The 1,043,738-nt window shown below is 38.2% G+C and overlaps 7 protein-coding genes and 3 long non-coding RNA genes across 19 annotated transcripts; 6 read left to right on the top strand and 4 right to left on the bottom strand.

The window, feature by feature from the left end:
* Window positions 1-12,539: 12,539 nt before the first annotated feature.
* Window positions 12,540-89,970, bottom strand: LOC129659104 (uncharacterized). The gene is made up of 3 exons (XR_008717794.1): window positions 89,940-89,970; window positions 33,396-33,451; window positions 12,540-13,370 (listed from the first exon to the last, which is right to left on the bottom strand). It is a non-coding gene; the product is annotated as an uncharacterized LOC129659104 (long non-coding RNA).
* A 31,865-nt stretch (window positions 89,971-121,835) lies between these two features.
* Window positions 121,836-126,291, bottom strand: LOC129659103 (uncharacterized). The gene is made up of 4 exons (XR_008717793.1): window positions 126,055-126,291; window positions 125,477-125,553; window positions 124,620-124,802; window positions 121,836-123,366 (listed from the first exon to the last, which is right to left on the bottom strand). It is a non-coding gene; the product is annotated as an uncharacterized LOC129659103 (long non-coding RNA).
* A 105-nt stretch (window positions 126,292-126,396) lies between these two features.
* Window positions 126,397-207,905, top strand: ORC5 (origin recognition complex subunit 5). Of its 3 annotated transcripts, XM_055590186.1 has the most exons (14): window positions 126,400-126,615; window positions 130,273-130,365; window positions 132,881-133,081; window positions 137,870-137,944; window positions 143,265-143,376; window positions 152,818-152,948; window positions 155,697-155,745; window positions 155,834-155,924; window positions 159,239-159,291; window positions 161,326-161,438; window positions 163,122-163,169; window positions 170,433-170,543; window positions 196,528-196,640; window positions 204,918-207,905. In XM_055590186.1, the coding sequence occupies exons 1-14, from the start codon at window positions 126,544-126,546 to the stop codon at window positions 204,961-204,963; spliced, it is 1,308 nt and encodes a 435-aa protein (XP_055446161.1). In that variant the 5' UTR covers window positions 126,400-126,543; the 3' UTR covers window positions 204,964-207,905. The 3 variants fall into 3 exon arrangements, with proteins under 3 accessions (XP_055446163.1, XP_055446162.1, XP_055446161.1); XM_055590188.1 differs by lacking the exons at window positions 196,528-196,640; window positions 204,918-207,905 and adding an exon at window positions 171,064-171,894 and having other exon boundaries at window positions 126,397-126,615; XM_055590187.1 differs by lacking the exon at window positions 163,122-163,169 and having other exon boundaries at window positions 126,398-126,615.
* Window positions 207,906-258,686: 50,781 nt separating this feature from the next.
* On the top strand, window positions 258,687-329,151 carry LOC129659101 (uncharacterized). Its single transcript, XR_008717792.1, has 3 exons — window positions 258,687-259,572; window positions 271,508-271,645; window positions 329,014-329,151. It is a non-coding gene; the product is annotated as an uncharacterized LOC129659101 (long non-coding RNA).
* Window positions 329,152-332,868: 3,717 nt separating this feature from the next.
* Window positions 332,869-886,555, top strand: RELN (reelin). Its single transcript, XM_055590184.1, has 64 exons — window positions 332,869-333,368; window positions 404,903-405,013; window positions 489,600-489,735; window positions 559,278-559,348; window positions 592,374-592,406; window positions 595,647-595,725; window positions 608,553-608,649; window positions 614,546-614,597; window positions 638,218-638,314; window positions 640,788-641,028; window positions 658,391-658,536; window positions 673,455-673,606; window positions 682,913-683,025; window positions 684,381-684,589; window positions 685,357-685,485; window positions 686,438-686,547; window positions 689,541-689,607; window positions 700,570-700,803; window positions 701,491-701,652; window positions 705,933-706,169; window positions 745,041-745,233; window positions 746,231-746,343; window positions 753,068-753,205; window positions 754,626-754,812; window positions 764,106-764,311; window positions 766,694-766,865; window positions 767,326-767,526; window positions 772,741-772,973; window positions 780,851-781,008; window positions 782,489-782,696; window positions 783,873-783,949; window positions 793,933-794,091; window positions 794,277-794,465; window positions 794,987-795,260; window positions 799,348-799,488; window positions 799,595-799,772; window positions 803,226-803,310; window positions 804,151-804,333; window positions 807,757-807,928; window positions 808,030-808,132; window positions 809,864-810,093; window positions 817,843-818,063; window positions 820,402-820,549; window positions 822,777-823,035; window positions 823,896-824,145; window positions 828,065-828,233; window positions 845,328-845,468; window positions 847,017-847,194; window positions 848,603-848,796; window positions 852,295-852,551; window positions 855,164-855,318; window positions 857,052-857,266; window positions 859,424-859,601; window positions 862,430-862,605; window positions 862,755-862,861; window positions 863,946-864,188; window positions 864,769-864,944; window positions 867,971-868,044; window positions 868,859-869,020; window positions 869,752-869,909; window positions 871,950-872,169; window positions 874,186-874,383; window positions 875,007-875,105; window positions 885,440-886,555. Exons 1-64 carry the CDS (start codon window positions 333,143-333,145, stop codon window positions 885,534-885,536), a joined length of 10,377 nt encoding a protein of 3,458 aa, XP_055446159.1. The 5' UTR covers window positions 332,869-333,142; the 3' UTR covers window positions 885,537-886,555.
* A 5,317-nt stretch (window positions 886,556-891,872) lies between these two features.
* Window positions 891,873-956,013, top strand: SLC26A5 (solute carrier family 26 member 5). The gene is made up of 20 exons (XM_055590170.1): window positions 891,873-891,987; window positions 914,854-915,058; window positions 917,274-917,413; window positions 921,162-921,272; window positions 922,359-922,525; window positions 923,072-923,236; window positions 928,177-928,329; window positions 931,669-931,751; window positions 936,110-936,257; window positions 937,177-937,290; window positions 938,269-938,346; window positions 939,029-939,124; window positions 939,348-939,454; window positions 945,931-946,000; window positions 947,072-947,164; window positions 948,085-948,192; window positions 948,856-949,056; window positions 949,674-949,728; window positions 950,944-951,152; window positions 954,516-956,013. Exons 2-19 carry the CDS (start codon window positions 914,907-914,909, stop codon window positions 951,126-951,128), a joined length of 2,226 nt encoding a protein of 741 aa, XP_055446145.1. The 5' UTR covers window positions 891,873-891,987; window positions 914,854-914,906; the 3' UTR covers window positions 951,129-951,152; window positions 954,516-956,013.
* LOC129659099 (transcription factor BTF3 homolog 4) lies at window positions 928,484-929,483 on the top strand. Its single transcript, XM_055590182.1, has one exon. The coding sequence runs from the start codon at window positions 928,544-928,546 to the stop codon at window positions 929,018-929,020; it is 477 nt and encodes a 158-aa protein (XP_055446157.1). The 5' UTR covers window positions 928,484-928,543; the 3' UTR covers window positions 929,021-929,483.
* A 1,473-nt stretch (window positions 956,014-957,486) lies between the features above and the next one.
* Window positions 957,487-970,847, bottom strand: PSMC2 (proteasome 26S subunit, ATPase 2). Its single transcript, XM_055590181.1, has 12 exons — window positions 970,675-970,847; window positions 968,935-968,972; window positions 968,331-968,412; window positions 967,136-967,235; window positions 962,768-962,899; window positions 962,292-962,364; window positions 961,822-961,917; window positions 960,986-961,150; window positions 960,007-960,094; window positions 958,030-958,232; window positions 957,837-957,933; window positions 957,487-957,750 (listed from the first exon to the last, which is right to left on the bottom strand). Exons 1-12 carry the CDS (start codon window positions 970,742-970,744, stop codon window positions 957,593-957,595), a joined length of 1,302 nt encoding a protein of 433 aa, XP_055446156.1. The 5' UTR covers window positions 970,745-970,847; the 3' UTR covers window positions 957,487-957,592.
* A 39-nt stretch (window positions 970,848-970,886) lies between these two features.
* DNAJC2 (DnaJ heat shock protein family (Hsp40) member C2) lies at window positions 970,887-1,010,742 on the top strand. Of its 8 annotated transcripts, none has more exons than XM_055590175.1 (20): window positions 970,887-971,029; window positions 973,445-973,493; window positions 974,213-974,573; window positions 976,997-977,098; window positions 979,538-979,613; window positions 988,223-988,321; window positions 989,264-989,405; window positions 991,041-991,121; window positions 992,022-992,087; window positions 992,401-992,492; window positions 992,570-992,691; window positions 993,088-993,237; window positions 999,918-1,000,006; window positions 1,000,081-1,000,150; window positions 1,001,715-1,001,899; window positions 1,002,550-1,002,650; window positions 1,002,776-1,002,883; window positions 1,007,514-1,007,668; window positions 1,007,915-1,007,978; window positions 1,008,731-1,010,742. In XM_055590175.1, exons 4-20 carry the CDS (start codon window positions 977,066-977,068, stop codon window positions 1,008,781-1,008,783), a joined length of 1,686 nt encoding a protein of 561 aa, XP_055446150.1. In that variant the 5' UTR covers window positions 970,887-971,029; window positions 973,445-973,493; window positions 974,213-974,573; window positions 976,997-977,065; the 3' UTR covers window positions 1,008,784-1,010,742. The 8 variants fall into 8 exon arrangements, with proteins under 8 accessions (XP_055446150.1, XP_055446146.1, XP_055446148.1 ...); XM_055590171.1 differs by having other exon boundaries at window positions 976,908-977,098; XM_055590173.1 differs by lacking the exon at window positions 974,213-974,573.
* On the bottom strand, window positions 1,008,002-1,022,070 carry PMPCB (peptidase, mitochondrial processing subunit beta). Its single transcript, XM_055590180.1, has 13 exons — window positions 1,021,920-1,022,070; window positions 1,020,683-1,020,823; window positions 1,019,876-1,019,962; window positions 1,019,302-1,019,431; window positions 1,017,109-1,017,307; window positions 1,016,573-1,016,652; window positions 1,013,811-1,013,923; window positions 1,012,853-1,012,996; window positions 1,010,017-1,010,177; window positions 1,008,827-1,008,912; window positions 1,008,655-1,008,743; window positions 1,008,411-1,008,486; window positions 1,008,002-1,008,320 (listed from the first exon to the last, which is right to left on the bottom strand). Exons 1-13 carry the CDS (start codon window positions 1,022,019-1,022,021, stop codon window positions 1,008,256-1,008,258), a joined length of 1,473 nt encoding a protein of 490 aa, XP_055446155.1. The 5' UTR covers window positions 1,022,022-1,022,070; the 3' UTR covers window positions 1,008,002-1,008,255.
* Between the last annotated feature and the right edge of the window lie 21,668 nt (window positions 1,022,071-1,043,738).

The raw sequence follows: 1,043,738 nt of genomic DNA, 5'->3' as shown, positions 1-1,043,738 counted from the left end.
ACCCACAGGGATCCTCCAGGCGATCCCAGGATCCCAGTTGAGGTTGGGGGCCGGGCGCCGAAGACTGATTTTGGAAGCCTTTCAAGCACCATACAGCAACGTGCTTCGACCTCTGCATCTTTGCAGGCGTACGAGGGGCAACGTGGCAGGTGAAGGCGAGAGAGGCCGAAGGAAAAGAGACGTGCTGCCCCAAGAGAATACCTGGTGACAACCACAGAAAGACTGCCCCTGGCTAACTCCTCGACGGGGTGGAGACAAGTTGGGCAGGAGCCTGGCAGACAATAACGTAACAGACACACCTCATGAGTAGTCTCATACCAGCTAAGCTGGACTTATTTCTTCTTGGCATTCCCATTCCCTCCGCCCGCATTGGGTCAGACGAACCGACGCTTATACTTTAAGTAAGGTCGCTTCCCCCATAAATTCTGCCATAAATGGGGCCTGTGGGGCATAGAAGTGACTGTGTCACCGAAACGTATAGTTTTTCTCAAAACTGGTTATTTTGGCCAGTGTTCTATTTCTTATACAAATATTCATTGGCAGATATTTTGTGCCCAGGCACTAGGCTGCGTGCTAAGGATACAAAGCCACAGCAGATGGTTGTCTTCTTTCCCTGTCCAGGTATTTCTTCCTCCCCCACAACTAACCAGAAAGTTGTTTTCAGAGTAATTTCCTCTGAATTATCCATGTATAATCCCTTACATTTTCATGTGGCATTACTGTTATACACCCCTACTTGGTGCTGTTTCCTTAGCTTAATGTTTTTCCTTCCCAGACTTTCTATTGCTCTTTTAACAGTCCTTGCCTTTTAAACTCCTTTATTTCCATTTGTTACTTTTTTGGTTCCTTCTGACTATGAGATGAAACCTGTAACCCCTACACAAAACAATGAAACCAGAAGCAGCCTCAGATACGGGTAACAAATCATTTTGAACCCTATGATCACTGAATACTCTGAGCAGAAAGGAGGGATTTCTGTTAGAATTTGACCCTTAAATCTACACTTAATTGCACACCTTACTATAACCCCAAAACATATGTAAGCTCCTTGACACTGTCTTGCCATTATGTCCAATCTGCCCAGCTTCTTCTTAGAACAGTGAAAGACGTGAGATACCAGTTAGAAAGTGAAGTTAGCAGGAAGAGGTAAGAACACTTACTAATACAATGGTTCAGTTTGGAGGGGTGGCTGCTCAGCAAGCAGGAAGGAAAGCTCCAAAAGGTATTCAGCTACATAGATAGCAGTTATGTGGAAGAGGGGTCATACCCTAAGTGGTGAAGAGCAACCACGCCCCTCATCTATTAACCTGAAGATTTGAGATTTTATGGGGAGAGAAAGGGGAGTTTGTGGAAATGAGGCTATGGGACACAAAAGCTAATGAAGGGATTGAAACTAGATTTAAAAGTGTGAGTATTGAGTACTGGGATTTTGGACTTTCCTGGTGACTCAGATAGTAAAGAACCTGCCTGCCAATGCAGGAAACATGAGAGATGTGAGTTTAACCCCTGGGTTGGGAAGATCCCCTTCAGGAGGACATGGCAACCCACTCCAGTATTCTTTCCTGGAGAACCCCATGGACAGAGGAGCCTGGTAAGCTACAGTCCATAGATTCACAGAGTTAGACACGACTGAAGTGACTTAGCAGGCACACAGGCAAGAACTTCTTACAAGTGTGCTTGCAGCCTCTCAGAAGATCTTTTAAAAATCAGAAGGATTGGGGTGTGGGGTGGGGGTGTGGAGAGGAAGGAGGATGACCTAAATATGAGCCAGCCCAATTTAACACTTGCAAGTCTCTAAAAATATAATTTGTGATGATATATCATCAGTGCATTGGTGGCAATGGAGGGTCAGAACATCTGTTAGGTTTCATTTGTTTTAACTTCCCTGAAATTGCTGTTAAATCAGAAAAGCAGAAGAATTTTAATATGGAAGGATGAAGAGGAAAGGTGAAGGTAATCGGATTTATGGGGCCATCTGGCAGGCCATGTGTCTTAGGGGCAGTGATAGCTTTATAGCAAGAACTACGGTAATTTCTAGTGACTCTTTCAAGCCTTCAAACCCCCCCCCCCAAACCTGCTTGTATAAAGTGATCTTTCTTTAAAATCAATGCCTAAAAGAGATCTTACTGTTCCCCTGGGGTAGTTGAGATGGAAGGTTGCTGAGAGGGGAAAGGCTGAGAATCAAAAAGCCTGGTTTAGATCTCAGTGTTTAAATTGCCTTTACAGGACCAAGAAAGACTGGCGAGTGACTCAGATTCAAATGTTGTGATTCAAAGAGCTTTTCTATTTGAGTCATGCTGAAGGAGAGCCTTATTCTTATTCCCATTTTGGAAATGCCTCTGTGTTCAAGCTCAGAATCACTATGCCAAGGGGCATACTCAAGGTGTCCCCTCTTATCAATAGCATCTAGGGACAGACCAGTGTTTGTGTATTGTGACCCAAAGTGATCCCTTCCCCCTGAGAATCTGAGCTGTTGCTCCTTGAGGTGAGGGGTCAATCACAGATGTATTGAACACTTCCAATGGTCTTTCTCCTCACTTTTATCCTTCCCTGAAGATTTCCAGGATGAATAAGGATCTCCCAAGACTATTGGAAATAGGGATGCCCTGTAGACTTTTCAGTTACCATCAATGAATGCAGATTGTCCTTCTACATCTTCCCAAATCCACCCCCTCCCCTGTTGCACATCTCCAAACCTGCCCTTGGCAACCAGAAATCCCAGAGGTAAGGCTGTCCCTATCTTTAATCTAAAGCTTTAGTCTCAAACCATGCAGACTTTAGGAGTTCAGACAGTCAAGCATCTGGACAACTAATTACATTCATCAAATGTTATATGACCAAGGAAGTTGTTTTGGGGAGGAGGAAATAATACTAGCCTGGTTCATGCTAAGAAGTTACTATTGATAGAAAAGTATTTTGAAACTAAAGCGTGATTCATATGTGCTAAATAACTAGTAGAAGTCAGTGTCATTGACAGCATCAAATTAGAAACACTGAATACTCAAATCTCAAACTTCACTGTTTAAAATGTTTTTCTCTTACTGCCACAAAGGGTCAGTAGTGAGATCCAGTTATTCCCCAAACTGTTTTAATGTTAGGGCTATAAAAGAAAAACAACCGAAGAATAGTTGGACTATATAACACTACTAAAAAATTCCTGGTGAGTTAAAGGACTGACTGTTTTGATTCCAGGCTAGTCTGTGATGGCTTGGGAGAGTGTAAAAGCTTTGCAAGGCAAGGAACTTGGGATCCAGACCCAGTACTATCTTCACCTGATAAAAGATCAAGGCTCTTGGGGTTCTTTTCCTCATTTCAATAATTATAGTGAGGAAGAGAGGACATAAGAGGAATTCTAAGGCCCCTTCTGCAGTAAAATTCTATTTTGTTCTACAAAGACTATTTCTGGATGACTTTGCAAAAATAGATAAAATGCAGAACTTGGGAAAAAATGGGGTGAGAGCTAACAAGAGATATCAGACTGACAATGCAGACATTTTATTTAAAATTGAAAATCCTTTCTGAAATCCAATTGTTATATTAATAATTTTTCAGGCAATGCGTACTTAGTATTTTCAAGTGAGTCATTGCTATGACCTTGGGAAATGCAGAAAAAGATGATTTCCAAAAACTGTTACTTAATCAGTAACTAGGACTATTACCAAGGCCAATATCAGAACCCACTCCAGAACATGAAGATTCTAGGAATAAAGCTCTTTTCACTCACCAAGGGTTTCCCTCTGCTCCTCCCCCATCTTTTTCTCCTTTCTTTTTTCTTTCTTACTTTTTTTTAGGACTTTTCAGAAATTGTGAAACATCTCTTAGTTAAGCAGTCACTAGGTTAGCAGTGGCAATCAGATGGATGGAGTGTTTCAACACCCCATACAAATCAAGATCAAATGATCACAAAGCTCCAGTTTCATTGCACCTATACCCTTTGCAATGACATGTGGAATTCCACATACACAGAGAAATGGGAAATAGAAATATCAGTCATTCTCTTTCTTAGCCTTTTCCTCTAGTTTGATTTGCATTCTGTGTAAAAGTTATCCCTTTTATAAGTACTCTTCACTTTTCCAGAACATAGCTAAAACCATAAGTTATTTTCTTGTAAGACTGAACATATCCTATGTTAGAAGAACTATCTCTCTGGTAACCCTTTTAAGCCCTTGATAATTTCAGAACAATTCTGTCTGAAGGTAAGTAGTAACCTGTATTGAGTAAAATACTATGGAAACATGACCATCACTTTAAGGATGATTTTTTTAAAGTCTGTCATGCAGTGATACTAAAGTTTTAAGTTCATTATGTAGGTTCATTTCTCTTTCAATTTAGTGCTGATTCATTTTCCTGATCTTTTTAAAAAAAGAATTCTATCTGCTATTCATTCTGACCCTACTTCATAGAGTTTCCCATTCAATATGCACCTTGATTGAAAATCATTTTCATTTTGAAAATCTACACTTATATTTTTAGTATTGGGCTCATATTTGAAACCACTACTTGAATTCTCTGCTAAAGGCATATTTATCCACAAAACTTGTCTCTCCTACTTGGCAATCACTTGAGTCTCTCAAATCTCAGGTTTGGCCTTGGTGAGGATCTTCCCCAAGACATATGGTCTTATAGTCCCAAACACCCTCTAAATGTGAAAAAAAAAAAAAAAAAAAACCACAGATGCTTTCTTTTACTGCTGTAGAGACACAAAAATAATGATTTTGATAATTTAGTGCTTTTATTGAAGGGTCACATTTTCATGTTGATATAGTCAGCTTTTGCTAGAGAAGCAACCCAAACTCTCAGTTGCTTATAACAGCAAGCATTTTCTTTAACCCACATCACATGATGGTTGTTGGCCGGCTAACCAAAGACCAAGCAGTAGACCTGAGTGCAGGTCTGCTTATATTCTTATTCTGAGATCCATGTTGAAGAAGCAGGTCCTCTCTGGGACTTGTTGGCAGAAGTATAAGAGGCAGAGGCAAATTATAAAACTGTATCTAAAACTTCTGCTCAAATATAGCATGCAGCATGTCAACTCATATCCCATTGGCCAAAGCATATCATATGAAAAATCTGAGAGTCAATGTGCTAGGGATATATAATCCTCTTATAAGAAATAAATGAATGAAAAATTAAGAACTTTAATCAAATCCATCATATCCATCCTCTGATAAAATATTAATACCAACTTACTTTTCAAACAGATTTGGTTCCTAGAAAGATGTTATATGCATATATGATTTTTGTTTTAAGACCATCAGTCAGTCAGTTCAGTTGCACAGTTATGTCCAACTCTTTGCAACCCCACAGACTGCAGCACACCAGGCTTCCCTGTCCATCACCAACTCTCGGACCTTGCTCAAATTCCTGCCCATTGAGTTGGTGATGCCATCCAACCATCTTATCCTCTGTCATCCCCTTTTCCTCCTATCTTTGATCTTTCCTAGCATCAGAGTCTTTTCTAAGGGAACAGTTCTTCACATCAGGTGGCCAAAGTATTGGAGCTTCAGTTTCAGCATGAGTCCTTCCAATGACTACTCAGGACTAATTTCCTTTAGGATTGACTAGTTTGATCTCCTTGCAGTTCAAGGGATTCTCAAGAGTCTTCTCCAACACCACAATTCAAAAGCATCAGTTCTTCAGCCACAGACTGTTTCATTTTGAATAAACACTTCATTGTAATGAAAATACTCTTTTTAAATTTATTTTTTATTTTTTGCTGTGCTGTGCAGCTTATGGGGTCTTAGTTCCACAACCTGGGATTGAACTCAGGCCATGGTGGTGCAAATGCTAAGTCCTAACCACTGGATCACCAGGGAATTCCTCCACTCATTATTGAATTATTTGCCCTTACTTGCTTTTTTTATGGAATGAATTAATAAACTGAAAAAGTTCCCATGAGAAGCTAAATTCATCATTGGTTTCATCATTTTACAAAATTCATAAATGCTATATGATTCTCCCTTTTAAAATATGTATCTTCAGAAATGGCATTTAGTTTCAAAGTGGATTTTACTTCATGAATTCTCATGCACCTACAGTGTTTTCCAAACTTGATTATGAATTCTTTCAAACAAGCAAAAAAACCCTACTGTAACCACAGTAATGACTTACAAGATTATTATTGTAATGTTACTTAAATGTACAGAGTAAATATTAAAAGCATAAAATTTAATCTATTTTCAACAAAGAAAGTATAAAACTGAACAAAATGATCAAAACAGCCATTTGAAGGTTTGAAAATTATTAAAAAAAAAAAAAAAAAAGCCAATTCATGAAGAACTGCTGGGATCTGGGTAAGAAAAGTAGAGTCTGTGGTCTTTTTGCCTGGGGTGGCTCCCTTCCTACTCACCCTTAGCTCAATGAGCATATTGTTTTAGCAGAGCAGGGCTGACAGTGAACTCCAACAGCTTCTGCCAGGAGAAGACTTCATTTGGAGTAAAGGACAAGAGTCCATGCCAAGCAACATTGTCACTGAAGTTAGCTAGTTCAATAAGAAAAGAGTATGGAAAACCCATGTCTCTGCTAGCCTGAGGTCCCACTTAGGGCAAGTTGTGGACTGGTCAGAAATTTAATGGGGATACCCTGGAAATGAGAAAGCCATAGAAAAGCTAGATACGCTCTACACACATCTCTGGACAACTGAGAAATGACATGTACATTTAGAAGAGAGACAAAAAAATGATTTGATAGTTAAAGCTAAGGAAGACGTGAGACATGCTGGAGAAATTCTCTGTCAGAGGATTGAAGCCTTACTGGTTTAATGTATTTGAGCACCATCTCTACCTGTGGCTCAGCTGGTAAAGAATCCTCCTGCAATGAAGGAGACCAGGGTTCGATCCCTGGGTTTGGAAGATCCCCTGGAGAAGGGAAAGGCTACCCCACTCCAGTATTCTGGCCTAGAGAATTCCATGTTCGCAAAGAGTTGGACATGACTGAATGACTTTCATTTCACTTCACTTCTACCCAAATCACTGCCTGACCACAAAGTTATGCACATCTAAAGGAAAACTCTAGGAAGCCAGGCTAAAAAATGTAATAATAATAATAATACCTGAGCAGAGATATCAGGAGCTATGAATCATGAGGGAAACGGGTTCTGCAAGCTAAGTCCAGGGAAATTACTAAAAAAAAATATTCTTCAGGAGGGAGAAATGAGAATCTTTGTAGCAATGAGAGTTGCTATAATTTATTATTTAAAATGTTCAGTTTTCAACAACAACAAAAAAAGAGATATGCAAAGAAATAGTAAAGTCTAACCCTTACTAAGGAGAAAAATCAGTCAATAGAAGGTGACTTTTAAGTAGGCCCAAAGGTTAGCTTTAGCACACAAAAACTTCAAGGCAGCTATTTAAAAAGATTTAACCGTACAACTAACAAGGGGTTAAAATCCAAAATATACAGACAGATCATACAACTTAATTTTAAAAAATGTTAATCAAAACCACAATGAGGTACCACACTGGTCAGAATGACTTTTATCAAAAAGTCTACAAATAGTGACTGCTAGAGAGGTTGTGTTGAAAAGATAGCCGTCCTCCACTGTAGGGAGGAATGTAAATTCCTGTAGCCACTATGGACAACAGTATGGACATTCCTTAAAAAAAATAAATATAGAGTTACTATATGATCCTGCAATCTCTCTCTAGGGTATATATCTGGAAAAGATGAAAATTAATCCAAAAAGATATATGCACCCCAATGTTCATACCAGCATTATTTATAATGGCCAATATGTGGAAGCAAACTAAACATCCATCAGCAGATGACTGGCTTAAGAAGATGTGGTGTGTGTGCATGTGTGTGTGTATGTGTAAATATATATATACACATTGTATATATACAGTGTAATATTAGTCATACAAAAGAATGAACTACTATATATAAAATTCATAAGCGACAAGGATTTACCGTATAGCACAGGGAACCATGAAAGTGAAAGTGTTAGTTGCTCCACTGTGTCCAACTCTTTGTGACCCCATGGACTGTAGCCATCCAGGCTCCTCTGTCCATGGAATTCTCCAGCCAAGAATACTGGAGTGGGGAGCCATTCTCTCCTTCAGGGGATCTTCACAGGGATCAAAACTGGATCTCCCACATTGCAGGAAGATTCTTTACCATCTGAGCCACCAGGGTATAATAATCTATAGCAGAAAATAATCTGCTATATATATATATATATATGTATATATATATAGCAATACAATATTTTAAATTAATATAGTTCACTAATAACTATATTATTAATTATAGTTAATAATACAATAATGTTTAAAAACTAATATAATATTATAAATCAACTATAGTTCACTAAAAAAATTTTAAATATGTTTTAAAAAAGAAAGGAAACCATGTTTAGAGACCTAAAAGTATAATAACAATTACACAACAAATAGAGAATATCAATAGAGAAATAGAAACCACAAAAGAGAACCAAATGGTGATTCTCGAGTTGAAAAGTTCAATAACTGAAATGACAAATTCATTGAATAGGTTCAACAGCAGATATGATATGATACCAGAAAGCATCAGTAAATTTGAATATAAGTCGAGAGAAAATATACAATCTGAAGAACATGAAGAAAAAAGAAAAAAGATTTTTAAAAAAGCATAGCTTCAGAGATCTGTGGTACAATATCGACTGTACCAAAGATGTGTAATGAGAATCCCCTACAGGGACAAAAAGCTTATCTGAAGAAATAGTGGGAGAAAACTGTCTGCATTGGATGAAAAACATTACAGATCTAGAAAGGTCAATAAATTCTAAGTTGGATAAACACAAAGAGATTCATATCAAGGCATATCATAGGTAAACTGCTAAAGCTAAAAAGGAGGAAATACTGAAAACAACAAGAGAAAAAAAAACTTCACAGGAACACTGGAGCTATACAATTTATAGCTGATTTCTCATCTGAAAAAAATGGAGGCCAATGGCATTGGGATGACATTCAATAAGCTGAAAAGAAAAAAACAAAACAAAACTAAACCAAGAATTCTGTATCCAGGAAAACTGTCCTTTAAAACTGAATATCACCCAGCAATTTCAAAAAAGAAACAAATGATTGATACATGGAATAGCCTGGGTAAATCTGCAGTGAATTAAGCTGAGTGAAGAAAGCCAATCCCAGAAGATTATATACTTTGTCATTGTATATAACATTGTTAAAATAAAAATTTTAGAAGTGGAAAACAAATTAACAGCTGTTAGGGGTTAAGGAGGGAGTGGATATCTGAGGGAAGTAGGTCCGCTATAAAAAGATAACCGGGGTTGGAGGGGATTCTTGTATTGATGGTAATGTTTTGTATCTTGATCTGTATCAATGTTACTATCTTAGTTGTGCTATAGTACTATAGTTTTGCAAAATGCTACCAATTGGGGGAAAATGAGCACAGGATACACAGGATATTTCTGCATTATTTCTTATAATTCCATGGGAATCTACAATTATCTCAAAATAAAAAGCTTAGTTTTAAAAATTACATGTAAAGTTAAACATCGTATTTTTTAAACTTCAGAAAACAAAGTGAATGAACCAAACACTCCAATTAAAAGACAGAGATTGTCACACTGGCAAGAAAACAATCTAAATGTCTGTGAACTGATCATGGATAAACAAAATGTGTTTTATCCATACAACACAATCTAGAGACAGTAGATTATTGATAGTCTGCAACTGGAGGTGGGAGAGGGACTGATTCAAAGGGGTACAAGAGAGCTTTGGGGGGAAACTTAAATGTTCTAAAATTGGATTATGATGATTATTGCACAACTGTAGACACTTACTTAAACAGAAATCCTTGAACTGCACACTTAACATACTTGAATTTTAAAGCATGTAAATTACACTTCTATAAAACTATTTACCAAGTTATGCTTAATTAAGTCTTCATTCTCATACTTCTTTTGAAACCTACTCATACAATTATCAATCCAAAAGTCTTTTACAAATTAAATATAATCAAACCACCAAACTAGTAAAATTCAAATTAACATTTCTAGGACACAACTGATAAACTTAAATACCACCTTTTCCTTAAATAAGAAGTTTTCTCACTCTTGCTGTGAATATCGCCATGGTTGATGGTTGATCTAGTGCAGGCTTTTAGAGGCTGAAGTGTGCCTTATGGTAAATCAATTATCTTACCAATTTTCCCTCCAAACTACTGCAAAATTCTCCCTTGCATAGTTGGACCAGAATGTGCTTTGACTTTACTTGGTGCTTAGACATCATTCACTAGAGTGTAAGCCCCACAGGACTGGAAAAATTTTTTAATTCACTGCTGTGTCCCCAAAGCATAGAACAGTAGTACATGGCATACTGCAGATATCAAAAGAATAAATGAGTGACTTCACATGTAAAGACCACTTCTATTATGTGTTATAACTTCACAATATTATTCCAGTTTACTGTATCATTTTCACATGATACTATCATAATCACTAAACAAGAACATCTTACTCTAAGAAAATGATTTTCAATTGCCAATTATCACTGTAAAAAAAGAAGAGCAAACTTTTTTCCCTGTATTTGAAACTAGTAAGAGTTGTCTATTCACTGGTGGCTCAGTGGTAAAGAATCCCCTGCCAGTGCAGAAAACAGGGGTTTGATCCCTGGGTTGGAAAGATCCCCTGGAGAAGGAAATGGCAATCCATTCCTGTATTCTTGCCTGGGAAATCCATGGACAGAGAAGTCTGGCGGGCTACAGTTCATGGGGTTGCAAAAGAGTCGGACATGACCTAGCAACTAAACAACAATAGTAGTTGTGGGATGAGTGTTATCATTCTGACATCAGGACGTGTAGCAGGACTGGACATTATTACCAACACATTCAAAATTAAACTCTGGGGGATCACTCAGTATCAGCACAGTCATAAATATGTAGCCCTCCTCTGATCTAAAACTGTTTGTCATTTCAGTTTTTCAGCCTGTTTCCTCAGTAAACAGTAAGTGTTTTTGATAATTTGAAATATGTTTACATTAATTTTTAAATAGCATCTAACTAAAAACTAAAATGAAAAATTCTCCTAGAAAACTCATAAATGCTGAAGCATGTGTTGTGTGGATCTCAGTTTAGGAAGCACTGGCTTAAATCATTACATGTTTGACCTGATGTTGTTTCTCAGTTTGATAAGCATTTATATTTCATTACTGTCCTCACTAAAAGCATGAAATGCTCCAACTACTTGTTCTGTTGGGAGGTATATTCTACTTAATACTTTTTTAAATTGAAAACATCTGCTTTTAACTGTTTTTCAGGCTCAATTCATTCCTACACTGTTTTATTATGGAGAATTCTGAAATCTCAACTATTTCTTTAAAAGCTGAAGCAGATTCTTGGCCAAGGGTAGAGGAGTGGCTGTACACTGGAGAGGGAGAAAGGAGAACAAAGACAGTTTATGGGGGAATTCCCTGGTTGTCCAATGGTTGGGACTCTGTGCTTTCACTGCTAAGGGCACAGGTTCAGTCCCTAGTCAAGGAACTAAGACCTTGGCAAGCCAGTCAAAAAAGAATTCTTTTTTTTTTTTTTAAGTGAAGATCAAAAAAAAAAAAAAAAATGCAGTCGTAACAACAACAGAAGATAACTCATTGGCAACCTTCCAGTTTGTTCCCTGGCAGAGGCAATGGCAACCTTTTGGGAAAGAAAACTAGTTTCACTACTAATCTTCCCCCACAGAGTATCAGCTCAGACACCTTTACATTTGGGGGTCTTATACACAGAAAATTAATTCCCTTCCTTCATTGACATGAACAAATATTAGTGCCTACTGTGGTTGTACAATATGCTAACTGTTGGGGTTATGGATGTAAATGAGAGACAGTTCCTGCCTGAGAAGGCACATGCTATCAAGTAAAAGAGAGACAAACTGAGTATTACATACAATGCATTGTGTAAAGTTCCGGCATCAATAGAAGTGCCTTCTGAAGGCATAGAAGGGAAGCACCTGATTAGCCTTAAATCCAAGAAAGCTCCCTTGATGAGGAATAGACTGATGAAGGGATAGAGAGAAGTAAGAACAGGCAGCAGGATGTTACAAGAAGAGGTAGCAAAAGCAGTAAAGGCACTTAGGCAGGAAAGAAAAAAGGAACTTGGAATTGAAGAGAGATGTGTCCGTTTTCTTATTTATCCCTTTACCCATCCATCCACCATCCATTCAACCAACAAATACTCAAAGTTAAATTATCTCTTAAATTCCAAATGCTGGGCTAAGTGATATGAAATCAAAAATTATTAAGATTTGACCCCCATTACTCTAGAAGAACTGGAAATCTCCAAATGGTTCAGGAGAGACCTAAATAATTGCAGGATCTCCTCATCTATTTCTTGAAGCTGTTCAGTTCTCTCCTTCTTTACTGACAAACTAATCTATTAGGTTGGTGCAAATGTAATTGCAGTTTTGGACCATGAATTTAAATAATTATAACTAGTCTCAAACACATTTTAATTTATTTTTTAATAAATTTGTTTTATTATTTTATTAATCAAAATAGGAACCATTACAATTAACACATTCTTTTCCAACAAGAAGTAAGTTTGCTTATGCCTATAATGTGAAAATCCACGCTTCAGGAAAGGATTTTCTGCCTCTTGCTAGTTGTGGAAGCATTTCCCCTGAAAAAAGTTGTCAAGATGCTTGAAGAACTGGCGGTTGGTTGGCGAGAGGTCAGGTGAATATGGGGGACGAGGCAAACTTTCATAGCCCAATTTGTTCAACTTTTGAAGGTTAGTTGTGAAACCTACAGTCAGGTGTTGTCCTGGAGAATTGGGCCCTTTCTGTTAACCGATATGGGCTGCAGGTGTTGCAGTTTTTGGTGCATCTCATTCATTTGCTGAGCATACTTGTCAGATGTGATGGTTTTGCTGGGATATAGAAAGCTGTAGTGGATCAGATGGACAGGAGACCACCAAACAGTGGCCATGACCTTTTTCTGGTGCAAGATTGACTTTGGAAAGTGCTTTGGAGCTTCTTCTCGGTCTAACCACTGAGCTGGTTGTCATATAAGATCCACTTTTCGTCATACATCACAACCCAACTGAGAAATGGTTCATTGTTGTTGCATAGAATAAGTGAAGACAATCGTGCAAAGTAACGATTTTTTTTTTTTTTTTTTTTGGTCAGCTCGCAAGGCACCCACTTAGCCAGTTTTTTCACCTGTCCAATTTGTTTCAAATGCAGAATGACCGTAAAACAATCAATGTTGAGTTCTTTGGCAACTTCTCATGTAGTTGTAAGAGGATCGGCTTCAGTGATGACTCTCAATTGGTCTCTGTCGACTCTGCTGGAAGGCCACTAGGCTCCTCATCTTCAAGGCTCTTGTCTCCTTTGCATAAGTTCTTGAACCACCACAGCACTGTATGTTCATTAGCAATTCCTGGGCCAAATGCACTGTAGATATTGTGAGTTGTCTCTACTGCTTTATGACCCATTTTGAACTTGAATAAGAAAATCACTGGAATTTGCTTTTTGTCTAACTCTTATTTATCCTTCACACTGAGGACAGCATACTTTTTCAAATGCAAATCTGATTAGGCCAGTGCCTCTGAATTCTCACTGCTATGAGATGAAATGAAAAATGTCTCAGCATGCTCCTGCCTGGTCTGGATGCTTCTACCAACCTCTCCAGTCTCAATCTTGTCCTTCTCACTCACTTCTCTAGCCATACAGGCCTTCGTGTCTTTGTTCTTACCATGGTCCTGTCCCTCTGTGACAGGACCTTTCTTCATGCTGTCCTGTGTGTATGGAATACTCTTGGAGAAATGTATCCTTCCTCATCCTTAAGACTTCAGCCTAACTCTTATTTGTTCTTCAGGGAAGAAGACTTTACCAACCTCTTAGACCTCCGGATAGTCCCTTATGATCTCTCATTTGCACTATTCACCACCCTTATAATCCTGTATCTATTTATGTCATGTTCAAATAAGGCCTATTTCTCTCACTAGATATAATAGTAAATGTATATTTTTCCTCACCTAATCCAGTGCTCAATAAAATATTCATTGATTGAATGAATGAATATATATAGTGTGTCATTCCCAGGTGGTGTTAGTGGTAAAGAACTCGGCTGCCAATGCAGGAGACTCTAGAGGCACAGGTTCAATCCCTGGGTCTGGAAGAATCTCTGGAGGAGGGAATGGCAACCCACTCCAGTATTCTTGGCTGGAGAATTCAATGGACAGAGAAGCCTAGTGGGCTACAGTCCATGGGGTCGCAGAGAGTCAGACACTACTGAAGCAATTTAGCATGCTTGCATGCACATATAGTATGCTAGTTGCACTTTCCAAAACTGGCCACAACAACATCTCCCATTGCACATGTATTTCTTAATGTGTGGCTTTAATGCACCTCCTATTGAGAGGTGGTAACTGTGTTCTCTTCCCTTGAGTCTAGGCAGGTGTGTGATTACAGAAGTGATGCTATGTGACTTCTGAGGCTAGACTATAAAAGGCAACAGCTTCTGCCTGCTTCTTCTGAGACTTTCGGACTAGGAACTCGGCCACGGGGAAGTCTGAGATGAAGAACTGAGACCCTTCCCTCTGTTCCACAGCCATGTCTGTACTCCCAGCTGATAATCCAGCACCATCTGTTTTTTCTCTTTAAGATTTAATTAATTTCTTTATTTTTGGCTGTGGTGGGTCTTTGTTAATGCATATGGGCTTTCTCTAGTTGCAGTGAGCTCAGGCTTCTCTTGTTGCAGAGCACAGGCTCTAGGGCTCTCATCTTTAGCTGTTGTAGCACGTGGGCTCAGCCGCTCCCCCACATGTGGAATCCTCCTGGGGTGGGGACTGAACCTGTGTCCCCTACATTGGCAGGCAGACTCCCAGCCACTGGATGACCATGGCAGCCCAGCTAGCACCATCTTACATCACATATGAGAGCTATCTTGAAAACAGGTCCCAACCTCCAGTAGAGCCACACCAGCTAGTACTATGTGCAGCAGTGATGAGCCATGTCTGCAAAGCCCTGCACTGTTTCAAGGCAGGAAATGTTGGGGTAGTTTGTTACACAACAAGAGATAACTGGAATATATATAGTAAAAGAGATTCATACTTAACTGACAAAATATCCAGATTAGGTTGTCAAGATCAGTAAACTGGATTGATTTTTGGTCACTCACAAAGTGCTTTTTCCCAGTCAACTATTTAAATAATGGAACAGAGCAAAGCAACCATCAAAATAGTGCATCAAAAATTCAAAGAGGACTTCCCTGGTCATTCAGTGCTTAAAATTTGCTTGCCAGTGCAAGGGACACAGGTTCAATCCCTGATCCGGAAATATTCTACATGCCACAGGGTAACTAAGCCCATGAGTAGCAACCTCTAAGCCCAGGCACCGAAACTACTGAAGCCTGAGCACCCTACAGCCCATGCTCTGCAACAAGAGAAGCCACCACAATGAAAAGACCGCACACCGCAACAAAGAGTAGCCCCTGCTGGCTGCAACTAGAGAAAACCTGCATGTAGCAAGGAAGACCCAGCACAGCCAAAAATAAATAAAACTTTAAAGAAGATTCCGAGAGTACAACATTGTAATTCAACTATACTTCAACAAAAAATAGTCATAAATTAATCATAGTAATATAAAAGATTTGTGCCCTTTCATCCACTCTAGACCCAAGCTCTATACTTTATTTCTGCCCATTCTTTAGTCTTTCCTATCTTCATTTTCCATTATTATGCTATTTAAATCTACTAAATTGCCTTGTTCTAATCTTTGTGATACAGGGTTTAAGCCAATGAGAATTTTGTGATTGGTAGAGAACAAACTTAAGAGTATGACAAGAATAATAAAAATACCTGATCAAAGGAATTTGCAGTGACATTTCTTCTGAACAAAAATGTCTAAAATTGTTTAGGTTCTTGATTTTCCTTATGCATGTTTGTAGCATTTGTCTTACTGGATAAACAAAAGTTGAGGAACTTTGTGGATTCTCTATAGCATGGCTACTGATGAAGCTGATAAGGTTATCATGTTTGTGATACAGGGTGTGTAACTAATTTCTCTCTGGAGTGCACCTTAAGAAACCCTACTCCCAGTATCCCCTCAAATGTTACATGTCTACTGACAGGATGCAAAGACAGCATAGTACACTGTGAATAAAGAGCGCTAGATCTTTAGTCTGGTGACCTGGGTTTGAATCCTGGCTTATCATTTATTAGTTATGTAGCTGCAGCCAAATCACTTATTCTTTCCAAGGCTCAGTTTCTTTGGCTAAACAATGGGTACAAATTGGTATCCATTCCGGAGGGTTGTTGGGAAGGTTGAAAGAGATAATACTTGAAGCATTAAAGAGGTGCTTGGCCATAAAAAGCGCTCAGTAAATCCAACTCTTGCATTGTCTCCATCATGACTCATTGTTTCTGATTTTATTCTACATGGCCAATCTTTGCTTGACCTTTAGAGAAAAATGGTGTGTGTGAAATAATCTTCAAAGAAATGAGTCAGTTTATAATTTTTAAGATTACTTATCATATCAAATCATTCCCCTACCAGAGGCAGAGATCAAGATGGTGAAGGAAAAGAACACAGAGCTCACCTTCTCAACAAACATACATGTGGGACAAGTTTCACAAAAAAATGACAGAAAACTAGAGGAAGATCTCTTATACAACCAAAGCTGCAAGAAAGATCTCCACGTAACCAGGTAGGATGAAAAAAAAAAAAAAATTCCTCTTCCCTCTTCTGTTGTTTTCCTGTTTATTGCAGTTTATTACAAGTTCACTCAGTGAAGAACAACCCTGCTTAGTGTGCTAATGAATCTGTATACAAAATGGAAACAGACTCACAGACATAGAAAACAAACTCATGGTTACCAAAAGGGAAAGGGAGGAGAAGAGGGATAAATTAGGAGTTTGGGATTAACAGATACAAACTACTATATGTAACACAGATAAGCAATAGAATTTACTATATAGCACAGGGAAACATATTCAATATCTTGTAATAACCAACCTATAATGGAAAAGAATCTGAAAAATATATATATATATAACTGAATCACTTTGCTGTACAGCTGAAACTAACACAATATTGTAAATTAAGGATACTTCAATAAAAATAAATAAAACAGGTAATGTTAGAAAAAGATAATGAAAACCAAAACCATAGTGAAATACCACTGCATTGAAATACCACTGCATATCCACCAGAAAAGCTAAAATTAAAAAGACAGACACACTAAGTGTTAGTGAGGATGAAAAGCATATGGACACCTCCTGTTATGTTGGCAAGAGTGCAATTTGGCAAAGCCACTTTGTTGAAGTGAAGATATTGATTTGCCAGTATCTGCTAAAGCTAAACACTTGCATACTCTTGTGATCCGGCATTTCCACTCTTAGGTATGTCCCCTAACAAAAATGCAAGGGGTTCTGTGTAAGTTCTTGTATACCAAAAGACATATACAAGAATGTTTAGTGTACTACCTTTTGTAAAACTCCCCAAGTGGAAATAACCCAAATACCCACCAACAGTAACTAGATTTTTTAAAATTTATTTTGTATTAATATAATGGAATACTGTATAGCAATGAGAATAAACAAACCACAACTGCACACAAGTGTGAATCTTTAAAGGTTCTAGTCACCAATTCCAATGTGAGTTGTGAAAAGGGCATTTCCATACAAAAAGAAGAAACTCTCTGAAACTACAATTTAACTCAATTCTGACACTATGCTGAAATAGCATCAGAACCCACAGGTTAAGGAGTCACTCCTACAAGACTGCCTCCTCCCAACTTCAGATGCCATTTGCAAGTCCAGATTGTCACCTGTGCTTCTGATCTACTTGCTACAGATTGGAAGTTCCAATGAATCCTTCTTTGGGTTTGATTTGCTAAAGCAGCTCACAGAATTCAAAGAAACATTTCACTTAGAAGATCACGGGTTTATTATAAAAGGTTGTAACTCAGGAATAGCCAGAGGGAAGAGAGACACAGGGCGAGGTACAGGAAAAGAATGCAGAGTTTCCCAGCCTTTTCCAGGGGCATTACTCTCCCAGAACCTTGGTGTGTTCACCAACCAAAAACTGTATGAACTCTGTCTTTTGAGGGTTTTATGGAAGCTTCATGACATAGTCCTGACTTATTAAATAATTGGCCACTGGCAGTTGAGTCAACCTCCAGCCCCTCTCTTCTCCCTTGAGATTAGGGGTGTGGGACTGAAAGTTCTAACCCTTTAATCATGTGGTTGGTTCCCCTGACAACCAGCCCGCATTTTTAGATTACCTATGGGCTTTCTGAAAGCCACCTCATTAACATAACAAAAGACACCTTTGGGGCAATTCCAAGAATATTAAGAGCTCTGTGCCAGGAATGGGTTGAAGACCAAATACTTACATTTTTTATTGTAAATCCCAATATCACAGTCTCGTAAGAATATTGTTGATGAAAAGAAATCAAGCTCAAAAATACAAATTGTCGGGTTCTGTCTACAGAGTTAAAAGATAGGCAGATCAAATTGACAAAGATAAGAAAATGGTTACTGTTGAAAGCAGTAATGACTGGGAAGGGCCTAAGATAGATAATGTTTTATTTCTTCCTTTGGTTACAGGAGTGTGTTCATTTTGTGAAAATTCATGAAGTTGTACAAAAAATACTTTGCTTCGGTGTGTACATTCAGTTCAGTTCAGTCGATCAGTTGTGTCCGACTCTTTAAGACCCCATGAACTGCAGCACACCAGGCCTCCCTGTCCATCACCAACTCCCAGAGTTCACTCAAACTCACGTCCTTCAAGTCGGTGATGCCATCCAGCCATCTCATCCTCTGTCATCCCCTTCGCCTCCTGCCCTCAACCTTTCCCAGCATCAGGGTCTTTTCAAATGAGTCAGTTATTCGAATCAGGTGGCCAAAGTATTGGAGTTTCAGCTTCAACATCAGTCCTTCCAATGGAAATCCAGGACTAATCTCCTTTAGGATTGACTAGTTGGATCTCCTTGCAGTCCAATGGACTGTCAAGAGTCTTTTCCAACACCACAGTTCAAACGCATCAATTCTTCTGCACTCAGCTTTCTTTATAGTCCAACTCTCACATCTATACATGACTACTGGAAAAACCATAGCCTTGACTAGATGGACCTTTGTTGGCAAAGCAATGTCTCTGCTTTTTAATATGCTATCTAGGTTGGTCATAACTTTCCTTCCAAAGAGTAAGCGTCTTTTAATTTCATGGCTGCAGTCACCATCTGCAGTGATTTTGGAGCCCCAAAAAATAAAGTCTGACACTGTTTCCCCATCTATCTGCCATGAAGTGATGGAACTGGATGCCATGATCTTCGTTTTCTGAATGTTGAGCTTTAAGCCAACTTTTTCATTCTCCTCTTTGACTTTCATCAAGAGGCTCTTTAGTTCTTCTTCACTTTCTGCCATATAAGGGTGGTGTCATCTGCATATCTGAGGTTATTGATATTTCTCCCAGCAATCTTGATTCCAGCTTGTGCTTCATCCAGCCCAGCGTTTCTCATGATGTACTCTGCATATAAGTTAAATAAGCAGGGTGACAATATATATCCTTGACGTACTCCTTTTCCTATTTGGAACCAGTCTGTTGTTCCATGTCCAGATCTAACTGTTGCTTCCTGACCTGCATACAGGTTTCTTAAGAGGCAGGTCAGGTGGTCTGGTATTCCCATCTCTTTCAGAATTTTCCACAGTTTATTGTGATCCACACAGTCAAAGGCTTTGGCATAGTCAATAAAGTAGAAATAGATGTTTTTCTGGAACTCTCTTGCTTTTTCCATGATCCAGCGGATGTTGGCAATTTGATCTCTGGTTCCTCTGCCTTTTCTAAAACCAGCTTGAACATCTGGAAGTTCACAGTTCACGTATTGCTGAAGCCTGGCTTGGGGAATTTTGAGCATTACTTTACTAGCATGTGAGATGAGTACAATTGTGCAGTAGTTTGACCATTCTTTGGCATTGCCTTTCTTTGGGATTGGAATGAGAACTGACCTTTTCCAGTCTTGTGGCCACTGCTGACTTTTCCAAATTTGCTGACATATTGAGTGTAGCACTTTCACAGCATCATCTTTCAGGATTTGAAATAGCTCAACTGAGATTCCATCGCTTCCACTAGCTTTGTTTGTACTGATGCTTCCTAAGGCCCAGTTGACTTCACATTCCAGGATGTCTGGCTCTAGGTGAGTGATCACACCATCATAATTTAACTGGGTTGTGAAAATCTTTTTTGTACATTTCTTCTGTGTATTCTTGCCACCTTTTCTTAATATCTTCTGCTTCTGTCAGGTCCATACCATTTCTGTCCTTTATTGAGCCCATCTTTGCATGAAATGTTCCCTTGGTATCTCTAATTTTCTTGAAGAAAATTACATTATACTTCAGTTTTTTTAAGTGTGTACATTATACTGTGAACATTATACTTCAGTTTTTTTAAGGCAAGCTCCCTGGCTCAAGTTTATAGTCCAAATTCACAGCTATTAGCTAAAGGTTTTATTTTGTGGCCAAGACAGTCACCGTTTGTTCTTCAAATCCTGTTTTACTTTCAAAATCTCTGGAACCAAATGACTAGGATCTTAGTTGGCTGGTTATGACCTTTCTTAGGCCTTCTAGAATGACATCTAATGACATAATCATTAGACTTTACCAAGCCCTTCTGCACATTTTTGATTAGTTTTTGCAGGATTATCATCACATATTATTGCTATCGTTTTGAGATTTTTTTGCCAGCTGTTGTCTGTTCTTTTTAATACTCATAGACATGTTATGCCTATACCCTCTGCTTACCTCACTTGCAAAACTACAGCCAAAACAGGAGTTAAACTAAACCTTGTCTCTCAGAACTTGCCACTCTTAATTGTGATTGAAATCAGGCTCAAGCAGAAGCATCATAAAGCAGTAAGAGCTACAGAGAAAGGCTGGCTGGTCCAAATAGTAACTGAGAAATAAATCATACTAAATCAGGAATAGAAACAGAAGTAGAAAAAGTGGCTGAAATTTTTTTCTGTGACTTTCAAAAACTTCTTGAAATATCCATGATTATAGGCCACAGACAGTAGTATTTTATATATAATAATAAAAAAATTAGTATTTACAGTGCTTAATGTGTGTCAGATTTTGTGCTGTGTTTTTACACATATTGTCTCTGTTAAGTCTCACAACTACCTATAAGAGTGATTATAATTATAGTTATCTCCATTTTACAGATGGGGAATTGGAAATTTAGAAATATTATTAACTCACCCCAGACCATCCAGTAAATGAGTGGCAGTGTTGGAATTTGATCTTAGGTCTCTCTGGTCCCAAACTCCACTATTTTAACCAGTATCCTCTACTATTTATTGTACACTAGATAGTGTATGCTGATTGGAGATAAGGGCTGAAAGTTTATATAGGAGAGCTGAAATGACGTATGTTACAGTAAAGTGTCATAAACATAGATCAAAATACAAATATTGAAAGTACACATCATGCTAATCATGCCCGGAATAGACAGGCCACCAGTAAACCCAACCATATGCCATATTATTTTATTTTATGGGACCTGGATGCATTGTATATTCACCAAAGATGTCTCTTACTCTCTCAACATTCATCAGCATATTTGTTTAGATACTCAAGGTTGTTGGATCTGTTAACTGAGATTAATTTATAAACACTATGGGTTTTACACATCATCCGGGACCATTCTTTATTATTTTGTGCCTGTACAAGAAAAAAGAAAAAGAAGACTTGGGGACTAGAGGTTCACTTTCCTGTATTACTGTTGCCATGACAACTCCCAGGATCTTCTCTGATGATCTGTTGCTATCACTCAAAAAAAAAATTAGTAAGTTTTGTGTTTTTATTTTCTACCATTGACTTTTTCTGAAGTATTTTATTTCTTATGTCTTATGACCCATGACCAGACAAACTACAAGGCATGAATAATCATCTTAGTTGCTTTGGGATCAGGTTCATTGGTTTGTGTAATTCAAAAAAAAATTTTTTTTAATCATGAAACTAATTACTGTGCTTTCAATTTAAATTTATGATGTATTATGGTTGAGCTAACCATAAAATATAACATCATAAAACAGAAGATTTGGCTGGTGCTGAAAGATTATGGCAAAATCAATGGACCAGGCTTTCTAGGCTAGTGTGGTAGATTGTGGAGGACAAGATTGTCTATCTGAGCAGCAGAATAGATAAACTGGGTGTCTAATGTGGTTGAAGGGACCATTAGTTTGCTACTTTACCCCAAAATATATCTTCTGATACTCATCAGACATGGTGCCTGAAATGCCACTATTAGAGCTTTATTTCTATGAATCTTCAAAAGTTTTATTAAGAAAAAAATATCGTGTGAAATAAAAGATACATATTTAGAAGTGCATAAACCATAAATGGAGAAGGCAATGGCACCCCACTCCAGTACTCTTGCCTGGAAAATCCCATGGATGGAGGAGCCTGGAAGGCTGCAGTCCATGGGGTTGCTAAGAGTCAGACACAACTGAGCGACTTCACTTTCACTTTTCACTTTCATGCATTGGAGAAGGAAATGGCAACCCACTCCAGTGTTCTTGCCTGGAGAATCCCAGGGACAGGGGAGCCTGGTGGGGTCACACAGAGTCGGACATGACTGAAGCGACTTAGCAGCAGCAGCAGCAGCAAACCATAAATCAATTTAACAACTACAGTAATTACTAAGTAAACACCTGAGAAACCATCACTGAAATCAAGAAATAAAACACTGAAAGCACTCCCCAAATTCTCCATGTATCTTATCCAATTAACAGCTCCTTCTCTCTTTCCCAGAGATAACAGCATTCTTGATATTTACAGCAACAATTCTTTTCTTTATAGTTTTACCAGCTGGGTATGCATTCCTAAACAATATAATAACATGTTTTCTGTTTTTAAAGACTTTCCATAAATGGAATTATGTTATAGGTATTTAATGTTTTCCTTCTCTTGCTAAAATTATATGTAAGATTCATTTAGGCTGTGATAATTAACTACAGTTAATTCATTACCATTAGTGTATAGTATTCCATTGTACTGTACTGTTGATGAGCATTTGGGCTATATTTTCTTCATCTTTTGGGTTGTTCAAATAATTTTTCTACTTCAGTCTTTTACTGTGATGAATTACACTGATTGATTTAATGTTAACCCTATCACACATTCCTGGGGTTTTAGTTCCTGAGCAACTCTTTTCATATGTTGAGACTGTGGTTGTGCTGTGCTTAGCCATGTCTGACTCTTTGTAATCCCATGAACTGTAGCCTGTTGAGCCCTATCCATGGAATTTTTCAGGCAAGAACACTTGAGTGGGTTGCCATTTCTTACTCCAGGTGATCTTCCTGACCCAGGGATCGAACCTTCGTCTCTTGTGTCTCCTGCACTGGCAGGTACCTGGGAAGCCCTAATGTTGAAATTAACCTCTATTTTTCCTTTTGCTTAAAACCCTTGCTGAGTTTTGGAATCAAGGATATACTAACCTCACAACAGGAATTGGAAAATGTTCCCTTTCTATTTTCTGGAAGAATTTGTATCTGTTCAATTTCATCATTGACATATTTCATTACTGAACATTTGGTAGAATTTTCTGGTGAAGAACTTGATTTCTGTCCCACTACCCCTGAGAGTGCTGAATCAAAGCTCAAGGTTCCTATAAATGTTTTTTAACATTGGCAAATGCTCTCAAGCAGTATTGGTGCTCAGTGACTTTACTAACCTCTTTGGGATCAGGTTATCTCTCAGAATTTGTCTGACATTTCCCTCAGAATATGTCTGACATTTCCCCACAATTTTATTTATTTTAAACTAGGTTTTTATTTATTTTTTGCTGTGCTGGATCTTTGTTGCTTTGCACAGTTTTCTCCAGTTGCAGCAAGCACAAGCTACTGTCTAGTTATGATGCACAGGCTTCTCATTGTGCTGGCTTCTCTTGTCGCAGAGCACAGGCTCCAGGTACATGTGAGCTTCAATAGTTGCAGCACACTGGCTCACTAGTTGCAGCATATGGGCTCTAGAGCTTGGGCTCAGGAGTTGTGGTTCACATATTTAATTGCTCTACAGCATGTGGAATCTTCCTGGACCAGGGATCAGACCCAGGTCCCCTGCATTGGCAGGCAGATTTTTAACCACTGAGTCACCAGGGAAGTCCTCCCTACAATTTTAAATTCTTTAAGGTTTAAAAGTAAATTTAAAAGTTTTTATTTGCTTTTGCTTCAAGTCTGCATTTTTATTTGTTTTGGAGTCCAGAGAAAGTAGATCTGAATAAATGTTTAAAAAGGAATCCTCTATAAAATGCAAATGTGCTTGGGAGAGTAAACTCTTTGACTACTTCATTGATTTAGTTAAGTTCATTGTTTTCCTAGTATATTTCAGAACTGAACAAGGAAAAATGATGGGACAAAAGTGAAGGAAAAAGTATTTTGTCCTAGTAAAGACAGATCATAGAAGTGGTTTACTGCCTATGCCACACAAGCTCCAACTTCTACTGGAAGAAGTAGTAAGAACTGCTATTGTGCCCTGACCTGCTCGCTTCACCATTTATGTTTTATTGACTTCACTCCTGGCTCCACATCTGCTCTGGTCCCAGCACCACCAACCAGCTCTGCTCCCATCTTTTCCACACCTTTGGTCTCTAGTGTTTCATGGTTCATTAGTCTCTGGAAACCAGAGGCACCAAACCTTCAAGTGTTCACTTCAAAAGTAGGTCCTTGAAAAGTTTCAGGGGACACAGTTTGACAAGTAATCACATGGTGCCCTGGGTATAGTAAACCACCCTTAGAAATTACTTTGTTTTTGGAAAGAGGTCACAGGCTGTCTGGATGAGATTAATTTCCTGCATTATTGAGGGAATAATAATCTGTCCTCCTTAGGGAAGTGTTAGATGTTCAGTCGTGTGTGACTCTTTGTACCCTCATGGACTGTAGCCCACTAGGCTTTTCTGTCCATGAGATTTTCCAGGCAAGAATACTGGAGTGGGTTGCCATTCTCCTCTCCAGGGGATCTTCCTGACCTTCTTGAATCTGGGTCTCCTGCACTGCAGGCAGATTCTTTACCATCTGAGCCACCAGGAAGAGGATGCTTTATTCACTTATCTACCTGAGATCTGAGCAGTCTACCTGAGATCTGAGAGGTCTACCTAAAATCAGAAAACTAATTAAACTGATCACATGGACCACAGCCTTGTCTAACTCAATGAAACTATGAGCCATGCTGTGTAGGGCCACCCAAGACAGGTGAGTCATGGTGGAGAGTTCTGACAAAACGTGGTACATTGGGGAAGGGAATGGAAAACCACTTATTATTCTTGCCTTGAGAACCCCATGAACAGTTTGAAAAGGCAAAAAGGACACTGAAAGATGAACTCCCCAGATCGGTAGATGCCCAATATGCTGCTGAAGAAGAGTGGAGAATAGTTCCAGAAAAAATGAAGAGGCTGAACCAAAGCGAAAATAGTGCCCAGTTGTGGATGTGACGGATGATTGAAGTAAAGTCTGATGCTATAAAGAACAATATTGCATAGGAACCTGGAATGTTAGGTCCATGAATCAAGGTAAATTGGAAGTGGTCAAACAGGAGATGGCAAGAGTGAATATCAGCATTTTAGGAATCAGTGAACTAAAATGGACTGGAATGGGTGAATTTAATTCAGATAACCATTATATCTACTACTGTGGGCAAGAATCCCTTAGAATAAATGGAGTAGCCATCATAGTCAACAAAATAGTCTGAAATATAGTACGAGGTGCAATCTAAAAATGACAAAACGATCTCTGTTCATTTCCAAGGCAAACCATTCAATATCACAGTAATCCAACTCTATGCCCCAACCACCAATGCTGAAGAAGCTGAAGAGGAATGGTTCTATGAAGACCTACAAGACCTTCTAGAACTAACAACAAAAAAGAGGTCCTTTTCATCACAGGGGACTGGAATGCGAAAGTAGGAACCCAAGAGATACCTGAAGTAAGAAGCAACTTTGGCCTTGGAGTACAAAATGAAACATGGCAAAGACTAACAGAGTTTTGCCAAGAGAACACTCTGGTCATAGCAAATACACTCTTCCAACAACACAAGAGAAGATTCTACACATGGACATCATCAGATGGTCAATATCGAAATCAGATTGATTATATTCTTTGCAGCCGAGATGGAGAAGCTCTATACAGTCAACAAAAACAAGACCAGGAGCTGACTGTGGCTCAGATCATGAACTCCTTATTGCCAAATTCAGACTTAAATTGAAAAAAGTAGGAAAAGCCACTAGACCATTTAGGTATGACCTAAATCAAATCCCTTATGATTATACAGTGGAAGTGAGAAATAGATTCAAGGGATTAGATCTGATAGACAGAGTGCCAGAAGAACTATGGACAGAAGTTCATGACATTGTATAGGAGGCAGTGATCAAGACCATCCCCAAGAAAAAGAAATGCAAAAAGGCAAAATGGTCATCTGAGGAGGCCTTACAAATAGCTGAAGAAAGAAGAGAAGATAAAGGCAAAGGAGAAAAGGAAAGATATACCCATCTGACCACAGAGTTCCAAAGAATAGCAAGGAGAGATAAGAAAGCCTTCCTCAGTGATCAATGCAAAGAAACAGAAGAAAATAGAATGGGAAAGACTAGAGATCTCTTTAAAAAAATTAGAGATACCAAGGGAACATTTCATGCAAGGATGGGCACAATAAAGGACAGAAATGGTATGAGGACCTAACAGAAGCAGAAGATATTAAGAAAAGGTGGCAAGAATACACAGAAGAACTATACAAAAAGATCTTAATAAACCAGATAACCATGGTGGTGTGATCACTCACCTAGAGCCAGACATCCTGGAATGGGAAGTCAAATGGGCCTTAGGCAACATCACAACAAACAAAGCTAGTGGAGGTGATGCACTTCCAGCTGAGCTATTTCAAATCCTAAAAGACGATGCTATAACAGTGCTACACTCAATACACCAGCAAATTTGGAAAAATCAGCAATGGCCACAGAACTGGAAAAGGCCAGTTTTCATTCTACTCCCAAAGAAAGGCAACGCCAAAGAACGCTCAAACTACTGTACGATTGCTCTCATCTCACATGCTAGCAAAGTAATGCTCAAAATTCTCCAAGCCAGGCTTCAACAGTACGTGAACCGAGGACTTCCAGATGTTCAAGCTGGATTTAGAAAAGGCAGGGGATCCAGAGATCAAATTGCCAGCATCCATTGGCATCATCAGTAAAGCAAGAGAGTCCCAGAAAAACATCTACTTCTGTTTTATTGACTACGCCAAAGCCTTTGACTGTGTGGATCACAATAAACTGTGGAAAATCCTTCAAGAGATGGGAATACCAGACCACCTGACCTGCCTCCTGAGAAATCTGTATGCAGGTCAAGAAGCAACAGTTAGAAGCAGACCTGGAACAATGGCTGGTTCCAAATTTGCAAAGGAGTATGTCAAGGCTGTATATTGTCACCCCGCTTATTTAACTTATATGCAGAGTACATTATGTGAAATGCTGGACTGGATGAAGCACAAGCTGGAATCAAGATTGCTGGGAGAAATATCAATAATCTCAGATATGCAGATGACACCACCCTTATGGCAGAAAGTGAAGAGGAACTAAAAAGCCTCTTGATGAAAGTAAAAGAGGAGAGTGGAAAAATTGGCTTAAAACTCAACATTCAGAAAACTAAGATCATGGCATCCAGTCCCATCACTTCATGGCAAATAGATGGGGAAGCAATGGAAACAGTAACAGACTATTTTCTTGGGCTCCAAAATCACTGTAGATGGTGACTGCAGCCATGAAATTAAAAGATACTTTCTCCTTGGAAGAAAAGCTTTGACCAACCTAGACATCATATTAAAAAGCAGAGACATTACTTTGCCGACAAAGGTCCATATATTCAAAGCTATGGTTTTTCCAGTAGTCACGTGTGGATATAAGAGTTGGACCATTAAGAATGCTGAGCACTGAAGCATTGATGCTATTGAACTATGGTGCAGGAGAAGACTCTTGGATGGCAAGGAGATCAGACCAGTCACTCCTAAAGGAAATCAGACCTGAATATGCATTGGAGGACTGATGCTGAAGCTGAAGCTACAATACTTTGGCCACCTGATATGAAGAACTGACTCATTGGAAAAGACCCTGATGCTAGGAAAGATTGAGGCAGGAGGGAGGAGAAGGGGGCATGAGAGGATGAAATGGTTGGATGGCATCACTAACTCAATGGACATGAATTTGAGCCAGTTCCAGGAGTTGGTGATAGACAGGGAAGCCTGGCATGCTGCAGTCCATGGGTCACAAAGACTTGGACATGACTGAGCAATTGAACTGACTGACTGACCTAAAATCACTGATTTTCCAGGTAACAAGAGGGTTTGGAAGGCCCCTAAGACATGCTAGGTTTCTCTAGCTGCTGAAGATGCCCCCAACGTCTTTGTTTTCCAGCAGTTATTTTACAATGTCATTAATATATCTTCTGAATAAGTTCATACATCTCCTATGGATTTTTAAGCTAGTCATTGCAACAACTCTGCTTCCATCTTAGCCACTTGCTTTGGCTTTCCAGTCTACTGCAGAATTTTCATGGAGATGCATACATAATAGAGCTTTGTGTGATTTATTTTTGATAACTAACAGGACAGTATGATATGAACTTGTGTAAGACATGAAATCAGGTCACAAACTCAGGTACACGAGAAATATTATTCTTCCCTTTTTCTTTTAATATTTCATTTTTAATTCTATCCCTCAGACCACCAAGTTGGGAGGAAATTTTGCTATATTAGTAGTTAGTTTGGTGTTCTATTTCCAGTCCCCCTTCCTCCATCCCTCCCTCTAAGTTGTGTCAAGACTTCAGAAGCTATCACAATGAACAGCACTAGGTTTAAGAAGGAGCAGGAGGATACTTGTTCATCAGTCATTGGTTTGCAATGCTCATGTCTTCACTTACCTCCTCTGAGTTGGCCGCCATCTTCTCCAGATCCACAAGCTCTCTGCACTTGCATATCACTCATGAGCAAAGCCAGGAAACTCAAAGCTTATGGTTTTCCTAAACCAGTGGTTCTCAGCTAGGGCAACTTTGTCCCCAAGGAACATTTGGCAATATCTGTAAACCTTTTTTATTGTCACAACCTAGAATAGGCGGGTGTTACTTAACACTAGTTAATAGAGGCCAGGGCTGCTGCTGCTGTTGCACATCCTGCAATCAAGGACAGCCCTCCTATCCCACGCACCACCTAAGAATTATCGGTCCAAAATGTTAATAGTGCTGAGGTTGAGAAACTGTGCTCTAGACCAGCAAATTTGACCACTCATTAAAATTGGAGAGATTTTGAAAAATATCTATTCCTGGGGCCAAAGTAGACTATTTAAATTGGAGTCTTTAGAGGTAGACTTTGGTACTGGCATAAAAAATATAAAACTAAAAAAATCTCCAGATAATCTGATATGCAGTCATGGTTGAGTACCACTGTCTTGGATGATTCATCCACTTATTTCTCTCTGGAGTCCAGCACTCCCTGTGTGCTATCAAGAAATGAAGTATTAAGAAACCTATAGACCTCTCGGTTCTCCATCCCAAGAGAGTCTTCTTTGAATCTAAGGGAGATCCTCTCCCCCTTCTGTTTCTTTCAGCCCACTTTTCTTGCTTATGTCACTTATAGATTTATGCTTTTAGATTACTAGGTCCCATAAATCACTTATGTACTTTCTGCCTGCCCCTTACTTTCCCTTAAGCAATGAGTTAGTGAGTGAGTGAGTTAAGTTGCTCAGTCGTGTCCGACTCTTTGCGACCCCATGGACCGTAGCCCACCAGGCTCCTCCATCCATGGAATTTTCTAGGCAGGAGTACTGGAGTGGGTTGCCATTTCCTTCTCCAGGGGATCTTCCCGACCCGGGGATCGAACCAGGGTCTCCTGCATTGCAGGCAGACGCTTTACCTTTGCAGTCTGAGCCACCAGGGAATCCCCTTAAGCAATGAAGCACTGCTGAATTAATGGGAAATGAACAGGAAAATGCTGTGTGTGTGTGTGTGTGTGTGTGTGTGTGTTTAGAGTAGGTACCAGTGTTTGGGGGGACATGAATTCATGTCTCCCAATATTATTCAGGTGTAAACTTCACAAACATTCTATAACTTCTTAAAATCTACCACTATCATTCCTCACTGAAGCACCTGAATATGTCCCAGTTGACTTCAGTAAAAGAGTTCGTTTATAGTTTAAACGTTTCTAGTTTTGTTGAATAATTATCTGAATCTATAACTTCACATTTACAATTATTAAGGGACAATTCTAATAGGATATTTTACCATCAACTCACACTCAACCTTTCCAAAGCAAACACATCCTCATCTGTTTTAAATGTCCCCTTTTTCTACTCCATCCTCTCCTTCATTTCTGAATTACTTTAAAGAGAACAGCAGTCCTTCATCACTCAAGGGTGAAAAGGTAGAATCACTTTTGATAACTATCTTTCCTCCATCCCTTGATCCTATTACATTATCAAGATCTTTTAAATATTTTTTGAATGTATCTTACTGCAATTTCATTCTTAAAATTTCCATAGCTACCACCTTAGTTCATGACCTTATCATTTCATGCCTGCTTTACTGTAATATTTTCCATCATACTTGGCTCCATTGATTGCCACGCTCCATTCATTCTGAAGCCAGGATATTGATATCATTGAGTCCTGCCTGCACAAACTCATTGTTCTGCATAAGAAATTGCAAGGGTTTCCTCATTGTGAGTTGAATCAATTGCAAGTTTCTTTATGTTGCCTTCAAGTCCTCCACAAGCTGACTCTTTCATCTGCCTACCCTCTCTAAATCCATAAATCTTCTAACCTATCCAGGCTATGACCTAAAAATCACATATCCACCATGGCCAGTTCTAAAATTGATGTCACAGACAATCTGGTGTACAGCTGGGACCACAATTCCTGCCACTGCACTGGGCTGCCTGCCTCTCTGGAGACAAAATTTTCAATCAATCCTCCACACAGAGATTAGAGGTGAGTTTTCTGAAGGTGAAAGCATTCAATAGTAACAGTAGAAATGAGCCTTCAGGAGTCCTTCTCCTCCAGCCAAGAGATAAATAAAAAATACTATCCCTCCTGGATGGAATGGCCAAGATTACTCCTATCCTTAAAAACATAAAGGATGCAGGGGCAGAGGTTCCCATTGTATTCTCCTGCCATTCAGCAGTTTGGTCCCTACAGAATCAAATATTGATATATTGTGGTGGATGAAGGAAGACTACTGCAAACTCAGACACATAGGACTTGTAGCATTAGATGTTGCATCCTTGCTGGAGCAGATTAATGCAGCCTATGTATATGGTATGTAGCCATTGATCTGGTGAGTGCATTCTTTTTCATCCCTTGTCAGAAAGAAGAATCAGGAGTGGTTTGTATAAATGTGGCCTAGACCACAGTACAATTTATGTCTTCATCTAGGGCTATATTAACTCTCTTTTTCTCTGTCATAGTCTGAAGGACCTAGAGCATCTGAACATTCTGTAGAATATCACATAGGTCCACTGTTTCCATCTATCAATGAGATCATGTTCATCACACTGCTTGAACTGCTTGAAATGCTAAGTATATCGTGGGCCTTGGTAAGACACAGATACTCCAGAGTAAGAGTGATGATGAAGTACAAAGTCCTGCCCCCCTCCATTAACTGGGGAAAACTCTCAAAGAATGTCTCAACTACAGTGCTTCTCCTGGAATGAGCTGAAGCCTCTCTTGAAGCTATATCATAAACCAATTTCTCCTCAGTGAATTCCACTTTCTTCACTGCTTTATAAGGATTGTTTCATACTGCAGTTCCCAGTAGGTCTCCTGTGTACAAATATCCCACTAAGATTCTGTTTCATGGGCAACCTGAGCCTTAGATAAAGCCCGAGGTAAAGTTTTAAATAATGTGGGGGAGTTGGTAGGTGATATCAGCCACCAAGGTAGTGAGTAGTAGATTCTGATGGCAAAGTTCTAACCTGGTTTTTGGTGGGAGGGAGAAAAGAGGAAGAATGGCCTACCATCTACAAGAGACTGTGAGAAGCTAGGACCACCTCCAATTCCAGCTGCATAGGAGTGTGGGAGAGAAAACAGCCTTCATTTCAGAGGACCAAAGCAGAAGCAGAGACCTGAGAGGATTACTGCCTTCTGATAAGCTCTAGAAGGTGAAGAAAATGTTCAGAGCAGAGTGAGGGGATTTTCTGGTAACAGAACATGAGTTTCAGATTGCTGGTGTAAAGGGAAGGAGTAAGATAGAAAAGGGGGATGCAAAGAATTGCTTGCTGATTAGAGTGGGTGGGAGGAGAGGCATCTTGGGTTATTACCAGTAATTAAAGTAAACAGAGATGAACATAATGAAATCAGCCTTGGAATTGTTAAAACAGAGCGGGGCAGGAAAGGCTGTGCCTGAGGATGAAGAGGACAGGTGAGGGCATTGTTGGGAATGCAAAGTGTCAGGATCCCCTTTCCACTGGAGTTTATGTGAAGGCTGGGAGGAGTGGCTAATATTGAGCATTAGACTCTCTGAGGCTTTCCCTTCAATCCTTGCATAGGGGAGACTCAATCTTTGCCTAAAGTAAAACTCCCAGCACATTTGTGAAATCAGGTGAATTATTTTTTTCTCTTTCTCACAATAGCAACTATGAGAGATATACTCCTCAATCATAAAATCTTTCCCTTCCTAATTACTGATATAGCATTAAATTAAAGACATTTGGTTGTAATAAAAAGGTTCAGAAATTGAAGCTGTCAAGCAAAAATATCCGTGTTAATCTCAGCACCATTAAACATACACACATAAAGAAAAAAATGATTATCTGACAAGGCGGAAGAATAAAATCATCAAGAAATGAAAACATGTTCTGTTTATAAAAAGCTGAGGTGAAGAATAGACAGGAAAAAATAAAGAGTGAATTTCAATAACTGCTGAACAAAGCTTTCTCATTTTGTCCAAAAAACTGATTAAATGCCTATGGAAGAAAGATTCTAATTCTAAGCCCATCTTTAACCTGAGTAACTTTGGGGGAAAGTCATTGATTTATTCATAAAACAAATATGTATGTATTTGGCACCTACTATGTGTCAGGCACAAATTTAATCTTGAAGATAAAGCCATGCAGAAGACGAAGAGAATCCTTTCCTTTATAGAATTGGGGTTCATAGCCAGATACAGACAGAGCAACAGTAGGATAGTGTGGTAAGGGCTGATGGAGAAAGTACAGGCATTTTCTGGGAGCACTTAGGAGGGGTTTTACCTTAATTTCAGTAGGAGTCAGAATAGTGAGATGACTAGAAGGGAAACACCTCAGAGGCGAAAGCAACAGCTCCTTAGAGGCCTAAGGTAGAGATCTTGGCAAAACCGGCTGGAATTGTTGATAAGTGATAGGTGGGGAGCAAAGGAGCAGCTAGAGTGTTAAACAAGGTAAAACAATTAAGTCTTTACCTTGGGGAGGATGAGTCATTGGTCACATCTGCATTTTAGAAAGATCACTCTTAGTACTGTGGAAAAAAAAAAAAGGATTGATGAGAGGTTTGAAGCGATTAGACCAGGTGATTTTTAAGATTTTTTCCCACCTCAAACATTCTATGATTTAAGGAAATTGTAATCACCAGATAGTTCAAAATAGCCACAGATTATAATAAGGACTAACATTTACTATATCCCTTCTGAAAGTCAGGACCTATTTAAGCATTTTATATCAATCAGTAAATTAAAATCCCACAACAATGCTATGATATATGTTCTATTATTATTTTCATTGTCTTACTTTATAGAAAAAGAAACTGAGATGCAGTGAGGATCCTTGGTTAAGTGGCAAATCTAGATTTGCATTAGATTTCAGTGCCCAGACTTTACCTTGGGATGAACATATACTAACTACTCCACTTCCCATTATTCAGAAATCTCATGTCCTGGGAATTTCCTGGTGGTCTAGTGGTTAGGACACTGCACTTTTATTGAGAAGGGCCCAGGGTTGATCACACCTGTTCAGGGAACTAAAATCCCACCTGTCTTGTGGTGCGGCTAAAAAAAAGAAAAGAAAGAAAGAATTCTCATATCCTACAGGAAGCATTTCTCAGGTGAAATGAGAATCTCTCTTTGTGACCAAGAGTGACAAATCTATAATCTGTACCTAAAGTTGGGACGCACTCAAAAGAGAAAGCAGGACGGTAACCAAGCTGATTTTCTCAACGTCTGGACTCAGAGATCAACTTTGTTTTGTCATAAATAAAAAGGTTTCTAGCTTTCATAAAATCTTTTCCCCAATCCTACCATCATCACACTTAAACTGGTTAATCAAATGCCTTCTCTTTTTTAAGCAATAAATTGGAGGGAAAAAGTGTAAGAAGCAGCATAAGCCTATGATCATATCCTTTAAAAATAATTAAAGACATTCTTTAGCTAGAGTAATTATTCCTGTTTTTCAACTGAATTAAAAGTGGCTTGAGTTTAAAAAATGAATTAAATGCACAACAGATGGGAAATCACTTTGATATTCCAGGTTTGGTAGTTGAAAGTGTTGCAGATCTTGTCTAAAATTACTATTAATAACAGTTTAAGGAAACTGGTAGTTTTTAAGCAGCTTAATGGTTGAAGAAAATAAACTTTTCATTTTGTGATTTCCAGAGAAGATGGTCCCTTCAAAATGGGAGTGACTAATATACTAATATTGTTATTATTGTTCAGTTGCTAATATTCTAACATTGTTGTTGTTCAGTTGCTCAGTCCTGTCCCACTCTTTGCAACTCCATGGACTGCAGCATGTCAGGCTTCCCTGTCCATCATTATCTATGGGGTTTGCTCAAGCTCATGTCCACTGAGTCAGTAATGCAATCCAACTATCTCATCCTCTGCCATCCCTTCTCCTTCTGTCTTCAATCTTTCCTAGCATCAGGGTCTTTTCCATTGAGTCAGCTGTTTGCATTACGTGGCCAAAAGACTGGAGCTTCAGCTTCAGTATCAGTCCTTCCAATGAATATTCAGGGTTGATTTCCTATGGGGTTGACTGGTTTGACTACTTTCAGTCCAAGGGACTCTCAAGAGTCTTGTCCAGCACTACAATTAGGAAGCACCAGTTTTTTGGTGCTCAGTCTTCTTTATGGTTCAGCTCTCACATCCATACATGACTACTGGAAAAACTATAGTTTCGACTATATAGACCTTTGTCAGCAAAGTAATGTCTCTGCTTTTTAATACTCAGTCTAGGTTTATCATAGTTTTCCTTCCAAGGTGAAGCGTCTTTTGATTTCATGGCTGTAGTTACTGTCTGCAGTGATTCTGATGCTCAAGAAAATGAAGTCTGTCACTATTTCTATTTTTCCCCATTTATTTGCCATGAAGTGATGGGACTGAAAACCATGATCTTGGATTTTTGAATGTTGAGTTATAAGCCAGCTTTTTCACTCTCCTCTTTCACTTTCATTAAGAGGCTCTTCAGTCCCTCTTCACTTTCTGCCATTAGGGTGATATCATCTGCATATCTGTTGACATTAATCCCAGCAATCTTGATTCCAGGTTATGATTCATCCACCCTGACATTTTGCATGATTATTCTGCATAGAAGTTATATAAGCAGGGTGACAATAAACAGCCTTGATGTACTCCTTTCCCAATTTTGAACCAGTCTATTGTTCCATATTGGGTCTAACTGTTGCTTCTTGACCTGCATATAGGTTTCTCAAAAGGCAGGTAAGGTGGTCTGGTATTCACATCTGTTTAAGAATTTTCCACAGTTTATTGTGATCCACAAAGTCAAAGACTTTAGCAAAGTCAATGAAGCAGAAGTAGATGTTTTTCTAGAATTCTCTTGCTTTTCCTATGATCCAAAGGGTGTTGGCAATTTGATCTCTGGTTCCTCTGCCTTTTCTAACTCCAGCTTGTACACCTGGAAGTATTTGCATGTACCATTGAAACCTAGCTTGAAGGATTTTGAGCATTACCTTACCAGCATGAGAAATGAGAGCAATTGTGTGGTAGTTTAACATTACGGGGAGAAGGTGATGGCAACCCACTCCAGTACTCTTGCCTGGAAAATCCCATGGCTGGAGGAGCCTGGTAGGCTGCAGTCCATGGGGTCGTGAAGAGTTGGACACGACTGAGTGACTTCACTTTCACTTTTCACTTTCATGCATTGGAGAAAGCGATGGAACCCCACTCCAGTACTCTGGCCTGGAGAATCCCCGGGATGGGGGAGCCTGGTGGGCTGCCGTCTATGGGGTCGCACAGAGTCAGACACGACTGAAGCAACTTAGCAGCAGCAGCAGTTAACATTACGGAGCTCTATACAGTCAGCAAAAACAAGACTGGAGCTGACTGTGTCTCAGATCATGAACTCCTTATTAAAAAATTCAGACTTAAACTGAAGAAAGTAGGGAAAACCACTAGACCATTCAGGTATGACCTAAATCAAATCCCTTATGACTATACAGTGAAAGTGAGAAATAGATTCAAGAGATTAGATCTAATAGACAGAGTGCCTGAAGAACTATGGACAGAGGTTCGTGACATTGTACAGAAGGCAGGGATCAAGACCATCCCCAAGAAAAAGAAATGCAAAAAGGCTGAATGGTTGTCTGAAGAGGGCTTCCAAACAGCTATGAAAAGAAGAGATGCAAAAGGCAAAGGAGGAAAGGAAAGCTATACCCCTTTGAATGCAGAGTTCCAAAGAATAGCACAACAGAAAACACAGAAATACAAAGGATCATAAGAGACTACTATCAGCAATTATATGCCAATAAAATGGACAACGTGGAAGGAATGGACAAATTCTTAGAAAAGTACAACTTTCCAAAACTGGACCAGGAAGAAATAGAAAATCTTAACAGACCCATCACAAGCACGGAAATTGAAACTGTAATCAGAAATCTTCCAGCAAACAAAAGCCCAGGTCCAGACGGCTTCACAGCTGAATTCTACCAAAAATTTAGAGAAGAGCTAACACCTATCCTACTCAAACTCTTCCAGAAAATTGCAGAGGATGGTAAACTTCCAAACTCATTCTATGAGGCCACCATCACCCTAATACCAAAACCTGACAAAGAAACCACAAAAAAAAAGAAAACTACAGGCCAATATCATTGATGAACATAGATGCAAAAATCCTTAACAAAATTCTAGCAATCAGAATCCAACAACACATTAAAAAGATCATACACCATGATCAAGTGGGCTTTATCCCAGGGATGCAAGGATTCTTCAATATCCGCAAATCAATCAATGTAATACACCACATTAACAAATTGAAAAATAAAAACCATATGACTATCTCAATAGATGCAGAGAAAGCCTTTGACAAAATTCAACATCCATTTATGATAAAAAAAACTCTCCAGAAAGCAGGAATAGAAGGAACATACCTCAACATAATAAAAGCTATATATGACAAACCCACAGCAAACATTATCCTCAATGATGAAAAATTGAAAGCATTTCCCCTAAAGTCAGGAACAAGACAAGGGTGCCCACTTCCACCATTACTATTCAACATAGTTTTGGACGTTTTGGCCACAGCAATCAGAGCAGAAAAAGAAACAAAAGGAATCCAAATTGGAAAAGAAGAAGTAAAGCTCTCACTGTTTGCAGATGATATGATCCTCTACATAGAAAACCCTAAAGACTCCACCAGAAAATTACTAGAACTAATCAATGACTATAGTAAAGTTGCAGGATATAAAATCAACACAGGGAAATCCCTTGCATTCCTATACACTAGTAATGAGAAAATAGAAAGAGAAATTAAGGAAACAATTCCATTCACCATTGCAATGGAAAGAATAAAATACTTAGGAATATATCTACCTAAAGAAACTAAAGACCTATATATAGAAAACTATAAAACACTGGTGAAAGAAATCAAAGAGGACACTCATAGATGGAGAAATATACCATGTTCATGGATTGGAAGAATCAATATAGTGAAAATGAGTATACTTCCCAAAGCTATTTATAGATTCAGTGCAATCCCTATCAAGCTACCAATGGTATTCTTCACAGAGCTAGAACAAATAATTTCACAATTTGTATGGAAATATAAAAAACCTCGAATAGCCAAAGCAATCTTGAGAAAGAAGAATGGAACTGGAGGAATCAACCTGCCTGACTTCAGGCTCTACTACAAAGCCACAGTCATCAAGACAGTATGGTACTGGCACAAAGACAGAAATATAGATCAATGGAACAAAATAGAAAGCCCAGAGATAAATCCATGCACAAATGGACACCTTATCTTTGACAAAGGAGGCAAGAATATACAATGGATTAAAGACAATCTCTTTAACAAGTGGTGCTTGGAAAACTGGTCAACCACTTGTAAAAGAATGAAACTAGAACACTTTCTAACACCATAGACAAAAATAAACTCAAAATGGATTAAAGATCTCAACGTAAGACCAGAAACTATAAAACTCCTAGAGGAGAACATAGGCAAAACACTCTCCGACATACATCACAGCAGGATCCTCTATGACCCACCTCCCAGAATATTGGAAATAAAAGCAAAAATAAATGGGACCTAATTAAACTTAAAAGCTTCTGCACAACAAAGGAAACTATAAGCAAGGTGAAAAGACAGCCTTCAGAATGGGAGAAGATAATAGCAAATGAAGCAACTGACAAACAACTAATCTCGAAAATATACAAGCAACTCCTACAGCTCAACTCCAGAAAAATAAATGACCCAATCAAAAAATGGGCCAAAGAACTAAACAGACATTTCTCCAAAGAAGACATACAGATGGGTAACAAACACATGAAAAGATGCTCAACATCACTCATTATCAGAGAAATGCAAATCAAAACCACTATGAGGTACCATTTCACGCCAGTCAGAATGGCTGCGATCCAAAAGTCTACAAGCAATAAATGCTGGAGAGGGTGTGGAGAAAAGGGAACCCTCTTACACTGTTGGTGGGAATGCAAACTAGTACAGCCACTATGGAGAACAGTGTGGAGATTCCTTAAAAAACTGGAAATAGAACTGCCTTATGATCCAGCAATCCCACTGCTGGGCATACACACTGAGGAAACCAGAATTGAAAGAGACACGTGTACCCCAATGTTCATCACAGCACTGTTTATAATAGCCAGGACATGGAAGCAACCTAGATGTCCATCAGCAGATGAATGGATAAGAAAGCTGTGGTACATATACATAATGGAGTATTACTCAGCCATTAAAAAGAATACATTTGAATCAGTTCTAATGAGGTGGATGAAACTGGAGGCTGTTATACAGAGTGAAGTGAGCCAGAAAAAAAACACCAATACAGTATACTAATGCATATATATGGAATTTAGAAAGATGGTAACAATAACCCTGTATACGAGATAGCAAAAGAGACACTGATGTATAGAACAGTCTTTTGGACTCTGTTGGAGAGGGAGAGGGTGGGATGATTTGGGAGAATGGCATTGAAACATGTATAATATCATATATGAAACGAGTTGCCAGTCCAGGTTTGATGCACGATACTGGATGCTTGGGGCTGGTGCACTGGGACGACCCAGAGGGATGGTATGGGGAGGGAGAACGGAGGAGGGTTCAGGATGGGGAACACATGTATACCTGTGGTGGATTCATTTTGATATATGGCAAAACAATATTGTAAAGTTAAAAAACAAAATAAAATTAAATTTAAAAAAATATACTCCAATTTTATATTGGAGTATATATACACCAATTAAAAATTAATTAATTAAAAAAACAACAAAGAATAGCAGGAGAGATAAGAAAGCCTTCCTCAGTGATCAGTGCAAAGAAATAGAGGAAAATAATACAATGGGAAAGACTAGAGATCACCTCAAGAAAATTAGAGATACCAAAGGAATATTTCATGCAAAGATGGGCACAATAAAGGACAGAAATGGTATGGACCTAACAGAAGTGGAAGACATTAAGAAGAGGTGCCAAGAATACACAGAAGAACTATACAAAAAAGGTCTTCACGACCCAGATAATCATGATGGTGTGATCACTTACCTAGAGCCAGACATCTTGGAATGGGAAGTCAATGGGCCTTAGGAAGCATCACTACGAACAAAGCTACTGGAAGTGATGCACTTCCAATTGAGCTATTTCAAATTCTAAAAGATGAGTGCTGTGAAAGTGCTGCACTCAATATGTCAGCAAATTTGGAAAAGTCAGCAGTGGCCACAGGACTGGAAAAGGTCACTTTTCATTCCAATCCCAAAGAAAGGCAATGCCAAAGAATGCTCAAACTACGGCACAATTGCTCTCATCTCACATGCTAGCAAAGTAATGCTCAAAATTCTCCAAGCCAGGCCTCAACAGTACGAGAACCATGAACTTCCAGATGTTCAAGCTGGATTTAGAAAAGGCAGAGGAAATGTTGGCAGATCAAATTGCCAATATACACTGGATCATCAAAAAAGCAAGAGAGTTCCAGAAAAACATCTATTTCTGCTTTATTGTCCATGCCAAAGCCTTTGACTATGTGGATCACAATAAACTGTGGAAAATTCTGAAAGAGATGGGTATACCAGACCACCTGACCTGCCTCCTGAGAAATCTGTATGCAGGTCAAGAAGCAACAGTTAAAACTGGACATGGAAAAACAGACTGGTTCCAAATCGGGAGAGGAGTACATCAAGGCTATATATTGTCTCCCTGCTTATTTAACTTACATGCAGAATGCATCATGAGAAATGCTGGGCTGGAAGAAGCACAAGCTGGAATCAAGATTGCGAGGAGAAATATCAATAACCTCAGATATGCAGATGACACCACCCTTATGGCAGAAAGTGAAGAAGAACTAAAGAGCCTCTTGAACTAAAGACAGTGAAAATTTTGTCTTAAAAATTAACACTCAGAAAACTAAGATCATGGCATCTGGTCCCATTACTTCATGGCAAACAGATGAAGAAATAGTAACAGACTTTACTTTTTGGGGCTCCAAAATCACTGCAGATGGTGAATGCAGCCATGAAGTTAAAAGATGCTAGCTCCTTGGAAAAAAAATTATGACCAACCTACACAGCTTTTTAAAAAGCAGAGACAGTACTTTGCCAACGAAGATCCAACTAATCAAAGCTATGGTTTTTCCAGTAGCTGTGTATGGATGTGAGAGTTGGAGTATAAAGAATGCTGAGCGCCAAAAAATTGACGCTTTTGAACTGTGGTGTTGGAGAAGACTCTCAAGAGTCCCTTGGACTACAAGGAGATCCAACCAGTCCATCCTAAAGGAAATCAGTCCTGAATATTCATTGGAAGAACCGACGCTGAAGCTGAAACTCTAATAATTTGGCCACCTGATGCGAAGAGCTGACTCATTTGAAAAGACCCTGATGCTGGGAAAGATTGAAGGGAGGAGAAGGGGACAACAGAGGATGAGATGGTTGGATGGCATCACCAACTCAATGGACATGAGTTTGAGTAAACTCTGGGAGTTTGTGATGGCAGGGAGGCCTGGCATGCTGCAGTCCCTGGGACCGCAAAGAGTCGGATACGACTGAGGGACTGAACTGAACTCGAATATTCTTTGACATTGCCCTTCTTTGCAATTGGAATAAAAACCTACCTTTTCCAATCCTGTGGTCATTCCTGAGTTTTTCTAATTTGCTAGCATATTAAATGCATTTTACAGATGAGAAGAGTGAGATACAGATCAATCAGGTAACATGAACAAAGTCAAATGACTTGTAAATCGCTAAGGTAGGATTTGAATCTAGTGAGTCTGGCTCCAGAATTGTGACACTTTATTGCCTCCAAGGAAAAATCTCTTGAGGAGAGCATCCTTCCAAAATACAACTACAAAGCCCCAAGAGGAGAACATCTAATGCTTCATCCCTTTCTTCTTGCTTTAAAACTAGACATGATACCTGGAGGTGCAGTGGTCATTATGCCATCATGAGGAGTCAAGAAAGCATGAATTAATGATGGAGAGAATTCAGTGATCTAGACCTTTCCACTGAGCACCACTGAACCAATGGCCATAATAACCTGCCTCTGGATTTTATATTATGTAAGAAAACAAAAATCCTGTATGTTTATAATTGGACTTGCTATATATTGCAGCCAAGCACCTTTCTAATCAGTGCACTTGTGTACTATTCTATGACAGCACTTTTCAAATGCCTGCAATCATTTGGGCCCTCATCTCCCTCCCTTTATAAGACTGGGTGTTCCTTAATGGCAGGAGAAGTCCAGTCTAATAATTAGTTCTTCTCAGGGATGGCTGCCAGTGACCCCCCCCCCCACCACCACTCTTGGATTAAATGCCCTGAGTCCTACAGCTCTCCACGAACTCAATCCTGCTAACAAAAGTGAGCCTGAAAGCTAATCCTTCACCAGTTCAATCTTAAAATGACTGCAACACTGATGACATCTTAACTAAAGCCTTGTGAGAGATGCTGACTGAGCCAGAGAACCCAGCTAAGCTGTGCCCAAACTCCTGACCTGCAGGAACTATTGTTTAATAAATATTGTTTATACTACTAACTTTGGGAGTAATTTTCTATAAAGTGATAGGTAACTAATGCAGTGTCCAATAAATATTCAATTAATAAAGCAATAAGCATTCGTTGAGCTGAAAAAAAAATGGGTAACAAGTGGAAATACAGGAAATATTAGCGAAGAATTCCTCCACAGAGAAGGTGATAACTGAGCTGAAGTTTGAAGGGTGAACAAAGGGGAATGGAATGTATCTAACAGAGGGATTGATGTGTAAAGGGCAGAGAGAATGTAAGGAGATTTGAGTTAGGAAACTTTCTAGTAGAGCCTTTAGAATGGAGGGCAGGATGTCTGTGGGAAAGAGCTGAAGATAGAGGTGAAAGCTTTAGTAAGAGGAACACTCGGAGGCTTTGTATGCTGTGCAAAGATGAGAGCTTTGTTTTCTAGACAATGGGGAGCAGTGAAGGCTTTCCAATAGGGAAGATGCTTTAGATGGTAGTTATGGAGGGTGATGGAGTGGGAGTAGTTGTGGGGATGACTGGAAGGAGGCTGGCTCCTTTCAGAGCAATGCAACTCCATTTGAGAGAGGGATATAGAGGATAGGATCTAAGGTGACTTGTAGGTCCTGTAGGTATACTTCACTGAGAGAGGTCTCTGCTAAGCTGTAGACTTAAATGAAGGCATTATCAACACAGAGGTGGTAGGTGAGGGATGATGGACATTTAACATACACATACCCTGTGGCAGATCTGAGATTCTCTTATGGTTTCATATTTATTTCTTACAAGGACTTGGTGAGTTGTGCATGATTCACTCCATTTTACAGAGGACAAGGAAACTGAAGTTCAGAGAAGTCAAATAACTTGCTCAAGAAAGTGAAAAAAAAAGTGAAAGTGTTAAGTCACTCAGTTGTATCTGATTCTTTGCAACCCCATGGACTATAGCCCACCAGGCCTTCTGTCCATGGGATTTTCCAGGCAAGAATACTGGAGTGGGTAGTCGCTCCCTTCTCCAGGAGATCTTTCTGACCCAGGGATTGAACTCAAGTCTTCTGCATTTCAGGCAGAATTTTATCATTTGAGCCACCAAGGAAGCCCAGCTAATAAGCCCAGCTAATAAAGAATCAATGTTCCCACCCACATGACTGTCTCAGAGGCCCAGATTATTTCCACTTCCCGTAGCGCTCTAGGAGACTGACAAAGTGACAGGAACAAGAGGGGAATTTGGGGAAAGAATGGTATTGAAGAGGTGGATGAAGAAGAGGAACCTGCTAAGTGGACCACAAATAGGTAGTCCAAAGCAGGGGAGATTTGAAAGGGTGGTGTCACGAAGGCAGTGGTAAGAGAGAGATTCAAGACGAGGACACTGTCAACAGGATTAATGCAGTACTGAGATGAACGACAGGAAAGCAATTATTATCGGTCTTAAAAGGACAATCTCAATAGCTTGGTGCCAGATTGCTCGTGCCTTAGGGAAGACTTAGATAAACAATCGGGGCAATGAATGCAGACAAAAATCTGGCTATAAAGAAAAGGAGAAATATTAAAAAATGTGGACAGGGAACTCAGGGTTCAGGTAATATTTTGCTTGTTTACAGGAAGAGTTTAGACATCGGGAGTTGATCATATTCTGTGCTCAGAAAGACCTAGTGGTTAGGAAGAGGACTGGTGGTTACAGGAGAGGGAGATTATTGATAGAATCAAGTTTGTCAGCTGACACAAGAAATTTCAGTCTGGAGAGAGATGACAGCCTCCACCTTGGTCTCCAAATTTAGTCTCCCCTTCATGTGACCTGGAATGATTCTTCCTCTGCTGTCTTGAAGTGATCTACTTGGTTCCATTATTTTTTATGTCTGCTCTTGAAAACAGTTTGACATCTTTAACAACTAATTCAAAATTCTGCCCCTGAGGGGCAGCACCAGACTACAAAAATAAGTTCTAACAAGATTTCTGGGTCTACCATAAATGTTCTGTGTGACCCTTGTTTCTTAGTTTTTGCTCTGTCTTATCTCCTTAGATCCCTAAAATATTGTAAGGATTCAAGAGATCACTGTGTTCTTCTATCTGGTTAGTACTGAACACAGTTTTGTGCACACAATGGATGTGTAATAAACACGCTGATTTGCATCTGCTTGATTCTGAGAAAATCAGGTCCATATAAGCCTTTTAAGGAAGACCCCTGCAGTCCATAGGCTAGAGGTGAGGTCATAAATCTATATCTAAGCAGCCTTTGTTATTTTTCTTATTAGGTAAAATTGTAATAGCAACAGTTAAATAGACTGTGATTTAGAGGTTAAACTAGAAACTGCTGGCTCCCTTCTCCTTCAGACCATCAAGATGCCCTTTCCTTAGCATGTAGGGGCAGAGTAATTGTGAATTCTATATGTATCAGTAAGTTGCTTGCAAGCAGCCATTACCAAAACGAACGAATTGAATAATAGCATTACAATGGCTAGTTCATGTAGAAATTTGACCCAGAGACAAACCCACTAACATGTTTCTGCTTGTTTCTAATTTTAGAATTCTATCAGATTAGGGCAAAACTGAGTCAAATTATCATTCCGTTCCACATAAACTGACATTAAGAAGCTGTTCTTTTTCATTTCTACCTGGAAACCTATTTCATCCAGCATTTAAACTAAATGCAATATAATAGGCATATGGTTGGTACATGCAGGATGATTAAGCTAGTTTGTAGATGCAGAACAAGTTCACATCTAGAAGAAAGGAAGACATATTCAGTTCTTCATCCGGGCATGTTTCAGTGTCATGGTTGATATGTTCTACTCTACGTAAGGTTGCTTTGATATTGTACAGCCACTCCAAATTACATCTCTACATATGGATGAAATCTCAGCCCACCGCAGTATCTCTGTGGTCTTCAGTCGCAGTGAACGTGAAAATCACAGCATGAAGAAGTCAGAACGTTTCCCATTCCACTCAGACTCAGAATTGAGTTAAACAGCAGTGACATCCCTATTGCACTGGCTACGAATATACACTATGGCTGCATCACTAACATTGTATTTTGCTTGTGTCATTCAGTAGACAGTCTGGTGGTCAAGTCTGATTTGGAGCCCAAGAATAGGAGAATCAGGAGTGAAGGATTGTGTTTTTGAAGTCCTGAAGCACTCCCTAGCTTTGTTGTGAATTTTCATCACTAGAGTGTTAGGAGGCCATGTGCCTGAGGGGGCTGTCTGTCAGCAGAGGCATAAAGCAGTGTTCTTGGCTGCATGTGATCAATAAATATCCATTGGCCCTTCTGTGAATAGCAGAGTTGGTGACCTCAGTGTCACAGAAAATTTCTAATTTGGATAATTACATTCTGCTTCTCTCTATTGCTCCTGTAGCCTAAATAGAAAATGGAATTCTTCATTTTCGTTTGTCAACTGCTGCTTAACTCACACTGCTGTGAGGTGTCGCTGTGAGCTGTTAAACATCTGCTGTGCCCTACTTCGGAGGTGGTTGCATTTTAATTGAATTTCACTTTAATTGACTTGAACACACTATATAGGTAGTAAATCTGTTTGCAAAATGCTTTCAAGTCTACTCAGATAGAAAGATTCCCATGAATATTAAAACACAATAATTAGCTTCATGAAAGATATTTGGAGATTCATTTTTCTTAAAAGATATTTTGTGAAGGAAAGTCTATTATTGAGTATTTTTCATGAATGTACAATAAAATAAAAATTATTTTTCTTTATAAAGCTAAGAGTGTGCAATTAAAAAATTAATCAGTGGGTAGCTCCTCAATACCTGCTTAGCACAGGACTAGGTTCTTGTAAAGAAGTGCTAAACAGATCCAAGAATAGTTTCCACTAGAGGTCAGGCCTATCTCACCAAAGCAAGCACTGGGAATCCCAAAATATAGAGGGAGGGGAGGAGAGCAGAGACTATATGCTCTGCCCCCATCACCAACCACCTCTCCTTCCAATCTCCCATCAATAACAAAACCCTTAGTTTTAAAGCTCTATGGAAGATCCCTTGAAATGCGAATTTATGTCTTGAAAGGACTACTAAACAATCAAATATTCTTACAAGTTTTTTTTTTCTTCTCAACATTTAATGAGAGCCCACTATGTACCAGAAACCTTACCTACAGTATTGTGATCACCACTGGGTGGGTGAAAATATTCTGAGAGGTGTGTTAAATGGCCAAAGTTGCATGGTTAATAAATAACAGAAATAGCATTCAACTCCTTTGGCAAGTTGTTGCCGTTTCTACCTCCCCAGCTGGCCTCCCTGCTGATGAATTAGATATGGCCCTTGTCCCACAGGCTGAGGGAAAAGCAGACCTGTGCATAACTACCATACAATGTCATGGGAACTACCACAGAGAAGTATACATTCTGGTACCTGAACTCAGAGGAGGGAATTACTAACCCTGACGTGGAGGGGGAAGGGTGGAGCAGGGCCAGAAAATGTTTTCATAGAAGAGGTAAAATTTTAGACTGGGTCTTGAAGGACAAAAAGGGGGTGAGTTCCAGAGCACAGGTTGATTAAGTGAAAAGTTCTTGGGCTTTAGAATCAAGAAGACTAGAGTCTGAATCCTGGTTTTAGCTCAAACATTCCATGAACTCGAGCAAGCTTTTTAAATTTTTTCTAAACCTGATCTTTCTCATTTTCAAAATTGGAAAAACAGCTAAATTCTAGGAGTACAGGAGGAAGACATAGATAGTACAATGCCTAGAACATAGTGGACATGCAGTGATAACCATTTATCTTCTTCTTTCTCATGCAGAGAGAGTGACATGCACCAAAACAGGCTGATGTGAGAACCAGAAATTTGGTGTGGCTCCAGCAGAAAAAGGGTGAGGTATCTTGGTGGGAAACAAGGTTTATACAGATTCTGAAAGACCTTAGGTATCCTTAAGGAGTTTGGATTTTATCCTATAGGAAGTTGGGAGGCTTCAGTCATTTTGAAGCCAAAAAATGTCATGATCAGATTTCTGTCTCAAAAAAACTCTGATTTTCAGTGTGAAAATTGAACACTAGAGTGATAAGGAGGCCAGTTAGGAGTCTGTTACAATGCAACAACTTACAAGATTTGAGACCCAAAATCCATATACTGAAAGTAAAGATAGAGAGTGACAGTAAATGCAATTGATGGAAATTTTTGACTGAAAAACATTAAAGCTAACTTGGAAATTTTAATTAATGGGTTTCTGTACACAGTTGCTACTAACCAGTTCAGGGGAATGAACATGTTTTTGGAGAAAGGATTATTAATATTATTTATACAATAGAATTTGAGACATGTAGCACATACCAGTATACATTTCCAATGTAGTTAGAAGTTTGGCCCGATGCTCAGGATAGCGGTATGAACATGATTGTTAATGTTATGTAGGTGGAAGCTGAAGTCACGAGATCAGGCAAAATCATCCTGGGGGAGCAGACAAAGCACTAAGAGAGGAGATCCATGGGAGGAACCAGGGGAGAACATATGTCTTATGGAAGCAGGTTATTACTGCCATTGGTTCAGTGACCTCTTATTGAGGTAAGAAAAAAGCTTGCCTGATGAATTTTAGGAAGCCTTGAGGGTTGGGTAAGGGTTAGGGGAAGAGGGTGAAGGTTAGCTAAGGGGAATCATCAAGGCAGGAAACCTAAAATGAGTTTAGCATAGATTAACTGATCCCATTAGCTGTCAGGGCCTTGGAAAGCAGAGATCATTCATGCACAGAGGGAAAGTTATTTAGAACAATTTTCTCAAAGAGCAGTAGATAAGACATTGGCCAACAGAAAGAAACTTCAGCTGAACCCTATAAGGACACTTTGCCCTTGGGAAGGTGGAGAGGGTGATAGGAAGGAGATTTCAAAGAGGAGATGATACAAATGTTCTTAGAATGAGTGAATCTTGAGTTCAATAGGAACTTGGAGGCCATCAAGTCATTCAGAGAAGCATGGAAACACTTATTATGAGCTTAGTATGTATAACCTAACAATAATTCTCAAGTGAATGTGTTTTTTTCTTCTGCTTTCCTAGATATTTAACCTTCATTTCTTTGAGCCTGGGTATCCCAATGTGGGTAAAAGAATATGTCTGAGAAATTAGGAACTTTGAAGAAAGAATGCAGAGTGAGGATATGGTAACATTGTGAGATTCAGCTTCTGACATGCAAAATAGGATCAGACAACAAGACTATAGCTTTGCTAATCCAATTTTTGTCTTGAAAGAGAATTTCCTAAATCCCCTCATTCCGTATATTGACAAATTTACTACTGAGCTTGGGCGACAAAGTTCAAGATGGTGTTATACCATCTTGTAAGTGACATACTGTATCTTCCAACAGACCACAAGGTAAGGTGAAGGATGTGGCAGAGATACTGGTCTTCTCAAAAAGTGAAAGAAGAGACAAGATAGTGTCTATCAGGCATCCCTGTTGAGTCCTGACCTACTATGAATTATGCATTGTGGAAATAAAACTTTTGTTTAAAAAAGCGTTATTATGAGTGAAGTACAGTGATATTTTCTGTTCAGTTCAGTCGCTCAGTTGTGTCTGACTCTTTGAGAGCCCATGGACTGCAGCACACCAGATTTCCCTATCCATCACCAACTCCCAGAGCTTGCTGTTCAGTTCTACTTTATATGATTTTATTTTAAAAAAATCTTAGACACAATCTACTAAATTGATTTTATAACCTAAAATGGATTTTGATCAATAGTTTCAAAAATATTTAAGATTTTTAATGAAAAATTATATATTCTTTATTTTCAATATGATGGAGAAGTTTTACTGTGTTCTAACATCTTTGGAAAACATTGAAATGTCAAAGAAGTTGATGAGGAAGACAAAGAAGAAGTGAACTTAGAAATTAATGGAAAACAATGTCTTTAGATAAAGAGCCTCCAAGAGCCCTCTGTATCCTAAACTAGAAGTCTTTTTTCTTAATATTTATTTTATTTATTTATTTAGCTGTGCTAGGTCTTAGTTGTGGCATTCAGGATCTTCAGTCTTCCTTGAGGCCTATGTGATCTTTATTTGAGGCAAGCAAACTTTTAGTTTTGATGTGTGCGATCTAGTTCTTAAGCCAGGGATAGAAACTGGGTCCCTGTATCGGGAATGTGGAGTCTTACCCACTGGATACCAGGGAAGTCCCTAAACCAAAAGTCTTAATGTTAATAATATAGGGTTGGGGCTGAAGACTTTGAAAGACAAGGAAGTACAGGACAAAAGAGGGGAAAAGAGAAGGTTTGAGGGGCCACAATTGGCTCTCATCAAGGTGGTTTCCAGGAAATCCCTGGAGGAAGTCTCCCACCTAAGCCTGCCTGTGCACAATTTTCTAGAGAGAAACAAACAGGAGCCATTCCTGAGAACAGTACGATATGCAGAGTTCTCTGGAGGGGTGCCAGGTGCTTATTTGAATTGCTGATGGTGGATGATCAACATCTTTATTTGAATTGCTGATGAAGTAGGATCCAATTTTGGTGTATCAGGGGTTCAGATGTGTAAGGAAGTACCTCCAATCTTAGAAAAAAGGGATGTGACATCTAAAACACTAAATATTTGTAACTAAAATTATTTTTCATCTCATTTCCTGCCCTTACTATATTTTCTTGAAGAATCTCCACTTAACAGTCCCCAGGTCACTCACCATGTGTCTATTAGAGACTGTGAGGAGAACCGAGTAAACGGAGATTGGCCTTGGGGACAGATATTCTGAAGAGAAAATTTTTACAAGGTGAGAGGCATAGCTAAGTGAGTAGGGGTCTTTGTTTGCAAACACAAGAACAAAACCCCAAAACGAATTTAAGCAAGCAAGAAAAAAGAAACAGTGTTGTTGGGGTGACTTACGAATTCAAGTCAGCAAGTATGCAGTGAGGACAGGGCCAGAGCAGTCTGGGGACCTCAATAACAATAACCAATATGTAGTCTCTTGAAAGTGCCATCACTGGAATGGGCCAGCTCTTTGTATCAGTCTCAATTCCAGAGTCAAATTCCCAAAAGACAGTCTCTAATGACCTAATCTGGGTCACAGTCTTATCCCTTGACTAGAGAATGACAGCACATCTTGATTGTTATACTCATCAAGTCTGAATCCAGTGAAGGTGAGAAGAATAATTACACAGGGCAAAAGAGGACAAATAACAGAAGAGGGATTGAATGTTGGACTGTGGAAAATCACAGAGTCTACACCATGCAGGTATCATGCTGATAAAGAAAGCAGCCTCAGGAGACCTACTGGGCCCAGAGGGGACAGAGCAGCTGACATCCGTTCTGAGAGGCCTGGGATCTGTGCATGGCTCATGTCCAAAGCAAATGCATTTGACTGCCTGCATTCCTTTCCAGGACTGAATTTGGAATTCAAATCAAACGCTATTTGGATGGAAGAGATATGACTTTACTGGACTGTTTCAAAGAGCACATCAAAGGAGCTCTTTGTAAATAAATCATACTGCTGTGTTATATAAATCTTGAAGGGCTGTAACTGCTCTTAAATATGCAACTGGGTTAAGTTACAATTAATGGCAAATGCCAGGACATTGTTGAATACATTTTTCTCCTTTTCTTTTTATCCTTTCAAGAGGTGAAAATGTTGATTCCATGCCTATGGGAATTATGGATCAATCTTGTCTATTCTTTTGCTCATCATTTGCCATGATATTCCATATTTGAACACTTACCAAATGCAAACTGGGCTTTTTCCCATGCAATTACAGGTTTTTACTGAGAGCATTAAGTTGCTTTTAAATCAGGGGAGAGCACAGATTATTGAAAGATAAAATACTGTCCTATGATGCCACTTTCTTAAATGAATAAACTTCACATACAACTTGAGATGTATCTCTTTAGTAAATTTAAGTAACATACTACACATACCCCAGCATTCAAATCCACACATGCACGTTACTGCTGCTGCTACTGCTTCTGCTACTGCTACTTCCTAAGTACATAAGCCCATCTGATTTGTGTGATCACAAATGGACACAAAACGTCCATTTGTGATCAGCTCTTCTTTCTCCAGAGACTGGAATACCCGAGGGAAGACTGCCATTTGTAGAGCTTGAAATATACAAAATGTGTGCTCCTTGCTTCATGGTCTTCCTTTACTAAAAACTTTCAATAGTCTTCTGCTTACCACTCGATTTGTGGTCCCTGCTGCTGTTACCCAATAAGCCACAGCTTTGGCTGGAAGACAGTGCAAATTCTTAAGTAAGATCAGCAGTATCTGGTCTTAATGCTAGGTTGGAGATGCTAAACTACTTATCCAGAAGTTCCAAAGACGTTTCAAACTAAAGAAACTTTAGAGTCCAATTCCTGGACCACTTTTGAGAAAGTACAAATGCTAATACCATAGCAATAGAAACCATTTAAGTAGATCATCACCTTTTTAAATCTATGGATGCCAAACCTAGCTGGGAAAGAGAAAAACCCTGAGGGATAGTGAGGGATCTGAGAAGGTCATCTGCTTTAAGTGGAATTAGACATGTCAACAAATCATTTGTTCATTCCAATTTGATCACTAGGCAATTCCTACCTTCTGACAGAATTTCAATTTCACCAAAACTGGACTTGTGTATTTATATAATGGATTTCATGTTTTTAGTTGCAATATCCTTGAAAATATGCCAATATAAAGAATGAAGATAAATACATCTATGGATGTAGCTCATCACTACCATTCTAGGGAAGGATATTCTTAGAGATATTTGCTCAAAATGTCTAAGCAGAAGGATTTTGTGAGATCTATAAAAATTCTAGCAAAGTTTTATTTCATTTTCCAAAAATGGATTAACCAAAAACAATAAGAAGTTCCTAGTTATCCCTATAGCGAAATAGTGTAGTGTACTTCAAGTTACTAGCCTTCCCCAAACATTATATGTAATAATCATGAATCCTCACTGTGCCTACAAAATCTTTCTTAATACTTTATATGGATTTATTTCCTTAGTTTTATATCTGAACAACCAACTAATTCTGCTTCCACTAATGTCAGCCTGACTGATATACCACCTCTTTAAAATGCTGTAAGTTCAGATTTGATTTTCCTAGATGAGATACTGCATTTTTCATGATGAATCAATTTGAGGGCTTGACTAATTTTTTATAAAGGAAAGACTGTTTTCATAGTTTCTGGTCTTTCTCTTTCCTGAATAAGATTGAACTTGTATGGAGAATCACCAGTGGTTTCTCATTATGTAGACAGCTACAGTAGAACCCTAGGTTATGGTTGGAAGGATCATCTTTTGATCTTCAACTTGGCTACCTGTTGAAGTAGCCATGGTCATCATTTAGTCCGGTCCAACTCTTTGCGACCCCATGGACTGCAGCACGCCAGGCTTCTCTGTCCTTCACTGTCTCCCAGAGGTTGCTCAAACTCTGGGAGTCAGCGATGCCATCCAACCATCTCATCCTCTGTTATCCCCTTCTCTTCCTGCCTTCAATCTTTCCCAGCATTGGAGTCTTTTCTAAGGAGTTGGCTCTTCACAACAGATGGCCAAAGTATTAGAGCTTCAGCTTCAGCATCAATCAATGAATATTCAGGATTGCTTTTCTTTAGGATGGACTGGTTTGATCTCCTTGCTGTCCAAGGGACTCTCAAGAGTCTTCTCTAACACCACAGTTCAAAAGCATCAATTCTTTGGTGCTTAGCCTCTTTATGGTCCAACTCTCACATCCATACATGACTACTGGAAAAACCATAGCTTTGACTATACAGATCTTTGTCAGCAAAGTAATGTCTCCGCTTTTTAATATGCTGTCTAGGTTGGTCATAGCTTTTCTTCCAAGGAGCAATGGTCTTTTTAATTTCATGGCTGCAGTCACCATCTGCAGTGATTTTGGAGCCCCCAAAAATAAAGTCTGTCACTGTTTCCATTGTCTATCCATTTATTTGCCATGAAATGATGGGACCAGATGCCATGATCTTAGTTTTCTGAATGTTGAGTTTTAACTCTCCTCTTTCATTTTCATCAAGAGGTTTTTTAGTCCCTCTTTGCTTTCTGCCATAAGGGTGGTATGATCTGCATATCTGATGTTATTGATATTTCTCCTGATAATCTTGGTTCTAGCTTGTGCTTCATCCAGCTTGGCATTTATCATGATGTACCCTGCATATAAGTTAAACAAGCAGGGTGACAATATACAGCCTTGATATACTCCTTTCCCAATTTTTAACCAGTCTGTTGTTCCCTGTCCAGTTCTAACTTCTGTGTCTTGACCTGCATACAGGTTTCTCAGGAGGCAGGTAAGGTGGTCTACTATTCCCTTCTCTTGAAGAATTTTCCGCACTTTGTTGTGATCCACCCAGTCAAAGTCTTCAGTGTAGTCAGTGAAGCAGAAATAGATGTTTTTCTGGAATTCTCTTGCTTTTTATTTAATCCAACGGATATTGGCAATTTGATTTCTGGTTCCTCTGCCTTTTCTAAATCCAGCTTGAACATCTGGGAGTCCTCGGTTCATGTACTGTGGAAGCCTAGCTTGGAGAATTTTGAGCATTACTTTGCTAGCATGTACCTGTCAGAGGGGCCAATATTTTTCTTTCTCAGCCTATCTTGTGGAGAGTCATGACTTAATTATTTCATCAGAAATTACCACTGACCTTCTGTGGGACTTGTTCTTCCATAAGACATACAGAATCAACTGTAGTCAAGTGTTGCCCACTATGCTATTGAATAATTTGTAACTTCTGAGGTTTGTGAAACAAATGTATGATTCAATACAGTTAATTGTGTTCTTAAGGGACTTACAGTCTCCCAAATTATAAAAGAAGTATGTGTTGTATGATTCCCTTTGGGATTTTCTAAAGCTTGAATGGTGACTTCAGTTTTCTCTTGGCCCTAGAGACCTTTTGTGTTGGACCTCTCTGTAGATTACAGTAACTATCAATCTAAGAATTACATAATTGGTCAAATTAATTGCTACATATGACCAAATTTGGGGATGAGGGATACTGTGTTTATTTTTCTTCCCTAAACTTTGCCTTATAGCTTTCTTGAAATTGTTGTCTTAAAAGGGATTGACCTAGACTTACTGCCCATTCTGACAAAGCTCTCCTTTATCTCAGGTACCCTAAATAAATGACTCTGGGGCCAACCTTGGATAATCTGATTCAGAAGCAGAAGAAAATAACTCCTTCATCCAAAGTAAAATCTACTTCTTCCTGCTGAGTGTGACCTGAAACTCTTTTCACAGGAATGAAAGTGTCTCATTTCACAGCTAGAAATCAAGGACAAACACCTGGAAGATTTAAACTCTGGTGTAGATGAGGTTCAATCTAACTGCAAATGCTGCTTATGAGGGTTGATTATGTAGGCCTGGGAAGGTAAAAGATGGACCAGCAACAGTGAGAATGGGAGGTTGTTATGAGGAGAAAGGGACAGTAAAAGAGAAACTCCAGCAGAAATGCCGCCTGGCAGTAGGGGTTCAGAAGCCTGAGGGAGTGACTAGCATAGTTTTGCCCTAGCGGGTAAGGTCTTAATGACAAACAGATCAGGGGAAGTCAAGAAGAGGTAAAACAGAAAGGTGATAACTTATACATGTGCATTTGCTTGGGTAAGATGTTTCTGGAAAGCTGTGACAATTGAGAGGAATGACTCCTCAACCATCAATTTTGAGGCAATATTTTAGAATGTGGAAAAATCTTGAGGCTAAGCATTTATACTCCAATCAAAGTGTTTGGAATGTTTGTAACAGAGTGTGAAATAAACCCATGATATAGTTAATCAGAGTTTCCTAAAATATGCTATATTCATGTCTCTGGGATTAAAATACTGAATGAAAATCACACTTTGAATCTCACTAACATACTTGGGAGACTCTGATATGCAAGGGATGATATAAAAGCATAGTTTTTATATTTTCAGAGACTCTCCAGTGACACAATGGGAAATCTCTATATATTTTTTAGACTATAGTGTCTCATCACTATAATGAACCACGCTGAGAAAAGTGTCAGGAAAATACTCAGAACAATGAAGCAATTTCTACCAGAAGAATTCTCTCTGGCCAGTGCCCTGTTCTGACTAAGAAAGGCAAGTATACAAAGGGAAAAGGAAAAGGAAAGGTAAATTAAAGTTTATCTGAATTTGAAATAAAAATCAAGATAAAGTTTTGGACTTTCTCTATGATAAAGCAGAGTTCAATGAGACAATAATATTAAATTAATCTTTTCCTTTTTACTTAAGACCTATGGCTTGGTGGAACACAGAAACATCGTAGACATCTAACGTATCTTGATTTTCAATGCATATTTGATGAAGATTTCCACAACAGCCTCATGGATGTGTTGTTGACATGACAGCATCATTGGTGAATTATGGAGGTTTGCACAAACACAACTGTTGCTTGTGAATGACAGGGTGTGGGTCAGTCTTCTTCCAGAGCAAATTCTGAGCAAAGCACACAATGCTACCAGTGAGACAGCATCTTCAGAAAATGTGCTAGAAGCTCTCCTTGACTTCATCTGTTCATCAATCTCAGTGACTTGAATAAACTCCCAGAAAGCAAGATTATTCCAAATTTCAGAGTGTAAAATTAGGAATGATGATTTGTTGAATAGAGTAAATACAGCAGATTCCATATTACCATTTATTATTTACAGCAGCCAGAATACTGAATTAAAACCTATAGAAAATTTAATAGAAATAAATGATATTCATGTATTTTTCATCAAAAAAAGTGTGGTTTGGAGACAGGTTGTTTTTCATGAAAACATCTCATAGAACATCATTCTATCTTAAAAATGAAGTATCAAGACCATTAGACTAGTGATTTCTTAACTTACAGAGTATTTTTTTAGTGGCACATTTTAAGAAAGACATTGATAAATAGTGAAGGATCCAGTCGTGACTGAAGCATCCTGGAGACCATACCTACTGAGGAACAATTGGAAGGTAATATGCTTCTTAGTGTTGATAAGTGAAAAGTAAGAGGTTCACTATAAAACTTTTAAAATATATTTTAAGGGTTTTCCTGGACAAGGAAAAGGATACATTTGTTTTATACTGCTACAACAACAGCAATAACAAAACCCCCAGACTGATAATGAGGCAGATTTTAAGTCCTGAGAAAATATATATTTAGTTAACTAGGAAAGTGATGTAGGTTGCCTAGCAAGGCAAGGAACTCCTTTTGCATCATGGCAAAGAGGTCCTCAGGAGACTGCCCACAGCACAGAGGCAGTAATTAAGACATGGGAGTAGGTAGAAGGAGAGATATAGACTGTGAAGGGAAGAACACCAAGGATGGAACCCTACATGGAGAGTCCCTGAAGAAGGCAATCCAGAGGAGACTGAGTAAGAGAAACTCAAGACTTAGGATACAGAGAACAGCATCATTTTTTAGAAACCAGAGGAGGAAACCAAGAAGAAATAAAATGATCACCAGCATCGAACAACTCAAGAAAGATCAAGTAAGATAAGAACTGAAGAGTAAAGTTTGGATTTAACAGACAGGGCTCTGTTGATCTTAGTGATTTCAGCCACTGTAAGAGGACAGAAGCCAAACTGTGGAGAGTTGTGGGAAGATGAATGGTGATGAAGGGGAGCAGACAGTAATAGCCGCTCTTTCCAAAATGTTCCTTGAAAAATTCCAAAGGAAGACCAAATGTTTGTTTCCCCCACACCCAAATCATATGCTAAAGCCGCAGACCTCAATGTGATGGTCTTTGGAGTTGAGGTGTTGGGAAGTAATAGGGTTAGATGAGGCCATGAGAGTAGAGACTCATCATGGGATTAATGGCCTTATAAGAAGAGGAAGATAGAGAAAGATCCCCTTCTCTCTGTCATGTGAAGACACAGAGAGAAGGCAACCATTTCAAGTCACCAGAAAGAGAGCTCTCATCAGAATCTGACCATGCTAGGACCTTGCTCTTGGACTTCTAGCTTCCAGAATTCTGAGAAAATACACTTTTGTTGCTTCAGCCACACAGTTTATGGTATTTTGTTACAGCAGCCTGAGCTGACTAATACAAGCAATATCCAAAATGAGGTTCTGGATCAAGGGACTGCTAGTTTATTTTTTTAGGATGGGCAAGGTTGATTGTATTTCCAGGCTTAGGTGAGGAAGGCAGTGAAAAAGAAAAGGTTGAGGATACAGAAAACAAAATGGATAATTAATGGAACAAAACTCCTAAGAAAGCAGTAGGAAGTGGAGCCAAGAGCATGACACAGGGATTGATCTAAAATAGGAAAAATACATAGTAGGTATATATGAAGCAGAGTTTCCAGAATCATGCCCTATAATTGACTGTTGAAGTGTTTAATACTCTGCATTCAGGAAGTGTTGGAAGACAATAGAGTACAAGGTTGAAGAAGAGGATTCCACCAAATGCTTTGTTTATCAGGAGCCTTGTTGATTTACTACTCGCCTTTCAGAAACTATTTCCTCCAAGTATTTTGGGGAATAATGGGGAAATTTTTATTTCCATTGTAGCTATATGGTAAATAGAGTGATTTTAAAAAAATAAAAAAACAAAGTTTAAATAACTGCTTCTAGGTGAAGTTTTAAGTCAGGAACATACAAGTCCATATCAGTCAATGAAAATAAATAACAAAAATATTACTAATGCTGCACAATACTCAGCCAAAAGCATTTTCTAAAGATTTCCAATGCAAATCTGAGTGTCAGAAATATTTTTCTATGAAGAGAATAATTTCACCTCTCCTGGAATTATTAAATGCCCAATTTTTAAGATATAAACTCTTATTTTACTATTGAGTTCTTTGAAAAACACATTTATCTGGGCTCAAGGAGTCTCTGCTGATGACCTTTATTAACACAATTTAACCCTGATTTTTTCTGTTCCTGCAGCTCAGGGAATTCCATGTACTCCCCAAGTAACACCTGGAACCTCTCAAGTACAAAATGTTTGTTAATTCAAGTTTCATTGCTTTTTAGCATTTTCCCAGGAAGTAATAAATGTGACAATCAAAGCATGACTGTCTTGCAGAGCCTCATCTATATATAATATAAATAGCCTGATTAAAGATTTAATCGTCCTGATTTGCAAGTGGAGGGTTTTAAAACACTGCCATCTACTGCACAAGCCACAAATTGCATAGGCATTATTTTTAAGTTTTTTTTTTTTCCCTTTTAAATATTTATTTATCTGACTGTGACAGGTTACAGTCTTAGTTGTAGCATGCAGGATCTTGGATCTTTGTTGCAGCATGTGGAATTTTTAGTTGTGGCATGAGGTATCTTTAGTTTGTTATTTAGTTACTCAGTCGTGTCTGACTCTCAGACTCCCTGTCCTTCACTATCTCCTGGAGTTTGCTCAAACTCATGTTCATTGAATCGGTGATGCCATCCAACCATCTCATCCTCTGTCGTCCCCTTTTCCTCCTACCCTCAATCTTTCCCAGCATCAGGGTCTTTTCTAATGAGCCAGCTCTTCACATCAGGTATCCAGAGTACTGGAGTTTCAGGATCAGCGTCAGTCCTTCCAATGAATATTCAGGGTTGATTTCCTGTAGGACTGACTGGTTTAGTTGTGGCATTTGGGATCTAATTCCCTGACCAGGTATCTAACCCGGGCCTCCTGCATTGGGAGGGCTGAGTCTTAGCCACTGGACCACTAGGCAAGTCCCCGCATAGACATTTTATAAACTGAAAATAGATATAGGAGAACATGTTTGGCTCTGCTGTATCCAGCTCTATCACTAAACTGTTGAAGATGATTTGAAATAGTAAAATTAAATTTATATTTAAAGATAAATTTATATATGCACTACCATGACACTTTCTACAATAGTCAGGCTTGTGGAAAAGCAAGATTGGGGAGCATTTGTGTGTTCTGACATGGGAAGCGTAGTGTGAAACTAGTTTTTAAGTATACTACTTCTGCTAGTGGCTAAGAACCTATTGTTGTGAGTCACCAAGTAATAACCATCTTGAACATTTAACACATGCTTGATTTAAAGGGGAGACTTATAAAACCTTCAGTGAAACAAAATAGCTTTTTGTCTGGTTCTCAGAGTCTGTGAAATTCTCAGTTCAAGGGAGGTCAAATATTTATATAATAATGTATAGAGTTAATTCATCCTTTTCTGCAGATTTTTATTATAAAAAAGTTGCTTTCAACAGAATAATTCATTGATTCTTTTTATATCTCATTTGAATGTATATATTTAGTAGAGAAATTTTTATGAGAATATAATCTATAGAGCCTCTATCACCCTAATATCATGAAAAAGTACCCTTGACTGAATTAAGTAAAAAGAATATGCTTTCATTATTAAGTCTCCATTCATCAAGGGAAAAAATGTTCTCTAAATCTCAATCATTTTATGTTTGCGTTCACTGAAGTGGATGATCTATTCTGTGATTTCAGTTATTGTCTAGTATTACACATTAAAGTGACATATCTTAGGATTTCGATTGGCAAGGCAAATATAAATAAGCAAGATCAATAGCCTGATGACCCCATGGATCAGAACCTTGGAGTCTTAATGTTTACCCATTATCTTTCACAGGCTTCTATTTAGGTGTGTGGCATGATACCAATTTACCTGCTTACAATCTGTGAATAAAGAATATTGACAAAGAAAAAATAATTGAGAGTAAGCATGATAGACTGGTGCCCTGCTAATGTGACCATTAATCATTAGAACAAGCAATTTAGAAAAGTGTATAGTAGGGAATTCTGGTGCATTTAAATTCAACATTTTAAGCTGGACTCAAGTTAGTTTAACTTAGTTCACTTTTTGGGTTACATCTATAGAAATAATTCTTGATATATAATGCAGATTCTCAGTAATCTTATGAACAGCTTTATTTTTCTGGTGTGATGGTTGATTTTATGTGTCAGTTTGGCTAGACCACAGTGCCCAGGTATGTGATTAAACATTATTCTGGATATTTCTGTGAGAATGTTTTAGATGAGATGAACATTTCAATCAGGAAACATTTAAAGCATAGTGGCCTGCATTGGATGGGATTCATCCAATCAATTGAAAGCCTGACTAGCATGAAGGAATTCTGTGGAAGATGGCTTTCAAACTTGAACTGTCAATTAATATTCCCACCAATAGTGCAAGAGGATTACCTTTTCTCAACACCCTCTCCAGCATTTATTGTTTGTAGATTTTTTGATGATGGCCATTCTGACCAGTGTGAGGTGATACCTCACTGTAGTTTTGATTTGCATTTCTCTAATAATAAGCCCAGGTGTTTCTTGACTTCCTACTTTGGGTGTTAGTCCTTAAATGTCTTGTAAGTCTTCATAGAACCATTCAACTTCAGCTTCTTCAGCTTTACTGGTTGGGGTATAGGCTTGGATTACTGTGATATTGAATGGTTTGCCTTGGAAACAAACAGAGATCATTCTATCATTTTTGAGATTGCATCCAAGTACTACATTTCAGACTCTTTTGTTGACCATGATGGCTACTCCATTTCTTCTAAGGGATTCCTGCCCACAGTAGTAGATATAATGGTCATCTGAGTTAAATCCACCCATTCCAGTCCATTTTAGTTCTCTGATTCCTAGAATGTCAAGGTTCACTCTTGCCATCTCCTGTTTGACCACTTCCAATTTGCCTTGATTCATGGACCTAACATTCCAGGTTCCTAGGCAATGTTGTCCTTTAAAGCATCGGACCTTGCTTCTATCACCAGTCACATACACAACTGGGTATTGTTTTTGCTTTGGCTCCATCCCTTCATTCATTCTGGAGTTATTTCTCCACTGATCTCCTGTAGCATATTGGTCACCTACCGACTTGAGGTCAAAATTCTCTAAGCCAGGCTTCAGCAATATGTGAACCGTGAACTTCCAGATGTTCAAGCTGGTTTTAGAAAAGGCAGAGGAACCAGAGATCAAATTGCCAACATCTGCTGGATCATGGAAAAAGCAAGAGAGTTCCAGAAAAACATCTATCTCTGCTTTATTGACTATGCCAAAACCTTTGACTGCGTGGATCACAATAAACTGTGGAAAATTCTGCAAGAGATGAGCATACCAGACCACCTGACCTGCCTCTTGAGAAACCTATATGCAGGTCAGGAAGCCAACAGTTAGAACTGGACATGGAACAACAGACTGGTTCCAAATAGGAAAAGGAGTACGTCAAGGCTGCATATGGTCACCCTGCTTATTTAACGTATATGCAGACTACATCATGAGAAACGCTGGGCTGGAAGAAGCACAAGCTGGAATCAAGATTGCCAGCAGAAATATCAATAACATCAGATATGCAGATGACACCACCCTTATGGCAGAAAGCGAAGAGGAACTAAAAAGCCTCTTGATGAAAGTGAAAGAGGAGAGTGAAAAAGTTGGCTTAAAGCTCAACTTTCAGAAAACTAAGATCATGGCATCTGGTCCCATCACTTCATGGGAAATAGATGGGGAAACAGTGGAAACAGTGTCAGACTTTATTTTTTTGGGCTTCAAAATCACTGCAGATGGTAATTGCAGCCATGAAATTAAAAGGCGCTTACTCCTTAGAAGGAAAGTTATGACCAACCTAGATAGCATATTCAAAAGCAGAGACATTGCTTTGCTAACAAAGGTCTGTCGAGTTAAGGCTATGGTTTTTCCAGTGGCCGTGTATAGATGCGAGAGTTGGACTGTGAAGAAAGCTGAGTGCCAAAGAATTGATGCTTTTGAACTGTGGTGTTGGAGAAGACTCTTGAGAGTCCCTTGGACTTCAAGGAGATCCAACCAGTCCATTCTAAAGGAGATCAGTCCTGGGTGTTCTTTGGAAGGACTGATGCTAAAGCTGAAACTCCAATACTTTGGCCACCTCATGCGAAGAGTTGACTCATTGGAGAAGACTCTGATGCTGGGAGGGATTGGGGGCAGGAAGAGAAGGGGACGACAGAGGATGAGATGGCTGGATGGCATCACTGACTCGATGGCTGTGAGTCTCAGTGAACTCCGGGAGTTGGTGATGGACAGGGAGGCCTGGCGTGCTGCAATTTATGGGGTTGCAAAGAGTCGGACACAGTTGAGCAACTGAACTGAACTGAATAATAAGCCATGTTAAGCAGCTTTTCCTATGCTTTTTGGCCATCTTTATGTCTTTGGAGAAATGTCTGTTTAGGTCTTCCACCCATTTTTGATTGTGCTGTTTATTTTTCTGATATTGAGCTGCATGAGCTACTTGCATTTTTTGGAGGTTAGTCCTTTGTCAGTTGCTTCATTTGCAATTATTTTCTCCCATTCTGAAGGTTGTCTTTTCATCTTATTTACAGTTTCCTTTGCTGTACAAAAGGTCTTAAGTTTAATTAGGTCCCATTTGCCTATTTTTGTTTTTATTTCCATTACTCTAGGAGGTGACTCAAAGAGGATCTTGCTGTGATTTATGTCAGTGTTCTGCCTATGTTTTCCTCTAAGAGCTTTACAGTGTCTGACCTTTAATCCATTTTGAGTTTATTTTTGTGTATGGTGTTAGGGAGTGTTCTAATTTCATTCTTTCAACAAGTAGCTATCCAGTTTTCCCAGCACCACTTATTGAAGAGATTGTCTTTCTTCACTGTATATTCTTGCCACCTTTGTCAAAGATAAGGTGATCATAGGTGGATGGGTTTATCTCTGGGTTTCCTTCCTAGCTTGTTCCATTGATCTATATTTCTGTTTTTGTGCTAGTACCATACTGTCTTGATTACTGTAGCTTTGTAGTATAGTCTAAAGTCAGGAAGATTGATTCTTTCATCTCTGTTTTTCTTTCAAAAGCTTGCTTTGGCTATTCAGGGTCTTTTGCGTTTCCATACAAATTTTAAACTTTTTTTTGTTCTAGTTCTGTGAAAAGTGTCATTGGTAATTTGATAGGGATTGCACTGAATCCCAGCCTACTGAACAATCCTAGATTGTTTTGGGTAGTATAGTCATTTTCACAATATTGATTCTTCCAATCAAAGAACATGGTACATCTTTTCATCTGTTTGTTTGATTTCTTTCATCACTGTCTTATAATTTTCTGCATATAGGTCTTTTGTCTCCTTAGACAGCTTTATCCCTAGGTATTCCACTCTTTTTGTTGCAAAGATAAATGGGATTGTTTCCTTAATTTCTCTTTCTGAGTGTTCATTGTTAGTGTATAGGACTGTAGGGGTTTCTATGTATTAATTTTGTTACTTTACTAAGCAAAGACTAATAAAACTAAAAGCTGGTTCTTCAAGAAGACAAACAAAATTAATAAATCATTAGTCAGACCCATCAAGAAAAAAAGAGAGATGACTGAAGCCAATAAAATTAGAAGTGAAAAAGGAGAAGTTACAAAAGACACTGCAGAAATAAAAAGGATCATAAAAGACTACTACAAGCAACTATATCCCAATAAAATGGGTGACTTGGAAGAAATGGACAGATTCTTAGAAAAGTATAACTTTCCAAGACTGAGCCAGGAAGAAATAGAAAATATGAACAGACAAATCACTAGTACTGAAATCGAAACTGTGATCAAAAATCTTCCAACAAACAAAAGCACAGGGCCAGATGCCTTCACAGGTGAATTCTATCAAGTGTTTATGTACCCTTTTCAAACTCTTTCAAAAAACTGCAGAGGGAGGAACAATCCCAAACTGATTCTATGAGGCCGCTATCACCCGGATACCAAAATCAGACAAAAATTTCATATAAAAAAGGCAAATATCACTGATGAACAAAGATGTAAAAATCCTCAACAAAATTCTAGCAAACAGAATCCAACAACACATTAAAAGGATCATACATGATGATCAAGTAGGGTTTATTCTCCACTTGATGCAAGGATTCTGTAATATAAGCAAACTGATCAACGTGACATACCATATTAACAAATTGAAAGGTAAAAAACCACGATAATCTCAATAGATACAGATAGAGCTTCCATCAAAAATCAACACTGATTTATGATAGAAATTCTACAGAAAGTGGGCATAGAAGGAACCTACCTCAACACAATAAAGGCCATATATGACAAACCCCAGCAAACATTGTTCTCAATGGTGAAAAATTGAAAACATTTCCTCTAAGATTAGGAACAAAACAAGGATGCCCACTGTCACCACTATTATTTAATATCTCTCTGGAAGTCCTAGCCATGGCACTCAGAGAAGAAAAAGAAATAAAAGGAATCCAGACTGGAAAGGAAGAAGTAAAACTCTCACCGTTTGTGGATTACATGATACTGTACAGAGAAATGGGAGAAGGTGATGGCACCCCACTCCAGTACTCTTGCCTGGAAAATCGCATGGATGGAGGAGCCTGGTGGGCTGCAGTTCATGGGGTTTCTAAGAGTCAGACACGACTGAGCGACTTCACTTTCACTTTTCACTTTCATGCATTGGAGAAGGAAATGGCAACCCACTCCAGTGTTCTTGTCTGGAGAATCCCAGGGACGGGGGAGCCTGGTGGGCTGCCGTCTATGGGGTTGCACAGAGTGGGACACAACTGAAGCGACTTAGAAGCAGCTGCAGCAGTACAGAGTAAAATCCTAGAAATGCCACCAGAAATACTTCTAGAACTAATCGATGAATTCAGTAAAGTCAAAGGATACAAAATTAATACACAGAAATCCCCTGTAATTAATTTTGATAAAAGACCTATGTCTTATAACTATGGACATGTGAGCTTGGAATTTAATAGGCTGAGGCTTTTATTCTCTTTTGTTAAGGTATTCAGTGCAATTAGAAGCAAACAGCTTATCCTATAGCCCTTAAATCCCTCACAACCTTATTTTCTCTATGGGAGCAGCCACTTGGCTACTCAGTGTTGCTTTCAATGGACACTTAGTTCCATGTGGCTGTAGGTGTTCACTGTTATTCAGTCAGTTCAGTTCAGTTCAGTCGCTCAGTCATGTCTGCCTCTTTGCATCCCCATGAATCGCAGCATGCCAGGCCTCCCTGTCCATCACTAACTCCCAGAGTTTACTCAAACTCGTCCCTAGAGTCGGTGATGTCATCCAGCCATCTCATCCTCTGTCGTCCCCTTCTCCTCCTGCCCCCAATCCCTCCCAGCATCAGGGTCTTTTCCAATGAGTTAACTCTTCACATGAGGTGGCCAAAGTATTGGAGTTTCAGCTTCAGCATCAGTCCTTCCAATGAACACCCAGGACTGATCTCCTTTAGGATGGACTGGTTGGATCTCCTTGCAGTCCAAGGGACTCTCAAGAGTCTTCTCCAACACCACAGTTCAAAAGCATCAATTCTTCGGTGCTCAGCCTTCATAACAGTCCAACTCTCACATCCATACATGACCACAGGAAAAACCATAGCCTTGACTAGACGGACCTTTGTTGGCAAAGTAATGTCTCTGGTGTTTAATATGCTATCTAGGTTAGTCATAACTTTCCCTCCAAGGAGTAAGCATCTTTTAATTTCATGACTGCAGTCACCATCTGCAGTGATTTTGGAGCCCAAAAAAATAAAGTCTGACACTGTTTCCCTATCTATTTCCCATGAAGAGATGGGACCAGATGCCATGATCTTCGTTTTCTGAAAGTTGAGCTTTAAGCCAACTTTTTCACTCTCCACTTTCACTTTCATCGAGGCTTTTTAGTTCCTCTTCACTTTCTGCCATAAGGGTGGTGTCATCTGCGTATCTGAGGTTATTGTTATTCTCCCGGCAATCTTGATTCCAGCTTGTGCTTCTTCCAGCCCAGCGTTTCTCATGATGTTTTCTGCATATAAGTTAAATAAACAGGGTGACAATATACAGCCTTGACGTACTCCTTTTCCTATTTTGAACCAGTCTGCTGTTTCATGTCCAGTTCTAACTGTTGCTTCCTGACCTGCATATAGGTTTCTCAAGAGGCAGGTCAGGTGGTCTGGTATGCTCACCTCCTTCAGAATTTTCCACTGTTTATTGTGATCCACACAGTCAAAGGCTTTGGAATAGTCAATAAAGCAGAAATAGATGTTTTTCTGGAACTCTCTTGCTTTTTCCATGATCCAGCGGATGTTGGCAATTGGATCTCTCATCCCTCTGCCTTTTCTAAAACCAGCTTGAACATCTGGAAGTTCATGGTTCATATATTGCTGAAGCCTGGCTTGGAGAATTTTGAGCATTACTTTACTAGCATGTAAGATGAGTGCAATTGTGTGGTAGTTTGAGCATTCTTTGGCATTGCCTTTCTTTGGGATTGGAATGAAAGCTGACCTTTTCCAGTCCTGTGGCCACTGCTGAGTTTTCCAAATTTGCTGGCATATTGAGTGCAGCACTTTCACAGCATCACCTTTCAGGATTTGAAATAGCTCAACTGGAATTCCATCTCCTCCACTAGCTTTGTACATAGTGATGTTTTCTAAGGCCCACTTGACTTCACATTCCAGGATGTCTGGCTCTAGGTCAGTGATCACACCATCGTGATTATCTTGGTTGTGAATCTCTTTTTTGTACAGTTCTTCTGTGTATTCTTGCCACCTCTTCTTAATATCTTCTGCTTCTGTTAGGTCCATACCATTTCTGTCCTTTATTGAGCCCATCTTTGCATAAAATGTTCCCTTGGTATTTCTAATTTTCTTGAAGAGATCTCTAGTCTTTCCCATTCTGTTGTTTTCCTCTATTTCTTTGCATTGATCGCTGAAGAAGGCTTTCTTATCTCTTCTTGCTATTCTTTGGAACTCTGCATTCAGATGCTTATATCTTTCCTTTTCTCCTTTGCTTTTCGCTTCTCTTCTTTTCACAGCTATTTGTAAGGCCTCCTCAGACAGCCGTTTTGCTTTTTTGCATTTCTTTTCCACGGGGATGATCTTGATCCCTGTCTCCTGTACAATATCACGAACCTCAGTCCATAGTTCATCAGGCACTCTATCTATCAGATCTAGTCCCTTAAATCTATTTCTCACTTCTACTGTATAACCATAAGGAATTTGATTTAGGTCATACCTGAATGGTCTAGTGGTTTTCCCTACTTTCTTCAATTTAAGTCTGAATTTGGCAATAAGGAGTTCATGATCTGAGCCACAGTCAGCTCCCGGTCTTGTTTTTGCTGACTATATAGAGCTTCTCCATCTTTGGCTGCAAAGAATATAATCAGTCTGATTTCGGTGTTGACCATCTGGTGATGTCCATGTATAGAGTCTTCTCTTGTGTTTTTGGAAGAGGGTGTTTGTTATGATCAGTGCATTTTCTTGGCAAAAGTCTATTAGTCTTTGCCCTGCTTCATTCTGTACTCCAAGGCCAAATTTGCCTGTTACTCCAGGTGTTTCTTGACTTCGTACTTTTGCACTCCAGTCCCCTATAATGAAAAGGACATCTTTTTGGGGTGTTAGTTCTAAAAGGTCTTGTAGGTCTTCATAGAACTGTTCAACTTCAGCTTCTTCAGTGTTACTGGTTGGGGCATAGACTTGGATTACTGTGATATTGAATGGTTTGCATTGGAAACGAACAGAGATCATTCTGTCTTTTTTGAGATTGCATCCAAGTACTGCATTTCTGACTCTTCTGTTGACACTTCTATAAATGATTTTTGTATCTTAATATTTTACTGGTGTTGGTGGTTTAGTCACTAAGTCATATCTGACTCTTTGTGACCCCATGGACTGTAGCCTGCCAGGCTCCTCTCTCCATGGGATTCTCCAGGCAGAAATCCTGGAGTGGATTGCCATTTCCTTCTCCAGGGGATCTTCCTGACCCAGGGATCGAACCTGGTTCTCCTGCATTGCAGGCAGTTTCTTTACCAGCTGAGCTATGAGGGAAGCTTTTAGTGGTAAGAAGGAAAACCAAAAGCATTAATGAAAGACTTGAAACTGTGTATACTCAACTATTTTATTAACATACGCACAGCTGAAAAGAGCAAATTTTGTGAATATATTTCAGAAAAGAAATGAGAAAAAGGAGAACAGTGACTAAGAGGAAACAAAGGAGAAACTAGGAGGGTAGAGATGAAGGAGAGAGAAACAAGGGGGAGAAGGAAGAAATTAAAGGGCATCTTGATAGGAAAGAAGCTAGAAAGAGGGAAGGAGATATTGAGGGAGTGGAGAAGAACTGGGGGAGAAAGAAATGTAGAATATTCAAATGCAAAAGATGGCCTCCAGAGCTCACACTTTTAAACATGATAATCCAAGTTGACACAATTAGTAAGTGGCATTTGGATTTGGATCCAAATCTCTTAATTCTTTGTTTTGAGATCCTTTATTTCACCAAAGTGCCCTCTGGACCTTTCAAACATAATTTTTTTCATTTGATTTGGTGTCTAGAACACTATAAAATCATGTACAAATGAGGATGGTAATGCATTACTTGAACCATGTGGTTTACTCCATCCAGTCAACTCAAAAGTAGAGGTTAACTAGCTTCTTTGATTCTATATTTTGTTTTGCCTTGTGAGACCTTGCTCCTGCATGTCCTTCATTCCAGAAAGTAACCAGATAGTTCCACAGTAGACAATCTTAGTTTTTTCTATGATAGACTGTATATGGCACCTTAGTTCATGTATCCATTTCTTACTAAGTTTACACTGACAGGCCTGTGTGATGTACAATCTAGATAGGAGGCATTTGAGTTAAGTCAAATACAAAATGTAATTAAATGGATGAATTTTTTTCTGAGGCAAAATCTCATTTTATTTAGGCCAGTATGATTACAGCTTTATAACATGATTTCAGACTATAATGCCATTAATATGTTAATCCTGAGGAAGTCAACTGGATTTTATATACTAGCTATAACAATAAGTAATATTTTATAGCTATATGATGGTTGTTATGAATATTAATTGCCCCTATCAACTGTTCCTGGACTATTACCATTTATTCTCTATTGCTTTGACTTTACAGTGAAGGTGCTATAGTGAAATTACTATCTGTGCAAATCAATTTTTAAATCCTTTGGATTACTCTAATTCTATCTTCTTATTTTTAATGAATGAAAATTGTAGAAGTAGATTATTCTGGAGTTGGAGGTCTGATTTTACCCTTCTTTTACTCATATAATTTCAGCCAGTCTTTATCCTTACACATAGATGATATTATTTGCTATTTTAAAGGGAGAAAAAAATTGTTTTAAATTAGTGAATAGAAGACTTAATACACAAAAGAAATGAATCAGAAAAACCTGAATAATCAGGCAATTTCAGAATAAAATAATTATGTTTAAAGTCAATAGCTATGGGGACTTCCCTAGTGGTCCAGTGGTTAAGAATCCACTTGCTAGTACAGGGAACATGGAGTCAATCACTGGTCTGGGAACGAAGATCCCACATGCCTCAGGACAACTAGGCCCATGTGCCACAACTACTGAATTCTATACAGCCTAGAGCCTGTGCTCCACAACAAAAGGATCCACCACAATGAGAACCCCATGTGCCGGGGTCCAGCCCCGGCTGATCCAGGGTATTTGAAGGAGAGATGGCATAGGCGACCTATTTATTTAAATACTCATCAAAGATATAAAGAGTAATAGAATGAGGATAGCTCAGTGAGGAAATTCAGTGGAGAAAAGAGGCTGAGTAGCTTGGTTTACACGGGAGACCAATAAAACTTCAAGACAAGAAGTTTGCACCACTTACATAGGCCGCAGGCATCCTTCTGTTCTCCCGAAGGAGAGGAGACACTGAGGCCGCCCCGGTCGGATCTTAGAAGCCCAGGCATAATTATTAAGCATGGCGGCTTCCACACTCCAGATGGAGACTCAGCCAGAATTTGAGAGAGAGAGCGACATGGGGAGACCAAGTTTCCATGAACAAGGCCCGCATTTTATTTTCCAAAGTAGTTTTTATACCTTAAATTATGCATAGGGGATAATGGGGGAAGGGGTAGAGTCATGCAGTAAGCCAGGCTTTCTTCCTGCAAACTTATCATATGCAAAAGTTTAGGTGATTTACATCATCTTCTGGCCAGGAGGCCTGTTAACATTTTAAGAAACTTATTTTTCTCTAAAGGTGATTATTCTAAAGTCAGGCGCCAGCCTCCAAAAAAGCATTGGATAAAGTTGCATTCCTATAGGGCAAAGGTGAGGTGGGCTCAATCAAGAAAAGAATTAACTCAAGGGCCCAAGGTTACAAACATTGAGGCTACTACTTACATTTCTATACACCCATTATATCAATCAATACACTGCCAAGGACACAGTAGGTAAGGGGTATGGAGACTTAGCAGCAAACATTGGCCCAACAAGTGAAAAACCCTTCACCAATACAATTTCTAATCAATCTTTTAACTACTCAAAGGAATCTGTGGTTAGACAGTTTAAAACATCTCCTGCCTCTCACAGTTGGGAGGCTCTGAACAATCACATTTGGCCGGAGAAACCTATTCAGGCAGGCTAGAGGATTTCCAAAGGAGTTTGTAGGTTGAAACGCTGTCACACCCAGGAATTATTAACTGGAGCTGTAAGCTAACTCTTTTTTCAAAGAGAGGTAGTGTGGGACAGCTCCCCCGTAAAGTCAGAGGTGTAGGTGAGAGCACAAAGCAGAAAGTAGGCAGACTCTGGTTTTGGGGGTAGATGCTCGAGAATTTCCAGGGGGACTCCTGAGGCTCGATCCCGCCTTTGCGTATGCCAAGCCTCCTTCCTCATGACCTTTGCCACGGGCAGAGTTCCTCACTCTGGCTCCTGGCAGTGATAGACTTCCAGTTGAGCTATTCCAGATCCTGAAAGATTATGCTGTGAAAGTACTGCACTCAATATGCAATATGCAATATGCACTAAATATGCAATATGCCGGCTCCCGGCACCCATACACCACAATTATGGCAGCCCCTGCTCACTGTAACTAAAGAAAGCCAGCACACAGCAAATAGGATGCTATGGGCCCCACTGAAGACCCAGTGCAACAAAAAAGTAATCAATAGCTATGAATAATCTGCTTGAACAAGGCTCATCAAAATATTTAGTGAAAATTCTTTACAGTATTACTGTACATGAAAATAATACATCCCAACTATGACTGTACTCTTTTAAAAAAAAAAAATTTTTGTCAAAAGTGTACTAAGAACTCTTAAAGAGTAGAGACACGTTTATGTATAACTGACCACTTTGCTGTATACCTGAAATCCACATAACATTGGTAATCATCTCTACTCCAATATAAAATTTTTAAAAATGTTAAGTATACTAAGAACTCTTAAAAGTCAACAATAAGAAAACCAATTACCCAATTTAAAAAATTGGATGAACGATGTAAACAGACTCTTCTCCTAGAATGTATACAGATGGTACATAGGCATATGAAAAGGTGCTCAACATCATCTGTCATTAGAAAATTGCAAATTATAACAGCAATGAAATACCACTACAGAATGGGTAGAATTTTTTTAAAATTCTATTAGAATGGTTAGAATTTTTAAAAACTAAAACAAACAACACTAAACTAACAAGGAGGTGAAGCAACAGGAACATTCACTCATGGGTGGGAATGAAAAATGATGTAACAACTCTGGAAAACAGTTCAACAATTTCTTACAAAGCTATGATCCAATAATTGTGCTCCTAGGTACTTACCCAATAGAGCTGAAAACATAAATCCACACAAAACCCACACAGGAATATTTACAGCAGCTTTATTCATAACTGCCAAAACCCAGAAGCAACTGAGAAGCCCTTCAATAGATGATGAGTAAACAAACTCTGGTACATCCATGCAATGGAATATTATTCAGCAGTAAAAATAAATGAGCTATCAAGCCACAGAAAGATGTGGAGGAATCTTAAATGCATACTGATAAGTGAAAGAAGTGGGTATATACAGATGTTATGATTCCAATTATATGACTTTCTGTAATTCAAATTATATCACATTCTGCAAAAGGTAAAATTCTAGAGACAACAAAAAAGATAAGTGGTAAAAAAAAACAAACACACAATGGTAGCTAGAGATTCAGAGCAGAAAAGAAGGGAAGGAATGAATAAGTGAAGCACAGAAGAATTTTAGGGTGGTGAAAATATTCTGCATAATACTGTAATAGTGGATACACAACATTATGCGTGTCACAACCCATAGAATCCTATAATAAAAAGTGACTTTTGATGTAGACAAATTCAAAAATAATAATTTAGGAAGTTGGAAGATCCCAGGAAAATGTAGACTGTGACAAGAGAATCTAATTCTATTACAAATGCAAGAAACAATTTCACTGAAGGGAGTCCAGGGAAAGGTACTGACCTAAATAACTTGGGAAATGAATGTAAGATGAAAGGCAAAAAAAACTGCACATAAATAATGTACTGTAGTCTATAAAGTTGTTTACCACAGGGATATGGGTTAACAATTCCAAGATTACTATACATGTTTATTGGAATTAAACAAGTAAGTAAATGAATACCAGATGGTGGAAGCCAAATTCCTTACTGCTGAAGTAGATGTGAGAGTTGGACCATAAAGAAGGCTACGTGCCAAAGAATTTATGCTTTCGAATTGTGGTGTTGGAGAAGACTCTTGAGAGTTCCTTGGATTACAAGAAAATAGGTCAATCCTAAAGGAAATCAACCCTGAAGATTCATTGGAAGGACTGAAGCTGAAGCTCCAATACTTTGGCCACCTGATGTGAAGAGCTGACTCATTGGAAAAGACCTGGAAGGTAGGGAAGATTGAGGGCAGGAGGGTGACAGAGGATGAGATGGCTGGATGGCATCACCAACTCAATGGACATGAATTTGAGAAAACTCCAGGAGATAGTGAAGGACAAGGAAGCTTGGCACACTACAGTCCATGGGGTCACAGAGTCAGATATGACATAGCCACTGAACAACATCAAGGGAAGAAAGCTAGAATGATCCTTGTGGTAATCGAGTAGAATTGGAAACATTAAGAACTCATGTTTAACTTCATATATATAAAATGGGTACTTGCAGAAATATTTACACATATGTGTATAGACATGGGTTAGTATACACATATATATTTTCTTGGTCTGTCAGCTGACAGAAACTTAAAGAAATGACATCCCTATAGCAACAGGCACACCTAACATTCAGTGTGGATTTTTATTTTCTTCTGCTAAGATAGCAAAAGAGATGATTTATTGTACACATGTTACATTCAGCCACAATTTAGAAGAGAACTAGTCCATAATATCACAGATTCAGGGCAAAGGACCAACAGGAACCACTTTGTTATAAGCAAGGTGAGTCTCTCAAAGGTGGTCGAGGGGATCAGAATGGCCACAGATGTTCCAGATCCATTGTGAAAAGTTCTAGATAGTAGACATGTAGCCCAATAATTTGTACCCATGTCCCTGGCTTCCAGCTTCCCTTGTTTCTGCATCTGTGGCTTCCATGGGTGTACGAATTTACTTGGACCTCTGAGTCATCGTTTTTCTTTTGTGCTTCAGCCTGTGCATTGCTTCTTCCTCCACTTTGCTCTCATGGCATGGAGGTTTCTCAAAAGATGGTGCTGTGGCTGAGAGCTCAATGTGGATTTTTAATACCATTTTCCATTAAAAGGAACCAAGATCCTTGAAGAGATAGCTGATTCTAGGACTGGGGCAGGAAATATACAAGATAAGCCTAAAGCATCTTGTAATGCCAGAAAGTGAGGAACTTCTTAAACAACCCATATCAATGGGGTTATGTCAAAGGGGCAGAGGATCCAACTAAAAGCTCCTAATGGCCAAAGCTGGACCAATTTGAGCAACAAAACTGTGTTGGATTATACCCCAAAGTTTAAAGGAGTATTTGTGAGTCCATGCTGATAAAAATAAATAATTGCATAAATTAACAAACTGGTAAGAAGGGACAAATGCCCCATGCAGGAGAAGTCCAAATTTGAGTTATATAGCTTCTTCACCCCAAAGGAAGGAGGTATAATTCCATTCCTTAAGTGTGGGCATGCTCAGAGACTTTCCTTCTAAAGAGTACAATATGGAAAGTGGGGGGGGGGGGAAGGATAACTTTAAAATTACCAACATCAATGTCAACAGTCATAAATCATGTTGATTGCATGTCTCCTTCATATAATATGATGAAAATGGCACTTTACCTCTTGTCATATTTCTTCCTCAAACCCACAACTCCAGTCTAATCATGAGAAAAACATGAGAACAATTCCAGTAGCAGGGCATCCTATAATGTACTTTACCATGACTCCTTAAAACTCCTTGTCTTTACAACTTTTTGTATAGCTCAGTCATGTCTGATTCTTTGCAACCCCATGGACTATACAGGTCACAATACTTGAATGGGTAGCTGTTCCCTTCTTCAGGGGATCTTCCCAACCCAGGGATTGAACCCAGGTGGACACATTGCAGGCAGATTCTTTATCAGCTGAGCTACTAGGGAAACCCTGTCTTTACAAAAAGCATCTTAGAAATTCCCACAACTAAGGGGAGCCTACAGAGGGAGGCATGACAGCCAAATGTAATGCGGTACTTTAGAATGGATCCTGTAATATAAAAGGGATTTTAAGTAAAAACTAAGGAAACCTGAATAAATAATAGATTTTAGTTAACACTAGTGTATCGATATGGGTTCATTAGTTATAAAAAAAAATACCATACTAATGTAGTTAGTAACAGGATAAATTTGATAGAAAAGATATATAGGAACTTTCTGCAGAAGCTGCTCTATTTTTATGTAAATTTAAAACTGTTCTGAAAATTAAATTCTATTCATGAAAAAAGAGGCATGCTATTTGCCATCACTAAGCTTGGATTAATTATAATATTTCTTTATTTTACATTCAAAAGCAACCTGCAAGAGATATATAACTAGTAAGCAAAAGAGCAGGAATGTACCAGATCTGCGTTTGGATGCAAAGCTCTAGTCTTTCCACTAGATCAGCATTTGTCAAAATATGTCCTAGGGGACATTAAGCCCATTAAAGAGTCTTGGGGAAAAGTGTTTTTTGTAAGAAATTATTTACTTGTTAAATATAATTGGGAAATTTGTTATAGAGCTCCCCTGGGGCCCTTTGCTGCTAAGTCGCTTCAGTCGTGTCCGACTCTGTGTGACCCCATAGACGGCAGCCCACCAGGCTCCCCCGTCCCTGGGATTCTCCAGGCAAGAACACTGGAGTGGGTTGCCATTGCCTTCTCCAATGCAGGAAAGTGAAAAGTGAAAGTGAAGTCGCAGAGTCTTGTCCGACTCTTAGCGACCCCATGGACTGTGGCCCACCAGGCTCCTCCATCCATGGGATTTTCCAGGCAAGAATACTGGAATGGGGTGCCATTGTCCTTTAGAGATGCCCAGTAGACATTAGCAAATAAATGATTCTGAGAAATCTTACAATAAAGAAACCTATTTAACTCTAACACAGTGTCTCCCAAACTTCTTTTCTACATAATCTACTTTTCACGTAACTTTTACTTCACTGGCCTTGCTCCACCAGGCTGGGAGACTGTGATGTTGTCTTCGTGCAGTATGTATTGACAATCTGTGGCAGATACTGTTGACTGCTTCCCAATATCAACTCACCCCTTCTTCTTTAGTAACAAGCTCAATTTTTAATTTGACACATTGTTCGCTAAAGACTACATTTCCCAGCCTCCTTTGCTATGTGTCCTAACCTTGTGATTAAGTTTTGGCCAATGAGATGTAAACTGAATTGTCTGTGGAACTTAAGTAAATATCCTTAAAAAGGAGACAGGGTTCTCTTTCCAACTCCCTTCCTTCTTCTTGCTAGCTGAAGTGTATACATGAGAGCTGGAATTCTGACAGCTATCTTGAACCATGAAACAGCACACTAAGGATGATACAGGAGCAAAACAGAAGAAACCAAGACCCCTGACTCCCATGTAGCTGCCATATCAACTCTAATCTTCCTACCAACTGCCTTTACAAGAGAAAGAAGTGCAAAGATATACACACCTATCTTGTTTAAGCCATTTTAATTTTTTTTTAAATTGAAGGATAGTTGATTTACAATGTTGTGTTTATTTCTGCTGTACAGCAAAGTGATTCAGTAAGTCTCCTACATGTGAAATTTCAAATATGCGAACATATGTTTGCATGTCCAATCACATAAGCTAGTTCACGTGTCTGGTGTACATTGTCAAGTGTGTGCATCTTCTACAAGTGGTTGTGCTTCTGTGTACTTTACAGTACTGTACTGAGTATAGTACTACAGTATCTTTATTTCAAGCCAGGATGTCTGGAAGAAAGCATAAATGCAGTGGTGATGTAGCTGCTACTGCTGAAAAACCTAACACTCACAACACAGGAAATGGCAAGGGGATTTTCTTTCTTTGATGAGGCACTTGTTAGCTTTTGAGGCATAGGACCTGACTATAAAACTACACAAAGGTTGCAGCAGCTATTCAGAATGCAATTCAGTGCTACCGTGTCATCTATGATGAGAAAAAAAAGAGCTACTACCCAGACATTTTTTTCAAAAGGGCAGACAGAATTGAATCCAGCAAGGAACCAGAACCTGTGCCATCAGCATAAGGCATAAGTGAAATTGCAGCTTGCCCTCCATCTACTATTGCTGATGATCCTTCAGCTCTACCATCTCCCACCTTCTCTCCCTCCTCCAGTCAGCAATTCTTCCAGGCTGTTCACTCAGTGCCAGCCCCTGTATGTCAAGTGTTGTACTGTACTGCTATATTTTTCAAGGTACTGTACTGTAAGAGTAAAAATGTTTGTTTATTCTTTATTTTTTGTGTTTGCTTTTTATATATTATTTGTGTTTTTAATGTACTATTTATGTGGAGTAGCATATATATATTTATGTGCGTAGGCACGTGCACTAGGTTGCTTCAATCATGTCTGACTCTGTGAGACCCTATGGACTGTAGCCTTCTAGGCTCCTTTGTCCATGGGATTCTCTAGGCAAGAATACTGAAGTGGGTGCCATTACCTTCTCCAGTGGATCTTCCCAACCCAGGGATAGAACCCATGTCTCTTATGTTTCCAGGATTGGCAGGCAGGTTATTTACCATTAATGCCATCTGGGAAGCCATATATATATATATATATATATATATATATATAAACTATATATATATATATATATCAACTATATATATATATATCAACTATATATATATATATATATCAACTATATATATATATATATTCTCAGTACTTTATAGTTGATTATGGTATTTGGGTACCTAGGCTCACTCTGTTGGACTTAGGAACAAATTGAACTTACAAACGTTCTCTTAGAATAGAACTCATTCCAGTGTAGGGGACTTACTATATATATATTCTTGTTGCTGCTGCTAAGTTGCTGCTAAGTTGCTTCAGTCGTGTCCGACTCTGTGCGACCCCACAGATGACAGCCCAACAGGCTCCTCTGTCCCTGGGATTCTCCAGGCAAGAACACTGGAGTGGGTTGCCATTTCCTTCTCCAATATATATATTCTTGTTGCATATATATATATATATATATATTATTTTTAATATTCTTTTCCATTATGGTTTATTACAGGATAATGAATATAGTTTTCTTGGCTATACAGTAGGACCTTGTTACTCATCCAATCTATATATAATAAGTTATGTCTACTAATCTCAAACTCCCAATCCAGCCCTCCCCCATATGATTTTTAAAATTTGATATGTGGCTAATTTGGTTTAGTTGCTATATGCAGCTGAAATGACCCCTAAGTGATATACATTCTTATTTAAAATAAAACAGTCTGAATAAAATAATACATAAGCAAAAAAAAAACTCACTATAGTATTGATTATTGAGGGGTTTGGGAGAGGAAATAGTCCTTTTGTGCTAATAATTGGCACTTAGTTTCAAACAGATAAAGTCTTTGAAAGTCAGTCATGGCAATCTGTTGTCTATTCAAGTATTAGAACAGAAGTATCATCTTCTGAAAAATCTTCCATTATTTCCCAGTCAGACTTAGATGTTCCTCTTCTAACTGGCATCAAACCTTGAGATACTCCCTATAAAACAATCAATGCACTGTGAATTGTCAGTCTTTTTATCACCTAAAGAGAAAAATTTAGATTCTCTCGCCTCTTATCTCCCATACCACAGGCAAGGACAGCTGTTACAGTGCAAGAAATAATTGTTTAATGAATGAATGAATAAAGGAATTTGCTTAAACTTTCCAAACAGTTAAATATGTTCTTTACCCTAATTTTCCAATATCATCAAGACAACTGGGCTATTTTTTCATGGGATCTTCCTTCTAGTTTTTGGTCTTTCTGTTTGAAGTTGTTTTTCCTATGGAAGCCTCCCCTTGCACACTCCACATTTTATGCAGTGTAGAATGACTCGTTCCTTGTAAAGACACGCAAGCCCTTCTCCTTTATCTTGGGTCTGATACACAGAACAATTTGATCAGGATGGAGATTCATCACAGCCCATTGTGACTGAGTACAGCTTGCAGGTGATACAGGCCCAGGAGAAATGTAGCTCAGGGATGGCCATGTGGAAAATGGATAACATCATGCTCAGTCTTGCTGGCTTCCTGACTAGAAAGTATGCTGGATTCGGGGCAGGGGGTGTCAAGTAGGGATGGCAAGTCCCAGAGTTATGAAGACTCTTCAGTCAGCTCAGGTTCTCAGGTAGGACATTTTTATGACCTTGTAGAGGATAGAATCCTGAATACCTTTTGACTGAAAGTCCAAGAAAATCCCGAATTTCAGTATTTCATCTCTAAATGTATAGCTTTCAGTATAAAATATGCTTAGGCATTGAAAGTGAGATAAGCTTCTCTCTTCTCATTTTTCACTTGAAAAGAAAAGTGACAAATACAGCATTTTGAATTTGAATGTCTTTAGAAAGGACAGGTAATCTGTGCTTCACTCCAGACCCACAGTCACAACTACTTTATGTTTTATGTTACCTGCGTACCCCTGCAGGTATGTGCATTTGGAATCTCTAAAAATAAAAGTTTATATTCAGACACCTCTGTATTTTAAACACTACCACTGGTCCCTGTTTCTTAGGGATTCATTTTATAAATGATCCATCTAATTGGGAAAAGGGAGGATTATTTAATAAATGCTGCTGAGATGATGAATTAATAATTTAAAACCACAATATAGATTCTTATTTCTCAGCCATATATCAAAATAAGTTTAAGGTAGATTTAGAGCTACATATACAAGTTTCAAACCATTAAAAATAAACTAGAACTGGGAATGGGATACTTCTGGAAGGAGGAGGAATACTAAATTTAAAACATGGATGAAAATGGGGATTATTTAACCTCATAAAAGTTATTTTGACTTTTACAATAAGGGTGTTTCCAGACCTATATGCCTGGTATGAAGGAATGGTTAAGTGAAAGATGGTGCCTTTATATCAGTGGGGTATTATGCTGGTATTAAAGTTATAGTTAGGAAGGATTATAATAATGATACGAATCACCAATATAATAATAGTTATGTGTCATATGTTCTACAGGTATAACTTCAGTACCCATAGTAGCTAAAATGCAGTTATTGTTATCTTGATTTTATAGGCAATGAAACTCAGGCATGAGAATAAAAAAATAGCTAATATTTATTGAATGCCAGGGCTTCCCCAGTGGCTCAGCAGTAAAGAATCCGATTGCAGTGCAGGAGCCACAGGAGACATGGGTTCTACCTCTGGGTCTGGAAGATCCTCTGAAGGAGGGCTTGACAACCCACTCCAGTATTCTTGCCTGAAGAATCCCACTGATAGAGGAGCCTGGTGGGCTACAGTCCATAGGGTAGCAAAGAGTTGGACATGACTGCAGCAACTCAACACGCATGCACACTGAATGCCAACAATGTGCCAGAAATTGTATTTTATCCCTAAATAATACCATGCAATGTAGATATTATGTGATGTGTTCGATGTGTTAATTAGCTTGTGGTAATCATCTCACAATGTGTGTGTGTGTGTGTGTGTGTGTATATATATATATATATATATAACCTAATAGAAGCAGAAGATATTAAGAAGAGATGGCAAGAATACACAGAAGAACTGTACAAAAAAGATCTTCATGACCCAGATAATCATGATGGTGTGATCACTGACCTAGAGCCAGACATCCTGGAATGTGAAGTCAAATGGGCCTTAGAAAGCATCACTACGAACAAAGCTAGTGGAGGTGATGGAATTCCAGTTGAGCTATTCCAAATCCTGAAAAAGGATGCTGTGAAAGTGCTGCACTCAATATGCCAGCAAATTTGGAAAACTCAGCAGTGGCTACAGGACTGGAAAAGGTCCGTTTTCATTCCAATCCCAAAGAAAGGCTATACCAAAGAATGCTCAAACTACCGCACAATTGCACTCATCTCACACGCTAGTAAAGTAATGCTCAAAATTCTCCAAGCCAGGCTTCAGCACTATGTGAACCATGAACTTCCTGATGTTCAAGCTGGTTTCAGAAAAGGCAGAGGAACCAGAGATCAAATTGTCAACATCCGCTGGATCATGGAAAAAGCAAGAGAGTTCCAGAAAAACATCTATTTCTACTTTATTGACTATGCCAAAGCCTTTGACTGTGTGGATCACAATCAACTGTGGAAAACTCTGAAAGAGATGGGAATACCAGACCACCTGATCTGCCTCTTGAGAAATTTGTATGCAGATCAGGAAGCAACAGTTAGAACTGGACATGGAACAACAGACTGATTCCAAATAGAAAAAGGAGTATGTCAAGGCCACATATTGTCACCCTGTTTATTTAACTTGTATGCAGAGTACATCATGAAAAACGCTGGACTGGAAGAAACACAAGCTGGAATCAAGATTGCTGGGAGAAATATCAAATAACCTCAGATATGCAGATGACACCACCCTTATGGCAGAAAGTGAAGAGGAACTAAGAAACCTCTTGATGAAAGTGAAAGAGGAGAGTGAAAAAGTTGGCTTAAAGCTCAACATTCAGAAAACGAAGATCATGGCATCTGGTCCCATGACTTCATGGGAAATAGATGGGGAAACAGTGGAAACAGTGTCAGACTTTATTTTTCTGGGCTCCAAAATCACTGCAGATGGTGACTACGGCCATGAAATTAAAAGACGCTTACTCCTTGGAAGGATAGTTATGACCAACCTAGATAGCATATTCAAAAGCAGAGACACTACTTTGCCAACAAAGGTCCGTCTAGTCAATGCTATGGTTTTTCCAGTGGTCATGTATGGATGTGAGGGTTGGACTGTGAAGAAGGCTGAGCGCCGAAGAATTGATGCTTTTGAACTATGGTGTTGGAGAAGACTCTTGAGAGTCCCTTGGACTGCAAGGACGTCCAACCAGTCCATTCTGAAGATTAGCCCTGGGATTTCTTTGGAAGGAATGATGCTAAAGCTGAAACTCCAGTACTTTGGCCACCTCATGCTAAGAGTTGACTCATTGGAAAAGACTCTGATGCTGGGAGGGGTTGGGGGCAAGAGGAGAAGGGGACGACAGAGGATGAGATGGCTGGATGGCATCACTGACTCGATGGACGTGAGTCTGGGTGAACTCCGGGAGTTGGTGATGGACAGGGAGGCCTGGTGTGCTGCAATTCATGGGGTTGCAAAGAGTCGGACACGACTGAGCGACTGACCTGATCTGATCTGAAACCTTAAATATATACAAGTTTTATTTGTCAATTATGCGTCAGTAAAACCAGAAACAATTTTTAATTGTGAGTAGGATGTGAAAGCTCTACCACATCATGTTTTTACTACTATGCTGTTTTTCTGAGTTCAATAGATAAATGCTTTGAGTTCTTAAAAATTGAATAAAAATTTCAAAATCACTTAAAAAGTGCAGAAACTAAGGAACAAAGACCACACAACTAATAATTTGCACGTATGCGTAGGAAAAGTGCTTTTGTCTTGTTTTTTCTATTTTTCCTTAATTTCTAAGTTGTCTTTAGTGAGAATTCACTTTATAAGGAAAAATTGCATTTCTAAAGAATTCCAATAGAAAAAATAGCCAGTGCCATTCATACCCTGTCTGCGGTCTCCTTGCTCAATCATCAAGAGTACTCAGGAGCCTGTAGGGAAGGCAATCAGAACTTGAGTGTTTAGAGTATGTAAGTAAGTTTAGAGTAAGTAAGAGTATGTAAGTATGTAAGAGTATGTCAGAAGTACAGGCAGGGAAGAAACTGTGAAATCAGGTACAGCTTAGAGAAGAGATTTTTAACCACTCTGGAGTCACTAGGTATCACTATTAGTATCTGATAAAAACTGAAGACCTTCCCGCCAGAAAAATGCACCTCCATTTACTCATGTACAATTTCAGGGTATTTCCAGACCTCTTTATCCACAGAAATCCAGATTTAGAAGAACTGACCACAGCAGCAGTCTCCTGGAAAGCAAGGACCACCTTACCACTAGGGTAAAAAGTGGGGAGATAATTTTAAGAAGTGAAATGGAATGGGGCTTCCCAGGTGGCACTAGTGGTAAAGAATCCGCCTACCAATGCAGGAGCTATAAGAGACATAGATTGGATCCCTGAGTTGGGAAGATCCTCTGGAGCAGGGTATGGCAACCCACTCTAGCAGTTTTGCCTAGAGAATCCCATGGACTCAGGAGCCTGGCGGGCTACAGTCCATAGGGTCACTAAGAGTCAGACACACCTGAAGCAACTTAGTACACCAAAATGGAATGGCCTTTTTCTCTGCCTGCATTTTAATTTGACTGTTAGAGATTCCTATGGATGACCTAACAGTCCCTTTCAAAAATATTAACAATCTCGGGAGAGTGAAAAAAAAAATGGTGAGCCATTAACCATTAACACTGTAGTATAAGTAAATTTGGGGCTTCCTCAGTGGCTCAGCGATGAAGAATCTGCCTGCAATGCAGGAGATGCATGAGACGCTGATTCAATCCCTGGATTAGAAAGATCCCCTGGAGGAGGGCATGGCAGGCCACCCCAGTATTCTTGCCTGGAGAATCCCATGGACAGAGGTGCCTGGCAGGCTACGGTCCACAAGGTTGCAAAGAGTCAGACATGACTGAAGCCACTGAGCACGCACACATAAGTAAATTCACTCAGAGTGCTTTCTTTCTAACACCTGTGCACAATCAGATGAATTACACAAATGAGAATTTTAGTTATTCTGGAGCCTGGAATACTTTGGGAAATGAGATAGGCCTGGAAAAGGATACACATTACTGATCTCTAGATGGAAGTGACGGTACTGGAGGTGAAAGAGGGGTGCATATGGCAAAAGACCACTACAATATTGTAAAGTAATTAGCCTCCAATTAAATAAATTAAAAAAAAAGAGGGTGCAGAAAGGAAAGAAAGGTTTCAGATATATTTTTTAAATACTTAATAAGTGCCAGGTATTGTGAAAGTCAACTCATGTATATTATTATGACACATAATTCTCCCCAAAATTTGTGTGGTATTTTCCCCACTTTACAGACTTAAAAACAAACCCCAGAGGCTCCACAGTGGAGAATAACTTGCCCAAGTCAGCTGATGAGTGACATGACCAAGACTGATTGGACTCAGGATTGTTTTCCTCCAAACAAAGCCTCTTTGCCACAATGATTTCTTTGGATGAGAATCTAGCCATTCCTTATAAGATTGTTTCTATGAGAAAATATAGGTCAAATTCTTGACTTACAAATGTAATTCTGAAACACAATCTGCTTTTTAAATGGAAGCTGCCAATGTTCATCTTGATCACCATACTGTTATTTGGAGGAGTTTCTTCCTAACACACAGAATTGGCCTGATGGGCTTCATATACCAGTGCTTGCTTTTTAGATGATCTCCCTGCAAAATATGCTGGCATTCTTCAAACAAACATATGCCTGGGTGTTATTTAATTAACTGCTGAGCTATGAACATTGTGAAATTCAGGTTTACATATGTTTTCAAACAACATATTTTAAATAAAGTTATTTGCAACCAGAAGAGGAAGCTCATTTATCCATCATTCATTTGACTAATATCTGTCGAGCATCTCCTCTGTGCTAAACACTGTAGTAGGAGGGAGGCTGCTGCAGTGAACGGAGTCCCTTTCCTCAAACAGGCTGTGTCTCCTGAAAATCTGTCAACAGAGTTCAGATGCTTTTACTATGGTGCCCCTGTGGAGTAGAACTTAAAATAATGAATGTATTGAGAAGAAAAAGGAATGGAAATAGCCTTTCTACTACATAAAATATAAATCATCTCTGGATCTTCCTGCTCACCTCGTGCACTATAAATTGTTACTTGGATGAATGCCTGTCATTCAGTCAGAAATTCAACCCTTTGCTTGCATGGAGTGTATTACAAGTTGCTGTGGTGGAAACACAGACATGGGCTTAAGCAGGCTGCAGTCTAATGGAGGAGACCAGACAAGCTAAAATTACCAAGAAAACTCAAGGTCAGGTGTCAGCAAACATTCTGTAAAGGACGAGATACTGAATTTTAATTTTGGCCTTGCAGCCATTATGGTCCCTATTACAAGTACTCAACTCAGCCATCATAGCATGAAAGCAGCCACTCATGATATATGAAAGAAAGGGTGTAGCTATGTTCCAATAAAGACTCATTTGCAAGAACAGGCAGCAGGCTGGATTTGACCAACAGGTTCTGGTTTGTTGTTCTTGCTCCTGGTGAGGCAATTTTGCTGCAAGTACCCTCTTATAGAAAGCCAGCATAGGAACCCCTTCCCTTCCTCACCATAGGATGCATGTCCTTTTCAAAATGACAAGGCCATCTTCCCAGATAAAGACACCATGTGTGGGACAATGACTTTTTCAGGTAATGCATTCCTATGCCAGAACTTCCACGAAACCACATGTAGACCCACACTGCAAAAGTAAAGTATTTCAATTAAAACTGAAAATGATTGGTAAAGAAAAGCAGGGAAGCCATTGCAAGTAGGAAACAGAATAAGCCTCAACTCACTAAGAATATGAGGGCATGAGAAACAGCCTGATGGAAGAGAGGGCATGCATAGGCATGAATGAACGCAGCAGGAAGTTTCCATGGGAAGATAAGCATGAATCTTTGGAGTTGACATTTTAATTCAATTTGAAAAACAAGCAGGGGATCTAAGGGAGAGACAAGCCCCATGTAATGAGTTGAAGCAGGAAGAAGTTGCAGTCTGGAAGCCAAAATCTATCTAGACCAGTGGTCCAGGATATGTCGTGTGGATGGTCTACTCTAGTCGAGGTTGTGCCTTATTACACTACTGAGGGAGATCAAAGGCCTTGGTGAATTGTTGCTGTGAAGCTGAAAGAAGGAGAAAGATTGCAGGTGATAAACCATGACCTGGCCATCTGTGTGGACAGAAGTAGGTGACAAAACTTTCACTTGGGAGCTTTGCATACAGATCAAAGACATATATCTTATGTAGGCAGCAGAGGCAGCTCATATCATAATCCTAAATTGGGTACCCACACATAAGCAGCAAACCACCTGTGGCCAGGCTAGTATGTACCTATCCAACAAACCCAGATATTGCCCATCAAGCTGAAGCATTCATAAGATGTGCTTTCCTACTATGTGACAGACCCAGTTCTGTTTTTTGTCTTTGAAAGACATATTCCATTTCCCCATCTCTGAGTCGCATCCACTGGAATCTTAAGCTATCCTGGTTGTGTCCCAGTGTCCACTTGGTGCTCAAAATTTACTGTTCTAATATTTTTTTCTCTTAAGGGGGGAAGCCCAATTCTTACAAGACCACTTATTTCCACACTTTATATACTTCTAGATTTTTTTTTTTACATTTTAATATTCTGCTCCTCTTGAACATCTACACCCTTCCTATGACCCACTTTCCCTACCATCTGGGTCAATTAAGTCCAACAAATATTAAACGAGCATTTACAATGCCCAGATACTGTCTTAGGTTTTGGAGATAAAATAATGAATAAAATACTGCATTTCTCCTTAATGAGTTCACAGTAAGATGGGATGAATTTACAGTTGCTATAGAAAGAGATTTATTTATAATTTATTAGACATTGATGAATGCACCATTGTGAGAGTAGAAGTTTCTCTTAAAGCACTGTTGATAATAATAACTTACATTTGCATAAGCACAATTACAAACTCAAAAGCCTTTAGGGTTAAGCAGTTTATGTCAATTAATGTTACATCCCAGGTGTGAAACCTGTCAGGGACTATCATTCATCTGAAAGCACCCAAATTAGAGAACATGAAACAAATTATTCTACAAAACCAAACGTGTCTCTGGGCTACCTGGTTGAGAACATGGGTTTACTGCTTTAGTTTTTATGAAGTAAACATATGTTTTCATTTGACTAGCACAAGAAACTGTAAGGCAGCCTGGACAGGCACTACTGTGTTTTACAGACAAGAAAACTGAGATTACAATTTCCTATATGCATGGGTGAAGTTGTACTTATTATTCTGGTAAGCTCATCTATATGTTTATCAGTACAGCAACTGGTCTCTGAGAAAGGCTCTCTGTGAAATCTGGCCTTTTAGAAAAGCACATGTGTAATAGTGAATAAAAGTAGTGGCCACAGGACTGGAAAAGGTTAGTTTTCATTCCAACCCTAAAGAAAGACAATGCCAAATACTGTTCAACCTATCCCACAATTGCACTCATCTCACATGCTAGCAAAGTAATGCTCAAAATTCTCCAAGCAAGATTTCAACAGCACATGAACCATGAACTTCCAGATGCTCAAGCTGGATTTAGAAAAGGCAGAGGAACCAGAGTTCAAATTGCCAACATCCACTGGATCATCAAAAAAGCAAGAGAGTTCCAGAAAAACATCTACTTCTGCTTTATAGACTGTGCCAAAGTCTTTAACTGTGTGGATCACAACACACTGTGGAAAATTCTTAAAGAGATGGGAATACCAGACTAGCTTACCTGCCTCCTGAGAAATCTGTATGCAGGTTAAAAAGCAGCAGTTAGAACTGGACGTGGACCAACAGACTGGTTCCAAATTGGTAAAGGAGTACGTCAAGGCTGTATATTGTCACTTACATGCAGAGTACATCATGAGAAATGCCGGGCTGGATGAAGCAAAAGATAGAATCAAGATTGCTGGGAAAAATATAAATAACCTCAGATATGCAGATGACAACAACCTTATGGCAGAAAGTGAAGAGGAACTGAAAAGCCTCTTGATGAAAGAGAAGAGTGAAAAATCTGGCTTAAAACTCAACATTCAAAAAACTAAGATCATGGCATCCAGTCTCATCACTTCATGGCAAATAGATGGGGGAACAATGGAAATAGGGACAGACTTTTTTTTTTTTTTTTGGCCTCCAAAATCACTGCAGATGGTGACTGCAGCCATGAAATTAAAAGAAGCTTGCTCCTTGGAAGAAAATCTATGACCAACCTACACAGCATAGTAAAAAGCAGAGACATTACTTTGTTGACAAAGGTCCATCTGGTCAAACCTATGGTTTTTCCAGTAGTCATGTATGGATGTGAAAGTTGGGCCATAAAGAAAGCTGAGTGCTGAAGAATTGATGCTTGAAGAATTGAACTGTGGTATTGGAGAAGACTCTAGAGAGTCCCTTGGACTTCAAGGAGATCCAACCAGTGAATCCTAAAGGAAATCAACCCTGAATATTCACTGAAATAACTGATACTGAAGCTGAAACTCCAATACTTTGGCCACCTGATGCGAAGAACTGACTCACTGGAAAAGCCCCTAATGCTGGGAAAGATTGAAGGCGGGAGGAGAAGGGGACAACAGAGGATGAGATGGTTGGATGGCATCACTGACTCAATGGACATGTGTTTGAGCAAGCTCCAGGAGTTGGTAAGACAGGGAAGCCTGGCATGCTGCAGTCCATGGGGTCACTAGGAGTCGGACACGACTGAGCAATGGAACTGAACTGAATAGTGAATAATGTTGAATATGACCTCTCTTGTCAACAGCCAGGATTCCAAACCCTGGCCTCATTAATTACTATGCTTAAATATAGGCCAGTGAATATAACGTCTTAAGACCATCCCTCCTTAAAGAATTGCCTGGCAAGCAGAGTAGGGTTCAATGACTAATACTTGTCCATGAGTATCCTAGTTGATAATAAGTCATTTGGTGTGATAGGTGAGAGGAGCCAGACTGGAAACCATAAGTACATATGTGCCATCTGTATCCTGAAATGTTGCTCTCAAGTGTGTTTTCATCTCAAGTGTGGGAGTGGGAGCCAGATTTTAAAGAAATTTAGCTGAGTGAGATGCTAATGGATCTCTGGGCCTCTAGTCTGTCCTTCTTCAAACCTAGTACATGAGAAGTGATCAAGTAACATTCTCCACACTTGAGCACTGAGTGTTGGTATCATTGGCTCACGTATGGGATGAAAACTACTCCGTTACACCAAACATTAAAAGAAGAGGGAAAGTTACAATGTGGGCAGATACTTTCACTCCAGTGTAGTTAGTTGACATTTTAATACTTTGGTTTTTCTTTTAGACATGACTTAAAATTATTCTTACATTCAAACTAATATATGGTGCTAGTATTTAAAGATCACATCTATTTGTGGCCAATGAAGAAAGCTTTATTAAGAAAAATAAATAAACTTTCCATTTTAGCCTAATTTTCACAGAGTTCTCACACTTCACTTAGAGAGATTTAATATCCTAAATATAAAATGTGAAGAGAAGGAGAGAGGGGGAGAAAAAAGAAGTGAGAAGGAGGAAGGAAGACTATGTACCTGGTTTTAGAGGAAACAAATTTCCTTGGAGTTTTTGTAAATTCTAAAAATCATTTAAACATATGATTTCATAGAAATATAAAGATATGCTTTTTTTCTTTAATTCCCTTGGTATGGTAAGAATAAGAAGGATATCTCTAATTTAAAAAAACACACAATAACAAGATTGTGAAATCAGTTACTCTGACCAGTGTCTTCATTAGAATTCAGGGTGCTCTTTGGGCACCCATAAATCTGGACCAGATGCAGGAGACAGCTGCATCCAACTCCTTCTCTATTTATGAAATAAGTGATGAAGATTTTGTCCCTCCACTAGCACCTGAATTCATACATATCTGCTTCCTACATGCTTTCATGGATGAACTTTTCTCATTTTTCCAAATTATGTGGAAGTTTTCAGCTTGGTGCCTATTAATACACTGACTGCGTAGACAGCCAGTTGCCCTACTTCAACCATTTCATTAGGTTTCCACATGAGCAAAAATGGATTCCAACTGTATTATGAATCTAAAGAAAGAATCTTTCTCCTCTCACCCTCCCAAACTACTTATTATTCCATTAATTTAAGAAAACAAATAGGATCTTAAAATGAATAGTTAATGCACAGAAATTTAGTAGGCTTTTCCTCTGTGCCCTTCTTCAATTTTACTGTGAATTCCAAGACCCATTTCTCTTTCCAGATTGCTCTGTTCAGATTTGCTTTCAAGAAGGGTCCGTGCTTTAGGATGACAGAATGTCCTCCTGTCATGGACACTGCCAGCATTTTAGCTTAAGCACCATTGTCTGACTGTTTCGACTTTATTAACCTTTTCCAACTGTTGGCTACCCCTGTGGCTCTATTTGAGGTGTCTCTAAATGAGACATATTTTGAATTTCTCTAATTACAGAACTATCTTGACAATGACAGTCACTGACTGTAATTACTCGCCCAGTTTCCTCCAAATCTTTAAAAAAAAAAAATTTTGTCAAGGCTGACAGGCTACTCTGACATTTCAAAAATAGTTATTTTCTTGCGTTTAAAATTATCTGCTGTTTTGCCTCCCCTATTCTGCCTACTCGGCTGTCCCTGTGCATCCTCCTCCCTCTCCAGAGGTCTTCATCAATCATTCACATTTGAGAATAAATGCTACACATATTTCTCCTCTCTGTGGCCACTACCCTGGAGCCCCCAGAACACTGAACTGAATATGTGCATGTGAAAGCCTTGTTTACAACATCTCTGCAGCTCTCCCATAACTCACTGCATTTTCCACCAAAGGGTGGGAGTGAGAGAAGTGTAATGAAAACTTACCAAGACATCAGTCTCCTGGACAAAAGACTTCAAGTCTGTTAGTCTTGTTAGTGTTCCTGTGAAAAACAATGAACAGCCTAATGAATTATCTTGAAGCATATTAAAGAGGAAGATAGATATAAATCTGTAGGGATAATGAGACTTATCTCTGTGGGTTTTTATTAATGAGAAAAATATGTCTTTTCTATACAGAATGAAATCTTTAGGCAAGAAACAATTACTTAAGAAAGATCATTTAGTCCATTGTATAATCACTTGTCTAACATCTCTAATTTACATTTGTGCTCTGACACAGGGAAGAAATGAAATGTGACACTTCTGGATACCAGGACTCTTTGTAATGACACAAAACAAATTTAATCATCTTTCTTGCACTTACTTATTTTTTTAAACTTCCACACTTCTCTTAAGCCTCAACTTTTTATGATGTCAACCATGCTCTGTGTGTCTGCACCAAGAAAATTTGATTGATGTGTTGGTGAGTGTTATTTCTCTATAAGGCTAATAAGGAATGGTGATAGCACACCTTTAGTAGTCATTATTACTATTTACATGGCACCATTCATCTCAGGACAGTCAACAAAAATAATGTGAACCCAGATTCTGCATTTGTCACTTTGTCAACTGTTAGAAATTTAATCAGACTCTGTGATCTTGGAAGAATCACAGAGCACTGAGTATTAAGGTGGAAAACACCTTAGAGATGATCTAGTCCAGCACCTTCCCATGTTGACTGTGCATCAGAATCACCTAAGGTCATTTTAAAATTACACGTGGGACATACTCTTACAGACTTTGATTCAGAAAATCCAATATAGAGCTCAGGCTCTATACCTGTACTGTTTAAAGCTCCAGAGGGAACTCTGATGACCAATAAAAATTGGATTGTGAGTTACCATCAAATTCACTTCTCTTATTTCAGAGGAAGAGAAGACTGAGAACTACATAGTTTTTGAGACTTTTCAAGAGTTACATATGTAGCACATGATACTATTAGAGTTACATCCAACTTTCCCCACTCTTCATTCTGTGCTCTTTTATGTTGGTCAGGATTCATTTGGTTGCAAACAGCAGAAATTCATCTAAGCTACTTTAAGCTAGAAAGGAAATTCATTGGTTTCTGTAATGGGAAAGTCCTCAGGGCTAACACTGGGACCAGGGGCAGTGTTTCCCACTCCAAGCCTCTCCAATATATCCACTGGTAGCCGTAAAAGCATACTCTACCAATCTGGTAACTACAATGGAAAGAGTTTTTTTCTAATAGCAATAGGGGAAATAAAATAACCCAGGGAGCACCCTGATTAGACTGTTCACTTGCTTCCTCCTCAGCCAACGGAGTTCTCTAATGACAAGGATGGGTGAGTGAGTAAACTATCCTGTAAGTGTGGAACAGAAGTGGATCTGTTGCCAGAAAATGACTGGAAAATACTTTAGACATATGAAAACAACCAGTGTCTAGTTCATCTGTCTGAACCACCCTGTAATCTAATTCATGAATTTCAAACTTTTTTAACCATGACCTACTGTGATGAAAAATAACTTGATCCTAAGATTCCCAAATTTTATGAAACACAAGTTTCACAAAATAATACTGTTTTGCATTGCACTCTGATATTTTCCATTCTATCACTTTCTACTTCATTAAAAAAAAAAAATCCAAGTCCTGATTTACCATAGTATTTTCGTGACCACAGTTGGTTGAGCGAACTTTGAAAACTAGTTTGATTAATACTCAACAAATATTTAATGAACAATTAATAATGTTCAGCTATAGAGATAAGAATTATTCAGCATTTAAATGACACAGATGGCAATCTCTGGTCTCTAAATGTGTAAGTAATCAAGAAGAGACTAATTAGGTGTGTGGCACAGAAGAAGGAAGCTAATCAGAGGGAAAAGCAATACAGCATCTCTCAGGAAGAAAGCTGAGGGATGGGGTATACTGAATCTAGCCAGAGATGATGCTAGATAAGAACCAGGCAAGGAAGCAAGCAAGATGGATGGCCAGCCAAAGCCAGGAAGTAACACGCAAACCAAGGGTGAACAGAAGGTAATCCCAGGAGACTGCCAAGAATACAAGAGAAAACAGAAGCTGAGAGGAAAGACAATTATCATGACACTGGAGGTAATGTCAAATGAGAACCAGCAGCACATAAAAGTAGGTTGAAAGCCCTTTTAACAGCTTGTGCTGAAAATCTGCCCAAGAATAGCCAGTGAGACAGAGGAGAAGGAGACTACCCTGGCACGTTCACAACCTAGGGAATGTGATAGGGAATAATAGGGAAATGGAAATCTTGCTTAAATATTACCAGGATCTGTGGAGTAAATCAACTGTGAGTATTATAACCACCCTCAGCCTCTTCCTGAGAATGTGCATTATGGAGCAAACACTACTCTAATACATATGGTTAACAAGGATTTCTACAGGAGAGATTGATAGCTAGGTCTCAAATGGTAATGGAAGATTCTAAAGTAGTCAAATCCTGTGGTGAGCTCCTTAAAGCTCACAGTAATGGTATTATCTAAGAAATGCAAGGAATATCTTCAAGATGAGTATGTTTCATATATGTTGTGAGGGATAACTTTAAATTATACTTGTTTATTTACTTATTTACACCTCTTTTGTTGACCAAAGCATTTGAACCAGCTCATATTTGTGTTTTTATTGTATAAAAAAAGTCTTTACATTATGGATGCTTCCTCAAACTGTGAAAATAACTTCCAGATATCTTTTCATGCTGTGAAAAAACTGCAAGGAGGCCCATGAATGTTGGTACCTTTCTTCTTGATTTCCTTGAATTCTTGCCTGCATCTTTACCTCTTAAGAGAATTTTCTCTTTGTTTATTAGCTCTGGTCTCCTCATGCAAAGAAATAACCATTTCCTATTGAAGTGCCTTCCTATTTCATTTTTCTTACTGCTTTCTTTCCCCCAACTACATGTTCTTTCCCATATAAAACTGAGATCTAATAAGCATGTCGTCTCTACCTGGTGAAACCCCTTGGTAAGCTGCAAGACCTGGATTTATGTTCCCCCCAAAATCTCTTTCCAGGAATAAGCTTCAGACTGGGTTAAAAGCAATTGCCAACTCCTGTCTCCTCCTACCATTCATTTCCATCTCAAGGACGAAGAACACAGCCTCGGCTTCCAATTTAGCTCCCAATGTGCAAATAAAGCCCAGCCACAGAGAGGGAGTTATTGCTATCCTGGACTTATTGCTTCTACGGCAAGCACACTTACACACCACACAAAGAGTCAGGGAGCCCTGGCCACATGCTACCTCTCCTCACGATTCATTGCTCCCTGTCTGCTCTCATGAGAGACCAGGCTTTCATTAATCAACCTTGAGTGTGACTACCCTGCATATCTGCTCAATGTTATATGTCCCTGTGGTTGGAAATGAGTAACTTTAGGAGTCAGTTGTGGAACAGTTCTGTGCATAAGCCAGTAAGATCAACGCATACAAGTTCTGCAACCATTTTTCTAAAACCATTCTGGCTTGCTGCTGTTGCTGCTAAGTCACTTCAGTCGTGTCCGACTCTGTGCGACCCCAGAGACGACAGCCCACCAAACTCCCCCGTCCCTGGGATTCTCCAGGCAAGAACACCGGAGTGGGTTGCCATTTCCTTCTCCAATGCATGAAAGTGAAAACTGAAAGTGAAGTCGCTCAGTCATGTCCGACTCTTAACGACCCCATGGACTGCAGCCCACCAGGCTCCTCCATCCATGGGATTTTCCAGGCAAGAGTACTGGAGTGGGGTGCCATTGCCTTCTCTGTTCAAAGGTCTAGGAAAGATAATAGGAATATTAATGGCAACCAGGATGGATTGAAGATGGGAAGGGCCACTCATAATATTTTGGAAGTTCCCTGGAGTACCTCATAAGACTAGGTTCCAATATGATTCAATTTTTACTTTCTGTCAACCTTGTCAAAGTACTTGATACCAAAGTCATACTAATTATGTTAAAAAAATGAAATAATTATGTTGTACACCTGAGGGTGTAGATTCATATTTGCCATCATTAATTTGCTAACATCTTTCTTTTTTTTTTTTTTGGCTGTTTAGTTCTTTTTTTTTTTTTTTTAATTTATTTTATTTTTAAACTTTACATAACTGTATTAGATTTGCCAAATATCAAAATGAATCCGCCACTGGTATACATGTGTTCCCCATCCTGAACCCTCCTCCCTCCTCCCTCCCCATTCCATCCCCCTGGGTCGTCCCAGTGGACCAGCCCCAAGCATGCAGCATCGTGCATCGAACCTGGACTGGCAACTCATTTCATACATATTTTACATGTTTCAATGCCATTCTCCCAAATCTTCCCACCCTCTCCCTCTCCCACAGAGTCCATAAGACTGTTCTATACATCAGTGTCTCTTTTGCTGTCTCGTACACAGGGTTATTGTTACCATCTTTCTAAATTCCATATATATGCATTAGTATACTGTATTGGTGTTTTTCTTTCTGGCTTACTTCACTCTGTATAATAGGCTCCAGTTTCATCCACCTCATTAGAACTGATTCAAATGTATTCTTTTTAATGGCTGAATAATACTCCATTGTGTATATGTACCACAGCTTTCTTATCCATTCATCTGCTGATGGACATCTAGGTTGCTTCCATGTCCTGGCTATTATAAACAGTGCTGCGATGAACATTGGGGTACTCATGTCTCTTTCCCTTCTGGTTTTCTCAGTGTGTATGCCCAGCAGTGGGATTGCTGGATCATAAGGCAGGTCTATTTCCAGTTTTTTAAGGAATCTCCACACTGTTCTCCATAGTGGCTGTACTAGTTTGCATTCCCACCAACAGTGTAAGAGGGTTCCCTTTTCTCCACACCCTCTCCAGCATTTATTACTTGTAGACTTTTGGATCGCAGCCATTCTGACTGGTGTGAAATGGTACCTCATAGTGGTTTTGATTTGCATTTCTCTGATAATGAGTGATGTTGAGCATCTTTTCATGTGTTTGTTAGCCATCTGTATGTCTTCTTTGGAGAAATGTCTATTTAGTTCTTTGGCCCATTTTTTGATTGGGTCATTTATTTTTCTGGAGTTGAGCTGTAGGAATTGCTTGTATATTCTCGAGATTAGTTGTTTGTCAGTTGCTTCATTTGCTATTATCTTCTCCCATTCTGAAGGCTGTCTTTTCACCTTGCTAATAGTTTCCTTTGATGTGAAGAAGCTTTTAAGGTTAATTAGGTCCCATTTGTTTATTTTTGCTTTTATTTCCAATATTCTGGGAGGTGGGTCATAGAGGATCCTGCTGTGATGTATGTCAGAGAGTGTTTTGCCTATGTTCTCCTCTAGGAGTTTTATAGTTTCTGGTCTTACGTTTAGATCTTTAATCCATTTTGAGTTTATTTTTGTGTATGGTGTTAGAAAGTGTTCTAGTTTCATTCTTTTACAAGTGGTTGACCAGAGTTCCCAGCACCACTTGTTAAAGAGATTGTCTTTAATCCATTGTATATTCTTGCCTCCTTTGTCGAAGATAAGGTGTCCATATGTGCGTGGATTTATCTCTGGGCTTTCTATTTTGTTCCATTGATCTATATTTCTGTCTTTGTGCCAGTACCATACTGTCTTGATAACTGTGGCTTTGTAGTAGAGCCTGAAGTCAGGTAGGTTGATTCCTCCAGTTCCATTCTTCTTTCTCAAGATTGTTTTGGCTATTCGAGGTTTTTTGTTTTTCCATACAAATTGTGAAATTATTTGTTCTAGCTCTGTGAAGAATGCTGTTGGTAGCTTGATAGGGATTGCATTGAATCTATAGATTGCTTTGGGTAGTATACTCATTTTCACTACATTGATTCTTCCAATCCATGAACATGGTATATTTCTCCATCTGTTAGTGTCCTCTTTGATTTCTTTCACCAGTGTTTTATAGTTTTCTATATATAGGTCTTTAGATTCTTTAGGTAGATATATTCCTAAGTATTTTATTCTTTCCGTTGCAATGGTGAATGGAATTGTTTCCTTAATTTCTCTTTCTGTTTTCTCATTATTAGTGTATAGGAATGCAAGGGATTTCTGTGTGTTGATTTTATATCCTGCAACTTTACTATAGTCATTGATTAGTTCTAGTAATTTTCTGGTGGAGTCTTTAGGGTTTTCTATGTAGAGGATCATGTCATCTGCAAACAGTGAGAGCTTTACTTCTTCTTTTCCAATTTGGATTCCTTTTATTTCTTTTTCTGTTCTGATTGCTGTGGCCAAAACTTCCAAAACTATGTTGAATAGTAATGGTGAAAGTGGGCACCCTTGTCTTGTTCCTGACTTTAGAGGAAATGCTTTCAATTTTTCACCATTGAGGATAATGTTTGCTGTGGGTTTGTCATATATAGCTTTGATTATGTTGAGGTATGTTCCTTCTATTCCTGCTTTCTGGAGAGTTTTTATCATAAATGGATGTTGAATTTTGTCAAAGGCTTTCTCTGCATCTATTGAGATAATCATATGGTTTTTATTTTTCAATTTGTTGATGTGGTGTATTACGTTGATTGATTTGCGGATATTGAAGAATCCTTGCATCCCTGGGATAAAGCCCACTTGGTCATGGTGTATGATCTTGTTAATGTGTCGTTGGATTCTGATTGCTAGAATTTTGTTAAGGATTTTTGCATCTATGTTCATCAGTGATATTGGTCTGTAGTTTTCTTTTCTTGTGGGATCTTTGTCAGGTTTTGGTATTAGGGCGATGGTGGCCTCATAGAATGAGTTTGGAAGTTTACCATCCTCTGCAATTTTCTGGAAGAGTTTGAGCAGGATAGGTGTTAGCTCTTCTCTAAATTTTTGGTAGAATTCAGCTGTGAAACCGTCTGGACCTGGGCTTTTGTTTGCTGGAAGATTTTTGATTACAGTTTCAATTTCCGTGCTTGTGATGGGTCTGTTAAGATTTTCTATTTCTTCCTGATCGAGTTTTGGAAAGTTGTACTTTTCTAAGAATTTGTCCATTTCTTCCTCGTTGTCCATTTTATTGGCATATAATTGTTGATAGTAGTCTCTTATGATCCTTTGTATTTCTGTGTTGTCTGTTGTGATCTCTCCATTTTCATTTCTAATTTTATTGATTTGATTTTTCTCCCTTTGTTTCTTGATGAGTCTGGCTAATGGTTTGTCAATTTTATTTATCCTTTCAAAGAACCAGCTTTTGGTTTTGTTGATTTTTGCTATGGTCTCTTTTGTTTCTTTTGCATTTATTTCTGCTCTAATTTTTAAGATTTCTTTCCTTCTACTAACCCTGGGGTTCTTCATTTCTTCCTTTTCTAGTTGCTTTAGGTGTAGAGTTAGGTTATTTATTTGACTTTTTTCTTGTTTCTTGAGGTGTGCCTGTATTGCTATGAACTTTCCCCTTAGGACTGCTTTTACTGTGTCCCACAGGTTTTGGGTTGTTGTGTTTTCATTTTCATTCGTTTCTATGCAAATTTTGATTTCTTTTTTGATTTCTTCTGTGATTTGTTGGTTATTCAGCAGCATGTTGTTCAGCCTCCATATGTTGGATTTTTTAATAGTTTTTCTCCTGTAATTGAGATCTAATCTTACTGCATTGTGGTCAGAAAAGATGCTTGGAATGATTTCTATTTTTTTGAATTTACCAAGGCTAGCTTTATGGCCCAGGATGTGATCTATCCTGGAGAAGGTTCCATGTGCGCTTGAGAAGAAGGTGAAATTCATTGTTTTGGGATGAAATGTCCTATAGATATCAATTAGGTCTAACTGGTCTATTGTATCGTTTAAAGTTTGTGTTTCCTTATTAATTTTCTGTTTAGTTGATCTATCCATAGGTGTGAGTGGGGTATTAAAGTCTCCCACTATTATTGTGTTATTGTTAATTTCTTCTTTCATACTTGTTAGCATTTGTCTTACATACTGCGGTGCTCCCGTGTTGGCTGCATATATATTTATAATTGTTATATCTTCTTCTTGGATTGATCCTTTGATCATTATGTAGTGACCATCTTTGTCTCTTTTCACAGTCTTTGTTTTAAAGTCTATTTTATCTGATATGAGTATTGCTACTCCTGCTTTCTTTTGGTCCCTATTCGCATGGAAAATCTTTTTCCAGCCCTTCACTTTCAGTCTGTATGTGTCCCCTGTTTTGAGGTGGGTCTCTTGTAGACAACATATGCAGGGGTCTTGTTTTTGTATCCATTCAGCCAGTCTTTGTCTTTTGGTTGGAGCATTCAACCCATTTACGTTTAAGGTAATTACTGATAAGTATGACCCCGTTGCCATTTACTTTATTGTTTTGGGTTCGAATTTATACACAATTTTTGTGTTTCCTGTCTAGAGAATATCCTTTAGTATTTGTTGGAGAGCTGGTTTGGTGGTGCAGAATTCTCTCAGCTTTTGCTTGTCTGAAAAGCTTTTGATTTCTCCTTCATACTTGAATGAGATCCTTGCTGGGTACAATAATCTGGGCTGTAGGTTATTTTCTTTCATCATTTTAAGTATGTCTTGCCATTCCCTCCTGGCTTGAAGAGTTTCTATTGAAAGATCAGCTGTTATCCTTATGGGAATTCCCTTGTGTGTTATTTGTTGTTTTTCCCTTGCTGCTTTTAATATTTGTTCTTTGTGTTTGATCTTTGTTAATTTGATTACTATGTGTCTTGGGGTGTTTCGCCTTGGGTTTATCCTGTTTGGGACTCTCTGGGTTTCTTGGACTTGGGTGATTATTTCCTTCCCCATTTTAGGGAAGTTTTCAACTATTATCTCCTCAAGTATTTTCTCATGGTCTTTCTTTCTGTCTTCTTCTTCTGGGACCCCTATGATTCGAATGTTGTAGCGTTTAATATTGTCCTGGAGGTCTCTGAGATTGTCCTCATTTCTTTTAATTCGTTTTTCTTTTATCCTCTCTGATTCATTTATTTCTACCATTCTATCTTCTAATTCACTAATCCTATCTTCTGCCTCTGTTATTCTACTATTTGTTGCCTCCAGAGTGTTTTTAATTTCACTTATTGCATTATTCATTATATATTGACTCTTTTTTATTTCTTCTAAGTCCTTGTTAAACCTTTCTTGCATCTTCTCAATCCTTGCCTCCAGGCTATTTATCTGTGATTCCATTTTAATTTCAAGATTTTGGATCAATTTCACTATCATTATTCGGAATTCTTTATCAGGTAGATTCCCTATCTCTTCCTCTTTTGTTTGGTTTGGTGGGCATTTATCCTGTTCCTTTATCTGCTGGCTATTCCTCTGTCTCTTCATCTTGTTTAAATTGCTGAGTTTGGGGTGTCCTTTCTGTATTCTGGCAGTTTGTGGAGTTCTCTTTATTGTGGCGTTTCCTCGCTGTGTGTGGGTTTGTACAGGTGGCTTTTCAAGGTTTCCTGGTTAGGGAAGCTTGTGTCGATGTTCTGGTGGATGGAGCTGTATTTCTTCTCTCTGGAGTGTAATGAAATGTCCAGTAATGAGTTATGAGATGTCTATGGTTTTGGGGTGACTTTGGGCAGCCTGTATCTTGAAGCTCAGGGCTGTGTTCCTTTGTTGCTGGAGAATTTGCTTGTTATGTCTTTCCCTGGAACTTGTTGGCCCTTGTGTGGTGCTTGGTTTCAGTGTCGGTATGGAGGCGTTTGATGAGCTCCTGTCAATTAATGTTCCTTGGAGTCAGGAGTTCCCTGGAGTCAGGGTTTGGACTTAAGCCTCCTACTTCCAGTTATCAGTCTTAATTTTACAGTAGTTTCAAAACTTCTCCTTCTATACAGCACCACTGATAAAACATCTACGTTAAAGATGAAAAGTTTCTCTACTGTGAGGGTCACTCAGAGAGGTTCACAGCGTTACATGGAGAAGAGAAGAGGGAGGAGGGAGTTAGAGGTGACCCAAATGAGATGAGGTGGAATCCATAGTGGAGAGAGTGGGCTAGCCAGTAGTCACTTCCTTATGTGCACTCCACAACTGGACCGCTCAGAGATGTTCACGGAGTTATACAGGGAAGAGAAGAAGGAGGCAGGAGACAGAGGTGGCCAGAAGGATAAAAGGGGGAAATGAAAAGGAGGGAGACAGATCCAGCCAGTAATCAGTTCCTTAAGTGTTCTCCACCGTCTGGAACACACAGAAATTCACAGAGTTGGGTAGAGTAGAGAGGGGTTAGGGAGGAGATACAGGTGACCTGGTGGAGAAAATGGAGAGTCCAAAGGGAGAGAGAGCAGTCAAGCCAGTAATCTCGTACACTAGTGAAAAATGGGTCCTGAAGATTGGGTTCTTAAAGGTACAAAATTGGTAACAAATACATAAAAACAAAAATTAGAAATCTAGAGTAGAGTTTGGAATTTCAAAAATGCGATGTTAATGAAAAGAAGAAGGAAAAGAAAGAGAGAAAAAAAGAACAAAGAAAAACAAACAAGGTCGTGAAAGTAATAAAGAAACTACAGGTACAAAATTGATAACTAATACCAAAAAGCAAAAATTAAAAATCTAGAGTAGAGTTTGGAATTTCAAAAAGACAACGTTAAAAAAAAAAAAAGAAGAATAAGAAGAAAAATAAAGAGAGAAAACAAACAAACCAACAAAAACAATGTCGCAAAAATTATAAAGAAAATACAGGTACAAAATTGATATCAAATACCAAAAAGCATAAATTAAAAATCTTGAGTAGAGTTTGGAATTGCAGATATACGATGTTATATAAAAGAAGAAGAGAAAGAAACAGAGGAAAAAAAAAGTCACAGAAATTATGAAAAAAACTATAGGTACAAAATTGATAACATATATCAAAAGGCTAAAATTAAAAATCTAGAGTAGAGTTTGGAATTTCAAAAATACAATGTTAAAGAAAAGAAGAAAAAGAAAAAAAAAAACAAAAAAAAAAACCACAGTCAAAAAATTATAAAATATATATATGAAGTTTGCTGAAGAAGAAAAAAAAAAAATAGGGTCTTTTTTTTTTTTTTTTGCAAAGTAATAGTTATAAAAGTGAAAATTAAAGGACAATAGAGGACTTAAAAAAATTTTTTTTTAATTAAAAAAAAAAAGAAAGAAAGATTGATCGTAAAAATAGTAAAAATATATCTAGGTCTTTCTCTGGTTTTGTTGTGAGTATTGTGGGTTCAGTTCATTTTTGGCAGTTCCTTAGTCCGACTTATATTTCTCAAGATCTATAGGCCCCTTCCTATGTAATCCGTAGTAACCACAGGGTTTTAATCTATGGCCTGTAGCTTCCAAGGCGTTTCCCTCTGTTATAGCTTCTTCTGTTTGCTGGTCTCTTCAGTGTCTGGTTCCCGCCCTGACACAAAGGGGACGGTTGAGGACACTATTTTTTTTTTTTTTTTTTAATTTAGGCTCACTTGTTCAGCCGCGCTGTGGGGAGGGAGGGAGGGATGCTGCAAACAGATAACACTGGCGTGCGCTCGCCGTGCCTCAGCCACACTGGGTCTGCCCCTGCTCACGGTGCATGTACCCTCCCTGCCTACACTGCTTGGGCTCTAGGTTGTTCCGCCGGGAACAATCAGAGGCCGGCCCTGGGCTGAGCTCCCAGGTCCAAGCCGCTCAGGTTCAGGCACTCGGGTAGTCCTCAGAGGCACAGACTCTGTTGGGCCTGCGTTTTGTGTTCTTCCCAGATCCGAGCAGCTCAGGTGATGAGGTGTTTGGCGGGCGCCAATGCTGCGACTTATCGCCTCCCCGCCACTCGGTTATCTGGGTGTAAAACCGGCGCACCTTCTCAGGCAGATGTTGACCGTCCAGACCCCCAAGAAGTTTTAGTTAGCAAAGAAGCCTGCTTACAGTTTTATAGATAGTGTCTCTCTGGGGCTGCGATTGCCCCCTTCCGGCTCTGGCTGCCTGTCACCGGAGGGGGAAGGTCTGCAGCCAGCTATCTCTGTTCAGTCCTTTGTTCTGTGCGCGGGCCTGGCGGTGTCTTAGGTTAGGGCTGGCTTTTCGCGTGGTAGATATCCCACAGTCTGGTTTGCTAGCTTAAATTATTTCGCTCAGATAGCGCTTAGGACATTCGGGCGGATTCTTACTCTAAGGGACACAGCCCGCGCCGCACTTCCCTGCCCAGCCCCCGCTTGCTAATGCCGTGTGCAGGCGTCTGCGCTGCTTCTCCGCTGGGGGAGTTACCGTAGGGCTCACAATCCGCGATTTTTAATTGTTTATTTTTTTTCCCCCTCCCTTTTATGTTGCCCTCTGTGCTTCCAAAGCTCAGCACAGATTCGGCAGTGAGAGGGTTTCCTGGTGTTTGGAAACTTCTCTCTTTTTAAGACTCCCTTCCCGGGACGGAACTCCGTCCCTCCCTCTTTTGTCTCTTTTTTTGTCTTTTATATTTTTTCCTACCTCCTTTCGAAGAGTTGGGCTGCTTTTCTGGGTGCCTGATGTCCTCTGCCGGCATTCAGAAGTTGTTTTGTGGAATTTACTCGACGTTTAAATGCTCTTTTGATGAATTTGTTGGGGAGAAAGTGTTCTCCCCGTCCTACTCCTCCGCCATCTTTGGAAGCATTTTTTTGCTAACATCTTTCTATCTTTCTTATTTCTTGCTATTTTATATATACTGCCATCTTACTCCTGATACCTATGGTTTGATTTATATTTTTTATGCTTTATTGTTTACATTTTTCACTTCTCCATATTTCTTCCTTATCTATCCATTTTATTCTCTTTTTTTGATGAAGAAAAATCTTCATTTCAGAAAATTTGGGGATGACCCCGTAGGACAAAAATAGAGGGATAGAAGTGAGAGCCTGAGTGTGACCCCATATAGCTCAAAACAAACCATGCAATTACATTTGTTTCTATCTGAGAATCTTGACCCACTGGTGTCCTCTTGTAGGTAAGGCTCTGGCTTGCGATGGGATATTGGAGCAGGGACTAGGCGTGGGGGTGGGAAGGCTTTGAACACTTAGTAGATCTGTGTTCTTTGCTGCTGGGCTGATAGCAAATAGCAGTACAAATATGTACAAAGTGCCCTGAACAAAGTCCTCCGTAACTGCAATGATACTGCACGACTGGCACCACTCAGTAGAGTTATGTCTTTGAGAAAAAATAGGTGAAGGATGAACTTCAGTAATTGTATATCAAGAGTGTTTAAGGTTTAGGAAATGCTTCAAGGATGTCATAGTATGTCCCATAGGAATAGGCCACCAGTAGACTCTTCAGATATGATTCCATTGTTGTCTGACTGGAAAGTGTTGTGAAAGAGGAGCAACACTTGGTTGAGGGCTTCCCTTATTGGATGAGCATCTATCTTCTCATCAGGCCTTTTCAGCAGCCTGCTCCCTAGCACCTAAGGTCTTCCTGTGGGTGGCCCTGAGGAGTATCCCCATGTTGCTCTCAAGCGACGGCAGGTGGGACCAAATAGTTTAAAGTTTTCATACACCTAAAAAGAGTGACAAATTCACAGTTCCTTAAAAGTCTTGGCTATTTATTGCTAGGAACTTATTGTTACTTTAGCAAGTAATTTTTAAATTACATTTTATACTGTTTGTTACTAGTGTGTAAAAAATGTTAAAGACTTTCATTCTTGTGCTTTCAATGTTATAAAATATTCCCAAGCATTCCTTTAACGTGAAGATTTTTGTCAGTATCACTTTCTCAGAGACATCTTAATTTTTTTCATTCTAACCACTGTCCTAATTTACATTGATATGTTCACCTTCACAAAATTCCTCTAGAATTTTCCAAATGGTGTTCACCTAGAGTTTTTCAAATGATGGCACTGTCAACATACTCATAGTCAGGAATTTATTCTATAACTTCATCCATAAGAAACTCAATTTTCTCTTCCAATGCTATCATTTTTTATTTCTTTGCTGCACTTTTATCTTTTGTGACCAATTCCTTTTATTGAGTATTCATTTTTGTAAAATGTCATGTGGGTTGGGTTATCACTGAGAGACAAGAAGGCAGCACAACTGCATGCTTTGCTGTGTTTGAACTTCATAACAAAGGCACAGCGACAGATCACAAACTTTAAAAGTAGTGATGCGATTGGTCACTGATCACATGCCCATCTGTTCTTTATGCACTGATTTGATACATCTATATCAAAGTATATATTCTTCAGGTATATACTCACTCCTGAGAAATGAAAACACTAACTGAAAGAGTTACATGCACCCCAATGTTCTTAGCAGCACTATTTACAATAGCCAAGATATGGAAGTAATACAAAAGTCCATCAACAGATGCACAGATTAAGAAGATGTGGTATTCACATACAATGGAGCATTATTCCACCATAAAAATGAATGAAATTTTGCCATTTGCAACAACATGGGTAGAAAGTGAAAGTCACTCAGTTGTGTCCCACTAATTGCAACCCCATGGACTGTAGCCTGCCAGGTTCATCTGTCCATGGGATTCTTCAAGCCAGAATACTGGAGTGGGTACAGGGAATCTTCCCAACCCAGGAATCTAACTGAGGTCTCCCACACTGCAGGCAAATTCTTTACCAATTGAGCCACCAGGGAACCTGAAGGAAATTATGCTATGAAAAATAAGTCAGATAAAGACAAATATTATATGTTATCACTTATACACGAAATCTAAAAAATGAAACAAACTCATGAATATAACAAGAAAAACAGACTCACAGATACAGAGAACAAACCAGTGGAGAAGGAGGGAGGGGCAAGATAGGGGTAGGGGACTAAGAGGTATAAACCACTATGTATACAATATATAAGCTACAAATATGTTGTAAAGCAGAGGATATATAGCCAACATTTTATATGAATGGAGTATAACTTATAAATTTTTGAATCACTATGTTGTACACCTGAAACTAATATTATAAATCACCTGCTGCTGCTGCTGCTAAGTCGCTTCAGTCGTGTCCAACTCTGTGCGACCCCATAGATGGCAGCCCACCAGGCTCCCCCATCCCTGGGATTCACCAGGCAAGAACACTGGAGTGGGTTGCCATTTCCTTCTCCAATATAAATCACCTAAACCTCAATAAAAACTAAAATTAAAATATGGTTATGCTTATGTGCAAGTGTGTGTGTGCACATGTGAACAAAAAGTTTCACATGTGAAGGATAAATAACAGAATTAAAGAGAGATTTCAACGTTATACACTTCTGAAGTTTTCATATGTACATTTTACTTTTCCCTTTTAAAAGAAGTAAAGACATATACAAAGCAATATATGTAATGAACAATGTATGTTGAAGTCTAAAGTTAATATGTTAACTTTACTCTCCTTTGAAAAAGATCTTTAGAACACTTAGACTCCTACCAACACCCTGCCACCTTGCATGCCATTCTTTTTTCCTTTTGCAGATGGCAAATCGTGGGAACTCAGCCTCCATAATCACACGAGTCAATTTCTTATAACAGACTTCTTTCTATCTCTAGCCTATGGATTTTGTTGCCCTGGAGAACTTGGTTAATATATGGCCTTGGATCAGCGAAGTGGCGAGGGCAGAAGCCAGGCTAAATTGAGTTTGCGTGACACTCTTGCCTCATGTTTTAGTTCTGACTTTTTCCAACACCATAAAATTAGACATTATTACTATTATCATAATTTTTTTTTTGCAGGCAATGTTTTAGATTCAGCTATGTTTACCATTTTCTTTCCTCACCATTATTCCTTGTATTTTTAGTCCTTCCTTCCAGTGGAATTATCCCTCTTTTGAAGTATAACTTATACATATAATTTAAGTATAGATCCATTGGTGACAAACTCTCTAAGTGTCCATTTATCAAAAGAAACTTATTTTTCTCTCATTCTTAAAAAGAAGGTCTTGACATAAATTTGAGATAGATATTTTATCTCAGCTCTTGGAAATAGTCTTCCTTTCCTGGTATTCATTGTTGACTCAGAAGTCTACTCTCAGTCTATTTGTGGTTTCTTGTTAGACTTTTCTCTTGGGCTGTTTTTATGATCTTTTGCTTGTGTTTGCTTTTCTGCAGTGTGGTAAAGTGGCTAATGGTAAATCCTGTGGTGTCACATGGTAAGGAACAGGCTTTACTGGGGGAACACTAACATGCCAAGGATAGTAAGCAAGGACCCAAATATCTCAATTCTTCCTCCACCCCATAGAAATCTAAGTCACTGTGGGCCATACAACCAAGCTTCAGTGAAGAGACACCCACTTCATCCTCTCTCCTTTTTAATTGGGCAAGCATGAGAATAATCTCAGTGGGGCAATCACAGATTACTTAGTTTCCAGGAAATGATGATTCAGGTATCAACTATTTACAGAGAGTTTTCTGAGAAACTGAGCTGCCCAAAACCTTGGAGGTCTTCAGACCAATAAGAAGTTGTAGAGCATCCTTTGGGGACTGGAGGCAGCTCCTGGCCCTAACTAGTTCATTGTCCAGGCAACAGGCTTCTGGAGCCTCAGCAGTTTCAGTCTCTGCTGATTGATTTGCTGTAGCAAACTTGCAGCCACTAACCTCTGGTCTCCGATATATCTGACACAGGAAGAGAGAGCAGTTATTTGCCCCTCATTCCCACTCTGCAGCCCTTCAGTTTCAGGATGGGATATGTCTCTCTAAATTCAGCCAGTCAGGGTTTATCATTTCCCCTGAGCAGTTAAGGAACCTGCCTGACAATGCAGGAAGGCAAGAAATGTGGGTTCCATCCCTGGGTTGGGAAGATCCCTTGGAGTAGGAAATGGCACCCCACTCCAGTACTCTTGCCTGGAAAATTCCATGGGCAGAAGAGCCTGACAGGCTACAGTCCATGGGGCTGCAGAGTCGGACACAACTGAGCACATCCACATCCACTGAGGAGTGAAGTATTAATAGATTTCTCTTAAGAGTCCTACATTCTCAAGGAATCCAGTTGTTATTCTGACTTCAAGGGGGACATCTAGAGGCAGAGGAGAGTAGCTGCAGAGCTAGCTGAAGGCACTGATATGTGAATCGTACTTCCAGCCATCCCTGTGGCCCTCTTTACCTGGTGACCAGGGTTCCTGCCAGGGCAGAGACTGCTTCCTTGATGCCTAACTCACACTCACCCATTTTGGACTTCATTCTGGTTAGAATGAAGAATGACGTTTCCCTATGATGACTTTTACAGTGGAGTGCTTCAAGGCTTTTTTCCCTCTTTGCTGATTTTCTAGGAAGTCTCTTTCCCTAAACACTGTTTCATCGTTTCTCTCTTCCATTTATTAAACCCCAGGAAAACTTGTTTGTCTATCAGTCTTCTGGCTTTCTTTTGTACCCTATAGCTGCAGCTGCCTGCAAACACCCAAGAATTGGGCCCAGAGCCAGAAACACATCACTTGTTGACAACCCTGCCACTCAAATAAGGGATTTTCCTAACTTGGCATGCTTTCTCCAGATGGTGCGGTCTCAGGCTCAGAGAATGAGCCTCTGCTTTCCCCATACTACTCAAGAATGAGGAGAGGATGCTGGTCCTCTCTTTGGTCAGTCCAGCAATTTATCCTGCATTAGCAGCCCCAAGGATTGGTAGATCCTGGAAGCATGTCTATCTCCTTCTGCAGACCACCCACCCCTTCTAGTCTCCCTGGTTTAATTCAGAAACTCTAAGTGTAGCTAATTGGAGCAAATTACTGAAAAGCAATTTGGTAAATATATCTATAGTCTCCAGAATCTATCGACATTTTGACCTTGTTACTGATTCCCAAGGGGTCAGTGACCCTTCGATGGATCCTTTGCCTGGAGTCACAAATGTTAATCAAATGAAACCAGGTTCAGTATAGCACAGCAATTTAGGAATGAAGAAGGGAGAGATGTGCTCTAAAAACACTTTCTCCTGGAAGGGAGGAGAGTAAGGGAATTTTAAGTGAGGCAGATTTCTTAAGAGCTCTAGGAAGGGGCGGACATTTCCAGAGGCAGCTGGGTCTTTCAGTCCTACATGCTTCTTTGCACAAACTTGCTAAGGCCACCTGCTGCTGCTAAGATGCTTCAGTCGTATTTGACTCTTTGCAACCCTATGAACTGTAGCCCCCCAGGCTCCTCTGTCCACAAGATTCTCCAGGAAAGGATACTGGAGTGGGTGGCCATGCCCTCCTCCACGGGATCTTCCCAATCCAGGGATCGAACCTGTACCTCTTATGTCTCCTGCTTTGGCAGGGCGGTTCTTTACACTAGTGCCACCTGGTAAGCCCTCCTAAGGCCTGAAAGTGAAAGTGAAAGTCGCTCAGTCCTGTCTGAGTCTTTGTGACCCCATGGACTACACAGTCCATGGAATTCTCCAGGCCAGAATACTGGAGTGGGTAGCCTTACCCTTCTCCAGGGGATCTTTCCAACCCAGGGATTGAACCCACATTGCAGGTGGATTCTTTACCAGCTGAGCCACAGGGGAAGCCCTAAGGCCTAGAAGAGTACAAATCCCCTCCCTGGGCAGGTATCTTAGCATAATAATGAAGCAAAGGTAACTTTTAGACACACTTAGTCTCCATCTCCTTTGTGCAAGCACTTTACTGTGGTCAAGTCAGACTGGATTCAAGGCCATTGATTGACCACTGCCTAAAGCACAGCTGAAAAACATCTCTGTCAAATACCAGATGCTTTTGTAATAAACACAGATAAATCAAGGAAAGGATCAGCTTGCAGAGGCTGGTATGGGTGACAACCTGATCATTTCAGTTCTAGGACTTTAACTTAGGGAAATATTGGAATACATGACAAGATTATTCATAAACATTTTTATAAAAGCAAAAGTTGGGAATAATTTTAAGGCTCAGTTGGTGATTGGCTGAATATATTATGATGCACCCATACAACTGAATTCTATGTAGTAGCTGCTGCTGCTGCTAAGTCACTTCAGTCGTGTCCGACTCTGTGCGACCCCATAGACGGCAGCCCACCAGGCTCCCCCAGTCCCTGGGATTCTCCAGGCAAGAACACTGGAGTGGGTTGCCATTTCCTTCTCCAATGCAGGAAAGTGAAAAGTGAAAGTGAAGTCGCTCAGTCGTGTCCGACTTGTAGCGACCCCATGGACTACAGCCCCCAGGCTCCTCCGTCCATGGGATTTTCCAAGTAAGAGTACTGGAGTGGGTTGCCACTGCCTTCTACATTGTAGCTATTTAAATTTACATTGCAGATCTACAGTTATTGAAATGAAAAAAAAAAAAACATCTTTGCAAGATCCTGTAAGGAAAAAGCAGTCTACAGAACAGCATATGTGATACGAACCCAATATATATTTCATTTGACCCCTAAAGCATTTGGTACTGATGATTGCTCCCTCTTTCATGAACCTTTCTTAGTTTCATGATACCTTTTTGTTCACTCCTAATTTTCCTGTGCTTTCTCTGGCTGCCTTCTCAATTTATTAATCTATTCTTTTTGTCCACTTCTGAATGTAGATGTTTTTCAGATTTCTGTGTTCCCCTTCTTTTATCTTTTCCTTCTATCCATGCTCTTTGATTGACTGCACTTGGTTCACGAATTTAATAGCCATTTAAATGTTAATGACTCTCAAATCTGAGTGTTTAGCTTAAGTGGTTTTCTAAACTCCAGAACCATTTAGCCAACTGGGCATGACCAGTGGGACATCTTTCAGTCTCCTCAAACTGCCTGCCCCAAACAGAATTCATCTCCTCCATCCTTCCCAAACCACTTCCCCCAGTGACAGCCGCTATCTCCACTCAGTATCCTAACAGTCATTCTCGTCTTTTCCCTCTCTTTAACCAAACATATCTGTCAGTCCTACCATCTGAATAGCTCTCTAATCTGTATTTCTCTTCATATCCTCTTCCTAATGTTGGATTATTTAATAGCTTCATCATATGATCAAGGCACTGGCAGAGTACGGGCAGAGTATGGGAGCTCTCAGAGCCACCCACACTGCCAGCCAAGACTCTTGGCTATTTGTTATTTAAGAATTGTACTCTCATCTGAGAAAAAGATGAACTTGATGAATGGAGGGCAGAAGACAAAGATATTCCCTGTTCTGTTCCCAAGAAACAATTGATATGATACTGCAAGGGAAGGATATTAAAATACTAGATGCTCTTCAAAATCTTCTCACCTTTCTCAGCCATGGGAATTTTTACATACTAGTTACTTTGCAATATTTTTAATAAGCAGTAGAGGAAGCCCATTCTCACTGTCAATCATCTCATATATAAAAGAGAGAGGCACTTAATTTGCATACACCCATCCCAAACCAGGAAAGCAGTGACCAGATCAGGTCCAGAGTTTAATTGTAAATGGACATCATTTTATCAGCTAATCCTGTGACAGGAGAGGCATTCACTAACAGAACTATGAGATAGAGCCAAGAGAGAAATGACCAGTAGACAACTGAGAAACCAATGTATAGATAATATATGGTTAATATTTAACAAAAATATCAAAGAGAAATGAAAAAAAAAACTTTTTCAAAGAACTCTTTGATTTCTCTCACTTAATGTCCTGCGTCTTTCAAACCAGGTAATTGATTTACATCCTGACAAGTAGGAGGAAGTCTCCCTTGATATTTGACCAATTTCTCTAAAACAGCTGGAATTATTTTTAATGGCAAAAATTGGAAAAAGAATATTTGACTTATCAAAAAAAGATTATACTCAACATAAGACAATATCAGAACATAAATGAATTTCCTTACAAATATTTTTACAGTTTAATGTAACTTTTATTTGAAATACACAGGGGGGAACTTGAAAACACCACAATCTTTGCAAGATTTGAGTCTTTATCAGACCCTGCTTTTGCCATTCCCTATTTGTATTTCTTAAAAACTCTAAAACAGTTTACAAAATCAGAGATTTAGACAGTCTCTGGTTTTCCAGTCTTGCCTGTTTAATATAATCAATACTGCTGCCACTGTGATCTTTCCAAGAGGCAAAGATTCATGTTAAAAATCCTATGATTCCCTATAATCTTCAAGATTATGTCTAAACTTCATGTTATGGCATATACAACTTTTTATACCCAGGACACTCTTACCTCTTAAAGCTTTTTTTTTTTGTATTCTCCCCTAGACTTATTACTCCATTTCCTTCCTTGTATCCAACCAGCTGGCTCTGCTGAAACATCTGCAGGTTTTGTAATGTTTTAATGCTGTTTCTAGCGCTGGGTCTTTACATGTTCTTCTTAGCCATCTGGCTAACTCCTACTTATATTTCAGTATTTATATCATGTCATTTTCTCTAGGAAGTCTTCTATGATGTGCACTTTTTATGTCCTACTCCCATCATTTTTGTGTGAATTGCCAACACCCCAATTCCCACAGACCAGTTAAAACCTGCACATTCAGTGGGTTTTATTACATTAAAGGCAATTCTGAGCTTGGGGAACCTGGATCTTTTATAAATATTCCTGCATTTTACTCTTGAAATAAGTATTATCCTTAATTATGCTGGATAGAAAGCTTGGTTGCCCCTTTGCTACAGTGAGAGACATTATCTCTATCTTTTAAAGCTGTTTGCTAGCCCAACATCCTAGAAGAGATAGTCCTAAAAAAAGGGCAGCCAATGCCTTGCTCACAAGTGAAAATTTGAGAGACCCATGGAGGAGTGATTCACAACAATATTTTGAAGCTAGAGCCAGGATTTACGGTGGATTTGTGAGGTACTTTTTTAAAAGGGCAAATAAATATGACTTCGAAATCACTGACCTAAAGAGCTAGAAAAAATATAATGGTGATTTATTGAGATGGAATCACTATATGAGTAGCAGGGCAAGAAGATAAGTGTGGTTTTGGTCAGGCTAATTAATCAGTAAAATAATTACAATCATAATGATATTTATTGAGTATCTGCCATGTGTTGGGCCCTGTGTTAAACACATCACATACATTTAATTGATAAATATCGGTTAAGCACCTTATACATGCCAACTTAAAAATATAGTCACAGCCTGAAGGTTGAGTTGTTTTATTTGGTGGGAATTCTTAGGACTTTAAGCCCTGGAGACAGCACCTCAAGTAGCCCTGAGAAACTGCTCGGAGGAGGCCAGGGAAGGAGTCAGGTTATATAGAAGTTTACTACAAAGCAGGACGTCAGTCTGAACATCAAAGATTATTGTTAATTAAGGAAAACCAGCTATCTTAAGTTAAGGAATCTAGCATTATTCTATGTAGGGAAAGATGGAGGCATCTAGACTCACTGAAATGATTCCTTTCACATCTCAACTTTCTGGGGCCAGCATCCTGTGTTTTCACATCCGCAGTCTGTAGGGACTGGCTACAGGTATTCTCCTTTCTGAATTACCTTTAGGGCTTATTGGCTCACACCAGAGAGATGCAGGCACTGATGATTGTGACATCCTTGCTTATTGATATGGCAGGAAACACTCCATTTCATGTACATGTTAGTCATTAGTCTAGGAGCTGGAGATACTGTATTGAACAAAGCCAGCAATATCACTACTTTCCATTGTGGTGCTTGCATTGCAATGAAGGACAGTCAGGCTGCTGAAAAAGTTCACTATGAGTGGGGATTATCTTTTCCTGAGATGTCAACTGTGAAAGGTAGGTTTTACTTCTATTTTCCCCTGCGTTACAGATGAGGGAGAAAAAAGCCTTGGAAAAGTAATATGACTAAGGTCACAGTTAACAGGTGTTGGAGCCAAGATGCTAACTCATGTTTCATTATTTGCCTTTTGAATAAGAATGTAATTATGAATATTCACTAGTAAAAGTGAATATAATGAATGTCTTTTAAGAAGTGTTAAATTAGCCTGTGCAATAAATTTTCCTCAAAAATGCAATATTGAGAAAGTTAAAAAAAAAAATAAGGTCAAAATAATGGATCTGGCTGTTACAGTGGAAAAGTTAACTGAATTGCTTTTTCGACTTAATATTGCTTTAATTTCACTCTGATATTGGATTTTCTTATATTTCATCACATAAATTACTTTTGAATATATTTTCATTACATAACTATTACTTTCTTTTTTCTTTTGTGATATAATTTTTAAAATTATGTCATTGAAATGAATTTGAGTAGAGGTAAATTTCAAAATATTTTCCCTATTCAATGGAACATTTAAAAAGACTTCTAAGACATATTCGTAGCTCTCAGATAGTGTAAAGCACTGAAAATCGTGTTCCTGTGATGAAAACCCAACACTTAGAAGGAGCTACCTTTGACCATTTAGCAAAGAAAAGGTTTTGTGAAAAATATTTCCTGGGGCTATCTACAGTGAAATTCTCAAATAATGGACAATAAGAAACATTATATTTTTTGCTAAATGTAATAAAAAAGATGAAAGGAAAAAACTGTGGAAAGGAATTATTACTAACATATTTATTCAACTACTCATTTATTAATTTTGTATTTATATTAATTATTATTTAATGAGACTTGGCATTTGTAACACTCAATAAGCTTCTAATTACTGCCTGTCTTCCCTGCTAGACTCCAATTTTTACAAGGATTGATACACTGTCTCTTTTGGTCACACTTCATTCCCCAGAACTGCAGCATGATAGGTCCTCAGTAAATGCTAGATTCATGAATGAAGGAATTAATAAATACATCTGGGTATTTTCATCCAATTGGTGCCTGAAAAATCACAGACACAAATATTCATAATACAAGGCTTAAAGTTTCAGGTGCTCAGTTCAATTCAGTTCAGTTCAGTCGCTCAGTCGTGTCTGACTCTTTGCGACCCCATGAATCGCAGCACGCCAGGCCTCCCTGTCCATCACCAACTCCTGGAGTTCACTCAAACTCATGTCCAACGAGTCGGTGATGCCATCTAGCCATCTCATTCTCTGTCGTCCCCTTTTCCTCCTGCCCCCAATCCCTCCTAGCATCAGAGTCTTCTCCAATGAGTCAACTCTTAGCATGAGGTGGCCAAAGTATTGGAGTTTCAGCTTTAGCATCAGTCCTTCCAAAGAACACCCAGGACTGATCTCCTTTAGAATGGACTGGTTGGATCTCCTTGCAGTCCGAGGGACTCTCAAGAGTCTTCTCCAACCCCACAGTTCAAAAGCATCAATTCTTCGGCATTCGGCTTTCTTCACAGTCCAGCTCTCACATCCATATATGACCACTGGAAAAACCATAGCCTTGATGAGACGGACCTTTTTTGGCAAAGTAATGTCTCTGCTTTTGAATATGCTATCTAGGTTGGTCATAACTTTCCTTCTAAGGAGTAAGCGTCTTTTAATTTCATGGCTGCAGTCACCATCTGCAGTGATTTTGGAGCCCCCAAAAATAAAGTCAGCCACTGTTTCCACTGTTTCCCCATCTATTTCCCATGAAGTGATGGGACCAGATGCCATGATCTTCGTTTTCTGAATGTTGAGCTTTAAGCCAACTTTTTCACTCTCCTTTTTCACTTTCATCAAGAGGCTTTTTAGTTTCTCTTCACTTTCTGCCATTTAGGTGCTACAACAAGTGTAAATGATTAATCCTGTGAGACTCGAAGGGTTAGAAAATTTTGTTCAAAAAATTGGGGGAGTTTCATGCTTCAGGGCTTGGATTTAAGATAGGCGGATACCTTCAATTTGGTTTCCTAGAAAATGCAGTCCGAGTCAATGATGACAGTGCTTTCAGACAAATGGAAGCCTCATACAAAGGGCAGAAAGGGCAAGTACAGAGGGAAATGGGATGAGAGAACATATGGGAGCTTGGATTTTAAAAATAACTAATTGAGTTTCACTTCTATCTAGATTATAAAAATCTGAAAAGAGCATTACACCTATCCTAAACAAAAAAAGTAGGATAAACTAAAAAAAATAATAATTTTCTCTAATAACCCATCAGATAGCTAAGATCACAGGGAAGCCAAGTAATCTCACACCAGGAAAGACAGGCTCCTCCAAGGACAGATGGAATGGGAGCTCTAACTCATGTGTGGCAAAATAGGGGCTGGGGAAAAGATAGATGTCATACAAGGAAGCAAAAACATTCAGCTAAAATTTTAAATAATTTTAAAGGCTGATTGTGATTAAAGTAGAGCCACAGATACAACAGGAGTTCACACTCACCCACAAACTCATCTCTGCAGACCCTGACTGAATGCTTACCAGAAAGATGAGGGGCAGAGCAGACAAAGTTTTGCTTGGAGGTGCAAGTCTAGAGGAAGGGGAGTGGCTACCTCTCCTTTGGGAAATGGACTTGGAGAAATGTTGGGAATTGGGAACTGAACAAAGCCCTGCCTGGACCCTTGTTTTGTATAAAACAAAAACCTTAAGTCTTTGGAAGAAAGGCAGTAAACCCTATCACCTCCATGGTACATGTGAAAAGCTGAAACTACAAGTGGGAGAAATGTGAAAGGAAAATCCCTCTAAGCCTAGAGGTGGAGCAGGAAATACTCTTCCACAGAGTATTTGTGGTGTAAAGACACACAGCAGAGTTTAGCTGGTATGGGAAGGAGGACAGGTTTACTGAGCAAAAAAAACACCACTCCTTAAGGTTCAAGGCCTGCCTTAAGCCTGAAGCAAGACAGGAAAACAGAGTACACTCCACCATCCTCCAATCAGACAAGCAAGTACTAAATTACAGAAAGCATTCTGTCTCTGGAGGAGAGGCAAGAAGGTGAAGAAAGACCATCTCTAAATTGTGGATGCACAGGGAAGGCTAAAAGTTGAGGATGAAGCAAGAATATTGAAACAAAATGAAACACCCAAAACTGTCAAAGTCCATTCAGATTGCAAAAATGAAACACTGCTGACTGTAGTTTATAAACAGAAAATTATTTCTGACAGTTCTGCAGTCTGGGAAGTCCAAGAACAGGGTGCTAGCATTGTAAGGTTCTGGTAAGAGCTCTCTTCCTGGTTCATAGCCAGTGCCTTTTTGCCAAAGCCTCCTGTGATACTGCCAGCCTCTGTGGAGCCTCTTTTATTAGAAAGTGAAAGTGAAGTCACTCAGTCATGTCCAACTCTTTGTGACCCCATGGACTGTAGCCTACCAGGCTCCTCCATCCATGGGATTTTCCAGGCAAGAGTACTGGAGTGGGGTGCCATTTCCTTCTCCAGGGGATCTTCCTGACCCAGAGATCAAACCTGGGTCTTCTGCACTGCAGGCAGACGCTTTACCGTCTGAGCCACCAGGGAAGCTTAAAGTGAAAGTGAAAGTTGCTCAGTCGTGTCTCTTTGCAATCCCATGGACTATAGAGTCCATGGAATTCTCCAGGCCAGAATACTGGAGTGGGTAGCCTTTCCCTCCTCCAGAGGATCTTCCCACCCTGGGATCAAACCCAGGTCTCCCACATTGCAGGTGGCTTCTTTACCAGCTGAGCCACAAGGGAAGCCCAAGAAAACTTCCCTTCTCCAGCAGATCTTCCTGACCAGGAATCAAACCAGGGTCTCCTGCATTGCAGGCAGATTCCTTCCAACTGAGCTATCAGGGAAGCCCATTAGAGCACTGTCTAAAAAGGAGGGAGCCACCCTCATGACCAATCACTCCTCAGAGGCCCTATCTTCTAAATCCATCAGATTGGGTATCAGGATTTCAACATATGAAATTGGTGATATGGAGCAGGGGGACAAAACATTTGGATCAAAGGACTAAATTTATTAGCATCAAGTTTTTCAATAGTATTTTTTGTCATTTTATTTATTTATAAGACTTTTACACTTATCATTAATTTCTTTTTTCAAAACCAAACTTTGGCTTTATTAATTCTCCCTATTTGTTATTTGGTGCCCATTTTATATTTCATTTTTATTTCTACTTCTTTCTACACTTTTTGATTTATTCTTAAGTCTTACTACTTAAGGTGAACTCAGCATTAATTTCTAGCTTTTAAGGCTCCATTTCCCTCTTAGTACAGACTTCACTGCATTCTACAAGTTTTGACATGTACCATTTTTGTTATATCAGTATTAAATATTTTTTAAAATCTAATTATTTCATCTTTGAATTCAGTAGCTCAGTCGTGTCTGACTCTTTGCGACCCATTGAACCACAGCATGCCAGGCCTCCCTGTCCATCACCAACTCCCAGAGTCTACCCAAACCCATGTCCATTGAGTCGGTGATGCCATTCAACCATCTCATCCTCTGTCATCCCCTTCTCCTCCTGCTCTCAATCTTTCCCAGCATCAGGTTCTTTCCTTTTTTTTTTTTTTATTTTTCAGTCACCGTAATTTTTTTTTTTCTTTTTGTTTTTAATCGAGTTTTTTTTTTTTAATTTTATTTTATTTTTAAACCTGAAACACTGTATTAGTTTTGCCAAACATCAAAATGAATCCGCCACAGGTACACATACGCTCCCCATCCTGAACCCTCTTCCCTCCTCCCTCCCCACACCATCCCTCTGGGTCGTCCCAGTGCACCAGCCCCAAGCATCCAGTATCATGCATTGAACCTGGACTGGCAACTCGTTTCATACATGATATTACACATGTTTCAATGCCATTCTCCCAAATCTTCTCACCCTCTCCCTCTCCCACAGAGTCCATAAGACTATTCTATACATCAGTGTCTCTTTTGCTGTCTCGTACACAGGGTTATTGTTACCATCTTTCTAAATTCCATATATATGCGTTAGTATACTGTATTGGTGTTTTTCTTTCTGGCTTACTTCACTCTGTATAATAGGCTCCAGTTTCATCCACCTCATTAGAACCGATTCAAATGTGTTCTTTTTAATGGCTGAGTAATACTCCATTGTGTATATGTACCACAGCTTTCTTATCCATTCATCTGCTGATGGACATCTAGGTTGCTTCCATGTCCTGGCTATTATAAACAGTGCTGCGATGAACATTGGGGTACACGTGTCTCTTTCCCTTCTGGTTTCCTCAGTGTGTATGCCCAGCAGTGGGATTGCTGGATCATAAGGCAGTTCTATTTCCAGTTTTTTAAGGAATCTCCACACTGTTCTCCATAGTGGCTGTACTAGTTTGCATTCCCACCAACAGTGTAAGAGGGTTCCCTTTTCTCCACACCCTCTCCAGCATTTATTGCTTGTAGACTTTTGGATTGCAGCCATTCTGACTGGCGTGAAATGGTCCTCTGAGTCAGCTCTTCGCATCAGGTGGCCCAAGTATTGGAGTTTAAGCTTCAACAGCAGTCCTTCCAATGAACACCCAGGACTGATCTCCTTTAGAATGGACTGGTTGGATCTCCTTGCGGTCCAAGGAACCCTCAAGAGTTTTTTCCAACACCACAGTTCAAAAGCATCAATTCTTTGGTGCTCAGCTTTCTTTATAGTCCAACTCTCACATCCATACATGACCACTGGAAAAACCGTAGCCTTGACTAGACGGACCTTTTTTGGCAAAGTAATGTCTCTGCTTTTGAATATGCTGTCTAGGTTGGTCACAACTTTCCTTCTAAGGAGTAAGCATCTTTTAATTTCATGGCTGCAGCCACTATCTGCAGTGATTGTGGAACCCCCCAAAATAAAGTCTGACACTGTTTCCACTGTTTCCCCATCTATTTCCCATGAAGTGACGGGACCAGATGCCATGATCTTCGTTTTCTGAATGTTGAGCTTTAAGCCAACTTTTTCACTGTCCTCTTTCACTTTCGTCAAAAGGCTTTTGAGTTCTTCTTCAGTTTCTGCCATAAGGGTGGTGTCATCTGCATATCTGAGGTTATTGATATTTCTCCTGGCAATCTTGATTCCAGCTTGTGCTTCTTCCAGCGCAGCGTTTCTCATGATGTACTCTGCATAGAAGTTAAATAAGCAGGGTGACAATATACAGCCTTGATGTACTCCTTTTCCTATTTGGAACCAGTCTGTTGTTCCATGTCCAGTTCTAACTGTTGCTTCCTGACCTGCATATAGGTTTCTCAAGAGGCAGGTCAGGTGGTCTAGTATTCCCATCTCCTTCAGAATTTTCCACAGTTTATTGTGACCCACACATTTCACCTTTGAATTATTTAAAAGTATGTTTTTGAATTCTCAAACCTATGAATTTTTTATCTTTAAAGTACTGACATCTACTTTTTGGTTTTTGATTGCATTGCAATGAGAATTACGATCTTTATGATGCCAGTCCTTTGAAACTTGTTTAGATTTGCTTTATACCCTCGTACATGGTAGTCAACTTAAGTAAATGTACTGCATGTGCTTAGAAAAGTGTCTTATCTTGTAAAACAAGCTTATTAATTATGTTTTTCAAATCCCCTATATCCTTACAATTTTTGTTTGCTCAACCTAACAGTAATTTTGAGAGACTCTTGAAATCTTTTGCTATAGTGGTGGATTTGTCAACTTTTCCTTGAATTTTCATCTTTTTTTTTTTGCATTTTCACATTTTGTTGTAATTTTAATAGAATTGTTCCATAATTTTGATGCAATAAAAAAGCTATTAAGCTTCAGATTATATTGTACCATGACTCTCACTCTTGATGAAAGAAATACGTTTTCATTTTGGTCACTTAACATCCCTGGGTTGTTTCCAAACATGATTACTATGAAAATTAACCAATATAAGTAGAGTAGTTTCTCAGTATTCATGGGGAATTGTTCCATGGATGCTCAAGTCTTATATAAAATGGTGTGGTATTTGTGTATAACCCAATGCACATCCTCCCTTGTATTCTGAGTGACCTGTAGATTACATATAATATTTAAGTTCAATTCAGTTCAGTCACTCAGTCGTGTCCTACTCTTTGCAACCCCATGAATTGCAGTATGCCAGGCCTCCCTGTCCATCACCAACTCCCCGAATTCACCCAAAGTCTTGTCCATTGATTCGGTGATGCCATCCAGCCATCTCATCCTCTGTCGTCCCCTTCTCCTCCTGCCTCCAATTCCTTCCAGCATAATGTTTAATACAATGTAAATGCTAGTAAATAGCTGGTGAAAGTGAAAGTGTTAGTCACTCAGCCATGTGCAACTCTTTGTGACCCCATGGACTATAGCCTGCCAGGCTCCTCTGTCCATGGAATTCTCCAGGCAAGAGTGGGGTGGGTAACCAACCATTCCTTTCTCCAGGGTATCTTTCCAACCCAGGGTTCCAACCCAGGTCTCTGGTACTGCAGGAAGATTCTTTACTGTCTGAGCCACTTGGAGACCAGTAAATTCAAGTTTTACTTTTTGGAATGTTCTGAATTTTTTTTTAATTTTTTATTTTTTTTTAGTATTTCAATCCGATGTTGGTTGAATCCATGGATGCAGAACCTGAAGATGCAGAGGGCCAACTGAACTAATCAGTGGAGTGCATATATGTTTTTATCCTAGCAAAAAGGTCAGAATGAACTCTAATGTAATAGATGGGTTAGTTTTTTATTGGTGCTATAACAAATCACAACATACTTAGTGGCTTAAAACAACACAAAATTATTTTCTTAGCGTTCCAGAGGTCAGAAGTCTGAAATAACTAACTCATTTCGAGGTCTGAGCAGGGCTGCATTCCTCTCTGGAGGTTCTGGGAAGAATCCATTGTCTTCCCTTTCCCAACTTCTAGAGTCTGCCTGCATTCCTTGGCTCCTCTCCCTCTTCTAAGCAAGCAACATCAGGGCAACTTTCACACTGCCGTCTCTCGGGCTTATGCTGCCTCCCACTTTCACTAATAATGATCCTTGTAATTATGTTGGGCTCATCTGGATAGTACTGTCTAATCTCCCCATCTCAAAGTCAGCTGATAACCTTCTTCATTCTGCATTCTAATTCCCCTTTGCCATGTAATCTAACATATTAACATGTTCTGGAATTAGGCTGTGGCTATCTTTGAGAAGCCATTATTCTGCCTACAACAGGTGGGAAATGGAGCTGGGAGGGACATGAAAGGTGGACATCATGCTTAGATTGAATTAGAGTTAGTTAAGGTTAGAGAAAGTACATAAAATAATACAGCAATCTGCCCAAGTATGATATGGCTTTCAGATCTATTTCATGTTTTCTCCTAATAAATGCAAGTAAACATAGGTAATTACATTTATATGTTATTAAAATATATTTACTTCAGAAAAAAAGTCAACATTTGGTTTCTTTTCAGATAATACCCTAAATAATGTCCTCATCTATCTGAGTGGACTTCCATGAATGTCTAACATGGTAATGACGATACACTACCCAATTTCTAAAGATCGTGCTACTCCTTCACATTCAAACTTCCTTAACAGTAAATGTTCAAAGGACCTAAAGTTAACTCCATTTCTGAATAAACTGCCTGGATTTTAACTCAATTTTATTTATTTATATACTTATTTATTGTCTGCACAATGAACATTTCATTCCTTTGTGGTTCAGGGTAGTCTTCAAAGTGGCTAAAACTACAATAATAAGACTGCTGAGCGAGGATGGGTGTCATAATTAAAGGCACAGAAAACAATCATCCTTGCAGCTAAAACTAGAACTTTGGGAGTTTTGCTGTTTTAATTTTTCAGTAGTTTTCTTAGTAATTCATTTCATTAACCAAATGTGGTTAAATATGTACTTTGTAGCAGAGCTCATGCTAGTCATTTGGGATAAGTAAAGTCATTAATCAATTCGGTAAATATTTATTGAGTGCCTCCTAGGCATTAGGAAATTTTTTGATTGAGCTCCACAGAGGCCTTACATTTTAGTGTGAGAGACTGACAATAACAAGTAAAATATGTAGATGATAAGTACCGTGAATAAGTACCGTGAATCAAAATAAAGGAAAAAAGGGGGGATAGGGGACAGTGAAAACAAGTAGTCAAAGAAGACTTCTTTAGTAAGGTGACATTAAGCAGAGATCAAAGGAGGTTAGGAGTGAGCAGTGTGAATAAGATTGAGAAAAAGATTCCAGGAGGAACAGCAAGAGCAGAGTCACAAGAAGCTGGAACCTGCCCAGCATGGTCCAGTCCAAGGAGGCCAGTGTGGCTGAAAGAGAGTGAGCTTAAGGAAGAGAAGCAGAAGATGAGGTGAGCAAAGTAAAGGGCAAGGTGGGAAGTACGTTTTAGGGGGTCTTGTACATTGTGAAGATTTGGCTGGGAGGGAAAATGAGAAGGCTTTGAGCAAGGGAATGACTCAAAATTATTTTCATAAAGTTAGATTAAGTTACTAAAATAAAATCTTCTTGAAATTTTCCATCTGTATTTTGGCTTGTCTCTAGTTTATCTGATGTCATGACCAAGTTCCTCAACCAGTATCAAAGATTATCTTTCTGTTTGATTACATTTTAAACAATTAATTTATATTTTATTAGTCCTGGGATGCCAGTACATAGGTAAGTCAGACTTTCAAAATGGCACTGAAAAACAATTAGCTTGAAAACACATTTATCACCAAGTATTTTAGGATTAAAACTTCTATGTTTATTTAATATACAAATCATTAAGTTAAAAACTAGAGAATAAGTAACCAAAGATTAAAAGAGCACAGAGATATTGTTTAAAAAATTAAAAATAAGGATAGTAAGCTTAGTTTCATTTGTTTCCTTTTTGGAGGCTCATAAACAGTATTATAAATAAGTTATTTGAGCTTGTTTTGAAGAATGATATTTCCCATTGTTTCATGTTATTTGCTTAATGTTTTAACTTTGAAAAATCAAAATTACAGTTAAAGACCATTTTAACACATAAATACTACACTTTTTGCTCCTATGCTTACATATTGATAGACAGCAATTTTTAGGACTCTTTAAAATATCCCTCATGCATAACTGTTGGAGATTCACAGCTTGTGATGTGTTCACCTTTTTTTTTAATAGGAAACTGTTTCCACATCATTTTCTCACACTCCTTAAACTAATGATATATGTATTACCAAAAATTTCTGTTTAAAAAACTAATTCTGACAAATAGACTTTTTTCTTTCAATTAAAACTTGAGTTTTAATACAGCAGGCCTAAAACTAAAGCTATTAAATATGCCATAGAGGATTTTAGTGAGCTTTTCACTATTGGGATATTTTCTGAAGACACATTCTTCCTGTGGAAAAATAATTTATACTGTTTGAGCACCAACTTCCATCTACTACTATTACATTTTTAAAGGATTATTTGCAGGTTAATGTGTAATAAACATATATTCTCTGTGTGCAATATTACCCAGAGAACTGGCTCAACTATCTTTGTGGTGATAACTTCTGTAACTCCTTTGCTAGGCCACTTCCTTTGTAGCTTCAGATCCCATTTCTTCTGGACCTCTTTAACTATTTACCCTGTAGACACTTCAAATTAAATCTGAGAAACTCACTTTGGTCTTAAAAGATAAAAAACTAAATCCCATAAAGATAACACGAAATCAATAAACCTTCTCCTTCTTTATATTTTATTTCATTATCTGCAAAGCCTAAAATCACCTAAGAAACCTAAATGCTACTGTTAAAGACTCCAGCCTCCAACTCATTTTATCAGCCACTGAATTCTATAAAATTACTTCTAAATTTCTCTCAGATTCAGCTTCTTCACAGTATGATGTAATAGAAAGATTAAGGTCTTTGGAGTCAACCAGAGCTAGGTTCCAGAGAAGGCGATGGCACCCCATTCCAGTACTCTTGCCTGGAGAATCCCATGGATGGAGGAGCCTGGTGGGCTGCAGTCCATGGGGTCGCTAAGAGTTGGACACGACTGAGCGACTTCACTTTCACTTTTCACTTTCCTGCATCGGAGAAGGAAATGGCAACCCACTCCAGTATTCTTGCCTGGAGAATCCCAGGGACGGGGGAGCCTGGTGGGCTGCCGTCTATGGGGTTGCACAGAGTCGGACACGATTGAAGCGACTTAGCAGCAGCAGCAGACCTAGGTTCAAGCATATTCTACTTTAAAGATCAATTACTTAACTTCAGCTAGTTTTTTCCCATTCACAATCTATTATATTGTAAAGCTTAAAACGGATAATATATCTATCACAGTGTCTGCCACATTATGTTTAATAAGCCTTCATTGCCATTCCGTTACCTTGTTTCCCATTCCTTTAGTTTAGGCCATCATCATTTATTGTTTCGAAGTTTGCAGTAGTCAAATTGATTCTATTTTCCATGCTATAGTCAAAAGGAACTTCCTTAAAGTCAAGTGTTCATTTGCTTCTTTGCCTAAAATTCTTTTTTGGCTCCCCGTGGCCTATACAAGGTTTAGTCCTCTTAGTGTAACATGCACTTGAATCCAGCCTGACCACCTGCCACTCTGTAGATTTATTCTTAAAAATTACTTGCTGGTCCCCGGCATGGGATTGCCTATTTGCTCCTTTTATGTCTTTATTTGTCTTTTTTGTCCTTTTGCTTAGAATCCCTTTGTTGGTCTCACAGGTGAACCCTTATTCTTAAGTCTCAGTTCCCTCCTCTGGGAAACTTTCCTAAATCTGTCTAGGCAGTAAGGCACTCCCTGCCAGGTGAACAAATTATTTATCGATTGCTTAACTGGTATGTCCCAGACAGTACAGTATATACTGAAAATGGAGCTGTGAAGAAGACAGGGTTTACTGCCCTCATAAAGCATCTAGAGATAGACACTGACATTTAGACAATTATTTAGTTACAATTTTGTTGAATGTTAAAATGATAGTGTTATGGAAATGTATAACCCCATCTAGAGAGGGTGGATGAAGAAGAGATACTGAAAGATTTGATGGATGGTTCCATTGTACCTTTTATATTTCTTTCTTAAAGTACCTAAACAATTGCATTTGAATTGCTTTAAATATATGATTTTTAACTAGCTGGTAAGTTATAGGAGACCATGATTATCAAAAGATCTTTCTGGCTATCACAAATATAAGATTCTGATTCTGACATCCATGACTTAAATCTATGTACATCAGGCACTAAGTATATAATCTTTTATCCCTAGCAATAACCCAGCCATTATTATCTCCTTTTTACAGATAAAGAAGTTTACGATTCAAAATTGATGCTGAAAGTTCAGATTCTCTGTACACGGGTGGTGAATCAATCTTCCTAATGGAAAAAATCCCCAAACAAGATTCCCAAAATGGACCCGAGTTTCCCTAAATGGACCAGGTTGAGTGACCTCAGCGTGCACACTGGGGGACTTACCAAAATGCTGGTGATGTGATGTCCTGAAGGCTACCTTCTGCTTCCCCAAAATAATTCCTCAGAGCGGGAAGTCCAGTGCAGTCCAGGCAAGAGGAAGAGAAGAGCATCCTCAAAGTACAAAGGGCTTCAGCAGCTGATAGAGCAGTCCCTCTTCCACTGTCTATTCCCACCTCAGAACTCCAGCTGCACGGACAGGGTACAACGAAGGCTTTGCCTTTCAAGGCAAGGGTTCTAGGCAATCTGGCCTCTCAAGGAATTCTCCAATCCTCCACTCTCTCAAAGGAGACTGGTGTGGAGAAAACCTCACAGTGTCTATCAAGCCAATGGACCCCCTCCACCCTACTCCACTAACTTGGGACTGTCCCAAAGTTGAGCCCCATGTTGGGCACCAAAATTGATACTGAAAGCTCATCTTCTCTGTTCACCAGTGTAATCAAATCTCAGAGACAGAGTTTTGGGTGAAGTAGGAAAGGATAGCTTTATTAGTTTGTCAGGCAAAGTTGTGGGGGTGAGCAGTGGACTAATGCCTTTAAAACTGTTGTGTCCCAACTTGGGGAAGATAGTGACAAGTTTTATTGTAATTGTTCAAAGAGAGTGTGAGCAGCTTGCTGACGCTCTTCTGATGGGTTGGTAGTGAGGTTAAGTAGGTGCCAACATTATTAACCTTCAGGTCCAACTGGTCTGGGGTCAAAAAGCTTACGGGCAGCCTACTATCATTAACTGTTTACTTCTCCCAGCTGGAGTGGGGTTCAGTATCTGCAAAACGCCTAAAATGTCGTGCAAGTCCTTTGATGGGGAAACAGGACCCGGTCCCAAGGCTGCTCTTGACTGTTTCTCCCTGGGGTCACATCACCTACCTTGGCTAAGTAACAACCGCTTGAACGTGCCCACTGGAACTCAGGCATGGTCATGGAGGCTGAATGAAGGCTATTTCCTGTTATCAAGGAAATGGGGGACACAGAAATGCTTTGTGCATAGGAGGCCCATAGGACCTGACTGGGCAGCAGTATGAATGGTTCAACAACTCTTCCAAGGTCTCTCTGAGCCAATGGCCCCAATCCAGCAGCTTTCGGACCCCAAACCCTCTTTTTACCACACATTTCTGTCTGCTTCTATACTTGTTTATTTTCACAATCTTTTAGTGTCTGGTTTCTACTAAGTGTTCCACAAACAGCCTAGAACTAAAAGGAACGTTATTTTTCACTCTTGTTGCCTTCAGCAACTCACACCAGAACTTCCTCACGTTGAGGGGGAGAGGCATTACCAGATGGTCTCGCTTTTAGGCTTGCAATAAGGCTACTAATTCCAAATTGTTTGTTCAATGCCATCAGTCTTTTTTTTTTTTTTTTTTTTTTTGCACTGGAGGCCAATTTCTCATACCCTCCTGAAGAAAAAAAAAACCCACTTTTTGAGAATATTGATCAACTGAGCCCACCTTCCCCAGCTGCCTGTATGGAGTGGGGGGCCTCCGCTCCACAGCCTCCTTCCCCTCATGGGTGGGGCTACACGACAAACTTATCCATCACTTAAGGTTTCTTGGCGCCTCTAGGCAGGAAAACTGAAGCCACGGGATCTCTGCTTACTGGGAGCCTGCGGGGGCCCCCTCAGCTCCTTTCAAGCACTGCCTCTGTTCGTTCTTTCGACTTCTAGGTGGCAAAGACCACAGGCCTAGATGCCCACCACAAGAAAATACGAGCGGAACAGCCCCTCGGTGGCGCCAAAGCCCTACAGCCTCGAGCCTTGAAAGACTAGGGAGGGGTCGACGCTCCTCTTGCGCGCTGACGTCACGCCGACGCTCGGCCACGCCGGCTCCTCCCAGAAGCCCGCGAGTCCGGTTTCCGGCGGGAGCGTGGAGACCGTGGTGTAGGTGAAGCTAGGCTGTTGGATCCGGCGCTGGCCACGGGCTTCTCTGTCCTCTGCCAGAATGCCTCACCTGGAAAATATGGTGCTTTGTCGCGAGTCCCAAGTGTCCACCTTGCAGTCCCTGTTTGGAGAGGTATTGTGGTCCAGCTATCTTTTCTCTTCTAAATCCCAGAGGCAAAGAATTTCACGGTCTTTAGACAGTTTCCAATATTTAAATTTTCGTTTGAATTGAGGGGCCATAGACAATGTTTGCGTTTAGATAGGGGATGTTATAGGTCTGTCCCACTCCTCACCTAAAGTAACTTCTGAGGAGTTTATTGAACTGTACTGGCCCGCTAACTAGGGCTCGTTGGCCCAGGCATGTTTTCTTACACAGGCCAGTTTTGAGAGAGCGCTAATACAGAGCAGCAACTCAAAGTTGCTTCTTACCCCAGCTGTATAGGAGTTTATCCAACAGGTGTGTTTGCGCAGTGTTACTTATTCAAATCTGAATCCCCCGCCCCCCGCCCTGTTTCAGGGAGGTAGTTGCTCTAAGTCCTGTGTGGATGGGTGATTGCTGGGAAGGCCAGTAAGGTCCATCGTTGTGCATCTGGTTTAAAACGTCAACGGCTTTTCCAACGTTATTAAAGCACAGAAGAGGTGTAGTCTTGCCTTCTTGACTAGCAGTTCGGGTGATGCCTAAGAGAAGAGGTTAAGTTTCCTCTGGATGAACACCACTAGGGAGTCCTTTCCGTAGGAGCTTGCATTCATCAATTGAATACTTTAATCTACTTTTTAATTATATTCTGGTGGCCTTTAGTGAGCCTTTGCTTCAGATTCATGAATGAGACTTGGAATTAATCAGATTCGGATCTCATCTGAAGGAGAGTAAATGAGAATTTAGAGTCATACTCATGTTCTCCCCCTACGCCTCAGGTTTTTCTTGAGTACTGCTTTTATCCAACTAGCCGGTTGGCAGCCTAGGGTGGCCTGTGAAGTGTTAGTGGAAAAGTACCAGCCTCCTGAAGGGGCGCATTAGTTAGGGAAGATGTCAATGACTGCATCCTCAGTCAATATTCTAGTTAATCCTAGTTACCCATATTATCACTGAAACATTTTCTTGGTTATACCTCATGCATTCATTCCCTGGAGTTAACAGACCCAGATCTCTCCAAACAGAAGTGGTGCTCCTGAAAATGAATGTTGGCAAATAGAGATGAGTAGTATCAATTTGGTATAGATCAGAGAAACAAATCATGTTTAACAGTTTTAATAGCACTTTTCTGTAAGGTGCGGTGCATGTGGGAGATGCAAAGATTTGGAAAAAAAAAAAAACTGGTTCATATTTCTAAGCAGACTCATTTATGTATTCAGGAGATTGTTATTGAGCACCTTTTCTGTTCCAGGCACAGTGCCACATCCAGAATTATTAGTTTATGTTAGATTTATGAAGGTGAAAGGTAAACTAACAGTGCAAGAGTTCAATTCTGGGTAATACTAGAAAAAATGATGTAAGGTGGATATTATTAAACACCTTTTGGATGCAGACAAGTATGGCAGGATTCCAAAAAAACGAGAATTTCAGTGTAGCTTGAAAAGGTGTCCTAATGAATATCTTGAGCTTCTCTTCAAGGTGAAATATAGTATTTGGATAGCAGAGATGCTCAGAAAGCTTGCATTTAGTTCTTGAGACAGAATTTTTGAGCTAGTTAATTTGCAAGATGCTTATGTATAAACTTAAGAAAAGAATCCATGAATTAGAACATCCATTTTTAGTTTATTGGGCTGCTATTGCCATAGGCATTTACCATTAATATTTTCCTGTATAAACTGAGTTCCTCATTTGTCTTGGAAAAAGGAAATTTGTAACTTGGTGGCTAGAATGTAATAAATGTCTGTGACTACAGTTGACCCTTGAACGATGTGGAAATTAGGGGTGCTGACCCCCTATGTGGAGAAGGCAATGGCACCCCACTCCAGTACTCTTGCCTGGAAAATCTAATGGACTGAGGAGCCTGGTAGGCTGCAGTCCATGATGTCGCTAAGAGTCGGACACGACTGAGCGACTTCATTTTCACTTTTCACTTTCCTGCATTGGAGAAGGAAATGGCAACCCACTCCAGTATTCTTGCCTGGAGAATCCCAGGGACGGGGGAGCCTGGTGGGCTGCTGTCTATGGGATCGCACAGAGTCGGACACGACTGAAGTGACTTAGCAATAGCAGCAGACCCCCTGTGTAGTGTAAAATCAGTATGTAACTTTTGACTCCCCCAAAACTTAGCTACTAATAGTCTTACAGATAAACAGTCAACTAACACATATTTTGTGTATTGTATGTATAATATTTTGTACTCATTTACAATAAAGTAAGCTTCAGAAAAGGAAATATTAAGAAAACCATAATAAAGAGAAATACATTCACAGTACTAAACTGAGTTTATCAATGCCTTAAGTTTATGTTGTCTACAAGATGAATTGTGTGTCAGTATGTACATCAGTATTGTGTTAATAATGCAAAGCATTGGGCATTTTATACATAGTAGAAGGAAGAAGGATGGAGAAAAGGGGGAGAGGGAGAGAAGGAAGGGAGAGGCTGGGAAACACAGACATACTGTATGGTACTGTAATCCTTTGAAAGCCAAATTATAAGACAAAACTAATACATTATTAATTTTATATTAAATATCCCTCACCTTATGACTTTGTAAGGGTATACTATTATCTATATATATTTTATGCTTCATGGCATGTCTAATTTTTCTTAATTTTTTCTATATTTTTAGGCTATGTGGTTCTTCTGTGAGTTTTTTCAAATTGTTGCAAATCTCCAGAATTTTTTCCACATATTTATTGAAAAAAATCTGTGTATAGGTGAACCCGGAAGTTCAAAACCTGTGTTGTTCAGGGGTCACTGTACTGTTGTAGTGGTAGATGGTGATCATAGAAACTCTACTTTTTCATGGAAATTGAATTGTCACCCAATTTTCTTGTAATTATTTTTTAAGTGCATGTGAATTCTCTCAAAGCATATTTTGTCTCTGATTTTTGTACTCTTTAGTGCATCATGGTTTTCAGCATTTAATTGTTGTCTAATAAATGTTCATTGAATGAATGAAGCATATTTGTAATATTGACCAGACCATAGAGAGATGTTTGACACTTTTTACTTTTCTCTAGCCTGCTAACTCATAATGTACTCCAGGAGAATCTTGGGAATAGATGTTGAAATGTATGCTGTGTAGATTTGATCGTTGAAAACAATGATGATGACATGTATACATTTAGGCCAGGGTAAATGTAGTATACTTAATTCAGAAGTATTCTGTAAGTTTTCCTTAGAGGATTCTTGAAATTCTAGCCCTGTGATTCTGTATGCTTAGTTTCAGAGCTTTAAAATGTACAGTGAAGTTGCAGCCTGTGAACTTAGATTCTATAAAAAAGAGCTAAGAAAAAGAAGTATGATCAGAATTGTTCTTAAAAAATCTGTTAAATCTCCCATAAATTTGAAAATACAAGTGCACATATATATATACCTATATAATAATAAAAGATTTAAGTATATATATATATATAGAGAGAGAGAGTAATATGTCATGTATAATACATAGGCCAAGTATGATTTTTCCAGGAATTTTGAGAAAAAGCAGAGTTGAATTTAAGTAAGTTTAAAGTATAATGATGAATTCACAAAATGCTCACTGTTGAAAAAATTTGGATTAAATAATTTATCATGTAAAACTTTTTCAGAAGTTGATAAATGTTTATTTTTTGTTTTGTGTGCGCAGATTGATATTTGCCTTTTTTCCCCTAGAGACATCATTTCAGCTTTCCGTCTATTTTTATTTATGGACATACTGCCAGTGGAAAGACCTATGTAACACAAACTTTGTTGAGAAGTTTAGAGGTAAGACTACCCCAAGCTCAGTGTTAATTGATTTTTATTTGTAGACTCCTAGAAATGGAAGGGATCTGGGAGATGTTTAGTTTAAACTCATGTTTGTCTAAATCTATTTTTTAATCTTTTCTTTGTCCTCACTTTCTCAGTAAATTGAATAGTAAATGTGTTCTGTGGATTCTGTGTCATTAATATCTTGACTCCGTGTAGCTTTAATCATAGCCATTGCTGCTGAGTTTCATTTATTGTGTTTGTTTCGTTTATTTCCACAACAGTTTTCTAAGTGCAGTCTGTTCTTCACCCTGCAGCTAGTCCATGAAAATCTTAAATAAGATCTTCAGCAAAATGTTCAGGTCTTTTGCTTGGCATATAAGACCCTTCGTGAGCAGAATTCAGTTTATCTTTCGTAATGTAATGCCTAAGAATTTGAGACAGAATCTAGCAGGCTCATGTTCCTCTTCTAGGTCCACCCCTTAGTGCTCTCCCCATCTGAAAAGTGGGGCTAATAGCGATGACATTTAGAATTTTTGTGAGAATTTAGTGAGTTAATATATGACAAGTACTTACCACAATACTTAGTGTATAGTAAGCACTCAGTAGAGGTTAGATGCTATTACTCATGATTATTGCCACACCTCATTTCGTATCCTAAACCAGGGATGGGCAAACTTTTTCTTTAATGGCCAGATAGTAAATATTTTAGACTTGTGGGCCAGGTACTTTCTATTACAACCTCTCAACTCCTCCTCAGTAAGAAAGCAGCCGTGGACAGTATCTGTCTGAATGGACTTAGCTGTGTTCTCATACAGCTTTATATATCAAAAGACTGTTATTTGCTACTCCTGGTCCCAACTTTAGCTCACAGTATGTGTGTTTTGTGTGGCATACTGGAGTATTGACAGTTCTTGCTGTTTCTTACTTTGAACCCTGGGCATACACTGCTCCCTCGGCTTGGAATCACTTTCTTACACTCATTCTCTCCACCTGTCCTACCCTTGAGTGTGCACGGTCCTGGCTCAGGCATTTGTTTGTAAGTCCCTGTAGGAAGTATCAAAAAATAATGTATTTTGAATAAAAGCATGAAAATTGAATACAAAAGTTCCATATTTAAGGACTGTATTTCATTTTTTAATGTATCATGATTTTTGCTGCTAGTTGATCATTGTAATAAATGATGATTATCACGACTTTTCATACAAATTTACAAAGAGACGTTTAGCATATGTTGCCATTAAAGGCCATAGATAGCACACAGATAGCAGTAAGCAAGACAGTTACTCATAACGGAGATAGTGTGGACTCTAGTTCATAAAGAAGTGGGGGTAAAGGATGTCAGAAAAATGCTGGTGAAATTGTGCCTAGGTAAATATATTGTAGCCTTACTTATACTGTTCCTCTGGAAAACAAAATCTTTATTGGGTGAGATTTATAGAGCATCACTAAAACCGGTTATGTTGTTTAGTCGCTAAGTCATGTCTGACTCTTTTGGGACCCCATGGACTGTAGCCTGCCAGGCTCCTCACTCCATGGAATTTTCCAGGCAAAAATACTGGAGTGGGTTGCCATTTCTTTAGTCAGGGGATCTTTTCAACCCAGGGATTGAACCTGCCTCTCCTGCATTGTCAGGTGGATTCTTTACCACTGAGCCACCAGGGAAGACCAAAAATAGTTACAGGTGCCATGCCTCAGAGCGATCAGTACTGCTTTTTGATTTCATTTTGAGAACAGACTATATTTGTAAGTCTTTTGTTTCTTCATTGCTTCTGGAGTTAACTTCCATTTTGGTAGTTCTTTAAATGAAAAGTTCATTCTCAATCCTCACAGGTGGATTACTGTGGTTTCTAACTCTTAATTTTAATTAGCATTTTTTTTAATCTAGGTGTGTCCATCATTAAAAATATTATCTTAAAATTATAAATAAATTCTTACTAAGAATTTTAACATTCACATGTCCTTGGGGTTCTTTTTATGAATTCTTTAGAAGAAATTACAAGTTTTCTTTGAATCCCTGTTGGAAACAAATGAAAACTCAAATAATTGAAGTGAGTTTAATGGAGGGACTGTTTTACAAAGGTTGAAGAAGTGTTAAGGGAACCAGTAAGGGATGGTGATATGCTGAGAGCCTGTAGCTCCCTCAGACTTAAATGGACCATCAGAAGGAAGTGTAAAGGCCCCAGCAGGAGGTGTAATCTGTGACAAGGGGCTGCCCAGCTCGGCCTTTAGGAGAAGATGGAGCCACTGTCAAGCTCTGGGCCACTGAGGGATGGGAGAGGGAGTCAAGGGAATACTTAGTTTTTTTCTCTCACCACTCTTCGTCTGTCTCCTGGTTCTTCCCATTGACTGAATCCACTAGATCCAGAAAAACTAGAGTCTGAGCGATGCAGTCTGTAGTGGTCAACCTCGGGGGGCACAGAGCAGTTTGGAGAATGGTGGAGTATAGATTTAGAAGGGCAAACGGGATATCCAGCAAAGCCATTATTGTGTTTGTATGTTTTCTATTTATACTTTTTGTTTTTGTTTTCAGCTTCCACATGTCTTTGTGAATTGTGTTGAGTGCTTTACCTTGAGACTGCTTTTGGAACAAATTTTAAACAAATTGAATCATCTTAGTTCTTCAGAGGGTGAATGTTCTACTCATATAACCTGTGAAATATTTAATGACTTTGTTCGCTTATTTAAACGAATAACTGAAGCTGAAAATCTCAAGGATCAGACTGTATATATTGTAAGTAATTTAATTTCATTATATCATCTCTTACTTGAAAACTGATCTATGAAATCAGTTTCCATATTTTTTTTTTGAGATCTGTTATGTACAGTGCATTGTACAAGGTGCTTATGTGATTAAAAAAATGATATATTTCTTTTTTTAAACTGAGGTATACTTTTTCAATTGAGGTATGTATAGTTGATTTGCAATATAATATATGTTTCAGATGTACAGTGTAGTACATCTGAAACATTGATTCGGACAGGGAGGCCTGGTATGCTGCAATTCATGGGGTCACAAGGAGTCGGACACAACTGAGCGACTGAACTGAACTGACTCCATTTATAGTTATTATAAAACATTCACTATATTTTCTGTGCTCTACAGTGTATCCTTGTAGCTTATTTATTTTATATGTAGTAGTTTGTACCTCTTAATCCTCTGCCTTTATGTTGCCCCTTCTTCATTCCCTGTGCCCACTGGTAACCACTGGTTTGTTTTCTATGTCTATGAGTCTATAGATGTAGTTCTTATCTAAAGGGAGCTTCAGTTTTAGTAAAAGAGTTATGATATACTCATATATGACTACATGTAGAATGTGATTAGTGATAACATTGATAGGCAAAGCACTGATCCAGGTACATCTGGTACAGCCTTATAAGGTGATAACATCTGAGATGGAGCTAAAAATATGATTAGGGTGTTAGTAGAAAGAAAATAAAGAAGAGAAATTTCAGATGGAGGAAATTAGGCAAAGGCATGTAGATGGGAATGGAGCCTAGGGAATACCAAATACTCTGGTCTTTGTGGGTTATAAAATATGAGGGAAGACAAAGAAGACTAGAAAAGTGGGAGGGGTAGATCATGGAGTGTCTTGAAAACCATACTAATGTGCCTTATTTCGTTTCCTATTCAGTAAGAGGAAGATGTAGAGCAACAAACATGCTTTAGGAAAATTGCTCTGAAGGCATGTTGAATAGATAGATTGGAGGGAATTGAAAGACATAGGCTAGATGGTTTTGAGGCTCTTGTAACTGTTTTCATTAGAGGCAATCTGGGCCTGGATTAGAGTTGGGGTAGAAAATGCAGAAAAGAATAAATGTAAGAGATAGCAAAGGTCAAATTTGTCAATTGTGTATGGGGTACGTCTGGGAAAGATGAATCATTTGATTTTAGATTGACTTAGTTTGAGTTTAACTTGTTACATCAATTTGAAAATAATTAGCAGACAACTGAAAGTATATAATGTGCTTTATGTTAGTAAATTTTTTATAATACTTTAATCTTACTTTAAAAATGATTATCTTTGGAATTGAAATTCAATTTTAATATAATACCATCTCATAACAGCTAAGTTATAAACTCACTGAAAGGACTGAGTTTTATGCATTCTTGCATCTTCTTAAATGTATAAAATAGTTCCTTCCACTTTTTAATTTTGTTCATTTATTTATGCAAATATCCCAGGCACTGTTTTAGATACTGGAGATAGAACAGGGACAAAAGAGTCTTCGCCCACTTGGGGCTTATAATCTAATTGAAAAAGGTAGATAATAAGCAAGTTAATATGTAGTGGATGTGGTACATTAGAGTAAGGCAGAATCAGCTGTGGGGGGGGGATAGTTATTTTCTAAGTGAGAAGGGCAGAGAAGATCTCACTGAGATAATGATAACAGAGCTGAAACTGGATGGAAGTAAGGGGCAAGCCATGAAAATATCTTAAAAAAAAAAAAAGAGTATTCCAAGCAGAGAGATTTGTGTGAGCATACAGAGATTGGAGTATCAAGAAGGCCATTTTGGCTGGAATAGTTTAAGTAAGAGGGGAGAGGGGTAATGCTGAGAAAGAAAAAGTACAAGATAGAAGCATGCAGGCTAGTGTTATGGGTTGATTTGTTTCCTCCGAGAAGTTGTTGAAGTTTCCTCCAAAAAGTATGTTGAAGTTCTAGCCCCTAGAACCTCAAAATATGACCTTATTTGTAAATGAGATCATTGTGGTTCTAATTAAGTTGAGGTCATACTAGAAGATTGGGCCCCTCATCCAATATGACTGATGTCCTAGTGAAAAAGAAGAAATGTAGAGACAGACATGCACACAGGGAGAATGCCACATAAAGTATGTTGCCACAAGGCAAGGAATTATCAGGAGCTAGAAGAGAGACCTGATACACCTCCTTCTCTAGCACCTTCACAGAAAACATGGCCCTGCTTGATCTGACAGTTACAGCCTCCACAACTGTGAGATAATAAGTTTCTCTTAAACCACCCTGTTTGCCTTATTTTGTTATGGCAGCTAGGAAACTGATACAGCTAGTTACAAAGTTTTTGTGCAGCTGAAGGAATGACTTTGTCATGATCTGAGTGAAGAAAACTACAGCAGGTGGGGTCTTGCTGGGGGTAAAAATCCTGAGGAATTTGGTTTTGGGCATGTAAAGTCCAAGTAGAAATGTTGAGTTGGCACTTGGACACTTGGCGTCTGAGGTCAAGAGAGGTCCAACATGGAAATACCATTTTGGATTTCTGAGCATATACTTTAAGCTGCAAGATAGGATTAGGTCACCAGCAGAGTGAGAGAGTTAGAAAAGAGTTGAGTCCAGTGACTGAGTACTGTGGTGCTCCAGTATTGAGGTAGTGAAGAAATTAGGAGACAGAAGATATCATTGATGTACAAATAAAACTTAGATAGTGAATAGTCTTGGAAGTCTCTCTAGGCTTCCCCTTTCCTGTACCTTTGACTAGAAAAAGTAGGCTTTTGTTGGAGTGCTTTTGGTTTCTTCTCCTTGGCCTTTCTGTGTTGTAGGCTTCTTCAGCTCTACACATGAGGCAAGAAAATAACTTAGACAATTCACCCTCCGAAGTGAGTTGTCATTCTTCTGGTCCTGAGGTCCCTAGCTAGTTTGCCTTCTTTCCACCTTTCAGAGCCTTATTTGTTTTGTATGTAATACTCAAGATTCTTAATTTTACTTAGGAGGAATAGGAAAAAGTGCATCCGCTCCATCTTAGAGTAAGTACATAGTAAAGAATTAACAACTGCTAGAATAGTTTGGCACCATTACCTTGATTTATGCTAAGGCTACTTAAATTTAACCCACAGTTGCTTCTTTTAACATTAGTACAAATATCACCATGGTAGAAGAAGGCATATAAAATTTTAGTATTATCATAAACAGCACACCCCGCTGCCCTCACCTTAAAGGGGCCTACAGATCACACTTCGTAAGCCAGTGATACAGAATATAAGTTGATCTTTCACTGGGTAGGATAGGTGACAAGATCATTGGAGGAGAGAGGGATTTAAGGAAATAAATAGTCTACCATATCAGAAGGAAGTCATTTATGTAGATTTTTAAATATGCAAAAAATATAGGAGTTATGTTAGAAACATGATAGTCAGAAACTGTAACATTTAAAGAACAAGGAGGAAAGACCCCAGAGTGTTGGATAACTCCAACAAGTAGAGTTTCAAAGCTGTGTCTTCAGGGAGGAGGAGAGATCAATATTCTGTGAGGAGCCATGAGGAATCAGTAGGACCCAACTCCTTTTTCAGGCCTCATGGATCAGTGTTGGCATTCAATGTTGTTTGTTAGATGACTAAACATTAAAGGTGAAAAAGTTTGTAGGTGTTTAGCGTAGAACATTTAGAGTAATTTTGTAGAATATGCAGTTATTTAATTATATGAATTGGTAAGCTTCAGCACTTAGGAAATAATGCAGAAAGATGTTTGAGAATGTTTTCTAGTTAGTAAACATCCTTACAAATCAAGTCTATTAGATTACTTTCATGTAGATTATTTTTTAAAATGTTTGAATTAAAATTTTAACTTGAGTATTAGTTATTTGATAATTGCTTTAAAGAAGTATCATTTATTAAAATACTATCAAACCATTAATTACAGTGGGTTAATTATATTAAGTCAGAAGAATGAACTATTACTGCTTCAGCTTTGTGTTTTGAATTAAAATGGGCATACAAATGGACCAATTTATTTGAATTAATCTGTGTGCTGTATCAGAGAGTTTTAAATGGAAATTGATGGGAAAATTGCATATTGAGAATACATAGTTGAGAAACTAATTTGTTTCTTTTTAGCAGTAAATAACTAGCTTTATTTTGTCTAAATGAATTAGGAATAAAATATCTTAAGTTGATTACTCTCATACATTGTTTCAAGCTGCCTGTTAATCAGCAAAACAGATATAAAACATTTTGGATTATTCAGGGAAATAATATTATACTTTCTGAACTTTAATTGTATTCCTAATGTAAATGATTATAATTATAATCCCAGTAGTATTATCATAACACTGAACAAAAATTTAATCTTTCTTAACATGTTTGGTTTTCTAGCTAAAGGGTTTAGCATGCATTTACAAAGTTCAAGCAAGTAAAGTTTTACATATTGAAATTTAGAATTTTCTTCTATCTCTCAGGTCAGAAAGCTTTGTTATTATTGGCATGTGGTAGACATTTATCTTTTATTAAGTGACATAAAAATGCATGTAGTTTCATTTCGTGTATACCTATAAGAAAAGGTCCTTAACATCTTAATTCACTATCTTTTTGATAGTTTATCTTTAAAACCTTTTTAAGTGTAATTATGACTTATTCTCTAAAATTTGGGTTAAAACATGTTAGTAGACTTATTGACCTATTTGAAATGTCTTCCATAAATTTTAATACTCTTTAAAATATTAATTCATGTCACATTTTTTAACATGGAAGGTTCAAATCTTGAATTATATTGTGTAAATGTTTTGTGAAAGGACTTTTAAAATTGATTTTGACACTGTGGTTTTTTAAACAAGGTTCTAGATAAAGCCGAGTATCTAAGAGATATGGAAGCAAACCTTTTACCTGGATTTCTTAGATTACAAGAATTGGTAAGTGATGTGTGAATCTTTTTCCCCTATGGCCTAATCAGTAGATATGTGTTGTCAGTTTTTTCTTTTTGCCTATTGGATAGCTGAGAAATAATCTCTCACTATTATGAGTGAAGTTGAAGATTTTTTCAAAGTTTTAATCGATTTGTACTTTGATCACACTTATTCTTCAGTTATTTAGCTTTTATTTTTGATTGTGAAGTGGCTAACACTACTTTCTGCTAAAAGAATTCAGGTGTTTACTAGAATAAATGGTGGGAAAGGGCTAGACTTTGAACTGTCTGCAAGAATTTTAAAATTTTCTTTTAAGAAATATAAAATAGAATGACAGGTCTGCTCTGGATCATCTGACATTCTGTCTCATGGCCACTCAGTTATTGGAACCAACTTTGTGTTGCAACTTAAAATTGTGTTGGCACTGAATAATATTAATTCTAATTGTCAGGGCTTCATAAGAAAAGAAAGGGATAAATTTACTGTGTATCAACATACGTGTCAGGCGAAAAACAAATAATACAATGGCAACAACAGATAGTAGTTTATAGTAGTTTGAGTAAAGGAAATCGGTGAGAGAGTTCAGTTTTCACCAATACCAGTTGGTATAGGAATACTAAACTCAAAAGGCTATTTCCTGTTAGTACCATATTGATGAAGGAATAAACATTTAGTTTAAGCAAAACAGTAATGTTCATCATATTCAAATAATGTTAATTTAAGTTTTATTGGCTTTATAATCTTCTATTTAACTTATAAATTAAAAGATTGGTTTTATAACTTTATAAGTACCTTGAACATAAGTAGTTTATACCTACTTAATTTTATGTCTCTGTTATTTAAGTATAATATTAAGGGACATTATAATAAAAATTATTGGTTGGGGCATAAACTTGGATTACTGTAATATTGAATGGTTTGCCTTGGAAATGAACAGATTATTCTGTTGTTTTTGAGATTGCATCCAAGTACTACAATTTGGACTCTTTTGTTGACTATGATGGCTAGTCCATTTCTCCTCAGGGATTCTTGCCTACAGTAGTAGATATAATGCTCATCTGAGTTAAGTTCACCTATTCCAGTCCATTTTAGTTCACTGATTTCTAAAATGTAGATGTTCACTCTTGCCATCTCCTGTTTGACCATTTCCAACTTACCTTGATTCATGGACCTAACATTCCAGGTTTCTATGCAGTATTGTTCTTTACAGCATCAGACTTTACTTCCATCACCAGTCACATCCACAACTGGATGTTGTTTTTGCTTTGGCTCCATCTCTTCATTCTTTCTGAACTTATTTCTCTACTGATCTCCAGTAGCATATTGGACACCTACTGACCTGGGGAGTTCATCTTTTCAATGTCCTATCTTTTTGCCTTTTTATACTGTCCATGGGGTTCTCAAGGCAAGAATAAGAAGTGGTTTGCCATTCCCTTCTCCAGTGGACCACATTTTGTCAGAACTCTCCACCACGACCTGTCTGTCTTGGGTGGCCCTACAAGGCATGGCTCATAGTTTCATTGAGTTAGACAGGGCTGTGGTCCATGAGATCAGTTTGATTAGGTTTCTGTGATTGTGGTTTTAATTCTCTTGGCTCTCTGATGGGTAAGGATAAGAAGCTTATGGAAGCTTCCTAATGGGAGAGACTGACTGAGGGGAAACTAGGTCTTGTTCTGATGGGCGGGGCCGTGCTCAGTAAATCTTTAACCCAAATTTCTGTTGATAAGCAGGGCTGTGTTCCCTCCCTGTTGTTTGACCTGAGGCCAAACTATGGTGGAGGTAATGAAGATAATGGCGACCTCCTTCAAAAGGTCCCATGCATGCACTGCTGCACTGCATACCCCCAACCCTGCAGCAGGCCACCGCCGACCCATGCCTCTGCTGGCGACTCCTGGACACTCACGGGCAAGTCTGTGTCAGTCTCTTTTAGGGTCACTGGTCCTTTCTCCTGGGTCCTGGTGCACACAAGGTTTTGTTTGTGCTCTCCAAGAGTCTGTTTCCCCAGCCCTGTTAAGTTCTGATGGCTGAGGGCTTATGCCATACCCAGGTCTGCTGTACCCAGAGCCCCTGCCTCTGAGGCAGGCCACTGCTGACTGTACCTCTGCAGGAGACACTCAAACACAGTTCTGGCTCAATCTCTGTGGGGTCTCTGGGTCCTGGTGCACACAAGGTTTGTTTGAACCCTCTGAGTGTCTCTGGCGGGTATGGGGTTTGATTCTAAATGCAGTTTCGCCCCTCTGACTGTCTTCCTGGGGCTTCTCCTTTGTCCTTGGACGTGGGGTATCTTTTTGTGGTGGGATCCAACATTTTCCAGTCGATGGTTGTTTAGCAGCGAGTTGTAATTTTGGCGTTCTCACAGGAGAAGATGAGTACACCTCCTTCTACTCCACCATCTTCCTCCTCCACATTGTTCTGCTCCTTGTTGCTGGTGAGCTGGAGTTTGCTGCTCCTGAGAAATCGGTATGCGGGTCAAGAAGCAACAGTTAGAATTGGACATAGAACAGCAGACTGGTTCCAAATCAGGAAAGGAGTACATCAAGGCTGTATATTATCACCCTGCTTATTTAACTTATATGCAGAGTACATCATGAGAAATGCCAGGCTGAATGAAGCACAAGCTGGAATCAAGATTGCCAGGAGAAATATCAATAACATCAGATACGCAGATGACACCACCCTTACGGCAGAAAGTGAAGAAGAACTAAAGAGCCTCTTGATGAAAGAGGAGAGTGAAAAAGTTGGCTTAAAACTCAACATTCACAAAACTAAGATCCTGGCATCCAGTCCCATCACTTCATGGCAAATAGATGGGGAAATAATGGAAACAGTGAGACACTTTATTTTTTGGGGCTCCAGAATCACTGCGGGTGGTGACTGCAGTCATGAAATTAAAAGATGCTTGCTCCTTGAAAGAAAAGCTATGACTAACCTAGACAGCATATTAAAAAACAGACGTTACTTTACCAACAAAAGTCTGTCTAGTCAAAGTTGTGTTTTTTCCAGTAGTCATGTATGGATGTGAGAGTTAGACTATAAAGAAAGCTGAGTCCTGAAGAACTGATGCTTTTGAACTGTGGTGTTGGAGAAGACTCTTGAGAGTCCTTGGACAGCAAGGAGATCCAACCAGTCAATCCGAAAGGGAGTCAGTCCTGAATATTCATTGGAAGGACTGATACTGAAGCTGAAACTCCAATACTCTGACCACCTGATGTGAAGAGCTGACTCATTGGAAAAGACCCTGATCCTTGGACAGATTGAAAATGGGAGGTGAAGGGGATGACAGAGGATGAGATGGTTGGATGGCATTCCCCACTCAATGGATTTGAATTTTGAGTAAACTCTGGGAGTTGGTGATGGACAGGGAGGCCTGGCATACTGCAGTCCATGGGGTCACAAAGAGTTGGACACGCCTGAACTGATAATAAAAATTAAGTAAATATTTGGGGAGACAGTGCCTAGAGTCTTTCCACCTTTAAAAGTTAAATGCATTACTCAAATTTGAGTAACTAAAAGTTCTAAACTGATTGCCACTTAAATCATTGTATGCTTAAGATTAACTCCTAAAATCCACTTTTACTAATAGTCTTGGGGGGGAGATGTGGAGAAGACAGGAGAAAAGTAAGTATAACTCTTGGTGGTGTAATCTGGAAGTCTTCTCATGTAGTCTAGCCTCTCCCAGTTTAATTATTTCTTGGCAGTTTACTACTGACCCCAGGGATCTGTCCTCATTGACTAGAGGTCTCTTCCTCTCTTTTTGTTGTGTTGAGTTTGTGGGATTTATTTTTGTTTTTGCGTGTATTCATCCACTGTTTCCCATTGCTTTGTTCAAGGACTCCTTCTCTGGTAGCCAGAGTGCATTCTTGCTGTCCTCTCACCTTTCAGTAAAACTTACTCCCTTATTTTCCGCTGTGCCTAGTAATGGTGATCATGCATCCCGCCACAGTAGTTAGGCCATTCACTTTTTTTACTTTTAGTTATAGAAGCTATTTGAAGAAAATGAAACAATTCATATAAGCTCAGCTCCACCAGAAAAGAAAATTGTTGTTTTGATGTTTCTGAAAACATGCTTGATTTTTAAATGTGTATGTCATTGAAAAGAAATATAGCCAAAGCATTTCCCACTTTTTATATTAAATACTTATCAGAGTAAAATGAAGTTTAAATTATGATAAATATCACTGCAGTTGAAAGTGCTTTCAGATGAACAGATGAGAACCAACCTTTTATCAGTCCTTTTAGACTGATAAATAGCCTCGATTTTTTAACCTCTCAGTATTTTTTTAGCTGATTTTATAAAATGCTTTTGGATAATCATATTTTAAAGCAAAAGCAGCTCAATGCTTTGTGATGAAGATTGTGTTTAGAGCATGCCCATTTATCTCTATAGTAATCAGGAATTATTAAAAATTAATAAGACAAAAAGCATTTGAAAGTAAAAATCTTCTCTTTCATGAAGATGCTACATTTTCTATGGAGTCATTAATTTATTGAACTTAACTATCTTTGTTAGCCAGAAGTATATTTCTATAAAGAATGAAAATTTGAATAAAAGATTACACATAAGTTAGAAACTATAAAAGTAAATCACCATCAAAGAATAGTGTAAGAGATTTGGTCCTAAGAATAGTTATAGAACAAAACAGATATCATATCTGTTACTCAACTTAGGAGACATCCAAAAGAACATGAGAAGAATTAAAATTTGTTTTGGGAATGCAGAGGTGTCTACAGATAAATTCTAGCATTAGAATTAGCTTTCATGGCCACTCTGTAGAAGGATAACATACACACTGAGCTTGTTCTCTTAATGTTATTTCTAGAATATTATAATTTCAAAAGATGTCTGTTTACTTAACATTGGTATTTTGGATGCTCATTCTTGTTTGTGTTTTTAATGTATGCTCATCATCTTCTTCAACAAATATATTATTTTTTGTGGGTGCTATAGCCATTTCAGTTTTGCCTTTTTTGGTTTAAGTGTATGGTTTGAAAACACCCATAAAAAGATTTTATTTTAATCATTCAAGCAGATGTGTTTCTTAATTTCTATAAAATAAGTCCTTGTGTGACTCTGCTAGTGTTACGTGTAACTGAATTGTCAATTAACCTGAAAGTTTTATGGAAATTTTAAGTAATTATGTAGGAAAATTTGCATATAAAGATGAGCTCCTTGATTAGGTTTTCTAAATATGGCTTATTAATATGCACATAATTTGCTATATATTAGAACTTGGCTGGATTTATTTTGAAAGAAAAATTCAAATGGAATTATTGTTCTGTTTAAGATTTTTTAATGCAAGTTTACTTTTATTTATCTCTTTTACAGAGTGACAGAAATGTGACTGTTATCTTTCTCAGTGAAATTGTTTGGGAAAAGTTTCGTCCAAATACCGGATGCTTTGAGCCATTTGTCTTGTATTTCCCTGATTATAGCATAGGTAAAATTGAATACATTATTTTGACTAATGATACTCAATAAAATATTTTTTTGTTGTTTTAAAGATTAAGCTAGCATGTTCAAATGAGAATACTTTGATGTCTTAATCTATTAGGGTTTGCTGCCAATCTCAAATAAATGTTTGTATTTCTGCAGTTAATAGAGATTTTATTTTGGAACTATGAGAGATGGTTCTCTTATAATAACTTTTTTTTGAATGAGCATTTCTCACATATTTATGCTAATGGTGTATTTTCACATTTTTGTAGTCAGAACAGTAAGATATATATGTTGTGATTATAATATCCTTATAAGTGAAAATCAGACTAAGTTAGCAAAGTACATTAAAATTGTACTGAAATGTTTGTATACCATGTGCCTGAGTTAAGTACTACCCAGAATGTATCTTTTAATTTTGTAAATCTCATTTTTCATTACTGTAACTCTTACAGTAGCAACCACTAGTCCTTATTGTTGTGTGTGTGTGCTTAATCTTAAATTCATAGATCTTAATGATCTTTATCTTTTGAAAAGCACAATAGCTTTTTGTGTTTCTGAGTAGTTTTGTAGATTAATACTGTGCTGTTACTGTACAAATATGATACTTCTGATTCAAAGATTATAACTTAAGCATAAGGTGGTTAGAAGCTGTGAAAAAGATACCTTTCCTTGACCTTGGCTTCAAAATACTGTCCCTTTGAACTAACAGCTATAAACATTGATTTTTAAGATCAACACAGTTTTGCCTGTTTTCACAAGAACACAGCAGTCAAATAACACCTCCTGCCTTTGCTAATTAACTGAGACAGAAAAAAGAAGACCAAAATAGATAAAGGGAGCCCTTATTTTTAATAGGGCTATGAAAATCACAAGGAGAAAAGGGTAGGAAGAAAATAAAGGATTTGATTAAAAAATTTCTTTGTATTTAATGTCATGACTGTTAGATGTTAAAATTTTTCATGACCTATTTTAGGTTTAAGTAGTGAAAAATTATTTTGAAATGCTAGTTTTCTAGTGATGTTGATATTAAAGTATGTTATCATGAATTGTGATTTTTTTAAAAATTTGGATGTAAAGCAGCAGAGATGGAGACAATTTAAGGACATAAAAGTGATCTTGTTAATTTTAAAGAGTATAGGAAAGTGTAGATTTTTGAAAAGTATGATATGGAAACAAGTTCATCTAGTTATGAAATTTTAGAGCCTTTAACATACCATTTTTTAAAAAAATTCAAAAACACCATCACACAAGAAAATGTTAAAAAAAAAAAAAGTATTAATTGATAAGCCAAATTATAGTGAGAATAAGTAAGAATAAACCTGGGCAAAAGGATAATCTTAGTGCCTGAGTCATCCAGTCATAACTTGGTACATATGTCATCTGTAGGACTGTGTTATCTAACGTTCAGGACACCCTTTCCTCCTAGCAGTATCAGAGCCTAATTTGGATTTCTTGTTTTCTGGTCTCTCCCACATGCAGACTGCTCATCTTTTGGTAATTTTTTTTTTTTCCCTTCGGTTGGATTATAGTACAGTTAGTCAGGTTTTTGGTTTAGTTATTGGAATAACTAAATTCCAAACAATTGGAATAAATCATACTGAGCTCTAGTAAACAATCTGAAAATCTCAGTGACTTATAATTTCCCACCTGACAACCTTTGTGCAATTTTTATCCTACACTTTACATATGTTACTGTTTGTGCTTTCAGTTCAGTTCAGTCGCTCAGTCGTGTCCGACTCTATGCGACTCGTGAATCGCAGCACGCCAGGCCTCCCTGTCCATCACCAACTCCCGGAGTTCACACAGACTCACGTCCATTGAGTCAGTGATGCCATCCAGCCATCTCATCCTCTTTCATCCCCTTCTCCTCCTGCTCCCAATCCCTCCCAGCATCAGAATCCTTTCCAATGAGTCAGCTTTTCACATGAGGTGGCCAAAGTATTGGAGTTTCAGCTTTAGCATCAGTCCTTCCAAAGAACACCCAGGGCTGATCTCCTTTAGAATGGACTGGGTGGATCTCCTTGCAGTCCAGGGGAATCTCAAGAGCCTTCTCCAACACCACAGTTCAAAAGCATCAATTCTTCGGCGCTCAGCTTTCTTCACAGTCCAACTCTTCCATCCATACATGACCACTAGAAAAACCATAGCCTTGACTAGACGGACTTTTGTTGGCAAAGTAATGTCGCTGCTTTTTCATATGCTATCTAGGTTGGTCATAACTTTTCTTCCAAGGAGTAAGCGTCTTTTAATTTCAAGGCTGCAGTCACCATCTGCAGTGATTTTGGAGCCAAAAAAAAATAGTCTGACACTGTTTCCACTGTTTCCCCATCTATTTCCCATGAAGTGATGGGACCAGATGCCATGATCTTCGTTTTCTGAATGTTGAGATTTAAGCCAACTTTTTCACTCTCATCAAGAGGCTTTTTAGTTCCTCTTCACTTTCTGCCATACGGGTGGTATCATCTGCATATCTGAGGTTATTGATATTTCTCCCAGCAATCTTGATTCCAGCTTGTGCTTCTTCCAGCCCAGCGTTTCTCATGATGTACTCTGCATATAAGTTAAATAAGCAGGGTGACAATATACAGCCTTGACATACTCCTTTTCCTATTTGGAACCAGTCTGTGGTTCCATGTCCAGTTCTAACTGTTGCTTCCTGACCTGCATATAGGTTTCTCAAGAGGCAGATCAGGTGTTCTTGTATTCCCATCTCTTTCAGAATTTCCCACAGTTTAATGTGATCCACACAGTCAAAGGCTTTGGCATAGTCAACAAAGCAGAAATAGATGTTTTTCTGGAACTCTCTTGCTTTTTCCATGATCCAGCGGATGTTGGCAATTTGATCTCTGGTTCCTCTGCCTTTTCTAAAACCAGCTTGAACATTTGGAATTTCATGGTTCACGTATTGCTGAAGCCTGGCTTGGAGAATTTTGAGCATTACTTTACTAGCGTGTAAGATGAGTGCAATTGTGTGGTAGTTTGAGCATTCTTTGGCATTGCCTTTCTTTGGAACTGGAATGAAAACTGACCTTTTCCAGTCCTGTAGCCACTGCTGAGTTTTCCAAATTTGCTGGCATATTGAGTGCAGCACTTTCACAGCATCACCTTTCAGGATTTGAAATAGATCCACTGGAATTCTATCACCTCCACTAGCTTTGTTTGTAGTGATGCTTTCTAAGGCCCACTCGACTTCACATGTGGGCCAGGATGTCTGGCTCTAGGTGAATGATCATACCATTGTGATTAATTGGTCGTGAAGCTCTTTTTTGTACAGTTCTTGTGTGTATTCTTGCCACATCTTCTTAATATCTTCTGTTTTGTTAGGTCCATACCATTTCTGTCCTTTATCGAGCCCATCTTTGCATGAAATGTTCCCTTGGTATCTCTAATTTTCTTGAAGAGATCTCTTGTCTTTTCCATTCTGTTGTTTTCCTCTCTTTCTTTGCATTGATCGCTGAGGAAGGCTTTCTAATCTCTTCTTGCTATTCTTTGGAACTCTGCATTCAGATGCTTATATCTTTCCTTTTCTCCTTTGCTTTTCGCTTCTCTTCTTTTCACAGCTATTTGCAAGGCCTCCCCAGACAGCCATTTTGCTTTTTTGCATTTCTTTTCCATGGGGATGGTCTTGATCCCTGTCTCCTGTACAATGTCACGAACCTCAGTCATCAGGCACTCTATCAGATCTAGGCCCTTAAATCTATTTCTTACTTCCACTGTATAATCATAAGGGATTTGATTTAGGTCATACCTGAATGGTCTAGTGGTTTTCCCTACTTTCTTCAATTTCAACCTGAATTTGGCAATAAGGAGTTCATGATATGAGCCATAGTCAGCTCCCGGTCTTGTTTTTGCTGACTGTATAGAGCTTCTCCATCTTTGGCTGCAAAGAATATAATCAGTCTGATTTCGGTGTTGACCATCTGGTGATGTCCATGTATAGAGTCTTCTCTTGTGTTGTTGGAAGAGGGTGTTTGCTATGACCAGTGCATTCTCTTGGCAAAATTCTATTAGCCTTGCCTGCTTCATTCTGTACTCCAAGGCCAAATTTGCCTGTTACTCCAGGTGTTTCTAGACTTCCTACTTTTGCATTCCAGTCCCCTATAATGAAAAGAACATCTTTTTTGGGTGTTAGTTCTAAAAGGTCTTGTAGGTCTTCATAGAACCGTTCAACTTCAGCTTCTTCAGCATTACTGGTTGGGGCATAGCCTTGGATTACTGTGATATTGAATGGTTTGCCTTGGAAATGAACAGAGATCATTCTGTCGTTTTTGAGATTGCGTCCAAGTACTGCGTTTTGGACTCTTGTTGAGCATGACGGCTACTCCATTTCTTCTGAGGGATTCCTGCCCGCAGTAGTAGATATAATGGTCATCTGAGTTAAATTCACCCATTCCAGTGCATTTTAGTTCACTGATTCCTAGAATGTCGACGTTCACTCTTGCCATCTCCTGTTTGACCCCTTCCAGTTTGCCTTGATTCATGGACCTAACATTCCAGGTTCCTATGCAATATTGCTCTTTACAGCATCAGACCTTACTTCTGTCACCAGTCACCTCCACAACTGGGTATTGTTTTTGCTTTGGTTCCATCCCTTCATTCTTTCTGGAGTTATTTCTCCTTTGATCTCCACTGATCAGTTGGGCTTTACATAACTGAAAAGGCAAGGTGGAAAATATCTGTCATCATGTACCCTCCTGGAGATTTGTTCAGCCCTTTGGATAATGAATGTATAGTTTCAACTTTGGGAATTTTTCAGCCATTATTTCTAAAAATATTTCATCTGTCCCCTCTGCTCCCCCCACCTTTTTCCAGGGCTGCATTACATGACCGTTAGATCTCTTGATATTGTCCTGCTGAATCTCTTATTTATTCATTTAAACTTTGTATCTTTTTTCCTCAGTGTTTTATTTGGTTTAGCTTTTGCTTCTGTGTCTTCAAGTTCACTGACCTTTTTCTCTACAAGTGTCTTCATCTGCAATTATCCAATCCAGTGGATAAAAAGAAAGAGAAAAGGCACAGGAACCAGAGATGAAATTAGAAAATTAAAAAAGGCAGAGGAACCAGAGGTCAAATTGCCAATATCCACTGGATCATAAAGAAAGCAATAGAGTTCCAAAAACATCTACTTCTGCTTTATTGACTACACCAAAGCCTTTGACCTTGTGGATCACAACAAACTGTGGAAAATTCTTCAAGAGATGGGAATTCCAGACCACTTGACCTGCCTCTTGAGAAATCTGTATGCAATTCAAGAAGCAACAGTTAGAACTGGGCATAGAATAACAGACTGGTTCAAAATTAGGAAAGGAGTACATTAAGGCTGTATATTGTCACCCTGCTTATTTAACTTATATGCAGAGTACATCATGAGAAATGCTGGGCTGGATAAAGCACAAGCTGGAATCAAGCTTGCCAGGAGAAATATCAATAACCTCAGATACGCAGATGACACCACCCTTATGGCAGAAAGTGAAGAAGAACTAAAGAGCCTCTTGATAAAGTTAAAGAGGAGACTGAAAAAGTTGGCTTAAAACTCGATATTCAAAAAACTAAGATCCTGGCATCTGGTCCCATTACTTCATGGCAAATAGATGGGGAAACAATGGAAACAGTGAGAGACCTTATTTTGGGGGGCTCCAGAATCACTGCAGATGGTGACTGCAGCCATGAAATTAAAAGATGCTTGTTCCTTGGAAGAAAAGCTATGATCAACCTAGACAGTATATTAAAAAGCAGAGACATTACTTTGCCAACAAAAGTCCGTCTAGTCAAAGCTATGGTTTTTTCAGTAGTCATGTATGGGTGTGAGAGTTGGACAATAAAGAAAGCTGAGCATGGAAGAATTGATGCTTTTGAACTGTGGTGTTGGAGATGACTTGAGAATCCTTTGGACTGCAAGGAGATCCAACCAGTCCATCTTAAAGGAAATCAGTCCTGAATGTTCATTGAAAGGACTGATACTGAAGCTGAAATTCCAATACTTTGGCCACCTGATGTGAAGTACTGACTCACTGGAAAAGACCCTGATGCTGGGGAAGATTGAAAATGGGAGAAGGGGACGACAGATGATGAGATGATTGCATGGCATCACCGACTCTACTGATATGGACATGAGTTTGTGTAACCTCCGGGAGTTGGTGACGGACAGGGAGGCCTGGAGTGCTGCAGTCCATGGGATCGCAGAGAGTCGGACACGACTGAGTGACTGCTGAATCCAGTGGAATTTTTCTTTATAGATCTCATTATGCTTTTGTTTTCCTTTATCTCCTTGAGCATATAATTATGTTTTTAATAGTTGTTTTAATGTCCTTGTGTACTAATTCAATTACCTCTTTCATGATGGGGTTGTTTCTATTGACTGATTTTTCTCTGTTATGGATATCCATTATACTTTGTCATGTGCTTAGTGATTTTTGATTGGATGATAGATATTAAATTTTTTGTTGTTACATGTTGGATTTTTTTCTGTTAAGCATTTAAATCACTTGAAGATACGTTTGACCCGCTTGAAGTTATTTTTAAGCTCTTTTGGAAAGAGGGTTCAGGGCTAATTTTAGTTCCACTTCTAAGATACTTCTAAGTCCTTTTGGATTCTCTGCTGAATGCTCAATGTATTTAGTATAGTTTCTCTATTCTTACTGGTGGAAAAAATGAACAGATTATACCCCTGTCTGAACTCTGGAGATTGTTTGACCTACAGTTCTCCAATAATTGTTTTTTTTCCCCCAGAAGTTTTGCTTGTTTTTTTCTGGGCTTTTACTCTATCTATGCATGCAAATAGGAGAAGCAATGGCAACCCACTCCAGTACTCTTGCCTGGAAAATCCTATGGACAGAGGAGCCTGGTAGGCTGCAGTCCATGGGGTCTCTTAAGAGTCAGACATGACTGAACGACTTCACTTTCACTTTTCACTTTCACGCATTGGAGAAGGAAATGGCAACCCACTCCAGTGTTCTTGCCTGGAGAATCCCAGGGACGGGGGCGCCTGGTGGGCTGCCATCTATGGGGTTGCACAGAGTCGGACACGACTGAAGCAACTTAGCAGCAGCAGCAGCATGCATTTAAATGTTAGCATTCAGCTAAGAATCAAGGACAACCCTTAAGGCAGATTTCTGGGGCTTTTTCTCTGCATAGTGTCCTTCTCTCATGATGTTTACCCTGTATATTCTAGTACCCTTAGCTTTCTCTACTCTCACCTCTGTCTCAACTCAACTAAGATTAATGGGCTCCTTTTGCAACTCTACTATACTACTATTGTAAAGTTTCCTCTAATTAGAAAGCCTGGCTGATGGTAAGACTCACCTCATTTCCCTTTTCTCGTATTAGAGTTCTTGGCTGCCTGATGTCTGAAAATAGCTGTTTTCTATATTTTGTCCAGTTTTTAGTTGTTTATTTATAGAACAGTATTTCTGAACTGGAAATACTCCCTCATGACTGGAATCAGAAGTCCCTCTTTCTTCCATCCATCCAGTTATCTGTCAGCTTTTATATATAAGTACCTTTATCTCCAAGTTTTAAGGTACTTTTTACAAGTTTTTACTGTATCAAATATTTATGTTTTAAAACTTGGTAACATTAAATTTAAAATTGCTATTAGGTGTAAAAATACATAGGCTTCAAAGTCAAATTTTGAACTTGGTATATTTTTTTCCAGTGGTTGTGATATAAAATTGCAGATCTAGCAACAATCTCTATTTAGAATTCCTTCAGGATAACATTCTAGGCATGAGAATAGGCTTTAAAATGTTTTGAGAATGGGGACTTTGTTTATTTGGTTTTTGGCATTTTGTTTGGCCAACTGCCCTGTTTAGCAGATCCTATTATATACAACTATTTCTGAATTTCTGTATATTAGTATCTATTGATAGACCATATGTATTGTTATGTACCTGATTGACTGTGAGGAAAAAGAGAACAGTTAAAATCAAGGTCTGATGGTAAATGGCAACGTATTCATAGTAAAAATACTCAGAAGGATTCTTAAGAAAAAGGAAATTGACTTGATCAGAGCATTCCATAAGAATTTTCACTTGAAAGTATTGTGATAATCTTGAACCCTGTGGAACTAGGTTTACAGTACTGCTGCTGCTAAGTCGCTTCAGTCGTGTCTGACTCTGTGCGACCCCATAGATGGCAGCCCACCAGGCTCCCCCGTCCCTGGGATTCTCCAGGCAAGAACACTGGAGTGGGTTGCCATTTCCTTCTCCAGTTCATGAAAGTGAAGTCACTCAATCATGTCCGACTCTTAGAGACCCCATGGACTGCAGCCTACCAGGCTCCTCCATCCATGGGATTTTCCAGGCAAGAGTACTGGAGTGGGGTGCCATTGCCCTCTCCGAGGTTTACAGTACTACTCTTGGTCAAAGAGCTCTTAACTGAGAAGTCGAAAGAGACCATCGCATCAAGAAGTCAGAGGGAATTGCAATAAGGAATAAATGACTGACTGATTCAGGTGCTATAAACTGGGAAATTTTGAATAATAGATGGTTTCTTTTTAGTTTTAACTGTGCTTCTACAATATTACATTTCTAACAGAATAAAATATAAGTTTAGGATTCTAAAGGCTTCCCTGATACCTCAGTTGGTAAAGAATCCACCTGCAATGCTGGAGACCCCAGCTCGGTTCCTGGGTCAGGAAGAGTCTCTGGAGAAGGGATGGGCTACCCACCCCAGTATTCTTGGGCTTCCCTTGTGGCTCAGCTGGTAAAGAATCCGCCCACAATGATGGCCACCTGGGCTCGATCCCTGTTTGGGAAGATCCCCTGGAAAAGGGAAAGGCTATCCACTCCAGTATTCTGGCCTGAAGAATTCCATGGACTGTATAGTCCATGGAGTCCCATAGAGTTGGATGTGACTGAGCAGCGTTCACTTTCACTTAGGGTTCTAAACATGTGATACTGTATAAGAGTAAGATAAAAGAAATAAAGATAACCAAAGTTGTAGGAAGAAAACACATTTTATTAAAAAAGGGAATGACAAAGTAAAGATGAAGATTTTCATGAAAAAATTCTTGAATTGTTTTCATTTTACAAAAAAATGAAGCACATTTTCCAATTTGGTGGTGATTTATATAGTACCTCTTTGTTTTTACCTAGCTGACTTATGTAATTGGAAAAATAACTGAAGTCCATATTATTTTTTTGCTCTTGATATTGATGTTGCTTTGCCTATTATAAGGTTCTTGTGATTTTCTTTAGATGTCATTTCTTAGTATATATGTCAGGTAAAATTTAGTTATTTTTCTAGAACGTTAGATTCATGATTCTTTTACCTCAGTTTCAAAACTTGTATTACTTTTACATCCTAATCTTGTAACTGTTTTATTATTTCTGATAATTGCTGAACCTGTGTGTTTATTGTTTAAACCTGTATTATAAAATGCTAGAAGATACGACTAGGGTGCTAGATCAGTCATTTCTGTTCATTTATGTCCCGTGAACAGGGAACCTGCAGAAGATCCTATCTCATGATCATCCTCCAGAGTATTCAGCTGATTTCTATGCTGCCTACATTAACATTCTTCTTGGAGTTTTCTATACTGTCTGTCGAGATTTGAAAGAGCTCCGGCATCTGGTGAGTTCTCATTTTGCTTAAATAAAATGTACATCTTTTATGTAGGAAAGGTGTGAGATAGGCTAGAAGCTAAAAATTTATTCTGGAAGTAGAAATCTGTGGGTTAGTACAAATTTTGACCTGATCTGAAACCTTTCAGTCATCTTTAGTTGTTTACTTTCATATATCCTTAGGAGTGTGTTTTTTATTTCCTCCTTTCTCTTTTCTCTAATCACAAATAATTTTTATTAAAATTAAAATGAAGGCTAACAGAGAGGAGGTGTGAAAACTTAATAAGCAATTGTATATCTAATTTTTTTAACAATTGTTTTTCAGGATTTTGTATTAATATATATTGATATTACCAGGGCTTCTCTGGTAGCTCAGACAGTAAAGAATCCTCCTGCAGTGCAGGAGACCTGGGTGTGATCCCTGGGTTGGGAAGATCTCCTGGAAGAGGGCATGGCAACCCACTCCAGTATTCTTGCCTGGAGAATCCCCATGGACACAGGAGCCTGGCAGGCTACAGCCCTTGGGGTTGCAAAGAGTAGGACACGACTGAGCAGCTAAGCACAGCACATGTATTGATAGTGATCTGAAATCTAGATGCTCTTGAATATGGTCAGAAGCTTTACATAGGTCTTTCCTTAGCCACTAACCTTGAGTTAGTAATCTTTGTATAAAGGATTACTTTGAATTTATATAAAAGGTTACTTAAAAAAATTTGTTTTAAACATTAGCTGTTTATACTTCATAGGCAGTTTGGAAAATGTATTTACTTTAATTTTCATATTTAACTTAATTTTGATCTTTGTTCTTTAGTTGTGTGGATCCATGAGGGAGAAGGCAAGAATATCTGGTTTCTTAAAATCTTTTATTAATACTTAAGATCTTATCTCCATGTAACAAGATGGTAAAATGTCTAAGGTTAGAAAATGGAACTTTCAAAGGAACAGATTCTCTTGATATATTTTCTTTGCTTTGTTCTTTTCTTTGCTCTGAAAAATATTACTTAGAAGGATTCAGTGTGTATTTGAGGTAGAATATAGGAGAAATTGTGTTCACATTTAGTATGTTTTTGGAACTTTTATTTTTTTTTTTTTAAATTTTATTTTATTTTTAAACTTTACATAACTGTATTAGATTTGCCAAATATCAAAATGAATCCGCCACAGGTTTACATGTGTTCCCCATCCTGAACCCTCCTCCCTCCTCCCTCCCCATTCCATCCCTCTGGGTCGTCCCAGTGCACCAGCCCCAAGCATCCAGTATCGTGCATCGGACCTGGACTGGCAACTCATTTCATACATGATATTTTACATGTTTCAATGCCATTCTCCCAAATCTTCCCACCCTCTCCCTCTCCCACAGAGTCCATAAGACTGTTCTATACATCAGTGTCTCTTTTGCTGTCTCGTACACAGGGTTATTGTTACCATCTTTCTAAATTCCATATATATGCGTTAGTATACTGTATTGGTGTTTTTCTTTCTGGCTTACTTCACTCTGTATAATAGGCTCCAGTTTCATCCACCTCATTAGAACTGATTCAAATGTATTCTTTTTAATGGCTGAATAATACTCCATTGTGTATATGTACCACAGCTTGCTTATCCATTCATCTGCTGATGGACATCTAGGTTGCTTCCATGTCCTGGCTATTATAAACAGTGCTGCGATGAACATTGGGGTACTCGTGTCTCTTTCCCTTCTGGTTTTCTAAACTTTTAAATTGTAGGCCTCTTCTGATTTAGATGTAGATTTCAAGTGTCTTCTAAGTAGGGAACAAACCAGAGACAAACTGTTCTAGCTCAAGCTTATCACTAACACCTCTCCAGAAGTTGAATGTCTGAGATTCCTGGTGACAGAGGGAAATGACAGCAAGGGGGCTTACAGAGGGGATAGAGGGTCAGTGCGCAGTTCCTGCGTGAGGTGGAGTCAGGAGCGAGTACTCATCCTCTGTCATTCCTGGGAAATAACTTGTAGTTACCATTCCTTAACTCTGATGTCCTTGAATCCTGCAGGTATCTGTGCTGGCAGTCATTTCAAAGTAGATTATTATAAAGTACAAGAAGGAAGAATTATTTAGAGAAACTATTTGTAGGAAAAGAAAGTGTTAAATCTAAATATGGTTTTTATAAAGTCCTTTGGGTTTCACTGAGGAATGATTTTATTGAGGGATGAGATTACAACTTTTTTTTCTTGTTATTGTTACATTATATTCAAAAACTTGAAACTTGAAGTGTGGTTTAAGTCTTTATTACTACTAGTGATTCTAGTAAATATAAGATGATCTTTAAGTAGTGGAGAAAAAACAGTATAGGGTCCTTATTTTTCTGCATATGTAGAATGTAGGATAATAAACATATATTTTCCTTTTTCCTTTGAATGGATACTTTTATTTGTTTCAAAGTTTGTAAGTGACACATTTCTTGACAGTTTAATAAATCATCTGCAAAATATTCTTTTTAGGCATCTTTTATATGTATGTACTTTTAAATCTGCTTTGGGAATTGTTATGTTACTTTTTATCTAGAGGCCAATATATTAGGTGGGGATTTATCCATTTAAGGAATATTTTACATGTTGTATTACTGCTGTTATTGATAATTATCATTTTTATTGTTGTAGTAATAAACTGATAACATTTCATTTGGGCAATTATATTGAAATAAGTTTTCCTGAATCCTAACAAAAATTTTACTTGAAAAATAATTTCTAATTGTGGTAGATAAATTTTTTTTCTCTTTTCTCCCCCTTTGTTTATAGGCAGCACTTAATTTTCCTAAATATTGTGAACCTGTGGTTAAAGGAGAAGGTAACTATAATTTTACTGTAATAATTTTTCTTTTGAAAAAAATTTCTATAAGGTCTAAATTATTGAAATTTTCTCCTTTTTGGAGTAGCAAATGAACGTGATACTCGCAAGCTCTGGAGAAACATTGAACCTCATTTGAAGAAAGCCATGCAGACTGTTTATCTCAGAGAAATATCAAGGTAATTTTTATTTTATTATATATATTGTTTCTATATTTTTGTTTAGAATATTCACTAATGTGTCCACATGTTTTCTTACCTTCTTCACATTGGGAAAAAGTTCTTGTGAATTTTGAATCATTCCTTACTATTTGGGGAAAGACAGACAATTTTTAGCCAGTATGTTACACAAGGCATATTTCTAATAACTGTTAATTTTTTTAAATCTGGAAAGCTATAGGAAAATCCGTTTCAGCTTTGTGTTTTATAGTTATGTTAGATATTTGAAAATAATGAAAAATTGAGCATTGAAGTGTATAAATCAAGTCATAAATCTATGTTTGTCTGTTCATAGTAATGAAACTACTCAGGAGACATGATTGCGCAGACAGTATAGTGAGAAGAACAATGGTTTTGATTTCCAGCTTAGCTATTTTCTGCCTTTTGAGGTATTAGCAATTCACCTTAAACCTCTAGACCTCAGATCCCTCTTCTAACAATCCTTAAAAGATTTCAGTAATATATGTGAAAGTGATTTGTGATATAAATAAGAAAGCGCCTTATGGATGTTAGGTTTATAAGTCTACATTGCAAAGCAACATAGATTTAAAAACATCAACTCTTCTGTCTTTTTTCACTTGCTAATTTTATCACTTTTCTTTTATGAATACCTTAATCTATAACTATTTCATATTTGATTTAATTAGCTGATTAGAAGATTTTAATATTAATAGTTTCTGAATAAGTAGAAACATTGCAAAGATATTTAATCCTTTTTTAATAATATAAAGTCATTTGATGAAAGTTTTTGGAAGTCACAGAATAGAAAAGCTTATGATCTGATTTTTTAAAGGTAGAAAAATTTGGGTGGTTGTTACAGTGACTCTTATGTAGTGATACAAGGACTTCTAGTTTTCCATAGGATAATGTTGGCCACCTGAATCCAGTTCTCTCCACAAAGATCACTAAGGAGAGCAAATAAAATCACTCTAACCCTAGCCTGCAGTATGACTAGAAATCTACTCTGCTGGCTCTGTGGTAAAGAATCCGTCTGCCAGTGCAGGAGCCCCAGAGATGCAGATTCGATCCCTGGATGGGGAAGATCCCCTGGGGGAGGAAATGTCAATCCACTCCAGAATTCTTGCCAGGATAATCCCGTGGACAGTGGAGCCTGGTGGGCTATAATCCATCGGGTTGCAGAGTCAGACCTGACTGACTAAGCATGCATGTCCACGCTACAGAGTTAACTACAAGTTTTAAGTTATATGTAAATAGTGAAATAAACAATTGAAGCCAGCAGAGCCAACTCTGGAGCTGAAGTGAAAAGTTAAGCAATGACTATAGGAAAGAGAGGAGAGGATGGTGGGGACAGGGCATGGGGTTGACATGTAGTCCTGAAATACAAATGAATCACCTCTGGAAAGACAGTCCAACTCTAAGTGAGAAAATACTGAGAACAAATGAGGCCTGAGCACTGGAGAATCAAAAGGAAATGTTTGAAGAGTATGTAGACAAAAATTAACAAAGTAGGTTTGGGAAAGTACTGTTTTTGAGGGTGATTTGAAAGGACATGGTATCTCCTGTCTGCTTGATGGTAAAGAATGAAGTAGAGTGGGGGGATTAAGGCATAAAAAGGTAAGCTACTTACCAAGGAAGGTGAATCTGTAATAAAGCAAAATGATAGGTGAGCAATATTTTCAAGAAACTTGAGGAGAGGAAGTGTAAGCCAAGGAAGTTTATATCCAGCCAACCTGTCATTCAGGTATCATGGGTGTAGAAAAACAGTGTTAAGCTTGTAAGAACTCAGGGAACGCTATATTCATAAGCACTTTCTGAAAAATCAGTGCAATGGAGATGCCTAGGGAAGCTTTAGCAAAAGGATTGACGGGCACTACATTTGATCATAGGTCAAAACTAAAATATGGGAACAAGGGTAGAATACTGTTTGTATAATTACATTCTCTGACAGGATGGGAATAACACAATTACAAAGTTAAAATATGGAAAAAGAAGAGAAAGAGAAAAGGCAAAGTAGAATAAACTCATGGTTTGCTGTACACGTAAAAGGTGACATCAGAATAGTTCAGAACTTAAAATTATTAAAAAAAAAAATTACAGAAGTCTCACACCCCATTATCCCTTTCACTTTTTTCCTTAACCACATAGGTAATTTCTAATTTGTTATCATCATCTTTCACAAGTATGTCTGTATACACATATATCGCTATATATGCAATTAATATGTAATCTATTTGGAGAAGGCAATGGCACCCCACTCCAGTACTCTTGCCTGGAAAATCCCATGGATGGAGGAGCCTGGTAGGCTGCAGTCCATGGGGTCGCTAGGAGTGGACACGACTGAGTGACTTCACTTTCACTTTTCACTTTCATGCATTGGAGAAGGAAATGGCAACCCACGCCAGTGTTCTTGCCTGGAGAATCCCAGGGACAGGGAAGCCTGGTGGGCTGCCATCTCTGGGGTCGCACAGAGTCGGACACGACTGAAGCGACTTAGCAGCAGCAGCAGCATAGTATGTTTAGATATAGATCGCAGAAATCAGTGTTGCTAATTTGATCTCCTACTTTACTAAGGTACTCTGAAACTATTGTTCTTTATTGGGGTGTACCCATTTATGTTTATTGATAGGAAACATATATGTTTTATTATCCTTGATTAGTTTGCAGAATCTCTTATGTGATTATTTTCTGTCTCTTTTTGAAAACAAAATTGGTATTTAGGGCAGTTTGCATTTTTGTTCCAGCTGTTTACCTTTATAATAATAGCACATATAATGCTTGTAGTTCCTTTTTATCATATTGTGGCATAAAGGGCCAGTGAGACTCTCCAGCAGTGTAATAGAGAAATGACATTCTAAGCCAGGTGATATCTCCTGGTCCATTTGAAACTGTCCCTGTATATGACAACCATTTTCCTTGCTACCTTTGACTGTCATTCACACATGTATAATAACAATTTTTGCTAAATTAAATCAACAGTATCAGTTGGTGCTTTTTGATAACTTTATAATTGTGATCATAAGAAAAGAGATTTTTGAAAAAAATTAACATCTGGGCATATATATATATTTTTTTTTTATATTATATTATAATATATATATATTAAATTATATAACAATATATAATTTTATATTGTTCTAATATACACTAAGTGATTTTGTAGCGGTACCAATGTGTATATTATTTGTCTTGTTTATAAGGTAATTAGTGTATTTTGTCAAGTCAAAAAAAATTTTGTTTTTCTAGGGCTTTAAGTATAGTATATTGATTTTATATATTTTCAATCCATTATTACCCTTCCATTTTTTTTTTTCCAGTTCGCAGTGGGAAAAGCTACAGAAAGATGACACAGATCCAGGACAACTGAAAGGTATCAAAGGAAGTGTTGAGACAGTTACCAGAGACACTTCTTCAATGATTACTCATAATCAAGATACCAAAGTTCACACTAAATAGCATTAGTCAGAAGTGTTATAAAAGATAATTTACAAGCTACTGTTATTTATTTATTTTTTGCTGTATCACAGTATCTTAGTTCCCCAACCAGGGACCAAACATGAAAGCAGTTAGTCTTAACTACTGGACCACCAGGGAATTCCCACAGGCTACCATGATATTTTAAATAATGATTTAAGGTACCATGATATTCTAATTACTGGTTTTCTTTTAAGCAGTACTGCAGTGTAATGGGAGGAAATGAAGTTTGAATACCAGTTTTCTATTTTTTACATGTTGGATTATATCATGTGAAAACCAAGCAGTTTATATTTCTTTAAATGCTTGTATTAAACCAATCAATTGTATACCTAATTTTATCCAAATGTATATGTATTCCATGAGTTTTATGGAATAAAGTTCAATTTTATGTTTAGTTTGAGGATTACATTTCATTTGGTTATATTTTGAAAGCTTTGTCCTTTTGTTTCCTTTAAAGAAACTATCACCTTGGGTTTATCCCATAGAACTACAGCTGACCCTTGAACAACATATATTTGAACTGCAGAGGTCTACTTATAACACAGATTTTTTTCAGTAAATATATTGTAAATTTTTTTGGAGATATTCAACAATTTGGAAAAACTCATGAATGAACTGCATAGCCTACAGATATCAAAAAGAAATTAAGGAAAAGTTAAGTATGTCATGAATGCATAAAATACATATAGGTATACATACACAAAGTATATGTTAACTGACTGTTGATGTTATCATTAAGGCTTCCAGTCAGCAATAGGCTATTAGTAGTGAAGTTTTGGGGGAGTCAAAGTTATATGCAGATTTTCTACTGTATAAGAGTGGGGTGTCATAAATAGCCTCCATTATTTAAGGGTGAACTTTACTTTTATTTAAAAACAACAACAACAACAACAAAAAACTACCTAAAATATTTTGGGTCAGTAGCCAGTGGTGGGGAAAGTGGTATGAAATGAAGTGATATTGAGATTCTGTTTTGGTTTTTAAATGCTTGAGATACTCTACAAATGATTTTCGATTGTGTACTGTAATGAAAGAAATAGATACAGGAGTTAAAAATCTGCAATAATTTGTCTGCTCTACTGCCTGTGTGACCTTGAGACCGACTCAGTGTCTTCATCTAAAATGGAAAGAATACCTACCATTAAATTACTGCAAAGATTCAAAGTGGCTTAAGTAAAGCACCTAGCACAGTGTCTTCCACATGCTAGATATTCAGTAAATACCAGATTCCATTTTCCCTTCCCCTAAAAATCATTGCTGCTGACTGACTACTGTTTAATGTATCCGTTCATTCTTTTGCATAAGGTACTGTAAGGATACAAAAAACATTAAACTTATCTCCCTCAGTAAACACTGAAGCTTAGTAGGAAATATAACTTACATTTAATTAATTCTTTATATAAAGTTACATGGACCATAAATATATATGAAGTGAGAATTCACAGTAGAGATAAATTTTCTGTTTTGGTGTGGTAGGGGAGCATCATGGAATGTTTAGTGGAGTGTAGCTTTGAAGGATTGGAGAAGGCAATGGCAACCCACTCCAGTGTTCTTGCCTGGAGAATCCCAGGGACGCGGAACCTGGTGGGCTGCCGTCTATGGGGTCGCACAGAGTCGGACACGACTGAAGCGACTTAGCAGCAGCAGCAGCAGCTTTGAAGGGCAGGATGGCTAGGATTTAGACTTCATGTAACAGAGTAAGCAGAGCATATCATTATAACAAATAACAGAATGAATAAAACTTATCATTAATAATAATATTTGCCCCTATCACCATTATTATCATGGCATTTTGAGGTCAGGGCACTTAAAAATCTTTTGACTACAGGATACCATATGGAAGTCAATACATAAGTGAGAAAGGATATGATACTTAAAATCTGATGGTAGCCTGTTAAATACTTCATGAAAGTATTTTGTTCTATAGGTCTCTCAGCATATACTCATGTGGAACTTCCGTACTACTCTAAATTTATTCTAATTGCTGCATACCTCGCTTCTTATAATCCAGCAAGAACCGACAAGAGGTTTTTCCTTAAGGTAATCATTTCTTTTCACTTTATTTTTGAAGAAATAGGGAATACTTTGAAATTCTTCAACTCCTATAAATTTATAAGGGATAGAGATTAGAATAAGAGATTGGTATACTTAGGGTTCATTCTTTAAAGATTTTGTTTTCTTTTAATCATTTATCCTTTGTTTCTCACTTCACCTTTGCCAATCAACAATGTTAATTGAGAACTTTCTTTAGGATTTTAAGAATGAATGAGTGCCACTTTTGGGGTGGAGACGTGATGGAGCAAACAAGCTAAAAAAGATGTATTAGTGTCTAGTAAGATTGATATGATAAACAACTTGCAGGAAGTGTTGAGGAAAGAAGGCTTCATGGAGAAGGTGGCATTGGTTGCTGAATTTTGAAAGACAAATTAGTCTGAAAATGACAGCAAAAAACACATGTCTTTCCTGAAATGAATATTGATAATAAAATCTACAGGCCTTCAGAACTTTATCCATCAACAGAGCATTCCTCACACTTAACAAACTTCTAAACAGAGTTTCTTTGGAATGCATGAGCCATTTCTTCAATCACCTTCCACCTAAGGAAATACCAACTCTTTTTCCATAATGAACTCAGCTGCTCTTCCCCATATAATCACTTGTTCTCTTTTACCAATTCATTATGTCAAATGGGTGAAAAATATCCTTGCAACCAGATACATTTTGCTACACATCCTAGACATGTACAGTTACAAGCTAATTAATAAAAAATTCAGTCAAACTGAACTTTTCTCTTTTCGAGGTCTTGGCTGCTTTTCCGTCTAACTCTCCAACCTTTTTTTACATTGGTTTCTCCATCTAGAATTCCTTCCTCTCCAATCTCTGAATGCTTGAATTTCACCTATTCATTTTTTTTTCCGCCTTGAATCATTTATTCTTTATTTCTCACTTCAAGATAACAGCCTACGTTGGGTGAGCTAGGTAATTTCACAGAGAAGTTCAGTAATAATTGTACATTTAAAAAAGAATAAATAGGTTTTGTTAAAAATAAGAGGGATGGGAATAATTTAAAGGGTGGTAACTCCTTTATTATTCTATAGTTCCTATTATAGCATCATATGCTCCATACACTGTTATCCGGAACATTCAGGAGCCTTTGCATGTATATTAATTGGAAAGAAATCTCATTTTAGAATTGTTTTCTTTTTGAAAACTATGCAATTTGACTTATTAAATGTAATATATTCTTATCTATTTCCTTTTTGCCTGTCTCTACCACTAGTCTTTCATTTAAAGAGGGCAAGGACTGCCATCTATTTTTTTTCCTCCACTCTTAAATCCAAGTACTTAACTAAATGCTCTCAATTTTATTTGAATTGACAACTTGCCTTACAGAATGAATGAAAACTCATTAATATTTGTAAAAGTCTTATTTTTATAGAAATAAATGTGCTGTAATAAATCAATACAAGTTCTTTAGGAATATCACTTTTATTTTAAAACCTCTTTACATGCAAAAGTAATCTTGCATATGATCAAAATCTGATTTTAAAAATCTAAAATATGTTGATATTTTAAGGTGATATTTTAGGCAGTAAATAGAATAAAATAATAAAGCCCAAGATACATAAATTAGTATTGTGTGTACCATGTTTTAAACAAATTGTGCTTTCTGTTTTATGGAGTCCTATCTTTTATCTTAAAAATTATTTATCTTAATTGCAGCATCATGGGAAAATCAAGAAAACCAATTTTTTAAAGAAACATGAAAAGGTATTTATGTTGTAATTTCTCTAATGAAAAAACTTATGAATTTAGAATATTATTAAAAGTAAATTAATGCATAATTGTATTAGCCATTTGGCTATAAGAAGTTACTTGTATTGATATGGCACCGTCATAATAGTATTTTATTATGTAGAATATAGTGATTGGGGAGGCACAATTCAGTTGAGCTGGTTCTAGAGGTAAAAGTGAGTTGACAAAATTTTTTCTAAGTGAATTAATAGATGAAAAAGGTCACATTGGAATTTTCAGTTAAATATAGAATGTATTCCTCTTGTCCCCTATGAAATACCCACAGATATGGTGTTGAAGAAGTTAAAAAGGTAAAACTAAGAAGGTCTAAGCAGATCAGAGATCTGTAAAGTTTGAAATTGACTGGTAGATAGATTTACAGGTGACTAAGCAGATCAGGGGCTTCCCTGGTTGCTCAGATGGTAAAGAATCTGCCTGCAATGCAGGAGACCAGGTTTCAACATGTGGGTCGGGAAAATCCTCTCGAGGAGAAAATGGCAATCCACTGCAATATTCTTGCCTGGAAAATTCCATGGACAGAGGAGCTTAGCGTAGTCCATGGGGTCACAAAGAGTTGGACACTACTGAGCAACTAACAGACACACATAAGCAGATCAGGGAAGACTGAAACGTAATGCCCCAAACAAGCTGTTTTGACCTGAGGATCTAGAAATGCTTAGGAATTAGAAGCAATATGCATCTTTGGAGGTACGGTTGTGGGGCAAGATTGAAATTGGTGAAAGGAACATTTAGTCTATTTGGATCTCTCTGTGACTTTTCTTGACAGAAACTAGAGGAGTTTGAACTATAGACTTAGCACTATGGATGCTGAGAGTTTTGTTTCTCTTTTATTGTTAAAAACCGTTTTACTTAGCTTACACTTCTGAATTGAGGACATTGTTACTGTCTTTGCTGCTAAAAAAAAAAAGCACTTGCTGTGAATCTGTTATTCTTGTGTTATTCTTGTTTTCTCTGGGTGCTTTCAAGTTCTCTTTTCCTTTTACTTTAGTGTTCTTTGAGTTTCACTGTGATAATCTGGGATTGAATTTCTTTTTACATGGCATTAATTTGCTTCCTATTTGGAATAATGATGCCTTTTTAATTTTGGTAAAGTCTTAGTCATTAACTTTTCAAATATTGCCCCTCATCCATTCTCTCCTGGAATAGGAAATGGCAGCCCACTCCAGTATTCTTGCCTGGAAAATCCCATGGACAAAGGCGTCTGGTGTGCTACAGTCATGAGGTCGCAGAGAGTCAGACATGACAGAGCATGCACAAACACACACAAGTTTCCGTTCTCTCTAGCATGTCTTCCTGAGACACTAAAGTATCAGAGTCAGTCTAATTCTACATTTTCTATTTTTGCTGACCTGTGCACATAATGTCCTGCTTCCTGAATATTTTATTATTTTTAATTGTTGGCTTAACTTAAATGTTGGCATTTTTGAGGCCTGAGGTGTGTTCCTTTAGAGAATTTTTACGCCTGCTTCTATGCAAGCACTTAAAAATACCAGTAACTTGGGATCATTTGAAATTCAGTTCTCTGCCTGGGTGCTTTCAGACCACAAAGATACTGTGAATTCTGCCTCCACATCAGAATTAGCTCTGGCTACTAGTTAAAAGTCTCAAGGAAAACTTTTCTCCTCCATTCACACAGAGCTAGGGTTTGGCAGGCAAATTTCCTTATCAAATCCATTTGCTTGGCTTGGAAAGACTTTTCTAATTTGCCCTTTCACTGAGACATCTCTGATTATGCTCTCTGCTATAGGGAGATCATTGATTTTGTACCCCCTTTCTTACGCGTGTAGCTGCTTTGGGTCATAAAGGATTGGTAGGAGAAGGGAATACTTCTGGCTGAGGTAGTGAGGGAAGGATTTGTAGTAGGGCTTGCATTTTGAGTGGGCACTCAAGAATGGTGAGGATTAGATATTCAGAGATGGACAGAGAAGATATTCCGATTGAAGAAATACCAAGAAGTACAGGTGAGAAAGTATAGGATTTATAAATTACATAATGAAATACAGTTGGCTGTAGTATATGGTGAGTTTGAGAGAAAAGTCAATTGAGGCCAGATCGTTTAAGAATTTCCTCACTCGGCAGTTAGGGGAAGAAAGCCCATCTATTCTCTGTATCTCAGTACTTGGTGGTAATTGGGGCATGTTTATTGAACAAATGAATAAATTGGATGAATGCATGAAGAAAATCAAAGAATGAACATAGAGCTAAGAGATTTTAGGCCTTACTTTTTAGACAGAAAATTATTTAAGAATGTTGAGGAGGGACATATACGAATGCTGATCAGAGAGAACTGTGAAAGAGCTTGCACTTTAGACCATCCTTGTGAAATGAATGGATTTCTACAAGTCTAGGAGAAGGCAACGGCACCCCACTCCAGTACTCTTGCCTAGAAAATCCCATGGACGGAGGAGCCTGGTGGGCTGCAGTCCATGGGGTCACTATGAGTCGGACACGACTGAGCGACTTCACTTTCACTTTTCACTTTCATGCATTGGAGAAGGAAATGGCAACCCACTCCAGTGTTCTTGCCTGGAGAATCCCAGGGACAGGGGAGCCTGGTGGGCTGCCGTCTCTGGGGTCGCACAGAGTCGGACAGGACTGAAGCGACTTAGCAGCAGCAGCAGCAGGAAGATAGTCTTGATGGAGGGAACTGTATGAGCGAAGACATTGTGAGGGTGTTTTTAGTTGTGAGGGTGATTTTAGTTCTAGGTGAATGATAGTTCTTCTGATATCCTTATAGATTTGATTTTTGCAGTAGCCTCTTGTCTTTGGTTCATGTCATTTTAAAATCTGAACTAACTTACTAAAATCTGTATACACTTAGTAGTTCCTTTGTATTTTTATTGCCTCTCCTCTTGAACTCTTATTGAATGCTTACTTTATGCCAAGCATTCTGCTAGAGGCTCCAAAGTGGAGAACAAAAGAACATTGTCTGCTCTCATGAAGCTTTCAATTTAATCAAGGAATCAAACATTAAATGCAAACCATAGGAGCTCAATTCTGTTTCCTTATTTAAATTAAAGGAGATTTGATTTAATCTTAAAAAAGCAAACCATACAAATAATTATCATTAACAGTTGTTTTAAATCTGTTGTGTTTTTTCTTCACTTGTATTTTTCTCTATGTACCTTCATTTTTTTGAGATGTACTCATTTTTTTAAGATTTTACTTTTCAATTCAACTAATGCGTGTATGTGATACCAGGTTATTTGCCAGTTAGTTTATATGGAAAAGGCTTCCCTGGTAGCTCAGACGGTAAAGCGTCTGCCTACAATGTGGGAGACCTGGGTTCGATCCCTACGTCGGGAAGATCCCCTGGAGAAGGAAATGGCAACCCACTCCAGTATGCTTGCCTGGAAAAGCCCATTGACTGAGGAGCCTGGTAGGCTGCAGTCCATGGGGTTGCAAAGAGTCGGACACGACTGAGCGACTTCACTTCACTTTATATGGAAAAGCAACATTTTTCCTTTCCTCACTCATAGTTCTGTTCCCCTCAATTAAACTTCTTTTAATTGCTCCTAGTTTTAGTTTTTTTCTGGTATAAATATCTATAACTCCAAGTTTATGCTTCAGGCTCTATATTTTTTAATTTGACTTGATACCAGTTTTGATTCCTTTTTATCTCCTCAGACATTTATTTTACTTGGTTTCCTTTTTCACCTGTTTTCTTCTATTCGTACAGACCTTCATTCTTTAATGAGCTGTGGTGAATCTAGTGAGGTATTTCTCACACTTTGACTCTCTCTGTAGGTGGGAAGCCAGTTTGTGTTTATAGAACCCAAAATCAGGACTATGAAGAAGATAAATGTCATATGCCCTGCAGGGTACTGGAACACTTTAATTTTGAATTGGAAATGTGTTTTCTAATCATAAAATAAGTGAAAATTAGAAAAGTATTGGTGGCATTTTGCAGTGTGATTCTCAGCTTGAATTGCCTCCCACTTTACTCCCAACACGTCAGGAATTTGGTAATTTTTACTATTCTCAAGTCACTTCTAAGTGTTAATGAGGACAGGGACACCAGTTCCAATTTAGATAGTTCAACTTTTACCTTTATGTTTTTCTTTATTCCCTCTAACATAATTTCATTCATTATCCTTTCATCCATTCATTTTTTAAACTAACAAAGTGCTAGGGATGAAAAAGATAAAAGTAAAACATCTGTTTTCGAGGCATTTGTGTGGAAAAGAAAAAAATGTAAATAAGTATGTAATGATAATAATAATAAAAGTTGTTGAGCACTGTAAGCCAAACACTGTAGACTCTGTGTATGATCTTACTTAATTCTCAAAATGAGTTAATAAATGTAGTTAACTATCATTATCCTCATTTTCTAGATGATTAAATTGAATATTAAAGAGAAATTTAGTAACTTGCCTGAGATTATATAGTTTTATGGTAGCACCAGCATCCAGTTCCTGGACTTCCTGAATCCAAAGCCTACTGTGATGTTTGACATACTGTTCTAGCACTCATACAACTGACAAATGATTATTATCTAGGATTTTTAAAGACTCATGCAGACAAATGAGAAAAAGGCAAAGGTCCAGTAAATAAATGGGTAAGTGATACAAAAAGGAACTTGAAATGTCTTATAAACATGACACAGTTATCACCCTCATTGACTAATGAGGGTGCAACTTTGACTAATGAGAAATGCAACTTTTAAATATACAGTTTATTACTTATTTATTTATTTTTGGCTGCACTAGGTCTTCGTTGCTGCGTGTGTGATTTCTCTAGTTGCAGTGAGCGGGAGCTACTTTATAGTGGCAGTTCATGGGTTTATCATTGCAGTGGCTTCTCTTGTGGAGCATAGACTCTAGGGTACCCGGGCTTAAGTAGTTGAGGCACAAGGGCTTAGTTTCCCTGTGGCATGAGGAATCTTCCCAGACCAGGGATCGAACCTGTAACCCCTGCATTGTCAGGCAGGTTCTTAACCAGTGGACCACCAAGGAAGTCCCAAGAAATGCAACTTTAAGCAACACTGGGATATTATCTTACACCCTTAATATTAGCAAAACTAAAAAAGAGTCTTTACAACTGCAAGTGTGGGTGATAGTGTGGAAAAATAAGAGCCTGAAATTCTGCAGTTTGATCATATCAAAGTCAATATTTGAATGTACTTTGCATTGATGAGGATAGGCTGGGTAGTACTGTAGTGACAAACTCTGTGACCTTCATTGGCTCCCAAAGCTGGTGCTCTGTGACAGGGACAGGGTGGGTAGGGAGGTAGGAAAGGGGTTCAGGATGGAGGGGACACGTGTATATTTTGGCCGATTCATATTGATGTATGGCAAAAACCATCATTATATTGTAAAGTAATTATCCTCCAATTGAATAAACTGGAAAAAAAAAAAAAAGGAATACTGGAGTGGGTTGCCATTTTCTTCTCTGGGGAATCTTTCTGACCCAAGGTTCGAACCCGCATCTCCTGCATTGGCAGGCAAATTCTTTGCCGCTGAGCCACCAGGGAAGCCCGCATATATAGTAATAGTTTAAAAATTGTCATGAAAATTATAAAAATACCAAATTCTGGAGAACAGTTCTTCTCGAGAGGGAAGGGGAGAATGAGATATGGAAGGGGTGCAGGGGTCTTCAGTTTGTAACATGATTGAATGCTTTTTTTGTACAAATTGCATAATATTTGGATGTGGTTGAAATTGGGTGGTGGGTACACTGGTATATTTTCTAAATGTTTGAAGTATTTAACAAGAAAAGAATATAAACTTTAAGACCTGGAAAATGATTTCTAAACTATCTTTTAGATATAAGTAGCTGGTATAAATTACTTTTTTTGTAATTATGAATAGGTTTTTTTTTAACTTATTCTTTAAAGAAATAGTTAATCCCATGCATGTAAATAAAGCTTCCCATTTATTTGTCCTTGCTCATATAGAGCACTTAAATTCTTACACTGCTACTAAAATTATCTGATGCTGCTGCTGCTAAGTCGCTTCAGTCGTGTCTGACTCTGTGCGACCCCATAGACAGCAGCCTACCAGGCTCCCCGGTCCCTGGGTTTCTCCAGGCAAGAATACTGGAGTGGGTTGCCATCTCCTTCTCCAATGCATGAAAGTGAAAAGTGAAAGTGAAGTCGCTCAGTCGTGTCCGACTCTTAGTGACCCCATGGACTGCAGCCTACCAGGCTCCTCCGTCCATGGTATTTTCTAGGCAAGAGTACTGGAGTGGGGTGCCATTGCCTTCTCCGAAAATTATCTGATATAATTATTTAATTTAATTATCTATAGACCCTTGAGCACTGCAGTTTTCCAGTAAGAAATAATTGTATTATTGACTCTGTAGACAAGTATGAACATTTTACAGTCTTAAAATTTTTTAATAAATTTTACATTGTTTCAAACTGCAGCTTATTCACATCCTGTGAAACACTGCATTCATTTTCTAAGCTTGTATTTACTATAACTCGTCTTTTTAGAACAGTTAATGTTGAACAAGTACATTTTTTAGGAAGTGGCACAAAGAGGAGTGGTGAGGAGTTAGTAGTAGATTATAGTCTAGGGGTTAGGGCCTGGACCCTACTTTTGATTGTGCACTATCTTGACAAATGACTTGGCTAAATCACTTAACATCTGGTTCAGTTCAGTTCAGTTTAGTCGCTCAGTCGTGTCCAACTCTTTGCGACCCCATGAATCACAGCACGCCAGGCCTCCCTGTCCATCACCAACTCCCGGAGTTCACTGAGACCCACGTCCATCGAGTCAGTGATGCCATCCAGCCATCTCATCCTCTGTCGTCCCCTTCTCCTCCTGCCCCCAATCCCTCCCAGCATCAGAGTCTTTTCCAATGAGTCAACTCTTCACATAAGGTGGCCAAAGTACTGGAGTTTGACCTTTAGCATCATTCCTTCCAAAGAAATCCCAGGGCTGATCTCCTTCAGAATGGACTGGTTGGATCTCCTTGCAGTCCAAGGGACTCTCAAGAGTCACAACAGCAAAATAGGGGTGATGTTTGGAACTAGACTGGATGACTTGTGAATTCTTTAATGTTTGTTGATGCTAAGTCAGAACATCTTGAAGACACCATTGAAAAATAAATCATTATCATGTCAGGTAAAATTTTAACTTAGAGACTGCCAGTTAGATTTCTTAGCCTGTGTGGGGAACTGTTTACAGTATAAATATGTTGTTATTGGGAATTTATAATACAGAAAGCAAGTGTTCTGCTGTAAGAAGAAATCCATGTTCTTTTTTCTTATAGACAAGCAATCATCTCCTCGGACCAAAACCATTTCCATTAGACAGATTACTGGCAATATTATATAGTATTGTGGACAGCAGAGTTGCTCCAACAGCAAATATCTTCTCCCAGGTAAGCTTAATGATAGGGCTGTTACATATTTTCTTTATCTTTATGGAATTCTTCAGGTAGTATGTCAGTAGAGTTCCAGACATTTAGATATTTGGTCTGCATATGTTGCTACTATAAAATGAACAATGTCCTTGGTAAGTAATTGAAATTTGCATATACTTAAGATATAACTGATAACAGAAACAACTTGATGTTTCTAGGCTTTTTCTTTTTTTAATAAAGAAATTTAATAATGATTATCTTGCTGATTAAAATGACTTCATGATTAAATTGTTGAATTATAATATAGAAATGTAATAATGAACAAGTTTAAGAAATGTATTTGTAAGAAAATGATCTATAATATTCTTATTCTCATATGTATACTTTGCAAGTTGGCAATATTCATTTTTTAAAAAAGTGATATAGTTTCCAAAATGATTAAGTTCTCAAAATTTTCACTAGATGGCAGCAGTAGCATAAAAATAGGAAACATGACCTTTATAAAGTAGTTAAGCTTCTTTTTTTTTTTTGATAACAGTTAAGAAAAACCTATTCATTGAAAATATAGTCGCAGACTTCTCCTGTGGCTCAGTGGTAAAGAATCCACCTGCCAGTGCAGGAGACATGGGTTCAGTCTCCGGTCCGGGTAGATCCTTGATGCTCCGGAACAACTAAGCATGTGCGCCACAACTATTGAGCCTGTGCTCTAGAGCCTGGGAGCCGCAGCTGCTGAGCCCATGAACTGCAACTGCTGAAGCCTGCACCACAGGGCCCATGCTCTGCAATAAGAGAAGCCACTGGAATGAGAAGCCTGCACGCTGCAACTGTAGAGTAGCCCCCCAGTTGGTGCAGCTAGAGGAAAGCCAGCATGGCAGCAAAGACCCAGCACAGCCAAAAATAAATAAAATAATTTAAAAAAATATATAGAGTCACAGTAGATCTCTTAAGTGGTTCAGAAAAACAATACTTAGCACATAGTGTGAATGGATAGAAGAAAAGACAAATGATGGCACTAGTATTTACGGAAAAGAAGTGTCACCTCAGATGTTTCAGTTAGCATTTTGTTTTATGTATATGTTTTTAGGTTGAAAACATGTAAATAATAACATTTACATTTCAGTTTACTGCAAATAAATATGGTTCGTGAATACATTTTATAATCTAATGCATGATGGTAGCCTTTAATGCTTCATTTAAAGAAGTCTCTGGTGACCAAAAATAGGTATATTCTCAGTGTGCTCAGCACACTGATAATTTTTATGTGTCAGCTTTATAGAAAATTGTATATACATTTATTACATTTTTGGAGAAAGGGAGTCTGGTGAGTTATTGAGTTATATAAATAGCTAGATGGGTAGGTGTATGGTTGCCCTAATGTTGATAATTTAAACAATTTTAATATGTATTACAGGAATTTTTTATGATCTATATGTATATGTTTATAATACATATAAATGCTTTTTCTGAAATTAGTTTTTAGTCAAATTGTACATTTTATTAATATGTAATACTTGATGATCTTTATTGTAAGGAATTGAGCCTCAAGAGGTGAAATGACTTTCTCACTATGACTGAGTAAATCTTCAAGAATTAAAGCCTAGAGAAGTGAAGTAGACAGTACTTCTAAACAGAGCAGAAAGATGGTTGCATCATGTATGATTATTAATACTTCTTAGGTGCCCCAAAATTACTTTTATGGGAGACACATATAAGGATGATAAATGGGAGTTTCTTTCTTTCAGAGACCTTATATTTTGGGGGGATAAAAAAAATGTACATAAAAAGTAGTATTGTAAGGCTGTGAGTGAATGCTAGATGGTGCAGCTGCAACGTTTACAGTAAAAAGAGGTCACTTCTGGATTGGACAAGAGAGAACTTGAAGGCATCACAGTAAAGGTGAAAAATGGAGCTAGATTAATGAGTAGGATTTTTTTTCTTTAAATACTGCTAATTTATATAAATGATATGTGTTTGTTGTACAAAAATGTGTAAATAAAAAAGGAAAAATAATAGTAGAATTAGCTGACATCTTATATCCAATGGGTAGTATTTATAGAACTTTAAGAGGGAGGACAATATGACCAAAGTGTGGGACTAGGAGAAAAAAACAAGACACAGTTGTGTGAGGCGAACGTGATAACCATTACACTAGAGAAACACGACCTGTAAGACACACATTTGTGAAGTGTCACACCCTATGAGTCGAGAATAAGTGGGGTTATATGGTAGCCCGACTACTAAAATTACAGCTATTTTAGTTATGATTTTAGTTGTGATGTAGTAGTAATTTTAGTTGTGATGTAGTAGTAAGTAATACTGCCACTACCACACATCACACCTTACATATTTACCTAACACTGGTAGAGCATTTCTAGCAGCAGATGTAGGTTTATAAGGATGGACAATCAAAACAATGATAGGCTGCTGATTTAGGGATCTACTTGCTATTCTGAGACTTTTATGGATGAACAATGTCACTGGTCTTTGTTTTCAGTAATGTCTATAATGTTGTACTTAAGCAATTTAGCACAAAATCGATCTTTGTGTTTTAATCAAGCTAAATTCTTTTCAGCTTTAACGACCTCAGCCTTTTCATTCTTTATCTCATCTAGTTAGCAGTCTTCAAAATGATAAATTTTGTATATTTAAAATATTGTTTTAAATTAATTTATTTGATGAAAAATCATTTAGTACTTCATCTCAGTGATTCCATTTAGGATACAAAGGTTGGAGGAGATGGTACAAAGGCATAGATATCCATAGGTTCTGCATCCATAGTGTCAACCAACCACAGATTGAAAATACTCAGAAAAAAAATCCAGAAAATTCCAAAAAAACAAAACTTGAATTTGCTTCACTGGCAACTATTTACCTAGCATTTACAACTATTTAATAGCATTTACATTGTAACAGGTACTAAAGATAATCTAGAAAAGTTATAAAACGTGTGGGAGGTTGTAACTAGGTTATACACAAACACTATGCTCTTTTATGTAAGGTACTTGAGCATCCTCAGATTTTGATATGGAGAGCTGGCGGGTGGTGTCCTGGAACCAATCCCCAGGATATTGAGGGTGACTGTATAACTAATTCTAGGAAGTTTACGTTTACTTTTGTTCGGTCAATAGAATATCAAAGAAAATTAAAAAAAAAAAAATACTGTCTTTAAGAAATGTGACAGAAATTACATCCAAAAGAAAGGTACGTCTCCCATGTACCTTGTATTTTTTTCTCCCCATTATCTCTCACTGACTTCTTTTTTTCTCCTTTTACTTTTCCATCAAAACTATGCTTTTGCCCATGAAGTGAAGTGAAGTTGCTCAGTCGTGTCCAACTCTTTGCGACCCCATGGACTGTAGCCTACTACGCTCCTCCGTCCATGGGATTTTCTAGGCTGGAGAAAATCCAGTACTGGAGTGGGTTGCCATATAGGAATGACAATTTGTCTTTAACTTTTAAGTGCAAAACAAAACTAGGACATTTGCATTGGAAGTACTTATTTGATATGAACACTAGATGGCAATATTGCTGCGTTGTAGCTGTAAGATGAGCAGGAAAATCTAGCTTTTTACTTGTTAATATTGTCTTTGATATTTAGAGAGAGCTGTTTGTTAATTTAATACGTTGGATTGTTTGAAGAAAAAAAAATCCTGAAGATATTTATGAGCACACTCACACTTCTACTTTTTCATTAAAATGTAAATAAAATTGGTAAGGAATTGTGTTGCATGAATACTTTCTACTTGAAACCAAATTGCTTTATATTGGTTATCATATTTCTGTGTGAGATAGGAAAAATTATTTTTCTATCTGTTTTGTCTACCTGTAACTGTTTTAAGGATTTGTTTTATAGTAATTTGTTATTTTAGGTTATGCTTTTAATTTATCTTTTTAATTCTTTTTTTGTCTTTTTTTTAATCTTGAAGAAAAATGAAAATTTGTTTGGAAGCTTTATTTCACTGTTTTGATATTTCTGTGTCTTCTCTTACTCAACCTTGCCCACTCCCTCCATAATCTTACAGTTAGGTGAAAGCAGTAAAAGTATGGTTCTTTAAGATTGTCAGATATATCACTTATTTAAAAATATTAAGCCATATCACTTTATCTTTTCCAAGAGGATAGAACTGCTGAAGAATTTATTCCTGAAATTATTGATACAGGTTTCTAAAGTGGCTATTAAAAGGAAGATTATCTTTAAAAAATTAAGGACATTCAATTACATATATACTTATATCACATTGTTATTGATCTTATTTGATCAGTTAGCATTTTGAAAAATTACTTTTGAAGGTAGTTCACTGTAATTCTGCAGTTTGGGAATTTTAAAATAATAACTTGTTTCTTTAATTACAAGGAACAGTGCACTGTGAATTAATTTCTAGAAATAACTGGAAGATAAAAGGAACGTAATTCTTGTTTAGTTATACATAGTTTACTAAGAAAAATTTTAAGTGAAAATATCCTTATAAATTTATTTTCACTTTAAAGAGTATAAATAAGGAGCATTTTGGAGCCAAGTGTAGTAATGTACAGTTATTTTTTCAAAAATATGCATTTCCATTACTATATTCTTTTGAACTCACATGATACTGTATATTGGAATAGATTTGGACTTTTCAATTCAGTCGCTCAGTCCTGCCTGACTCTTTGCGACCCATGGACTGTAGCACACCTGGCCTCCCTGTCCATCACCAACTCACAGAGCTTACTCAAACTCATGTCCATAGACTTGGTGATGCAATACAACCGTCTCATCCTCTGTTGTCCCCTTCTCCTCCTGTCTTCATTCTTTGCCAACATCAGGGTCTTTTCCATTGACTCAGTTCTTCTCATCAGGTGACCAAAGTATTGGAGCTTCAGCATCAGTCCTTCCAATGAATATTCAAACTGATTTCTGTTAGGATGGACTGGTTGTATCTCCTTGCTGTCCAAGGGACTCTCAAGATTCTCCAACACCACAGTTCAAAAGCATGAATTGTTTGGCACTCAGCTTGCTTTATAGTCCAACTCTCACATCCATACATGACTACTGGAAAAACCATAGCTTTGACTGGATGGATCTTTGTTTGCAAAGTAATGTCTTTGCTTTTTAATATGCCGTCTAGGTTGGTTATAGCTTTTCTTCCAAGGAGAAAGCATCTTTTAATTTCATGGGTGCAGTCACCATCTGCAGTGATTTTTGGAGCCCCCAAAAATAAAGGCTCTCACTGTTTCCATTGTTTCCGCATCTATTTGCCATGAAATGATGGGACTAGATGCCAAGATCTTAGTTTTTTGAATGTTGAGTTTTTTTAAATATAAATTTATATATTTTAATTGGAGGTTAATTACTTTACAATATTGTATTGGTTTTGCCATACATCAGCATGAATCTGCCACAGATATACACATGCTCCCCATCCTGAACCCCCCTCCGTCTTCCCTCCCTGTGCCATCCCTCTGGGTCGTCTTCAGTGCACCAGCCCCAAGCATCCAGTATCATGCATCAAACCTGGACTGGCGATTCATTTCATATATGATATTATATATGTTTCTTTTTTTTTTTAATTTTTTTTTAAATTTTATTTTATTTTTAAACTTTACATAATTGTATTAGTTTTGCCAAATATCAAAATGAATCTGCCACAGGTATACATGTGTTCCCCATCCTGAACCCTCCTCCCTCCTCCCTCCCCATTCCATCCCTCTGGGTCGTCCCAGTGCACCAGCCCTAAGCATCCAGTATCATGCATCGAACCTGGACTGGCAACTCGTTTCATACATGATATTTTACATGTTTCAATGCCATTCTCCCAAGTCATCCCACCCTCTCCCTCTCTCTCTCCCTCTCCCACAGAGTCCAAAAGACTGTTCTATACATCTGTGTCTCTTTTGCTGTCTCACATACAGGGTTATCATTACCATCTTTCTAAATTCCATATATATGCGTTAATATACTGTATTGGTGTTTTTCTTTCTGGCTTCACTCTGTATAATAGGCTCCAGTTTCATCCACCTCATTAGAACTGATTCAAATGTATTCTTTTTCATGACTGTGTAATACTCCATTGGGTATATGTACCACAGCTTTCTTATGCATTCATCTGCTGATGGACATCTAGGTTGCTTCCATGTCCTGGCTATTATAAACAGTGCTGCGATGAACATTGGGGTACACGTGTCTCTTTCCCTTCTGGTTTCCTCGGTGTGTATGCCCAGCAGTGGGATTGCTGGTTCATAAGGCAGTTCTATTTCCAGTTTTTTAAGGAATCTCCACACTGTTCTCCATAGTGGCTGTACTAGTTTGCATTCCCACCAACAGTGTAAGAGGGTTCCCTTTTCTCCACACCCTCTCCAGCATTTATTGCTTGTAGACTTTTGGATCGCAGCCATTCTGACTGGCGTGAAATGATACCTCATTGTGGTTTTGATTTGCATTTCTCTGATAATGAGTGATGTTGAGCATCTTTTCATGTGTTTGTTAGCCATCTGTATGTCTTCTTTGGAGAAATGTCTGTTTAGTTCTTTGGCGCATTTTTTGATTGGGTCATTTATTTTTCTGGAATTGAGCTGCAGGAGTTGCTTGTATATTTTTGAGATTAGTTGTTTGTCAGTTGCTTCATTTGCTATTATTTTCTCCCATTCTGAAGGCTGTCTTTTCACCTTGCTTATAGTTTCCTGTGTTGTGCAGAAGCTTTTAAGTTTAATTAGGTCCCATTTGTTTATTTTTGCTTTTATTTCCAATATTCTGGGAGGTGGGTCATGGAGGATCCTGCTGTGGAATGTTGAGTTTTAAGCCAACTTTTTTACTCTCCTCTTTAACTTTCATCAAGAGGCTCTTTAGTTTCTTGTTGCTTTCTGCCGTAAGAGTGGTGTCATCTGCATATCTGAGGTTATTGATATTTCTCCCAGCAATCTTGATTCCAGCTTGTGCTTTATCCAGTCTAGCATTTCTTATGATGTACTCTGCATATAAGTTAAATAAGCAGGGTGACAATATACAGCCTTGATGTACTCCTTTTCACATTTGGAACCAGTCTGTTGTTCCATGCCCAGTTCTAATTGTTGCTTCTTGACCTGCATACAGATTTCTTAAGAGGCAGATCAGGTGGTCTGGAATTCCCACCTCTTGAAGAATTTTCCGGTTTCTTGTGATCCACACAGTCAAAGGCTTTGGTGTAGTCAATAAAGCAGAAATAGATGTTTTTCTGGAACTCTCTTGCTTTTTCTATGATCCAACGGATGTTGGCAATTTAATCTCTGGTTCTTGTGCCTTTTCTAAATCCAGCTTGAAAATATGGAAGTTCACGGTACATATACTGTTGAAGCCTGCCTTGGAGAATTTTGAGCATTACTTTGCTAGTGTGAAATGAGTACATTTGTGCGGGAGGGAGCATTCTTTGGCATAGCCTTTCTTTGGAGTTGGAATGAAAACTGACCTTTTCCAGTCCTATGGCCACTGCTGACTTTTCCAAATTTGCTGGCATATTGAGTGCAGCATTTTCACAGCAGCATCTTTTAGGATTTGAAATAGCTCAACTGGAATTCCATCACCTCCACTAGCTTTCTTCAAAGTGATGCTTCCTAAGGCCCTTTGACTTCACATTCCAGATGTGAGTGATCACACCATTGTGATTATCTGGGTCATGAAGATGTTTTTTGTATAGTTCTTCTGTGTATTCTTGCCATGTTTTCTTAATATCTTCTGCTTCTGTTAGGTCCATACCACTTCTGTCCTTTACTGTGCCTATCTTTGCATGAAAAGTTCGTTTGGTATCTCTAATTTTCTTGAAGAGATCTCTAGTCTTTCCCATTCTATTGTTTTCCTCTATTTCTTTGCATTGATCACTGAGGAAGGCTTTCTTATCTCTCCTTGCTATTCTTTGGAACTCTGCATTCAAATAAGTATATCTTTCCTTTTCTCCTTTGCCCTTTGTGTTTTTCTTTTCTCAGCTATTTGTCAGACCTCCTCAGACAACCATTTTGCCTTTTTACATTTCTTTTTCTTGGGGATGGTCTTGATCACTGCCTCCTGTACAATGTTATGTTTGGACTTACGTTTATTTGTAAATTAGCTCAATTTTTTCCCCACAAGTATTGCATTAGTTGTAGTAGCATTTAGTTATTAACCATCTGTATTTTGCTCGTTTAAGTTTTGGTTTATTGATATAGGACATATTTAAGCTATTTTGGTAATTTTTAAATGAATTTCTCATTAATCAGAAAGCAGAATGATTTAGTTATTTTATGTATGGAGAGTTTTTGAAGCAGGTGCTTCATCTCTAATTTACCATAGCTGTAGGACATGTTTTTGCTAAAATTTTAGGTAAGGTTGCATTTACTTATTCAACCAAAAACCAATTTTTGGCATTTTTCTTCAATTATAGGTAGATGTATAGAACATTTATATAATTTTCAGTTTCAGTGATGGGATTTTGTCCATATTTATGTGATTAAAAATGTTTAGATATAATTTAGTTCAAATTTCAAAGTCAATATTCGATCTTTTTTTGCTAGTTGAAATTAAAATTTTCTTTCTCTGCTTAAAATTTTATTTAACAGATATTTTTTAAGGGCTTATTATGTTTCACACTCTATGTTATATAAAGAGAATACAGAAGTCAAGCAAGTGCAGTGCTTGTCCTCAAGGGCCTTTTAATCAGTCTATAGCTTCCTCTGCCATTCATTAGTATTGTGTGCAGCTGCCGAATTATATCACAGTTAATGGTGTATATGTATTTTTACTGGGAGGGCATTCATACTGAAGGAACTAATATTAAATACTTAAAGTGAGTATGTTGCAGGAAGGGGGATACCTCCAGGCCTTGAAAGGAGGCTCTTGTCCAGCACTCGGAAATGAATTGTCCTGGGAGACACACATGCTGACAAATGACAAAGCAAGAGACTTTATTGGGAAGGGGCACCCAGGCAGCAAGCAGTAGAGTAAGGGAACCCAGGAGAACTGCTCTGCCACATGCTTACAGTTTCTTGGTTTATGATAAATGAAATTAGTTTCCTGGTTGTCTTTGGCCAATCCTTCTGACTCGGGGTCTTTCCCGTTGGTGCACACATTGCTCAGCCAGGATGGATGCCAGCAAGAAGAATTCTGGGAGGTGGTAGGATGCGTGGTATCTCCTTCTGACCTTTCCCGAAATCTTCGGTTGATAGTGACTTATTAGTTGTGTATTCCTTACCAGGATTTCCTGTCCTAAAATAACTCAGGCAAATGGTTATATGGTACCTGGCGAGGGTAGGTGATTTCAGTCAGTGTGTTTCCCCTGACAAATATATTAAAACAGGATTTTTTTCACTTCAGTAGTCCCTGCTGTTTTATAATATAGATATTTGAATATCTTCCAAGTTAAATGGCAAACCTATTTGTTGAATGTTTCCTTCTGACAGTCCTTGAACTTAGTGTTATGCAGCATGATTGTTTGATACCTATGTCATACCTAAATTTTGCTAATAATTAAATTATGAGAATCTCTTAAAACTTGAAACTCTTTCATTTCAGTTCAGTCACTCAGTCGTGTTCGACTCTTTGCAACCCCATGAATCACAACACACCAGGCCTCCCTGTCCATCACCAACTCCCAGAGTTTACTCAAACTCATGTCCATTGAGTCGGTGATGCCATCCAGCCATCTCATCCTCTGTCATTCGCTTCTCCTCCTGCCCCCAATCCCTCCCAGCATCAGAGTCTTTTCCAATGAGTCAACTCTTCTCATGAGGTGGCCAAAGTATTTAGGGACAATAAATACTCTGTTGTGCATAGCACATTATAAACTAAGTGGCGTTTCTTCAAGTTACATGGCTGTTTTTCAAATATTTTGTGGTTAAAAGTTACGCTCATTATGTTACTTTTTTATATGCAATATTTCAAGCTATATTTGTAGGTTTTTAACCAAAAGTACTTCAGTCAAACTCATTTTATAGACTTATAAAACCTTTTTACCTTAAAAGTTAGTATATTATATAATACAATAGTTGTTTGGCTTATATTTTTGAAAAAGTAGTTATATTTATCAAATGCTAGTCACGGAACATCAGAAATCATAGATAATAAAATACTATCCATTGCATATATTGGTTAGATAAGAATTTGAACTTGATAAACATATAATGTCCTACAATTTAGATATATAAGATATTCATATAAAGTGATGTAAGTATGATAATTACTTTTATAGAAAATGAAATTGGTGAACAAAAGGGACAGTTTTACTAAAAACAAATTCCCTGGTTACTGGAGTATTAGAAAATGTGAAAAGCTGTTCTTTTATGATTTCTCTGTGTTTCATTTGACTTGTACCAACATTCTAGTGCCTCTATAATATACAACTGAAATGCTTGATGCCATTAAGGTTAATTATATAAATTATAGGAAATATCCTGAATGCTAGCACTTTCTAATAATCTTACTATTTTTTTTTCCTTAGCCACAACTGAAATTGTGAGGCATTCCGTTCCAAAGATAGCGCAAGAACCTTACTTAATGCCTACTTTGCCGATGAATAGGTCAGCAAGGGTGCTGTTTGACAGAGGCGGGCTCTTCTCTAGCAGTGAAGAGCCTTACTGTCTTGAAGCTCTGTCTCCACCGGGGCAGTAAATTAGATTCTGAAGTCTCCTGATACTCTTGGTGTAGATATGTTACCATTCTGCCTGTTAGACTGCTCTGCTGTAAGTGCTGATTTCAGGAGACTTTTTTAAAATGGTTTGGGATGCTTCATATTTGGAAAGAGTAAAGTTGAACTGTGGTTGGTTTTCACTAGCTGCTCTATTGTTGTAAGGAATACTGATATTAACCAAGTATTAGTAGTATTACCAAGGTTAATAAAAAGCACAGGAATATTTTACTATGTTGCCCAGGGATAAAATCTTTCTTATTTTCATTTCTAAAAGGATGGTGTTTACACCTGCTTTTCTCCTGCCTTCCCTAAATCTGGTGTTGAATTTCTTCAGTGTAGCCACTTTGCCTTTTGTGAATATATCAGCCCAGCAGTAGGCATTTTTACTGAACTCCAGAAAAATAGAACCATTGCTTAAGGGTGACATGTAAAATACTGCCTAAGGGATAGAAAAATTGTATAAATTATGCTTTCAACTGTTAAAGAGAGTACTCTTTTGGAACCTTATTCTTTGTAGGCAGTATTTTATAACTACCTTTCTAATAAATATACCAAATGTATACCCTTTATTTGCATTTTTTAGGGGGAAATGTGTTTAACACCAATAAATTTTATATGACTTTGCAAATATTTTGCTGAAAACAGACAGAATTTTATATGGATATGGGCTTATACATGTCTATTCAAGTAAACCTCTTAATATAGAGTCTGTATAGGCAAGTGCATACTTTAGATAGAGCTTTATGACTAGATTATTTTCATGAGGACAGGAGTTTTAGCAAGAACAACTTAGGAGTTAAATGATTTGGAAAAATCCACATTATGGAAATGTGTGCTACATTTTAAAATGCTCTGTAAAAAGTTGATTAAAAGAAATGTTGATGCTTAAGGGGGTTTCCAACGAAAAATTGTCTTGATTCCTTGTCAGCTCATAACCGATCAGAGTCCTTTGGAGGATATTGGCCTCATCTGCCTATAAGTAGATATTTTTCAAGAGCTTGTGCTGCACCAAGTCCTTATGAGAAACTAGGGTCTTTAGTCCCAAGTCACATTTAGAACCTAAAGTGCTCCCTCACTTTGGCCACTCTAGTGATGGAGAGTTGAATTTCCAACAATTAGGAATAAGAAAGGGAACTAGTTTTACCTAGGGCTGTCTAATTTATTCCCTTTGCTTCAAATGCTACGTGTATGCTAACTTTTGAGTTCTGAATTTCTAATCCTTTTCCTCTAGCTCTGGACCCAGATTGCCAACAGCACAGTCATACCTGAATGTGCCTTATTTATCAACACTGATACATCCAAAACCAAATTATTCCCTAAATAATATCCTAACTGGTCTTCCTGACACTGACATCTTTTTTTTTTTTTTTTTTTGACACTGACATCTTCAAATTTGTTTTGCATACAAGCATCAGAAAAAAATCTTTGAAAAGTAAATATGCTTTTATGTTTATGGTTTTTTTACTGAGTTGCATTGTCTGTGGAACCAAGACTACATTCCATAACATTTCTTGTGAGGCCCTTCACAGACTGACAGTATTTTCAGCCACTGTCATTATTCATCTTGTACACCATTCACCGTAAGCTCTTTCTTTCTGAAAGCACACCCATTTTTCTCGTTGTGTTGTTACATGTGCTGTCCTCCAGCACTGTTGAGCTCTATTTGATGCTTATGGTCCACACCCCCACAATGCCATTTCTTAATGAATTCACATTTTGCCTCCTTTCCTATTTATTAGGCATTACCTTTTCTAAAGTCAGGTAATTGGATTTATACATATCACTAGCATAGCACTCATAGTGTCTTATTGCCATTGTATTATTGTCTCCCCTAATACCTTAAATTCTTTGTGGGCATAAACTTTGTCTTTATTTTTCTGTCTTTTGCACAGTGCCTTGAATGTGGGATTCATTCACTGAAAGAGTGACTTCCCATTCTTGTAAGCATGAAGTTAAGGCCTTCCTAGATACTAAAGATTAGAGACACTGTCTTTAGTTCCTCTAAGTATAAACATTCATGGCACTTTTTATTTGAGTGTTTTCGAAGAGTAACAATCCACTCCCTGCCTAAAAAAAAAAAAATACAAATTCAAAGTGATTTTAAGTTGAATTAGCTTTGAAAATATTTCCCTCCTTTCCACTGTAGCACTCATCACCTCTACTTTTTATTTGTAAAAACTATCAGTTGAACTCTTGATATATGCCATATGTTCATGAATTATCACATTACTTGAAATCAAATCAAATGTGTTTCTTTTTGGGTTGTATGGACCTCATACACTGATATATATCACATTTTTTATTTAAATAATTTAATGTTTCAGATTGTAAAGCTCCTCCAAAACAAGCAGGATAGGATGTTTCACAAATCAATTAACATATATACCAAGCTATGAAAGTATAAAAATAATGAGCATGTTAAAATTTAATTACAGTTGTAAATTGATTTCCTTTTGTTGGCAGAAAGAACATAGTTTATTAGCCTAGGAACAGGTTCACACTGTTTTAACATCAAGCACTTCCAGCTGAAGCTTGTTAGTGACTGCCTCTCAGATTAAGGGGAAAAAACCCTCCCTGTGGTACATGAACTCCTATTGTTAAGACATAAATAATCAGCTCATCTCCTACATGGATGAGAACAAAGAACATAATAGTACACAGAGCAAAGATTAACTTAGCAAATATTGTATAACCCCATTAAAGATGTAAATTTTAAAATATCTTATGTTTAAGGAGATTTTTATTTTTCTCTATGAATGCCTCAGTCATGACATAGGTGCTAGTCGGAGGGAGGAAAAATAACTTTGGCTTTTGAATTAGGTAGATGCATTATTTTAAGCTAAAGTAAAATAAAATACTTTAATTAGTGTCAGTATGCTACATAATATGTATATGTGTGTATATGGGCATGTGTGTATAAAGGCTAAGGAAATACTGTTTTTTTGATAGCAAGAATATTTATTTTCAGATATTTAGTTTCATTTATTTTTAAGCCAATGACTAAAAACCAGAATTTACATTTTAAGGAAAAACACCAGTGAAAATATGCCTTAAACTAGAGGTAAAGAGACTGACTTTTTGTACAGCTTTCTTTTTAAACTTTATTCTGTATTTTCTAGTCCAGAATCTAAATCCTCACTTTGGAGAAAAAAAAATGCATTTTCTAGGCTAATTTTTATTCAGTTTCACTCATTTGAATTTGAGCTTGATACAGTAGACAACAAAAACAGCTCTGGAGGACAGTGTATACCCCTCTAAAATCTGAAAATTATTGGCAAAGGAATATGTCTTCGTAGGGAATAGAAGCCAAGAAGGGGAGTAATAATTTCCCCACAGAAATTTAAATTTACTCAAATAATTATTACAATATTTCTTGAAAATGATTCCCAAGTGTTTCAGGAAAGACCAATTAAAAATTCTTGATGTTTATGCTAACTTTTATTCAACTATTACATATTTTGTATGATTTATAGTCATTATTTTTTTATAAGTTATCTTTAATCCACAAATGTACAGGAAATTTTTTATAGGAAATTTTGCTTTGGGATACCATTTTCAGTGTTGTCTAATAATTTCAGATTTTCAGAAATTGTGCTTTTTCCTCCACTCTAATTTATCTTTTAAAAATTAGGCCTTAAAATAAATAATTTCATATGTAATATGTTTATTTTTCATTTATGAAAGGTTTGCACATCATTTGTTGTTGTTATTTAGTCACTAAGTTGTGTCCAGCTCTTTTGTGAACCCATGAACTGCAGCCTTCCAGGCTCCTCTGTCCATGGGATTCTCCTGGCAAGAATACTGGAGTGGGTTGCCATTCCCTTCTCCAGCGGATCTTCCTGACCCAGGGATCGAACCCTCATCTTCTGCTTGGCAGGCAGGCAGATTCTTTACTACAGAGCCACCTAGGAAGCCCATTACACATCATTAGGTTAATAAATTGCATATAAATATTACTTTGACATCAGACCTCTCATATTTGATAATTTTGTTCACAGGATTGTTGACTGTTGATTCTTAAGGCTATTACCTATATCCCTGGGGCAGGATTTTTGCCTGTATTGAGATGCTTCTTTATCTTTTTTGTTACAATTTTATTTGCATTTTCCCTGTGTTTTATCTGCAGTGGCTTTGCTGCCGAGTTTCTAACCTTCAGCAGACTCCCCTTTCATGGTGGAATGCTTTCAGAGTTGTCATTCTACTCACTTTTCCTTATTGTTGCCTTCTGTTAAGCTTTCCTTAGTCTCATTACAATGATGTCTTCCCTATATTCTGCATCTCCCTTTGGGATAGTGTAAGGAATATAAGCTTTGAAAATTCAGATTGTATTCAAATCCAGTGTAGTTGTTACTGCTATTAGCTCAGTGACCTTGAATATTTATTAACCTCTCTGAAGTTGTTTCCTGTTCTGGAAATAAGCTTTATTTATAGTACCTAACTCATGGCTGGGCTTTTGTGAGGACTAAAGGAATTAAAGTGCCTAGCACTCTTGCCTGGAAAATCCCATGGACGGAGGAACCTGATAGGCTGCAGTCCATGGGGTCACTAGGAGTCGGACACAACTGAGCGACTTCCCTTTCACTTTTCACTCTCATGCATTGGAGAAGGAAATGGCAACCCACTCCAGTGTTCTTGCCTGGAGAATCCCAGGGAGGGGGAGCCTGGTGGGCTGCCGTCTATGGGGTCACACAGAGTCGGACACGACTGAAGTGACTCAGCAGCAGCAGCAGCAGCAGCAGTACACTGCCTGTTATCTGTAGTCTGTAGATGCAGATCTGTCAATGTCTATATCTAGTCTATAGAGCCTGGACTTAATAGCAAGTTTCAATCCCTCTTCCATTAATTACCCATGATCACTAATACTAAGTAGTTTCCCATACCTCTTATTTCTCTTCTCTCAAGTTTTGTCCATATCCTCTGCCAGATCCTGAGAAGAGTGAATACCAGTTACATAGTGTGTAATTTGAAGAGCAGTAGAAGAAAAGATAAAAGTACTGAACTGGGGTCTTTACTACAGTCATAGTCTTGACAGACTACCTTCTAATATTCATCAATACCCCAAGTGAGGCACTATTTTGGCTAAACACTTTTAATATGTTAATTATTCTTAGGATTACATACTTAATTTAAAATTTGTTGTTACAACTCTTAAAATATTTTGTAGTAGACCTCTTGCATGATATATATGTTACATTCTTTTTCATTAGGACTTTTGCATTTGTAATTTGAAACATGTCCAACATATTAATTTGTTTGAGGTGACTGAGTAGGGGCTGATAATGCCAGTCATCCTTTTATGATGTCTGTTTTCACATGTGTGAAACAAGGCACTGACCTCCCAGAATTTCCAGTCCTGATGGGCTGGCTCAATTTTATTTCATAATAATTTTTACATTGGAACACTTTAGTACTTATTGTTTAAACTACATTTGTTTTCTGTAGACCCCAAACAAACAAAAGCAAAATTTTCACCATTTAAAACAATAGAAATAAAAAGTAGAATTTGGGAAAATTTAGAATACTGAAGGTGGTATTTACATAATAGTTTTGCTATAATCCTCCTGTGCTTTAAAGCAAGTGATAAGTTGTATTAGCCACAGGTTTGGAGCAACTTCGTGATGTCTTAATGGCCTCACAGCATGAAACCAACAGCTACAAATTCTTGTGGCTGAACCACAAGTCACAACTAATTATCAAACTTTCAATAGGAAAATCTGTAATCTATAAACTTAAAAACCCATATAACCTCAATCCAGTGGCATATTGATATGGAAATAATTAATATTGTTAAACTTGCCCACTTTGAGAAGTATTTTATCAAGTAGTTTTTTTTAAATCCCTGTAAATAAAGGTCAAAAATGTTTTTATTTCTATGAGTAGATTTAAATATCTGCTTCATAGGTTCTTGTTATTTTGAGACAAAATGCCTTCTAGCAGTTTATAAGTTCTCAAAGCCCTCTATATTTTGTGTATTTTTTCAGTGTAGTTAATTTTTAAATAAAAATATTTTTGAGTTGCTATAGATTTATGTTCAGTTGTAAGAAAAAATAAGGGCTCTTTCTTGCTGTATGCCCTTTACTCAGTTTCACAACCAGTAAATTGATATTGATGTGATCTACTGATCTTAATTAAATTTTCTACTTTTGCATTTATTCATTTTTGTCTATATCTGTGCATATTGGTTATTTGAAATTTTATTGTATGTGTAGGTTTGTGTATCTTGCTCCGTAGACAATATACCAGTTCTGTAATCACAAGGACCCCTCCTTTTATAACCACACTCACCTTTCTCTTGCCTATTCCCCCAGTCCCTGGCAACCACTAATCCTCCACCTTCTAAAATTGTGTTGTTTCAAAAATTTGTATAAACAAATTTATACAGTGTTTAACATTTGAGATTGGCTTTTTGTCATTCGGCATAAATTCCTTTGAGAGTCATCCAAATTGTTGCATGTACCAATAGTTCATTCTTTTTTTGCTGCTGAGTTGTATTCCATGATATGATATACATAGTTTGTTTAACTCTTCACCCATTGAAGGCTCTCTGGGTTCTTCCCAGTTCTTGGCTGTCACAAGTAAAACTACTATGAATGCTCATATACAGGTTTTTGTGTGAACATGTACAAAAGATGCAACTACTGTGAATATGGTAATTGCACGTTTAATTTCATAAGTGGTATCAATGTTTTACTACCTCCAATGAAATATGATAACCTTACTTCTTTCTAAGTTCTTTTAAATTCCTGCTTTTTAAATATCATTGTTTTGAGGATCAGATGATAAGCAGTTTGTAATCAAATATGAGTTAGAAAACTCATGAGATAGTCTGCTTTATTCATATTTCTGCCTTTCTGTTGTTCTTTATTCCTTTTTCATGCTCAAGGTTCCTTCTATTATTATTTCCTTTTTGTTTAAAGAACTCCATTTAGCAGTGTTTCAAAGATGAGTCTGCTACTGACTGATTCTTTAGTTTTACCTCATTTGAGAATGTCTTTATTTCTACTTTATTCATGAGGGATAGTTTTGCAAGATATAGAACTTAGAGTTACCATTTCTTTGGCCTGGACTCCTGTTTAGTCCAGGAGAGAAATAAGCCTACCTGCGTAGCTTTCTGTTCTGTTCTGGATTAGGGATCAGGAGATGCTGAGCCTACATCACCTTGTGCAGTTGCTGCAGCCATAAGACATCCTGTCTTTACATTATTCCTCCAGTCCTGGAAGTAGTCTGCCTTCCTCTTTCTGCCTTTCAGAGTCCTTTGATAAGGTTATTTCCAGGGTTTATAGTTGTGCTTAGCTGGAAAGAACTGTAAATATGAATCTAACCCATGTTATCTGGACCAGAAGTCCTGCTGTATTTTTTTTTAAATGTGTTTTCTTCTGGCTTGGCTTGCTGTTAGTATTTGTTTATGAAACATGTTCTAGGTTTATTTAAAGCTCAGTTGGATGAGAAGTTTTCTGTAAATTACACAGTGCTAAAAAGGATTTCAAAATATTAAAATATATTTTGCCATTATTTAGAGAGCTTTGCCCCAACAAAGATTAAATCCTTCTAAGATCAATTTTATTGGCTACAAAATACTCCTATTTATTCTTATTTGTTGCAACTAAAACATTTCCTTCAGTGGGGGCCTTAACAACAGTAATGACTCTTGTGTGTCTATTTTCTGTGTTCCTAAATCCTTGGCTGCTGCAGCAGATGGGAAAGACCGATTCCACTTCTGTCTTATGATTGCACATGCTCACATACAGAACTGAGTCTGGTCCTGAGTACCCTTACTAGTCTACAGGCTTTTGCCATATTCCTGTTGATCATAGCAAATTATTTAGACATTAATGCCAGCCTGCAGATAGGAGGACCTTATCATTTTGTCATGAGCACTTAATGTTGGGCAAGGAAGTAAATCAGTATTTTCCATGATCCTGTCCATCTTTGAATGCACAGTACCTAGACCAAGTCCTCAAGAGTTTCATGGATATGCAGTGGGAAATAAAATTAGGGATTCAATAATGGAGAGAAAGGTGGGTATTCTTGTACTTATACACGTATAGTAATAATTTTCCACAAGTTCTGTATATTTTCCCAGAATTTTTCATCTAGGCATAAATTAATATGTTTGAGATTCAAAATGTTGACCCTGTGTTGTTGTTCAGTTGCTCAGTCGTGTCCAACTCTTTGCGACCCCGTGGACTGCAGCACACCAGGCTTCCCTGTCCTTCACCATCTCCCAGAGCTTGCTCAAACTCATGTCCATTGAGTCAGTGAGCTATCCAACCATCTCATCCTCTGTTGTCCCCTTCTCCTTCTGCCTTCACACTTTCCCAGCATCAGGGTATTTTCTAATGAGTTGGCTCTTTGCATCAGGTGGCCAAAGTATTGGAGCTTCAGTTTTAGCATCAGTTTTTAAGTTAATCTTTCTACTTAATTTTTTCAGTTTACTCTAGCATCATTTTCATAAACTATCAAAGTACTTTTAAGTTGTTGGTATTTGTACATTTCTTTATGTAATGTTCTCCTAAATTATGTATTTGTTTTTTCTGTTCATATGGTAACTCAAAGAATTAAAAGACTCTGAAATTAGTTTTCTTTAATGTGAGAAATCACATTATAATTTGTTTCATTTTAGTTTAGATTTTTGTGTGTATTAGCATCTGCTAAATCAGACCCCATCCATCTTCCCCTGCCAAATTGAGCAATCATCTTACTAATATTTTGGAAATACCTTTTGACTGCTACATCTTAAAATAGTACTGTATCCTTTGTACAATTTATGTGATTAATGTATCCATGGAATCTTGGTAGAACTGATTCAAGGGACTATCTGTTTCAGTGTAATTGCCTTTGATAATTAACTGTAACTAATACAGTGAAGATGAGCTCGATAAAGGACAGAAATGGTATGGACCTAATAGAAGCAGAAGATATTAAGAAGAGATGGCAAGAATACACAGAAGAACTGTACAAAAAAGATCTTCATGACCCAGATAATCACGATGGTGTGATCACTGGCCTACAGCCAGACATCCTGGAATGTGAAGTCAAGTGGGCCTTAGAAAGCATCACTACGAACAAAGCTAGTGGAGGTGACGGAATTCCAGTTGAGCTATTCCAAATCCTGAAAGATGATGCTGTGAAAGTGCTGCACTCAATATGCCAGCAAATTTGGAAAAGTCAGCAGTGGCCACAGGACTGGAAAAGGTCAGTTTTCATTCCAATCCCAAAGAAAGGCAATGCCAAAGAAGGCTCAAACTACCGCACAATTGCACTCATCTCACACGCTAGTAAAGTAATGCTCAAAATTCTCCAAGCCAGGCTTCAGCAATATGTGAACCGTGAACTTCCTGATGTTCAAGGTGGTTTTAGAAAAGGCAGAGGAACCAGAGATCAAATTGTCAACATCCGCTGGATCATGGAAAAAGCAAGAGAGTTCCAGAAAAACATCTATTTCTGCTTTCTTGACTATGCCAAAGCCTTTGACTGTGTGGATCACGATCAACTGTGGAAAATTCTGAAAGTGATGGGAATACCAGACCACCTGATCTGCCTCTTGAGAAACTTGTATGCAGGTCAGGAAGCAACAGTTAGATCTGGGCATGGAACAACAGACTGGTTCCAAATAGGAAAAGGAGTATGTCAAGGCTGTATATTGTCACCCTGCTTATTTAACTTATATGCAAAGTACATAATGTTGCAAAAAAAAATAAAGGATCAAAAGATAAAGAGATAAGTTGAGGACATCTTTCTGAAAGCGGAGCAAAAAGACAGTGAGAGGGTAAGAAGGAAGGAAAGGTTTTGGAATCAGAGGACTGTGGACCATCTAGGAGGTCCACCATCAGAATAACAGAAATTTAAGAAGGACGACAGAGGATGAGATGGCTGGATGGCATCACTGACTCGATGGACGTGAGTCTGAGTGAACTCCGGGAGTTGGTGATGGACAGGGAGGCCTGGCGTGCTGCGATTCATGGGGTCGCAAAGAGTCGGACACGACTGAGCGACTGATCTGATCTGATCTGAATACAGTAAAAATAATGAAATAATGAGATAACCTGAAAATATTCTTGAAATTCTAACTTAACTAGATTAGAGACAGATTTTTGTTTATGAAAAAATGGAAGAGTAAATTTAGCCTATAATTTGGATTAGAGTTGAATTAAATATGTGAGAGTATTTGAATCACAAGAAAGTAGAAGTTATAAGAAATAATATAAGGAAATGCCAGTGGGAGAGTAAAATATGAGTATGTTTCCTGTATTAAAGGAAAAAGAAGTACTAAAGAAGCCTATTTTAATAATAAAGGGAGATTAATATTTCAAATGTTAAAGGGTTTAAAAGACATTTTAAAAGAGATTCAAATATCTATTACTAACCTACTTTAGCAAATGAATCCCTTGTAAAAAAAAATAGAAAAGAACGAAGTTAATGAATATATTTTGCCATAGGAGATAATATTAACTCTTCTGTATAGCCTCCCATTTATTACAATTTCAGACCTACTTTCTCATTATTATTCCTACCTGTTTCTAAACTGGAAACGATAATGAGTTTGTCTTAACTTTCAGCAGTACTCACTTTCCCCAAAAGATACCATTATTCCTTGACTGCTCGTCCTGTTTTGCATCTCATCCCTTCCTAATAAGGGTCTTGTGACACTCATCTTGTGAGAGAGGTGGGAGCTTCGTGAGTGCATTTTGTCATTACTAAGTGAGCCCTTCTTTAAATCTGTTTTTAATTCTCTTTTGTCTGTGTTAATATACCTTCGTTGTTTTAGTTTGCTTCGTGTATCTCATCCTGTCCTCTGACTGTTAACCTTCCCATATTCTTCTATTTTGTTATATCTCTCCTAAAGAGCATATAGTTGGATTTATTTTTAGTCACTTAATCTTTGACTTTTATTTGCAACATTTAGTTAACTTTTAATATAATTTCTAATGTAATTTTGTTTATATCTTATCTTGTTTTATTCTATTTGTCTTACCTACCTTTTGTTTCTTTTTCTTTGTTTTAGATTTTTATAATTCAGGTTTCCTTACCTCTGTTCTCTTAGTTGTTGCTATAAATATTATAACATTTATACTTACCAAAGTCAAAATTTAGTGATTTACCATCATATTTACCAGTTTCTTCATTCCTTCTTAAATTTCAGACCTTCCAACTTGTATTCCTTTTGTTTTCACCTGGAAGTATATTTTAGGAATTTCTTTAAGTGAGTAGGAATATTTTGATAGCACACTGTTGTTTTTAGTTTAGAAATGTGCCTTTTATTTCATCCCCAGTTTTAAGAGATTGGTTTTTGGGGGCATACATTTCTGAGTTAACAATTACTTTCTTCAGTATGTTAAAAATATAGGTCCACTATTTTATGTCTTTCATTGTTGTTTTTAAGACAGTTGTCTGTTCAATTGCTAGTCCTGTAAAGATAATCTGTTTTTCCTTTTCTAGCTACTTTTAAGAGCTTTTTATCTTTGATATTCTATACTTACTGTGGCATATCTAGGTATTGATTTCTTTTTATTTCCCCTGTTGGATTTATTTAGCTCTTCAGTTCTATGATATGGTGTTCTTCATCTTTTTGAATGAATTTTCATCCATCATCCATTATCTTTTCATCCATTATCATTATCTTCTGCCCCTTTTTTCTGTCTCTTTTCCTTCCAGAAATTTGATTAGAAATATGTTAGATTTTCTCATTTTGTTTTTTCTATTTTTTTTAGTCTCTTTAGTTTGCATTCTGTATCATTTTTTCATAACTACCAATGTATTCCTTAATTTTCCCTACATCTGGGTCTGATATGCCATATAATTTTTAATTATATTTTTCATGCGGTTTTTTTGTCAATTCATTTTTTTATCCACTTCATTTCCCGGTGAAACTGACACATTGAGCATTTTTTCCAAAGGGATTAATATATGTGGCCCATTATGTTTCTTGATCTGTTCAGAAGTATTTTTTTTAATTGAAATATAGTTGATTCATAATGTTATGTTAGTTTCAGGTATACAACATGGCAATTTTATATTTTTTTAGATTGTTCTCCATTTAAAGTTATTACAAAAAATAGGCTATATTTCTTATGCTGTGCAATAATCCTTGTAGTTTATTTTATTCCTAGTAGGTTTTACCTTTTCATTCCCTCCTCTTGTCTCACCCCACCTTCCCTCTCTCCACTCATAATTGATAGTTTGTTGTGAATGTTTATAAAATCTCATACAGATATATTTTTTAGTATTTATTTATTTTTGGCCGCACTGGGTCTTTGTTGCTGCCAGGGAGCTTTCCGTAGTTGTGGCAAGTGGGGCTGCTCTCTAGTTGCGGTGTGTGGCCTTCTCATTGTGGCGGCTTCTCTTGTTGAGGAGCCTGGGCTCTAGGGCACACAGGCTTTAGTAGTTGCTGTGCATGGGCTCAGTAGTTGCAGCTCACAGGCTTAACTGCACTGTGGCATGTGGGATCTTCCTGGACCAGAGATTGAACCAGTGTCCTGTTCATTGCAAAGTGGATTCTTAACCAGTAGACTACCAGGGAAGCCCTCATATAGATGTTTTTAACCTTAGGTGGTTTTATCTTTTATTTTCTAAATAAGTTAAGCATGGCATATAATTCAGAAAGCTATAGGAAATATATGAAACAGTTTTCAAATAAAATACAGTGAGTTTTAAGTAAACTAATGGGTTATTAGAAAAGAAACCTATTTGTTAAATTTGAGATTGAAAAGTGCTAATAGTAATAATATAAATAGTAGCTCATATTGAATACTGTGTTTCAGGCACTGTGTTAAGTTGCCTTATAGATGACCTCATTTAATGGGCACAATACTATTTCATACATTTTTAACAACCAACTTAATTTTTTTGTTTCATTTAACTCTTAAACTAGGTAAATGTGAGCTCTTTTATAAAAATGTTGATTAACTTAACATTTTTTATCTGTTCATAAACTTTGCTCATATGTACCTGTTAAATACTACTAAGAAAATCATTAATAGAATGACAGCTGGATAACTATACCTCCACAATGAGCAAACACTTACAGCGCATACCAGGTTTCCGATTTAATGGTCAGGGAGCCCTTAGTCCTGTTGCTGGAGACATACTGATGTGTCTGTTCTCTTGAACACTCCCTTTTTCACAGATCATCCTCATTCTTTTAACAAATTCTTTATTTGGGTAAGATTATAATACAGCTTATTAGAACTTAGCTCTCTCAGCTATGATCACATTTTAGCCACTCTTTTCATAAGTTTTAGAATTGTAGTTAGGAGATCTAAATCCTAGTCAAGTAAGTTTCTGCCATTATGTAGTCATTATCACTTTGGATAAGTCACTGAACATTTTGATTTCTACATTGCTAAGTTATCTGAATCTAGCAATTTTTCAGTGCAAGAGTTTGACAAACTTTTTCCAGTAAGAGGGCTACATAGTAAATATTTTAGGCTTTGCAGTCCAAGAGACAAAAATGGAAGATACTATTATGATATAAGTGCTTGTATATAAGTAAGAGAGAAAAACTGTTGTCTCACTCCACCTTGCTGGCCTGTCATAGGTGATCCCATTTGTGGGCATGGTTTGTACTCAGTTGCCATCAGCTCAAGACATTCTTGGAACAAAGAGGGAAGGGAACCGGCCGGCAGAATAGGAAGAGTGACCACTTGTGGTTAGTTTCACTCTTTGTCACAGTGGCTTTCATGTCCCTGTGTACTCTTGTTTCCCTCTGGAGAATCCAGCTTTCTTAACCAAATTTCAAAGAATTGCTAGTATACAGACTGCTTCTGTGATATTCCCCTCTTAAAAGTCAGAAATGCTAGAGAAACTTCATGAGTTGGAAATTAAAGAATTCTAAAATAGCTTGGGGCCAAAAGAAAAAAATCAAAGTGGAAACTGAAGTGTAAAACTATTTCCAGGATAGTAGAGTAAACCAGTAGAATGAAAAAATAGTATAATTCAGTTCAGTGAAAGGCAAGAAAAGAATGAGAAAGACACATAGAAAAAATAGAAAAGTTAACACAGTGGTAGAAATAAAATTTTAGAATATCATTGCAGTGAAGGGAAAAAGAGTATATATTTCACCCAAAAGGTAAAGGTTGTTAGACTGGCCTATAAAAAAAATCCCTCTGCATATTGTTTATGTGAGAGCTGTTTAAAGTTAAGAAAATATAAAACTTTTAAGTTTTTATTGAAAAAATGCTTTGTATTTGCTAAATATAGTCTTTTCTATATATAAAATACTGTGGTATCTACCCATCTGTTGGTTTTTAAAAATTGTTAATATTGACAGCTGACTGAACACTGCATAACAGTTCCCCCTTTTAAATTGCAATAGTAGAGTCTGTGTAGTATAATAGAGTGAGCATGAACTCTAGGTTTGAATTCTTACTAAGCCACCTAGTTCTGGGGTCTGAGGAAAGTTACTTAACATCTCTAAGAATCATTTATAAAATGAGTATAATAGCATCCACTTTGTAGGGTCATGAGGCATAAATGAGATGCTGTGTATAGAGTACATGGTACCAAGCAAATCACTACTACGTTATTGTTTTTATCATTCAGAATGTTTACTGCATCTCAAGGTATTGATCACAGATTAAGTGAACATTTTTTTTATTATTCCTAAGGCATATGATTAAGTATTAAAGATACTGCCATCAACAGTTACAGATCATCAAGTCTCCTGATCTTCTTTCTTGCCATTGTTGGCTTCTTTTTCTGTTGGCCTTCAGGAGATGAGGGGAAAAAAAAAAAATTGGGAAAAGAAAATAGGCTACTCAAAGAATTCCAGCTCTTGGGTCAGCTTTGTTTCTTGGATTTCGGAGCACTTAATACTTCTATCAGCGTTATGCACATGAAATTATTTTGGATTTTGATTTTTGACTTGTCAAAATGCACTTTTGCCATTGTTAATCTCCCTGCTCTTTTCCTGACTGTCTAATTGAGGATCAGTTTAAAAGCAAGACTAAGTCTAGATCTGAAGGATGGATTTCTTATCTAACAAGCTACTCAACTCTGAAAAAGGCCCACTTTCACATTTTAACTGCTTGATTCTCAAGGGAGTGCAGATTTGATATTCTGAGGTATTTGGATAGAAAGTTCATAAAATTTTTATGGAGAGAAGGAATGTCCTTTGTTTATAGTTTTTAAAGGTTAGCAGTCATATGTGTGTCATTAGTTGAAATAAATTTATCTCTAGTGGAGTCCTTAAAGGTTGATCATTAGTTTGATTAACTAGGACGTTAAGCATATGTACAAATTTGTGTATACAAATTTCAAAGTAGTCATATTTGCAGATCCTCTTGTGAATTCTGTTATATATTGTTATCAAAGTAACTATAAAATGTTTCAGAAACAAGGACATCATGCAATCTGGTTAAACCATTTTCTCATAAAAATACTTTTCTTATTTTTAGATTACCTCTTTAGTGACCCTTCAGCTGCTAACCCTGGTTGGCCATGACGATCAGCTTGATGAACCAAAATACAAATGCACAGTGTCTCTAGACTTCATCAGAGCTATTGCTAGGTAAGCATAGACTAATCACTAATGTAAAATGTCTTGAATTATGTAAATGATATACTAAATATAAAAATTAATCTTCTTCCTAATGTAATGTCATTAGTCATTTAAGTAAGAGAAGATCATTTAAGTGCCAAGAATGACTGTTTCACTGTAGAATGAACACTCTCATCAGATTTACAAATGAAAAAATTCAGAGAATTAGTTAACATGTTATATGGCAAAAATCAAGATTCTGAGAGTCTGAGACAGACTGGAATAGTGGTCCTATAGTAGCAAGGTAGGATTTAATGGGCAGCTGACTACAGACAACTTGTATATACTGTAGTGTATGTGTGTTTGCGTTAGTTGCCAAGTCCTGTCCAACTCTTTGCAACACCATGGACTATATAACCTACCAGGCTCTTCTCTCCATGGAATTTTCCAGGCAAGAATACTGGGTTGCCATTTCCTTCTCCAGGGGATCTTCCCGACCCAGGGATTGAATCTGTGTCTCCTTCATTAGCAGATGAATTCTTTACCACTGAGCTACCTGGGAAGCCTGCCAGTTTTCTCTAGTAGTAGCTTCTTACTTTTTCAAACTCCTATCCCTCAGGATTGGATGCTTTTTAAGTGCTATCCTTTCTTTTTGTTGCCACTTCTAGATAGTTATTTTCTCCCCAATTTCTTGGAAAAATTTGAATTTCTTTGAGACTCTTAAAATCTGGCTCTAGTTCCCTCTTTTTCCAATTGATTATCTTCTACCAGCCTCCCAGCCATTCCACTACATGTATTGAAAAGTAGAATATGTGGTTTACAGGTTTCTTTTCAATCTAGATTCTGATTCTTGACTGTATTCAAACCACAAGTCCTAACATCTGTGTTCACTTTGTTCAGCAGTTACTGCTTCAGAGAACAAAATTGAAACTGAGTTGAGAACTCCTTTCACTACCTACATATGTGCCCATCTTCTGTCTTTCCTTTATCAGTAGATTGGGATTCCTTCTCCTATGTCAGATGGGCTCTTCCACTTCTGTTCTGAATTCCATCTCCTCCCTTTTTCCAGCATCTGTCCCAGCCCTCAGACTATGTATTCTCAGTGGCACCCAACAGGATTGACCACTCTCTCTCTTTTAAAACTCTTCTCCTAGAGTGCATGATTCTAATCTTGTGATTTTCATCTTTATTCCTTGGCTGTTTCTTCTCAAGCTCATTTGTCAGCTTATCCTATTCACTGGCCTTTATTACATTTAGTTGTTCCTTGAGGCTTGGCTCTTTTCATATTTTTTTTTCCTAGACTATTTTTACTTTACTCCTGACTTCAATAACTATGTACTAATCATACTCCCCAATTTTTTAGAGGCCAGACCTTTTTTCTAGTATTCTTGACTTTTGGATATTTCCTGCCTGTATCAATATATTTCCAAAACTGAACTCAGGAATTCCCCCCTCTTCTGCTTGCCAACAAAAAAGGAATGATGCCGCTTTCTTTCAGTGTTCCCTGGTTCATTGATTCTCACTTGCAGTCTGTCATGTTGCACAGGCCTAAAACCTGGTAGTCACTAGTGACATTTGTCATCCCCCTACTCCCAGTATCCAAGCATTAGTCTTTTTGAGCCTGTCAGGTTCCTCCTATGTTCTCAATTCATTCACTTTTATCCTTTATACCATTAATGTTCTAGACCAAGCCACTGTTATCTCTTCTCTGGTAACCTTCTAGTTGGTTTTCTGTCTACTCTTATTCTCTTATAATTTGTCCACACTATTACCAGAGTGATCTAGTAAAAACTTAATGTCACCCTTCTACTTAAAAGTCTTCAATAATTTCCTGTAACTCTTAGGATAAAAAACCAAAATGTTTAAAATAACTTTCAAGGCCCCAGTGACTTGGCCTGGCCTCAGCCTTTGTGCCCAGCCATACCTATCACACACATCTTCTCCGTTAGATATTTATACTTTGACCACTTTTTTTTTTTTTTTTTTCAGTTCTTCACATTCACCATTCGTTGCATATGCAACACTTTCCAAATCCTCCTCTATCCAGCTAACTGCTACATAACCTTTAGATTTCAGTTTAAATGCATATTTCTTGAAGAAGCTATCCTCAAGCATACTATGACCTCCCATCGTCCACGCCCTCCACCCTACTCCCACGCACTATTCACAGTTAGTTTATCCAGGTCCCCTTATCTTCTGAGACTTACCATTATTTTATTTAAATAATTCATTCAATAATTAGAACTCATTTTTCTTCCTACAGTATAAGCCCATGAAGAGCAAAGCAGAGACTGTGTCAATCACTAACTTACTCAAACCTTCTCAGAGGGTGGGAAGAATTGAGAGTAGCACTGAAACATATGCATTATCATGTGTAAAATTAGATAGCTGGTGGAAATTTCCTGTATGACACAGGGAGTTCAAGTCCAATGCTCTGTGACAACTAGGAAGGGTGGGATGTAGTGGGAGGTGGAAGAGAAGTTCAAGAGGAAGGGGACATGTGTATACTTATAGCTGATTCATAATGATATATGGCAGAAACCAACATAATATTGTAAAGCAATTATTCTCCAATTAAAAATAAATAATTTTAAAAATTGTGAGGTTACTTAAAATTGTTATTTTAAAGGATAAAAACACAGGAAAATACTCATGATACAAACGTAAGTGGTTAAAACATTAATACAAAAAGTTGTATATCCAAGAAAGGTAGAAAAACCTAAGGCAAGGCAATAATGGTCAAATTGTTGGTTACTGCCAAGAAATCAGGCAGAGTCTATCTAATGGTAAAGCTGTCATTTGTGACTTTAACAAGAACACTTTCAGGGATACAGTAGGGTTACAAGTTAGGATATAGTGCATTAAGTGGTATTTGTGAGTAAGTTGATGCCGCACATGCAAAGAATGCTTTTTATTCACTTAAGATTTATTGTGATGTTCATTATAATCACTATACTAGGCTTTGGGGATGTAGCAAGATGTATAACAGATCTGTATCCTCATGTACCTATTTTCTAGACTATTTTTGCTATAAAGAGGAATAGAGGATTGTTACCTACTAAACAGCTTGTGGGGGCATGAGTAGCTTATTATTTAAGATATGAGCATATTTAAATGCTGATAGGAAACAACTTGTAGGGAAGAAGAGTTAATGATACAAAAGAGAGGTGACTAATTTAAAGTCCTTGAAAAGATATATATAACATGGGATTTAGAAACTTGAGTTAAAGAAATAGCCCTAAATGAGAGAGGGGACTCCTTTTTCATTATACATGAGGAAAAGGTGGTTTCAGATGGAACTGCATTTAGAGATCTGTTGGCAAGAAGTTGAAGGAGCTCTGACCTGAGGCCTTCTATTTTATGTGTAAGGGTAGAGGCAAGAGACTTAAGGACAGAAGTACAACAGTTTGAGACAAATATGGATAATTGAAATAGCTGCCACGGAGAATGGAGGAAAGTGCTAGCAAGGAGAGCAACTTGCTGAGAGTGTTGAGGGCCCAGTTGAGGTTCCCGACCTTGAATTTACAGTGGCACCAATCTGTGAAACTTGTGATCTTCTCCAACAGCATTCCATGTGCTGGGTACTGGGACAGCAAAAGGGTGTAATTGAAATCACATAGGATTGGGGTTTTGCCAGGTGAATTGAGTGGATGCTAGCAAAGGAATGCTTGAGGTGACAAACCATGGAGTCTAAGCTAAGAAGGGAAGAAAGGAAGTAAAGCATGTGGAGGGCTAACAGTTCAGTGCCTGGCACTTAATAGTAATTATTTGTAGATGAGGAAACGGCAAAGAGAGGTTTGTACACTGATTGTTTCCAGGTGTTCCAGGTCACTTAAAGGAGATTGGGATCAGGGTGGAATGTCTGAATTTATGTTTTTTAGAAGTAGAACATTTCTGAGTGTGATCATGAGAGTAGAAAAGGTCATTTGAGGTAAAAGGGACAAGTGCAATGAAGACACTAAAGCTGAGGCAAATCTTGGAATAGAGAGGAAACTCAACTGGATGCTGCATTATTCACTAAGAGGTGGTGACAGGGGGTTAAAGGGTGTTAGTGGAATGGTTTGAGTCTCACAGGAGCAGAGCCTTTTGCACAAGGACAGCAGCCTCACATGACAGAACTGCCTGGACTATAGTAGAGTCAGTCTAACCTCATTGGAAAGAGCTAAAGATGAGACTCGATCCCTCAGTGGGAGCTAACTTTCAGTTAAGCTTGGTTGAGAAAAGAAAACCATTCAAGGAAGAGGTAGAGGACATAAAGGATCTTCTTGACCAAGGAACTGTGAAAGATTTGGACACAGAAGCAGTAGGAGACTGGTTCTAGAAAGGAGCACAGAATGTGGAGGTAGAGTATGGAAGAACACAGATGAAAACATGCTTAATAAGCATTGTACTTGAATTGTGCTTAATGTTAACAGTAGTTGAAGTTTCTGATTTCTTTCCCTCCACACTAGGAAGACACTGCAAAATAACTTAATATTGTAACTTAAAGTTGTGTGATTGCAAATTCTCTGAAAAACCAAACTAAGAAAGAAAAATTCAAACTGCCTACATAAGTAAAAGGAAATAAAATAATACCCCAAGAGAAAAATTTTTGTATGTCAGTGCGGTGAAAGCATCAACAACGTGAAATAAAAGGATAAAGGCAAAATTATCCTTCAGTTCAGTTCAGTCGCTCAGTCTTGTCCGACTCTTTGCGACCCCATGAATTGCAGCACGCCAGGCCTCGCTGTCCATCACCAACTCCCGGAGTTCATTCAAATTCACATCCATCGAGTCAGTGATGCCAGCCAGCCATCTCATCCTCTGTCGTCCCCTTCTCCTCCTGCCCCCAACCCCACCCAGCATCAAAGTCTTTTCCAGTGAGTCAGCTCTTCGCATGAAGTGGCCAAAGTACTGGAGTTTCAGCTTTAGCATCAGTCCTTCCAAAGAACACCCGGGACTGATCTCCTTTAGGATGGTCTGGTTGGATCTCCTTGCAGTCCAAGGGACTCTCAAGAGTCTTCTCCAGCACCACAGTTAAAAGCATCAATTCTTCGGCATTCAGCTTTCTTCACAGTCCAACTCTCACATCCATACATGACCACTGGAAAAACCATAGCCTTGACTAGACGAACCTTTGTTGGCAAAGTAATGTCTCTGTTTTTCAATTTGCTTTCTAGGTTGGTCATAACTTTCCTTCCAAGGAGTAAGCGTCTTTTAATTTCATGGCTGCAGTCACCATCTGCAGTGATTTTGGAGCCCAGAAAAATAAAGTCGGACACTGTTTCCACTGTTTCCCCATCTATTTCCCATGAAGTGATGGGACCAGATTCCATGATCTTAGTTTTCTGAATGTTGAGCTTTAAGCCAACTTTTTCACTCTACTCTTTCACTTTCATCAAGAGGCTTTTGAGTTCCTCTTCACTTTCTGCCATAAAGGTGGTGTCATCTGCATATCTGATGTTATTGATATTTCTGCTGGCAATCTTGATTCCAGCTTGTGCTTCTTCCAGCCCAGCGTTTCTCATGATGTACTCTGCATAGAAGTTAAATAAGCAGGGTGACAATATACAGCCTTGATGTACTCCTTTTCATATTTGGAACCAGTCTGTTGTTCCATGTCCAGTTCTAATTGTTGCTTTCTGGCCTGCATATAGGTTTCTCAAGAGGCAGGTCAGGTGGTCTGGTATTCCCATCTCTTTCCTTAGATAATCAAAATCCTTAGATATATATGCCACATAATTAACTTATAAGTAGTCTAAATTCTGATTTAAGAATTACTCCTAGGCAGAATGCCACAAACACTATTTTTGTTTATCCTTTTTCTTTCTAGATATTACTTTAGAAAATAATTCATTTGTGTTCAGTGAGAGAATCTTCTATAGTATTTAAAAACTATCTTTGGAATGTGTGCCCAGTTTTAATGTTGCCCTTGCAGTTACTTTATAAAATTCTGCTGTCTTAAAATGATACATGTGGGAATCAGTTGGTAAGTTACCTGTTTATATTGGAGGATGGAGGGATGATAGGAAAAAGTAATTATCATCTTGGGAGTAAATGTTTCTTAGAGGGATGATCTTACATATTCAATTCCCAATTAATTTAGTTTTTTTTTTTTTTTTTAAGTCCAAAAGCTTTAACTGTATGATTCAGTTTGCTTGAGTACTTCCCAGTGGCAAAGCAGAGAAATAGGATGTCATGAACCTTTTACAAATGTTTAGTGTTTTTAAGTCAGTCCAGTCGTTCTATAAAGAAAAATTTATTGCACAAACTGTGCTGCAGTGTTAAACAAATGGATTATTAGGTAAGATGGAGTTCTGCCACAAACAAATCACAGTATTTTCATTTGTTTTAATTCTAGTACTAGTCTGTTACACAAACATTTCTCTTTACCTATCACAGCATAGTTGCAGTTCTCTGTTCTCCTTACCTCTCGTACTATTGTAGTTATGGCTTCATATGGATCATTTTGTATGGCTTTGTAATAGTCTTATCAAGTAATGCCTTCTAGTCCTATAGTATTGCAACTTTGTTTTAATCATAGCTTCTTTAAACTTTTCTTTTCTATTCAGTGGGGAAAAAATAATAAATCCAAAAGACAATAAAACTTAAAATTAAGTTCAATTTACTTTGTCACTTTAGGTTTATAACCTTAGGACCCAAAGTCATTGTAGGGAAGTGTGCCTGGAGAGATGTACGAATCCATCTGTCCTTTTTGCCTGTGATTAAAAATAGCCTACTGTGTCTTTTGTCTTCTAAGACCCCCTAAAAAAGATGTTTCCAACCAATCATGAAAAATCTTCTCATGATTTTTCAAAAGGTAATTTTTAGTGGTACATTGTTACTAGTAAATTTGGAGAGTTCTGTAATGGGCTTCCCTGGTGGCTCAGACAGTAAAGAATCTGCCTGCACTGACCCAGGTTCAGTCCCTTGGTCAGGCAGATGCCCTGGAGAAGAAAATGACAACACACTCCAGTATTCTTGCCTGGAGAATTCCATGAACAGGGGAGCCTGGCAGGCTACAGTCTCTAGGGTCGCAAAGAGTTGGATACGACTGAGCGAATAACACCACTAACACATAGTCGAATGAAAGGAAAGCACATAAAAATAAGTAGCTTTATGATATAGTAACCATACCTTTTGTGACATTATGCCTAAGATAAGTTGGTTTCTTTTTTCCTTTTTTTTTTAGTAAGTATTTTTAGTTGTTTTAGTACCCCCAGTGATAACAGGATTGTTTTGGCAGTGTTTTTATGCAATTTGGAAAGTTTTGGTGTTCTTCAGAGAGGCACTCTTGTAGTGAAACAATTAAAGTACTCTTCATTCCATCATTAGGTGCCACAAAGCCATAGCATCTCATTTGAGCTATTTTTAAATGTTTTTGCATAAGTAGTGTCTATAGTTCCCTATTCCTGATTTTTAAAAAAATTTGATGTGTCAGTCATTTGCTTAGAAACTTTTTTAGAAAGTGTATTACAAAATGATAGACAAAAACATCAATTAATGATGGTATAATAAATAAGAGCATGCAAATTAGTGAATCTTTAAAAGGCTGTTCTCATATGGATGATTATTTTTGCAGAATTGAATACTTTAAGGCTTTAATTTTATACTTATTGCTAGATCATTATATCTAATTATTTTGACCATTCATTCAAATAATAAACCTCCAAGTCTGAATATCTATAGTGAAGAATGAATTTAGAGAAAGGAAAATAATTATATGTCTCTGTCTTCTGCTATTTTATTCTGCCTGCCGTCAGAGTACAAAAATATACATTCACATCGTCTGTTTGTTGTATCGTATTCTTGGATCATACAGATTTAGTTACAATACACACACAGGTCAGCCAGTGTAAAAGACTGAAAAGAATGAAAACTACAAACGAGGACAGATGAGCTGTGCATTATGTAATGATAAAACAGGTGTTTGGGAAGATAAACAATGTTCAAAAGCAAAGGAGATTTAAATACTGCTGCATCTGTAATTGCTTTATTCTGGTTATTAGACAAAAAACAAATAGCTTTCAAATGAAATCCAAACTTTCTGTGCTATAATTGAAATATATGAATATTGGATAGTTCTGACTTCATTTACTTTTGTTAGAAAAGCAAACTTTATGCATGGGAGGGAAACTTTTTAAAGAAACTCTGTTCCTAGTGACATTAAAAAACAATGTTAATTTTGTCATGATGCTTTTGACAGTATCATAGGGTTGTTTAGCATTAGTTGTGAATTATTTGGCATGTGCTTCTCAGAATCATACATACAAAGCTGAGCAGTCTAGGGGGTGAGGATGCTAACATACTATCTGTTTTTGTTTATAGGACGGTGAACTTTGACATAATAAAATACTTGTATGATTTCTTGTGAAAACAAGCTTCAAAGCCATATGGACACTGTGACAATGACTAAGCCAAACTGTGTTCATCCAACTACTCAGCTGGCCTGGGAGAGGAGTTCTTTGGCTCCATTGGATTTGTCCAGACAGGTGCTGGCCCAGCATGGAATCTGATGAAAATACTCTGATTGGTCTGGGTGAATGTGAGCAGAAGACTATTTACCAGGGACCCTGGAGTATTTGGAAAGAACGTGTTAATTATAAACAGCAGGGTCTGAGCACAATCTGTTCTATTCTTAATGATGTTATCTTAACACTGAAATTGCCTGAAACCCATTTACTTAGGACTGCATTTTGCTCTGTGAACTATCCCCTGCGCTTTGAACGTGCCAGCAGCCCTTGTATATAAGCCCAGTCTTTTCACTTCCTCTCCACAGGAGCCTCTGCAGTTGCTTGCCAAAGCAGATTTTCCTAAGGCCACCACTTTAAAAGATCATAGTTGCAAAATATAATAAGTAGAAGTTTTTTGTTATTTTAAGATCCAAGTTTATATGTGTCTGTCTTTCACTCTGATTTTCTCAAAAAGCAAGGTAGTTTGATCAGATAGGGCAGCTTTCCACCTCTAAGCCTCCTTGATAACTGCAGTATACTTAGGTGAGATTTATCTAGTCACTCTGGCAATAAACTACTCAACATAGCTTTTTAATCTGCATAATGATTTTCTTTCCTTTTTTTAATCACTGACCTTTAATAGTTCCACAATAGAAGTTTTCCTGTTACATTAATTATGAACCTGGGGTCTGATTTTCATACCTACTTTTGAAGTTTTCTGTTAGCACTTAAATGCTTGAAAATTATTTTGAACAGATTTAAAGTGCTTAATTACAGAGCCTAGTTTAAATTTCAGTTGCATTTTATACTTTCCTTCTTTTTTTGGAAAAAAAATTTTCACGATAGTCACCTCCAAATAGCAATAGGAAGCCTATTAATGTAGTGACTGACACTTTCTGGATCAAAGAAAACAAGGAATTGTTTACTTGTGTTTATTTATAGGTACTGAGTGGGGGGAAGGAATGAAATTATTCTTCGTCTCCCTACATAAGATAAAAGATAGCAAGGAGCACCCTTGCCCTCTGTCTCTTGTCCCACAGAAGATGGTGAAATTTTGTGTTCTACAAGATATTTGGAGAAGCCAGGGCCAGGAAAAAACCATGTGCATTGCAAATTCATTGCAAATGCACTTAGAAATCTGTGCATCATTCAAGTAGAAGGCAGTTTGAGTAGCTGATTCAAGGAAGAGCAATGCCACTTGAGGGAATTTTCACCCCCTTTATAATTTGCCATCAAGTGGCAAGTCTACTGTGCAGCCTTCTTGGATAGCCTGGGATCAGTGAGCATTTTGAGGGAAAAACTCTGGAATTTGAGGGGGGAAAGAGTTTGTCAAATAGGGGGCTGGGGAAGACAAAAAGGAGGCAAGGGTTCCTATATGTGACTCTCTGTGCCTCCTTACTGCAGGCCACCTGTCCCCTGCCCAGCACCTTGCTCATCTTGCACTGCCCGACACTGCTACCAGCCCTGTGTGTGGCTTCCCTGCAGAACACCTTGTAACCAGATTTTCCCTGCCTCTGACTGGGCCATCAGAACTTTTATGTTTTGTAATTTACTTCCTAATGGCTTGCTAAATGACTCACTAATTTGATTAATTTATTTAAACAAAGACTAACAGAGCTTAATATGGATATTAGCATTTTAACAAGGGTCATCTGCATATGAATTTTCTAATTGGAAGGTATAAATCTCCAATTAAAGGGGAGAATCTAATGATGAGAATTATGCTGGCTAGTGGGCCAGATACTTAAGAGGGAACGTGCTTAAATTATTCTCAGCATTTATTCTACCTAAATCTAAAAATGATTTAGGAAGTAGAAAAATGAAGTTACCAAGCTGTGGGATTTCAGATTGTTTATACAGTGGTTATCCCCCATTTAAAAAATGTCTTCTTTCCATTATTGTGACTCAGATATATATGGTTAGGGGGAAACCTTACTCCCCTTATTACTTTCCAGTTTAAATCCCTAAATTTGTCTTCATTGCCGAAGCAGTTCTTTTTCAGTAATTCTGGAAGAGATCCTGATCCAGCAGGCCTCTTTTCATTAAGGCCTAAAAAGTCAAAAAGGTGTCAAGTCTCTAGGGCAGCAATTAAGACTTGGGGCTCTGGAATCAGATACCAGCTATATCTCTAGGAGCTATGTGACATTAGGCTGATTATTGAATCTCTCTGTGCCTCACCTACAGTGAGGTACACCTACAACTTCTCTCTTGGAGTTGTTTAGAGAATTAATAATTAAGTTGATATATCTAAGGTGGTAGATCTCAACTGGAGGGAGTTTTGTCTACCAGAGAATATTTAGCAATTTCTGGAGACATTTTTGATGTGACATTTGGGTGTGTGGTGGGGCTGGGTAGAGACCTGGGATGCTCCTGGAAATAGAGAACAAGCACTGACATTTTGTCTTTTTTGATAATAGCCATGCTAACAGACGGAGAAGGCAATGGCACCCCACTCCAGTACTCTTGCCTGGAGAATCCCATGGATGGAGGAGCCTGGTGGGCTGCAGTCCATGGGGTCGCAAAGAGTCAGACACGACTGAGCGACCTCACTTTCACTTCTCACTTTCATGCATTGGAGAAGGAAATGGCAACCCACTCCAGTGTTCTTGCCTGGAGAATCCCAGGGATGGGGGAGCCTGGTGGGCTACCGTCTATGGGGTCGCACAGAGTCGGACACGACTGAAGCGACTTAGCAGCAGCAGCGTGCTAACAGATGTGAGGTGATATCTGATTGTGGATTTGATTTGCATTTCCCTGATGATTAGTGATTTGAGCACCCTTTCATGTACCGTTTGGCTGTTTGTATGTCCTCTTTGAAAAAAATGTTCAGGCCCTTTATTCATTTAAATTTGATTTAATTGTTTTGTTTTGTTTTTGCTTTTGAGTTTTTAGAGTTCTTTCTATCTTCTAGATACAAGTCTTTTATCAGATATGTGATTTGCAGTTATTTGCTTCTGGTCTGTAACTTGGATTTTTATTCTTTTCACAGTGTCTTTTGTAGAACAGAAGGTTTTAGTTTTGATGAAGTCTGATTTATCAATTTTTTTTGTATGAAATATGGTTTTGGTATTGTAGTTAAAAAAATCTTTGCCTAACAAAGGTCACAAAGACCATCCTAAAGGCCCACACCAGAATTATCTGATCCAAATTTCAGTAATGCCAAGATTGAGAAACCCTGGTCTAGGTAAGGTAACTGGTACACCATAATTGCTCAATAAATGTTACCTATTGTCACTGTCCTGAAATATTTGTGGCCTAGAAAGGAGGTCAGTGATGGAATGCAATAGCATCCCAACTAAGTAGAGAAGCGGCGCTCTCACCTAATCATATCTAGGAAACTTCGTGTTAAAAATTTTTAATTATTCAAATGGACACAATACCTTGGATTTTTACTTTTGGAATTGAAGGATTCTAATTCACATGCAGGTTTCATTACTTATTTTTCAGGATCTTGTTGAATAGTCAAAAGCTGAACTGAGAATGATCAAATCAGAGAGCAGGTGACTGAGGAGTTACATTGTTTGCCCTCAAGGTGTGATGGCTGAACAATTAGTGGTGTACTTCCAAGGGATTTAGTTAACCAGCAACTGTTTAATGTAATTAAGGTGGTCTGGAGCAAGGAAAGCTCAGCATAAGAAGTCTCCTTTGTTCCTCCAAGGTATGCTGTACTCTTCTCGTACTATGCAAAGAAAAGTAATGGACCAAATCCAGGGATAATGCATCTTACTACATTAAGTACTCAAAAGAGAGTCTCTAAAATAATAGATGAAATGCAACCACTGCTCCATGTACATGATCAGGACTGTAATAGCATCCTCCACTTTTACCTGAAGTCTCACACTACTGTGTACCATAGTTGCATCTTATGCCTGTTTCCATGAGCAGAGACTTGGATTGGAGGTAATTAACTGGAGGTTGATATTGTTCAACTTCATCCCCTACATTTTGAAAGCTTCATCTCCTACAAAGTGTGACAGTCTATCATATGTAAAATACTTTAGATAATTTTGCATGTAATTTCAGTCTGATGACACAGTTTGCTTTCAGAAATGCTTAGATTTCTTAGAGCTCAAATCCTTCCTATCAGGATATCAACATTTCACTCAAATTGGCTTTTAAATACCCTGAATGCACAGTTAATGTTCATTTTCTAGCAGTGACACATTCATGAAGCACAGTTTGAGAAGTAGAAATTTGGTAGAGCAGAGAAAATTATAATCAGTTCATTCATTTAACTGCATGTTGATGCACAATAATGATGGGAATTTTAGGAGGCATTCAACTGTTTGAGTAAATAGTGGTAGCTTTGGCATGAGGAAAGAGCCTGGATTTTAGAGGCAGTAAAGATTTGCATGGAGTTTTGGATAAACCATAATCCACTTCATTGGCCTTTGAAGAAGTTGAAAGTCTTATTTAATGGCAGTTTCCATAAAATTTTTCAATATTCCTTAAAAAAAAATACTAAGTATCAACTATGTGTAAGGCATTGTGTTGGGTGTAGAGGAAACAGCAGTGGACAAAGACAAATTTCTGTCCTCAACAACAAGTGCTATCAGCATTTGCAGAGCCGGTGTTTGAAATGGGAAATCCTAAGGGAAGAACTAGGTCTATGGGATGAAGAGGCTCATGAGTTCAGTTTTGAACATATGCCATTGAGGTGCTTGTCCAAGTGGAAATGTGAAATAGGTAGCTGAATCTAGTTAGAGGTGCGAGTTGGCACCAATCATTAATTTTTAGGATCATCAAAATAGAGGTGAAAGGTGTTCTTGACATTGTGAGGGAGAAACCATCTTGAAATGAATTAAGAAGGTGTTCACAGCTATTGGTCTTCAGCTCACCACAAAACTACAAAATAATTTTATTTTTTCAAATAACAGTTCTCCACTATTCATATAAACCCCATTCCCTTCAGTATAAGAAATGGCAATAGGAGACCTGGGCTAAGTCCTGCAGCCTAAAAGGAAAAACCAAACCCACTTAGTATCTTAGTTCTATGGAGAACATTAGATCCAAACAAATACTTTCATCACTTTGGGCCAATTTTCATAATAATAGAGGCATTACACCGGCTCAGGTGTGCCTGAGAATTTCTGAACCCACTTTAGGTTGACTTCCTCTGGGAAAGAACATTCAGCCATCCTAGTTCATGGGACTCATCCAGCTGGGAATAAAGAGAGCAATAGAGGAGCAGAGATGCACTAACCCCAGAAGCATCCATGAGAAAGGACACTAAAATAGAAACCCCTGCTGTTTTCTACATCGGTCTTTATTTAATTGAAAAAAATAGACTAAAGTCATCAAGAAGGTGGAAAGACATGGGAAAAAGCCACCTGGCTTGTGGAGGGATAAAACAGACAGCTGTTACAAATGCCTCTCAGTGTAAAAACAGTAATTAAGCTGAAGTGACCTACAGAGAAAGGAAATAGAGCTAAATAATCAAAAATTTTAATTATGATATTGTAACTGAACATTATGTGGGAGAAATAAAACATGTACCAATAAAAAGACTTCTAAGATTACTAGACTAGGAGAGCTAACTCCCAAGTTTAGGTAAGATTAAATCTTTGGAACTGTTGAACAAAAGAGGACACTGCCCACAGCTCCTGCTGCCTGGGCTGGTTGCCTGATTTTTTAAAGGGTAAAAGTTCCGGGTTAAACTGAAACAAGAAAGAAGAGAATGGGAAAAGAGCCCTACACCCATTTAAAGCAAAAACAATTTAGAATATGTTTTTTATAGTGCTGTTAAACATAGTTTTAAAATTGTTTTAGTTATTATAAAAGGAGCAAGTTTACTCTGGAAATTTGGGGCAACTAGAAGAACTAAAAATCATCAGTTAACAATATCAGAGAGATCCTCTGTAAGTAAAAATTTTGATATACTTTAGTTATTGTTCTTGTAGTTTAAAAAAAAGTGTAATTGTGTCTTTTATATTTTTCAATATAAGGACAGATCAGGTGGAAACTAATGGTTCTCACAGCTTGTGAATATGACTGGTAGAGCTTAAGATTGGTATTTAATCAAAAATGTTTAGATTTAAAAAAAATTTTTTAAATCAACAATTTTTTTTAAAAAATCACTTTTATAGCAGGTGGTTAAAATGTGAAACTACATCAAACATAATGAAAAGCAATATATTTCAGAGATACGATATCAAAAACAAATTTTCAAATATTTGTGGCCAGTGTTTCCTTTAATAGAATTGCTTATTTAAAATGCTTGTCCTGATAATGAAATGGGAAAAAGAACAACAACAACAACAAAAAACACCAAAGTGAGGGAAGAGAAAGAAAAGTTGAAGGACAGAAGGAGGAAGGAGGGCAGTAAAGTAGATGCTGACTTCTGGAGGTAAGAATCAAAAATGATTTGGAAAAAGGATGTTCTGTTATCTATTCCTAGATGACAAACCACCTCAGACTTAATAGCCTGAAAACAGCAATCTTTATTTTGATCATGAATCTGCAGTTCGAGCAGAGCGTGGCTCCATGCAGTGTCCTGTGGTGCAGTTTGAAACTGGAGTTGAATCACATGAAAACCAGCTTCCTCACTCTTGTCTGGAGGGTGACACTGGCCGATGGCTTCTACCTGGAACACCTACATGTGGTCTCTCCATGTGTTCTCTGCTCTTCCTCATGGCATGGTGATTAGGTTCCGAAAGTCACCATCCCAAGAGAAACTAGCAGATGCTGCATGTCCTTTCCTAATCAAGCCTCTGAAGTCTCATAGCATCACTTTTGCAGCATTGTGATTAAGGCAGCCATTAAGTCCTGCTTGTATTTAAAGGGAAGGGAATTATACCCATCTCTTGATAGAAGGAGTGTCAAAGAATTTGTAAGCATGCTTTTAAATTGCCACAAAGAACATAATAGGCTAAAAATTAAAATATTATAGATTGCAGATGGAGAGTATATTTTATGTCCTTTCAAAATCTGAATTAGTGTAACACACTATTGGTTGTACCCATATCCCCATCAAATATCTCTTCCCCATTCTTCCAAAGCATGGGAGCTCTGGCTGCAAAAGGGCCTATATTACTGGAGTATAGAAAGCAGAGGCAGTTGTGCTAGGAGATGGGATTAGAGAGGCAATGGTTGCCAGGTCATACGTAGCTTGAAGGGCACTGAAGGACCTTGGTTCTTATTCTGTATGAGATGGGGGAGAGTTTTGAGCAGAGGAGTCATGATTTGGCTTAGTTTTTTGTTTGTTGTTGTTTTTTTGTTTTTTTTTTTTTTTTTTTTCAAAAAGGTGGAACCTATATTGAGATTAGAGTTGAAGCAAGAAAAGCAAAAGGATATTAAAATAATGTAAGTGAGAGATAATGGTGGCTCAGATAAGGGTGTTAGCAGTGGAAGTGGTGAGAAGTTGTGTCAAATTTAGAATATAATTTAAAAGAAATATCTAGAGGACTTACTGATTAATTGGTGGGTGCCAGTGTTGAAAGAAAGAGGGATGATTCCGGGGGTTTTGACCTGACCATCTGGAAGCGTGGAGGAGAGAGAAGATCAGGAGTTCAGGTGTGGACATAGTAAGTTAAAGATTTCTGTTAGGTGTCACATTAGCGATGTCAAGGAAGCAGTTAGACAAGTCTGGGGCTTGGGGTAGAAGCCCAGGCTGGAGACATAAATTCTGGGGTTTTCAATATCTAAAGGGGAATGTATAAGGGAAATGTGTATGTGAAAGAATTATGGCCATATATCCTGGGTCAAAAAACTACTTACTCAGAGTTCCAGCCCAGGAGCATTCAGAACCCCCCGCCCCATCCCTGCCCCCTAGAAGATAAACCCCATCCCTGGGGAGTTGCTTCTGAACTGTAAGGAATCTTTGATCACATCTTTCCATGGGAAGACTGGATTCATGATATGACTGGAATTTTATTCTTTAAATACTGAAATAGCAAATACCAAGTTATTAACATTAATACTAAAATTTCAAATGATCTTTGCAGCATTAAAAAGAAAAATTACAAGAAAGGAGTAAGTGGGTCATAGATTTAGGTAAAGCAATTTACATGATGCCCAGTCCAGACAAAATGACCTCTAAATATTGAGTTCACTGGTTGAATATGCTAATTAATTCCCAAAGCCCATTCTTTTAGAGCTGTTCTTACTATTAGGAATTTGTGTTCTTTCCATTTCAGAAGTAAAAAGTAATGAAAAGGCAATATGCTGCATTTCTTCAGTAAAATAAAAATTCCTTATGTCATTATGCTGAGTCATGTCCGACTCTGCAACCCCCTGGACTATAGCCCGTCAGGCTTCTCTGTCCATGGAATCTTCTAGGCAAGAATATTGGGGTGGGTTGCCATTTCTCTCTCCAGGGGAATCTTCCTGACCCAGGGATCAAACCCACAGCTTCTACATTGGCAGGCGGATTCCTTACCAGCTGCACCACCTGGGAAGCCCTAAGTGTACAATATTGGTCACTTTTTTTCTTTGAAAATATCCATCTACCTTTTGTTGTTTTTTACCCTAATCATGATAAATGCACCACTGAATCAGGCTCAGTGGAGAACATGTTTGGAGTTGTGGCTACAGATGCTGGGTTGGTTTGCAGTGATTCTCCTTTAATTTCCATCATGAATGGTTCGTTAGTGAAAGTTGAAGGAGACAGAACAGAGTAAAACTGACAGACCTATCTAATGATTAAAACTCTTAACTGTGGCTCTATCATTACATTACAATAAATAAGCGCTACCTGATTAAGGAAGAAGAGGGCAAAAGCTCATGGGATTACTTGGACACATATTGCCATTTGATATAGAAATTTATTTTTATTTTTCTCTTTCTCTTTCACTCTCTTTTCACTTACTTTTCACTGGTAAAACTAAATGATTGTAATGGTGATAATTACCAGGTGAACATTTATGTGCTTGGCATCATGATAGACAATTCATATACATTATCCTTAATACATATATAGTGTGTAGGAAAAAAATGTATTCAGTCCACAACTGACACTAGAATGCCCTCTATATCCAGTCCTATTACTACCAAGGTGATAGTTGACTGCACATGCTGGGGGAAGGTGTGACTGTGTTCACACCAGATCCAGCTTCTCCCCCCAAAGTAACTGGGCACGTGCAGACTATATGGCTTTGTTCCCACACAAGGACACTCCTTCAAGACTACAATAGGTAACTCTTTCACCTAATGCCATAGAGACAGAGAAAGTTAAGCAAAATGAGAATACAGAGGACTTTGTTTCTGGTGACAGAGCAAGAGAAAGCCCCTGAAAAAAAGAAACAGAAGTATACACAACTTAACCATATGTCAAAGCATTAGTAATAAGAATGCCAAAGAGATTAAGAAAAGAAGAATGCAGTGAAAATTTTAACAAGGTGCTATAAAATACATTTTAAAAAGTAACAGAGCTGAAGAATACAATAACTAAGATGAAAAACACATTAGAAGGAATTAACTACACATTAGGTGATACAGAGAATGCATAAGTGATCCTGGAAAATAGAATAATGGAAATCACTCAGAACAGCCAAAATGAAAACAGTATGGAAAATGAGAATGGCTGAAGGGATCTCTGGGACAACATCAAACACAGTAATGTTTACATTATTGGGGTCCCAGAAGGGAAAGAAAGTGGTTGAATATATAGTTATTGAAATTATGACTGAAAGCTTCCAATGCTTAAACAAGGAAACATATCTAGGTACAGGAAACACAGGAGTCCCAAACGAAATGAACCCACCCTCAAAAGACGACATCACAATTAAAATGACAAAAATTTTAAATAGAGAATTCTAAAGGCCGCAAGAGAAAAAGTGTCGTATACAAGAATCCCCAAAAGGCTATCAGCTGATTTCTTTGATAGCTGGCAGGTCAGAAGGGAGTGACATGATATATTCAAAGTCCTGAAAGGGAAAAAAACTGCAACCTAAAATATTCTACCCAACAAGATTAGCATCTAGAATCAAAGGAGAGGTAAGAAACTTCTCAGACAAGCAAAAACTGAAACAGTTCATCAATAGGAAACCTACCCTAAAAGAAATGTTAAAGGGTCTCCTCTAAGTGGAAAAGAAGAATCTACAGGAAATGGAAAATCCCATCCCTGCCCCCTAGAAGATAAACCCCATCCCTGGGGAGTTGCTTCTGAACTGTAAGGAATCTTTGATCACATCTTTCCATGGGAAGACTGGATTCATGATATGACTGGAATTTTATTCTTTAAATACTGAAATAGCAAATACCAAGTTATTAACATTAATACTAAAATTTCAAATGATCTTTGCAGCATTAAAAAGAAAAATTACAAGAAAGGAGTAAGTGGGTCATAGATTTAGGTAAAGCAATTTACATGATGCCCAGTCCAGACAAAATGACCTCTAAATATTGAGTTCACTGGTTGAATATGCTAATTAATTCCCAAAGCCCATTCTTTTAGAGCTGTTCTTACTAAATCCCACTTAGAAAGGCAAGTATATGGTAAGGACTGAGGGTCATCCACGTATATAGGCCAGTACAAAGATTAAAAGACAATTATTAAGCCAACATAATTACAATAAACAAGGATAAAAATAAAGATGTAAACTATGACATCAAACCACAAAATGTTGGGGAGGGGAATAAAAAATGTAGATATTCTTTTAGAATGTGTTTGAATTTAAATAATTAGTAGTCTGAAACAGTAAGTACAGATCAATATATATGAATCCCCTGGTAATCACAAATCAAAAACTAAAAAGAAGGAAACACAAGCATACAGAAAATCATCACACCACAAGGGAAAGAACTAAAAAAGAACAGAGAAGAACTACAAAAATAACCAGAAAACAAGTAGTGAAATGGCAATAAGTACATACATATCAATAATTACTTTAACTGTCAATGAACTAAACGTTCCAATCAAAAGACATAGGATGACTGAATGGATAAAGAAGTAATAAGACCCATCTATATGTCACCCCAAGAGACTTGTGTCAGAGCTAAAGATACACATGACTGAATGGGAGTGGAATGGGGATATTTCATTCAAAATGAAATGACAAGAAGGGGTAGCAATACCCATATCAGACAAAGTATACCTTAAAAACAGGTTATAAAGAGAAAGAATGGCATTATATAATGATAAAGGGATTGATGCAAAAGAGGGATATTATACTTAACATATATGCACCTAATACAGGATAACCTAAATATATTAAGCAAATACTAACAGTTTGAATGACTCACAAGCTGGGATCAAGATTGCCAGGAGAAATATCAACAACTTCAGGTATTCAGATGATAACCACTTCAATGGCAGAAGGTGAAGATGAATTAAGAGTCTCTTGAAGGTGAAAGAGGAGAGTTAAAAAGCTGGCTTAAAACCCAACATTTAAAAAATAAAGATCATGGTATCCAGACCTATCACTTCATGGCAAATAGATGGGGAAAACGTGGAAACAGTGTCAGATTTCATATTCTTGGGCTCCAAAATTAATGTAGATGGTGACTGCAGCCACAAAATTAAAAGATGCTTGCTCTTTGAAAGAAAAACTGACAAACCTAGATAGTGTATTAAAAAGTGGAAACATCACTTTGCCAACAAAGGTCCATATAGTCAAAGCTATGGTTTTTCCAGTAATCACATACGGATGTGAGAGTTAGACCATAAAGAAGGCTGAGTCCCAAAGAATTGATGCTTTTGAACTGTGGTTTGAGAAGACTCTTGAGAGTCCCTTGGACAGCAAGGAGATCAAACCAGTCAATCCTGAAGGAAATCAACCCTAAGTATTTGGAAAGACTAGTGCTGAAGCTGAAGCTCTAATACTTTGGCTACTGGATGCAAAGAACTGACTCACTGGAAAAGACCCTGATGCTGGGAAAGATTGAGGGCAAAAGGAGAAGCAGGTGACAGAGAATGGGATGGTTGGATGGCATCATTGACTCAATAGACATGAATTTGAACCAACTCAGGGAGATAGTGAAGGACAGGGAAGGCTGGCATGCTGCACTCCATGGGGTTGTAAAGAGTCAGACGCAACTTAGCGACTGAACAACAGACAAAGTGAAATATTGACAATAACACAGTAATAGTAGGGGACTTTAACACCCACTAGCATCAGTGGACAGATCATACATACACAGAATAAGGCAACAGTCTTAAATGACACAATAGACCAGTTAAACTTAACATATCTACAGGACATTCTAATCAAAAACAGCAAAATACACTTTTTCTTCCCCGAATGCGCATGGAATGTTCTCCAGGATAAATCACAGAATAAGCCACAAAACAAGTCTCAACAAATTCAGGAGGATAAAAATTATACCAAGCATTTTTTCTGGCCACAGCAGTATGAAGCTAGAAATTGATTACAGAAAGAAAAAAGGGAAAGAACAAACATGTAGAAAGTAAACAACATACTATGAAAAAACAAATGGGTCAATAAAGATAGCAAAGAGGAAGTCAGAATATACCTTGAGACAAATGAAATGGAAGCAAAATTCTCCAAAACCCACTGCATGTAGCAAAAGCAGTTCTAAGAGAAGTTTATAGGATGGAGAACTTCCTCAAGAAACAAACAAACAAATCTGAAATAATCTAACCTACCATCTAAAGAAGTGGAATTAGAAAAAGGATGGATAAAGCCCAAAGTCACCAGAAGGAAGGAAGTAATGAAGATCAGAAAGGAAATAAATGCAATAGAGACAAAAGAAAACAATAGAAAAAATCAATGGAACCAAAGTTTAGCTTTTTGAAAAGATGAGTAAGATTGATAAACCTTTAGCCAGGCTCACCAATAAGAAAAGAGAGAGGACCCAAGTAAAGTGAGGCAATAACAACTGATCCCACAGGTATTTTAAAAAGTCATGAAAGAATACTACAAATAGTTGTATGCCAACAAACTGGACAACCTGAAAGAGATGGACAAATTTCTAGAAACATACACCTACCAGGACTGAGTCAAAAGCAGACTATTTGAACAGACCAAATTTGTAATTTAAACCAGTAAGCAAGCCCCCAGCAAACAAAAGCCCCAAATCAGCCACCTTCACAGGACCATTGTACCAAGCAGAACAAAGAGCTAATACTTATCTTCCTCAAACTATGCTAAACAAACTGAAATGATTGAACACTCCTAAAATCATTCTCTGAAGTCACCATTACCCTGAAACCAAAACCAGACTAAGACACTACAATTCCAGTCCTAAGTTATATGCTCAAAACTTCTGAATGTGTTTGACTACCAAAAGATGCATTTAAGAATGTTCTTTGTGGCTTCATTCATCATTGTCAAAACTGAAAGCAATAAAATATTCATCAATAGGAGAAAGAATTTTAAAATTGTTTATGTGTTCTTATAATGAATCCACAACAGCATGGTTAAATATCATAGACATTATGTTGAGTGAGATATGCCAGAAATAGGAAAAACTAATTCATGGTCATCTGAATAATGATTACCCCCAAATGTGGTGGTTATAATGTTATAAACTAAAAGAGAATATGATAGAACTTTCTGGAGTGCTAGAAATAGTCTTTATCTTCATCTAGGTGGCGGTTACACTGGTGTATAGAAAAATTCAATTGATCTGTAGTCTACAGAGTTATGCAGTTTATTCATTTCACTATTATGTTCTTATTTTTACTTCAAAAACAAAACAAAACCCTCAAACCTAGCAATGATTCTCTGTTCTAGACCATAGGGGATCTACTCCATGAGTCAATGAGTATTACTGACTCATTGGTAAACAAGATAACAGAATCGAATTGAAAAAAATAATATGAAACGTAAAAATTAAAAAAGGGAAAATGAAACCCTAGGTTTAAATTTCCCACTTTTAAGATATAAAGTGTTAGTTGCTCATGTCTGACTCTTTGTGACCCCGTGGACTGGATGGAGCCCACCAGGCTCCTCTGTCCATGGAATTCTCCAGGCAAGAATACTGGAATGGATAGACATTTCCTTCTCCAGGTGATCTTCCCAACAAGTATTGAACCTGGGTCCCTGCATTGCAGACAAATTCTTTACCATTTGAGCCACCAGGGAAGCTCCTACTTTTAAAAGCCCTGTTATATTTTCAGTAAATCTGTAGGGAAGTGCATGAGGAAACCAACGTTTTGGAGAAATTAAGAGGTATTTCCAACGCCCAGGTAAGCAAGGTACAGAGCCAGGTTTCAAACCCAAGCCATACTGTACCATTATACCATGGATGCATTTTTAGTGAGGCTACATTGGTTGGTGTATCTTCAATACTGTGTTCTCTAGCAACTGTAAACATCACAGGTTGAATTCTTGAGATAAACCTTGAAATCCTAATTAACGGAATGGTAGACAACATAACAATCAACTTCAGGGTCTCTTATCATTTGCCAAATGTAGAGTCAGCATATTTGCATTACATTGTATTCTAAGGGGCCCCAAAATATTTGCAGTGAAGAGCTGGTCTGTTTCTCATTTGAAGCTTTGCTCTTGATTATCTCAGAAGGGGAGTACAATCCAGAAAGTTCATGTATGGGGAAGGGGCGGGTGTGCTGACAGGTTTAATCCAGGCATGTCTTCTCCCCCATTGAAAATACTCTTATGTCATGATGAGAGGCCGCTGCTGAAGCTTGTGAGCCCACAGTCAATCTCAGTTGAGTTTTCAGTCTTCTAGTAAGTCACGAGCAGCTAGTAGGGACCCTGTGGGGTTCAGTCATCATGGGGATCTATTTTAAATGCTGTCAGTGAAAGAAAGAAAATGCATTGATCATAATATACTACTTTAAAAATCTATGACTTGTAATGCTAAGACAACGTAATGAATTTATTAGGAACACAGCAAGGGTTTGAACATTATTTCCTGAACATCCTGGCCTTCTGCCTGTACATTCACAAACAATGAATAAGAATTGTTAGCTGTCTATATTTTTTTAAGAAATCATCTGAAATAAAGCCTTTCCCAGACTAGTTGTTATAAACTAATACATCTAAAAGTATATTAATTAAAACAATAATCCCGTAAAAGGGTGATTCAGTAGCATATTGAAGGTGAGGAGTGCTTAGTGGAGGCTGGGGCTTAGGTTAGGAGGCTTAGGTTAGCTCATGTGTGAACTAAGTTTGTAAACATTCTCTATGGGATTAATTTTGTATTCATGACATTTAATAATTATTCTGGTTACAAATCAGTGTCAGCAGCAGTAAAATTATAAATGGACAGGAGAGAGGTTACAGGTGGAAAATAACTGCTAAATAACAGCCAACATGCACATTAAAAAAAAAAATAAAAACAAAGATGGGAACATCCATCACAAGAGTGTTTGTTCACCTGACAGAGTGACTTACTTAAAGGATCATCCAGCCATATCCTTATGAATTCAGAGATGTCACTTATAGACAGAATCTTTATAACCAAGTCTACTGAGTATGTATTTCTTGTATGCACAAAGCAAACTGCAATGCCGAAATATATGCTGCGAAGTGGGGAACTCATAATTTGACTTTACCATCACATAGTGGAACAGCAGCTGTCCAGGTAGGTTTTGCTTGGGGCAGGGGCATGTGAGATCATGCAATTATTCCTGCTGATTCTGTTCCTTCAGGATTTTCCTCTACCTGTTTCCACATTAGGAGAAGAGGTGACTATATCTCTGGTTCATTGTTTGATGAAGGCATTTTTAAATGAGGATGCTTACTTACAGTTGTTGTTTATGTCCACAGACAGATGGTTTTCTGGCCTTGTCACCTAACAAGACTGGGCATATCACCCTGATTTTTCAAACAAGTCCTCAGTTGAAATTGGTTGTTTTAATTATATATCTCATTTAGGCTTCTGTGGACATTCTATTCTACATTCCTCCTTTGGTACCTTCCTTAGTCTTAAAAGCAACTGCATACCTTCTTCAAATTCCTCTCTGAATCTGACACCTCTTCTGTCATCGTGTTTCCTTCTCTGCCTCTCCTGCCTCCCCTCTTCCCTGTAAACCCTTCTGATTACAGTAGGCCCACCCAGATAATTGAGGGTAATCTCCCCATCTCCAGATCCTAAAATCAGTCACATCTGCAAAGTCCTTTTTGCCATGTAAGATAGCATATTACCAAGTGTTAATGGCACCCCACTCCAGTACTCTTGCCTGGAAAATCCCATGGACGGAGGAGCCTGGTAGGCTGCTGTCTATGGGGTCGCACAGAGTCAGATACGACTGACTTCACTTTCACTTTTCACTTTCATGCATTGGAGAAGAAAATGGCAACCCACTCCAGTGTTCTTGCCTGGAGAATCCCAGGGACGGGGGAGCCTGGTGGGCTGCCTTCTATGGGGTTGCACAGAGTCGGACACGACTGAAGTGACTTAGCAGCAGCAGCAGTGAATAGGATGTGAACACCTTTGGGGGGCTATTTGCCATGTAAGGCAGCCTCTTTACAGGTGTGAGTGAATAGGATGTGGACACCTTTGGGGGGCACCTAAGGACTCATTTGCTAGGGAGAAAAGTAGCTAAGTTTCCATTCACAGCTTTTCATCAAGCTTTGGCCAGGCACTCTGCAGAGCAGGGTGGGGTAGGATAAACACACGCCACTGTTATTTCAGGACCAAGGGAGGGGAGGCATTCAGGAGAGGGGAGGGGCCCATCCATTTGGGGAGTTGGGGGAGACTTTTTTCACCTGGTTGTAGTACATGCTGTGACAGAGTTACACAGAATGAAGGAGTTGGAAGATGATCCATCCAACTGGATGAAATAAAGACAGTCCATTGTGTGGTGACAGCATACAGGGGGAGGTGGTGGCATGTAGCCTGGACCTTGCAGACTTGGTAAGATTCTAAGGGCAGGAACCAGGTGAGCAAAGCTTGGAAACAAGGAATACTTTCCAGGAAGAGTGAGGAAGGGTTCCAGTCGGCAAGGAAGCTCACCTAACTGGGGTCGTACCACCCAGCTGCCAGCAACTGAAGGGAGATAACTTTGCTCTCTGGTTTGAGCATACTGGATAATTTCTCAAAGGCTGCCAATCCCCCTCCTCAGGTTAAGCTGTCCTCTTGCATCATTCTGCTCCTCTCTTGGCCCCTTTAACTCTGCCTTCATTTCTCCTGTTCTCCCATTCTCAGTCCTCACTTTGCTATATAGCTTTGTCTTCTAAGCCTCAGGTAGTCCCCCAGGTAATTTTGCTTACAGGTGAGATCCACCCCTGTATCCAGACATCCTTCATTCTGGGGAAGGGCTCAGCTCACTGCTGGTCCATGTTTCATAAGAGGCATTAGGCCCCATTGTTTATTACTTAATTAGCCCTTACAAAAGTGACAGTGCAGTACTCCAAGTCCAGCTTTTCCAAGGAATTAGTTTTTCAAATGTGGTTATATTTGTAGAATAAAAAAGAGATGATCATGAAAGTAAGGTGAGGTAGAATGACTACAAAAGAAAAAAATACTGCTTGTTAGAATCTATATCGTTATAACTGTCCAGTCCAATATGGCAACCACTAACCACACGTGCCTATTTAAGTAAATTAAAATGAAAAGTTCAGTTCCTCAGTTGTACCAGCCATGTTTCAAACTCTCAAGAGCTACCTGTGGCTAGCGACCTGGTTATTGGACAGGGCAGATGGAGAGCATTGTCATTATATAACCTTCTGTGGGACACCACTGGTTTGTATCCAAGCTCAAAACCCCCAACATCTTCACATAAAATCCAAAACCTCTGTCATGGCCTATCGCAATGGTTTCCAAGGAGATGATACTGTCTACTGGGGGGCATTTGGGAAGTATGTAAAAGTGCTACTGGTATTTAATGAGTAGGGTCCAGGAATGCCAGACATCTGTGCGATGCTCAGAGTAGATTCCCACAATGCAAAAATGTCCTGCATCCAGCAAAACCTTTGAAAAGTCCTGGAATCTATCATTGATAATTATGAATCAAACCTAGCTCCTAACTCCATTTTATATATAAACACAAACTAATGTTTATAGTCTTTTGCCACACACCTAATTATATAGAATGCAACTGTTGCATACTTCAGGAAATGTTTGTACTTTGTTTTGCTCAGAACTCTTCCAAGAGTACTTGCCATTTCAGAAAATCTCTGAAAACATGGTGCTTTTGAGTTGTCAGCACATAGGTATCAACCCATTGTCACATTCACAGTGATTTGATGTACAGGTGCAAGGATCCTACTAATTCATATAGCCTGGGAAATAATTATTTTATTGAAGACCTTCTGCTTCCTGGAATTGGGGTATTACATTAATTTTTTAAAATCATGAGTGAATGTTGTATTATCTACAGATTTTTATTTCAAGAGAGTAAAAGGGCCATTTGAAAACATTTGTTATAGCAAAGATGCCTTTGTTTTATAGATTCAAGTACCTCCATGGGGGAACTTCCCTGGTGGTCCAGAGATTAAGACTTCACCTTCCAATGCAGGAGGTGTGGGTTCGATCCTTGGTAGGAAACTTGGATCCCACATGGTTCATGGCCAAAATAACAAAACATAAAACAGGCAATATTGTAATAAACTCAATAAAGATTTTAAAAATGGTCCACATAAAAAATAATCTTAAAAAAAAAAGAACTCTCCTGGGGCTCTTTAAGCCGCTTTGGACTTGCTCCCTCTGCTCCCCCCACACCAGCCTCTTGCTCTTTCCCAAGCTCTGCAAACAGACTCCTGCTTCAGCCCTTTGCACTCTATGCTCCCATGACCTGAAACACTTTTCCCAGTGCTCTCCATCCCTCCCTTACTTAAGTTTCAGCTCAGGCATCAGAGAGAACTTCCCTGACCCTTATCTGCAATGACACCCCCACTTCGTTCATCATCCACCTGTCCTGTATCTGATGGTTTACTCTATTTGCTTCCAGCTCACTCATGGCAGCAGGGACTTGGTAGTGTTCACCACTATACCCAGCATTGTGATGGGGCTCAATATCCCCCTTGAAGAGAGGAAAGAAATTTGAATTCCTCAAGCAAAGTATTCAGGGTATTGAGAACTTATATAGCTTAAATGGATATTGGGATTTTTTTTTTTTTTTGTAATTGAAGTATAGTTGATTTGCAATATTGTATTAGTTTCAGGATTTTTTTTAAGGTGGGAAACCATTTTCTAGAAATCTTAAATGTGTAAAAAATTACAAATTGTATTATTATTAACTTTATTCTTTGTTAAGACTAAACAATCCAATTTTTCAATTTGCTTGTTCTCCTTGGAATTCATCTCCAGTGATGCCACAAAAAAAGCTTGAAGTTATGATACACTGTATCCCAGGAACAGTTTGACAGTTTCCTTACTGCTTATAACCTGCAGTTGCCTACAGAGGCCTCCTCTCCACTGTAGTCTCTGCCAAGTGGTTGTCACAGCATTAATTAAACTGGAAGAATAAAGGCATTGCATGTCATTTTCTATATTGAATGCCTTCATGTTATGGACGAATCTCCATGGAGAAATCTGGTACATAAACTGAAAACAAATGCCTGGTAAGTTTACAAAAGCTCAATCAGGGTATTGTTAAGGGGAGAAATTGCTGCACACTGAAATGTGAACTCTTCCCTGTATCATGTTTTTTAAATGTCTTGAGAAATATGAGTTTACTATCTTTTTTATTTTCCAAATTGTATTTCAACTTCATCCCCCAAAACATTTTCAGCAATTTTTAATAGATACAATTCTTAGTGTTACTGTATCCAGACAATAGGCTATCAACTACTATTAAAATAAGAGCTATATTGCTTCACTGCATTCATACATATGGATCAAATTTTTTATTTATTTTTAGATGTTCTCAGGTACCATATATACAAACTGTATTAAGCATATTGCATTTTAAGATATGTGGTTTTAATAACAGTGAGCATAATGAGCTATAAAATCAACTGAAAAACAGTAGCCTTGCTGTTTTTCAGAAAAATAAATGACTTTGGAAAGATAAGGCTTTATCCTCATGTTCCAAAGTTCGGCTCACTGGGCTTCTGTTAAACTAGGATGTGCTAGGGTTCTACAGGAGGCCTTCCCTGGAAAGAGAGATTGTGGACAGAGTTAGCAAAACACCTCGGCCAGCCTTGTCGACCTGAGAGCACAAGGGGAGGGGCATGCCACGAGCCTTGGGAGAGCAGAGTGAACTCTGAAGCAAAGTCTAGACCCGTGCTTCTCAACTCCTGTTTTCTCTGGCTGTCCTTACTTGCCCACCATGGTGTGAGAATAGAGATTAAGAGTAAGTGCTCAGGATTTGGGGCTTCCCAGGTGGCGCTAGTGGTAAAGAACCTGCCTGCCAATGTAGGAGACATAAGAGACTCAGGTTCCATCCCTGGGTTGGAAAAATCTCCTGGAGGAGGGCAAGGCAACCCACTCCAGTATTCTTGCCTGGAGAATCCCTTGGACAGAGGAGCCTGGCAGGCTACAGTCCATAGGGTAACAAAGAGTCAGACACAACTGAAGCGACTTGGCACTCATGTTCAGGATTTTGATAGACTAATTATATTGCTTTGAACTTAATAATAGTACATTATATTTTATTAATGTAATTATCATTCTTATATTTCTATTTTTTATTTTTCTAGTAATACTTTTTACTGTAATATTTAGAAGTGTTGGTCCACTGAAGATTGTATTTTTTTTCTCTTAAAAAAAGATCCCCAGAAATAGACCCACAGACATAGAAAACAAACTTATGGTTACCCAAAGGGAAAGGCAGGGGAGGGGTAAATTAGGAGTTTGGGGTTAAAATATACATAGTACTATATATAAAACAGATAACTATCAACAAGGATTAACTGTATAGCACAGGGAACTATACTCAATATCTTGTAATAACCTATAATGGAAAAGAATCTAAAAAAGAACATAAAACTAAATCACTTTGCTATACACCTGAAACTAACACAAACATTGTAAATCAACTATATTTCAATATTTTTAATTAAAAAAAATTTATAAGTTCCCTTACCACAGATAATTTTAGAAGCAGTGATTGAAATAAAATTGAACTGTGTAAATAAATCCATTGCCAAGGAGTGCACTCTAAGTAGAACTTTACTTAGAGCATAGAAGTACAGATTGTTCTGTTTTTGTATTAGGTGCACAATTCCTGAAAAGTTTGAGGTACAAGATGAGAGAGATCATATTATTTCTAAGGTAACTTCTTATCCTGGTTGAGTGATTATTCATTTAACAAACATGTATTGTTAAATGTTCCAGATGCTTAGAATACACTATTGGATAAAATAATAAAAAAGGAGTTTACATTCTGGTGGAAGGACAAATATAAAAAAGCACGTAAATTATGCAAATGTAGAACAGTATTTGATAGAAATGCAAGTTAGGAAGTTACAAGTGCAAGAGTTGTGTCTATGTGTGTGTGTATCTGACCATTTATGATACTGTGGTAAGTGTAAGCCTCATTGAGAAGATGACATTTGATTAAAAGTTTGAAGATGATGAGGGCTTAGCCATGACGCTTTAATGAGGGAAGAATGGTCCAGGCTGAGGGGAGAGCTAGTGCAAAGACCCTGAGATAGAAGAGCTGGGAAGATGGGTGAGGGAGCAGTAAGTGTACTGGAGCAGGCTGTTCTGGGGAAGTGATTGGAAACGAGACTGGAGACAGAATGGGAACCTAGATCTCTTGGGGCAACTTTGGCTTTTTCTCGGAGTGAAATAGGAAACCACAGAGACGGGGCTTGGGGTTACAGGCAGCACATTTTAAAAGGGCCACTCAGTCCACTGTGTTTAGAATAGAGTGTGATGGGAGATCAGTTAGGGGGCTGTTCTCGGTAAGAGATGATAATGGCTTGGTCCAGAGTAGTTGCAGGAGAAGCAGTGAGAAGTAGGTGGGGTCTAGTTATACTTTTATGGTAGAGCTAACAAGATTTTCTGACCTATGGGGATGTAGCATATAAGAGAAGAAAGGATTCAGTTGTCTTGGTCTCAAATCTTATTTTCTACCATTATAACTTCAGAAACATGCTTTTTCAGAGAAACTTTCCTATTATGTGTAAAAACTACAGTGAAGAGTCATGATTTCAAACCCTGGATTGTAGCCTCCATTGGAATGAGCCTGTGTCTTTTCCCATCTCTGACACTATCATGAGACGTGATTCCAGGTATACTACAGGCTATTAATGTGTTTTATGGCATAAAAAATTTTATACTTTGATTTACACAGAAGATACATACCTGTAATTCTCTCATACATTTGTGACAATAACAAATAATCCCCACGAGCTATCATACTTTAGCATCTATCATATATCTATATCATTGTCTATATGATAATGATTCTTGTTTAATGAGTTTTACATTCCAATGGGAGTTAAAGCTACTATAGGGGTTAAATTATTATTTCCAAGTTTTACTGGAATTCCCAGCTTGAAGAAGGATAAGAAGATAATTCTTTAGGAATAGTACCTCTTGTCATTCAGGGTCTGGACCCTGGTGGCAGCTCACTGAGACCAGAAGATCCTCCCGTATGTACTGTCTGTTGGAGAAGTGACGGGACACTTCTACATTTTTTAAGGTTTGCTCATTGGAAATGCAAATGGAAGAGCTACAGTTTTAGAGTTTCAACCATGCCCCTTTTGAAATCTAACCTCAATCAGACCTGAAATCCAGCCCCTTCAAAAATCTGCCTTTTAGTCTAGGGCCCTGACATCAGCATTCTCTGGTTTTAGAAACAGATTCCCATCCAGAAGAGAGAAAGACACAACTCACTGGAGGAGCTGTGCTAGACTGTATATCAAATCCTCCACACGCATAACCCAACTGTCTGCAACCTGTCGCCTTTGAGCATTACTGTCCCAAGCAGCAGACTGCAGAAAAGGCTTTGAGTTTAATAAGCATCTTGCCTGAAGTCACTCAGCTGGTTAATTTAGCCAGAATTTAACTCAAATGGTTTCATCCAAACCCCTTGATGTCCACCGTCCCACCACTCTGCCTCTTAACACAACAGAGTACTTGCCAAGTGATAGTCACATTCCTTCCTCTGAAACTCCAGCATCCCCTGTGGAAAATCCTTTGTAAAGAGAGACCAGGGCATGTCCTCCAATTTCTATAGTTTACCAATCCTGGGCATTCATCTTGTCTAGATTGAACTTCAGCCAGTTCATTTTTAGCCAAGTTTCCAATTTAGGCAGCCAGTGGGCAAAATACAAAAACCACCCTGTCGGAATCAGATGAAAAAGAAATACAGGCTGGGGATTCTTGGCATAACGATGAAGCAGGAGGTCCAGGGCCCTTGCTGCTCTTTTAAATGGTCTCCTACTAACACAGAACAGGGAGCATCCCTCTGGCAGGAGACACAAGAGCAGCATCCCCTCAGTAGATGAGCAATCACTGCAAACCACCTTTTGAGTTTTTGGAGAGAAGGATGGATTTGTTGGAGCCAAAAAGAAACAAAACTGACTGCACCACCTCAACACCCGAAATTGAAAAGTCCTTGGCCGTGGTACAAGAAGCACAATGAACACTAAGTCAGCCAAACTCAATTCAATTGACCACGGGAATCAAGGTGGGAAAACAAAAACAATTGATTGAAATGGTCCTGCTTGTCTCTTCTGTTGATCCTCACGCCCACACCCGTCCTTCCCTTTATCCTTTCCACCTGCTCGGTCCTCAGCCACCATCAGTGCTGTGAGCACATTAACCCTCAGGAAGCTAACATGGGAAAGTGAAGAGGCGGAACATGTGGGCTTCCAGAGCACTGAGGCTTCAATCTTTTGTCTCCTCTCATCTCAGAAACAAAGGTCAGGTCAGGAGAGAAGAATCCAGAATAGAAGTGGGAGGTAACACCTCCAGATTCTGATGGGAGGGAGCCCAAGAAAGAGGGGAGAAGGAGAGTTGAGAGGATGGCAGAGTAAAGGAGAACAGGGAGTGGAAAAACTAGGAAAAGCAAGAGTGATGGGATGAAAAGAAAGGACTCCACCCAGATACCACCAGGAAGGCCCTCCAGAATAACGTGTCCAAACAACACGACAGTACTGTGGCTTCTGCTGTTTTCAGGTCCTTTGAGAAAATAAAAATTTAAGATAGTATCAAGATAGATGTCTGGGAAGTCTTTTTAACCTACCTACTTAGCCCTGGTGGGACTGAACTCCATCTGCTTGGAGCCCCTCTGTCTTCCTTCACAGAACCACTGATGGTTACCTGCCTCCATTAGTGTGAGGCCTGTCACTCTCCCACCCCCCAAAACTGAAACGCTATCAAGAGTGATGACTGTCTCTAATAGGCCTTTATAGTCCCTGCCCTTCATATGATTCTTGCCTCATGTCAGGGACTTAATAAATAAAAAACCTAAATACCATAAAACCAAATCATTCAGTTCAGTTCAGTTCAGTCACTCAGTCGTGTCCAACTCTTTGTGACCCCGTGGCCTGCAGCACACCAGGCTTCCATGTGCATCACCGACTCCCAGAGCTTAATCAAACTCATATCCATAGAGTTGGTGATGCCATCCAACCATCTCATCCTCTGCCGTCTCCTTCTCCTCCTGCCTTCAATCTTTCCCAGCATCAGGGTCTTTTCCAATGAGTCAGTTCTTCACATCAGGTGACCAAAGTATTGGAGTTTCAACTTCAGCATCATCCTTCCAATGAATATTCAGGACTTATTTCCTTTTGGATAGACTGGTTGGATCTCCTTGCAGTCCAAGGGACTCTCTAGTGTCTTCTCCAACACCACAGCTCAAAAGCATCAATTCTTCGGCACTCAGACACTGCAGCCATGAAAATATATCCTGTGTGAGTGCATGTATAGAAAGATCCAAAACAGGCAATACTAATCTTTGGACAGGAGTCAAAATTATTTTTGAGTAAGAGTAATAGTGGGAGGTGCTGTGAGGGAGCCTCTTAGAAGTAATGATGTTCTATCCTTGAGCTAGGTAGTATTTTTTTAAATATTATAAATCTGCTTTATTTAGTGCTTGCAAGTGGGCAAAGAGCAGAGGAAGCATCACAGGGAATTAGGCCCTGTACACCACAGAACTGTCATTCCTGTTTTCATAATCACTGCAAGGGAGGACCCAACACCTGTCTGGTGGGAAATTTCTTGGGTCAGTGGAAAGTCAGGGGAGTTTACTCTGTTGTAGCATAGGACCCAGGCAGTGACCTTCTGATGGTTGACAGTAGAAGCTCAGGTGGAGCAGGTGTTGGCAGAGAGGAGATGAGGGCTCTCATCAGCCTCAATTCTAACTCCAGGAGTAAGAGAAGTAGAAAGCAGGAGAGAGAAAAGAGCTGGAGGAGAGAGCAGTGCAGCTGAGAGGGGGCCTGAGACTATGGAGCCTACCTGAAGGCAGGGCTTCCATGCTTGCAGCTCTTCTCCTGGAGGAGGAGGTGGTACTGTATTTGAGGAGATGGGACTGCTGTCTCTGGTGGAGCTGAGGGCATTTCCCACAAAAAACTTTTTTAAAGTTTCCATTGTGAAATTTATTAAGCTTATATCATTATATCATTTATATCATAAATTTATTTATGATTTGTGCACTTTTTCTGTATGTATATGTGTGCTTCAATGAAAAGTTTACTAAAATGAAAAAAGAAAAATCAGAGAATTAGCTGCTTCAGACAGAGGCACTATCAAAAGAAATTGAGGTGGCTCAGAGACTCTAATTATACAAGGAGCTGTTTCTCCCTTCTTTCTTCTGCTGAGTATGAATTAAAATAGCTTGCAAATTATATGACAAGCCCCACAGCAGTTCCTAAACGTAATTACTCAGTAGCACATCTTATTTCACTGCTGATCAATCATTGATCCTTAACAGGTCAACAAAAAGGAATGCATCCATATGTATTGCAAAGTACAATCTAATTAAGGACCTCTGTAGTCAGTCCCATGTTCTATATTATTGATTCCCCAAAATGTTGTTACACCAGAGGTGAACAAAAAGACTTTCCTGCATCAGTAAGCTTTCAGGATGTCAGACACTGAAAAGTGAATTGTGCCTTTGATTAATTGACTTTAATAATAATAATTTTATTTATATAGAGACCTTGCCAAGGTATTCAGGGAGCTGTAAAGCAACCCATAATCCATGATTAAAGCATTATACAAGCAATATATAACAAGACTCCCTCCTAAAGTAAAACAAAGGGAAGAGATGGATGGGGCTGAGATATGAAGGTGCAGGAGAGGGGACGGGCTGTAGATTCAGTGTGGAAACGGTGGGTGATAAATGCTTCGTTAGAGGAAGAGGGGAGTTTCCTGGGATTGGCAAAGGAGTGTAATTGAACAGAGTTGCATTGAAATAATGGCCTATGGGGAGTCAGTCTGAACTCTGCAAAGACGTGTGCACGTCCTCCTCTCTGACTCTGATGAAGGGAGCACAGATAATCATCACATCTTTCCTGTCAGCTACATCCTATCTATGGGCAAAGTTTTTCATAATGATCCAAACAGCAGAAGTTAAGGAAAAACATATAAATTATTCCTCACTTCTTGACATTGGCAAAAGACCTGGGTAATTTTCTTTTTATCAGCTCCTAGTGAAGTCCTGGGAAATATAAACATGTGTGCAAGTGACTGTGAAGGTGCCCAAGTATGAGAATTCTGAGAGAACAACAGCAGGAACTGAGAATTAGGTGTGATCAGCTGGGGCTTCCTTCCTCTGCAGACCCTTCCCCAGTTCCGCCTGCATGCCTTTCCCATGCCTGCCCCAGCCTCCATCTGCCCACATGACCTCTCTCTTCACCCATGGCTCCTCTCTGGGTCTTCAGTTTTTCACTTTCTTCTCTTGTGGTTTGCAACCAACGCATGGACATTAGTTTAAAATATGCAAAGCAGAGAGAAATGTAAAGAAGTGGAAAAAAATTATCCCTAGTCCAACCACCCCAAAGGCAACTGCTTTTTTGATATTTCCTAAAATATTGTATTAATGTGTGTGAAGTATTTACAAGAATAACATCTCCATGGATATGACCACAGTGTTGTCAGTGGTTATTCTAGGTGGTGGGGTGATGGTTCTCACTTTTATCTTTATACCTTTATATAATGTTGGAAAAAACATACATATCTATTGGTTAAAAATCAGGGGAAAACAATAAAGTAAAAAAGAGTCAAGCAGGTTATTTTTCTATTGAGATTTGTCACCTGATATTAAATGCTATCTAGCCCATCTCTTTTAGATGGGATGATATGATACAATTTGATTTCCAAAAAGATGATTGGTAGATGGTGAAACCACATTTTTGGACAGAATGTTGATGGTCTGGTTCTATTTCACTCTAGGTTACAAGTTTAATTTTTATTTAGTTCGGTCATGTAAGTAACAAGAAAAAAGAGTCATAGTAGGAAAAGTAAAACTAATTAACAATAACCACAGATGATGAGCTGAATGATTAAAAATGACACAGCCCCGCTAGCAAGGTGATGTGTGCAGCTAAACAGAAAAGCTGAGGTCACTGAAGGGAATTTTTCTCTACTCAGGGCTGGGGCAGGGGATTCCCTGTGGCTCAATTAATTCCACCTAATTCCTGGGTAAATTGAATAAAATGTTTATCTTATGTTGGGTAAATACAGTGGTTAATATCTACCCAATGCAATGCTGTCTGCAATGAAAAAAAAAATTAAACCCCTCTTTTGTTTTTTGTTGTTCTTACCTAGGTTGGCTACATAGTCATGTGCCTTTGTTTGATGAAAGCTGAAAAGATGTTCTGGCACAGAGGAAGTGGAGCCAGAGGTTACTGGGAATCCTTGGGCAATGAGTGATTGATTAGTGGGTGAGGAGTCAAGTGAGAGCTAGTGCCCTGGATTGAATAAAAGAGCTTCCATTATTCAGGGAGTGCTAGAGAAGGATAGAGAGAAACTGCATGGAAGGCTGCCATGAGTCTGAGAAAAAAGCAGCTTTCTGGGAAAGAAAACAGACGTTAGAGCAAAGAAGGCAACCATATTCTACCCACTGAGCAAAAAAAATTAGGAAGGACAAAGGATAAAAAATGAGTATGGAAGGAGGCTAGAATGTTATATGTGTTTTGCTTTTGTGCACTATTTCCCCTTTAATATTTGTCCTTCTCTTGATTGCTGATTACATAGTCACCAATTTTATAGATTTTTATGTTTAAGATGAGAGTTTGTTTCAAAGCCTACAACTGATGCTACATGATTGCTCAGTCTTATCTCTTGGCATGTTTGTATTTCCCTGCAGTATGTGGTATCTGAGACTATTACAGAAGAAAGAGAACAGGAAAGAATATAAGCCATCTCTGTTGCTTAAAGTGGGGTAGCAGCTGAGTCAAACCTGGGATTATCAGGTAACAAACTGAGGTTCGATTCTTGGATTACTCTGATGTGATAAGACTGTCTTTCTCTAAACAGTGTTTGTCAAACTGCCAGTTGGGGTCCATTCCTGAATTGTGAAATCAGTTGGATGGATTACTCAGCCTTTTATAAAATTCAGGAAATAGAATAGAAAATATCAGAATGCATTGCATGTGGTAAGAACAAGTATTGTTTTATAAAACTTCTATTGTTTCTCACACATACACGTATTCCTGTGTGTGTACTGATTTGTAATGTAAAATGTATTTTTATATGGGTCAGAGTAAAAAGAAAAGTAATTTCAAAGCTACTTTCATAGAGTACATTCTTCAATACTAATAAATTATGAGTTAAAAATATGGAAGCAGTATAATGAAAATTATACTTTATTATAATGGTTTTCTATAAGGATTTTGAAGCAAGGAAAGCCCAGGCTTGAGTTGTTTCAAACCATACTAAACAAAGACATTCTCAGAAATTGCGCCTAACTGGCAGATTAATAAACCTTTTAGTAAAACTGATAGAGTTGAATATATCTGTGTGTGAGTGAGTATTAGCCTTAATATGTTACCTTTTGAAGCCCAAACAAATTAAATCTACAAATGTTCAACTTCTGGTAATTTAATATAAGATATGGAGGCTAGTGGATCAGAGACTTAAACATACATAGTAGATAAGAAAAACACCACTTATATTTGTTTTGGAATATGCTACTTGAGTATTTTTTACTACATTTACCTCACTATCAACATTTCCTATTTAACTATATTGAGGTGAATTTCCTTCTCTGAACATAGAGTTTCTGACAGTGGAGAAGGTAGGTGACTCAGAAGCAAACCAAGTGATTAAAAATTATCATTTTGACATTAAAATTTGCATCCACAAACTAGCTATTTTATAAGAGGTTTCTGTAGCTGGCAGAATTCACAATTATGATATAAATATTTGTGTATTATTTTTTCTATTTTTTACTTGTCGAATCCAGCTTAATCCCTATTGAGAATGTTTTATCTTAGGAGTACCAAAACATTTTTATTATTAGGAAGTTTTACACAAAAGTCTGCCTGTTGTAGACTCAAGGGAGGGTGGATAGCATCCTACTGTGATACTTTCATGTGCACCCACCTGAACTGATCCATATACTCCCGGGCTATGTCCTGATACTTTTTCAGGCTGTAACCCAAGAACTTGGTATAGGGTGGGTCAGCAGTTACCTAGATGTAAGAAAATAAATTAAGTAGTAATGTATTTTAACTTTAACATGCTTTTAAGAAATCTGTACCTGAAATTCCCCTCAAAAAGAAGCACTCAGTGAAGAGAAAGTGGGGTGAGTGATGAAGGTACATTGAGGAAGATATAGAGCAGTGAAAAAAAATCAATTTTAAGACTTTGGCACCAAATGTATAAGGAAAAACATTTAAATTTTTTTTTATTTGACAGTATTTCTAACTGAACTCATGGGCAATCAGTCTTCTATAAAGTAGCATTTTAAGAGAATACACCAACAGATTGAAATGTGGTTGTTGCTTTTTGAATTTTCATTCGCTGAAAATTTATCTTTCAATCTGTTCCTCACTTAATTGTTGGAGATATGTAGTACTCTCTTTAATAATTAGCAATCAGATTTCTTCAAAAGAAGAAAATCCCTTGCAAAATTATCTTTTAGAAAAGTTGTTGATTAAAGAGCACTATTTCTTGTTAAGAGTGCTGTAGATTACTTGGCAGCACACATCTTTATTCATGAACACCCTTTGAAATTCAGTTTTGCATGTACTTAATGTAATTTTTTTCTTCAAAATGAATGAAGTTATTTAAAAATGAGAATAAATACCCACATTTAGTCCTTTGAAACAATTAAAATAGTTAAAAGTGATTGTCCTTTAAAAACCTCTTTGCTTAGAAAAGCATATTGGCTATCACTTATAGTCATTCTTTGTAAGTTTTAAAAATATGAAACACAATCTTTATCAAAACCATAGCTGTCTTTTTGTAGAAATTGACAAGCTGATATTAAAATTCATGTGGAAATACAGGGAAGCCAGAATCCCCAAAACAATCTTGAAAAAGAAGAGCAAAGTTGGAGGATACACAGTTAACAATTTCAAAACTTACTTAGAAAGCTACAATAATCAAGACTGGCATAAAATTAGCATATGTTTAGACGTATGGAACAATGAGACAGAATTGAGAGTCTTAAAAAAATATATATTTATCATCACCTAATTCTTGACAGGGGTGAAAGAATTCAATAGGAAGAATGGTCTTTTCAAGTAGTAATGCTAGGACAGCTGGATAACCATGTAAAAATAATGAAGTCATACCTCTCCTTCACACCACATACAAATTTTAATTCAAAATTAATCATAGACCTAAATGTAGGAACAAAAACTATGAAACTCTTAGAAGAAAACTTAGAAGTAAATCTCTGTGACCTTGGATTAGGCAACTGTTTCTTAGAAACAACACCAAAAAAACAATTAACAAAAGGAGACATAGCTTGATTGAACATCATCAAGGATGAAAACTTTTGTGCTTGAAAGGACAGCATCAAGAAAGTGAAAATACAACTCACAAAATGGGAGAAAATATTTGCAGATCACATATCTGAAAAAAGTTTGATATCCAGAGTATGAAGAACTCTTACAACTCAACAACAAAAGACAACCTAATTTTAAAATGAACAAAGAATTTAAATAGACAGTATTCCAAGCATCTATTTAAATGGTCAATAAGTACATGAAAAGATTTTCAGCATCATTGTTACTAGGTAAGATTTTCAGCATCGTTGTTACTAGGTAAATGTACATCAAAACACAAAGAGTTGGCCGTGACTTATGAACTGAACAACAGCTATATCAAAACCAGTACTTCTGTGGTGTGTTAGTGGTAAAGAATCTGCTTGCCAATGCAGGAGATGCAGGTAAAATCCCCTAAAGAAGGAAATGGCAACCCATTCCAGCATGCTTGCTTGGGAAATCTCATGGACATAGGAGCCTGGCAGGCTCTAGTCCATGGGGTCACAAAAGAGTCAGACATGACTTAGTGACTAAACGACATACATAACAACATCAAAACCACAATGGTACCACTTCACACACGTTATGTTGGCTGTGATCAAAAAGATGGACAATCGTAAGTGTTGATGAAGATATGAAGAAACTGGAACCCCCATGTATTGCCAGTGGGTATGTGAAATAGTTTAGCTGCCTTGGAAACAGCTTGGAAGTGCCTCAAAATATTAGAGTTACCATATGACCCAGCAATTACATTCCTAGATATTGACTCAAGGGAATTGCAAAGATATATCCACACAAAAATTTGTACATTAATATTCAAAGCAACATTATTCATAGAAGTCAAAAAGTAAAACCAACCCAAATGTCCAGTCAACTGATAATGGGTAAATAAGATGTGTATCCACACAATAGAGTTTTATCTTGCAGCAATGAATTATTCAGTTATGAAAAGAAATGGAATACTAATACAGTCTCCAACATGGATGAACCCTAAAATCATTGTGTTAAGTGAAAAAAAGCAGACATAAAGGCCATATATTATATGATTCCACCCATATGAAATGTCCAGAATAGGCAAATCCATAGAGACAGAAAACAGATTAATAGTTGGCAGGGCTGGAGGGAGGAGGGAATGAAGAGTGACTGCTAGAGGGTAAGGGATTTCCTTGAAGGGATGAGAATATTCTAGAATTAGTCATACTGGTATATACTAATACCACTAAAACATACACTTGGAAAATATTAATTTTATGATATGTGAAAAAGTATTAGCTCAGTTGTGTCCGACCCTTTGTGACTCCATGGACTGTATCCCGCCAGGCTCCTCTGTCCGTGGAATTCTCCAGGCAAGAATCCTGGAGTGGGTTATCATTCCCTTCTTCAGGGGATCTTCCCAACCCAGGTCTCCTGCATTGCAGGCAGATTCTTTACCATCTGAGCTATCAGGTATGTGAATCATATCTTAGTAAAAAACAAAAAGTTACTTTTTAGGGGACAATTGAGGCAATATAGACTTGGTCTTATATTAGACAATATTAGGGAATAATTTCCAACTTTCTTAGGATAAAAATGAATATCTATAAAAAATGAATATCTATAAAAAAATCATTATTTTAATTGAAAAATCCTGAAATATTTAAGGATCCAATTTATGATGTTTGCAACTTATTTTCAAATAGTTCAACAAGAGAGACATATCTTTATACATGCATAAATAAGCAAAGTTAGGAAAACAATTGTTCAGTCTGGGGGGGGGCATGTAAGTATATACTCTACTCTTTTTTTCAGCTTTACGTGTAACTTTTCATAAAGTTGGGAAAAGAAGAAAAAAAGGTTCCCTAAAGTTTCATCCTTGTTGTTGTACAGTCGCTAAGTTGTGTCTGATTCTTTGCAACCCATGGACTACAGACAACCAGACTCCTCTGTCCATGGGATTTCCCAGGTAAGAATACTGGAGTGGGTTGCCATTTTCATCTCCAGGGAAAGTTTCATCATTAGTCACATAGTAAATACCATTCCAATCTCCTTTGTGGGTTTGATTTTAGAAGCAGGAGATAATTTATAAAAAGCTATATAGAATTTAGTGATTTTTGTTTTAAAACTGCATTTTTAGAGATTGGAGTGTTTGTCACCACTGAATTGTGACAAATACAAAATCCATTATTTTATAAGTCACTTGTCTACCTTCATTATTTTATCTTCTAAATTTAAGATACATTTTACTTTCCTTGGGGTTTCCCTCACAGCTCAGCTGGTAAAGAATCTGCCTGCAATGCAGAAGACCCTGGTTTGATTCCTGGGTCATGAAGATCAACTGGCCTGGGTCATGAAGATCAACTGGAAAAGGGATAAGCTATCCACTCCAGTATTCTTGGGCTTCCCTGGTGGCTCAGCTGGTAAAGAATCTGCCTGCAAGGTGGGAGGCCTGGGTTTGATTCCTGGGTTGGGAAGATCCCCTGGAGAAGGGAATGGCTACCCACACCAGTCTTCTTGCCTGGAGAATTCCATGGACTATACAGTCCATGGGGTCACAAAGAGTTGGACAGGACTGAATGACTTTCACTTACTTTCCTATTCAAACTTTTTAGAAAAATTTCAGGGCCGCTCAGGGTTAGATGATGAATAGCTAGTAATGATTATTTTGATGGCAAACTTTATTTTCCAAGCTGTTGGGGAAAATTTTTTATCAGGACGGTCTTCAGAGAGTAAAAGCAGAATCATTAGACTTAGCTAGAAATTCACATCATGGGCTTCTTGAGAGGAACAGCACATAAATGAGTACTAGACATCTTGTAAATAGATTGATGAGCTGACAGAATCTGGAACTGGAAAAGTAGAGCTTAGGCAAAATATTGTATAGACAAACCCCACTTAGGACTGACAAAGCAGCCCTCTTAGTGCTCAGGCTCTGGGGGCCTGGTTATCCTGGACCCTGTCACCTTGCCAGGCCATCTCCCCCTGACAGCCTCCTTCTAACCATCCTTCCAACCACGAACCTTTCTGTTCCAGGGGGTGGTCTTGGACCTCTGTGGGAACACTTATCAGTGAGACAAAGACAAGTTTTCAACCAAAGAGTTTTACCTTTTTCAAGAAGTAGAAAAGGCCTTACAGGTCAGCATCTACAGCCCCTGAATATGGAAACAACTGCTCAGTCATCCACTTACCCTCTCACTGGCAAGTTTTGCATATATGGACTGTCAGAGCAAGAATCCCATTGACCTTGTTCATCTCTCTATGCCACTGACATAAGGGAAGTGCTCAGTTGATATTGATTGAATGAGTATTAGTGCCAACTAATACTATGTTGTGCCATAATATTAGTGCCAACTATGTACAATACCCTGTGTCAGGTATTGGGGGTGCTAGGATGTAAAACACCATCCCAGCACTTGGAATTCTCAAACAGCCATAAACAAATTATAATGTTGCAAGTACAGTAGAGAGATACATGTGAGGTTTTATGAGATTACAGAGGTGGGTAGACTTAGGAAAACTTTCCCGAGCTGCAATCCATAGTTACACTGATAGTTATAATGCAGGGGTTAGCTTCTTTCACTGAAAACTGATTCTATTCTGATAATGTAATTGAAACCCAGAGGCCCATGTAATCAATGTCTATACTCATTTGTACATACTGGGCAGTTGTTAAAGACCAAAGACACTTGAAAATGATCTCTTCCCTGATGCCTTTTGACTGACATGACCTTCCAGTAAAGATCAGATCTTTTCTGCAGGAAGTGTTCTCTGAGCAATCTTGCTCAGATCCAACTTTCACTTACATACTCTGCCTTTGTTTTTACCAATTTGAAGTATCAGACATATTGCTTTGAATTGCTGTTCCTTGTTTTGTATATCTATATCATTTTTCTTGCTGGATTTTCAAAGGATGAGGGCAACCAGTTCTTTTCATTCCATTCTTCTCCCTTTACCTCCTTCAAGTAGAACTTTGCCCAGAGCAGTTGCTTCATCATGGTTGCTCAAATGTACTGGCTTTGTTGTTACCAAATATAACAATATCACTGGGGGCTCCCTTTTCCTTTTCACTTAATTAAGGCCTATGTGATTCCCTTTTTATGAAAAGAACTCCTCCCACTTCCTCCTGTGGGATGGTCAGGGCACTCTGATTCCCCTTTGGTTCAGTGAATGAGTGGCTCAGTGAGACACTGACTAGTCAGACATGACACTGCAAGGCAGGACTTGGGACAACATTGGATTTGTTCTAAGCTCCTTTCCCTCATCGCTCCTTCCAGAGGTGCATTTTTATTCTTTATTTCCATTTCTAAAACATACCACATAGGATCTGCAACTCATTCCCAATAAGATTATAAAGAATTGAAAAGATTTTAAATGTCTCCTTTCCTTAGATTAATTGTAATTCAATAACCTAGCAAAATCTTAAACAAGGAGTGAAACTACAACCATGCAATGTCAGATATTATACTGCAAGAGAAACAAGTACTTTCTGGCCAGCTCAGTTTCCTCACCCATCTCGGCACCCTTCATAGAAAGAAAGCCAGCATGCTCCCAAGGGGTCACCAGTTCATATCTAATGTTGGCACTGATTGTTGCCTTCTTGGTGACAACTTCATATTTACATGAAATGAAGTGGTAATTTCATTTCCTGTTTCTGGTACAAGGATGCCCAGTGCACAAACTCCATATAACAGGTTTCTATCAATAATTAGCACTCTGTAGGAAATCAGACACCAGGGAGTGAATAACCTGGAGGAAAAAGCCTCTCTCCCTTGGGTGCTGCCTTTAACAAAAAGTTGACGCATCCTTTGGCAGGGAAGGCTAAGAGGAAGGAATAGAAAACTTAATGTGCAACTTTCCAGCCTCTTCTGGGAATAAACTCGATAAGCTTTGGTATTCACCAGAATCTGATTTGCTAATCTTGAGAAAGTACTTTATAAGTTTAACATAAATTTAGAAAAAAAAAAAATTTAGAAGTACTCTAGCCCGGAGAACCATGCAGCACAATGGTTGTCCTTTTGACTTATAGCTGCAGTAGTAAGACCCTGCATGCGTTTTAGATGATTCAATCATATTCTATCAAACTCTGCAGCTCTGGTGTGAACTCTATGTAGATCATTTACTAGCTTTCCTGATAATAAAACATCATAATATGAACATTTCTTTCCTTGGGATCATAACCAAGAGATAGACACTATATGTGGCTCTGTAGCTGTCGAAGCTGAAATACTGATATCAATCATTCATAAAAACTGGGGACACTATAAAAATTAATTTGGATTTGGGTATTTAAAATCAGAGAACTGAAATAATAGGTTAGAAGTACCAAATGTCGTGAATACTTTTTGAAAGTTCCTATATGAGATACTGACCAAAAAAAAAAAAAAAATAGACACTGTATTTCAGAGTAATTATTTAATAACAATAACATGAACACTAATTCTTATGTTAGTTTCTTCCAAATGATAATAATGCACTGCATACATATAGTGTTTTACTCTTTATAAGGCACCACATCACAATGATTCAGAATATTGACATTACGAATTACTAGCTGTGTGACCTTGGATAAGTTTCTTTGCCTTTCTGTGTCTCAGTATTTTTCATCTGTAAAATGGAAATAAGAGTACCGCCTGCCATCTAAGATTGTGAGGGCTGAAGACACTGAAAGCACTTAAGGTGATGTCTGATACAGAGTAAGGGCTTCATAAATATCATCTCAGTACTATTTTCTTTTTCATAACCTACATTCATCTGTTCATCACAATAAGCATTAAATAAGTGTTTAAATAACACAATAAGTGTTAAAGTATATTGGTGTGGTAGCCAGTGATAGAACTAGCTTATGCAGAGAGGCAACTTACTTTGACTCATGGGATCCAAGGAAGGGTTGGATACCCAAAACTATGGGAAGATCCTCCAGCTCACTAATTTGTTCTTTGACTATAATGATTCTGCTATTAAACCCACTTATTGTATTATTCTCCATCACAATATGTTCAGTTGCCTATTTTTCATAATTATTTTTCTCTGCTTCATGTTTCTAATATTCCTTATATCTCTGAATTTTTATTTCATTTAAAATGTTTCTTACATTAATCCTGCCTTTTGCGTGCAAGTTGTTCAGTATTTGCTTTCATTTTATCATGTTTGTCCTTGTAAGAGATCTCATTGTTTTTTCCTTGGGATCATCGCTGGCTTTGTGTTCTGGAGGTCTTCTGTTTACCCTTCCAGATCCACTCACCATCTTTTCCCACCCTGCTCAGTATCCTTTAAGACTGACCTATACAAACAACTTCGACAGGTTCCCTTGCCCTCTGGCTTCTGGAAAGAATCATCAGGAGAATGGTGGGAGGGAGAGCGTGAGGTCAAGGGTATTTATCTCTCACTTCCCTCCCTTGTGTGCTTGACTGAAGATTGGAATCTGGACTGTCTTCTTTTGATTCTAATATCTCTTACCTCCTTCCAGGTCTGTTACTAGTACTTAAGTACTACCATATGCTGCCCATACAACTGTAAATAGTCTTTTAAGTTTTCTCAAATTATCAGGTTGAATATGCCACTATCTCCTGCCAGATCCCTGGCTAATATATTCAGCTAGTGATGTCTACCTGGAGAGAAAAGCAAAAGCTTATTAGACACTAGCATTTCTTCAAGTGAGTTAGAAAATAGGGAGTTCTAGACCAGGTGATTTCGGGGAAATGACCCATGGTGGAGAGACCCTCAAGCTGAAACAGAAGGATAAGCCACCCACCCCACCTCATCCTTTCCACCCAGGAGTTCAGCCCCTCTTCTTGGGAACTGCTTTTTATCCTAGGATGCCATTGCTAAAGTTGTGGGGGTTCTTTGAGAAAGAACAGGTTGCTCAGGTGCTTGACAGCTCATCTGTACTTAAACTGTCTATTCTTTATCTCTGCAGCTTCCAGAGCTTCTTAAAAGCTCTGTGGTTGTGGTAGAGAAGGCAGTAATCTCTGCTTAGGGAATGTTGGGAAGAGAAAAGTTCATAACTAGAAAATTTCCTGCCAGCCTATCACCATTTGGTTCTTTAAAGTGTGCCTCATCATCTATCCTACCCTAGACCCAACCATCTTCTGTTTCTCAAAGAGTTTCTTAAAGTTTGTTTTTGTTGTTGTTGTTGTTTTAAAGATTTCGAGCCAGCTCTGAGCTCTTCAACCTCTCTTCGGTATAGTTTGGGGAATGAAATCATTGGTGGAATTCCTTGGATCTGTAATTGAACACCAGTGCTCAAAAGATACTTATGTTTTGTTAGCATTGATGTTCTGATTCACTAGAGCAATGATTATTTGCCCAAGGAAGACTCTCAAAGGTTATTGATTGGGCTGATAATAAACAGAGTCAATCCTCAGAGGTAACCCAATCCATCTCCCTAGGAATATCTGTACCCGAAGCTATCACAAAGGGACAGATAGAAAATTTCTGCCCAAGTGAAGGAAGGTCTGGCCCTACCTTCTATGGTTATTATACTAACACTGTCCTGAATACTATAGTGGATATCTTGATGTACCACCTAGGCTCCCATCAGGAATGAAGGATTATTACCCCAGGTGTTGGGTGTGCTATCAGCCCTTTGGGGGGATTGCCTTGATTGAAGAGAGAAAAGGAGATATGATGAGAAGATGCTGATGCTAAGTGTAAGGCAGAAATCAGAGAACTATTAAAGTTTCTACCTTTGAGTACCTCATAGTCTTGCTAGGAAGATAACTCACAAAAAGAAGTATAATTGAAAAAAACAAAAGAGTATGTGATAAACCACAAGAGTGAGCCAGGCAACAACTACAGTAATTTTCAAATTTGAAAGAATATGCATGAGGTCTGTTTGGGCAAGGCTAGTCAAGGAAGATTCTGTATGTAGGAGATAATTGTAAAGAGACTTAAGCCTGGATGGAATTAGCTAGGATATGCTGCAAGTAGGGTTGATCAAGGAAATTCTTAACCCTATCAGTTCAGTTACTTCATTCTCTCAGTTGTGTCTGACTCTTTGTGACTTCATGGACTACAGTATGCCAGGCCTCCCTGTCCATCACCAACTCCCAGAGTTTACTCAAACTCATGTCCATTGAGTTGGTGATGCCATCCAACCATCTCATCCTCTGTCGTCCCCTTCTCCTCCTGTCTTCAATCTTTCCCAGCATGAGGGTCTTTTCAACTGAGTCATTTCTTCGCATCAGGTGATCAAAGTATTGGAGTTTCAGCATTAACATCAGTCCTTCCAATGAATATTCAGACTGATTTACTTTAGGATTGACTGGTTGGATCTTCTTGCTGTCCAGGGACTCTCAAGAGTCTTCTCCAACACCACAGTTCAAAAGCATCAATTCTTCAATGCTCAGCTTTCTTCCTAGTCCAACTCTCACATCTCACATACATGACTATTGGAAAAACCATAGCCTTGACTAGACGGACCTTGGTTGGCAGAGTAATGTCTCTGCTTTTTAATATGCTGTCTAGGTTGGTCATAACTTTCCTTCCAAGGAGTAAGCATCTTTTAATTTCATGGCTGCAATCACCATCTGCAGTGATTTTGGAGCCCCCCAAAATAAAGTCTGTCACTGTTTCCATTGTTTCCCCATCTATTTGCCATGAAATGATGGGACCAAATGCCATGAACTTAGTTTTCTGAATGTTGAGCTTTCAGCCAACCTTTTTTTCACTCTCCTCTTTCACTTTCATCAAGAGGCTCATTAGTTCTTCTTCACTTTCTGCCATAAGGGTGGTGTCATCTGCATATCTGAGGTTATTGATATTTCTTCCGGCAATCTTGATTCCAGCTTTTGCTTCTTCCAGCCCAGTGTTTCTCATGATGTACTCTGCATAGAAGTTAAATAAGCAGGGTGATAATATACAGCCTTGACATACTCCTTTTCCTATTTGGAACCAGTCTGCTGTTCCATGTCCAGTTCTAACTGTTGCTTCCTGACCTGCATACGGATTTCATAAGAGACAGGTCAGGTGGTCTGGAATTCCAATCTCTTTCAGAATTTTCCAGTTTGTTGTGATCCACACAGTCAAAGGCTTTGGCAGTCAATAAAGAAGAAATAGATGTTCTTCTGAAACTCTCTTGGTTTTTCGATAATCCAACGATGTTGGCAATTTGATCTCTGGTTCCTTTGCCTTTTTTGAAATCCAGCTTGAACATCTGGAAGTTCACGATTCATGTACTGTTGAAGCCTGGCTTGGAGAATTTTGAGCATTACTTTACTAGCGTGTGAGATGAGTGCAATTGTGCGGTAGTTTGAACATTCTTTGGCATTGCCTTTCTTTGGGATTGGAGTGAAAACTGACCTTTTCCAGTCCTGTGGCCACATACATGACTACTGGAAAAACCATAGATTTGAGCAGACAGACCTTTGTTGGCAAAGTAATGTCTCTGCTTTCTAATATGCTATCTAGATTGGTAATAGCTTTTCTTCCAAGGAGTAGGCGTTTTTTAATTTCATGGCTGCAGTCACCATCTGCAGTGGTTTTGGAACCCCAAAAAATAAAATCTGTCACTGTTTCCATTGTTTCCCCATCTATTTGCCATGAAATGGTGGGACCAGATGCCATGATCTTTGTTTTCTGAATGTTGAGTTTTAAGCCGGCTTTTCACTCTCCTCTTTCACTCTCATCAAGAGGCTCTTCAGTTCTTCACTGTGCCATAAGTGTGGTGTCATCTGCATATCTGAGGTTATTGATATTTCTCCCAGCAATCTTGATTCCAGCTTGTGCTTCGTGAGCCCAGCATTTCGCATAATGTACTCTGCATAAAAGTTAAATAAGCAGGGTGACAATATACAGCCTTAATGTACTCCTTTCCCAATTTTGAACTAGTCTGTTGTTCCATATCTGGTTCTAACTGTTGCTTCTTGATCTGCAGTACAGATTTCTCAGGAGGCAGGTCAGGTGGTCTGGTATTCCTATCTCTTGAATAACTTTCCACAGTTTGTTATGCACACAGTCAAAGGCTTTAGGGTAGTCAATGAAGCAGAAGTAGATATTTTCTGGAATTCTCTTACCTTTTCTATGATTCAATGGATGTTGGCAATTTGATCTCTGGTTCCCCTGCCTTTTCTAAATCCAGCTTGAACATCTGGAAGTTTATCAGATAGTGTCTTTCCTATTTCAAATTAATTGACATGTGTTTCAGAGAATTCATCACCACAATGGCCATGAGAACAGTCAAATGACTGAATTTTTGTCCCCCTAAAATGTCTGCTCAGTTTCACAACAACCCTATGAGACAGGTACTATCATTATTCCCAACTTACCAATCAGGAAGTAAGGTCAGGATGGATAAGTGACTTTCTCAAGATTACACAGCTAGTAGGTGGTTGTGTTAGGATCCAAGTCCAAGGAGTCTGAGCCAAAGCATGTGTTCTCCTACCGTATTTCCAAGGCTTTCCTCTGAAACAATAAATGTTAAGACTTGGATTGAAATTGTTTATGAACTGATAGATATAGTCATGAAGTGATAGAAGAAGACTTGTTTATCTTGTTTTTTATTTTTTTTTTTTTGAGAAAGCAGTTTTTGCAGCAGCCCAAATTATATCATGAGTAAGTGAAACAGTTGTTCATTAGATCTCCAGGATAGTGTAACTCTCACTTGGCAATTGCTGTAAGAGGTGAAGAAGATGAACAATCCTAAATGTTCACTATGGAAACATGGATATCATTTCTAGTCATATGGTATTCACTAACCCAAGTTTAATTTACCCCAGGCAAATACATGTTTCTGGGTGTGGAAGGACAAAGGAAAGGGAGATGGTGTATTAAAAAAAAAAAACACAAAACACAAAGAACAGAAACAGAAATAATGGAAAATTATCCCTTGCCCTTTCCTTTAATGGCAGTCTCTGTTGCACATAAGCAGACTGCCTTAGTGTTTTTAGTGAAAGTTAATAAAAGAGAATTTGTTTTGGAGATGAGACAGTACCTTACCTGATGGTTGAACTATTTTGAGTTCAGCCTTTGTGGCTTTATTGAACAGAACCCAGGTGTTCAGAGGCAGCTGCACAGAACCCAGTCAGTTTGCACAGAGAGACAAATGGGCTTTTTATAAACATGGGGAGAGTTATGTATTGATTCAAGGAATTCCTGAAATCACTGATTTCTTTTAATGACTCTTCTCTGATGAAGTGTCATCTGCAGGTAAACATGGGATCAAAGTTCTGATTTCTCCCAGGATTAATCATTTTCTTCTTTATCTGTGTCAAAGTTCTTTGATATGGCAAAACTTCCTTTTTCAGTTGAACTTACTGTATGTTTAGATTTCAATCAATATTAGTAAATATTGGCTTGAAAAGTCACTGCTTGCTTGAGGGAAAAGGGTTATCATTAGAAAAATTCCCATTTGCCAATTTTTTACTCTACTTCTTTCCATAAAGAGGTAAGCTTTAAAATCTTATTAATCTGAGAAAAAAAAGTTTGGTCAACATTCTTTCACTGTTTCACTTTATTCCAGAATATTTGGGGGAATTTTTCTGATTCTACATGTACTTTGTAGCATAGTTTTTTTAAGTACAGTTTGAAATCACAAACATTTGAACTGAATTGTGTGGTTCTACACCTTTTCATTGCCTAACATAGAGCAAGTTACCAGCTTCATAAAAGAAGATAATGACAAGACCTACATTTTATGGTGGTTTTGAGAGTCAAAGGTTATGATCTATATGAAGACTTTGGTTCAGTGTCTGGCACATAAGTGCTCAATAAATATTAGCTATTAATGCTATTGTAATATTTAAAAACATATATGTATGCAAGTTATGGCACACCATAACTTTTTGTTATTGTTTTGTTATTGTTTGCATAATCTAAAAACTGCTACACATTACAGAATCCAGTTGTAATGAACTCAGTAATTTTTAAAAAAGATCCATGCAGTTAAAAATCCTTGAACAGAGATATCATTTGTAAAGGTATATCCAATGTGATTTTTTTTTCATAGTTTTTTTTGTTTTTTGTTTTTTGTTTTTAATTTTATTTTATTTTTAAACCTCAAACACTGTATTAGTTTTGCCAAACATCAAAACGAATCCACCACAGGTATACAAAAATGAAGCATCCATGCCAAGCAAACGTTACTCTATGCTTTAAAATGGTGGATATATTTTCACTTTAGAATTCAAATTCATAAGGTCACAATGCCCAGTATAGTTAAAATATGTTGTTCATTTGCTAAGTCCTGTCTGACACTTTGCAACCTCAAGGCCTGTAGCCTGCCAGGCTCCATTTGTCCATGGGGTTCTCCAGGCAAGAATACTAGAGTGGATTGCTATTTCCTTCTCCAAGGGATTTTCCCAAATCAGAGATCAAACGCATGTCTCCTGTGTTGGCAGGCAGATTCTTTAACCCTGGTTAAAATAACGTAAGGCAATGGCAACCCACTCCAGTACTCTTGCCTGGAAAATCCCATGGACAGAGGGGCCTGGTAGGCTGCAGTCCATGGGGTCGCTAGGAGTAGGACACGACTGAGCAACTTCACTTTGACTTTTCACTTTCATGCATTGGAGGAGGAAATGGCAACCCACTCCAGTGTTCTTGCCTGGAGAATCCCATGGACAGAGGAGCCTGGTGGGCTGCAGTCCATAGGGTCGCACAGAGTTGGACATGACTGAAGCAACTTAGCAGCAGCAGCAGCAGAAAATACATACTAATTGAAATGATAATATATGAAAATTGAAAATACACACTAGTGTGTGTGTAAATGTGATGATCAGTATTTCAAATAGGGAACCATAGGCTGGTCAGTTAGTGACAGTGACCTTTTTATTGTCATAGACAACTGGGGAACTGCATTGCAGAATCATTTTTATGTATTTTTTTCAAAATGCAGGTATCAGGGTCTCACCTTGAATCAGAGCTTCCAAGAATGGAACCCAAACACTTGCAGTTTTTTATTACTGTGGCCCTGCTATAAGTAACTGGAAAACTGGGGAACATATATGAAACTGTGGTTTTTTGACATTGGATAACAGGCCATTGCACGACTGTGATCCATGGAAGGAGACAAACAAATGAGAAAGTGAAAGTGAAAGTCACCCGGTGGTGTCCGATTCTTTGCGACCCCATGGACTGTATAGAATTCTCTAGGTCAGAATACTGGAGTGGGTAGCCTTTCCCTTCTCCAGGGCATCTTCCCAACCCAGGGACTGAACCCAGGTCTCCCTCATTGCAGGTAGTTTCTTTACCAACTGAGCCACAAGGGAAGCCCAACAAATAAGATCAATTCGTTGAACTCCCTCTTAGAGGCTGTTTGCAAGAAGGACCCTAACAAAGTCTGATGATTTCATGGTGGGGTTCTTGCAGGCTGAAACGGCACAGGATTTGTGGAGCAGAGTATCATAGAGGAGGAAGTGGTAAAGAGAAATCTCCAGAGGTTAGCATAGGGTTCTCCGAGTCTATGGCTAGGTACCAATTTATGCATGTGATATACATACACACACACACACACACACACACATGCACACACACACACGCACTATATGTGTATCTATATTAAGGGAGTGGATGACATTTTTCTTGATATTATGTTTGACAAGTTCATCCATGATGTGTGGCAGTAGCAGCTTCATGTCATTGCTCCTTATTATCATATGAACTTTATTGCTTATTCTTGTATGATTAAAGCACATGGTATTTATCATTTGGTGGTTCAGAGAACTTTGATTTGTATGTTTTTTATTCATTTTTAGTTATTACACATAATGGTGCTATCAATATTTTCATATGTGTCTTTTGGTTCATATATACAAGCATTTTTCTTCAGTGTAAGCCTAGGGGAGGACTAGTTGGGTCATAAGATACATATACATGTAATGTACATTTTCCCAGAATGGTTGCACCAATTTTACTTCCACTAGAGGACATGTGAGGTCAAGTTGTTCCATAGTCTCAGCAACACTTGATATTGTCAGTCTTTATAATTTTAGCCATTCTGGTGGATGTGTATTGATATCTCATTGGAGTTTTTGTTTGTGTATTTCCCTGTTTAGTAATAATATTGAACACATTCATATGCCTTTTGCCATCTAAATATCTTTCTATAGGAGTATCTATGTTTTTCTTATAAATTTATAGAAATTATTTTTACACATTCTGGATACAAACCCTTGTCTATTATATGATTTTCAAACATCCTCTCCAACAAAATGGAAGATCTTTCACTGTCTTATTGGTGTCTTTTACTTTAGGAACTGGAGTTCCTAAATTTAATTTGTTCTGATTTATTTATCTTTTCTTCTACAGCTAGTGCTTTTTGTGTTCCATTTTGGAAATTTTTGCCCATCTTACTTCATGAAGATATACTCCTGAGTTTTTTTTTTTTCTAGAGTTTTTTCCTGTCGTGATCATGCGAGCAGTCAAATTTCATTTTCAGTTTTCTCTTTCATATGAATGTCCATTTGCTGCAAGACCATCTTCTCCCTTCTGCACTGTGCCCCCTTTTACATAATCAAGTGTCATATATGGATAGGTCTTCTGCTGGATTCTGTTCTCTTCCAATTCTCTATTGTCTATCCTTACGCCAGTACCACCGTCTCAATTGTAACAGCTTTAGAATAAGTCTTGATATTCAGCAGTGTGGCTCCTCCCAGCTCTGTTCTTTTTCTTCAAAGGTGTCTCGACTACTATTAGCTCTCTCTGTTTGCATATAGATTTTAGAACCAGTTGGTCAATTTCTACTTTTTTTCCCCCTTTCACTTGTGAGATATAATTGACATACAGAGCTGTATGAGTTTAAGGTGTACAGCTAATGATTTGACTAGTATACATCATGATGACCACAGTCAGTTCAGTGAACATTCATCATCTCATATAGATACAATATAAAAGAAAAAGAAGTTTTTTCCTTACGATGAGAACTTTTAGGACTTACTTCCTTAACAGCTTTTGTATTTAACATACAGCAGTGTTAATTATATTTATCATGTTGTACATTATATCCCTAGTTCTTATTGATCTTGTAGCTGAAAGTTTGTACATTTTGACTGCCTTCATCCAATTCACCCTCCCCTCTCTCTATTTCCATGTAGATTTTAGAACCATTGGCCAGTTTCTACTGTTTTGTGTCAGTTGTAATATGTTTCTGCAATTTTTTAATTTTACCTAAACTTGCAAATCTCTCATTATAAATCCTAATATCTTCATATTATCCTTTTTATTGTCAGAAGGACTGGTGGTAATATCCCTTTTTCATTTCTAGCATTAATCATTTTTGCCTTCTCTCTTTTTCCATTGATTAGTCTTGCAAAGTTATTATCAATTTTCATAATCTTTCTAAAGAATATTTTTTTTGCTTGGTTAATTCTTCTTTTATATTTATTTTCTTTTAAAATTCTGCTTTTATAATTTCCCTACTTTTACTTATTTTGCATTTCTTTTTATTTTTGCAACTTCTTGAGATGGATACTTAAACCACTGATTTTAAGATGCTTTGCTTTTCTAATATACATGTTGACATTTATACATTTCCCTGGAAGCACTGCTTTCATTTCTCACAAACCTTACTATACTAGATTTTCATTAACAGTCAGTTCAAGTGATCTCTAATTTTCATTTTGATTACTTCTGTGTACCAGGTTATTTAGAAGTATATTGTTGAAATTTCAAACATGGGAGTTTTCTAGTTTTTTTTCTTGGAGGGGGGTGTTATTGATATCTAATTTATGCCTAGTGTAGTGAGAGGATGTACTCTCTAAATTTAAACTTAAGAAATTTGTTAGCGTAGCTAATGAACTAGCATATGTCCAATTTGGATAAATGGTGTTGCAGTTAGGTGTATTCTTCTATATATGATAGTTGGGTCAAGTGTATTAATTGTCAAGTTACTAATACCAGTTGCTAGTAATATGAGGATTTACCAGCTAAAGTGACTGTTTCATTCTTTTTATTTCTCTGCTGAAATTCTCTTTTTTGTTCTTTTAGTTCCTTTTAGTAATTTTAGTTCTTTTAGTAATTTAGTTGAACATATCATTTTGAAGTTCATGCCTGATAACTCTGTCAGATAAAATAATAAGTATCTATCATATGCCTCCAGATACCCTGGAGAAGGGATAGGCTACCCACTCCAGTATTCTTGGACTTCCCTGGAATTCAGCTGGTAAAGAATCCACCTGCAATGAGAGAGACCTTCTTTCAGTCCCTGGGTTGGGAAGATCCCCTGGAGAAGGGAAAGGCAACCCACTCCAGTATTCTGGCCTGGAGAATTCCATGAACTGTATAGTCAGTCCATGGGGGTCCCAAAGAGTGGACACGACTAAGCGACTTTCACATCATACGTTTTATTATCTTGGCCTTTAGTTAAGTAGTGTCTTCTCAAATGCCTAAATATTTTTCACTGGGTATCATACACTGTATATTTAAAAAAAAAATGGAGAGGAATTGAAGTTCTAGATAATGTTAGCTTCCTTCAATGAGAATATTCTTTTACTTTTGTAGTTTGGTCTTGAGCTAGGGCCTCCAGATCATTTTACAACCAGAAATTGAAATGGTTAAACCTTGGATGTCAGCATCTGGCAGCGCTTTACTCCCAGTGTATATCCCTGTGGGGTCCAACTCACCTCTATAAATAAATTCCTGCTCTACAGAAAGCCTGAGCTTCCATTTTTGCCCAATAGACCTGTGTCTGCTTTAAGTTCTGCTCAACTTCTCATTTACTGCTTGTAAGAATGCTGTCCCTCTTGAAAGGATAGTGCTACCAAATGCCAGTCACCTCTTTGGGCTTCCTGCCTCTCCCTAAGATGTTTCCTGACACGTCTTTACTGCCTTGGTGGTGTATGTGTATTTCAGCTTTCCTAGTTCTCAGTGGGGAGTTTGGTCCAAACAACTAATTTTTGATGGCTAAAAAGTAGAACTCCTAGCCCAGAGAATTTTAAGCTAATAGCAATCTCATCTCATATTATGTGTTAATTGGTTTAGTAAACACAGACCTATGTCTATAATTCTCTTAGCAGATTTGTGAGCTTAAAAAAAGAATTGTTGTTGCTTTAAGCTAAGGTTTAGCATGACTTAACTATTATACAACTGTAGTAAGTGATGCATATTTTGGTATTTGTATCTGATTTTGGTACTGCTGGCATAAGAAACCTCTGAAACATGTTATCACCCTTGGCATCTCATGGTTCATGGTAGCTGGAGGAGACACAAGAAGAGTGTTAGTGAAAACCTAAAGGGGCTTGAGAAGAAAGAGCATTAGCAGAAGTCTAACCTCCCCCCAACCACCCCCACCAAAGGACGCTTTCAATAAGGGCCTAAAGGAAAGGGGAGAGGAGAGATGAACCAAAAATGAACTGTGGCAGGAAGAATTCTAAGACCACCCCCATGCTCTCCACCTCCTGACGTGGCACCCATGACTAGGTTATATGGCAGAAGGAATTTCACGGATACAATTAAAGTTCCTAATCAGCTAACTTTGAGTTAATCAAAGAAAGATTACCCTAGGGAGATTAACCTAACCAAGTGTGTGTGTTCTCAGTTGCTCAGTTGTATCTGACTCTGCAACCCCATGGACTGTAGCCCGCCAAGCTCCTCTGTCCATGGGATTTTCCAGGCAAGAGTACTGGAGTGCGTTGCCATTTCCTCCTTCAGGGGATCTTCCTGACCCACAGGAATTGAACCACATCTGCATTAGGAAGCAGATTCTTTACCACTGAGCCTCCTGGGAAGCCTTTACAATTTTGACAGTGGTCCTTTTCTGTGAAGAGATTTGAAGTGTGAGAAGGCTTGGAAGGGCCACCTGGTAAGGACATGACAGTGTCCTCCAGGATCTGAAAACAGAAACAGAGACGTCAGTTATACAGTCCAAGGAAATGAATTCTGCCATCAACTCAAGGAGCAGCAGATCTTTCTCCAGATAACCAGTTGCCTGGTTATAGCCATGCGAGACCCTGAGTGGAGGACCCAGCTGAAATATGCTCTGAGATAATAAATCTGTGTTGCTTTAAGCTCCTAATTTGTGACAATTTGTTGCACAGAAATAAAAAAAAAAAAAAAAAAAAAAAACTAATACAGCAGTTGTTCAATTTTGAAGGGAACTGGATGAAATATAAAGAAGCCAGGTTTTTTTAGATTTGAACATAAAAGGTACCCTTTCTCAATCTGATAAGATGGCAAACCATTCTCAAATTAAGAAATGGCTTCCAGGCAAAGATCAAATCTAGGCTGGGCCTGTAGAATTCTTTTATAAAGCTTCAGAATGATGTAAGATGGCACCTCAGAGACAGACTCAAATACAAAAAAGTTTTTCTAAAGATCTTAAAGCATGCCTTACAGATTCTTGTTATGTAATGGAGCGTTTTAGAATCTTATGGGATTATCACATAGCAGCTTCATTAGGACCCCAACTTAGAAGAGAGCTTATCTTAAAGAGACTGAGATTGTGGCTTTCTTAAGAGGACTGAATTCATGGAGAACTCACAGGATATTTTAGAGAACTCTTCTGATGAAAGCACTATCAGCTTAAACTAAGAACCAAAAACAACAGAAAATGATTTCTAAGGAGCTGAACTAGGCTTCCACCTGTGCTTACCTGCTTTCCAGAACTACTATGGACCAGCAGCTATTGCATGCCTCTATATCTTCCCTTTTCCAACTTCCCTGGTGGCTTAGATGGTAAAGTGTCTGCCTGCAATGCAGGAGACCTGGGTTTGATCCCTGGGTAGGAAGATCCTCTGCAGAAGGAAATGGCAACCCACTCCAGTACTCTTGCCTGGAAAATCCCATGGCCGAGGAGCCTGGTAGGCTACAGTCCATGGGGTCACAAAGAGTTGGACACGACTGAGTGACTTCATTTTCATATCTCCCCTTTTCCAGCTTTAGTCTTTGAATCCATTGCCTGCCTTCCAATTCAGTGTCTCCTCCATGATGGCCCATGGCAAAACAAAGCCAAAGCAGCTTATGGCTTGCATTGAAGCCCATGGTCTCTGAAGGATCCATGCAGCTGGCTCAGATGTGCCTGAGCTGCCACGGACTTCTCCAAATAGAAGAGCAAGGTTGTGGAGACAGTGACTGACCAGCTGGCTCCTCAGTTTTTTGCCTTAAGAATTCTCCATCTTTCTCATCATTAAGTACATGTGCACAAGCATGAATACATGTGTAAACATGTATGTATGTGTCCAAGTGTGTTTGGGTGTCTTTCCAAGAGGACTTTCAAGCAATTTTCTCCTAACTTCTCCTCCTCAAACTGATGTGTGCCCTTCCATCCAACAGAAAAACTTCCTCTGCCTCTTTGTAACCGAGTCCATTTCCCTAGTTTAAGAGAGAAAAACCTCAACTAGCTCTTTTGTCAAACACGGGGCATATAAGAAAGGGGCATGCTCATATCAAATATCGCTCAGCACCTATTTTAGTAGTTATTCCCTCAGCATATCGTCTCCATGGGTCAGTCGTGGTTAGAGACAGCCCCTGGGCATCCCAAATGTAGCTGCTGAACTCCCAGGATGTCCTCATTAGCATAGATCCAGACTCTGCACAGATGTAGAGAAAAAACAAGGAAAAAGAAATCTGTCATTCAATTCTTTCAGAGATTCTGTAAAGGAAAAGGTGGACTGACCAAATTGCATAATTCTCCAACCAACAGGCTCACCAGAAAGTGTGGACTTTCTTTAAATGAAAGAGCTGAAGAAGAGAGTTTTCTAAAATGGGGCACATGTGTTTTTTCCTTTCCTGAGGGAAAACCTGTTCAACTTTGGGTTTCACCGCTCATAAATTATCAAGTTATTTCTCACTTACGACATAAATATCAGTCTGGTTGGTATATCCACCAGCACATCAGCTGAGACTGAAGAGAACTAAATTTACAAAACATTAAATCAATAAGCACGTGTGAATGGGTAAACAGCGTGATATCCTCCACTTAATAAGGCCAAGGCATTGCTGTTAATCATCTGTTTTGCAGCTTCTGAAGTTTTTTCCCTTTTAATTTTATAGTGTTGCTAGAAGCCTAGGTGAGTGAGGTCCTTCTATCAGAAGAAGAAAACAATGTATCTCAAAATAGGAAATGAGAAATATTCCCAAGAAGATGAAACCATAATATCTGAAGTGCTGCAATCATTGCAAGATGCTGTAATCATAAGGAAGAAATAATAGCTACATTGCTTAAACTGAGGAGAAACTCCAGAACAGGCAGGACTACCAGTTGTCTCTCAGGAAAACACCAATCTTCCAGATGGCAAATGGAGGTACAAAAGAATAAAAATAGCATGTTTGCTCCCTTCTCTGTTCTAGGACTCCCCCAAAACATGTCTCTAAACCCACAAGAACAGGTTGGCAGTCTCCTCACATTAAAAAAGATCCTTCTGTATAAAAGTACCCACCCCCACCATGGGCTTCCCTTTTATGTTACTAAACAGAAGTCATTACAGGCTGGATTGGAGTATTTCAACTGCTTTATTTGCAATACCCAGACCAAGAACAACATACTAGAGGGAACCACCAGCAGATGAGAGATTTCATCTGGTAGAAGATGTTAATGACCACTGCAAATTGGTGGGAGCTATAGCTTCCTGGTGGCTCAGAGAGAAAAGCGTCTGCCTGCAATGCAGGAGACCTGGGTTCGATCCCTGGGTCAGAAAGATCCCCTAGAGAAGGAAATGACAACTCACTCCAGTACTCTTGCCTGGAAAATCCCATGAACAGAGAAGCCTAGTAGACTACAGTCCATGGGATCGCAGAGTCAGACATGACTGAGAGACTTCACTTTCCATAGTCCTAAATAGTTCCGTGTAAATGCAAAGAAGGACAATAATGTGGAAAGAACTGAGCTGCCAAGCAAAACCCAGAGGGGACTCAGAACTTGGAGTTTGCAGGGGTGGATGTGGGAGTGAGAAAGATGGAAAAGATGGCATTAACTGGAATTCTATATAAATACATAGAGCAGACTTGCCTGAGAGAAGGCTGCTGGTGGATTCTGGCCTCTCGATAAACATATGGACCAATTCTCAACCACTTATTCTAGAGCAAACCCTTTGTATTGAAGGCTTGTACTCCCTCTCTACCACCATTAACACACAGAAACATAGCTCCTAGGCAGCTTTTCTACTCAGGGGTAAAAATGAGCAAGAAAATATGCTAACAGTTACAACAGGAGAAAATCCATATCTGCTACCTAAAAAGTAACAATCTAGTCCATGTTTCCTTGTGAATGGACAATACATCATATGAAAAAATCCAGAATCATGAAATCAAAAGTTCAAGATAAAGAGACTATCTCATTCCCAATAAATATGAGATAATTTAGGGAAGAGAATAGAAAAAGAAAAACTGAAGTTATATTTCCAAAGAGATTCGGTATGTTTATTTTTTTTTAATTCAGGAAATCCCTTTGAAGGATTCATTAAGAAATAGTAACAAGATTGTCTATAGGGCTGGGAACTAGATGAGAGAGAGTGTTGTCACTGTGCATTTCTTTTAGCCTATTGAGTTTTGTCCCAGGACCATGTTTTCCTATTTAAATTAATAGAATATAATAGATACATAAATTAAGAACAAAGTATCATAGAAAAGGAACAATCAGAGAACATGAAGGACCTCTTGGAAAAGAAAGACATTATTGATGAAATAATAGAAGAGTTTGGATAAAAGAGTAAATATACAAAGAGATAGCAAATCTCAAATGTATGAAGTTCATGAAATGAAAAAAACAGATATTATCAAAGAAATAATAGAAGAAAATTTCTCAGAGCTAAAAAGATATGAATCTTTGGGTTGAAATTACTTTTTGCTAATTCTTCTGTTTTAAAAGATAACTGCATAAATCTGTAATTACAAAACTGTTTATGGGCTCACACATGTAAAGATATAATTTTTATGACAGTAATTCCTTCTGAGGGAAGAAAAAAGGGATGTATGCATATATTGGGGAAAAGATTTTAGATAATGTTGAAATTAAGTTCATATTAACTGAACTAAATTATTTTTAAATTAGGATTGAATTTACTCACCAGATTCTGAGGATGAATGAAAAAAGACCCACAAATAGACATCATTTTAAAATTTCAGAACTTCAAAGAGAGAGAAGAGATCTTAAGTACTTCCTTGGAAGAAAAAGAAGTCATTATATAAAAGAATAAGAATCAAACTGCCATGAAGCAATGCATTCAAAATTCTAAGGAAAATAATTTTCAAGCTAGAATTCTGCAACCCAGTCAAATTTATCAATCAGCAGTTATGGTAACATAATTTTAGATCTACAAAGCCTCAGAAAATTTACATGTAAAATATCCCTCCTAAAGAATTTTCTTCTGACAAAATAAGATAAAAAGTAATTCAAAAGGAGTTGTAAGATTCAAGAAACAGTGGCACTAATTTGGGTGCAGAATAAAAAGAAATCCCAGAGATCTACAGAGAAGAAATCTGTAGCTGGCCTGGAAAGCAGTTAGCCCAAATTAGAAGGGCAAGTCAGGGGGCTCCTACAAGAATGTATTTAAGTGGTAGCCAACGAGATCAGTGGTGTGTCTGTGTGTGTGTGTGTGCGCACGCACGCACGCGTCAGTCTTACATATATCAGACAAAATACCTTCCACATCTTCTTTTCCTCTGGCTCACCTGACAAAAAAAGACAGTGCAGGTTGAACTCAACTCTGCCTAGGCTATGTCTGCACATCAGCAGCTGTTCATAACTGGGGAAACAATTGCAGCTGGAATGACTGGTCTCTAGGTGCATGACCACAGATCTCAGAGATGCCCTCAGTGTAGACTACCAGTGCTGTTATGTTTAATTTCCAGTCTTTCTGTAGCATCTATTTTATACCATCTTCTTAGTCTCTAAACCTCGTACAACTGTTGCCCATTCCTAACTCTTAACTGATACTTACATTATTGATTTATTGATACAGTAGACATATTGCTCAGAGAAGGCAATGGCACCCCACTCCAGTACTCTTGCCTGGAAAATCCCATGGATGGAGGAGCCTGGTAGGCTGCAGTCCATGGGGTCCCTGAGAGTTGCACAGGACTGAGCGACTTCACTTTCACTTTTCACTTTCATGCATTGGAGAAGGAAACGGCAACCCACTCCAGTGTTCTTGCCTGGAGAATCCCAGGGACGGGGGAGCCTGGTGGGCTGCCGTCTATGGGGTCGCTCAGAGTCGGACACGACTGAAGTGACTTAGCAGCAGCAGGCATATTGCTCTGTCTAATTCTTTTCCTCATGATTATAATTAATTACATCAGTATGGACTCCTTCCTGACATGCACACAGACATAAAATCCCATGTGGTCTGGAGAAGAAGAGAAAGTCCATCTACAGAGAAAGAGAAGAGAGAGCAAGGTAGAGTGAATCCATCTGGGCTCAGTTTTCTTGGTTCCAGTTCCCTTTTAAGGTCCAACAGCTTTTTTGCCCTGAATTCAATGAAATATCACTGTATCTTCATGTAAAATTCCGTGCCCTCCCCACCTCCACTTCTAGCTTGAGTTGGTTTTAGTTGACTAATATAGAACATCTGAATACTTTCTGGCCTATTTGGGACTTTGAAACTGTCTTCTGGACAAATTCCCCTAGTTTGGTTGGTGAATTTTTGTCCTGGGTTGGTGCACCACACCCCCCATGCCAAGTCTGGAATTGCAAGATAAAGGAGTCAAGCAAATGAACATAAAAGTATTTGGTTTATACTAGATTAATGCTGAATTGGAGGATGTAACTTTTGGAGATGTGTAACTAGAGAGAATTTCATAATGTTGAACCCTAGAATTTGGCCAACTTACCCATCCATCGCAGGTTGGCAGGAAAACTGTGACTTCTCCTTGCAAGGGCAGAGCCTTTGCCACTAAACTTACCTCATGGCACAATTTCTCTGCACCCAGAGAAATCCAAGGAAGAAAGAGGGAAAGGAGGGACTAAGCTGCAGACCCACAGTCCCTGCTTCTGAAGTCACTCAGCAGACAAGAAATTCCTCCCTTCCGAGAGTCCAGGTATGTTTTGCAATGGATGTTTCTCCACAAGGTTCCACAGAAACCAATGGAGGGGGAAATACTTAGTCACACATGTTCCCTCCCCCTCCAGCCTAGTTGTGTCCTCTACACACACAGGGTCAGGAATCTCCTTTTGTCTACTCTAGCGCAGCAATAAGGTTGTCATTATGGAAAAAAGAAGACATAAAAATTCAGCAAATAATTGGAAAATATTTTGTGACATCTTTTAAAATAGTGATTTCTCCATCTAGAGTAGGTTTAGGAAGTTGACATATATTTCTGACCAAGACGTCTTGGTCACATTTCACGGAATATTTCCTTTGAGGAGTTACAGGCAGTATTCATACTTAAACGGCGATCTTTTACAACCCTTACAATACTGTAATCAATTCTAGGTCACCAAATGTAGCTTGTGGCCAAGGTCTTGCAAAAAATTGCTTCATTGTGCTTCACTCATTGTGGCTAAGATAATGGGACAGATGCCTTCTGGAATAACAGTGAGATTTCTTGATAAAAGTCATTCTTTATGAGCAGATAGCTCGGGAAGGCCGAAGAAGGCAGTGGCACCCCACTCCAGCACTCTTGCCTGGAAAATCCCATGGACGGAGGAGCCTGGTGAGCTGCAGTCCATGAGGTCGCTCAGAGTCAGACACGACTGAAGCAACTTAGCAGCAGCAGCAGCTCGGGATGACAGCTTGTTAAAAGCTTGGGTGTCTCTGCCCTTCTCTCTTGGTCACCCCATCCATAGTACATTTGAATCCAGGCAGTTAATGTCATGGTCCCAGCCCAAAAAGATGGATCAAGCAGGTATTTGCCATTCAAGTTCTTGCAGGGAAGATGGCATGCCACAGTTTTGAGGTTACTGGGACATGCAGCCCAATGTACTGTAATTAAATGTTGTTTTTCAAGCCTACTAATAAGACTGGAATAAAAATAATTGGGCAGATGTCTTAATTTTACATACCTCTCAATGTAATTAAGTTTAGGGTGATCTTTAGAAAAAAAGTACCCAAAGAATCTTTTGATCAGCATAATTTTTGAAGGCAACACCATAGAACTAGAATAGTTACAAGAACTCTTTAACTCCTTTGATAAGAGAAAAAACTTTCTTCTTATGCCCAATTTGATAGTGAAAATAAGATTTAAGTGGTGAGAATTATCAATGCCATCTATTTGTGGCTGTATTTTCAGAGTAATTAAATGCAACACACAACATTGAAATCTCAGGGGCTTAGCGCATAAAAGTGTATTTCTCACTCTTATCACAGCCCAGTGTTGACAAGGGAGATCTCCATCTTCTACAACACCTGTGCATGTTCTTCAAGGTTGCCTCCATTGGGAAAGAAGACATACCAGCCCCTACATGCCTCTACCTGGAAGGGACACATAGAGAAGCCATTGGTCAATTTAATCATATGCTGCTACTGCTAAGTCGCTTCAGTCATGTCCGACTCTGCGCAACCCCATAGATGGCAGCCCACCAGGCTCCCCCATCCCTGGGATTCTCTAGGCAAGAATACTGGAGTGGGTTGCCATTTCCTTCTCCAATGCATGAAAGTGAAAAGTCAAAGTGAAGTCGCTCAGTCATGTCTGACTTTTAGCGACCCCATGGACTGCAGCCGTAAGCTAATTGCAAGGCGGGGAGCGTGTTGGGAAATATTAATACATAATAAAAGTGTAGGTTGATCTTTAGAAAAGAATATCCTGAAAATGCTATACTCAACATCATTTTTAAATGCACTACCATAGTGAAAGCACATGGGTATTTGGTAAGCATGGTCTCTGTCACTGTAGCTAAGTACAGCTGTCAGGCCATCTTTCAAATCAATGGTGGTTGCTTTTAGCAAGGCAGTCCTACTCTGTTCAGAATTTAAGAATTATATAAATTTCAGAATTTAAGAATTATATATCCTTAAGTCTATAAGGAGAGTAGGTATTGGCATGTCTAATTCAGTCCTCAGATATTGTAGAATACACACACACACACACACACACATATGTATATGCATGCTAAGTCACCTCAGTTGTGTCCAGTTCTTTGTGACCCTATGGAATGTAGCCCATCAGGCTCATCTGTCTATGGGATTCTCCAGGCAAGTATACTGGAGTGGATTGCCATGTCCTCCTCCAGGGGATCTTCCTGACTCAGGGATCGAACCTGGGTCTCTTATGTCTTTTACATTTGCAGGTGGGTTCTTTACCACTAGCGCCACCTGCGAAGCCCATTCATGTGTGTGTGTGTGTGTGTGTGTGTGTGTGTGTGTGTGTGTGTTTGTGAGACTTTGCTAAACCTGTTAGTAAAAGCTTATTTTCATGTATAGGATATTTATTTGTAACAAGTTCTTTAACTTCCGAGACTCACTGGATAGCTCTCTCATTTCAGTTTTGCTTTAGTCCAAAGAGGTTGGAAGACCATTGACAATGCCTCTTAAAAGATGATCCTGCAACATTATCTAAGAAATCTTTAAGGTTCCTGGGTGGAGACAGATGGTGCTGTGCAGCAGTTAAATAATCAGTGCTCACCAGACTGTTGATCTTACATGCGAATCATAAATCTCCAGACAATGACTGATGGTACTTGTGAACATTTTCCCACAAACTCATCAGATGTGCTTGCCATAATGCAGCCAGAAAACCGAGTGCCCCTATTATGCTAATTGTGAATTACACAGGCAATGGAAGCACAAAACTTGACCAAGATACAGGGTTTGATCTGCTTTAAGGTAGAAGTGAGCCTCTCGACATAAGAACTCCAAGAAGTGGCCTGACATCAGATTGTTCACTTTGTTTTAGGCCTAATGTTTGAGGTTGTATTCATTTGCTTACCAGTAGTATCTGATGTGTGGATGTGTACTGAGGATTGGTTTTCAATATGTTTTTTTAGAAAAAAATCTAAGTCTATCGCCTCTCTATTGTTATAAAAGACTTTGAATTTGTTAAAAGTAAAGAGAAACAATAAATGAGCAGGCTGTCATTCAGAAAGACTGTTCTTAATTGATTTAGAAATACTCTAGGCACCCCATCTTTGTTTTCAAAGAAACTCAAAGGGACCAAAACACTAGCAGTGAATCACTCTAATATACATATATATATATATATGTATATATACATATATATATTTAATTTAAGTGACTTTTGTTTCTTATATATATGTTGTAGATAATTAATTACAGTATTTTGAATCTTTTTGTTTAAAGTTTTAATGGAAAAAGCTGACGATTTCATACTGGGGTAGTTAAGATGGTTAGAATACTATTAAATTCACATAGATTACCTGCAGGCCTAGGAGTTGCTAATATTTGAACTTTGCCCATTACTTTCAGGGTTATCCTAGCTCATCACAAGTTACAGTGGAATATGTCTTCTCAGGAAGTCTATGCAAATGCAGCCTGTGAGGGTGGTAACAAGGATAAGGACGTGAAGATGTTTAAGAAGCGGTTTAGATAGAAGATAGCTGTTTTTGCTTGTTGTCTCCATTATTCTTCCTTAATGAGCCTAACTTGAAGGAGGTGAGGTTAGCCATAATAAACTGATAAGGCAAGACTTTTCACATGTGTAATCTATTACTTAGAAGGGAGGATAATACAGTGATAAAACATATTGGCTTAGAATCCAATTTCCTGGGTTCAAATTGCATCTCAGCCACTTACTAGTTATAAGACTATATCTTAGAGCCTCAGTTTCTTCATCTGTAAAAAGAGAAAAATTATGTTATCTATCTTACAGTGTCATGATGGATAATGAGGTTGTGTTCATAAAGAATTTAGCAATTAATGTTTTCACGTGTGTTAACATGAGAGAGCTTAACAGGTGCTGTCCAAGGTCCTGAGGTGAGCTCTGAATCATGATTGTTACAACACAAGAGAAGTGTACATCATGGAAATCTATGAAGTAGATGACCTCCCATTCGGCAAGGCTTTCTATGTAGGGCACCATTTTGACTAATTTGAAGTGAGACCACTGATGAAGTGCTTCACTCTTAAGCTGTATCAGGGGATTAAGTGCCACCAAGTTAACTAGCCATTTAAGAAAAGAGCTGTTTTCAGTTGATTTGTCCCTCCCTTAAGTGAACTACCTTATTGATCAATTAATATCTCTGTGGATACACTTTAACTTTAAAAACAAAATATATCCACAAATTTATTCTTTATATGGGTTTGATGTATGAAAAGGAATTTTTTGTGAGAATCTGTTTAACCTGGTAGGCATCCAACCAACATGTTGTGTTTAGTAACTCATGATCGGAATATAATGTCCAATGCACAGGTAAGCTGTCATCTATTGAATTGTATGGAATAATCAAATGTCCTCCTGACATTATATTATGTATTATATAATTTATTTTTTACTTCATGTCCCCCTCTCTTATGAGAGAATAGTTGATCCATAAGAACAGGGTAGTGTCTTCTTTGCTCACTTTTATTCCTAGAACCTGAAACTATACATAGCATATAAAAGACATACCAACAATTTAGATAACCTAAATGAAATGTACAAATTCCAGAAAGGCAAAAATTATTGAGATTGACTCAAGAAGAAATAGAAAATCTGAGAGATATATAACAGGTGAGGAGATTGAATTAGTAATTTTAAAACATCCCACCAAGAAAATTCCAGGCCCAGATGACTTCATTTGTCAGTTCTACCAAATGTTTGGGCTTCCCTTGTAGCTCAGTCAGTAAAGAATCTGCAGGAGACCTGGGTTTGATCCCTGGGTTGGGAAGATCCCCTAGGGAAGGAAATAGCAGCCCACGCCAGTATACTTGCCTGGAAAATCTCATGGACAGAGGAGCCTGATGGGCTTCAATCCATGGGGTTGCAAAGAGTTGGGCACGACTGAGTGACTAACACTTACTTACTTTCTTACTTACCAAATGTTTCAAAAATTAACACCAATCTTTCGTATACTTCCAACACATAGAAGAGAGGGCACACTTCTTAACCTATTCTATGAGGTCAGTATGGTCCTGATAGATAAATCAAATGAATATCACAAGAAAACTACAAACCAGTATCTCTTCTGAATATATATATATATATATATATATATATATATTCAGAGAAGGCAATGGCACCCCACTCCAGTACTTTTGCCTGGAAAATCCCATGGATGGAGGAGCCTGGTAGGCTGCAATCCATGGGGTTGCTATGAGTCGGACATGACTGAACGACTTTGCTTTCACTTTTCACTTTCATGCATTGGAGAAGGAAATGGCAATCCACTCCAGTATTCTTGCCTGGAGAATCCCAGGGATGGGGGAGCCTGGTGGCTGCTGTCTATGGGGTCACACAGAGTTGGACATGACTGAAGTGACTTAGCATAGCATAGCATAGCATATATATATTCCTCATCAAAACAATAGCAAACTGAATGCATATAAAAAGGTTATACAACATGACCAAGTGGTATTTTCCCAGGAATGCAAGCCAGTTCAACATACAAAAATCAATTAATATTATATACCATACTATAAAATAAAGGACAAAAAACCTGCATGATCAAAGACATAATCCAATTAAAAAATGGTCAAAGGATATAAGTAGATATTTCTCCTAAGAAAATATACAAATGGCCAACAAATATATAAAATGGCATTTAACATCATTAGACAAGATATTAGACATCATTAGAGATTGTGCACCTCAAAATCACAGTAACGTACTACTATGAACCAATTCAGATGTCTATAGACTAAATGATTGACAGTAACAAGGTAAAATTGGAACCCTCACATATTGCTGTTAAGAATATAAAATAATGTCACAGTTTGACAGTTTCTAAAAATATTTAATGTAAAGTTAATATGTGACCCAACATTTCTGCTCCTCACTATGTACCCAATAAAGTTGAAAACATATGTCTTGTACATGAATGTTTATAGCAGCAGTATTCTTAATAGCCAAAAAGTGGAAACAAACACCCATCAATGGATGAGTGGATAAACAAACTATGTTATATCTATACAACGAAATATTATTCAGTCATTAAAAGGAATGAAGTTCTGATCCATGCTACCACATGGATGAACCTGGAAATTATTATGCTAAGGAAAGAAGCCAGTAATAAAAGACATATGTTATATGATTCATTTATATAAAATGTCCAGAATATCCATAGAAATAGAAAATATAGTTGCAAGGGCTGGGGGTGGGATAATAGGGTGTTACTGTTAGTGGACACAGGGTTTCTTTTTGTATAATGAAAATATTCTGGAATTAAATAATAATGATGTTGCAGAACTCTGTGAACATACCAAACACCACTGAATTGTGCATTTTAAAAAGGTAAAGTACATGATATTTGAATTACATTTTAATAAAGCTGATTTTAAACATTTGAGTGAAGAATCACAGCTAATAATTGAAAATACAAAGAATTTCATTCCTTAATTGCTTCTTAAAAAGAAAACTGAAAGGAATCCAAATATATAGTTCTTACCCACTGCCCTCTTGCTTTACATCCATTCTGCCACCTTTTCCTTTGAACTTTGCAAAAAAATTGTGTTATTACTTTCTCTTACTACATCACTTCTACATCCTTCATTGTGTAAATAAACTTAGCATCTTTGATAGTGAGAAAGAACTCATCTTCTTCACAAGACTGAAGGGAATGAAGAATTGCCTGGAAGTTATAGGATATTTTTGGTAGACTAGGAAAAGAAGGATTTCTGCCCATACTCCCACACGGAAACTTCTATTTGTGTTCGTGTATGTAGAAATAGGATATAACGTACATTTAATGTTGCAATAAAGCAAATTGTTTTGTAGTTAATGATGCACATTAAGGTAGGAATTCCTTAAGTGATATAATATGTTGGGAAGGATTATCTTTTTTCTTTATCCATTCCCTATTCATCCCCTCATGGAACCTGGTTCTTTCCAGTGCTTGGAGAGGGAATAGAAAGGAGCTATCTTTAATGTAACTGAAGGGAAGAAGACAGACACTAACACATCACTAATGCAAGAGCTATCTTGAAGGGAATTAACTTTTGCGATGTGAGTGTTTTTATGAATGGTTGCTAGATGTTTTCACTCTTAGGCCAGTTCACTTTGATATCTCTTCCTTCTTGCTATTCACTCAAAGGATTTGGAGCTCACTTTCTCCCCTAGGGTGTTAGAGGAACTTGATAGAACACAGAGTAACTACAACCGTCAGCAGAAACAGGACACAAGATGAGGTCTGCCCCTTGGGAGCGGGCAGAGAAACGGTTCTGCAGCCTCGGGTATTTTTGAGGGAGAAAAAAGAAGGTTCAGGGAAAGGGCCCATGGGAATTTTTTTTTTTTTTTTTTTTTTTTACAATCAGGTTCACCAGCATTAGCTGCGAGTCTAGAAGTAAGGCCCTGTTGTCTAAAAGTGAGACTCAGAGACCACACAAATAGTTGAAGAAAGTCGGTTGCAAACTTGTCACTCCGAGGGCCTTAGCTGAGTTGGAATGCTATATTACTTAAATAGCAACCCACTCCAGTATTCTTGCCTGGAAAATCACATGGATAGAGGAACCTGGTAGGCTACATATAGTCCATGGGATCGCAAATAGTCAGACACGACTGAGCAACTTCACTTTGACTGTAGTGTAAAAATAGATAACATTCAGTGTGGTTTTGTGCCTATATTTGATTGTTTGAAGGGGTGGGCAGGTCACTCTTACCACACTCCCAGATTACCAGATAACTCTTTGACTCCTCCGTTCTGAGGGGCAGGAGGTGAAGAGAGCAACAAGTGGGACTGCCCAACAATCTCTTCTTGATTTTAGTTATGTAAACTTATGTCAGGGAGGAATTTAAATTGTCCTCTTTTGATTGATTTTATGTTGTCCGTATTATGGTTATCAGTTCAGTTCAGTTCTGTTCAGTTGCTCAGTCATGTCTGATTCTTTGCAATCCCATGAATTGCAGTATGCCAGGCCTCCCTGTCCATCACCAACTCCCGGAGTTCACCCAGACTCACATCCATCGATTCAGTGATGCCATCCAGCCCTCTCATCCTCTGTCATCCCCTTCTCCTCCTGCCCCCAATCCCTCCCAGCATCAGAGTCTTTTCCAATGAGTCAACTCTTCACATGAGGTGGCCAAAGTACTGGAGTTTCAGCTTTAGCATCATTCCTTCCAAAGAAATCCCAGGGCTGATCGCCTTCAGAATGGACTGGTTGGATCTCCTTGCAGTCCAAGGGACTCTCAAGAGTCTTCTCCAATACGACAGTTCAAAAGCATCAATTCTTCGGTGCTCAGCCTTCTTCACAGTCCAACTCTCACATCCACACATGACCACAGGAAAAACCATAGCCTTGACTAGACGGACATTTGTTGGCAAAGTAATGTCTCTGCTTTTAAATATGCTATCTAGGTTGGCATAACTTTCCTTCCAAGGAGTAAGCGTCTTTTAATTTCATGGCTGCAGTCACCATCTGTAGTGATTTTGGAGCCCAGAAAAATAAAGTCGGACACTGTTTCCACTGTTTCCCCGTCTATTTCCCATGAAGTGATGGGACCAGATGCCATGATCTTCGTTTTCTGAATGTTGAGCTTTAAGCCAACTTTTTCACTCTCCTCTTTCACTTTCATCAAGAGGCTTTTTAGTTCCTCTTCACTTTCTGCCATAAGGGTGGTGTCATCTGCATATCTGAGGTTATTGATATTTCTTCCGGCAATCTTGATTTAAGCTTGTGCTTCTTCCAGTCCAGCATTTCTCATGATGTACTCTGCATAGAAGTTAAATAAGCAGGGTGACAATATACAGCCTTGACGAACTCCTTTTCCTATTTGGAACCAGTCTGTTGTTCCATGTCCAGTTCTAACTGTTGCTTCCTGACCTGCATACAAATTTCTCAAGAGGCAGATCAGGTGGTCTGGTATTCCCATGTCTTTCAGAATTTCCCACAGTTGATTGTGATCCACACAGTCAAAGGCTTTGGCATAGTCAATAAAGCAGAAATAGATGTTTTTCTGGAACTCTCTTGCTTTTTCCATGATCCAGCGGATGTTGGCAACTTGATCTCTGATTCCTCTGCCTTTTCTAAAACCAGCTTGAACATCAGGAAGTTCATGGTTCACATATTGCTGAAGCCTGGCTTGGAGAATTTTGAGCATTACTTTACTAGCATGTGAGATGAGTGCAATTGTGCGGTAGTTTGAGTATTCTTTGGCATTACCTTTCTTTGGGATTGGAATGAAAACTGACCTTTTCCAGTCCTGTGGCCACTGCTGAGTTTTCCAAATTTGCTGGCATATTGAGTGCAGCACTTTCACAGCATCATCTTTCAGGATTTGAAATAGTTCAACTGGAATTCCATCTCCTCCACTAGCTTTGTTCGTAGTGATGCTTTCTATGGCCCACTTGACTTCACATTCCAGGATGTCTGGCTGTAGGTCAGTGATCACACCATCGTGATTATCTGGGTCGTGAAGATCTTTTTTGTACAGCTCTTCTGTGTATTCTTGCCACCTCTTCTTGATATCTTCTGCTTCTGTTAGGTCCATACCATTTCTGTCCTTTATTGAGCCCATCTTTGCATGAAATGTTCCCTTGGTATCTCTAATTTTCTTGAAGAGATCTCTAGTCTTTCCCATTCTGTTGTTTTCCTCTATTTGTTTGCATTGATCGCTGAGGAAGGCTTTCTTATCTCTCCTTGCTATTCTTTGGAACTCTGCATTCAGATGCTTGTATCTTTCCTTTTCTCCTTTGCTTTTCACTTCTCTTCTTTTCACAGCTATTTCTAAGGCCTCCCCAGACAGCCATTTTGCTTTTTTGCATTTCTTTTCCATGGGGATGGTCTTGATCCCTGTCTCCTGTACAATATCACGAACCTCATTCCATAGTTCATCAGGCACTCTATCTATCAGATCTAGGCCCTTAAATCTATTTCTCACTTCCACTGTATAATCATAAGGGATTTGATTTAGGTCATACCTGTATGGTCTAGTGGTTTTCCCTACTTTCTTCAATTTAAGTCTGAATTTGGTAATAAGGAGTTCATGATCTGAGCCACAGTCAGCTCCTGGTCTTGTTTTTGTTGACTGTATAGAGCTTCTCCATCTTTGGCTGCAAAGAATATAATCAATTTGATTTCGGTGTTGACTATCTGGTGATGTCCATGTGTAGAGTCTTCTCTTGTGTTGTTAGAAGAGGGTGTTTGCTATGACCAGTGCGTTCTCCTGGCAAAACTCTATCAGCTTTTTCCCTGCTTCATTCCATATTCCAAGGCCAAATTTGCCTCTTACTCCAGGTGTTTCTTGAGTTCCTGCTTTTGCATTCCAGTCCCCTGTAATGTAAAGGACATCTTTTTTGGGTGTTAGTTCTAAAAGGTCTTGTAGGTCTTCATAGAACCGTTCAACTTCAGCTTCTTCAGCATTACTGGTTGGGGCATAGACTTGGATTACTGTGATATTGAATGGTTTGCCTTGGAAACGAACAGAGATCATTTTGTCGTTTTTGAGATTGCATCCAAGTACTGCATTTCGTACTCTTTTGTTGACCATGATGGCTACTCCATTTCTGCTGAGGGATTCCTGCCCGCAGTAGAAGATATAATGGTCATCTGAATTAAATTCACCCATTCCAGTCCATTTTAGTTCACTGATTCCTAGAATGTCTACATTCACTCTTGCCATCTCTTGTTTGACCACTTCCAATTTGCCTTGATTCATGGACCTGACATTCCAGGTTCCTATGCAATATTGCTCTTTACAGCATCGGACCTTGCTTCTGTCACCAGTCACATCCGCAGCTGGGTATTCTTTTTGCTTTGGCTCCATCCCTTCATTCTTTCTGGAGTTATTTCTCCACTGATCTTCAGTAGCATATTGGGCACCTACTGACCTGGGGAGTTTCTCTTTCAGTATCCTATCATTTTGCCTTTTCATACTGTTCATGGGGTTCTCAAGGCAAGAATACTGAAGTGGTTTGCCATTCCCTTCTCCAGTGGACCACATTCTGTCAGATCTCTCCACCATGACCCGTCCGTCTTGGGTTGCCCCACAGGCATGGCTTAGTTTCATTGAGTTAGACAAGGCTGTGGTCCTAGTGTGATTAGATTGACTAGTTTTCTGTGATTATGGTTTCAGTGTGTCTGCCCTCTGATGCCCTCTTGCAACACTTACCCTCTTACTTGGGTTTCTCTTACCTTGGGCGTCGGATATTTGTTCATGGCTGCTCCAGCAAAGCGCAGCCGCTGCGCCTTACCTTGGACGAGGGGTATCTCCTCACCACCGCCCTTCCTGACCTTCAACGTGGGATGGCCTAGAGGAGCTATTATGCTTATTGTATCTGCAAATTGGGGGATCACTTGTAAAGGTTGTTTTGTGAAATAATTTTTAACCGCTTTAGCAAACAAATACATTTGGGATGACGATAGTGATTTCAAATTAGGGGAAGAGAAAGGAATCAAATTCAGAATTAATACCTTAACCGATAGGAAAAGAAAAAATATTCAGTAGTTTTATAAAATTGACTAAATGCCAACTCTATTGATAAACATCCCAGGGAAACCTACAAAAGCTAGGAATCCTTGAATCTGGCATGGTCCACTCCTCCTAACAGAATAAATCTCCAGAGGTTTGTTGCAGCTATCTAATGGGAATTGTGTGCTAATAAGAACCACAGTGGAAGAGATCTAAATTCCTGTCCAAATCAATAAATTAAATCACTGCCCTCACACCTCAGAGTTTGTAAAACTTTTCATTCTTGAACTACTTAAGTGTGTCTAATCATCAGACTCACACCTATTTTTATGAGGTGGGCAAAATGACTTGTGCCAAATAAATTAGCATTGGCAGGGACTGGGTTTCTTCCATTGTTATTGCTTTAATGCTCAGAGAAATGCTTTGTTTGAAGCATGTTGCAAGACAAATACATTTTTTGAGTGTCAGATTTCATATGCCTGCATCTTTTCCTAGTCCCTTACCTGTCATTATATGAAACTTTTATGACTACTTGCAGACAATGGCCGGAAACACAAAGGGAAGAAAAAGAGCATAGTTCAGTAAATAACAAATCAGCAATTTATGCTCGGCTGAGGAATTCAGCTCCCAGGCCCCAGACTGCTGAAGAGGCTGGATTCAGGCATAGTTGGCACTGGTGAGTCATAGAGAGGCGCTTTAAGCACCCTTGTGTCCTGCTGTTAGTGGAGCTAACCTCGCTTCCACTACTAATCAAATCGAAGAATCTCACATCAATTGCTTTATTTGCTTGCCTCTGTTTCTTGACCTGCAAAATCAATCAACCAACATTGTACTCTTCCTTTGATACACATTATGGTTGTAAAATATTGCTAATAAAAATTAGAAAAGTAGTTGACAGTTAAATATAAGTTGAATAAAGATGGCACACTGCAGGCATAAAGGGATGGGCTTTGATTTCTCCAGAACAATGATAGCCTACATTTATAGAGGGTTTTACTATGTGCCAGGAGTTATTCTAAGTACTTTACTTATATAACCACTTATTTAATCCCTTTAGAAACCCCATGAGTTCGGTATTTCATGTATAACATGCAGAGAATAATAATTCTATATCACAAAATTGTTGGAACAATTCCAGGCATAAAGGAAACAATAAATGTTACCTGTTATGATTTGGCTCACAATCTACTCTACTCTTTTTCACTCCTTGAAAATTCAGGCATTTGCTTTTCTCCAGTTTTGGGGGCACTTTTTCCCTTATCCATGATATACATAAGTCACACACACAGATTCTTTCTATGTTTTAAGATAAAAGTTTTTGAGCTTAAAATATTGGATGCACTTAACACAGTGGTATCACCTTTTCTCTTCCATTTTTTCACTCCCTTTTTGCTGAGTTTTATGCCATGCTTACTTTGATAATTGCCGGGGTCCAGCCCCGGCTGATCCAGGGACTTCGAAGCGGGGACGGCATCGACGAGGATCAGGATACAATAGCTTCAATTAGATATTAATTAGAGATGTAAAGAGTAGTAGAATGAGGATAGCTCAGTAAGGAAATTCAGTGGAGAAAAGAGGCTGAGTAGCTTGGTTTACGCGGGAGACCAATAAAACTTCAAGACAAGAAGTTTGCACCACTTACGTAGGCCGCAGGCATCCTTCCGTTCTCCCGAAGGAGAGGAGACACTGAGGCCTCTCCAGTCGGATCTTAGAAACCCAGGCATAATTAGTAAGCATGGCGGGTTCCGCACTCCAGATGGAGACTCAGCCAGAGTGAGAGAGAGAGCGACATGGGGAGACCAGTATTTCGAGAAACTGATCCCAATTCTTTATTTTCCAGGGTCTGTTTTTATACACTGAGGTGTTATACAAAAGTCACGTGGGGTCAGCAGTCCTGACTTTTATCAAAGTCAGGTGCTTCATACAAATGTATACAGAGGTCTTAGGGGTGTTACATCATCTTCTGGCCAGAGGGGCCTGCTGACAATTTATGACCCTCTCCTTGTGACAGCGGTCAGTCATCCAGGGCACTTATTTCTCCAGGGGCGATTATTCTTAAAACAGACACCACCCAAATAAAGTTACATTCCTATAGGGTGAGGGTGTAGTGGGTTTTAGTTAAGGAAAGAATTTACTTGGCCTAAGGTCTAACGTGATTAATATCAAAGGTTAATACTTATTTCTTCTATATATTCATTAATGTGTGTAAGGACAGGGGATGTGGAGACTTAGCAACAAACATTGGCTCAACAAATGAAAAACCCTTCACCAATACAATTTCTAATCAGCCCATTATACTTATACTAATAGTTTTCTAACTTTTCTAAGGAACCTGTTTTTAGAAGGTTTAAAGCATCTCATGCCTCTCATGGTTGGGAGGCTGTGAGCAATCACATGTGGCCGGACAAGCCTGTCAGGCAGGCTAGAGAACCTTCAGAGGAGTTTGTAGGTTAAAACACTCTTGTCACACCCAGGAGTTTTTATTAACTGGAGCTCTAGGTTAACTCCTTCTCCGAAAGAGGTGGTGGGGGACAGCCCCCCGTAAAGTCAGAGGTGTAGGTGAGAGCACAAAGTAGTAAAGTAGGCAGGCTCTGTTTATGGGGGTAGATGCTCGAGGATTTCCAGGGGGACTCCTGAGGCTCGATCCCGCCTTTGCATATGTCGAGCCTCCTTCCTCATGACCTTTGCCGCGGGCGGAGTGCCTCACTCTGGCCCCCAACAGATAATGGCCTTTTTTTTTTTTTTCACTTTTCGCCTGTTAATTATGTTGTAATCTTTTTTAAAATGAAGTATCGTTGTGTCCAATATCATATAATTTACAAGTATACAATTTAGTGATTGACAGTTTTTAAAGGTCATACTCCATTTATAGTTATTATAAAATATTGACTATATTCCCTGTGTTGTGTGATATACCCTTTTAGCTTATTTTATATATAATAGTTTGTACCTCTTAATCCCCTCCTCCTACCTGGTCTCTCTCACTTTCGCTCTTGCCACTGGTAACCACTAGTTTTTCTCTCTATACCTGTGAGGCTGTTTATTTTTTTTTTATATTCACTAGTTTGTTGTATTTTTTAGGTTCCACATGTAAGTGATATCATACAGTATTTGTCTTTCTCTGACTTATTTCACTTAGCAGAATACCTGCCAAGTCCATCAATGTTGTTGCAAATGGCAAAATTTTATTCTTTTTATGGCTGAGTAATATTCCATTGTGTGTGTGTATCATATCTTTTTTGTCTATTCTTCTGTTGATAGACACATAGGTTGCTTCCATATCTTGGCAACTGTAAATAATGCTGCTATGAACATTTTTGAATTAGTGTTTTTCTTTCTTCATTATCTTTTCAAATTAGTGTTTTTTTGTTTTTTCCTGAATACATACCCAGGAGTTAATTGCTGGGTCATATGGTCGTTATAATTTTAGTTTTTTGAGAAACCTCTGCACTGTTTTCCACAGTGGCTGCACCACAATTCACCTTCTCACCAACAATGTATGAAGGTTGATGTTTAAATTATACTTTTAAATTTACAATGTAATTTTAAATGTGTTCTCTCCATATAGCAGAGTGGTTTTGGGAGTTGAGCTGTGGAATAGTCTTTAAGCTTGTGTTCTGACTCATCATCTACTGGGTGATTTGAAGTGATTCACCAACCTCAGCCCAAATTTCCTCAAGTGTAACATGAAATTAATAAAAGTACATACCTTCTGGATTTATTTGTAAATAATATAATACATGCAAAGAGTTTAGCATAGCCCCTAGCACAATAGAAAATATACATAGTAAATGTTAAGTGGAGATTGTTATTTGTAGTGATACTACTGGTTGACTTTCCATCATCTGTACCACCCTGCAGGATTAGTCTGAGGTAGTCATTTTTATGCACTTACCCTTACTGTAACTGATTGTATCAGAATGTATCTAACAGGAAAGGAACAATATTCAATAATTTTATAAAAATGCCAAAATGCCAACTCTACTTGGTAAACATCCCAGGGAAACCTAAAATACTAAGGGTCCATGAATCTGGCAAAGACTATTCTTAACAGAATCTCCAGAGATCTGCTGAAGCCATCTAGTGGGAACTGCATCAGTAAGACCCACAATTTTCATGTCACCCAATTCTAGACAGAAGACAAGAGGGGAAGTCTGCTGGGAAATTTCTGGGAAACTGAGCTAAAAAGAGCTAGTCCCTCTTCTTCCTTTCAATATTGTCATACCTTGATGTGAGAATGGAGGCAGCTGCAGCCATTTGCTGCCAGCCTGAGGATGAAGCCAGTGCACAGAGAAGGGCAGGGGGAGCTGGGTCCCTAAAACCCTGAGCTTGGAGCTGCTCTACCTTGGAGCTCCTAGGTAGGTTTTCTTCCTGCTTAAACTGTTCTGCATTGGGGTTTTCTCTTCCTCGTGGGGAAAAGCACTCTCTGATATCAAATGTTGATAATAATAGTAATCAGCAGCAACATACGAGAAAGACTGATGAGGTTTTCTATTTCTCTATGACAGACTTTCAAAGAGGTTCTACAAGTGAATTATTTAATCAAAGTATTCACAAAAGAGATAATGAAGTCCTTATAACCCATTTAAAGCTGCCATATTCTAAGTTTATGTGGGCCATATCGGTTTTCAGATTTTCTTGGGCTTTATATTTCAGCCGGATGTGCTGGAGGATGGAGTAGATAAATACCATGTTCCATGCGATGAGGCTTATATCTACTTTTGCCATCTTGATAAGGCTGCAGTCATATAGTCAAAGAACTCTATAAAGTAATGTAAACTAATGGTTTTCGATCACCCCATTGGTCTTTTTTAAAAATTATTATTGCTTTATAATGTTTACTTAAACATTGGTTTTTAATGGTAGATTATCAAATAACCAACAAAACACATTTTTTATCAAGTAATCTGTCTCTGTGCTGAGAACATTTCATCAACATGATCTTGTTTGATCTTATACTTAAACTGGCTTTTTTCTGATTACCTGATAGCCAGCATTCCTTAGGGAAGACAACCTTTTTACTCTTTGTAGCCAGTACTGAGAGTTTCTCTGCCTAACTATTATGATCATCCCTTTTCTAACATAGTGTTGCTCCTCAAAGTTTAGAGTGGTTCAAAAATCTCCTTAAGGACTTGTTAAAACAGATTGCTGACAAACTTTAGGTCTGGAGTAGGGCTCAAGTATTTGGATATCTAAGATTTTTCAAGTGACACTCATGCTCTTTTTTTACCTTTTTTTTGTTTGTTTGTTTCCTTTCCTGCTTTGAGGTTTCTAGATCTGGAAACTGAATTGCATAGGCTGTGAGTGCAGCCACTTCCTCCCTGAGTTTCAGAGGGTGCTGTAGCACAGTGAGTGGGAACATGGCCTTTGGTGCTAATAGCTCAAGTTCAAGTGCTGGTTTTATCTTTTCAGCTGTCCAGCACTCAGAATATTTATGCCCATGGGTGAAGCTCTTCTCCTTATTCTTATGTTATACAGTGCATGCATACTTAAGGAATATATTTGCCTTGGTGATGAAGTAGCCTCAAGAGTCACTGTGACCTAAACTTCCCCCAAACTCTTCTTAACCCCTCATTTTGTATTGAGCCCAGAGTAAAACAATAGCAGGTAGACCCTCTGTACGTTGTAAGCATCATTTGACACTTGGGTTATCATCTACTTCATGAATGGGGTTGAATTTTCAACTCATTGCATGTTCGCCAGCTTGGCAGCTTTAGGACACATGATTTTTTAAAGATGGCTTCATGGGAATGATGAGTTAGTTAATTGTACTCACAATTAATATGGACAAAACTTGAGAGAAGAGAAATAAGAGGTATGGGAAACTACTTAATGTTAGTGACCATGGGTAATTAACGGTAGAGGGATTGGAACTTGTTATTAAGTCCAGGCTCTATAGATTAGATATAGACATTGACCAATCTGCATCTACAGGCTATAGATACAAGCAGTGCACTAGGCACTTTAATTCCTTTAGTCCTCACAAGAGCCCAGCCATGAGTTAGGTACTATAAATAAAGCTTATTTCCAGAACAGGAAACAACTTCAGAGAGGTTAATAAATATTCAAGGTCACCGAGCTAAAAACCACACTGGATTTGAATACAATCTGAATTTTCGAAGCTTATATTCCTTACACTATCCCAAAGGGAGATGCAGAATATAGAGAAGACATCATTGTACTAAGACTAACTGTATTACCTCTTTGGGCAAAGATGAGCCAATAAAAATAAGAACAGCCTGCACAATTTGTGTTTTTATTTTCCAGGCTGACTTATATGTAAAATAGTAGCAAACATTTTTTAGAGCAGCGGCTCTCAAAGTGCGGCCCACAGTCCCTAGAGTCCTAGAGACCATTTCAGAGGTGTGCAAGGGTCAAAACTAGTTTCAAAAAAATACTAAGATGTTCTTTGCCTTCTTCGCAATGTTGCTATTTGCCTTGATAGTGCAAAAGCAAGCTGCTAGCACCTGAGTCTAAATCATGAAAATGGTGCCAAAGTGCACCAGTAGTCATCCTTCACCATTACGCACTGCAGTTAAACAAACGGACAAACAAGTCTTAGTCAAGAATGTCTCTGATGAAAAGTGGAAAAAATCATTAATAGTATGATATCTCAATCTTTGAGAATATGTCTTTTTAACGTGTGTGAGAAAATGGAAAGTTCTCATAAAGCACCAAGTCCAGTGATTGTCTCGAGGTCAAGCAATAGTACAATTGTTTGATTTGTGAGCTGAACTAGCCTCTTTTGTCATGGAACACTATTTTAACTTGAAACAAGTGGCATATAAAATATGACTTTCTAGACCAGTTAAACCTTGGTTCAGGTTCTAACTTTAGATATTTATTACCAATGATAAAATTCTAGTTTTCAAGTGAAAATTAGGATTCTGGAACTTTCATATCTGCCACTATAAATGTGACAGCTTCTCAAAACGTAATGACTTCTCTGACAATATTGGTGGTAATATTAATGAGTTTGATTTTTTTGTATGTGTAGTAAAATATATCAAAATTTGGAAGACCTGCATAACTCAGTGAAACAATTTTTCCAAATGTTATATATTCCAAATAATATATAATATTATAAACTCCAGGAGAGATAAAAAGGATATTCAAAATACAAGGGAGACCAGTGGATTTTATTGTGAGAGAATATGAAAAGTTCACCTATAGGATTTCAAATTCCACATTGCAACCAGCCCTTAAGAAACTTCCATCTGTTGAGTTTGGCTATAGTATCAAAGGAAAATATCTGCAATTATAAAACAAGGTTACTACTCTCTCCTTTTTAATTTAAGTATCTGTATGAGGCCAGATTCTCTTCATATCCTTCAACCCAAAGCAATATATTACAGGATATTGAATGTACAACCTAATATGTATATGAGAATCTGTCTGCTTTCTATCCAAGCCAGTCATTAGAGATTTGCAAAAATGTAAAACTGTGCCACTCTTTCCACTAATTTTTATTTTGTTTTGGAAAATATATTGTTCATAACCAATATGTTAACATATAATAGGTTTATTATTTTTAAATGAATATATAAATATTTTTAAATACCTTTATTCAAATTTTTAGTACAATACGTATTGATAGATCTGACCTTCAAAAACAAAAACTTTGGGGGATTCTCAATATTTTTTAAAAGTTTAAGTGGTTCCTGAAATCCAAGTCTGAGGCTCACTGTTCTAGAGCTTTGAACTAGATTTAAAGATATGGGTTTTGATATATGTTCTGTGAATAACCACCCTTAGGATTATTAAAAATAATATGTATTAAAGTAGATATTCCTGAGCCCTTTCCCACATTCCTGAAATGGATTCTCACAGCATAGAAATGAGAAAATTTCCATGTCAGAGAGATTTTCAGTCATTTTCATGCACATACAGGACCCTGCACTGGTCCAAGGTTTTAGACTCCAGATTGGCTGTAACTTATTAAATGACCTTGTGTAATTCCGTTAGCTTCTTGGAACTTCTGCTTTTGACATAGTAAGTGGGACCCATGGGCTCACCATAATAAAAGCTTATTCAGAGAGCCTTAGATAAAAGAATTTTAAAACTTCCCATGTATTGGCATTTCTTAAATTACACATGTCAAAATAAATGACTAAAGCACATGTTGCAAAGCAGGATCCTTGACTTTTAAAAATAATTTTTAAAGCAGTCTTTTAAAAGACTTTTAAATGAAGTTTTCTAATCTATTATCTGTCAATTTCAAAAACTCAAAGCAGACATTCTTGTTATTAGTGCATATTAGTTAGGTTCTATCTCAAAGTGCATTTCTAAAAAACAATACCCGAAAAAGAGAGAGCAAAGCAAAAACATAAAAAAGATAAATGTAGACTACCAAAAAATAAATAAGTAACAGCTATAAAACTCAGATGTAAAATGAATCTAAGGTGCCAAGGGGCCCTGAAGAATGAAAGCTTTTTTAAAATGAGAGATGATCCTCCCTGCCTGGGGGCTGCATAAGGAAAGAGATGTACAATCCCTTTAATGTTCTGCTAAGCCCCAAAGTCCAAAGCTCCATTCCTTCAAACCCCCTGAAGGCAAGGGCTGGCCCAGAGTTTGTAAAGTGCACTTGGAAGCAGTCCTTCAAGAGCTTTAAAAGTTAAAAGCAAAAGCTTTAATCTGTTGCTCAGACAAATATACATTCAGGGAGGTGCAGCTATGGGCAGACTGTGTCCTCTCTGCCCTTCTCCGGGAAATGGAGGGACTGTCACTTCTGTTTCCTTCTCAAAACAGATCTAAGCCACCTAGTGACTCCTGATAGAGGCTCACTGTACATCTTTCATTTTTGCCCCACGTGCTGGTGCGTGATTTCAACGCAGGGTATGTTTTCCTAAACCTGTAGCTGCTTGATTTCCTACTGTCTTGACACAGAATGTGTTTAGTATTAATGGATCACTTTTATTAAATCTTTACATGTCAGATACTGAACTCAGCAACCCTCCCAAAATTTCTGTGAGGCAAGGACTATTAGTATGTCTGTCTATACTGAGAAAACTGAGGCATGGAAAGGAGGAATAACGTCTGAACACCGCTAGCTATAAAATAGTAAGTAAATGCTTCCGATTCAGTCCTAGGACTACAGGACTCCAAGACTTGAACTCTGAACAGCTGGCCTATTCTATTTGCTTATCAAAATAACTGAAAGCAGAGTAACTCTCAGGGTAGGAGGGGCAGAGAGCCAGAGTTGCTCAGTCGTGTCCAACTCTTTGGGATCCCATGGACTGTAGCCTACCAGGCTCCTCTGTCCATGGGATTTTCCAGGCAATAGTACTGGAGTGGATTGCCATTTCCTTCTCAAGGGGATCTTCCCAACCCAGGGATTGAACCTGGGTCTCCCACATTGTAGACAGACGCTTTACTGTCTGAGCCACCAGGGAAGTCCTAGAGAGCTGGAGGATGTCCCTAAATAACACCTTTAAAGCCCAACAGCAAAAATAAATAAATAAAGCCCAATAGCAAATCTTCAGAGAGCCATTTTAATATTTAATAAAGTTTCCAGATTTTATTAAAATTTTCACCTGAATTAAATGATTATTTTAATGTCTAGTTTAATTTGTTGCCTACTTCATTTGTGAATGGTAGAAAAGCTGCCAATTTCAGGACCAGGGCTGCCAAAGTTTTCTAATTCACAATCCCCCCTTTATTTATTTATTTATTTTCTTCGTCCTTTGGTCAGAATTCAGGGCAAGGTCATAGGTATGGATTTTGTAGTATGGTCTGGACCTGTATGCAAACAATGTGGACCTTTGAGCTAACTCTATGTTTATTTTTGATTCCCCAGCACCATAGTAAGTAACTCTTGCAGACAATGTGGGAAAAAATACTTTCTTGCATTGGATCTGAGAGGAATGGAGGACTGAAAGAGGATTTGTAACTGAGGAGATCACATTTTTAGAATTCATTATAGGAGCTGTTGCTGCATGCTCTAGAATTATGGCCTTTCTGATTTTTTCTGTTCCCTCCTACCTTCCAAACTGAGACTGAAACCACAGTTTTTAGCTACCTACATCATTCTTTTTCTTTGTGTTCTCCAATTCTTCCCCCACAGGAATCTTTTTTTTTATATCTTATACTTTTAACATTGACATTCATTTTTAGCCCAAAACTTACCCAAGTCATTTGGGGGTTACATGATCATTGACTTGACTTGTACAGAATGGATGTACTGTAAAAATCTAAAGAAATAGTTTCTTTGCTCAAGGGAATGTCAACAGAAAAGGGAAATGGGGAAAAACAGCTTTGATATTCTAGAAAGCATGTATTAGTTTCTTGGATCTTTTTTTTTTTTTTTCATTTTATTATTATTATTAAACTTGATTTAACTGGAAGGAAGAAATCTTCTGAGGGTTGCCAGTCTGAATTTATAGCACAATTGGACTGTAGAATATGTTTTTTACTTACAATAAGATCTTCAGAATATATTGTCAAGGTATACCTCATTGACATGGCTAGGGTGTAAAACAGCATGCTGTCTAAAATATTGCACTGTTGTAACTTCATTTATGTAATGAAATAAGTAATATTTTTAAGGTCTTTTTTTTCCATTCATGTTATGTTTGTCTTCACAGCAGTGCTGTTCAGTAGGCATCACTGATGACACTCGGAATGTTAAAGTACTTGTTCAAATTCATGTGGCAAAAAAGCAGAGAAACCAGGAACTCTTTCCTTTCCAACAGTAATGATATAAAATGTTAAATTTGCATTTAACAAACATGTTGTCATTCAGCAAGCATTTACCATGCACATCTTAGATTAAATCACTATAAGAAGTTTTCTTAAAAGACAAGTAATAGAATCTCTGCTCTGAAATTCCCTGCTGAGAAAAGCAAACCTGTAAACCAACCTCAGTTATAACATATGCAATCAAAAGAGGATATGACTTTAAAATGTGGGTTGAATATGCCTTTAAAGTTGACAAGGAGACCTTGCTAATTCATGGAGTACTACATTGTAATGTAAATATTCACCCTCTAGTTTGTTTTCTTTGTCAATCGACCCTAAACAATTTGTGGTTCATTTAGACTAAGATAGGCTAAGATAATTTAGATTTTTAAATATGTTTTTTATACTATTAAGCTATAAAGGAAAGAGGGAATTCATCTCAATTCTTTTCTGAATTAGAACAAATTCCACATAAGTTGGGTATTAAATACATATTATGGAACTTTGAATAAGCTCTATCCCTAAGGGAGAGAGGTCTGTGGAATATAACCAATGTAGCTATGTAAAAACATTCTTCAAATGTTACTTGGCCCAAGCACTATCCTTGATGAAAGTGTTGTGTGAAAGTGTTGGTCGCTCAGTTGTGTCTAACTCTTTGTGACCCCATGGACTGTAGCCCACCAGGCTCCTCTGTCCATAGGATTCTCCAGGCAAGAATACTGGAGTGGATTGTCATCTCCTTCTCCAGGGGATCTTCCCAACCCAGGGATTGAACCTGGGTCTCCTGCACTGCAGGCAGATTCTTTACCTTCTGAGCCACCAGGGAACCTCATCCTTGATAGCAATGGCAATCAACTCCTGACATTCCATCTTCTAGATTTTGGTTGGAAACAGTATCATTTGACCAATTAAACAAACATAGAAGCTGGAGTTACTTTAGAATTCTATGCATTACAGATTTGTGTGAATAACCTATACAGTATTTCATCTGAATCTCTATAATCAAGAATTTCATTCAAGCCCTGCCTGCTTGCCACCAACCTCCTCTTTTAGATTATTGGGGTACTTTACTTTAGATAGGGCTTTCCTTGTGGCTCAGCTGGTAAAGAATCTGCCTGCAATGCAGGGGACCTGGGTTTGATCCCTGGGTTGGGAAGATCCCCTGGAGAAGCGAAAGGCTACCCACTCCAGTATCCTGGTCTGGAGAACTCCATGGACTGTATAGTCCATGGGGTGGCAAAGTTGGACATAACTGAGCAACTTTCACTTAACTTCACTTCTCCTTTAGCTATTGGGGTACCCTCTTCCGGGTCTTCCTATAATAGCCTGCGGTCAATTCTGAATGCTAAGATTCAGAGACAACATTACACAATGGGAAAGCACAGGATTTGAAATAAACAAATTTGGATTAAAATTCTTCTGCAAATTACTAGCTGTGTGATCTTAACTTCTTTCACACTTTTGATCCTGTTTTCTAACCCATAGAAAGAAGATAATGACAATGAAATTTTGCCAAGTCCTTGTGAGGACTAAATAAATAACTATTATATATTAAGCATCCAACACTGTGTCTGGCACACTTTCAGTTCAGTTCAGTTCAGTCACTCAGTCATGTCTGACTCTTTGCGACCCCATGAATCGCAGCACGCCAGGCCTCCCTGTCCATCACCAACTCCCGGAGTTCACTCAGACTCACGTCCATCGAGTCAGTGATGCCATCCAGCCATCTCATCCTCTGTCGTCCCCTTCTCCTCCTGCCCCCAATCCCTCCCAGCATCAGAGTCTTTTCCAATGAGTCAACTCTTCGCATGAGGTGGCCAGAGTACTGGAGTTTCAGCTTTAGCATCATTCCTTCCAAAGAAATCCCAGGGCTGATCTCCTTCAGAATGGACTGGTTGGATCTCCTTGCAGTCCAAGGGACTCTCAAGAGTCTTCTCCAACACCACAGTTCAAAAGCATCAATTCTTCGGCGCTCAGCTTTCCTCACAGTCCAACTCTCACATCCATACAAGACCACTGGAAAAACCATAGCCTTGACTAGACGGACTTCTGTTGGCAAAGTAATGTCTGTGCTTTTGAATATGCTATGTAGGTTGGTCATAACTTTCCTTCCAAGGAGTAAGCATCTTTTAATTTCATGGCTAAAGTCACCATCTGCAGTGATTTTGGAGCCCCAGAAAATAAAGTTTGACACTGTTTCCATTGTTTCCCCATCTATTTCCCATGAAGTGATGGGACCAGATGCCATGATCTTCGTTTTCTGAATGTTGAGTTTTAAGCCAACTTTTTCACTCTCCTCTTTCACCTTCATCAAGAGGCTTTTTAGTTCCTCTTCATTTTCTGCCATAAGCATGGTGTCATCTGCATATCTTTAGACAGCAATAAATATTAGTTTTATTTCTGTCAAGGAAAAGTCGCTCAGTCGTGTCCAACACTTTGCAACCCCGTGGACTATAGAGTCCAGTCCACTATAGAGGCCTGGAATTCTCCAGGCCAGAATACTGGAGTGGGTAGCCTTTCCCTTCTCCAGGGCATCTTCCCAACCCAGGGATTGAACCTAGGTCTCCTGCATTGCAGCCGAATTCTTTACCAGCTGAGTCACAAGGAAAGCCCAAGAATACTGGAGTGGGTTCAGTTCAGTTCACTTCAATCGCTCAGTTGTGTCCCACTCTTTGTGACCCCATGGAGTGTAGTACACCAGGCTTCCCTGTCCATCACCAACTCCCAGAGTTTATTCAAACTCATGTCCACTGAGTCAGTGATGCCATCTAACCACCTCATCTTCTGTCGTCCCCTTCTCCTCCTGCCTTCAATCTTTCCCAGCATCAGGGTCTTTTCCAGTGAGTCAGTTATTTGTATCAAGTGGCCAAAGCATTGGAGTTTCAGCTTCAACATCAGTCCTTCCAATAAACACTCAGGACTGATCTCCTTTACGATTGACTGATTGGATCTCCTAGCTGTCAAGGGGACTCTAAAGAGTCTTCTCCAACACCACAGTTCAAAAGCATGAATTCTTCAGTACTCAGCTTTCTTTATAGTCCAACTCTCACATCCATACATGACACTGGAAAAACCATAGCTTTGACTAGACAGACCTTTGTTGGCAAAGTAATGTCTCTGTTTTTGAATATGCTGTCTAGGTTGGTCATAACTTTTCTTCCAAGGAGCAAGCATCTTTTCATTCCATGGCTGCAGTCACCATCTGCGTGACTTTCAGATCAGATCAGTCGTTCAGTCGTGTCCGACTCTTTGCGACCCCATGAATCGCAGCACGCCAGGCCTCCCTGTCCATCACCAACTCCCAGAGTTCACTGAGACTCACGTCCATCGAGTCAGTGATGTCATCCAGCCATCTCATCCTCTGTCGTCCCCTTCTCCTCCTGCCTCCAATCCCTCCCAGCATCAGAGTCTTTTCCAATGAGTCAACTCTTCGCATGAGGTGGCCAGAGTACTGGAGTTTCAGCTTTAGCATCATTCCTTCCAAAGAAATCCCAGGGCTGATCTCCTTCAGAATGGACTGGTTGGATCTCCTTGCAGTCCAAGGGACTCTCAAGAGTCTTCTCCAACACCACAGTTCAAAAGCATCTATTCTTCAGTGCTCAGCCTTCTTCACAGTCCAACTCTCACATCCATACATGACCACAGGAAAAACCATAGCCTTGACTAGACGAACCTTTGTTGACAAAGTAATGTCTCTGCTTTTGAATATGCTATCTAGGTTGGTCATAACTTTCCTTCCAAGGAGTAAGTGTCTTTTAATTTCATGGCTGCAGTCACCATCTGCAGTGATTTTGGAGCCTAGAAAAGTAAAGTCTGACACCGTTTCCACTGTTTCCCCATCTATTTCCCATGAAGTGATGGGACCGGATGCCATGATCTTCGTTTTCTGAATGTTGAGCGTTAAGCCAACTTTTTCACTCTCCACTTTCACTTTCATCAAGAGGCTTTTGAGTTCCTTTTCACTTTCTGCCATAAGGGTGGTGTCATCTGCATATCTGAGGTTATTGATATTTCTCCCGGCAATCTTGATTCCAGCTTGTGTTTCTTCCAGTCCAGTGTTTCTCATGATGTACTCTGCATATAAGTTAAATAAACAGGGTGACAATATACAACCTCGACGAACTCCTTTTCCTATTTGGAACCAGTCTGTTGTTCCATGTCCAGTTCTAATGTTGCTTCCTGACCTGCATACAAATTTCTCAAGAGGCAGATCAGGTGGTCTGGTATTCCCATCTCTTTCAGAATTTTCCACAGTTGATTGATATCCACACAGTCAAAGGCTTTGGCATAGTCAAGAAAGCAGAAATATATGTTTTTCTGGAACTCTCTTGCTTTTTCTATGATCCAGCAGATGTTGGCAATTTGATCTCTGGTTCCTCTGCCTTTGGAGACCCCCAAAATAAAGTCTGTCACTGTTTCCATTGTTTCCCCATCTATTTGCCATGAAATGATGGGACCATGATCTTAGGTTTCTGAATGTTGAGTTTTAAGCCAGCTTTTTCACTTCTCCTCTTCCACTTTTATTAAGAGGCTCTTTATTTCTTCTTCATTTTCTGCCATAAGTGTGGTATCATCTGCATATCTGAGATTATTGATATTTCACCCAGAAATCTTGATTCCAGCTTGTGCTTCATCTAGCCCAGTGTTTCTCATGATGTTCTCTGCATATAAGTTAAATAAGCAGGGTGACAAGATACAGCCTTGATGTACTCCTTTCCGAATTTGGAATCAGTCTGTTGTTCCATGTCCAATTCTAACTGTTGCTTCTTGACCTGCATGCAAATTTCTCAGGGGGCAGGTCAGGTGGTCTGGTATTCTCATCTTCTTGGAGAATTTTCCACAGTTTGTTGTTTTCTACACAGTCAAAGGCATTGGCATAGTCAATAAAGCAGAAATAGATGTTTTTCTGGAACTCTCTTGCTTTTTCAATGATTCAAAAGATGCTGGCAATTTGATCTCTGGTTCCTCTGCCTTTTCTAAATCCAGCTTGAGCATCTGGAAATGCACGGTTCACATACTGTTCAAGCCTGGCTTGGAGAATTTTGAGCATTACTTTACTAGCATGTGAGATGAGTGCAATTGTGAGGTAGTTTGAGCTTTCTTTGGCATTACCTTTCTTTGGGATTGGAATTAAAACTGACCTTTTCTGGTCCTGTGGCCACTGCTGAGGTTTCCAAATTTGCTGGCATATTGAGTGCAGCACTTTCACAGCATCATCTTTCAGGATTTGGAATAGCTCAACTGGAATTCCATCACCTCCACTATCTGTTTGTAGTGATGCTTCCTAAGGCCCACTTGACTTCTCATTCCAGGATATCTGGCTCTACGTGAGTGATCTTGCCATCATGATTATCTGGGTCCTGAAGATATTTTTTCTACAGTTCTTTATATTCTTGCCATCACTTCTTATATTCTGCTTCTGTAAGGTCCATACCATTTCTGTTCTTTATTGAGCCCATTTTTGCATGAAACCTTCCCTTGGTGTCTCTAATTTTCTTAAAGGGATCTCTTGTCTTTCCCATTCTATTGTTTTCCTCTATTTCTTTGCATTGATCGCTGAGGAAGGCTTTCTTATCTCTCCTCGCTATTCTTTGGAACTCTGCCTTCAAATGAGTATATCTTTTCTTTTCTCCTTTGCCTTTTGCTGCTCTTCTTTTCACAGCTACTTGTAAAGCCTTCTAGGTTCAGTACAGTTCAGTTCAGTCACTTAGTCTTGTTGGGCTCTTTGCGACCCCATGGTCTGCAGCAAGCCAGGCCTCTCTGTCCATCACCAACTCCCAGAGTTTACCCAAACTATGTCCAGTGAGTCAGTGATGCCATCCAACCATCTTATCCTCTGTCTTCCCCTTCTCCTCCTGCCTTCAATCTTTTCCAGCATCAGGGTCTTTTCCAGTGAGTCAGTTCTTCGCATAGGTGGCCAAAACATTGGAGTTTCAGCTTCAACATCAATCCTTCCAGTGAACACTCAGGACTGATCTCCTTTAGGATGGACTGGTTGGATCTCCTTTCAGTCCAACAGAGTCTCAAGAGTCTTCTCCAACACCACAGTTCAAAAGCATCAATTCTTCAGCACTCAGCTTTCTTTATAGTCCAACTCTCACATCCATACATGACTACTGGAAAAACCATAGCCTTGACTAGACGGACCTTTCTTGGCAAAGTAACGTCTCTGCTTTTTAATATGGTATCTAGGTTGATCATAAGTCTTCCTCAGACAACCCTTTTGCCTTTTTGCATTTCTTTTTCTTGGGGATGGTCTTGATCCGTGCCTCCTATACAATGTCATGAACCTCCATCCATAGTTCTTTATGCGCTCTATTAGATCTAATCCCTTGAATCTGTTTGTCACTTCCACTGTATAATCATAAGGGGTTTGATTTATGTCATACCTGAATGATCTAGTGGTTTTCCCTACTTTCTTCAGTTTAAGTCTGAATTTGGCAATAAGGAATTCATGATCTGTGCCACAGTCTGCTCCCAGTCTTGTTTTTGCTGACTGTATAGAGCTTCTCAAACTTTGGCCACAGAGAATATAATCAATCTGATCTCAGTACTGACCACCTGGTCATGTCCATTTGTAGAGTCTTTTCTTGTGTTGTTGAAAGAAGGTGTTTGCTATGACCAGTGCATTCTCTTGGCAAAACTCTATTAACTTTGCCCTCCTTCATTGTGTATTCCAAGGCCAAATTTGCCTGTTACTCCAGGTATTTCTTGACTTTCTTGCTCAGTCATGTCGAACTCTTTGCGATCCCTTGGACTGTAGCCTGCTAGGTTTCTCCATTCATGGAATTTTCCAGGCAAGAGTACTGGAGTGTGTTACCATTTCCTTCTCCACGGGGTCTTTCTGATACAGGGATTGAACCCAGGTCTCCTGCATTGTAGCAGAGGCTTTACCCCCTAAGCCATGATGGAAGCCCCTGTAATGAAAAGGACATCTTTTTTGGGTGTTAGCTCTAGAAGATCTTGTAAATCTTCATAGAACCATTCAACTTCAGCTTCTTTAGCATTACTGGTTGGGGCACAGACTTAGATTACTGTGATACTGAATGGTTTGCCTTCAAACAACAGAGATCATTCTGTTGTTTTTGAGATTGCATGCAAGTACTGCATTTCGGACTCTTTTGTTGACTAGAATGGATACTCCATTTCCTCTAAGAGATTCTTGTCCACAGTAGTAGATATAATGGTCATCTGAGTTAAATTCACCCATACTGGTCCATTTTAGTTCGCTGATTTCTAAAATGTCAATGTTTACTCTTGCCATCTCTTTGACCACTTCCAATTTGCTATGATTCATGGACCTAACATTCCAGGTTCCTATGCAATATTGCTCTTTATAGCATCGGACTTAACTTCCATAACCAGTCACATCTACAACTGGGTGTTGTTTTTGCTTTGCTCCGTCTCTTATTTCTTTCTTGAGTTATTTCTCCACTGACCTCCAATAGCATATTGGGTCAGAGAAGGCAATGGCACCCTACTCCAGTACTCTTGCCTGGGAAATCCCATGGACGGAGGAGCCTGGTAGGCTGCAGTCCATGGGGTCGCTGAGGGTCGGACATGACTAAGCGACTTCACTTTCACTTTTCAGTTTCATACATTGGAGAAGGAAATGGCAACCCACTCCAGTGTTCTTGCCTGGAGAATCCCAGGGACGGGGGAGCCTAGTAGATTGCTGTCTATGGGGTCGCACAGAGTCGGACACGACTGAAGCGACTTAGCAGCAGCAGCAGCATGTTGGGCACCCACCAACCTGGGGAGTTCCTCATTCATTGTCCTATCTTTTTGCCTTTTCATACGGTTCATGGGGTTCTCAAGGCAAGAATACTGAAGTGGTTTGCCATTCCCTTCTCCAGTGGACCATGTTTTGTCAGAACTCTCCACCATGAACCATCCATCTTGGGTGGCCCTACATGGCATGGCTCAAGTTTCATTGAGTTAGACAAGACTGTGGTCCATGTGATCAGATTGGTTAGTTTTCTTTGATTGTGGTTTTCAGTCTGTCTTCCCCCTGGTGGAGAGGAACAAGAGGCTTATGGAAGCTTCCTGATCTCTCCCAGTCAGGGAGAGACTGAGGGGGAAACTGGATCTTGTTCTGATGGGCTGGGCCATGTGCAGTAAACCTTTTTCCAATTTTCTGTTGATGGGCAAGGCTGTGTTATCTGACATGAGGCCAAATTATGGTGGAGGTAATGAAGATAATGGTCAGAAAATTACTAGAAAATTACTAGAACTAATCAATGACTATAGTAAAGTTGCAGGATATAAAATCAACACACAGAAATCCCTTGCATTCCTATACACTAATAATGAGAAAACAGAAAGAGAAATTAAGGAAACAATTCCATTCACCATTGCAATGGAAAGAATAAAATACTTAGGAATATATCTACCTAAAGAAACTAAAGACCTATATATAGAAAACTATAAAACACTGGTGAAAGAAATCAAAGAGGACACTCATAGATGGAGAAATATACCATGTTCATGGATTGGAAGGATCAATATAGTGAAAATGAGTATACTACCCAAAGCAATTTATAGATTCAATGCAATCCCTATCAAGCTACCAATGGTATTCTTCACAGAGCTAGAACAAATAATTTCACAATTTGTATGGAAATACAAAAAACCTCGAATAGCCAAAGCGATCTTGAGAAAGAAGAATGGAAGTGGAGGAATCAACCTGCCTGACTTCAGGCTCTATTACAAAGCCACAGTCATCAAGACAGTATGGTACTGGCACAAAGACAGAAATATTGATCAATGGAACAAAATAGAAAGCCCAGAGATAAATCCACGCACATATGGACACCTTATCTTCGACAAAGGAGGCAAAAATATACAATGGATTAAAGACAATCTCTTTAACAAGTGGTGCTAGGAAAACTGGTTAACCACTTGTAAAAGAATTAAACTAGACCACTTTCTAACACTATACACAAAAATAAATTCAAAATGGATTAAAGATCTCAACGTAAGACCAGAAACTATAAAACTCCTAGAAGAGAACATAGGCAAAACACTCTCTGACATACATCACAGCAGGATCCTCTATGACCCACCTCCCAGAATATTGGAAATAAAAGCAAAAATAAACAAATGGGACCTAATTAACCTTAAAAGCTTCTGCACATCAAATGAAACTATTAGCAAGGTGAAAAGGCAGCCTTCAGAATGGGAGAAAATAATAGCAAATGAAGCAACTGACAAACAACTAATCTCAAAAATATACAAGCAACTCCTACAGCTCAACTCCAGAAAAATAAATGACCCAATCAAAAAAATGGGCCAAAGAACTAAATAGACATTTCTCCAAAGAAGACATAGAGATGGCTAACAAACACATGAAAAGATGCTCAACATCACTCATTATCAAAGAAATGCAAATCAAAACCACTATGAGGTACCATTTCACGTCAGTCAGAATGGCTGCAATCCAAAAGTCTACAAGCAATAAATGCTGGAGAGGGTGTGGAGAAAAGGGAACCCTCTTACACTGTTGGTGGGAATGCAAACTAGTACAGCCACTATGGAGAACAGTGTGGAGATTCCTTAAAAAACTGGAAATAAAACTGCCTTATGACCCAGCAATCCCACTGCTGGGCATACACACTGAGGAAACCAGAAGAGAAAGAGACACGTGAACCCCAATGTTCATTGCAGCACTGTTTATAATAGCCAGGACATGAAAGCAACCTAGATGCCCATCAGCAGATGAATGGATAAGACAGCATACACAATGGAGTATTACTCAGCCATTAAAAAGAATACATTTGAATCAGTTCTAATGAGGTGGATGAAACTGGAGCCTATTATACAGAGTGAAGTAAGCCAGAAAGAAAAACACCAATACAGTATACTAACGCATATATATGGAATTTAGAAAGATGGTAACAATAACCCTGTGTACGAGACAGCAAAAGAGACACTGATGTATAGAACAGTCTTATGGACTCTGTGGGAGAGGGAGAGGGTGGGGAGATTTGGGAGAATGGCATTGAAACATGTATAATATCATGTATGAAACGAGTCCGTCCAGGTGCGATTCACGATACTGGATGCTTGGGGCTGGTGCACTGGGACGACCCAGAGGGAGGATATGGGGAGGGAGGAGGGAGGAGGGTTCAGGATGAGGAACACATGTATACCTGTTGCGGATTCATTTTGATATTTGGCAAAACAAATACAATATTGTAAAGTTTAAAAATAAAATAAAATTAAAAAAAGAAAAAGAAAAAGAAAAATTAACCTAAAAAAAAAAAATGGTCAGACAATATCAGTCGCTCAGTCATGCCTGACTCTTTGTGACCCCATGAATCGCAGCACGCCAGGCCTCTCTGTCCATCACCAACTCCCAGAGTTCACCCAAACTCACGTCCATCGAGTCAGTGATGCCATCCAGCCATCTCATCCTCTGTCGTCCCCTTCTCCTCCTGCCCCCAATCCCTCCCAGCATCAGAGTCTTTTCCAATGAGTCAACTCTTCACATGAGGTGGCCAAAGTACTGGAGTTTCAGCTTTAGCATCATTCCTTCCAAAGAAATCCCAGGGCTGATCTCCTTCAGAATGGACTGATTGGATCTCCTTGCAGTCCAAGGGACTCTCAAGAGTCTTCTCCAACACCACAGTTCAAAAGCATCAATTCTTCGGCGCTCAGCCTTCTTCACAGTCCAACTCTCACATCCATACATGACCACAGGAAAAACCATTGCCTTGACTAGATGAACCTTTGTTGGCAAAGTAATGTCTCCGCTTTTGAATATGTTATCTAGGTTGGTCATAACTTTCCTTCCAAGGAGTAAGCGTCTTTTAATTTCATGGCTGCAGTCACCATCTGTAGTGATTTTGGAGCCCAGAAGAATAAAATCTGACACTGCTTCCACCATTTCCGCATCTATTTCCCATGAAGTGATGGGACCGGATGCCATGATCTTCGTTTTCTGAATGTTGAGCTTTAAGCCAACTTTTTCACTCTCCACTTTCACTTTCATCAAGAGGCTTCTTAGTTCCTCTTCACTTTCTGCCATAAGGGTGGTGTCATCTGCATATCTGAGGTTATTGATATTTCTCCCAGCAATCTTGATTCCAGCTTGTGTTTCTTCCAGTCCAGTGTTTCTCATGATGTACTCTGCATATAAGTTAAATAAACAGGGTGACAATATACAGCCTCGACGAACTCCTTTTCCTATTTGGAACCAATCTGTTGTTCCATGTCCAGTTCTAACTGCTGCTTCCTGACCTGCATACAAATTTCTCAAGAGGCAGATCAGGTGGTCTGGTATTCCCATATCTTTCAGAATTTTCCACAGTTGATTGATATCCACACAGTCAAAGGCTTTGGCATAGTCAAGAAAGCAGAAATAGATGTTTTTCTGGAACTCTCTTGCTTTTTCCATGATCCAGCGGATGTTGACAATTTGATCTCTGGTTCCTCTGCCTTTTCTAAAACTAGCTTGAACATCAGGAAATTCATGGTTCACATATTGCTGAAGCCTGGCTTGGAGAATTTTGAGCATTACTTTACTAGCGTGTGAGATGAGTGCAATTGTGCGGTAGTTTGAGCATTCTTTGGCATTGCCTTTCTTTGGGATTGGAGTGAAAACTGACCTTTTCTGGTCCTGTGGCCACTGCTGAGTTTTCCAAATTTGCTGGCATATTGAATGCAGCACTTTCACAGCATCATCTTTCAGGATTTGAAATAGTTCAACTGGAATTCCATCACCTCCACTAGCTTTGTTCGTAGCGATGCTTTCTAAGGCCCACTTGACTTCACATTCCAGTATGTCTGGCTGTAGGTCAGTGATCACACCATCGTGATTATCTGGGTCGTGAAGATCTTTTTTGTATAGTTCTTCTGTGTATTCTTGCCATCTCTTCTTGATATCTTCTGCTTCTGTTAGGTCCATACCATCTGTCCTTTATTGAGCCCATCTTTGCATGAAATGTTCCTTTGGTATCTCTGATTTTCTTGAAGAGATCTCTAGTCTTTCCCATTCTGTTGTTTTCCTCTGTTTCTTTGCATTGATCGCTGAAGAAGGCTTTCTTATCTCTTCTTGCTGTTCTTTGGAACTCTGCATTCAGATGTTTATATCTTTCCTTTTCTCCTTTTGTTTTTGCTTCTCTTCTTTTCACAGCTATTTCTAAGGCCTCCCCAGACAGCCATTTTGCTTTTTTGCATTTCTTTTCCATGGGGATGGTCTTGATCCCTGTCTCCTGTACAATGTCACGAACTTCATTCCATAGTTCATCAGGCACTCTATCTATCAGATCTAGGCCCTTAAATCTATTTCTCACTTCCACTGTATAATCATAAGGGGTTTGATTTAGGTCATACCTGAATGGTCTAGTGGTTTTCCATACTCTTCAATTTAAGTCTGAATTTGGCAATAAGGAGTTCATGGTCTGAGCCACAGTCAGCTCCTGGTCTTGTTTGCTGCACTCAGTGCCACCAACCCTGCAGCAAGCCACCACTGACCCACGCCTCTGCTGGAGACTGCTAGACACTCACGGGCAAGTCTGAGTCAGTCACTTGTGGAGTCATTGCTCCTTTTTCCTGGGTCCTGGTGCACACAAGGTTCTGTTTGTGCCCTCCAAGAGCCTGTTTCCCCAGTCCTGTGTAAGTTCTGGCAGCTCTATGGTGGGGTTAATGGCGACCTCATCCAAGAGGGCTTATGCCATACCCAGTCTACTGCACCCAGAGCCCCTGACCCTTCAGCAGTTCACTGCTGACTTGTACCTCTGTAAGAGACACTCACAGTTCTGTCTCAGCCTCTGTGGGGTCTCTGGGTCCTGGTGCACACAAGGTATGTTTGAGCCCTCTGAACATCTCTGGCTGGTATGGGGTTTGATTCTAAATGTGATAGGGTAGCCTATCCCTTCTCCAAGGGATCTTCCTGACCCAAGAATCAAACCCAGGTCTCCTGCATTGCAGGCATGTTCTTTACCAACTGAGCCATCAGGGATGCCCCATTATGCTTCTCATTACTCAGTAAGTCAGGATCTGACCTGAGTTATCAGTGAACTACTCCCACTGCCCTTTGTTTTATCCTCCCATCCACTACTATCTTTCCAAACAGTCACCATCCTGCTCAGTCTTCTTTCTTTGTCCACTGAAGCCTGCTTATCTGGAAAACCTTCCCTCTATATCTTACTCTTTAATTCACCTCCAACTCAGAGTCCAGCTCATCCAAGAGGGCTTCCTGATTCAATCAGAATTTGGTGTTTTCATTAGCTTATCTTTCTAACATTTTTAACGTTTAACATTAATCTTGCTGCTTTCTGTAGAATAAATACACAGAAATTTCTTTTGCCTGTTCACTCATTCTATAGCATATATTAGGAAAATGGTAGGAAAAAAATATGTTAACCAAATGTATACACTATTCTTACTAGCAGTTTTCTGTGAGTAAAGTCAGAGGTGCAGAGAGGTCTGTGAGGTGATATTGATAAAAGGAAAAAGTCATTATTACTATCCATTCAACTCCAAGCAGCTGTGATTTTAATTGATGAAAATACCAGTTATAATTTACTGATGGCAAGTGTTTGACTCTTAAAGAAAAATGCCTCTCCTGAGAAGTGTCCTTCCCTACAGCATACAAGAAATTCACTCAGAGCTGAGCTACTACTGCCCCCTGTAGCCCATCCAATACATATCAGGACATAGTACAAAATGTTTTGCCTTGACATTCTCAGGAAAAGTTTTTATTGCTAGTATATCAATGATTGTCTACCCAGCACTCATTTCACACGCTAGCAAAGTAATGCTCAAAATTCTCCAAGCTAGGCTCCAACAGTATATGAGCCGACAACTTCCAGATGTTAAAGCTGGATTTAGAAAAGGCAGAGGAACCAGAAATCAAATTGCCAACATCCGTTGCATCATAGAAAAAGCAAGAAATTCCAGAAAAATGTCTACTTCTGCTTTATTGACTATACCAGAGCCATTTACTATGTGGATCAGAACAAACTGTGGAAAATTCTTCAGGAGATGGGAATGCCAGACCACCTTTCCTTCCTCCTGAGAAATCTGTATGCAAGTCAAGAAGTAACAATTAGAACCAGACATGAAACAATGGACTGGTTCCAATTTGGGAAAGGAGTACATCAAGGCTGTATATTTTCACCCTGCTTATTTAACTTATATGCAGAGTACATCATGTGAAATGTCTGGCTGGATGAAACACAAGCTGGAATCAAGATTGCCGGTAGAAATATCAATAACTTCAGCTACGCAAATGACACCACCCTTATGGCAGAAAGAGAAGAGGAACTAAAAAGACTCTTGACGAAAGTGAAAGAGAAGAGTGAAAAAGCTGGCTTAAAACTCAACATTCAGAAAACGAAGATCATGGCATCTGGTCTCATCACTTCATGGCAAATAGATAGGGAAACAATGGAAACAGTGATAGCCTTTATTTTCTTGGGCTCCAAAATCACTGCAGATGATGACTGCGGTCATGAAATTACAAGATGCTTGCTTCTTGGAAGAAAAGATATGATCAACCTAGAAAACATATTAAAAAGCTGAGACATTACTTTGCTGACAAAGTTCTGTCTAGTCAAAGCTATGGTTTTTCCAGTAGTCATGTATGGATATGAGAGTTGGAACATAAAGAAAGCTGAGAGCCAAAGAATTGATACTTTCAAACTGTGGTTTTGGAGACCGCTATTGAGAGCCACTTGGATAGCAAGGATATCAAACCAGTCAATCATAAAGTAAATCAGTTCTGAATATTCTTTGGAAGGACTGATGCTGAAGCTGAAGCTTCAGTACTCTGGCCAGCTGATGCAAGGAACTGGCTCACTGGGAAAGACCCTGATGCTGGGAAAGATTGAAGACAGGAGAAAAAGGGGATGACAGAGGATGAGATAAGGTTGGGTAGCATCACTGACGTCGATGGACATGAATTTAGCAAGTTCTGGGAGATGGTGAAGGAAAGGGAAGCCTGGCGTGCTGCAGTCCATGGGGTTGCAAAGAGTTGGACACAACTGAGCGACTGAACTGAACTGAATTGAACTGAATGTGGCTAAGGGACTGTGACCCTAACCCAGCCCCTAGATGGGCTTTAACTAGTCTACAGCAATCATGATTATATAATGTCTCTTACCTAAGTTGGTTAAGCAACCTGGCTTAAGTAATTACCTTGTGGCATTCTTTTGGTAATGGAAACTATGCTGAGCCAAATCAGACTGAAAGCATAATTGAAGGAGAAACTCTCATTTGCTCTCAGCTGGATATAAATGAGGAATCATGTACTCTTATTACTACTGGCATCCATGCTCCAATCACTGAGGTAACCTGTTACAACACTATGGAAGGCAAAGCAGTAAGATGGGAAGAATAAGGGACCTGGACTTTGAGCTGCTAAATCAGTTAACCCTCAAGCCCAACCAAAACTGGACTTTAAGTATCATGTGAGATAATACATTTTAAAATTGTTTAAGTTGGTTTGCAAGCATCCTGTTAACAGTACTGAAAATGGAAACAAAGGAAATAATAATAAATCTTTAAGGTTTTGTCAATCTCTAAGCTTAAGAACATTTATATAAAGATGCATTCTTGGATGGCACTCTTCCAAAACATACTCTCTCAGGCCATCTGTGAATAGAAATAAGATAGTGCCTTTTCAGGTTCAATTTTTTATTGGCCTTTTTAGCTTTCCATATAAGAACTTCTTGATGTTGAGCCCTGTGGGTCTGTATTCCACTAGCAACAAATGATTATTTTTGGTTATTTTTATTGAGTTCCCCATTATTGTGATGGCATCTCTATAACTTCAAGATCTTTGTCTTCTTTTTTAAAGAGAAGTGTCAAAAGCATTATTATTTTAATTCCATACTGCCCTCTTTATGTTGCCTCCTCCCATGAGAAATAACTGTCTTCTAGTATGAAAATTACTAATATCTGAGCAGTTTGTTTTTAACAAAGTTAAAAATGTGGTCAAATATGTTTCTACAAAAATAGTGTTTCCCAAAAGAGGGGACTTGAGAGTTATTCACAAGAATATTTAAGTTTTGTGTTTTTATTTGAATGGCATTGTAGAAAATGAATTAACATAAGCATATTTGGATCATTTGTATATTATAATTGAAAACTGCCCCACAGTGTCACTGCCTGAGTTCCTGTTCCTGCTTCCAACAGAGTTGATGGCAAGTTGTAGTTCTTGAATTGTTGCCAGGAATGAGAAAAGGATGCTGGTGAGCTTGATACATTGAGGATGTCTTTTTACCAAAGGAAGGCCAAACAGTATCACAACAGACCACATGAAATAGGTTTCTCAGTAGTCTAATTCAAGAAAAATGGAGGGAGAATTGAGTCATCAATTTGTACCATGCCAAATGTAAAAGAGCTTCCATCTTAGCACTCAATTCTGTATTAATGTTGCAAGCAGGATTCAGTTTGAAAAAAAAAATGTCATTTGCTGTATAAAATTAAAGTTGTAGCTAGGTTGTTTTTGTAGCTTTGTTTATATCTAATCAAAATATCTTTCATATAGCTGAATAAGCATTTTTACCTTGTTTATCTAAGTACACATTTAGTAACATCTCACTTTATCCCTGACTAGTACATGATTTTGGACCAGATTTAAAACTTCTTTGTTCTTGTTTCCTTATCTATAAATAAGGGGTAATAGTATTATTCACTTTATTAGATTTTATGAGAATTAAAAGATTTAATGTATGTAATGAATTCAGACTTGTACCTGAAATTATAGTAAGCACACTGAATTAGGTCTACTGTAACTACTACTGTATTTTACTACTGTTACAGATAAAATAATTTAAGCCACTGCTGAAGCTTCATTAGGACTTTTCCCTTTTATAAGCATGTGCTAAGTTTGATGTCTTCCTTTTCTCAGTCACTACTAGAGAACTTAGCACTAGATCTGTGGCACATGAATAGCAAGACTGAGGTTTTATAATGTTTTCTTTGGCCTTATTTCTGGTTCCATTCATGCTCCCACCCATGTTTTCCTTTCTGCTTTGCTCTTTTAATTTATGAGGTTTTGTTGCACTTTATGTGTCTTTTAAAACATTCTTAAATCTGCTTGGAACTGAAGGTGTGGTACATAAAAATTAGTAAAAATGCTTCTCCACTTTTAGACTATGTGAAAGTAGGGCATTTAATAGACAATAAGCCTCACTGGGACGTATTACCACATACAGGAAGGATCTCAGAAATCATTTCCTGGACTGTGCAATATTTTCTCAGGAGTAGGAATATAATATAATGAATCAGAGTTATCTTCTGTCCATTGTATCAATGTTGCAGATGTTTATTCCATTTCTGTAAAAAATCCTTATGTAGTATTCTAATTTTTAAACACTTCCACAGTGATTACATTTAGGAGGTGCAATGTTTGTTTATATTCTAATTAGATTTCTAATTTTTTGATGATTTCTTAACTTTTCTTGAAAGGGAAATATATGCGTTCATGGTAAAAATGCTATGTTTCGAGTCCAAAAAAACAGAGTATTATTTGTGATGACAGTTATATAATTTCCCTTTCCTGATCTCTCTGCTCCATTTTCTGGGCCAGATTCAACCTTAAACATTTTGAACTGAGATAAATGAATATCCTGTAAGAGATTTTTAGCTGCCTATAAGAGTTTGTTAAGTTAGATGTGAAATAGCAATTCAGCAGGTGTTGAAATTTGCTACTTATAGTCCTTGGTTGGTGGCGGGTGGGGGTGGGGTACCTATCAGTGTATCAAGAAGTATTTTGCTTTTAAAGCAATTATCACTTTGTATTGGGGTCTGAGATGAGAGAGAGAAAGGAAGAGATAACTTTACTTAAAAGCACCATCCATATCCACAAGGACCATTATTCTCCAATTAAAATTCTCTACTCAATTTGACATTCAACTCTGATTTTACTTATTTTTTTTCTTCAATAGTATTTATTTGATGTGTAATTTATTAAGACAATGTAAAGAGGAAAATTGAACTTGAAGACTTCTAAGTAATAGATAACTTTTAAGTGCTTCTTCGTGTTTCCCCACATCTAACCAGTTTGGATATTATAGCATGACTTATAAAAATAGTTGATTTCTTCACTTATTAGTTATTATAATTTCTGCCTGTTGGACTTGTGCAGGAATAACAACAGAACATTTATTCTCTTAGTATTGCCATCTATTCTCTATGTGATCAATATCTACCGTCTGCTGGTCACATAAAGTTAGATAGCTGCAAATGGCTTTTCACAGTGTCCTTGTAAAATGCAATCACCAATTTTAGGTTTCCTTGAGATGTGTAAACAAAAAATAATTTTGATACATAGGGATTTCTGGTTCTTTCCAATCTGTGAATCGGCCTGATAGAAAAATGAAGTGGTGGGTGATATGAATCATATTAATGGATGTATTTAATGTGTTTGCCAACCTCTTTGCTTCACATTTCATGGATTATTATTCTAATACTAAGCATGCCCCTCCCAGTTTCCTTGGAATCCTGACAGCAAAGCTTTTAAGTTCAAGAATATTTAAAAAGAGTTGTGAGTAGGTGGACCATGTTAATGTTAATGAGTCTGTATGGTATGTTTTGATGAGTTCTTCTCATATTGGCCCTGATGATCTATTTGAAATACTTATCCTTCCTAGATAAAATGCTATGAGCCATCCATTAAAAAAATTTTTTTGGCTGCATTGTGTGTCTCATGGAATCTTAGTTCCTCGATTAGGGATCAAACCTGGGCCCTTGGGCAGTGAAAGCATGGAGTCCTCACCACTGGATCAACGGTGTTAAATTTAAATATTCCTGGGTTACATTAAATTACTTTCACTACTGGAATTAGTTTATCAGATTTTTAAAAATGAATACACATTCCTTGTTCAAAGAACAAATTCAAACAGTACAAAAGGGTTCAAAGAGAAAAGTTTCTTTCCCTTACCCATACTCAAATTTCACTTTTGGGTATCTTCCAGAAATTTTCTCTGCATATATATTTAGTTTCCAATTAAATTTTTTCAAGCGGAACAATTCATATATTTCAGATAATAAAAGATAATTTTCTTTTATATTCACCTCTTTTATTTCATTCCCAGGGGAAACTGATATAAACAATCTTTCTCAATGCCCAGATACAAGCAAATATCTTGTAATGTCTGATTCTTAAAAATAAGATGCTCTACATGTTATTTGGCAATTGTCTTCTCATATAACATTACATGGACATCCCTAAAAAGTAACAGATATAAATCTTATTTTTTAACAGCTAAGTAACAATATTATTTAGAATGGATATTCCATAACAAATTGCAACTATGATGTTGTATAAGCATCCTTATACATTAGTCATATTTTCATGCGATTTTTTTTTCTTTTTAAAAATTTTTTATTGATATAGAGTTGTTTTACAATGTTGTATTCATTTCAGATGTACAACAAAGTGATTTAGTTACACATATATGTATATATTTTTCAAATTCTTTTCCTTTGTAGGTTATTACAAAATATTGAGTGTATTTTCTGTGTTATACAGTAGGTCCTTGTTGGCTATCTGTTTTATATATAATAGTGTGTATATGTTAATCCCAAACTCCTAATATCTCTCACCCACCTTCCTCTTTGGTAACTGTAAGTTTGTTTTCTATGTTCATGGATCTATTTCTGTTTTGTATGTAAAATCATTTCTGTATTTGTCTTTGTCTGGCTTACTTCATTTAGTATGATGATCTCTAAGTCTATCCATGTTGCTGCAAATGGTATTATTTCATACTTTCTATGGCTGAGTAGTATTTCATTGTGTATGTATGTGTATATATATAGTGGCTTCCTAGGTGGCACAGTGGTAAAGAAGCCACCTGCCAGTGCTGGAGATGCAGGAGTCTTGAGTTCAATCCATGGGTCAGGAAGATCCCCCGGAGTAGGAAATGGCAACTCACGCTTGTATTCTTGCCTCAAAACATCCCACGGACAATGGAGCCTGGCATGCTTCAGACCATGGGGTCGCAAAGAGTCAGACACAACTGAGCAACTGAGCATACAGTGTGCATATATATAGACCACATCTTCTTTATCCATTCATCTGTTGTTGGACATTTGTGTTGCTTCTGTGTTCTGGCTATTGTAAATAGTGCTGCAATGAACATTGGGGTGCATGTATCTTTTCAAATTATGGTTTTCTCTCTCTGGTAAAATGTTTCATCTCTTGTTCAACTCTTAGAAAAAACCCAACTCTATATGCTCAAGAGTGGGATTGCTGTATCATATGGCAGTTCTATGATTATTTTTTTAAGGAGCTTCCATGCTGTTCTCCATAATGGTTGCACCACTTTACATGCCCACCAACAATGTAGGGTTCCATTTTCTGCACACCTTCTCCAGCATTTATTATTTATAGATTTTTTTGATGATGGCCATTATGACTGGTATGAAGTGATACCTCTTTGTAGTTTTACTTGCATTTCTCTAATTGGTGATAAATAAATAAAAATTTATTTCTATATATAGAGAATGGTAGAGAACTGTTTGAATTTTTTTCCTAGATGACTAGTCCACTATATTTACACTATAAATTAAGTAAGCTCCACTTTCTTTGATGAATGGAATGCTACTCTTGTCATTTATCTATACTTGGGAGTTTTTCTTTTACTTTCTATTTTATTACAGTAGCATTATAGTCCCGCTCCAGTACTCTTGCCTGGAAAATCCTATGGACGGAGGAGCCTGGTGGGCTGCAGTCCATGGGGTCGCTAAGAGTCAGACACGACTGAGCGACTTCACTTTCACTTTTCACTTTCATGCATTGGAGAAGGAAATGGCAACCCACTCCACTTTTCTTGCCTGGAGAAGCCCAGGGACGGGGCAGCCTGGTGGGCTGCCGTCTATGGGGTCGCACAGAGTCGGACACGACTGAGGTGACTTAGCAGCAGCATAGTCCATTTAATATTTGACAAGGCAAGTCCCATATCACAATTCTCTTTTTCAGAGTCTTCTTGGTTATTCTTGGATGCTTTCAGTTTATCTTTAAAATGTTACTCAGCTCTGAAATACCTATATGTGAATATTTAATTCAATTATATTTATATATTAATTTTGGAAATATTATGTTTTATGATGCTAAATCTCCTCATTCATGATCAGGGTATATCATTCAGTTTGTTCAAGTTTAGATTTATGTTCTTTAGTACAATTTTATATTTTTCTTCATGTATATTTTGTCATAATTATGTCTCTCATGAATGATATTTCTATACCTGTTATTTTATGCTATATTATTCTAGGTTATTGCCACTATAAAGAGAAACTAAGTACTTTTTATATTACCTCAAAACTATTCTTTTTTATACTACTAAGTAAACTGATTTCTTAGAGTTTCTATGTCTATAATCACATCCTTCAAGAAAGAATAATTTTTTAATTTTCTAAAATTTATATGATTTTTGTATATTAATACACTGGCTGTAAAATGATGCCAAATAATAACATTGATGTGGACATTATGTATTGTTCTTTATTTTAGTAGAAATGGCTATAGCGTTTTACTGTTTAGTTTGATGTTGGCTCTTGGTTTGTGACAGTCTCTGTCATATTTCTTTCTATTATGTTCTTTTTGGAGGTTTATAAAATTAGGAATGGATGGTGAATTTTGATAAATCTTGTTTTAGTAGACTATTGTTATAGCTGTAACAATATTCTTTTTTATACTGAATTATCTTGAAAGATTGTTTAGTACTGAACCATACTTGTATACCTAGAATAAACTCAAATTATTGCCCTGTTCATTTAATGCTAGATTAGATTAATAATATTTTACTTGGAATTTTGCATCCATGTTCATAAGTAAAACTGATTTAAAAGTTTCTTTTACTATTTATTGGGTTTTGTTAATAAGGCATTGCTATCTGCATAAATGGAGATTAATGCATTTTTCTATGAGCTAGAGTACATTAATGGAGAAGGCAATGGCACCCCACTCCAATACTCTTGCCTGGAAAATCTCATGGACAGAGGAGCCTGGAAGGCTGCAGTCCATGGGGTCGCTAAGAGTCGGACATGACTGAGCAACTTCACTTTCACTTTTCACTTTCATGCATTGGAGAAGGAAATGGCAACTCACTCCAATGTTCTTGCCTGGAGAATCCCAGGGACGGTGGAGCCTGGTGGGCTGCCGTCTATGGGGTCACACAGAGTCTGACACGACTGGAGCGACTTAGCAGCAGCAGCAGCAGCAGAGTACATTAAGTGACATGAATCAATATTTTAAGATTATATCTGCATAGCTACCAGGGTCTGTAACTTCTTAAAGATATATCTTTAGTTATTTTTTTTTTTTATGATTATTGGTCTGTTTAGTTTTTCATTCTTTTTCTGGGCTAACTTTGGTCATTTTTATTTTGATGGAAAATTACCACCTCCCCCATAGTTTTCAATTCTATTTCTATCAGGTTACACAGATTTCTCCCACAATTCCCATAACCCTTCCATATCAGTGGTTAAATCTGTTTTAAAACCATATATATTTTGCTTTCTGAATTTAAAAAAAAAATGGGTTTATCTTTTATCCTTTTTTTTTTTCCCTTGAAGAAACTCCTTTTTTTCAGATTGCTTTTCAAAGAAGAGTTAACTAAAGTAGAAAAGGTGGAACACAGGCGCACAGGCAGAGCAGAGAGTAAGGCCAGAGAGAGCATGCAGTGGGAAGGGGTAATTAGTCCACATCTCAATCTCACAGTTTTTGTCTATAATTAGTACGTCAGGCATTGGATAAAGAAGCCACTGCTCTCTAGCTATCAGACTGTCAGTAGTGGATTGGCACAGCGCTGAGATGGCAACTTGAATAGACTAGAAACCTCTACCTTCTTTTCTATGTTGGGGAAGATACTGAAACCATGTTTCTGACAGTAAATTTAGTTATTAGATTTGGGCCCAAGTTTATTTACTGGCTATGCTTGGCACACTGTAGGCAATCAACCGATAATTGTTGAAATGAATGAATCTCTATCGAGTGCTCTTAAATTCACCAAGTTCATCATCTGCATCTAGAGAGTGGAATAGTAATACCAACCTCATGGGTTTAGTTTGAGGATTAAATAAAATGAGTGCTTGTGTCTGCAGGTATTTTCTCAGTAATAGAATTTTATGAAAATGTAAAATTTATGGCCTGATAATATAGTACCAATGTTAGTTAAATTAGACTGTTGGATTGCTAAGTCATCTACTGAAAACTTATTGTGTTTTTATTTCCCTGACCTTTGTTTAATAGCTTAACATTCAATAATAAGCAACTTAAAAAATAAAATTTAGCAGCTCATTGGAATTTGGGTGAACATATACAGTTTTCCTGGTACATGGTGAAACGTGACCTAAAGGCTTTCTCCATTTCTGAACTTCATCATATATATATATATTTAAAATATATTAAATACATATGTTTAATTTAGTAATTAAATCAAACAACATAGCAACATTTGACTACAAAAATAGCATGCCTATTTAACATCATCTGCTCTCATGTTGTTGTTCAGTTGCTAAGTTGCGTCCAATTCTTTGTGACCCCATGGACTGCAGCACACCAGGTTTCCCTGTCCTTCACTATCTCCTGGGGTTTTTGCAAACTCATGTCATTGAGTCAGTGATGCCATCCAACCATCTCATCCTCTGTTGCCCCTTTTCTTCCTTCCCTTGAACTTTACCAGCATCAGGGTCCTTTCCAATGAGTCAGCTCTTCGCATTAGGTGGCCAAAGTATCGGAGTTTCAGCTTCAGCATCAGCCCTTCCAATGAGTAATCAGGGTTGATTTCCTTTAGGATTGACTGGTGTGAATTCCTTGCAGTCCAAGGGACTCTCAAGAGTCTTCTCCAACACCACAGTTCAAAAGCATCAATTCATCAGTGCTCAGCTTTCTTTATGGTCCAACTCTCACATCCATACATGACTGCTGGAAAAACCATAGCTTTGACTAGATGGAACTTTGTTGTCAAAGTGATGTCTCTGCCTTTTAATATGCTGTCTAGGATTGTCATATCTTTTCTTCCGAGGAGTAAAAATATTTTATACTGATAGCTGCAGCTGCCATCTGCAGTGATTTTGGAGTCCAAGAAAATGAAATCTGTCACTGTTTCCATTCTTTTCCCCATCTATTTGCCATGGAGTGGTGGGACCAGATGCCATGATCTTAGTTTTTTGAATGTTGAGTTTTGAGCCAACTTTTTCACTCTCCTCTTTCATATTCATCAAGAGGCTCCTTAGTTTCTCTTTACTTTTTGCCATTTGGGTGGTATCGTCTGTGTATCTGTATTTCTTGCAGCAGTCTTGACTCCTGTTTGTACTTCAACCAGCCAGACATTTTGCATGATGTACTCCATATATAAGTTAAAGGAGCAGGGTGACAATATACAGCCCTGATGTACCTCCTTACCCAATTTGGAACCAGTCCTTTGTTCCATGTATGGTTCTAACTGTTGCTTATTGATCTGTATATAGGTTTCTCAGGAGGCAGGTGAGGTGTTCTGGTATTCCTATCTTTAAGAATTTTCCATAGTTTGTTGTGATTGACACAGTCAAAGGCTTTAGTATAGTCAAAGAAGCAGAAGTAGATATTTTTCTGGAATTCTCTTGCTTTTTCTATGCTACATGGATGTCTGCAATTTAATCTCTGGTTCCTCTTCCTCTTCTAAATCCAGCTCGTACATCTGGAAGTTCTTAGTTCATGTACTGTTGCAACCTAGGTTGAAGGATTTTTTGTTGTTGTTGTTGTTCAGGATGGAGAACACATGTATACCTGTGGCGGATGCATGTTGATATATGGCAAAACCAATATAATATTGTAAAGTTAAAAAATAAAATAAAATAGATATTTAAAAAAATGAAGGATTTTGAGTATTACCTTGCTAGTTTGTTAAATGAGTGCAATTGTTTGGTATTTTGACCATTCTTTGGCATTGTCTTTCTTTGGGACTGGAATGAAAACTGACCTTTTCCAGTCCTGTGGCCATTCAAATTTGCTGGCATATTGAGTGCAGCACTTTAACAGCATCACCTTTTAGGATTTGAAATAGCTCAGCTGGAATTCGATCACCTCCACTAGCTTTGTGTGTCATAATACGTCCTAATTCCCACTTTACTTCACACTCTAGGATGTCTGGCTCTAGGTGAGTGACCCACAGCCCCATGGTTATCTGGGTCATTAAGACCTGCTTTGTATAGCTCTTCTGTGTATTCTTGCCACCTCTTCTTAATCTCTTCTGCTTCTGTTAGTTCCTTACCATTTTTGTCCTTTATTGTACGCATCTTTGCATGAAATGTTCCCATGGTATTTCTCAAAGAGACCTCTAGTCTTTCCCATTCTGTTACTTTTCTCTATTTCTTTTCAGTGTTCACACAAGAAGGCTTTCTTATCTCTCCTTGTTTTTTGTTGGAGCTCTGCATTCAGTTCGGAGTATCTTTCCCTTTCTCTTTCTGGTCTCATATGAGGTCTTAAAATTTCATCTGCCATGATAATTAGGAAAATTATTCTGATTACTGACTCTCTGAAATGTGATTTTCTTCTTCCCTAACTTAAGGTTTCCTTGAAGTGAGGCAAAAGTCACTTAGTCGTGTCTGACTGTTTGCAACTCCATGGACTATATGGTTCATGGAATTCTCAGGCCAGAATACTGGAATGGGTAGCTTTTCCCTTCTCCAGGGATTGAACCCAGGTCTCTCACATTGCCGGGGGCTTCTTTACCAGCTGAGCCACAAGGGAAGCCTTCAAATTTCCTTATTTGTATCTAATTTGCCTAAGGGAAAACACACACACACACACACACACACACACACATCATTTTGGCTTCAAGCTCTCCAAAGAACACTAACCATCAGATGCCTAAAATGACTATAACAAAATAAATACCTCCAAGACAACATGATCAGGCCCAGTTTTATCAATAGTAAGTAGTGGTAGGTGTAATTACTAAGCCAGGGCTTTCAGAATCTTTGAGGATTTACATATAATTTCCTTTCTTAAAGAATCTTTCACACATACTCATTTTAAACCTCAGTGAACCAGTTGCTTTATATAGAGATCAGGGGAATAATTGTTGCAATCAAGATTAGCCATATATGCCAAATATTAGCAAAACTCAAAATGTGATGGTAAAAGAACTTCCATCCTATCTTTAGATGTTACATCTTAGTGTAGGCTCCATTTATCTATTAGCAGGAAACACAGATGTCTTGGAGGTCACTTTGAGGTCAACATTATTTTTCAACTTGTCATCGGCCTCTCTTAAGTTGGCAGTCATTGTCATTTTCCCGTTTTTTCTTTTCTTTTGACCTGGAAATCCCAGGGCAGGCCATTGTTAACCTTTATCAGGATACCCCAGAGTTAAAGCCGTGGTCATTCTGAAATTCAGAAAAAGAGGGTTCAATGATTAACAGAGGCAAGGAGAAGAGCTGTGGGGAAACCCATCACTGAGTTCCTAGAAAGTGCTGCTTGTTGACACACGAGTTTAGGGCTTTAATATCAGCAAGCAGAGCTGTTTGATCCCAGTAACACACCAGCCTTTGCCACCCTGTGTTTTGATCAGCTTGTCCACCCAGGTCAGTGTGGATCTCTTAAATAGAGGGGCACATGGTGTCTTCACTGTGGGGTGTCTGGTCCCTGGGCTTTCTGACCAGGAAGCTTTTATTACCTCATGTCATGTGAAGCCTCTGAACCGCCCATTCTTGGAGAAAATCTTCTCTCAGGCACTTTAAATGGCTCTTGAAAGAACCATGGCTCATCCACTGGAGGAGCTTCTGCAAAATAAAATTGGGTTGCTAGACTGTATTTTCATGAAAATAAAGGAAAATTAGGAAATCAACCATTATGTATAACACATTGTAGTCAGTCAAAAACGTGGGTATTTTAACTCTGAGAGTATTTCAGTATATGGGCTTTCCCATTGGTAAAGAATCCACTTGCCAAGCAGGAGACACAAGTTTGATCCCTGGGTCAGGAAGATCCCCTGGAAAAGAAATGGCAACTCACTCCAGTATTCTCACCTGGGAAATCCCACAGACAGGGGAGCCTGGCAGGCTACAGTCCATGGGGTCGCAAAGAGTCTGACACGACTTAGCGACTAAAACAACAACAATGTTAGCATAGTGTCTGAGAGCTACACAAAAGAACATAAAATGTAGTCTTTTGCCAGCTTTCAGCCTGTGACACGCCAAAGATTTAAAATTAATCATACTGCACAGAAAAAAAAACAAGTATAAGTTTTTTAATACCTTTGACTTGAATTCTACCATTACTGAAAAGACAATCAGCTAGTGGTTTACATTATTGTGTGTACCTTAAGTTTATAGACTCTTATAAAGTAGAAGGAGATTTTTGTCATCATTAGTATTTCAAGAACATTTCAGATAAAGACCATTTAGAATAAATATCTCACACAGAGTTGGACACGACTGAAGCGACTTAGCATGCATGCATGCATTAGGGAGGGAAATGGCAGGCCACTCCAATATTCCTGCCTGGAGAATCCCAGGGACAGAGGAGCCTGGTGGGCTGCTGTGTATGGGGTCGCACAGAGTTGGACACGACTGAAGTGACTTAGCAGCAGCAGCAGCAGAATAAATATCTATGGGTGAATTTTAAAACTTGTAAACCCAACTTCAGGCAGTAGTTTGGTGAAACCACTAGGAGCTTTTTCCAGAAAGGACAAACAATGTCTCATTAAAAATTTTTTGAGTCTTATTAAAAAAAAAAAACTTAATATGAGCAAAGCCATTAACAAAATCTGTCTTATAATTGAGAAATCTAAGAGTTACAAAATCCATCGCTATAAGATATGGTTGCACACATTTTCTGCTTATGCTTCCCATTTCCGTGTGAAATGATAATGTAATAATTTTAAAAGCTTCAATTTGCCCAAACTGTCATATATATACATATATTCATAAATTATTAAAATAATGTTTTTAAGAAATCACAGCTACCATTTCTTTTAAATGAGCATATAACTTACAGTTAGTAGGCTTATTAAATTGGGTCAGCAGTATGTTATTGGATTTTTATGTTTGTGGGTTCACATCAAAACAAACTAAAAACCTCACAAGTACTCTAGAATAATCAGAACCACAAGGCTAGAATTTCATGCAAAAGGCCTGGGTATTTGTTATAGATAGCTGGTTATGATCCCCAAATGTAATGGTATGGTCATACCATCTGTGCCACTCAAATATTTACAAAATTAGCTGGATTTGAGCACCTTTAGTTAGGTGTTCAGGTTCATTTACATATCTTAATACTGAAGCTACATCATTGGTCTTGTTATAAATACTTTATCTCACATTTTAATGTAAAATGTGTGATATTTAACACTTCCTGTATGATTATATAAATGACAGAATTTGATTGAGGTAAGGCTTTTAAAATTATAATTATTATTACTTTTCACATCAGTATCTGCAGCTTCAACAGCAACTTTGTCAACCCTTGTTTTAATAGTGACCAGTTTTATAACTCATAGAATGTTTAGATTTTTAATTATAAGGCAAGTTTGTCAATGAGCTTTCTCTTATTAAATCCTCTAATATCAATGAACAATGAAATGTCCATTGAGCTATTAGGAAATAAGATATATTAGACTGAATTGTATAATGCTGAGAAGTTTGTCTTCAACAAAATTGTTAGAGCTTTTGCTGGCTTTGAGCAATATCTGTGTTATAGTCATTAACTGAAAAATAAAGACAAAAAATATGCCATTGTGTGCACTATGTGAAAAATAAAATCTCGTAATATCATAGGCATGGAAGTTGCTTATTATTTCACATTTAGTGCTTTGTTTGAGACTGACTCATGACCCATTTGAGATCAAAGTTCATGCAATTGGCAAGTAATGGTGGCATTATTGTGTGTGTCCCTGACATGTGAAGTGCACAAAAAAGGAATTCATAGAGATAAATTGTTTGGTATGAACAAGTCCCCTCGAATCCTTTTAAGATTTTCTCAAATTCAAATGAGGATAAAGCATTAGAGAAGTAATATATTAAAGATAGCCAATTTTATTCTTTTTCCCCCTCTCAAAAGGCTTGGGATTCCTAGTTCTTCAGTATTTTTATTCTTTTCAGAGTGTTTCATGGTCCAAGACCCACACATTTACTGAACATAACTTAACTTTAGCAGTGAAATAGTGCTGTATTTCAGCTATGTAATATATTAAATAGACTTTTATGTTTAGGCTTAAACCCTAACTATGATTTACTGTATTTGGGAAGGGATATTTGGAGGGGTGGAGATAAATTCAGAATTAGAATGGAATATTCCCTGTAATCTGCACACAGCCAAAATTACTTCTGTGCACATTTGTTTGCCATGCATAGGCCAAGCCAGCGAGGAGGGGAGGAGGTCTAATACTTGACAATATAAACTTGAGAGAGGGGCATACCCATGGAGCAAGAGAAGCCACCTAGTTGAATAGGATTCCTACCTCCTGCCTCTCCAAAGTTGGGGGTGAATCAAGGAGGGATGGGAGAGGTTCCTCTCCTCTCTTCAGTATCATTTTCCAAAGTTAGTAGAACTTCTTATATGGCTTCTGAGGGGTGACCATTTGAGAGAAAACTAGGAGAAGGGAAAGGGTTGTCTGTTCAGGCAGATATTCAAAGTTAAAAGTTTGTTATTGGGGTCACCATGGCTAGGCAGAGCACTATTTTTGGACTCCTAAGCCCTTGGTTTAACTCACAGCTCTGTTACTGAGTAGAGATTTTAGAAAAGTCCCTGGTGTTGGTTAATCTGTTTGTTCCCAGTTCTGTTAGAACAAAACCACGGGGGCTCTGTAACAGCCTAGAGAGATGGGGTGGGGAGGGAGACTCCAACGGGATACTCAAAAGCAGAGACATTACTTTGCCAACAAAGTTTCGTCTGGTCAAGGCTATGGTTTTTCCTGTGGTCATGTATGGATGTGAGAGTTGGACTGTGAAGAAGGCTGAGCGCCGAAGAATTGATGCTTTTGAACTGTGGTGTTGGAGAAGACTCTTGAGAGTCCCTTGGACTGCAAGGAGATCCAACCAGTCCATTCTGAAGGAGATCAGCCCTGGGATTTCTTTGGAAGGAATGATGCTAAAGCTGAAACTCCAGTACTTTGGCCACCTCATGTGAAGAGTTGACTCATTGGAAAAGACTCTGAAGCTGGGAGGGATTGGGGGCAGGAGGAGAAGGGGACAACAGAGGATGAGATGGCTGGATGGCATCACTGACTCGATGGACGTGAGTCTGGGTGAACTCCGGGAGTTGGTGATGGACAGGGAGGCCTGGCGTGCTGCGATTCATGGGGTTGCAAAGAGTCAGACACGACTGAGCGACTGATCTGATCTGATGGCTGATTCATGTTGATGTTTGGCAGAAATCAACAAAATTCTGTAAAGCAATTATCCTTCAATTAAAAAAAATATGTCCACATTGGTCATATATTGCCTATGACTACTCTCATAATATATATTGTTGAGTAATAATATATTGTTGAGTAATAATATTGGAGAAGGCAATGGCACCCCACTCCAGTACTGTTGCCCAGAAAATCCCATGGATGGAGGAGCCTGGTAGGCTGCAGTCCATGGGGTCGCTAAGAGTCAGACACGACTGAGTGACTTCACTTTCACTTTCCACTTTCATGCATTGGAGAAGGAAATGGCAACCCACTCCAGTGTTCTTGCCTGGAGAATCTCATGGACGGAGAAGCCTGGTAGGCTGCAGTCCATGGGGTCACACAGAGTTGGACACGACTGAAGGGACTTAGCAGCAGCAGCAGCAGAGTAATAATATACTGTTGAGTAATAATATATTGTTGAGTAGTGACAAAAGCAACTGTATGGGTTGAAAAGCCAAAAATATTTGCCATCTGGCTCTTTTCAAGAAAGTTTGCTGACCCTGATCAAGACCAAGTGTTATAGGGGGGGAAATAGACCAAGTGTTAGGGCAGCAAACTAATTAAACTAACAAATTGACACTAAGATATGAATGACTAATATCTCTCCCATAACCACCGCCAGGAACATTCAGTTCAGTACAGTCTCGCTTAATCATGTCTGACTCTTTGTGACCCCATGGACTGCAGCATGCCAGGCTTCCCTGTCCATCACCAACTTCAGGAATATTAACCTATTAAAAATGTTTTAAAGACAAAATTAATTGCAATTACATGAATAGAATCTCGATTGGTACTTGACAGATACATTTTAGTAGGTACCCTTCTCAAGGCCTACCAGAAAGAACCTGCATCTTCACCTATTTGCTTATTTCTCTGTTTACTCTGCTTGTGTTGCCCTTTACATTCCCACTGCTCGGACTTGGATAGTTCTTACTTGTCTTTGAGACTTAGCCCAAGTCTCCACTAAAGCTTTTATTGCCCACTGAAGCATTCCTAACACTCCTGTTATCCTATTCTATTATTTTTCTTGCCGAACCTCAATTCTAAAAACCACAATGAAAATTATTTTATCAAGGTATTTAATCACACTATATTACAATTACCTGCCTGTATGCTTCCTCCATTATTATTATTATTGATTGATTGATTGCACTGCACAGCATGTGGGACCTCAGTGTTCTGACCAGGGATCAAACCCGCACCCTCCTGCACTGGAAGGTAAAGTCTTAACCACTAGACTGCCACGGAAGTCCCTGTTTCCGTCAATAAGCAACAGACTCCTTGTGAGCTTAGACTGTTTCTCTTCACCCTTATACCCCCAGGACCTAGCATGTTACTGGGCATACAGTAACAAACAATATTTAATGAATATCCATATTTATTAATCTCCCTCAGTTTAACTTCTGATAAGCAAAATTCTGGCTACAAATTTTCTTGGGAGGAATGTTTATAAGTAGCGAATGTTCTTAAAAATTTTCCTTGAATATTGTGAAAAGAAATTGAGTAGCTAGCATCTACAATCGTGTCCTGTTAGTGAAATCTTACTTTATGAACACTACTAATAGCTGTTACATTCTAAGATAAATTTTCTTGTAACGAAAGTTGCCAACAAGGTCATGTGCTCAGAAAATATGGATTATGGTTTTTTATAAGCCCAAGTGTGTCAAGGTATTGATAATGTGGGCAGTATTTTCTCAAGAATGAAGTGTTCCTGAATAATTTTCCCATTACGTCAGTACACAGCATGAATCCCATAGTATTAAACAGATCCTTCTTCTTTATTTGACTTTAGTAGAAAGATTTATAGAATTATATATTATTCAGGTAGGATTTCATCATTGAAGTCACTAACTGAGAACCCAAATAGACAACACTGATATTATTATTCAGTTTTATGGCATATGGGAGCCTTGGCCTCTGTTTTACAATAGTCCAGTTTTATCTTGATCAAGTTAAAATTTACCTTACCATGAATACTACTTCTGAAAACCAGGCCTAATCAGTACTTATCATTAAGCAGAAGAATCTATTCAGACATATTGTAGACATATTGCAGTTACTAGAAAAATATATGACACCAGAATGAACCTCCACTGTCAGACAATGGAAGGCATTTCTGTCCTTAGTTGATCAGGTGGACATTTGTTGTTTGTTCTGCTCAGAGTTCACTTTCCCTTATTTTGGTGCATTTTCATTTGGGGACCCACCCCTTTCTCTTTCATAGTACGTGTAGTTTTGGTGGGCCTGACTCTACCCACTCTATTGATTGGGACCGTTAGCATTACGATTACAGTGACTGTTCAGGGATTGGCATGCAACTGTAAGCCAATCCAATGAGACTCCGTCCTGTGATAATAAAGTACACCTGTTCTTGCCAAGGACTACTGTGTTGAGAGGGTCTGCCTGAGAGTGATACCTCTGCAGGAAAGAATAGAGCTGAGAGAGAGTGAATGGAGTCCTAGTAGCATTATTTAAACTGTGCTCGAAGTCAGGACTTTTTTGGGATGTTTCCATTGTCTCAACTAATAAAGAGTTTGTTTTGGATTTAACTGATTTGAGTTGGGACCTCCATTGCTTACAGTCACAAAGCTCTATCAATTCCAATCTACAAATAGTAGTGTAATGAAATTTAAAAGTTACCTGAAACAGTTATCTGAGGAAAGTTCAAATAGTTCAAATAATAGAAAATATAGAAAATGAATAGTAAACACCCCTAAAAGCACTTTGAAGCTAGTTTCAAAAATTAGACAAATTCTTAACTGGGAATGATAATGAGAAAAGAAGTTACTATATTTTCACTTTCCATTTTTAAATTTCAAAATTTTAAATATAGCAAACTATTTTAGTCATGTTTTGGGCATTAATATTTTGAATAGTATAACTGATATTTAAGTAAAGGCTTTAATTTTTCTTTATATGTTTTGAAAAGAGTTAATTCATTCTTTAAAACATTTCTTATGAAATATTTCATACATATGAAAACACATTGGAAAGACAAAACATAAACATATTAAATGATATAACCAACACCTATCTTCCATTCCTGCCCCAATCATGGTAACCCACGTAATCCATGCTCACCCATACATGTTGAGCAAATGTTTAAATTCCTATCAATAAAGATTGAAGTTGGTCAATATGCCCCTCCTGAACACTCTAATTCTGGTAATGTCAGCCTCAGATTAAATTACATGCATATATGTATGTATAGTCCATAACTTAACTTTTATATTTTTATGTACATGTCTTCATTACTATTATTATTTTTACCATTTTTTTTTGCTCAATTTTTTAAAAAAAGTATTAGCTGCACAGTCGTGTCTGACTCTTTGCGAGCCTATGGACTCTGTAATTTTCCAGGTTCCTTTATCCATGGAATTCTCCAGGCAAGAATACTGAAATGGGTAGCCATTCCCTTCTCCAGGGGATCTTCCTGCCACAAGGATCAAACCAGGTCTCTGGCATTGCAGGCAGATTCTTCACCATCTGAGCCACCAGGGAAGCCCAAATGGAATTAATCCCCTCTACCAAACCCAGTGCTATCACTGTGCTGTGTGTGTGCTAAGTCATTTCAGTCATGTCCAATTCTTTGTGACCCCATGGACTGTAATCTGCCAGGCTCCTTTGTCCATGGGGAATCTCCAGGCAAGAATAGTGGAGTGGGTTGCCATGCACTCCTCCAGGGGATCTTCCCAACCCACGGATAGAATGCGTGTCTCTTATGTCTCTTGTTTTGGCAGGTGGGTTCTTTAACACTAGCCACTTGGGAAGCCCTCTTTTAAAAAAAGACCACTTTATTAAGGTATGATCAACATATACAAATCTATACACACTTAATATATACAATTTGATAAGTGTACAACCATAACATCATCAGCACATCTATGCCATAAATATATCCACCACCTTTAAGAATTTCTTCCTGCTTCATTATTTATTATTATTTTTTATGTGATAAGTATAAAATATAAGATATACCCTGTTAGCAAAATCGTTAGGACTACAGTGCAGCATTGGATCTTGTCTCAAACCTTCCTTCAATGTTTACCAAGTATTACACAATAAAAAATAAACATGAAAACACAATGGGCAGGTATGGAAGCTTAGACACACAAGTGGAAAGAGAAAATTAATGAACTGGAAGACAAATCTGAAGAAGTTTTCTCAAATGCAACATAGAGAGATAAATGACAGAAAATACTACAAGTTAAAAGATATGGAAAAGAGTCAGAAAATTTAACTTAAATCTGAACAGAGTTCCAGAAGGCAAGGGTAGACAGTGTATTGAGCACCAGATTCAAAGGGTAATGCCTCACTCATTTCAAGTTCAGCCACTCAGTTGTGTCTGACTCTTTGTGACCCCATGGACTGTAGCACGTCAGGCTTCTCTGTCCATCACCAATGCCTGAGCTTCCTCAAACTCATATCCATTGAGTTGGTGATGCCATCCAACTGTCTTATCCTCTGTCATCCCCTTCTCCTCCCACCGTCAATCTTTCCCAGCATCAGGGTCTTTTCAAATGAGTCAGCTCTTCACATCAGGTGGCCAAAGTATTGGAGTTTCAACTTCAGTATCAGTTCTTCCAACGAACATTCAGGACTGATTTCCTTTCAGATGGACTGGCTGGATCTCCTGTCTGTCCAAGGGACTCTCGTGAGTCTTCTCCAGCCCCACAGTTCAAAAGCACCAATTCTTCAGCACTCAGCTTTCTTTATGGTCCAACTCTCACATCCATACATGACTACTGGAAAAACCATAGCTTTAACTAGATGGTCCTTTGTTGGTAAAGTAATGTCTCTGCTTTTGATCATGCTGTCTAGGTTGGTCATAACCTTTCTTCCAGGGAGCAAGTGTCTTTTAATTTCATGGCTGCAATCACCATCTGCAGGAATTTTGGAGCCCAAAAACATAAAGTCTCTCACTGTTTCCATTGTTTCCCTGTCTATTTGCCATGAAGTGATGGGACCAGATGCCATGATCTTAGTTTTCTGAATGTTGAGTTTTAAGACAACTTTCTCACTCTCCTCTTCCACTTTGATCAAGAGTGTCTTATTTCTTCTTCGCTTTCTGCCATAAGTGTGGTGTCATCTGCATATAGAGGTTATTGATAGTTCTCCCAGCAATCTTGATTCCAGCTTGTGCTTCATCCAGTTCAGCACTTCTCATGATGTTCTCTGCATATAAGTTAAATAAGCAGGATGACAATGTACAGCCTTGACATACTCCTTTCCCATCTTTGGAACCAGTCTGTTGTTCCATGTCCAGTTCTAACTGTTGCTTCTTGATCTGCATACAGATTTCTCAGGTGGCAGGTCAGGTGGTCTGGTATTCCCATCTCTTGAAGAATTTTCCACAATTTGTGGTGATCCACACAGTCAAAGGCTTTGGCATAGTCAATAAAGCAGATGTTTTTCTGGAACTCTCTTGCATTTTCAATGATCCAACAGAGGTTGGCAGTTTGACCTCTGGTTCTTCCGCGTTTTTTAAATTCAGCTTGAACATCTGGAAGTTCATAGTTCATGTACTGTTGAAGCCTGCCTTTGAGAATCTTGAGTATTATTTTGCTATTGTGTGAAATGAGTGTGACTATGTGGTAGTTTGAGCATTCTTTGGCATTGCCTTTCTTTGGGATTGGAATGAAAACTGACCTTTTCCAGTCCTGTGACTACTGCTGACTTTTCCAAATTTGCTGGCATATTGAGTGCAGCACTTTCACAGCATCATCTTTCAGGATTTGAAATAGCTTAACTGGAATTTCATCACCTCCACTAGCTTTGTTCGTAGGGATGCTTCCTAAGGCCCACTTGACTTTGCATTCCAGGATGTCTGACTCTAGGTGAATGATCACACCATCGTGATTATCTGGGTCATGAAGATCTTTTTTGTATAGTTCTGTGTATTTTTGCCACCTCTTCTTAATATCTTCTGCTTCTGTTAGGTCCATGCCATTTCTGTTCTTTATTGAGCCCATCTTTGCGTGAAACTTTACCTTGGTATCTCTCATTTTCTTGAATAGATCTCTAGTCTTTCCCATTCTGTTGTTTTCCTCTATTTCCTTGCAATGATCCTTGAGGAAGGCTTTCTTATCTCTCCTTGCTATTCTTTGGAACTCTGCATTCAAATGGGTATATCTTTCCTTTTCTCCTTTGCTTTTCACTTCTCTTCTCTTCTCAGCTATTTGTAAGGCTTCCTCAGACAACCATTTTGCCTGTTTGCATTTCTTTTTATTGGGGATGGTCTTGATCCCTGCCTCCTGTAGAATGTCATGAACCTCAATCCATAGTTCTTCAGGCACTCTATTAGATCTAATCCCTTGAATCTTGTCACTTCTACTTTATAATCGTAAGGGATTTGATTGAGGTCACACCTGAATGGTCTAGTGGTTTTCCCTGCTTTCTTCAAGTCTGAATTTGGTAATAAGGAGTTCATGATCTGAGAAACAGTCTTGTTTTTGCTGACTGTATAGACTTCTCCATGTTTGGCTGCTAAGAATATAATCAATCTGATTTTGGTATTGTCCATTTGTATGTCTATTTCAGTGATGTCCATTTGTAGAGTCTTCTCTTGTGTTGTTGGAAGAGGGTGTTTGCTATGACCAGTGTGTTCTCTTGGTAAGACTCTATTAGCCTTTGCCCTGCTTCATTCTGTATTCCAAGGCCAAATTTGCCTGTTACTCCAGGTATTTCTTGACTTCCTGCTTTTGCATTCCAGTCCCCTATAATGAAAAGGACATCCTTTTGGGGTGTTAATTTTAGAAGGTCTTGTAGATCTTCATGGAACCATTCAACTTCAGCTTCTTCAGCATTACTGGTCGGGGCATAGACTTGGATTACTGTGATAATGAATGGTTTGCCTTGGAAATGAACAGAGATGATTCTGTCGTTTTTGAGATTGCATCCAAGTACTGCTTTTTGGACTCTTTTGTTGACTAGGATAGCTACTCCATTTCTTCTAAGGGATTCTTGCCCACAGTAGTAGATATAATGGTCATCTGAGTTAAATTCACCCATTCCAGTCCATTTTAGTTCACTGATTCCTAAAATGTCAATGTTCACTCTTGCCATCTCCTGTTTGACCACTTTTTGTCCTTGATTCTTGGACTTAACACTCCCCTTTACCCTAATCCTAGCCTTGTAAACACCTTTACCTCATTTCCCTCCTCCTTCGATGTATTACCCAATCTCTCTACTGGCCAAACTCAACCAGAAAACAGAAACTTCAGGCACCCTGTTCACACTATTTGTGTTGGTCAGCATCTCAAGCATAGTTCATAGTGGTGAAGAGTGGAGAATAGATCTAGGTGAGAGCCAATTAAAGAAATTCGGCACAAAACCTTCCTACAAGAGTTTAAAAGTTTTGCTTTCACATATAAAGCTTTATTTTAGTAATTTTTTTTTGTCACATAACTAGAGTTTAAGATTCAAAATATGAAAAATTTCAACAAAATGAAAAGGCAACCTACTAAATGGGAGAAAATATTTGCAAATCATATATCTGGAAGGAGGTTAATATCCAAAATATATAAAGCACTCATACAACTCAATAGAAAAAAAAAAAACCCAAACTATCCAGTTTAAAAATGAATAGAGGATTTCGATAGACATTTTTTACAAAGACAAACAAGGTCAACTGCTGGGAGCCACCACGGGAGATCCCACCCATGACAAGGTCATGTAGAGGAGATCTGATGAGCAAGGCGGATCAGAACTCAAGGGACCCCCTGAATCTGCTCGAGCATCTACCCCAAAACCAGAATCTGTCTGTCTTACTATTCTGTGCCTTTCACCAACTCTTTTGACATTAACAGGGGGCTATCCCCGACCACCTTTCTCTGGAAAAAGTCAACTTAGGGCTTTAGTTAATCACTGTCCTGAGCATGAAAGGAATATTTCTATTTTAACCCCTCTGTTGGCATTTTAGCTTGCCTGACAGGTTCATCCATACTCTTGCAATTAACATACATGATTGTTCACAACTCCCCAACCTTGAAAGGCACGGGAAGCCAAAACATTCTAAAAGTCTTAAGGAGCATAGAGTCTTTTAAGGGATAAAAAATTATTAAAATAGATAGTACTGGTAAAGGGCTTCATTATTGGGCCAATGCTTGCTGCCAAGTGTCCATATCCCTTATCCATTGTGCATCTGGGAGTACATTAGTTAACATAGTTAGAATGTAAGAAAAACAAGTAGCAGCCTTGGAATTAACCACATCAGAACTTTGAGCTAATTGGTTCTTTCTTTGTTGTGACCCACTACACCTTTGCTCTGTGAGAATGTAACTCTGTTTAGTACTTTTTGAGGCTGGGAAAAATAAAGAAAAAACACTTTAAGGGAAAACAAGTTTTCTGGCTGATCAGCCTTTATCAAAAAAGGGTCATAAAATGTCCACAGGCCTCCAAGGCCAGAAGATAATGTACACAACATTGTTTATGGAAAAGGTATGTAGAAAAAAATCTTGGTTTCGATAAAGACAAAACAGATGTAATGTTTGGGCTGACTCTGTATGACTTTACATCTTTCATTTCTCTCTATGTACAAGTCAAGGTATAAAAGTTCCTTTTGAAAACAAAATTATGGGCCTCGCTCACTGAAGCTTGGTCTCCCCGTGTTGTTCTTTTTTTTTTCTTTTTTCCTCCTTTTTTCCTCTCTGTTCTTTTTTCAGGATGACTCCTTGGAACACAAGAGATTTATTGGCTTTCTGTGTTAATCAAAAAAGATCAAGCCTCTGATCTCTCCACTTTGCTATCCTTATCGCCTAAGCCATCATCCTGAGGGTACCCCTAGATCCTGCTGGGTCTAGCCTAGGGGTACCCTCAGGATGATGGCTTAGGCGATAAGGATAGCTAAGCGGAGAGATCAGAGGCTTGATCTTTTTTGATTAACACAGAAAGCCAATAAATCTCTTGTGTTCCAAGGAGTCATCCTGAAAAAAGAACAGAGGTAAAAAGGAGGAAAAAAGAAAAAAAAAAGAACAACACGGGGAGACCAAGCTTCAGTGAGCGAGGCCCATAATTTTGTTTTCAAAAGGAACTTTTATACCTTGACTTGTACATAGAGAGAAATGAAAGACGTAAAGTCATACAGAGTCAGCCCAAACATTACATCTGTTTTGTCTTTATCGAAACCAAGATTTTTTTCTACATACCTTTTCCATAAACAATGTTGTGTACATTATCTTCTGGCCTTGGAGGCCTGTGGACATTTTATGACCCTTTTTTGATAAAGGCTGATCAGCCAGAAAACTTGTTTTCCCTTAAAGTGTTTTTTCTTTATTTTTCCCAGCCTCAAAAAGTACTAAACAGAGTTACATTCTCACAGAGCAAAGGTGTAGTGGGTCACAACAAAGAAAGAACCAATTAGCTCAAAGTTCTGATGTGGTTAATTCCAAGGCTGCTACTTGTTTTTCTTACATTCTAACTATGTTAACTAATGTACTCCCAGATGCACAATGGATAAGGGATATGGACACTTGGCAGCAAGCATTGGCCCAATAATGAAGCCCTTTACCAGTACTATCTATTTTAATAATTTTTTATCCCTTAAAAGACTCTATGCTCCTTAAGACTTTTAGAATGTTTTGGCTTCCCGTGCCTTTCAAGGTTGGGGAGTTGTGAACAATCATGTATGTTAATTGCAAGAGTATGGATGAACCTGTCAGGCAAGCTAAAATGCCAACAGAGGGGTTAAAATAGAAATATTCCTTTCATGCTCAGGACAGTGATTAACTAAAGCCCTAAGTTGACTTTTTCCAGAGAAAGGTGGTCGGGGATAGCCCCCTGTTAATGTCAAAAGAGTTGGTGAAAGGCACAGAATAGTAAGACAGACAGATTCTGGTTTTGGGGTAGATGCTCGAGCAGATTCAGGGGGTCCCTTGAGTTCTGATCCGCCTTGCTCATCAGATCTCCTCTACATGACCTTGTCATGGGTGGGATCTCCCGTGGTGGCTCCTGGCAGTCAACATACAGTAAAAGATGCTCAATATCACTAATCATCAAGGAAATGAAAATCTCAACCATAATGAAATATCACCTCACACCTGTCAGAATGCTTATTATAAAACACAAGAAAAAAATAAGTGTGGGCAAGGATGTAGAGGAAAGGGAACCTTTATCCGTTGTTGATGGGAATATAAATTGGTATATTCACTATGGAAAAGAGTATGTAAGTTCCTTAAAAAAAAAATTAGAATTACCATGTGACCCAGATATTCTAATTCTGGGTATTTATCTGAAGAAAATGAAAACACTGATCCATAAAGATATATGCACCCATATTTTATTGCAGTATTATTTACAATAGCCAAGATTTGGAAACAACCTCCAAATCATTTGTTGTTTCCAAATGGATGGAAAAAACATCCATCATGTCTATCGATGGATGAGTAGATAAAAAATCATACACGTGTGTACATATATATGTATAATATTCAGCCATAGAAAAGAATAAAATCTTGCCATTTGCAGCTTCATGGATGGACTTCAAAGGCATTATGCTGGATGAAATAAGTCAGAGAAAGACAAATACAGAATGATGTCTTATATGTGGAATCTTAAAAACAAGAAGCTCATAGATATAGAAAGCAGATTGGTGACTGCCATAGGTGAGGGCTGGGTGGGTAAAATGGGTAAGGGGAGTTGAAACTTTCAAACTTTTAGTTATAAAACAAATAAGTCATGGAGATGTAAGGTATAGCATATTAACTATAGTTAATAATACTATATTACCTAATTGAAAGTTGCTAAAAGAGTAAGTCTTAAAAGTTTTCATCACAAGAAAAAAAATTGTAACTACCTATGGTATCAGATGTTAACTAGAATTATTGTGGTGATCATTTTGCAATATATAAAAATATCAAATCATTATGTTATACCCTGAAACTAATATAATGCTGTATGTCAATTAAACCTCAATTAAAAATAAAATTAAAAAACATACAAAATATGTAAAAACTTATACTGCATGAGCACAATCAATTGGAAATAATGCCCCCTTAGTCAGAATTGATGCTACTTTTCATATTGGGTAAGGATATACCTATATACAGTGGCTAAATACTGTATCTCATCAGAGCTGGATCCAGATATATAACTTGGGGGTCCTCTTTAAGAAAAAGAATAAATTATGTGTAAAAGAGAATGACTATTAAGAAGAAACATTAAAACAAAGTACAAATTTTTTAGAAAGCTAGCAAATATCACAAACCCCACAAAATCCAAGAAAATAGCATAACATTTTTATCAGTGAACTGCCCAACCCACTTTTATATTAATAATACTTCTTTTCCTACATTTTTGATGGCATATACTTTAGTAAACTGCATAGATTTCTTATATTTTGAGGAGTCTTCATAAATTTTGAGGGGCCTTAATAAATTCATCCATTCAGAACATCCATCTTATATGAACAAACTCATATGTTTTGTTAAAAGAGTTTACAAACAAAATAATAAAAGCAATCCTATAGTTTTGAAATGGTCCAGACAGAATCTCGCAGTGGCTTGACCATTTAAAAACTTGTTTTTTCAAAATATCTACTTGAGAAGCTTTTGTATTCATTGTGTGATTTTAGTCTCTATAAATATTAATCAGGTCACTATTTTGAAAAAAAACTTTTATAAAACTCTCATTAAAATGGTGAAATTATCCATCTGAACAGAACAAAATGAAAGATCGTGATGTTTATCCAGGTCAACAATTTGTCAAATTGAAGCTGCTTTATACTTTCAAGTATTGATCATGTAAATTTTTTTATTATTTTCATCTTTCTTCTCATCTTTATTTCATGTTTGGGAAGGTATGCACACACACATATATATATAATTTCTTTATCAACTTTTATTTTTATCATTTATGTTTTCTTGGCTATCTTAATTCTTTTCCTTGTCTTCATGACATTAACCATCAGAGTTTTTGGTTCATATTGTTTTGTAATAAGATAGTTTTTGACATTTTAAAACCTTATCTCATTTTATGAGTATACTACCCAAAACAATCTATAGATTCAATGCAATCCCTATCAAGCTACCAACAGCATTCTTCACAGAGCTAGAACAAATAATTTCACAATTTGTATGGAAATACAAAAAACCTCGAATAGCCAAAGCGATCTTGAGAAAGAAGAATGGAACTGGTGGAATCAACCTACCTGACTTCAGGCTCTACTACAAAGCCACAGTTATCAAGACAGTATGGTACTGGCACAAAGACAGAAATATAGATCAATGGAACAAAATAGAAAGCCCAGAGATAAATCCACGCACATATGGACACTTTATCTTTGACAAAGGAGGCAAGAATATACAATGGATTAAAGACAATCTCTTTAACAAGTGGTGCTGTGAAATCTGGTCAACCACTTGTAAAAGAATGAAACTAGAACACTTTCTAACACCATACACAAAAATAAACTCAAAATGGATTAAAGATCTAAACGTAAGACCAGAAACTATAAAACTCCTAGAGGAGAACATAGGCAAAACACTCTCTGACATACATCACAGCAGGATCCTCTATGACCCGCCTCCCAGAATATTGGAAATAAAAGCAAAAATAAACAAATGGGACCTAATTAAACTTAAAAGCTTCTGCACATCAAAGGAAACTATTAGCAAGGTGAAAAGACAGCCTTCAGAATGGGAGAAGATAATAGCAAATGAAGCAACTGACAAACAACTAATCTCGAGAATATACAAGCAACTCCTATAGCTCAACTCCAGAAAAATAAATGACCCAATCAAAAAATGGGCCAAAGAACTAAATAGACATTTCTCCAAAGAAGACATACAGATGGCTAACAAACACATGAAAAGATGCTCAACATCACTCATTATCAGAGAAATGCAAATCAAAACCACTATGAGGTACCATTTCACACCAGTCAGAATGGCTGCGATCCAAAAGTCTACAAGTAATAAATTCTGGAGAGGGTGCGGAGAAAAGGGAACCCTGTTACACTGTTGGTGGGAATGCAAACTAGTACAGCCACTATGGAGAACAGTGTGGAGATTCCTTAAAAAACTGGAAATAGAACTGCCTTATGATCCAGCAATCCCACTGCTGGGCATACACACTGAGGAAACCAGAAGGGAAAGAGACACGTGTACCCCAATGTTCATTGCAGCACTGTTTATAATAGCCAGGACATGAAAGCAACCTAGATGTCCATCAGCAGATGAATGGATAAGAGAGCTGTGGTACATATACACAATGGAGTACTACTCAGCCATTAAAAAGAATACATTTGAAGCAGTTCTAATGAGGTGGATGAAACTGGAGCCTATTATACAGAGTGAAGTAAGCCAGAAAGAAAAACACCAATACAGTACACTAACGCATATATATGGAATTTAGAAAGATGGTAACAATAACCCTGTGTACAAGACAGCAAAAGAGACACTGATGTATAGAACAGTCTTATGGACTCTGTGAGAGAGGGAGAGGGTGGGAAGATTTGGGAGAATGGCATTGAAACATGTAAAATATTATGTATGAAATGAGTTGCCAGTCCAGGTTCGATGCACGATACTGGATGCTTGGGGCTGGGGCACTGGGACGACCCAGAGGGATGGAATGGGGAGGGAGGAGGGAGGAGGGTTCAGGATGGGGAACACATGTATACCTGTGGCGGATTCATTTTGATATTTGGCAAAACTAATACAATTATGTAAAGTTTAAAAATAAAATAAAATTTAAAAAAAATAAAACCTTATCTCATTTTAAATTTAGTTTTATTTTTGACATTCCTTAGAATAACTCTTTCTCATCATATTTAATTTTTGGTATAGTTAACAATTATGAAAAACATAAAATTGATTTAAGGCATAGCAAAAGCAGTCAAATGCATTTATCACCAAATGATTCACACTAATACTGCATATTAGTATACAGATGATTATGTTTATATATGTCACTGGAGCGCTTGTCTCTCAGGCCATTCCACTGCATCAGTGCCAATTTTGTGTACTGCTTTTTCTGGAAACATCAGACTGTCAAAGCAAGGTGCACCAGACACACTAAATATGTGATTCAATAGATTGGGAATGGTGAAACACAGGACCACTTACAGATGTATTTGCTGTTTGTAGTAGTACTATAGCTTTATGCTCTTTGAATATAGGAATTATGGTTGAGTTAAATTACATTTCAGGTGATCCTATCAAAAATGTAATATAGCTATAATTGCAAGCATGGCATTATTTCATGTATTTCTGACAGAAGAGAACTTACATTTTGAAACATCTTATGATTGAAAGAATTTTTCAGACTAGCTTCTGGCTTCTTGCATTTCACACCTCGTTACCTCTTCACTCTCCATACATTTCTGGTGCCAGAGGCCACAGGACATGGTCTATGATATAACCTCTAATCTGTACCTACATATCATGATGCCAGTTAGGTCTGTAGAATGGATGGTAACAGTATTTCTGGAAGTCATCCTTTACTGGGGCAGCAGCTGGCAATAACTTATATGAACACACAATGTCTTCAAACCACACCAAATTACCCAACTAAATTCAAGTACCATGAATCTCCAAATTGAGTTCCCTTTAGCCATATCCAAAAAAATGCTCACAGACACTCCAATGACAGTCTACACAAGCAAAAATATGGTGGGAAAACAGAGTAGAAAAAGACAATTATCTTAACTAGTATGGTCAGATTAACTTACTTTACAAATTTTGCACAAATATCTTACCACTTGAACCCATTTCTCATCCCCCTCTCAGGCCTTGGAGGAGGCTCATGCGTGTGAAAGGCCCTATACTTAAGCCTGTGGCCCTAGGTGGGAGGTACAGGTCCAGTTTTATTATTTCCCATATGAATAATCAATTGTCTCAGCACATTTAATGAAAAGTCCATTTTTCTCCTTTTCTGATCTGCAGTCCCGGCTACTATATACTGAATTTCCATATAATTGGGAAGACACTCTCAAATGTGCTCACTGCATGTGGTTTTTGTTTCCCCTTATGGTTGGTTTATTTTTAAGTTTCCTGGTCTCTTAGTAGATTTCCTTTACTTTCTATAAGCCCAATAACATAAGAAAATTATGTTTATGCTGGATCTAATTGTTTTACAGGAAAGAAGTCTCCAAGAATGTCCAATATTCTATACTGTCAGAGCAGATGCCTCTGTCCTTGGAATTCTAAATTTTGGTTATCAGATTTTTCTCTTTGAGAATATCTGATCATTCTCAATAGTCTCTTATCTTAGTTACATTTTTGAAATATTATTTTATTTTTCTACATTTATTAAATATATACATCTTGTATTCTGCAGATGATAATTTCAATACCTGAAGTCTTTGAGGGTCTGATTCTAGGTATTTACTATTTCTATTGACTCACTGGGTTCTGATTTCTCACAGTATTAGTGATTTTTTTTTAAATTTTAAAAACTGGTTAGAAGAGTTTTTCATTTTATTTTCATGTCCCAATAAGAATATTTCAAATTTTACACATGCTTAAATTTGTTCCTGCTGATATATGGAAAGGCCAAGTCAGTACATTAGTGATTTTTGATTGCGAATGTATGTTCAATGGGGCATCTCAGGTGGCACAACGGTAAAGAATCTGCCTGCCAATGCAGGAGACATGAGTTTGATCCCTGGGTTGGGAAGATCCCCTGGGAGAGGAAATGGCAACCCACTCCTGTATTCTTGCTGGAAGATTCCATGGGCAGAGGAGGCTGGCGGGCTATAGTCCATGCAGTTACAGAGTCAGACACAACTGATCAACTGAACACAGCAGCACAGCACATTACTGTTGTAATTCTTTGAAGCCTGACTTAAAGGAATGGGGTTTTTCTTCCTAGAGACAATTTGAATTTGTTTCTTCTAGGTGCCTGGGAGCAGTTTCAACCCAAACACTTAAAAATTAGTTTTTGACTTGAAGTTTTTGAAATCAAACAGAAGTGTGTATTTGGGCCACAGATTCTTGATAGTCAGATTATGGTTTCACATTTTGGTGAGAGAACACCCCCTCATCACTGCTTGCCACTAAGATTGAGACTAATGAGGAAATTTTTTTTTCTAGTTCACCTTACTATTGGGCTTCCCTTGTGGCTCAGCTGGTAAAGAATCCACCTGCAATGCAGGAGACCTGGGTTTGATCCCTGGGCTGGGAAGATCCCCTGGAGAAGGGAAAGAATACCCACTCCAGTATTCTGGCCTAGAGAATTCCATGGACTGTATAGTCCATTGGGTCACAAAGAGTTGGAGATGACTAGCGACTTTCACTTATTATTGAGGGTCTAGCTATTTGGGGATGGGGTATAGCTTTATGCATGGATTTCCTATCACAGTGCCTCACAAATTATCTATGAGCCATCATAGACAACTGTTTTTGTACATATATAATCAAAATTAGTTACCAGAAAAAATGGAATTCTGCTTGGATTGTTACTGCACTATAAAATCTCTAGAAGAGTTTCCAAACACTCTCAGTTTCTGTACACATCTCAACATGTATTGGCAACAGATTTTGTAAACCAATCTGCAAACTCCACTTTGAGTAGCACTTACCTTATTCATCCTACCTTTGGCAGGCCCTAAGCTTTATCTCCCATTTCCACACCCAGCCTGAACTTGTGATATAATGATTTTTTTAATTGACTCATGATTTAATTATCTCAGTATTTTTAATTTGGGGTACATTAATTAACTTGTTCTGGCAAGATATGCATATCAGAGCCAACCCTCAAATATCCCACCTTTCTCAGTGGTTTCATTCCCTAAAGGCTTAGTGTAGGAAGGATTTTCTTTTATTTGGCCTTTCATTACCATTTTGGAACCTATAGAATTGACCAGTGTCACCATCTCCACATTTATATTTGTATACTTTTAAAATTTTTATATACTTCCTATCTTATTCATTTTTACATTGTAAATAAGAGTAGAGATTCACATTCTTACACACACCAAAATGTTTGATACTTTGTCTCAAAAGATCAATGAAAGGCGGACAGGCGGACAGTGAGTGAATGCTTGCAACTTTAAAATTTAACTTAACGTCTTTTTTTGTGTTTCATTTAGGGTCATCATCTACCAATGATTTGAAAGTTGTGTATCTCATATGTATATTATTTAATTTCCATTGTATTAAGATTATTCAAATACTGGTCAATAATTTCTACTCATCAGCAAGAAATGAATTTATCGTCTAAGGATACTTAAAGGTATTTTTTTGTAGGTTAATTGCTTTTCCAAAGCTCTTTTAATTATAGAGGAATAGTACCCTATTTTAAACTCCTTTTCCCACAGATTTACTCATTTTCACCCCTGACATCACATTTTATCTTTTTACAGATTTTTTTGGATGTGAACCAAATTTTCTTGAAGAGTACATCTCTATTTTTCCATTAGTTCAAAGGTTTGTAGTTTTGTGGACCAAACAAATATTTCTGAAGATGTTTATTATGGCTCATTAAATAGAAGTAAGATCTAAAGGTTAGCACATAAGCTGGGAAGCTAAAAGTTTTGTATTATAATGCAGTTTGCCATGTGAATGTGTGACAAAGTGCTCACTAGGAAGATAGTGATTGTATATCCATCTTGTGTTAGTTTCTTCATTTAACCAAAAAATTATTTAAAAGTATTAATAATAATTAGTTGAACTGGGATTCTATGAAGAAGATCTCAGAGATGTGTGAACTTGGGCCTCAATTACTGTGAGGGCACATGTACACATGCTAGTCCAAAGGACTGCTAAGTAGAGTGTACAAGCATCTACCCTCTTCTTAAGCAGCTCAACATCACTCAGGGCATTATTTAAACAGTCTCTGTGCCTGTTAATGAATAACCATGAGGCTGTAGCCACATATTTGAGCCTGCATTCTGTTCAGTTCAGTCACTCAGTCGTGTCCGACTCTTTGCAACCCCATGGACTGCAGCATGCCAGGCCTCTCTGTCCATCACCAACTCCCAGAGCTTACTCAAACTCATGTCCATCAATTTGGTGATGCCATCCAACCATCTCATCCTCTGCCGTCCCCTTCTCTGCATAATTAAGAGTATAATGCACATAGAAAAGTCAAGTTGTAGAAGTTAAGAAAGCACAAAAGAGGGGAAGATTGGAAAATAAACTTGGTCACATAAATTCAATGTTAAGAAAGCCATGGTGAGAGATTCACAAGAGGTTACTACTTACAGAGTGAAGAGGGGGACCTCCTGGGAACTGAAGACCTTCTGGGATTAAGTGCAGCTGGACCTGAACCAAGTATCAGTGCTTTACTGTGTGTGTGTGTTGCTCAGTCATGTCTAACTCTGCAACCCCACGAACCATAGCCCATCAGGCTTCTCTGTCCAAGGAATTCTCCAGCAAGAATCCTGCAGTGGATTGCCATTCCATTCTCTACAGGGTCTTCCCAACCTAGGGATCGAACCCTGGTCTCCTGCATCGCAGGAAGATTCTATACCATTTTGAGCTACAGGGAAGTCTTGCTACTTTATAGCTTATTTCAAGCAGCAACCTTGGGATCAAGCATGGCCAGATTTGATCCCAGGCTCCTTTTCTTGCTGAGTGCCCTGGACAAATTACTTCTGTGAATCTCAACTGTATTTCTTAAAAAATGAGGATATCTACTTCACAGGCCATGGGGCTTCCCAGGTGGCTCTAGTGGTAAAGAACCTGCCTGCCAGTGCAGGAGACTTAAGAGCCTCAGGCTCAATCCCTGGGTCTGGAAGTTTCCTTGGAGAAGGAAATGGCAAGCCACTCCAGTATCTTTGCCTGGAAAATCCCATGGACAGAGGAACATGGCAGGCTACAGTCCACAGCGTAGCAAAGAGTCAGACACAACTAAAATGACTTAGCATGCACTTCACAGGCCAATGTAAGAACTAAATGAGATAACCTGACATTGGGTAAAGACATCCCATGCCTTGATGCCCAAACCAGCATCAAAGTTTGCAGTGGTTAAGTGCTGTACTCTAAAATGTGACTGTTCAAGTCACTGCTCTCTCACAATTACAGCTGTGTGATCTTGGGCAAGTCACTTGACCTCTCTGTGCTTCAGTTTCTTCATATGTACTATTAATAATATTTTCCCCATTGGGTTTTGAGGATTACAGGAGTTAATTTATGCTTGGCACATAATAAACATTTTTAAAGTGTTTACCTAAAAATGTTCAGTAGTCTTGGATACCTTCTAGAAGTGATTCATTTTATTTTAGGTTATATTCACATAACTGGACAGAAAGGTGTTAACAGTCTTGCCAGCTGCCAGTGAGTGTCTTCTAACTGAGGCAACACTGCCTGCCTGCGGGGAACAGTTGGTGGTAACTTACCTCTATCTAGGGTTGCTGTGGATAGTTGCAAGGTAGGTCCCGGTGAGAACCTTTGGAGCCAGCAGCCAGGCTGCTTCGTTACTTCTTTGTTACTGACATTGAACAAATTAACATTTCTGACCATTTCCTCTCTTGTGACATGGGGATAATTTTTGCCTCTCTGAGTGGTGTGAGGATTAAATAGAGGTAACTTACTTACAACCCAAAGCCTGCACCAGCACAGAGCGGCAGCAGTAACGATGATTACATCAAATATATACAGCAGTTGAGTCCTTGGAGATTCTTAAGGGAGGGAAACCAGAAGGTAGCCAGAAGTGGCCCTTTTACCTGTCTGATTTCGGCCTGGAGAAGAGGAAAACAGCCAATCTCTTCCTTTTGCAACAAGGTAACTACAGAGGTCTCCCCTTTGAAAGATTACCTTTTCACACTCCTTGTCGCTCCTCAAAGACACTGTTCCTTCTAATTTTATAATCTCATTTCTGTACGTGCGGGTTTATCTGGGCTTGGTGGCGAGCCAAGGTTGGGTGGAGAGAGGCATTAAAACCTGGCAACCTGGCTCTGGATGCCGCAGGGCTCCTGCCAGCCGTCCTCGGTTAAAAACGTGCGTTTTATTTCTCTTTCCCGCAGCCTCCTGTGCAGCAGCTCATTACCACCCGCTTCAATCACCGCTGCCAGCATCTCCCCAGAATATTTCCCCCTCTCCCCGCCCCGTCTCAGGGACATTGGTCGTAGCTGACATTTAAAGGAAATAAACACCGATTTAAAAAATTACAACCATCTCCGCCTGAAGAACCCAGCAGCAATGAATAACAGAACAGTCCAGAGAAGAGCGCCTGTCGGGGCTCAGCTCCGCAAGCCCTTCCCGCCACACAATTCCCCACACCCGAGCATCACAAATCACCATTTCCAGGCACCACTTGAGGCTGCCAATTCTACTTTCGCTTAATCTCATTTTAAATTCCAGCTACAGACGCGGCTCGGTCGCTGCGGCGAGGAGCGGGGCGGAGGTCAGCGGGAGGGACGCAAGGCCTAGGTCTGAAAGAAGCGCAGGGGCCCCTCGCGGTTTGGGGTCTCAGGCGGATCCCCAGAACCAATGCGGGCCGCCCAGGCTCCGAGGTGGGCGAGCCCCGAGGGGCGCTAGGCGTAGCCCGCGCAGACAAAGAAGCCGGCGCCAGCACAGGTCCCCACCGCCCTTCTCCTCCGCTCCTCCTCTCAGAAAAAAAAAAAAAAGAGGGAAATCTGAGGGCCAAAAGGAGACCGTCCAGTCCTTTTGCTCCTCCAGACACCTAGGCGGGAGCGTCTCTCTTTCTGAGGCGTTTAAGTCCCTCAGGGCAGATTCGTGGACTCCGTGGCCCCGACCCCGCCCGGCGGCCCTTTAGAATGCGAACTGGGCTTCGGCGCCGGGACTCCCGAGAGGCGTGCGCCCAGCGCAGCGCGAGGTGCGGCGAGCGAGCCCGAGTGGGCGGGGGCCAGGCGGGCGCGCGCCGTGCGACGCGCGGGGGCGGGGGAGCGGCCGGGACACGTGTGGCAGCGGCGGGGGGGATTCGGCGCCCGGGGCTTTAAGAAGGTGTGGAGGGGGGCGGGAGCTTTCCCAGGCCTGGCCGAGGGGCGTCGCGCGGAGGCGGCGGCGGCGCACCCAGGCAGCGACCGTTCCGCTCCCGGCGTCCGCAGCCCGGCCCCGCGCTCCCGCGGGCCAAAGAAACTTTGGGAGCAGCGGTCTCCCGCGGAACTTCCCGGCGGGGCTCGGCGTCCGCGCCCGCGCCCGCTCTACTCCGTCCGCCGCCTTCTCGCATTCTCTCCAAGCGGCTACTCGGTCCCGGCGCCTCCAAAACTGAATGAGAGAGCGGCGCTCGGGGCGCGCGGTTGCGGCGGCGGCGGCATGGAGCGCAGTTCCTGGGCCCCGTGGACTTTCCTCCTGGCGCTGGTGCTGGGGGCGACGCTGAGGGCGCGTGCGGCGGTGGGCTATTACCCCCGCTTTTCGCCATTCTTTTTCCTGTGCACTCACCACGGGGAGCTGGAAGGAGATGGGGAGCAGGGCGAGGTGCTCATTTCCCTGCACATTGCGGGCCACCCCACCTACTACGTTCCGGGACAAGAATACCATGGTAGGTACCTCAGCATCTCCGCTCTCACCGGCCAGCGCAGCTTTGTACCGCTTTCCTTCTTCCCAGGGGCCATTTAAACCTGAACCGTGACAACCCTTACCTCAGCTTTGCGCTCGGAGGAGGGAGAGAAAACAAACTTAGTGGGGGAGAGAGTTGCGAGTTAGAATTTATTCACCGGTCGCCCCCCACCCCGACTCCACACGCTCCCCTCACGCGTCTCTCCGAGAGGAGCGGGTTCTGGGCAGGGAAAGGCCGGAAAATTCGGTCCTCCTCACTCGTGGTTCTGACAGCTGACACTTGAATGAATTCGCGCCTCTTGTTTCCTTAACCCGAGTCCTCGGATTCCAGACCTTTGTCCCTGCTCTCGTTCCCCCTGCAGGGCAGCCGAGTGGCGCTAGGCTTTGCGGACCCGCTGGTGACAGATTGACGCGCCCGGGTCCGCAGCCGCCCCGCCGGTCGCCCGCCCGCTGCAAACTTCCCGCAGCTCCTCGGCCAGGGGCCCTTCTCGGTTCCTTCAGAGTCAACGGCCCTCCTGACAGGGAGCGGCTGCTTCCAGCACTCTGTTCTAAAGTGGCGTTGAAAATGTCAGGAAATGGTGTGTTTTTTCTGAGTCTCCTCTTATTTTAACGTGCCTTTTCTTTCTAGAACGATCTCTGTGATGTTTATTAATGATTATGTCTTTTAATCTGCACAGCTTTAATTTCCAGGGAGGGACTGGAAGGTCCTTATAATTTAAAGATACCTTTTGAAAAAGGATCATTATGGAGCCCTTCATCAAAATTAAACATGATTGAAGAGGTACAATTTAGCTGCAAGCAATAGAATGTTGTGTAGTGCATGCATTTTTGATGTTTTAAGCTAGTAAATGGAGTATGTGGGAAAATAAGATATTGTCTATTTTCTATTATTTCTGTTATTTCCTGGAACTTCTGAATATTTCTCTTCACTTCCATGGCGCTTTTAAGCGGCAACAGGCACTATTTAATTAGAATCTGAAGGCAAAAATACTGATACCCAACCAAATAGAAACTGTTGTCTCGTGATTTCATGTTACAGTTTCCATCTTTTGTGGGCTAACAGTTATTGGCATAGCAGGAGATAATCCACGGAGCAGCTGGCATTTGAGATAAACATGAATATAAAAATGATAAGAAACCTTAAGTTTTCTATTTTAAAAAATCCTTCATATCCGCTTTAAAATATTTAGTCTAAATGCTTACTAGAGATTTAAAATAGTACTTTTACAGCTTTCTTGTGGCATGGCGGCAGCCTTGTCTGTAAAGCAGAAGTCTAATTTGGTGGAATTTCAGACTTTGGAATATTAATTTTCTGTAACTAGTCCCCTCTTTTAAAGCACTTATTGTGCTTACTCTCTTCTCAAGAGCAGTCTGATGTTTTCCTGAGTTCATGAGAATCTTTTAAGGAATAGGACCAGCCAATATGATGCCAACTCAGACCTCACCCGAAGACCAATGGATTGAACCCTGTCACTTGGTGTGAGTCTTAGTGAAGGTGTAGAGAGTCAAGGCTGGGCTAAAAGATGTGGTTGTCAGGTTGTGATAGAAGACCTGTGGTAATACCAAGCCTCATTTCTGCCCCCTCTGTTTCCATATCCTTTGTAAGGTGCCAGCATAGAAAACTTAAAAATACCAAAATATGACATAGCCTTTGCTTTTGCTATGAAGCTAGCAAATGTAAGTCAGCCTAAGACTGACCATAATCACATTCTAAGTCTGAAAACAAATAGATGATAGAGAGTAAGATTGCAGCGTAACACTTCAAGTTGCACATTGTGTGGGAAAGTCTCAATTTCTACCTCTTCCATCACTAGAAAAGGTAGAGAAATTTTATCGTGTAAATTTAAGATGATCAAATCATTCTAAACTTTGTGAATGGTTTTTGTAGGATTTTAAATTCCTGTTACCTGTTTTGTCAAATATTTAGATTTTGAAACTGGCTGTAGCTATAGGCCTTCAGTAAGTTTTTCCTTGTGAAATTTTCTACAGGTAGAAGAACTGTTTAAAAATGAAATGATGCTTACACATGTCTCCGTTTTTAATAGACTTTTGGAAATTAATGTTTAAAATTAATTATGTAACATCTATTTAAGAATTGAACTGATAGTAAGACATTTTAACCTAATATACTGTTGTAGTTAGGTTAGGAGGTTATTTGGCCTTTTTTTTTTTTAAACTAAGAAATACAAAATATTAGCTTCAGACTTTATTTCTAATTTTTTAAATCTTTAAAATGTAACAGTTATGTCAGGAAAACTCTGTCTTATCTATGATTTACACTGAACTCAGCATTTGAGGGAATGATTTTGGGGTACAGCTGATGACTATTACTTTTTTACCTAAAAGAATGCATTGAGACAGAGGTAGTGTGTATAGTGCTACCTAACACAGAACATGACTGGAGATCAGGCTGTGTCAGCTACCCTCTGAGACTTGTGTCTGTGACAGAATAAGAGATGGAGATGCAAATATCAGAGTTCAATATTATGGGTCTCTGTATGTGTAGTATTTGTTTAAAGATTTTTCTTGAAAATCTTCTGGGAAAAAAAAAACACAACAAAAATACAATACAAAGAATTTGAAATTTGTCTATCTAACAGAATTGTCAGATATTCCCATCGTTAAGTAGTGTATTCATCTGTTCACAGTTTTGGAAGCTCTACTAATTCTCATCACTTGATCACTTGGTACCTCTGTTGTCAGCTTCTTGTATCTTTTAAATCTGTTGTCTGTGACTTTCTTGAAAGGGCATCGTTAGTCACAATGAGCCGTGGTGTCTGCATGATGAGTTTAGAAACTCAGCAGTAAGAGGTTATGGTTGTATACTTAGCAATATATGTCTATATATATATGTATATCATGTTGAATTAGGGAAGTCTCAGGGAGCAATTTTTCCTAGAATTTCCTTTTTTTGCACAAATCTCCAAATATGGTCAGTTTCCACAGCATGGTTTCCAGGCCCATACCTTAATTTCTTTTTTTTTTGGTAGAAAATTGCAAATGATGGGAAAATAGGAAATGGAAACCTAGATGGTCCAGTCAGGTAGCCATTCTCTTCCTAAGCCACACCTGGCAATTCACTGCTCCTTCTCCTAAGGACCAGGTCATGATTGTGAAACAAGCAAAGATTGAGTTGATGTCTGCACCTTTTCTTTCCCCCGATAATCCCTCTTCTTCACCCCGACTCCTTAGGCTTTTGTTTAAACCTCCTCTTCCAACCAATTTGTAGTGAATGTGACTTGTCAATGTTTTATTCTCCCACAGTCTTAATTACAACTGTGGAAAGAGTTTTTTCCCTTTGTTTAAAAGAATTTGGACATCATTGAACAGACAGATAGTATATTTTGAACTAGAAAGATTTGGATAAACCTGACATCCTGTAATAAGAAAATGCCAACTCACAGGATGGGCTTTATTCAGTCATCAGAAGGGAGAGGTCAGATACAAGAGGAAAAAAACCCCACATTATCTGTGAAAGCCTAAGTAAATGAGTCTATGAAAAGTGCCTGAGCTTCCATGAGACAATTTATCTGAATTTCTAAAAAGACTAGAATACCCATTATTACAGTGGCATAAGGTGGGGGAAATGTTCCAATACAGTGAAAAATATGCTCTAAAATATTGATAGAGGAAAAATATCTGTTTTAAGCAGAACTGAATAGGTAATAAAGCATAATGCTTTATAAAGGGGATTTGATTGTATTTTGTAAATTTGGTATCACTACTGGTAGTTCTTCTGTCCTACATTTTCATTCTATTATTTATTTAATCATATTGTGGAGTGTGTGGGAAAACCAACTTCAACTGCTAACACAGAATGTTTATGTAAAAAAGGTAAAATCAGAATAAAGTATTTAGGGTATTTTGTTGTAACCATTATTGGTATTATATTAAATGTGTTCTGGAATCAACTGGTTGCCATTTAAAAATCACCATTCAAAGACAGTGCAATATAATGACTTCAAGTACTAGAATGATATGTATGTCAGATACAATTTTTGGTAATATACTCCAGATTAAATTTCTTTCAAGGGAATGATTTTTTAAAAATTTGAATTAAATAACCATTATTTGAATTAATATTGCAGTTATTTGAATTAGCAATTATTTGAATTAATAGCAATCTGCTATTGCTAAGGTAACTGGGTTATTGATTGGGTGAGTAGATATTTGTTCTTTATATGTCTCTGACTCTGGAATCAGCATATTTAAACTCAGAATCATTTGTCAAATGCAATTTATAAGTGAACTACATCTGTGTCCTGCTTGTATATAACTATGAATATTTTAAAGCATTTTCCTCTACTTGTCTGATATTTCATCTCGTGCTCTACAACTTATTTCAAATATATTTTACTGATGTGGTTCAGATTGTTTCTTAAATCATATAAACATTGATTTAATATATATTCCCTGTGTGAGTTTCAAAAAATTAGGTCTTTAGAATCATAATTGAAAACATCTAATTTAGGCAGAGGTTCTTACTTCAGTCATAGCACTACATTACTAGAAATTATTTAATTAGAATATTTTCCTCTAATTTTTATGAATCTTTATTTTAAACTATTATTTTTGTTTTCATCAAAAATGGTAAAGAGTAAAAGTTGTATCATTGTAATCATATATTTTAATAGAACCATCTTATTCCAATAAATTTGTCTTTTCACCTTTAAAAAATCATAGGTGTTTTCACATTTTTTTCCATAAATTAGTTTCATTCAAAAGATAATATCTAGAACTTATCTTTGATTTATTTTTCCCCTGCCTGGAATTGGTCAACTCTATAGATGATCTGGAAATCTTATATTATTAGTTATATAGGATATATTGCATATTAAGTCATACTTGTTCTTCCAATGACTTCAGATGACACCTTGACAGTTATTTATTGTGTCTTTAATGTTCACAGATAGTCACTAATGCATGTATATTTGAAATATATTTCAGGTAGCCTTTACACTGGAAAAGCATAAATGAGTTACTGGTACTTTTTAAACACTGGCATTAAAAAAATCTTGTGTATATTCTCACACAAAAATATAAAGCTCTTTCTTCTTTTAAAAAATTATTTATGTCATATAAAAATAGAAAAAAATGGATAACCCTATACCCAGTGCTTTTAGTTAGAATGGGTAGATTCAGTGTGCAAAGTGCTTTGAACTATGATTGGGTGATGACATAACACACATATGATAAATAGAAAATTCATGTGTCTAAATGTTTTGGCTTCAATGATAACTTGGGTGATTAATCCACCCCTCTCCTACCCCACTGATTTTAAAGTTATTTATAAAATAATAAAGCTGTATTAATCTTATTAAACTTAAAGAAATATTAAAAACACATTTTCAGAAATTGGAACTGAATTTTCAGATATGAAGATTTCTTAATGACTGTTCAAACACAAGAATGGTATATTTAAAAAAAAAAATACTCTTGGCTCTCAGGAAATTCCACGTGAGGTGATCTCACTTTGGTGTCTGTTGTTTAGCTTAGAGAGTAATTTTTGCCATGGTCACCTGCCATGCCCATCTCATTGAAGGCAGAGCTTCTGAAGGGTTGAATGCTGTGCCTGTGGGTTAACCAATTATTTCTAACGTGTGCTTCTCTAAAACTACTCATATTTTTCCTTTTTATTTGATGTCCTGTAGGAGCGAAGGGTAGCAGCTGGATTTGGGGTGTGTAAATGGCATCCCACTCCAGTGTTCTGGCCTGGAGAATCCCAGGGACGGGGGAGCCTCGTGGGCTGCCATCTATGGGGTCGCACAGAGTCAGACATGACTGAAGCGACTTAGCAGCAGCAGCAGAAGGATCACTACAAATGTACAGATGTTGATTTATGGCTTAAGGCAGCTCTAATTATTAAAAAAATGTAATTAGATAGCTTTTGAATGCCACAAAGAGATAGTTATAGGAATTATGAGGTTCCCAAGTAAACATTGAAAACCTAGGTTATCTTTTAATGCTAATTTAGCTTTCCTTAGAAACATAAAACTTTGTTTGGGAAACAAATTAAATTTTATTGATTAAAGGACTCTTTGAAACTATATGAGAACTCATGAGTGTTTCAAATAGCCCTGGTTACTGATGGATGCTGATGCCCGCATACCAAGGGACATGAAGAAGGAGTGAAAGTGGTTTACCAATAAGTGCTACGCTCACCTCAGAATCGTCATTCTCTGCCTTTCCTGCTCTGACCCTGTCTCCTTCCACCTGTATCTCATGTGTTTTCTCCCATGTGCCCTGTCTTCCTCCTCCTATTTTTTTTTTTCATTTTCTTTTTTCTTTTGCTCTTTCCCCTCACATCACAGGGCCTTGTCTTCCCTCTCCTCTTCCTACTTCTTTCCTGCTTCAAAACTTGATTCCTTTGCTCCTTTAATTCTTTCTCTTTCTTCCTTTCAGATTTACTGTCACTATCTCAACCTCTTTTCTCTCCTCTTTAACATGAAAAATATTAGATATTTGGCAAAACTAATACAATTTTGTAAAGTTTAAAAATAAAATAAAATTAAAAAAAAATTAGTATATATACAGACAGTGTGTAATTACCATGTATTTTATTCATTGGATATTTATAATAATAAAAGTGGATGAGTTGGCTCTTGTATTTCTCTCAAAAAAATAGCTTCATCTTTCTGTGACATGCACTTGCCCTTTTTAAAAATCATAGGATAGTTATTCCTAATAGGAAAGTAGGTTCTTCCTGCTACACTGTAAAATCTCTCAGAAAAACTTTCAAGCCAGTAGCTGTTTAATTCTGAGTCAGCTACTTTCCCCACTGTCAGCTATGGAGTCAAACTGCAGAATCAGAAGTCTGTGTATGGAAGCATATGTATATAAATATATATATATACACACACCATGAGGAAGAGGTACAGTTTAGGAAAACGCACACTGAATTAGCTTAACTCTAAAAGGCAGGTTGATTTGATGTCTTGAATGCTTGAGTTCATAAAGACTTTTCTAATAAAGGGATGGACTGTTTCTATCATCACCTCAGTCACCTCAAGTTATATCCTTTACTTTCTAAGTCTTTGCTAAGACTCCTAACAATTGCATAGCTATGAAATAGTGATGCCACCTTTCAGGGTACCTGGCACTTAACAGGTTATAAAGAGGGTAGAGACCTTGGCATGAACACTAGATTGGGTGTCAAAAAGGGAGGTGTGTTGCTCTGGGGTAAGTTCCACAGTCTTTCTTCATTAAAACGTATTTTAGGGACTTTCGTACTGGTCAAGTGACTCAAGACTCCACACTCCCAATGCAGGGAAACCCTTGGTTGGATCTGTAGTCAGAAACGAGATCCTACATGCTACAACAGTATTCTTGCCTGAAAAATTCCATGGACAGAGGAGCCTGGTGGGGTACAATCCATGGGGTCATAAAGAGCCAGGCACTACTGAGCAAGATAATGGTGGTGGACGAGGAGTTCAGCAGGAACTGAAGGAAATAACTTGAGGTGACTGAGGTGATGATAGAGACCATCCCTTTACTGTAAAATGCTTTATGCAGTCAAAGTTTATACCTGAACAGCTGTATCAGCCCTGGAATACCTCTTATGGACTTCTTGTATCATAAGAGAAATCAGTCAAGTTCTTGTTATTTGCACCTGTGTAATTCTAATTATTTCTTCTAAACACATAAATGATCCATTTTGCATTCTCTTTTAGATTTGTCCCAATTCTTGTATTGAGCTCTGAAGTGCTCCGGTTCTCTCATAGAATTGCTTTTGGTCACATTGATGGAACTACAATATTTAGTAAGACACTTTTGATGATACATTTTCAGAGTTTCCTTCAAGATGTACTATTAATACTTCTGCAGGTGGCAAAAGAGTGCATTGTATGCTAACTTTTTACTGATGTTTTGAGAAGGTAACCTGTACCCTACCTTCAATTACTGGAGTTTCTTGTAACTGATAATTTATGCTAGTGAGTTTGTTTATAAACTTTATTTCCTGTCAGTCCTATTTGTCTAAAATGCAGTATCACCATATGTAAATCCTGTTGACACTTAAAATACTTAGATGTGTGACATGATTGTGAACATGAGCTCTGCCCCAACCTTAACCTTGTTTGTTATGTCTGGCTCAGCCTCTAGGACCAAATCCAGTATTGTCATTTCTCTCTTGCTTGCTGCATATTGACAGAGGAAACAGGCATCTCAGCCTTACCTTTAGGAACATGGAATCTTTTTGTTTAGGCCACCTTTGTTATGAATGTTGAAATATCCTATGATCATAGTTGCAGATCTTTTCTTACTTCCTTTTTTTCATGTAAACACTTCCTGTAACCTCGTCCTGCAAAAAATGTTACATGTCCAGTGTTTGTGATGGAGGAATATAAGGAAATTAGTTGGTTGTAGGCCTTTTTTTTTTTTTTGAAAGATGAGTTCATATTCCCATTCCAGGCACTGATACTATCAAAAAATTCTTACAAAGGTAACTCAGGAACTTAGGAATAAATTAATAACAACAACATTAACAATAGCAAGCCCTAAAGAAGCCCTTAGTATGTGTCAAGTACTGATCTATATGCTTTATGTATGTTAATTCATGTAATTTTCACAAGAACCTCATGAGGTGGGTATTGCTATCCTCCTTTTCTGGGTGTAAAAACTAAGTCACAGAAAAATAAGTGTTTTTTGCCCAAGATCATAAAACTGTCATGCAAGAGTGCTCAGTCATTCTAGCTTCAGAACCCATATTTTTATCTAATATGCATTTATTTTTAGAAATGAGAATTATTTCAAGAAAGAGATAATAATAAAACATTACAAAAGATTTTAACAGAGGGAAAATAAGGAAAAGTGAAAGCTAATTTTGTTATTTAAAATAAAGGCTACAAAATGAGAACCACAAAGATTATATCCATGCCAAACAAGACCAGGACTTTATAGTCCTAAATATTCCTTGACTAGAATCACCTACCAGACAAAGCACAAAGCAAAGATATCATTTAGTTTACTGTTGACTTAAAAGAGTTAACATGCCTTTAAACTATCATCATGAATAGAAATATGAGAAAGTGATTTGCAGATTTTTCTGAAATTTATTAACATTTTGATGAATGTAATTTTAGTGAAGATTTTCAAGTAAATAGGGAATTTCTTCTCTGACTTACTGTTAGAACTTGAGTAGGACATGAATATAAGAGGAAAACTGTAAATTTAGATATAGAGACATTTTAAAAGATTTTCATTGCAGTTCATCTATTTGTAACATAGTTCTTTCTTTCGGAAATTCCTTCAAGTGTTACCAGTCTGTGGGTAGAGCCTGTGAAGTTGAGTGATGGGCTTCACAGCGAAAGTCCTGGTGACAGTCCAGAGTGTTGTGCAGTGTCTGACCTTGCTTGTCAGAGGTGTGCTCTCACAGTGATAGAGACGCCAGTGGAATAACGAGCTGCTTTGTACTTGCCTTTGTAGGGTTATTTTTCAGATGTGAATCAGATTTTTAAATATCACTTTCTATTGAGCTTATTTGAATGAGGAGGAAAAGGGCTAAGCATCATCTCCTGCCCTTGTCCCCAAATTAATTCACCTTCTACCAAGGAGGGCAGAAGTCAGTTGGAGGTTTGGTGGCAACCAGGTGAGGTGACACATGAATTATGGTAGTCATACCAGTGTTTCCGAAGAATTGATGCTTTTGAACTGTGGTGTTGGAGAAGGCTCTTGAGAGTCCCTTGGACTGCAAGGAGATCCAACCAATCCATTCTGAAGGAGATGGGTCCTGGGTGTTCTTTGGCAGGGATGATGCTAAAGCTGAAACTCTAGTATTTTGGCCACCTCATGCGAAAAGTTGACTCATTGGAAAAGACTCTGATGCTGGGAGGGATTGGGGGCAGGAGGAGAAGGGGACGACAGAGGATGAGATGGCTGGATGGCATCACCGACTTGATGGACGTGAGTTGGGAGTGAACTCCGGGAGTTGGTGATGGACAGGGAGACCTGGCGTGCTGCAGTTCATGGGGTTGCAAAGAGTCGGACATGACTGAGCCTCTGAACTGAACTCAGCTGAACTGAACCAGTGTTTCCTGAATTGTCACCATTATAATTTATCCTAAAGTTTGTCATCAGATCTGAACGGAGAGCCACTGACCCCTGGTGGAAGCTAAATCAGATGGTGGAGGACAGATTCAGGCTGGGAGCTTCCTGTGTCAAACCCACAGAGGGCCTAAAGGGAGGAAGCGTTATGCTTTCACTAGGGGAGAAAAATGTGCTTCATTGGACATTAACAAAAGGACAGTAGCCTTATAAAGCTATTATCAAAAAGTGTAGAGAAGGTCCACATAGAGATCATTTCTTTCCTCAGGCAGGACAGAGCAGATCATCTCTCTGTTTAGCATTCACCGGTGAGCTGTGCCGAGTTGTAGCTCTAATGGCAGATCCGTGAGCCTCCAGGGTGGTGTAGGAAGCCCAGAGGCTAGTTACTGGGTGACCTGACCTGATACAGGTATTAAACTGTGAATATTTGTCTCAAAGAGGCAGACACTTCAATTCCAAATGAATCGTGAAGCATTTTAAACATACAGAAAACTACAATAAATTAAAATTCAAGATTGGTATCACTAATGAGTACCCAAGGGATACCTATCTGTATCCGTTGAAGTAAAATGCAAATGCTCTGGAGATCAAGCTCTTCACAATTGTTAAAATAATACTTAATTGATTTGACCCACATTGCTGAGTGATTTTTGCATGTCTAGACAAGTTTGTCCTGTCTCAGCTATGCCAGGGGTTCCCATGTATTTCTACAGTAAAATGAAAAACATGGAAGCTCCGCAAACATGAAATAGGAGGAAATCTTGAGCGAGGTACAGGCTTGGTTGTCATCTTATAGAAACAACTGGTAAAAAATAAAGTTCATTACTTTGGTTAATTAAAGACAGATATTTCCAGTGAATAAGAAGAATGTTTCTTAAAAGTACTTGTCAGTAAAAGATTTATATTGAAATTTAGGTTGGCTATTGAAATATTACCAAATAAAACAATTTCTTAAGCTTTTGTTTTGGTTACAGTAGCCTCTAAACCTTTATTTTTACTTATTTTGTGACATGGACCCACGTGAAGATTTATAAGTTTTATTATGAGCTACCACAGAGCTGTACAGGTTGGAGAAGGGCAGGTGTGCCAGAGTACCGCGGCTGCCAGCCACAGAAACTGGTTGTGGCTAACGTGGGCTAAAGGAATTCATTAATAGGAAGTGGTTTAGAATGGAAGGAAAATCCAGATATTAGACCTAGAAATGATGATAGAGTATCATGGAACAGGGAGTCAACTGCTGAAAGAATCATGGTGTAAGAATCATGATTTTCTGACTTTTAAGAGACTTTATCCACCCCTCACCCGCATTTTCAGGCTTTTCTGGCCCCACAGCTTGGATGAAACTTCTCCAACTCCTTTGCTTTCTTGTTGTCAATGAATTCTAATTCCTGGGACCACAAGTTTCATTGACTTACCTGGGCTATGGCCATCCCACTGAGATGGACATTAAGATCAGAGGGATATCTCTTTCTGAAGGAAAATTCAGGTTCTTTTACCCCAAAGAAGGAGAAATGAGTGTAAGGCAGGCAGAAACAACAGACGAGTGCCACAATATTCACGATACATGGTTAAGGGGAGAAAAAAAGTGTAAAATGACCTCTGGGAAAGGAAGTATTGACACACAGGCATATAGAGAAGCAGTGTTCTCTGGGGTCCTATTGCATTCTTCATTATATGTGAAGATTTTAAGCGATGTTTTGAGGGCAAGTGTCGAAGGGCGAATTATCTTTTTATTATGGATATAGATCCAACCTAAAAGTGACTTACCATGCTTTTGTGTTCTTATAAAAGTGTCTGATTCTCTTTTCAAAGCTGCACACTGCAATACAGACTGCCTATCCTTGTACAAGAAACCCAGATTCTCTGAGATGTATACACTTTTCTCTCTACCTCAGTCCATGAGGGATCTTAGATTCAATGATCTGTAAGGGAATATTGAAGGTAAATTAATGAGTACATGCCTCTGCCTTCATGCATTGCCGTAGACAAACCATCCCGATATTCACTAGGAAGATATCAAAATGTCTTGGTCTTCTTTTGCCCTTTATTCTTCTCCTCCTTTGCTCTGTGGTGTTGGGGCACCCAGGGCTCTGTCCTTTCTCCTTTTCTCTTTTTCATCTGCTCTATCTCCCTAAGGATGCCATCCATTATCATGCTTTAAGTGCCACCTGTATGTTGGTGACTCTTTCCTGACTTCCTGAATTCCTCACTCTTATACCCCAGTCAGTATCTCCACTTGGATGTCTACTGGCATCTCAAACTTAATATACCCCTAAATGAGCTTCTTATTTTCCCTAACCCTGCCACTCCCAGAGTAGCTCCTCCTCGAGTCTCCTCATCTCGTTTTTTGCCAACTGAGTCATTATAGTTTTTCAGTCCCCAAACTGTTCTTTCCCTAATATTCCACGTCTAGTCCCAAGTCCAGGTAGCTTTACGTTAATACACACCCAGAATCTGCCATGGCTACCACCCCCTCACACCTGGATTACAGCAGGCTGCTGATCACTTCTCCTGCTTCAATGCTTGCCACCTTCATTCTAGTCTTAACATAGCAGCCAGAGTGATTTGGTTCAAACCAACCCTCTACTCCACACCTAGGACAACCATCCAATCTACCAAGTTGCCTTGAACAGCTCTTGTCTGCCTCTGTTTTCCCAAAAATACTGCCTGAATTTGAAAGATAAAATCTTCTGTAATTCTATCCATCCTTTTTGTTGTTCCCCTTCTTAAAGAAAATCCTTGGCATGGCCTTGAAGGCCCATAGCCCCTGGCCCCATTATAACTTTTCTGACCTCATATCTTACTAACTTTCCTCTTACTCTTCCTCTGAAATTATGCGAGCTTCTTTTTTGTTCTTCAGACACATGAAGGGCTCAGTTCTGTCTCAGAACCTTGGCACTGTCTGTTCCCCTTTCTAGCATGCTGTTCCCCACATGGCCCCGTGCTCCCTCCCTTCCTGATTCAGGTGTGTCTTCAAACGTCCCTTTTCACTGAGTTTCTCCCTGTCTATAGTCTTTAAAGCTTAGTCTCCCCCCGTCCCCAGTATTCCATATCCCTGTGGACTGCTTTATTTTCCTTCATAGGTGTTATCATCACCTATGTAGTTTACTCTTTACCTTGTTTGCTTTCTGGAACCCTAAGATAGTTTGCATTTAAATTCCTTTAAGTTCCACCAAGGCAGGGATTTTTTTTTGTCTGTTTTGTTTGCTGCTCTGTTTCCTGTGCCTAGGATAGTGCCTAGCTTATAGCAAGCATGTAAAACATTTTGATATAATGAATTAATGAGCAAAAATAGCACTTGAGAACCCTGTTTTTTAAAATTGTTATGTGAAAGTGATATTCAAAATAAGAGGAAAATTTATAAAAAATTGATTTGTGAGTACAATTTGGCCTTTTGAATCCATAATAACAATGTTTTAAAAAATGTAAAAACCATGTTTCTACTTTCCCACCCTCCAAACTTGCAACATTCTCATGACTTTTCTGAGACTATGCAACTCTATTTATAGTAGTCTGTTGGATTGGCTTTGCTTTAACTATATGTTAGCATATCCAAAAAAGTTCTCATAGCAATTAGTGACTACAATTATTAATAGAAACTATAATAGACTTGAAGCTCTTATTCCCAGAAGCTCCTCTGTGCTGCACCATAAATAAATTTGAAGCAATTTTGATGAATGGGTAGATAGTTTGCATTTAAATTTTCATCTGAATGGGAATAAATAATGGGAAGAACAGAGACCGAAATAGCTTGGCTTCATACTCAAACAGATATGTAGGAACCTTAAAGAAAACACACAAAAAAGGAAACAAAAGATTTCTCAAAAGATTTAATCTTTGAAGAGAACTGTATTTGGGCAGTGATGAATATATGAAGGGAACAACAGCTGAGAATTCTGGCTCTTCATTACATTTGATTTATTGATACCTTGTAAGTTGAGAGCATCAGAGGTTCCAAACATGAATTACGGATTTCAACATGAATGTTGCCAGGAGTTGTTAGTGAGAATTGCTTCCTCTTATAGATAAGATTGAAGATTGTTTCCCCTACTCTATTTCTGATATATGTGGGTACTTTATAAAGTATCCTTTGAAGTCAGAAGAAACTTAGCTCTTAGGAATTTATGGTTGTGGACGGCACATGAACTGGTTCATTCTGGACTTGGCGCTTTCAAGCTTTGTGGCCTTGAGCAAGTGATCTCACCTCTCCATGTCTCAGTTTTCCCTTCTGAAAAATAGCAGTGATGATAATACCCGGCTCATGGGTTTGTTGTGAAACTTCAATGAGAGAGTACATACAAAGAGCAACACAGTGCCTGGCACAGAAAATAATGTTAGGCATTAGTGTTGTCATGCACTTGCTAACACTCTTTTTCCTGTGAGTAAACAGATCTATATTGACGGAAACAGGATTTATAATCTCTTTTCTCTTAGCGTTATGTGCTCACTTTATTGATATTTTTCAAAATATATAAAATTCTAAGACAGGCATAATACTTTATTGAATGGCTATACATAATTAATAAATTTATAAATGTTTGACATTTTTGTCATTTTCATTTTGTTTTCAGTGTTCTAAACACTACGGTGAATATTTTTATACATCTTTCTAAATTTGGCACAGTTCTTCCCTCCCTCCCCCCTGGTTGTGGTTTTATTTTCATTTTTGTCATGAATTTTTATTTGTAGATTATGTTAGTAAATTTATGAAAGCAGATATATTTTTGTTTCTTTTGTTCTCTCACATTGCTTTTGTACTTGGAGAGTCTTTTCCTACTCAGAGACAAGATAAATATTTACATAAATATTTTCCCTATCCTATTTTAAATTATGGATTATCATAACTCTATGCATTGTTAGTGCATTGATTTCATTTGTTTATGTTTCTTTTGTTGTGGGGCAAGTGGATCCCTCAGAACCACAAAGGACTCTGTGTTGATACAGTAACATTCTGCCATTACCTAGTTTGTCTTAGCCACTATTCAAAATGCTTTTGAAAAAGCTGTCCCATATACTATGTGTATTGAATTATTGCTACTGACCATGGTTGTGGCATGCAAATGTCAGGTGCCTTTACTTAAGCCTTTCAGGGAACCTTTGCTTTTTTTCAGCAGGATTTAGCTTACTTTGCTGCACAGAATTCTTTTTGGGATTCTAATATTGTCAACTGTGAGATCATGGGATCAGAAATTGCTGACATCAGGAGTTACTCTTTTGCTGATGGTACCTTTTTTGAGTGCCAATCAAAAGCATTTCTATCCAGTCTTGTATCACATATATATTATCTTATGCCTATGTACATTAGCAGTGTATGAAGTATCTACCTTGTTTTTTATCAAGGAAATGTTAATAAAGCAGAAGTGCCCACATATGAAATGCAAAGTGTGTAGGTTTCTTGTTCTTTCTAATTTAGCTCTCAAGCTACTTCTGTTACTCTCAGACTTCATTTTATCTTTTTTTGTGGGGGTATGCTTCTGTCTGACAGTGGTGCTGTAGCTTATCATGGGCCTCTTTCTCCCTAAATCTAGTGGTGTTAAACTTCAGGAATCCATAGTGGATGACTGCCCCCTCTATTCCACACAGAAATCAGGTGACTGCTGCCAGCAGTTGTGACATGGAATCTTCCTATACCTCACCTGCATTCAGTCCTGTCAGTGCATTTCGGGGAGATAATATCACACCTCTTTGCCCTGTAATTCTAGGCAATACTCAGTGGGAAAATTTAGCAAATTAAGTTATGTGAACCAGTGAAATCCTGGTTTTTTTTTTTTGAGATGGTCCTCAGGACTGAATCCTTGCAGCGTGAGAGAGGAAAGTATCTCTAAATCTAATCTCTTGCTGATAAGCAGTCATATGTTTTGCCTGGATGTGTATATTCAGACAGAAATGGTATCAAACTATACCTACCATTTGGCTTTTTTCACTCAGCTTATATTTTCAGTATCATGCAATAATTGCAGAGCTTCATCTTTGTTTAGTGACTACATAGTATTATATTGTATGGATGTGTACAAACATACAGTTGACATGTTGACATATAGCATGGCTTTGAACTGCATGGGTTACTTATATGAAGATTTTTTTCAATAAGTATAGTATGTACTGCTGTACCATGTATTCTGAGGCTGGTTGAATCTACAGATAAAAAACCATGGATATAGCAGACCAAGTATAAAGTTATGTGTGGATTTTCAACTGAGTAGGGAGTAGGTGCCCCAACCCCTTGTTGTTCAAGGGTCAACTGTAGAAGGGTCAGCTGGAAAAGACTCTTGAGAGTCCCTTGGACAGCAGGGAGATCAAACCAGTCAATCCTAAAGGAAATCAACTGTGAATGTTCATTGGAAGGACTGATGCTGAAATGGAAACTCTAATACTTGGCCACCTGATGTGAAGAGCTAACTCATTGGAAAAGAACCCTGATGCTGGGAAAAATAGAGGGTAGAAGGAGAATGGGGTGACAGAGGATGAGATGGTTGGATGGCATCACCAACTCAATGGACATGAGTTTGAGCAAACTCAGGGAGATAGTGAAGGACAGGGAAGCCTGGCATGCTGTAGTCAGTGGGATTGCACAGATTTGTACATGACAGAGACTAAACAACAACAGCAGCTGTTTTTAATTTCCTCTAATATTATACTCAAGTTTGGGATAATAAATACAAAATTGCAAGAGTCTTTTTTTAATTCATGTTTATGACTCACTGATGTGCAAATATTCTCACAGTGTAAATAACTAAAACATATTTTTGTTTCAAAATCTATTAAGAACACTAAAATACTAATATCTACTGTCAAATTGTTCTCCAAAAAGATTATATTAGTTTACACATTGTCCAGCAACCTATCTGCACACACACACACACACTCACACACACACCTCAGTACTCAGTGATAGTTATTTTTAGTATTCATTAAACTATCGGTTTGAAAAAGAGTATTTTAAAATTATTTTATTTTTGCTTTGATTATTAGAGGGGTAGAAGACTTCTGTATGTCTCATAACTGATTGTATATGTGATCCTTTGTGTGTATCTGTTAGATCCTTTACTCATTTTTCTATTTTAAAGAAAAATTGGTTTCTTCTTCTATTGGTTTGAAGAAGTCTTTATTAATGTTAGTCATCCTTTGTAATAAATGTTACAAGTATTTTTCCCCAGTTTGTTCTTTATCTTTTGCTTTTTATGTAGTCAAACCAATCTGTTGTCTTTTCTTTTCAGAGAGGAATGACATTTGTTAGTGGTGTGATCTCTGGAATCAGACATACCTGAATTGTAGTCCTGACTCTGCTACTTTGTTTTAATAGTTGATTCTCATTATATGTGATGGTTTTATTCTATAACATCTCTGGGAACACTGAGTTAAATACTGAACTGTGGTTCCTAGAAGAAATAATAGAGTTAGATTCCTGTGAGCCTCTGGTCACATTTTCATAACAGATCAATACATGTTTTATGTGTGTCTGTTTAAAGATACCTTATTGAATATACATTGCTGATTCATTAACATTGAACTCATGGCCAGCAGTACTATAATTCACACATAAATGTATTTTCTCTGTTAGACGCATCACAGCCTTCTTGCTCTTAGGAGCACTAGACAGCACTCCAGCACTGTGTGTGGGGAGGTGGGGCGGCTGCATTTTCAGCAGCAAAATTCCCAACAAAAAGCACAAAAATGTGAAAATGAGGCTAAATAGAACTTGAAAAGGATACTTGTTTACAGTATGGAAGTTGAAATAAAAAGTTCGACACTTGCCTTGTTCAACTGGGACTGTGCATGTTAGGTGACTTAAATTTTTGCCACTCTGTGCATGTGAATGACTGTGAAAGTGCCATAAGTATTGCTTTTGGAGTTACAAGTAAATTTTAGAGAGCAGGTGAATTAACAAACATGGAATCTGTGAATAATGAAGGTGGACTGTATACACTGCTGTGACAGTTACTTAACATCTCTAAGTCCCATTTCATTATATGTAAAAGGAAGACTTACATTGTGACATGATATAGTGAGATGTATTTGGTATATAATAAGCTGGTAAATGTTAGCTGCAATCAGTATTGTATGATTTTGTCCTTTAGTGTCATGCATACAAAAAGCTTCCTGAACTCTCAGATTATGAAAACATTCTTATATTCTCTCTTAGTCATTTTGTTTTTGCATTTAATCCTCAAATCAGTTGGACTTCTTTCATGTCTGGGAAGTATAGTACTGATATAGTGTTTTTCTATGTGTTCTGTCAGTTTCCTCACTACCATTCCTTGAATAGAACATTTTCCTTCTACTAATTCTCGTTTTTTAACCACTAATTTTTACGTATTTTATTCTATAGTGCAAGTGATCTTTTACAGTACATCTTCTAATTGACCATTTCTAGTATATAGGAACGCTATTGATTTTTATATATTTTGTATGTAGGTGTTTTATTGAGTTCTCTGAATGTTTTTACCAATATTTGGAAAGGTCAATTTTCTTCCATTTTTAGGAGGCACTTTTATGGCACTCAGAAAATGAATTAAGAAAGGATGGAGGAAGAAGACAAATTGCATATGAACCAGGAAGGGGTAACAAGAACTTAATTTTACATCTTGCTGGAAAAAAAGGGAAAACAATAGAATGGGAAAGAGTAGAGATCTCTTCAAGAAAATTAGAGATACCAAGGGAACATTTCATGGAAAGATGGGCTCGATAAAGGACAGAAATGGTATAGACCTAACAGAAGCAGAAGATATTAAGAAGAGGTGGAAGAATACACAGAAGAACTGTACAAAAGAGATCTTCATGACCCAGATAATCACGATGGTGTGATCACTCACCTAGAGCCAGACATGCTGGAATGTGAAGTCAAATGCACCTTAGGAAGCATCCCTATGAACAAAGTAGTGGAGGTGATGGAATTCCAGTTGAGCTATTTCAAATCCTGAAAGATGATGCTGTGAAAGTGTGGCACTGAGTATGCTAGCAAATCTGGAAAACTCAGCAGTGGCCACGGGACTGGAAAAGGTCAGTTTTCATTCCAATCCCAAAGAAAGGCAATGCCAAAGAATGTTCAAACTACCGCACAATTGCACTCATCTCACATGCTAGTGAATTAATGCTCAAAATTCTCCAAGGCCGGCTTCAACAGTACGTGAACCATGAACTTCCAGATGTTCAAGCTGCATTTAGAAAAGGCAGAGAAACCAGAGATCAAATTGCCAACATCCACTGGATCATTGAAAAAGCAAGAGAGTTCCAGAAAACATCTACTTCTGCTTTATTGACAATGCCAAAGCCTTTGACTGTGTGGATCACAACAAACTGGAAAATTCTTAAAGAGATGGGAATCCCAGACCACCTGACCTGCACCTGAGAAATCTGTATGCAGGTCAGGAAGCAACAGTTAGAACTGGAGATGGAACAACAGCCTAGGGATAGCCAGTATACTCAAGTGGGGTTGCATAAGGTTATTTTGATAACCAAAAAAAAAAAAAAAAGAGATATTGTCTATGAAAACTCCTAACTTAGATAACCAGTAATGTGAACTTCTTTTAATCCTTTATCTGTTTATTCACTGGGGATTAAATACTGGCTTTACTTACTTGAGAGGGTGACAAATCATTATGTGGAAATGTTTTGTAATTTGTGAAGTGATACAAAATGTAGGGCAATGTTGCTGTTACCATCATTAATATCATCAGTATCATCATCATCATCTAGTTTTAAGATCATGAGAAAGGCTGGGCTGGAGGAAGCACAAGCTGGAATCAAGATTGCCGGGAGAAATATCAGTAACCTCAGATATACAGATGACACCACCCTTATGGCAGAAAGTGAAGAGGAACTAAAGACCCTCTTGATGAAAGTGAAAGAGCAGAGTGAAAAAGTTGGCTTAAAGCTCAACATTCAGAAAACGAAGATCATGGCATCAGGTCCCATCACTTCATGGCAAATAGATGGGGAAACAGTGGCTTACTTTATTTTTGGGGGCTCCAAAATCACTGCAGATGGTGATTGTAGCCATGAAATTAAAAGACGCTTACTCCTTGGAAGGAGAGTTATGACCAACCTAGACAGCGTATTAAAAAGCAGAGACATTACTTTGCCAACAAAGGTCCGTCTAGTCAAGGCTATGGTTTTTCCAGTGGTCATGTATGGATGTGAGAGTTGGACTATAAAGAAAGCTGAGCACCGAAGGATTGATGCTTTTGAACTGTGGTGTTGGAGAAGACCCTTAAGAGTCTCTTGGACTGCAAGGCGATCCAACCAGTCCATCCTAAAGGATATTAGTCCTGGGTGTTCATTGGAAGGACTGATGTTGAAGCTGAAACTCCAGTACTTTGGCCACCTCATGTGAAGAGCTGACTCATTGGAAAAGACCCTGATGCTGGGAAAGATTGGAGGCAGGAGGAGAAGGGGACAACAGAGGATGAGATGGCTGGATGGCATCACTGACTCGATGGACATGAGTCTGAGTGAACTCCGGGAGATGGTGATGGACAGGGAGGCCTGGCGTGCTGCAGTTCATGGGGTCGCAAAGAGTCAGACACGACTGAGCTACTGAACTGAACTGAACTGATGGAGGAAAAGCAGGGTGGGAAGAGTGAATGAAGCAAAGACAGAGGAAAGAGAAGGAGCAGGGAGAGAGACAGACATAACAGAAAAGAGAATGGGGAGGGAAGAAAAAAGACTCAAGCAGAAGGAGAGGGAGAGAGGGAAAGAATATCCTGCATAAGGCAGCGGCAGCATCGCTCAGTCTTCAGATTGTCTTATTGTTGCCATCACTGGCTGACTTCTGCCACTGGCTCTCTGTGTTTCTGTCTCTAACCTACCTGATAATACCACACTTTTTCTTAGCCTTACCCCATTCTCTTCACTGATTTAGGGTATATGACCTTAGAAATTTTATATTATTGCTGATTTTGCCTCATTTTCACAGCCACATTCAGAAGTTTTTCTATCATCTAATTGTAATAGTTTTCTTTGTTATAAAAATGAAGTTATAAATTTTTATTCTAATTTACTTTCTATTCTTTCTGGTTAGATTACCATTTTAAAATGCGTTCTGCGACGTTCAGACTAATTTTTAGTTGTCCTGTTATGTTTTGGTAGTGGAAGGCTCATGAATTCATTAGTCCATCTACCATACACACACACATATACACGCATACTTATAATGACTTCTGAAAGGAGTATTTTGAAGACATCTGCCTTGAAATATCTTTTAGGAGATGTCCTCTTTTCTCCTTTGTGTTTCTGTCAACATTTTGTGTTCTCCAGAGCTAAAATCTCCTAGTGGTGAGGTGCCTCAGGGCAGTGACTTTGTGGCAGACCACCTGTTTGTGGCACAGAACTGGCTGTCAGTAGAGGCACATCACACTTGGTGGTGGTTGGAAAGGCAAATAAGGAGCGTAAGGAACAAAGAGAGGGAAGCAGCTGGGAAAAATGGGAATGGGAATGGGACAATAGAAAGGAAAGGGTCTGGTAAGTTGTAGAAGGGTGTGTTTGTGTGTGTGTTGAGGTCAATATATGGGATGGAGTTCAGGGAGTAAGGGCCATTACAAGGCGTGGAGGGAGCCAGTATGTATTTTGGAAGTTGGGATGAAAGTCTTTTCATTTTGTCAACGATTTTCTTTGTTATGCATAAGCTTTTAAGTTTAATTAGAGCCCATTTGTTTATTTTTACTTTTGTTTCTTTTGCTTTAGGAGATGGATCCAAAATTGTTGCTATGATTTGTGTCAAAGAGTGTAAAATAAGAACTTTAATTTTGTTGTGATGGAAAGAGAGTTAAGGGAGACCCTTTCTAGATAGATAGATGTGTTTCAGGAACTCAGAACTTAAATGCTACTGTTATTAAAAAGTAGCTAATATTTACTCCATGCTTCTTACTCTTAGATACTTTGTTAAGTACTTTATCTACATTGTCCCATTTAATTTTCACAACTCTGGGAAAGGATACTCTTATGTACATTTTACAGGAGAGACTGAGGCATGAAGGTCATAGAGCTATTAAGTGGGAGAGCAGACCTCAAATCCCTGAGGATGATTTCTGGAGTTTGGACTCACAATCATGAATTGCTTTTGATATATATGTCTTAAAGCAAAGTTTAAAAAACAGCCCCCAGGAAGTAGTTCAGCTGCATCTTATGTTTTTGCTTACAAAACTGCACCATTTTCCACCATGCATGAGTGAATTACCTGGCACCTAGTAAATGCATTACCCAGTCAGCTATTAGATTTTCTTTTCTTTTTTTGATCTCATCTTGACCATTTTCTGTTTATTATGTGCTGCTGCTGCTGCTACTGCTAAGTCGCTTCCGTCATGTCCAACTCTGTGCGACCCCATAGACGGAAGCCCACCAGGCTCCCCCGTCCCTGGGATTCTCCAGGCAAGAACACTGGAGTGGATTGCCATTTCCTTCTCCAATGCATGAAAGTGAAAACTGAAAGTGAAGTCGCTCAGTCGTGTCTGACTCTTCGTGACCCCATGGACTGCAGCCGACCAGGCTCCTCTGTCCATGGGATTTTCTAGGCAAGAGTACTGGAGTGGGGTGCCATTGCCTTATATAAATGATAGAAAACAGGGTGGGTGGAGACATAAATTTATCAGTTTGTGGTTTCTGAGCTGCAGTTTAGTTGCTCAGTAGGTAACACAATAATATTTAAATCAAAATATTTCTTGGATAGCTATTGCCAATTATATATTTTGAAGATAAATTTTGAGTTCCTTAACACTTAAAATATATTGAATAGATACAGTTTTGAGGAAAAAAATGAGTTGGTTCTTTTTGAGGACCTGGAACAGTTATAGAATATCTTTCTTCTGTATTCTCTCAAAAATTATCATGTGTTTATCTTAGAACACAGTTCTCAATTAGCTGAGAACACAGCAGTCTATAAACAGACATATTTTCTATCTTGTATTTCCTGTACAAACAACATTTTAAATTCCCCTGTTCATTAGCACTTTGCTGACCAAACATGTGGTCCACATTCATGCTTAAAAAAATTCATCTGCCCTAACAATTTACATATCCCTGTTGTGTTCACTTTCCTTCAAAATACCAGCTATCTATAAAAGCTTACCCAAGCTTGTTAGTGATTTCTAAAGAGTAAAATCAACTTGTATTTGAGGAAGGCACATTATAGCAGTACTGTTTATGAATTACATTGGTGCCACTGTTTCTAATCTTTGGGAAATAATTTACAATACTTTATATACACACACACAAAGATTTTTGGGGGCCAGATCAGAGTATTAACTTCACTTATTCATAAGAATCTTCACAGTATACACGCACATATACATATATTGAGACATTCTCATGCACAAATTTAAGTGAAGATAGGTAGGCACATTTAATATATGCTTTAGTTTTTTGTTAGCACTTGGTCACTCTCGTGCTGCTTTCGGAACTAGTTTTATTTAGAGAAGATTCTACTGTTTTATTCACTGATTTAATCATTTGCTCATCTAATACACCAGAAACTTTGCAGCCTTATGGAGATTATAGCCAAGATGAGGGAGTCAGAAAATATGAAAATATGTAAATAAAAATATATTAGATGAGAAAAATAAAACTAAGGAAAAGAAAAAGCAGGGAAGGGGGATAAGGAACATCTGAAGGTGGGGTGTGAGGAGGAAGGCTTTCCCTGAGAAGCTGACTTTTGAGTAAAAGCTTGAAGGAGATGAGGGTGCAAGCTCTGCATCTATAAAGAGGAAGAGCTTTCCAGGCAGAAGCAACAGTAAACATATAGGAGCCTGCCTCTGTATTAGAGTCACAGGAAGGGTAGATAGTGTGTCTGGGCCCCAGATAGTGGAGGGAGGTTAGGAAAATGACGGAAAGACAGAACTGATACTGTACAGTTTCATGGGCTTTTGTAAGGACTTCAATGTAAGGAAATCTTTTGGAAGGTTTTGAATGAATGAGCAACACCATCTAATTTCTTCCTTTCGAAAGGATCATTCTGGGCTGCTGAATTGAGAATGAACAGCTGAGGGGCAGGAATGGAAGCAGGGACCAGTTGGGAGGCTACAGCAGTACAGTTGGTAAATGATGAGTGGGACCAGAGTAGTACCAGAGTTTAATTTACTGAGAATAGCTTGTGGGAGATATAGAGAGACAGGAGAAGGAGAGAGAGACAGAGATGGGGGGAGAGGGTGGGCAGATCAGGATGGCTTCAGGAGTTCTGCCTTGAGTGACCTTGGGGGAATGGAGTTGCCATTTATGAGACAGGGAATATTTCAGACAAAGGAGGTTTGGGCATTTTATTAGGAACTCAGTTTAGGATATGTTAAGTTTGAGGGATCTGTTGGACACACATGTAAGGATTCTAGTAGGCAGTAGATGCAGAAGTGGAATTCAGGGAAGAGGGAAATGTAAATATGGGTGCCATCTGCACATAAATGGAATCATAAGTTATTAGTGTGCTTTGAACATATCCATGGGAATTCCTTCTCGGTATCCTGTGACATGTAAATTTTCTTTAAACTTCCAGAAAATCAGTCAGTCAGCCCGTGGATCTTAGTATATCTCATCAAAATAGTGGAAGCCATGTACCACATCTTCACAAGGTTTTGAAAGTTTCAGAAACAGTGATTGGCGCTGTGTCCTGTTTATGACAGAAGGACTGATGTCCTCGATAAATTGCCAGTGAAAAGTGACTTATTCTTAGGAGAGGGCAATATTCATTGACTACTTAAACCATGGACACTGCTGGGTGCATCATGTGCATTATCTTGATTTAGTTAATCCTTGTGTGAACATGGTGCAGTGGATACTATTCTATCCATTGTGTGAATGAGCACCTGGGGCACAAATAACTTAAATTGCACTCCTGGGCCGCATCAGTAGAGCCAGTAAATGTAGCAGGCCTCACGGAAACACATTGTATTCTTAGAGTGTGTAGGTCAGGAGAGCAGCATTTAGCAGTGATGGGCTCTTCCTAAGGGAGTCTGAAAGGGTCCAAGTCTGTTCTGGTGCTTGACCAATGTGTGTATCTAGTGTTGCCAAAGGGACAGCTGGGCTGGGCTATATGTTATTATCCTTTAGAATATTACTAATGCTTTTTCAAATCCACATTAAGGTACATATTTTGCCTTAAGGAGGATTTTCTGCAGATTTAGTGTATTTCCTCCCTATCATGCAAACATCCACGAATGACTGAAATCTAAAAAGCCCCATCTGAAAATATCCAAAGACATATAAAACTAATGCACAGATGCATTCAGGAGAGGAGGAGACTCTGTAGGGGAATGCAAAGGTCCTGGGATAAAAGTGGGATGAGCGGGCATCACACCGACCTTGCTGTTTGTGTTGTGTATGCATATCTGTGCATTTGTGTGTGCTAACATGCAACCAGGACAAGTGATTTAACTTCCTTGGATCTTGCTATACAAAAAAGCGAAAGAGTCAAGGTAGTCACCACTTTCCCTATATTGCAAGATTCCTAGGAAAGTTAAATTAGACATGTGACCATGTTTTATGATGTGTTATACACATGCAAAGGGCTGCTATTATGGTTCAATCAGCCTTCTTAGACTTAGATAACTTTTTATTATAGTTAAAAAACCAGGGACTCATTCTTTTAGCTTCAGTCCCTGGGATAATTTTTGTAATGCCATTCACTTTTATTCAGCAAACTATATTTAAAAAAGAATAATTTGTGTTCCTTTATGTATTAATTTTCTTCTGGAGTGCTGAGAAAAGTTTGAAAAAATATTTTTTTCACTTGAGAAGATTCACTGTAGTACTTACTCTTTTTTCTTAACTCAAGGGAACTGAATTCCAGAGATATTTCCAGTGAGAATGGCTTGACAAAGCCAAGGCAAACAGCCCAATGCCCCTCCAGTTATACCTCAGCAACATGAGTCATTTGTCCTTTCCTGCACACTGCCAGTTTTCTTTCTTGCTTTATGGCAAACTTCATAGTCTCCTGATACCTGTGTTTATGCTTCTAGCTCCAAATATGAAGTGTTAATTTTCTCTCTGGTTTAGAGAATCCCAAGACACCAAGAACATCCATTTATCCCCTCCCCCATGTTTTTTGTTTCAGGTTCTTTGTCATTTCTAAGCAAAAGCTGTAAAGTTGCCAGGATAGTTCTCTTTTAACACTCCAGTGATCCCATTCTTCTTTCTTTTGGTTCAGGACAACAGTTCTTGCCCTCTACAGCTTCATCCTTAGCATCTAGCTCCTTTTCAAGTCTACATTGAAATTTTAGTACTGCTAAGCCTTCTTAAATCCTTGCTAATGACCCCTTTGGGGAGAAGGTGGAAACACGATGTTTTAGTCTAACACGCTTTCCTGTTTTCTCCTTTTTAATCAAGCTTCTATCCAAAGATTGTAATGTATCAGTATGATTCCTAATTAAAAAGTTTTGAAAACTAGCTCAAAGGAGAGATTTTCTCATAAGAATAGTTATTATTATACCCAGAAATCATTCTGTATGGATATACTCTTATATCTTAGTGACTAAAACTCAACTTTTTGTCATATTTCTTAAATTGCATTTGGCTTTATCCTGACCTTTTGTTTCCTTTGCAAGAGATTGTTTCATCAACATTGTGAACTTGTTTCTCTAACTGAACTCTTCTAACATTAAAATCAGTTTTACCATGGCCTCCTGTCTTTCAGGAAAGAAAGCTATTCATTTCAGGTAGTAACTCTTCTAGATACATGGGTTACTGATGACTAACAGCAGTAGTAAGTAAAACTGACATTGCAATTGAATGTCTTAATGTGCCTGAGGGACCACCAGGGATGCAGCACCTTATTGTCTGTGCAGAATGCAGGTATAGCAGTAGGTAGAGGGTAAATTAAGCTGGCAAAACCTGATGTCATTCCAAACATAATAAATGCAGGATAAAATATGACAGAAACAACTTTAAAGTACATACTTGGGCTCTAAAGCAAACGGGAATATCTTCAGGTGACAGAAACAAGAAAGGACCCAGAGATATAGCAGTTAGAAAGAATAGAAGCTACAGTGGCTTTCAGGGTTATCTAGACCTAATATATCCCTTAGGTGCTGAGATTTTTTTAACTCCAAAGTTTATAAACACAAAAGAAAGATTGACCTAAGCTTTCAGTATAAAGTCCAAAGCTGGGATGGGGTTTTCCTGTTCCATACGGGTACCAGAAAATCTCTGCCCATTCATTAGATTTGAAAGGTGACCTGGAAGTGAATATCTTATCCTGGTTGTTGAGTGAGAAAAGAGGTTGGTTGAGTGGAAACAGAAGCTGAAGCCTGCCTTGCATGTAGACAGTGGCCTGAATCTGCACCAGTCACAGGAACTTGAGCCAAGAGTGCAGCAACAGCACTATCCTACATCTAACAGGAGTTCCAGGAGTTTAGGGTGCAGCAAATGAGGCAGATGCAATATTCACAGGGGTGATGGCAGAGAGTTTTCTAGACCTGGAGGAAGTTTTGAGTCCTCCGGTTTAAAGTACACACTGAATATCACTGAGTAGGATTACTTTGGATGGTATAGAATCACAAGGAATTACCAAGATTTATCTATTCTTCTGCTGGAGGAGAAAAATAGCCTTAAGTTAGCAGGAAGACATTTGATTATTTTTACTCCTTTTTAATTTCTAGAGAAAGGAATTCAATAACTGTTCATGGTAATTTATTAATATATCTCATAAGAATGCCATAGAGTCATACAAGATTTTGAGCAGGAAAACATTTTGTGTGTCATTGAATCTACTTCTCTTTTATGTTTATTAAATGATTCAAGATCCAGAAAAATTGATTGGATTACTGATTGGATTACTCAAGGTCCCATAGTTATACAGATAGGACTGGAACCAAATTAAGACTGAATCAAAAATATGCTATTCAAAAAATAGTAAGCGCTGATACCTTTGAAAGTCTAAACACCAGACTACCGCTGCTGGCTGGCGTCCTTTCCTGTATTTGATGAGCCAAATGATCTGCCATTAGCTAGAAATTCTTTTATAAAAGATAGCTTTTAGCTTTTTCTTCAGCTAAAAAAGCTTTTTTTTCCCCCTCAGTCTTGCTGATTGTATTTTCTGAAGGTGTTGAAATTACTGTCCTTAAAAAAATCAGTTTAACATATACATGAAAACACTTTGTTCTTATGCTTCTGAAATAGGATTTAGCCTACATCCAGATTGATAACTCCTTGTCATTTCTGTTTTCCAGAAAACAAAAATTGGTTCTTGGCTATCCAGATTTAACTGCTTTGATAGTCTAATTATAAAATATTTTTATGCAATATTGATTTTATGTCATTTTATGTATTCCATGCCTGAACTTGGTATCAAGAGTATGTTAAGAATTCTTAGGACCTGGGTTCAATCCATGGTCAGGGAACTAGATCCCATGTTCTGCAACTCAGAATTTGCATGCCTCCAACTAAAAGATCCTGCATGCCGCTATGAAGATCAGAGACCCCATGTGCGGCAACTAAGACTCGGCACAGCCAGATAACTAAATAATAAAAAACAAAAAAGAGTATGTAGGAATTCTAATATCTCGTGTGTATCTTGTTCTGTATCAGTTCACACTTTAGTTCAGATAGCTTCAGTTGGAAAATGATTGTTGGTAGACTGTCGGAAAGGATATATGAAGAACATCTCTTTTTCCCAATAAAGGAAAATAGGAGTAAATAAATCACACACACTGATGTACGCACCTTCACACATACTTGTTCACAAACACAGACACACGCACATATATTGACAGGAAACACAGGTTTGATTCCTGGGTTGGGAAAATACCCTGGAGAAGGAAATGGCAACGCACTCCAGTATTCTTGCCCAGAGAATCCCATGGACAGGGGAGTATGGCAGGCTACAGTCCATGGAGTTGCATAGAGTTTTACACGACTTAGCGACTAAACTACTTATCTCTTCTAGCTGTTAAATGAGTGGTTAAGTATACTACAGTGACAACCAAACATATTGGAAAAGAATGATGTGAGTGTGTATGTGTATGTATCTGTGTTTATGAACAAGTGTGTGTGAAGAGATAATAGTAGGAAATAAATAAAGGCTGGTGGCCTTTGATAATTTATTTTTTAATTCACTAATTTTAAATTCACAAAACAAATTCACTACAGTTTCTAGTTGAGATTACATTCCCATTAGATATTTAGATTGATATATTTAATATTCTTTATATAAAATTCTTTCTGTGTGTGTGTGTATGTTTTCCCCAAGCAGTGCCTCAAAAATATCTGCATTGCTAAAACATGATTTGTCAAGAGCACATTCAACTTCTTTCAGTGAAGTGGTGGAGAAAACTGTACATTGTTAGCGACTGAATCTCATCTAAGTTGCCCTGAGCCCGGCTGATGCTTTATGGAAAAGTGCAATAAACTATGCCTGTGGATTCAAAAATAAAAAATGATAACCCTTCAAACCAGTATTGTGAACTTTAGGTAAAGCAACATTTTAACTTTTTCGATTAACTGTTTGCAAGAAATGTAAGTTTAGGATACTTTGAAGAGTTTGTCTTCCTTTGGGAACTTTTTTTAGCACTGATTTTTCCCCTGTGGTGCTCATCTTGGAGCACATCTCCCTTTTAAGTCAACAGGAATCTTGGAACTTGGCTTGTCACACAGCATGAGAAAGAGAAAGGAATCAACCAGGCTTTGGTGATTGGTCTCCACCAAAAGTCCCGTTGGGAGGTAGATGTAGTGATGGCTGTGACACCATAGAGGAGTGCGCCTTATCTACCGAAGGGTTCACAGGGCAAAACACTTTAAGGGCAGAGCCGATTTCCATGTCAAATACTATTTCCCCAGTTACTGAGGGTGGGTTTTTTTTAAGGCAAGAAGGTGTTTTGTCAGACTCTTTCTTTCATCCTTCTGTGAAAGTGTCAGAGATACTATGGTATCACTCACCATCATTATTGCTTCAACAATATAATGACTTTAAAATTTTTTCCTGAATTTTTTAATGCAAAAAGCTACTGTGTATACTTCTTTAGTATACATCTCCCTAACACTTTATATAAAACGATACTAGTCCTTCATGTTTCTATTTATGCATTTGGGGTCATTTCCAGTGGCCCCAGAGACTTTCTTGTAGTGCTGAGTTTACAGCAGAAGAGAGAAATAGAGGTACACAGAGAGAATGTGTTTAAAGAAAGGCTTATAGAAATATATTAGGAAAAATACTTTAGTTGGAAATGAAAAGAAGGCTGAGAACAACGTGTTAACTCATGATGGTTGCATACGCACCAAAGCAACAAAATTTTAGATAAACTTAAGTAAATTTATTTTAAAATGAGTATTATGCAGTGTGTTTTCAAAGTCACTAATCAGAGGGAAGCTAGTGCCTCCCAATGGGGAGAGGAAACAGGGGAAGGGCAAGATGGGGACAGGGGATTAAGATAATACATAGTAGTTTGTACTATCTATTAAATAAATATGCTACAAGGATTAATGTATAGCACAGGAAATATAGCCAATGTTTTATAATAATAATTGTATAACCTTTAAAAATTGTGAATCACCATGTTGTACATGTGAAACTTATATAATATTGTTCATCAACTACAATAAAAAATGAAAAACCAAACAAATTAAAATTCATGCAATAAAGAATCATAGGATGGTTGTATATAACTGACGTACTTAAAAAGGCAATTTCTTATGTTTCCTGATTCTGCAGATAGACTGTAGGATGATGTGAAGAATCAGACTTGAGGGTCCCACTAATTCTTGAACTCGGCCCTTTACTGCCTTAAAATTCATGAATTTAGCAAAAACAAACAGATCAACAAATCCACTGGTTTTAAACAAGCCTAGAAAAGCAGTAAATAGCAATAATACCAAATCTAAATCATTTTCGTTCTGATTAATTTGACAGATGTTACGATGAAAAGATGTTTGACTAGCTGGATTGAGCTGGTGTCTGTGTGTGTACGTGCAAATGCATTAGATGTTTAAATTTAGGGGCTCAAAAGTCAAAGAAGGCCTAGAATATGGATGTGTATGAAAGCTAAATCACAAAAACACTTACCACAGGAGATAACAAGCATGTTTCTCATGGTTAAGGAGTGTTGGAGGTTTTGATGATGAAAGTTTCAGTTAAGTACTAGAGTGAAAGAAATACCTCCTTATAACAGGCTGCTGAAAAAAAATGAAATGAACCTAGCTCCCACCCCACCAAATCTGTCTCATTAGGACTATGGTTTGGTGATACATGGAGTTTTCAAAGTGGTAATTATATAATGATGGGCAATTACAAGATTTAAATTAAAGAACATGTACTTTATTTCCCCACAAAAATATCTTATTTACTCTCTAGGATATTATTCCTCTATTTCATTTAGAAATAATCTAAAGACAATATGGAATGTGAAGTCAAGTGGGCCTTAGAAAGCATCACTACGAACAAAGCTAGTGGAGGTGATGGAATTCCAGTTGAGCTATTTCAAATCCTGAAAGATAATTCTGTGAAAGTGCTGCACTCAATATGCCAGCAAATTTGGAAAACTCAGCAGTGGCCACAGGACTGGAAAAGGCTAGTTTTCATTCCAATCCCAAAGAAAGGCAATACCAAAGAATGCTCAAACTATGGCATAATTGCACTCAACTCACACACTAGTAAAGTAATGCTCAAAATTCTCAAAGCCAGGCTTCAGCAATACGTGAACCACTAACTTCCAGATGTTCAAGTTGGTTTTAGAAAAAGCAGAGGAACCAGAGATCAAATTGCTCCTCTAGATCATCGAAAAAGCAAGAGAGTTCCAGAAAAACATCTATTCTGCTTTATTGACTATGCCAAAGCATTTGACTGTGTGGATCACAATAAACTGGAAAATTCTGAAAGAGATGGGGATACCAGACCACCTGACCTACCTCTTGAGAAACCTATATGCAGGTCGGGAAACAACAGTTAGAACTGGACATAGAACAACAGACTGGTTCCAAATAGGAAAAGGAGTATGTCAAGGCTGTATATTGTCACCCTGCTTATTTAACTTATATACAGAGTATGTCATGAGAAACGCTGGGCTGGAAGAAGCACAAGCTGGAATCAAGATTGCTGGGAAAAATATCAATAACCTCAGATATGCAGATGACACCACCCTTATGGCAGAAAGTGAAGAGGAACTCAAAAGCCTCTTGATGAAAGTGAAAGAGGAGAGTGAAAAAGTTGGCTTAAAGCTCAACATTCAGAAAACGAAGATCATGGCATCTGGTCCCATCACTTCATGGCAAATAGATGGGGAAACAGTGGAAACAGTGTCAGACTATTTTGGGGGGGCTCCAAAATCACTGCAGATGGTGATTGTAGCCATGAAATTCAAAGACGCTTACTCCTTGGAAGGAAAGTTTTGACCGACCTAGATAGCATATTGAAAAGCAGAGACATTACTTGGCCAACAAAGGTCCATCTAGTCAAGGCTATGGTTTTTCCAGTGGTCATGTATGGATGTGAGAGTCGGACTGTGAAGAAAGCTGAGTGCAGCAGAATTGATGCTTTTGAACTGTGGTGTTGGAGAAGACTCTTGAGGGTCTCTTGGACTGCAAGGAGATCCAACCAGTCCATTCTGAAGGAGATCAGCCCTGGGATTTCTTTGGAAGGAATGATGCTAAAGCTGAAACTCCAGTACTTTGGCCACCTCATGCGAAGAGTTGACTCATTGGAAAAGATTCTGATGCTGGGAGGGATTGGGGGCAGGAAGAGAAGGGGATGACAGAAGATGAGATGGCTGAATGGCATCATTGACTCGATGGACTTGAGTTCGAGTGAACTCCGGGAGTTGGTGATGGACAGGGAGGCCTGGCGTGCTGCGATTCATGGGGTCACAAAGAGTTGGACACAACTGAGCGACTGAACTGAACTGAAAGACAATATGTTGAAATAAATGTATTTGCTTACAGTTAAAGGTATTTGACTTAATCTTTGGTAAGCTGACAAATGTACAGGTGGTGTCAGATTTTTAACAGATTGATTGCTGGTAGACTTGCGAAGCGGAGAAGGCAATGGCACCCCACTCCAGTACTCTTGCCTGGAAAATCCCATGGATGGAGGAGCCTGGTAGGCTGCAGTCCATGGGGTCGCTAAGAGTCGGATACGACTGAGCGACTTCACTTTCACTTTTCACTTTCATGTATTGGACAAGGAAATGGCAACCCACTCCAGTGCTCTTGCCTGGAGAATCCCAGGGATGAGGGAGCCTTGTGGGCTGCTCTCTATGGGGTCACACAGAGTTGGACATGACTGAAGTGACTTAGCATAGCATAGCATAGCATAGCATAGACTTGCGAAGAGTTGACTCATTGGAAAAGACTCTGATGCTGGGAGGGATTGGGGGCAGGAGGAGAAGGGGATGACAGAGGATGAGATGGCTGGATGGCATCACTGACTCGATGGACCTGAGTCTGAGTGAACTCTGGGAGTTGGTGATGGACAGGGAGGCCTGGCATGCTGCGATTCACGGGGTCGCAAAGAGTCGGACACGACTGAGCGACTGATCTGATCTGATCTGAGACTTAGGAGAGGACTCAGGAACCTATTGGTTAAAAAAAATAAAATCAGCGCAGTTACGGTAACAGAGTGTTGGGGATTCTTTGTAGAACATCAGCATTTCAGTATTATTTGCACCAGTTGTAATTTCATAATGTTTAGCAGTCTCTTTACTACAGAAACAGGAATAGATCAATGTGACAGTGTACAGTGTTAGAAAGGAGATGTTTTTGTGTTAAATGTCCTTTAAGAGCCAAAAGCATTTATCAAGAGTTTTTAAGTTAAAAAAAAAAATTAACTGATATTGTTGGTAGTAGAGGGCACTAAGCAGTATCTTAATGACTAGATAGAGCAGAAGTTAAAATCATTTAATAATATTTGGCTGAAATGTTTGGTATTTTTTTAAAAGCTTATATGTTTGCATATATATGATACTAATACTCAAGAGCCACTTTTAAAAAAACATGTTTTAGATTTATTATTCTGCATGCCCTTTTAAAATAAACTTAATTCACATTGCTATTTTTTTCATATTTTAGATTATCTTGAATAATTTATCATGAATTTATTATTAATTTTACTTTTCCAATCATTTCTTGAAATTTTATTTTAGAGTGTAGTATGTATTATAGAATCTTAGTAAGTGTTAGTAGCTCAGTAGTGTCTGACTCTTTATAACCCCGTGGACTGTAGCCTGCCAGGCTCCTCTATCCAGGGAATTCTCTAGGCAAGAATACTGGAGTGGATTGCCACTCCCTTCTCCAGAGGATCTTCCAACTCAGGGATCAAACCTGGGTCTCCTGCATTGCAGGCAGATTCTTTAAACTATAATGTTAATTGTTGTAAACTTGACTATGTCTTGAGAACTTTATTTCCTTTAAAACATGAGCTGAAAGCCTGATATGTTTCTTTGCTTAGCATTTTGATACAGAAGTATATATGTAGCACACAAAATGTATCTGTAAGTAAATTTTAAACACAGAGTATGTGAGAGGTGCAGAATAGGAAATAAAATATTCTTTTTAAATTTATATTCTTTTTTAAAATTTTCTTTATTTTAAATTGGAGGTTAATTGCTTTATAGTGTTCTGTTGGTTTCTGCCATACGTCACCATGAATCAGCCATAGGGATGCATATATCCTTTATATACCCTCTCTCTTGAACCTCCTTCCTACCCCTCTAGGTTGTCACAGAATACTGAGTTGAGCTCCTTGAAAGTGAAAGTGAAAGTCACTCAGTCATGTCTGACTCTTTGCGACCCCATGGACATACAGTCCATGAAATTTTCCAGGCGAGAATACTGGAGTGGGTAACCTCAATCACACAGCAAATTTCCTATAGCTGTTTTACACATGGTAATGCATGTTTCAGTGCTACTCTCTCAACTTGCCCACCCTCTCCTTCCCCCCGCTGTGTTCACAAGTCTGTTTTCTATGTCTCCATCTCTACTGCTGCCCTACACATAGATCCATCAGTACCATTTTTCTAGATTCTATATATATGTGTGTTAATATATGGTATCAAGTTTATATTCTTAAAAAACACACTAGTTAATTTGTCCACTAATAATGAAAGGAAGGGTTGTAATCTAGAAAATCATTGCCCTTCTTCCTCACATATAAACAGGCTAGTCCCAGACTTGATCTTTGAAATGATGTAATCTTGGGGAAATTACTTTTCACTCAGTGGGGATTTCTTATTGTAAATAATGCTGACACAAAAACAGAAATATAGACCAATGGAACAAGATAGAGAGCCCAGAGATAACCCATGCACCTATGGGTAACTTATTTTTGACAAAGGAGGCAAGAATATACAATGGGGCAAAGATAGCCTCTTCAGTAAGTGTTGCTGGGAAAACTGGACAGCTACATGTAAAAGAATGAAATTAGAACACTTCTAATGCCATACATATGGATAAACTCAAAATGGATTAAGGACCTAAATGTAAGACCAGAAACTATAAAACTCTTAGAGGAAAACATAGGCAGAACACTCGATGATATAAATCAAAGCAAGATCCTCTATGACCTACCTCCTAGAGTAATGGAAATAAAAACAAACATAAACAAGTGGGACCTAATTAAGCTTAAAAGCTTTTGCACAGCAAAGGAAACTATAAACAGGTGAAAAGACAACTCTCGGAATGGGAGAAAATAATAACAAAGGAAACAACTGACAATTAATCTCCAAAATATACAAGCAGCTCATATAACTCAATACCAGAAAAACAAACAACCCAATCAAAAAATGGGAAAAAGACCTCAACAGACATTTCTCCAAAGAAGAAATACAGATGGCTGACAAACACATGAAAAGTTGCTCAACACTGCTCATTAGAGAAATGAAAATCTAAACTATAATGAGATACCACCTCACACCAGTCAGTGGCCATCATCAAAAAGTCTGCAAATAATAAATGCTGGAGAGGGTGTGGAGAAAAGGGAACCCTCTTGCATTGCTGATGGGAATGTAAATTGATACAACCACTATGGAAGATGGTATGGAGATTCCTTAAAAAAATAGAAATAAAACCACCATATGACTCAGCAATCCCACTACGAGGCATATACCCTCAGGAAACCAAAATTGAAAAAGACACATGTACCCTAACGTTCATTGCCGCACTATTTACAATAGCTAGAACATGGAAACAACTTAGATGTCCATCGACAGATGAATGGATGAAGCAGCTGTGGTACATATATGCAATGGAGTATTGCTTAGTCATAAAAAGGAATCATTGAATCAGTTGAATCAGTTCTAATGAGGTGGACAAACCTAGAGCCTATTATACAGCGTGAAGTAAGTCAGAAAGAGAAATATAAATATCATATACTAACGCATATATATGGAATCTAGAAATATGGTGATGTCCTCCATATTTGGATATTTGCCCTGCAAATATGATGAATTTATTTGCAGGGCAGCAATGAAGAAACAGACTTAGAGAACAGACTTATGGACATGGGGGGAGGGAAAGAGGGAGAGGTGAGATGTATGGAGAGCATATGGTAATATGTGAAATAGATAGCCAGTGGGAATTTATATAATTCAGGGAACACAAACAGGGGCTCTGTAACAAATCTAGAAGGGTGGGATGGGAAGGAGGTCAGGGAGGGAGAGGACATGGGTGTACCTATGGCTGATTCTTGATGTTTGACAGAAAACAACAAAATTTTGTAAAGCAATTATCCTTCAATTAAATAAAAAATAAATGCTGCCATTTTGGATTTTTGACACACAGGCAATTTGAGGATTAAAACTTATTAAGCTAACTAAAAATATATATTCCAACTTATGCAAACTTGATATGAAATGCCCAAATTGTTAAAAACAAAAACAATTGATACAGAATGAAGTTAACACACACACACACATTATATAAAGAAGGAAACATATATGCGTATGTGGGTATGTATATTCATCAAATATTTATAGAAGACTTCTTAGAACACCTAGAATGTGACTCCAATCACAAAAATATAGTTTTAGTATAAGGAATCCAAACAAAATAATACAGATATTAAATGTTTTAAAATGTGTCAAATGTTTTATTGATGATACTCTTAATGCATTAATGATTATAATGGTCATGGGCATCAACAGTTCTAGGCATTAGTGTACTTAGATATACTTAAACAATTACTTATATATTTTAATCAGTAGATAATTTCTTTACAATATTGTGACGGCCTCTGCTATACATCAACATGAATCAGCCATAGGCATCACGTGTCCCCTCCCTCCTGAACCCCTCTCCCACCTCCCTTTCCAGGCTGTCACAGAGCATCGGCTTTGGGTTCCTGAGTTATATATCAAACTCCCACTAGCTATCTATTTTACATGTCCTAATGTATGTGTTTCAATGCTATTCTCTCAAATCATCCCACCCTCTCCTTCTCCCACTATATCCAAAAGTCCGTTCTTTATGTCTGTGTCTCCTTTGCTGCCCTACATGTAGAATCATTGGTACTGTCTTTCTAGATTCCATATATATGTGTTAATATATGATATTTGTCTTTCTCTTTCTGACTTACTTCGCTGTGTATAACAGGCTCTAGATTCATCCACCTCATTAGAATTGACTCAGATACATTCCTTTTTATAGCTTAGTAATATTGCATTGTGTATATGTGCTACAGCTTCCTTATCCATTCATCTGCTGATGGACATCTAACTTGCTTCCATGTCCTAGCTGTTGTAAATGGTCCTGTGATGAACATTGGGGTACATGTGTCTTTTTCAGTTATGATTTCCTCAGGGTGTATGCCCAGTAGTGGGATTGCTAGGTTGTATGATAGTTTTATTCCTAATTTTTAAAGGGATCTCCATACTGTTCTCCATAGTGATTGTATCAGTTTGCATTCCCACCAGAAGTGTAAGAGGGTTCTTTTTTTTCCACACCCCTCTCCATCATTTATTATTTGTAGACTTTTTGATGATGGCCATTCTGACTGGTATGAGATGGTACCTCATTGTAGTTTTGATTTTCATTTCTCTAATAGTGATATTGAACATCTTTTCATGTGTTTATTAGACATCTGTATGTCTTCTTTGGAGAAATGACTGTTTGGGTCTTCTGCCCATTTTTTGATTGGGTTGTTTGTAAACAACCAAGCTCTGGTATTGAGCTGCATGAACTGCTTGTGTATTTTGGAGGTTAATTCTGTCAGTTGTTTCATTTACTCTTGTTTTCTGCCATTCTGAGAGTTGTCTTTTCTCCTTGCTTATAGTTTCCTTTGTTGTGCAAAAGCTTTTATGTTTAATCAGGTGTTATTTGTTTTTGTTATTTCCATTACCCTAGGAGGTGGGTCATAGAGGATCTTGCTGTGATTTATGTCAAAGAACGTTCTGCCTATGTTTTCCTCAGAGTTTTATAGTTTCTGGTCTTACATTTAGGTCTTCAATCCATTTTGAGTTTAATTTTGTATATGGTGTTAGGAAGTGTTCTAATTTCATTCTTTTACATGTAATTGACCAGTTTTCCCAGCACCACTTGTTGAAGAAACTGTCTTTTTGCCCATTGTATATTTTTGCCTTCTTTGTCAAAGATAAGGTGTCCATAGGTGCATGGATTTATCTCCAGGCTATCTTGTTCCATTGGTCTAAATTTCTGTTTTTGTGCCAGTACCATACTGTCTTGATGAATGTAGCTTTGTAGTATAGTCTGAAGTCAGGAAGATTGATTCCTTCAGTTCCATTATTCTTTCTCAAGATTGCTTTGGCTATTTGGGGACTTTTGTGTTTCCATAGAAATTGTGAAATTATTTGTTCTAGTTTTGTGAAAAATACTATTGGTAGTGTGATAGGGATTGCATTGAATCTATAGATTGCTTTGGGTAATATAGACATTTTCATTATGTTAATTCTTCCAATCCAAGAGCATGGTATATTAGATATACTTTTAATGCATTTGAGTATCTATTCTAAATTTGCATTACTCAGTGAAAAGTAGTATTATTCATCTGATGAGAATGGCCATATTTTATACTTTATTCTTTGCTGTAGTTAGCTTTCTATAGATAGATGTAGATGTGTGTGCTCAGTTGCTTCAGTCATGTCTGACTCATTGCAACCCTATGGATTGTAGCCTGTCAGGCTCCTCTGTCCATGGGATTCTCCAGGCAAGAATACTGAAGTGGGCTGCCATGCCCTCCTTGAGGGAATCTTCTAGACCCAGGGATCAAATGTGGGTCTCCTGCATTGCAGGCAGATTCTTTACTGCTGAGCCATTGGGGAAGCCCAGACATAGATATGTAGACAGAAATTAAATCATTTATTTTGGAAAAGAATGGAAATAATGTCGTACTAAAAATCTAAATTAGCATGGAAAAAAGAATTTCAGAGGAGCAAGTGCCATAGTAATTATAACTCTCCCATAACATGACACTGTAAGAAGTAATATTTGATAATGTATAATATATGTTGAGCTCTCATGTTAAAATATGCACTAGAGTCAAATTGCAGCTTCACTGGGAAATTCAATTTTTCTATTTTATGAATGGAATATTTCTGTTGTAATACACAATATTTTACTTATGTCAGTGTGTTTGTTTTCTAGGTCTGCTGTGACAAAGTCCCATAAACTAGATGACTTAAAACAACAGAAATACATTGTCTTACGGTTCTGGAGATGAGATTCTGAAATTCCCAGGGCAAGATTGGTTCCTTCTGAGGGCTGTGAGGGAAGGGTCTGGCCGGGGCCTCTCTCCTTGGCTTGTTCATGGCCATCTTCTACATGTGTTTCCTCATGCTGTGTTCCCGCTCCGCATGTCTGGCTCTGTTTCCAATTTCCTCTTTTTATAAGGATACCAGTCATATTGGATTAAGGCCCACACTGATGACCTCACTTTAACTTGATTACATCTATAAAGATCCTGTCTCTATTTAAATAAGGACATATTCTGAAATTCTGGGAGTTAAGACTTCAATATATGAACTTGGTGAGGGGTCGGGGCCGGTACGCAATTTAATCCATAACAATCACCATTGTTTTGCTTTTGATGCACAAAGATGCTTCCCTGATAGGGTTAAAGGAACTGAATATGTTGTAAGATATAGTGAGTCACAGTTAATGTCCTTGAGTTTTCTGAATGATAGAGTATATATAAGAATAAAACGTTATGGCTATTACATTGAATTTTTAAATGCCGACATTACTTGTAAGATGCCTGAGAGGACTTGGAATGAATGAATTCATTTGGGGGGGATATTATTCTATTGCCACAGCTAGTGTTCAGGATATTTGCTAGACAGACATGCAAGCACAAATACTTTGTATTATCTAAAATGCCTTTATCATACCACTTACATTTGTCTAGGGGAGTTCATAAATGCCAGATTTTTAGTAAGCTTCTACAAATAATTCATCATAGATGAAAGGCAATCACATCCTACAAGCACGTACTTTTGCTTATTACGAGTATATTTGTTGTCATCGTTATTATCTCTTTACTTCTGAGGTAAATGTGTTGAGAATTTCATCAAAAGCTTAATGCACTGCAATCATGCTTTTCTTTAATATGCAGATCACTATGGATTCCACAACCAGAATTCTCAGATATTGTATATCAACTCTGTTGTTATTTGGTTATAAGACATAGTAAAGTATAACAATTTCAAGAGATGGTAGAAGCACTAGCATTAAATATTAAACATTTAAATGAGGAAACACTGATTAATTCATAATATTCTGAGCAGCTCATGAATGTTTAATACCCATATGTTGATTGGATAGTATTTAACTGGAACCTCGGTCACCGCAGGACCGTTTAGTTACCATTTTTATTGGAAGGCCAAGTTTACAAAATAATTCATTTTATTTTAGGTAAATATTAGTTTGAACTTCTCATCATTTTTTGTTTGTTGTTTCACAAGCTAGAGAGGAATGAAAAATTAAAGATTAGCAATATCTTTTAAATATTTTAAGCCTAATTATCTTTTTTTTTTAATTTTATTTTATTTTTAAACTTTACATAATTGTATTAGTTTTGCCAAATATCAGAATGAATCCGCCACAGGTATACATGTGTTCCCCATCCTGAACCCTCCTCCCTCCTCCCTCCCCATTCCATCCCTCTGGGTCGTCCCAGTGCACCAGCCCCAAGCATCCAGTATCGTGCATCGAACCTGGACTGGCAACTCGTTTCATACATGATATTTTACATGTTTCAATGCCATTCTCCCAAATCTTCCCACCCTCTCCCTCTCCCACAGAGTCCACAAGACTGTTCTATACATCAGTGTCTCTTTATCTTTAAAAGTAGTAGTTGAGGTTAAGTTTGCATGGTCTTAGTAAAGTGAAAGTCTGTAGTGATAACTTTGCCTCAATTTTAATTTTTAGGTGCTCTTGTATTCATTCAGTAGACGTTATTAAGCAGCTGTTATGTGCAAGGCCTTGGCACAACAGTCAGCAATAATATACTGTCATGGCTTCATGTTATAAGACAGAGATTAAATAAATAACTACTCAGGCAATTTAATTACAATACAGTAAGTGCTAAGCTGGAGCAGTGTGAGGTTTTGTGGAAATATTTAATGGAGTTTGCAACATGGTCAGTGGGGACTAGGGAAACTTCTTAAAGGAAGAGCAGCTATAGTATGAGTTGCAGGCTGAACAACCATTGGCCCAGGGAAGGGCTGGAAGAGAGAGCATTTTGGTGAGAGGGTATTATAATGAAAGCCTTGAGGCCCGTGAGTCTTTGGGATGGGGAAACAGAATCAGGTTTGAGGTCCGAAGTAATATTACAGATGAGAACTTGTTTTCTCTATAGATTAGAACTAGTTGCTAGGAAGTGTCTGGGAGGCCTGAAGTCATGTAATCTCAGTTTGTGATGATGGATTATGAGTATTGATCAAGATTGATCAATTGGTGATCAAGAATGATCCTAGTAAAGTAATACAATTACAGGATTTCTTTGGCAGAGTGGAAGCGGGGAAGAACTATCTTGCATCAGGCAATTTTGTCCTGCTGTACTTTCCTTTGGTCACCATTTGAGAGCTCTCCACATCCCTGCGAGCACCTAATATTTGACAGTGTAGTTCAGAGCTCCTTGCTATTTGCACCTCTGTGTGAGTGTGATTAACTCTTACCAGAATTCTTGCACTTCTATTTTGGGAGTGAACTGGGGGCACTGCTGCTGCTGTTGCTGCTACTGCAGCTAAGTCACTTCAGTCGTGTCCGACTCTGTGTGACCCCATAGACAGCAGCCCACCAGGCTCACCTGTCCCTGGGATTTTCCAGGCAAGAAAAGTGGAGTGGGTTGCCATTTCCTTCTCCAGTGCATGAAAGTAAAAAGTGAAAGTGAAGTCACTCAGTTGTGTCCGACTCTTTGCAACCCCATGGACTGCAGCCCACCAGGCTCCTCCGTCCATGGGATTTTCCAGGCAAGAGTACTGGAGTGGGGTGCCATTGCCTTCTCCACTGCCAGGTACCATAGGTACTACTAGGGTATCTTTAGTTGTTGTTGTTGTTGTTTTTAAATCTTGGAGTTGGAGATTTTAACTTCAACATGGAGTCAAAATTGTTGTTGTTGTCAAAGTTAGAGACTTTGACAACAACAACCATGGAGGATTCTCCTCCTAGTACCTTTGGTAAAAAGCTTATAGGTCCCTATTATCCCAAACTGAGACAAGCATGGGTCTCTTTCCAATGCTCAGTGCTTGGCCAGTGTCAGAGCCTTTACTGTGTTTATTTGCTCACACCAGTCTGCAAACCTCAGGGGTGAGTGACTATAGGTTCTCACTTATGGTCACCTTGTCACATTGAAAGCCAGCTCAGCCCATCACCCGATAACCTGCAAATCTGCTCCAGACAGGGATGCATCTTCAAGAGACTGAGCCATAGCCGTATCACATCTGGTTTCCTTCATCCCTCCATTGATAGATGGTCACTAAAGTGCCCTCCCTTTCCTTCTCAGCCCTGATTAGCAGCATCACAAGTGAGAATTCAGGGGACTCCTTGATGATCATGATGCAATCCAAGTAGTATATTAATTCCTGACTCAAATTGCCCTTACTTGAATTGGACTTCGTTATTTCAGTCTCCAAGTCTTGGTGTCCTGCTCCTTGGCAGATGACCCACTGCAGTATTTATCCTTGGGCAAACCTAGTGTCAGAGCACACTTCCCGGTCTATGCTCAGTTGAGTTATAGATGTGACCTAAAAATCCTATTCCCTGTCTACCACCCTCTTGGAATTCTTGACAGACAAATCAGAGTTTTTATTAAGGACTATTATTTAATTTACTAATAAGAATTACTACCATTATTAGTACTAAACCCACAAGGTCATTGGCTTAACTTATCAAACATTATCTGTAATCTCTTGCAATAGGAGTTTTTCTTACCTCCAGTAAGTCTGGAGGTAGTTGGTTCATCCCAAGAGTTCCAGTGCCTGCTTGATCACAGTAGCAATGCAATTTCCAGGGTCTGATCTTGGCTAGTGTGGGACACTGAAGACTTAAACTATTCTGACTAGGTCCAACAGTGTCTTGCCATTTAGAAAGGACCATAAGTTTCAGGGGGCTTCCCTGGTAGCTCAGTTGTTAAAGAATCCACCTGCAATGTGGGTGACCTGGGTTTGATTCCTGGGTTGGGAAGATCCCCTGGAGAAGGGAAAGGCTACCCACTCCAGTATTCTGGCCTAGAGAATTCCATGGACTGTATGGTCCATGGTGTTGAAAGAATTGGAGACAACCGAGTGACTTTTACTCACTCTAAATTTTAAGGAAACTGTTGTTTATGGAAATCAGGAGGTAGTAATTTTCAATTTATCATTTTTGAAAGGAACTTTTTAAGACTTCCTCAAGTTTTTTTTTTTTTTTTAACACTCAACATGCACTTAGTTCTACAGCAGGTATAGTTAGTATTAAGGAGTATATTCTCCCAAAGTGTGCACCTTTATCTTGAGTACTGTGTAACCCCCAGAAGATCTCATTGAATTTCCATTGTCATGCCACTAGACATGATGGTTTCCTATTCATCAGATCTCATGCACAAAGCTTTGCAAGGTTATTCTAACAATAACATGGTTATTCTAACTGGTGAGGAAATATATGTGTTTCTGGCTCAGGGTGCCTTTTACAATTTTAATCCAAGTTGTACTCAGTGTCCCGTCTATCTCCCATTTGGTGTCCACCCCTCTTAACGTCCATCATGACCAAAGTTGACCTGTCTTCTTGCTAGCAGAGAAAGGCTTTTCTCTTTTTAAAGGGGAAAATTAGGATTTTAATAATAGGGTTCTTTTGATCTTATCAAGTATTATTTATTGTATTATATTTAGGAGAAACTCATTGTCATAAATTAATCATATTAAGTATATTTAGTGTGCAGTTGTTACTGGCCAAGTCTGTAAAGTGTGTTAACCTAACTATTTCTCCAGCAAAAATGAGTTTATTTAGAATGAGCAGAGAATTTCGATTTGGAGTCTGCAAACATGAGAAGCCCCATACAAGTCCCCAGCAAAAAATGGAGGGCAAAAGGAAGTTGGGAGGGCTGTTCTCAACAGAGTCCATTGTTTTTCTTTGGCTGAATTATTGCCAGAGAACAGGCCATCTTTCTTCTTCCTGGGTTCTGTTATGATTGCAGGATGTAAGAGCTCCCCCTTCTGGTCTTCTGACTCTACTTAATTGGTGTTTCTGTTTATTAATATTTTGTGATACCAAAAATGTAAATCTGTTTGAGTTTTTATTCTCAAAACAAATGCAGTTGTCTATTAATTCTATTGTTGTCTATTCTTTCTATTAATTAAGAGACAAAGCAGCAGTTTTTCAACTTTAGCACTTTTAAGAATTATTTGGAAAACCTGTTAGACATGCAGATCCCTTAGGTCTTCCCGCCTGCCACCTACTTAATGCTTAGAAACTCGATTTTCTTGGCTCTTTTTTATAAGTGTTGAAAATATTCACTGCTCCCAGATCTCCTAGGTAATTGTTAGATTGGTTGTATTCCATAGATAAGACTTTGAGAATCACCGGGTTAACAAATGTGTCCCTTAATAAGGATACTAATCTAGTTTTTGCTTTCTATAATAGATTCATGCTTAGAATATTTGTGTAAATTAAATGTAGTAAATCAAACTGTATTTTAAGCCTTAACTATCCTGTTTAAGCCAAATACTCTCCCTCTGTATAGATACATTTTTAAATTATGGTGTGCACATTTCACTTAGCTTAAAGAAATACTCCCGCCTGGCAAGCTCTCTCTCTTTATCCCATTGACCTAGTGTTCTATGAATGCTTAAAACAGTATGATAGCATCACCAGTAAATTCTCAGCTTTGTAATTTTTTTCCCTTTAAGATGGTTATGAGTTCTTTGATTATCAGAGAAGTAGTGGAAAAATGCCCTTTGGTTAAATGTTATAATTGTATATACAGTCACCCCTCAGTGTCTGATTGATTTCCTTTGTGGACACCAAAATCTGCAAATACTAAAGTCCCTTATATAAAGTGGCATAGTAGAATAGGCCCTCTGTACATGCCTGTAACAAAATGTTGATGTGATGATTTCTAGATAATGGTATTTTAGATGACTTAATATTTTGAAAAACTTTTAATTTCAAAATTTTGAATGAATAAGCATTACATTATTAAGTAGAATAATTGTAAGTTAGTTTTAAAAGGTGAAAAATAATTTTTATTGGCTAGGTATGGTTGGAGATAGAGACTAAAAATAATAAGTGGAATAAAAAATAAATTAAGAAAGGCATTTCAGATAAGAGAAGAAATCATTCAGCTCACAATGGGGCTTTTACTTGTGAGTTTGCCTGAAGGAGAAAAAAGCCAGTCTCCTTTAAAAGGAAGGAAACAGCTTGAATTCTTCCAGCTTTTTGGACAGTCTTGACAATCTGTATTTGTCTTAATAAGTTACAGAGTATCTAAAAGTGTTTTAAAGCTACCATTTAGAGGAAACACAGGAGGGTCTAGGATTTATGGTCAGAGTAAATACAGTAGAAATTTCAGTGTGTCTTTTGTTTTCAGCTGTATGAGAACTCTTCCAAGGTGACAGCTTTGAAAGGCTGATTTCTTCTGAGGGGCTAGTTTTGATCTGATGTTTTAGAGGCAGGAAGGGAAGGGGAGGTGACCAAGGGAGTAGTGTTTTCCAGAGAGGGAAATTTCTTGAATATCTATTGAGTAGAAGCTAACTTTCATTCATCCTTGAACTTTGGAAAAAGAGGTTACTATTAATTTAGCAATGAAGTTTCCTGTCTAGAATTGACTCCAAAGTGCCCATCAGAGTGCAGATAATAGATAAAAACTTTACAGAGGAAGGAGATATTACCTACAGCTGATACCCTGTAAGGTTCCTTTATTAACAAAGTCAACTGTGGAAAGTTTTAGTTGCAGATAATTCTCCTCTTCCCTGATAGCTCAGTTGATAAAGAATCTGCCTGCAATGCAGGAGACCCCAGTTTGATTCTTGGGTCGGGGAGATACACTGGATTAGGGATGGGCTACCCACTCCAATAATCTCGGGCTTCCCTTGTGGCTCAGCTGGTAAAGAATCCACCTGCAGCGCAGGAGACCTGGGTTCGATTCCTGGATTGGGAAGATCCCCTGGAGAAGGGAAAGGCTACCCACTCCAGTATTCTGGCCTGGAGAATTCCATGGACTGTATAATCCATGGGGTCACAAAGAGTCAGACATAACTGACCGACTTTCACTTCCAATTCTGCTCTAAACTCATTATTTTATCTATCACCAGGCACCCATCACCAAATAAAATGATTTCACTCAATCTGGAGACACATTAAAGCAATTTGGTTATCCTTAAGGATTAAGATTTGGTTAAGATTAAAACCCTGAGAATTTATGCCTCAGGGTACTCTGAGGCTTAGCCCTAGAACTTTATGGGTGCACCCACTCCAGTGTTCTTGCCTGGAGAATCCCAAGGATGGGGGAGCCTGGTGGGCTGCCGTCTATGGGGTCTCACAGAGCCGGACACGACTGAAGCGACTTAGCAGTAGCAGCAGCAGCAACAAATGAGAGGTTGGGGATCCACATCAGGAGTTGGGTGTGGGACAAATAGCAGCTGCTGGTAAGCAGTAGTGATTGTGGAGCAGGGGCTGGTAACAGTAGCATAATATTGTCTCCAAATCTGAGTTTTTAGTGACTGTTTTCAATAACTTCATCCTCAGTAAGATTTCAAGTCCTGTTCAAATGGTAGTTTTAAAGGTTAAGTAATAAATCTAACAGTTTTGAACATACAATATGTACCATATAGTTTTCAAAAAAATTCATATAATTTCATTTGTTACAGTCTTTTTTTTTTTTTTTTTTGGCTTTATAGATAGACCTTCCTCCAGCCCAGGTAAATTACCAAGGCAAATACTGAATTATTTGAATTTTTTTAAAATTTCCTTCTGCTTTTTTGCCTGGCATTTGTATCAGATATAATAAATCAACATTTGATAAATACTTTATTGATGTATATCAGGGCTTCCCAGGTGGTGCTAGTGGTAAAGAACCCACCTGTCAGTGTAGGAGACATAAGAGATGCAGGTTTGATCCCTGGGTCAGGAAGATCCCCTGGAGGAGGGCATGGCAACCCACTCCAGTATTCCTGCCTGAAGAATTGCATGGACAGAGGAGCCTGATGGGTTATAGTCCATAGGGTCGAAGAGTCGGATATGACTGAACCAACTTCACACACACACACACACACACACGCACAATGTATATTGTGCCACAAAAAGTAAGGAATAGCATAAATGTATAGATTATTGAGTTTTTCACAAACTGAACACACCTGTATAACTTTCACCCGAATCAGCAAGCAGAGCCTTTTTAAATATACTTTAAACAGAGTTGGATCCCACTGTTATCTGGAGATTGGCATCCTACTTTTTCTACTTAACATTTTATTACCAAATATGTCCCATGACACTACATATTCCTCAAAAGCTTTTTAACGGCTGCATGACCAAACTTCAGATGGGCGTACAATAATTTATTTAACTATTCTTTGAATATTGGATATTTAACCTGTTTCAGTTTTTCGTTATTATGAATAGTACTGAACATAAATCTCTGACTGCATCTTTGATTATTTCCTTAGGATACATTTCTAGGTGTGTAATTACTAGATCAAAGACCATGAATACTTTAAAGCTCTTGATACACATTGACAAGTTACTCCACAGAGTGATTATAGCAGTTCACCAGAGTTTATGAATGCCCGCATTCCAGTACTGGGTGTGTGTGTGTGTGTGTGTGTGTGTATCTTTGCCTTCTTGATAGACAAAAATTGATATCTGGCCACTGTTCAGGCTTTCTTTGTTTATTAATGAAGGTTAATGTTTTCATATGTCTGTTGGACATGTTAATTTATTTTTCTATTTCTTATATATAGAAATTAAAACTATAAAATTGTTTCTTACTGATTTTTTAAAAGTTTCTTAGGGACAGTAAGGCTTATAAAACATAAGGATTATGTCTTTTTTAAGCTCATAAAAATTTGGAAAAGTAACGATATGTTTTCTTTTTATTATCACTTTTTCAAAGCATCCATATAACTCTTTCAGAGAAAAATCGGTGTCCATTCCTGAGATTTAAGGAGGATTGTAAATAAATAGGAATCAAAATTATACATTTCAAAGCATTTATAGTTGGCTGTTTCAGGCTTTAAAGATACCTTTGATTTTTGGTTACCATATCTGGGAGACATAGTTTTTATAATTTAAGCAACTAGAGATTTGCTAAAGTAGCTTTTGCATGAAGGCAGTGAAATTTTAATAAAATAAGAAATAATCCATTCACAAAAGTGAGGATCAATCAGGATGAGGAGGGAGGTCTGTTTCTCATTGCCAAATGTATCTCTATTTACCTCTGGTTCTATTCTGGGCCTTGTTACTGAGCAGAGACTATTGAGACTGGCAGATTGTGCTGTGTTTTATATAATATGGACAAATAACCTGCTGTTTTGAGCCTCTTAGGATGAGGCCATTTTAACATATGTGTCTTAATCCCTGTGCTAGAATTCTGATTTCCAGATATTATAAGCCTTAAGCCTTAAGCTATTCTTTCCTCTTTTGGAAATAATTTGGCAGAATATTTTTGTATCTCTTAAAGGTACCTGGATATTAACTTTGAGCTTTACCTGTTGTTTATTATTTGCTATATATTTTGATGTCAACCAAATCCAGTTTTTCCCATTATTTCCCAAATATTTCCTGTATTTTAAGGACATAAATGATTTTTTGTAGTCGAAAAGGACTTTAGAGACTATAAGGTTTTTGGATTCTTGAACTTACATATTTTCCAGGGCCAGCGGTACCCATGTTATCTAGGGTAGGGTAAAAGGAAGTGACAGCTACTATGCAATCCAGAGGGTATAGGCCCCAAATAAAGACACCAAGTTCAAAAGTTTATTCACTGTGCTGTGCTAACAAAACATATCCATGGCCACATTTGGCCTGCAGGTGTCCACTGTGTAGAGTCTCTGTATCTTATTTTAAAAATAAATTATTCTTCCTCGTGAAGTTAGTGTGAGCAGGAATTAGAGACCAGGTTTTTCTGACTTCCAATTAATTGATTAATTAAAAATCTCTTCAGTGCCTACTTCCACCAGACATTTTCATATGGTTATCTAATTTATTATGTATATGTCATTTACTTACAAAACTAGGTTTGAGGCTAAGGACAATAAAGCACACATAAACATATCTGTAATGGGTTGAAACCCACAGGGGAAAAAAGAACAACTAGAAAAATAATCTTAAAGGTATTAGAAACAGCCTGAGATGGAACATGGTAGCTACCTTTTTAAATAGAAAATGGAATAGAATGTGTGTAAACCTTTGATGACTTTCATTGGTTGACAGATAACAATGGAAATAGTTCAAAGCAAGCATATAATTGTAAACTGAATAAACATAGGGAAATTTAAGGAAGGTTTATCTGCTAAGTTTGAAGAAGAAATAGAATTTTACTATTTAGAGGATGTGTGTGTGTGTGTGTGCTGTAAGAATGTTCACAGTAAAGCGAATAGCAGCAGCAGGCACACAGATCCTGTGATGGGAGGAAGGAAAGTTAAGTGTAGTTAGAACAGTTACGGTAGGGATATATTGTTCAAGATGAGGCTTAGCATTTAAAGGGTTTATACTGGTTCCAAATAGGAAAAGGAGTACGTCAAGGCTGTATATTGTCACCCTGCTTATTTAACTTATATGCAGAGTACATCGTGAGAAACGCTGGGCTGGAATAAACACAAGCTGGAATCAAGATTACCGGGAGAAATATCAATCACCTCAGATATGCAGATGGCACCACCCTTATGGCAGAAAGTGAAGAGGAACTAAAAAGCCTCTTGATGAAAGTGAAAGAGGAGAGTGAAAAAGTTGGCTCAACAATCAGAAAACTAAGATCATGGCATCTGGTCCCATCAGTTCATGGCAAATAGATGGGGAAACAGTGGAAACAGTGTCAGACTTTATTTTTCTGGGCTCCAAAATCACTGCAGATGGTGATTGCAGCCATGAAATTAAAAGACGCTTACTCCTTGGAAGGAAAGTTATGACCAACCTAGATAGCATATTCAAAAGCAGAGACATTACTTTGCCAACAAAGGTCCGTCTAGTCAAGGCTATAGTTTTTCCAGTGGTCATGTATGGATGTGAGAGTTGGACTGTGAAGAAAGCTGAGTGCCGAAGAATTGATGCTTTTGAACTGTGGTGTTGGAGAAGACTCTTGAGAGTCCCTTGGACAGCAAGGAGATCCATCCAGTCCATTCTAAAGGAGATCAGCCCTGGGTGTTCTTTAGAAGGAATGATGCTAAAGCTGAAACTCCAGTACTTTGGCCACCTCATGCGAAGAGTTGACTCATTGGAAAAGACTCTGATGCTGGGAGGGATTGGGGGGCAGAAGGAGACGGGGACGACAGAGGATGAGATGGCTGGATGGCATCACCGACTCGATGGACATGAGTTTGGGTGAACTCCAGGAGTTGGTGATGGACAGGGAGGCCTGGCATGCTGCGATTCATGGTGTCGCAAAGAGTTGGACACGACTGAGTGACTGAACTGACTGACTGAGACCATTGCTTGTTGTGTTTTTCTGTATCCAAAGAGAAAAAGGAGCTAAAGAGAAGTTTTAAATTGGAGATATGAATGAGTCCCATGATCAGATCTACCTCTTAAAGAGACCCCTCTGGCTGTTGTGTGGAGGGGTGGATAGAGTGAAGCTGAAAGACCAATTAAGAGGTGATTGAAGCAATAAATGTGAGGATGATAGAAGTATGGAATAGGGTGAATGAACAGACTTGAGATATGGACAGACTTTAGATATATCGAAGAGAGAAAATTGGCAGTATTGGGATTGGGTGCATGAAGAGCAGAAAGAGAGATTTAAAAATGATTCCAGTCCTTGTATTTGCATCAGGTTGTATGGCTGTACCATTTAGGAACATGGGGAACACTGAGAAAGGATCAAATTGGAGATGAGGAAATGGAGAGTGTTTTGTGCTTACTAACATCAGGGGCAGTCTTATTCACTGATGTTGTTCAGCTACAGAACAGTGCCTGACATAGTAGGTACTCACCAAATATTTATTACAGAAATCAGTTATGCACTCATTTTTGGACAGATTGAGTTTGAATGTCTTTGAAACATTCAAGTGGTGATGCCAAGTAGCTGTCTGGACTTAGGGGAATCTGCTGGAGCTTAGAGGAAGAAAGCTTGGGATCCACTGACATGTAGATGTTAGAAGATGCTGATGTAATCTGGGCATAGAAGATAGAACAAGAATTGGACAAAGCCCAGGACAGAAGCTTTAAGTGTATTACTTTAGAGATTGAGAATAGTTGACTGAAAATGGATGAAAAGAAGTTTCTAGCTAGGTAGGAGAAAACTGGAAAATGAGGCTCAGAGAGACAGAAAAGAAGAAAGAATAGAATAGTACAGAGGGGTCAAGTAAGATGGGAACAGAAAAATGCCTTTGGATTTAGCAACATGGAGGCCAATAGTAACTAGTGAGAGCCATTCTAGTTGAGTATTTGGGGTGGAAGCTAGATTGCAATTAATTGAACAGTCAGTATGAAGTGAAGGAAGAGAGGCCATAGTTTGGAGGCAAAAGATGAGGACATTTGATCACTTATAAAATACGATTATAGAACAACTAAAAGCCTAGAACTAGGGAAACTGGAATGTACTTTAACATAAATACTGAGGAGGCAGGGAAATTTCATTCATGTATAATCAAACATTTTCTGAGCACTCTTTTGTGTTATGCTGGAGAAATAAACAAATCATGTTGATGGTTTTTCTCTTCTTATCTAGTCACTGTGGTTAGAGATGTCTGCATTTCAGCCACTGGTGGTTATGTGTTAACAACAAATGGGTAAAAATGCTGTTCTTTGTGGGATACCTCCCAGGATGGTTGCTTCTTCAGAGGTTGTGATGCTGCCTAGGTGCAGGTATGGTGAAAATTCTTCTCATTGCCATCTTGAAATCCCTTTATGTCTGAGTTTAATGGGAATCCCAAATTAGCAAAGTGTCCTCTCTTGCTGTTGCCAGCCCTTCTGACCTCATATCCAGTGAATAAGTGCTGCCACTGCCACCAGGTGGAATAGTAGGAGCACATATGTGCTGCCAGTCATCATGGTTGCCTAGCAACAGGAGGAGATGCTGATGTCTATCAATATGTGGGCACAGTGTATTCCAGCTCCAGGTGCTTGATGGACACACTGATTACACGTACACTCCACATCACCTTTGGAAGTGGTGATTCTGAACTGGGACGCTGGGCTATCTTTGGAAGCTGAATTTGGAAGAAAGAGGGGAATATAGGATATGATCATCTGGTTACATAGATAAGTATTGAAAAACAGGATTTGGGTTCCTGCCTATGGCTTAAGCTACCAGAATAATGGGCTCCTGACAAAGGATAAAGTATATCTCATGGAGATAAGAAACAATGTGTCTAGCAGGCACATGTGATTTTCATTGAATATGAAGAAGTGAGAGACAGATGTCTACATAAATCTGAGAAACAAATAAACCAAAAGATAGATTTTACAGTTTTAACCAGGTGTGAAGTAGAAAGAAACACAGCGGAAAAGTTACACAGAGTGAATATGAAATTTTAATACTAGACAATAATTTATTTCCTAGCTATTATTGAGATTTGGAAGTGTGTCTTGTAAGGTGAATCCCTTTGTGCTCACCACTGTCCTGAAGGCTGTGGGACAAATTCCACAATGTGATGTTTTGGATGAATAAATAACCATTACTGAGAAAAGTTAAAGGACAAAGAGCCACAGACAGAAAATTTATGCAGTCTCTCATCATTCCCAGAAGAGGTAGACAGGGACCGGGGTCTGTGTTTCAGTGGAGGGACCCCTCCTCCCTGTGGTTTTCCCTTTGTATAGAGCAAGAGAGAGGGGAAAAAGCAATCTTGCCAATGGCAGGCTAATCAGTCTGCTTGGGGCTGGGCAACCAGAAACCAGAGTTCTCTGGAAAGTCACTTGCCCAGCCTCTGGAATCGTTGGGCTCATGGAGTGTTGCAGCCCCCACTGGAGGAGGAAGCTCCTCATCCTAATGATGAGCATCCTGATACAGGAAACATCACATCCTATAGGGATGTGATGAATCATTGCCACTAGATCCAAGAAGCTTATAACCTTTCAAAGGATATCAGATATATGCACATAGAGAAACTGAGCTTGATTGCAGTCTCTCCTACTGAGGAGAGGAGGATCCATCTCCAACTAGTTTGCAGGGCATCTGGACTTTTAAACAATTCTGCTCATTGCCATACTGGTGGAATAAAATTTTTGCTTGAAATACAACATAGAAAAGGTGTAATTTATTCAAAAAGAACAGATGTTGCAAGTGATACTTTAGTGCCGTCCCATACACATCAGCTCACAAATGCCCTGTGTTATATTTTCAGGAATTTTGTGAGTCAGTGTTAAGCGTAGTGATTATTAAAAATTAAATTATGTAGAATTATCAGTGAAGTATGAAGTGAAAGTCACTCGGTCGTGTCCGATTCTTTGCGACCCCATGGACTATACAGTTTGTGGAATTCTCCAGGCCAGAATACTGGAGTGGGTAGCCTTTCCCTTCTCCAGGAGATCTTCCCAATCCAGGGATCAAACCCAGGTCTCCCGCATTGCAGGTGGATTCTTTACCAGTTGAGTCACAAGGGAATTATCAGTACATAAATAATATTAAAAATGAAAGTAATACACATTCAAATCTCATCACTTCCTAATTGCTTTACTACATTTTACTATTGTTTACATCTCTTTGGGGAAAATACCCAATGGTGAAATAATGGTGTGCTGCTGTTTCCCTTTCCAATTCAGTTCTCTCAGTGAGGAAGCAGCTGGTACCTTGACATGATCCATGGTGGGAGTTTGTAATATTTATAAAACACCAGAATCTTTTGCCCAGAGAGGCAGTTGGTGCACATTTAGCAATATACCACTGCCCATATCCTTAAACCTTGGCATGTGATTGTGCTCCAGTATGCTTCTAACTGCCAAATCTGCATCTCTGATCCAGAGGACTTTTTCTGGAAGGTCACTTCGCTCATGCCCAAGTTCACTGAAGGCAGGAGCTAATTCCCCCCGGAGCAGCCTTCACAGTGAATGACGGGAATCAGTGTATAAATATCCCAGCTCCCTTCACCCTCAAGGGGGATAATTTTGAGGCAAGTGTTCTATACTGTTTCCCTAAGTTTTCCCACAAGATTAAGTGTCAGTTGCCCACAATGGTATCTTATTTCATATTGTGCTTTCTATTGCCCTCCCTTCCCTTATCACTTCTTTTCACTTCTGTCTCTCTACCTTGCCTCAGGGGCCACTCTGAGGGAGTTGTGTAGAAGGAAAGGGAGTAGTGCAGTGTGGAAGGTGGAAGCATATTGGAGAACTTTGGGGTAGGATCAAGGGAAGAAGCAGAGGTATGATTTCCTGTGAGAATTTATGATAAACCTGCCAGATGGCAGACATAGATGATGATGTTCTCATAGCTGGCAGAAAAGCAAGATAGAGGAGTCACGGGGGACTTTGATTGTATTCACTTAATTCTAATTCAAAATCATACTTAGAGCTGAGTATATTTTCTTAAAATATACTTAGTCTATTAGGTACTATGAACAGTGGTATAGGGATGTGATGAATCATTGCCACTAGTTCCAAGAAGCTTATAACCTACCAAGGAATATCAGATGTATGCACATAAACATTTCGAGGTAGAAGATGGTGAGCTTTACATAGCTGAGAATGATTGCAGCTCTCAGGAAGGAGAATGAAGGCTTCGATGGATATGGAATGTGCTATTACAGTTTTTAAAAATTTTGGTTTTATTGAGGGAACATAGGTTCATACATTACATGTTTCATGTGTATGTCATTATATTTCTACTTTTATATACACTGTAGCATGCTTACCACCAAAAGTTTAGGTTTCATCTGTCAACATGTTGATCATGTTGATCAACAAGTTGATCCCATTTATCCATTTGCAGCCCCCTCACAGCCACCTCTGTTAACTACTATTCTATTCTCCATATCTGTCTGTTTTTGTTTGGTTTATTTTTATTCACTTGTTTTATTTTTTATTTTGGTCACTCTGTTTTTGTTTTGTCTTTGTTTTGTTCATTTTTACACATGGGTGAAGTCATGCAGTATTTGTCTTTCTCTATCTGATTTATTGTACTTAGCATAATACTCTTAGGTCCATCCATGTTGCAGATGGCTAGACCTCATCTTTTATGATTGAATAGTATTCCATTTGTATGTATGCATATACATCACATGTTCTTTATCCATTCATTTGTTGATAGGCACCTAGATAGTTTCCATATCTTGGCTATTGTAAATAAAACTGTGATGGACATAGGGTGCATATATCTTTTTAAGTTACTGTTTTTGTTTTCCTTGGATGAATACCCAGAAGTGGAATAACTGGATCATGTGGTAATTCTGTTCTTAATTTTTTGAGGAATCTCATTACTACTTTCCATAATGGCTGCACCAGCTTAAATTTCCAGCAATAGCACATAAGAATGGTCTTTTCTCTACATCCTGACCAAGACTTGTTATTTTTTGCCTTTTTGATAATGATCATTTTATCAAGCATGAAGTAATAGTGTGATTTATAATAAAAAATGTGTATTTGTTCTTCATCCCTGTTTCTGGCACCGAACTCCTAAAACCCTTGGGATTTCCTAAGTGATAAGAGCTATTAAACATGTTGTTTGTTATTATAATGAGGTGACTTTTAGAAGGCACCTAAGGATGGGGACATGTTGCCAGCAACATGATTAGAGGGTTGGAACTTTCAGCCTCCACCCCTCCCTCCAGGGAGGGGAAAGGGACTAAAGATTGAGCTATGGCCAGTGATTTTATCAGTCATAAGTATATACTGAGCCTGCATAAAAACCCAAAAGGATGGGGTTTGGGGAGCTTTCATGTTGGTGAACTCACAGAGATTTGGGGAGAGTGGGACACTTGTAGAGCATGGAAGCTCTGCGTTTCTTCCCACATACTTCACTCTAAGCATTTCTTCCATCTGGCTGTTGGTTCATCCTTTAATAGCCTTTGTAATGAACCACTAATGTGAGCCTCACTAACAAATTAATCAAACCCAAAGAGGGAGTTGTGGCAACCTTGGATATATGATGCTTGAATATATGTGCTTTGGTTATAACCACAGATGACAGCCTGGACCTGTGATTGGCTTCTGAAATGGGAAACCATCTTGTGGGACTGAGCCCTTAGTCTGTGGAATGTGCTGCTGTCTCTGGGTAGACAGTGTCAGAATTGAGTTGAATTGTAGGACTCCCCATTGGTATGGTGTCGGAGAACTGCTTGATGGCATGAGAAAATCCCCCCACATGTTGGAATTGGTGATAAGAAGGTAAAAAGTCTGCCTGCAGTGTGGGAGACCCAGATTCAATCCCTGGATCATGAAGATCCCCTGGAGAAGGAAATGGCAACCCACTCCACTTATTCTTGTCTGGAAAATCCCATGGACGGAGGAGCCTGGTCAGCTACAGCCCATGAGGTCACAAAGAGTTGGACATGACTGAGCAACTTCTCTTTCTTTCTTTCTCTTTTCCTGATCGCTGGACATTTAGATAAGACCTTGAGGAACTGGAGCGATTTCAACAGGGAGAGATGGAGAAGAGAGGAGTTCTGGGTAAATAAAGTAGTGAGAATAAAGGCCTGAAACTGGGAAAGCAATCCTTGAGTTCATCTTCTAGGAAATATAGAGGTACACAGGAGCGTGGAATTGTAGGAAAGCCTGAAAAGGTGATTTCTAGGCAGTTTATGGAGGATTGGATGAAATTCTGGTGAATGCTTCCTATGCCTTCTAATATAATAAGTCTTTAAGAGGTATGAAACTATGTAAGTGTTCTAATATTTTGAGCACAGGCACCAAAAGGGAATTTTATAAGACTCGAAAGGGACAGGGGTCTCTAAGGAGTCGATTCTAATGATAAATTATAACTTGTTATAATAAGGAATAAAGGGAAGACAGTCCTTATCAACTTGGATTTCAAAGAGCATTGAAAAAAGGCAAAAGAGAGAGGCACACAAGGAAGCATATACCCTGAAGAATGCTTGAGAGAGGTCCAAGACTGAAGTGAACTGAAGCTTGGAGAAAACTGATATGTGCTAGAGAGGCATTGATGGTTTCCCCCTCCAAATTAATATGTTGAAGTCCTAATTCTGAGCATCTCAGAATAAGACTGTATTTGTAGAAAGGCCTTTAAAAAGGTTATTAACTTAAAATGAGATCCTTTGGGTGGGACCTACTCTGATATGACTGATGTAATTATCAGAAGGGGAAGTTTGGACATGAACATAAATGTATACAAAGAAGGACACAGTTTGAAGGTGGCCATCTGCAAGCCAAAGAGAGGGCCCAGAAGAAATAGAAACAAAACCTGTTGACACCTTGATTTTGGACTTCCAGCCTCCAGCACTGTGAGAAATTGCATGTCTGTTATTTAACCCGCCCAGTCTGTGGTACTTTGCATGGCAGAAGTAAGCAATGGATGGGCCTTGGCTTGGGGCAGATTATAGAGTCAATCTTCATTTTTCATAGGTTCCGTGTTTACAGCTTTGTCTACTTGATAAAAATTATTGGTAACCCCCCAAATCAATACTTGCTCCTCTTTTGCAGTCAGTCTCAGAACTGCCAGGCTTGCATTTTCCCAGCTGAGGTTGAATGCTCTGTCATCTTGTTTCAGCCCTCATAATATAAACAAGTGTCCTTCTCATAGTCTATTTAAGTGTGATCTCTTGCATTTTTGTGTTTTTTTTTTTTCTAGGCAATTTTGCTGTTTTAAATGGTTTCCAAGTGGTGCTGAAAACATAAGCTTGACTCAGACATGAGTCCTAGTGTGCTGGCCCTAAGTTAAATGTTAATGAATCAATAATACCTATTAAATAAGGTCATCTTTAAACAGGAGCATGCATAAAACAAAGCTATGTAATGATGGATTGATGAAAATGTTGTGACGAGAGGCTCAGAAACCTAAACCTGTCTGTTCTCTGGGAACAGTGGTTCAGTATTCATTAATTCAGTGTTTGTGGTGTCTTTCTAGAACATAACTACCAGAAATAACCACACTCAACCGTATGATATTGGAAAATGGTGGGAAGTCTAGCTATCCAAATTCTATTTTCACCTTTCCACCAAGAAGCTTATTCCAAATGAAAAATGTAGAATCCAAGTACCTTTAGAAAAGAGTTGAAGCTCAAGATAGAAAAAGAGGTAGTGAGAGCATCTGTCCCTGGACGTGAGCTCAGTTCTCCAGCCATGGTATCGGAAAATGTGCATATGTGGTTCTTGAGCCACTATATCTCTGTCTCATGGGTAATAGTAGTACCATGAGCACTTCTGAGAGTAAAATTCCAACAACTGCAGACCTTTAACCTCATGTTGCTCCATTAGTAAATTCTGGAAATTCTAATGACCTACTAGCAATCAGAAAAGAGAGGGTGCACCACAGCATCCAGAAAGGGTTTCCTACAAGATATAGTAACTTAACCTCTGCTGTCTTCTCCTCCCTTATTTTTGTTGGTATTGAATCCATAACATGTAATATTTTGAAAATGTTTGCCAAGTTCAGGAAATAGCTAGCTGTTTTTCTTTATTACTGATTCAGAGTCAGGACATACAGTGGGGTCTCCATTTGCCTAAAAGTCTCCACAGGCTCTGACATTGCTCTTTAGTCCTTGCTCCAAATCTACTGCCTTGGCTGCTAATCCTCATTTTAAATTCATTTCTGTCCTCATCAGTAAGAGAAAAGTCACTGCACATATGAGATCTCCTAAGAACAGGTGTCCCATTACATCCTCATTTTGTTAAACATCATTTGCACTAGGAGGAAGTTGCAGTGTAATAAAAGGCAAAGTGGATTTTTTACTGTAGTGGAATTCTTAATATAGTTTCAATTCAATTATAATTTTTAGTTCTGTGGATAGCCTTCATTGCAAATTCTATTTCCCATGAGGTATCAATCTGAAGCTTTTCATATCGCTGTAATTGGTCTATTTCATAACCACCTACACAGAATTTATTGGGTTGGAAATTTGTTAGACCTGCTAATTCCTGGGCTTTATACCAATCCTATAGAATCAGAATCCCTGATGGAGTCAAGTAGGGGGAAAGGGAGACTAGTAATCTGAATTTTAAGAAGTTTCTCAGGTAACTGGAAGTTTTGGTTAATAAAGTAAAATAATCTTTGAGAGAATTTAATTTGGCTCATGATTCTACCAGATACTCATTATTTGACTAAAAAGGAATACTTTCATGAGTGAGTACTTGTAGAATATGAGTCTATGTTGAATAGATATTATAACTGATATTTTAAAATTCTGTTTAGAATTCTTAGATAAGCATTTCTGTTTATAAATACTTGCAAATAAAATGAGTTTATAAAAATGTATCTTTATGCAAGCTTGCCTTTTGTCCAGCTCTTTTTTTAATAGAAATCTTCAACTTAAGAATTTATATCAATATTCTCAAGAAAAACACTCCAACAAATCAAAAACAAATATGCACTAAGGCTAGATTAAGATTTTCTTAGAAATCCTGCAGCAGAAAATAAGGAATACTACAGGTGCAAAACACATTTAGTCCTTTACAAACTTCTCTCATTTAAACAGTTTTTGCATAACTGTTCACTTAACTTTTCCCTATATTCCTAAACCTAACATGTTTCTTGATAATTATTCACACCTGGAGTTTTTCTTTATCTTCATCTTTGGAAAAACTGTCTTATGGCTGTATTGAAAATGCAAATTTATAATAAAGTACAAGAGATTTTAGTATTTTAAAAAGGAGTTTAAGACTCATGATACTAAATGCCATGTTGTAAAATATAAGGGGTGACATTTTTTATTTTTTACACATCAGAGAAATAGTATATATAATTATAACTTGATGTTATATAAATTAGTTATACATTTATTCTTTCTTTTATAACTTATCAAAGAACTATCAGATAGCATCTGTCAATGTAAATGTCATTTAAATTATTTTATTATTTAGTTATTCTTATCTAAAATTCTTAGAAAAGTATTTAGTTGTAGCTTATTTAGAAGAGCCACTAGCTGTGCCTGTACATGAACATTTCTCTGTCACATCATTTACTCAACATTATTTTGTGAATTTCAATGCTAGCAATTTTGGAGTTTATTATTTAGATTTTAAAATATGAAATAAGAATGATTTTGCAAGTGGACAAGAACAGGTACTCAAATACTGTTTTTATAAACATCCAGATGGTTCACATTATATTACCAGTATCAGGTAGTAGCACTTTGTAAATGTTTGTTTAGTGAATGAATGAGCTGGGCAGAACACATGCACGCACGCGCACACACACACACACACACACACACGGTCTGATTAGTCTGACTATAAAGTAAATGAGAATATTCTATTTGTCCTGTTTAAGTTAATTGTAGAGTTTCATAGTTTATTTTTTCCATATGTATGCCATATGTGTAATGACCTCAGTATGTATTTAAATAGATGCTTTGATGTTAGCACAGTTGCTTGTAATTAGTTAAGTGAATTGAAATGAACATACCAAAGTGCCAAATGAGAATACTATGAAAATGCCCTTTTTGTAAAAAATAAAATATTTATACAGCTACATTTAGTTTTACTATGTCTATTAGCAGTTCTGTTAATTGATTATTAATGTTGATTTAGTCAATCTACAAGTATAAGAGATATATGATACATCTCTGTACAGAACATATGTATTACACACAATTACCATGTTGAAAATTTGTAATAGTATATTATCAATATGTTAAGTTGCAAACAAAAGCATACCTTTATGTTCTGTACAACTTGGGACACTATTGACAGTCACCCTATGATTTGTTACATGAGCTCAGATTTTCTTTAGTTAACGCTAGTCAAAACCACATTTTGGAGGAATTGTGGGGGCACTTCATGTTAAAAATATCCAAGATACAGTAATAAAAACAAAATAACTGCAGGCCCTTTTAATTGTGTAAATTCTTTAAACATCTGATTATTCTGGAAAAAAATTACATGTGTACTTATTCCCTAGGCATCTGTGCATTTTACTATAACATATTTACTTGTATATGTGCTTATAAGATTACTAGGCTTATTTTTCCCCCTAGAAAACCTTAATTAACATCCATATGTTAAAGGAAACATTCTTAGAATTTCTTTGAAAAGGTTAGAGTTAATAAGTCCCCCAAAATGCTTTCTTTTAAAGCTAATTTTTGCTTAAATTTTTAAAAGTTATAATGAGTTATAGACAAGGTAGTCTTTCATTTAAAAAAATAAAGAACAAAAGGGTAAAAATGGCTGAAAATCTGAACACCACATTCTTATTCATATCACTTTAATAATTTATCAAGTGCAGGGCCAACAATATGAAATTTTCATGTATGAGTATCATCTGACCTCATATAAAAGTAATACATGAAAAATAAGGGCAGAGATAAATCACAAATACCAGTAATTCTTGACAAGAGTTCTCTCAATTATAATAAAGTGCTATTTATAAAGAAAATAAGTATTTTTGGTTTTAGAAACTAAACAGTTTTATCATTATTTGTAGGAATTTTTGAAACTTCAAAATCACGTTACGAAAGCCAAAAGTGGATGACAGGAAAAAATCATTACTGCTTTAACTTCACTTGGGACTAAAAAGTAGGGTAAATCATTGTACAACCCTATTTTTCTCCTTTATATTCAAGATGACTAGTAAAAAATTTGTGTTTAGCATAAATTGAATCTTAAGGCAGTTTCAGCAGTAGCTGAAAGTAGCAAGGCAGTTTCAAAAATATTGTTCAGGACCTCACCTCAGGTGCTTATTCTGAGCCTAGGTCTCCAAGTCTCAGGAAGGGATTTCACCTAAATAAGATATGTGAGATTTTATCCCGGTTGTTAGTGTTTTCAGAAATTCTGGTGAAAAAGAGAGAGAAAAGGAAAGAAAGAGACAACCCTGGGGCATAAAGGAAAGGGAATGTTGAGGGATAGAGAAACAAAAGATTTACATTAACACTGATGTTTAAACTTACTTCCAAAGGGCTTAATTTTAAAAATAATAAGTTCACAAACACATTTGACTGCATGTATTTTATCTCCTAGGAAGAATTTAAAGGAGGGAAAAATCTCAGTGGCTCTCCTTTTATTATCGGTGGTGCCGGAAAGATAAGACTTAGAGACTCCTTGTGGCTCATCTGATTCTGTGAATCTGTAATATAAATATATCATAATAGACTTCCACAGAGATGCTGGATTCCTCTTCCAGCCAGCAAAGAACATTTTTACAAACCCTCAAAAATGTTTTAGTACATCATTAAACTTTGCATGTAATAGGTTCCCTGCACCTGTCATAATCCCCAGCTCATACTCAGTTTTCACCCTCCTTTCAGATGGAAACAAAGGTGGGAGGGCATTTGCCAGGGTATGCTCCCTCTGTTTTAGGAGGTGGGCTGATCCAGGGCTTTCTGACCTTATTATTGTGATCTTCAACTTAGTTTTCCATCACCCTGCATTTAGTCCTCCCTGGAGGCCATTTTTTCTGCCCTCTTCGTCCCCAAGGAACAAAAGTACATATCCAAAAGTACAAAGCCATATAAAATGAGAAAGAAGAGTAATAATAATGATCTTTTCTTTAAAAAAAAGGCTGTGATAATTGGTGCAGCAGACATCAGGTTAAATGCTCGGAAGATGCCCGAAAGAGTACCACTGTACCACTGCCTTCCGCGAGAAGGTCAAGCCCCTGCCACCCTGTCAGGTCTTCCAGGAGATGAATGAAGTGCATTTGGGATGAGGAGCATGGCTTCCATTTCTTACAACCATCTTTTCCACGCCATGTAAAGTGTGTTTCTCAGCCCACCCTCACCTCTTTGTTTCAGCATTCTCATGGATTGAAAGCGTGTATTTATAGTACTTATTTCATAGGGATATTGAAATGATTAAATATTCTTAAAACACTTACCACAACACCTGACATATAGTGGTCAAATATTGTTTAGCTGTGGTGATCATGATGATGAAGAGGAGGAGGGATGGAGGTTACAATTACATTTGAGGGTAAAATGCTGTTAGAGATGTTCTAGGTCTGCCATTTAATAGAGACTTACAGAAGCAGAAAAGAGTGAGTGAGGTTCATTTAGCAGTGCCTCTCTAGAGACTGACACTGGTGGACAGCCATAGCCTTCCTCTTGTGCCTGTTTTGAGTAGCTGTTAGAGTAAATAGGTAAGGCATGAGTGATCTCTCTCTACCTCTCACAAGGTTAACTGGAGTCTATTTGTTCCTGGTCTCATTATAAGATTTCTGTGTCCAGTTCATTGCTATGGATTCATTCCTTCTATCTCAGTGAATCTTGACCTCCAGTCATTTCTTTTACATGTCAGTGGGATTTTTTTTTCAGCTATTGTTGGTTTGGGGATGTTATTATTGAAATGGCTGGCTTAGTATTTGAAAACCACATAAAACCATGCCATAATGGAATTAATATATATAATGAAAAGTAGTTTGAGGATCATGTTATTATAGAATTTGAATGTAGATTATAATGTATTTTTAGATAGTCTCTATTTGTACTCAGGGCTAGTGGCACTTTAAGGAAGAATCAGGAGTTGAACACATCATGTTGATGAAATTTTGTGGCAAATAAACGGAGTTGGTTTCATTTTCAGAGTATATGTTTGTTCCTCAGGCTATTAAATCTGTATTCAAAGGCAAATGAGTTTCCGTTCATAAGGCAAAATGAAGCAGCATTTTTTTTAATATTGACAGTATTAGTTCTGGTGCTTTTCATTTTCAAAATATATAAAAATAAGAAATGGAAGCTTTTTGCAATAGGTGCATCGTCACTAATACTTAATTTCAAGATTTTTGCAATTTTCTGTCCTCTGATGTTTGTCATCTTGGAAGAAAAGGAAACATCATTTCAAATATTACAAAATATGTTTATTTTCTGCACATATTAAAGGTCTTTTGTATAAAGTAGTAATGGAATATGCTTGAAGTGATCAAAATTTAATGGCCCATAGAGCATTTGTAAGCCAGAAGCTTTAGGATGAAATGCAAACAGCATTAAATGTCTAAATTTATTTTCTTCCAGACTTTCATCTTGCAGTGATTTTCTGCAAGAATGGTATTAGGGTCTTATTGGAAACAGTTAATAGACGCTATAATAGATAATAACTGACTCTGTAATTAGTCATTTTAAGACAGAGGTTCTCTTTGAGCCACTGATAAGAATTGAATTGTGTCACTACATCATGTTTTCATTCAGCTGTCACAACCCGGCAATCCATATTCATAGACTCCCAGTGCTAAGCTCATTGCCAATTTAACACAGATGTGAGAGAGATACGTACAACCTCCTCAGCCTTTTGATCCTTTCTTATTTTTCATTTGAGGAAATGGCAGAGTAGCTTCAGAGTGAGGATAAGAGTGTCTTAGTGACAAAATTATGAGAAGATTAATTTGGTATGTACATAAAATATGTACATATACAGACATATGCACACACAAAGTATATATATATATATGTATACATATGCAAAATAACCACTTTTATGGTTAAATGTAAAATTCAACCAGAAATTTCTTAGATACTTCTGATTTTTTGAGTACTACAATAAAAATACTGCATTAATTTTTATTTTTGTTTCCTTTCAGGAGAAACTTCTACTTTCATATTCCTGAATGAATAGCACTGGTCCTTTTTTTCTGTAGAAGAGATAGAGATTTCACAATTTTAGTTACATTGGCTATACTATATTCTCAGTTACATTTTATTTTTATGTTACTTTATGTTGTAACAAGGGCTTCCCAGGTGGCTCAGTGCATAAAGAATCTACCTGCAGTGCAAGAGATGCAGGTTCAATCCCTGGGTCAGGAAGATCTCCTGGAGTAAGGCATAGCAACATACTGCAGTGATTTTGCTTGGAGAATTCCATAGACAGAGGAGCCTGATGGGCAATAGTCCATAGGGTCAGAAAGAATCAGACAGGACTGAAGCAACTGAGTGTACACCCACGATGATGTAACAAATGTTTCTGTATGGTTGATTTTTTAAAAACTTTAATTTTTAAAAGTATATATAATTTTTAAAGGTTACTTTCCATTTATAGTTATTACAAAATATAGGCCATATTTCCTGTATTGTTCAATACATTCTTGAGCCTGTCTTACACATAGTAGTTTTTACTTTCCATGCCCTCCATCCCTGTAATGCCACTTCCCCACTGGTAACCACCAGTTTATTCTCTGTGTCTATACGTTTGTTTTTTTTTATGTTATATTCACTAGTTTGTTAAAGATTACACATATAAGTGATATCATACAGTATTTATCTTTCTCTGACTTACTTTGCTTAGCATAATGCCCCCTAGGTCCATCCATGTTGCTGCAAATGGCAACATTTTGTTCTTTTTTATGGTTGAGTAGTATTCCATTGTGTACAGCAGTTTCTTTATCCATTCATCTGTCAGTGAGCACTTGGGTTGTCTCCGTGTCTTGGCAATTGTAAATAATGCCCTTATGAACATTGAGGTGCATGTATCTTTTCATATAGGTGTTTATTTCTCTTTCAAATGTTGCATGGTTGAATTTTTTTTTTATTTTGCTAATCCAATAACAGAAAAATTTATTCACAAGCACGGGACAGAGACTTAAAAAATAAAAATCTAGGCAGAATGTCCAAATAATTTTGATAGCGTATATTATTATCTCCCTTTTTTAAGGAATAGGGTCAATTACCTAACTTTCCATAGTTAGATTGCATTATGATGCCATAAGATTAAAGAAATGTATGGTTGGATTTAACAAACATCTGTTGAATTTAACAAACATCTTCCTCTGGGCCAGGCTCTGTGGAAGTTAAAATGTTTCAAGTATTCCATGTTAATAGACCCCTCTCACTGGGGTCAGTGAGAGGAGAGAGGAGCTTTCCCTAGAGGTCAGAAGAGCCTTCATGAGAGAGAGATCATTTGAACCTGTCCCTGAAGAATGGATAGAATTTCAGCAAAAGGAAACCAGGAAAGTAACTCTTGGTGAAGTTACCCTTTAGAGAAAGGCAAGGAAACAGGTTAGTTAAGAACATGTCCTAGTTGAAGTGGATCAAAGGATATTTGCAGCTAAAATGGGGAAAATTTACTGTAGAGACCGGATATGGCCACAACATGAAGGACTTTGAAATCACACTAAATATAAGATTTTAATCTGTGGATGATAGGGAGCTAGAGATGTTTGTTAAACAAGGGAATTATGTGATCTTATAAGACACATATGGTTTCTGATTATAGGTAATAATCTACTTGCTTTATTTCTTCCCTAAAATGTACTGGTAACTTCAAAATTCTACTTGCAGTCCATATTATTTATATTGCTTTTTTTCCTCTATAGTTAAAGTGGCTAGTTCTCCATACAACAGTTTTTAATGAAAATATTAAAAGATAAAAAAAGTTGACTCCAAGGAAAAAAGTCTTCTGGAAAAGAATTCTATAAATTTACCATGAGCATTTGTAAAACCATGAAAATAAGTAGATCATAGTGTTAATGTTAGTCATTCAGTCGTGTCCAGCCCTTTGCGACCTCATGGACTGCAGCCCACCAGGCTCCTCTGTCCATGAGATTTTCCAGGCAAGGATACTGGAGTGGGTTTCCATTTCCTTCTCCAAAGTAGATCATAAGGCAGACTGAATTGTTTAAATGTGTTTACCTATGTAAGCCATTAAGTTATTATCAGATGATTTTTATATAAACCATTGACCCTTCAGTATCTGGAGAAAGAGAGTCCAAGGCAGAGAGGAAAGTGCTAGTACAAAGGCTTGATATATGTGATTACAGCAAGGAGGCTAGCATACCTGGAGTGGGGTGAGCCAGGAGGAGAGCAGAAGGTGATGAGAACAGAGAGGGAACAGTGACAGATCACATAGGACCTTGTAGGCCACTATAAAGACATTGACTGAGAGCATTGGAGAATTCTAAGCAGTGGAGTGATATGACTGGATGTCTTAAAAGAACTCCTCTGACTCTTATACTGGGAAGATACTACAGAGAAGGATAGAACCAGGAAGACCAGATTAATGTCTAATGGAACAATGGGAGAGATGATGATAGCTCAGAACAGTGTGGTAAGTGGTCAGATTCTGGATATGATCTGAAGGCAGAACCAACATGATTTACTGATGGACTGCATTCAGAGTATGGGAGAAGGTGGTTCCAAAATTAGAGAGTTTTGGCCTAAGAAGCAGGAACAATGGTGCTGCCATCAGCAGAGTTGAGAAAGGCTGCAGGAGAAGCAGTTTTGGGGGGTGGGGTGGGCTTTCGGTTTTGGTCATGTTGAAGTTGAGATGTCTCATAGACCTCTGAGTGGAAGTATTGAGTAGAAGTGTTAAGCAGTATGTGTGTGTGTGTGTGTGTGTATACAGAGAGAGAATGTATAAAGAGGTTTGGACTGGAGATAGAAATTTGAGAGTAGTTGGCTTATGGATAGTATATAAAGCCAAGAGTCTCTAAGGGTAGTGTTTTTCTTATGATTTTTTTTTCTAATGATTTTTTTTCTAAGTCATTTAATGTTTAGAAATGATGTCTTGCATATTTAGCAAGGAAGGGGGCAGCAGAGGATGAGATAGTTAGGAACCATCACTGACTCAATGGACATAAATTTAAGCAAACTCCAGGAGATAGTGGAGGAGAGGGGAGCCTGGCATGCTGCAATCTGTGAAGTCACATTTAAGCCCACCTATGCATGACGTTACCAAATAATAGATGTTTACATCACTACTAGAAATAGAATCAAGTAGAGATAAGAGCTTAGTCAGTCTGAGCATAGCAAATTAATGATGCTTAAGTACAGTTCTCTTAGTCATGGACTGTTTTTACTAGACCTGGCTGCTTCAGCACCCAAGAATCTAAGTAAAGAAAAGGACTGATCTGACGTAGGCTTCTTGTGTGGTGTGTGGAAGAATTAAGATCAGAATTTGCTTCATCCTCAGGTCTAAAGAGGCACTGGGTGGTGGTTAAGAGGGGAGGTCTGGCAAGGATTAACGATCGGGATGGATATCTAAGGGGCAGAATAGACTGTGGCCATGCTCAGTAACCACATGAGTCACAGACCACCTAGACAGCTTCGTCGATGCATGTCTCTAAGGGACTGAAACTTCCCTAGATATATACAAGCCATCAATAAACTGAATTTATCAATTGTCACAGCAGGCATGGCAGGGCTTATGTTTTTCTGGGAGGAACATAGCTGTTTGAGGCCAGAAATGAATAATTGAGAGCAGTAGAAGAAAGATTGAGAGCTGCCATGCATGGTTCTTTTCTGTCTTAGCCACTTCTCTGAGAGTGTTTAGCTTCTGTTCTAAGTTAACATGAACAGATACTTGAAGAATATCTTTTGGAAAGGAAGATAAATTAATAACAAGCTGGGGATGTTATTTATCTTGGGCCCACTTGCAGTCACAGTTCAGACTTGAGTGAACTGTGGTTGCAAATGAAGTAGTGGGTGGGAAGGGTACATGGAGAACCCTAGCAGTCAGCAGGACTCAGATGCGGACAGTCCAGTGATTGGGCACACCCAGGCATCTAGCGAGGGAGATGCCAGGACGTCTGTACAGGAGCCCAGCTCTCAGGAAGGGAAGAGCAAAGCAGGGCTTTCAGGTCTACAAAAGAGCGGGGAAAAGTAACTCACTTTTATTGATTCGTTACTATATGCATGATAGTGTGTTAAGGATCTGGATACATTGATAGGTAATAAACATTTGCCTTTATTTTTTACAGTAAACCTGATAGTATTATCATTCCTTTTTGTATATGGATATCTATTACTTTGAGCAAACTCCGGGAGATAGTGAAGGACAGGGAAGCCTGGTGTGCTGCAGTCCCCGGAGTTGCAGAGTCAAACATGACTTAGTGACTGAACAGCAACAGTCAATGACTCACCCCAGGATCACACATGGGACAAAGGTAGAGACAGGGTAAGACTCAAATTTAGTTTTGCCTCAATCCCCAAACCATAAGCCCTTACATTTTTCAGAATCTTGGGAATAGGAACCAGAATAGAAGCATAAGGAAATGGAGAGAAATCCACAGTGGCTGTGCTTGTGCATTAACACCAGATAGGTGCCATCTTGCTGGACTGGAGTGGAGTGGATTTAGAGGCAGTAGGTAAAAGCAGGGTGCTGTGAATCCACATTGAGGCTCTGCAGGCTGTGAAGGATGACCTGAGACAAGAGCATTTGAGTCCTGTGGTTAGTATAGGCAACTTAACAGGAAGTGACTTAATTCTAAAACTCCTAGATGGGAGGGGGACGTTTAAGAACCTTTTATCTCACCTAACTGAAGGATGAAGGGATCAGTAGAACCAGTTGTGGGAATCTGGGGTAAGCAAAACAGATGGCTGACAACTAAGCTGTGATTCTATAAATGAGGAAGTTTAGACTCTGAGAGGCAAAGTGGTTTTGCTGAAGAACAGGTAGCAGCATATGAGGGCCCAGGACCCAGATCTCATCCGTTATCTGGCCTAGGTTTTAACCAACATGCCATGCGGGATACCTCCTGGCTGCCTTTGGCCTTCTTCCTTTCTAGTCAACAGTGATATTGACTCCTATAGCTTTCATCTTGCTTTTGAAATACTCCTAATGCATGTGAATAATGTGGGAAAGAGGTTACTGAACAAAAGTTTGACCACGGCCAGTTTGCGACTGTGGGATCCAGTTGGGCAGGGGGGTGGGGGCAGAGAGGCAGAGAAAAAAATGGGAGAGAAGCCAGATAAACAGCATCAAAAAGTTTAGATGTTATCAGATGGTCCTGGGCAAGGTTCCTCATTGCTCCATGCAACAGATTCCTCACTTGTATCCTGGGAATAGTAACAGTACCCCCTCTACAGAGATGTTTTGATAATGAAATGAGATAATGCATATAAACTACTTATCTCAGTGCCCCACTGAATGGTTTTCATGTGGTTTACATGCCAGCACTCAAATCTGACGATGTGGCGATGATTTACTTCAACATCCAGTGCCATTTTGGGGGTAATGTGTTGTCAGGCTCTTCTGTTGATACGTGTTTTATGGTATGGACGTTTCAAACCATTCTGCTCTACTCACTGGATTTCCTGAGTTTAATTAAAAAAAAAATAAATAAACATTCTCATCACAGTTATTGTGACTCTGGTCATTCTCCTTACTGCCAGCAAGCGATTTCAGTCTTACACTGTGTACTGCCACAATAATAATACCTTCCCTTGGCTGCTTCCTACAAATGACTTCATCTTGGTATAGTAAAGGCAACGCAGGAGAAAAAATTATTTTCAAGGAGGAAATTATGACCAACTTTTAGGGTAGTGAGCAAGATACAATTTTAAGAAGCCAAACCTAAGTAGTGTATAGATACAGTTAATTTATCCCTTTTTTCCTCAGGAACATCCTGATGTTCTGGTTATGAAACCATTTGGACTCCTCTTGTATACTTTGTTCTAAAACTTAAAGCATGCAGTGGTCTTCTTTTCTTGTTCTCAAAAGGAAAAGGGCTGACTGTCTTCATGCAAATTAGCCTGCTTTTGTTAAAGACTTCATCTATGAAACACAGACTAACAATAAGAAGTGCAGCACAACTTACTGTTCTGCTTTCAGCTGATGTCAGATTGTTTCCCACAGTATGGAATAGTTAAAAAAATAAGAGTGTTTCATTACAATGCCAAAACTCCAGCAATGCCTTTGACTGCCTTCAGGGGTGGTGGTGAAGGTGGGAAAGCAACTATTCAGCACCACATTATTTTCTGTTGAGTTTGCACAAAGCTAGGGAAAGTGTAAATGAAAGCAGAAAGGTGGGGCTGATGTGCTAAATTTAGGGCCAGCGATTATAGACGTTGGAGTTCTGAGTTTCTTTTTGTTCCTATGTAACTTCTGATATTAAGGAAATACTAAGTAGGGATAGTATAAAAATAATTTGTTAATAATGAGGAAAGACTGTTTTGACAATGTCTAACACTTCAGAAATGTATCTCATTATTCTGACTGTATTAATTGAGGTTTCTTTTTTCCCCTGTGTTTCAGTGACAATTTCGACAAGCACCTTCTTTGACGGCTTGCTGGTGACTGGACTGTACACGTCTACCAGTGTTCAGGCTTCACAGAGCATTGGAGGGTCTAATGCATTTGGGTTTGGTAAGCTATATTTTACACAGTTATAGGTCTTATTTTTGAAATATCTAAAAGTATTTGACATTTATTATTTCAGAGAAAAAATCTGAAGTGATTTTTATATGTTTGCTTGAAGTTAAGTAAGTTGAAGTAAGTCATAAGTATGCAACCAACCATGAGTTTGGTGTGATGGCCAATCTATTCCTCTCTCTGTTTACTGCTGCTATTACACTTGGTCCTGTGGGATTTGAGTGGATTCCTGTGTTCTGTCATTTAGGTTGATGGAATTGGAATTCATTCTGATGCCCATTCTGATGCCCATGCATTTATTCAGTAACCTGTTTTTATAAACAGTTCTTAAAATCTTGGAGTAGGTGAAAAGTGTCATATTGTTTGGCAAGTAAGCATCACACACAGTGAAAGATAGCAATAATTGTTGAAATCATTGCATTCTCTGAGTATTCATAAAATAATTTAAAATACTTATATGGAGTCTTTGTCCTTAACCCAGAGAGCTGGAAGTTTACTTAAGTGGAGGCAGAAGGCTATGTGATGGTCACTGATCACAGAGGGTTCTAGATTTGAAAATCTGTAGTTTACCCATAACTTGATAAACATGCCAATCTGAAATTCAGTAGACCCTTTACAGCATCAAAAATGCAAATTTACTGTGTCAATTTATGTAAGACATGAAATCTCTGATCGTACTCTGAGATTAGAAAACTATGAGATTTCCTCCATTAATGTGAGAAAGAATTTCTTTATTGAAGGCAGCCATGTGTTCAATGTTTTATTTTTCCTAGAGTATTTATTAAATAAATAAGTTTTACCTACTTTTGATATATAAAGGAGCATCCCCTCTGTGTTGAGTCGCAGCAGAGCTCTGCCCAGATGCTTTACTGCTTGATGTCAGAGCAATGATGTTGAGGCTGCAGTGGTACCCTGCTGACCTAAGATGAGGTTCACAGCCTTAGGGTAAAGAAACCAAGAAGTCATTTAATCACCTTGTTAAAATTATCTGACATTGAGAATTTGCCCTGTTTTTAAAAGATCCCAGATTAGTTTTTATAATCTGTTGGTTACTACTTTTAAGGTCTAATCCTTCAGAAACAATAAAATTCTCTTAAGTCTAAAAATTCCACTTTTTTATTCCCACCTTTACTGTGCTCTGTAGAAGTGAGAGGTCAGTTATAATTTTATATATATACATATATATATATATATAAAATATGTGTACCTAAATATATGCTATACTATGTGTTGTGTTATGTAGGATTTTCAAGTAGGGTCACCAGATTTAACAAATAAAAATGTACAGGATACTGGCTAAATTTAAATTTTAGATAAAAACAGTTCTAGGATAAGTATGCAGTATTTGGGATAAGATGTCCTGGGTTCTGCCTTACCCCAGTAGAATCAGAACCTCTGAGAACAGGGCTTGGCGTTGGCTCCCAGGTGATTTGACTGTTTATCCAGGGTTGAGAACCACTGTACTGGATCAGTCCAGGGTCCACACCTTGAGCATCCCTGGGAACTTGTAACTAGAGAGTTCCTGGCCTTACTCCAGACTCAGTGAATTAGATACTGTGGGCGGTGAGACAGTGTTCAGTTTTTTAATAAGCACTTGAGGTGATTTTGATACCTACTAAATTTTGAGAACCACTCGTCTACATTAATTAAGTGGGAGAGACATTATTTAAATGACCATATAAATATGTAATAGTAAATCTTGCTAGGGGCTAGCTAGGAAATGTACTGAGTGCTGGGAAAGGGTGTGACAGAGAAATGAAATCTAAACTGGAGTAAAATGGCATATAGTTAGGAAAAGCTTTCCTGGGGAAGTTGTACTGAGCTGAGATGTGAAGAATGGGAGGGAATTAGCTCCCCGTGGAAGGTGGGGCACAGCACACCTGAAGGAGAGAACAATAGATGCAAAGGCCTCAGGGTGGGAAGAGGCTGCCTGTGTTCTAGGAATGAAAAGAAAACCTTGGAGTGACTGACCTGGAACCAAGAGGGAAAGAGAGAAGGCTGCATAGGAGACCAGGGCCAGAGCATCCAGGAGCAGAGGGTCCTTTGAAGGTCTCAGCTGAGGAGTGACTTGAACAGACTTTCATTTTAAAGGGATCACTCTGTTGTCAGCATGGAGAACAAACTGTCAGGTCCAGGAGTGCATGCAAAGAGACTGTTCAATGGTTAAAGGTCTGATGTGACAGGGCAAGGAAAGAGTCCAGGTGCACACTAACGTCAGCCAAGCCTGGACCAGAAGGAGCATATGTGGAGGGTGTGGGTGGGGTAAGAGTGTGCACCATGCAGTCGGGGAGACCTGCTCACAGATCCAGACCCCAGCCTTCATTAGTCATGTGGCTCAGCCACGTTGCTTACTAAGCTTAATTTCCTCATCTATGAAATGCTGATGACAATGGCACCTGCTTCATAAGGTATTGAGCAGTTGCAAAGATGAAAGGAGGTGATAAAGCCCTCACCACATAGAAAATATTTAGTAAAACTTGTTGTTCAGTCACTCAGTTGTGTCCAACTTTTTGCGACCCCGTGGACTGCAGCATGCCAGGCTTCCCTGTCAATTATAAATCTTGATACCTGAAGCAGCTGCTGTTCTCAGTCCAGGATTTCTATGTACTTCCTTTGGCTATACCAGGCTGGGGTGGGGAAGAAGCATACACACAGAGAAACAGTTCTCAGGTGGAATTAATCTGAGGATTATAGCTCCAGATGATTTGAGAGAACTTGGCTGAATGAAGTAACCATTATTTGCCAAGATGGAGGCTTGAAATGAGAAGAGTCATTAAGTATCATTTATAAGTATATTGTAAACATATACTGAAAGAATATATAGGATGCATGTATCATATGCCTCAGATTTTAGCTAGTAAGCCAAACGAAAAACTAAGAATTGAAAATTGTTAGAAATGATTTAAAGACACCTTGGCCTTAAGATATTTTCCATGGTGACTTTGAAAGGTTGTAAAAAGGCAGTTTCACTTGAATTAGAATGTATTTTGGTTCGGCTAAGTGACATGTAGTCTTCCCATGACCTCCAACCCTAAGATATAGAGGCTGAAGAGACTTCTGAACTTGAAGTCTATTGATGGTAGTTTGACCTCCATAATCAAATGCTCAGGTCTCCCACCAGTCACTTGGCGTTTTTATAGGACATGATTTTTATGTGGATGGATAGGTAATTGAGATCTTTTTTTAAGTTCCAGTAATATCCAAATAATTTTTTGTGTGTTTATGTGATAGTGGTAAGTTGTCTTAAAAACAAAATTTAATAAAATAACTTGAAAATTATTAAACAGTTAATCTTTATAAATAATATAATAGAAAACAGAAGATTAAATGTCTTTTTAGATAAATGATCATTTTGGAAACAAAAGCACATTAAATTTTTGGTACTTAAGAGTCATATAGTCTTTATAATTTAAATAGAATGGAGAAGATTTGAGTAGGGTACAGATAAGAAAATAAAAGAACAGTCTTATAGAAGGTAAAATGTAACAGAATTGCTGCTTTTTGATAGTTTTATAGCTATAGGAATCAGACTGAAATAATGTGGCAGTCTTTGAGCTAGAACAAAAGAATTATTGAATACATAATCTATCATTAAGCTCTGACTTAAGGCGGCTCAGTCAGTAAAGAAACCACCTGCAGTGCAAGAGACCCAGGTTTGATCCCTAGGTTGGGAAGATCTCCTGGAGAAGGGAATGGCAACCCACTCCAGTATTCTTGCCCGGAGAATTCCATGGACAGTGACTAACACTTTTAACTGATGAAATTTTAAGCAAATATGACTTATTTGCATTTTTCCAATATATTGTGGAATTAGTGTGTGATAAGCTTAGCTGGTAAAGAACTGCCTGCCAATACACGACTGAGTGACTGAGCACATATGTGTATAAGTGGAAAAAAATTCCAGAAGTACTTTTCTAGGCCCAGCTGTATGTTTTACTTTGCCTTGCTTATCACAACTAGTTAAATGTGTGTGTATGCATGTGTGTGCTCAGTCGTGTCCAGCTCTTTGTGACCTCCATGGATTACAGCCCATCAGGCTCCTCTGTCCATGGGATTTTTCAGTCAGGGATGCTGGAGTGGGTTGCCATTTCCTTCTCCAGGGGGTCTTCCTGATCCAGGGATCGAACCTGTGTCTCCTGTATTAGCAGGTGGACTCTTAACCACTGAGCCACCTGAGAAGCCCTTTTTTTTGCTTATAGTTAATTTTAGTTGTACTGATTACACTAAAGTTATAGTCACTCTCTTTTGAATATAATATTTGTGTATGACCAGCCTAAATAAGGCCATGATTACTCTTAAGATATTGTTGTATAAATGTAATCCCTCTAGCATAATTACATATGCTTCTGTGTAAAACCAGAATTCTTTAAAATGTATGTCTCACTGACCAAAAATAGACAAATGCCTAATGGCCAGAAATACATGAAAACAATAGCTACACAAAAGCTGACTGTATGCCAGTAACGCATGATTTGAAATACCTCATTTTGCTTGTCAATATAAGAAAACATGCTGCCCTAGGGAGGACTGATGTTTAATTATGGATATCTCTTTGTGTATCCCGGAAAAAAATGCTTCCCTCTTGTCTTTGGCACTGAATTCCAGCTCAATCATGTAAATCTTCAAGGCTCATTGTGGTTGCTCAATGAAAGGCTATTTGAATATCCTTTCATACAAAATTGTTCCTTGTCCAGACACTGAAATTCATTTTACTCAATACTTAGTATTCTGGCTCTAAAAGCATATTGCTTAGTTTTTGGTGTTCTGGCTTTCTAAAACCTGAGAATCAGGTTTGCAGTTCTGATGAGTAGCAGCCACACTTCAAATTGTTAGACCCTGCATAAATTAAACTTTTGTTAGACGCTGCATGAATTGCTTTGTAATTCCTAGATAATTTTGCTCAGCTAATACATCAGTCATCTTAGCAGTTTTTCACTTAAGCTTTTTTAATTTCCTATGCTTTTAATTTATTTTTTGGTAAGACCATTCTAGAATGACAAGATTTGATGAAATATAAGTTTGGGGAGAAAATGTAGTGCTCAGATCCAAGACGTGTTCTTGGATTCAGTCAATCATATCATGTTCTAATAGAGATTAAGCAAGTACCATAAAAATTTAATATTTTCAGTATTATCTTTAAAGCATGGTATTAGAACTTTAGAACTTAATGATTTTATTCCCAGAGTGATATGGCACTCTAGATGAATAGAGATAGATTTACAAAACAAAGTAACTATTTTAAGACTTCAAGTTTTAGTAAATCTTATGTTCAGTTCAGTCGCTCAGTTGTGTCCAACTCTCTGCGACCCCATGAATCGCAGCACGCCAGGCCTCCCTGTCCATCACCAACTCGTGGAGTTCCCTCAGACTCACGTCCATCGAGTCAGTGATGCCTTCCAGCCATCTCATCTTCTGTCGTCCCCTTCTCCTTCTGCCCCCAATCCCTCCCAGCATCAATCTTTTCCAATGAGTCAACTCTTTGCATGAGGTGGCCAAAGTACTGGAGTTTCAGCTTTAGCATCATTCCTTCCAAAGAAATCCCAGGGCTGATCTCCTTCAGAATGGACTGGTTGGATCTCCTTGCAGTCCAAGGGACTCTCAAGAGTCTTCTCCAACACCACAGTCACCACTTAATAAAAATGTGTACTTTACCAGTAGATGTAGATTGTAGCTTTCATTTCCAGAACACAAATTTTTGTTACTGCTTTGTTTCATTGTCACTAAGAATAAAAATATAGGGTCTATTTGAGCTAATTTTTGGTTATCCTTCTCATTAAAACTAAGTAGAACTTTTTGCAAATTTGTAATTATCACCAAGACCCCTACATCCCTGAACATTAGCTACAGTTCAGTTTTGGATATCATATCTGTGTGAGTTTGAGACACACACGTGTTATGAATACATGCAAATATTTAGGCTGTAATATCTGTAAAGAAGGGGCAGCCACTAACAACTTCATTAAGTAGTGTCCTATATATTGTGATATTTGTTTACTAGCTACAATCAAGTTTAACTACTCAGATGATCTTGTTAAATTTATTTTTTCTGTCCCTTTACAGAGAAATATTTTGTAACATACTTAAGAAATTTTAAACACACTGAGGGACTGGAAGCATGACCTTTTTTGGGGTATGGTAAATGAGCTATAAGATAATTGAGAAGAAGACTTTAGTTTAATTAAACAAATTACTGTAGTCTTGGTGGCTCAGTCTGTAAAGAATCCACCTGCAATGCAGAAGACATAGATTTGGTCCCTGGGTTGGGAAGATGTCCTGGAGAAGGAAATGGAGACCCACTCCAGTATTCTTGCCTCTGGGGAATCCCAGGGACAAAGGAGCCTGGTGGGTTATAATCCATGGGGTCACAAGAGCCATATGTGACTTAACAACTAAACCACCACCACTGTAGTAAATGGTACAAGGAATATAGTTGAAAGAGATGAAGTTGCCCTTCATCTTTCCTCTTTATGGGATATTAGCCTAAGTTTGTTCTTTATTTTTCACATTAGAGTATGCCAGCATTACCTTCATTAAGAAATACTATTATATGATTCACATTTGACATATGACAAAGAATTTAGGGTTATTTCCCAATTCATAAATCACTACAGAAAATCACTTGCAAGAGTAATGGGCATGATGAATATAACTGTTGAATTAATCAGTTGACAAATTGCTAGAGAAAATGTTGAGGAGCATGAGATTTGGGTCAAGTGGAAGAGTTAGTGGAAAAAGGCAGCTCAGTGCAGGGGTCATGATGTGACCTCTGGAGTTAGGCAGCTCTGGCTCCATGCCTGGCTCTGCTTCTTGCTGCCCTGGACCATGTCCTTTCCTCCCCTGAGCTTCAGTGTCTGCATTTGTAAAACGAGGTTGATAGGAAAGGCCAGTTCACAAAGTTGTTGGGTGTGTTAAGTGAGATTTTCCATTCAACTGCATGTATTGTATATATGCTCAAAATAGGTATTTAAAAAAATAATCAGAAATTCTTTCTTTGAAATAGGAAATAGAATGAGAAGACAGTTCAAGTGGCAGAAGATTGAAAGAGGGAGGCTGACTTTAATTTGAAGTGGGAATGAACCCAATTTCTTACCCATAGAACTTAGATCTGAGATGTACCTTGGGTGGAGCCTGCCTCAGGCCCTGCCCTCAGGTAGGAAGGGCAAGTGGTGGCTCTGAATGAGAGAGTGTGGGTAAGAAGACTAAAACCAGATATTCTGACATCATACCCAGTCTCAGATACTTTTTTTTAAAATGTAATTCACATACTATAAGTTTACCATTTGAAGTTTACTTTTCAATGACTTCTAGTATATTCACAAGGTTGTGCAACTAACACCTATATCTAATGGCAGAATATTTCATCACCTGCAAAGGAAATCCCACCCCCATTAGCACTCACTCACCATTCTTTCCTCCCCTCTGTCCCTGACAACCACTAATCTACTTTCTGTCTCTCTGTTGTTGTTTGTTGTTATTCAGTCGCTAAATTGTGTTTGATTCTTTGTGAACCCGTGGATTGCAGCACGCCAGCATTCCCTCTCCATCACGACCTCCCCAAGTTTGCTCAAACTTGTGTCCATTGAGTCGGTGATGCCATCCAACCATTGCATTCTTTGTCACCCCGTTCTCTTCTTGCCCTCAGGCGTTCCCAGCATTAGAGTCTTTTCCAGTGAGTCAGCTCTTCGCATCAGGTGTCCAAAGGATTGGAGCTTCAGCTACAGCATTAGTCCTTCTAGTGAATATTCAGAGTTGATTTCCTTTAGGATTGACTGGTTTGATCTCCTTGCTGTCCAAAGGACTCTTAAGAATCTTCTCCAGCACCACAATTCAAAAGCATCAGTTCTTCAGTGCTCAGCATTCTGTCCCTGTAGACATGCCTATTTTAAATATTTCAAGTACAATATATGGCTCTGTATCTGGCTTCTTTAACTTAGCTTGGTATTTTCAAGGTTCATTCATGTTGTGGCATGTATCTTCATTCCTTTTTCTAAGTCGTAATTCTATTGTATGGATATACTACATTTTTATAGTGATATAACACAATTGGTTATTTGCAGATTCTTGAAAGGAGTTCAGTTCAGTCGTTCAGTTGTGTCTGACTCTTTGCGACCCCATGAATCGCAGCACGCCAGGAGTTAGGGCTGTGCAAATTGGAAATGTTTAAGGACAGTGTAAGGCAAAAGACCACCAAATTCCTTAAGTAATTCATCAGCAGCTGTAAAAGCTCTGAAGATGCACATGTACTTAGCTTTCTCTATGGTTCAGACTTGAAAATGGTTGGAAATCAAGATGAGTGACTCCTTTGCCCTTCTTCTTGCCATTCTAGGGAGATAGGTTACGATGGCATTGTTTTTACCCTATCACTTTGGCCTCAGATTAAACCATGGGGTACACAAGCCAAACTGTTGCTGCTGCTGCTGTTGTTTAGTTGCTAAGTTGTGTCTGACTCTTTGTGACTTCATAGACTACAGCATGCTAGGCTTTCCTTTCCTTCACTATCTCCTGGAATTTGCTGAAATTCATATCCATTGAATCAGTGATGCTATCTAACCATCTCATCCTCTGCCACGCCCTTCTCCTTTTGTTCTCAATCTTTCCCAGCATTAGGGTCTTTTCCAATGAATCGGCTTTTTGCATCAAGTGGCCAAAGTATTGGAGCTTCAGCTTCAGTATCAGTCCTTCCAGTGAATATTCAGGACTGATTTTCTTTAGGATTGACTGGTTTGATCTCCTTGCAATCTGAGGGACTCTCAATAGTCTTCTCCAACACCACAGTTTGAAAGCATCAGTTCTTTGGTGCTCAATTTTCTTTATGGTCCAGCTCTCACATCTGTACATGACTACTGGAAAAAAAACATATCTTTGGCTATATGGACCTTTGTCAGCAAAGTGATGTCTCTACTTTTTAATGTGCTCTCTAGGTTTGTTGTAGTTTTCCTTCCAAGGAGCAAGTGTCTTTTTAATTTCATGGTTGCAGTCACCGTCTGCAGTGATTTTGGAGTCCAAGAAAATAAAATCAGTCATTGCTTCTATTTTCCCCACTTCTTTTTGCCATGAGGTGATGGGACCAGATGCCATGATCTTAGTTTTTTTAATGTTGAGTTTCAGGCCAGCTTATTCGCTCTCCTCTTTTACTGTCATCAAGAAGCTATTTAGCTCCTTTTTACTTTCTGCCATTTGCATGGTATCATCTGTGTATCTGAGGTTGATATTTCTCCTGGCAATCTTGATTCCATCTTGTACTTCATCCAGCCTGGCATTTCGCATGATGTACTCTGCATATAAGTTAAATAAGCAAGGTGACAATATACAGCCTTGTGGTGCTCCTTTCCCAATTTTAAAGCCAAGCTGAGTCAATCAAATTTACTAGTATAGGAATTTAGAATTAACACTCATCAATCACAGTCCAACTCTTCATGAGCTCAGTCAAGGCAGATATAAACTTTCGGGAGCTCTGAGCAGCTGTTTTCCACAGTGGCTCAGAGGAAGATCATGCAGAAATAGGAGAAGGAGAGAGACGGAATGCTGCCTGAGGTGTCAGAGCTTTCCAAGCTCTTATCTTAGGCTTTCTTCCCATCAGGCTCAGATATTCTTGGGCTCTAACAAACAATTAAGAATAGCTAACATCTATCAAACACTTGGTGTGTGCCAGATGTGTTACAGGTATTAACTCTTTTGATCTGAACAAAAATCCTACTATAGTTATTCTCATTTTGTTGATAGAGAAGCAAAGGTACAGAGATGGCAGGTAACCTGCCCAGGGTGACACATAAGGAGTTGTAAAGCCATAATCCAAACCTGGCTCTATAGCCACTTGTTAAACTCCACTTAACAGCCTGAGCCAGCTTGAATTGGTTTCTACTACAACCAAAATAAACTTCACTTTTAAAAAGCCCTTCTCTGCTTAGCCCCATCTGTCCCTAATTCTTGTTTCTTCCCAGCCTCCTTCTATTCCTTTCCAGTCACCTACTCCCTCTACATACACACATGCATATCCATGCACCAATCATGGTAGCCCACACACTGTTCCAAAATCCTAGCTACTTTCGACCTTGTTTATAGTGCTTGGAATTCCTTTTGGCTCTGTCTGCTGGGCAGACATCCTGCCATTTTTTAAGGCCACTGTCCTGACTCACCTCCTCTACTGAGTCCATGTGACCCTTCCTCTCTGTTCCTCTCTGGTCCCTGCCTTCATAGACCTCTTTGCTCCTTCCTCAATGCTCCACCCTCCGACCTTCACCAGATATCTCTAACAATCTGCTGAATTTACTTCTTTAAAAACTTTTGTATCTCTTTGAGGATGAGAGATGGTCTAGTCAGCTTCACTCTCATGGCACATAACCAGTGCTCAATAAGTATTTATTGAATTAATAACAAAAATCTTTGAATCTTTATAAGGTATTTTGCTAGCATTGATGTTAGTAAAATGCATGTATTAATATGTGCACAAGTGGACAGGTATGGACAAGAGAGAGAAACTATTACTGTCTTTAAGTTTGAGGATATTTCCAAGTCTACATATGTATTTATATCTCTACACATCTGTACAAACACTTGAGACTGTAGGAACAGATGTATATTTTATTATCAGAGATCCTAAAAAAATGTATTATCTTGCCCATCACTTTGTTCCTTTCTCTCCTGGAGGTAGCAGACATGAGTGCCTTCAGATAGGAGAGTGATTGATTAAGGGCCTTCTGTAGAATCAAGAGAGTAGAAACATTGTCAAGAGATTGTTCAGTTCATCTTCATATCATAGGAGCAAGTCAATGTAATGATACATGTAATCATCATTGTAATGATACATGTATGTATCAATGTAATGGTACATATAATGATACATGTAATGATCATACAGTGTAATGATACAATGTAATGTACAGTAAATTTCTTATTTTATTTCTTAGATCTTTCAAAAAATAATGACTAAAAAATGGTCACCCTATAATTTTTTGGGAACATAGTTGAAGAGAATAGACTTGATTAAAGTCTAGTCAAGTGTGGTGATTAAAGGTTTTCTGCTATATACATGTAACACTTTGCATAACTTCAAATGTTTTTTATATAATTGAAAATGGTGTATGTTTGTTTAAAAGTAATTCTTTCCTTTAGGCAAAGAGCAAATAAATGACAAAAAAACCAAGCAAATAAAAAAACTAAAAAATCCCCACACTTGACCTATGATTCATCCATTTCATAGCTCTTTATTTAACTTGTCTGCCTTCTCTGGACAGTTTACATATTCTAGGTAGATAAATTCAGCCCTGGTAAGATATGTGCCCAGAAATCACTGTTCAGTTCAGTTCAGTCGCTCAGTCATGTCCTACTCTCTGCGACCCCATGAATCGCAGCATGCCAAGCCTCCCTGTCCATCACCAACTTCCAGAGTTTACTCAAACTAACGTATATCGAGTCGGTGATGCCATCCAGCCATCTCATCCTCCGTCATCCCCTTCTCCTCCTGCCCCCAATCCCTCCCAGCATCAGAGTCTTTTCCAATGAGTCAACTCTTCACATGAGGTGGCCAAAGTACTGGAGTTTCAGCTTTAGCATCATTCCTTCCAAAGATCACCCAGGACTGATCTCCTTTAGGATGGACTGGTTGGATCTCCTTGCAGTCCAAGGGACTCTCAAGAGTCTTCTCCAACACCACAGTTCAAAAGCATCAATTCTTCGGCACTCAGCTTTCTTCACAGTCCAGCTCTCACATCCATACATGATCACTGGAAAAACCATAGCCTTGACGAGACGAACCTTTGTTGGCAAAGTAATGTCTCTGCTTTTGAATATGCTATCTAGGTTGGTCATAATTTTCCTTCCAAGGAGTAAGTGTCTTTTTATTTCATGGCTGCAGTCACCATCTGCAGTGATTTTGGAGCCCCAAAAAATAAAGTCTGACACTGTTTCCACTGTTTCCCCATCTATTTCCCATGAAGTAGATCACTGTAGGTACTTTAAAAATGTATCCCTAAGGAAGAGGAGTTCTTTTAAGCTCTGTTCTCTTCCTTATTCTTACTCAAATCCGTGTGCTCAGGAACACAGTAAATTGGCTGCTCACAAATAAAAACATTGGTAAAGTCATATTTTTAGAGCAGATTCTAGTAAAAGTTGCTACTGTGCTGTATAAGTTATGAATTTTGAAATTGTTATAATTTTGTCTGTTAGTGTTTAAAAATTATTGGCAAAGAGACTCCTCTGTCTTGGCAAATATAACCTTATTTCTCTCATTAAAGAAAATATTTGCCCCAAAGACTGAATGCTAAACAACAAGGACAGAGCAGTAGGTCATTATGTGGAGGTACTTTCTCATACCTAAGTTTTTAACAATAATTCTGGAAGATAAATGAGGTCTTATTGCTCTGTAAAATTGTTTCTGTAAATGAGGTCTTACTGCTCACTGGATAAAAGCAGAATCAGAAATACTTTTATCTCTTTTTCTTAAATAATAATTTTTAAAATATAAATTCATTTAATTGGAGGCTAATTAGTTTACAATATTGTATTGGTTTTGCCATACATCAACATGAATCCGCCACGGGTGTACACATGTTCCCCATCCTGAACCCCCCTCCCACCACCCTCCCCGTACCATCCCTCTGGGTCATCCCAGTGCACCAGCCCCAAGCATCCTGTATCCTGCATCAAACCTGGACTGGCGATTCGCTTCACATGTAATATTATACATGTTTCAATGCCATTAAATAATAATTTTTCAAGCCACTTTGTAATAGTGTGTGCTAATAAGAGAAAACTATTTTTCTGTGAGAGTGAGGCTTTTCACAGCCTGTCAGTCTGTCCACTTTAAGCAGAGACAAGATCAAGTACATGCTTAGGGGAAAAAACTTCACAACAGCTGGTCTAGTGGTTGTTTAGCTTCTAGTGTAGTTTCCTTTTCAGGTTTTCCAGTCCTTTTTTAAGGTATCCAAGTAATGATACATGAGTTTATGTTTCACGTTCACAGTAATTGATTTTTAAATACTCTTGGATAAGGTTGACCTTTTCCTAGCAGCTAAATTTAGGAATAATTTAAAATAACTTTAGAATATTATGACTTCCTGAAAATCATTCTGATGACAATCTTGGAAGTATTTTTAAAAAGTGAAAGTAAATTCTTGGCATTGCTTAGGAAATAGTTCTGAATACAACATGTGAATTTGAAAATAGATGTAGGAGTCCAATAAAGGCATTTCACAGAATGCCAGTTCTGTTTTCACTCTTGTCTTCTGTTCTGTGGTTTATATTCAACCCTCTGATGCTAAGTTTTGCATGTGGCTTAATAGATGTGTAGGCTGCTCTCTGAAACAAGCATACAACTAAATTACTGTTTTCAGGACTCTGAATGTCTGAATGGAAAGATACTTGATAGTGTGGGAGTTGCCAGTTTTGAAAAACAGAGTAGCAAAAATTGTTAATATTTTGGTAAAAGTCCAGAGTGAGCTCCCCTCCTGCTCTTCTTTCTATGTGTTTTCATACATCAGAACCATGTTGTTGTTATTATCTAGTTAATTATGTTATTTCTGGTTGTCTTTCAGGAAGTTCCTCTCCCAGTGAACTCTAGTAAATAGCAAGTTAAAAGTAAAATAAATGGTGCTATCAGACATCAGGCTCTGGAAAGATGTTTTGTTTATCCTTAATTATTCTTTGTTTAAAATAATTATTTGCATTAGGAGAAGATTCTTTTTAACCTGACATTTAACCTCAATGATCCAACAGCATTTCTAACAATAATAATGAAAATGGAGAGAAATCTGTTATTAATAAAAGAATTCAATTGGGATTTGGCTTTCTGCTTCTACAGAATGGGACAAATGACCAGCTCTAGACCAATGATAAGGTTGGTGAAGTCTGTCCTTAAGCCCCTAGCCCTCCCCTCCCTTTTTTCTCCTTCTTGCTGCAGTTTTCAACAAGAAGATGGTATCAGCCACATCTTAGAATGAATTTTAAAATGTTGTGTTGATAGCAGCTTCTCCCACACTGTTTCTTGTGAACATCTAGTTTCTCCTTGTATACTAATAGGTCTCACATGGAAAAAGAGTAAAAAAAAAATCTTGGTTAAAGAAAGGTAAACAGTGCTTCTTGGAATCTTTAATATGCTTTTTGTTTGTTTTTCTTTTTGAGCTATAATTCACATAACATAAAACTTTCCATTTAAGAGTGTACAATTCAGTGATTCTTAGTATATTCATTATGTTCTGCAACCATTACCACTAATTTGAAAATATTTCTATCACCCCAGAAAGAACCTTATATCTTAAATTAACAGTCAGTCCCAAATCACCCCTCCTCCAATCCCATGAGAACCACTAAATTTCTGTCTGTGTAGCTATTCTGGACATTTTATATAAATAATGATATATGACCTTTTGTGACTAGGTCCTTTTACTTATGGTTTCAAGTTCATCCATATTGAAGTATATTAAAAAAATTAAGTGCTTCATGCTTATATATGGCTAAATAAATAGTCCATTGTATGGATATTCAGTATCTTATTTATCCACTTATTTGTTGACATTTATTTACAAAACAGAAATAGACTCACAGATATAGAAAACAAACATATGGTTACTAAAGGGAACCCAGCAGATAGGCACATTGGTAGAAGCACAAAAATGAAACACAGAAGCAGTGGTATCTACGCCCCCATGTGCAAAGTTGATGTGACCAAATCAATTGGTGACAGAAATGCTATCGGTCATGTTTACATGGTTTTATAAAATGTGTAGGTACTCATCTAATGAGTTGATGTTATTTTAGAAAGTATAGAAATTGGAAGTAATCTCAATCTACTTTTAACATTTTATTTTATGAAAATTTTCACATATACATCAAAGTTGAAAGAATTTTACATTGAGTACCCACCACCTTGATAAAGTTTATATACAGTAGCAGCAGTGTTAGTTGCTCAGTCATGTCCAACTTCTTGGGACCCCATGAACTGTAGCCTGCCAGGCTCCTCTGTCCATGGGATTCTCCAGGCAAGAATACTGGAGTGGATTGCCATTCCCTTCTCCAGAGGATCTTCCTGACCCAGGGATCAAACACAGGTCTCCTGCATTGTAGGCAGAATCTTTACTATCTGAGCTACAGGGAAGATCTAAGTCCATGAGATTTTCCAGGCAAGAGTACTGGAGTGGGTTGCCATTTCCTTCTCCAGGGGATCTTCCCGACCCAGGCATTGAACCCGCGTTGTAGGTAGACACTTTACTATCTGAGCCACTAGGGAAGTCCAAGTTTGTATACAGTGTAATGCATAAATCTCAAGGATACATGAAAAGAGAGTTGATAAATCTACACATCTGTGTAACACAAACCCTTATCAAAATACAGACCTTAATCCCAAAAAGTTCCCTTTCCTCCACTAACTTTTGCTCCCACTACCCAGAGGCAATTATGTTTATTTTATTCCACCAGAGATACATTTTGCATGTTCTTGAACTGTTGTAAATGCTCTTATTCAGTATGTACTTTTCTGTATAAGGCTTCTCTAGACACAACATTTGTGAGAACTATTCATATATCCATCAGTAGCTTGCTCTTTTTTATTGCTGACTAGCATTCTTTTGCTTTTCTATTTTTTTATTGTTATGGTTATTGTGCATCCAACTATATGTTGTTGTGCACATAGCTGCATATGAACATACCTGTATAAGTCTTTTTGTGAATGTATGCTTTTATTTTTATTGAATAAATACTTAGTAGTGTAAGGTTTTCATTTAATAAGAAGCTGCCAGATCTTTTCCAGAACGGTTATACCTTTTTACACTCTTACCAAATTAGTAATAGAGTTGCAATTGCTTTGCATCTTCACCTATATAAAACATCATTATTGTTTTTAATTTTAGCCATTTTTGTGCCTGTATTGTGGTATCATGTTGTAGTTTTAATTTGCATTTCCTAGCTGACTACTGATGTTGACCACTGTCTCATGTGCTCATTGGCCACTTTTGTCAAGTTAAAATCTTTTGCTCATTCTGTTAAAAATTGAGGTTTTTTTTTAAAATCTTGGAGTTATATGAGTTTTAATACATCCTGGGTACCAGTCCTTTATCAGAGGTATGTTTTGTAAAAGTATTTTCCCATTTGTGGCTTGCCTATTATCTTCTCAGTGGTATCGGTGCCTCATCTAGGGATCTGTTGCCTGCCTTAATGCAAATCTGAGTTTTTAAAATGTGTGTTCCAGGTGATGGAGCCTAAAAATTTAGGTACATATTTTTCAATTATCATAACATTTGGGTGACTAGAGAGCAGATACCAGAATGCATATGGAATCTCTTTGAGTATTGCCTGCTTGTATTTAAAAAAAAAATCAGGAAACTCCATATGTGACATCATTTTTATATTTAAAAGTTTTCCATTCACATGTGTAAGGTTCTGAATTTAATGTGCCACTTTAAACAACTGAAATTGCTTCAGACTACTGGATTACACTGTGATAAGCCAAATGGGCTTCAGGACACTCCCTTCACACTAGAGACACATGCCAGAAACCAAACAGATGGTAAATTAGGCAGAAATGACCCTCGGCATTCTCATTAGAGCAGTTGGGAAAATTTTAATGGGCCCCCGTTTGCCTGGTCCGGTATCTAATACCCTTTGAACTGCCACTTTTTTTTCTTGTTACAAGTCAACAACCACCATGTATATTTTAATAGGGATTATCAAGCACAATTTGCCCAGAAGATGTACAGCCCTCTAATGCTAATTAGCCAAGTTTAAATAATCACTGAGTTCTGGGATAATTGGAAAGAAACACTGTTTTTCTTGCCAGTGCATAATTACCAGTTAACAGGAAGATGAAATATCTGTGTGGCAGTCATATCTAGAAGAATCTGTTAAGAGTTAATTAATTGATGAGTTGGTGCCAAGTTAAGGTTGGTCAAGAAAGTTTAAAGGTGAACTTCTCTTGTTAAATAAATAAATAAATATACACAATATGTAAAGATTACATTGTTGAACCAGAGCAGAGCATGGGTGGAGTTAAGACTGTGACTTTGGCTTAGTGTAACAGTGCTTAAAGGCAGACGGTCATTACATTAAAGAATTAGTGTCGTTGACTCTAAATATTAAAAATACCAACTGCTGGTTGCTATTCTACTGCTAACATATAAGATTTGAAGCTTTATTAATATGCTTTTCTCTTGACCCTTATAATTGCATGGGCTTTCTCACCCTTTTAATATCCTCATGAAGTTGGGCCACAGACTCCCCTGTGTTTTTCAGCATTTTAGTGTTAGGACTTGAGTGAATGAAATGGATAGTTGGGAGATTCACCTAGAAGAAAATAAAAGCTTGACTCTCAATTTTGTTTTTGTTAACATAGAAGTTACCACTGTGTTGCTCTTCAAAACAAACAAAAAAACAACACAAAAGATTAAACCCTTTTTTAAAAGTAAATATTTTTATTAAATAATAGCATGCTTTTAAATATATTTTAAATTTGTTCATTTAAACAAGTCAGTGAGTAGTGTCAGGTATTTAATACTCACTGCTTTAGTACTCTTGCCTGGCAAATCCCATGGACAGAGGAGCCTGGTGGGCTGCAGTCCATGGGGTCGTGAAGAGTCGGACATGACTGAGCGACTTCACTTTCACTTTTCACTTTCATGCATTGGAGAAGGAAATGGCAACCCACTCCAGTGTTCTTGCCTGGAGAATCCCAGGGACAGGGGAGCCTGGTGGGCTGCCGTCTATGGGGTCACACAGAGTCGGACACGACTGAAGCGACTTAGCAGCAGCAGCAGCTTTAGATTTAAATGTTTTAAAATTCCATTTGTTTACGGAGTCTTTTAATCACTGGGAAAAAATAAAAATTCAATGATTTATGAATGCATACATTTTATTATTTTTTTTTCAAAATCTACTGCAGTGAAGAGTGTACTGTATGTAGAAATATTTTAGAACTAGAAGTTCTGTAAATAATAAAGTGTTGAATTGTTCAAAAGATGATAGAACTCTTCATAAAACTATAGTTTCGTAAATTATGGTGGAAATGAATATTTTTGCTGGTTTCTTTTGAAATAAAGTAGAAATGAATAAAGAAAACTTTGTAATAGGAACATTTTAAACCTTAACCCACTTAACATTTAACATTGAAAATTCCGAAAATGTTATTGAAATAGGAATTCTAATGTTTTGGTTTATTCTCATATATTTAGGACTCAGTCATTCCTTAAAGTAGTCTGTCTTCAAAGAATAAAAGGAGAATAAGTGACTGTTTTACTTCTCTTGATTTGTCTTCTCTTCTGATGATGGGGAATCAGTTAACCAATTTGCTTATCATTTATACATGTTCCTATAATTTAATTATCTTCAGCCTTGGGATATGTAATATTCTTCAGTTAATGTTTCAACGCATCATAACAAAGATACTTATTTTTCATGATTTTTGCTTGTTTGTTGAGTGTATATTTGTGTGCCCTTGGTTGCAAAGTAAAAGGTAGATTCTGTGCTGGGTTGTGGTATTAGAGAAGTTTGAAAAGCACTCACTGCTTTACAGGGTCCCTCTAACACTGTTTGCTTAAGTCTGTATGCATTTGTGTTCAGATATTTTATATACATTATGGAATTTCCAGATGGCACTACTGGTAAAGAACTCATCTGCCAATGCAGGAGACATTAGAGACCTGGGTTCGGTGGCTGGGTGTGGAAGATCTCTGGAGGAGGAAATGGCTACCCAATCCAGTATTCTTGCCTGGAGAATCCCATGGACAGAGAAGCCTGGTAGGCTACAGTCCACCGGTTAGCAAAGAGTTAGACATGACTGAAGTGACTCAGAATGCATGCACGCATTTATGAAATCTTTGGCATAAGATTTAGCATTTGTAGTTTTGATGGCTAGTAAGCCTCCTCGGAGAACAAGACCATGTAATAATATGTTATTCATCTAAGGCACAAATTTGAATGATACATGTTTCAAGAGTTGTTGAGGAGCCCCTCGGTATCCATATTTCAATGAATTTTTGTGTTTCTCTGATTGTTCTCATTCAGTATGGCAGTGATAACTTTTATTCCTTTGTGAAAATTGCCCTCCAAAGGAGGTCAACCATTCGAGCTAGAGATGAACATGAGGAGAAAGAGAAGAGTCTCAGCTTGAGTGCTCACATTCCAGGGTCCAATTTTATGGCCCCTACTTGAGGCGTCTGCATCCTGTAAGGAATATCTGGGGAGTCTGGCTCATCTCTAGCTGTGTGCTGGCATCCTTATATTCCATCCTCCACGGAGTCCCCTGTGAATGCAGCTTTGGGGAGCAGGAAGGGAAACCTTCATTTCTTTCTTTTCTCCCTATGCATTGTCTCTCTCTCCTCTGCCTGTGCAACTGGGCTGTACAGAGAGATCCTTCTGGTCTCCCTTTAAGGCTCTTTCTGCATTGTCAGACTCAGAAACCTGCTCCAGAGTTACTCTCCTCTTTTTGGAAACTCCCATATTGGACTCAGAACTAAAGATCCTTTGGCTAAGACATCATATTTCCTGTTATACATCTACCATATAGATTAATGATTGATTACAGGTGTATTCTGAGCTATATTATTTCCTGTAGGCATAGAGGAATTTTCTAAATTGATCTTAGTTTCTAAATGATAGTATGAGTCCGTATTAAAAAAGGCAGTATTATGCTGGCAAAACCTAGTGATTTTCAATTTAAACTAGACACTAATTTTTATGCTAGGGAATAAAAAAAATAAGCAAAATATATTAGTCTTGAAGGGATGCACTGGCTTTTGAACTAAAGTCATTATTTAGAAAAACAGGGTATGCAATTGGGCCTAAATTAAAAAAAAATGGTTTAGTCCAAGAAATTTTAAATTAAAAAAAGTTTAAATCTTAAATTATCTTCTGAATAATTGAAACACTTACTACTACAGCTATTTCTTTACTCTTCTCCAGTAGCATATTGGGCACCTACCCACCTGGGGAGTTCATCTTTCAGTGTCCAACCTTTTTGCCTTTTCATACTGTTAATGGGGTTCTCAAGGAAAGAATACTGAAGTGGTTTGCCATTCCCTTCTCCAGTGGACCATGTTTTGTCAGAACTCTATGCCATGACCCATCCATCTTGGGTGGCCCTACATGGCATGGCTCATAGTTTCACTGAGCTAGACAAGGCTGTGGTCCATGTGATCAGTTTGGTTAGTTTTCTGTGACTGTGGAGAAATAACTCCAGAAAGAATGAAGAGATGGAGTCAAAGCAAAAACAGCACCCAGTTTTGGATGTGACGGTAATGGAAGTAAAGTCTGATGCTGTAGACAACAATACTGCCTAGGAACCTGGAATGTTAGGTCCATGAATCAAGGCTAATTGGAAGTGGTCAAACAGGACATGGCAAGAATGAACATTGACATTTTAGGTATCAGCAAACTAAAATGGACTGAAATGGGTGAATTTAACTCAGATGACCATTATATCTACTACTGTGGGCAAGAATCCCCTAGAAGAAATGGAGTAGCCATTCATAGTCAACAAAAGAGTCCAAAATGTAGTACCTGGATGCAATCTCAAAAATTACAGAATGATCTCTGTTCATTTCCAAGGCACATTCAATATCAGAATAATCCAAGTCTATGCCCTGACCAGTAATACTGAAGAAGCTGAAGTTGAATGGTTCTATGAAGACCTATAAGACCTTCTAGAATTAACACCCCAAAAAGATGTCCTCTTCATTATACGGGACTGGAATGCAAAAGTAGAAAGTCAAGAGCTACCTGGAGTAACAGGCAAATTTGGCCTTGGAGTACAGAACGAAGCAGGGCAAAGGCTAATGGAGTTTTGCCAAGAAAACGCACTGGTCATAGCAAACGCCCTCTTCCAACAACATAAGAGAAGACTCTACACATGGACACACCAGCTGGTCAATACAAAAATAAGATTGATTATATTCTCTGCAACCAAAGAAGGAGAAGCTCTATACAGTCAGCAAAAACAAGACTGGGAGCTGACTGTGGCTCAGATCATGAATTCCTTATTGCCAAGTTCAGACTTAAAGAAAGTAGGGAGAACCACTAGACCATTCAGGTATGACCTAAATCAAATACCTTACTATTATACAGTGGAAATGAGAAATAGATTCAAGGGTAGACAGATAAACAGAGTGCCTGTAGAACTATAGGCAGAGATTCGTGACATTGTACAGGAGGCAGTGGTCAAGACCATCCCCAAGAAAAAGAAATGCAAAAAGGCAAAATTGTTGTCTGAGGAGGCCTTACAAATGGCTGAGAAAAGAAGAGAAGCAAACGGCAAAGGAGAAAAAGAAAGATATACCCATTTGAATGCAGAGTTCCAAAGAGTAGCAAGGAGAGATAAGAAAGGCTTCCTCAACAATCAATACAAAGGAATAGAGGAAAACAATAGAATGGGAAAGACTCGAGATGTCTTCAAGAAAATTAGAGATACCAAGGGAACATTTCATGCAAAGATGGGCTCAATAAAGGACAGAAATGATATGGACCTAACAAAAGCAGGATTTAGAAAAGGCAGAGGAACTGGAGATCAAATTGCCAACATCTGCTGGATCATCAAAAAAGTAAGAGAGTTCCAGAAAAACATCCATTTCTGCTTTATTGACTATGCCAACAGCCTTTGACTGTGTGGATCACAACAAACTGTGGAAAATTCTAAACGAGATGAGAATGCCAGACCACTTGACCTGCCTCTTGAGAAACCTGTATGCAAGTCAGGAAGCAACAGTTAGAACTGGACATGGAACAACAGACTGGTTCCAAAGATGGGAAAGGAGTACATCAAGACTGTATATTGTCACCCTGCTTATTTAACTTATATGCAGAGTATATCATGAGAAATGTTGAACTGGATGAAGCCCAAGCTGGAATCAAGATTGCCAGGAGAAATATGAATAACCTCAGATATGCAGATGACATGACCCTTATGGCAGAAAGTGAAGAAGAACTAAAGAGCCTCTTGATGAAAGTGAAAGAGGAGAGTGAAAAAGTTGGCTTAAAACTCAACATTCAGAATACATTTAAATCAGTTCTAATGAGGTGGATGAAACTAGAGCCTATTATACAGAGTGAAGTAAGTCAGAAAGAAAAACACCAATACAGTATACTAACGCATATATATGGAATTTAGAAAGATGCTCATGATAACCCTATATGTGAGACAGCAAAGGAGACACAGATATATAGAATAGTCTTTTGGACTCTGTGGGAGAGAGCGAGGGTGGGATGATTTGAGAGAATAGCATTGAAATGTGTATTATCATATGTGAAACAGATCGCCAGTCCAGGTTCAATGCAGGATACAGGATGCTTGGGGCTGGTGCACTGGGGTGACCCAGAGGGATGGGATGAGGAGGGAGGTGGCTGGGGGGTTCAGGATGGGGAATGCATGTACACCCATGGCTGATTCATGTCAATGTATGGCAAAAACCACTACAATATTGTAAAGTAAAACTCAACATTCAGAAAACTAAGATCATGGCATCTGGTCCCATCACTTCATGGCAAATAGATGGAGAAACAGTGGGAGACTTTATTTTCGGGCTCCAAAGTCACTGCAGATGTTGACTGCAGCCATGAAATTAGAAGACGCTTGCTCCTTGGAAGAAAAGTTATGACCAACCTAGACAGCATATTAAAAAGAAGAGACATTATTTTACAGCAAAGGTCCATCTAGTCAAAGCTATGGTTTTCCTGGTAGTCATGTATGGATGTGAGAGTTGGACTATAAAGAAAGCTGAGTGCCAAAGAATTGATGCTTTCATTTTTTTTTTTTTGAACAAATTTATTTATTTTAATTGGAGGCTAATTACTTTACAATATTGTATTGGTTTTGCCATACATCAACATGAATCTGCCATGGGTGTACACATGTTCCCCATCCTAAATTAGAACTGATTCAAATGTATTCTTTTTAATGGCTGAGTAATAACTCCATTGTATATATGTACCACAGCTTTCTTATCCATTCATCTGCTGATGGACATCTAGGTTGCTTCCATGTCCTGGCTATTATAAACAGTGCTGTGATGAACATTGGGGTACATGTGTCGCTTTCACTTCTGGTTTCCTCTGTATATGCCCAGCAGTGGGATTGCTGGTTCATAAGGCAGTTCTATTTCCAGTTTTTTAAGGAATCTCCACACTGTTCTCCATAGTGGCTGTACTAGTTTGCATTCTCACCAACAGTAGAAGAAGGTTCCCTTTTCTCCACACCCTCTCCAGCATTTATTGCTTGTGGACTTTTGGATTGCAGCCATTCTGACTGGCATGAAATGGTACCTCATTGTGGTTTTGATTTGCATTTCTATGATAATGAGTGATGTTGAACATCTTTTCATGTGTTTTTTAGCCATCTGTATGTCTTCTTTGGAGAAATGTCTATTTAGTTCTTTGGCCCATTTTTTGATTGGGTCATTTATTTTTCTGGAATTGAGCTGTAGGAGTTGCTTGTATATTTTTGAGATTAGTTGTTTGTCAGTTGCGTCATTTGCTATTATTTTCTCCCATTCTGAAGGCTGTGTTTTCACCTTGCTTATAGTTTCCTGTGTTGTGCAGAAGCTTTTAAGTTTAATTAGGTCCCATTTGTTTATTTTTGCTTTTATTTCCAATATTCTGGAAGGTGGGTTATAGAGGATCCTGCTGTGATTTATGTCAGAGAGTGTTTTTCCTATGTTCTCCTCTAGGAGTTTTATAGTTTCTGGTCTTACGTTTAGATCTTTAATCCATTTTGAGTTTATTTTTGTAGAATTGATGCTTTTGAACTGTGGTGTTGAGAGGATTCTTGAGAGTCCCTTGGACTGCAAGGAGATCCAATCTGTCAATCCTAAATGAAATCAGTCCTGAATACTCATTGGAAGGACTGATGCTGAAGCTGAAGCTCCAATACTTTGGCCCCCTGATGCGAAGAACCGACTCATTGGAAAAGACCCTGATGCTGGGAAAGATTGAAGGCAGGAGGAGAAGGGAACGACAGAGGATGAGATGGTTGGATGGCATCACCAACTCAACAGACGTGAGTCTGAGTAAACTCCAGGAGTTGGTGATGGACAGGGAAGCCTGACGTGCTGCAGTCCATGGGGTCACAAAGAGTTGGACATGACTGTGCGACTGAACTGAACTACTACAGTTTTATGTAGGAAAAAGGGCTATGTCAGAGATGGATATGTTGACACCCCCCACCCCCCCAACCCTGAGTTTCTGCATGAACTAGATTCCTCGGAAATAAGACAAGATGCCTAGACAGAGAGGAGAACAGTGGAGGGAGAGCAAGAGATTTAACAGCTGATGGAAGGAGCACACCAGGCTTACGACAGGGATGATGACTTTTATTGGTACTCCTTACTTTTCCTTTTATTTTCTTTTTCCCTGTCCCACTTCTTTTTCCTTTTCTTTCTTCTTCTTTTTTTTAAACTCCTCTTTTTAGTCCCTCTTCAGTGCTTTTACTTATTTTCTCTCCCTCTGAATCCAGGTGGCTTCTCACTAATTTACTTTTTAGAATTGGCATAACATATTATTTGCAGATGTACACCATAATGATTTGATACTATATAAATGGTCACCCCCGATAAGCTTAGTTAACATTTCTCCCCATACATTGTTATACAGTTTTTTTTCTTGTGAAAAGGACTTCTAAGATTACTTTCTTAGCAACTTCCAAATATGCAATATAGTATTATTACCTCTAGCTACCATGCTCTAACTTACACCCCACAACTTACTTAGTTTATAACTGAAACTTTTTACTTTTTGAACCCCTTCACCCATTTTGCCCCATTTAACAAAAATAAAATAGCCAATAATCTTTATGTTGCACTTCCCCACCCCTCATCCCTCTCCAAAAAGCACTAATGGATAGATTTGTGCATGTGAAAATATAGTTAAGTATTTAGGATGATCTCAAATTAATAGGAAAAAAACACTTATCTCAACATAGCTGCTTTGTTTCTCTGTATGGAAAGAAAAAAATTTGGCTTGTAAAACAAGGAGGGCTATGAAATACTCTACTCTTGAAAAGTTGACTGCATTTCCATTGATCTGCAATTTAACATTCATGGCAAAAAACATTTCTGTAACTCCACTGCCCTACCTCTGGCAAGCACCAATCCATTTTCTGTATCTGTGAGCTTGGTTTATTTGTTTATTAAATTTCATATGTAAAAGAGATCATACAGTATTTATTTTCCTCTGTCTGACTTATTTCACTTAGTATATAATGCCCTCAGGGTCCTTCCATATTGCTATAAATGGCAAGATTTCATTCTGTTTTTATGGATGAATAATATATAAATATTTTTATGGCTGAATAATATATATGTGTGTGTGTGTGTGTGTGTCTGTTATACATCACATCTTCTGTCTTCATTCATTGATGGACACGTAGGTTATTGCCATATTTTGGCTACTATGAATAATGCTGTAATGAACATAGGATTGCATCTTATCATTTCAAGTTAATGTTTTAATTTTCTTTAAATAAATATCCAGAAGTGAAATTTCTAGATCATATTTTGGCTTTATTCTTAATTTTTTGAGCAACCTCTACACTCTTTTCCATAGTGGCTGTCCCAATTTACATTTCCACCAACAGTGTACCAAGGTTCCCTTTCCTGCACATCCTCATCAATACTTGTTATTTCTTGTCTTTTTGGCCATAGCCATTAGAGAAAAGTGTGAGGTAATATATCACTGTGATTTTGATTTGCATTTCCCTGATAATTAGTGATGTTGAGCATCTTTTCGCCTATCTGTTGACCATCCTTGTGTCATCCTTGGAAACTCTCCTCTGCTCATTTTTAAATCAGATTGAGTGTTTTTGCTATTGAATTGTATAAATTCTTTATATATTTTTTGGTACTAACTCCTTATCACATTTGCAAATATTTTCTCCTTTTCATTTTGTTGAAGGTTTCCTTTTAGACCCTTTTCAGTGCCCTTATTTTTTCTGATATTGCTTCTAAGTGGTTGCTTGTTTATTTCAATTCTCTACTCCGTTTTATCCTTCCTTTAATCTTGTATTTCTCTTCTCTTCTCCTCTCCCTGCCTCCACTTTTCTTCCTTTCTTCAGTGTATCTTTTCTGTTGACATGAACTCAGTTTCTACTCTTGTCCCCTCATCCTTTCCCTCATTCAGTAAGCATCATCTACTCCTTTGGTTTATCCAGAGGAATAGTATTTAGGTTTCTGGCATTCTCTTCATAATCAAGCAGAGCATGTCAGGTTCAGAGCAGACTTATGAAGATATACCAAGAGGAAGGCAGAGAAATGGCAGCCCTAAGTGAAAGGCTTAAATTGTGAGACCTTGTCAGGTGATTGGTCATAATGTTTGGGAAAACAGTGTATTTTAAATTACATTTTAAAGTAACAAATATAGGGCTTCCCTCATGGCTTAGTGGTAAAGAATCTGCCTGCCAGTGTAGAAGCCATGGATTCAATCTTTGATCCGGGAAGCTCCCACATAATGCAGTGCAGCTAAGCCAGTGCACCGCAACTAATGTACCTGTGCTGTAGAGCCTGGGAGCAGCAACTTCTGAGTTCACACGCCGAAACTATCAAAGCCCACCTGTTCTAAAGCCCATGTTCCACAACAAGAGAAGTAACTGCAATAAGCCCATGCACTGCAACTAGAGAAAAGCCTGTGCAGCAATGAAGACCCAGCACAGCTAAAAATAAATAAAAGTATTAAAAAATTATATAACAAATATAATATGAAAGCATATTTTAAATTATATTTAAAATTATTGAATAAGGTTTTATGCTCCTTGTTGATAATTTTTATTTCAAATATTTGAGATACCTTATGAATTCCAAAGTACAAAATATCACCAGTATATTCAGTTCAGTTCAGTTCAGTTGCTCAGTCATTTCTGATGCTTTGCGACCACTTGAATCACAGCACGCCAGGCCTCCCTGTCCATCACCAACTCCCAGAGTTCACTCAGACTCATGTCCATCAAGTCGGTGATGCCATCCAGCCATCTCGTCCTCTGTCGTCCCCTTCTCCTCCTGTCCCCAATCCCTCTCAGCATCAGGGTCTTTTCCAATGAGTCAACTCTTCGCATGAGGTGGCCAAAGTATTGGAGTTTCAGCTTTAGCATCAGTCCTTCCAATGAACACCCAGGACTGATCTCCTTTAGGATGGACTGGTTGGATCTCCTTGCAGTCCAAGGGACTCTCAAGAGTCTTCTCCAACACCACAGTTCAAAAGCATCAATTCTTTGGCACTCAGCTTTATTCACAGTCCAACTCTCACATCCATACGTGACCACGGGAAAAACCATAGCCTTGACTAGACGGACCTTTGTTGGCAAAGTAATATCTCTGCTTTTGAATATGCTATCTAGGTTGGTCATACTTTGCTTCCAAGGAGTAAGCATCTTTTAATTTCATGGCTGCAATCACCATCTGTGTGATTTTGGAGCCCAAAAAAACTCTGCCACTGGTTTCCACTGTTTCCCCATCTATTTGCCATTAAGCGATGGGACCAGATGCCATGATCTTAGTTTTCTGATTGTTGAGCTTTAAGCCAACTTTTTCACTCTCCTCTTTCATGTTCATCAAGAGGCTTTTTAGTTCCTCTTCACTTTCTGCCATAAGGGTGATGTCATCTGCATATCTGAGATTATTGATATTTTTCCCAGCAATCTTGATTCCAGCTTGTGCTTCTTCCAGCCCAGCGTTTCTTGTGATGTACTCTGCTGTGTGGATCACAATAAACTGTGAAAAATTCTGAAAGAGATGGGAATAGAAGCCCACCTGACCTGCCTCTTGAGAAATTTGTATGCAGGTCAGGAAGCAACAGTTAGAACTGGACATGGAAAAACAGACTGGTTCCAAATAGGAAAAGGAGTACATCAAAGCTATATATTGTCACCCTGCTTATTTAACTTATATGCAGAGTACCTCATGAGAAACTCTGGGCTGGAAGAAGCACAAGCTGGAATCAAGATTGCTGGGAGAAATATCAATAACCTCAGATATGCAGATGACACCACCCTTATGGCAGAAAGTGAAGAGGAATTAAAAAGCCTCTTGATGAAGGAGAAAGAGGAGAGTGAAAAAGTTGGCTTAAAACTCAACATTCAGAAAACTAAGATCATGGCATCTGGTCCCATCACTTTATGGCAAACAGATGGGGAAACAGTGGAAACAATGTCAGACTTATTTTTCTGGGCTCCAAAATCACTGCAGATGGTGACTGCAGCCATGAAATTAAAAGACGCTTACTCCTTGGAAGGAAAGTTACGACCAACCTAGATAGCATATTGAAAAGCAGAGACATTACTTTGCCAACAAAGGTCCATCTAGTCAAGGCTATGGTTTTTCCAGTGGTCATGTATGGATGTGAGAGCTGGACTGTGAAGAAAGCTGAGCACCGAAGGATTGATGCTTTTGAACTGTGGTGTTGGAGAAGACTCTTGAGAGTCCCTTGGACTGCAAGGAGATCCAACCAGTCCATTCTAAAAGAGATCAGCCCTGGGATTTCTTTGGAAGGAATGATGCTAAAGCTAAAACTCCAGTACTTTGGCCACCTCATGCAAAGAGTTGACTCATTGGAAAGACTGATGCTGGGAGGGATTGGGGGCAGGAGGGGAAGGGGACGACAGAGGATGAGATGGCTGGATGGCATCACTAACTTGATGGACATGAGTCTGAGTGAACTCCGGGAGTTGGTGATGGACAGGGAGGCCTGGCATGCTGCGATTCATGGGGTTGCAAAGAGTCGGACATGACTGAGAGACTGAACTGAACTGAATTCTGCATAGAAGTTAAATAAGCAGGGTGACAATATACAGCCTTGACGTACCCCTTTTCCTGTTTGGAACCAATGTGTTGTTCCATGTCCAGTTCTAACTGTTGCTTCCTGACCTGCATATAGGTTTCTCAAGAGACAGGTCAGGTGGTCTGGTATTCCCATCTCTTTCAGAATTTTCCAGTTTATTGTGATCCACACAGTCATAGGCTTTGGCATAGTCAATAAAGCAGAAATAGATGTTTTTCTGGACCTCTCTTGCTTTTTTGATGATCCAGCAGATGTTGGCAATTTGATCTCTGGTTCCTCTGCCTTTTCTAAAACCAGCTTGAACATCTGAAAGTTCACAGTTCACGTATTACTGAAGCCTGACTTAGATATTTTTGAGCATTACTTTACTAGCATGTGAGATGAGTGCAATTATGCGGTAGTTTGAGCATTCTTTGGCATTGCCTTTCTTTCGGTTGGAATGAAAACTGACCTTTTCCAGTCCTGTGGCCACTGCTGTGTTTTCCAGATTTGCTGGCATATTGAGTGCAGCACTTTCACAGCATTATCTCTGAGGATTTGAAATAGCTGAACTGAAATTCCATCACCTCCACTAGCTTGGTTTGTAGTGATGCTTTCTAAGGCCCACTTGACTTCACATTCCAGGATGTCTGGCTCTAGGTGAGTGATCACACCATCATGATTATCATGGTTGTGAAGCTCTTTTTTTGTACAGTTCTTCTGTGTATTCTTGCCACCTCTTCTTAATATCTTCTGCTTCTGTTAGGTACATACCATTTTCTGTCCTTTATCGAGCCCATCTTTGCATGAAATGTTCCCTTGGTATCTCTAATTTTCTTGAAGAGATCTCGAGTCTTTCCCATTCTGTTGTTTTCCTCTGTTTCTTTGCATTGATCTCTGAGGAAGGCTTTCTTATCTCTCCTTGCTATTCTTTGGAACTCTGCATTCAGTTGCTTATATCTTTCCTTTTCTCCTTTGCTTTTCACTTCTCTTCTTTTCACAGCTATTTGTAAGGCCTCCTCAGACAGCCATTTTGCTTTTTTGCATTTCTTTTCCATGGGGATGGTCTTGATCCCTGTCTGCTGTACAATGTCACGAAACTCAGTCCATAGTTCATCAGGCACTCTGTCTATCAGATCTTGGACCAGTGTATTAGTCCTCTATAATTTTTAAAGACTTCAAAGCAAACCTGAGCAGAGTTGGTTGTGATCTTATAAAAGGGAGTTACCCGAATTCCCTAATACACATCTGGAAAATGAATCTTCACATGGCTGTGGTGAGGACTGGTTGTAATTATAGGGTAAAACTACTGAGTGTATAACATGAGCTCTCAGTGATTGTTTTCCCATCTCTGCTTTCACCCTTTAAATTTGCTAATGAGCCTCTAGATATTGTCATATATTTCTGCAAAATTTTAGTGGCTTAGATCTAGAGACTTTTCACCCTCACTTGTGTATCTATCCATGATCGTTATTTCTGGTCAGTATGGAGGGTTTGCTTCACATAGTCATTCAAATCTGAATAACTGACGGAGGCTCTGTGATCTTCATAAGACTTCTAAGGTCACCTTGGGCATCAATTTCCAGCTGATAGAAGAGAGAAAGGAGAAGAAAGAAAGTGCAGTTACATAACTGCCTTAGCCCAGCAATGGTACATCATTTCTATTCACATTCCCTGAGTGATTACTAGTCATATGGCTTTACCTGGATGTAAGGGGTTTGGGAGGAGGTGTGCTGGAAAATGTAGTTTTACATGGAGCAGCTGCTTCTCAGCAACAATTCTCTTCTTGTCAGGGAAGCATGACTCTTGATGGACAGTGAGCTGCCTCTCACCCTTTGCCCCAGCACACTCTATTCTTCTTTCCTCTCTTTCACTCTGCTCCCTGGGTTGAAGCAAGGGAAGCTAGGGTGCTAACGAGAGAGTGTCCATGGTGCAAATAGCATGATGCACAGTGGGTCTAAATTGGTTGGAAAAGGAACTGAGACCAGGAGGATCCTAAACATGGTGATTAGCAAGAAAAGGAAAGGAATCGGAGGGCTCACTGAGGTTGTAAATGCAGTAGGTATTTGTTGAATAAATGACCAATGAATGAGCAGTGAGGTAGGGGTAAAGTGGTAATAACTAGAAGAAGAGGAGCATTTGGTCAGAGTTGACATGTGAAGAGCTAGCATTTCACAAGTAGAATAATTCCAGGTGAGAAAAATGTCCATTGTGTCCATTAAAATATTGCTGACATGGAGAGAAGAAGATAAATGGCACTGAGTTTGTTGTAGAGCTGGGAGGAAAGGCTATAAGAGGGAGCCATGGATGTATCACCGCAGGAGTTGTTCTAGAGGGAAGACTGCTGAGCCTGATGCAGAGTCACTGGGAGCACATTGGACATAAGCCTCCCGCCTCACCAGTAACATTAATTTACCACATGTAGTATAATGCAATGAGTGTCACCACCCCAGCAGCAAAAGGAAGAATGCTCCATTAGGTCAATGGTTAATTTCTTCTCAAGCAACTAAAGACTGATGGAATTTCACTTTCAGTTGCTATTATCCATTTCTTGATTTAGAGAGAGAATGAGACTCAAGAATCATACCATTCTCCATAGTGTTTAGTTCTCACTTTAGGGAGCTTGATTGCTCAAATAGCAAAAGGACCTTGGTCTCCTCATAATAGAATCTCACAATGTGAAATCCCAAGGACAGTCCTCTACAGCTTGATAGACATATTGTGCTAGAGCTGCAGTTAGGTGAAATGTTAGAGTCTCATTTAACTAGAAATAAAAACCTTTGAAAAAGTTCTGAGTGCCACTTTCTGTGCCCAGGCAGATCCAGAATGTGGTTTAAGCTGCTGTGCACAAAAGACACAGGGAGAGGGAAATCAAAGGCACAGATGCCAGCAGAGTACAAAAACTATTTCTAGAAGTTCCATGGGAGGGTCTGGAGTAAAGTTAAGGAAACATAAGAGAATCAAAGGGTGTATCGATATAAAAAAAAAGTCATAAAATTGAAAAAAGAATTGAGCTGGTGGTAACTAGTTGGTCAGAATTTAGAGAAGTCCACTCAAAAAGTGCCAGCTAAGTCAGTGTTGAAAAGATCACGTTTTTAGCTGGTATCAACTCTGTGCTGTGCTACCTACTTAGAGAAAGCTGGAAAAAAGTTTCTTACAACAACAGGCCATTAGACAAGAATGTCAAGCTTAGTACATCTAAAGTGCCTCATTCCTTTTCATCAAGGAAGCAGTTGGAGAAGGCAATGGCACCCCACTCCAGTACTTTTGCCTGGAAAACCCCATGGACGGAGGAGCCTGGTTGGCTGTAGTCCATGGGGTCTCGAAGAGTCAGACACGACTGAGCGACTTCACTTTCACTTTTCACTTTCATGCATTGGAGAAGGAAATGGCAACCCACTCCAGTGTTCTTACCTGGAGAATCCCAGGGATGGGGGAGCCTGGTGGGCTGCCGTCTGTGGGGTCGCACAGGGTCGGACACGACTGAAGCGACTTAGCAGCAGCAGCAGAAAACGTATCCCTTTGGAAGAACCTCACCAATTTTTACAATGTTATCCCTTGTTTGTTGTCTGTGTCTGCCTGCCTCCCTCTGTCTTCTTCCTCTCTCTTTCTTCCTCACTTAGTCTGTCTCATGAGGTGGAAAGATTAAGAAAACTCCTGGAAAATATGTAATATCTTTGAGGGGAGCCTCTGATACATTTAAGCCTGATCCTGCCAATAATGATTGAAGAAAAGCAAACCAAAAAGGGCCTCCTTTACCAGGGCTTTCTTCACTAAACCTTGATGTTCAGAAGTATAAAATTTGATTTGGCTTTTCATACTTTCTGTGAGTTTTGCACTTTAGCTCATAAGTTTCAGATTCCATTCTTGGTAGCATTCTCAGAAGAAAAATAAGGGCAACGGCCCTCAGTGCTCTGCTGTTAGTACTCTTCTCAGATGGAATTGGCTGCTTTGTCGCTATCAGCATTCCGGTGTAGCTCAAGGTGGCTAGCAATGCTAATCACCTCCTAAAGGTGTGAGGTCAGAAAGTAAGAGTGTTTTACTTACATGGCACGAAATATAGACTGTTTTTACCTTCTAAAGCAGACTGCGACCCTCAACCTTCTAATATTTACAAGATGGTATAAACTGTCTCTCCACTCCTGACATTATCACCCTTGATAAATATAAGCTTGTATAATTGGCTGTTTTGGCCTCTGCCTTTTCTCTTTTGTTGTAATCAGGGCTGGGTGACGGGATCAGAAGAAGGAGCTGTAATTCATGAGTCCTCAATGCAATGAGGTCGTGGCTTGTGGGTCGGTGGCCAGCAGGCCAAGTGAAACATCAGGGGGCTTTTGGGACTGAGAACCAGAAAGCCAGAATGATAAGGGTGAGTCAGTGGGAGTCACCAGAGACATAAGACAGAAGGCTGGAAACTGGAGACCAGAGCTGTTGTGAACGGCAGCTGAGCAGTCTGTGCTTTATACAAGGCCTCTTGCTGGTTGGGGCTGAAATATGGCTCCTGTTGTGCTTGCCAAGTTTGTGCTTTGGTGCAGGACCTAGTCTTCCAGAAAAAAGCACCCATGGATTACCAAACTGGGACTATGGGGCTTCTTTCATCCAGAGGGAATATTTTTCTACTTTCTGCAGAAGCCAAGAATAGAGCGATGACTTTGCCAGAGAATCTTATTAATATACATTCAGGCCCTCTTTTTTTTTTCCTACAATAAAGCTTTGGAACTTATTTATTTTGTATAACTGTCTGACACCTTCCATTTACACCTTCCAAGCCCCTGACAAGTACCGTTCTACTCCCCGCTTCTATGTATTTGACTTTTAGATTCCATATGTAAATAAGATCGTACAATATTTGTCTTCCTCTGACTTATTTCATGTGGCACAATGTCCTCCCAGTCCATCCATGTTGTCACAAATAACAGGATTTCATTCTCTTTTAAAGCTGAATAATACTGCTGCTGCTTTTAAGTTACTTCAGTCGTGTCTGACTCTGTGCGACCCCATAGACGGCAGCCCACCAGGCTCCCCCATCCCTGGGATTCTCCAGGCAAGAACACTGGAGTGGGTTGCCATTCCTTTCTCCAATGCATGAAAGTGAAAAATGAAAGTGAAGTCACTCAGTCGTGTCCAACTCTTAGCGACCCCGTGGACTGCAGCCCACCAGTCTCCTCTGTCCATGGGATTTTCCAGGCAAGAGTACTGGAGTGGGGTGCCATTGCCTTCTCCTACGAAATAGTGTGTGGCATTTCTAATCATCAGGGAAATGCAGCTCTAAACCACAGTGATTTATCACCTCACGCTTGTTAGGATGGCTGTCATAAAAAATAGGAGAACAGATATTGGTGAGGATATAGAGAAAAGAGAACCCTTGTGCACTGTTAGTGGGAGTATATTTTGGTGCAGCCAGTGTGGAAAAGAGTATGAAGGATTCTCAAAATATTTAAACAGAAGTACCATTTCATATAGCAATCTCACTTCTGGGTAGATATCAAAAGAAATTGAGATCTGGATCTCAAAAGACTTACCTGTACCCCCATGTTCCATGTAGCATTATTCATAGTAGTCAAGATATGCAAACAACTTAAATTTCCATCAATGGATGGATAAAGAAAATGAGACCATCTCTTTAGCATGAGGTTAAATAAGTGGTCACTATGAGCCACTAGGGAAGTCCAAGTTGAGATTAGGCAATGCCAAATATTACTAATGAACTAATATCAACGAAATGTAAACTCTAAAGCAGTTTCTGCTTCAATGTTTGGAATTCTCTATGGCTTTCAACAGTCAGTCTCAGAGATCTTGGTCTAAGCCTCATCTGTGGTAAGAGACTATTGAAAATCCCCAGTGAGGTAAGAAGAGCAACAGCAGTCCCTTGTGATTCCTCTCTAGGAATCTCCAGAGGATTATAAAATCTATAGAGTAAGGTATCTCTATACCTTCACTCCGTAAACACTTATTTGATTCCAGGTTATATATATTTTTTTCTTAGAAGGGCTAATATAGGAGAACTCAGATCCAGAAATCAGTTTTGGAAACCAGGGTGGGGTTAGGGAAAGATTTGTGTGAGATTTGGGGACAGACTAGAAAGTAAACTTAGAGCTCTCAAAATGCCCTGCAATATCTGGAAGCAGTAGGGAAGCCCTTCAGGGAGGGATAAGGCAGTGAAAATGCTGGAGGTCTGAGGCTAGTTACTATTTTACCACTAGCTTCTGGAACAAAGGAGCACAGTTGATCAGTGCCACTGAGAGTTTTCTCCAGAATTCTGTGGGCTAATTCAGTCCTAGTTATTTTCCATATTATGTTTATGTATAAGGTGAGAAATGACCATATTCTTCTTAGAATTCTTCTGAAACTGTCAAAGGCCAGGGTAAGGAAATAGATCTTTCCCAGTCTGTTGTTTCTTCATTATATCCAGCCACCCATCTTCCTTTCCACCGATGACACCCATATACACACCAAAACACTAATTAGGGCAAAGACACAGCACTTCTTCTGCATATGACATTCTTGTGAATGTCCTTCTTGTTTAGACTCCGTTGATCTCATGTCTGACCACAGAAACCTCTAAATCATACAACATTCAACTCTTAGTTCTCCATCCCTTCCTCCCAACCAACTGCCACAACCAGAGTAGACCGCAAAGCATGTTTATGCCACACCCTCCATTTATTTTTCTTTTGACTTTTTGTTGTATAGGAGACCTCACTCTCTATTAGCACTTTGGCTCTCACTTAAGTGATTTCCTTCTAGTTGCCAATATTTGAGTTAGTATTTTCCCATTCATGCAAGTGTCCATCTCTCTTGCAACTCATCTTTTGGTTTGTTCTTGTACACCGTATCAGTATCAGACTCCTCCATTCTTCCTTTCAGGTGCAATGGCTAGGAAATTGTCTTCTGTTCACTTAGCTGCGCCTAAGATCATCATAAGGGATTCAGGTAACCCTCACTTGAATGTAACTATTAATTGTATGTGAGTACTTAGCCACTCAGTCATGTCCAGTTCTTTGCGACCCCATGAATTGTGGCCTGCCAGACTCCTCTATCTATGGGATTCTCCAGGCAAGAATACTGTAGTGGGTATCCATTCCCTTCTCTGGGGATCTTCCTGACTCAAGGATTGAACCCAGGTCTCCTGCATTGCAGATGGATTCTTTACCATCTGAGCCACCAAGGAAGCCCCTAACTGTTAATCATCCAACACCGAATTCATATAAACTATGAGATTGTCTGGGGTGCCAAATTTTGAAGTTAGAAGAGGAAGTAGATTCTGAATTCAGTAGTTACCTTGTATTATGACTGACATGCTTTTGTTTTGACAGTTAAATCACTGCAAGGACCAGGGATGGGATCAATCAGAGGTTGTACAGTAACTATTCTGTTCATTAATAAAGACTCCTTAATAGAAATCTACATATGAAGAGCACTTGCATGAAGCAGAAAATCACCTTGCACTGGTCCTCATATCGTCCTTTTTACTGTTTTGTCTTTACTTGTATGCTGTTTTGCTAGTTATTTTTCCTATTCTTAATTTCTCCTTGTTCACTTTATGTCTCCACTAGATTGTTGGTAATTTGTTCAAGGGTGGCAGCTGCCTAGTATAAACTCCATAATACCTAATATGAAGACAGATATTTTTTGTGTATAGAGTTGTCACTGGTGATGACATACATCCTTACAATGTCAGAAAATGTGACATTTCATTAGGGAGTGATAAGTTTAGCTGACCTGAATTGTTATCACAATTGTTAGTCCATAAACAGCTATCCTTATCTCATAGCTGTTTCCCAGATAACATTATAACATTATAGGATTTGCTTAATTAGAATTATCTTTTTTTTTTTTTTTGCTGTTCTGAATATCAAAATGACTTTTATGTTCCTACAAAACAAATAATTCACCATAGCTTAAAATCAAGATGTGCATTAATTTGTACATGAAAGATAATCCCTTGACTGAGAAAGGCTAATTGGGGTTAGCTTCTGTTAGTACAGACTCAGGAAATAGCTTTGATAGATTTTAGCATATGGATAAATCCCTTCTCCAAAATTCCCATGATGAAGAATATCTTTCAGTTGAATATTTTTTAAAGAATTTGAAGCATAAAGAAAAAATCTTATCAGGCACAAAATGTTTGTCCATTTTCTCTTGATATGGATAATGAATTCCTTATCCTGTTAACAGAGATGGGACTCATGTATACCAAAGAGCTGGGGTTCCAACTTGTTTTATTTTTTTTCTTTCTTTTTTCCTGTTGATTTCACCTTGGTTTTTAAGACTAACCAAAACAAGTTTAAATTGCTTCCTTACTGCAAACATCATCTATTGCCTCACCTATTCTTACAGCTTTGCTCATGAATAAAACTCATTAACTAATAAGCTCTAATATTGAGTCCCTTCACAGAAATTATTTTTAAAATCTATTTACTTTCACCCTTGCAAATAATATGATTTGTTTTTGGAAGAGCCTTATGGCTATTAAATAATCACCATTTCTTCTGGAAAACAAATGACCTAATTAGCTTGATGTTGAATATTTAGCTTGTGAAAGACCTTTAGGTTGGACACACCTGTGACTTGGAAATGCAACTGTAAAGCTCTTCATACATTTTATTATTTTACTTTATTTTTTTTGTATGTGTTCAGCAATGTTCAATGCTTTAGAGGCAATATTAGAGAAAAATAAAATATTATATATATAATGTGATTGGGGGGAGCATACACATTATATTAGGTCACAGTAATCAAGTACCACCATGTGAGGCAACCCTTTTCTTTCTGGTTTTATTGAGAAATAATTGACATACATCACTTTGTAAATTAAGACATTCAGCATGATGTTTTGACTTAATGCATATTGTGAAATGATTACCACAGTAGGTTTAGCATCCATCTTCTTACATAGGTTCAATATGAAGAAATGAAAGAAAAGAATAAGGGGATTTTTTTTTTTTATTTTTTGCCTTATGATGAGAAGAACTCTAAGGAGTTACTCTCTTAAAAACCTTCCTGTATGTCATACAACAGCGTCTGCTATAGTCATCATGCTGTACATTGTATACTTAATACTTCCTTATTTTATAACTGGAAGTTTGTTCCTTTTCACCACCTTCCTCCAGTTTCTCCTCCCTCAGCCCCTACCTCTGATAACCACAGTCTGTTCTTTTTTTCTATGGAAGTTTTATATTTATTTATTTATTTTTTTGGTTGTTGCTGTTGCAATAAAATTCCATATACAAGTGAGAGAAATCAGGTGGTAAGAGTCAGAACTAGAATGAAGGATTTTAAAGGAAGGGATGAATTTTATTTATTTATCTATTTATTTTTAAAGTAGTCAAACCAAATTGTTGGGAACTAGAGACAAGACATATTGATGAGAAGATGAAGGAAGAAGTCAAAAGTAACTTTTAGATTTAAGGAATGAACAATTACTATAATACAGCCAGAATGATCAAATAAATTTGGAGGGTTTGTAAAAGTTCAATTTGAGGTGACAGAGGGCGATGTAGCTGAATGAAAATATGTAGTAGAAACTAGAAAATGTGAGACTAACTGTAGAAACAAATCAGAACTGGGGCTTTAGTTTGGAGGGTCCTCCATAGGCATTGGACAAGGCAATGGCAACCCACTCTAGTACTCTTGCCTGGAAAATCCCATGGACAGAGGAGCCTGGTAGGCTACAGTCCATGGGGTCGCTAAGAGTCAGACACGACTGAGCGACTTCACTTTCACTTTTCACTTTCATGCATTGGAGAAGGAAATGGCAACCCACTCCAGTGTTCTTTGGAGAATCTCAGGGACGGGGGAGCCTGGTGGGCTGCCATCTGTGGGGTCGCACAGGATCGGATATGACTGAAGCGACTTAGCAGCAGCATCAGTAGCCATAGGCATTAGGTTTTTTTCCCCCATTTATTTCTCCCTTTCCTTCATTTTGTTGTGTTTTGATTCAAAGAAATATTTAATTAAAGGAAAAATACTAAATTTAGGAGTCCTTGTTTGATGGGCTGGTTGATTGATTAGTTAGTTGGTTGACTGACTTCTTGGTTCATTCATTCATTCACGGGAGCTTCATGAATAAGGAAACGTATTGGTTTAAGGACAGTCAATGAGACATGATTCTGATTGTGCCTTTGAGGAACTTTTAATTTAGTGGATTGGGAGTATTTTGTATATCAATTGCTGTCTAACAAACTACCCAAAGTTTAGTTGCTTAGCTAATAGTCATCATTTATTTTTTATGATTCTGTAATTTGTGTAGGGCTTAATGGGGAATTTTGTCTCTATTCCATGACCATTTACTTAGGCTGGAATATCCAAGTTGACTTTTTCATTCACAAACACGTTGCCTTAACTGCAAGGGCTGGAACATAAGGTGATACTTGAACTGAGTTTTGAAGGACAAATATAAAGGACAGGGGAGAGAGGAGAAAGAAACATTTTTTTAAAGAAGAAATTATATATGGAAGACTGAGGAATAGTATACAATATAATGCATTCAGGAAACTTCATTTAGGTCAATGGCATGAAGGAACCAGAAGAAAGGTGCCAAAAATAAGAGTATGTGGTTAATTGTGGGAACTGAAGCTGCAGAATTAAGCAGGGATAGATCAGAGAGGGTCATATTTGTTGTACCAGAAAGAATCCAAAGCAGAGGGTGTTGATGATGTCAGTTATTTAGGGTCTACTAAGGAGGAGAGGTTTATAGGAAATCAGAAGGAGCAGACAGAGATAGGAAGTAAAACTAAGAGAGAGGGTTGTCACAGAAATTAAAGAAGGAGAGAGTTTTCAGAAGAACAACATGATCAACAAGATCAAATGCTCTCAAGCAGTTCAAGGAGGTGAGGAATGAGAAGTGTCCATTAGATTTAGCAATGAGAACTTGTGGCCGATGACCTCAGTAAGACCACTTGTAGTAGAAGCAGAGGCCAAATTATGACAGATTGAGCATTTAACAGGAAGTAAGGAAATGAGAAAGAGAACAGTAGCTAGAGGGAGATGGAGATGGAAAGAATTGTTTGTTTAAGATAGGAGAGGCCTTGGTGTACCATGAGAAGTAACTGGCAGACAACAAAGTATATTTATTGAGGGCTTATTAAGTCCTGGATGGAGACATAAAAGCTCAGAGAAATTAAGCAACTTGTTCTGGGCCACACAGCTAGGAAGGGAAGGAACAGGGATTTGAACCTAGGTCCCACTTCCCAGAGCTCATACTCTTAACCATTGTGCTCTTAACCACTTTGTAAGATGCTGCTGCTGACGACAGTGGTAGTGATAATGGTGATGGTAATGCAAGGATTCTTCCTTTGAAGGAGAAAAAAATTAATGAAATGGATATTGTGTATATAAAGCTTATAATTATTGGTGCCTTAATTTTTTTGCAATTGAAATTGTAGCTTTGTAATGGTAATGATTTGAAAAGACCCTGATGCTGGGAAAGATTGAGGGCAGGAGGAGAAGGGGATGACAGAGGATGAGATGGTTGGATGGCAACACCGACTCAATGGACATGGGTTTGGGTGGATTCCGGGAGTTGGTGATGGACAGGGAGGCCAGGCGTTCTACGGTTCATGGGGTCGCAAAGAGTCGGACATGACTGAGCTACTGTACTGAACTGAACTGAATGGTAATGATTCATGATCTACATCACAAGTCAGCTAAAAATAAAACAGATAAAATAGCTTTAAAAAGATATGAAGTATTTGCAGGTATAAAATTCTAAATCTGTGTTTTAAATCATTTTATAGGTTCTAAATAAAGTTACTTATAAATTGCACTTAGGATGTGTAAGCCTTTCTACCTAGATGTGCTATGCCACCTTTATGCTTGTGACGATGGATGTTAAAATTGACTGCTTAAATCAGCCATCTGTTTGTAGTCTGGAAGTACCACAGATGAAAAACAAGTGTGATACTGTTGGGAAGAAACATTTTTGTAGTTTTTTACTTTAGAAAAGAATGAATGTCTTATTTAAATACACTATCATATTAAACTTCAGCTTGTGGAAAATGCTTACAAGCAGTTTTTATGATATTTTGATAAACATTGCAGTAATATGTAAGTGGGAAAAAAATGGCTCAAGGGAAAGGAGATTAATGATGTCTGGGAAGGAGACAGCTGTATGATTACCTGTGTGGAGGATCAGTTTTTAGGAAAGCGTTCTTATTTCTCCTACCAGTCTTCAGTTGTCAAATATTAAAATTTAGAAATATGTCCAAGACAAAACTGACCCATGGGAAAGACAGCAGCCAAGGTTATGAAAACATTAGAAAACACTGAGTTATCCCACCTCCTCATCACACCTGTGAGAAACTACAAAATGATGAAAATGCATATGCTGCCAGCTGGGCCATCTGTTCTAGCTAGTGCTGGCCTGGTCAGCGTTGAGAATGGAGACACCTGGCAGAGAGATTCATGTGTTGCAGGAAGTATAGTCGTGATGTCTTGGCAGGTCATTCTCTTTGAATCAAAATGAAACAAATGTTTTGGCATTAGAGAGCTGCATACGGTGCACCATCCTTCCAGTGGAATAGGGAAGTATGGTTTGGTTCTCTGTGGTGGCCAGTCCTATATCATATATCAGAACATGAAAAACACGAAAAACCAAGAGATGTTCTCCCTTCCCCCTCCTTACTAACCCAGTTATCTCTGCCTGACCTATAAAACAGAATAGGAAGAAATGATAGCAATCATACTAAAGAAAGCTAAGTGCTCTGCATGTATTAGCTCAAATGTCCTATTTAAAATTCTTTGAAAAGATAATACGTGTGAAAATTAAAGCTAGGAGTGTTTGAGTGACTTGCCCCAAATCAACAGTCTATGAGCTGAGCATAGACTCAGGGTGTGTCTAACTGCTGAGCTCAGTCTCTTAATCATAAAGTTATAGTCCTTTGTATGTCTGAAGAGGATGTGGTTGATGCTATTTTGCAGATGACTTAAAATTCAAGGTAGCTTAAACATGTCTATTTTCCTTTGCCTTCCTTCCTTCCTGAGCATTGGGGTCTCAGCCTAAACCTCACTTTATTAGTAAAAGCCTGAGTTATGGCTTGACTTGAGTCTAAAGTTTGAAAATTTACCAATAAGAGTGTCAAACCCTGACCATCTACCCACTTATTGGGAAAGAGGTAATTAATGAAAAATCATCTGTAATCAGAAGCATATATTCTGATGGAGACATACATTTGGACAGATTTTTTAAAAATTAAGGTATACTTGATGTACAATACTATATAAGTTGTGGGTGTACAATATAGTGATTCACAATTTTAAAGGTTATACTTCATTCATAGTTATTATAAAGTTTTATAATATTGGCTATATTTTTTAAAGGCCACTGTGAATCTACCTTACTTGAAGATGGGAAAATAAGTTCAGTATTATTTCTTTATTGAATCCTAGTAGTGAATCCCACTCCCATCCCTGGCACAAATAGCTGTAGTTTTGATGATCTGTTGGAGCTAAAATTTTTGAAGCAGGAAATTTTTGTGTTCCCATCAGTGTGCCAGATCCTGCAGTTAGAGGTGCTTCATTCATCCACCTCTAGGCTTCCCTTCACACTAGTGGAAGTCTCTAGTGATTGCTACCTACTCTGGTCTTCAGAGTCAGCAGAGGCACCTCTGTCACATTACTGCATGAGTCATTTCTCGTGAATGGAGCAGCTTCAAGGTGTATGTAGTTGGAAGTTGGGAGAAGAGGGGGGCGGACACCAACAATTGATAAATTTTCAACAATTTGATAAATATTTACCAAAGTTGACACCAGAGATACAATATTGAATCAGTCACAATTTTAACCTGGGAGTAAACTGACTGTGCAGAGCATCAAAGGTCAGAGTAAGTACAGATGTTAAAGGAACACATATAAAAAGGGTCAGAATTTCTCCTTAGCAAAGACATGAAAGCTGCTTAATTGTGTAAATGGAATTGAGGGATCTGGACGGAGGGGAATAGTTCAGAAAGTGGAACTAGGCTGTGGCACAAGCTGATTCTGGAGACAGGTGAGAACATTATGGGTCATATTGCGGAGTCTGGACTCATTGATGTTTCATCAGGGAAGTCACATGACAAATTTACATGTTAGAAGTATCACTCTGGGCGCAGGACATGGAGATTATTTTGAGAAGGGCAGGAGTGGAGGAGAGAAACTCTTGGCAGTAACCCAGGGGAGAAGTGATGGGGGCTAAGCCACAGTGATAATGGAGGACATGGAGAGAATGCGTCTATAGGATATTTTAGAGAAATAGAATCCAGAGATTAGGAAGCTGGATCTGAGGGTAAGTGATGAGTCAAAGCTAACATTAAGGTTTCTGACCTGGGTAGGAGGTGATGGTCTTCATTCTGAAAATCAAGGATGATGAGTTGAATCAAATGTGTTGGGATATTCAAATGAAAGTGTCCAAGATACAATAATAACAAGCTCAGGGAATGCTTTTGGCTTGAGATAGAAACTAGAAATGAGCTATTTTCCATAGGAGTAGATGAGATTACCCTGGAGAGGGGGAAGGGAAAAGAGAGGAGTAGATTAACTTCTGAGAAATACTGACATTTATAGAAACGGTAAAAGCTTAATAATAGGAATTTACAAAAGACCCTGGGAAGAGACAGGTGAGAGGTAGGAGAGATGAAATGGTTGAGTGTCCCAGAGGCCAAAGGAAGAGAGCATTTCTAGAAGGAATGAGAAAGTCAGCTGGCCAAACCTGTGGAGAAGTTAAGTGAAATAAAGCCTGAGAAAGGGTCCATACAATTTAGAAGCATAGACATATCAGTGATCTTGAATTAGACTTTATATGTCTAGAAATTTCTCAAGTGCTAAGGCAGTAAGTAAAGGTAAATACTTTTCTCATTTTTATTTTAAAGCCTGAATCATCATTTTTAATAACCAAGGAGTCTTTTAATAGACAAAATTTTAGTGTATGATTTGATTTTTTTTCATATTTTAAATCAGACTTTTTTCAGATAACATTAAGTATTACATGGTATGTTTCTGAAAAGAGTGCACTTTGTTAAACTTTTTATTTTTTTTATTGCTTCTTTTTTTTTAAATTTTATTTTATTTTTAAACTTTACATAATTGTATTAGTTTTGCCAAATGTCAAAATGAATCCGCCACAGGTATACATGTGTTCCCCATCCTGCACCCTCCTCCCTCCTCCCTCCCCATACCATCCCTCTGGGTCGTCCCAGTGCACCAGCCCCAAGCATCCAGTATCGTGCATCGAACCTGGACTGGCAACTCATTTCATACATAATATTTTACATGTTTCAATGCCATTCTCCCAAATCTTCCCACCCTCTCCCTCTCCCACAGAGTCCATAAGACTGTTCTATACATCAGTGTCTCTTTTGCTGTCTCGTATTAAGGGTTATTGTTACCATCTTTCTAAATTCTATATATATGCGTTAGTATACTGTATTGGTGTTTTTCTTTCTGGCTTACTTCACTCTGTATAATAGGCTCCAGTTTCATCCACCTCATTAGAACTGATTCAAATGTATTCTTTTTAATGGCTGAGTAATAACTCCATTGTGTATATGTACCACAGCTTTCTTATCCATTCATCTGCTGATGGACATCTAGGTTGCTTCCATGTCCTGGCTATTATAAACAGTGCTGCGATGAACATTGGGGTACACGTGTCTCTTTCCCTTCTGGTTTCCTCAGTGTGTATGCCCAGCAGTGGGATTGCTGGATCATAAGGCATGTCTATTTCCAGTTTTTTAAGGAATCTCCACACTGTTCTCCATAGTGGCTGTACTAGTTTGCATTCCCACCAACAGTGTAAGAGGGTTCCCTTTTCTCCACACCCTCTCCAGCATTTATTACTTGTAGACTTTTGGATCGCAGCCATTCTGACTGGTACCTCATAGTGGTTTGGATTTGCATTTCTCTGATAATGAGTGATGTTGAGCATCTTTTCATGTGTTTGTTAGCCATCTGTATGTCTTCTTTGGAGAAATGTCTATTTAGTTCTTTGGCCCATTTTTTGATTGGGTCATTTATTTTTCTGGAGTTGAGCTGTAGGAGTTGCTTGTATATTCTCGAGATTAGTTGTTTGTCAGTTGCTTCATTTGCTATTATTTTCTCCCATTCTGAAGGCTGTCTTTTCACCTTGCTAATAGTTTCCTTTGATGTGCAGAAGCTTTTAAGGTTAATTAGGTCCCATTTGTTTATTTTTGCTTTTATTTCCAATATTCTGGGAGGTGGGTCATAGAGGATCCTGCTGTGATGTATGTTGGAGAGTGTTTTGCCTATGTTCTCCTCTAGGAGTTTTATAGTTTCTGGTCTTACGTTTAGATCTTTAATCCATTTTGAGTTTATTTTTGTGTATGGTGTTAGAAAGTGCTCTAGTTTCATTCTTTTACAAGTGGTTGACCAGATTTCCCAGCACCACTTGTTAAAGAGATTGTCTTTAATCCATTGTATATTCTTGCCTCCTTTGTCAAAGGTAAGCTGTCCATATGTGCGTGGATTTATCTCTGGGCTTTCTATTTTGTTCCATTGATCTATATTTCTGTCTTTGTGCCAGTACCATACTGTCTTGGTAACTGTGGCTTTGTAGTAGAGCCTGAAGTCAGGTAGGTTGATTCCTCCAGTTCCATTCTTCTTTCTCAAGATCGCTTTGGCTATTCTAGGTTTTTTGTATTTCCATACAAATTGTGAAATTATTTGTTCTAGCTCTGTGAAGAATACCATTGGTAGCTTGATAGGGATTGCATTGAATCTATAGATTGCTTTGGGTAGTATACTCATTTTCACTATATTGATTCTTCCAATCCATGAACATGGTATATTTCTCCATCTGTTAGTGTCCTCTTTGATTTCTTTCACCAGTGTTTTATAGTTTTCTATATATAGGTCTTTAGTTTCTTTAGGTAGATATATTCCTAAGTATTTTATTCTTGAGAAAACAGAAAGAGAAATTAAGGAAACAATTCCATTCACCATTGTTAAACTTTTTAGATTGAGAGTAGTTTACCCAGTGAAAGTAAAATCAACCAGACATCATGCTTTATCCTTTTAATGCTTAGTGTAATTGTAATATAAAGTATTGCTAATGTCAAGGGAAAATACAAAAGCATTAAAAGCTTAATAATAGTAATCAGATCAGATCAGATCAGTCACTCAGTCGTGTCCGACTCTTTGCGACCCCATGAATCGCAGCACGCCAGGCCTCCCTGTCCATCACCAACTCCCGGAGTTCACTCAGACTCACGTCCATCGAGTCAGTGATGCCATCCAGCCATCTCATCCTCTGTTGTCCCCTTCTCCTCCTGCCCCCAATCCCTCCCAGCATCAGAGTCTTTTCCAATGAGTCAACTCTTCGCATGAGGTGGCCAAAGTATTGGAGTTTCAGCTTTAGCATCATTCCTTCCAAAGAAATCCCAGGGCTGATCTCCTTCAGAATGGACTGGTTGGATCTCCTTGCAGTCCAAGGGACTCTCAAGAGTCTTCTCCAACACCACAGTTCAAAAGCATCAATTCTTCAGCGCTCAGCCTTCTTCACAGTCCAACTCTCACATCCATACATGACCACAGGAAAAACCATAGCCTATACTAAATAGTATTTTGTATTTGTGTATATGTTTAAGCATGAATAAAAGCCTCTCTCTCTCTCTCTCTTTCTCTCTCTCTCTCTCTCTCTCTCTCGTTAGTGGCTAAGTTGTGTACGATTCTTGCGACCCCATGGACTATAGCCTGTCAAGCTCCCGTCCATGGGATTCTCCAGGCAAGAACACTGGAGTGGGGTGCCATTTCCTTCTCCAGAATAAAACCTTATGATCTAATAAATATTTTTAGAAGAACAGGAGGTAACTGGGATTAGGGGAAATAGTCATTTATAGTCTTTATGTTCAGAGCTTCCAGCAATATGGTAAATCCTCAAATTAATTCTCCATATCTTTATCCTGTGTGGGCTTGCCCATGTATACAGTCTTTCACAGACAAATGAATTTAGAAGATGAAGCAAACATATTTAAAGGGATAAAAAATATATATTCTGACATTTCATCTTAAGTTGAATCCCTAATGAAATGCATTTCTTTCAACCTTTCTGTACAAATTAATCCTAAAAAAAAGTATCAGTAATGGCCGATTGTAAAAAAAAGTGAGAAATAGAAACTAAAATCAATACTCCCTTAGGAGTACATAATCAAACAACAAATAGTTATACTGCAACAAGAACATCATGGTTACTGTGGGAATTCATGTTGTTATGTTGTCTTTAGAATACTTCTTCAAGAATACTTGCTAGAAAATGACTTTTGTGTGATGGTGCATAGACTCTTGGGATTGCCTCTCACATGTATTTAAAATATGAATTATGACCTAAGTCTCTTGGATCTCTTCAGAATCACCTTACTCCAAGGAAATTTCATTTAGAAGGTCCCGAAGTACTTTGCAATGAAAGACAGATTCAGGGTTTTGAGTTTTAATGGGTTGCAATTTTTGACATTTCCAGATTATGCCTGGAAAAAAACTTCTAAGTTCTTGTGTATATTTTTTTTTTTTGCTGTAGTCCTTTAAGAAATAAGTTGTAGATTTATATCCACTTTGTAATTTTAACAAGGCATTGTAAATATTCCTAGATTGCAATTAATATCTAGCATTTTTCATGATAACACATTGAAACTATTAATTTTAGAACAAATCTGTATTTAATATTTGTACAGTGTTTCTAAATGTGCTCTTCTAAGACATTTGAAATTTCTATTCAAAAATATGTTCTTATATTGTTGTCAGCATGTCAATAATAAATGGTTGAATTAGCATTATATCTCATTGGTTTAATTTCTAGTACTGGTTAAAATCAATGCATTATTTTAGTATCAGATCAGATCAGTCGCTCAGTCATGTCCGACTCTTTGCGACCCCATGAATTGCAGCACGCCAGGCCTCCCTGTCCATCACCAACTCCCAGAGTTCACTCAGACTCACGTTCATCGAGTCAGTGATGATCAGTGATTCGTTGAACTTCCTGCCTGAACAATAATCAAAAGTCTTCAAGGGAAAATAAACTCTGTCATTTCAACAGAATTCAGTCTCTACATGGTATCGTCATCAATGTAGATATGGTAATAGATAGGAATATAGGACTTGAAGTTCAGGGAAAAAAAAAGTAGTCAATAGAAATAAATCCTGAGATTGCCCAGCTGTTGAATTTAACACAGAGTTTAAAGCAGCTATTGTAAAAATGTGCAAAGAAGTAATGGAAAATAGGTTCAAAGCATTAAATGAAAGCATAGTGAGTTTAACATAGAATCTTAACAGAGAAGTATAAATTGTAATAAAATAACCAAATGGAAATTCTGGAGCTAAAAAATAAAACTGAAATGAAAAATTTATTGGTTCAGCTTAACAGCATACTAGATAAGCAGAAGAAAGAGTCAGTGAATTTGAAGACAAAAATAGAAATTAGCAATTGGCACATCAAACAGGACAAAGTTTAAAGGAAAACTTCAGAGACCTGTGGGCCAATGTTCTAAAATACAAATAATAGAATTTCCAGAAGGAGAAGAGGGTGAGAGTTGGGCATAAAAATCTTTAAAGATGCCATGGCCAGATATTCCCCAAATTTGATGAAAAACATTTAAAATTAAATTTAAATTTGGAAAGCTTAGCTAAATACAAAGAAATTCATATGTAACCACACTGGTGAAACAACTAAAAACTAAGGATGAAAAGAAAACCTTTAAAGTAGCCAGAGAAAAATGATACCTTAAACATAAGTAAGAGTGACTAGATTCTTTTTGTCAGGAATAGTGGAAGCTGGGAGACTTGAATGGCATTATTAAAGTGAAGACAGAAAAAAAAAAAACACAAACAAACAAAACCCTGTCAGCCCAGGCTTCTACATCTAATGTGCTGCTGCTGCTGCTAAGTCACTTCAGTCATGTCCAACTCTGTGTGACCCCATAGACGGGAGCCCACCAGGCTCCCCTGTCCCTGGGATTCTCCAGGCAAGAACTCTGGAGTGGGTTGCCATTGCCTTCTCCAATGCATGAAAGTGAAAAGTGAAAGTGAAGTCGCTCAGTTGTATCCGACTTAGCGACCCTATGGACTGCAGCCTACCAGGCTCCTCCATCCATGGGATTTTCCAGGCAAGAGTACTGGAGTGGGGTGCCATTGCCTTCTCCATATCTAATGTATATATCCTTAAAATAAAATTTGAAACAATATTCTCATATAAGTGTCAGCTGAACTAATTCATTGTCATCAGATATGCACTGTGGGAAATTCTAAAAGACATTGTTCCAGTTAATAGGAAATAATAGTAGTGGAAACCTGGATCCATATGAAATAAAGAAGGTATAAAGAACACTGAATATGATGTAAGTGAGTGAATATAAAATATGGTAGTTTTCTTTTCTTTATAATATCCTAAAATAAAAGAAGAAAAACTAATTACATTAAAATGTGAGATTTTAAATGTTTATTTACTATACCACTTCACACTTGACCCTTTACACATCCTTTTTCACATTTTTTATTTCTTCATATCTTTAAACTTCACATTCCACACCTTACAAAATTTGCAAGGTTATTAGTGAAGTCGCTTAGTCATGTCCGACTATGGCCCCATGGACTGTAGCCTACCAGGCTCCTCCGTCCATGGGATTTTCCAGGCAAGAGTACTGGAGTGGGGTGCCATTATTACTTGCCCCCAAACAAAAGGGACAAATGAAAAAGTGATAGATGTAAACCTAACCATATCAATAATTACATTAAATATAAATTGATTAAACACTAATCAAAAGGCAGAGATTGTTAAACTGGATATAAAAATTGAGAGCCACATATATCCTGTTGTAAGAGATGCAGTTTAAATAGAAAGATATAATCAGATTGAAAGAAAGAAAAGAATGGAAAAAATAAATACTATGCAAATAGCATGTATAAAAAGCTAGTATGGTTATATTAATACTAATATGAGACAAAATATCAAGACAAAGAGTACCACAAAAGGTAAAGAGGAATATTTAATGAGAATAAAAGGTACAATTCAGTAAGAAATTGTACTGATCTTAAATATGTGTGTGTGTATGTAAAATTAAATAGAGTCTCAAAATTCATAAAGCAAAATTGAAAAAACTAAGGGAGAAATAATCAAATCCAAAATCGTAATGGAGTTTTAAGTATAAGTTTGAGTTCCATAACATACCAGGCAAAAAAAGGAAACAGTCATTCTCTAGTTCTGTCTGGTTCGTGGAGGGTGACCTGGATGAACAGACTTTCTCTAGCACTGCATTCTGAGAGGGATTCATGATTCATATACTTAAAGACACTTTCTTATGGATTAAGTTTTTGAAATGATAGAGAATCTTCAAATGGACTTCCTTGTTTTACATTTTTTTATAAAAGAAAATTTAATAAAATACATTTAATTAATTTCTGTGTGAAAATAGATTTAGATAACATTATTTTACTTTTTAAGTTTATTTATTTTAATAAAAAAATAGGATTTAGAACAGCTGAAAATATTAGCGTGGCCCTCAGAAACTTTCTTTAAATTCAGGTGGTTTAGTAAAGCATTTAAGTTGGTCAGTATGAGGCTGAATTTGTAAACTGGTTTCTGATGTCCTATTTTCTAATTAGAAAGAAATCTGTGTGTTTTAGGTTATAGAGATGCAGGTGGCATTTCATTGTGAAAATTCAGGCACTCTGTTTGTATGTGTGTCCATATGGAGCACCATCCCACTTGTGCATGGAGGTGGCCTTAGGGGTGCCTTTGGGTAGGGCCAAATTTTTTTTCTTAAAATAGTGCTTTGAAATTTGTCAAGTACTTGGACAGAGCAGGAGGGCACTTGGCGCCAGAAGAGAAAAAAGCATTGAAAAGGGAGGTAGAAGAACACAGTGGATGAATTTGGCTGACTTCACAGCGTTGCCTGGGGTCTGCTCTGGTTTGGAATATGAATTAGGCGGTTTGTGATTGGTACACATTATTTTATCACACAAAGAAAATTGGTAGATTTTTTTCCCTCTTGCTATTCTGTAAAATAAAATCAGTAGTATATTTGCTTGCATAGTTACTAAACATTATAGCCTCCCATAGACAAGAGGAGATTAAATTTCAAGATGACCTAGAGGAAAATATGCCAAATCAGAAGCAACATCAAAGCTTTTGTTTTTTAAGTAGCATATTTCAAAGATAAGAGTTCTGAGCCAATAATTAACTTAGATATTTCAGTTGAAATACTGATTTTCTCCTAGGAAATACTTTTAGATATTCTCTTTTAAATTGTATTATTTTTTATTTAAGTATGACAGTTGCATAGAAAGCTCAGCAACTTTAATCCAGCACATTTTGAATGGTTTGTAATATATATTCCAGAACAAAAAAAGTAGCATAGAATCTTCTATGACTTTATATTTTCATCCCCAAAGGACATATAAAAAACTGTATGTGAGGGGTTTTTTTTTTCCAGTAAGACAATATAATGAACTAATCTTTCTCTCAAGGGTTGACATTTTGGGTTACTATTATCAAACTGGGAAATATAAATGGTCTGGTTTATTGAGTTTCTCTTCTAAATGAAGGTACTTCCTCATGCACACAGTATAATAAGAGTACATAAATTATGTTTATTTTGTGACAAGATCCACACAGAAATGTTTAAATTGCTTCAAGTAAATATTAACTGTCACTTATTTAGCCATTGCAGAACTTATGTAATATTTAACATCTATTCAGGTATAGTTGTGTGGTTGAAGCAGTCTAATTTCAGTGTTATCAGTTCTCATTTTTGGTTGAGGTTACTTACAACTCTATTTTGTGTATCATCTTGTTTTGTTTAATAGGTGAAATTTGTTGATGTATTAAGCTAGTAATCAGGAATAGCTAATTCCTTCTCTAATTAATGAACAAGAAGCACCTAGTTTTATGTCCCTAAAGTGTGCATCACTTCATGGCAAATAGATGGGGAAACAGTGACAGACTTTGTTTTTTGGGGCTCCAAAATCACTGCAGATGGTGACTGAAGCCATGAAATTAAAAGATGCTTACTCCTTGGAAGAAAAGTTATGACCAACCTAGACAGCATATTAAAAAGAAGAGACATTACTTTACAGCAAAGGTCCATCTAGTCAAAGCTATGGTTTTTCTAGTAGTCATGTATGGATGTGACAGTTGGACTGTGAAGAAAGCTGAGCACTGAAGAATTGATGCTTTTGAACTGTGGTGTTGGAGAAGACTCTTGAGAGTCCCCTGGACTGCAAGGAGATCCAACCAGTCCATCCTAAAAGAGATCAGTCCTGGGTGTTCATTGGAAGGACTGATGCTGAAGCTGAAACTCCAATACTTTGGCCACCTAATGAGAAGAACTGACTCATTTGAAAAGACCCTGATGCTGGGAAAGATTGAAGGCGGGAGGAGAAGGGGACGACAGAGGAAGAGATGGCTGGATGGCGTCACCAACTCAATGGACATGAGTCTGAGTGAACTCCGGGTGTTGGTGATGGACAGGGAGGCCTGGCATGCTGTGGTCCATGGGGCTGCAGAGTCAAACACGGCTGAACGACTGAACTGAACTGAAAGTGTGCATATGTCCAAGGGATGGGGAAGGCTATGTATATGTCATAGAGGGCAGAGAAGATGATCCAGTGCATGATGTGAAAAAAAATATTAGAACTTCTCTCTTTTTTTTTTTGAGACTATGTAATTTTATTTTATTTATTTTTTAAATTTATTTATTTTAATTAGAGGCTAATTACTTCATCAACATGAAGGCATTGAAACATGTATAATATCATACAAGAAATGAATTGCCAGTCCAGGTTCGATGCAGGATACAGGATGCTTGGGGCTGGTGTACTGAGAACTTCTCTTTTTATACTATTCGTTTTAGCATTATCCTATCCTACAATTTCTAATTTTGAGTGTATTTTGTAATGTGTATAATATAATAGTGCAGTAATATTTCATTGGTGGTGCTTCATATCCCTACTTATTCTTTTTAGTCTCTTTTGCTGAGCTTTATTATTTGAATAGTAGATGGCTGAGTTCTTAAAGCACTTCTTTTACCTCTCTATATTTGACCTGTTTTAACTCCCCAACTCCTTAAACCTGTTGGACATTTTCGTTATTCAGTAAATATTTATATGGACTGTGGTTCTCCCTAAGTAAATCCTTTTGTGTGTGTGTGTGTGTGTGTGTGCGTGTGTGCGCTCAGTTATGTCTGACTCTTCGGGACCCCATGGACTGTAGCCCACCAACTCCTCTGTTCATGGGATTTCCCAATGGAGTGGGTTACCATTTCCTCCTCCAGGGGAGCTACCCGACCCAGGAATAGGAAACCAGTGTGTCCTGTATCTCCTGAATTGGCAGGCAGATTCTTTAACACTGAGTCACCTGGGAAGCCAAGGAAATCCTTCCATTCCACAACTGGAGGGTGAAAGGAGCCCATGATTTGTTTCCTGCCTGGCTGAATCCTTTAGACCATCTGCTCCTTGCCTCCAGTCTGCTGGAAGACAGCATCCTGGATGCTTAAAGCTGCCCTAGACTTAGATTCGTGTTCCTTCTTAACTTTATATTTTACTACTGCTGACCTTCTTGCCTCTCAGTCATACCCTGTTTATCCTTGGTCCCTTAACTGGGAATCATCACACGTTTAATTTTTAGATGAAGAGTTTGTAGGGGAAAATTTTAATTCTCTGTTATCAGTGGAAATGTAGTGAAGACTTATCATGTTTCATGGTCCATAAATTAGAGAGCCTAAAAGGTGTAAAAATTAAAAGAGGAATGGGAAAAAATAAGAGAAAGTGCATGGGAGTGACAGCGAGAGAGACAGGACAACTTGGGGGAGGAGACAGGTAGAGATGAGGTATGTAGATAGAAAGACAGGTGGATGGAAAAATAGATAAAGGCATCAGTTCAGTTCAGTTCAGTCTCTCAGTCGTGTCCGACTCTTTGCGACCCCATGAATTGCAGCACACCAGGCCTCCCTGTCCATCACGAACTCCCAGTGATGAGTTCACCAAAACTCATGTCCATCGAATCGGTGATGCCATCCATCCATCTCATCCTCTGTCGTCCCCTTCTCCTCCTGCCCCCAATCCCTCCCAGCATCAGAGTCTTTTCCAGTGAGTCAACTCTTCACATGAGGTGGCCAAAGTGCTGGAGTTTCAGCTTTAGCATCATTCCTTCCAAAGAACAGCCAGGACTGATCTCAGAGAAGACCAATTCCATGATATGATGATCTAAACTATAAAATTAATTTTCAGTTATCACTGCCTTTATCTTCCTGAAGACTATGTATCAGCTGTAATCACACAGATATAGTTAGTGCTGCAGTATTTCAGGTTCACTGACAGCCAAGCAACTTTCAGATCCATACACCAAATATCACCATTCTGTACTACCCGGAAAATCTTCGCTTTTCCTTCTTTAGTGAGGAAATTTGTGCTTGTTATATTTTATTCTGTTCTTGGGTTTCCTCTATCTTGGTCTTATCCATGAGAGGTTACCATTATAACCAGAGGGAGCTGAACCTGAGGGGCAGCCAATGAATTAATTTATAAGTCCCTTACTGGCAAACTCTGATTTTATTTTTACATTTGTGATATTGTGATTTATAATATGAAATATATATTTGGTCTTGACTTATTTCCTGAAACAGAGCTCCTAAAACCCTTGGAATTTCCTTCAATAAAAACCATAAAAGTGTCTTTTCTTATGTTAAAGAGGTGATTTTTAGAAAGGTCTTAGCTGACAGGTGGCACTAGTGGTAAAGAACCCACCTGCCATTGCAGGACACATGAGACTCGGGTTTGATATCTGGGTCAGGAAGATCCCCTGGAGAAGGCAATGCCAACCCATTCCAGTATTCTTGCCTGTAGAGTCCTATGGACAGAGGAGCCTGGTGGGCTACAGTCATAGAGTTGCAAAGAGTCAGACACTACCGAAGTGACATAGCACGCAGGTAACCTAAGGATGGGGCTGTTTGCCTGTGGTGGTGATCATGTGATTAGAGGGTTGGCACTTTGAATAAACCTTTCCACCCCTTCTGCCTTCCAAGAGGGGAGAGGAGCTGGAGATTGAATTATCAGAAATGGTAGAAATGACCAATCAGTTGTGACTGTAATTAAGTCTTCATAAAACCCCAAAAGAATAGGGCTCAGAGAGCTTCAGTGGAATGTGGCACATCTGGAGAGGGCATGGAAGCTCTGTACCCCTTCCCCACACCTCACCCAATGCATCTCTTCCTTCTGGTTGTTCCCGAGTTATATACTTTTTACAATAAACCAGTGACTTAGTAACATGTTTCTCTGAGTTTTGTGAACTGCTCTGGCAAATAAATCAAACCTGAGGAGGGGGCCTTGGTAACCTCTGATTTGTAGCCAGTCACTGAGAAGTCTAGATGAGAACCTGGACTTGTGACTGGTGTCTGAAATCCGGGGAGGGTTCATGGAACCTCCAGTCTGTAGCTGATTGGTCCAGAAGCAGAGGTGGGTTTGTGTTGGCAATCTGAAGTCAGGGCAGAGTGAGGGCATTCTTTGTCGAACTGACCATTAACCTGTAGGATCTGATGCCATCTCCAGGTAGGTAGTGTCAAAATTGAGTTGAATTGTAGGACACCAAGAGAATTGCTTGGATGTGTGATAAATTGACAATTACATCAGATCAGATCAGATCAGTCTCTCAGTCCTGTCCGACTCTTTGTAACCCCATGAATCACAGCACTCCACACCTCCCTGTCCATCACCAACTCCCAGAGTTCACTGAGACTCACGTCCATCGAGTCGGTGATGCCATCCAGCCATCTCATCCTCTGTTGTCCCCTTCTCCTCCTGCCCCCAATCCCTCCCAGCATCAGAGTCTTTTCCATTGAGTCAACTCTTCGCATGAGGTGGCCAAAGTACTGGAGTTTCAGCTTCAGCATCATTCCTTCCAAAGAAATCCCAGGGCTGATCTCCTTCAAAATGGACTGGTTGGATCTCCTTGCAGTTCAAGGGACTCTCAAGAGTCTTCTCCAACACCACAGTTCAAAAGCATCAATTCTTCAGCGCTGAGCCTTCTTCACAGTCCAACTCTCACATCGATACATGACCACAGGAAAAACCATAGCCTTGACTAGACGAACCTTTGTTGGCAAAGTAATGTCTCTGCTTTTGAATATGCTATCTAGGTTGGTCATAACTTTCCTTCCAAGGAGTAAGCGTCTTCTAATTTCATGGCTGCAGTCACCATCTGTAGTGATTTTGGAGCCCAGAAAAATAAAGTCTGACACTGTTTCCACTGTTTCCCCATCTATTTGCCATGAACTGATGGGACCAGATGCCATGATCGTCGTTTTCTGAATGTTGAGCTTTAAGCCAACTTTTTCACTCTCCACTTTCACTTTCATCAAGAGGCTTTTTAGTTCCTCTTCACTTTCTGCCATAAGGGTGGCGTCATCTGCATATCTGAGGTTATTGATATTTCTCCCGGCAATCTTGATTCCAGCTTGTGTTTCTTCCAGTCCAGCATTTCTCACGATGGACTCTGCATAGAAGTTAAATAAACAGGGTGACAATATACAGCCTTGAGGTACTCCTTTTCCTATTTGGAACCAGTCTGTTGTTCCATGTCCAGTTCTAACTGTTGCTTCCTGACCTGAATACAGATTTCTCAAGAGGCAGGTCAGGTGGTCTGGTATTCCCATCTCTTTCAGAATTTTACACAGGTTATTGTGATCCACACTTTGGCATAGTCAATAAAGCAGAAATAGATGCTTTTCTGGAACTGTCTTGCTTTTTCCATGATCCGGCGGATGTTGGCAATTTGATCTCTGGTTCCTCTGCCTTTTCTAAAATCAGCTTGCACATCAGGAAGTTCACGGTTCACATATTGCTGAAGCCTGGCTTGGAGAATTTTGAGCATTACTTTACTAGCGTGTGAGATGAGTGCAGTAGTGTGGTAGTTTGAGCATTCTTTGGCATTGCCTTTCTTTGGGATTGGAATGAAAACTGACCTTTTCCAGTCCTATGGCCACTGCTGAGTTTTCCAAATTTGCTGGCATATTGAGTGCAGCACTTTCACAGCATCATCTTCCAGGATTTGAAATAGCTCAACTAGAATTCTATCACCTCCACTAGCTTTGTTTGTAGTGATGCTTTCTAAGGCCCACTTGACTTCACATTCCAGGATGTCTGGCTCTAGGTCAGTGATCACACCATCGTGATTATCTAGGTCATGAAGCTCTTTTTTGTACAGTTCTTCTGTGTATTCTTGCCATCTCTTCTTAATATCTTCTGCTTCTGTCAGGTCCATACCATTTCTGTCCTTTATCGAGCCCATCTTTGCATGAAATGTTCCCTTGGTATCTCTGATTTTCTTGAAGAGATCTCTAGTCCTTCCCATTCTATTGTTTTCCCCTATTTCTTTGCATTGATCACTGAAGAAGGCTTTCTTATCTCTTCTTGCTATTCTTTGGAACTCTGCATTCAGATGTTTATATCTTTCCTTTTCTCCTCTGCTTTTCACTTCTCTTCTTTCACAGCTATTTGTAAGGCCTCCCCAGACAGCCTGTAATTATGCAACCAGGTCAATATACAATGAAGTTAATTTACTTAATTTTGCTTTCAATTATTAGAGATATATTTTTATTTTATTTCAGAATTACATAAATAATATACATGGTTATAAGTATCTATAAAATCCACAAAATAAGATTTATTCCAAGAAGTCTTATTTTTATTCTCTTCTCTATTTCATTCCCTGTTGTAACCATTTAAAAAATTTTACAGTTTCTTGTTAATAATATAAGCAAATGTCTCAATATTTGTATATATCTATATCCATGCCTGTATCTGTGTATCGTCTTCCCTCTTATAGATAAATAATAAATGTACATATACATTGTTGTTGTTGCTGTTTACTTGCTAAGTCCTGTCTGACTCTTTTGCAACCCCATGGACTGTAACCTGCCAGGCTCCTCTGTCCATGGGATTTCCCAGGCAAGAATACTGGAGTGGGTTGCCATTTCCTCCTCCAGGGGATCTACACGACCCAGGGATCGAATCCACATCTCCTGCACTGGCAGGTGGATTTATTTTCACTGATTCTTTTCCCCACCAGGGAGGCCCTTATACATATACATATATAGGACATGCATAGTTTCTGTAAGTATGTTGTTTTAAAGAAATTTAAACAATTAAAATTTTAAAAATTGAATACTAATGTATAGATACATTCCTCATCCCTTTTTTATAGCTGTATAGTACTGGCACAGTGTTAAAGAATATGCCTGCCAATGCAGGAGACACAAGAGATCCCTGGATCCAGGTTCAATCCCTGGATCAGGAAGATCCTCTGAAGTATGAAATGGCAACCCACTCCAGTTTTCTTGCCTGGAAAATACCATGGACAGAGGAAGCTAGTGGGCTACAGTCTGTGGGATTGCAAAGAGTCAGACACAACTGAGCACACACACACACAGAGTACTTAATTCCATATTTATTCATCATCACCTATTAATAGTCATTTGGGTTGTTCTATTTTTTTTTCTGTATAAGGAGTAGTATAAAGCAGTGATTATCAATTTCTGACATTACTGACATTGGATTCATTTTGATATTTGGCAAAACTAATACAATTATGTAAAGTTTAAAAATAAAATTAAATAAAAAAAAAAAGATGATTGAACCTTGCCTCTTCAGCTTTTGATTCAGTGAGTAATTTATTATGTTAAATTGGTTTGTTTCTCCAAGTGTCACTATTGTGTGTGTATGTGTGTGTATTTATGTATTATAGAAAATTTTACTCACATATAAAGCTAGGTATGATAGCTCAAGGGACCCCCATGCATCTGTTACCCAGTTTCAACAATGATCAATTCAGAACCAACTTTGTTTTATCCATACCTTACTCATTTTCCCTTTTCCCACTGGGTTGTTTTGAGGAAAATCTCAGGCCTGAATTTTGTGACTTTGGTCAAATTACTTAATAATATTAAATGTCAGAAGCCTCCTCTATAATATGGGCATGATCATACCTATTTTCAATGGTATGCTGCTAAACCTATAAGAACCAGCTCTCTAGGGGAAAACAGGTCCTGATTTGTATCATGTGCCAATTTCTCTGATGTAAATCCTCACATCATGGCCAATTTCAAGCTACCAATGTGATGCCACCGAGTTGAGAAGAATTGGGAAGAGATGTGTACAATCATTAGCATTCCCTTGCCAGTATAAGCCAGCTCCACCACACCACTGATGCCACTTCACAGAGCTGTAATGAGGACTTATTGGGGAGTAGTACAGGTCATACAGTATCAATAAATTCTAGCCCTGACTGTTCTTGTTATTTCTAGGCTGATGAGACTCTGTTGTCACTTGAGAGACTCCTTCAACAAGTTTTTCCTCATTACATGTTTTCCTGCATCTAAACATTCAGTTCTCACTACTATCAAAAGACCCATAAAGCAGTGTGATCCCATTCACTGACTTACTCTGTGTAATAATTGGCTTGCTACACATTATAATTAAAATAAAAACTTAAATACCTTAATCCCTTAGGGAATATAGCAAAAAAGTGTTAATATATCTGCCTCATAGATTTCATAATCTGATGAATATTAAGTGTTTTGAGGGGGGTATAAAGTTATTTCAGACTTTTGTGTTTTGGGTTTTTATTTTAGTCTTGTCATCATTAATTACCATCTGCTATTGATAGAAACATCTGGGGAAATATAAATATTTCCATTTATAGTTATGATATAATGAGCAACATATGCCCAATTCAGTTTATCATGGCTTGGCTTGCATGTTAAAAACCAATAGAATAAGTAATTGTGCTAATGTCTTTAGAGGATGTAGCTTAATGGTTTACTTACATTGCTTTGACATTTTGTTCATGGGGATTTGAGGAATGTTAATTGTTGTCATTGTGCACATTTAAAAAAATCAAAGTGATCTTAGTATCTTACATTGTGTATCTTCTCTTCACTTTGTAATCTTTTCTCAGTGAGGTGAAAGCAAATCAGGCAAATCCTGAAACCACTGTCACTGTGTTCTGGGTTCCATTTATTCAAATTTTGGGAAACTTGCGAAAGATTTGACACAAAAACAAAATCAAGTTTAGGACTGTAGGTATTGTGAAAAAGTTCAGTTGCTATGAAGTTATTTCATGAGGGGAAATCAATGAAATGTATCCAATGTATCCATGAAATTGGATACATTGTGTGCCATGTTAAAAATTCAATTAACATTATAGTTGCTGCTGCTACTGCTGCTAAGTCCCATCAGTCGTGTCCGACTCTGTGCGACCCCATAGATGGCAGCCCACCAGGCTCCCCCGTCCCTGGGATTCTCCAGGCAAAAACACTGGAGTGGGTTGCCATTTCCTTCTCCAACGCATGAAAGTGAAAAGTGAAAGTGAAGTCGCTCAGTCGTGTCGGACTCTTAGCGACCTCATGGACTGCAGCCCACCAGGCTCCTCCATCCACGGGATTTTCCAGGCAAGAGTACTGGAGTTGGGTGCCATTATTTAATCCAGTGTTTCTAAGACTAAATATGAAACATTTAAAGATACCAAATGAGCAAAGCATCAGTTCAGTCAATTGAGTCACTCAGTCATGTCCGACTCTTTGCGACCCCATGAATCACAGCACGCCAGGCCTCCCTGTCCATCACCAACTCCCAGAGTTCACTCAGACTCATGTCCATCAAATCAGTGATGCCATACAGCCATCTCATCCTCCGTCGTCCCCTTCTCCTCCTGCCCTCAATCCCTCCCAGCATCAGAGTCTTTTCCAGTGAGTCAGCTCTTCACATGAGGTGGCCAAAGTATTGGAGTTTCAGCTTTAGCATCATTCCTTCCAAAGAACACCCAGGACTGATCTCCTTCAGAATGGACTGGTTGGATCTCCTTGCAGTCCAAGGGACTCTCAAGAGTCTTCTCCAACACCACAGTTCAAAAGCATCAATTCTTTGGGGTTCAGCTTTCTTTATACTCCAACTCTCACATCCATACATAACTACTGGAAAAACCATAGCTTTGACTAGATGGACCTTTGTCAGCAAAGTAATGTCTCTTCTTTTTAATATGCTGTCTAGGTTGGTCATAGCTTTTCTTCCAAGGAGCAAGCGCCTTTAAAATTCATGGCTGCAAACACCATCTACAGTGATTTTGGAGCCCCAAAAAATAAAGTCTGACACTATTTCCACTGTTTCCCCATCTATTCCCCATAAAATGATGGGACCAGATGCCATGAATTCTTAGTTTTCTGAATGTTGAGCTTTAAGCCAACTTTTTCACTCTCATCTTTCACTTTCATCAAGATGCTTTTTAGTTCTTCTTTACTTTCTGCCATAAGGGTGGTGTCATCTGCATATCTGAGGTTATTGATATTTCTCCTGGCAATCTTGATTCCAGCTTGTGCTTCTTCCAGCCCAGCGTTTCTTATGATGTACTCTGCATATAAGTTAAATAAGCAGGATGACAATATACAGCCTTGACATACTCCTTTTCCTATTTGGAACCAGTCTGTTGTTCCATGAGCAAAGCATAGTCATGGTGAAACTGGAGTGGGCATTTTTTTTTTTTTTGGTAGCATTAATGTCAGGGTTGGGCTTCCCTCATGGTTCAGTGGTAAAGAATATTTTTATTCTTTGTAAGAGAATAAAATACATGTCACCAGTGTAGGAGACATGAGTTTGATCCCTGGGCTGGGAAGACCCCTGGGAGAAGGAAATGACAACCCACTCCAGTATTCTTGCCTGGGAAATCCCACAGACATAGGAGCCTGGCTACAGTCCATGGGGTCACAAAAATGTCAGCTAGGGCTTACTGACTAAACCACAGCAACAAAAAAATGTCAGGGTATGCACACACTCAAAAAGTGCACAAACTATGCATTATTTTCTCAGTAAAACTAATCTGATAATTTCTAAAGTCTTCCCTAATTTGTTTTGTCCGTTCAACTGACCAGTTTTTTTTTTTTTTAACCCTTCAGTTTTATTTTAAATTATAGTTGCTGTGCTTCCCAGGTGGTGCAGTGGTAGAGAATCCACCTGCTAAAGCAGGAGACCCAGGAGACTCAGGTTCAGTCCCTGGATTGGGAAGGTCCCCTGGAGAAGGAAATGGCAACCCACTCCAGTATTCTTGCTTGGAGAATTCCATGGACAGAGGAGCCTGGGGGCCCACAGTCCATGGGGTCCCAAAGAGTCACACAACTGAGCATGAAGGCACATAGTTACTGTACAATATTATATAACTTGTAGGTATATAGGATGGAGAAGGCAGTGGCAACCCACTCCAGTACTCTTGCTTGGAAAATCCCATGGACGTAGGAGCCTGGTAGGCTGCAGTCCATGGAGTCGCTAAGAGTCGGACACGACTGAGTGACTTCACTTTTACTTTCACACATTGGAGAAGGAAATGGAAATCCACTCCAGTGTTCTTGCCTGGAGAATCCCAGGGACAGGGGAGCCTGGTGGGCTGCTGTCTATGGGGTCGCACAGAGTCGGACACGACTGAAGCGACTTAGCAGCAGCAGCAGCCAGGTATATAGGATAGTGATTCACAATTTTTGAAGGTTATACTCCATTTGTAGCTATTATAAAATATTGGCTATATTCCCCATGTTGTGAAATATATCTATATCTAATAGTTTGTACCCCTTAATTTCCTACCCCAATATTACCTGTCCTCCCTTCCCACTCTCCTCTTTTTACCCTGCAGTTTTAAAGCTAAAGTGATCAAATATTTGCTACAATCTCCAATGATTGACCAGCAGTTGTGAAGACTTGAAAATATAGAACTGAAGTCTTTTATCACCAGTCTTCTACTTTCTTTGTCTTTTAGGCAAGCCAGGACTCAGATCTTCATTATGTGTAATAAAACATACAGGATATTTTTTTCCTGTAGGGCTAATAATATTTCTAAGGCTAGTTGGATATGATGAGATCAATCTGATTTTAATTAATAAAGAAAATTTGAGTCACATCATCAACATTTGCTATGCTGTGCTGTGCTTAGTTGCTCAATCATGTCCGATTCTGTGCAATCCTGTGGACTGTAGCCCCCCAGGCTCCGCTGTCCATGGGATTCTCCAGGAAAGAATACTGGATTGGGTTGCCATGCTCTCCTCCAGGGGATCTTCCCAACCCAGGGGATCAAACCTGGGTCTCCCTCATTGCAGGCGGATTCTTTACTGTCTGAGCCACCAGGAAAGCCCAAGAATACTGGAGTGGGTAGCCTATCTCTTCTCCAGGGGATCTTCCCAACCCAGGGGATCAAACCTGGGTCTCCCTCATTGCAGGCAGATTCTTTACTGTCTGAGCCACCAGGAAAGCCCAAGAATACTGGAGTGGGTAGCCTATCTCTTCTCCAGGGGATCTTCCCAACCGAGGGATCGAACCAGGGTCTCCTGCATTGCAGGCAAATTCTTTACCAGCTAAGCTACCCGGGAAGCCCCAACATTGGCTGTAATAAGGATTAAAAGCTATTGGAGCACCATTGCTACATTATTTGTCTTTGTGTAATGAAGCAATGGGTGGGTAACCAAAGTAATGAAATAAAGATGTACAGTAAGGGATGCACTAATGGCAGTGCTGGTACAGGTCAGAAAGGAAATCGTTTTGTGAAAATGTAAGTATAATCAAATACTACATTTTCATAATGTTTAGACTTTGTACTTATATAGTCACAGCTACAAAACCCCACAACCCTCCCAATATGTCTTATTTCTGCTTATTTCTAACTCCTAGTCCCCATTATAAGCCATCAAAGAACTTGGCTTGAACACTCACATATTATAGTGTTATACTTAGGAATGCAATTATCATATCAAAGGTGAACAGACTGTATGTTAAATTATAGAAGTTAATTATCGAGTACTATGTGCCAGGTACCATCCTAAGAGCTGTACCTATGATAACTCATTTAATTCTCTCAATAATTCTAAAAATCAGTTGTTATTATGATCTCATTTTATAGGTGAGGAAATGGATGCCTAAAGATTTCAAGTTGGCCAGGGTCACACAACTATTAAGTAACAGAGGCAGGATTTGAGACAAGTCTGTCTAGCGCTGACCCTTATACTTGTAGTTACCCTTATACTATACTGCAGCCTTGGAGAAGGCAATGGCACCCCACTCCAGTACTCTTGCCTGGAAAATCCCATGGACGGAGGAGCCTGGTAGGCTGCAGTCCATGGGGTCGCTAAGAGTCAGACATGACTGAGCAACTTCATTTCACTTTTTACTTTCATGCGTTGGAGAAGGAAATGGCAACCCACTCCAGTGTTCTTGCCTGGAGAATACCAGGGACGGGGGAGCCTGGTGGGCTGCCATCTATGGGGTCACACAGAGTTGGACACGACTGAAGCGACTTAGCAGCAGTAGCAGCAGCATACTGCAGCCTACAGAGAGTATTCTAAAATGAAGTAGATGTGATATATGTATTTTAAATGTCACAGTTAGCTGCTGGTAGCATAGAAGATTTGAAGGTTTCCAAAGAGACTACTAAAGAGAGTGGTTGTATAAAACATGGTGCTTTAGTTGCTAAGTTGTGTCCGACTCTTGCGACCTCATGTACTGTAGCCCACCAGGCTCCTTTATCTGTGGGATTCTCCAGGTAAGAATACTGGAGTGGGTTGCAATTTCCTTCTCCAGGGGATCTTCCCAACCCAGGAATCAAACCCAGGTCTCCTGCACTGCAGGCAGATCCTTTACCCACTGAGCTATGACTAGGTTGTAAATGAGCTAGAAACATCAGTGAAGTCATAACTAGAGATAAATGTAGAAATTTAACTGAAATCCTCCCTAAAGCCTTAAAGATGTGGCTTCCCCCAATCCCTTCCCTGGTGACTTGTTTTCCTGGAGTAGAACAACTGATTAGCATATTTATTTCTGTTGTTAATGCCAAGCTTGTTTACCACCACTGGCTTTGCCTGATTGGTGGCATTTAGTGTGGTGCTTGGCGGTTCTCTCCGGAGCTCTTAGACGTCAGCTGTAAATCATCTGCTCAGCATCCCTGACTGCACACACCATACCTCCCACCTGGTGCCCTGGGCACAGGCATCCACACACTTTCCATATGTGGACAGAATTTTGCTCAGCATGGAGGGTGGGGTGAAAACACTGCAAATTAGAAGGTGGATTCGTAGTTCTCTGGGCAGGCCCTTATGTGTGTAAATCCTGTTCCTTGTAATTGGAAATGTGTTTGTAAGTCCCTATACACCCAGGTGAGACTGTTACGCCCCTGTACATTGTTTGGAAAGGAAAAAACAATCTGCTAAAAGAGGCCAAATATATTTATGAAAACTGGAAAGTATGTGTGGGCTTTTTGCAACCACACTCTTTCATGAAATTCAATTTCGATCTTTCATAGAGTACTTTATATTTCTTAAAAAAAATCCTGAAATCTATATTCAGTGATAGCTTGCTGCTGCTGCTGCTAAGTCACTTCAGTCATGCTTAGTTAGTGGTATTTCAATCTTTAGAAAGAGATCTTGATGTCACCTCTTGTAACATCTTTATAGGGAATCGTATTATTGTAATCTAAGCTGAAAGTCTGCCAGGCTTTCAGGTTGGGTGGGGTGGTGATGTTTTAGGGGGTGGTAGTGAAGTTGCATTGTATTGGCAAATAAACTTAAGATAGCTTTTACTAATAACTTTTGCTAAGTACAAATGATTTTTCCTATTTGATGTTCTTTAATGAAAAGTTTAATTGTCAAACTTTATCACTGAATTTATCACTGTAACTGTTTATATGTTCTTTTAGAGTTTCTTAGTCAGAGATTTTCAATATTAAAAAAAAACACATGTATGAAAATGGGGGTTACCTGTCTGTAAAGGTGCATGTTGATTTCAAAAGTCATGTGGACTCTTGCAGTTTCCAGTTGAGAACCCAGAACTTTTTTCTACACATTTTTGTCAACATATTTATTTTATGACATAAATTCTTTCTCACCTTCCTGCTGTCCACACATCTGACTAATGTCCTGCATTGTTTTATGTGGTGTTCACATTCTCTTATACTTTGTATTCTAGGCAAATTTGAATCGTAAAATCACTTTTTAGAAAATGAGTTATTCCTTTATGAAATGAAAGTGAAAGTCACTCAGTTGTGTCCGACTCTTTGCGACCCCCTGGACTATACAGTCCATGGAATTTTCCGGGCTAGAATACTGGAGTGGGTAGCCTTTCCCTTCTTCAGGGGATCTTTCCAACCCAGGGATCAAACCCAGGTCTCTCACATTGCAGGTGGATTCTTTACCAGCTGAGCCATCATTGCCTCTCAACCTAACTCTGAGTCACAGAAACATTTTTCTCTGAGTAAGAGCAGTGCAGCTCCTCATGATCTTCTTCATTTATTTGAGTTGTGTTATGAAGTCCTAATCCCTGGTATCCCAGAAGGTGACCTTATTTGGAAGTAAGATCACTGCACATATAATTAATTAAGATGAGATCATACTGGAGTAGGATGGGCTCTTAACTCAAAATGACTCATATTTTGAGTCATTAACTCAAAAATGACTCTGTGACTCACAGAGACACAGGGAGAATGCCATGTGAAGGTAGATGATTGGAATGATGTAGCTGCAAGCCAAGGAGTGCCTTGGCCCATCAGAGGCTAGGAAAGAGCGTGAACAGACTTTCCCTGACAGTCCTTAGAAAGAACCAACATGCTGACACCTTGATTTTTGGGGCTTCTTGCCTCCAGAACTGTAAGACAATAAATTTCTGTTGTTTTAAGCCAGCCAAGTTGTGATACTTTGTTATAGCAGCCCTATGACACTAATACCAGATGTAAAGCAATGAATTCACATTAAAAACTGTTCTCCTGATACCAGAATTCCAACCCTTCTCATGCCTTGCTGGGTCTCTCTTGCAGTAACTTTCTAGGCACTGTCCTTGATGGTCTTTGGTTTGTGCCTATCCATTCTATACACCACTACCATTTTAATGTTTCCTTCTGTGTGCACAAAATTCCAGTGACCACTCTTCATTGTGCGTGCAGCAATGCAAATTCTTGAGTGAGGCCTTTAAAGGCCTTCTTTTCTGGCCTCAGTTGCCTTTCTAGCTCTTCTTACTCTCCACCCCCAAGGCCTCAATTTGCAACAACCCCCGACCAGAGAATTTTACTCCCCCTTTAAAACCAAGCTCAAAGCCTGCTGTCATTGTTTATTGATTCTGTCCCCAAAGCATTTGTTGTCCCTTTGGGCTCACAAAATAATGTAGATTTCTTTTATGATACTTAAAATAGTTTGCTTTGCATTACCAATATCTGTGCCTGAGTCTTCCATTGTATTAAGCCCTCAAGGAATCTTTAACTTCTGTTGGCAGAAATCTGGCATCCTCGGGGTAGATCATAATTCCATAGCAGACCAACTAGAAACACATTCTGCTGATTTCAGGTTTCTGGTGAGCTCCTCCTGACATGTTCCTCTTTTATTCTCTTGCTTGAAGAATACAGTAATGGACTCAAATCAAAGCCTTTTCTGCCCTTATTCCCATCACTGTTTGTATCTCCTTACCTACCACAGGAGGGTAAGTTAGAATCTGATGATTCCGTCATGACAGAAAGTCACAAAGGAGACAGTTTTTCACACTAAATCTCTTAATTTCCTCCCTGACCTAGTGAAGGCTCTAAACCAAATGTAGCAAAATTTTTCTTTTAATTGGATTCCTCTGTTAGTAAAAAAATTCCTCTATTAGTAAAAATAATTAGTAAAAGATTATACATAGCATCCGGAGAAGGCAATGGCACCCCACTCCAGTACTCTTGCCTGGAAAATCCCATGGATGGAGCAGGCTGGTAGGCTGCAGTCCATGGGGTCGCTAGGAGTCGAACACAACTGAGCGACTTCACTTTCCCTTTTCACTTTCATGCATTGGAGAAGGAAATGGCAACCCAGTGTTCTTGCCTGGAGAATCCCAGGGAGGGGGGAGCCTGGTGGGCTGCCATCTATGGGGTCACACAGAGTCGGACACGACTGAAGTGACTTAGCATAGCATAACATATACATAGCATGATGTATAATTATGTATTTGCCTGTTTATTTACTTTATAAATTCTATACTATACTTCTATACTTACCTACTTTGCATGCTATTGAACATATACATTGTATGTTAAAATATAAAAATTCTGATATTTCCTTACCACCTATAAATAGAGGTATATAAATGAATACTTTTAAAAAATGTTTAGATAGGTGCCTTTTCAAATAGAAACTATAGATGTGTTCTTGCCTGGAGAATCCCAGGGACGGGGGAGCCTGGTGGGCTGCCGTCTATGGGGTCGCACAGAGTCGGACACAACTGAAGCGACTTAGTAGCAGCAGCAATCTAAAATTAAATTTTTTTTCTCTCAAAGACTACAAACGGGAAATGATATAAACTTTAATAGCAATTTAAGATACAATATATGGTTACAAATTCACATTAAAGATTATATATTTTACATAAAGCCTAAAAGAAGCCATAAAATGGAAACATAATCATTCAAATTGATGCTTGGAGTGATAGAATTTGTATATAAAGAAAAAACTTCAAAGGCTTCAAATAGGCATGATTCATTGTAAATAAATGAAAGCTACAGGGGAGGAAAAAAATTATTTTACCTTTAACCAATAACTTGCTTTGTTAAAGACCTCTTTTGTGATCCTACAAATGAGTGTATATTCAAGTAACCCCAGTATCATGTTTTTAGTCAAACCAATATACTCTACTTAAATTTAAGTTAATATAATTTTTTAAATAACTGTATTTTATCTATTCTTTTCCTAATATATTTTGAATATGAAAAGAATTTTTAAATTTCTAAGACTACTTTGTAATCATTTAACCTCAAGGAATATGAAACACTCATTTTTCTGATAGAATATTCAAATTATTGCCTCAGTGGAGTATGAATTTAACAAAATATAAATGGAATCAGTGTACCTCATATTTGAAAACAAATCTTATAATCTGTCCTTAAAAATGTAATGTATTGACATTTCTTTTATCTGATTTGAAATTGGATAATCTGAAAATATGATGAAATACATTTCATCATCAAAATTCTTTCATTCATTGTCAATGCTTTCTTATAGCATTGACAATTGACATTGGCAATTGACATTGCTTTCTTATATAAACTGTCACTATACTGTATGCAAAATGCTTGCCATATCATAATGTTTTATGTATTTAGCTATAATTTTTTATATTATGTTATTTAAACTATTTATTAATTAATAATTCATTAATTCTATAAGAAAACAAAGACTAAAGGTTTGTTTATGAACTACATTTTCCAGAAAAATATATCTTTGTTTTGCAAGTCATTAGGGACATGGATAGATTTAGGGCTTCTAAAAAGGAGTTTTAATGATGTAGAAGCAGCCCATATTTATGGGCTAGGTTTTGTTCTATACATTTACATATGTTAACTATATAACCCAAGAAGCTGGGTAATATTGTTTGTTTTCAGTATTTCACATATAAGGAAACTGAAGCTCAGAGGGTATGCATAATTTACCAAGGACATAGATATTATATGGCAGAACTGTGATGTGAACCTAGGCAGTTTGGTTCTGGAGTCCTTGCTCTTGACTACTACTATACAGCTTACATTCATCACAATTTCCCTTCAGCTGCTATAAAGTAAACAGATTATTCTTCTTGATGACAGTAGGAAATGCTGTGGAAAAGAGGAAAACGGACTCTGAAGTTTGCTCATTTAGCAAACAACTATTGAGTGATGCTGTGCAAAATCAATGTAAGGCCCAATCACTTCTTTCAAGAAACTTAAAATCTAATAAAGGAAATAGAATTAAGTGAAGTGTGATAAGAATATATTAAAAGGATGTATTAATCAGAGAAATCCAGTATTGCTGAGGTAACAAATTAACCCCCAAGCTGCAGTTTAACTCAATAGTCTGATAGCAGCCGAAGACTCTTCAGAGTAGTTGTCCTCCATGCAGGGACTCGGCAATCTTAGGTATTTCCAAATTGTGGCTATACTATCAAAATGTGTGACTTCCACTGCCATCAAGGAAAGGAAATAAAGGAACCTAAGGAACTCTGGGTGGCTGTTCTGTGCTTCAAGTAGGAAATAGTGCCCTGGAACTTCAAAGAAACTAAACGTGTTGGGGAGTATGTGACTATCTTTGTTGTTGTTTAGTTCCTCAGTTGTCAAACTCTTTGTAACACCATGGACTGCAGCACACCAGGCTTCTCCGTCCTTCACCATCTCCTGGAGTTTGCTCAAACTCATGTCCATTGAGTCAGTCATGCCATCGAACCATCTCATCCTCTGTAGTCCCCTTCTCTTCCTGCCCTCAATCCTTCCCCACATAGTGTCCTTTCCAATGAGTCAACTCTTTGCATCAGGTGACCAAAGCATTGGAGCTTCAGCTTCAGCATCAGTCCTTCCAATGAATATTCAGGGTTGATTTCCTTTAGGATTGACTGGTTTGATCCCTTTGATCCCAAGGGACTCCCAAGAGTCGTCTCCAGCATCACAACTCAAAAACATCAATTCTTCATCACCCAGGCTTTTTTATGGTCCAGCTCTCACATCTGTACATGACTGCTGGAAAAACCATAGCTTTAACTATATGGACCTTTATCAGAAAAGTGATGTCTCTGCTTTTTATTATGCTGTCTGAGTTTGTCATAACTTTTCTTCCAAGGAGCAAGTGTCCTTTAATTTCATGGTTTTAATCACTGTCCACAGTGATTTTGGAGCCCAAGAAAATAAAGTCTGTCACTGTTTCTGTTGTTTAGCCATCTATTTGCCATGAAGTGATGGGACCAGATGCCATGATCTTAGTTTTTTGAATGTTGAGTTTTAAGCCAGCTTTTTCACTCTCTTCTTTCACCTTTCACTAAATCAAGAGGTTCTTTAGTTTCTCTTCACTTGCTGCCATTAGGGTGGTATCCTCTGCATATTTGAGGTTATTGATATTTCTCCCAGAAATCTTGATTCCAGCTTGAGCTTCATCCAGCCTGGCATTTTGCATGATGTACTCTGCATATAAGTTAAATAAGCAGGGTGGCAATATACAGCCTTGATGTACTCCTTTCCCAATTTTGAACCAGTCCATTGTTTTATGTCTGGTTTTAACTGTTGCTTCTTGACATTCATACAGGTTTTTCAGGAAGCAATTAAGGCAGTCTGGCACTCCTCTCTGTTTAATAATTTTCCACAGTTTGTTCTGATCCACATAGTCAAGGTCCTCTGTGTCGTTAATGAAGCAGAAGTAGATGTTTTCCAGGAATTCCCTTGCTTTTTCTATGATCCAACCATTTGCCTTGTTGCATTTCTTTTTCTTGTGGATGACTTTGGTCACCACCATCTGTACAGTGTTACAAACCTCCATCCATAGTTCTTCATACACTCTATCAGATGTAATCCCTTGAATCTATTTATCACTTCCACTGTATAATCATAAGGGATTTGATTTAGGTCATACCTGAATGGCCCAGTGGTTTTCCCTACATTCTTTAAGTGTGAATTTTGCAATGAGGAGCTTTTGATCTGAGCCACAGTCAGTTGCTGATCTTATTTTTGCTGACTGTTTAGAGCTTCTCCATCTTCACTTGCAGAGAATATAATCCATCTGATTTCAGTATTGACTATCTGGTGATGTCCATGTGTAGAATTGTCTCTTGTGTTGTTGGAAAAGGGTGTTTGCTATGATCAGTGTGTTCTCTTGACAAAACTCTGTTAGCTTTTGCCCTGCTTCATTTTATACTCCAAGGCCAAACTTGCCTGTTACTCCAAGTATCTTTTGACTTCCTACTTTTTCATTCCAGTCCCTTGTGATGAAAAGGATGACTTTTTTTTTGGCGTTAGTTTTAGAAGGTCTTGTAGGTCTTCATAGAACCATTCAGCTTCATCATCTTCAGTATTAGTGATTGGAGCATAGACTTTGTTTACTGTGATGTTGAATGGTTTGCTTTGGAAACGAACAGAGATCATTCTGTCATTTTTGAGACTGCAGCCAAGTACTGCATTTCAGACTCTCTTGTACTATGAGGGCTACTCCATTTCTTGTAGGGATTCTTGCCTACGGTAGTAGATATAATGATCACCTGAATTAAATTTTCCCATTCCTGTACATTTTAGTTCACTGATTCCTAAAATGTTGATATTCACTCTTGTCATCTCTTGTTTCACCACTTCCAGTTTACCTTGGTTCCAGGTTCCTATGCAATATATTGTTCTTTACAGCATCAGACTTTACTTTCACCACCAGACACATCCACAACTGGGCATTGTTTCTTCTTTGACTCAGACTCTTCATTCCTCCTGGAGCTATTTCTCTGCTCTTCTCCAGTAGCATTTTGGACACTTTCTGACCTGAGGGGTTAATCTTTCAGTGTCATATCTTTTTGCCTTTTCATGCTGTTCATGGGGTTCACAAGGCAAGAACGCTGAAGTAGCTTGCCAATCCCTTCTCCAATGGACCACATTTTGTGAGAACTCTGCACCATGACCTGTCCGTCTTGGGTGGCCCAACACAGCATGGCTCATAGTTTCATTGAATTAGACAAAGCTGTGATCAATGTGATCACATGGCTAGTTTTGGTTAGTTTTCTGTGATTGTGGTTTTTATTCTGTCTGCCTTCTGATGGATGCGAGGCTTGTGCAAGCTTTCTGATGGGAGGGACAGGCTGTGGGGAAAACTGGGTCTTGCTCTGGTGGGCAGGGCCATGCTCAGTAAATCTTTAATCCAATTTTCTGCTGATGGTTAGGGCTGTACTCCCTCCCTGTAGTTTGACCTGAGGCCCTCAGTCCTAGAGTTTGCAGTCTCTGTGGTAGGATGTAGGCTCCAGTGAGCAACAAATGCCCTGACCAAAAGGTATGTACAGTTAATTGGAACAGAAAAGAGTTGGACAAGAGTTAGTTAGGATTCTTTGGGAATTTGACTAGAAAGTAGCAGAAAACATCATGAAGTCATAATAGAAGCTGGTGAAGGTAATTGAGAGACATCAAACAAAAGGTTCTGGCCATCTCATAGGAAGAAGCTGTAGGTAGAGTCCCTCCAGTACCACGGAGAGCTCCTGCCATTTAAATTACTGTATGATGTCAATTGTAGTGCCTTCCCTGGTAGCTCAGCTGGTAAAGAATCTTTCTGCAATGCAGGAGACTCCAGTTTGATTCCTGGGTTGGGAAGATCCCCTGGAGGAAGGGATGGGCTACCCACTCCAGTATTGTTGGGCTTCCCTGGTGGCTCAGCTGGTAAAGAATTCACGTGCAATGCGGGAGACCTGGGTTGGGAAGATCGCCTGGAGAAGGGAACAGCTGCCACTCCAGTATTCTGACCTGGAAAATTCCCTGGACATGTGTAGTCCATGAGGTTTTGAAGAGTCGGACACGACTAAGTGACTTTCAATTTATTCAACAACAGTTCATTCCATAAACATTTATTACATGTCTATCATAATTTTTTGTGTGTAAAAAATTTATAATGTAACAGTCTGATGGGGAAGACAGATAACTCCCTGTAATGCAATGAATAGTTCAATAAAGAACTATTCTCTGGGTAGTATGAGAACATGGAAATGTTCCTAACATTAAACTGGGTTACAGGAAGGAATTATACAGGAAAGTTTCATGGGGGAGATAATTTATGATCACATATGTATATTAAGTGAGAAGTAATCATTTAGCCAAGCCAGAGGAAGAAAGGGCACTTTAGGTCAAAGGTCAACAAACCTTTTTCTGTAAATGGCACAATGGTATTTTAGGCTTTTCAGGTTATCATAGGTCTCTTTTGCATATTTTTTCACTTTTTTTTTTTTTTTTACAAATTTTCATAATGCAAAACTATTCTGAGTTCAGTGGTTGTACAAAAACAGGCCATGGTTCAGATTTGACCAATGGATCATAGTTTGCTGACCCTTTGTCTAGGCAGAAAGAACAGGAGTAAAGCCAGAGATAAGTACATACAACGTATATATATTGTTTGGTTTTGATAGAATATGAAATTTGAATAGGGATCATGATAAATAATCCCAGATAGATAGGTGACAGAATATCATGTTAGACTTAAGCCTATTTTTTTCTTAAGTTTTGATTAAACTTAAAGATTTAAATCAGTAGAATGATAAAATTAGATTGTGCTTTAGAAAGATACTTCTATTGAGAATTAACCTTAGGAGGTAAAACTGAACACAGAGACCAATTTGGGAGCTATTGGCACTGGTCAAAAAAGAAATAAGAAAAGCCTGAAATAAAGGCATAGTGGAAAAGGGTAGGTAAGAGGGGACACAGTTGAAAAAATTTTGAGGTAACATCAGAAAAACTTGATGATAGATTGACGTGACTCCAAGATGAGGTAAGTAGTATTTTTTTAGCTGAGATAATAAATATTATGCTGACTCATTGATGTTACTCCTTTAACGGGAACTCTGATAATCATTTGTCCCAGATTTACACCATCTGGAGTTAGAAACCAGAGGCACATCTTCTGTCTTGATGTAACTTTTGGGGAAATCTATTGGGCTTTGCAGGAAGGGTATGGGGAGCTTTTGTTCCTGTCCATCAAATAGACTGAGCAGTACTTTTCCTGTGGAAGAATGCCTGTTCAAGATAAAGGATAAAGAACTCAATATACAGATTCATGGAAATAGTTCTAAAAGCTGTAGTCTTTCAGGACTGTCAGTTATTTCAGCTATTTTTGGATCAAGAAATCCAAAACTTCATAGACTTTGAAATTGCCCTCTGAATGAAGTAGACATAAGTCATCTATGATTGCCCAACATTTTTATATAGTTTCCCATATTGTTAGTATCACCATCCCCGAATAGAATTTCCATAATCCCTAGGGTTAAGGCATGTAGCTTAGTTTCTACCTACTAGACCAACACTCAGAAGTATGCAGGATGAAGTGGGGACCAAGTGTAGAGAAATCCAGATTCAGCCAAGTACAGCAATGAAAATGAGGGGAATATAGTTATATACAGTGGCCACTGTAGTGCAATTAGTTTGGAAAGGCTTGGGCAGGCAACATGTAGAGATTATCATCTTGTTGTTCAGTCGTTAAGTCAGGTCTGATTCTTTGTGGCCCCGTGATCTGCCGCACACCAGACTTCCTTGTCCTTCACTATTTCCTGGAGTTTGCTCAGATTCATGTCCATTGAGTCAGTGATGTTATCTAACCATCTCATCTTCTGCCATCCTCTTCTTTTGCCTTCAATCTTTCCCAGCATCAGGATCTTTTCCAGTGAATTTGCTCTCCACATTAGGTGGCCAAAGTATTGGGGCTTCAGCTTCAGTATCAGTCCTTCTAATGAATATTCAGGGTTGATTTTTTTTTTTTATAGAATTGACTGGTTTGATCTCCTTGCAGTGCAAGGGACTCTCAAGAATTTCCTCCAACACCACAGTTAGAAAGCATCAATTCTTCAGCGCTCAACTTTCTTTCTGTCCAACTCTCACTGTATATGACTACTGGGAAAACCATAGCTTTGACTAGGCAGACCTTTGTTGGCAAAATGATGTCTTTGTTTTATAATATTCTGTCGAGGTTTGTCATAGCTTTTCTTCCAAGGACTAAGTGTCTTTTAATTTCATGGCTTCAGTCACTGTCTTCTGTGTTTTGGGAGCTCAAGAAAACAAAATCTGTCACTGCTTCTACTTTTTCCCCTTTTATTTGCCATGACGTGATGGGACCAGATACCATGATCTTAGTTTTTTAAGTGTTGAGTTCCAAGCCAGCTTTTCACTTTCCTTTTTAACCCTCATCAAGAGGCTCTTTAGTTCCTCTTCACTTTCTGCCATTAGAGTGGTATCATCTGCATATCTGAGATTGTTGATATTTCTGCTGGCAGTCTTGATTCCAGCTTGTGATTCATCCATCCTGGCATTTTGCATGATGTACTCTGTATATAAGTTAAATAAGCAGGGTGACAATATGCAGCCTTGTTATACTCCTTTCCCAATTTTGAACCAATCAGTTTTCATATGTCTGGTTCTATTTGATCTGCATACAGGTTTCTTAGGAGACAGGTAAGGTAGCCTGGTATTCCCATCTCTTTAAAAATTTTCCAGAGTTTGTTGTGACTCATGAGTCAAAGGCTTTAGTCTAGTCAATGAAGCAGAAGTAGATGTTTTTCTGGAACTCTCTTGCTTTCTCCATGATCCAATAGATGTTGGCAACTTGGTCTCTGATTCCTCTACCTTTTCTAAACCCAGCTTGTTCATCTGGAATTTCTTAATTCAGGTACTTCTGAAGCATAGCTTACAGGATTTTGAGCATAACCTTGCTAGCATGTGAAATGAATGCAAGTGTATGATCATTTGAACATTCCTTGGCATTGCCCTTCTTTGGAATAGGAATGAAAAATGACCTTTTACAGTCCTGTGGCTACTGCTGAGTTTTCCAAATTTGCTGACATATTGAGTGTGGCACTTTAACAGCATTATCTTTTAAGATTTTAAATAGCTCAGCTGGAATTCCATCACCTTCACTGGCTTTGTTCATAGTAATGCTTCCTAAGGAGCACTTAACTTCACGACTGAGCAACTTTTAAGAGGAGAGGCAGAGTATGCAATATTAGGAGGAAAGACATCAGAAATATACTCTGAAACAGTGGACCAGAGAGCTTCAATTAAAGACAGTGCAGACTTTACATAGCTCTTTGGAAAGGATGCTGCTGTGTTAAACTCAGTGTTTAGGCCACATAGACCTAAGTGTAACTAGATGACTTTGCCCCTTACAGAGCAATTTTGACCTGAAAATGTCTCACTCACAACAGTACCTAATTCAAGCACATGTCTCAGGTCAGTTCAGTTCAGTCGCTCAGTCGTGTCCGACTCTTTGCGACCCCATGAATCACAGCACGCCAGGCCTCCCTGTCCATCACCAACTCCCGGAGTTCACTCAAACTCATGTCCATCGAATTGGTGATGCCATCCAGCCATCTCATCCTCTGTTGTCCCCTTCTCCTCCTGCCCCCAATCCCTCCCAGCATCAGAGTCTTTTCCAATGAGTCAACTCTTCGCCTGAGGTGGCCAAAGTACTGGAGTTTCAGCTTTAGCATCATTCCTTCCAAAGAACACCCAGGGCTGATCTCCTTTAGAATGGACTGGTTGGGTCTGCTTGCAGTCCAAGGGACTCTCAAGAGTCTTCTCCAACACCACAGTTCAAAAGCATCAATTCTTTGGCGCTCAGCTTTTTTCACAGTCCAACTTTCACATCCATATGTGACCACTGGAAAAACCATAGCCTTGACTAGATGGACCTTTGTTGGCAAAGTAATGTCTCTGCTTTTTAATATGCTTTCTAGGTTGGTCATAACTTTCTTTCCAAGGAGTAAGTGTCTTTTAATTTCATGGCTGCAGTCACCATCTGCAGTGATTTTGGAGCCCAGAAAAATAAAGTCTGACATTGTTTCCAGTGTTTCCCCATCTATTTCCCATGAAGTGATGGGACCAGATGCCATGATCTTCGTTTTCTGAATGTTGAGCTTTAAGCCAACTTTTTCACTCTCATCTTTCACTTTCATCAAGAGGCTTTTTAGTTCCTCTTCACTTTCTGCCATAAGGGTGGTATCATCTGCATATCCGAGGTTATTGATATTTCTCCCAGCAATCTTGATTCCAGCTTGTGCTTTTTCCAGCCCGGCATTTTTCATGATGTACTCTGCATAGAAGTTAAATAAACAGGGTGACAATATACAGCCTTGAGGTACTCCTTTTCCTATTTGGAACCAGTCTGTTGTTCCATGTCCAGTTCTAACTGTTGCTTCCTGACCTGAATACAGATTTCTCAAGAGGCAGGTCAGGTGGTCTGGTATTCCCATCTCTTTCAGAATTTTCCACAGTTTATTGTGATCCACACAGTCAAAGGCTTTGGCATAGTCAATAAAGCAGAAATAGATGTTTTTCTGGAACTTCCTTGCTTTTTCGATGATCCAGCAGATGTTGGCAATTTGATCTCTGGTTTCTCTGCCTTTTATAACAAGAGGAAAAAAGTTATCCAATAACTATCTGGTGAGAATTTAATGTCTTTGAAGACAGAGAGGTAGAGGAGGAGGGGAGAGCACTTGAGTTTGTGCCTGGAGGAAGGCCCTCTATTCAGGTTCACTCTCAGATGATATATGTTTGACCTCTGGATTTAGAGTTCTCTTGGATCAGCACAGGGGTCTGTCCTAGAATTGAAGTACTGCCACTGAAGGACAGAAGGAGGGAAGAAGCCAGTGGACAGTGTGAGATAGCAGATGGATTTGTGTTCCAGTTCTGTTTGCTAGCTCTTTTATTGACATGTGTTTAAATGTTGGCAAGTTACTGAAATCCACTGGTTCTTGGTAATTCTCCTGTATCTTTTTAAGTGGGAATGATAATAATAGCTAACACATATAGTACTGACTGTGTGTGTGTGCTCATTTAGTCTTTGAGCCACCCTGGTATTATCATCTGCATTTTCCTGGAGAGGAAAGTGAGGAACAGAGTGTTTGAGTAAGTGGCCTAAGATTCTGCAGTTCCTTGATAGTGGAACAAAGGTCTGAACCCTGGCTGATTGTCTCCAGGGTCTGTGCTCTCAAACTTTCCCTTCTACTGCCTCTGTAGTAGTAGTAAGATAATAATATGGGTAAAACCCCTCACAGAGAGGGCATTTGATAAATGGTAGTGCTTGGAGAGGGATGGGGAGGGAGGGCAACAGCAGGAATTATCAACTTTGTAGTGAGTGAGGAAAGAATCAGGTTGACTTAGAATAAATTCTTTGAGCTTGGATTCTCATGCATTTTCTAACGTATGCCCATAGAATATACACTTCCAGAATGATTTTTTTTTAAGATTTTAGTACTTTTTTCTTCTAGATTTAAATCTGAAACTGAATTGCCTTCAAATCAGTGCTTCAAAAGTTAAATACACCCACTGCATAAGTGTGAGTGTGGGCGCACATACTCTTCATTATCTTGTACCACTACTTGAAAGCTATTCTTTTCACATCCATTTTCATCAGGCTGGTACTTCACAGATAAGGTGCAATGAGGATGTTTGCAGGAAGTTCAGTGATTAATTTTCAGCATATAAAATAATGTTTAGCTTTGCTGAGATATTTGTGTACATTAATCTAGCAAAGAAGGCAAATAATAGACAAGACAGATTCTGTAAGTAAACATTTATTTGTATTTGAATCAGATGAAAAGATTAAAGGGTGACATAAAGGAACTCTATAATTCATTTTCTCTCTTCATTTAAAATTTAAGACTAACTTTCCAGACTGCATTTTTAGAACAGTCTACTTTTTTATTAACTGATGTAAGTTTTTAGATATCCTTTTCTTCTTTTTAAATTGTATTTATTATGGAGGATAATTGCTTTATAGTGTTGTGTTGATTAGATATCCCTTTTAAACAAAGAGCCAATGATGAAAATAAAAGGGAACAAAGCATCTTAAATATATGTTTTTTCTTACACTTTTTATATAGATACAAGTTAATATATTGACTAAGCTTCCTGACAAAATATTCTATCATACTTTCTGAAAGTGTTTGAAACAGTAAAATACTTATTTTAAAATTTTGTCATTTTTATGTATGAAGGTTACATTTATCACAAATCAAAAACCTCTAATCTTAATGTACTTTCCCTTTATTTCATGATATCCCCTCCCCAGATGCCTTATTTCTTGAATTCCACAAAAAGCCAGGACATGCTTCTACCCACTTTAACAATAACTGTGGCAAATAACAGGCTCAACACATTGGAGTAATCCACATCTTTAATCTATAACATACACCCAACATGAATGTGTAATTTTCCTACTACCTTGGTTATTTTTTGGTAATAAAGTCTTCAGAGTATTTCTTGGAAGTGAATAGCCTACATTTTTATGAGTATATGTACATTTTATTTTCAAGATGGAGGAATCATAGAGATTCTAGTTAAAGCTCTGAAGACCCAAGGTATGCACATTAAAAGCATAGAAGAGTATTCCTGAGGGAAAGTGGAGTTCATACAAGGTTTAGTCATAAACTTAAAATAACTGAAGACATGTCAAGGAAAAATGACATCCTGGAAGGCATAGAAATGTGTATCACTGTCTTAAAAGGTATCATGGAAGCATCTTGAGAACAATTAAAGACATTGTGAGCCTAATCTTGCAGAAGTATAATGTGGATAAAGGAAATTCTTACATGGATTCCTATCCTTTAACCACAACTTTGAGAAAACAGATGCTAGATATTCTTAAACTAGATATCCAGTGGTTTGAAGAACTTAATGAATTAAAAACATTCATACTTTGTCAAATGAATAGTTGTTTTATAAAGTTATATTGATTATTTCTTGATACAGAAATCATAACTATGTGAATATTCCTATGTGTGTACATGATAAGGAAAATATATCCATAATATCAGTGCTTTAAAATCTGTCAAGACAGTTATCAATCTCATAGAGACTCACAGTTTGAAAGATATACTTTACTTTTTTGTCCAAAGTTAGACCAAGAGAGCCATACTTCCTGAATTGCTTTCTTTCTCTCATGGTCCAATTCTCTTGCAAAAGAATTCCACAGAAAACAATTTTGTATGAAAGTTTGCACATAACCACAACAATGAAAATAAAACATTGATTGTAACTACATTATACACATATATATTTTATGTGTATACACCTCCCTGAGATTCACAGTGTAATTAAATTCTTTTATCATATATCTGATTTTCTTTTTTTCAAGTAATTTTAAAATTCAATGTATATATCCTATTATCCAGCATGCAGCAGAGGAAAACACCATCATACCTTTAAATTCATTATCAAATTCAAATTAAAGTTACCCAAGAGTAGGCTTCCAAATCACATTTATTACTTAGATGGTATATGTCTTTCATGACATGAAAGCCATTAAAAAGATCACTATGGCGGATGCAGTAAATTGTGTTTCACAGAACGCTGCAAGCTGACATTGACTCCTCTCCTTCTCCTGGATCTCATTATGTGCCTACCTCTGCCCGTTATATCTGCTTTTGTGAGCTGTCCTCCTATTTTTCTTCTGTTCATTTAAATTGTACTCAGAGAGCTAAGGAACTGAAAGGAGTCTTAGTGATCATGGACCAGCAGTTTATAGTCATTGGAACTGAAGCTTGAGAGGGAGCACCCTGACCAAGGTAATGCAGCAGCGGGTGACAGAGCTAATGGTACAGTCTTGTGCTTATCCTCTGCTGCCTCATGTGCATAAACAAATATGGGAAATCTTGGCTTTTCCCTCAAAACTCAACTCTTCAACAGAGCCATTTCTTTTTACTTTTTCTATCATGGTTTACTACAAGATATTGAGTACAGTTCCCCATGCTCTGCAATAGGACCTTGTTGTTAACAGAGTCATTTCTGACTGTGCAGCAAGGGTGCTGGTTTGCATCCAGGCTGTACTGCCATTGCTATATAAACTATAGGCGAGTTTTTACCTCCATTATCTTATTTTCCTAATGGGTAAAATGGAGAAAATAACAGCTCTTACTGCATAGGATTGTTTAAAAGCCTTAAACAAGTTCATGAACTGCTTAGAATAGTGTCAGTCCATAGTAAGTGCTCAAGAAGCATTAGTTGTTCTTATAGTTGTCCACATTAATCACTCTTTCTCTTCTGTTTTATATTTTTCACAAATAGCACCCAGTTAGTGCTTGCTTATTTTCTAGTTGTTTTATTTAGAATATTAGTTTATTCTAGTTCTCTCTTCTCACCTGAAGTCATTTCAAGGTCGGGACAATGTCCTCCTGTATTTCTTCTATGTAGCTAAATATGGTCTAACCCAACATTTGATGCAACACAGGGATTCTGTAAATATTGTTTTCTTTGCTGATTCACTCAGAATGTCTGGGAACTGGTATTTATTCTATCTCTTCAGGTGATTCTGCTGTGTAGCCAAGTTGGAGAACTGCTGTGCTGGATGGTTGGATTGCAAGAATGTTATCCTATGGAGTATTTACCCACGGCAGGGCATGAGGCAATTGCAATTCTATATCTACCTTATAAAATTCTTTCAAATAATATGCAGTCTAGACATTGACTCACTTTCTCAGAGGAGCTTTGAGGAGTGAGGAGGTATTTGAATATGAATCCTGTTACCAAGGTTCTGAGACCCTGAAACCTTATTTTGTTTGATTCATTTCCCTTCCCACATAATTGCAGCTGTAACTTTTGCTTTTCCTTTCTGGCCAGGCTGACTCTTGCAGATGTGTCATTTCCCATACACTGGATCCCTGCTTTATGCCTGACCAGAGAGGCATGGCAATTCCTTAGTCACAGCTACTGAGTCTCCTTCGGCAGTCTATGATTTCCCTGGAAGTCTGACATCTTCTCTAACCTTGTGGTTTCTCTGACTTGGTGACTTTCATCCTTTTGTTGCAAGATACAGCTTAAATTTATATATAAGTTTACATTTATATATGTATGTATTTGAATGAGAAAGAAGAGCATTATTAGGATATGTCAAAATATATACTTGTTCTTCTATTTCTTTGGCCAGTATGACCTATTCTGAACAACTTACTATTCTAGAAGATTCTGTTTCATTAGTTGATATAACATATGTGTATAATTTATAGTCTTATTTTTATAGTTATTTGTTTTATATTTATTTAGAAAATATTTCTTGAGTATCTGAAGTGTGTCATACATTGTGATAGTTGCTTGAGGTACAAAGATTAAAGACATAGTCCCTCATAGACTCTCTGTAGAGGTAGTCAAGAGTATGATGGAGTGAGGTATGGACGTTGTGATGGCATGTAGGTAAGGCACCTGTTCAAACATGGAAGTACTGTACCAGATACTTCCATATGCATTGGGTAATTTAATTCTCCAAATAACTTTAGGATGGAATGGACATGGTGTTTTCATTTTATAGACTAGAAAACTATCTCAGAGAGAAGCCATTTACCCAAGTTCACAAAGCCAATTTTATTAAATTTTCGACTGTCCACTCATGGAAATGTTTTTTATTAATACAGTTTATTTTTAGAGCAGTTTTAGGTCACAGGAAAATTGAGTAAAAGGTACATAGATTTTCCGTACACCACCCTCCTCCAACCTTCTGGGTGTCTTGCACCACAGTGGTATCTTTGTTTTAACAGATCAACCCTCACTGACCCATCATTGTCACTCAAAGTCCATACTTTACACTAGGTTTCATTTTTGGTGTCGTGTATTCACCATTGTATTATTATATGGAATAGTTTCACTGGCCTAAATTTCTCTGTGCTCTGCTTATTCATATCTCCCATCTTCCCTCCCAACCCCTAGCAACCACAGTCTCTGTAATTTTGCCTTTTCCAAAATTTCAAGTGGTTGGAATCATACAGCATGTAGTTCTTTCATATTGGTTTCTTTCATTTAATAATATGTACTTTTTTATTTGAGAAGGGCCTGGCAACGCACTCCAGTATTCTTGCCTGGAGAATCCCATGGATAGAGGAGCCTGGCAGGCTATAGTCCATAGGATTGCAAAGAGTTGGACACAACTGAAGTGACTTAGCACAGAACAGGACAGCACAACACTTATTCATGTTTTTTCATGGCTTGATAGCTCATTTCCTTTCAGCTCTGAATAATATTCTGTTGTTTGTATGTACCACACTTTATTTACCCATTCACTTACTAAAGGATGTCTTGGTTGCTTCCCAGTTTTGACAGTTATGAATAAAACTGCTATATACATCCATGTGCAGGTTTCTGAGTGGACATAAATTTCCAGTGTATTTGAGTGAATACCAAAGAGTGTGATTTCTGGATTATATGGTTAGAGTATGTCTATATTTGTAAGAAAATGCCAAACTATCTTCCAAAGTGGCTATACCATTTTGTATTCTCACTGGCAATGAATAAGAATTCCTGTAGCTCCATATCCTCACTAGCATTTAGGACTGTCATTATTTTGGACTTTGGTCAAATATTAGGTATGTAGTGGCATTTCATTGTTTTAATTTGTAATTCTCTAATGACATATGATATTGAATATCTTTTCATATGCCTACCTGCCATCTGTATAACTTCTTTGCCTGTTTTTAAAAATCAAGTTCATTTTCTTAGTGTTGGGTTACCTATTAATATTTTATATCTGAGGTAAACATGAGAAGATCATCTTATTACAAAGGAGAAAAAGCGTCTCCTGATAATTCAGCTGGGAGCTGACCTGGTACTCAGCTATGCCATGATGATCTCATGTTGAAAATGAGCAGTTTCATAGGTTATCTACTCTGAGACAGAGTAGATGTGGTTTGAGACAAAAACAAGACCACTTTTTAATCATGCCTGAACATAGATGAAAGCAAGAACACAGTACAAACCAAAAGCATGACCAACATTCCCTCTCCATGCTAATGTGATCGCTGCTGCTGTTATCAACCTCAACTTTAGCTCTTCTCTATTCCTCATGTCTCATAGATAAAAATTAAGATACTCAGTGATAAAATTGCTCCTACTTTCTAATAGTACCAAGATTGGAATCAAAACCACCTTTCCCTGGAACCTCCCCAACAAGACTGAGGGGGTTCCCAGGATTCAGGACTTTCAGTACTATAATCATGAAATAATCTAACACAAACCCAAATATTTTAACAAGCTCCTGCTAACATCCTCCCACTGAGATACCTCCAGATTCTCAGTAGTATTTGGTGACCCTTACTGCAAACACTTCCAGTAAGTCCAACCTTGTTTCACTGCAGGTGTGGTCCTGGTGGTATTTGGTGATGGGTAAAGACCAATCAACAAAATCAAAATTAAGCAAATATTATAACAATTAATTTAGTAGATTGCTCCTTAACAATAATGTTTTAAATGATTAATTTCCTTCTGACAATAGAAAATAGAAAACCGCACAACTTATGGGGAAGCCAGATAGCATGTTGAATGTTAACATAAAAGAACCAGAAAATATTGTTATGCCATCATATGAAGGACTTTGTTTTGTTGTTTTTATAACAACACCCTTTCCTTTCTGTTTGTCAGGTATCATGTCTGACCACCAATTTGGTAACCAGTTTATGTGCAGTGTGGTGGCCTCTCATGTGAGTCATCTGCCCACAACCAACCTCAGCTTCGTCTGGATTGCTCCACCTGCTGGTACAGGCTGTGTGAATTTCATGTAAGTACCCAAAGTGTCTGTGACTGGTACAGAAGGCAAATGTATTATCAAACCAAACTTGGATCTACCCGCCTGTGTACAGTAAAATCAATCAGTGGACAGCATCTTGTGGTGAAAGGAAGTACAATGTTTATCACAAGGCACCAAGGAAGGAATCCATGTAGCTAGTGCTCAAGAGACTTGAACTCCCCAGTAATTTTTAGGAAAAGGTTTTTAAAGACAGGATGAGGGAGAAGGTTGCAGGGTGTGTGATCAGTTCGTAGACATTCTTCCGATTGGTTGATGGTAAGGCAATCAGAAGTCTGTATCATCAACCTTCTGGTTCCAATCAGTCTGGAGTCAAGATGCTTGTGGCAGCATACAGTTAACTTGTACCTGGTGGGGATTTCAATATCTGCAAAGTAGCTCAAAGGCTATGGCTCACGATATTACCTGAAGCTCTTGAGGAGGAACTCAAGGTCCTTGAATTTGTTTAATAGCTAAACTATTATTATTTTGTCTTGCTTGACTGTTTTCCTTTGTTTCTGCATTTTCTTCTCTGATTAAATTTATGCTTGGCACTTGGGGAAGGCCTGGGAGGCTAAAGTTTTTCTACAAGTAACAGGCAGGCATGTATAGGCTTCTCTAGTAGCTCAAATGGTAAAGTGTCTGCCTGCAATGCAGGAGACCCAGGTTCAATCCCTGGGTTGGGAAGATCCTTTGGAGAAAGAAATGGCAACCCACTCCAGTATTCTTGTCTGGAGAATTCCATGGACAGAGGAGCCTGGTGGGCTACAGTCCATGGAGTCACAAAGAGTCGGACACGACTGAGCAACTAACACACACACACACACAAGAGGCAGGAGTAGGACATGCAGTGGTCTGTCTGCAAAGGCCCTATAGAGTCCTGCTTGCAACCTCAGAGAGGTTATGTATATAGTAACTATTTAAAGGTATTATTTTAGCAGGTTTAACCTTAATTAAGACCACTCATTTTGGTGTCAAAAAAGGCCAAAATTGCAAAAATAAAACTTCAATAAGATAAAAGTATGTGAAGAAATGAAGACAATAGGGAAATGATTTTCAGGAAATAAGATGAAAACAGATACAAAAAAATGCTATGAGGATCCACACACAGTTTAGAAGAAGACCAGAGATTTAGAGATTCCACTTTTAGCTAAACCTAGCCACAAGTGCCAAGAGGAAAACATAGTTAGCTAATTCATGGTGGTAAGAAGTCAGAACTGTATAGAAACTCACTGAATCTCTCCTGTGCTCATCAGGAGGAAACAGGGAAGGGTAGTGAGCAGTGTCCCAATAGCATCCTTAGATAAACACTGCACTGTGGTTCAGAGTCTGTGACTTGTGACATCTCTCAATGCAGATCATTCCCCTACTCCTGCCACACAGTTGTCACTCCTCATCTTTCTTATCTCTTTTTTTCTCCCACTGTATTTTTTTTCAGTTCTAACACATGATATGCTTCATTTATTTATGTATGTTATTTATTGTCTGATTGTTCCTGCTGAAATGCAGGTTCCTTGAAGATAAGAATGGTTTTCTGTTTTGTTTACTGATTCACCCCAGTTATCTAATACAGTTCCTGCACACACTGGAAGCACTACCTAAATATTTGTTGAATAGATGAGTAGGCCAATGGAATAAGTTCTGAAACAGCTGTTCTATGGGCAGTCAGGTGAAACAGAGCTGGAATTCATCTTGAATACTGTTCTATGCCAGCCTTCTCCTCAGACAGCAAGATCCTGTAAAACCTGAATACTCCAAAATTTACCACTGCCTTTTCTTCTCCCTTAATAAAATACAGTTCATTGTCAAGGGTGTATGTCACATCACTGATTATATATTTTCTCTGCCTATCCTCTGGGTTACTCAGGCTGGAAACATCAGATTCATCCACCCGGCTGGTTGACATTTAATCCCATCATTTTCTCCCTCAGAAAGTTTTTCACCCTTGAACCTTTCTTTCCAGTACCTCTTGCTAAGGTGCTTGCAATAGCTTCCTAACTGGTTTACCTCCAGCCTATTTCTCATCCGGTCCATCTCACAGTTAATCTTCCTAAGGCACAACAAAGTGTTGATTGCTCAAAACTTGGATAGCCTAAGACTTTCTTCTAAAGTCCAGCTTTTTGGAGTGGGTTTGAAGGCGCTTTCAAATCTTGCAGTCTATCAACTTCTTTCTTGTCTCCCATTACCTCTGCCTTCTGATGGTCACAAATTGGCAGCACATCCCACAATTCCCTAAACATTCCCTGACTTTTTCTCTTTCTCCATGCTTTTCCCTTAGCTTGGAATGCGTATTCTCTCAAATTCAGTTGTTAAATTCTTACTCATTCTGCAAGCTGCCATTCATTCTTAAGTAAAAATCTTCTATAAAGCTTTCTGAGATATCAGCAACATAATTGATGTGTATCGTCACATTTTTGCTTATAACTCTGTTATGCGTGTATACAAAGTCACTTCAGTCATGTCTGACTCTTTGCAACTCTATGGACCATAACCAGCCAGGCTCCTCTGTCCATGTGATTCTCTTGGCAAGAATACTGGAGTGGGTTGCCATGCCCTTTCCCAGGGGTTCTTTCTGACCAGGGATTGAACTTACGTCTCTTAAGTCTCCTGCATTAGCAGATGGGTTCTTTACTATTAATGCCACCTGGGAAGCCCAACTCTGTTATAATGCTGACTATATTTTACTATTTACTTATATTTGATTTAAATTCTTGCTTTTTCTATTAGATTAGATAGGAAAAGGACAAATTCTTATTTCTTCATGATTCCTCCTCAGTTGGTTCAAGGACTTATATACACAGGAATCACAGAAAATATCCTTTGAATTCTGCATCCTAGGAGACTGGGGAAGGGGTTATTCTAGGGCCTTCCACATGTTCTCAAGTCCCTTTTATTAAACAGCATGGTAGAGTGGACCCTCTATATCTATGGTTTGTGTATCCAGGGAAAAATCCAGGGATATGGAGTGCCAACATTGTATCTGTTGTACAATGTTGTCTATTTCTTTAGTTTAATAGTAACCTCTGACTCTTTTTTGGCACACTTTGTCTTACTCATGTTGGCACTTATTAGGATAATTTAAATTCTTGCTATTCATAAGCTCTTCATTTAAAACAAGAATTACTTTTTTTTGAAAAAACACAAAGTAAATCTGTGCCAGGTGTACAGAACTGCATATTTCCAAATAGATACAGTTTTTAATTTAATCTGTTTTAAAATGATATTTAATGGCTTGTGGCATTACTGTTCCTGGGATATCAAATTGTATTCTCTTAGAAATAATGTATTGCATGTCAGCTCCAAACAATATTTTATTAGCATTTGGTAAAAAAAAAAATACAATTTAGTAATAGGTAATTTTTACTGATTACAAAGAAGTTTACATCCCTCACTTATATTTCCTAATAAAATTTTGATGATGCACTTTGCACCTTTCAACTTTCTTAGTAAATGTTTAAGTCTATGCTTATTGTAAGCAATGACTATGTTGAATGTTACATAACATAGCTGCCTCCTGTGTGGGCAAGATGTTTTTATTGATCTCTTTTCCTAATTAGTTTGTGAGAGAGTGTAGGGAAACTGAAGATTAAACATGAACTACTGAACAATTCATTTGAAATTTTCTGAGCTAAAGTCTTACAATTTCTTACCTTTTTTTCTTACTGTAGTATTTATTACATGTTGAGTAGAGCTATATGTAAGGATCAGTATCTGTAATTAGTATGTGGCTGGGGTCGCACAGAGTCAGACACGACTGAAGTGACTTAGCAGTAGCAGCAATACTTGAAGAAGATTTCTAGTGTTCAATATTAATTTAAACATTACACACACACAGAAAAACCCACAAAATCCTATGGCATTTGAAACATAAATATACTTTGATTCTGTATTTTCTGACTAACCCCCCAAATTAAAGCTTTTACTTTTTAAGATAGGGAAAATTACTTTTAGTAAATTAAACTTCAACCATAGTTACATGCTTTTGTAATGTACTTTGTATGAGGTTTTCATATCATTAGTTAATTCACTGTTGTTATTGTTGTTCAGTTGCTCAGTCATGTCTGACTCTTTGCAACCCCATGGACTGCAGCACACCAGGCTTCCCTGTGCTTCACTATTTCCTGGAGTTTGCTCAAACTCATGTCCATTGAGTCAATGATGCTATCCAACCATCTCATCCTCTTTCTCCTCCTCCTCCTCCTGCCCTCAATCTTTCCCAGCATCAGGGTCTTTTCCAGTGAGTCATCTCTTCACATCAGGTGACCCAAGTATTGGAGCTTCAGCTTCAGTATCAGTCCTTCCAGTGAATATTCAGGACTGACTTCCTTTAGGATTGACTGATTTGATCTCCTTGCTGTCCAAGTGACTCTCAATAGTGTTCTCCAGCACCACAGTTTGAAAACATTAATTCTTTGGCTCTCAGCTTTCTTTATGGTCCAGCTCTCACATCTATATATGACTAGTGGAAAAAACATAGCTTTGACTAGATGGACCTTGTTGGCAAAGTGATATTTCTGCCTTTTAATATGCTATCTAGGTTTGTCATAGCTTTTCTTCCAAGGAGCAAGTGTCTTTTAATTTCATGGCTTTTCTGTCCACAGTGATTTTGGAGCCAAAGAAAATAGTCTGTCACCTTTTTCATTTTTTCCCCGTCTATTTGCCATGAAGTGATGGACGGTATCCCATGATCTCAGTTTTTTGAACGTTGAGTATTAAGCCAGCTTTTTTCACTCTCTTCTTTCACTTTCATCAAGAGACTCTTTAGTTTCTCTTAGTTTGTTCATTCATGTCATTATTTAATTTTTCACATGTGTGTTTTCTTTTATAACTGGGCTTGAAATCCTCCAAGATCAGGGACTGCATTAGGTATTTTTATGTAACTAATAGTTCTTAATACCAAACTATAGACAATGGAAGGCCCTCAATAAGTTTTTTATTGCTTTATTTTTTATTTTATTTCATTTCTTGAGGTATAGTTGACTTATAGTGTCATGTTAGTTTCAAGTGTATGGCACAGTAATTCATATATATATGCACATACATGCATATATATATTCCTTTTTAGATCCTCTTCCCTTATAGGTTATTACAAAATATTTAGTCAGTAAATATTTCTTAATAGCTAATAATGACATATTTCACTGATTCTAAAATACAGACTTTTTTTTTTCTTTACATTTTGAAATCTCTTAAGTTGCTTCTTACACCTTCCCTGGTGGCTCAGTAAAGAGCCACATGGTATAGTAAAGAATCCACATGGATTTGATCCCTGTGTTGGGAGCATCCTCTGGAGAAGAAAATGGAAACTCCCTCCAGTATTCTTGCCTGGAAAATCCATGGACAGAGGAACCTGGCAGGCTCCATTCCATGGCATTGCAAAGAGTCAAACACAATTGAGCAACTGAGCACACACACACATTATAATTGATGGTCTTGGATTTGAAGAAATCCAGCAACTAATATTTATCATATACTATGTTTGTGGTCTCTCTAAAGCTGGCAGTTGAATTGACACTGCACCCAGTTCTGCAACCTCATATTAGTATTGCTGGTGTATGGTCCAAACTCTGTGATTTTAAAACCCAATTATCTATTTTAATCCTTTTTCAAAGAATCTCCTAGTAAGAACTATGGACTATTTGAACTGAAATACCAAACCATTATATAACATGCTGTGTGTGCCATTCCCAGAAAAGAGTAAGTGGCACTCTGTCTGAATAAGCCATGTTTTATTGATAAACCACCTAGCAACATAATCATTTATACTGTGTTTTTACTGTCTTTATCATTAAAAATAATCAAGTGAGAGACAGAGAGAAGAGAATGGCCTGAGGATAAAGTTGCTAGCTGTACTGGTACAAATATATCAAAGGGATCAGTAACTAAAATTATTCTGTCCTTAGTTTTATGATACCAGTCGATAACATTTACATCTTAAATGATAATTTCATCCAGAGATCTGCTTAGTCTGCAGATCTTACAATAATACAGTTTGTCTTCACGTTTGTATTAGATTAATCTTTAGTGACTAGTAAGTTCAAACTTATCCAAAGTTTTTGGATGTAAATTTAAAATTTTTTTCCAAGGGTGAGGAGGTGGTATAGAAAGAGGGAGGAGGAGAAGGAAGAAGGAGGTTAAGGCGGGGAAGTTGGAGGTGAAAAGGTAGAAAAAAGGACAAGGGAAGGAGGAAAGAAAGGATGGAAGGAAAGAAAGAAATCTCCAGGGCATGCAACTCTAACAGTTAGAAACTAACAAGGAAATAGAGCTGTAAAATAACAACTGCAAAATTAACTAATATTTTTGAAAATTTACAACATACCAGTCACTATTCTAAGTAGTTTATGTCCTTTAATCCATTATATCCTCACAGTAATTCTGTAAAGTAGATGCTATTATTATCTCAGTTTACAGATGAGTAGATGGAAGTACAGGCCTTCCCTGGTGGCTCAGTGGTAAAGAATCCACCTGCAATGTAGGAGATGCAGGCAACATTGGTTGGATCCCTGAGTTGGGAAGATCCCCTAGAGGAAAACATGGCAACCAACTCCAGTATTCTTGCCTGGAGAATCCCATGGCAGAGAAACCTGACAGGCTAGAGAAAATAGAGTCGCACAGAGTTGGACATGACTGAAATGACTTAGCATGCACGTAGATTGAAGTAGAGAGATGTTAGATAACTTACATAACATAACTCAGTGACTGACACAACCTGGATTCAGAAGACAGTCCAGTTTCAAGCAAGTGATTTTTGCCACTTTACTACATTTTCCTCTAAAATCATCACCTAACCTGTTTTATATGATAAAATGCCTATGGTATTGATATGATGAAAACTAGAGTTTTTAATGAAGTATTAGACAAGCACTGATGTAAACTTCTGAAATGTGGCTGATTAATATGTCAAACATGGGCCTGATCTTGATATGCATGATATAGGTTCATTCATTGGATGCCTATTATATCCCATCCATTGTCACAAGGGGAATCACATATAGGGAGAGAATGTGTGAATTAAAGGCAAAATTGAACACCATTAGATTTAACTGCTTAGACAGATGCTAGCATAATACTAGAGTAAAAATGGAACATAAAAGAAGATCAGATTTGTGTCTAAATTAATGCTGATTTAACCTTAAATGAACTCGCTGCAAACAGCAAACTTTATACTGAGAACAGTATAAAGCAAGCAGTGTTCTATTTAAGATACTGAAGCAACAACAAAGAATTGAACTCAAGGGCCCAAAGAAGTACAGAGGTGGACCATATTAGAGCATTTGATATTTTAAAGGAAGATTCTCCTAGAGGGACCTTAAGAGTACACTAAACAAGAAGACAAAAAATCATTTTAAAAAATTGAAGACAGAACTTTCTGAACACTGAACATACTCAAAGTGATACATGCAGAGATTTGAAATTCTGCCTAGACTATATCTCTGGTGCCTTTAATTTTTGATGAGAGCCATTCTAGTCTGTCTGGAGGATTCCTCATGAAAGATAGTATGGTTGCCCATTTATTTCCATTGATCAGAAGAAAACATTGGAGATGTTTGCCTTGTTACTTAAATGTTTGAAATAAGATCAGGAACTCTCCCACAGGTACATTTATGGGGAGTGCATTCATACCTCATGCAAAGAGATGACTCATTGGAAAAGACTCTGATGCTGGGAGGGATTGGGGGCAGGAGGAAAAGGGGATGACAGAGGATGAGATGGCTGGATGGCGTCACCAACTCAATGGACGTGAGTTTGAGTAAACTCCAGGAGATTGGTGATGGACAAGGAGGCTTGGAGTGCTGTGATTCATGGGGTCACAAAGAGTCGGACACTACTGAGTGACTGAACTGACTGACTGACTGATTGATTCATACCTATAGATAAGGACAGTAACAGTTGATATACACAGATTTTATTTTACTTTGTATTAAGCATTTTTTTAAACTGGAAGATAATTGCTTTACAAAGATGCATTGGTTTCTGCTGACAACAGCACACGCCAGCCATAAGTGTGTGTGTGTATGTGTGTATCTCCCTTTCCTCAGGAGCCTCCCTCCCACCCCCACATACCACCCCTCTAGGTCCTCCCTCTCACTCCCCAATCCCACCCCTCTAGGTCATCACAGAGCACCAGGCTGGGCTCCCTGGGTTATATAGCAGCTTCCCACTATCTATCTAACTTGCACACTGTAGTGTATATATGTCAGTGCTTCTCTCTCAATTCATCCCACGCTCTCTTTCCCCTGCTGTGTCAACAAGTCCATCCCCTACATCTGTGTGTCTATTCCTGCCATGCACAAAGGTTCACCAGTATCATTTTTCTAGATTCCATATATATGTGTTAATATATAATATTTGTTTTTCTCTCTCTGAATTACTTCACTCTGTATACAGGCTCTAGGTTCATCTACCTCAGTTTGACTGACTCACATTCATTCCTTTATATGAATGAGTAATATTCCATTGTATATATGTATCACAGCTTTTTTATCCATTCATCTATTGATGGACATCTAAGTTGCTCCCATGTCCTGGCTATTGTAAATAGTACTGCAGTAAACGATAGGGGACGTGTATCTTTTTGAATTATGGTTTTCTCACAGTTTATGGCCAGTAGTGAGATTGCTGGGTCACATGGTAGTTTTATTCCTAGTTTGTTTAAGAAATCTGCATGCTGTTGTCCAATGTGGCTGTATCAATTTACATTCCCATCAGTAATGCATGAGGGTTCCCTTTTTTCCACATCCTCTCCAGAATTTATTGTTTGCAGATTTTTGGTAATGGCCATTCTAACAAGTGTGAAGTGATATCTCATAGTTCTTGCATTTCTCTAATAGTGAGCAATGTTGAGCATCTTTTCATGTGTTTGTTGGCTGTCTATATGTCTTCTTTGGAGAAATGTTTGTTTAGGTCTTGGTTATACATAGCTTGGGCTTCCCAGGTGGCTCAGTGGGTGAAGAATCTGCCTGCAGTGCAGAAGATGCAAGAGACATGGGCTAGATGACTGGTTCAGGAAGATCCACTGGAGAAGGATATGGCAACCCACTCCAGTATTCTTGCCTGGAGAATCCCATGGATGGAGGAGCCTGGTGGGCTCCAGTCCATAGAGTTGCAAAGAGTCAGACATGACTGAGCACACACACACACATGCATACATAGCTTACTGCAAAAATAAATTACTTCTAATGTAAGGCCAAAATGATTGTATCCACACTGTTTGATAAAACCAGATATGCTATTTCACTAGAGAGGAATTTCATCTGTTTCCTAAGTTACAAGTCTGTTAATTTTTTCCTGTTGATCCAGTTTTCTTTTTGTTTTAAACAGACATTCCCCAACTTGAGACCGTTATTTCAAAAACATACCTTCGAATGATAGGATTGAAAAAAAAAAAAAAATCTGCACTTAAAAGTAAGTGGTTAGAAGCCTAACTGATACTTCTCATTTCCTCACAGGCCTGTTTTTCATCAAAGTTAAATAGCCAATTAGCCTTGGACAAGGAGATAGTCAAAGTTCAGGGACTAATGTGTGTTCTTATTTATCAACATTTTGTCAAATGAGGTCAAGATGCTTCCTGGGGATTTAATCCTTAGTTTTAAGGAGTATGGTAAAATCTTGAGATAAAATATTTTCATTAATCACCAGGAAGATGTAAGAAGTTATTTTTATTACAGTAATTACACAGCACTTTTTTTTAATTACAGATATTCAAAAGGCAAAACTATCCCCTTCAATTTTTCCTGTCTCCTTTATCCCTTCCTGTGTCTCCTTCTTGTAAAAAGCCACCATGTAAATGGCACTGGTTATATTAGGGAAAGTTACCGGAATCTTAGTGTGACACTTTTCTTTGCATCAAAACGTTAAGACCATCAGAGAAGTAGAACTGCTTTATGGTGAGAAAAATTGTCTACTTCAGAAATGAAGTATTTTTAACTCAGGTCCAAAGATGGACCTGCATCTATGAAATTCTATCCCACAGTAAATAGTTATTGGTGATTTTTTTGTTTTTTTTTTCTTTTTTTGTAGAAATATTAGTTTTTCCTTATGTTAAGTCTTAAAACTCTATAGCAAACCCATCCTTTTCTTCTTCCTTTCCATTCCTGTAATGTAATTGTAACTTGTGGAGGGCACTTAAGTAAATGGACTAAGGTTTGGAATCCTTGAAAGTGAAAGAGAAAGTTAGTCACTCAGTCATGTCCGACTCTTTGTGGACCTCATGGACTATACAGTCCATGGAATTCTCTAGGCCAGAATACTGGAGTGGGTAGCCTTTCTCTTCTCCAGGGGATCTTCCCCACCCAGGGATCAAACTGAAATGCTCCTTATTACAAGGCCTTGTGGTTTAGACGGGATTACTACTCTACTCTGCGCTTCTTACTTGAAAACACACGTAACTCTTGTGAAAGCAGAAGGACCCAAATTAGTAAATCTAAAAGCTTTACATATTACAGTTATCAGCCGTCCTCCATATCTGATAGAAATTTTCTAATGAGATGTGGGCAGAGATTTGAGTTATTTCTCTGTTAGTAGAATTCAGTGGAACCAGTTTTAGAAGCCAAAAATGTGAAATTAACTTCTTTATCTTTAAACTCACTACACAGTCAATAATAGTGATGACAAAAATGTCTGGGAAACAGGTAAATAAGCTTTGCTCATGGCAGCAGCAACTCCACAGTTTGCCAGCATAATCACTGGGTTAATATATACTAGCAAGAGGATTTTGCTTAATTCTGCTTTAAGATCTTTAAATATTAAGACATAACTACAAATATGAAATAAAATTTTGATTTCTTCTTCCAGATAAAAATGTTTTTGAAGAACTTGTCCTCTCTGACTTATTTGGACATACTGTGTGTGTATTTTTATATACAGATATCTGTATTGTGTATATGTGTGTGTGTATATATATGCACACATGGGTATAGCATATATACATATATATACATATGCATATATACACACACATATTCAAAAATTTGTTTAAAATTGTACTTTCTAACATGGTAGCTATATGTGATTATTTAATTTTCAATGATTAAAGTCAAATAAAACTAAATCAGTTCTTCATTTGCACTAGCCACATTTCAAGTTCTCATTAGTCATAGATGTCTAGCGACTATTATATTGGACAGAACACCTAGCATATTTACATTATTATAGAAAGTTCTGTGTGCAGTACTGATTTAGAGGATTGAATGAATTATTTTTTCCTCTAATGTTACCTTAACATTTACAGAATGTAAATAACCATATACTTCAAAGGACATTGATTTTGGAGTTGTTTTGTGAACTTGAATTATTAGAACTGCTAACCTGGACAAGTAGGGAAGTTTTAGGTAAAAAACTGATTACCAAACTCTTCATTTTAATTTTTTTTGTCAGTGTACCAATTACTATGGGCCTTAACTTTATGGGCAGTGGTAGGCCAAGTGTGACAGATGAGGATTCCCTCTGGCTCCCTTCCCACACAGTGTGCAGGACTCAGAGCTGCTCTTTGGCTACCCTGGGCTCCCCCTGTCCCCACTTCTGAGCCTCAGCCCCTGCTTTGACCCTGCCAATCCCTCATTTCTCCCCCATTCCCTGCCACATGTTTCAAGTTCTGGGTCTTTTCAAGTACACCCTTGTGCCGTGAAAATTTACTACCATGTGCCTAATATTTAAAGTTAACTGATATGAAAGGCTAATCATCATTAATAGGAAAGTGAGTGATAATGAAATTTGAAATACCATGTGATGATGATGATGATAATGATAAGAAAGAAAGAAAGAAAGAAAGTGAAGTCACTCAGTCATGTCTGACTCTGTGACTCCATAGACTATAACCTACCAGGCTTCTCTGTCCATGGGATTTTCCAGGCAAGAGTACTGGAGTGGGTTGCCATTTCCTTTTCCAGGTGATAATGATAGTAGTAGTCAAAATAGCAACTTCCATTTGTTGAGCACCTGTGTACCAGGCAAACTACTAAATTCCTCTCTTTGAACCACCTACTGAAGGAAGAGCTCAAGGAGCTCAGAGACAGGTTGGTTTTGATCTAAAACATGTCTTTTTAACTACCATCCTGTATACCACTCTATATCACTTTTAAAATATTAATAGTAATTATGAAAGACAGTATAACAACTTGGAAAATGCCTAGAATATTAAGTGACAAAAGCATAAAAAATTATTTCAAACACATTAAAATTATGTTTTCAGAGGACTTCTGGCATCATGGAAGCCTGAGTTGGCATAGTAAAAAACTTCTTCCACTAAAATCGCATAGAAACTTTGACTGAAATGATTAAAATATATAAAAAACTTGTTTGAAAGAGAAAAAAAACCAACAACATAGTTCAGGGGAAAATGGGAGCTATCAAAACTGGATAAGAAAGTAAGAACTGACATTTTGGTAGCCTATGGGTATTTTAAATCTGGGTTTAGGTCCTAGGCCTAGAATTCTGAGTGGCACCTGTAGGAACAGTCATGATATAGGGGAGGACAGAGATCAGGACCTGGGCTTGCTGCATGAAGCTTAGATCTTCAAAGTATTATTCAGCTCTGCCTGGGAAGACAGCAAAGAAGCTTGTTATTTGACTGAAGCCTTTGGTAAAAATAAGTCACTTATGAGAAACAAAAACTCTCAGCATGTGAGAAGTCTAGTTTTACATTATTCTCTTGGTATGGAACACCAAGTTAAGAAATTGACATCTTGTAGAAGCTTTAGAAGGGGAAATAGAAAGAATGAAAACAGGCATATTTCAAGAGATCATGGAGTAGAATTTTATGGAATTAAGGAGGACAGGAGTCTTTTTTATTTCATCAAAATAAGTAAAATAAATTAGCACTGATATAGATCATAGTGAACCTTCAGAAGGTAAAAGACATAGAAAATCTCAAAGACAACCAAAAAGAAAAGGCAGATAACCTGTAATTTTAGTCTAGGAATGCTTTTCTCATAAGCAACAATAGGTGACAATGAAATAGCATCTTCAAAGTGGGGAAGGAGAATAATTGTCTTCCCAGAATTCTATACCTTGATGAAGTATCAGTCATTGTGAAAACAAAGACATTTAAAAAAAATACAAGTTTTAATTGTTTTTCCCACACAGAGATAATTTTAAAGCAAGTTTTTAAGGAATGTACTTTAGAAAAAAAGAAAACAAACTCAGAAAATGTAGGATGCATGAAATTATGGTGTAATGCAATAATTATTAGTAAGAATGTTAGAAATTCTAAATGAATGTTGAAGATACAAGTAAATGTATATGTATGCTATAAACCAATAATTATTTTAGGATAGAATTTAAAGACAAAGAATAGCCAAAATACTAAGCAACATCAATGTATAAGAAAAATCAGTATTAAAATTTTCTAAGGTCCTCCAGTTGTTCTGGAAGAAGATCATAGGCTTAGTTAAGAATGATTTTTGAAAACATAAATTTATAGATCAGAAATAAGTGTATAACTTCCAAAATAGGGGGTGGGATGAGGAAAGAATGAAATAAAATTTGATCCACTAAAGCTAGTGGAGGTGATGGAATTCCAGTTGAACTATTTCAAATCCTAAAAGATGATGCTGTTAAAGTGCTACACTCAGTATGCCAGAAAATTTGGAATACTCAGCAATGGCCACAAGACTGGAAAAGGTCAGTTTTAATTCCAATCCCAAAGACAGGCAATGCCAAAGAATGTTCAAACTATTGCACAATTGCACTCATCTCACATGCTAGCAAAGTAATGCTCAAAATTTTCCAAGTGAAACTTCAGTGATATAAGAACTGAAAACCACCAGATGTTCAAGGCTAGATTTAGAAAAGGGACAGGAACCAGAGATCAAATTGCCAAGAATCCAATGGATCTTAGAAAAATCAAGAGAGTTCCAGAAAAACATCTGCTTTATTGACTACACTAAAGCCTTTGACTATGTGGATCACAACAAATTGTGGAAAATTCATCAAGAGATGGAAATATCAGGCCACCTTACCTGCCACCTGAGAAACCTGTATGCAGATCAAGAAACACGTTAGAACCAGACGTGGAACAGTGGACTGATTCCAAATTGGGAAAGGAGTACATCAAGACTGTATATTGTCACTGCTTATTTAACTTACCTGCAGAGTACATCATGCAAAATGCCAGGCTGGATGAAGCTCAGGCTGGAATCAAGATTTCTGGGAAGAATATCGATAACATCATATATGCAGATGACACCACCCTATGGCAGAAAGCGAAGGACCAAAGAGCCTCTTGATGAAAGTGAAAGAGAAGAGTGAAAAAAGTTGGCTTAAAACTCAGCCTTCAAAAAACTTAGATCATGGCATCCGGTCCCATCACTTCATGGCAAATAGATGGGAAAACAATGGAAACAGTGACAGATTTTATTTTTTGGGGCTCCAGAATCACTGCAGATGGTGACTGCAGCCATCAAATTATAAGATGCTTGCTCCTTGGAAGAAAAACCATGACCAACCTAGACAGCATATTAAAAAGCAGAGACATTGCTTTGCTGACCAAGGTCCAGCTAGTCAAAGCTATGGTTTTTCTAGTAGTCATATATGGATGTGAGAGTTGGACCATAAAGAAAGCTGAGCACCAAAGAATTGATTCTTTTGAACTGTGGTGTTGGAGAAGACTCTTAAGAGTCCCTCGGTTATGTAAAGTCTAAAAATAAAATAAAATTTAAAATTAAAAAAAAAAAAAAAAAAAAAAGAGTCCCTCGGACAGCAGATCCAACCAGTCAGTCCTAAATCAGTCCTGAATATACTTTGGAAAGACTGACGCTGAAACCGAAGCTCCAATACTTTGGCCACCTGATGCAAAGAGCTGACTCATTGGAAAAGACCCTGATGCTGGGAAAGATTGAAGGTGGGAGGAGAAGGGAACAACAGAGGATAAGATGGTTGGATGGCATCACTGACTCGATGGACATGAGTTTGACAGCTCTGGGAGTTGGTAATGGACAGGGAAGCTGGGCATGCTGCAGGGGTTGCAAAGAGTCATACACAACTGAGTGACTGAACTGTACTGACCAAAAGAAAGGGGGAAGGCAAGTATAAAAAGCATAGGAATATAAAACGTGATATACTATAAATATGCAAGTATATGTGTGTGTGTGTATACAAAAACACATACACATATATTCACAATAAATGTAAACATTCAATTCACCAATTAAGACACTGTAACTTTCAGAATGCAATTTCAAAAATCCAGCAATATACTGCTTCCAAGAAAGAAACCTAAATTCATAATGGCACAGACACATTAAAAGCTAATAGTGGGAAAAATGCCATACCAGGAAATTTTAAAAAATATTTTTATTTATTTATTCATTTGGTTTTGCTGGATCTTAGTTGTGGCATGTGGAATCTTTGATTAATGCAGCTTTTGAGATCTTTTAGTTACAGTGTGCAAACTCTTGTTTGCAACATGTGGACTCTAATTCCCTGACCAGGGATTGAACCCAAACCTCCTGCATTGGGAGCATGAAGTAGCTACTGGACCACCAGGGAAGTCCCCAGGAAAATGTTAGCCAAAAGAGAGTTGGTATCACTATATTTTTTGAAGTATAGTTAATTTACTGGTGTCACTGTGTTAATATCAGACCAAACAATAAAATTAATAATACTAGGGATAAAAGAGGAGATTGAAAAATCTAGCTTAAAATGCAACATTCAAAAAACTAAGATCATGGCATCTGGTCCCTTCACTTCATGGCAAATAGATGGGAAAAAGTGGAAACGGTAGCAGATTTTATTTTCTTGTGCTTTAGAATCACTGTGGATGGTGACTGCAGCCAGGAAATTAAAAGACACTTGCTCCTTGATAGAAAAGCTATGACAAATCTAGACAGTGTAATAAAAAAGCAGACATCACTTTGCTGACAAAAGTCTATCTAGTCAAAGCTATGGTTTTTCCAGTAGTTGTGTATGAATGTGAGAGTTGGATCATAAAGAAGGCTGAGCGCCAAAGAACTAATGCTTTCAAATTGTAGTGTTGGAGAGAAGACTCTTGAGAGTCCCTTGGACTGCAAGGAGATCAAACCAGTCAATCCTAAAGGAAATCAACCCTGAATATTCATTGGAAGGACTGATGCTGAAACTGAAGTTCCAGTACTTTGGCTACCTAATGGAAAGAGCCAACTCATTGGAAAAGACGCTCATGCTGGGAAAGATTGAAGGCAGGAGGAAAAGAGGGTGACAGGATGAGATGGTTGAATGGTATCACTGACTTAGAGGACTTGAGTTTGAGCAAACTCCAGGAGATAGTGAAGGACAGGGAAGCCTGGTGTGCTAGTCTATGGGGTTGCAAACAGTTGGACACAACTTAGTGACTGAACAACAACAGCAGGGATAAAATAATTGCTTAAAAACAAAATAACATGCATAAACACAGAGTGAAAGAAATATACAAAATTGAAAATTGCCTTTGAGCTGGCAAATACTGATAACATATTTTCTAATGTTAATGTTTGAATTGAAGTACTGTTATAAAATTATCTGAACAAAAATTTCTCTAAAAAATATTTGTTGGATGGATGAGCAAATGCATGAATATACGAATGAAAAACATACCTTAATGCATAAAGGTACCAGAAGAATGTGTTAGAAAATTAAGAGTTTCTCCTATGTTATTTAAACTTCCATGCATGCACTTGTGACATCTGGGTTTATGGTACAACATTTTAAATTTAAAGTCACAAGTCTATATAAAGCTTTGCTGTTAAATTAAAAAAAAAACAGCTTGAGGAAATAAAAATATTTAAACTACATATTTTCTGGAATTCTTAGGTCATCTTTTAAAAATTGAAGCAGTTCATTTTGAGAAATTGTTATATTTACCACTGAGAAATATTGAACAAAATTATTTCCATCTCCATTTAGCACCTCACAATACTGAGATCAGGTTTTGTTTATCCACATTGGCAAGTCCTAAGCTGGAAACAAAAATGTGTTAGTCAAATCTCTTCCATTTGTCTCCACTACTGGTATTTATAGAAGGGATTATGAATAATATGAACATACCAGTTATCTGGGCTGACATATATTTCAAATAGCAATGCCCTAAAATATTGTGCGGAAGATAAACAGTAGAAATGCTTCTAATTTAAAAAGTACACTGTAGTTGCAAGGAGTTGGTCCCTTAATCAACCCCTGGTTTTAACTTAAGCAAATATATTGAAAATATGGCTGTAAAGCTAAGCTACATAAGCCTTTCTTCTAAATCTGCCTGCAGGCATTAATGCTCAGATTTGAGATGGCATCCTTATTTGCTAAGTGCAAAGATGGTTACAAAAGAGCTTTTCTCACTTTGAGGATAAAAGCTAAAGTATTCTTTAATTTTGGTTACTGCCTGGCTCCTCTCAGCACCATAATAGTTATTTGGCTCAAAACCAAAAAGTAGCAATGCAGTGCTTACATGTCTATGGATCAAAATTAGATGAAAAATTGCTGTTTTTCATCTCCAAAGCTATTTGCTGCACATTTTATAACCCTCAAGATGCCTTTTGTAATATATGATAACAGAGCCAACTGCAGCATCTGCCTGGAAAGAGATTACTTTAATTATGGACTCAATGTCCTATTTTCTGCAAGTGATCCCCAGAGACAGGCTTCCTGCCGGAGGAGAGGTGCAAGGATGCACATTAAAGCTTACATGTCAACCATGAAGAGGTGGATAAAGTGAGACAAGGACACCCATAAACTGCCTTCATTTTCCTAGTCTGTAATGTGATGGAAGAGTCTATAGTGATAGGTTTTTAATTATTCCAGCATCTGTTCTTATGGACCTCTGATGGTAAGGGCAAGACAAGCTTATAAAAGAGCAAAACCTTTGACAACTCTGTACAGGAAACACTATATTTAAAAGGTTAGATAAAACATCATCTTCTTTAAACTTTCTTCTTCCAGATTGAAAAATATATAGGTGCTTTATTAGTAACATGTTATAATATTATTAGAAAGTGAAGCTGAGTGGTTTTCTTGTCAATCTCATTCTTGAAAACACATCAAGTGCCTCATTATTAAGAATTCTTTGCCATTAAGTATAGTAGAACTGCTAATAATGAATTTCATTTAGGATCAATGCATATATCTTGTGTATTTCTATGGAAGTTCTTTATAATTTAACACTGATTTAACATTATGAATGGACACTTAAAGCAAATTGTTACCTTGTTTGTATTAATATTAATTACATAATTAGACTCCTTGATGGATAGCTTTTCAGAGAATGAGTGTGTGCTTTTTCTTTTTAAAAGCATAGCACACACTCAATAGGATATTTGGGATTTCATCTGATTTCTCAAAAACTATAAGCATATTTTGAATTTTCTTAAAGATGAGAGATTATGGAAGAGTAACCATGGGAATTAATTTTAAACTTCAAAAGGAATTTAAGGGATTTGGCATGGAATAATTTTGTGTAGGAGAGGAAAAATGGAACAGAAAAATGTACCTACAGTCATATTAGGGGAACACATCAAGTCTTTTAATATTACACCAACCATGACATTCATTATTTTTTGGTGTTAAAGTTAAATGCTATTAATATTTTATACTTTGATAAAGAAATCTAAGTAAGTTTATCTTAGGGCATTTTAAATGGTAACATTTAACTCTAAGAAAATTAAAATATTTGATATTTTCAGACTTTCTAGTTGCTAATAAATGCCACAGTGGATAAATTTTTTAAAATATGTTGAAATTGATAGTTTTACAAGTTTTTTATATTATATATCTTGTAAATGAACAATTAAATATATATTATCTATATATCATCAGAATTTATAAATAGGATAGATTTAGTGTCCATTTCTGTTTAAAGATCTTGGATATAAGGAATTAAAGTAATATGTATGGATTTATTGGAAAATAGAAACCTATTAGAAGAAACTGAGAGTATAAATAATTGTACTAAATCATCAATGCAAAGAAAATAATTCCTGATAATAAAATTTTATATTTTACCATTGAAACATAGGTATTAAAATTTTATACAGTGGTTCTAGGTGTGTTGTACAATCAGATACCCCATACAAATAAATAGCAAGGGTAGATTTCTAAACGGCTCACCTGGAGCATGAGATGACCTCTTCTAAGATCAAAGGGAATCAGAATTTTCTCTTGCAAAGTATTTATTTTGTAACTTCAGTGCCATATTTCACTTTGGTGACTGCAAATAGGACTTAGAATAATAGATTTATCATTTAATCCAAGTGTAATATTTGGAATATATGTTTTTTTCCCCTGCCAATTGTTTATTTTCAGACATTGCTCTTTGTAAAAATGCCATGTTAATTGTTTTTGGCTTTCAGTATTTTATGTCTGAGTCAGAATGTAAATTCCTTAATTTTGATTTATAATTTAAAAGAATGATGGTAAAGAAATACATGCTGCAGACAGGCTTTGTTTTTCACATTTAAACTTGACAGTAAAAACTACCTCTTTTTAAATGTTTTAAGATAATTTTATTTTATGACTGTGAAAGCAATATTTATGTAGTGAAGAAAACATTTAAAACTACAGCTGGGTGAATACCTATGCATGTACACACATTTACATGCCCCTTGGCACTTGTTCCCCTGTGTACGTGTGCATGCATGTACACACACACAGACACACACACAGACACATGTGTGCGTGTGTGCATATTCCCGTTACCACATGAATAAGAATACTAGGTATCTTAAGCCTTATTTTTCTAGATATATATATGTGTTCGGTTTTATTTATTTATTTTTCAATAAAACTGGGTTTCTACCATACATTCTGTTTTCTAATCTAGCTTTGTTTTAAACCTAATGTAACATTATAAATGTTTTCCTAATAAACCTCCATCTACAACATCATCAGCATTATATGGCTGTGCTATATTTAATTAATCCCTTATTTATGGACATTTTGCCTGTTTCCAATGTTTACTATTGTAACAGCTTTATGATGAACAATCTTATAGCTGATGCTCTTTGCACACTCCTAATTATGAAAGCATGTTATTTTCATGTTGAATTATCAAGTCAACCTGATTAAAATGAAAAGCTAAGCTATAAAGTCAACCCAGTTAAAATAAAATCATATTATGATCTTTGTACAAAGGCCAGCATCACAAAGACAGTAGTTAACTTTTCATTTTTTAACAGTAATAGTTCTATTTGATAGGTACTGATAGATTAAGGTGTCAGTTTCCTTATCATTGTTCTAACTACCTAGTCATCACTTTAATTAATAAAACATTGTTTCTCACCTTGCAGTATTTTCTGTTCCATTGTTAAGATTCAATAAATGCCTTTTAAACATCTGTTTTATAAGGCAAACTAATTCAGTTGAAAAACAACATATTCTGTCCCTTTTCTAAAGCTTACTGGAATGCATAGCCTTGCAACTAACTTATCACTAGTAAGTGGGCCTCTTAGTCTAATGCTTATATATTTTTAAATATCTTTGCTATTTTAGCTGTATAATTTTGTGTGTGTGTGTATGAGGAAAACATAAGGAATGTAGATTTTATTAGTAAATGAGAGTGGCTTTATTATATAAATATTCACCTACTAAATTCTTAATTATTTAATGTTTATAGGCCTGTAGTAGAACCTTTAAAATCATCATGAGTGATGGATGACACATACATCTTTGTATTTCTTAATGCTACTTTTTGTAGCATTGTGATTGTCCTTTCTTCCATATTCTAATTAGTCTTTACTGGGAAACTACATTCTTAAAATAAATATCTTTGAGCTTTTCCCAAAGGAGGTCCTAAAGACTGATTCTTAGACGTCATGGTTTATTGTACAAATATGATTAATATTGACCATTTTAACTATGTAGAAGAATCTATAAAATAATGTCTTTTTCATCTTGGTAATGCCTTTTCCACCCTTATTTCTGCCATTTCTATATCAAAATCAAGGAATCACATCAATAAAAAGAGCCTGGTCACATATTTAGTACCATGGCCTGAAGCTTTGGATATCTGTCTGCCCATGGTCTCAATGCACTGATGTATAAATCATCTAGAAGTGAGAGTTCACAGTGATATATTCAAGTTTATGTGTACACTAGATTCTTCCAGGAAATGAAATTCTGACTTCATGTGTATAAATTATAGAATGATAACTGTAAACATGAGTAAGCAGAAGAGCAATGAAATTGGTATTGATATGTAGACAAATGAAGATCTGTAAGAGGAAATAAAATTTCAATTGTTCTTACAAAATTAGGATCTATGAGTTATCAGTTTTATACCAAGAGGTAGACCATGGAAGCAATTGTGGACTCAGTCTCCCAACTGGCTGTATAGCTTCCATGACCCTCCAAATTCTGTGAAGCCTCGCAAGGGGCAGTGCAAAGAGAAGAATCACAGATAGCAGTTGCTGGAAGAGTGGTTACATGTCAGATAAAATTGCATTTTTATGGGGTCTAAATTATATCAGTTCTGATGGAAAGGCCTTGGAAAGTGTGTTTGTGTTTCCAGAAAAAGAAGTCTCTGGGAAACTACTATAAGTCACCTTTTTTATGAGGTAATTTTCTATATCTGATCTTTTTGTATTTATGCAAAATGAAAGATGGTTTAAATTTTGGTTTTTTTTTTTTAACATAATGACACCTGTCTTGAGAGCTATAGCCTCCTTTGCTAATTCTACACTGAGAAAATAAAGGTAAAATTCTAGAGCACACTGAAGAATCTTTTTTCATAGTTCCCTAAAATAGTTCATTAAGTGTTTTTAATGAAAGATTTTGTCAGAGGATTTAAATATCAAATGCTTTTGAAATACATTTTTGTTGTTTCAGATCCATTTACCCAAAACTTTTCAGTACACCAGTGTTGGGAATGAGCATGGCCTTATGATAATTAGTATCTAAAATATTTTGCTGTTTTCTCATGGAAGTTTTCAAAATAACGTACTTAAATGTGCCAGTTTTTAAGTCTTTGAGTTTAAAATGTTAACTTACAGAGTGACTACTAAAGCTGTTATTATTGTGGCATTTTTGTTGCACCTCTGCCCGTTAATAAGAATGACTTCCCAGCACCAATAGTGCTAATCCACCAGTGAAAGTTTTGTTTTTAAGTATGAAATTGTCACAATATCCAATAACAGTAGTTGACCAAGAAGTATGAATTTCGGGAAAATTAAATGGTTAAATTAATGAAATTGTAGTAAATATAGTAATGATACTCACTTCTGTTCAGTTGCTCAGTCGTGTCTGACTCTTTGCAACCCCATGGATTGCAGCAAGCCAGGCTTCCCAACTCCCGGAGCTTGCTCAGACTCATGTCATTGAGTTGGTGATGCCATCCAACCATCTCATCCTCTGTCATACCCTTCTCTTCCCTTCAATCTTTCCCAGCATCAGGGTCTTTTTCAGTGAGTCAGTTCTTTGCATCAGGTGGCCAAAGTGTTGGAACTTCAGCTTCAGCATCAGTCCTTCCCATGAATATTCAGGATTGATATCCTTTAGGATTGACTGGTTTGATCTCTTTGCAGTCCAAGGGACTCTCTAGAGTCTTCTCCAGCACCACAGTTCAAAAGCAGCAATTCTTCAGAGCTCAGCTTTCTTTATGGTCCAACTCTCACATCCATACATGACCACTGGAAAAACCATAGCTTTGACTAGACTGGCTTTTGTTGGCAAAGCATTGTCTCTATTTTTTAATATGCTGTCTAGGTTGATCATAGCTTTCTTCCAAGGAGCAAGCGTCTTTTAATTCCATGGCTGCAGTCACCATCTGCAGTGATTTTGGAGCCCAAGGAAATAAAGTCTGTCACTATTTCCATTGTTTCCCCATCTATTTGCCATGAAGTGATGGGACCAGATGCCATGATCTTCGTTTTCTGAATGTTGAGTTTTAAGCCAGCTTTTTCTTTCATAGATATTTACTTTTTGCTTGCTTCATCAAGTTAAATTCATGACTTGACTTTAAATCTGAGTAAAACTGCATTTTAAAGACATCCACCCAGTTGCCTGTCTTAGTAACTTAAAAACATATGCAAAGATTTATCTTGTTTTACTCTGGAAAGAGTAAAACTTTTATATGTCATCATGAAGTGTGTAAAACTTTGCGATGTCAGATATTAACCAAAATATGATTTTATGGCTGAGAGTTTAATTTTTTGAGTATTTGAACATGGAAAAAGTGGATTTCATAGCAAAATCAACTCAGAAATAGCTATATAATAGTATTTGTCTGCATTACTGCAAATTCAGTCACTTCCATGAACAAATCTTTTCAGTATATAAAGTTGCTTGAGTCACAGTTGGGCAACTAACAGTTGACAATGAAAAATCATACAGCAAAGATTCCAACATACGTTTGTATTATCTCAAAGATTGATTATGTTTCTTTCTGCACTTTCCTCCATCTCTAATTGCCTTTGCGACTGGCCATTCCTCTGGACAACTAAAGATGTATAAGTTAACTTGGATAATGCTATCTTTTTAGAAACATTGCCAAGAAGGTATATTATTGATAAGAAGAGAGTTTTCTTAGCTTTAAGTTCTAAAAATAGCTAGAACAAACTAAACTCTTATTTTAAAGATAAGGAAACTGAGGCCCAGGGAGGTTGATTCAACATCACAAAGCTGGGTGATGACATAGTAGAACCCAAGGCTTCTGTTTCCTTCCTTCTTCATCATACTGTGCCGATCCTTCTGGGTCCTCTGGGCCCTCAGAGGGCACTGCAGGCATACTCTACCCTTCTGCTGTCCATCTTTCTTTTAGTTATTAATGCAGCAAAGACAGGGAGAAACATTACACCTAAACCCAGTACTGATCCCTAACTGATGATGAAAATGGGAACAGTTTATTTGGATTTATTAATCTATTAGACTGTGACTTTATATTCTAGATTTTCTGAGACAGGCTTGATTTCAGGTAACTGTATTATTTCTAATAAGATCATTTGTTTAATATACAACACTAACTCGTATATATATATAATTATGAGTTTCCTATATAAACTCATAAAAATATAGGATTTAATCTTCATTTGTTAACAGTCCATCAGAATAAACTTCCAAATTAGGGAAAAAAATCTTTTGTCAGATTATCCATCCTTATTTTTATTTAAGAACATATGATTCCCTAGGTATCTCTCTGTGTACCATCTACTATGGTAGGTTCTTTGCCTCATTCTTAATTAATTTCATAGCACTTTTATGAAATAAGCTGTATTATTATCCCTATTTTACAGATGAGGAATTAGAGGCTTGGGGTACTTAATAGCATTCTCATTACACAGCTAGTTTATATAGCTAGTAAGAGGCAGGATTGCAACTCAGGTTTAGCCGGGGCTAATATGAGCCCTTAATTGATGCTTTTCCAATGACTACACAAAGTTGATTATTACTATATGTAAATGTAGAACAAGTGAACAAGAAAAGAAGAAAAAGACTTACTATAAAATATTATAGTATGGAGTCTACTTATATGGTAATGGTTAATAAATTGATTAAGAAGTATTGAGTGTTTAGGAAAACCACTATTTGGAGAAAAGGGGGAAAAGAAAATTTTAAATAAAAGAAAAAGACATGGTCTTCTGATTCATTGAAGGAGTCAAAACTGGCATGTTATAATAGAAAAATACAGGAAAAAAGATGAGAAAAATACAGGGAAAGGAGATCTTCAAGTCTTCCTTCTTTCCTCAGAGACCTTCTTACTGATATATTACTTGTATTCCATGTGTAAGATTTTATTACTATGCTCATGGCATCACCTTCAGTTTTCTGGACTCATATGGAGATTTTACTTAACATGGAAAATCCAATTTTCCAACCATATTTAAATAATGAAGCATTTTGTATACATGTATATGCATACATACATGTGTCCTAAGTTGCTTCAGTCACGTCTGACCCTGTGTGACCCTCTGGACTGTAGCTTGCCAGGCTCCTCTGTCCATGGGATTCTTCAGGCAAGAATACTGAAGTGGGTTTCTATGCCAAGGGTTTTCCAAGCCCAGGGATCAAACCTATGTCTCTTGCTTTCCTGCATTGACAGGTGGGTTCTTTACCACTGGCGCCACCTGGGAAGCACATACAAGTATGGCTTTTAAAAATACTATGTATCCTCACTTTAAAAAAGTAAAGACAATCAGATTGACATGTTAAGTTCTCATGTCATTGACTTCTTTGCCTCAGTTTCCTTATCTGGAGACAAAGTTACTTCTATTTAGCATTTTCCTAATTCATTTAGGGAAAATCATGAAGAATTGCTTCAGTATATGCCTCCTTGATACTCCTAGGTGTCCGTAATCATAAAGACATAAGGCATTGTCTGTTGGCTATTATCTTTTCTCAGTTAAACATGCAGTTTTACTTCAAATTGACAAGGATGTGGATGTTATCACATAACAATAAACAGAACAACTGGTCAGAGAATCGTAGAGGATAATTAGCCATGTGTATAGCAAGAGAACAGGTTTCCAGTGACCTTCCAGGGGGACTAATGTCACATCTATATTAACATCCTCATTATTGACCTGAAACAAGAGAAAACAGCAAGTTAATTAAATTCTTAGATGATGCTAAATGATTAAATGCTTGTTACTAAATACCAGTGAGAAGAAAAAATTCAAAAGGTCCCTAGAGAATGTTAGAAGATAGTCTGGAAATAACAGCGATAAAATTGAACCTTAAAAATGCAAGCAGATATATCTAGAGAGGAAGTCATTTTAAACACTCACATTAGATAAGTTTGAATTAGAATGCAGTGGTGATAAAAGAAGCCTTAAGGTGATGTTAAACTGAACATTAGACATAAGCTTGAAATGTAATATAGTTAAAATGCTACTATATCTAGGACCCTTGTATTCAGATACTATATAATAGCATCAGATTAACACTCTTTGCTGGTGAGACCTCATTTAGAGTTCCTTGATTACAGATTACAAAGCAGTAAGAAAAAGGAAAGATTAGTCTTTATTATATGTATGCACATATACTACAGCCCAGGAAAATCCAGTGCTAGCTAGCTACAAAATGAAAAAAAAAAAGACTTCTTTTCCTTCAAAATACATCCCTTACCTGTCTGAAATAGTGCATGAGATTTTCATCTTTAAGATCCACCACTTTTGGTTAGGTTGCTGTTCCAACTGTTCCCATTAAATTGTATACTAGTTGCCTGGGAAGAATAAATCTGGAAATGAATTTGTTTGAAACACTCTTTAGCAACCAAGTCGCAGAGGCAGGAGTCTGAGTAGAGGAGGCAGGACAGACAAATGTGTGGCACTGGGGAATCTGTGCAAAGGTTGGAAGGGCTAGGTGGGGCCAGATGGTGTCCCCTTGGGCAGCTAGAGGACTTGTTTCTGAGGACCTGGGGAGAGAGAGCAGCTGGGGGCGAGGGTTCCTCATGAGGTGGAAACTGGTGGGGGGTGAAGAGGTTAGTGAAACTCACTTGAACTCAGTGTTTTCTGATGCACCTAAGAAGGCAAAATGGCTAATTTTTATCTATTTTCTACTGGTCCTGTAGAGGCAACAAGGCAAACCATTTGAATAACTAGCCTCATTGTCACCAGCTTATTCCTCACAGAAATGCTGTTAGCTCATTCAAGTGCTTTATGGCAGAATCATTCACTGGATAGACTCATAATTTGGGGCACTAAAAAAAGTTCTATTGGATTTTAATACGTGAAATGTGTTTCCCTCTGATGAAAGAAGTTTTAGGGTTGATTTTTTTTTTAATTGTGTTATGTCTGCCAAGGGAAGTTCACAATGAATTAATTCTGCTCAATGAATTTTTGCTCTTATAAAAAATTGTTTTAATGCCAAACATTGCCTGTTCTGAATATTGTACCAGAGGCATTTATTTACAACCTGGTACATATGTAGTTTGAGCTTCTTAGCATAACTTACAGTGAATTAATGACTTGTTATTTATTGCTCAGGCACTCTTTGGGAGTGATTTATAGGGCTGTGCTGTGCACTGGCGGTTACTTTTCAGTGTCTGTGCTGGCTGTCTCATCAATATCATTAAATGAATTCACAGTGACACAGCTCTGCTACTGTAGTTTTTGATATGAGGGATAACTGAACATAAATCAGGACTTATGTTTAATTCATAAGATGTACCAATCTCTCATGTAGGCGTGAGTTAGGTTAGAGGATGTCACAGATGTATTTCACAGTACCTCTTATGATTAAACCCAAGCTTTTCTGTATGGCTGTATGCACCAGGTAAAAATAATAGGTTGCTATACACTATGCCATTTTTCAGGTAAATGCAACTTATTTTTATTTAGCTATGATTGGTTTCTATTGTTGTCCCACCAGTGGGATATATTTTTGAAAGTAATACTGAGAGAGCTATAATGAAAGAACAGTTACTTCAAGTTTGTAATTCTTATATATTCTTTAAGTAGTTCAATATTAATTAATAACTACAATTTATTTTTTAATCTTATGTTGCAAAATGTTTTTAAAAAATGGAATAACTGAACATTCATGCCATGTCAAAATATTTTTTATTTTAAGCCTTAAGATTTCTTTTCAGTAATAACTTTAAAAATAACTATGAGAAAATAAGACTTTAGTCTAATAAGCTATTAGTCTAGCCCAAGAAAAGGAAAATATCACATGTTAATATGCTGTAAGGAAAGTCAGTCCCCTTCTTGTTTGAAAGAAAACAACTATACAGAATATAGAAGTCAAGATATGTCAGTTTCCTAAAAAGAAAAAAAAAGTGACAAAAATGAACTCTCCTAGTGTCAGGAGAATTTTCCTGGCATTGTTGTTATCCTTGCTGCAGTGCCCGATATTTATTCTTTGAACCAAACACTCTGAATGCACTATAATCCATGCAGAAGACATGATTTTTTTTCTCCTGGAGAGAAGGGTAATCTGACTCCAGCCGTGCTGCTACCAGGATGCTGGGGTAATGGTGAGATTGCCAGGCTGTCGAGCCTCGTCACTGGCCCGCTGTGGAGCCCTGTGATCAGCTCTGCAGACTGTCACAAAGAAAGAATGTGATATGTTCCTGCCAAAGAAAATAATTCCAACATATGCAAGAAACTGACACAAATGTCTTCTCCTCCTTCCTCTGGTTACAGTTGATTAGACCTAGCTTGAGGTCGTGATGATTTTAAGACCTACTTATTTGGGCCTTGCTCTGAAAAGAAGATGGATGAGCTATTGCTTTCAAGGCCCAACTGACAAAAGGATGAGAGGAAATGACATTACTTAGTAGAGTAATAAGTAATTGATTTCATAATGCTTAGGGCAAAGGGCAGAGTAAATGCACGCAGGAGAGCAGAGGGGGCCCAGGGCATGTCAGCAGAGGGCAAAGAAAGCAACACTGGAGAACTGAGGAATAGGTGTTTTGGAGGGGAAAATTACTAAAATTACTAAAGAAAAGGAATTGGTAACAGCAAGATAATCAAAGTAGTTCCTTCTGGTATGAACTGTGAGATAAAGAATTTATTTTAAAAGTAGTATATTTCTATAAACAGTTTCAATCAGAAAATATATGATTCCTGGAATTTGTATCATTTAAGAGTAGGTTCTACTACTCATAAGAGAAAATCTGACTTGTAGTGGCTTAAAAAAGTGCAAGTAGGACATATATTAAGTTAACCTCAAGAATGCATTCCAATATACATTAGGTGCGAATATTATTTGATTCTGCTTTTACAAGATGGACTTCCCAGATGGCACAAGTGGTAAAGAACCAGCCTGCTAGTGCAGAAGATGTAGATGATGTGGGTTCGATCCTTGAGTTGGGAAGATTCCTCTGGAGAAGGGCATGGCAACCCACTCCAGTATTCTTGCCTGGAGAATCCCATGAACAGAGGAGCCTGGCAGGCTACAGTCCACAGGGTCGCACAGAGTCGGACATGACTGAAGCAAATTAGCACATACAAGGTACCTAGAATAGTCAAATTCATAGAGTCAGAAAGTGCATTGGTAGATGTCAGGAGCCAGGGGTGGGGGTAGTGGTGTGGGGGGCATAGTTTAATGGGGATAGAGTTTCAGTTTAGGAAGGTGAAAGATTTGGGAGCTGGATGATGGTGAGAGTTACACAACAGTATGAATGTGCTTAGTGCCACTGAACGGTATAGTTAAATATGGTTAAAATAGTCTATTTTATATTATGTGACTTTTACCTCAATAGAAAAAAACGTTAAAAAAAATGAATCTGGTTTTGCTTACCGATTAAGGCGTTCATGTCACATATTCTACTATGTGTCTGTGCGTGTGCACGTGTGTGCATGTTTCTGCTGTCCATGGTGACAACAGGGATCGTTTTTTAGCTGATTCTTTCAGAATATTCTTCTATATCTCTACATAACATGCTTATTTTGCCAGTGCTTCATTTTCCAGTTTTAGGTATTATCTCTTGATTTTTTTACAATGGGAGACTGGATGTTATTTTGTGATTTTGGTTGGATCAATATAAATAGTCTATAATATTGGTTATGTAAATACCATTCAGAACTGAGTCATATACTGCACTGTAATTTCCTTCCCTGCTCAAGTTTTTTATTTCCCCAGAATTAATAATTTCCTTGTATTTTATTTGCTTTCTTTTCTAAGTATTTCTATCTCCGCTAGTTCGCTCAACACATTTGAACCTATTAGATTTTCCATCCACTTAAACTTCCCAAGACTCTTTCCTGCGTCCTCCTGCTGCTGCTGCTGCTAAGTCGCTTCAGTCGTGTCCGACTCTGTGCGACCCCATAGACAGCAGCCCACCAGGCTCCCCCGTCCCTGGGATAACCTGTTCTAATCTGGACTGACCACTCTCTGGGAGGGCTGCACAGCCGGTACCCTGGGATCTCCTCATTATCTCTCTCACTTTGCTTCTCTAGTTTTCTTTATTTTACTATTCCTCTTTCATGATATATTCCCTGCAGCCTCTTCAACTTCTGTCATTGTTATTGATTTGTTATTTGAAAGATAGCATCCTCCAGTAAATTCTTGAGTAGGAAAAAGGGTTTTGAGACTTTGTAGGTCTGAGAATGTCTTAATTCTACCTCTTGATTGATAGGCTGATTGTGTATAGAATTCTCCAATGGAAATGTTTCCCTCAGGATTGGAAGAGGATTTTCAGTACCTTCTAGCCTTGAGTATAGCTTGAGAAGACCAAGGCCATTCTGATTCTTCATCCGTTCTAAGAAAAGTTTTGTTCTTTACAAAGTTATATTACTTGTAGGATTTGTGGGATTTCATGATGCTGTAGACTATTATGGCTTTGTTTTTATTCATTCTGCTAGAACCTCAGTGGGCTCTTCCATATGCAAATGCTTGCTCTTCAGGACTAGGAAATTCTATTGAATTATGTTACTGAGGATCTGTCCTATTCCTATCCCCATTTTCTCTACTCTCTTTCTGGTATGCCTCTATCATGACGTTTGACATTTTGTACAATCCTCTCGTTTTCTTTACTTTTTGCTTTTCTTTCTGCCTAGTTGTCTTTTTGCTCTACCTTCTGAGTGACTATGCCAACGCCTTTGACTGTGTGGATCACAATCAACAATGGAAAATTCTGAAAGAAATGGGGATACCAGACCACCTGACCTGCCTTTTGAGAAACCTATATGCAGGTCAGGAAGCAACAGTTAGAACTGGACATGGAACAACATACTGATTCCAAATAAGAAAAGGAGTACGTCAAGGCTGTATATTGTCACCCTGCTTATTTAACTTATATTCAGAGTACATCATGAGAGACGCTGGGCTGGAAAAAGCACAAGCTGGAATCAAGATTGCCGGGAGAAATATCAATAACCTCAGATATGCAGATGACACCACCCTTATGGCAGAAAGTGAAGAGAAACTAAAGAGCCTCTTGATGAAAGTGAAAGAGGAGAGTGAAAAAGTTGTCTTAAAACTCAACATTCAGAAAACTAAGATCATAGCATCTGGCCCCATCACTTAATGGGAAATAGATGGGGAAACAGTGGAAACAGTGTCAGACTTTATTTTTGGGGGTTCCAAAATCACTGCAGATGGTGATTGCAGCCATGAAATTAAAAGATGCTTACTCCTTGGAAGGAAAGTTATGACCAACCTAGACAGCATATTCAAAAGCAGAGACATTACTTTGCCAACAAAGGTCCATCTAGTCAAGACTATGGTTTTTCCAGTAGTCATGTATGGATGTGAGAGTTGGACTGTGAAGAAAGCTGAGCGCCAAAGAATTGATGCTTTTGAACTGTGGTGTTAGAGAAGACTCTTGAGAGTCCCTTGGACTGCAAGGAGATCCAGCCAGTCCATTCTAAAGGAGATTAGTCCTGGGTGTTCATTGGAAGGACTGACGCTAAAGCTGAAACTCCAATACTTTGGCCACCTCATGCGAAGAGTTGACTCACTGGAAAAGACTCTGATGCTGGGAGGGATTGGGGGCAGGAGGAGAAGGGGATGACAGAAGATGAGATGGCTGGATGGCATCACTGACTCGATGGACATGTGTCTGAGTGAACTCTGGGAGTTGGTGATGGACAGGGAGGCCTGGCGTGCTGCGATTCATGGTGTCGCAAAGAGTCAGATACGACTAAGTGACTGAACTGAACTGAGTGATTTCCTCAGCTTTATCTTCTAAATCCTTTATTGGTCTTTCAACTCTGCTATAATATTTCAAATTTCTAGTATGTTTTCCTTTTGAGTATTTATTTTTTATAGAAATATTTTAGCTGCACCATTTTTTTAAATTTGTATCCTGTGTAATCTCTACTTTTTAATTTTTGCCTGCTGGTTTGTTTCAGTCCCTCTTTCATAATAAAGAATTTCCTCAAAAGTCCAGTGATTTTTAGTTATAAGACCCTACAAAATCATTAGGAAATTCTGTTGGAGAAGTGAGGAGGGATAGAGGTAGTGATGAGAAAGGTTGGCCTTTCTTTCAAAAGTAGTTGTCCTCACTGTGGGTTGGTCTGGCTTGGCTGATTGCTTGAGGATCTCAGATGTTAGTATCTTTAGATTTTTCTTTTGAGCAAGACAGAGTTTCCAAAAGAGATGTTCCAATCACCTGAGAAAGGGTATATGTCTAGTTTCCAGTCTTCTGTGAACCAATAAAGGAGTCTGGGGATCTCACTTAGTGTGTAAACTTTTATTTATTTCTGTTTGCTTTGTGGTGGTCTGCCTTCAAATGTGCCTGGAGTTTCTGGAGAATAAACGTCTAGTCTTGCAGGTGTGATGAGGGCCTGTCACTGAGCTACCTCAAACTGAGGAGAGGAACTCTTAAAGGAAGCTTCTTAAACAGACTTCAACAAAGGGTCTCTAACATCAGAGGGAATCTGGTGATACTAATTTCTGAGTCTCTTTCAGCCTACCCATTGCTGGCTTCACATTCAGTGTTTCGGTGTGTTCTAGGTTAGTTGCAGCTCATTCATCTGCTTTCCAGTATCTCAAATTTTGATGTTTTTGTCACCTCTCCTGTCTTCTTGGGCCTTTGGGATTTTGCCTTTTTCAAAAATCTTTTACTGTACTTTAGGGAGGTTTAAGGAAGGAGTGGATGTTAATGTAAGCATTCAATTCACCATCCTTAAAATCTGACAACTTCTCAGTTACCAATTATAACTAAATCTGGATGTCACCTCTTATTCTCCTCATTCAGGCTAGAAGTCCTTCTTTTGAGCTGCCATTGCACTTACTTCGTTGTCATTTCATGTGTCTCTCTCCATTAATCTGTGACATCATTCACTTGAAAGCTGTGTATTATTTGTCTTTCTCTCTCTAGCATTTGCATGGAGCCTGTAACACAGTGAGTGTCAGAAAATACTTGTTAATGAATGAGCATGGATGTTAGGATACTAAGGAAGAGACACCTTTCCCGACTTAACCTATCCTGAAGAGGTTATACTGACTCTTGAAAATTTAGTTGCAGTGGTTATTATTTTTATTTAAATAAGAGGCAATTTATTTTTCAGATTCTCTTGATGGTTATTCAGTTCACTGTTTATTTTTGTTCTTTGTTTTAAAATGTGAAAGAGGTAAATTGTATTTTATGACTGTCTTTTAAAAAAGTACTTACAACCCAAAAAAATAAATAAATAAAAAAATAAAAAGTACTTACAGGGAGCTCCATTCCTTCTTGATACCAGGATAAGTACTTTAACCAGTGAGCTTAACTGAGGTCCCCTTTCTCCTTTCTCCAATAACTATACATAGATACACTGGTTATCCAGCACTTATCTCAGACATTAGTGAAATATTTGGTTCTTTCTCTATTTTTCAAATACATTTTGTAGTATTATGACCTTCTCATATGAAAAACTAAGCATTATTTTATTTAAATTTCTGTAAGAATACGTACTGTATTTTATTTAACAATAATTTAGGGCATTTTTTCAGGATGGGTAAAAACTTCCTGAAGATATATAACCTTGATTACTCCTTATTCAGCAACTCAAAATCCATGTGTTTTCTTCCACACATTTTCTCTTTTGAGTTAAATGAGTTAAATGAGTTAAAAAATATATATATAAATATGTATATATTTATATAAATATAAATAAATATAAAAAATATATATATAAACATATAAATATAAAAAATATATATAAATGATAGTGAGTCAGTATTTATCCCCTTGGAATATCTGATAAGGAAAGCCCTTGGTTAAACATTCCATTCTCCCTTCCAGCTCCTCCTTGCTTGTCCAGCATTTTTCTAAACACCTCTATGACCATATCCTCATATCCCTTAAGTAAAAAAAAAAAAAAAAAAGATATGTGAGCAATTAAAGCACATTTTGACAAGTTTAAAGCGTCTATGACCTAGGAAAATGTGAACAATCTGCTGCACACCCCCAAGATTAAGCCACCATCAGACCAGTGGCTACTGTTAATAGAAGAACCCTTAGATTAGACCTAGAGTTTATCATATTAAGTGAAGTAAGTCAGACAGAGAAAGAAAGATATCATGTGATATCACTTACATGTGGAATCTTAAAAAAATAGTATAAATAAATTTACAAAGCATAAATAGACTCATAGACATAGAAAACAAATTCATGATTACCAAAGGGTATGGTGGGGGAGATAAATTAGGAGTTTGGGGTCGCATATACACACCACTGTATGTCAAATAAACAGCATGGACCTACTGTTTAGCACAGGGAAGTATATTAAGTATTTTGCAGTAACCTATAATGGAAAAGAATCTGAAAAAGTGTGTGTGTGTTTGTGTGTGTGTGTATGTATATATCTGGATCATTTTGCTGTACACCTGAAACTAGCACAACATTGTAAATTAACTGTACTTCAATTTTAAAAATATTTAATAAAAATCAAAATTGCTGGAAGCTGGCTGGTGTATTCAGGAGAATACGGGGGGTGGACCCACTCCTTTCTCCAGCACACACCCTGGTACATTGTTTTAAATACTCAGACGAGAGGAATGGAACACTGAAAATGGAGGCCAAGTTCAACTGTTGACCATTTTACAAATTTGAAAGCACATATGCCTTTCATACGCTTTTATGCATGTATATGTCCACACTTATGTATTCATATGCCATGCACACTCATGTATCTAGAGTTGGTTAAAAAAAACATTGATTCTTGGGAAATTACATTTTACTTTTCTACATGTATTGAGTCTTCTACTACTTACAAAACACTTTCATATTGTTTGCCTTATTTAATATCCATCTCAACCTGTGAGATTCGGCAGGCCACCTATTGCTTCCATTTCACAGATGAAGACTCTGGGGCTTGGACAGGTTATACTATTATCACTTGCCCAGATTCATTAACCCAGACTGTTAGTTATAAAACCAAGGATAGAATCTAGATTTTTTTTTCCCTTAGACTTTGAATTGATCCTTGACCTTGATGTGTTATTTTACTCAACCTGAAATTCCTTCATGAAAGACAAGTCTCCTCTAGACCTCTGGGTCAGGAATAATTGGTCTTTCATCCACAATCATTTGTTCATTCTTCCAAATTAAAAATGTTTTGGCTGGATGTGATTTTCATAAAAGAATAGAGATAAATGACTTATGAAGAGCCACCCTGCACTGAGTAACTTGGGATGCTGTTTTCTAACTTGTCATTGCACCAACATTTAAGATTTAGGAGTTTCATTTGTTAGCAAGAAATAAACTGTTACTAGCTGCTGTATTATTTCTTAGTGACATCATGTATTAGTTCATTAGATCTGTCTAAAAAATTTGCTTCTTATTCCTTATAAATAATTTGTGGATGCCCCGACATTGCAGAATCAGGGTTGGTATAACTTCACATTATTTATGACCATATTCTTTAAACATATTCTAACCTGGAAATTGTGTGTAGATTTCACATTTACATAACTAATATATGCACTGTTGCTGCCACACAGTAAGAAATGTTTACCTGACAGGCTGTGACCTGCATAGTGTAAGAGGCATTACTCCTAATTTGTCAGAGATTCAGAGCATAAATTATGGGTTTCTTTTCAGACCACTATTTAGTGACATTCTATTTGAAATAGATAATGTGTCCAGCAACTTCTGATGAAATTTGAGATTTTGCTTCATTAATATTTTGGCTTCATTATCAGTCATGATGGTTGATTTAGACATAATTTAGAGTTATTCTTATATGTCCTTGAAATAACCTTTTTATTAACCCCAAAATGGAATCAACTTTTGCTATACTGGCAATAAAGAAACAAGTCTCAAAGATAAAAATATGAATACTTTAAAAATATTCCAACAGTAGGAAATTTTTTCCCTTACAAGAAGGGGAAATAAATGGGTATGATAGACTGTCTCCCTTGGAAGGAGTGAAGGTGAAGTTAATTATGTGATGTAGGGCTCCTTTCCAATTACACATCATTTGAAGATCTTAGACACAGAACTCAAAGATTCTCAATGGTTTTCATATTCCTGAGATATTTTTGGGTGCAATTTCACCCTTTATAAAAATGTCCACCTTTTAAAAGTGAACCCCAATTTCTAAAGCATTTCTTGTAACTGCATCTGTTGCTAGGAGAGGATCAGAGGAAAAAAATGACAGCATCCTGAGGTATGTAATCTTGCTCATTCCTGTTGTCTTGGAAATATAAGAGTCAAGGTTGTCATCAAGTCTCATAACAATCTTCACTCATTATAATCTGCAGAACTTTCTGGAAAATTCTGCATGTCTCTAAGTTCCTTCTAGCCTTAGAAGCTAGATATCAAGCTGCAGTCTTTAAGCAATTTAACAAGGTTTGAGTATTTATCCCTCATTTGTTCTTTTTCATTCACCCAGTCGTGTCCAACTCTTTGTGACCCCATGTACTGCAGCATGCCAGACCTCTCTGTCCCTCCCATCTCCTGAGGTTTACCTAAGTTCATGTCCATTTCATTGGTGATGCCATCCAGCCATCTCATCCTCTGATGCCCTCTTTTTCTGCCCTCAGTCTTTCCCAGCATCAGGGACTTTTCCAATGAATGAGTCAGCTGTTCACATCGGATGACCAAAATATCTGTCTGTCCCCCATAGAACATAGCATAAATCCTTACATCTAGATGGTGCCAAAGGATATTTGTGGAATCAACTGATGGAGCACTAGGCAAAGTCATGGAGTTATTCTCATAATTTTTCAATTATCATCACTTCTATCAGGTGTCTTTTGTTATTTCATAGTTTGTTAATCACCTGATCTCCAACCTCTAAGTGTTTATTATATGAAGACTAACACTAAGTATAAGAAAGACACCTAGCATATGAAGAAGCATTAAGTGAAAGCAATGAATGGGATAAGTAAAGAGTTAAGATGAGTTAAAAGTGCTAGATATATTAATAGGTGTTTTAATCATTATCATTGTGAATCACTGTTATGAACAAAAAGATAAATGACTTTAGTGAAATGGCAAGGGAAAAGCAGCAACTGGAAATGTGTTTTTAAAGTGTGAGTTTGATAGGAATAAAGATGGAGTATTTCAATGCTATAATCATAAATCTGGAAACAGTTTTAGAAAAAAAAAAGAAGTTAGCTAACTTTTTTTTTTTAACCCACAAGAGAGACTCAAAACTTTGTTGTTCATACATCTGTGATCATTCCATTTTGATCCAAATTTAAATTCACTTGGAAATGGGGCCTGGGAATGTTCATACTACATATTGATTAGAAATATGAAAATAACATGATAGGATATATTACCATGTGAAGCAAATAGTATTGGTTTACTTCATCTTAAAAAGTGGCAGCATTTTTAAAATAGCTTTATTGTGACCATGGTTACTTTGGAGGCTTTGTTTTTGTTCAGTAAAATAAGCATTGAAGGAATTCTTGTATCTACACTTTATATGAAAGGTGCACTTTTTAAATCCCTGATTGGATATTTCAGATGTAGTTATATACCTACTCCTGAAGCCAATCCAAGCATTTAAATGGAACTGGCAGTCTGATTTCATAAGGAGACTTGCAATTGTGTTGTTACTTAGAAGCTTAGTTTATTTTCCTAGAGATTTAATGCACAGTGCTAGTATTATCCTTTGCTACTAAACAAAATGCTTCTCAAAATTTTACATTTGGGCTTACTCCTTGGAAGGAAAGTTATGACCAACCTAGATAGCATATTCAAAAGCAGAGACATTACTTTGCCAACAAAAGTTCATCTAGTCAAGGCTATGGTTTTTCCTGTGGTCATGTATGGATGTGAGAGTTGGACTGTGAAGAAGGCTGAGCACCAAAGAATTGATGCTTTTGAACTGTGGTGTTGGAGAAGACTCTTGAGAGTCCCTTGGACTGCAAGGAGATCCAACCAGTCCATTCTGAAGGAGATCAGTCCTGGGTGTTCTTTGGAAGGAATGATGCTAAAGTTGAAACTCCAGTACTTTGGCCACCTCATGCGAAGAGTTGCCTCATTGGAAAAGACTCTGATGCTGGGAGGGATTGGGGGCAAGAGGAAAAGGGGATGACAGAGGATGAGATGGCTGGATGGCATCACTGACTCGATGGACATGAGTCTGAGTGAACTCTGGAAGTTGGTGATGGACAGGGAGGCCTGGCATGCTGCGATTCATGGGGTCGCAAAGAGTCGGACACGACTGAGCGACTGATCTGATCTCATCTGATCTGATCTTGAATTTATGTGACTTTTATGGTGCTTGTATATTTAATTTAAATTCTGTTTAGCCTTAGTCTAAGACTAAATCCAATATGTGAAAATCCAAGTTTATAGAAAAAGGTCAATTAGAGGGTTGTGGTTTGTTTTACAGTAGTATTCCTTTAGTATTTTCCTTTATGCTCTTAATATTTGAATATCCTCATATACCTGTTAAAGAATATATGCATATATCATATAAGGTAAATACCAATTTTACTTCTGTTTGTTTGATCACACCTTGTTATATTTTGTTACTGAAAATGATAATTTTTAACACATGGTCATTTTTATTTTTTCCTTCTAAAAGGTATTTTTCAAGAACCTGTGGCTAGATTTTGAGTATAATAAATCGTGTCCCCTACTTTTTTCCTTCCTGAACTTGTGAAAGTTTTTGATCTTTTATGTTGACTTTGCCTTTGTTTTCTTACTTAATTTCACACACAAGGAACTTTTGTTGTTTAGTCACAAGTCATGTCCGACTTTATGCGACCCCACGGGCTGTAACCCACCAGGTTCCTCTGTCCATGAGATTTCCTAGGCAAGAGTACTGGAATGAGTTGCCATTTCTTTCTCCAGAGGATCTTCCTGACCCAGAGATCAAACCTGCATCTCCTGCATTGACTGGTGGGTTCTTTACCACTACACCAGGGAACCCCACAAGCAACTTTTCCCTCTATCCAAATGATAAACTTTGACCAAGAGGAAACTTGATTTGTATTTATTTTGTTTGTGGTATCAGTAATTCAGCAGATGTTTACTGATCATGAACTATGTGCCATAGATTATACCAAGCCCTAGAAATAAATATGCATGAGTGAACAAACAGAAGTGGTCCTTGCCATAGAACTTGTATTACTATTGTTGTTATTATTGTATTAAATCATATTATTATAGCTAACAATGCACCACAACTCTGTGAGGTAGGTACTATTATTGGTGAGGTACAGAGAAATTGTTATTTATTCATGTGATTTATCCCAATAAGTACTGAAATCAGATTTAAATCAGGCATTTTGTTCTCTTAACCACTCCACTATACTTCTCACAAATAAAATAATTATAGTTGTGACAAAGGCCACAAAGGAGGAGTGAAAGCTAAAATGAGCAGCTATAACAAGAAATTTGATTTAGTCAGAGAGGTAATGAAGGCCTCTCTGAGGAAGACATTAAATATGAGACATCTGGATGACTAGGAGTTAGCCTGTAGAAGAGAATGTCCCAAATGTAATTGCAAAGCACATGCCAAGATCCTGAGGTAGGAAATGGTTAGGTGGTTAGAGAAACTAAAAGCAGGCTTTAGGCTGTAGATGAGATAGATAAGAAAGGAATACTGATGGAGCAGCATGTACTGCAGAAGAACGGGTTTATCCCCACAGAGGCACAATTTGTTGAACAATATAACTTTGCCATATTTCTAATTATAGTTGCTTCATATGTAATCAGATATCTTCATTTAAAAATGCATATTATTGATAGACAATGAATGATTTGAAAGTAGGAATATCATTAGCTATGAGATTCCCCAAATGTTTCCTATTCAAGATCAAAGAGACCTGGAGGTACAAAGTATTTTAATCTATAAATCAGTTACTTAAGGTGGATACTTCTGACACTTTATTATTACTAGTAAGGTTATAACACCATGGATGTTTTTATTGCTGTTATAAATTGCAGCTCTATACTCAGTGTGGTGGTCATGTGTGGCACCCCATGACATGTGGAAAACAAATAGAAAGGAGGGGATAGGTCTGGCACCAAAGCTCAGGACACTGACCCTATGGCAGAGAATGGCCAGAGGCTCCAAGTCAGGCAGGGAACAGAACAGACCAAGAGGACAGCACTGACATTGGAGTTTCCCATAACTAGAGCCCAGTGACAAATCTGGGTAGCCAACCTGGGAAGGCAGAGAAAGGATGGTTAGCATCTGGAACTCTGGCTATGAAGACTATGGTGTAAACTTCTTGAGAACAACAAGCATCTTGTGTTCACTGCTTTAGCCCTGGTGCCCAGAGCAGTGCCTGACGTTATAACCAGGAGGTCTTAGTGCGTGTACCTAGGTGGAAGTCTTAAGTCCAGTGAGACAGTGTGAGAAGGAGAGAAGGAGGGATGTTCCTGCGAGGAAAGGGCCCCAGATCTGCCTGACAGTGAAGGAAATACAGAGAAAAGCATGGCTTCACAAGAATCAGAGCTGTTCCCTAAGGCCCTATTTCTGTAACAGTGGCCTTTGTCCTGCCTAACTCCAGGATTGGTTTTAAGAACAGGGGTGAAATTGATCTTCTGGGTGTCAGGAACAACTGCATACTCATGCGGATCTTCTCACTTAGTCCCTCCAACAAAGATAGGCTCAATTATTGCTCTGTTTTATAAATGAGTAAACCGAGGCATGGGAAGATTATTTAATTTGCTCACAATTAAGACTATTAAGTAGTAGCTAAGATTTAAACCCAAATTTGTCTTCAAAGCTTGGCTGCTTCTTAAAATACAACTCTGCTTTCAAGTAGCTATCAGAACAAGAATGTACATGCTAAGGGCCTCACAGGGAGGAATGGTATTTAGGCTCATGGTAAAGAATCAGCCTACCAATGCAGGAGATGCAGAAGACGCAGCTTTGATCCTTGAGTCAGGAAGACCCCAGGGAGGAGGAAATGGCAACCCACTCTAGGATTCTTGCCTGCAAAATCCCATGGACAGAGGAGCCTGAAGACTATAGTCCTTGGAGTCACAAAGAGTCAAGACACAACTGAGCATGCATGCATGCATGCATGCATGCATAACAGAGTTGGTTCTGAATTGGTTCTACAGAGGCAGAGAGTGGTACTGTCCAGGGCTGAACAATCAGAGATGTCTTAACACAGGACCCCCAGGAGTGAAGAGCTGGAAAGGCTGAGGGAGCAAAATGGTGGCTGACCAAGGGCACAGATCGTGGAGCATGTAGAATCCACAAACAGAGATTTAACCCGTGACTTATTACCATAATTAATGATTTGTTGTTTTCTTTCAAATGAAAATTAGTTTGTCAGATGTAGTAATTGAGGACACTAATTACACATAGCTGCACAGGGCCTGCCCCAGGCAAAATTGAATGTCTTTGGTTTTGATTTGTTACCTCCTTTCTTGGCAGCATTTCCTTCCTCTCACAATTCCTTTATGTACCCTCACATGCCCAAGATTTTATGCTGCCTTTATCTTTTCCTTCCAGAAGAAAATTGATGTAATAAATGAGCTCATAATAGAGTTGGTTGGTAATTTAATAAATTCTACTGCCTGGAAATTTTTATATTTACAAAATAAATCTTACCACATGTGATATGGTATCCTGGATTGGATTATTATGGGGTGGAAGGAGGTTGCTATAAGAAAAATCTGAATGCTAATTTCTAAGTATTGACAAATGTACCAGGATTATGTGAAAAGTTAGCATTAGGGGAATTGAATAAAGAGTGTATGGGAGCTCTCTTGTACTGTCTTGGCCACTTTTCCATAAATCTAAAATAACCCCCAAATAAAACGTTTAAAGTAACAAAGGGACCTTGTAGAAAGATCGATTACTATTCAAAGGAATAAATCTCTATTTAAGAATTTCAGGCATGCAGGTCCTATCATATGGGTATGTAAAGATGCCTCTATAGTTGTGGACACATTTGCTTTCCACAGACCCTTAGCTTCTTTAACCATTGAATATTTCTGTTTTGTGTATTTTGGGTGCTTTGACTTGTATCCAGTATAAGAGGTTTGTTTCTGTTCTTTTCACTGCCATCATGATGCTAAAAGGCAAAAACCAAGCTGAGAATTAAAACTGCAAAACAAGAAGCAGATAGCCATTTCTTTCCTCTTCAGGGAGGGGTGATTTATTCCAGCAATCTGAATTAGACAAACACTAATTGATGTGCTGGGAGATAATTTAGAAAAACCAAGGTCACTGAATTGCCACTGTTATAAAATATCAGAAGGAAAATAAATTCACTTGGGCTTTCAAATACTCACATAGGGTTTGTTCTTTATCTAATGGCAACATGGAAATCAGTAGTCTTTATATGACCTAATTTAAAGGGATAAGTGCTTGACTACATACACTCAGTTCAGTGTTCCAAAAGAATTTACTGTGTATAACTCCAGGGACATTAAAACTAGATAAAGAGTTTAAAAACATGATTTCCCTCTTGGAAAAGGTAGACCAACTAGTTGGCACTGTGTCAGATGAGAGACAGTAGAAGCTTGTTCTATTATTTGTACAAATTGACTGGTTTGGCAGTTGCTACAGCAATGAGCCATAATGAACTATAGAAAAATGAAAATGTGATTTCTTCAGCATTATACAAAAATGGAATATTCACAAGAAGGCAGAGAATGACATTATAAGAACCCAAGCTGTGTCAAAATAGTCTTCCTTGTTGCTACTTTATCCAGAATATAATTCAAATAGTAGGCAAAATTGTAATGGTATGCCATCATTTTTGTGCTATTAATCAGGGGGCAGTGCCTTGTAATTCCAAAGGAATTTTAATATACTCACTTTCCATGACTGACTTTTCACTTTTAACTGTATTGACTCTGCCTTTGTTTGCAATGAAGGCTTTCTTTTTGCTTGAGTTCCTGAGATTGGATGATCTTCCTAGCAAAGGGAGAAAAAATATCCTGACTAATATAATTCAACTTGAAAATACCTGGTTTCTGATTAATTTACTTACTTTCCTTTGCATGGTTAGGGAATCCCTGGACTTTTTGATATGTTCTTGACTTTGAACTTTTGTGTTTTACCTTATATTTTTATGAACTTCCTTTTATCCACACTGGGTTTTCTCCAACAATATTGTGTTCAATTCCAGGAAAAGCCTTTAAAACAAAAACACCACACTCTTCAACTTCCCCAACCCCAAGGCTATGTTAGTCAAAGAGTAAACTCACAGAAAATGTGAGTCAGACAAAACAATTTTCCTAGAGCTGAGACTTGGTGTGAGCCAGCAAGGACCATTTATACAGACATCTATTGCAGAATGTGTGTCAGACCTTACTTTTCTCTTTTGCCCAAAGCAATACAGGAAACTAGTTATGACTGTTCCACAGAAACTGACTTCAATAGAAAATTCTACTTGGCATTAAGGTATATTATATATAATTAAACTCCTAGATATAAGCCAAATCTGAAACATTTGTCATTGTATAAATGTCAAAATGAATGATACTCAGTGTGGTAAATGGAAGGTTCAGTGTGAATATTGTAATTCTGCTATGGGCTGAATTCTTACAAACCTATGCACCAGTGAATCTTAACTGGGGCAATTTTGCCTATGCTCCCAGGGGACATTTGACAATGTCTGGAAACATTTTTCTGTCATACCTTGCATCTATTAGTTAGAGACCAGAGATGCTACTAAATATACTGCAATACATAGACCAGCCTGCTACCACGAAGAATTGTCCAGCTCAGATGTCAGCAGTGCCAACACTGAGAAATCCTGCCCATACACCAGGTTGCGAATGACTGTGCCAGAGACAACTCTAAAAACATAGCATTTCATACAGTTTGGGGTTAATTGGGAAATTCTACTTCACTACAAAATTATTCTTTCTGGCTAATGTTGCGAGTTAAATATACATCTGATTCCCATCTATAGAAGATGGTGGAAAATGGAGGGGAAAGGAGGGGTAGTCCTCTGCCATGACCAACAGGGTAAATTTTAATCTTTACTAAAGGGTCTTTTGGAGAAGGCAATGGCACCCCACTCCAGTACTCTTGCCTGGAAAATCCCATGGACGGAGGAACCTGGTAGGCTGCAGACCATGGGGTCGCGAAGAGTTGGACAGGACTGAGTGACTTCACTTTCACTTTTCCCTTTCATGCATTGGAGAGGGAAATGGCAACCCACTCCAGTGTTCTTGCCTGGAGAATCCCAGGGACGGGGGAGCCTGGTGGGCCGCCGTCTATGGGGTCGCACAGAGTCGGACACGACTGAAGCAACTTAGCAGCAGCAGCAGCAAAGGGTCTTTGGTTGGAGAAAGAAGGAATAAAATAATTTGCTGACAGTATTGGGTTGTTACAATAGTGGTACATTGCTGGCACTTAAGAAAAAACATGTAACTGTTCAGACCAGTAGTTTAAAAGCCTGACTGTACATAGAGTCACCTGTGGCTGAGCCTCCTGCCTAGAGATTCTGAATTTTTTTTAAAGATTTTTATTCTATATTGGGGTATAGTTGACTTGCAGTATTGCATTTCAGGTGTACAGGAAAGAGATTCAGTTATATATATATATATATATGTATCTATTCTTTTTGAAATTCTTTTCCCATTTAATTATTTCAGAATATTGAGCAGAGTTTCCTGTGCTATACAGTAGGTCCTTGTTGGTTATCTATTTTATTTCATTATTTTAAATTCTTGGATAGGATCTAACAATCTGTATATTTTTAAAGCTTCCAATTTATGGATGCACTAATCTAAATGGTTTAGAATCTGCCTTTTTTTTTTTTTAATAGTATGGAGTATTTATTTTAGATAAACAGAACAGAAGGCAGGAACCTATTGTTTTACCATCTGGAATTAACTTACAGTCTAGAACAGGGATTGGTACACTACAGTCCCTGGTCCAAATCCAGCTACCTACATGTTTGTTTGTTTTTTAGAATCAGCCTTTATAAACACCCTTAAAAAAATAAAAAGATCTGTCCAGCAAGATTTCTTTTTTCCTACTCGTGATGACCACTACCATTCTTACTGTCTGTTCCCATCTCTCTTCCCTTCTGCCTGCCCTAAAAATGCACCTGCCTGAGTCTCACACTTGGCAGTGATTTTATGTTTCTCACTGGGCCTACTGTCTGTTTTTGATTAGGTTAGTAAGTGGTTCTTGTTAGATTTGTGCTGAAATTTGTGCTATTTCGAAATCACACTCACAGTAACAGAACTGTTGGTATCACCAGGAATCCCACTTGTACACTCCACACAGCTACCCACAGTACTGGAATTTACTTGAAACATTAAGGAGATTCAGTCTAAAATGATTCTTTGTTGACCTAAAGGAGTATATTTCTAGATAAGGAGGGCACAGAAAAAAAAAAAAAAATCAGCCTTCATCCAGCCAACATCCTAAGCATTCACAGTGCTTACTTCAATAGTGTGATTTTTTTTTAAAAAATGGTACACATGACTGCTTTTTTATGTACTTGTGAGAGTTGTAGTTTGGCCCTGAAGAGGGCCAAAGGGCTTTGCTATAAGTATGTGAGTCAATTTAAGGGGACTTTCGATTAATCATTACATCAATAATTTAATGTGTTTTCTTTCATCTAAATGTGTCCTGAGGCACATAAGAGAAGCACTACTTATACATTGCAAAGGAAAATTTATTCTCTCCCTGGGCTCAAAGTTTCATGTAATATGCAGAAATTAAACTTTGGTTTAATTGAAATTTGGTTGCAGTTTGAGGCTTTATAGTTTCCTTGGGCCACCTATTGCATTTTTTAAATGAAGCATTGAAGGACGGCATCTTTAAAAAATTACTAATTTAGCTCTGTTCTCTGGATATTTCAAGCAACAAGACATTTCTTTTTGTCCATTAAAACATCATTCTTAAGAAAATAGAAATAACCCAAAAACACTCATGATTATCCTTAATAATGATTATAGTTTCCCAGGTGGCTCAGTGGTAGATAATCTGCCTGCCCATGCAAGAGCCATGAGAGATGTGGGTTCAATCCCTGGGTCAGAAAGATCCCCTGAAGAAGGAAATGACAACCTACTTCAGTCTTCTTGCCTGGAAAATCCCATGGACAGAGAAGCCTAGTGAGCTACAGTCCATAGGGTTGCAAAGAGTGGGACATGACTGAGCATGCACACGTACTTCTATTTACAGTTCTGTTGTGCTGGGTACTCTGCTTGCTCCCTCCCTCCACATGCCTATCTGTTACTAGCTTGGACTTCCCAAGTGGCTCAGTGGTAAAGAATCTTCCCACCTCTCCTGTTGCCCATTTTTAAATTGGTTTAATTTTCTTTTACTATTTTAAGAGTTTTATGTGTATGTGTGTGTGTATAGGATACACATACACATATCTATGTAATCAGTTACAAGAATTGTGAATATTTTCTCTCATTCTGTAGATTGTCTTTTTACTTTCTTGATGGTATTCTTTGTTGCACAAATTTTTAATTTTGATGAAGTCTAATTTATTTATTTATTTATTTTCTTTTTTGCTTGCATTTTCATGTTGTATTTTAAAAAGCATTGCCAAATATATGATCATGAAAGAAGTACCTGTGTGCTTTCTTAAAGAGTTTTTAGTTTTAGCTGTTATATTTAAATCTGAATTACATTTTGAGTTAAGTTTTTAAATATGGTGTGAGGTAGGGGTCCAACTTCATTCTTTAACAGGTGAGTGTTCAGTTGACTGAACACCGCTTGTTGAAAAGACCTCTTCCCTCAATGAATTGTCCTGGATCCTTTGTCTAAAAGTAATTAACCATAATGTGGAAGTTTATTTCTAGACTCTCAGTTCTATTCCAGTGATTTGTATGTCTCTTCTTACGGCAATATCACACTGTCTTGAATATTGTAAGTTTATAGTAAGTTTTGAAAGGAGGAAGTATAAATCCTCTAATTTAATTATTTTTATCAAGATTATTTTGACTCTCTCAATTCCTTGAATTTCTGCTTGAACATAAGTATCAGCTTGCAAAATTGTTAGAAATACATAGTTTGAATTTTGGTAGGAATTGGGTTGAATATGTAGGTCACCTTGGTTATTATTGCCATCTTAACAACATTAAGTCTTCTGATCAATGATCATGGGATTTCTTTGCATTTATTTGGATCTCTGTTGCTCCGGTGATGTTTTGTGTTTTGTCATGTGCAAGACTTACACTTATTTTGTTAATTTTTTTCTAAGTATTCTATTCTTTTTGCTGCCATTTTAAGTGGAATCTTTCTTAAATTTTACTTTCAGGTTACTCATTAACAATGCATAGAAAAACAACTTATTTTTATATATTGGTCTTTTAGCTGCAACCTTGATGGACTTTACATGAAAAGTTCCCTTGATATCTCTAATTTTCTTGAAGAGATCTCTAGTCTTTCCCATTCTGTGTTTTTCTTGATTTCTTGGCACTGATTACTGAGGAATGCTTTCTTTTTTTTTTTTTTTAATTTTATTTTATTTTTAAACTTAACATAACTGTATTAGATTTGCCAAATATCAAAATGAATCCGCCACAGGTATACATGTCTCTCCTTGCTAAGCTTTGGAATTCTGCATTCAAATGGGTATATCTTTCCTTTTCTCCTTTGCTTTTCACTTCTCTTCTTTTCACAGCTATTTGTAAGCCCTCCTCAGACAGGCAATTTGCTTTTTTGCATTTCTTTTTCTTGGATATGGTTTTGATCGCTGTATCCTCTACAATATCACGAACCTCTGTCCATAGTTTATAAGGCACTCTGTCTATCAGATCTAATCCCTTGAATCTGTTTGCCACTTCCACTGTATAATCATAAGGGATTTGATTTAGGTCATACCTGAATGGTCTAGTGGAATTCCCTACTTTCTTCAGTTTAAGTCTGAATTTGGCAATGAGGAGTTCATGATCTGAGCCACAGTCAGCTACCGGTCTTGTTTTTGCTGACTGTGAAGAGCTTCTCCATCTTGGATGCAAGGAATACAATCAATCTGATTTCGGTATTGACCATCTGGTGATGTCCACGTGTAGAGTCTTCTCTTGAGTTTTTGGAAGAGGGTGTTTGCTATGACCAGTGTGTTCTCTTGGCAAAACTCTATTAGCCTTTGCCCTGCTTCATTCTGTACTCCAAGGCCAAATTTGCCTGTTACTCCAGGTATTTCTTGACTTCCTAGTTTTGCATTCAGTCCCCTATAATGAAAAGGACATCTTTTTTGGGTGTTAGTTCTAGAAGGTCTTGTAGGTCTTCATGGAACCGTTCAACTTCAGCTTCTTCAACATTACTGCTTGGGGCATAGACTTGGATTACTGTAATATTGAATGGTTTCCCTTGGAAACGAACAGAGATCATTCTGTCATTTTTGAGATTGCATCCAAGTACTGCATTTTGGACTTTTGTTGACTGTGATGGCTACTCCATTTCTTCTAAGGGATTCTTGCCCACAGTAGTAGATATAATGGTCATCTGAGTTAAATTCACCCATTCTAGTCCATTTTAGTTCTCTGCTTCCTAAAATGTCAATGTTCACTCTTGCCATCTCCTGTTTGACCACTTCCAATTTGCCTTGATTCATGGACCTAACATTCCAGGTATGCAGTATTGCTCTTTACAGCATTGAACTTAACTTCCATCACCAGTCACATCCACAACTGAATGGAGTTTTTGTTCTGGCTCCGTTTCTTTATTCTTATTCAATAAAGGACAGAAACGGTATGGATCTAATAGAAGCAGAAGATATTAAGAAGTGGCAAGAATACACAGAAGAACTGTACAAAAAAAGATTCACAACCCATATAATCACAATGGTGTGATCACTCACCTAGAGCCAGACATCCTGGAATGTGAAGTCAAATGGGCCTTAGGAAGCATCACTATGAACAAAGCTAGTGGAGGTGATAGAATTCCAGTTGAGCTATTTCAAATCCTAAAAGATGATGCTGTGAAAGTGCTACACTCAATATTCTAGCAAATTTAGAGAACTCAGCAGTGGCCACAGGACTGGAAAAGGTCAGTTTCATTCTAATCCCAAAGAAAGGCAATGCCAAAGAATGCTCAAACTACCACACAATTGCACTTATTTCACACACTAGTAAAGTAATGCTCAAAATTCTCCAAGCCAGGCTTCAACAGTACATAAACCATGAACTTCCAAATGTTCCAGCTGGATTTAAAAAAAGGTAGAGGAACCAGAGATCAAATTGCCAACATCTTCTCGATCATCAAAAAAGCAAGAGAGTTCCAGAAAAACATCTACTTCTGCTTTATTTTTATGCCAAAGCCTTTGACTGTGTGGATCACAATAAACTGTGGAAAATTCTGAAAGAAATGGGAATACCAGACCACCTGACCTGCCTCTTGAGAAACCTGTATGCAGGTCAGGAAGCAAGTTAGAACTGGACATGGAACAACAGACTGGTTGCAAATAGGGAAAGGAGTATGTCAAGGCTGTATACTGTCTCCCTGCTTATTTAACTTATATGCAGAGTACATCATGAGAAACCCTCGGCTGTAGGAAACACAAGCTGGGATCAAGATTGCCATGAAAAATATCAATAACTTCAGATATGCAGATGACACCATCCTTTTGGCAGAAAGTGAAGAAGAACTAAAGAGCCTCTTGATGAAAGTGAAAGAGGAGAGTGAAAAAGTTGACTTAAAGCTCAACATTCAGAAAACTAAGATCATGGCATCTGGTCCCGTATTTCCATGGTATCTAGTCCCATACTTAATGGCAAATAGATGTGGAAACAATGCAAACAGTGACAGACATTATTTTCGCGGGCTCCAAAATCACTGCAGATAGCGACTACAACCATGAAATTAAAAGACTCCTAGGAAGAAAATTTACGACCAACCTAGATAGCTTATTTAAAAGCACAGGCATTAATTTGCCAACAAAGGTCCATCTACTCAAGGCTATGATTTTTCTTGTAGTCATGTATGGATGTGAAAGTTGGACTGTGAAGAAAGCTGAGCACCAAAGAATTGATGCTTTTGAACTGTGGTGTTGGAGAAGACTCTTGAGAGTCCCTTGGACTGCAAGGAGATCCAACCAGTCCATCCTAAAGGAAGTCAGTCCTGAATATTCAATGGAAGAACCTATGCTGATGCTGAAACTTCAGTACTTTGGCCACCTGATGTGAAGAACTGACTCACTGGGAAAGACCCTGATGCTGTGGAAGATTGAAGGCAGGAGAAGAAGAGAATGACAGAGAATGAGACATTTGGATGGCATCACGGACTCAATGGACATGAGTTTGAGTAAACTCTGGGAGTTGGTGGTAGATAGGGAGGCCTGGCGTGCTGTAGTCCATGGCATTGCAAAGAATCAGGCACAACTGAGCGACTGAACTGAACTGATGGACTTATTTATTATTATTAATTCTAATAATTTTCTTGTGGATACCTTAGATTTTTTTGTAAACAAGATCAGGCCATCCACAAATAGAGATGTTTTTACTTCTTATTTTTCAATCCAGATCTCCTGTATTTTGTTTTCTTGCCTGATTATCCAGGCTAGAACCTCCATTACAGTGTTGAATAGAGGTGGCAAGAACAGAGTTCTTGTCTAGATTAAAAATAATATTCTCAGAAACTTTTGAAAGCATTTACTGCTGTAATGAGAACATGAAAATGATGCATTTCTTTTCTTGATTTGAAAATTCTTTAACTTCCTTTTCCCGGAAGCTTTCATGATCTTTTTGTCCTGTTGTTTTCAGTTTCTTGATAATGTGTAGGACGAAAAGGAAGTATATGAATCTAGTTCTTCATGCCGGAGGTTTCTCTCCATCTTCCTATTTTCAGTCCTGTATATTATACCTCATATCTAAATTCCAGACACTCACTGATTCAATATTTCTAGAGAATAAGACTCAGATTTATTAAATTTTCCTAAAATTCTTTCCATGTCACCCACATAAATGTTTAACTGACAAATCTGTATTCTTAAACTGCCATAGGAATTGTTACCTGTAATCATCTGAATCAACTGATATTTAACAGCTAGAGATAAGTATGATTTGTGGATTTGAAATGTTCACTGTGCATTTCCACTTCATGATTATAAGTTAATTGCAGCTAATAAAAGCATTGTCTATTTTCAATCAAGTTAGAAATCATGAGAAGATATTATTTCCAAGTCCCTTTTTAGTCTACCCATATAATTGAGTTTAGGGCTTCCCAGGTGACTCACTAGTAAAGAATTTTCCTGCTAAACAGGAGATGCAAGTTTGATCCCTGAGTCGGGATGATCCCCTGGAGAAGGAAATGGCAACCAACTCCAGTATTCTTGCCTGGGAAATCTCATGGACATAGGAGCCTGGTGGGCTACAGTCCATGGGGTCACAAAAGAATTGGGCGTGACTTAGTGACTAAACAACAACAACATAATTGAGTTTGTTGTTGTTCATTCACTAAGTTGTGTCTGACTGTTGCCGACCCCATGGACTGCATCACATCTGGCTTCCCTGTCCTTCATTATCTCCCAGAGTTTGCTTAAAGTCATGTCTGTTGGGTCAGTGATATCATCCAATCATTTCATCCTCTGTTGTCCCCTTCTCCCCTGCCATCAATCTTTCCAGCATCAGGATCTTTTCCAAAGAGTTGGCTTTTCGCATCAAGTGCCCACAGTATTGGAGATTTGGCTTCAGCATCAGTCCTTCCAATGAATATCCAGGGTTAATTTCCTTTAGGATTGACTGATTTGCTCTCCTTGCTGTCTAAGGGACACTCAAGAGTCTTCAGCACCACAGTTTGAAAGCATCAGTTCTTTGGCGCTCAGCCTTCTTTATGGTCCAACTCTCACATACATTCATGACTGCTGGGAAAACCTTAGCTTGGAAATTATTTCATGTGGAAAATTGTCAAAGGCTTTCACATCAGTGGGACCATATAGATATTTCAGAAAATAACTCTGCTATATACTGAAAACACAATATAGAAAAGGTTCCATAATAAATAGGTTGATAAAAAATATTCAATAAAATATGCAAGGACCTTTTTAAATCAATGAAAAAAATTTAAATTCCCACTTGAATGTCCATATGCCAAAATAAATTCCAGATGAGTAGAAAAAATTCCCAAAAGAATATGAAAGCAAGCATCTTTTTAACTGAGTTTAGAATGGGAAAGAGCTTCTAAGCATGAAAACCCTGGAAAAAAATTAAAAGATAATAGATCAAAATATTTGATTATATAAAAATTTTAAACTTTTGAAAATAAAAATCATAAAGACAGTAAAAGACTAATTATAAACTGCATAAAAAGTGTTGACAACAAGTATATGTGTAGTTAATAGTCTTAACATTTAAAGAGCTCTTTAGTAACTCAGAAAAACACTACAACCTGTAGCAAAGTTGACAATGACATGAGTAGATCATTCCCAAAGCTGAAAAATATAATCACCAAATATGCAAAATATCCTCACTAATAATCAATGGGATAAAAATTAAAAGTAACATGACATCCATCTTTGAAATGAGAATTAATAAACTGATAATGTTTATTGCTGGGCTTCCCTGATGGCTCTAGTGGTAAAGATACCACTTGCCATTGCAGGACACATAAGAGATATGGGTTCAACCCTGGGTGGAGAAGATCCCCTGAAGGAAGGCATGGCAACCCACTCCAGTATTCTTGCCTGGAGAATCGCTATGGACAGAGGAGCCTGGTGGGCTACAGTCCATAGGGTCGCAAAGAGTTGGACTTGACTGAAGCGATTTAGCGTGCACATGTTTATTATCACCAGAGCTGTTGTGGCATGGGTTCTCTCTGGGACACTAATGGGGTCAGGTACCTTTTCTTAAATGCTATTTGGAGTTATGGCTTTTGCATTTATGCCCTTAATTCCATTATCCAAATCCTTGAAATCCATCTTAAAATACAAGATATGCTGAAAATTTTGAACTCAGAGAAACAATAGAATGGTGGTTGCCACATGTCGGGGTGTAGGGGAAATGGGGAAATATCTGTCAAGGTGTATTATCTTCCAGTTAACCAAATGAATGAGTTCTGGGGGTCTAACGTACACATGGCAATAATAACAACACTGTGTGTATATTTGAATGCTGCCAAGAGAGTAGATCTTAAGTGTTTTAACCATAAAAAAATATAAAAATTATAGACAGGATTGAGATGTTAGTTAATGCTATGATGGTGATCACTTTGCAATATATAAATGTATCAAATTAATACCTTTCACACCTTAAACTTATGCAGTGTTTTGTATCAATTATATCTCAGTAAAACTGGAGGTAAAAACTAAAGATATGATCAAAGGTTATTTAATTATTTAAGATATTAAAAAAGAAACAAAATTCCAACAACAGTATAATAAATTATGATACAGCTATACAGTGGATTATTATTTGGCTTTTGAAAATCTTGTTCCAAAAATATTTAATGAAATAAAAACTACTTACAACACATATTTAGTATAAAGGAAGATAAGTATAAAGGAATATAGCATCACTGACTCAACAGACATGGGTTTGAGCAAACTCCAGGAGATGGGAAACCTGGCATGCTGCAGTTCATGGAGTCACAGAGTCAGACATGACTTCGTGATTGAACAGTAACAATAACATAAAAGAATATAACTACTTTTAAGCAAGTAATTTTCTAAAAATCTTTATACTCATAAGCTAATTTTAAAAACTAGATGGGTATATAGTTCTCTAAAATGTTAATACTGATTGTCTCTCCTGAATGATATGAGTAATTTGTTTTACATTGGTACTTTCCTGTATTTAAATTTTTTCATAATATGCACAAATTGTTTTTAGAACAGAAAAATTATCAAACACTGTTACCTATGAGAGAGGCTTCCCTTATAATTTGTTTCCTCCAAAATAACCGTTATATATACTTTGTCAGGATTTATTTACAAAAATATTAGTATTATATCAATACACTAGTATTTTCCTAATTATTGTGATTAATTAACTAAGTTAGAAATCCTGTCATTCCTAATCCAGATTGGAAAAGAAGAAGTAAAACTCACTTTTTGCAGGTGATAAGATACATAGACAACCCTAAAGACACCACCAGAAAATTGCTAGAGGTTATCCATAAATAAAGCAAAGTTTCAGGATATAAAATTAATGCACAGAAATCTTTTGCATTTTTATACACTAACAATGAAAAATCAGAAAGAAAAATTAAGGAAACAATCCTATTCACCATTGCAATAAAAAAAATAAAATACCTAGGAATAAACCTATCTTTGGGCTTCCCTGGTGGCTCAGAGGGTAAAGCGTCTGCCTGCAATTCAGGAGACCTGGGTTCGATCCCTGGGTTAGGAAGATCCCCTGGAGAAGGAAATGGCAACCCACTCCAGTACACTTGCCTGGAAAATCCTATGGACGGAGAAGCCTGATAGACTACAGACCATGGGATCACAGAGTCGGACACGACTGAGCGACATCACTCATCACAAAGAGACAAAAGACCTGTATGTAGAAAACTATAAGATACTGGTGAAAGGAACTAAAGATGACGCAGGCAAATGGAGAGATATACCATGTTCCTGGATTGGAAGAATGAATATTATGAAAATAATAGCAAATACTACCCAAAGCAATCTACAGATTCAGTGCAATCCCTATCAAACTACCAATGATATTTTTTACAGAATTAGGACAAAAATTTTCACAATTTGTACGGCAACACAAAAGAGCTTGAATAGCCAAAGCAATCTTGAGAAAGAAGAATGGAGCTGGAGGAATCAACTTACCTGACTTTAGACTATACTACAAAGCTACAGTCATCAAGACACTATAATACTGGCACAAAAACAGAAATATGGACCAATAGAACAAGATAGAAAGCCCAGAGATTAAACCCACACACCTATGGGCACCTTATCTGTGACAAAAGAGGCGAGAATATACAATGGAGAAAAGATAGTCTCTTCAGTAAGTGCTACTGGGAAAACTGGACAGCCATGTGTAAAAGAATGAAATTAGAATACTTCCTAACACCATACACAAAAGTAAACTCAAAATGGATTAAAGACCTACATGTAAGACCAGAAACTATAAAACTCTTAGAGGAAAACATAGGCAGAAAACATAGTCAACACTCTTTGACATAAATCACAGCAAGATCCTCTATGACCCACCTCCTAGAGTAATGGAAATAAAAACATAAATAAACAAATGGGACCTAATTAAACTTAAAAGCTTTTGCACAGTGAAGGAAATTATAAATGAGGTGAAAAGACAACCTTTAGAAATAATAGCAAATGAAACAGCTGATGAAGGATTAATCTCCAAAATATACAAGCATTTCATTCAGCTCAATACCAGAAAAACAAACAGCCCAATCAAAATGTGGGCAGAAGACCTAAACAGACATTTCTCCAAGGAAGACATACAGATGGCTAATGAACACAGTAAAAAATATTTAACATTGCTCATTATTAGAAAAATGGAAATTAAAACTACAATGAGGTTATCACTTCACACCAGTCAGAATAACCATCAGGAAAATCTACAAACAGTAAATTCTAGAACCGGTGTGGAGAAAAGGCAACCCTCTTACACTGTTGGTGGAAATGCGAATTGATACAGCCACTATGGAGAACAGTATGGTGACACCTTCAAAAACTAGGAAAAAACTACCATATGACCCAACAGTCCCACTACTGGACATATGTACACTGAGGAAACAGTAACTGAAAAAGCCACATGTGCCCCAGTGTTCATTGCAGCACTATTTACAGTAGTGAGGGCGAGGCTGCAACCTATAAGTCCATTGACAGATGAATGGATAAAGAACTTTTGGTACATACACACAATGGGATATTACTCAGCCACAAAAAGGAGCACATTTGACTCAGTTTTAATAAGGTGGATGAATCTAGAGCCTATTATACAGAGAGAAAGTCAGAAAGAGAAAAAAACAAAAAACAAATACTGCATATCAAGGCATATGTATGAATATATGTTGCTCCAGGGCAGCAATGGAAATGCATACATAGAAAACAGACTTGTGGACACAGAATGGGAAGGAGAGGATGGGATGAACTGAGAGAGTAGCATTGAAACATATATATTACCATATGTAAAATTAAATAGCCAGTGGAAATTTGCTATATAAAGCAGGGATCTCAAACCTGGTGCTCTGTGATAGCCTAGAGGGCTGGGATGAGGGTGGGAGGTGGGAGGGGATTCATGGCTGATCCATGTTGATAGATGGCAGAAACCAATATAATATTGCAAAGCAATTATCCTCCAGTTAAAAATAAATTAATTTAAAAAAAAATCCTGTCCTTCCTTAGAGCTGTCATCAGCTTTGTTTAAGCCATGAAACATTTTAATTTATAGCTTTTTTAAGAAAATCCTAAATCATATAGGATATATGTCTTCTAATTCTTTTTCAAATTCGTGCTGTATTTTCCAAAATGACCTGTCAGAACATCATCATAATTCCTTGAATTTTTTTGCAGTCTTTCACGGAATTGATCTCTTCTAATTTTAACTACAACCCTGAACAAGAAGTAGTATAAGTTTTTAATGGCAATCCACTCCAGTATTCTTGCTTGGAAAACCTCATGGACAGAGGATCCTGGTAGACTATAGTCAAAAAGTCATGTACAATTGAGTACTCAAAGATAAACATTTGTCTGGGGTTGACATAAACTGTTGAGCTGTGGTGCCAACACACATTTTCTGATTCTAGATCTACCATTTGAACCTTAGAAGTTATCCATTTCAGTCAGTTGGTTTTATAGATTAAGAAAATGAGACACAGAGAAGCTAAATGATACAGCCTAAATTCCGGAGATAATAAGTGCCAGACCTATGACAAGCTCCCCTTCTGTGTCTGAAACTAGTACTCTTTTGATCAGTCTCCCTCGGAGAAAAGACCTAAATACTTAGCATTAATGTTTCAACAAATATACGTACTCCTTAATCACTATCGAATGGCTAACATAATTTTTAGTAAGATTTTCTTAGCATTGGTTCATTATTTTACCATTTCTGTCCTTGTGTTGCCTAAGGGTGCCTCTGAGGCAAGTTGACACAGGCTTACTTAGTTAAAAGGTTGTTTAAAACAGCAGAGCCACTCAAATACTTTTCTTTGATGATTTAAAAAGGTGGTATGAAAAACATTTTTGATTTGAAGTTTAGAAGGCATTTCTGGAACACAAGTGATTTAAGAATACTCTGGAAGATCTTACATCATAAAAACATATAGCAGTAGTAAAGCAAATATGTGAGCTTATTTACTTTTATTGTTCTGACTTAACTGATTTCTGGAATAAATCTTGCTTATAATAATGTTTATCTTGACCATCTATTATTATCACCTAGCCACTTCACTTTCACTTTTCACTTTCATGCATTGGAGAAGGAAATGGCAACCCACTCCAGTGTTTTTGCCTGGAGAATCCAGGGGACAGTGGAGCCTGGTGGGCTGCCGTCTCTGGGGTCGCACGGAGTTGGACACGACTGAAGCGACTTAGCAGCAGCAGCAGCAACCATCTTCCTCAGTGTTTCTTATGCAATAGCATATGGATTACTTTTTAAAGCATCTAACATTGTATGGTAAGCGGTAATGAAGACTAACCATTCGTGTTCCACAAACATTTACTGCGTGGATACAATATGTCAAGCACAAATAAGACAGACAAAAATTCCTGTGCCTAGGGTACATGTAGCCTATTACAGAAGACACAATTCAAATTAATTCAAAAGATACTTGCTGAGAACTGATCATATGTCACCTGAGCAGACCAAGAAATATGAGCACCTATAAAGTAGGCTGATGTCTTAGCACTTCAACAGGTTCATAATCCTTAAGGTTTTCTGAATAATTATTTAGTAGAGGCAGACAGAACATGATCTTTTTAATAAGAAAAGTTGTACATCATTTTTGTTGTTTATAATCAAGATTGTATTACTTGTGGTTTTCTGAACCAGGACAATTCTTGATAAAACTCAAGCTCTTTTAGAATCTAAACAATAAAAAGTTCTTCATTTTTGATACAGAGTGCCCCTCCATTCAGTTTTAGAAACGTAGCACGTGAGTTGGGAGCTTCTGAAGATGTTTGGGACCTTGGCATAATCCTTTTTGCTAATCAGTCCAGTCAGCCTTCCCTTACTTTAAAATTCTCTGATCAATCCTGATAAATTTGGCAGCTGTGCTTCTTTAAATAGTTGGTGAGAGCAATCATTTTTGCACACTGACAAAACAAAACATAGTTTTATCTGCTTGGAGGTTATCTTCCCTCCCTAAATCCATTTTACTGTTGATTTACAAAGTAAACAAAGGATAAAACTCCACCAGTGATAAATGTTTGCTTGTCTTTAGTATTATACATCCCTGACTGTCAGTGCTTTTTAACCAAAATTATGGTTCTTTATTTCAATGCAGTGTCACATAGCAGTATTATTGAAAATACTTTAAGTGAGAATCAGGGTTTCAGTTACATTTGGTTTAATGCATACAACACCATAGATGAACATAACTGCCAGATGAACATTGGGCCATCTGTGTTTTGCCAGATTCCCATATATGCAGGCAGCGATGGTCATATCACCACCCACTTCTCTTCTGGGAAACTGGTGAATTTCTTTTGATGTGTATAGTAAGATGTTCCCAGATATCAGAAACGTAAAATTGTTGTGGCAAAGTTATCAAAAAGAGAAAAGAAGTTATGATTTTAGGCCTGATCTCATGTCAGACTATCTCAATTCAAACTCCTAACTTGTCAATTGGACTTTCATCTCTTTTCATACACTAAAAATATCAAAATTCTTTACAGAAATAAAATACAAATACATACTTTAAAAAATTATGTATAAAAGCAAAGAGTGTAGCATCTATATGGTAAATGTCCTTTGAAAGACTTGTTTGGCATGGGTTGAATCTAATGTTGGTTGTACAGAAAATGGCTTTTTTTCTTGTAGTAAGCCCAAACTTTTTCCTTTTTCCTTTTTTGTCTTTCCTTTCTCTTTCTTTTCTTTTCCCCTTCCTTCTTTCCTTTTCTCTTCCTATCTCCTTTTCTTTCTTACTCTTCTTGTTTGTTTGTTTTTTTTTTCACCCAAAGACCTTCAAACTACATTTACAGTTGGCATTTACTCTTTGGAAAATTCCCATAACTGGTTCAATATGCAGAATGCTTCTGAAATTCTTTCAGTGATAAATGTTAGATGAGGAATGTCATTCATGGAATTTTTTTTTAGTTATGCCTTGCTCACTTTTTAATGGAAGTTAAACTCCATTATAAACAATGATCTTTCTTTTCAATGATTTCCTGGGATGACCCAGAGGGATGGTATAGGGAGGGAGGTGGGAGGGGGGTTCAGGATTTGGGGAACACGTGTACACCCGTGGCGGATTCATGTTGATGTATGGCAAAACCAATACAATATTGTAAAGTAGTTAGCCTCCAATTAAAATAAATAAATTTATATTAAAAAAAATTTTTTTGGAAAAAACTATTTCATTCTTATGTATCAGTGCTAGTACTCCATTCCTGGAGAAGGAAATGGCAACCCACTCCAGTATGCTTGCCTGGAGAATCCCAGGGACGGGAGAGCCTGGTGGGCTGCCGTCTATGGGGTCACACAGAGTTGGACACGACTGACGTGACTTAGCAGCAGCAGCAGCAGTACTCCATTCCAGAAATCTGAGTATAGGCCAACTATCTCTCTTCTTGAATAGACAAGGATATTTTGTTGCATCAGGATGGGGAACACATGTATACCTGTGGCGGATTCATTTTGATATTTGGCAAAACTAATACAATTATGTAAAGTTTAAAAATAAAATAAAATTAAAAAAAAACAAAAACAAAAAGAAAGGTCTTTGAACTATGTTTCAATTAAGCATGTTGTTAAAATTTCAAAGACAGACAATGCCTTTGATAAAATTTTTTCCAGGTTCAGAGATACGTGTATTCACAGCATCTTATTGTATGCTGAGGCAATCGATTCCTTTTCAGTCTGATTAAACTTTCCATAATATTAACCTTTCAATACAGATTACAGTGACTTAGCCTTGGTGGATTTAGAAGGGATCAACATTAGTATATTGTTGGTTAAGGTTGTTAGGCAGTCATGAATGAGTTTGCTTCTTTCCATGTTGTTTCAATTTATAAGAATAACTGTGAAAAGAAAGGCCTGGGCTGTAAGTCAAGTCACCTTAAATTAGGAAGTTCCTAAATCAGGGGCTTCCCTTGTGGCTCAGCTGGTAAAGAATACACCTGCAGAGACCTGGGTTCAATCCCTGGGTTTGGAAGATCCCCTGGAGAAGGGAAAGGCTGCCCACTCCAGTATTCTGGCCTGGAGAATTCATGGACTGTATAGTCCATCGAGTCACAAAGAGTCGGATATGACTGAGTGACTTTCATTTCATTTCATTTCAAGTCAAGGCTAAGAAAATAGGCTGTGTTATCCTTGGAGAAGATGTCTGACACTACCTGGGAGGTCTAAGAAGGTTTTGTAAGGTAAAAAGATTTCTGGATAAATTTTAGAGGATGAATAAAAGATTTTTGGCAAGAGTCTTCAATGACAGGTGATAGGATGTGAAAAACTGGGAAAGGAGTGGCATGAAAGAAACCAGGCATTCTAGAACCTGTGAAGACTACTCTGTGGCTCAGTTACAAGGTGCCATGGAAGGTGAAGCTGGACATACTAGGCAGGGACCAGATCCTAAAGAACCTTTTAGGTCATTCTAAGGAATCTGACAGACTGCTTTAAGTGATGGAGAGCCACAGAAGGATGTCAAGCAGTTTTAGAAAGAAAACTCACACAATGTGAAAGCTGTGACTGCGTGGGGATGAATCTGGAAAGAGATTCCAATCAAGAGAGTGCACATTGTCCTAGGTTTAAAAATGATTCTTTAGGTTAATCTGTGAGCAAATTGATTCGTGAAATAATGAAACAGTACACTTGGGTAGGCATTATAGCAACTATATTAAAACTCCTTTTCAGTCCTGTTTTGGAAACGTGATGGCAATATTCAGAATAGAAGCAAATTGTGAACTGAAAATTGTTTTGATTCACTCATATGTTCAAGCCATTATGACAGATGCCTTGTGGGGAATTAATTTCTTTTTAATTAACTATTTCTATATTCCAAAACCTTGAAATCTATTTAGGTAGAGAGACTATAAGTATCTGAAGAGTAAATGTTATTATCTTTAAATAATAACTGTTGAGATTAACCCTATCTTCATATAGAGAATCTGAAGCCTCAGGTAATTAAAGAAATATGTATTCAGCTTGTCAATGGCAGCTCCCTGTGGTCACCCACTCGTCTTTCTGATTCCAGGGACTGTGAGCTTCAGGTTCGTACATCACCGCAACACACACTTACTGTTAAATGGCTTGGGCAGCCTACTAGACAGTTGCTCTATAAATGCAGTTAAAATTAGAATATGGTAGTTTTTTAAAATTCATAACAGAGGCTGTTTCAAGCTCTGATAGAATCTATGGAGCTTTTCAAATGATAGATCGTAACAGTCCCTCTAATTTTAAAATTACTTATTTAACAGAGATTCTTGTTGGCAAACTTGCTCTAGAAACCCACGCATCTCCCAAGAAGATAAGTACTAATTAGAAGCTTATTCAAGAAATTTGGTCTACTCCCCAGAACACTGAACAATGAGGATATTTTCTGAACTCTTCTGAAAAATTACTGCTAATTATTGAAAATTAAGTTGCAAGTAGTACCAACATAGTTATTAACATTACAACTTTGATAGACTTCTTCCCAAAAGAGAGCTATAAATTGCATAATATAATTCTGAAAATAAATGCCTGTCACCATATACCATAGCTATATATTATCATCAGTTCAGTTTAGTCGCTCATTTGTGTCCAACTGTTTGTGACCCCATGGACTGAAGCACGCCAGGACTCCCTGTCCATCACCAACTCCCAGAGTTTACTGAAACTCATGTCCATTGAGTCAGTTATGCCATCCAACCATCTCATCCTCTGTCGTTACCTTCTCCTCCCTCTTTCCCTTTTTTCCCAAGGAGCAAGCGTCTTTTAATCTCATGGCTTCAGTCAGCATCTGCAGTGATTTTGAAGCCCCCAAAAATAAAGCCTCTCACTGTTTCCGTTGTTTCCCCATCTATTTGCCATGAAGTTCTGGGAACAGATGCCATGATCTTAGTCTTCTGAATGTTGAGTTTTAAGCCAACTTTTTCACTCTCCTCTTTCACTTTCATCAAGAGGTTCTCCAGTTCTTCTTTGCTTTCTGCCATAAGGGTGGTGTCATCTGCATATCTGAGGTTATTGATATTTCTCCCAGCAATCTTGATTTCAGTTTGGGCTTCATCCAGCCAAGCATTTCTCATGAGGTACTCTGCATGTAAGGTAAATAAGCAGGGTGACAATATACAGCCTTGACGTACTCATTTTCCTATTTGGAACCAGTCTGTTGTTCCATGCCCAGTTCTAACTGTTGCTTCCTGATCTACATATAGGTTTCTCAAAAGGCAGGTCAGGTGGTCTAGTATTCCCATCTCTTTCAGAATTTTCCACAGTTTGTTGTGATCCAAATAGTCAAAGTCTTTGGCATAGTCAATAAAGCAGAAGTAGATACTTTTCTGGAACTCTCTTGATTTTTCGAGGATCCAGCAGATGTTGGCCATTTGATCTCTGGTTCCTCTGCCTTTTCTAAATCCAGCTTGAACATCTGGAAGTTCATAGTTCATGTACTATTGAAGCCTGGCTTGGAGAATTTTGAGCATTACTTTACTAGCATGTGAGATTGAGTGCAATTGTGCAGTAGTTGAGCATTCTTTGCCATTGCCTTTCTTTGGGATTGGAATGAAAACTGACCTTTTCCAGTCCTGTGGCCACTGCTGAGCTTTCCAAATTTGCTGGCATATTGAGTGCAGCACATTCACAGCATTGTCTTTTAGAATTTGAAATAACTCAACTGGAATTCCATCACCTCCACTAACTTTGTTCACAGTGATGCTTCCTAAGGCCCACTTGATTTTGCATTCCAGCATGTCTGGCCTTAGGTGAGTGATCACACTATTGTGATTATCTGGGTCGTGAAGATCTTTTTTGTATAGTTCTGTGTATTCTTGCCACCTCTTTGTAATATCTTCTGCTTCTGTTAGGTTCATACCATTTCTGTCCTTTATTGAGCCCATCTTTGCAAGAAATGTTCCCTTGGTATCTCTGATTTTCTTGAGATCTCTAGTCTTTCCCATTCTATTGTTTTCCTCTATTTCTTTGCATTCATCACTGAGGAAGGCTTTCTTAGATCTCCTAACTATTCTTTGGAACTCGGCATTCAAATGGGTATGTCTTTCCTTTTCTCCTTTGCCCTTCACTTCTCTTCTTTTCATAGCTATTTGTAAAGCCTCCGAAGACAACCATTCTGCCTTTTTGCATTTCTTTTTCTTGGGGATTGTCTTGATCCCTATCTCCTGTACAATGTCACAAACCTCTGTCCGTAGTTCTTCAGGCAACTCTATTAGATCTAATCCCTTGAAGCTACTTGTCACTTCCACTTTATAATCGTAAGAGATTTGATTTAGGTCATATCTGAATGGTCTAGTGGTTTTCCCTACTTTCTTCAAATTAAATCTGAATTTGGTAATAAGGAAGTTCATGATCTGAGCCACAGTCTTGTTTTTGCTGACTATTTAGAGCTTCTCCATGTTTGGCTGCAAAGAATATAATCAATCTGATTTTGGTATTGTCCATTTGTATGTCTGTTACGGTGATGTCCATTTGTAGAGTCTTCTCTTGTGTTGTTTGTATTTGCTATGACCAGTGCATTCTCTTGGCAAAACTCTATTAGCCTTTGCCCTGCTTCATTCTGTACTCCAAGGCCAAATTTGCCTGTTACTCCAGGTATTTCCTGACTTCCTACTTTTGCATTCCAGTCCCCTGTAATAAAAAGGACATCTTTTTTGGGTGTTAGCGCTAGAAGGTCTTGTAGAAAAACAAATATATCATGGGTTAAAAATTGAAGGACATAACCTCTAGGGTCTTTTAACTCTGAGTTACTGTGATTTTAGCAATTTTGGAATATATAAATATACTTTTATATTTATATTTAGATGTGTTTATTTATGTTTATACATTTATATTTTGACTATATATGTATATATTTAAATGTATTTTATATAAATATATATTTCCATAAAATATTTGAAATAAGTATTGTGCTTCTGTAGTAAACCACCATGAATTCCTACATTAACTCTGAATGTGTTCAAAGTAAGCTTGCCCTTATTGAGGAAAGTCACAGCCTGGGGCTATTCATGTGTAAAAGCAATGGAACTTGGGTTCTTGGTGGTTATCTGGGCTTCTGCTTTTTCTTCCCCACCAAAATAAGGTGCTAAGTAGCAGACCCTTAAAATCACCTAACCAGGCACCTATTGCACCTAACCAGGCACCTATTGTAGCATGCGTATTTTTAAAATGTGATCTGAGGGATTTAAAGATTTGTATAGGAAGTGATGTACATGATGATTATCTGTCAATGCATATATTTGTGTCCTTGTATCCTAGGACTTGGACCGTGGTGTAAATAAGCTTGGCATCTGGCATATTTGTATTTGGTAGGAAATAAGAGAGATGCAAGGGATCTGGGGGCTGATGGAGGAAATGGGGCAGAGCTCAAAGGGAACTGTAGTGAGCTGAATAGAAACCAAAGGACTCAACACTGTGAGAGAAGTGATCAAGAGAAATGGACTGAAAAGTTGGAATAGAGAGCACAGTCTCTAGGAGGCATGGATTTAAAGATTAGGCCCAGAAAGCAGGGTCTCCTCCAAAAAAAAAAAAAAAGATGGAAAACTACCTTCAAATCTTTGAATCAATCAATGACAATTTAATGTAATGGTTATAAAGTGAGATACATTATTTTCTTGGGCTCAAAAATCACTGCAATAGTGACTGCAGCCATGAAATTAAAAAATCCTTGCTCCTTGGAAGAAAAGCTAATGACAAACCTAGTCAGTCAGTTCAGTCACTCAGTCACGTCCGACTCTTTGAGACCCTATCAACCACAGCACATCAGGCTTCCCTGTCCATCACCAACTCCTGGAGCTTGCTCAAACTCATGTCCATCAAGTCAGTGATGCCATCCAACAACCTTATCCTCTGTCATCCCCTTCTCCTCCTGCCTTCAATCTTTCCCAGCATCAGGGTCTTTTCCAGTGAGTCAGTTCTTCCTTTAGAATGGACCGGTTTGATCTCCTTGCAGTCCAAGGGACTCTCAAGAGTCTTCTCCAATACCACAGTTCAAAAGCATCGATTCTTCGGCACTCAGCTTTCTTTATGGTCCAACTCTCACATCCGTCCATGACTACTGGAAAAACCATAGCTTTTACTAGATGGACTTTTGTTGAAAATAGTAATGTCTCTGCATTTTAATATGCTGTCTAGGTTTGTCATAGCTTTTCTTCCAAGGAGTAAGCATCTTTTAACTTCATGGCTGCAGTCACCATCTACAGTGTTTTAAAAAGCAGAGATATTACTTTGCCAACCAGGTCTGTATAGTCACAGCTATGGTTTTTCCAGTAGTCATGTATGGATGTGAGAGTTGGACCATAAAGAAAGCTGAGTGCCGAAGAATTGATGCTTTTGAACTGTGGTGTTGGAGAAGACTCTTGAGAGTCCCTTGCACAGCAAGGAGATCAAACTGGTTCATCCTAAAGGAAATTGGTCCTGAATATTCATTAAAAGGACTGATACTAAAGCTGAAGTTCCAATATTTTGGTCACATGATGCAAAGAACTTACTAGAAAAGACCCTGATGCTGGGAAAGATTGAAGGCAGGAGGAGAAGGGGACAACAGAGGATGAGATTTTTGGATGGCATCACTGACTTGATGGACATGAGTTGAGCAAGCTCTGGGAGTCGGTGAAAGACAGGGAAGCCTGGTGTGCTTCATCCATAGGGTCGCAAAGAATTGGACAAAACTGAATGACTGAACAACATAAAATGAGATCTTGACATTCAGACTGCCCAAGTTTGACTACTGACCTAGTACCAGTTACAGGACATTAAGCAGCTGAAACAATAGTTCTGTGTCCCAGGAAAATGAGGGTAATAGTACCTACCTATTAGCATTGTTGTTGATATTAATTGACTTAATTTACACAGAGCCCTTACAACAGATATAGAGCCCTTACATATATATATGCATGATATATGTATATGTATGCCTTAAGTTCAGTTCAGTTGCTCAGTCGTGTCCGACTCGCGACCCCATGAATCGCAGCATGCCAGGCCTCCCTGTCCGTCACTAACTCCCGGAATTTACTCAAACCCATGTCCATCGAGTTGGTGATACCATCCAGGCATCTCATCCTCTGTCGTCCCCTTCTTCTCCTTCCCCCAATCCCTCCCAGCATCAGAGTCTTTTCCAATGAGTCAACTCTTCGCATGAGGTGGCCAAAGTACTGGGGTTTTAGCTTTAGCATCATTCCTTCCAAAGAACACCCAGGGCAGATCTCCTTTAGAATGGATTGGTTGGATCTCCTTGCAGTCCAAGGGACTCTCAAGAGTCTTCTCCAACACCACAGTTCAAAAGCATCAATTCTTCGGCGCTCAGCTTTCTTCTTAGTCCAACTCTCACATCCATACATGACCACTGGAAAAACCATAGCCTTGACTAGACAGACCTTTGTTGGCAAAGTAATGTTTCCGCTTTTGAATCTTCTATCTAGGTTGGTCATAACTTTTCTTCCAAGGAGTAAGTGTCTTTTAATTTCATGGCTGCAGTCACCATCTGCAGTGATTTTGGAGCCCAAAAAAATAAAGTCTGACACTGTTTCCAGTGTTTCCCCATCTATTTCCCATGAAGTGATGGGACCAGATGCCATGATCTTAGTTTTCTGAATGTTGAGCTTTAAGCCTTATACGTACCTATATGAGTCACATTATTATTATTACTACTTTTATTTCTCCCAAGCAGAGGACTTCTGATAATGACGTTGAGCACATAGTTTGCTCGTCAATCCAGTTTAAAACTGTTGAACCCTTTCTTCAAACAGCATTAAATACTTAGAACATATATTTGAACCAAATGCTCTAGATGAATTAATGGTGCCTGAAGCATTTCCTGCAGCCCATCCCTTGGACTCCCTTGGAGACCCCTGGGCACACTATAGAGCACATTTTGAAAACTACTGATGCAGTGAGAAGAATCCAAGGCTTGGAATCAAGACCTGAAATTAGGTTCTATCTGCCATTATCAGGCTATATGACCTTCAGCAGGTGCACCCTGAGCGTCTGTTTCTTGTAAAGAATCAGACTAGATCAATGGTTTTCAAACTTTTCTACTTCAAATCCCCAAGTATTCCAGGGAAGAATACCAGGAACTTTTGGAGACTAGGCCCCAGGGGGCATGCTAGCTGAAGAGAAGGAACCCAACAACTTCAAAAGCTGGGGCTCCCCTGTTCATATATAGGAATTCTGTAATATTTGTTTGAAAAATGAGTAACACTGCTAAAGAAATTTTGACTAGATGATAAAAATTTATTCAGTTTTAATTGTTCTATGCTGAATTGCTTCAGTTGTGTCCGACTCTGTGCGACCCCAGAGACGGAAGCCCACCAGGCTCCCCCGTCCTTGGGATTCTCCAGGCAAGAACACTGGAGTGGGTTGCCATCTCCCTCTCCAATGCCTGAAAGTGAAAAGTAAAAGCGAAGTTGCTCAGTCGTGTCTGACTCTTAGCGACCACATGCAGTACAGCCCACCAGGCTCCTCCATCCATGGGATTTTCCAGGCAAGAGTGCTGGAGTGGGGTGCCATTGCCTTCTCCTTAATTGTCCTATAGTTCTTAGAAATTCATACATTGAACCGCAGTAGCAAAAGTAAGAGCATGAATGAAATTCTAAATCTGAAGAAACTGAGAAGTAGAGGAAGTTGTGTGGGCTATTTACAGGACTCTGTGCAGTGACCAATGTATATATCAGTATCTCTGATTTCCAGCGAAAACACAGAACCTCTGTGACATGAATTTTATTTGAATACTTTGGCTCCTTCGTGTTCAGAGGCACATACACTGGCACAATGATAACTAAGTTTGTGGACCAATAAGAAGTATTACCATAAGAATATTATATACTTATAATCCGAAGACAACTAAAATGAATGATTATTTAAATACTGTATATTGCAGGACTTTTCTTGGTTGTTAATGATTTCAGAAAATATATCCCTTCCAAAGTAAATGTCAAATTAAAAATCTACATCTATAATTGCTGTTTTGCTATCGGAAGTATCTGTGAACTTGGAAGCTCTTGACTTAATTGAGATTTGTTTAGTAAATTAAGTTTCCATGTTCTCTTTGGAAATAAAGCTTGTAATTAATTTATGGGTCTGTGGGTCTTGTTCATGGCTTGGATTGGTCCTTAATTTAGTCCGTCTCATTTTCAGCTTGCTAAAATCAATGAAAACCATATAAATACATGTGACTATATAGGGAGAATGGTAGTATCTATTTATTTGTGGTTTCAATAATGATTAATATGCAGTAGTAAGGGCTGATTACCCTTATAAACATCACATAGAATGGGAGTTGAAGACTGCCCAGTGATTTTTCTCTCCAGTTATATCTCTCTCCCACTATTCAAAACTCCCACTACTGTGTCATTGTTTGTGTGTGTTAAAGTATAATATTTTCAGTGTCACAGATGAAATATGTTAGCTTGGAGCACTATCACCCATTAACACTTCAGCATGGCTTAGTTTATCAGATTACTTCCAGAGACTCGGGTCCTGGGGGACTGACACTAGCGATAGTAACAGTCCAATGCGGGACAGAAATCAGTAAGGTCTGCAGCATGGAGGAGGAACATGCATCCACCTGGAGACCAGAATGGGGATGTTGGGAACCATGAGTCTTAACAGGCTGGACAAAGGGCAAGATGTTGATTGAGGGATGCACATATGGAGGGGAAACGCAGAGGCCAAATACTGTGTTTTGTGACCTAGTCCAGTGCCTTGTACATAATCCATCTTCAGTAAATGATGGCTGAATCAAATTGTTTTTGTCCTAGGCTGGTTTTGGTTAGAACTAACGTTGAGATCTAATGTTAATGCATTTTAGTTATTAAAAAGATTTTGTATAGATTATTTTCGATTATTTTCTGAAATCAAATTTCTTATGAAGAGGCATAATTTCCTGTTTTAAATTTGTTTAGATAATACATTGTGTACCAAGAGAAAAAAAATCTTGTTTAAGAAAAAACACTTCAAATATAAAACATAAATAATTCTTCCTCTAATAAAACAGTTCCTTTTATAGCTATTGAATAACAAATCTGCTACAAGGATTTTTTTTTTCATGAATCCATATGTACAGCTCTGATTAGAGTAGGTAAAAGATTCACATCTTCTTCAAATGGTAAATTAGACCCAGTAGGGGAAAAGGTATATTTTATTATGACAGACTTTGTATTATGAAAGTGCAGAATAGGCCTCTTAAAAAAAAAACCTTAAAAATGTATTTCTTGGTCTCAAATCTCTGTGTTATGATAACTGTTGATATCGGAAAAGAGTACATTATGGGCATCTTCCTCCAATGCTAATATCATTATTGTACTACAAAACATTTTATATCAAGGTCTCCTGAAGAAAAATTTTAATAAACATCCTTTTTATGCTTTTTTTTCCTACCCAAGATTTGCTCACATCTGCAGTTTTCAGAATAAACCCACAAATGTTAGAACATCTTTACAAAGTAAAACCAACCAGAAGATAATTCTCAACCCAGGTGCCTTGGTTTAAGCCTTGACTCTCTTATTCATTTTCACCTCTGTTTAGATGCACTCATTTTTTAAAAGATCATGTCCATGTAACATTTCAAAATAAGGTTTTAAAAAGTTAAAAAAATACATTGTTATCACCAAACTTATTACAAGATTTGTGTTAACCTTTTCCTATTCATTTCCAGGGCTACTGCAACACACAGGGGCCAGATTATCTTCAAAGATGCTTTAGCCCAGCAATTGTGTGAACAAGGAGGTAAGAATCATCTTTGACTACTTCATATTGGTTGTGTCAGAATTATTCATGGTAGGTCCTATGTACTGAGTAAGCATTTCATGACTATTACTTGATCATATGCTTTGAAAATGGAGTTATTGACCCCTTGCTGCTAAGTCGCTTCAGTCGTGTCCCACTCTGTGAGACCCCATAGACAGCAGCCCACCAGGCTCCCCCGTCCCTGGGATTCTCAAGGCAAGAACACTGGAGTGGGTTGCCATTTCCTTCTCCATTGACCCCTTAATATATCTAATAATTATTTTGTTGCTACTTACTAATAAAGATCTGTAGACTTCTGAAGATACTAAGTGTGAGCACAATAAACCAACAGGAAATTTATCTTCTTCTCATACTTTTTTTTCTTAATGAATTATGTTTAGTTGTCTTGGAAATATGAATCTTAGTTATTTTAGAATTTTACAGAAACACACCTGCTTAATTTACTACTTAAATTTTTTATTAACTTTGTCAAAAATGTTTATTGCTTTTAATATTTGATTATGTTATATATGAGCATTGTATAGCATCCATATACTTGTTTCAACCATGTGCACTATTAATTTCAGATGCAGCATCATTTTAGGTACATTAGGTGTACGTTAAGTAGTCACATTAAGCTTTGTGACTGCCTCATACACATCCAGACTCTCACAAAAGTCTTATACCAAAGTCTTATAGATGCACATATGTAAATGCATGCATGTGCATGCAATGGAAAGGTAAATACCAAGGTCTATGCCCCCACACAAGTTTATTCCCACTACCTCTTGAGCTTCTATCCAACTTTGCTTGTGTCTTCATTGTTGTATTTACTACTTAACATAGAATTTTCTTATGAAAAGTGATGGATATCATCCTTAAGAGACTGAGCTTCTCGAGTATAGGAGCCATGCCTTAGTGCTCTTTGCTGTCCCAGAAACTGGCACAGTGCTTAGCATATGAGCCTTTCCAAAAATGTTCATAAGCTGAATACAAGTTTCTCCTCAGCCATACATATATTCCTTGATTTAAGCATCCTGACAATTAATATATTTGAAGCCAGTCTTTGTATATATCATCCCAATTTCACCATCGTCATGGACATATTGTAAATTTTTGTTTACAGAGTGATATTTGGGGAAAACTTGTTAGCTTAATTACAGTAGTGAATTTAAAGGAAATTTCTACTAATTATCTCTCTGCTGAAGAGATTCTAATGAGTTTAAGAGAGAAATGAGGAAAATTATGTGGGTTTTGAAAGACTTAAGACAGTGCTATTTATTATTTGTAGTAATATATATATCACTAATATAGCTTCATCTAAATAATGTGATACTTGATAACTATTACTGGAAAACTTCTGATTGTTTATATAATAACTCAAAGTAGAAAACCCCACTCTAATTCTAGCTGCAGATATATTATCAGTGTTCTTAGTTTGTTTGAACAGATTTGTGTTCTGTGACCTTTGAGAATAGAAAAGTGTGATAGCCTTTGTAGTAGGCTGAAGAAATCTATCACACTGTAAATCTTTTTTCAGACTATAAAAGTGTTCAGATTACTGAAAAAATAGAACACCATGTATATTATATGTATCTTCTCCTGACTCTATGCAGTTTTCTGTCCAGAAAATTGCATAGAGTCAGGAGAAGATATGTCTAATTTTATTAACATTTATCATTGCCCAAAAACTGATTTATTTTAAGCCTTGGACTTTTGAGCCTCTTCTGTTGTACATAAATTGTTGAGATTTGATTGATTTGAAATGAAAAAAAAAAAAAAAAACAAGAAAAATCAGTGGGAAAAAATTCTCAACCAGTGAGGAAGAAAGTGCCTTACATAGTAGTGTTATGCCTGACCATAATTTACACAATGGTAGATGGATATATTATTAAAAAATGCCTTTCAGCCCAGGACCAGAGGAAAACATTGAGCTTTGCAACAGCACCTAATCAACTGAACTCATATCAATCCATCCAAGATAAGGTGGAAAGAATACTAACAAGAATGATGGCTTCCTGCTGTCAGGAATAATAAAGGAAATAATTGGTGCTATAAAACATATATTTATTTTGGCCCTATCTACTTCTGATTAAAACATTAATTATATCCTCAAATAAAATAACATAAATTTAACATGTAATAATTTCCTATGGATTGGTGGGGAATAGCCAAGTATTGAAGAGGGTAAAATGACAGTCTCTGTATACCACAGGACAGTATCTTTCAATCCCAACATACTTGGTAGTTTTTTTTATTTCACTTAAATTAAGGAATTTAAACAAAGCAAATTTTGCTTTGTGGAGCTTGAGTATAGCTATTATTACAAGATGATTACTGCCTAAGCATATTAACTATTTTTTATTGAAGTACAGTTGATTTACCATGTTGTGTTAATTTCTGCTATATGGCAAAGTGATTCAGTTACACATATATATATGGTTTTTCTTATATTCTTTTCCACTATGGTTTATCCCAGAATATTGAATATATTTTCCTGTGCTGTACAGAAGGACCATATTGTTTAGCCATCCTATATATAATAGTTTGCACCTGGTGACTCAGGCAGTAAAGAATCTGCCTGCAATGTGGAAGACTCAGGTTCAGTCCCTGGGCTGGGAAGATCCTCTGGAGAAGGGCATGGCAGGCCACTCTTGTCTGGAATTCTTGCCTGGAGAATTCCATGGACAGATGAGCCTGGTGGACTATAGTCCATGGAGTCACAAAGATTTGCACACAACTGAGTGACTAACACTTTCACTTTTACAAGCATTTTTTTTTAAAAAAGTGAAAGACTCAGAAAACATACTGACAGTATGTTAGAAGATTCCCCCTCTCTCCTGCTTCCCATTAGATCAGGGGCTATCCCCTCCTTGGGGAATGGTGTACTAGCCTCCTCCCTACTTTCCCTTCTCCCACTTTCTTTGTACTCTGTACAGAGCTGCTAATATGGAAATAGGATTCTATCATTACTCTGCTTCAAGCCCTTCAATATCTCAATTGGAGGCAATAGTTTATCATCAGAGGAAAATCACTGCTCCTGTATAAGAAGAATTCTTGACAACCTGGCCTTAGTTTTCCTCCTCTGCTTCATTTGTTGTTATCCTTTCATTTCTCTTTAAAATTCCTGGAATGCCTGTCTCTCAATCACCCATGTTATTGGCACTCTATACTCTTTGTTTTCTTTGTCTGAACGACCCTTTTTCATCTTCTTGTCTTCTTTTTCTAGCTCAGGGTTTCAGATCCTGCTTAGGTATTACCTTCTCCTGAAAAAAAAAAAAAAATCTTAGATCCCTTATATGCTCCTCCTTGAGCTGGTCTTGGCAACTCTTATGCATGGTGACATAACTCTCAAAGCCCAGTAATAATACAAATGGAAAACCTGCCAGCATTACTGTGTGCCATAATGCACGCTAAGCACACCACAAATATGAACTTGTTTATACTGCAACCCTCTAAAGAAGGAACTGTTATTATCTGCACTTGACAGAGGAGGAAACAAAGGTACAGTGAGAATAACTTGGTTAAGATCTCACAGTTAGAAACTGATCAAGCTGACATTAGAGTCCAGGCAGTTTGGCCAATAGTCCATGATATTAGCCCTCACATTACATTGCCTCTCAAAGAAGTCTCTTACTTAAGCATGCATTCATTCATTTGATAAGTGATATTTAATACTGTAATAAGAACATTAGCATACATGCCTTGTCTGTTGTTAGCTATAAGTTCCTTGAGGGTAGTAACTGGGCTCTTTATTACTGAATCTCTAAAAAGTAAAAGTGAAAGTTGTTCAGTCATGTCTGATTCTTTGCAACCCCATGGACTGTACAGTCCATGGAATTCTCCAGGCCAGAATACTGGAGTGGATAGCCTTTCACTTCTCCAGGGGATCTTCCCAACCCAGGGATCAAACCCATGTCTCCTGCATTGCAGGTGGATTCTTTCCCAGATGAGCCACAAGGGAAGCCTACTGAATCTCTAAAGCCTTCCACAATGTCCATTGGATAGTGTGCACCCAATAAATGTTATTGAATGAACGAACAGTTGAAGTAATATGAAACTGGACTTCAACGTATTAGCTCTGAGAAGCTGCTTTCCCTCCAGCAGGGCTCTCCAGCAGCCTGCTGAGTAGAGAGGCAGGCTGGAGAGCCACCAGCATATGGATGCTGAGGAGGCAATGTACTCATCCTGAGAGTTTCCCAGAGAAGGGAGGAAGAGGCTAGTGTGGAATGTTAGGGATTGCAGGGGCAGGAGAAAGAAAGAATTCTGGAGAAGGATCAAGCTTCAGAAGTGGGAGTACTAGGGAAAACATTTCAACATGGGAGAGGCATTCAAAAGGGACAGAGGCTTCCAAAAGAATGGAGAGGAGAACAAGAAAGAAGCTTTAGAAATTTTCAATCAGCAGGTCATTGGCAATTTAATGTGAGGATGGTTTTGAGAGTGGCCAGACCACACGAGGCAGCCTGGTTGCTTGGAAAGCTCTTGCCTAAGCTTTGGAGTCCAACAGTCAAGGGAAGCGGAGAAGGCAATGGCACCCCACTCTAGTACTCTTGCCTGGAAAATCCCATGGATGGAGGAGCCTGGTGGGCTGCAGTCCATGGGGTCAGGAAGAGTCGGACATGATGAGCGACTTCACTTTCACTTTTCACTTTCATGCATTGGAGAAGGAAATGGCAGCCCACCCCAGTGTTCTTGCCTGGAGAATCCCAGGGACGGGGGAGCCTGGTGGGCTGCCGTCTATGGGGTCACACAGAGTCAGACACGACTGAAGTCACTTAGTAGTAGTAGTAGTAGTAGTAGTAGTAGTCAAGGGAAGACGAACTGTTGTGAGTTGAGAAGTAAATGTGAAACATTTTTAAATTTGAGGCTTTGACAAGGAAAACTATTGATTGTTCTTGCTCCCTAATGCTGCAGCAGGAGCCCCAATAAAGACTTGCCTGAAATAAAGAAATAAAAATAAAGTTGAGGCTTTGAAAAAATCTAGTATTAAAGGAAAGGAGAGAAAGGCCATGGAAGTGGAAAGCAGGTTCAAGGGAAAGATGGATTCTCTCTTTGTCTCTATTTCTCTCTCTGTCTCTCTTTCTTTCAGACAGTATTTATAGACTTTCACTGCCTTGTAAGACTTTCATTGCCTTGTAGAGAGAGACCATCAGGAGCACACCTAGAATTAAACAAATTGGATTTAGTACTCATTCCAGAATAGGAGAAGGAGGATATGCAGATGACACCACCCAAATGGCAGATAGCAAAGAGGAATTAAAGAGCCTCTTCATGAAGGTGAAAGAGGAGAGTGAAAAAGCTGTCTTAAAACTCAACATTCAGAAAACTAAAATCATGGAATCCAGTCCCATCACTTCATGGCAAATAGATGGGAGGAAAATGGAAGCACTGACAGACATTATTTTATTGGTCTCCAAAATCACTGCGGACAGTGACTGCAGCCATGAAATTAAAAGATGCTTGCTCCTTAGGAAAAAAACTATGAAAACCTAGAGAGCATATTAAAAAGCAGAGATATCACTTCACTGACAAAAGTCTGTATAGTCAAAGCTATGTTTTTTTCCAGTAGTCATATATGGATGTGAGAGTTGGACCATAAAGAAAGGTGAGCACTGAAGAGTTGATACTTTCAATCTGTGGTGTTGGAGAAGACTCTTGAGAGTCCCTTGGACTACAAGGAGATCCAACCAGTCCATCCTAAAGGAAATCAGTCCTGGGTGATCATTGGAAGGACTGATTTTGAAGCTGAAGGAAGCTCCAATACTTTGGCCACCTGATGTGAAAAGCTGACTCATTGGAAAAGATCCTGATGCTGGGAAATACTGAAGGCAGGAGGAGAAGGGGCAACAGAGGATGAGCTGGTTGGATGGCATCACTGACTCAATAGGCATGAGTTTGAGCAAACTCCGAGAGATAGTGAAGGTGAGGGAAACCTAGCGTGCTGCAGTCCATGGGGTTACAAAGAGTCAGACACTCAGACACGAATGAGCGATGAAACAACAACAGCATGATTGGAAAATTATGAAAGCAATCATTATGATTATTTGGGCCTATATTTTATGATTTTGGTTCAAGTTTAAAGAGAAGGAGCTTTGCTCTGAATTGGATATTATCAGCAAGTAGGTATATTCTGTGGTTGAGGACCCCAATAAATCTTTTCCAAAGGGAAAGCAGAGCAGAGTCAAGCTAAGACTGTAACTGATAAAGAAGCAGCAGTCACTTCTATCAGCCGGGAGAGAGGGACACACGGTGTATTGTGAGTTGGACAGTGTTCTGGTTGTGCTCACATTCAGGTGTGATTAGAGTGGTCCTGTGTGTCTTGACCCACCATGATTACAGATTGGCTTTGTCTGAAGCTGATGTTCTGTGAGATTGTTTCTGTTTGCCAGAAGAGCACCACGGCCCAACTGTGAGTGCCAGGCCAGCTTCTGGATGTCAAGGGCTTCTTTTCCTTTCTTGAGGCCTGGGGGAGAATGATGTTAATAGACGGTCATTGTCTTCTGGGTTTAGGCTTTATGAGGATTTTTGAATCAGAAAAGTAGGTCTAGATCCAGGTTTTGTGTTACCAAACTCTCTAGAATCTCTGGTACAAAACACAAGCTCAGTAAATGAGAAGGGAAGGCATCTTGCTGGAACAAAATTGTATCCAGGGTCAGCCAATAGGTAATAATAAGACTAACTAGATAAGTGTGGTGAGATTACAGATGTTTATTTTTTTTCTTTGAAGTTATCTGCACTTTCTATTTTTTATAGTGAGTTTTAGTATTATTCAGGTTGTAGTATTTATCACTAAAATAACGAATATAAAGTTATACCTATGAAGGAGGGGGACAACTGCTGAGGCAAGTGGGAAAAATCACTTTTAGGGACTGAAGGAAAATTCTGAATTACAACTCCCACGTCTCTTCCTCTGTGAGGTCTTTCCTGGCTCCCATAATGTGATTGGTCCATGTTGTCATGATTATTTGTTTAAATACTCAAGTCTGTCCCCTCACCCTTACTTGAAGCTTCCTAAATCCAGCAACTATGACTTAATTTTTTGTTTTTCTTAATATCTAACAATGCTTGGCATAAACAATATACTCTCTAAATGTTTGCTGACCTTATACTTTATACATTTGAAAAATCTGTCTCTCCTGAAAAAAATCTTTAACTCTGAACTTTTGCTATAAAACACCATGAGGCAGTGTGGCTATTACCGAATCAATGTTCCTTATACTGACCTTGGGTTGAAATTATGAATTGTTGCACTAAGAAATCTGAAAACTGTTCACATATTTTCATCTAAAAACTAATGAGTCCTCTGAATGCTCTTGGACATAAACCATACTGGGGATTTTATGTCTTTACCTTGAATCCCAGGGTCCCAAGCAATTATAAGCACCTATCCAGTTGAATTCTGCTGACAGTTGTAGTGCAGATGAGGAAGCAGAGTTTTCTCATTTCCAGTCTGGAGTGGGGGTAGGCAGGTGCCAGGTTGTGTACTCCCAGTTGTTTTGGAAAGTGGAAGATGCTTAGGTTCATTCACCAGCAGTAGAAAATAAAGCAGGGAATTCATTTAACATACAGTACTCAACAAGGATTATAGAATGCATACTATGTACCAGACTAAGCTAGATCTTGGGATATAAGAGTGAACAGAGTAAAGATCCCTGCTTTACTGAAGCCTACATTGTAGTGGAGACGATAGACAGTTAACATGAGATATAATAAATGCCCCCTTCGTGGATCACGGACTTGCTGTCTAATCATCTATCCTCTGCCGCCTCATCCTCCTGCTGTCTTCAGTCTTTCCCAGCATCAGTGTCTTTTCCAATGAGTCTGCTTTTAGCATCAGGTGGCCAAAATATTGGAGCTTCAGCTTCAGCATCAATCCTTCTATAAATATTCAGTGTTGATGTCCTTTAGGATTGACTGGTTTGGTCTCCTTGCAGTACAAGGGACTCTCAAGAGTCTTCTGCAACACCACAGTTAGAAAGTATCAGTCCATGAGTGTTCAGTGCAAACTCCAGGATATAGTGAAGAACAGAGGAACCTGGCATGCTGCAGTCTGCAAAAAGCTGGACGTGACTTAGTGACTGAACAACAATATTTTAAACGAGTAAATGTGACACTGTGTTAGAAAGTAGCGAGTGCTATATGGAAAAATAAGAAGACCTAAAAATAGGGCAGGGTAAGATAACAGAGTTGGGTGGAGGGGAGAAAGGCAGGCTTCAATTTTAAATAGGGTAGCAGGTAAGTCAGGCAGGCCTCACTAAGGAGATAACATCATAGCAAAGACCAAGAAGGTATCTGCGGGATTGTCCAAAAATGTCATTGGTGATTTCAAAGACAGATATGGTAGTGTTTTATTAACTACAATTCTCAGTCTCATCTCAGTTCAGTTGCTCAGGCATGTCCAACTCTTTGTGACCCCATGGAGTGCAGCACACTGGCTTCCCTGTCCATCACCACTCCAAGAGCTTGCACAAATTCATATCCATCAAGTCAGTGATGCCATCCAAACATTCATCCTCTGTCGTCCCCTTCTCCTCCTGCCTTCAATCTTTCCTAGCATCAGGGTCTTTTCAAATGAGTCATTTCTTGGCATCAGGTGGCCAAAGTATTGGAACTTCAGTTTCAGCATCAGTCCTTCCAATGAATATTCAGGACTGATTTCCTTTTGGATTGACTGGTTTGAACTCCTTGCAGTCCAAGGAACTCTCAAGAGTCTTCTCCAACACCACAGTTCAAAAGCATCAATTCTTCGGCGCTCAGCGTTCTTTAAGGTCCAACTCTCGCATCCATACATGACTGCTGGAAAAACCATAGCTTTGACTAGACAGACCTTTGTTGGCAAAGTAATGTCTCTGGTTTTAATATGCTATCTTGGTTGGTCATAGCTTTTCTTCCATGGAGCAAGGGTCTTTTAATTCCATGGCTGCAGTCACCATCTGCAATGATTTTGGAGCCCAAGGAAATAAAGTCTGTCACTATTTCCGCTCTTTCTTCATCTATTTGCCATGAAGTGTTGGGACCAGGTGCCATGATCTTAGTTTTCTGAATGTTGAGTTTTAAGCCAGCTTTTTCTTTCATAGATATTTACTTTTCACTTGCTTCATCAAGTTAAATTCATGACTTGACTTTAAATCTGAGTAAAATTGCATTTTAAAGACATCCACCCAGTTGTCTGTCTTCAGTTCAGTTCAGTTCAGTTCAGTCGCTCAGTCGTGTCTGACTCTTTGCAACCCCATGAATCGCAGCACGCCAGGCCTCCCTATCCGTATCACCAGCTCCCAGAGTTCACTCACTCACATCCATCGAGTCAGTGATGCCATCCAGCCATCTCATCCTCTGTCATCCCTCCTGCCCCCAATCCTTCCCAGCAGCACAGTCTTTTCCAATGAGTCAACTCTTCGCATGAGGTGGCCAAAGTACTGGAGTTTCAGCTTTAGCAACATTCCCTCCAAAGAACACCCAGGGCTGATCTCCTTCAGAATGGACTGGTTGGATCTCCTTGCAGTTCAAGGGACTCTCAAGAGTCTTCTCCAACACCGCAGTTCAAAAGCATCAATTCTTCGTCGCTCAGTTTTCTTCACAATCCAACTCTCACATCCATACATGACCACTGGAAAAACCATAGCCTTGACTAGACAAACCTTTGTTGACAAAGTAATGTCTCTGCCTTTCCATATGCTATCTAGATTGGTCATAACTTTCCTTCAAAGGAGTAAGCATCTTTTAATTTCATGGCTGCAGTCACCATCTGCAGTGATTTTGGAGCCCAGAAAAATAAAGTCTGACGCTGTTTCCACTGTTTCCCCATCTCAGCAGTGGCCACAGGACTGGAAAAGGTTAGTTTTTATTCCAATCCCAAAGAAAGGCAATGCCAAAGAATGCTCAAACTACCGCACAATTGCACTCATCTCACACACTAGTAAATGAATGCTCAAAATTCTCCAAGCCAGGCTTCAGCAATACGTGAACTATGAAATTCCAGATGTTCAAGCTGGTTTTAGGAAAGGCAGAGGAACCAGAGATCAAATTGCCAACATCCGCTGGATCATCGAAAAAGCAAGAGAGTTCCAGAAAAACATCTGTTTCTGCTTTATTGACTATGCCAAAGCCTTTGACTGTGTGGATCACAATAAGCTGTCTTTCTTAGTAACTTAAAAACATATGCAAAGATTTATCTTGTTTTACTCTGGAAAGAGTAAAACTTTTATTTGTCATCTTGAAGTGTGTAAAACTTTGCGAGGTCAGATATTGACCAAAATATAATTATATGGCTGAGAGTTGAATTTTTTGAGTATTTCAAAATGGAAAAAAAAATGGATTCCATAGCAAAATCAACTCAGAAATAGCTATATAATAGTATTTGTCTGCATTACTGCAAATTCAGTCACTTTCATGAACAAATCTTTTCAGTATATAAAGTTGCTTGAGTCACAGTTGGGCAACTAACAGTTGACAATGAAAAATCATACAGCAAAGATTCCAGCATACGTTTGTATTATCTCAGTGCTCAGCTTTCTTTATTATCCAGCTCACATCCATACATGACTACTGGCAAAACCATAGCTTTGACCTCACGGACCTTTGTTGGCAAAGTAATGTCTCTGCTTTTTAATATGCTTTCTAGTTTGGTCATAGCTTTTCTTCCAAGGAGCAAGCATCTTTTAATTTCATGGCTGCTGTCACCATCTGCAGTGATTCTGGAGCCCAGAAAATAAAATCTGTCACTGTTTATTTTCTTGTCTAAAGTCTGTCACTATTTATTTTCACTGTGAACTACTGTTAGAGGTGATCAAAGCAAAACATTTAGGCAATTTCAGAATTGACTGAAAACCTGAAAGGAAATAGAAGAAACCAATATTTTGCAGAAATTACTATCAAACAGTCTAGAAAGAGCTGCTACAGACCTAATCCATATCCCTCAGAATCATGCAAAAAGAATCTGCTGAAAATGTTAATGATGTCTTATATACAGACTGGGATTGAGGAATAATATTTGAATTTACACTCTTGTTCCAGATCTCTAGTTTGCTTATGTGTAGATTAGCAATGACGCCAGGGAAGTTAACTTGACAAACGGTACCCCACTTATAAGTGGCACGTGTTGTGTTGTGTGCCGTGTTATGTGGCTTCAGTTGTGTCCGACTCTGTGACCCTATGTATTGTAGCCTACCAGATTCCTCTGTCCATGGTATTCTCCAGGCAAGAATACTGGAGTGGGTTGCCATGCCCTCCTCCAGGGGATCTTTCTGACCCAGGGGTTGAACCTGAGTCTCTTGTGGCTCCTGCATTGGCGGGCTGGTTCTTTACCACTGGAGCCACATGAGAAGCCCGTAAGTGGCAGGATTAGAATCCAGATCTCTGGCTGGCTTCAAGGTTGGTTCTGTTTTACCAAAGAGATTCTTAAATTTTAAAAATCCAGCATTAAAAACCCATGGGAGCCACTACTTCAAAAAACAAGATCACTACTGTTCCCTGAACACCTAGAAGAGAACACACACTTTTGAGCCCTTGTGACACAAAAGTAGCAAGTGTGAAGCTGATATATCAGCATGGTCACTGCTGATCCAGCCGTGAACACAGATCATGGTGGAGGTGGGGGCAGGGAGATTACAGCATGTATATATATTCATTGGCCTGTGTGCTTCTTGGCAAAGACTCTTCAAACATACACATCGATTATTTAGCAAGGCCAGATGGCAGACTTAACGGCCTCCAGTAATTGTGCCTTGTAGTGCCCCCAAAGGGTGCATGCCATTTATAAACCATGCTGGAATTCTCTGTTGTTGGGTTGATGGAAGTGTATATAACCAAAGGCAAATGTTTTATGTCAGGAGGAACGGGGTCAGGCTTACAGTTGGAGCAGTAAACCTTGGCTACCTTCTGCCAGGCACAGCAGTTTTTCTGCTGTTCATCACCCTCAGAACAGTCAGGGGTAGAAAGTGTGCTTACATTCTCTGAGGGCCATTGAATCATGGTGGTGGGAAGTGTATTTATTTCATTCAGACCTGAACTCAGGAATTCTTTAATCCTTTTTAGTAAGAATTGGCTAAAGTTTATTTAAACTGTTAAGTGGAGAAGATTAAAAAGTTCAATAAGTAAGTCTATAAAGTGAATGAGGTGATTCTTTTAACCTCTCAATGTGAGGTGATGGATATGTTCCTTAGTTTGATTGTGGTAATTATTTTAAGATGAATATGTATATACATCAAAGCATCAAGTTGTGTTTCTTAATATATACAATTTTTATTTATCAATTACATCTCAGTAAAGCCGAAGAAAAAAGAATACCTTTTATACCCAAATATTAGATGAATTGTAGGTCAGATCTACTGAAATTTTCCATTGGCTATTTTTGAGTGCTCAGTAACTTGTATTACTAAATGCCTGTCCAGTATCTTGAAATGCAATTTTTTTATTAATTCAGACAAAACAAGTAAAAATTGACTAATAATCAGAATTGAGTTTCACCATATCCATTTAGATTGATAAGTGAAAAGTAATGAATGATGTATTTTACTTGAATGTGCCCAGTGATAAAACTTCTGCTAGCTAAAGACATTTGTTTTCCCCATGGCTATTTTGTAGTTTACATTTCAGTTTAGCAGTTCCAACTGCTATTCCTGAGATTCTGCATTTTGTAATTACAAACAAAGAGAACTGAATTAGGATGCTTTGGTAAAATCATACAGGATCCCCCAGTCTTTCTTCAAGTCTTACAAACTACCCAATAGGGGAAAGAACTGATGTCCTCCTGGGGCAGTGGCTGGCAAAATGTGTCCCTAAGTGATCCTGACAACAGACAAGATTAAGGGAATGATGAAGAGAGAACTCATTGGGGCCACAGTAAAATTCCTTGCCACTGGCTCTAGGTGGGTCTGACTCCTTTTTTAATTTCCTGAAGAATGGTGTTTTGGACTGATGCTGTTTATGCTAAGATGATTGAACATAGATTTAAACAACCTTCTTTTCAGTTCTCAGGGCTATATACATTCCCTCTTTGACAGCTTTATCTAGTCCAAAGTCAAAATATCAAGATTTATACCTGAGAAGAATTTGACATTGAGTTCTTTTGGATGCCTACAGAAATACACTTTCTACTCAAGCTGCTATATAATCTGCTAGAGTCCCCCATATTTTGAAGGAAAAAACCTAGGATTGGATCTATATAATCACTTGGGAGAGAGCAAAGCTGTTGTAAACACAGATAAATTACAATTTTATTTTAGTGCTTGTGAAATATTATTTCATGTAACCTATTAATCCAACCTTATTTTTACATTTGAAGATTTAGTTGTTTAATGTAACCATCAATACAGATTTTCATAATCTTATTTGTAAGCATTGGAATTCATTAATATTAATTCATGCATATTATACTGGGTCCCCTATGGGCATATGTGGAATATCATACCAGATGCATGGGAATTGAGTGGCAATATAAGGGAGTTTCACATCCTGTTCATAAATAGCTTATAATATAGATATTATTAGTCCAAATATAGAAGAAAAAGACCAAAACACATTTACAGAAAAAACATAAGCTCAGTGGAATGGCATTACCCCTTTCTCCTCATGAGACCTGAGTCAACAGTTTTGCCTTCTCTTTCCCATATTGTCAGCCTTTTCCTCTTCACCATCCCCTCCTCCTCAGTGTTTAAACAGGCCAAAGCCACTGCTGCTTTGAGCAGGAATTCTCTGTCTAAATGCGAGTACTTCTCTGACCATCTTACTTTCTCACACTCTATCTTCTTGAAAGAGTAGTGTGTGTTCTCAGGCTTTCCTACTAACTGTGCCACCTGACTTCTCCTGCCAACTCTCTATGGTAACAGTCATCCTCTAGGTCAATAACCCAGTAGGTGCTAACCAATCCAGAGGACTCTGATCTTCACCCTACCTGACTTCCTTGCTCCTTCTCAGTTTCCTTAATGAGTTCTCAAACTTCCCATGGATATATTCTGGAATTGGGAGTGGTCTGTCTAGTGACTTCTTTTAGACATTTTTTATATTGTCCCTGGTAATCTCACTCACACCTGTGATTTTCATCTCCTGAGCTTTGTGCATTTGCTTGGTGCTTACTCAGAGACTCTGTAACACAAAGTGGTTGAGAGAACAGAGTTTGGTGCTATGTACCCCTTGGTTCCAATTTCTAATTTGGTACTTTCTATCTGTGTAATCTTTCAAAGCCTTGAGTCCCTAACTGTAAAATAGAGAAAATAATAGTACCTACATTTTCGGTCATCCCATACTGTTCCCAAGATCCTGGCACAATATTCTATGTCCAGAAGAAACATAGTGAAGTTGTGAGAATTAAATGCAGTAAAGATGTGCATAGCACACTGGCTAGCAAGTAAATACTCTATAAATGTTAGCTATTGTTATTGTTCACCATTCAGAAAACTAAGATCATGGCATCCGGTCCCGTCACTTCATGGCAAATAGGGAAACCGTGGAAACAGTGACTGACTTTATTTTTCCGGGCTCCAAAATCACTGCAGATGGTGATTGTAGCCATGAAATTCAAAGACTCTTACTCCTTGGAAGGAAAGTTATGACCAGCCTAGATAGCATATTAAAAAGCAGAGACATTACTTTGTCAGCAAAGGTTCGTCTAGTCAAGGCTATGGTTTTTCCAGTGGTCATGTATGGATGTGAGAGTTGGACTATAAAGAAAGCTGAGCGTCAGAGAATTGATTTTTTTGAACTGTGGTGTTGGAAAAGACTCTTGAGAGTCCCTTGGACTGCAAGGAGATCCAACCAGTCCATCCTAAAGGAGATCAGTCCTGGGTGTTCATTGGAAGGACTGATGCTAAGGCTGAAACTCCAATACTTGGGCCACCTGATGGGAAGAGCTGACTCATTTGAAAAGACCCTGAGGCTGGGAAAGATTGAGGGCAGGAGGAGAAGGGGATAACAGAGGATGAAATGGTTGGATGACATCACCAACTCAATGGACATGGGTTTGGGTGACTTCCGGGAGTTGGTGATGGACAGGGAGGCCTGGAGTGTTGCAGTTCATGGGATCGCAAAGAGTCGGACACGACTGAGTGACTGAACTGACTGATTATTATTGTTGAGCTTCCCAGGTGGTGTTAGCAGTAAAGAACCCGCCTGCCAGTGCTGCTGCTGCTACTGCTGCTAAGTTGCTTCAGTCGTGTCTGACTCTGTGCGACCCCATAGACAGCAGCCCACCAGGCTCCCCCATCCCTGGGATTCTGAAAGCAAGAACACTGGAGCGGGCTGCCAGTTCCTTCTCCAGTGCATGAAAGTGAAAAGTGAAAGTGAAGTCGCTCAGTCACGTCCGACTCCTAGTGACCCCATGGACTGCAGCCCACCAGGCTCCTCCATCCATGGGACTTTCCAGGCAAGAGTACTAGAGTGGGGTGCCATTGCCTTCTCCGGCCTGCCAGTGCAGGAGGCTTAAGAGACATGGGTTTGATCCCTTGGTGGGAAGATCCCTTGGAGGAGGGCATGGCGACTCACTCCAGATTCTTGCCTGGAGAATCCCATGGACAGAGGAGCCTGGTAGACTCCAATTGATAGTGTCCCAAACAGTTGGACACGACTGAAGTGACTTAGCATACATGCACACATTGTTATTCTTACTAGACACTGACATTTGGATTCCATAGATACCTTGAATTCAGTATATACTAAAATGAATTTGACATTTCCTCCAGATTGGTCGGCTTTATTGCAGTTCTTGTCAGTGACATATTCAACCCAGGCACTAAACAGAGACCTAAGTAATAATTCTTTGCTCATTCTTTCATCCATGTGTACACTTAATGTGTCTAAGACCAATTTATTTTATCTTTTTAATATCTCTTAAACCAGCTCTTTTCTTTGTGTACCTATAGCTATATCTTTGGTTCAAGCCTTCCATACATCTATGAAAGTATTCTTCAATAAAAACCTAATTTTTTCCTCCCAACATCAATTCCTGTAACTGCCTCCATTTGCTGTGTTGAACCTGCTTTCAAGGCCCTCCATGATCTGACCCTGTCTCTCTTTCCAACTTATCTCTGCATGTAGGCTCTCTTCATCCTCCCCACCCTCACCTAATAGCAAACTCTCTACTTCAGCCTTAACCAAACATGCCATCCTGTCTAAGCCAGTTTCTTTCCCCAGAATCCACTTCTCATATTACTGATAAAGTTGCACTCATCCTTAAAGATCCAGTTTAAATCTCTCCTCCTCCATCATTTGTATTTTTATCCCTAATCCATCTTATACTTATGAATTAAGGTTAGTTTACCTTATTGCATTGTCATGTGTTAATTTCTACATGTATTTCCTCCTGCACTTTGAAACCCTTGGTTAAGCATAAATTGGGTCATTTTTACATTCCCAGAATCTGACACAGTGTCTGGCACTTAGTAGGTACTCAGAGATGAGTTGAAGGAATGAATGAGCCATGTAGAAGAGGTGTACCTTTCCCAGATTGTCTAATTACTTTTATTTCTTTAATTGCCAGCCAACATTCATCTCCTATATCCCATGAATGGTTTTTACAATCATACTTAAACATTGTGCATTTCTTTTGCATTGCATTTTGGACTTTGTTAGGAATAGCCCTACTTAATTCACAGTTGGATGAATATTATTTTAAATGATGTTCATTGCATTGCTCAGTGTACCCTTTCTAAGAAACCACAAGAGAAACTTCTTTTAAGTCTCTATATGTGAAATAGGTACCCCTCTTCTGAGCAATGTGTGTGCTTTTTTTGTATAAACTCTTCAACTTATGTAACATTTTAGTTTCAGAACCAAACTTAAGACATCAGAGTATGCATCTTGCATATTTATCTCCCCTGGATATATTTTTCCTATCCTGATTTGATATTACCTTTCTACATGTTAGGTCTTGTTTGATTGCTAACAAAGGTTAGCTGCCTTATTTTATAAAAGGTGAATTGTACAATTTATCCTTAGCTACATAAAGGAAAGTGAAAAGGTAAAATGAAGACGCTGACATATGTACAAGTAACTAAGAGGAGAGGGAACAGAGGAGAACATTAGAAGTTTCTAACAGCAGTGGTTTGAGCAATAATATCTTACTGATGTTATCCATAACCAATCATCTAACATTTTTGGAGCAACTGTGTGCCAGATGTTGGTAGGCATGGGGGTGCAGAGATATACAAATTGCTCACAGGAGCTCACAGTCTTGTCAACTCTAATTTCTATTCTGGCCTTTAGAATTATGTCTGAGATACAGAGAGGATCAGTTCAGTTCAGTCTCTCAGTCGTGTCTGACTCTTTGTGACCCATGGACTGCAGCACACCAGGCTTTTTGGTCTATCAACAACCCCCTGAACTTGCTCAAACTCATGTCCATCGAGTTGGTAATGCCATCCAACCATCTTATCCTCTGTCGTGCTCTTCTCCTCCTGCCTTCAATCTTTCCCAGCATCGGGTCTTTTCCAAGGAGTCAGTTCTTGACATCAGGTGGCCAAAGTACTGGATTTTCAGCTTCAGCATCAGTCCTTCCAATGAAAATTCAGGATTGATTTCCTTTAGGATGGACTGCTTTGAACTCCTTGCAGTGCAAGGGACTCTTGTACTTTTCTTTTGCATTGCAAAAGAGTGCAAGGGACTCTTCTCACTTTCCTTTATGTAGCTAAGGATAAATTGTACAAGAGTCTTCTCCAACACCACAGTTTAAAAGCACCAATTCTTCAGCGCTCAGCTTTCTTTATGGTCCAACTCTCACATTCATACATGACTATTGGGAAAACCACAGCTTTGACTAGACAGACCTTTGAGGATACCCTTTCCAAAAGGGACACATTCCCCAGCCCACAAGAAATAACTCTTTTAATTAGAACCATTTCACGCCAGTCAGAATGGCTGCAATCCAAAAGTCTACAAGCAATAAATGCTAGAGAGGGTGTGGAGAAAAGGGAACCCTCTTACACTGTTGGGAATGCAAACTAGTACAGCTACTATGGAGAACAGTGTGGAGATTCCTTAAAAAACTGGAAATAGAACTGCCTTATGACCCAGCAATCCCACTGCTGGGCATACACACCGAGGAAACCAGAATGGAAAGAGACACGTGTACCCCAGTGTTCATCGCAGCACTGTTTATAATAGCCAGGACATGGAAGCAACCTAGATGTCCATCAGCAGATGAATGGATAAGAAAGCTGTGGTACGCAGCCATTCTGACTGGCGTGAAATGGTACCTCACAGTGATTTTGATTTGCATTTCTCTGATAATGAGTGATGTTGAGCATCTTTTCATGTGTTTGTTAGCCATCTGCCATCTGTATGTCTTCTTTGGAGAAATGTCTATTTAGTTCTTTGGCCCATTTTTTGATTGGGTCATTTATTTTTCTGGAGTTGAGCTGTAGGAGTTGCTTGTATATTTTTGAGATGTTTGTCAGTTGCTTCATTTGCTATTATTTTCTCCCATTCTGAAGGCTGCCTTTTCACCTTGCTAATAGTTTCCTTTGTTGTGCAGAGGCTTTTGAGTTTAATTAGGTCCCATTTGTTTATTTTTTTAAATTTTATTTTATTTTTAAACTGTACATAATTGTATTAGTTTTGCCATTTCCAATATTCTGGGAGGTGGGTCATAGAGGATCCTGCTGTGATGTATGTCGGAGAGTGTTTTGCCTGTGTTCTCCTCTAGGAGTTTTATAGTTTCTGGTCTTACGTTGAGATCTTTAATCCATTTTGAGTTTATTTTTGTGTATGGTGTTAGAAAGTGTTCTAGTTTCATTCTTTTACAAGTGGTCGACCAGTTTTCCCAGCACCACTTGTTAAAGAGATTGTCTTTAATCTATTGTATATTCTTGCCTCCTTTGTCAAAGACAAGGTGTCCATATGTGCGTGGATTTATCTCTGGGCTTTCTATTTTGTTCCATTGATCTATATTTCTGTCTTTGTGCCAGTACCATACTGGCTTTGTAGTAGAGCCTGAAGTCAGGTAGGTTGATTCCTCCAGTTGCATTCTTTCTCAAGATCGCCTTGGCTATTCAAGGTTTTTTGTATTTCCATACAAATTGTGAAATTATTTGTTCTAGCTCTGTGAAGAATACTGTTGGTAGCTTGATAGGGATTGCATTGAATCTATAAATTGCTTTGGGTAGTATACTCATTTTCACTATATTGATTCTTCCAATCCATGAACATGGTATATTTCTCCATCTATTAGTGTCCTCTTTGATTTCTTTCACCAGTGTTTTATAGTTTTCTATATATAGGTCTTTAGTTTCTTAAAAAACTGGAAACAGAACTGCCTTATGATCCAGCAATCCCACTGCTGGGCATACACACTGAGGAAACCAGAAGGGAAAGAGACACGTGTACCCCAATGTTCATCGCAGCACTGTTTATAATAGCCAGGACATGGAAGTAACCTAGATGCCCATCAGCAGATGAATGGATAAGAAAGCTATGGTACATATACACAATGGAGTATTACTCAGCCATTAAAAAGAATACATTTGAATCAGTTCTAATGAGGTGGATGAAACTGGAGCCTATTATACTGAGTGAAGTAAGCCAGAAAGAAAAACACCAATACAGTATACTAATGCATATATATGGAATTTAGGAAGATGGTAACAATAACCCTGTGTACGAGACAGCAAAAGAGACACTGATGTATAGAACAGTCTTATGAACTCTATGGAAGAGGCAGAGGGTGGGAAGATTTGGGAGAATGGCATTGAAACATGTATAATATCATGTATGAAATGAGTCGCCAGTCCAGGTTCAATGCACAATACTGGATGCTTGGGGCTGGTGCACTGGTACGACCCAGAGGGATGGTATGGGGAGGGAGGAGGGAGGAGGGTTCAGGATGGGGAACACATGTATACTTGTGGCGGATTCATTTCGATATTTGGCGAAACTAATACAATATTTTAAAGTTTAAAAATAAAATAAAATTTTAAAAAAAGATCTATAGATAAAAATTACATACGTGTAAATATAGCAAATAATTTTATAATACCCACAATTATTCAGGTCCTCTATTATATCCATGCCCTCTTAAAAGTTAAAAGTTTTCACATTGCATGTAATTGACACAGTGCCTATGGAAAACAATATGGAGATTCCTCAAAAAAACTAAAAATAGAACTACCATATGATCCAACAAAAAAAAAGAAAGCTGTGGTACATATACACAATGGAGTATTTATTACTCAGCCATTAAAAAGAATACATTTGAATCAGTTCTAATGAGGTGGATGAAACTGGAGCCTATTATACAGAGTGAAGTAAGCCAGAAAGAAAAACACCAATACAGTATACTAACGCATGTATATGGAATTTAGAAAGATGGTAACGATAACCCTGTAGGCGAGACAGCAAAAGAGACACTGATGTATAGAACAGTCTTATGGACTCTGTGGGAGAGGGAGAGGGTGGGAAGATTTGGGAGAATGGCATTGAAACATGTAAAATATCATGTATGAAATGAGTTGCCAGTCCAGGTTCAATGCACGATACTGGATGCTTGGGGCTAGTGCACTGGGATGACGCAGAGGGATGGTATGGGGAGGGAGGAGGGAGGAGGGTTCAGGATGGGGAACACATGTATACTTGTGGCAGATTCATTTTGATATTTGGCAAAACTAATACAATTTTGTAAAGTTTAAAAATAAAATTAAATTTAAAAAAATAAATAAAAATAAAAAGGAATGTATAATATCATATAAGAAATGAACCACCAGTCCAGCTTCAATGCAGGATACTGGATGCTTGGGGCTGGTGCACTGGGATGACCCAGAGGGATGGTACGGGGAGGGAGGTGTGAGGGGGGTTCAGGATGGAGAAACACATGTATACCCGTGGCAGATTCATGTTGATGTATGGCTAAACCAATATAATATTGTAAAGTAATTAACCTCCAATTAAAATAAATAAATTAAAAAAAAAGAATATAGACTAAGCTTCTTTGGCATATGCTTAAACTGCAGGTGGCATAAATGGCTAGAAGTGTATTTATTTCTCAGTAATGAAGCAATCTGGAGGTAGGTGGTCCAGGGCTGGTGGAGTGGCTCTCTGTGTACAGCACATAGCTTCCATATCTGGGGACCACGTCCTCACAGCATAATGGGTAGAGGGTCAAGAAGCATGCCCACTCCTTTGAAGGGCATGACGCGGCTCTGAAAGTGGCCCACATCACTTCTGTTCACCTTCTGGCAAGCAGAATTTAATTTCTTTGTCACAGAAGCTGCAGGGGACACTATCAAATATACCTTTAACTGGGGACTGCAGTCCAGTGGAAATACAGAAGGGAAGAATAGATATCAAGAGACCTCTAACAAATTTCTACTAACAGTAGCAAGAAGGTTTCTTCTTGTTCCTGTTCTTCTTATTAGTGATATTAGTATTGCTGTTTTTATTATTATTATTATTGGATGATGGTGATTTTAATGATTTTTCTGCCCACTCTGAACATTATTTAAAGGTCATATATGACCAGGCTAAAGGTCACTTTATAGTTGCACTTCCTGTCCTCTGCCCCGTCTATGAACTTCATCTCTTAAAGTTCTCAAAAATCTAAGATTTTTAAAAATTTATTTATTTATTTTAATTGGAGGCTAATTACTTTACAATATTGTAGTGGTTTTTGCCATACATCAACATGAATCAGCCATGGGTGTACAAGATATAAGATTTTTTAAAAATTAGTACATAGTAGTAGTATTTTTAAAAAATAGCAGTTGACCAGCGATTCAGATGTTACATTGTTCTACATTCTGATTTTTCACTTAAAACTTTTTTTCATATCATAAGCCAAGTATATGAGAAAGGACATGAGTGTCTACCCCCAGAGAAGGTAAAGCAAGACAATGAGTCACAGGTTTTAGTGTATAAGATCCCATTACTGACAGCTCCTAGAAGAAGTCTTACTGAAAGAGTTCTCTGTTCCCCAGTTGTAGGTTACAAAAATATTTTTTAGTTTTGCTCCTCTTTCATGTATTTTAGAATATGAGTGATGATAAATTGTTATAAGACACAAATCAAATTGAGATGGGAAATAGGAGAGGAAGGGAAGAGAAAAATGCTTTCTAATATTGCTGATTCTGTGTATAATTTAACTATCTTTAAATATTAAGTAATCTTTTATACTGATCATAAGTATATTCCTGAATACACAGAGAACTATTTTCACTCTAAATTTATAACATTTTTGGAAGCTTAATTATCATACTTGAAGGTCAAATGGTGCTTTATTGCAATAAAATACAAAAAAGTAATAAAGAAATTATTCCTGGGGAGATGAAAGTCTAGGTTCATAGCTCATTAAATGGTAACTTCACAGACTGTGTCTAATTTGTCATATTTAGCTTTGGAAGTTTCATACATTTGAATTTCAAATTAGGTGAAGAGATACCTGAGGCAAAACTACCTAGGGCCTTTGAATTCTAAAATGATTCAGGAGCTATAGTTCCCATAATCAAATACCCGTATTTGTAAAAAATTCCTAGCATCTATATAGTGCTTGCCCTAATTCAAAGATTTTAAAAAAATAATCAATGATATTAACACAAAGTTCATTAACCACTCCCTCAATTCGTTTTTAGACAACCCTTTCTTTTTCTTCCCAGCATATTGAAATTGCCATCCTTTGCAGTAAATAATGTATTGAACATGTTGACTGAAAAACTTTGGAGTCACATGGTTACTCAAAAGTTTCCTTCTCAAAATAATTCATTTGAAAGAAAAACACTTGTGAAAAGAACAGCTTTTGGAGGAATTAAATGCAACCCCATTCTTTCTAATGTGTTTATTCTAGGCCACTGTGATCTCATGAGATGCTAGTGGCCTCAACTTTTGAAAGAGCATAAACACAGAAATCTTTTTAAGAAATGAAGCTTTTCTTTCAGCATATAATTTGTCTCTTGGACAAATTGAATTGATGATAGATTTTCCTTTAATATGGAGAAACTATATAATTATCCATATTTATAATCCATGTCTATGATATTTACTAAAAACAACAAAAGATTTAAGCTGTTAGAATGCAATTAAGAGAAGCATGGCTGTGAGCTCCAAGATCCAAATGACATCAGTGGCTTCCTCTTTCAGTTCAGTTCAGTTCAGTTGCTCAGTCGTGTCCGACTCTTTGCGACCCCATGGGCTGCAGCACGTCAGGCCTCCCTGTCCATCACCAACTCCCGGAGTATACTCAAACTCATGTCCGTTGAGTCGGTGATGCCATCCAACCGTCTCATCCTCTGTCATCCACTTCCCCTCCCACCTTCAATTTTTCCCAACATCAGGGTCTTTTCCAATGAGTCAGTTCTTCGCATCAGGTGGCCAAAGTATTGGAGTTTCAGCCTCAACATCAGTCTTTCCAATGAATATTCAGGACTGATCTCCTTTAGGATGGACTGGTTGGATCTCGGGACTCTCAAGAGTCTTCTCCAGCACCACAGTTCAAAAGCATCAATTCTTCAGTGCTCAGCTTTCTTTATAATCCAACTCTCACGTCCATACATGACTGCTGGAACAATCATAACCTTGACTAGACAGACCTTGGTTGAAAAAGTAATGTCTCTGCTTTCTATTATGCTGTCTAGGTTGGTCATAACTTTTTTCCAAGGAGTAAATATCTTAATTTCATGGCTGCAGCCACCATCCGCAGTGATTTTGGAGCCCAGAAAAATAAAGTCAGCCACTGTTTCCACTGTTTTTCCATCTATTTGTCATGAAGTGATGGGAACAGATGCCATGTTCTTAGTTTTCTGAATGTTGAGCTTGAAGCCAACTTTTTCACTCTCCACTTTCCCTTTCATAAAGAGGCTCTCCAGTTCTTCGCTTTCTGCCGTAAGGATGGTGTCATCTGCATCTGAGGTTATTGATATTTCTCCTGGCAATCTTGATTTCAGCTTGGGCTTCATCCAGCCCAGCATTCTCATGATGTACTCTGCATAGAAGTTAAATAAGCAGGGTGACAATATACAGCCTTGACATACTCCTTTCTCTATTTGGAACCAGTCTGTTGTTCCATGTCCACTTCTGACTGTTGCTTCCTGACCCGCATACAGGTTTCTCAAGAGGCAGGTCAGGTGGTCTGGTATTCCCATCTTTTTCAGAATTTTCCACAGTTTATTGTGATCCGCACAGTCAAAGGCTTTGGCATAGTCAAATAAAGCAGAAATAGATGTTTTTCTGGAACTTTCTTGCTTTTTCGATGATCCAGCAGATGTTGGCAGTTTGATCTCTGGTTCCTCTGCCTTTTCTAAAACCAGCTTGAACATCTGGAAGTTCACGGTTCACATATTGCTGAAGCCTGGCTTGGAGAATTTTGAGCATTACTTTACTAGCGTGTGAGATAAGTGCAATTGTGCGGTAGTTTGAGCATTCTTTGGTATTGCCTTTCTTTGGGATTGGAATGAAAACGGACCTTTTCCAGTCCTGTGGCCACTGCTGAGTTTTCCAAATTTGCTGGCATATTGAGTGCAGCACTTTCACAGCATCATCTTTTAGGATTTGAAATAGCTCAACTGGAATTCCATCACCTCCACTAGCTTTGTTCGTAGTAATGCTTCCTAAGGCCCACTTGACTTCACATTCCAGCATGTCTGGCTCTAGGTGAGTGATCACACCATCGTGATTATCTGGGTCGTGAATATCTTTTTTTGCTTCCTGTTTAAGTTTACAGAAATATCCCAATCTTCCATTTGAACCTACAGAGTTCAGCAAGTCCTCTGTTGCTAGTGTCATAGGGACAAATTATTAATTATAATCTGTGACATTCTCTAAGTAATTGGAGATAATAGAGAAAATACATTTATAATTTGAGAGAGAATTTTCACAGAGTAACTATCTAGTACCAATAATAGATATTTAACATTCAGATGAGATCAGTCGCTCAGTCTTGTCTGACTCTTTGCGACTCCATGAATCGCAGCACACCAGGCCTCCCTGTCCATCACCAAATCCCAGAGTTCACTTAGACTCACGTCCATCGAGTCAGTGATGGCATCCAGCCATCTCATCCTCTGTCGTCCCCTTCTCCTCCTGCCCCCAATCCCTCCCAGCATCAGAGTCTTTGCCAATGAGTCAACTCTTTGCATGAGGTGGCCAAAGTACTGGAGTTTCAGCTTTAGCATCATTCCTTCCAAAGAAATCCCAGGGCTGATCTCCTTCAGAATGGACTGTTTGGATCTCCTTGCAGTTCAAGGGACTCTCAAGAGTCTTCTCCAACACCACAGTTCAAAAGCATCAATTCTTCGGTGCTCAGCCTTCTTCACAGTCCAACTCTCACATCCATACATGACCACAGGAAAAACCATAGCCTTGACTAGACGAACCTTTGTTGGCAAAGTAATGTCTCTGCTTTTGAATATGCTATCTAGGTTGGTCATAACTTTCCTTCCAAGGAGTAAGCATCTTTTAATTTCGTGGCTGCAGTCACCATCTGCAGTGATTTTGGAGCCCCCAAAATAAAGTCTGACACTGTTTCCACTGTTTCCCCATCTGTTTCTCATGAAGTGGTAGAACCGGATGCCATGATCTTCGTTTTCTGAATGTTGAGCTTTAAGCCAACTATTTCACTCTCCACTTTCACTTTCATCAAGAGGCTTTTGAGTTCCTCTTCACTTTCTGCCATAAGGGTGGTGTCATCTGCATATCTGAGGTTATTGATATTTCTACCGGCAGTCTTGATTCCAGTTTGTGTTTCTTCCAGTCCAGCATTTCTCATGATGTACTCTGCATATAAGTTAAATAAACAGGGTGACGATATACAGCCTTGACGAACTCCTTTTCCTACTTGGAACCAGTCTGTTGTTCCATTTCCAGTTCTAACTGTTGCTTCCTGACCTGCATACAAATTTCTCAAGAGGCAGATCAGGTGGTCTGGCATTCCCATCTCTTTCAGAATTTTCCACAGTTTATTGTGATCCGCACAGTCAAAGGCTTTGGCATAGTCAATAAAGCAGAAATAGATGTTTTTCTGGAACTTTCTTGCTTTTTCTATGATCCAGCGGATGTTGGCAATTTGATCTCTGGTTCCTCTGCCTTTTCTAAAACCAGCTTGAACATCAGGAAGGTCACGGTTCACATAGTGCTGAAGCCTGGCTTGGAGAATTTTGAGCATTACTTTACTAGCGTGTGAGATGAGTGCAATTGTGTGGTAGTTTGAGCATTCTTTGGCATTGCCTTTCTTTGGATTGGAATGAAAACGGACCTTTTCCAGTCCTGTGGCCACTGCTGAGTTTTCCAAATTTGCTGGCATATTGAGTGCAGCACTTTCACAGCATCATCTTTCAGGATTTGGAATAGCTCAACTGGAATTCCATCACCTCCACTAGCTTTGCTCGTAGTGATTCTTTCTAAGGCCCACTTGACTTTACATTCCAGCATGTCTGGCTCTAGGTCAGTGATCACACCATCATGATTATCTGGGTCATGAAGATCTTTTTTGTACAGTTCTTCTGTGTATTCTTGCCCTCTCTTCTTAATATCTTCTGCTTCTGTTAGGTCCATACCATTTCTGTCCTTTATCGAGCTCATCTTTGCATGAAATGTTCCTTTGGTATCTCTGATTTTCTTGAAGAGATCCCTAGTCTTTCCCATTCTGTTGTTTTCCTCTATTTCTTTGCATTGATCGCTGAAGAAGGCTTTCTTATCTTTTCTTGCTCTTCTTTGGAACTCTGCATTCAGATGTTTGTATCTTTCCTTTTCTCCTTTGCTTTTCGCTTCTCTTTTTTTCACAGCTTATTTGTAAGGCCTCCCCAGACAGCCATTTGCTTTTTTGCATTTCTTTTCTATGGGAATGGTCTTGATCCCTGTCTCCTGTACAATGTCACGAATCTCATTCCATAGTTCATCAGGCACTCTATCTATCAGATCTAGGCTCTTAAATCTATTTCTCACTTCCACTGTATAATCATAAGGGATTTGACTTAGGTCATACCTGAATGGTCTAGTGGTTTTCCCTACTTTCTTCAATTTAAGTCTGAATTTGGCAATAAGGAGTTCATGGTCTGAGCCACAGTCAGCTCCTAGTCTTGTTTTTGCTGACTGTATAGAGCTTCTCCATCTTTGGCTGCAAAGAATATAATCAATCTGATTTCGGTGTTGACCATCTGGTGATGTCCATGTATAGAGTCTTCTCTTGTGTTGTTGGAAGAGGGTGTTTGTTATGACCAGTGCATTTTCTTGGCAAAAGTCTATTAGTCTTTGCCCTGTTTCATTCCGTATTCCAAGGCCAAATTTGCCTGTTACTCCAGGTGTTTCTTGACTTCCTACTTTTGCATTCCAATCCCCTATAATGAAAAGGACATCTTTTTTGGGTGTTAGTTCTAAAAGGTCTTGTAGGTCTTCATAGAACCGTTCAGCTTCAGCTCGTTAGCGTTACTGGTTGGGGCATAGACTTGGATTACTGTGATATTGAATGGTTTGCCTTGGAAATGAACAGAGATCATTCTGTCGTTTTTGAGATTGCATCCAAGTACTGCATTTCAGACTCTTTTGTTGACCATGATGGCCACTCCATTTCTTCTGAGTGATTCCTGCCCACAGTAGTAGATATAATGGTCATCTGAGTTAAATTCACCCATTCCAGTCCATTTCATTTCGCTGATTCCTAGAATGTCGACATTCATTCTTGCCATCTCTTGTTTGACCACTTCCAATTTGCCTTGATTCATGGACCTGACATTCCAGGTTCCTATGCAATATTGCTCTTTACAGCATCGGACCTTGCTTCTATCACCAGTCACATCCACACAGCTAATGTTAAATATCCACAAAAAACAATACCCAGCTGTGGATATTTAACATTAGCTGTATTTAAAATTTTGGGAAGAGACTGATAACTGGTTATTTTCATATTATAGTGGAGGTCAGATTACCTCACACTGAGTGAAAAATAACGAACTATTAAAAAAAAAATCTCACCCTCCAAAAATGTGAACATATTCCTTAGTAACTTCAACTCTTGCAACTCTGGACCCAGCACCAGCACACTGGTAGGTTAACATATGTGGGCTGAGTGCTGTTGTTCATTTACTCAACAAAGTGTCAGTACATGCTCTTTGTACTTGTGTTTTAAAATGGGTGAATAATAACCTTGTTTAAAGAAATAAGAAAGCATATTTTTCTTTGAAAATTTTGCTACTGAATTTACCTTTTTCATGTTAGATCTCCTCAGTCTTCATGATGTGAATTGATTTGTTGTAAGTTGGATCTCTTTACAGTTGTTTCACATAATAATCCTTCACTATCCCTTGCATAATAATCTTTATCAAATTTGCACCAATATGAGTTCCTGTATTCATTCAAATCAATTCTAGTCTTTTTCTTGTAATTCATGGAGATTAGTAAACCATTTCAAGAATAGCACTGCTGAGTTAAAAGGGAAACTCTACAAGGAATATATTTTTTTTAATAAATTTTTAAGTACGTTCTAAAAACAATGATTCAGGTTTATTTTATTTTCAGCTATATTAGCTTATCAATTAAAAAATCCATTCTCATCTTCTTTATATAGCCCATGAAATTTCAGTGAAATTGCATACCTAATATTCAGGTCATTTAAAAGTAGCATTTTGGAAAACATTTGGCTAAGGAAAGACCTAGAATAACACTAAAGCATTTCATTTTTTATATAAAGCTTTATATTTTACCAAAACAATCTGTATGGGCCCAGCTACAGAATTTGGAGGATGAGTAACTTTTCAGTAGCACTATCACTAACACTGAAAGGAATCTGGAAAAATAAATCATTAGTGCACATTTATGAGTGACTTGGATTCTTACAAACATTTATTACCTATCTAGTATGAAAAGACTATATTATGCTTTTAAGTTTTAAAAGTTTTTGGATTTCTCAACTAAAAACAAGTCAGAGTTTGGCATGCTTTCAATCCTAATCCTTTGCTGAAAACATGCTTTTAAAAAACATGAAGGCTTTGGTAAGTCTCTATCATGATTCTTACATTATGTTGACTTGTTTCACTTTATTTTTTAAAGCCAAGTAGAATCTTCATTTTAACTTACCTGTTTAACATTTCACTTTTAATCTGTGGTTTTGACAGAGTTGACTCATTTTGGTGACGTTTGGCATACTCCTTAAGTTACCAAGATACAACTTTAGCTCAATTTCCAATTTAGTTAAGTTATTTTAAATTGTCAAGCTTTACAAAGAACATAGTTTTTCAATTTTTGTGCCTCAGTGACATTAACTTTGTGGGTAAAGATTACAGAGATGTCCTAATATCTTGAACAAGATCTAGAGTTCATTGAAACATGAATCTATTTATTCTTTATGTTACATGTTCTATTAACCAAGATAGTGATGTTGTCATCTTGCCTAGGATTAGTAAAAATTAATAGATATCCAGAATTATGAGTTGGTTTGTTTATGCATTGCCAGTACTCATGGAACTCCTTGGAGTGATCTGTGAAATCCAACTGCAGGATATGATATCCCATGATAACTGTACTTTAATTCTAAAACATTATTGAAAGTTTGGCCTCTGACTATTGCATGGTTTTTAAGAGTTTACAAGATCTTGGTGGAAACTTCCTATTAATCTGAATTGCCCCAACATTTATGGGAAGACAAATGATTTCATAAGTAATCAAGGCTTTCTAAACCAAAATGAACTCCTCGTATTCTCAGAAGTGAATTTGTTCTGTAGTGTAGGGTGTACAACTAATTGTTTTTGTGAATCTAGAAATATCCAGATTTGTCAACAGCTCTGTTTGGTGAGTCCCTCACAGTGTAAACCTCTGTCCAGCCATTATATATGTAGTCTCACCAGTGAAGCTATGTGCATGTGTGCTAAGTCGCTTCAACCATGCCCAGATCTTTGTGACCCTTTGGACTGTAGACCACCAAGCTCCTCTGTCCATGGGATTCTACAGGCAAGAATACTGGAGTGGGTTGCAACGCCCAGGGGATCTTCCCAACCTGTAAATCGAACCTGCATATCTTAGGTCTCCTACACTGGCAAGCAGGTTCTTTACCACTAGTGCCATCTGGGAAACCCACTAATGAAGCTAAATCAAGGACCATATTATGAAATTCTCCCCCTCAGTCACCTTTCTGAGTACAGAACAACTCCAAGTTGTTGTTGTCTTCCTCTCCCTTCAATCTCCTCTGACAACTAGCAGCGCCCTCACTTTCAGTGCATCCTCCCCTCTGTCTGCCTGTGGTCATCATCTAACCTAGTCTTCTTAGCACGATTCAGAGGCACTTGGAAGAATTAAGATGTCTTATACTTCTGTTAAACATGTGTCCTATCCTATTTTCTCCAAATCCAGAGCCTATTTCTTTAGGAACATTTTTGTTATTTCTCATTCTTAGAAACAAAGCTTCCCAGTTTAAGCCATTTGGCAACTTTATGTGGTAGCTACTATCAGTCATGCAATTTCAGATTCAAAGGAATTGTGAAATTAGACCAAAGTTGATGATGGGTGGGGGCAGTCTAGAGTCCTTGGAGAGGCAGAGAATTAGAAACAGACCAACAGAACATTGAGATAAAACATTCAGTCGATCTAGAAGGATGAGTCAGTTCAGTGGAAAGGAGCAGGAACTGTATACTTGGAGATATGCCACTACATGCATTGGAAGGTTGACAAGCTAGGATCTTTTTGAAGCATACATTTTATACTTAATAAAGGAAAGAGTTAAGACCTTTTTGGAAAATTAATATAATTCAGGATCTTAGTAATTCATCCAAATCAGTAGTATGAGGCAAAGCAAGTACTAGTATCCAAGTGGGAGTGTAGTATATGTTGTTGAACTATATTATACTTCTTCAGGGTACTTACTCTAATTCTTCTGTGGTCTATTTATTCTGATAAATTTAGAAAAGCTGGTGAACTTTCTACAAGCTTACATAATTCAGAAAGGATGGTGAACTTTCTACAAGCTTACAAAATTCTTTTACACTGCATAAAACTAGATTGATATAGTTGCTTACTGCGAGATGATTAAAATAAGCTTCCCAGGTCCATTACTGTACTAGATTTTGGACCAAATATATATGTGTATTATACTATACACATGTGACTATTTTTCAAGGAAATGTCTACTTTTCATTTCACCAAGTTTAATGTGTACTATGTTCCTCTTTTTGAGGAAGTAATGTTTAGTTATCTCAGACAGTGGGTATATTTTGTAAAAAGCACACTGAGTCTTCCTAACTAGTGATTGAAAACATAAGTTTGTTGAGTTAAATCCAACTGGACATTAATTGGGTGTTTAAACTATCCAAACTGCTTATCCTAAAGAACTTTAACAACATTATGAGTTTATTTTGGCATTTTTCAAAGGTTTGGATCTTTAGTTATTATTTTCCAAAATATCATAAAATACATTACAACTAAGAAGGAAAATAGCATTTGATTCAATTAAGTATTTATTGAGAATCTATTACCAGCTTTAGGCTGGTGTCTTCAGTGGGCATATTTTACGTCTTTGAGGAACTTATTTCTTATTGGGATAAAAGATATATACTTACTATAGATAACAGTTTTGCATGCTATAAAAGTAAGAATTGTATCATGTGATCAAGACAGTTATTTTTGATGCTGGCTTTCTGTTAGAATCAGCTGAGGAGGTTTTAAAAATACAAATTCCAAGTTTCCATTCCCAGAGATTCTGATTCAGAGGATGGTTTCTAAATGGCCCTTCCATGATGATTATTTTGGAGGTGGTTCAGTGAAAAATGCCATGTGCCAAAATAATTTTGGAAAGAAAGATATCAATTTGGATAGACTCCTTAGATTAAAATAGACTAATACATAATATTCTCTTTATTGCATCTCGGTCTTAGTAATCAGAGTCATTTAAAATTGATAGGTAATTTAATTGATGTCTCTGCAGATGTTTTGTCACTTTTATCTAACTATTGTACTGACTAGAAAATATTTCTAACTGATAATTGCAGTAAGACTAACACCTCTAGTTTGAATTACAAACTACAAACTTAACTGTGGATTTTTCATCTAACATAACTGAAGCACTGATAATTGTGATAGAAACTAATTTTTTTAATACCTAGATAAATTTCTTCTTTAATGAATGTAAAAGATGTTAAAATATCTGTTATGGTTCTAATTTTTAGATAAGTGAATTGGCAACATTTCTTCCTAGATTTAGGAGTCCACTGAGAAAAAAAAAAAAATAAAAATCACCAAAGTGTCAGTTGGCCAGTATCCCTTGTTTCCTAACTCTTAACCAGAGTGCCTGTTCTTAAAATGCATATTTGAACAGGTACTCCTTTGCTGATAAATGTTCAAGAGATCATCATGCTTTCATAGTAAAATCCAAACTCCTTAGCATTCAGTTTCATAATCTTGGCCTTCCAATCTTCCCAACTTCACTTTACTACCCCCTCCTCCAAAACTTTGTTCATGTCATGCTGAAATAGTTGTACTTATTCCAAAAGGCCATTCTCTCCTACTTCTCAGTGGCATTTCACTTTTACTCCAGAAAGAAACACCCCTTCCCTCTCCTACCCCAACCTGTCTCCTCCTGCTAGTCTTTCACAACTCAGCTGCCTCTCCTGACCACTGTCTTCTCCTGGGCAGCCTAGAATTAGTATCCTTCGTTTGTGCCCTTCTCACCCTATGACCTCTGAACACTATCCCATAGCACTTATTACACTATACTGTACTTATCTCCACCAGATGGTAAGCTCTTTGAGAGCAAGGAGGGTGCTTTTTGTCCATATACTACCGCACACCCAGAATGGCCCATGGTATGTAGTGGGTGCTCACATTACATTCGTATTGTAAGTTTCAAGGAGTACCTGACTAAACTTGTATGATAAATAACTATCCTGTGTGTAAGGGGTTCTGCTTTTCACTTTATGAGTAATGCATGACTTTTAAATATAACAACTAACTAGTGAGTTGGTCATCTTATTTTAGGATGTTAATTGACATTTTCTTCTTAGTCCTCTAAAAAAGTTCTATCTAGCTCTTTATTTGTTTCATATGGCTTAAGTTTTATAACCATATTTATGATTGTTTATTAATGGATTTTGCTTTTGCTGCTAATAAATCATCTTTCCCTTTTTGTCTCTTGGTTCAGCTCCAACAGAGGCCACTGTGCACCCACATCTAGGTGAGTATTTGAGACTCCAGTGTCACTGACCTCAGTGCTAGATCTACTTGTTTCACTCCTTTGCCATGTGGGCAGGGCATACAGAGATGAGGAAACTCTCTGCCCTCTCTGATTCTCTGATCATTCATTGAAATCAGACTCAGGTCCAGATTATACTTTAACCTGAGATCTCACTGAGGAGGTGATCCAAAAGTCCAGTTTGGGCTAATGAAAGGACTTTTGAACCAGTTGCTGCATTTATCCTTAGAATCCAGTTGGATCTGATCTTTTGGCATAGGATTCTAATGCTGAATTTTCCCCTAAGCCTCTACCCATCATAAATAGTAGAGCATGGAGGCAATAGGCAAGGAGCTATGAGTGTGAAAGCCGATCTGAGATATCTGCTTAAATTAGTGTTGTTGTTGTTCAATTGCCAAGTTGTGTTTGACTCTTCACAACCACAAGGACTGCAGCACACCAGGCTTCCCTGTCCCTCACCATCTCCCAGAGTTTGCCCAAGTTCATGTCTATTGAATCAGTGATGCCATCCAACCATCTTATCTTCTGTCAACATCTTCTCCTCCTGCCTTCAATCTTCCTTCTGCCTTCTCCAACATCTTCTGTCTCATCTTCTTCTGCTGCTTTTAATCTTTTCTCGCATCAGGGTCTTTTCCAATGAGTTGGCCATTCGCATCATGCCAAAGTATTGGCTTAAACTAGCACTGGCTTGTAAAAAGAGAAATAATTTGGCCATTTCTTCAAAAACTAAAATGACATTGTCTAAATAACTGGATGCTTTGTTTAATAGCACCATGTAAAGTTGCTTCCTCTCATTTTTCTCATGATTTTTTCATTCTGACATGTATTTAGTGGGCTGCAGTTCTTGAGGCAAGATTGTACAGTATGGATTCTGGAGCCAAATAAACTGGATTTATGTCACCTCTGCCACTTGGCTTGCATGGTGATGTTGGGCAAGTTACTTAATCTCTCTATGCCTGTTTCCTCACCTATAAAACGGAAGTAATGATAGTACCTACCTCCTGTGGTTGTTATGAGGATTAGATGAATTTGTATTTCTAAAGCATAGTCAGGGATATATATATATATGTAATAATAATATTTGGAAAGAAGGCAATACATGAACAAATAACCATAGAGGCTTACCCACGACTCTGTAAAAAATCTCTGGAAAGCAAATGATCTTTAAGAGTTAAATTTCTCATATATGACATTGAAGACTGATTTTAAAAGCAGTTTCCTACACACACTATTTAATAAGAATGAAAAGAAATCATCCTAGCTGACTCCAGCCTTTTCAGCTGTCTGTCACTGTGGGACTTGCAGATGGGTCAGTATTTGTCTCTTGGGCTTTCTCTTTCAACCTATAAACCCAATTAATTTATTTTTCTCTTTGGAAAATCTGCCTTGAGAAGCTCTACTTTTATGTAATGCTACAGCTTGGGGCTCCTCTTCTTTGGCAGATGAACGCAAGCACTTAGAAGCATGCCTTCTGGCAGCTGAGGCAGCCGGGTGACCCACAGTGGCCCAGCCGCATCTCAGCCATATTGGGTATTTGAGAGAGCAGTACCCTGTAGGCATTTCAGACACCGCATCTAATCACTCAGAGGAATCATTAAATCACTCCCAAGCACAGGAGACATCACAGTGTTCTCTCCAGTATAAATCCATATTCTCCCTGTTGTCGAGCCTAAGGCTTTGAGTCTGAACAGCCATTTCTCTCAATACATGCTGATTCACTGGTTTTCCCGACTTCGTTATGTGCTTACCTACTGGCATACCTGGTATAAAGAGGGTGAGGGTGCCTGCAGGTGGCATTGTTACCAAAGAGAATTTGCAAGTAAACTTTCTGGTATTTGGAGGTGATATTTAATCCCTCAGTCAGTTCAATAAATTATATACAAGTGAACCCCCCAAAAGGGTAAAATATCACTTTTGGAAAAAATAAAAATTTGGGGTTATGTTTTATTAATCAGATTATATGATTTTCATTTTTTATTTTTTTTTTAATTTTATTTTATTTTTAAACTTTACATAACTGTATTAGTTTTGCCAAATATCAAAATGAATCCGCCACAGGTATACATGTGTTCCCCATCCTGAACCCTCCTCCCTCCTCCCTCCCCATTCCATCCCTCTGGGTCGTCCCAGTACACCAGCCCCAAGCATCCAGTATTGTGCTTCGAACCTGGACTGGCAACTTGTTTCATACATGATATTTTACAAGTTTCAATGCCATTCTCCCAAATCTTCCCACCCTCTCTCTCTCTCACAGAGTCCATTAGACTGTTCTAGACCCAGAGAATTTATACTAGCTCAAACAAATTTTCCAAGCAAACCATGGGAATCAGATGAGAAAATTTTCGAGCACCAAATTCATTTTTTACAATTTGTGGAGAAATAATTATCATTCCTCATACAACCTTAAAAATGAGTCTACTTACATTGTAGCTGGCCATGAAATTGTTTTTACTTGTCCATCCTCTATCCAGTGGAAATATCACATACTCTACAGTTCATGAAAACATTCTGTGCTCTTGGTATGACCTGAGTTCTTCTATAGCTTAAAAAGAAGTATTTAATACAATCTCAGGTGTAACAATAATATATTTAAGACTATGGATGGTTTTCTGCCATTCCTCCTGACTTCTAACATGACTTTATTTAGAAGTTTTACTTACTTGTGTAGATAATTTCTCCTATGCAGCTCTGAAGGGGAAAATGTTAACAATTTGGAACACATTAAATTTAAAAAATGAGTGAATATAGGTAATGAGAAAAAGCAAGTCAGGGCAAGAGGGGTAGTAAGAAAGAGAAGAGGAGATGGGTTAGTAAATAACAGCAATGTTAGCTGACAACAAATAGCCACAATGTTCTGTTCCCTTCAGTGCTCTAAAGTGAGTTAGGCACTGACTTTATTCTTGATGTATTGAGCTGTGAGGGGCAAGTCTTGTGTGACCTCTCCTTGTAGGCTAGTGCTAACCTTGGTCTTCCCACCTCTGTGACCTGGGTGACATTTTGGTAGGGTTCTCTTTGGGGACTCTGGTTTCCAGACTTCTAAACAGCAGAGTTAATCTTTTACTTAGTAGTTTAGGGGCACGGCAAATGCAATTAGCTGCTTGTTTAAACTTCTATTTTAGTTTAAAATACTGTTATTCATCATAAATGTAGCATGTTGACTCTTTTGCATAGCTAAATCTATTGTTTAGTATAACCCTTTTCTAAATCTTTGTCTTCCTTTAGCTGAAATTCATAGTGACAGTATTATCCTACGAGATGATTTTGACTCCTACCACCAAAAGGAATTGAATCCAAACATATGGTAAGTTAAAGGATCATGCCTCACTTTGGTCTGTATAAAAGGAAAAAAAAAAAAAAAAAAAAAAAGCTTTCTTGGAGTAGTTACATAAAATTAAATTGCTCTTTAGCTCTACGTTATCAATGAGAATTGTTCAACTAAGGAACTGGGATTAATGTCACCTAGAGTATGTCTATTGTCTATTTCCTGACTTCTTTAAGAACTGAATCTAGGTACCCCTCAAAGCCATGGGTTTGGTCAGTTTTTTTCAGTAGTACAAGTTATTTACATAGAAAACATTGTGCTTTATTATGCCTAATAATTGCATTTATGTTAAAGGAAAGAAGGGAAATGACTTATCTGAAACTGACAGATTTTTTGAGTCATACTTCCAAATAACTTATATGTTACTGGATTACCTCATTTATACTCCAGTCTTTCCTTCCAAAGCTGTTTAGAGACAACCCTATGAGATTTTGGAGGGTAAAGAAAGAATTAACCAAAACACATACATTAGAAACTTATAAATGGATGCATGAATTTTTTGGCAGTTTGTTGTATTTTTCTGACTTTGGAGAAATGAGTCTATCCATTGAGAGCTATAGTCAGTCTACATAATTTGAGAGAATATCTGAATATGTTATTTTCTGTGGTACTAAATGATTTGTGTACATGAATAAGAGTTCAAGATAAATTAGAAGCTCTAATGTAATCAGGTTGTAACCAAAACCCAAGCAATATTCAAGACTAGAAAGAGAATAACCACTTCATCCTCAAATGTCTGCATATGATATTAATTTGTTTTTCCTTATTTTCACTGTTCAACAAATATCAAACCATGATTATTTTATTTATATAGTATATTAAAAAGGAATGTGATTCCTTCTTTTGAGTAGCTTATAGTTCAGTAGAGGAGACACTTAAAACACATTTTTAAAAAGCTTATGATTCAGAATAGAAATCCTTGAGTGTTATAAATAACATACTACAGTTCTAGAAAAGAAAGGCTGACTCTAGTGAGAGTTTCTTGGAGAAAGTAGATCTTAACCTGAGAATTGAAGATGACATATAGGTTTAGAGAGTGTTGATGCTTAAATACAAACAGGAACTTGTCTTTTTCTAGAAAGAAATATAGATTTAGAGAGTATAAGTACACAAAAAAATCAGACTAGACAGAGACATAAAGTCTTATGATTTCTACACCATTAAAGAGATAATTTATCAAAAAGATTTTACTTACCTCTGAACATGTTCTAAATATAAATTTCTTAAAATAAGTTGAAAATCTTGATTAAGGAAAAGCCAAAAACTTTCTAAGCACTACTTCTATCGAAGAAAAATTCTCTCATTCTCCTCACATTTGGCTTTTTTATATCCCATTTATATAGATGTTATCAGATGATTTGTTTCTTTCAAGGCGAGTTCATTTGTGTCAAGCTAATTCATTTTCTTCAGTGAGTTTTCTTGACAAATACAAAATGTGACTTTTATGTGGTCCAAATTCTGTTATTTTTGAAATCAATAAAACGTGATTGATTTTGCTTCACCCATTTTCATGACTGATCTGGTAGATGCTTTCTTGACCGAAGTTATGGATTTTGTGTCCCACTTACTTAACCTATGGTTTTTCCTCCTGTTTTAGAAAACCTTTTATTAACTTTAAAAAGCCATGCACTCCTGCCTTCTATCAAATATGCTTCAGAGTAATTTTGCTTTATCCCTTATTGACCACAATCTCCTTCATCTAGTCTCTTTAGGATTAAAAAGTAATAATAATAGTAATAATAACATAGGAAGCTGTCATCATTTGAGAGATGGCTTTGTTGAACATAAGTGGCAGAGGTTCTGAAATCAGGTCTGTCTGGGTGGACTTTCAAGCTAGCTACTTGCCAGCTGGGTATCTGAGAATAGTACAAAGCTTGCTTTACCTCTCTGAGCCACATTTCTTGTCAGTAAAAGTGAGCCGAGTATTTTCCTAACGCCATTATTTTAAAGTTTGATGAACCTGAAAAGGTCTAGCACATCTCCTAATGTATTGTTGCTGCTCAGTACGAATCAGTTCCTTCTTTCCCTCTCCTATTCTCTGTCTCCTACTCTACCTTTTTGTCTCCCTCCTTCTTCCCTTTCTTTCTTCCTCCTATACTATACTTGCGTTTTGGTCTACTTGCCTCCCAGGAGCTCAGATATGATCCCAAGTCATTATTATTAAAATATTCTTCAGTTAATTTATGTAAATGAGTCCCCAAGTCTTCTCTTACTGTATTCAGATCAAAAACAGACTTCAAATTAAATATATCTATATTATATAATATATATTAATGAAAATACAGTAGAATTATAGAGAAGGGAGAAACAAAGAGTATTAAATATCTTAACCCCCCCTTAAAGTAGACGTAAGCTCCCTATAGTTAAAAACCAATACAATCAGCTATTCCAGTGAAGTATTTCCAATAACATAACAAAGCTCTCTCTTGCTTTCGACCAACATAGGCAGTTTTCGGGCTTCCCTAGTGGCTCAGTTGGTAAAAAATCCAACTGCATTGCAGGAGATCCAGGAAGATCCCCTGGAGAAGGAAATGGCAGCCCACTCCAGTATTCTTGCCTGGAGAATCCCACGGACAGAGCCCCTGGAGGGCTACAGTCCATGGCATCGCAAAGAGTCGGACACGACTTGGCAACTAAACCACCACCACTACCAGGCATTTTCACTCTCCCGAACTCTGTTTTCTTGGTATACATATTGACATATGAGTTTTGTCCCTTATGATATTGTCTTTGATTTTCTTTACCCCAATTAGAAGCCACTGAGCAGCTTTGTGAAAACCAGGAAGGGGAATCCTTACTGACAACCCATAACTTTATGCCCTTGGCACACACCACCAGATAGAAAGAAGCTCAGGGTGTACTGCTTTGGGGCAAATTCCCAAGGCTCAATATATCACTCAATATAAGAATATATATAGAATATAGAATATAGAAAAGCACTCTGCTTTTATGAGCATGTTTCTTCCATAGAGTTTGAAAATCATCATGTGCATTATTTGACTTGAAATTTTTAAGGACAAGCAAAAGGAAAAATTAAGAAACTACAGTCCCATCTGTGCAATGATGGGGAGAGAGATCAGTTTAAATTTAGTCACTCACACTTTATTTGCTTCCATTGACTTCATCTAGTGAAATCAACTTTTTTTCTCACTTCATTTCATATTATTCTTGATATCTAAATTTCTTATCTCTTGTACAAATGACTGTACACAAAAAACAAGGGGCATAAAATGATATTACTATTATAATGAATGAACGTACCAGCTAAGTTATTATCCCAAGTGTATGACAGTGATTGGACTAGAACCAGGAAACTTTTTTACATCAACTCAGTATTGAATCTGTCTCTCTGCTTAGCTTAAATATTAGATTTGATTTTAAAATTAATAAATGTACTTAGTGAAAACTTCAATAATATTAAAAATAACAAAAATAAACCTTCTTCCCACACTAGATCTATATTCCTTCTCTCTAGAGGAATCAACTGTTACCAGTTTCTGTCAGTCCTTCCAGAAATTATTACACAAGTGTTACAGTTATGAATTCTGTCCACAAAATTGGGTATCAGAGAAATAAAACTTTCGTTATTCTTTTTAACTCAATTTCTTTTCATTGTATCCCTTCTGCTAATAGTGAAAACTAAATTTTGGTCAACTTTAGCTTCCCTTCTCCCATTTTTCTGATGTTGTAGCTAAGTATCAGAGAGCTTATTAGTTCAAAGGCAAGGGGTAGGTGGGGACACACCTCTTATTCCCCAGTCCTCTGTTCCTACAGATATCCACTGAATCCTCCCTGTCTCATCTAGTTTTTGGTGACTGGTCCACACAGGTAGCCTTCTTGCCTGTCCTAATCACTCACTCCTTCATGACGATTGCTCCATTTGATCCCTGCTTGAAGGCATGACAACTTCTGCTGCTCCTGGGCCTGGGCTGTGCTGTCATGTCACTGTGGTCTTTCTGCCTCCCTGAGGTGCAGAGTATAGAGTCCTCCTGTGCTTTGACCCCCAAAGGGGGTCTCCCTATGGCGCTGCCAGAGAAGTGGCCTTTTATCTCCCATTCTCTCAGCCATTTCTGTTTGCTTTGTTCAAATAAAGAATGAGAAGTAAAGTTACAAGTGAAGAGAACAGCAAAACCCCTTCATGGCAATATAGTGACGCCTCAGGCTTGATGAGAGGGAGGCTTCTCCACCTTAACTTGGCCCTGATGCTGGGCCACATGCAGGTAGACCTCTGGATCACAACAATAACCACATCAGATCAAATGTACCATTGAACCCAAGAGACTGAGAGAAAGAATGTGGATAGAGCAACACTGACTTACCAGCACTGTTGACAGTTCTTCATTATCAAGTGTGTTCAGTGTGATTACACTCCTGATGATGGAGATGGATCAGTAGAGTCTTGTTCCAATAGAGACAACCCTATAGCCAAAAAGAAAAAGAAAAAACATAGGAAGGAAAACCTCTTATAACTAAATTTAGAAGGAAAGTAAAGACCTACAAATACTCTCTATCTCAACATTTCACTTAAGCATGTTCTACTTGTGTCTCAACTACCTTTTTTATAGTTTATTTTTATGAATTAATTATTTTAGTATCATATAAACATGGTCAGTATTCCATATGAATGGTGAGAAATCTTGATTTTTTTTTTAACTAAAAAGAACTACACCTAATAGCAAAAAACTAGTAACATCCCAGGTACCCATAAACAGGAGAATGGATAAATAGTGATACATTCATACAGTGGCATGCTATTCGGAAATAAAAAGGAATAACTTATTGATAGCTGAAACAGCATGGTTGAATTTCAAAAATATTATGTTGAACGAAAGAAGCCAGATCCAAAATAATTCTTATTGTATGATCCTACTTACATGAAATCTAGAATAGATGATATTATCAAAAGTGCTAGAAATTAGATTAGTGATTGTTTCAGGGATGGGGAATTGACTGGGTAGGAGCATGAGGAAATTTCTAGGGTGATTAATATATTATATATAGTATTATGAGAGCATGGGTTACATAGATGTGTACCTTTGTCAAGCTTGAGATCCGTGTATTTCCCTGTGTGGAAATTTACCTCAGTAAAAAAATTTCAACAGTAATTTTAAAAAATGAGAAAAGTTAAGAAATAGGAGACATTTATGATTCATAACTTGAGTTAAAAAGAGTTCAGAGAGATGGAGAGAGAAAGTTAAAAGAACTTAAAAGTGAGTAAATTTTAAAAAATAATAAGTTTTCTTAAGAGATGTCTTTACCCTCTAAGCAATTAGAAAGTCAGGAAGAATCTTTGTTTTGGCTTACAGATTATCCCTTTAATGCTTGTTTTCTGAAGATCACAGAAGGAATCCAGAGCTATAATATCACTAGGCTCTGATGTTCTAGTGGGAAATGGGAGACTGTTAGAAAACAGGATGATAAATAGCAACTTGAAGACAACAGATGTTTCCCCTCCAGCACAGTAACAATAGCAGAGATGTTCTATTCAGCAGAGATCAGGGAAGAACAAGAGTCACTCATCAGAAGAAGCATCTTAGATGAGTAAGTTGTGATACCAACAGGGATATGAGACATCAAGAAGAGAGACACAAATGAAGTTGTCTCAGATCCTGTGGCACATGGAGACTGCTGTCAGTTGGCTTATCATACAGAAAGCCCCACAGTTTACAGCTAAGGAAGCTAAAACTGTGGCTGGCACTGCATAGAGTTGCTTGAATCAAGAAAAGACTAGAACATTTCCATTTTTATAGGTAAAAAGATCACACTACAGAACTAGAGAAATTGAGATCACAGACTCTGCTGCATCTGATAGTCTCTTCAAAATCCTAATTTATTGGAGCAGTTACCCAGAAATGGAGCAAAAAGATTGGTGATTTGGCGTATTAAAGTTTATTTTCTTTGAGAAAAATAATTATCTAAACAAAGACCCTAAAACGACTGAAATTTTAGTATGGTGGTGAGTTATTCTAGCTGATTCTTTATTTATTCAGTGATCAGTAGTTTAATCCATGTAAGATAAAAGAAGTCAAGCGAGCAGTAAAACTACTTCAGAGTTCCTTAGTATCTTGGAGCCCCCATAGAAAACAAGAGCAGAGGGGACTCCATTTAGTAGACAGGTGTGAAAACTACAATATAAATGTAGTTTCCAGGTAATCAGAACAAAGTAAATCTGATGACCAGTGTCACTGGCGGGGGGGGCAATGACGTTGTTGGGGTACATTGTTCAATGTACAACTGGCCTGTGGGTGGTAAGCCTGTAAGACCTGATGGGTGAAGGAAGCACTCACCATGGGCATCAAGGTCTGCGCATCACTGCTGAAGGATTTCCAAGGGGCCTTTGGTTGTTGTTGTAATGATCACCACTTGGAATCATATCACCTAATATGCCATCTTACCTATTTGACATGAAACAAATACCTTATAAGTTTTCAGGAGCTGGTGACAAAGGGAGACTGTGAATGGGTAATAAATGTCTGCAAAATAATATTTTATCTGATGACTTACCTTTGCCAAAACCTCTAATATATCACTGTAGTTTGGATTGTGGAATTATAATTTAGTTTTAAGGTTTAATGGTCCAATATTCTGATCTTTTTAAAAAGTGTACTTATTATTTATTTGACTGCATTGGATCTTAGTTGTGGCAGGCAGGATCTTTAATTTTCTTTTGCAGCATGTAGGATTTTTGTTGCAGCATGTGGGATCTAGTTCCCAGACCAGGGATCAAACCCAGGCCCCCTGCGTTGCATTCAAGGAGTCCTGGCCACTGGACTACCAGGGAAGTCCCCTGATACTCTGATGTTCTGTGCATCCTTTTCTACTTTTTCTCTTCATCTTCTTGACCTCCCCTTTTTCTACTTTCTCTCCCTCTCTCTTCTCCTTTGTTAGTAACTTTTTTCCCTTATTATAAAACTCTCCTCTAACCTTCTTTCTCTTGCTTCCTCCCCCTCCTTCCACTTACACTGATGTAATTGCTCTGGGGAAAACTTCATCAACAATAGAAAGGTTAACCAGGAGGTGTCCTACTATTAAAATTAGGTGCGAATCTGGAAGTTTATTATTTCCTTCTTTAATCTCTGTTTTTTATGACAGAAATAAGAACTCACTCAATGGAATTAAATGTCAAGTACATTTGAAACAAATGAGAAAATATTTCCTCAAGCAGCATGTACTAGAATTCACCATAGTAGGAGGTCAGAATATTGCATTCAGTAGTAGGGTATTAGAAGGGATATTTTTAATTCAAATAATATTTGTCATTATAACTGTTAACAAAGGAGAAATTAAATTTTTAAACCCTCTGATGAATAGGAAGAGTTCTCTTACCTTCCTCAGTGAGAAGTAATGAGAAAGAATGAACTATAAATGGAATTTGTCATTTTCATATTTAGAGCATGTGTTAGTTCCTTAGAAAAAAAAGTCATGACATTGTTGAAGGTGATATTATTCTCAGTCTTATAGAGTGGACTTTCCTTCCTGTTTTTCTAAAAATATTCCATATTTACAAAGAGAAGAGAATTCTTTGAGGGTTTTTCTTTTTTTTAACTGTGGTCTTTCACAAGTAAATAGTCATGCCTTTTTACTATAAAACATCATCTCTTTGCTATAAAATATGGTCAAAAGTTGAGTGTTCTGCTTATTGAGGTTTTTTGGTTGTGTTTGGTTTTTTGTTTTTGCTTTTTTTTTTTTTGGAGTATAGTTGGTTGCTTGTTGAGGTTTCAGTGGAAAGTACAAGGAGCTCCAGTGTCTCCAAATGAAGTCAGCTGACTGTCCAGCTCCCAGATGGCTGACAGGGTCCTGTTTACTTTGATAGATTCACCAGTCCCTGATCTAGCCTTGCCTTTCAAACTCACACATTAGATTATCAACACATGCAGTGTGAGCTGTACCTGGGGAAAGAGACTTGTTATCTTTGGGTCAGGAAATTATAAGAGATTTCTCTTTTCTCTTTCCACTTTTAAAGTACATTTTATAATCAGATCAAATATTAAAAGTATTTTAATATCTCTGTTCAGAAATGCTGGTGAATAGACAATTGACTCATAGAATACCAGACATCACCTCCTTTAAAGGCAATAAATTGCAGAGAGATAATACAGTGTCCCCAGTCTTGGGGACAAACAGCATGTATCCCAAATGAGAATTTGATAACTGATTGTCACTGAGTTTCCAGATGATTAACTTGTTTCAGCAGAGTGACTGACTAAAGGCTGAGTGATTTCACTCGGATCTAAAAAGAAGAATGAGCCATGTAATTAGACTGCTCTTGAGAAAATAGTATTTCGGTTATTTATTTATTGTTATCAGGATGATGTCACCACCAACCATTCATAAATCTCTGACTGTTCGATGGAGCCCAAGTTTCTCATTAATCCTCCTCCTCTTTCCGGTGTCCTCAAAGACCTGTGTGAGTCTCTGTAGGACATGGGGACCACAGGGATTCCAGGGACATTTCACTTCAGCTTCCTCTGTGCCTCCTGAACAGGGACTTTGGCACATTTTCTAGCCTAATAATTTTAAAATCAGGATTAAAAACATAATTATACCTTCAGAAGTGTGCTCTCTACAGCACAAATGCACACTGAATATAATTTCTAAACAAAAACAGCCACCTAAATAATTAAAAAAAAAATGGAGTATTGGCACCAAAATAACAAGTTTCAAACTGCCAAGGAGCTTGTTAGAGTGAAAACCAAATCTTGGCTCAAAGCATTCTTTTTCTTTTATGTTTACAGTTTAACCCACATGTGTTGGTCAACAAGTACCTGCCTTCATCCTTACTGATTCCTTTATGGTTTTGTTGGTGGAAAAAATGATAGTATGATAATGTGTATATAAAATAGGGATGAATTATCTAAGGATGTACATGACCAAAGGAATATTGAATTTGCTTATGTACTTTAGTCCAGTAAATTCATTCTGAACATTTTCTATGAAGTCCATGACATTTCTTTTATTTTTGTACATTTGTATTAGCAAAGCAAAACCCCTATCCTATAAATGAAAAAAACAACTTTTAAGAAAAGATGCTAGGTTTTCCAGATGAACTCTGATAGCAAAAATGATGAAAAACATTTTTGAAATGCGCATGATTTTTGTAGAATTGGAGTTCTTTTCTTTTCCTGGCTGCATTAGAATGGAGTGGGAAGGATATTGGACAAGGAGTCAGGAAAACTGGCCTCTAGTCTCATTTTATAATTTGTAAAATGAGGGGGTAATGAAACTCGGTGATACTTCAGATGCCCTCCAACTTGAACGCCTAATGATCTGTGAACTCTAGTAATAGATAAGATTCATGTGGTACCTAAGCATGTGATAAATAGATTCAGAGAGAGCTCAATAAATTCAGGCTTTGCATGGTCTTTGGGGATAGCAAGCATTTCCCTTAAAATGTCTTTTAATCATACTGTTCATGAGAGTATATTTTGAGGTGGGCAATTCATATGATGTACTTGGTATTTGTCAGATTCTTATGTTCTGTTTTTCATATGGAGAAAAAGAAGGCAGGGGAGTAGGTTCTTAGATTAGAGAAATATTCACTATTACTTTTAAGCAGAGAAGCAATTCATTTCTAATCCTTAGCTTGGGAGGTCACATTCCTTTTTAAATTGAAAAACAAAAATCTGTTTAACTGAAATTATTTAAAACTTCCTCTTTCCATCAATCTCTGAAGAATATGTTACCTTACTTTACAGAACCCATCATTTTCTTGAACAAATTCAGTTGGGAAACTACAGGTTAAGATGTTAGAAATAAATAGCACTTTTCTTGGTGTTTGTACCACTAAAGCTCATCACAGTGCCTATAGGTTCCTAGCACAAGTTTGTTAATTATAATAATGAATTAATGAATGATAAATGAGTAAATACACCATTGGCAGCTAAGAGTGGATTGGATTTGACTACCCAGAAGGATGTGTTTTCAAAATAAATTACAAAAAGTTATGTTGACAAACCCAGTCATACTGTGAGAAATTCAAGCAAAGGGCATTTAAAAGACCTTGATGGGAAACTAACAGATTTGTTTCATTAGTCCTTGGTGAAGCCATTGTGGCTCCAGGTAGCAACAATTCAGTGAGTAATAGCTGGTATTTCAAGATCTTTAAGATTCAACTGGGTACCAATGCCTTTGTTAATTTTAAGTTTCTGGATCTATAAAGCACATCAAGGAAGAAAAAGGTCCAGAGGGGTTGTTGAGCCAAGTGGGGAGAATGCTGTAACTGATTGCCTTTTTTGTGTGTTTATTGGTTTTTTAACTCCTGTTATTCCACAAAATAGAAGTGGTTCTCCAAACACATCAAACATCTACTATTCACTGGTTCCCTAGTGCCAGGCTATAGGCACCTATGCTAGAATCATCTTTAAACAATATACAGATATCTAGGCTACACCTGAATCCTATTTAACATAAACTGTGGGTGATGGGGATTTGAAATACATGTGCTTATACAGATATTATTTTCCCAATATACAGTTGATTTGGGAACTGCTGATCAATATTTATAGATAGAATGATTGCTTTGAGAATTCAAATATCAGGCCTCGGACTTCACACCAACAGTGATGATTTTAGTTTAGAATTACTGGAGGAAAATGTCAGATAGTCCATGTGAGGGTTGAACAATCTTTTAATTTCTCTCTGACAAAGCTTATTTTTCTTCTGAGTCATTTCACAATGCCTTGGAGGACAAATAATCCTCATCTATCACTAAGAAGCCCACTATGATTTTGATGCTACTTCTCTGTACTTCAAAATCACACTCCTTGGGAAAAATTAATGTATAGTTTTAAGAGTAGAAAAACAGTAGTAAAAAGTTCATGTAACAGATTCTCTGTGGGGGAAAAAAAACCTAACATACTTGTTTTGGATGAAAATGTTGGAAATCCATATCAAAAATAGTTAAAGCTTATGCTAACATTTGTATCATGCTTGCTCTGTTTGAAGTGTGCCAGGCTCTATTTGAAGTGCTTTAGACCTCAAGCCTTAGGGCTTCCCTGATAGCTAAGTTGCTAAAGAATCCGCCTGCGATGTAGGAGACCTGGGTTCAATTCCTGGGTTAGGAACATCTGCTGGAGATGGAATGGGCTACCCACTCCAGGATTCATGTGTTTTCCTTGTGACTCAACTGCTAAAGAATCTGCCTGCAATGTGGAGGACATGGGTTCGATCCTTGGGTTGGGAAGATCCCCTGGAGAAGGGAAAGACTACCCACTTCAGTATTCTGGCCTGGAGAATTCCATGGACTATACAGTCCATGGGGTCCCAAAGAAAGTGGACACGACTGAGCGACTTTCACTTTTCACATCATGCCAAGCATAAAATGGTGAGCAAGAGACATATTCGTTGCACCATGAAGCTACTACTGTCTCTTGTAACATAAAGGACATTTTATTAGAATCTTTCTTTACAGTAATCAAGCAAAGATTTCAATCTACTAAGATATGAGATACTACTGTTTCTCCACAATTCCATGTCAGAAGTTGTTCTCTGTTTATTCTTAAAAAAATCAAAGCTTCTTGACATTGTTGATCTTATTTGTGTGGGAATATAGCTCAAAAGATGAGAATATTTTTTCCATGCAATACACATATAGGAAATACGTCTATTTATTTGCCAAGTTTTTACTTATTGTGCTTCTGCCTCTTGGCTTTATGAGCTTTGTGATATCTTTTCATACCTTTGTCTTCTTCCTATTTGAATAGGACTTCCTGCTCCTTCTTTTCTCTGAGATTAGCAAACAACTGAAAGGGTCTGATACAACAATCTTCAAAAACGAAGGGCATACTTAGTGTCCTGTCCACAATGTTTGGCACCTAGAATGTGAAAGTCTTTGAAAATGTCCTTTCTGCATGAAATACAGCTCTCATGCACTTTGAGGTTCAGACTAAGAAAACACAGTTCAGTCTTTCTACATGTAATGAATGTATGTTGAAATATCATAATCCCAGAGCATTATAAATGTTACTGTAAATATGCAAAGTCAAATCCACAATATTTGTATTGTCAATTTATACTGAAGACATGAATATATTTAATTTTGATATTCTGTTCTAAGATTTTATTAGCCACTTCATAATAATAAGGAAAGCAACTAAGTAAATTATTTGCAAGTTTAACATTAACTCAGTATCCAAAATTTGCTTGGATTAGAATTTGTATTTATTTAATATTATTATGTGGATTAAATACAATCTGATTCCATTATTTTTTGCATGGTATATTTTGTAGACTTGCACATCTATTTTAGGACAGTTATTTTAAACATTGATGTTAATCATAATTCAAAAGAAAAAGGTTTAAATTTGTAAAACACCTTTGGATTTCAGAGATATATGGTTTTAGTTCATTATATAAGTGTATATAACTTTGCTTATCTTTAATATTAGCAAAATACTTGTATTGAACATAGTTTGTTATGTAATAATTGATAATACTACTAACTGCCACTATTAAGTGCCTACTATAAGATTAGTTCTGTACTCTGTGTTTTATATACATTCTCTCATTTAATCCTCATGATAACTATGTGATATTTAGTTCAGTATTATTATCTTCATTTTACAGATGAGAAAACTGAAACTTTGGGAAGTTAAAGTAACCTCCAGTGCCAGTAACTGAAAGAACTAGGATTGAACTTCAAGTCTTTCTGTTTTCATGCTTCCTTAACTTGTCACAATACAAAATACCATTACCTACCTGGAAATGTTGATTTCAACTGAATAACAATATCTATTACATCTTTTGAGTGATAAACCACTCTGTGCTACTTAGTTCGCAGATTGAGGTTGTGTTCTGTGTTCCCATAGGGTGGAATGTAACAACTGTGAGACTGGAGAACAGTGTGGTGCAATTATGCATGGCAATGCTGTCACCTTCTGTGAGCCATATGGTCCAAGAGAATTGGTAAGTATGTGCTATTTATGTACATTATTCCAAATACATTGTCTTTACTGAGTTTTTTTGCAACAAAGGTTTTCCTACTCAATTCCAATTCAGATGAAAATGTGCAGTATTACTTATGAGTCCTATTGCAAATATCTCAAAATTAGGGGGAGTGATTTTAGTTTATTTTCAAATGTAAAAAAATAAAGAATTTAGTAAAAAAAAAAAAAATTGGCAGCATCAATGGATCTCATTAAACATGGCACGTCATATATATGGCTTTTTAAAAATATGGGTATGACATGCATGACATATGATATATACAAGAGACAGGTATTGTATATATAATATCTACATAATTTGTTACTTTATAAGTCCTTGTATAAAGCTTTACTTTTATACTTCTTATCTCCTTGTAATTGAAAAATGTTAGATGAACAATTTTATCACATTATTTTTACACTTTGTTTCCTAATCACCTAGAAACTTTAATGAAATATTTAAAATGAAAGAACAGACTAAATAAACCAGTTCTTAAAAAAGTTTGGTTTATGCCAAATTGTTTGACAGTAGGTTATTTTAATTTAGATGATTAGACTTTGTTTGCCAAAAATAAGTCCTTGGCTTATGTGTAAAATGCAACATGAGCATTCTAAAATTGAAAGCAATTAAATCATTAGCCATCAAATATGACTAATGAGCCTTTTGTTGTCACATGGTACTTCTTTCTGGCACCAAGACCACATTCATTTCACATTCTTGAAAAAGGATGTATTCTTTTTCTTGAAAAAGCTAATTGTTGTCTTACATTTCAAGCTCAGTTTCTTTGTACCTAATGTTCTTTCTGCCACATCTCTTATGCTTTGCCTTTCAACTTGAGTTTCAATGCCTCTCCTTTTTTCTCCCACATCTTCCTTATCATGCAGCTTTTAGTAACAAGTTGTATTTTTCACCCCTCCATCATACATTATGTTTCAAATTAATTAATTGTAAAAGTGGCCAAAGACTGCCTTCCACCTTAAAAAGGAGGAAAAAAATCTAGCTAGGTAATTAAAGGAAGATTTAGTTGTCAAATTGTGAAAGTCAATTAATTTTTATAACATGGTTCTTATTTTATGCTGCTTGAATACCCCTTTCATGGCAATAGACAAATTTAATTTATTAAACATACGAGCTTCAGAACGTTGATAAATTGAAGAGTTTTTAGTTGAAATTAGAACACAAACAGAATTAATTGGATGCAAATTAAAATAATAGGTACTCATAATTCAAATCTTACAAGGTGTTATAATATTCCTGCAAAATAAATGTGACTCTGTAGTGAAAGTCTTCTTGAAAAAAATAGATTTGCTAGTACATCTTAAATAATATACTATGACTGAATTAATTACCTATAAACCTTAAAACAAAATTAAATTTTTGTCATAGTTAATTGAGCTTAGAATAAATGACCATTGTAGAATGTCCTCCCCACTCAGTAATATTTCAGGAAATGCTTGGCCAATTCTTTTTTGTGTCTAATTAATGAGAATAAACATATCTAAGAATATAATGCCAAAATTCATATTTATGTAGCATAGAAACTGAAGTATCTAGTTTATTTGATTCTATGTATATTTAAGTCTGATAATTTCATTATATTCCAGTATATTGACTATTAGAGTTTATATGCTCAGTGGGCTAGTTTTGAATTGTGTTATATAATTAATATAAGATTAGCTTTTCAACCAAGAAGGAAAATATTCAAAATAATTATCTTCACCCAAGAAATGAAAAAACATACACAGATTTATGTTTACATCATAAGTATTTCCCTAATATGAGTTGTGTTGTAGACTTAAAGGGAACAAAATGAAGATTCATTAACAAAGATAAGAATGACATCTACATTTTATACACTAGGAACTTCCAGTTTCCAGTTATTTTTATACTGGATTAGTATCCCAGGAGCAAAAATATATATTGTATCTAAATTGTGTTTACAGAAAAAAGATCAATCAAAAGAAAAGTGATGAATTCAGTTGTCAGTTAACAGGCTATTATCCACTAAAATTCAAATATTTTCACTTCAAAACTGAATCCAGTAAAAACTGTTGTGCATGAGAACTGATGAAAGTTATCAGCCCCCAAATATCACTTTTAAAAGTAGATATGTATACTTTAAAATTTTTCATAAATCCAGTTCTTACTGAAACTGTGAAACAAGGAACCATAGATCAAGGCAAAGAACTTTGGAAGGCCTAATTTTTTTAAATGCCTAAAAGAGCATTTCCATTTTGTGAATTTAGTCAAATGGCCATTTCATTTCAATAAAAGACAAAGCCTGAGAGAGGAGGTATCTGCTACCACATGGGCATACTGTGCATTTGTGTTCCCACTGCTGCTCTGCTGCGCAAGCCTCACGTGTTTCATTACCTCAGTGAAGTCTCCATGTTTCAGGGAGGGCACTAACTTGATTCATTTTGCTAGTCTGAATTGAAGGTAATGAGGAATTCATTTACCCATTCCTCTAAGAGAAAATGTGCTCTCTCAGAGCTTAAAATAAAATTAGTTATGTTACTCTCCATTTTTTAAAAAATAAATTATTTACTCAATTTTTCTCTCATATTTGGAAATGTGTTTTAGTTACAATGAGGAGTTTGGGCTAAAACAGGATTAAATTCAGTACAAATTTATAGGGAAAAAGTGTAGAATGAACAGATTCAGCCTACAGTGAATTCTTCAGATTCATTTGGTGAACACACTAATTTTCTATAATTTGGAGTTTATTTGATAATTTAAGAACAGTGAGATTTGGTAGTGAAAAAGTCCTCTCTCTGATATTCATCAGTTCAGTTCAGTTCAGTCGCTCAGTCGTGTCCGACTCTTTGCGACCCCATGAATCGCAGCACACCAGGCCTCCCTGTCTGTCACCCACTCCCAGAGTTCATTCAGACTCACGTCCATCGAGACGGTGATGCCATCCAGCCATGTAATCCTCTGTTGTCCCCTTCTCCTCCTGCCCCCAGTCCCTCCCAGCATCAGAGTCTTTTCCAATGAGTCAACTCTTCGCATGAGGTGGTCAAAGTACTAGAGTTTCAGCTTTAGCATCATTCCTTCCAAAGAACACCCAGGACTGATCTCCTTTAGAATGGACTGGTTGGATCTCCTTGCAGTCCAAGGGACTCTCAAGAGTCTTCTCCTACACCCTAGTTCAAAAGCATTAATTCTTTGGCGCTCAGCTTTCTTCACAGTCCAACTCTCACATCCATACGTGACCACTGGAAAAACTATAGCCTTGACTAGACGGACCTTTGTTGGCAAAGTAATGTCTCTGCTTTTCAGTATGCTATCCAGGTTGGTCTTAATTTTCCTTCCAAGGAGTAAGTGTCTTTTAATTTCATGGCTGCAAAATCATCAAAATCTCTTTAAGAGGTTCTTTAGTTTTCAGAATGGCTGATGTAATAACTTTGCAGACTGAAATTATGTATTTGAACTCAAGAATAATAAATAATTTATAATACCCAAATGTAAATATAGGTGAACAGATTTTATAGGCAGTGCTTTGTTGGTTTTTTTTTTTCCCCCTCTTCATCTTTCCTATCCTTTCTTGTAGCTGACAATTTTACTAATAAACTAATTAGGTCAAGGTAAAGGAATGAGAGTCAATCATTCCAATAGTCCTTAGCTTCCCTGGTGAAGAAAACAAATAATGGAATCAATGACTAATCAAAGTCTAAGGTCACCCTCAGTTAGCACATGTAATTTGAAATTTGGCACTATTCCAAGTGATTTACTGTTTGCTAGCAGAGGTCACAACTGTGAAACTTGATCATCCAGGTGACGCAAGCATCCTTTATTACACCCTCAGGATAAGTATCAAAGACTCTCTCATATATTTAATGCACTAGCAATAGCAATAACCATGGTGCTTTTAGCTTATATAATGCCATACCATTGTTTCAAAGAACTTACATTCAAGAGTATTTCATAACTCATCTGGGAATTACTCAGTTACATAAAATCAGAGGAGGAAAAGAGCATTCATTCAATTTTTGTGAAAAATTTTAAAAATTTCCATGTGCCTCTCTGGACTTTGAGATCAGATTTTCCAAGTGGAAATCCCTGAGGGTAAATAGATACTCTAAAAGTTATGGGGGAGGGAAAAAACAGATTTCTTTTAACCTTGTAGGGCATTTGGTTCTGTCCAAGGCATCCATGAGACATTTGTTCTCTGAAACATTTGGTAGATACCAAAAGGTCTTTGAGATTTGGTCTATCCAAACGTCCATGAGCTTGTTTGGTTTATGTTAAATGGTTTAGGACACGACCAAATATTATGGACTTTTTGTAGAGGACCAAATGTCTTTTGGACATTTTGGACAGGACCAAATGTCTGCTAACCTCTTTTAAAGAAATCTTGAAAAGGAGCTAGTATTTTGTTATCTAAAGAAATTTCTATTAGTGCATTTTTCTCTAATGACTCTGGTGAGAGGAAGGGAATAGGAAACAGAGTTCTGGACATGGTGGGCCAGTTTTTTCTTAAATAATCTGTGATAATGAAAGATTTAAATAGATAATTTCATCTGATACCCTGACACCAGTGATTCTTGCAATGGTAAAAACAAATTAGGAGCTGATAGCAATACTGATATCTAGACAACTTATAAAAAGGTCTCTCTTGCCCTCCCCTTTGTTACTTTTTCTGTTTCTTCATGAATGTTAAAGCCACATAATTAAAACATACACTCCAACACCGCTTTCCAAATTGTGTTGTAGAAATGGAAAGCACAGTTTGATCTTTTGATATTCACATTTCAGCTGAATTTTGGCACTTCAAGAAGCTTATTCACTGTTTGTCCACCAGTTCCCACAGTGATTCATGAACTGGCTATCTCTTAACCCTTCTGCCATGGTGGACTCCATCGTATGAGGGCTGCAAAGTCCAAGAGTATTATTATGACATTAAGAAGACTACTCCTTCTGCCATGTTTAAAACATAGTTATCCACTTCCTATTTTATTGGGTTCAGTCATAGGATGCATCCCATACCTTAGCTCATGGGATCAGAAACCCAACAAGAGTCACTGAAAATAAGAACCAAAAGAAAAAAGAAAGAAAATGAGAACCTTATTTCTCACCTTACTTGAGCTGGTATGGGTCAAAGTAACTGCTCCATAGAATGAATGAATGGAAAAAAATTAATTTTTTTTAAAATTTTAATTTATTTAAAATTAAATAAGGTACCATTCCTTTTCCAGAAAGGGGAAAGTTATTTAGGCATGCTTTTTCATGAAACTAAAGGAAAATAATAGCAATGTGTTGGAAGAGTATTTCTACCCCTATAATTTGATTATTTGGGAGAGGGATAACAGTTTTATTGAAAAATAATCCTCATACTCTACAATTCATTCATTTAAAGTATACAATTCAAGGTTTTCACCTTAATCACAAAATTATACAGCCATCACCACATCAGTTTTAGAACATTCTTATCATCCTCCAAAAAAATTCTGTATCTTTTACCTGTTGTAATTTTATTTACCTTTCAGAATATTCCTACTCTTCTCATATGTTTTAATTTTGGCCCCAGTTTTTGTTTGGTCAATTTTTAATGACATTTTTATGGGCCCCAGGCCTACTGATGAGGATTGAGAGAAGGGTGCAGTGAGTAGAGGGGGCTGTGTTAAATGCCTGGTAAATTACACTAAAAAGAGTTTTAAACAAGACCCTGAAAAATGTACTGGGAGTGCCTAAGTGAGAATCTCCCAGAGAAACACAAAACATATTGACAGAAACAAGCTAATCACTGGATAAATATAACCTTTGTTTATGGCTCCTTTCCATCCTCTTAATTTTCACTCTCCCTCCTCCTGAATCTTTTGCCTCTTTCTCCTGCTTTCTATCTTGTCTGATTTTGGTATATTCCTTTTTCTAGATTACCACAGGCCTTAATACAACAACAGCTTCTGTCCTCCAGTTTTCCATTGGTAAGTGTTGTTAGCAATTAAGCAATTTAACTTGGAAATGTTTGTTTTAATCATTGTGTTCCAGCAGGATTATGGTGCCAAATGCTTTTAGATTTAGAGAAAAGTAAGTCTTAACACTGCAGTAAATAATTTAAAACATTTTTAAAGTGAAATTAAAAAAATTTTAAATGCTGTTCTCATTTCTCTCTGGCAGCAAGTGGCATGTAAAAACAATCCAGGTAATCCAAAACATTTTAAAGGTAGTTACATGTGGATTTTGAGTGTATTGGAATATTTTATTATACAGAATGACCTTACTAATAATGTTTTTCTCAGATTAAGATTGAAATTCATTAAATTGCCTGCATTCTTACTGAATGGTAGTAAAAAATATGATTTATTTATGGCTGAGAGAAACCAATTTAGGCTTCATGTTTGACATAAGTAATCTATGTTTAATTAATTCACACACCAATAATTTAAAAATGACTGTATCTAGCAATATTTCTTTTAGGTGCTTTGTATTTGAGCTAAAAATTTCTACACAAAGCATTTAGTAAAATAAGGTTATCTTTTGGACAAGTGTGTATAGTTTTTCTATTATATTATTTTCCATTTGAATTTTCAAAGTTGTATATTAATAAATAACATGTGTGTTTCCAAAGGGAATATTCTAAGTAAAGAAAGATATTGCCTTCTAGATGGGGGCTCATTTTTGGTCTTGGTTTTAAAGACCAAACATGGACACCTCCTGGCCTCTCCCGTAACATGAGGACTGCTGACAGCCATGCCTCTGAGATGGCACCCTCCACTTTGGACCATCTTCACTGTCATGTCTTTGGGAATCCACCACTAGCGGAAGAACCGTTTCTCTCACTGTGCTTCTAGTCCTAATTGCAGCACAGTGCTCTGGCAGCCCATGGTAGTTGATTTCCTAAGAGCAATGTTCTTTAAGTCATGTAGTTGTCATTTTTCCCTCAGGTGGCACCCTTTCAGTTTCTGTTAGGTATACTGTGAACCTGCTTGTGTACAATTTGGACTCTTCTCTTCTCACATTGATAGCATTACCTCCAACAATTTACTAACTACTCGGAAGTCCTTTATGTGGTCATAAGGAAAGCATTAACAAAAAAATAAAATAATAAGGTTTTTGGTAGGAAGGTTTTTTGATCTATTAGCAAGTGTATAATAAATTTTCTATAATGAGCATATAATACTTCTATAATCAGAAAAAAGAGCTAATTTTTTTGAAGTTGTAGTGTTACAGAAACAGGATTTTTTTCAATTGTAGCATGATAGGCTAGTGTAACTTAGAGATTCTTAACCAGAACAAATGTGTTTAAATTCATTATACTACTATTACAAAATATAAGCTAGATTTTTTTATTTATCAATAGTCTGAGCATTTATTAATAATAATTAATATATTAATTTCAGATATTATCTTTAAACATTTAAAGAACACAAGAGAATCCTCTTTTAAAATATATGCTCACAATTCTACTATATTTAAACTTTATTCAAGGTAGCAGAGATCCAGCACTGATTAAATTATCCCTCCTTCAAGGGAAAAAAGATCTTTTTTTGTAAATAGTAAGGAGTATACTTTTGAGCCAGCATAGATTCATTTCCTCACTTTTCAGTAGCTGAGAAAGGAATGTTTATCAGAGAATAAAGAGTTTGGTGCCGGAGACCCAAAGCCCAGAAGAAGCACCATACCCAAAGGCTTGAGACTAGACCCAAAAAATGTAACTTGGCAAGAATCATTGATTTCTCCACAAGTCACAGGGTTATAGCCCAGCAGGCCAGAGTGTTGCTTGTATTATAAAAAGCATGGATTTGAATCCTAGACTAGAAGACTGGAAGAGTAACAGAATCAGGGAGTTACAAAAAGATGGATAGATAGATAAGTATGTCAAGTTTGTAACTAAAAAAATACTTCAGTATTTTTTAGTATGTTTAGAATCAAAAGTGAAATTTTAACATGTCATTGTATGGGAATGAGACAAAATATTTAGTTTAGTAAATTATAATTTACTGCTTAGTGACTTCATCAGGAAATTTGCTTACTACATTTTGATGATAAAAATTCTTGAGAACTAAGAAGTATTAAGGTGGCTGACAAGCAGTGTAGTGGCAAACCATTAGCTATATGATGTATGGTGTTGTGTGGTAAATAGGTATAACAAGCAGAACTTTTCTGAAATGATTTTGTGTATCTCATGATGAGTGCTTGGAGTACTATTGTTCTGTTTGTATTTATGGTGTGAGGACTAGACCGGGGCACACACAGAAATTACAGACACATCATAATTGTATATATTCATCCTGAGTTTTACAAGCCCCACAGTGACCAAATACCAAAGTAGCAACCTCAGCCTAGTAGCATTGCATTTATATTCTGTTCAAAATTTTTATTAAGTGTGTTATAAAAAACACAGTATGTACACAGTTCAACATTTATATTTATTTGTGTCTTGTGAAACTTTCCAAATATGTTCTAATAGTATGGTTAAATATGGTCAGTCAGATTTAGAGTCACTTCTTAAGAAGTCCTCTGGGATGTTAAATTCTCATTGTATATCGTGATGATTCAGATATAATATAGACCACTTTCTAGGGGATTCTGTCTTTATTTATGGCCTCAATAATAAATTATGCCTATACAACCACAACTAAATAAATTATTGCCTTGATATTTTTATATTGCTCTTGTAAACATTTTTAATTACATCATAAGCATTATCCAAGAGAGTTCCAAGTATCTTGTCTTTAATTACTAAGGAGTGTCTTAATCAACTCTTGCCATGTCAATTATTAGCACCAATGCTATGCCAGTATATCTTTCTAAATACATACACACACACACACACACACACACACACACACACACATACATAGATTACAGACTATCTTCACCAAATGAATTTTTAAGTTAAAGCATCCTGAAAACACAGTCCTGAAGTTGAAATTTACCAGATTATCAATAGCTAAATTGTCTTGAAAGATGTCCTAAAATACTCTTAGAACAACTTTTCATTTTTCCATTTCAGTGAAAGATCTCATATCCATTTCTGTGCTAGGCATCGATCTGCTACAATCCTCACTTGATTCATTAGATTCAACTGGTGGAATTTATGGTTGTAGCCTTAGGGGCACTTACCTATTTCCTTTAGATTTCCTCTGAGACAGGAAGAAAAATTTGAGATGGTGCCCTTTCAAACCATTATTTTACAGGTTCCTCCAAACTCTGTTTTCCTAAGCAGGATCCTGGGTCCAGGGGAAGTGCTAGTAGTGCTTTGGACTCGTTGTTCATTTAACAGAATTTCACTGCGTATTTTGCTGTCTCCTTAGGCTTTTCTGGGTTAAAGTTGACTATGGAAAGACAAAAAAGTGAGAAAACAACATTTTACACTGCTTAGTGATGTGGTGGAAGGCTTTAGATGCATATGGAGCATGCAACCTCTAGAGAACTGCTAGATTGTTGTAAACATAAATGGACGTGTCAGGTCCCTGTGGTGTTAGGTCCTGCAGAGTAAAGCGATTCAGGAAGGCTTCTTAGGAGAGTTCCTGAAGGTCAACAACATGAGTCATTGGAAAGGATGAAGTTTTTCCAGTTGAGGAGATAGAGTGACATAAGCAAGCCATAAAATGGGAATCTGAGTTCTTTCCTGGAGCAGAAAGACTGGCTAAGGAAGGCTATGAGCAATGTAGCATTATAGTTGTGTCCATCTGAAGAGTTCATGTTCATCAGCTGGGAGTTTTACATAGGCAGTAGAGGTCAGAAAAGTTACCTCTTTCTCTCTTAAGCAATAAAGAAATATAATGAAATTAATTTTTAATATGTGTCATCTTTCTTAAGAAAGATCAGTTGTGTTAAGAATGGATTTGTCCCTTCCTTAATATAAATCTACATTGATTTACTCAACACGAGCTTGCCAAAGAATATACTTGTTCAATTTAGCCCAGATCTTTTTTCCAGATTAATAGAATCTGTTGGCTAAGTGGGGATTGAAGGTAAAGCATTTTAAAAACATACATCATGAACAACTTTTTGGCTTAGGAGGTGTATCTGTCTTGTCCATCATGTTATTCTCAGCCCTAGCCCTCAGCCCTAGGGACTCAAAATTAGAAGATGCTCATAAATATTTCTTGCCTGAGTGACAAGTAACTATTACAGAGACATCTGTAATATTATGTAACCAAGTGCTAAATTGATGTGATACAGACATTTCATGTCAAGAGATTTGGGGGAAATGATCTGAGGACCTCAACTAATGGAAAAAATAATCCAGAAGAAAACAGAGAATCACCAATAAACTGTGCTTTTAGTGAAGCCAGTAGACAAAAAATACATATCCATGTGTTTAATCAGTTTGTTATTAATGAACTAGCTAGAATCTTTTATTTGTTCATAATTCATAGAGTTGATACCTTTTTTCTTTGGTTTTACTTATGAATATCCTAAAGATTTGGGTGTTTGTAAGTATGTGTTTGGGCTTCACTAGTGGCTCAGTGCTAAAGAATCCACCTACAATGCCAGAGTTGCAAGTTTGATCCCAGAATCAGGAAGATCCCCTGGAGGAGGGCATGGCAACCAATTCCAGTATTCTTGCCTAAAGAATCCCATGGGTAGAGGAGCCTGGCAGGCTACAGTCCATAGGGTCGCAAAGAGTAGGACATGACTGAAGTGACTTAGCATGCACACACACACACAGATGTTTGTGTGTGTGTGTGTGTGTTTACTGCTTTTTCATTTGTTTATAATCACCTTAAACAAAGTAAAGGCACTATGTCATGAATGTTTTGTATTTACAGATTAAGGTATGAAAATGTCTTTCAGTACAGTCACTCAGTCGTGTCCAACTCTTTGCGACCCCATGAATCGCAGCATGCCAGGCCTACCTGTCCATTACCAACTCCCGGAGTTCACTCAAACTCATATCCATCGAGTTGGTGATACCATCCAGCCATCTCATCCTCTGTCATCCCCTTCTCCTCATGTCCCCAATCCCTCCCAGGATCAGAGTCTTTTCCAATGAGTCAACTCTTTGCATGAGGTGGCCAAAGTATCGGAGTGTCAGCTTTAGCCTCAGTCCTTCCAGTGAACACCCAGGACTGATCTCCTTTAGGACGAACTGGTTGGATCTCCTTGCAGTCCAAGGGACTCTCAAGAGTCTTCTCCAACACCACAGTTCAAAAGCATCAATTCTTCAGCACTCAGCTTTCTTCACAGTCCAACTCTCATATCCATACATGACCACTGGAAAAACCATAGCCTTGACTAGATGGACCTTTGTTGGCAAAGTAATGTCTCTGCTTTTTAATATGCTGTCTAGGTTGGTCATAACTTTCCTTCCGAGGAGTAAGCATCTCTTAATTTCATGGCTGCAGTCACCATCTGCAGTGATTTTGGAGCCCCCAAAAATAAAGTCAGCCACTGTTTCCCCATCTATTTGCCATGAAGTGATGGGACGAGATGCCATGATCTTAGTTTTCTGAATGTTGAACTTTAAGCCCACTTTTTCACTCTCCTACTTCACTTTCATCAAGAGGCTCTTTAGTTCTTCTTCACTTTCTGCCATAAGGGTGGTGTCATCTGCATATCTGAGGTTATTGATATTTCTCCCGGCAATCTTGATTCCAGCTTGGGCTTCTTCCAGCCCAGCATTTCTCATGATGTACTCTGCATATAAGTTATATAAGCAGGGTGACAATATATAGCCTTGACATACTCCTTTCTTTATTTGGAACCAGTCTGTTGTTCCATGTCCAGTTCTAACTGTTGCTTCCTAACCTGCATATAGGTTTCTCAAGAGGCATGTCAGGTATAAGCAAGGTGAAAAAAAACAGCCCTCAGAATGGGAGAAAATAATAGCAAATGAAACAACTGACAAAGAATTAATTTCCAAAATATACAAGCAGCTCATACAACTCAATACCAGAAAAACAAACAACCCAATCAAAAAGTGGGGAAAAGACCTTAACAGGCATTTCTCTAAAGAAGACATACAGACGGCTAACAAGCACTTGAAAAGATGCTCAGTGTCACTCATTATTAGAGAAATGCAGATCAAAACTACAGTGAGATATCACCTCACACCAGTCAGAATGGCCATGATCAAGAAGTCTACAAACAGTAAATGCTGGAGAGAATGTGGAGAAAAGGGAACACTCTTGCCCTGTTGGAGAGAATGTGAATTGATACAGCCACCATGAAAGATGGCATGGAGATTCCTTAAAAGACTAGGAATAAAACCACCATATCACCCAGCAATCCCACTCCCAGCATATACCCTGAGGAAACCAAAACTGAAAGACATGTGTATTCCATTGTTCATTGCAACACTATTTACAATAGCTAGAACATGGAAGCAACCTAGATGTCCATTGACAGATGAATGAATAAAGAAGTTATGTATATATACACAATGGAATATTACTCAGCCATAAAAAGGAATAAATTTGAGTCAGTTCTAATGAGGTGGATGAACCTAGAACCTATTATACAGAGTGAAGTAAGTCAGAAAGAGAAAGATAAATATCATATTCTAACACATATATATGGAACCTAGAAAAATGGTACTGAAGAATTTATTTACAGAGCAGCAGTGGAGAAACAGACATAAAGAATAGACTTATGGACATGGGGAGAGGGGAGGAGAGGGTGAGATGTATGGAAAGAGTAACATGAAAACTTCCGTTACCATATATAAAATAGATAGCCAACAGGAATTTGCTATATGGCTCAGGAAACTGAAACAGGGCTCTGTATCAACCTAGAGACGTGGCATGGGGAGGGAGATGAGAGGGAGGTTCAAAAGGGAGGAGATATATGTATGCTGCTGCTGCTGCTAAGTCGCTTCAGTCGTGTCCGACTCTGTGTGACCCCATAGATGGCAGCCCACCAGGCTCCCCCGTCCCTGGGATTCTCCAGGCAAGAACACTGGAGTGGGTTGCCATTTCCTTCTCCAATGCACGAAAGTGAAAAATGAAAGTGATGTCGCTCAGTCGTGTCCGACTCTTAGCAACCCCACAGACTGCAGCCTACCAGAGTCCTCCATCCATGGGATTTTCCAGGCAAGAGTACTGGAGTGGGGTGCCACTGCCTTCTCCGGTTGATTGCTTCTTCTGTGGATGATTCATGTTGAGGTTTGACAGAAAACAACAAAATTCTGTAAAGCAATTATCCTTCAATTAAAAAATAAATTAATTAAAAAGAAAACAAAAAAGACCAGTTTATATGAACTTTATATATTTTTCAAATCTACCTCACCCCAAGTTCCTAATCCCTATCTTAAGTAATAAAAGGGAATATTCTGAAATATTGTAAGATGCTACTAAATATAATGTTCTGGCAAAGGTTATTGAAATTAATTATGTCTGCATTATTAAAACTAATAACAAGAGTTTTCTCTTCCTGAATTAAAGTAGTTTGAAAGATACTATGCCGTTTCCCTTTTGAAATATTTAATTTATTGTCACTCATCTTGATGAGGCTTAAAAGATAAATATTAATATTTCATTCATAAATATTTTTTACTAATATTTATTGAAGCCTGTTCTTTAGAAGGGATAAAACATTGAACAATAGGATGAGAAGAAATTGATCATTAATATAGACTAAATAGTCCTTCCTCCTTGAAAAAAATCTCATTACCACACCCTGATATCTCTGAATCCCCACTTCCTCTATTTTATTTTGTGATGCTTATTTCACTCAGCATTGATTTATACTGTGGCCATTTGTGCACATCCACTTTCATCCTTTTTAGCTTAAATGATCCTTGAAGAGTAAGGAGTGTACAAGTGTCCTCTTGTTTTTAGGATATAATTTTACTCACGACTAGTACCACCCCGGAGTATCAGCATCACAGGGAAGGTTAAAGTGATGGTCCCTTTCTGGGAGATGAGGTAGAGGGCATTGTAAGACCTTGTGGCCAAGGTCAAAGCCCAAACAACAAAAGGGTAGTAATGCTGAGTCCCCAGATTGTTGGGGGTGGAGAGGGACGTTATGTAACACCTGCTCTCAAAGGTGGATATAGTCCTACTAGAAAATGAGCCAGACTTGAGCACTAGGGCTTGGTTTAAGGCCTCCACCCCAAGGAAGAGAGGGCTGCTTGGCAGGGAACCTGGCAAAGTCTGACACATTTTGCATTTCCCTTCCTTATGTTTTTCCCAACATAGCATCTGATGAAACCTCTATGTTGGTCTTGGGAGGGAATTTGTAAAAGGGTGAGCACCCAAAAGTGGTTGGAAATTACATCGTGTTTCATAAATTAGAAGAGAATTGGTCCCTTATAGGAGTGGCAGGAAAAAGGAAAAAATACAAATATTTTGGAAGTGAGGGAATGGGGATAGGGCTGAAAGAGAGAAAGGTACAAAGGGGAGGAGGACAGCTGTTCATTTTATATCCTGTGGTCATTGTCCATCTGCCATAAACTGAAAGAAGTCACCTAATGAGATTTGGGAATTTCAGCCAAGGAAGTGACTAAGGAGCAAAATATTAAGTACAATAAATTACATACTGTCACATTTATTCAAAAAGAAAGGCTTGTAGGTCAAATAGTCTGTTTCCTAATAAAGTCAGTCAAAACAAAACCTGTTGCTAGTAGCCTCATTTTAAAAATTAATATAAAACAGAAGGGGAAGAAAAGTTGCTTTTAAAACCTGATTCTTTTTCTGCATTTAATAATAAAGTTTTTTTTTTATTTTAAACAAAACATTTTTAGCATATGTATAGCATGAATGTAGAATATTTGAGTTTTTACTGTACTTTGACCTCTCTCTCTTAATCCTTTCAGTTTTTAGTAGTTGCTTAAAATGGAAAATTTACTTTCACATAATGGTTCTTTTTACAACACTGTCCTTGAAATATGTTTTTTTTTACTGGAAAAAATGGTGAATTCCACCAAAAGTTATTTCTTGGTGGGCAAAACCAAGGTATAGACATAAATTCTAGATTTTCATATTCAGATAATGCTTAATTGATCTTTTGGGGCAGCTGAAGATTTTGGACATGTTGATTTCTCTGACTTGACAATTTCTGCTAATAAAATAATGATTTTGGTCAACTTTGGTCATCATATCCAAAATTGAATTCACTTGCTCTTGACAGATCCAAGAGTAATTCGAGGATTTCCTCTCGTACAGAATGGAACTATTTTTAATTAAAGTAATATCCTTTCAGTCACAATTCCCATCCCTGTCATTTGGAACTGAGAAGCCCCAGGATGCTTCCCGCCTGGGCTGCCACAAAGCATTATCCGATACAGTAACCATTTTTCCCTTCCCTGCCTAGTACTCACCCCTTTAGCTATAGTCTGTGAGCTTCAACAAAGCATGAGCTGCTGTCTCTGTGCAGGCACAAGCCAGGCGAGCTGAGCCTGTATTTTGTGAGAGCCTGAAGCAGCACTGCCTGGCAGGCAATGTAGGCAGGGTTCGACATAGGGGCAACCGTGCGAGAATGCCTCAGAGGAGCCGGGGAGACTGGTGATCAGCCAAGAACAGCATCCAAGTACTCTGTGGATACCTGCGGTCCATGAAGGTAATAAGTAACAAAAACAACTTGTTTCAAAGGCTATCAGGTGAGAAGCTAACTCACTGCTAGAGGACCAACTTGATTACAGTTTTTACAACATTTATAAACGAATGAAGTAGATTTATATAGATGTGCCACATTATTATATAAATCTGCTTCATTCGTTTATAAATGTTGTAAAAACTGTAATCAAGTTTGTCCTCTTATAAGACAGTATGAACAGGTATGTATAATCTTATAAAGTTTAGGTTTTCTACACGGAGAGGAATAAAACAAACATGAAAACTAAGAAATATATGAAACTGGCTATCCTGGAAATTACAGCATTATCTTCTTAAAACCAAGAGTCACAATTTAGGTCCTGTTCATCAGGTAGTACTTCCAAGACTGGCCATATTACAAAGATTTTGGTCTACTTAAAGCAGATTGTTTTGATGCCATGGGCTGGGAGAGCTAATGCCCTTAGGATTTTTCTGGGAGACTCAGTAATGAAGGAAATAAAAACCTAAGTATAATGTAATTATTGTTCTACATCATTGTTGTTCCTGGAAAATAAACATTCACAGCTGCCTCTAATGAAATATTTGAGCAGAAGTTTGGGAAAATATCGAAATATTGATCATCTGTATAATAATGGCCCATTGGCTTGCTTGCAGCAGAATTACTCTGAAGAATTGCCAGGTAGCAAATAAACTTTTACTGTATTTCTCGGTTCTTTTGGATACAATGAGTGTTTACTCCCTAGTGAATAGTACTATCCTTAAAAATCGCTCTTATGGGAAGACTTCCCTGATTGTCCCAGTGGTTAAGACCCCATGCTTCCAATGCACAGGGCACAGGTTCAATCTCTGCCTCAGAGAGATCCTTGGTTGGGGAACTAAGATCCCACATGCTATGCAGCCAAAAAAAAAAAAGAAACAAGTTTCTCTTGGCAAAGAAAAAAAAGTGATAATTGCCAGAACTGCTTATTATACCAATGTCTTCATCTTGCTCATCACATTTTTCACATTATAGAATGAGGCAAGTCCCTTTCTTGAATGCCTTAGCCTACAGGAACGTAATATGCCCTGGAAGTGACAGTGTCTGGCTTTTAAAAGCTTCTCTAAAAGTTCCCCATTCATTTCTTTTTCTCTTTCCATTCACTACAAGCTCTAGTTAATACCCCTCTCCTCCATTTATCTACCTTGAAAAGATGAAAGGATGTGCTGATTCTACTAAGATTGGCTCCAGTCCTAGCAGGGAGTTTAAGTAGTCCGATTACATCCATTTCATCACTTTATGATCTTTCTGTATCAAATGCTGTTGTTTACACGCGGCTCTAGGACTCTGCTTGTTTCTGAGGTCTGAATTTTGAGTAATAGCAGCAGCAACACTTGGGCTGCAAGAATTCTCAGCAGGGTTCTGTCCAGACACTCCTCAAGCCTCAGTATTTATGGGCCCCTCTCCACTATCTAGAGGCATGATTTCTGGCAGTGCTTCTCCCCAATCCATAAATTCTGCAAGATCACTTCTCTCCTTCTGTGGCCCTGTGCCACATTTAAAAAGGCAGCTTGTTTTTCAGGCAGCGCTTTGAGGAAAAGAGTCTGCTCCCGGCAACCACTACCAAACCCCCAAGAGGGAGTAGCTCCTTCTATTGTTTCTGTTCTGATTTACTTTGAAAAGTCCCGGGCTTTGTGGAGAAGGGCATAACCAAATAAAAATAAAGCTACCCAGGTCTTGGGAGACTAAAACCAATTGATTTATTCTTCTGCTATAAAAGTAAAAAGATATAGAGAGGACTACAGGAGATACTGGCTCACAATCCCTAATCTGTAATTCCATAGTATAAAAACACTCAGAAAAAACACAGAACTTTTTCTTTTTTAATTTATCTGATGGCAAAGCCTCACATGATCTGAATTCATTTGGTAGCAAGACTTGAAGTAATTTAAGGCTATTTATAATCTTATACTACTTTATATGAATCTTCGTATATTTAAGTGCAGAAATATTAATATGTTTCATTATAGGATAGTGCCTCAAACTTGCTGGTGATCTTACATACTCTGTGGTGTATTTACCTTGTTACCTTTCTGAAATCTGTAAGTTAAATCAGTCAGTAATTTGGATCCTAAAGTTTATCTTACCTTAAGTGATTGTGAATATGTATAAATGTTATTTTGAGAAAGTGAGTAATAACTCTTGAATTCTTAATAGAATAAATGACTAATATTTCTATTTTTTAAGTGGCTTTGATTTTATACTAAATCAAGCTATTCTTTAAGGTTTTTACTTTTATGGCAACCACCCAAAAGAAATGGGAAGAAAGGAAAAGGTTTATGTGTGAATTTTGGGAAACTTCCTGGCTCTGCAAGGTATTTGCAGTCTCCTTTGTGCATATATATTATGGTTAATGGGCTACTGAACAATGAACAGGTTTTCAGTGTGCTTAATATGGGCTTTACTGATTAGCACATAATTGCTACTTGCTCATGTGTTTGTATTCTTGGCATTGTAAACTCTAACAGCCATTTAAGATCCTCTCAGCCAGCACTGCACACAAGCACTCCCTAAATCCTGGAAGTTGCAGGTTCTCACCAGGTTTTGTTGAGCTCCTGAGGCTCATTCAGGTTCATCTGCAACACTGTCCAAAACTGAATGGCTTATTTGTTATGTAAGCAAACAATTGAAATGAAGTGAAGTCCTCAGTTGCTCTCTTTGCGACCCCTTGGAATGTAGCCTACCAGGCTCCTCCGTCCATGGGATTTTCCAAGCAAGAATACTGGAGTGGGTTGCCATTTTCTTCTCCAGGAGATCTTCCTGACCCAGGGGTTGAACCCAGGTCTCTTGCATTGTAGGCAGACACTTTACCATCAGAGCTACCAGGGAAGTATATAAGCAAACAATTACATCAAGTCATTTCATCCATCCTCATCCAGTTGTAATATGATCATTTCCTTTTAAGAATATTTTAATTGAGCCAGATCTGCTTGAAAAAAAGAGAAGAGAAATAGTTTCAAGAATCATATATTCTTACTTTATTATTGTCTTGCATTACAATACATTTGTCATGTAAATGTGCCATGTTAAACGAAATGAAAAGTGAACCATGTAATCTGGAGTTTGGTACCCCGTGTAAGTTAAGACATTTGTGAAATTCAGGAACACACTGCAGGGCATGCTCTGTACAGGGGTGGGATCAGGTTTTGTGGGTCCACATTGGAAGCTTACACAGTTGCGTGAAGGCTAGAGTGTCATTAAGGAAAAGAATACAAAATTGAACATTCAAAATTAGGTAAAAATGTGAATGTTTATTTAAAATGAGAAAAGAAATCACAACACATTACAAATGTTTAGAAACTGGCAATACCACAAACATAAGAAAATCCAACATTTTTGTTAACTACCTGAAATACTTTTTTCCTTTTTCCTTTTGGGTGCATATTTTAAAATTACCTCTGCATATGACAACTTTTGCTGTTGATGTAAATGGGGAAGGGAAAAGAGCACTGGATTGGGAGTTAGAACATGTAGTCACTTCTCTGCCAACTGAATTTGCCACAGAAACTTAGGTAATTGGTGGAGCCTTGGTGAGCCCCTGACAACTCGTTTGTAAAGCAGCAAGAATGTTCATCTTCATGATCTCTTAAATGTCTTCCCACTGTGACCCTTAATCCTAGAACTGGGTGAAAAGAATGAACTATGAGTTAACCAGGAATACATTTTATCTAAAAACATGGTTATGATGTTGCCTATTTTAGTTCAGGGGGCCCTTATAAGAAATATCAAAGTAGTTGCTATACCTTTATTCAACCAATCATAACTAGTTTATACTTGTAGCTTGTTTTGCTAGCAGGGAAATATATTAGGTAGAGGAACAGAAAAGCAACATCAGCCAAACCATGTAATGTTGTTACCCAAGCAATTCTCAGCATGAGTGATCAAATGTGCTGCCCCCTCTGGCTCTTCCCAGAAGAGTGACAGACGCTATGCTGGTGGACAGAGGCTATAAATCACCTCCATATCCTTATCCTGCTGAAAAGAAGTGCTGCAAAAGAGCCAGTAGTAACAACAGTAATAATAATGATATCGTTGCATTTCCAAAAAATTCTCTTCTTAGAGTTTAACCGACACTGCTTCCTAAATTTCATTCATTCAACAACTGTTCTCTGAGCTCCTCTTCTATGTGAAGCAGCTCTTAAGGCACTGGGGAGACAGGGTTCATGAAAGAAAATCTTTGCCCTGGTCGGGCTGACATGCTGATGAATATCAAACAAATAAATGTCAGGGAGTACTGAATGCATGAAGAAAATTAATCAGGGTCAGCACATGAGGGGTCGCATTTTGTTGGAGGTGGCCAGGGGATGGCCGCTGAGGATGTAACCATTGATCAGAGGCTTAAATTTTGTAGAAGAGATAACCTGGAAGAAAGAATAGCCAACAGAAGAGCCATGTGGACTGCCAACGGGTAGCCACACGCCTTATGTAAATGTCAGTTCTGAATGTTATTTTACTGCTTAAGTGGGGAAGGCTACTCAAAGGGTATACATATCCTGGCTTTTCCTGAATGATAACCAAAGTCAATAGAAGTGGGACTGAATCATGAGAAAATAACTAGGCTTTTAAGTTTGCATGTACCTCAGACAGAAGTATTTTTAATAATTGGTTGACTCATTGGTTGATTGATTGCAAGACTGATCATCTTGACCTGACTCCCTATAACAAAAGTGAAAAGTTGCTTATCTATTGTTTTGTAAATTATAGTAGGGATGGTACTATTTAAATAGAGCCCTGGAGTAAAAATTGATACCAATTTTAGCTGCAATTTTATAATGAGTAAAGTGGTTCAAAGGTCAAACTGAGATTACTAAAAATGTTTCTTACAACCATAGTGATGAATCTCTCTAACAGTAACAGTAAAGGAAACAACCTTATAGAAATAAGTTTTGCCATTCTTCTTATTTTTTTATTTATAAATAAGTACTAGGCACTGTTTTACGTTTGTAAATATTTATTGTTTCCTTATAGTAAAATAATTATTTCAGAAACGGATTTATAAGCTATTATGGAATTTGTTATTTAGAATACAAATGTGAATTACACTATTATTTTAAATTTAATCCTGATTGTAATATTGTATCAGGTTAATGTTTTCCACATAATTAAAGTTTTCTGAGTTGGGAAATGTTAGAATATTACTTCTTTGGAATACAAGTATTTTTTTTTAATCTCTTTTAAATGACTTTCTATAGATTTTTAAAGCAAATGACCAAAGAAATTACTTATCAGTGCAATACCTTTTGTGTTTGTTCTCAGCGCTCAGATAGTACGTTATCACACTGATCTATGTGAGAGATGGTTTAAGGAGGTGATTGTGAAGGTAAAATAAAGGCATAGATTCAGTAAATCTGCAGAAGGGTATGCAGCTTTGGATGACTATGGAGGCAGGGGAAGGAGAAGAATGGGCATGGAACCTGCAGAGAAAGTGATTTCCAAGTGAACCTGATATGGGAACTAGAGGTGGTTTAGTCCTTTAGGTTTTACCAAAAACAGAGCCATATGGCTCAAGGCAGGAGCCAGAGTAGAAGTAGAAGCACAGAAGCGTGTCCCCACGTGTTCTGACCATGTGAAAATCAAGCAGTATTTGTTTGTTTTCTTAAGTGTGCTTTGTGCATCAGAAGGAGTATAGTGAAGTGGTTGAAGGCATGGATTCTGGTCTGCCCAATTCTGAATCCCATTTGGGCTTTGAGAAATTGCTTAGCTTCTCTTTGCCTCAGTTTCCTTACCTATAAAATGAGCATGCAGAGTAGTACCTAACTGCTCAAAGCAACTATAATTGTTCTCTTGAATTATTGGAATTTTTTCTTTCTTCTGTGGCTGCTGCTAAAACTTTAACTGGTCAGATTTTCTGTTTTCTCTGGATGTTAGGCACTGCAAACTCAAATTTCCACTCTATCAATTCTAAAGACCTCATGAAGTATGTCTCCTTATACTGTTATGTCTTGCTATCTTATTCCCAGAGCGCCTTCTTTTTCTTATCAAGTAGTTGCCTTTCTTCCCCTCTAATACATTTACCAATGATGCTAACAAACAGGAAGACAACTCTTTTGGTTCTCAGTTTCCATTTCCACATTGCACTTACAGCATTTCCATTAAAGAGCTGGGAAATAGCCCAAAACGAAAGAATATATTGAAGAGGGAATATATGCCTTAACATGCCTTAAATTATTTGATAAGTAGTGATTCAGCTTAATATTTGGCCCATAAACAAATATTTTCTCCTTTTTCTGGGATAAATGAATTTATGAAATGAAACAAAAATACTGAATCATACCTGAAATTTCTTAGTGTGGACCGGAGTTGTTTTCTAAGCACTTTTCATGTGTTAATGCCTTAATCTTCACAACAGTTCTATGAAGAGATTGCTATTATTATTCACATTTTACAAATGTAGAGACTGGACACAGTAAAGATTAGTGACTTGCTCAAGATTCACACAGCTAAAAAGTGTCAAATCCCAGATTACAAACCTAATAGCGTGCCCTCACCAGCCACTCTCCTAACCTCTATACATACTTTCTTTCTGGAAGATAATGTATCAGAGGGAATTTCACTCCAAAAAATGAAGTTAAAAAATTATATAGAATTATCAGTAGATTGCATCCAAAAAAAAAAGAATTATCAGTAATACTAACAAGCATTTAATTTATTAATATATAGAATTCCCTCATCTATTTAAGACTGTGTGACCCCTGGAGGACAAAATGGCAACCCATTACAGTATTCTTGCCTGGAAAATCACATAGACAGAAGAACCTGGCAGGCTACAGTCTGCCAGGGTCACAGAGTCAGACACAACTGAGGGACTGAGCATGCACATAAGGCTATATGATGTTAAGATTATATGATGATAAGATATACCTATCATCAACAATTTTATAGCATTACAATTTAGAGTAATATTTTTCTATAAAGTTACAGTTTTATTAGGTTTCTTCCTAGACATAAAAGTGGGTTTTCTCCCTTAGAATAATGTGTTAATCTAGTTAAACATTCAAACAGAAACAAATCAACTTGAAAGGACAAGATAATGTCTTACAATTAAAAAGATATTACATTTGAGAAACTTTTTTCTTAATGTACTAGAAAATGATTCCTCATGGAGAGGTCAGAACATGTGCCTTGGGGGTGATATTTGGTGTGGCTTATGAGTACTTCCTATGACTTTGCAAACTGTTTATTTTTAATTATACTGGGCCATTACAATAAGACTTTACTAATAAGTAAAATAATTCATCTGGCTATCATTATTCTTCATATTACTTTATCTAGCTGATAAAAATGTATCATAATTACTCATGTAATCTGTCTCTGATATTTTTATTCTAAAGACAAACTGGATTGTGTAACCATCTAAGTCATTTTAGGGCAATTTCTAGTTAATGTGGGAGAATTATTGCCCTGTTGACTATATGACAGTACCAAAATTAATCTTGGGTGAGGATACATGTAGTACAAATGTTCTAAAGCACAGCTCTCAGATTTTTTTTCACTTTTGACCCAATTCAGAAAAGTTGAAAATCCTTAAGTCCCATCCATCCATGGTTATAGTTCCCCCTTTCTAGTATAAATATATCTCAGTAAAAACAAAAAAAATAGATAATTTCAAATAAGCAAATTATAGCAAACTCATTCACGGTCAAGCCAGAGCTGATTTCTGTTGTGTACCACGACTGTTCTGGGTACTTGGGACACAAGTAGTAAACAAGACAGACACTGCTTTGATGGAGCTTACATTCTAACAGGAGATGGATAATGAGCAAATAATAAAGTAAATAGATGAGATAAATTTATACACTCATAAAATGGAGTGATAAGATGCAGGATGATTGGACATTGGGGGTGAACTTCTTTAGACTGAATGATCAAGGAAGATTTCTTTGAGGAGGTGGTATTTGCACAGATCCAGGAGAAAGAAGAGGAACAAACCAAGGGAGAGTCTGTGGGATAGGACATGAATGGAATGAGGAAAGAATAGAGTGTGAAGATATTGATATCATCAGTGTAATTGCAGGCAGAGAGTAGGCGCATAGAAGCCCTGAGATGGAGTGTTCAGGGAGGAGAAAGTCCAAAGTGGCTGAAACAAAGTATGTGAAAAGAAGAGTAGTACAAGGAATGTTCTAAGATCATGAAGGATTTAATGTATCATAGCAATGAGCTTATCCTTTGGTTCCTAGTGGACTGAGAAACCTTGAGAGAGTTTTAAGCTGGGTTGGCCTAATCACTAAAACATTTTACAAGACTCTTTGTTTTTGAAAGGCCTATAACTGCTATGTGGAGGATGAATTAATTACAGGAGGATAAAAAGGGGAGCAAGAAGACCAGCAAGACATGACCCTGACTTGACTAAGGTGGTAGCACTAGTGGAAGATAGAAGCTGAGCAGTATTTTGGAGTCAGAACTCCCAGGCTGATGGGTTGGAAGTGGGAAGTGAAGGAGAAAGGGAAGAATCAAAGATGACATCTAGTGTTTTGTTAGTTTCTTTGAGCATCTGGAGTGGTGTCATTTGAAATGCAAAGTGTACTGAATATTTGTAAGGTGAAAAACCAGTTCTTCTGATTTTGACTTAATAAACTTGAGATGTTCTTTTGGGATGGTAAGTAGCAGTTGGATCTATAAATGTGGATCTCATGGGAAATATCAGTTCAGTTCAGTCACTCAGTCATGTCCGACTCTTTGCAACCCCATGGACTGCAGCACGCCAGGCTTCCCTGTCCATCACCAACCCAGAGCCTGCTCAAACTCATTTCCATCAAGTTGGTGATGCCATCCAACCATCTTATCCTCTGTCGTCCCCTTCTCCTCCTGCCTTCAATCTTTCCCAGCATCAGGGTCTTTTCCAATGAGTCAGTTCTTGGCATCAGGTGGCCAAAGTATTGGAGTTTCAGTTTCAGCATCATTCCTTCCAATGAATATTTAGGACTGATTTCCTTTAGGATTAACTGGTTTGATCTCCTAGCAGTCCAAGGGACTCTCAAGAGTCTTCTCTAACACTGCAGTTCAAAAGCACCAATTCTTCAGTGCTCAGCTTTCTTTATGGTCCAAATTTCACATCCATACATGACTACTGGAAAAACCATGGCTTTGACTAGATGGACCTTTGTTGGCAAAGTAATGTCTCTGCTTTTTAATATGCTATCCAGGTTGGTCATAACTTTTCTTGCAAGGAGCAAGTGTCTTTTAATTCCATGGCTGCAGTCACTGTGTGCAGTGATTTTGGAGCCCAAGAAAATAGTCTGTCACTGTTTCCATTGTTTCCCCATCTATTTGCCATGAAGTGATGGGACTGGATGCCATGATCTTAGTTTTCTGAATGTTGAGTTTTAAGCCAACTTTTTCACTCTCCTCTTTCACTTTCATCAAGAGGCTCTTTAGTTCTTTGTCGTTTTCTGCCATAAGGATGGTGTGATCTGCATACCTGAGGTTACTGATATTTCTCTCAGCAGTGTTGATTCCAGCTTGTGCTTCATCCAGCTCAGCATCACATGATGTAATCTGCGTATAAGTTAAATAAGCAGAGTGATGATACACATCCTTGACATACTCCTTTCCCAATTTGGAATCAGTCCATTGTTCCATGTCCTGTTTTAACTGTTGCTTCTTCACCTGCATACAGATATTTGTTGTAGATATTATTTAAAGCCTCAAAGTAAAAAGAGGCAATGTAGAGAGAAGAGAAAGCCACCAAAACAATTTGAGATCAAGAACAAAAAGGGCAACAATGGAGAATGAGAAGTAACAGCCAGTGAAGCAAGAGAAAGATCAAGAAGGTAGTGGAAGATAGAAGAAGTTATCCAATTAAGGGGAGAGGATGGACTGTGACAAATCCTGATGAGAAGTCTAGTACCCTGAAATGGGGAAATGATTTGTTGATTTGGCAACAGAGAGTCCCCAGCCACATAAGCAAGAGTAGTTTCAGGGAGGTGCTTGAGTGTAGAAGTCTGAATGGAGGAAGGGACAGAGGATAGGCTGTGATGAAGTGGAGACAATCACTGGACAGCCCTTTTGAGAAGTTTTCCTATAAGTGGAACAAAAATAGGATTGGAAAGAACAGAAGGTACAAGTGTGACATCAATTTAAAAAATTAAGATGGGAGATGCTTTGTATGTTTCTATGATGTTTGTATGACAATAGGAATGATCCAGGAAACTTATTGGAAGAAAGTGATGATACAAGAGAAAGAGAGGGGAAATCTTAAAGAGCCATTGGAGATGGAATCTAGACCACATGAGAAGGTTCACCATTCTTTAGAACAGAGCACTTCATCCATTATAACAGGAGGAAGCCAGAGTACACTGGTAGAGTGATTGAAAAGATGAAGGTATTACTCTGTGGTCTCTATTTTTCTTAACTATATATGGTGCATTGTTAATCTAATAAGAATGAACGCAGATATATGACTTTATGTTAAAATTCCAAAAATTTTTTAAAACAGTATTTTTATACATACTTTGATAATACAGAGCAAATTATTAAAATAGCACAAATTCTAGCAACAAATTCAATAGCACAAATTCAGGACATCATCAATGAAAGATGGTTTTGTTGCAAGATAGTTTCAAGGCATTATGTAGGTATTTGCTTTAGCAAAGGAGTAGAGATGGCTTGTTATATTGCAGTACATGTATGTCTTAAGTATAGGACAAACTTTAAGCCAATATTAGTTCAGAAATGTTGCTGAAAAAATTATCTATCATTATGTACTATGGATTGACTAAATAACCAATAGTAATGCAAATGACAGTTATAGTAAGTAATAGATTTACTTTATCATCTATCAATTTATCAAGAATTGCCAACCAAGACCAACTGGAAACAACACTCATGAGGTACATTTAACATAAATATCCTGTCCTCCCCCAAGCTGGGGGTATTAAAGTAATCCTGGTGTGTGTACCTCTACATGGAAACCAGAATTCCTTGACTGTTGGATTAGGGTTCCCAGTGAGTTCTAGAAGTTCATCAATTTTATTTATGAATACCATACTTCAGGAACCCTTCATCACTTTATAGGCTGCTTATATCCTTGATATAAGTAAAACTGATAATATATGAAATTTCATTTGCCAGTAAAAACCAAAGAAAGAGTTTGCATTTTCAGACACATTTAAGTCCATTAATGGTTCTCAGACCATACTTTTATAACCATAATTCTAAGTTATCTTCCTATCTTCAGCAATTCTTAAAATCTTTTCAAAATTGCTACTTTAGAGTGAAGGATAGCAATTACATCGGAAGTGATCCAAAGGAGAGAAAATGAACCTGTACATGAGAGGATATTTTGCATTTTTCATTTGAGTTGTTTTTCCTTTCTGGTTTTAAATATCAACTTTGGCAATTAAAGATCTTTGATTTAAGAGGGGAAAGAAGTACCTGTTGCAGGTGGCACCTGCTCATTATTGTCTCCTCACTGCATTAGAGGTGTTTTGAGGTATGTGATAGCTCTGCACCACTGCATTTGGGAGCAGGGATTTGGGGATGGCTTCAGGCACCTGGGCACATGGATGTTAATTAACTCTTTCCTCCCCTCATTGCAGACAGAGTCAAGCAACCATTTTCAGTCTGGGCAAGGACAAATCTTACTCTACTGACCCAAGTCTATGTGACAGTGGGGCTGCAGTTCAGAAGGGCTTATCTGAAGAAGAAATTCACCCAGTCTGTGTGGAACAGCTATATTCATAGTGGGAGTGGAGAATCATTTATTCATTGGCTTGGCACCATTTGGGATGGTAGTTTGATAGGAGTGGCCCCTAAGGGAAGCATGTATACAAAGCCAACTGATTCTCTTGGGTGGTACTTCTTCCAGGAGGGGAAGTTCCCATGGCATGGGCAGTGCTTCTCTTCTGGCTGTCCATTCGCACCTAACACCCCAGTCCTGATCTTCTGGCTATCCATTCCTCTGTGGGAATCCCTGTGGCTTTTGAGCCGTCTTTTCATGTAGGAACCCTTTAAAGATAACCCTGGGCTAGTTCTGTTTTCCAGGGTACACTTTTAGTCTGTAGGATCCATGCACCTTTATGTCACCAGGGCTGGAAGTACTGCTTTATCCTGAAGGGACTGAGAAATTGTTGATGGATTATAAGAAGGGAGTAACAAGATTCAGTTCACTTGTGGGAAGAGCACTGGCAGTAGTGTGGCTGGGTGAGGACATGTGAGGCTGGAGACCAGCTAATCACTATTGCAAAGTTCTGGCAAGAGCTACTGAGAATCCATTGACAATAATGAGGAGGAGATGGGTTCAGAAGATACTAACATTTTAAATACAAAATAATATAATGACTAAGCAAGTAAGTGAGTCACCTGCCCGGTACCTTTTATTTCAATGAGCGCATCATAAACTTATTGTACTATTCTTGCAGCAAGAATGCTGGAGTAGTTTGCATAGTGAAAGACAGGGAAGCTTGGTGTGCTGTAGTCCATGGGGTTGCAGAGTTGGACATGACTTGGCAACTGGACAATGACAATAAGCTTATTCTCACAACAGTAAACACTTTTTCTCCCAACAGTGAGATGATAACAAAAGAAAATAGGGGAGGGGTCATATTGGTTATCAGGATCATAGTTGAACACATTTTTTATTTTAATGTTTATCAGCTTTCCTGTTCCTTTTCAATTTGTAAATAATTTGCACTGAATTGCTTCTGTGAGGAACATTTTTGGTTTTCATTTGTTCTTGCCTTTCCATTTTGGGGATGCACCTCAGGCACTTGCTTTTAAGTACTTAACCATGTATAAAACAGAAAGGAAGCACATAAATACCATTTACATTCTTTAGGCTAGTGTGAACTGCCTTTTGAAAAACAAATTGTCTGCCAGACCTCATACGTGTTTGTGTTGAAGTCTGTCTCACATAATCCTGGCCATTTCCATTTCCAGCCCCACAGTTTGATATTTATTTTAAGCAGCTGCTTAAGAAAGGTAGAACTTAAATGATCAAACAGCATAAAGTAGGTTTCTGTTTGAGCTCAAGGTTACTGTGTAGCTTTCTTTTCAGTAGCCTTTTTTCATCAACACTCTAGCTGTGAGAATAAATCTAGGAAAACTGCTGTTTGGCCTTTTTAGCTCACTGCCAGCCCTGGCGATGGCAAACTAACTGGTGTTGTACTAAACACCACTGAAATAAAATAAATGAGTCTGATTAAAGCTTGGAACTCTTGAGTACTACAAATATAAAAACCATCAACAGATGCCATTTGCTAAAACTACGATTCCTCTAGCAGATGGGGGAAAGTTAAACATAAAATATCCTATTTCTTTTTCGTTTGGTTCATTTGTTTTTAATATAGTATAAAAACCCTGCTACTGAGTTCCAGTAAACTTCTGGCTTATGTTTCATGGCTGTTTTGGAGAGTGTGTTTTATTATAGGAATTCATTAAACATGTTAAAACAAATTCTTATCAGAGTTTAAAACTGTCTTTGGTTTTCATATATCCAATACTGAAAATAATCATGAAAAACAATGACCAGATATCCTCAATGGAAAATAATGTTTCTCTTTCAAATCTTTGATGTTGGGCTGTAGTAGAATAATATCAATCATATCTCTAATAGTTCTCATTCATTTAGTATTTGAATTTACAGTGTTTTAATTTCTCATATGGAGTCGGATGCAACTGAGCAACTAAGCAGCAGCAGCGTGCTACATCATAAGTTAAATAACAGACACATGGAAGAATGCTATTTTTACTCCTCATGCAATTGAGTGACTGACATGCCACTTAATACAAGCATTATTAATATTAACTTGCAAGAACTGTAATGGCATTATTAATCATTCTATAATATTCAGATATTTCTTGGCCTAGAACAGAGTGTTTATATTTAATTTAGAAGTTCGTGTATCTCTAAAGAGACCTGCAGTCTACTTTTTTCTTAACTCAAAATTATTTATTTAATATTTATCAGAATAGATCACAAGAAATTTTAGCATAGTTAGAAGAATTGGGAAATGATCAAATAACTAAGTGGTTAGAAAATTATCTAGAGTATTTATCGGGAAGGATAATATGTAATCACACTTCTTTTTTAACTTTGAAATTTATTGTTATTGCTGCTTACAGGTTCAGGTTCATGTCGCTATAGTTATTCAGACCCTTGTATCATCGTGTCATATGCCAAGAATAATACTGCGGACTGGATTCAGCTTGAGAAAATTAGGTTTGTTATCATTTAAAGTATCATCATAAGTTTTGATGTAGGTGGGTTTCTGCTTCCCTGTTTACCTTCATTCTACCACTGGCTTTATTCTTCATGCTTAAAAGTACTCTGGTTGTTAATTATTTTGAATTACATGAATGCACATATTTACCTGCATATTACCCGCTCTATTTGAAGAGCATGTTAAAAGTGTCATTTTCCATTCTTCCCACTGTCAGTAGTTGCTATAACAAACTATTTATTTTTGGTAAAAGTACATTTGAGATAGTAACCTTTCTGATGGGATTCTCCACAAAATAACATCACCATCTGTCTCTCTAGGTAGCCTGGCTGTGACCTGGTTTATAGGCCTAGAAATGTATCAGATTACTACCTAAATTCCTTCCAGTCTGTGATGACAATTAGTTAACAGCCTTTTGGATCTAATCTCTGGTTCTGTAATTTTCCTTCTAACTTCCCTAAGGCCAGTTCTAAAATTCTGTTATAATTGTGATGTGAGTTATCATTTATTACATTTTCTTTATTAAAAAAAAAATCCCTTCATAACAAAATGAGGTTGGATGCTTAAAGAGGGAGAAGCTCATTCAGGTTGAAAATATTTTATTAAATTTAGCAAAACTCAGATCTGTTAACCATTTTTGTGCAGTTTAAATCATAAAATAAACTTCAGAATGGGTGCTAATGTCAGGTATGGTGAGGTATTTAAAGGAAAAAAATACCTTGAAATTTTATTAAGTAGTTTTTCTGCTCAGTTCAGTTCTTTAATTAGTATGACTCAAGTAGAACATTTTCCATAAGTTCTGTGACAGTTTTTTTTTCATGCTATTTTCCTTACCATATTTCCATATTGAAAAAAATGTGATTTATTTGGACAAGAAGAATAAATATTAGGTTCTTAATCTTTAATATTAAAAATTTCTAGTATTTGAAATAAAAATAAAAGTCTCATAAGTTCAAGTTCTGTTTCAACCAAAACTTGAGAAAAGTAATTCTAACTCATGGATTTTAATAGATTGTCTCCCTCTGTGACAGGATAAAATATTATTTATAGATACCTGGTACAAGCCAAGCTCTGACATGCTGTGTCAATTGCCAATTTTATAACAGAGCATTTGCTATTCCTTCTAATTTTTAGTAGTTATAATGAAAATGCATTCATATTAAGTACTGATTTATATAAATGGCTTTAAGCAAAGCAGCATAAGTATTGCAAGTTTTACTCATATGTCTCCATTTTTCTCTAATATATCTCATAGTTTGGATAAACTGTAGTGTATATTTCTTGCTGAATAACATCTGTATGCTTCTGATATGACAAATAGTGTATACATTTAATTATAAGATATAGAGATCACATTCAGCTGATTCTATTTATTTTTCACTACATAAGACTTTGAATTTTAGGCCATGCACCAAACTATCATTCTCATTAATGCAAATTTACCATTAGTGATCAGAGTTTCATTGATTTAAATTATTTTTGAAGTTAAAAACATAGTCATCATTAAATATTTTAAAGGAAAGGGAATTGATTACCCCCAAAGGTAAGGCACACCATTCATAATCTACACTGACAATCCTACGGATTTATATGTGCTTCATTGGTGAGTGAAAAATATGGCTTTTCTCTAGTCCTTTCAAAACTGATTTATAGTAAGCCCCAGGTACTACTAGTTTGCATTTTAGTACCACTTTTAATCTTGGCCAAGGCCATCATTTTTACTACAGCAGGTTTCTACTTTGGTAAAATAAAATGTTTAACATAAATATTAAATAGCAAAGGACTGAGATTTCAGCAGATATGATATGAAAATCCTATGAAATTTTATCATGTTTTTAAAGACTGGTATGCATGGAAATCTTAAGAATTCTAAATGAGAGCATTTAATTCTCATGGCAAATCTCACATTTTCAAAACGAAAAAGTATTTGTTTTCTAGAAATAAAGTAACTCATGTAAATGTTGATTTTAAAACATACAATATACCATGATCTCTAATAGATATAAAATTTCAAAGTAAGAATTAAAATTAAGATAATTTTACAGTTTCTCTCCTTTTTTTCTTCTTAGTATCATATAAAGTATATAGTTTTAGATTGAGTGTCTACCATTTACAAAATACTGTGCTGGATACTCTTTGATTTTTTACAAGAGCCAAGGCAGTTGTATACCATTTTCTCTTCAATTATCCATTTACTGGCTTACCTGAGTATACTTACTGCCTGCCTTATGTTAAAAGTAGAGCTCTTTAAGACATTTAATATTTAAACTCCCATCACTCAATATAGACATCTTAATAACCACATATAGTAAAAGGTTTAAGGGGTATAAGATTATGAATATTTCATCCATAATGTGTAATGTTTTTAAGATAAGAAAACCATAATCTTAATTAAGAAACAAAATGGATCTATAAGAAAGATAAAGTGGACACTGTTGAACTTTATTGTGGCACCAATTCTCATCTCTCCAGAGCCCCTTCCAATGTCAGTACTATCATCCACATCCTCTACCTTCCTGAAGACGCCAAAGGGGAGAACGTCCAGTTTCAGTGGAAGCAGGAAAATCTACAAGTAGGTGAAGTGTATGAAGCCTGCTGGGCCTTAGATAACATCCTCGTCATCAACTCAGCTCACAGACAAGTTGTTTTAGAAGACAATCTGGATCCAGTAGACACGGGCAACTGGCTTTTCTTCCCAGGAGCTACAGTGAAGGTTTGATCTCTCTTTCACTCCTTCTCTTCTCCTCTAAAACCTAAAGCTCAATAAACCAAATTGTACTAAACTGCTATTTTACTAAAGTATTTTATTAAGTGAAAGTTTCTCAGTTGGGCTTCCTTTGTGGCTCAGCTGGTAAAGAATCCACATGCAATGCAGGAGACCTGGGTTCGATCCCTGTGTTGGGAAGATCCCCTGGAGAAGGGAAAGGCTACCCACTCCAGTATTCTGGTCTGGAGAATTCCATGGACTGTATAGTCCATGGGGTCATGAAGTATTTTACTAAAACCACTATTAAAAGAATAGGTAATATCACTTTACCCTCCCCTGTAAGAATGGGAAATCATTCATTTGCTCATCCTTTGAACAAGTATTTTTGAGAACCCATGGTGCCATGTACTGGGCTGAACCTGGAGAATATAACCACAAAAGGCAGATATGTCTTTTCCTTTTATTGTCTGTCAGTTTAGTGGGAGGTTACATATAGCAACATGCATGTGCAAAACAGCATAATTGTTGATTTGCTGGGAAAGTTTAAGGTGCTGTAGAAATACAATATACAGTGCCAGATCCAGAGTTGAGGGATTAGGAAGGCTATCCAAGAGAATAGGAATAGACTGAAGGGTCATTTCAAATTGGCCAGATGGGAAGACTAATGTTTCTAGAATCATAAATCACACATAAAGGCTAGAAGATGATAGCACAAAGCAGAGGCCTTCGACAGTGTTTGAAATGGTTGTCTAATAGATACTGAATTGAGACTTGTGATAAAGTCTTAAGATATGACCAGTGATAAAACCTTAAAGTCTTAAAAGCTCACTTTTTGAATGAGAATTAAAATCACTGGCTTGTCTGCCCAGAGAATGTGTGGAATAAGATACTATGTCAAGGCGATATTTTAAGAAACCGTTTGATCTTCAACTGGACTCTCTCAAGTTTCAAGTATGAAAAAAATGAAGTACAGATGCAGATTGGAGAGTTTTTAAAAATGTGACTCACTGTTACAAAAAAAAAAAAAAGACCTCTGTGCTGCATGGGGGTGAGGTCACAGAAGTCACAAGCAGAATATGAAGATCTAAGACACTCATCTCCTTTTAATAATTTATGGGTTGCAAATTGTTTAGAGTACTTCCCTGGTGGTTCAGTGGTTAAGACTCTGCCTTCCAATGCAGGTGGGGGCAGGTTCAATATCTGGTTGGGAAGTTAAGACCCCACATGCTATGTGGTATGACCAAAAAATAAAAAATAAATAAATTATTTAGGAAACCTTCACCTTTTTAGAAAACCCTCCTGACACAGTTAAATTGGTGCTTAGCAAATCAAACTCTAGATACTGACTAGCATTAGGAACGGACATCATCTTTGCTCAACATGAAAAAACACTCAGGAAACCTTATGGAGATTTGTTCTGATAAAGACTCTAAAACTTTGGTTCCTTTGGATCCTTTAAAGAGTCATGGATGCCTTTCATATGGGTGTGGAAAAGAACCTTTGTAAGGATAGCCCATATCATATCCCACTGCTGCTGCTGCTAAGTTGCTTCAGTCGTGTCCAACTCTGTGCGACCCCATAGACGGCAGCCCACCGGGCTCCCCTGTCCCTGGGATTCTCCAGGCACGAACACTGGAGTGGGTTGCCATTTCCTTCTCCAATGCATGAAGGTGAAAAATGAAAGTGAAGTCACTCAGTTGTGTCTGACTCTTCGCGACCCCATGGACTGCAGCCTACCAGGCTCTTCCATCCATGGGATTTTCCAGGCAAGAGTACTGGAGTGGGGTGCCATTGCCTTCTCCGCATATCCCACTACTACTTGATTAAGAGAAGGATTTCTGTTGTCACTGTTCACCATTGGCAAGATATGTAAACCCAGGAAACACATGGAGACCTCAGGGCCTGGGATTCACATTCTTTTCCCGTGATGATCATTTGGTAATTATTTGATCTCAGTTCCCTTTACTATATATTATATGTACTTTTTGTGCCTGTTTTATAAGCCATCATTATACTAATTTAATTAACTTTTTGGTTTCTTAATGCATTGTACTTTGGTACCACCCATGTTAAAAATGTATGAAGTATGGGTTTGCTTTGTAGTAATGGTTACTTAGATTATAACTCTGTGTGGAGTATACTTGTGCTATCACACATTTGAGACTTGCCTAGTTGCCTATTAAGAAAAAATCATTGTAGTAATGGTTTGTACCAGGGTCTTTGGCTACCACATAGAAGCTTTTCTCTAATGTTTCTTTTTAAAATTTTAAACAAGTGCAATGATAAAATCTAAGATTGTCATTTTAACTCATTTATATGACCAACCGCTTGCATTTTGACTCAAACCTCTAGCATGAAAAAATTGCTTTTGCCAAGTGATTTGGAGTTCTAGAAATAAAAATTGTTTATTTAAACTGTATGCAATTTCTCCATCAAATATTTTTCCTTTAGTGGGTGGCCTCTGAGATGAAAACAGAGTACAACCAATTAGAAAACATATCTCGATGTTCCTATTGGTCATAAGACATGTTTTGAACATTGCTTTGTTTTGGACTTTTTAGTTTTGAGAGTATTGTTTGTTCAGAGTATATGTTGTCTTTTCTAAATAATACTTATTAAAAGTCTCCAAGATGCTTGCTGCTGCTGCTGCTAAGTCGCTTCAGTCATGTCTGACTCTGTGCGACCCCATAGACGGCCGCCCACCAGGCTCCCCTGTCCCTGGGATTCTCAAGGCAAGAACACTGGAGTGGGTTGCCATTTCCTTCTCCAATGTGTGAAAGTGAAAAGTCAAAGTGAAGTCGCACAGTCGTGTCCGACTCTTCACGACCCCACGGACTGCAGCCCACCAGGCTCCTCCGTCCATGGGATTTTCCAGGCAAGAGTACTGGAGAGGGGTGCCATTGCCTTCTCCAAGATGCTTACACCTTAACTAAATCAGAGATTGAGTGTAACATCAATTGAGTGCTTCACTGTGCTTCATTACAGAGTAGAATTTATTCAAGGAAAAATGTCCAAGCACAGATAGGATACTCTTTGGTTAAGTAGTAACAGCTACTTTTTATTGTCCATGTATTATTCTAGGGACTTGTTATTCCGGGTATGTATGTGAGATTATATATATAATCTCATAGATTTGATCTTTATGAACCTATAAAAAGATGAAAGTGGACGTGGAAGTGTTGAGTAACTTGTCCAGAATGCTCCTCTAGCCAGTGGAGGAGCCAGGATTCAAATACAGGAACCTGACTTCAGAACTCTTGCTCTCAGCTGCCTGATAACTGTGCTCTTACAAGTAATAAATATAGACTTAAATGCTCCCTATTGGTCTTATGTTTCTTCCCAACATTTATTTGTTAATTTATCTGCCTGTTTTCTTCCCCATCACTCTCTGACAGTAGACTGAAAGATTCTTGTATTTCTCATATTTTTTTATCTTGATCTAGCTTTATTCCATTTGTACTATATATTCTTTTCTCTGGATGACTGATTTTGGTTGTTTTCTTTTTTTGGATGCACTAGGTCTTCTTTGCTGCACATGGGCTTTCTTTAGTTGTGGTGAGCAGGGGCTACTCTTTGTTGAGCCATGTGGGCTTCTCATTGCAGCGGCTTCTCTTGTTGCAGAGCATAGGCTCCAGGTGAGCAGGCTTCAGTAGTTGCAGCACATGGGCTCAGTAGTTGTGGCATGTGGGCTCTAGGGCACTCGGGCTTCAGTAGTTGTGGCACATTGTCCCTGTTGCTCTGTGGCATGTAGAATCTTCCTGGACCAGGGATTGAACCTGTGTCTCCTGCATTGGCAAGTGAATTCTTACCCACTGCACCACCAGGGAGGTCCTAGATGAATGATTTTCATACATTAAAATCTAGTAAGTTCAGACCAAGCACAGGTTGCTTCCTTGTCTTCCACTCTACAGCAGCTGGTTTTATTTTCACAATCATGTTTACTGGTCCATCACTGCTGACCTAAAGTGAAGTTAAGGAGATAGGAGTATTAAGATATTTTCCTCACAGAGGTAGGAAGCATTTTCAGTAACCTATAGAGAAGGTGAAATAGAGTGAGAATAGGGGAATGCTAAATAAATTGAAATCAACAGTCTCATGGTAGCAGACTTCTTGTGCTGAGGATGTTGGAGTCAAGAATTATACAAAAGGATGCCGCTGACAAAAGATAACACCATCATTCCTTAATAGAAATTATATCATGCCTCCTCCATACTCAAGACCTTTGATGGCTTCCAGTGTAGGCCTTGAGGGGACAAGCCAAACTCCCTAGCATGTAATTCAAGGCTGTTTCCAGTCCATGTCCAGCCTGAGTTTTCATCCTTATCTCCTGTCCTCCAGCATCACAAATAAAATGGAATTTCACACTCCCACCCATTTAGACATGCTCTTCCACTTTTCTTTTTACTATGCCTAGTCATTCCCCAGCATCCTTAAGGGCCCAGTTCAAATGTCATTGTCTGGATGAAGTTTTGTGTGTAGCTAATGTCTGACTCCTCCCAGTGCTGCTATAACCATAAGGTTGAATAATAAACAGGACTTGAGGTTGAAGACTGTCTACAAAGTACAGGTTCATTCTTCTTCACTAGTGACCATTCATATTCACTCAGACAGCTTTTTAAAATCTGTATCCTTTTTGCACAAAAACTAAGTCAGGTCCCAAGACTACTGATAGACCAAAAAAGCAATCAATCACTGTAGTAGCTAGTCTCAGTTCAATAACAAACACCACATGGTTCACCATAATAATGCAAACTCCAAACTTCACCCGTAGCATCTCCTTTCCTCCAGCTGAAGTCTTCTGAGTAGGAAAGAGATAGTGGTCAACTCCTTCCCCCTCCTCCACTAAGTCATTAATTTTAACCTTTGAATCATCCAGGGCTGGGTCAGGAGGAAGGAGAAGAAGCGAGCGCAGTTATTGTTGTGAGTGGGAATTATTGATCTCATGATCTGGCAAGTAATCGAAGCTGGAGTTCTCTTGGCTCCATCACGAAGCTTTTTGGATATGTCACCACTTTTCACCAAAACTGGGGATTTCTCACCTGTAGCTCCCCAATGTATATCTCTCAGGTTATGTCTACTTCTACTACTTCCCACTGGGACTCTGACTTATGACTTCAGCCTCTTTCTGCTGAGGGCTCTTTGCCCCTCCAGGAAGCCCCTGTGGGCAGGATCTTAGACCAGATTTCCTCTCGTGTGCATGGGTCCAATCCTAGTCTATGGTGAACATTCACTTTGAATCCATCATTGGGAGAAAAGAAGTTAGTTACTTCAAAATGCAGCCCTCTTGTTACCCAGCTGCCTGCCAGGCAGCCCCAGTTGTTAGTCTAAGCCCTTACAGAATCCCTTCCAAGGGATGGCCTTGAAATCCTGAGTCCCAGGCTTGAGGCAAGTAGATGATACCTTCCTCCCCTGCAAGGTCATGGATGTGACTCACAGTTCACCAACAACCCTCTGGAAAGGAATCATCTCTCTGCTTTCCAGCTGCCAACCTACTGCAGCTTCAGGCTCACTCATTCTCAATTTAGGGACGTGGCTAAGTCATTTTACCACCTCTTTTGTTAGTAGGTCCTTATATCTGGTCCATCATTTCACTTTGTTTAGGTCCTTACATTTGGTCCATCATTTCACTTTGTTAGGTCCTTATATTTGGTCCATCATTTCACTTTGGAATGAGGAGTAGCACCTGTTTTATTGGCACCTTATTTGAACATTCTGTTACAGCATATATACACATCTATGAGAGCATTTACAATGTTTCTTTGTAGTTATGTTTGTCTCCCTAGTTAGCATGTTAGCTTCTTAAGCTTAGGAACTGTTTCTGCTATTTTTGAATCTCCAGTGTTTGGCACATGATACATTGTGCTAGTTGAACAAATAAAAAGCTGAAAAAATACCAAGATCTAGTTTGTGAAGAAAGAAAATAAATTTTATATTCAAAGATGACATGAGGGCAAAAATATTGTGAATGGGACTGGATAGAGCAAAACTGTTAAGAATTAACAGGGTTCAAATCTTGGTTTCACCCTTTACTAGCCATATGATCTTGGGCAAGTTATTTAACCTCTTGGTTTCTCAGTATCCTCACCTTTAACAGGGATGATAGTAGTATCCATTCCTGTTGTGATAATTAAATAAGAAGACGCATGTAAACCTTAGAACAGTGCCTGGCATATAGAAAGGTTTTAATAAGTACATGTCTTCTTCATTGAAAATTTTGAGTACAAATAAGCTCCACAGGGAAGTGAATATGGAGAAAAATAAGTAGAAGGCAAAGGATTGAGCTGACAACCCCAATTAGGAGGGCAGAAGGAAGAATAGGATAGAAAAATACAGAATTCATAAATTATGTCATCCATGTATGTCATTAAGATGATATCAAAATCAAATGAAGTAAATGGATTAGGTTGGACACAAGTATTTCCCATAGGTGTAACTTTTGGCAGTCAAACTGCCAAAAGGACCAGTTTCCATTGGAATTAAGTTGAAATGACATTCACATAATTAAAAAATTAATAGTAGTTTTCATTATTAACAACAAATGATTTTTAAGTGCTCTTCATAAAATGAAGTAATAGTAGTGAGGTTGTTGATGTTGAAAATAGAGTTTAAGAGTGGCAGGTCAAATAGGAAAGATAAAAATGAGTCACTAGCATTCATAGTACATATTTTTCCTTATCTTCTTTAGATTTGTTTTCCATTTCTTTGGTAATAATATTTAATCCATTTTATCTGAGCCTGTCCTTGTTTATCTCAAGTAGGGCAGAATGATAGAAGACTAAATAGAGTAATTAACTTAAGGAGTTATGTGATCTGGAGAACTGCAATTATAGGTCACCAGTTTAAATCTGTCCTGGGTTGGTAGAAAGCCGTTACCATCTGTTGGCTCTTTAGTAATTAATATGAAGTAGGTGTCTAATAGTATCAGCTTTTAATGTAGAACCTGACCTTATGTTTGTTGCTCTTTTTTATTTGGATTGGTAAGCTAAAGAGGACTGTAAGAGGTTACAGAATTAATATGTTCTTCCTAGGCAGCCATCTGTGATTCTCCTCCATTCTCTTTGCAAGTTCATGGCCTTGTCTGACTTAGCGGCCAGTGTTTTTCCAGAGAGCTTGCCCATGTGGAAGAAAAGGGGCAACACATTCTTAGAGTGTTTCTAATTACCATCATGATTTTATTATTTCCCATGAATCCCTAAGTAGCCCTCTGTTCACAACCAAATAGGTGGGGCTCTAAATGCCTATAAATCTAGTCCTGGAAGTCAGAAAGCTCCCCAGAGCACCACCCTCATTAGCAATCTCCACAGTAAGCCAGCCATGGACTCAAAGGCAAGGAGTCTGAACTCACTTGATATTGAATCACCTGTCTTAATTACTGGTTCTAATAATATTTTTGAGAAGGAAATGGCAACCCACTCCAGTATTCTTGCCTGGAAAATCCCACGGATGGCAGATCCTGGCAGGCTACAGTCCATGGGGTCATAAAGAGTCGGACACGACTGAGCGACTTCACTTTCACTTTCAATAATATTTCCTTCTTTTATAAACAATTGCATCCTTTCTTTTTTTATAATTTTGTAAATGATTTCTAGACTAATCAAGGATTTCTTGTGTCAGTTGTTTCTATTCTGAAGATACGGGATATACTGTGTCAGTCTGCAGTTGCTGGAATCGGCTACTGCTGCCAACAGCTGCCATTCCCTGGTGGCTTTGGGGGTTTTGCCACATTTAATGGTGGAAGGCACATTCTTCCTGCCTGAAATGGGAGAATGATTAATCCAAGGGCAACTTCTGGTGCTCTGACTCTTTGAGAATGGTATTGGTTTTGCCATCAAAGTTTAAGGGAAATGGTTGATTTTTTTCAGCCCCTTCCATTTCAAACATATAGAATCAAGAATCAGTGTTTCACCTTGCGTAGGATTCTGATACACATCTCCATTGAGTAGCATGGATACTGGATAATAAATAATAATAACAACCATAATTAGGATAAGTAGTAAAAGAAGCCGTAGTAATGGTGGCATTTCATGAATCATCTGTAGTTGCCAGCACTATGAGGAAGGCCTTTTGATCTAAATTTTATATCTACAGTAGGTAAACACTGCATGTCTATAAAGAGCCTGAGAACTTAATGCCCAGGTTTTCTTAGTCATTCTTGAAACATCCAGAAGAATCCATCAAAGTTATCTCTTCCCAACTCCTCAAACACACATACTGCAGTCTGAAAATGTCCTTAATTTCAAGTTCAAAGAAAAGTGCTAAATGTAAAATTTTAAAGGGTCAGCCTGGAGCTGTTGCAGCTACCTGCTTTCTATATCTCCCTGTTAAAGAAAAGACCTGCAAAGGTCAGGAAAGTACTCAGAAGAACCCAGAAACAAATGATTTGGAAAGAAGTATGAGGAGATATTTTGGGTTTTGTTTTTTCTGTTTTTTCTATCCTTTAATAGTACCCAGTGAAGCAAAATTTGCAAATGGATCAATATGCCATGGAGGTAAATACTGGTCAAGCAGCTGCTTCATTTTGTTTATTTACCCCCATCTTTGGTGGCAGCCAAAATTTGTATTTTGAAAGCATGAAGCATCCACAACTCCTTGATATCTGTGTGGGAGAGAGAGTGCATGCTTTGCTCAGTCACTGTTAATAAATGTTTTTATCTGCTCAGCTAGCCTGGTTACCCTCAGCTTGCAAAGGCATAAATCACTGGCTTCTGTCAACTCTGGAATTGACCCACAGATTAAATGCAGATCACTAGGAGATAGCTGCTGTTCCGTGTATTTTTTATTTTTAAGAAATCTTCCCACTCTGATTGCTGTGCCTGCACCTGCTAATCTTTTTCTATTTATTATCCTAGTTCATTGTATGGATAGCAAAGAATGCCAGATTACTCCTTCTGCACATTTATGTCAACTTGTGTTGAGAAGTAAATCAACATTAAATGTCACAGATTCTGTTGTGAAGGTTTGTCCTTTAGAATAGGCTATGATCAAATGTATTTAAAATAATTTTTCTTAAAAAGTAATTTATTAAATTTTGCAGATGTATGTCAAGGATTGGGAGTAACTAAGTATACAGAATTTAGAAGGGCCATATCTTAATCTTTTATTTCTACTTCCAGTTAGACTGCTTCCTCTCTCTTCCATTTACTGTTGATAAATATCCAATAATAATGTCAATTTTCCTAGTTTAACAAACACCAAAGGCCCTAATGAGGAGCCATTAGGTGAATTAGGTAAATCAACAACCCATTAAGGAGAAGCATTAAGTCAGAAAAGAGAGTCTATTAATTTTCTTATAGCTCTTGTACATTATGCATTTGCCAAATTCATTATCCCAGTGGACACTAGGCAGATCTCCAGTCCTGAATAAGAATTGGAGCTTTCATTCTGGGGTTCTGCTGTCACTTGTCTAATACTTTTATCACAAATTGTTGAATCATTAATGGAGAATAAAGGTTGTAACATCCAAATTATGGGAAAAATGTAAACTAATTTGTCTGAAAATGTAAAGTCTTAACACAAGTTGATGCTAGTGAAAAAAGTCAAAGACAAATGGTTAAAAGGATGATTACATTCAAAGCAGAATTTATTTCTAAATGTGTGTTTTGAGAGTATAGTCCCCTGGCAGAGCAATATCTGCCTGCTATAATGCCTAACTTTTCTTCCATAAGTTGGGCACCCCAGAAAAAGGTTTCAAAAATCCATTTAATGATTTTCTTTTTTTAGACTGTAAGGACAAACAGGAGGAAATCAGATATGCTTTCCAGAAATATGCTTTGCAAATCGCTGTACTGGAAACTATCTGGTCTGTGACTTGAGGGATTTGAGTACTGGCTTTCTAATGAGGATAAACCTGAGCTCAGTAAGACTTGTGGCTAGACCATGTTCTCATGTCTTTTTCTATTAAGAATCGGAATGTTAACTACAATTTTCTGGCCAGATTCCAGCTTGGTTAATTGCATGCTGTCTCTCTAAATTCGCTTTGCTTGGGATGTTCTTCATTTTGGATTGCATTACTCTTATTGTCATGTTTCCCCCAAGAGGTGGGTACATGATATTGTAAAATGAGCCAGAATATAATTTGTTAAACTAATAAGAGTACTTTGGGGATGAAGGGTTAAATGTAAGTAGTGTGTTTTTCACAATTTCCCCCCAATGAGGCCTATTTGTACAGTAATTAATGTGGAATAGCATTAGTGAAACATGGAATTGAGCCAAATCACCATGACAAGAGTGGCAATAACACAGAAACAAATAATTTCAATAAATTCTACTAAAAATAACCATTCAAACAAATCCCCAGAGCCTCCCTTTTCTTGTTTGTTTATGATCTGAAGCTGACACATTAATCACTAATTATTACAAGTTAGTACAATATTCAATGTGAAATTTATTTTATTCTATATGAACATACAAAACCTAGTAACCTTTCCCATCATCTTTGTACTTAGCACACCACAGAGCTCAATTATTTGCATAGTGGTTCTCATTAAGGTAAGATTTGTTAAATGAATGAAGATAGGGGATTAAAGAAGGAAGGGAATTAGCATTTACTGATTTCCTAAGATTTAGCAATCTTTAGAATAAGCATGTTACTTGCACTATCTCATTTAATCCTCACAATTGCCCCCATTTCACAGATGAAAATAAAGAGTCTCCTAGAGCTAAATGACTTCTCTAAGATCAAACAGCTTTGATTTTCAAAGCCAGCTACATTGTATAATAAAGTCCCAGCCCTTTTGTTCCTCAGTATCTTGCAGCCCACCACGTTGTGTCTGGTGTTATGGGCCTTAATTTGAGGAGGCAAGACTGAAAACCTCAGACACTGTGAAAGTCATATTGATCTCTACAGACAAGGTTAACAACTGCTGTGTGGAATTTTTCATTGTTATTCTTTCTCTCATTACTCCAATTCAAATCTGTCACTATGGCTGTTTTAGAATTGTCGTAACTATTGCCAAATAATTACACACTTGTCATAAAATATACCATAAATTGAATCTTTATGAATCATAGTACAAAGTGGTTCAAATGCTTAATGAATCCAGAAAATAATGAGAAAAAAAAAAAAAGAAGACTCTTTGAACTCCCTAAAATTTGCTCACTGTGGTTGAATCTATTGTGTTGACTAGAGAAAATGCACTTCAGCCCTCCTGCACCTGGACTGTGTTTATAGCCAAGTTATCAGTTTTTTAACTGGTATTAAATTACCTAGAAATTGAATGTGTGCAAAATGCCTCATGAAAGAAATCACTCTCTTCCTATTTTGTTTTTTTCTTTATAAGCATGAAAGTCTATACCTTTAAAGACCATTGAACCAGGTGTAGAAAATATATATTTCTATATGATAATAGCTATAGCATGGTGACAGGCTTAGAAAACACAATGATATGTAATGCTATAGGTCAGTCCATTTCTGGTCACTCAGTCACACATCTCACTTGAATCCAGAAACTTTTATACCAGTATATTTTGTTTCCAGCCAGACAGTGGCTAATTTATGTCTCTGCCAACAATGCCATTTTAATTAATTTTATTCATCTTATTTCTCTTTCCTCTGCTCCTCATATCTCATCTGTTTGCATTGCCTAGATTTTAATTAAAAAACCTCTCCTCTCTAAGGAGCAATCTGAAGTGGCAAAAATAATCACTTAAAATATTACAGTCATTAAAAAATTGGCTGTGGTGGAAGCCATGCATTTTCAATTTTCCTACAGATGATGTTTTAGCTTCCTTTTAAAGTGCACTTTGTATCTGAATTGTCTGCCACCAGCCAGCTTGGCTATCAAAAATGGTCTTCCAGCTGGGTGGGCTGAGTGACAACTCCTTAATGGAGGAAATGGATGGCTCTCTGCTCATGTGGAGGGGAAGGCACACCAGGCAGATTTCATTCCATCTGCCACCAGCTCTCTGCAAGCTGGCATTGCCCAAATGCCCAGTATACTCACTCCAACTAAAAGAATATCGTCAAAAATAAATTGTAAGGCTACAGATACCTGAAAGAATCATCAGGGCCATTAGACCCCAGGGAGATAATATTAAGAGGTGCCTCAGTGTTCATCTTTGATGAAACCCTAATTAAACTATGGTGGAGGTGATTGCAAGTACTTTTTTTACAAGTACAGAGGTGAAATCATTAACATTTTCAGCAGAGTATAGAGAGCAACCTTAGGAAAATGCTATCCTGAATTGTGGCCAAAGACTTGTTATATTGAGGAATTTGCACTGATGTTTCCTGTTGATGTTTTTCTGAATGGCAAATCCATGTCACTTAGTTACAGTGTGTTCTGCTTTTCAAGTAAAGGAAATCCATGTAACAGCAAAGTAGAGAAATATTTTTGATTGATAGATGGAAACAAATAAGGATGATATATTAGGGATTTTTAAAAATTGGAGCTTTCCTAGTACTTAGAAGTATAAAGTATGTGTCATTGGTCAATGCTAAAATAATGAAGTAAAAGTAATATTTAATGTCATTATATAATTAGGAGGGCTAAGGATAGAAAGCAATGGCAGCCCACTCCAGTACTCTTGCCTGGAAAATCCCATGGATGGAGGAGCCTGGTGGGCTGCAGTCCATGGCGTCATGAAGAGTCAGACACGACTGAGCAACTTCACTTTCACTTTTCGCTTTCATGCATTGGAGAAGGTAATGGCAACCCACTCCAGTGTTCTTGCCTGGAGAATCCCAGGGACGGGCGAGCCTGGTGGGCTGCCGTCTATGGGGTCGCACAGAGTTGGACACGACTGAAGTGACTTAGCAGCAGCAGCAGCAAGGATAGAAGGAAATATATAGAACCATCTGCATAATTTATATCTTTATTTTACTCAAAATAAATTCTTAATTATTTGATATTCACCATAAATTATTCAAAAGTTGAGACTCAGAAAGTCACATGTTATTTGTAATCATTTGTTCAAGAAAACCTGCTATATTTTTACCATACACAATATAAAATTGTCCTAAATTCCAAAGTATTCTTGTTTTTATTGTATCAAGAGCTCATATATCTCACAGAGTTAGAAATATAACTTTTATGAAGTTGTTTAGATTTTAATTGTCATTGCATGTAAATGACATGAATTTGAATAGATGTAAAGCAAAAACAACTGGGTATTAAAATCACTGAGTAATTTGCTAAAATTCTTTTCATTCTTTAAATTCACATTTTGTTTGGATTTTTAACATAAACACATGTATGTTATACAATGAAAGTTCATCTGTAAGAAAAGTGGCAGCAGATTCCTTGCATCATTAAGTTTTCCTAAGGGAAACGTTTCGTAATCTGCCAACATTTGGAGAGCTTTAAAGTTCTAATTCATGATTCAGTATATTCTGAAAATTAATGAATGATTGTAATATTTTACCATGTTGTATTGTGCAGTGTATTCTTTTACATTTTATTACAGGTTTTAAGTTGTTCTGAAGAATTTTAATGCCTTACAGTGAGAAACACAGTTCAAAATAGATTTAAATGTTCTATTTCTCTATAACCTAGTGCTATGGGTATATACTGCTAAGGGAATATAATAGCTTATTTTTGGAAAATAGCATATTCAGAAATAAAATAATAATTATTTTGTAGCACTTAGAGATTTCCAAAAAACCACTTCCACATATAATATAATTTGTGCTTCTTACAGTGTCTCTAGGATATAGACATTAGTGGCCCCAGTCTACAGCCTAAGAAACTGAGGCCTAGATGGGTTAAATGAGTTGTGCAGAACCATGTAGCCATTCAGTAGAGATAATGCATCAGAACATGCCTTCTTTTTTTTAATTTATTGATTTTTTAATTGAAGGATAACTGCTTTACAGAATTTTGTTCTTTAAACATCAACACAGAACATGCCTTCTGATTCTGATCCCCAAACTCCTTGAGGGTGGACAGTAACTGAGTTTTCATTCTGTGTCAAGAATGCTTTAATTTCTAGTATTTGGTTTTTTTTTTTTTTAAATAACCTTAATCTCCTCAGCGCAATTAATTGAATTGGGTTCAAGGGGGATGTTCAAGCACCTCTACCCATACAGGGTATAAAGGTATATGGACAGCTAATTTTTTCTTCCAGCTTTATTGAGGTATTGATATATAACATTATAGAAGTTTAAGGTGTACAGCATAATTATTTGACTACATACCTCATGAAATGATCATCACAGTGAGTTTAGTGAATACCCATAATCTCACAGAGATACAAAATTAAGAAATATAAAAAATATATTTTTGATAGCTAATTTATGACAGTTATATTAGCACAAATGGTCTACTAAACCACCAAATGTGTTTGGTAACAGCCAAATAACTAACAAAAAGATCCTTTAAAATATACCTCTATTTTTTAAAAATAGCTACTTATTTTAAGTTTGTGAAATGAGTTTAACAATATGGTATTCAGTTTCATAATGATGTTTCTTTACATAAAATTTCCATCTCAACTAAATTAGGAGAAGGCAGTGGCACCCCACTCCAGTACTCTTGCCTGGAAAATCCCATGGATGGAGGAGCCTGATAGGCTGTGGTCCATGGGGTCGCTGAGAATCGGACACGACTGAGCGACTTTCCTTTCACTTTTCACTTTCATGCATTGGAGAAGGAAATGGCAACCCTCTCCAGTGTTCTTGCCTGGAGAATCCCAGGAACGGGGGAGCCTGGTGGGCTGCCATCTGTGGGGTTGCACAGAGTCGGACAGGACTGAAGCAACTTAGTAGCAGCAGCAGCAGCAACTAAATTAAAATGATGCATCAAAAGTGTTAATAAATAAATCTTGAAAGTGTAGCAAAGCATAATTATGTGTAACACAGAGTCTTCAAATATTAGCAAACAGTTCTGAGGTAAACAGAATCAAAATGGAAATAATTAAATTGGCGTTTAGTCAGAAGTGACCAAGATTTTATATTAAGCAAATCACTCTTTTCATTACACAAATATATTCTTCTAAATTGTAACATGAGATTATTCCATTTTCTTGTGTATAGATGTTTCATGGTTGCCTCTTACTTGGACAGTGACCTAATATCATTTGCACCAGAGTAAAAATCATATTAATTCCAAATGAATATAGACCACAATGAGTCGGACACAAATAAGTGACTGAGCTGAACTGAACTGCAGTTGCTCAGGATTCCAGAATGAGAAGATAATTGTAAAAACCACTCTTTAGAGCTTGGTGGCTTTATTATTAGGAAGGTAATCTTTGTTATTCTAGTTGGCATTCCATTATCTTTATAGAGTACATACTAGTCGAGGATCTTTGGGTTTGTCATTACTTGACAGTTTCATTTTACTGTTAAATAAACTAAATCCTAGTTTTGATCAATGTGTGTGGATTAAGGATTGCATATAAGGAGCACAGTGTAGCATCCATGAATAATGTGTACTCATTGTGGTGTGAAGATCTTCAAGCAGATGAAGCCTGCCACACAGTATAGCATTATCTAACCTGGGGGCGTCCCTGGTGGCTCAGATGGTAAAAAATATACCTGCAATATGGGAGACCTGGGTTTGATCCCTGAATTAGGAAGATCCCCTGGAGAAGGGAATGGCTACCCACTTCTTGCCTGGAGAATTCCATGGACAGAGGAACCTGTGGGCTATAGTCCAGGGGATTGCAAAGAATCAGATAGAACTGATCAACTAACACTTTCACTTTCAAGCTGATGATAAGCACAGTGTGTATGCCTTATGTCTTAGTGCTATGAAATGACTCCCCCAAAATCATATGCTCCAACTCTCCTGAAACTCTGGAAACTTCTGGAAGCTTTTTTACTCTTTCATTGTAGTAGTCTGATTTCCCTCCCCATTGATTTTATCTGCCACAATCAGTTTAATTGTCGTAAAATAATTCTTTGCACATACTACTGCTCTGTTTTAGAACATCACCACTGATGGAATATAGCAGTGATCTCAGAATATCATTTAAGATCCTCTACAGTCAGGCTCCAATCTAATTCTCAAAATTATGCCTACTTATCACCTGTCATTCATTCATATTTGTCATCCAACTTGGATTTTTATCCATCCTTTAAAGCCAATTGAAGACCTGCTCTTCCATGAAGCCTGCTTATTTAGACCTGCCCTGGACACAGTGACTGACTGCTACCTTTCACTCATTAGCACTTTCCATATACTGCCTTTGATACATCTCAACTTGGCTACAATCTTTTTAGAGCAAAGATTAGATTATTATTATAATCAATTATAAACCTCTTCCCTCCACTGACTTCCTGATGCTTCCTAACTTGTGAGTTTTCCATAAAAATTAGTTAATTACCTGAAAGACATAACCATATCATAATTTATTCATTTATTAAATTATTCAACAAATATTTTTTAATTACTGCCATATGCCAAGCATTATGGAATATAGGAATATGATCCTTGCCCTACAGAACCAACAGTCACAGGATCTAACTGAAATCCTCTCACCAATTATTTTTCTTCATTTCTATTTTATTTTAAGAGTATATAAAACTTGAAAGAATGTTTGATCTTTTATTTATTAGCATGTCTCTATGTGTGACATTACCAGAAAATGATGAATGCAAAAACTTATCATATTTTTAAAAGCTAAGTACTCAGTTTACCCAGCTCTATAGTTGGATCTTGCCTTTGATTCTTCACTTGAAGCTGGAAAAAAAGTATATTAAAAAAAAGCATCACAAGAAATTATTTTTCTTTTTTTGTGATGATGTGTATTTTATTTTTTTTTAATTTAAATTTATTTATTTTTCTGTAAGCCTGAGGTTCTTCTAGAGAATGACAAAGTTTGTTGTTTACAGGCTCATCGGGGACATCATGTACTTCCTAGATCTGGTCAGAAACTTTTGCTCAAAAGCTGGCTGAGAGTATACCATCATATCACGGATTACTTTGACCTTTTCTGTATTCCATGTTTTGATTAGCAAGCTATTCTGCTCATATCCCATTTAGAGACAAATTGTGAAAGGTTTGAATGGCAAGCCAGAAATATATGGAATATTGAAAAGGTCAGTGTGATTTAAGTCCATAACCACAGTATTGAAAATATATGACAAGTCATTATCACACTTAATTCCTACAACAAGGACTGTGGTAAAGATGGGAAATTATTTCAATTAAAATATTCTTGTTTCACACTGAAGGCTGAGGTGGCAAAGCTCAAATGGTCTCTTGACTCTCTTTTTGTGATAACTTAATAAGTTAGAAAAAAATTGTAACTGAATTAAATAAGACCAAAAAAAAGAAAAAGAGGTAACAAGCTCTTTTGATTTCAGAATCCATCATAGAGGGAATAATATAGTGACTTTTCTAAAAACTCTAATTATACATGAATAAGACAGATACAGCCACAAAACCAATTCAATGGACACCCCACGCTCTCTTTTTATCTACAGCATAGCTGTCAGTCAGATGGGAACTCCATTTATTTCCATGGAAATGAAGGCAGTGAGTTCAATTTTGCCACCACCCGGGATGTAGATCTTTCTACAGAGGATATTCAAGAGCAGTGGTCAGAAGAATTTGAGAGCCAGCCTACAGGGTAAGTAATTGTTATCTCCCATGCTGTGTATAGCACTTACATTTATTCCACTGGACATATTTTAAATGCATATTGTTAACTAGCAAAAGCATACTTAAGTCAATACTGGAGAGTCATATCATGGACAAGCCAAAGGGGTACACTTATCTTAAACATTCTTTATTAAGCAGTCAATTATTTTATGCATACTAAAAATTTGTGATTGCAAATATCTTTAAACTTCAGTTGAATACTTACATCTCATCTTTGTTTATGCAGCTTTTACCAGGAAAAGTTTTGTTTTTGTTTTTTGCAATGTGTATAGCATATAAAATCTTTCCACTACTTTTATATTGAGACTTTCAGTTGTCTCCCCGGGATCTGAGATTTATATAGATGCTGTTACTGATTTTTAGTGGAATATGGTTTTGATCTATAACAAATTAGTTGTTTGGGGGGTAAAATTTACCATTTAGAGATTTTTAAAGGAAGGAGACGAGCCTGACATTGAAACAATGAAGATGGTTTGGTGGTAGTATTTTCTTGCTTTTCTGAACTGTGTGCCTTCTTCTGGGTCCAGTGTCCCTAAGATATTTCTGTTAATTGAATGGTACTTTCAGAAGTGCAAATTGAGAAAAATTAACAGCTTCAGAGAATCAAAATTCATAAGATAAGTGTGTGTTGGAATTCTAGAAATTTTCTGGTTCTCACCTGGCCTTTTTCTTTCTTTTTTTCAGTAATATGCACTTGTAACCAGGTTCTTACTGTTTAGTGCATGTTTTCTGAAACCATGATGAAGGTGAATGAAATTAACATAAAATATAGTTTCATAATGATTATGAAATAGCAATGACTTAACTGTTAACTATCAGAAACTTTTCAAGAATACGACATTTGAGGTATTTACATATCTCTGATCTCAACAAATTCAATCAAAACTGGATGGGACCTAAGTGCCTGAGGGACCAGAGGGCCACCATGGACTTCTTGGGTTCCCCACTTCCTATGCATTGCCCAGAAACTGCATTTGGACCCGATAAGAGGGAAATCTGACTGGCAGCCTGAGCTGTGCTGCTTGACTTTCTGCTGCCACATCAGGATCTCTCACTGTTGCAAGCGAGATTTCTACTAGTACACGCAGCCCTGCTCTTCCTGCCTCAGGGAAATCTAGCCTGTGAGAAGCCTCTGAAGAAAACTGAGGGACTAGCCTTGAGGGACAACCCCCCCCCCAGGGGGTACCATTGACCTCTCCAAGCCTAGCAGTAATGCTCAGACCCTTAAGTCCACAAAGTCCTTCTCTTCCGAGGTTTTTGTCACGCTTGAAGTTCCAGTCCAGTATGGCTCTGGTGTCTACTTGAGGGACCAGCAACCATTGTTTATCTTTCTTGTGTCCAGGATCTCCCCAGGAGGCTGGCTGCTTTCCTTACACAAACAGGGCTCATTCTACTCCCCTCATAGACCATGATGGGATCTAGAACTTTGACCATGCACCCAAGTCTTCTTTACCCACTTTCTGGAGATAAAAGACCCATCACCAGCATATCAGCTCTTTCTATAAAAGACCAATTCAGATCCCTTTCCTGACAATGGAACTTACTGCCTATGAGAGGGTACCAAATTTTCAAGCACCAAAGACTCATTGACCTCCACTCCTTCAACTCTCCAAGTTTGTACTATCCATGCAGCAGTGACAGGTTATTCTTTTTCAATGAGACCTATACCCCTGGGAACTCAGGTGATGTCCCAGTGATATCCAGATACCCAGCCTCCTTCCTACTAAAGCAGAGAGAAAAACACAAGTCTCCAGTGGTAACATGCTGACATGCAAACCCTTTCCTGTTTAGTTAACTGGCTAGCTAGTTAACTATGTATCTCTTTCCTCAAAGTTCTAATGTCCTCTTATTCTTTGGGGAAGAGATAAAATTTATTTTTACCTATGGCCTTTATATCCACATATTTCCTCTCCCAGAATGTCCTCTTTTATTATTAAAAGTCGTCTATAGAAGAACAAAAGAATGCTTTACTATATCGACTAATGGTCCACACAGCTCTCCAGTACTAACATTAGTGGAGACTTAGTTCAAACACACGGAAAAACCCTTTAGGAATTAAGCTTAGAAAGGAACAGATTTTATATTAAAAGAAACGAAACATACTTTAGAAAATTAATGTACTAATCCAGAAAAATAACTGGCAAAAACATATTCCAGTGAACAGATCAGACATTTTGTTATCTCAGAGCACTAATGATATGAGAATTTGTGGTTAAACGAAAACTTTCATCTCCCAAAGCAAACCAAAAGAAATAAAAGTATTTATGCTTGAAAAAAGAGCTAAAGTCAACACAGACACAGGAATATCAGACCAAATTCCATTCACTTAGTGACTCACATGGTTTCTTTGGCCAATTCTCAGTGCTAAGATATATCAGGTTTTGGTCACAGTTAAGAGGCTGGTACTTTCAAGCCATGACATTGTCAGCATATTTCTGTTCCAATAACATAGAATAATGTGCTTGACAAAAGCACCTGTGTCACTATAATTGGAACACAATTACTCACCTAAATTCTGAAAGCAGCTTAATTATTCTAGCAACCACACCTTAGCTTTGTTGCAGCTTTTCCCCTAGGATATCAGACCACACTGCCCTCTCTCAGAACTACTTCATTTATACCCTTATCTGGTGAACCAGTTATCCATGTTGCCCTTATATTATAAAAAAAAAAGATATAAAAGGATAATGAGAGAATCTAGTACTTTCTTTGTTTTGGGATGGTGATAAATTGCTGATTTAATCTGTAATGTTGTATGTGAATGTGTATATGTGTGTATACCTTCTCCATACCTACTCACTCCCAAATGCTGCTTTATTGATCTAGGAGAGAATGCTGTTGTAGTTAATTCTTAATCAAAACTCCAGTGAAGATATCCTGTCACAATCAAATTAATGTGAAGCATTTTTACCTAGGGTAAGAACTGACAAAGAAAAACAGATTAGGATCTTGGTAGTGAAATTCTTGATGTGTTTTTTGAGCCAGATTTACTGAATATTTGTCTCATTCTTCCCCTCAACCATCACCACCCACACAGACAATTTATCATCATAAGCTCACTGCTGAAACAGACATAAAACATAGGTGTTAAATTCCCACAGTATTCAAGAGTGACCAATTGAATTGATTGAATTCTGACACTTTGAGGTCACTTTTTTTTAACACACAAAAAAATAAATTATTAATATGGATATAATAGTTTCATCTCTTTTAATTATGTTTTTTCTCCCATAAGAATTATGAAAGAGAAAAAAGAATATGCAATCCTCTCTAATAATATCTTCAAAACATTTCACATGAATTCAGGCAAGAAAAAGTGTCCACAGTCATTATGACTTTTTTTGGAACCCAGTTTCCAAATATTTCTGTTTCCTTACCATTTGAATGAAACTATTTGATCTCAGATCACAAAGATGCAAAAATTGTTTGCCTTTCACATCACAAAGCTGTATGTAGATAGGTTTATTTTAAGTGGGATTTTAAAGTTTATTTTCTTTTTCCTAGAGAAGATACATCTGTTACTTCAGCAAGATAGAAACTTTAATAGATAAACTGATAATTTATGTGAGCCTTTGTGAACTTTGGCTTAGCCTTATAAACACATCATTTAATTAGCAACTACAGTATCTCACCTAGCCGAAGCTGTCTTCAGGTGGGAGGGGACTTTGTAGAGAAACACATTGCTAGAATATGGAATTTGTATACTTGTCATACATGTTTTTAACTACTCAGAGAACTTTTCAAAATACCTGTTTTATTGCTTTCACTGAAGTATTCATATTAGAGAACCTCCACAATGTAATGAATGTTAAGCTGTGTTTTGAAGTGTAATTAATTTACAGTGTTGTGTTAGGTTCACGTATATAGCAACATGATTCAGATATATACATACATAGATAGATATATCATATATATGTTCTATATATATGATATATATGTATATATATTCTTTTTTCAGATTATTTTCCATTATAGGATTATTATAAGATATTGAATATAGTTCCCTGTACTATACAGTGGGACCTTACTGTTTATTCTATATATAATAGTTTGTATCTGCTAATCTCAAACTCCTGATTTATCCCTTCCTGCCTTTCTTCTTTGGTAATCATAGGCTTGTTATCTATGTCTGTGAGTCTATTTCTGTTTTGTAAATAAGTTCATTTGTATCACTTTTTTATATTATACATGTGTCAGTCGTGTCCGACTCTTTGTGACCCCGTGAACTGTAGCCTACCAGGCTCCTCCGTCCATGGGATTCTTCAGGCAAAAATACTGGAGCGGGTTGCCATTTCCTTCTCCAGGGGATCTTCCTGATGCAGGGGTTGAACCCAGGTCTCCCACATTGCAGGCAGATGCTTTAACCTCTGAGCCACCAGGGAAGCCCATATTATACATGTAAAGAATATCATATGATACTTGTCTTTCTCTGTCTGACTTACTTCACTTAGTATAATAATCTCTAGATCCAGGTCCATCCATATTACTGCAAATGGCATTTCTTTTTTTTTTATGGCTGAGTAATTGAATATCAGACTATTGAATCAAGAGAGCATACTCTAGTCTTCCACAACTGCCCCAAATCCTTGGAAATTATAGAAAATGAGCAAATGAATCTGTAATGACACTCTGAAAGAAAAAAGTGTGCCCTAATTGAGCCAGGAATTAGGAAGTGTTACAAAAAATGAGAAAGAAAAACTGATCTGATTAAAGGAGAAAACTATAACTTAAAATGCATATTTAATGAGGCACTAAAAAAGGTATAGGTACTGAATGAACACAGGAATCAGATGGGGCTCTGACGTCCTGCTGTGGAGATTGCCAAGTAGGTGAGTCTCTCACTGCATTCAACTTCTGTGCGGGCACTTCTCCCCTTAGGAACAAGCAGTGAATGTGAACACTTGGAATGGAGAAGCAGGGCAATGCCAGGTGACTGGAAACCTCAAGGATCCCCATGGTACTCCCCACCCAAGAGCACATCGGCTCTCATTGATGGACATTTTTTACACCAAAACTAAGGGTGAATAGTGGATACAAATCTTAGCAAATGATCTGGAATCATCAAATCTGAGGAAAATCCACTGCATAAGAATAATTAATCAAACTAGACAGCTAAGAACTGAGAAAATAGAAGTATCAGAGTAAACAAATGGAGATTTTATTATTGTAGTTAATGTCCTCAAAGAGATAAGAAAGCATACTGTATTTGTTAAAACAGATTTTATGAAGAAAAAATAGAGATGTGAAAAATGAAGATATATGATTGTTGAAACAAATTTAGTGGATTTTTCCCCTGAATATGAGCATAGGCATAGGTAAAGAACAAATTAGTGAGCTGGAAATTTGAGTTTTGAAGTGTTTCCAAAACTTAGGATTATTGTATAGTGTATATACTATACTGTAAAGTATAGGGGGAAGAATAGCATTTCTAACATTAGAAATAATAGGAATTCCTAAAGGAGGAAGGGCCAGAGGGAATATGTGGAATGAAATATTAAAAAAAAAAATAGAGGAAAGGTTCCCAAAACTTAGAAGAAAAAAGAGACATAGTTCCTATGAATGAAAATGTTTAGCAAGATGGATGGAAAAATACCCGGTCCTAGACCATAAGGGAGAAACTTTAGAACACAGTTGAAAGTGAAAATCTTAAATCTTTAGATGAGTTTCATTGTGCTTTCCTTGGTAACACAAAGCATAAGTTTTAAAAAATGAAGCCATTATCTTCATGTTCTGAGAGAGGATTATTTGGAACTTAACATTCTCCTCCAGACAAATATGATTCAAGTATTGGAGAAAAATAAAAAGCTTTGCAGACACAAAGGTTCAGAAAGTTTACTACTCCTGAACACTCTCTGAAAGAATTAATGGAAGATGTACCCATAGAAGTTAATCCAAGAGAAATATGATAGATTCAAGAAAGAGTAGTGAGCAAGGAAAAAAGGAAAGCTTGTAGTTCAGACTGAAAAAAAATTGATTATTAAAATATTTAAATCAAAGTTTGTAGTTAAAGCCCAGATGACCTCAATATGAAAGGTACAAAGGGAAACTGACAAGAAGAGAAAAAGGAATTAAAATACTGCCAACGTTCTTTACTTGCCTGGAGTGAGAATATAGGTCTTGGGTAACTCTTAATGTTAGTAGAAAGCTTTAAGGGTAAATAGATGTGTTAAAGAAATTATGTTAGCTATATATAGGCTACATAACTTCTAAAGCATTAGCTTAACAGAATAAAAAGAACTTAGTCCACAAATGCCAGGAAAGTGACAGAAAAATAAACAAAAAACAGAGTAAATAGAAAACAGAAAACAGTTTGGCATGAACCAATCTAAGATCCCCTGGAGAGGAGAATGGCTACCCACTCTAGTAGTCTTACTTTGAGTGAGAATTCTATGGACAGGGGAGCCTGGTGGGCTATAGTCCATGAGATCACCAAGAGTCAGACACGACTGAGCAATTAACACTTTTGCTTTTTCAATCTAAATATATCAGTGCACAATAAACTTGAATGAGTTATGTTCATTTATTAAGTGAGATTTTCATAGTAAGTTTTAAAAAAATCAGCTATATATTTGCTATTTATGAAAGACTTAAACTAGAATAATATAAGAAGTTGAAAATCAATAAAGAAAAACTAATATACCAGATAAGTGCAACAAAAAAAGCAAGGAGGCATATTAATATCAGATATTCAAACCATATAAAATAGAATTCAGACTTAAGCAATAAAAGGACTAAAAAGGAATATTTTATTCAATAATATATGAAGAGCACTTTGCACAGTGCATGACACATAACAAGCAATCAAAAAAAATTAAAAATTGGTTGCTGTTCCAACTGTGATTGCTGTTGGTAATAGGATATGACCAAAGTGGTACTCAAAGAAAAATTATACTCACAGAAACTAATAAGATATAAAGAAACACAAACAAAATTAAATAGTCCAATAAAACCTAAATGAGATTATCTAAACTAATGGGAGGTCATTTTAAGAAAGACAATATTAGTTAAAATGATAATTGGATATATTTTGAAACCATGGAATTGCTAAAATGGATCAGAGTAAACTTGTTTCAAGCTGTTAAGACTTATTTGTTCATGTTTGCTTTTGATGTGGGTTCTAACATTGCTTTCTATTTAAGCAAATTGTTTTTCTATTTTAAAACATAAACAGTAAATTTTCAAATAATAAAAAATAAGTTCATATGATTAGGTGTGCCAAAATTGTTCTGGAATTCCTTGTTTAATTTGCAGCACATTTTTATCTTCACTTTTGGCAATGCCATGCTTCAATAACCTCTTCCCGCTCCAAACTAGCTGTCCATGTGAGCATCCAGAATACAGCAACTGTCTTCCTCTTCAAAAAGGACTTTCTTTACTGAAGTCACAGAAAAAAGAGAATGAAATCAGAATCTTAATTCCTCACAGCTTGGAACAACATTAGACCACGATAGGATTTTTCTGTAGCGTTGTTAGAAGAGGCTGCTGGTACTGAAGTGTTCAGATGCTCACTTCTTCAGCATGTCTTTGTTCTCCATAGTCTTTCTTCAGTAGTTCACCTGCTTCACACTGACCACAAGGCACTCCTGAATATCTAGGAGTTTATATGAAGGAAAAGCAGAACTCTGATACGCCAAGAAACGTAGCTCAGGGTTATCTATTAATAGAACACATCTAAGGAGCATTAGAAAATTGAGAATTTAATTCCTCAGCCCCATAAATTATGATAAATAGTATAATTATTTAGTGATGTATTTTGAAGTAGGACAACAAAATAATGACTAGTTTGGCATATATAATAAAATATTATGTAACCCATTTTTAAAGAGTTAATAATAATCTGGGGAAAGTATATATTATTAATGTAAATGAAAAAAGGCAAAATTGAAAACCATCTATATAATATTTTTATGACCATGTTGAAATACACATATAAAATATTAGAAATAGTCAAATATTAATTGTTCTTGTCTTCCAGTTTTCCAATAATGAGAATATAGCTATCAGAAAATAGATGAAATACCCAGAATTCCAAAGCACTAGCAAGACATAGAAGGGATGCCGGAGGGCAAACAGAGAGAGTAGTGTCTCAGCTGCTGAACTGACTATTCCCTGTTCCTTCCAACCTCCAGTCCTAAGACTCCCATTCTGCTACCACCCACGCCCTATTTAGAGATTTGCTTTATAAATTTGTTCTGAAGAAATTCTTTCAAGAAATACATTTTAAAACATCTCATCAAAGATTACAGAAAAAAATTGAGCACAGAAAATGTTTTCCTCAGGTCAGCCGTAACTTAGTCTCTGATCAGGAATTTACTATAAAAAGACCAAAATACAAAGTATTAGTTATATTTTTTAATGTCATTGCTTAGAAAAGTGGGTCATACCTGCAACTGTCTTTTAAATTTCAAAATGTCTTTCAAAATGTCTTTCTTAAATTTCAGTGCTATTCACTGGAATAAAACCAAGAAAAAGGCAATATAAACTTAATAAAACAAATTTATATTGGCTTCCCCTTCTGGGGAGATAATCCCAAAGAATGTTACATATATCCTTGAAAACCTAAACTGCATATAGGCCAACAAGAACAATCTCCATTATAGCCCCTTCCATGTCAGTTGATGCTTTTATTAAAAATTGGTCTTAAAACTATTTAAAACTCTTCAGAACAGTTTGAGCGTCTTCTTGCTATTTTCTACAAATTCTTGCCTCTATCCTACCCAGAAGAATTATGTTACCTCTAGCTTAGGATCCTTTTCACAAGATGCTTATAATGCTCCAGAGGGATTTTATTTAAGCTTATAATTCAGGATAAGTGAATCAAGGACAGATTGACAGTCTGAGTTAACATTGTATTAAGTGGGTCCCCTTTTTTTTTTTTTTTTAACAGGCACATTCATTATTATTAAAGCAAAACCACTTGACCATTTAGATCACATAAGTAATAAATTTAAATGCCCAGATAGGTTTGTAGCCCAAATCTTGGACTGTACAAAAGACCCACTGATAGAAAGTACAGTTTTCTTTCAGCTAAGTATCTCCTTGCTTAAATTGATTGATTAAGCAATTACATTTTGCATGTTGTACTGCAACTTTGTGCAAGATTGCTGCTCTGCTAATTCTAATATGAAAAAATACTCATTGTAATTTAAAAGTTCACTTGAATTGCCACTTTGACTTATTTTAAAACAAAAATAGCACTATATTTTACAAGGCGGTGGGGGTGGGGAGAAAAGGAAACTAACATTATTTGAAACTGTAATATGCCAGGCGATACATCTTTTTCTCTAAACATCCTCAGTCTAGGTCATATTTCTGTTTTATTGGTGAGGAAGCTGAGTGTTTTCTACCATTCTGAAGCCAATACTCTTTATTAATGTTATTCCAACAAGAGTGTAAATAAAAATAATGCATGTAATAAAAACCTAAGACAAAATTGAATTTGAGTGAAATATAGCAGAACCAATTGAAGAAAAGAATTTTTAAATGTAGTTCATACAGGAAAGCCTTCAAAGAGAACTCATCCTTTACCTTCACCTAAGCTGTCATGCTGAAGGAAAAACCTATAAATGCAATGAAGGTGGAGAAGCCTTTAGTCAAAGTATACACCTTGCTAGACCTCACAGGACTTATGCTAGAGATAAGCCTCATGAATATAAATGAATGTGGAAGAATCTTTACATATGGCACATTCCTTATTAAATATCAAAGAATTCATCCCAAATAGAGACCTTATGGATGTAATGAACTTATTCAGTCTCAGAGAATTTCTAGTAGATAAAAAAATGTTATGAATCTGGTAAATGTAGGCTCTTATAGCCAGGCTCTATTCTATATCTTAGTTCAAGCCTAAAGTCATCAACTTTAGGTGGTTTAATATATTCTGGAAAATATAATAAAACAGATCTTCATAGATCATGTGAAAAGTTCCACTACCTTTTTTAGAGGCTTTTGTACCAATATTTGTAGTGGGGGGGGAAAGGTATTTAAAATATAAGACCTCTGTTTCCTATGTTCATATTCTTAGTATTTTCATCAATCTATGATGAAATAATTTAACTTTTCATTCTGAATTCTAACACATATAAATTGAATGTTTTTCTTCAATTTCATGTGTAAAGTAAAAATTAAAAGTCTTCCAATGTGAATCCCACTCTTCACTGTTAAAATGTAGACATGTTTTCTGGTATATATTCATTCAGAAATTTTTCTATGACCATACAGAAATACTCTCTAGGGTCACATTTTCCTTACTAAACTTGATTTTTAAAAATTTAACAATATATTATGAATGTCTCTTTTAGTCAGTGACTATATATCATTATTTCAGAATGTCACTGTACCAATTTATCTATCTGGACCTCTGTTGATAGTCAAAGAATATTGTGATAGATTTTTTGTATACTTAAAGTATTTCTGAAGGAGAAATTCCTAAAAGAAGAAAAAAGACAATTAGAGAATCAGATATATACCTATACATATATATGTATATATGTAATTTTCATTTTGATAATTACTGCCAGATTGCCCTTTGAAGAATATTCATCATTCTTTTTTTAGCTTATGAAAATGGTATTTTTAATTTCAGCTTTATTGAGATACAGTTGACATATAAAGTTGTAAGATATCTGAAGTGTTCATCATGTTGATTTGATATACATAAACATAAAATCTAGTTAATTAGCATATCTATCATTTCACTTTTGTTTTTTTTTGGTGAGAATTTTTAAGTTTTACTCCATATCATTTTTTATTTTCATTTTTATTGGGGTATTGCTGATTTACAATATTGTGTTAGTTACAGGTGTATAACAAAATGAATCAGTTATAATTTTGTATTGTTCTTAAAACTATTAAACTGTGAGCTGATTAAAATATAATTATATTCTCAAAGCATTCCAAAGCAGCTAATAGGGAGGATCACAAGCTTTCCAGTTAAAAAAAAAACTTCTTTACATTAGTTTTGCTTACAAAAAGAATTCTCTTTTTGATACAAAAAGTAGAAGGACATACACTAAAATATAAATTAAATATTATTTTGCCTTTCTACCTCTAAGGAACAAAGTTGCCTCAAGGCATTTTATTGATTATTAAATTTTTTTGCGTATTGCAACTTTGCCCCATTCTATTATAAATAATAGATACCCATGTATTTATAATAAATAATGTAAGGGATTTTTTTTAGAATTAGCCATCAAAGAATAAATATAAATTGCTGTGTTGTAGAGAGTTCCTCCCTCTAGGCGGACATTCCTTCAAATGCAGTTCACAAAGAACCACATTTCCTTGGGGAAAACAATTTAAACTGTAGAGAAGTAACACTCCTTTTCAGGGAAATTGCAGTACCATCCAAGATATTGCTAAAACTATAGAGCTCTGTAAATACCACTGCTGGACTCAAAGATTTGGTTATGTTCATGAACAAGATATGTAAATGAAAAATGCAGTATGTTAAATGAGACTATTTAGCAAACAGGATATGTCTTATAACTTATACTGTTTTTATATTATAGTATAGTTTGGATTTTTTGATATTTCTTAATGAGAAAATTGAAGCAGATTGGGAGGAGTGTCACATATAAGTGTATTGGAGGTTGCAATTTTAGATGTCTAAGGAGGACTTCACTGAGTCAGTGACATCATCATAAATATCTAAAGGAGATTAGGGAGTCAGCCATGCTGGCTGGGCAAGAATATTCTTTGCAGAAAGAACATCAGTACAAAATCTCTGAAATACTAACATCTCTTGATTCAAGTGGCATTTTCATGCCCATAAACATATACTGACAATCAAATTTGTAATAGTTCATAAAAAGTTATATTGTAACAGAAAACAAAAAAGATTTGGTTATGTCATAATTTTACTTCATATAATTATTATATTGAGAGAGTCAGAGACCATGACATTTTTGTAACTGGAATAGACTACAACTTTGCAACCTGACAGAGAGGGATTCTGAAGTCCGGGCAAGTGTCTATCAGGTCCCTCAGTAGTTGATTCAGCTCTGGGACCCCCTCAAGGATACTTTGCCTCCAACTAAGCTCGAGCCAGTGTTTGTACAAATTCATGAAAGAATGAGCTTGTGCCATAAGAAGCTCCTACTGAATTTTTAATTAATGAAAGATAATTTATTTAAAGCAGTGAGACTTTTACAAAGTGATTTTTCAGATTTCTCTCCACTTTTCAAAGCTGACTAAATTTTCTATTTCCTTTTATTGTAATATATATTTGTATATATCTTTGTATTTATTTATTTTATTGTATATATATGTAATATATTTACTTTAATTATTTATTTTAAAGAAAATAACCTCACTTTTGTTATCTTAAATATATTGGGAGAAATGAAAATTAAAATAAAATTGAATATGTTTTAAAAAAGATTAAAAAGAGATAATACAGCCTAAATCATGTCTCATATAACCCTCTCTGTGGTAGAAGTCATGAAAACAATTCATTTAGATTAAAAGAGTTACTTAGTTACAACTAATAATTAAGAGAAAAAGACTGCTAATCTCATTTCTCACTTGAATAAAATGTTCTTTTAGTCTGTGACAATTCCATCTTTTCCAATTTAATCTTTCATTTTGAAAATACTCTAAAGCAGATGGATGCCTAAAAGGAGTCATCATATGCATCATTTATAACCTTAACTTGCTTTGTGGATCAGTAGACTGAGTGGCTTAATTGGGATAAATGGAGCAGGTAAAAGACCAATGAACCAGTGTGAAATATTCTTGTGTGAGTGGAGAGAGGTCCCTGGTATTTACAGTAGTCTAGTACTATTAGGAGCTGCTTTTCCTTAAATGACTGATATAATCTGTTAAAATACAAAAAAAAAAAAAAAATTTAACATTTTCTAAACATTTTGGTCTCAAGCAGTTCAACATAATTGTCCTGGCACAGTACCCTTCTTAGAACTGCTACTACTAAAATAACAGTGAACTAAGAAACAGAATATCTATCTCAATTTCAGAGCCAAACACGCAGTTGGCCTTAGGTAAGCCACTTATATCTGTGTGTCCCAGTTTCCTCTGTAGGCAAGTTAGTTGTGTGAAAAGCAATGGCCAAATTAGACACAAGCAGAGATAAATACTAAGGAGATACAAGAGTTTTTAAATAGTAAATATTTTTATTCTTTTCTGCATATTTAAATCTCATCCCCTTTCTGGAAACTTGCTAGACTTTTGCCAGGTTGTTTGACTTTTCATGCTATTTTTAATTTGCAAAATACCATATAAGTATTTATAATATTATGGTACTATCTTTTATGATTTCCTGTTTCCTTAGTTCAAATTTGAGCCCCAATCTCAACTGTTTAAGTGCTTTGAGGATAAAGGCTATTATGTAGCAGATACACTATACATGTCATGCGTGCTAAAGTCTCTTCAGTTGTGTCTGACTCTTTGCGACCTTTGGACTGTATCCGCCAGGCTTCTCTGTCCCTGGGATTCTCCAGGCAAGAATACTGGAGTGGGTTGCTATGGCCTCCTTCAGGGGATCTTCCAAGCCAGGGATCGAACCCGTGACTCCTAGAGCTCCTGCATTGCAGGCAGATTCCCTACCACGGAGCCACCAGGGAAGTCACACTATACATAGTATTGATCAAATTTTTCTCCACAGAAAAACTGTAATAGTGAAAAGAATGTGTTTAAAACTTTGTTTAGGAGCTTCCCTGGTGGCTCAGTAGTAAAGAATCAGCCTGTAAAGCCAGAGACCTGGGCTTGATCCCTGAGTCAGGAAGATCCCCTGGAGAAGGAAATGGCAACCTACTCCAGTATTCTTACCTGGAAAATCCCATGGACAGAGAAGCCTGGCAGGCTACAGTCCATGGGGTTGCAAAGAGTCTGACATGACTGACCGACTAACACTTTCCCTTTCATTTTCATTACCTAAAACCTGTAGTGCTGCATCTTTGTTGTTGTTGTTCAGTTGCTAAGTCATGTCCAACTCTTTGTGACCCCATGGACTGCAGCACACCAGGCTCCTCTGTCCTCCACGATGTCCCAAAATGTGCTCAAATTCACGGCCGCTGAGTTGGTGATGCTGTCTAACCATATCATCCTCCACTGCCCCCTTCTCCTTTGCCTTCAGTCTTTCCCAGCATCAGGGTCTTGTGAGTCTGCTCTTCACATCAGGTGGCCAAAGTATTGGAGCTTCAGCTTCAGCACCAGACCTTCCAATGAATATTCAGGGTTGATTTTCCTTAGGATTGACTGGTTTGATCTCCTTGCTGTCCAAGGAACTCTCAAGAGTGATTTCCAGTACCATAGTTCAGAATCATCAATTCTTCAGTGCTAAGAGATCCAACCAGTCCATTCTAAAGGAGATCAGTTCTGGGTGTTCTTTGGATGGAATGATGCTAAAGCTGAAACTCCAGTACTTTGGCCACCTCATGTGAAGAGTTGACTCATTGGAAAAGACTCTGATGCTGGGAGGGATGGGGGGCAGGAGGAGAAGGGGACAACAGAGGATAAGATAGCTGGATGGCATCACCGACTCGATGGACGTGAGTTTGAGTGAACTCCGGGAGTTGGTGATGGACAGGGAGGCCTGGCGTGCTGCAATTCATGGGGTCCCAAAGAGTCGGACATGACTGAGCGACTGAACTGAACTGAACTGAAGCCTTCTTTCTGGTCCAACTGAATGCAGAGTTCCAGAGAGTAACAAGGAGAGATAAGACCTTCTTAAATGAACAATGCAAAGAGATAGAGGACAGTAATATAAAGGGAAAGACTAGAGATCTCTTCAAGAAAATTGGAGATACCACATCTTTATTTCAGAATTATTTATTACTAAGTAAATATTCCTCATTAAAAATAAAATGTTATACTCTATAAAGCTTTGACTTCATATTCTAACTGTTAGTGTTTGTCATTTTTTTAAAGGTGGGACATCGTGGGAGCTGTCATTGGTACAGAATGTGGAACAATAGAATCAGGTTTATCAATGGTCTTCCTCAAAGATGGAGAGAGGAAAATATGTACCCCTTACTTGGACACTACTGGTTACGGGAACCTGAGGTTTTACTTTGTTATGGGTAGGTACATTTTGAACAAATTTTATTGTTCAAAATAGGGCAAATTCTAGACCATCACCTATTCCTAAGGAAGTAAGGTTGTTTGTTGTCTACACTATAAAATAAAAATTCATGAACTATGAGTACCACTGGTTGGGCAAAATTGGTGGTCACATCTGCCTCACACCAGCCCTGCTAGAACCATCCTGAACAGAAGCTAGTCTTGTACGTACATGATTATACCTAAAGACAAAGTACCTTAAAACCTTCTTTCCACATCTACTGCAGTGGTCATAGGTGAAAAGACAATGAGACAGAAGCTAAGAACAAAGTAACTCCTTTGTCCAAAGCCTCTAGCCTCTCCAAAATGCAGTCAACCAAGTGAATCATTTGTTTTAAATGGATTTAAATCATTGCATAACTGTTTTGTTGTGCGAAGCTAAGAAAGAAACAATTAATAATACTTTTTAATACTTTAATAATATTCTCTATAATATGGTGGTAAGCACAGAAAAAAAGTACTTTTAAAGTGTTATTTTTCTTCAGATGATTGCAGAGCAAATAAACAGTTAAAAATTTAGAAAAATACCCAAGGAGGAATTAGGGTTTGAAATGTGTGTCCTCTCAAATTTATCATTTTTGTCAGCAAGAGCCACAGCTACATACTCTTTCACTGGATGTCATTCCAAAAATGTGAGTAGGTGTCACATGCCTTCTTTGTTAAATGACTGGAAAAGCACAGACCACACCTGGAAGTGAAACAGGAAATAAACATTGTCTACCTTTGACCTTACTAGCAAAGATGTCAATTCATCAGGACAAACAAGCCTCCCAAGTCTAGGCTTCTGCACTGGCCATTATTTCTCTCACATTCCTCACTTCCTACAGCTCAGAGTGGCAAAGCAAACTTCCAGTTGTATCATGTTGTCAAATACATTGCCTGTGTGATGCTACCTCACTTTCAATAATGATCCATTTGATTACAAGGATGTTGTGGATATAAACCATAATAATGTAATCTTCCTGCCATAAAGATATCCTCACCTTGACTCTGAAATGAGTTATATAAAGACCCAGACCTCAGTTTCTTAATTTTTTTTCAATTTTAAAGAGAATAAATTTTCATTTTTTCTTTTTTAGAAAGAAATTTTAAGAATTTAATAAATTAATTTCCTTTAAATAGAATTCAAACAGGCTCTCAGTTTATTAAGACTGATTCCTGGGAAACCTTAAGAACCATTCCCCATCCAGCAAATTATAATAAGCATTTAATATGCCAGTCTAATTTAAATATTTTCCCTTTTTCATATTTTCATTTTTTACATAATATTTTTGAATTCTTCATTTTTCATAGTAAATTATGGTAAATCAACCCATTACACTGCCTTTGTATCAGAGATTGTCATCTATATATAACAGATCAAGTTATCTTTAATTATTTCTAGGACAAAGCAGATTATTAATGAATCGATTAAAATTACATTGACTCTGAGGAAAACATTCACTTGAATGGGCCCAAAGTACATTATCCCAAATAAAAGCTCTCCATTCAATTAAAAAATTTAATGAATTCCTATTGAATGTAGAACACTGAGCTGGCATACATGGAGACTACAGCTAGAGAAAATAATGCCACCTAAATCACAGAGTTGCTGATCAGTGAGTTTCAAAGTCCTAAAATGGTGTCTAATAAATAATTAAGACTCAATGTATTTTTTGTGTGTGTGTATAAAAATTACTTTGAGTTCTTGCCCACAAGTAACATCTAACTATGAAAGAGATTGCATTTGGGCTGTAAAGGAATGAAAATGTTACAGAAGTGCAAAGGAAGATCTGGATATTGCCATGGAGATGGGATTAGGGTAAAGCTTTGTGAAATAGATGGTATTTGAACTGGGCCTTGAAGGTTTAAGCTAAGCCAGCATTTTGACCAAAAGCACAAATATAAAGGTACATGACGTGTTTAGAGCTGGGTGATTTTCCCAGTATTGTTGAAAGGAAAAACATAAACTGGAACTAGAATCCTGAACTGAAGCCAGAGAAGCAACTGACTTTAATATCATACTGAAGAATTTAGACTCTCTTACTCTAGGTAACATGGAGCTGTCAGATAATTTCGGTCAGTTATATAAAATATTCTCATCTTTGTTTTAGAAATGTAATTCTGGCATAGTGTGAAGGAAAGACTGAAACAATCAGAAATTAGAAGATAGAATACCAAGTAGGATAGGGTTGCCAGATTTATTGGGGGGTCACTACGAACAAAGCTAGTGGAGGTGATGTAATTCCAGTTGAGCTATTTCAAATCCTGAAAGATGATGCTGTGAAGTGCTGTACTCAGTATGCCAGCAAATCTGGAAAACTCAGCAGTGGCCATAGGACTGGAAAAGGTCAGTTTTCATTCCAATCCCAAAGAAAGGCAATGCCAAAGAATGCTCAAACTACCACACAGTTGCACTCATCTCACACGCTAGTAAAGTGATGCTTAAAATTCTCCAAGCCAGGCTTCAGCAATACGTGAACCATGAACTTCCAAATGTTCAAGTGGGTTTTAGAAAAGGCAGGGGAACCAGAGATCAAACCGCCAACATCCGCTGGATCATGGAAAAAGCAAGAGAGTTCCAGAAAAACATCTATTTCTGCTTTATTGACTATGCCAAAGCCTTTGACTGTGTGGATCACAATAAACTGTGAAAAATTCTGAAAGAGATGGGAATACCAGACCACCTGACCTGCCTCTTGAGAAACCTGTATGCAGGTCAGGAAGCAACAGTTAGAACTGGACATGGAACAACAGACTGGTTCCAAATAGAGAAAGGAGTACGTCAAGGCTGTATATTGTCACCCTGCTTATTTAACTTCTCTGCAGAGTACATCATGAGAAACGCTGGGCTGGAAGAAGCACAAGCTGGAATCAAGATTTCTGGGAGAAATATCAATAACCTCAGATATGCAGATGGTACCACCCTTATGGCAGAAAGTGAAAAAGACTAAAGAGCCTCTTGATGAAAGTGAAAGAGGAGAGTGAAAAAGTTGGCTTAAAGCTCAACATTCAGAAAACTAAGATCATGGCCATCTGTTCCCATCACTTCATGGGAAATAGATGGGGAAACAATGTCAGACTTTATTTTTGGGGGCTCCAAAATCACTGCAGATGGTGATTGCAGCCATGAAATTAAAAGACGCTTACTCCTTGGAAGGAAAGTTACGACCAACCTAGATAGCATATTCAAAAGCAGAGACATTACTTTGTCAAAAAAAGTCCGTCTAGTCAAAGCTATGGTTTTTCCACTGGTCATGTACGAGTGTGAGAGTTGGACTATAAAGAAAGCTGAGCACCGAAGAATGGATGCTTTTTAAGTGTGGTGTTGGGGAAGACTCTTGAGAGTCCCTTGGACTGCAAGGAGATCCAACCAGTCCATCCTAAAGATCAGTCCTGGGTGTTCATTGGAAGGACTGATGCTAAAGCTGAAACTCCAGTACTTTGGCCACCTGATGTGAAGAGCTGACTCATTGGAAAAGACCCTGATGCTGGGAAAGATTGAGGGCAGGAGAAGGGGATGACAGAGAATAACATGGTTGGATGGTATCACCAACACAATGGACATGGGTTTGGGTGGACTCTGGGTGTTGGTGATGGATAGGGAGGCCTGGCGTGCTGCGGTTCATGGGGTCGCAAAGAGTCAGACATGACTGAGTGACTGAACTGAAACTGAGACTGAGAGACTTATTTAAATTTGAATTTCAGATAAACAACAAGTAACTTTTTGTATAGGAATTGGTCATGCAAAGTATTTTAGCTGGCAGCCCTAAATTATGGAGGCTATTGCACTGATCCAAGGAACAAAGAAATTACAGTGATGGTGGCAATAATGTGAAGGAGGGACAGAGATAGAATAACTGAAGAAGAGCCAACTGAAGTTCATGCTCAGCTGACTGGGGATGGTGAGAGCAGTCTTGGAGCGGACACAGACTTCTCTATAGGATGATTGGAAGAATGATGCCATTTCCCAAAATTGCTATTTTCAAAAATAATAATAATTATGATAAAGAGAAAATGTGTAGTAGAGGGTTTTATATTATTAGATATGTTGGGGTTGGGGGTTCTGGAAGGCGATGTAAGCACTGAAATTCTATTCAGGGTCTAAATCAGATTTGAAAGTTGTCAGCATGCAGGTGATAACTGGAGCCACTAAAGTCACTGTGCTCTCCCAAGCAGGAGACAGAGTAGGACATGAAAACTCTGTAGGGAGAACCCTCATCTAGGTGTAGGTAGAAGGACAAGAAGAGACAAAGTACACTGAGAAAAAGCATAAGGACATGCAGGAGGAAGTCATGATTCTGTGCCACAGGAGGAAGGGGAGAGAGTGGTTCAGGGGTGGGATGACTGGGAGGTGATCAGCCATGGAGGAATGCCACAGAGACAAAAGGCAACCAGGACAGGCGGAGAGCCCACCTGTGATTCCTCATGGTATGGTACCTGGGAAGCCAAAGTATATAAAGTTAAGAGAAATACAGATGGCTCACTGACAGAGAACTGCTCTTTCAAGAAGTTAATCAGTAAACACATGGAATGGGGTCTGATCTTGAGGAGAAGGTAGAATCCAGCAAAGGTGTGTTTAGGTTAGGATAGGCTGGGATAGGCTAGGATAGGATGACAGCAGGATAGATAGGATAAGACTGGATACTGCAGGAAAAGACTTAAAGACTTGGGTGAAAGTGAAAGTGTTAGTCACTCAGTCGTGTTTGGCTCTTTGCAACCCCATGGACCGTAGCTCACCAGGCTCCTCTGCCCATGGGATTTTCCCAACAAGAATGCTGCAATGTGTTGCCATTCCCTTTCCCAGGGGATCTTCCCCCAGGTCATCCACATTGCAGGTGGATCGTTTACCATCTGAACCACTAGAAAAGAATATGGGAAGCGATTTAAGATATGATAGACAGTTTATAAGTAACCCCTCACTAAGTACTGTGCCTTAGGAACATCAGTAGCCAATTGTTAATCTAAAACAGATCACATTCCCTTCTCAGACACTGCCTACGTGTCCTTCCTGGTTTCATCCTTTGGCTCATATCAATCTGCTATGACTATCATTTCTGGAAAATTTGCTCAACTTTTTAAGTTTGGTTCATGGTCTGTTTCCTTTATTCACATATTCACGGTCTGTTTCCTTTATTCACACATTCTCAAATTCATTGAGGACTAGTATCCAGCACTGCTCTTAGAGCCAGAATGCAGTGATCATGACAAAAGTAATCTAATATACATCATTCGTTTGGGGATTTTAAATTTTCTTTATTATTTCTTCAATAAATATATACTAAGCATCTCCTATATATCCCACTCTCTTATTCTACACTTGTATTTCTTTTCTCTGAATTTTGGCTGCAGTTATGGCAACACAACACATTTGATTGCTAATTATCATTCTTTCACGTATGTTATTAGTTACTTGCCAAATTACAGACGTTTTGAGGTCAGGGCTCAATTGAACCTTTAGGTCCAATATCCTGCACACAGTAAATAACAAAACCACTTTCTTAATGTAAAAAAAATGTCTTAAAAAGCTGTTAATACCTAAAACAGGATTTAAAATATTTTAAAACTTAACTGTCCATCTAGTTTCTATTGAAATCTTCTGTACTTTAATTGCTGTACAAAACACCTCTTGAGTCATACCTTTCCACAATACATCAAAGTGAATGAAGCTGAAGAAGAATCTGTATCTTTCTGAAGGAGCTGCTGTCACTGAAACTTCACAGAACTGATAAATTGCCCCCAGAGGGATCTTTCAGATAAAGTCTGTCATCGTTTTAAAGTCTTGGCTCCTTTTGGACTTTCTTCTTCTGTCATTCTGGGCTGGATGAAACTCCCACCTGGGTTTCTATTCTCTCTGAAAGGCAGATGCAGTTCACGAACTGTTCTTGAGAGAGCAGAGAGGGTTTACAGGGAACAAATTAATGAAATTAGAGAGAACTGATGGTTCAGTTCCTGTGTCTCTAGATGTGGTGCTTTAAACCCATAATGCCTGTGACCTTTCACCTTTTTTGTTCTTTTTGGTAAGTCTTTTATACTGGCTCAATAACCAGTTTTTAAAAAGATAATTTAGTTTTCATGTAGCTCTTTCCCCCTACCTCCCAAGACTACCCTGTAGAATGGCTTGGTTAACTGTATTTACTATAACCTTGAACTGTGCAGTGATATGCAAAAATGTAATATCAGATGTCAAAATCATGATCTTCTCTTTACAGGTTGTTGCCCTTGAACAATAAACATCTTTTAGAATGAGGTCTACATTATCACTATATCTGGCTTCTCTATTCTCAGTTCAGATTACTTAGCTCAGTAAATATTTGTTGTATGGGAAGTTACATATGTCTAACAGATGTAACATGCCAAATTTAACAAATACCAATACCCAAGTTTTTTGTGTTATCATGTACTTTCTTATACTGGTCCTTGGGATTTTCCAAGCAAGAATACTGGAATGGGTTGTCATTTCCTTCTCCAGGGGATCTTCCCAGGGCTTGAACCCAGGGCTCCCACATTGCAGGCAGATTTTTTGCCATCTGAGCCACCAGGGAAGCCCCACACTTGCTTACACTTAAATTACATATGTCTGACAGATGTAATGTGCCAGTTTTAACAAATACCAACACCCAAGGTACTTCTGTTATCATGTTCTTTCTTATACTGGTCAGGTTCTAACTTTCTTATTTAACATCACATTTCAGTAATTTCTACCCAAAATCAGATCCCAGTTATCCAGGTTGAGTTTAAATCAGACATTTGCCATAAATGACACTTTATTTATTTATACAGATGGTGAGTCTCATCCATTATTTATTGACTTTACTAGATTAACTCTTAAAGGGTAATCTTATTCTGGAGTTTTTGAGTTTGCTTTTTGTGTCACTATAGACTATTTGGGCGGAGAAGGCAATGGCAACCCACTCCAGTACTCTTGCCTGGAAACTCCCATGGACAGAGGAGCCTGGTGGACTGCAGTCAATGGGGTCATGAAGAGTCAGACACGACTGAGTGACTTCACTTTCACTTTTCACTTTCATACATTGGAGAAGGAAATGACAACCTACTCCAGTGTTCTTGCCTGGAGAATCCCAGGGATAGGGGAGCCTGGTAGGGTGCCATCTATGGGGTCGCACAGAGTCGGACACGACTGAAGCGACTTAGCAGCAGCAGCAGCAGAGTATTAGGGACAAAAATTTCCTGTAGATAAAAATTAAGATTAATAGTGTTTGATTTAAGAACTGGAAGAGATTTTTCTCGAAAGATAATAATAATATAATTAGAAATTAATATTATAAATTTTGGACCTTAGGGCTAGAATATTTGCCAGGAAATCTGTGTCGCCACTCCTGCTATTATGTTTGGTGTTGTTATGAAGGATAATGGTAGGTGGGGAGAAGTTTCTAGTTAGACAAGTAATCCTTTAAAATCCAGGTTAGGTGGTGATGGTTTAGTCGCTAAGTCTGACTCTTGCGGCCCCATAAACTGTAGCCTGCCAGGCTCCCCTGTCCATGGGATTCTCCAGGCAAGAATCCAGGGAAAGGTAGGTGGTTTTGAAGAACTCTTAGAGTTCTTGATCCTCCATGGACTAAAAACTGCACGCCTTATAGTAAAAGGCAAGTTTCTTGCTTAATGGTTTTGCGAGAGCCATCAGTCACTGTGTAAAACAGCCAGAAAAAGGTACATTTCTAGAAACTAACTAGCATGAGCATCTCTTTGGACAAAATGGAACAAAAAAGAAAGGCTAAGATGGGAGCAGAAAAAAGAATTCTGTATCTGTAAGAAGAAAAATATTACAAATTCAAATTAAGTATGAAAAGATCTCTACTGCTCATAGACAAAGGACAAAAGAAGTTTGACCACAATTGTATAAGATTGAAATAGGCCAGAGGGTAGGTATTACAACTGTCAAGAGATTAACACAAGAGGGTAAAGGAAAATATTTTACCCAAACCCCATCTCCCTCTCTGCAAGGTCTTCTCCACTGTGTTTGTGTCTTTTCCTCTTCTGTATCTTACAAGGACATTAGTCATTGAATTTCCGAGCCATCTAGATAATCCAGAATGATCTCATCTCAGTGGCACCCCACTCCAGTACTCTTGCCTGGAAAATCCCATGGGTGGAGGAGCCTGGTAGGCTGCAGTCCATGGGGTCGCTAAGAGTCGGACAGGACTTAGCGACTTCACTTTCACTTTTCACTTTCATGCATTGGAGAAGGAAATGGCAACCCTCTCCAGTGTTCTTGCCTGGAGAATCCCAGGGACGGGGGAGCCTGGTGGGCTGCCGTCTATGGGGTTGCACAGAGTCGAACACAACTGACGCGACTTAGCAGTAGCAGCAGCAAGATCTTTATGTGAATTACCTCTGCAATGACACAGTTTCCAAATAAAGGCATTTTCACAGGTTCTAGGATGCTAGGACATAGACATATCTTTTTTAAAACCACCATTCAACCCACCACAGAAAATATCATGAAAAAAATAAATAAATAAATAAAATCCAGGTTAAACAGACAGTTGATAGAAGCCGCAAGAATAAAGGTTACTGGCCCAATGCAATAGTGAAAGAAATAGAGGGTCAAAGTTTAAAACTTAATATCAACTCCTGGTTCTTCCACCGACTAGTTAAATGATCTTCAGTTTCTGGTACTTGCATGATTAATCCAGTTGCATCATCAGAATAATCTTAATCACCTCTCAAAGTCTAACTTTATATCATTTCATATAACTGTAAAGTAGTGTGATAGGGAATAAACTACTCTATATATCTTCAATCAAATGAGGTACCAAAAGTAAAAATGTAAAATGAGTTGCATCTAAAATACAAATACCTAATATGTACTAAAATATTAAAGGTACTACATGTAACCATTTAAGTAACACTACTTCAGTAATCCTTGATTCAGTGACTCACCACACTTTTTTAAAATCATAATCAATAGTTTCTGAACTTTAACCACAAAGACCTCAAATATAAAAAAGTAATGGTTTATTAAAAAGCAGAGCACATTTATTTAGTAACAGTTAAAATATGGACCTGTAGTCACAGTTTGTTGCAGACTATTATTTGTGTAATAGTTTGGTAAATAGTTACTTTGGCCTTCAAAAATGTGAAGTCTTTGATCTTTAGCATGGCCTATCTGAACTACCTTCATAAATTATTTCTTTGGATCTGGTTACTTTGTTTAGGGTCATTCTTAAGTGACATCTGGGTTTTAAAATTTTTTTTTGTTCTAATATTTAACACTAATGTTCGTGGGTGCAAATCGGTACTAACACTTAAAATTCTGTGTGCAGGAGGGATTTGTGATCCTGGAGACTCTCATGAAAATGATGTTGCCCTGTATGCAAAAACTGAAGGAAGAAAAGAACACATTACACTGGATACTCTTTCCTATTCCTCATACAAGGTACACATCCCAATCTGTGTGTCGGATGGCCCCACCCCAGTTCAAGTCAAAACCGTAGAGACTCTGCTAAATGCAGAGGATAAATCTCTCTTCTGGTAGTCCAGGAAGTTGCCACATTTCTTTAAAAGTGACATGGACGTTATTTTAGCATTCACTTTTTTCCTGATATAAAGAAAAAGATGAAATTTTATCAGGAAGATTGAATTATAGCCCATCAGAGACAATAAGGTGGAGCCCAATGAGCTAACAATTATTCTTGTCCCTAAGAAAACTCTTAACAGTGACTCTACCTGTGAAGCCTTACAGACTTGCTATCTGGCATAGTGGGCATTAATCCAGCATTTGCAGTTTCCTAGGCAAAAGACATGGTAGAAGTATTTGCTAAATCACTTCAGTCGTGTCCGACTCCATGTGACCCTATGAACTGCAGCCTGCCAGGCTCCTCTGTCCATGGGGATTCTCCAGGCAAGAATACTGGAGTAGGTTGCCATGCCCTTCTCCAGGGGATCTTCCTGACCCAGAGATCAAACCCACGTCTCATATGCATTGGCATGCAGGTTCTTTACCACTAGTGCTACCTGGGAAGACCCAGTAAAAGTATAGATTGTTACTACATTTGCTTTTTTCTCTTTGCTAATTTGAGCCAGAGAGCCAGTACTTTAAAAAGCTTGAACAAAGCCAGCATCTAGCATCTCATAGTTTAAGTCAGGAAGACAGAAGATAAACATCAAGGCTAGATAGGTAACAACCAAAGAAAGTATCCAACATACCCCACATGCTAGGGTCACCCAAGTCATACTGTTTGGAATTTTATTAATGTACAGTTTTTTTCAGCTATAACTAGGTAGGGTTATACTTGCACTGGTCAGCTGCAAGCCTCAGACCAAATCAATTATGTAAATTATCATGGATTAACTCATTGGCTATGGGTGTTTCTGCTTAGAGTCCTATTTTTGGAATACCTGGTTTGGCAAAGAATTTATATTACTTGAATACACTTTAGAAGATTGATTAATGTCAAGTTGCCTTTGTCTAGTGCAAAGGTAGATAAAATGGATACATTAGCTTTGATAACTTTAAAGACCTTAAGGCAATTTATCTTCAGGTAGAGAGAGTCTGACCAGTCACACACTGAGTTTCAGGTGTCGGCAAAGGAGGAATTCTGAGTGATTAAAATGAGTGTCCCCTAAGGACAGCGTCTTTGATGTGAAATAACAAATGGAATAAGCAGAATATTGCTTGGTGCTTAATAAATGGCAGTTGTATGCATAGTAATTGTAAGTTGAATCTTGGAGAATTCACACTGATTCCCACAAGGAAGATTATGAGTGATTTTGGTTTCCTTTGTTTTGAAGGTTCCATCTTTGGTTTCTGTAGTCATCAATCCTGATCTTCAGACTCCTGCTACCAAATTTTGTCTCAGGCAAAAGAACCATCAAGGATATAATAGGAATGTCTGGGCCGTAGATTTTTTCCACGTCTTACCTGTTCTCCCTTCTACAATGTCTCACATGATACAGTTTTCTATTAATCTGGGATGTGGAACACAGCAGCCTGGGAACAGGTAGGAAGCTACAGTCTGTGTGTGTGGACAAATTAACAATGAACACATGAACTTGGCTATTCAATCAGAGCAACTTCTTAGTAAGTTGTCAACTTAATTTTTAATTTTTAATAAAATATCTATTAATAAAATACAAATTTCCCCCCAAGGGAAAAAGAAAATTTCTTTAAATAATACAGAGAGTATGATTAGATAGATTTTAAGTAGAAATGACTTTATTCTAAGAAGTTGATCTTAGGTGTCAAAGTGTTTGGATTAGCTCTGGTAGCCACCCATTCCAAAAGATTGCAGAGAGAGAAGAAAAAACAAATAACTGAAAAAATGTTTGACCCCATGTAGTTTAGTGGCCCCCTAATAATAGACACAGAAATCAACTAGCACTTCAAGAGCTATGAATTCTCAGTTTTACTTGCTGAAGTGTTGCTCTTGTCCTTCCTACGGATTTTGTCAGTCTCACGTTCACAGGATGAAGTAGCAGTGTGAGACACGGTAATTGCCTTGCCATCTATCAAATTCAGGAGCACAATCTCAAGTTACCATTTGCTGTCTTTAAAACATCGTTCATTTCTATTAGCAGTAATTTAACTGCTTGCACTTTGAAGGCTGGCCAGACTTCAGTGGAGGGGAAAACAATCACTTTGGAAACAGCATCTTAAATTTTTTTACACTAGTTCTACAGATGTTTAATATACTTCTCCAGAGATGAGTCATTTACTTTCATTTGTTATCTTTGCCCTGTTTTGTTATGCTTATTCTGGTGTGATCAGTATCAGCTTAGAGTTTTCTACCAACCATGGCCGTTCCTGGTCGCTACTCCACACTGAATGTTTGCCTGAGATCTGTGCCGGACCCCACCTCCCTCACAGCACGATCTACTCCTCTGAAAACTACAGTGGGTGAGTGAACTCTAACATAGCAAGAGATTTGAATCCACGTTGCGCACTCAAAATCAGTAAGTAAGCCTGAGATTAGTGTTTTTGGCATACTAGGTAAGGAAGCTGCCTTCTCCTTCTCATCTGATTTAGGACTGATCTCATTTTTTTAAAAAGTAATTTTTGTAAATCTGATGCATGATCACAATTTGTAGAGAGTCATTCATTCTTTAGGTATTAAGCTTTTATATTTTGGATTGCATAAATTTAAACTCTATAATAGTGACATCTGGTTATTGCCAAAAAGACTTAACTGCCAAAATAGTTACTAATGAAAAGATGCAGGATAGACAAGTGGAAGAAAGTTAAGCTTTGGAATTGAACCTGGGCTCAAATCGTGGTTCTGCCATCTACTTGTATAATGATATTTACTCTCTCAAACTTTCCACCTCTTTCCATGTAAATTAAGGACAATGATATACCCTTTAAGGACCGTTTAGAGAATTAAAGATGTCTATATAAAATACTTGCCACTTTACGGAATAATCACTAGATAAATAGTAAAAATGTTTCCAAGAATGCAAGATTAAGTTAAAAATTATTTTCCTTCCTAGCCTGTGTTTAAATACACATAGAACTAGAGAATAGCAAAAAATAAGAAGTAATCAGTGCTAATCAGCACCCTAGCTCATCACAGATTATCATAGAATAATATCTAAGGTCTGAGTATTGATGTAAAATTTCCTTTTAAAAAGTCTGAAAAAAATCAATGGCTATAAGATACTCTTAATTTTCTATGGATGTTTCTAGAAGTTACATATTTGTTTTAAAATTATAAACAGACTCCACATGTGAATTTAAAGAGTTTATTACCAGCCATCTCAAGTATAGAGAGACTAGAACATCAAAAGCATGTAAAATAGATTCAAAAGGTGTGAACTGGATATGAAGCTGTTTTGTGCTAACTTTCTTGCAGGTGGAACCGAATAACAATTCCCCTTCCTAATGCAGCACTAACCCGGGACACCAGAATTCGCTGGAGACAAACGGGACCAATCCTTGGAAATATGTGGGCAATTGATAATGGTTAGTTTTTGCCTGTCATAATCACATGCCATTGAAGTAGACTCTTCCTGCACTTTTGTTCATCTGCACATACTTAATCACATTTCTAAGTCATGGTCTTGCAATTCATTAAACGCCCTTTCTTCCCTTTCTCCTCTGCATTCCGTTAGAAGCCCAGAGATGCACAATCAGAAAAATAAAGATAGTGGAGTCAGCAATATTAGATGCTAGTACGCTTCAACATACATTCTTTTAAAATGCATAAAGCTCTGAAACTCAGATTCGCAGTTGATGACCGGGGATAGTCTAACATTTCTTTTGAATGTTATATACAAAATTAACATAAATACCATACTGCATGTATTAACATGACTCCTTCTGCTCTTAGTAACTACCATGACATCTGGAATGATTCTTTTTTAGGTGCAGACACCACACGTCAGGAAACATCATCTCTAAAATGAAACTTCTGTGTTTTACCTCCTTTTCAGAAAATAGCATAAAGGGAAATTTTAGAAATACATAAAATATCCTGTTACCTTTAATTTTTAAATGAATTGTTGATAAATTGTTGCATAACATTAAAGCCATTATCACTCATGTTGAGTACTCACGAGAGAAGATATTTAATCTGTTGGAGTCCATGAGTGTAAATTTCCTGTTTTTTTTAATTAATAGCCAACTCATTTAACAATTCTCACTTCAGGCAGATTCAGAGATTTCCTGTGTTTTTAAAGAGTATATAAACTTGACTGAATGGGTTATACTACAAGAAAGTAAAAGGGAGGGAAGAAATGACAAAATATCAATACTTAAGTTAGTTTAGGATAGCCACTGATTTATGTTAACTTTATAAAGTGGGAAAACCTTTCACTATTGTAAAATGCTAAATTTCCATCTCTTAACATTTTTTTCTGAATAATTTAAATATTAATGCACAATTAATTCAAGAAGTTTCAATTCTTGAAACTCAGGAATGACTTCAGGCAAAATAATTTGCTGTTTGTTGTTGTTTAGTCACTGAAGTGTGTCTGACTCTTTGTGACCTCATGAATTATAGCACACCAGGTTTCCATGCCCTTCACTGTCTCCTGGAGTTTGCTTAGATTTATGTCCATTGAGTCAGCAATGCAGTCTAATCATCTTGGTAAATTTTTTAAACAATCTATATTAAAAGAAGACCAATAATAGACTCAGATTTCAAAGACCATATGAGCCACATGGGTACAAACATAAAGACACAAACACACTGTATTTGCAAAAACGTCTGAAGATGAATTTTTTATGAAATTTCTCCACTGGTAGACTATTTTCCATAGAACTTGAATTACCAGTTGATTAGCTCTAAGGAATGAGTATATGCCTCTGGATTGTGGGCTATGGATGATATTTTCCTGCTGTCATACTTTTCAATGGTCTTAGAATGAGCTTAGATTACTTTTTTTTTTTGTCAGACAATTTCTTTTTTTTTTTTTACTTTTATTTTATTTTTAAACTTTACATAATTGTATTAGTTATCAAAAAAGTAAAGTGCAAAATGAAGAACATATAAGCCTATGAAAAGAATATTTAAATTTCCTTAAGATGTACAGTATGAGTTTAAATCAGAAAGTGTTTGCTACAGGTCATGAATTCCCAACATCATGCTTTGAGTAGAGTGAGAAAAGATAAAAATACATGGAATAGGCATGTTTAGCAGTGTCTGTCAAATGTAGAACTAGCCACAGAATCTCTTAAATTCTGATATTATTTTATATGTGAGGCTTTTGCAGAAGCAGAACCTGGTTTCTTTCTGGCTTCTTCAAAAGGCAAGAGGAATACACACATATCTTCTCAAGGGAAATTTGTGTCTACTTGCCAAAGAATACCCCCCAAATCTCTCCCATTTCACTATGGAATTTCAGAATTACATCAAAGAAAACAAATAGAAAAAAACATTTCAATATTGAAAATTCTTAGTAAAATGAAAGATCCTAGAGCAGAGTATGTTTGTCACCACTTTTTAATTTGTTTAGCTTGATTACATTAGTGAAAATAGTGAAGAAAATGGATTTATCTTTTCCACACTCTTAGAAAAACAGAGCCTTTAAATTTATTCTACTGTGAGTCCTAATGATTTCATAATTAGCAGGGAAAGATGACAACAAAATTCTTAAAGAAGAAAATGATAATGAATAGTAACTTTGCTTATGCCTGAAATCGAATACAGGAGAGCTCAATAACCATTGGATCTCTGATTCCACATTAGCTTTGTTCCACTTTTACACTATTTAGTGTGTTACTGATTGTACTGATTATCAAAAGCTTAATATCTTTAAATGTATTTGAATCTGAGTATCTCAAACCTCCCATTCAACAATCAGGGCCCCTTTTCTCATCATTCCCACGGTTAGAATTTAGGTTTGTAATATCATTATCAGTCAAACCTACCATTTTTAAAAAGCTCTACAAGTATAGAGAAGACTTTATGCTCAACCACAGATATTAAGTCTGCACTTGAGGAAGGATAGATTAATATTTAGAAGTACATGTAATAGTCATCTGCAGTGATATAGATTTTCCTCAGATGAAAATGAAATGATATTTTTAAATTAAATTATAATCTGTCCACTTTGTGATCTATCAAATTGATCTTTTGTAAATTCTTAATTTCCACCCAAAGAATATCAACTTGGGAGAAAGTCCAAGACAGAGGCACTAATATTCTGCCTGAAACCGTTTTAGATGAAGAGACTGCATTAAGAACCCAAATTACTATGTTCCTACTTTCTGTGCTATGACAGATTAAAATTTTGAAAGGATTATTTAAGTTAAAACCATTCTGGTGTATTTGTAGCTACACACTTACCTTGTCACACAGCACTCTGTAAGTCAACTGGATTCCTTATGCACAACATACATGCAAGAAAGAGATTTCATGGCTATTGCTCCACAAAATTGTTTCACATGCTGGTGGTGGTCTTGGCCTTTCCTGTGATTTTGCCATCTTTCACATGCTCTCTTTTGCCCTGCAGTTTATATTGGTCCATCATGTCTCAAATTCTGTTCTGGCAGAGGACAGTGCACTCGACATGGTTGCAAGTAAGCATTTTTAAGTAATATTTATACTTCTCTTTTTTGATATGTGCTTTATATACTGAAACCACAGGTGATATTAATTTGTTTTATAATTAATTAAGTTTCCTTTTTAGGCTTTTGAGGTTTTTCAAGACCAAAAGTAGCATGCTCCAAATGGAATTTCAGCATAATAGATTATTGAATATATTTTGTAAGTGGAAGTTGCTTAATAAATAATTTTTCTATTGGGCTAAATTGTGAACAAATGTAGCATACTTCATGTAAATTTGTGAACAAATTTGAATTCTTCATATCTTGATGGCTGCCTTGTATGTCTTTAGTTTCTTCAATATGATATTTCTCCATAAATTTGTTCTAGTGTTCATGAATTGTATTTGAATTCCTGGCATGCTTTGTAAATGAATTATAAAAATCAACGATGATCCATAAACCTGATGTGAAAGGAAACTGAAGCAGGCCAAATTAACAGAATTGATAAGAAAATCCATCATCTTTAAGTGCTATTTCAAATCTTCCTTACTTTTGAGAATCTTTTAGGTCTTCAAATGATATAGAAAGAATTTCACATAATAATGATATTGAATATGAAGTATGAAATTACACATAAACAGTGTAATACCTTACCGCCCACCAGACCATTCTGTTATATTCATAGCAAAATGATAGTCATATTTATTATATCATTCCTCTATAATATTTAATTATAAAATATCCTGAGAATCCCTGAAACTACAGTCTTTGTTATATAGATACATTTTCAACAATGGATCATCTAGTCTGTCTCTTCTTGTCCTCCAAATTAAAAAGTCACTAATTAATTGCTTAATGGAAAAATCATAAAAGGGTTTTGAACCTGATCATTTGTAAATTATCTTTATAAGGCAAAATACTGGTCACCACTGAGATTAGTGTCAGGTTAGCTTTGTTTTTTATTTGAAGTATACTTGCTTTACAATACTGTGTTAGTGTCAGGTGAATAGCATAATGATTCATTACTTTTGCAGATTAGATTGGTGCAAACATAATTGTGATTTTAGACAGTGAATTTTAAATCATTATAACTAGGCTCAAACACATCTTTATTAATCAAAACAGAAACACTTACAGTCAACACATTTTTGCCATTGAAAAATAAATTTGTTGATTCCTTTAGCATAAAAATCTATGCTTCAGGATTCTACAAAGTCTTGGAGAGCTTTTTATGCCTCCTGCTGGTTGTGGAAGCTTTTTCCCTGCAAAAAGTTGTCAAGATGTTTGAAGTAGTAATCAGTTGGCGAGAGGTCAGGTGAATATGCCAGATGAGGCAAAACTTTCTAGCCCAATTCATTCAATTTTTTTTTTCCAGAAAGATTATCCTTTATTTAGCTTTCAGTACTCTTCAGTTCAGTTCAGTTCATTCAACTTTTGAAGTGTTGGTTGTTCTATGTGCAGTCAGGCATTGTCTTGGAAAAGAATTAGGCCCTTTCTGTTGACCAATGACAGCTGCAGGCATTGCAGGGTTTGGTGCACCTCATCAGTTTTCTGAGCATACTTCTCAGATATAATGGTTTTGCTGGGATTCAGAAAGCTGTAGTGGATCAGACTGGCAGCAGACCACCAAACAGTGACCATGACCTTTTTTTGGAGCAAGTTTGGCTTTGGGAAGTATTTTGAAGCTTCTTCTCAATTCAGCCTCTGAACTGGTTGTCACTGATTGTTGTATGAAATCCACTTTTCATTGTACATCACGATCCTATCGAGAAATGGTTCATTGTTGTGTAGAAAAAGAGAAGACAACACTTCAAAACAACAATATTTTGATTTTTAGTTTAGCTTATGAGTCACCCAGTTATTGAGCTTTCACCTTTCCAATTTGCCTCAAATGTAGAATGACCATAGAATAGTTGACGTTGAGTTCTTGGGCAACTTCTTGTGTAGTTGTAAGAGGATCAGCTTCAGTGAATGCTCTCAGTTGGTCGTTAACTTCTGACAGCTGGCCACTACTCTTTTCATCATGTCTTCTTTGCAAAACATCTTGAACCACCACTGCACTGTACTTTCGTTAACACTTCCTGGGCCCAATGCGTTGTTGATGTTACAGGTTGTCTCTGCTGGTTTACGACCCAGTTTGAACTCGAATAAGAAAATCACTCAAATTTGCTTTTTGTCTAACATCATTTTCATAGTCTAAAATAATCGAAAAATACAAAGCAAGTAATAAGTCATTAGCAAAAAAACATAAAGCAAGAAATGCACATTAAAATGATGTATAACCACATTTATTTAAGAGTGTATTCCAATATCAATCAGCAAAGTTCAACAATGCAAAACCACAATTACTGTTGCACCAACCTAATATATTGCATTATAGGTTATTACAAAGTAATGAGTATAGTTTTCTGTGCTGTACAGTAAATTTTTGTTGCTTATCTATTGTATATATATTAGTTTACATCTATTAATCTGATACCCCTAGTTTGTCCCTCCTCTTTTCCCTCTCCCCTTCAGTAACCACAAGTTTATTTTCTATGTCTGTGAATCCATTTCTGTTCTGCTATATACATTAATTTGTATTATTTTTTAGATTCCACGTACAAGTGATATCATACAGTATTTGTTTTCTCTTTCTGACTTACGTCAAAAAGCATAATATTCTCTAGGTCCAGCCACGTTGCCGCAAATGACAATATTTCATTCTTCCTTATGGCTGAGTAACTTTCCATTACTCAGATGTGATTATACATATATATCGTGTCTTCTTAAGTAAATCATCTGTTAATGGGCACTTGAGTTGCTTCCATATCTTAGCTATTATAAAAGTACTGCTGAGAACATTGGAGTGCACATATTTTTTCAAATTAGAGTTTTTGTCTTTTCTGGATATATACTCAGGAGTGAAGTTGCTGAATCATATGGTAATTCTATTTTTAGTTTTTTAAGGAACTTCCATACTCTTTTCCAAGTAGCTGTATCAATTAGCATTTCCACCAGAAGTGTACAAGATTCCCTTATTTCCACATCCTCTCCAGAATTATGTACTTACTGCCATTTTATTTCTTGTTTTCCAGTTGTTTTTGTAGTTCTTCTTTTTCCTTTTTGTTTTGCCCTTTGTAGTTTGATCATTTTCTTTTATAGTTTACTTCAGTTTCTTTCTTTTTGAATTTTGTGCATTTTTTGTATATTTTTTCATTTGTGGTTACCATGGGTTTCCCTGGTGGTTCAGTCAGTAAAGAATATGCCTGCAGTGCAGGAGACCTGGGTTTGATTCCTGGGTCAGGAAGATCCCCTGGAGAAGGAAATGGCAACCCACTCCAGTGTTCTTGCCTGGAAAATCCTATGGACAGAGGAGCCTGGCTGGCTACAGCCCATGGGGTCACAAGAGTCAGACATGACTTAGCGACTAAACCACAGCATGGGTTCATATATGTTGACCCATAGCTATATCTACTTGTTTAAACTGATAAAACTTATAGGCATTTAAGTTCAAATACATTGTAAAAGATCTACATTTTTACTCCCCTCCCCTACATGTTATATTTTTTATGCCATTTTTTTTTTACATTTTCATGCTTATCCCTTTACTGTTTATTGTAGTTATGGTTGCTTTTATAATTTTTTGTTGTTTTTTTAAATCTATTTCCTATCTTATTTAAGTGATCTTCAGTCCTCACTATATAGTTCCTTTCTTATTGATTCTTGCTTCTTTTCCATTTGAAGAAGACCCTTCAACATTTATTTTAGGATACATTTAGTATTGCTGAATTATTTTAGTTTTTGCTTCTCTGAGAAATTCTTTATCTTTTCTTCTGTTCAAAATTATAATATTGCCAGGTAGAGTGTTCTAGGTGACAGATTTTTCCCTTTCAAGACTTCATATATCATACCACTCCCTTCTGACATGAAAAGTTTCTGCAGAGAAATCAGCTAATAGCCTTATGGGTTTTCCCTCATGTATGACTCTGTTTTTCTCTTGCTGCCTTTAGAATTCTTTCTTTATATTTAAATTTTGCCTTTTTTAATTACATGTCTTAGTGTGGTTCTGTTTGGGTTCATCTTATTTAGGACCCTCTGTGCTTCCTGCCAGAGAAAGCGATGGCACCCCACTCCAGTACTCTTGCCTGGAAAATCCCATGGACAGAGGAGCCTGGTAGGCTGCAGTCCATGGGGTTGTGAAGAGTTGGACATGACTGAGCGACTTCACTTTCACTTTTCACTTTCATGCATTGGAGAAGGAAATGGCAACCCACTCCAGTGTTCTTGCCTGGAGAATCCCAGGTTCGGGGGAGCCTGGTGGGCTGCCGTCTCTGGGGTCGCACAGAGTCGGACACGACTGAAGTGACTTAGCAGCAGCAGCAGTGCTTCCTGCACCTGGATAACTTTCCTTCCTGTCTCCTTCTTGGGTTTGGACAGTTTTCAGCCATAATTTCTTCAAAAACATTTTTGATCCTCTTCTTTCCCTATTCTCATTCTGGAACCCCTATCATACAGTAGGAATGTTTTGTATTATCCCATAGATCTTATATGTTGGTTTCATTTTTTCATTTGTTTTTCTGTCTGCTGTTCTGATTGGGTAATTTCCATTATTCTATTTATACATTCTTCTGTATCATTTACTTGATTATTCATTGCATCTATAAGGTTTTTTATCTCAGAAACTGAATTATCTATTTTTGATTGGGTCATCTCTATAGTTTCTCATTACATGTTAAAATGATCTACATTTATATTCCTAGTCTTCCTTAATTTAGTTGGCATTTTTATTACCAACTCTGTCTCAGTGTCTTTTAGACTCTGTTTCATTGTTTATTTTTTCAGGGGTTTTCTCTTGCTCTTTCAATTGGGAGTAGTTACCCTGTGTTTCATTTTACTTAACTTTCACTGTCTTTATGAATTTAGGTGAAATAGTTATCTATTGTGGCCCTGAAAGTGTGTTTTTATGTGAGTGCATCAGTATCTTTAGCATGAGACTGAATTTGATTTGTATGCCAGCCACATCTTTCCTCAGGATATGCTGGCCTCTATCACCTTGATAGGGGGTGTGGTTGATGTTGGAAGAGCTAGAGCCTATGCAGGGTGTGAGATGGAACTCCTCTCTGCTCCGTAACTGTTGGAGTTCTGTCAGGGCTTGGATCTGCTTTCCAGTTGCTGGAGGGGAAAAGCTGAAGATTGGGCTCTAGCTGGCTCAGTTCCCTTTCAGTTCAGGTCAGTTGCTCAGTCATGTCCGACTCTTTGCGACCCCATGTATCGCAGCACGCCAGGCCTCTCTGTCCATCACCAACTCCCAGAGTTCACCTAGACTCGTGTCCATTGAGTCAGTGATGCCATCCAGCCATCTCATCCTCTGTCGTCCCCTTCTCCTCCTGCCTCCAATCCCTCCCAGCATCAGAGTCTTTTCCAGTGAGTCAACTCTTCCCATGAGGTGGCCAAAGTACTGGAGTTTCAGCTTTAGCATCATTCCTTCCAAAGAAATCCCAGGGCTGATCTCCTTCAGAACGGACTGGTTGGATCTCCTTGCAGTCCAAGGGACTCTCAAGAGTCTTCTCCAACACCACAGTTCAAAAGCGTCAATTCTTCGGCGCTCAGCCTTCTTCACAGTCCAACTCTCACATCCATACATGACCACTGGAAAAACCATAGCCTTGACTAGATGGACCTTTGTTGGCAAAGTAATGTCTGTGCTTTTGAATATGCTATGTAGGTTGGTCATAACTTTCCTTCCAAGGAGTAAGCGTCTTTTAATTTCATGGCTGCAGTCACCATCTGCAGTGATTTTGGAGCCCAGAAAAATAAAGTCTGACACTGTTTCCACTGTTTCCCCATCTATTTCCCATGAAGTGATGGGACCGGATGCCATGATCGTCGTTTTCTGAATGTTGAGCTTTAAGCCAACTTTTTCACTCTCCACTTTCACTTTCATCAAGAGGCTTTTGAGTTCCTCTTCACTTTCTGCCATAAGGGTGGTGTCATCTGCATATCTGAGGTTATTGATATTTCTCCCGGCAATCTTGATTCCAGCTTGTGTTTCTTCCAGTCCAGCTTTTCTCGTGATGTATCTGCCTATAAGTTAAATAAGCAGGGTGACAATATACAGCCTTGAGTTCCCTTTAAGTACGTGTTATTCTTTCTCCTGACACTGAGGCCTTTGGCCCAAAGGAGAGTGCTGAAATAAGTAAGGCTCTTGTGCTTACAAAAGTCTGATGTGCTGCCTGTGTTGGTATCTGCAACTCTACTCAGACACAGCCCAAGTTTGCATCCTTTTCTCTGTTTTCATTTCCTAGATCTAGTGCAAGGTTGTGGCATGGAGTTGGCAGAGCCAGAGCATTTGCTCAGCTGGGACAGAGGGTCAGAGCTTGTGGTTTCAGAAATTGAAGTGGTTGAACTGCCGTCAGAGGTCTGGGCTGCTTCTGGGGTGCTGTTTAAGTGCCAACAATGACTGCTGCCACCCCAGCTGGACCATACCCCAGACCCCCAAGCCTTTTCTTTGTCCCTAGACCTAGTCTTCCCCCAGGACCTGTCTGCTGGAGATCTAGCACCAATCTGTGGCGTGGAGTGGGCGGGGCTGCAACATTCTTTTGGCTGGGAGCCAGTTGCAGGGGCTCCAGTAGCTGCTCTGCCATCAGAGGTCTGTGCTGCTTCCATGGTGCTACCAGAACAAGTGGACTTGTCCCACCCAAACCACATCCCAGACTGCAGAGCTGCTCCTGTGTCCCTATATCAAGTTTTCTCCCAGGACCTGTCAGCTCTAGATGCCATGCCAAGCTGTGTTGCAGAGTGAACAGGGCTGGGTATTCACCCAGCTTGGACTGGGGAGCACAGTGAGGTGGCAGCCGCTAGTCCAGAGCTCTCTCTGCCCTATCTGTTGGCAAGCCAGCACCCTCCTACTCCTGGCAAGTGGAGTCTAGGCTTCTGCAGCCCTTCTGTCTGTCCCAGCCATTCTCCCAGCACCCAAGGGAACCCCTCCTAGAGGTACAGGACCCAACTGATGCCTATTTTTTCCCATCCTACCTGGTTACATGACCACCTTTCTTACAGCTTTGGTTGTGTGAGAGTTCTGCCAGTTTCCACTTAGTTTTACATGAGAATTGTTACATATATAGATGTATTTTTAATGTGTTCATAGGGTAGGGGTAAGTTCTACATCCACTTACTCTGTCACGATGAGTCTCGGGTTAACTTTTTTAACTGTATTTCAATGAATTTAATTAACAGAGACACCATTCTGCATAATGGAAATGTTTGTAATGGAAATATATGTAAAGAATTGAAAAGTTCCCATTTTATCTCAAAATAGAATAAGCATCTCTGCCTTTTTTTAATAAAACTACCAGCTCCTGCCCAGAAACACCGACTCATTAGAACTATGAAACATCAACTGGTATTTTCCTCGAGTTTATCCTTACTCATTATCCGTAGACAGATCATCCTCTTCTTTAGTGCATTTCAAATAAAATTAACACAGAGAAGCTGACATTTTTGTAATTTCTAAAGTTGTCCTGAAAAATTTTGAAAGCAAATTATCTAAAATGACAGCTGCTTTTATTAATGAAAATAGAAAGTGCTATTTCTGAAATACCTATCTATAATTACAATGGTTACACTGTGTACCTCATTATTTTGTGTACAGTATCTCTGTTAGCATTAAATAACTTTGTTAAGGCAGCCATCTGTGTCACCCATGATGGATACAAACAGAAATCTGAATGGCAGATGCCTTTTGAGCATCTTTTTTTTAGACACTATACATTATCCTGAATAATTGTAGCCTTTTCTTCCTGCTGAGGTCTTGCGAAATTTTTTCACCAGTTAGAACTTTAGTTTTGTCCCTTTTCCTGGCAATGTTTCTTAACATCCATTGGTTTTCTTCATTTGTGACTGGGCTAAACGTTTGGCCACTACCTCCTTTTCCAGCAATGTATGCCTTTCAATTTTAAGCAGAATTTCACAGAAAAGTAATTCACATTCAATACCATTTATGTCCTTTAAACAGATCCTTGAATTTGGGCCTCTGCAGCTGTTCTCCCCACTATGCTCCCTTAGTCACTACTGTTATTTGCTACCAGGATTCCACCTCTCCTGCTTTCTAACACTTCCTTGGCTGTGTACAGTCCCCAGGCCTGTTTTGTTTTGTTTTGTTTTTAATCAAGTCAATATATTTTTAATGACAAAATGGTTAGTGTTAACCCTATGTAACATGTGATCAGAAGTAGCTGAAGACCATGGGGTGCTAACTATCAAAAGTAATACTGGACAGAGGATTACTTACAAAAAGAGCAATTTTCAATAGAAAAACTGAGCATTTCCCTTGGGAAATATATTTAATATTTTATTATTAAGCAACTGGGGCAAAAAGGCCTGGTTTTCTAAACTGACAACTCATTATCCTGATAAGCTTATTTCTGTTAGAGATGCTAATGAGGACAGAGAGTATTAGACACCTTCCTACACAGGTGTCATCTGTGTGTCTTAAGAGTGGGGCGGGCTTCTTCCCCTGACATTCAAGGTGATGGTAATGCCACATTTAAGGGTGCATAGATGAACCAATAAGGAACATATTTGGAGTTGGAAGAGCCTCTGGACATTCCTGAAATCCTCAGTGTGTGCTAGCCTACTATTCTGCTGCAAAACAAAGGCTACAAAGGTATTATATATTTGAGTGAACTCCTTATCAGCATTCTATCCCAATTATGTAACTTTTGATTAAAATACAATAACCCTGTGTACAAGACAGCAAAAGAGACACTGATGTATAGAACAGTCTTATGGACTCTGTGGGAGAGGGAGAGGGTGGGAAGATTTGGGAGAATGGCATTGAAACATGTAAATATCATGTATGAAATGAGTTGCCAGTCCAGGTTCGATGCACGATACTGGATGCTTGGGGCTGGTGCACTGGGACGACCCAGAGGGATGGAATGGGGAGGGAGGAGGGAGGAGGGTTCAGGATGGGGAACACATGTAAACCTGTGGCGGATTCATTTTGATATTTGGCAAATCTAATACAGTTATGTAAAGTTTAAAAATAAAATAAAATTAAAAAAATAAAAAAATAAAAAAATTAAAAAAAAAAAAAAAATAAAATAAAATAAAATACACTTTCAAGATGGGAAGTGACTCCAAAGTGAGTCTACTCTAAATGATCACCAGTTTCCCCCAATCACTAGACTGAAGAAGATACATTTAATATACAGATATACATTTGCCCTGAAAAGCACTCTGGCAATAGATAATCTTACTGGGGAGCATTAATTCCAATTTGTGGCTATGGTAAACTGAATTGTTTTCCAGTGTTAAAAATGTGTCCTCTTTAGCTGACTTTTTATCCTTTTTAGAAACTGCTTGGCTATTCAGAGTTGGACTAAGTCAAAGGGATAACCTGAGAAAGAAGTGAACTGTTTGAGGCGTATTTACTTGCTCTGTAAATATTGGTCTTCTTTTCCACTCCCATCCCTAATGCCAAGACAACCTTAGCTGTGTGCTACAATAGTTCTTGGCCTTTTAGGATGCAGCCTCTTTGATAAAATGATGATAACATAAACCTCCCAAGGAATATCCAATACATATAAAATTTCGCATTTGATTTCAGGACATTCACATACTCCAGGGACCCTCTGTGAGGCTGGCATAGATCTCAGTTTCTGCATTTGTGCTAATGAAGTAGTCTGTAAGTGTTGCTATAATATCACCTTGTTGGTGCACTTGCTTTATAAAAGACATGTTCCACAGACTCACAGACATAGAAAATAAACTAATGGTTACCAAACAGGAAAAGCAGTGGAGGAGGGACAAATTAAGAGTTTGGAACTAGCAGATACACCCTATGTATACAAAATAGATAAGCAACAAGGACCTACTGTATAGCACAGACAACTGTATTCAATATCCTATAATAAACCATAATGTAAAATAATTTGAAAAGCAATATATATATATCTGAATCACTTTTCCATACACCAAAAACAAACCCAACCTTATAAATCAAATATACTTCAATTAAAATTTCAATAAATAAATAAAAATAAAAGGCTTGTTTCAGGTTTTAGAAATTTTTGAATGCTTAGAAACCTGCCGCCCACCCAAAAAGATACCAATTTAATTTTATAATGGGTAATATAGTAATTATTGTGAGAAGGAAATAGTGCTGTACAAATAAAGAATTTGAAACTGATTCCTGATGAACAAACTCCTTAAAATATAAGAAGTTTCTGATATTCAGTTATTAAGTCATCTGTGATGAGTTCTGTCACTAACAGAAGACTCAGGTAACTCTATCTATATTCTAGTCAGCTCACATACATACAGTACATCCTTATATGGCAGCGGGCAGGCTGTTGTGTAATGTGTGTAAAGGGGGAATTTGCTTTTTCTCGAAGCACTGCTAATGTGGGATTCCACTGAGAGACAACCAGTTCTGCTAAGGACACCTATCTAGGTCAAGGGTGTATGCATTCCCTTTATAATGCCAATTCAGTTTGAAATAAAAATAGATTTATTTTCCAGTCTTTTCTGAATATTTCCAGTAATTACTGTAAAAAATATAGCATGTATTTTTATGTTTGTTTCTAAAGGAAATTTATTCTAGATATCCTATAGAAGTATTTTACCTACATTGTTTCTTTTATAAATTTAATGAACATCATTGTGAATAAAATTGCATACACATAATATAACTTTTACAAAGATTTTAAATTGGAAATATGGACAAATATAGATACATTTGCAGGTAAATTATTGGCATTGGTTGAGGGCAAGTGCTAAATAAATATTTTAATCATAATTTTTTTTTTACAGCAGGACTGTATTCTTTTAGAGTATTTACAGTAACTTCTCCCAAATCAAGCCTTCAAATTCAGTATTCTCCAAAAACAAATAAGCCTTGCTCACCATTCATTCAAATACTGGCTTCTGGACTTCCTCATCCCTAAAGTAAATAAAGAAATCTCTGAAAGGACTAATGTTTAGGATTTAATTTCATTGTCTGTCTTTCAGATGTGACCCTGGATTTTCTGGGCCAGCTTGTGAGATGGCATCCCAGACATTCCCAATGTTTATTTCTGAAAGCTTTGGCAGTTCCAGGCTCTCATCTTACCATAATTTTTACTCTATCCGTGGTGCTGAAGTCAGCTTTGGCTGTGGTGTCTTGGCCAGTGGTAAGGCCCTGGTTTTCAACAAAGATGGGAGGCGTCAGTTAATCACATCTTTCCTTGACAGCTCACAATCCAGGTGAGTTAAAGCAGAATGAAATACATACAGAAATAAGATAGCAAAGATTGAATTCATATCTATTAATTTTCTTTTTTTTCCTTTGTTACTAATATATATATATATATATATATATATATATATATCTTCTGATTTTCAGTCAAGATGAGAGGAAGCTTATAGTTTATATAGGGTTAATTTGCCCTAGTTTTTAATACATTAAAAGGCTCATTATGATTTTAAGATACTAATGACTGACTAGATTTTTTTTTAAATATGAAATGTTAGCATCAAAACTGTTCTTAAGCCAAGGGCTAGTTAATTATTTATGTAGTTTTATTTATTTGGCAGCTTGCAGAGGCTGATTAGATTTACCCTACATCTTCCCTTCCCCCAGTGCTTAATAAATAATGTAGCAAGAGAATGATTGACATTTTAAGTGTATGTACACAAGTATGTAGTATACAAATATGTGTAAACATATGGTTATATTTGTATAAATAGATGTCTATAAAACACATGTATTGACCTCATTTTCTACATATATTCATATATATCTCAGTGAAATTGCTTACATTTTATAGAAGAGGGATGAATGGAAACCTACAGCTTTTGAGTAGTTTATTGAAATTGGTTCAAAATTCTTTAAAAGCCACAATGAATGTTTTAAATGTTTATGCACACTAATTATAGACAGTTCATGTCTAGGTTTCTCCAGTTCACATTGAGGCTGGGAAGCAAGTCTGTTCTGAGCACGTGCAAAGCCCCTGACCAACCTGGTGAAGGTGTTTTATTACATTATTCTTATGATAATGGGATAACTTGGAAACTCTTGGAGCATTATTCATATCTCAACTATCATGAGCCCAGGTATGTTGGAAAGCATTTGGAAAAATGGGAGGATGATATTTCTTTCCTAAGGAAATCTTTGTTCAAGTGGTGTAAGAGCCTAGATACTTTTGCATTGAGAGATGGTAAGGATAAGGATTGATGCCTCTTGCAATGAAAAACTAGCAAGCTACATTCTTGTAATCTGTTTGCCCTGCTGACTTCTGGTAATTTGAAAAAATTTATTCTCATATTCTGAAATGTGTATCTAAGGGAAATATGTTTTTATGTCTAGGAAAGAGAAAAATAATTAACACTTTTATCCCTTTTCAACTATAGTACAAACTATTAGATAAGATTTTAATATAGTACTAAATTACAAATGCTGTTGACAAATATTTGTCAGCAATATATGATAAATTATAATAAATCATATGAGATAACTCATAAAATCTTATGACTGATTTTTTTAAATGTGCATGTAACATAATTGAGTTGTAAGTACAAAGATATTTTTCTAGCATATATCTCATCCCTGGCAAAGATGGAGTGGAGGCTGTATTTAAAGCCCTTTCTTCAGGCCACTGCTATTTCTCTTTGGCTTATATATTTCACAGTCTACAGTCACAATTGTGAGATTTAAGTTTTACTTGAAGCAGAGCCATCCTTCAGTTTGGGTAGTGATAATCACCATTTGTGATACAATTTCAAATGTATCCAAAGAGTCACATCCTTTTCTAGAACACTTTTTGACCTGCTGACTGAAATTCCTTTAAAACAGCAGAAGAGGAAGATGGGAAAGTTAAAATAGCACTAAAGTAGGTATCCCTGTGGCTTATATCCACTGTCAAATATAAAGAGCTAATAAAGTTTGCCTTCCTGGAAGTACATACATGTTGAACATGGAAAGATGTGAAAAAGACTTGAGACTTTGGACACTGAAGTGTGCATTGGCATCATGGCAAAAAAACAGGGCAATGATGATTTTATATACTTTGAAGTTTTACCTAGAGCTATCCCTATATTTAAGTATTTGCAAATACATGAGAACTTTTATTGATATTTTCATTAGAAAGTGAGGTACCATGTAATAGAGATAGTATTTAACAATTATTATGAGTAGTAAATATTATATGTTATAAAATTTAAGAATGCACCAAATGTGTTGAATCTATTCCCTCTAGGGGTAGACACAAGACTAAACTCAATGTTCTCACTCAGTAGAGACATATGAATCCTAAAGAAACATTTTGTAGACTCTCCATAATAAGCATTAAGAGAAAATCTAGCAAAACTCAAGGTGATAATAAAAAATAATGAAAGCGTGAAGAAAATATCATTGTCCTAAGTTAAACTTGCCTAAAATACATTTTTTTCTAACAAAGATAGACAGTTTCAAATTCAGTAATCAATTTGTAGCATGAAATTTAATTAATCTTTGTTGATATGAAAAATAATTATAGATTTAATGTGCTATTGCAAAGGTACGTTTTATCTTGCCTGCCATTTGACAGCAACATTTTTCTTCTAAGCAGAATCAAGGTGGCTTTTCAACACTAGTTATGTGCACAGCTTGAAAGATTAAGATCAGAGTGGAGGTTTTTTTAAATGGAGAATATGGTAGTGGTACCAAGAATACTTTCATTTTATATATATTGCCTCTGTCCAAGAGACTCTTCCTTCCTCTTACATAAATATTAATAAAGGGTAACATAGCAGAAGTAGAATTTGATATATTCTAGACACTAAATTACATTTTATATGATAAATAATACAAACCATGTAAACTCACCATAGGACAGTTAATTATATCTTCATGCCTTCAGCCATTTGCTGAGTTTTCTTCAGTATAAATTGCTATCTGTAATTGCTGTGAATTTCATATTGTCCCTTTCTGCCATGGTTGTTAGAAAATGAAGTGTGATCCCTATTAGATATGCTAGTTGGCTAACTCCTGTTATTCCTAGCTGATTTCTAATAATTTGCTTACCTGTAGTTCTCTCAATAAATGAAGAGTTCTGCTTGTTATTTATATTTATAAAAGTTAAAGTCTGTATATATCTGAGTTAATCTTTTAACTCTTAACTGATTAGACTGTCTTGTAAACTAAAATATAAAACTTTATATTGTTGGTGAAACTGATATTATTCTAGATTTTTCTTAATTATGGGGCTTGTTTTTTTATTCTAAAATTATAAAGTCTAACAATATTTTATTTTTGTCTTGATTATTGATTATAAGAAATCCATGAGCTTAGTACATATCCAAAAAGGGAATCTTGAAACAGAAAGTTGACTTAAATTCCTGGGTTTTCATCTAGGAATAGTCAGATCAAATGGTTCCATAGCTTTACTAGCCAGTTACTGTAATAGGTATAGAGTAGGAAAAACAGAGACTCCCACCCCACCTGAAGATATAATGTAGCGATAAAGAACACAGACTCTAGAGCCGTGTTCACTAGATCCGTACCGTGGCATTGTCACTTAAAAGCTGCTTAACCTAAAAGAAAATCTTTAACCTCATTTTGCCTTTGTGTTTGAATCTCTATCAGAGTACACTGATAATATGTACTTATTCTATGCAGAAAGAATTTATTAAGTCCCTTTTATATACCAGGTTCTAGGTGCTAAGATAAAATGGTGAAAAACAGAAAAAAGTCTATGACTTTGCCGTAAGGATAGTATTATCCCAGTTTCACAGATGAAGATGCTGAAGCGCATAGAGGTTAAATACCTTCCCTGCAGCTGCAAAGTTGTCAACCATTAGGTGCCAAGAGTCTGATTACAGACTCACAGTCTTAACATCTCTGCTGATGAAAATATCAGTCACTTCAATTACTGTTATCACACACATATACACTTTATTTTCTTTAAAATTTCCTGAGAAATTCTACTTCTCAGTTGTTAATTTTTAACATTGTGTATAGTTTCATCAGAAAGAATAATACCTGCTTTTAAAATTATTAATATAAAATTATAATTTTCTAATAACAATGCTAATACAATAATATTATTAAATTAATGTATGATATTTTTATTGTTAAGCCAGTTTGAATATAGTTTGATTATTTTATTATTTCTTTGCTATGTTGACATAAATAATATTTAATTATTTAATAAATATTTAGAAAAAATAAAGTGAGAATTACTGAAATAAATTTTATTCTTTTAATAAACTCACATTGGTTAAAATATTAGCAAATTATGTATTTAAAAATAATAAACTTATAGTAACTATGTCTTTAAAAAAAAAAAGAAATGCTTTTTAGTTTATATTTCTGTATTTAAACATTATTTTTTATCCTGTTTAAAAAGTCTGTTTACTCACATTTCAAAAAGTCCTACCACTTTTTTACTGTTTATATCATCAATGATTGTAATCAGGTTATTCCACCCCATATTTTCATGTACAAATTATTTAAAGAAAAAATAGACTTTATTTTTAATAAGTTTCAGTACACAAAAATTATATTTTCAAAATGTGATTTAATGCTTCTTTGTGTAATAATTAAAAGATGAACATAATACAAATATGAAAATCAATCTAATTTTTCAGTAAATCCAGCCTCAGACTTTGAAGTTTTTAAAGAATTTTTTTCTCAGTTATCCAACTAGTTACCTGCCTTAGGGAGTTTTTCTTTGCTCACTAGGAAAAAGATTCAGTCCTTTCAGTGTGCGTTAACGCAGACAACTCTCCTGGTGTTTAATTGTACATTGATGGAGATAAATGTTCCATTTGCCATTCGCTTCACATCTCACCTTGTGTATGGATGTGAGCAGCATGGTACTGTGATTTATGGAGCTTTCAAGCAGATGTCATTGCAGTGGCAATTAATGTATGGTTCCTGCTGCTGTGTACAATGATTGCTCCTGGAAATTAGATATTATTCTTAATTTTCTTCCCCATTTGTCAGATGCAGGTTTGTTGTCATGGCCACCATGACAGAGCAAGTGACCTCGCACACTATGCTAAACTCATGGGAATGAGAAACTGCCATGGTTCCTACCAGTCCAAAACTATAATATGTGTAATAAGCTGCCAATATTCTTTACCAGACTTAGGCGAATCTTGCCACATTGACAACTGTGTTTTATTGGGTTAGTGTCTCTGAGAGCAACTGAGTGAAAGGAGTCATATTTTTGGATGTATCAAGAAGACTTTGTTGCAGTCAGACAAGAAACTGGAAAATCTCAAAAATGTTTGTCATAGTGGGAGAATTATTTTTTCAAATATTATACTGCAGAAAACAAGATCCTGCTATAAATGTTTGTATTTTAAGACACCGAAATAATCCAAATTTTTACTTCTGTTTTCTGCTTTAGAATAATCTCCGTAGAATTACCAGATGATGCAAGACAGTTTGGAATTCAGTTCAGATGGTGGCAACCATACCATTCTTCCCAGGGAGAGGATGTATGGGCTATTGATGAGATTATCATGACATCTGTACTTTTCAACAGCATTAGTCTTGACTTTACCAATCTTGTGGAAGTCACTCAGTCTCTGGGATTCTACCTTGGAAATGTTCAGCCATACTGTGGCCATGACTGGACCCTTTGGTAAGGATTTCATCTTTGTTGTTGTTGTTGTTACATTTTGCATTCAGGATTGAAACACAAAGATGACCTTCCAATCCACCTAGCACTTAGTCTTTTGTATTAATTGAACATGAACCATTTGAAAAGTCATTATTATGTCTATAAGTAAGTTATCTTGGGAAAGAAGACTGAAAACAGAATACTGATAGATTTAAAGATAAATCTTACTGTGTTTATTAATCTTGAATTTTTACTTTCCCATCATTACACGTAAAAACCCTCTTCACCAAGTGTTAATATCTAAAGTGACTAACATATTCTCCCTTCAAGGTGGTCCATCATGATCACAGTGAAAATTGAAATCACTTTAATGACTATTTTAATAAAATTTCTCATGAGATGTTTTATTTTCATGCTGTCTTACATAAAGTCCAAGAAGCTTTTCCATCCCACATTTGTTTAATAAGATCTCCTTTGTTTTAAAATTAATTTAATTGGAGGCTAATTACTTTTATCAAGATTGGACCAGTGACTTGTATAGCTAATGTCAGTGGAGTTTCAGGATTGTAGAATCTCTTAGTCCAGATACCTTTCATTCTTAGGTTTGTTTCTCCCTATGATCATATGCAAACTTAATTATACATTAAGCAGTAAATGAATAATTTAAGACTGTGATTAGTACTTCAGAAACATCGGTAGGATGACACAATAGTGATTAACTAGAGTCAGGAGGTGACCACTTTGGAAATCTAGGAGGAGGCTGCTGCTGCTGCTAAGTAGCTTCAGTCGTGTCCAACTCTGTGCGACCCCATAGACGGCAGCCCACCAGGCTCCCCCGTCCCTGGGATTCTCCAGGCAAGAACACTGGAATGGGTTGCCATTTCCTTCTCCAATGCATGAAAGTGAAAAGTGAAAGTGAAGTCATTCAGTTGTGTCCGGCTCTTCGCGACCCCATGGACTGCAGCCTACCAGGCTCCTCCGTCCATGGGATTTTCCAGGCAAGAGTACTGGAGTGGGGTGCCATCGCCTTCTCCGAGGAGGAGGCTATGTTTGGGTAATTCAGAGAGTGGATACAATGCATTCCACCAATTGGGAAGTAAAAGAACGGGAAGTTCCAGGCACTTGAAGACCTGAAGGAAGAGCATTCAGCTACCGGAACCTTTTAGTGCAAAGACTCCCATAACATGAGCGACTATGGCATGTTCAAAAATCAGGAAGTATGCCAGTGGTGCTGGAGCCTCGGGGATGAGGGAGCAAATGTAAGAAATGGAAGCCAAGAGATGTGCAGAAGCCTGATCAGGTAGAAGTTTCCAGGCTTAGAGATGCTACACTAAAACTCAGGTCTGTAAAATCTCACAACTCACAGCCTTCATCATTGTGCATACTACCCCTCTCTGGGTTCCCTTAGAACTTTAAGCATGATTGAAGAATAATTCTCTGAGTCTTTTACTTTCTCTTGAGTCATGATCAGACCAATTTAATTTCTCCAGATGAATCTCACCAAAAGCTATTCACTGCAATTGTCTCCAGAGAGTATATCATAAGTGACCCATCAGTGACCTTATCATAATTAGAGGTAAATTTTACACACCATTGCACATAAAATTACCTTTGATGGGAATTGTGCATGGACAGTCACATATCACACAGCAGGCTAAAATTCTAGCATCAAAATGACAGCTAATGGAATGGAAGTACAGCTGATCACTTTTGCTGTGAGCACTGTCCAACTAGATAAAATGAAATTTCTATATGACAAAATATAAAAGGTTATATTTTGTATTTTCTAGTTGATAGCCTCAGGTGCTTATTTTTGTGCATGTTCTTTCTTAGTCCCAGAGTCTTCAAAGAAAATAAAGGGGTGAAGCAAATAAGATACAAAGATGTAAAGCAAAATGAGAGTTCTTAGAATTTTATTATTCTGAAATTTTAAATTGACCTGAATTAACCACCATCCAAATTGATCTTATATCATAAACTGTATCCCCCAAGTTTGTTTAGCAGTTTTTCTTTCCAGCACTTCTAATACAACAAAGAATCATATCACGAATGCAAGTCCTGTATCATGTTTATTTTTTCATAAATAGTTCACATCTGCTCAAATAAACTCCAAAGTTGCTGAGCATTTTAATTTAGCACTTGGGTTGAATGCATGATAACAGCAGTTTAATTTCTGTGCTTTGATCAAAACCCTAAGAACAATATTCTTTCACACAAGCCTGATGAGTATTCTTAACCCACCACTGCTTTAATTGGTGGAGATACATTTACTTTGTGAAAGTACAATCACAGTAATTATAGAAAGCCATAAGAAAATATAAATAATTGTACAATCCCCATGGGCACCTTGAGCAACGCCATAGGAGTTTTATTAACAGCCACATGTGAGCAATCAGATTTGACTTTCTGATCTTCTCTGAAACGAAAAGGAGTTGTCCTGGTTATGAAACAACAGAGAGTATACTCTGGTGGTGATAATGAGACTAGAGAAACACATTAACCGCTTTAATAAGGACATGAAAAATGCTCTCTACTCATTAAAATGAAACAACATGGAAGATTTCAAACTGTTCCCATTTTCTTAGCCAATGAATCAGAATAAAGCCTCTTTTAATGACACCGTTTTCTCTCTGCTGCTGTTGAGGAATATATTGTCCGAGTTCAGTGTGAACTCATTTTAGTGATGTTTTTAAGAAACACTTATTGCAATATTAAAATTCAAATGATGATATTGACCAACTATTTATCTTAACTCCCTAGTCCTAAAACAAGTTGTTGTTTTTTTTGTTTTTTTTTTTTTTCTTTTTCAATGTAAAACCTTTGGAGCATGTTATCTTATTAAGTAAAAATTTTTTGAACATGTTCAAATATGTGGCCTCTGGCCTTCAATGACCTTGCTTCTATCAAGGGAAATTTTGAAATGTATACATGTTTGCCACAAATGACTGGTGTTAAATTAATTATTGTTGGCTTTTCCCAGCTGTGAGTTCATTTGGTTCTCATTTTCTAACTTATGACTTTCCATGGGTATGGATTCCTGTTACTGAGAGTGTTCTCCAGGGAAAACCTGAACAATTGCTTTTTCATTAGAAGAACTACAGTCAATATGCTATAAATCACTTTACAGTGTGTCATATTAGAGCATGTTTTTCCATGTGGAAATGAATTGCTTTTAATTATTCGTAGTACTTTCCTTTCTTCCATGCATAGTCTCTGAAATCAGAACCTCTGTCTGCTTTATGTTCTAAAGATAGTCTTTAAAGCCCCTTCCATGTATTTTAAGATCACTAAGGGAATTATTTTAATTGATGTTTATTAAAGGTGAATTGACCAATGCTATTAGAGAGAATACCAAGGCACATTTACATTCCTCTGTCTTATCTAGTAGACTAGCTTAAGTATACACGTGGGAAGGAATTGTTTATTATGCAGAGTTTTTTTTTTTTAATGTAGAGTTTTAGTTTCAGAATGTGTAAAACTGTGAGAGGATGGTCATTATAGCATATTAGAATTGGCAGTTGGTTTTAGTAGAAGACATAAAGAGTTTTCCAGACAACCAAAGACTAAAGGAGTTCAGCACAACTAGATAGGCTTTACAAGAAATGTGTTAAAAGAGCGTCTTCAAGCTAAAACAAAATGGCTCTAATTGATAACAGGAAAACATGTAATAGAATAAATCTCACTGATAAAAGTAAACATATAGTTAAATTCGAAACACTCTCATGTTGTAGTGTTTGCATGCTTGCTGAGTCATTTCAGTTGTGTCCAACTCTTTGTGACAACTATGGACCATAGCCCACCAGGCTCCTCTGTCCATGGAATTCTCTAGGCAAGAACACTGGAGTGGGTTGCCATGCCTTCCTCCAGGGGATCTTCCTGATCCAAGGATCAAACCCATGTATCTTATGTCTCCTGCATTGGAGGGTTGGTTCTTTCCTGGGAAGCCTTAAGTTGTAGTGGTGGTAGGTAAATCACTTATAAATCTAGTATAAAGGTTAGAAGACAGGCATTGAAACATGTAAAATATCATGTATGAAACGAGTTGCCAGTCCAGGTTCGATGCACGATACTGGATGCTTGGGGCTGGTGCACTGGGACGACCCAGAGGGATGGAATGGGGAGGGAGGGAGGGAGGAGGGTTCAGGATGGGGAACACATGTATACCTGTGGCGGATTCATTTTGATATTTGGCAAAACTAATACAATTATGTAAAGTTTAAAAATAAAATTAAAAAAAAAGTAGTAAAAATAATTATAATTACAATAATTAGTTAACAGAAAAGATTAAAAATATGTAAATTATGACCCCAAAACATGAAACATGGTGGGGGAAGTTAAAAATGTAGAGCTTTAGTATTCATTTGACTTAAGTTGTTATCAACTTAAAATAGACAGTTATATATATAAGATATTTTATATAAACCTCATGGTAGCTACAAAGTAAAAACCTGGAATAGATATACAAAAGATAAAGAGAATGGAATCTAAGCATATCACTACAGAAAATCATCAAATCATGAAGAAAAAGAGCAAGAGAAGAAAGGAAGAAATGAATTACAAAATTACAAAAGAAAGAAATTACAACCAGAAAACAATTAACACAATGACAATAGTAAGTTTTAGTAAGTCCAAACCTTACAAAAATTATTTTGAATGAAATGGACTGAATTCTCCAATCAAAAGCCAGAGTGACTGAATGGATTAAAAGAAACAAGACCCAACTATATATTGCCTCCAAGAGTCTCACTTCAGCTTTCAGATAGCACACAAACTCAAAGGGATGGGAAAAGATATTCCATACAAACAGAAGCCAGAAGAAAGCAGGAGTAGCTATACTTATATCAGACAAAATAGACTTTAAGTAAAGACTCTAAAAAAGATAAAGATAGGTGTTACATAATGAGAAAGTTACTAGCCCAACAAGGCTATAAAACATTTGTAAATATTTATGCACCCCAACATAGGAGCACCTAAATATATAAAGCAAATATGAACAGACATGAAGGGAAAAATCAACAGCTATACAAGAATAGAAATGTACTCAGGTCTCTACCTTCAATATTGGATTCATGTAGAATATCAGCAAGAAAACATTGATCTTAAAAGACAAGTTAGACCAGATATATTTAACAAACATTTATGAAACATTGCTTCCAAAAGTAGAAGACTGCATTTTCTTCTCAAGTGCGCATGGTACATTCTCCAGGTTAGAGCATATGTTAGGCCACAGAACAAGTCCTAACAACTTTAAAAAGTCTGAAGTCATGTCAAGCAGTTTTTCCAACCACAGTGGTATGAAACTAGAAATCAATTACAAGAAGTAAACTGGAAAATCCACAAACATGGAAATTAAACAATGTGCTACTGAACAATGGGTTGAAACATTAAAGAATGTCTTGAGACAAATGAAAATGGAAATACAACATAACAAAACATATGGAATGGGAATTCCCTGGTGGTCAATTGCTTAGGAATCCACACTGACTGTCAAGGACCCAGGTTCAGTCCCTGGTTGGAGAACTAAGATTGTGCAAGCCTTGCAACATGGCAAAAAGAAAAAGAGAGGGATGGATCCAAAGCAGTTCTAAGAGAGAAGTTCATAGTAATAAAAGACTACATTAAGAAATAAAAATGATGTGAAATAAACCTAGCTTTGTACTTCAAGGAACTAGATAAAGAAGGACAAAATAATTTCAAAGTTATTCAGATCAGATCAGATCAGTCACTCAGTCATGTCGGACTCTTTGCGACCCCATGAATTGCAGCACGCCAGGCCTCCTTGTCCATCACCAACTCCCAGAGTTCAGTGAGACTCAACGTCCATCGAGTCAGCGATGCCATCCAGCCGTCTCATCCTCTGTCGTCCCCTTCTCCTCTTGCCCCCAATCCTTCCCAGCATCAGAGTCTTTTCCAATGAGTCAACTCAATGAGGTGGCCAAAGTACTGGAGTTTCAGCTTTAGCATCATTCCTTCCAAAGAAATCCCAGGGCTAATCTCCTTCAGAATGGACTGGTTGGATCTCCTTGCAGTCCAAGGGACTCTCAAGAGCCTTCTCCAACACCACAGTTCAAAAGCATCAATTCTTCGGCGCTCAGCCTTCTTCACAGTCCAACTCTCACATCCATACATGACCACTGGAAAAAACATAGCCTTGACTAGACAGACCTTTGTTGGCAAAGTAATGTCTCTGCTTTTGAATATGCTATCTAGGTTGGTCATAACTTTCCTCCCAAGGAGTAAGCGTCTTTTAATTTCATGGCTGCAGTCACCATCTGCAGTGATTTTGGAGCCCAGAAAAAGAAAGTCTGACACTGTTTCCCCGTCTATTTCCCATGAAGTGGTGGGACCGGATGCCATGATCGTTTTCTGAATGTTGAGCTTTAAGCCAACTTTTTCACTCTCCACTTTCACTTTCATCAAGAGGCTTTTGAGTTCCTCTTCACTTTCTGCCATAAGGGTGGTGTCATCTGCATATCTGAGGTTATTGATATTTCTCCCGGTAATCTTGATTCCAGTTTGTGTTTCTTCCAGTCCAGCGTTTCTCATGATGTACTCTGCATAGAAGTTAAATAAACAGGGTGACAATATACAGCCTTGACGAACTCCTTTTCCTATTTGAAACCAGTCTGTTGTTCCATGTCCAGTTCTAACTGTTGCTTCCTGACCTGCATACAAATTTCTCAAGAGGCAGATCAGGTGGTCTGGTATTCCCATCTCTTTCAGAATTTTCCACAGTTTACTGTGATCCACACAGTCAAAGGCTTTGGCATAGTCAATAAAGCAGAAATAGATGTTTTTCTGGAACTCTCTTGCTTTTTCGATGATCCAGCGGATGTTGGCAATTTGATCTCTGGTTCCTCTGCCTTTTCTAAAACCAGCTTGAACATCAGGAAGTTCAAAGTTCACATATTGCTGAAGAAGGAAAGAAATAACAAAGATCAGAGTGGAAACAAATGCAACAGAGACTAAAAAGATAATAGAAAAGATCAGTAAATCTAAGAGGTGGTTTTCTGAAAAAAATAAACTGAATATACAAATTTTTAACTAGACTTACCAAGAAAAGAGAGAAGGCACAAATAAAATTAGAAATGAAAAAGTAAACATTGCAACTGACACTACAGAACAGTAAAGAATTATAAGAGGCCATTAAGGACAATTATATGCCAACAAATTGAACAATATAGAAGAAATAGAGGAATTCCTTGAAACATACAACCTACCACGACTGCATCATGATGAAATAAAAAAATCTGAGCAGACTGATTACTAGTAAGGAGACTGAATTAGTAATCAAAAACCTCCCAGAAAACAAAAGCCCAGGAGCAGAAGACTTTACTGGTATCTAATTCTTAGACATTCTAGAATTATTGCCAATTCTTCTTAAACTTCTCCAAAAAGTAAAAGAGAAAGGAATATTTCCAAACCCATTTTATAAGGCCAGCACAACTCTGACTCTAAAACTAAGCAAGAATGTAATGAGAAAAGAAAATTACAGGCTAAAATTTTTAATAAATATAGATACAAAAATTCTCAGTAAAATATTAGCAAATCTAATCTAACAACACATTAAAAGTATATATATCATAATCAAGTTGGATTTATTCCTGGGATACAAAGGTGAGTCCACATATGAAAATCAATCAAGTAATATAACACATTAACAAAATGAAAGATAAAAATCATATGACCATCTCAATAGATGCAAAAAAATTGTCAATATTCAACATCCATTTTTAATTAAAAAAAAAATCTCAACAAAGTAGGTACAAAGGGAACATGCTGCTCTACTGTGCTTAGTTATTCAGTCTTGTCTAACTTGATGCAACCCCAAGGACTGTGGCCAGCCAAACTCCTCTGTCTGTGGGGATTCTCCAGGCAAGAATATTGGAGTGGGTTGCCATGCCCTCCTCCAGAGGATCTTCCCAACCCAGGGATCTAACCCAGGTCTCCCACACCACAGGCAGATTGTTTACCAGCTAGCTAACAGTTCTTACTGTTCAGTCAGTCAGTCATATGTGACTCTTTATACTCCATGGACTGCTGCATGCTAGGCTTCCCTGCTCTTTTACCATTTCCTGGACCTTGCTCTAACTCAGGTCCGTTGAGTTGGTGATGCCATAAAACCATCTCGTCCTTTCTCGTCCCCTTCTCCTCCTGCCTTCATCTTTCACAGCATCAGGGTCTTTTCTAATGACTAGGTTCTTCACATCAGGTGGCCAAAGTGTTGGAGCCTCAGATTCAGCATCAGTCCTTCCAATGAATATTCAGGGTTGATTTCCTTTAGGATTGACTGATTTGATCTTCTAACAGTCGAAGAGACTTAAGAACCTTCTCCAACACCACAATTCAAAAGCATTGATTCTTCAGCACTCAGCCTTCTTTATAGTCCAACTCTCACATCCATACAAGACTGCTCAAAAAACCATAGCTTTGACTATACAGACGTTTGTTGGCAAAGTAACATCTGTGCTTTTTAGTAGGCTGTCTAGGTTGGTCATAGCTTTCCTGCCTAGGAGCAAGTGTCTTTTAATTTCATGTCTGCAGTCACCATCTGCAGTGATTTTGGAGTCCAAGAAAATAAAGTCTGTCAGTGTTTCCATTGTTTCCCCATCTATTTGCCATGAAGTGATGTGGCCAGATGCCATGATCTTGGTTTTTTTGACTGTTGAGTTTTTTTTTTAATTTTATTATTTAACTTTACAATATTGTATTGGTTTGGCCATATATCAACATGAATCTGCCACAGGTATACACATGTTCCCCATCCTGAACCCTCCTCCCTCCTCCCTCCCCGTACCATCCCTCTGGGTCGTCCCAGTTCACCAGCCCCAAGCATCCAGTATCGTGCATCAAACCTGGACTGGCGACTTGTTTCATATACGATATTATACATATTTCAATGCCATTCTCCCAATTCATCCCACCCTCGCCCTCTCCCACGGAGTCCAAAAGACTGTTCTATACATCTGTGTCTCTTTTGCTATCTTGTATACAGGGTTATTGTTACTATCATTCTAAATTCCATATATATGCGTTAGTATACTGTATTGGTGTTTTTCTTTCTGGCTTACTTCACTCTGTATAATAGGCTCCAGTTTCATCCACCTCATTAGAACTGATTCAAATGTATTCTTTTTAATGGCTGAGTAATACTCCATTGTGTGTATGTACCACAGCTTTCTTAGCCATTCATCTGTTAATGGACATCTAGGTTGCTTCCATGTCCTGGCTATTATAAACAGTGCTGCGATGAACATTGGGGTATACGTGTCTCTTTCAATTCTGGTTTCCTCCATGTGTATACCCAGCAGTGGGATTACTGAATCATAAGGCAGTTCTATTTCCAGTTTTTTAAGGAATCTCCACACTGTTCTCCATAGTGGCTGTACTAGTTTGCATTCCCACCAACAGTGTAAGAGGGTTCCCTTTTCTCCACACCCTCTCCAACATTTATTGCTTGTAGACTTTTGGATTGCAGCCATTCTGACTGGCATGAAATGGTACTCATAGTGGTTTGGATTTGCATTTCTCTGATAATGAGTGATGTTGAGCATCTTTTCATGTGTTTGTTAGCCATCTGTATGTCTTCTTTGGAGAAATGTCTATTTAGTTCTTTGGCCCGTTTTTTGATTGGGTCATTTATTTTTCTGGAATTGAGCTGTAGGAGTTGCTTGTATATTTTTGAGATTAGTTGTTTGTCAGTTGCTTCATTCGCTATTATTTTCTTCCATTCTGAAGGCTGTCTTTTCACCTTGCTTATAGTTTCCTTTGTTGTGCAGAAGCTTCAAGTGTAATTAGGTCCCATTTGTTTATTTTGCTTTTATTTCCGATATTCTGGGAGGTGGGTCATAGAGGATCCTGCTGTGATGTATGTCGGAGAGTGTTTTGCCTATGTTCTCCTCTAGGAGTTTTATAGTTTCTGGTCTTACGTTTAGATCTTTAATCCATTTTGAGTTTATTTTGTGTACAGTGTTAGAAAGTGTTCTAGTTTCATTCTTTTACAAGTGGTCGACCAGTTTTCCCAGCACCACTTGTTAAAGAGATTGTCTTTAATCCATTTATATTCTTGCCTCCTTTGTCAAAGATAAGGTGTCCATAGGTGCATGGATTTATCCCTGGGCTCTATTTTGTTCCATTGATCTATATTTCTGTCTTTGTGCCAGTACCATAGTGTCTTGATGACTGTGGCTTTGTAGTAGAGCCTGAAGTCAGGCAGGTTGATTCTTCCAGTTCCATTCTTCTTTCTCAAGATTGCTTTGGCTATTTGAGGTTTTTTGTATTTCCATACAAATTGTGAAATTATTTGTTCTAGCTCTGTGAAGAATACCGTTGGTAGCTTGATAGGGATTGCATTGAATCTATAAATTGCTTTGGGTAGTATATTCATTTTCACTATATTGATTCTTCCAATCCATGAACATGGTATATTTCTCCATAAGTCAACTGTTTAACTCTCCTCTTTCACTTTTATCAAGAAGCTCTTAAGTTCCTCTTCACTTTTTGCCATAAGAGTGGTGTCATCTGCATATCTGAAATTAGTGATATTTCTCCCAACAATATTGATTCTAGCTTGTGCTTCATCCATCCCAGATTTCACATGTATGCATATAAGTTAAATAAGCAGGGTGACAATATACAGCCTTGAAGTACTCCTTTCCCAATTTGGAACCAGTCCATTGCTCCATATCTGGTTCTGTTCCTTCTTGACCTGCATACAGGTTTCTCAGGAGGAAGGTCGGGTGGTCTCCTAGTCCCATCTCTTGAAGAATTTTCCACCATTTGCTGTGATCCACGTAGTCAAAGTCTTTAGTGTAATCAATGAAGCATATATAGATCTTTTTCGAGAACTCTCTTGCTTTTTTGATGATCCAGTGGATGTTGGCAATTTGATCTCTGATTACTCTGCCTTTTCTGAATCCAGCTTGAACATCTGGAAGTTCATGGTTCACTTACTGTTGAAGCCTCACTTGGAGAATTTTGGGCATTACTTTGCTAGCTTGTGAGATGGGTGCAATTGTGTGGTAGTTTAAACATTCTTTGGCATTGCCTTTCTTAGGGATTTGAATGAAAACTGACCGTTTCCAGTCCTATGGCCACTGCTGAGTTTTCCAAACTTGCTGGCATATTGAGTGCAGCACTTTCACAGCATCATCTTTTAGGATTTGAAATAGCTCAACAGGAATTCCATCACCTCCACTAGCTTTGTTCGTAGTGATGCTTCCTAAGGCCCACTTGACTTCGCACTCCAGGATGTCTGGCTCTAGGTGAGTGATCACACCATCATGGTTATCTGGGTCATGAAGATCTCTTTTGTATAGTTCTTCTGTGTATTCTTGCCACCTCTTCTTAATATCTTCTGCCTCTGTTAGGTCCATACCATTTCTGTCCTTTATTGTACCCATCTTTGCATGAAATGTTCCCTTGATATCTCTTATTTTCTTGAAGAGATCTCTAGTCTTTCCCGTTCTGTTCTTTTTATCTGTTTCTTTTCATTGATCACTGGGGAAGGTTTTCTTATTTCTCCTTGCTATTCTTTGGCACTCTGCATTCATATGGATATATCTTTCCTTTTCTCCTTGCCTTTCACTTCTCTTCTTTTCTCAGCTATTTGTAAGGCCTCCTCAGACAACCACTTTGCCTTTTTGCGTATCTTTTTCTTGGGAATGATTTTGATCGCTGCCTTCTGTGCAGTGTTTCAAACCTCTCTCCATAGTTCTTCAGGCACTCTATCAGATCTGATCCCTTGAATCTATGTGTCACTTCTACTGTATAATTGTAAGGGATCTGATTTAGGTCATATGTGAATCATCTAGTGGTTTTTCCTACTTTCTTCAATTTAAGTCTGAATTTTGCTGTCCCAGGGATGCCCATAAAGGGAACATATCTCAACATAAAGCCATATATGACAAGGCTACTCAGTGATGAAAGGCTGAATGCATCTTCTCTAACATCAAGAATAAGACAAGGATGCCCACTCTCATTACTTTTATTCAAAGTTGTCCTGAGATTTCTAGCCAGAGCAGTTAGGTAAGAAAAACAAAAGTCTCCAAATCCGAGAGGAATAGTATAACAGTCTTTATTTGCAGATGATGTGATTTTACTATGTGTAGAAAGATGAAAGATTCCACCAAAGCTGTTAGAACTAATAAACAGATTCAGCAAAGTTGCAGGATACAAATTAATAAACAAAAAGTAATAGCATTCATATATATTAACAATGAAATGCCTGAAAGAAAAATTAAGAAGATGATTGCATTTATCATTGCATCAGAAAAAATAAAATATCTATTAATAAGTGTAAGCAAGGAAGTGAAAGATCTGTATATTTAAAACTGTAAGATACTGATGAAAGAAATTGAAAAGACACAGATAAATGAAAATATATTCTGTGCTCATGGACTGGGATGATTAATATAGTTATAATGTCCATACAACCCAAAGCCATCTTCATATTCAATGCAATCCCTATCAAAATTCCAATCTCATTTTTCACAGAAATAGAACAAGCAGTTCTGATGGTTGTATAAAAACCACAAAAGACTTCAAATAGGCAATCTTGAGAAAGAACGAAGCAGAAAGTATCACACTCCCTGATTTCAAACAATTGTACAAAGTTATAGTAATCAAAACAGTGTGGTATTGGCATAAAAAGAACACATAGATCAATACAGAACAGAAATGAGAGCCCAGAAATAAACCAATGCATATATAATTTAATTTTTGACAAAAGAGACAAGAACATGTGGGGAAAGGACAGTCTCTTCAGTAATTGGTATTTGGGAAAAAAAGTTCTGCACTCAATATGCCAGCAAATTTGGAAAACTCAGCAGTGGCCCCAGGAATGGAAAAGGTCAGTTTTCATTTTAGTGCCAAAGAAGGGTAATGCCAAAGAATCTTCAAACTACTGTACAGTTGCACTCATTTCATATCCTAGCAAGGTAATACTGAAAATCCTTCAAGCTAGATTTCAACAGTACATGAACTGTGGAATTCCAGATGTACAAGCTAGATTTAGAAAAGACAGAAAACCAGAGATGAAATTGCCAATACATGCTGGATCATAGGAAAAGCAAGAAAATTCCAGAAAAACATCTGCTTCATTGACTACACTAAAGCCTTTGACTGTGTGGATCACAGCAAATGGTGGAAATTTTTTCAAGAGATGGGAATACCAGACCACCTTACCTGCCACCTGAGAACCCCATATACAGATCAAGAAGCAACAGTTGGAACCAGACATGGAAAAATGGATTGGATCCAAATTGGGAAAGGAGTAGTTCAAGGCTGTATATTGTCACCCTGCTTATTTAACTTATATGCAGAGTACATCATGTAAAATGCTAGGCTGTGTGAAGCTCTAAGTGGAATCAGTATTGTCAGGAGAAATATCAATAACCTCAGATATATAGATGACACCACCCTAATGGCAGAAAATGAAGAACTAAAGAGACTCTTGATGAAGGTGAATGAGGAGAGTGAAAAAGCTGGCTTAAACCTCAACATTCAAAAAACTAAGATCATGGTATCTGGTACCATCACTTCATGGCAAATAGATGGGGGAAACAATGGAAACAGTGGCAGACTTTATATTGTTCGACTCCAAAATCACCGTGGATGGTGACTGCTGTCATAAAATTAAAAGACTCTTGCTCCTTGGAAGATAGCTGTGACAAACCCAGACAGTGTATTATAAAGCACAGACATTACTTTGCTGACAAAGTTCTGTCTAGTCAGAGCTATGGTTTTTCCAGTATCATGTACATATGTGAGAGTTGGACCATCAAGAAGGCTGAGCACCAAATAATTGATGCTTTCAAATTGTGATGCTGGAGAAGACTCTTGAGACTCTCTGGGACAGCAAGGAAATCAAACCAGTCAATCCTAAGGGAAATCAACCCTGAATATTCATTGGAAGGACTGATGCTGAAGCTGAAGCTTCAATATTTTGGCCACCTGATGCAAAGAGCAGATTTACTGGAAAAACCCTGAAGCTGGGAAAGATTGAGGGCAAGAGGAGAAAGGGATTACAGAGGATGAGAAGGTTGGATGGCATCATTAACTCAATGGACATGAGTTTGAGAAAATTCCAGGAGTTAGTGAAGAACAAGGAAGCCTGGCATGGTAGATTCCATGGAGTCACAAAGAGTTGGACACAACTGACCAACTGGACATCACCAGATGGTCAACATTGAAATCAGACTGATTATATTCTTTGCAGCCAAAAATGGAGAAGCTCTATACAGTCAGCAAAAACAAGACAGGGAGCTGACTGTGACTCAGATCATGAACTCCTTATTGCCAAATTCAACTTAAATTGAAGAAAGTGGGGAAAACCACTAGACCATTCAGGTATGACCTAAATCAAATCCCTTGTGATTATACAATGGGAGTGAGAAATAGATTTAAGGGCCTAGATCTGATAGACAGAGTGCCTGATGAACTATGGACGGAGGTTCGTGACATTGTACAAGAGACAGGGATCAAGACCATCCCCACGGAAAAGAAATGCAAAAAAGCAAAATGGCTGTCTGAGGAGGCCTTGCAAATAGCAGTGAAAAGAAGAGAAGCAATAAGCAAAGGAGAAAAGGAAAGATATAAGCATCTGAATGCAGAGTTCCAAAGAATAGCAAGGAGAGATAAGAAAACCTTCCTCAGCAAGCAATGCAAAGAAATAGGGGAAAACAACAGAATGGGAAAGACTGGAGATCTCTTCAAGAAAATTAAAGATACGAAGGGACATTTCATGCAAAGATGGGCTCAATAAAGGACAGAAATGATATGGACCTAACAGAAGCAGAAGATATTAAGAAGAAGTGGCAAGAATACACAGAAGAACTATACAAAAAAGATCTTCAGGAACAAGATAATCAGATGGTATGATCACTCACCTAGAGCCAGACATCCTGGAATGTGAAGTCAAATGGGCCTTAGAAAGCATCACTACACACAAAGCTAGTGAAGGAAATGGAATTCCAGTTGAGCTATTTCAAATCCTGAAAGATGATGCTGTGAAAGTGCTGCACTCAATATGCTAGCAAATTCGGAAAACTCAGCAGTGGCCACAGGACTGGAAAAGGTCAGTTTTCATTCCAGTTCCAAAGAAAGGCAATGCCAAAGAATGCTCAAACTGTTGCACAATTGCACTCATCTCACACGCTAGTAAAGTAATGCTCAAAATTCTCCAGCCAGGCTTCAGCAATACATGAACTGTGAGCTTCCAAATGTTCAAGCTAGTTTTAGAAAAGGCAGAGGAACCAGAGATCAAATTGCCAACATCCGCTGGATCATGGAAAAAGCAAGAGAGTTCCAGAAAAACGTCTATTTCTGCTTTATTGACTATGCCAAAGCCTTTGACTGTGTGGATCACAATATACTGTGGAAAATTCTGAAAGAGATGGGAATACCAGACCACCTGACCTGCCTCTTGAGAAACCTGTATGCAAGTCAGGAAGCAACAGTTAGAACTGGACATGAAACAACAGACTGGTTCCAAATAGGAAAAGGAGTACGTCAAGGCTGTATATCGTTACCCTGCTTATTTAACTTCTATGCAGAGTACATCATGAGATACGCTGGGCTGGATGAAGCACAAGCTGGGATCAAGATTACCGGGAGAAATATGAATAACCTCAGATATGCAGATGACACCACCCTTATGGCAGAAAGTGAAGAGGAACTAAAAAGCCTCTTGATGAAGGTGAAAGTGGAGAGTGAAAAAGTTGGCTTAAAGCTCAACATTCAGAAAACGAAGATCATGGCATCCGGTCCCATCACTTCATGGGAAATAGATGGGGAAACAGCAAAAACAGTGTCAGACTTTATTTTGGGGGGCTCCCAAAATCACTGCAGATGGTGACTGCAGCCATGAAATTAAAAGACGCTTACTCCTTGGAAGGAAAGTTATGACCAACCTAGATAGCATATTAAAAAGCAGAGACATTACTTTGTCAACAAACGTCTGTCTACTTAAGGCTATGGTTTTTCCTGTGGTCATGTATGGATGTGAGAGTTGGACTGTGAAGAAGGCTGAGCGCCGAAGAATTGATGCTTTTGTACTGTAGTGTTGGAGAAGACTCCTGAGAGTCCCTTGGACTGCAAGGAGATCCAACCAGTCTATCCTAAAGGAAATCAATCCTAGGTGTTCATTGGAAGGACTGATGTTGAAGCTGAAACTCCAGTACTTTGGCCACCTGATGCAAAGAGCTGAGTCATTTGAAAAGACCCTGGTGATGGGAAAGTATGAGGGCAGGAGGAGAAGGGGACGACAGAGTATGAGATGGTTGGGTGGCATCGCCAACACAATGGACATGGGTTTGGGTGGACTCCGGGTGTTCGTGATGGACAGGGACGCCTGGCGTGCTCTGGTTCATGGAGTCGCAATGAGTTGGATATGCCTGAGCGACTGATCTGAACTGAACTGACAGAGTTTAAACTGAGTTGTGTGATTGACTAAGACTAAGCAATGCAGAAGGAAAAAACGTTTGTCCTTTTCTCCTCCTTGAGAATTCCAGACCCCCAATCTCCACTTTGAGAACCCCAGACCCTTTTTTCCTCCTTGGGGACCCTGGACTTCTTATCAATCTGCGTAGAAATTGATTCTCCCAGGTACATGAAAAGATGCTCAACATCACTAATCATCAAGGAAATGACAAATCAAAACCACAAGGAGATGTCACCTCACACATATTAGAGTGGCTATTATTGAAAATAAGAAATAACAAGTATTTCCAAGGATGTGGACAAAGGATATCCAATGCACTGTTCTTGGGAATGTGAACTAGTGTATCTACTATGAAAAACTATATAGAGGTTTCTCAGAAAATTAAAAATAAATTCCGTACTATCAAACAATTTTACTTCTGGGTATATGTCTGAAAAAAATGAAATCACTATCTTGAAAATATATTTGTACCGCCCATGTTTGTGGCAGCCTTATTTACAACAGCCCAGACATGGAAACAATAAGAGTGTCCATTAGTGTGTGAATGTATGATAAAGAAAATGTGGTAGATACAATGGAATGTTTTAAGCCATAAAAAATAAGGAAATTCTACTATTTGTGACAACATGGATGGACCTTGAAAAAATCCAAACTTATAGATAAAGATAACAGATTGGTGTTTGCCAAAGGTGGGGAGAAAGGGGTGGGCAAAATGGGTTGATTTATAAAAAGGCACAACCTTTTCACTTACAAGATAAAGTTTTGGGGATAAAATGTATAGCATGACTATAGTTAACAATACTGCATTTTATATTTGAAACTTGCTAAATGAGTAGATCTTAAAAGTTCTCATCACAAGAAAAAAAATTTGTAACTATGTGAGGTAATAGATGTTAACTAAACTTACCACAGTGATCATTTTGCAACATATATGTATATCAAATTGTTGTGTTATACACCTAATACGGTGGTATATGGCAATTATATCTCAATAAAACTAGAAAAAAGTAAAAATTGATAAGATGAACTAAGAAAAGCAAATTTTTTTCTTTAATTATGGCTGAGGAAAAGGAGACTCATTTAAAAGAAGATTTAGAAATAAGAGAGATGTAGAAATGTTGAAAGAGTCTGCTAGTTACCTTCATGGGCAGTAGAAATAGAAGTTATATAATATTACTCAATATGTCCTTTTTTTTTTTTTTTTTTGCATATACAAGTCAATCACTAGCTCCAGTCATGGTAGGACCACTTTTTAGAAGAGAAATTTCCTAAAGGAAGTAAGGAAAGTAAAGAGAATATAAAAGAAACATGCAAGAAATGAAACTAGCTGTGAATGACAAAGGACGTGAGGAAAAAGAGGGTGATGTTTTTTGTGGTATGTAATGTTGTGATGGGAAGACTTTGGAAGCCTTTTAAAACCAGCCCCAGGTGACATGGTCAGCCTGGAGATGTAGGGAAGCTGATTTGAAAAGAAGGATAACAGCTGCAGGATGGGTGGCCCAAGTCAGAGGGAGTGGACAAATGGCTACAAGTTCAGGACATTCAAAAAGTATATATTCATGTCTCATGGGGCATCTATAAGCATCCACAACAAAAAGAAAGCTGTATATTTTATAACAAGCAAGAGTTCCCTAAGGCTGAGGCTAAAAGTGTGTACATGCATGCTAAGTTGCTTCAGTCGTGTCCAACTCTATGTGACCCTATGGACTGTAGCCCGCCAGGTACCTCTGTCCATGGGATTCTCCAGGCAAGAATCCTGAGTGGGTTGCCATGTCCACCTCCAGGAGATCTTCCCAACCCAGGGATAGAACCTGTGTCTCTTATGTCTCCTGCATTACAGGTGAATTCTTTACCACTTGGCACCACCTGGTAAGCCCAAAAGGATCCTAAAAGCCTGTTTATCTCATAATACAAATTAAATACAATTCACTTCCAATAAGAGGTGGGAAATAGTACAGTAGCTCTACTAACATTGAAGAAAATCAATAATATATTCTTACATAATAATATAACAGAACTGAAAAATGAGTGAAATGTATTTTAAGCTATATAAGAAGAGCTATAAAGTAGTTGTCAAGGTACTTCTAAGTTATAAGAATCATCAGGTATCAACAATAATGTGTAGTGATGGATAACACAAAACGATTTCCTAATTGATCAGGAGAAATCCCTTCAGAGCTCATGCTTAAACCACACCTGATATATACATTTAGCAAGAAGTGGGCCAAACATTTTTAAATAAGATCTACCTTTTCTTCTAGGGCTTCAGCTGGTAAAGAATCTGTCTGCAATGTGGGAGACCTGGGTTCGATCCCTGGGTGGGGAAGATTCCCCTGGAGAAGGGACAGGCTACCCACTCCAGTGTTCTGGCCTAGAGAATTCCATGGACTCTAGTCCATGGGGTCACAAAGAGCTGGACATGACTGAGCAACTTTCACTTCACTTCAACCTTTTCTTCTGCTATCTTTTGGTTAATTTTTCAAAATAGGATTTATGTGTTTGTGGATGTTAAAAGTCAAGAGTCTTTCCTACGTGCTAATGTTTATTCCTTTGGACTGGTCTCATCATGAGGCAAAGGAGGTTGCCTGATACTAATATAAGGGATGTGTCATTTGTAAACATTCACAGAGGAGAAGTTGGGTTACTGCCCCTCTGAAACTTTGGATAGCCTTGATCTCTTAGCTCACAAGAAAAATAAATTTATGGCTATCCCTTTATAAAATGAATCTGCTTATAGAATAAAAATAACAGCCAAGTAAATATCGTTAGGATTTTTCTTTCATTGAACATCAGCCTAAAATTTATATAGAAATTTTGTCAGTTTAAATTGTTTATTAGTAATCCTAGAGTATTCTTGGGATTATTATTTTTTTTTACAAAGACTATTAAAAAGAATCAGTTCAGTCGCTCAGTCATGTCTGACTCTTTGCGACCCCATGAATCGCAGCACACCAGGCCTCCCTGTCCATCACCAACTCCCGGAGTTCACCCAGACTCACGTCCATCGAGTCAGTGATGCCATCCAGCCATCTCATCCTCTGTCGTCCCCTTCTCCTCCTGCCCCCAATCCCTCCCAGCATCAGAGTCTTTTCCAATGAGTCAACTCTTCGCATGAGGTGGCCAAAGTACTGGAGTTTCAGCTTTAGCATCATTCCTTCCAAAGAAATCCCAGGGCTGATCTCCTTCAGAATGGACTGGTTGGATCTCCTTGAAGTCCAAGGGACTCTCAAGAGTCTTCTCCAACACCACAGTTCAAAAGCATCAATTCTTCAGCGCTCAGCCTTCTTCACAGTCCAACTCTCACATCCATACATGACCACTGGAAAAACCATAGCCTTGACTAGACGAACCTTTGTTGGCAAAGTAATGTCTCTGCTTTTGAATATGCTATCTAGGTTGGTTATAACCTTCCTTCCAAGGAGTAAGCATCTTTTAATTTCATGGCTGCAGTCACCATCTGCAGTGATTTTGGAGCCAAAAAAAATAAAGTCTGATACTGTTTCCGCTGTTTCCCCATCTATTTCCCATGAAGTGATTAAAAAGAATAAATCAACTCAAATTGTGCTGCTAAAGAAAATCAGATGGAGTGAACTCACTCCCAAGAGCCATTTTAACTACCGTTTCACAGTAAGTGATTAGGAAGGTTAGCAGATAGATAAGGCTAATATGTTGAGTGACAAACTGAAAAGTCACTATTATTTTCAATAGCTGTGAAAAAAGCATTTTCAGTGCCTAAGGAAATACCTCTATAAAATTGATAATGTAATTGAAAGTTGCTCAGTCATGTCTGACTCTTTGCAACCCCATGGACTATACAGTCCATGGAATTCTCCAGGCCAGAATACTGAAGTGGGTAGCCTTTCCCTTCTCTAGGGGATCTTCCCAACCCAGGAATTGAACCCAGGTCTCCCACATCGCAGGCAGATTCTTAACCAGAGGAGCCACAAGGGAAGCAATGTAATTGAATATACTCCCAAATAGATTTATAAGTGACTTTCTAAAATAAATCCTATTTACTAGGTTTTTTCTTCATGAGGATTTCATTACATGAAATTTGTATTCGTTGATAGGCTAACATATATTCAGCTGTTTATTGATTGCACTATAGGCACTATTTGTCCTGTAGGTATAGTAGTTGGCACTGAAGATGAAGATAGACAAGTCCTTTGTGGAGCTTATTTTCTAGAGGAGAAAAACAATAATGAACAAATTTGTGATAATATTCCAGATAGTGACAATTGCTGTGAGGATAAAGGAATGGACTATTAGGTAGCATAAGTGGAAACTGAGACTATTTTAGGTAAGATGCTTAGGGAAGCCCTCTTGCGAGTGGAGAGACCTCAGAATAATGAGAAAGAAATACTGAAGTGAAAGTGTGCAAGCAAACCTTGACAGATAGAAAGAACAGCAAAATCAAAGGTCCCGAGGCAGGCAAGGAACTAGATTATGTTAGGGCCTCATAGAGCAATAGAGAAGTTTTGGATTTTATTCTAAGCATTATGCATGCTATATGCTAAGTCGCTTCAGTCGTGTCCGACTCTTTGTGACCACATGGACTGTAGGCCACCAGGCTCCTCTGTCCATGGGATTCTCCAGAGAAGAATATTGGAGTGGGTTGCCATGCACTCCTCCAGGGGATCTTCCCAACCCAGGGATCAAACCTGCATCTCTTATACCTCCTGCCTTGGCAGACAGGTTCTTTATCACTGGCACCACCTGGGAAGCCCCAGTGTGTTATGGGTTATGAGAATTCAGTAAATAATTTGAAGCAAGGGTGATGTAAACATTTTTATTTTTTTTTAATTTTATTTTATTTTTAAACTTTACAATATTGTATTGGTTTTGCCAAACATCGAAATGAATCTGCCACAGGTATACATGTGTTCCCCATCCTGAACCCTCCTCCATCCTCCCTCCCCATACCATCCCTCTGGGTCGTCCCAATGCACCAGCCCCAAGCATCCAGTATCGTGCATCGAACCTGGACTGGCGACTCGTTCCATATATGATATTATACATATTTCAATGCCATTCTCCCAAATCATCCCACCCTCTCCCTCTCCCACAGAATCCAAAAGACTGTTCTATACATCAGTGTCTCTTTTGCTGTCTCGTATACAGGGTTATTGTTACTATCATTCTAAATTCCATATATATGCCTTAGTATGCTGTATTGGTGTTTTTCTTTCTGGCTTACTTCACTCTGTATAATAGGCTCCAGTTTCATCCACCTCATTAGAACTGATTCAAATGTATTCTTTTTAATGGCTGAGTAATACTCCATTGTGTATACGTACCACAGCTTTCTTATCCATTCATCTGCTGATGGACATCTAGGTTGCTTCCACGTCCTGGCTATTATAAACAGTGCTGCAATGAACATTGGGATACATGTGTCTCTTTCAATTCTGGTTTCCTCAGTGTGTATTCCCAGTAGTGGGATTGCTGAATCATAAGGCAGTTCTATTTCCAGTTTTTTAAGGAATCTCCACACTGTTCTCCATAGTGGCTGTACTAGTTTGCATTCCCACCAACAGTGTAAGAGGGTTCCCTTTTCTCCACACCCTCTCCAGCATTTATTGCTTGTAGACTTTTGGATCGCAGCCATTCTGACTGGCATGAAATGGTACCTCATAGTGGTTTGGATTTGCATTTCTCTGATAATGAGTGATGTTGAGCATCTTTTCATGTGTTAGCCATCTGTATGTCTTCTTTGGAGAAATGTCTGTTTAGTTCTTTGGCCCGTTTTTTGATTGGGTCATTTATTTTTCTGGAATTGAGCTGTAGGAGTTGCTTGTATATTTTTGAGATTAGTTGTTTGTCAGTTGCTTCATTCGCTATTATTTTCTCCCATTCTGAAGGCTGTCTTTTCACCTTGCTTATAGTTTCCTTTGTTGCGCAGAAGCTTTTAAGTTTTAATTAGGTCCCATTTGTTTATTTTGCTTTTATTTCCAATATTCTGGGAGGTGGGTCATAGAGGATCCTGCTGTGATGTATGTCGGAGAGTGTTTTGCCTATGGTCTCCTCTAAGAGTTTTATAGTTTCTGGTCTTAACGTTGAGATCTTTAATCCATTTTGAGTTTATTTTTGTGTATGGTGTTAGAAAGTGCTCTAGTTTCATTCTTTTACAAGTGGTCGACCAGTTTTCCCAGCACCACTTGTTAAAGAGATTGTCTTTAATCCATTGTATATTCTTGCCTCCTTTGTCAAAGATAAGGTGTCCATGTGTACATGGATTTATCTCTGGGCTTTCTATTTGTTCCATTGATCTATATTTCTGTCTTTGTGCCAGTACCATACAGTCTTGATGACTGTGGCTTTGTAGTAGAGCCTGAGGTCAGGTAGGTTGATTCCTCCAGTTCCATTCTTCTTTCTCAAGATCGCTTTGACTATTTGAGGTTTTTTGTATTTCCATACAAATTGTGAAATTATTTGTTCTAGCTCTGTGAAGAATACTGTTGGTAGCTTGATAGGGATTGCATTGAATCTATAAATTGCTTTGAGTAGTATATTCATTTTCACTATATTGATTCTTCCAATCCATGAACATGGTATATTTCTCCATCTATTAGTGTCCTTTTTGATTTCTTTCACCAGTGTTTTATAGTTTTCTATATATAGGTCTTTAGTTTCTTTAGGTAGATATATTCCTAAGTATTTTATTCTTTTTGTTGCAATGGTGAATGGAATTGTTTCCTTAATTTTTCTTTCTGTTTTCTCATTCTTAGTGTATAGGAATGCAAGGGATTTCTGTGTGTTGATTTTATATCCTGCAACTTTACTATAATCATTGATTAGTTCTAGTAATTTTCTGGTGGAGTCTTTAGGGTTTTCTATGTAGAGGATCATGTCATCTGCAAACAGTGAGAGTTTTACTTCTTCTTTTCCAATTTGGATTCCTTTTATTTCTTTTTCTGCTCTGATTGCTATGGCCAACACTTCCAAAACTATGTTGAATAGTAATGGTGAAAGTGGGCACCCTTGTCTTGTTCCTGACTTTAGAGGAAATGCTTTCAATTTTTCACCATTGAGGATAATGTTTGCTGTGGGTTTGTCATATATAGCTTTTATTATGTTGAGGTATGTTCCTTCTATTCCTGCTTTCTGGAGAGTTTTTATCATAAATGGATGTTGAATTTTGTCAAAGGCTTTCTCTGCATCTATTGAGATAATCATATGTTTTTTTTTTTTCATTTTGTTGATGTGGTGTATTACATTGATTGATTTGCGGATATTGAAGAATCCTTGCATCCCTGGGATAAAGCCCACTTGGTCATGGTGTATGATCTTCTTAATGTGTTGTTGGATTCTGATTGCTAAAATTTTTTTAAGGATTTTTGCGTCTATGTTCATCAGTGATATTGGCCTGTAGTTTTCTTTTTTTGTGGGATCTTTGTCAGGTTTTGGTATTAGGGTGATGGTGGCCTCATAGAATGAGTTTGGAAGTTTACCTTCCTCTTTAATATAATTGTAGCTGCTATGTGAGAATAGATGGTATGAAGTAATAAGAAAAGCTCAGAGGCCAGTAGTGTCATCCACATGTACTTATTAGAATGTTGCTAGAAACAGTCTGATGGGCCACTTGAAAATATATATTGGAGAACAAAAGCTTAGAAATGAATGCCAAAGGAACAAATAAAATGGCCATGTTCCCAGAATCATGTCTTGTTGATGTCCACACGGTTGACTTTTGAGTCATTTATTTCTCCAAAGTTAGATTTTCCTAAAAATCTTCCTAAGAACTAAGCAGCTAAGTGAGATTTCAGAAGTAAGAGAACCTACCACTAAACAAGTTAACAACAAAAATCTGCATTTCATGATCTGGATTCAAGGTTCCTCTGGCTTGTTGAAAAAGCAATTCAGTAGGCTGAGATTGTTACTTTCTACAGACAGTGGTTCACAGAGCTCTGAGGTAGGCCCTGGGTGACCTGACCTGGCCAGCCTTTCCTGTTTCCCTGCCTTTCATTCATTCCACCCCAACCACATCATCCTTCCTTCTCTACTTCCTTCTCTACTCCTCCTCTGCTCGAAGCCAAGCTCTTTCCTCTCCCAGCACCTTTGTATTGCCAATGCCTCTTCCTAGGAAGTTCTTTCATTGGTCTCAGTGCCAAGCCTTCAGGTTTTCCAGGGAACTGGAAAAAGTCCAAGGACTTGAAAAATGAATATTGTTTCAAAAATATGATTTTTAAAAAATGGTAAAAATAAAATTAATAAATTTAAATTAAGTATATGTAAAACGTAATACATGCCAACTCCATTAACTGCTAAATTTAAATATTCTTAAAATTTTATGCTGTTGGTAATAATTTTTTGGTCAGATGCCTGAGTATGTTGAGAAGTCACAGCCAAATGTATATTCTATGCATTCAGTTCAGTTCAGTTGAGCCGCTCAGTCGTGTCCGACCCTTTGCGACCCCATGAATCGCAGCACGCCAGGCCTCCCTGTCCATCACCAACTCCCGGAGTTTACCCAAACTCATGTGCATTGAGTCGGTGATGCATCCAGCCATCTCATCCTCTGTCATCCCCTTCTCCTCCTGCCCCCAATTCCTCCCAGCATCAGACTCTTTTCCAATGAGTCAACTCTTCGCATGAGGTGGCCAAAGTATTGGAGTTTCAGCTTTAGCATCAGTCCTTCCAAAGAACACCCAGGACTGATCTCCTTGCAGTCCAAGGGACTCTCAACAGTCTTCTCCAACACCACAGTTCAAAAGCATCAATTCTTTGGCACTCAGCTTTCTCCACAGTCCAACTCTCACATCCGTACATGACCACTGGAAAAACCATAGCCTTGACTAGACGGACCTTTGTTTGCAAAGTAATGTCTCTGCTTTTGAATATGCTATCTAGGTTGGTCATAACTTTCCTTCCAAGGAGTAAGCGTCTTTTAATTTCATTCTATGCATTCAGTTCAGTTCAGTCACTCAGTCATATCCAAATCTTTGCAACCCCATGAATCACAGCATGCCAGGCCTCCCTGTCCATCACCATCTCCCAGAGTTCACTCAAACTCACATCCATCGAGTCAGTGATGCCATCCAGCCATCTCATTCTCTGTTGTCCCCTTTTCCTCCTGCCCCTAATCCCTCCCAGCATCAGAGTCTTTTCCAGTGAATCAACTCTTCGCATGAGGTGGTCAAAGTACTGAAGTTTCAGCTTTAGCATCATTCCTTCCAAAGAACACCCAGGGCTGATCTCCTTCAGAATGGACTGGTTGGATCTCCTTGCAGTCCAAGGGACTCTCAAGAGTCTTCTCCAACACCACAGTTCAAAAGCATCAATTCTTCAGTGCTCAGCTTTTTACAAGTAGCCAAATAAAATTCAAAGGCAGAATTATAAAATCTACTTGAAGATTTCTACACCAAAAATATATATATATATAATGTATATTAGGAACATAGGTGCATTTTAATATACTTGCCATAATGTGTGATGGAGTTTCCAAAATTAAAAGTGTCAAAGTCCTATAAAAGTCTTAAAATGGCCCTGCTTCAATACTCACTAAATTAGTAAAACTAGGTGACTGCATATGGTTGGACGGATAAAGAAAAAATTTTGGAGAGTCCTCATGTATCTTTCTTTCTTGCCTCACCTCTTCCCTCCAAGCTAAACATTGTCATTCAGAGCTCTCAGGCCTAACTATGTGGGGCCTGTGTGTTCCTTCCTGAAAGGACGTTAGATGCAAGAGGAAATAGGAAGGAGATGACAGAGAGAACAGGAGTGTGTTGAAAAGGCAAGCCCTAATTCTAAGTAGTGTAAATATGGACTGGGCAAGTTCACTTCAACCAAAATTGGTTCTGGGGTTATTATGGATGCAATGATGCTTGGGGCTGGTGCACTGGGACGACCCAGAGGGATGGAATGGGGAGGGAGGAGGGAGGAGGGCTCAGGATGGGGAACACATGTATACCTGTGGCGGATTCATTTTGATATTTGGCAAATCTAATACAGTTATGTAAAGTTTAAAAATAAAATAAAATTAAAAAAAAAATGTAAAAATAAATAAAAAAAAAAAAAAAAAAAGAATAACAGGAGTAAAAGGGTCCAGGACAGCCAAAGATCTGAGATGAGTTAAAGTTATTAACAGAGGCTGGAAACAGCAAAAGCTTCTCTGATTCCTCTCTTCCCATCAGAAGAGGTGGGAAGTCTTATTGGTGGAAAGAGCTCCTGACAACTTCATGCTAAGTCACTTCACAGTGTCTAACTCTTTGCAGCCCTGTGAACTGTTGCCTGCCAGGCTTCTCTGTCCTTGGGATTCTCCAGGCAAGAATATGGTAATGGGTTGCCATTTCCTTCTCCAGGGGTCTTCCTGATCTAGAGAGCAAACCCATAACTTTTACATCTCCTGCATTGGCAGATGGGTTCTTTACCACTTGCGCCATCTGGGAAGCCGCCCTGGCAAATTTACTACTCTCATACCCACAGGTTCCTGGCAGGACACCGCCGACACTACGAGAGTTCAGAGGAGCTATTTGCCCCTGAGTCCTTGGTCTCCCAGCTCCCTGATAGTCTGTCACCTTTCTGGCCATCAGTCTGTTTCTCTCTTCCTTTCTTTGGGGGGAGCCAAAGCCCAGGCAGTGCTTTGTGCTGACTTCCTCTCTGTCTTGTACCTGGCAGACATTTCCCTTTTCCTGCCACAGTTTACTCCAGCTGCTGAACATTTCCTAAAACTGCAGTGAGGTGGACAAAATGAAGATTGAACTGAGAAATGACACAAACCTTTGAAAGCATAAAATTTTTGTAAACTTTTAAAATGTCTATAAACATTTTAAAATTTATTTATGTATTTTAATTGGAGGCTAAGTACTTTATAGTATTGTAGTGGTTTTTGCCATACATTGACATGAATCAGCCATGGATGTACATGTGTCCCCCATCCTCCTAACTCCCTCCCCATCCCATCGCTCAGGGTTGTCCCAGTCCACCAGCTTTGAGTTCCCCGTTTCATGCATCGAACTTGTATCTGTTTCACATATGGTAATATGTATGTTTCAATGCTATTCTCTCAAATCATCCCACCCTTGCCTTCTCCCACAGAGTCCAAAAGTCTGTTCTTTATATCTGTGTCTCTTTTACTGTCTCACTTATAGGGTCGTCATTACCATCTTTCTAAATTCCATATATATGCATTAATATACTGTATTGGCGTTTTTCTTTCTGACTTACTTCACTCTGTATAAGCTTTTTTTAATTGGAGTATAATGGCTTTACAATGTTGTGTTAGTTTCGGCTGTACAACACCATGAATCAGCTCTATGTATACATGTATCCCCTGTCTCTGGAGCCTTTCACCACCCCCATTCCATCCCTCTAAGTCATCACAGATCACAGAGCTGAGTTCCCTATGTTATACAGCAGCTTCCCACTGGTTATCTATTTTACAGATGTATATCAATGTCACTTTCTCAATTCATCCTACCCTCTCCTTCCTCCATTGTGTCCCCAAGTTTGTTCTCTACGTCTGTGTCTCTGTTCTTGCCCTGCAGATAGGTTTATAAGTACCATTTTTCTAGATGCCATATATGTGTGTTAATACACAATATTTGTTTTTCTCTTTCTGACTTTGCGCTGTATGACAGACTCCAAGTTCATCCACATCACTACAAATGACCGAATTTTAGTTTTTTGTGTGGCTGTGTAATATTTCATTGTATATTAATGTATGTACCACATCTTCTTTATACATTCATCTGTCGATGGACATTTAGGTTGCTTCCATGTCCTGGCTGTTGTAAATAATGCTACAAGGAACATTGGGTGCATATATCTTTCTGAATTATGGTTTTCTCAGGGTATATGACCAGTAGTGGGATTGCTATATCATATGGTAGTTCTATTTTTAGTTTTTTAAGGAACTTCCATACTGTTCTCCATAATGGTTATATCAATTTATATTTCTACAAACAATACAAGAGAGTTCCCTTTTTACACACCCTCTCCAGCATAAAATTTCTACAAACTTTAGAACTAGATTTTCTTTAAGTGATTGGAATTTGCTGCTGGCGTGTAGACTTGGGGAGAATTGAGCTAGTTACACAGGAGATAAAGGTGAGTGACTGGGCTGCAAATGGACCCCTGTGCTCCTAAGAAAGACATAGGGTCACTCTTTGTGGCTCCCAACAGAGTCACTTGTCTACCTGCCATCTCATAGTAGCACCTGTGCAGGTGTGTGCAACCTGATTAGAAAGAGAATATAGTGTTCATTGTGGTCACGACCACTGTGTACAGACATCCTGAATGTCTAACCGAGGTGACTTATTTCCCCCCAGTTCTGTCTCCCACACATAAAACTATCTCATCCTTGAGAGAAAACTGCTATTAAGCACCCAATTTTTTGTTGAGATTTGTTTGCCAAGAGGCTGCTTTCTGTTGAAGCTGAATAAACAGCAGCCAAGCAGCTTGATTTAAGCATTTTATAGCTTAAAGCAAAATGCTGGTCCTGGCTTGAAGAACCACGTGCAAATTTCCAAACTGAGAAAATAGAAATGAGACTGAAGAAGCTAAAGAATATAAACTATGTACTTTAAATAGGAATTGTAATGATAAGCAAAATAAAGCAGGAGCTAGGAACAGAGGTTTAAAAGGAGACTGAAATACATGCTGTAAAGCACACGTGTTCCAAAATATTTTCTATTGCTAATCCAAACTAACAAGATAACTAAGGATTTCACTTAGAAATCCATAAGGACTTTTAAAATGAAGTACTGAATAAACACATGAAAAAATGCATTATATGTAGAAATTTCAAATTTGTTTGAAGCTGTAAATGGATTGAAGTAAGTAAAAAAGTTTGTCATAAAATACATTTGTATCTAGAAATTTCCTACATAGAGAATTACTCTAGTTGAGAAACCAGTAAAGAGAATGTAGTCAAAAACAAAGGGAAAATTAATAAAACAGCCTATCATATGAATACAACATGTTAAGACCTCATGTTTTACATCTTCTTTCTCTAAAATCCTCGTTAAAGTGATAGAGGCAATATAACAGAGAAAATGCTGTACCATTTTTGGACTTTGAAAGTTGAATGAGCTTCTTGAAGAAGTAGGATGTGGGAGGAAAATGTGGTGGTGAGAGTGGAGTGAGTGAACTTTAGATGACTCCTTGGTCCTGGCCCCGATTCTTTGAGGCTGAGGCTGGGGCTCAATATCAGAAACACAGGTGATGCCATAGAGGGTGGCTGTCAACAGAAGTATGGAAAGTCAGGTGTTTCCACACACTGAATAACACAGAATGCAAAACCTGTTAGAATCACAAATGGAAAATTACAACCATAATTCAGAGTGTGATTTCAGTATTTTGTTTGAGTCCTTGATGGATGAAGCAAACAAAAAATAAGTGAGGACCTAGACAAATGTATGGGAGAAAATTAACAATGATATTTAATAAAGAAAAAATTATACCCTACTAATAAAAAATATATGTCTCTTTCATGTGTCCACTGGACATTTGCAAAAAAATAAGTTTGAACTAGGCTCTGAGAGAGTCTTAACAGATATCAATAAAGTATGACATCAAAAGCAGGGACCATTAAGGTCACATATTCCAGCATTTAAAATTTTTTAACTATTTTTTCCCTGAAAACAATACATGGCAAAAACTGGGAAGAAGGAGTTATTTGCAACATTTATACCAGACTACATATCCCAAATATGTGAAAAATTTGTACAAATAAGTAAGGAAAAGATAAATTCCAATTCTAATGATGGGCAAATTACATGAAAGGCTACTTTAACACCCCAAAAAACTACAAATAGGTAATGAATAGTTAACATAAATATCATGTTAACTGTTCTAATAATCAAAGAAATTTAGACTAAGAGGTTTTACATAGAGTAGCTAAAATGAAAACTATTGTCAGTGTTCATTATTGATATGTATTAAGGATTTGCAGTGCCATCATTGTTAATATTTTTGGTAAATATAACTTGGTACAAAATTTTTGAAGGGCAGTTTAGCAATAAGTACTAACCTTTAAATTTTGCTTTGACCACAATTCTGCTTCTAGGAATTTATCCTAAGAAAAAAATTAAACAACTATACAAAGATATAGAAGGATGCATATTGTAGAAGTATTGTTTATAACAATGAAAAATGGAAACAGCCTCCAAAGATTCCCATAATTGTAGATTGGCTTTATTCATTAAAAATGACAGTGTCTCAGTATATTTTTTCAATATGGAAAGGTGGCAATGAAATAGTTTTAGAAAGAAAAAAAACAGGACTATTAAGATTCTATATTTTTTAAAAGAAAGAAAAGTAAGTGCGTATATGTTGGTATATTCCTGTGTGTAAACATAAGGAAACCTGGAAGTATTTACACTAAAATATTAGCAGTGGTCATCTCTAGGTAGAATTGTGAATTTTTAGCTTTTTAAAAAATGCTTCTATATTGTCAGTTTTTTTCCAATAAGTGTAAAATTTATATAGTCCACTAAAATATTATGGTTATTTCTATTTTGAGACATAAAATTATAGAAAGTACAAATTAGTTTGTGTCACCTTTAATTCCAGTATCAGCAAGTATTTCTGTCAACTCTAGTAAACATTTCTTTGATGATTACAAGAGCAAAACCCTCAAAAAAGGATTATAGAGAGGTTTAAATTCATTCACATGTCCTTCTGCAGATTAACGTAACTTCTGAATAGTATCAGACCAAAAAGGTTTTGTATTGGTCTTCTGTTTCTCTGAAAATGAGTTCTGCAGAGCTGTTCTTTACCATGGGTTTCTTGAAAATAACAGAATACTGTTTAGATTTCTAAGAAATGTAAATACTGGTGCATTGTCTTCTCTTGTGGCCCATTGGTAGTGACACTCCTGCCACATAGTTTACTTACCAAACTATTCTGAAAGAGATAAATCAGTTGTCAAAAATGGCTCAGTCCCTAGGTGATTTGACTATTTTACATGAATTTCCTTTTAAAGAACTGTGTGACCTGAGTATTCCTCTATTTACTTTAGTTAGATGTATCTGCCTTTCATGTAAGAGAGCCTTTTTTCTGGAGATGGGAATGAGGCTCTGGGGAAATGCAGAAAGGGCAGTTTCTTTAAGAGAGGATAACCTCAAAACCTTGTCTGTGTTCATTACAGCATTTAAGTAACTATGGTTTTGGAAAACTTGCCTTTTCTCCCATCAAGAGCCCTCACTCATGTGCTCATTTTATTTAATATTCTTTGCATGCTTTTGATAGGTGTGACAGTGAAAAGGACATCAAAGTAGAAATCAGTTGGCCTGGTTTCTAGCTTTTTAGTGACTGTGTGACCCTGATGGTCAGCAGCTAAGACTCTCGGTTTTCCTTCTCTATAACAGTGCTCAGGATCCCTGATATATCTCAAATGATATTGACTTAGAAGTCAAATGAAATAATCCAGCTGTTGGAAAACCATGATGTCCTGTACCAACACCAGGTGCTTCTTGAGGTGTGCAAGGCTCTGAATGCTATAGCGGATGCAGAGATGAGCAAGGTGTGACCTCTCCCTGTGGAGAGGCTTCCATCCTGGTCAGGAAGATAGGTCCTCAGCAACCCCTGAGATTAAGCTATGAGGGGAAGGCAAAGGACCTATACTCTGGACTATGAAGACTTAGGTATGAGTAAGGAGACTTGAGTTGCATTATGGTATCATCTACTTACCAGTGTCATAACAGAGAGCCTACTAGCCTTCTTGGGGGGTGGAAATGAAAAGGCGCAGGGAGGTAAGCTTGCCCTAATGGAAAAAGTTATCCCCATTCTCTCATTAAAATGTGTAAGTATTAAAAGATTCAGGACTGTTTTCTTGTTCCTTTATTTGTGAGGCAGTCTTACAAATCAACATGAACAGAGCTAAGCCTCCAATTCCTAGTGCATTCTGTCTCCAGAATTTCGCCCCAAAATGCTGATGTGGGCTTTTTTTTTTTTTTTCTGTTTCTATGATTGCAATGGAGAAGTTCAGCTTCATTTTTGCCTTTATAAACATATCTTCACTTAGACAAGCAGCAAAGAGGAGCAGTTTTGTAAATTAAAGGATTGCAGCCTGTGAAATTCTCTCCCATTAAATTCCAGTAGTGCATGAACATCAGAATATTAAAGAGGAAAAAGTCAGACTTAATATCACTGACTTTCAGCCAGTCTTGAATAAATCATAAACAGTCAAGTGAATTTGTTTTCTGAGTGGTCAAGATTCTGAGGTGCAGACGTCTGTGATCTTCTTGGGTTATTTTGCTTCAGTTTAAGATGGCAGGAGAGATATCATACAGGGCTTCCCAGGCAGCTTAGCAGTGGAAAGTCTGCCTGCCAATGCAGGAGACACAGGTTTGATCCCTGGATTGGGAAGATCCCAAAGAAGGAAGTAGCAACCCACTCCAGTATTCTTGCCTGGGAAATCCCATGGGCAAAGGAGCCCGGCGGGCTATAGTCCATAGGGTCACAAAGAGTCAGACACGACTTAGTGACTGAGCCACCACCACCACCAGTGGTATCAGGCAGTACTATGAAGTATGGCAGGTGTATCAGAAGTGCATTCAGCTCTCAGTTGCAACAAGAACAACCAGAAAGAACTGACCATGGTATAAACAAAAGTGAAAAGGCTTATTTTGTCATTTGTAACAAGCCCTCCTAGGATTAAGGGCTGGAAGCAGCTTAACAAGGCCATCAGGGACCCATGCTCTCTTCATTTTTCTACTCCACCATCTCAGCAGAGAGAGCTCCAACTGCATATCTGTTCCTGTTATTGTCATAGAATGGCCACTGCCCTGTTAGGGAGAAAGCACTAGGAGCAATAGGCAGAAGGACATGCCAGCCAAATCCATCTGTCTCTCTTTAAAAGCTTGTATTAAGTCTGAGCAAGTAAATATTTTGCTGGAGGCCCATTGGTTAAGGACTCCATACTTCCAATGCAGGGGGAACAGGTTTGATCCCTGGTTGGGGAATTAAGATCCAGCATGTCATGCAGAGGGAAACAATAGGATGGGAAAGATTAGAGATCTCTTCAACAAAATTTCATGCAAAGATGGGTACAATAAAGGACAGAAATGGTATGGACCTAACAGAAGCAGAAGATATTAAGAAGAGGTGGCAAGAATACACAGAAGAACTGTACAAAAAAGATCTTCACAACCCAGTTAATCACGATGATGTGATCACTCATCTAGAGCCAGACATCCTGGAATGTGAAGTCAAGTGGGCCTTAGGAAGCATCACTACGAACAAAGCTAGTGGAGATGATGGAATTCCAGTTCAACTATTTCAAATCCTAAAAGATGATGCTGTGAAAGTACTGCACTCAATGTGCCAGCAAATTTGGAAAGCTCAGCAGTGGCCACAGGACTGGAAAAAGTCAGTTTTCATTCGAATCCCTAAGAAAGGCAATGCCAAAGAATGCTCAAACTACCACACAGTTGCACCCATCTCACACGCTAGCAAATTAATGCTCAAAATTCTCCAAGCCAGGTTTCAACAATATGTGAACTGTGAACTTCCAGATGTTCAAACTGGTTTTAGAAAAGGCAGAGAAACCAGAGATCAAATTGCAACATCCTCTGGATCATTGAAAAACTGAGAGAGTTCCAGAAAAATATCTATTTCTGCTTTATTGACTATACCAAAGCCTTTGACTGTGTGGATCACAGTAAACTGTGAAAAATTCTTACAGAGATGGGAATACCAGACCACCTGACCTGCCTCTTGAGAAACCTGTATGCATGTCAGGAAGCAACAGTTAGAACTGGATGTGAAACAACAGACAGGTTCCAAATAGAGAAAGGAGTACGTCAAGGCTGTATATTGTCACTGTGCTTATTTAACTTAGATGCAGAGTACATCATGAGAAATGCTGGGTTGGATGAAGCACAAGCTAAAATCAAGATTGCTGGGAGAAATATCAGTAACCTCAGATATGCAGATGACACCATCCTTATGGCAGAAAGTGAGGAAGAACTAAAGAGCCTCTTGATGAAAGTGAAAGAGGAGAGTGAAAAAGTTGGCGTAAGGCTCAACATTCAGAAAACAAAGATCATGGCATCCAGTTCCATCACTTCATAGCAAATAGATGGAGAAAAGTGGAAACAGTAGCAGACTTATTTTGGGGGGCTCCAAAATCACTGCAGATGGCGACTACAGCCATGAAATTAAAAGACGCTTGCTCCTTGGAAGAAAAGTTATGACCAACCTAGACAGCATATTAAAAAGCACAGACATTACTCTGCCAACAAAGGTCCATCTAGTCAAGGCTATGGTTTTTCCAGTAGTCATGTATGGATATGAGAGTTGGAATATAAAGAAAGCTGAGCGCTGAAGAATTGATGCTTTTGAACTGTGGTGTTGGAGAAGACTCTTGAGAGTCCTTTGAACTGCAAAGAGATCCAACCACTCCATCCTAAAGGAAATCAGTCCTGAATGTTCATTGGAAGGACTGATGTTGAAGCTGAAACTCCAATACTTTGGCCACCTGATGTGAAGAACTGACTCATTTGAAAAGACCCTGATGCTGGGAAAGATTGAAGGCAGGAGGAGAACGGGATGACAGAGGATGAGACGGTTGGATGGGGTCACCGACTCAATGGACATGAGTTTGAGTAAACTCTGGGAGTTGGTGATGGACGGGCAGGCCTGGCGTGCTGCAGTCGATGGGGTCTCAAAGAGTCAGACACAACTGAACTGAACTGATGTCATGCAGTGCAGCCAAAAAATACAAATAAATAAAAGAGAAAGAAGTTGAGTGAGTTTACCCACCTAGCATTTTTCATTTATGTCTCGTTGGTAAAAACTCGTTGGTGGACATGGGCACCCCTAGACCAGTTACTAGAAGGTAACTGGGGAGAGGGAAGCTGTAGACAGCACCTGATTCAGCCTACCTACCAAACAACATCTGCCCACAACTGCTGGTGGTACAGATGTTTATGCCAAATAAGAATTTTATTATCACTGTTTAACCATCCTCATTTAGCCTCTTAACTTGTCCTTTTCTATATGTTTTGTTTTCTCTCTTGGTGTCTTGGCACCTTTAAAAGCTGTTACCATCAGGGAAGCGCACAGAGCACACACTTCTCAGGTTTGAATGCTTTCTCTCTCCCACCAAGTTCATGGTTAATATGTAACCATGCACAAGTTAGGTCCAGGTACTATTTGCAAAACCCAGCACTTCTTTCTGAATCTGTATAGAATTGCCAGGACACTAAACCATCTCAGAAGGAAGGAATTTAAAAGGAGTGCTGATTGTGAAAATAATCTTAAATTATTTCAGGAATGCTGGAGTGGATAAATACTCTATATGGTTTTTGTGAGAAAGTTTTAGTGCCTCTGTGTGGTCTGTGGACCATTCAACCCATGTGCTACTATGCCCTCTGTAGTTTTTAACCAGATGCCTAGGGTATATACTGCACCTTCAAACAGTTAAATGAAGGCTAGTTTTTGCCTTTGATAACCTTTCTCATAAAGAGTAGTAGAAAGAGCATATAACCCTTGAAGCTAAAAGCAACCTTCATTTATCACAGGGAAAAGTGTTTGGGGTTTTGTTTTGTCTTGTTTTTTGCCTGTTTTAAAGACTATGGAATTTATATAGATGCTTGTGCCCATATAGCTTACTAGTATTTTTGTTTAATGCTGATTTCTTTAATTTTGTAATTTTACTAAAAATTGCATCCCACAGCTTCATATTTTCTAGATTGCATTTTGCATACCCTAACACATAGCAGCAATCATGGTTTTGTATCTCTAAGATAGGAGCATTACTGCATAGTAACTGAAAGTTAATGATTTTTAAATTAACTATAAATGAAAATTATTCAAAATTACAATGTTTTCTTCTCTGTCTTAGAGTAATAGAAGAACAAAGAGATAGTGTATTGGTTGAGAAGTTTTGGAATCACGCAAAGCTGATTTCTCGTCAAGTGTCTGCCATTTACTATCTCCATTTCCTCATTTGTTGTTGTTGTTGTTCAGTCAGTAAGTCGTGTCTGACTCTTTGTGACCCCATGGACCTCCACTATCTCCTGCGTACGTTCATGCCAAGTCACTTCAGTCATGTCCGACTCTTTGTGACTGTATGGACTGTAGCCCAACTCAGGGATCAAACTTGCAAGGATTGAACCTCCATCTCTTTATGTCTCCTGCATTGGCAGGCGAATTCTTTACCACTAGTGCCACCTGGGAAGCTCAACTGTCTCCTCAAGTGTGCTCAGATTCATGTCTATTGATAATCAGTGATGCTATCTAACCATCTTATCCTTTGCCTCCCCCTTCTCCTCCTGCCTTCAATCTTTCTCAGCATCAGCGTCTTTTCCAATGAGTCTGCTCCTTGCATCAGGTGGCCAAAGTATCGGAGCTTCAGCTTCAGCATCAGTCCTTCCAATGAATATTCAGGGTTGATTTCTTTTAGGATTGACTGTTTGGATCACCTTGCAGTCAAGGGACTCTTGAGAGTCTTTTCCAACACTCCACTTCAACACTCAGCCTTCTTTATGGACATCTCACATGACTACTGGAAAAACCATACCTTTGACTATATGGACCTTTGTCAGCAAATTCTGTATTTTAATATGCTATCTGGGTTTGTCATAGCTTTCCTTCCAAGGAACAAGCATCTTTTAATTTCGTGGCTGCAGTCACAATCCACAGTGATTTTGGAGCCCAAGAAAATAAATTCTGTCACAGCTTCCACTTTTCCCCCTTCTATTTGCCATGAAGTGATAGGACCAGATACCATGATCTTAATTTATTTTAATGTTGAGTTTCAAACCAGCCTTTTCATTCTCCTCTTTGACTCTCATCAAGGGGCTCTTTATTTCCTCTTCATTTTCTGCCATTAAGAGTGGAATCATCTGCATATCTGAGATTGTTGTCATTTGTTAACCAGAGGCAATTGTTCCTACCTCACAGTTATTTGTAAGGATGGAACTAAGGATTATAATGTGGATATTGTGCTAAATAAGCACAGTCTGAGAGTATAACCTAACTCAGTAACTGGTGGGCATCTATATCAATACAACAAACAAGATGAAGCGCTGGATTTGTAAGCCTAGCAGTACTGAATATGACTTTACCCTTCATTTATGAACAGTACACTAAAGCAGAGATTCAGTCTCTTACATTTCATTCCTCTATTTGTTGTCCTAGTGCAAAACTTTAATTTAAAACTTAAACAATAATTAGTCATTGTCTGGGAAAAGCTACTTACATTTTATAACCGTGAGCCCAAAACCATGATCGTCTTCCATGTGGACAAAATTCCATCTTTAAGTAACATCATAAACTCTTCAAGAAGCAAGTGAGAGTAGTAACTTCTTATTTTGCTGATTTGGCAAACAGATTTAAGAAAAAAAAATACTAAATGCCTCAAAGATTTCCAGAAGTATTGCATTATCACCTTTGTCTACTCCATCTAAGCCCTCTTACCATTGAAGATGGTATAACCTGCTTCAGAATCACAGTACCAAGTACCCTGGCAGATAAATCCCAGTGTGGTTGGCCCTGGGAATATTTACATTGAACCATATTAACTACAGTGAAGCAGGTCCATGTTTTAATTTCCTCTGCTAGGTTACAAATTCCTTGAGAACTTTTCTCTGAAAAAGTAATTGTGCATACCTTCAAGCAGTTTATAATCACATAGTACTCAATTGTGTGCTCGTGTGTGCTCAGTGGCTAAATTGTGCCTGACTCTTTGCAACCCTATGGATTGCAGCCCACCAGTCTCCCCTGTCCGCAGAATTTTCCAGGCAAGATTACTGGGGTAGGTTACCATTTCTTCCTCCAGGGAATTTTCCGACGCAGGAATGAAACCTGCGTCTCCTGCACTAGAAGGTGGATTCCTTACCACTGTGCCACCTGGGACCCAGTAAATCATGGGAATTTTACAACCATTAAAACCACATTATCTCATTTTCAGTAATTAATAGCTGAGTACTGAAGACTGGAGAATTTTAAAACTGAAAAGTTTCAGATTGTCCCATTTCCTATCACCAAACACAGCCACTGCAAACATTCTGGTAAATTTCCATTATGCATCATTTTGCAAATTTTTTTAAAACTTATTTTAGTCACATGTACAATAATTTGATTATATTACCTTCATAAATATTTGAAATATGGACAGTCTGTCAAGTGACTATACCAGTTTACTTAAGCATTCCAGTTTCCCTATAGTTTGATGTTAAAATGTTTACCAGTTATTTCCTTGGGATAGAGTCCATGAAACGAGTCAAAGGTTTTATACATTTGAGCGGTACATGAGTACATACCCATTTTCAAATATGTTTTACCACTCTAGGTATCACCTTAAAAAAAAATATTGCTTCTTTGATAGGCAGATTATTTCAAATTGCCTTTTTAAAATTAATTGAAATCCATTCTAGAACTTGGCAAGGTTTAAATAAGTAAAATAAAATTATTTTGGCATATGGTATGAAATGAAGAGCTTAATTTTTCCATACTATATTGCTTTTTTAAATTTTCTAATTTCCACCTTTGTCTTTCAGTTTTACAGGAGATTCTAAACTTGCCTCCAGTATGCGCTATGTGGAAACACAATCAATGCAGATAGGAGCATCTTACATGATTCAGTTCAGTTTGGTGATGGGCTGTGGCCAGAAATATACCCCACACATGGACAATCAGGTGAAACTAGAGTATTCAACCAACCATGGCCTCACCTGGCACCTCGTCCAAGAGGTAAGTCTATTTTCTCTAAAACTTGTGATAGGTAGACTTCACCATTTTACATAGTGAGCAGAGAATTCAAATTCTAAAAGTTTAGGTTTGGTTGAAAAGGAACAATATTATTTGTAACAGAATTGACATAAACTCAGAAATGGATTATAAGGATGCCTATCAGATGCTAAAGGGCAATTGAAAATCTTGAAAATATGGTAATAGATATACTAGGATGGTGTTTTCAACATTATTTTCTCTAGCTCTCTTTCTCTATTAAAGTCTCTTTCTTCTTTCCCTGTAGCATGTCTTCATCTGTTCTTTTATGTCTCTTCACCTGCAAGTAGACCATACTAAGAATATATCTCCTGCCTTAAAAAACAAAAAAGAAATACATAATTCCAGGTTCTTGAAATAAAACGTACTTCTTTCTGTATACATACCGGTGATTCATACATTCAGTATGATATTTATGCATATACTACTGATATGCATAAATATCATACTGAATAGGATAATGTTACCAGGTGGTGCTAGTGGTGAAGAGCCCACCTGCCAATGCAGGAGACATAAGAGATATGGGTTCAATACCTGAGTCAGGAAGATCCCCTGGAGAAGGGCATGGCAACCCACTCCAGTATTCTTCCCCAGTAAATCCCTTGAACAGAGGAGCCTGAAGGGCTACAGTCCATAGGGTATCAAAAAGTTGGACATGACTGAAGTGACAATATGCACCAAATAACAGTGTGACACTAACAGGTCAAAAAAGGAACCCTAATCCACCTTCTGTTTTTCCATGTGGCTATTAGAAGACATTTCATTGCCTTGTGGCGTCTCATTTATTTCCCAAATATTTTAGCTTCACAGAAGGAAAATTTATGGATTGTATCCATATTGCAAATGGTTAATATTATAACATTAGATTTCTCTAAGGTCTTTTTCACTTGGTTTGAGTGAGTAAACATATTGCTCTGAGGAAATAGAAGCTGAGTTAAATTTTTGCCTGGTTCTCTTTTAGGAATGCCTTCCAAGTATGCCGAGTTGCCAGGAATTTACATCAGCAAGTATTTACCATGCCAGTGAGTTCACACAGTGGAGAAGAGTCATAGTACTTCTTCCCCAGAAAACTTGGTGAGAGATGACACCTTCAGATATGACTGTCACTTTAATTTTTACGTCTCTTCTAGCGTGACGAATATGAAGAAGAGTTAAGCACAAGATGGCAGTATGCATTCCTCTGTTTTTATTTTAGAATCGAAAGATCTTTCTTTTTGTACTGGGGATATTTGAAAAATAGAGCTAATGAAAATTTGGTTTCCAAAGTGTCCTAGCTTTTCCTCATCTCTCTTTTTGCCTCAACTTTTCATTTTATGGGAAAACTCATTGAGCCAGTTTCTTTGGGTTTGACATATAAAGGAGAATGATACAGGAAATCTAAAAACTCCTATGTCAAAAGTTTGGATTGCAAATCTGTTTTCTTCCTGCAAAGGCCTACTTTTTCTTTTCTTTTCTTTTCTTTTTCAAATATAAATTTATTTATTTATTCATTTAAATTCTTTTATTTTTTATTTTTTTACTTTACAATATTGTATTGGTTTTGCCATACATCAGCATGCATCCACCACAGGTGTACACGTGTTCCCCATCCTGAACCACCCTCCCCATACCAGCCCTCTGGGTCATCCCAGTGCACCATCCCCAAGCTTCCTGTATTCTGCATTGAACCTGGACTGGCGATTCATTTCTTATATGATATTATACATGTGTTAACGCCATTCTCCCAAATTACCACCCCCCCCCCACAGAGTCCAAAAGACTGTTCTATGCATCTGTGTCTCTTTTGCTGTCTCGCATACAGGGTTATTGTTACCATCTTTCTAAATTCCATATATATGCGTTAGTATACTATATTGGTGTTTTTCTTCTTTCTGGCTTACTTCACTCTGTATAATAGGCTCCAGTTTCATCCACCTCATTAGAACTGATTCAAATTTATTCTTTTTAATGGCTGAGTAATACTCCATTGTGTATATGTACCACAGCTCTCTTATCCATTCATCTGCTGATGGACATCTAGGTTGCTTCCACGTCCTGGCTATTATAAACAGTGCTGCGATGAACGCTGAGGTACACGCATCTCTTTCAATTCTGGTTTCCTCGGTGTGTATGCCCAGCAGTGGGATTGCTGGGTCGTATGGCAGTTCTATTTCCAGTTTTTTAAGGAATCTCCACACTGTTCTCCATAGTGGCTGTACTAGTTTGCATTCCCACCAACAATATAAGAGGGTTCCCTTATTTTAATTAGAGGTTAATTACTTTACAATATTGTATTGGTTTTGCCATACATCAACATGAATCCGCCACAGGTATACACGTGTTCCCCATCCCGAACTTAACATGTCCTTTTTTCTCTATTCTCCTTCAGTAAGAATGAAAATCATCCCAGGCAGAAGCCGCAGTAACTAGGGAGAAAATTTAATACTTGATAGTAAGAAAGAGAAAAGCACATTTTCCCCAAATATTGCATTGTTTCCTGTTAGACTAATCACTCTGAGGCCTGTTTGAGGAATAGACTGTACGATAAAGAGTGAAGACAGGAAGACCAGTTCAGGGGGTGTGGGGTGGTCCAAGCATTAAATGTTTAGGTGGCTTGGAGTATGATTGTAACAGACATGGCAAGAGCCATCATTTGTGAAATTTATATTAATGAAATCGGACTTGTTGATGGACCAGATGGGAGCTGGGGTAGAATGGGAAGAATCAAAAACAGTTTCTAAATTCTGGGCCTGGGAAAAATGTCGAATGGTAGTACCACTGACTAAGATGGGAGAGGCTGGAGAAGTGGATTTAGGACACTGGATTAAAAGTCATATGCTTCTTATGTTTTGTGCTATGAATTTTGAGATACTTATCTATTCAAGTAAAAAAGCCAATTGGACTTAGGAATCTGGAGCTTAAAAGGGGAGTTGGGCTTAAAAGTTAAAAACTATGAGTACTATTTAAACCCTGGAACAAGATAAGCTCACCGAAGAAAGAACCTTTGACAAGAAATCAGAACACCTGAGTTCTCAGTATATCTCTGTAAATGACTGACTTCATGCTTTAGCCATTCACAGCCTCTTCAAACGTAATTCCTTACGTATATGATGAAGAGGTTGAATTAGATGATCTTAAAGATCTCGAGCACTTCTGGAGTTCTGTGTTTTGTGTAGCAGAAAAGGCATAAAAGAGACAAAAAATTATATTTTTCTGTGATATCTGCTTTCCTAGACCCCTTTTTTAAAGAAAATTACTAACTCAACCCTTCTTGGACTATTTAATAGGAGAATTAGGCTCTACACAAAAACAACTGGCTAGATAACCACCTAAAATTATTATACCTCCTTTAGTTGAACATTGAATTACTGCATTATAGAAGAATGCCTCCTTGATTATTTTTAAAGATTCATCATTATGTCAGTTTGAACAAAATGCTTGAACTTTAATTTCCACATTTTTTATATCCAACTGTGAACTATTTCCTGGATACTCAATTATGCTTTGTATAACAAGTTGTTGCTTTCTCTAACATCCTACTCTTTTATATCTACTGCTGGGAATATAATCAAGATTTATATTTAATTTCAATGATATTCCAAGTATGTCTATCAAGATTATACAAAAAATTATATCAAGCAATTGAAATACCCGTCAGTATTTCAAAGCTACTGAGGTGGTGTTTTTTTTTTTCTAATTTGCCCCCATTATTTCACCATTATGTATATTACCTCATTATTTAAAAACCACTGATTTTTATTCATTGACATGTGGGTTACCTTTTCAAAATTATGATTGTAAGATAATCCTGACAATATATTTAAGATTTTTATTCCCAGAGTAAATGGTTTATTCTGGGAATGTTCCCAGAAACATTTTAAATTATTATCCTTAATTACCATAGTTTAGACAGTATCCCCAAAAGTAGTGTCCTTTATCAAAACGGACTTTGCAAGTTACTTAACACTAAAATTGTATGTTGTATTATTATCTCTTAGCTTAAAAGATAGTACTACTGGATTGAGTTTTAATATAGTTAAAAAGAAATCAAATTCTCATCAATGTTTATTAGGCATGAGTGCATGCATGCTAAGGTGCTTCAGTCATGTCCAACTCTTTGTGATCTATGGACTGTAGCCTGCCAAGATCCTCTATCCATGGGATTCTCCAGGCAAGAATACTGGAGTGGGTTGCCATGCCCTCCTTCATTTATTAGGTACTTGAGAGGAAATGCATTGATTCTTAAAGTCTTTAGTTTTTACACAACACCTGACATATTGTTGGGATATTCATTAAATGTTGGGAAATTAAATAGAATTTCAATTCAGTGTGCCTTGATGAACCAAAGAGATGTTTTATTACAAGCCATATCTTTTTAAAAACTGAAAAAAAAATCTACTAGATTATTCAGTCTTGACAGCTTGCCTTTATGTACATGTAGGTAAATTATTGAATTCTGCTTTTCCAAATTTCCTTCAAAGCCCTGGGTGAGGAAAATGAAACTATTTCTGAAAAACAAACAATCCAATAGGATATTTATTTTAATATCTCTACTGACTAATACTTAAACTAAATATTATTGCAGTAATTGTTTAAAAAATAATGTTCAACTAGTTATTTTCATTGTTTTTGTACCTATAATGCTCTAAAGCTCTGCTGTAAAAACAAAGCATATTTATCCTCTTTGACATTCTTTTTAACTTTCTTATGTGCATTTCAGACTTTTGCAGATGGCAGGTTTTTCCCAAGCATTGGGAGAAGAAATTACAGTTTAGTTTGAAGCAGTATTCCTTCTGCCAAATCTTTCTTCTGCTGTTTTGATTCAAGCATATGCAACTATAAATTGAACACAGACAAGCAAATGTGATCAGCATTGTCAAAGATCTGTTAACTTTAGAAGATATGCTAGATAGGACAACTTAGATTGAAATATTGAATATGTATACACCTGCTCAAAGAAATTATATTTTATATGAACTGAACATTTGTTAGCCAATGAAAATTAATTTCATTTTTATGAGAGACATTTACATAAGAACAGAGCCTAATGAAACCCAAACAGCTGTCAGTTGCTGACTTCATAAACAAATCAACACCTAATGACTGAATGAGTTTCAGAATAATTGAGTAAATGTAATTACAGTCACTGAAGGTAGAAAATACAGTTTAGTCAGCTTTCATTTAATCTGATTCCTCAAGTTAGCTTACTATCAAGAGATGACTCAGTGGTATTTTATTTCACTCTAGAAGTTTATAAGGCTGGAGGGAATCAAATAAAGAAAAGACTGTCAAGTTTTGCTGTGTTTGAAAATCTATAGCTTGGATTTTAAATGCAGGTCAACTTCATTTCAAGATCCACTAGGCAGTAGTGGCACATCCAGACTCAATCCAAAGTGCACAGGATTTTCTTCTCAAGATTTGGCAAAACTAATACAATTATGTAAAGTTTAAAAATAAAATAAAATTAAAAAAAAAAGAATAGATGGTCGAGAAATAAAGTTAAATATTAATTAGAAAAAAAAAAGAATACTTAATTTTGAGAGACAGACAGAGGCAGGGAGGAGGAAGGAGAGAGAGAGAGAAAGAGAAAATTGGCAAATTAAATATTTGTATTGGGGTTGATATTTAGCAGTGACGCAGCTGCAAATCAGTGAGATCACACCTTGTGTTCTCACATGTGATCAGCTGGAGATTGCTCACACAACTAATTTTTTTTTCACACTAAAAATGAAGCCAATATTCAACCTCTTTCACTTTCTTTTCTGTTAATTAACATCAGCACATGAAACTGTGGATTGTCATTTTAAATGGAATAATTCACTTTAAGCATTTTATCTTATGAAATATCTTTTTAAGAGTTCAGAGATACATGTAAGGATAAGTTATTTATAAAAAGGATTTGGAATGTGTTTAAAGTGATTTTTTAGAAGCATAAATTAGGTCAGATTTCTGAAACCCTCCAACCCCATTTTAATATTTGAAACATCAAAACTTCAAAATAATATATGCCATAGGTTTCATGTAAGCATATGATTATAAAGAAAATAAACTATCACCTCTGTCAGCAAATCACCAGAGCAGTCATTAAATTTTTGAGCTGGAAGGGATCCTAGAAATCAGTTTGCCCAATCTCCTAATTTGAGAGGTGAGGAACTAGAAGCTCCTGAAGGCTTAAATTTCCCACTAAAGGTCACACAGCTGATAAATTGCAGAGCCAGGGTCCTTGGGGTCAAGTCCCCTGACTCCTAACACATTCTTCACTCCATTACCTACAGAAGTCAGAAACAGGGTGCCCTTTCCCGGCCTTGTCCGTCCACTCATCAGTTCATTTTTTAGCAGACTTTTTTTGTATGCTTACTTTATTCTGTTCCTGTGCAAACTACTAGATAAAAAGATATCCCTGTCTCCAAGAGAACTCAGAGTCTAGACACCTGTGACCCTCAGCTTGACTCAGATTGTATCAGTCTTAAAAGAATATAGTCATCTCTCTAAATGACAGTGGTGCATGAGTCTTAATTTACTTGTCTTCTGTTGGGCTCCAAGATAATGTCCCTACTTTTATAGTAAGCTTTTCTAAAACACATTTCTTAATTGGACTATGAAAATTGTGATGGCTATTAGATTACAAATATAAACTGTTACCATGGAAGGGGACATCTGTCTCATTGTATGTACCAGGAAGAGCACTGATATGCTACAAACCTGTGTCTACTGGATGCATCTCAATGAATCCTGAAATTATCCTACTATGAATAAAAAATGCAACATATCAACCACATATCATTAGTAAAATAAGCAGTAAAGGCTTATTCTGGATTTTAGCAGTCTGTTATGTACTTAGGGAGTATTTAATATGTGGATAATTGATGCAGTAGACCTTAATGGATCATTCAGAGCCATTAAGATCAAGTGTGTCTGTAGCTAGTGTACTTGGGGAGGGTTTAATCAATTGAACTGAGCATGCACGCCTTTTCTGCACATTTTTTTTTGTTTGTTTGTTCTCTCTTGTTTTGCACTTTGACCAGATAAAACTGGTCATGGATACCTGAAACTTCCTAGAGGTGAAAAGTATGATGTGATTTTAAAAGCACATTTTGTAGTAGTCAATGAATGGAAACCCTCTTGGCATTTCTCTCAGAATGTCTTCTGCTTTAGACTTTATATCTCATTTGAATCAGGGTCCCAAGTGTTTCTCTATGTGTAACAGACGGTTTAAGTTTTTATCTCCACTTAACATCAACTTGTCCATGAAAACCAAGCAAGTTAATGGTTTAGAAATAATAAGCAGGATTTAGAACCCAGATGTTCTTACTTGGAAAATAGTACAATGTCACCCATCCTCTCAATCCCAAAACAGCACCTGCAAACGAAACTTTTGTTTTATATTGAGAGCCAACTGGAAGTCTTTGAATAACTACTGATACATTTATTGTAAGAAACTGCATTACTGTAAGATAAACACTGTGCATTTTCATCTGTGAAAGACAGTTTTGTATAAATATTTATTTTTTAAAATTAGTCTTCTTTTCTTTTCCTAGCATCAAAACCCTAAGCAACAACAGCAACAAAATCTGATACTGTATTTTTCTTTAACATGTCTCAAATTAAGACTGATGTAAACAGATAAGTAGACTTTTCTTCAAGATGGAATTGTTGAATCAGACAGTAACTGAGTGGAAATTAAACCACTAAACAAAAATGATCGGCATCTAAATTCAAGTTCCAAAGAGTTAGTTCTCTGGAGAATTTTGAACTCTGGCGTTCTTTGTCTGTATGACCCATGTCATGTTTTTATTACTATACCTTGACTTGTTTCTAGGTCCAGTGCCACCCGCTTCCGTTGGAGTCAGAGCTATTACACAGCTCAAGATGAGTGGGCTCTAGACAGCATTTACATTGGGCAGCAGTGCCCCAACATGTGCAGTGGGCATGGCTCCTGCGACCGCGGCATGTGCAGGTATATGTGTCAGAAGAGACGATTGACTCTGCTTCTCTGGGTGTGTGTTCACAATGATACCACAGCAGGTGCCATCAGACTTCTAGGGATAGCCTGATAAATAATGAAATAGCCAAAGGAAAACGATCCTCCTTTCTATCCTTATTTTTTTTAATTTAAATTTATTTATTTTAATTGGAGGTTAATTACTTTACAATATTGTATTGGTTTTGCCATACATCAACATGAATCTGCCATGGGTGTACATGTGCTCCCCATCCTGAACCCCCCTCCCACATCCCTCCCCGTACCATCTCTCTGGGTCATCCCAGTGCACAAGCCCCATGCATCCTGTATCCTGCATCAAACCTGGACTGGCGATTCATTTCTTATATGATATTATACATGCTTCAGTGCCATTCTCCCAAATCATCCCACCCTCTCCCTCTCCCACAGAGTCCAAAAGACTGTTCTATACATCTGTGTCTCTATTGCTGTCTCGCATACAGGGTTATTGTTACCATCTTTCTAAATTCCATATATATGCATTAGTATACTGTATTGGTGTTTTTCTTTCTGGCTTACTTCACTCTGTATAATAGGCTCCAATTTCATCCACCTCATTAGAACTGATTCAAAGGCATTCTTTTTAATGGCTGAGTAATACTCTATTATGTATATGTACCACAGCTTCCTTATCCATTCATTTCCTGATGGACTCTATCCTTATTTTAGATGTAAAAGATATTGTTGCATTTCAACAAGTATAAAGCCATATATTCTAAACCTCAAAATGTAACCTCCTGGGTTTACATTTCAGAGTTTATCAGCTAGCCCTAAAGTCCTCTTTTTTAGTTAATAGAGCTTGGCTATTGCCTCTCCTTCCTTCCCCTGGTAGTCTTAAAGCACAGGTCAAACAGCTGCTGCATACTGTCCTACATCACTTCACCAGAAGCTCAAGGTTGTATATAGAGGGAGATGGTGATTATCGCTAATGAGGATGATAGGAACACACTTGAATACTTAAAGACTCTAAAAAATACATAATTTAATCAGAAGGAGGAACTATAAAACATGGCCACAGTTAAGTATTGGGTGAGCAGACAAACATTTACATGTGACCTTTTAAGCCTACAGGAAATTTTCATAATCCTTCCCCTCTACCCAACCACACATGTTCATATACGCCCATATCTTTCTTCATTATCCTCATTTGTACCATTATAGCATTTTCTTTTAAAAATGAATTCTGTCCCTTTTTCCCCATGTGAAAAACTGAAGGTTGTTACCACCATGTACAAAGACTGACAGAGTAATTAAAAGTCTAGTGCAGATGCTAATACCTGAGCAAAACTGAGACATAGGGAATGTTGCAGGTCAGATGGCTGTGGCAGTCACATACGAGTCTATCTCTTGTTCACTCAGCCCTCCTCTCTCATAGGTGTGACCAGGGATACCAGGGCACTGAGTGCCACCCAGAAGCTGCCCTTCCTTCCACGATCATGTCGGACTTTGAGAACCCGAGTGCTTGGGAGTCTGACTGGCAAGAAGTTATTGGGGGACAAATTGTAAAACCCGAAGAAGGGTGTGGGGTCATCTCTTCTGGATCATCTCTATATTTCAGTAAGGTATGAGTGAGAGCCAAGAGTAAGTTATCAGGGCAGTGGCTATTTCAATATGTGACTGATGTTATGGAGCAGTCTGAACTCAGAAGGTACAAATGTGATGTAGTTTTATTTTTTCCCACTTTGTCTGCTTTTGATTGAAATTGAAGGTTGCTCAGTTGTGTCTGACTCTTTGCAACCCCATGGACTATACAGTCCATGGAATTCTCCAGGCCAGAATACTGGAGTGGGTGGCCTTTCCCTTCTCCAGAGGATCTTCCCAACACAGGGATCAAACCCACATGAGCATTCTTTACCAGCTGAGCCACAAGGGAAACCCAGTACTGGAGTGGGTAACCTATCTCTTATCTTTTTTTTTCTTCTGCTTTTGATTGGACTTTGCCAAATTCCTGTGCCTTAACTCCATTTGAGAAACTCATAGTTTTATGCTTGTCTTTGCTTACTACAAATCCAGGTAGGTCGATCTAAAATTCCTGCCCCTCTTGTACCTGATTTAAAGCTCATTGCTTTCCTTTCCTCCAATGCCAATCACGCTTTGAGTGGGGCAGGGCCTTGGCCCCTTCTCATCCCAGCCTTTGAAGGGTGTATGAGCATGTGGGTCTGAGGGTAAGGATATGAGTGGTGGTGGAGCTTAGAAGTTAACAATAGCAACTCTGTAGCCAGACTACCTGTTTCAATCTGATTCTTCCACTTCCTAGCTGTGTGACTTTGAACAAATTCCTTAACCTGTCTGTGGCTTGACTTCCTCATTGGTAAAAAAAATATATATATATATATATATATATATATATATCTCATCAGCATTATTATGCAGGTTAAATGAGTTAGTACTTGTAAATCATATGGAACAGTACCTAACACATAGAAAGTACTTCTAGAAGTGTTTATTAAACTTAGATTAATAAGTTTATTAAAATCATTAATATTAAACTAATTAATATTAAACTTATTGCCATTAACCCCAAGAATATGATTGGAGGAATGTGGGGTAATGATGAGGGCAGAGGTGTACAGAGCTGTTCCTAGGGAACTAACCAGCTGTCCATCAATAGCAAACATCTCAGGTCCTATTTCCACTCAGTTTGGTGGCTGCTTGTGGTGTCAGCTGATGTGGGACCATCCTGGTCAACTTGGGCTACTATGATAAAATACCATAGAGTAGGGGACTGAAACAGCAAACATTTTCTTCTTACACTTGTGAAAGCTAGAAAGTCTAAGATCAAGGCACCAACAGATTCAGTGTCTAGTGTGAAGTGACTGCTTCCACACTTGTAGGATGGTCATCTTTGCATTGCATCCTCACAGGAGGCAAGAGAGAGCATGCATGCTAAGTCGCTTCAGTTGTGTCCAACTCTTTGCAACCCTATGACCTGGAGCCTGGCAGGTTTCTCTGTCCATGGGATTCCCCAGGCAAGAATACTGGTGTGGATTGCTATGCCCTCCTCCAAGGGACCTTCCTGACCCAGGGATCGAACCTGCGTCTCTTACATCTCCAGCATTGGCAAGCAGGTACTTTATCACTAGCACCACCTGGGAATCCCCAAGAGAGAGCAGAGAGAGAAGAAGCAGACTCTCTTGTGTCTCTTCTTATAAGGGCACTAATTCCATCATGAGGACTCCACCTTCATAACTTAATTACCTGCTGAAGGCCCCACCTCCTAATACCATCCCTTTAAGGGTTAGTCTTCCAGCATGTGAATTTGGGAACACCTTAACATAAAGTCCATAACAGAGACTCCAAGTAGAAGTTTATCTTGCAGGCTTCAGCTTCCCCAGTGGAAGCAGACAGATCAGTATACACCAACTAGGGACTGAGATGCCAGCCAGAATCCCTAAGTCTGATTCTCTTGAAACAATCCTAACACACATTGGTTGGTGAGGAATGGGGTTGAGAGAACCACCTCCCTCTCCTCCCTTGCTACAGTCTAGGAAGGACATTCTTTTCTTCCTCTCTCCTCCAGTTCATCTCTCCAAATAGTCTTCAAAAGGACTGCAGAGAGGAGCAGGTCCAGCTCTCCAACCTGAGCAGTGTATGCAACTGTAATTATTAGCAGCTCTCTTTTTTTTTTTTTTTTTTTATATTTTATTTTATTTATTTTTTTTAATTTAATTTTATTTTTAAACTTTACATAACTGTATTAGATTTGCCAAATATCAAAATGAATCCGCCACAGGTATACATGTGTTCCCCATCCTGAACCCTCCTCCCTCCTCCCTCCCCATTCCATCCCTCTGGGTAGTCCCAGTGCACCAGCCCCAAGCATCCAGCAGCTCTCTTTAGAATGTGGAGTGACTAGTGCCACTTCTTTCCAGCAAGGACTATAGCCACCAATTCTAGGACAAGTGGGAAATGTCTCATTCCACATCATATAGCAAGTACATAAAGGTGGGTGATATATGATAGGGCTGATATGTTGCAGAACCTGTTTGGGCAGAAATCCTAAACACATTAATTTATGCAAATATAAAAATAGGTACAGCTTTTGTTTTGATACAGGTGCAGAACAAAGAATCAGCAAGTAAACAAGAGAGAATGACAGAAAATCAGGGATATATTCCATTTAATGATATTCTTATCTATTGACATTGAAGGTTCCCTGATCATTATTCTTAGAGATGATACTCAATAAGTGACCAATACACATTCTATAGATCTGGATACACAGTCTAATCCTGCAGAAATGGAAACATTGTGTCTCTGATACCATCAGTTCTAAAACAAGATGATGAATCCTTGGGGTTCCTTTGTGGCTCAGATGTTAAAGAATCTACCTGCAATGTGAGAAATCTGAGTTTGACCCCTGGGTCAGGAAGATCCCCTGCAGAAGTGAACAGCTACTCACTCCAGTGTTCTTACCTAGAAAATTACATGGACAGAGGAGCCTGGTGGGCTACTGCCCGTGGGGTCGCAAAGAATCGGATGTGACTGAGCAACTAACACAAATGAATCCCTAACCAGTATGTACCCAAACAGCCCAGTAAACATACGTGTTAAAAAACACAGATATTTTAAACATATAAGGGTTACATATTAATATTTCTTCCTCTTAATTAAAGATGATGTCTGGAGTCAAGCTACCTGGCTTTGTACCTGGGCTCCAAAACTCATGTATTGGTTCACCTTGCAGAGTTATAACATCTTTCTGTGTCACATCCCACTGTGAAGTGGGATGTTGGGAGTGAGTTAATGCAGGTAAAGAATAAAGGATGGTGTTGGGCACATAGAATTACCATTATAAGTGTTCAGTTCAGTTCAGTCACTCAGTCGTGTCCAACTCTTTGCGACCCCATGAATCGCAGCATGCCAGGCCTCCCTGTCCATCACCAACTCCCTGAGTTCACCCAAACTCATGTCCATCGAGTCGGTGATGCCATCCAGCGATCTCATCCTCTGTCATCCCCTTCTCCTCCTGCCCCCAATCCCTCCCAGCATCAGAGTCTTTTCTAATGAGTCAATTCTTTGCATGAAGTAGCCAAAGTATTGGAGTTTCAGCTTTAGCATCAGTCCTTCCAATGAACACCCAGGACTGATCTCCTTTAGAATGGGCTGGTTGGATGTCCTTGCAATCCAAGAGACTCTCAAGAGTCTTCTCCAACACCACAGTTGAAAAGCATATAAGTGTTAGCTCTCATAGTTTATGAGAATGAATTTCAAATTGGTATCATTGAATATTTCCATAGGCATGCCCTGCCACTAATAAAATATGCATTTCAAAAATAAAATCAATCTCTTCCTCCTGTACCAACTTTCTCTGTAAATTTTTGTCAAGATACCTAAGGATCATAGATTTACTTTTTTTCTCTTGTATCAGTCAGACCTATTTTGAATTCTAAGTGAGAGAAACTAGCTTAAGCAAAAAAGAAGGAAATTTAGTTCTTGTAATCAAAACAGGGAGGGCTTAGATGAAACTGGCCACAGAGATACCTAGAACTGGAAACTCAAATGCCCACAGAACTCTCCCCTTAAGAGGAGACTCGTTTTCAGGTCAGCAGTCATTGTGAGAGTGGCCATGGCCACAGAGCCCTATAAGCAACTCCATGGGAAAATGTGAGTAAGGTTTCTGGTTGACCAATCACATGTACATGAATGGTGTCATATGATGGGCATGGCCAGAGGTGTATCCTCACTCCATTGGCAGAGAGGTGGAATACACAGTTTGACAGCCCCCACCAGCCAGCATGATTGAAGTAGAGAAGAGATAATAACCCAAAGGAAGGGTTCCTTAGAGGTTTGAAGTCAATCTAGATTCATTTCTCTAAAAACATGCTTCTGCCTTGTCATTCTTCCATCACCAGTGTTGAGGACAGTCTCCAGGACTGCTGCCCTAACTGCATAACTCATTTTCTTTTTCCAAACATGAATCCTTTTCTCCAAACTGGAAACTGTCCTCATCATCCCATATGTTGCCAATTTCCCTCTTTGCTTAGTCTCCACTGCTTTCCATTATGCCTTCCACCATCTCTGATATCCATATAAAACTTTTGCCCAAATCCTGCTGCTTCTGATGCTGAATGTCAGCCTCTGCATACTGGTGCTGAATCAAATCTCAGAGATGGAGTTCTGAGTGAAATAGAAAAGAAAAGCTTTGTTGCTTTGCCGGGCAAAGGAGGACAACAGTGTATTCCTGCCCTGGAAAACTATTCTACCCCAGGAGGATTTGGTGAGGAATTTTATAGCGGTTGTTTAAGAGTGGGGTTGCTGACCAAGATTAGGGTGTGTGTAGAGCCTGCACTCCTTTATCCTGGTCTCGCATAGTTTCTTGATGCTGCTCTAGTTCTTTTAATCTGGCCTCAGTGGTCTTCTCTGGAATGAAGAATACGGATATCTTCCACTTGGTGGGGGTTTTAGTTCTGTAAAAATGCAAAGATATTGTTACGTGTTTCCCTTTAGGCAGAACGAGGACTCTGCCACAAGGTTGCACTATTGTTTATTGTTCCTCCTTTGTCTCTGCATCCTCTCCCTTCCCTGACTAGCAACTGTTTGAATCTACTCTTTGAGATTCAGGGAAGATCGTGAAGGCTGGAGTCTGTTCCCTACGAACAAGGAACAGGGGACATGGAAAGGCTTTTGTACCCAGGAGCCCCACAGGGTCCTGCTTGGTTTCACTTCCATGGGGATTCTGGGACTATGGCAGATGACACTGATCTCTCCTTTATTTGACTGCCTCTCTCATTGTCAATGTTTCTTACATATATAGATCATATTTTTATTTTTATTCTCACATTACCCAGCAAAATGCAGAATTACTGACTGAGCCAAACTTCTAGATAAGATGTTCTACTCAAAAATGCATGCCTTGCATTAGGTATTTACATATCCATAAATACCCTTGAGACTGAATAAATTGGAACCTTGATAATTGATCAGATGACCAAGTGGGATTTAACAAGGAATAGAACTTGGTCTGTAGCTCTGAGTTGTCATTACTTTCCCTGCTTATGTCTGCAAAATCTCCTTTCTAGTTTGTTTATACAACACATGGTGTTGAGCTTGGTATAATTGGCAATCAATAATTATTTGAAGAAAGTAATGAATGAATTGGAAAGAAAAGTGGAAACAATAGGAAGTTCTAAAAAAATGTTATTTTCAAATAAATATAGTAGAATTATTTTTCTGCTGGGCTTTTTGATTAAAGATGACTTTCAGTTCAGTTCAGTCACTCAGTCATGTCCGACTCTTTGTGACACCGTGGACTGCAGCATGCCAGGCTTCCCTGCCCTTCACCAACTCCCAAAGCTTGCTCAAACTCATGTCCATCGAGTCAGTGATGCCATCCAACCATCTTGTCCTCTGTTGTCCCCTTCTCCTCCTGCCTTCAATCTTTCCCAGCATCAAGGGTCTTTTCCAGTGAGTCAGCTCTTCGTATCAGGTTGCCGAAGTATTGAGTTTCAGCTTCAGCATCAGTCCTTCCAATGAGTATTCAGGGTTGATTTCTTTTAGGATTGACTGGTTGGATCTCCTTTCTGTCCAAGGGACTCTCAAGAGTCACCTCCAACACCACAGTTCAAAAGCATCAATTCTTTGGCACTCAGCTTTCTTTATAGTCCAACTCTCACATCCATACATGACTCCTCAAAAAACCATAGCTTTGACTAGACAGACCTTTGTTGGCAAACTAATGTTTCTGCTTTTTAATATGCTGTCTAGGTTGGTCATAACTTTCCTTCCAAGGAGTAAGCATCTTTTAATTTCATAGCTGCAGTAACCATCTGCAGTGAATTTGGAGCCCAAGAAAATAAAGTCTGTCACTGTTTCCATTGTTTCCCCATCTAGTTGCCATGAAGTGATTGGACTAGATGCAATGATCTTTGTTTTTTGAATGTTGAGTTTTAAGCCAACTTTTTCACTCTCCTCTTTCACTTTCATCAAGAGGCTCTTTAGTTCTTCTTTGCTTTCTGCCATAAGGGTGACTCTGCATATAAGTTAAATAACCAGGGTGACAATATACAGCCTTGATGTTCTCCTTTCCCGATTTGGAACCAGTTTGTTATTCCATATCCTGTTCTAACTGTTGCTTCTTGACCTGCATACAGATTTCTCAGGAGCCAGGTAAGGTGGTCTGGTATTTCCATCTCTTTCAGAATTTTCCACAGTTTATTGTGATCCACACAGTCAAAGGCTTTTGGATAGTCAATAAAGCAGATTTAGATGTTTTTCTGGAACTTTCTTGCTTTTTCAGTGATCTAGTGGATGTTGACCATTTGATCTCTGGTTCCTCTGCCTTTTCTAAATCAAGCTTGGTCATCTGAAAAGACAACTTTAATGGAAGACAAAACATGAAGTTTTGTAAAGTGTTTTAGAGGTTTTATTATAAAGGCTCAAGATTTTAAAGACATTGCCTTTAAATTTTGTATTATTTTATGTAAACCCTAAAGACATTTTAACCTAAAATGTTAGGGAATACTGGAGCATATTTTCCACTCTCCAGCAATGAGAAAATCCTTAATCTATTATCTGAACACACATACACTCACATTACATGTCTATGTATACATAGATAGATAGATATAAATGCTCCTTGTTGTTGTTCGGTCGCCTAGTCATGTCTTGACTCTTCGTGACCCCATGGACTGCAGCATACCAGGCCTCCCTGTCCCTCACCATCTCCCGGAGTTTGCCCAAGTTCTTGTCCATTGCATCCGTGATGCCATCCAGCCATCTCATCCTTTGATGCCCTCTTCTGCCTTCAGTCTTTCCCAGCATCAGGGTCTTTTCAAAAGAGTCAGCTGTTTGCATCAGGTGACCAAAATATAGGTCACACATATCTACACATACACATAGATACATTGATCATAGTATGATAGGAAAAAAAACTACAAACTATGTGTTACATCAGATTCTAAGTTCTGACAGAATGGTTTACCATGAGCCATTTCTTTTTTTCTTTTTTACCCCCTTAAAACAATGTTCATCATTTCAGGTCACTGAACAAAAGAAATTGATTTGTGCTACTCTAGAAAAAACATCTTCAGTGCCACACCAAGCATTTATATGATATTTTTCACCATTTACAAAAATCCCACAAAATACTCTCAGAACCATTATAGAGCAATACCATATTCTCCTGGAAAAAACAACACTATTCTGTGAATATTGCAATAGGCAATCATTCCAACCATCTAATTATGATAGCTGGATTTTTATACTTCTCATCTTAGATCTTTATCCTTCTGGCTCATTTCCGAATGCCAGGGTTTTCATAGAATTTTGCTGGGTGGGAATTAACCAGCTAGATTCTTCTCAAAATCATTCTTCCTGTACTGATCCTGAGGCATGAACATTCTAGGACAGATTATAGTAATCTCTGAGGTGTTTCATACTTACAGTATGTCAAGTCAATAGCAAGAAAAATGAAAGGCACATCTAATATACTGAAATGCATATTACTTTTAAGATTTCTTCTAATATGTACATAAAATTGAGAGTTCCAAAAACCGAGTTCCTGTCTCAGGATTAACCTTAATTTTCTTTTTGCTGGCACCCTTGTCTATTTTGGGATCTTTTAATTGGCTTTAGATTTATCAGTAACTGTGTACTCCCATAATTATCACCAAGTATTTCCCCTGTGACTTCTAATAACTGAAACCCTTTCTTAATTAACTTAGTGGATTAGAGTAGAGTTTAAATTATAAGTGTGAGGGATGCTTTGCTCTATACTGTGTATCCTATCTCAGATTTTCTTCCCAACTTAATTGAACTTCTCAAAAACTCTCCAAGACAAATCAGTGCAATCCATGGATTAGTTTTGGCAGATTTGATTTGGGTGAAGGAATCTTATCAGCAAACTTTTTTTCAATCCTGTTAGCATGTGTTCTTGCCTGGAGAATCCCAGGGACGGGGGAGCCTGATGGGCTGCCGTCTATGGGGTCGCACAGAGTCGGACACGACTGAAGCGACTCAGCAGCAGCAGCAGCATGAAACCATTTACAGATAAATGATGACAAACTTGTCGATTTGTGTCTAATACATTTTGCAACAGAACTGTGACAGGCATGGGCACTTCCTGTGACACTAAACAAAGGAAGCAAGTTACCGGATTTGAAGAAGTTTTTTAACATTTTTAAGACACAAAGAGATCATTTAGTGGTTGCAAAAACTTATTTAGTGATCCCTCCCACCTTCTCTGTTTCCAAGAGAGACACACAGGCTGACTGACTGGGAGCCCAGGAGACTTCAGTACTCTCTGTTCAGAAGTTTCTGTCTTACCTTTCACTTCAGTGCCCAGGTAGGAGTAGGGTCAAGGCATATGTATGCAGAGATTATTCCCTCAAGAAAGCATGCCATGTGCTAGGCAAGTTATGTAGCATGTTATTTCACCTAATTGTTACAACACCCTATGTGGAAGGTATTATTACCCATATTGTACTTTTGAGGAAAATAAAAGCTCAGAAAGGTCATGCAGCTAGAGAACAGCATGAATCATGGGCTGAGATTCACACCCAGCTCCAACTGATTTCAAAGTATGTGTATGATCTTTCTGCTCCATGACTCTGCCTGGAGGAGATTTACAAAGGGAATACTGGAAGTGTTTTAATTAAAATGAGTTTTGCTTTGTTATTGAAGACTTTTGAATACTCTTTGGTGTAATTAGCAGTTCTCAGGGGTCTCATAATCAAGTCCTGGATATTAATAGAATGTATCCAGGAACAGTTAAATAACATAACTTGCTCATCTCAACAATAAAGGAGAACATGATCAACTTCACATAGAGCCAGGATGCTCATACAAATTTGAAACTGAAACAACAAATTGCTCCCAGATAATTGGATCTGTGATTTCTCTGTTCTTTGGAAAGGCTGGGAAAAGACAGTTGGTGAGCTGGGATCTGGATACTTCTTGGGTGGACTTTGTCCAGTTCTACATCCAGATCGGTGGAGAGAGTTCTGTGTGCAACAAGCCTGACAGCAGAGAGGAGGGTGTCCTCCTCCAGTACAGCAACAACGGGGGCATCCAGTGGCACCTGCTGGCAGAAATGTACTTCTCAGACTTCAGCAAACCCAGGTAACCAGCTCTGATTGCCTTCCAATGGTTTCAGGAAGGTTAAGGGTGATGTTGCTGTTGTTTAAAACATTGAGTCATTTCAAGGAGAGATAACTCTCCATGATATAACACAATTAGATATGGAGAGAGACCAACCAAAAGCATTACTTCTAAGGCACACAGGGGGAAGGCAGAAACCAGCGAAAGCCAACTGGGTCTAACGAGAATCATAATATCCAGGAAGAGAGTCAGGGATGGTAGGTGGGAGATGGAGCCTGGAGAGGTTCCCCCTATACAGTAGAAAGGGAATTGATAATGGGGCCAACTGTTTTAAACAATTTGAAGCTATTCAAAGTATATTTTTTCTAAGGAATAGCATTGTCAATCTGGAAATTACTGAGAATTCAGTAAAGTAAGAAGATTACTATATAGACAAACAAAAATGCAATAGCTTTTTTAAATTCCAGATATATTCCATTTTTATTTAAGGGAATTTTTCTTTAGGGCCTAACTATCTCACCACATTTTCAAAGACTTCTGTGACACTAAAATGGTTAAGAGATTCTGAGTTGGAAGCTATCAGAAGACCCCATGACAGAAAATACATAAATATAAGGAATAAGTTTAACAATACTGAGAATCTCTGTAAAGAAAACTTTAATAAAGCTTCAAAACTTCTTTCAAATTGTGAAAGAAGTGAACAAATAAATGGAAAATAATGCAGCATCCTTGGATAGGAAAACTGAACATTATGATATGAAGATATCTCTTAATTTATATGTTATACTATTGCAACCAGAGTCTTAGTGGTATTTTTTTTGGAACTTTATGTCTAGAAATATAAACAGACAAAAATAGTTTAAACTTTTGGTTAAATATAGAGGGATCCCCTACACAATATTATAATATATTGTATAACCTACATAATTAAAGTGGAATGATACCAGTGCATAGATAGAACAATCAAGTCAAATGACCCAGAAATTAACTCAGATATACATACAAACTTATATGTGAAAAAAAAAACACACACATCAATTATCAATGATAAAGAAATGGTCATTCAATCAAATGGTGTTAGAAAAAAGTGTGTAGGCTCTTGGGGGGAAATATCTATATAGATTGTCATCTAACATCTCAGATGATAATGTTAAAGACTGGTTAAAGATTTAAACATTTAGATTACTATCTGATCTTGGGAACAGACCTAAACTTTCTATACATAAATTCAGTAGAAGAATTAACACGCATGTAACACATCCATTTCAAAGGAAATAGAAAAAAATTAAAAAGAAAATAAACTGAGAAAATATTTGCAACAAATATGAGAAATAGAAGATCAGTGTTCCTGTAAAGAGCTCATAAAAATTATCAAAAAAAACACTAAGATCCAGTAGAAAAATAGGTAAAAGGAATGAATAGATGTTACAAAACAAGAAAGACATATGTTTAATAAAATACAATTAATATCCAACCTCTCTTGTAATAAAAATGATACCATTTTTCAACAGTCAGTTGGTCATTTTTTAATAACACAAAATGCTCTTTCCACATGGAGCAGCAAGACAGGTGCTCTCATGTCATCCTGCATGCCATTATTCCGGGAAAGAATTTTGGAAAAATCCTTTGGATTTTTGGAAAAATCAAGAGCCTTAAACATGACCATTTTATTTGGCCTGGTAATTCCATTTTGCAGAATCCTCCCTAAAGAAATAAACTGAGGTGTACATAAAACTATATGCATAGATTTTCATCACAGAATTATTTATAAGGAAAGGTGAAATAAATAGTAGCACATCTGTATGATGAAAAATTATATAAATGGTAAAATGATCTTAACTAAGTTTACTGACATGAGGATGTGCTTATGATATAATGTTCATTTTTAAACTGTAAGATACAAAATTATACATATAATCTCACCTGTGTATAAGAGTACATGCTTTAATGTTATACAGCAAACTGTTAGCAGAGGCCAGTCTCATGTGGTAGATTATCAGTGATTTATGTTTCATTTTTACTGGTTATTTATATTTTTTTTGAAAAAAATTAATGCTATTTTAATGCAATAATATACAAGGGAGCAGTTCTTTCTAAGGATTTCTTTAGAAATGTTATGACCATTGTCTTGGTAGTCAAAAGACATTGTTCAGTTAATCAAACTCAGTTGAAATATCTGCCTCCAAAAGATACCATAACAAATGGAGAAACCAGGACCAAGACTAAACTTGCTTACAACTTTAAACCTCTTGTCTAATTTGTCTAAACTTAGAAACGTCTCAAAAATACCAAGAGATCAAGCAAAACTAAACTTTCTCTTGTTGCTACTAGTGTTATTTTAACAGCTGCTAAGAAAAACAGAGTTTTTCCTTTCCTGGCACTAAATGATTTGCTTTTATGCAGATTTGTCTATCTTGAGCTACCAGCTGCTGCCAAGACCCCCTGCACCAGGTTCCGCTGGTGGCAGCCTGTGTTTTCGGGGGAAGACTATGACCAGTGGGCAGTTGACGACATCATCATTCTGTCTGAGAAACAAAAACAGATCATCCCAGTTGTCAATCCAACTTTACCTCAGGTATTTCTCATTATGTCTGAACTCCAGGACGACATAGAATTGTAAAAGAGGATGGGATTACTGACTCCTCCAAGGATTTAGTGCTTGACACTTGAACATGTAGTTTGATTTTATGTGTTTGCACTAATTTTTTTTTACCTCTCTATGCTACTCTTTCACAGATTATTTAGATGTTAAAAAATGTAAAAAAAAGACTAGAAAGTTTGGCCAATTCATTAAGCGTGATTATTAGTTTGTTTATAAAATAATTAGATATATAGTGGCAAAATACTTTCAGTTGTTAATTAGGAGAAAAACTTCATGGCAGTTTAAAAAACAGTTTGAGAGTCTGATTTATTTTCTTAGAAACACAAATAATACATGGTAATACAAATAGCAGCATGTCATGAACTGAAAATTTATTTCTTCTTTTCAAAGCTATCAAATTGCCTTTCTGTGTTGTTTGTATTGTTTCTATTAGAACTTTTATGAGAAACCAGCTTTTGATTACCCTATGAATCAAATGAGTGTGTGGTTGATGTTAGCTAATGAAGGAATGGTTAAAAATGAAACTTTCTGCTCTGCCACGCCATCAGCCATGGTGTTTGGAAAATCAGATGGGGACCGATTTGCAGTAACTCGAGATTTGACTCTGAAGCCTGGATATGTGCTGCAATTCAAGGTATTTATGCATAAACTTCTTGCAGATTAAGGAGTAACCATCTTCCAGATTTGTAAATGAAATTCACAAAGAACACAAAATGATCATATTTCTGTCAGTGAAGGGACTCATCTGAACAAACAGTTCCCAACAGTTTTGGAATGGCAAAGCTTTTTAGCTCTGCCCATAAGGAAAACAGCTTGTCAGTTTTTAGTGAGCCCCAGAAGTGGCTGTGTCACTGTATTTCTTTACGTGCTTGTGGAACTCTATCAGAATTAAAAAGAAAGATTACTTTGAGGATTTCAATCTGATTGTGACTTAATGAATCCCATGCTTTTGGATGGTAATGGATGTGTTCTCCTTTTCAGCTAACTAGTACTTTTTATTTTTTTTATTTTTTTTTTAATTTTATTTTATTTTTAAACTTTACATAATTGTATTAGTTTTGCCAAATATCAAAATGAATCTGCCACAGGTAAACTTGCGAGTAATTTTATGTTTTTACTATCGGGTTTTCAAATAATTTCTTTTCCTTTGATTCAATAAATTTTTACTTAAATTATCATTGTTCTTCTAAAAGCTGCTTATTTTTCAGTGCTGTGATAACATGTCAACATGGATAGCAAGTATTTACTTTGACAAGCTCTTTTTTCAAAACCCTAATCAAAATTTCATTGTGTTTATAATAAAATCCCATTGGTGAATTCTGGGGTCGAGAGTAATGCATTTTTAATGATCCAGCACAACTACATGGTCCTTACATAACGGCAGGATGCAGATGCTAAATAATTTACAAATGGAATTATTAAAGAGATCAGATGTTTATGGGAAGCTCTTCAAATATAATTTCCAGAGGTCTGTAAACAAGGCAGTGAGTCATAAATAAGATGATTAGTGAAATGTTATTCTTCTCTGTTTAGATTTTGATGCTAAATTGCCATGGAAAACCATTAATAACGGTGTACAAGTATATTACTTTGTTGGTACTGCCTAAAATGGGAGTAAAATAACAGCAATAGCAATACCTTGTCAGAATAGTATGCTGTTTCTCACCTGGCGCTTTTTCTAATTAATTAGCCACAAAATCATGATAGTGTAGGTGTTGAACTCTGCAAGGTGGTATTCTAAAGTTTAAAAATCTAAATAGAGAAAATATTATTAAATGTTTCAAAACATAATGCAAAATGCCTAAGAAAAGTCTCAATTCTACAATCACACCAGCAGAAATTGTTGATTTGTAGCTATCAGTTGATAATAGGCAGGTAATATGAGTCATTTAGGAATTGTTAATGTATATTTGGAATCTGTAATAAGAACTTGATGTTATTTGTCCAAAAAAGGTACAGTGCTGGTGAAGTTTTGATGACTGCCTGCCTTGTGTCAACACTAAGTGCTAGGAATACAGAGATGAGAAGTGTAGCCAAGCCCTCAAGAAACTAGCAAGTGAGCCAGAAAAGTGAACAGTTGCAGTAGAGTCACTGATGCTGTGGGAGTACCTGACATGGTTCCTGGCATATGGCAGGTACTCCAAAATTATCTATTAGTTAAATGGATAGATGGATGGATGAGTTAAAATAGGAAGTTTCTGGAAATACAGAGACTTAGCAGACTGCAAAATGGAGGAGGTGGGAAATTTCAGCTAGAACAGAGTGTGCAACTATGTGAAAATACAGGAAAGTGCAAATGAGAATGGAAATGTTGGAAATTTGAGTTTGGAACCAAGATAAGGTTGATTCTAATGAGCTTTATGTGATACACTAAGTCACTTAGATATTAATCCAAGAGCAATGAGTCATGGGAGATGTTTAACCCATTGAATGTGAGAATCAGACCTGTGTTTTAAAAGGATCGTTCTATTGACTTAACAGGAGGAAAAACTATTTATAAAACCTTTACTATGTTCCAGGCTTCTTTTTAGGCTATGATAATAGCTAGGAATAGAGACTTTGACAAAGAAAGAACAAAAGAGAACAGATAGAACAAAAAGGACAAATGCCTTGAAGTAGGAGTGTGCTTGGAAAAGTTCAAGAAACCACAAGGACGCCACTGTGACTAAAGCAAAGTGAGGAAGGGGAGACTGGTAGGAAAAAAAAAAAAAGATCAGACTTTGACTTTTGCTCTACGTAAAATGGGCTTCCTAGGTGACTCAGATAATAAAGAATCTGCCTACAATGCAGGTGACTTGGGTTTCATCCCTGGTTCGGGAAGAGCCCCTGGAAAAGGGAATGGCTACCTGCTCCAGTATTCTTGCCTGGAGAATTCCATGGACAGAGGAGCCTGGTACATTACAGTCCATAGGGTCAGATATGACTGAGAAACTAACACTGTACCTACACTACATAATACATAAAATAGCTAGCAGAAGAGTGACATACTTTGACTTAGACATTTAAAAAATCACATAGGTAACTGAGTTGGGAGTACACTGGCAGAGTCAAAGGCAGAGATAAAAAGACTGCCAGGCAATTATTTCAGTGATCCAAGTAATAGATAATGGGAACTTGGACCTGTGAGACAGTGGAAGAGGCAGAGAGATGTGTTCAGATTGCTGAGTGTATTTTGAGTAAAGTGACAATGCTAGAAAAGTCATCAAAGTAAGAAATAAGGAGGCCAGACTAAGGCATAGCCTGGGACTATAAGTAGATGGTTCTGAAAGATGTTAAAGGTGCAGTCAACAGGTTTGGGTAACCTATTGGGTGATAGAATGGATTCTAGAATGACTCCCACATTTCTGGCTCAAGTCACTGAAATCAGAAATTCAGGAATAGGAAGATTTGTTTTAGGGTGGTGGATGATGAGAAGACTTGGACCTGTGGATTTAAGGATGCCTGTGGATTGCTAAGGGTTTCCCAGGTGGTTCAGTGGTAAAAGAATCCACCTGCCAAGACAGGAGATGCAGATTCGATCCCTGGGTCGGAAGGATCCCCTGGAGGAGGAAATGGCAACCTGTTCCAGCATTTTTGCCTGGGGAATCCCATGGACAGTGGAGCCTGGCAAGCTACAGTCCATGGGGTTGCAAAGAGTCAAACATGACTGAGCACACATGCTCATGGATTGCTGAAGGACAAACACACAAGAAGCAGTTATGTACATTGTTCAGAGAGCCTGAGAGTATCTGGGAGTCGTAAGGATTTAGAAGGAATCTGAAATTATGATTGTGAATGAGATTAGGGAGCTTGTATGGAGTAAAAAGGTAAGAAAGCCAAGAATTGAATTCTAGAAAACATCAGCAGTTAAGAAGCAGGCTAAATGGTCCATAACGAATAAAATCACAAACTTGTCACAGAACTGAAAGCTCCATTGACTTACCTACTTTTGCCATAAATCTAAGACAGAAAGCTAACTATGCATGCCCAGTGTGACTCCTCTCACCACAGGCCAGCCAAAGGCTATGCTAACTAAGTAATGTAATAAAAGCGTTTGTGTTACAAGAGGTGATCTTGCATCTTAGAGGGTCAGGTCTTTATTTTCTTGACATTTAACTACGTAAACTTGGATAAATGAATCAGTTGAATTGCCACTAGCCATATTATAAATCCTTCTGAGAGATGCTTTCTAGCTCTGAGCATGGAATTAAGGAAAATATGTGTTCTTCCCATTTTTGACAGACTGACTCAAGCTACTTTACAGTCACAAGCAGGAGCTGGTTGACCTCTTGAGCTCTGACCCAATTTTATTTGCCTAGGGGCCTATCTTTCCTTCATCCTTTATTTTTTTGGTCATGATTATGTTCTCTTGCGTTCTTCAATTTTTTCTATAAAATTTGACTATTCTTAGTTATAAAGCCTTATACAATCCTATGATGGCTCCAACCAACAAATGAAATAACATATGAATAGATCATGTGATCTAAGATAGCATGTGATTAAATTTCACATTTACAACTTTTAAAAAATATAAACTAAAACAGTAATACAATCATTTATATATTTATTAATTTAGAAAGAAACTGTCCAAAGCTTTAGTAGCATTCAGTGCTGTGTAAAACTGATTCATTTGAATCTAAGTGATTAAAAATGAACACATATAAATAGGAAATTCATAGTTTCTACATTTTGATTCAGTAATACTACTCCTAGATATTGGTAAAACAGAAAAAAATGGTTGTGCTAGGGGCTTCCCTGGTGGCTCAGTGGTAAAGAATCTGCCTGCCAATTCTGGAGAAGGAAGTGGCAACTCACTCCAGTATTCTTGCCTGGGGAATTCCATGGACAGAGAAGCCTGGGGGGCTACAGTCCATGGAGTCGCAAAGAGCTGGATACAACCGAGTGACTAACATACACACACGCCAATGTAGGAGACACAGGTTCAATCCCTGATCCAGGAAGATCCACATGCCTCAAAGCAATTAATCCTGTGCAACAAAACTATTTAGCCTATGCTCTAGAGCCCAGAAACCACAACTACTGAGCCCACATGTTACAACTACTGAAGCCTCCCTCCAGCCCATAGTCTGTGCTCCACAATAAGAGAAGCCACTTCAGTGAGAAACCTGGGCACCACAACTAGAGAGAAACCCCTGCTCGCCACAACTAGAGAAAAGCCCACGCAGCAACGAAGACCCAGCACAACCAAAAATAAATAAATTTATTTTTAAATGGTTGTGCTATAGCATTGTGATATAGGTTGCATTTTTTACAATTTTTTGAATATTTTTAATCCTGTAATGACAATCATCTCCACAAGTGCATAGAAAAGCAATGGTTTATTTCTGGATTATGTTGCTTATTCAGTGCTGTGACAGAAACTTAATTCTTTCATATAAGTTGACAGTGATTTCTTACTAAGCTTTTGTAAGAAAACAGAATAAAGATGCCTGTCCCCCGAAAGCAGAGGACAGCTTCGGTGACCTTCATGTTCTAAAGAGGACAGCTCTCTATCTAATCTGCTTCCCTCTGTTTGTATCCTCAGTCTGGGAAAGGAAAAGAAAACAGTTTCTTGGCTTCTCATCTTTTGTCCAAGACTCTGATTACATCTATGCTCTCTCTTCTCTCCTGTAATCTCAAGAAGTCCACAAAATGGGAAGCTGATCCTGCTTTCTATTGAAAAGCCCCTATTGCTTTTACAGAGATTTCCAGACGCTATGAAAGGGTCTTGGTTGGAATTGAGCTGCATGTCTTATCATTGTAAATTTGTGCAAACTCAGTAGAAAGAACCCTGACTGCTCTAGCACGTAATTTGTTAAGTGATGTCTTAAAACCAAAACCTGTGTAATTCTGTCTTTCTTTTTAACAGCTTAACATTGGGTGTGCCAATCAATTCAGCAGTGCTGCCCCAGTTCTTCTTCAGTACTCTCATGATGCTGGAATGTCCTGGTTTCTGGTGAAAGAAGGTTGTTACCCAGCTTCTGCAGGCAAGGGATGTGAAGGAAACTCCAGAGAACTGAGTGAACCCACCATGTATCACACGGGGGACTTTGAAGAATGGACAAGAATCACCATTGTTATTCCAAGGTCTCTTGCATCCAGGTAAAGTGCCCATTCTTACCATGTGCCATAGTTGCCATTTCTAAGGAGCATATATTTATCTCAATATCTTCATTTCATATATCTCAATGCTGCTGCTACTCATAACCTCTAGCAGTATCTATCGGAGAAGGCAATGGCAATCCACTCCAGTACTCTTGCCTAGAAAATCCCATGGATGGAGGGGCCTGGTGGGCTGCAGTCCATGGGGTAGCTAGGAATCGGATACGACTGAGCGACTTCACTTTCACTTTTCACTTTCCTGCATTGGGGAAGGAAATGGCAACCCACTCCAGTGTTCTTGCCTGGAGAATCCCAGGGATGGGGGAGCCTGGTGGGCTGCTGTCTATGGGGTCGCACAGAGTCGGACACGACTGAAGCAACTTAGCAGCAGCAGCAGCAGTATTTATCCAAGTAATGACTCTTGAGAAAATGACACACACATTTGTGAAAAAGTTTGTTCACTTACTCATCCATTCATTCATTCAACAAATACTTATTGAGCCACCTACCTATGCCAAGTTCTGTCCTGGGCACTGGGATTACAGCATTAACCAGAAGATGTTTAAAAGCTAAGTGAGTTATAAAGCATTATTGTAACAGACTTTCACTATGTGGTGATTTTTTTCTAACTTAATGCCTCCTTGAATAGACAATTTGAGATATCTCATCATTAAGATACATATTAATACAATAGAGAAAAAGATTTTAAATCAATTGACAGAAGCATGAGCTAAAGGGATTAAGAACTTGAAGCAAATTAGTTTTTGTAATACATCAACAAGTTTAACTCTTAGCTTCCTGGCAGCTAGGACAAAGTGTGAGAGGTCAGGAGATAGGGTCATTTGGTTCTCAATGTTGAATAAGATAAAAGAAAATATATACATTCTGATAAAAAAATTAAGTGTACTTTTTTCTAAAATACATTTGTATTGCGTATATATATCTTTGTGTTGGGTGGAGTAGGTAACATCAAGATCAGTGTTTTAACTATAATTTTTTCAGAAGATAAAGAAGCATTCAAGTGGGCACTTTTTAATTGAATCCTAGAATATAATATTCAATTGTGACTCAGTCAAAGCATTTCTGTGCAGAACTGAGATGATATAATAGGTCTATTTGTACTGCTGGTGATGTAACTTAATATAGAGTTGCTGCTGCTGCTGCTAAGTTGCTTCAGTCGTGTCCAACTCTGTGCGACCCCATAGATAGCAGCCCACCAGGCTCCCCCATCCCTGGGATTCTCCAGGCAAGAACACTGGAATGGGTTGCCGTTTCCTTCTCCAATGCATGAAAGTGAAGTCACTCAGTCGTGTCCGACTCTTAGTGAGCTACTCATTAATGCCATTCAACATTATTTCCAGCCTTACTTTCTTCCTAGAATATGGTAGGACTATACTTTCTCCACACTCTTTAAAATTAGGTATTACCTAATGAAATGTGAGTGGAAATGAAACATATGACTTTGAGTCCATGTGCGTTTTGCCATCATATCTGTTTCATGAAAGCACCTTTTGTGATAAAGCTTACATCAGTCTGGATCCTTGCATTTCTGCAATCAGCAGACTTTCTTACAACCTATACTGGACATACAGCATAAGCCAGAAATAAACTTTTGTTGGGTTAACCCACTGAGACTGGGGGCTGCATGTTATATCAGCATAACGTATCTCATCCTGACTGACAGAATGATAAAAGCTAAGAATCTATGGGGATGGTTTATCTATAATGTTTGTAGAGACATTCTGTCTATAATCTTTCACCTAATTGATCACCAGATTTATATCTAGCTGGATATCCTGGTTGTGTTCTCTTCCTTCCTTGTTAATTAGTCATACATACCTTCAGAAACTGCACCATAGATTTTGGTATACAGACTTCTCAGATAGGTAGGAAACTTGTTTGGTCAGGATATATAAGTTTCTGTGGTAATCTACTAAACTTTGGAGCATAATCTTTAAATGCCAACTATTCCAAGAAAGAATTCATCAGTCATTAGATCTAAGATCAACTTAAAAGTAATTTTTTGTCTTTACATGCCAGTGTACTTTGTTGTGTATCAGAGAGACTCAAATGACTTGGTTTGTGCCAGAGTTGATGAGTTGACCTTCTTTAGTGAAATTTAATAATTTGACTTGCATTCTGCTTTAGTTAGGATACAGGTCTAGGTACTATAAAAGCAAAATAAATCAAATGCTTAACAAGGCTTAAACAAGATAGAAATCCATTCTTTACTGCCTAATAGTCCAAAGGTGAGCAGTTCAGAACTGACACGGTATCTCTGCCATTCTGAACACACAACTTCTATCTCTGGATCCAAGGCAGCTATTCCAGACCTTGTTATACCTCTCAACCAGTGGAAGGAAAATGATCAGGAATGCATAGGCACATTACTTTTTTATATATATAAATTTATTTATTTTAATTGGAGGGTAATTACAATATTGTATTGGTTTTGCATTACTTTTTAAAAACTATCATTAGTCCTTTTTCATATCCCTCAGTAGAGCCTAGGATAATATTTGTACAGTTACCTATTGCTGTGCAGCATTCCTCTCCAAAACATAGTGGCTTAAGACAGCGGTGGCTTATTATTTCTCATGGTTTTACAAATTGATTGGGTAGTTCTTCTGCTCATCTCTCCAAGCTTTATAGTATAGCTTTTTTCAATTGGTAGGTTGATTAGTGTCTGGGATTAGTAGGACCTTTATCACTATGTGGTTTTCATCCCGGTATCCACCCCAGTATTCATAACAATATCCACAGTTGGGTGGTTCCAGTGTTAGAAAAAAACAAAAGTAGAAGCTGCCTGACCCTATCTTACTGCCACATCCTAGGGGTCAAAGCAAGTCACAAGGCAAATCTAGATACAGAGAGTGAGAAAACAGACTCCTCTTTTTGATAGAAAGTGCAGAAAAATCTTATAGAAGATATACATAAGTAGGTGTGATCCATGTGAAAGTGAAAGTTATTCAGTTGGGTCCAACTCTTTGTGACCCCATGGACTATACAGCCCATGAAATTCTCTAGGCCAGAATACTGCAGTGGGTAGCCTATCCGTTCTCCAGAAGATCTTCCCAACCCAGGATTCAAACCGGGATCTCCTGCAATGCAGGCGGATTCTTTACCAACTGAGCTACCAGGCATTGTTATAACAACCTAACATAGTTTGTCCTAGCCCTATGATTCATATATGTTCCCCATGAAAACACACTCACTTTCCTCCCAAGACCCTCAAAGGCTTGTCCCATCATAGTATCAGGCTCTAAGTCACTTATCTCATATCAAGGTTCCCTGGATATGACTCACAGATCTAGGAATTGAAAAAAAAAAAAAGAGTTATCTATCCCACCCCTACCCAACATACAACAATGAGATAAGATAAACATAATATAATAATAATATATATAACAACATAGTAAACACTGCCCACTCAGGAAAATGAAAAGAATGGGAAGCACATAGCAAACACTGGTTCACCAGAATTCTGAAAGCCAACAAGATAGCTGTTACTAGGGTTCCCTTCTCTACGAACAATGTCCAGGATAAGAAAGTTTGATAGTTCTCCTCCTGGTGAGTAGTTCCCTAATCTTTTGTTCTTCTCAGGTGTTTGTTCTACTCTATAGGCTTCATCCTCTGAGACATTTTTCCTTTTCCATAAGGACATATCTGCCTTTGGAGCTAAATAGCCCTTTCATCCTGCTTATTGCCCATCTCAAACTGGGCATTGTAACATTGCACCCCTTGTAATCCTCACCCCCACCACTGCCCTTCTCTCCCCATGTTTTTCTGAAACTGTTCACTTCAGTTGCTCAGTTGTGTCTGACTCTTTGTGACACCATGCACTGCAGCACGCCAGGCCTCCCTGTCCATCACCAACTCCTAGAGTTTACTCAAACTCATGTCCATTAAGTCAGTGATGCCATCCAACCATCTCATCCTCTGTTATCCCCTTCTCCTCCCACCTTCAGTCTTTCCCAGCATGAGGGTCTTTTCAAATGAGTCAGTTCTTCACATGAGGTTTCAAAGTATTGGAGTTTCAGCTTCAACATCAGTCTTTCCATTGGACACTCAGGACTGATTTCCTTCAGAATGGACTGGTTGGATGTCCTTGCAGTCCAAGGGACTCTCAAGAGTCTTCTCCAACACCACAGTTCAAAAGCATCAATTTTTCGGTGTTCAGCTTTGTTTATAGTCCAACTCTCATATCCATACATGACTACTGGAAAAAACATAGCCTTGACTAGATGGACCTTTGTTGGCAAATAATGTCTCTGCTTTTTAATATGCTGTCTAGGTTGGTCATAACTTTTCTTGCAAGGAGCAAGTGTCTTTTAATTTCATGGCTGAAGACACCATCTGCAGTGATTTTGGAGCCCAAGGAAATAAAGTCTGTCACTGTTTCCACTGTTTCCCCATATATTTGCCATGAAGTGATGGGACCAGATGTCATGATCTTCGTTTTCTGAATGTTGAGCTTTAAGCCAGCTTTTCACTCTGCTCTTTCACCTTCATCAAGAGGCTCTTTAGTTCTTCTTCACTTTCTGCCATAAGGGTGGTGTCATCTGCATATCTGAGGTTATTGATATTTCTCCTGGCAATCTTGATTCCAGATTGTGCTTCTTCCAGCCCAGCGTTTCTCATGATGTACTCTGCATATAACTTAAATAAGCAGGGTGACAATATACAGCTTTGACATACTCCCTTCCCAATATGGAACCAGTTTGTTGTTCCATATCCAGGTCCAACTGTTGCTTCCTGACCTGCATACAGGTTTCTCAAGAGGCAGGTCAGGTGGTCTGGTATTCCCATTTCTTTAAGAATTTTCTACAGTTTGTCATGATCCACACAGTCAAAGGCTTTGGCATAGTCAATAAAGCAGAAATAGATGTTTTTCTGGAACTCTCTTGCTTTTTTGATAATCCATTGGATGTTGGCAATTTGATCTCTGGTTCCTCTGCCTTTTCTAAATCCAGTTTGAATATCTGGAAGTTCATGGTTCATGTATTACTGAAGCCTGGCTTGGAGAATATTGAGCGTTACTTTACTAGTGTGTGAGATGAGTGCAATTGTGCAGTAGTTTGAGCATTCTTTGGCATTGCCTTTCTTTGGGATTGGAATGAAAACTAACCTTTTCTTCTGAAACTGTGGCCCAGCCTTATGTCTTCCAAATAGAGAAGTGCAACATGTCATGAAGCTGGGGAGTATAAGGGGATAAATCTTTGCTGCAGTGTCTAGAATACCAGGATATTGGAAGACATCGCTTTAAAAGTAGTCCACAGAATCAGGAGCCAAGGAACACAATGCTGGTGTGATACCCCAAAGCCAGATAATACAGAGTTGAATCTGAAACTGCAGTTGGTTTGATGCTAAGTAGAATCACCCAGTTGGTAAAGCCACATCTGAGAAATAAGAAAAGACTGTCCTTATTATTACAAAATGAGCCAATATTTTGAGGCTTCCAATTTATCAATATTTTCTTAGATCTCAGCTTTTGGAAGACAAAATCTTGTTCATTAGGATTTGGCTTCCTGGTTTGTTTGAATACTATCCAACTTGCTCGGGATGGCATTTGTGATGGAGAGTTCTCTACTACAGAATAGAAAATATGTTACTGCTTCAACCCAAGCAAATGAGCTATTGTTTGTTTCTTCTGCAGTATGTTAAACTCAGATATCTCCAAATGCAGTGTTGGAAAGCTGAGAATTGTAAGTGAAAATTGTTAAAATTTGGAACTATTTTGCCACAAACCAACATGCTTATAATAGTTACTAGAACATTGTTCTTTTACAAATAATTCGAAGCTGATTTTCTCAAAGGAATAGTTTGTGCTCATGTTAATTCTCTTGGTTCTTGCCTACAGAGGAAGAACATTGGTGGTGGTAAATACATGCTGTTACCTCCTTGCTGACTCTCATTCCCAACCATACAGCCACTCATCCTGCTCTTGGCTCTCTATGCCGAATGCAGAAAGTCAACATCTCTGGGAAGGGCTAGAAACTCAGCTGCTTAATATTCTGCCCAATGTCTCCTCCACCACCACACATCATAAGACAAAGCAGTGCACAGGTGCTTACCTTCCTGGTTTAAGTGGCAGATGCAACACCCCTCTGAAGTGTGGTGGGCTGAAGGACAGGGGTAGAAACTGGTTCTCCAGGTAGCTCAGGCATCCTCTGAACAAAGATGACAATTGGAAAGGGAGTAAAGAGAGAGTGTGTTATCTTCTACTACCTTATCTGGAACATGCAGGATAAAGGGGAATTTTGCTTTCTGAGGGGCAGAAATTATAGATCCATGTTTCTCTGGGTTCTATTATAGAAACTTAAACAGAAAAGGCAAGTGTGACTTTAATTAAAAAAGACTTCTACCAGGGAATCAAAGTGTTTCTTTTTTAGTATAGATGTACAACCTATCTTTTGGAAGGGGCACAGAGGCCTTACCATTTTACTACAAACAATTGGCAAAAGATGCTTTTCACCAATTCCATTTATTTCCTTTGAAAGGAAAAATATCTTCACAGGCTAAATAATATTATGACTCCTTTGGGAAGAATTTTCCTAAAGCCCATGGCTTTAAAATTGTACTTTCTTTTTTCTTTTCATTTTTTTGGTTTTGCTTTGTTTTGCTAATCTTCAATTCTGTTCTCTTTTGCCTTAAAAAATAAGACCAATACATTTTGAGTTAACTTCAAAGGAAATAAAAGATGCATTCACCTTCCTTTTGACACATTGAAAAATGTGTTAAGGCTTGCATTAATAGAAATTAATCACTGAAAAACTTTTTAAACCTAGTAAACAACATTCTTGGCTACAGTTGTAAATTTGCCAAATGTAGATAACTTAAAATAATGAAGAAAAAAGCCAGGGTTATGATTCAGTGTTGCCAAATTACCATAGTTATTTGAAGAGCCAGAAAGAAATGTACTCTGCTACTGCTATATTATTTTCATAATAATAGAGGAGAAAAGGAACCATCTTTATCTACAATTATCTTTGATAATCTTCATTAATCTTTAAGATTCTTTACTCTTCTTTACTTAGAGACTGAATGCACTCAAGAATCTATAAATAATGGCAGCATAATTAATTGGTATTTAGATAGTCTAATCTATTATCCCTCTTTAATGTTAGTAGAATTGAGAAGGAAGAGATGTTTTCTTGTTATAAAGTTATAGATGTAGGTGAGTTTCCATGTATTTGAAAGGAAATGAGATGTGTTGAAAGGATTGGAAATATTAGAAAGCAACTGGGACAAGTTTTAGTTTGGCAGCCTCAAAACTTATGAGGAAAATAGGACTGGGCAGTAACCCAGGCCACTGGTGTTCCAGGGTTTTGAAGCACTGGGACCAGGTCCCTCTTTTGTTTGTTGGCAGTTACCAGTGTTCGTTGGCAGCCCAGCTGGTTGCTAAGTTTGTAGAATAAGCATCTTGGAGACTTCAAGATGAAAAGTGAAGAAGGTAAGGAAGGCAACAGGTGAGAATAGAGCTGTCAGTACAAACTTGATTCTTTCCTACCAGAATCATGCAAATGGCAGAGCCGTAGTCCCCTTATTTGTCCTAACAAAGTACATTCTATTTGATGGTTTCAAAGATTCCCAAATATCCTCTTAAAATATGCAAGAATAAAAAAAGCTATGTTTCTGGCCATCAGAATCTTCTTTATCTGAAATCCTCCTGATATTTAGACATTTATGCTGAAGAAAATATCAAGAAGTTTTGAGAAAGATTTGAGAGAGACACTTTTGAAGGTTAAGTGTCCAATCAAGTGAACGTGACTTCCAAATAAATATATATCTCTTGAGTTTTTCTAAACTGTTCTGTATTTCAGTGCTTTGGTATAAGATATTGGTACAAGAAACACATGTGCTGTTTTTCCCAACAGTAAGACCAGATTCCGATGGATCCAGGAGAGCAGCTCCCAGAAGAATGTGCCTCCTTTTGCTTTGGATGGCGTATACATATCAGAGCCTTGTCCCAGTTACTGCAGTGGCCATGGGGACTGTGTTTCAGGGGTGTGTTTCTGTGACCTGGGGTACACCGGTAAGGCTGCAGACAAATATGATGATCTGTTTGTAAAATATTCATCTCTGAGTACTATATTTCATGTTACTTTTTCCAAAGAAATATATTCTTAAGTATTTATTCTTAAGTCCCAAAATTATAGAAATTTGTAACCTAGGCAAATGAGGTACTGAAATATTTTCTAGTTTTGAGCTGCCTAAGAAGGGAAAGCATGATAACACATATTTCATCCCTTAAGTATATTCATTTACTAATAATAGTGATAATAATTAACATTACTTGAATCCCTGCTTCATGCCAAGCCCTACAGTAGGTGTTTTTTATTTCACCTCATTTAATTCACAAATAACCCTATAACATAGTACTGTCGTTGTCCCTGTTTACATTTGAGGAAACAGACACAAAGACACACAGTAACTGTCCCAAGGTCACATAGCTAAATGTTGCTAGAGCTCAGCTTTAATCCCTGGCAGCCAAGCTCTTAAGCAATAGGCTTCCTGTGCTCTTTACATTGCTTTTATACAAAGTGTAATTTTATACATTTAAAGTAAAAGTCAACTTACGAAATGATAAATGCAAGACTGCCAAACAAAAACTTAACAAGAGAAGTATTTTTTGACCACAATCACCCTTAGATGTTGCTACAAGCAAAAGTAAAAAGGAAGCTGAGATTAAAGAGTAAAATGGGAGAAAATATTATAAGCTTCGTAATCTTTTTATAGAATTTTTCCTGGAATTAACTTCAAAGGATCCTTCCCCGCTTTTCAGTGTTCTGCTCTTCATCTGGCACGTGACCAAAGACACACATATGTTGTTACAGGCCTTCTGTAGAGTGCTGTCACTCGTAGTTTCAGGGTGTTTTTTCTTAAATCTGGGATAAATTCCCCATATTGATCCTCTAATACAAGGACAACAAATGAGCACATTTTGTTTGTGGACAAAATCTTGTATCTCAGTTTACACAAATCCTCTGGTTAACAAAAATCATGAGACCGTGTGGTTCCCTCTGTGTTTGTGTTTAAAAATTTTAAATAATAGAAGCAGAATACTGTTTTGATGATAGTAGTGATGACTGTCGGAGAAGGCAGTGGCACCCCACTCCAGTACTCCTGCTTGGAAAATCCCATGGATGGAGGAGCCTGGTAGGCTGCAGTCCATGGGGTCGCTGAGGGTCGGACAGGACTGAGCGACTTCACTTTCACTTTTCACTTTCATGCATTGGAGAAGGAAATGGCAACCCACTCCAGTGTTCTTGCCTGGAGAATCCCAGGGACGGGGGTCCATGGGGTCACACAGAGTCTGACACGACCAAAGTGACTTAGCAGCAGCAGCAGCAGTGATGACTGTATTTCAGGCAGATGCTTGAGGTTTGAATTTTCATATGGTTTCTTTCCCCTAACACCTATGGCAATGTCTCCTTTGCCCACACACTAATGTACCTTCTAATGTTTCATGATTTTAACAAAACCTGTCTCCTCTGTATTTCTTTTCTCGGAAGCTGCACAAGGAACCTGTGTGTCTATTGTCCCTAATCACAGTGAGATGTTCGATAGATTTGAGGGGAAGCTCAGCCCGCTGTGGTACAAGATAACCGGAGGCCAGGTTGGAACGGGCTGTGGAACACTTAATGATGGCAAGTCTCTCTACTTCAGTGGCCCTGGAAAAAGGGAAGCGAGGACTGTCCCTCTGGACACCAGGAATATCAGGTAAGTAGTTAACGGGTCGCTTCTTCATGAACATAATATTTACCTTACTGTGTGATCTAACCTACAACACTGTTCTTTTCGGAGTTCACACAGTAATGTTTCTCTACATAGATTCTGATATATAAAAATGAAGCATAACTTTATAATAAAATAGATTCTGTAAAACTTATACTCTAATTCGTTAATCAGCATGCAGTCATCACCAAGGCCTGTGTGTCTAAAATATGTCAGCTTGGTTTTCTAAAGTTCTCGGTTATTATGAAGATTATTTGATATTAATTTTAATATATGCCAGGAGAAACAAATAATTTTTTGCAATTTTGAATTCTGTGTCCAAAAATGTGGTGCCCCATTTATCTAAGTTTATTTGTATTTACTTATTGAAGGCTATTCCAGAAATTTAAAATACCTACACTGACACCTACTGGTACAATAAATAAGTGCTTAGTTTTAAGGGCAAATGAAATAGTAGCACATCTAAAATATAACTGTGCTTCTTTAGTTTTAATCAAATTATTTTAGAATTGAAAGAAAGAAAGCTAAAGAAATGTTTGAAGCTTTTAGAGATTCTTCTCACTAAAATCTGGATTCTGTGTCATATGTTTTCTACCTTCAGTCTCTTTCCCCTTCCTTCTGAGTCCTTCTCACAGAGCTAACCTATCATGTAGCTTGGTTTATAGTGACTGAGGCATAGATTACATCACACTAATTGAGAGACAGTTGTGAAAAATTAAATGATCTGAGTTTAAATCCATAGTAGAAGTAATTGGCCCTAAACAAATGTAACATACAAGTTTTTAATGTTAGATTTTTCCTCCTGAGTTTCCAAGGATAGTATCATCTCAATTTAAAGGAATTCCATTTCAGTGATTTCATTAAGTTGCATCAGACTGTCACAGAGAAGTGAAGTTAAATTGTTTCCTTTTGTTTAAATCATTATTCGAAAATAAAATTAATGGTCATATCAATTAACTTTTCTGAATGGTTATAGAATTAGCCTACTATCTAATCTATGTAGTTTCTGCTTGTCATATGCCCTTTGTGTTTAAAAATAGTGCCTAAGAATTACAGGAGTTTTACTTTTTACTGTGTCAAAATACAGAAGGCTAGATGTCTTCTGAACTCATGTTTTTAAGTAACACCAAAACTGAGGTGTTTTGGGTTTTTTCCCCCCAGACTCGTTCAGTTTTATATACAAATTGGAAGCAAAACTTCAGGGATTACCTGCATCAAACCAAGAGCTAGAAATGAAGGTAAGCTGCTATATTTCCATAAAAACTACAGTTACTCCTAGCAAAGTAGTTCTTTCTCCTCCCAAAGTTTGGCTGAAATTTTGTAAACTGATTTATTGTTCAATTGCTCAGTCATATTTGACTCTTCACAACCCCATGGACTGAAGCACACCAGGCTTCTCTGTCCTTCATCATCTCTGAGAGCTTGCTCAAACTCAGGTCAGTGATGCCATCCAACCATCTCATCCTCTGTCATTCCCTTCTCCTCCTGCCTTCAATCTTCCCCAGCATCAGGGTCTTTCCTAGTGAGTCAGCTCTTTGCATCATGTGGCCAAATATTGGAGCTTCAGCTTCAACATCAGTCCTTCCAGTGAATATTCAGGGTTGATTTCCTTTAGGATTGACTGATTGGATCTCCTTGCAGTCCAAGGAACTCTCCAGAGTCTTCTCCAGCACCACAGTTCAAAAGCATCAGTTCTTCTGCACTCAACCTTCTTATTGGTCCAACTCTCACATCCATACATGACTACTGGAAGAACCATAGCTTTAACTAGATAGACCTTTCTCAGCAAAGTAATGTGTCTGCTTTTTAATATGCTGTCTAGGTTTATCATAGCTTTTCTTCCAAGGAGCAAGCATTTTTTCATTTCATGGCTGCAGTCATCATCTGCAGGGATTTGGGAGCCCAAAAAAATAAAGTCTGTCACTATTTCCATTGTTTCCCCATCCATTTGCCATGAAATGATGGGACCAGATGCCATGATCTTTGTTTTTTGAATGTTGAGCTTTAAGCCAACTTTTTCACTCTCCACTTTCACTTTTAACATGAGACTTTTTAGTTCCTCTTCACTTTCTGCCATAAGGGTGGTGTCATCTGCATATCTGAGGTTATTGACATTTCTCCTGGCAATCTTGATTCCAGCTTATTCTTCATCTAGTCTTGCATTTCACATGATGTACTCTGCATATAAGTTAAATAAGCAGGGTAACAATATACACTCTTAATGTACTCCTTTCCCAATTTGGAACCAGTCTGTTGTTCTCTGTCTGATTGTAACTGTTGCTTGTTGACCTACATACAGGTTTCTCAAGAGGCAGGTAACGTGGTCTGGTATTCCCATCGCTTGAAGAATTTTCCACATTTTGTTGTGATCCATACAGTCAAAGGCTTTAGCATAGTCAATGAAGCAGAAGTAGATGTTTTTCTGGAATTCTCTTGCTTTTTCGATGATCCAACGGATGCTGACAATTTGATCTCTGGTTCCTCTGCCTTTTCTAAATCTAGTTTGAACATCTGGAAGTTCTCAGTTCACATACTACTGTTGAACCCTAGCTTGGAGAATTTTGAGCACTACTTTACTAGCGTGTGAAATGAGTACAATTGTGTGGTAGTTTGAACATTCTTTGTAAATGGATACACTACCCTATATCATTCCTTCTCCTCTCCATCACTAAACGGGTAACTGCAGAGAGCCTTTGTCTCTAAGTTTCCTCATCCAGATCCTTAAGCGTAGAAACATATTTGTTTTGGGAAAACCTGTTCCTTTACAGGAATTCCCAGGTGGCACTAATGGTAAAGAACCCGCCTGCCAATGCAGGAGGCATGAGAGGTGTTGGTTCAACTCCTGAGTCAGGAAGATCCCCTGGAGGAGGACATGGCAACCCATTCTGGTATTCTTGACTGGAGAATCCCATGAACAGAGGATCCTGGCAGGGTACAGTCCGTAGGCTCGTAAAGAATCAGACATGACTAAAGCTACTTAGCACACACACACATTCCTTTATAACTTTAAACAAGGAGAAAACAAAACTGCAGAGACTTACATTCAGCACTGTAGGGGACTAGGAATTTTCCTTGCATAGGGTATTACTGATTGCAGATCATACACTGCTTCCTGCCTGTAAACAGATCCTTTGGTAGAAGGAGCAGTTGTTGGTAATAATAAATATGAATTTTTACTGAGCAGTTATATATGCAAGGCACTGTTCCAGGTGTTCTATCTGTTAATGCACTTAATCCTCACTATATCCCTTTGCCATAGGTACTATAATTTATCCTATTTTACAGATGTAGATGTTGGGGCACAGAGAGGACAAATAACTTACTCAAGATCACGCTATCAGTAAGTGGACGAGCAGAGATTCAGACCACTAGAGCCTATTCCTCTCTCCTTCCCCAGATCCCTATTCTCTCAGACATCCACACCATCTTCTGCCTCCATGATTCAGTGCTGAAAGAAATGCAAAAGCACTTGAAGTATACATAGTTGGCCTTCAATTGCTATATAGATATGATAGGATTCCTTAAGGGACCCTACCTGTGAGTTGGTTCCTGGCATAAAATCCATAAGCTTCTCAGATGGAGCCTCCTCCAAACTTTGATCTCATGAAAAGCATGTGAAGAATTTTACAGCTTTCAAGTTTGTTATTGTCTCAGGCATAACTATGTAAAACATATTGGCTTAAACACTACAGTGGCCGCTAGTCAGTAGAGCCACCGATAGCTCTGTTCATCAGTTCTAAATATCCTTGGCCTTATCATCAGTAATTGAAAGCTTCCTTGACTTTTCTAAGTGTCTCAGTACTGTTAGTCTAGTAATTATCCAGATCATCTATACATTGAATCAGCAGTCTAGAAACTTGTATTTTGTATTTCCTGGTCTCTTTGACAGTGTTTATTAAGAATCTGCTCTAAGCTAGGCACTGTTCTAGGTTTCATGGATACAGTGTCACCAAAAGACAGATGCATCAGTCTTGATGAGCTAGGTTATGCTACAGTGACAGGCAACTCAGTCTCTGTGGGTTAAAACATGAGATTTGTCCTCTGTGCTGCATTTTCCTCATGGGTCATCTGAGGTTCTCATCCAGCACCCAGGATAATGAAGCAGCTGCTGGGTAGCTTCTGGGTGTTGTCAGCCATGTGGCGGAAGGAAAGAGCACATATGGTAAAGGGGACAAGAAATGCAAACTGCCATGTAGCAGGATGCGAAGAACCAGTGTGGCAGTAATGAGCACAGCAGACAAAAGCGCTACCGTTAAGAGAACTTATATTGTAGTAAGAGGAGTCAGAACATCAAGAATAAAAGAAATGACCAGGATGTTAGATTGATGGGCTAGAGAGAAATAAATAAGCTGATGAGATAGAAAGTAAACTTATGCTGGGAAAGATGCTAATTTCAACAGAGTGATCTGGGAGTGGACTTACTGAGAAAGTGACATTTAAAATGAAATCTAAAGGGGAAAGTGTTAGTTGCTCAGTCATGTCCAGCTCTTTGTGACCCCATGGACTGTAGCCCACCAGGCTTCTCTTTCCGTGGGATTTCCCAGGCCAGAATACTGGAGTGGGTAGTCATTCTCTTCTTTAAGGGTCCTTCCTGATCTGGGGATCGAACCTGGGTCTCCTCCATTGCAGGCAGATTCTTTACTATCTGAGCCACCAGGAAAAGGCTTCCCCGGTAGCTCAGCAGTAAAGAATCTGCCAGCAATGCAGGAGACTGGTTCCATACCTGGGTTGAGAAGATCCCCTGGAGGAGCAAATGGCAACCCCCTCAGTATTCTTGTCTGGGAAATCCCAAGGACAGAGGAACCTGGTGGGCTGCAGTCCAGTTCAGTTCCTATGATGGGCTGCAGTCCATAGGATCGCAAATAGTCAGACACAACTGAGCACACACACTAATGGTGAAAAAAGCCACAACAGAAAGAGCTTAAGGCAAGTTTTCCAGTCAGAAGAAACAGCAAAGGCCATGAGGTGGAAAAGAGTTGTGGTGTTGGAGGAACAGAAAGAAGGCCAGATGGCCTGGGGCTCGTTAAGGTTTAGGACTGCTGGGGAGAAGGAGGAGAGGGACAGAGCCAGGTCACGCAGAGCCTTGCTGGCCATGGAACAGAGGTGGGATTGGAATCCATTGTATTGGAAACAACTGAAGACTTTTAGGTCAGGCAGTGACATAACCTGATTTAAATTTTTATAGAATCACCCTACAGAAACAATATGTAGTTCAAAACAAGAGTATCTCTAGAGCACATTCTCCATCCACATGGAAACAGGAGCTTTGAGGGATGCAAAGGTAGACGGAGTTCTGTCCCAGGATCTTGCTTACTGACTGGAGAGGTGGAGAACCTGAATGTTGTCTTTAAACCTTGTGATAGAATTGCTATTTAAAAGTAGTTCGTGGTTGGAACATGAAGCAACTGTGTGCATGTGCATATATGCATGACTCTTCTGAAAATTACAAATCCATACCCCTATTTGTATATGAGGAAAAAAAAGAAACTCTGACCAGAGTATAGTGGGAAGCATCCACTTACTGACCTGAGGCTGTCCTCTACTTTAACCTCTGATTATAATTGCTCTCGTCTGCCTTCTGGGACTTTTTCCCTTTAGGAACACAACTTATTCTCAACAACCCTGAGCCGTTTTCTTGAACTCACTGCTGCCTGTGTAATTTACGTCCCACAGGCATTTCTCAGCCTTTTATTGAAAACTGGTTGTTAAAATGTAAATCTGCCTAAATCCTTGAACAAATCTCTTCCAGTGATAAAAGTAAAGATTTTCTGCATACTCAAGCTGAAGCCTCAATTTGCATATTTGGAATTAAAATCAAAATTAGGCTATTTTCAGTAAGACTGGGAAGAATGAGGATGGAGGTATCATTTTAAAAGGGGAATGTTTTATGTTCCTTAAATATTTGGCAGTTGAGCTGAAATGGTTTGGTTTTTTCCGATGGACAGTGTTTAGATGACACAGCTAAAGAGGGTCAGTTCAATTCAGTCACTCAGTCATGCCTGACTCTTTGCAACACCATGGACTGCAGCACACCAGGCTTCCCTGTTCATCACCAACTCCCAGAGTTTGCTCAAACTCATGTCCATTGAGTCAGTGATGCCATCCAACCATCTCATCCTCTGTCGTCCCCTTCTCTTCCTGCCTTCACTCTTTCCCAGCATCAGAGTATTTTCTAATGAGTCAGTACTTTGCATCAGGTGGCCAAAGTACTGGAGTTTCAGCTTCAGCATTAGTCCTTCCAATGAATGTTCAAGGTTGATTTCCTTGACTGGTTTGATCTCCTTGCTGTCCAAGGGACTCTCCCTCCCTCTTCTTGCTGTCCAAGGGACTCTCAAGAGTCTTCTCCTTGATATTTGGCAAAACTAATACAATTATGTAAAGTTTAAAAATAAAAAAAAAATTAAAAAAAAAAAAAGAGTCTTCTCCAACACCACAGTTCAAAAGCATAAATTCTTCAGTGCTCAACCTTCTTTATGGTCCAACTCTCACATCCATACATGACTACTGTAAAAACCATAGCTTTGACTAGATGGACCTTCGTTGGCAAAGTAATGTGTCTGTTTTTTAATAGGCTGTCTAGGTTTGTCATAGCTTTTCTTCCAAGAAGCAAGCATTTTTTCATTTCATGGCTACAGTCACCATCTGCAGTGGTTTTGGAGCCTAAGAAAAAAAGGCCCAGAGATCGATAGAAAACAGATAGAGATACTGCTGTTTCCCTTTCTTGCATTTCTCCATTCTTTCATACTTACCTGAGAGGCATTCCATTGACCTGAAGAATTGGGGGCCTCCTCTCTGCAGATCTTGCAGTTGCCTGCAGGTGTATGTGACAGTCCTGAAAAAGCTAATGTGGAGGAAGTCAGCAGGCAGAAACCAGTTGGAGCAGGGACCACTTGAGCCATAATTCTCATATGCTCATATACATCTGAGTCCTTTCAGTTCAGTTCAGTTCAGTTGCTCAGTCGTGTCCGACTCTTTGAGACACCATAGACTGCAGCATGTCAGGCCTCCCTGTCAATCACCAACTACTGGAGTTTACTCAAACTCATGTCCACTGAGTCGATGATGCCATCCAACCATCTCACCCTCTGTCATCCACTTCTCCTCCCACTTTCAATCTTTCCCAGCATGAGGGTCTTTTCAGATGAGTCAGTTCTTCACATTAGGTGGCCAAAGTATTGGAGTTTCAGCATCAGTCCTTCCAATGAATATTCAGGACTGATTTCCTTTAGGATGGACTAGCTGGATCTCCTTGCTGTCCAAGGGACTCTCCGGAGTCTTCTCCAACACCACATTTCAAAAGCATTAATTCTTCAGCACTCAGATTTCTTTGTAGTCCAACTCTCACATCCATACATGACTACTGGAAAATCTATAGCCTTGACTAGATGGGCCTTTGTTGGCAAAGTAATGTCTCTGCTTTTTAATAAGCTGTCTAGGTTAGGCATAACTTTTCTTCCAAGGAGCAAATGTCTTTTAATTTCATGGCTGCAGTCACCATCTGCAGTGATTTTGGAGCCCCCAAAAATAAAGTCTGTCACTGTTTCCACTGTTTCCCCGTTTATTTGCCATGAAGTATGGGACCAGATGCCATGAAAGTATGAGACCAGATGCAATGATCTTAGTTTTCTGAATGTTGAGTTTTCAGCCAACTTTTTCACTCTCCTCTTTCACTTTCATCAAGGGGCTTTTTAGTTCTTTGCTTTCTGCCATAACGGTGATGTTATCTGCGTATCTGAGGTTATTGATGTTTCTCCCGGCAATCTTGAGTCCAGCTTGTGCTTCATCCAGTCCAGCATTTCTCATGATGTACTCTGCATATAAGTTAAATAAGCAGGGTGATAATATACAGCCTTGACACACTCCTTTTCCTATTTGGAAGCAGTCTGTTGTTCCATGTCCAGCTCTAACTGTTGCTTCCTGACTTGCATACAGATTTCTCAAGAGGCAGGTCAGGTGGTCTGGTATTCCCATCTCTTGAAGAATTTTCCACAGTTTATTGTGATCCACACAGTCAAAGGCTTTGGCATAGTCAATAAAGCAGAAATAGATGTTTTTCTGGAACTCTCTTGCTTTTTCGATGATCCAACGGATGTTGACAATTTGATCTCTGGTTCCTCTGCCTTTTATAAATCCAGCTTGAACATCTGGAAGTTCACGGTTCATGTACTGCTGAAGCCTGGCATTATTTTGTGTAATTTTGAGCATTACTTTGCTAGCATGTGAGATGAGTGCAATTGTGTGATAGTTTGAGCATTCTTTGGCATTGCCTTTTTTTGGATTGGAATGAAAACTGGCCTTTTCCAGTCCTGTGGCCACTGCTGAGTTTTCCAAATTTGCTGGCATATTGAGTACAGCACTTTCACAGCATCATCTTTTAGGATTTGAAATAGCTCAACTGGAATTCCATCACCTCCACTATCTTTGTTTGTAGTGATGCTTCCTAAGGCCCACTTGACTTCATATTTCAGGATGTCTGGCTTCGCATGTCGGATATCTGGCTCTAGGCGAGTGATCACACCATCGTGATTATCTGGGTTGTGAAGATCTTTTTTTGTATAGTTCGTCTGTGTATGCTTGCCATCTCTCCTTAATATCTTCTGCTTCTGTTAGAATCCTTTGGGAGGCTTTAAAATGCAGATTCTGTTTCAATCGGACTGCGATGGTATGCTGCATAACAAATTATTCCCAACTGAGTGGCCTAAGGCAACATCTGTTACCTTCTAGTTTCTGTGAGTCAGGAATTCAGGTTCTGGCACAGGACTTCTCCTGAGGTTGCACACAAAGTAAAAGCCAGGAGCAGTGCATTCATCTGAAGAACCAACCAGGGCTGGAGGATCTCTTTCCAAGATGCTCACTTATCTGGCTGTTGGCAAGAGACCAGTTTCTTTCAGTGAACTTGTCCACAGGCTCTTTGTGTGTCCTTACAGGGAGAGAGAGAGAGGGAAGAGAGTATAAACACCTCTAATGGCCTCATCTCAGAAGTCACACAATGTCTCTTCTACCATACTCTGTGTAATAGTAGCAAGTTACTAGGTCTAGCCACTCTGAAAAACAAGCGAATTAACCTTCACTTTTTGATGGGAGGAGTGTCAAATAGTTTGTGGAGATGGTTTAAAAACTTCACAGGTGGAACCTGTTCCCAGATGATGCAGGTGCTGATCCTTGGACCAGACTCTGAGCAGAAGGTGCTAAAGGACCACCAGTGAGATTTTAGTCTTGTGATGCCTTATTTTTGATACCATATCTACTTTCCAAATAGGTATTCCCAGATAACTATCTAAATTATTTATTTATTCTCATTTGCTCTCTCTCATGTTACAAATATCAACCATATCAAACAAATTAATGTCCACAAGAAAGCTATATTTTGAGCAAGCAACAAGGGTTGGAGACTAGAGCTTTGTCAGACACTCCTCACCGTGATTAGAACAAAGATGAGAAAAAACCTCCCTTCACTTTTCTTCAGGAACTTTGATGTGGTTCTCTCCCTTCTGCAACACATGGGTCTGACTTCCACCCACTAAAGCTCCAGCTGCCCATGTCTACACCCATACACAAATAGTGTCTCCCCACAGAGTTCCTGTTCTTTGAGCTGTTTTTATTCTCTCATCAAACACAATGATTTCTTATATTTTAAATATGGTAGCATTAATTCTCTTGAGTTTTCTTTTGCATGTTAGACATTATTATTCCTGACATCACCCCTTGTCAGATGTAGTGATGATAATTCCATGTAATGTCAATTAACCTTAAAAAGCATTCTTTTAGTTCTATATTTTATCATATTATTTCTTGAAACAATTTTACTAAACTCTTTGCTATGCAGTACAACACAGGGATTGAGATATTCTGCTTAGTTAATAATGAGGAAACTAAAAAGATATTATATGAACCATGGGTTATTATTCCAGGAAGACTGAGGGAACATGACATTGTAGCTCAAAGGATAAAGAATCCGCCTACAATGCAGGAGATCCTGGTTCAGTCCCTTGGTTGGGAAGATTCCCTGGAGCAGGAAGTGGCAACCCACTCCAGTATTTTGCCTGGAGAATTCCATGGACAGGGGAGCCTGGAAAGAGGCAGATTACAGTCCATGGAGTCACAAAGAATCAGACATGACTGAGCGACTTTCACTACTACTACTAGAAAGATTGAGCTATAATAAAATTAATATAACAAACACAAATTTACTAGACATAATTTATGTGAATATTCAGATAGCACTTCAGTATCCCCAGTCATAAGTTTGAATATACAGTGCCAGTCTTAGGAACAATTATGGAATAGGCAATTAGATAGATGCCAAGAAAGCCCTCTGCCCTTCCCATCAAATAGAATATATATTTTTTAGTTATTTGCTAATGATATATATATATTATATGTATATATATATTCCATTGATTTCTACCATTTCATCATTAGCAGTTTTTTCCTTTGCATTCATATTACCCTTCCCCTGTGTCCTCTTTTAAAATAAAAAATGTTTCTGGGGGAGGTAGAAGGAATCGCACATGAAGTATCTTAAACCTTCATGTGTGTTTCCCTAAATCACACTTCTCTGGTGATAGGCAGAAGGAGATGGGGCAGAAGAGATACGTGAAGGGGAGAAGGTGAAAAGAGAGAGGAAGGTCAGAGTAACATCAGAGAGGAGTAAGTTCTTCTGCTTTGCTGTGTGATAATTTGTCTTTATCAGTCTTCAGTGACCAAGGCCTGACAGAGTATGAAGTGCCTGTAAAAGTATCCTTCTGCTTAAGAGAATTTCAGATTGACCTGTGCTTCCTATCTGGTGCATCAGCGGCAAAGAGCCCTTCTTTATTCTGTGCTGGGAGATTGAGATATTCCTTCTGAGTATATAATAATGATATGAGACTTTGTACTGTTCGGGACAGAATCTAAAATTCAAATACATAATCTGAAGTGCATTTTTATGTCCCTCTTACCAACCTCCTCATTGCTCATATAAAGCTGAGTGGTCTTTAAAAGAGCTTATGTATTTTTTCCCCCATTTCCTAGGAGTTGGTGCATCAGAAACTGTCAAGAAATTGATGAGCCTTCAGGTCTACTAATTCATTCCTTGGAAGTTAGACAAATGTGCCCTCATTCTATGAGATGCAATTTGAAGTTTCTAGTACAGTCTTGCCACTTAAAATAATACTGTTCCTTACCTTTTTTGCCTCTAGGAAAGCTGTCCAAGTAACTGGATTTATGTCTTTTAACACAGGGCTTGTTGTTCAGTATTCCAATGACAATGGGATACTCTGGCATTTGCTTCGAGAGTTGGACTTCATGTCATTTCTGGAACCACAGATCATTTCCATCGACCTCCCCCGAGAGGCAAAGACACCTGCTACAGCTTTTCGATGGTGGCAGCCCCAACATGGCAAGTTACTGCTCACCCCAACTTTCCTGGTAGCATTTAATCATCCAGTTAAAGCCACTTCATATTATGTGTTTTTTAATTTGCTGTCAATTTCTAGATAATTTGATTTAAAACCACAGTCATAGAGATATTCATATTGCTATATAATGAACCTCCTGTAACTGCTTTTATTCATCTGATTTCAGGGAAGCATTCAGCCCAGTGGGCCTTGGATGATGTCCTTATAGGAATGAATGACAGCTCTCAAACTGGGTTTCAGGATAAATTTGATGGCTCTTTAGATCTGCAGGCCAACTGGTATCGAATCCAAGGAGGTCAAGTTGATATTGACTGTCTCTCTATGGATACTGCTCTGATATTCACTGAAAACATAGGTATACATTTTCACTTGATAAAGGGAGAATATTTAATTAACTAGAGGACTAAATTAACTAAAGCCCAAAAGGAGATTCTCTAATGCAAAACCATGTGTATAACTGCCTGTGCTGAGGGAGGCAGTTGGAAATAAGTTGTTTTGTCTTCTAGTGTGACTTGGTGAACCCAATGACAGTTTTTGCAGGGACTGTCTTTCATGGCATGCATAATATGACCAATGTTTCTCAAAAATGAGGCAAAATGTCTGTCTGAAAACATTCCCATGTTTTATAATTCGCAGAATTAGAATTTTCAGACTCTCTGTTAGCCTGTCTCAAGGTGGTAAGACTTTTCAAATTAGCAGCCATCCATATTTCTGAGTCTGTGCTAACTAGATAAAAACAATCAGTGTGAGATGAAAAGTCAAAGCACATGTGAGACACTATAGATAAGTTTACTACTGAAAGCATGACAAGCAGAAACACCAAATAAGAAAGAGAGTACAATTATGTGCTACCATTAAACTTTTCCTTTTTCATAGGAAAACCTCGTTACGCTGAGACCTGGGACTTCCATGTGTCAGCATCAACTTTCTTGCAGTTTGAAATGAGCATGGGCTGTAGCAAGCCCTTCAGCGACTCCCACAGTGTACAGCTCCAGTATTCTCTGAACAATGGCAGGGACTGGCATCTTGTCACTGAAGAATGTGTTCCTCCAACCATTGGCTGTCTGCACTACACAGAAAGTTCAATTTACACCTCCGAGAGATTCCAGAATTGGAAGCGGATCACTGTCTACCTTCCACTCTCCACCATGTGAGAATTGTCATTTGGCTACATGTCAGAACTTCAGGTTTCTGTCACCTAATTGGAAAATAATTGTGATGCCACTTGGAAATTCTATTACTCTTTCATGAGGATTATGCATGGAACATACCAGGGGGGGAGAAAAAGTTATAGGTGCTTGGGTAATACTTTTTAAATGTGGTTAGGAGTTCCAGGAGTTTTATGAGGCTGAACTTTTCTGCTTCTTCAGCGACCTGAAGGCTGCCCAACAGATTCAGGTTTTAAATTGTTGTAAAAATAAACATCTACCCAATAACCAGAGTGATACTTATCTACATGAAGCAGTTTGTAAAATCATTAGATGGGGAAGAGTGTCCTTAGTTGTTGTTGGCTTTTCTTTTTTAATCTCCACACCACAATAAGAGTAAAAGGTTCATTCTTTTAAAATGCTCATATCATTTTACATCTTTCTTCCCCTCCGCAGGATCTCAGATTACATTCAGCCCTACCTTATGTTAGGGCTTACAGCAGGCTCCCACTTCTGTGGTTTAGGTGTTGGATAGTGAAGGATCTTTCTAGGAACTAATGTTACTGTGGTGGGTGAGAGAGTTTGTGCCATCCTGGGGCTGCTCTCCCTAGATCCCTACATTTTCCTTCCACTGCCCTGCTCTGAATTGTAGGCAAATTGGCCTCTGCAAGCTGCATTTGCCAGCTGCATGTGTTTTCTGGCTTCCTGGTAGGTTTAGGGAGTAACAGATAATGGCAAGAAAGTGGAGGGTGGAAATAAAGTTAAACCAGGGTATTCCTCCCCCTCCCTCTCTATCTCAAGTACATCTTGGCCAAGTTCAACAGCTCCAGCTCCACCATGGTGTCCCTCCAGGTGACACTGGCCCCTGGGCACTAGCAGCACCTCCTCCTGTAGCTCTCCATCTTTGGACTTGCAGTGGCTTCCTGACTTTCCTAAACTCTTATTTCCTCACTGATGCTGCTTCTCACTATGCATCCAATACTTTGTAAATTCTCTCCATCAAATACTTAAAGTGGTTTCCATTTTCCTGGTTCCATTTTGATTCAGAGATGTGCAAACAAGTGGCAGAAAAAAAAATACACACACACAGGAAATCAATGTGTTTTAGTATTTAACCTAAAAGAGTTTCCTGTGGACCCCAGAGCTTTAAAGAATGCTCACTTGTAGCTCATTTATTCATTCTATTTTTATTCAACAAACATTTATTGAATATCTCTGCCTGCAATGCAAGAGACCAAGAGACGTGGGTTTAATCCCTGGGTTGGGAAGATTCCCTGGAGAAGGAAATGGCAACCCACTCCAGTATTCTTGCTTGGAAAATCCCATGGACAGAGGACCCTGGCAGGCTACAGTCCATGGGGCCGCAAAAGAGTCAGATACAACTTAGCTACTAAACAACAACAACATTATGTGTTAGATCTCTGGTACAAAATGAATAAGGTGATGCCTGGATCCAAATATGATTTAGGATAACAGGTATCTAAGCAGTTATTTATGCTATAAAATGCTAACAGTGACAAAACCCAGAGATATTATTGAAACAAAGGGGGATATTGAGGAGATTGAATGGAGCTTTCTGCAGGAACTGATGTCTGAGTTGAGTCTGAATTAGGGAATAGAGCTTATCTGATTGAAGAGAGCCTGTAGGAGGTCATATGTGCTGTTGTAAGCAAAAAAAAACCCAGAGACCAGAAGAAACATGAGTTGATGGGAAAACTCAAGGACTTGATGCTATTAGAGTACCATTGTGAAGAAATAGGCAAAGATGAGGCAAGAGAAGAGGGCGGATGATGAAGGGGGCATGTATTTCATATTAGCAGTTTGGCATGTGCAGGGGAACCATTTAAAGTGTGTTAAACTGAGTGGTGACATGATTAGATTTCCGTTTCAGAGCCACCACACTGGCAGCTGTGTTGCATTGAAGGAGGACTTGTGTAGGGAAAACAATAGCACTTGAAATGTTACTATTGAAATTCCACTTCAAGTCGACTGTGTTTTACATTCCAAATAACTAACACATTTCTGCTGTGCAATCTGTTCCTAAATGAGAGACTGCTACTGCTGTTTGGTAAGGCTGTACATATTTCTGGATAAAGTGGTCTTCTGACAGTATATCCCAGTTAACAGATTACAAATATAATAAAAAAAAATGGAGGTGCATCACATCATTCTAGTTCTCACCTTTATGGGAGCCAGGCCCTCAGGAACCAAAATAGAGGCAGAAGTTAGATAAGGCTTCCACTTACTACCTCAGAAACATTAGGGACAGTAGAACAGAGACTTGATGGCAAGAACTTTGTAAGATTCCAACTTATCCTCATGTTTATCATCCTCAGTCTCTTTTCCAGTACTGAAAAGTTGTAAAAGCCTGAAAGTGAAAACTAATATTCTGCATAGAGTTAAAACACAGAATAAGTTGATAGTTCAAACTAACTTTTCCAAGTCACATATGTTCGGTTCAGTTCAGTCGCTCAGTCGTGTCCGACTCTTTGCGACCCCATGAATCGCAGCACGCCAGGCCTCCCTGTCCATCACCAACTCCCGGAGTTCACCCAGACTTACCTCCATCAAGTCAGTGATGCCATCCAGCCATCTCATCCTCTGTCGTCCCCTTCTCCTCCTGCCCCCAATCCCTCCCAGCATCAGAGTCTTTTCCATTGAGTCAACTCTTCCCATAAGGTGGCCAAAGTACTGGAGTTTCAGCTATAGCATCATTCCTTCCAAAGAAATCCCAGGGCTGATCTCCTTCAGAATGGACTGGTTGGATCTCCTTGCAGTCCAAGGGACTCTCAAGAGTCTTCTCCAACACCACAGTTCAAAAGCATCAATTCTTCGGCGCTCAGCCTTCTTCACGTCCAACTCTCACATCCATACATGACCACAGGGAAAACCATAGCCTTGACTAGACAAACCTTTGTTGGCAAAGTAATGTCTCTGCTTTTGAATATGCTATCTAGGTTGGTCATAACTTTCCTTCCAAGGAGTAAGCCTCTTTTAATTTCATGGCTGCAGTCACCATCTGTAGTGATTTTGGAGCCCAGAAAAATAAAGTCTGACACTGTTTCCACTGTTTCCCCATCTATTTCCCATGAAGTGATGGGACTGGATGCCATGATCTTCGTTTTCTGAATGTTGAGCTTTAAGCCAACTTTTTCACTCTCCACTTTCACTTTCATCAAGAGGCTTTTGAGTTCCTTTTCACTTTCTGCCATAAGGGTGGTGTCATCTGCATATCTGAGGTTATTGATATTTCTCCTGGCAATCTTGATTCCAGCTTGTGTTTCTTCCAGTCCAGCGTTTCTCATGATGTACTCTGCATAGAAGTTAAATAAACAGGGTGACAATATACAGCCTTGACGTACTCCTTTTCCTATTTGGAACCAGTCTGTTGTTCCATGTCCAGTTCTAACTGTTGCTTCCTGACCTGCATACAGATTTCTCAAGAGGCAGATCAGGTGGTCTGGTATTCCCATCTCTTGAAGAATTTTCCACAGTTTATTGTGAGCCACACAGTCAAAGGCTTTGGCATAGTCAATAAAGCAGAAATAGATGTTTTTCTGGAACTCTCTTGCTTTTTCCATGATCCAGCGGATGTTGGCAATTTGATCTCTGGTTCCTCTGCCTTTTCTAAAACCAGCTTGCACATCAGGAAGTTCATGGTTCACATATTGCTGAAGCCTGGCTTGGAGAATTTTGAGCATTACTTTACTAGCGTGTGAGATGAGTGCAATTGTGCGGTAGTTTGAGCATTCTTTGGCATTGCCTTTCTTTGGGATTGGAATGAAAACTGACCTTTTCCAGTCCTGTGGCCCCTGCAGAGTTTTCCAGATTTGCTGGCATGTGTTCAGAGGCTCTTATATGAAAGCAATGGTGAAATATTTTTAAAGTATATTTTCTACTCTCCTGTTTTTGGGTCAAGAGTAAACAGCATCCAAAATTTGGTATAAAACAAAGTCTCTCAAATAAAAGAAAACTGGAACCCTGAGGAAAACACTTTTAAAATGAAAGAATTAAATGTTTTGTTTTTGAAGGTTGCCACTCAAACCAAGTATGATTTGTTTGTTTTCTGTGTTGTTTTGTTTTTCTTAGATCTCCCAGGACCCGGTTCAGATGGATCCAGGCCAACTACACTCTGGGGGCTGACTCCTGGGCTATTGATAACGTCGTGCTGGCTTCAGGGTGTCCTTGGATGTGCTCAGGACGAGGGATTTGTGATGCTGGACGCTGTGTGTAAGTTAATGAAATTGGCAGTTTCTTTCTTTGTAATGCAAAAAGAAAGATAATATCTTGATCTCGTGACAGATAATGCCTTTTCTCCACTCATTTTTTTCCTTAGGTGTGACCGGGGCTTTGGTGGAGCCTACTGTGTTCCTGTCATTCCTCTACCCTCGATTCTTAAAGATGATTTCAATGGGAACTTACATCCCGACCTTTGGCCTGAAGTGTATGGTGCAGAGAGGGGGAATCTGAATGGTGAAACTATCAAGTCTGGAACATCGCTCATTTTTAAAGGGGTCAGATAAGATTCTTCACTAGCGCTGAAATTCCTGTCTTTTCTCAATGCTCCACACAGATACATTTCTGTTCAGATGATATATTATTGTATATACTGTTACTGTCTTCTAACACATATCATGTTTCCTCTTATATTGACTGAGATCATTTTTTATGATCACTTGGGCGTTAAACTGGAGAAGGCAATGGCAACCCATTCCATTACTGTTGCCTGGAAAATCCCATGGATGGAGGAGCCTGGTAGGCTGTAGTCCATGGGGTCGCTAAGAGTTGGACACGACTGAGCAAGTTCAGTTTCACTTTTCACTTTCATGCATTGAAGAAGGAAATGGCAACCCACTCCAGTGTTCTTGCCTGGAGAATCCCAGGGATGGCGGAGCCTGGTGGGCTGCCATCTATGGGGTCACACAGAGTCAGACATGACTGAAGTGACTTAGCAGCAGCAGCAGCAAGGCATTAAACTCTTCCCTTGCTTTGGTAATCAGACCTTCCTTACATTCTGTTGGAATTACATATGTAAAAATTATATATACACTATTTCTAGAATCTTGGCTTCTAGAATGTAACATTTTGTGTGTTTTCAGATATTTAACTTGAAATATTTTTCTAAATGACTTTATGGAAGATCTTTGCTTTTTCCTTCCATTTTCTTTCTTTTTCTCCTGCCAATACAACCATTTGGTGACTCTAAGAAAATCAAACATTTAAATCAAGTTAAATAGCTTTCTCAAACATCATTAGTGTATTTTTTGTATTTCAACCTAAATGTTGGTTAGAGGGTTATTAAGCAATTATGTGAAACTGTGCTGAGCTGGCACATCTTTGTATGTGAATACGTGCCACATCCTGCCCCTCTCAGCTGGGGCAATTGGCTAATCTAGGTGTGCAAATGAAATCTTAAACAAAATCCACATGGGTCTCTGTACAACCTTAATGATTAACACCTAACACTTAGAAAATTAGACACCCTGGAAGTTTTTCAATTATAGTTAATAGATGCTGGCTGTCATTCTTGTTTGAGTCCAGAATTCTTCTCAAGTTTTTAGATGAGATAGAAAAAACACTTTAGGGGTCAGGGAGATTTACAAGTCCCTAGGAACAGTAAATGACTGAAGAAATTGAGGTAGGACATTTCAGGATAGAGACTGCTGTTTTGATTGTGTATATTTTAATTCTTGTCTGAAGCTTTAGCTCTCATTACCACTATCTATTTGAAGCAATTGACAAGACCACAAAAGGTAAATCCTGTGATTCAAATATCTTTACCTGATAAAATTTTAAGCAGTAAATTAACCCGGTCTCTAGATCCGATGAACAAGGGAAACATATAGTCTTTTATATTAGTATTAAATATTTTCTCTTTAGCCATCCAAATGCAAGGGCAGCCAAGCATTATATGTGTTGGACATATATTATCTCTCAGTCCTGCAAGATGCAAAGATGGCTAAACATATACCATTCAGTAGGTTGTAGTTTGACCTAGAAAGGCATTCTTTTGTGAAAAAGGAAACGATAGTTTCTTTTCAATGTTCATAGATTCAGGAGTGCTATCTGCTATTAAAATAGCTTTGCATTTAGCACAAATGGATTACTGAACCTGGAAGAGGATCAGAAAAGAAGCATCTGTATGAGCTAGAATATATGTAGAAGCAGGCAATACAGTTCCACTGGGCAATTTTCCATATCAGGTACTTAACTGTAAATAAAATTTAAAATGTGAAAGAAAGATGCTTTCGTATTTCAGATCATGCTGACTTTCAGCAAAATTGCTCCTACAAGATACATGGGAGCAGGTTTATACTCACATTCTATAATCAAGGATGAAGAGTAATCATATTCCTTTATCTTGATGTTGTCAAGGGATATTTATGAACTGGATCTGTTAACTACCCACCTCAAAGCTTTTTCACTGTAAGCTGAAATTACCTTTTCCACGGCCTTAACCTCTATATGGCGCCAAGCTATGAAAACATCCAAGGCCTTAAGCTGATAAGTGTATGAGGGAGAGAGTAAAGACTTCAAGACATGAAGGATAGGCAATGACCAAGCATTATGGACTGAGCAGGGCAGTGAATTATTAAGATAAAAGAAAAATAAGAGTGGAAATATAAGGCTTTTACATAACCACCTTCAATCCTGGAAGTTTGAATCTATGCTTTGTATAAATGCAGTTGTTTTTTCATTATGATATCAAATAATTCTCAAATTCTAAATTTAGCATTATCTAGGTATCTCTCCCCAAACCAAAAGATGATTTAATAAACAAAACACTGATATTTTATAAAGGATGGAGGATAAGTTTCAGAATCTGACATATCTGAGTTTGAATTCTACTATTTTCACTTTTGCGATCTTGAGCAAGTTACTGACCTTTTCAGATTTTCCGTTTCCTTATGTGCAACAGGAAAATAATAATATGTTTCCCTTATGAGTGATAGGTGTTTTAAAAGAATAAGGTGATTCTTTTAGAACCCAGAATGTTGTGGGCATTCAATATGTGGTTGCTCTATAACAGAGAAGCCCATTACAAAATTAGTCTTATTTAAAATTTTTCAGCTATTGAAGAATGTATTGTATAATAAATATTAAGAAGAGGAAGAATTTGGTATCCGTTAGCTGATAATTAAGAAGCCAGTAGACAGTACAGTGTCCACTCAGTATCGACCAGCCCTACACCACCAAAGAGCCACTTCATTCAGAGTCATACTTGAGACCGAAAGGCCTGTTAGTACCTAGGACATTTGCATAGCGAAATTCTATTTTACTGGGCTGTCACTGCAATCCTGCATACATGGAGAAAACAAGCTGTGGAGCTGTCAATCCCAGACAACCAGAAATAGTTAATTAGCAGAAAAATTACTAAAGCCAGTGTGATCGCTTTCTGCCTTCCTTGGCTTCTCTGCATGAGCGCTTCCAGCCTGGGCTTAGGGACTTGCTTAGTTACGCCTTATTTAACTTGACCAACTGGAGGGTGTTGTGTCAGCCTGAATGAGAGCCTCCTGGGGCTGTCAGAGCACGCAAAGGAGTAAGTTCCTAAGACTCTTTGGAACCCTGAAAAAGTTACCTATTAGCTCCTAGCTTCCAGCAGGAGCTGGCACATTTTCCGTCTGTTTCCTCTTTACTCCTCTCACAACATGCTGTGATCAAAGGAGGCTGTGTTTTAAAAAGGCTTATAGATATATAATGATACCATTTTTGCACTGCTTTCTATAAAAGTCACAGCAAAGTATGACATAGAGTTGAGTCAATGAAATGTTATTCAAGCATAGAGAATGAAAGCTATTAAAAGGAGAAATGATCAGTTTTTCCTTCCAAACTGGACCAAGTATTGTCTCTTGATAATTATGCATCTATTATATAGCTAATATAAGTTAGATGTATAAAATCAAAAGAAAATATTCTCGCAAATAAAGTAAGATTGCTTAACATGTATGTTTTTTTTTTGTTTGCAGGAAGGACTACGGATGCTCATTTCAAGAGATCTAGACTGTACCAATACGATGTATGTCCAGTTCTCACTTCGATTTATAGCAAAAAGTAAGTCATTTCTATGGGTATGAATTCACTATTTCCCTTCAAGCAAAGTTCCCCATGCATGGTTCCTCCTCCGCAAAGAAATAACAGATTTTAGGCCCATAAATTTTGTTATATGGGAGAGCCAACATAAATTTGAGTGCATAAGTGTTTGCAAATGTTCTTCTATAATATATATCCATTTTAATGTCGGGGTAAGATTACTACTTATTTTATAATGATTTCGTACAGAAATACTAATCATACTAGTCCTCTGCTGGTTAAATTTATCATCATATCCCTGAATCTTTTTTTTTTTTACCACTTATTTCTAGCTGAAAGAAATTTAAATTTTAAAAATTTAGCTTTTGGAAACTTGATATTTTCTTTCACAAATGTAAACCCCTAAAGCCAACTCTGTCATTCTGACCTTCCATATTAACTAAATAATTTTCCTGACAAATAATGACATTTGGATATAAGGAATTTTCAAGTAGACTTTTGATAATATCCTGAGATGTAAATGTTTGACCCTTTGTAGAGCTGTGAAGCCTATAGAATCAAAAATTTTTGACATAATATTTCCTAAATGAAATATAGAAAGATATGTGTTCATATTGAGAAAAAGAAGGAGATAGTACTGTGTGAAAAATCCAAGATTTGGTGTGTGTTTTGAGATCTATTTATCCAGAAATTGCAACCCATCATCACTTCAGCTTGCCTCAGAAGCATTTGGACTATAAAGCATCTATGTGAATGCAAGTCAGGTTATGCACTGATGCAAAAAAAAAAAAATAGTCTAAGATTGTACAGTATTCCCGTTTTTATCACAATGTGTTTATGCCTGTGTTCTCTTCTTTCTAGGTACCCCAGAGAGGTCCCATTCTATTCTATTGCAATTCTCCATCAATGGGGGAATCACCTGGCATCTGATGGATGAATTTTACTTCCCTCAAACTACCAACATACTTTTCACTAATGTTCCCTTGCCATTCACTGCCCAAACCAACGCTACAAGATTCAGACTCTGGCAACCTTATAATAACGGTAAAAATGCTTAAGTTCTCCTGTGGTCAAAACTGATTGTGGCATGTGAACGTGCTTTCACCTAGGCTGCTGAGGAAGTGTTTGTCAGCTAAGTGACTTCATTGTCGATAGCACATTTTGCATGCTTCACGTTTGAGGAGTTTCAAGGAATATTTAGGTTTATATATCTCTACCTTCATACTTGACTATATATTATCTTCGTGTTTGATTCCTATGCAAATATAGCTAAATCCTGTCATAGAGCTATGCTTTTTAAAAAATAATCCAGCTCTACCATTAGGTACTCATCAGTTGTAACTACATTTTTTACTGAATTCATTTAGGAATACATAGTTCTGAGTGCGACACTTCGCTAATGAGACAGAACAACGTTAGAGCAAAATGCCATGACAAAAAGGGACTGACACCAAACAGATAGTGCCTGAGATAAAATATTCTGTCATATACACTTGACTCAGTGATAAGTTAAAGTGAATGTATAATTTAACAGCATTTTCAAATGCTTAGAGAAAACAATTTTACAGATTTGTAATGTTTTATTGCTTCCTGTATTTCTATTAACTGCTTTTTATAAAGAACCAGACTCTACCAAATTGTACCTTTAATGGCCTAGGTAAGCACAGAGATATCATATTAAGCTAATTCTTTGCAAAGGTAACACAGAGTGGATTAAAAAAATGTACTGCCATCTCTAAAACTTAACCTGAGTGTGTCCTTTATAATCAGTAAGTCAAAAAATAAAATAATTGTAACTTATTGTGAACAGAAAAAATAATCTTGTATAATCGCTGAGTCCAAAAATGCAGCCAGTTTTACGGTCCAGAGGATAGTTGTCTTCATATTATGTTTGGAATGCTTACCAATTTTTCTTCATTTCTTTCACCAGTTGCTTCCAAAACAAGAAAAGGGAAGAAAGCTACTAGGATTAGAACAGTGATAGGATTAGAGAGGGAAAGGCACATGTGACTTCATTTAAATCATCAGGTTGTTTCTATAGGCTTCTATTTATAGATCCTTTTATATATTTTATAAGAATTCTACTAAAAGTAGCAATCAGTGAAGTAGCAGCCTTGGGGAACCTTGTTGTTTCTGCTTGGCATGGTCTTATCACCTCATTTCCAGTTCAATCCAAGCAGTGTTTTGCAAAAGCACTGGGCTTACCCTTCTTATCTACTCAGTAATATCTTCCTTGGGCTTCTCAGGAGGCTCGGTGGTAAAGAATCTACCTGCAATGCAGAGACCTGGGTTCGATCCCTGGGTTGGGAAGATCCCATGGAGAAGGAAATGGCAACCCATTCCAATATTTTTGCCTGGAAAATCCCATGGACAGAGGAGCCTGGTGGGATACAGTCCTTGGGGTCACAAAAGAGTTGGACATGACTTAACAATAAAACAGCAAATACCTTACTTAAACACCCTACCTGAGTTGCTGAATCAAATTCTATGACAGCCTAAAGAGTGATTTTCCTAATTTTCTGTATGTTCCCATATAGCTCCAACTAAACATACATGTTTTGAAAAGTATTAAAGGAAAAATAAAGTAACATATAACAGAATGTTTTCTTCTGTGTAGTTTTTAACAATTAAATAAAGCCGCACAGAGTTGGACACGACTGAAGCGACTTAGCGGCGGCAGCAGCAAAGCTGCACAACAAGCCAGTGTTGTAATGGCCATGGTCCTTAAGCCTAAAGGAAACATGATTCTAAGTCATGCTGCTAAGTCACTTCAGTTGTGTCTGACTCTGTGTGACCCCATAGACGGCAGCCCACCAGGCTCCCCCATCCCTGGGATTCTCCAGGCAAGAACACTGGAGTGGGTTGCCATTTCCTTCTCCAATGCATGAAAGTGAAAGTAAAAGTGAAGTCGCTCAGTCGTGTCCGACCCTCAGCGACCCCATGGACTGCAGCCTTCCGGACTCCTTCATCCATGGGATTTTCCAGGCAAGAGTACTGGAGTGGGGTGCCATTGCCTTCTCCGTCTAAGTCATGAGTTGACTCTAAACTATCCTGCTGCTGCTGCTGCTAAGTTGCTTCAGTTGTGTCCGACCCTGTGCGACCCCATAGAAGCAGCCCACCAGGCTCCCCCATCCCTGGGATTCTCCAGGCAAGAACACTGGAGTGGGTTGCCATTTCTTTCTCCAATGCGGGAAAGTGAAAAGTGAAGATTCCTTAAAAAACTGGAAATAGAACTGCCTTATGACCCAGCAATCCCACTGCTGGGCATACATACTGAGGAAACCAGAATTGAAAGAGACACGTGTACTCCAATGTTCATCGCAGCACTGTTTATAATAGCGAGGACATGGAAGCAGCCTAAATGTTCATCAACAGATGAATGGCTACGAAAGCTGTGGTACATATACACAATGGAGTACTACTCAGCCATTAAAAAGAATACATTTGAATCAGTTCTAATGAGGTAGATGAAACTGGAGCCTATTATACAGAGTGAAGTAAGCCAGAAAGAAAAACACCAATACAGTATACTAACACATATATATGGAATTTAGAAAGATGGTAACAATAATCCTGTGTACGAGACAGCAAAAGAGACACAGATGTATAGAACCGTCTTTTGGACTCTGTGGGAGAGGGAGAGGGTGGGATGATTTAGGAGAATGGCATTGAAATACGTATAATATCATATATGGAACGAGTCACCAGTCCAGGTTCGATGCACGATACTGGATGCTTGGGGCTGGTGCACTGGGACGACCCAGAGGGATGGTATGGGGAGGGAGGAGGAAGGAGGGTTCAGGATGGCGAATACATGTATACCTGTGGCAGATTCATTTCGATGTTTGGCAAAACCAATACAATATTGTAAAGTTTAAAAATAAATTTTTTTTTTTTAAAAGTGAAAGTGAAGTCACTCAGTCATGTCCAACTCTTAGCGACCCCATGGACTGCAGCCTATCAGGCTCCTCCGTCCATGGGATTTTCCAGGCAAGAGTACTAGAGTGGGTTGCCATTGCCTTCTCCTCTAAAATATCCTGAGTTGCTCCATAAATAGACTAGTTAGTGTAACTCATTTATAAATCCACAGGCTGACCATCCATCCTCATAGATCCAGGCATGTTACAGATTCCCTTAAACAATGAAAACATAACTCAAAGCCCACTCTTGCTGCTGGAGGGTCCATGGTACCATAGCACTGCTGTGACAGGAAGGGAAGCAAACTCTTACCAGTCTTCTGAAATTAGTGAGGCTCTTTCATGCAATGTCAACTTAAAAGGATTGAAAGCATAATTTTTTCCATACTTTAATCTGATAACACAGTATTATATAGTTTGTGCTTCTTTTTCTAGAAGGCATATGTTTAAACCAATAGTTACTGAGTTCCTTCTTTCCTTTCTTCCTTTGAGCAAAAATGTTCATCCAGTTTTCACCTTTGAAAACTTGCTTTATCCAAAAATGCCATAGGTAAGAAAGAAGAAATCTGGATTGTTGATGACTTCATCATTGATGGAAATAATTTAAATAACCCCGTGATGCTTCTGGATACTTTTGACTTTGGGCCCAGAGAAGACAATTGGTTTTTCTATCCTGGTGGTAACATTGGTCTTTATTGCCCATATTCTTCCAAAGGAGCACCGTAAGTATTTAATTGAAAAGTTAAAAATAAAGCCACTGCTCTGTAGAGATCACAATGAGCTTTTGCCTAAATGGATTCCTTGTTGTTTTCTTGTGTAACAGTGAGGAAGATTCAGCTATGGTGTTTGTTTCCAATGAAGTTGGTGAGCATTCCATTACTACTCGTGACCTGAATGTGAATGAGAACACCATCATACAATTTGAGGTACTTGACTTTGTTCTATTAGTAATGCTTTAAATTTTATCTTGAACAAAAGCTAGGAAAGAGGAGGAAAATCTCAGATGATTTCATGCATTATGACTTTCCATTTTTGTGCAAGGACAAAAGAGGTTTTACATCATAATTCATTTTTATTAGCAGAATGTATTATCCTACTAAAGTTTATTTCTGAATTTTTAGTCCTTCATTTATGATATAATTTCCTCACCTACTACAATGAGAAATTGTCAAATTATTTCAAACATTATAAAAATGAAAAGGACTATACTATTCTAGTGCTATTTTTCACAATTTTTATGTGTTACTTAAGACCCAGGTTAGTGTGATTATAGTCTATACAAGGCCAGCACTTTTGTTTAATATTTATCATGATGTCATGAATTTTACAGATAAAATAATACTTACTATTTTTTTTAATTTCTGTATATTTCATCACTCTTTATGGACTCCTTTTATTTTTCAAGACAGAAATTTTAAATGTATAGAAAAAAACTTTTATATATTTTAAAAACTTAGATAAAATCAGCAGAACCAAAGATACATTGTGCTAAGGCTCAATAGTCTTAACTTCTGAAGATACTTGTTTCATGGTTGAAACCTATACTAATCATTGGACAGGCTTAAATTAGTGCCTAATTGTGTCAACAAAAGTTTTAATATTTGCTCTAGATTAATTGTATCCTCTAAATTAGAGTTGTTTCTTTCATCTTAAAATCAGAGACCAAATGATGCCTTAGTGGAGAAATTATTCTCTCTTCTAAGCTTTCTGTTATATTTTCTAATTTTTTAAGTTACTTATATAACTTGTTTTATATTTTCTATTATTTATGCTTTAAATGTTAATAAAAGTAATATCTGTGGCCCTTTCAAGAGTTCTGTTATTAAAAGAATCTAGGTAGAAACAAATGTCTATAGGTGGAAAAGTTTACTCAATCAGAATAGTTTACCCATCAAAAGAAAAGAGGAGTAACTTCAACAAGAACAAAAATTATAGAAATATATCCAGTTGCTATGACAGCAATAAAATGTTAATCCCAGTTGGAAGAGGGAAATTTTTTTTCATGAAAAGAATCGCATCCATTTGTTTAAGTTTTAGTTTAATTCACTTGAAAGCATGAAACAGGAATGAAGTGATTGTTTCCCTCATGTTTAAAAAGTCCTTTCTGAGAATGTTCTCACTATGCTGGGAAATGGTGACAATAATTTTATTTCATTCTGTTTTAATATTGAAAACATACTGGAGATTCTCCATGTGCAAAACTTTGGATTGTTTGAAGGTGTCACAAGATGAAAAATAGAAGGTCTTCCCATCCAGCAGTCTGAAAAAAAGCTAATGGTTAAAATAAGAGAAACAATCTTTTCACTACAGTTTGTATGGCTTGGCAATGAATGTGGGCTAAAGGTAAATTTTGGAATTCCATGCCAGTCTCTGCCTTATTCACTTCCTAGCTTTTTTTTTTTTTTTTCACTTCCTAGCTTTTTATAAAAATGAGGGAAAATAAATTTTTCATGAGGCCCTTTGAGGTTCTTTATGAAAAAGTATTATTTAAAGGTAATATGCAATATTACTCAGGCAAAACAGATTTTCATGGTGTTAAATATTTCAGCAAGACAGTTCCCAGGAAAATGGACCCTCGAGAAAATAATGAAGTGGTGAATCATTTCAAGGCTTGTTGCTCTGAGGTAATTTGTATCATTTTTTTCTTCTTCGTCAAGATCAATGTCGGATGCTCAACTGATAGCTCCTCTGCTGATCCGGTCAGACTGGAATTTTCCAGGGACTTCGGGGCAACCTGGCACCTGCTGCTCCCCCTCTGCTACCACAGCAGCGGCCATGTCAGCTCCTTGTGCTCCACTGAGCACCACCCGAGCAGCACCTATTATGCAGGGACCACCCAGGGCTGGAGGAGGGAGGTCGTGCACTTCGGGAAGCTGCACCTTTGTGGGTAAGGACCTACTGCTTCCAGCTATTTTTTTCTCATTTCACAGTTTTCTTCACGATGTCATGGTTGACTTGCCACTTTATCACAGAAATGTCCACCTTACGTTTCTTCCTCAGTTCTCCACTGAAAGCAGATCAGTGGATGTTTAAAACATAGGACACTGAGCTGACATACTACTAATTCATGGTTTGAGTGTGTACGGGTGCTCAGTTCTGTCCAACTCTTTGTGACTGCATGGACTATAGCCCTCCAAAGTCCTCTGTCCATGGAATTTTCTGGGCAAGAATGCTGGGGTAGGTTGCCATTTCCTACTCCAGAGATCCTCCTAACCCAGGGATTGAACCCACGTCTCCTGTGTTTCTTGCATTGGCAGGTGGATTCTTTTACCACTGAGCCTCCTCGGAAGCTAAAGAACATTTGGCTTGAAGACAGATTTAAAAGAGCACACCGTAGGCAGCACCCTGTCCTGAGGTTTATATCTACATGGGTCTTTATTAGATCAATTAAGAAGCAACAGAAATATAGTTTTTCCCCAGTGTTATAATCTGTCCCCCACCTCACAATTTAAATGCAGTTAGAAGTTTTACTTTCAAATATCTACTTATATCTTTTGTGCAAGGAGAGGGCACATATGGAGGGTGGAAGCCGCAGAATATTCCAGGTGTTTCATAAAAAATATATATATATATATGTATGTATGTATGTATATATATATATATATATATATATATATATACACATAAGCACTCTTCCCCCAGGTATTTCTATTTTTTCAACCTCTCTCAGTATTCTTGTTACATATATGTGACTCTTCCATTGAAAAGTTATTTGGAAGTAAAGAACTTTAATCCCATTAAATATGAAATGAAAAGTATAGTTCAAAAAATAAAACTAATAATATAGGTGAACAAAGAGAGAAAGTCAACAAAGTGGCCTACTTCGGAATTTGTCTTTTCCCTCAGAATAAAGAACTTACTCTTTTAGGGTATTAAAAAAAAAAAGTACTAATATTATACTTTCAAGATGGGGATAGATTTACATTCCCCATGTGAAACTCAGCATAATTAGAAGTCTCAAGTCTTCAAGCGAAAGTACTAATACCTAGTACTTTTCCAAAAGGGTGAAAGTGCTCTTCAAAAGTCTTCATTCTCTTTGAACATAAATCCATTCACTCCTCATGATACCATCAGCAAAATTTTTGTAATTTGATTGCTAAGGACTCTAATATTTTATACTATTGAGTATATAATTTATTAATTCTTACTGTTATACCAGGATACTGTTCTAATTATTAGAAAATCTAATTTAAAAAAATAAGCATTACTAAATAAAACATCCTCAAGATTCTTTAGAAGTGATAGTCAAGGAAGCAAGGAGAATCTCTGAAGACCATAAGAATAGATAGAGCTGATGACTCAGTCAGCACAACCAGAAAGCTGCTATTAGGGTGTATGGAGGTGGGGTGTGAACCTGTCTATATAAGAATTAGCAGGGGGAAATAGCTCAGGAAAAAACTTTTTACACAAAGTCAATTGTGTTATTTAGGATTATATGTTGCAAGAAATATAAAGAGGCTTACCAAAAGCAGTGGAAGAACTTATTAGAAACATGCTAGGAAATCATGGACTCCACTGAGAAAGTGTGAGGACATCAGCAAAAGGAGTTTGTGATCCTTTTTGTCATGCTAATAGTAACATCACTCATCAAACTCCAGCTCTCATTTTCTAGAATTCTTAATTCTACATTTCTAGAAAATAAAATCTGAGCCATTTAGCTATGGCCAAAAGACCAAGAGCTGCAACAGAGGGATAGATGCCCAAAGTCCATGTTTATGGGAAGTACTACTGTTCTTTAGTCACTAAGTCATGTCTGACTCTTTTGCGACCCAATGGTCTGTAGCCCTCCAGCTCCTCTGTACATAGAAATTCCCAGGCAAGAATATTGGAGTGGGTTGTCATTTCCTTCTCCAAGAGATCTTCCCAACTCAGGAATCAAACCCGTGTCTCCTACATTATAGGTGGATTATTTACCACTGAGCCACCTGGGAAGCCCTTATGGGCAGTGTAGACAGGGAAAAATGGTTGGATAGCCAATCACTTTTACACCTATGACCTATACCATGGTCATTATGGTATTGTGAAAAGCTCCAGGTTTTCATTTAAGTGGACTATTAATTTCTTCCAATGGCTCAGGTAAGAATTAGGTTAAATAGAAAACAACCATAAAGATAGGGTGAAAGCCATGAGTTTAGATAGTCTTAACAACTGAGACATGCTTCTGAAAGTTCCTACATGAAAATAATCCATTTTAAAGGCGTATGAAATAAGATCACTGCCAAACAGAGGTACTGAATGAAGCTCCCCACCCCAGGACAGTATTCAAGGGTCCCAGAGCCTGCCATCACTATCAGTTGATTTTGCCCACCAGGCTATGCTTATACATGAGGTATGGTGATATAATTTGAGCAAGAGAAATGCAGACATCTATATTTTTACCTACTGATATTGGGATTCAGTTTAAAATTTGCCTCCTCTAATTATAAAAGGTACAGAACTTAACCATCTTTTTCTTTATATTCCATGTGATTTTCATTTCTACGAAAAGAAAGTAAACGTGTTAAGGAGGCATGCCAGCTTTTACAATGGTATGAACTTACCTTTCAAACTGACTTCAACAGTTCCTGCAAAGAGAAGAATTTGCCTTAGAAGTGTTCTCTAGTCCTTGTTCAGGAAAACAATTAGCACTCTTCTTAAAACCCACACAGGCATGAGTTGCTGGAAGGCAAAAGTTAAATTTTCTCCAACTCAGTGAACCATTCCTTGGTTTGTATTCAACATGGTACATAATAGTGGCACAAGTGCTAGATGCTAAGAAAAATATATTACCCGTGTTTAAATTGCCCTTTTATGTGCACTCACCGGATACTAGGTGCCAAAAAAACTACACTAAGTGTTTCAGGTGTAGAAATGGCATTTTTGCCATTTCAAATGTCAATTCACATTTGAAGTGTTAAGTATTGAGCTTCTATCACATATTATTCACATCACCCTTGTGTCTTTTTCATTTGGAGTCTTTTTGTCTTTGAAACTTCCTAATTCCTTTTGCTTTGTACAGTTTCATAATGAGTCAACCAAAACCCCTATTTAATGAAAGCACTGCTGTGTGCTTGAAATTTAAAGTTTACATTTAAAAAACAGATCTTTTGAATACCACTAGCCTGGGAGAACAGACACTGACATTCACTAGGGAGGGTGGCAGTGAGAAATTTTCAAAATAAGATTTCAGCAGATGGGGAACCACAGTGAAACCAGACCCTTCAGTCCATTTATCATAGTGCTTGCCGTTTCTGTGTCAAGACAGGTGAACAATAATAAATATCCAACCAAGGTGGTTCATTTGTATTCAGAACATTTGAATAAATAAGAAGTTCAAAAAAACCCATGTAGGCTTTTGTTCAAAGGAAAACTCCAGCCATTTCCCTCAGCTCAGCAGTCTGAAAAGTTCAAAAGGTAGGAAGTGCTTCTTGCCAAGACTAAACTCTGACAGGTATTAGATAATAAAATTTAGTTATGAACTGGCATTTTGGGGGCACCTTAATATAGTTGGAGTCTTGATATGAACAACGAAATTAGGGTTAAAAATATATGTGGGAACTTGACTCTGTCTGCTTTACTACCTACTAAACTTTAGAAGTCTAATAAATGTTTCTGATACTGACTTCTAATTTCTGTTTCTCAAATAAAAAATTATTCTGAATTTGATTCTATATAATTGAAAATTGGGCCAATTCATAGGGTACTAATATGAGTGCACTGGGTTGGAAAGATCCCCTGGAGAAGGAAATGGCAACTCACTCCAGTATACTTGCCTGGAAAATCCCATGGACAGGGGAGCCTGGTGGGCTGCAGTCCATAGGGTCACAAAGAGTTGGAAACGACAGAGCGACTAACACTTCTGACTTGTGTCAGTTCAGTTCAGTCACTCAGTCATGTCCGACTCTTTGTGATCCCATGAACTGCAGCACACCAGGCCTCCCTGTCCATCACCAACTTCCGGAGTTTACCCAAACTCATGTCCATTGAATCGGTGTTGCCATCCGACCATCTCATCCTCTGTCATCCCCTTCTCCTCCTGCCCTCAATCTTTCCCAGCATCAGGGTCTTTTCAGATGAGTCAGTTCTTCGTATCAGGTGCCCAAAGTACTGGAGTTTCAGCATCAATGTCAGTCTTCCAATGAACACCCAGGATTGATTTCTTTTAGGATGGATTGGTTGGATCTCCTTGCAGTCCAAGGGACTCTCAACAGTCTTCTCCAGTACCACAGTTCAAAAGCATCAATTCTTCTGTGCTCAGCTTTCTTTATAGTCCAACTCTCACATCCATACATGACTACTGGAAAAACCATAGCCTTGACTAGATGGACCTTTGTTGGCAAAGTAATGTCTCTGCTTTTTAATATGCTGTCTAAGTTGGTCATATGCAAGGAATAAGCATCTTTTAATTTCATGGCAGCAATCACCATCTGCAGTGATTTTGGAGCCTAGAAAAATAAAGTCAGCCACTGTTTCCACTGTTTCCCCATCTATTTGCTATGAAGTGATGGGACCAGATGCCATGATCTTAGTTTTCTGAATGTTGAGCTTTAAACCAACTTTTTCACTCTCCTCTTTCACTTTCATCAACAGGCTCTTTAGTTCTTCTTCACTTTCTGCCATAAGGGTGGTGTCATCTGCAAATCTGAGGTTATTGGTATTTCTCCTGGCAATCTTGATTCCAGCTTGTGCTTCATCCAGCCCAGCATTTCTCATGATGTACTCTGCATAAAAGTTAAATAAGCAGGGTGACAATATACAGCCTTGACGTACTCCTTTTCCTATTTGGAACCAGTCTGTTGTTCCATGTCCAGTTCTAACTGTTGCTTCCTGACCTGCATACAGATTTCTCAAGAGGCAGGTCAGGTGGTCTGGTATTCAAGAAAAAGAAATGCAAAAAAGCAAAATGGCTGTCTGAGGAGGCCTTACAAATAGCTGTGAAAATAAGAGAAGCAAAAAGCAAAGGAGAAAAGGAAAGATATACCCATTTGAATGCAGAGTTCCAAAGAATAGCAAGGAGAGATAAGAAAGCCTTCCTTAGTGATCAATGCAAAGAAATAGGGGAAAACAATAGAATGGGAAAGACTAGAGATCTCATCAAGAAAATTAGAGATACCAAGGGAACATTTCATGCAACGATGGGTACAATAAAGGACAGGAATGGTATGGACCTAACAGAAGCAGAAGATATTAAGAAGATGTGGCAAGAATATACAGAAGAACTGTACAAAAAAGATCTTCATGACCCAGCTAACCATGATGGTGTGATCACTCACCAAGAGCCAGACATCCTAGAATGTGAAGTCAAATGGGCCTTAGAAAGCATCGCTATGAACAAAGCTAGTAGAAGTGATGGAATTCCAGTTGAGCTATTTCAGATCCTAAAAGATGATGCTGTGAAAGTGCTGCACTCAGTATGCCAGCAAATTTGGAAGACTTGGCAGTGGCCACAGGACTGGAAAAGGTCAGTTTTCATTCCAGTCCCAAAGAAAGGCAATGCCAAAGACTGCTCAAACTACTGCACAATTGCACTCATCACACACGCTAGTAAAGTAATGCTCAAAATTCTCCAAGCCAGGCTTCAGCAATATGTTAACTGTGAACTTCCAGATGTTCAAGCTGGTTTTAGAAAAGGCAGAGGAACCAGAAGAGGAACCAGAGATCAAATTGCCAACATCCGCTGGATCATCAAGAAAGCAAGAGAGTTCCAGAAAAATATCTATTTCTGCTTTATTGACTATGCCAGATCCTTTGACTGTGTGGATCACAATAAACTGTGGAAAATTCTGAAAGAGATGGGAGTGACTTGTGTGACCATCTCTATATCTAGCTCCTCTGAAAAAAGACTGTCTTCTTTGAACTGAGTTTTATACATAATAAAATATACTCAATTATTAGTATTTCTGGCCTGCTACCTAAATATATAGATTATTTCTAAAGAGTTAACTTATCTTCAGCAATATGATAGGACAATCATCTTACAAGTAAAAAGCAAAATTGCTTTTCATTTAAAGAGAAATTAAGAAATAAGAGACATTTAACTAAAACTTGACTTTGTCATTTGTCTCTTTAGAATAATCTTTTGAGGGTCTCTGTTGCCAATAGGACAAAGTCCAGAACACCCTAGTGTTCTTTCCACAAAAAGTGACATTCAAGAAATACTAACTGAGCATCTGCTATGTGTGAAACACTGCACTAGGCACAAAAAAGATTGCAAAAAAGAAAGAAGTATGGGTATTGGTCTCTAGGAGCTCATAGCCAAAAAGAGAAATAGGTGTGCTTTTAAATACTCACAGCTGTGATAGCTATTATAATGGAACCTCCATCAAAATTGTGGAAGATAGAGAAATTAAAGAGCTAGTTAATTACCATGTTACCTAGCAAATTTACTACCATCCTATCCAAAAAATTGAAAACAGGTATTCAAGCAAATATTTGTACACAAATATTCATAAAATAACTATTCACAGTAGCCAGAAAGTGGAAACAGACAAATGTCTATCAGTTGATCAATGAATAAATAAGTTGATTTAGCCATACAATGTAATATTATTGGGTCATAAATAGACTATAATTCTGATACTTTCTACAGCATGGATGAACCCTGAAAACTTTTGATAGGGGATTAAAGCCAGACAGTAAAGGTCACATGGTATATGATTCCACTTATATGTAATATCTAGAATAGGTAAATCCACTGAGACAGGACATAGCTTAGAGGTTTTCAGGGGCTGTGTGTAGGGGAGAATCAAAAATGACTGCTAATAAGTGCAGGATTTCCTTTAGCATGAAGTCTTGGAACTTGATGGAGGTGATGGCAAGCTAACAATGTGGATGTACTAAACACCACCAAATTGTACACTTTGAGTAGTTAATTATTACTTTTATATTATGAGAATTTTAAGTTCATTTAAAATGGACTAGTTAACAAAACATGCATGCTAAGTCACTTCAGTTGTGTCTGACTCTTTGCCAGCCCATGGACAATAGCCTGCCAGGGTCCTCTGTCCATGGAATTCTCCAGACAAGAATTCTGGAGTGGGTTGCCACTCCCTTCTTCAGGGGATCTTCCTGACCCGGGATCAAACCCAGGTCTCCTGCATTGCAGGCCGATTCTTTACTATCTGAGCCACCAGGGAAGCCCAAACAGAGCTTATGTGTGTGTTAGTCGCTCAGATGTGTCCGACTCTTTGTGACCGCATGGACTATAGCTCACCAGGCTCCTCTGTCCACGGGATCCTCCAGGCAAGAATACTGGAGTGGGTTGCCATGCTCTTCTTCATGGAATTTTCCTGACCCAGGGATTGAACCCAGGTCTCTGGCATTCCAGGAAGGTTCTTTACCATTTGAGCTGGGAAGCCCCATAGATAATGTTTAATGGAAAATGCCTCACCAAGAAAGTCAGTGTTGAAAAAGATAGAAATTCAGGTGGAGTTTTGACAGTGACACTATTGGGAAAGGCTTGTAGAAAGCAGGAACTTTATTGGCAACATCCTAGAGATTGAGGAATGTCATTTGTGGTCTTGAAATATTGAACCTTGTTTTCTACTTGAATGTGGTGCAGAGGTGGTAACTGCCCACTGCTCACTGATCAGATGTGCTTACTTTGAAGATATTATTCTGTTGGTTAGCTTTTGAAGGACTTGTATCTCTTTTCCAGATCTGTGCGTTTCAGATGGTACCAAGGGTTTTATTCTGCTGGCTCACAGCCAGTGACGTGGGCCATTGATAATGTCTATATTGGTCCACAATGTGAAGAGATGTGTAATGGACACGGGAGTTGTATCAATGGAACCAAGTGTATATGTGATCCTGGTTATTCAGGTCCAACCTGTAAAATAAGCACCAAAAATCCTGATTTTCTCAAGGATGATTTTGAAGGTAATCTTTTCTTATGAAACCTATATAACTTTGTGAAAGAATTTACACATTAAACACAGTTTGTGTCTGCTGTCGCTTCAGTCATGTCTGATTCTTTGTGACCTTATAGACTGTATCCCACCAGGCTTCTCTGTCCATAGAATTCTCCAGGCAAGAATACTGGAGTGGGTAGCCATTCCCTTCTCCAGGGGATCTTCCAGCTCAGGGATTGAACCCGGGTCTCCTGCTTACAGGCAGATTCTTTACCATCTGAGCCACCAGGGAAGCCTTGCTTTTTTTGTTTGTTTGTTTTTAACTTATTTAAAGCCTTGCTTTTAAATGTGCTCCTCAGGATTTCATCCTTGACTATATTGTCTTCTCATGTGGTACACTCTGCCTTTCAGGCTTTCCTGGTAGCTCAGACAGTAAAGAATCTGCCTGTAATGCAGGACACTCTGGTTTGATCTCTGAGTCCAGAAGATTCCCTGGAGAAGGAAATGGCAACCCACTCCAGTATTCTTGCCTGGAGAATCCCATAGGCAGAAGAGCCTTGAGGGCTACAGTCCATGGGGTCACAAAGAGTTGGGCACGACTGAGCAATTCACATACACACACACACACACAATTTGTAATATAAAAGTAATCATTAGTGAAAGTCACTCAGTCGTGTCCAACTCCTTGCAACCCTATGGACTATACAGTCCATGGAATTCTCCAGGCCAGAGTACTGGAGTGGGTATCCTATCTCTTCTCCAATAGATCTTCCTGACCCGGGAATCAAACCAGGGTCTCCTATCTTGCAGGCAGATACTTTACCAGCTGAGCTACTAAGTTTCACCCTAATATTTCATTATTTTTCATTACATTTGGAACCACCCATGCCTTTGTTTAGTTCTGAACTTCATAGGATTCCATTTTTGAAACAAAATCAGTAAGAGTGAACAAGACCGTAGTTAAGAAAAAATAAGGCTATTTTCTAATCAATGATAATTTTGGAAAATGTCTATATAGAGAGTTAATCTTGGATGACAACATAGAAAAATGTGTACTATAATTGAAATTATTCACAATTGTATATGCATCAGATATGCGCTCTGATAAAATTGGGAAAACGTTCTCATAAGAGAAAGTCTTAAATGTGATAGCTATCTGTGTTAGAATGGTGGCGGTGATTTAGTCACTAAGTCATGTCCAACTCTTTGCAACCCTATAGACTGGAGCCCGCCAGGCTCCTCTGTCCATGGGATTTCCCAAGCAAGAACACTGGAGTGGGTTGCTGTTTCCTTCCCCAGGGGTTCTGCCCGCCCCAGGGATCAAACCCACATCTTCTACGTTGCAGAGGGATTCTTTACCACTGAGCCATCAGGGAAGTCCATATCTAGGTTAGAAAAAGGGGATTGATTTTTTTTCCCCCAAGCTGCCTGTGAATGTTTTACAATGTATCTATGGCTTCAAGGTATACTTTAAAATTAGGTTTAGATATATAAATACAGTGGAATAATAGTTATAAAAAGGAATGAAATACTGATAAATGCTGCAGTATAGATGAATCTTGAAAGCATTATGCTAAGTAGAAGACGTCAAACACGTGTCATATTTTTATGAAGCACTCAAAACAGGCAAATCTGTAGAAACAGAAAGAAGATTAATGGTTGCCAGGGTGGGTGAGGGGAAAATAGAGATCAGTTGCTTACTGGATACAAGATCTCCTTTATGGGTAATGAAAATTCTGGAGCTAGCTAGCAGTGATGGTTGCACAACATTATGAATGTACTAAATGCCATTGAATCATTCATTTTAAAATGGTTAAATGGCAAAATTAATGTATTATGCCTTTTACCACAATCGAAAAAGGTCAATAACTGAAGAGATTGGTGAGTTGGTTTCAAAAGACATTATTTAATAGGAAATATTAAATTACACTGAAATTTCTCACATTAAAACTGTAGCTTTTAAAATACTATATAACACTGGCCTGATACTGTCCTCTCAGTAGCAAGGACACAGTAAAGAAGTCAGTGGAAAGGTCTCATTACCCTTCTTTAATTCTGAACTGACGCACTCTGAGCAGCCAGTGTCTGCTTTTGCAGAGGAGCAGAACGGAAGGAACAGTTTGGCTGGACCATAGATACTAGGGAAAGGCCCCCTTCCTTTGTCATGTGGACCCTTAAATTATACAGCCAGTGTTAAACAATTCAAACAAGCTAAAATGTTGAAAAGACCTCTTACCCCCAAATCTATGACTTAAATATTTGTGACTTCATATTTTAAAACTACACAAAGCATTTGGCATATTCTTTTTAAAAATATATGGCTATATTTGGGGTCATAGGTAAACCACATTTTCCATTCTTTTCAGGTCAGCTAGAATCTGATAGATTCTTATTAATGAGTGGTGGAAAGCCATCTCGGAAGTGTGGAATCCTTTCCAGTGGAAACAACCTCTTTTTCAACGAAGATGGCTTACGCATGTTGATGACACGAGATCTGGATTTATCACATGCTAGGTAATCATTTTTAAACGCTGTTGAAGAACTACCTTGTAATGTAAAGTAGCAGAATGTAATCAAGTCAAAAAGAAGCAGAGATCTCAAGGACAAGGCCTCCCATTGGAAATGCTATGCTTCTGGCTTGTCAAAGACTCCATTAAAACACAGTTTACACAATTTTCATTCTAAAACTGAGAGAGATCATGCAATAACTAGATCAGAAATGAAACGGAGCTAAACAGAAAGAGGCTAATACCTGGCCTACTAGGTGGTGACCAGGAAATGACAATGTTTACCTTGTTTTAACTTAAGAACATAATCTTCTTTATCCACCGTCTACAGACTACTTTTCATTAGCACCTGGTCTATGTAGAAATTATTTACCATGCTCAGGAGAAAGCATGATTGAAATTCAGTGTGCTCACAGATTATTCACCATTAATTTTATATCCATTAACAATTTAAGAACATCTAAAGTGTAGGTTTGTTGTTTATAAGCATCTCTTTCCAATGATTTGCTCATAGATTCGAGTCACTCATTTTCTAAATTAAGCACAGTCACTCAGAAGCAAACATTTTAAACTGGCTCCGAGGATTATGTCCTGTCAAGATGTGTATCCCTTGATCATTTGATGAGCCAAAAACTTAGCCAGGAAAATAAAAAATACAGTTTAAAATGTATAAAATGGAACCCTGACCTATATTTGCAAGTGAATAAAGAAATCATGTTCTATCTTTTGAAATATTTCAGAGTATCTTAAAATATATTTTAACATATCCTCCTCTTTCTCTTAAGTTCTTTCATTTATTGAATTATAAGTTTGATCATGCTTCATATAAAATATAATTCTATCTATAAGAATAATTTTACAGTTACAGATTTTATTTATCCCCATTCTATTTTAATGCATATGGTTTAATTTACTGCTCTTTATCTAAGAATTATCACTGGCAACTGAATTCTCTAATTTAGAAATTATTAGGCTTTTCTAAATAATTCTTACATGGTTTATCTATAACTAAATTAATATAAACATTTTCCCAATACAAGTAGACAATATACTAAAAGTGTTTCTCTGTAAACAATTATTGTTTTTATAGGTAAAAGCTTTACAAGGCAGTAACCATGTATTTTTTTCATTAATCCAATGTTAAAAACTCTATTATTTATCTCATCTCAGTAGCATGCTGTGTAGGATTTGCATATATTGACCTCAAAATGCTCCATGTAAAATCCCAGTTTTCTCGGGGTTATAAGGTAAATGAATGTCCTGATAGTGGATATGGGGGAGGGGAGGAACCCATGAAGAATGCATGATTTTATATATGGAACTGATAACTTTTATTATATGCCCCAATATATTTCATATGTTTGACATGCATTCATAATTGGGTATGTGTATTGGGTTACATAGGAAACGTATTTTGTATTACCAGCTAGCACAGCAGCCAGACCAGGAACCAACAGCTCTCCTGCCAAAGATAACATGTGAGCTGGTTTTCATTGGCAGCCCAGCTGCCACTCTGTCCACCTCCCTGCCAGCTGGGAAGGCTGCCACTGGCTGACCGCCACATCTTTCGATGACCAGTATCATCCGTCCCAGATGCAGCAAGAGTCAGAGGCTGGCACTGCCCACCATCCACACCACCCCACACTCATGCTCCCCTGCTCCTGGCACAAAACGCAGAAAAGAGGCTCAAGCTTAACACACCTCTTCCAAAAAATGTCTGGCCTTTCACAAAGAGGGGCTACAACTGGTGAATTTAAAAGTATCTCACAAAACCAATAATATGAGATCTGAAAAACTACTGGTAAAAGATGGGAATGGATGATTTTGTGGATAAATGACATAAACTATATTAATTGCATCCTTTCAGTTTCAGATACTAAAGACAAGGATACAGATTTATCTTAGATAGATAGCAATACACACTCCCAAATTTGGACAGCCTTTGGACTGCTCCCATCTTCTTAAAGAATAGCCAGAGGGCAGGATAAATGCTCAAATCCCTCAGACACTCCCTTGTTGGTGGTTGGTGGGGTGGAGGGATACCAAATATCAATATGGATACAGAGTAGCCTTTTTCAGACTTCACATTTTACTAACTCCCTTTCACATTTAAAAGGGAAATCAAACTTTGGAACAATTACTTTGAATGTTCATTAAATCATCGTATTCATTAAAGCTGTGAGTTCCCCGTATTACCCTGTGTACTTGTCTACAGTAAATTTTACTTGTATCAGATTTGTGCAGTTCTTCATGCGACTAGGATGTGGTAAAGGTGTTCCAGATCCCAGGAGCCAACCTGTGCTTCTACAATATTCTCTCAATGGTGGCCTCTCGTGGAGTCTCCTTCAAGAGTTCCTTTTCAGCAACTCCAGCAATGTGGGCAGGTACATCGCCCTGGAGATACCTCTGAAAGCCCGTTCTGCTTCTACTCGCCTCCGCTGGTGGCAACCATCTGAAAATGGGCACTTCTACAGTCCCTGGGTTATCGACCAGGTCGGTCCCTTCAAGATTAACTACTATAATTTTGTCATTTGCACTGAATGTGGCTTTAGAAAGCAGTTAGGCCAACCCCTCGCTCAGTAGAGGAGGTCCAGGACCCACAAGTTGGGTGACTTACCCAAAGGCATGTTGCTAAATTAGATATGGCATTTAGCTTCCTTTCATTCTCTGGTTCCTCAAATGCCTGAGCCTATAAAAATGAATGACACAACAGAAGGCCCAGGTCCTGCTCATAGAGGATTCTGCCATATGGTTAGAGGGACTTTATTAACCGTGATTCAAGGCTATAATTCTCTGAAAAGGAAAATGTGCAAATTAGCATTTGTGCCACATACAGTAGTTTCCATATCCTCTTTCCTAACCTTTGAAGAAAAAAAATAAGTAAATCTCCCTAACATCCTTATGATCAGTTCTAAAGGATCTTCGTACATAATAAAATGCATATCCAATAGAACTCAAAGAACCTGTTAAAAAACAGTAGAATCCCTGCAAAGAATTGGAACTGAAATGCCTTAGGGTACAACTGTTCTTAAATAGAAATTTTACTTGGAAAAATCATGTATAACCAAATTTTGCGTTCCCAGCTTGGGTGCATGTAGTTTCCAAAGGCACAATTTGGCCCATGAAGGCTGTGAATGGTTTTGTCAGTCTTTCAATTTGTTTCTGTAGCTTCTTGCCAGATGGGCAAGCAGACCACATAAACAGGAGCATTCTGAAAGGCCCCCTAACATTATGCTTGCTGAATAATGCCAGTTCTGAGCAATCTGACAGATAAAAACAAACAAAAAAAGGACTGAACTTTCTCATGTCTCAAAACCAAATTGAAAAGTTTTTCTTTAAAAAATATATTTCAGATCCTCATTGGAGGAAATATTTCTGGCAATACAGTCTTGGAGGATGATTTCACAACTCTGGATAGTAGGAAGTGGCTGCTTCACCCAGGAGGCACCAAGATGCCTGTGTGTGGCTCTACAGGTGATGCCCTTGTCTTCATTGAAAAGGCCAGCACCCGTTATGTGGTCACCACGGACATTGCTGTGAATGAGGATTCCTTCCTACAGATAGACTTTGCTGCCTCCTGCTCAGTCACTGATTCTTGTTATGGTGAGTGTTGCCTTCCTAGGTGGAGCAACAAGCATGTATAAATGGGCATCTGTGACTGCCACAGTCAAAGGACTGAACTACACCTCCAAGAAGTCTCTAAGTAAAACACAAGTGCACTTTCAGTCCAACCACAACTGCATTCTTAATAATGTTGTGGGTAATTTGAGTTTTAAAAAGCCTCAGAATGTAAACTTATTTTAAGTATATGTTCATGAAGACTTCTTTTATATATGTGATACCCAAAGATTTGTATCATTTTGTAACTCCAGATTTATTTATTTTTTAATTGAAAGATAAATGTTTTACAGAATTGTATTGGTTTCTGCCAAACATCAACATGAAGCAGTCACCAACATGAATTAGTATACATATATCCCTCCCTCTTGAACCTCCCTGCCACCTCCCTCCACATCCCACCTCTCTAGGTTGTTACAGAGCAGCAGTTTGAGTTCCCTGAGTCATATAGCAAATTCCCACTGGCGATCTATTTTACATATGGTAATGTAAGTTTCCTCGTTACTCTCTCCTCCTGGTGGCTCAGACAGTAAACAATCTACCTGCAGTGCAGGAGACCTGGGTTCGATCCCTGGGTCAGGAAGATCTCCTGGAGAAGGGAATGGCAACCCACTCCAGTATTCTTGCCTGGAGAATTCCATGGACAGAGAAGCCTGGAGGGCCACCATAGTCCTTGGAGTCGCAAGGAGTTGTACACGATTGAGCGACTAACTCTTTCTACATTTTCTCTCCATACATCCCAACCTCTCCTTCCTAAATCCAGAATTTTTAGGTATCATAATTACAGAATAAAAGAGTCATCACATAAGGAATGTCAGAGTCAGCAGTAGGATTTACACACAGAGGGTTTTACATGTGTTTTAAATCATAGGGCTTTAGATTAGTCCCGTTATTGTCTCCTTTCCATTCTCCCAGGATTCATGAAATTTTATTGTTACCATTTTGCCTAATACTTTCTGCCATTGTGGATCATAGTTTAGTCTAAACCACCCTGACTGTGACTAGTTTTCATCTTCTAGGTTGTACACCTACACACATACCTTACACACACACACACACACACACACACACACACACATACACAGACCTATCTTAGGAGCAATAAATGCTGCCATCATTGCATAATCGGACACTTCACTGGAATTTGCAGATCCATCAAGATTCTGGGGACTTCCTAGTCTTTCACCACCCTGTATCATTGTTCTTCCAAGAGATCTAAACTAGAATGTTCACAAGGACCTTGTTCTATTTTAGATTCTTGGGGCCTAAAATCTGGAGAAATTTGTTACTTCCAAGGTCCTGCAAAATCCAGATTTTTCATATTTCCATTAGGCTGAACTTAATGGACAGATCTTAGGGAAAAGCTCAGAAGTGCTCTTTCTACCTTGGACTCAATCAATCAGCATAAACTAGTCAGTAGAAGTGGAACTTGAGAAAGTATCAGGTATATAGCCTGTCTTCACACAGTCCAGTTGAGGGGATGCTTCAGAAAGTTAAAGTCCAATAAATGACTAAATCAAGTGCTTGATGGAGTGGTACTAATGCAAAACTGTAATGAGAGTTCAGCCAAGGGAGAGATAACCAACGGATGGCCAATCCTAGAAGTTTGGGAAATTTCACAAAGAAGCTAAGTGTCAAGTGAGCATTGATAGTTGGAGTGAATTTGAAGGGTGAGTGAGGAAGAAGAAGATACCCCAAGCTGGTCTGATAGCATAATGTGGGAGTTCTCCTGGTCCATGGGAATACTATGAGCAGACAAGCCTGAATAGACAATATTTGCATCTAATGGAGGAGGACAGAATGCTAATTTTGAAAACACAAAGGGACTTTTGGGTCCTAGACACCCACCCACTGTCCGTAGACACAATCAATGAGAAACCAAAGAGATAAGTTATGACATGGCCATCCAGACTGCAGTGGAACCAGGACTGAGACTCTGCCCATGTAAGCCCAGTCATGTGTATTTTCTACTGTGGAGTAGGGCAACTTCTTGAGAAAGATTGAACTGAATAAAAAAATAAAAGAGGAAAGTGGCTAATCTTTGTTGGCAGCAAATTAAGAAGGGCATTAAAAGGCAAGCATAGGAATTTGTGCTTGACAAAGTCATGAATAAGAGGGCATGAGTGCAGGGGAGTAGTATGGTGGATTTTAAGGAGATTAGCCCATGAACCAATGAAGGTGGGTAAAGAAGAATCCTGGCAAAGAAGTATTGGTGGATATCTCTGTAGGAGGTATTGAAAACTTGCACTACTTGCCATGAACACAAATAGAAGAGATAAAACTAGTATGATACACTGAAGACCAAAAGGAAAGCAGCAGCAGACCTCAAAGCCAGGTGACATATTGAACATAAAGGGTAAAGAAGAAAGAAGTAAATTTTCTAAAATAATTTCTAAATTTTAAACCCAGAAAACTAATGCAGGAGCATTGTCACTGAGAGAATTTGGTAGTTAAGAAGAGATGTTTACATGTATACCTATTCCTGATTCATGTTGATGTGTGGCAAAAACTAACACAATATTGTAAAGCAATTATCCTCCAATTTCAAATAAATAAAGAAGAGATGTTATTTATGAGAGAAAATGAGTTTTTATTTAGTTTGGTGCAAATAGTTTGAGGTAGAGATATCCTTTAATGTGGAGGGCTTACAATGTAGAAAACAGGAACTTTGTACTGTTCATCACACTATGCCAGCATCCAGCACAATGCCAGGCTGAACAAATTTGCTGAATGAATAAAACCAACTTTGAGATGCCAAATTGGGATATTTGGGCACAGAAATAATAGTTGAAGCCCAAGGAGGGTATGTGTAGAATAGAAGGCCAGAGATGGAGGCTGGAAAGATGCCCATAGCTGGGCTAGTTAGCAGAGAAGTCAGAAGGAAATAAGACAGAATATTCAGAATAATGTCTTGCAAAAGAAAGGGACATTTCAAGAATCAGGGAGCCATCAATAATGTCCAGTGCTGAAGGGAGGACAGGAACAATGAATAGTGAGACGAGCCATTGTATTTAACTAAAAAGGCCACCAGGAGCCTTAGAGCAGTGAGTGGTACCACGCTGGCTGCACAGGAAAGTGCCCCCAGGGAACTTTAAAGCTTCCAACATCTTGGCCTGCCCCACAAGAGTGAAATCCCAATCTCTGCAGATGGGACTCTGACATTGGTACTTTCTAAATGTACCCAGGTGATTTCATTGTGCAACGGAGACTGAGAATCATGGTCTTAGAGAAGGCAATTTCAATAGGGAGGTGTGGACTGAAGTAGTTTATAATGTCAAGAAGGGACTAGAGAGAGAAAACATAAAACATAGGGTATAGGTTGAATGTTTTGGAGGAAGAGAAAGGAAAAAAATCTCGTTCCGTAGACCCACAGCCTGATTGCCCATTTGGGCATGAATTTCATGACTTTCAGCTACTTCTTTTACTTCTCTGATTTCCCAGTATATTCCATAACACAACAAAGCAAGACTATATAAGAGTATAAAAGAGATTTTTCAATTTCTTAGGAGTTTCTCCTAATCAAGAGAAAATTTGGCATAAGTTGGTCAGGATCCCTATAGAATGGTTAAATTTTGAGAAGTCTGCTCAATTTTTTAAAACTATTTTAAAAGGAACCATTGTAACATATAATTGCTATGTTCTATATTTGTATGTTGACCTTTAAATAAACAGACAAAATATACTATAGTTATTATAATATGTAAGTGATATCTAATTTATATATTTGTATAACATATGTGCCATAACTATTAGATTAAATAATAAACATATCAATTTTAACTGTTACTATGATTGCTTTAACTGTATATAAAACAATAAATTAAAACATATGATAACATAAGTAATCATGGTTCCTGGGTCATCAGACATGTATTTCTAACCAGAATAATGCCTTCTGTTGCAGCTATTGAATTGGAATACTCTATAGATCTTGGATTGTCCTGGCATCCATTGATAAGGGACTGTTTGCCTACCAATGTTGAATGCAGTCGTTATCACCTGCAGCGCATCCTGGTGTCAGATACTTTCAACAAGTGGACCAGAATCACTGTGCCTCTCCCGCCTTACACCAGGTATGAATGTTTCTGCATGTAGTGAACCCAAATGTGATATAATTTTCATGTCGAATTTCAGAACAGCAAGATTAAATGTTATATGAGATTTTGTTACATGTTGATGATGCTTGCCATGCATGAATTTTTTAAAGTGCTGTAAATAAGTAAAAAAGAAATCAGTTTTTATGGTGACATTGTTCTGCGTTTTCCCCAAATCCAGGTCTTTACTGACTTTTATCTCTAGTGTATTTTTCAAATGGTATATGAAAGAAAACAATGGCCAGATCAGTAAGCTTCTCTAATTTATTATGCCAAGAACAAGTTCATTATGCCAAGAACAAGTCTTAATGGATTTAAATGGAGTCTATTTTCTGTCAGTTAGACTACTGTAAATATAGCAGTGAGTGGTATATTAAATGGATGTAGCACACAAATGTGTACTAAAATTACTGTTTACTTTTGAAATTTTGTTGTGAGCAGTATCTGGAGAATTATCACCCGGAGCATTCTTTTATGTGAAAAACAATTGTGAATGCTTCTTCCTTGTGTCTTTAAGAAATGACAGTATCTTATAAAACTGAGTGGTAGATGCTGGTAGAAAAGTTGTCTAAACTATCTGTATATTCGCTTTCGTGTTGGAGAAAAGCAGAGCATTCACCTTACCTGGTGGGATAGTGTTACATGCCTCTCTCTCTTTTCACCATCTAAGTAGAAAGATAATCAGTTGCTGCCTTTAAGAAAGAAGCAAAGCAACCAAAGCAGTCCATGGAATAGGAGTTATAGTTTGGGCTCATTATCATTCTCTCCCTTCCACAAATGAAGAAGGAATAAATCTTCCTAGCAAATGATCGTAAAATTCAGCCATTCATCTAGGGCATAAGTTTTCCTGGGATTTTCATAAATGGGATGGTTTCGGTTACTAACAGCCCAGGGCTCCTCTACAATTGCTGGCTCAGGGGTACAAGACTATATTAACTGTCAGCAGAGTTGCCAAGTTTAAATGAGATACGTGAGATTTAGTTGCTCATTAAAGGTATTGCCATGCATGAATTATTAAGGCAATCTTAATAAGTAAAATAGAAAAAAAAAAAAACTCCATTAAGGCAGTAGTCTTTTAAGTCATTATGAATTCTGTGAATTATTACCCAGCTACTTGGTAGCATTTTGCAAATAAATGACATTCTAAGATAAACTGCAGCTCATCATTATACCCTTGAGTCTTTTACGTAAAAGTGATTAATCCTCATCTTTTAATCTATCTTTTGTCTCTTGCACATACTCATAACATTTTTGACCCTTTCAAATGACATTTGAAAAATCTGATGAGCAACCGTTTCATCTTGTTATCATATTGAAAATATGCAGTTTGTTTATTATATTACCCTCCAACCTCATGTTGTACAGTGGTCTTAAAGACAACACTGGTTTATAATAAGGCCCTCTGGGTAATTCAGAAAGAAATGTGCATGGATGGAACCCAAGCCAGACCCCCTTCTGGTCGTGCTCTGCATTATGCCAAAGATCAATTAGAACAAGAGCCAGACTCAGAACACTTTGTCTCAAGCTCGTCAGTGTACTTTATCGGCTCTTACATACAGTTGCTTTTTAAATATGGTGCTTTCTTATTTTGAGCTGAACTGCCTCAACATCTGCCCAGTACTGGGAATTCAATGTGTATGTTGCCCTTCAGGACAGAATTGAGGATTTTAGTTTGTAGTTCTTCACTATAAACAGACATGATGCTGATGACTTAAAGTCACGTGCTTAAGTGGGGATTAAGAGTGACTGTGACAATGTGCCAGCTGTAGATTTGCTCACTCACTTATCATGTGACCACAAATCTAGGACACCATTATTGTTGACATAGTGGTAGAAAGAGTCAACTGAGGTTGGGTGTCCACAAATTGACATCAAACCATTAGCCAAACTGAAATGACTGGTAGTCATCAGTAGTGATTATTCATTCATTAAGTCAATCATTAAGCATGTATTTTTAAAGTATTTAATCATGAGCTAGATCTTTGTGAGGGGCTGAACTTAGCCCTGCCCCAAGGAACTTTCGGAGAAGGCAATGGCACCCCACTCCAGTATTCTTGCCTGGAAAATCCCATGGATGGAGGAGCCTGGTAGGCTGCAGTCCATGGGGTCGCTAAGAGTCAGACATGACTGAGCGACTTCACTTTCACTTTTCACTTTCATGCATTGGAGAAGGAAATGGCAACACTGTTGGACTTCTAGCGACCCCATGGACTACAGCCTACCAGGCTCCTCCATCCATGGGATTTTCCAGGCAAGAGTACTGGAGTAGGGTGCCATTGCCTTCTCTGGATCATAGTCTCTAATCCTCCCCATATACACTGATAAAGTTAGATCTTCATGAAAGGAAGAAAAAGAAAAAAAGACTGAAAAGCATTGTGGTTTAGTGGAGGGCTTCCACTTTTCAGCCCTGTGAGCTTCTAAGTAAGTCATTTCATGTCCCTAAGTTTCAGTTTCCTCATCTGAAAAATGAAGATTTTTTACCATATAAAAAGCTCATAAATGTACATGGTAATGTTTGGGACATTGTAAACATTTACTGAAATGTAAGTCATTTTTACTCCTTGGAAGAAAAGTTATGACCAACCTAGATAGCATATTCAAAAGCAGAGACATCACTTTGCCAACAAAGGTCCGTCTAGTCAAGGCTATGGTTTTTCCAGTGGTCATGTATGGATGTGAGAGTTGGACTGTGAAGAAAGCTGAGCACCAAAGAATTGATGCTTCTGAACTGTGGTGTTGGAGGAGACTGTTGAGAGTCCCTTGGACTGCAAGGAGATCCAACCAATCCATTCTGAAGGAGATCAGCCCTGGGATTTCTTTGGAAGGAATGATGCTAAAGCTGAAACTCCAATACTTTAACCATCTCATGCAAAGAGTTGACTCATTGGAAAAGACTCTGATGCTGGGAGGGATTGGGGGCAGGAGGAGAAGGGGACAACAGAGAATGAGATGGCTGGATGGCATCACTGACTCGATGGACTTGAGTCTGGGTGAACTCCGGGAGTTGGTGATGGACAGGGAGGCGTGGTGTGCTGTGATTCATGCGGTAGCAAAGAGTCGGACACAACTGAGCGACTGAACTGAACTGAACTGAACTGAAGTCATTTTTCCTTTTATGAGTTAACCACATAATCACATGTGTTAACCATATCTCGGGTTTATTACCAGACTTCAGTCAGACTGAGAAGTCTTTCTCATTTAGCTTAACAAAATGAGCTCATAGTAATAGTAAGACACTGCCTTAAGATACTGCCCTGGAGGAGCTTACAACCTGATTATGGGAAAACAAATAGCTTAAAACTAATACATACCAAATATAATTTAAAGCTTCACTGAGGAATGGTCTGAAAATGCTATAGATATTGAGTATTGAGAGACAGTGTTAAATGCCAGCATTAGAGAGGATTTTGTAGAAAAGATGGGCTCTGGCCTCAAAGAATGGCTAGGATTTAGGAGGGTAAGGAAAAGCACTCCCTAAATTAGGGGAAGAGCATGACCATGTGAGCCTGGGATAAGCACAGAGGTTGCTGATTAAAGAGGGAGCTCATATCTAAAGCTGTGGGACATTATTTGTTAGTCAAGTTGGGTTAACTTACAGTAAGCACTAAAGCGAGGCAAGGGGCTTCCTGGGTGGCTCTAGTGGTAAAGAACCCACCTGCCAATGTAGGGTACATAAGAGACACCAGAATATCCCCTGGAAGATCAACCCCTGGAAGATTGCCTGGCATGGCAACCCACTCCAGTACTCGTATCTGGAGAATCCCATGGACAGGAAGCCTGGCGGGCTACAGTCCATAGGGTCACACAGAGTCAGATGCAACTTAGCACACATGCAAAGCAAGGCAAAGAGTTTAGACTTGTGGGGAAAATGAACCATGGTGAGTTCTGAGCTGAAATTATTCCCAAGGAAAAAAAAATGGGAAAATAGAGAGACTCAAGTAAGAGAAAGACAAAGGCATTGTGATAATGATGGTGCATGATAACAAGAGTCTGGCTACAGTTAACATGAGAGTGATGAAGCAGATATTACAGGGCATTTCAAAGAAAGAATTGGTAAAACTCAGTCATTAACTTCTTCATTGCACACATCAAAAGATGACTCTAAAGTTTGAAGCCTGTGAAAATGGTGAGAAAAAGAGAGGAGTGAGCTAAAGCTGATTCCAAAAAGGGCAATATGGCAGATTTAATCAAATGATGCTGAATTAAATGTGATGGAAATATCCTTTTGACAGGGCTATGAAGACTGGAGCCCAAGGGAAGATAATAAACCTTGGAGACATGAGCACAGAGGTCATAGGAAATGCTGTAAAACTGCAGCAGCTCTCCAGAGGAGAGTATTTAAAAAGAAAAGATCCCTAAATTTAATAGCAGAATAAGAAGAACATGGTATCCAAAAGCCAAGTGAGACTAGAATATCAAGTAGGAAGAGACAATCGTCAGTGACAAATGCTACAGTGAGTTAAGAAGCAAGTTTCACAATAAGTTTACTAGAGTTTTCCAATAAGGACATAGTCAGTGACCTTCAAAAGAATAGTTTCAGTGAGATACTGGAAATTAATACAGCTTGTCTGGTGACAGAGCCCATGGGCTTAACCTATCGTACTAACTGTATTAGCACTGCATCTTTCTTGCTTGCCTATGAGTATGGTCCTAGAAGAGATAGGCAGCGAGGATGCCAGGAGTTTTGAGAAAGACTGAAAAAGTAGGAAGATGCTGAAATCAATTTTGTATCCCCTAATCTGAATCTGCCTGCTCCTCTTTAGTAACCCCAGACCTAAAAATAACAGGTAGCTCAAGTGGCATCATAGGTTCTTGAAATGTCATCTGAGAACCAGGGTGAGTCGATGGAAGGGCAGGTAACCTAAATCCACCTAGAAAGTCGGGGAAGGGGAGCTGCCACAGGAAGGCTCAGGTGTGACTTGGCTATTTAAAGTCACAGTTTGAATATAATCCATTCCCTTCTACTGGCCCTAATGACCTGACTGATACTACTGTCTTTAAAGATTAACTATTACACTTTGGAAGCCAGGTGGTTTTAGTCACAGCATGGAATATTCTTAATGTGTGCCGGAAGATTAAAGCAATGGTGATAAGCTCAAGAAGGGGCAAAAAGACTGTGGAAGGATTGGAGTGGTGGAATAGGGTTGGAGGAGACTATACTTTTTGCAGGTAAACACATTTAAAGAGGAGACGTATTTTTCTTTTTTTTTTTTAGTTTTCTGAATGTTGAGTTTTTTTTTTGTTTTTTGTTTTTATTTTTAAACCTGAAACACTGTATTAGTTTTGCCAAACATCAAAACGAATCTGCCACGGGTATACATGTGTTCCCCATCCTGAACCCTCCTCCCTCCTCCCTCCCCATTCCATCCCTCTGGGTCGTCCCAGTGCACCAGCCCCAAGCATCCAGTATCGTGCATTGAACCTGGACTGGCAACTCGTTTCATACATGATATTACACATGTTTCAATGCCATTCTCCCAAATCTTCCCACCCTCTCCCTCTCCCACAGAGTCCATAAGACTGTTCTATACATCAGTGTCTCTTTTGTCTCTGTATTGGTGTTTTTCTTTCTGGCTTACTTCACTCTGTATAATAGGCTCCAGTTTCATCTACCTCATTAGAACTGATTCAAATGTGTTCTTTTTAATGGCTGAATAGTACTCCATTGTGTATATGTACCACAGCTTTCTTATCCATTCATCTGCTGATGGACATCTAGGTTGCTTCCATGTCCTGGCTATTATAAACAGTGCTGCGATGAACATTGGGGTACACGTGTCTCTTTCCCTTCTGGTTTCCTCAGTGTGTATGCCCAGCAGTGGGATTGCTGGATCATAAGGCAGTTCTATTTTCAGTTTTTTAAGGAATCTCCACACTGTTCTCCATAGTGGCTGTACTAGTTTGCATTCCCACCAACAGTGAAAGAGGGATCCTTTTTCTCCGCACCCTCTCCAGCATTTATTGCTTGTAGACTTTTGGATTGCAGCCATTCTGACTGGTGTGAAATGGTATAGTGGTTTTGATTTGCATTTCTCTGATAATGAGTGATGTTGAGCATCTTTTCATGTGTTTGTTAGCCATTTGTATGTCTTCTTTGGAGAAATGTCTATTTAGTTCTTTGGCCCATTTTTTGATTGGGTCATTTATTTTTCTGGAGTTGAGCTGTAGGAGTTGCTTGTATATTTTTGAGATTAGTTGTTTGTCAGTTGCTTCATTTGCTATTATTTTCTCCCATTCTGAAGGCTGCCTTTCCACCTTGCTAATAGTTTCCTTTGATGTGCAGAAGCTTTTAAGGTTAATTAGGTCCCATTTGTTTATTTTTGCTTTTATTTCCAATATTCTGGGAGGTGGGTCATAGAGGATCCTGCTGTGATGTATGTCGGAGAGTGTTTTACCTATGTTCTCCTCTAGGAGTTTTATAGTTTCTGGTCTTACGATTTAAAGAGGAGACGTATTTTTCAGTGGCATTCCCACCTACTGTATCTGTAATGAAAATATCTTATTCTAAGAAAGTCATAACTAAGCATGATGTTTATTGGGTTCATCATGAAATATTCAAGGAAATCACAAGTTCATTTTTTTAAATAGATTAAACTTTCTCTGATACTCTATTTCTCTCCATCTTTATTTGTAACTTACCAGTATCTTTTGAAGGACTTTTGGCAAGTATTTATATTAGGGAACATCTTGTTTAAATGTTTCAATCAAGTTGAGGAAGTTTTAGACTTCTCTTACATGTCTATCTTCTCATACATCATTTTGATGCTTTGAATATCGCTGGTGTAAATTTACCATATTTATGCTAGTGCCTCAGGGCTACAAAACATAAAACAATTTTGCCTTGTATAAACCATGGTACTCTTAATTTTTCACATACAGAATATATTAACATATATGTGGGCATTCAGTTCAGTCACTCAGTCGTCTCCGACTCATTGCGACCCCATCAACTGCAGCACGCCAGGCCTCCCGGTCCATCACCAACTCCCGGAGTTTACCCAAACTCATGTCCATTGAGTCAGCATTGCCATCCAGCCATCTCATCCTCTGTTGTCCCCTTCTCCTCCTGCCTTCAATCTTTCCCAAAATCAGGGTCTTTTCAAATGAGTCAGCTTTTTGCATCAGGTAGCCAAGAGTATTGGAGTTTCAGCTTCAACATCAGTCCTTCCAATGAACACCCAGAACTAATCTCCTTTAGGATGGACTGGTTGGACATCCTTGCAGTCCAAGGGATGCTCAAGAGTCTTCTCCAACACCACAGTTCAAAAGCATCAATTCTTCGGTGCTCAGCTTTCTCTATAGTCCAACTCTCACATCCATTCATGACTTCTGGCAAAACCATAGCCTTGAGTAGACAAAACTTTGTTGGCAAAATAATTTCTCTGCTTTTTAATATGCTATCTAGGTTGGTCATAACTTTCCTTTCAAGGAGTAAGCATCTTTTAATTTCATGGCTGCAGTCACCATCTGCAGTGATTTTGGAGTCCCCCAAAAATAAAGTCTGTCACTGTTTCCATTGTTTCCTCATCTATTTCCTGTGAAGTGATGGGACCAGATGCCATGATCTTCGTTTTCTGAATGTTGACCTTTAAGCAAACTTTTTCACTCTCCTCTTTCACTTTCATCAAGAGGCTCTTTAGTTCTTCTTCACTTTCCGCCATAAGGGTGGTATTATCTGCATATCTGAGGTTATTGATATTTCTCCTGGCAATCTTTATTCCAGCTCAGGCTTCATCCAGCCCAGCGTTTCTCATGATGCACTCTGCATAAAAGTTAAATAAGCAGGGTGACAATATACAGCCTTGACATACTCCTTTTCCTATTTGGAACCAATCTGTTGTTCCATGTCCAGTTCCAACTGTTGCTTCCTGACCTACATACAGGTTTCTCAAGAGGCAGGTCAGGTGGTCTGGTATTCCCATCTCTTTCAGAATTTTCCATAGTTTATTGTGATCCACACAGTCAAAGGCTTCAGCATAGTCAATAAAGCAGAAATAAATGTTTTTCTGGAATTTTCTTGCTTTTTCAGTGATCCAACAGATGTTGGGAACTTGATCTCTGGTTCCTCTGCCTTTTCTAAAATCAGCCTGAACATCTGAAAGTTCACGGTTCACGTGTTGCTGAAGCCTGGCTTGGAGAATTTTGAGCATTTTTTACTAGTATGTGAGATGAGTGCAATTGTGTGGTAATTTGAGCATTCTTTGGCATTGCCTTTCTTTGGGATTGGAATGAAAACTGACCTTTTCCAGTCCTGTGGCCGCTGCTGAGTTTTCCAAATTTGCTGGCATATTGAGTGCAGCACTTTCACAGCATCATCTTTTAGGATTTGAAATAGCTCAATTGTAATTCCATCACCTACACTAAATTTGTTCGTAGTGATGCTTCCTAAGGCCCACTTGACTTCACATTGCAGGATGTCTGGCTCTAGGTGAGTGATCACACCATTGTGAATATCTTTGTTGTGAAGATCTTTTTTGTACAGTTCTTCTGTGTATTCTTGTCACCTCTTCTTAATATCTTCTGCTTCTGTTAGGTCCATACCATTTCTGTCCTTTATCGAGGACATCTTTGCATGAAATATTCCCTTGGTATCTCTGATTTTCTTGACATCTCTAGTCTTTCCCATTCTTTGTTTTCCTCTATTTCTTTGCACTGATCACTGAGGAGGACTTTCTTATCTCTCCTTGCTATTCTTTGGAACTCTGCATTCAGATGGATATATCTTTCCTTTTCTCCTTTGCTTTTCCCTTCTCTTCTTTTCACAGCTATTTGTAAGGCCTCCTCAGACAACCATTATGCTTTTTTGCATTTCTTTTTCTTGGGGACGGTCTTGATCCCTATCTCCTGTACAATGTCATGAACCTCCGTCCTTAGTTCATCAGGCACTCTGTCTATCAGATCTAGTCCCTTAAATCTATTTCTCACTTCCACTGTATAATCGTAAGGGATTTGATTTAGGTCATACCTGAATGGTCTAGTGATTTTCCCTACTTTCTTCTATTTAAGTCTGAATTTGGCAATGAGGAGTTCATGATCTCAGCCACAGTCAGCTCCTGGTCTTGTTTTTGCTGACTGTATAGAGCTTCTCCATCTTTGGCTGCAAAGAATATAATCACTGATTTTGGTGTTGGCCATCTGGTGATGTCCATGTGTAGAGTCCTCTCTTGTGTTGTTGGAAGAGGGTGTTTTCTATGACCAGTGCGTTCTCTTAGCAAAACTCTTTTAGCCTTTGACCTGCTTCATTCTGTACTCCAAGGCCAAATTTGCCTGTTACTCCAGGTGTTTCTTGACTTCCTACTTTTACATTCCAGTCCCCTATAATGAAAAGGACATATTTTTGGGTGTTAGTTCTAAAAGGTCTTGTAGGTCTTCGTAGAACTGTTCAGCTTCTTCAGCATTACTGGTTGGGGCATAGACTTGGATTACTGTGATATTGCATGGTTTGCCTTGGAAACAAACAGAGATCATTCTGTCATTTTTGAGATTGCATCCAAGTACTGCATTTCGGACTCTTTAGTTGACTATGATGGCTAGTCCATTTCTTCTCAGAGATTCTTGCCCACAGTAGTAGGTATAATGGTCATCTGAGTTAAATTCACCCATTCCAGGCCATTTTAGTTAGCTGATTCCTAAAATGTTGATGTTCACTCTTGCCGTCTCCTGTTTGACCACTTCCAATTTGCCTTGATTCATGGACCTAACATTCCAGGTTCCTATGCAATATTGCTCTTTACAGCATCGGACCTTGTTTCTATCACCGGTCACATCTACAACTGGGTGTTGTTTTTGCTTTGGCTCTGTCTCTTCATTCTTTCTGGAGTTATTTCTGCACTGATCTCCAGTAGCATATTGGGCACCTACTGACCTGAGGAGTTCATCTTTCAGTGTCCTATCTTTTTACCTTTTCATACTGTTCATGGGGTTCTCAAGGCAAAAATACTGAAGTGGTTTGCCATTCCCTTCTTTAGTGGGCCACGTTTTGTCAGAACTCTCCACCAAGACCCGTCCGTCTTGGGTGGCCCTATACAGCATGGCTTAGTTTCATTGAATTAGACAAGGCTGTGGTCCATGTGATTAGATTGATTAGTTTTCTGTGATTGTGGTTTCATTGGGCATTAGGTTAAGACAAATTATATCTATTTCCATTCCACTACTACAGAGAGCAAAGCTACTTCCAAAAATTTTGAATTCCCTCTAAGCTTTATCACTTGTGAGATTTGCTGCCAAAGTTCCATCTGAGAATCTGAGGTTTGGCTCTATGCTGTATGGCTATATGCTCTGTATGTATGCTATATATGGGTTTTAATTGTTTTAACAAATGTATGTCATTCTCCATGAAGTTATTTTGTAAGTTGTAGGAACTTTCTCATATCTGAAGGATGGTCCAGGATCCCTAGGTGGCTCAGTGATAAAGAATCCACCTGCCAGTTTAGGAGCTGCAGGAGACACGGGTTCAATCCCTGGGTGGGGAAGATCCCCTGGAGGAGGAAATGGCAACCAACTCTAGTATTCTTGCTTGAGAAATCCCATGGACAGAGGAGCCTGGTGGGCTACAGTCCATAGGAGCACAAACAGTTGGACACAACTGAGGTGACTTGGCACTCACACATGCTTATAGTATAATATAGTATAGTATACTCCCTCCTTGACTGGCAGTCCTCACACCTGTGAGATGAGACAATCTTACAAGACAGTTTCTAAAAGTCATCCTCTCCTTTCCATTCCAACGTGTGCTTGACTTCCTTCTTTTGTTCATAGTTCAGTGTCTTTTTCATCAGAGTCTCCCCCAGAGCAGAGTCTTTGTGCACCCTGTGACATGACGCACACCTTTAGAGCCCTTCACAGGTAATTCATTCACACACCTCTTACCAAAGTTCATGCCTCCTTTCTAGAGCCTACTTGTACCTGTTGGTTGTGGGCTGTGATGGTTCAGTTGAGGCTGAGTTGAGCTGACCATTGCTTCTTCCCAGGTGTACACCTATGAGTGGAATTACTAGATCATATGATAACTCTGTATTCCATATTTTGAGAAACTGATGACCTGTTTTCCCACAGCATCTAGGAGGAGCATATGAGGGTTCACATTTCTTCACATCCTTGCCAACACTTGTTACTTCCATCTTTTTATCACAGTCATCATAGGATGATGACTGTTCAACTCAAAATATAGAATAGAGAGTTACCACATGAACTAGTAAATCCACTCATAGGTGTACACCTGGGAAGAGGCATGGGTCGGCTCAGCTCTGCCTCAACTGAACCATCACAGCCCATGACCTACAGATACAAGTAGGCTCTAGAAAGGAGGCATGAGATATAAGCTTCAGAAAGTTATATCTAACTGTGGTTTGAATTTGCATTTGGCAGGTGACACTAGTGGTAAAGAACCCAGCTGCCAATGCAGGAGACTTAAGAGACACACCAGTTTATTCCCTGAGTGGGGAAGATCCCCTGGAGGAGGGCATGGCCACCCACTCCAGTATTCTTGCCTGGAGAATCCCCATGGACAGAGGAACCTGGAGGGCTACAGTCCATAGGGTTGCAAAGAGTTGGACATGACTTAAGCTCCTGAGCACTCGATGACTAATGTTTTGCATCTTTTCATGCATTTATCGGCCATTTATGTATCTTCTTTGGAGTTTTCTCCACTTTTGTCTAACACAGAGAAGTAGAGTCATGGAGGAAATTTTATGCCCAATAGAAAGAAAAGATCTTGACAAGCAAGGCAAATATGGGACACATTTTGAAATAAGACAGACACTGTAGAGCCTCTAACTCAATCTCAGAGTGCCAAAGGTTTCAACTCTGACATTGAATAGCAGAAATCAGGATAGACTTGTGTGTATATACAGCAGCAATAGGCAGGCACAGCTGTCCACAAATAAAAAACTGTTCTATTTTAGGGATAATGGTAGGAATAAGATTATTTTGTACAGGTTGAGATAGAGTTTTGAAGGGTTTGCTTATTAAGAATACAGAGTAATAATGAACCAATAGATCCTTGCCTTGTCTCTGTTTTGTGAGTAAGTCAGTATGACTTAGGGCACTGGGCTTTAACATCATCATTAGTAGAATTGGAAGATTGGCTATATTTTCTAGTCTTAAATATTTTATGTATCTCTAAGAGTAAAGAAAACATCAGGGAAGAGTGAAAAAGCTTATTAAAAATTATGTATTGTTTCTATCAAAGAACTTTTTTTCATGATGATGGTGAAGTCTCATCAGGACTTCATAAGCAGACATAGCCATTTTGAAGAAAAGAACAGATATAAAAGACCCTGAAGTAAATATCAAAATTCATTAAAAGGTGTGTAGACAGTGTGGGAAAAGTTTCCTTGGAAGAGCAATGATGGAAACCATACTATTGACAATAACATTTTACCTGCTTAGCAATGGATGTTTAATTATTATGCAACACTTATGGAGCACTTACTATGTGATGTAAATGGAGAGGAAATGATATAAATTCAGAGAAGATGCAAGGAGAGGCCTTTCAATGATGTGGAAAAAGGGGAAATCTGCTCTGGGGCCATTTTCCCCACAACTCCAGGAGCAGCAGCCGATGGTGGCTATCATTATAAGAAGCTTCAGGATAAATAATGACACCTGCCAAGGGACTTCACCAAGACACTTTAAAGTCTTGATAAACATGAACTAATTAAAGTTCACAACACCATTGTGAGGTGGAAAGTAGCATTTTCCTAGTTTTACAGACAGGGAAGTGTCAGCATGTAAACCTAAGTGATTTGGCCCCTTTACATAGTGAAGCTGTGACAAGACAGTAAGAAGTTCTGGAAGTTCAACTTTCAGACTTTCATTTTCGACTTACCTTCCAATTCATCCCTTAGTGAAAGTGTTGCCTTTTCTTATAAGACTATATTGGACAGTGTATGTGCCCATTTTACGGGGCAGATACAGTTATTTCCAAGAATATAAAATCATTACATTTGAGATGGGGGGCCTATAAAATCATCTAATTTAACCCCCTTTTTACATGTATTAAGTTACTCACCATGAGCATAGAATTTACTAGGACCGGAATATAAATTAAAGTGAAAGTGAAGTCGCTCAGTCGTGTCCGACTCTTTGTGACCCCATGGACTGTAGTCTACCAGGCTCCTCCATCCATGGGATTTTCCAGGCAAGAATACTGGAGTGGGTTGCCATTTCCTTCTCCAAGAGATCTTCCCAACCCAAGGATTGAACCCCAGTCTCCTGCATTGTAGGCAGACACTTTACCGTCTGAGCCACCAGGGAATATAGATTAGAGCCCTTATTTATCTGACTTTCATTGAACAACTCTGATTTTCACACATTCTATGCATAATATTCTACTGTTTCCTTTACTGTGGAATGCTGCAAAATTGTACAAACTGAAAGTGTCATGATCAGAAGTCCCCATGAAAGCTATCAACCCAAACAGTACATCTGGCTCATAAATCTTCTGTAAGTCTGTTAAGTGGCTACCTGGACTATGATCAGCACAGCCAGTGAGTGATCAGAAAACCAGCACATGCTACGCAGCTCTGCCATCTCCTAACTCTTAGGAAGATCTCCCTCACTTTCAGTTCAGTTCAGTTCAGTCGCTCAGTCGTGTCCGACTCTTTGTGACCCCATAAATTGCAGTACGCCAGGCCTCCCTGTCCATCACCAACTTCCGGAGTTCACTCAAACTCACGTCCATCGAGTCAGTGATGCCATCCAGCCATCTCATCCTCTGTCGTCCCCTTCTCCTCCTGCCCCCAATCCCTCCCAGCATCAGAGTCTTTTCCAATGAGTCAATTCTTTGCATGAGGTGGCCAAAGTATTGGAGTTTCAGCTTTAGCATCAGTCCTTCCAATGAACACCCAGGACTGATCTCCTTTAGAAAGGACTGGTTGGATCTCCTTGCAGTCCAAGGGACTCTCAACAGTCTCCTCCAACACCACAGTTCAAAAGCATCAATTCTTTGGCGCTCAACTTTCTTCACAGTCCAACTCTCACATCCATACATGACTACTGGAAAAACCATAGCCTTGACTAGATGGACCTTTGTTTTAGCAGTCATCAAATCACTGTCCCCTCCACCACTGACCCCCAGCTCCTGCCCATCCACTCTCAAGACTTCTTCTATTCAAATTTTCCTGGCCACCTTTATTGCTACCAGTTTAACATTCTCTCAATAAGTGTGCATGAAGCCCCATCTATAGGCGTCACCAACAATAAACTGATAAATAAGGAAAACAACAGAGGAAATAATGCATAAGTAAGGCACTTTTAATAAAAGGTGAGAAGAGCTATGATAAAAGGTGATGGGCTAGTCAAAATGTCCATCATCATGTCTACAAATTATAAATACTGAAGAGGGTGTAGAGATAAGGGAGCCCTCTTACACTCTTAGTAGGAATGTAAATTGGTACAGCCACTATGGAAAACAGTTTGGAGATGCCTTAAAAAGCTAAAAATAGAGATACCATATCATCCAGCTATTCTACTTCTGGGCATATATCTGGAAAAGATGAAGACTCCAACTCAGAAAGATACACACACCCCATTGTAGCACTATTACAATAACCAAGACACGGAAGCAAACTAAACGCCCCTTGACAGATGAATGGATAAACAAGATGTGGTATACACACACACACAATGGAATGTTGCTGTTCAGTCACTTAGCCATGTCCGACTCTTTGCGACCCCATGGACTGCAGCACATCAGGCTTCCCTGTCCATCACCAACCCCAGGAGCTTGCTCAAACTCTTGTCTATTGAGTCAGTGATGCCATCCAACTATCTAGTCCTCTGTCATCCCCTTCTCCTCCCACCTTCTATCTTTCCCAGCTTCAAGGTCTTTTCCAATGAGTTGGCTCTTCACAGCAGGTGGCCAAAGTATTGGAACTTCAGTTCAGCATCAGTCCTTCCATGAATATCCAGGGTTGATTTCCTTTAGAATTGACTGGTTTGATCTCCTAGCAGTCCAAGGGACTCTCAAGAGTCTTCTCCAACACAACAGTTTGAAAGCATCAAATTCTTCGGCCCTCAGCCTTCTTTGTGGTCCAACTCTCACATCCATACATGACTACTGGAAAAATCATAGCCTTGACTATATGGACCTTTGACTATATGGCAAATAACTATATCACTACAATTGTTATAAATACTATGAAAGGAAAAGAACTTTTGCTATGGAAGAAATGTAATTTTTAAAGGGCTCTGAAAGAATATTTCTTTATGAGGACCTGACCTTTTCTCTTAGACGTAAAGGATACAAGGGTTAACTGGGCAGAGACAAAAGAAAAACATGCCGGCGGAAGGGAGGCAAGAGTTTGGAGCGCCTTGTGAGCTGAGAGGATGAGCAAGGCTCCAGAATTAAGTAGCGAGGCTAGGGGGGTAAAGGAGAGGGCTCAGCTCAGGCAGAGCCTCGTGGACCAAGGAGGAGCTTGCAGTTGAAGTTAAATGCAGTAAGAAGTGACAGGAGGGTTTTAGGTCGACTTTTCTCTGCTGAGAGGAACAGATGGGAGCTGGCGAAACGGGTTGTGAAGAAATGAGTGTGTAGATGCTCAGTAAAGAAATATTGAATGATTTATTTTCAGAGTGAAGATTTGAGTTCTGTTTCTTTTCTATTTTCTAAACTTAATACATGCTAAGGTGCTCAGTCGTGTCCAGCTCTATGTGACCCCATGGACTGAAGCCTGCCAGGCTCCTCTGTTCATGGGGATTCTCCAGGCAAGAATAGTGGAGTGGGTTGCCATGCCCTTCTCCAGGGGATCTTTCCTACCCAGGGATCGAACCGATGTCTCTTGGGTCTCCTATATTGTCAGGAGGTTCTTTACCACTAGCACCACCTGGAAAGCCCAAATTTAATATATATGAGTTCAATTAGAAAATTTTAAATTCTTGTTATTTGATATTTGGTCCTGCATAAAACAGATTTCAGTCACGTGGTTAACATATCTCTTAATGACAAAAATACATGAATCCATGAAACAAAAGTTACTTTGGCTAATTATTTACCCCATGCTCTTTGAATGTTCAGGCGCACTTGAGCCTCAGGCATTGTTTGGATTTTACTGCCATCTAGTGGCTGTTGCCCAGAAAATCCCATGGATGGGGGAGCCGGTAGGCTGCAGTCCATGGGGTCGCTAAGAGTCTGACACGACTGAGCGACTTCACTTTCACTTTCCACTTTCATGCATTGGAGAAGGAAATGGCAACCCACTCCAGTGTTCTTGCCTGGAGAATCCCATGGATGGAGAAGCCTGGTAGGCTGCAGTCCATGGGGTTACATAGAGTCAGACACGACTGAAGCGACTTAGTAGTAGTAGTAGTAGTGTCTCTAAACACATAAGTTTATTTGTGTTTCTGAACAAGACACTCCTCCCAAGCTATGCAAGTGAGCAAATAAATTTCTGCTTATGTAGTGGGAGAATCTCTGTTTGGGTTTTATTTATCTTGCATTTAAATCATCATAAAGTAAGTCTGATCTTACTACCCTCTTTTTGTCTGTCTAGTTATCTAGGGTTTCATTGATCCTTCTGACTTACACCCCCACAGTCTTCCTAAAGCTCTCATTGTGAGAATTCCTCCAAAATGTTATGTGAGGCCTATCAGTGTGCCCCCTGCACAAAAGCATCTGACCTTAGGTAGCATGGGGGAGTTGAAACCCTCTCACCAAGTCAAATGCAGAGGGCTTGTGGCTGCTTAAGGACAAACATCTTTTCCTAAAATGCAAATATAAGTTAGCAGCAGACCTGGTGTCCCTTCACAGTGGTTTCCACCCAAAATTCAGGGCTCACTGGCTCCCTGAGGCTACTGGTTTTAGCATTAGTTTTAGTTTCTGTTTTAATCTGTTTTTACAAGGCTCAGAAATATCATTGGCCCAAAATGTATTCTCAAGCTATTGCAGTTCAATTTGGCTTGGTTTTATTAATCAAAGTTAGGCAAAGAACACTGCCATTACCAACACTTTCTTCAGAATACAGACGAGGGTATACATACATTTGTGTTACATTCCTCCATGCACTTGTTTAAACATATCAAAACACGTTCTTTTGTCCACCACATCCTTCATTATAATTTTACTTCTCTTCAAAGGTCCCAAGCCACTCGTTTCCGTTGGCATCAGCCAGCTCCTTTTGACAAGCAGCAGACGTGGGCAATAGATAATGTCTATATCGGGGATGGCTGTATAGATATGTGTGGTGGCCATGGAAGGTGCATCCAAGGAAACTGTGTGTAAGTAGGCTTTTTTCTTTCTTCTATAGAAAGTCCCTGACTCACATTCCAGCCAGATTTTTCTGAAACTGATTTTTGAATCACTCCCAAACTGCCTTAAGTTATATGTATTTTTCCTGAAATCCAACATTGAGCTAACTATGAAGTTTATGGCTATAGAATCTTCATTCTTGGTTAGAGATTAGGAACTGAACAATAGCTATCTTTTAAGGAGAAGACTGAGTTATAATTGACTGTGTTTTATTTTCTTCTGTGTTTTTGTGATACACCTGAGACTTGAGAAAAATATTAAAGGAGGTTCAAGAGTTCAGCATATTCTAACTGAAAATAATACATCATAAGTATTTTTCTCACTTAGGTCTGAATGTATATGTAATGATGTGCATTACTTGTGGTTTGAATGGTATTCCTATGTTATTTGTATAAAAAGTATATAAATACCTGATCAATTTGCCAGGTGTATTTCATGGAGAGACCTGGGATTTTACTCTTATAGAGCCTTAGCATCTTTGGAAGGATCTAAACAAAGTGTGTGTGTGTGTGTGTGTGTGTGTGTGTGTGTGTGTGTGTATTGTATACTACGGGGCTCTGTGCTTTATTTTCAAAAACTCTACTGTTAGATGGGGTAGTATGAATGAAGATCATGATAAAGAATTCACATTTCCCTTCTCCATTAATCTCTGCACACCTGGGAGGTCTTTCTTTTGATTAATGATTCTAGCCCATATCAACCATGACCTCTGCAACCCCAGAGCTTCCCAGTCCTATATTCATATTTCTTCCCACATTGAACAGAGAATTCAATCCTGTGGTCAGAGATGGCAGATGCTATCCAAAGTGCCCTTTGCTATTTGGAACCTGGCCTCTTGAATTCCTGATTGGCCCAAAGTCTCTGTTAAAAAGCCTGATTTCATAAATTATTAGGACCAACCAGGCTAGTTTGGTATCTGCAATTGCTTATCAGCCATCCAGAGCTGTGTCATGTAGGGAATGGGCTTTAGTGAATTCTTTCAGGTTGCTTCTTTCTTTCTACCTATAAGCCCAAGTCACTAATTTAGGAAAGCCTAGAGGCAGTTACAGAGAAGGCAATGGCACTCCACTCCAGTACTCTTGCCTGGAAAATCCCATGGACAGAGGAGCCTGGTAGGCTGCCTTCTATGGGGTCGCACAGAGTCGGACACAACTGAAGCGACTTCACTTTCACTTTTCACTTTCACGCACCGGAGAAGGAAATGGCCACCCACTCCAGTGCTCTTGCCTGGAGAATCTCAGAGACAGGGGAGTCTGGTGGGCTGCCGTCTGTGGGGTTGCACAGAGTCGGACACGACTGAAGCGACTTAGCAGCAGCAGCAGACGTAGTTAATTCACTGCTTATTTCTAACCTAAAGCACTGTTAAGGAGAGCAGCTGAATTACGGCAAACTCTGTGAAGATAACTAATCTTTCATCATCTTGGACTAGGAAAAGGAGTTGGCCTCACTAATTTGAGAGCACGCTTGCAGGGCCTGTGTTTGATGCTGACTTTTCTTTACTCTTTCTCCACTCCCAGCTGTGACGAGCAGTGGGGTGGCCTGTACTGTGATGAGCCTGAGACCTCTCTTCCAACTCAACTCAAAGACAACTTCAATCGGGCCCCATCTAACCAGAACTGGCTGACTGTGAATGGAGGGAAATTAAGTACCGTGTGTGGAGCTGTGGCTTCAGGAATGGCTCTTCATTTCAGTGGGGTCAGTGTTTGGTTGCTGTTTATTCATTTCTGCATCCTCTGAGTTCCTCCCCCTCCCAAAACTGACTTTCTTTTGAAGTTTAATCGACAAACAAGATGCAGAGTTAGAAACTCTAAATGCACAAACTTAATGTGAACTCACAACTTTCTACAAATCAGAAAATGCTAATCATTTTCAACATTTTCCTGTCACAAATCAGTTTTGACAATTTAACTATGCAGGGTGGTGTCAGTACAGGTATATTTAAGTGCACATTTTTTAAAAAGAGATTTAAATGAATTTCCACCCTGGGATAGAGAGCTTGTACAATGTGTGAAGGTCTTCCATCTGGATGATGTTCTAATTGAAAATTCCTGAGCTTGCAACAGATTTAGGATTTAAGGAGCCAAAAATCTGGAAAATGAGCTTTGATGTTTCCTGAATTTATTAACAATAATTAACCCCTTATATAACTTACCCAAGCAAGAATAACTGTTAGTAATTTCTAGACATTTATATTTATAGCCGATTATTTTGCGAATGATAGCAGCAATGTTAGAAAATTGCTTTGAGAAATTTTATAATCATTCTGCACTGCTGCCAAAGATGACTTGTTTAAAAGTAGAATTCTCCAGTAGTATGATTAAATACCTTTCATAGGTAAATTTAATTTTTAAAAATTACAAATTCACTGTCAGTTATTTGTTTCCCTACCACACCCTACCTTAGAGTTTTTTGTGCCAATGAAGTGTACTAGTATTTTAGCCCAAGAGTAGCAACAGAACATATAGCATTTTTATAATCATCAACAGTGGTTAAGAATGCAATGTTCACAATACTCTTTCTTCTTTAGTATTAACTTAGATGGAACTCTGATACCTAGTTTTCCTCATAGTTTCACCTATTAATAAGAAACAACTACTTATCTATGTTAATGAATTAATATAGAAAATATTAAAATCAACTGTAAAAGTTTAAAAAGCTTACAACTAGTATTGCTAATTATAATTAAGTTGTATTTTTGGACATCATTTTAAAATTTCATATTAAAATAGTCATCTCAATGCACTATTTTGTTAATAGTGAATGCCTTTTTAAAAATCTAACAGATACCTATAAATAACTAGAAATAGAATAGTTACTTTAATTCCAGCTCTCCTGTTGCTTAGAAAAAACAAGAGAATCTCCTTAGGATACATTGCCCTTTGTAAGTTCTAATACTAAAATTTCAAAATTCAGCATATGTTTTCTGTGTACCTACTGTGCGCTAGAGGCCATATAGAAGCTAGTATAGTAGGAGAAATTATAAGAAAATCATTACTGCAGTACTGTGTGAGCTGTATTACAAAAGAAAGGATAAAAGCCAGAGAACACCTGGAACCTGTCATGATGATTCCTTGTCACCCTATCGGTGCATTCTGCTTCTTAGGGCTGCAGTCGGCTATTGGTCACCGTGGATCTAAACCTCACGAATGCTGAGTTTATCCAGTTTTACTTCATGTATGGATGCCTGATCACACCAAACAACCGTAACCAAGGTGTTCTTTTAGAATACTCTGTCAATGGAGGCATTACCTGGAACCTACTAATGGAAATCTTCTATGACCAGTACAGTAAACCTGGGTTTGTATTCTGTTTTATCTCTAATAACTAGTACGTTGAGCAACATTGCTTGATAAGACCTGCCAGCAGTCTGTCACAGGGACCACAGGGAGACCTGAACCACACTCACCACTAGAGGATGCCCCTGAGACAAACTTGAGGATAAAGTTTCTGAGCTGGATAAACAACTGGTTTGGGTTTTTTATTTCAAGAACAACTAGTTTGTAAATTTTAAAATAGATAAATACACAATCACAATGCCAGTAATGAATGGACCCATTACAAAAAACCATATAAATTAATGAATATATAATTAAGTTCAACAACATTTTGGGAAAATGGAAACAAAAAAACGGTTTGTTTGTTCACATAGTGTTCACTCCATTTTAGGGACTTGGAGGCTAGAAAATAAACACATTGTCTTCTCCAAAATAAACACAATGAAATGTAAATATCCTTAAGAAGCCTAGAGTCTCTTTTCACATTTCTTACTGAAAAATCCTGAATAAACACAATATATGTGTCATTTTTAAGAATATATTCTTGAAGGGCAAAAATACAATGTAAAAATAAATAAATAAATAAAAAAATTTAAAAATACAATGTGACCAATTAGAAAAGCCAAAAGGTTCGTAAAAAAGAAAAGAACATTTAATAAAATAGTAGTAGGAAGAGAAGAATATGGAAGAGAAGGATGAGAGAGGAGAGAAAGAGAAAGTTGGAGGAAAGATGAAAGAGGGGATGGGAAGACAAGGAGAGGAGGAATGATTGTGGCCCAAATAAGAGACAGAAAAAAATGAGAAACGTAGATAATCCCTCAGTGCATGGCAAGCCAGATACCAGCTAAAAATTAGGTAAAATAAAAGTAATCGAGAATCTTGTAAATGATCATAGAAATTCAATGTATCAGTCAAGAACAGGTTCAGCTGTGAATTACAGAAAACCTAAAATAACTTGGAAGTTTTTTTTCCTTCTCTTAATATAAGTTAGATCCAGAAGGAAGCTGCCCAGAGCTGCTCCAGTGGTTTCACCAGGACTAGAGACCCAGGTCGGAGAAGGCAATGGCACCCCACTCCAGTACTCCTGCCTGGACATCCCATGGATGGAGGAGCCTGGAAGGCTGCAGTCCATGGGGTTGCTGAGGGTCCGACACGACTAAGCGACTTCACTTTCACTTTTCACTTTCATGCATTGGAGAAGGAAATGGCAACCCACTCCAGTGTTCTTGCCTGGAGAATCCCAAGGACACGGGAGCCTGGTGGGCTGCCGTCTATGGGGTCACACGGAGTCGGACATGACTGAAGCAACTTAACAGTAGCAGCAGAGACCCAGGTTCTTGCTAGCTGGTACTTCTGCCACACTCTACACTTGACCTACACAGCATGGTCCAAAAGAACCCACATTCCAGCTCACAAGCAAAAGGATGGGGCAAGAGCAGTGTGGTCTCTCTCTTTAAAGACATTTCCTAACACTTGCCTACACTTCCTTTCGCATTCCAATAGCCAGAACTTTGTCACAGCAACACACCCATATGCAAGGGAGTCTGGACATGTTGTCTTTATTCTGGGTGACTATTTGCCTCACTAAGAAGATGGGTTCCTAACATGAAGGGAGAATGGGAATATGGCAGTTGAGGAAATGCCAGCAGTCTCTGCCATAAACAAACATTTTAAATCCTACACATGCATTAAAGTTGGACACCAATAAAGGATTCCAAGTGAAACTAAGTGGTACACATTGTAATAGTGCAAAAAAACTGTGCTCACCTATTAGTAGAAGATGGGCGATGAGCCAAGTAAACTATTTATGAAGAAAGTTATAATGTGTCTCATGTATGAGCTTCTGAACACTTAAACAACATAATAGACAGAGAGAAGGAAGTTATGTTTCTATAGGGTAAAAGCATAACTTTCCAATCCACTTTAGTTCTCTGAAGGAGAAACAAATTCACCAAGGTAGGAACAGTGGTCATAATTTATTTACACTTTCAGCAACCTTAGATAAATTTCCACTCCAAAGGTTTTTAAAATGTGGTCAAGGATTTTTCAGGAAAGAAAAATGAGAAGAAAGTCATTGTTCTGGGTAAAGCTGTGTGATTGTGTGTCCTTCCAGGAATGGATAGATTTCTGGTATTACTTAATACTTTATAAAATTTTAATTAAACATGCCAATTTAGTGGATAAAAATTATAAAAAGATCTTACAAGGTGAGCATACAAAAAAAAGAGGAAAGAGAAGGGCACACGTGAGCTTCAAAATTGAGATGCATGAGACAATGAACTTCGAAAAAGATTATTTACCTAAAGACTCATAGGACTTCCTGGTGGCTCAGATGGTAAAGTGTCTGTCTACAATGCGGGAGACCCAGGTTCGAACCCTGGGTCGGGAAGATCCCCTAGAGAAGGAAATGGCAATCCACTCCAGTACTATTGCCTGGAAAATCCCATGGACAGAGGAGCCTGGTAGGCTACAGTCCATGGGGTCGCAAAGAGTCGGACATGACTGAGCAACTTCACTTTCACTTTCAAAGACTCATAGTCTCCAAACTGCCGGCTACTACACAGATGAGGGTCTAAGATTCACAGTCTACACTTTCCTTCCCTAAGACCAAGCTCCACTGAGCTGTTGTAACCCAAAGGGTATGCAAAATGATGGACATGACCTAAAAAATGTATTTAAATTCCAAGTACTAGAAATTCAACTAACAACATTGTAGCCTTGAATAGATTTTGATTGATCCCCATCTAGAATACTACCTACTGTTCTGGTCATTATACTTAAAGGAAGACGTAAAGAGAGAAAAAGGGGTAAAAGAATCAACAAGGAGATATTGTGTAAGCAAAACTAAGGTAACTAAACCTCTTCAGTGTGAAAGATAAAAACCAAGGGGTCATTTTGAAGCTCTTAGCTTAAAGGTTCTTCCCAGGATGAATTGAGGCTTGTTGGCCCTGTCCTGTAGTGCTAAGAGGCAGCCTTGGACTGTAAAGGGAGTTAGATTGGCATGGATTAAAAAGATGAGACTTTACCGCCGCCTCTTGCATCTCCTGCGTTGACAGGTGGATTCTTTATCATTGTGCCTCCAGGGTGAGCTCTGCAGTTTTCTGTTTGCCTAGGCCTCCTTCAGATCAGGAGGCATAGGGTATATGCACTTTGGTAGACATAAACCAATATTGACTTAAGAGATGCATGTTTGATCCCTGGGTTGGGAAGATCCCTTACAGGATGGCACAGCAACCCACTCCAGTATTCTTGCCTGGAGAATCCCATGGACAGAGAAGCCTGGCGGGCTACGGTCCATGGGGTCACAGAGTCAGACACTACCAAAGCAACTTAGCACACACACACACACGAGACCATAAAATCAAGACAATTTATCATGGTTTTTAAAAATTATTCTAGCTAAAGTCCTCTCCTCATCTCCTAAGTGATGTGTAATGTCTTATGTCTGGATGCACATCCTTTTCTCCCATGAGACATTTGACACGACTTTTCCCCAACCTCACCATCATTTATTCTTCAGATTTGTGAATATCCTTCTCCCTCCTGATGCTAAAGAGATTGCTACTCGCTTCCGCTGGTGGCAGCCAAGACACGATGGCCTGGACCAGAACGACTGGGCCATTGACAACGTCCTCATCTCGGGCTCTGCCGACCAGAGGACTGTCATGCTGGACACCTTCAGCAGTGCCCCGGTGCCCCAGCACGAGCGCTCGCCTGCAGATGCCGGCCCTGTGGGGAGAATTGCTTTTGACGTGTTTATGGAGGACAAAACTGCAGGTAAATTTTCACTGATGTTAAATGAAAATCCATTTGGGTCTTTTCCAAAAGATGTCTGCCTCTAGGTGAGTGATCACACCATCATGATTATCATGGTTGTGAAGCTCTTTTTTGTACAGTTCTTCTGTGTATTCTTGCCATCTCTTCTTAATATCTTCTGCTTCTGTTAGGTCCATACCATTTCTGTCCTTTATCGAGCCCATCTTTGCATGAAATGTTCCTTTGGTATCTCTGATTTTCTTGAAGAGATCCCTAGTCTTTCCCATTCTGTTGTTTTCCTCTATGTCTTTGCATTGGTCGCTGAAGAAGACTTTCTTATCTCTCCTTGCTATTCTTTGGAACTCTGCATTCAGATGTTTATATCTTTCCTTTTCTCCTTTGCTTTTCGCTTCTCTTCTTTTCACAGCTATTTGTAAGGCCTCCCCAGACAGCCATTTTGCTTTTTTGCATTTCTTTTCCATAGGGATGGTCTTGATCCCTGTCTCCTGTACAATGTCACGAACCTCATTCCATAGTTCATCAGGCACTCTATCTATCAGATCTAGGCCCTTAAATCTATTTCTCACTTCCACTGTATAATCATAAGGCTATATAGTATAGCATTATAATTTTATCATCTTAACATTGAATATTTATTCTTATTAATTCATTGATTAGTATTTCACATGGACAATGGTATAATTGCAAATATTTAATGAAAATCACCCTTTTAAATTGAAAAGGCTTGAAATGTTCTTCACTACTATTAAATAGTCTAACTCTTTCAAGATTATCGAGTAGACTTATATAATCTGATTTGGAACTTTGCTAAATTACTCATTTGTTTTCCCTATGTAATGGTTTATGTAAGTGAGTTTATGATCAGAGAATAATTTAAGTGCAACTTCTGTATGAATAAAAGCAAATACATGTTTTTTCAAGTACTGAAAATACTGATTTTTATTTTAGACTAATTTGTGATGTACAATTAAGCTCATGCTTGTCTTGCAAAGACAGTGCTCCTAGAAAGTATAATATCTACTTACAGAAGTAGTTTATGATACTGCAGAAGAGATTAGTGTTAGTTGATTAATGTAAGCCCTTTTTCAAGATTGCAGCATTCTAGTATATAATAAAATATATACCAGAGAATAAACTCAAGATATTGTTATTGGAATTCAGATTTCTGTGCCTTTTGATTCTTGAGTCCTATATTTCTGCTGTAGGACTAAATGTAACTCCTAATCCAATGGAGTGAAAACCAACAGATAATCGCATTATGGTAGCCATTTGAGTCCTAGAGATAAAAATGCTTGTTCTACAGGCATATGTTAAGCTCAGACAAAATCAAAAGAACACAACACTGGTGAAGGCTGGATTCCAATTAAACTGTTTGGTCTCTTCTCTTCTGAGGCCATCCAACTCTTTGCACAGTAACCCAGGCTTCCAGTTGTACCTGTTCATCTCCACTGTGAATGCTGGAGCTAACCAGGAAACTGCCAGAAAAAAGTTGGGCCTGTGAAATCAAAATGTATCATGAATTAGATGAAATGTATAGATATGTTTAATTTCTAACCTTTCTGGGATAAAATCATGAAGTTAAAGCATCCCTTCCAAAAGAGAAAGCAAATTGTGAGGGACATGAATGTATGGTGTGCATGTGTGTGTGTGTGTGTATGTGTGCGTGTGTTTGAGAGAGAGGCACAATAGGATTACTCTGCACTGATTAAGTCATATCTTGCTGCTTAAATTTTCATTAAACTCTTAGAAGCTTTTTTAAAAATCACTTTATTGAGGTATAATTGATGTACAAAAAGTTGTAGGTATTTAATGTATACAACTGGATAAATTTGGATTTATATATACACCTATGAAACCATCACAATAAAGGCCATAAATTTATCAATCATCTCCGAAAGTTTCCTCCTGCCCCTCCTCTTTTTTAATATTAATTTTTCTATTTTGGTAAGAGCACTTAACATTAATATCTCTCTTAGTAAATTTTTAAGTACGCAATACAGAATTATTAACTATAGCCCCCATGTTGTACGATAGATTTCCAGAATGTATTCACCTTGCATTACTGAAACTTTGTGCCCTTTGACTGACAAGTCCCCTTTTCCCCTCCCACTAGTCTACTCTCTGGTTATAAGAGTTTGGCTATTACAATTTTTTTCATTGCCCAGGAGACACTACCAAAATTTGAGTATAAATAGCTAACTCACTTCTCTATCATGTTACTAAAAATCTTCCTCTTTCTTTAGATTTGGCCTAAAAAGTTAAACACCTGTCAGAAAAACAAATGGATGTACATTTCCCTTTGTTTTTCATTTGTAACAAATAAAATGCATTCTTTTTTCCTAAATGTAGACTTAACTAGTTTAGGGAAAAAAAGAATGTATTGTATGTGTTACAAATGAAAAACAAACTAGTATTGGACACTTGATATATCTCAGTCTCTCAGTATCTATGTTCCTAAAATGATGTGCTTATATCAGTGTTTTGTCTGTAGATGGTATGTAATTAGAGAGATTACTACTTAAAATAATTATCGATCTTACCTAAAGTGAAAATTTGCTTTAAGGTATGTTTGTCATAAATCTGTCATAACATTTTTGTTTTTCTTTTTTAAGTAAATGAGCACTGGCTATTCCATGATGATTGTACAGTAGAAAGATTCTGTGACTCCCCTGATGGTGTCATGATTTGTGGCAGTCACGATGGAAGAGAAGTATATGCAGTGACCCACGACCTGACCCCCACTGAAGGCTGGATCATGCAATTCAAGGTGAAAATGTTATGACCTTAACAATGTGTGTGTGCTAAGTCACTTCAATCACGTCCGACTCTTTGCAACCCCATGGACTGTAGCCCACCAGGCTCCTCTGTCCATGGGGTTCTCCAGGCAAGAATACTGGAGTGGGCTGCCATGTATCCCTCCTTCTCCAGGTGACCTTCCCAACCCAGGGATCAAACCTACATCTCTTATGTCTCCTGCATTGGCAGGTGGGTTCTTTGCCACTAGGGCCACCTAGGAAGTCCAGTGTACAGCAGTCCACTGTAATTCTTCAAGATCCATCTGTCTTCTTTACAGACCAGATAGGTGAGCCGAAAGGAGATGTGATAGAAATCACAAGCCCCATGACCTTAACTATATAAATAAGCCATATACCAGTAATATAAAAATTTAAAAAAAAAAATTGTAGAGACAATGATTATTACAATCTTTTATTGACTTAATACATACATTGAAAACTATTAACAAAATTTAATATTAATATACATCCCAAGTATATATAACTTAATGATTAAAAGTGTTTTATTTTTGAACTATTTCAAGGTGAACTTGTGCTGTGTGCTGTGCTTAGTCACTCAGTTGTGTCCAACTCTTTGCAACCCCATGGACTGTAGCCTGCCAGGCTCCTCTGTCCGTGGGGATTCTCCAGGCAAGAATACTGGAGTGCGTTGCCATGCCCTCCTCCAGGGGATCTTCCCAACCCAGGGATCAAACCCAGGTCTCTGGCATTACAGGCAGATTCTTTACCATCTGAGCCACCAGGGAAGCCCAAGAATACTGGAGTGGGCAGCCTATCCCTTCTCCAGGGAATCTTCCAGACCCAGGAATTGAAGTGGGGTCGCCTGCATTACAGGTGGATTCTTTACCAGCTGAGCTACCAGGGAAGCCCTAAGATGAACTTAAATAAGATTTAATGTGCTTCTGAGATTAAATATTAATAGAGAAAAATATTGATAAGAAAAATGTATAAAACTGATTTCAATTCCCTGAGTTTAAATCATTATATGATGTAGGCATTCTTTTCCTTTAAGAGAAGATTGTGGCTATACCTACTTTTTTAATAAAAACATTTCAGTGTTTCTGGAGAAAGAAAATTATATAAAACAAAGGCATTATTAGCATTAATGCCAACATCAATTTTAGCTAAGATCTTATGTCAACCAACTTATTCTGTCTACCTCATTCCCACTGTATTAGCAACAAATGTTGCATTATGACTGTCTCCATCAACAAAGAATGCTGTGTCTTATCAAAAATACCCTCTGTAATTACTTCACTGCATCTTACTTGCAGTTGAAAGTGATTTATTGAGAGTCATAAATTGTATAACAAAACAGTAAACTTGATAAAGCTATTAGCAATCCTTCTTGGTCGAGCATTCTGCCAAACAGAAGTGCCAGACCATTAGCACAACAAACAACAATTTGTAAGAGTAGGCCCAGGCCTTCCAAGGCAATCTGCCAGCTATTGCAGAAGCACAGCTTTCAGCTTCTCTCCAAACTCCCCACACAATATATTTGGCACTTTCTATAATTTGTCACCTAGGGCAACCATGTCAACTCCACCATTCATCGGCACAGCAAATAATGAACCTGAAAAGAAACGGATGTGTTGCAGTGTCTGTCAAATAATCAGCAGCTTTCTTACTACGAAGTCCTTAGAGCATGCAATATGGTTTTAATACCTTAATAATCTTAATAATCTTTCATCTCTCTGTTTATTAGATCTCTGTTGGATGTAAAGTGTCTGAAAAAGTCACCCAGAATCAAATTCATGTTCAGTACTCTACAGACTTTGGTGTGAGCTGGAATTATCTGGTTCCTCAGTGCTTACCTGCAGACGCAAAATGCTCTGGAAGCGTTTCTCAACCATCTGTATTCTTTCCAACTAAAGGGTGGAAAAGGATCACCTACCCACTTCCTGAAAGCTTAGTTGGAAAGTAAGTAGAAAATTAAACCCTGGTTCTAAGCATTCAGAAGTGGATTTAGACACTGTGGTCAGCCTGAAAGTACTGTGTAATTGTCAGTAAAATGCTCTCTTCCTCCATAACTCTAAAGTTCACTCATTAGTGACCTCCATGATGAACTAATTTAAGGAGACCTCAAGATGTAATCCTCAGACTTGTCAAGATAGGCCCTGACAGGCTCTTCCATTTTCCGTACCTCACTATTGCTGAGCAATAGTGATGGCCTTGGAGCCAGTTGAAAAGGTATATGTTACCTTATGGACCTTGTAAATTGTGCTTTCCACATTGGCCCCTTGTCAATCCATGATAGATGGGGCCAAGAGAAAACCTAACTTATCAAGCTCTTAATACTTGTACAAATCCTAATTCTCCATGCTGTTTGTACAAATGTAGTTTGTAGGTTTCATTTTTTTTCTTATCAAAGTATTATGTTCTGCACCTGTAGTGGAAAGTAATTAGCCTAGACAGTAGTGAGCCAAGATGATTAAACTGTTTTCTGAAAAGTATGTGGAAAAGTTAATTTAGGCAATTACAAAAAAATTCCCTTCAACTGTAAAATTAGGGGAAAAGATACATTAAAGAAAATGATAGTTATGCTTCCACAATATGTCACAGTTTCTGGCTAAATGAAGAACCTTTTGTGAAACAGATTCGAGATATATGACCAGAACACATAGAGCCTTTGAATAAGGTATTTACACAAGGCAAAAAAGTCCCATAGAGATTGTCTATTGCATGATCACCCACAGTTTTCTGGAACAAATCTAAAAGGCTTAGTTAACATGCTAGACAACAATCAGTATACTTTCAGCTGCAGGTAACAGAAAATTCCATTCAAATTAAAATTACATTTGGCTCAATTGAAAGTGAAATATATTATCTGTATGATGAAAAAAATCCAAAGTAAGTGGACTGTAGGATTGGTTGGTTGACAACGTCAACAGTGTCTTCAAGGACATTATTATTTCTTACTCTCTTACTCTTATTCTTTGCTCCACTGTCCACACATGGATGTCATAATCAGTCTTCAGACTAGTTTCCTTTGTGAACATAGATGTCTCCCAGAAAGCTGGACCACAGTGCATCCTTACCTGTGTCCAATGGAAGAGAAAGAGAGTTGCTTTTGTTTCCAGCAAAGCTGGAGCAAGTACCTCTTTGCATCTCATTGGTACAAATTAGTTCAAGAATGTTCATTCCTTACACCACCAACAGTTAGGGAAATTATATTATGATTCTCATATGACTCATCTGGGCTGAAGTGGTTGCTGGAGAGCCACCATACCCTCATTGCCTCATTTCCCCGTCTTGTTCTCACTCTCTTTTTTTATAATGAGGTATATAATTTACAGTCAGTAAAATGAACACATTTTGATTGTTCCTCATGATTTCTTCCCCTTGTATAATCCATGTAACCACCAGAAACAAGATACAGAATGTTTATATCTTCCCAGGATGTTGCCTCATGTACTTTGAACTCTTTCCACCAAAAAAGGGTGGAATATGTTAATATAAGTTTAATTATGACACTTCTATTTTCCCCGGAGGACAGAGAAGAGCAATGATAAAATTAAAATCTCAGGGAAATTTTCCTTTAATATGACCCTTCAAAATTATTTTCTAATTAGCATAGTTATTCTGGGAATATTGATTATTTTTAGGGGATTCATAAGCTGCTGTTTCCCAACCACCTGAAGGCCGTGTGTATGCTGACAAGGCACTGTCAAAGGAGTGATTTACCTTCTGTACAATTTCAGAAATACAGTTAATGAATCTAAATTGCATTGTAGTCCATGTAGAACATGGACTCCAGTTCATAAGTTGATTTTTAATAGTTACAGATTTGTGTTTTAAAATGTTCCTTTTGCTTGACATAGAGGTTCCACTGTATTTTCATTTTGTTTTACAAGTTTACTCACATATTTTAAAATGTAAGTTGAACTGGCTTTAAACTTACATTGCTAGAAATAGAAAGATAATGATGGTCCCAAAACAACTTTTATTAACCCATTTCACCTTGGTCAGAATGGTTTAAATGTTTTTTCTCTTGAATACTGAATGTATATGCGGGAATATGGACCTGAATAAAGTTAACTTTTGTTCTTCACTCCTTTCCTCTTGTGTTGCCAATAGTCCAGTAAGGTTTCGGTTCTACCAGAAGCACTCAGATATGCAATGGGCAATTGACAATTTCTACCTGGGCCCTGAATGCTTGGACAACTGCAGAGGCCATGGAGATTGCTTAAAGGAACAGTGCATCTGTGATCCGGGATACTCTGGGCCAAACTGCTACTTGACTCACACTCTGAAGGTAAAATTAAAGCACCTGAAGAAAGCATGTACCCTCATTCCAGGTCGTGCATCAAGAGCCAACTTAAGAGTGAGACTAATAATTTATAACCATGTTCTTTAGGACTCCCAGTAAATAAATCCTTTGGACAGAATCTTAAATATATATATATACATACATATATATATGTATATATATATATATATGCTGCTGCTGCTAAGTTGCTTCAGTCGTGTCCTACTCTGTGTGACCCCATAGACGGCAGGCCCCCAGGCTCCGCCATCCCTGGGATTCTCCAGGCAAGAATACTGGAGTGGGTTGCCATTTCCTTCTCCAATGCATTAAAGTGAAAAGTGAAAATGAAGTCGCTCAGTCGTGTCCGACTCTTAGCGACCCCACGGACTGCACCCTACCAGGCTCCTGCGTCCATGGGATTCTCCAGGCAAGAGTACTGGAGTGGGTTGCCATTGCCTTCTCCATATATATATATATATATATATATATATATATATATATGGTTTATTAAATACAAGAATATTAGGACCAAGTGCTAGTATGTTTTACACACTTAATAATATAAACCAGTCTGTATGGATTAAAGAACATACTCTGTTTAGGGGGGTTTTATAGAGCAGACTGTTAAAGTCAATATTAAACCTTACTTAATTCACTTTTTTCAGTAGATATACTATTTAAATTAGGAGGATACTGTTGTTGTTATGAAATAAAGCAAATAATATTGATACATTATCACACACAAAAAAAACAAGTTTTCAAAAAGGTGGAAATGGCACCAGAATTTTTGTTCAGAAAGTGTTCTGATTTGTTGACTGCTGAAATGTGGTTGCATATTAAATAAGAATAGAGAGGTTAGTCTTGGAAATTTTAGCTATTATATCATTATTTAACATGCAAAGTTGCTCAACACTGTTGCCATATATATATAAACTCTGTTTCTGTGAATAAATATACTGTATTTATCTTACAATAACAGAAAAATGACTAAGGTAAAAAAGTACAAGTGATTGAAATTGAGTGTATAAGTGACAAACAATGTAAATAAAACCTGTCATTTTGTGACTTCCCTGGTGGTCCATTGGTTAAGAATATGTCTTCCAAGGCAGGGGATGCAGTTTTGATCCCTGGTCAGGGAACTAAGATCCCACATGCCACAGGGCAACTAAGCCTGTGCTCCACAATTACTAAGCCCATGCACTTCAAGTAGAGAGAAGCCCCCGAGCTGCAACTAAGACCCAAGCAGCCAAAAATAAATACTTTTTTTTTTAAACTGTGATTTTTTTCTACAATACTTCAACAATTTTGAAACTAATAGATTAAAAACATAAAATTGGAGCAGTGCTCACTTGTACCTGAAGCTGTTAGTTTGTATGTTACCAAATGAGATTATAACATGAGAAACGTAGCTACAGGTACTAAATAAATTTTTTGATGTAGAGTCTTTCATGAACATTTAAATTCCATTAGCATGCTTCAGTTGGATAAGAAATTGTAGAAATCTGTATTATGAACCCTGAATCAGATATTTATAATGAGAGTTTAACATGATTACCAAAGCATGCCTTCTGACCCTTGTGTTCTCATATATAAACCTCCAGTTATAAATTGCATTTATTTGCTAACATCAGTGAGGTGAGGTAAGGCTAACATGTTGACCACATGTCTTTAACTATAGAGTTGATTATGTTCCAAATTTGAAGAGGGTCTATCTAAATCATCTGAACCAAACAATAAGATAGCAACTAGACAGCCTACCTAAAGAAGTGAAAAGGTATATAGTTTTTCTGTAAACAGCTACTACAGTTGCAACTATAACATACTGTTTTCATGACATATTTCTATCACTAAAAAAACAAAAAGAAAAATGAAAAAAAAAACTGCCTCAACCTAATGCAAAACTGTATTATGGACAAAAAGAATGTTCTCTGGACAAAATGAATAGAAAATCAAGAGCTTGACTGTGATGTGAGGAAATGAAATAATTGAACATAAAATTAGCCATAATAAACCCTAATGTTTTATTTATCTGTTATGTTTTGGAAATAGACTATTCCTGGTTGGTGGTCCTTTTTAGTCAAAAGGATAAATTGGAGACTCAGGGGGAAATAGTTCATTCTAGATTTTGAGCTCTTCTCCCTATCATCCTGAATCTTGGCCCTGACAAACATGTGAAAAGTACTTTAAATTGCCTTCCAAGATTGTTTTCTTTTAACTTCATACAGAAAGGTTTGGTTTCAAGTGTCCCTGCCTAACCAAATAAGACATTTTAAGTTTGTTCTGTGTTGAAAGCTGAAGGGTCCTGGGTTCCTAAAATACTCTCCAAGGTGCAGGGAGTGGAGGGGGCACATATTTCCAAGGAGAATATGACAATCATTCAGGGAATACTGGGACAGGGGGAAGTGCTAAACCATCTGTTTTATCTTATTCCTTTAATTTTTTTAAATTTTTGTTCCTGTTTCATAATATCATAATAAATTACAAGAGTACTTTCCATCATATACAGATAAATATTTTGAGAGTATATGCTTAAGTAAGTTTTTACAAATAGGAATATTACTAAACTCAACTTTACAATTGTTCTATTTTAAGATTCTTTCTAGATTTTAAATTCCAATAATTAAGCATTATTTAAGCAGTTTAAATGATCGTCAATAGATGATGGACAAGAATATTGTGGACGTATCATGTTGGGTTTCTTTTAATATCTTTCAGAAAAGCATTTGAAATCAGCTCTAATTTTTAAGGTCCAAGATGTAACTTTGTATTGTCTTAACTATTCCATAATTATTCTTTTAAGTTTTTACTTTTAAACACATACCACTTACTTCCAGACTTTTCTGAAGGAACGCTTTGACAGTGAAGAAATCAAGCCTGATTTATGGATGTCCTTGGAAGGTGGAAGTACTTGTACTGAGTGTGGGATTCTTGCAGAGGACACTGCGCTCTATTTTGGGGGATCCACAGTAAGACAAGCTATTACTCAAGATTTGGATCTCAGAGGGGCAAAGTAAGTCAATTTTTTTGTTTTCTTTGTTACAACTTAGCAAGTTGGCCCCCAGAGGAGAACACACCTATGAAAGAAGTTGTTATCCACCGCTTGAGTAGATAATTTGTTCTAACTATCTGTTCTGATGGCTAATTTTTGCTTGCATTCAGATTCCTGCAGTACTGGGGGCGCATTGGTAGTGAGAACAACATGACGTCCTGCCATCGGCCCATCTGCCGGAAGGAAGGCGTGCTGTTGGACTACTCTACAGACGGAGGCACGTTTCGGGGGTGAAAGCCATGCCTTGCAGCAGATTCCCAAATTCCATCCATTGCCCCTCAGAAGAGTCTCCGCAAAGCTTTGCTGACCTGGCAATGCAAACAGTGAAAGTCACAATGAGAAAGTTATAGACCTTGGTTGCATTCCACCCATTACACATTCTATATTTGTAACTTCTGTGTTGTACAAAATATACCCAAAAAGGGAAAAGAGAGAAATCACATTTAAAAAAAACTCCAAGCTTATGAATAAAGACAATAATCACGAGGCATAGCTGAAGCTTGATTATAAATGATACAATTAAGAAATAAATTTTTGCTTAGTCTTCCAAGTAAAAGATAATTTTAAAAACATTTTAAAATGTTTTAAAAAGCTTTTGTGTGAACAAGCATATAATAAATGGTATAGAAAATCTATAAGAAAGCATTAGTAGTTGTGGAAAACTATAGTCAATTTGTGAGTCTGTCACACACTATTTTAACAAGATTTTGTTTCATTATTTTGAAGTAGCTAGAACCAGATGAGTAGTACCATGAGGTCTTTAGAAAATCAGCATTAGGGGATAGGTATCATTCTTAATAACTGGCAGATAAATAGATGACCTTACCTTTAAAGTATTTTAGGAATTCAAAGGTGTTTTCTTAAGTAATTTAAACATCCCACCTACTGTCTTATCAGTTGATGAGAGAAGCTTCATATTCGTCCAACAAATCACAAATTGCATAGAATTATAATCACTATATTTTAAAATACTAGGAGTATCTTATCTAGAAAGATTTAAAACATGGGTGTTTCTCATTATTTATGAGAAATATGGATATAGGAATCAAGAACAAAACTTTAGAAGCAGAAAATTTAATTTTTACCTCAGTATTTTTATTTTTGCCCAAGTATTTCTAAATACCCTTCCCTTTATATCATCACTCTCATTTTGAAACAGTGTGTGAATACTTAAAGTCAGTGAAATCACTTCTCATTATATGGCTGAAGATCTCTTTGGAGAACTTGCGGTAACTTCAATATATTGGTGGTTTGTTGTGTTTTTTCCAGTATGTTACTATGTTGGTATATTTGTTTTATAGGAATTACTTGGACTTTGCTCCATGAGATGGATTATCAGAAATACATTTCAGTCAGACATGACTACATACTTCTTCCTGAGGAGGCTCTTACCAACACAACTCGACTCCGCTGGTGGCAGCCTTTTGTGATCAGCAATGGACTTGTGGTCTCCGGGGTAGAGCGTGCTCAGTGGGCACTAGACAACATTTTGATTGGTGGAGCGGAAATCAATCCCAGTCAGCTGGTTGACACTTTTGATGATGGTAAGAAACAAGACATTGAGCAGTCTTCCCTGTGTATCTTTTGTCTGCTTATGTCTTTACATGAATTACTACATGAAAAGCATTTAGATGAGTGCCTACCGTATATTTACTGATCAACGAATGTTAGCTATTATTTTGCCTCATAGTTTATACATCTTCAAGGTTGACTGCTTGTTGAAATTTCAACAAAGAATTTAATAAATCCCATTAAAGACAAAATGTCTTGCTCTAAATATAATTTGAAAGTTCAGCAGCCCCAAATAATTTCAGTTTCTTTAAGAATTTCTATACACAGAGACACATGTTTTATTGGTTTGAAAGTATTCCAGGAAAAATCTTGCAATGGTAAAAGTTACCCAGACTAGCAATTATATTTTAAAAGTTGGGTAATTGTTGTACTAACATTTAATAATCTTTTCTAGATTTGATTGTTATATATATATTATACCAATTAAAGAAAATAAAAATCAATCTTAAAGGGTAAGCAAAGAGCTAGAGCATAGACTTTCAAGTAGTTCAACAATAAACCAATTAATTTAAGAGAATAACATGCCATATTACTTCCAATTTATCTTAACAGAAGGCACCTCCCATGAAGAAAACTGGAGTTTTTACCCTAATGCAGTGAGGACAGCAGGATTCTGTGGCAATCCATCCTTCCACCTCTACTGGCCAAATAAAAAGAAGGACAAGACTCACAATGCACTCTTCTCCAGAGAACTCATTATACAGCCAGGATATATGATGCAGTTTAAAGTAAGGGAAAGCGGCTCCTCCAGGCAGTATGGTGTTACATTTGGGGGAGGGAGTACAGAGAGAAAGCTTATTTGAACAACTATAAGGAAATGATTGATTTCATTCATTATAAGAGACTTTATTTTATGAATAAAAAAAGTTATCTTTCACAAAGGTCTTTATCTTATAGGATTATTTGAACACAGATATATTGAGACATAGAAAGACATGCAACTGTATTATATCTCAGATATGCAATCTTGACTTCACTTTTACAAACCTTGGAAATAAAAATCTCAAGTAGGTGCCTCTGTCTGTCTCTTTCTTTGTCTCTATCCTTTTCTGTCTCTCTCCCCCCACTAATTTCTCTACCACTTTCTCTTTATGCCTATTTCATACATCAAGCTTTGCTTCGTTATATGTCCTTTTTCATTATCTTTCCATTTTTCTTTTCTCTCTGACTTCCAAACAGCAAACCTATACATTAGCCCAATCGAAACCTCCCAAATCCTCAAAGATTTTAAAAGGACCCTCACTTCTTATTAATAAATGCATATTTTACTCATATAGAAAAATGAAAGAGAAGGCATAGGAGGTAATTAGTAGACAAATTAGAGAGAAAGATAAAGCACTATCGATTAATGTCTTATTGCAGAAAACACTAAAAAGGGACATTACAGAAATGCAGTTTATTACTGGATCATTTTAAAGAGACAGATCAGTTGTTCTAATGCCCTTATTTAAAAAGATGTGCTACAATGACAGTTAACAGAAAGAATCCTTATTAGCATAAATAAAAATGTGTTCGTAGCTGGGAAGAGGGGGAAATGGGGAGTTAATATGTATAGGGTTTCAGTTTTGTAAGAAGAAGAATTCCCAAGTTGAAGAAAAAAGGCAAATTTTCTGTTTTCCTCAGCTTTGTATTAAACTCTCCTTCAGAGACTGGAGAGTGAGGCAAGTCCCCCCGAATACTACCACCCCCTCAGGACTATCCTTACCTTAGTGACATGAAGGACACTCAAAATCACATCCAGTGTTACACTACCCCTAATTCCAAGACACGCCCCTTAAGAGTGAAGGCTTTTCCTCTCCCAGGCCCGCATCACACTCATATTTTTGAATAAGTTGGTTGGGGCCTCCTCTTTTGTTGCTTCTGTCAACCCAGAACTGAAGAGACTGAAATTTTCTTCTCTAGCCAAGTCAATTTGTTCCTTTTAAAAAAGAAAAAAAAAAAAACTTGTCCCCAGAAATTTAAAAATTGAAGTGTCACTAAATCTACAACTTTAAAGTCACCATAGACTTTCTGAACACCACATGCAACACCTTTCACCCATTCCTCGTTTTTCGTTTTCTCTGTACTATTTGGCACTCTTGTTCTTGTCTTCTCCAGCTGGTGAAATTCTCTTTCCCCTCAGCTTCTGGGTTCTCTGCTGCTTCTCCTCTTACCTTCTTAATAGTTACGTCTATCTCCTTTTTGGCTCTTCTTCCCTCAACCCTCTAAATATCAGCATTTCTTAGTACTTCTCCCAGGCTTTCCTCTCTCTTCATAGACATTCTCACTATTGAGAACTTCATTCATCCTCTGGCTTCAAGTATCATATCTTTAAGGGCAACTCCAAGATTTGCATATCCAACCTTGACTGGCTCATCAACATTTAATCCAGTACTTTTAATCGCCTGTATACTTTTCTACACCTTTGAATTATTGGCACCTCAACTCAACATGTTGAATAGTGAACCTCCTATCTTCCCACTTCTGCCAACTCCTCTCTCTGATTTTCCTATTTCTCTTGATGGCATTGCCTCTCACTTATTCACCAGCTCTAAATTTTAATTTAGTCTTTGATTTATCATTTTTCACATCTAATTAGTTACTCCATCCTTTTAATTCTAATTCCCTGTATTCCTGACACCCATCCCATCTCCTCTGTGCACTGTTACCACCTTCATTCTGGGCCTCATTAAATCAGTAGTCCACTGAGTAGTCTTTTCCTGTCTAATCTCTCTCCACTTCACATGTCTTCAGCAGCACAGATTGATCCTTACAAAGCATAGCTTTGATACATCATTCTACTGCTCATTGATGAATTCTTTTCTTTTTTTAATTGAAATATATTTGACATATGGCAATGTGTAAATTTAAGTCATACCACATGTTGATTTGATACATTTATATATTATAATACAGTTGCCACAATAGTGGTAGTTAGCACCTGTATCACATCATATAATTATTATTTCTGTTTGTAGTTGGAATAATTCAGCTCTCCAACTTCTGAAGAATTATTTTCTCACCCACTTAATCAGATTCAACCTCTCCTTCTTATGAAGCACCAAAGCATTTTATTTTTTTCTGGTTTCCATTTCCACTGCTGGAATATACTGTATTCTCTCTCTGAAACCACAGTTGTTTTATGAATAAGCATATAGTATGAAGTTTATAGCACCAACCTTCCCTAGTGTCAGCACTGAAATAGGACTTGTTCATTGAGCAGATGATTAGAACTTAAATTTGAATCACCAAGTCTTTATAGCATTTATGCACTGTTGATGATTCAAGCATTTAATTGCACATGATATGGAATACTTTTATCTACATGGAAGTGGAAAAAACTAGGAATAAATATTAAGTAATTAAAAATTACCATTTTTAATTACATATACAAATGTAATGGTAGCATCAAGGAAGTTAGTAAATGAATGAAACTATCTTGAACCAGTGATACTTTGTTTCTTTCCATTAATTCTCCTAATACTACTTTTCTTTTGACCAATTTATCTTCCCCAAATTTACAATTAGTATGTTATACTAATTAGGTAAATATAAATAGTAATTTTTAACCTTAATTCTCATCTCCTTGCAAAATGGTATGACTTGTATAAAACTCCAAAGAACGCCTTCTTGGTGCTGGCAGGCTGCTCTGTAAAAGCTTCTCCAAATATTTCTTGGTTACTTATATAGTCATAATGAAGAGAGATGGGAGTTCTTGTTAAGGATAGGCATTATTTAATCTTGCTGACACATACCAATTATCTGCTTGTTTTAGATTGTGGTGGGTTGTGAAGCCACTTCTTGTGGTGACCTTCATTCCGTAATGTTGGAATACACTAAGGATGCAAGGTTTGTGAACTCACTTTTTACATTTCCTCCAAATGTGTATATACAATTCAAATGGTTGTCTGTTTTTAAGGCAACTGCTTACAGGGAAGCATTCTTATGTATTAGAAGTGGCAGTTAATTGTATGCATGTGAAAATGTTATTTGTATAAAATTCACAATGTATCTTATTTTCAATTTTTCCTTCAAACCAAGAAAAATCAATTTCATGCTAGGCTGCAGCCAACAAATTTTGTATTTTAAACTAAGACACTATATTTGTCCTCAAAGTAGAACTCTCTTTTATTTATGTTGTTTGTTTTCAACCAACCCTAATAAAAATATAAATCAGTGAAAGATCTGATTATGCTTTAGCTAAAGTCACATCCCCTAAAGCATAGTAGCACTGTTGACTATAAGTCTGACTTAGTGCAGTTACCTCTTTAGGGTGTCTGTAGGCCTGCCTCCCACCACCACTTTGAAAAATGAATTATAGTAATAAAGTTTGGGTAGACAGAGAATTTTGTCAGTCAACTCCAGGTATAGTTCTTGTAGCAATATCAGGGAGAAGAAGCCACTAGAGTCAGCTCTGTACCTGCTATTATTTTATTCTGTCATCTGTAACTATGTTAATGTGCTTATAAAGAGTTAGGGTATATCTTATTTGAAATCATTTTCAATTTTTCTTTTTATTATATGTTATTATATATATGTATATATGAAATTTATATTAAAATTTCTTAATTTAACCCAATCATTAAGCATTACCTTGACATGAGACAGCTGTCTAATGCAGCCTCTGAAGAGTTGTCTAATGCAGCCTCTCTGGTTTCTGCAGGTCCGATTCCTGGCAGCTTGTTCAGACCCAATGCCTTCCTTCCTCTTCAAACAGCATTGGCTGCTCCCCCTTCCAGTTCCACGAAGCCACCATCTACAATGCTGTCAACAGCTCCAGCTGGAAGAGAATCACCATCCAGCTGCCTGATCATGTCTCCTCCAGGTAGGCTGCATACTTAGGTAAACTGTGTGGAATGACCTGTGAGTCTCTGCAGAGCTCATACAGTGACTCGACAGCAACTGATAAAAGGAGTCTAGACTTTTAGTTATAGCCCTAGTCCCCTCTCCTCTCGTCTCCCCGCTCTTCTCACTGCCCCATGCCCCTAAATGGCAACTCCATGTGCCCATAAGAAATAGGATTCTTCTTTGTAAACAATTCACAGACCTCAAATTTTCTTTTAATTAAATACCACAGCACACACCAATCTCAGTCACAGCCCTTGAGTGAAAAATGTCCCAAGACTTGGACTTGGCATCACAACTGCCCCAGTGTTCGATGCTCCCAGAGGCTCTGCTGTTCCCCCCACAACTAGTGCCCACTGGGGTGTGCCAGGCTGATCAGGTTATACTGAGTTGCAGGGTAAATATAACGGAGCATAGTCTTCCTAGAGTAGCATTTATTTTCCCCAAAGATTTGCAAATGACACACCACTGTAGGAAAAATGGATATGGGCTTATTATGGAATAGAACAGGAAATGCACATAAATTTTTGAGGAATTTTGGGGGTTTACTTCCAGAATCTGAGGGGTACAAGTTCACTCACTTCTGCCAATTGGATGCTTCGGGGGAAAGTTTTAGAAGCCCTTTTCTTAGAAATAGCCCCTATCTCCAGAGACTAGAGGCTGGACACACCCATGGGCAATAACAGCCTCCTGAATCCCTTCTGCTTTCAGTGCAACACAGTTCCGCTGGATCCAGAAGGGCGAAGAAACAGAGAAGCAGAGCTGGGCAATCGATCACGTGTACATCGGAGAGGCTTGCCCCAAGCTCTGCAGTGGGCACGGATACTGCACCACCGGTGCCGTCTGCATCTGCGATGAAAGTTTCCAAGGTCAGAATCCTGTTTTGTTGTTCTTGACCCAGGAGACTATAGGGTTCTCCTCATCTCAACATGTGTGCAAAAGCCACTAGGGAATGGATAGAAACTCTGGCCTGAGGGATTTGAGATAGATGATGCACTCTTTGATCACAGACTTATTTACCTCGGGGATGAATTATGAAGGATAATTTTATGCTGTGTTCCTTGAATTTTTTAAAATGCAGATTTTATCCACCTCCCTAAGATATTCTATAGTATCTTACATTCTCCAACTTCCACATGAGTCCCTGCCCCAACCTCTACCTTCCACACTTGATTTTTGTTCTGGGCCTCTCTCCTTCCCTGCCTGGCTGCCTGTCCCCAGACACTGGACCAATATTCTTTCTTCTTCGGCCTCTCCCAGAGGCAGCAGCCCCAGGCCTCCCAAGATGGAGCTGACAATTCAAAATGTTCTGTTTCCCAGGTCTCTTCGTCATATACACATACAGAAAAACCTTCATAACTCAAAAAATACACTTTTACTGCTTGAGTTTCTAGAGGCTGATGATGCATTTGGGGCAAAGTATCTACTCAATTGCTGAGATCCCAAGAGGTTGCTTTGTCAGTCCTGTTTGAAAGCCTGCAGCCCTGCTTTCCTTTGATGAAATGTTTCTCACAGGTTTCAGCCTCTATGTTACAAAGTTCACTGTATCCAATTACTATTACATCCTCAGAGCCTAATTCTTGACAAAGAGCAATGCACAGTAAATTTTTTTTACTGAACTCTTACATTGCCTTATACTTTACTGTTTACACAAGTATCCCCCCATTCATTCAGCAGAGTCATTTAGTACTTATGATACCCACCCCCATAAATTAACTATGGTTAATGTCACCATTATCACTTTATAGGTAAAGACATTGAGGGGAGCATAAGTGACTTCCCTAATAGTACATGTTGGAAAGAAGACCAGAACCCCAGGTAGTTCTTTCCAATAAGTCCCTATGTCTCTCAGAGATGAGAGATTTATCCAAAGAGGACCTGAATTAGCTTCTCCCAAGTGTACAATGCAAGAACCCATAGATTTGGATTCTGGAGTAGAATCTACTTAGCTTTATTGATGGATGCTATTTCCTTGCCTCCAAATGAAATAAGTATGATAAATGTAGATTGCTGCACATCTCTAATGTTAGAAATTCTTAACCGCTGTCTTCTTCCCCTGGTCGTCTTATTGCTGAGACCAGCTGGGTCTGTCCATGTGTTAGCTAGAGAATTTGAACTTTTAGGCAAATGAACAACTCAGCTGTCTCACTAGGAGTCCTAGCTGTCTAGAATTTGCCTTTTTCTCTGATCCAGCAGAACTATGAGCTTTTGATCTTGAGTTATTTTAGACATTGAGAAAAGTTGTGCTTTTCCAGTCAAGGAAAAATGTAGAGACATACACATTTGCTAAAGTAGTGCCTTCCTTAAATGCCTGTATTGCAGCTCTGTTATCTCTGAGAAACACTTCCAGTTTATTATTCCTGTATTTATTCCAGCTTCATTATGGAATATTTTATATGTACTCAGTATTATGCTAGGTACTAGAATCCAACAATGAATAAAATATAGACTCTGTTCTCAAGAATCAACTATGAGAGCTAGAGGGAGAACAAGAACATGACTTCTTTCCTGCTATTTTCTTATCATGCTAGGGAAAAATAAATTATGTTGCCTCTCATGCCAGGGTGAGAGCTCCCTTCTAAGACCCATGGCTGGTAACGATGTAAACCCAGCCAGACGCTGTATTTTTTTTTAACAATGGGCTTACACCAGTACTAAGTACATTAGCACCTACCTATTTTAGTAAATATCAACTCAAAGATAATATGACTTTTTAGCAACATAAGCCAATAATTGCTGAAATAAAAGAGAAATATTTATCTCTAGGAATCTATATCTGCTTGGTATTTTGTCATTCTTACAGTAAATCTGACATTGATCGGATTAAATGTGAAATTGAATGCTTGTTCATAATCTTTGATGATTCTGCTTGTTCCAGCTAATTTTTGCAACTATTCATTTCCCTCTAGGCGATGACTGCTCTATTTTCAGTCATGACCTTCCCAGTTACATTAAAGATAATTTTGAGTCGTCAAGAGTCACTGAGGCAAACTGGGAAACTATTCAAGGTGGAGTGATAGGAAGTGGCTGTGGGCAGCTGGCACCCTATGCCCATGGGGACTCGCTCTATTTTAATGGCTGTCAGATAAGGCAAGCTGCCACCAAACCTCTGGATCTCACTCGAGCAAGGTAACAAAACTCCTGTGTTGTAGTTCAGATACAGAATCAGTCACAAGCACATCACTGTCCATTGTTAGATATGATCATGAACTTCATGGCATGGGTGTCACTAAGCAGCAGAAACTTAATATCAGCTGAATTTGGTATGAGAAAGTATATATTTTCACAACTCAGAATTATGATTTGCTTAAATTTAGTATCGAGTTACCTTGTGAGTGGTGGTAACATAGGCATAAGCTTAGAGAAATGGCCAAATATAAAAAATAGAGAAGTGTATCACAGTAACACAGTGCTATAGGTCAGTTGTATGTCAATAAAGTTGAAAAAGTAAATAATTGGTTATGAATAATCTATATAGATAATTTAATGTGGACCATATGCAACCACGTAAATACAAATATGAGTGTGAAGATTTATAGTAATGAAGCATACATAGTCCTATATTTAGCATGCTGCTACTGCTAAGTCACTTCAGTCGTGTCCGACCCTGTGCAACCCATAGACGGCAGCCCGCCAGGCTCCCCCGTCGCTGGAATTTTCCAGGCAAGAACACTAGAGTGGGTTGCCATTTCCTTCTCCAATGCATGAAAGTGAAAAGTGAAAGTGAAGTCGCTCAGTCGTGTCCGACTCTTAGCCACCCCATGGACTGCAGCCCACCAGGCTCCTCCATCCATGGGATTTTCCAGGCAAGAATACTGGAGTGGGGTGCCATTGCCTTCTCCATATTTAGCATGCTGCTGCTGCTGCTGCTAAGTCGCTTCAGTCGTGTCTGACTCTGTGCGAACCCATAGACGGCAGCCCACCAGGCTCCCCCGTCCCTGGGATTCTCCAGGCGAGGACACTGGAGTAGGTTGCCATTTCCTTCTACATATTTAGCATATGTAGCTACAAATGGAAATGGAAGATTGATGGTTGGATAAATGCGAACTTTAAAAGTTCACACAGTTTAGGAACTGCATGCTAATGTAGAATAGAAAAGACAAAGGAAAAGAGACCCAGGAGGGTTGAAATTTTTTTCCCCACCTGCCCTTCCAGCTCTGCACCTAAGCCAGAGCAAACACAGCTTTTTGTCTGCCATACAAGTAACTTTGCTTTAAATTGATTAGTGCATTTACAGTCTTATGTATTTTCTCTATTTTTTATATTTGGCCATTTCTCTAAGCTTATGCCTATGTTACCACCACTCACAAGGTAACTCGATACTAAGTTTAAGTCTAGCAGTTTATTTGACCACCTATTAATCACTCTGTTAATCACTCAGGAATTTTATTAATCACTTCAGGAATCGTATAAAGATAGATTTCCTATGTTTAAAAACTATATCTTCTAAGGGGAATAGGATGCCTGTGAGAAGCACATCAAACACAACAGCAGACGTGGTCCAGAGCCTGCATGTCTAACTCAGTTTTCCCTCTTCTCTGATCTCCAAACATCTTTTCCTAAAATAAACATGATTTATCCTTGTCTAGATTCTGTTCAGCTTGAAGCTATTTATAAAAAGCATATAGCATAGAGGCACAGTTCTTGAGTCACTAGCCTATTGTGTTCCCCCTTTGCCTGGCCAAGAAATAAAGCCATTCTTTCCTTCTCCCTCATAAAAAGCATATAGAGTAAATAGTATGGTTTTATTTCTTTTCTCTTCCATGTCCTCAGCTGCCTATTTGGCTGATATCACCTTGAAGAAAACAGAAGGTGTTTCAGGAGAAATGTTCTAAAAAGATTTCTAACATCAAAGGAAGAAAAAAGATCTTTGAAAGTCAGAATTGTTTTCTCTGTGTAGAACACCAGCCTTCCAAGCTAATTTTTCATATGTATGATGTAAAAGATAGTATAAATAAATTTTGTTATTTATATGACTTAGTCATAAGACTGGATGCTTCTATTTTTACCATATTATGAACTTGAAAATTACAGAACTTAGAAACAAGAAAAATAAAAAAAATAAAGTATAACTCCTTGAATACTACCTGACTTTTGTTTAAAAATGAATTCTCCTGTGGTTTGTTTTGTTTTTTTTTTTTTCAGCAAAATCATGTTTGTTTTGCAAATTGGGAGCACATCACAGACAGACAGCTGCAACAGTGACCTGAGTGGCCCCCACGCCGTGGACAAGGCCGTGCTGCTGCAGTACAGCGTCAACAATGGGATCACCTGGCATGTCATCGCACAGCACCAGCCAAAGGACTTCACCCAAGCTCAGAGGGTGTCCTATAACGTCCCCCTGTAAGTGCCCAGAAAGGAAAATCAACAGTGTGTGATGAAGTTGTTTGAACAAACACCACAAAGTCAGTGGTGGCAGAACCAAGACTAACTAATCCAGATCTCCAAAGTTGTGTTACTGTTTCCTGTTGGGACAACTGACAAAACTTGGAGCCAGGAATAAGAGCAAGAGGGAACAGAGAAAAACAATTAAATACCAAGGTGCTTTGTGCATATTTCCCTCCCAGTAATGTGTTTCTAGTCCTTTAGAAGACAACATTTTAAATCTCCTGCTGGGTACACTGATTTGAGAATTTGCTGAGGATAGGTAGGTTTGTCAGTTTTGCCTGGCATGGTACCCTAGTGTCTAGCATCTAACCCATCACACAGAAGGTACATCCCATTTGTTGACTGAAGATGCAGCTCTTCCAGGTCCTAGTGGAACAAGGGGAAGAAATGAGAGAAATGTAGAAAGATTGCAAATCCTTGAGTAGCCAATAAAATGTGTTGCTGCTTAGAAGAATACTGTGACCTAAGCAAATCTAAATTCTATACCCAAAGTTCTGTTGATTTAGGGTAGCCTATTGTATTTACCAGAAAGTTCTCTCTTTTCTAGTGTTTGACCTGTCTTCTTATCTGCAACCTAGGGAGGCACGGATGAAAGGAGTTTTATTGCGCTGGTGGCAGCCACGCCACAATGGAACAGGTCATGATCAATGGGCTTTGGACCATGTGGAGGTCGTGCTGTGAGTATCTGATACATAACATCTCATGTCCATTTCAGAAAGGTTTGAAATTCCTTTGATATGGCATGCTCCTTAATTCAGTAAGAATTGTTCCTGATGAGAAACCCCCACAGGATCACTTTGGCTTCCACTCTTCCACAACTGCAAACTATAGCTCTAGTCAACAAGTGATATTACAAGGCCCTGAGTATAACTTAATGTACCTTAGAAAACTTCAGTAAGTAACAGTTTATGTAACAGTTTGACAATATTAATTCAATGGGATCGAACAGAAGTCTCCAGGTAAATGGGATCAGTGCCTTCATGAAGTCTGGGTTGCCTTATAAAATGGAATGACATCCTGAAAAGAAAAAGGATCTGTGCTGGTAGATGTGCAGAGAATCACTAGTTCATGTGCCTGATTACAAACACCTGTCCAAGCCACAGATGCCTGGGGCATTCTTCCATTTAGTGACATGGTCAAAACCAGAACAAAGAATTTGGTTTCAGATTCCTCGTGATTTTAAACCTAGCACCTAAGAAGTCAAGGGTGCCCCCTCCATGGTTTCTCCCATAGAATAAGGTTGTCAGCACTCTCAACTAGCTGGGTTGACTGTTCCACAGAGAGATGACTTGCTTTTTCTCTAACAATCTAGTTCCTGTAGAACTGGAATGCTTATGTCTCGGCGGGTTCGGACTGATGGCTCCAAGTGGTTGGCAAGGAGAGGCGAATCTTCTCGGTAGATAGGTTCAAATGTTCATTCTGTTTACCAAATAGAAAATGAAATCAGCCCTTTGGCTGATTTCAGTCATTTTGAAAGCAAATTTAAATGATTAATTGGTAGGAAACCTACCAGATTTGTTTTCTTTCAATCATAGCCATGAGCTGAATTTTTCAGTCTTGAGTTAGTCCTTGTCCTAGTTTTCACTGAGGCACCTGCTTGCATGGCATCCATATCAACCCCCAGATCCAAGAGCAACCCAGTCCCTACACAAGCTCCCACTGTGCGCTCTGCTGCTTTGGACCACTTGCTGGGCTCTGCCTCCATAAGAGAAGGTTGATGTTTATAGTAACAGTCCAGACTCAGTTGACTCCGTATAATGAGGCTGATGTTTCACTTAGATTTTGATCTCCTCAGACTGCATTATGCCAGGAGACTAGACTAAGCTGGGCTCTAACATGAATGATTTTTGGTAAGGTCAGAGAGAGCAAGATATCCAGACAAACCAAAAACCAACCCTACATCCATTCTTCCCTGGCTACTTTCCTTTCAAAGGAGCGCTTCTCAATCTGATTGAACATGAGATACACTTAAGAGCTTTTGGAAGCATCAACATGTGTCCCAGTGCCCATACCCATCCCTATGGATGATGTGATTTAAACTGATCTGCAGTGAGACCTGAGCATCAGTATTTTTTAAAAGCACCTCAGTTCATTCTAATAAACTGTTTGAGAATCAGATTTAGAATTAGTAACTAGTTTTTATCTTCCAAGTCTCTCTCCCAGACAGTTTACATTAATGGAGCTTCCTATCCCTGACAAAGCATTACCAAGTTTTATAAAAAGTTCAAAATTTGACAGTTCTCAATAGAAGGCAGGGTGCTAATACTGACCTTGGGTGGATATAACAAATCTTACATGTCATGTGTTTGAATAGATATTTCTTCTCCTCCCACCCAGCCGAGCAATTGCAGTTATCCATTTCGGATTTCAAAGGCTTATCATCACCACAGTTCCTTCCCACAGACTAAAATTAAAGAGTAGGTGGGTCAGAAGTACAAATATACTCCCTGGTATGAAATAACCCCTTCACAACTCGGGAGTCAAATTGGAGGTGACCTGCTGCCTCAAAGGTTCACATCATACAGTTCCCAAGGGAACCTTCTGGTATACCTGGCATTGGTATTAATTTTTATAAGCAGCTGCCAGCTTCATGATATTCTCGTGATATTATTACAAGAATCAACCTAGTGTTTCTGGTATTTTCTGGAGCAATAATCTGCATTTGTAAATACTTTACTTTTATTCCGTCTCCAGAATTTTAGTACTTTGAAGAATTTATCACTTACCAGCCACCTGTCTGCTCTTACTCTGTATGATTTTCTCAGAGTCTCAGGGGACTAAAACATTCTGAATGAGAAAAGGTCATTGCCTCACATGCAGAGTATGACATGACTTGAGTTTTATTCAGAGTCTTCTTTTCAGTGAATGATTTTAAATTATAACTTTATACATGTAACCATAAAATTTTACATATTGATAAACATATGTATACATTATTATGTGTTAAAATTTGTTAAAACTAAAGAAGTTACTTTGTTTTCCTTCTTTTTTGGAAGGAAGAAATATTTCATAAAGTTGAGTTTAATCAATAAGTTGTTTTAAAAATACCAAAGAAATTATCTTTTTAGAACTATATTTTTGATTTTTTGCTTTTGTATTAGGATTTAATATGTTCATGCCACTGTATTCTTTTAAACTACGTCTTTTCAGAAGAGTCACAAAAAATTTTAAGGCATTTGCTAGTCAATATGCCTTCCATAGCTCTACATAATTTATTTTAATTCATTCATTTAATGAGCTTAAAATTAAAGTTCCAGATAATTCAGAAAAATAAAATAATTTTTCCAAGTGTCTTTCAAGCAGATAAAACACAAAGAAACCAGCCAAGGTTCATGTCACAGTTCACAAATATTACTAATTATATCTTTGCTGCAGCAGATGTATTTTTAGAAATAGGTGAAATACTCCCATAAAGCCCTATTAAATTCAAAATCTCATCCTAATTAATTATACTTTTGTATAATAACAGTTATATAAACTAAGATTGTTGGTTTTCTAAGTGTGGCAGGAACAGGAGGCTGAGGTGCATACCTAAAGAGATACAAGCCATACCTAATTGAACACTACAAATAGGGCAACTGATATGTTTTTTGCAACCAATGGTTGGAGGTATACATTTTTAGAATATATTTTCTTTTCTGAGTAAAGATTGGCCCTAATATAGCTTTATTACCATAGTTTAGCTCTTTTGCATGTGCACTAAGGACACATGCTAAAAACTCCGAGAAAGAAAACCCGTGGTCACGCATGGTATCTTGAGTCTAACCTCAGTACTGCCCGTATTAGTGAGAAGATACATGAGTTTGATGAGGAAAAAAAAAATGGAGCACTTTTGAAAATATTTCAAGGTTTAGGAGTGCATCCTAAATGAACAAGATACAGAACATATTTTTAATTTAATAGTTTAATTCTAAAATACTATCCAGAAGGATTTGAGTTTCATAAATATGGATATACAGAATAAGCTCCACACCATAAAGATAAAAACCACCGTTTTGGCATTTAACAAGCGAAGTCACTTATGCCTTATGCTTGTTTGAGAGTGTAATCTCCCCACTCTGATGATTTTTTCAATAAAACCTGTACATGAAAAGCACTTCATGATGATTAGCCCTGGCTAATCTGCCACAGAACAGATGAACCGAATTGACAGATCACTTTTTCCCAGCCTCACTAGCTTACAAAATGTCCTCATCTGTAAAGTCTGAGTGATGCAGCGTAACACAGTCATTGACAATCAAGTGTCAGAAACCTAATTTCTCTGAATTCATTGGCTAGTGTAGAATATTTGTTTTTCCGTAAATGTTTGTGAATACGTTTGGGCAGATCCCTCACAAGATCCATGCTGGTGGGGTCTTCTTAGGATAAAAGAGAATCCTTTTTTTTAACCTTTGTTGCCTGGGCACTCATCCTTCTATCCTAAGAATCTCCCTCACCCAACTATGCATTTCATTCACACATCACATTTCCTGTGTATGTGTCTTAAGTCACAACCTGTCATGTGTATGATGAAGCGGGCTGATTTTTGCATGTGTACCTTGAAAGCAAATTGCTCAGTAAAGAGTCAGCCTTTGTGAATTCAGTTACCAAAAAAGTGAATTATCACCACATTTGCTGAGAATTGAAAACCAATATGTTGCTAACTATGGTCTTAAAAGCATTTATCAGATTTTAATAATATGAGTTCCATCATGGCCATTCCCTCATGCTATTCATTATCAAGATACTGTCATATTTTTGGCACAAATGATTTATGGAGAATAACATATTACATTTGTTGCAAAGCATATTTATCCTTCCTTAAATTTGATTGTGTTATTTGATATACAGGACTTACTATTTCTAAAAGCCCATTCCTTAATATATTCAGGAATAAGTATCTTCTAAAATGTAAATAATTGAAAAATCAAATAATAACATTTACGGTAGTTATTAAACTATTACTTTTATATTTATGCTTTATATGCAACATTTATGCCAAATGTAGTACTGTAGCTACATGTACTTTGACACATATGGTTATGAGCAAATATTGCATGTTGCATTACATAGAAAAGTTAAATATATGTATATACTAGGTATAGAAGAATAAGGAATAACTTCTTTAATTTTTATTTTCAAAAGAGATGAAAAATCGTATATTGCGTCTAAACCTGATCAGACTTTTATGAGTAATCACAGTGCTGCATGTGTTGAAAGGCATTTTTTAACTTGTGTTATATTTCATTATTTGCTGTCATTGGTTTTCCACTAGAGTAAGGTAAGTCCTCTTACTAATTCTGGGGAACTGTTTACTAAGTTTCATTGTTATTACCTATGTTAACTGAGAAATTTTGTGGAAGACCTTTGCAATTGAAAAAAAAAAAAAAACTGTGAAAGCAAAGTTATATGTAGTATTGAGAAATACTGGAACACTTGAAACCTGTATCATGAAACTCGGTGTTCAGCCAAATTGTAATAAATCTCTGATGTATACAAACAGCATAGACCAGAGTGCCAATCAGCATGCCTTCATTGGACTGCTTGACTCTGTGCCTGGGATTTTCCTAGGTGTTCTCAAAATATGAACAGTTTATAAGTTTGTTATGAAAGGAAAATGCAAATAGAAATGTGTGCACAAGAGCTATGGGCTCTGATTAAATGTGGTGTCTTTCAAAAGATCTCTTGTGCTAGAGATGATTGAGAATGCCTGGACTTCTCAAATCTATTCTGTTAATAAATGAACCAGCAAAAGGGAGTGGATTTATTCATAATATTTGTGAGTTCTAGATCCTATCCTTAGGATCTAGAAAAGGATTGGCCTTTTAGAATATGTATCTACATTTGCTCTCTAATACGGATACTTTAAAACTTAGGAAAGAAAGTATACTTAGGTAAGACTGGTATCCTTAGATAAGACTTAGGTATCCTTAGGTAAGACTTCTTTAACATATGTTTACATTTGGAGATACTTTAAGCCTAGGTAAGAAGGTAAAATGGTTATCGTTTGTTAAACATCTGCATATTCTGCTAGAAGTTTCATTTCCCCAAAGTACACAATATCAGATACTATTCTTATCACCATTCAGTAGGGAAAATAAAAATGAAGTGCTCTATATTTGTGAGATATGTGAGCCCATACTTAAGTATATCCCTCCTGAAAATGCAAGGCCTTGAAAGTAAAATGTACAGCATCTTCTATGCAGGGCAGTTTAATTGATTAGTTTCAGTGGCAGTTTCCCATCTTACAATCATCAGTATTTCTCTGAAAAATAAAGGCAGTCATTGGATTCTTCTTTTTGCATTGATATAAAGCATTACTTATTATATCATAAGTTTTGATGAAAAATTACTTAACAGTAAAAATAACTAAATTTCTATGCGCTCACATTACTTTTATCAAGTCTCCACCTTCCCCATTTCCTTTAGAATCAACAACAAATCACTTAATTTTTTATAATGATAAATAAGATAGTGGCTCCAGTGAAGAATACGAGGTGAACATAGTCACTGGTTCTTGAAAAAACTTGCAATATCCATATTTCCTATGAGGGAAGCATATTATTATTCCATATGCTATTTAAAGTCCCTAAACTCCTGCAGCAATAATGGAAATTTAAGTTAGCATTTCCAAGAAGTCATTGATCACTCTCGCTTCTTTCAGTGGCTGCCTCAAAATAGAAATTTTTAAATGGACCTAGTTCTATTCAGTCAAGCAAATTGATAAGTCAAGAACCATAGTTGATATGCCTTGGAATGAATATTACCTGCTTTCATTGGAATTGTAATAAAATACTTTCTCATATTAATATTATTGCAGTGAAGAAATAAATCCTTAAAATTCCATCACACCTATAATTATTTTGGTTATAAGTTTATAACTAGTTTATCTATAACTATACCTCTATATTGGAGAAGGAAATGGCAACCCACTCCATTATTCTTGCCAGGAGAATCCCCATGGACAGAGGAGCCTGGCAGGCTACAGTCCATGGGGCTGCAAGAGTTGGATATGACTTAAGCGACTAAATCACCACATACATCTATATGTATCAAAACCAAAAATAGGCTCCCAGATCTGCTCCACAAAAAAAAAAAAGACATAATAAGCATAACATCTTTAAACTGGTTTTAAAATGTCCAGTCCCATTAATTAGATATTCTAGAAGCCACTGGTGTTTAGTAACCATGTGAGTTTATTAATGGTCCTTGAAGCAGGGAGCGCTTTGGTATAGCTTCCCATGATGCTTGATTTTCAAAAGCTTATGAACTGGAAAAAATCTACTTTTGTTAGATTCCATCCTGTCACCAGAGATACTTATGTTTTATGTAACAAAATGTTTCCAGTGTGCTTTGAAAATGTGGCCATTTCTAATGTGACTGCAAAACATTAGCCATCTATAACAAACATCTATTGCAAATGCTGAATGCACATCAACATTTGCAGGGATCTAAAGATATGTTACGGATATATAAATTTATTCACAATTAAAGGATATCCAATGAATCAAAATGCCTCCTAAAGTAAATATAAGCTCCCAAGCTGGATCTATTATCAAGGTATTAAAGATCTACAACCTGTTAATATTTATTTTCTCACTCATAAAAAATGAAGCAGGCTTCCCTGGTGGATCAGCTGTAAAGAATCAATTTGCAATGCAGGAGACATGGGTTGGATCCCTGAGTTAGAAAGATCTCCTGGAGAAGGGAATGGCAACTCACTCTAGTATTCTTGCCTGGGAAATCCCATAGACAGAGGAGCCTGGAGGGTTATACAGTCCATGAGGTCACAGAGTTGGACACGAGTTAGCAACTAAACAACAAACAATATAAAAATGTAGAATTTAAATCAGTCCATAATAAGTAGTTATATGGAGAAGTTGCTTTGAAGCCACACATGCACATCAACTTTTGTTCAAATGAAATGTTCCTGTGTTCCCATATATTGAGGTCACTTTCCCATCAATCTGGGTTGCATTGAGATAACTGAATATCCTAAGTGTTCTGGGTTTATCTTTTTTTTATGTAAGATATTTTAAGTATTTTAAATTTTCTTTGAGTACCTTATATTTTAAATGTGTTTACAACAGAATAATTTTCATTGCTTTAACTTTGCAATTATTCCTTATAGTTAAAGAGTAATGATTTACAACAGGAATCCAATCAGTAAGTCACCAAAAGTTCAACAAACATGCCATGACCACTCAGGGTCAGGCAGGAGGCTCAGGGCTATGGTACGGGGTTGGGGGGAATGGGGCACAGCTGCTACACCCAGAGAAGTTTAGTCAAGGGGAGCCAAGATATGAACATGAGTCATCTCCATGCAAAGCAGAAAAGGAACAGTATGAGGATTCAAAGTAGGGGTGGAAACCTACTGGCAGGGGTGAGCAATAAGAAAAAAAAAATGTAATACTTGAAAAATAAGTAGAAATTTAGGAAGCTGGGTTGAAGATTATCCAATAAGGCAGGTGGAAGGAACTCAAGGTGAGTTTAAATAGAGATGTCTGTAAAGTATAATAAATGAAAGGACTTGAAAAAGAGTAAAATGAAATGTGTGGAGGACTTAAAATAGCTGGCAAAGTTGACTTAGATAAAAGGATTAGGAATCCTTTTTAACAAGATTAAATCAATGTTTGATGGACTTCCCTGGTAGCTCAGATGGTAAAGCGTCTGCCTACAATGCGGGAGACCTGGGTTTGATCCCTGGGTCGGGAAGATCCCCTGGAGAAGGCAATGGCACCCCACTCCAGTACTCTTGCCTGGAAAATCCCATGGATGGAGGAGCCTGGTAGGCTACAGTCCATGGGGTTGCAAAGAGTCGGACAGGACTGAGCAAGTTTTCTTTCTTTCTTTGCACATTACACAAATTTCTTTGCAATTACACATTCGGTGATACTTTCTTGGTATTTATGGTTTCTCTTTCAGTGGTGTTTCTTTCATAAGCAGAAAGGATGAGGAGGCTAGCTTAGGGGACCACTGTCATATAATAGCTCAGGGAAATTCAGGGAAAGAGCACACATGAAGTATCCTAGGATGCTGGCAGGAAGACAGCTAGTTCCAGGCTAATCTTCTGTGACTAAAGAGGTGAGAGGATTCTTTCTCCTGACACTTGATTAGTTCAATACATTAGGTCATTGTTCTTTTTTTATAACTAGACTTTACATAGGCAGCAAGTAGTACTTCTCACCACTAATAAATAATATATACATTCATTTCCTCCTCCAACTGTGACATTGAAACTGGTCAACTTGATTGATAAATAGAATATTAACACATCAAGGGAATGGGGAGGACAGTCAAGCTATCTGAAAACAAAACCTGATTTTTTTTTTCTCTCTCTATAATGTCTTCAGAGTATATTTTGTTTCCATTCTATCATTTCTAACATTTTCATAGGATAGAAATCCAGAGTGCAAGTTATTATCATTTTATTTTGTAAACTATAGATCAATGCAATGTCTTTTTATCAAGTTTTAGCACAAATGCTATTGCTTTTTGATTATATCTGATAAAATTCACTTTATTTTTCTTTGAGAGATTTTATTATAAATTTTATTTTCTAATGATATAACATCTATAAAATCCTCATTTTAAAGGTTTCTGTATGTTACAAATGTTAGTATAATATCTGGGTAAAACAATTATTTTACATCTTGCATATTTTACATCCTTGCATATTTTATTTTACATATTTTACATCTGGTCTGTTGAGCAGAAGAATATACTGCTCAGTGCAAAATTACTCTTTCCTTCCTCTGTAACCCAACGCAAATTCATATCATATTTACCTTCATGGTGAAATCACATCACATGACATTATCCTGCTCCATGCACATTTTAGGTGGTGCAGTGGTAAAGAATCCACCTGCAATGCAGGAGAAACAGGAGACGAGGGTTCGATCCCTGAGTCAGGAAGATCCCCTGGAGGAGGAAATGCCAACCCACTCCAGTATTCCTGCCTAGAAAGGCTACAGTTCATGGGGTAGCAAAGAATCGGACATAACTAAGCACACAAGCAAGGAAGAAAAGACTTTAAGACAAGACAGCATTCAAGAGACTGAGTGAATTTGAAAAATACTAAGAGGCTCACTCTTAAAAAACACATTTTAATGCTATATAGAAACATGTCACTCCGGTCCGTGTGTAAAGGAGTCTGATTCTTTTCAGTGATCTTATGGATAAGGATCCTACTTAAATTACATTTTCCATATCAGAGCCAGTATCATGCATATTTTTACAGGTTCCCAAAATTCATTTTCAGTATTTTTATCAGCTTGACCTTGAGTATGTATGTATGAATGTGTGTGTACATATATGAGGGTGATATGTGCACATAGTTTTACATCTAAACATTCACTTACACGTTCTTAGTATCTTATGATCTTTTTTTCAGTAGGGTGTCTCCTTCATAAGCCCATGTTCATAGAACATGACCCCAGCTGCTTACTGTTTGAGGAAGGCAGCAAAATCTGATATTCTGAGAAAAAAAAAATTGCTTCTTCATTTTGCCTGTGAGACTGCAGGAAATAGGAAGATCAAGCTGATTCCGAAAAGAAGTTTGTTTTTCCTTTGTTTTTGTTTCTCAAGCTTTAAATGGCAATGGTTGCTGGAAGAATCAAATTGTCCTTCCTACTTGTTAAAGATGTATGTAAATAAGGTAATAGGTATAGTACACACTTTATCTCAAATTAATTCAAGTCAGCCTTTTCAGAAAGAGTTCAAGAATAAAATTAAAAATCCAAAAACCGTTGCAGTCCACTTTTGCAATTAATCAAGAGAATTTACCATTTGTTCTGGTTCAGAGCTCATGAAAAGAAGGGGATTTCTTCAAGGCCAAAGGCAGTGAATACAGTTGTCAACCTTTAGTTCTTCTGTCCTGGGGTGGTAATGTTAGCATGGCCTATAAACCCTGAGAATTTTCCAAAAAATAGCAGGGTACCTTAGGACGTAGACTAGATTGTGCTTTCAGTGATGGAACTTACATGCTCTTTCTTTTTTCCCTCCCTGCTTCTGTCCTTTCTGATTTTAACAGCACTCGCAAACAAAATTACATGATGAATTTTTCACGACAACATGGGCTCAGGCACTTCTACAACAGAAGACGAAGGTCACTTAGACGATACCCATGAAGAATCAAAAAGTTTATTTTTCCTTCCAATATGTGATGTGTTGTTTCGCATTCTTTTAAATCTCGCACTGCATCTGATATCAGGAAAACTTCTGTGAAGGACTTAGTGATTAACTGAAAGCCCTTCTCAAGACCAAGTGTATACCACTTTCCCACACTGTGAACTAATGACAAGTGACTTATTTCTCATAAGTAAATGTCTTCATGTTGATGTATCCGTGCAAATTGTGATCTGTTGTAATATCAGTTACAGTAGCAGTATTGAAAATAAGAAATAGTTTAACAGAAAAAAAAGTTTAAGCACAAAAGTTTAAGAGATTTTATGTTTAAAATGGCATTTAGTACAGTATTTAACATTCTTGGTCACAAAGCTATTTAAATGGACTGTATTTCAGCTATGTATCATGTTTTATATGATTAAATTATCATTGTTGGTTCTTTATGTATTCTCTTCTACAATATAACACATTGACACTGTATTTACTTATTATGTTGCAATATTTTTTGCTGCTGAATTTCAGGCTACTTATATTCTATAGAAAATTCATTGAAATACCTACTCATGAAGATAGTTGTAAAGATATTGTATCTCCTTTAATATACCCCTCAAAATGTATGTTGGTTTAGCGTTGTTGTGGATAAGAAAAATGCTTGACCTTGAAATATTTTCTACTTAAAAAAATTGTGGATGAAACCCCTATCTCCCACAAAGGAGTTCCCATTTCCTTGTCTAAAAAATACTTTTAAAGTGTTCTGTGGCTGATTTACTAACAGTAAGTGCCATTTTGTGTCTGTGATAACAGAGTGATTTGTAAAACAGTGGATGTTTTCATTGTGTTCTCTTTGTGGACTGTTTTTCCTGCGGGTCATATCATACCTTCTGATGAAGTTGTACCAACACCAGCAACGTTATAATGGCCCTGTAGCCCTGAACTCTCTATTAACGTAACAAAAAGGTTGCACTCTAGGGTGAACCAAGCTAAAAGTCCATGCTTAAATAAAAACTATGTTCAAAAACCATTTGAAGTTCATTTGCTGTTTGTGTTATTTGCTGTTTGTGTCTTTATTTGCTGTTTGTATGTAGGATTTGTAAGTCTGGGCAGGTTTGGAAAGAACAGTGGCAGATATAGTTACTGATTTTTTATTGTTCTGTCATTGATAATAGCCATTATGAAGCCACGCTTTTCAATGTAGCCATTTGGTTTTTTCCTAATATTCACTCTGCAGTCACACCAAGAAAAGTCAGTAAAGAATTCTGAAAATTATTTAACTCCTGAGAATTTTGTTAGCTGCTGCCATAATGCCTAGCTCATAAGTACTCATGCATTCATTCAGCGAATATCTATTGAGTGCTTGTTATGTGACAGTGTTAAGGATTAAAAATGCTGACATTTTCCTTGCTTGTTTTTTAACATCTACAAAATAATAAATACGTTAATTTTGTTGTATTTTTTGGTTTTCCAGAGGGCTAAAAATACATATATCTAGGTAAGAAAGCATTGAATGGCAGTAGTATTTCTCATTGAATATGGAAACAATAAGGGATGATCTTGCTGAGAAGTTTAGTTAAATTTTATTCTGAGTCTAGTATCAAATCCATTGTGAATCATTTCCTTGAAGATATAAAGGCCTTTTTTCTACTTAATGTAACATATGACACTTTGTATAATTTGGTGCATATGTAGTCCATAAATATTTATAACTATTGTTCTTAATTGTTGATTCTTCTTTGTTTACAAATTGTCAGATGATGGTTCACCGTTTGGTAGTATTTTGTTTCATTTTTTCACTGGTATAAGAGGTTGAATTTCTCCCAAAGCCTTATCTTTGCAAGTAATTTATGTGTGCCATAGACCTATCCCCTAAGATAAGATATTTACAATGCTCTCATCCACGTGTCTTACCCTCAGAACAGGATTTGAACTCCCCACCAATTCATCTCAAAGTTTAATAGCATACGTTGGGACTTATGTCTGTTGATTTATTTAATTTGAAAACATAGTTCAAGTAGGAATTCAAGTAGTGTGGACTCAACTGACTTATCTTGCTGAAGGAAACAAAGTTTAGTAACAGATAAAAATATACATTTTTATGACCAAGTTTCCATGATTTCTACACAGTTGTTTCTTATTCACCGCACATTTTAATGTAAACTACACACCAGTCTAATCTAAATATAGTCAATATCACTTTTATTTTATCTTTTACCTAAAAAAAATAACATGTATTACTTTTAAAATTCCCCAAACTTTCTTCCTTATGTTCCAAGGTTAAAGAAAGAATTATGGGAGATCACTTAAAACATGTATCCATTCATTTTAATGTTTTCCAGTTGATATTTGACAGCAAATTGTATTCTTCAGCCAGTTCCCTGATGCTGGGACATCAAGAATATTGAAAATAAGAAAATACAGTTAATACAAATCTTTGTAGAGAGCAGTTTAATATCACTTTATGTAACTTTATGTTACATAATATCACTTTATGTGATATTATGTAATATCACATTAATGTAACACTATGTTACAATATCAGTAAGAATTGCATTTGTGTATACAGCATGGCCCAGTTACTTCTAGGTACTTACCATAGTGAAACTCACATATATATACAAAGAAATGTGTATAAGAATGTTCACAACAACATTATTTGTAATTGCAAATAATTAGAAGCAATCAAGTATACAGCAAGAGAATGGATAAATTGTGATTTATTTGCATAATAGAATATTGTGATGAAAATGGATAAATAGTACACCCCTTAATGATAACAACAAAAGTTGCAAAATTATAAATATGGTTTAATGCCATTCATCGGATCTTAAAATTTGCTAACAAATACCACATGTTGCATATGAATACATGCATAAATGGCAAAAATATAAAACCATGTGTGGTAATGGTACATACAAATTCATAACGGCAGTTACCTCAGGTGAGGAAGTAGGATCAGAGTGGGATATGTGGAAGACATTGACTGTGTCTAAAATATTTCTTTAAAAGCCAAAATAAAATATAATACAATGTTAAGGCTTGAATGACTTATGTGTACAAATGGGCTTGTCATATTTCTGTTCTCAAGTTAGGATCTAAATACTATTGCCAAAAAAAAAAAAAAAGAATAGGGAATTCCCTGGCAGTCCAGTGGCTAGGACTTGGAGCTTACACTGCAAGGGGCCTAGGTTCAATCCCTGGTCAGGGAACTAATATCCTGCAAGCTGTAAAATATGGCCAAAAAAAGAGAAAATAATAAATAGGCTTTGTCAGGCAAATTCAATGGGGAAATATATTCTAAGAATAAAGCAGCATGTGCAAAAAACAAAGATGGGAAGCAGCTTGCTGCCTTAGGGGAGTCACAGCTTATTTGAATTTGAGGAGGGGCACCTGGGGAGCAGTGTGGAGAGATGCCAGGGGCCAGTGTTGTTGGCAGCATCAGGAGTGAGGGAAGCAAGCAAGCATTTGCTTAAACTAACAAAATTCAGCTTTTCCCAGGAGGCACTGGGATACTGACTGAGGTGTGGAGAGGGGCTGGAGTAAGTTAAGGAAAGAAGCTGGAAGATTAGAATTAATAGGTAGATTTGGGACAACAGCTGAGGAATAATTTTAAGTTTCTGACAAGAATTTTTGCTAAGGATTCACACTTCTCCAGAGAAACTACAAACTGCTTCACATAGAAAATACAGTAGTAAATACAAAAAGTAGCTATGCATTTATTTATTGTGCAGAAGGGGGGAAAACAAAAAAAAGCTGATAGTGCAAGAATTCCAGTTCAGAGGTGAGACAGTCTTGTCATCATTACTGTATCTTCCATTTAGTCCTTTGGGTGCTTATTGTAAATGAATTTTTACAGAATTTTTAAAATCCAACATGGATGGAAATGGATGCTGTCTTTATAGATGTGGGAGACCATGCAATGACAGTGGGAAAGCCTGCCTCTCTCCAGTGGCCTCATTACCTTATTGCAGCCTCTGGATCCACTGTCTAGAAACCATGCCAATACAGCAGAGAAAGAGAAGTCTGGAAATGTAATTTTTTATGGAGAGAATACTGGTAGAATAATTTGTGGCAATACATATGAATAATAAAAAGGCAGAAACTGTGTGTAAGAAATATTGCCTCAGTAAATCTAAAGACAGTAAACAAACACCAAAATTATTACAGAAATTCCTGAATATTACTATCCATAGAAAACAGACATACTGTGATAAGTGAGGCACTTTTGACCACCTCCACAATTATCTTAACAAAAACTAGACAACTCTCTTAAACATTAAAGAAGAAAGTCAATCCTTACTAATTCTAATGTAATTTCTTTCACATTCATATTTTAGGTGATTTGAAGTTAATTATTTGGTCTTCCTCTAAATTTCCTATTTGTAATAAAATATTTATAACTATAAAATATTGGAAACTACGTAAATATCCAAACATAGGTGAGTGAGTGAACACAATGTGGTACATACACACAATAAAGTATTATGTAACTGTTAAAAAGAAGGAATGAAAATCTCTGTGAAATGATACACAGTGATTTCCACAGATATTGAGACATGAAAAAAAGCTGAGGAAAAAAGAGCATTTACAGTCACCATTGTTTGAGACAGGAAACTAGAACACATACCTATATCTGCCTAGCTTTGTGATGAAAAACCAGGAAGAATAAGCCAGGAAACCATGAAGTTGTTTACTCCTGGGGGGACTGGGTAGAATGGAACAAAGGAGGGAAGACATTTCTCTGACTACATTTGTATAGCTTTCACTTTGGGGATCAATGTTAATCTACAAATTTAAAAATGAAATCAAGCCACCAAAAGGAAAATAAACTAAACTAGAAACTATAGCACTATCTAACTCACAAAGCTGTCCTAATATGAGCTAATACAGGTATGGTACTTAGAACAATTCCAAGCACATGTGCCAAATACTGAGTGATACTCAGTATTACTGTTAACAATTGCTGTCATATTAAGTCACCTGACTTACTTCCAAAACTAGTTTATAATCTACCTGTCTACAGTGTTACTGCTCAAAATCTGGCCCTCCAATCGGCCCACCAGCCTCACCCAGGAACTTGTTAGAAGTGCCTATCTCAGGCTCCAACCCAGATGGACTCAGTCAGAATCTGCATTTTTAACAAGATCTCCTATGTGCATTATAGTTTAAGTACTGGGCTCAAGGACTGACAAGGTAATCTCATAAGACGACAGTGTCAAATGGATGACACCGGAAATGTATGTCACAGGTACCCAATTCCTCCTCACTATCTCACTGTTAGGATTTATTCAGAGATGATCAAAGTCTGAAGAAAAGTACACACACCCAGCTATCAGTTCAGTTCATCACCGGACTCTCAGGCTAGTGTGGTACCCTTGAAGAGAGTGCCCTCGTGTGGAAGAGAGAGGAATTTCCAGCTCTTCCTCCAGGGCAGCGTCGTGAAGGTGATGCTCGGCCTCTGATGGGATGGTACTACTGGTACTGGTACTACTGGTTTTTCTCCAGGCGCACTTTTCAGCTTTAAGAGCCGCCAGCAAGTAACTAGCTAATCGTACAGTCGCTTTAGAAATGCAAAAAGCAAGGCGGGGCCGGGGGAGGGGGGGGGGGGTGTGGAGAGTGACTCGAATGAACCAACCATAATCCTTGCTAAGACAAGGCCAAAGGCAAGTTTTTATACCGAAATCATTTCTGCCGTTCCTCTTCTTGGATTGGAGCACTCTGGCCACGGTGCTCTTACTAGGCGTTAAAAGCAAATCAGGCTCTTCTTTCCTTCCCTCCTTCCTCCTTATTTTATCCCTTCCTTCTTTCCATACTCCATTTTCGCTCCATTTACCCTCCTATCTGCTAAACTGCATATCAGGTCGCATTACTTAATAAAAAACAAACACTGATTTGTACATTCTAACTCGAATGCCTGGGAAAGAATCCGTGGCACATATGTTCAAGTGTTTATCCGAGGCAACTCCTCAAAGCTTAAAAAAAAAAACTTTAACACTGTCATTCAGTTTTGTCATTGTTACTGTGTCAACATGATTCTCCATAAGGAGTGTATTTTGAAATATATATTAGCTTATTTTCATTTAAAAAAAATAGTAACATGTTTCTCACTTGAGTACTACCACTTTATTTACCGTGTTTGCTCCACGAATCCCATCGTCAAGACCCCGTGAGCAGCGGGAGACAAACGGGGGTGTTGTTTCCGTGGCCTTGGGGGGCTGGACGGGCGGCGTATAATTTCCAGCACACCTTAAAAGTTCTAGAAGTTGGAGAAGAGACCTCTGGGTCGCAGGGGTCGCGCGGCGGGGGGCGGGGCGGGCTCGGGTTACGGGTCCTGCGGGACGTCGCGCCTCCACAGCCTGTCAGGGAAGCAGCGGCGAGGCATCGAAACGACGGCGGCGGCGGCTCCGGAGCGCGGCGGGGCGGCGGCTCCGCCAGGGCAGCGCCGGGCAGTGCCGGCCGGTGAGTGCTCGCGGGCCGGGCCGGGGCCGGTGGGTGCGCGCGGGCCGGGCCGGGGGAGGAGCTGCTGCGGCGCGCACGGAGCGCCCACCGCCAGGCCCTCGGGGACCCACGGGATTCCCGCGTCGCCGCCTCTCCCGGCATCTCTACCTCCGCTCTGTCTCTTGGGCTGTCCTGAAACTGCTTTCGAAAAGTGAATTCAGCATTTGACTTGCTCACACCTTGCCTGTCTCTAGCCCCTGACAGCAAAGTCTCAAAAAGCGCCTTCCTTTGCAAACCTCCGGCTCAGGCCTCCCTGTCTGCAGCGGCCGCGCCGCACAAATTTTTTTTTTTTTTTTTTTTTTTTTTTTTTGCCAGACGTTTGCGTCTTTACTGGACGTGCGCAACTCTTTGGTTCTGACCCAACCCTTTGCTGTTCACAACTTTGCTTTCATAGCTTCTCAGGTGCCCAGAACGTTCTCAGCCTTGCCGTGCTGTGCGCATCCTCAAGACACCTTCTTACTTACTGCGCTCGCGCGTCCCCCAGCCCCGGGGTTGCCTTCGGCTGCTCTCGGGAGCCGAGCGCCGCCCCTAGTCCAGCCGGGAGTCAGGGTGGGTTCTGCCGCTTGGACGGCCAGGGTTCCCCGAGAGGGTCTGTAGTTCGTAGTCGGGACGGCTCCCCTCCGCGCCTGGAGGAAGCTTGTACCTGGAGTCCGTGGCTTCTCCATGAGCCGAGGGCTTGCTGAGGGCCTTCCTGCCCTAAAATTGGGTAGTGGTAGCCTCCTGCTTAAAAACGCTTCTAAACACTTGCAGTGATGGGCGCTCAACCGCAATAGGGGTTCTGATACGAGGGCCTCTGACTTATATTTAATAAAATAGTTGATCAGGAAATCAGTTTACATGTGTCGACTGCCTCGTTGAGGCGCACTCTGGGCAAGACCCACGAGGAAGCGTGCTGGAAGCTGTGCAAGGACCTTCGCTGTAGGGAAGGCAGCGGTCAGGCTGTGAGGAAGGTGGGGAGAACTTTCCTCACTGGAATGAGTACTGTGTATCAATCCGAGGTCTAAAATTTTCAAAACACGTAAGGAAACACAACCTATATGGCAGGTTCAGGGTGGAGGGTGCACTGAGATTCAGCGCTTTCTTATCTGAAAAGTGGGAACAATGTCTATTATATAAATGTATCATTTAAGGTAAGCTTGGCAAATGCAGGGGAATTTGAAGGATGCAAAAGGAAGTGCATGCCTTCTTGAAGTGAAATTTGAAATAGTTTTATGCCACGCAATCCTTATAATTACTTCCATAGTTTTTCTGTTTCTGAAGACTTTCTGGCAGGGGACAGGAGGCAGGAGCGAGAAATTCAATCTAATTTACATTAGAAAGAAACTTGGGGTGAAGAATTCCTAGGTAAGGTTGCTATGGCTGATACCTTAAGTGCACTGCTGGAAAGCATTCTAGCCTGTAAGTAACACCTGAAGCCCCAATTCTGTTACGTAAGGTTTCTTTTCTTTCTTTTTTTTCTCTTTAACTACTCTGAAACTATACAGAGTTACACGTCCCTCATTAATTTATGAGTGATACCAAAAGAAGTGACTCAATCCAACAAGAATTTGAGCTCCTTTGCTGTATGAGGCACTTTTCGAAGAGCTGCAGAAGGATGAAAGATGAGGGAACTTTGCAATTAAAACAGTAGCAACAACAGTAGGCTGATTTGTAAAGAGTGGATGCAGGTGTGCACTGCCTATTCAATTTAAAACCAAAACCAGTTGGGCTTTTATTTATTCTAAATGCCATGTGTAGCCCCTGATATCCTAATCATTTGGTAATTTATTTTTCCTATCATTGCCAGTGGTCTGCATTTTAGTAATTCCAAAGGAAAGGGTTTTCTAGGAAATACAACTAAATAAGAATATAAGTCCGTTTTCCCTAGTGTTTGCATTATCATTAAGCTAGTGAAGTCAAAATCAACAATAACAATTAGGAGATGATTACTTTCTTTCCCTTTCATTTCAATCTAGTAAAACAAAGTCAGCATGAGTAAGTTTAATATTCTGTTGCCTCCCAAACTCTTTTATCTAAGTCCATTCTTTTGGAGGATGATCCACTGTCATGAAATCTTTCCATCCTTCTTTTGGAAGACAGTTCCAGAGGCCAATTTCACAAAACCTTTCGTTATAGATACCAGAAGCCATCAACATCATCACATCATCTTCTTCCCAGTTTTACCCTTGAAAACAGTTGTGTTCTATGGGACTTGAGGGAGGGGACAGGTCATTTTTAAAATTTGGTCAAAGCTAGGACTTTATCCTTGGAAAAAATGCATATGCATTCAGAATATTGTATATCTCTTGGAGGATTCATGGTACCTTGCTCAAGAACAGGGGCAGTGTGGAAATGAAGCAAGGATATGGGTAAATCTATAAACTGTGGGTATAATTTAATTTACTTCAAATGGAATAATACCTGGCTTTTTGAGTTAGTGTTCTCTGGGAAGTAAAAAAACTATTATTTATAAAATGGTAAAGACAAATTAGTCCTATTAATTTTTTAGTTGATTAAGATCAGCTTTTATCTTGAACATTATTAATCTGGTTTTTCCATTTTTGTCATTCTTCTCAAGGAAATGTTTCTGAGATTATTTTTCTCTCAGCACTGATGCCTCATTCAGGATGGTTTCTCATGTGCCAACTTTTGTAATATGGGAATGGCTGAGTTCAAAATTTGAACTTGCTCACTCACACAGTTCATACAGGAAGGATATATATCTCACATAATTACCATATTCAATTTGAACCACTATGACAGCAGTAATTGTGTCTTGGAGAGAGTTGGTTGGTATTAGGAGTGAGTGGCGGAGAAGGCAATGGCACCCACTCCAGTACTTTTGCCTAGAAAATCCCACGGACAGAGGAGCCTGGTGGGCTGCAGTCCATGGGGTCGCTAGAGTCAGACACGACTGAGCAACTTCACTTTCACTTTTCACTTTCATGCATTGGAGAAGGAAATGGCAACCCACTCCAGTGTTCTTGCCTGGAGAATCCCAGGGATGGGAAGCTGTCTCTGGGGTCGCACAGAGTCGGACACGACTGAAGCAACTTAGCAGGCAGGCAGGCAGGCAGGAGTGAGTGGAGAACATTAAGAATATCTTGGATGTAGCTTTTTTTAAAGAACCAGCAACCTCTGGATCAACTTTCCTTCTTCTGTCTCTAGGGCCAAGGAGCAAGCTCTGTCTTCTCCAACTCTCAGCCCCATGGATCAGGATTTCATTGAATTGCACTAGACCTGCCATCTGGGTACCCTGCCCCCTGCTCTGTGTGCTGCATGTTGGATCTGGCTAAGTAGAGGCCCCCTGGAACTAGTAAATGGTAGAGTGAATCATAGGTAGTAATGGATTTTACCTGGACTACGATTCGTAACATTTCCAGAAACCAATATCACATTACACTATTTAGAAGAAAACAATAAAACACAGAATGCCAGAAGCATCCCTGCTTACTCTCTTTTTAACTTGGACCAAGACCAACCCAGTCGATCCTTAGAAATGAACCAGTTTTGACTTACCTTATATTTTTTATTCTTTATCTATTTGGCTGCACTGGGGCTTAGTTGTGGCTCTCAGGATCTCAGTTGCATCAGGTGGGGTCTGTCTGCAGCACGCAGGCTCAGTACTTGCAGTGCACAGGTTTGGTTGCATGTGGGATCTTAGTCCCCCAAGCAGGGATCGAACCCATGTCCACCATGGAAGGTGGATTCTTAACCACTGGACCACCAGGGAAGTCCCTTGACTTACCTTATTGTTGAGTCACAACTAGGTAGCTGGTCCGGAGAAGGCAGTGGCACCCCACTCCAGTCCTCTCGCCTGGAAAATCCCATGGATAGAGGAGCCTGGTGGGCTGCAGTCCGTGGTGTCGCGAAGAGTCGGACACGACTGAGCGACTTCACTTTCACTTTTCACTTTCCTGCATTGGAGAAGGAAATGGCAACCCACTCCAGTGTTCTTGCCTGGAGAATCCCAGGGACGGGGGAGGCTGGTGGGCTGCCATCTATGGGGTTGCACAGGGTCAGACACGACTGACGCAACTAGGCGGCGGCGGCAGCAGCAGCAGCAGGTAGCTGGTCGCACCCCTACAACGTCGTTGATGGATGTGCTCAATGGTTTCCAACTCTTTGTGGCCCCATGAACTAGAGCCCTCCAGGGTCCTCTGCTCATGGAATTTTCCAGACAAGAATACTGGATGGGGTTGCCATTTCCTACTCTAGGGGATCTTCCCAACCTGGGTATTGAACCCACATCTCTTGCATCTCCTGCATTGGCAGACTGATTCTTTACCAATAGTGCCACCTGGGGAGCCCTTGGAATGTCACTGATACACATTAATTAGATTAGTAAATTAATGGACATCATGGTTTTAATCCAAGCTCTGCCCTTAACTAGGTACATGGGCGAATAACAAATTAAATTCCTTGGACCATATTTTTCTTATATAAAATGAGGGTGTCATAGGGATCAGTGGTTTTCAACTACTACTATGTAGTCCCACACGTCTGAATCACATGTAGAATTTACTTAAAATATGTATATACACTGGGTCAGAGATTCTGACTTAATTGGACTGGGGCAGAGCCAGACACTTCTATTTTTTAAAAGCCCACCTCCACCCCACCCCACCCCCCAAGAAATGCTAATATCCAGCCAAGGTTGAGAATCCCTGAGTTAAATCAACATTAAGAACTGATTCTAAAATGTTGTAACTTAATATGAACTGTTTTTAAATAACACCCTTCCAATGTGTTACCAGCTCCTCTCTTACCAGAATGTCAACATTTATTGGTTGGCAAATTTTAAATGTTAACAATGAAATATGTGATGAATTACTTACGTGGATAAAACAGAAACCTCTGCGAAAGATACTTAAGGAAATGTCATATCTCTTCTTAAATAAGTTTTGTTTTCTTTTTCAAAAAAATAAAACCAGCTTGAACATCAAAAAAATAAATAAATAAAATGGTGTAACTTAAAGATAGAAAAGCAGACCGGTAAAACCTGTTTCATGTGTGGCTTAGCCCAGCATTACATACACTCCACAGTAACCAAGCCTACACACTTTTCTAAGAAGCAGTCCAAATCAAGCAATTTAAATTTATTCAGGGAAGAGTCTGTGCCTTCTCGCCATTTCAGTATTCCCACGATGCTTTGCGGGTTCATTTTGATGGACTGAATTAGATATAACTCTGCCCCTCTAAAATGATTAGCTGTTCCTGAAGGTCCCCAGGGACAATTATCTCTCTTCTCTTGGTGTCCATGCCTGTGTTTACTAGCCTATTGAAAGTTTCTCCTAGAGGTGATCTGTGACTTTCTGGGGTTGAGGAGAAGGTGTCAGCAAGGGATAAGGATGATCACATTGATTGTTGCCGAAATGTGAGCTTCTGTGACCGAACTGAGATAAAAAAAAAAAAAAAGATCCTCACGCCTTCTCAAGTAGTTGTAGACTATCAAGTTACCAGAACTGGGATAGGTAAAAAAGAGCACATTGTTTACCTTCATCATTTGTTGGGACCTAATCTTGTTGCCATTACATCGTAAATTCAATTCAGGTTCACACTTTGAAAATTATTCTTCAAGTTAAAGATAGAAGTTACTGTAATCCATGAAATTTCTGTTTATCTTTCTCTTTTTTTCCCTCCCACTGCTCTTCATATTCCAAAATACTTAGAAGAAGAAAAAAACAGTGTGTATGTGTGACTGTCAGATCAGTAAAGAGAAACAGACATGAGTTGACAAAAGATGGAAAGGCATTAAGGAGGAAGGAGACCCATGGATCACTTAATTTTTTTCTTTTCTCTCTGCTGTTGGGCTTAGAGCTGCTATACATTTATTCTCAAATTTTCTAAAGTTTAAGCAAATTGTACCCCAGCTGCTATGTTTTAGTAAGTGTGGGCTTGCAGCCCATGATCCTGTGTTGCTTGCATCTCCCATACATGGTGTGTTGAGTGCTATCTTAATAGGGTGCAGCCTGGACATGTTGTTGTTGTTTAGTCACTAAGTTGTGTCTGACTCTTTGCCACCCCATGGACTACAGCATGCCAAGCTTCCCTGTCCTTCACCACCTCCCAGAGCTTGCTCAAACTCATGTCCATTGAGTCGGTGATGCCATCCAACTATCTCGTCCTCTGTCGTACCCTTCTCCTCCCGCCTTCAGTCTTTCCCAGCAACAGGGTCTTTTCTAATGAGTCAGCTCTTTGCATCAGGTGGCCAAAGTGTTGGAGTTCAGCACCAGTCCTTCCAGTGAATATTCAGGGTTGATGTCCTTTAGGATTGACTGATTAGATCTCCTTGCATGGTAAAACACATTAAACAATGTACTGGTCTGTACTGTTGACTGTATGTCAGTTGAACCTTACTATGAAGGAAGTTTAAAATGGAAGCCAACATTCAGTAAGAGCTGATTAGTGCTGACCAGTTCGAGCTTGGCATGTGCTCTCAAGATTGGCACAGACTTATTACCTGGTTCACTTCAATCATTGTCATTATGTACCTGGGCTTCCCTGCGGGCTCAGCTGGTAAAGAATCTGCCTGCAATGTGAGAGACCTGGGTTCAATCCCTGGATTGGGAAGATCCCCTGGAGAAGGGAAAGGCTACCCACTCCAGTATTCTGGCCTGGAGAATTTCATAGACTGTATAATCCATGGGGTCTCAAAGAGTCGGACATAAATTAGCGACTTTCACTTTCACCAGGATCCTGTAGATGACATTGGTGTGTGATTTATGCAGTAGTGGTTTTGATTTCAACTATCAATAGAGAACCTATCTGAAGAGGCCTGATATGTTTAATTGGCAGTGGAGAAATTAGTACCTGCCTCCTAGGGTTGTATGTGAAGCAGGTAACAGAAATATAATCTTGGTAGCTTATGCTTACAGTCAAGCAGCTCACCTATGTCCGTCTCTCAGTTAGTGGTATTCTCGAATGTGGGATTCTCTGAGGTCTCTAAACATAAGTCTCAGCTTTCCCCTCAAATGCAAATATCTCCTGTGCTTGCAGACTCCTCCTCTGAAAGGATAACAGAAAGTACATTTGGCTCCTATTACCAGCACTTAAAACTTACTTTTATTATGTTTGTTATGTGTTTGTTATGTGTCAAGCATAGAAATCTTGGAAAGTACGGACAAAAGGAAAATAAAATTAACCACAATTCTGAACATAACCTCTGTTTACCATTTTGTGGTAAATACTTCCAAATTTTTCTTCATAATGTCATAATATAAAATATGTCTATATATTTTATGTTAAAAATATATTTACTATATAAAATTTAGCACAGTCACCAAATTTGCAAATTAAAAAACAAGTTAAAGATGAAAGATAACATCCTAGGCACAGGCATTTGCCTTCCCTCTATCCTATAACTCTTTTTAAATGGCTGTTACATTTTGCAGATAATAGAAAGAACCTGAAGAGAGTGGGGGCAAGTTATTGATGAAACAAAATCAGGAAATTAGTGCAGGAAGGACCACCATGGGAGGGAGAATGACCTTCTAGAAAGAAACTCAGGGAATGGAGTCAGCAAGGACAGAGAGCAGGCATGAGCAAGGGGGCCTGAAAGCAGAGAGCTTGATGGAGTTTTTACGGGTTAGTTAGGGTAAGCAGCGCTTCTAATTGAGTTTGGCATTATGGAGTAAATCCTTTCTCTTTCTGGCATTTGAAAAGAGAGTGAACCCTAGTCTGAAGGCCAGCTCTTGCCTCCTCACACTAAAGTCAAACTAGAAGTTGAAGAGCCTATTCTGCTGTGCAAAGGTTCCTGATCACCATTCCATTCAGGGAAGAATCCTGTCCTGAAACACTTGTGTACAAGATAGTGAAGGAAAGTGACCACAGTTAATCAGAAAAGTCAATGAGGTCTTTGTATATATACATACATACACACACATGTACACACACACACACATATATATTTATAAAACCAAGAATAATCTGACATATGAAGGAGTATGAAAAAAACAACCCCAAGATAAACAGTTATTAATGTTAGAGGGGAGATTGTTTAAAATAGCTTTAGAGTTACCAAAGGGGAAGCAGGAGGGGAGGGATAAATTAAAAGTTTAGGATTAACAGATAGACACTATTATTGGATTGGCCCAAAGTTTTGTTCAGGTTCTCCATAATATCTTACAGAAAACCTAAACAAACTTTTTGGCCCACCCAATATGTTATTCAAACTAGATAAATAATAAGAATCCACTGTATAGCAAAGGGAACTATATTCAATAATTGTAATAACCTATAATGGGAAAGAATGTAAAAAAATACATATATATATATACACATACACACACATATATATATAACTGAATCACTTTGCCATACACCTGAAACTAACACAGCATTGTAAATCACTATACTTCAATTTTTAAAAAATGTATAAGGACTATCAAAAAAAGAAAAATATATATAAAATAACTTTTAAAAATAAAAAAAATCTGAGTTCCTTCTGAGTGATTAAAAATATATTGTTTCCATACAACAAAAATATAATTCTATAAAGAAGGAGTAATAATCAGAAAACAGACAAAAAAGATCTTGAAATTTTAAAAAGTAATTACTGAAATCAATTTAGTAGAGCAGCTGAAAGATAAAGTTTAAGCAGTCTCCTGGAATGAACAACCAAATGTCAAAGAGATGGAGAATATATATGCTAGAAAATATAAACATAGAAAACAGTTCATTATGTCCAACTTCAATCTATTGGAGCTCTAGAAAGAGAAAATAAAGTCACTTAAGATTGATCTTAAGCTTCTCATCACTGAATAGGACGCTAAACTACAATGGAGCAGTGCCTTCAAAGTTATGAGGGAAAATGATTTTGAACCTAAAATTCTGTTGCCAATTAAATTATTAAGTGCAAAAGTAAAACAAGGACATTTTCAGATCTTCGAAGACTCAGGCAATTTTCTTCCAAGTACCCTTTTTTAAACAATTACCTAAGGATGTGCTCCAGCAAAATGAGAGCAGAAAGTAAGAAGGAGGAAGATGTGAAATAAAAGTGTTATTCCCTCAGTACAATCCTAGGCTGGCAGATTTGTACCAGACTTAGAAAAAAAAAATGATGCAAATTAAAAACAAAAAGTAATCAGTATACTCTAAGAATCATGACTTTAGGAAGAACTAAGTAACTTCTGTTCAGTAGCCAGAACCAGTAATGAACTATATTCACATAGTTATAATAACAGGACATCTAGCAACCCGGGGTATTAAACTAACTCATGCAGACCTCTCTTCAGTACAAATACACAAAAGTAAAGGATAAGACACAATGAAATATATAAGTAAATCAGTCAGTCAGTTCAGTCGCTCAGTCATGTCAACTCTTTGCAACCCCATGAACGGCAGCATGCCAGGCCTCCGTGTCCATCACCAACTCCCAGAGTTTACTCAATCTCATGCCCATTGAGTCAGTGATGCCATCCAACCATCTCACCCTCTGTCGTCTCCTTCTCCTCCCACCTTCAATCTTTCCCAGCATCAGGAAAATAGTGAGTCAAAATTTCGCATCAGGTGGCCAAAGTATTGGAGTTTCAGCTTCAGCATCAGTCCTTCCAATGAACACCCAGGACTGATCTCCTTTAGTATGGACTGGTTGGATCTCCTTGCAGTCCAAGGGACTCTCAAGAGTCTTCTCCAACACCGTAGTTCAGAAGCATCAATTCTTCGGCACTCAGCTTTCTTTATAGTCCAACTCTCACATTCATACATGACTACTGGAAAAACTATAGCCTTGACTAGATGGACCTTTGTTGGCAAAGTAATGTCTCTGCTTTGTAATATGCTATCTAGGTTGGTCATAACTTTTCTTGCAAGGAATAAGCGTCTTTTAATTTCATGGCTGCAGTCACCATCTGCAGTGATTTTGGAGCCCAAAAAAATAAAGTCTGCCACTATTTGCACTGTTTCTCCATCTATTTGCCATGAAGTGATGGGACCAGATGCCATGATCTTAGTTTTCTGAATGCTGAGTTTTAAGTCAACTTTTTCACTCTCCTCTTTCACTTTCATCAAGAGGCTCTTTAGTTCTTCACTTTCTGCCATAAAGGTGGTGTCATCTGCATATCTGAGGCTATTGATATTTCTCCTGGCAATCTTGATTCCAGCTTGTGCTTCTTCCAGCCCAGCGTTTCTCATGATGTATTCTGCATATGAGTTAAATAAACATGATGACAATATGCAGCCTTGACGTACTCCTTTTCCTATTTGGAAATAGTCAACTTTAAAATAAAGACTACCAGAAGAATGCAGAAAATCATTTAGAAGAGCAGTTAGTGCAAGTTTATACCCAGCACAACCATAGCAGTTTCTCTGGAGGTTACAGATCCTGAGATATAGAGATGGGATTATGCCATTTAGATCTGGAAGGAAGACGTGCCCTCAGGCACGAGGAAACATGGAACCTCTTCTCACCTCCCCCCACTTAATATGAGCTCACGATTTTAAAAACCTATAAACAGTAGTGAGGGAGTTTGAGCAAACAAAACAAATAGAAGAATCAGATCCCAATGAATCAAAAATAATAGAAATATATGAAAAAAGTTATAATTGTGTTAAAAAATTGTTAAAGGGATAAAAAGAATAGAAAACAAAATTTAAAAAACAGTGCATAAAAAGAACAGCATATTTTAAAAATAAAATAAATGAAAAATACAGACATTGATTATTTTTAGTTAATGTATTAACTAAACAGCATATTACCCAAAGGAAGATCAGTGAACCGGAAGTCAAATCTGAGAAAACTGCCTAAGATCAACCCGTTGAGATTAAAAGATGAAAAATGTCATAGGTTGAAAGACACATTGGTATAATGAGCTCCAGTAGATGTCTAATAGAAATTTCAGAAGGAAAGAATAGAATGTTTTAGCCTATATTAATTACATAAGTAAACAAATTAAAATGTAATACAATCTAGAAAAAAATAGTAGGGAGTAAGTAGACTTAAATATTCATTTTTCGTGGTAAGCACTCATAGATAATATCTAAATTCAGTAAATCAAAAGATAGCCATATATTACTTAGAGCAGTAGTTCTCAGTCCTAAAGGAGATTTGGAAATGTATCATAGTGACTGGAGGGCGCTACTGGCATTTAGTACCGGGGATGAACATGCTAAATGCACAGCACAGTTCCACATATGTCCCCCCCCAAATATTAATACTAATAACACTCTTTTTGAGAAAAGCTGATTTAGAGTTAAAAATAAGCCCACCAGAACTAAAAACAAAAAAACTGTTTTAAGAAAAAGTTTGCTTTAGGGAATAGAGCTGGAGTTGGGGAGAAAAGGGGTGGGAAACCATTTATTTTTGTGATTAGTCCTTCAATAATAATTGTATTTTTACCATGTCTGTATTATGTTTATTAAATAAGACTGGTAAACCAGTATATTGTTCTTCCATTTTCATTTAAAGAGAACTCTTTCTTATTAAAATATCTGTCATTCAAACTTAAGCACCAATATGAATTACTGAGCTTTTTATCCCAAAGAAGATTCTAGAGGCATATCTTCTGAGTATTAATGATCTTTCATGTGTTCCTAGTTGGAAAATAAATATTGCAATTTATCACCTTAAGAAGTCATAGAAAACTAGTGCTTGGATGATTAGTATCTTTAGTGGAGTTGACTAATTGTCTCATAGTAGGTGGGTTTGATCAGTAGTTCTGTATAGGACAAAGGAGGATGGAAATATGGTCAAATAGCTAGAGCACGTGGCTTCAAATTGGCATGTGTAGCCTGCTTTTTATGATCCTTTAAGACCACATCCTGTTCAACCTCTCCAGTTTCATTTCCACTGACTACCTAAAAAAAAGTTTCTACCAGTACTTTTGGTATTCTGTGACTGTGCTGCGTGATGCTTAGTCACTCAGTCATGTCCAACTCTGCAATACCATGTACTGTAGCCTGCCAGGCTCCTCAGTCCATGGGGATTCTCTAGGCAAGAATACTGGAGTGGGTTGCTATGCCCTCCTCCAGGGCATCTTCCCAACCCAGAGGTCGAATCCAGGTCTCCTGCATTGCAGACAGATTCTTTCCCATCTGAGCCACCAGGGAAGCCCAAAAATACTGGAGTGGGTAGCCTATCCCTACTTCAGGGGAACTTCCCAACCCAGGAATCGAACTGGGGTCTCCTGCATTGCAGGCAGATTCTTTACTAGCTGAGTTAGGAGGGAAGCCCATTCTGTAACTAGGTCCCATTAATTTTTATCTTTCACTTCTCAGTGCATAATCACATGCCTCACTTAAAGGTCAGTTTTCATTCTAATCCCAAAGAAAGGCAATGCCAAAGCGTGTTCAAACTACTGCACAAGTGCACTCATTTCACACACTAGCAAAATAATGCTCAAAATTCTCCAAGCCAGGCTTCAACAATACATGAACTGAGAGCTTCCCGATGTTCAAGCTGGATTTGGAAAAGGCAGAGGAACCAGAGATCAAATTGCAGACATCTGTTGGGTCATAGAAAGAGCAAGAGAATTCCAGAAAAACATCTATTTCTGCTTCATTGATAAGAAAGACTTTGATTGTATGGATCACAACAAACTGTGGAAAATTCCTAAAGAGATGGGAATACCAGACCACATTACCTGTCTCCTGAGAAACCTGTACGCAGATCAAGAAGCAATAGTTAGAACCAGACATGGAACAATGGACTGGTTCCAAATTGAGAAGGGAGTATGTCAAGGCTGTATATTGTCACTCTGTTTATTTAAGTTATATGGAGAGTACATCATGCAAAATGCTGGGCTGGATGAAGCACAAGCTGGAATCAAGATTGCCAGGAGAAATATCAATAACCTCAGATAGGCAGATGACACCACCCTTATGGCAGAAAGCTTAGAGGAACTAAAGAGCCTTTTGATGATTGAAAGTGGAGAGTGAAAAAACTGGCTTAAAACTCAACATTCAAAAAACGAAGGTCATGGCGTCCAGTCCCATCGCTTTATGGCAAATAGATGGGGAAACAATGGAGACAGTGACAGACTTTATTTTCTTGGACTCCAAAATCACTGAAGACGGTGACTTCAGCAATGAAATTAAAAGACGCCTGCCCCTTGGAAGAAAAGCCATGACAAACCTAGACAGCGTATTAAGAAGCAGAGACATTACTTTGCCAACAAAAGTCCATATAGTCAAACTATGGTTTTTCCAGTAGTCATGTATGGTTGTGAGAGTTGGCCCATAAAGAAGACTGAGTGCCAAAGAATTGATGCTTTTGGACTATGGTATTGGAGAAGACTCTGGTGAGTCCTTTGGACTGCAAGGAGATCAAACCAGTCAATCCTAAAGAAAATCAACCCTGAATATTCATTGGAAGGACTGATGCTGAAGCTGAAGCTCCAATACTTTGGCTACCTGATGTGAAGAGCTGACTTGCTGGATAAGACCCTGATGCTGGGAAAGATTGAAGGCGGGAGGAGAAGGGGATGACAGAGGATGCGATGGTTGGATGGCATCACCAGCTCAATGGACATGGGTTTGAGCAAGCTCTGGGAAGTGGTGATGGACAGGGAAGCCTGGTGTGCTGCCATCCATGGGGTCACAAAGAGTTGGACATGACTGAGCAACTGAACAACAACAATCCATCCCTCAAGAGCTACTTCCAGGTAGTATCCTCACTGAAGCCTTCCTTGAGCTCTAGTCTTGCTTCTAATTTGGTTAAGACCACAATGCTCCATAAGCAACAGATCACAAGTGGGAGCATATGCCTGTAATTAATACAACTTAGAAGTAGATAAATATTTTGATATGATTAGTCTGATACACAATTAATGAAGCAACATAGCATAAGAGCATGGTTTCTGCAGTGAGCAGTCTTAGATTCCAACACAGGCTGTTATTACTTCATCTGAAAAATGTGGATAATTCCTGCCTTACATAGATGCTGAGATTCTTCAATTTCAGTCTCAATAAATGTTATACTATAATTATCATTGTGTATATATATATATATATATATATATATATATAAGGAGCTCACATAACTATCTCTCATTTATAATATTTTAAGTTAATTTGTAGTTTTTATGTACCCACTTTGTAAGTTATCCAATACTTAAATAGAGCCTTCAGTTCAGCTCAGTTCAGTTGTTCAGTCATGTCCGACTCTTTGCGACCCCATGAATCGCAGCACGCCAGGCCTCCCTGCATTAACATTGTTTAAATATAGACTATATTTTATTACCATTAACATTGTTTAAATATGGACTGTGTTTCATTACCATTATACACATAAACTTACAGAGATTGAAGAACAAAATCTCACTTGTGATAGCAGAAAATTAGAAGTAGCCTAAGTAGTCTAATGATAAACAAGTGAAAAATGGAAGTGTTAGTCACTTTGTTGTGTCTGACTCCTTGTGACCCCATGGAGTGTAGCCTGCCAGGCGCCTCTGTCCATGGAATTCTCCAGGCAAGAATACTGGAGTGGGTTGCCATTCCCTTCTAGATGCTTAACTAAATCATGATATATATATTAGAAAATATCATATAATCATTAAAAATATCTTCTGATGTTTATTGATAAGGCAAAATGTTTATGACATAATGTTAGGTACAAAACATTTTAATGAAAAACTACTAAGACAGTATCTCAGTTCTGTGAATATACATTACATGTATGTACATACATTGTATTTGTAATATACATTTAACATATCATTTATGCATGAGAAAAGTGAAAAATTACATATTGTGCTATATATTACTTTTATAATGAGGAAAAAGTAACATGATTTTTATATCAAAGGCCCTTGATCTCATTTCCTAAATGTTTGTATTTTGTCATCAATGATCTCTTACTCCCATCCCTAAAACCTCCTACATTCCCCTATATGTTCCTTTATTTCATATGCCTATACCCACCTGTAAGAAATCCTTTAAAGGATATAGATTGCAGAGACCCTAGATGACAGGTCCCTGAGGGCATGGACCAGAGCTTTTTAATCTCTAAGCATAGCCAACTGGTAAATTTTAGCCAAACGTATAAATAGGGACTAAGTAGATTTGTGTTGAGCAAATTAATAGATGGAGACCCAAGGACTTGAGAAATGAAGCAAATGAAGTAAAGGTGAGTGAGGTTCAGCTAAAAGGTAATAGTATAAAATAGATAGCCAATAGGAATTTGCTATATGATTCGGGGAACTCAAACAGGAGCTCTGTATCAACCTAGAGGGGTGCAGTGGGGAGGGAAAAGGGAGGGAGGTTCAAGAGGGAGGGGACATGTGTAATACCTATGACTGATTCATGTTGATGTTTGATAGAAAACAACAAAATTCTGTAAATCAGTTATCCTTCAATTAAAAAATAAATAAAATTTAAAAGATAGTAGTAATTATAAATAATAAATATTGAGTGTCTTACTGTAAGTGTTTCATAATTCTTACCTTAAGCTTCAGTGCAGCACTAAAGGACTGCCCGAGCAAATTATGGGACATCCATGTAACAGCACACTCTGCAACTGTTTTAAAAAACATGAGAATGAAGAAGCTCTTTTGTACTGATATGGAAAGGTCACCAAGATATAGTAAGTGAAAAAAGCAAGGTGCAGAATGGTGTAAGTCATGCTACTGTTTATAGGAAGAAGACCATATATTTATATCTGCTTGTGTAGAAAATAGCTCTGGGAAGACACAAGAAGCTGACACCATGATTGCCTGCCAGCCATGGAATGGTAGTATAACGTCACTTTAATGCTTCTTACACGTGAATTTTCGAACCTTGTGAATGTGTTGGTGATTCAAAATGACAGTTAAATGCAGACAGAAGAAAATCATTATCCCCATTTACAAATGAGCAAGGAGATTACAGGAAATCAGGTACACTGCTCAAAGTAGCAATAATAATGGTCACATTTACTGAGCACTTACTGTGTGCCAGGCCCCAGTTGAAGTACTTTAGAAACATTTTCTTTTTACGTTTATAATTTTATTATTTATTTATTTTTTACTTTGCTGGGTCTTAGTTGCTGAGAGGGCTTTTTCCATACGTGGCTTGTGGGAGCTACTCTTGCTGTGAGCAGGCTTCTCATTGCGATGAGTTCTCTTGTGGCGCACGAGCTCTAGGTCGTGAACTTCGTGAGCTCAGTAGTTGCGGCTCCTGGGCTCTTAGAGCACAGGCTGAGTAGTTGTGGTACACAGACTTAGTTGCTCATCGGCATGTGGGATCCTCCCAGACCAGGGATCAATCTGGTCCAAACTGGTCTGCATTGGTAGGCAGATTCTTTACCATGGAGCCACCAGGGAAGCCCAAAACTTTTTCTAATTTATTTTCACAGATCTATAATGATTTTATCCGAGTGGTATAGCTGAAGAATCTGAAGGAAACATAATTTATTTTCCAGCTCAGGACACTTTGGAAGTGATAATTGCTCTGGGACAGCAAGCATAAGCCAGGACTAGGGTCACTCTATTTATAGAGAGGTCGGGTAACTTACTCGATGTCCCAGCAAGAGGGAACACCAGGACTGGAACTTTGGTCTGAGAGAATCTACAGCCTGTGCTCCTGACTGCCACTTATGGATAAACAAATGAAGGCTTGCAGAATACACACACCTATGAAATGACAGTTCCAGCCTCCAACATAGTCCTTCTGAACCCAAAGCCTACCATAAGGTGTTACGTCTCAGAATGCGAAATCCTTTGGCTTAGGAATTGAATGGGAGGTGGATAATTACAAAAGAAGAGAGAGAATGGGAAGAGCCACAGGCTATATCCTCCAGCAACCATGGCCCCCACCACTCACAAACACTCCGAGAGCATTCAGGCCGCAAGCCGCGTGTTGCTTTGTGTTAGGTGTTCAGACAATCATGCTGTCCTCACAGAGTTTACAGTCTGCATTCAGGACCAGCTTGCAGGGATTACTGGGCCCTTGGCTCTTTCCACATGTTGGGCCACTTCAATTAATCCATGATCATTAATAAGGAAAAGCAGGGAGTTTATCTTGGTTATGCTAAAAGTCCCAGAGGTATAGAAAAGAGGAAGCAGCTTTTCCAAATTCCTTTAAAGAGAAGATTGCAAAAGTCACAAGTGAAAGAAAAATTTTTTCTGAACTATAATCTTTCTCTGTGAGCTCTGAAAAATACAGACTCCAGAATTACTAAATCAGAATCTCCAGAGGTATTTTAAGTTCTCCTTGTGATTTCAAGGAGAAATCTGTGGTCTTTTAAGCTCTCCTTGTCATTTCAATGTGCTTCCAAGTTTGTTGTGACTGGTCTAGTTGACCCTATGATAATATCATAGAACAGCTCAGAATGCTTGAGAGGCAGAACGAGGGCCAGACCCTTACCCCAACCTTCAGTTTGGAGCATCTTCCACAAAACCATAGTGAACCTTCATTATTGGCAAGCAACTAATTCTTGCTTTTAGTTTGAAGTTAAAAATGTTGTCACTACATTTTTATTTATAAATATGTGTGCTTTTTAAAACTACTTTGAATAGGAAGCAAGGTTTGCATTTTGAAAATATTTTGGGATAAGTCAAGTGAGTGTAGATGAGTTCATTTTCACATTTACACAGTGAGGAAGTTAAACTGGATGGTTTACAAAATTACTTTCAGATCTAGAAATCAATGTTGAAAGTATTCTAAATTGTTTTTAAATCCCTTCTTTCATAGCTTTGAAAAATAGGTCTTCTACATCGAGATCAATTTGCTTTTCTGTTATTCGCATTTTTGTTGGAGACTCTGTCAGAAGGCTTGTTCCTTAGGTCTATCCAGAAAAGTTTTCTCATGTGAGGGTTTATATACTTAGTTTTACAACTTGGTGATTTATAATGACAATCCACAGAGTGGAAGCTCATTATCTGTCAGATAATCATCCGGTCATTTGATCTCCTGCCTTGGTCCCTTGGTTACTTTGCCTCTCTTCTGATATATAACCTCTTCTTCTGATAAAGTGGTTATTGATAGCCTTCAAGGCTTTAGTTATTTAATTCTTGGGATGAGCATACAAAGTTCCCCCAAAGGACAATCTTTCATTATAACATCCTCTTCTTTACTCTTCCCAGCAGTCCTTTCCTTTCTCAGTTGAGACATCTTTGAACTTCCAAATAGATATCTCAAGGAAGACAAAAATTGTAGCCAGGATCCTAAAACTTCAAAAGAGTTTGAGAATCCCCTCTTTTCTGTGTCTCTTCCTGACCTGCTGCTAAGTCACTTCAGTCGTGTCCAACTCTGTGCGACCCCATAGACGGCAGCCCACCAGGCCCTCCCGTCCCTGAGATTCTCCAGGCAAGAACACTGGAGTGGGTTGCCATTTGTTACCAGATTTAGCAAAGGACAATATAAGATACTCAATTGTAACTAAGTTGGGATAAAGAATAAAATTTTAATATAAGGATGCAATCTTTGGAACATACTTACACTAACCATTTGTTACTTATCTGACATTCACATTTAACTAGACATCCTATAATTTATTTGGCAACTCTGCAGAGAGTACATAGCTAAGGCTTTCCTAGTTCATCTAATGTTTTGGGGTCTAAATTCTTTCAATATTTGCTCTTAATTTAAAACTTGAATGTTTGTAATAACTAAGATTTCAGTTTTCTTTAGCATTTTCATAAAATGTTAGCATTTGCACTGCCCACCTACACACAATTCCCTTTTGTTGTGAGAATATAAGAATAGAAATAAGACTTTTCTGTAGAAACCCAAGCTTGATAATTCTCTCCTTTGTAAGTTTTTATTAAACATTTCAAAGATACACATAAGCAAAGATAGTAATATAATGCATTGCACACAATTTATTTATACCCTATTCAGCTTCCTTCTTTTTGTTTGGTTTGATAGGTAGGTGTGAGTGTATATATTGCCATATCCTAAGTCAGTGGTTTTGAACCTTGACTGCATTAAGAATCACCTGGGGAGCTTTTAAATCTCAATCCTTGCCTGTCTCCTAGACCAATTAAATCAGAATTGCTGGCAGTAGAGTCAGATGATTCCAATGTGCAGCCAGGGCTGAGAACCAGTGCCCAGAACGAAAATGGCAAATGCAGATACATTTTTTACTGCTAAATCATCTCCTTATATTTCACATTCCTCTTCATAACTTACTTCATGTATTTTTCAGCAAGTATATTATATCATGGTGTCTGTGTGTTTATGTGTATATATATATATATATATAAGTTATGTTGAATTACAGCAAACATGTCATTTTATAAAATTTACTTTAAAAAAATCTCATCTGTCTTTAATCATGTCACTGATTCATTATTAATTTCCTAAAAGCTTATAATTGGCTTTGTTTTCAAATATTTATTTGTGATTTTCTGATGTCTTTTTCATATACATGTCTGTCTTAGGTTATAAACCAGTGGTTCTTAACTTTATCTGCTCATTAGATTCATCTTGCTGCTGCTGCTGCTGCTAAGTCGCTTCAGTCTTGTCCGACTCTGTGCGACCCCACAGACGGCAGCCCACCAGGCTCCCCCGTCCCTGGGATTCTCCAGGCAAGAACACTAGAGTGGGTTGCCATTTCCTTCTCCAATGCATGAAAGTGAAAAGTGAAAATAAAGTCGCTCAGTCATGTCCGACTCTTAGCGACCCCATGGACTGCAGCCTACCAGGCTCCTCCGTCCATGGGATTTTCCAGGCAAGAGTACTGGAGTTGGGTGCCATCGCCTTCTCCAAGATTCATCTTAGGATGCGCTAAAAAAGATGCCTGGGCCCCACCTCCCAGAGGCTCTGCTGGGAGGCTCTGTGCTAATTGGTCTGGTGTAGAGCCCAATCATTGACATTTTTAAAAAGCACCTGAGGAGATTCCAAGTTTAGGGAGAATTGAAAGCCAGATTCAAAAGATGTTTTGAATCTTCCTGGGGACGTTTAAAACATGCATATAATTGCCCTGCTTAATGAACCTGAACCTGCATACATGCTCGGTTGTGTCTGACTCTTTACGATCCCATGGACTGTAGCCTGCCAGGCTCCTCTGTCCATGCTTAAGGAGGTAGAAAGAATTTTGAGGTTCTAGGAGGAAGAGAAATGAGGAAATGATAAATGACCTTCATAGTAATAGGTGTAAATGAGGAATTTCTGTTGGGGGGAGCCAAAGGACTTTTGAGAATAAAAATAAGGATGTCTAATATTTTAGAAATGTTTTATTTCTTCTGCTACACTTTAACATGACCTATTGTGTTGCACTGAAAGCTTCAAAGCAGTTTGCTGTCCTCAAGTACAGGGATGCATGCCCACACCCCTCTGAAGTAAATGCTCACTGTCCAGACCTCACCTACGGGACCCTAATTCAGGAGGCTCAGAGTGAGACACCAATCCTTTAAAACCTTGCCCAGAACATTGTGGTGAGAGGGCAGGTTTGGTCACTACTGCACTTTACGATAACACATCCCAATTCATTGCAATTCATCCCATTGACAACTGGGCAAATTCAAGAAGAGTAACAGTAAAATCAGTGGTAAAACTAGATTTTTGCAATAGGGATTCATATTATGAGACCTCTCTCAGATCTACCTGATCTTTTTCTCTTTGGCTATGTGAAGGAAGAAGTTATCTTTCTATGACAGGCTAGAAGACGATCAAGGAAGAGGTCTCCAGAAAAATACTTAAATAAAAATGTCAGAGTAATCTTAGTCTTCTATAATGTGAAGTACAGAGAGGAAGCATGACATACACTATCAATAATCATGATGCACCAGTACAAAGACTGTGTGTGTTCATCAGTGAGACAAGGACTGAGCTGGGTCCTGGGAATTCAGGGTATTGTCTCGAGGGATTTACAGTCTAGAAGAGGAAACCGATAATTATGTAGTGGGGAGAGATAGGATATTATACATAACAGTGAGTAGAGACCCACTTCATGGGAGATTAGAGGTGAGCAAGGACTCAGGAAAGCAAAGAACAAAACCTGGCTTTTGAAAGATGATTAGGATGTAGGGGAAATGGAAGGAGAGTGAGGGAAAAGAAACAGCATTCCTTGTCAGAGTGAATGTAATTCTGGGCACAGGCACAGAGGCTGGAAGCAGCTTGGTAGGTGGCCTGAGTTGCAGATGGTTCTATGTTGCCGTTGCATGATGTTCTGGAGGAGTTGGGGGCAGAAGGAAGGCAGAGTGGCAGTGTTGCTGTCTGTAAACCCACCCACATACCTCAGCCCAGCCATTCTTGTGTATTCTGATGAGTTCCTGGAATAATAAATAAAAAGTTAGATGAGAAGCCAGTCTTGCTAACTCTAAAACAAAAGATGTACAGTCTTAGTCAAATTGTGCTGCAGAATCCTCTTTCTTCAGGCTTATCTTTTCATATCATCAGTACTGATACTTGGTTGCATTTACTGCTAGAATTCCTTTTTATTCTAGACTTTTAAATTTTCAACCTCCTTGAACCTAGGCTTTTGTTTTATGTGATGTTTTCTGGTTGGTCACACAAACATGATTTAAATTTGAGTGTAATTTCAGTTTGATGAATATTGAACTTTTCACCATGAGCAAATTATATTGGTCAGCATCAGTAATCCAGCACCCACCTGCAGTTACCACACTGGCACCTAACCATTAACTCATGCTAACCCCTGGGGAGGGAAATGTCAACCCATTCCAGTATTCTTGCCCGGGAAATCCCATAGACAGAGGAGCCTGGTGGGCTACAGTCTGTGGGGTCACAAACAGTCAAACATAACTGAAGCGACTAAGCATAAGCATGCTAACCCCCAACTCCTCTGCCCTTTACTTCCTTCAGTTGGGACCCATGGCTTTAGTTGTTGTGCACTTATTTTTTTATTATAAAATGTATCTTTCAAATTTACAACTGCAAAGAATCATGTACCAACCACAATCACCAGTTTACTTACCACATAGCTTAGTCAAATCTTAACATTTTGCTCTATTTGTGCCAGTTCCTTTTTACAAACTAAACGTTGCAGATATTGTCAGTTGAAGCTCCCTTTCTGTTCCCCTTCTCTCCAGAAGTGACACCGTCCTGATCTTAGTGTTTATCATTGTCATGCATGCTTTTATACATTTACTACATATGGGCACATAACAAAATACATAATTGCTTTGTAAGTTTTTTAAACTTTAAGTACTTCCATTCTTGAAGTACCCATCTGTGCCATACACTTTTATTGAAAATTATGTTTTTGAGGTTTATGATGATGACATATATAGATTTAGTTCATTTATTAAAATTACTGTGTAGTGTTCAATTTATGACTATACAAAAATTTATGTAGACATTTAGGTTTTTTCTGATTTTTCACTGTCATAAAGCTGCAGTTAACATATTCCTCTGTGCAGAAGCATATTGGGTTTTTGTTCCTTAAACATTTCTTTTACTCATATGAGTAGTGTTCATTATGTAGATAAGTAGGTAGATAGATGTAGGTATAGAAATATCAGTCATCCTAATAGTCTCACGCATAGAAGCCTCAGCTCTGAACCACAGAATAATGTAAGGAGTAACCATATGTGAGTACAGAATTGGGAAGGAGGCTAATATACCTTCAAGAAACTTGGAGTCAGTTTAAGGACTGGTCTTGCTCCTTTTTCTGTTTCTTTGACACATAAATTGTTAGAGTCAGCCTGATTCGCTGTTTCCTTAATATTGACTTAGAGCCAATTGCTGCAATATTTGTCCACTGAATTTAATACAATCCTTTGTTTAAAGTATATACATTACCCACTAATTGCCCTGGGAAGAAATGTCATATGTTTTTTATTGACCTTAATTTCCTTTCATTTATTTGTGCCTACTCTGTCTAGATCACTAGGTTCGGTGCTCTGGGTATTCAAAGATGAAAAAGTCATTAGAGAACTTACAGTAACACTGCCAGGAAGAGATGGTAGGAAACAATCATCTGTAAGATTTTGGCATCTGAAATAGAGTTTTTATTTTCTCCCTTAGTGACACTCAGGAAATGCTTGTCTCCTGCTGTTGATGAATAATTTCAGAGTACTATGGATCATGCTGAAGAAAATGAAATCCTTGGAGCAACCAAGCGGTACTATGTGGAAAGACCTATCTTTAGTCATCCAGTCCTCCAAGAAAGATTGCACAAGAAGGACAAGGTTTCAGATTCCATCGGGGATAAGCTGAAACAGGCATTCACGTATGTTCTTTCAGCCTGTTTCCTTTATTCTCTCATTCAGTTACGAGAGAAGCAAGGTCAAATGTACAAAGAGAGTCTATGATGTAGAGGAAAAAACAAATGATGAACACTCGTGATTTGCAGAGCTGTCCACATGGTTCATTCAGATGTCCACATCTACATTCAGTGCTAGATGTCTGATGGAACACAAGCTTTATTATGCATTTCACCATATGAAATTCCAGCTATGCCTTATGTCATATAAAGGTTTATATAAACAATCCACTTTTCAGTTCTCCACACACCTTTAAAATATCCACTGCTTTCAGTGACTGTGAAGCTGGGGAGATCCCAGCCAGGAGAAGGACATAGGATCTCATTGTCTTCCTAACCTGTCAACTCTCCTCCAAAGCCCCTCAATAAAATGGCTTGATCCTTCCCCCTACTGAAAAAATGCCCACCTCTTCCATTTCAGGAATGTTCCAACCACTCTAGTCTTTTTCCTGCTTCAACTCTAGTGCCAACACCTTGAATCTATGAATGTAAGTCCCCAACTGAAGCTATCAAAGACATTCAGTGTCTTGGGACTCTTCATTTTGAAAACATGGATACAGTAATGTGGCAGGCCTGAGACTGATAATACCTTGGTGCCTGATTGCATACCTCATTGTGCAAACTATCTGATTGCTGCTTCCTGAACCATTGAGACCACAGCTCCTGTGCTGTGTTCATTTAAGCTTCTCAGTGACCCTGTGCTCTGGGTATGACATCATGAGAGGTTAAAAATACATACACTGGAGTCAAGACTACCTGAGTTTTAATCCTAATCCCAACCACCTATCCGCTGTGCACTGGTTTCGTCCTCTGAAAAATTGAAATAATAATAGTGTTTACATCATTGGGTTACTGGGGTTAAAATCTATTAATTTATGTACAGTGCAAGGCACATGGAAAGCACTATATAAATGTAGCTATTATTAATATCTCAGTTTTCTAAACAGGGAGACTGCTATCAAATCTAGTTTGTTTTACTCAGATTCATTGCTCTTGTCATAGTTGCCTTACATTTTTGCTTCCAATATCCTTCTACATCTAATTACCAAGTACTTTTAATCACTAAAGACACTATATAAAATACCATGCATGCGCTTCTCAGGTGGCACTAGTGGTAAAGAACCCACCTGCCAGTGCAGGAGATGCAATAGACTCGGGTTCGATCCCTGGGTAGGGAAGATCCCCTGGAGAAGTGCATGGCAACCCACTCCAGTATTCATGCCTGGAGAATCCCATGGACAGAGGAGCCTGGTGGGCTCCAGTCCATGGGGTCCCAAAGAGTCAGACATGACTGAGCGACTAACACTTCACAACAATTCATTATCCTTTTAAATGGAATAAATTGCTTCCTTGTCACTAAGAGGACTTGAGACTGTCACAGTGATAATGGAATTCATCTGTCTATACTCTTACAGGCATCAACCAGCAAGAGGACTGGCCAAAGCCCATAATACAGTCTCTGTATCAAAGTTAATTAAAACATCCAGGGATTAAATACAATGCCTTGGTTTTATTACCACGGTGTTCCACCTAACCAAGACAGCCAGGCATAGACTCAGCTACAGTAACGGATGGTGTTTTGAGTTTACCTAATCAAAGACCCTAAAGCATTGAACACATGTTTATAAAGCTCATAATACCTGTGTGAATTCCTTTCATTTTATAAGGGAAAACACATATATTTGTATGGCTGAGTCTCTTTGCTGTTCACATGAAACTATCACCACATTGTTAGTCGGTTGTACCCCAACACAAAATAAAGATGTTTTTGAAAAAAAAAGAAAAGGAAAAACTAAGTGGGTAGGTGCTGGTCAGTGGTTCCACAATCAAAAGTTAACTCAATTGGTAAGTACTTCCCATACTTTACATCAACACAGAAAGCACATTAAAGATTTCACCTATTGAAATAATGGTTTCTGGGATATCTCAACTATTTTGAAACTAACTTTTTCTTATTTTTCATGGTCAGTTGTGGAGTGTTAGAGTGGACCCAATTCAGATGTTCCTATTTTCTAAAAAAAATAATAAGCAGCTATTCTCTCTGACCTCTGCAGAATAGAAAAATCACCCTCATCACCATTTTGAATTTTTCCTTTTTGTTCCAAAATATAAGGAAGGGAAAATGCCTTGATGTGAATTCTACAGAAATGGTTCTCATTTATCTATTTCTTTGTCCTTCCAGATGTACTCCTAAGAAAATACGAAATATCATTTACATGTTCCTCCCCATAACCAAGTGGTTGCCTGCATACAAATTCAAAGAGTATGTGTTAGGTGACTTGGTCTCAGGCATAAGCACCGGGGTGCTACAGCTTCCTCAAGGTCAGTAGAATATATTTCATTTTTTTCTTCCTCTGATATCATCTCAAACAATTGTGTTAACTTTGTTCTGTTTAATTTCATCATGATTTTAAATTTATAATTTTTATCACATTGTTCTAGCACCTTTTCCTGTCTAGAGTAATTCTTCAGAAACATTTTACCCTTTAAAAGCCTCAGAGCTTTTAGTTGCAGAATATGGTGATACATTTACAGATTAATACATTTAGGAACTGGTGGGGCATTGTCTTTCCTTTGCTAAGTTAATTTCTAACTCCATGAACATGTTGTTAGGGGCTGTCCTTAAATCAACTATACTCCATTTTTAAAAAAAGATTCTTGACTAAGTCCATATCTAATTATAAGGTACCATGATATACTGAATTCCTCTGCAGTTGTATAATTTTATAGATATACAAGAATTTAAGAAAATGCTCATTGATTTATTCATCTGTTCACACGTGTGTAACCTGGCCCTCCCTGTCTTCACAGAACTAACTATCCAGTTAGGGAGAGAAGCATGAAATAAATAAAAATACACATAAATGTTTATGTACAAATGATGGTAAACACTATGAAAGAAGATACAGGGCACTCTGACATGATAATAATATGGGGACCTAATTTAAGTAGGTACGTCACAGAACCTCATTGAGAAAGTGAGATTGACCAGTATTGCAGTAGGACCTAAGTAGGGACTGGAAGTACTTGGCAGGGCAGCAGCCACCTCACTACATTTTATATCATATGTACCCTTGTGCATATGCATTTAAATCTTACACTGTGGTAAAGGGGTGTTTTTTACAGTGCTGCAATAAAATTGGATTCTTTAGCTCTGTTCTTGTCTGATATCTAAAAAATTAGTACTTCATACTTCCACATAAGGGGAAAAAAAAGGTGAGATTGAGCTGAGACCTGAAGGATGAGTAGGAGGCAGATAAAGAATGAGAAGAAATACATTTCAAGAAGAAGCAATAGCATGTGTGAAAGCAGTTAGCAGGAAAAGAATTGGGTGTTTGAAGAATTCTGAGAAAGGCAGTGTGCTAGGAGTGTGGGGAGTGAGGGGCCAGTGGCTGGCCAGATGGGCAGCAGCAGGTCTGCACAGCCTCGATAGGATCTTTTGGATTCCATTCTGAGTCCAGTGAAAGCTTGTCAGCTTGCTTTCCCCTTGGGTGTTTTTTGTTGTTGTTGTTGTTGTTTTTTGCTAAGAGATCTCTGGAACTGTTGTGTGGGGAAAGGACTTGGTTGATGGGAGTGGCACCAGAATGAATGTAGGGAAACCAGTTAGAGGCAACAGTGACTCAGTGTAATCAAAAGGGGATAATGGCTTGACAAGCCTCTAGGTTCAGTTCAGAGCTGCCCCATAGACGGCAGCTCACCAGGCTCCCCCGTCCCTGGGATTCTCCAGGCAAGAACACTGGAGTGGGTTGCCATTTCCTTCTCCAATGCATAAAAGTAAAGTTGCTCAGTCATGTCCCACTCTTTGCGACCCCATGAGTCGCAGCACGCCAGGCCTCCTTGTCTATCACCAACTCCCAGAGTTCACTCAAACTCATGTGCGTTGAGTCGGTGATGCCATCCAGCCATCTCATCGTCTTTCGTCCCCTTCTCCTCCTGCTCCCAATCCCTCCCAGCATCAGGGTCTTTTCCAATGAGTCAACTCTTCACATGAGGTGGCCAAAGTATTGGAGTTTCAGCTTCAGCATCAGTCCTTCCAATGAACACCCAGGGCTAATCTCCTTTAAGATGGACTGGTTGAATCTCCTTGCAGTCCAAGGGACTCTCAAGAGTCTTCTCCAACATCACTGTTCAAAAGCATCAATTCTTCAGCACTCAGCTTTCTTCACAGTCCAACTCTCACATCCATACATGACCACTGGAAAAACCATAGCCTTGACTAGACAGACCTTTGTTGGCAAGGTAATATCTCTGCTTTTCAATATGTTATTGAATATGTTGGTCATAACTTTCCTTCCAAGGAGTAAGCGTCTTTTAATTTCATGGCTGCAATCACCATCGGCAATGACTTTGGAGCCCCAAAAAATAAAGTCTGACACTGTTTCCACTGTTTCCCCATCTATTTGCCATGAGGTGATGGGACCAGATGCCATGATCTTAGTTTTATGAATGTTGAGCTTTAAGCCAACTTTTTCACTCTCCTCTTTCACTTTCATCAAGAGGCTTTTTAGTTCCTCTTCAGGTTCTGCCATAAGGGTGGTGTCATCGGCAATCTTGATTCCGGCTTGTGCTTCTTCCAGCCCAGTGTTTCTCATAATGTACTCTGCATATAAGTTAAATAAGCAGGGTGACAATATACAGCCTTGATGTACTCCTTTTCCTATTTGGAGCCTCTAGGTTAGCTGTCTGGAAGAACTATTCCCTCACCAGTTTCCTGAAAAGTAATTACCAAATGATAAATTTAAAAAAAAATTCCCCTGTGATCAATTAGTTGGATTTTCAATTTGCCAAGTAACTGAGTTGTTTAATCTATTAAATCTGTTAAACAAAGTTTTAAATCAGGCTTAGGACCATTCTCCATAACCATTTTAGCACCAGAGGACAGAGAAAGGGATGTATTTAAAGGCAGAGGTGAGGGTGGGGGAAGGAGCAAAGGTAAACTCAGCATCTGAAGTGGGAAATAGGATCTAGACTGACGTTCAGTCAAGTTGGACTGACAGAGCTTCAGGAAATGGCTGCAGTGAGCACGTAGACAAATGCTTCAGAGAAATTCTAGGATTTTACATAGTTGTGTTTTCACTGAAACGCCATTCTGCAACTTTTTTTGGACCTTCTTCCATTTTGATAAAGATGGTAGCTGTAAAAATGGAAAGAATTGGAAACATACATGCTGTGTTTTATAGGTAAAATCAGCAGGAGTGGCTGTTGGATTGATTTGGAGGAGAATGAGGAAGCTGGGCATGTGAGGGACAAGGAGACTGACATTAGATTAGGAGTAAGAATTTTCTAGAGAAAGGTGAAAAAGTCTTATGCATTTACCCTCCACCAAAAGTCAAGGAAGGAAAGAAGGACTGCAACAGAACCACTTGGAGCACTGGACACGTGTCCCTTGAAGTTTGTGGGCACTATTGCAGGAAAAGTAAATCTACAGGTGGAATGGTGTGAACCACCTAGAACAGCAGAATGTGGCCTGCACTTGCAGAGTTTCCTGGGGCTAAAGCACTACGGGGTGCTTTGGGAGGTAACCAGGCTTGGCTCATTTGAAAGTAACCTGCCCAAGAAGACTGCCTACAGCATAAGCAGCTGCCCAGCAGAAAGAACCTGGAAGAGGTGTAAGACCTGGAACCTGGAAGGGGCCAAGATTAGGGGAGGGGTGTTACATCTGCCAGAGAATGCTGCACTGGGAGTTCCTCATTGAAAAGGGGTCTCTGGAGAACCCTCAAAGCACCGCACTGGAGAAGCAGCCGGCATTTGGGAATTAACAGCAGATTACAGCTGTGCCAGTCAAGGAAGGCTTTCTGCCCATATCTAATTTGGGAAAGATTAAAGCAGAAAAAAATCTACTCCTGGTGAAGAGGGAATGACAAGGAAAACTGTCTCAGCCTGGACTCTCTGAGCACAAATACAAGATTCTGTGTAGGAGTGGGACAGAAGTGTGGGCACGCTGAGACACGTCAGCTTAAATTAACAGGGTTTTCATTTGTTCGTCATAGATAAAGAACTAGGAGAGAGATACACAGAGCCCGCTGTTTTCTAATCATCTCCCCGTTTCTGTTTGGTCTTAACCCCGCAGGTTTAGCCTTTGCAATGTTGGCAGCCGTGCCTCCAGTGTTTGGCCTATACTCTTCATTTTACCCCGTTATCATGTATTGTTTTTTTGGAACCTCCAGACACGTATCCATAGGTAAACCTTATAGTTGATGTTTTACTACCTTTCCTTTTGGATTTCCCAGCTTTGCAATGTGCTGAAGAAATAACATGTTTGTTATTAGGGTATCAAACTTTTGTTACTGTATGCCCAATAGGTGCTTTTAAAAAATACACTCTCCCTCAAGATTTCTAGAATTAATAGCTTTCTTTTAATATGGGCATAATAGAAAAAGACAGTTTTCTTGTCTGAAAAGACAAGAAATCTGTGATGTAAGTATTTCAGTTCATAATGCAATTTGCTTGCATCTGTGTTTTCTTTTTATTTATTAATGATACTTCAAGTTCCTATTGCTATGCATACATTGCATTTGCATCTTATTTTAGACACTGAATTGTACATGTTCTTTTTAGTGTATTCAGGATCAGGTTTATATGGGTTTCATAGTAGTGTTGGTGCTGCCTGAGGGTGCTACCAGCCAACACACACACACACACACACACACACACACACGTCTCAGATGTTCATTGCTAGGTGACAAACACGCCCCAAACTTAGCAGCTAAAAACAATCATTTGATTATCTCTCATAGTTTCTGTGGGTCAGGATTTGGGAAGGGCTCAACTGGACGGTTTTGGCTCAGCATCTCTCAAGCAGTTGAGAGTCAGGTGGGAGCTGGAGCCAGAGCAGCTACAGGAGGCGGGTCTCCCTCTCCCTCTCCCTCTCTTCTTACGTCTCACCCCACCCTGTCTCCATGGGGTCCTTTCTGGGGCCTTCTCATACACAAGGTTGAAGCACAAACAAGCAGCACAGCTCTCAGGCAGAAGTCATATCATCTTTTGTTACGTAGCCTCACAGGTCACACAGTATCACTTCCACTGCATTCTTTTGGTTACTAGAGTGCCACAAGTCCACCCAGATTCAAGGAGAGAGGAATTAGGCTACCTCTTCATGGGAAAATGTCAAAGTTCTAGAAGAGTGTATGGAATGGAAGATTCTGTCACTGTGCAGTGTTATTTCAGTGAGGATTTATTGACCTCACCTGTCTCTCCTGGGATACTGGCAACAATCATATCAGATATGCTGAAAATCATTTCTCTGATTAATACTTCATTATTTCAGGTCCATTTGCGGTTATTAGCCTGATGATAGGCGGTGTGGCTGTTCGATTAGTACCAGATGATATAGTCATTCCAGGAGGAGTAAATGCAACCAATGGTACAGAGGCAAGAGATGCCTTGAGAGTAAAAGTCGCCATGTCTGTGACCTTACTTTCAGGAATCATTCAGGTAAGACTCACAGATGTGGAAATAAGCTCTCATTTGCTCATTTAATAAATATCTTTTGAGCAGTCCTGGCTGGTCGTGGGCAAGGTCGGCCAGCAAAACTCCAGAGCTTAGGGTTTGTTGCTCAGGAATACCAGTCCCACTGCATGCTTTACTTAAATTGATATTGAGTAGGAACTAGCTAGCTTCAGTTGGGTACTTTAGAGGTTCTAAAGCAAGACTAGCTTGAAGCAGGGTGGGTTGGTAATGGGAAAAGGCATTTCTTATCTGCCTGGAAGGAGCAAGCAATGACATGACTAAGTGTGCCCCCACTTCTGAGGGACAGGGAGCATAAAAAGGGTACCCAGTACTTCATGAGGCTCCAGGCCCCTCCAAATGTTGTTGTTTTCTGAATAACCACTGACTGATTTGTTAGCTACTTACCTGCTATAGATACAAATTTGTAGTGTTAGAAAGTGGTCCAGAAAAAACTTTGGGATGTTTTCTGTTGGATTTAACTTCTGATCTATCATGTGATTTATTTGTCTCTTTGTCATAAAAAAAAAAAAGTTTTGCCTAGGTGTCTGTAGATTTGGATTTGTGGCCATATATCTCACGGAGCCCCTGGTCCGTGGGTTTACCACTGCTGCAGCCGTGCATGTCTTCACCTCCATGTTAAAATACCTGTTTGGAGTTAAAACAAAGCGGTACAGTGGGATCTTTTCAGTGGTATATGTAAGTAAGCAACTTCCCGACTTACTGGTACTTGTTTCCCTTCTTTATTTTTCCTCCTTCTCTCCTGTATCTCAAGGCTCACTTTGCTTATTTCTAAGAATTTCAGTAGAATGGAGAAGATTTAGTCATTCTAAGGCTTTTCTGAGAACAGCATTACAAGGGGAATTAAACCTTAAAGTTTCACTTCATTAATATGTGATACTATCTACCTCACAAGAAATTTTTTGTCAGGTATTTATTTGGTGACTACAACTTTAGCCTAATTAGCTCCAGAGACAGCTTCTTCATAAGATCAGATTAGGTTCTCTTTGGGAAAGTGAAAGTGAAAGTTGCTTATTCATGTCTGACTCTGCAACCCCATAGACAGTAGCCCACTAGGCTCCTCTGCCCATGGAATTTTCCAGGCAACAGTACCAGAGTGGGTTGGCATATCCTCGTCCAGAGGATCTTCCCAACCCAGGATTGAACCTGTGTCTCTTATGTTCTCCTGCATTACAAGCAGATTCTTTACCGTCTGAGCCACCAAGGAAGTCAATTTAAAGTCATTCTGGGATAACATCTCTCTCTCAAAAACTGCTTGCTCAAGCAGGCGAAAATTGGACGTCTATAAAGGATTTGACTAACACACCTAACCAGTTTAATCTAATATAATGTAAATAGACCCTTCCACCCAACTCAGAGAAGATACAAATTATTTACAAGCATGTAGGTAACAATGGTAATAACTGATCATGTTGAAAATGGTCACGTACAGCTGACCACAACTTCTAAAAAAATTCAGTTTCACATGGTGCAATATAATTAGCAATAGATAACTAAAGATGGCTTAAAACCCCCATACATTTAGAAACTAAAAACATTTCTAAGCAGCCCATGGATAAGAGAAAATTATGAAATAATTAGAACCAAATGACAGTGGAACTGCTACTTATCAAAACCTCTGAAATGCTGCTAAAGATATTTTTGGAATGAAAGACTTATATGGACTTTGTAAGAATTCATGTGTCACACACTGTGTTAGGCAGAGCAGTGAGCTTACAGTTCAATGGGAAGACAAATGCATTAGTTGCTTTGTTGTGTCTGACTCTTTGCGACTCCATAGACTGTAGCCCGCCAGGCTCCTCTGTCTATGGAATTCTCCAGGCAGGAATATTGGAGTGGATTGCCATTTTCATCTCCAGGGTATCTTCCTGACCCAGCGATCGAACCCAGGTCACCCGGATTGCAGGCAAACTCTTTACCTTCTGAGCTATAGGGAAGTCCCCAGTGCAATGGGAAGACAAATAGTAAACCACTAATCACATAAATGGGCTGCCCAGGTGCCTCAGTGGTGAAGAATCTGCCTGCTATTGCAGGAAATGCAGGTTTGATCCCTGAGTCAGGAAGATCCCTTGGAGATGAAAATGGCAATCCACTCCAGTCTTCCTGCCTGGAGAATTCCATGGACAGAGGAACCTGGCAGGCTACAGTCCATGGGGTCACAAAACGGTCGACATAGCAACCAAAACAAGTCACATAAATGTGTAATTAAGTATAAATTTTGTTAAGTGCTATGATAGAAAAATCAGGCTGCTATGAAAGTTGAATAAGGAGACCTTTAGATCAGGGATCTATAATTCATACACACAACATGGCGGAGTAGAAGAAAGTGCACTCATCTTTTCCTGTGAGAACTCCAAAGTTACAACCAGATGGTCAATACCGAAATCAGATTGATTATATTCTTTGCAACCAAAGATGAAGAAGCTCTATACAGTCAGCAAAAAACAAGACCAGGAACTGACTGTGGCTCAGATCATGAACTCACTGCAAAATTCAGACTTAAATTGAAGAAAGTAGGGAAAACCACTAGACCATTCAGGTATGAATCCCTATGATTATACAGAGGGAGTGACAAATAGATTCAAGGGATTAGATCTGATAGAGTGCCTGAAGAACTATGGACAGAGGTTCCTGACTTTGTACAGGAGACAGGGATCCAGACCATCCCCAAGAAAAAGAAATGAAAAAAGGCAGAATGGTTGTCTATTGAGGCCTTACAAATAGCTGAGAAAAGAAGAGAAGCTAAAGGCAAAGGAAAAAAGGAAAGATATACCCATCTGAATTCTGAGTTCCAAAGAATAGCAAGAAGAGATAAGAAAGCCTTTGTCAGTGATCAATGCAAAGAAAGAGAGGAAAACAACAGAATGGGAAAGACTAGAGATCTCTTCAAGAAAATTAGAGATACCAAGGGAACATTTCATGCAAAGATGGGTACAATAAAGTACAGAAATGGTAGAAAGCAGAAGATATTAAGAAGAGGTGGCAAGAATACACAAAAGAACTATACAAAAAAGATTTTCATGACCCAGATGGTGTGATCACTCACCTCGAGCCAAACAAGTGGGCCTTAGGAAACATCACTGGAGTGTGAAGACAAGTGGGCCTTAGGAAGCATCACTACAAACAAAGCTACTGGAGGTGATGGAATTCCAGTTGAGCTATTTCAGATCTTAAAAGATGATGCTGTGAAAGTGCTGCACTCAATATGCTACCAAATTTAGGAAATTCAGCAGTGGCCACAGGACTGGAAGTCAGTTTTCATTCCAATCCCAAAGAAAGACAATGCCAAAGAATGTTATAACTACCACACAATTGCACTCATCTCACATACTAGCCAAGTAATGCCCAAAATTCCCCAAGTGAGGCTTCAACAATATGTGAACCGTGGACTTCCTGATGTTCAAGCTGGATTTAGAAAAGGCAGAGTAGCCAGAGATCAAATTGCAGGCATCCGTTGGATGATAGAAAAAGCAAGAGATTCCAGAAAAACATCTACTTCCGCTTTATTGACTATGCCAAAGCCTTTGACTGTGTGGACAACAAAATGTGGACAAGTCTTCAAGAGATGGGAATACCAGACCACATTACCTGCCTCTTGAGAAATCTATATGCAGGTCAAGAAGCAACAGTTAGAACCAGACATGGAACAACAGACTGGTTCCAAAATGGGAAAGGAGTACATCAAGGCTATATATTGTCACCCTGCTTATTTAAGTTATATGCAGAGTACATCATGCAAAATGCTGGGCTGGATGAAGCACAAGCTGGAATCACGATTGCCAGGAGAAATATCAATAACATCAGATATGCAGATGAAACCACCCTTACGGCAGAAAACAAAGAAGAACTAAAGAACTTCTTGATGAAATTGAAGGAAGAGAGTGAAAATGCTGGCTTAAAACTCAACACTCAAAAAACAATGATCATGGCATCCTGTCCCATCACTTCATGGCAGATAGATGGGGAAACAATGGAAACGGTGAGACTTTATTTTGGGTCTCCAAAATCACTGCACATGGTGACTGCAGTCATGAAATTAAAAGACGCTTACTCCTTTGAAGAAAAGCTATGACCAATGTAGACAGCATATTAAAAAGCGGAGACATTACTTTACCAACATAGGTCTGTCTAGTCAAAGCTATGATTTTTCCAGTAGTCATGTAGGGATGTGCGAGTTGGACTATAAAGAAAGTTGACTGCTAAAGAACTGATGCTTTTGAACTGTGGTGTTGGAGAAGACTCTTGAGAGTCTCTTGGACTGCAAGGAGATTCAACCAGTCCATCCTAAAGGAAATCAGTCTTGAATATTCATTGGAAGGACTGGTGCTGAAGCTGAACCTTCATTATTTTGGCCACCTGATGCAAAAAACTGACTCATTGGAAAAGACCCTGATGCTGGGAAAGATTGAAGGCAGGAGGAGATGGGGACAACAGAGGATGAGATGGTTGGATGGCATCACGACTCAATGGACATGAGTTTGAGCAAGCTCTGGAAGTTTGTGGTGGACAGGGAAGCCTGACATGCTGCAGTCCATGGGGTCACAAAGAGTCAGACATGACTAAGCGACTGAACTGACTGATTGACTAGATTAGGGATCTAGGAAAGTAGCTTTGAGGAAGTAACAAATAAATTGAGTGTTTCATTGATTAGAATAGAGTCCAACTGTGGGTGTCCATGCATGCTCAGTCATATCCAACTCTTCGTGACCCCATGAACTGTAGCCCACCAGGCTCCTCTGTCCATGGGATTTCCCAGGCAAGAATACTGGAGTGGATTGCTGTTTCCTTCTCCAGGGGATCTTCCCAAGCCAGGGATCAAACCCACAGCTCCTGCATCTCCTGCATCGTCAGGCAAATTCTTTACCACTGAGCCACTTGAGAAGCCTTCAACTGTGGGAATAGTTCCTAAATATCTAAATTCTTCATTTCCCATAATAGCTGGTAACATGCTTCTTACTCAGAGATTTCTCGAAGTGCCATGTCACAAAGGAAATAGGACAGAGAGGCACACCAGAGAATGCTCTAGGCGTTGATAGGAAAGGTTAGTAGCCTGGGCTCGGTGGTCATCTACTTGCCCAGGGTCCAAAAGAGTACTGACTGTACGTGGGGTGCCGAGACTACAGCCTTAGGAGACAATTAAGTGGCTTTCTTCTCTTAAGTTTCCTGGGCTTCTTTCTAAGTTTCAGCTACTCTCTTGCCTTCGAAGCTCTCCTGATTCCTCTTTCATCTGCTAAAAATGATTTCTCCCGCTTTCAGTTCATAAAAGCTTTTCTGTATATTTGCTTTCCGATTATTATGCTGATATAACCCATGGTCCTTTCCTAATGCTCAGTACTCAGCTTCAGGGTGACTCTTCTGAATTTTACAATTCTACATTGAGACATTAGTGTAGCAAAAAACACTGTAATATATGATTGTTGGGTAGGTATTACAACTACAAAGTTTTATAGTTGGGTAAAAATGACTCCTAGTGGTGAAAGCTGCAAAGAGAGAGATTTCAGCCTGAGAACTGTTAACTGGAAATGTCCACCACTGGGATGGCTAGTGTGAATTAGAGCACTAGACTGTCTATTCAGGGGCTACTGCTTGATGTAACATCCATGTTCACTGTGTTACAGAGTACAGTTGCTGTGTTGCAGAATGTTAAAAACCTCAACGTGTGTTCCCTAGGCGTTGGGCTGATGGTTTTTGGTTTGCTGTTGGGTGGCAAGGAGTTTAATGAGAGATTTAAAGAGAAATTGCCAGCACCCATTCCTTTAGAGTTCTTTGCGGTAAGTCAACTTCCAGCCACGTTCACCTAGCTGTTTCTGTGAAGGGTTTTGAAGTGGGACAGGGGAGAGAGAAGTTAGACCTTTTTTTCTCTGTTCCTCCAAGAGAAGGTTGGAGTTTGTCAAGGGGAACTTTTTAAAATACAGTGACGAGCCATCTTGCTCTTGCCGCGTGCTGGTGTTGGAGGACCCTCCCTGCTTCAGATTTACCAACAGCATGAATCAAGAAAAGTTAGCCAAACTTCAGGCTCAGGTCCGGATAGGGGGCAAGGGTACAGCTCGCAGAAAGAAGAAGGTAGTACATAGAACAGCTACAGCTGATGACAAAAAACTTCAGAGTTCTCTAAAAAAACTGGCTGTGAATAATATAGCTGGTATTGAAGAGGTGAACATGATCAAAGATGATGGGACAGTTATTCATTTCAACAATCCTAAAGTCCAAGCTTCCCTTTCTGCCAACACCTTTGCAATTACCGGCCATGCAGAAGCCAAACCAATCACAGAAATGCTTCCTGGAATATTAAGTCAGCTTGGTGCTGACAGCTTAACAAGTCTTAGGAAATTAGCTGAACAGTTCCCTCGGCAAGTGCTGGATAGCAAAACCCCAAAACCAGAAGACATTGATGAGGAGGAGGATGATGTTCCAGATCTCGTAGAAAATTTTGATGAGGCATCAAAGAATGAAGCTAACTAAGATCTTTTCTGATTTTTGGAAGCTGGCATGGACTAGATTTAACAAATCAGCTATGTGGTTCCAAAGTTTTACAGACACGGAGAACATCAACTGTTACTAGTTCAGTAATATAAATATTTTGTATATTGATAATGCTGTTTGTTCAGCATTTTTTGGTCATTAATTTTGCATTTTGCACTTCCTCCCAGGATCTATTCTTTTGGACAAAATACGAAGTGTTGGTGCAGTTTGAGGGTCTTTTGGTTTTTGATTCTTGGTTTTTTTGTTTTTTGTTGGGGTATTTTAGGTGTGTGTATGTGTGTATGTGTGTGTGGGGGTATGTATGTATACAGTGGAGAGCAAATTGGAAACCAGTTTTATTTATCCTCCTCCTACCCCAGTAGAAATAAAACAAATCTTTACATTTGTTACTTTTTATTTTTTCTAATGATGCACAGAATTAATAAAAAGTGAGGGTCTTGGATTTTGAAAAAAAAAAAAAAAAAATAAAATAAAATACAGTGACAAAAAAAGAAAAGCACTAAAACATAGGCATGGGTGACTTTTAAAATATAGATGAAGACTATCCACAAAAATGTGAATGTAAATTATCTGAATGAAATTATGGAGATTTTCCTTTCTCAGAATTTTTATTGTCTAATTGTTTTATAATGAATATGTAATACTTTAATGACTTGAGAAAACTAAGCTGTTTCTAGTTTGGAAAGAGCAAAAGACAAAGGTTCCCAAACTTTGTTAATTCTTGGCACTCACAGGTCAAAAAAAATACCTAACTAATAGTTCCATTTACTGAGTAATCAAGTCCAATAATTTAATGTATATTTATGTCTAACAACTTAAGAACTGTTTGTAAAAATAATGCATATAAATTGAAATAAAGTGTTATTACATTTTTAAATAACCATAGCAATTTATTAATGAATTTGTGTGGCTTGTGGACACTGCACAACCCTTTGAACCTGTGAGTCAGACACCACTACCCTCATTTCCTGTTCACTTTTGATTTTTGTGTAGTACTTGTTTTCTAAATCACAGCGACCAAAGGCTTTGCAAACCTTTGGTATGACTGAAACCAATGTAGTAGGAACTAATGTGGAAACTGTGAACTACTCAAACTAGAAGTTTGCCTGGTATCTGACAGGTGTTCCTATTTCCCATGAAAGTCTCACAGACCCAGTGAGCTCTCCTTGGGACCCTGGGGCACTTTGGTGTATAGTTTGGGAACCCACAGGAGAAGAAATAAAAAGGATAGGTATCGGATCCAAATTTAACAAGATGTTCCAGCCCCAAAACCTACCAGCTGGTATAGCTCACAAGGAAGCCAGTGCCTTTGATCCTCTTCCTTGCTTTCATCTCATCTACACCCAAAAAGGACTGTTTCTCATCATCTCAAGACCTGTTCTATCACTGGGGTTTGACACAGAGTTCCTGTTTCCTCTTGGAGAACAACAGGAGGTTCTCAGCTCCCTTGCATGGCAAAGGAGAAGGACAAGCCCTAATCATGAAGTAAATAATGAAGATTCTTTTTCCTGGCCGAGGTTCCTAGCTCTGTCCACTTTCCAGATTCCCTTTAAAGTTTCCTTCATGTTTCCCAGATTAGTGGTTCTCCAGAATTCTTTCATTGTAATTATGGTGAGCCTGGTTTTTTTTGGGTTTTGGTTTTGGGGTTTTCTACTTATTTGTGTGTTCCTCAGAGCAAGGAAGAAGGAAGCCATGCTGGAAACTTGGGAACAGTATCTGCATGACTCTCTTTAAACATAAAATTTCTTTATCATAAAATTGTTTGGAGTTTTGTATTCTGTTTCAAAATGCATCTGTGTGTATTGGTAGGAAAGCTGTGGTTTAAATTATTTACCACTGCATAAAGTTGATGCTCCAGAAACTTGAGCCATGTGTATCCTGTGGATTTGAATTTGGGGGCACTCCCCCAGTTTTGCTCCTGAGTAACCCACTCAGAAAATTCTACAGGCAGTCGTTCTTTGGGATGAAGAAAGTTGCCATCTCTCCTGTTATTTTCTCTTCTTGTAGCTCACTGAGGCTTGTACTTCACACACACTAAAGCCAGAAAACCTTATATATAAGGACACTCAGTGACAGGCGGTTTCACTCTGACTCTGCCACAGACATGGGAGAAGACAGCCATGCTTCTGGAGGTGCTGGTAGGCACCTTGGTCCTGCTGTCCTGGAAACACAGTCTACAGAACGCTGATACACAATTGTAGATCCCAACATACCTTTTACAATGATACACTGTCACTGTATCACCCTCACAAGACATATTTCATATCCTTTGTTTGTGCCACCTTGGCCAGAGCCTCATCTTACTTGCCCTAACTGCAAAGCCAACTCTTAGAAGGTTTTACGGCTTCTTTCTGTTTGTAGCCAACTAGCCAAGTGCCTCAGGATGAAACAGAGCAAAGTAAAGAGGAAAGAATTCCAGGTCACAAGGAGACTGTAGAGTCCACCTTAATGTTGTAGAGAAGGTCATTAGAAGAAGTTAGAAATGCTGGGAGCTGACTATAATTCTTCTTTTTAAAACTGAAAGTGTAAGAATAGATTTGGCTTGGCTAACAAGTTCTTTGAAGCTTATTTTTGTGATGTTTGAATGTTTATTTCTCAAAGTGCATTCAGGTTTGTGTCTCTTTCAGGTGGTTATGGGAACTGGCATTTCGGCTGGGTTTAACCTGCATGAATCATACGACGTGGATGTCGTTGGCACACTTCCTCTGGGGTAGGAAAATAGTTATAAGTAACAGTGTGACTTGAATAATTAGTGGATGGATATCTTATATCTCCTACTTTAATGTTCTTGAAATGAAAAATCATTTTCTCCTATATATCAAACAGCTAAAAGGGTTTGGAGTTTTTTGTTTGTTTGTTTGTTTTAGCTTGTGTATATGTGGCAGAGGTTATTGTGGTAAAAATAATAATAACAACATAAAATTCACCATTTTAATCATTAAGTGCACAGTTCAGTATACTAAGTACAGTCACATTGTTGTGAAACAGATCTCCAGAACTTTTTCACCGTGCAAATCTGAAACTCTATACTGTTAAACAATAACTCTCCTTTCTGCTTTTCTTCCAGCCCCTACTTTCTATCTCTATGAATCTGATTATTTTAGTACTCATGACTGGCTTATTTCATTTAGCATAATATCATCAAGGTTCATGTTATAGCATGTGACAGGATTTCCTTCCTCTTTAAAGTGGAATAAAATTCCACAGTGTGTCTGTACCACGCTTTGTTTATCCATTCATTCATTGATGGACATTTGGGTTGCTTCCACCTTTTAGCTATTGTGACTGATCCTGCTATGAGCATGAGTATACAAATATCTCTTCAAGACCCTGTTTTTAGTTGTTTTGGATATACACATAGAAGTGGGATTGCTAGATCATATGATAGTTCTAGTTTAACTTTCTGAGAACCTCCATACTGTTTTCCATAATTGTTGCACCATTTTACAGTCCCACCAACAATGGCATGTGGTTTTTCATTTTGTTTGTTTTTTTTTTTCCTATATAGCACTTACTAGTTTTTTATTAATATCTTCCTGGGTAGCATAGGAGTTAAAGCAAAATGACCTAAATCTAGCCTGTCACTTACTAGCTTTGTGACCTTGGGCAAGTCACATACCATCTCAAAGCCTCAGTTTCCTCCTCTGCCAAGTAAGCATGGTAATTAGTGACTCTCCAAGGGGCAGTTGTGAGACCTCCAGGGCAGTGCAGGTAAAGCGGTCCATGTAGCACCTGGCACACAGTGCATGGTCTAGACATGTTAATGGAAAGCTCTGTGGCTCATTATTTCAACCAGTTTTCTTCTTTTAGACCACATATTGCTGCTTTGCTTCATCTGTTTTTCTCTTATCTAATTCTACATTTTTTTAATTTTACTATTATTTTTTATATTTAAAGGAGTAAGAGTGACTACGAGCCTCTCCTGGTCTCATCTGTCCCTCCTTGATCATCTCTGGCTGTCTCTGTATCTCTCTGTGTGTCTCTGTCTTTTTGTCCCTGGCACCATCTGTTTCTTGCCACCCTCTCCTCTCCTTGCAAAAGAACAGAATCAGACATTTGCCCAGATGTTGGATATTGAAAGAACCTGGCATATTCCATCAGGGCTTGCCCCAGGGACCAGCTAAGAATCTCCAGGGAAGCCCAGGGAGGAGGAGTTGCTTTCCAAGCCAAAGTTCACCCAGGGAGCAAGTATTGAAGGAAGAAGCCTGCACTCAGCGTCAATGAATTGCTATCATAAATGAGTTACTTATGGTTCATTTAAAAGTATAACAGTGATAATCCTTGCTTTTCTACTTGCACTTATAATTTTTAAGTACTTTTATACCCCCATGTCAATTGATGGCTCACAATAACACTATTGACATGTGTTATCCTCACTTAACAGATTAAAAAGTTCATTTATTCTCAATTATTCAGCATATATTTGTTGAATGCCTATTAGGTGCTAGGGACACAGCAGTTAAAAACAGAAGTGAACATGGAAGCAAAAAAGTCTTTGCTCTCATGGAGCTGATAATCTACTAGGAGAAATAGGCAATACATCAGTGATGAGACATGCCGTAAGACAGGGGAAGCCAGGTAAGAGACAGGAGGGGCTGTCAGGGAAGGTGACATTTGAGAGATGTGAGTGCAGTTCAGTGAGTCCCAGCCTGGAGTCAGAACTCAGTCTTCTGATACCCAGTTGTGTGATCTTTCCATTACCTCACACCTGGGTCACTAACATAGTTAGTCATGTGATAAACACAAGACTTTGGATCCAATAGATAACCCTATTCAATAACGAATCACAAGTAATTTACATGGTGAATTTTTACACTTAGATTTCTCCTTTTTAAAATTCACATGCCACCATAATTCCTACCTAATACCTTCCTTTCCCTATTGCATTATACCCAAATATGCTTTCCCTCTATTAGTAAAAGCTAAACCTTAAAAAAAAAAAAAGTACCGTTTTGAAACTTGGCTTCCCAGAAACCTTATCTTTATGGAACTTTGCTCAAAACCAGGCAGGAAACCAATAATGCCTGTCTAACATCCTATCTATGTACCGTCACACCACTTCAGTGATATATGAGCCTCATTGCCAAACAACAGTGGTTTATTTGCTCATAGTTTGTCCGTGTAGGTGAGGCTCAACTGAGTGATTGTCTCACTTGGGATCTCTCAGGCAGCCACAGACTCTAAAGGGATGACTGGGGCTGGAGGAACCAAGAGGACCTCTGTCTGACAGCTCAGCTGCAGTGGCTGGAACAGCTGAGGGCTGGCTGGCATCTTCTCTCCACACAGGTCTCCAGCAGGGTAGCCAGGGTCTCTGTGTGTCGGCTCAGGCCAACAGGACGGAAGAGCAGAAGCTGCCAAGTGGCTTACCGCACTTATTCAGCATCACTCCCACCACGTTCTGCTCAAAGCAAATCAAATGGCCAGCCCAGATTCAACTAGAGGGGAAACAGATGACGTCTAGATATGGGAGCAACACACACATGTAAGGGAGGAATTGTTAGTGATTGTATTAGAAAACACTGCTGTAACTACCACACTTAACCACACACACACACACACACACAGACACACACACTTAAATACACAATACAGTGTCCAGAAATTGATAGATGACTGTTAAAAGATCCCATTCATGGCAATATATCACGTTCCTTGGTTCACGTTCCTTCTCTTAATTCATTGCCGCATACATTCTTTTCTCATATTCTTACTCCTCAGACCCAAACCTGCTGCCATGCCTTCTCTCCTGATTAATGCTTATGCAGCAAAGTTGCAGGGAAAGACAGTAAGTTCTATAGTCAGACCTCCTGGGTCTGATCCCAGCTCTGTCTTCAGCAGATCACTTAACTCTGCAAATATCCATTTTTTTCACCTATAAATTGGGATAATAATGACACCTATGTAAAAGTATTGTTTTAAGGACAAATAAGATGCCATTTGTCAAGCATGCAGCACATAACTTGAGTTTAACACATGCTAGGTTCCTTTCCTTTGCTCCCCTCCCTTTCCCTCACCCCAGAACCTTAGACAATCCCTTTATCATTATGATATGACACAGTATGAGAAATAACACAGAGAGGCAGGTTCTTCACAGTTTTTGTTGAACTTGGTAAATAAGTCATTTGATCTTGGACAAATTGCTTGACCTCACTATGCCTCATTTTCCTCATCTGTAAAATGGGGATTATAATGGTGCCTAGCTCACTGTGCTATTAGAGATAGGTAAACACAGAACCTGGCACAAAAAGAAGCACTAATAAATGACTATAAAAATATAATACTGTGCATCAGTTAATTGATGTTATTATTATTTAGCCCAATGCCTTGAATTGGAGCAGGTGCCTTTGAAAACCTCTATAGCCCTTTCTCCCATACGATTCCAGGGAATACCTATTCTGTACTTTTAGGACAAAGGTTCCAAACTATAGGAATGGACCACAAAATTAGGTTCCCCATTAGGACGCTCCAGGAGTCACATTTATGGCCCCTCCAGACTCCTAGGGTTCCCAGGTGAGACCCAAGGAGTATAATCTGCTTCTGCTCCTTTCCCATGTTAGAAACTCACCTAAAGGGATGTGGGGGAAAAGCAGAGTCCTTACATCAAATAGCAAGGGAGAGCAGTGAGTATCCTTGGTGTTGCCTAGACAGTAGTAATTCTCCAATAAGATAGCCTTGTCCAGCTCCCTCCTCACCTCAGTTTTGGTTTGAATGTCTTGTGGCATCTGAGCGCTTCACTGACCCTCTCTTCTTCCTACTCTTGAGTCTTACTTACACCTGCCATAAGGGGAGCCGGGGAGCCGTGAGGTATGGGGTTACTCCTTTTCTAAATAAAATGGCATTGAATCTCTGCTGATAACCCATTCAGGTTGAAATCTGACACTCTGGAGGTGGGGCCTGGAAAGAACCTGTGGGTCCAAGAGGGCCATGCTTTTTGCTGAAACAAGTACCCAAGTGCTGATTACCTCATCTGCAGATAGTGCCCCTCCCCCCACTAAAATGCTGCCCTCTAGCTGCATGGTTTTTTCCAGTGGTCACAACCCCCAGGTTAAAGTCAGCTTCACTTTTCAGGCTGCTACCTCCAGCCAATCCAGACACCAGCCTCTTCCACCTTGTGTACGTGGATGCTATTGCCATAGCCATCGTTGGATTCTCAGTCACCATCTCAATGGCCAAGACCTTGGCAAATAAGCATGGCTACCAGGTTGATGGCAATCAGGTAAAAGTAATTAATTTCCTGCAGATGCTTCCTAGCGGTATGGTCATCTTACTCTACTGTGGGAGGCATTAAATCCTCAGAACACTGAGGTACTGAATCCTACCTCACCTCAGTAGTAGGTGAAATCTCCACTCTGAAGTTTACAGTTTGCCAAACTCCTCTAGGTCCTGTCCCTACTTTAAAGCCCACAGCTTGAGAGTCTAATATTTTTCCAGAACCATTTTTACTCTACTCGGAAGCTTTCTCTTTGTTCATTAAACTTTGAGTTTATGATTCTTCACTCAAATATATTATTTGCTGCCTTCTTTTATAAGATAGCTGCAGATAAATTATTTAATCTGAATAAATTATTTAATCTGAATGAGCCATTAGTTGGGCTTGAAGTGTTACTGTAACACTGTGTGGTTCTAAGAGGAGACTAGATGTTCTATGTTTGTGTGAGACACAGTGATCCAACTAGGAAGACCAGAAGTTGCCCTGAGATAAGGACTCACTCACTGGTCCAAAGAGGACACTGGCATGGGTTCCTGGATGAACATGAGCCCAGGCATTTAAAAGATGCCAGTAGTCCTATCCACCAATGATTTTCTCTTAAACATCAAAAATATTTTGTCCCTGTTGTTATAGTTTTCTTTAAAAAACAAAAATATTAATTGTGTAGAGAGTGTGTTTAAGAAAGAGGGGGCTAGGTGATAATCACAGCATTTATCTCTAACACAATAAAAATTCAAAATGTTTTTCTCCCACCTTAAATTATGCAATAATTCCTATTGTGGACTCATGCTAAACAAATTTTTATATCTGGAAAGAGAATGAATAGACAGTCCGTACTGTTGAAGATGTCCATTAATTGGGTCATCAGGCCTGTCTTCCTGAAAAATAACTGATCTCTTTTGTGCTTTCCTTCCACATGGAAAAGGAGCTCATTGCCCTTGGACTGTGCAATTCCATTGGCTCACTCTTCCAGACTTTTTCAATTTCATGCTCCTTGTCTCGAAGCCTTGTTCAGGAGGGAACTGGAGGGAAGACACAGGTGTGTATGCAGCTGGCCCCTAAGGTCTGGTGATTTGGGTGATAAACGAATCTCCTGATTGTATTCTGCCTGAAGATCCATGCTCCAGTGAGCTGTGTATGAATCAGAGAAAGGCATGATTGGTTGAAGCAAATCACAAGAAACTGAATCTACAGAAAAGGAGTATATTTGCCCGTCAAATCAAAAAAATTAACACTCCTGGCTACCAGTAAACCTCAAGGTTCAGACATAGGATGTTGTCATGAAAGCCTGAGAGTGAGTGTGGGCAGATTGCCAGCCCTGTTCCATAGAACTTTCTGCAGTGATGGAAATGTTCGATATTTGTGCTGTCCAGTATGGCAGCCACTAGTCACATGGCCTTCTCAAGCACTTGAAATGTGGCTAGTGCAACCAAGACCTGAATTTTTAATTTTATTTAATTTACTTTTTACAATTGAAATAACCACACGTGGCTACTGCAAATGGACAACAAAGCCATGTCTGAACTCTTCTGGCCCCTGTGTGTCTTAGGTCTGCACCATATATCTCCTTTTCTCCACCACTGTATGGGCATTTCATTCAGAGTATATAAGCATTTCAGCTTCTGTTTAAAGGCTAAAAGACTTCCTGGTGGCTCAGCTGGTAAAGAATCCGCCTGCAATGCGGTAGACCTGGGTTCAATCTCTGGGTTAGGAAGATCCCCTGGAGAAGGGAACAGCTGCCCAGTCCAGTATTCTAGCCAGGAGAATTTCATGGACTGTATAGTCCATGGGTTCACAAAGAGTCGGACATGACTGAGCGACTTTCACCTGAAGGCTCTAAGAGGAACCAAAACCTCAGAAATGGAGTGGGAAACAGTTAAGGTTTGTGTAATGGTATGGCTGACTTATGTGAAGCCATATCTTTCCATAGTGATTTTCTAGAGACTAAGAGGAACCTATGTCCCACTTCTCACTCAAGTCTCCTAAAAGCCCCTTCCATGTGTCTTTTCTCATCCAGCTTGCAGGTTGTTTGGCTTCACTAATGATTCTGCTGGTCATATTAGCCACTGGATTTCTCTTTGAATCACTACCTCAGGTGTGTACCTTGGACTTGGTGAGAGGTTTTTCCATGTGTAGAGATTTTACAGTTTTATTAGTTGATGTATTTGTGACTCTTGTGGGTTTTTACTATAACCCTAGTAGGGTAGTAGCAAAAAGGGTCAACACTAGGGTCAACATCCTCTTCCACAATCTGCCAACACCTGGGACCTGCGGGAAGCCTTCTCAACATCTCTGGTTCTGTTTCCTTACCTGCAAAGTGGAGCTTTGGGTTTGGCTTATCTCCAAGGTCCCTTCTCTCTGATCTTCTATGACCTTATACTTCTATTAAAATTTTGAGATGGCCTACACTCATAAAACATTTAATCTAGTAGAACTTAGGAATGATATAGAGTAGAAAACTCATGATGCAAGAAGACCATGGGGGAAATCATTCCATGAGTACCATTGAATGCTAAACCTCTTGGCCACCATACAGGTTTGCTACTAGGATCTAAACCTGGTTTTCCAGGGCCCATTTTAGCTAACCAAGTGCTGAAAATCCAGATGTTCTTGGCTCCAAGCATACCATCACTGCTGTGTAGGAAGTGAGTGGAGAGAGGATGTGGGGAGGGCAGCAGGAGGACAGTGAGGAGCCAGCAAGGCTCCTGAGGACACAGTGTGTCCAGGGGGTCTCTGGACACGAGAGGAGAGGCAAGTGTGGATGTCCTGTGTTTCAGGCTGTGCTGTCGGCCATTGTGATCGTCAACCTGAAAGGAATGTTTATGCAATTCTCAGATCTCCCCTTTTTCTGGAGAACCAGCAAAATAGAACTGGTAAGTAACAAAGGTGATTGTTAGGTGAGTATGTCATAGCAACAAATGAATTGTTGCTGGCAAAAATGTGAGAAAGATAAGTTACTGTGGCCAGTTATTATATGCAATATCCAGTTAAGCAAGGCTAAGTACTGTGTGTGTGTGTGTGTGTGTGTGTGTGTGTGTGTGTGACTCAGGACATTTTTCACATGATTCTACCTAAAGCTCTCTGTCTTTTGTTTAGACCATCTGGCTTACCACTTTTGTTTCCTCCTTGTTCCTGGGACTGGACTATGGTTTGATTACTGCTGTGATCATCGCACTACTGACTGTGATTTACAGAACACAGAGGTGAGAGTGCAGATTGGCTTGGTTGTGTTTCCTGCCTGACACTTCAACAGTGACTTTAGATACAGACCAAAGCTCAACCTGGTCAAAGAATGCTCTTTGATTACTTCTGGTCTGCATGAGAGGGAACTGAGGACTCACGGGGCTTGCTGGCTAAACAAACAAAATGATAAATGAAAAACTCAATAGGATCTTGCCAGATGCTCTATTCTGTCACAGTGTACAATTATATTAGTGACTTTTTAAAAGAGCCTAATTTGTCTCATGGTTCCTGCCACTCCAGCCCCTGTGGCACCCTGGCTTATGTGCGCTCTTCTGAATGAACTATGTATTCTTGCAGTCTTTGGCACTGAGTGCTGACATAGGTTTTGATGACGTGAAGCAGACTCTGACAGCAAGGTACCATATGTGGGGCTTCAGCTGCTCCTTCCTCCACCCTGAACTGTTACCACCTGTCATCTCTTCTCCTAGCAGGAAGCTGAGCCCAATGGAGAAGGTATAAAAGAACTCAAAAAAAAAAATAGTGTATTCATGATTAATAAATAACTCACTACAAAGAAAAAATAAAGAAATATTGTTTCCAAATAGCCTGACCTTGGAGTCAGACAACCCTGGATTCAAGTCCCGGCTTTCACCCTCTATATACTCTGTCATTTTACATGACAGCCTCGGTCTCTGCCTCTATAAAATGAGTCTAATGCTTGCTCCCTCAGAGAGTCACAGTGAGGTTCAGATGAGGATAATGCATGTGAAGAGCCTAGCACAGTGCCTGACTCATACTATGCACCCAACAAATTTAACACAAGAGGAATGAAAATGAGGTTAGTCTGCTTTTGCCTGTAGTTGCAAATCACATGATAGTTCTTAAAGTTTTGATTGTGGTTTATTGAAGAGCTGCTAGATGGAGAATGGTGGGATGCCTCCCACTCTGAAGGAAGGAAATGAACATTTTCCTCATCAAAAACTACATAAAGGGAAATGTTAACATGTGGAATCTAAACTCAAGATAAGAATTACACTGTTTTCATAACAAACTCTACCCTGTCACTCATTTTTATGTAAAAAGAAGTCCCCCACTTGTTTTCATAAGAACAGGATTAGTACATGCAAGATTTCTTTATCTCAGAGCTTTAGTGAACATCATGGTTTTAAAATATCTATATCTTTTATGATATAGATACAGACAAAGGTCCATATTGCCAAAACTATGGTTTTTCCAGCAGTCATATAGGGATGTGAGAGTTGGACCATAAAGAAGGCTGAGTGCCAATGAATTGATGCTTTCAAACAATGGTTCTGGAGAAGACTCTTGAGAGTCCCTTGAACAGCAAGGAGATCAAACCAGTCAATCCTAAAGGAAATCAACCCTGAATATTTATTGGAAGGACTGATGCTGAAGCTGAAACTTCAGTATTTTGGCCACCTGATGGGAAGAGTCGACTCATTGGAAAAGACCCTGATGCTAGGAAAACTTGAGGGCAGGAGGAGAAGGGGGTGACAGAGGATGAGATGGTTGGATGGCATCACTGACTCAACAGACATGAGTTTGAACAAACTCTGGGAGATAGTGAAGGACAGGGAAGCCTGGCATGCTGCAGTCCATGAGGTCCCAAAGAGTCAGACGTGACTTAGCGACTAAACAACAACGAATACCTTTAAGAAGCCATGGTATAGAATTCAAGATTTTTTTCACTTTTTGTTTTTTTCACCCACATAGTAGTTTGTGATTTCTTATCATAAATTTTAAAGTTAGGTTGTTTTTAAATGCTCTGCTTCTTTTTCTCTCCCAAATGATTTAGTAAAGTTCATTTTTTATGTTTTGTCCCTGTTGGTGATTGGGCTGGGTCTTTGTTGGTTAGAGTCTGGGGAGCCACTACTCAGGCTACTTGTTTATTTTCAGCTGCTTCTTTTTCTGTAATTGGAGCAGGCTGTCCAGAGAGGGCTAGTGCGTCACTGGCTTTGCTTGTCTCCAAACACCCAGATTCCCTCACAGCCAACAAGGTTAAGGGACAGTCAGTTCATCAGCAAATAGTTCAGGATGCCTCCTTCCTGTAGGCGATGTGGGCAATGATATAAATGTGACGGAAATTCAGCTTTCCCCCCCACAACTGAGGTGGGGGGAGACATATTAAAATAATTATAAGCTTTTCTTAAAAATTATAATCTTCATTGGATAAATTTTTTTTAGGGAGTTCTGTGTTCTCATAGAGATGCTAGGCTGAGGGATATCGCAGTAGATAAAACATGGCCCTTCTATTCAAAAAGGCTTCACTCTCCTAAGAATATAGATTCATAATGATGATGATGATGCTAATCATGGTAATGAAGTAATGGTGGCATTAAATTAGTGTGGTTATGTGCCTGGTTCTGTGCAAAGATCCATGCTTTGTATCATTTCATCCTTGTAGACCAATGACTATTAGCATCCCCATTTCACAGATGTGGAAACTTGGGCCTAGATTGATTAAGATCATATAGCAAATGGTAGACAATGATTCAAATATGAGTTTTTGTAAATCCAGAGGCTAATTCTTAAAGAGCATTTTATAATCCATCTTCAAGAAATTGAAATGCATGGTTATAAGTGCTTCAGTAACCATAAGCAAGGTACAAGTGATAATAAGCATTAAGAAATGGCCAGATAAAACCCCATCAGAGTTCATAAAGAAAGACTTTCTTGCTCCTAGGGGTGATTAGAAAAGAAACAAGGAGTATTTAGACCTGAGGGTTTTCAGTGCACTCCAGCTGGTCAGGAAGACCTTTTCCGCATCTGTCTGTTGAAGTCCTCATACACTGAGACCCCGCTCACCCAGCCAGAGAGCTCTCATCCTCCCCTGTGTGCCCACAGCAGTGCTCTGGTCCTCCAGCACCTCGCATGTCTCCAGGTTACTTGTGTTTTGTGTGGTCCATATGCTAAGTCACTTCAGTTACGTCCAACTCTTGGCTACCCCGTGGACTGTAAATCTCCAGGCTCCTCTGTACATGGGATTCTCAAGCAAGAATACTGCAATGAGTTGCCATTTCCTCCTCCAGGGCATCTTCCCGACCCTGGGATCAAACCCTCATCTCTTATGTCTCCTGCTTTGGCAGGCAGGTTCTTTACCACCTATGGTCCTGTGTTAACCCCTACTCACCCCTGCCCCCTGGCAACTAGATTGCAACATATGGACAACATTTTGAGTCTCTTTTAAAAGGTTTTCTCATAATTGTGAACTCAGCTGAGAACCTTTCTTCTTGTCTACAGTATCAGTTCTTGGTGTTATATTTGTCCACAGTCATCACTAGACTGTGAGCATGAGCAACTTAATTGTAGAGGTGAGGTTCCTGGAGCCCAGAACCAGCACATGATTCTGTGTTCTCTGAATGTTTGTTGAGGGAACCCACCTAGAAAAACCTGTGGCATTTCTGCTATAGATTCTAACTCACAAAGTAGTTGTACATACATGCTGAGGAATACCAGAGCATGGTAACAAGGCCATGAAATGTCAAAGAAAAGACCTTGAGCCATATTCTGGGTCTGCCAAGCTCTCTAACTTGAACAACTCACCTAACCCCACTGGACTTCAGTTTCTCTTCCACATGATGGCAGAAATAAACCCAGTATATTTTTAATGGGCTATAATAAGGTAATATCAGGTGTTTAAGAAATAGTACCTATCATCATTTCACTGTCTACTTTGAGCCAGACTGTAAAGATATAGGAATTTGTGTTCTTGAAAAATAATGTTTAAAATCTCTTCATTTGGGACTTCCTTAGCGGTCCAGTAGCTGAGACTCCACATCCCAATGCAAGGGCCCTGTGTTCAATTCCTGGTCAAGGAACACAAAATCTCACATGCTGTGAGAGAGAGTCCACATGCTGCAACTAAAGATCCCACATCCCACTGTGCAGATGAAGATCCCACATCCCACAGCTAAGGCCCAGCACAGCCAAAGAAATCAATAAGTAATTTTTTTTTAATCTGCTCACTTGCTATTATTTTCTCCCATTCTGAGGGTTGTCTTTTCACCTTATTTAGAGTTTCCTTTGCTATGCAAAAGCCTTTACGTTTAAGTAGGTCCCACTTGTCTATTTTTGTTTTTATCTCCTTTATTCTAGAAGGTGGGTTGTAGAGGATCTTGCTGTGATTTATGTCATAGAGTGTTCTGCCTATGTTTTCCTCTGTGAGTTTTATAGTTTCTGGTCTTATGTTTAGGTCTTTAATCCATTTTGAGTTTATCTTTGTGTACGCTGTTATGAAGCATTCTAATTTCATTGTTTTACACATAGCTGTCCAGTTTTCCCAGTGCCTCTTATTGAAGAGATGGTCTTTTCCCCATTGTATATTCTTGACTCAGTTGTCAAAACTAAGGTGCCCATAGGTGCATGGCTTATCTCTGGGCTTCTCTCTTGTTCCACTGGTCTGTGTTTCTGTTTTGGGGCCAGTACCATGTTGTCTTGGTGACTATAGCTTTGCAGTATAGTCTGAGGTCAGGAAGGTTGATTCCTCCAGCTTCATTCTTTTTCAAGATTGCTTTGCCTATTTGAAGTCTTTTGTGTTTCTATACAAACGGTGAAATTTTTTGTTCTAGTTCTGTGAAAAATGCCATTGGTAATTTGACAGGGATTGCATTGAATCTGTAGACTGCATTTGGTAGTATTGTCATTTTCACAATATTGATTCTTCCAACCTGGCAACATGGACTATCTTTCCATCTGTTTTACGTCATCTTTGATTTCTTTCATCAGTGTCCTAATAGTTTTCTGTATACAACTCTTTGATTCTGTAGGTAGGTTTACTGCTAGGTATTTTATTCTTTTTGCTGCAATAATTTTCTGATTTTTTTGTTGTTAGTATGTAGGAATACAAATAATAGCAAATGAAACAACTGATGAAGCATTAATTTCCAAATCAATCAAGCAGCTCATGCAACCCAACACCAGAAAAACAAGCACCCCAATCAAAAAGTAGGCAGAAGATGACCTAAACAGACATTTCCCCAAAGAAGACATACAAATGGCTGATAAACACATGAAAAGATGCTCAACATCACTCATTATTAGAGAAATGCAAATCAAAACTATAATGAGATACCACCTCACACTGGTCAGAATGGCCATCATCAAAAAATCTACAAACAATAAATGCTGGAGAGGGTGTGGAGAAAAAAGAACCTTCTTTCACTATTGGTGGGAATGTAAATTGATACAGCAACTATGGAATACAGTATGGTGATCCCTTAAAAAACCAGGAATAAAACTACCATATGATTCAACAACCCCATTTCTGCGCATATACCCTGAGAAAACCATAATTGAAAAAGACAAGTACCCCCAGCTATTTACAATAGCTAGGACATGGAAGCAACCTAGATGTCCATAAACAGATGAATGGATAAAGAAGCTGTGCTACACAGCTGTGGTACATATATACAATGGAATATAATTCAGCCATAAAAAGGAACACATTTGAGTCAGTTCTAAAGAAGTGGATGAACCTAGAGCCTATTATACAGAGTGGAGTAAGCAGAAAGAGAAAAACAAATATTAACACATATACATGGAATCTACAAAAGTTGTGCTGATGAGCCTATTTGCAGGACAGCAGTTAAGATGCATACATAAAGAACAGACTTGTGGACACAGAGAGGCGGGGAGGAGAGGGTGGGACAGATCGAGAGAGCAGCATGGAAACATATGCACTACCATATGTGAAACAGACAGCCAGTGGGAATTTGCAGTATGACTAGGGAACTCGGAGGGAGGGTCAAGAGGGAGGAGAGATATGTATACCTATGGCTGATATATGTTGATACACAGCAGAAACCAACACAATATTGTAAAGCAATTGTCCTTCAATTAAATATAAGTTTTTTAAAAATCTATTTACACTAAACTTAAGGAAACTCCTATGCTGATTTGAATTTTTTGTTTTCTCCTCACACCTTCTGTTGATCCTCCAACCTCTTGTTCCACAAGTCAGTTCTCTTATTTCAAATAAAATGAAAATCCCCTCTCCTGCTTTAGAATTAGAGCAGGCAGATAATTCTGTGTGCCGAGTGACATGAAATCATGTCCCAGATATGGTTTGAACTCTGCACAGTTCATTTTACCTCCCATATTTAAATCCTTAAGTCATTTGTCTGGAACAGATTGTGTGTATAATATGTGGATGGTATATACCAGCATGTGTGTGGTGTTATGTGTGTGTGTGTATGTGGTGTGAGGTATATGTGCTGTGTATGTAAATTGTATATGGGTGAGGTGTATGTAGGTGGGGGGTGGGGGATGTGTTAGGTTTGGGATGGTACTGGGAATGCAAATTTAAGTGGAGCCCTTCTGAAAAGGACCATAAAAGGACCAAAAAAACAAAAAGAGAAAAGAACCAAGTATCCCTGAAGTCACTAGCAAATCCATACAGGATTTGCAAATGTGCAGAATCTTGTGTTTCCATCACTACCTGAGCATCAGCATGATAATATTCCCTCTCTGTCTGCAGTCCAAGCTACAAAGTCCTTGGGCAGCTTCCTGACACTGATGTGTACATTGATATAGATGCGTATGAGGAGGTAGGTCCTTTTTTCTATCATTTTAAATGGTTGTAAGCTTGGCTAATTATTGATTTTACTCAGGATAGAGAGTTAGGGGTGGAGATGTGGAAAGTGTGGTGGTCAGAGTGAAAAGTCTGAACTTTCATTTGCTGTCTGGATTCAGTTTTATAGTTTATACTATACATCAGTTACACAGTCTCTTAATATTTATTTTTCCTCTTTTTTAATGAAGATAAATATATATTCTTGGACTTAAAGTATATGTTTACAAAATACCAAGACTGTTTGCCAGGGTGGTCTGTATGTGCGTGATTTCCTTCTGATGAATTCAAAGGGGTGATAAAATTCTAATATTAACCACGTACAATGTAGGTGGTGGAGCTGTGAAATTCTTTTTTTTTTCTGCTACATTTTTAGTGGTTAAAACTATGGCTTAAAATATCCTTGACTTTGAATTTTCTTTTCTGATGTGGAATCTCTTATGTAGAATCTTTTACAAAGTCTTCTTAAACTAGTTTTATCTGTTTGTTTTGTGTTTGGGAAGAATTTCTCAGACTCACTGTAAGATATTAATAAATTAGACTGCTAGTAGGATTGGTATATGTTCCCCTTCCAAAGAATTATGTGCTTGATTACCTGTTTCCAACTGCATTCCAGAATTTCACGAGGCTTCTTGATAAAATTTTTGCCTGAGTCTGTTTTGACTCCTACCTACATTCTGTGAATAAACCAATATACACTTCTGTTCATTTTATGTGACTGCTTCTCACAGTTTGAGTGGCAGCTCCCCTCTCCTAGATTCGCTTTTTTAATGTTTTTCAGTTTCTTCTTTGTATTTTATGGTTTAAAAAAAAAGAAACAAAGACTTTTAAAAGAAATGGGAAGATGTGCATTTTTAAAGGCCTTCCATTCAACATGCCTTCCTTCAGAACATGAGTAGGTCAGCTAGACTGACATTATTTTATTTAAACACTGTCAAAGGGTCCTTGGCAACATCTGTATTAATTTTCAAGTTGGAAAAGGGAGACAGTTGAAGTTTTGATTCTGAAATATTTCCCCTATTAAATTCACTAACATTTTATTTTTCAGGTGAAAGAAATTCCTGGAATAAAAATATTCCAAATAAATGCCCCAATTTACTATGCAAATAGTGACTTATATAGCAATGCATTAAAAAGAAAGGTGAGTCACAAGAATTAAGAGTGATTATTTCTGAGGAAGGAATCTAAAGATTGATAGGCATGTGAGGGTCACTTACATGTCTCTATATACCATTTATACTATTTCATTCTCTCCATCTCTATTTTTTAAAATTATAGTAAAATATAACTTAAAATTTATCATTTTAATGATTTGCAATTATACAAGTCAGTGGATGGAATTAAGTACATTTCAGTTGTTGGGTAACCAATACCACCATTCTTTCTCTTTTAATATATGCATATAGTTGTTTCAGAAATATTTAGAAAATTAAGTTTCTTATTATTGGGAATACATGGATTCCTTTGGTCATGATGAAGTTTCTTATTCTTGGGAATACATGGATTCCTTTGGTCATGATTAGTATTCCACCCCACACTATCCACTAAAGAGGGAAACCTCCCAGTCAACCCACAAAATCTCTTAAATATAAAAAGCTGAGAGATCTAAGTTTGTAAAACACTACTTTAAAATTCTTTTTAGGGACTTCCCTGGTGGTCCAGTGGGTTAAGACTTTGCTTTCCATTGCTGGGGGTGTGGGTTCGATTCCTGGTCAGGAAGTAAAGATATCCCAACATGCCTTGTGGCCAAAAACCAAAGCTTTCAACAGAACTAGTATTGTAACAAATTGAATAAAGACCTTAAAAGAATGGTCCACATTAAAATTCTCTTTAATATTTAGCTTCTGGCTGTCTTGAATCAAGACCAAGAATAAGAAAAGTTACCAATCTTCTTTTAATGAGGGAGTAACCCAGTTCAGGGTATTTGAGGGAGAGGGAGAACAAGGGTTAGGGTGATAACTTGGCATAGAAAACAATCAGATGGAGAGAATTAAAGATTAATTGCTTTGGGTGGATTCTGGGAGCAAGAAGTGATTTTTGCATTTATTGCCCTCTGTAAAGACTGGAGTGAACCCAGCCTTCATAATGGGAGCAAGAAGAAAGGCGATGAGGAAGTATGCTAAGGAAGTTGGAAATGCCAACATGGCCAATGCGACCGTAGTCAAAGTGGTGAGTAGTCACTTCACTGCAGGTTTCCTTTGTCTCTTGATCTGTGTGCTCCCCCTTTGCTCTTGATCTGCATGCCCCTCACCTTTTAACACAGCATGAAGTCCCTAAAATAGGAAAGCTTAGAAATAAGGTAAGTATCCTTTATATATTAAAAATACATAATAAGGTCAGTTATGAGAATGCTTCTGAAATAAGTAGTGATAGGAGCCAGGAAAATGTGATTTTTAGAAATGAAAATCACATAATACCTTAATAAATGTCATATTATTACTTTGTCAGAAATTCATTCGGCTGATAGTGGAAAAAATTTTACCTCAAAGACTGGTTTTTGCTGTTTGGTCTTATGGTAACTGTGATCTGTCATGTTGAAATTAATAAGACTATTTTAGAAGTGAGAGGAAAATGGATATGAATACTAAAGAAAGTGGTTTCACTGGACAGTAGAGGAAGAGAAGGAAGAAAAAAGAAACAGCTAAAATTGAATATTGTATACATATCCTTTTTTGTCATATACAAGGCTGGAATATAGTGAGTAATTTAGAAGAGATCTGCTACAATCAGAAACTGGAGAATATAAGGACTAATTTTTCTCTCATAAATCTTTCTCAGAAACCAAAATATGAGTTGTTTATAGAATTCTGGTTTGGTTTGATTTTGACGTAGGATGCCGAAGTAGATGGAGAAGATGGCACCAAGCCTGAGGAAGACGAGAATGAAATAAAATACCCCCCAATAGTCATCAAGAGCACACTTCCTGAGGAACTGCAAAGATTTATGCCCCCAGGAGATAACATCCACACCATCATTCTGGATTTTACGCAAGTCAATTTTATTGATTCTGTTGGTGTAAAAACTCTGGCAGGGGTAAGCATCATCTTCAAGGAGTCTTTTAAGGATAATATCTCTGTGCCCAGAATCACCATCAGTTAAATCAGAAAACTGAACTAGGGTTTTCAACTCTCAAAATTTGGTTGCTGTTGCTTTTGTTTTTCAACTTTTTGTTGTTAAAAAGAACAAAAATATACAAAAGTAAAGAGCAGAGTGTAATGAACCCCCTGTAACTATCACTCAGCTTCAACAATTATCAATTCATGGTCAATTTTGTTTCACTTATCCCTCACACCCACTTTCCCCTCCTCTTATTTTGAAGCACATCTCAGTCATCATATAATCTAAAAATATTTTAGTATATATCTCTTCAAGAAGATTTTTTTTAAAGTCATTACCATAATGATTCTATTACACTTGAATAAAATTTAACAAGAATTCTTCAATGTTCCAAGTCATCACTGTTGATATAAAAATCTAACAAAATGCAAATTTTAAATGATTAGTTCAAAATGCATAATTTTTGAAGCAAAGCCACTCAAGTGAATGAGCCAGAGCATCTTATATCACTAAACACATATTAGTAGAAAGAAACTTCTCTTGACACCTCACAGAGTCAAGAGAAACTAAACTTTATTTCAACGTTCTTACAGATTGTGAAAGAATATGGAGATGTCGGTATTTATGTATATTTAGCAGGATGCAGTGGTGAGTACCATTTTAGAATGGGGAGGCTTTTTATTTATTTATTTCTGAAACAGAATTTATATTACATTTATTTATAATAATTTTTGTTATAAAAAAACTAAACAGCATCCATGAAGAGAAAACTTCATCTCTCTGCATCCTTGGGGGAGGCATTTTAACATTTTGGTTTTGTTTCTTTTTTTTAATAACTACACTTGGAAGAATTTTCCCTTAATTTTAGTTTTGGTGAAAATGAAAATTATTCTTCTGAAAATTACTCTGAAGCTAAGCTTTGAAATTAGCCACATAACAGGCACTAACGTTCCTGGGTTACTTGTGGCAGGCCTCTTGCGCTGGAGTTTGAGGAAAGGAGCTAGAAAACCATTGTGAAGGAGTTGTGGGTTTTTTTAGTAACCATGTTTTTAATGGCTGCCATAACAAAGTTATATAAAATCATTTAAGTGTTTTACCATGCAATGCCTGCTATCTTTAATATAAATTTTGGTTAAAACAGTACTTGAAAATTAAATCCACATAAAGGCTTCACTTTTCACCTACCAGAATGGCAAAAATTGGAAATGTTTGACAGCAGGCTCTGCGGGCTGGCTGTGGAGGATGGGAACCCTGACATTGCTGGTGGGAGTGCAGACTGCAGCAGCCTCTACGGACAGCAGACCAGCATTTCCTTTCCAAATTACAAATTCATTTTTACCTTTAACCCAGAAAATCTAGCAATATGCTACACACACTCAAAATGACACATTACGTGATTAATCATCACAGTATACAAAAACAAAAGGCCAAAATCAATTTGTGTCAAACAGAAGGGGCCAGTTAAATAAACCATACATAGAGCACTGTGTAATGGTAAAAAAAAAAAAAAAAAAATGACTGAAAAGATTAAGTGTAAAAAAAAATTATGGAATTATATATATGTGTATAGATACACATATATACATACACATACATACCAAAAGATAATGCTATCTTTTGGGTAATGGAAAATAAAATAAATATATACTTATATTTACATCTGCATAAAGACATACTGAAAGAATATACAATAAAATAATAAAAGTGGCTTCCTTGACCAGGGGAGTGATGTCATGAGGACAAGTATTGGGGTGAGATTTTTTACTTTATATCATTTTAATATTTTATGTGAAAGTGTTATTTTTTTTAATGTTTAAGACTGACACCCAGAGTGTGGGCTAACTTTCCCTTTTTCTTTTATAGCCCAAGTTGTGAATGACCTCACTCGAAATCGATTCTTTGAAAATCCTGCCTTACTGGAGCTGCTGTTTCACAGCATTCACGACGCAGTCTTAGGCAGCCAAGCCCGAGAAACGCTTGCCGAACAGGAAGGCTCGGCTGTTCCTCCCCAGGAGGACTCTGAGCCCAACGCCACTCCCGAGGCCTAGGCGAGGAATTCAGCCTGCCATGGGGTATGAGCCTCTCATGATTATTAACCTACATGCTTTAAATACTAGACTCTACGTTGTCCCCCCCACCACCCCCGCCACCGAGGGTAAATGCTAGTAGTCAAGGCTTTGATTTGGAGGGTGAATGACACACAGCAAGATGTATCTTACTTGTATTTTTTTTAATTGACTATTTCAAAAATGTTAGCCTCTTGCCTGCCTTTATTGTTCAATGACATTTCTGTTACTTTTTAGTATTATCTTTGTGAGCCAAGCACTTAAAAATTTATATAAGTACTTTATCCACAAATCAGATATGCCGTCACCAGAGGGGTAGTAGTACTTAGTTTTTCTTCTTGTTGATCTACAGACTTTCTGTAATCAGTTACCTCACAAAAGTGGTGAACTCACAATTTTTTAGAAGTTCTTCTTTTAAAATAACTATTTATTGTAATAGAAGCAGTATAAGTACATTGGGGAAAATTAGAAAAGATAAACAAAAATAAGGAGAACCTTACATTACCACCAAAGATTATTGCTAACACTTTAATGCATATTCTTCCAGATCTTTTTCTATTCATATAATTTACATCTTTTAACCAAAATAAGATTATACTCTATGTAGTGTTCTGTAACCTATTTTTTTTTTTCAGTCCACAATTTCTGCTTTCTCATTCTGACCATATTCAAAGTTCCCCAAGTGTCCCCACATTTGTAGTTGGTTTATCCAAGCTAGTATTCAGTCTATCAGAGAAGGCAGTGGCACCCCACTCCAGTACTTTTGCCTGGAAAATCCCTCCTCCATGGATGGAGGAGCCTGGTAGGGTGCAGTCCATGGGGTCGCTAAGAGTCAGACACGACTGAGTGACTTCACTTTGACTTTTCACTTTCATGCACTGGAGAAGGAAATGGCAACCCACTCCAGTGTTCTTGCCTGGAGAATCCCAGGGACGGGAGAGCCTGGTGGGCTGCCGTCTATGGGTCGCACAGAGTCGGACACGACTAAAGCGACTTAGCAGCAGCAGCATTCGGTCTATGACCTTACACTACAAATGGTCTTGTCCCTCTAAGTCTCAGAAGTCTATCTTAACCTAGCACTGTCCCTTTATTTATGACATGGACTTGTTAAAGGGAGTTGGAGCAGTTGTATAGAATCCCATCTTGTGAATATGTCCACTTGCTTTTTCAAGATGTTATTTAGCTTGTCCCTCCATTTCCTGAACTACCTATAATCTAGAAGTTGTATCTAACTAAAGGCTTCAAGAATTTGAATAAAACATTTTTTTGCTAGCATATATCATAGATGAGACACATGCTTCAAATCACATCACAACAGAAAACAAGTAATATCTTGTTGATCTACCATTAATGAGGCTAAAATAAATCATGGGATTAATGTGACAACCATCCCCCAATTACATTTTCTCCTTTGTGACTAGTGAGTTATCTGTATGGTTCCTTTAGCGTTGAATGAATGCTCAGTTCTCCATTAGCCATTCACCCAGGATTTTTAACGTTTAGTAATAGTTCTTGCCTTAATCAGCAATTTTATTAAGGGTTTGTGAATTTTTTTTTCTCTAATTCTTTCCTAGTAGTTTTCTCTTAACTTGGATTATTTGATCATCCTTAAATATAGTTCTTACTTGAAATCCAGGTTAAATGTTTTATTTTTTATGCTTAATTATCAACTTCAAAGTAAGGAGTTGGTTTAATAGATGATGACAGATTAAGTTATTTTAGGTTTCTCTTTTTTGGTATAATTATAGATTCATGAATTTTTGTAGTTTTAATGTCTTTCAGTCTATTATAGTTATTCTTTTTGGTGTTCAAATCATCACACCTGTGGCCAGTAGGACCCCTCATAGAAGTTTTGTTGTTGCTGCTAATAGTGAAGTAGCCTTCAGGACCCTGTGTTTTAGAAATCTAACCAAATCCTGGTTAGATTTGTATAGTTATCTATAACCATACAGATAACTGAGTATTATCCTTCTAAGTCCATCGAGTTATCAGTTAATTCTTCATCAAACTCAGTTTTAGCCGATGAGTGAGTAAAAAGCTATTTCAAGCATTTTTCTTTATAGCTGTTCAAAAGGAGACCTTTAAGCCAATATATGTCATCAGAAGTTCTGCTCCTATAATTCCAACCACGAGGTCACTCCAAATCACAGCACAAGTATTAGCCAATCTGCTTAAAGCCTCATCTGCTAAGATTTCCTGCTAATGTTTTATCTTTTTTATGAGTTTCCTTACTGACTCCTTATTTTAGTTTTCAGGAAGAAAACACTTTGAGGAGAAAAGTACATCAGGAAAGGACTAGATTAACATGAGTCTACTCCAAACCAAACCATATGGTTTTTTACTTTAACTCCTATCAGGTTTCTCAATGACTTTACTAATTTAATTCAAAGTAGTCCCCCTCCTTTATAACCGATACTGTATCTAGATCTAGAGTGAAATTAAATTTGCATCCAGTTGTTTCCTTTGCACTCATCACACACAAGATCAAATACATCTGCCTTCTGAAAGAGCATGTAGTTGTAGGACCTCAGCTTACACTGGAAACTTTTGTATAAAGGCTTGATCATTTCAGCCATTCAAGTAGAGCTCAAGGATTTTAAATAATGTTATACAATATTTTATTTCATTATCTTAGCATTAATTTTCAATAAATGCTTTACACATAGCGTATACTCAAGTCTTGGTTGGTGGTAGACTGAAAGTAGTATACAGGAAAAGTACCATACATAGCTTACAAATTTGTATTTAACTTTTCTGCCCTTTAATTTTTAACCTACTCTGAAGAGAATTCTACCATGTACATAAAAAACACTGAAGTCTTACTGAGGAAAAGTGTGTTTTTCTGCATGCCTCTGATAACATAAGAATGCATTTCAAAATGTAATCTATATGTAAATATTTTGGAATCTTTTGGGTTATTTCATATAGTGGGAAGTTTCCTGACCTTTTTATACTTACAATCAAGTTTTATCTCTACCTCATTCTTTCTGGACCTTAAAAGCTGTGTATCCTTCTATGTCTGTATGTGTATCTTTCTGTTTTTCAGCCCAGGTTCAAATTCAGATTCTTATTGCCCTATCAAAGAGCATAATCCATACTGATAGATATAGGGACTGCTGCTAAGTCGCTTCAGTCGTGCCCGACTCTGTGCAACCCCATAGACGGCAGCCCACCAGGCTCCGCTGTCCCTGGGATTCTCCAGGCAAGAACACTGGAGTGGGTTGCCATTTCCTTCTCCAGATATAGGGACTAGACTACTGTATTTTATGGCAGTATGGGAACGCCTTGTTTTCAGGAAGGTCCCATATAGTGAAGTTGTCTTTCTCAAATCCTCTGCCAATATGACCATGGTTTATCTCTGTCTCACAGTTGGATGGAATACGTTTGCAAACAATTGTGAACCAGGGCCCAGGAAACTCCTCATTCGTGTCATAGACACTGACTGTACAATCATATAGCAGCTGAGAGTGGGATCTCAATGCGAGTCTCATCTGCAGTGAGATTCAGTGAAGGGAATGGATCCTCTGCAAGCCCTACGAGCTCATTTTGTAGTTTTCAGGTAACATCTAAAATATCCACTCTCTGTATTTGGTCCTGCATCCTTACCTATACCTGTCTAACAGAGAAAGGAGATGCCTGCCTACAAAGGTCCATGTTGAGAAAATGAGACCACCCTCTCGTGTGACTGGAGAGGGTAGCAAACTGAGAGTCTGCCCCCCAGGAGGCAGGTGTGTGTTGATATTGGGAGGTGCTCTTGAGTGGGAATGAGGAAGGAAGGTTATGATGATGATGAAGCCTGCCCTTTTAATCAGTTTAAATCCTAAAATCAAACCCAACTTCCTTGGTGTTAGACTGTATGCTTTAGTGAGTGCAAAAATGCTGTTGGTCCTTTTTTATTGTACCTTTTAGGAATGCTTTTAGGATTCAGTGTAGGTTCTTGATAATGTGGTTTGAATGCTGATACAAGTTGGTTTGAGGACTGACAAAAGTATCTAATTCTCCAAACATATAGCTGACCAAAATGCATACAATGGTTTTTAATTCCTTCAAATCCCATAGCAAAACGTTCAAAAGCCAGGACTCCACCAGGTAACTTGCCTGCTCTCTTGACTTGGGTTTAATATAGTTTGAGCATCTTAAAAATCCACTTTGCCTTACCAGGTTTTTCATTGTACTGGTGTATATAGCATTTCAGCTTTATGTTAACCAATGAACCTGAGCTTTGTGGAAATTAAATTTTATAAATCTAATCACATTTTTAAAATGTTATTTAAAAGGTCACTACAGTATTTTTCTGAAGTCAGAAATCCTTTGTATTCTATCAGCATGCTGATACACATGTAAACATGTCTGTACACACATATTTTACATGGAGGGAGTTACCAGTGCATGTGTATTTTCTTCTTTTTAAATGGAATACAGACATGCTACTCTAGTTAGTGTTGATGCTATCTGCATGCATGTGTCTGGGCAGAGACACCCATATTTTTTCAAATAATTCACTGTGTACTGCTTTGATGTGTGGCCAGTAGATTTCCATCATGTAACGGAGATGTCAAGATTATTCAGAATCTGTAACAGGTTCGGCCTGAGTACCACATATCCAACTTGAGCTGTTTCAAATTGGTGCATCTGATGTTTGTGGTGATATATGAACAAGTGCTAAGACTTTAGTGTGTTCTAAATGCATACACTGATCAAAACAGTACAAAAACATAAATCTTTAGTATTACAAGCATCACTTGGAAATGGTTCACTTTACTTCATACTTCCTGAAAGACTATAGCAGGTTTAGGGAAAAAAAGCTTTTCTGATCAAGTTCACAATAATGAAAAGAGAAAGGATGCTGGCTGGATTTTATGAATGAATGGCTTTAATTTTTCTGCTTAAAAATTTTCTTATTTAAAGATTTCAATGCAACACTTAGAGCATTTTCTATGTTGTCAACTTTTTTTGTGAATTACAATGTATCCATCTCTATTTTGCATTACTTGTGAATACTGAACTACAATAAAAATATTCTTTATTGTGTTTAGGTCTCAGTGTTTGGGAGGGGCACAGAAGGGGGTTATTGTGGTGAAAGAGGGAGGGAATTTGGTGGTGGCGGTACATGAAATAATTTTAAAATGCTTTGTTTAGGATTCTAATACAACTTTTATTTTAGAAATACTTCAGTGTAGACCAGAGTTCTTTTTTTTTTTTTTTAAACTTTACAATATTGTATTAGTTTTGCCAAATATCGAAATGAATCCGCCACAGGTATACACGTGTTCCCCATCCTGAACCCTCCTCCCTCCCCATACCATCCCTCTGGGTCGTCCCAGTGCACCAGCCCCAAGCATCCAGTATCGTGCATTGAACCTGGACTGGCGACTCGTTTCATACATGATATTAGACATGTTTCAATGCCATTCTCCCAAATCTTCCCACCCTCTCCCTCTCCCACAGAGTCCATAAGACTGTTCTATATATCAGTGTCTCTTTTGCTGTCTCGTACACAGGGTTATTGTTACCATCTTTCTAAATTCCATATATATGCGTTAGTATACTGTATTGGTGTTTTTCTTTCTGGCTTACTTCACTCTGTATAATAGGTTCCAGTTTCATCCACCTCATTAGAACTGATTTAAATGAATTCTTTTTAATGGCTGAGTAATACTCCTAGACCAGAATTCTTATGGAGGCTTTACCAAAATTTTAAACCATTAATTTATAAAATGAAAGTAAGTACTTTTCTGTATAAAGCCAATTCTGGATTTTCTAAATGAAATTATTATAATACATATAATAATATGTATTATATATTATTCTAATTTACTACTTTGCTAGTCATTAATATCAACAATCCTTAATTAATTTGAAATTGACTTAAACGGCAAAGCAAAACACATTACATCGGATGCTTCTTACACTTTAAACAAAGTTTAGCCAAAGCTTTATTATTCAACATTGTAGGAAAAAAAAAACTATTGAAACACATGTGATCATGTGCCTTGATGGGCCACTGTGATGAAGGAAAAGTATTATGCATAGAAGCATCAGTGCTGGAGCAGTTAAACGTGGACTCGAATCTCAGCTCTGCGACAAGGAAACAAGATAGGAAAATTCTGCATCTGTTAAATCCACCTCACTGGGCAGATACAGTGGCAGACACAGTGAGCTAAGGTAGGTACAGCACCCTGCCAGCATGTCTAGAACACACATGGTCAAAGTGAGCACTTTACAGTTTGAAACCTTGAAATGGTTACTGAGTCAAAAAACAGCTTTTCTGTCGAATGGCATTAGATATCACCCTTTATGGTACCGCAGAGAAAAAAAAAAGACATCTGGGAAGAAAGCATACAATTTTGAAAACCATTTATTTTGTGTGTGAAATGGTTATTAAGAAATCTGTATACAGTTAGGATTCCAATGAAAAGAAATGTTTTCGCAAACACCGCCAGGGCTCAGTTGTATGTCATATAGCGGGGAGTAGCACTGAACTTGGCATAGGACTTAATGACCTTATTTACAGCTTCTAAGAAATCCTTCTCAGTAGCAATTTTTCGCCGTGCTCGGATGGCAAACATACCAGCTTCTGTGCAGACACTTCTAATCTCAGCACCTTTCAAACAAGAAGAAAATAACAGGCTTAAATAAAGCAGCCCAGACAGACAGACCAAAAAACAGAAGCAAGACGTTTCCACCTACCAGTGCTATTTGGACACAGTCGTGCTAACAATTCAAATCTGATATCTCTTTCAACACTCATTGAACGGGCATGAATCTTAAAAATGTGAGTCCGACCCTGAAAATAGGGAAATTAACAATGTTAAAATGGAAAATAGCACAGGAAAGAAAAAATTTCAAGAATCCCTTTTCTACAGTGAAATGATGTTCCCACCTCTAGATCAGGTAAGCTAAACTCAATCTTCCTGTCCAGTCTCCCCGGCCTCATGAGTGCTGGGTCCAGAGTGTCAGGTCTGTTTGTAGCCATCAGCACTTTAATGTTGCCTCGAGGATCAAACCCATCCAGCTGATTGATCAGTTCCAACATGGTCCTCTGCACTTCATTGTCACCCCCAGCACCATCATCAAAACGAGCCCCTGAGAAGACAGGAGGAAAAACATGATCTTCACATTCACTCAGAGAAGCACTCTCTGGGGAATATCATGCCCTCCAGCCCAAAGGAACCTCTCAGTTGTAAGTAAATTCTGTAAGAACAGCCTGCTTTACACAAAACTAATTAGAAAGGGTTCATCATAGGTTTATTTAACATAAGTTCCTTTAAATAAGTATTTTTTTTTATCTTTAAGCAATTTTGTTTTTTAAGTCACTCAAGAACACCTCTTTTATTTGACACAATATACACCTGGACTAGGTAACAAAAATACATGCAAACTTTAGCACTATAATGGTATTTGATTATATGTAAGAAAATGCCATGCTTTTTTAAAACTGTCAAAAATATGGCTAAATCCATAATACAGTAGAACTGTAACAGCTTACTATCACACCAATTTGGATACATTAGAATACTCTATAGTGTCAATACTTGCCTTCATTTCAATCAGAATAGCACAAAACAAGACCTCCAAATATATATATTTTCATTTTAAAGTTGTACAAATACATACTGTTGCATTAACGTATTATGTACAGTATCAAGCACCAAAATGAAAAATTGTTAAATGAGATTAAATATGAAACAAAATCCCAGTATTTTCTTCTAGTACCCTAATACAGTTTTATACAAAACTGTACCCTAATATGGACTTCCCTGATGGCTCAGAAGGTAAAGCGTCTGTCTGCAATGCAGGAGACCTGGGTTCAATCCCTGGAGAAGGGAAGATCCCCTGGAGAAGGAATGGCAACCCACTCCAGTACTCTTGCCTGGAAAATCCAATGGACGGAGGAGCCCGGTAGGCTACAGTCCATGGGGTCACAAAGAGTCAGACACGACTGAGCGACTTCACTTTCACCCTAATACAGTTTTATATAAAATCCACTTTGGAACCACAGATTCAGAGCATCCTCACATCATAAGGTTTTATTCCAAAGGTATTACAAAAATGACATCAGGGTCACCACACCACATCTACAGATGGGTCAAATTACAGCCCTTGAACATTTACTAAAGAATGGCCAAAGCCCACAACACCAATCGAGTCTAAAAGCAAGGCTAATAACCACAGTCCCCAAACACTGTTACAGTGTCCACTATATTTTTTTTGTCACTGAGTTCATTAAATCACAGCTGTCTAGTGATATAACACTTCTGCAGCTAACAGGGACTATTGCTTGTATGGACGTAACAACAGCCAAGGAACAATAGAACAGTATAGAGTTTTCAAAGTCCACCACATTTCTTACTTACTTCAAGCTTCTCAAAAACCCATGAAATAAAGCTGTAATTATTCTTTTTATAAAAGAAGCAAACTGGACCTCAGAGTTAGTTAAGACAACTTGTTTAGATCGCACAGCTAATATTGTATTTCATCAAATCTATGAAGCCAGTAATATTATTTTATGTACATTTTATAAACTACTACCAATTAAATTATGCCTCAACTGCTTTCTGATCCAATTAAGTGAAGCTGTATCTCAAGTAAGGAGTTGCCAAAGTGTGAAAATACGAGTTCTGTGAATGAAATTGGGCAAGTTCAAAGATAAAGACTTTGAGAAATACCAATGCTATTTAATGCTTTTCCCCTTTATGTGTAGTCCTACTATTAGATCTGTAACTCTCATGTGCCAAAGCTCATAACAGAGCTGGAATTAAAATTTCAAACAAGACTAACATATCAGGGATCTTCACACATACTACTGTAGAATCCTCAAGAAACTCAGTCTTAAAGTTCTCTGAGATACCATTCATACCTCCAATAGCATCAATTTCATCAAAAAAGATAAGGCAGGCTTTCTTTGTTCTGGCCATTTCAAAGAGCTCTCGAACCATTCGAGCCCCCTAATGAAAAAAATAATTTGTTAATTCAGACCTGGTTTAAAATCTTCTTAATAAGTTATGCTTCAACCTTTTCAGTATTTCCTACAAGTATCCTCAACTGTCATTACCTAAAATTTTTTCACAAAGATTAATGTGTGCTACCTATACCATCAAATTAATCTCACTAGGTTTAAAGCACTATTAAGTAATTTCATGATTCTGTACTTATTAAATAGTCAATAACTTTAAGACTTGAAGAGATCAAATTAACACAATTGAATAAAGGTTCCATTTCAATCAATAAAACTTGAAGAAATGAAAGAATCTGATCACTTGGCATTTCTGATCACTGAATTTGATTTGTAAGTTTTGATCAAAGAATAAAAGTGTATCTCCACATATGGAGATTCTTTTCTAATTCTCATTGTAAGTATACTAAACATTAGTGTTTCAATGAAATATATTCAGCCCTAAACTTACTCCCTAATGAAAAAAACATGTCTGTTTGTATGTGTACATACACCGCCCCGCCCCCCCACCCCGCCCAGACACATATAGACAATCTCTGGTCTCTTTATCAAAAGAACATAAAACACGGCCCTTGAAGTGAATATACTTTCTAATACATTCTCTGGGCATTACTGGGGTATTTATCTTCTAAACCAAATCTGTAGAAAATGGTGCCCTTCAGTAGGGAGCATACTGATTAAAAATGTTAAGCAGTTGTTTATTTCCAGATAACTACAAGGGAAGACTAGTGGCTTCTAGACTTTTAACTACTAATTACAATCCATCAATCAAAACATTTCAGGTCCCAAGCTTTCGATGGGGAATCACCATTTTAATTTCATCTATGCTTTATAAATCTTTCATAGAGCTACATATTCCTTGATTATGGTCAATTTACTTTACCTCACCAACATACTTCTGTACAAGTTCAGATCCAATAACTCGAATGAAGCAAGCATCAGTCCTATTAGCAACTGCCCGAGCACAAAGTGTCTTGCCGGTACCCGGTGGACCAAAGAGGAGCACACCCTTGGGAGGCTCAATGCCAAGGTTAACAAACCTCTCTGGCTGTGATGGAGACATAATTTTTACATTTACCATTTCTCTATAATAAAAACAGGACTATCTCTACATCAGTATTTTTAAACCAAAATTACTAAGTCCACAACTTATGTATTTGATCTAAGTAAGAATTTTATTTATTCTATGACATAAGATCCAGACTCATTAATACCCAAGGCTGAATGGCTTTTAAAGATATCCTACTATCCAGGGTTAACAAAAACACTTTTTCCCCCTAATTAAAAAAAAAAAAAAAGTGTTTAAATAACAAAAGTATTAACTCATATTTAATACCTTGGTTTTTTGCATTATCCCCTAAGCTTAATTTGATTCAATTTAAGCCCATTTCTTCTTGATATCATTAAAACACACTGCTTCTTTTATAATAACCTACCTATAACATATTTAACATATTTATAAAGGTTATATCTCAGCCTCCCTTGTCACTCTAAATAGATTTTTCTTTTTTGAATAGAGCTGGCTGCTCAATCCTTTTGCCTTCTCTTCTGGAACTTAACAATTCTCCACACCTTTACCCTCTACCCCATCAAAATTTTTTATATAGGAAAATAAAAATATTTAAAATGAACATAGGCAGAATTTTAGTGCACAGTAGGCAAAAGGCTGTCATATCTTTGTACAAAAAAATTTAAAAAGCAACAGTCTCAGCCACTTACATGAAGCAGTGGGGTCTCAACTACTTCTCGAAGTTTCTCAATCTGTTCCTTACAGCCACCCACATCACTGTATGTAACATCAGGTTTTTCCTCCACCTATGAGAAGGACGAAAATGTACAACATAGAGCCACACGCTTTTGAATACTAATTGTTCTATCCAGTAGAGTAGACCCAATACCCTAAAGAAAAACCAAGACTTACACCAAGTAAGAATTTTAATAAAGATTGAACATACTGCCAGTGTCCTAGACTCACAAGCTATACTACCTGTTATAACACTAAGTGAGAGACAAACTAGTAAAAGACTGATAAAGACTTTCTCATCTGAAAAATTATTTTTAAAATGTTGGCAACTCTTCAGTATATATGCACACATTAATATTTTTTATTAAAACTTTCAACACTTTTTGCGATGAATGCAATTGTATTCAAATTCATGCCATTCCTTTTCCCTCCCGCAGTTTCTTACCTGCATCATGGTAACTGTTGGGTCAATCTTAGGAGGCAATGGAATGTGAATCTGATACTTATTTCTGTCCACACTAAAGAGACAAAAAAAGATCCTCACTAACACATATAAAAAAATATACTGAATTATCATGTGTTCTATATACATTAATTACATTAACTCACTTAGTCCTTATAACCATGCTAGGGCAAGTGCTTCCTCCACCTACACCATGTTACCTTAAATAGACCAGAAAACTCAACTCTAAAATTCTGTACTTACTTTAATCCTGACATTTGAGGCCATGAAAGGCTAAGTAGGGGTGGGAGGTCAGGAAGCAGATGCAGAAGAAAGGATGTTCAACCATAGTCATCTACTAGATTACCCCCTGGTATTTCATGACACCCAGTTCATTCACTCAAAAGAAAGTCAAGGATGTGAAAGTGATGTGGCATTTTTAATGAAAGATGAGTATTTACTGTAGATAGAAATCTTACCCAACTCTCATCCCTTCTTCAATGTCGGTAGGTGCTACCTGATCACTGAGGTCCACCACAAACTTCGCAAACTGCTTCACATTGATAATGTACTTCGGGTCCTCTGAGTCAGCATTGATTATCTTTGTGCATCTAACATGGCAAAAGGCTTGATTAGAGTAAGGAACCTGAACCACTAATCATGAACTGAAGTAACTGGATTCTCTCCTGGGCAAGCAGTACACTACCGAGCAGGTGTAAACTGCAGAAACTGGGCCACTGTTAAGGATCCTTCTCTACAGAACATGCTCAATCCCAAAGGTCTGCTCAGCTTTAGTCAAGCCAGTAAAATTTCAGAGGATATATTCCCCTGGAAAATTAATCCCAAATAGTTCATGATTAGGAAGTTCCCTTTCTGGATTTTCATAACTATATCCCTTTATTAGTGATACTCCTCTGTATCTTCAGGTATTCTCCTTTTTATTTTTCTTATTAAAAGATAGTCATCTTGTCATATCATGTAATAAGTGTGTTTTCATTTTTCCCTGAGTTTATATTTCAAACCCATTTTTACTGTTGCTGCTATTTTTAACTTAAATATATTTCTTCTTACGGGTTATGGTGAAGGTAAATTTGCTATCCCACATACATCACAGGTGGAGAAGGAAATGGCAACCCACTCCAGTGTTCTTGCCTGGAGAATCCCAGGGATGGAGGAGCCTAGTGGGCTACCGTCTATGGGGTCGCACAGAGTCGGACATGACTGAAGCAACTTAGCAACAGCAGCATACATCACAGGAGAAAGTAATCTATTCCCTATTTGCTATACTATCTGCTTACAGAAGAAACACAAAAACAAACAGAACTCATATGAGAAAAAGCTTATAAGCTATCACAACAAATACAGGGAAACACAAAATAGTCTCTGGAATGTGCATTTAGGCAGAGCTAAGAGTAAGGTAAAGAATGCTTTGTCCTTGCAGCAAAAATTGTGGACAGGACTCTGTTTTCTGTTATGAGCCAAAGTCTACCAGGGAAGTATAATTTTATATAAAGTATCCATCACTACTTTATCTGACAGACCGTGCCAACACAGATACAGATTTTTTTAATCCTCAGCTGAGAAAATATATATACAGGGACCTCAACATGCAGAACATTGAAGTAAGGAGTTTTGAAAAACCTGCTCATCCTTAAAAGCAAAGAGAACACTGGCAAAAACAGTCCAAATCAACATTCTCAGAATTCTGGAAATTAACTACAGGTTTGGGGGAAAAAAAAAAGGCTAAATCCCAGTAAGAACAGTGAGTGTTTTGCATTTAAACTCACTTTAATCCCATAGCCCTCTCCCCACCTCTGCGGAAGACTTTAAAGGCAACAGCCTCCCAGCCATAGTAAAGGTGGAAACAAGCAGCCTCCCTGAGGGAAGGAAGGGATGAAGAGATGGAGCTCCTCCAAAAGCCCAGCCTCAGAGAACTCCTGACCTGTGTGACAGCTGGCTAAAAAGCCCCATTCTCAGGATTTGTTTTTATCTGACCTGACTCAGAGTTCACTGTCTACAGATGCTCTCCCCACAGGGCATTTATTGGAAACAATCAGTGGCAGTTATTTAACATCAACTGGCTGAAGCAGAATTTACCATTTGGAGATAACAAGAGGCTCACCAAAAAACTTCAAAACAACAACAGGAACAAACCCTGGGGAAAGGAGAAATCTGAGTTCCAAAACTGACGTCCAGTTTCCATCAAACAGTTATGAGACACAAAGAGAAGTAAGATATGGTCCACACACAGGGGAAAGGCAGTCCAAGGGAAGACAGTGGTCTTACTAAACAGAATCTTTAATCAATGTCATAACTGTTTTTTTTGAAAACTAAAGGAAACCATGTCTAAAGAATTAGTGGGAAGTGTGAGAACAAGGTCTCACCAAACAGACAATACCGATGAAGAGAGAAACTGGACTGGAATATTATTTGGCTATAAAGAATGATGTTCTGATACAAGCTACAACATGAATGAAGCTTAAAACATCATGTGAAGCTAAAGTCAGAAACAAAGGGTGATACACTACATGGTTACGTTTACATGAAATGTCCAGGACAGGCAAATCCATATGGATAGAGTAGATTAGTAGCTGCCATGTCCAAAGAGAAAGGGGAATAGGGACAGTTAATGTGTTTGGGGTTTCATTTGGAGGTAGTGAAAATATTCGGCAGAGAGTAAAACAGAAGGTATCAAGAAATGCTGGGGCAAGTGGTAGGAGGGTGGCAGTGGTGGTGCTAACTTGAGTGAAAATGAGGCAGGTGGAGGTGAGAGGGGAAGGGTAATTAAACCTAAGTGAACCCGCTGCTGGCATTCCCTAGATCCCTACCTCCACTGTTCTTCCAAAATATTGGAGATTGGAAACAACAGGAGACAGAAGACAACTTCTCTAGGAAAAATGACCGTCCAAGTGAAAAGATCTAAAGATACTGACACTGAAGGCTCCTCAACTAAACATTCAATCATATAAGCTACAGTGATGTTTACGACAGACATGCTTCACTACTGAATCTAGAGCATCTATCAGCTTTTTTGCCTCCCACTAAAACAGAAGCCCAAAGATTATCAGACATCTAGCATAAAAGACACACACCATGCAAACCAGTACAGCCACTATGGAAGAACAGTGTGGAGATTCCTTAAAAAACTGGAAATAGAACTGCCACACGACCCAGCAATCCCACTGCTGGGCACACACACCGAGAAAACCAGAATTGAAAGAGACACGTGTACCCCAGTGTTCACTGAAGCACGGTTTACAATAGTCAGGACATAGAAGCAACCTAGATGTCCATCAGCAGACAAATGGATAAGAAAGTTGTGGTACATATTCACAATGGAGTATTACTCAGCTATAAAGAAGAACACGTGAGTCGGTTCTAATCAGGTGGATGAAACTGGAGCCTGTTATACAGAGTGAAATAAGTCAGAAAGAAATACACCAATACAGTATATTAATTCTGTATCGTATAATATGTGTATATTAATATATATGGAATTTAGAAGGATGGTAATGACAACCCTATATGCAAGACAGCAAGAGACACAGATGTAAAAAACAGACTTGTGGACTCTGTAGGAGAAGGCGAGGATGGGATGATTTGAGAGGACAGCATTAAAACATGTATATTACCATATGTGAAACAGATGACCAGTCCAAGTTTGATGCATGAAAGAGGGCAAAGCTGATGCACTGGGACAACTAAGAGGGATGGGATGGGGAGGGAGGTGGGAGGCAGGGTCAGGATGAGGGACACATGTACACCTGTGGCTGATTCATATCAATGTATGGCAAAAACCACCACAATACTGTAAAGTAATTAGCCTCCAATTAAAATAAATAAATTAAAAAAAAAAAAGACCAAACAAGAAAAGAGGGAAAAACCATCTTAGAGGAAACAGAAACCTTCCAGTTTAGCCTTAGCTTCCTTAGAGACGACAACATATTATGACCATGATATGAGAACAGGACATTCAAAAAGCAACAAAACATATACACTGAAAGCTCTCAGGAATTAAAAACTTAAGTGAAGTGAGCAGGGGAACAAAATCAATACATGGACTCAAAGTTAAGAAAAGATCATGAAAAAGTAGAGCAAAAAGACACAGAAAAGCAGAAAAGAAAGATTAGCATATCTAAACAATCCAGTATCAGTAACTAAAGTCCAGAACAGAAGACCAAGAAAACGGAAAGAAATCACTCACAAATAGTTTCAAGAAAATCTACACACTGAAGGACATGAGAGCCCAGCATCACAGATAAAAATGATGTTTAATAAGTAGTAAGAACTAGGTATACTAGTCATTAGCACGATACAAATTAAAGTGAGCTGGGTTTTTTGCCCAAATGGCAAAAGCGTAGAAATCAATAATCACGTATCTTAACACTGATCAGGCAAATATACGTTTCCCTCAAAACCTTTTAGTTAAGAGTTTAAACTGGCCAAACCATTTTTTTCTCCACACATTTCAAAACGGTAAATACCTCTGTCCCCATTCCACTTCTAGTAAGCTATGCTATAGGTATGTATGCACATACACATAAAAATATTTAACATGAGTGTTCAAAGGAGCACTGATGCCTGAACATCATCACTTATGAACAGTGAGGAAGGAAAGGGAGGTTTCTGTATTTTGCTCTGTATTTTCCTGTATCATTTAAATCTTTTATATGATTATGTCTTTGCCTATTTCTTGAATTATTACTAAAAGCATAAAATTTTAACCCCAGATACTTTTGGAAAAAGCTTTATTTACTTGGAATATGGAATAAAAATTCTTTATGAACTATTGCCTTATACTCAAAAGTACAGATAAAAAATAAATTTCCAGAGACCACTATGCATACCTCGCAACCTGCAAAGGCTGTTCACTCTGGAGTGTTTGCTTATCCGCAGCCAAATCCCAGAGTGCTGGTGGGGCCAGGCCAGTGTCAGACTCTTTAATACCTACATAAAGAGAGATCACAAAACTCAATGAAATGTACTGCAAGCTTTCTCAACCTCAGCAATAGTAACATTTCGGACTGAGTAACTGGTTGCTGGCGTGGTCCTGTGCATTCCAGAATGGCTAGGAGCATCCCTGGCCTCCAGCCACTACATCACTAGCGCCACTTCCCCCTCAAGATAGGAGAATCAAGAGAGTCCAGATATTGCCCAGTGTCCTAGGGGATCACCCCAAGTGAAAACTACTACCCCAAAGTACACGTAGGCCAAAAATGTAATGCCATGTTTGACATTTTTTTGTGCAGGTCAAATACTATAAAACTTCACCACTCAAGTTCTCAAGAAGAAAAGTTTCCAACTACCAGGCACAGTCTGCTTACTTCAAGCAATAAATACCATGTAAGATTATATTTTTATTCAAGAAATTCTGACTTGTTTATTAGAGTCTATTGAACTTGGCCTTGACCAACAGAAACATTACTTGCTTAAAGGATGATGTTTCTTAATTGCTAAGCATTAAACTTGCTTGTAGAAATAGTGAAAGAGATTATTAAATGAGATGCAATTTCTTAACAGATAAGGGGAATTTTTTTTTTTTTTTACACTTCATGTTTTAGTTTATTCTCTGTGAAAATAAAGTTACATATACTGCTTTACACACTTGGGCAGAAATAATACATAATTTAAATCTGGAAGACTGGATTTTATAATACTCCTCGTTAGCAATTAAGAGTAGAATAGGGATGACTAACAGTAGACATAAAAAGCTTTAAAAAGTGAAAGAAAAAAGGAACAATGATAAAAACTTAGAGTGTATTAGTTATTAGTGCATATCCATTATATTCACTAATGGATTTTTGTGGTTAATATGGAACTTGGGCCTGATTCTATGGAAGAATTCTATTTTGGCTTTTAAAGTGAAAATGAACTATTTATAAGAGGAATAGCACATTTATTTGTAGCAAATAAAATAGTTTTTGGTAAAGGATGACTTTTTAAAAATGTATGATTAAAGAGTAACATTTGTATTTCTGCTCCTTTGATATAATTAAACCATTACATATAAAGAAAGGAAACAGGAATAAAATATATTTATACCAGTGAGCTCATTAATTTTCTTGAGAAGTTGTTGAATGTCATCTTCAACCTGTTTGATCTGCCTAGAATAAGTGCTCTGACCCTAGGAGATAAAGGATATCAACAATTTATTAAACTATATTAACAAAAACTTTTAAGTTACACTTGTAATAGCTATTATTGTCCTAAAGCTTGTAAAATGAAAGTAGTTTCTCATTTTCAGAACAATTCCTGAACCAACCTATACCCCCCAAGCAGGCAACACACCATCGTGCAAGATAACAAATGAACATGGTGCCTGAAATTATCTAAAATTGAGGCCCATTTCTATGCATTAAAACTTACATTTCAGCTAATTTATTTTCACACATTTTCAATATAGTAAATGTTTGTGTAAATTATTTCAAATATCTTTCCATAGAGTATCACACTTTAATTACAAATAGTATAAAAATAATGTATAAGCTTCTGATTTATTCTAGATACAAACTGTAGATATATAACATTTTTCAGTGAAGATTAAACTGCTCAAAGTCTCTTCTAACTATTCTGGAAAGACAATACCAAAAAGAGTCCTAACTTCAACATAAAACATCTGTATTTTGTAGATACTGAAAGGACTTACATAAGTTTTCAGCAAGGCAATATCCCCTTCATCCAACGCTAAAAGAAGAGAGATAATACATGAAATTCAAACAAAAGAAACTTGAGCTCCCAATTCTTTTCTATTCAAATCAAACTACGCCAACTGAGAAGAAGTGTGCAAAGTTGTAGTGATATAAATATAACCATCAATTAGTTCCTGGACTCAAGGAACTTTTATCTAACTGGGTGAAGGCAAATTCTTAATATTATATAAAATAGCTTCAGAGTGATATGACATAACAAGAACCGAGAGCCCAAAGACTTTAAGAATCAAAAGGACTTCAGCACTAGTCCCAGCAGGGTCATGCATTTGCTAAGTTACCTTGGAAAAACCACTTAATTTCTCTGAGCATCAGTTTTCTCACCTGAAAGAATGTTAGCCTCAGTGTTTCTTTAAGATAAAGACATGGATTTAGAAACACAAAAAATTCCACACCCGTTAGTTATAACTGTATCCAAGGGATAAACCTGTTTATATGTTTATAGAATTAAAACTTATCCAGAGAAATACACAGATGAAATGTTAAATCAACGACTAAGTTTTCCACTGGGTGACTGAGCACCTCTTTCAAGGAAAAAGAGTGAGATGAAAGCGGAGAGGAAATGCTTCTTTGAGGGGTGGGTGACTATTAAGAAGAAAGGGTGCTACGAGAGGTTGAACTTGTTCAGAAAGGAAAGAGTTAAGAGAAAAAACAACAACGAAAAACCACCATAAGAACATTTTTAAATAACCTATAAGAAAGAAAACAGCATAAACATGAGTACAAAAGCAAAGAAATCATGAACGAAAGTGTTGCAGGTAAAGGGTCAAGTGGTATGGTCTCTAAGGAGAGTAATCCAGCACTGTCTATAAAAATGTCAAATAAGAAAAAAATTCAACTGCATTTCTAAAACTTACCTCACGGCTTGTGTCCGTGCATGGGGTAAGAGTTACATGAACAAGGTTATTCATTGCTCTATAATGGCCAACAGATTAGAAGAAAACGAAATGTCCATCAATGATGATTAATTCATAGGTGACTGAAAGTCCAATAATTTGGATTCTATACAGTTCACACTGACTCTATATAATGATATAAACTAATTCCTAAAACATACTAAGATTTTAAAAATCAAGATGTACAGAAAGTTACACTTATGCCTTTTCTTTTCTAAAATAGAAATGGAATATATAAGCAAACTTTCTTGTATGTACATAGAAAATGTACAGAAAGATGAGGCAAAAGGGCAACATCAGCTTCCTCTGTGGAGGGATGGCTGCGGTCAAGGATGACGCTTTTCAATTTACCTTTTTCTCTTTGGGATTTTGAATCATGTGAATGCATTACCTAGTCAAAGAAATTTTTTTTTTACAGTTATGTCTCAGGATCCTGGCTATGCAGGGATAGCAGCAAGTTGTCACTTGAGGGAGCAGAGGAACGTTAAAGAGGGTCAAGGTAAGCAACCACCACCAGGCGGGGAACTTTTCAAGGCCTGCAAGACCAAGTGGTGTGCGTGATTTCTTCAAGACCTGAGAGCTGCATGTGAATAAAAATTTCGATCAGCGAAAAATGAACAGAGGACGTGGGGCTGAAAGAGGGAACAGAGAAGACCAGCCGGTTAACCCGGCTGCCGCACCAGACCGAGCGACAGAACGACAACCTGGACTCCACTCCCCTCCCCCCACGCCCGGCCAAGATGGTCCTGAGGCGGCCCGGAGCCCCTGCCTGTGTCAACTGACCTCGGATGGGCTTGTCGTCCTTCTCATCTTCTTTAGTTTTCCTCTGATCAGCACCGAGGTAATCAGGCATTTTAAGGGCTCCAAATACCTCAGCTCCTCAGTGATTACACAGCACCTTCCTCGCTTCCGGTGGTGCCCCCACCTTTCCCTTCCTCACCGGAAGTAAAGCCGGCTCCGCGGCCTTTTCACTGAGGCGCCAGGCAGAAGAGCGCCCTAGAGGTCACACGCTGGCGTTGCACCCGGCGAAGCGGGAAAGGAGAAGGCTATCCTGTTTGAGAGCGAACGTCGCTCTCCTTCAGCCTCTCACTGTGGCGAGGTCCCTCAGCAACAGATTTCAAGACCAACACAGACTCAGGTTGCTAAGTTTAAATACTGCTTTAGTCATTTACGCTATACTTTGGGGTAACTTCTTTAATGTCTGTGCTTTAATTTTCCTCTTGACCTCCGAGTATTGTGGAGGCATTAAACAACGACGTTTGTAAAGTACCTGGCTTATTAGATACACAGGGAGTAGTGGCTTGTTTTATAGAGTGAGGGTAAATAGGAGTTGTTCATTAATTTGATGTTAACGACGGAGGGGGAGGTAAATTGTTTCCATTTTTGAGCTCGCTGCTAAGGAGTGGTACTGTCTTCAGATACAGGGAAGTCAGGGAAAACAGGTTTTGAAAGAAATGAATTCCGGAGATGAGGAACAGAAGAGAGCAATTAGGAGACAATTGTAGAATTTAGAAAAAAAAAAAAAAAGAAGCCTGACCCTTCTGTGAAAAGGCAACTTACAGAATGGGAGAAGATACTTGTAAGTCGTGTATCTAATAAGGGGTTAAACGACTGAGCGACTGATCTGATCTGATCTGATACAGAATATATAAAGGACTAAAACTTGGTCCAGAGGTTAGAATTGGAGGTCCAGAAGTTGGGATGCAGAGCTTTTTCACTGTGGGAGCCCAGGTTCAATCCCTGGTGGGAGAACTAAGATACTGTAAGCTATGTGGTGTTTTCAAAAAAGAATAGAAAAAAACTAAAACTCAGGACAAAACCTGATTCTTTGAATAGACAATGTACTTGAATGGATATCTCTCCAAAGAAGTTCTACAAATGGTCAACAAGCACAGGAAAAGATGTTCAGCATTATTAGGCCCTGAGGAAATGCAAATGAGAACTGTGAAATATCCCTTCATACCTGTTAGAATGGTTATTATCATGAAAAAGGGGGGGGAAAAGTGTTGGTGAGGATGTGGAGAAAATGGAAATATTAAAATGGTGTAACTACAATTGAAAACAGTATGGCAGTACCCCAGAAAGTTAAAAATGGAATGGTCAAATGACCCAGCAATTCCAGTTCTGGGTGTATACACACAAGAATACACACAAGCAGGGTCTCAGATAGTTGTACTCCATATTCGTAGCAACGTTATTCATGATTCCTGAAAGGTGGAAGCAACCCCGTCGACAGATGAATGCATAAATAAGATGTACATACAATGGAATATTATTCAGCCTTAAAAAAATCTGACACATAACCACTTGTGAGGAAATAGTGTATGATTCCACTTATAGGAGTTACCTATAGGGGTCAAATTCAGAGATGGAAAGTTAAATGATGGTTGATGGGGGCATAGGGGTGGTGGAAATGGGGAGTTGTTGTTTAACACCATAAGTTTCAGTTTTGCAAGATGAAAAGAGTACTGGAGATTGGGTGCACAACAGAGTGAATGTACTTGACACTACTGAACTGCACACGTTAAAATGGTTAAGATGAGAATTTTATGTGATTTCACTACAATTTAAAGGTTATGATGAGAATGGATGGAAGAGGTGTGAGAAAAAATTATTAATATTAAGAAAATGGAGTCAGGTTATCTTGAACCTTGGAGACTGTTTTAACAGTGGTTACATTAATAAAGAGCCTCTTGATGAAAGTGAAAGAAGAGAGTGAAAAAGTTGGCTTAAAGCTCAACATTCAGAAAACTAAGATCATGGCATCTGGTCCCATCACTTCATGGCAAATAGATGGGGAAACAGTGTCAGAGTTTATTTTGGGGGGCTCCAAAATCACTGCAGATGAAAGACGCTTGCTCCTTGGAAGAAAAGTTACGACCAACCTGGGACAGCATATTAAAAAGCAGGGACATTACTTTGCCAACAAAGGTCTGTCTAGTCAAGGTTATGGTTTTTCCAGTGATCATGTATGGATGTGAGAGTTGGCGGATAAATAAAGCTGAGCGCTGAAGAATTGATGCTTTAGAACTGTGATGTTGGAGAAGATTCTTGAGAGTCCCTTGGACTATAAGGAGATCCAACCAGTCCATCCTAAAAGAAAGCAATCCTGAATATTCATTGGAAGGACTGATGCTGAAGCTGAAACTCCAATACTTTGGCCACCTGATGCGAAGAACTGACTCATTGGAAAAGACCCTGATGCTGGGAAAGATTGAAGGAGGGAAGAGAAGGGGACAATAGAGGATGAGATGGTTGGATGGCATCACCGACGGGATGGACATGAGTTTGAGTAAGCTCCAAGAGTTGGTGATGGACAGGGAAGCCTGTGCAGTCCATGGGGTTGCAAAGTGTCAGACACGACTGAGCAACTGAACTGAACTGAAAATTAATAAAGAAAGGGGTCAATAAGAGTTTTAGTGGGAAATTGATTAGCTTAGTTTTTGAAATACCAGTTTTGTCATGTAACATACACAGGTAAAAGTCAATGTATTTTAACAAATGAAAATTAATTCCTAGATAATAATTTGCTTATTTCTCGTTCTCTTTGCAGAAGAGTGGGTACATCAATTGCACAACCTAATCCAGATACTCTGGCAGCGGTAATGGGAGTGGGAGTTGGGGGGGGTGGGAGGGTCTATGAATTTTCACCCACTGTTTTCCTTTTGCTAATTCTTGCTTTTTACTTCAGTCCCAGAAGGAGTCATACAGCTGAAGTATAAATGTCTTCATGAACAATTTAGTCCCAGAGTCCTGTAATTGGGAATATCCTGAAAGAAAACTTAATGCAGCTAAAGCAGTGTAAAATGATTGTTGGCCTTGGATTAGGATCTAACACTGAAGAGGGGTTTCTTCTGCAAATGATAGGAGTGTTAAATGAGATACCACTGGTAAACTAGTAACAGCACAATAAACATTAGCTTCTATTATTTCTGGAGAAGGAAAAGGCTACCCACTCCACTATTCTGGCCTGGAGAATTCCATGGACTGTATAGTCAATGGGGTTGCAAAGAGTCAGACATGACTAAGCAACTTTTACTTTCACTTTCTATTATTATTTACGTAAACATAATTGCATTAGAGTGTATGTACAGAATTCTCTGTAAACGTGTAGGCTGTAACAGTTATTCTCAATACTAATTTGTACACATCTTTTCACTTTTTATACAAGTAGAGCTACTACAAAAATGAACGGTTACATTCAGACTAATAAAGTAGTAGTAACTTAAAAGGAAAAGAATATAGTAAGAGCTGCTTTAGAAAATCATGTTCTATGTATTTCACTGGAAGTGGAAATTAATCCTTTTTTTTTTTAAACCAGGAAACTGATAATTCTAGGAACCTTTCATTCGTGAATTTTGGTCCCCAGCCGGATGTTAGTCAGTAGAGGACCTAGGCAGCCGCACACGTTGGCTGAGGGGAGTGGGGGTGGGATTGGCCTACGCACCACGAAGGAGTCATCCCGGAAGTAGTTATTGGCCGTCTCCATGCGCCGGTTCCTGGACCTCGTAGAGCCAAGGCGCGAGGCTCGGACAGAGAGGTAGAGCTGGAGGGACTCTAAGCGCCCTCCTCCTGGGACGCGAGCCGCTGCGCCCGCGGGGCTGGCTCCGGCGTCATCATGCTGCTCCTGCCAAGCGCTGCAGACGGCCAGGGCACCGCCATCACCCACGCTCTGACCTCTGGTACGTGCCCACTGAGCCCCGGCTCCGTCTAGCCTCAGCCGCCCCTCTCCCGGTCTCCACCTTGGCGACTCCGTAACCTCTCTATCCTTGCCCGTGGCAACTAGCCTATCGAGTGCGGAGCTGCGACGTCACGAGTGTCTTTTTGCTCCCTGTTACACAGAAGTCCTTTCCCAGACTGGAAGGAAGGAGGGAGGGGGGCGTCTTCCTTCAGCCCCCGCAATTTCTTCCTCGTGTCGCTGCTGCTGACTCATGGATCAGGCGGAGCAGTTCGGAACCGAACGCTTCAGTACCCTAAAAAGGTTCTTAAAAGCATCTCCTTGCCTAAGGCAAGAAACTGCCCGCAGCGAGCTCCCCACGTGCCTGATCCCCTACAAAGCTTTGCTGCCGGCGCTCACTTAAACACCTCTCTCCCTCTGTACGTTTGCTCCGGATTTTGTTTTTTAGATGTCCCAACCCAAACAGTGCTCCTTATATTCGATAAGAAAAGGTGTGGTGGTGATAAGACCCGTGTAGACAGACTCTTAAAGGCAGTCATTAAGTGAAACGTCCTATGTCAATCAACTGTCTTCAGTTTTTGGTTTTAAGGGAAAGTTCCCCTGCTGCTGCAGCTTCTTAAATTTATAGCCCAGGACAGTCATGGTATTGTAAATTTAGAGTCTCTAGTTTCAATGATTTCATTGATTATCAGAACCACGTATACAGACGCTTGTATGTGATTTCAGACATATTTCGCAGTACATGTGTTCCTGCTTACAGAGGTTTCTCTGTAATCTCGCAAATAGAAAGGCTTGAAAGCCACACCTGCACTACACACACAGGTCGTACTTCTTAAACATAGTGGTTTGGAATCTTCTCCTGTGCATGGTAGAAGAAACCTCAATTTTCCTACCCAAGTAAAACATGAAAAGTGGAACTAGTTTTACAAAATTGTGGCCATTCGGTACAAAGAAAGACTTAAATCTGAGTTATTAGACAATACAGCTTTTTGCTTTCATTTGAAATATAAAATTAAAATCAAGATGCTTACTTTTTTCCTGACCCAAATTACCTTTCTTTAATTGTTAATGTACAAAGGTATAGTGACTTACTGCACTTCCCAGGAATAATGATAAAGACTTACTTTTATTCAACAGTTTGGGGCTTCCCTGGTGACTCAGATGATAAAGGGTCTGCCTGCAATGCAGGAGACCTGGGTTTGATCCCTGGGTCTGAAAAATCCCCTGGAGAAGGAAATGGCAACCCACTCCAGTACTCTTTGCCTGGAAAATTCATGGATGTAGGAGTCTGGTAGGCCACAGTCCATGGGGTGGCAAAGAGTCAGGCATGACTGACTTCACTTTTCTTTCTTTCTTTCTTTGATTTTCAAAGTGCTTTCATAGTTTGTCATCCAGTTTTACAAGGAAGCAGATAAGTATTCCCATTTTACAGTTGAAGGCATCTCTGACTCATTTCACATAGCTACTAATAGTCAGACCCACGCTGAAATTCAGAGCTTTTGATTTCAGAGCTGTTCCACTAAAGCACAGTTTCATTAGTAAATTCCTGTTAGCTGCTTGAAAATTGTCTTTCAGAAAAAATCATTGCTAATGAATTCTTAAAATGTTTGAAAGCTATCTAAATTCAGTTTTTAATAATTAAAATATTTTGAGTTATTTTCAGAAGATTTTTTTGATGAGGCTAGCTTTTTATGAGTTTATAATTATTTGTTGCTTTATTACAGTTATTAGTCTAAAAAAGTGGAGAAGGCAATGGCACCCCACTCCAGTACTCTTGCCTGGGAAATCCCATGTATGGAGGAGCCTGGTGGGCTGCAGTCCATGGGGTCGTGAAGAGTCGGACACGACTGAGCGACTTCACTTTCACTTTTCACTTTCATGCATTGGAGAAGGAAATGGCAACCCACTCCAGTGTTCTTGCCTGGAGAATCCCAGAGACGGGGGAGCCTGTTGGGCTACCGTCTATGGGGTTGCACAGAGTCAGAAACGACTGAAGCAACTTAGCAGCAGCAGCAGTGTAAAAAAGAAGGCAGTTAGAAACATCTCTCCCTGTCCCTCATCTTCCTCTCATTTCCTCAGAAAAGTATCGATTTATTGACATTGCTGAATAATTGGATAATTATCAGATAATTGGAAGATGTTGATTAACTGTGTAAATACTAGGAAATGATTATTTATTGCTTATCCTCATGTTAACTGGATTACTGCAGTTAGCTTCTCAGTTGATGGTTTTAAAATTATATACTTATGCTGTCATTGGTTTGATATTATTTATTGCCTTGGAACAGATTTATTCTGTGCAATACACTGAAGCCTCTCTTAACACTTTCACTCACAGCCTCAACACTCTGTCAAGTTGAACCTGTGGGAAGATGGTTTGAAGCTTTTGTTAAGAGGAGAAACAGAAATGCTTCTGCCTCTTTTCAGGAACTGGAGGATAAGAAAGAGTTATCAGAGGAATCGGAAGATGAAGAATTGCAGTTAGAAGAGTTTCCCATGCTGAAAACACTTGATCCCAAAGACTGGAAGGTATTTAATATCTGACTCTTGTTCAGTCAGATGCAGTTTTCCATTATTAAACCACGTTTTAAAATGATTCAACAAAATAATCATAATTTAGCACCTGTTTATGGTCAAATCCTGAGTGGGACAGCACTAGCCATAGAATACTATCTCTACTGGAGAAATCCAGAAAGATTTCACGGAAAAGGTACTGTCTGAGTGGTCTTAAACGGTTAGGTGACAGTCTTTGAAGCAAGAGGGAGAAGAGGGAGAAAAGGTGTTCTGGGCAGAAGGAACAGATATGCAAAGACACAAAGGAGTAACAGAATGTGTGCTGCCTCTTCAGGGCCTGGTGAAGGGTAGAGTAGCACATGAAAGGGTGGTGGCGAGAAATCAGGCTGAAAACAGAATCTGAACTCTGGAGTGTCCTTTTTATGCCATACCAAGGAAGGAATTTAAATTTGTTTTCAGGATAGTAAGACATCATCAGAAGTTTCTGAGCTAATTTCAGAAAAGTAATTTCTGGTAGTACAGAAATTTGCTTGAAAAGGGAGAGCAGGACGAGAGGGGAAGGGAACAGTTTGCTGTTATAGGGCTAGTGTACAAGTGAATGCTTGATGCTTGAACTAAATTTGTAGCCAAGTTTTGAGACAGAGGAGAAAGATTTGCTTTTGGGGGAGGTAGACTTGACGAGTCTTGGAGACCTTGGTTGCGCTGCCCAAGAGAAGGGGACGTATTTGGAAGACCCCGATCACCCCAGCTTGAGTCACCTGTTAGACCGTGCTGTTGGTCACCAGCACAGCATTGCAGGAAAGGAACTTTGTGGGGGGCGTGATGTTGTGTTGCTCTGCATCAGGAACTCAGACATCTGTGCTAGAGTGAACTAGGGAGTCATGAGCATTTACAGGGCAATTACTATCCTCCAACCCTGGCATCGGATCAGATCAGCTTGGATCAAGGTATAGAGAGAGACAGAAAGAAATCCCAGGACTGAGCTTTGTAGGGCATTCAGAAGCCAGTCAGAATAACTGGAAAAGCTACTGAAAGATGGGAGAAAAACAGTGGATTCACAGAAACTAAAGCAAAATAGTGTTTCAAGAAAAGAGTCACCTGTGCTGCCAGTGAAAGTTGAAGTCAAGTAAAGGAAGTTGGTTGATCCTGTATTTGGCAGTTGGAAATTGATTCTGAAGAGAGCAGCTTCATAACCCCATGGCTGAGAATGGACAGAGTAGAACTAGATTAGAGTGATTTGAAAAGTAAATTCTAGAGGATGTAAAGCTAAAGGAGGACAGCTATTTCAAGAAGTAATTTTGATGGGAAGCAAAGAAATGAAAGCAAGGTCTGAATGAAGAGTGATAACAGAGCATCTTCTAATACTGATGAAAATAATTCAGTTGAAATTTAGAAGACAGCTGAAAGATGCTAGCATTTGAGAGACGTAGAGAAGATGGTATTTAGAACCAAGAAGAGGAATGGAGTAATTTGTCTTAGTAGGACAGGTTTTCTCAGTGGTGAGGGAAAGGGAAAAGATACATGGATGCAGGACAAGGGCAAAAAGATGCAGGAATTTGAGTATGGTAATTTACATAGTTTTCCTTAAGCAGGAAACAAGGCCATTGATGAGAGGGTGGAGCAGGGTCTATGAAGCTTAAGGAAAGACTAGAGGACCAAGGTATGTAATAATAGTTGGAGAGAGTGGAATGAAGTGTGAGTGCCAGGCATAATAAAGGAATCCATCCATTGGGAGTTTGCAGTCCTGAATTTAAAGGAAAACCAGTTGATCCTATTTGATTTTTTTTCTCCCATGTTTTACACCTTCAACTCCCCTTTCTTCCCACTCATTCTCTGATACTAGATACACCCTTTGAGTTCTGTTAGGAGCCTTCGCTCAAGTGCTGCCTCAACCTCTAAATTTGCAAGGAAAATGAAAGCAGGTGCTTCGTTTTGTTGAGAAACCCCAGTTTCTCAAAATGTTCGTGCAACCTTCTTTGCTCCACATGGTTCCTATCCTGTCATTGACACTGGCCCAACCTACTTGGGCTTCTGTAATGCTCTCCTCAGTTCTGAAATCTTTCTGGCTATACCTTGATTTAAGGATAGCCATAGGATATTAATTTGTATTAATAGAAAAAGAATTATTTGGTCAAGTAATTTCAAAAAATACTAGACTCTCTAAGTTTCTGTCTGCTTGTTTTTGTTTTGGGTTTTTTGGTTTTGTTTTGTTTTTTAACTGCAAGGCTTCTCAAAGCCTTTGTTTGCTTTCTGTGTATACAAATTAACAAGAACGCTATATATACAGTGGTCCGTGTTTTCTAAACTTCTGTGACCTCAGGAGTCATGTGGAATATCTCGCTAGACTTCTATTACGAGAGTCTCATTTTAGGAAACATTGTATTCGGATAGCAACACAAGGGATAGGATATATGGCTTCATTTTAAATTTGACTCCCTTTTGTGTCTTTATCAGAACCAAGATCATTATGCAGTACTTGGACTTGGCCACGTAAGGTACAAAGCTACACAGAGACAGATTAAAGCAGCTCGTAAGTACTTGGTTATTTTGAAATAATCAAATATCTGCTATAGGAAATGTTATCCTATTGAAAAAGTATTGCATGTTTACAGTTTTCTAGGCATAACTCTGGATTTAATGTAAGTTATGTAGTGTACCAGTATATAACCACAGTCTCCTTACCTTCAAAATAAAAAATAAGTAATAAGTCTCCTGAATGGATATTCTCATTAGGGTCAAGAAATCGGGTGAGTGTATTTGTGACAGAATAAACAACATTCTCCTAATGGCACACTTTAAAAAAAAATAGTATTTCACCTCCCTTTGGAAGTTCGGCCAGTTGTGCTTAGTGGAAGTTGCCTTGATAACTTCAGTTTGTCGGTGCTCTTTTGTGATCTTAGGTCACATCTCTGTAGATACCATCTTATCTCTTCTGTCCAAGAAAGAGGTATCTGATACTTCATTGTTCTTTTTATTGACAAGGTTAAAAATTGGTGGGGTGCAGGTACGGGGGCAGAAATCGTTGGCTAACCAGTCTTCATCAGCTTAAGCGTCACTGTCCACTTAGTGCTCTAAACTGTACTGTCCTCTGACGTCTTGTGGATGTAATTTCTTACACACCGTTTGATCACCTAATTAGTAAAGCTTCATGAAAGAGGTGAAGGTGATCAGTTTTCTCTTTTATCTTAGAACACTGTTTTGCCTTCTACTCTAGAGAATGGATATTGAGATCAGAGGAGGTAAAATTGTGGCCATATGAAAAAGGAGCAGGGAATCAGGGTCAGTCAAGAAGAGAAAGTATTGTACTTGGAGAAAGATGACTGAATGAGACCTACCTCATGTTGAAAAATACTGGTTGAGCCTGAGTATGGTAAATGAGGCTTCCCAGGTGATGCAGTGGTAAAGAATCCACCTTCGAATGCAGGAGACGTGGGTTGAACCCCTGGGTCGGGAAGATCCCCTGAAGCAGGAAATGACAACCCACTCGTTTTATTGCCTGGAAAATTCCATGGACAGAGACACCTTGTGGACTATAGTCCGGGGGGTGCACGAAGAGTCAGATATGACTGAGCACAAAGCACACACAACTATGATAAATAAACTCAAAAGTTTCCCATTATTGCTTGTATTTAGGAAAGTCACAGGAAGTATCTTCTTCATTTTGTTAGTTGAAGGAATTTAAGACCTATTATTGGATTTCTTTAAAGGCTGGCATGATTTTAGAATAAGCATATGTTAATGCATATGAATAATCATTGCAATATACATAAATGCTAGGAAAATTCATTTGCTCTGGAAAAGTATTTGCAAAGTCTTACTCTGAAAGAATAGCATACAAATACTATAAATGTGTTGACACATACAAATTTGTGAAAGAACTATGAAAGTAGTTTTATGTTTTAAGATGAGGGAATTGTTTCTCTAAAGATAGAAACATATGCAACAATTATAAAAGAAACATTCGTTTGCTTCTGTTAAGTCCATTCATTTTATTGGGATAATAGAAATTAATTTTTGAATATTCTGTTGCCAAAAGTTTCGTACCCCCAATGTACAGATTATTAGCATTATGTGGATTCACAGTTAACTCTCTGCCTCCTTGTTGTGTATTCTCAGTATTTATTCAGAAGACTGATATTCTTTTTCCTCTGTCACTGTAAAATAGATGGCTGCTACTTACTGCTCCCTGGAATCTAGTCCAAAAGTAAAAATGCAAAGTTACTTGTTTGCAAGTTTGTAATTATTAGCATGAAGTGAAGTGAAATCTCTCAGTTGTGTCCGACTCTTTGCGACCCCATGGACTATAGCCTCTCAGGCTCCTCCATCCATGGGATTTTCTAGGCAAGAGTGCTGGAGTGGATTGCCATTTCCTTCTCCAGGGGATCTTCCCAACCCAGGAATCGAACCCAGGTCTCCCACATTGCAGGCATACACTTTACAATCTGAGCCACCAGGGAAGCCCATTATTAGCATAGACAAACCCAGTAATATGAATCTGATTACATTTGAGACCCTTCTAGTTCTTGAGTCCTATTACCAACACATAAAGGAGGTTGTAGGCTTTTTTTACATTTTATTTAATTTTTTTAATTAAAGTATAGTTAATGTATAATATTATATAAATTACAGGTGTCCAGTATAGTGATTCACAATTTTTAAAAGTTATACTCCATTTATAGTTACTGTGCTGCTGCTGCTGCTGCTGAGTCGCTTCAGTCGTGTCCGACTCTGTGCGACCACATAGACGGCAGCCCACCAGGCTCCCCCGTCCCTGGGATTCTCCAGGCAAGAACACTGGAGTGGGTTGCCATTTCCTTCTCCAATGCAGGAAAGTGAAAAGTGAAAGTGAAGTCGCTCAGTTGTGTCCGACTCTTCGTGACCCCATGGACTGCAGCCTACCAGGCTTCTCCCTCCATGGGCTTCCCCAGGCAAGAGTACTGGAGTGGGGTGCCATTGCCTTCTCCATATAGTTACTGTAAAATATAGATTATATTCCCTGCGATGTATAGTATATCCTTATAGCATATTTTGTACTTAATAGTTTGTTGACAGTTTTAATTTTTTAAACTTTTTGAATGGCTATGATGAAAATTAGGGATTCATTCACGAGTAGATAAAGTAAGTGGTCTTTTTTTTTCCTTTTCTGCATTATCTGAAAAGAATAAATTGCTAGGAAAGTTGAATGATGGATCAAGAGACAGTACGCATACTAAAAGTATTTCCATTTTTTTTTTTAAGAAAAATCGCCACACTGGCAAATGATGCATGTAGGTTTGATAGTCTCTGCTTGGAAATTAAAGTCTTTGATTTGAATTTTCTAAATTTAATAATTTTAGCTTAAAATACTTCTCATGGGGGACTTCCTGGGTGGTCCAGTGGCTAGAACTCTGTGCTCCAGTGAAGGAGACCTGGGTTCAATCCCTGGTCAGGGAGCTGGATCTGATATGCACAACTGAAGATCTCATAGGCCACAACTAAGGCCCATTGCAACCAAATAAATATAAATAAATATTTGAAAAGTAATTCTCATATTTTAAGCTGAAAACTGTTTCATAAAATGCCTCTTAAAATTAGAAATAATAGAGACTTTTTGTAATAATCTATAATGGAAAACAGTCGGGGAAAATATATATATATATATCTGAATCACTTTGCTATAAACTGAAACTAACACAATATTGTAAATCAGCTGTACTTCTATATAAAAAAATCATAGATGCTTTTTCTGATAATAGCAATATGAATGTACAATAAAAGCCCATTTAGTAATGTACCTTCAAAACCCCAGAAACTGTCTTTGGTGAGGAAGGGAGGAGAGAGAAGTCTGAAATTACAATAAACATGCACAACAGCTGCTCAAAAATTACCCTTGTCTCTTTCAAACTGAAAGATGTTCTTTGGCCTCCATTATCTCATTTTTAATATTGGAGGACATCTTTTGCCTCCTTCAGCCCCACCTTTGGGCAGAGTATACTGTACATAAATGACTAGAGGTGACTAGGTGGAAACGTCAATGAAGGAAAAAACAGTGTAGCCTAAGAGCAGACTATTAGCAAGAAACAGGCATCGCCTATCTCAGACTTTATCATGAGGTTCGAAAGAAGACTTACTCCACCTTGTCAGTGCGATACGAAGATGTTGCATTGGGGTAAGGCGGGGGCGGCATAGGCACTGCAGAAAGAGACTCAAGAAAAAAATAGAATTGCCTGGAAACTCAAAACTGGAGAGCAGGGTTTAGAATTACAAAGGCTGACTACAATTAGAAAACAGTAAAGCAGACAGCCTAGAGGAATGTTCCCAAGATTCAGAAGGAAAGAATAAAAAGATGTCAGATTTCCCTAAAGAATGGGTCAAAATAAATGTAACAGAGGCAGTAATTGCAAATAAAGAAGAAAACTTACCTGATTTATAAAGAGCTGAGTTTGAGAATATTTGTAGGCATGTGTGTGTGCATGCGTGTGGTTAGTTGTGTCCAACTCTTTGTGACTCCTTGGACTGTAGCCTGCCAGCCTCCTCTGTCCATGGAATTTTCCAGGCAAGAATACTGGAGTGGGTTGCCATTAGGGTTTACTCCTCAGCACACACTTGCATTTCAAAGGAGAACAGTATGAATTAGGCCGAGCTGCACAGCATCCGTTTTGCCAACCAGGGTGGAAGAGCCCCAAGCGGTGACTAGAGAAGCTATGGTTTTCCCCAAGCACTGGCCGTGGGAAAAGCCAGTTCTCCCTTCCTGCAGTGCCCAACAATGGTGGGGTCATCACATCTCTGAACTATCCTATACGATGTGATTGTTGTTTCTGGCTAGTAAGCTTCCAGGCCTAATAGTCAGACTCTTAGTTCCTGTGAGGTGCCTAATAACCTTCAGTAAATTTCCTTTTCTTCTTAAACCAGCTAGAAGGTGAAAATGTCTCCTCTTGAGTGTTAGTGGACAAACTGATAATACAGTTGTTGTTTTTTTTTAACTGTAGCTCAAAAAAACAAAAGTGTATTCATCAAAGTTTCTGAACCCTTGCAATGTATACAAAAATCACTAAATATGCCATAAAAAGAAATATTGTACAGAAATATTTATAACAGCCTCATTCACAGTGTCCAAAAACTGGAAGCCACCCAAATGTTCACCAACAGGATGATGGATAAGCAAACTGCTTGTATTCATAAAATAGAGTAGTGTTTAGCAGTTTTTAAAAAATTGCTGATATACATAAGGGGGTGAATCTTAAAACATTATGTGAGATACAAAGACATACTGTATGATTCCATTTAGATGAACTTCCAAGAGCCTACAAACATAATCTCTCATGAGAGAAATCAGAAGGGTAGCCCCAAGTGGTGGGGGGTGGGACTTAACTGGAAAAGGGGGTAAAGGGGAACTCTGAGTGATGAAAACAATATGTATTTTCCTTTGAGTGGTTGTTAAACAACTGTATACAATTGTCACAACCTTTTGAACGGAGTACTTAAAATATGAACATTTTATTCTATGTAATAAAGTAGATCTGACTCAACAAACCAAAAAAAAAAAAAAATGACTTGAGTGTTTGTATATATACACTTGGACCTGGACAGAAATAAAAATTGTATTAATAGATGTGAGAGCAAGATCACTGACTATCAGAACAGACGTTTGGCAGCTAGAGCCCTACCATCAGGAAGTTCATTGCCTGCAAAGCTATCATGTTACCTTCTCCCCACCCCCACCCCCCCATTTTTTTTTTTTCCTGCACTGCAAGGCATGTAGCATCTTAGTCCTCTGATCAGGAATCGAACCCAGGTCCCTCGCAGTGGAAGCGTGGAATCTTAACCACTGGACCACCAGAGGATACATCTGTTACCTTTTCTAAAGGAGAGAAAAAATAAAACATTCAATTCAGATATTTAAAAGAATATCACTGAGGAAGATGGAGGGAAAAAAGTAGATAAAACAATATCTTAAAATGGATTTATAAGAAGGAAAAACATAGTAGAGTACAGAAGGAATAGAAAGTGTTATAGAAGATATATTTAACTGAGGCCACAGTTAAATGCAGGGAATTTGAAATTTTTGATAAAATTGGCTTTTTTTTGGGAATTGAAAAAATTGAAAGAGTTACCCAGAATTATCTTCTGAAAATGTTTTAGGCCTAGGTGATTTCTTAAGTGAATTTTTTTTCAAATGCTTAAGGAATTGAAAATTCTCATGCTGAACATAAACTGTTTTAGGAACAATTCATTTCATGACCATTAATGTAATCCTAGTATGAAAACCTGGCATTGAAAGGCAACATTATGGAAAAGTCAGTGAAAAGTTCTTGGTTGCCAGGGGTTGAGGGATTGAGAAGAGATGAATAGGTAGAGCGCAGAGGATTTGGGGGCAGTGAAAATACTCTGTATATTATGGTGGATACGTGTTGTCATGCATTCATCCAAACCCACAGAATGTCCACCACCAGGAGTGAAAACCATGGCCTTTAGGTGATTATGATGTGTCAGTGTAGGGTCATCAGTTGTAGCAAATAGTGGGCATTCCCTGCTAGTCCAATGGTTAGGCCTCAGCACTTCCATAGCCAGGGTCTGGGTATGATATCTGGTTAGGGAACTGAGATCCCACAAGCCACATGGTGCAGCCAAATTTGAAGAAAAAAAAAAGCTAGATGAAAAAAAAATAACAAATGGACTGCTCTGGTGGGGGGAGTTGATAAGGAAGGGCGGAGGGCCTATAGATCTGTTAATCACCCTCTTAATTTTGTTGTGAATCTTAAAACTAATTAATTTTTAAAATGTGGCCAGAAAGGCTTTAAAAAAAAAAAAACTACAAATATCATCCATGAATGTATTGAATAATACCAAAAACAGTTAATAGCAAAATGAATTCAACAATGTGTTAAAAGAATACTGCCAATGAATATTACTTTTAAGAAATATATTAACAAAGCTAAATCTGCTTATATTTTACATAATATTATCAATATATCAATGTGATATCCTAAGAAGATAGTGAAAGTACATTCAGTACAATTTAATATTCACTCCTTTTTGATAAATAGAACTTTAAAAAGAAATATAATTAATTCCCACATATTTCAGATTTCACTGCCAACAAACTTTTAACTGTGTGATATTCTCATAAAAACCCATGAGGGAGTCTGCCAATGACTTTTACGCTATTTGGGAGTTTGGGTCAGTGAATTAAGATATTAAAGGAGAGAGAACTATTAGAAAGAAAGAAATATATTATTTGTAGGTAATATGTGAAAGTGAAAGTTGCTCAGTCGTGTCCGACTCTTTGTGACCCCATGGACCATACAGTCCATGGACTTCTCTAGGCCAGAATACTGGAATGGGTAGCCTTTCCCTTCTCCAGGGGAGCTTCCCAACCCAGGGATCAAACCCAGGTCTCGTGCATTGCAGGCGGATTCTTTACCAGCTCAGTCAAAAGGGCAGCTGTAGGTAACAGGATCTACCTAAAAACTATAAGTGTTGAATTAAGTAGCCAAGTGCAAGAAAAATAAACAAAAATAATAGTTTCTGAAAGGTACCATCAAATATATTAGAAAGACAGAGTCATTTTAAAGATAATCCCATGACAAGAATAGGTAGCCAGAAACAGACCTTGGTAAAATTTACTGAGATAAAGGAAGCCTCACAAATTAGTAGAGAAGGGAAGGATTATTAGATAATGTTAAGACTTTGAAAATTAAATAAGCTTTTCAATTTTGACCATAGAAGATACTCAGATAGAAACATATCAAACTTCTGAAGAATGAAGGACCTCCTTTATAAGTACTGGAATACAATATAAAGGAAATGATCAGTAAATATGAATTAATGAACTGAATGTTTTTTAAAAACACAAGAATGGTCACAGCAGCTGGGGAGAGCATTAGCATCAAACGGACTAGGAGAGGCAGCATACAAGCACAGGCTCTGGAGTCAGGCTACCTGGATTGGAGCCTGATTTGGCCAGGACTTTGGACACGTTGAATAGAGGTAAAGTAAGTGGTTATTTAACCTCCTTGTGCCTTATTTCCTCATCTGTAAAATGGAGAAACTAATAGTACTTTTCTCAGAGAGTTACTGAAAAGATTAATTGATAAAGAGTGCTGGCACCTATTAAATGCTTAATGGATATTAACAGCTAGCCATTATTCACTGTAAAATGACTCACAAACTAAGAAGAAAAACTAAGATAGCTCTCTATTACTCCATAAGTAAGGGATGAAAGATAGAAACAACCACAAAAATTTTTTTGATCTTCAGCACCAGTGATAATGGTGTTTTAAACGATTGGATCCAGTGCTGTTGAGGTTGTGGTGAAAAGAATGTTAACATAGGGGTTGCAGTGGTGTAACTTTTAGAAAGAGATTTGTTCATACATTTCACTCACTGATACACTTCTCTAAGTATATACTGAGAAGAAAGAGTCATAAATATGAAAAAATAGTTCTGTACAAAATGATTCATATTGAAATATAGTAGTGAAGAATTGGAAACAATCTATAGTAAATACTCAGTAGTAGGGAAATAGTTGAATAAGTTATGATAAATCTACTTGAAATACTGTACTAAGTAGTTGTTAAAATTTTCTGAAGCGTTTGCACATGTCTGGAAAATGGAACTGCTGTAATGCTTAGTTGAAAAAAATCACAACTTAAATTGGTATGTATAATATGATTATACATTTTTAAAGGTATATGCTTAAGGGGGAAAAAGTCTGTGTGGAAGTACACCAAAATATTAATGGCAGTTGTCTTTTTGGGTGCTGGCACTTAGGCCAGTTCTTAGTTATTTCAGGGTTTCTCAGGTGGCCCAGTGGTAGTGAATCTGCCTGCCAATGTGGGAGACACAAGAGACTTGGGTTTCTGGATCAGGAAGATCCCCTGGAGGAGGAAATGGCAACCCACTCTAATAACCTTGCTGGAAAATCCCATGGACAGAGGAGCCTGGCAGGGTGCGGTCCATGGGGTTGCACAGAGTTGGACATGACTGAGCGCACACACACACTAAAATTATTTCTCTGTAATTTCTTTTTAATAAGCATATGTTTTACTGTGGGAGAAAATATTTTTAAACTAATATTATGCTTTTAAAAATGGCTCTGTTTAACTGATCTTTTTTAATTTTGATGACTAAAAGGACAAGTTATCTAAATCTTTGTAGATAAAGCAATGGTTTTAAAACATCACCCGGACAAACGGAAAGCAGCTGGTGAACCAATAAAAGAAGGAGATAATGACTACTTCACTTGCATAACTAAAGGTAAGAAAGCGCGTTCAAGAGTTGGGAATTTTTGATAGTGAAGATTATTTATTAATTGTTTAGATTGGGTTTCCTATGTATACTGCAGTTCATTTATACCATAACATTTAAAAACATTTTTAGTTAACATCTGGTTATTTGTGGTCATCTCCCCCAGAGCCTCACTTTATAAAGTGAGGTTCTCCCAACCAACGGCATCAGCAATACCAGAAATGCAGCTTGTCAGAAATGCAGAAGCTTTGGCCCTGCCCCAGACCTACTGAATCTGAATCTGCATTTTTAACAAGATCAGCAGGTGATTCTTATGAGAAGCTTATCCTGGAGTTACTTCATACAAGTGCTGTGTTTAAGGTTGAGACTACTAAGATCTTTTTCAGTTTCACTTTATGGAATTAAATTGTTCCTCAGATATTTTGCTTATTTAAATCAAGAAGTTGATTCTATCCTAGTCAAGGACCCACAGCTGTCAATGGCTATTTACATAGCCATATCCTCATAAGCAGATTAATTGAGGCAACCACCATTTCTAAATGTTTCCTTAAATGTGATTTTTAATTTTGATGCCAATTTTTTAAAAACTGTATACACACTTTTCAAACTTACTCTTCATTGGCTCACTCTTACACAGTACTCAGGATGCCAAAGATCCTTTGATTTTTTTTTTTTTTTTAACAGCCTTGGGATCTAACAGTTAATTTTCTAGCTATTTCTTTTTCCTCAGTCATGCTTTCTTCAAGATTGAGTGTTTACTGTTCTGTCCTTTCTTTTCCAGAAGAGATACTTATAGAAGTTTTTAAGTCCAGTTGTAACCAGTAGTGCTCAAGCTATTACTGAAGTCCTCCCCTCCCCATAAGCACACACAACTTTTAAGTACAAAAAATTATTTTAAGGAAAAAAATGTAGTATTATGGTGATGTGACCTTTGATTTTTTTTTTCTTCAGCTTATGAAATGCTATCTGATCCAGTGAAAAGACGAGCATTTAACAGTGTAGACCCTACTTTTGATAACTCAGTTCCTTCTAAAAGTGAAGCAAAGGACAATTTCTTCGAAGTGTTTTCCCCAGTGTTTGAAAGGAATTCCAGGTGAGTTATGGCATCCCCTTGTGATCATAATGCTCTACTGGCTGGCTTCTTAATAGTTCCAAGTTTCTGGGTTTTTCCTCTGGTAATAGTTTGGTTCTCTTCTTCCTCCTCCTTTACAATATTGAGCTCCTCTGGTGAACTTACTATGATTGTTTATTTTATTCTCTAAACAGTTCTTCCTTCCTGTAGTTAAATTAACTCACAGGACATTTTTCTTTTAAATTTCCTTTGGGGGAAAGACTAGTGGTTGACTTTATGTAGTGTGATGCTGATACTTAGGTGACAGTGATTTCCCATTTTCTCCTTCCCCTTTGTTAACAGGCACACTACCAACATTTGGTCAGTGTTCATTGAGGAAAAACTTTTATTCTATTTTTGCACATCTGATTATCATAAGGTTCTCTGACAAAGGGTAAATTTATATTTAAGATTAAGTCATATGTAATTTATTTAATTAAAATCAGTTTCAAATTGTGTGAACCAGTAATCTACATTTTTTTGCTTCCATCTGCACTGGAAGGTTTCTTCAGAGCACATCTTAGCTGCATATTGGAGTCAGCTGGGGAGCTTGAACAGTTCCTAATGCCTGGGTTCCACCTGGAGAAACTGAGATTTTAATTTAAGTGGTTTGGAATGCCTGTAGGTTTTTTAATGCTCGCAGGCGATTTTGATGGGTAGCTAAGTTTGGGAGAAGGCAATGGCAACACATTCCAGTACTCTTGCCTGGAAAAATCCCATGGATGGAGGAGCCTCGTGGGCTACAGTCCATGGGGTTGCTAAGAGTCAGACACAACTGAGCGACTTCACTTTCACTTTTTACTTTCATTCACTGGAGAAGGAAATGGCAACCCACTCACAGTGTTCTTGCCTAGAGAATCCCAGGGACGGGGGAGCCTGGTGGGCTGCCGTCTATGTGGTCGCACAGAGTCAGACACGACTGAAGCAACTTAGCAGCAGCAGCAGCAGCTAAGTTTGGGAAGCACTTTGATTAGTGGTTTGATACAGTCTACTATTTCCTACACCCTTTCTCCTTACCTTTGTTTTGTGGTTTAAAAAAAAAAATTAAGGTTGTAAAAAAAAATTAGTGTATTCATGTGTGTGTGGAACAGTGCATCAAGTTGGAAAAACAGGTCAACAGCAGTCTCAGGATCCTTTCAGAGATGGTGGGTGAAGTGCTAAACTTACAAGTCTGATTCTTAAGGGGGAGGTGGTAGAGATGAGGAGGTGGAAATCTATTCCCTCCGAGGATTCACGTTTCTTAAAAGGCTCAGCCTGCAGGTCACTTCTGTACTGCCTGTACTGCAGGACTAAGTGAGCTTGAAACATGGTGCTAGAGTCTGTTTTTCCTGGCCATCCTGGCATCTTCCACAACCTTGTAATTTACAGAACTAAAGATAAGCTGAGAGTTAGAACACTGTTCCATTGTTTTCTTCTGCACCCCCATCCTCCCCTTGCCCTCCCTTTACTGCACCTGTATTGCTCATCACAGCACTCCTGATCCCTCTGCTCTATCTCTTAGTCATGGAGGACGTAGGGCAGGGAGATTGTAAGGGACTGATAAAAACTTTTTTAACAAATCAGTTGTTGAATGTTTGTACAAAATGTTTTTAGCTTTTCCTTTTTTCAATATTTCAGGTGGTCAAATAAAAAAAATGTCCCTAAACTTGGTGATATGAATTCATCATTTGAAGATGTAGATGCATTTTATTCTTTCTGGTGAGTGAATACATTGTTTCTCCAGTGCTTTCATTTTTTAAGAAAAGCATTCAATAAGTACTTGATTGACTTTTATAAATTAATTGATGGGTGGGAAAATCACAGAACTTTCACTGAACAAAAGGAGGACTCTCTTAAATCAAAGTTTCCACAGAATGCTGTATTATCTCCTATGTAATATTTAGGCTATTATGATTGTTTTTTCAATCTCTTTCTATCAACCAGATTTCTAGATGTCAAGCACACTATAGCAATAAAAAAATGAAAAATAAGGAGTCGTTTGAATTCAGTAAAAAATAATTTTTCATTTATTTTTTAAAGTTATTTGAATATATGACAAAGGAAGACTGCAGTCTCTAACTGGTTCATTAATTTTAATACATATTACTCATTTTCTACTTTCATATTATGTGTGCTATATTTTCTCATTAAGGATCTGGTAAATATGAAAACAAAATCACTGTAAAACAGAAATGACAAATTTAGCTCTGTCAGTTGTAGTTGCTCTTACCTTCGGAGAATACAAACCAGGTAAAGTGACCATTACTAGATGACCTTAAAACTTGACAAATTAGTGGAGGTGAAGGCAGGGACAACTTGTACCAAGTCCCAGTCAAGCGTAAAACCTGATATTCAGAAGAGATAGCAGGAAGCTGTATTTTGATTTAAGGCTGATAAGTATTTTAGACTTCCATTCCGAATACAGCATCATTTTAAAAAGAAGAAGAAAAAGACTTGAGTACAGTGTGATTTCAGTATCAGAAAAGAGGGGAGGGATCTATTAAACTCATCCACTTGTCATTAAAGTTTCTTAAAATTTAATGCTCCTAACTTAATTTTAAAAGGAAGATATTTTTCATTTGTTTAGGCTTGACTTTATTTTATTTTTATTTATATTAGGTATAATTTTGATTCTTGGAGAGAATTTTCTTATTTAGATGAAGAAGAAAAAGAAAAAGCAGAATGGTATGTATGTAAATCATTGATAAGACATTTATTTGGTTATTTGGTATTTGTGATGATATAAAAATGCACCATGTGTATTTTCTTTCACATTTTTCTGTGTATCCATTTTAAATAAGTTTTTTGATATTTTGAGATCCCATCTCACAAGTTAAGCTTAATAGTGCTAAATATGATTATGAAATTGTCAATAAAGCTCAAGTCAGCAAATTCTTTTTCTTCTGGTTGCTTAACTAGTTTTATTTATAAAGCATTACATTTTCCTTTTATACCATCTATAAGCAATAGTTTGTTTCCAATATTTCCTATTTAATAGCCGTGACGAAAGGAGATGGATTGAAAAGCAGAACAGAGCAACAAGGGCCCAAAGGAAAAAAGAAGAAATGAACAGAATAAGAACATTAGTTGGTAAGTGTAACAAATGAATTTTTAGAGTTCTTTAATTAAATGTTAGACATTCAAAAGATTTAACTTTTTTTTGGTAGATAATGCATATAGCTGTGACCCAAGGATAAAAAAATTTAAGGAAGAGGAAAAAGCCAAGAAAGAAGCAGAAAAGAAAGCAAAAGCAGACGCAAAACGAAAGGAGCAAGAGGCTAAAGAGAAAGTAAGATGACATTTGATAAAGTTGGACTTTAAATGTTCATAATATTGTCAATCTTCAGATCTGTTTTAAACACTGACTCTGTCAGTAGAGAACTAGGTGCTTCTATGAATGAGTCATGACACTTAGCACAGTTGACAGAAGGATCTTCTTTACCACCAGATTCTTACTGGGCAAAAATATGAAGTCATATAAATTTCTCAACACTACACTTATTTCTAATATGTCTGTTTTACATTTCTACAAATTTTTGTAGAACTTTACCATCTGCTTTTCCTTCAGTCTTTGATAAGTTGATGTTTACCTTTCTGTAATATAAGTTACTAAAAACTGTATTTTTTAGTAAGGTTATAGAGCATTTAAGAATTCTAATTTTATTACTAAATAATTTTATTAAAGCAAAGACAAGCTGAATTAGAAGCTGCTCGGTTAGCAAAGGAGAAAGAAGAAGAGGAAGTTAGACAACAAGCATTATTGGCAAAGAAGGAAAAAGATATCCAGAAAAAAGCCATTAAGAAAGAAAGGCAAAAACTTCGAAACTTATGCAAGGTAGGTTGACTGACTGAACAAGCACTTGACATACAAGTAAATCAGATTTCTGTTTAAACTTAAAAATATTTCTATACGATAAAAATATAATTAAACTACTCTCTGCATTTTATCTCAAAACATAAATGTTTTAAAATTCACTTTTTAAAAATTTCACACATGCATATTCAGTATGCAACTCTGATAGGGTCGTGTTTTGTTTGTTTGTTTTTTAAAATAACCATCTTGCGATTTTAAACCTTCAGAAAGAAAAAAGCTTATTATTTTAATACATGTCCCATATTCAGATCTTCTTGATTATCTTAACATCTTTTTATACTTGAATTGTTCAAATTAGGATGTAAATAAGAGCAACAGTGTCAGCTGTGTTTCTCCTGGTTGTGTCTGTCACAGGTCCCCTACCATCACTATCTCGCCCCCTTCCCCCAGTTGGAGATACCAGATCATTTATTCTAAGAATGCACCACAAATTGGTTTTGTCTGGTTGCTTCTTTAATAGTGTAAATTAATTTTTATCACAGAAAAAGTTATTTTAGAAGTTAAACATGGGTTGCTTTTAAGGATCTAAAAGCTTTCATTTTTGTCTAAATAAAGGGATATTATTTAGTTCAATGCTGCTAGTTTGTGTTCAAATAGATTTTACTAAAAATATTAACTAAAAAGGCCCAAAAGTTTTCAAATGTAGTTTTGTCCAAGAGACAGTCTTACGTTTTAAACTGGTAAAGTTAGAGGCCAGTATTATTTTATATCACACAGCATAAAATGGATAAATTAATGAAATTCCAAGCTAGAGATTGCCACACCATATACTACACCATTGTAGTTTAATTCAGCAAATATGTTCATGCTTACTATGTACAGAAAACTCTTTCATGTAACTGTCCAGAGGCTCCAGACACTAGAATATGTATTCTAATATATGGCATCTTAAATCTTCACTTAATAAAACTGAAATTAAAACTGCCCCATCACTAGGCTTTGAAAGGCATTTAATAAAAATACAATCTGTCTCTTCAGACTTTTGACAAGTGGAAAATCTAAATAGAAAAAATGAAATATTTTCCTCAGATTTCACCTAAAAAATTATATTGAGAAGAATGCAGTGTATTATAGTTACTGAGAGCATGGACTCAGGGCTAGCAGCTTAGATTTGAAGTCATTCTCTACTTCCTATGTCCTGGCTGTGGTTCTCAGGAGGTTCCCTCAACCTATTTGTGTCTCAATTTCCTCACTTTTACAGTAACTGAAATAATACCTAGAAAGAGTTATGAAGATGAGAGGAGATCATTCACATGTAGCACTTGTTAGATTTGGCATAAGGAGAACTGAATCAAAAACTTTAAAAGTTAGTTAGAAAATAGAAAATTTTAAAAGTTCTTAGAGATGGTACATAAAAGAGGGTTAAAGTTCTAGCCTTTGGTAACTTTATATTATTGCTCCTTTGCAGCGTAAGTTCTTTTATTCACTCATCAGATATCTGATAGGCACTAAGTATGTGCCAAGCAGTTACAACTGATGTTGTTGATATAATGAAAACACAGTCTTTGCTTTTAGGAATCCACTAGTTAATGATGGAGAATGAAAAGAAAACAGGCAATTGAAATAACTTAAACATGAGTACCAGGTTGAAAAAGTACCAAACAGGTGGTTAAGGAAGGATATTTGAATCTAGTGGGATTTAGTCAGGTGAAGCAGTGTGTATATGAGATTAGATGAGAGAGATCAAGGAGCACTGACACATCCATACAAGAGGTTTGATGAACCAGAAGTAGCTGAAGGAGAGGTTGGGTCTTAAAGGACATTGCTAGTCTAAATCTGATCCTGAGCCAGTTTTGCTCAGGATGCCAAGAGAACACAAGAGGCCAAGAGACAAAAGTCTTTTGCATAATCCAGGTGAGAGGATGGGCCTTAAACTGGTAGAGATGGTGGAAACAGACAAAGGTAGATGACATGAACCAACGTTTAGGAGGTAAGATCTCCTGTTGCCTGTTGGGTATCAATACTGATTATAAGTTGGAGGAAGTATAAGGGGTAATACATGTTCTGGTTTCTTGAGTGGAATATTAGATGGTTTATAATATTACTCAGTGAAATAGAAAGCAAAGGAAGAGGAAAGGGCTTAGGAAAAATTATTTCAGTTTCGGGCATGCTGAGATAAAGATACTCAGTAGGTGGTTTTGAGGTACAAGTCTGGCGTTTAGCAAGATCATCACAGAGTCATCCACATCTCAGTGGAGAGTAGATGAGACTCCCAGGGAGAAAGAATAAAGAAGTATAGAGATCAGACCCTGGCAATCACCAATACTTAAGGTATGGATAGAGGAGCACTGATGTTAATATAATAACACAGTCTTTGCTTTCAAGATCCACTAGTTAATGATGGAGAATGATAAGAAAACAGGCAATTGAAATACTTAAAGATGAGTACTAGGTTGAGAAAGTACCAAACAGGTGGTGTTAAGGAAGAAAGTGAAAGTGAAGTCGCTCAGTCGTGTCCGACTCTTTGCAGCTCCATGGGCTATAGCCTACCAGGCTTCTCCGTCCATGGGATTTTCCAGGCAAGAATACTGGAGTGGGTTGCCATTTGAAGGGAGGGAACAAACAACAGGGAGGAAACAGTCCCACCCATCAACAGAAAATTGGATTAAAAATTGACTGAGCATAGCCCCGCCCATCAGAACCAGACCCAGTTGTCTCCCCCTGCCCTGCCCCGAGTCAATCTCCTGTCAGAAAGCTGTCTTCATAAGCCTCTTATCCTTATTCACCAGAGGGAAGACAGAATAAAAACCATGATCACAGAAAATTAACCAAACTGATAACATGGACCATGGCCTTGTCTAACTCAGTGAAACTATGAGCCATGCCTTGTAGGGCCACCCAAGATGGACACATCATAATGGAGAGTTCTAACAAAACGTGTTCCACTGGAGAAGGGAGTGGCAAACTACTTCAGTATTCTTGCCTTGAGAAGCCCATGAACGATATGAAAAGGCAAAAAGATACAACCCTGAAAGATGAACTCCCCAGGTCAGTAGGTGCCCAATATGCTACTGGAGAAGAGCAGAGAAATAACTCCAGAAAGAGTGAAGAGACAGAGCCAAAGTGAAAAAACACCACCCAGTTGTGGATGTGACTGGTGTTGGAAGTAAAGTCCGATGCAGTAAAGAACAATATTGCATAGGAACCTGGAATGTTAGGTTCATGAATTAAGGTAGATTGAAAGTGGTCAAACAAGAGATGGCAGGAGTGAATGTCAACATTTTAGGAATCAGTGAACTAAATAAAATGGATGGGAATGGGTGAATTTAATTCAGGTGACTATTATATCTACTGCTGTGGGCATGAATCCCTTAGAAGAAATAGACTAACCCTCACAGTCATAGTCAACAAAAGAGACCAAAATGCAGTACTTGGGTTCAGTCTCAAAAATAACAGAATGATCTCTGTTTCCAAGGCAAACCATTCAGTATCACAGTAACCTAAGTCTAAGCCCCAGCTGCTAATGCCAAAGAATCTAAAGTTTAACAGTTCTATGATGACTTACAAGAGCTTCTAGAGCTAACACCCAAAAAAGATGTCCTTTGCATCATAGGGAACTGAAATACAAAAGTAGGAAGTCAAGAGGTACCTGGAGTACCAGGCAAGTTTGGTCTTGGAGTACAAAATGAAGGAGGGCAAAGGCTAACAGAGTTTTGCTAAGAGAATGCACTGGTCGTAGCAAACACCATCTTCCAACAACACAAGAGACATCTCTACACATGTACATAACCATATGGTCAATACCAAAATCAGATTGATTATATTCCTTGCAGCCGAAGATGGAGAAGGTCAGTGAAAAAAAGACTCGGAGCTGACTGTGGATCAGATCATGAATTCCTTATTGCACAGTTCACACTTAAATGGAGAAGGAAATGGCAACCCACTCCAGTATTCTTGCCCGGAGAATCCCACAGACAGAGGAACCTGGTGAGCTATAGTCCATGGGATCACGAAGAGTCAGACACGACTGAGCAGCTATACACACACAGGGAAAACCACTAGACCATTCGGGTATGATCTAAATCAAATCCCTTATGATTATATAGTGGATGTGACAAATAGATTCAAGGGATTAGATCTGATAGACAGAGTGCCTGAAGAACTATGGACAGAGGTTCTTAACATTGTACAGAAAGCAGTGATCAGGACCATCCCCAAGAAAAAGAAAAGGCAAAATGGTTGTCTGAGGAGGCCTTACAAATAGCTGAGAAAAGAAGAGAAGCGAAAGGCAGAGGGTAAAAGGAAAGATATACTCATCTGAATGCAGAGTTCTAAATAGCAAGGAGAGATAAGAAAGCCTTCCTTAGTGATCAATGCAAAGAAAGAGGAAAACAATAGAATGGGAAAGACTAGAGATCTCTTCAAGAAAATTAGAGATACCAAGGGAACACTTCATGCAAAGATGGGAACAATAAAGGACAGAAATGGTATGGACCTAACGGAAGCAGAAGATATTAAGAAAAGTGGCAAAAATACACAGAACTATACAAAAAAGATCTTCATGACCCAGATAATCACTATAGTGTGATCACTCACCTAGAGCCAGACATCCTGGAATGTGAAGTCAAGTGGCCTTAGGAAGCATCACTACAAACAAAGCTAGTGTAGGTGATGGATTTCCAGCTGAGCTATTTTAAATCCTAAAAGATGATGCTGCAAAAGTGCTACACTCAATATGCCAGCAAATTTGGAAAACTCAGCAGTGGCCACAGGACTGGAAAAGGCCAGTTTTCATTTCAATCCCAAAGAAAGGCAGTGCGAAAGAATGTTCAAACAACCACACAACTGCACTCATCTCTCACGCTAGCAAAGTAATGCTCAAAATTCTCCAAGCGACGCTACAACAGAACATGAACCAAGAACTTCCAGATGTTCAAGCTGGATTTAGAAAAGGCAGAGGAACCAGAGATCAAATTGCCAACATCTGTTGGATCATAGAAAAAGCAAGAGAGTTCCAGAAAGACATCTACTTCTGTTTACTGACTATGCCAAAGCCCTTGACGGTGTGGATCACAGCAAACTGGAATATTCCTAAAAGAGATGGGAATACCAGACCATCTTACCTGCTTCCTGAGAAAACGGTATGCAGGTCAAGAAGCAATAGTTAGAACCAGACATGGAACAACAGACATGGTTCCAAATTGGGAAAGGAGTACATCAAGGCTATATATTGTCACCTTGCTTATTTAAGTTATATGCAGAGTACGTCATGCAAAATGCCAGGCTTGGTGAAGCACAAGCTGGAATCAAGATTGCCAGAAGAAATACCAATAACTGACATATGCAGATGATACCACTCTTAAGGGAGAAAGCAAAGAAGAACTGAAGAGCCTCTTGATGAAAATGAAAGAGGAGAGTGAAAAAGTTGGCTTAAAACTCAGCATTCAAAAAACTTAAGATCATGGCATCTGGTCTCATTACTTCATGGCAAATAGATAGGGAAACAACAGAAACAGTGACAGACTTTATTTTCTTGGGCTCCAAAATCACTGCAGATGGTGATTGCAGCCATGAAATTAAAAGATGCTTGCTCCTTGGAAAAAAAGCTATGACCAACTTAGACAGCATATTAAAATGCAGAAACATTACTTTGCCAACAAAGGTCCATCTAGTCAAAGCTATGGTTTTTCCATTAGTCATGTTTGGTTGTGAGAGTTGGACTATAAAGAAAGCTGAGCGCCAAAGAATTGATGCTTTTGAACTGTGGTGTTGGAGAAGACTCTTGAGAGTCCTTTGGACTGCGAGGAGATCCAACCAGTCAATTCTAAAGGAAATCAGTCCTGAATGTTCATTGGAAGGACTGACGCTGAGGCTGAAGCTCCAATACTTCAGCCACCTGATGCAAAGAACTGACTCATTGGGAAAGGCCCTGATGCTGGGAAAGACTGAAGGCAGGAGGAGAAGGGGACAACAGAGGATGAGATGGTTGGATGGCATCACCAATTTGATGGACATGAGTAAGCTCCAGGAGTTGGTGATCGACAGGGAAGCCTGGCATGCTGCAGTCCATGGGGTCACAAAGAGTTGTACATGACTAAGTGACTGAACTGAGAGGAAGCGGAAGCCTAGGGAAGTGTCCCAGTAAAAGAAGCATTGGAACCTTAGCACCAGGTTGCATGGAGTAAGGGAGCAAGGAAAAACGAGGAATGGGAGATGTGTCAGCGGCAGCTTAAAGAAGCATGAGAAGTACTTCCGATTCTTGTTCATCTAGGCACATCATGACATTCCATTCTAGGTATCATGTCTAGTCAACAGGTGTTGCTGGACTTCCTGTTTCTTAACACATTATTTTTTTATGTTTGGCGCACACACTAGATAGAACAGGTAGCCTAACAAAGGGATTTTGTTGTAAAGAGTTTCTTGATTCTTCAGTGGTTCTGTGGGGAATCATTGTTTTATAACATCCAGAAGTCCTCTGCACCATCACATTTCTGTTTTGCTCCATCCTTGCTGATGCCTCTTTATTGCTGGCTGGCCAGGGAGAGCCTTGGGAGGTGCCCTGGGAATGTGGTTGGTGGTGGTCAGAAGGCAACATGTTCAACCTAAGAAGTTCTCAAAAACTTCAAGCTTTGTAATTGTGTTTATGGATGTCTTGAGTGCCAGTAGATAGAAGATGAAAATGTTTGTGTTTATACTTCTAGACCTGGAATCACTTTTCTGACAGTGAGGCAGAACGTGTTAAAATGATGGAAGAAGTGGAAAAACTTTGTGATCGGCTTGAATTAGCAAGGTATAACTATAGAGCTGCTGTTGAAGTCTTCTGTTGGGCTTGGGATAAAGTTTCATCCCCTTTTTTCTTTTAAGTTTACAGTGCTTGAATGAAACACTCACATCTTCTACTAAAGAAGTAGGAAAGGCTGCTCTGGAGAAACAGGTAATCGTATCACTTCTACCTGTATTTAGCACTTAATTCTGCCTCAGTACTGCTTTCACCTCAGTATTTCCCCACCTAACATGGAAGTTACTGTAGGGGCAGAAAGCGTCTCATTTCTGTTTGGGTTGATGTAAACTGGATTTAAGTATTTATGCTTATTATCATATATATTTGTTTGATTTGTGGTTATCTAGCACACTAATCTGGAGAAGGAAATGGCAACCCACTCCAGTATTCTTGCCTGGAGAATCCCAGGGACGGGGGAGTCTGGTGGGCTGCCATCTATGGGGTCACACAGAGTCGGACACGACTGAAGTGACTTAGCAGCAGCAGCACATTAATCATAGATTTTTCAGAATCACTGTTAAAAAAAAATTGTGTTAATTCCTTGAGCAAATTTTTGTAGGATAATAACATTTAGAACCAAAAGAGATTTTTATTCTGTCTAGTCTACACCTTTTATTTTACAGATGAGGAAACAGGCCCAGAAATTCAATTCAGTGCAACAAGTGTTAGTACCTGCTATATATAACCCTGTGCCTAGGTGATGTGGAGAAAGTCTTACGCTATTTATTGTTGCCACAAAGTTCAGGAACAGTTACACTAAAGAGAAAAGGCCTAAGGATCAAAAGATGCAGGACACCCAGTAAATACCGTCTGTAGCTTAGAGAGGAAGTGCCAACACTAGGTTGGAGTGGTCAGGGAAGCTCAGCGAAGGGTTTGAGCCAGTTTTGAAGGACGACATTGTTAAGATCAGGGGAGCAGCATGAACCATAAAATACAGGTAGGAGTACAAAGTTGGCAGGGACGGGGATTGGGAGATTAAGTTGGTTAAGAAGAGTAGAGCCAAATTAAGCCAGATTTGAATACCAAGATGACTAGTTTCCATAAGCACAGATCTTTTGAATAGCACAGGGTTAACACTGCTATTAATCTGGCATTTGTAGACAAGAGGCATTGGATGAGTGTAAGTGACTAGTGTAAGAATCTCACTTGGAGGACTTGGACTATGAGTAATAATGGGAATCACTGAAATGTTTGGGACTTGGTGACTTGTTCTAAGGGACTGAAGTGGGAAAATGAGTCAAAGATGACTCCAAGATAGCAGAAGCAACATCAAGTAAAGGCATGTTTTTGTTTTTGTTGTTTCACTTGTGCATGTTTGAAGCTACACTGGAAGTGACAGTGTAAAAGGTAGAACTTAAAGATTAAACAAAGGGCACTTTGCTGTGCTGCTACCTTTTTGTAGAGAATAAATGAGACTATCTGCAAGAGAGGATAGATAAGAGCTTTGAAATTGCCTTGTGGGTGAGTAACCCACTGACTGTAGACTTCACAAGTAGTGTCCACAGCAAATAGCTATCATGTGACAGGAATACAGTGTAGTTTAGGCTGAGGCTGGTTCTTGGTTCCTTGAAGCAGAGATATGCAGCCTGGCTGGGGCAATGTAGGGTCCTTGTCTGAATGATGCTGAGGGTCAAGAACCACAGGGGCCCAGCCAGAAAGAGAACTCAGAGTAGTAAGATGCTTTAAGTCCCTGACTTAACCTATGATATTTGTGTAGATAGAAGAAATAAATGAGCAAATTAGAAAAGAGAAAGAGGAAGCTGAGGCTCGTATGCGACAAGCATCTAAGAATGCAGAGAAGTCAGCTGGCGGAGGTGGAAACGGAAGTAAACATTGGTCAGAAGATGATCTGCAATTACTCATTAAAGCTGTGAATCTCTTCCCTGCTGGAACAAATTCAAGGTATTGGTTCTAATGAAGCTTCTCTTCACTGGAGCCTCAGGATTATGTAGACAAGCATCTGAAATAGCAGCATATTGCAGCAAGTTTCCAAAGATGTGCTTGGGTCTAGATGCTAAATTCTGTGCCACTGTGGAAAACGTAAAAAGCAGAGTGCATTTTGAACCTGCTTGCTAGTCTTAACAGCTTATACCAGCACACATACAAAGATCCATATATACAGCAGGATGCTTCATCAGTTTCTCAGGAAATTAAGGATCATGAAACATAAACCTTGACTGTCACGTTGGCCTATTCCATTGTGGCTTATACTAGGCACTAGGTTTTGTGTTCCATGGTTTCTCTTTAGTCTTAATTCTCCTGTATTACTTCCCACCTCAACCTGGAGCTTAAAAGTATGTGTCCAAATGGCAGTGTACACAAATGTGTGCTCTTATTTCTGTTGATTTTTTACATGATCTGTAAGATTTTATACAAACTTGAAACCAAGATTATACACAGCTGATTTAAACACTCAAGTCCAGGCAATAGTAATAATTAGAGCACTGATTTAGAGCTAATTCTTTAGATGTTATAGCTAACCCTTCTGCAGTAAAAATGTAGGATCATTCTGAATTTTTTTTTTCTTCTCATTATTATATCCATTTTTCTAGATGGGAAGTTATTGCTAATTACATGAACATACATTCTTCTTCTGGAGTTAAGAGAACCGCCAAAGATGTTATTGGCAAAGCAAAGAGCCTTCAAAAACTTGGTGAGTTAGTTTTTGGCAAATGAGTTTCTTTGCTACCTGAGATACATATTTTAAAAGTAATCTATGTGATTTAATGAAAGACTGAGATGAACTGTATTAAAAAAAATTTTTTTTTCCCTTCTCAGACCCTCATCAAAAGGATGACATAAACAAAAAGGCTTTTGATAAATTTAAGAAAGAACATGGTGTGGTGCCTCAGGCAGACAATGCAACACCTTCAGAACGATTTGAAGGTAATGAAATTTCATTCTTCTGAGTAGAAAATGCTAACCTTGTGTCTATCTGGGAATATACAAGATCTAGGGCCTACAAGCAGAATGACTGGAAAATAAAGCATTTAGCGGACTGGAAGGTGTAATCTTTTAGGACTGACTGACTTCAACACCACTGAGAACTGCAGTTCTTCCATTTCATATGCCATGAGGGGAGGGGTGTGTTTGTTTTGTTATCGGATTTTAACAAATCAGAATTAAAGGATATTAGGACGATTGAAATTTAAGGTCTGTAACTAACTTTTTATCAAGGTTAATTTCCTGATTTTGAAAAATATACTATATAAGGAAATGTTCTAGTTTTTAAGAGAAGACAGGAGTTAAGGGGAAGCATGCCTACAAATCACATGGTTCAGAACAAGTTACGCGGACACAATTTGTTATGCTGACATTGTCTTTGAGTGTTCTAGCTAATCTCTGATTACTCTGGACCAGTGTGTTTCAAATGCAAATTATGACTCAGAAGTGGGTCATGAAATCAGTTTAATGGGTCATGAATAGAAAATATCAGAGGGTATTACATCTGTTATTCAAGTGGGTATTTGTGAAACTTCTGTTCATGTGTATATGTGTTCGGAATGTGATACATTTTTCCTTACTCTGAGTTGTTGACAAAAGTTTGAAAAGTTCTCTTTGACTTCATGCATTTGTGAGCCACCAGTCCTTTCTCCCTAAGCTAATCTTGGATACACTTTGCAGATCACAGTGCCAGATCTGTTTTGGGATTAACTAACAGCTTTGACTCTTCGTGACCTCCTGTCCCTATCTTAGCAGTGCCACTTTTCCTATCTTCTTAGTCTGATTTATTATCCTGTATTTCAATTTGAAAATATTTTAATAGAGACTTAGAATGTTCTATAAAGAGCAAAAAATCATTGTGTTTGCTTGTTGCATTTGCAAAATCAAGGGTGACTTTTGTCTAGGCTGAGTGTTACTTTGGCTCTTTTAAGAATGTTACCTGGAGTAGAAGTGGCAACTACTCCAGTATTCTTGCCTGGAAAATTCCATGGACAGATGAGCCTGACAGGCTACAGTCCATGGGGCCACAAAAGGTCAGAAACCACTGAGCAGTTGAGCACAAGAAAGATAAGTAACAAAGTGGATATTTCAGGACACTTGGAGGGCACGTCTAAAGGAGATAATGCTCTTTTCCCTATGCCCTCCACAAAAATGCAGACATGTTCAGATATTACTGTTATTTTCAGCCCTTTCTTACGGTTCTAATTTACATGCTTGAGGCAGGCACTGATGGTTGTTTTCTGGCAAGTGGGAGACCCTGTGAGGGCAGGAGTGATTGGTGGTGATGTGGTACTTGGGCCCGACTCCTTTATCTCTTCTATGGATTTAATGGGTAGGCCCCCCTCTCTCCAACTGTACCAGTAAACAGCAAGCTGGCTGCATTTTTTGGAATGGTGATTTCTCATGGAAATTTTACATCTCATTCATTTTGGTATTTTTTAGTACTGGGTTGGCCAAAAAGTTCATTCAGGTTTTTCCAGAAAATGTTAAAAAACCCAAATGAACTTTTTGGCCAACCCAATACTTGGATAATAATAGCAGATAATAATTACATGCCAGTTCCATCTTTTTTCCAAGAGAGAGAAAATGAGTTAAATCTATGATGTTAAATGGGTCTTCAAACTAATAAAACAAAATTCCACTTAAGGGTTTTCTGGAACTTAAAAGCTGACTTCAAAAAAACCAGAAGTCTTTAATCTGTCTAATCTGTCTTTAAATGGAAGTTCTCTGCCTTGTTTTGAGGTATGTTGTTTTTTAACTTGTTCACTGTGCCTATGAGTATTTTTTAATTGGGAAATAACTTAGATTTCCAGACTTCACCCCTGGATACCATTTGAAGTAGTAGTCTCATTACTGGCAGTATAGGTGCCGCTGTGTTCTCATTGCATGGTCTGAAATAACTTAAGCTATGGCTGTCTGGGGCGGCCTTAGAAATAGCTGTGAAAAGAAGAGAAGCGAAAAGCAAAAGAAAAAAGGAAAGATATGAACATCTGAATGCAGAGTTCCAAAGAATAGCAAAAAGAGATAAGAAAGCCTTCTTCGGTGATCAATGCAAAGAAATAGAGGAAAACAACAGAATGGGAAAGACTAGGGATCTCTTCAAGAAAATCAGAGATACCAAAGGAACATTTCATGCAAAGATGGGCTCAATAAAGGACAGAAATGGTATGGACCTAACAGAAGCAGAAAAGAAGAAGAGATGGCAAGAATACACAGAAGAACTATACAAAAAAGATCTTCACGACCCAGATAATCACGATGGTGTGATCACTGACCTAGAGCCAGACATCCTGGAATGTGAAGTCAAGTGTGCCTTAGAAAGCATCACTACGAACAAAGCTAGTGGAGGTGATGGAATTCCATTTGAACTATTCCAAATCCTGAAAGATGATGCTGTGAAAGTGCTGCACTCAATATGCCAGCAAATTTGGAAAACTCAGCAGTGGCCACAGGACTGGAAAAGGTCAGTTTTCATTCCAATCCCAAAGAAAGGCAATGCCAAAGAATGCTCAAACTACCGCACAATTGCACTCATCTCACACGCTAGTAAAGTAATGCTCAAAATTCTCCAAGCCAGGCTTCAGCAATATGTGAACTGTGAAATTCCTGATGTTCAAGCTGGATTTAGAAAAGGCAGAGGAACCAGAGATCAAACTGCCAACATCCGCTGGATCATGGAAAAAGCAACAGAGTTCCAGAAAGGCATCTATTTCTGCTTTATTGACTATGCCAAAGCCTTTGACTGTGTGGATCACAATAAACTGTGGAAAATTCTTCAAGAGATGGGAATACCAGACCACCTGATCTGCCTCTTGAGAAATTTGAATGCAGGTCAGGAAGCAACAGTTAGAACTGGACATGGAACAACAGACTGGTTCCAAATAGGAAAAGGAGTTCGTCAAGGCTGTATATTGTCACCCTGTTTATTTAACTTCTTTGCAGAGTACATCATGAGAAACGCTGGACTGGAAGAAACACAAGCTGGAATCAAGATTGCAGGGAGAAATATCAATAACCTCAGATATGCAGATGACACCACCCTTATGGCAGAAAGTGAAAAGGAACTCAAAAGCCTCTTGATGAAAGTGAAAGTGGAGAGGGAAAAAGTTGGCTTAAAGCTCAACATTCAGAAAACAAAGATCATGGCATCTGGTCCCATCACTTCATGGGAAATAGATGGGGAAACAGTGTCAGACTTTATTTTTCTGGGCTCCAAAATCACTACAGATGGTGACTGAAGCCATGAAATTAAAAGACGCTTACTCCTTGGAAGGAAAGTTATGAACCAACCTAGATAGCATATTCAAAAGCAGAGACATTACTTTGCCAACAAAAGTCCATTTAGTCAAGGCTATGGTTTTTCCTGTGGTCACGTATGGATGTGAGAGTTAGACTGTGGAAAACGGCTGAGCGCCGAAGAATTGATGCTTTTGAACTGTGGTGTTGGAGAAGACTCTTGAGAGTCCCTTGGACTGCAAGGAGATCCAACCAGTCCATTCTGAAGGAGATCAGCCCTGGGTGTTCTTTGGAAGGAATGATGCTAAAGCTGAAACTCCAATACTTTGGCCACCTCATGTGAAGAGCTGACTCACCGGAAAAGACTCTGATGCTGGGAGGGATTGGGGGCAGGAGGAAAAGGGGACAACAGAGGATGAGATGGCTGGATGGCATCACTGACTCGATGGACATGAGTCTCAGTGAACTTCGGGAGTTGGTGATGGACAGGGAGGCCTGGCGTGCTGTGATTCATGGGGTCGCAAAGAGTCGGACACGACTGAGCAACTGATCTGATCTGATCTGATCAGTCCATTAACTTAGACTTACTACTAAACCAAGCCAGCTTTTGAACCAATTTCCCTACATAAGTGGGATATGCACTTCTTACATCCTTAGGAAGGAATGTATTTGTGATACATCTATGAAGTATTCTATAAGACATACAGATTTGGTTTAGCAGAGATGTACAGCATAGGCTTTAGTGGATGTGCTGACAGTAACAGTGGAACATGGAATCTAATCTCACATCGCCTCGACAGCATTGGGTACCTGCCTTAATTTTGTTAAAATTGTTTTTTCTAGTTAAAAAGAATAGTTTACAGGCTCTCCTCCAACGAAAAGTTTTGTAATTAGGCAGCTCTTTTCTCTATGCTATAAGGAACTAGATTTATCAAAAATCTAAAATGACTTATGATTGTGTTTTTGAACCCAGTAGTCCAACTGTATATTTTAAATCTGATTTTTAAACAATGTCTGGTAAGTATATTTTGAGACCAGAAATACAAAGCATTTCTTTCCTTTTGTCTCAGATAATTTTCTGGGATGTAAGCTATCTAAAGTTTTTTTTCCCCAGTTAATATTGTGTTGGCCACAAAGTTTGTTTGGGTTTTTCCATAAGACGGAAAAACTTGGTCAACTCAATGCTGGTATATGTTTGTCTAATCTCAAAGTACATTTACGATTACACACCAGATTCAGATGGGCACTTACCAAATGACTCATCTGAGAAGGTGTTCCAAAACAGTTTTCTATAAATTAGGATAACTGTTTGAAATAAAATTTGTTCCTTAAACAGGTCCATGCACAGATTTCACCCCTTGGACAACAGAAGAACAGAAGCTTTTGGAACAAGCTTTGAAAACATACCCAGTAAATACACCTGAAAGATGGGAAAAAATAGCAGAAGCAGTGCCTGGCAGGACAAAGAAGGACTGCATGAAACGATACAAGGTTGTAGATCTTGAGTTTATAGATTCCATTATCATTTAAATTATGGTTTTATACTTATTTCAATACCATCATAGTTGTGGGGCCAGTATTAGACATTTCCTAGCTCTGGCAGTTAGTTTAAAAAAATCAACCTTTTCAGTACGGATTTATCCAATTTGAATGTTTTACATATTTATATCAAACACTAGAAATGTCTGCAAATCCTGACAACTTTTTGTCTAAGTAAAATGTTTGTCTTCTTCCTAGGAACTGGTTGAAATGGTAAAAGCAAAGAAAGCTGCACAAGAGCAAGTGCTGAATGCAAGTAGAGGCAAGAAATGACTTATGACAATCTTTGTTGTGTGTGCATTTTTATAATAAAACTGAAAATACTATACAGATTTTCATTCTTAAAATTATACTTAAAGTGTGTCCCAGCATAATTTCTCTGAACTCTGAGAATCTACCATTCATTGTGGTGGTCTTATCCTTTCAAAGTCTGACATATAGTATTTTATTCATATTTACCAGTGTAGATGTTTTTTTTTTTTCTTTACAACTTGAGGGTCTCAGTTTTATAATGTTCCAAATGTTTATTAGGAGCATTTTTAATCATGAAGCCAGCACATGTTACTGCAAATCTGGTTAAAATCTGGTAGTTGCTCAATAGGACCTAAGGATTTAAAAGAAAAGACAGTTATAACTAAATAAAAGGAAAGTCCTTAGCCAACTTTCTGCATGGGAGACTAGGAGTCAGGCTTACCAACAGCAGCAACAGCTGGACTCTTATCATAAATATATTTGGTACACACGTCTCGAATTATCTCAGCATTTACAGCCTGAAAAATTGAAGATACAGGCATTCGGAGTTTTTTGTAGTAGTAAAGACACTGTATACCTGGAATGTTTTAGAGCTAAAGCAAATTTTATGATACCTATCTTGAGCTGTTGTATTAATAACAAAGATTGTTTTACACAAGATCCAACAGTATCTAAGGACTACTTACATCAATTCTTGCTTCAAGCTCAGGGATGGGAATTCTTCGATTATAGCATAACATTTGCCTACCTATATCTTCACAGATGGGAGTGGAACCTGTTTTAATGAAAAAAGAAAACTAAGGACTGGAATCTAGATCAACCATGTGAAAAAAAAGACCTAAGTCTTTATTCTTTTACCATCAAGTTGCAGCAACATGTTTGTTTTCAGAAGATTTTTGGCACGTGCAACTTCACTTTCAGTGACACTTGTACACAGTCGCATCCTAAAAGCCATTTGGAAAAATCAAAGGTCAAGTAATTTGAAAATGTTACGTGTTTTATGAGTTAATGACCTAAAGAAAGGATGCTATATTCTCTGTTACACCACAATGTACAATTGATTATGAATTCAATTTAGTAAAAAGTTGAAATTACTATCGATCCCAACAGTTACACAAAGTTAAAATACTACTGATTATTTTCCTGGTAGGGTTAATTTCTCAAAAGTGATATGGTTAGCAGAGATTCACTACAATATAAAAATAGGCTGACTGCATTTTGAGAAATTCTACAGTCATTTTGAAAATTTGTGAAGCCCCATGTGTTAGGATCTGACTTGCTAGGGGATAGATAGATCAGTGGGTCACTGGTTTCTCAAAAGAATCTAGCTGAGTCTAATTTAAACCTAATAATTAAGTTAATGATTACATCTCTTTAAGTCTGGCTCAGACAGTAAAGCATCTGCAATGTGGTAGACCAGGGTTCAATCCCTGGGTCAGGAAGATCCCCTTGAGAAGGAAATGACAACCCACTCCAGTACTCTTGCCTGGAAAATCTCATGGACAGAGGAGGCTGGAAGGCTACAGTCCATGGGATCGCAAAGAGTTGGACACGGCTGAGCTACTGCACGTCACTTCACATCTAGCTAGAGCGTAAACCATTTAAGAATGGTGTAGGAAAGGGACCAGAGCTAAATAACAGTTTTCCAAGAAGCCGTGGGACCTTCTGCCTGTCTCAAGTTACTAGATTTGACTAAAACACTACATTTCTTTTAGCAATGGCAACTTCAGATTCATTTTTAACACAGCCTTTCCAAGCCAAATAGGTTTAGAAATATTTCCTAAAATTCTAGTTGGCGTTTAAACATTTTTAAGATCTTTCTGAAGTAATCTGCTACTTAATGATTAAGAAGTTTCTATAATATAAATCAGCTTCACATGAAACCCAGAAGAAATGTGATCTTTAAAACATTGCAACAATTGCTACTATTGAACAGTAGTCTTGTTCTCTTAATAAAATGCTATCACCATAAAAAATTAATCACCGTTAACAGTGTAAAAGAAAGTAGTCTGAATTGGTAATTCTTAAGATTTAAATTATTTTCTCACCATTCTTTTTGAACAACATGTAGCATATCTGCAACAGTGGCTGGTTCACAAACCATATAGATTCCCCACAATCCTGTATCTGTGTAGGAAGTGTTGAAAGACTGGAAGCTATGGCAGAGGTTGCCATGACAGGTAAGCTGGGCCAGCTTGCTAGATAAATTCTGAAAGGAAAAGAAATTGTCCAGAAGAACTGTAGGTATACATGTGCAAACTACCAGAAAGAAAAATGATGTGTAGAAATAGTGACTGCCCAAAAAGGCTGAGTTTCTCAGTTTTATTCAGCAATATCTCAATAAAAAGCTAAAATTCAATGAAACTAAGAATTATAGTTACCTCACCAGCCCAATGCATCATCCTCAGAGAAAGTCATAATGTTAAAAGAGTTAATCCTTAGAATTTGCACCCACTTCTAAAATAATACATTATCATACTAAGTCAGAGAAAAGCAAATATATTATATCACTTACATAAATGTAGAATCTTAAAAAACAAAGATACAAGTGAACCTATTTACAAAAGAAACAGACTCACAGACTTTGAGTTTGGGATTAACATATACACACCACTATATATAAAATAACAAGGACCTATGCATGCCACAGGGAACTCTTAAGTAATACTCTGAATGGATTTATACAAATATGTATCACTTAGCTATATACCCAAAACTAACACAATTACATTATAAATCAACTACAGTATAAAAATTAAAACCAAAAAAAAGAAGTGACAGATCCTGTCAGGACAGAGCTATCCCTAAAAGTAAAAATGGGATGATCTCACATACTGTAGTTCAAGCACATTCTCAGGATCCCTTGGCTAATCCAACCCAGCATTCCACTTCTAGCACTGACTGACGTGGGATATGGTTATTAATTAATTATGTGTTCCAGCTTTGTTGAATAATCATTTATAAAAACCATATAAACCAAAAAACTGAATAAACTATGCCAATTTGCTTTGCCAACAAAAAAGTTAAAAAGTTTATTTAAGAAGTAAAATAATGCACTATTACCAACGTACTTTGTAGAGCTTTTGGCAGTTTGCTTAAAAATCTGAAATACAGCATGTGAACCTAAGATATTTGTATGAAATATATTTTGTCAAAGTCTTTGAGTACAAATATATACATTTTGTTAGTTATTTAAAATCCTAAAATGATGCTGTTGAGGTGCTGCACTCAATATGTCAGGAAATTTGGAAAACTCAGCAGTGGCCACAGGACTGGAAAAGGTCAGTTTTCATTCCAAGGGAAATGCCAAAGAATGTTCAAACTGTCATATGATTGCACTCACTTCATATGCAAGTAAGCTAATGCTCAAAATCCAAATCCATCAAGCTAGGTGTCAGCAGTATGTTAATCAAGAACTTCCAGGTGTACAAACTGTGTTTAGACTAAAGGTAGAGGAACCAGCGATCAAATGGCCAATGTTCACTGGATCAGAGAGAAAACAAGGGAATTCCAGAAAAACACCTGCTTCACTGACTACAATAAAGCCTTTTACTGCGTGGATCACAACAGACTGTGGAATATTCTTAAAGAGATAGGAATACCAGACTACCTTACCTGTCTCCTGAGAAACCTGTACACAGGTCAAGAAGCAACAGTTAGAACCAGACTTGGAATAATGAACTGGTTCCAAATTAGGAAAGCAGTATGACAGGGCTATATATTGTCACCCTACTTATTTAACTTCTATGTAGAGTACATCATGCGAAATGCCGGGCTGGATGAATCACAGGCTGGAATCAAGACTGCTGGCAGAAATCAATAACCTCAGATATGCAGAGTATACCACTCTAATCGCAGAAAATGAAGATGAACTAAAGACCCTCTTGTTCAGGGTGAAAGAGTAGAGTGAAAAAGCTGGCTTAAGCCTCAACATTCAAAGAACTAAGATCATGGCATCCAGTTCCATCACTTCATGGCAAATAGAAGGGGAAAAAGTGGAAGCAGTGACAGATTTTCTTGGGCTGCAAAATCTGTGGATGGTGACTACAGCCATGAAATGAAGATGCTTGCTCCTTGGACGAAAAACTGACAAACCTAGACAGTGTATTAAAAAGCAGAAAAATCACTTTGCTGAGAAACGTCCATATAGTCAAAGCTATGGTTCTTCCAGCAGTCAAATACTGATTCGAGAGTTGGACCATAAAAAGACTGAGCACCAAAGAATTGATGCTTTCAAATTGTGGTGCTGGAGAAGACTCCTGAGACTCCCTTAGACTGCCAGGAGATCAAACTAGTCAATGGTAAAGGAAATCAACCCTGAATATTCATTGGAAGGACTGATGCTGAAGTGAAGCTCTAATACTTTGGCCACCATACTTTGATGTGAAGGCTTGGCTCACTGGAAAAGATCCTGATGGTGGGAAAGATGGAGGACAAGAGGAGAAGGGGGCAGCAGAGGATGAGATAAATTTTGAAGTAACTTCAGACATAACAGAATAGGAACAAAAATAGTACAAAGAATTACCTTTATCCAAATTCCTTAACAACTGTTAACTTTTTTTCCTTTATCAATTCTCTTTAACATATTTTTCAACTGTTTGAGAATATAGTGCAAATATCCTTTTTACCCCCAAATACTTGTTAATATGCACTTCTGAAAAACAATGAATTTAACCTTACTACAGTTATAAAATTAGGATATTACTGTTGATATAGTACTATCAATGAATCCTTCTATCCTTAATCAAAATTTAACAATACACCAAAAGAAAGTTTTTTTTCTTGCCTGGGAGCAATCCAGGATCAGTTCATATGTAAGTCAAAATTCATAGCACAGTTTTATCTTCTCATTTATTATGGAAATTTACTTTTAAAATCACATACCATTCCTCCTCCGAAAGAGCGATCCCAGTTGCCAATCAGTGTATTTGCAACCATGAGACAGATTGTATCTGGATGTGCCCAACCAACAGCTTCAACAGCTACTGCAAGATGTGCCAAAGGCATCTTGTCATCCCTCACTCGAATCTAGTTGGGATAAAGAATGCAAAGCTCTAGTTAAGATTACCACTCTATAACATGCTTGACAAGAAACTAATTCACCAGTGCTATTAATTGCAAACTTAAAATGCTCACCATGACACTCTTGTTTTTTAAACAATCAGGCCTCATTATACTCCATAGTTCAGAAGGATTTCACCAAAAGATCTCCAGTTGAAATACTACAGACACGTAGCTACCAGATAATGTGGTCAAAAAGCTTTGCATTATTTAACTGGCAGAAATAATCATCAGTCTGAATTTTTCTGTCTAAATTTAGGCTAATCTTAACAGGCTTATTTTTGTACTGCCAATGCTAGTCTCATGTAACTGCCAAAATCAGGCTTCTTTCCAGATACTAATATATGAGCATCATCCCTAATGTGGCAAACAAAGCTTCTAATGAGGCTTAAAAAAATAGCTGACGGAGAGCAGATTTCTCTAGAAGTTCTGGCTTTAACAGCTACGCCCAGAAATGTACTGTGGGTAGACTCAGTCAGGAATAAATCTAATAGTGTCAAAATGTGGGATGTTTTTAAAATAAAAGATTACTTTTATGCCCTGCCAATAGGAAAATAGGCATAATGTCAAAAAGCACAAAAAGACCAAATAATACTTTCCTTAAAAAAGAAAAATAGGTGGTTAAATATATGGAACAGGAAGAAATATAAGCAACTGAGTCCATGTGCATTTGGACTCCTTTGGTTTCCTCCATTTTACTGTTAGGAACAGGCACATTTTGTAGGAACGGTCATAAATACAAGAAACCAAAAGGGTTAAAAGCTTAGGAGGCTCGGCCTACCTCACTTCCTGTGAATTTGCACGGAGGCAGAGCTGGTATTTCTCCTTTGTGTGTGGACAAAGATTCACCAAAATGAAATTTTGCTAACTCAAGCAGCTCATCATGGGAAACTCCTATATTGAAGGAAAATATTTCATATATCCAGCAGCAATAAAATGTAAAGCACACAATTAACTGCCAGTACTTCTGTTTACAATGAGCTTAAGGTGGTATAACTGATACAGGTTACACAAGGACTACTTGCAGTCAGTAAAAAGCCTTTTCAAGAGTAAGCTCACAAAGCACATTTTATCCCTGGTGATAAGACTTGCAGTTGCACAGATTTCTCATTCTGAAGAACAATCAGTTTTTATCCACTGATTCAAAGATAAGGATAAGATAGCTTGAAGGTATTACTTTCCATACAAAATCATGTTACATTAAGTAATTAAAAGTCCTAGAATGGTGGTGGTGGTGGTGGTTGAGTTGCTAAGTCATGTCCAGCTCTTGTGACCCCGTGGACAGTAGCCCACCAGGCTCCTCTGCCCATAGGATTTCCCACACAAGAATACTGGAGTGATGAAGTCTCACCCATGGAGCAAAGGAAACACTGCCTGGTACCCTTTCCCAACTGGGACTTCAGATGTGCTGTGACATGGGATTCCCAACGCTGTTTGTCAAAACCCAATTTGGTGATATATTCTCTGCTCTTTCTCTTTCTCTTTCTTTTAATGTTAGTATATGGCAAGTAAGCCAGATAATTCTGTAATAAATATTTGTATTATTTATTTGTAAAAAAAAAAATACTGGAGTGGGTTGCCATTTCCTTCTCCAGAGGATCTTTCCGACTCAGGAATCCAACCTGGGTCTCCTGCACTGTAGGCAGTCTCCTGCATTACAAGTGAATTCTTTACCAATTGAGCCACTAGGGAAGCCCCCAAAAGTCCTAGTTGCAAACTAGCAAAAAAGGGTCACTTTTCAATAAAATTTTTAAAGTAAAAAATCATTTAAAGAAAGCTGGACATACTTTATTCTCTGTGCTCTGCTATCAAATTTCAGGACTAAAATAACCTCATATAGATTCCTGAATAAATTCATAGCTAATCAAATACTCACTATTTGCTATCCAAAATTTAAGAAGTCACTTGGATTCTATAGCCCTATTTTCCAAACTTGAGCCTAAAGAGATTCAGTGAAAGATTCTTAAACTTACAAGACTAATTCAGGCATGGGTAAGTGCCTTAAAAAATATCGCCACAAAATTTTTTTTTTAATGAAACATTCCATTAGAACATAAAAGCACAACTTACACCCATATTTTCCAAAGAATCTCTGGTATAAAACAAGACAGTGAATGATTATATACACGTTCTTTTCACAATCACTACATAGGAGAGCCACCTTGGATATCAGTCCAGACGGTGACAATAGGAAGAACTTGGTGGTACAAAGATGACAAGCAGAGAGTGTAGACCTGTGAGCATGGACACAATTCTCAGCACCTGGCAACCACCTCCACTGTTTTACTACCTTTATCTGTAGCCCTCCTGGTTGGATGTTCCAGACTTGCAGCTCCTGTCCCAGTACCACCTCCACTTACCTCTATCTAAAAGGCAGGGGAGCCAATAATTTCTTTTCTTTTTTTTTTAAATGAAGCTGGGTCTGGCCTGTTTCACTGAATTTATAATGCCACTGCTTATAAGAAACATCATCGCTTATATACCAATAAGACAATATGCTAATTAATCTAGGATAGGCCATTAATTGTAAGATATCCCAACTCTGACAATGTCAAAATGAACCAATGAACTGTGTAACAAAACCCACTGCATCCATATGCCACCAACAATGGCAGAATCTCCTAGACAACTTAGTTGTTGAGGCCCCATCCAACCAACAGTGTCCCCTTTCCAAGGCAGTTTCACTGTGGAACTCCAGTCACCACCAGCCATTTTAGAAACAGTGTTACTAACTCGAGAACTTTAGAGCACACAGAGCCACACAAAGGCAACATGTTTCTGACAGTTAACCTCATTTTCATCTTCTTCATTATTCCCAAGTAATAAAGTCTATCCCAGCCAACTAGAATTTTAAATTATTGTCATTTCTAAAGGAAAATTTACACAAAAGAACATTCCATGTAAATCTTCGTTTTGTCTTAAAAAGAGAAAATAAAACTGGAAACCAATAAAATGTACTATTTGCCTAAATTCAGACTACCAGGAAATCTAGCAAAATCTAACCTGAACTTACTTTCTTTGTTCCTCCAAGGAGGCCTTGTCCTCATGCCACTTTCATGTTCAAATTCCCATTAAATAGTCTCAAAATCCCTTATATACTTCCCTTTCTCAGTAATTAGCAGATCTACTGAATGAACGAACAAATCAAAGAATGAATAAACAACGTAACATACTCAGGCCATGCCTGACCAAAGATGAAGCTAGTTCTCAAGAAATAATTTAAAATCTCAAGAGATTCCCAAACTGTTGAACACTATCTTCCACTGTCATTATCTTCCAGCTCACCCATCTGCCCTTTCCTTGCAAGTAAATTCCATTATGTATGTACACTTATATACTAGAGGGTCACTAAGTTTTCCTATTTAAAAACTCTACTAAGTAAAGAGAAGACGGGGGAAGTCCAGTTTCAGTGTTCCGCATTGCCCTTACCAAGCATACTAAACAATTTGCTCTGTAAATGAAAACTCTAAAGATATCTCCCAACAGGATCAAACTGATAAGCATATCACTCTGTTTAAAACAGTCGTAGAAATTTAAACTTACCTCCAGCAGCAGCAAGTACTATTCTTGGCCCCTTATAATGTGTGGTTATATAATCCACTAAGTCCTCACGATTTATAGATCTGTAAATGGAGTAAGAAAAGCAGTACTAAAGGGAAATTTAAAAGCACAGATCCTCACATAATATACCTTTATACCTCACATAATATACCTCACATAATATACCTTTAATATCCAATTAAATTGGATATTAAAGTTATTCTAAGTTAAATGCAGTCAGAAATAGGATATATGCAACAAGTATCAAAGAATTTCAACATATATATATTATATATATTATATATATATATAAAATGTAATATCATCACTTGTTTACTCCAGAAATAGGTATAAACCCAGATACCTGGAAGTCAAGTGGGGCTAAAGGGTCGTTGAAGTACTATAATGATACCATTTCATTCAGATTATTGGGGGTAAAAAATTACTTTCTGAAACATACTTTGTGAATGTTTGTGAATGTTAATTTTCACAATTCAAATTTTTTCTCAAAAAAAAAAAAATCTGAGAATTATACCTACTTGATATTTTCAGTTGGTCCCAAAATTGTCCGTCCAAGTGCAGTATTTTGATAAGCTGTAGCATGAAGATAATCAAAAACAACTTCTTGTAAATTGGTTTCCACTTCTTGCATCTCTCTAAGGATTACTCCACGTTCACGTTCAATCTCTGCTTCTCCCAATGTGCTGTTTTGTATTATATCAGCAAGAATTTCTACAGCTAATTGAAAATAAAACACAGGAAGAAACATTGAGTCTTAATTTTCACTATTAGTATCTATTAAATTAGCATCAGAAACCACGAAAGTGACCAGCACTCAATACTGAATAAATGATTACACTGGAAGAAATAAATGTTTCTGTACATTTGATATACCTAAAAGGAATAAATTAAAATGAAAAATATAATCCCCTGTGGTACAGATAAGCTTAGAGAAAATTCCTAAATTTGCGAGAATTAGTGTCGTCTCAAACATCTTTCCCCACTTAATTACAATTAATGGTCAGTGCTGGTTAGATTCTGTTTATCAAAGACTCTGATAAATGATGATTCAACAGAGCTGGAACAGTTAACAGTTGAAGAAAAGGATAATTACCCCAAAAGACATACATGTGACTATCAAAGGATAATTAAGTGACCCTTGGGGAAAACTGATGAAACCGTCAAATATTTATACAAAAACGACCCTAATTTGTAAAAAGTCACAAGTAAACTAAAGGATATACCATGCTATTAAGCAATTTTATCAGAGAAAGTACATACTTCTCCAAAAAAGAGAAACCTCAACTATCCTTGAAGAATTAGTATACAGTTGTAATCACAATCTAAATTTTAGTAAATAGAAAACAAATTTATCAACTTTCATTATGTTACCCTGCTATAAACTTCTGTTAAGTTCACTTAAAGTGGACTTGTTTCAGAAGCAAAAATGTTCCAGTACCAAGGACTTCCTGTAATTAATTACCTCTACATTGCCCAAAATGACAAAACAGACTGCAAGAATAAGCTGGGACTGAGATTATGACCAAGAGGAAAAAATAATTTGTAAAACCAAATTAAATCTGTCCATCTAACACCATGTTGTGAATCAAATGAAAAATGCTCCAATAAAATTTAAAAACAATAAAATCCCATCTGTCCAGAGAAGTAAAGGCCCAGATGGGTAAGGAAGAGCCCAAAGACAGATGGGAAAATGAGAGATCCTGTATGAAGAGCCTCCTCTATTTGGAAGTAGTAGTCTAGACTGGTACCTAAAAGTGGGGATTCATATTTCCCAATAAAATATAAGAATCTAATAAGAATCTTCTTTCTAATGTATATTTAATACTGAAATTTAAAAGCATAGATCCTCAATAACATACCTGAAATTAAATTGGACCTTAAAGATATTCTAAGTCAAATGCAGTCAGAAATAGGATATATACAAGTATCAAAGAATTTACATATATATATATATATAAACACACATACATACATACACACACACACACACACACATATACATATATAATACCATCACTTGTTTATTCCAGAAGCAGCTACAAACCCAAACAACCTGGAGTTAGGTGGGGCAAACTATTATTTAAGTATTCTAATGATACAGTTTCATTCAGATTGGTCATCACCAGAGATGGGGGAGGGAAAAATGAGTGAACTGTTTTAGGTTTATTTTTTTGGGTTTTTAAATAAATTGAATTTTGGAAATTCAAATTTGAAATTGAAATTAATGTAAAGGAAGCTAAGAAAGAAGTGCACTCCAGGAGGAGGAACCAGAATGTGCAAATGAAATAAAGAAGCAAGCACGTTCTGTTCAAAAACAAAGCCCGGCAGTCAGAAGATATAAAATATGTTCTGGCTTGTAAGAGAAATGAAAAATTCAGATAACAAAACAGAGAAAAAAATAAAAAGTAGACAGTAAAAGTGAATATATAATAAAACAGTTAAAAATCATTTACTACCCAGGTATGACTCTGGAGGAATTAATATTTGAATCAAGTGTTAGGACCCGGTTTGTACAAGTCTTGCAGCCTATAAATATTTAATATCATTTGTCATATTGGTAGAAAAAAATAGGTGCCCCCTCACCCAGAGTTTGATTCACTTATTTTCACATTTCTGGGGTTTACTCTTTCTCAAGAAACATAATGAAAACAGTACTAAATTGTTTCTGAATGCCTGTGAAAATTACATATCTGCAGTATAAATAATAATACCTCTTGGCAAATCTTTAGAGAATGCTTTGGCATAATACACAGTCTGCTCTCTGGAGGTATAGGCATTGAGATGAGCACCCATATTTTCGATTTCAAGTTCCAGATCTAATTGGGATCTCTTTTTGGTGCCCTGAAATAAAAAAGAGGGGGGGGGGGGCGGAAATATATATATATATAAAATCTCTTCCTTTATCCCTCATTTGTTCTACACAGTTCAGACAATGAATATGAGGACAGAAGCCTATGTACAGTTTGATGTAAGGACCAAATTTGGTTTCTAAACTACATTGGGCTTCAGAAATAGTGACATACTTTCAGATGACATTTACATCCCAAGAGAAAATCTTTGTTTCACCTCTACAGAGCAATTATCAGTAATTATTCCAGGTAATTATCCTGAAAAAAGAAAGATTCTAAAAAATAATAAAAATAAGACATGCTATACTTTTGAAGTAGTATATGTAAGACTTATATATATAGTCTTATATATAAGACTATATCACGTAGTCTTAGAATAAGACTTTGTGTTTACTGTCTCTTAAAATGTGTTTAAAAAATAATCTTTATAACTTGCCTTGAAAGCCATATGCTCCAGAAAGTGAGCTGTTCCATTATTCTTCTCATTTTCATATCGACTTCCAGCATCAATCCAGAGCCCAACCTTAATATAGTCAGGTAAGAATTAGATAAGACATCATCTTCTTTCTTTTGAGGGGATAAGGTAGGGGTGGGAGCAGTGTTCTTCCTTTTTCTGACAAATGCTTTCCAGTCTTAATATTAAAGTTTTCTTGACTGGATTGACAATATAATCCTATGAATTATGAGATTTAAAAATTTTAGTCGTCTACTGGGTGCTGCAAACACTTACTTGGCAGCTTTACTGAGGACCCAGATTGTTAGCCCAGTGTGTTACTACAGTCAATTATCAAGTATAAGATAAGAACATCAGAAGAGACTGTCAGAAAATCTAGGTTAAGATCCTGTTCTGTCATGTATTAGTTGTGACCTTGGACAAAACCATTTAACTTCTTGAATCTTGTTTTTCAACTATCAAATGGATGAAATGATCCCTGCTACAAAGAAGTATTTTAAAGATCAAATAAGACAAGATATGTAAAAACATCTAGCACACGGTAGTCCAGCAAGTATACTGCTCTCATTATTATCAACACTGCACAGTACACCCTGCTACAAGATGTAGTCACTTAAACTAAGCACACATGCATCCAGTATGGAAGTATTACAAGAAAAGCGTCACAAGGGACAATCACTTGTCAAGGCAAAATAACTGCTGCTCCTTTCAACTACCCGCCAACCTACTGAAAAGGTTTACACGTACTGTCTGCTGTCTCCTAATGAGGGGTCAAACTAAAGCACTTACTGTGCATGTTGCGAGCCCAGAGTCTTCAGAGGCCACCCTGAGTCCATTCTCCAAACAGGTTACTCGAGTTTCAGGAACATTCAGAAAAACTTGTGCAGCAGCCTGTGTACTTCTCAATCTGTTTCCTCCAAAATATAAAGACTGGTTGGGGAGAAAGGAAGCAGCAAAACATATCACTGTTCTTAATACAAATTACTGATTAGAAAACCAAATCTATGTCAAAGAGACTCTAAAGTACTCTTTCCTCCTTAACTTTTACTTCACTACATCCACCCCTTTGCCTACCCTAGGAACATTCCTCAACCAACCACTTTCCTAAAGCCAGCAACAAGTCTACAAACATGCCCTTTCCTGAAGAAAAATGAACGGTTTTTGTCATTATCCTAAAAGAAACTACTTTTATTTCAATACTTCTAGAAATGTTTAGTACTCATAAAGGGAATAAGAAGGGGAGAAAAAAGTCAAGAAAGGGAGAAAAAAATATAAAAATACACTCACAGCATAGAAATGCTTAGCTTCCACTGTTCAAGAAAAGCAAAGCTTTGAAAAGGACAGAAAAAGAGGGTAGAAAGAAGGGTAATTACTCAAGATACACTCTGGCTGACTGATTAATTGACTATGGACTATTCGCAGGTCCCCATATGTTTTCTTCTTTATACATATGTTAAAAGTCCCACGAACTCTAGAGAAAGCTAGTCTCTTACGAGAAAAATACATATACAGACAAACTTTTCCTTTAGCTGCCCCAGGGTTCACAGGAGCCAGAGCTGATGATCAGGACGAGAGCCAGTTTTAGGCAAAAAGAGAACTCGGAGCGGATTGGGGCGGGGGGGGGGGGGGGGTCCTCAGTTTTTAACAGCAACCCCCACCCGCCCACCACGGCCCCCCCCACCCCAATTGTAACCACTGCGATTTTAACAATCAACACGCACTCTTTATAATGACTGAGTAACTGGGGGAGGGGGTTAGTAAACCACGGTCATCCCACACGTCCCTGGCAGGTCACGCGCTGCGGGTGACCAAAGCCAGCCCAGCGCCGACGGGAATAAGCGTCCCCGGCAGCCGGATGCCCCACAGGTCCCGGCTAAGGCCCGATCCTCAGTTGGAGGTGTGTGGGGCGATTGCCCGCGGCCCAGCCGGGCGCCCGTTAACTCAGGGTCGCCGCACAGGGTCCTGCGGGTGAGGCCCGGTCTAGCCTGATTCCAGGTGGCACCCAGACAAGTAGACGAAAGCTCACCCGCCCAGCAGCGCCTCCGATTAGGAGCCTCTCGGTGAAACCGCAAATCCGCCGCCGCGCCGCAGAAAATAGCACCGCTCGGGCCACCGCTGCCGCCGCCATCGTCTCAGTTTGGGACTGTAGGAAGGGTGTGCTTCCGGGGTCATGACCTGATGTCCCAGACGAGAGGGCGGACCCCACCTAGTGACCATGATGGGAATGACAGTCCTGTAAGCGGTCTTGGAATCTTTCAGGACGTGGTGCTGACTGAAGAACACGAATTAGGGAGTCTGTAGAAGCCCCTGTATCAGCGGTTACTTTTATCTCCTACGACGTGCAAGTGCACAAATGTAGAAAAAGGTAACGGGGCAACATATTATCCCAGTGGTGGGTAAAATTAATTGGAAAAGGAGGGATTTGATCCGTAATATGAGGAACATGATTCCTCACTGTCCTTAGAGGAAGTCTCTAGTGCAAGGGACGGGGAGAGAAGTCTCTAGTGGTGAGGGAAGAGAAGCAAGTATCAGTGTTGACACCTATTCACACTTCAGCACCTTACAGTCTGGCTCATCCCATTCCACAGAAATTGTTGGTGAAGCCACTAACCGCTGAAAGATGGACATACAATCCTTGACATGGATTTCTTTCTTCATTCTATCTGTTTAAAATTTTTGTTTATTTATTTTCCTGCATGGGGTCTTAGTTGCAGTACACGGGGTTCTTCCTTGCAAAGCGCAGACTTCTGTAGTGGTGGTAGGGCTCCAGAGCACGGGGGCTCTTTAGTTTGGGCGCCTGTAGTTGACTATGAACTATTGTAGCTCAGTAATTGCTCGCGGTGGGTGTAGTTGCACTGTGGCATGTGAGATCTTAGTTCCCATGACCAGGGATCAAACCCATATCCCCTGTGTTGGAAGAGGATTCTTTCTGTTAAGATTTGTTTGTTTGTTTGTTTGGCTGTACTGGGTCTTCCTTGCTGTGGCAGTGGGGCTTTCTCTACTTGCAGAGAGAAGGGTGCTACTATTCCGTTATCTACTGTTCTGTTATCTTGCACGGGCTTCTCATTGGAGTGGCTTCTCTTGGGCTCAGTAGTTGTGGCACACAAGGCTTAGTTGCTCTGAGGTATGTGGGATCTTCCCTGGACCAGGGATAGAACTGTGTCCAGTGCATTGGCAGGCAGATTCTTAATCACTAGACAACCAGCGAAGCCCTGGAAGAGGAGTCTCAACCACTGGACCACCAGGGAAATGGACTTTCCTCATTGTATCATTTTATTTTACTTTATTTATCTATTTTGGCAGTGCTGGGTCTTGGTTGCTGTGCAGGCTTTTATCTAGTTGCAGTGAGCAAAGGCTATTCTCTAGTTGCCACTGAGGCACCAGGAAAATCCTCCTTTAAGAGCTGCTCTTTCTTCTAGTCCCTTCTTCTTTACCTTCTTGGGCAGCTCTTTATGCACATATATCTTAGTGAGACTAAAAATAGCCAGCACTGTTCTAACTGTACTATTCCTATGCTCTTTTATAGATGTAGAAACTGGGATAAACAACTTGCCTCAGTTCAGTTTAGTTCAGTTCAGACACCCAGTCGTGTCCGACTCTACAACCCCATTGACTACAGCACACCAGGCTCCCCTGCCCAACACCAACTCCTGGAGCTTACTCAAACTCATGTCCATTGAGTCCGTGATGCCATCCGACCGTCTCATCTTCTGTCGTCCCCTTCTCCTCCCACCCTCAATCATTCCCACCATCAGGGTCTTTTCAAATGAGCCAGTTCTTTGCATGAGGTTGCCAAAGTATTGGAGTTTCAGCTTCAGCATCAGTCTTTCCAATGATTATTCAGGACTGATTTTTCTTTAGGATGGACTGGTTGGATCTCCCTGCAGTCCAAGGGACTCTCAAGAGTCTCCTCCAACACCACAGTTCAAAAGCATCAATAATTCAGCACTCAGCCTTCTTTATAGTCCAGCTCTCACATCCATACATGACTAGAGTTCAGGATACTAATAATAGGCTGTAGCTCCAAAGCCTTTGCTCTTAAACACCACGTCATCCTACCCTGAAAGCCGGTGTTCCCCAGGGTTTTGGACCTCGGCCTGGGCCTCTTCCACTGCACACTCTCCCTGATGGTTTCCACTTTCACTTGAGGCCTTCCCTGTTTGTCTTTCTTTTGAGACCAGGCCACTTAACCATTCAGTGACTAGACAACTACACTTTAATATCCCATTGGCACCTCAATGTCAACTTATCCAGAATGCACTTCACTGGCTTGCTCCTAAGTCTATTCTTGTATAGTCAATGAAAACAGCCAATGATACCTCCATTCATTAGACATCCAAACCAGAAACCTGGATTTAATCCTCAGCTCCTCCCTGTTTCTCATTCTCAACATCAAATTAATACACCCCTTTCCAGCCTTTTCAATCTACTCCAGCCCAACTGTCATAGTGTTTGGAACAAGGGGTCTTTTTTTAATGCAACTTTTAGTATGATAGTCCCATTGTGAAGAACCCCCCAGTAACTTCCCTTGGTCAGGATAAAGTGAAGGCTCCTTAGTATGAAAGATAGGTCCCTTCATGAGCTGATTCCTGCTTATCTTTCCAGACTCATCTCTCTCCACCTCTCCCTTCTGCTATGATCCACAGGTTCAGCCTACAGGATCTATTGTATGATAAAGACAGCCAAGTTTATTCCTTCATGTTTATAAAACAAATGTGTGTTAACAAAGAAATACAAGCATCATACATATATACAAAAATATTTAGGTATAACCACAGGAAGCACCTGGGAAATTTCAGCACATCCTAATTCAAACTTAGCTTAGGATCTCAGGGAAAATGACAGGATAAAGACCTCTGAAAATTCTCTCTTATTTTCATAAAATAAATGAGAAAACTGAATTGGCCAAAATATGAGACTTCTCTGGTAGTCTAGTGGTTAAGACTCCGGGCCTCCACTGCAGAGGGCATGGGTTTGATCCATGGTCAGGGAACTAAGATCCCGCATGCCACGCAGCATGCCTAAATAAATAAATGAAAAATAAAAATGGCCAGAATCAACATTTTCAAAACTCTGAAAATTAAACAATGCTTGCAGTAATCTGGGTGCTATTTTTTTTTTTTATCCAGTAAAAACACTGAAATCTCAGTAAGAATACTGAGCTTCATACTGTTCTAACTTAAGGGTTTAAAACTATAGTGTTTAACTCTGTCTTTAGCCCCTTGCCCCTAACTCGTACCCTTGAAAACCAGGATCTCACAACCAAGGTGAAAATCAGTAGCCTGGTGGCCACCAGAGAGGGCAAAATTGGGTTGGAATTCCTTCAAGGCCTCAAATCCAGAGAATCTAAATTATTTGACCTGTCTCATGCTCCGCTGGGGCTTCCCTGGTGGCTCAGCAGTAAAGAATCTGCCTGCCAATGCAGGAGATGCAGATTTGACCCCTGAGTCAGGAAGGCCCCTGAAGAAGGAAATGGAAACTCACTCCAGTATTCTTGCCTGGAAAATTCCATGGACAGAGGAGCATGGTAGGCTACAGTGCATGGCATTGCAAAGAGTTGACATGACTGAGAAACTAACACTTTTCACATTTTTCACTTTTCATGCTTTTCTGGATGACCTCACTTGTGAGTTTGCCTTTATTTGACCTGACTTGAGGCCAGAAGCCTTCTTCTGGAGATGTTTGTCGATAATATTTAGAGGCAGCTGTCTAACTTTAGGTGGCTGCTTGGAGGTAGCAAACAATAGGCAAACCAAGAAGCTTAAAAGAAAAAGCTAGGGCCTCAGTTGTCCATATAAGGATACCTCGTTTTACTGCTCTATACTTTTTTGTGTCTCACAAATGTTGTGACTTTTAAAAATTGAAATTTCGCGGCAACCCTATTGGCACCATTTTCTCCTGGGTCATTTGCTCACTTTATGTCTCTATGTCACATTTTGGTAATTCTCACAATATTCCAAACTTTCTTCATTATTATTATATTTGTTATGATGATCTGCGATGTCAGTGATCTTGAATGTTACTAAGGCCCAGATGATGGGTAGCACTTTTTAGCAAGAGATAATTTTTAAATTAAGGTCTGTACGTTGGCTTTTTAGACATAGTGCTATTGCACATTGCAGTATAGTATAAACATAACTTTTATGTACAGTGGGAAACTGAAAATTCATGTGACTCACTTTATTACAATATTTACTTTATTGTGGTAGTCTGGAACTGAACCTATAAGATCTCTGAGGTCTACCTATAGAGGCTTTAAAAAGCCCAGACATATTTCTGGGAGTCTGGAAAGCCATGCACATGTCTATGGCTGTGTGCATACTCAGGGCTGTACACATGCCCAAGAGAGACCTGACCTTGAGGCTCTGTGCAAGCAGGAAGAAAAAGCTAAAGCTGAATTGTCAACTGCTTGGCTAAATGTTGAAGGTATACACAGAGCTTCTTGACAACGACTGAGAAGTTCATTGGATCTAGGCATTCATGGAAGTATCTGTGTAATTATTAGCTGACCATTAAGCTATTTGAGCAGAAACTTCAGTGGTAACACATGAATTTAAGGAATTCATTTAGAAAAGTCACTAAAGCAAACAGCAGCGACTTTATCTGGGAGAGAGTGGAATCTGATATCCAGAACTGACACATTATATTAAGTGTCTAGTTCTCAACAAAAAAATTACAGTTCAAAGAACTAAGAAAATACAATCGTGCACAGGAAAAAAACATCAAAGTAAATGTCCCTGAGGAAACCAAGACATTGGACTTAAAAAGACAAAGACCTTTTAAAATAAGATGTTTTTAAAATGTTAACAAAACTAAAGGAAACAATGTCTAAACAACTAAAGGAAGGTATGAGAATTATGTCTTATCAAAAACAGAATATCAAGAAAGAGATAGTAATTATCTTTAAATCAAAAGCCTGAAATTAAAAGATATAATAAATGAAATGGAAAATTCATTAGATGGGCTCAACAGCAGCTATGAACAGGTAGAAGAAAGAGCCAGAAAGTGATGATAGATCAGCTGAGATTAACAGTCTGTGAGTTTAAGAGAAAAAAAATGAAGGGAAATGAACAGATCCTCAGATTTCTTTGAGATAACTTCATGCATTCCAACATGCACATAATGGGAGTTCCAGACAGAAAGTACAGAGAGAAAGGGAGGGAAAGTATCTTTGAAGAAATAATGATCCAAAACACGCAAATTTGATGGAAAACACTAATCTACATGTCTAAACATCTGAACAAAGTCGAAGTAGAATAAACTCCAACACATCTACACCTAGACATATCATAATGATAAAACTATAGAAAGACAGAGAAAATCTTAAAAGCAGAACAACTAAGATATCTATTCAAATCCTTTATCCAAGTCTTGGTAACAATTTTGAAATAATTCACACATCATATAATTCTGCCACTTAAATTATACAGTTCAGTGACTTTCAGTATGTTCACAGAGTTGGGTCACCATCACCACCAATTCCAGAACATTTTAATTACCTTAAAAAAAGAAACCCATACCCTTTGCTGTCAACCTCCACTCTTACCTTTTCCCCCAACCCTAGGTAACTACCCCCCAAAATTTACTTTATTTCTTGACAGTTTTGCCTTTTCTAACATTTCTAAAAATGGTATAATAGAATGTATAGTCTTTCATATAATCATTGAGTATACTTGTTTCTTGTAATCAAGGACTATACTTCTTTCACTTTACATAGTATTTTCAGGGTTCATCCATGTCACTGAACATGTAAGTCCTTCATTCATTTTACTACTGAATAATGTTGTTTCATGGATATACACCTGTGGATCATTTCCACCTTTTTATTCTTATGACTTATGCTGTTATGAACATCAGTATACAAGTGGACATCTGTTTTCATTTCTCAGGTATATACCTAGGAGTGGAACTGCTGTGTCAAATGGTAACTCTACACTTAACTTTTTGAGGAACCATCAAATTGTTTTCCAAAGTGCTATACCACTTTACATTTCCACTAGCAGCACATAAGGGTTCTAATGTCTCCACATCCATACCACTACTTGTTATTGTCTTTTTTTTTAATTTTAGCCATCCTAGTGGAGGTGAAATGGTATCTCATTGGGATTTGAGTATGACTTTGATGTCTGAGGGAGTGTAGGGGAGGTGGGGAAATGACTTATAGCAGAAGTGGCCCCTGGAGAGCCCAGGTGTGTTGGAGGCACTGAACTCCCGGCGGAGGCTGTGTTGCACGCATCCTGCTTAGCCTCTGATTCCTACTCATTTTCAGACCTTGCTTCTTCAGTCTCTCCACTGAGTCTGTGAAGCACAAAAGTTTTTATTTGATGAAGTCCAGTGTATTTGTTTTTTTTCTTTAGTTGCTTGTGTTCTGGGTGTCATATTAAAAAAATGCACAAAGGTTATTAAGATTTACATCTGTGTTTTCCTCTAAGAGTTTTATAATTTTAGTTCTTTCATCTACGTCTTTGATCCATTTTGAGTTAATTTTTATAATACCATATGAGATAGGATGTCTAATTGTCTCAGCACTATTGTTGGTATGGTCATGATATTTAAATGGGTTGACGTTTATCACCAGTCCTTTTATGCAGCTTTTCTAAACTGATTAATCTTTTGACTGAATTTCATTCTCAAATAGTTGTTGCTAGTTTTGTTGTTTTGAAAGTTTCTTTATGGATGTCAAATTCCTTTAAGCTTTTCATGTTTGAGAATATCTGCTTTTGTCTTTATCCTTGAACAATATTTTATCTGGGCTTGATATTCTTGGGTCACATTTTCATTTGCTCAGAATTTCATAAACACAGCTCCATTATTTTCTTCAATATTGCTTTGGAGAAACAGAGGCTAGCCAGATTTGTTTTAACTACCCTAAGTATGGCTCACTTTGTCTGTTTGAAAATCTAAGAAAAAAATAGTTTATCCTTGAAGTCTAATAACTTAACTATGGATATATCATAATATTGAGTAATTTTTTTCTTTTTTTAAGTAATTTTTGTGTTCAGTGATTTTCATCAAAATTTCAGGGAACACAATATATTTTTTCAATCTGCAGATTCACATCTTTCTTCATTTTAGGAAAATTCTCTTTGTTTACATATTCTGGCATTCCCTTCAGTGAGTTCTTTATTGGGGATAACAGTTCTCTTTATGATGAATTACTTTATCTGTCTTCCATGTTTATTAGCATCTCTCCAAGTTCTTGAAGCTTTGTCATTTTCATCTCAATCTTTTGTGATTATCTCAAGCCAGAAATAGACCCACACACATCTAGCCAACTAATTTTTGGCAAATATGAGAAAGTTATTTAATGGTCAAAGGATACCCTTTCCCACAAATGGTGCTGGAGCAATTGGATATTTCTAGATACCCTCCCCACTTCCCTCAGTGAACCTCAGCCTAAATCACACACCTTATATAAAAATCAACTAAAATTGAATCATAGACTTAAACGTAAAACTATAAAACTTTTAGAAAAACACATAACATAAAATCTTTGGGATGTAAGGCTAGGTGAAGAATTTTTAGACTTGATATCAAAAGTTAATTTCCTGGGTGTGATATTGTATTACAGTTATGAACAATATTACTGTTGGACAAGATAGATAAATGGTACATAAGATCTCTCTATATTATTTCTTTTACTTCAAAATAAAAAGTTGAATTTTAGGTGAAAAAGAAGTTACAGTTCCAAAAAAATTTTGTATTGTGGGAAAAGTACTGTTTCTATCTACTGATCATCACGTATCACAGTCAGGCGCACACACACACACACACACACACACATTAGTCACAGAGGTTCTTACAAATTGATATAGGAAGAGAAATTTAGAATTGTTCATCTGGGCATAACTAATAAGGTAATAAAGCAAATTGCAAATGAATTGGAGTAAAAAAATCTTTGCATGTTTCACAAAGCTTTCCTGATCCAGCATTTTCTACAGTGGCCCTCTAATGAGGAGGGAGCTATTAGCGAACTATGAGGTGTGTAATGTGACAGTTGGAGCAGCTCCCTGCATCTGGCTATGGTACTGGCAGCCTTTGTGCCCAGTGTGGACCACTGAAGTGCTTTAGCTTTATTTCCTTTTGTTTTTTTGCCTCTTAATGGAGGTTACATTGAGTGGGAAGGAGGCCCTGAGTTGAATGTATAATCACCATGGGAAGAGAGGCCACAGTCAATCCCTGGGAATGTAGCTTATGGCCCCCCCACATGACTATTGTCAAAGTCCTTCTTACGCATTTTTTCTATGTCTTGAATGTTTCTGAGTTTGAGTGAGTGTGTGAAAGTGTGTCTATGTTTGTCATTCTTATAGATTACCTGATTTGTCCTTGAGGACAGAGGTAGAGGAAAATGTAGGGTACTTTATACAAACAATTTCACATCCTTCAAAGTTCTGGTTTGTGTTTATTAACTAGGAATCAATTATAAACAAGTGTGGTAGAAGAAAAGTAATTGCTGAAAAATCTGAACTCCCACTTACATCCACTCAGGCCACTATGTCTTTTCTATAGGAAATTAAGTCCAGCATTTATGATGATAGCAAAATCTGATTTTCTGTCTTCCTCACCTTTATTTTCTGCTAGTCTGCCACTGCTGCTAAGTCACTTCAGTCATGTCCGACTCTGTGAGACCCCATAGATGGCAGCCCACCAGGCTCCCCCATCCCTGGGATTCTCCAGGCAAGAACACTGGAGTGGGTTGCCATTTCCTTCTCTAATGCATGAAAGTGAAAAGTGAAAGTGAAGTCGCTCAGTCGTGTCTGACTCTTCACAACCCCATGGACTGCAGCCCATCCATGGGGTTTTCCAGGCAAGAGTACTGGAGTGGAGTGCCATTGCCTTCTCCCTCTGCTAGTCTAGATGACTCCAAATTTCAAGGATCTTTGCATACCCTGTGGTCTTTCTGGAACTCTTAAATCATGAATTTCCTCCTCATCTTGTTCTCCATTGACTATCCATTCAGTGCTCCTTGACTCACATTGGACTGATATGTACTAAATGTTTCTTCCCCTGGGCTCCATTTACTCCACAAACCTTCCCAGAGACTCTGTCTTTTTTGTAGTGAAGACCTACAGTAACTTCTAGAAAGATATTCTGCTATGGATGACTCCAGTAGGGTGTGTGTGTGTGTGTGTGTGTGCGCTCAGTCACTAAGTCACATCTTTAGGATAGACTTAAACTTATTAAATCTTCACGGGAGGCATCCAACGGGTCTGGTAGAGAAGGAATGTAGAAGACAGAGTATCTGCTAAGTCACTTCAGTCGTGTCCGACTCTGTGCGACCCCATAGACGGCAGCCCACCAGGCTCCCCCGTCCCTGGGATTCTCTAGGCAAGAACACTGGAGTGGGTTGCCATTTCTTCTCCAATGCATGAAAGCAAAAAGTGAAAGTGAAGTCGCTCAGTCGTGTCCGACTCTTAGCGACCCCATGGACTGCAGCCTACCAGGCTCCTCTGTCCATGGGATTTTCCAGGCAAGAGTACTGGAGTGGGGTGCCATTGCCTTAGGTTCTAATTTAATATTGGAGAAGCTTTTATAAAGATCTCAACACAAATACACAAGAGTACGAAATCACCTGGGTCACAGGATGCTATTCAACAGACATAAGATTCTTACAGAAGTGAGAATTGAACCTATTTTCAACATTTTCTCCATTATCTGGTACCTGAGAAAAGAATAGGCAATTCAGAAACTATAGGAATGATGATCTGCCAGTTAAGTAATTTAGATTTCCAGGGAGCGGCTCACGTGGTGTCTAGTGGTTGGGAATCTGCCTCCCAATACAGGGGTCAAGGGTTCAATCCCTGTTTCAGGAAGTTCCCACAGGCCACGGAGCAACTAAGCCCCCTGCGCCACAGCTACTGAGCCAGTGCTCTAAAGCCCAGGAGCCACAGTTACTGAGCCCCTGCACTGCAAATACTGAAGCCCACTGCACTTAACAGCCCATGCTCTGCAACAAGAGAAGCTACTGCACTGAGAAGCCCACACACCGCAACGAAGAGTAGACCCCGCTTTCTGTAATTAGAGAAAGCCAGCACATAGCAAGGAAGACGCAGCACAACCAAAAATAAATAAGTAAAACTTTAGGTTTCCAGGGAGAGAAGCTAGTCAAGTCAGTTTGGTTTTCTATCTACCTGGATCTTTTGTATGCATCCCTCTCTTCTTAACCCTGGCTGATTTCACCATGTTTGTATAGAGATAGCTAGTAGTAGTAGTATTGTTAGTCACTCTGTCGTGTCTGACTCTGTGACCTCATGGACTGTAGCCCACCAGGCTCCTCTGTCCCTGGAATTCTTCAGGCAAGAATACTGGAGTGGGTTGCCATTGCCTTCTCCGGAAACCACCAGAGGAACTTTCAAAAGCACAGAAATCTGGGTCCCACCCATCTTCACCATCTGGTCCTAACCCCACCTTCGCCCAGATTCTCCCCCTGCCCTCATTCTGCTGCTGTCACTCCCTTCCGGACTCCTGGGAGTGCTCTCTCAATGAATCACTTGCACAGGCATCCCCACTTCAGGCTCTACTTCTAGAGAACTTGCCCTAAGATGCCCACAGTAGAAGTGACATTCCTCATTTTTGTCTCATGTCCACCTTCTTTTCCTTCACTGCACTTTTCACAAATATCAGTTTTATGTTTGTTTGTGGATTAATTCATTGTACCTGTTTCCCTATTAGCCCTGACCTCTGTGAGAGTGAGGACCATGCCTGTTTTACCCCAACAAGTTGCACCATATCTAGTCCCGTGGGGGAGCTCATAAGTTGTTGAACAGATAAATGAATTTGTGATTTTGGTGTCTGTCTTCAAGATGAGTGTAGCTGGTAATGGATAAAATGCTTACATGGTACCTTGGACTATGACTTGGAAGTTGTATGGGGCTCCTTTATGTGTTTCTAAGTGGAAGCACTTAGAAAACTAAACTTCACTAATTTACATTCTTTGCTCAGGAGGAAGAGGGTGGAGGGGTAGAAAATTGAATGGCAGGTGGTGGTGGTTCTTTATCTACATTAGAGAGGTGAGAAAACTGAGGTTCAAGGGGATTAGGCCACTTGCCAAGGCACAAAGTGAATGAAAGTCTGAACTCTGAATCTAATCTCAGGCTTTCTGACTCTTAAAGCCCATGCTTTCCTCCTCCAAGGGTTTCTTTCTCTCTCAACCTACTAGCTTATTTAATTAAATTATCTTGGACCAAATATAAGTAAAGGTTTAAATATATGAACTTTGAGTTAATGTTAAAACTGGATATAAATCTTAAAATCCTCTTATGAACTGCCATTAGTCAATCTATAATAATGTACTGAACATCTATAATATGTTAAACATTGATCTCATCATGATTAAAAAGGGAAATTAATCGGAGATGATTTTTAAAATTAAAGTACAATTGATTTCCAATATTGTGCTAGTTTCAGGCATACAGAAAAGTGATTCAGTTTATATATATATATACATACACATATATATGTATATAATTTCAGATTCTTTTCTATTCTAAGTTATTACAAGATATTGAATATAGTTCCCTGTCCTATATAGTAAATCCTTGTTGTTTATCTATTTTATATATAGTTGTGTGTATCTGTGAATCCCATTCTAATTATCCTGTCCCCTTTCTCTTTGGGAACCATAAATTTGTTTTCTATGTCTGTGTGTCTGTTTCTGTTTTGTATTCATTTGTATTACTTTTTAGATTCCATATATAGGTGATATATTTGTCTTTCTCTGCTTTGCTTAGTATGATATTCTCCAGATCCATCCATATTGTGCAAATGGCAGTATTTCATTCTTTTTTATGACTAATATTATATTGTGTATATATATACACACACCACACCTTCTTTGTAAGTAGAGATGATTTTGATTTTGAATTTGCTGCTGGCCCAGTTGTTCCAAGGTCACCTGATGGAATTAAATGTACCTGTGTTTCAAGGACTGGAACAGTAGCCTAGCCTCTGTATCTCCAGTTTCATCTCCCTCAAAGCCATGCTTAACCCCAGAGTGTTTTTTTAAATTGAATTATAGTTGATTTACAGTGTTGTGACCTCTGTTGTACAGCAAAATGAGTCAGTTATACACACATGCATATTCTTTTTTTTTAATAGTCTTTTCCATTATAGTTCATACCAGGAGACTGGATATAGTTGCTTGTGCCATACAGTAAGAGTTTGTTGTTTATCCAGTCTAAATATAATAGTTAGCATCTACCTTCCCCATACTCCCAGTCTATGCCTTTGCCCCTCCCTCTTCCCCCTTGGCAACCACAAGTCTGATCTCTACATCTGAGGCTCTTTCTGTCTTGTAGATGGGTTCATTAGTGCCATATTTTAGATTCTATATATCTCTGTCTGATTTCACTTAGTATGATAATCTCCAGGTCCATCCGTGTTGCTGCAGATGACTTTATTTTGTTCTTTTTAATGGCTGAGTAGTATTCCATTGTGTGCAGAATACATCATTTCTATCCATCCATTTATCTATCGGTCAAGATTTAGGTAGCTTCCTTGTTTTGGCTATTATGAATAGCGCTGCTATGAACATTGGGGAACATATATATACACTCTATATTCTTTTTTTCTCCTTTCTCCCTTCCTTTTTAAAATACATATGGCAGCATATTATATACAACATTCAACTGTTTTTTTTTAAACAATATATCTCAGAGATCACTGTATAGCACTGCATCGAGATCTTAAATGTTTAAATATCTTTTAATATACAGTTTTAAATATACAATTTTAAATTATAAATATACAATTACATAGGATTCTACTGAATTGATGTGTCATCATTTAACCAATCCCCAGTGATGGATTTATTTGTTCAGTCGCTAAGTCATGTCTGACTCTCATAACTTTCTCCTCCTCTCTTGCTATTATAAAACAGTGCTGCAGTAGATGACTACAAATACACATCATATTATGTTGAAATTATCTCCCTATGGTCTGTCTTGACTTAGGCTCTAAGTTCCTCTGAGGCAGGAAATGATGCTTTATCCATCTCCAAATTTACCTGCTTCTAGCAGGGCTTGGCATGTGGTAGATGTGTAGTTAAAGTTGGCTGGACTGAAGTTATTATGTAAGGAATAAGCCAATCTCCACATGCTTTGCTGCCTGTCCAGATCTGGGAATCACTGGACCTGCAGGCCCCAAAGGGTCTGTTGGGTTATCCTCTACCCTTCTCCCTCATCCATCTGACCCTCTCTACCCTGATCTCTGTACCCAGGTGGGAGCTGAGCTACATCACCATCCAGGCTCCCCACCTCTGGCTTCCCCTAGGGTTCATACAATAGGAGGCACTGCCAAGGGATGGGGAGTGGGAGATGGAAGTTCTTCTCCCTGATGCTTCCCTGCCTCAGAGTTCAGTTCCAGCAGTGGTTCTGTCTTCCTCTGCATAGGACTACAGATTCCTCCCTTCACAGCTCCAGCACTCACAACACTGTCTTCTGCCCTTGCCCTTCACGCCCAAAGTGTAGTACCAAGCCCACTGTTAGTCCTGGGTGGTTGTGATCTCCGGTGGCCGCAGCCTGCAGAAGCTTGAAGCAGGATTTCAGTTCCCAGCCAGAGATTGAAGTCAGGCTACAGCAATTAGAATGCTGAATCCTAACCACTAGACCACCAGGGACCAGTGGCCAGTGACAAGGCCCCTTGCCCTTAGCCTTTGTAGAAATGAATTCCCTCAAAGACAGAAAAGAGTGAGACAAGTTAAGTGTTTATTAGGAGAGAAAAGAGTATGTGAAGAGTGTGTGAATACGCACACACGGGCAGGCTCAGAGAGAGCCACATCCCTGTGGTAGTTTGAATCACTTATATGGGGCATTTCTTCCAGGCTTCGTGTGGCCAGTTTCCTTGCTTTGCCTGGTTCTGAGTCCATATTCGCTTTATCTCGGGGTCCTCCCCTGTGTCCGCACACATCTCTTAGCCAAGATGTATTCTGGTGAAGAGGCCTATGGGTAGGTTGACATCATTTACTATGAGGGGTCACCACCTCCCTTTTAACTCCGAGGAGCATTTCTGCACATGTGAGGTTGGAAAGGTCTCCTTGACCTTGAGAATGAGAAACATGTGGTCTCTTACCTGGGCAGGGCTCAGCTCCTCCTCGTCTTCATCTTGGAGTATCTCTCCACAAGGGACAAGCTCCAGCTGCTCAGCCCTGGGCCCATCTATCTCCTGCCTCAGTCCTTCATCCCTTTTTGGATCCCTTAACTCTGCCCATGTCCCTGTAAATCATCTTGCCACTAAATTATCTTCACTTAAACCCTTTGCATAGAATCCTGTTTTCTGCCAGGACTTTCCCTGATTTAAGGTCTCTTCTGAATCTGAGATTCTACCATTCTAAGCCTTGATAGAGAGTTTCCCAACTCATTTTTGAGATATAACAAAATCTGGCTAAACAGGCAGTTAAACCATAACTGATTGCCCAAAGATTTATAACAATAGTAACAAAGTAGTGTTGAGAAAATGAAGCACCTAAACCCCTGCCCCCTTGTCCTACTGTGACTGCTTTGCCAGCATCAGCATTTGTCATTCAGCCAGGAAGGTTTAATAAAAAATAAGCTCAGAATTCAAAGAGTATTGCAAAGACTTCTGCCTAGCAGCTCTTTTCACTCATTGAAGCAGCAGATAGGAACTGAAAAACTAAAGCACGCAAATAAGACCAGAAAAATTTTATGTGAATTAAGCAGTATGCTGCTTTATATATTTCTTATAATGTACATAGTGCTCACACAGTGTGAGCTGTTCATTAGTGGGCTGTGAATTGCACTTTTTTTTTTTATATCTGTAGGTTGTTCTCCAACCAATTAAGTTGAAAATAGGGTTTTTTTCCCCAGATTAATAGCTGAGCAATAGCCTGGAGAGTCTTCAGGGCATTGAGATTGATTCTTTGTACTTTTGAATTGTTAAGGAAATCTGGCTTAAAGTAAAACATAATGGCTGCAGATTGCAATGTTCCTCATTAGCAAAGCTCAGGCTTTTGAAAGGAGTGATTTAGGATTTTCCGTCAGGGAGGATCAGGCTGCAATATCTACACACAGTTTTTGCTTTTAGACGTTAGTTACCAAGAACTTTAGAAGACACACAAAATGTAGATCTGTCACTTTGTCTCAAATCAGGGTGCTTCTAAGATAGCAGACCTTTTCAGGCATGAATGATTCATGAAATCATTTCTCCACCTTAAAAATAAAATGATGAGGGGAATGACAAACAAAATGATTCATTTATTATTTACAGCATGTAAATGGAAGTTTCTTTGGGAACATATATGCTATATTATGCACATGTATATAGATACATACATATATAGGAAACTGAGTCCTCCTAATCAAGTTCCCATGCTGAGTTTGTGATTAACTTCTCTATCTAAAACTTTATTCCCTTTCTTGTCCTGCCAGTTATTATTATTGTATATAAAAAATGATATTATTGTATACACAACTAATAATTACTCAGTTTATACGGGAGTTAACTTCCCCATGAAAAGTTTCTCTTCAGGCCTTAAAACAACCAGGTGGTCAGCTGATATGATCACCTTATGGATGAGGAAACTGGGGATCTGAGAAGCTAAGATGACACAGCTTTGAAGAAATAGAAGAGAGATGCTAAAAACAACCTAGAACTCTGACCAAATTCTGTGCTTCATGGCTTCTGTTGTTCCAAGGCTTTACTTCTACGAGATGTCTCAGAAATTTCTCAGAACAACCTCAGCCTTGAATTTTATGGTGCTGAAGACATGAGTTCATTTAATATTGATGAAATAAAATTCATATTTTAAGGTAAGACAAAAATTTAAACATAAAATTTTCCTCTGCCCATTTGGACCTCCTCCCACCCCTCTGGATGTGCATTGTACATCTGCATTATGCATTAACGAGACCTCCCCAAGGGCAGAAATACCAGCTCAACCATGAAGTTCAATTTTTCTTCTGGTGCCAGTCATGTAACTCCTTAGAAGATAGTATTACTTACTTATAACCTTATTAATGTTACTAGCTACATTATTTGTATTCTGCCTATTTTACAATATTGTTGTTTCTTGCATTACCAAATGTATGACTGACTCTCTTTATTAAAAATAATGACTATGTGATTTAAAACAATTAACCAAATATATCATTCTATAGGATCAATAATTGTAATAGTGCAACTCTAGAGATGGGAAGAACAACAAGAAGGAACTACTTCCTGGACCATGACAGACTAGTAAGATAGGTGGGCTTTTGGCTACTGTTAACAAGGCCTGGGCCAATAATAGCATATTGAGTAGCCTGTCAATGAAATCCTTGCCTGATCTGAGAATGAGTGTTTCTAGCACCATGGGATACATTGATCATGAAATGACTCTAAAATCTAGCAAAAATAAGACTAAAAAGAGGGCTCTGTAAAATAAAGAACATAGCCCACCATCCAGTTCTACAAAGATCAAGTCATTAGCTGCTGTAGTTGCTGCTGCTGCTGCTGCTAAGTCGCTTCCGTCGTGTCCGACTCTGTGCGACCCCATAGACGGCAGCCCACCAGGCTCCCCCGTCCCTGGGATTCTCCAGGCAAGAGTACTGGAGTGGGGTGCCATTTCTTTCTCCAATGCATGAAAGTGAAAAGGGAAAGTGAAGTCGCTCAGTCATGTCCGACTCTTCCGGGCTCCTCCGTCCATGGGATTTTCCAGGCAAGAGTACTGGAGTGGGGTGCCATCGTCTTCTCCGGCTGCTGTAGTTGCTGACCTACAATATGCCTTGAAAGGAATTCAGGGCAAATATCAGGATGAAGCATTTTGGACTCTGGGAAAACTGGCAGATTGGCCCTCAAATAGTTAAATATTTTCAGGAGAAAATTTTAAGAACCCAGTTTCTTGCATTTTCCCATCCTTACCTCTTTGAAACAGTCTTCAGAGCTTTCTAGAAGACTATCTCCTGGTTTATAATCTTCAAGTTGACTTGAATAAAAATTTCTGTTTCTTTGTCAGATTGACTATTAATTTTTTGGTCAACAATATAATGAAGAAAAACTTGTTCAGGGAGATTCACCATAAGATATCCTTCCTGTTCTCCTTTAGAAGATCTATAGAAAAAAAAAAAAAAAGAAGAAGATCTATAGAAAAATGGAGATAGTCTTTACTACCATAGCAAAATTTAGTGGGGCCTGGTATACTGGTCCTCATACAAAACAATTTTATTGTTTGAATCACTAACACCATTTTCAATAAATTCTAACCATCTTTATTAACTAGTAGATTACACACTTACTACCTTCCACTTTGAGTTGTTTTAATAATCTCCACAAGAATCCTTTGAGAAAATTATCACTGGCCTTGTTGGAGAGATGAATGCAAACCAATGTACCGACCAGATAAAAAAAAAAAAGATCATCTTTCTGGGTAAGTCCCCAAAGTGAGGATCTGCAGAACAGAGCTTTGGAAGTCAGGGGAAATTGCAAGATAGCAAGCAGTCAGAACTTCCGAGGAAAGAAATGGAATAGATTTTCTTAGAATATTGGTTAGAACCAGCACCAAAGTATCCCAATGGTCAAATAGTTTTCTGTGACCTAATTGTACTGTCTGAATTCAAGTGGACTTCATGAATTCAACCCATCAGCAAGTCCATTAGATCATAGCCATTGTGGATTTGGCTTTAAAACCCTGTATCAAGTCCATTCCTCAAGGCTCCATCTCACAGAGATGAATCCTTTCCCTGTTGCATCAGTTGTTTGTTCCCATGTGGCACTATTGGTAAAGAATTAGCCTGCCAATGCAGGAGACTCAAGAGACGTGGGTTTGATCCCTGGATCTGGAGGATCCCTTGGAGTAGGAAATGGCACCCTACTTCAGTATTCTTGCCTGAAATATTTCACTGGCAGAGGAGCCCAGTGGGCTGTAGTCATGGTATTAAAAAGCAAAGACATCACTTTGCTGACAAAGGTCCATGTAAATCAAAGCTATGATTTTTCCAGTAATCATGTACAGATATAAGAGTTGGACCATAAAAAAGGCTAAGTGCCAAAGAATTGATGCTTTTGAATTGTGGTTCTGGAGAAGATTCTTAAGAACCCCTTGGACTGCAAGGAGATCAAACCAGGCAGTCCTAAAGGAAATCAACCCTGAATATTCATTGGAAGGACTGATGCTAAAGCTGATGCTCCAGTACTTTGGCCACCTGGTGTGAAGAGCCAACTCAGTCAAAAAGAACCTGATGCAGGGAAAGATTGAAGGCAAAAAGAGAAGAGGACGACAGAGGATGAGATGGTTATATAACATCACCGACTCTATGGACATGAATTTGAGCAAATTCCAGGAGACAGTGAAAGACAGGGAAGCCTGGTGTGCTGCAGTCCATGAGGTCACAAAAAGTTGGACATCAGTTAGCTACTGAAAAACAAATTGGGACATTAAATTCAACTTAGTGTTCATTCTGTATCAGTCTGTTTTTTTCTTAATATTACATATATTAACTTATCATCTCAATTACACAGTAATTCATATAGCAACTTATTATAAAAATAGTAAATTTCTCAGTAAATATTTAGTCATTCATTGACTAACTTTTTGGGTGCCTACTCCTCTCTGAGCACCATGCTAGGCTTTGGGGATCCATTGCTGACATGGAGCCTGTTCTCATGGAGTTCACACTCCAGTCAGCGAGACAGATATCAAATAAATGGTCAAATGCACCAATGCAAAACTGGGATTGTGACATTCTAAGGAGAGGTGGACAATGCCGTGTACATACTCAGTGGATGGGAACGTGTCCTATTCGGGGAAGTCAGGAAAGACTCCTGTGAGGAAAGTCCTTTGAGCTGAGGAAAGAGAAGATGTGTTGTGGATGGTGATGCAGGCAGAGGGCGCAGCGGGGACTGCTGGGAAGTGGAGGCGTAGGAATCTTAGCACCTGTGGAAACCTGTGATACTTTAAGAGTGAGATTTGCAGAGTCCGGTGAGACAGGTAAAGAGCTTGTCTTCATTCTAAGAGGTAGAAGGCCAAAATCTGTGTTTTACAAGGAAACTCTCGCTACTGTCTATGGAAAATGGATCAAAGCATGCCAGAGAGGGTGCTGGTAGACCAGCAAAATAACTCACAACAGTCCATGGAAGAGTCATCTAGTCCAGAAGAGGCTAATTTTAAACTGTCGGTTCAGGAAGTTATATCTGAGCTGTCTTCCATCCTAGCTTGTTTAGGCACTGCTGTTTTTGTTTATTTTCCTCTTTATTCAGGCTTTTTCCCTCTAGTCACTGATGCTCAGTTTAGTTGATCAAATGCATTACGAAATAAATGCATTGACAAAAGGTTAGTTTCTATGGCATCATTTTGCTTGTGAGAGAAAATGGCCAAGTTTGGAGCAGCACCATATAAAAGAACTATTAAATGTTACTGATGCATTGTTTAATATCGCGCTTGCTTCTTAAATCACAAAATACATCTGATGACATCTGAAATTTGTTTCTTGAAATGTAGCATGTGAAAAGCAGTCCTGTGAGTCCACTGGGATTATGAGTAGCTTTTGCTTTCTTTGTGTAGTGTGTTGGGTAAGAACACACACTCCAGACAGGCTGCCTCATTTGAATCCACTTTTGCTTACTTCACCAGCTTACCTTACAGCGCTGTTGGGAGAATTAAATAGGTTAAACCACTTAGTACAGAAGCCAGCACATAAGTGCTCTCAGGAAGTGGTCATTACTGTCATTATTTTTCCCCCAAGTGTTATTTCCTAATAAACACATATTATTATATGCAGAGCTATTTTTTAACATAATGATATGCTTTATTTTTATGATGATTTTCAAAATCAATAATATTAACTTTAGTAATTGTGGTAAATAGGCTCTTGGTGTGGGATTTTATCGGGTTTTTTTAACTTTTTATTTTGTATTGAAGTATAGCTGATTAATAAACAATATTGTGATAGTTTCAGGTGAATAACAGCGAAGGGACTCGGCCATACATATATGTGTATCCATTCTCCTTCAATCTCCCCTCCCATCCAAGCCAGCGCATAACATTGAGCAGAGTTCCACGTGCTATACAGTAGGTCCTTGTTGGCCATCCATTTTAAATATAGCTATGTGTCCAAGTTTATCCCAAACTCCCTAATTATCCCTTTCCACTCTTCTTCCCCCATGGCAACCGTAAGTTCATCCTGTAAGTCTGTGAGTCAAACGGAGTTATTTTAAAACTGGCAAATATGATAGCATAAAAATGTTAGCAATGTTTATCTCTAGATGCTGCGGTGAATGGTGATTTTATCTGCTTTTTTTGTATTTCACTGTATTTTCTTTGTTTCTAAAGCGAGTATGCATTGTTTTGTCATCTAAAATGCTCTTTTTAATTGTCTTCTTTATAACTTAGATTAATGCCAACAGGCAGATAGAAGCATTAGAGAAACAGTTCTTCAGAACAACACACTGTTGCTTGAGATTTGTCCAGGTGCCTCATCAGGTTAAAGGTGATTGAGCCCAGTGACCTGCTGGTCCACATTGGGCACACCTAGGAGACAGTGTTGGCAAAATAGTACCCGCTATGCTTGCTTCTTAATACTTTTAAGCTCCCAAATACAGTCAACAACCAACTGACAGCTGTGTTGTATAAGAACTGGTGATACTACAACACTAATCTACTGTCTACACCGAAGCTCAGTCCCAGTAAATATTCATGCTAGGAGCAGCTGAACTCTCCAGTTCTTTAATATATGAACGTCAGATTAAAGCTCCACAGATGCAGTGACCTGCCTGCATCCCCAGAGCACTTTAATCCTCATATTTGCAGTCTCCATGACCATTTTCAAGGTCAAAAGGTCAAGGACTTAACCAGATTTTATGCACCTCAGTGTGCCCCTCAGTATGATGGTTCTACTACCCTGATCCGTCTTCCAGTACAAATAGGCAGGAGACATAAACAGAATTCGGGAATCAGACCTCATCGCTGGGTTGGGACAGGTATTCAGAGAACAGATACTAGGAGAAAGGTGTGCTCCAGAAAGCAGGGCACACTGCCCAAACCAGGTGAGGGGGTTTAGCTCCTAGTAGCTGGAATCCCCCAACTGATGAGGGGCAAGGCCTGGAACGACAGAACAGGTAGCACTTGGAACTCCAAGCGGTGGGATCAGGGAGGCTTGTTAGCTCGTGGTAGAACCATGTTATTGGACTGGCCTCATGAGCAGGACTCTTGTCCTTGATCCTCCTGGTGGAGGAAGGATTATGAGAGCTGGGAAGTTTGACAGGAGGGTCCCAAAGAGGGAGACTTGATAATGGATGGAGCACCAAGGCACAGGCCCGTGGGAACATGGCAGGGGGCCAGATCTCAAAGCAAAAGCAGGACGGCAAGAAAGTCGGCAGTGGAGATGGGTGGACATTGCAGTCAGGATTAGCCTGCACACTGGCCCAGAGCTGGGCCACCCTTGGTGGAGTGGAGGCTGGAGTGGGTGTGAGTGGTATCGCAGTATGGGCGGAGCAGGAATTAAGTGGTCGGGGGACTAGGTGGAACCTGATATTAATAAAGATAGCAACTGCTCGATGAGCACCTACTGTGTGTCAGTCACTGTGCCAGGGCTTTGCATACAAAGGGCTTTGCTCTTACTCAAAACACCCCTGTGAGGAAGGTGTAATTATCTCTATTTGATAAATGAGGAAACTGGGGCTTAGAGGATGAGCAATAGCCCAAGGTCCTAGAGTACAAAAAAGCAATCCGAAATGTGTGTGACTTCTAATCCAGGATCTTTCTACTCCAGGAACACATTTACTCCTCACTGTATCTGAGCACAGGTGACTCCAGTTTTTCTGTTCTTGGGGATAACATCATACTTGCAACCTATGATTTATGTTAAAACAGTAAAATTTCTATTTGTGGGAAAGTCAAGTCAAGCGTGGAGCTGGT

Source organism: Bubalus kerabau, chromosome 8, assembly GCF_029407905.1.
Source record: "Bubalus kerabau isolate K-KA32 ecotype Philippines breed swamp buffalo chromosome 8, PCC_UOA_SB_1v2, whole genome shotgun sequence".
Lineage (NCBI taxonomy): Eukaryota > Metazoa > Chordata > Mammalia > Artiodactyla > Bovidae > Bubalus > Bubalus kerabau.
This window is presented reverse-complemented; position numbering and strand designations above follow the sequence as displayed.

Coding starts and splice junctions, on each gene's coding strand:
- ORC5 (XM_055590186.1), top strand. CDS start 126,544: ATGCCTCACCTGGAAAATATGGTGCTTTGTCGCGAGTCCCAAGTGTCC. Junction 130,366..132,880: donor CTTTGTTGAGAAGTTTAGAG/GTAAGACTACCC, acceptor TTTTGTTTTCAG/CTTCCACATGTCTTTGTGAA. Junction 170,544..196,527: donor CAGCAAATATCTTCTCCCAG/GTAAGCTTAATG, acceptor TCTTATTTTTAG/ATTACCTCTTTAGTGACCCT.
- RELN (XM_055590184.1), top strand. CDS start 333,143: ATGGAGCGCAGTTCCTGGGCCCCGTGGACTTTCCTCCTGGCGCTGGTG. Junction 700,804..701,490: donor CTTGACAGCTCACAATCCAG/GTGAGTTAAAGC, acceptor GTTCATGTCTAG/GTTTCTCCAGTTCACATTGA. Junction 706,170..745,040: donor GGCCATGACTGGACCCTTTG/GTAAGGATTTCA, acceptor TTTGTCTTTCAG/TTTTACAGGAGATTCTAAAC.
- SLC26A5 (XM_055590170.1), top strand. CDS start 914,907: ATGGATCATGCTGAAGAAAATGAAATCCTTGGAGCAACCAAGCGGTAC. Junction 921,273..922,358: donor CTCCAGACACGTATCCATAG/GTAAACCTTATA, acceptor TCATTATTTCAG/GTCCATTTGCGGTTATTAGC. Junction 949,729..950,943: donor ATATTTAGCAGGATGCAGTG/GTGAGTACCATT, acceptor TTTCTTTTATAG/CCCAAGTTGTGAATGACCTC.
- LOC129659099 (XM_055590182.1), top strand. CDS start 928,544: ATGAATCAAGAAAAGTTAGCCAAACTTCAGGCTCAGGTCCGGATAGGG.
- PSMC2 (XM_055590181.1), bottom strand. CDS start 970,744: ATGCCTGATTACCTCGGTGCTGATCAGAGGAAAACTAAAGAAGATGAG. Junction 957,934..958,029: donor TTAGCTTACCTGATCTAGAG/GTGGGAACATCA, acceptor CCCTATTTTCAG/GGTCGGACTCACATTTTTAA. Junction 957,751..957,836: donor ACTGTGTCCAAATAGCACTG/GTAGGTGGAAAC, acceptor CTTGTTTGAAAG/GTGCTGAGATTAGAAGTGTC.
- DNAJC2 (XM_055590171.1), top strand. CDS start 974,510: ATGCTGCTCCTGCCAAGCGCTGCAGACGGCCAGGGCACCGCCATCACC. Junction 991,122..992,021: donor GATGCATTTTATTCTTTCTG/GTGAGTGAATAC, acceptor TATTTATATTAG/GTATAATTTTGATTCTTGGA. Junction 1,007,669..1,007,914: donor ACTGCATGAAACGATACAAG/GTTGTAGATCTT, acceptor TCTTCTTCCTAG/GAACTGGTTGAAATGGTAAA.
- PMPCB (XM_055590180.1), bottom strand. CDS start 1,022,021: ATGGCGGCGGCAGCGGTGGCCCGAGCGGTGCTATTTTCTGCGGCGCGG. Junction 1,017,308..1,019,301: donor CTCTAAAGATTTGCCAAGAG/GTATTATTATTT, acceptor ATTTTCAATTAG/CTGTAGAAATTCTTGCTGAT. Junction 1,008,321..1,008,410: donor TCCAGCTGTTGCTGCTGTTG/GTAAGCCTGACT, acceptor TTAAATCCTTAG/GTCCTATTGAGCAACTACCA.